At 41.6% G+C, this 1153433-nt stretch overlaps 5 protein-coding genes and 1 pseudogene across 14 annotated transcripts; 5 read left to right on the forward strand and 1 right to left on the reverse strand.

Annotated features, from left to right (window-relative positions):
• Positions 1-4745: 4745 nt before the first annotated feature.
• UBR5 (ubiquitin protein ligase E3 component n-recognin 5) lies at positions 4746-148378 on the forward strand. 3 transcript variants are annotated; one of them, XM_082674635.1, is made up of 59 exons: positions 4746-4901; positions 43318-43362; positions 43737-43818; positions 44290-44366; positions 45097-45216; positions 56563-56752; positions 56945-57104; positions 57690-57839; positions 59614-59825; positions 69091-69207; positions 69292-69402; positions 69994-70148; positions 71468-71585; positions 74743-74927; positions 78080-78189; positions 79027-79139; positions 80158-80301; positions 80387-80498; positions 80742-80896; positions 81157-81354; positions 85895-86105; positions 87064-87190; positions 91125-91276; positions 91713-91808; positions 92175-92298; positions 98008-98105; positions 98913-99061; positions 99556-99647; positions 108227-108373; positions 108471-108589; positions 108677-108803; positions 108890-109019; positions 110348-110508; positions 110629-110868; positions 116097-116220; positions 116842-116953; positions 117903-118034; positions 118404-118665; positions 118941-119205; positions 119378-119589; positions 122218-122448; positions 122933-123006; positions 124223-124395; positions 124491-124604; positions 125518-125738; positions 127142-127262; positions 127362-127460; positions 129722-129965; positions 131401-131512; positions 132156-132300; positions 133314-133444; positions 135063-135123; positions 137182-137357; positions 137557-137641; positions 139246-139401; positions 139759-139872; positions 141285-141429; positions 142808-142893; positions 146104-148378. In XM_082674635.1, exons 1-59 carry the CDS (start codon positions 4840-4842, stop codon positions 146314-146316), a joined length of 8397 nt encoding a protein of 2798 aa, XP_082530761.1. In that variant the 5' UTR covers positions 4746-4839; the 3' UTR covers positions 146317-148378. The 3 variants fall into 3 exon arrangements, with proteins under 3 accessions (XP_082530761.1, XP_082530762.1, XP_082530763.1); XM_082674636.1 differs by having other exon boundaries at positions 87067-87190; XM_082674637.1 differs by having other exon boundaries at positions 4747-4901; positions 59632-59825.
• On the forward strand, positions 112980-113588 carry LOC309835679 (peptidyl-prolyl cis-trans isomerase D-like; annotated as a pseudogene). The gene has a single exon. The product of its transcript is annotated as a peptidyl-prolyl cis-trans isomerase D-like (transcript).
• Positions 148379-178409: 30031 nt separating the features above from the next.
• RRM2B (ribonucleotide reductase regulatory TP53 inducible subunit M2B) lies at positions 178410-215854 on the forward strand. The gene is made up of 9 exons (XM_082674855.1): positions 178410-178507; positions 187579-187734; positions 191252-191368; positions 192112-192245; positions 192825-192919; positions 195598-195731; positions 206812-206916; positions 208104-208217; positions 212038-215854. Exons 1-9 carry the CDS (start codon positions 178460-178462, stop codon positions 212188-212190), a joined length of 1056 nt encoding a protein of 351 aa, XP_082530981.1. The 5' UTR covers positions 178410-178459; the 3' UTR covers positions 212191-215854.
• Positions 215855-283712: 67858 nt separating this feature from the next.
• On the forward strand, positions 283713-715236 carry NCALD (neurocalcin delta). 4 transcript variants are annotated; one of them, XM_082675134.1, is made up of 6 exons: positions 283713-283788; positions 419718-419770; positions 529518-529567; positions 694256-694652; positions 710751-710856; positions 713250-715236. In XM_082675134.1, the coding sequence occupies exons 4-6, from the start codon at positions 694275-694277 to the stop codon at positions 713345-713347; spliced, it is 582 nt and encodes a 193-aa protein (XP_082531260.1). In that variant the 5' UTR covers positions 283713-283788; positions 419718-419770; positions 529518-529567; positions 694256-694274; the 3' UTR covers positions 713348-715236. The 4 variants fall into 4 exon arrangements, with proteins under 4 accessions (XP_082531260.1, XP_082531262.1, XP_082531263.1 ...); XM_082675136.1 differs by lacking the exon at positions 419718-419770 and having other exon boundaries at positions 283760-283788; XM_082675137.1 differs by lacking the exons at positions 283713-283788; positions 419718-419770; positions 529518-529567 and adding an exon at positions 543070-543132.
• A 7045-nt stretch (positions 715237-722281) lies between these two features.
• On the reverse strand, positions 722282-836123 carry GRHL2 (grainyhead like transcription factor 2; the record flags this gene model as incomplete). Its single annotated transcript, XM_082675236.1, has 15 exons — positions 722282-722396; positions 724457-724521; positions 733269-733354; positions 735599-735693; positions 745750-745781; positions 750411-750550; positions 751043-751130; positions 762044-762202; positions 781271-781365; positions 806037-806148; positions 809687-809843; positions 812909-812964; positions 822867-823260; positions 827875-827942; positions 835956-836123. The coding sequence occupies 15 exons, from the start codon at positions 836121-836123 to the stop codon at positions 722282-722284; spliced, it is 1830 nt and encodes a 609-aa protein (XP_082531362.1).
• A 250433-nt stretch (positions 836124-1086556) lies between these two features.
• ZNF706 (zinc finger protein 706) lies at positions 1086557-1096750 on the forward strand. Of its 4 annotated transcripts, none has more exons than XM_082674454.1 (4): positions 1086557-1086743; positions 1090466-1090602; positions 1092705-1092812; positions 1093622-1096750. In XM_082674454.1, the coding sequence occupies exons 2-3, from the start codon at positions 1090468-1090470 to the stop codon at positions 1092798-1092800; spliced, it is 231 nt and encodes a 76-aa protein (XP_082530580.1). In that variant the 5' UTR covers positions 1086557-1086743; positions 1090466-1090467; the 3' UTR covers positions 1092801-1092812; positions 1093622-1096750. The 4 variants fall into 4 exon arrangements, with proteins under 4 accessions (XP_082530580.1, XP_082530578.1, XP_082530577.1 ...); XM_082674452.1 differs by lacking the exon at positions 1086557-1086743 and adding an exon at positions 1087023-1087118; XM_082674451.1 differs by lacking the exon at positions 1086557-1086743 and adding an exon at positions 1087129-1087341.
• Positions 1096751-1153433: the final 56683 nt, after the last annotated feature.

A 1153433-nucleotide genomic window follows, 5' to 3' on the forward strand; every position in this document is an offset into this window, starting at 1 on the left:
GAACTCATAGCTTACATTAGGGTTCACTGTAGGTGCTGTACATTCTATTGGTTTGGACAAATTTATCATGACACGTTTTCGCCATTATAGATCATAGAGTAGTTTTACCGCCCTGAGAATCCTCTGCTCTGCCTATTCATCTTCCTGTCTCCACTAACCTCTGGCAACCACTGATCTTTTTACCATCCCCATTGTTTTGCCTTTTCCAGAATGTCGTATAGTTGGCATCATACAATATCTAGCCTTTTTAGATTGGCTTCTTTCATTTAGTAATGTGCATTTAAGGTTCCTCCATGTTTTTTCATGCTTTATAGCTCATTTCCTTTTAGTGCTGAATAATATTCCATTGGAATAATATTCCATTGTGTGGATGTACCACAGTTTATTTACACATTCACCTACTGAAGGACATCTTGGTTGCTTCCAAGTTTTGGATAAAGATGCTGTGAGCATCTATGTGCAGGTTTTTGTGTGGACATAAATTTTCAACTCCTTTGGGTAAATACCTAGGAGCTCGATTGCTGAATCACTTGTTAAGAGTATGTTTAGTTTTGTAAGAAGCCATAAACTGTCTTCTAAGATAGCTGTACCATTTTGCACTCCCACCAGCAACGGATGAGAGTTCTTGTTGTTCTATGTCCTTGCCAGCATTTGGTATCGTCAGAGTTTTGGATTTTTGAGTCCTGTTTGTTTATTCAGTCAACATTCATATACCTACATATTTTTCCTTTTTATTCTTCATCCATTTATGCCCCTCTGAGCTTACACTGGGGAATCATTTTCCTTTTACTTGAATAACACCCTTTAATATGGGTTGACTGCTTAAAATTTCTCACATTTCTTTTTCTTTCTTTTTCTCCCCTTCCCTGCCCCCCTCCCCCGCCGAGTATCTTTGTTTCTTTCATTCTTTTTTTTTTATTTTAATTTTTTGGCTGTGTTGGGTCTTCGTTGCTGCATGCGGGCTTTCTCTAGTTGTGGCAAGTGGGGGTTACTCTTCGTTGCGGTGCACAGGCTTCTCATTGCGGTGGCTTCTCTTGTTGCGGCACGTGGGCTGTAGGGCGCATGGGCTTCAGTAGTAGTGGCTTGCAGGCTCTAGAGCGCAGGCTCAGTAGTTGTGGCGCACAGGCTTAGTTGCTCCGCGGCATGTGGGATCTTCCCGGCCCAGGGCTTGAACCCGCGTCCCCTGCATTGGCAGGCGGATTCTTAACCACTGCGCAGCTAGCGAAGTCCTATTTCTTTCATTCTTGACACTATTTTTTGGCCTTAGGAGTGTGCTTTGCCCACAAGTGGGAAAAGCTTGAAGTGTTAGGGAGTTAACAACCCAGGAGCAATCCTCAACTATTGAGAGATGGAATTAATGGATAAATACCTCCAGTTTCCTCCCCACTCAGTGGGCTACTTCTAAGATATGTCCTACACAGTCTCTCAGATGATCCCCAGTGGGATTGAATTCCAGTTGTCCACACTGGTAAAACATTCATCAGCCCATCTTTTATAGGAGTTTCTCCATTTGCTGTCTCATTTCTCCATTTCCATACAGTGCTTCCTGTAATCACTTCCTAAATAAACTATTTATAGCCAAATCCTTGTCTCAAGGTATGTTTTGGGGGAAACCATATCTAAGACATGGCTTATTTCAGAGGTGCAGTCCTTTAGGGCTCCACACAAAGTAAGAGGAGCTCATTAGCACTCACCACTGCATTGGGGAACCTTGGACATTAATCCCTGTTGTCTTAGCTCTGAGTGTTTGTCGGAAGAACTGCTCAGCTTCTTGGCTTCTCACTGGGTCTTTCCGTAATTGGCATTCATCCCAGGGGGATAAGTGGCTCCAAACACAGGACTCACTTCCTTGGGTCTTATTCATCCCTTGGTTCCTAGTTTGGTAATTCATCATTATTTTGTTAACTCTCTTGTGCCTTTAAGCGGATTTAAAGAAATATTTTTGGTTAACTTTTCAGTTGTCCTCAAAGGGAGAATTAACCCAAATTGTTAGAAAAGAAGCCCACCCCAGCCTCCTTTTCTAGATTTGTATTGCACTTTAACTCTTCAAAAAGGTTCTACTTGAACCTTGCTTATTTCTATTCCCTATCTGTACTCCCTCCTCCCCCATCCATGTGATGGGCTTACACAACTCTGTGCCTTTACTCTTGTTTTTCCCTGTTCAAAGTGTGACCCACCAAAGTGCAGGGAGATGAGAGTTCTCCTTAACATGCCAGCCTGGACGATGCCAAGATGGTTGTCAGTCAAAGACCAAGTGGGCAGTTTGAATGGGCTGCCTAGAGTGATGAGACCAGCCTTTGACCAGAACAGAAAGTCTCAGTGGGTAAATCAAGCTGGAAGCAGGGTGGAAGCACAATGAAAAGATGAAGAAAGACAGATGTGGAAGAAAGAGAAATGAAGCAAAGTATGGGCATGGAGGTTGGAGTTTGTCCAGGGGCACATCTAAAATGACTGTGTTTAAGTTAGATGTTCTATTTTCCCAGAACATTCTTGAAAGTTCAGCTTAAATGACTTCTTAATTCTCTTGTTTGGAACCACTTCCTCCTTTAACTTTCATAGCACTCTTACTGTATTTATCATATCACATTTTCCCATTGGCTTTGAATAGTCTGTTCCTTCTAAATTATTAAGTAGATGGCAGCTGTGGTATAGTGGAAAGAGCAATGGAATCAGAGTTAGATGACCTGGTTTTAAGTCTCAGCTTCAGCACTTACCTAAGGTGTTTGAGCCTCAGTGTCCTTGTCTATATAATGGGGATAATATTATTTACTCCATAGTGTGATTTGAGTATTAAAAGACATAAGCGTATAAAGTGGTATGTAGTCAAATGGTACATTTGTCAAGTGGCACATAGTGAGCAACTTGACAAATAAAAGCCTCCCTTTGCTGAGACTACTAAGTGTTATGAAGTGCTCTCCATGCTTGACATACATTATCTTATTTAGGCCTCATCAAAACCCTATGTAGAGCTATTACTATGGAATAGTTCACAAATGAGAAAAAAAGATGCTATGATAGGTTAAATGATTTAATCAAGGCCACATAGTTAAGTAGCAGAAACAGGGCACAAATTCAGGTCTGTCTGGCTCTAAAACTAGCAGTATCCATTGGTCTACCCTGCTTCCCAGTGGCTCCCACGGATTTCTAATAAGTAGTGGCCTTGAAATCATTTTTTAGTCTAAAGTAATCTGGGCCATTTTGGAGCTAGTGACCTACAAATGTGTTCCATTATCTGTCTCAAGGGGTACCTACTCTATCCTGATTTATAAATAAATTTTCATATATTTTGTTCAAAAGAACTTCCTGAGCAAAAGTGTGTGTGTAATGCATTAACAGAAGAAAAGTGATACTGAAAATTAAGAATGTTTCACAGGACCCCTGATTTAACTGAACATACTGGAGAAGAGGCTTCATGTTTTCACTTTTTTCTCTTGAAAGAGGTACTTGATTTTTTGAAGGTGCCATGGAAGCCTTTGAGAAGAAAGCTATGAACTGGTTCCCTAGAAAAAAGCAAATAGATCTATTCAAGAATTAGCCTTTATGACCCCACTGATCATAAGGTGAGGAACGAAACACCTTTGTAGAACAGATGTATCATCTTTCATTTAAAAGGAGTAAAAAATCATGAATCATTTAAATCAGGAAATTGGTGGAAATTTCCACTTTTTGTCTTTGTGTGGGTATGTAATAGTGGTGGTGTTGGGGAAATTGGGGAGATCAGGGTGATAAAAGAAGGTGCTGCAAAGTCAGCTCTATGATCCTACGATTGGACCTTCTGGAAAGGCCCTTACATAACTACCTTACTTCTCCAATAAAAGGCTGTGTATTTCTTCCCCTTAACTGATTTTACACTTCCACTTTAAATGTAACTGAGGATGAAGGACGAGAAACAAAAACAAAAAACCCCTAAGGGTCCGCAAAAAAAATTAGGGCTGCCCCAGGGGAAATCAGAGCGAGAGAATGAAGGACTCCTCTTCCTTCCCACCTCCCCGGGGACACACACTTAGCCTCCCTCCCGGACTCCCCGCCCCTGCCGGCTCGCCCTCCCCCGCCCCCCCCTGCCTCCTCTTTCCCTAACACGTGCTCTCCGGAACACTCACTCGGGAGATATCCCACCCCCCCGGGGCGGGGGCTGGGCTCGGGAGCTGAACGGACCAATCCGCACGCGCCTTACAGCGTCGTGGCCCGAGAACGTTGAGCTGCCCAATCGAAAGGGCCTTACCGCCCGTTTCCCGGAGCCCCGCCCCCTCGCAGCCGTGCCCCCGCCCGCCCGTCTCCTCCCTCCTCCTCCTCCCGTTCGCCCCTCCCCCGCCGCTCGGGAGCGGAGCTTGCGAGACGGAGAAACTGGGGCAGAAGTGAAGATGGCGGCGGCGGTGCTGGCGGTGGCGGCGGCTTCTCGCCAGTGACGCGCGGTGCGGGCTCATCTCCCTCCCCACCTCCCTAGTCCGGACCCCGTCCGCCACCGGGACTACACCGGCCCCGCAGCCCGCAGCCCGTCCCACTCGCCCCTCCCCACTCGGTCCCTCTCCAGACGCCCGGCTGCCGCTGGCGGCGGCGCGCCCCGGCTCCCGGCCGCCGGCCTCGCACTCCTGCGCGCTGTCGCCGGGGGAGCGGGCGGCGTGTTGATCCGCCCTCCTGCCCGCCCCGCCGGACCGCCGCGCCGCGGACACACGCCCGGCGGGGAGGCGGCGGCGGCGGCGGCCCCTGCGCATTTGCTTCTCTCCATTTGGGGACTGGAGGGCGGCGGCGGCGGCTGTGGGTTTTGGGGAGGGGAAGGGGTTGGGGGGGGAGCAGAGCGCGGGGGGGCCGTGCTCAGGAGGAGGACGAGAAGGAAGCACCATGACGTCCATCCATTTCGTGGTTCACCCGCTGCCGGGCACCGAGGACCAGCTCAATGACAGGTAATAGGGCCGGCGGGCGGGCGGGCCGGCGGGCTGGGGGAGGGGCGCCTCCCCGCCCTCCCCTCCCCCACGGGGCCGCGCCGGGGCGGGCGCCGGTGTTTACGCGCCGTCCGGCGGTGTGGGGGGAGGGTCCTCGCTGCACCCGGCTAGGCCCCTTCCGGGGCAAACTTCTGGTCCCGGGGGCCCGGGGCCGCGGGGGCGAGTGAGATGTGGACGGGAAAGCGTACTGCACCCTCCACTCCCTCGTCCCCCCCCCTCCGCCTCCACGAAGGAGCCGCGTTGAACTCGGTGGAGATGGGGGGGGGGAATCCGGCTCCCGGTGGGGGGGAGCTGTAATTACCGCCCGGCCCAGGCTCGAGGAATCCATATTAGTCAAAGTTGAATTGAGACAGACAATGCGGATGGGGGATGGTGGAGGTAAAAAGAGAGGGAAGAGGAGAAGCCGGGCGAGGGGCCCCGGGTTAGGCTGGGCTCGCCCGGGGCCCTGGGAGCTGTGTCCGGTGTGGTGGTCGGACCTGCGGGGCCTGGAGATCCCGGGGGAGCGGGGAGGGTGGGGAGAAGCTGATTCCCGGCGGATCGCGGCTGCGGGGGAGGGAGGAAGCGCCATGATTATTGTTATTATTATTAAATTTGAGCCCCTGCAGTGAGGTTTGCCATTCCGGGGAGGGGATGAATTTGGGCGCGGGTGGGGAAGTGGATTAGCTTTCCTTGGCTCTGCTACTCCCAGAATGGTGCACGCAGCTCCTGCCCCGGCCCCTGTGGTGCGAGCTTTTTTGTTTCCTTTTTTATTCTAATGATAGTGTTTTCCTGAGTTGTAATTTGACAGCTGAAAGCCGAGCGTGAAGTCAAAGGAAAACTCTTACGTTTGCAGTTCGCAGTGCTGCTTTTCTTAACACGCTGTAAAATTTCTGGGATGGGTTTTGCTATGGGCGGAGGAGGAATTATGATTTTTTTTTTGCCTTTCATAAGAAGGCTGTTTTGGCCCTGGATTCCTCTCCTTCCCTCCTCCATCGTCCCCTGCCAGGTTAGGATATTGAATTGCAGGGCCGCATGTTCTCAGGGAACTGAGATAAAGCAGGAAAAGTTCCTTCACTGTTGCAAAAGAGACTCCGAGGAGGTTGAGGGAAGCCTCCATTAAAGCAAGTCTTAGAATCTAGAACTCAGCTCTAATGATGGCTTAAATGTTTACAGGGTCAGAAAGGGGGACATTTTAAGTCTCTTTCTATCCCAACACTTTCGCTGCTCTCTATTCATTATAAATAGGGAAGGCCATCTGGGCCCAAGTTTAGAAGTTAGATATAATTTTTGCTAAGTGACCAGGTGACATAAATTGCATGATGCCCTTTTTGTCATGCGCTTCCCGTCGGGAGGAAGAGGCCTAACTTGCTGCTAAGATACCGGCCTCTGTCTCGGAGTATCTAACCGCCTCAGGTGGGGCGGACAGCCTTTCAATCCGGGAAGCTGGAGGCTTGGTTTCTGGCGTTAGGTTTGGATTTGTCTAATCTTTGCTGTAACCATATAGCATTTAACATGTTTGTAAAACTTTTGGAATACTTTCTGAAAATAGTAATCATTTGGAATTGTCACGTAGTTCCTTTAAATACTGAAACAAGTTTTAAGTCATTTATTTTAACATTTCGTAATGCGATCCTTATTCCGATTTTGTTTCATTACAGATCTTTTGTTAAGACTTTCACATAAGGTTTTTTGTAAATTTTAGAACCACGCTAGTAGTGTGGATAGCCGTACTGTCTGTCATTCATAGAACCGAGTTGGTAGTGCTTGTAGTGCAACTTGTCTTGTAACTTAGAAAATTGCACCAGGAGAGAAGTAGGGTATGTTTTTTATATTAGTCCTAACTTCATATACCAAGAATCCTGACTAGCTTACTCAATTTACTGTGCATGCCAAAACCTATTTTGCAGTTTTGTTGGGCACTTTGAATAATTTTTGAGCATTCCTTTTGTTTCAGCTAGTCTGGAAATTGACACGTATCTTTTTTAAAGCTACCTTTTCTTTCTCCATTCCTGGTGTAAACAAGTAATCAGCTTTGTTTTTGATTTCTGTAATGTCGGTATACAATATTAAGAATAGTTGGATCATCTTCAGTTTTCAGTTCATGAGAAATGAAAGAGGTGGATCTGATGAGATCATAAAATGTACATCAACGTGGCAGATATTTGAACAGTAGGAGAGGGCTGTAGGTAAAATCTTAGGAACCTCTAGTTTTATCTAGTAGCAGTAAAAATGTTGAGACTTACGAAGGTATCATTTGAGGTAGTCATGCTTTTTTAGTTTTGAAAAGTAGTTGACTTGTGGTGGAGCTGTTCTGTGTCTCCCCTTCAGAAGAAAGTTCATGTTTGCATACCTAGTTGCAAAGTAATAGGATCAACCTATTGCTGCATTGCTTGAGGGAAATGTTTCCAAACGAGGTTGGTTTTCTGGAACCTTACAACTTACTAGAATAAGCCCAGAATATTTTTGTCTTCAGGTAAAAATCTACCAAGGTTTAAAGTAAGTTTTGGTAATAGAAAAGAGTGTGTTACAATGGGTTGATTTTCTATGTATGATAGTCACAAGTGAAATGATAAATGGTAGTTCGGGATGAAAGATCTATAAATAGGTAGACTTTAGTCTTTACCCGGAAAGCAGTAAGACTGGACAGGCAGCATGGTACTACAAATAAATTGCTCAGTCAAAGAAAACTTAGGGGTCTCAAAACACCAATATTTTCTTCTACAAATAAGTTGTCTTTTTAAAATAACCACATCCTGTTAAAAGTTACATATTTTATTTAGTGTAATAGTGTGATGGCTCAAACATTTAAAGTGTACTCAGCATTTAAAAAAAAAACCCGTTTGTATCTGATTTTTTTTCTTTGTGTTTTCATACTTGCTATTTCTGTGATAGTCTTTGTATATTGGGTTAAAATCTTTAATTATTGGCTCTGGGAGACCAAATAATGCAGTAGATGAATATAGGTGGGGATGGCTAGGGCAGAGGAGAGGAATTCAGAGAGCCTAGGATGTTGGTTGTAGCTTTCCAGAGTGATTACAAGGTCCCTGGTGCAGAGCGCTGGCCCTCAGCAAATACTCATTGTGTGCAGTTGAAACCATTCAGTGCTCAGATACTTGTGTGACATTTTGATTTTCTTTCTAGTGAATTTCTAGAGTTAGTGCTATGTTCTTGCTTAAAACATTGTCTTGAGAAATAGCAAACACCATAACAAGAACAAGGTTCTAGGCATTGAGATTAAGGGGAGAGCTGGAAGTGCCAGCTCACCAAACCCTGGAAAGTGCCAAAGAAGTCATGTAGACCAGTTTTTTCACTGATGAGCTGGAAAATCAGGCCCTGAGTTTATCCAGGGTATTGACAGATGAGGTCCACATGATGAGTCTTCTGATGTTTAAAGTCCAGGGCTCTTTTCAGTGTTCCACATGGCCTGTACTCTGGAAAATCTCTGCTTTCTGAGGCATCCCAGCCTTTGAGCAGCCACCTACCTGTCTTAGAGTTTTGATTTCCCTTTCCCCTCAACTCATCCCTCCTGGGCTCCAAATTGATTTACGCCTTTTGTCTTGGGGTGGACTCTCTTAACCCTTTCCTAGTACTAGGTTAAGAGAGGCCTTTTAAGGTGATGGTGTCCCTGTGACTAGTCCCTGTCTTGAATTACTCCTTGGGATGCAGGTGGCTACCTTGCAAACCAGTTCTCGTTTTTGGTCTGTATGTGGAATTTTCGTGTGAGCTTTGCTTTTAGGCATTATAATGTGCTGTGTGATCATAAACAGTCTTGGTTGAGATTGTCACATCAAAAGGGTTTTTCTCCAAGGAGCTCCCCCTTTAGATGCTGTAAGGCTGCATAGTAAGATAGTGTAGACAGGGGTTTGAAATTTGGAATTCCTAAATCTGGGTTTGTCTCAGCCCTGCTAATTATTAACTGTGTTGTGGTAATCGAGTCATTTAACCACTTACAACCTCACTCCCTATCTCTCCTCCTCCCCACCCCCTCATACCTCAGTTTCTTTTCTTTTTTTTTTTAATATTTATTTTGACTGCACCGTGTCTTAGTTGCGGCACACGGGATCTTTAGTTGTGGCATGCGAACTCTTAGTCACGGCACGCGTGTGGGATCTAGTTCTCTGACCAGGGATCGACCCCAGGCCCCCTGCATTGGGAGTGTGGAGTCTTACCCATTGGACCACCAGGGAAGTCCCTCACACCTCACTTTCTAAATTAGGTATAGTACACACCTCAAAGTTGGTGAAGAATAGTTGAGATAGTGGGTGGGAAAACACAATGTTATAATGTAGGTTCTGTGGGAAATATTATAAAGAGATGGTTAATTTTTACTGCTTTTATGTGTTGTCTGGTTTCCAAATAGAAAAGCAGGAACTCAAAGAAATTGCCCTGGAATATCCTTAGCATTGAATGCAGAATTCAGACCGTTATTCTTAGATCAGCGATTCTCAACTAGGGGCAGTTTTTGCCCACCAGGGGATATTTGGCTGTGTTGGGAGACATTTTTTTTTTTTTTCTGGGACGTGGGCCTCTCACTGTTGCAGCCTCTCCCGTTGCGGAGCACAGGCTCCGGATGTGCAGGCTCAGCGGCCATGGCTCACGGGCCCAGCAGCTCCGCGGCATGTGGGATCTTCCCGGACCGGGGCACGAACCCGCGTCCCCTGCATTGGCAGGTGGGCTCTCAACCACTGTGCCACCAGGGAAGCCCCTGGAGACATTTTTTGATTGTCCCCGTTGGAGCATTGTTACTGGTCTCTAGAGGGTAGAGAGATGAGACCAGAGATGTTGCTAAACACCCTGCAATGCACAGGACGGCCCCACAATAAAGTATGGACCTGTCCAAAATGTCAGTTGTGCTGAGGTTGCGAAAGTCTGTCGTAGATTATCTTGAATGTACATCGATGTAAAACTAAATGGAAATTCATGAGGAAAAATTCAGGCAATGTAAGTTAGTCTCAAAACGTGACTTACTTAAATGGAAATTAATTAAAATGAAATAAAATTAACAAGTCAGTTCCATGGTAGCAGTGGCCACATTTCAAGTGCTCTGTACCCACATGTAGGTAGTGGCACCGATTGGACAGCGCAGATACAGAACAGTGCCATGATCACTGCAAATTCTGTTGGGCAGCGTTGACACAGAAAGTGCTTTTTTGCACAAGGCATGGCATTTAGTGAGTGCTCCTTTTTTTTTTCTTAAGTAATTTATTTATGGCTGCGTTGGGTCTTTGTTGCTGCGCTTGGGCTTTCTCTAATTGCGGCGAGCGCGGGCTACTCTTCGTTGCCGTGCGAGGGCTTCTCATTGCGGTGGCTTCTCGTTGTGGGCTCTAAGCGCTTGAGCTTCAGTAGTTGTGGCACGTGGGCTCAGTATTTGAGGCTCGCGGACTCTAGAGTGCAGGCTCAGTAGTTGTGGCACATGGGCTTAGTTGCTCCATGGCATGTGGGATCTTCCTGGACCAGAGCTCGAACCCAGGTCCCCTGCATTGGCAGGCGGATTCTTAACCACTGCGCCACCAGTGAAGTCTGATCGCTCCTTATTTTTATTAGGAACTGTTGGGTTTTAAAGACTCAAGCGTATCCTCCTCCACTCAGTAGGAGCCAGAAAATAGGCCAGGGATTACGTGGAGCCGAATGAACAAAAGTTGTGGTGGGTAGAGGTTATAATAGTTGAAAGCTGCCTAAAGTTTAATTGTGCTGCACCAAAAAACACAAGTATTAGGGTGGAATAGAGCATCACGTCACCAAACCAGTGGGAAATCTGACTATTTGATTGTTGAGATTGTTACCTAGAAACAACAATGCTAGAGTGACTTTATTGGGAAGGTACAGGCAAGCTTCACTAAGATGATTAAGTTGTTTAAGGAAAGTAAGATTAAAGACAGGGTATGAAATAGCCAAACCAAAAATTGAAAAAACAAACAAGGGAAGATCAGTTTTATAAATCAAGAAATCAGTGACTAAATTGTAGGTTTAGGAGTAAACAGACACTTGGGAAGGAAATTACATAGTACATAGGAATATAACTAGGAATAATGGGATGAACTTTAGAAAGGTCAGGATTTTTCCCTTAACAATTAGGTTATTTAGGAAATAGTCTCTAAAGGAAAGTTTAATCACTGAAGACTGTGTCAAATTACGCTTAAGTAGATCTTGCAGGGTGTATTGAGGGGAGTGATTTTATGTTGCAGGAGGATGTACTCATGTCTTTTTGCCCCGTTTTTTATCATACATATACTCGGCCCTTGGTATCCACGGGTTTCACATCCGCAGATACTGAGTGCAGACTATTCATTGTACTGGTTATTTTATAAAGGGACTTAAGCAACCGAGGATTTTGGTATCCGCGGGGGCTCCTGGAACCCATGCCCCTCGGAGACAGAGGGATGACTGTACTTCTAGTTAAGAAAACAAACTCCAATTATAGTCTGTGTTTCTCTCATTTTGACACCTTGGCATTCTGAGCAAATGACAACAGTCTGCCCTCCTGGGTCACTATAATTATGAAATGTTGATTTGTTTTTATAATTGATTTTTAAGTTTTACTGTGAAAATTATTTTAAAGCTTTTCATTATGGAAAATTTAAAGCATTTACAAAAGTAGAGAGGATGGTATAGTGTATTAACTCTATGTACAAGAGTTATTACCCAGTTTCAACAGTTATCTACTCGTGACCAGTCTGGTTTCAAGCTTCTTCCCTATTTATTCCTTTTCCTCAGATCATTTAATTGATGTACCTTCGTTATGTATCTCAAAGATGAAAACTTAAAAAAAATTACCTTAATCTCAAAGTTCAATCTGTTTAGATTTTCCTGTTGTCACATAAATGCTTATTTTTGATGACTGACAGTTTTGAAATTTTACATAATAAAACTGAGTTTTAACGTGTTAACAAAATTTAACATTCTTAAGAGTAAGAGAAAATTTGTTTGGATAATAGCCTTAGAAGGACAGGCAGCATCACACTGGAAATCTTAATGTTCCTTACAGGTTGACTGATGCTGTCATTTCTTAATCTCCAGTGTGATAGCATTTTATCAACAAGTCGCTTGTAATAATGGTTATGTAATGATGGAAAGACAAGATTCTTGAAATTAAGTGATTTTCTGTGGGGCACATTGAGGAATAAGAATAAGTTGTGAAAAATTTGCAGCATTCTTCTAAGTTAATATAGAGGTAAGACTACTGGTAAATTGAACTTGGCTATTAGAAATTATTCTCTAGTGGGGTCATATTTTACATTATTTTCTTGATAGATCACAGTAGCGCTAATAAACCCCTTCAAAGTGAGAAATATGGTAAATTCTTAGATAACTGTGGTTTGTGACATGCTCATTTTTGTCAGGATATTGAATGAAGAGTTAAAAATTAATGTTATTTCACATGTAAATAAAAATACAGTTTGTTTTACCCAAACAGCAAAAGTAATGTTATTTGTTCAGTTTCCAGTTGTATCATTCACTTTAATAAAATGTTTTCAACTTTCTCTCTCCTTATGTATTTTGTAACTTAGCTTTATTGAAGTATAATTTACATACAGTAAAATTCACCCATTTTTAAGTGTACAGTTTGATGAGTTTTGACAGATGTATACAGTTGTGTAACTTACCACAATCAAGATATAGAACATTTTCATGACCCTCAAAAATTCCCTTGTGCTCCTTTGTGCCCAAAAGTCCCTTCCCCCCATCATGCCCCTGAAAACAGTTATTCTTCTTTCTCTCACTGTAATTTTGCCTTTTTTAGAATTTCATGCAAATGGAATCATGTGTTTGGTGTCTTCCTTAGCACGTGTAGCAGTTTTTCTTCTTTTGTGTTTGTGGTAGTAGTATTTCATTGTTTGGATATAATACAGTTTTGTAATCTGTTTTCTAGCTGATGGGAATTTGGGTTGTTTTCAAGTTTCTGGCTATTTCTTAGTTTTTATTTTTTAAAAATTCCTTGCTATAAAAAACATTCTTATAGAAGATCTGGAAAACAAAGATCAAGTTATAAAGTCTAGCAAGGTTGCCATCACTGGTAATGTTTTGGTGACTTTCTGGTCGCTTTTTTCCTATACATGGATTTTTTTTTTTTAATATAGTTGTGATCATGCTGGATATAATTTTATGTATTTTGAAATTTTTCTTGACTCTAAAATGTTAACGTTATTTTTCATAGGAAAAAGCTACTCAAAATTTTAAAAAGTACATTTTTCTCGATAGCAAATTTTCATGTTAATTAAAGTACTGGTATATATATAAAGAGATTATGTTTTGAAATTTCAGTAGTAATAGTGGTAGTCTAGATTGCTAGTTATAAAGATTACGACAGTGTCCAGTCTAGGAAGCACTGTGAATTCTCTTGAATGAATCAATAGAATTTTATTTCCATTCTCATCAGTTCAGGCCCCATTTTTTGTAGTACAGAAAAAACAGGGTTGAGAACCTACCATTTCAAGAAATTGGCTCTGCTCCAGCATGAATCTGCTGTTCCAAAATTCAGACCGTAAGGTGTTCTAGCTCTTTTTGTGAACTCAGATACCAGGTTTTCCTCACAGACTATTTAAAACTCCAGAGATGGGCTTTGCATGAGCGGCTCCAAGACCCTGTTAGAGGCCTGGTGGAGGTTCATCTGAGTGTTTTTTCCTGGGACAGCCTGCTCTGTGACCTGAAAAGTCAAGGAGGATGGGTTTTGTACGCTTTAAGAAAAAGCCAAATTTGAGATGTGGAAGTTAACTTGATGAAGAAAGTCAAAGAAGCAGAGACAATATAGGGTTATTTTGATGTCTAAATGATGAAAGCAGGGTTTTATATGAAAAGCTTTGAGGAGAGGGGTATGTGCGCTTGTGCAGTTCATCATCTCTTTTCTTAGGTTGTGGGAGTGACTTTGTTTCCTGTCCAAAGGGAATTTGAACTAGTCCAGTTGGTGCTGTGTGTCATCATCTGCATATGGAAACTTTAAAGGAAGCACCAGACAGGTGATTTTTCTTGTGTGCAAATCTAGTTTAAAATTCTCTTAGTATGCTTCTGTTTCTAGTGATATTTAAACTTCATCTCTGACAAGTCGGTGTTTTCCGTAAGTGATTGCATTTTTCTGCTTATCAGGTGTTCTGATCATTATAGATAAAGAATAATGAGAAGGAGGGAGTCCTTGGATGCTGTGGACAGTGTACCTTTGCTTTCTCTGGTTGTTGTTTGGGGAAGTATAGGAACTGCTTTTTCTTTGCTTCCTGCAGTTGCCAGCAGGGATGGATACAAATTGGTGCCACATGTTCCGACTGATTCTCTGTTAGGTTTCTGTCACTGCTGGGGGGATGTAGAACCAGGAACCGGGTGTCTTCTCTTGGGGAGGTTGGCAACCCATGGTCTGCAGGTCAGAGATGACGTGGGGGCTGATTTTGTTGGCAGTTGCTCATCTTTCTGCCACTTCTGAGAGCCGAAAGATACCAAAAAATAAGTACAACACTTGCATCCAGAGACAGGCGGCAGTATGTGGTTAGCAGGCACCCCATACCATCCAGAATGTTTCTGGTTTCAAAAAACTCTGTTGAGTGGCGGGGACTTTAGGCCAGTTGGTCTTTTGCTTTCCTTCTCCAGGGCGCTTGACTGCTCAGAAGTCTCTTTGGAAATGTAAAAAGCTTCTTCAGTTGGCATGAAGATTCAGTCTTTTCTTTGGTGAATTCTAGGACATTCTTGAGGGGTTTTTGTTTTTGAGCATGATATGTTTAAAACCTTTTTTTTTTTTGAAATGGAAAGTCTTTCTGGCAATAGTGTTGAAGTTTTAAAAGAGTAACATAACCTAACCAAATTGTAGTAAAAACATTTATTGTGGTAGCCTTTTCGGATTAAGAGGTTCTTGGATTTAAAATAGTGCTTCTCACAGTGTCTAAACAGACCACCGTCATCAGGAACAAAAAAGCGTGAGGACCCCTGTATAAAAGGCTCTCACCCACATTTCTTTGTTTTAAAATTAAGTGATGACAGCAAATAGGGCCAAGCTTGCCAGTTCCTCACTGCCCCCAGCCATCTTTTTCCCCTCAGGCTATAGGTTCTGAGGCTGTCTGTTTGAGAATGGGGTATTTTCCTGCCCTTTGAGGCTAGAGTAATTTATTTTTGTTTGCTTTTCTGTTTTTACAATTGAAATTTTAAAAATTTGAATTAATTTACATAAATATTAGGTCTGTCCCAGAACTATAAGACACTGAGAGGATAGCTTTTTAAAAACAGATGTCAGTGCTCATAGGCTTACAGTCTTAGCTGGGGGAGTGATGCCGATCCACAGACCAGTAGCAAACTATGAAAGACTGGTGAAAGAGGTAGTCGAGTTTGACCTGTGTAAATATTTGCCATGTGTTGCCTGCACAGAGTTTGAGCACAGTGTTAGGTTAGTTTCCTTTGTTCAGTAAATGTTTGTGTGCTTCTCAGACATTGTGCTAGGCCTGGGGTGGCTGCACCAACCCTTCCTGGAACTTGGGTTGAGAAGTAGTTGGAACTTTTTCTAGCTCATTGGGAAAGTTTGGGGAAGAGTGAGGTGACAGACTTAGTGGGCCCAGGGAGTGGTATCCGGTAGGTGGGCCATGTTTATTTATTTTTTAAACTTTTTACTTTGAAATAATTGCAGACTCACAAGTAGTTGCAAAAATGATGCAGAGAGGTCCCGTGTACTCATAACCCAGCTTTCCCCAGTGGTAATATCTTGATTGTGCCAAGTATTTTTCACATCCTTGTCAAAATACTAGAGATGGGAAGGTAGATTTTCTCTATATGCGCTTTTGAAAATTGTTTTTTTTTTCTGGTAAGATAACATAGATTAGAAGACACAAATTTAAAGAAAACTTGGTATTCTTAGATGATTTTGAATTGATGGGATATATAGTAGGCAGTCTGTCTGTCTTTGATATGATGGTAATGGGATATAAATTGGAGGAAATTTGGTTGGGGATTTTTTTTTCTGTGTGTGTCTGATACTAATTGGCCATGTGACCATGAATAAATGATATAAATAAATGATATGACTCTCACTTGTAAAATGAAAGAATTGGACCAGATCGTTTAGGATTTTTCTGCTCCAATTTCTGTGCTCTTAGAATTGTGGTAGGGAAGAGGGTTTTTGTATCGTAGAATGGCTCAGAGGGAGAAAGGACTGTGAGTCTACGGTTGCCCATGGTTTCTTTTACTTAAATTTTGTTTAAGTAAAAGAATCAATGGAAGAAATAAACAGGTAAAGTGGGAAATAAATTTTACTCTTTTACTCAATGAGTAGTTTGCTAACTAAGTTATATACATTGGGATGCAAAGATGATGGTTTCTGCCCTCACGGAGCTTTCAGTTTAATGGGGAGACGCATGAAAATAAAGAATTAAGTGCTAATAGAGACTGTAAGTCACAGGGAAGAAGGACCTGATGATTCAACCTGGTGCTTGCAAAGAGCTTTGAAGACAAGGTTTCAGGGTGTGGAGACTGGTGCATCCTCTTACTTCCATTCTCTTGAGTCTAATGAATTTTCATTTATAGGCATTGAAGATGCTGGTAGCAACTAGAGGTTCATCGTAGATGTCTGTATCTGATATTGATAATCAGAGTTTTAATAATAGTCCAGAACTCTTGCATTGTTTAAGAACAGTTTACATATAGACAGTGGCGGGGTTTTTTCTGTTCCTTTGCTTTTTGTTTGCAAAAGATCTGTCTGGGGGTAAAAACACAAGAGGATAATGGCCTGTTGGGGTGTGAAAACAAGTTGCTTCGTCCTAATGCTTTGACTTAGTTTTGGAAGAGACGATATCGGGAATTGGCAAGGAGGAGGGGATACTTGAAGAGCTTATGTGGGTAGTCTGTGCTCCTTTCTATTCATGCCTGCACAGGCTGGGATTGACCCTATGGCTGCCTTGAATGCTACCAGGAGAGTAGTGTTGGAGCACAGAGACACTTAAAAATGAGACCAAGTGTTCTCTGACTCTTTCATTGTTACTGTCGTTGTTTAAAATGAAAATTTCATGTAGTGCACTGCCGATAAATATTTTAAGATTATTTATGGTTCTAGACATTCATGTGATAGGTCTGTTTTAATGGATATAGAATTTCATATTGGATTTAAGACCCCAAGGTGAGATGAAATACTCAAAAATGTGTTTTCTGAATTTAGATGTATCTGCTTAATCCTTTAAATTTTATAATACATTTTAATCTGTCTTCAGGTTTGTTTTGTGATATTGACATTCATTATCCAGTATTACAGTTCTTACAGAGTTTAAGAGTGTTACTGCGTACCTGAAAGAATTTGTGTACCATAGGCAGGCCCTGATGGAGAAGGAGTTCTGAGAACTGGAAAAATACTAGATTTGGAGTCAGGAGACTTGGTCCTTCTACTAATCAGTCATGTAACCTTGGGCAAGTCATTTCCTTGCAGTGAGTCTTAGTTTTAGTTTACTCATTTGTAAGATGAGGGGGTATATGTGACGTCTGAAAGTTCATCTCAACTCTGAATCTGTGTGACTGTAGGCCTATAGATACTGTTTTATGAGTTGTATTTAATATATGTTAGTCAGCTTTGCCATTCTAAGGTTTGATTTTTATTCCTGCCTCAGACCTGCTCTTCTATTCTTTTGTACTCATTCTAATGGGTATCTAGAAGCAGTGGACATTCTAAACTCTGAATACCTTGTTTGTTTAACTGGAGGGGAGCTCTTCAAAACCAGCCCAACTCTTCCGTGTTTTGTTTTTGTTAATTTTTTAACTGGTAGGGCTCATGTATTTGATTTGGCACAAATGAATTTAGTATAATTATGTTATCTTTTCATTATGCTTTCCATATAAATTTAATGGGGGAAGGTTCCGGGTAGCAAAAGCTTATTTGAAATAATGTGTGATAAAGCAAAAGCACATTGACAGCTTATCACCTCACCTCCTGGGCTTGGGAGTGTTTGCTCATCTTTGGTTGGTAGTGGGTTGGGACTCTTCTCTTTTGGGAGGCTGTTTCGGCAGTCCTCCTACTGTCGAGTGCTCAGGATACCCATTATCGTGCTATATGGTAGACTGTAATAATTGATGTTACCTTTCGACTTGACTAGACCGGAAGTCTACTTGACTTTCCTGAGTAGAAAGTCATTTTTGAGATGTTCAAAATTTTACATCAAGGAGGATTTTAGGATTTTCATGTTTTACAGCTTAGGAAATTGAGGGCTGGAGTGCCCAGATGATTAGTGAAGTGGCAAAGACTAGACTCTGCATTATTTCAGCTTTATTGTTTTTCCTTTTCTTCTTGGAATGGGCATGGGAAGTAACTTGTTTTGCTGATACACACACACCTGTTAGTATATATATATCTACACACACACACCTGTTAGTGTGTGTATATATATATATATATATATCTACACACACACACACCTGTTAGTGTGTGTGTGTGTGTGTGTATATATACACACAATGCAATTAAATATGAATATGGGGGCTTCCCTGGCTATCCAGTGGTTAAGACTCTGCACTTCCACTGCAGGGGGCACGGGTTCTATCCCTGGTTGGGGAACAGATCTTGCATGCCGCAAGTCGTGGCCAAATAAAAAAACAATCTATCATATAGAGCTATTTGTATGGAAAATTTTGATCAATTTTTTTTAAGAAATGTATCCTGTTTGCAAAGGCACAGTAAAGTTTTTTTATCCTGTTTGCAAAGGCACAGTAAAGTCTATAATCTTATAGACTATAGGCAATAAAGCTAACAATAAACCTTATTTGACACAAACCATATTCCCATTCTCTGTTCATTTGATCTTGAGAAAAGTCTAGTATGTCCAGTAGTTTCAAGGATATCATTTTAACTTAAAAGGTTCTGATATATTTAATTTATAAATCTCAGACTGATATAATAGAGTTTTGGAAAACTATAAGAAGTGCCTTGTTAATGTGTATATTCCTATGTAAAACACATTGCTTCTCCTGTGTATATTTTTTAAAATTAAAGAAACGCACATTTGAAAAAAAAATAGTAATATGTACACACAGTGTGTATGCCATTAAATAGTATCTCATCCTTTAGTTAAGCACATTTTGTGGGGCTTCTGCTGCATGTTGGTTCTAGTCTTCGGTGTATGATGGTAGAGCTTAGTCTGTGGGAAAGACAGACCATTACAGAGCAGTGTGATAATGAGCATAGGGAAAGAGGAAGTAAAGGATTCTTCACCAGAGGCACATACCCCAGTCTTGCAAAGAAGGAACAGCTTATTGGAAGAAGTAATGTTTAAAAGGAGGACCAGGATTCTGAAATGTTTAAAAGGAGGACCAGGCTGAGGAGCTGGTGGGGAAGATGTGTGATGTAGGGCAGGGCCTGGAGGACTAGAAGAGCTTTCTAGGCAGAAGGAACAGCATGTGAGAAGACCCTAAGGTGAGAGAATGCTCAGAGTAACTACATAGGGTCTCAAATCAGTTGAATAGTTCTCTTGTAAAAAAGAATACCCTCTTAACTGTCTTCAGTAATGAGCTTGGTATTATCATGATAAAATAAATCTGTTGTGTTATGTCATATATTGGCTGTGACTAGTTAATTTAATGGATTAGACTTAGAGTAACTGAACCAGTGCAATAAAGGGTATGCATTCCATCCTAGTTTAGGCCAGTTGCTTGATCTCATGGCTACAAATAGCATCTTTAAACCTCTATTCAGCCAAGTTGTTGATGTTTGTTAGTGTTAATGAAGACAAACAAGCTTGGATGGATGGTTCAGTTCAAATGCCTTATTGCTGTTGGGAAAACAGTGCAAATCCTGTAAACAGACCAATAATATCACTGAGATAAAAAGACTCCATTTATCTGTGTAAAAAACAGTTCATGGTCTTAACCAGGTTAAAGATAAAAGTTTCATAAGAAGTGATGACAGTGCGCTTGTTTCTGGGTTGAGTGATTGCTTTTGATGTCTCTTAATATGTTTTAGTATTTTATATACTTTTATGTGAGTATATATTATCATTATTTTTTTTTCAAGTTCAGGTTAGTTCACATTTTATTTTATTTTTATTTATTTATTTTTGGCTGCGTTTGGTCCTCATCGCTGTGCGCGGGGCGCCCTCCAGCTGCAGCGAGCAGGGGCCACTCCCCACCACGGTGCGCAGACCTCCCACTGCGGTGACCTCTCCCGTTGCGGAGCATGGGCTCTAGACGCGTGGGCTTCAGTAGTTGTGGGTCGCAGGCTCCAGAGCGCAGGCTCAGCAGTTGTGGCACATGGGCCTAGTTGCTCCGAGGCACGTGGGATCCTCCCGCACCAGGGCTCGAACCTGTGTCCTCCGCACCGGCAGGCGGACCAACGACTGCACCACCAGGGAAGTCCCTATATTATTTTAATAATAGAAAAAGAGTAAATCCCTAGGAAAGTGTTTGAATTTAGTTAGCTATTCACCTAAAGCAGGAACATGAAAAGCATTGAATAAAGAATACTGATTTAATTTCACTAAAGTTTTTTTTTTTCCCCCCTTTTTTCCCTCTAGAGACTTCTTACAGGGAGTGTAATTCTTTGTGTAAAACTAATTGAGGGACGATTCTACAAATAATTATTTTAAAAAGTTATTTTGAACTTTGATATTGAACAAAGCCATTAGGATCAAGTAGATATATGGGCATAATTTCCTACTTGAACTTACAGAATATTTGTTCACAGCCATGCCTCAAAGGAATGTTGTGTGATGAAAGCCTTTTGGGTTTTGGACAAAAATTTATCATTTCCGTTTTATATTCAGAGTTCACGCAGGGAGACGATAGCTTGTCAACAACATTGTGATAAAATTTAAATACTTTTTTTCCTCCTAGTAAATTGACCAGAATTTTCACCATAACTTGAATATAAATGGACATTAAAAGAAATTCCACTTCGTTTCATTCATTCATTCATTCATTATCGGTCAACAGATATTTATTGAGGGCTTGTTTTGGGCAAGATACTTGGGCTGTATCAGTGAACTAAAGAGGCAAAAATTCCTGCCTTTGAGGAGCTTACATTCTAGTGACATGCTTTTTGTGTGTTCATAGTTATGAAACACTTCTTTTGAAATGTGTGGTGTTTAATTTCCAAATGTTACATCTGTCGAAATGTATTCCTATTAAAAATGTAATCAGTTAGAAATTATGGGAAAGCCCACTGAATTAACTGTTCTTTGTATTATCCCTAAATGGTTTCTTAAATATTCTCATTATCCTGCAGGGCCACTCCTGCAGGTCCTTCCTTCAGTTTGAGCCTGTGAGTGCCATTCGGGGGGAGCTGAGAGGTGACCTCTTTGAAGACAGGCTCATTGCATTCCTAGTACTTGACATATGTATGGTCTTTGCATTCCTAGTACTTGACATATGTTAGTACATATGTTTATTAAATTAATCTGAACTTCAAAAGTAAGCAAAATAAAGTACTATATTTTAATAAAAATTAGTTCCTAGAACTATATTCCAATCTCTGGAATAAGGAATGAATTAAGTGTATGGATTTTTTTTTTTTTGGAATGTACTATTCCAGTAACATTGAAAGATACCACAATATTTCACCTGACCTCCCCCCCACCCGCCATATTTCATGTAGGAGACCTTCCTTAAACGGTGATCCTTGACTCTGTATGTGTGTATGTAATTTTGGTGAGGTTGATATTCTTTTCCCATCCAACATTCTATTGTAAACATCTTCAGACATTGCAGAAAAATTGAAAGAATGAACAGTGAGTTATTTGGTTATCCACCTTCTCCATTCAGTAATTGTTATTTTGGTAATTGTTTTTGCCAAATTTGCAAAATATGCATGTATATATAAATGACTTTGTTGAGCTGTTTAGAAGTTGCAGTCATCATGATGCTTTTTTTTTTTTTTTTTTTTTGCGGTGTGCGGGCCTCTCAGTGCTGTGGCCTCTCCCGTCGCGGAGCACAGGCTCCGGACGCGCAGGCCCAGTGGCCATGGCCCACGGGCCCAGCCGCTCTGCGGCACGTGGGATCCTCCCGGACCGGGGCACGAACCCGCGTCCCCTGCATCGGCAGGCGGACTCTCAATCACTGCGCCACCAGGGAAGCTCCATGATGCTTTTTTAATCTTTAAATACATGGGCTTGCATTGCCTAAGAATATGGACCTTCTTCTGTACAACCACCATTATCACTTCAGAAAATTAACAAGAGTTCCTTAATACCATTACTTTTCTCCACTTGTCTTTAAAATGTCTACGCAATAGCTGGGTTTTTTCAAACCAGAATTCAGTCAAGGCCTACACATTGTATTTGGCTTCATTTGAATTTAGTCATGGAGTCCTTTTTACAAAAATATTTGTAGTTTTTCCAGGGGCCACACTTAATTATTGAAATACTAAAGTCATTCTATTTCAAAGCACAGTTGTGTCATTGTTTTCAATTTTTATGAACTTTTAATTTTCGTTTGTCAGCATTGTGTGTTTTAATGAATTTCTCAGTGTTGCTTTTCCTAGACCTCAGGGAATCTTGGATTTTTGTGAGATTTGAAGTTTCACTTTGCACATGTTTTGCATTGGATTACATTTTGTTGTCAGATAACATCCTGTGATTAGCACCAGCTTGACTTCAAAGGATGTGAAAGTGATAGCTCGGGTTGTGCACTTGTTAAACTTGCAAGGATTTTTGGAGACTTTTAATAAAAGATCAGTGGCTGATGAAGGTTTTGGCCTTGTCAGCTTTTGTTTCCTTATGTGGTCTCTCAACTGCAGGGATGAGGAAATGAGAACATTCTATCAGTATATGTTACCTGGGTGATTGACAGGAGAGTTGGCCTGTCAGTGTTGTATTAGTTACTAGACTATATGGAAGATAGGTTTTCTATTGATGCTACATAAAGATTGGCTTTTATTTGAGCAAAGATTTACTATTCAGATGAGTCTAAGGTTAAGTAGATTTGTAAATAAGATATGTGAAATAAACATTTAAGGAAATAAACATATTAAGGTGTAGGTAATATAGAGTTTTGGTTTTTAAACTTGGCCCAGTTAAAGGAAATGGGTAAGGAAGATATCAGAGATGAACCATAAATGAGGCTTTATTCATATATCAGTGGAACTAGGACCAAAGAAAATGCTGAGATTTCCTTTGATCATCATTCTGGTTTTTAATTGCTGTGTAATCAATCATTCCAAACTTAATGGTGTAAAACAGTAATCATTTATTATTACTTCTGTCGATTGACAGTACTCAGCTAGGTGGTTCTTATCTAGATTTATGCAGTTGCCGTGAGATGGTAGCTGGAGTCATCTAGGAGATTCAAACAGTTGGGATCTGGAACAGCTGAGGTTTCTCAGGCATCTCTACCTCTGTGTGGTCTCTGCAGAATGGAGTCTTCGAGGTAGCTAGACTACTTACCAGGTAGCTCAAAGTTTAAAGGTATGTGTCCCAAGAGGCAGAGAGCCAGGCTGGAATGCCTTTTCCTGACATAGTCTTAGAAGTCATGCAGTGTTTCTTCAGCCTCGATCTTTTCTCAAGAAGCAAATCATAAGGCCCATATTCAAGGGAGGATAATTATACTCCACCTCTTGATGGGAGGAGTGCCAAAGAATTTATGGAGGAACTTCCCTGGTGGTCCAGTGGTTAAGACTCTGTGCTCCGAATGCAGGGGGCCCAGTTTCCATCCCTGGTCATCAGGAAACTAGATCCCGCATGCCTCAACTGAAAAAAAAAAAAAAAAAAAAAAGAAAGATCCCTCGTGCTGCAACTAAGACCCGGCACAGTCAAATAAATAAATATTAAAAAAAAAAAAGAATTTATGGATTTCTTTTTTTAACTGTCACGACCATTAAAAAAGGTGATAAACTAACAGTAAGGTATAATAGTTCAGAAGGAGATTTGGGTACCATGAAAGTTTTAGAAAAGATTGATACTGTGTATTTGAAAATAGAAACAGTGAAGACTTGATATTTATGGCACTGGACATAATGCATTTTGTGGCAGTAGTAACTATTAATGGACATAATATTTCCAGACAGAAGTATTGTACTGGGCAGTTCAACAGCTTAATATCACAGAGCCCCCTCCAGACGCATCCAGGTCAGAATCATAAGGGGAGCCAATGTAAATGTGTTTCTTTGACATCACTAGTATTACTCATACAGTCAGGTGGTTGTTTGGGTGCATTATTTAGGAAATGTGAAACATTTGCTATGTTCTGAGACTTAAAAGATTGAAATGTGAGCCAGTGATTAGTTCTTCACTATGTCTCTGCTCAGACACAGGGTGTATTCCCTGCGAAACAGAATTTTCTTTGGACAGGAGGTACTTGGCTTCATCATCCATTTGATTAGTCAGCTTTAGGACTGAATGTTTTCTATTTCCAGAGACACATCTGTCTTGAAATGACTAGGTTTTGCTGCAGAATCTATTTATTTTAATAATCATTTGCATACCTACTATGTGCGAGGCATTGTACTAGCTACTGGCTAGATACTGGCGTTTAAAAGAAACCTTACAGGGCTTCCCTGGTGGCGCAGTGGCTGAGAGTCCGCCTGCCGATGCAGGGGACACGGGTTCGTGCCCCGGTCCGGGAGGATCCCACATGCTGCCGAGCGGCTGGGCCCGTGAGGCATGGCCGCTGAGCCTGTGCGTCCAGAGCCTGTGCTCCGCAACGGGAGAGGCCACAACAGTGAGAGGCCTGTGTACCACCAAAAAAAAATATATAAAAGAAACCTTACAGGCAGTTCCAAAGGAGAGTTCTAAAAATCTTTTGGGCAGGTCATTATTGTTGCATAAATGTGTAGCTTACCAGTATGGTTAATATGAAGATGATATGTATTTGCATGTAAAGTTTGTTAGAAATAGGCCTTATTATTTCATAGCTTTGCCTAAGGTGGTGTATTGTTTGTGGTCAGTTTTAAAGTGATACTAGTCATGTGTCATTTTTCTTAGTGTTTTGCAGTTTTTATTAAATGGAATATGTGATGAAATTGCAGCATCTTTTGTGTGAATGTGAAAAAGACCCTGTATTTATTTTGTACATGCAATACCTTTTGTTGTTTTGTCTGTTTCTAGTCAAAAGATGCTTTGTTGTCATTATAAAATGAAGATTGGGATTGGACAGTTTCTGAGGGCCTTCCTAGGACTAATACTCAAAGCAAGGAAGAGAGTGGATTTCTAGATGGTAAGAGGGATTTCTAGATGGTAAGAAGAATTTCTAGACGGTAAAGATGGTAGGAAGTGTCAGTGAAGTGTCAGTTTAAGTTGAATCATATTTTAGACTTTCTGCAAGCCAAGACAAAAAGCAATGGCTGAAAAATTAACTGCTTATCATGTTATATCAGAGAGAAACTTTTTCTTAATCATGCTCTGAGATACATTTTTAGTGAATCTTTTTTATATTTAGGGCTACTAAGAAAGCCCAACGGACGGTGAGTTTTATAGTCAACACCGAAGTTTTCTTTATGTGACCGTACGGAGCACTGATAAAAGCTGAAGTCCTTGTTTTGTGGAGACCCCTCTATGGGAATTGAGGAGTGTAACTTTCTGGATTAGGATTATATAATGTTTAGAGGCTGATCTGGAAAATTACGCGGTTTGCTCATTTTAAACATTTTTAGCATTGTTACTCCTTACTATATATGAAGCACGACGTTTTCCAAACATCATCTCATTTAGCAGCCTGGCAGCACTGTTGCAGAGGCAATTTGAGGTGAAGGCAATTGAGCGTGGCTCCCAGGCTGCACAGCTGTGGAGTGGTAGGTCTCTAAGCACGGGGTCCTTTGTTATTAAGGCCCGTTAACAGGGTCTGCTGCTGAGGCTCATGGGTTACTGTTACGTGAACTGAAGTTTTAAACATTTGTAGATAAAAACAAAATGTCGCAGTAAAGGACTGTGCTCCAGCCTTTAAAAGCAGTACATTAACTGTTGTGCCTACATGAATAAATTTTTTTTTTATTGCTTTAAAATTTGATCTGTTTGCAGAGGACAGGCCCATCATCATGTGTCTTTTCTTCCTCTTGCCTGGGGTTTGGTGGAGGAATGAGGACCGTAAAGTGACAGTCTCCATGCTCAGTTGAGTGTTGAAACTAGGACTGTTCATTTCTGAAGCCAGTATGCTGGTTCCTATTGATAAGCCTTTGTTGCAGTCTCCATCTGGACATGCTAGGGTGTGAGATCGTGGACTGGGGACCCATTAGAATCATTACCATAGTGACACTAAATTGTTTCCATCCTTTGTGTGTCGTTTGGCTGAGAAGGGTTGTGAACAGTTAGTCTCTTCTTTGTATGATATTCTAGTATCTTTAGTCAATCTGTGCAGTACCTGTAATGTACTAATACCCGGATGTGCAAAAAGTCATGGTTACATCCTTAAGGAGCTTACTGTGTAGTTAGGAAAGTAAAATAGAAATGTTGAAAAGTAGGATAGCAGTATAGAGATGAAGCAGTAAATGATTAATTGCTAAATTGAGTAGAATTGATGAGAAGTTCTGGAGGAAGTCAAAAGAGAAAGTGTCCACTGGGCCATAGTATCTTTATTACACTTTCTGTAGATATTTGATATATAACTGGGAAGGATAGAGGTAATTCTAAATGTAATTTGGAAAGGTTTAGATAACCAGGATTTTAATAGATGCTATGAATTCACATTATTTTTGCAGTACCCATGAGCTAAGAAGTACAGTTTTATCCATGAACTTCAGTTACGTCTAGTTGGTCTTATGTGTTAGTTATGAGGTCTGTTTCAGATGTCTCTCAGTGGTTTTTAATGGGGTATAACGGTAGATATTTGGAGTCACTCTTTGCTGTCTTCATCCAAAGTGGTACTGCCCACCCATAATAGCTCTGGTTCCCCAAATTCCTTTTTCACCAGTTCCTACTTAGCACTCAGCACCTCCTTTTCTTTCATTCAGTCAGAAATGGTAACGCCAGTAATAGCAGGAGCCACTAATGTTTTGTGCCAGGCTTTGTACTAAGCATATTGTATGCTACAGTACCCTGTTGGTTCAATGTGTAAGTAAACTTTGCCGTCACAGAAGTGAATTTATGGTCTAAATTATTTATTGGATGTGTTGAGGGACTCAATCCTTTCTTGGTATTTCAGATCAAAAATCTTGATTTAGTTTAAAGGTCAGGCTTTTAAGTTCTGATTGCTGTGGTTAGAGTTTTTCTGGCTTGTCTACGTTATAGACTATGGCCAAGCCAGTAACTTGAGACACTACTAAGAGAGCTTGAAGAAGGAGGGTCAAGGCCCTTTAGACTTGCTGGTTTCAGGGAGAGTGTGCAAGTAATTCCTTCACAAGCCCAATAGAGCTTACCTTAGTTTTTTAAAAGAAATTTTTCTCCGTAGGGGTTTTTTGTTTCCTTTTCTTTATTTGCTTTTGGTCTTTGCTCTGGTGCTTGCTCTTCTCCCTCATCCCAAGCTCTGTCTTTGTGGACATTCAGTAATCTTTAGAATATTTAAAGATGTTTAAAGTTGCACGTATACGTTTTAAACACAAGTGGTATGTTTACTTTTCTATCAGTTTTGTAGATGAAATGACAGTCACCGCTGTGAGGTCTGTTGGACAAGTGAGTCTACATACTTTCTGTATCCCAAAAGGCAGGAGAGTGGAAGTTTTTTTGTTTTTGTTTCTAACTTAGTTAACAGTTTTGGTGACGTTTTAAGGAATTTCGGATCTAGTTTTGATAGTTTTAAAAGTTCTTTTAAAAGCTTATCCCTTTTCTGTCTTTAGTGTGTCATTTTTTTTATTTAGTTGAAAGCAAATTTAGTTTTTGTCTTTATTGTTATTTGCTAGGTATAAAATTTCTGGTTGGGAATAATTTTTCTTCAAAATTTTGAAGGCATTACATGGTCACATAGCTTCCAGTATTTCTTTTAAGGAGTTCAGTGCCATTTTGACTCCTGATCCTTTTAACTTGACCTACCTTCCCCCCTCCACCTCCCCCCCACCCCCCCAAAGAAAAAGCGCTTTGAGAGTCTTTCCTCAGTCCATGGTGCTGAGAAATTTCATCTTGATGTGCCTTTATGTAGTAGGTCATTTTCTCATTCCTTGTATTTTGGGCCCCAAACACTTGGTAGGTACCTTTATTCTGGAAGCTCCTATCATTCCAGGAAATTTTGTTGGAATAGTTGGTCTGTTCCTCTTTGCCCGCCCTGTAGACTTTAGGTTTCAGTTTTCTCTTGTCTGCTAAGTCATTTGCCACTTGCTCTATATGTTTCCAGCTTACAAAAATTTTGTTGGCATCTCTTGCTTGAGTGCTCTAGCCTTCTCTCTTTTTCTTTGTCCTTGTAACTTTAAAATTCACTTGTCGTTTTAGGGGGGTTGTAGGAGGTGGTGAAGATGACTCATGTTTAACTAGAAGTCCTACACAAGAAAATTATTTCTGTTTATTCTGGATACACTGGTTCTCCATACCTGTTGTCTTAGTCTGCTTGGGTTGCTGTAACAAAATACCATAAACTGGTATTTTACTTTTCACAATTCTGGAGGCTGGAAGTCTGAGATTAGGGTGCCATAATGGTCGGTTTCTGGTGAAAGCCTGCTTCTTGGCTTGTAGATGACAGCCTTGCTGTTGTATTCTCTTGTCCTGTCTCTTCTCTTTTTTTATTTTTAAAATTTAATTTAACTTAATTTAATTTTTTACTGAAGTATGATTTACAATGTTGTGTTAGTTTTTGGTGTACAGCAAAGTGATTCAGTTACATACGTTATGTTCTTTTTCAAATCCTATTCCATTATGGTTTATTACAGGATATTGAATATAGTTGATCACAGGAAGGCGGTATATAGTTTATTTTTGCAGTTGTATTTTGCCTAGCAGACTGCTCTAGCACTATCGACTGTGTAGATGATATGTAAGAAAAATAATTTAAAATCTTAGAATCTTCTTGGCTTCTCGAGGTGTTCTGGAGAACTGTAGCTTTTTTAGTTGTGTAAGAGCCATTTTTTTTTGTTTACTAGATAAATATTTATAAATGTTTTCACCGGGATGATGCCACCTTTTTTTTTTTTTTTTTTTCTCAGTATGCGGGCCTCTCACTGCTGTGGCCTCTCCCGTTGCGGAGCACAGGCTCCGGACGCGCAGGCCCAGCGGTCATGGCTCACGGGCCCAGTCGCTCCGCGGCATGTGGGATCCTCCCGGACGGGGTCACGAACCTGCGTCCCCTGCATCGGCAGGTAGACTCTCAACCACTGCGCCACCAGGGAAGCCCGATGCCACCTTTTTTGAGATGATGAGTCTCAACACCCTTCAAGGCCCATTTCAAAATCCTGACTCCCCTGAAGCCCTGGCCCTCACTGACTCTTCCAGTGCAAAATGAATTCTGCCTTCTCTTAGTAATTTTTGGTTATGGCACTCATCTTGGCAGCTAGTTTAGTGTTTTATTTTTTGTTTTCCTGTGTATATCCTTTTTTTTTTTTTTTTGGCGGTACGCGGGCCTCTCACCATTGCGGCCTCTCCCGTTGCGGAGCACAGGCTCTGGACGCGCAGGCTCAGCGGCCATGGCTCACGGGCCCAGCCGCTCCGCGGCATGTGGGATCTTCCCGGACCGGGGCACGAACCTGTGTCCCCTGCATCGGCAGGCGGACTCTCAACCACTGCGCCACCAGGGAAGCCCTATCCTTTGTTTTTACAAGTAGATTGTACACTACTTGAGATGTGTGCATTGTATCAGCTCTTCTTTCTTCCTCAGGCTTCCTAAGGGGTAGATGGCACAATTTTCTGTAGCTGTGGCTCATGATTAAGGGCAGCATTCCCAAGTATGTAGAAACCCCCTCAGGTGGTGCCACCATTCGTCTCCCCTCCCTCCCCAGTGTATTTTATAGTGCAGTTTATTTCCTGTAATACTTAACTCTGGGCATTCAGGAAGTATTTGTTGATTGAATTGGACCCATGGCAAGTGTGATATGATAAGAATAGAGGCCTGGAGAGGTTTTGTCTCCCTCTCTCTCTCTCTGTCACCTCTTAATTGAATAATTACAGGTAAATCAACCTCTTGTAGTTTTTTGTTTTCTCATGGAAAACAAAGAGACTGTTATATCAAGGACTTGATATTAAATGAAAAAACTGTATGATTGTTTTTCTGAGATCAAATAAAAGTTAAGAAATATCAAACTAAGTACTGTGTTGGTGCCAGTTTCTAAGAAAGTTTTCACAGTCTGTGGGTTAGGGAGAAAATTTTTTTATTTAGATTTGTCTTTTCTACTTTATAAATTTGAAATTTATCTTTTAATGAAATATTGGTAGTTCTAGTTTGTTGCTTTTTCTAAATCGAGGCAAGATGAAAAGTTGGCAACCTTATGTTTATTCTTATAATTTGAAGGAAATTTTATTTATCTGTTAAGTCTAGGAGTCAGAATGTGCTTTATGCCTTAAAACCTGTGACACCCCAGTTGGGGGACAGGTTTCTATATATTTATTTGTTAGACTAAGCTTGTTAATGTTCCTTTTCAAAGTTTCTATCTTTACTGATACTTTGTCTGCTTGAACTATCAGTTTCTGATAGAAGTGTATTAAATTTCTCATTGGAGTTGACATTTTCTCAAAGGGTCAGTTTTTACTAGATATATTTTTGAGGTTATGGTATTAGGAACATTCAAGTTCTTGCATGTTAAATGTTCTTGGTGGATTATTCCTTTTAATGTTATGTGGTGTCTCTCTTATCCCTATTAATACTTCCTTTTCCTTCACTCTGTTAATATTTGACTTTTAATATGTGCGATGAACCATTTGAATAAGTAGATTTATTTCTACTGTCTGAATTTCATATTTTCTGAATCTTTTATTTTGCTGCTTTTTTTCCCTTCTGTTAAGATTCCTAGTTTTCTGCATTTCCTTCCTTTTTTCCTCCTCTTTTGATTGGAAACCATAGATTGTATTTCTGTTCTTTTAGTGGTTACTATTAAGCTTTTCAGCCACAGTGTTCTAACAAAACCATGAGCCCAACTCCAACTTACAGGATGAACCCAGTCTTCCACTAGGGAGCACTTTGCGCATCATTTCCCTTCTGTGGAGATGTTTATCTTTCATTTGATCTCAGCTTTGTCTTTTGGATTTCTCTTTTACGGTCATCTTTCATGGCTGTATATATAGAGTGGAAGAGGTTTTCCAGAGTAAGCACAGTATACCAACTCTACTCCAGCCATTCTTCCATCCTGCTGATTTGCATACCTGCACGTAATACACAGTCAGTATTTGTTAATTGATACATATCTTATGTCAATGCATCTTGTTCCTTCTGTTTGTTTTAGTTTTACTCACTTTACTTTTTTCAGCTTTAGATGGAAAGGAAAGTGGAGGGAACAGTCCCACCCAAACCTATGGAAGACCTTTCCACTAACTACCCACATCGAACTTGACAGAGTGCTCAGTGCTAAGAGAAGAAAGGAGGTGTAGAGAAGTTAGTCGGGGACAAAGCAACTTTAGAGTCCTACTGTGAATTGATAATATTTATTGATAGTAATCTCATTGTAGACTGGTTCCATTTTGTTAGGTTTGTTAACTGTTTTGCTCTGTAAACACTACAGATGCCAATTTTTTTTTTGAGGGAACCAGGAGAGCTACACTGTACGTAGCTATGTTGTAGCTATGATGATGGTAGCTGAGTTTTGCAAACATTGCTGTTCTGACCTAATGTTTGCTAGGACAATCTGAGATGGTGGTGATTACAGGAGTGCCGCTCTACTATCTTCCTTTTTCAGGAGGTTGAAGTTAGTTATGAAGAGAGGATTAAACCAATAAACTTGTTAGAGCCTGATGCTGAAATATTGAGAATATTGTATCTATGACTAGGAAGTGATTTTCAGGTTAAAAAAAACCCCCAAACCACCCCGAACCAGGGGAAAATACCAGCAGCCTGGGGATGATAATTAGGGATTGGCAGATAGATGGGCTAATGTCCTTTATATTCATTCCCAGGCTTAGCTCTCTAACATCATTATCCACACGCTACCTAAAAGCACCACGTTTTTTGTGTGTGTGTTTGGTTTTTGTTTAAGTGGTTGGCCGATACAGAGTGGGGATTGAGATGGGATGAGAGCCCTCTTTATCAGTAATGTCAATCTGTAAATCAGAGACTGCCTGTTGAATCTACTTCTATTGGGTTGAGTACTTACTGTAAGGTGAAGAATTGGAAACATTTACTGGTGGATCCCATTTATTGGTAGTGGGGGAAGCCAACCCTTTGCTATGGTTGCTGTGTTGCCAGAGGGGAGACATTTGTGTTTTTTTGTGTGCCATAATGATAAAAACAAAAGGGATCTGGTAAGCCCTTAAATTTGACTGTGGTGGTTTGTAGGTTTGACCTTTTTTTGATGACTTCGATTTGGATCTCTGAATTAGAGACCCAGTGTTAAGAACCCCAGTAGGTGCAGATTTCAGAGAAGCCATTTATTTGATACAGCTTTCAGACCCGCTCTGGGTACACTGATGATCATGCGCCAGGTAATAAGCAAGGTTGTTGGACAATTTGATTGTAAAGCCCACTTGGTTAGTCTGGCTTTGTGGGAATAAAGATGCCCAGGAAGGTCTGCTTATACTGTAGAAGGGAAATATTGAAATCTATTGCTGTCTCCTAAATGTAGATGATTTTGAATCATAGTTAAAGATCTTTAATTTTTCTACTTAAAGGAATAAAAATGCTGTTGCCATGTTATTTGGATTAAAAAAATTGCTATAGATATATGTTAACAATATAATTTTAGGCACAGTAAGATTGTTTGTTTATACGGTTTATCTTTTTAATCCCAGTAAGAAAATAGGGAAATCAGTTTTGTTTAGTTAAAGAAAAAAGAGAGGAAAGGTAGTTTGTCACTACTGGGCTCTACCTTTTGGAGGGGGAGGGCTTCTCTGTGCTAGGTCCCCTCCACGGTTTGGGGCTATTACTTCTGGGAGCTTAGATTTCAGATCAGTGTCCTCTGGTTCCCTAAGACCTTACTAGAAAGAATGGCCTGTTTGTGTTCCATGTTTAGTGTTTCCCAAACAGTGTTCACTTCAGTTTGAAAAACACAGGATTAAGCGTAAACATGTTTCTTTATTTTAGGACTTATCAGAATCTAATAGAGGTATTTGGATTGTGAATTTCTAAGAGGGGGCTATCCTAAGCAACATTTCCAGAACTTGAAATAGTAGGGTTTTTAATATCTCCCTAAATGGACTATTAATCTTGTGACTGTTTTAAGCAGTCCTTGCATGTATTCGTGGTATTTTAGAGTAGTGATTTCCAAACTTAGTTGATCATCACTTTGGGTTGCTTAGAAATTTTTTTTTTTTAATTTTGAGTTGATAATATGTGATTTAAATTCAAAAAGTGTACATTGGCACTCAGTGAAAAGCTTCCCTCCCTGCTCTGTTTCCTAGCTGCCTACTTCCTTTCGTCATAGGTGACTAAATGTTATTCCTTCCAGAGACGTTTTATGAATGTGCCATAATTTATTTAGCCAGAATATAAATTACTGAGTCTTGTATTTGGAGATTTCTGATTTAGTAGGTTTGGGTGGGGTCTGGTAATACGTCTTTTAAAATATTCCTTAGGCAGTGGATGATTAGCCAGGTTTAGACACTGTTATTTCAGATGGTACACATTACTTTCGCATGTGACATATTATCCAATTCTTAAAACAACTCTGTGAAGCAGATATGGTAAGCATCATTTTTGGCAGAGGTGGAAACATGAGAGCAGGAGATGTTAAATGACCTATTCAAGGTCACGCTCCGTTTTAATGGTGGAGCTGAGACTCAAAACCCAGGGTTCTTTTGGGTATCTAGGTAGAACTTGGTTGGCACTAACTTTGCCTTTTCATGGCTACAATGCTGATGATGATTGGCTAAACAACCGAAAAAAAAAAAAAAAAAGAAACCCCAAACAAATAAAAAATTAATTATGGGTATTTATATCCAATTCTTCCTATTTTGGCACAGCATTAAATGTTGGAATATTTTATTGCATTACTTGCCAGTAGATGTCCAGTAATTAGACTTTCTCTAGTTTGCACTTTAAGGTGCTTAGCCAGTTAGACTCATGTTATCAGTTTCAGGCACTTATACAGGCGAGTTGCACACAGACTTTTATCTGTACTTTTGCTTCCTGATGAGCTTGCTTTCTCTCTTCCCTTTGCTTCCAGCTTCCTTTTGGCCCCTTCAGTACATTTCCTTAACGCAACCCAGATTAAGCCACGGAGGAGGGGGAGGAGGGAGGGATGGGGGGAGGAACAAGACTGTCCTCTAAGTGGCGGGACTGGGAGAGTATCCCCAGCTGTGAAGTACCGAGTGATTTCCTAGTCTGTCTGGTAAACTCTTTCTGGGGATGATTCTCAAACAAAGTTAAAAAAAGTTAAAGTAAAAAACTCTTCTTAATATTGTAGGACCGTTTGATTTGGGGTAGAACCTCCGTGGGGTTATTTTGTAGGACAATATTCCTTTGGTGTGTTTTAAAAAACCTAGTCTCATAATATTGGCCTCATAGCAGAACAGCTAAAAATCTTTAGAATGACTATGAAAAGAATAAAAAAGCTGCAAATCCACTATTTTGAAGCAGTGTAGGACTTAGAGCAGGGACATGAATGCCCATTCATTTGTTCAGCCACCCATCCATCAGCTGTCAGGTGCTGGGGATTTAGAAATTAGTAAAACCCGGTTCTTGCCTTCATAGAGTTTGTCAAGCCGTGAAAGAGACAAATATTTCATCAAACAAGTAGTTACAGCATAAGTACTGTGGAAGGAAGTATGCCCCAGGGGACTCAGAGAAATGCCTAGTTTAGCCTGGAGTCAAAGGTAAGTTAACGTTTCCAACAGGTTCTTTCAGCCTACCCTCCAGGGACTAGTAGCTATAGACGTGTAAAAGGCAGTGGGGTATAGTTTATTCTAGGCTGAAGGAATAGATGTGTACAAAAAAAATAAAATAAGGCGCTCCCTGGTGATCTGTATGGACTGGGTTCAGTCCCTTGTTTGGGGAACTAAGATCCAGCAAGCTGCGAGGCGTGCCCTCCCCCTCTCCCCTCCAAGAAAAGAGTACTTTGTGAGTATAATCTAGTGAAGGACTTGGGAGAGTATAGTGATATTTGGGGTATAGAGTGCCCAGGAAGAGTGAGGAGATGAGATTGGAGGTAGTAGGGGCAGGAAGAGAAGGAATCTCTCACTCTTGTGAAATAACAACCCATGCGCAAAATACACAGAGTTAGAGTGCGTCTACGGATTTCTGGTTCCAAGAATTCCCAGACTTAGCTGTCATTCTCTGGTTCCTCGGGTTCCTACAAGATCTCCAGATTCAAATTGGGCCCTATTTAGTTTGGCAACCGGTTCAAGCTAGAACTTGGCAGATTTGAAGCAGCAATATATAGAGCAAGCTATCCAAAGATGAAAAATATAGTTCAGTAATAATGCTAATGGCTGCCATTTATTGAATGTTTAAGTGCTTGGCTCTTTCCAAGGTACATTACAAAATTACCTTTAATCCTTATAGCAGTCCTACCAGACAAGTGGTTTTATCTCCATTTAACAGACCAAGATACCTTCCAAGCTCTGGGAGGTTAAAGTAAGCTTGCCCAAGGTTACAGAGCCAATTAATGGAAGGGATGGAGTTGAACCCAGGTTTGTTAGTCCGACACCACAGCCCATTCTTTTTCCACTCCACCATGCTGCCTCTTGTTCCCAGGGCAGATGGAATGGCAGCTCAGGAATGTAAAATGACCGTTTCAGAGGCAGTAAAACTGCCGTTTCATCTTCGATGTTAAAAGGGCAACAAGAAGCCATCCCAGTATCTGTCATTTAAAGAAGCTTTCCTGAATTTAATGGCATCAAGATCCTTGGTCAGGAACCTAACCTCCTAATTGTCTTGTTTTATGGAAAAATCAGATTTCATCACAGGTATTTTCAGTTTAGAGTTCTATCTCAAGGACTGAATACCTTGCCAAATGGTGGTATTTATATTACAAAGTGTGTCAGTTATCTCATGAGACCTTTGATTTGTATGTAGAGTTAAAATTGGGTTTGATGTTGCAGATATTCAGAATGTGGCTATGGCCTAAGGGTGAAGAAAAACCAAGACTTTTCTCTTGAAATTTTGGCTGGATGCTACACTTTTTGGACAGGAGCACTAAAGGAAGTCTTCTCACCCTGTTAGCACACAAGTTAACCAAGTTTGAGTCTTGTACATACGTATGATCTTACTGTTAAGCAGTTGAAATTAGATGAGACAGAAATACTTAGGAAATTATCAAGAAGAATTAATGTATAAAGGCCATATCTTTTATCTTTTCCTACCGAATTTCTTGTCCATTTGGCATGTGTATTTTCCTTTTCCTGTTTTGAATGGAGCTGAAAATAACACAGTTGGTTTTGCTTTAAAGGAAAATGACTCATTTTCTTGTGTTCAGCATTTAGTTTCTCAGAGATGTGTTTATCTTTCAAATGGCACAGTAGTTTGGGATTTTGGTCTCTTTTTCATTTTATTATGAAAGATGTTATTTATGGCACTATATAGGAATTTCTAACCAGAATATTTTCTGTGTTAAGGGAAGAAATTATTTGTAAGTATAATGTCTTTTTTCTATGATAGTTGCAGAGTGTTTCTATAACATGAATTTTCTCATCTTAGTTTTATAGAAATCTTTGAGCAGTTTCAACTGAAAACCATTCTAGGAGGAAGAATTAAAAGAATTTCCCATTTAAAATTTGTATCATTTTCTCAGTTTACAGTATTTATTTAGAAACTTCTGTTTTTTGGTCTTGAATGTATCTTGAAGCTGAATGTCCTGTATTATTTATTTAGGGTAAAAGGAACACATTTTATAAACTGGTATTTGTTCTCTCCATAGCACAAAGTATGTATAAGTCCTACCTATAACTGGTTATTCAGGAAGCTGACAGATGGGTTTTTTCCTCTACAAAAGCCATCATTGTGTGACTTGGGGTCTTTTAAAAGTAAAGTCAGATGTTTGCTACCTGGCACCATTTTTTCTTGGGTGGGCAAAAAAGTGAGAAATTGTCAAGTCAAATTTAAAGAAATAAAATGTGGTTAAGACTTATGTCTAAGCAAAGATATATTAGGGATGAACTTACAAGCTGGGATTTGCATTATAAAACTGAACAGATTACTCTTCACCAAGGAAATGTCCTTTTTTAGAGTGTGGGAGGAATAATCTTCTCTATCAGTGGTCTCAAACTCAAATGCCTACAGGTGCTGGGCAGGTAAGGGCACCTCTAGTCACCACTAGGCAATATAAGCTTGGTTGCTGGATCTCATTTTTCAAGAGAAGCTAGAAATCTGAAAATCTGTCTGAAATTTTCCAGTTTTACATGTTGGCCAAGAATCTTTAACAGTCTTTAAACAATTTAAAATGCCATGTGATTCAGTATCACGTGTACATCTGTAGGGCGGCAGTTTGTGACTTCTCCTTAAGGCTCCCCCCTCACCCCTTTTAGTAATTGACTATAGCTTTTGCATATAAATCTTAAAGAGGTTCTTTCTGATCCTTGCCTCTACTGCCTCCCCCTCCCCTATTGAGATGATAAACATTTAGTTCCTCATGGGTACTAATACTATCAGGAGGGCAGGATTAAATTTTTCATATGCTTTATGCTATGTTATGCTACATTGCTGTACCATTTTACATCTAAAGAGAATCATGCATGGGGGTAAATTTATTCAGAGTGCAAGACAGACCAGGGGGTTTTAGTATTAACAGTATTAAGAGTTCATTAATAGGGTTTCAGATTCTCCATTCTAACCAACCTTTTAGAAACCATCACTTGTTGAGTTTTGGTGTAGTGATTTTTTTCTTCTCTGTGTGTGTTGTCTAAACAACTATATTGTTTCTCTCATTAGCCACCCTCCCCCCATCCCCGATTCCTGAGAAATCCTGAAGTTGGGAACCCATGATCAGGGTTAAATTCACTTAGAAGCAGTACAAAATGGATTTTTAAAAATGTATCTGAAAATTGAATGTCTTGAAGTTAAATTTCAGACCTACAATGAGAGTCTTTCATAATCACACAGATGAAGGGAATCACCCCTAATCTGCTGGTGCTTCTTGTTTCGGCCAAGGCAACCCTAATCCCTCCAGGCTCTTCCCAGCCATCCTCAGACCCATGGGTCAAGGTAGCTGCTAATATTTTACGTCACAACGCAGAGTGGGTAGGTGGGCTGAAAGCCTTTATCTCGTCCACACATAAACAAATCCACAGTGCAGCATGAGGAGGAGACTCAGTTGACTTTCTTCCATTTTACACCCAAGACGCCCGCAAGGGCCTCTCCTTTGAGCATATCTTAGGTGGCTTGCTCCAGGATTGTGTGAAAAGGGATTTGGGGTTGGGATGCCCACTGTAGTGGATTGAATAAGCTAGGTCCAGGCTTTCAGTTTGCTGGTGGGGGTGGGAATGTGCCTGGCACAAGTAAATGACCATCTCAAAATGCCCTCTACAGCTGTGCCCAAAGTACATCCTTTTCTCACATTACAGTGGCTGCCAGGCAGGACCATCATGTGATAGCTTGAATTTATTGTTATTGTTGATGATGTGGATAGTTGGCATGCTAGGAATGATTTCAGAGGGGCAGTATATATAGTGTGGTGCAGTAGTTTGTATAAAAGAACAGTGTTGTGGATGGACTTCCTATACTCAGGAAAGTGCATGAAGATATAGTGGAAAGACCATGTTCTGTGGTTGGAGGTGGGTTTGGCGCCTCTCTCTGCCATCTATCTAGTAACATAGTCTTTGCTCCAAGAGGGGGGAAAAAAGTGCCCTTTGATTGCTTCTTCAGTTTTAAGTTTTAAACTTTAGATAGTTTGCTCTTGGAGAAATGCCAGAAATATTCCTGCAGTATTTCTTCTTCTGCAAGAAGGTGGTCTGGGTACATTTGCATTTTGGCAATACCTGCCTTCTCTGACATGGATGACAAGAGGTGATCTTTAAGACGTTTTCTGCAGGAGTCTATGATTTAGTGTTGTAGGTAACCTTTCACTGACTGGCTGTTGTTTCTTTGTATGGATTATTAAGCCCTATACTCCAAAATGGATCTGTAAAAGTTTTATTCCATGGATGGTTATCTAGAGAGTAGAGTGAGTTCACTTTAAAGGTAGTTTGCTAATATGATTATTGGTGAGTGGTGAGTTATTAAACGTTTTCGCTGTGTTAACTAGTCTGCTTACAAGATTTATATGGGCGACTATCCTAAAAGAAATCTGTATATTCACACTTTTCTTGCTTGTTCTAAACTTCAATTTGAGGTGGAAGACCTAAGGAGTAGTTTTGTTGAGTTGAAGATCAGGAATCTTTTCTGCCTCTGAAATGTATTGTAACAAGTATAATTGTACATTTTTCACTGTTGGAACTGTTATCTAAAGAAGTGGAAGAGTGGGGAAATACTTGGTAAGTTTTATCTCTTCTTTGCTTAAAGTCTGAAGGTAGCTCAGATTGAAACACAAATGACCGTAGAATGTCAAGTAGACAGTAAAGGTCCTTTGTGAGGGAGAAGCTGTAGATTTATGTAGGAAGAAAATCAGAGCTACCAGAAAAGCACATGGAGGAGGTAGCATTTGAGCTGGGCCTGAAATAATAATAATGTTCCTGGAGGAAATATACTGGGGGCAGATTATGCCACTTTCTGCCATTAAAGTGAGTACTGATACACGTGAAACGTGGGTGGGTATGCCTGATCTTACAGTTCCAGGGATAGCAAAAGGATCATCTTGTAGAAGGTGGGCTGTCAGGAATATCCTTATGTCCTGGAGAATTGGAGCCTTTTAGGAATCCAGATGTACCTAAACTTTTTACCTTTAGAAATTTAGCTGGGAATTTAACAGGTTTCATTTTAGGGGTGTGTGTGTCTGAACAGATGGCAGGGGATTTAGGATTAGGGCAGGGAATTGTAAAACCAAAGAACCTGTGTTAAGTGCTACTGTCAATTGAGGGTCATCAAAAGATGACTAATCTTTGAAATTATAAGGTTAAATTTGGGGGAAATGAGACTGAAATTGTAGGGAATTTCAAGGGCAGCTATGAGATACGTTACCCTCTAGCAAGTACTGTTATACTGATTTCTCTATTAACATCAATTTGCTGTTACCTTACCTTGGTGGTCAAAAAAAATTCCAGCCTCTCAATCTGTAAAATGTCTATAAATGTGAAGGAATGAAATAGGTTATTGAATCAGAATATAGAATAAATCTTTGGTGTAGGAGTACTAAGGATTGTCAGAAGCTCACTGCTTACCTATCCATTGTGTGTTATAGCCACCTCACAAAGGCTTTCCTGCCTGTCTCTGAAATGAGATTAAATGCTGAGTTAGGTTATTTTGTAATGTTATGCTGTGTTCTTAAAATTGTTTTCCTTCACAATCACATGTAAAGATTTATTCTGAAATGGAATTTGGTGAGCTGTAGGGTGGTTTAGATTTTACTTTAGAAACAGGGAAAACTTTTGTTAATATCGCTGTGAGAGGAAATATAGTTAATAACTTGAAGCATTGTAAGCTTTTGGAAGAAGATCCTTTAAATTAGATGAGTGCCTAATACTTTTGTAGAGACATTTAGTAACTCAGTAAATTTAAATGAATATGATCAGTGGCCTGCGGTTCTGGGATTTACATGTCTGCTGAAGACTCTATAATGTAAAGGGGAACAAAGTACTCCTTATTTTATAGTTAGTACCATTTTTTTCCCCCCTTTGCTTGAAGGTTTCTTTGTTACTGTTATCTGGGATCTGTGTAAACTAATGTGTATGGGGCCAATTTAGTCATGATAACTATCTTGAGATTTGGAAAAATGATACATTTTCTGTAAATTTTGCAGATTGAATTTAAGAAATTAAACAAATTTGATATTTGGGGAAATATTCTAAGTGTCCATGTAAAATTAATTTGTGTGTGAAAGTTTCAGATGGGTAAGATGAAATTGAATATGACAGTTAGTAAGTGCTATTTCCATATAAACATTACATAAATATCTTCCATTGATATATTTGCTTTTCATACATTCATAACAATTTCAGGACTGAAAAGAACCAGAGAGGACTATTAGTCTTTCTTCACGTAGATGAGACCGGAAACTTAGTGGGCTTAAATGAACCCAGTTGGTAGTAGATGAGCTGGGAGTAAACCCCAGATTTCTTGCTATCCATTGGGTATTATTTCCAGTACAAATGGGTGTACATTTCAGATGGAGTCCACCATGATTTTTTTCTTTTTTTTTTTTGCAGTACGCAGGCCTCTCCCCGCTGTGGCCTCTCCCGTTGCGGAGCACAGGCTCCGGACGCGCAGGCTCAGCGGCCATGGCTCACGGGCCTAGCCGCTCCGCGGCATGTGGGATCCTCCCGGACCGGGGCACGAACCCGTGTTCCCTGCATTGGCAGGCGGACTCTCAACCACTGTGCCACCAGGGAAGCCCCCACCATGATTTTTAATATTAGAAAATTTGATGTCAGTAAACATTTCTTCTGTCCCCTTCCTAACCTGAAATTTGCTTTTGAGTTCTTGACTTGTTATTTTCTAGCATCTTGATATCCTCAAACCTTACTTTAGTTTTATAGATATTATTTGCCTGGAATGATATTTGGAGCCATGAAAGCATCATTTAATTCTTAATCTCAGTTATTGTCCAGCTTTGAAAAAAGCTTTGACAAGTTTTGTGCCCCCCCCCCCCCCCCCCCGTATTCTTTGTGAAAACGCTAGAGACAGTGTTGGGCTAAGAAAAAAGGAATGGAAATGAATGGGTTTAGTTGTATGCTGGTGAACAAGTTATCTTTCGAAAGTGTCACTACTATGGCTTTTGGGAAATAAAACCTTTCTTAGTCTTTTCTCACAGTCTGGCTCTAGTCTGTAGTCTGGTGAGGAGTTTTATAAATTACTCATAGTCAGTGTGGGCTGAGGAGAATGAGAACTCCTGCCTCTGCTCCGGGTCTTCTCAGGGCTGTTGTTATTGCCCAGAATGGAGCCTCTCAGTTTGGAGCCTCCTAGTCTATTTTCTTCTCCCCATTTTCTAGTCAGCCTTCTCTCAGAGCTCATGAGTTCCACAGTGCATTATTCTTATGGTGTTTTATCTTGCCTTGAAACACAGATATGTGCCTTATAAATGAGCAAACTGGGATTTGGTCAAAAAGCTTGACTTTACAGGACTGAAGAAGACACATTTTTGTTAATGAAAGGCTAGAAAAATGAAAATGTATTTTATTGAGGGCCAAGTCACACATGATCTGATGTTATTCTTTGGAAGTGAGAATAAAATCACTAGTGAGTATTTACTTCTTGGTAGACAAATTAAATATGGCATCATTTGAAAGTTATTTTTGCTTAGAAATACGATTTAGTGTTGGACATTTGCTTATGCATATTTTAGTGTTTGAAAGATACTACTCATCGTTGAACAGTGGTTAGAACTTTACTGGATAAAGTAAAATTGAAGGACAACTGGCTCCTATTAGAATCTCTTTATCAAAATAATTAGATTATTTGGCCATATGTTATATGATTGGTGGTAGCTTTTAAATCCTAAACTGGCTTTAAGGCATGATTAATTTTGAGTATGTATACCACTTTCGTCTGTTAGGACGAATGATTGAAATTTGATTTCATGTATTTTTGTCACTCTCTAGAAAGCAAAACTTACGGAATTTCCTGTTGATTTACTGTTCTAATTTTTTTCCCTGTTGTTCCTAAAATGCTCAGTTTATTTTTAAGAGAATAATTTCTGGAAAAGTTTTCGAAGGCATTTGTTTTGGTAATTTAATAGAATTGAACTCTTAAAATCTCTACATTTGAATACATCTTTGTATTATAAAATGGCTTCCTTAGGTTGACAAAAGTGCCCAATTTAAATGAGTATTACAATATTTTATATTAATTCAAGACTGTTTCTTTGAGAGAAACAGCAAAATCATAATAGATAACATGAGTTAATATCTTTCTGTTACACAGCCCTTTGAGATTTTTCTAAGCATATTCAATACTCTTAAAAATGTGAGGTGTTATCCTTATTTTATAGATATGGGTTTTAATTTGTACAATTATGTGTCACAAGGTGATTCAAGAACTTTTGAGACTATTCTCACCTTAAGCCAATTTGGCTTTTGCATTGTTTCTGTCTCTTTATATTAAATTCTTAATATATATGTGCTTCCCAAATATTTTCATTTCATCATGTACGTGTACATTCAAGAGTCTCTTGGCATATGTAGTATGGTGTTTAAAAACTGGCTTTCCATTGGGCGTTGGTTCAAGTACCAGTTCTACTGCTGGTTTTCTAAATAAACTCTAGAAGCTTCAGTTTCCTCGTCTGTAAAATACTAAGATGATGATGACTGAAGTTGCAAATGAGGTGGTGAGGGAAGGCAACTGCAGGGTTGACTTGTGATCTTTTCTGGGACAGAAATCAAAGATAATGTAAAAAACATTCTTGCTTAGTAAAATTTTTGTATGCTACTGTTAGAGATCACCAAATCAGAACTGTTTTGCTTACAAAGGCTTTGTACATGTGGTTTATTCATGTTTTGTTTTGTTTTTAAAGGTTACGGGAAGTTTCAGAGAAACTGAACAAATATAATTTAAACAGGTAAGAGATTTAAGATATTTTACATTTCCTAAAAAGAATGATTTTGTTTTAATTAGGAAAAAGTACTCATATTTAGGCAGCAGCTATTAAGAAAATTTTAATCTAACTATCAAATTTTTATGGGTTGCATTCATTTGAATTATAGTTGGTATTCATACTGCTTTTTAAAAACTCTGCCATACCAAAGAGCTATAATGACTGTGTAGATATAATAATTTTTTCAATTATTCCTTTAAAATATGTAAATATTAGTTTTTTAAAACAGGCTTTACTAGCAATTTTTTTCTTTTGTTAATTGGATTTTCTAAAAAACCCTAGGATGCATTTGCCATTTAAAAAATAATTTTGTTTGCATACTTTTCTTTATTTCCCAGCCATCCCCCTTTGAATGTGTTGGAACAGGCTACCATTAAACAGTGTGTGGTGGGCCCAAATCATGCTGCCTTTCTTCTTGAGGTAAACCGTTTACTCTACGGTAGAGAAATGAAAATGGATGTTAAAATACAGCTGTGCATCATCATGTGTCTTCCTTTTCAACCGTGGAAAACAGCAGTTTCTTGCAGTAGTTCTTCCAGAGACCACCCAGTTCCGTTTCCTAATTGTATAAATCCTCTGGCCCAGAGAAGGCTTAAATGATTTACTAGAGGTTGAAACTAGTTAGTAAGAGAATGGAGAAGTTCCTGATATCTAGTCATTTCCTTACTCTGAATTCTGTTAGATGGAGATATTTTAAATTATTTTTACTGGTTTTATGATAATGTATACAAACCATACTTCCCCAGCTCAGGTGTGAGTGCCTTCTAGAAGGGAGCTTATTTGTTGCCTTCTGAATTGACAGTGATAGGTACATAATTTGTTTGTTGAATAAATTCAAGTTTTAATACACATTTTTACTTTGGAAGTTTCTTCTATTTTCTTTGCTTCTAGGATGGTAGAGTTTGCAGGATCGGTTTTTCAGTACAGCCAGACCGATTGGAATTGGGTAAACCTGACAATAATGATGGGTAAGACATTATGTCCTTTCCATTTAATAAATATTTAGCTCTTAAAGGTATTATATTACACCTGTGTTTTGATTTTTGGGAACCCTCAAATTAAAAAAAAAAAGCATTGTAGAAAAGGAGATGCTTAAAATAGAGTGAAATGGTTACTTTGTAGTTTGATTTTAATTTTTATGCAAGCAGTGATTTATAGCTAAAATATTTGCATTAAAAGTAGCAGAGGAGTCAGTGATCACTTAACAGAAATAGATTACCAGAAGAATGATGTGTATGTGGTAGGGCCCAAGACAGATCTGGCTCTTTGAGTGAACTGACTTTTCGGATCATGTTTTTTCCCTTTTAATATTCCCAAGTCAAGTAGCTCAATTTGAAAATGACGGAGTCTTTAAAATTTTGGCCTTTATAAGTGACGTCATATAAAAAAGGTTGCTAGATAATGTATGATGACTTTCAGTTGACTGCTTCTAAGGAAAATACGATTACTTTAAAAAATCTAAGGAACAATTCATTTGCAGTTAAACCGTGAAAACAGTTTCAAACAGGAACTGGATTGTTATGAGGCTAGAAATTGTTAGGTTTGCTCTTTGATCTGAAGTATCCATTCAGTAACAATAATCAGAGAATTGTTAGGCTGATATTGTACCACAGTAAGTCCCAGAGTAGGGAGGCCTGGCTTGTTCCTAGGGATTTTGGGACTGTTCTGTGATTTTTCTACCTTTTGTTTTTTTCCCAGGTCAAAGTTGAATAGCAATTCGGGGGCAGGGAGGACATCGAGGCCTGGTAGGACAAGCGACTCCCCGTGGTTTCTCTCAGGTTCCGAGACTCTGGGCAGGCTGGCAGGCAACACCCTGGGGTAAGTTGTGGTCAGAAGATGGCATCCGCGGGTCTGGGTTATTGCTCTGTGAGTGCTCATTTCAGAGTTATCCAGCGATGGAGTGAGGGAACTCCTGAACTCTGAGCAAGGGCTCCTGTCGCTCATGGTGAGCCACCATGATAAAAAAACCCACATAGGCTAATCACAGCTAACCTAGGTTTTTGTCCTTCTAAAAATGTATAATGACTGCATGCATTTATCGTGTCATTTATGTTATTTAAAAATTTTCAGTGATACTATCTTTGGTCTCATTTGTGACTAATTCTTGGGTAAAAAAAAATCTAACATTTCTTTCTAGTGTTCGAATACAGTAGTTCTTTCTGAATTAATTTAGTGAGGCTTGAAACGATTATGTAACTGAACTTTAAAGCCTTTAACGAAGTTTTTACTTTAAAAACATTATAGTGGTATACTTGACACATAACATTATATTTGTTTCAAGTGTACAACATAACGATTCAGTATTTGTATATATGTGTGACTCTTGAGCAATCTAGGGGTTAGGGGCACTGACCCTCTGCACAGTCAAAAACCCACTTGTAACTTTTGACTCCCTCAAAACTTAACTACTAATAGCCTCGGGTTGACTGGAAGCCTTACCATTAACGTAAACAGGTGATTAATACATATTTTGTATGTTATATGTATTATGTACTGTATTCTTATAATAAAGTAAGCTAGAGAAAACAAAATGTTATTAAGAAAATCCTGAAGAGAAAATATATTAACAGTACTGTACTTATTGATACCGTAAGTTTACATCATCTGTTTATAAGATGAATTGTCTGTCATTACCTATATGTCCTATATGATACAAAACTCTAGATGTTATATGTATTACTAACACTAGACATCAAAAAGGAAGAGATAATGTGAAAAATTCGTATTTATTTACAGGTATAGTGATTCATGAATTGATAGCAAAGCAGCAGCAGCATGATTACCTCATGGTAGCCTAACCTATACACTAATGAATGAATTGGTATAAAAACTTTATGGCATATAGTATCACATGATATATATAGTCATATTCATCATATAGTATTAGAAACATTGTTACACTAAAAAAAACCACGCTGGGCTTCCCTGGTGGCGCAGTGGTTGAGAGTCCGCCTGCCGATGCAGGGGACACGGGTTCGTGCCCTGGTCCGGGAAGATCCCACATGCCACGGAGCCGCTGGGCCTGTGAGCCATGGCCGCTGAGCCTGCACGTCCGGAGCCTGTGCTCCGCAACGGGAGAGGCCACAACAGTGAGAGGCCCGCGTACTGCAAAAAAAACAAAAAAACAAAAAAACCCCACGCTTACCTGTTATGATAGGCTGATATGCAGTTTCTCCAACCAAGAGAGAGAGAAGCATTATGTATGGTAATGTAATTCTATGAAAGCAAAGGGGTAAAACAGTAAGAAAACTAACACATTATTAATTTTATATTAAATATCACCTTATGCCTATGTAAGCATAAACTAGTGTCTATAAATATTTTATGCATTCATGACCTACCTTTGTCTTAATTTTTTTTGATATTTCCAGGCTACATGATTCATCTGTGAGCTTTTTCAAATCACTGCAAATCTCCAAAAATTTTTCCAATATATTTATTGAAACAAATTCACATATAAGTGGATCCACACAGTTCAGTCTGTGTTGTTCAAGGGTCAAATGTATTGTGAAATGATCCCCACAAGAAATTTAGTTAATATCCACCACCATATATAGTTACAAATTGTTTTTCTTGTGATGAGGACTTTTAAGATCTGCTCTCTTATCAACTTTCAAATCTGCAGTACAGTGTTGCTAACTATAGTCACCATGCTGTACATTATATCTCCATGACTTTATAACTGGAACTTTGCACCTTGTTTTTACTTTTAAAATTATTTGTAGAGTTCTTACTTTTTAAACTAGATACTCAACTCTTCTTCCATTTTATCTAAAGTTGATATGCTGTCAACTAAAGGAATCATATACAGATTCCAAGCCAGATGATTTTATTCATTTTATACCTTGATTTTTGAATAGCCAAATTTTCTGAAATTACTCATTTAATGGTTAGATAAATGCCAAATCAGTCAAGTCAGCATATTTGTTCAGAGGCTGATCAGAGAAATATAACTAGAAGCAAATTAAATTGTTTGAAAATATAATTAAGGAGAAGATGTTTTTTAAACATTTTATTTTGACTCTGAATTTCTAGGTAAAGTTACATTTAAAAATTGAGGTCCCAAGGTACTTATTTTCTCTTTTTTGTTTTTATTCCAAACTAAATTTAATTTGAGGTCAGAGGGAGGTCATTTAGTTGAGTGCATCCTTTAGCTCATTCTGTGCTAGAACTGTTCATAGGAAACATAGCTCTGGTTTTTATTAAAATGTTAGATATCTCCTTTTAATGGTTCTATGCACACACATAACATAACAGTGTATGATAAAGAATTCTGAAAATAATATATATAAACAAATGGAATTTTCATTTTATTTGATAAATCTGCAAAAAGTTTATATTTAAGAAAGAATAAATTATGTATGATACTATGTGAAACTTTACCTGTTTAGAGATTAAAATTTAGTTCTTTTTTTAGTTGAGGGGTTGTCAAATTACAGCCTACAGGCTAAATCCGGCGCCTCCTATTTTTACTGAGATACGGCCATGCTTGATGTTTTATTTACTGTCTGTGGTTGCTTTTGTGCTAAGATGGTAGAAATGAGTTGTCATGACTAAGACTGATGAGCCTACAAAGCCTAATAAATAAATGATTTACCATTCTGCTCTTTACAGGAAAAGTTTGCTGATCCCTTATTTAGTTTATAGATTTATGTAGTGGCATTTGTTCCTAATCCTGTATTCTTTATTTATTTTTAAATTTAACATTTCATTTTGAAATAATCTGACTTTAAAAAGTTGCAAAATGTCACCCAACTTCCCCAAATCTTAACATTTTACATAACCATAGTCCAGTTATCAAAACCAGGAAATTAACACTTATCAGTGCTTAATCTACAGAGTTTATAAAGATTTCACTGCCTGTCCCATGCGTACCATTTCTCTGCTCCAGGATTCAATCCAGGATCCCATATTGCATTTATTGTCATGCTTCTGTAGTTTCCTCCAGTCTGGGACAGTTTCTCAATCTTTATTTTTCTAGACCCTGATGAGTTTGAAAACTGACTGGTTATTTTGTGTAATGTTTGAATTTGTCTATTATTTCCTCACAATTAAACCCAGGTGATGCATTTTTTTAAAGTCTTTATTTTTTAAGAGCAGTTTTCAGGTTCACAGCAAAAATGAGAAGGTGGTTCAGGGGTTTTACATATGCTCCCTGTCCCCACACATGTACAGCCTCCCTTGTTATCAGTACCCCCGCCCCCCCACCCCGAGTGGTCCATTTGTTACAATTGATGAACCTACATTGACACATCATCACCCACAGTCCATAGTTTACATTAGAGTTCACTCTAGGTGTTGTATGTTCTGTGGGTTTGGATACGTTTATAATGACATGCATCTTCCATTACAGTATCATATCAAGTAGTTTCACTGTCCTAAAAATCCATTGATCTTTTTACCATCTTCTTAGTTTTGTCTTTTCCAGAATGTCATATAGTTGGATTCATACAGTATGTAGCCTTTCCAGCTTGACTTACTTCACTTAGTACAATAGTATGCATTTAAGGTTCCTCCGTGTCTTTTCATGGCTTAATAACTCATTTCTTTTTAGTGCTGAATAATATTTCATTGTGTAGATGTACCACAGTTTATTTACACATTCACCTGCTGAAAGACATCTTGGTTGCTTCCAAGTTTTGGCATTATGAATAAAGCTGTGTCCTGGTTTTTGTGTGGATGTAAGTTATCAGCTCCTTTGGGTTAAATACCAAGGAACATGATTGCTGGATCATATGGTAACAATATGTTTAGTTTTGTAAGAAACTGCTGAACTGTTTTCTAAAGTGGCTGTACCGTTTTGCATTCCCACCAGAAATGAGTGAGAGTTGTTGTTGCCCCATATCCTTACCACCCTTTGGTGGTGTCATTGTTCTGGATTTTGGTCATTCTAATAGGTGTGTAGTGGTATCTTGTTTTTTAAATTTGCATTTGCCTGATGACATATGATGTGAAGTATCTTTTTATATGCTTATTTACCAGCTGTTGATCTTTTCTGGTGAGGTGTCTTTTAAGGTCTTTGGCCCATTTTTCCATCAGGTTGTTTGTATATTTTGGATAAGCCTTCTTTATCAGATGTGTCTCCCGCAGATATTTTCTCCCAGTCTGTGGCTTTTCTTTTCATTATCTTGACAGTGTCTTTTACAGAGCCAAAGTTTTTCATTTTAATGAAGTCCAGCTTATCAGTTATTTCTTTCATTGTGCCTTTGGTATCATATCTAAAAAGTCATTGCCAAACCCAAGGTCGTCCAGATTTTCTTCTGTTATCTTCTAGGAGTTTCATAGTTTTGCATTTTACATTTAGGTCGGTGATCAGTTTTCAGTTAATTTTTGTGAAGGTCTGTGTCTTTTTTCCATGTGGATGTCCAGTTGTTCCAGCACCATTTGTTGAATCAGCCATCTTTGCTTCTTTGTATTGCCTTTGCTTCTTTGTCAAAGATCAGTTGACTCTATGGGGGTCTATTTCTGGACTCTTTTTACTATTCCGCTGATCTATTTGTCCATTTTTTTTTCTCCAATAGCACGCTGTCTTGATTACTGTCGCTTTACAGTAAGTCTTTTTTTTTTTTTTTTTTTTTTTTTTTTTTGTGGTATGCGGGCCTCTCACTGTTGTGGCCTCTCCCGCCGCAGAGCACAGGCTCCGGACGCGCAGGCTCAGCGGCCATGGCTCACGGGCCCAGCCGCTCTGCGGCATGTGGGATCTTCCCGGACTGGGGCATGAACCCGTGTCTCCTGCATCGGCAGGCGGACTCTCAACCACTGCGCCACCAGGGAAGCCCTACAGTAAGTCTTGAAGTTGGGTAGTGTCAGTTAGTCAAAAGAACTTTGTTCTTCTTCAGTATTGTGTTGGCTATTCTAGGTCTTTTGCCTCTCCCTATAAATTTTAGAATCAGTTTGTTGATACCCACAAAAAAACTTGCTGGGATTTTGATTGGTATTGCAGGTGATGCATTTCTGGCAGGAATACCACAGAAGTGATGATGTGCCCTTCTCAGTGCATCGTATCAGGAGGCACATGGTACTGATATGTCTCATCACTGGTGGTGGTTATACCTCTGATCACTTAGTTAAGGTGGTGTTTGCCAGACTTCTCAACTGTAAAGTTACTGTTTTCCCCTTTGTAATTCGTATGTATTTTGTGGAGAGGTACTTCATGACTATGTAAATATCCTATTTTCCATCATACTTTTGCTGATTAATTTTACCATCCATTGGTGATTTTTTGCTTTAGTTGTTACTGTGGTGTTGGCCAAGTAGTGATTTTTTTGTTTTGTTTTTGGCCATGCTACGTGGCTTGTGGGATCTCAGTTCCCTGACCAGGGATTGAACCCAGGCCATGGCAGTGAAAGCACCGAATCCTAACTGCTGGACCACCAGGGAACTCCCCAAGTAGTGATTTTTAAAAACTTTTTTCATTATTTCTTTTGTACTCATTAACTGAAATTTGACTGTAAAGAAGAACTTTCCCTCCTTGCCCACTTATGTCTGTTTCTATTGAGTTATTTATATCATTATGGTCTCGTATATTTGTTTTATTTTATGGTTTATAATCCATTGCTGTTTATGTCGCTCAAATTGTCCTATTTAAATCCTCTTCTCTTTATAAATAAAACTTGGATACAGCCAATTATAATACACTGCATGACAGAATGACTGAGAGTAGTGGAATTTTATGACTTTGCTAATAACATATGTAACAAATATAATAATAAAGTAGTACATTTGAGCTTGAATAAAGCCTCAGTAGACCTACTCCAAAGAAGGTTGGGGCTAATTTTAAGACTTTAAAATGTGGAGAGAATCATTAAAATTTGAGTCCCCCTTACTCACCCTGGCTTGCACTCCTGTTTGACTCATGTATTTCTGTCTCCCTCCCCCTCCCCCTCCCCCCTACAGTGGACTCTGTGTAAGCTTTCTTTAGCATTGGGTTTCTGAATTGCACTTTTGAAAAATGTCACAGTGTCCCACTGGCTAAGCCATATGTTTACCTTTATTTGGTCTTGCAGATGTCCACAAAATGTAAGCACTTATTAAAGGCTGATTGTTTCTCTTGGCCTCTCTGAAATTTTTCTCAGTTTGTTGATAGTGAAATTGTGATCCGTTATTCTGTAAATTAAGAAACTTTAGAGTCAAAAATACTATCCTTCATAAAAAATTTTTTTTCTTGAGTTGTATAGTTTTTTCCCCCCATTTGTATTGATTACAATAAACTTTTAAAGAAGCTTGCAATTTACTATATGTAATAGAGAATCTAGAACAGACAGATCTTGAGTCCCCAGAGGGGATTTTTATCTGCAAATTTACCAAATGCAGTCATATGTGAAAGAGACTGTCCCCACAGACCTTGGTCCCCAACCCCTTACCTTTGGAGTCCTGGCTTGCTCCCTTTGGGTTCAGAGAAGTGTTGTGAATTAGGGAGCAAGTGGTCTCTGAGAGATGCATTTGAAAGATTTTGGGATGACTGGTACTGTTTTTCTTTTCCATCAGCATGGATAATTGAGAATTGATCATTTATTATAACTAATCATTCTTAGGAATACATAGCAGTCAAAATTCCTGGGACTTTGAATATTTTTCCCTTTGGTGTTTTCACTAAATTGGCAGGTTTACGTGCTAAGTATTTCTAGCTGCTGTCTTTTCCCCATTCATAATTACTGAAATTTATCCTGGGAGATATTTTAAAAATGTCCTGGATATTTTTGTTAAACTTATTTCAGACCAGGTTAAGGGCAAGAACACCAACTTTATTTGGAGAAAAAAAGACAGTTTGTGTTGGACTTCCCTGATGGCGCAGTGGTTAAGAATCCGCCTACCAGTGCAGGGGACACGGGTTCGATCCCTGGTCTGGGACGATCCCACATGCCGTGTAGCAACTAAGCCGGACTACTGAAGTGAGTGATTTAATGATTCAGTGCCACAACTACTGAAGCCCACGCACCTGGAGCCCATGCTCCGCAACAAGAGAAGCCACCGCAATGAGAAGCCTGCGCACCACAATGAAGAGTAGCCCCCCCCCCCCGCTCGCTGCAACTAGAAAAAGCCCGCGTGCAGCAACGAAGACCCAACATAGCCAAAAATAGATAAATAAATACTTTTTAAAAGAGAGTTTATGTTTAATAGGATGTTTAAAATGGAAATATTAGTATCAAAAGTCTCTTTATTCCGTTGTTTGTTATCACTGGCTATAATGGATGATAGGTATAAGCTGCTTTTCATTGGTTTGAGCTACCATATTTCCTTCGGAGTTTAATTTGAGCTGATAGTACAGGATTTGAAAGGAAAAAGCCAAGCAGGCCATTGTAATTGTAAACAGCTGAAGCTGGCCCCAGTCTAAAAAGGTGGTAAGATAGTAGGTTGTAGGGCTTCGACAAAGTAAGTGGACACCCCATTTTTATTTTATTTATTTATTTATTTATTTATTTATTTAGGTACGCGGGCCTCTCACTGTTGTGGCCTCTCCTGTTGCGGAGCACAGGCTCCGGACGCGCAGGCTCAGCGGCCATGGCTCACGGGCCCAGCCGCTCTGCGGCATGTGGGATCTTCCTGGACCGGGGCACGAACCCGTGTCCCCTGCATCGGCAGGCGGACTCTCAACCACTGCGCCACCAAGGAAGCCCTCGGACTTTTCTTGTTTTTGATGCTGTACATTTTTTTTAACCAGCCAATCAAGTATATGGACCAGACTTGACCCATGGGCTTTAAGGTTGCAAGCTGTGGATTAATTCCATACTCAGTGTGATTTTCTCAGTTGACTGGAGTCACTTTGTGTACCTTGAGTATTATATGATGGGGTCAAATTGTAGGATTAATTTGATGAGCAAAGTATGGATAGAAGAAACTGGTTTTTCCATTATTATTTTTTTTTGCGGTACGCGGGCCTCTCACTGTTGTGGCCTCTCCCGTTGCGGAGCACAGGCTCTGGACGCGCAGGCTCAGCGGCCATGGCTCACGGGCCCAGCCGCTCTGCGGCATGTGGGATCTTCCCGGACCGGGGCACGAACCCGTGTCCCCTGCATCGGCAGGCGGACTCTCAACCACTGCGCCACCAGGGAAGCCCTTTTCCATTATTTTTGAGTTTAGTATTGAAAATTATATAACTCACTGTAATTATAGATAAAAAGGGGATTCCAGTACTGTCTTTTGTGACCACTAATAAACCTCTATTAATGTATACTTAGTCTAACACATTGCTCTTTCTCTGGATAGCAAGCTGGTTAGAGGAATGTTCAGGAGCAGTTGAGGCTGGTCAGCTGGCAGATTGTTTGGATTCTGATAGAAGAAATCCTGCACTGCGGGTGCAAGTGGGAAAACGTGGTATTCTCCATGGTAACGGTCAGGTTAATGAATGGGCAAGCCAGAGATATTTTGACCTTTGTCTTTCAACTAACCTCAGGTGAGGGTTTGTGTAGCAGAGATTGCAAATTGGCTTAAAGGCAAGAATTTGAATGTTATGGATATGCAGGTATTCTCCACTCTTCCCTGTCGTCTTGACTTTACTTAGAAATTAGTAACCTATCTACCTCTCCTGGAGATTTGAGTTTGTGATACCTGTAAGGTCTGCCAGGAATAGCTGTGTACTTGGATAGTATACCTGATCAGGTTTCCAGTATTATTTGCTTAGGGGGAAAATCATATGCATTTTTCGGTAGAAATATTGAGTCATTACTTATATTTATTTTGGCCATATAATGTCTGAACAGGGGCTTTTTGGAGTGAAATTAATAATAGGCTCAGACAGTAGGCTTACTCTGGCATTATCTCAGGCAAACTGGGACATATAGTTACCCTAATTATATCTTTTTAAGACTCTTTAGTATGGTTCCTCCTGTTTTCAAGTTGAAATAATATATGTAGCTTTTGACTGTTAAAAGCTTCCAAAAGAGTGGTTCCACCTGACTTAATTTTGACAACTTACAGGAAACCATGAAGTAGAAGTGCTGATTTAATGTTTGTTTTGAATATCTGTTTGTATGTTTCATTGATCCTATATTATTTTCTGTTGCGTAATTGTCACAAAGCATATAAGTTGAAAAGAAAACTTGTCTGTTTTTGAGAGTACTACTTTCTTTGATAACACATGACTATATTTTTAAAATCATGTTTAAAAACACATAACATAAAATTTACTATCTTTTCGGTTATAACTGCACATCTCAGTAGTATTAAGTATATTTATATTGTTGTGAAAGAAATCTCTATTATAACTTTTTCATCTTGTAAAACTGAAACTTTATATCCAATAAACAACTCCCTTTACCCCTCTCCCCACCATCTGACAGCCACCATTCTACTTTCTGTTTCTATGAATTTGACTACGTTAGGTACCTTTTATATTTGTAATCATATAGTATTTGTCTTCTTGTGATTGGCGTATTTCACTTAGCATAATATCTTCAAGGTTCATCTGTGTTGTATTGGGTTGGCCAAAAGGTTTGTTCGGTTTTCCCATAAGATGGCTCTAGTGGCGCTTAGTTGTCTTTAACTTCATTTGAAACAATTTTGTTAGATTGTATTGTGACAGCTGTCATATCAGCGTGCATGTAAAAAAACTTACCAAAATTGGTGAATTTTTGTGTAGCCATTTTAATATTGAAGATGGAAGAAAAACAACACTTGCGGCATATTATGCTTTATTATTTCAAGAAAGGTAAAAACACAACTGAAACGCCAAAAAAAATTGTGCAGTGTATGGGGAAGGTACTGTGACTGATCAAATGTGTCAGAAGTGGTCTGCGAAGTTCCTTGCTGGAGATTTCTCTCTGGATGATGATGCTCCACGGTTGAGTAGACCAGTTGAAGTTGATAGCAATCAAATCGAGACATTAATTGAGAACAATCAATGTTATACCACGCAGCTCTTACACATAGTGCTGCTATGAACATGGGTATGCAAATATCTCTTCGAGACTCTGTTTTCAATTTTTTTGGATATGTACATAGAATTATAACTGCTGAGTCATATATAGTGGTTCTATTTTTAATTTTTTAGGAAACTTCATACTGTTTTTCATAGCACTGCACTATTTTACAGTCCTACCTACAGTGCACTAGGGTTACAGTTTCTATACATCCTTGCCAACACTTGTAATTTTCTTTTTTTTTTTTCATGGTAGCCATTCTGATGGGTGTGAGGTGATAGGTGATTGTGGTTTTGATTTGTATTTCTCATGATTAGTGATGTTGACCATCTGTTCATATGCTTACTTGGCCATTTGTGTATTATCTTTGGAGAAATGTCTGTTCGCATTCTTTCCCATATTTTAATCAGGTTATTTGATTTTTTTTGTTGTTGAGTGTTGGAGCTCTTTATATATTCTGGATACTAACCTCTCATTAGATAAACGATTTGTAAATATTTTCTTCCATTCTATAGGTTGCTTCCTTACTCTGTTGATTATGTCCTTTGAGGGACAAAATCTATTGGGATATTCATAGGGATTTTGATGAATCTGTAGATTGCTTTGAGCAGTATGGACATCTTAACAATATTAAATTTTCCATCCCCTGGGCATGGGTGTCTTTCCATTTAGTTGTGTCTTTAAACTTTAAACTCTGAATTTTACTTTTTGTGCTGCAGACTGTTAGTAGTTATGTCTCATAGGTCTTTCACGCAAAGGTGAGATGCATTCTATAACTCACTTTAGAGCTGTGACTAGAAATGCTTGGTATGTGGTTCTTTAAAAAATTGTTTTAAAAGATGCAAAAGGGTGGTATATATCTTTCTAAAAAGTGAGTTTATACTTCAGCATTTAAAAAAATTGGAACAGTGTTTTTTTGTTGTTGTTGTTTTTTTTTTTGCGGTACGCGGGCCTCTCACTGCTGTGGCCTCTCCCGATGCAGAGCACAGGCTCTGGACGCGCAGGCTCAGCGGCCATGGCTCACGGGCCCAGCCGCTCCATGGCATGTGGGATCCTCCCGGACCGGGGCACGAACCCGTGTCCCCTGCATCGGCAGGTGGACCCCCAACCACTGCGCCACCAGGGAAGCCCGGAACAGTGTTATTTTAAAGTTCAGTTCTATTGTTCTGTCAAAATACTACTATAGCATATTATGTCAGTTAGAAAAATAACTTTATCATATTCTAAGATAATGAACATGAGACCCAAAGCGATCTTTCTGAATGATTGTTTAAAATGCTGTTTCTTTAAATTCTCCAATATTTAGAAGTCGTTGGAGTTCTGGAGTGGGTGGAAGTGGAGGAGGATCCTCTGGTAGGTCGTCAGCTGGAGCTCGAGATTCTCGCCGACAGACTCGAGTAATTCGGACGGGACGGGATCGAGGATCTGGGCTTTTGGGCAGTCAACCCCAGCCAGTTATTCCAGCATCTGTGATTCCAGAGGAGCTGATTTCACAGGTATGGATCTTGTAGAACAATTAACGTAAGATAGCAGGACAGGGTGAGGTTTAACTAAATATAGCAGGCTGTAGTCATGATTTATATCATGAACTGTGAAATACTGGTTTTCTGTATTGATCCTAGGAAGCTGATTTTAATAAAGAAGTTATGAAAAAGATAATTAGCATAGTACTCTATTTTTTATTTCAGGCCCAAGTCGTTTTACAAGGCAAATCCAGAAGTGTCATTATTCGAGAACTTCAGCGAACAAATCTTGATGTAAACCTTGCTGTAAATAATTTACTTAGCCGGGATGATGAAGATGGAGATGATGGGGATGATACAGCCAGTGAATCTTATTTGCCTGGAGGTTGGTTGATCACCATCATGGTTTTCTCATCTCTGAAGGGAGAGATGTTTTTTTGACTGGGGAATGGAATTTTAAAGTGCAATAGATTTGCTGACTGTTCTTTCCAAGGTGGTAGATATTTCTCACTGTAGTGTTTGATTTGATGGTAAAATTCTCTTTAAGGGAAAATGTTTTTGCTCAGTGGACTTGTGTTTGGTCCTATAAAGACATGGATGTATGTGCATGTCTTTATCACTGGCTGACAGATGACTGGAATGTTGTATTTTGATGCCCTTATTACTGAATATGGAATAACTGAACTGCATTTAGATTTTGACTTTCTGTGATGTCACAAGAATCTTCAATAGTGATCTTTTTTTCTTGTGGTAATTTAGTAGTTAGCCCAAGCAACAATCATGCAATTGATGTTCCTTAAAATCTGTGTTAATAACGTTAACTTTATTTCCTAGGTAGTTACTGCTTTTCTTCTCAGGTTATGTCAGTAGTCAGTCCCTGATTTTAATGTTTTAATTTTCAGGGATTTTTCAATGGTCTGCAGATTTTTTTCTCTATATCTGCTTCATTTATGTTTGTTTCTGTTTATAGAGGATCTTATGTCTCTTCTTGATGCTGACATTCATTCTGCCCACCCAAGTGTCATTATTGATGCAGATGCCATGTTTTCTGAAGACATTAGCTATTTTGGTTACCCTTCTTTTCGTCGTTCGTCACTTTCCAGGCTAGGCTCATCTCGAGGTAATTTTGCATTTATTTCTTTGTGATTGTTGGCTGACTCTATGGAGAGATAGTGGTAGAATTCATTGTATTTGAACTTTTAATATTACAGTAGACGAAATCATTACTTGATAGTGTTTTTGGATGCTTTGGCATTAAAATAGTTACTTTTGAGTTTGAAGAGCCACACTAGAACTTTAGAGATGATCTTATCAACATAGTAGCATATATGTAAAGGGTTACAACTTACCTAACTGTATTTTTAATTAGGAATATGGATTCTGAAGTAAAAGCAGAATTCTGCTTTACGGTGACATGCAGCATTCAGATAACAAGTCTCTTTAGTTTATTTGATTAAAATAAAGTGATTATTTTGTTCATTTTAAACCCTGGTTAGATGGAAGAGTGAAATATGAAAAAACTTATTAGAATGAGATTGATCAATAGTAAATATATAGAAATGCTTATTATACTAAAATGATATTTTCAGAAGTTTGAAATCTTGAAAAGGTATAGTACACAGTAGAGTTTAGAAAGAAGATTTTGAAATCATACAAATATAAACGTTTCTCTGTGTATGTTGATGTGGATTTAGCTTGCATTTTAACTTTTGTAAGTCAGTATTTTTACTTTCCAGAATGTAAAACTGCTTGATTGAAGTAACAGGCAAGAATCAGATATATTATTTACTTATCATTAGTAAACTGGAAAGGATGCTGTTTTATATTAAGACCTTACTGCAAATACCTAGTACTTGAAAGTAGTTTTAAAATAACAGACTTACGATGATCTTTCAGTGTACTGAACCTATTATGTAATGGCTTAAAAATTTTTTAAAAATAAGTGCATATTTTACTGCCTAAAATGCATCAAGTATTGCATTTAAGATATTCAATATCTAACACAAAACTCCTTCTAAATTTCTCCCTTTTGCTTTTCCTTAGGTCATTCTATGTGGGCATCTGTTTTACTTTGAACCATATGAAATTGGTGGTACTTGACCATGTTAGATCTGCATGGATGGCAGTTTTATATGGTTCAACTTAATATTGTTTTTAATCCTTACTATCCAAGTCTTGGAAAGTTTATTTTGGTTGCCTATTTAAAAAATAATATGTGAGCAAGCTGAAAAAAACTGGTTTTAAAAAGTTTGTAGGCCAGTTTCAGGGGAAGCATTTTTGTAAAGTAATCTTTCTATAAAGATTCTCAAAAGAAAAATTCTGTCTAGTTTCTCAGAAATTTTAAGACTTTTCCATAAAAATCCAGCCTGTAAAATTACTCTAAACAAGGGCTTGGATTATCAGAAGTTTTATAGTTAATGGATTTTTATTTTACCCTTTTCAAGATTTGGTTTTTTTTTTTTTTTAATCTGTATGTGTAGACTCTCTAACAAATACTCTTTTTTGTTTATGTATCTAACGTGTTAAAATTTTAATTTATGAATATTTTCTAATAAATTTAAGTTACGGTAAACATTTTTAATGAAAGCCGAAAATTTAAAACTCCATTTAAAAAATCCAAAATCCAGTTTAAAATAAAGCAGTTCTGCTCTAAAAGCATATAGTTGGAATTTAGAAAAGTCTGCCTCTACATAATGCTTAAAAATACTAGTTTATAATTTTCATACATTCACTTGAAAGAGTTAATGTTTTGAATGTTGCATGTCAAGCTTATTAGATATACATTTACATTAAGTTCTTGTGAGTGGATAAACTGCTGTTAGTTGCATCCTGAAGGGTCTTTACTAGAGAGTGGCTTACTTTTATCCCACTGGTGTGACCCAATTGCATACCAGTTCTCCTTCTTCCCTTAGAGAGAGACTCTGAGCTGTTGCGTGAACGTGAATCCGTTTTACGTTTACGTGAACGAAGGTGGCTTGATGGAGCCTCATTTGATAATGAAAGGGGCTCTACCAGCAAGGAAGGAGAGCCAAACTTGGATAAGAAGAATACACCTGTTCAAAGTCCAGTGTCTCTAGGAGAAGATTTGCAGTGGTGGCCTGATAAGGTATTTGAAAAGAAACCCCACCCATCCTTTCCATTTTAACTGAATTCCTGGCACTCCCCTCCGCCCCCCCAAAAAGGTTTCTGTTTTATTTCAGATTTTCGTACTGTCATTTAAAATGCAGAGATAGGAATTCCCTGGCCGTCCAGTGGTTAGGACTCTATGCTTCCACTGCAGGGGTCATGGGTTCGATCCGTGGTCAGGGAACTAAGATCCTGCATGCTGCATGGCGCGGTCAGAAAATAAAAAATAAAAATAAAATGCAGACATAAAGTGATATTTTTGTTTTGTTTTAAATATAAGTAGATCATCTTTATTTGACAGTACAGGAGTCGTTTTAAGGAGATGTGTTCAGTGGTGCTATTTCTTTTTCTACTTGATGAAGTAAATCAGAGAAATAAGGATGGTAGTTCCAGATAATATATCAGCATTCTGTTTCAAGATTTCTTTTCTGGTGGTAATTATACCAGTAACGAATGGTATATTTCTTGATAGGAATTTGTTTTGTACTGTCAAGAGTACCCCATTTTCTGCAGGGCAGGTTTCTGGTCATTGTTACAAGCATGCATGTCAGGGCAAGATTAGGGATCTGTGTTTCTTTGATTTTAGCTTTCCCGTTTGATGGCAGTGAATTCTGACAGGCCCTTTGCTCTAAAAGCTGTGGGAGACAAAGCAGGCTGAACAGGAATGGACTGGGGGAATTATGCTCTGCATCCTGAGTGGTAGTACAATGACTAGCTTCTAGAAAGCATGCAGGATTTAAGTTGATTTGAATCTGTAAAAATCCATCACTGCTACAAGTGAAACAGAGTTGACACATTCTTTTATTTTACTTTTATTTTTATTGGGGTGTAATTGATTTACAGTATTGTGTTAGTTTCAGGTGTACAGCAAAGTGAATCTGTTATACAAATACATATATCCACTCTTTTTTAGATTCTTTTCCCATATAGACATAGTCTATTGATGGTGTGTAGGTTTCACTGTCTTAAGTGATTGGTAATTTATCTTCAAAGGCTCCTGTAGGAAGCCATGGGTTTTTCACCTGTTTTTTGGAGTGCCTGTTTCTTATTTCCAGAGCCAGTTGGATAGGAACTTTTCTAAAGTAGAAGTAAAAGAAGATAAGAACTTGAAGGTTATCTCTAGCAGATAAGGAGATTCTGATGTAGATTTCTTTTCTTTCTTTGAAGTTGAATTTGGGATATTAAAGGAAAAATATTATTTAGTGTTCTGAATTTGTTTATATTTCATAGTTATTGTGACTCTTGATGTAGTTCATTTATTTTCCTCTGTATTCAGCTCATGTGGAAAGCTTGAATGCAAGAAGGAACATGAATTTCAATCAGCCTCTTTGTAAGCAAAAGGTTATTCTGTTTTCTTTGGCAGCTGACAGACTTTCCCTGAATTGCATTCTCTTACTTATTTCCATAAAACTAGAAATGTTCCAATTTCTACTTTTACTTCATATGGTAGAAGGTGATTTAAACCATTGGGCTTTTTCTTTTTCATTTCTTTTTTTTCCCCTACATTGTTCTTTGTTTCCTGTTTCTCTTGCCTTGATCATGCTAGAGCTGTGTCTATGTCATATTGGCAGGAAGTAATAGAGGACTCATTAATCTTGTTTTAATAGTGCCATTGCATACATATTAGTGTAGGCTTCTTTGTCACACATCTGAAAGTGTTTTGAACAGTATGAGTTTAGCAAGCTTTTTCCCTGGCCAGTGTACCCTCTGTTAGAGTTAGCCGGTCTTTGTTGGCCTTTACTGATAGGCATCGTTTTGGGTATAGCTTGTTTTCAGAGACAGTTACTAAATGCATCGTAAAATCTTGACACTGTACAGGTCTTACTTACTTAGTGTGTTATTTCCTTCGTTTGTTTAGACATTGAATGAAGGAGAAATAGCAGTGTGTGCAACAAAGTATATCCTACCTATACCTTTTTTTTCCTATTAAAGAAAAACCTAATTTAAAATGTCACTGAAGAACTACTTTTTATTAGCTTGTGATTGAAATTTAGACATCAAAAATTTCAGTTCAGGGAAAGAAAACAGCATAAACCTAATTAAGCTGTTAAGCATTATCCCAGTTATCAACAAACCACTAGATGATTGTTTTGCAAGGCTGAATGCTACAGTCAGAAAGAGAATGCAGAGAGTTGTTAAAGGGAAAAAAGACCTTGCTTTTAGAACAGTGTGCAAAATGATCATACAGGGGCATAGGATACATTCCACATGAAGAAACAGGCACTATGTGGGGCCTTCTTAGTCCTCCAGAATTGGGGGTGGTGATCCCTGAGGAGGAGAAAAGGGTTTTGGGGCAAACTTGATAGGAGATGGAGAGGTAGGTGGAGAGAGCAGGGAGGTATAGGGCGTCAGCACGCACTGTTTGGAGGTAGTCTCTCTGTCTCTTTTGCTTTCTCGCTCCCTTTTTTTTTGTTTGTTTTTTGTTTTTTTTGGGGGGTGGGGGGGTGGGAAGAGGGTGTCCCAGCTTAATTTCAGAAATGACCTAAATTGTAAGATTGGTTAGTATCCATGGTATTTTTCATTCTTCCTTTTGTTAGAGTACCTGAGAAATTCCACTGTTAAATTATCTGGAATAATTTTGACTTTCCCACCACCTATTTAGAGGAACAGCTACTTCTTCAAAATTTCACCATTTTCTAGGCTAATAAATCTCCCTTAATGGTGGAATGAATGTTCTCTTTAAGCCTTTACAGTATAATCTTAAATTGAAAATATTTGAGGTAACCTTAAACTTTATTTCCATAAATTATTTTGATTTAAATGTCAAAACTAGTATAAAAGCATAATTGGTAACCCTTGTGCACTGTTGGTGGGAATGTACATTGGTTCAGCCACTATGGAAAACAGTAGGGAGGGTCTTTAAAAAATTAAAAACAGAGCTACTGTATGATTTAGCAATTCCACTTCTGGGTATTTATCTGAAGAAAATGAAAACACTGACTCGAAATACATTTACCCCCATGTCTATTGCAGCATTGTTTACAATAGCCAAGATATGGAAGCAACCTAAGCATCCATCAGTGGATGGGGACACACATGCACACGTGATTGAGTAGCCTTGGTTAAATGCATATTGTGTGTTAGGCCTTTTGTTCAGGTGTTAGGGTGAGAGTTTTGTAGAAAGGCAGAACAATGATGTTAATACTTTGGTGTTAAGTACCATAATGGAATTAGGTATAAGAGGCTTTGGGGAATCACAGGAGGCCAGAGTGATTACTAAGAGTTACTTTGATGGGAAGGTGCAATCTTTCAATTAGGCAGTTATCTAACATGGCTCCATTTTCACTTCTCAGTCATTTTTGGAATTTACTTTTCTCAGATTAGAAATTTAGTTCTGTGTTGCTGAATGTCTACATTTACGTTGTAACTATATATATATGTGTATGTATATATATATATATATACACACATACATACATATATATACCAACCTACTTCCAACAAGAATCTAAAGTGACTGATAAGAGAATAAAAAATGCAGCCACAATAGTAACAAAGACTGTTAAAAGTAAGAATGCAAAGGTAAGAGCTAAGTAGTAAATGCTGAAGGGAAAGGGCCGAGAAAACTTACACGGAAATCCATACTAAGTAAATCTGAAGTTGAACATAAAAACTTCTGCTTTGTGCCCTGTAACAAAACAAACCCTTTCAGATTAGAAAATGCACACATCCTTTATTTCCAGTAAGCTCCCAGAGAAGAATTTGACAAAAGTTGTTTGGTGGGTGATGAAGAAACGAAACTGATTCAGCAAGTCAGTATTGTTAATTTACAGTCGTATCGCTTACTGTTCTGGATCTATTTTCATATAGTTTAGGGAAATAAGAAAATTTATTCTCCACCAGCCTTTTGAATTGTAGAGTTGTGTGTTATTCTTAAGTTTCTTTGAATGGTATTGAGAGGAAATAGTCCCATGACGTTTGGCTCCTTAAATTATTTGAAGCAGCCATCACTGTTGGGACCAGTTGATCAAATTTGTTGGTCATTCTGCTTCGCCTTCAAGGTTCTAGGAGTGGAAGTTGGGTGAGGAAGGTCTTTTTTTTTTTTTAAATCGACATATGGAAGCTTCCAGGAAGTATCTGTTAAAAGTTGGCTAGGTGTGTCACAAATGTACTTTAATAATGAAGTAAGAGCAAAAGGAGAAGAGGTCATAAAGAGGAAGAGAAGCCAGGCATAAGGAGAAAATGGAAACCTAGATAGGTAAGGAGAAGTGAAGTGTGAATAAGGACAGTTAACAAATTGTGCCATGTAACCTGTAGTTGTATAGCATCCATTTCAGCCATAATACACAGCACATTGCAGTTAGAATTGGTACTTAATGGGAAAACTAGTGTTTGCTGATAGTAGGAAAATTTAAAAAAAGAAAACCAAGGTTTGTAGGGAGAAATTTAGGAATAATAAGACCAATTTTTTAAAAAATGTAAGTCACTAGATGAAATTAATAGGAGTTCATGTTGCTATGCTGAATGACCTTTTTCTTTTTCTTTTAAAGCTTTGGCTTTTTAAGGTAATTTTTATCATATTTTTGACATTTTCCATCTGTCTTTAGGGAGGGATTCCTCATTTGGTTGATCTTTAATGTTCAGACAGTTGCAAATTTATTGATTAGATTCAGCTTCTAAAGGATTCGTTTTGTTTAAAAAAAAAAATAGAGCTACAAACTACTGATCTTAACGGAAATGTGCATATCCACCTTTTCCAGTTGAATTGAAGCAGGGCCCAACTTGCTCAGAAGCAGCCATTAGTATTTCATCAAAACGATAAAAGCCTTGTCTTCTATGATATTATGAAGTGTGTGAGCTAAAATACTGTTTCTTTATGTGTATTTGATTGCTTTGTATTTCTCCACCTACTGATCTAAATCAGGCAAGAGACAATAGGTGATTTTTCCATCATCTTCCTTTGGTTGGTGGTTTTGCCATCTCTCCACATTTGTCCATAATGGATTTTCAGGGCCTTCAGGGTTCACTTAGCTCATTCAGGACTAATGAGCTGGGGAACATTGGTCCATCCTTGAAGGATATAGGCAAGTCAGTTCTGAGAGTGCCTCACACACCATGCTGTGGCTATAGGGATGAATTGTTTAGGATTGTACTGCTCTGGCAGAGTTTTTACTCAAAAAGTTTGAGTTGAGATGAATTTGTTCCTTCAGTTGTCAGTGTGCTCCTACTATGTGCCAAGCACTAGGCTGGCCTGTGGGAATGTAGAGGTGAATTCGTTATGGACCTTCCCATAGGCAACTCATTGGGGAAGACAGACATTCACATACAATGAAATGTGTTCACAGTATGACCAGTGCTAGACAGAAGGTGTGAATACGGTATTTATAGGGGCTCAGAGTGGGGAATGACTAACACCACCTGAGAGATGTGGCAAAGACTTCACAGAGGAGATGACATTTAAGAAGCATTTTTAAGGTCAAGTAGGCATTAACCAAGATGCAGAGGCATTCCAAACATGTCAAGTATGGGCCTAGAGTCAGGAAAGGTCAGGGTGTGTTTGCGGAGCAGTGAGAAATTCAGAATTGCTGCTCTGTGGTGGGAGAAGGAGAAGAGCAGGGTGGAGAAGACCAGAGAGCCCTAGACGACTTCCCAAAGAGTTAGGATGTTGTTCTGCCAGCAAAGTTCTTAGAGAAATGACATGATGAGATTGGTGGGGTTTGGTTTTGTATATTTTTAGGGAGACGAGCACTATTGGCACAGTGGGAGAAAGATAGGAATAGTAAAAATCTAGAGTCAGTTAAGAGACTGCTAGAATTGTTGTAGAAGGGAATTGTGAGGCTCTCAACCAAAGCAATGACAGAGAGGATGGATGAAGGGAAGAATGTTCGAGGAAGTTGAGACAAAGTATAGCATTGGTTTGCTAGTCACCATCTGGTTAAGAGAAGAGGAAAAGTTGAAGAGAGGGCCCAGGTTCCCTTGTTGCCCTCCTGTTACTGGGTGGGTGGTAGATGTCATTCATGGAGACAGGGACTACAGGGGACATGTAGCTTTGGAGGAGACGATGAATTCATTTTGGAGATGGTAGGGTGCTTTTCAGACATCCAGGCAGTTAATCTGCAGGTTAGTCTGCAGATAGAAGATTTACATGTTTAAAAGCGTGGCGCCCCAGTGGATACAGTCACTTAGGCTGAGGGTGGAACATCATTTGAATAAACGGACAAGGACAGAATCTGGGTCAGGGAGTACGTGGTGGTACAAGGAAGGTGGAAAAATTACTGTAGTCATGAAGATAGGAGGAAGACCAGTAGAGAGTAGTGACCTGTGAACAAGGGAGAGGAGAGGTTCTAGAACTGGTGATGAACAGGGTCCAATGGTTCAAAGAGTTTGAAGAGAGAAGATGGATTGGTTCAATGCACGGGGCATCGATAAGGCTGTTGCAAGAGCAGGCGTGGCTGTCAGTGCGAGCCGGTGAGGTGAGACGGACGCCGGGTGACAGTTCACTTCTCCGGGCCTAAGACTGAAGGGCAGGCGGGTTTGGACGGTTGTGGAGGTAATGAGAGAGGGTTGTGTCCACTGTGTGTGGTGAGCTGTCCTTAGATAGTAGAGAGGAACACTTCTTTCTCTGAGAAGGGGAGGGGGAGGGGAGAATGGTGTTTTTTCATTAAGTAAGTCTGGATGGAGATGGAAATACTCAGGAAGCTTGTGCCTTTTGGGTGAGTAGGAGATGAAGTCAGGGCAGCAGAGTAACCAGAGTTGAATTTGACCACTTATTTGTGCCAGGTGCTTTAATATATGTTACTTTATTTGGTTTTTACCGGCCCCCTCCCCATCGTGTTATTATTATACCCATTTTAGAAGTGAAGAAATGGGTTCAGAGAAGTTACATAACTTATCTGAAGTTACCTACTTAATAAGTGTTGGATCCAGGTTTTGGACTCAACTTGGTCTGATTCTATCATCTCTTTAACCAAGGGGTCGAGAAGGAAGTGTGAGGTAGAAATGTTAAGATTTGATGCAGCAGCCCTGGAGAAAGTACACGGTGTGTTTTTCAGATACCCATGGTGAAGGGAAGAGTAGAATTGCTAAGTTGGAAAATTTCAAGTTTGGTCTCTTTCCCATCCCTCCATAAATGTGACTTGAAAATAGAGCTGATTGGCACTGGTAAAATAGAAGATTAAAATTAGTGTTCTTCAGTATCTATAGTTACTGGAAGTTACTGTATAGTTTAGATTATAACAGAAAATGAACAGAGATACTGACTAAACCTATTGATTTGTCTGCTTATAAGTGAAAAATTGAAACTATCAATGACATGTTATAATAAATGAATATCTATAGCTTCCCACTGCATCAGAAACAAGTTAAATGAAGTCTTGTAAACTAATAATACATCAGCGCCGTTTATTGGTTTGGGGACCATTTTAATTAATAATAAATGCCCAAAATATAGAACTTTAACCAAAGACTTGTCCATTTTAAAGCAAAATGGGGATTGAAGGGGCTTAAAATTCCTGTTGTTTCTAACAGAAGTCCCTGAAGAACATATACCAAAGTGTTTGAGAACTTCATCCAAACCTACTTTAAAGCATTATGTGCAATTAAGTTGTTGTGACATAATTACATTGCATAATTGTTGGGTCCGTTTTCTTGAGCTTATAATGTACCTGGAAAATAAACCTCTTGGGGGGAAAAAAAGTTGATACTGATTATTGGAGAAAGACTATATATGCAAGCAAGATCTTATTTTAAAGAGGTAACTTGAAACTCCAAGAAAGCACTTGATGTTTTAATTGTAGTTTTATAGAAAGTATTAATGCTTTTATGTATTTCAGAAATTTCGTATGTTAAATGGAAATTGTTTTAAATGTGTAAATATTTGAGTTTATGTAAGCATGTATGTACTGTGCTAAAAGTCACTTGTGTTGGGCTTCCCTGGTGGCACAGTGGTTGAGAGTCCGCCTGCTGATGCAGGGGACACAGGTTCATGCCCCGGGCCAGGAAGATCCCACATGCCGCGGAGGGGCTGGGCCTGTGAGCCATGACCGCTGAGTCTGCGCGTCTGGAGCCTGTGCTCCGCAACGGGAGAGGCCACGACAGTGAGAGGCCTGCGTACCGCAAAAAAAAAAAAAAAGTCACTTGTGTTTTGGTTTGTGTGTAATATTAATATGCAACTTTTGGTTTAAAATTTTTTCTTAAACAATTAGTGGCTTACATTTTAAAAAAGAAAAATCAACAGCATGAAACTGCAAAAAAAAAAATTAGTGTTCTTTCTATACAGCTCTGAGGCATAACCTGTTGTTATTATAAGTCTTGACAGGCTTCACAGACTATAGCTGAGCACCATAACCCATCTGACCAAATAAGATTGGAATTTGACAGAAACCTAAAAAGACGCCATTAGTTTAGCATACTCTGGAACCAGAACATCAAAGAGAGCAGAGAAGTTTTGCAGTGGCAAAAATACAACGTAAAATCTGTTATTGGCAAGCTTTGCTGTGAGATTTCTGGTCATTTTGGTCTTATGTTAAAAAAATTATCACTTTATCATTTATATTATTAATTTATTGTCTGCACTTTTTATAATTTAATTGCGTTCCGACTCATTGCATGTGCATTGCTTTAAAACTAAATGAACTTTTACCTTAAAAAACAACACAGACACTTGTTTCAGCAGCTTGGAATAGCCTACAGGGAAGGAATCTTGTGTTGATACTCGACTTTCCCCACTTCAACTCCTTAGTCTGTTTTTTCTTCATTTATTCAACGCGTTTATTGAGCATCTACTCTGTTCACTGTTCTAAGAACAGGGGATACAGTGGTGAACAAGACAAAGCTTATATTTGAGTGAAGTAGACTATAAATGAGTAAATACGTCAAGTAAATATGTCAAGTTGTGAAGTGCTGTGAACTAAAGAAAGCAGAGTCAGGAGATGGAATATTAGAGTGCTGATTTTGTAGATAGTGCAGTCAGGGAAGGTCTCATTTGAGCAGACTTGATTGAGGAGAGGGAGTGAGTCACCTGAGAAACAAGGCAAGAGAATGACAAGGACATGGTGGGATACTGGCAGGAGCAGGAAAAAGGCCAATATGACTGGAGGAGAGTGAGTTCGGAGGCACGGGGGCAGGGGTGGGGCACCCAGGCCACTTAAAGGAGGGCATTGCGGGCTGTGCTGGAGACTTTGCTAAAGCGGTTTGTGTGTTCACATAATTAATCGAAATTTGATGTAGTAATTAATGTGATGTATCCGAATCTTTAGGTTTGGCAGTTGTTATATTTATACCACTGTGTTATTTCCACTTTACAGGATGGAACAAAATTCATCTGTATTGGGGCTCTGTATTCTGAGCTTTTGGCTGTCAGCAGTAAAGGAGAACTTTATCAGTGGAAGTGGAGTGAATCTGAGCCTTACAGAAATGCACAGGTATTTCATTATATTAAATCTTCCTTTAAATAGCTCTTCAAATCAGCATACAAAATGGTAATCACTTTTCTTATGCTTTCAAAGAATCCTTCCTTACATCATCCACGAGCAACATTTTTGGGGCTAACCAATGAAAAGATAGTTCTCCTGTCTGCAAATAGCATAAGAGCAACTGTAGCTACAGAAAATAACAAGGTATGACACACTGTGAAAAACATTTCTTAAATTCTTGATTTTCTTCCTCTCCCTGCCCCTTTTCCATCTTTTCATTTCTATCTAACTAGATCTGCAAATAACAAAGCCTTAGTACAGTAATCCAATGTATAATCTTTTTATTGCTGGTTTATCTCTGTATTATAATTCCTTTTCAGAGATAGCTTTCTACTTTAAGGGAAGGAAAAATATTCACGCTAAGTCCTGGCAAAAGAGGAGATATTGAAGAACTACAGTAGATAGATTGAGGAAGTATGGATATTATATCTCAGATTATCAGTGTGACTTTAGAGTCACTAAATTCGTTTAAAAATTGTTGGAGCAGATATGGACTTTCAATTAATGCCTTAGAGATGGCTTTAGACATTTATTTCAATAACTAGTATTTTGATTGACTTGCGTGAAGAAAGTATTTTAGTTTCTAGTCTTATTAAGGACCTTTTCTGAATTACTTTTTTTTCTAGCCTTTAGAATTCCAGTCCAGAGTGTAGGTATTCCTTACCCTCGTTTTGACCACAATCCTTTTGAAAAGATTACTTGTTTTTATTTAATCCTCTGGTGTTTTATCTTTAGGTTGCTACATGGGTAGATGAAACTTTAAGTTCTGTGGCTTCTAAATTAGAGCACACCGCACAGACTTACTCAGAACTTCAAGGAGAACGGATTGTTTCTTTACATTGCTGTGCCCTTTATACCTGCGCACAGCTAGAGAACAATTTATATTGGTGGTGAGTGTCACAGAGGGGGGTATTTCATATCAGTGGATGCTTTTATGTACACAGATAGGTGCTTTGAGTAGTGGAACACCAATAGAGAAGGTCAGTTGAAAGATAATGCTTTAGACTCACAGAAAACAAACATATGGTTACCAAAGGGGAAAGGGGGTAGGGGAGAGATAAACTAGGAGTCTGGGATTGGCAGATAGAAACTGCTCTATAGAAAATAGACACACAACAAGGTCCTACTGTATAGCACAGAGAACTATATACAATATCCTGTAATAAACCATAATGGTAAAGAATATGAAAAAGAATATTATGTATAGAATATGAAAAAGAATATATATATATTTTGACCACAATCCTTTTGAAAAGATTACTTGTTTTTATTTATATTTTATATGTGTATATATATTCTTTTTCATATTCTATATATAGAATATACATCTAATATTCGTATATATTTCACATTTTTTATATATATATATACATATATAATGTAATATAATAACTGAATCACTTTGGTGTATACCAGAAACTAACACATCATTGTAAATCAACTATACTTCAATTAAAAAAAAAAGCTAATGCTTTATAGAGAGGGAAATTTTCACTTTGGAGCAAAGTAACATTGGAAAAAATCCTTAAGATAAAGAAAAGCTTATAAAAATAATACATACTTAGTGACTATAATTATGAAATTTTTAAAAGGTATAAAGTAGAAACAAAAATCACCTATAATCCTACAACCCAAATGTAACTACTATTAAGATTTTGGGAGTATTTTATTAATCTTTTTTTTTTTCCTATATATAAACGTGTACTTTGCTTTTATTTAATTAGAAACTTAGAGTGTTTTTCATACTTTTTTCATTTAACAGCTACATAAAATATAATTTTAAAGGTTATTAAAGTATGTCATTGTATGAATATTCTGTGCCTCATTTAATTATTCCTTTAATGTTCGAAAGGGGCTTCAAATGTATTTTCTGTTGTGTTTTAGGGAGTTATCAGCAACTTTGCATTGGCAGAAGTAATGTATAGGGGAATTTACTAATGAAACAGAATTATTTGGAAGTAAATATCAAATGATGAATTTCCTGTGACTTTTAATCCTAAATGTTTAGTAAAAGTGGACCCAGTTATGTATTGTAAACCTGTGATCAAGTTATGATTATTAATAAGTTACACATGCTAATATTATACTGAGGCAAAAATATTAGAGAAGGAATATACAAGTAATACTTAAATATAATGTGTATAATTTCAGATTTATTTAATGGGCTTCTTCGCCGCTTATTTGTCCAATTTTTGCTTTTCCTTTTCAGGGGTGTAGTCCCTTTTAGTCAAAGGAAAAAAATGTTAGAGAAAGCTAGAGCAAAAAACAAAAAGCCCAAATCTAGTGCTGGTATTTCTTCAATGCCGAACATCACTGTTGGTACCCAGGTAAGTGGTTAGAATTAAGTCTGTCCTGAGACTTCTCTGGTGGTCTTCCTTGGGTAAGTCTCCACGCTCCTAATGCAGGGGGCCCCAGATTTGATCCCTGGTCGGGGAACTAGATCCCACATGCATGCCCGCCACTAAGAGTTCATACGCTGCAACTAAGAAGTCCACGTACCTCAACTAAGAAGTCTGCATACTGCAGGCAAAATAAATAAATACATATTAAAAAAAAAAAAAGAATTAAGTCTGTCCTAAGGGACATTGTTGCTCATCAAAATCATTTCTTCCCCTGTAATTAATTCCCCTGTAGGCAGTTTTATAAATGAATGTCATTTGAAGGACCTGGTTCCAGTAGTATGTATGTGCCACATCACTTTTCACTCAATAGCTGAGTAACATAGATTCTGCCCTGATGTCAGCTGGTTTTCCTGTGGGACAGGAATCTCAGATTAGCCTGGTTTTAAGAATCATTTGGTACTTAAATGTAGAGTTTAAAAATGTAGAGTCTGGAGCCCCTTGCCTGAATTATTCTTTCAGTTGGTTGGTGGTAGGACACAGGCTTCCTTATGTGTCACAAACATCCCAGATGATTCTTATGACCAAGCAGTTTGAAAGATACTGCTCTCTGGCAATATTGTCAGCATGAGGCAGGAGTCTTCGTCAAATCCTCGTGTTTCTACTAGTTTCTGAGATGGTTTTAGCCTCTTATATATATATCTTATGGAATGTGATTTTCTAGTACCCCAATGGTTCTCAAAGTGTGGTCCAAGGACTCCTGCTGGCTTCTCAGCCCTTTCGGGGGATCTGAGAGTCCTTCTTTTTCCAGTTACCTATCTGTGTAAGGCTGAGTTGTCGTCATATACTTTAGCTAAAGTAACATATTACAGCAAATTGAATGCAGGAGCATACATGGGACTCCAGCTGTCTTCCATTAAATTAGACATTAAGAGATTTGCAAAAATGTAAACAATGCCACTTTTCTTGCTGATTTTTTAAAAAATGTAGTTATTTTTATAAATTATATTAACATGGGGTTTATTAATATTAAATATTTAAAATTTTCAGTTTTAATTACTAATACATTAAATACCAACTATATATGACCCACATAAACAAAAGATTTGGGGATTCTTGGTAATATTTAAAAAGGGGAGACGGTCCTGAGACCAAAAGAGTCTGAACACTACCGTTATACTTCTAATTCATTAGATTCTGTTAGAAATTTATCTTCGGGTTAAAAGTCGATATTTATATTCATTATAGCAAGTGCTGCAATGAGTGTTTAAGGACTTTATAATCCCTAACGCTTAGACAAGTGTTGGGTTTTGTGACGTAACATGGCACTAATTTCCTCATCTAGCACTTTTTTTTCAATTCAGCTTTTTCTCATCACTGTAAGGTGGTATCATGTTTACATTACCTATGTCTTAAAAAGTAATCACTGCTTTAGCTGTTACTTTTCTCCAAAACTCAGCTTATGTACTTCTTATTTTTGTTTGGGACTCCCATTTGTTTTGGTCCTATTCATGGTTGTCTTGTTCTGACTCCTTTGTTGGCCTTCCAACTAGGAAGTTTTCAGCAATTACCCATTATTTTGAATATTGTTGTTTAGTCTTCATTATTTACATCAGTTGGTTTGGACAGATCTCTCTTTTCTAGGAGCTCCCTTTTTCTTATTCAGTTCACATACTGATTTCTCATGTTTTCAAAGTTCCTTATTTATTAGACTCACATATTAGCAGAATATCCTGGCAGATGCCTTATTAGCATGTAGGATGACATTACTATAGACAGGGAGGGTAGAAAAATCCTTTAAAGATGCACTGAAGAAAAGTTTTAAGCAATAGCTTGGCACTAAATTGGTGAAAAATAGCAGCATATTCCAATACTTTGGTATAGAATAAGATTTTGTTTTAAAGTGTAGAAAACTGGAGGTTTAAGACAGTCATGGCCACATAATGGGGAAATCGTTCATATGTTAACATCAGAAAGAATGGTCGATCAGTTAAGAGTTTGCAGCCGCACCTGCACTCACAGATCATAATTGTGGAGAGTAGTATGTTTAGCAAATATTCATTTCATGTCTTCTTATATGCTGGATATACACCTCCTTGTCTCTAAGGTGCATTTATTTTTATAAGAAGGTGTTAATGGATAACTTCTAATATATCTTGCCACATTTCTTTGACAATTATAGCCTTCTTTCTTGTTGATCCTCTTTCAGTATTTAAGCTTTCACCAGTATTTTCCAAAAATTTATGGATGAAACCTCTCTTTAAGTCAACCTAAGCAGGACATACCCTTTTCAAGAAGTCGGCTCTTCTGAACTATTCATTCTATGCCACAGAGCTATATTTAGTGACACACAACTATTCTTTGACAGAACTCCTGCTCTGTGTCAGTATTTCCAGTTCCTGTACTTCTCAAACGTACCACCTTCTTAAGACTGTGTGACTTATATTTAATTATAAATTGACAAAATACATGATCATCATATAGTCCACTGTCAAATATAACATAATCGTTAGTCACTGGATGACTGAACAGAAAGTAAGATTGGGCTGCTTTAGAATCAAAAGAGATTTCCAGAAATAATGTTCATACCTCATTTTGAGTTACTGTTGGTGCATTTGGCAGTGTCACCTTAGAGGTTATTGGTTTTAGAGTATGACCTAGGGGTGCTCCATGGCAGTGAAGATTTATAGGTTATTCACTGCTGAACTCAGTTAACTTCTAACACTAATGTCTACATATTCTTTTTCTAATTTAAGAGAAAACTTATATTATTCAGTGAAAATTCTGGCTTGTAGGAAACAACAGTCTTCTGAGGGAAACAAGTATCGGTAGAGTTGAAGTTATGGAGCCTATATATAGCATCATGAATTAAGGAAGAAAATAATTTCAAATTATAAGAAACAGATAAAAAAATGTAATTGTTTTGTTCACATTTCACTTTTTAAATAACCTTTTTAGTTTCTTCTCTGCTATTTCTCTTCTGTGTCCTTGTGGCAGAATGGTCAGGTTATTTGCTGCATGAAATTTTAAAGTTCATTTTTAGCAAATGTGCCAATTATTCCTGCTCCATAATTTGGGAACACGTAACTCCTCTAGTTTGTTTTAAAATTGTCATCTTGATGGTGATTTTTCTTTTGTTTGCTAGGTATGCCTAAGAAATAATCCTCTCTATCATGCTGGAGCAGTTGCATTTTCAATTAGTGCTGGGATTCCTAAAGTTGGTGTCTTAATGGAGTCAGTTTGGAATATGAATGATAGCTGTAGGTTTCAGCTTAGATCTCCTGAGAGCTTGAAAAGCATGGACAAAGCTAGCAAAACTACTGAAGCTAAGTAAGTACTATGCCCTAACTAATCTTGATTTAACATCAGTTTCTAGTTTGCTCTGTATGTGAAGGGGGGTACCAAGGAGACTTAGAGGTGTACAGTGACTTAGACAAGTGTTAACGTGAGGGGGTCTTATTAAGATCCCCATGAATTTTCAAAGGAATTGGTAAAATTTACTGTTTGCAAATTGGTTAATATTTGTATATTATAGTTATTCTTAATGTTTGGTGGCCAGAATGGCAGTGTAGGGTTCTCTTTTGATGTCTTTGTTTTGTCATTAGAGTTCATCCTTGGAAGGTGTTGTATAGCAGTGATAATATGTTCAGCCATACTGTCTTAGGCAGACTTTTTCCTCCTCTCTCCATGTATAATCATCTTAATTTCTACCAAACATCTTGCCTGCATCTTGATCATTGAAAGGGTTTTACAGGTTAATGTGCTTGGGGAGGGAAATTCTATAAAGGATTTGTAAACTTTTGGGTTGGGGGGGATATGTGAACAGAAATACCACTGAATTGTGTATAACCCACATTCTGGGGCTGGCTTACTGTTTGGGAGCCAGGTACACAGATCTTAACACCTGTACTTTTAGAAGCAACTACTCATCTTTATGATTTGGTTGTTTGGTACATGATCTTAAACACTTTAGTAAAGTTTCAAAATTACTTTTTTTTTTAATGTTGTAAAAATACATGAGCATTATAGAAACGTGGAAGAGTAATATAATATCACATTCCAGAAATAGCATTTTAAATATTTTGGTATACTATTTTCTTTTATTCTAAATTATACAAGCATTGAAAAGAAATGATTGGGACTGTACTATACATATAGATTTTTAAAGTTTCGAAATTTTTTGCTCAAATTAATGTAATGATTGTACAAGGATTACTGTTAAAATAAGTTTAAAGATATTCTTTTATAAACCAAAGCTACTGTAATTTATGCCTAATTAAGTTTTTTGCTTATTTTGTGCTTTGTGCTCTCTGTCTTGTTTTTATTTTTTAAATTTATTTATTTTTTTGTTTTAGAATATGTTTATTCAATTAAATGGATTTATAATACTTTATATTAAAGTGCAAGACACGGTGTGGATATTTTCCAAGCACATGAATTTCAGCTGGCACTAGATTTATAAGGAACCCGTGTAAGAGAAAAAGGTTTTTTAGAATCCTCTTCCTTATCTAGCCCATATTAGCTGATCGAATTGAGCATTCTTAATACCAGACTCTAGACACTTGCTTTTTAAAGGCTTACTTCATTGCAGGCAAAGGCATAAGTGAAAATACCACATTGCCATCTCCCCTAAACTCCCACGTTTTATCCCAGGGTAGGTCATACTCTTGGTCTGGGTGTTTAGCACGATGGTGGAGGTGCTTGTTGATGGCTAGTGATACATGACTTCTCTTAGGTCATAAGTTGATCCTTGCTTGGCAGCTCTCTTCCTTTGCTTCTTCAAAGGGAGAAACCAAAGTGTTGAGTAGGATGTGACATGCCATCTTTTTTTTTTTAACGTCTTTATTGGAGTATAATTGCCTTACAGTGGCGTGTTAGTTTCTGCTGTATAACAAAGTGAATCAGCTATACATATACATATATCCCCATATCCCCTCCCTCTTGCGTCTCCCTCCCACCCTCCTTATCCCACCCCTCTAGGTGGTCACAAGGCACCGAGCTGATCTCCCTGTGCTATGCGGCTGCTTCCCACTAGCTATCTACCTTACGTTTGGTAGTGTATATGTGTCCATGCCACTCTCTCACTTTGTCACAGCTTACCTTTCCCCCTCCCCATATCCTCAAGTCCATTCTCTAGTAGGTCTGTGTCTTTATTCCCATCTTGCCCCTAGATTCTTCATGATCATTTTTTTTTCTTTTTTTAGATTCCATATATTGTCTTGTTTTTAAAAATAGGTGGATAGACTTTCCCTCTATTTGCATTGATTGTTTTTATCCTAGAAATAAAAGTAGCAAAATACATTTTCATTGTTTATGAAACTTTGTAAAGAGCATTTGAAATCTTTTTGATGTGCACAAATAGAAAACGAGATTAAAATAGGATGTGGTATTTATATCCTGTGATTTATTAAGTTTTTCAGAACCTTCCTTGAAATTTGCCTTCTTTATTAATAAACTTGGTAAAAGAGCTAAGTGAAATTAAATGTTAAGAAGATAATCATTTTCATGTCAGTAGACTCTTATAGTCATGGAAACGTGCTGACTTTAAGCGTGCTCGTGATGAGTCAGTACTGGCTTGCTTCCACTGTCACAGGATTTGCAGAGCAGCCATGAGTGTTCATGTGTGCTTGTACTGAGAACTTTGCTAAGATGCTGGTAAAAATAACGCTGTTTTTCTATGGACTATTTCTAAACTCAGGTGAAATTCCTGGTGGGGTTAATAGCAGATGAGGGGGTTAAGATGATAGCCCTGATTATAATATATACCAGCATAATCTATATATAACAAATTTCTGAGTAATACATGACTTTTCTCTCTAAAAATTGACATCTGCCTTTTAATGAATAAAAATATATTTTTACCATCTGTAGAATATTATGTAGTTGCTATAGTTATCTTCTCGAGTACAGCATTAATGAAATAACTCAAGGAAGAGGGATAGTTTATTCATACTATAATTTCTCATTTCAGTTATAGCAGGTGATTATTCTTGGACCATCTGGTGGTAAAGTTTTGTAAGCCATTGCAAGGAGAGTTCCTTCTTTGAACTCTAGGAAATTAATGATATAGTAGACTTTTTATTTATTTGCCTTTATCATCTTTTCAGTTAAATTGCAGTGTCCAAGTCAGGATTTACTGAAGTGTGAAACTTGTTTCTCAAGAGGCTTATGATAAAGCTATATTGATAAATTGAGTGTAGCTTTTGTTGTTATTCCTAGATAAGGCTTATCTGAACCATTGTTCCACGTTGTTGATAGCTTCACATAGTATATTTCTTTCCTATTTTAAAACATTAAGAAAAATTTGAAGTATGCAATGTGTATCTTTTTCAGTTTGCATCCTAAAGAATAACCATTTTGTATAAGTTTTTACTATTTCATTCCCTAATGAGAATAAACTTGAGTCTTAAAAATAAGCCATTCGACAGGTTCCTAATATGTCATTTTCCTAATTATAAGGAGAATCTTATTTCTAATTGCAGGCCTGAAAGTAAGCAGGAACCTGTGAAAACAGAAATGGGTCCTCCACCATCTCCAGCATCCACGTGTAGTGATGCATCCTCCATTGCCAGCAGTGCATCAATGCCGTATAGTAAGTTTTATGTGTAGTACACATTGGTCAAAGTAAGATCCCAGGCAGAGAGCTGTGTTCAGTTTGTTTCTGATTTGAGGCAACTCAGACCATTTTTAATATCTTTTAATATAAATTGTGTTCCTACTAGTTTGATTTTTTTCAATGTGCAACTTTATTTAAATAGAAAAACAGTATTTACAGTGTTGAGTATTCTTGTTGTTTTTGCGAGTTATAATTTGCTGCAATATGTAAAGTGCATTGCAGTAATAGAAGGAAATAATTGCCCCTCTAGAATATCTGCCTACCTTTGTTGGGACTATTATTGTAGATTGGTTATGGCTTGGTCACAACTTTCGCTCAGAATTTGTAGAATTTAAAAACCTAGATTTACTACTGCACCTTGGATTTAAAGAATTTTTTTTAAAAAAGCTTTCCAAAGTACATTTATTTTCTAGTTTTAATTGCTTTGTACTTGAGGAAATTGAAAGTTTTTAATAGTCATGTGCTAGTTTTAAGAACAGCCCAACAGATCCTCCTTTTTAAACATGGGTCCGATAGCCCTAACTTTGAGGGTCCAGAATAAGTTTAAAATTTTTAAATACTTCTTTGCAGTTGTTTATAGTAGTGTTAATATTGTTAGGCATTAACAAACATGGATATTTTTCACTATGAATTCATTTAAAGTGGAAGTTAGTTATGAAAGCTCAATTCATAAAGCAGTAGTTCATGAAATTTATTTAGATGTCTCAGTTATGTATCCCTTTACAAATGATCTTTTTTCATATATTTAGATGAAATCTATAAAGTCTCTTTCACATTTTCTTTTTGGTACTTACCATTTTGTTGTTGTCTAAGAACGACGACGGTCCACCCCTGCCCCAAAAGAGGAGGAAAAGGTGAACGAAGAGCAGTGGTCTCTTCGGGAAGTCGTTTTTGTGGAAGATGTTAAGAATGTTCCTGTTGGCAAGGTTTGTTCAGAATGTCTAAGAATTAGTTACTAACTGAACTATAATGGTATTGGTTATCGAAGAACTTACGGTTGGTGAGTGCTCATCAGCCCTTTCCTCAAGGCTGCTTTATTTATCACCTCTAATGATCTCTTTAGTCCCATCCTTTAATCTGATGCACGTATCTCCTTTGTCCCTGACAGATGAACTGAAGATTATTATACCTCTCCTTGAGCATTTATGGTGATATTCTGCTTTTTTTAAAAAGTGTTATTTTGGAATAATTTTAGATTTACAGAAAAGTTGCTAAGAGATAACAACATTACTTTTTGATACAGTCCATTCTTTGGGACTTATACAGTTTTAATGGAGATGATCTTCCATAACATTTAAAAATCTTGCTACTGTCTTTAAGCTTCCACTTTCTCTTCCCTTCTTCCTGGAGAGGGTCTTGCCTCCTAAGAAACCAAGTGAGTAGAGTTCATCAGCTGGAATGCCATTAATTTCACCTTTGTCCTTTCACATTCTTAAAAACAAAATGGGACTATAGCTGTAGAATACCTGCAAAGTAACTTTTCCTGATTGCTCTTTAGTTTGTGAAATGGAATGGTCTTTCATTTGGACTTAAAGGGCAGAGTAGATACATCATGTCCTGCAATTTACAAAGGCCTTTTGATTTCAAATAGAACTGTAGTTTACGGGCAGCTATGTTTTTCTAAGACGATCACATTGGCTTAAAATCAAAAGCAGTAAGTAGCAGAGGTAGGACTCAAGTATTCTGGTTTCAAGTCCTGTGCTTGGCTTTCTGTGCATTGCTCACTCTACCTATGTTGTCTGTGGATAATATGTCATGGAAGTAGATGTCAACAGTATATTTGGTGAGTGTGTTCAGGTTAATTTTACAACTTGACGATCATTGAAGAAACATACTCATAAGGAATTAAGTGCCTTCAGTGTTAAATTGGTTCAATGACTCTAACTTGCATATTGATTTCATATGAGTTAGTGTTAACATTTATCGTATTTACCTGTATTCTAGGTGCTGAAAGTGGATGGAGCCTATGTTGCTGTAAAATTTCCAGGAACGTCCAGTAATACAAACTGTCAAAACAACTCTGGTTCAGATGCTGACCCTTCTTCTCTCCTTCAGGATTGTAGGTTACTTAGAATTGATGAACTGCAGGTAAGTGTAGAGGACTCACTCAGCAGGTGAATGTCGGGACCCTGAGTATGTTACAGATTTGAGAGCAAAATTCCTTGTCATGCAGGTTGTCAAAACTGGAGGAACACCAAAAGTTCCTGACTGTTTCCAAAGGACTCCTAAAAAGCTTTGTATACCTGAAAAAACAGAAATATTAGCAGTGAATGTGGATTCCAAAGGTAAAAGATTTTGTAACTTTTCTAACTGGCATACTCCATGTTCTATTAATACTTGTGCAGTGAATGGGGATTAGATAAAGTGGTTTGGGGCATTTGGCAGTTTTTGTCTCCTGTGTGTAACGTTATGGAATGAAATGTATCTACATTTGAAATGTGGCTAGAGATGTAAAATTTGGTAGGTACTTACTAGAGTTCACTAAGGATGTGTAACATTTTTTTTTTAACATTTATGTGTTTCTGAAGGTGTGCATGCTGTTTTGAAGACTGGAAATTGGGTACGGTACTGTATCTTTGATCTTGCTACAGGAAAAGCAGAACAGGAAAATAATTTCCCTACAAGCAGCATTGCTTTCCTTGGTCAGAATGAGAGGAATGTAGCCATCTTTACTGCTGGACAGGTATAGAGGCTTATTTTTGCTTTTAAAAATTTATATGACAACATTGGCATTTTTGTGATCCTTAGGGTTTGGCTCTAGTTTGCTTGTTATTAAACATTGAAGAATTTAGAATATTCAACATATTTTAATATTAAGTTTCTTATTTGGTCACTATTACAAACATATAAAATCTAATTTGAAAATAAATATAACTATTGTAAAAATCAGACATAACATTTTTGATTGGGAGCCAAACTTTTTAATTTTCACCTCTATTATAGGAGTCTCCTATTATTCTTCGAGATGGAAATGGCACTATCTACCCCATGGCCAAAGATTGCATGGGAGGAATAAGGGATCCTGATTGGCTTGATCTTCCACCTATTAGTAGTCTTGGAATGGGTGTACATTCTTTAATAAATCTTCCTGCCAATTCAACAATCAAAAAGAAAGCTGCTATTATCATCATGGCTGTAGAGGTAATCTGACTTTTGAAACTACTTGGCATTTCAATTCAGAAGGCACTGCTGGAGTCTAGGGAAACAATCTTGAATAGATCATTCATTGCCGGTTCCCTATGGGAACTAATAGTCTATTAGGACAAGAGAGATGCGTATACCATTGATTACAGTGTGATTTAAGCGTTTGAGTAAGGCATGCATAATGTTGTAGAAGTACAAAAGAGAGGGCTGCAAATCAAACTGTGACTGTAGAGGCTTCTCTGAGGAGGTGATACCTGGATATAGTTTTAAAGAATCAGATAGGGGTCTCCTAGACGCAGGATGAAGGTAGGAAGTGTTATCCCAGGCACAAAGAGCAGCCTTTGTGAATCTCAGAATGTACATGTTGGGAGAACATGTACATTCTTCTGATATAACTAGAAGGTAGGGCTTATACGGATCAATGAGTGGCAAGTGATAAGGTGGGAGAAAGGCACTGGGGTGCCTTGTGCGTTAACCTAAGGGGCCTGAGCATTCCCCTGAAAGCTAGGAGGAGAAGGATTTTAAGCTGGTTTTTTTGTGTGTTTTTAAAGAAGATGAGCAGTGGATGGAGAACAGAAGTTTAGAGACCAGATAAAAAAGCTAATGTAATTATCCATGTTAGAAACAAAGTAAGCTTGAACTCTTTTTTTTTTTTTTTTTTTTTTTTTTTTTTTTTTTGCGGTACGCGGGCCTCTCACTGCTGTGGCTTCTCCCGCTGCGGAGCACAGGCTCCGGACGCGCAGGCTCAGCGGCCATGGCTCATGGGCCCAGCCGCTCCGCGGCATGTGGGATCTTCCTGGACCGGGGCACGAACCTGTGTCCCCTGCATCGGCAGGCAGACTCTCAACCACTGCACCACCAGGGAAGCCCTAAGCTTGAACTCTTGGAAATAAGGAAGAGGGGATGGATTTAAGAGATCTTAAGGAAGTAGAAGCTCTAAAGCTTGGTGACAGGATGTCAGCAGTAAATGAAAGGAAGGGGTTGTAAAGCTTCTGATTTAGGTGTGGATGATAGGGAAATGAAAAATTGGAGAAACTGGAAATTCTCTGGTGGTCCAGTGGTTGTGGCTCCCCGCTTCCACTGCAGGGGGCACGGGTTCGTTCAATCCCTGGTCAGGGAACTAGAATCCCGCATGCCGTGCGGTGCAGCCAAAAAACCCCAGAAAAATAGGAAAAACAAATGGGATAAGGGGAAAAGATGAGTTTAGTTTTGAACATACTGTGGTTGAGGTGTTTGTATTTGTTAGATGTGGAGGCAACACCACTGGAAGTTATTGGAGCAATTTGAGCAGAGAATGACCTGATTTGCTTTACGTTTTCAAAAGGTCATTGCTAACACGCTGAGAATACAAGGGGGATGGGTTGGAAGTAGGGAGGCCAGTTAGGAGGCTATTAAAAGAATTCAGGTGGAAGGTGATGTTGGCTTGACCCAGGAGGTGGAATAATAAGTGATTAGACTGTAGATATACTAGATACGTTTTAAAGTAGAGCCAACAGGATTTGCTTATGGCTAAATATAGGGTGTCAAATAGAGGAAGCAGAGGGTAAAAGGTTTTGAAGAGTGAAGTTGCTGTTTATCGAGATGAAGACTGTAGGATTGAAGCAGGTTCTGGGGGGTGAGATCAGGAGTTTAAGATTCTTATCAGATAGCCAAGAGGAGATGGTGAATAGAGTTAGATGTGTAAGTTGGAAGACCAGGAGAGAGGGGACCAAGCTGGAGAAGTGTACTTAGGAGTTGTCAGTATATCTGTGATATTTAAAGGACTTATACTGAATGAGATTACTAAAGTCTTGGAGGAGAAAAAAGATCTAAGGCCTGAGCCATGAAAATAGTCTCAGCATTTAAATACCAGGAGATAAAAAGAAACCTGCATGAGAGACTGAGAAGGAATTGGAGGGAAACGAATGAGTTTTGTCTTGGAAGCTAAGCAAAGAGCATGTGTCAAGCAGGATGTGTTGTTCAAGTGTATGAAATGATGCCGTAGGACAGTAGGGCGTGTACTGAATACTGACTTTTGCGTTTGGCTCCATCTAGGTCATTGTTGACAGTGGGGATGCAGGCCTGATTTAGAGTGAGCTAAGGAGAAAATGGGAGTTGAGGAACTTAGACAACTCTTTTGAGGAATCTTTCTATAAAAGATAGAAATGGAGCTTAGAATGGGAGCTTATTTACCCTCCATTAAGTTGGAGGTGATAAGCAAATTTACTAGAACTGCATCTAAAATAATCTGAATCTAGGTGCTCCTGAGAGATACCCATGAGCTTTTGTTTAGAGACACAGTGCTCATATTCTTAGTTTAGCTTTAATTGTTAACCTACTAGACTAGTGGTTCCAAACTGGTAGGGGTATGGGGTTGAAGGAGGTGGCCGTGGTCTGAATGTGGCCCCTAGAAATAGACTTCACATCATTTAAAAATTCTTGATTGGTTGCCAGCATTCAAAAATCACAGAATTTGTATTTAAAACTCAGATTTTCAGGTGCTCTTAAAGAATTAGAAGATAATGGTGATATTGGGCCATTATAAAAACATTAAGTCCTCTTAGAGGCTATACATGGTGTCTCCAGTTCATTGCAGTTCCCACTATTTAAAATTTGTTGCTCTAAGTCCAAATGTTAGTCACCATTTATTTATTATACGGTTTGTGTTACCTTTCTTACAGCCAGCCTCCTCCACTCACTTATACTTTTGCATATGCTTCTGTAGGCATTTGATTCTATGACCCCTGCACTTTGTCAGCATCCCAAGGGTAGCGATAAAGTGTGCCATCATTTATCTTTCTAAATAGCCTTCATTTACTAGGGCTTGGTGCACGGTAGACGTGCAAGAAATTTTTGCTGAACTCTCTGCTTTGTGTTATAAGAATAAGTGACAACATACAGTGATGCAGGATAAACATAGTAAGCGTGGTATTGATACTGTCAGTGTGAGAGCCCATATACTGCCCAGCAGGTTGGAGATGAGAGCTCCCTGTAGAGTAGCTGCTTCAGCCAGATGACTGGCTGATTGCTTGAAAACATTCTATATATCACAGCAGTGTGCAGCAAAATATCTTAATTTTAGTTATTTTTAAATGTACTGCACTTTTCATTCTTTGGAGAGACTTTGACATATTCTCTCAACGTATTGATTAGTGCATATTTGCCACTAGACTTTGGGAAATTTAGTCTTATGTCGCCCACCTCATATTCTTGAACTGGAGCTTGCAATTTATGGGGTCACTTCAGGATCATAGTTCCACAGTCAGAATGGCTTATCTCACGTGTGTCAAGTACTGAAAACAGTTTTTTAGCTGTATTTTCTTGTGCCCTTCTTCCCCCATTGTTACTTCCTCTCATCCTCATAAGGTTGGGGGAAGGGATGGGTTATCTAGGCAATTTGTGGAGAGCTGCCAAGTTCAAAAGCATCTCTCTTCTTTCCTTTGTATTCCCACGCATTCTTTTCCCACCTGTTTTCTTCCAGTTCTCAATTTTATTTAAAATGAACAGATATGCTTGTTTTCCATAACTAATGCTTTACATTCAGTCGATTAAATATCCCATAACTATAGTTTACATTCTGAAAAAAGTACATTTGAACTCTTTGGTCTATTTATGCTGTGTCTTAAGTTTGTTTAGGCTGCTACAGACAGAGTGGCTTATAAACAACCGAAATTTACTTCTCATGGTTAAGGAAGGTGGGAAGTTCAAGATCAAGGTGTGGGCAGATTCGGTGTCTGATGAGGGCCCTTTCACTGGTTCACAGATGACCATGTGTCCTCACACAGTGGAAAGGGAGAACTCTGGTCTCTTCAGCCCCCTTTAAGGGCAGTGATCACATTCATGAAGGCTCCACCCTCACGGCCTAATGACTGTCCAGAGGCCCTACCTCCAAATACCATCCACATTGGGGATTGGGCTTCAACATGAATGGGGGGGGGAATATTCCATCCACAGCATGCTATTTCTCAGGTAGAAGATGATATATAAATACTTGATCATTACTACCATGTCTTTGACAATGAAGTACATTAGTTGTCACCTTTGGGGATTGTGTCTGTCGTTATTTCTGGGGGGAGTTGAAGGTTTTGGCTTTCATGTACCATAGTGTGACGTAAATGTAACCTTAAAGAGCACAAGAAGGTGAGAATAAGCTTGGAATAAAATGTATACCCTATGCTTAATTGGTTAACAATATTAATAGAGTTCTAATTTGATAGTTATATATGATGTAAATAAGGGTGCTGTATAAACTATGATCTATAGGTCCAATCCAGCCACTCCCATTTATGCATTGTATATCTGGCTGCTTTCCTGCCACAGTTAGAGTTGAGTTAGTTGCAGAAGCTGAAGATATTTATTGGTCCTTTACATTCCTGTCAGTTGTATTCTGTGCTTAAGGGTACCTTCAAGTTCAGCTTCCTTTGCCAGGCCACCTTAAATTGTCTCTGTGTATCTGCAGAGCTGATTATATTATTGTGTTGGCCATGTGAACTTTTTGACATGTGTAATGTGCTGTACAAATTCATTGAAGTTTTTTTCCTAATTTGTCTGAGCACAGAAACAAACCTTAATGCAGCACATCCTACGCTGTGACTATGAGGCCTGTCGACAATATCTTATGAATCTTGAGCAAGCGGTTGTTTTAGAGCAGAATCTACAGATGCTACAGACATTCATCAGCCACAGATGTGATGGAAATCGAAATATTTTGCATGCTTGTGTATCAGTTTGCTTTCCAACCAGCAATAAGGAAACTAAAGAAGAAGAGGGTGAGATTAAGAACTGTAACATGATCTTTAAGAGGAATTTTGGGCAATTTTGAAAATATAAAAATTATTAAAGAAAATCACTGTAAAGAATTTGTATGTACTTTTACTTTGCTTTGTAAAATCTAGGAGTCTCAGAAGGTAAAAATGCCTGTTAGGATGAACATGTAACATGAATAAATAAAATTTTTATCAATGTGTTTCTGTTGCCTTAAATTCTAATTTCTCTGTTAAGTACAAACTGTATATATGATACTTAAGAGCTTTACTGATTTTATAATTGCTGGTGACTTATATTACCATGGGAATTATTTAGCAAGTTAAGTCAAATTATATTGAGAAGTCAAATTATATTGAGGCAACTCTTATCCCAATTTTCAGAATGTAGAGGGAAAAATAACCTAGTGAGTTGTTAGATGTTTTTGGAAAAGTAAATAAGCTTTTTGCCATAAAGTTTTTAATTGGCTAAGTGAAGGGGGAAACTGAAAACCTAAAGTGTAACTGTGTAATTCATATGGTTTTCCTTATTTTGAATTCTGCAGTTGATATTCTGGTAGCTACGTTTTTGAACAGTGGTTTGCAAGTTTCTGACCTTTATCTCGTTATCGTTGACTGACTAAAGGATTATAAGTAGTGTATAAATTAAGATTGAGGTACCGATATGTAGGCCTTTTCTTCCTTGGTAGTGAAAGCTAAATTTCAGCCTACTTGTGAATAACCTTATTTTTTATCTTTGGGGGTTGAAAAGTAAGGCAGAATAAGGAAATAATTCACATTAAAGGTCATAGTTCATTCTAGCTTAAGTGTTGCTCTAAGGAGGGAAAATTAAGCTGTTATCACTAGTATGTGAATTAGAATACTAAAACACTTAGCAGTTAGCATTTAATGGCCTGTACATACTTCATCTCTTAGTTATTTTTGAAGTTTAAATTGATCCTAATTTTTTTCTCTTATGTTTCAGAAGCAGAGCGCTCTGAAAGAAATACATTTGCAGAAAGGCTTTCTGCTGTTGAGGCCATCGCAAATGCAATATCAGTTGTTTCAAGTAATGGCCCAGGTAATCGGGCTGGATCATCAAGTAGCCGAAGGTAATGTGATTTTTACCAGGAAAGTTTAATTGGTGGAAACATAATCCAAGTACAGAAAGAAATGTATCTCTTTCCTATCATATGCATGAATTGGTGGGTCCTTTTGTTTTGTTTTTGTTCCTCCCAATATCAACCTGGGAAAAATACCTGACAATATCTAGTTAGAGTTTAGGTGTAAAACAGTAGGACCTAGGGTCCTTCAAAAATTTGAGGTAATTTAGACAAGTAGTTCAAACTTGATTCTTTGAATGTGTTTTAAACTCATCATTCGTGTTTCCTAGGAAGTTATTTTCTTTAGTTGGAGAACAAGTAATATAATAATTGAGAGAACCTCAATCTTTTATTTTCAGATTGTTTACTTAGCTCAGTTTCTCAGACGTCCTAAAGATCTGGGAAGAAATGAAAGGCTGATGTATATTATGAATGTTTGGTATTTTAAATTTTCAGGCTTTCTGAGTTGTGAGATGGACACTTTATAACACATTAAAAATTACTAGATGTTTGAATAGATGAAGACTATAAAGAATTCAGGATACAGCTGTCTGTAGTTTTTTTTTTCCCCCTGAAGGAAAACACATTTATATTAGACATGAGAGCCAAAATTCTTGGATACTTCACAAATCATTAATGGAAGCACTGCTCACTGTGCTAATGTGATAGGTTGTAAAGTCTACTTAAAACGAAGACACTCTTTTGCTTATTTTCTGTTCTATATTCAACTTTCCCTTTAAAAATGATTCTTCTAAAATTGGTTCCAACTTGATAGCTTCCCAGGTTCAAAAACATCCTGAAGTGAGGTTTATCAAAAACTAGTTATGGGTAACCAAATTATAATTTAAAATAGTACAGAAACATTATGTAGACTATGCAAAATGGAAATTATCATTTGTTTAGGACTACACTAGGCAAAATGTTTGGTCTAAACTGGAAAACAACTTAAATTCTTCATGAAGAAATTAGTGTCTGAATTATTTCAGGTATTTCATTTCCTCAGGGAAAATACAGGTGCAAATCAAGTTGGACTCTGATATGGTTGGTCCAATGCCAGTGCTGCCATCTTTTTTTCATGTAAGGATTATTTTGAAGGCAAAGACTAAAAGGAGCTTCAAGAGTGGGTGATGTGTTGCTCACAGAAATAATTTGCAGAGTAAGCTCCTTTGAGGCATTTGCCGAAGATTTCACTGCAGTGCTCTTAACCAATTCAAACTCAGGGCTGCCGGTTGAACAGATGAAAGCACAGGAGTCTTATTATCCACGCCGGGCAGTAGGAAGTCCACAGACTCTGCTTCATTGAAGTGAAACCCTCCTCTAGCCTACAATGGATTTTCTAGGCGATACCCCTTGATGAGTATGCAGGCTGGGATTCATGAGCTGTAAGCTCAAAACTGATGCAATTTCAATATTGAATGGAGTACTGTTAAATGCCTTCAGATGATGATTTGACTCAGAAGTTTTGTTATGTGACTCAATAGTGCCTGAGTACAAAGGGCAGATTTAGTGGAAAGCTTGATTGATGCATCTGATTGCAGGTGTATGTACTCTAGAGATTATTAATCTGGAAGACACATGACCTTCGCTTTTTTGTCACAGTGGTATGTTTGAACATGACTGGATTCTAAGGCTTCTGTAGCATGGATATAACGTGCTTACAAAGAGGAAATTACATCAACCTTGAATTCTTCCATATTGTCAGAAAATACGATGACTCCAGGCAAGTCTATACGAAGAAATGTCAAAACTCTGAATCTTAGCAGCCAAGGTGGTATCTCCTCAGTATTGTCCTCAGCCACTGAGGATACAGGTGAATCTTCATGAATTGTGTACAACATCTTGAAGAATAATTTTCTTTTTTTTGTTTTTTTTGTTTTTTGTTGTGAAAGAATCTGTATGAGGAGCTGGGCATTGTACTTAAAAATGTTCCCAAGACCTAATGAAGAAAAGAGGTAGAGGACAATTTTTTTAAATGACAAGGAATGACCCCCTCATATAATATTGAATTGACTACATCACAACAACAAAGTTGGGAGTTTGCAAGTTCAAGATGAGACTATGGTCTCAATTTATCTTCATTTATTCTTAATGTGCTCTAGGCTAGAGGTTGGAGAATAGCCCATATATGTTTTGTTTGGCCTGTGCAATGTTAAAATTTTTTTTTCTTTAAAATTTGAATGCCTTTAGATGAGCATGTATGCCTCTAGTTTGCCATGACCCCCTACTTCTTACACCTGACTGCCCTTTCCTCAGTTTATTTTACTTTCCAGGCCCAGTAGGCATTGTGTTTGTGACCCTGGTGTAAGCATTCTTCTTGATAAGCCCAAAACATGCATTTATTTTCAGGTTATTTGCAGTGCCTCCCAATTACCGCTGATTTTTTTCTCTCTGTGTGTTTTGAGTAAGACACATTAGGATACCAAGTGTCTATGTTGAGCTTATTTAAAATTGTGTAGGAGCATCACAGTGTGAAGTCACCCGGGTGTGTGCTGTTACTGGTAAGGAGCCTGCCATGCTCTTTGGGTGATATCTTGGACAGGGAAGTGACCTTGACTGAAAGAATCATAATCACTGTTCCCTGCTCCCTTCCATATTATAAAAACTCTTGAACTCAAAGATTTCTAAATTGGGAGAGAGAAGACACCAGTACCATAAAAGAATTAACTATAGGTATTTTTTAATAGTGCGTACTATAATAGCTAGTATATTTTTTGAGACATTAAAATTTACTTTGTAGAATCTTCCAAAAAATGTTTCTCTTCCCCAAGGTACATCATCATACACAAGCCTTATAAAATAGATGGGTTCCTGAAAGTAGCTTCTAAATGCATTTTTAAAAAATTTTACTCATAAAACTGAAAATGTATTGCTATGGAAAAACACACTTACCCTCGGATTAAATAATAATTAGAGAGTCAAACATTAATACAAATATTTCTGAATTACTTATTTGCAGACATATAATGCTCACCTGGTAAGGTGTTAGGTTTTTCACATCAGAAATGTCATGTCTTTGGGATTAAATCTGCCTGGGAGAAAGCAGTCCCTTATGTGTTGCCTGGCCCTTAAAATTGAATTCTTACTCTTTATTCATTTAGAAGCTCTAAAATTGTGGCCAAGTGGAAGGATTTGCCTTATGTGCTCTCTCTTAATTGCTGCTAGTTTTTAATGTGTTAATTTTGTAGCCTTTGTAAGCTTTTATTCAGAGGTATAGATTTTTGTACAGGTAGTTTACTAGTTCCCCTAATGAGGTCTGTGTTTGTGATTATTTCTTTATCTTTTTAGCGATGTGCACACCTGTATAGCAGGAGAAAAAAAAATCACGCCCAGATATTAATCTAACAACACATTTTACAAGCTCCAGTTTCATTCATTAATTTCCTTGGGATGAAGTTGTACTGTTAAAAAAACTTTTTTGTATAAAAAATAAACCTAAATTGGTCTTTGTTTGAAAACTACTTACTGTGTGGATATTAGTTCCATTGCTTTTGAGAGCACAGAAAAGGGGTTTAGTGGGCTAACAGTATTGGTTTTGTGCTAATCAGTATGTTTTGCTAATGTCTACTATTGAACTTAATTCTTACTGATGATAAACAGGGGACAGAATTTTTTTTGTTTTAATGTTCAGCTGTTCATTTATCTTAACTGTATGAAAGATTATTTCCTAATCTTAACTTCACTGCAACTTTTGTTCCCGTGCTTAAGTTTCTGTGGGAGCTTAATATAGTGGTTTTAGTGCTGAACTGGGTACTAGGATCCCCCAGTTCCATTTCTATCCCTTGCTGACTTATTCTGTGATTCCAGAATTGGCATTTGTACTTCACTTTCCTGCCTGGAGTATTTGCCTGTAGAACAAACTTTCATCTCAGATGAGAAGTTCTGTGCACCTTATCCTTACACTTAGACGTGGTAGTGAGCTCTGATTTTGTCCATGTTCTTCTAGTTTGAGATTACGGGAAATGATGAGACGTTCATTGAGAGCGGCTGGTTTGGGTAGACATGAAGCTGGAGCTTCATCCAGTGACCACCAAGATCCAGTTTCACCCCCCATAGCTCCCCCTAGTTGGGTTCCTGACCCTCCTGCAATGGATCCTGGTAAGATCTGTTATTTTATTCAGTGTTTAACAAAAAGACAGGGTCGTGAAAGAAAAGAAATAAACATTTCAGTGGGATATTTAGAAATCTGAAATTGTTAAAATTAGCATAATGAGTATTATAACTAGCTTACATAGATTTGGTTTAAGATGTTTGTAACTTAAAAATAAAAATTCTAGAAAGTCTTGTTAGATATCCCTCTTCTGCTGAAATACATATTTCTATACTGGTAAGAAGCTAGCTAATAATATATCAAGATAAGTCAATAGTTTGCCTAGTGGATTCCTTCTATTATAGTTTGGAAAAGAAGCATCCACTTAAGCCTCTGTCCGATTTCACCTTTGGCTTGCAGAGAAAAGCCTTAAGGCCAGTTAAAAGAATGTTAGGGATATGTTGCCTATAATGATGTACATCCTGCTGTTCTGTTTACTGAAAGATGGTGACATTGATTTTATCCTGGCCCCTGCTGTGGGATCTCTTACCACAGCAGCGACTGGCACCGGTCAAGGACCAAGCACCTCCACCATTCCAGGTGAGAATCTCTACTATTTTATCTACCTAGGCATTTGGAAGATAAAACTAAACACTTTGTATATAGGTTTCTACAGTTCTACACTTTATCTCAAGGAGACTTCTTGGCTTGAAAAATATCTAATTCTGTGACTTATCTTCTGTATATCAGTGAAGTTGTGGTGTGCACGTGCATATATTTCATCAGTTGACATTTATAAAATGTGTTAATGTGTTTAAATTCTCTGTAATGAAGTTATTAATTTGTTACCAATACTCAAATATTTTTCTTGTGGTTTATTTGATAGATACTCGGTATATTATTCTAGAACAGTCTTTCACTCTGTTTTGAACACTTTTGTTACCAAGTGGATCTGCTTAATTACAGGTCCTTCCACAGAGCCATCTGTAGTAGAATCCAAGGATCGAAAGGCCAACGCTCATTTTATATTAAAATTGTTATGTGACAGTGTTGTCCTACAGCCCTATCTACGAGAACTTCTCTCTGCCAAGTAAGAAGTTTAATATACTTTTGATATGAAGATTTAGCTTTACTCCTTTTACTGTTAAGTTGATCTTGCAACATATGGAACAACAATTATTTTAATTGAATTTAAAATTTATCGGAATCTAGCATTGTATTTTCCATGTTACTAAGTAAGCTCTCTTTAGTGAAAGAGGCCTTCTCGATATACACTAAATGAATAGTTTGATTTTATGTTAGCTTGATGAGGGTGTATATTTATATGTTAAAAAGATCACAGTATAGTTGCTCTCAAATGTTGAATCCATAAATTAGTTATATCACTGTCACCTGGAGAACTTTAAAAATTATACACATTCTTCCCCAAGCTCTACACTAGAAGTATAACTCAGCAGGTCTGAAATGGGGCCTGGAATCTGTATTGTGAAAATCCAAGGATGATTCTTATGGTTTCTTTGGAAATCTTGGCTTACGGAATCATCATGAGATCATACAGAGCTTTTGATAAGTATTCTGTTGTAAGTGCTCATTAACCGTTAATAGGTTACATCTCTACCTGCAACTTGATTGTTTATCTTCCTTTACAAACTCATAATGATGAGTGTTTTTATAATAGTTATTAATCTGTGCCAAGCTCTACTTGCATTAACTCTTATTCTAGATATAACTGTCTGGAGTAGATAATGTTATCCCCACTTTACATTTGCAGCAGTGGGCTTAGAGGTTAATTAACTTGCCCAGGCTCACAAAACTATTGAGTGGCATAGCTGGAATTCCAGCCCTGGTATGTGTCTTTATTACAGAACTGGGACTCCCAGCCTTGACCCTTATGTCACCTTCCCTATTTAGTACAAGAAGGTGTTATGAGTTTTTTTATCTTTGAGGGCGAGGGAGTTTTCATGTTTAAGTCTTACTGCCCTTTGGATGAAAATGACCAAATTTATGAAATTATGATTTAATGAAGGCTGCCCCACACTAGTAAAATAAGTCATTGGATTATAAACAGAGTTATTATGACAGAAGCATCTTAATAATTTATTAGTGGTTTGAGGCATAGATAAAAATGGTTTATATATGGATACATACAGTATATCTTTCTGTTTTTATTTTCTCAATTGTCATTTTTTTGCATTTATGGTGTTTTTAATCATATTATCTTTGTATAATTTCCTCGTGGTGGTGTCTAAAAAGTTATTTTATGTTCTTATTCCCTTTCTCTTTGTTGTTAATTCATTTTATATTTCTACAGTTCATTTCTGTTTCACTAGTGCTTTATTTTAGTACCCTCACAGTGGTTGACTTTTTCCTCCTTTATCTAAAAAACATATAAAATATCTGGAAAACACCCAATATGCCACTGTATTCATAAGCTGATGTTACTAGGAGAGGCAGTGTTCTTTTTTTTTTTTTTTTTTTTTTTTTTTTGCTCTATGCGGGCCTCTCACTGTTACGGCCTCTCCCGTTGCGGTTGGGAGCGCAGGCTCAGCGGCCATGGCTCATGGGCCCAGCCACTCCACGGCATGTGGGATCTTCCCGGACCGGGGCACAAACCCGTGTCCCCTGCATCGGCAGGCGGACTCTCAACCACTGCGCCACCAGGGAAGCCCAGAGGCAGTGTTCTTTTGCCTGACTTTTAGGTGATAAGTATAGAGATGATCAAACTGGCCCTTTTTGCTTTTTTATACTACAGATACAGGAGAATTTCCTAGAGTTGCTAACACAGTTTCCTAAGTGATGTATCTGGGAATTATTTACCATGGAGATGACTCAGTAAGAAAAGGGTTTTTTCTTCTTTTTTTATTGAAGTATAATTGACTTATTATGTTAGTTTCAGGTGTACAACATACTGATTTGATAATTTTTTACATTACAAAATGACCACCACGATAAGTGTAGTTACCATCTGTCACCATACAAAGTTACTACAGTGTTATTGATTATATTCCCTATGCTGTCCTCATGACTTATTTTATAACTGGAAGTTTGTACCTCACCTATTTCACTCATTCTCCTAACCCCCTGCCCTCTGGCAACCACTAGTTTGTTCTCTGCATCTATGAGTCTGTTTCTGCAAGAGGCTTCCCTTTTCTCCACATCCTCGCCAACACTTGTTATTTGTTGTCTTTTTTGATAATAGCCATTCTGACAGATGTGAGGTAGTATCTTACTGTGGTTTTGATTTGCATTTCCCTGATGACTAGTGATGTTGAACTTATTCACGTGTGTGTTGGCCATCTGTCGTATGTCTTATTTGGAAAAATGTCTGTTCAGGTCTCCGGCCCAGTTTTTAATCAGATTGGGTTTGTTTGATGTTGAATTGTATGAGTTCTTTGTATATTTTGGATATCAGTCCCTTATTGGATATATCATGGGCAAATATCTTCTCCTGTTCAGTAGGTGGGCTTTTCATTTTGTTGGTGGTTTCCTCAGAAACTTTTTAGTTTGATGTAGTCCTGTTTGTTTGATTTTGCTTTTGTTTTCCTTGCCTGAAGAGGCAGATCCAAAAAAATAAAACTAAGACCAATGTTGAAGAGCATACTGCCTGTGTTTTCTTGTAGGAGTTTTATGGGTTCAGGTCGTACATTTAAGTCTCTAATCCACTTCAAATTTATTTTTTTATATGGTGTGAGAAAGTAGTCCAGTTTGATGCTTTTGCAGTTAGCTGTCCAATTTTGTCAACACTATTTATTGAAGAGACTGTCTTTTTCCCCATTATATATTCTTGCCTCCTTTGTCATGGGTTAATTAACTTGCCCAGGCTCACAAAACTAGTGAGTGGCATAGCTGGAATTCCAGCCCTGGTATGTGTCTTTATTACAGAACGGGGACTCCCAGCCTTGACCCTTATGTCACCTTCCCTATTTAGTACAAGGTGTTTTGAGTTTTTTATTTTTGCAAGGCCCTCTCTTCTGTTCCATTGATCTCTGTGTCTTTTTTTTATGCTAGTACCATACTATTTGATTAATACAGGTTTGTAGTACTGTTTGAAATCAGGGAACATGATGCCTCCAGCTTTGGGTTTTTTCCCCTCAAGATTGCTGTGGCTGTTTTGGGGTCTTTCATGGTTCCATATAAATTTGATGATTATTTGTTCTAGTTCTTAGAAAAATGTCCTGTGTATTTTGATAGGGATTGAATTAAATCTGTAGATTGCTTTAAGTAGTTTGGTCATTTCAGTAATACTGATTCTTCCAATCCATGAGCAAGGTTTATTTTTCCATTTCTGGTCATCTTCAATTTCTTTCATCAATGTCTTATAGTATTCCACATATTCCAAGTACAGGTCTTCTACCTCCTTGATTAGATGTATTCCTAGGTAGTTTGTTATTTTTGATGCAATTGTAAATGGGATTGTTTTCTTAATTTCTCTTTCTGATAGTTTGTTTTTAGTGTATACAAATGCAGTAGATTTCTGCATATTAATTTTGTTTCCTGCAACTTTACTCAATTCATTTATTTGTTCTAATTGCTTTTGGGTGGAATCTTTAGGGTTTTCTATATGTAGTATATGTCATCTACAAACAGTGATAATTTTACTTCCATCTTTCCAATTTGGATGCCTTTTTGTTCTTTTTCTTATCTAATTGCTGTGGCTAGGCCTTAAAATACTTTGTTGAATGAAAGTGGTGAGAGTGGGCATCCTTTTCTTGTTCCTGATCTTAGAGGAAATGCTTTCAACTTTTCACCTTTTATTATGTTAACTGTGGGCCTGCCAATATGTGGCACTTATTATGTTGAGGTATGTTCCCTCTGTACCCACTTTCTGGAGAGTTTCTATCATAAGTGGATGTTGAATTCTGTCAGAATCCTTCTCTGCTTCTACTGTGGTGATGATACAATTTTATTTTTCAGTTTGTTAATGTGTATCATGTTGATTGATTTGTGGATATTGAACCGTACTTGCATCCTGAGATAAATCCCCTGCTTCATCATTGTATATCATCCTTTCCATTATTGCTGAATTTGGTTTGCTGATATTTTGTTGAGGATTTTTGCATCTCTGTTCATCAGTGATATTGGCCTGTGATTGATTAATTAATTAAAATGTTTTGTGATGTCTTGGGTTTTGGTATCAAGGCGATGCTGGCCTTGTAGGATGAGTGTGGAAGCATTTCTTCCTCTTAATTTTTTGGGGAATGGTTTGAGAAGGATAGGTGTTAACCGCTTAAATGTTTGGTAGAATTCATCTCTGAAGCTGTCTGGTCATGGACCTTTGTTTGTTGGGAGCTTTTAAATTACCGATTCAATTTTATTACTGGTAATCATTCTGCTCATATTTTCTATTTCTTTCTGATTCAGTCTTGGGAGATTGTATGTTTCTAGGAGTTTATCCATTTCTTCTAAGTTGTCCATTTTATTGGTGTGTAATCGTTCATAGTAAATCTCTTATGATCCTTTGTATTTGTTTGATCTTGGTTGTAACTTCTCTTTCAATTCTGATTTTATTTATTTGAGCTTTTTTCTTGGTTGAATCTGGCTAAAGGGATACATAAGTGTGTTTTGGAGTAAACAGAAGGGAGAAGTATGTTTATTCTACAGTAAGCAGCTTCATGAAAATGAAGTTTGAGTAGAACCATGAGAAATAGGGAGAAGAGGGAACAACAACATGGAGAAGTATGAATATTATGAGGAACAGTAATTCATCCAATTCAGAGTGGAGGATTAGAAAGAAGAGAACAACAGCCAGTGGATCTGAAAAAAATACGTTAAAATCACTACTTTGGTCTCTGTTCTTCGGGCTTGAATCCTCTCAATAATGGCCTTTGTTAGATTGTAATAGTATCAAAGTGGGATTATAAGAATAGTAATGAGATGGTGGTATAAAAGAGATGAAAATAGGCAAGAGTAGAAACCAGAGTCAAGGCTATGTTTATATGTCTGTCATAGCCTTTAATATGTGTGTTGTAATAAACTGAACTATTGAGTTGTTGAAAATGGAAAAGAAAGATGAGATGCAGAAGTTTAAAAATTGCTTTAGAAGGAATACTTTGTGAAGAACCAAAATTTTTGTCTGAAGTTACTTGGGACAGTGATACTGTTGGGTGACATAGATAAGTCAGGTAGAGAGCAGGTTTGCGGAGAAAGATGATTTGAGTTTTAGACACATTGAATGTAAGATACCACTGGGAAATCCCAAGTAGGCTTATCAAGTAAACAAGTGTAGGTGTTGGAACCGTATTATTGTGAGAGAAGTGGTGGTTGCTATGGCAGAAGAGAGAGAGAGGCACAAACGGCTGAGGACTGACTTCTGGGAAATGTGAGGGGTCTAGGAGGAAATAGAAATTCAGTGAAGAATGTTTAAATACATTTTAAAGAGGAAACTCGTAATAATAATAGCTAACACTTAACTGAATACTTGTTTTTTGCTAGGCACTGTGCTGAAACCTTTTAAGTAATAATTCATATAATCCTCCTCACAATAGCTTGAGATAGAGCCTGTTACTATGCTCACGTCTAGAAAGTGTTAGTTTACTCCAGAGCCCTTGCTGGTCTATTCTTTAGTGTCACTAAAGCCAAGAAAGTAGACCATGGTTTAGAGAGACAGAGGTTCCACAAAGTGGCTTTAAGTGAGGTAATATGAGGCCAGAAAATACCACTGATGGTTTTCTTTGAATGGTGAGACATTATTTACTAAGACAAAACTATTTTTTTGTTTGATCATGAACATATGTTAACTTTCATAATCAGGAAGGACAGTAATTGATAATATTTTTATATACAATTTTTCTCATTTTAGGGATGCAAGAGGTATGACCCCATTTATGTCAGCTGTAAGTGGCCGAGCTTATCCTGCTGCAATTACCATTTTAGAAACAGCCCAGAAAATTGCAAAAGGTAATTTATTTCAAGTTCTAAAAGGGTTGCTTATTTTTTAATTTGAATAGATTCTCTTCTATAATTATTCAAACCTAATTTCTGTATATGGAAATGATACTGATTAGAAACTGTCAAGATAATTCTTTTGCTTATGTGTATGAAATTCATATGCTTATACTTTTTTCAAGCATATTGTACCTTCTAACTTTCCATCAAAAAGCAGCTGGTATAAATTTCCTTCAATTAAAAAAAAATTCCGTAATGGATTGTGTAATGATTAATCTTTTGAAAGAAAAGATGGATTACTCTTAGAACCTGTCCACGTGTTAATTCGTGTTAGTGATAAAATTTTATGGAAAGAACAGGCCAGAAGTCTTACTGTTCTTTCTGACTTGGATTTACTGCCTAACAGAAAGCATTAAGGAATATCAGTTCCTGCCAGCCAGCCTTTAAAAGATTTAGTAGTTATCTTTTAAAAAATACTGGCTATGAATAAATTATGTGATTGTCTATAATTTGTTAAGTAGAGCTAGAACTTGAATCTTAACTGCATGAGGTAGAGCTAATGACTCAGAAGGCTGATGTTTGATGTATTTGTATTGTCCTCATATGTGGTTATGATATAATTATGCTTTGCTTTACTTTGCACCAGAATTGACTAGATTTCCTTGCATTGTTGACTTTGTATGTCAATTTATTTTATTAATATATAGTAGTTTCTTATTTATACTATGTAAATGTTAGAGCTTTTCCATTTGAGGAAAGGAGTAGATGGCTGTAAGTCTTTTCTTGATGTATGAACTATTATGTTTTTAATCTTTTTAGCTGAAGTGTCCTCAAGTGAAAAAGAGGAAGATGTATTTATGGGCATGGTTTGCCCATCAGGTACCAACCCTGATGACTCTCCTTTATATGTCTTATGTTGTAACGATACCTGCAGTTTTACATGGACTGGAGCAGAGCACATTAACCAGGTAAGTTATTTTATATTTCCCTATATTTATGCTATCTAGGTTTTCTTTTCTTCCCTTTGACCATCACTAGAGTTATAGTTCTTAGCTTTGGAATTGCAAGTCTGGTATTTCCTTTTACTCCTGAGTTATAAAATTCTCCAGAGAAAATTAATTTGTATTTAATTCCTAAATAAATGAGGCAAAGGAGTTGACTGTTAACACCAGTTACAGGCTGTCATAAAAATTAGAAATCTTCGCTGGGTAGTATAATCTGATTCACAGCTCTTGATTTAGATTTTATAACTGTTATGCCTTTTTTTGGATGATACAGATTATTTTTGCCCTTCTGGTAATATTTGATTCCCATTTGTGTACCCATCTGTGACTGTTTCCCAGAGCACATTAATTTTGCTCTGCTGTTGTTGTGATTGAATTGTTTTAGAAAATACCAGAAATAATTATTGTGATGAGACATACATATCATTTTTCTAAAAAGTATATCCTTTTCATTTTAGGATATTTTTGAGTGTCGTACCTGTGGCTTGCTGGAGTCCCTCTGTTGTTGTACAGAATGTGCAAGGGTTTGTCATAAAGGTCATGATTGCAAGTGAGTGTGACTTTAGTTTTCTTTAATATTGTAAACTACTTAGATTCATATTCCCATATTAAAATAATCTGTACTGAGTCATGCTTTGTTTCATTATTCAGAAAGCATGAGGTTCTGTCAGGTTGCCCACGTTAAGCCACTGTGTGTATTAAAACGTAGTTTTTGATTTAAAGAGTACTTTGCAATGTTTGTTTGCTAGTTCTACTCTTTACATAAAACCAGCCTAATGTGCAAGAAATATGTGATCGTACATTGTGACTAGAATCAGTCTTTTAAGAAACATATATACAGAATGTTTCTGTCTGTGTTCTCCAGCCAAAGTCTCAGGCCCCCCTGTAGTAGGGTGTATTAGCAGGAAACCTCTGAAGGCATTAAGGGAATCATGATTTGGCATGTGCCTTGTTTTTTTTTTGGTTTTTTTTTTTGCGGTACGCGGGCCTCTCCCGTTGCGGAGCACAGGCTCCGGACGCGCAGGCTCAGCAGCCATGGCTCACGGGCTTAGCCGCTCCGCGGCATGTAGGATCTTCCCGGACCGGGGCACGAACCCGTGTCCCCTGCATTGGCAGGCGGACTCTCAACCACTGTGCCACCAGGGAAGCCCGTGCCTTGTTTACTTCTTAAACTAAATGTAATAACCTTCATCCAGCAATAGAGTTGCTATGGTTAGTTTCTTAGTTTTCACAGACCTAAGAAGCAATAAAATTATCCCAGCACTAACATTTGCAGTGCCTCAGAGTCCCAGTAGGGACATCAGCTATAGCTGTGCCACAGGTGTGGATGTAAAAATAGTTTAAATAGAGAATTGCTTTGTAAAAATCATCTATTGTGCTTTATTTATTTTCTTTTTAACATCTTTATTGGAGTATAATTGCTTTACAATGGTGTGTTAGTTTCTGCTTTATAACGAAGTGAATCACCTATACATATACATATATCCCCATATCTCCTCCCTCTTGAGTCTCCCTCCCACCCTCCCTATCCCACCCCTCTAGGTGGTCACAGAGCACTGAGCTGATCTCACTGTGCTATGCAGCTGATTCCCACTAGGTATCTACTTTACATTTGGTAGTGTATATGTGTCCGTGCCACTCTCTCACTTCGTCCCAGCTTACTCTTCCCCCTCCCTGTGTCCTCAAGTCCGTTCTGTACGTCTGGGTCTTTATTCCTGTCCTGCCCCTGGGTTCTTCAGAACCTTTATTTTTTCTTTAGATTCCATATATATGTGTTAGCATACGGTATTTGTTTTTCTCTTTCTGCCTTACTTCACTCTGTATGACAGACTCTAGGTCCATCCACCTCACTACAAATAACTCAACTTCGTTTCTTTTTCTGGCTGAGTAGTATTCCATTGTATATATGTGCCACATCTTCTTTATCCATTCATCTGTTGATGGACACTTAGGTTGCTTCCATGTCTTGGCTATTGTAAATAGAGCAGCAGTGAACATTGTGGTACATGACTCGTTTTGAATTATGGTTTTCTCAGGGAATATGCCCAGTAGTGGGATTGCTGGGTCATATGGTAGTTCTATTTTTAGTTTTTTAAGGAAACTCCATACTGTTCTCCATAGTGGCTGAATCAGTTTACATTTCCACTAGCAGTGCAAGAGGGTTCCCTTTTCTCCACACCCTCTCCAGCATTTATTGTTTGAAGATTTTATGATGATGGCCATTCTGACTGGTGTGAGGTGATACCTCATTGTAGTTTTGATTTGCATTTCTCTGATGATTAGTGATGTTGAGCAACCTTTCACGTGTTTGTTGGCAATCTGTATATCTTCTTTGGAGAAATGTCTATTTAGGTCTTCTGCCCGTTTTTGGATTGGGTTGTTTGTTTTTTTGATATTGAGCTGCATGAGCTGCTTGTAAATTTTGGAGATTAATCCTTTATCAGTTGCTTCATTTGCAAATATTTTCTCGCATTCTGACGATTGTCTTTTCGTCTTGTTTATGGTTTCCTTTGCTGTGCAAAAGCTTTGAAGTTTCATTAGGTCCCATTTGTTTATTTTTATTTCCATTTCTCCAGGAGGTGGGTCAGAAAGGATCTTGCTGTGATTTATGTCATAGAGTGTTCTGCCTATGTTTTCCTCTAAGAGTTTGATAGTTTCTGGCCTTACATTTAGGTCTTTAATCCATTTTGAGTTTATTTTTGTGTATGGTGTTAGGGAGTGTTATAATTTCATTCTTTTACATTTAGCTATCCAGTTTTCCCAGCACCACCTATTGAAGAGGCTGTCTTTTCTCCATTGTATAGTCTTGTCTCCTTTATCAAAAATAAGGTGACCATATGTGCATGGGTTTATCTCTGGGCTTTCTATCCTGTTCCATTGATCTATATTTCTGTTTTTGTGCCGGTACCATACTCTCTCGATTACTGTAGCTTTGTAGTATAGTCTGAAGTCTGGGAGCCTGATTCCTCCAGCTCCATTTTTCTTTCTCAAGATTGCATTGGCTATATATGGGGTCTTTTGTGTTTCCATACAGATTGTGAAATTTTCCTTCTAGTTCTGTGAAAAATGCCATTGGTAGTTTGATAGGGATTGCATTGAATCTGCAGATTGCTTTGGGTAGTATAGCCATTTTCACAGTGTTGATTCTTCCAATCCAAGAACATGGTATATCTCTCCATCTGTTTGTATTACCTTTAATTTCTTTCATCAGTGTCTTAGTAGTTTTCTGCATACAGGTCTTTTGTCTCCTTAGGTAGCTTTATTCCTAGGTATTTTATTCTTTCTGTTGCAGTGGTAAATGGGAGTGTTTCCTTAATTTCTCTTTCAGATTTTTCATCATTAGTGTATAGGAATGCAAGAGATTTCTGTGAATTAATTTTGTATCCTGCTACTTTACCAGATACATTGATTAGCTCTAGTAGTTTTCTGGTAGCACCTTTAGGATTCTCTATGTATAGTATCATGTCATCTGCAGTGAGAGTTTTACTTTTTCTTTTCCGATTTGGATTCCTTTATTTCTTTTTCTTTGATTGCTGTGGCTAAAACTTCCAGAACTATGTTGAATAATAGTGGTGAGAGTGGACAACCTTGTCTTGTTCATGATCTTAGAGGATACTGTTTCAATTTTTCACCATTGAGAGCAATGTTGGCTGTAGGTTTGTCATATATGGCCTTTATTATGTTGAGGTAAGTTCCCTCTATGCCTACTTAGTGGGTGGGTTTTATCATAAATGAGTGTTGAATTTTGTCAAAAGCTTTTTCTGCATCTGTTGAGATTATCATATGGTTTTTATTCTTCAATTTTTAATATGTTTTGTCACATTGATTGGCTTGCATATAATGAAGAATCCTTGCATTTGTGGGATAAACCCCACTTGATCATGGTATATAATCCTTTTAGTGGATTCTGTTTGCTAGTATTTTGTTGAGGATTTTTGCATCTATGTTCATCAGTGATACTGGCCTGTAGTTTTCTTTCTTTGTGACATCTTTGTCTGGTTTTGGTATCAGGGTGATGGTGGCCTCGTAGAATGAGTTGGGGAGTATTCCTCCCTCTGCTGTATCTTGGAAGATTTTGAGAAGGATTGGTGTTAGCTCTTCTCTAAATGTTTGGTAGAATTCGCCTGTGAAGCCATCTGGTACTGGACTTTTGTTTGTTGGAAGATTTTAAATCACAGTCTCAATTTCAGTGCTTGTGATTGGTCTGTTTATATTTTCTATTTCTTCCTGGTTCAGTCTTGGAAGTTTATGCTTTTCTAAGAATATGTCCTTTTCTTCAAGGTTGTCCATTTTATTGGCATATAGTTGCTTGTAGTCATCTCTCATGATCCTTTGTATTGCTGCAGTGTCAGTTTTTACTTCTCATTTTTCTTTTCTAATTCTATTGATTTGAGTCTTCTCCCGTTTTTTTGTGATGAGTCTGGCTAACGGTTTATCAATTTTATCTTCTCTAAGGACCAGCTTTTAGTTTTATTGATCTTTGCTATTGTTTCCTTGATTTCTTTTTCATTTATTTCTGATCTGATCTTTATGATTTCTTTCCTTCTGCTAAATTTGGGGGTTTTTTTTTGTTGTTGTTCTTTCTCTAATTGCTTTAGGTGTAAGGTTAGGTTGTTTATTTGAGATGTTTCTTGAGGTAGGATTGTATTGCTATAAACGTCCCTCTCAGAACTGCTTTTGCTGCATCCCATAGGTTTTGGGTCATTGTGTTTTCATTGTCAGTTTTTTCTAGGTATTTTTTGATTTCCTCTTTGATTTCTTCAGTGATCTCTTGGTTAGTAGTGTATTGTTTAGCCTCCATGTGTTTTTATTTTTTACAGATTTTTTTCCTGTAATTGATACCTAGTCTCATAGCGTTGTGGTTGGAAAAGATACTTGGTATGATTTCAATTTTCATAAATTTACCAAGGCATGATTTGTTACCCAAGATATGATCTGTCCTGGAGAATGTTCCATGAGCACTTGAGAAGAAAGTGTATTCTGTTGTTTTTGGATGGAATGTCCTATAAGTATCAATTAAGTCCATCTTGTTTAATGTGCCATTTAAAGCTTGTGTTTCCTTATTTATTTTCATTTTGGATGATCTGTCCATTGGTGAAAGTGGGGTGTTAAAGTCCCCTACTAGGATTGTGTTACTGTCGATTTCCCCTTTTATGGCTGTTAGCATTTGCCTTATGTATTGAGGTGCTCCTATGTTGGGTGCATAAATATTTACAATTGTTATATCTTCTTCTTGGATTGAGCCCTTGATCATCATGTAGTGTCCTTGTCTCTTATAATAGTCTGTATTTTTTCAATTTTATTTTATTTTATTTTTTATTTTTTTAAATAAAAGCCTCTTTCTTTCTTTATTTTTTGCTGTGTTGGGTCTTCGTTTCTGTGCAAGGGCTTTCCCTAGTTGTGGCGAGCGGGGGCCACTCTTCATCGCGGTGCGCGGGCCTCTCACTGTCGAGGCCTCTCTTGTTGCGGAGCACAAGCTCCAGACGTGCAGGCTCAGTAGTTGTGGCTCAGGGGGCTAGTTGCTCCGTGGCATGTGGGATCTTCCCAGACCAGGGCTCGAACCCATGTCGCCTGGATTGGCAGACAGATTCTCAACCACTGCGCCACCAGGGAAGCCCAATAGTTTGTATTTTAAAGTCAGTTTTGTCTGATATGAGAATTGCTACTCCAGTTTTCTTTTGATTTCCATTTGCATGGAATATCTTTTTCCATCCCCTCACTTTCAGTCTGTATGTGTCACTAGGTCTGAAGTGGGTCTCTCATAGACATATACGGGTCTTGTTTTTGTATCCATTCATGCAGTCTATGTCTTTTCATTGGAGCATTTAATCCATTTACATTTAAGGTAGTTATCAATATATCTGTTTCTATTACCATTTTCTTAATTGTTTTGGGTTTGTTATTGTAGGTCTTTTCCTTCTCTTGTGTTTCCTTCCTAGAGAAGTTCCTTTAGCATTTGTTGTAAAGCTGGTTTGGTGGTGCTGACTTCTCTTAGCTTTTGCTTGTCTGTAAAGGTTTTAAATTTCTCCATCAAATCTGAATGAGATCCTTGCTGGGTAGAGTAATCTTGGTTGTAGGTTTTTCCCTTTCATCACTTAAACTATGTCCTGCCACTCCCTTCTGGCTTGCAGAGTTTCTGCTGAAAGATCAGCTGTTAACCTTATGGGATTTACCTTGTATGTTATTTGTTGCTTTTCCCTTGCTGCTTTTAACATTTTTTCCTTGTATTTAATTTTTGATGGCTTGATTAATATTTGTCTTGGCGTGTTTCTCCTTGGATTTTTCATGTATGGGACTCTGCGCTTCCTGGACTTGATTGACTATTTCCTTTCCCATATTAGGGAGGTTTTTAACTGTAATCTCTTCAAATACTTTCTCAGTCCCTTTCTTTTCTTTTCTTCTTCTGGGACCCCTATAATTCGAATGTTGGTGTGTTTAATGTCCCAGGGGTCTCTGAGACTGTCCTCAAATCTTTTCATTCTTTTTTCTTTATTCTGCTCTGCAGTAGTTATTTCCACTATTTTATCTTCCAGGTCACTTATCTGTTCTTCTACCTCAGTTATTCTGCTATTGATTACTTCTAGAGAATTTTTAATTTCATATTTTGTGTTGTTCATCATTGTTTGTTTGCTCTTAAGGTCTTCTAGGTTCTTGTTAAATGTTTCTTGTATTTTCTCCATTCTATTTCCAAGATTTCAGATCATCTTTACTCTCATTATTTTGAATTCTTTTTCAGGTAGACTGCCTGTTTCCTCTTCATTTGTTTGGTCTGGTGGGTTTTTACCTTGCTCCTTCATCTGCTGTGTGTTTCTCTGTCTTCTCATTTTGCTTAACTTAATGTGTTTGGGGTCTCCTTTTCACAGGCTGCAGTTTCGTAGTTCCCATTGTTTTTGTTGTCGGCCCCCAGTGGCTAAGGTTGGTTCCGTGGGTTGTGTAGGCTTCCTGGTCAAGGACACTGGTGCCTGTGTTCTGGAAGATGAGGCTGCATGTTATCTTTCTGGTGGGCAGGACCACGTCTGGTGGTGTGTTTTAGGGTGTCTGTGACCTTATTATGATTTTAGGCAGCGTCTCTGCTAATGGGTGGGGTTGTGTTCCTGTCTTGCTAGTTGTTTGGCATAGGGTGTCAAGCACTGTGGCTTGCTGGTCGTTGGGTGGAGCTGGGTCTCAGTGTTGAGATGGCGTTCTGTGGGAGAGCTTTTGCTGTTTGATATTACGTGGAACTGGGAGGTCTCTGGTGGAACTCGGCTCTCCCACCTCAGAGGCACAGGCCTGATACTCGGCTGGAGCACAAAGACCCTATCAGCCCCATGGCTCAGAAGAAAAGGGAGAAAAAAAAAAGAAAAAAATAAAGTTATTAATTTAAAAAATTATTAAAAAGAAAAAAATTTAAAAGTAATTGAAAGAAAGAAGAGAGCAACCAAACCAAAAACCAAATCCACCAACGATAACAAGTGCTAAAAACTATACCAAAAAAAACCCAAAAACGGACAGAACCCTAGGACAAATGGTAAAAGCAAAGCTATACAGACAAAATCAAACAAAGGTGCATACACATATACACTCACAAAAAGAGAAAAAGGGAAAAAAATATATATATCGTTGCTTCCAAAGTCCACCGCCTCAATTTGGGATGATTCGTTTTCTATTCAGGTATTCCAGAAATGCAGGGTGCATCAAGTTGACTGTGGAGATTTAATCTGCTGCTCCTGAGGCTGCTGGGAGAGATTTCCCTTTCTCTACTTTTTTTCGTGCAGCTCCTGGGGTTCAGCTTTGGATTTGGCTCTGCCTCTGCCTGTAGGTCGCCTGAGGGCATCTGTTCCCCACCCAGATAGGACGGGGTAAAAGGAGCAGCTGATTAGGGGGCTCTGGCTCACTCAGTCTGGGGGGAGGGAAGGGTACGGAATGCTGGGCGAGCCTGTGGCGGCAGAGGCCAGGGTGACGTTGTAACAGCCTGAGGTGTGCCGTGTGTTCTCCCAGGGAAGTTGTCCCTGGATCACGGGACCCTGGCAGTGGCGAGTTGCACAGGTTCCCGGGAGGGGAGGTGTGGATAGTGACCTGTGCTCGCACACAGGCTCCTTGGTGGCGGCAGCAGCAGCCTTAGCGTCCCATGCCCTTCTCTGGGGTCTGCGGTGATAGCCGCGGTTCGTGCCCTTCTCTGAAGCTTGTTTAGGCGGTGCTCTGAATCCCCTCTCCTCTCGCACCACGAAACAATGGTCTCTTGCCTCTTAGGCAGTTCCAGCCTTTTTCCCGGACTCCCTCCCGGCTAGCTGTGTCGCACTAGCCCCCTTCAGGCTGTGGTCACGCTGCCAACCCCAGTCCTCTCCCTGGGATCTGACCTCTGAAGCCTGAACCTCAGCTCCCAGCCCCCGCCCGCCCCGGCGGCTTAGCACACAAGCCTCTCAGGCTGGTGAGTGCTGGTCGGCACCAATCCTCTGTGAGGGAATCCCCTTTGCCCTCCACACCCCTGTTGATGCGCTCTCCTCCATGGCTCTGAAGCTTTCCCCCTCCGCCACCCCCTACCCCCGTCTCTGCCCATTAATTCCTAGTGTGTGGAAACCTTTCCTCCTTCACAGCTCCCTCCCACTGGTGCCGGTCCCGTCCCTATCCTTTTGTCTCTGTTTTTCCTTTTCTCTTTTGCCCTACCCAGGTACGTGGGGGGTTTCTTGCCTTTTGGGAGGTCTGAGGTCTTCTGCCAGCGTTCAGTAGGTGTTCTGTAGGCTTTGTTCCACATGTAGATGTATTTCTGACATATTTGTGGGGAGGAAGGTGATCTCCACGTCATACTCCTCCGCCATCTTGAATTTTGGCTAATAAGTTTGTCTTCCTTGTTTTAAATATCTGAAAGTGAGAATCACCTTACTTACTGAATGCTTACTAGGTGTACTCACTGTGCTAGATGCTACAGTGGTGTTTGACAAGACAGTTAAGATACCTCTTCTCATATGTTGCTTTACAGACTTTACACCACTAAAGTAATCCTATTTGTTGCGTGAACAGTTACACTTTGCATTTAAAAGTTAACAAGGGTTCTGTTGAGTTTTAATGAGTTACGCCTCTGTAATTTCAATATAGACCTTTGTATTTTAAAAAAAATTTCTGTTTTTGTACTTGTGTATGAATTCTTTCTAGACTCAAACGGACATCACCAACAGCCTATTGTGATTGCTGGGAGAAGTGTAAATGTAAAACTCTGATTGCTGGACAGAAATCTGCTCGGCTCGATCTACTTTATCGCCTGCTCACTGCTACTAATTTGGTCACTCTGCCAAATAGCAGGCAAGTAGTGGGATTTTTAGGACATAAATTGAGTTGTAAAAGCACAGCATAGGTAAGTAGCCTCTCCTCCTCCGCATAACAATGTGCTGTTTTGCAGGGGAGAGCACCTCTTACTCTTTTTAGTGCAGACAGTTGCGAGGCAGACAGTAGAGCACTGCCAATACAGACCTCCTCGAATCAGGGAGGATCGTAACCGAAAAACAGCCAATCCTGAAGGTGAGTTAATTTGACAGTTATGACATATAGGAAAAGCGGTATATTTATTTCTGCCTTACCCACTATTTCTTTTCTTTTTCTTTTTAGATTCAGATATGCCTGATCATGATTTAGAACCCCCCAGATTTGCCCAGCTTGCCTTGGAGCGTGTTCTACAGGACTGGAATGCTTTGAAATCTATGATTATGTTTGGGTCACAGGAGAATAAAGACCCGTATGTATTCATTAACATTTTTTTAGAGTTATTTATTTCTCATGTTAGTGTAGGCGATTACAGTGCATTCTTTCTTTCCCCTCAAGTCTCAGTGCCAGCAGCAGGATAGGCCATCTTTTGCCAGAAGAGCAAGTATACCTCAATCAGCAAAGTGGCACAATTCGGTTGGACTGTTTCACTCACTGCCTTATAGTCAAGTGTACAGCAGATATTTTGGTAAGTCCTTTGAATAATTATTTACAAGCACATGAAAAGGATGTTTTTTTACGTAGTTTCCCATAATTTTACTAATCAAGCTCCCAAGTACCAGTAAGCTCTAATTAAATAGTGCATTAAGGGGAATGGAATTTTGGGGGTGATTTAAATTTCTCATTTTAGATCAATCAATGAAAGCTCCTTCTTTCATTCTAAATAAAAATCCTAGAGTGTATTAAAAATACAACGGTATAGGGCTTCCCTGGTGGCGCAGTGGTTGAGAGTCCGCCTGCCGATGCAGGGGACACGGGTTCGTGCCCTGGTCCGGGAAGATCCCACATGCCGCGGAGCGGCTGGGCCCGTGAGCCATGGCCGCTGAACCTGCGCGCCTGGAGCCTGTGCTCCGCAACGGGAGAGGCCACAACAGTGAGAGGCCCTAGTACCGCAAAAAAAAAAAAAAAAACCAGTATAAAAATGTATGAAGCAGTGTTCAAGATTAATAGTAACTCAGTGTGAATTTTTTTTAAATATCTTTTTGCTGTGAAATTAGAAAAGAATATAAACTATAAAACCCAGTGCTGATGAGACTTGGACACTGATGAGGTGGCATTGCATTTGGTACTCCTTTGGAAAACAACTTGTCAGTGTCAAGAACCATAAAACTAACATTGCCCTCAGAAGTTTTCATAAAGAAATAATCTACAATATGGGAAAGAAAAAGATTGTGTCACAGCATAATACAAAATTGAAAAACAAATACTTTTATGGATCCGATAATAGAGGACTATTGACTCAAGTCAACCACTTACTGAAATGTAATGCAGTGATTTAAAAATAAAGGTTATTTTAAGTAACATTTAAAAAACAACAGGGAAAACAATGTGGAATTGGGTGTTCTCTGTAATTAATAACTTTATGATACACCATGTGTAGAAATGCGACTAGAAAGTAATAATGGTTAAGTGAGAGGGATGGGATTATGAATATATTAATATAAATATTTGAGTCTACTCTGATGTTTTGGTAAGTACCCTGTACTGAGTGAAATATATTCTTTCTCTGATTTGATATATTAGGTTTTGTTCTGCTAAATAGTAATTGATATTCATAGGAGTTTGAGACTAAAAAACAAGAAATCAGACATTTGAGAACCACTGTAGGTCAAGCGTAGTGGTGGGTATGTGGCATAAATTAATCACTGACATTGTAATTGTTTTGGTTAAATATATTTTGATGTTTTTATTATGAAATGTTAATAGCGAAAAAGTGTTAGAACTTTTTCCTTTATGAATGTCTAAACATCTTAGGAGATGTCTCAACATTAATAGAGTGGATTACTATTTTTAAAGCTTTTAGATACTCTACTAGGTACACTAGTGAAAGAACTCCAAAACAAATACACACCGGGACGTAGAGAAGAAGCTATTGCTGTAACAATGAGGTTTTTGCGATCAGTTGCAAGAGTTTTCGTCATCCTTAGTGTGGAAATGGCTTCATCTAAAAAGAAAAAGTAAGACATAATTTTTTATTTTGGCTTCTATATAATTTTGCTCACATTTTTTTGTGATAGTGATAAAATTTTGTATATGAAAGGATTCAGAAGATTCCTGTATTTCCCTTTTTGCTCTAGCAACTTTATTCCACAACCAATTGGAAAATGTAAGCGTGTATTCCAAGCACTGTTACCTTATGCAGTAGAAGAATTGTGCAATGTAGCAGAGTCACTGATTGTTCCTGTCAGAATGGGTATTGCTCGTCCAACTGCACCTTTTACACTGGCAAGTACCAGCATAGATGCCATGCAAGGCAGCGAGGAATTATTTTCAGTGGAACCACTGCCACCAAGACCATCATCTGATCAGTCTAGCAGGTAAATTTCTGTCTGGTAACAGATTCTGATTAATTCTTTCTCTGGAAATGTCACAAATGTTACTAAAACTTTTGCATAAGCACTCAGGTCCTGTACAGGATCATTTGTGTAACCAATGGTAAAGATTTTACTTAGTTTGGAACATGTGAAAAGCACTTTAAAAACTACATGTGTCTACACATCTAAAGTAATAGATCTGTAGTTGTGGGGTTTTTGTTTGTTTGGAAAAGCACTATTTTTATTATGCCAGTAAAGTAATCTGGTAAGAAAGTTTACTTTAGACTTCTGTACTTCATTACTTTCTGGCTTTTCTTACCTTTAAATATAGCCTGCTATAAGGCCAAGTTGAAGAATGAAGAGCCTTGTTAACTTTCTCTGTGTCCAAAGCCTTGGGTTAGGGGGCAGCTTGTTATTATATAATGTAAATAAACAACCAGAATGGTGGCATTTAAAAATATTCTCTACAACCATATTATATAGGATAAGGCTAAAACAATTCAATAAAAATGTTTCTAGTTATAAGATTACTTATTCTTAAATCTCATTTTTCCGTTTGTTTGATAGTTTCCCTAACTAGGCTCTAAGTTTGCTGAGTCAGAATGTTTAGAAACTAAAATGTTCTGGTGTCTTTTATCACAGTGCTTCTCAAATTTTAATATGCATGCAAATCACTTGGGTATCTTATTAAAATGCAGAGGCTGATTCTGGAGGTCTGTGTGGGGCCTGAGATTCTGTATTTCTTAGGAACTTTCAGGTAGGACAGTGCCAATACTTCTGCTTTAGGGGCCACACTTCTGAGTTGCAAGGTTTTAGAGATCTTTTGCAAATATTTGTTTATTTTATTTGGTTTTCTCAAGTCTGATTTTGTTACTGTGTGCATGTGTTACTAGTGTTTTAATAAGGATCTTTTGGAGCTGAAGACCCTTATTCCTCTTTTCTGGAAAACAACTGTGTGTTAATAAAGCCCTTCTTTAGTATTTGGGCCATTTCCCAAGACTTGTTCTTTGGTTTTCATCTGTGTTGTTGTTGAGTGCTCTCTCTCATTATTCTCATTATTACTCCATATGCCAGTATGTATCCCAACTTTGCCTTTATTGTCTGGTCTCCTAGGACACCCTGGAATCTAAAGTCCAGGTTTGTCTATAAAAGTTCTCCAGTGGTAGCCTTGTCACTGATATACTTCCAGGATTTGCTGAAAACTGTAATAAATCGAGCTATATGTTTTCAGACTTGCCAAACCATATCTCATTATGCTAGCAGAACCTCTCTGTGTTCCGTGTGATGCTTCTGATCCTGATCCCCTGTGAGGAGCCCCCCAATTACTTATGTGGTATCACCTTGTGAATTCTTTGTACCCTTCCCTTGGTTTTGTTCTAGAACATAAAAATTTCTATCTGTTGAACAGATTTTGGGATCATCTCATCTATAAACAATGCCCATAGCCTGTTCCTACTGTTTTCAAGATTTTTTGTCAGCTTGCCCTGCTTCTTAGTCGTTTTATTAAAATACTGTGCACTCTTAAACTTTCCTCTTCATTCTTGGTTGGTTCTTTGGCCGATCTCTGATGTCTTCCCAGAAGGTCTCATGATAATCAAGAGATAATAGTGCTAATGTTTTCTATAACTGTTGATAGAAGTCCTTCATTGTAATAAAGTACAATCACTCCTCATAAGGGTGTATTTTGACCAGTGTTCCAAGAATGTATTTAAAAAGTACACACTTGACCAGTCTTTGGGATTTCCCATATCTTGGATGGTAGATGGTGTATATCAGCAGTCCCCAACCTTTCTGGCACCAGGCACCGGTTTCGCGGAAGACAGTTTTTCTATGGACCGGTAGTGGGGGTTGGGGGGGATGGTTCAGGCGGTAATTCGTGCAGTGGGGAGCCCCAGATGAAGCTTTGCTTACTCCCTGCCCCCCTCCTGCTGTTCGGGCCCGGTTCCTAAAAGGCCGCGTGGACCAGGAGTGGTGCTCGGCCTGGGGGTTGGGGACTGCTGGTGTATATCACTCCATTGAGTGTAAAGTCTTGAGTTGAATAGCTTTGCTTTTTATGTTGCTTCCCTCCACCTCTTTAAAACTCTTCTGTCTTTATTAATTAATCTGTTTCTACTCTACCTGCCAAATGGTGTGTTATTGCAGAATGCGGAGAACTGAAGGGAGGGAGTGATTGGGGAATATTTCCAAAGGATGGATCTGGTGACAGTCATCCAGACTTCCCCGAGGATGCAGACATAGATTTAAAAGATTTAGATAAAATTTTACTAATAATGGAAGACTTAAAAAACATTGGAAATACTTTTTTCAAATCCCAGAACTGGGAGATGGCCATTAAAAAATACACAAAAGTTTTAAGGTATGTGGAAGGCTCGAAGGCTGCTACTGAGAACACAGGTAGAGCAAAGCTGCAGCCTGTCGCTTGAGCTGTGTGCTGAATATCGGCGCTTGCAAACTGAAGATGTCCGATTGGCAGGGAGCAGTTGACAGTTGTTTGGAGGCCCTTGAAATAGATCCAGCAAATACCGAAACACTGTACCGTAGAGCCCAAGGATGGAAAGAACTAAAAGAAATATGATCAAGCATTGGCTGATCTTAAGAAAGCTCAGGAGATAGCACCAGAGGATAAAGCTCTCCAGGCAGAATTGCTGAAAGTCAAGCAAAAGATCAAGGCACAGGAAGATAAAGAGAAAGAGAAGGCAGCTTATGCAAAAATGTTTGCTTAATAAGGAATTCAGTTTTGCTTAAATATGCATTGATTGTATAAAGCAAATAAGACAATTTAAGGGTTTTGTCTATTATGTATGATCCCTAATGTGTTCTACCATTGTTTACAGTCTAGGAATATGGGTAGGGATTCACTCTTAATAGACCAGTGTTACAAAATACGGTGAAGTTGAGTTTGTTTTAAATGGCTCTCTGCATTACTCACAAAGGATAATGGTGTCCAGTGTATTTTAAACTCCTAGACACATCTTGTTTTAATAAATAGATGAAAACTTTAAAAAAAGAAAGAAAAAGAGAACCATGTCTCATAATAACAGCGGTTACTGAAATTTTAGTATGAACTTGAGGAACTTTCTTAAGCATCACATATGTATTTAATCTAAGTATTTAATCTAAAATCTGTTTTTAATTTTCCCAATAACTAATAGATACCCACTATCATCCTAATTTCAGAAGTGAGGAAACTGAGGCTCAGAGCAGTTAGATAATTTGTTCAACGTCACACAGCTATTAAAGTTTATAGATATTTGGAGGTAATTCTAGATAGATATTTTCCTTTTTCCTATATCCCTGTATATTAGATGGCAGAGTAGAGAGAGAAATTGCTGCTTTGTGCTTACTGATAGTGTTGATGCATTGGATTAACCAACACCGAAGCCCACCCTACTTCATAGCACAAATTGCAGTCCTAAACTCTCACAGGTGCCGTCTTGTAATCAGAAGTTCTCTGAAGAGACTTTTTCCTGTCCCCATCTAGCCATGGCTGATGTAGGTAAATCTCTTGAAACCTGTTGCTCTTTCTTGATTTATATTTGGCTTTATGTATGTGAGGGGGGGACAAAAGAGGGGATTTCTATGACATAACTTCTATTTTGCTTAGACCCCAGACCTTTACCTGTGAAATCTATGGCTCCTGAAACTCTAGCCTAAGAGACACCAGCCAGATACCTCTGGTGCAAATGGTGGCACCGTTATCACTAGGATAGTTGTGCTTTGTTTTTGTTTAAATATTTTATTTAGTATTTTTAGGTGTTCCGTAGCAAGAGGGATTTCTCTGCACAATCTGGCAAACTGCTGGAAATAGGAGTCCCCAAAACTTGAAAGTATTTTAACAACTTCTGTTAGACTGGATTTCAGGACTGTGGTGCTTCATTGTGGCAGGAAGTGGGGAAGAAATTAAATCATGGTGTGAAGAAAACTGAAGCTCATTTCTAAATGGGGAGTTATAGTATGTTCTGTGTATTGGCAGTAACCTACCTACTAAGTTCATAAATTCTTAAAGTAACTACTTTGAGAACACTATTGGTCTTGTGGATGTTTGTTCCAGGATGTTTTTTTAAAGAAGAAATACTCATTGACCGTGGCTTGACATAATGTTGACTTTTATTTTTTAATATTGAGAATGTTGAAATCCTAGTGCTTGGAAATATCCTTATCTATTTATATTTTCCCTTTTTCAAAAATATTAATATATTATATTAGTTTTGGGTATACAACACAGTGATTTGATATATTTATACTTTATAAAGTGATCACCGAATTAAGACCAGTTACCATGTGTTATCTCTAAAGATTTTCTTTTAGCCTCTTCAATCCACTGTCTCTGAATTACCAGTTACTTAAATTTCTACTATTAAACAGCAGATTTCTGTTTATTTGAAAGCAGAGTGTCTAAGTTGACTTTTCACGTGTAACTGGTTTGATTCTCATTTCTCAGAGCCGCTGAGGTGAGGAAAGAACACTATCAGTGTAAACACTTAAGGTCCTTTCATCTCTTTTAGACTGTGTTTCTTAATCTGTAAATAAAGTATAATAGTTAGGTCACAGGGGTATTAAACAACAATCTTCTGATCTCTGACCTGCATTTTAAACTGCATTCTCTGGTTCTCCTCTTTTATAACGGAGGCATCTGTCCATACTTGGCTGTTTCCAAGTCACATTTTTAAGAAAGTGAAACTTTTGCCACCAGTCATCTTTTGTTATGATTCTATTTTAAAATCATACTTTTGAACTTATTTTTTTCCCAATACTCATCAGCAAGTCAGTGGTTAATAAGCTGATGCAAAGTAGGTCATGTCAGTCAAGTCTTTTAAAAAGAGTAGGTTACTTGTAATAAGCACACTTTCGTTAGTGGATGAATGCTGCTATCAGAGCCTTTGGAAGTTGAAAGGTTTAGCAGTGGAAAAGGAAAAATTTTCCCCGTAGAAATACTTCAGTGGGAAGGACTCATAAAAGTATGTGCGTTAACACAGATTTGAAATGACTTACTAAAAAGTAAAAACAATTCTGAGATTTATAAGTTAAATCTCTGGTAAAATAATTTCTTTGGGGTTCATATTATCTGATATACTATAGATTAATTATTGTCGGTTTCTAAGAAATTTTAGGTCAGATTTAAAACGGCATCCTAGCAAGTGAATCACATTGAGTAACACTGAGAAGCATAAATGTCTGAGCTGTATATCAGAGGTGTGGCAGCAGTATGCTCATAACCTGATTCCTTACAGCTCCAGTCAATCTCAGTCGTCCTACATCATCCGGAATCCACAGCAGAGGCGCATCAGCCAGTCACAGCCTGTTCGGGGCAGAGATGAAGAACAGGACGATATTGTTTCGGCAGATGTGGAAGAGGTGGTTTTAATTGTTTTAATTGTGGTAGATGAGAGGCTTTTATTTGGGAGGGAAGGGGAAAGTAGTCACAAGTTTATTAATAGCTAATAAACTACTATTAGTAATAATAGCTTACATGTATATGCTTCCACCTTTTAGACTTTTGTTATATGTTCTCATTTGTGGTTATACATCTTAAAATATGTTAGTAATCCTTGATTTACTGGATAATAAAAAATTAGAAACATAAACTTGTTCTACTTAAGGGTTCATGGAAAAGATATTCTCAATGTTAAAAGAGTTTTTAGTAGTTTTGTGCAATGTATTCGAAGGTAGACAGGGTACTGCATATTATATAAATTTTATAATTGCAGAAGTTTAAAAAAAATATACTCCCAATACAATTTTTATAATTTTAAGGTTCTGTGTATGGACAGTAATCATAAACTTTGGGATATGTGGGCATAATTTTTGATACCAAATTATCACTAGCAACTGAAGATTTTGAAAACTGCTTAGTGTTACAATTCCCTATAGTTAGGGATCTTTGTATTTTAGTTTACTAAATGCTGTGGAGGAGTACTGGTAGAGAAGTGGGTTTATTATGTACTTTGATTGTCTACAAATAAGATCTGGATTTAGGTTGAGGTGGTGGAGGGTGTGGCTGGAGAAGAGGATCATCATGATGAACAGGAAGAACATGGGGAAGAGAATGCTGAGGCAGAGGGACAACACGATGAGCATGATGAAGACGGTATGCAGGTTATTTGAGAAATTATTCAGTATGAGAAAGTCGGGTACTTTTAAGAGATATTAATAGAGAGAAAAGTGTATTTGATGTGTAGTGAAATGTTCATCATATTTCTGCTAGGGGATTCTGTAGTATCTGTCAGAATTTGAGGAGGTAGCTATGTACATATGTAAACATAAATATATATACTTTTATATATTTACATGTAGAAAATAATTTATCCTCTTTCCTTTTACCTTTTGGTTCACACTTTCTTCTTAAAAGGCTTTTAGAAATTAAAATAATCATAACCACATAACATTTGAAAATTAGAGAAAAGGAAAACAAATAACCCATAATCCCACCCAGATGCTAACAGTTTGTATTTTTACTTTCAGTCCTCCCCTGTACTGCCCCATTCCCATGCATGTCTTTTAGATATTGTATGTGTAAGTTTTTTTTACTTTGTTTTTTTGACTTCGGCCTTTTTGCTACATAGTCATCATAACCATTCTTATTAGTAGCCATAGGATGGACTTTTGGGGATCAGCTTTATTGAGGTATAATTGACATAAAATAAACTGCACATGTTGAAAATTTATAACTTAATATGTTTTGACGTGTATGTGAAGTACAAAGGATACACATGTTTAACCTTCCCCTCTTGGAATCCCAGTATGTAAAACAGATGAAAATGGAGCACTGGAGCTACCAGAGCTCTGCCCACTGGCTGGAGTCCTCCTGCCTAACATTTTTTACCTAAGGCTATGCAGGCCAGATTTTGAATCTGTGTCTACTGAGTACCATAATTTACCTAGTCATTCTTCTGCTAAGCAGGCAGTCGTGCATACTCTAGTAGTTCGGGGGGGCCCCCGACCCCTCCCAGTTCCCACCCGTACGATATTCTAGCTTATCAGCCTGACTTGATCCAGTGAGTTTCTACCTTTTCTTATTATTTAAATATATTTGCTAGGGAGTGACATGGAGCTGGACTTGTTAGCAGCAGCTGAAACAGAAAGTGACAGTGAAAGTAACCATAGCAACCAAGATAATGCTAGTGGGCGTAGAAGTGTTGTCACTGCAGCAACTGCTGGCTCAGAAGCAGGTATGTTACCTTCTCTTAGCAACTTTCTTGCTTATAACTAAGGCTGTGTGTGTAGAATTGGTTAAACTGTGCTCAGTATAATATGCACAGGGGTAGCTAACCCTTTTATTAACTTCATTTCTCCATAGATATTAGTGAAGAAGATTATTATTTCAATGACTTTTTGCTTTTCTGGTTTTTAAATAATGGATTATTTCTAAGGTTCATTTAAGAGTTCTAGTTAAACTATTTCAATGGTGGGTTTTTGGACTATTGGATACAGTCTGGCATTCTGTTTAATATGTATATTTTCCTGAATGAGGGGGTACACTGTAATTTTAGATATCAACAAACTCACAATGATTTTGGTTTTAAAAATTAAAAACTTAGGTGCGAGCAGTGTTCCTGCCTTCTTTTCTGAAGACGATTCGCAATCAAATGACTCGAGTGATTCTGATAGCAGCAGTAGTCAGAGTGACGACATCGAACAGGAGACTTTTATGCTTGATGAGCCATTAGAGAGAACCACGAATAGCTCCCATGCCAACGGTGCTGCCCAAGCTCCCCGTTCCATGCAGTGGGCTGTCCGCAACACCCAGCATCAGCGGGCGGCTAGCACAGCCCCTTCTAGCACATCCACACCAGCAGGCAAGTCTGTAAACTTGGTGTTCCTAAGGTTTAAAAATTATGCATGTTCCTCTAGAGAACAAATTAAATAATTTCAGAATAGTTCTTCATTGTTTTGCTGAGTTCAAATACAAAATTCCCTTCCCTAAAATTAGTGTGGTTTAAGAAAATGCTCATTTACCACATTTACTAATGTAATTGATCTTTTAGTTTATTTAAATATATACACTGTTAGTGAAACACAGTTAGCAACTAACATTAGCTTATTATGGTTGTCTTTTTTTTTTCCCTTATAGCAAGTTCAGCAGGTTTGATTTATATTGATCCTTCCAACTTACGCCGGAGTGGTACCATCAGCACGAGTGCTGCAGCTGCAGCAGCTGCTTTGGAAGCTAGCAATGCCAGCAGCTACTTAACATCTGCAAGCAGTTTAGCTAGGGCTTATAGCATTGTCATCAGACAAATCTCGGATTTGATGGGGCTTATTCCTAAGTATAATCACCTAGTATACTCTCAGATTCCAGCAGCTGTGAAATTGACTTACCAAGATGCAGTAAATTTACAGGTATGAAACCACTGCAAAGTTACTCATTCAAATATATTTTTTGGCTGTCTGTTATGAGAATTCCAGTATAATGGGAATTAATGTTACAAGTACTTAAATGTCTATATCATACTACTCTATCGAACTTAACTTTATCTGGATAGTTTTAACTGTTTTAGTTTGGTCTTTGTAGAACTATGTAGAAGAAAAGCTTATTCCCACTTGGAACTGGATGGTCAGTATTATGGATTCTACTGAAGCTCAATTACGTTATGGTTCTGCATTAGCATCTGCTGGTGATCCGGGACATCCCAATCATCCTCTTCATGCTTCTCAGAACTCAGCTCGCAGAGAAAGGATGACTGCACGAGAAGAGGCTAGTTTACGAACGCTTGAAGGCAGACGGTATGAAATTCTTTGTTTATGCTTGTATGTTTAGACAGAACCGTTATAGCCTAGAAGTTTAGAGCTTTTTGATTGCTATTACGTAAGACCTCACTCTGTTGTAAAGGAGGAAATACGTGCCTTGCATTACTTCTTTTAAACTGTTGTGTAGTTGAAGCAAAATAAGTTATAATCCAAGCTATTTTTTAAAATTTTTTTTAAATTCATTCATGTTGTAGTAATCTGATACTAAATTCTTCTCATTTTTGAAGTAGTTGGTCTACAGCCTTGTCTCATTCCCCAGGCCTCCCCCCTTGAAAGGCATATATTCATAGAAAGACTTATTTTGACCATGATTAAATATGAATATACTTTGTACTTGGGAAGGAGAAAGTCTGTGTAATTACCTAGCTGCTCTTTGGTTTCTAAAATCAGATTTCTTTTTCTACCTCCTGTAGAATCATAATTAAAGTATATTTGTTTATGTATTTATTGTGTTCTTTCTATTCAGTTACAAAATGACCTTTTTCAGGACTAGAAATTAGCCTACACATTGAAACTAGATTAGTGGCAGTGCTATATAGTGAAAATGTCCCATCCCTGAAGTCGAAGTCCTAGAATTTGGTTCTAGCTGTGGCTCAGGCTAAACAACCTTGCTACTTTGGGTGGACCATAAATGGAGGAAAGACAAGGGTCTAGGAGACTGCTTAGGAAATTTAACAAGACTATGGTTGGAGTCTACAAGAGAAGTAATAGTCACCGAAGTAGGGCAGTGAAGGGCCAGTGAGGAGAGAGCGCTGAAATCATTACAAACAGAACTTAGGGCCGTGTTGGGGTATGGAGCGGGGAGGAGGCAGAATTTACATCTTCTGAATTTAGATTCTGAATAACTAATACGAAAATTAAAAGAAAAATCTAAAGGAGTAGAGTGGACATACCTGCTTTTGAACATGTTGAGAACTGGGAGAGGATTTAGTGGAAATGTTTAGTATGCAAAATCGAATGCTTGGCAAAGAGACCTGGATTAGAGATAAAGACTTGAGAGGCAGCAGCTTTCCTGTCCTAGGAAGCCTGCTCCACCAGTAGACACAGGCCTTGTCTTCATTAGGCTAGTCACTACGCCAAAGAACACAGATTTCTGATACTAGATTTTCATTGGTGATAGGGTTCCCTTTTCTGTCTTGCTCCCACTCTCACTCTAATATAATAGGTTTATTGAGATGTAGTTCATATACCATACAGTTCACCTATTTAAAGTATATCGTTCCATAGTTTTGAGTATGCTGTGCAACGATCATCACAATTAGTATTAGAATGTTTTATTCGTTTCCACAAGAAGCCCCATACCTATTAGCAGTCACCTCCCGTTTTCCCCTACTTTCTAGTCCTAAGCAACCACTGATTTACTCTCTGTCTCTATAGATTTGCCTATTCTGGACATTTCATGTAATGGAATCATACAATATGTGGTTTCTTTTACCTAGCATAATGGTTTTAAGGTTCATCCATGTTTAGCATGTATCAATACATTATTTCCTAGTATTCCATGTCACATTTTGTTTTTCCACTCATAAGTTGATGGACATTTGGGTTGTTTACACCTTTTGACTATTATGAATAATGCTGCTATGAACAGATTGTGTACAGTTTTTTGTGTAGATAATGTGTTTTCAATTATCTTGGGTATATATCTAGTTGTAGAATTGCTGGATCATATGGTAACTCTCTTTAACCTTTTGAGGAACTGCCAGACTGTTTTCCAGTGTGACTGCACCATTTTACATTCCCAATAGTAGAGGATAAAGTTTCTAATTTCTCCACATCCTTGCCAACACCTGTTATTATATGTCTTTTGGATTATAGCCATCCTAGTGGGTATGAAGTGGTTTCTCATTGTGGTTTTGATTTACATTTCTGTAATGGCTGATGAGCATCTTTTTATGTGCTTATTGGCCATTTGTGTATCTTTGGAGAAATGTCTGTTTAGATGTTTTATACATTTTAATTGGCTTCTTTTTTTATTATTGAATTTTATGAGTTCTTTATATAGTCTGGATACAACTTCCTTTCAGATACAGGATTTGCAGAAATTGTGCCCCATTCTGTGGATTGTCTTTTCATTTTCTTGAAGGTGTTCTTTGAAGGACATAGGTTTTTTAATTTGGGTAAAGTCCAGTGCTCTTTATTTTCTTCTGTTGCTTGTGCCTTTGGTGTCATTTTAGGCACACTTTTAGGTTCTCAAAGTGTGGTTCCCAGAATAGCAGCATCAAGATCACCTAAGAGCTTGTTAGAAATATAAATTTTGGGTCCTACCCTAACCCATTCTTACTGAACCCATAGAGGTGGGTCCAACAACCTGTTTTCACAAGCCCTCCAGGTGATTTTGGTGGACACTGAAGTTTGAGAACCATTGTCTCTGGGGAAGGAGTACCTTCTGCCAATCCAGAGGACACTGGAATTTCTTTCCTTTATAAATGTATACAGTACTGTAAATAATATACAATGGTTACATTTCTAAGGCAGAGCCCAGGCGTAATGAGTTTTTATTTATGGATAGTCTCAGTTCCTAATTTTGCATATTTATAACAGTGGTACATTTCACATTTGTGTTCTTTTTGTAAACATCTTCATTTCTTTTTACTCCTATAGACGTGCCACATTGCTTAGTGCCCGTCAAGGAATGATGTCTGCTCGAGGCGACTTCCTAAATTATGCTTTGTCTTTAATGCGGTCTCATAATGATGAGCATTCTGATGTTCTTCCAGTTTTGGATGTTTGCTCATTGAAGCATGTGGCATATGTTTTTCAAGCCCTTATATATTGGATTAAAGCAATGAATCAGCAGACAACATTGGATACACCTCAGCTGGAACGCAAAAGGTAGCCATACTTGCCATGAGATTGTTTTAAGAAATACTTGCTGTGGTCTCCATTAGTACATTGTCTGATTTTTGGAGTGAGGAGAACATTGCAAACAGGAACATTTCATGTGGGCAGGTGGGCTTGAGTCCATCCAGCCACTCTCCATAGCTACTCCTCACTTAAAACATGAAACCTAAGAATCCAGTTAAGCTTTATGCTTGAGGTAGTTTGTCCTGATTGTTTTATCATGTTTTCTATTAGAGTTTGTGTAAGCACTCACTATTTCTTGGTGTGATTAGCCTTTTGCTTCTGTTGAACCTATTTTGTAGTTGTAGTACATTTGGCTGATTAGTCTGCCATTCCCAGAGTCTGAAACTTTATCCCAGTGTTTGAAATTGGTTAGATACTAAACTAACCTTTTCAGTCTTTTTTGCATCACCTTTGCTCCTGTTCACACAGCACAAAATACTTCATGTAAAATGACTCACTTGTCTTTTTAAAGGACACGAGAACTCTTGGAACTGGGTATTGATAATGAAGATTCAGAACATGAAAATGATGATGACACCAATCAAAGTTAGTGTACAGAAAATCTGCTAATCTACTTCAAGAAATGGCTGCCTCAGTATTTCCCCTTCAAGCTTTTTAACTTCATTATTTTCTGTCTGGGTGGGAATTTCTCTTTTCTTCTCTATGTCCCGTTTCTTGCATTTTCTGTCCATTTTTCCTTATATATCCTTGCATTAATTACTTCATAAGGATGAGTTAAAGAAATATTATAAACTTTTTCAACAGTTAATATTTTTTCTATTTTGACTTTGTATCTCTCCTTTGCATTTCTCTTAGTTTTATGTTTACCTTTATTCTTAAGTGTGTTGGTACTACGTACATTTGAATAAAGTCTTAGCAGAACTTTTGCTAATACTGATGCAAAATAGACTGAGTCAAGAAAATGGAAAATACCAGTTATAACTCCCTATTTCATCAAAACTCAACAGTTAATGCAATAAAAAAGACAGAAAATATTCCAAATTCAAGAAATTTGGGGATTTTCTACGCTCTTATTTGTAACTTTCAGGTATAATTTCAAGTAGGATTAAAATACTTTTCTAGTGGGGTCAGATAGTCTGCTTGCCTGTTTCTTATTATCATGTAGTACTTTATTCAGGCCTGGGAAAGACAACTTAACTTTAACTGCTATTTTTTGAGAACCCAGCCATAGCTCACTGCTATTTTCACAGCATACTGTAAGCACTGACAAAAGTTTTATTCCATTAATGGGAGTTGGTGCTGGTGTGCTGATTTCCTGTTGGGATGCATGAGTTGCCCAGACATTTCTCTGTTTATCTTCTTATATAGAGGAATCAGAACTTAAAAGTAAGCAGATGCTCAAATTTTAGCCCCTTTTGTGGAGTCATCAGTGAGCCAGGTCCTGAACATGCTCAGGAAACTAGCTATATTCAGGTCTAAATCTCTAGAGAGAGAAGAGGTGGATGTGGGTAGTGTCTGTCCAATACAAAATGGAACAGTATTTGTTACTGCTAATATTTTTTGCAAGTTTTTATTGTGTTAAAATACACATAAATGAAATTTATCATTGTAACCATTTTAAACCAATATTTTGAATCACCACTTTAAAATATTATCAAAATTTAGGACTATCAACTTGTTTTGAGTGGCATTAAAATTTTATAAAGAGATAACAGGAATTTTGGATTGAGCAGATGTAGATCCTTTTACCCTTCCCCAATAATTAATTTTTTAAAAAAACATTTTATCTCTTTATGTTTAGGTGCTACTTTGAATGATAAGGATGATGACTCTCTTCCTGCAGAAACTGGCCAAAACCATCCATTTTTCCGACGCTCTGACTCCATGACGTTCCTTGGGTGTATACCCCCAAATCCATTTGAAGTGCCTCTAGCTGAAGCCATCCCCTTGGCTGATCAGCCACATCTGTTGCAGGTGATTCACATAAACTAGGCTTAAGGTTTCTTTTTAGTTGAATTTACTTTTTTAAAGTGTTCAATGTAACTGTAATATTTTTATTAAAATTCCAGCCAAATGCTAGAAAGGAGGATCTTTTTGGCCGTCCAAGTCAGGGTCTTTATTCTTCATCTGCCAGTAGTGGAAAATGCTTAATGGAAGTTACAGTGGATAGAAACTGCCTTGAGGTAAGATAGTAAAAATCTTCGCAATATAATATTTGTGAGTTGAACACTTATCCCAGCGTCTAGTTTTTTGGAAATGCATTCAGAATATTGTATTTACCCAAATAACAGAAGTATCAGAAATTCTTGCCTTATGACATAATTAAAGGAATTCCAGTACTGTCATTAGTCTGCTTTGAGACTAACTTGCTGTGTTTGCCTGTTCCGGAGTTGATTGTTGTAATTCTGCTGAATATTTTAAATTTTTATACATATGAGCATATATAATATTGGCTTGTAACTTTTCTTTTTGAGTCTAGAATGGGAATAAAGTAATATTAATGATGATACCTAACATTTGTTGGATAATTCTATCTCCTGGGCACTGTCTCAATTAATCTTCACAACCATGTTGGGTAGAAAACATTATTATCCTGATTTTATGGGTAAGGCTTGGAGAGATTACATAAATTTCACGTGGGAATGTCTGTTGTTATAATACAACTAGTGAAATGACAGATCTAGTTTTTAGATGAAAGTCTGATTTGAGAGCCTAAAATTATACTATACTGTTTCTCCAGTGAAAAAGTAATAACACCATTTAAGAGTAGGCATATAGAAGACATGTACTTGAATAGAATTTTCTTTACTATCTAAGTATTAAAGGAGAATTTTATGCACATAAGACACTTAAGTAACCATAGATATTATAAAGATACCTTGAAAAGTTCTCTGAGGCTGCTCTGGTAAATGCACTGGAATTGGTGCTCATCCATGGGAATCAGATAGACAAGAAATAGATTGCAGCTTTGTAGTTGAAGTGCCAGAAGGGAATTATTTAACTGCCATGTGATCTCTGTGGAGTATTAGTAAGTTGAAAAGGAAATCTAGTCAGTTTGTTTTTTAATATCTAACATTTAAATGTAAAAATTCATAGGTTCTTCCAACTAAAATGTCTTATGCTGCCAATTTGAAAAATGTAACAAACATGCAAAATAGGCAAAAAAAGGAAGGGGAAGAACAGAATGTGGTGCCAGAAGAAGCTGAGAGTTCAAAACCAGGGCCATCTGCTCACGATCTTGCTGCACAATTGAAAAGCAGTTTACTCGCAGAAATAGGATTGACTGAAAGTGAAGGGCCACCTCTTACATCTTTCAGGTACTTGCTAAGTGATGATAGTTTTTCTATGCTATTACTTTATGGCTATTATAATTTTTGTAAGAGTTTTTATTTAGAAAATTTATAATTTTCTTTGTATATAAATAATAGGATGAAATAGTATTTGTGTTTTCCTAGTTTATAATCAGAAATTTAAATATTAGAGTTTTCTGGATTTTGTTTTTTTGTGACTGTTTTGTGATTGATTGACATTCTGATTTTCTCCTCCTTTCACTGAAGAAATTCTGACTCTGTTTTTAACGTTCAGTACTGAGTTAAAGTATATATCCATGTCAAATTGCCAATTATACACTTGTTAGCAGGAGCTCAGCTATGGGAGGGGAACATGTGAAAAAAAGAGCTTTATAGATTTGTGACTTTCACATTTGTTTGGGCTCACTCCTTTGCCAGGTTCACATTTAGTAAATCTCTTGCAAGTGGTAGGTTCTTTGCTTTCCCAGTAAAAATTTGCCTAATATATACTGTAACTCAGTATGGCTGATCACCTAATGATTTGTTGAGTGTCTGCTTTATGCTGTATGATTTTTGGTTATGTAATGTCAGATTTTTTTTTTTTTCTTTTTGGTTTGCTTAGGAGGAGTTAATCTAGTTTAGGAAACTATACACATCTTGTGTACACAGTCTAACAACCATAAAAGGCAAGGAAGAGTTAGGGACTGGGATGGCCCAAGCTTCCTAGAGACAATATGATTTGAGCTGAGATGGTTCGAATGTGTAGAAGCAGATAGATTGAAGGAGAGAAGAATTAGAGGTAGAGAGACAAGCTATTATTCCTTCTGGCTAGTTGTTAAAAAGGGGGCTGAAGTAGAATATTGCCTTTGGGGATGAAAAGGAAACCATGGTTAGGAAAAGAAAACTTATGAAGGACTTGATCACTCTGGAGGGACCAAGGGAAGAATAAATTAAAATCTGTTCAAGTCCGTGCAGTAGGAAGATAGGTGGTACTATTGAAAGAAATCAGGAGGCATTGTCACTGTGGTGAAGAGGCCATATTCAGTTTCACCATGTTGAGTATGACTGAAGTGGATATATTTCACACAATGAAATTCTGGTCCATTGTGAACTAAAGAGGGGTCTGGGAATCATCTAGTGGAGACAGACACTGGACTTCAAGGAGAGGAGGTAAAACTAAAGATGAAGATGGAAGCCAGCCTGGGGATGTATCCTTACGTAAAGGACAGAAGGAATAATGGAGTAAAATTAAGAAGTTCTCCAAGGAACGAGTAGCTATAGAAAAGTTCTCCATTAGAGAGGATGTGGTTTTGAATTACTTAAGAGCTCAGAATATTAAAAGACCAAGTAATTACTGTTATTGACCAAAAACCAGGAAGTTTTTAGAGTTGCCTAAACTGCTTCCCCCTCTCCCCTTAAACTTCTTACAGACCACAATGTAGCTTCATGGGAATGGTCATTTCCCATGATATGCTGCTAGGACGTTGGCGCCTTTCTTTAGAACTGTTCGGCAGGGTATTCATGGAAGATGTTGGAGCAGAACCTGGATCAGTATGTATTTTGAGCACTTTACATTCTATTCTGCCTGATAAGAACATATTTCAGAGGATAATTCTGTCATGCATTTGTTTTGTTGTTGTTGTTTTTAAGATCCTAACTGAATTGGGTGGTTTCGAGGTAAAAGAATCAAAATTCCGTAGAGAAATGGAAAAACTGAGAAATCAGCAGTCAAGAGATTTATCACTAGAGGTAAAGGTATTTAGATTTTCTTATCCTATACATATAGTTTGCTATTTATATAAAATTTAAAAACAAATAACAATTTTGTTTAGGGGATATGTACTATGTAATTAAAAATTTAAAGAAAATAAATGGTAATCATCAAATTTAGAGTAATGGCTATCTCTGGCAGTTGGTTTCCTAACATCCTGTGATGATGAGCAATGGGTTTGTTCGTTTAAGTATCATTATGAATACATGGATTAAAACTGTTTGGATGTGCTTCATTTCATTGATGCTCAAATTATCTTTCTGTGGCTAGCGAGAGTCCAATCTTTGACAACTTCCTTACGTTTTGATATGTCTCATTTTCTGTTATTTTCTGTCACAGACCTTAAATCAGCCATTTCTTCAAGAAGCCCTGCTTCCTTTTAGCAGGAAATTGTATTTTGAGATTATAATCTGGGCTCTAGGTTGCTCACTGCCTGTTGGGTTTGTCATTGTTTCTAGGCCTTTTAGTAGGAAATGCTCCTTTAAAAAAGGAAGAAGAAAATTATTTCATGAGTTCATACTGATACTCCTAATTCAAATTCAAGATTTAGGACCACAAGTTTGTTTTATTTTCACCTTTTAGTCTTTACTTCCTTTCTTCTGAACTGAATAATATCCAGCTTCCCAGCAACACTGATAAAATTACTCATTTGCTTTTATCCCACAGCATGCATACAATAGTCTTAGAATCATAGCATCAACACCACTACCAACAAAATGATTATTGAAAATAGCCCAAGATTTATTTGTAGTTTTTGTTCTTAGAGCATATCCAATTGGAGATGTACAGTCAAACTACATTGTTTAAAGTCACTTGAAATAATTCCTTTTGTGTGGTTTTGCTACCTACCATCTCATCTCCACACAATTAGGGCCTTTCAGTTCATTTTGCTTTCACTTTTTAGGGATTGCTCTCTCCTTTTTTTGACTTTGTTATGTTTCATAGTTAATGTAAAATATCTACAGTTGCAAGGTCAACTCTATAGAAGAAGGTTGTATTCAGAGAAATCTAATTTCCATTTCTGTCTCTTTTACTTTGTATTCCCCCTGCCCCCTTTCGGGTTTTTGTGGGGTTTTTTGTTCTTGTTTTTAGCTTACTTCCCTCCCACCTTTCAAAAAATATATAATCCTGTGTGTATTCATTACGCATCTCTCTCCCCCACTCCCACCCTGAACATGCTGTTATACATTTTACTCTATCTTGCTTTTCCCAGTTAACAGTATATCCTAGAGAGAAAGCCATGGCTATATATAGAGAGAGATGTTCTGCCTTCTTTTTTTCCAGCTACCTAGTGTTAGCACCACATTTTATGGCTGTATCAATTTTTTTCATCCGGTTTCCTATTGATAGACATTTGGGTTTGTTTCCAGTCTTTTGCTGTTACAAATAGAGATGGGATGAATAATAGCCTTATGTGTGTTTCTCTATTTGGCTAGCGTGTCTTTGAGATAGATAGATAGACATGGGTCAAAGGGCATGTGTATATGTAATTTCGTCAGATATTGGCAAATACCTCTACATAATGTCTGTATATATTTGCACTTTCAACATGAACACAAGAAGGCCTGATTTTCCAAAGTCTTGCCAGCAGTTTGTTGTCAAATTTTTAGATTTTTGCCAATCTGATAGGCAATATAGTTTAAATTTGTATTTCTCTTATTATGAGCAAAGTTAAACTTTGTTTCATATATTTCATATATTATGGCTGCTTCTTTTTCTGGGAACTGTTTGTTGATATTTCTTGCCCATTTTTTCTATTAAAGTGTTTTTTCCTCAATTTTTTTAGAAACGCTAGGTGTATATATACACTACGCATGAATCTTTGTCGGTAATAGAAGGTGCAAATGTTTTTCCCCGTTTGTCATTTTTCTTTTCCTTTGCTATGGTATTCTGCCACCAAAGGAATATCCTATGATTTTTTTTGCTAGGATTCACTATTAAAAAAAAAAAAATTACACTTTGATCTACTTGCAGTTTATCCTGCTATATTACCAAATTCGTAGACCTTTTAAGAAAATGTTATAATTGAGTTAAATTCCATTTTCCTGATTTAATGTAAGATAGATATTCTTGTATGATTTAGAGTGTTATTTGGAATATAAGCTTTTGAGAACCCAAATACTTCGTAGCTATTTCAGCTGTCAAGGAAAAGCTAAAATTAGATCTTCAGATTTTACATAGAAAAATTTCAAGGTGGTTTCCAACACTGAATTTACTACTTTTTGTTGTGTTTTAATAGGTTGATCGGGATCGAGATCTTCTTATTCAGCAGACCATGAGGCAACTTAACAATCACTTTGGTCGAAGATGTGCTACTACACCTATGGCTGTACATAGGGTGAAAGTTACATTTAAGGATGAACCAGGAGAGGGCAGTGGTGTAGCACGAAGTTTTTATACAGCCATTGCACAAGCATTTTTGTCCAATGAAAAACTGCCAAATCTAGATTGTATCCAAAATGCCAACAAAGGCACTCATACAAGTAAGTACTCTACAGGTAACAAGCACATACAAATTCTTTCCTTGTTTAATGGAAACAATGATAATCACGGTTATATATGTTTACAGTGGGAAAATGTTAATGTATATTTACACTTTTATACCATTTTATTCTAGATTAATGATTTAATCTTGTTTAAACTACTATAATTGACAATTTACCAGTTTGCTCTTTTACTGCCACACTTATTTCCATAAATGGTTGTGATTGTACTATTTTTTTCGTCTCAAATTATAATGTCTGGGGAGTGGGAGGTTTAAGATCTATGGTAATATAAAAATTCAAAGAGCAAACTGCAGGATTCCCCCAATCCCTGTATTTAATAAGTAGAGATACTTAGAAGAAAATGCTATTGTCTAGAACAGTGCTTTTCAAAGTATAATTTGCAGAGTCGCTCCAGTCTCCAATGAGATGGAGCTTGCAACCAAATGTAAGTTGGCTGTGTCACCAACTTCACTGTTTAATTTAGCAAGACTTTATTTTCTGGTAAGAAGGTTTTCTGTATTAACATCCTGGTGTAAGCTTTGCCTCCTTGAGGGATCAGCACTTTGGGGTTAGGATTCTTAACTAATTTTCAGGATTACAATTAGCATATTAAAAATGTGTGAAAACTACAAAAGGTTGAAACTGGGGATTCATGTAAGGTAGGGGCAGAAGATCATCAGTCTTGTAGGTGGATGGATGTAGTAATTGAGGGAGAAGGAGTTACTAACAAAATCCTGTGTTTTACCTAGGCTGTAGCTGTATCTTACTGGGGTTCTGTAAACTGGCACCATAAAAGCTGACTGAGGTCTGGAAAAAAGCTGAATGAGCTCTGGAAAGAATTGAGGATGAAAAGATGGGGAGAGTACCTCAGCCTTTCATCATTAGTTTCACCATTTGAATTTCTATAGTCCTATAATAAAAAGAAATTGTCAAGTGTGAATGAGGAAACCTGGGAAGTCATGATGTTTCAGAAATAACTTTTCTGCTTACTCTTTAGGAAACCATACCCTGGTTTATGCTTAAGGTTTTAAGAATAATAATAGCTGGGTGGCTATAATGCCTTTAATGCCAAAAACTAAGAACAGAGAAGATACTCAAATATGTAAGAAATCTCAGCATTATTTATGGTGGAACTAACATAGCCCCAGTTGCTACATATTATTTTACAGCTTTGACATGACAAGGGGATAAATTCATTAAACAAATACCGAGTGAACATTTATTACCTACCAGGTTCATTCTACAGAATCACCCCCAACCCTCAAAACCATACGGAGAGTGAGAGAAAGGCACTTACACAGATGATAAGGAAGATGATGTACAGTTGTCATGTTCTTATTATGTTTGTCTCGTGTCCTCACATTGACTTTAACATTTAAAGTAGCTGCATTTACATTCATCTAAACAAAGTGTATTTCATATTTTTTTCCAGGTTTAATGCAGAGATTAAGGAACAGAGGAGAGAGGGATCGGGAAAGAGAGAGAGAAAGGGAGATGAGGAGGAGTAGTGGCTTGCGAGCAGGTTCTCGGAGAGATCGGGATAGGTGAGATGATTTTGTGTCTTTTATTGAGTACCATCTTTTTGGATGAATTGGAGGTAGGCCTGTAAATAAGTCTCAATTATGGACTTTTAGAAAAATGAAAGTTTTAATAATTGGATATATGTATTGTAACTAAAAAAGTCTAACCAACTGTTATTAAAATATTCTGCTTTAAAAACCCAGAGGCAGTTGAAATTATATTGGCTTTTTATTTATCCCACTCAAGTTCCTAATTTTTTGAAATTTTTATTAACTTCATATCATGCTTTCCTAAATTCGTTTTAAAATTTTAATTGTGGCAATTGTGTTATTTAAACCTCTAATTTTTCATGTGTTAGGATGGGTAGCATTTTACTTTTGACTAAAATTTCCAGTAAATATGGGTGGACTTTTGATTTCTGGTATTTTAAGGTCCTGTTCCCTTAGAATCAAATTAACCTATGCATTGCAGATTTATGGATTTTCGAGTGCCAAAATCTAGATAATCTTTATTTCCCCACCATCATTCTTTAGGCATTCTTCCACCCTAGTACCATAACTGGAGCTAACTGTATGCTCTGGTTTTCCAACTTTGTTACTAGTTGCACTGATATTTTCATTTTGCAGACAAGGGAATGAAGTCATAATAGCTTTGTTGATCTTTCAGGGATTTTAGAAGACAGCTTTCCATCGACACTAGGCCCTTCAGACCAGCTTCTGAAGGAAATCCTAGTGATGATCCTGATCCTCTGCCTGCACATCGTCAGGCGCTCGGAGAGAGACTTTATCCCCGTGTACAAGCAATGCAACCAGTATGTATGGTGTACTTAGTTACCTCTTAACTGGCTGTGCCCTTTTTGGTTTTCAGTTAAGAAAAGTTGCCAGCTACTGGAAAGCCATGTGGTTGAGGACTGCAATAAAAAGGAAGCTTAGGGAGGGAAAGAAGCAGGACTTACTGGAGAGTAATTGTATATAGCTTGATGTTTTTACTACCTATGCCAGGTTGGCATTCTACCTAGTAATTTCCTTGTGTGCTAAGGAATTATCTGTTCATTGTATTTATTTGTACCCTTATTTGTACAAATTATTGTTAGTTTGCAGCTAGAACACATTGCAAATAGTGTACTTTACTTTTTTTTTTTTTTTTTGGAGTAAAATTGCTTTACGGTGTTGTGTTAGTTTCTGCTGTACAATGAAGTGAATCCGCTATATGTACGTTACTCTGGATATGTATGACAGGAAGATTTTATTTTTGAATATTCTGTCAGAGATTTCTTTCATGGAATATGAAACATAACCTAGTTGTGTTTTTTTGTCTTTATACATAACTATATGTACATGTTATAGCAAAAGAATAGTAAAACAGAGTCAACCAATTATATTTCAGTGAATCCTTAGCCTTAAATATAGGCATCTTTTTCTTTCTCCTTCTCCCTCCTTCACTTCTTACCTCCCTCTTTTTTGCTACACTAAATGAAAAAAATGTTTCCAGGTCTCTGATGAGGAAGGGAAAAAAATGAAAATTGAGTATTTTTATGTTTACTCATGGGTATCAAAAACCTTTAAAAAAGGCTTGTCACCCAATATTAAACTAGCTTTAATAAGACTGCTAGTGCATAGACTATTTAATTCCCTACCAAAGTTTTCTATAATTAAGCTTCCAATTTAATAAAATCTGTTACTGGTTCAGAATTTTTTTTTTCCTATTTGTTACCCAAGTTTCTTACATTTTCTTCTTCTTTTTCTTTTTTCTGGTAAAAGATTGCTGATTTAGACAAGAGGTTTCAGAGAGTAGAGGCAAATAACATTTGTTTGTCATGTACAGGCATTTGCAAGTAAAATCACTGGCATGCTGTTGGAATTATCCCCAGCTCAGCTGCTGCTTCTTCTAGCAAGTGAAGATTCTCTGAGAGCAAGAGTGGATGAAGCCATGGAACTCATTATTGCACATGGACGGTAATGTATACAATTGGGAAGACATTTTAGTTTAAACATCAGCTACTTTATTTTTAGGATGTGGCTGTCACCATATCTTAAAATTTATACTAAATAGTACAAGACTTTAAATGGCTTTTTAAGAGATGGCTTAAAATCCATGAGCGAGACAGCTGACTTTCACATGTATTAGAAGGGCAGAATTTTAGCAGTCACTTTAGGTTCTGAAGATTTTTTACGAACCTTATTTAGAAACTAACTTATAAAGAAGTACATCTCATTCTCCATGTGAATACCCCTAATGGCAGAGGCCAAATACCTCAAGGAATTGGGTGTAATCCCTGAGTCCTTGCAATAAACATGAAATTTCTTTTAGACCTCCTGATTTATCTTAAAAATCATGCAAATTTTTGCTTTCTATTGTGTAGTATATTTGTTTTAATATGAAACTTAAAATTATCTAACAGTTAAATTACTTATCCTTCTTTTCCCCAGGTGACAGGTAAAAGTGACAGGAAGATATGCCAATCTGTGCCCTACTGGGGCTACTCTAATATCCAGTTTAAGGCTTTGAAGTGTTATTTTAGATGAAAATGTCTGTTTATTTTTCTCCTAGTCATGATATTGAATGAGGAACTTAGATCAGATATAGTCCTAGAGATGGATAAGTGGGTAGGCTAAGCCCTGAAACTAAATAGCCACTTACCTATTCCAGCTATTTACCTGTCTCAGAGCCTTTGAATGGTCCAAGCCAAAGACTATTGCTAGAAGTTTATTTTCTTTGCTGTTACTACTATTTTTCTTCTCTTGACTTTCATGTACTATGTCTTTATTCCTCTTCCCTGTTTTCTGGAAGTATCAACACACTGATATAGCTTAGCCCATTATAGAAAAAGTTGCAAATAATGTGTGTTTTTGATAAAAAAGATATTTGTAAATATATGTAAGGGTTGCTAATTTAGAAGTATTTTCTATTGAATGCAAGAATATAATATTGGGCTTCCCTGGTGGCGCAGTGGTTGAGAGTCCGCCTGCCAATGCAGGGGACACGGGTTCGTGCCCCGGTCTGGGAGGATCCCACATGCTGTGGAGCGGCTGGGCTCATGAGCTGTGGCCGCTGGGCCTGCACGTCCAGGGCCTGTGCTCCACGGTGGGAGGGCCCACAGCAGTGAGAGGCCCACATACCGCAAAAAAAAAAAAAGAATATAATATTGACCGCTTTCACCTGGCTTTATGGATTGAACAGTGGATTTATTAGTATTCTAGAATAATTAAATACCCTAGAGCATTTGATTCCTATTGTGGTTGCTTTCTGAACATTTTTCTGTTCTTTTACAATGCTTCCCCTGAGCTCAAGTTTCAGTTCCCCTATGAAGACTGCATTTATTTTGTCTTAAATCAGGTAGCCTTTAGTTCATTGTCTTGCATCATACATGTAGCATCCTGTGTTTTTGTGTATATTATTGACATTTTTGTTCCTAGAACTGCATTAAGACTAGTAAGTGTCCTAGATATTTTTTTACTTCAAAACTTAAATGTATTTATATATTCTTATAAATTTAAATGCGTATGGTTTTCTCTATACTAAATTCTAGAATTCCATTTATCTGAAATGTGAAAGTTGTTTGTTTGTTTTTAGGGAAAATGGAGCTGATAGTATCCTGGATCTTGGGTTATTAGACTCCTCAGAAAAGGTACAGGTAAGGGATGTTTTGTACATGTGCTAATAATAAGCACTTGGAATTTAAATTACAGAAGGGAGAGGAAAGCATATTTACAAAGAAACTATGTCTTTGTAAGTAAAATGCTTGATTACAGTAGAGGAAAAAGCAAAGATTAGTATAAAGGTGTCATATACAGAATCAAGACTGGTTGAGTTAGGGTTCAGTGTAACCCCACTCACTGGCTGCCTCCACTTGAGCACAGGCTGAATTAAGCTTAAATTAGAGATGTCATTAATTAATATCAGAGAAGGAGAGCAGTCCTGTGGATTCCTAGGTCTCCTTCCTCCAGTAAGCAGCAGAGATCCAGAGAAAATGTGACATATGGTATAGCAGTAAGAAGGCTTTTTTAAAGTGCATGATGCATTTCAATTTGTAAGCTACCTGAGAATTTCAGTGCCAGCCAAGATATAATCTTATCTCTTTCACGAACTACAACTAAAGACTCTGGACAAAATACAAAAAGGAACTGCTTGAGGATTCTGAAACGTAAACAACAGCACACCGATAGGAGGGAAGTCAAAATTTGAAAAACTGTTATTTTGAAGCGTTGTTTCAGGCAGGAGAGTAAAACTCGTCCCCATTACTCCTTCTTAACTGGAAGGTAGTACATGCTTTAAGAAATAAACTATAGTATAAATCACTGTCCAAGTCCCAGACTATCCCATATGGTGCATATGCGGGGCAGACCCAATAGTATAATTAAAAGGCTTTGAAAACTTAATTGGTAATGGAACCACTGCACACAGAAGATGACACTTCCAAGCTGAACATAACCAGGTTATTGCCTACCAAAGCCAAAAAACATCAACATTCTCCATGTCATTTTAACAAGACCCAGAGTTTTACAACTTAGTATTCAATATGTCCAGGATACACTCCAGAATTATTCAACATACAAAGAACCAACAGAGACTCACTAATTCTCCTGGGAAAAGAACCAATAGATGCTAGCCTTGAGATGACCCACTTGTTTGAATTATCAAAGACATTATCTCATGTTCTGTGAGATAAAGGTAAATAAACACAAATGAATGGAAAGGTAGAGGTTCAGAAATAGAAACTAGAGAACCAAGGGAAAATTTTAGAAAATACAATGTATGAAAGAAAAAATTCACTGAATAGGTCAATAGCAGAACAAAGATGACAGAGGAAAATTCATCAGTCAGTTTGAAGATAGATAGAAATTATCCCTTCTGAAGAATAGAAGGAGAAAAGATGTCAAACAAACAACAGTTTTCAGAGACCTGTTGGACCATATCAAACATGCATGTCACTGGAGTACCCAGAAGAGGAGAACGAGATTGTTACAGGAAAATATTTGAAGAAATAATAGCTGAAAACTTCCCAAATTTGATGCAAGACATAGATTTATAGATTCACGGAGGTCAGTGAACCCTAAAAAGGATAAACTGAAAGAAAACTGTGTCTAGATACATAATCAAGCTGCTGTAAAACTAATAAGGAAGCAAAGAATAGTGCCTTACATATAGATAAACAGTGATTTGAAAGGCAGTGGATTTCTTATCAGAAACTGTGAAGGCCAGAAGACAACAGAGCATCATCCTTAAAGTGCTTTTAGAATTGTCGATCCAGAATTCTATATCCAAGGAAAATATATTTAAGGAATCAAGGTGAAAGAAGCTACCAGATTTTCATTAAATAGTTTTTCTTAAATGGATAGAGAAGTTAACAGGCACAAGCTTTGTATATCACAATTCTGAAAGAATGAGTTAAAGTTTATTTACATTTAAATATGAATGTGGCTTTACCTATCAAACTTTACATTTAAGTAATTTAGAGAACCAGTTCATATGTTTTGCTGTTAAAAATCAATCTTGGGTAATGTCAAAAATATTACTGTTATTTTTTTTGGAGGGGGTATCTGGATTATTATTATTGTTAATTTTAAAGAGAGTTGTAATGGCATTTTTTAATAAAAAATAATCCTTTTCTTGTAGACACATATACTAAAATATAAACAAACAAATAAATAAAATCAATCTTGGGGCTTAATCTCTGATACTCTATCATTAGGAAAACCGAAAGCGTCATGGTTCTAGTCGAAGTGTAGTAGATATGGATTTAGATGACACAGATGATGGTGATGACAATGCCCCTTTATTTTACCAACCTGGAAAAAGAGGATTTTACACTCCAAGGCCTGGCAAAAACACAGAAGCAAGGTTGAATTGTTTCAGAAACATTGGCAGGTAAAATAATCTTGTATTTGAATTTTTTTTTAATTTCAGTTTATGAGACTTTCTAAAATATATTAGTTTGTAAAATGTGTATATGTTCTACTTTAAAAATTTCTCAACATATTTTATGTATATTATGTATGTGTGGGGCGTTATGTGTTCTAGAGTTATTTTTGAATTTAAATACTATTTGCTTGTTTTTTATTTTTAGGATTCTTGGACTGTGTCTGTTACAGAATGAACTATGTCCTATCACATTGAATAGACATGTGATTAAAGTGTTGCTTGGTAGGAAAGTAAGTGATTTTAATGAACCTAACTGCTTTTACATTGCAAAAAATTTGTTTCATAAAATAATTAAACATATAGCATTAAATTAGTGTTAAATTTTAAAGCATTATAGCCATTATAAATCATTTTCAAACATTTAATGGCATGGGGAATATCTGAATACATGGAGGAGAGCGCATAGAAGAATGGGTGACACACAGGTGGGTTTGGAGGGTTTGACAGACCTGGATCCTGTTGCAGACAAATCTCTTGACATTTATGGCATATTTCCCCATTTATAAAATGGTAAAGAGGGCTTCCCTGGTGGCGCAGTGGTTGAGACTCCGCCTGCCGATGCAGGGGATACGGGTTCGTGCCCCGATCCGGGAAGATCCCACATGCCGTGGAGCGGCTGGGCCCGTGAGCCATGGCCGCTGAGCCTGCGCGTCCGGAGCCTGTGCTCCGCAACGGGAGAGGCCGCAGCGGTGAGAGGCCTGCGTACTGCAAAAAATAAATAAATAAATAAATAAATAAATAAAATGGTAAAGAAAACAGTATAGTGCCTGGCACATAGTGCTCAGTAAGTTCTAACAAGTAGTGGCAATAGAAGTAGTATTGTATTGAAACGAGCATTCCCAGTTTCAAAAATATACACAAGATGTAGGTGGCTAGAGGGACAAAAGGATGTAAGAAAATATAGTATGCTTGATAATTATCTCTGGGTGACAGAATTAGGTATTTTCTTTATGTGTTTTGATAGTTTGACAGCTGGTACATTCCTTTACGACAGGGGGTTGGGGGAGAGAAACGACATCCTTTAAATTAATGCATAATACTAATTATAATCACAAAACAACAAAATATTTTACAGTCTCTTCTAGTGATGCACAACACACATCGGATATGATTGGCATTGTTAAAGCTGTGGTCTGTTAATTTTCTTTACTCAAACCCATTGGTGAATATTATTTTCTATTATTACAGCATATCATACTATGATACATATTTTTTCCTCTTCTTTTTTTTTCTTTTTAAACTCTGACTCTATTGACCTCTTAAAGTGTTCCAGCTAAAATGTTCTTGTGCAGAGAAAGAACTGGACTTAAAGCTCAGCAACATAGAAATGTTGAGCCTTTAACAAGGTTTATGGAAAAGATTAAGGAATCAAATAGACTCAAGTTTAACCCAATGATGTGACCTTCAGCAAGTTACTGGATTCTTCTGACATCAGATTTATCATCTGGAATTAATAATCTGTATTTTATGATTATTGTCAAGGCTAAACAGGATGTGTATTTAGCTTAGGACCAGTTGCTCGGCATAATCACTTTGCAATAATTAGTGCTGGTTTCTACAAATAAATTACTTTACAACTTAAAAACTAGTATACTCCTGGTTTTAAATTTTTTAAAAATGCATATTTTTCATGCTTTGAAAATTAAATGTGTTTATCAGAGCCAAAGACTTATTAAAATTTTACCTCTTTAGATCAGTTATATTTAGTGGAAGATAAGCTGATAAAGAATAATCTTCAAATTAGATAAAATTCTTTATCATAGATTTCAGCTTACTAATGAATTCAGTTAAGATGTTTCTTTCATAATTGATTTTCATATGATTACTTTCTTAGGTCAATTGGCATGATTTTGCTTTTTTTGACCCTGTGATGTATGAGAGTTTGCGGCAACTAATACTTGCTTCTCAGAGTTCAGATGCTGATGCTGTTTTCTCAGCGATGGATTTGGCATTTGCAATTGACCTGTGTAAAGAAGAGGGTGGAGGACAGGTAAAGCAAACGTGTGGTTTTCTGATTCTGGCAGGAGAATTTGGTTAGTCTGTTGTGCTTGACATATAGAAAAACAATTTAGATAAATAGGGACCAAGAAAGAGACACACACACACACACAGAGAAAAGACACAGTAGGAGATGGAGAGAAAGAGATGAATGGATGGAGAGTTAGTGAGACAGACTGAGAGGTCGAAGAGTTTATAGTTACTTAGGCCTAGATGTTTGCATCCCTTAGATACTTGTCAGATACAGAATTGTCTTTAGATTTTAAATTTTTAGGAAATTGTTTTATGAACTGTTAACTTATTACTGCTTTGACAAAATTGCTTTTAAACGGCACTAAATTTTTCACAGGTGGAACTTATTCCTAATGGTGTAAATATACCAGTCACTCCTCAGAACGTGTATGAGTATGTGCGGAAGTATGCTGAACACAGAATGTTGGTAGTTGCGGAACAGCCATTACATGTAAGTGTTTTCTGGAAAATGTTACTTGATCTGATGAGGCTATGTGTGTCTTCTGTGTTTTAAACTAGCTCACAGTGTATTCAGCCTGCTTATAAAAGGTCAAAAATTTTAAACCAAAATGAATTTACATAAAATGTAAATTACACATGAATCCAGACCTTTCTTTTGGATAAAACTACTTGGAAAAACCATGTAATCATCCGAAAGTAGATTTGATAAGGATGCTTTGTGGGACTGAAATGACTACTGTTTTGGGGGTCCTGCAACCACCCATACCTCTGGTGACTCACTAGAAGGACTCCTAGGACTTGAAGGCAGTTGTACTCATCGGTATGGTTTATTATAGCAAAAGGACTCTCACAAGGGGAAAAAAGTACATCAGACAGAGTCTGCAGGAATCCAGATACAGGCTCCAAAGTTCTCTCTCTGGGGGCATGAGTTGTCACAAAGAACATACGTCTTCCTCCAGCAGTGAATTACAGCAATGTATGTGCAGTGTTTGTGTTTAGGGAAGCCTGCTTAAGAGTCACAGTGCCCATGGTTTTTATTGGAGGCCAGTCCTGTAAGCAGTTCAGACCCCCAGAGGAAAAACACATGTTCATCATAAATCACCTTCTTTGCACAAATAATCTAGGCAAGCTGGTACAGCAGGGTTTATTGTCCCAGGCATTCAAAATAGCCACATCAGTTAGTAATGTAAGGAAAATTCTAAAAACCAAGGACCATTCCTCCAATCAGGCTCTATTAAAGAGCAACATCAGGCCTGCTCTTTCTCCTATTGAAGAATGTTTATGAAGTGTTTCTGATCCCTGTGCTGGGAATAATTGTGTGGGCTCTGGAATCATACTGTCAGGGTTCAAATCATGGCTGCAGCCCCCTCTAGCTGTATGACATTAGCAAACTACTTAACTATTTTGTGCCTTGGTTCCCTCCTCTGCAAAATGAGGATAGGATTAAATGAATTAACATATGTAAGGTGCTTAGAACAGTTCTTGGCACATGGTAATTTCTCAGTAAGCTTCTAGATTTTGGGTTTGTGTCAGGGATGTTTGTTTTTGTCATTATCATACTCTTCCTAGGATGTTGACAGGATAGCACATTTGACAGATTGAAGCTATTCTTAATGACTAGCCTGTTTGCTATTAACATAATTTAAAAAATTATTTTTGTTAACTCCTGATATGTAACAGTACTCCTTCACTTTTGAACCTGTAGCCCTTTTTTCCCTCTGCCACTCTTTTGAATCTGTTAATAAGAAACTCAAAATATAGAACTTAATTTTTTAGTATTATTTAGAATTATTTAGTACTCTTAGGCTGCTAAAATTAGATGTTGGACTTTAGCAATAATAAATGCTATGTAGAAAATAAAGTACTGATAGTAATAAACAGGTTATTTTTGAAATCCTCTAGGCAATGAGGAAAGGTCTACTGGATGTGCTTCCAAAAAATTCATTAGAAGACTTAACAGCAGAAGATTTTAGGCTTTTGGTAAATGGCTGTGGTGAAGTTAATGTGCAAATGCTGATCAGTTTCACCTCTTTCAATGATGAATCAGGTATGAAATTTTTTTAATGTTTATTTAAGGAATAAACTACATAGATAATTTGGTCAGTTTTCTGAGTTTCTGGTTCTTACATATTTACAGGGGCTTAGGAAATGCTGTATCACTCAGGTGTTTTTATATATATTTTAAGATATGTTTGAACTATGATAGCATTAGGTCATTCTTAATTCTTTTATTGTTTAATTTTTCTAGGTTTTAACAAATGCATGGTTTAGTATGATACAAGTAAAAATTCCTGGTGAGCAACTGTGTGAAAAGGACTTTTATATACTATTAATAATTAAGAAAAAATAATCCATGTGACAGTTCTATTGGCCTTTCCCTATTCATGTTCCTTAAACTCTAATTAAAGAATTTGACTACATGATGTTTGCTTTGTAGAACCGGATCCAAAGCACACTTAGAAAGACATAAGAGCACACAAACACATGGAGAATCTAGAAAGAATAACAAGAGGTAGTGATAATCCTAGAGTAACATTCATCTTTAGTGCTTGATTTGTTGCAACCCTTCCTTTTCAAGTCCCATATTCTAGGAGTAGACTTTTTAGCTGTGACTACACAATAAAACACTGGAGGCTCCAAGAAATTCCTGAGAGGACTATTATAACTCTAGTCCAAGATTATTGCATACATGAAGATACCAGTTTTTTCCCCTTTATTTTTCATACTTTGCAAACAGCTTCAGCCAAATTATAGTAAGTTAAATTTGGATAAATTTTCTTGTTTTTCCCTCATGCTTGGCAACGTATATAGATCATTGTGTAGTAGTTTTTGTGCCACTTATTAATATAATTTTCAATACTTGGGAGATAAGAACTTGGCTTATTTACAAACCAGAAACCTAGAAGCGGGAAAAAAATACCTAAAGACACTCCAAGTATGATCCTGAGATCAGCAGCATCAGCATCATCTGGAAGCTTTTTAGAAATGCAGAATCTCTGGTTCCTTTCCCCTTTCTTCTCCCATACCTAGTGAATGAGAGTCTGCATTTTAAAAAGATCTCGATCCAAGGGATTTGTGAACTCATTAAACTTTGAGAAGCACTGGTTTAAGATCATAAGAAAACTCATGACTTACAGGTGGAATTAAAGTCATGTGATTTTTGAGGCTGGTGGTTCATTTTTCTTGTCTTGGTCATCTTGGTCTTTAGGATTGATTAATGAACTCTAGAGGTTTCACATTATGTAAGTGGTCCTAACTTCCTCTGTTAGGGTTAGTGCCCCCCCATTTTAATTTTATACCTACTTTTATAAGAAGTAATATTCTAAAAATACAACTGATATAGTATATATTTTTAACATCTTTATTGGAGTATAATTGCTTTACAACTGATATAGTATATTTATTGAATTTATATTCATTTGTAGGAGAAAATGCTGAGAAGCTCTTGCAGTTCAAGCGTTGGTTCTGGTCAATTGTAGAGAAGATGAGCATGACAGAACGACAAGATCTTGTAAGTTAAGTTTCACAAGATTTGTAGAAGAAAATGTAAAAACCTTAAATACTATGTATGACGGCGTTTTGTTTTCAATTTGTAATGGTTGGTCATTTTAATTTTGGCTAAGAAAATTATTGAAGGTCAAATAAAAGGCAGTTTTGTTTCTCTACTCTAGAACAGAAGTATGAGTAAAACTGTAAGCAGAGTGAAATACATCTTAGCTATTAAAATGCCATCCTTAGTCCCAGAAGATAATACTAGCTTATTGTTGAGACATGTTTTTTCCCCTATAGTGCTTATATATGCTAGCAGCCTCTTTTGTACATCCTTAATCTTTTTGCCTAGCAGCAAATCTTTGCAAAATTTTTGAATAGTATCTTAATTGCTCTGTATACTATGAATAGAATAGCTTAATTATGAGTACTACATATCTGCTTTTAATCTTATTATTAACTTAGAATCATAAATTAGATGATATAAACTTTGATTATATTGAAAAGTCTGTCAAGTCTGTGGAACCTATGTCCAACCTTGAGTATATCCAAGTCAACCTGTCCATTAACCTTGAAAGGCAGTCTAGACTTTCCTGTAGAAATTTGAGGGACATTCCTTACCCAGAAAATCTCATGAGATCCTTTCTATTCATATTCCTCATAGTTCCCTGTGACATTTCCCCTGTTGATGCAGCCTTAGTTCTCAATATTCTAAACCAGACCTCTTATGGAATGTATAAAAATGATCCAATTTCTAGATATATCCCCCAGTTTCATTTGAGAGGGAGAAATAAGTTACTTGTGCATGAAAGCACAAAACTTGCTGTTTCCAATTTACCTGTAATTCAGGCAGTAACTTATTGATTTTTTTTTGTGGGGAAGGGGTCGTGCATTTAGCATTCCTTCATCTTGACATGGCCCCAAGAGCCTTCCAGTATTTCTCCACTATAGCAAGACAGGTTGTCCAGCAGTCCTAGCTGTCAGCTGGGTTTTGTTCTTGGCTTAGCCATATGGTAGTTTCCTAGGTTGCTCCCTAGGTTGATTCCATATAATTCCATGTACTTTGACTTTCCCGATCTTGTGGACCAACCCCAAAGTCCCTACTAATGCTAATACCATATCTGTCCCTGTTGGCTTTAGGAGTACCTGATAATGTAATTAGGGTTCTTGAGTCAATCTTTGGATTCAGAGCAAAACCAATACATCCTCAGTGCAGTCGGTCAAGTTAAGTCTCACTGCATTTTTCTGCCTTCTACTGGAAGAGAAAGCTGTTAACTATTCAGTCTTTTATGAGAGAGAATTTCCCTCTGTAGGGGCCTCAAAATGTCTTAGCAGTAGCTTTAATTTGTGAGCTTTACTCTTTAAACTCCTGTTATACCAAGGTGTCTTTTACCTCCTCCTCTTCCCCTTCCCCTTTTGGGAGGTTATCCTTCACATATTGTTGGGTTTTTCCTTATGTGTCTCAAGGACAGAATATAACAGCGTTTCCTAAACTGTTTTCCCTTGAATTATTAGTCCCAGGATTGTGGGGTAAGACTACATAGTTTATTTCCCTCTTGGAGAGTCACAGGTCACTAGTAAAAGTTCTGAGAAGTCCTCTGGTATTTATTTCTCTTCCTCTAACTTCTTGGAGGTCCAGCGATGTAGTCATCTGTCTGGTTAATCATATTTATCCTTGGAGAAACACTTTAAGTTTGTTTTTTACCTGTAAAATGAGTAGATTGGGCCAGCTCTACCTCTACAGTACCTTCCAGCTCTTTTATAGTTCTTTGAAGATTTTGGAGACCCTGACACAGAGGTTTTTTTTCCTGCCTCCTTCTGTAGAATTCTAGATGAGATTTCTCACAAAACTATGCTTCAGGAAATAGTTTAGGTTTCCTAGTCATTCTGGGATAATGAATATATTTTGTCTGTTTAGTTGTACACTATAAATGCAAGATTTTAAAAGCTTTACCTTAAGAGAGGAATGGTATGTATTAATGAAAATATTTCAGGAAAGTATATCTTTGGTTATCATATTTAAAGAAAAAGTAATTTATGGTATATTACACAAATTAGATGCATTTTTAAAACTCAATGTTGGGACTTCCCTGGCAGTCCAGTGGTTAAGATTTTGCCTTCCAGTGTGTGGGGTGCGGATTCGATCCCTGGTCGGGGAGCTAAGATCCCACATACCTCGGGGCCAAAAAACCAAAACATAAAGCAGAAGCAATATTGTAACAAATTCAATAAAGACTTTAAAAATGGTCCCCATCCCCCACCAAAAAAAAAAATCTTAAAAAAACCCCAGATATGTTAACATGGCTTATTGCATGGATTTTGATGTACAGTAGATGCTGTCGAACACTTAATTACTATTATAAAATTATTATGTATCACAATGGACCACTGAAAATACTGGGGTTTTTTTTGCAGTATGTGGGCCTCTTACTGCTGTGGCCTCTCCCGTGGTGGAGCACAGGCTCCGGATGCGCAGGCTCAGCGGCCATGGCTCACGGGCCCAGCCGCTCCGCGGCATGTGGGATCTTCCCGGACCGGGGCACGAACCCATGTCCCCTGCATCGGCAGACGGACTCTCAACCACTGTGCCACCAGGGAAGCCCCTGGGTTGTTTTGCTAGTAGATAAAATACAAAATAACTTAGATAACCTCTGTGAATCTTGAACCTTTTTTGGAGACCTTGTACCTTATTAACACTAAGGGATATTCTGTGGAACTTAGCAACTGGAAAGGCCCTTAGAGAGCATTTAGTCCAATAGCCTCACGTTACAGATGAGAAACTGAGGCAATGAAACATAGTCACTTTTCTACATACCTGACATTTTTTTCTCTTCTGACCCTGAACCTTTCCTTTTTTTTTTTTTTTTTTTTTGCGGTACGCAGGCCTCTCACTGTTGTGGCCTCTCCCGTTACGGAGCACAAGCTCCGGACGCGCAGGCTCAGCGGCCATGGCTCACGGGCCGAGCCGCTCCGCGGCATGTGGGATCTTCCCGGACCAGGGCACAAACCCGTGTCCCCTGCATCGGCAGGCAGACTCTCAACCACTGCGCCACTAGGGAAGCCCTGAACCTTTCCTTTTTTATACAAGAAATAAATTTAAAACCCAGTTCAAAATAATACCCCTTCGTAGGTTTTAACACAAGAATGGGGCTCTATGTATATATTGCCAGAGTTAAGGGTTGAATGTTAATCTTTTAAAAGCCAAACTTGTAATTATTATACTCCTGTTTAGGTTTACTTTTGGACATCAAGTCCATCATTACCAGCCAGTGAAGAAGGATTTCAGCCTATGCCCTCCATCACAATAAGACCACCAGATGACCAACATCTTCCTACTGCAAATACTTGCATTTCTCGACTTTATGTCCCACTCTATTCCTCTAAACAGATTCTCAAACAGAAATTGCTACTCGCCATTAAGACCAAGAATTTTGGTTTTGTGTAGAGTATAAAAAGTGTGTACTGCTGTGTAATATTACTAGCTTATTTTGTAGATTTTTTTCCATTTGTCTATAAAAGTTTATGAAAGTTAATGCTGTCACACCCTGTGGTGGTACCTTAAAGAGATTAAATGCAAACATTCCTTGCTGAGTTTGTAGCTTAAAGGCCTGAGGAGCACTAGCAATATTTCACTGTAATGGTTTGCTAGTCAGCGACTTCTGGGTCTAACCCCAGCCAAAGATGACAGCAGAACAACATAATTTACACTGTGATTTATCTTTTTGCTGAGGGGAAAAAATGTAAAATGTTCTGAAAATTCACTGCTGCCTTTGTGGAAAGTGTTTCAGCAAAGGTTCTTGTATAGCGGGAATAGGGAATTTCAAAATAAAAAATTAAGTATGTTCTGTGTTTTCATTTTAACTTTTTTTATGGTGTTTAGTTTGTGGTTGGCTGCAACTGTGTATCCTGTATATGGAACTTGTAAAAAAAAAGTTCTGAACATTCAGATCTTAGAGATGAATCACTTTTACCTATAAAAACCACTTCTATTGCGGTTTGACTGCATTGAGCTCTAGGATATTAAATGATATCACTAATATTTTGCATGTAATTTGTTCATTTGAGTGAGGGCACTTTTTTGTACATATGATGGGGGCCAATGCACAATACTTTATCACAATCAACTTTTTCCTTTGTATCCCTATTTCAATGAGCAGTCAAGTCAGGTGTACTGCACTTCAGTTCTAACTAGACATTTGTACTAAGGCATTTCAGTTATGTAAACTCAGCCTGGGCACTTTCTGATAACTGTAAAATGTTTTATAAGATCATGATTATTGAAGATAAATTTTGGAAAATTTTAAATGTTCGTGAGCAGCTTAACTACTTTTGTATCTAGCCTTTTTTAAGTATCTTGTTACATTTACTTTTTTAAATAAAGAAATTACAGAAGAAATGTCAAGTAATACTGAAGAAACAGTTTTTATTTATGTAGTTGTACATTTTTAAACTAAGGGCGATATACCGACACGGTTATGTGCATAAAAATTTTGATTTAAAGAACTGAATGTACACATGGACTATAAGAAACAGAAGAAAATCAGTCCACATTTTACAGTTAGCAGAGAATCCTGAATGGCACTGGCCAGGCCACTTTTTCTTTTTACAAATGGGGGAAGAAGTAAAGTGAGCCTTACTTGGCATAGGAAGTTACTTCACTTATATTTGATAACTAAGTGAGAGGTTCTTTTTGATGACCTATTAATTATGTAGCTTAGGACCATTATCTCTGAATTCTTGTGGTTTTAGTAGCTTTATTCAATGGCATAATAAGGAACACTGTTTTCTTCACCATGTCTTCAGTAAAGTGACTTAAACCAGTCACTTTACATATTGAAAATGAGGAGAGAAATTCTCTGGAGTCTTTCCTACCTTTCATTTCCTTTATAGGACTCCTGGCCTTTGGGATGTTTTTCACATTCAAAGGCACTATGCTTTATTTTATATATATATATATATATATATATATATATACACACACACACATATATGTTACATATGTTATATATATATATATATATATATAAAACTTCCTTCAGAAGACTGAACCATGTGATATTTTCAGCCTTGCTGACACAATAAATATTAAAAACTAAAGTGACAGTAGTAAAATTCATTATATTACTTAAAACATACACAACATAAGATGTATGAGATGTGTAAATTAACCAACGGTTACTTTACAAAATGAGACATTGATTTTTATGTCTAAATGCTATTTCTGAATAAATGAAATAGTAATTAGAGTAAGAGCTGATTTTCATCGATGTGTCTGAAAGAGAAAAACTGTATGCACATGACGGAATTGATAAAATATTAAATGAAAACAAACTAGATATGATTAGGACATTTGAAACCCTAATTGTGAACTTATTTTTAATAGTTATTGAAAGAATGAAAGTATTTAAAATAATGCACAATGTCTTAAAGTCTTCCTAAATCAAAATTTTGGTTAAAATGCTTTTAGAAATATTAAAAGCAGAGGTTTTTTTTTTTTTTTTTTAAAGTAAAGCATAAAATGGTTCTAAATGTAAAATAAAGTCATGTAAAATAAAGTTCTCTTTTGGTCTTGTTTAGTGATTAAATCTAATGGACTTGAAAACAAATTTAGGAATAGAAGACCAAGAATGAACTTTACTGAAGGTTTTCAAAGTTTTGCTACTTTTATTTCTTTCCCCTGAATTATCTGAATATCAAGACTACCCAGTATAAATGGCTTCCTGGGGCATACTTGAGAGGATTTTTAAATAGCATAATTTCACTATTTAGTACTTGCCCCTGAAGATACGATTTCTCTCCTAAATATATTATTTTTGTGTGTTTAGAGGTAGTCAGCATTATCTAGGTCTAAACTCAAGCTGAGATCTTCCCTTGAGGCAGTAGTTCTTATGCTTCTGAATGTGATTCTCTTGTGCTTGTTAATAGAGATTCGTAAGCTTTGCTCATCCTCTCAATCACATTCTGATTCAGTAACTCATAAGTAGAGAACAGAAATCTTTATTCTTAACAGCATCCCAGGTGATTTCTGAAACACTTCCCAAAGAGCATTCCTTTTTTTCATGAATATAAAGCCCCCTCTTGGTAAACGCCCCAGAGCCAAACCTTTCCTTCTTAAAACCTATGGAAAGGTAATTCTGTTAATCATCTACTCCTGGATTAGGTTCTTCCTCCTGTGCCTGGGTAGTGATTGAAAATATTTTCAATGTTTACATTAACCTAAGTAGGTAGGTATGAACATAGAGATTAATTCTTCTCTAAACACCGTTTGATTAATGTAGAAATGTATTTTAAATGTGACATGTTTACTCATTTCAAAATACCTTGGATTAAATATAAGCAAAGAATCTTATGTTACCTCCTGAGATTCAAAAAAAATTACTGGATTGTTACCACTGCAAACATGAAGTTTCTCTTAATTTTATTGAGTATTTACTATGTGTTAGGCAGTTTGTTAAGTGCTTTACTGTATTTCATTTTATCCTGAGATAGGCACTATTACCATCCTCACAGATAGGAAACTCGACACATTAAAACTTTTGCTCAAGGTTACACAGCTGCTAAGTGCTGAAGTGAGATGTCTCCAGGCATCCTGGAGCTTGCATTCCTGAACATTGGGCTACACTATTTTGTGGAAGATACGATTATAATTGAGTTGGTTATTAAAGGTCCTGAGCACCCAATTCCAGTACGTAGGTGTGTGTGTATGGAGGGAGGTTCCCCCATACCACCAAGCAATGCACAGTTCAACTCAATTCTGACACTATCTACCTGGAGATAGCATCAGATTCCACAGGTAAAGGGCTCAGTCCCACAAGACCCGCCCTCCACTTAAGAGCCAATTGCAGGGCTTCCCTGGTGGCGCAGTGGTTGAGAGTCCGCCTGCCGATGCAGGGGACACAGGTTCGTGCCCCGGTCCGGGAAGATCCCACATGCCATGGAGCGGTTGGGCCCGTGAGCCATGGCCGCTGGGCCTGCGCATCTGCAGCCTGTGCTCCGCAATGGGAGAGGCCACAACAGTGAGAGGCCCGCGTACCACAAAAAAAAAAAAAAAAAAAGCCAATTGCAAGCCCAAGTTGTTAACTATACTTCTGACTGGCTATATAAATCAGAGGTTCCCATGACTCTCCTTGGGTTTGATTAATTTGCTGAAGCGGCTCACAGAACTCGAACATTTTACTTATTAGGTCACTGGTTTATTATAAAAGGATGTAACTTAGGAACAGCCAGATGGAAGATAAACACTGGGCAAAGCATGGGGAAAGGGTGTGGAGCTTCCATGTCCTCTCCCTACATCTACACGTGTTCACCAACGCTGAAGCTCTCTGAACCCTACCTATCTGGGTTTTTATGGAGGCCTCATTTCACAGGTATGATTGACTAAATCATTGACCACTGGTGATTGATTCAACCTCCAGTCCCTCTCCCTGCATAGAGGTGGGGGTGGGACTGAAAGTTCCAACCCAGTCAAGGTTGGTTCCCCTGGCAACCAGCCCCCATCCTTATGAGTGGTCCAAAAGTCACCTCATTAACATAACAAAAGCAACATTGTTCTCATCACTTAGAAAATTCTGAGGGTTTGGGGAGCTCTGCACCAGAAACAGGGAATAAAGACCAAATATGTACTGCTTATTATAAATCACAATATCAGTCATAGAATAATGAAATACTCCAATGAGAGTCTGGCTGATTATGAAAAGGCAGAGTGATTCATATATTTTTTGCTAAAGATTTCTAAGAAAAACTTTTGTCTTTTAGTAACTTCCCCTGAGGATAAGAACTCTGAAGATCTGTGAATTTTCTAAAATCAACCATGGTACCTACTTTTAAGTCTTAAAAAATGAAAAGCACCATACATAATGAAAAACTAATTTCTTGTTTGCAAGTTTTCTCATGAGTTGAAACGAGCTGCTTTCTCTAAAATAGTAAATGTCTTTCATGGGTAAAATAATTTTCTGAATCTCTTTCAGAATGTATTTTTGATTATTTCTAGTTGCTGAACTGGATTCTTTGAATCAATAGTTTGCATTTTTACGTAGTGCATGTAGGTACATGCAGGAACTCTTCGGGGAAAAGAGCAGGCTGTGTATTTCTGTTTGAAATGCTTTCTTCAAGGGGAAGATGAAATTTGACTATTTATGAAGATTAAATGCACTGTCTATTGCAAAATTATGGCATAGTTCTGATTACATTTGAGTATTACGAATTAGCCCTAGGAAAGTAACTTTGTAAACAAAGTGTCAAGCTCTCAGGTAAAAATTTTCAGATTGTGTAATGAAATCATAAGGTACTGTTTACTGCTTATAGAAGTGGAAGGCTTATGTGATCATTTTTTACACATTTATTTAGTACCTTTAAATAACAAATACCTAAATTTGTGTTATGTTTCATTAAGAATTCTGCCCACCTAAAAACCATAAGAATCCTCTCAATTACCAAGAAATGGATTGGGGTGGGGAAGAGTGAGTAAAAATAGTGCTAACGGCTGTGTCAAAAAACAGGCACCAAAATCTAAGTACAATAATGAAAGCAGAGGCTTTGATTCCTAGAATGTTTGATCATTGGGTTTCTGCTTCACGACAGATTAGAAATGGCAAATTAGGATCAAGGAAGCTAGCAAACATTCAAAAAGTAGAATGGAGCCATTTAATGTAGAAACATTTGGTAGTACCAGGTCTGAAAATCTGAATACTGCAAACAATGTATCTGCTACACAGATGACATGGCAGGAGACCCATCCAATTCAAAAACAGCCCCCAAGACTAACATTTATCAATACTTCAGCTCAGGATGACTATTCATTTCACTAAAAATGTCTGTATACACTGGAAAAAGGCAGAGAAGCATGCATTTTGTTTTAAAAGATACAAAGTTGGTAAGGTTTAGGATGTCAAATGAAATTCTGTAACCTGAAATACAGGGCCTGGAACAAAGTAAGCACTCATATATGTGTTGAATGAAAGAAATAATTTATTCCTTAAAGGCTTCTAATAGATAAGGAACTACTGTATTATTTACAATTAGTGAGGTAGTAAAAGCAAGATAGAGACAAGCTTGTCTTGGATAGGTATGTAAGTTTTCTTGATCATATGAACTTTCTGGAAGCATCTTAAAGATTGTAAAACAGATTCTATTAATTTTTAAATAAAATTTTAGCAGAACTACCTTGGAACGTTAAATAAGGGAGGCAAAAACTTACTGATATTTCAAGGTACAGCAGCTGAAGGTTTAAGTGATTTGGGAAAGTGAAAGAGGAGAACCAAGATTTTCATACAATTTTTGTCATTCTGCACTTTTCCGCTACCACAATGCCTTAGACTTCTGAAAGCTCATGAGAATAACAAAGAACTCCTAGCCATTGCTTTCCTACAGCTATGACTTTACCTTTAAAGCTCAGAGGCACAGGTGTAATTCCCACCATTCTTGGTCCATGCATTATCTGAAACTAGTTCACTCGCTTGTTGTCTAACTTCTCCAGTGACCTCAAGAGCAGAGACCATCAGAAACTATCCTTGTTTACTTCTTTTAAACCCAGTGCTTAGAATGGTGCCTGGCTCAAATATAATTTATGAATCAATAAATTATCTAGGAGGGGAAGATGGCGGAAGAGTTAAGACGCGGAGATCACCTTCCTCCCCACAGATACACCAGAAATGCATCTACACGTGGAACAACTCCCACAGAACACCTACTGAATAATGGCAGATAACCTCACACCTCCAAAAAGGCAAGAAACTCCCCACGTACCTGGGTAGGGCAAAAGGAAAAAAGAAAGAACAGAGACAAGGGAATAGGGACGGGACTGGCACCAGTGGGAGGGAGCTGTGAAGGAGGAAAGGTTTCCACACACTGGGAAGCCCCTTTGCGGGCGGAGACTGCGGGTGGCGGAGAGAGGAGCTTCCGCGCCGCGGAGGAGAACACAGCAGCAGGGTGCAGAGGGCAAAGCGGGGAGATTGCCGCAAAAAAGATCGGTGCCGACCCGCACTCACCAGCCTGAGAGGCTTGTCTGCTCACCCGGGGGGCGGGCGGGGCTGCGAGCTGAGGCTTGGGCTTTGATCAGAGGCAGGGAGAGGACTGGGGTTGACGGGGTAAACACAGCCTGAAGGGGTTATGCACCACGGCTAGCCGGGAGGGAGGCGGGGAAAAGGTCTGGAGGTGCCTACGAGGCAAGAGATTTTTTCTTCCCTCTTTGTTTCCTGGTGTGCGAGGAGAGGGGATTAAGAGCGCTGCTTAAAGGAACTCCAGAGACGGGCGCGAGCCGCAGCTAAAAGCGCGGACCCCAGAGACGGGCGGGAGACGCTAAGGCTGCTGCTGCCACGACCAAGGGGCCTGTGTGTGAGCACAGGTCACTCTCCACACCCCTCTTCCGGGAAGCCTGTGCTGCCCGCCACTGCCAGGTTCCCGGGATCCAGGGATAACTTCCCCGGGAGAACGCAAGGCAGGCCTCAGGCTGGTGCAACGTCATGCCGGCCTCTGCCGCCGCAGGCTCGACCCGCACTCCGCGCCCCTCCCTCTCCCCAGCCTGTGTGAGCCAGAGCCCCTGAATCAGCGGCTCCTTTAACCCTGTCCTGTCTCAGTGAAAAACAGACGCCCTCCATCGACCTACACGCAGAGGCGGGACCAAATCCAACGCTGAGCCCCTGGGAGCTGTGAGAACAAAGAAGTGAAAGGGGAATCTCTCCCAGCAGCCTCAGAAGCAGTGGATTAAAGCTCCACAATCAACTTGATGTACCCTGCATCTGTGGAATACATGAATAGACAACGAAGCACCCCAAATTGAGGAGGTGGACTTTGAGAGCAAGATTTATGGTTTTTTCCCCTTTTCCTCTTTTTGTGAGTGTGTATGTGTATGCTTCTGTGTGAGATTTTGTCTGTATAGCTTTGCTTCCACCATTTGTCCTAGGGTTCTATCCGTCCGTTTTTTTAACTTTTTTTCTTAATAATTAATTTTAATAACTTTATATTACTTTATCTTCTTTCGTTCTTTCTTTCCTTCCTTCCTTCCCTCCTTCCTTTAGACAACGAATCATCCCAAAATTGAGGAGGTGGATTTTGAGAGCAAGATTTATGATTTTTTCCAAACCTTTTCCTCTTTTTGTGAGTGTGTATGTGTACACTTCTGTGTGAGATTTTGTCTGTACAGCTTTGCTTCCACCATTTGTCCTAAGGTTCTATCCATCCATTTTTGTTTTTGATTTTTTTCTTAATAATTATTTTTTAATTTAATAACTTTATTATATTTTACTTTATTTTACTTTATCTTCTTTCTTTTTTCCTTCCTTCCCTCTGTCCTTCCTTCCTCCCACCGTCCCTCCCTCCCTCCCCACTCCTTTCTTTCTTTCTTTCCTTCTTCCTTCCTTCCCTCCTTTCTTCCTATCTTCCTTCCTTCCTTCCTTCTTCTACTAATTCCTTCTCTCTACTTTTTCTCCTTTTATTCTGAGCCGTGTGGATGAAAGGCTCTTGGTGCTGCAGCCAGGAGTCAGTGCTGTGTCTCTGAGGTGGGAGACCCAACTTCAGGACACTGGTCAACAAGAGACCTCCCAGCTCCACATAATATCAAGAGGCGAAAATCTCCCAGAGATCTCCATCTCAACACCAGCATTAGCCACTGGGGACAGACATCAACAACAATGGGAACTACGAACCTGCAGCCTGCAAAAAGGAGACCCCAAACACAGTCAGATAAGCAAAATGAGAAGATGAAAAAACACACAGCAGATGAAGGAGCAAGATAAAAACCTACCAGACCTAACAAATGAAGAGGAAATAGGCAGTCTACCTGAAAAAGAATTCAGAATAATGATAGTAAAGATGATCCAAAATCTTGGAAATAGAATAGACAAAATGCAAGAAACATTTAACAAGGACCTAGAAGAACTAAAGATGAATCAAACAATGATGAACAACACAATAAATAAAATGAAAAATACTCTAGATGGGATCAATAACAGAATAACAGACAGAAGAACGGATAAGTGACCTGGAAGATAAAATAGTGGAAATAACTACTGCAGAGCAGAATAAAGAAAAAAGAATGAAAAGAACTGAGGACAGTCTCAGAGACCTCTGGGACAACATTAAACGCACCAACATTCGAATTATAGGGGTTGCAGAAGAAGAAGAGAAAAAGAAAGGGACTGAGAAAATATTTGAAGAGATTATACTTGAAAACTTCCCTAATATGGAAAAGGAAATAGTTAATCAAGTTCAGGAAGCACAGAGAGTCCCATAAAGGATAAATCCAAGGAGAAATACGCCAAGACACATATTAATCAAACTGTCAAAAATTAAATACAAAGAAAGCATATTAAAAGCAGCAAGGGAAAAACAACAAATAACACACAAGGGAATCCCCATAAGGTTAACAGCCGATCTCTCAGCAGAAACTCTGCAAGCCAGAAGGGAGTGGCAGGACATACTGAAAGTGATGAAGGAGAAAAAACCGCAAACAAGATTACTCTACCCAGCAAGGATCTCATTCAGATTTGATGGAGAAATTAAAACCTTTACAGACAAGCAAAAGCTGAGAGAGTTCAGCACCACCAAACCAGCTTTACAACAAATGCTAAAGGAACTTCTCTAGGCAAGAAACACAAGAGAAGGAAAAGACCTACAATAACAAACCCAAAACAATTAAGAAAATGGGAATAGGAACATACATATCGATAATTACCTTAAATGTAAATGGATTAAATGATCCCACCAAAAGACACAGATTGGCTAAATGGATACAAAAACAAGACCCATATATATGCTGTCTACAAGAGACCCACTTCAGACCTAGGGACACATACAGACTGAAAGTGAGGGGATGGAAAAAGATATTTCATGTAAATGGAAATCAAAAGAAAGCTGGAGTAGCAATTTTCATATCAGACAAAATAGACTTTAAAATAAAGACTATTACAAGAGACAAAGAAGGAAACTACATAATGATCAAGGGATCGATCCAAGAAGAAGATATAACAATTGTAAATATTTATGCACCCAACATAGGAGCACCTCAATACATAAGGGAAATACTAACAGCCATAAAAGGTGAAATCGACAGTAACACATTCATAGTAGGGGACTTTAACACCCCACTTTCACCAATGGACAGATCATCCAAAATGAAAATAAACAGGGAAACACAGCTTTGAATGATACATTAAACAAGATGGACTTAATTGATATTTATAGGACATTCCATCCAAAAACAACAGAATACACATTTTTCTCAAGTGCTCATGGAACATTCTCCAGGATAGCTCGTATCTTGGGTCACAAATCAAGCCTTGGTAAATTTAAGAAAATTGAAATTGTATCAAGTACCTTTTCCGACCACAACGCCATGAGACTAGATATCAATTACAGGAAAAGATCTGTATAAAATACAAACACGTGGAGGCTAAACAATACATTACTTAATAACGAAGTGATCACTGAAGAAATCAAAGAGGAAATAAAAAAATACCTAGAAACAAATGACAATGGAGACACGATGACCCAAAACCTATGGGATGCAGCAAAAGCAGTCCTAAGAGGGAAGTTTATAGCAATACAAGCCCACCTTAAGAAACAGGAAACATCTCGAATAAACAACCTAACCTTGCACCTAAAGCAATTAGAGAAAGAAGAACAAAAAAACCCCAAAGTTAGCAGAAGGAAAGAAATCATAAAAATCAGATCAAAAATAAATGAAAAAGAAATGAAGGAAACGATAGCAAAGATCAATAAAACTAAAAGCTGGTTCTTTGAGAAGATAAACAAAATAGATAAACCATTAGCCAGACTCATCAAGAAAAAAAGGGAGAGGACTCAAATCAATAGAATTAGAAATGAAAAAGGAACAGTAACAACTGACACTACAGAAATACAAAAGATCATGAGAGATTACTACAAGCAACTCTATGCCAATAAAATGGACAACCTGGAAGAAACGGACAAATTCTTAGAAATGCACAACCTGCCAAGACTGAATCAGGAAGAAATACAAAATAGGAACAGACCAATCACAAGCACTGAAATGGAAAGTGTGATTAAAAATCTTCCAGCAAACAAAAGCCCAGGACCAGATGGCTTCACATGCGAATTCTATCAAACATTTAGAGAAGAGCTAACACCTATTTTAGAGAAGAGCTAACACCTATCCTTCTCAAACTCTTCCAAAATACAGCACAGGGAGGAAAACTCCCAAATTCATTCTACAAGGCCACCATCACCTTGATACCAAAACCAGACAAGGATGTCACAAAGAAAGAAAACTACAGGCCAATATCACTGATGAACATAGATACAAAAATCCTCAACAAAATACTAGCAAACAGAATCCAACAGCACATTAAAAGGAGCATACACCATGATCAAGTGGGGTTTATTCCAGGAATGCAAGAATTCTTCAACATATGCAAATCAATCAATGTGATATGCCGTATTAACAAACTGAAGGAGAAAAACCATATGATCATCTCAATAGATGCAGAGAAAGCTTTCGAAAAAATTCAACACCCATTTATGATAAAAACCCTCCAGAAAGCAGGCACAGAGGGAACTTTCCTCAACATAATAAAGGCCATATATGATAAACCCACAGCCAACATCGTCCTCAATGGTGAAAAACTGAAAGCATTTCCACTAAGATCAGGAACAAGACAAGGTTGCCCACTCTCACCACTCTTATTCAATATAGTTTTGGAAGTTTTAGCCACAGCAATCAGAGAAGAAAAGGAAATAAAAGGAATCCAAATCAGAAAAGCAGAAGTAAAGCTGTCACTGTTTGCAGATGACATGATACTATACAGAGAGAATCCTAAAGATGCTACCAGAAAACTACTAGAGCTAATCAATGAATTTGGTAAATGTGCAGGATACAAAATTAATGCACAGAAATCTCTTGCATTCCTATACACTAATGATGAAAAATTTGGAAGTGAAATCAAGAAAACACTCCCATTTACCATTGCAACAAAAAGAACAAAGTATCTAGGAATAACGTACATAAGGAGACAAAAGACCTCTATGCAGAAAATTATAAGACACTGATGAAAGAAATTAATGATACAAATAGATGGAGAGATATACCATGTTCTTGGATTGGAGGAGTCAACACTGTGAAAATGACTCTACTACCCAGAGCAATCTACAGATTCAATGCAATCCCTATCAAACTACCACTGGCATTTTTCACAGAACTAGAACAAAAAATTTCACAATCTGTATGGAAACACAAAAGACCCCGAATAGCCAAAGCGATCTTGAGAATGAAACACGGAGCTGGAGGAATCAGGCTCCCTGACTTCAGACTATACTACAAAGCTACAGCAATCAAGACAGTATGGTACTGGCACAAAAACAAAGATAGATCAATGGAACAGGATAGAAAGCCCAGAGATAAACCCACACACATATGGTCACCTTATCTTTGATAAAGGAGACAGGAATGTACAGTGGAGAAAGGACAGCCTCTTCAATAAGTGGTGCTGGGAAAACTGGACAGGTACATGTAAAAGTATGAGATTAGAACACTCCCTAGCACCACACACAAAAATAAGCTCAAAATAGATTAAAGACCTAAATATAAGGCCAGAAACTATCAAACTCTTAGAGGAAAATATGGGCAGAAAACTCTATGACATAAATCAGAGCAAGATCCTTTTTGACCCATCTCCTAGAGAAATGGAAATAAAAATAAACAAATGGGACCTAATGAAACTGAAAAGCTTTTGCACAGCAAAGGAAACCATAAACAAGACCAAAAGACAACCCTCAGAATGGGACAAAATATTTGCAAATGAAGCAACTGACAAAGGATTAATCTCCAAAATTTACAAGCAGCTCATGCAGCTCAATAACAAGAAATCAAACAACCCAATCCAAAAATGGGCAGAAGACCTAAATAGACATTTCTCCAAAGAAGATATACAGATTGCCAACAAACACATGAAAGAATGCTCAACATCATTAATCATTAGAGAAATGCAAATCAAAGATACAATGAGATATCATCTCACACTGGTCAGAATGGCCATCATCAAAAAATCTAGAAACAGAGGCTTCCGGGAAGATGGCGGAAGAGTAAGACGTGGAGATCACCTTCCTCCCCACAGATACACCAGAAATACATCTACACGTGGAACAACTCCTACAGAACACCTACTAAACGCTGGCAGAAGACCTCAGACCTCGCAAAAGGCAAGAAACGCCCCCACGTACCTGGGTAGGGCAAAAGAGAAAAGAATAAACAGAGACAAAAGGACAGGGACGGGACCTGCACCAGTGGAGCAAGCTGTGAAGGAGGAAAGGTTTCCACACACTAGGAAGCCCCTTCGCAGGCAGAGACTGCGGATAGCGGAGGGGGAAGCTTCAGAGCCGCGGAGGAGAGCACAGCAACAGGGGTGCGGAGGGCAAAGCGGTGACATTCCCGCACAGAGGATCGGTGCCGACCGGCACTCATCAGCCCGAGCGGCTTGCCTGCTCACCCGCCGGGTTGGGCGGGGCTGGGAGTTGAGGCTTCGGCTTCGGCTTCAGTCAGAGCACAGGGAGAGGACTGGGGTTGGTGGCGTGAACACAGCCTGCAGGGGGTTACTGCGCCACGGCTAGCTGGGAGGGAGTCCAGGGAAAAGTCTGGACCTGCCGAAGAGGCAAGAGAATTTTTCTTCTCTCTTTGTTTCCTGGGGGGCGAGAGAGGGGATTAAGAGCGCTGCTTGAAGGAGCTCCAGAGACGGGCGCGAGCCGCGGCTAACAGCGCTGACCCCAGAGACGGGCATGAGATGTTAAGGCTGCTGCTACCACCACCAAGAAGCATGTGTGCGAGCACACGTCACTATCCACACCCCGCTTTCGGGGAGCCTGTGCAGCCCGCCACTGCCAGGGTCCCGGAATCCAGGGACAACTCCCCCGGGAGAACGCAAGGCGGGCCTCAGGCTGGTGCAACGTCACACTGGCCTCTGCCACCACAGGCTCGTCCCGCACTCCGTGCAACTCCCTCCCCCCCGGCCTGAGTCAGCCAGAGCCTCAGAATCAGCGGCTCCTTTAACCCTGTCCCGTCTGAGCGAAGAACATACGCCCTCTGGCGACCTACACGCACAGGCGGGACCAAATCCAAAGCTGAGCCCTGGGAGCTGTGAGAACAAAGAAGAGAAAGGGGAATCTCTCCCAGCAGCCTCAGAAGCAATGGATTAAAGCTCCACAATCAACTTGATGTACCCTGCATCTGTGGAATACATGAATAGACAACGAAGCACCCCAAATTGAGGAGGTGGACTTTGAGAGCAAGATTTATGGTTTTTTCCCCTTTTCCTCTTTTTGTGAGTGTGTATGTGTATGCTTCTGTGTGAGATTTTGTCTGTATAGCTTTGCTTCCACCATTTGTCCTAGGGTTCTATCCGTCCGTTTTTTTAACTTTTTTTCTTAATAATTAATTTTAATAACTTTATATTACTTTATCTTCTTTCTTTCTTTCTTTCCTTCCTTCCTTCCCTCCCTCCTTTAGACAACAAATCATCCCAAAATTGAGGAGGTGGATTTTGAGAGCAAGATTTATGATTTTTTCCCCTTTTCCTCTTTTTGTGAGTGTGTATGAGCATGTTTCTGTGTGAGATTTTGTCTGTATAGCTTTGCTTCCACCATTTGTCCTAGGGTTATATCCGTCTTTTTTTTTTTAATTTAAGTTTTCTTTTTTTCTTAATAATTATTTTTTTATTTTAATAACTTTATTATATTTTATTTTACTTTATTTTTCTTTATCTTCTTCCTTTCTTTTTTTCCTTCCTTCCCTCCTTCCTTCCTCCCTCCCTCCCTCCCTACTACTAAAAAGTAGTAATTCTTTCTACTTTTTCTCCCTTTTATTCTGAGCCGTGTGGATGAAAGGCTCTTGGTGCTGCAGCCAGGAGTCAGTGCTGTGCCTCTGAGGTGGGAGAGCCAACTTCAGGACACTGGTCCACAAGAGACCTCCCAGCTCCACATAACATCAAATGGCGAAAATCTCCCAGAGATCTCCATGTCAACACCAGCACCCAGCTTCACTCAATGACCATTAAGCTACAGTGCTGGACATCCTATGCTAAACTACTAGCAAGACAGGAACACAACCCCACCCATTAGCAGAGAGGCTGCCTAAAATCATAATAAGGCCACAGACACCCCAAAACACACCACCTGACGTGGACCTGCCCAGCAGAAGGACAAGATACAGCTTCATCCACCAGAACACAGGCACTAGTCCCCTCCACCAGGAAGCCTACACAACACAATGAACCAACCTTAGCCACTGGGGACACACACCAAAAACAACGGAAACTATGAGCCTGCAGCCTGCAAAAAGGAGACCCCAAACACAGTCAGATAAGCAAAATGAGAAGACAAAAAAACACACAGCAGATGAAGGAGCAAGATGAAAACCCACCAGACCTAACAAATGAAGAGGAAATAGGCAGTCTACCTGAAAAAGAATTCAGAATAATGATAGTAAAGATGATCCAAAATCTTAGAAATAGAATAGACAAAATGCAAGAAACATTTAACAAGGACCTGGAAGAACTAAAGATGAAACAAACAACGATGAACAACACAATAAATGAAATTAAAAATACTCTAGATGGGATCAATAGCAGAATAACTGAGGCAGGACGGATAAGTGACCTGGAAGATAAAATAGTGGAAATAACTATTGCAGAGCAGAACAAAGAAAAAAGAATGAAAAGAACTGAGGACAGTCTCAGAGACCTCTGGGACAACATGAAACGCACCAACATTCGAATTATAGGGGTTCCAAAAGAAGAAGAGAAAAAGAAAGGGACGGAGAAGATATTTGAAGAGATTATAGTTGAAAACTTCCCTAATATGGGAAAGGAAATAGTTAATCAAGTCCAGGAAGCACAGAGAGTCCCATACAGGATAAATTCAAGGAGAAATACGCCAAGACACATATTAATCAAACTGTCAAAAATTAAATACAAAGAAAACATATTAAAAGCAGCAAGGGAAAAACAACAAATAACACACAAGGGAATCCCTATAAGGTTAACAGCTGATCTTTCAGCAGAAACTCTGCAAGCCAGAAGGGAGTGGCAGGACATATTTAAAGTGATGAAAGGGAAAAACCTACAACCAAGATTACTCTACCCAGCTAGGATCTCATTCAGATTTGATGGAGAAATTAAAACCTTTACAGACAAGCAAAAGCTGGGAGAGTTCAGCACCACCAATCCAGCTTTACAACAAACGCTAAAGGAACTTCTCTAGGCAAGAAACACAACAGAAGGAAAAGACCTACAATAACGAACACAAAACAATTAAGAAAATGGGAATAGGAACATACATATCGATAATTACCTTAAATGTAAATAGACTAAATGCTCCCACCAAAAGACACAGATTGGATGAATGGAAACAAAGACAAGATCCATATATTTGCTCTCTACAAGAGACCCACTTCAGACCTAGAGACACATACAGACTGAAAGTAAGGGGATGGAAAAAGATATTTCATGCAAATGGAAACCAAAAGAAAGCTAGAGTAGCAATTTTCATATTAGACAAAATAGACTTTAAAATAAAGACTATTACAAGAGACAAAGAAGGAAACTACATAATGATCAAGGGATCGATCCAAGAAGAAGATATAACAATTGTAAATATTTATGCACCCAACATAGGAGCACCTCAATACATAAGGGAAATACTAACAGCCATAAAAGGGGTATTCGACAGTAACACATTCATAGTAGGGGACTTTAACACCCCACTTTCACCAATGGACAGATCATCCAAAATGAAAATAAATAAGGAAACACGAGCTTTAAATGATACATTAAATAAGATGGACTTAATCGATATTTATAGGACATTCCATCCAAAAACAACAGAATACACATTTTTCTCAAGTGCTCATGGAACATTCTCCAGGATAGATCATATCTTGGGTCACAAATCAAGCCTTGGTAAATTTAAGAAAATTGAAATTCTATCAAGTACCTTTTCTGACCACAATGCTACGAGACTAGATATCAATTACAGGAAAAGATCTGTAAAACATACAAACACATGGAGGCTAAACAATACACTGCTTAATAACGAAGTGATCACTGAAGAAATCAAAGAGGAAATTTAAAAATACGTAGAAAGAAATGACAATGGAGACATGACGACCCAAAATCTATGGGATGCAGCAAAAGCAGTTCTAAGAGGGAAGTTTATAGCAATACAAGCCCACCTTAAGAAGCAGGAAACATCTCGAATAAACAACCTAACCTTGCACCTAAAGCAATTAGAGAAAGAAGAACAAAAAAACCCCAAAGTTAGCAGAAGAAATCATAAAATTCAGATCAAAAATAAATGAAAAAGAAATGAAGGAAACGATAGCAAAGATCAATAAAACTAAAAGCTGGTTCTTTGAGAAGATAAAGAAAATTGATAAACCATTAGCCAGACTCATCAAGAAAAAAAGGGAGAAGACTCAAATCAATAGAATTAGAAATGAAAAAGGAACAGTAACTACTGAAACTGCAGAAATACAAAAGATCATGAGAGATTACTACAAGCAAGTCTATGCCAATAAAATGGACAACCTGGAAGAAACGGACAAATTCTTAGAAATGCACAACCTGCCAAGACTGAATCAGGAAGAAATAGAAAATATGAACAGACCAATCACAAGCACTGAAATGGAAACTGTGATTAAAAATCTTCCAACAAGCAAAAGCCCAGGACCAGATAGCTTCACAGGCGAAATCTATCAAACGTTTAGAGAAGAGCTAACACCTATCCTTCTCAAACTCTTCCAAAATATAGCAGAGAGGAACTCTCCCAAACTCATTCTACGAGGCCACGATCACCCTGATACCAAAACCAGACAAGGATGTCACAAAGAAAGAAAACTACATACAGGCCAATATCACTGATGAACATACATGCAAAAATCCTCAACAAAATACTAGCAAACAGGGCTTCCCTGGTGGCGCAGTGGTTGAGAGTCCACCTGCCGATGCAGGGGACACGGGTTCGTGCCCTGGTCCAGGAAGATCCCACATGCCGCTGAGCGGCTAGGCCCATAAGCCATGGCCGCTGAGCCAGCATGTCCGGAGCCTGTGCTCTGCAACGAGAGAGGCCACGACAGTGAGAGGCCCACATAACGCAAAAAAAAAAAAAAAAAAAAAAATACTAGCAAACAGAATCCAACAGCACATTAAAAGGATCATACACCATGATCAAGTGGGGTTTATTCCAGGAATGCAAGGATTCTTCAATATACGCAAATCAATCAACGTGATACACCATATTAACAAACTGAAGGAGAAAAACCATATGATCATCTCAATAGATGCAGAGAAAGCTTTCGAAAAAATTCAACACTCATTTATGATAAAAACCCTGCAGAAAGTAGGCATAGAGGGAACTTTCCTCAACATAAAGGCCATATATGATAAACCCACAGCCAACATCGTCCTCAATGGTGAAAAACTGAAAGCATTTCCACTAAGATCAGGAGCAAGACAAGGTTGCCCACTCTCACCACTCTTATTCAACAAGTTTTAGCCACAGCAATCAGAGAAGAAAAAGAAATAAAATGAATCTAAATCGGAGAAGAAGTAAAGCTGTCACTGTTTGCAGATGACATGATACTATACAGAGAGAATCCTAAAGATGCTACCAGAAAACTACTAGAGCTAATCAGTGAATTTGGTAAAGTAGCAAGATACAAAATTAATGCACAGAAATCTCTGGCATTCCTATACACTAATGATGAAAAATCTGAAAGTGAAATCAAGAAAACACTCCCATTTACCATTGCAACAAAAAGAATAAAATATCTAGGAATAACCTATGTAAGGGGACAAAAGACCTGTATGCAGAAAATTATAAGACACTGATGAAAGAAATTAAAGATGATACAAATAGATGGAGAGATATACCATGTTCTTGGATTGGAAGAATCAACATTGTGAAAATGACCCTACTACCCAAAGCAATCTACAGATTCAATGCAATCCCTATCAAACGACCACTGGCATTTTTCACAGAAGTAGAACAAAAAATTTCACAATTTGTATGGAAACACAAAAGACCTTGAATAGCCAAAGCAATCTTGAGAATGAAAAACGGAGCTGGAGGAATCAGGCTCCCTGACTTCAGACTATACTACAAAACTACAGTAATCAAGACAGTATGGTACTGGCACAAAAACAGAAAGATAGATCAATGGAACAGGATAGAAAGCCCAGAGATAAACCCAAGCACATACGGTCACCATATCTTTTTTTTTTTTTTTTTTTGGCGGTACGCAGGCCTCTCACCATTGCGGCCACTCCCACCGTGGAGCACAGGCTCTGGATGCGCAGGGCCAGCGGCCCTGGCTCACAGGCCCAGCCGCTCCGCAGCATGTGGGATCTTCCTGGACCAGGGCATGAACCCACGTCCCCTGCATCAGCAGGTGGACTCCCAACCACTGTGCCACCAGGGAAGCCCGGTCACCTTATCTTTGATACAGGAGGCAGGAATGTACAGTGGAGAAAGGACAGCGTCTTCAAAAAGTGGTGCTGGGAAAACTGGACAAGTACATGTAAAAGTATGAGATTAGATCACTCCCTACCATACACAAAAATAAGCTCAAAATGGATTAAAGACCTAAATGTAAGGCCAGAAACTATCAAACTCTTAGAGGAAAACAGGCAGAACACTCTATGACATAAATCACAGTAAGATCCTTTTTGACCCACCTCCTAGAGAAATGGAAATAAAAACAAAAATAAACAAATGGGACCTAATGAAACTTCAAAGCTTTTGCACAGCAAAGGAAACCATAAGCAAGACCAATAGACAACCCTCAGAGTGGGAGAAAACATTTGCAAATGAAGCAACTGACAAAGGATTAATCTCCAAAATTTATAAGCAGCTCATGCAGCTTAATAACAAAAAAACAAAGAATCCAATCCAAAAATGGGCAGAAAACCTAAATAGACATGTCTCCAAAGAAGATATACAGACTCCCAACAAACACATGAAAGAATGCTCAATATCATTAATCATTAGGGAAATGCAAATCAAAAGTACAATGAGATATCATCGCACACCGGTCAGAATGGCCATCATCAAAAAATCTAGAAACAATAAATGCTGGAGAGGGTGTGGAGAAAAGGGAACCCTCTTGCACTGTTGGTGGGAAAGTAAATTGATACAGCCACTGTGGAGAACAGTATGGAGGTTCCATAAAAAACTACAAATAGAACTACCATATGACCCAGCAATCCCACTACTGGGCATATACCCTGAGAAAACCATAATTCAAAAAGAGTCATGTACCAAAATGTTCATTGCAGCTCTATTTACAATAGCCCAGAGATGGAAACAACCTAAGTGTCCATCAACAGACGAATGGATAAAGAAGATGTGGCACATATATACAATGGAATATTACTCAGCCATAAAAAGAAACAAAATTGAGCTATTTGTAATGACAGACCTAGAGTCTGTCATACAGAGTGAAGTCAGAAAGAGAAAGACAAATACCGTATGCTAACACATATATATGGAATCTACAGAAAAAAAAAATGTCATGAAGAACCTAAGGGTAAGATGGGAATAAAGACACAGACCTACTAGAGAATGGACTTGAGGATATGGGTAGGGGGAAGGGTAAGCTGTGACAAAGCGAGAGAGAGGCATGGACATATATACACTACCAAAGTAAGGTAGATAGCTAGTGGAAAGCAGCCACATAGCACAGGGAGATCAGCTCGGTGCTTTGTGACCGCCTGGAGGGGTGGGATAGGGAGGGAGACAAAAAAAATCAGAACTGATTTCACTTGTTCTGAAAGGAACTATGTCATGAGAAAAGTTTCTGAAAAGATCATTATCGGTATTTTGGACAACAAAAAACAAAAAAAAATTTTTTTAATCTAGAAACAATAAATGCTGGAGAGGGTGTGGAAAAGGGTACAGTCTTGCACTGCTGGTAGGAATGTGAATTGGTACAGCCACTATGGAGAACAGTACGGATTTTCCTTAAAAAACTACAAATAGAACTACCATACGATCCAGCAATCCCACTACTGGGCATATACCCTGAGAAAACCATAATTGAAAAAGAGCCATGTACCAAAATGTTCATTGCAGCTCTATTTACAATAGCCAGGAGATGCAAGTAACCTAAGTGTCCATCATCGGATGAATGGATAAAGATGTGGCTCATATATTCAATGGAATATTACTCAGCCATAAGAAGAAACGAAATTTAGTTATTTGCAGTGAGGTGGATGGACCTAGAGTCTTTCATGCGGAATGCAGTAAGTCAGAAAGAGAAAGACAAATACTGTATGCTAACACATATATATGGAATCTACAGAAAAAAAAATGTCATGAAGAACCTAGGGGTAAGATGGGAATAAAGACACAGACCTACTAGAGAATGGACTTGAGGATATGGGGAGGGGAAAGGGTAAGCTGTGACAACGTGAGAGAGTGGCATGGACATATATACACTACCAAACATAGAACAGATAGCTGGTGGGAAGCAGCCGCATAGCACAGGGAGATCAGCTCGGTGCTTTGTGACCACCTAGAGGGGTGGGATAGGGAGGGTGGGAGGGAGGTAGACGCAAGAGGGAAGAGATATGGGAACGTATGTATATGTATAACTGATTCACTTTGTTGTAAAGCGGAAACTAACACACCACTGTAAAGCAATTATACTCCAATAAAGATGTAAAAAAAAAAAATGAGTTTGAGGGGCTTCCCTGGTGGCGCAGTGGTTGAGAATCCGCCTGCCAGTGCAGGGGACATGGGTTCAATCCCTGGTCTGGAAAGATCCCACATGCCGCAGAGCAACTAAGCCCGTGCACCACAACTACTGAGCCTGTGCTCTAGAGCCCATGAGCCACAACTACTGAGCCTGAGTGCTGCAACTAATGAAGCCCGTGGGCCTAGAGCCCATACTCCACAACAAGAGAAGCCACCACAGAAAGAAGCCGTACACCGCAATTAGAGACAGCCCATGTGCAGCAATGAAGACCCAACACAGCCAAAAATAAATAAATAAATTCTTTTTAAAAAGTTTGAGATATCATTCAAGTTTGAGAAATGAGGATTTATCCATCTTATTGTTACACAATAAGCCACCAGTAGCTTGAAATTATAAGTTTTCTGTACCATAGGCTAATTTGCCTTCTTCAGTCATTACCACACAAATCTATGTAAGTGGAATGGAGGCTGTTGCAGTTACTACAGTTGCGTAACAAATTATCTCCAAGTTTAGTGGTATAAAACAATCATTCATTATGCTCACAGATTCTGTGGATTAGGAATTTGCACATGACACAATCATGATGGCTTGTCTCTGCTCCATGATGTCTGGGGGTTTCAAGTGGAAGGAAGACTTGATGGCTGGTAGCTGGAATCCTCTGATGGTTTGTTCATTCACACATCAAGAAATTGATACTACCTGTTGATTGGGTGCCTCAGTTCCTTCCCACATAGGCTTCTCCATGTCATCTTTGTGGGCTAGTTTTTGGCTTCCTGTAGAATGGTACCTAAGTTCTAAGGGCAAACTTTCCAAAAGAGAGAAAGAAAACCAAGCAAAAGCTGTCTATATTGTCCTTTATGAACTAGACTTGAAAGCCATGGATTCTATTTGTTAAGTCAGTCACTCCAATGCAACAGAATTGAGAGCCCAGAAATAAACTCATGCATATACAGTCAACTAACATCTGACAAGGGAACCAAGAATACTGAATGGAGAAAAGACAGTCTCTTCAATAAATGGTGCTGGGGAAATTGGATATTCACATGTAAAAGAATGAAACTAGACCCCTATCTTACACCACTCACAAAAATTAACTCAAAATGGAGTAAAGACTTAAATATGAGACCTGAAACCATCAAACTTCTAGAAGAAAACATAGGGAAAAACCTCCTTAATATGGATCTTGGCAATGATTTTTCAGATATGACACCTAAAGCACAAGCAAAAAAATAAACCAGTGGGACTACATCAAACTAAAAAGCTCTGCATAGCAAAAGAAGTCGTTAACAAAATGAAAATATAACCCACAGAATGTGAAAACATTATCTGCAAACCACCCCAAATATGTAAAGTAATCATATAATAGCCAAAAAGCAAATAAACTGATTTTTAATTGGGCAAAGGACCGGAATAGATAGTTTTCCAACAGGTACATGAAAAGATGCTCAACGTCACTAATCATTAGGGAAATGCAAAGCATAACCACAGTGAGGTATCAACTCACGCCTGTTAAAATGGCTAGCATCAAAAAGACAAGAGATTACAAATGTTGGCAAGGATGTGGAGAAAAGAGGACCCTTGTGTGCTATTTTTGGTGGGATTGCAAATTGATACAGCCACTATGGAAAACAGTATGGAGGTTCCTCAAAAAATTAAAAATAGGTCTACCATGTGATCCAGCAATTCTGAAACCAAGCAGGACTCTACAGGGTCTTCCCAGGGACAGAACCCCTGTGACCCCTGACTCTTGTTTGTAGAAAAGCTTTAGCCTCCTAAGCCTTCCCTGAGTTCCAAAGAGCAAATTTAATCAGAGATGTGAAAAAATGCAGAAAAAAAGGAAAGCAGTCAAGCAAGACAAAATAATAATAGTTTGGCTATAAAACAGTCAAGGACCTTTCATTCCTCTCAAGGGCTATAGATAATATCCTAAGCCATATCCTTTAGTTATTCTGCAGAGAGTAAAATCTCCACCAGGTGAAGGAAGTTAACTACATGCTGACCACCAGCACTAGACCCAAGACTGGCTGGAGCCAGAAAACTGATCATTGAGGTCCCTGAAATACCACCTTGTTACCTCACCCTCAACCAATCAGTGAACTGTGCACAAGCTGATCACACACCCCATGACCTTCTCCCTCACACTGCCTTTAAAACCCTTCCCTAAAATCCACTGAGGAGTTTGGGTCTTTTGTGCACAAGATGCCCATCCTCCTTGCTTGGTGCCCTGTAGTAAATGCTGTACTTTCCTTCACCACAACCTGGTGTCAGTAGATTGGCTTTGCTGTGCATCAAGTAAGTGGACCCAAGTCCGGTCAGTAACAATTTCACTCCTGGGAATATATATGAAGGAAATGAAAACATTTTGTTGAAGAGATACCTGCACCCCATGTTCATAAGAGCATTATTTACAATAACCAAGACATGTAAACAATCTAAGTATCCATTACCAGATGAATGGATAAAGAAGTTGTGGCATATAATTATTCAGCTATAAAAAAAAGTTTGCTTAACATGTATGGACCTTGAAGGCATTATGCTAACTGAAATAAGTCAGACAGAGTAAGACAAATACTGTATGATCTCACTTATATGTGGAATAAAAACAAACAAAGCAACAAAAAAAACCACCCAAACCCAACACCACCAAACTCGTGGAAAAACAGATCAGATACGTGGTTACCCAAGGCAGGGGAGTGGGGGAAGAGGGAATTGAATGAAGATGGTCAAAAGGTACAAACTTCTAGTTATAAGATAAAATACTAGGGATGTAATGTACAACATGATGACTACAGTTAACACTACTGTATGATATACAGGAAAGTTGAGAGTAACTCTTAAGAATTCTCATCACAAAGAAAAAAGTTTTTCTTTTTCTTTTCTTGGTATCTATGTGAGATAATAATGTTAACTAAACTTGAGGTAATCATTTCACAATTTATATAAGTCAAGTCATTTTGCTGTACATCTTAAACTTATACTGTGTTGTATGTCTATTATATCTCAATAAAACTGGGGGAAAAAAGTAAGTCATGGGGCTTCCCTGGTGGCACAGTGGTTAAGAATCCGTCTACCATTGCAGGGGACACGTGTTCGAGCCCTGGTCCAGGAAGATCCCACATGCTGTGGAGCAACTAAGCCTGTGTGCCACAACTACTGAGCCTGCGCTCTAGAGCCCTCGAGCCACAATTACTGAGTGCACGTGCCATAACTACTGAAGCCCACACGCCTAGAACCTGTGCTCCACAACAAGGGAAGCCACCGCAATGAGAAGCCTGTGCACCGCAACAAAGAGTAGCCCCTGCTTGCCACAACTAGAGATACTGCACAGGCAATGAAGACCCAAAGCAGCCAAAAATTAATTATTTAAAAAAAGTATGTCACTAAGGATAGCTCACATTCAAAGGAAGGGTTTTTTTTTAAGATTTTTTTTTTGATGTGGACCATTTTTAAAGTCTTTATTGAATTTGTTACAATATTGCTTCTGTTTTATGCTTTTTGGGTTTTTTGGCTGCAAGGCATGTGGGATCTTAGTTTCCCAACCAGGGATCAAACCCACACCCCCTGCATTGGAAGGTGAAGTCTGCATTGGATCACCAGGGAAGTCCCCAAAGGGAGGTATTTTAGTCCATTGCAGTTGCTATAGCAAACTACCACAGACTGGGTGGCATATGAAGAATAAATATTTATTTCTCACAGTTCTGGAGGCTGAAAATCTGGGATCCGGGTCTGAGCATGATCAAGTGAAGGCCCTCTTCTGGGTCACAGACTTCTTATTGTAACCCCGCATGGCAGAAAGGGCGAGAAAGCTCTTTGGAGCCTTTTATGAGGGCACTAATATGCTATATTCTCTAATCAGAAGACACAGAATGGCTAAATAGATTTTTAAAAAAAGACCCATCTATATGCAGCCTACAAAAGGATCACTTCAGATGTAAGGACACACACAGACTGAAAATGAAGGGATAGAAAAAGATATTCCAAGCAAATGGAAACCAAAAGAAAGCTGGGATAGCTCTAATTATACCAGACAAAATAGACTTTATTTTAAAAAAAATTTTTAACATCTTTATTGGAGCATAATTGCTATTTTTAACATCTTCAAAATAGACTTTAAGACAAAGACTGTAATAAGAGACAATGAAGGGCATTTCATAATGATAAAGGGGTCAATTCAACAACAAGATATAACATTTGTAAATTTTTATGCACTCCCACATAGGAGCACCTAAAGGTATAAAGCAAATACTAACAGACCTAAAGGGAGAAATAGACAGCAATAAAATAATGGTAGGGGGGGCCTTCCCTGGTGGTACAGTGGTTAAGAATCCACCTGCCAATGGAGGGGACACAGGTTTGAGCCATGGTCCGGGAGGATCCCACATGCCACAGAGCAACTAAGCTCATACACCACAAACACTGAGCCTGCACTCTAGAGCCCACGAGCTACAACTACGGAGCCCTCATGCCACAACTACTGAAGCCCGCACGCCTAGAGTCCGTGCTCTGCAATAAGAGAAGCCACCACAATGAGAAGCCCATGCACTGCAACGAAGAGTAGCCCCTGCTTGCCACAACTAGAGAAAGCCCGCGTGCAGCAACGAAGATCCAATGCAGCCAAAAATAAATAAATAAATTTATAATAAATAAATAATGGTAGAGAATGTTAACACCCTACTTATATCAATGGATAGATCATTGGGTCAGAAAAATCAATAAGGAAACATTGGCCTTAAATGGCATATTGTATCATAAGGATGAATATATATAAAATATATATAAATGATATATGATATATATAGATCTTTTATATATATATACATATATGTATGTATGTATGTGTATATATATATATATATATATATATATATAAAAGATTCCATCCAAAAGCAACAGAATACACATTCTCCTCAAGTGCACATGGAACATTCTCCAGAACAGATCATATGTTAGGCCACAAAACAAGTTATAACAAATTTAAGAAGACTGAAATTATATTAAGCACCTTTTCTGACCACAATGGCATGAAACTAGAAATGAATTACAAGTAGAAAACTGGAAAATTTCCGAATATGTAGAGATTAAACAGCATGCTTTTGAACAACCAATGGGTCAAAGAAGAAATCAAAAAAGAAATTTAAAAAATATACCTTGAGACAAATGAAAATGGAAATACCAAAACTTATGGGATGCAACAAAAGCAGTTTTAAGAGGGAAGCATAGCAATAAATGCCTACATCAAGGCACAAGAAAAATCTCAAATAACCTAACTTTATACCTCAAGGAACTAGAAAAAGAGGAACAAATGATGCCCAAAATTAGTTGAAGGAAGGAAATAACAAAGATCAGAGAGAAAATAAATGAAACAGAGACTAAAAAGGCAAGAGAAAAGATCAATGGAACTAAAAGCTGGTTCTCTTAAAAGATAAACAAAATTGACAAACTTTTAGCTAGGCTCACCAAGAAAAAAAAAGAGAGGATTCAAACTCAAATGAAAGAGGAGACATATAACTAATACTTGAGAAGTATAAAGGATCATAAGAGACTGCTATGAACAATTATATGCCAACAAATTTGACAATCTATAAGAAATGTATAAATGTAGAAACATACAACCTACCAAGACTGAATCATGAAGAAATAGAAAATCTATTTCCAATTACTAGTAAGGCAATTGAATCAGTAATCAAAAACCTCTCAACAAACAAAAGTCCAGTACCAGATGCCTTCACTGGTGAATTCTACCCAACATTCAAAGAATTAATACCAACACTTCTCAAAGTCTTCCAAAAATAGAAGAGGAGGGAATGCTTCCAAAATCATTTAATGAGGCCAGCATTACCTTGATACCAAAACCAGGCAAGTATGCCACAAGAAAAGAAAATTACAGGTCAATATCACTGATAAACATAGATGCAAAAATCCACAACAAAATATAAGCAAACCAAATTCAACAATATATTAAAAGGATCACACACCATGATCAAGTGGGATCAATTCCAGGGACGCAAGAACGGCTCAACATCTGCAAATCAATGTGATTATATCACATTAACAAAATGAAGTATAAAAACCACATAATCATCTCAATAGATCCAGGAAAAGCATTCAACAAAATTCAACATCCATTTATGATAAAAACTCTCAACAAAATGGGTATAGAGGGAATGTACCTCAACATAACCAAGGCCATATATGACAAGTCCACAGCTAACATCATACTCAGCAGTGAAAAGCTGAAAGCTTTTTGTCTAAGATCAGGAACAAGACAAGGATACCCATTCTCACCACTCTTATTCAACATAATACTGAAATGCCTAGCAAGAGCAATTAGTCAATAAAAAAGAAATAAAAGGCATTCAAATTGGAAAGGAAGAAGTAAAACTGTCACTATTTACAGATGATATTATATATAGAAAACCCAAAAGACTCCACCAAAAAACCTTAGAGTAAATGAGTTCAGTAAATTTGCAGGATACAAAGTTAGTATACAAAAATCTGTGTTTCTATACACTAACAATGAACTATCAGAAACAGATTTAAGAAAACAATCTCATTTACAATTGCATCAAAAAGAAAAATATCTAGAAATAAATTTAACCAAGGAGGTAAAAACCTGAACACTAAAAACTGTAAGACATTAATGAAAGAAAGTGAAGAGAACACAAATAAATGCAAAGATATTCCATGCTCATGAACTGGAAAAGTTAATATTGTTAAAATGTCCATACTACCCAAAGCAATCTACAGATTCAATGTAATTCCTATCAAAATTCCAATGGCATTTTTCAAAGAAATAAAATAAACAATCCTAAATTTATGTGAAACCACAAAACACCCCAAATAGCCAAAGCAATCTTGAGAAAGAACAACGAAGCTGGAGGTATCGTGCTCCCTGATTTCAAACTACATTACAAAACTATTATAATCAAAACATTGTAGTATGGCATAAAAGCAGACACACATATCAATGAAACAGAATAGAGAGCCCAGAGATAAACCCACACATATTTCATCAATTAATTTGACAAAGGAGCCAAGAATATTTAATGAAGAAACAAGAGTCACTTCAATGCATGGTGTTGGGAAAACTGGACAGCCACATGCAAAAGAATGAAACTGGACCACTATCTTACATCATATACAAAAATTAACTCAAAATATATTGAGTTTTGAAATATATTTCAAATCATAAAAAACAGAGGCAGTAAGCTCTTTAACATTGGTCTTGACAATAACTTTTTAGATTTCACACCAAGAGCCAAGACAAGAGCAAAAATAAACAAGTGGGACTATATCAAACTAAAAAATTTCTGCATAGCAAAGAAATCCATCAACAAAATGGAAAGGCAACTTACTGAACGGGAGAAAATATTTGCAAATCATACACCTGGTAAGGGGTTAATATCCAAAATACATATAAAGAACCCATACAAACTCAGTAGTGAAAAACAAACAATCCAATATAAGGGCACTAATCTCATTCATGAAGGCTCTACTCTCATGACCTAATCACCTTTCAAAGGCCTCACCTCCTAAATATCACCTTGGGCACTAGGTTTTCAACTTAAGAATTTTGGGGGACACAAATGTTCAGAACACAGCAGAAGGGGAATAAGACTCCACCTTTTGGGCTTCCCTGGTGGCACAGTGGTTAAGAATCTGCCTGCCAATGTAGGGGACACGGGTTCGAGCCCTGGTCTGGGAAGATCCCACATGCCGCGGAGCAACCAAGCCCGTGAGGCACAACTACTGAGCCTGCGTATCTAGAGCCTGTGCTCCGCAACAAGTGAAGCCACTACAATGAGAAGCCCGCGCACCGCGATGAAGAGTAGCCCCCGCTCGCCGCAACTAAAGAAAGCCTGCGCACAGAAACGAAAACCCAACACAGCCAAAAATAAATAAATAAATTTATTAAACAAAAAAAAAGACTCCACCTTTTGATGGGAACAGTGTTTGGGATGAGAAATGTTTTCCAAATATATTAGGAAAATATAATATGCCACAGAATCTATGAAGATGTAGAATCCTCCTACTCCCAGAGATCTTTCAGTTGCACGTATAATATTTTACATTTGCTCTTCCTGTTAACTTTAAACATCTTGAGGGAAACTAATACATACTGCCTACTACGCTTCAGGCAATATAATAAGCACTGAAATGTGTTTCTGCTGTATTAAGATTATTCAATTCTAATATAAAAATGGAAAGAAACTAAGTATGGGAGCAAATAGCTTGCAAGACATAAGGAGATTCGTAAGACATGTTAAGTATAAATAGTAAACAAGTTATTAACCTGTGAGGCATGTTAAAGATAGAATAAACAGAACATAAATGTGTTGAACATAGACAAAAATAATGGAACAAATGAGAGTGTCACAGATAGAAAGGGCTGCAAGAACCAAGTAATTCTTAAACATTCATACTTTAAGGATCATGTCACTTCCAGATTGACAACTATGTTACCGCTAAATCAACCACTAATTGGTGACATCTATTCTGGCCTCACATAAGCTTTTCCCAAGAAACACAGATAAAACTCATTGCTGCTCAGCAGGCTAATTTAGGCAAGTTACAGCTGTGACCAGGCCTACTTGCTCCTGCATCCCTCCAAAAGAGCAAGTGTATGTTGGCTCCACTGCTGAGAACCCCATGCTCATCCTCAACTCTGGCCTTTGTAACTATACCACCAGCCAGGAAGGCTGATGCAACAAAGACAGGATATATGAATACTGATTAACATTTGAATAGTATGGTCCTTCCACTCCCTCCCCTCCCCACATCCTATCTTAAATAGGTTAGCTACTCCATCTCTTTCCCCTTAATGTATGTTTTCAATTAATTTAATAAAACATGTGATTCGAGTGACTCAATTGAGCCTTCCTGTTCCATGACCTCTAGGATGGCCTGATTACTAGTGTACTTGGAAGCTATCACTGTCATTTTCCACCCCAATAGGTGCTTTACAAGTAATATATTAGTAAATCCACACAACAATCTTATGAGGAAGGAATTGAGGAAACTGAGTCTCAGAGGCGAAGTAACTTGTCCAAAGTAGCACAGCTAATAAACAAGGGAGCTAGAATTCAGGCCCAGGATGATATGGCTCCAGGATCCACGTTCTTTTCCACTAGTCTCATTCACTTTTGCATCTTCAATACGAATATGATGCCTGACATATAGCATACTGTTCGATGACTTTAAATGGTAGAATCCTTGCTCTTAGTTTATTTGCCACATGGCCTACGATGAATTATCTAACTTAAGACTCAGTTTCCTCACAGTACTAATTTAACTATTATTTAAAGTTACTATTCGTAAAAGTTTTTACTCAGCACTTGGCCCCTAGCAGTTGCCTAAGTAAGAAAGGCTATCTCTCATCCCCCAGCTCTAGGACAGGTTTGAGAAGGAACTTTCATCGTTTTCAAAGCTTAATCTTCTACCCTGTTTTAACCACACTTCCCTCATCAGCTAATCACAGAACAGGTGCATGTTGTTCAAGGCACGACAAGGTTCCCTCAATATTCCAGCTTCAAAATACTTAAGGAAATCTCTCTTTCACCTCATTCCTAGTTTTTGGACCCAACTATTTTTTCTTTCTGTGGGCAGTTATCTTTAGATAGCTCCTCTGAGAGGCGGGGCCATCGGCAGCCCCCGAGTCTGTCCCCGCTCCACACTCTGACTTTCGGCCTTGAAAAGAGCGTTTCGCAGGGAGCCTGGAAGCCTACTGCCTTCGGGCTGGGTAACCTCAGGGGTTTATCCCAAGCCCGAGTTCCTGGTCCGTAAGCGGAGGGGCATCGCTGTCTACGGCACAGGGGCGTCGCGGGACCCCGCGGCTCGGTTCACAGGGCGGTACGGCGCCCGTCACTTGCTAAGCGCAAGTGTCACTACAAGCTTAGTTTGCTGAACCAGTATCCACAGAGCCTTCAAACCCCATCCCCGCCTTCCATCATTCGCCCCCCTCCTCACCCCGACGCCCCACCGACCCGTTCCCGCACACCTTCCGCCTACCTCTTCTCGGTCGCTTCAGGACAAAGCAGGGCAGCCTTCTCTCTTCACCAGTGGTGTAACGGTGCGGTCCTCTTTTCTCACCGAGAGCATGGCTTCTCCTCACTACCGCTCCACACGCGAAGAGCGCTCTCTCCTCTTTAGCTCCTCCTGTGTGTGGTCCGACCGCTACCTGGCGGTCTCTCAGGCCGAGTTAGCGCGACACACCGTATTCCTGAGGCAAGGCGAGAGCTAGCTGGAGAGTCTCGACCAAGAGAGATGACCTGGCAGGTCCGGGCACCTCCTGCACCGCGCGACTAGAGGACAGCCTCGCGGAAGGAGCCGAAAGCCGAACCCCTCAGGCCACAGACTGGGGGTCGTGCCGAGGGGGTGCCTCTGGGAGAGTTCCTCAGTGAGCGAGCAGGGGGCGGGGCCGGCGTGGGGGCGTGGGCTGCCGGAGGAGGCAGGGCCTGGAGGCGTGGGAGGCGGGGCCAGCAGACGCAGAGAGAATCACTCACTGGGCAGGCGGGAGATGGGGCCGGCGCAGCGGGGCGGGGCCCGGAGGCGGGAGAGGCGGGGCCGGCAGGCGCAAGGAGGGACCTTCATTAAACAGGCGGGAGGTGGGGCCGGCGCAGAGGAGTGGGGCGGGGCCTGCGGAGCAGGCGGGTCCCTGTGGCCGGGGAGGCGGGGCCAGGCCAGAGCTGGGACTGTCCCTCAATGGGCAGGCGAGAAAGTGAGGTCGACAGAGTGGAGCGGGGCGGGGCCGGCAGGAGTAGGAGGGGTCGGGGCCGACTCAGAGGACCCGCCGGCTACTTGGTTCTGTCCCAGGTGGAGGTGGCCTGAGGCACTTGGTTCCCTCTGCTCTCGTAGCTCTGGCGGAGTCTGCGCGATGGGAGACGCGGAAAGGCCGGAAGCGTCCAGGCCCCAGCAGGAGGAGGTAAACATTGCTGCTGCTTCCTCTCCCGCCCCCAGTCACGACTGGCCTCTAGATTGCGGGTTGCGGCGGGGACCTGCAAGGTGCAGGAGCGCTGTGAGAAATTTTATTCATTGCCTTCTGAAACCTGGTGTCGGCCCGGCTTCGAGTCGTCGCTGCAGACGGGTTTCGTCTTTTCGAGCGCCCGGGAGGCAGTCCCCGGGGAGGGGTGAGGAGCGAGCCGGGTTTCTGCTCCACTGCTCTGTTCCGGGGCTACCCAAAGGCAATGCTCTGAGACTTCAGACCGGGGCAAGGCGCTCCCCCCCTCCCATCCTTCCCTGTTCTGGAGCCCTAGCCGGGGAAATTGAGGCAAAGGCCGAGGACTGGTGGCTCTGCTAGAGAAATGCATGCCATCTCTGGGATCGGTAAAAGGACTTGGAAGGATGCCTGTGGAAATTGACACAGGTGGATGGGGTGGAGATGATAGGTAGAATGGCGTCGGGAAATCCTCATTAACAATGAAATGATCAGGTTAGGAGGCCAGTTTTCTCAGACCCGGCTAAACTAGCTGTGAATCTTTGGGTATCACTATCTTCGTTTATATGGTGGAAATGATACTTCCTTCACAGAGAATTAAGTAAAATGCTTTATGCAAAGTGCCACAGAAGTTGTGGGTGCTTAATAAAAACCTTAGTTAACGTGTTCACCTTCTCTGCTTCTATATTAGTAGAGGTATATAGCAACAGTAAATAAGCTGGGATTCATTAGATTGTAGGGTTGTAGGGTAGTTCAAATTGTTGCACTATAATTTTCATACCCTGTTATTCTGTAAATACTTCTAAACCTGTTGCTGTGTGTGGTATCTGATTATTTTAATAGAGTTTCAGTTCACAGAGACACTTGCTTGGCCCTACATTTCTTCAGAAAGTTGTAGATTCCAGATTTGGGATTTTATTTTATTTTGACTTTGTAAACATTTAGTAGCTAGTTAACAAATTGTAAATAGCCCTCAAACTTTTTCTTCCCCTCTTGAAACAAATATATTTAGTACCAATTTCCCCACTGTAATGGGACAACTCAGATATTTTTGTTTGTGCTAGTAGTACCAAGACTTATTGAGATTTAAGACCTGGAAGTTAATTTTTATTTATTATCCCTATCTTGATACAGACCCACAAAGACAGAGGCAGTACTTTAGATATAGAAATAATTTTAGTGAGCACCTCTTCCACAGTTTTTAACTCGAAATGCAAGGGTGCCTTAAGTACTTTTTTTCTCTAGATATATTGGTGCAGCATGGGCCACCTGCAGCAGAATCACCTGGAAAACATTGTAAAAAATGTAAATTACTGGGCCTATGCCCCAGATGTAGTGAATCAAAATCTCTTGGGATGGGTCTGGGACTCCATTTTTAACAAGCACTTCAGGTGATCCTGGTACACATATTTTAAGAACACTGCCTTGAAGAGTTTATACCTTGAAGGGGGTTTATGGCTCTCCTGAAGTTTGTAGACTTTGTATGTGCAGCTGTGAATCTCCTGATAAAGGGGGTTCAAAGTTTTTATAGTTTCTCAAAATTAACTATCATTAATCTAATTGATAGTCCCTATTTTCAAGGTAAGAAAGTTTAGGCCAGAAAAGATGAAATGATATGCCCAGGACCACACAAATCAGTAGCAGAGCTAGGTTTAAAACCAAGTTCTCATTCCTAGGCCAGTATTCCATCTGTTTTACTAGATTTGGTGGGAATAGGAAAATGAAAACACCTACAAATAGTGTATGGCTCTGACAGCATCCAAATATTCTACTTCACCTGAAGAATAGGAGAGAGGTGAAGGCAAGCAAATGAAAGTGGTGAAATTGGAGGTGGATGGGAGGGAGGGGCTGTGTAGAATGCCAGCCTAGATCAGAGCAGGGTGAGTGCTAGCTGGGGAATCTTGATCTGGATGGGTGCCCTAGCATGTCCTAGTAACTCTTGGGACCAGGTGACCAGAAACAGGAAGCACCATTCTGAAAAAGATGGTGGAATGTTGCCAAGGAATGACGATGAGAAGCTATTTCACATTCTCACTTAACTCTTATGCAGTTACAACAAATTTATTTGTCTACTTCCGGTCTTACCTGCTGTCCAATCCTATTTACCACTGCCAAATTAATCCATCATTAAACCTGTGCCTCCGTGTCACTCCACTCAAATAAATACTCCCAAAAGGGTCTCAGTTCCCACCAAAACCTGCCCAGCTCCTCAGACTGGCAAAGTCCTGTTCAAGCAGCTTTTTCACGCTAACTGCCACATCTTAATTCAGGCTGTCATTTCTACCTCTGAAATCGACACTATAGTTGCTACCAAAATCTATGTTTTTTCTTTTCTAATTTAACCTACACAGGGATGTCCAATTTATCTTTCTCATGGCATCCCAATCCATGTTAATTCCTACCCAGAAACTCTCCATGACTCTCCATAGGAATGATTTTTTTTTTTTGGCCGTGCCGCGGGGCTTGTGGGATCTTAATTCCCCAACCAGGGATCGAACCCGAGCCCTCAGCAGTGAAAGTCTTAACCACTGACCACCAGGGAATTCCCAGGAATGATTTTAAACTGTGCTCCACAATGAATGCCTGTGAGGAGAGTTGAAGTCTCAGCCTCCCAGCCCCCCAGATATTTGAAAATCTTTGGCCCAGAAAACTCCAAACATCTTAGCCCAATTGAAATCCACAGTGTAGATCCTTTCTGTCTCATCTGTTGATCCTTGCTTTAGCCAAGTCAGGTCACTTCTACCTTTGCTTTACAACCATTTCAGCCAGTTTTAATCCCAGCTGGCTCTTCTTCCATCTGCCCTTTTTCTGTGAAGAGAGTCTGCATTCTCAGCTGTGCTGCTGCTGCTCTATATGTTCTCCCTGAATAATCACATCCATCCTCTTGGCGACTACTCATAGATCTCCACTGAATTAGGAAGGAGGGAGGTAGTGCCTCTGCCTACTACCATAGTGTTATATTTTCAGCTGCCTTCTGGATATCTTGAAACTTGAGCCCATTATCTTTTTTATTGACCAAAGTGATTTTTTTTTTTTTCGGTACGCGGGCCTCTCACTGTTGTGGCCGCTCCCGTTGCGGAGCACAGGCTCCGGACGCGCAGGCCCAGCGGCCATGGCTCACGGGCCCAGCCGCTCCGCGGCATGTGGGATCTTCCCGGCGGGGCACGAACCCGTTTCCCCTGCATCGGCAGCGGACACGGCGCCACCAGGGAAGCCCGACCAAAGTGATTTTTAAAAAGCTTTTGTGTTTGTAACTTGTTATGGCTTGGGTTGGTGGGGGGAGTTAATTCAAATTAAGCTTTTGTTAAACATCTAATGTGAGAAGTAAGAGTTTTTGTCTGATTCAGTTATTCTCCAGGTGCTGAGCACTTTGAGTCTCTTATTTCTCATTTTGATCATCCAGTTGTTGGAGCTGGAAACCTCAAGGGCATCTTCAACTCTTCCTTATCCTGTTGTCCAGAATCCAAATTTTAGCAGGAATTATTAAATCTACTTTTGAATATCCCTTAAATCAGTCTTTTGTGTTTCTGGAGCTGATATCCTCGTTCAGGCAAGAGATGGATAGTGCAATAATCTTTTCATTGTTATCTCCACCTCCAATTTCTCTTCTAATCTAGCCACATTTCTCCAAAAGTGATTATAAAACAAATCTGATTCTGTTCCTTACCTGATTAAAAACTTTCAATTGCTCCCAGTAGACTGCATGCTAAGGCCAGATGCCAAAGTGTTATATATCAAAGCAGACCACTTTGACCTGCTCCAACATTTTCAAAAAAATCAACATCTAAATATCCATTTAAAATGCAAAAAGTAGGCGCATCCCCCTTAACCTCAGATAAAGCTTGGAGATGGAGTACGTATTTTAACAGCTGAAAGTTAAAAAATGTTTCGTTTGCTTCTTTTTGTCAAAATGATGACACTGAGTAAAAAAGAAATTGTCAAAATAGTTGTATCAAATGGCGACAGGAAAATAGCTATGGCAAAATTCATATATATTTACATTCAATGCCCTTGCATGGTTTAAAACCTGGGCCAATTTTCCAAACAAAATCATAAGTACAACACTAATTGATAAAATTGACTTTTGTCTATTTTATTAGTATAATTTTTTAAGTTAATATATATAACTTATATATATTATTATATATAATAAGTTAATTAAGTTAATATATATAACTTATATAATAATATAAGTTAATAATATAACTTATAAGTTATAATAATATTATATATTATTATATAATTAATTACATAATCAAATATATTAATAATTAATATATAATTATATATTGTATATAATTAATTATATTAATTGTTAATTAATTAATATATATAATTAATATAATTATATATAATATGATAATATTATATTATTGTTATATATTATATATTAATATGTATAAGTTATATATAACATATATTATATATAATAAGTATAAATAATAAGTATAAAATAATAAGTATAAATAATAAGTATAAAATAAGTATAAAATAATAATATAACATATATATTATTATATATAATAAGTTAATTAAGTTAATATATATAACATATATATTATATATAATATATTATATATATTATTTTATCATTACTTATAAAATCAATGGAATAGTAAGTCTGTTTTGATGAACCCATCACTTTAAATTGGTGTATAGATGATAGTTGAAGATTTATATCAAACTTAGTAAAGAATTACCTCGCGTATTTTTCAGAAGTTCTCTTAATTCACTACTGGCCAATTCTGTGGATTTATCAACCCTGTAAAATATGTGGATACCCGTAGCATTCAAAATGCATATGGCTAGTATGCTGCTGTCTGATGCACTCACATACTTCTGTTGCCACCAGGATCAGCTGTCTTTATTTCCAGTGCTGTTTATACCAGTAGTACTTGTTTTGTAATGACTAATTAATTTATTCATTTTTGAATTATTTATTTATTTATTTATTTTATTTTTGGCTGCGTCTGATCTTAGTTGCGGAACACGGGATCTTTTGTTTTGGTGCGTGGGCTCTTTGTTGTGGCATGCAGGCTTCTCTCTAGTTGCAGTGCTTGGGCTCTGTAGTTTGCTGGATGCGGGCTCAGTAGTTGTGGTGCGTGGGCTTAGTTGCCCCATAGCATGTGGGATCTTACTTCCCCGACCAGGTATCTAACCAGTGTCCCTTGCAGTGGAAGGTGGATTCTTAACCACTGGACCACCAGGGAAGTCCTGTAGTGACTGTAATTTAATTAAATATGTGGAAACTAGTAATATGTGAGTATGAAAAGAAAGTTTTTTCTATGAAAACTTAAACTGAGAGCTTTGGAAAATTCAATAAACATGAATTATTAACAAATTCTGTAGAATTAGATGTAAGCAAACAAGTATAAAAAGATTGGGGAGAATCATAAAAGAGATAAGGATTTTGCACTGAGATTGCGCTACCCTAAGTGTGTTAAAACTAGAAAGTATAGGTGTTGCGTTGTGCTGTCGTAATGTCAGAAAGTCTTGGGACTCCAATCAGTGTGACAACGACAACGTTTTGGCCTTATAGCAGAAGATTAGCAAATAAATGTAAATGTTTTAAGTGAAATCAAATAGTTTAAGGCATATATACTTTTCTTGTGATTCCTTAATTTAACCAGTTTTCAACTAACAGTTCTTAACTTCGAACAAGAGAGCTACTATTATGTTATTGTTACTATTAGCATTATTGTTTTTTTCCTTTTTGGTTGGTTTTGAAAAAAAAATCTTGGGTCACGCCTGAAAAATAGAGACAAATGTTTACAGGGTTTTTGTTGTTGTTGTTTTTAACTGCCTGTCTTTAATCTCGTGTTATTCTTCAGTTAAGCAGAGATAGCTAGAGAAACTTTCATCTGAGTTCATCCAAAAAAAAAAAAAAAGGACAACCTGGAAACACAAGTCCATGCATTAGTGGCTACCTTTCTGTATGGTATAAAACATTTCTGTCAGTTACTGTTATTACTGTTTTAAATTATTAAAAACATTTATTATTTTTAATTGAAGTATAGTTAATTTACAATGTGTTAGTTTACAGTGTACAACAAAGTGATTCAGTTATACATGTATATGTATTCTTTTTCAGATTCTTTTCCATTATAGGTTATTACAAGAGATTGAGTATAGTTCCCTATGCTATACAGTAGGTCCTTGTAAAAACACATTTTAGAGTGAAATTTTAAATCTAATGTTTGTGACACTAGAGGAACCACATAGTTCTTAAGAGCACACTTGGAAAAGTCATTGTGAAGTGTTTTCTGCCTTTCTGGTTTATCTTCTTCTGTCGTCCTCCACATACCATAAAGTCCAGATATAGAAAGTTACTTCCAATTCTTAAAAATGTCATATGCCATCATGCCTTTTTTCATATTGTTTTTTCTTCTAAAATATGGGTTCTTAGCCCACATCCACAGAGAATACCCTGCAGAGCCTAGAACTTTGGGATGTGTGGTTCTCCTGACATTGTTTTAAAATGTGTGTGGATTTTTCTTAGCTTCAGGAAAATAAGCAATATGTCATCTCTAACCCAGTTCAAAAATCTATGTTCGTGAAAGCCCCTCTCTTTACGTGGCAGTATCTCCTAATTCAGCTTCTTTTCTTAACAACCCTCCTAATTACAAGTGATGATGATCAGATTAAATGACTTGCCTAAAGACATGAATAATACTTTGTGCTTATTGTAAGTGAACACAATTTTGTACTTTAATGAACAGTGTAGAGTGAAATATGGTCATTTGGTTCACATTCTGCCGTAGAGGCGGCAATTTCCAAAGTGTTGATTTTCAATCTTATCTTTACTGTCTTATCATTCACCTGTGAAATACATCCTCATCAACAGCACACTTCAATGATCTCATTATACATAGTGATTTTAACCTGGTAAAGGAGAAGGCGAATGCATTTTGAGAAAGTTTTACTCTGAGATTTCTGAAGCTTGCACCAGTTAAAAATCACTGCTTTAAGCCTTATCGGTTTGGCTGGTAAGAACCAAAGGATCACTTTGGTTCTTTCAACTTTATTTATAATGAAATCATTTTTATTTTTCTTGCTTTTTCCTAAAATCAAATTTGGTGATTTCCTCCTCCTGTCATTTCACTGGTTACATCAGTACCATTTGTTAAATTAATTTTGCTTAGTAGGAGATATTTCAGTTGGCCCTTGAATAACCTGGGGGTTAGGGGCACTGACCCTTGGTGCAGTTGAAAATCCACATATAACTTTTCAGTTGGCACTCTGTATCCATGGTTCTGCACCCACTGATTGTCAACCAACTGTGGATGGAATAGTATTGTAGTTTTTATTGGAAAATATTCACATGTAAGTGGACCTGTGCAATTCAAACCTGTGTTGTTCAAGGGTTAATTGTAGTGTTTACTCTTTTTAACTTTAGTTATCTCACTGTTTTGAATTCTGGTTTTTAGATGTAGGCTGGCCCTACTAGCTGCCATCCATACATATGTATGGATGTAGTTTAAGGCAAGGCTTTGAGTTCAGACCTATCTCAGTTCTAATCTTATTTCTGCCACTTACCACTTGTGGAATCCTGGGTATGTTATTTATGTACTTCAAGACCTAGTTGTCTCATCTGTAAAATGGGAATACTGTTACTATTTGACTGACTTGTACAGATTAAGCAGAATAAGGTATATAAAGCATCTGTGTGGTGACAGTTCAAAAGCAGCCTCAACACCGGACCCAGAGGACATGGTCTTATGTGTATCTCCTGTTCTAGAGCCTGGAACTGCAGTGTCAGGATCTTACGGCTTTTTTGAGATTGCAGAGCCCTCAATGGCAACACAAACAAACAAAAAACTTGACCACTTCCGTTTCAAAAATTTGCTTAAATATTTGTGGAATGAATATTGAGTAAGTGCCAGGTACTATGCTAGGCTCTAGGGATTCCACAAGTGTAAAGTTGGTTTTTGCTGTTAAGAAGCACGGTCTAGAAGAGACTGTAGAGAAGTAACAGGGAATTAAATTGCAGTGAGCTATGTGCTATGTTAGGCACCTAATCCAGGCCTTTGGTGTAGTGGGGGGAGGAGGAGATGTGAGGGCACTCAGAGGAGGCTTGCTTTGAGTGGTTATTAGGTTATTTCACTAATGTATTGTGGTCTTATGTTAAATTTTTAAAAATCTAAAGGTATCCGGTAATCTGAGCACAAGGTAAAGAGAAATTAACAGCCCATTCACTTACTTAGCTAATGTTTATTGATGTTACACTTGACACAGTACTCTGGGAACACCACAATATATAAAAACTGGTCTCTGCTCTCTTGCTGATTATTAAAAAAAAATACACACACACACACACACACACACACACACACATATATGGCACTGTCCCGTTTTAGAGTGCCATCCTCTTTCCAAGCAGTATGTATTTAGGTGTGTGTTTCTTACTTTATCCCATAGAGCTTTGAGACAGCCCCAGTGAGACCATATTGCAGTAAAGGAATGTTAACATGTAAATAGCAAAAACCAATTGGTACATGGGAAGGGTCAGACAAACAAAGGCTACTAAGTTTTTGGTAAGGAGTTTTCAGGTAAGTATTATAATTTCAGTTAATATTAGAAAAGAAAACATTAAAATTTAAAAAGTAGCTCATAACAGTAGCCTATTCATGCCAGCATTCTGTCTCTGTGAGAGGCACTGAAGGGGCATTTTGTCCACAACTTTAGAAATTTGTCCACTGTGACGTTTATGGGTCTAATTTTATACTTATCCTCAAAGTAACAATAATGGCAATAATATTTTGAGAGATTACTATGCACCAGGCTCTGTTTAAAACACTTTTAATCATCACAATTAACCTCTAAGGTAGGTATTATTTTACTGATGAGGAAACCAAGGCTCAGAGAAGTTAAGGAACTTCCTATAGCCACACAACTAAGCAAACACCATTAACCAGCTACCACATAACAGTAAGGATTCAAGCTGGGGACACTGGCTCCCAAAATGATGCTGTCTCCCGAAGTTCCCCAGATGTGTGTTTAGATGTGAATAAAGAGGAAATCTCTCCATAAAATGGGTACTTGTACTTTATTTTTCACAGAAGTTATCTTCAGATACCAACGAAAATGAAGCAAAGTCAAATGAAGAGCCACTCCTAAGAAAAAGTTCTCGCCGATTTGTCATCTTTCCAATCCAGTACCCTGACATTTGGAAAATGTATAAACAGGCACAGGCCTCCTTCTGGACAGCAGAAGAGGTAAGTAGCAGCACCGTCATCAGCAAACATGTTCTCTAGTGCAGTGTTCACATTTTCTGTTGCAGGACATTAAAAATGTTTAACTTACATTATAAGGTACATTGAATAAGATCAGTTGTATAAGATAATGTTTGAAATACAAATACTATTTGTACTAAATAGTACTAAGTACTAAATAGTACTAAATACTATTAGTACTAAATAGTACTAAATACAGGGTTCTGCAATGTTTTGTGTTTAGATTACTGTCTATAAACATGTTTTCTGCTGCAAAAATGTCATCTCAGTCTGCCAGAATTTTACCTCCAATATATTTCAGAACATTTTCCATTTTTAAACAGAGTTTTGGTTTGCTGTGACCAAATAAGACTAGTCTTTACTTACGGTTAGTGGAATAAATAAAATTGCAGCCATAGCTAAAGCATGAAATAGTGAAAGCCTTAGAGACCCTCCTTTCAGATGAGAGGCTTATCTGATGGTGCAGAAGGAGCTGTCACATGGGGAGTTTGCCTGGGCAGGGCACTCGCTTCTGAGGTGCTGGCCTGAATTCACAGTGCTCCTCCCAGCCTGGCCCTGCCCTCAGCCACATCAAACCTGGCACAGCTGTGCCAACAGACAGGACAGCTGTGGAATGTTTTCCTGTAGTGTGGCAATTTCCGCCTAGGAAATGAGTTGAACACAGCAAATCAGAAGATCCTCGCTGGTTTGGTAAAAGGGCAGTTGGTCATGCAAGCGGTTGCTCCATAGTCTGCAAATAATCATTGTCTTCATTTTGAATACGATGGATGATACCTGTATAGCACTCTGTTCTCTGTGTGTGCATGTTTATCTATATAGATAGATATATCTACTTGTTTAGATATATTTGGATCTGTCTGTTTATTTATCTGTTTTTTGAGAAATTGACTCTTTACATATGCTGTTGAGAATGCAGACTCTGGAACCAGGCTGCCTAGGTACAAATCCTGGCTCTACCTCGTACTAGCTGTGCCACTGGCAAAGTTGTTCTGTGAAACCTCTCTGTGTATCCTCATCAGTAAATTGGGCTAATAGTACCTAGTTCTGGCTGTTAGGATTAATTAGATGTGTAGAATGTTACTTGGCATTTAGCAAGCACTAAATAAATGTAAGCTATTATTTTACACAGAAGGGGGGAGATTTATACTAGAAATCAGAAGGCGCCAATTTTTGAAGCTTCTGTTACATTGATTTTACCCACCTACCCATCTTTGTTATTTTATATTTGTTAACGTTATTAACATCTTTGTTATATTGTAGTTGGCATGTAGAGCAAAAAACCAACCCAAACCCAAACTCAGCATTTTCAAATTGGGCCATAGTGCTAGGCACACCTGACTGTCTCTAACTGTGGTTTTTAGAAAGTTTTTTGTGAGATGTGGTTAAGAGAACAAACAGAGTACATAGGTGGCTTTTTCATTCATCATGTTAAAAAAGTACTTGTGATACCTGGGTTTTTTTAATTCATCAAAAAATTTCTTACATCTTTTAGGAAATGTAATATGTGTAGTACTATGACTTAAAAAACACTAATTTTTAAAAATTAAAATATAAATTTAGTACATGTTTTATAGACAGCTGATAGAAAGATTCAAATACATAATTAATTGGGAAGTCAAACACATTTTTAGTTCCACATATTATTCATTTAAACAAATTATGTAAGTTACAGTTTAATCAACTCTAGATTTCATTGTTTTATCAGTGATTTAGCTTTATTCCTAAATATGCCTGATCATCGAAGCCTTGATTCAGAAGATAAAGTTCTGGTGTTTGGGTTTTTTTTTCAAAGCTACCCAGGCAGTTCTGTTAACCAGTAGTTTGTAATCAATCTTTAGATTGTAAAATTGAGAATTTATTCAAATGAGATAAAGCTGGGCGAAAAGTTTTACCTTTTAGGAATGGAAAATGACTAATGTAGATAAGTTTAATATTTAAGAGAGAGCATATTGTAATATTAAAATTTAGTATCAGGAGTATAATACACAAAAACCAGGAAGATGTCAGTTAAACCCAAGTGAACTCTTAATAGAATAGGACATGATTTTTAGCTTACATATTTTAAAAGATGTATACAAATATTTCCTCTCTGCTCCATTGTATCCCCAACATTTAGCACAGTGTCTGGCATGTAGTTGGTGCTCAGTAAACATTTAAAAAATAAAGTAATGAGAAAAAGGACTTTGGAAAAGAACACAAATGATTGAAAGGATGAAACTTTAGTCTTTTTTTGGAATGGTGAAAGAGATTAGGGCTTTGTTAGAATAAATAAAAGAAGGACAAAAGACAATTACATATTTCAAATGTTTATGAGGTTATTATGAAACATACTTAAGAGATCTTCCTGAGACAAAATGATATCTACAAGGTACATTTAAAGACTATTTTACAATTGTAAATTTCACCAAACTCTAGAGTACATTTCTATTAATTCCAAGGACTAGTTCTAATAAACATTTTCCAAAATATTTCTATTTCCAGAGGAAGCCATATCTATAAATTGTTTTAAAAACCAGATTGTTACGTGCCTGACATTACTTCTGGGTATAAAAGTAGATTAGTCAGCAGTAAGGTAGCAGCTACAATTGCTTAACAAGTGCCTAGTTATCTGTCTAACACAATGGTAAATATATATAATATGTTAAAGAAATGGCTGCTGAAAGGCATTAGTTTATTCACCTCAGTTCCTTCTTGACTGTTTCTACTCTCTCCCCATTTTGCCCCTTCCTTAATTGCTTCCAGATTTTGGCTTTCCCCCAAGCTTTATTGATATAGTTGACATATAACATTGTGTAGGTATAAAGTGTACAACGTATTGCTTTGATACACTATGTATGGCAAAATGATTACCACCATAGTATAAGCTAACACCTGTATCCCATCACATAGTTACCATTTCTTTTTTGTGGTGAGAATAGGTTAATTTTAATATTTTGAAAGGACATCCTGGCCAGCTTCTCAATTAGCTAGAAGATAGATGTCTTCATAATGTTTTAATTTTGTTCTGTTCCTTTGTAATTTTCTTAGTTTGAGCTGCTATAATAATATCATAGAGTAGATAGCTTGCAAACAACAGAAATTTATTTCTCACAGTTTTGGAGGCTGGTGATTCTAAGATCAAGGTGCCTGCAGATTTGATATCTGGTGAAGGCTTGCTTCCTGTTTCATAGACAGCTGTCTTCTTGCTATGTCCTCACATGGCAGAAGGGGCAAAGGAGCTCTCTGAGGTCTCTTTATATGGGCACTAATGCCATTCATGAGGGTGACCTAATCACTTCCTAAAGGCTCCACCTCCAAATATCATCACATTGAGGATTAGGTTTCAATATGGACTTTGCGGGGACACAAATACTCAGTCTATAGCAAGAATGATGAAATTTTTTTCTTTTTCACATTTTACTGCCAATGAGATGTCCCACCTTAACTTTGAAATGGAAGTCAGTTTTCCATACTTTGAGAAGAATTTAAGTTAAAACTTTCGAAAATCTTTTTATTTCAGGTTGATTTATCAAAGGATCTCCCTCACTGGAACAAGCTTAAATCAGAAGAGAAGTATTTTATCTCTCACATCTTAGCCTTTTTTGCAGCCAGTGACGGAATTGTGAATGAAAATTTGGTAAGATTTTTGTTTCCACTTTTGTTCTCATTCAGCAGTTAAATGACAGTAATGGTGGTAAGATAATCAGACTGAGTCTGAAAAATGATGTCTAAGAAATGAACTTAACTCTTGAGAACATTTTTTCTGATGAAGTGTCAGAGGCAAGGATACATTTCTGTTATTTGACCCCCCAAAATATCATGAAATCAAGCATATTGTACCAATCAAAACTACTTACAAGGCATAAGCATGAGTTTGATTTTACCCTTAGATAGTAACCCTAATAGAGAACCTGCACCTTAATAATCTTTCCAGAGCTCTGCCATGGAGCACTGGGTCTGGCTTCCCATTTTTAAACTTCTATTATGGTTGGTTAGAAGACATGCTTTCTTATTAAAAAGAATGGGAAGATGCAAACTTTCATTATAAGCTTGTAGGGGCTTCAGTAGATCTAATTAAGGTCAATTCTACAAAGCAAAATAATCATTTTTGGTAGATGTTCTAAAGTTTATTTGGCTTTATAAGCAGTATCTCCACCTAATAGGTCAGTTTATTTAATTGCTTAAGAATATAGTATGCAACTAATTGTGGAGGGTTGATGGATTAAGTAGTACTGCTTAAAATAATTCATAAGGTCTTTCTGACCTGTCTGTGGCATGACAGGTGATTTTTAAGTGATAATTCTGATGTCCAGATTCTGATTTGCAGTGTTTAATGAGAGCCCATAGAATTGGATATATTTGTTTCCCTTATCTTCTTAGGTGGAGCGCTTTAGTCAGGAGGTGCAGGTTCCAGAGGCTCGCTGTTTCTATGGCTTTCAAATTCTCATCGAAAATGTTCACTCAGAGATGTACAGTTTGCTAATAGACACTTACATCAGAGATCCTAAGAAAAGGTATTACTGCTGGGATTTTATTTACAAAGGTTTATCCTATTGCTTGATTATGTTAATATTAAGGAACTAAATATTAGGGAAAGATTATTCAAATATGGAAGTTTAGGAGGACAATATTTTCTATTGCTTAATAATGTGTTAGATTAAAAAAAACTTGTATAGGACCAGTAAATCTTTGGATAGTATATCTTAAAAAACTGTTCACACACTGTTCTGTTTAGAAATTAAATATTCTGATTTAGTCAATTTTGTATAAGACCAGATCCAAAGCACTAATTTGAGTTTTACTTTCACTTCTATATTTTATGGACATGCAAAAATACAGAAAAACTACAGGTCTGTTGCATACCATAGAATTGCATAGAATCAAATATAGTCTGATTAAAAACAAGTAAATTGGAGATTCCCTGGTGGTCCAGTGGTTAGGACTCGGCGCTTTCACTGCTGAGGGCCCGGGTTCAATCCCTGGTCGGGGAACTAAGATCCTGCAAGCCGTGTGGCGCAGCCAAAGATAAAAACAAAAAAAAAAAACCAAAAAACCAAGTGAATAACTTTGCCATTAATCTTTTGTTTTTACAGGGAATTTTTATTTAATGCAATTGAAACAATGCCTTATGTTAAGAAAAAAGCAGATTGGGCCTTGCGATGGATAGCAGATAGAAAATCTACTTTTGGTATGTAGCTTTAATTTATATATGATCAAATTAGCCTTGGGTTATACAATGCTATTTTACATGGTGTAGTATCACTATTCCTAAGAATTAATTCGAAACTGGTGAAAAATAATCTAAATCTATTATCTATTCTGTTTATTAAATTGAAAGTTGAAAGGTTAAATGTCAGCGCATAATTACAGGTAAATAAGAATCAGTCACATAGACTCTGACAAGAATATTAGAGCAAGACTATATGCTTTCAGTAATGTTTATTTTCCCTAAAATAAAGCAAATCAAAGTCTTAACATTTTTCAGGGAACAAATATGTAAATTAGTGCACTCAACTAAGGCAAGAAACAGTTTGCAATAACAGGCTTATTTTTCACAGATAAGTTAAACGCAAACACCCTTTTGGGTGAGTTGAGATCCAATAACATTTTTTTATGGAAGCGATTAACATTGTTTCTTATAATATAAATATTTATTACATTTAATTAAAATATTCAGATATTTAATTTAAATAGCTCTAAGTACCTTTCTTATTTATTTTACAATTGGTTGTCTTTACTTTCTGGTTTTATTCATCATGTGGGGAAAGAGGTCTCAAAATTTTTGGTCTAAGTACTCCTTTGCACTCTTAAAAATTATTGAGGACTGGTTATATCTATTGATATTTTCATATTAGAAATTAAAGCCAAGAAATTTTCAAAATATTTAATTATTAATGCATATTAAATTAACAGTAATAACCCATTGCAGTTTGAAATAAATAATGTATATTTATGAAAAGAAACACTGTATTTTCCCAAAAAATTGGAATGGCCTAGTTTTGGCCATTCCATTCTCACTGGAATGAGAATGGCCTAGTTTTTTATTTTTGCAAATCTCTTTAATGTCTGACTTAATAGGAGGATAGCTGGATTATATCTGCTTCTGCATTCAATTTGTTGCAGAATGTTGTTTTGGTTGAAGTATATAAAGAAAATCCAACCTCCTTCAGATATGTAGTTAGAAAAAGGAGAAGTATTTTACCAGGCTTTTCAGATTGTTGTGAATATTGTTGTGTAGCCTTTGGAAAACACCACTTGTATATTCATGACAGAATGATGGTAAAAAAGATAAATAGTGTCTTATTATTACTATGAAAATAGTTTTGACTTCACAGACCTCCTGGGTCTGTGGATCTCCAGGGATCCCTGGACCACACGTCAAGAACCAGTGATATAGTGTAGGATATGGGCAAGATGTAGTGTATCAGGGAAGAAACATATATGTCTGCATTGCTTTCAGTTCATTTCAAGAATGAGAAAAGCAGTGATTCTCAGTGTGCATAAAATCATCTGGAGAATTTGTGGAAAAATCCTGCCAATTCCTGGTCCTCACCAGAGAGTGATCTGCATTTTATACCCAGCTGATTTTCTCACAAGTGGATTGAGAAGCACATTTTGAGAAACATTGGCTTTAGAGAAAAACAAAGGGAAATGTCAAGGTGTTCAATATGCACTGAAAAGATTAGTGTGGATAGAAAATGATGGACAGGCTCACAGAAAGCATGTCTTTCATGATACTACCAAAGAAGTAACCTAGAAATAGAGAAAATAGAGGAGGGTGGCAGTCATCCTGTGACAATCTGCTTAGTTTTTTAAAAAAGTGAGATATACTGCTTAGTTTTTTAAAATATCTTTAAAGAACTTTAAAACATTAAATATATAGATTCAACCTTAATATACGTAATGAAATTACATTTCAAACATCAAAATAAGTATGAGTTACACAATCTTATTGCATTGCATCATAGAGGTTAGCTGTATCTTAAAAATACATCCTACTTTCCTATCTCTAAAATCATGAGGCCTTTACAATTCATTATAGCTTTTAGAAGAAACGTTTTGGAACATTTGTAGCTCACATCTATTCTTGAAAATTTGTAAAATTTAACGCTCATAATCCTTTAATCTTCTCCAAAAAGAATAGCCTTCTATAATTATTTCTGTTATGATTTTCATTCTGTAGCATTCATGTGAATGCATAGAATAGTTAAAATGACAATGTTCCTCTTATTCAAAGTTTGTATAAAATTATAGTCTAGTTCCCTTATAGATGAACATTCACATGACATCACATTTATGTCAATTAAAAATGAATCAATTATACCTATTATCTTATTAATAGCAAGATGAAAATATAGTAATCTATGTTAAATTAATGATAACTCTCCATCCTAAAACAAATAAGTCACTAGTTTAAAGAGCTATTTTTGTTTTCAAAAGGGTCAACAGAGCATAGTGTTCAAACATACATGTATGTACATATTGCATTCACAAACACGTACCTGCAAAAAAAAACCAAACAAACACGTACCTGCACTCACAGGCATGTGTGGTGCACAGATATATCACCTCTTTTTTTGCGTGTGGAAGGCTCTCCTTTGTCCACATTCCAAGACCTGCAGGAGTCCAGTGTTGGACCTAAGACCTGAAGTTGACATACCTTTCTGCTCTAGTAGGTAGAGGTGGCAAACTTCCTCCTCTGAAGACTTGGCCGCAGCACTAACTTGTTGATTGTGTTTCTTGGCAAAACAGTTGTGATATTATTATTAAAAAATATATGTAAAGGTATATATTATACATATATAAGCTTGAAAATGTCTGCAGTATATGATATTTCAGAAAGTGAAACTATTTTTTGTCTCCCAGGGGAAAGGGTGGTGGCCTTTGCTGCTGTAGAAGGAATTTTCTTCTCGGGATCTTTTGCTGCTATATTCTGGCTAAAGAAAAGAGGACTTATGCCTGGACTTACTTTTTCCAATGAACTCATCAGCAGAGATGAAGTAAGGAATGAAGTATTCTTCTACTTATATTTGTAATCATAGCTGCTGTTCATTTATTTTTCCTTCTGCTGAAAATACTTATGGTGACACAAATATCCTGTTAATTAAAATAAAACAGGAAGTCATTTCTTCCTTGGATTTTAAGACTGTGTTTTCTTCCTACCTCTCTTACTGTTCCTCCTCAATCTCTGCCCATCCTTATGTACCAATGTACTCCTGGGTTCCCACTTTGGTCGCTCTCCTTCCCTATACATGACCTCCTGGCTGATCTTATTTATTCCCATGGAATCAGCTGCCACCTAGATGCTCATAACAATTAAAACTTTATCTGTAGCCTGGTTATTCTTTCCTGAGCTCCAAACCCATAAATTCAAGTGCATGATAGACGTTTTCTCCTGGAAGGCTCCACAGATATCTCAAACCTAGTATCAAGCTCATCATCTTTCTCCTGAAATGTGTTCTTCCTGTTTTCTCTGTCTCATTGAGTGCCTCTACCTTCTACCCAGTCATACGAATTTGAAATTTGGGAGTCATTTTAGATTGCTTCTTTTTTTTTTTTTTTGCTATATCCAGTCAGTCATTAAATCTTGTCTCCCTCTGTCTGCAACACTCTTTCCATCTTTTCTACCATTTTTGTTTTCATCTGTTGATTACCTTCTCACAAGTTGCCACTTAAAACTTTCCTACCCCAATTAGGTAAAACTGACCACTCTTTGTTCTATGTATTCCTCTGAAACCTGAACTTGTCCCTACCTTAGAGTCCATAACATGTATTGCACTTCTTTTTTTTTAACATCTTTATTGGAGTATAATTGCTTTACAATGGTGTGTTAGTTTCTGCTTTATAACAAAGTGAATCAGTTATACATATACATATGTTCCCATATCTCTTCCCTCTTGTGTCTCCCTCCCTCCCATCCTGCCTATCCCACCCCTCTAGGTGGTCACAAACCACCTAGCTGATCTCCCTGTGCTATGCGGCTGCTTCCCACCAGCTATCTATTTTACGTTTGGTAGTGTATATATGTCCATGCCACTCTCTCACCTTGTCACAGCTTACCCTTCCCCCTCCCCATATCCTCAAGTCCATTTTCTGGTAGGTCTGTGTCTTTATTCCCGTCTTACCCCTAGATTCTTCATGACATTTTTTTTTCTTAGATTCCATATATATGTGTTAGCATACAGTATTTGTTTTTCTCCTTCTGACTTACTTCACTCTGTATGACAGACTGTGGGTCTATCCACCTCACTACAAATAACTCAATTTCGTTTCTTTTTATGGCTGAGTAATATTCCATTGTATATATGTGCCACATCTTCTTTATCCATTCATCTGTTGATGGACACTTAGGTTGCTTCCATGTCCTGGCTATTGTAAATAGAGCTGCAATGAACATTTTGGTACATGACTCTTTTTGAATTATGGTTTTCTCAGGGTATATGCCCAGTAGTGGGATTGCTGGGTTATATGGTAATTCTAGTTTTAGTTTTTTAAGGAACTGCCATACTGTTCTCCACAGTGGCTGTATCAATTTACATTCCCGCCAACAGTGCAAGAGTGTTCCCTTTTCTCCACACCCTCTCCAGCATTTATTGTTTCTAGATTTTTTGATGATGGCCATTCTGACCGGTGTGTGATGATATCTCATTGTACTTTTGATTTGCATTTCTCTAATGATTAATGATGTTGAGCATTCTTTCATGTGTTTGTTGACAATCTGTATATCTTCTTTGGAGAAATGTCTATTTAGGTCTTCTGCCCATTTTTGGATTGGGTTGTTTGATTTTTTGTTATTGAGCTGCATGAGCTGCTTGTAAATTTTGGAGATTAATCCTTTGTCAGTTGCTTCATTTACAAATATTTTCTCCCATTCTGAGTGTTGTCTTTTCGTCTTGTTTATGGTTTCCTTTGCTGTGCAAAAGCTTTAAGTTTCATTAGGTCCCATTTGTTTATTTTTGTTTTTATTTCCATTTCTCTAGGAGGTGGGTCAAAAAGGATCTTGCTGTGATTTATGTCATAGAGTGTTCTGCCTATGTTTTCCTCTAAGAGTTTTATAGTGTCTGGCCTTACATTTAGGTCTTTAATCCATTTTGAGTTTATTTTTGTGTGTGGTGTTAGGGAGTTTTCTAATTTCATACTTTTACATGTAGCTGTCCAGTTTTCCCAGCACCACTTATTGAAGAGGCTGTCTTTTCTCCACTGTATATTCTTGCCTCCTTTATCAAAGATAAGGTGACCATATGTGCATGGGTTTATCTCTGGGCTTTCTATCCAGTTCCATTGATCTATATTTCTGTTTTTGTGCCAGTACCATACTGTCTTGATTTCTGTAGCTTTGTATTATAGTCTGAAGTCAGGGAGCCTGATTCCTCCAGCTCTGTTTTTCTTTCTCAAGATTGCTTTGGCTATTCGGGATCTTTTGTGTTTCCATACAAATTGTGAAATTTTTTGTTCTACTTCTGTGAAAAATGCCAGTGGTAGTTTGATAGGGATTGCATTGAATCTGTAGATCGCTTTGTGTAGTAGAGTCATTTTCAGAATGTTGATTCTTCCAATCCAAGAACATGGTATATCTCTCCATCTGTTTGTATCATCTTTAATTTCTTTCATCAGTGTCTTATAATTTTCTGCATACAGGTCTTTTGTCTCCTTACGTAGGTTTATTCCTAGATATTTTATTCTTTTTGTTGCAATGGTAAATGGGAGTATTTTCTTAATTTCACTTTCAGATTTTTCATCATTAGTGTATAAGAATGCCAGAGACTTCTGTGTATTAATTTTGTATCCTGCTACTTTATCAAATTCATTGATTAGCTCTAGTAGTTTTCTATTGCACTCTTGTCTCTCTCCTCTACTGGACTCAAGTTCCTTGAGTGCAGAAAACTTTTTATTTATCTTTGTGTTCTCAGTGTTAGACCATTATAGCCATTTGGGTCACATTGATTGACTAATCCTGGCTCCTCAGCTTATTTCTAAAGTGACCTTGTCAAGTTACTTAACTTCTCTGAGCCTCAGTTTCTTCAGTTATACACCTTAACAGGCTTTTGTTAAAATGCAATGAAACAATATGTAAAAGTACTTTTTGGGAATCCCCTCATAGTCCAGTGGTTAGGACTCTGTGCTTTCACTGCTAAGGGGGAGCAGGTTCAATCCCTGGTTGGGGAACTAAGATCCTGCAAACCGCATGGCATGGCCAAAAGAAAAAAAAATGCTTTGTATAATTACTTTGTGTTGTTTTGTGTCTTTAAATTTCTAATAATTTTTATTATTAATGTTATATATGATTATTATAGAGAATTAAGAGAATAAAATCATTCAGTCTCAACACTCAGAGATAGCCACCTTCCATATTTTGTATTTCCTTCTGGACAATTTTCTACATTTAAACCTATGTAAATATATACAAACATATTTTTATAATTTGAGATATTCTGCGTTTTTCATATTTTTTTGAGCTAAGATCATCTTTTTTCACTAAGCAGAATATTATGAACATTATTCTATGACATTAAGCATTTTTCGGAAACAGTTTTGTTAGATTATATATTACATATCCTAATGAGTACATGTATCATTTATTTGACTATAATTAGAAATTTAGGTCGTTTCCTGGTTTTTTGTTTGTTTTGCTATAATGCAAAATGACTATCTTTGTATATAAGCTTTGTCTTAATTTCATACTATTTTCCTAAGGTATATTCCCTAGAAATAAAACTACTAGAGTATAAGGCATGAACATTTTAAAGGCCATCATACTCACTTGCAGATTTCTTTCCAGAAATCAGATAACAATTTGTAGCCCCGCCTAACAATGTATGAAAATGTCTTTTCTTACTATACCCTTACCAGATTTACTTGTTAAACATTGGATAAATTTGATAGGAGTAGTTAGTATCTCATTATTAGTTTTAGTTGCATTTATCTGATTACTGCTTAGATTGAACATTGTTTTCATAGTGATACTAGTCATTTGTCTTTTTTTCTGTAGTTACCTGTTCTGGTCTTTTGCTTTTATTACCATCGGTATATATTCCCAATGCACAGTAACTGATTGGGCTCTTTCAATAAGTATTTGTTTATTGAGTTTGTTATATTTATCACATGAATATAATATAAAATATGAATTTTGTTATATTTACTGCAAATATTTTCCCAGTTTGTCATTTGCTTTTTAATTTTGTTTGTTCTTTTTTTTTTTTTTTTGGGTGAAGTAGAAGAGGATAGCTTTATTTCTTTGCTAGGCAAAGGGGGACACAGTGGGCTCCTGACCTCGAAGAAAACTACATTTCTCTGTTCGAATCTGCCCTTTGGAACTCAGGGAAGGTCATGGAGGCTGGAGTCTTGCCTACAAGAAATGGGGGACAAAAGGGCCTCCAAGCCTGGGAACACCACAGGGCCTCACTCAGTTTCACTCCACCTTTTCTTTGATATTCCTCAATCTTGAGGACAGATACTGGACAAGAAAGGGAACAATCATTTTGGATAGAGATGTTAATCATAAACGGAGGAACCCTGTTTTAGGAAGAATTGGTTTTAATCCTTACTTCGGTTTTTATCTTTCCCCAGATCTTTCAGGGAAGTGGGTGATGACTGTTCTGACTACTTCCTGCTCAGATGGGGCATAGTCCTGCCTAATTTTGGGGCAATAGATACCAAATTAAACATATTTGAGTTCCACATCCTGGATCCGAGTCTTATATGATTAAGATCTCAATTCCTTGGTCCAGTTAGAGGTAAGAGTGACGACTGGAACTTTAATAGACAGAATGGATCTCATTCCCTTAGGAATTCAGGATAGGTCTGAAGGCCAGTTTGGAACTGGTACTGAGGAGAGACTTGTTGTAGCCAGTTGTTTCCAAACTATCCCTTGTATGGTGAAAACCCATCAAGGCAATCCTGAAGACCTGGAAATAGGAAGCTGACTACATATCTAGCCATTAGAATTATCAAAAAGAATCAGCATATGAATCTATAGGTAGAAGGTATGAGAAAGGCTAAGAAAACAGAATTTTCATTCCGCTTGTCGGAACAAATATTTAAGTTTCCCGAAGGGTGAGATGTCCACTTCTCGGGAGTCTGCTCGCTGGCTGTAGGCAGGCTTGGCTGGTCAGTCTCTGGTAATCTTACTCTGGTGTGATGTACCCATGGCTTTACTCCATCCCATTTTAGAGAGACATGAGTAGTAAGAAGAATGTTATAGGATCCCTTCCTAGGATCCCTTCTGTTTCTCTTTAAGCTGCTGCTTAGGTCCTTGCTCTTTCCATACTTTCAGCAGCACCTTGTCTCCTGCTTTGAGGGGATGCAAGAGAGCTTCCAGGTGAGGGGGAGACCTGTGGAACATAAACTCATCCATGCATACAGTTAACAATTGACCAGTCTGTTGTACATACTGTTTAATTTTTTTCTTCCTGTGTTAGAGATGTTTCTCTTTTTGACTGTTACTACTTTTTCCCTTCTGGCTGGAAAGGCTTCTACTCAACCTTGATCCAGGTGTGATCCTCTTAAATCTTCAGCCAAAATCTCATTGAAGAGGGTGGGGGAATTTTTAAATCCTTGTGGCATCCTTGAGTTTGACATAGCTCAGAAAATTCCAAGTTTACAACAATACAGGAATGAATGTGTCTGAAATCACATCCACAATGGTCATGTAGTTTTATCATAATTACTCCATTTTGACTCTCAAATGCATTCCCCATGTCAATGTTAAAGCAGATGTACAATGCACGTCTGAAAGGCCACAAAACAGGCCGCTTTTTACCGCTTTTTAAAGTTAAACCATGTATAGACCAGAGTGACTTCCTCATACCTCAATATGTGCAGATTTTTTTCTTTCATTTCCCCTTTTGATTGCAAGTCTTTCAGTAGAAGACATTGATGATCAAAATATCTGTCCCTTGGTGCCAGGGTGATTCAGCTGTTTGCCCCAGGTGTAGATCATGTCCCTTGGTGCTAGGCCTCCTTTGTATTTACCTAGTCAATCCACATTGGGGGAAAACTGATCAAGTATAGTGAACAAGCACAGAGGTATGTTAATGAGGACATGCTTTATAGGCTATACATTTTATCATTTATACCCAATTGTCACACAAGCATTGTACATGTGCTTTCAGCAATAGACATAAAACAAGCAGTGGTACATGATGAGTAATTACACTCTGATACCTTCACTGGGTAGTTTTCCTTTCCTCCTAAACATCAGGGCAAAAGTGTGACTAACACAATAACTTTCATAAATTCAAACTTCAATTAACAGAACTAGAATTTCATATCTATTGAAACATAATCCTTTTCTCTAAAATTACCCCCATTTTCATAACCCAAGAGTCTCCAATTTCTGGAGGGACTAGGCAGAGAGAAAAGAATATTTCAGTTTTTCCTACAGAGGTGTAATTTACCCAATTGTTCTAAGTCATAAGTAGCTTGAGGGGAAGGGCTTCCCTATGTCTGGGAAAACCATAAACATTATTTACCAGCCCACTCGGTAACTAATCCTTTTGCTAACTTTTTATGAAGCCATCAGATTCTCCATTAAGATTTTAACATTTCTTAACCAGCTCAGCTGTATGATATGAAATTTATCAGAGACCTGTATTTGTCAAAAGGGGTCCTTCACATAAGTCTTCTTGAAGATGAAGTACCTTTGCAAAAGCATCAGAGTACAGCAGCAGAAAGACTTAAAAGGGCTCAGTTAAGCATCTGACTGCAATGTAATTGGTAAAGAAACTTGGTTACAATAACCAGGATTACATTTAACTTGACTGATTACATTTAATTTAACATACCAAATAATCCTAGTTAAATATTTCTCTCTGAGATGCCTCAGGGGCCCTCTGAAGAATCTCAAAGTTAGCTGGAGATCAAAAGAACCTTTAGAAACTGCCAAACAATACTTACTCATTTTATACAAAGTGAAAAGATTTCAAGGGCAAATAGGAATCTGGTCTTGCCCTAGCCCACTCCCAACAAAATCCATTTACCCAAATAGATTTAACCCAATCTTTGAAAATCCTGATCATGCACAACTTTAAAAACATGTGCTTTCTTATGGAGAATTATTCCTAAAGAGTTTACCCAAAAGCTCTTATCTCACTTGCATTACTTAACACTGATGACATGTCTAAAGACATGTCTATATTAATCAAACCAACAAGCTTAAGCCACCTTCAATAGCAGATATTAATTCAGTACTGAATATTTCCCAGATCATGTGGTCCTAAAATTTATCTTGGCCATTTTTCTAGACATTTTGATTTAATTTGTAAGTGTTTACTTTTAAGTCAATTAGATAGAGCTCATTTACAAGTTAACTTTTATGTGAAGACTGAACCAGAGATCTGAATTTTTTTGCTTGAGTTTAAAAAGGCCTTCTTTCCCTGCCTTTTTCTTCACTCTCAGGAACTAGAGATGGTCTAGATAAAATAAGTGTTCTGGTGGGCCCAGGCACAGGGGGAGAGAAATAACAATTCCTTTTCATGGGGGAATAGCTGAAGATCTTCCAATTTTGTAAAAATACCCTGGGTGGGGTGTTATAAGATGGAACAGAGCTCTGATCACCCATAACAAGGCTAGTCCAGAAGGGAAAATCCCAACCAACATTCTGCCACAGGCAAAACCAGACACAATAGGACGGATTCCCTGGTGTTGTCACACGTGAGCCCTGTTAGTGAGCCCTGTTATTCAAAGACGTCTCAACCGGTCAATGTACTGACATGCATACTTACAACAAACATGGTCCCACGAACAAAACATGTACAACTCTTTTCTCAGTCTTCCTTATTTTCCTTTCCCTTCAGAAACAACCAGCTCTAGGCAAAATGACTTTCCTTTCTCTTTGTACCATCAGCTTGTTAACTAGCTGCTCACTTTTATTATGTAACTGCGTGAATGCTTGAACATATGGAATTTCTCCTGTCTTTCTATTCCTATGACAAAACAGCTCTAGCTGGAGAACAGTATAATAATTTAGGCTACCATTCAAAGACCATCTTTCGTCATTTGGGCTTCCCTGGTGGCGCAGTGGTTGGGAGTCCGCCCGCGGATGCAGGGGACACGGGTTCGTGCCCTGGTCCGGGAAGATCCCACATGCCGCAGAGCGTCTGGGCCCGTGAGCCAGGGCCGCTGAGCCTGCGTGTCCGGAGCTTAAGCTCCGCAATGGGAGAGGCCACAACAGTGAAAGGCCCGCGTACCGCAAAAAACAACAACAACAACAACGAAAAAAAACAAAGACCATCTTTCCTCATTTTCAAGAATGTACGTTGGCCAAACAGAATTACAATAGAATTTCATTTTTTTCCTAGTTATAGGTTTAGAACTATAGGTCGATGAGTCTGCCAAGATTTTTCCCAGGGGGCTATCAGATGGAGAAAGAGGAGGAGAAGGAGGGGAAGGGGAAGAGGAAGAAGGAGAAGGAGAAAAAAAGAAAACAGAGAAGAAGGAGAGGAGGAAGAAGGAGGAGAAGGAAAAGAAGAAGAAGGAGAAGAAAAAGAAGGAGCACTTCCTATATTTGATTGATAGAACACTCATGAGCGGACTGAAAACAAAACAGAACCCTCGCCAGCAGACGGAAGCCTTATGCCAGAAAAAAACAGACAGCACAAAGCTCAGAGTGGTTGCTTCCAAGTCCACTTATCCCATGACCTTAGTCTAAGCTGCGCCTTGCAGATGGGATTTCTGAAACAGAAAATCCCCAGATGGGAACCAAACGTTCCCCAGATGGAACCAAAAGTTCTTCAGAGGGACAAAATTGAAGGAGCCTGGGAGTGCACTCCCAGGGACTTACCCAGATTCTGGCAGAGGTGTTGCGACATCAGACGCTATCTTTTCTGCTTCCCCAAAACAATTCCTAGGAGTAGTTCGTCCAGGGCGGTCCAGGCAGGAGGAAGAGAGGAAGGGAGGAATGTCCTCAAGGCAAAAAGGGCCTTGGCAGTTGCTAGGGCGGTCCCTCTTCCTCTGTCTATTCCCACCTCAGAGTTCCAGCTGCCAGGATGGCAGACAGGGTTATCACTGGGGGCTCGGCCTCCAGGCAAGCGTCCCAGGTGATCTGGCTTCTAGGGACACCCCCCCCCCGACCGTCCCCGAGGCAGTCCCTTGGTGATCACCAAAATTGTTACCGAAAGCTTGGCCTCTCTGTATACCCGTGCCAAATCGAATCTCAGGGGACAGAGTTTTGGGTGAAGTAGAAGAGGATAGCTCTATTACTTTGCCAGGCAAAGGGGGACACAGTGGGCTCCTGCCCTCAAAAATTGTGTGTCCCCTGTTTGTTCTTTTAATGTACAAAACCCTGAAATTCGTGGGATCTACTTTCAGAGATGAGTTAAATAGTCACACATACTTTGGTTTTGAACATTTAACTCTTTAATGCCATTGAAATTTCTTTAGTACAAGTATGGAATGTAATATAAATAAAGCATAGGATAAGTTAGAATGTAACTTAATTTTATTTCACACACTCTTCGGAAGTTTTTCCAATTCTCTTTAAGTAATCCTTCCTTCTCCATTGACTTGTGATGTCTTCTTTATTATATATTAAGACTTCAAGTATACTAAAATCTGTTTCAGGGCTTTTTCTTTTTCATTAACCTATATGTCAATATCATGCCATAATAAACTATTTTAATTATTGTAGTTTTTTATGTTTTGATAATTAGTAGGCTAAATCTCATAACTTTTATTTTTAAAGTGTTCTTAAAAGATTCTGCCCATTTAGTCTTCCAGATTAATTTTTTAACTTAAAAACAACCCCACTAGGATTTTGATTAGAGTCGCTTTAAACCTCAAAATTAATTTTATTCCCTTATTGATTTAACAATTACAAGTGCCTGCCTTTGACTTACTCATCTCTGTAATAGGTAGCTAGCTGTCGGTTCTAATCAACCTACGTTGTCACCTTTCAGCAGTTCATTTGAAATTTGGTAATTTGAAATATCCTCTTGAGTCAAGTGGAGGGGGTATGTTTCACTAGTAAATTTTCTAAGATCAGCTATTTAAAGAGTTTTTTTCCTAATGGTTTCTTCTGGGAATGACAATTTAACTAGGTAAATAATCCTTGGAAAACAACCCTTGATTTGAGTCTTATCTTTCAATTGTCTGGGTTTTTGTTGTTTCATTTAGAAAAAGCTAAGCAGCTCTGATTTGTAATCCTCTAAAGTGTGTAGTCCTTCCACCTTCTCCTCCCTTGTTGGCTTACAGATTCATTTCTTTTTCTTTGTAGTTTAGAAATGTTAATTGACTCTGCCTTGTTGTCAGTCTCTAATTGTTAATTTTGTTTAGAACTCCATCATCTTTCTATGTCTCTGACCTTTCTCTTTTTGTTTTTTTTTTGAAATTTTCGTCTGTTGTTTTCAGCTTTATACCATCTGTTCTGTGTTTTGAAATCCCAATTATTGTAGGTTGAATCTCCTTGCTCTGTTCTCCAATTATTTAATTTCTATATCATTTCATATATTTGCATAACTATTCTGTTCTCCAATTATTTAATTTCTATATCACTTCATATATTTGCATAACTATTCTGTTCTCAAGGTATTTCACAATTTTGCTTTCTTTTGTCGTTGAGTTATCTGCAATGTCATTTCTGCTTTATACAGCTTCAGATGGTATCCTTAATTCTTCAGTTTCCATTTTCATTACACTGAATTTAATTCTATCTTGAGCCATTCTTGTTTAATATAACTTGTGTTTTTGAAATCTGTGAGTTTCACCTGTTCTTTAAATACTTAATTGTTTTTCAATCATTTCTTAATTTTTTAAAAAACACTAAAAATTAGCGAATTTGCATTTTGATTCTTCTTTGTTTTCCTTTCCAAAATGCTTTTGGTTGCAGATTTGTTGTTAATTAATTCTTCTTTCATGTTAATGAACTGAGATTTGCTGGCATTGAAAATTTTTCATTATAGGTTATTATAATTGGCATTTTAATAAGGCTTGAAGAAAAGAAGTTCCTGACCCTGTTAATCCTTCTTCTGTCTTCCAGAAGTTCAGTGTTGCATTCCTAACTACTTTATATAATGCCTGATGCATCACTGTGTGAAAATAGCTGATTAAATGTCCTTTGACAGTGATATTTTTCTTCTATTTTAGGGGCTTCACTGTGACTTTGCTTGCCTGATGTTTCAATACTTAGTAAATAAGCCTTCAGAAGAAAGGGTTAGGGAGATCATTGTTAATGCTGTTGAAATTGAGCAGGTAAGCAGGAAAGCTTACATAATTAGCACATCTCTCTTTCTTTGATGTTTGTACCATTATTTCATTAGGTTGACACATGAAATTGCCATTTTGTAGGTCAAAATAGGTATCAGCAATATTATATGGTCAACCTGGCAGTACCAATAGATGATGTATTGCAGTTATTATGTCAACTTATAATTTGGTTTATAAGTCAGTCTTTATTATATATTAAGATCTTATGTATACTATAATTTGTTTCAGGACTACTTTTTTGTCTCATTGATCTGTCAAATTTCATGCCATAACAAACTATTTTAATTATCTTAGCTCTCTAGGTTTTTAGCTGCTAGAGGGCAGTGATGGTTTCTTGTTTTGTATTCTTAAACTAGCAGGGTATCTAGCTTGAAGCATGCATCAAATGTTCACAGAATGAATAAATAAATGAATTAGTGAATAGTAAAGTATGATTTAGGGCATGTAAAGATCTCTAACTGGAAAGACCTGGATGCTTCACTTAGAGTACTTTTATCATTTTAAACAACTAGTTGAAAAGTAAAATAAGTTTTTAAACTTCTTTTTAATAGTGCATACTTTAACAGCCATAGTTTTCATATTGAGAAGAGAGAAAAGGCATAAATCTTGAATCACTTTTAGAACTAAATCCAAATGGTTAATATGTTTTTATTTTTTCTTTATTAAAACTTTACCACTGTGTTTCAATATAATTGGCGTTCAGTTTATCTCCCAATTCCCAGATCCATTTCTATTTCTTTCTCATTTTCTCTATTAATTGAGCTTTCTCTCTTTCCCAGTTCCCTTTCATAGTCATGTTCCCCACAGCAATCATCTTAGGTGAATCTTTTTCTGGGTATTTCAGAACAAAGTATCTCCTTTTTTTCTATTGAGAAAGCATAAAAATTCAGGTCCTGTAAGTGCTACTTTAAAAAACGCCGGTAGTGTAATAGTTTCAATTTACTTTGGCTATATGAGAATGTGAAATAATAATGTGAATAGTAACACCCCAAACATTTTTAAGCAAATGAGCATTGTTTGCCATGTTGAAAGAATTTATCCTAGTGTACTTTCCTTGAACAAGATCAGTGACTTAGAAGATTAATAAAATTAGAACCCTCTTTTTATTTGGAAAACACATACAATTTATTGTTCTTTCTTTCTACTTTATTCTGTTTTTCTTTATATCTCAGGAGTTTTTAACAGAAGCCTTGCCAGTTGGCCTCATCGGAATGAATTGTGTTTTGATGAAACAGTATATTGAATTTGTAGCTGACAGATTGCTTTCAGAACTTGGATTCTCAAAGGTAAGGTGTTTAAAACGTATCACTGCTAGCTAAAATGTTATAGTGAGGTAAGGCCTCTAAAATACGTACTATATTTCTCTGAAAGCTTTTGTAACATACTAGTCTATTTTTTTTAATTGTCCACAACAGCCTTGTTTTACATCAACAAATTGATTTTACAAAATCCTTAAATGAAACTTAAATGAAATTCATAACAGAAGTACATGCTGATAAATCTTAGAACTAATAAGCTCAATAAATTACATTGTAATACATAATTGTAGGTATCTGTTTAACAGGACTATCTTTAAGTAATTGGATTCAATATGCAAATATGTTTACCCTCAGATAAATCCCCATGTGTCTATATTATAATTTGGGGTTAATGCTTTTAAATAGGAAATCATTATTAGGAAGACATTAACTGTCATAATTTGACTCTTTGAACTCAGTTGTCTTTAAGTTATTTCTGTCATTTTGTTTATCAGAGATAATGTACCTGAATTTTCATGTGTGCTTTTCACATGACTTAAGAGGTGGAGGCTGCAGCCAGACTACCTGGGTTTGAATCCTGATTCCACCACTTTCTAGCAATGTGACCTTAGGCAAGTTGCTTAACAACTGTCTCAGTTTCCTCATCTGTAAAGTGAAGATAATAATAATCCTTACTACAAATTATTGTTGATGAGTTGGTATACTTAAAGCACTTAAAATAGTGTCAGACATATAGTAAATGAACACTAAATGGTCATGTTGTATTCATCATAAGTGGAACATTCACAGAAATTTACTATGTACTATAATATGTTAATTAGAAATTATAGGTTTTGATTTCTCAGCATGGAAATGGAAGTTTAAATTAATGAGACGAATTATGAAATCCATGATGCTGAGGTAATCATTACCTTTCTTGGTAATACATTTATTTTCTGGTAACTACAAAAATACTGTGATGAAAAAGTCAGATGGGGCAAAGATTTTTTGTAATTATAAACTGTAAAATATCACTATTTATATATTTTAGTTGCAAGATCCTCTCTTTTTACTGATCATTAGTGAGAGAAATAAAGTTTATAATTACATTAGTATGATCTCTGAAATTTATAAACTATGCATTAAAAGAAATTGTTTTTTTTTCCTAAGTTATACAATATGTTTGTTATAGGAAAGTTAATTTGTTTACTTAAACCTTAAAGTGAACTCACTATCCTTTAACCCACCACCATATCCTCACACCCACACATCCACATTCTCCTGCTTATTGGAAAACTACACACCCCTGAGTCTAGTTTTTCCTTTGGGAACTTGCTAACTCTAGATATATAAAACATGCTTCCTAAGAAGAAAATCTGGATGTAGTATAAAACATTATTTTTCCACAGGCCTTCAAAATATCTCAATAAATTTCAAAAAGCAGATTATACTGACCTCTTAGATTTAATGCAATAAAATTAGAAATTAACAATAAAAGATTACCAAAAAGTTCCATCTTCTTAGAAGTTGAGACTATATTCTTTAAAATGAGAGTAAAAATGAAAATATAAACTAATAGAAAATATAAACTAAATGGCATTAAGATTACTATATATCACAACTTGCAGAATGCAGCCAAACAGATCCTCAGAGGAAAATTTGTAGCCTTGAATGTCTATTAAGAAAGCAAGACAATTTAAAATACATGAACTAAACTTTGAACTCAACTACAAAAAGAATTATTCTTATAATGCTAGTTTTTGGTAAAATAAGAGATTATTTAAATTAGCAAATGGTTGTCATTTATACAGAATTCTAAATAGAAGCCACATTAATGTTGTTTTCAACTTTTCTTTTAGTTTTGGATTAGTCAATAAATATTTGAGTACTTCTATGTGTCAAAACCAAGCTACTTAATTTAGGTTGGTCTTAGTTACTTTGTCCATGACATGAATGTCTTGGATCAGATTTTTTGGAAGATACCCAGTTTTAAAATCCAGTGAATCTATGACTTGTTCTGTGCTCTTTCCACTGTATCCTGCTGTGAGTGATAACTCACCTTTTCACTGCCTCTTAGCAGTATTTCTGACAGGCAATTTCACAGAGTTCCACAGCTCAACCACGCCCAGCATATGTACTTTTTCTGGAAAAAAAATACATATAGCTTTTTTAAGATATAAATCACAGAACATGCAGTTCACCTATTAATAAATGTACAATTCAATGGTTTTAGTATATTTGCAGAGTTGTGCAGCTATCACAACACTTTGAGAATATTTTTATCACCCCACAAAGAGACTCTATACCCATTAGCAATCAGTCATTTCCTTTTCTTTCCTCCATCCCCACCATAGCCCTAGGCATTATTAATTTTTTGTCTCTTTAGATCTGCCTGTTCTATAAATCCCATTTCATATAAATGGAATCATACAATATATGATACATACCATATACTGGTATATGGTATATACAAAGCCAGTATAATGTTTTCAGATTTCATTCATGTTAACATGTATCAGTGCTTTATTCCTTATTATGGCCAAATAATATTCCATTGTATGATTATACCAAATTTTATTTATCCATTTATCGGTCGATGGAGATTTGGATGGTTTGCTTTTTTGGCTATTATGAATAATGCTGCTATGAGCATTCATGTATAAGTTTTTGTGTGAACATATGTCTTCATTTACCTTGGATATATAACTGGAAGTGAAATTGCTGGGTCATATAGTAACTCTGTTTTTAATCATTAGAGGAACTACCATACTCTTTTCCAAAGCCACTGCATCATTTTACATTAACACCAGCAGTACATGAGGGTTCCAGTTTCTCCACATCCTCACTAACACTTATTATCTTTTTTTCCTTCCAGTGTTATTGAGATATAATTGACATACAGCACTGTATAAGTTCAAGGTGTACAGCATAATGATTTGACTTACATACATCATGAAATGATGACCACAATAAGTTGTCTTTTTTATTACAGCCATCCTAGTAGGTGTGAAATGGTATCTCATTGTAGTCTTGGTTTGCATTTCCCTAATGGATAATGATTTTGAGCATCTTTTCATGTGCTTATTGGCCCTTGTATATCTTTTTTTAGAGAAACGTTTGTCCATTCAGATCCTTTGCCCATTTTTAATTGGGTTATTTGAATATATTCTTATCTGTGGTATTCCTAATTCCTGCTGGAATATTCCTAATTTTAAAAAATCCTCTTTTATTGTTCTTCATGGATCACGGAAATATCTCCATTTCCATCAAGCTTTATCTCCAGGCCTGCCTCTTGAATTCAGAAGCAGTAAAAAAGTTTTGTCAACTTATGTGCCACTTTTTGTTTGGGGTTACTATGGACAGCATTTATTCTGTCTACCCCAATCATGGTCCCTTAACATCAATTTGATGATTATATGTTCTCTTATGAACTAAGAAACATATTTATGTCCACAGTACATTGTTGGTAATTTAATATTTTGTAGTATCATGTAGATGTGACTATCTAATGGTAATACCTGTGAAAAATGCCTATAATACCTATGGTGTTTTAGATTTCTCAAGCTGTGAAGACATTTTAGTCATTTTAGTTTGGCATTAAATCTTTCATTTCCATTTTAAAATAGTCTTTTTTTTTCTTTCTGCTTCTTTGAATACCAGAGATGCTCGTATAGTTTCTTTAAGAGGTTAATAGGTGATCTTAGTCATCTTAAAATGTATCAGCCTTGAGTGCTTCCAGGACCCTAGGGAATAGTGTGATCTTAAGGTGACTAGACAGGTGTTGGGAGACCTGAGTTATCTATTGTTCTTCTTGTGGGATATAATTTGGCTTCTTCAGAATGTCTAACAATATTTCTTTTCTTTTCAGGTTTTTCAAGCAGAAAATCCCTTTGATTTTATGGAGAACATTTCTTTAGAGGGGAAAACAAATTTCTTTGAGAAACGAGTTTCAGAGTATCAACGTTTTGCAGTTATGGCGGAAACTACAGATAATGTCTTCACCTTAGATGCAGATTTTTAAAACCCTCCCCATACGTATCTAAACTTATCATTGGTAAATAGCAGTCTATTTTTCTCTGCTTAAAAAAAAAAAAAAACCCTAAAACATCTTCTTTAGGGCACAGGACTTTGCTCAAAAGGAAATCCAAATATCAATCAAGTTGCATTTATAGAAATATGCTTTAATCTTCCTGTTTAACAGTCAGAGTATGACCTCTAAATGCTTTTGTTCATCGCTAAAATAAAAGATGGCATTATATTTGTTAAGAGCATGGCGTGGGGGGTCAGATAAGAGTTTGAGATTCTGTCCTACTTTGTGTGACCCTTGGTAAATCAGTTAATCTCTCTAAACCTCAGTGTACTTATCTTTAAAAGGAATGTAATAGTAGGTCCTAAATTCATAAAGTGTGTATGAGGATTAAGATGCAAAATCAGTTCTTAGCCAATGCTGCTGTTGCAGCCTCCTCCTCCTTCCATCTCCCCCTCCTATTATTATTATTGTTGTTGTTAGTAATAGTATTAATTGCAGTGATGTGATAAAATACTCCCATCTCCTCAAAGTAATTGTGATTCTAGGTCCTAAGATCTAGACTTAGATCTTTGTATTTTTAAGGTTTTAGGAAGAACATAAAGATTTCCTTAAAAAGATTATAATTTTCATTAACATGAGAATAACTTCTTTGAATTTCTCAGTGTGTAGTTAAGGAAATTTAGTTCTAAGTTGCTTCGGGCAGGATACTTATGGAGTGGAATCTAGGAGGTTATCATGATAGTTGACCTTGTAAGCAAAATGATTCTGCTCCTTCAGAAACTAAAAGGGTAATTTTAGCCAGACATAGCCCTGGAATGTTTAAAACCAGGGTGAATTAGCTAGAATAGCATTTCCCAAAGAGTATTGTAAAAGCTGTTAGCCCCTCTAGATATTTTGTGGGGTGGTGGAGAGAGATTCTGTGGTCAAATGAGTTTGGGAAATATTGTACACTCCATTCCTCTTTAGAATGTATAGTCAGTACATCAAAGACTGACAAATTCTGCAGTACATAAACTGATTTGCCCCTGCATATTGCAAACCTACTTAACAAAGATCTGTTTTTCACCTGTTAACATCTCACCTAACTATTGTTCTTCAGAACATAGGTTGGAAAAAGCTGGCCTAGATAACCGTTCTATACATGGAGGAAGGGCCTGTGGACCAAGCAAGGGAGAACCTGGTAGGGATTATTGAACCATTTCAACTTTGTGCCAAGCTGAGGAATGTACCTGTGATTGACCCCAGCTATATTTCTTATACTCCCACAACTCTTATATGCTGTTATGAGACTTAATTCTTTTATGGAACGATGCCTGCTGCATGATAGCAGATGGTTAGGGAGACTGAGGAAAGGCCAGCATCTGAGAAGTCTGCTCCCTCTATCGTAGGGAACTGTCAAGAGGTAGCCTGAACCCAAGCAAGCAGTGGGGTTCCCCACTCACAGCAAATCATTTTATACAATTCTGGTTAATAAGGTTTAGAAATTTTCTCTTTGCATAAATTTTTGCTCCATTCATTCCACAACTATCTAATGGATTAAAACTGGGAGTTTTCAAGTGGATGCAAAAGGAACAGGCCATAACTTTATCTGTTAGAGAGGATATCAGAAACTTGAGCTATTTTGGCCTATAATAATACCATTTATCTGTTCAAGGCTTCATAGTTTGCCGAGTGTTTTTGCATCACCTCATTTGATCTCACAACAGCCTTATGAGCTTGACAAAGCAGGTAGTATTGAAATTTTTTTTTTTTTTTTTTTTTTTTTTGCGGTATGTGGGCCTCTCACTGTTGTGGCCTCTCCCGCTGCAGAGCACAGGCTCCGGACGCGCAGGCTCAGCGGCCATGGCTCACGGGCCCAGCCGCTCCACGGCATGTGGGATATTCCCGGACCGGGGCACGAACCCGCGTCCCCTGCATCGGCAGGCGGACTCTCAACCACTGCGCCACCAGGGGAGCCCAGGATTGAAATTTATAGATGGAGAGAATGAGGCTCAGCAAAGTTCAATGACTTGGCCAAGATCTGCTCATACTCACTGTCCCTACAATATATTTTTTTTTCTTAGAAGTTGTCTTATTTCTGATATTTAGTCCTTTGCCATCCATCTTCACTTCGGTTTCCCTATTTTTCCATTAAACTGTCACATACTTTAATTAAGGTACCATATACATTCATTAAAGTATCATAGTATCATAAACATTTTAACTATATTCAGGAAATATGTTCAAAGACATTCATCTACTGCCATACAAAAACTTACATTTAAAATTGATAACATATCGGTAGTGACATCAGAATGCAAGAAAAAAAGTTTTATATTGCATATTCCCTTTGTTTTGAATCCAAATCTTTCTCGGAGGTGATTACAAGTGCCTTAACATGAAGCTTATTTATCGTAGCAATAAACCTAACTGTATTGAGATGACATTTTAATACTGAAATACTGGATTTTTAATACACTGGTTTATTATATTCAGTATTCTATCCCCTTTTCCTGGCTTCCAGGTTTCATATTTATTTATTATGTTTAGTGTTTTGGTTCTTAGTTCTTAGGGAATCAAGAAGTTGTGGAATCTCTTTTTAATATTATCTGACAGGCAAAGAAAAAAATTCAGAGTATGTTTATAACTTTTGTTTTAATAGCACATGTATTTAAATCATTGCTATAGTAAAGTTGGTTATTTAAGAATGTAAAAACTAGTTGTTTGATGACAAATTGCATTTATTAAAAATATTTCCTTGTAGCCATGTAGAATCATGACTTGGAAGGACTCAGGAAGACTGATCCAGTGCTTTCAGACACGGCTGTTTTGCTGTTCAGTTACATACAAGAATAAACAATTATTCTTACAGTTTAAGCTTACCTCAGTCATGTCTTTATATACGAAATTTTTCCCGTTCTCTCATTTTGGAACATGCAAAATTTTCAGCTCCTTTTGCCACTTTGGTTTTCATTTGTTAATGGAAAATGTAACTATAGAGAAAACACAACAACTTGTGTATTTAAAAAATAAATTCTTTCATATTCAGAATTTTGCATTTTACATTTAAATATGCAAACGTCATACCGCAGAATTCCCAAATTGCATTTGTGCAGATTAAGCTAAGGGCTGAATGTCACTAACTGACTTTCGGTGATAAAGAGAGCTGCTGCTGCTATAAGAATGCCAGTTGAATCCTGTAACCAGCTATTATGTTTTTGAACTAAGTTGAGTGAACTGGTAGCCAACTCAGGAACCCTTCCTCAGCAGAAATCTGCATGCGTAGCACAGAAGTGAAATCTGTATATCTTTGTTTTTCCCACCCTTCAAATGGTCTGCTCCTGTTCAGACAGCAACAGGTTTGAAGGAAAATCTGATATTTCTGAGGCATTAGGACAAAAGAATTTAAGCCTTTAAATTTGGGGCTTAATTCTGTTAAAGAAAATACAGGTGAAAATGAAAGGCTGAAGAATGTTTTTTGTACAGGTAAAAGCATAACAATTCAGTCTTTTTCTAAGTTTCCAGGAACCTTAACTTACATATCTGTTTTACAACCGTGTTTTGATTTTTCCAAATGTCTGGTCATTTAACAAAGCTAGTATCTACTGTTTACATAGAAAGGTTTATTAGGTGTGGTGTACTTAAATATTTTTAATATATTTTACATTATGGTCAATCCAGCCAATCCTGCATATATAGAATTTGTTTTTTTCCCCAGAGAAATGAGTTGTTCTGTTATTTTATTAGTTTAGTACGTTAGAATAAACTGTATCATAGCTACATCATTTTGTGTATGTCATTTTTGAGTAAGAATGTTTCTTTGTAAGTGCAGGGGCTATCCTAGTAAAGGAATGTATATATTTTCTATTTGAGTATACAGATAAATACATATTGGTATTACTATGTTTAACTATTCCTCCTACCACTCTTCTTTGACCTAAGTGGGAACCCCCGCAGCTCTCTCTCATCTACTTTCTCCCAATCCGTGAGCCTGCCTTTCTTTGTGTCTCTTTGTATCCAGCTGAGATTCTACAATCTATTCTATTACTAATCGTAACATTCTCTATCAATACCCTGAACTGTGTTCTTCATCTGCATTTCTACCTTACATAGAAAATTCAAAGAAATTCCTCCACCCTGTTATGAAGCCACAATCCAGTTTTTCCATGTTTGCACCCCACCAGCCAAATACTGCTAGAGAAAAAGTCATGTAAGACAAATTGGATCTACTATACATTCATGATTACCTACTGTCTTAGTCCATTGGGCTGCTATAAAAAACTACCGTAGAGAGGGTAGCTTAAACAAGACATTTATTTCTCACAGTTCTTAAGGCTAGGAAGTCTGAGGTTAAGGTGCTGACAGATTCAGTGTCTGGTGAACCTTGCTTCCTGGTTTATAGACAGCTGTCTACTGGCTGTGTCCTCACATGGAGGGAGTGGTAACGGAGCTCACTGAGGGCTCTTTTACAAGGGCACTAATCCCATTCATGAGGGCTCTGCCCTTATGACCCAATCACCTCCCAAAGGCCCCACCCCAAATATCATCATATTGGGAAATTAGGTTTCAACATGAATTTTGGTGGGACACAAACATTTAGGTTTATAGCACCTCCATCAGCATTGTCTGACAATCATACTACAGTTTCCTGGTAAACTTGTTCTCCATTCTCCTCAATTGCTTTTTCACGCTGTTTCCTCTGTCTGCTCCTACCCTGACTCCCCAAAGAGGAACCTATATCATCTCTTTTTTCTCTTTGGACTATGGGCACAACAGAGAGATTCTCAGAGTCAGCAGAAAATTTTGACAATTTAGGAGTTCTAAATCTAGAACCTAAGAACTTGGCAGTAGAATCCAAGATACCAATTTCTGTGCATGATTTCTGTTCTGTGCAGTCATTACAATCAGAGTGATTAAGGAGAATATCTGTTTTGCCCTCCCTTCTGGGAATAACAGCCACTTGATTCTGGAAGCTGTTGCTCCCACTCCCACCATGTGGTTCTTGCAGGGCTGCCAATGCTACTTCATCTGCACAATGTGTACTTCATATGTTTGGGCACAAGTGTGAGGCATGTGATCCAGGCGGGGCCGGGTCCTTACCTAAGGTTTTCTAATTGAAACAAAAGGAAAAGGATCACTTTTATTCTAACAACAAAACTAGAGAAAGTGTCCTACCTCTAACTCCCCCTGAGGTCCAATCTTATCCCAATTCTTTGTAACCTTTCATTGTCAAGGTAATAAATGCCTACGTTTTGCCTAAGATAGTTCAAGTTAAGTTTCTTGATTGGCAACCAAAAAGACCCTAAAAGCAGAAATTGGTTCCTGGAAACAAAACAAAAACAAAGTGATTGGCAAGAACCAGGGTGTTCATGTGTGCATCAGTCCAGGAGCTGAGAGCCTGGAGTTTGCACCTTGAGCCCAGGGATTGCACCTTGGGTGGACCCTGAGAGCCGGGTGTTTGAATCTTCAGTGAAAGTGAAGTACTGTCTGGAGGACAAGGTGAAGAGTAGGGGAGGGAGGTAGAGCTGAGTTGTGAGTCTCAGAAGAGCAGGGTTTTTACAGAAGAATGTAGTGTCCGTGGTCTGCACACTCATCCTGCAATAAAAAAACAGCTGTCCTTGTTTTACGTGGCCTTTTCAGGTGACTTGTGCATCTGGGCTTTCTGCAACCGTACGCCACCTCTCACAACCACATCTGCGCTCTGTTCGTTTCTCCAAGTTGGCGTGTTTACACATCATAGGGAAAGAGAGCATCGCCAGTTTGTGTGAGTAATGGTCAAAGAGAATGTTCTTGATATTGTCTCACCAGTAACAATAGTGTCCAAGCTCTAAGAGGAAAAATGTGTGATTCACTGTATCTTTTTTTTTTTTTTTTTTTTTTATTAATCCTTTGTCAGTTGCTTCATTTGCAAATATTTTCTCCCATTCTGAGGGTTGTCTTTTGGTCTTCTTTATGGTTTCCTTTGCTGCGCAAAAGCTTTTAAGTTTCATTAGGTCCCATTTGTTTACTTTTGTTTTTATTTCCATTTCTCTAGGAGGTGGGTCAAAAAGGATCTTGCTGTGATTTATGTCATAGAGTGTTCTGCCTATGTTTTCCTCTAAGAGTTTGATAGTTTCTGGCCTTACATTTAGGTCTTTAATCCATTTTGAGCTTATTTTTGTGTATGGTGTTAGGGAGTGATCTAATCTCATACTTTTACATGTAGCTGTCCAGTTTTCCCAGCACCACTTATTGAATAGGCTGTCCTTTCTCCACTGTACATTTCTGCCTCCTTTGTCAAAGATAAGGTGACCATATGTGCGTGGGTTTATCTCTGGGCTTTCTATCCTGTTCCATTGATCTATATTTCTGTTTTTGTGCCAGTACCATACTGTCTTGATTACTGTAGCTTTGTAGTATAGTCTGAAGTCAGGAAGCCTGATTCCTCCAGCTCCATTTTTCGTTCTCAAAATTGCTTTGGCTATTCGGGGTCTTTTGTGTTTCCATACAAATTGTGAGATTTTTTGTTCTAGTTCTGTGAAAAATGCCAGTGGTAGTTTGATAGGGATTGCATTGAATCTGTAGATTGCTTTGTGTAGTAGAGTCATTTTCAGAATGTTGATTCTTCCAATCCAAGAACATGGTATATCTCTCCATCTATTTGTATCATTTTTAATTTCTTTCATCAGTGTCTTATAATTTTCTGCATACAGGTCTTTTGTCTCCTTAGGTAGGTTTATTCCTAGGTATTTTATTCTTTTTGTTGCAATGGTAAATGGGAGTGTTTTCTTGATTTCACTTTCAGATTTTTCATCCTTAGTGTATAGGAATGCCAGAGATTTCTGTGCATTAATTTTGTATCCTGCTACTTTACCAAATTCATTGATTAGCTCTAGTAGTTTTCTGGTAGCATCTTTAGGGTTCCGTATGTATAGTATCATGTCATCTGCAAACAGTGACAGCTTTACTTCTTCTTTTCCGATTTGGATTCCTTTTATTTCCTTTTCTTCTCTGATTGCTGTGGCTAAAACTTCCAAAACTATGTTGAATAAGAGTGGTGAGAGTGGGCAACCTTGTCTTGTTCCTGATCTTAGTGGAAATGCTTTCAGTTTTTCACCATTGAGGACGATGTTTGCTGTGGGTTTGTCATATATGGCCTTTATTATGTTGAGGAAAGTTCCCTCTATGCCTACTTTCTGCAGGGTTTTTATCATAAATGGGTGTTGAATTTTGTCAAAAGCTTTCTCTGCATCTATTGAGATGATCATATGGTTTTTCTCCTTCAATTTGTTAATATGGTATATCACGTTGATTGATTTGCGTATATTGAAGAATCCTTGCATTCCTGGAATAAACCCCACTTGATCATGGTGTATGATCCATTTAATGTGCTGTTGGATTCTGTTTGCTAGTATTTTGTTGAGGATCTTTGCATCTATGTTCATCAGTGATATTGGCCTGTAGTTTTCTTTCTTTGTGACATCCTTGTCTGGTTTTGGTATCAGGGTGATGGTGGCCTCGTAGAATGAGTTGGGGAGTGTTCCTCCCTCTGCTATATTCTGGAAGAGTCTGAGAAGGATAGGTGATAGCTCTTCTCTAAATGTTTGATAGAATTCTCCTGTGAAGCCATCTGGTCCTGGGCTTTTGCTTGTTGGAAGATTTTTAATCACAGTTTCAATTTCAGTGCTTGTGATTGGTCTGTTCATATTTTCTATTTCTTCCTGATTCAGTCTTGGCAGGTTGTGCCTTTCTAAGAATTTGTCCATTTCTTCCAGGTTGTCCATTTTATTGGCATAGAGTTGCTTGTAGTAATCTCTCATGATCTTTTGTATTTCTGCAGTGTCAGTCGTTACTTCTCCTTTTTCATTTCTAATTCTATTGATTTGAGTCTTCTCCCTTTTTTTCTTGATGAGTCTGGCTAATGGTTTATCAATTTTGTTTATCCTTTCAAAGAACCAGCTTTTAGTTTTATTGATCTTTGCTATCGTTTCCTTCATTTCTTTTTCATTGATTTCTGATCTGATTTTTATGATTTCTTTCCTCCTGCTAACTTTGGGGTTTTTTTGTTCTTCTTTCTCTAATTGCTTTAGGTGCAAGGTTAGGTTGTTTATTCGAGATGTTTCCTGTTTCTTAAGGTAAGATTGTATTGCTATAAACTTCCCTCTTAGAACTGCTTTTGCTGCATCCCATAGATTTTGAGTCGTCGTGTCTCCATTGTCATTTGTTTCTAGGTATTTTTTGATCTCCCCTTTGATTTCTTCAGTGATCACTTCGTTATTAAGTAGTGTATTGTTTAGCCTCCATGTGTTTGTATTTTTTACAGATCTTCTCCTGTGATTGATATCGAGTCTCATAGCGTTGTGGTCGGAAAAGATACTTGATACAATTTCAATTTTCTTAAATTTACCAAGGCTTGATTTGTGACCCAAGATATGATCTATCCTGGAGAATGTTCCATGAGCACTTGAGAAAAATGTGTATTCTGTTGTTTTTGGATGGAATGTCCTATAAATATCAATTAACTCCATCTCATTTAATGTATCATTTAAAGCTTGTGTTTCCTTATTTATTTTCATTTTGGATGATCTGTCCATTGGTGAAAGTGGGGTGTTAAAGTCCCCTACTATGAATGTGTTACTGTCGATTTCCCCTTTTATGGTTGTCAGTATTTGCCTTATGTATTGAGGTGCACCTATGTTGGGTGCATAAATATTTACAATTGTTATATCTTCCTCTTGGATCGATCCCTTGATCATTATGTAGTGTCCTTCTTTGTCTCTTCTAATAGTCTTTGTTTTAAAGTCTATTTTGTCTGATATGAGAATTGCTACTCCAGCTTTCTTTTGGTTTCCATTTGCATGAAATACCTTTTTCCATCCCCTTACTTTCAGTCTGTATGTGTCTCTAGGTCTGAAGTGGGTCTCTTGTAGACAGCAAATATATGGGTCTTGTTTTTGTATCCATTCAGCCAATCTGTGTCTTTTGGTGGGAGCATTTAGTCCATTTACATTTAAGGTAATTATCGATATGTGTGTTCCCATTCCCATTTTTTTAATTGTTTTGGGTTTGTTATTGTAGGTCTTTTCCTTCTTTTGTATTTCTTGCCTAGAGAAGTTCCTTTAGCAGTTGTTGTAGAGCTGGTTTGGTGGTGCTGAACTCTCTCAGCTTTTGCTTGTCTCTAAAGGTTTTAATTTCTCCATCAAATCTGAATGAGATCCTTGCTGGGTAGAGTAATCTTGGTTGCAGGTTTTTCTCCTTCAACACTTTCAATATGTCCTGCCACTCCCTTCTGGCTTGCAGAGTTTCTGCTGAAAGATCAGCTGTTAACCTTATGGGGATTCCCTTGTGTGTTATTTGTTGTTTTTCCCTTGCTGCTTTTAATATGTTTTCTTTGTATTTAATTTTTGACAGTTTGATTAATATGTGTCTTGGCGTATTTCTCCTTGGATTTATCCTTTATGGGACTCTCTGTGCTTCCTGGACTTGATTAACTATTTCCTTTCCCATATTAGGGAAGTTTTCAACTATAATCTCTTCAAATATTTTCTCAGTCCCTTTCTTTTTCTCTTCTTCTTCTGGAACCCCTATAATTCGAATGTTGGTACGTTTAATGTTGTCCCAGAGGTCTCTGAGACTGTCCTCAGTTCTTTTCATTCTTTTTTCTTTATTCTGCTCTGCAGTAGTTATTTCCACTATTTTATCTTCCAGGTCACTTATCCGTTCTTCTGCCTCAGTTATTCTGCTATTGATCCCATCTAGAGTACTTTTAATTTCATTTATTGTGTTGTTCATCGTTGCTTGTTTCATCTTTAGTTCTTCTAGGTCCTTGTTAACTGATTCTTGCATTTTGTCCATTCTATTGTCCATTCTATCTCCAAGATTTCGGATCAACCTTACTATCATTATTCTGAATTCTTTTTCAGGTAGACTGCCTATTTCCTCTTCATTTGTTAGGTCTGATGGGTTTTTATCTTGCTCCTTCATCTGCGGTGTGTTTTTCTGTCTTTTCATTTTGCTTATCTTACTGTGTTTGGGGGTCTCCTTTTTTGCAGGCTGAAGGTTCGTAGTTCCTGTTGTTTTTTGTGTCTGTCCCCAGTGGCTAAGGTTGGTTCAGTGGGTTGTGTAGGCTTCCTGGTGGAGGGTACTAGTGCCTGTGTTCTGGTGGATGAGGCTAGATCTTGTCTTTCTGGTGGGCAGGTCCACGTCTGGTGGTGTGTTTTGGGGTGTCTGTAGACTTATTATGATTTTGGGCCGCCTCTCTGCTAATGGGTGGGGTTGTGTTCCTGTCTTGCTAGTTGTTTGGCATAGGATGTCCAGCACTGTAGCTTGCTGGTCGTTGAGTGAAGCTGGGTGCTGGCGTTGAGATGGAGATCTCTCGGAAATTTTTGCTGTTTGATATTATGTGCAGCTGGGAGGTCTCTTGTGGATCAGTGTCCTGAAGTTGGCTCTCCCACCTCAGAGGCACAGCACTGACTCCTGGCTGCAGCACCAAGAGCCTTTCATCCACAGGGCTCCTTAATTTGGGATGATTGGTTGTCTATTCAGGTATTCCACAGATGCAGGATATATCAAGTTGATTGTGGAGCTTTAATCCGCTGCTTCTGAGGCTGCTGGGAGAGATTTCCCTTTCTCTTCTTTGTTCTCACAGCTCCCAGGGGCTCAGCTTTGGATTGAGCCCCGCCTGTGCGTGTAGGTCGCAGGAGGGCGTCTGTTCTTTGCTCAGACAGGACGGGGTTAAAGGAGCCGCTGATTCGGAGGCTCTGGCTCACTCAGGCCCGGGGGTAGGGAGGGGCACGGAGTGTGGGGCGGGCCTGCGGCGGCAGAGGCCGGCGAGACGTTGCAGCCTGAGGCGCGCCTGTGCGTTCTCCCGGGGGAGTTGTCCCTGGATCCCGGGACCCTGGCAGTGGCGGGCTGCACAGGCTCCCCGGAAGGGCGTGTGGCTAGTGACCTGTGTTCGCACACAGGCCTCCCGGTGGCGGCAGCAGCGGCCCTAACGTCTCATGTCTGTCTCTGGGCTCCGCACTTTTAGCCGCGGCTCGCGCCCGTCCCTGGAGCTCTCTCAAGCAGCGTTCTTAATCCCCTCTCCTCGTGCACCAGGAAACAAAGAGGGACGTAAAAGTCTCTTGCCTCTTCGGCAGTTCCAGACTTCTCCCCGGACTCTCTCCCGGCCAGCCGCGGTGCACTAACGCCCTGCAGGCTGTGTTCACGCCGCCAACCTCAGTCCTCTCCCGGCGCTCCGACAACAGCCGGAGCCTCAGCTCCCAGTCCCGCCCGCCCCGGCGGGCGAGCAGACAAGCCTCTCGGCTGGCGAGTTCCGGTCGGCCCGATCCTCTGCGCTGGAATCTGCCGGCTTTGCCCTCCGCACCCCTGTTGCTGTGCTCTCCTCCGCGGCTCCCAAGCTCCCCCACTCCGCCCCCCGAAGCCTCCACCCGCGAAGGGGCTTCCTAGTGTGTGGACACTTTTCCTCCTTCACAGCTCTCTCCCACTGGTGCAGGACCCGTCCCTATCCTTTTGTCTCTGTTTAGTTTTTTCTTTTGCCCTACCCAGGTACGTGGGGGGTTTCTTGCCTTTTGGGAGGTCTGAGGTCTTCTGCCAGCGTTCAGTAGATGCTCTGTAGGAGTTGTTCCACGCGTAGATGTATTTCTGGTGTATCTGTGGGGAGGAACGTGATCTCCGCGTCTTACTCTTCCGCCATCTTCCCGGAAGTCTAGCTTCACTGTATCTTGAACATTTAATTCTCAACAAAATAATATTTTGTACATACCTTAGCATTTATAAGGTGATTTTTGCAATCATATTATTCCAATCATTTCATTGGTTCCCTAATTTTATGAGGAACTACTGTGTCATAATAATAGTTTATAAGGGATCTGAGGCTTAGACAAGTTAAGTTACTTGCCCAAGCCCATGCAACGAGTAAAAGTTAGAGGCAGGACTCCAACCCAGCCCTCATGGATTTAAATCCCATCATTTTTTCACTGAGTATACCCAAATTTCTATTCCTACTACTACTGGAAGCCTTTGGCTTCCTGCGGGTGGTACCTGCTCCGGAAGATCCTGGAAATGTTTTGCCTGAGGTCGCATTTCCTGACTTCCTCATGGTGGAGCCCTTGAGCCACTGGTTTCTAAGCCCAGAGGCTGCTCCTTTGCTGTGGAGCTAAGGAGTTAGATTTTGAAGAAAGATGACTGTTTCCAGTCCAGCTTGGGCTGCTTGGTCAGAGTGAGGCCTCTGGAAACATAGAAGGAATTCACGCTCAGCACTGGCCCTTTAGAAGGGCAAACTCCCAGCAAAAGCCCACAGGGAACGTACCCCCTGGCTGACTGTATAGAGATGAAAGTCTAGATGACAGTGCCACAAAGGAAGCCCTGCATTTTAGCACCAACTGAAGGAGGAAGATCCTCTTTCCATAAACGGTGCCAAGCAGTTATGAAACAACTGACAAACCACACACCCTTGTGAGACATCAGAGCCTCGGACTAGTCGCAGAGTCCCTTTGGCTTCTCCATGAGTTGGAGGGAGGGTGTGGTAGAGAGGAGAGGGGATGGTGGAGAGGGGAGGGAGGGTCAGAAATGGCAGAAAGTTGGCGCTTACCCTCTAGTCCATTCTGGGAGGATCTGGGGATGGAGGGAACATACTAGCTCTTGTCTATTGTACCTGAATAGGTCACGTGAGTTCCTTTGGCCCTGGATACCTGCAGCTCTCCTCTGCCTTGGTCTGAGGAGGGTGATCTATGTGGTCGGGGCAGGACGGGGGTATTTTCACAATTCGGAAATGGGAAGCAGGTTTCCTGGGAGTTAGGGGCCATTAAAAGATGCTTCATCCTATGAAGCCTAAATCTTCTTTTTTCCTTAACAATTCCTTTATTTTTGAGGCTTTAGGTCTATTACTTGGGAGTGAATCTGTGTCCAATCCTGTATTATTATTCCCTGTGAAGAGCAGGGCCCCACTGGCAACACTTTACACCTGCTGCACAGCTACAGGCTTGTTAAAACACAGTGTGCTGGGCCTCACAGTGTTTGATTTGCTGGTGTGGATGAGCTCAAGAATTTGCATTTGGAAATTCCACTCCTGGGTATATATCTCCTGGTCTTGGAGAGTCTTGGGGAGAGGCAGGAGGCAAGTGCAGCTCACCCTGGGGACACAGACACTGGAGGCAGCCACCCCTGGGAGCCCACCACTGGCAGGTACCATTGTGGAATCCTCCCTCTAGCCTCAATCTGTCTTGACCCAGTTAACTCACTTGCAACCCACAGAAAGTACCTCAAAATGTGGGACACTGCTATTGTGAGATGTGGGAGAGCACAGGCTTTAGAGCCAAACTACTTGATTCAAATCTTGGCACTACCAGTTACTGGCTGGATTTTGGCAAGTCATTATCTGTAAAAGTGGGAAGAAAAACAGTGTGGACTTCTTGTGTTGTTGTATAAATATGCAGAACACTTAAAAGCGCGCTGAGCACGTAGTAAGCACTCAATAATTGACGCTATTGTCTTATAGCTTCTGTCTAGCACTAAAATTCTACCTCTATGCCTGGAACACTCCCATTAGTTTAGAGAGACCTTAAAATCAATAGTTCCTGTAAGGCTGAGCTATGGGCCTCTGGCTTTGTCACCTCTAACAATTTCATCATAGTATAGGTTTCATTTCCATCTTACAGACTGATTTTTCAATTTTTTAGTATAAATTTCTAAATGGTCTTAGTATCTAGCATTTTAGTTGGCTGGGAAATATACTTGTGTGTTTCCTTAGCAAATAAGACAGCTTTACTCTGCCTACAACATTAGGAGCAAGTGAAATTCAGTTCACTGTAATTATCTATAAGGTGTAACATCGCTTTCTGCTGTTTTTACGAACATTCCCTTTTAAGGCTAATGCACAAATCACAAGCCTTCATGATGAATAATTCCCATTTGGTTCTATGGGTAGCAAAGTCAAGTAGCTGTAGTGCCACAATATATCGTGGCTCTAAGAAGAAACTTCAATCCCAGTAGATATTATCCTGCTGTTCCTACAATGGATTGAGAGCTTGAGGGTCCAGGTTTGTGGCTCCTCTGCCTTGAAAGCCACTCATTGCACAAGGTGGGATTCAGACTGGCTTTCATTTGCAGTAGGGACCTCAGTTTGAGCCTAGGCACCACCACTGGGATTCAGGCATGGCTGGTATTTTGAGAGAACTGGTGTGGTGGCTCAACTGAAGTTTCTTTGCATGGGGTCTCCTGGGAGAGGATCAACTCTGGGGCAAGGAGGAGACAGATCTGATGGGTTTGACCCAAGTGCTTGGATGGGGCAGAGATTCTGAATGTAGCATGGAGGCCGTTGTGCAAACCCTCTCAGGTAGGACAAGGGTGAAGCTAGAGTTTGAAAGAGTGGTTTTACAGAACCTTGCCCATGTTGGGATACAAACCACACCAAGGATAATACAAAGAGGAGAGGTCCATTCCACTTTGCAAGCCATCTTGTAATCGACTTTGGTGCCTGGCAGAGCAAGGGGGTGCCTGGTTGTTCCACCTTCTTGCTGTTGTAAATACACACACACACACACACACACACACACACACACACGCATAGACATGTCCATATACAACTTTATACGTTTCCATGATTTTCCCCTGGGACAAATTGGGTCAAAGGATTGCAGAATTCTGAAGCTGTCCTGTTTTTTAAAAAAACTATGTATGGAAGTAAAATATGCATACAAAGACAGGTCTGTCTTTTTTTTTTTCTTTAAAATAATAGAGGGCTTCCCTGGTGGCGCAGTGGTTGAGAGTCCGCCTGCCGATGCAGGGGACACGGGTTCGTGCCGCGGTCCGGGAAGATCCCACATGCCGCGGAGCAGCTGGGCCCGTGAGCCATGGCCGCTGAGCCTGCGCGTCCGGAGCCTGTGCTCCGCAATGGGAGAGGCCACAACAGTGAGAGGCCCGTGTATCGCAAAAAAAAAAAAAAAAAAAAAAAAAAAAAAAAAGTTTAAAATAATAGAGATGTTTATATATAAAACTTTCTTTTTACTAAAACTAGATATATTCTAAAACCTTTTCTTTGGCCTCAGAAGAGGAATTTTTGTTTTTATTTTTGTTTTGGCCACATTTCTATTCCTATGGCAGATATGCTTAGCAGTGACCTCCAAAGCCATCCCCAACCCTTGCCTATTTCCAATGACAGAAGTTGGGAAAGCCACGCACTTGCTTTCCCAGATTCCCTTGTAGCTAGGTGTGGCTAAGCAGCCCAGTTTGGCTAATAAAACGTGAAGGAAACCTGCTGGGGTCTTACGGAGAAATAAGTTTTCCTCTCTGCTGAGAGTGAGTCTTATGAAAAGAAAATCTCTCCCAAAAATGCTCCTTTGTGCCCTGCCTTCAAAGAGTTGTGTGAGGATGTAATCCTTGGATCAGCGGCAGCCATCTTGTGACCATGAGGCAACAAGCATGAGGAGAAACAAAAAGGGCAAGATATTGATGATGGGAAGAGGTAAAAGGCAAAAGATGCCTGGGTTTTGAAGATACTGTTATATGGCTAGACCAGCCTTGGAAACTCCTACCTCCTGTTTTCCGTTCCATGAGACAATAAGTACCAAGATTACCTGGGCTATTCTTACTCATGGCTTCTATTACTTATAACAAATGCATCTTAATTGAAACATGCTCCCCTTTTTTAAACAATTCAAAATGAGATCATTATCCTTCTCTTATCCTGCATCCCTCACCCATAGCGTAGTTTCAGTACTCCCACTCTGATTACATTCTTTACAAAACATTTAAAAATGTTAAGACACCCAGGTCCATTTTTCAGCAATTCTGGCATCCTTCACAAATGTCCATTCCCACCTAGCCCTGGTTCAGCTTGGCTTTTCCACCTTTTGGCAGAGGACACAAGGTAACCCTGAGCAGTCAGCTGCCTTCCTTGTGGCTTCACCCTGCCGTCCACCCAGCTCCCCATTCCCCATGGCAGCAAGGCAAGAGAGGGTGTCCAAGGCACTCTTGGGTTCTGCTACGGGGCTGCCCTGCCTGCTTTTCATTTCAGGACTGAACCCCAGCACCCCTCCTTCCTGAGGAGGGGCCACAGTGGATGGGATCTCTGTGCTACTGCCTTTTAACTGAGACCATGTTAGAAATGCTTAATGTTCAAACCGGAAGCTTTGTTCTGAAAATAGTACACAAGGCGCTCGTGCCTGGAATACAAAGAGCTCAGGGATTCTTTCAGATTCAAAGACAGCTGGATTCGTTTTCCCTTCCACAGGTATGTTTGGGCTGAGAGAAATGTTTGATTGTGTTACCCCTGAATGGCTGGTTTTCTGTTGTGATTTAACTAATATTCAAGTTTCCTGTGACAGGAATAAATTACAGGGCTTATTCTATCCTGTAGCCCATACCTTTCACAGGCAGCCTAGTGGGAGACTGTGGAAGTGCGTGTTCATGCTGGGTGGGAAGGGGCAGGCAGATAAGGAATGCCCCCTTCCTGGCTTCGGGCTCAATACCTGAGGAGAGAGTGGAAGGGGGTGTGGCAGAGGCTCAGGTGGAGATACTGCAGGTGCATTTGGCACCAGTATGTGGCACAGTGAAAACAGTACTGGGTTGGGAGTCACAGAGAGCAGTAAGGTGGAAAGATGAAATACAATGGTCAGACAGATGAGAAAGATCTCAGTTCTACCATTTATTGGCCATGTAACCTTGGGTGAGTGGCTTAAACCCCTCTGAACCTCAGTTTTTCTATCTGTAAAATGGGGATGCCTTTTGATTTGAGGTTTAAAAGAGTATGAGGTGAGCAGTTCACTTCAGTAAAATAAGGAACCCGGATCTGAGCTGAGTGTACAAAGGGAAGAGTGCTGAGTGAGTGGAGACAGGAGTAAGGTCTCAGTTTGTGCCTGAGCTGGTCTTGGGGAGTTTTAATTGTTAAATAGTTTAAAGTGGTAGCTGACTCTCCTGTGGTCAGGCCAGGCCTTTCTTAAAGCTGTGTTACTCTCAGGAGAACCACTTGCAGGTTTATTTTATAGAGAAGGAGACTAAGGTCAGAAAAGTCAAGAACCTTGCCCAAGATTCCATAGCTATTGCAAGTTAGAGCAATAGCAACTGGAACTAGACCTAGGCAATCAGTTTTAATTTTAAATCTTCCTTGATAGCTTGGCTTTTAAAACTTTCAGCCCACCAAGGGTAAAATGAATAAATTTCAGGCAATCCCCACCCTTGGTGCCCTTTCACCTCCCCTTACTCTCCAAACTTTCTCAACTATGAATTTTCCCACAGCTGACCTCATACTCAGTAGAAAACTTCCCCCCCAACTCAGGAACAAGATAAGGATGCCCACTCACACCACTGCTATTCATCATAGTACTGGAAGTTCTGGCCAGAGTAATTAGGCAAGAAAAAGAAATAAAATGCATCCAAATTGGAAAGGAAGAAGTGAAACTATCTCTTTTGCAGTTGACAATTTTACATATAGATATGAATTTTTTTTTTTTTTTTTGCAGTACGCGGGCCTCTTACTGTTGTGGCCTCTCCCGTTGCGGAGCACAGGCTCCAGACACGCAGGCCCAGCGGCCATGGCTCACGGGCCCAACCGCTCCGCAGCATGTGGGATCTTCCCGCACCGGGGCACGAACCCACGTCCCCTGCATCGGCAGGCGGACTCTCAGCCACTGCGCCACCAGGGAAGCCCTAGATATGAATTTTTAAACTTGTTCAGAATAAAGTGTAAAAGGCTGATGACCTATGAGTATTTTCTCTCAGAAGCATTTACTCTCAAATCAGTGCAGTAAATTCTGCATGTGAAATTTATTGCATCAATCAGCTGGTACAAACTGTTTTTTTTTTCTTTTTCGATACGCGGGCCTCTCACTGTTGCGGCCTCTCCCGTTGTGGAGCACAGGCTCCAGACGCACAGGCCCAGTGGCCATGGCTCACGGGCCCAGCCGCTCTGCGGCATGTGGGATCTTCCCGGACCGGGGCACGAACCCGTGTCCCCTGCATCGGCAGGCGGACTCTCAACCACTGCGCCACCAGGGAAGCCCCAACCTTTTTTTTTTTTTTTTTTATTCTTAACTCTTCCATGGCCACTGAAATCACAGTATCCACGGAGTAAACTGCCCTGCCCACATTGTCACATATTGTGTCTTCCCAGGCCCCTTTCTCCTCTTTCTTTCTCCAGTTTCCTCCCATCCTCCTCTTTTCACCTGTTTGAGGGAAGGATGGGCTCTATCAGTGGTTCTTAAAGTGTGGTAGCTGGATAAGCAACATCAGCATTACCTGGAAACTTGTGAGAACACAAATTCTCTGGCCCTGCCCGGGCTTACTGAGTCAGAAAACCTGGGTTGGGGTCCATAGATCTGTGGTTTAATAAGCCTGCCAGGTGTTCTAATGCACACCCAAGTTTGAGAACCACTGGACTATGGAATAGAGTTAAAGCAGTAATTTACGTCTGTCAGAGAATGTTGGAATATTAGCTAAATAACGGTAGGAAATAAGTCAGTGGCAATACAGTCAGACATGTTGCACCTAGAATGCCAACCCCGGCTTAGCTTGGCATCTTGGCAAGGGCTGCCTGTTTGGGCTGTTGCCTGGGCCCTGCCCCGGCCCCCTAGAGCTCCTGGGCCTCTGCCTGGCTCGCTCTTCAACCCCTCTCCCTCTTCCTGGCCCTTCATGCACTATGGCTCTTTCCTAGGCTGAGGAAGCTACCAGCCACCTCAGTTTGGTAACACTGTACTCTAGATAGCTTCCTCCTACCTATCACTCCAGATTTTGGTTCTGTGTCTCTGAAATCTTGGAGGCTCAGCATCTTGAACATTTAGTTCTCTCTTACAAGCGCATGGAAATGATTGCACTGGAGTTCCCATCACTGGAGATGGTTCCTTTGTGTCTTCCCTGTCATTGGGAAACCCACATTTTCTTCATCCAACCCTCAGAGCAATGGCACCTGGCTTATCTGCCTACTTCATTTGTTCAAGGATCCTTTCACTACTGATCTCATTCTCATCAAAGTGCAACTATATGGAGAGTTATGGAGGCCCTCAGATGAGAAGGTGAGGAGGTGGAACTTTTGTTACCTTTGAGACTAGCAGCAGTAAGATTTTCTTCAGAGGTTATTCCTGCTACCAGAGGTAACTTGTGTGAGGAGAGGGACCTGGACAGTGAGCCTTGGCAGTCATGGTATGCAGATTTATTTTCAGCGTGGAAGTTAAAATATCCCCAACTTTTGGCTATATGTGCAAGCCTGGTGGTGTATTACTGTAAGCCAGTGTTTGTCAAAGCTTGGGCCTTAGTTCACTGGCTTGGGAAGTGCCTGAGGGACCTGCTAGAAGATTCTTGGGCCCCACCTTATATCTGCTCATTTACACTTTCTGGGGGTGGTCCCAGAATTCTCATGCTTGGAGAGAATCTGGAAGTAATTCGTTATGTACCCCCCAAGATTTGAGTAGGTGTTAGATTAATTCCAGTCAGGATTTGCCCCGGAATAATCCATGTAATGTGAGTCATGTTGTAACGAGGCTCAGCTGTTATTGTAAATGCCCCCATTTTGTAAATGCTTCTTCTTGGCTGTCAGGAAATCATGGCCGAGTCAGTTTGTGGGCACAAATGAAGCCCCACTAAAGTCAATCTTCCACATTTCCTGCTCTTGCCCTCACCTGTTCCTGTGAAATCCGCAGCCCCAGGTATTTTGAGAGGCTGGCAAAGGTTGCCTCTCGTGGCTCGTGATCCAGGCACAGCCACCACAGGGGTCTGTTGCCATTTCCTCTCTGTCCCTGGCTCCCCCTGACACTGTCCTCCACTCAACAAGAGACTCCAGTGGTGCCCAGTGTGAAAACACCAGTGTCTGTGTCACGGTGTCATCTCCTGGCTCTGGACTTAATGCAGAGGTGGGGAGAATAGTTCCATCTCCAACTTTGCACCTTACTCATCACCAAGGTCCCAAAGCAGTGCTCTGTATGCATAATGTCTTTCAAATTCCCTCATGAAAACAGTTCCTCCAGCATCTGCCTCAAATTTTTCTTCAGAGGGGTTTAAAAATAGTCCTGGGGATTGGGTACATATTCTCTCTCTCTCTCTCTCTCTCTCTTTCTCTCTCTCTCTCTTTCTCTCTCTGTCTCTCTCTCACACACACACACACACCAACCACACACACAAATGCCCCTTAGGTCTACCAACCCGTGCAGATAAGCACCCTAACCCATGAGTTCTTCAAGGATCCAGATTCCAGTTGGAACTAAACTAGGACATCCTGATATTTAAATACATGCTGGACACTAAGTTTATTAGAGCCTTTCAGGGCAGGAACACAAAGTCTTTGACTTTAGATTTCCCAGTGCATTGTCTAGTGGTGTAGCCAGGACTTCAGTAGCCACAGAGATCTCCCTCCTTCCTATAGAGCCCCCTTGCAATTGAGAACAGCTGGTAATTTTGCTCTGCAAACTCAGTTCCACCCAAGAAGGTTGATCACAGTGTTCTGAGCACAGATGGCATCTTTGGAGCCCTTTGATGCTGAAGTTCGGCCCACCAGAGAAGAGGTACTTTTTAGAGATAGTTCTGTGGCTAGCAGGGAGAGTCTGAGCAGGACATTTAAAAATGGTAAGTAAAAATGTAATTCTAAGAATTCGTTTTCATTGCATAGCTAAGTGTCTTGGCGTACGCATCTCTCACTCATAGGGCTTTTGATTTTTTTGTGTGTGTGTGTTTTTTTTCCAACTTGATGTATTAACACTTAGTTCTTTAGCCCTGGGACAATTACTAACTTGATAGAATCATCACAGACTGGACCCGAAGGCAGGCTGCCTCTCATAGGGCTGTTGTCTGAGAGAATCCCACACTGACCTTCAGCTTGGCTGACCACCAGGTCCTGTAGGGATCTGGACAAAGTTCACTACCCAGTGAATTCTGCTGCTGTCTTTACTATTGAATCTAGAAGATGGATCATGGTTTTCTCTGAAAGTTTGGTCTCAATGCTTTTGTTAGGAAGGGAAGGGAAGAGTGGAGTGACTCTAAAATGGATGTAACTGGGGCTTAATTTCAAAGGTCACAGATCTGGCCATCAGATGCCAAAATGAATGTAAGATCAATTTCCCCACAGGCAGCATTAAGATAGGAAATTGTGCAGAACTGTTGCATGATGCTTGGGCCTTTTAGATTAAGGATATAAATAGGGGTTGGAGTGGAATGAGGAGGTACCATGGATGGATTTCTTTGGAGAGAAATGCTGTTTTGTTGTGAGCCCCCCTCTTTTGCGGGGAGAGGTGAAGGTACTTCCATTTCAAATCTAGCGAGGGGCTTCCATTGCACCCACTGGCGAGCTTGACCTGTTCTCCCTGCCCTAGAGAAACATAGGGGAGGTATCTGTGTTCACAAGCGAGAGAACGCAAGTGCTGTGGCCCAGAACTGAAGTGGTTGTGCTGGGGTGAACTTGCAGGAATTCCCATGAACCAGGGAGAAAGAGCTGGCTTGGATCTGCCTGAATCCTACCCAAGATGGCTCTTGCCAAAAGGAAGGGCACTCCAACAGTGAGGATATGTGTGGAGTGGACCCCCAGGAAAGCAGAAGCCGAGGGGGCCTGAAAGCTGCCAGATAGAGGAAAACTGCATCCTTTACCCTGTGGGATTACAGTTGTAGTCGTCCATGGGGGACCCCTCCCCAAGTCTTCAGAAGACCCCCCAAAGGAAAGAACCAGTGTTAAACAGCTGCCAGTCTAGCTGAGGGAAGAGCCAGTTTCAGGAAGCGATTTCCTGTTCGCTACCACACCACCGCCCTGTACAGGAGGAGAGGTAGAGAAGAAGCCGGAAGCGCCCTGCCCAACAGCTTCTTCGTGAAAATTAGGGAAAAGGCTATGAATGTGAGTGGCGGCCCTCCCCCCAACGTTGTTCAGCACCCAGTTTGCACAATCGTAAATGATGATCCTGAGACAAAACCAACCACATCGCTTTTTGCCACCGTAAGAAAATAGATTTGAACTGGGGGATGTCGGGGGGAGGAGGTATATTTGGTGTATTTTATGCTGAATCAAGTTAAAAGTTTTAATTAATATCTTGGACTGGACATTCAAATCATTCAGTTGATTTGTATTTGCAACTTATGGACACTAGGAGAGTGTATAACTCAAGAAGGAATAAAAAAGTTTTCATCCGGGGCAGGGAAATAGTATGCTCATGAAATTAATTTTAAAATGTCATTGTGTGACAAAAATAAAGTTGCGTTTTGATTGCAACTCAATTTGTGCTTATTTAACGTACGAAGGAGGAAGAAAGGAGAGACAGAAATATTAAGTGAGTTGAATTGAATGAATTTACCCTACAGGTTTGAACAATTGTCTATATCAGAAAAATAGCAAACAGGTTTAACTCATGTACTGGGACTTTTTTTAAGTTGAAGAATTACAAGCAATGGATTCCAGGTGAAGGGAGATAAACTTGGACCCCTGGAAAGGGCCCAATTGATGTTGCTGGGAGAGTGAAGATGAGGTTCTCTAGGGAATGGAATTGTCACACTAAACATAACAAATATAGATCATGGCTCAAGGCCATCATCTTCATTGTGGGAACTGGTGGGTTGATAAATATCCTATTTGGTAGAGGACTTTGAGGAAAGGTCTGCAAGGAGAATGTAACTGCTGGCACTTAGTTCTTTTGCTGCTGGCAACCAGATACTGAGATCCCTCGTAAACACTGGGTATGTGGCTAACCTAATTAAAGGGAGCCCTTACATAAGACATCAAGACTAACACCAGGTGCTTGGCTGGATTTGCCCAAGGTTCACTACCTAGGACTGGTTTGTGATATCTGAAGACATTTTTTAATGCTCCAGTCTTTGAAAACAACAAAAGGAATTAGCTGAGGACAAAAACATAGCTATGGATGAGTGATACACAGTCTGCTTAAAAAAAAAAAAGAGCATTCACATGTATGTGAATAAGAAATATAATATACGTTACAGATGTTTTTGCTTAAATATCAATTCCTTCTCAAGATTTTGGCAAACTCTTCTAGCCATGAGTGCCTAATCTCAAATCTGATTCTAGCCCACTTTTTCCAAATCCTGCCCTTCTGGTCCTGGCCTGTGTTTACTGCTAGAATTTCACACTGATCTTTACCTCTCAAGGCCACCATGCTGCAGCACATTCTTTTTTTTTTTTTAATTAACTTATTTATTTTTTTGGCTGTGTTGGGTCTTCATTTCTGTGCGAGGGCTTTCTCTAATGGCAGTGAGCGGGGGCCACTCTTCATCGCGGTGCACAGGCCTCTCACTGTCGTGGCCTCTCTTGTTGCGGAGCACAGGCTCCAGACGCACAGGCTTGGTAGCCATGGCTCACAGGCCCAGTCGCTCCGCGGCATGTGGAATCTTCCCAGACCAGGGCTCGAACCCGTGTCCCCTGCATTGGCAGGCAGATTCTCAACCACTGCGCCACCAGGGAAGCCTCTGCGGCACAGTCTTATGCAGCTACTCTGGCCTTGTCTTTTCTTGGCCTCAGGCTTTTCCATTCTGGGCTTGCTTTTGCTCACATTTTCTTCCATATTTTGCCCTCTGCATGGCCTCTGAAGGCTTTTTCTTAGGCACCTGCTCACGAAAGCCAAATCTTCAGCCTTCAGATCTCTAAAGAAGTATATCCCAACCTTTTACTAATCATAGAACACCAAGAAAATGATATTTTTGTTTCCCACTGTAGATATGGAGCCCAGCGGAGGATGCGGGTGACTAGCTCAGGGCTCCAGCCACTTGAAGACTGAGGGATCAGTGTCTTAGGGTTCCCTTGCAGGGATCTTCTGCTCTAGGCAAGCCTGCCTTGGTCACGTAGCTATGAGCTTAATGTCTGTGCTGGTTTTCTAGCTCTTTTTGGTCCCGCTTACCTCCCTGACTGCAGTGGACTCTGCTGTCCCACTCCGTTCAGCCTAGCCTCTCAGCCAGCTCTGGCTTCACACGGCCTGTACCCTTGCTACTCTGAGGGTGGGCCCCAGGCCACCACTGTAGACGTCCCCTGGGAGCTTGTTGGTCATGCAGAATCTCAGGTCACACTCAGACCTACTGATCAGGAATCTGTATTCTTTTTCCTACCCTTCTGGTCATATACCTACAGTTTATTCTAATTGCCTTTCCCCATTTGTCTGTTGGTATGTTTATCTTCTCTGGAAACAGAGTAATACAAGTTCTGTCTTTGAGAAAGAAAAATAGAAAACAGGAATATGAGTCTCCCTTTAAGAAGGAAATCAGTTTAAATAGGAAAACTCTGAAGGAAACACTCGAACCATTTATTTCAGCACCACTTGTAAATTGCTTTCTTTTCTGTTTGCTGATAAGAAGAACCAAAGGATCCAATATATTTTTTACCTTCAAGAGCTAAATATTTACTCATTACTCAGATGGAGACAAGGTCTTGATTAACTTGGTTTTACTATTCTAGGTGGTAGTTCTTTGTCATTCGGTGTAGAATGGTAAGCAGTCTCTTGATGTCAAACTTACTCATCTGATATGTAAACTTACCATGTGTTTGTGCCCTTCAGGAACCATGAAGTATGTTTTAGGTAATTATAAGAAGTCACAAAACATGACTGGTATAGGAGGTAATAATGGTTAACTGTACTTGTTAGTCAGTTTGGATATAACTGAACTTAAACCTTCCCAAGAGTTTTAAAGTCTGTTCCTGCCAAAAGCTAAGTTCCCTGTTCTAACACTCTCAAAACCATGTTCTAAGTTCTGGTATGTGAAACACCAGTTCTCTGTCTCCCCTTGTGTAGTGGTTAATATAAAATTTAAAAAGACAAAGCTCTGTTTATTCTTTAGTTCTACACATTCAGCACACTGATCCTATCATCTTCGGCAGGAAAAAATATCTTTGAGACAGAGCATTGTTAAGAAGACTGTCCCTCTTCCCACCAAACTAAATTTATTATATTTTACTGTTTCCTTTAATTTTTAATTTTTATTTTCATTTTTTTGCTGTACGCGGGGCTCTCACTGTTGAGAGCACAGGCTCCAGACGTGCAGGCTCAGCGGCCATGGCTTATGGGCCCAGCCACTCTGCGGCATGTGGGATCTTCCCAGACCGGGGCACAAACCCGTGTCCCCTGCATCGGCAGGCGGACTCTCAACTACTGCGCCACCAGGGAAGGCCCTATTGTTTCCTTTTATAAACTTTCTCCTCTGTCTGTTCAGAACCAGTGTTTAGAGCCAAATTCTGCTCTCTATAACTGATAGAAATTATGTTTATGGCTAAAGAAATGACATATTATTTTTTAAAGCTTTATGAATAATCCCATCTTCCTAGGTTACTTGTACTACTCTGTAAGGGAAATTCTATAGATATGCACCAAGATGCTGTTGAATGAGGAAACATGACCTTAGGGCCAGCGTAGCCATTTAGAAGGAAACCAGATGTGGAGCTGGGCCCGGCTTGGACACCCACAGTGCACGTGAGTGCCTGTATCGCATGAAAAGTCAATGCCACGAACCCTCCATCTGGAACGCTTGCCAGTCTCTTTTGAAAAAGTTGGGACATTTATTGCTCCTTTAGGTTTTAGACTTCCATTGTGATTGAGGGATGAGTGTTTATGGATACAGTTGTTATTTTTTCCTCCCTTCTTTGGAAGTAATACAGCATAGTGGAAAGAAGAAGGAATTTGGGCCAAACATCTGGCTTGGGATCTTAGCTTTACCGCTTATACTGTGTGACACTGGGGTTATTATTTAACCTCTGTGCCTCATTTGTTAAATGGAATAAAAACAAGGCTGCTGTGAGGATTAAATAACATAATACATGTAAAGCACTGAGAATGATGCCTGGCATTACTGAGAGCTCAATCAGTGGGTTTTTTTCCTCTCCCTTTCATCTGCCTCTCTCCCCCTGTTTCTTGGCACATGGATATAAATTTTTTTATTGAAGTACAGTTGATTTACAATATTATATTAGTTTCAGGCATACAGCATAGTGATTCAATATTTTTATAGATTATACTTCATTTATAGTTATTACAAAATATTGGCTATATTCCCAACATACACAATATATAATATATGTATAATATATGTAACTTATGTATATATTGTACTGTATAATATATCCCTGTGGCTTATCTATTTCATTGTACCTCTTAATTTTCTACCCCTACATTGCTCTTCCCCCCTTGTCTCTCTCCACTGGTAACCAGTAGTTTGTTCTCTATGTCTGTGGGTCTGATTCTATTTTGTTATATTCATTCGTTAGTTTTAGTTTTTAGATTCCACATATAAGTGATATCATACAGTATTTGTCTTTCTCTGTCTGACTTATTTCACTAAGCATAATACCCTCCAGGTCCATCCAGGCGCATGGACATTTTAAGAAAGCAGATGAAAATGGGGCCCAGCACAGCTCTCCCTCTTTGTATTTTCTAGTATCAGTGTTCACCTTTGGACCACCTTCTTTCTCTTCCATCACTGCATACCCTCGCAGAGTGATTTCATTTGTTTCCATGGTATTAACTACTTACTAGTCATATGTTGGTGACTCTCAGATACTCTTCCTCTCTCCTGAACTCCAGATCCACCTTTCCATCTACTCACTAGATACCCAGCAGACCCAGATGCCATTCAAATGGAACTCATTATCTTCCCTATCACTTGCAACATTATATTTAAATTCTTTTAATCAGTATAGTTTGCTGAATTGGCTCCATGATCTTTTGAGGGCAGAGATTTTTTCTTATTTAATTTTGAATCTTTCATGTTCAGAACAGAACTTTCTTTCATGTTCAGAACTTTTTATCTGAAAAAAAGTCTTTATTTTACTTCTTATTTTGAAAGATATTTTGCTGGCTGTAAAATTCTGGGTTGAGGGGTTTTCCTCCCAGTACTTTAAAGATATATCTCCATTTGGCTTGCATAGTTTCTGACAAGAAGTCTCTGTAATTCTTACCTTTGTTTCTCTGCATGAAATATGTCCTTTTTCTCTGGCTACCTTCAAGATTTTCTTTTTCTGTTTGGTTCAGTATGTTTCAATATGATGTGTCTGTTGTGCTTTTGGGGACGTGTCTATCTTGCTTGGGAATTCTCTGAGATTTTTGGATCTATGGTATGATATATTTCATTATTTTTGAAAAATTCTTAGCCATTCTTTTTTCAAATAGTTCTTCTATTATATTCATTTCCTCTTCTCCTGGATTTTAAAATATCTATCTATATCTATCTATCTATCTATGATCACTGATATAGTCCCATACCTCTTGGATGCTCTGTTGTGTTTGCTTGTTTCATTCTTTTTCTTCTGTATGTTTCAGTTTGGGTAAATTGCTACTGATTTACCTTTCAGTTCACCTTTTTCTTTCCTTGACTCTCAATTCTATTGATGATATCATCAAAGGCACTCTTCATTTCTGTTACTGTGTGTGGGTGTATTTACTTTCTAAGTATTTTTATTTGATTATTCTTATCATTTCCATGTCTCTGATAAAATTTTCCATTTGTTCATGCATGCCATCTAGCTTTTCCACTAGAGCCTTTAAAATATTAATCACAGTAATTTTAATTCCCTGTCTGGGTCACCTCTTGGTTTGGTTCTATTGATTACTTTGTCTTTTGACAGTAGATTTTTTTCTTGCCTTTGTGTGTATCTATATATCTCATAATTTTTTATTGAATGCTGCCCATTGTATGTAGATCAGTAGAGCATGAGGTATATAGTATTCGTGCCTGAAAATGGGCACACAATTTCTTCTGCTAGACCATTAGTGTATGTATGTGTTGGGGGGGTGAGTTGGGAAGGATGAGTCAGTTTAGTTAGGAGATGAGCTGAATTTAAGTGCTTTTGTTGCTATTATTATGTTCTACGTATCAGTACCATCAACTTCAAATTCCTCTGGTGTTAACCTTCCTAGGGTGGGAGCTGTGGTGCCAGAGAGTTTTCCTCAATGTTCCTGCTCTACTTTTAGCTTTCTGATTTCCTTGTGCACCTGTGCCACAAAGGGTCTCTCTTCATGCTCTTTTCCCTAAGTGGTAGACTACGGTTGTTTCTTACTTGATACTTGCTAGTTGGTGGGGGGCGGAGTCAGGAGTTTTCCTCTGTTATCCTGGTCTATTTCTGGTCTTAGGTCTTCTGTGTCAGCATTTTAGCTTGGAGATTCAGTCATCCTACTCCTTCCCAAGGAAGACAAACCCTGTCTTATATGTCTGGCAGATCTTGTGTGGGAGGGAGTTTCCTACTTCTCCACCAGTGATAGGAGACCTTTAATTGTATCGACATGGTATCCTGGGCCCAGGACTGTTTCCTGTCCTTCCCTCAGGGAAGCGTTCTTTTTCTTTTATGCTTTCCCCAGCTACAGTGGATCTTCGCATGTTCCTTGGGGGCAACAGAGTTTGCTGCCCCACACTTAGTCACTTAAGGCTTTAGTCTGGAGAGGTGAAGGATCTGGGCAGGGTTTTATGTTTTTCTTCCTAGAGTCACAGTGTCAGAGCTGGGGTGGGTATGGGGAGGTAGTGTGATCTTCCTTTCCTCCCCCAACCAGTCTTTTGCTGGTGCTTGCCATTGGCTGAACCCAGCCAGAAGCCAGGTGACAAGGGAACCTGGCAAATTCAATCCACAGGGGTCGGCCTCCCAGGACAAGAGCAGAGCAGGGAGGGTTGGGGATTGGAAGTGCAGGTGCAGGAGTGGAGAATAACCAGTGCGCATATGCATCTTTTATAATAATAATATGAAAATAAAAATAATAAGAAAGTCAGAAGTTGAGACAGTATCCAAAGGGATGGGCCACTGGATCTGGTTGGATTGGGAAAGATACAGAGATAGAAAGAATCTAATGCAGTAGGAGATGAAGTAGAGGTCCAGGCTCTGGAGGCCTTAGTGAGGAGAAGGTTGATGAAATGGGAGTGAAAAATTGAAGGAGCTGGAAGGATCAAACAGTATGCTTAGGGAGGAAGATGGAATCTAGAGTTTATAAGATTCTGTCAGAATTGAAAGCATGGCCATAAGTAAGGATGGCTGAAGTGGGTTGTGAGAATCAAAGGATTGGTGAAGCCAGGATATTGGATGGGTAGTTTGCTTAGATCTTGATGGAATCGAGGATAATAATAGCACGGAACTGGAGAGCAGAAATCTGGCACCTGACATTGTCCTCAGGAAATGCGGGGATGGAAAGAGAGATCTGATGTCAGTGACAAGGAGAGAAGGAGACAGGTATAACCTGTGTGTGAAAAGAGCTGTTTTTATATTACTATTACTGCTTCTACTCTTACTACTACTGTTACCACTATCACGAGTATGCTACTGTTATACCACTGTAAACAACTTCCAGATAATAGTATGTTATCTGGAAGGCCAACTTCCAGATAATAGTATGTGTTTTGTGGTCTGAAAACATTAGTGGGGGAGCTGGGAGAGTTTTGACATGCTCCTTCTGGCTCGGTAGTTCCACTACCCTCATGCATTTCACACAGTATGCTCCGGCCACTTTGAGCTTGCTTTTCTTAAATGGTGGCCATTTAAGTTGTTTTCACATTTCTCAATGCCATAAACAATTCTGTGCTGAACTTCTTCACGTATATAGACATTTCACACAGTATGCTCCGGCCACTTTGAGCTTGCTTTTCTTAAATGGTGGCCATTTTAGTTGTTTTCACATTTCTCAATGCCATAAACAATTCTGTGCTGAACTTCTTCACGTATATAGACATTTCACACAGTATGCTCCGGCCACTTTGAGCTTGCTTTTCTTAAATGGTGGCCATTTAAGTTGTTTTCACATTTCTCAATGCCATAAACAATTCTGTGCTGAACTTCTTCACGTATATAGACACAACTAACATTTATTACCAGGCTCTGTGTGGTGGATATACCCTGAGATGGCACCCATAATCCCTGGTCCTGGTATTGATGGCTTTGTGTCATTTCCTTGTCTTGAGTGTGACCAGGGCCTGTGACTTACTTCTAACCAATAGAATACGACAAAGGTGATGGGATGTGATTATGTTACATTCCATAAAACTCACCCTTGCTAGCAGACTCATTCTAGACACTTTCTCCCTTGCTGGATTTGAAAGAGTAAGTGGTTATATTAGGAGATCCAAGAGGCACGGAGCTAAGGGAAGTATTTAGGAGGTGAGGATAACTGCCATTCAAAAGCCAACAAGAGACCCTTCTCCAGTTGAGCCGCTGGATGGAAACCGTCTGACTGACACCTTGATTAAAGTTTTGCAGAGGACTCAGCTAAACCATGCCTAGACTCTCAACCCACAGAAACTGAGATAAGACATATATATTGTTTTAAGTAGCACACTTTGTGGTAATTTGTTATGCAGCAATAGAAAACTAATATTCTCTGTAATAAATACTTTGCAGATATTATCTCAGTTGATTTTCACAGCAGCCTTAAGAGGTTTATGATATTATTCCAGTGTTTATAAATGAGGATTCTCAGGTTCAGGAAAGTTGAGAAACTTGCCCAGAGTCACACAGCAGGTAATGAGAAGGAATTTGAAGGCAGGCTTCCAACTCTAGAGCCCATGGTCTTAACCTGCCTTTGATAAGATTTCCAGATTCTTGGTTTTGGAGACACTGTACCAACCTTTCAAAAAGTTTGTATCAGTTTACAGTTTTACCAACAGTGGATAAGGGTACCTATTTCTCAACATTCTTGCCAGTATTGGTTATTTGTTTTAAACATGATAAATTTACAAGTAAGTAAAATCACAATTTCTAAAATTTGCTTTTCTTTGAATATGTCCTCAGAATTTTTTGTTTGTTTTCTAGCTATATTTTCTCTTTCATGAGCAGTCCATTTATAGATAGTACTCTCTTGGGGTATTATGGTAAGAGAGGGGAGCTAAAGAGGGATGCATCTCTAATTTTTGTCTTTTCAAATAGGGAAATAAGTTTTAAATTAAATTAAACCCTTAGTGAAATGGCCACACAGAGGACTGACATAGAATGGCATTCTGAAACCTAAATGACCTGTCCATTTATAGTTTGTATCCCGATTATAGAGCCCCTGGCTATCAAAGCACCTAAGAAAAACTCATTCCTATCTCAAGAAGGCAAATACACTCCTATGGATTCTACTTCGTCACTTATTAATGTATATTTTCTGTGTGCTTGGGTGAATGAATTCTGGAGCTCTGTGATTAATTTTTCTCCACTGTGCCTTTCTGAAAAACACCATCCTACAAATTGTGCTTCACCCAGTACAGTTTGAATACGCAAATAAAATAGCTTAACAGTGATTAAATTTAGAAGGCAATATTTTTTATGAATTTAAATTTGTCTTTTCCCTTGAGGGAACCCTACAAAGTTACGAAGTTTTGCAAGGAGGAAATACAAAATGACTAATTTCTGTGGTAATTTTTTCCATGGCATTATTATTGAGCAGATGTTTTCTCTTTCTGAATGAGGACAAAGAAATCATTTCAGTTCATGAAATCACAAATTTCAGACACTTCTTTTTTTTTTTTTAACATCTGTATTGGAGTATAATTACTTTACAGTGGTATAACAAAGTGAATCAGCTATACATAAACATATATCCCCATATCTCCTCCCTCTTGCATCTTCCTCCCACCCTCCCTATCCCACCCTGCTAGGTGGGCACAAAGCACTGAGCTCATCTCCCTGTGCTATGCAACTGCTTCCCACTAGCTATCTATTTTACATTTAGAAGTGTATATATGTCCATGCCACTCTCTTACTTCGTCCCAGCTTCCCCTTCCCCTTCCCATGTCCTCAAGTCCATTCTCTACATCAGACACTTCTTAATGAGAATGGAAATAGTTTGATTATGAAGACGCTCATTTTTGTGGTATAGTGGTTGATGCTAAATTTAATGGGAAAAACAGGATTGCAATACCCAGATTTTTCTAAATAGAGCATTCAATCATTAACCAGTTAATTAATGAGATTTATCACAATTTTTAAAAATTGAAGTAGAGTTGATTTACAATGTTGTGTTAGTTTTTGGTATAGAGCAAAGTGATTCATATATATATATGCTGTTCCAGGTTCTTTTCCATTATAGATTATTACAAGATAGTGAACTGTGCTATACAATAGGACCTTGTTTTCTATTTTATATATAGTAGTGTGTATCTGCTAATCCCAAACTCCTGGTTTATCCCTCCCGCCACCTTTTTCCTTTGGTAACCATAAGTTTGTTTCCTATGTCTGTGAGTCTGTTTCTGTTTTGTAAATAAGTTCATTTGTGTCTTTTTTTTTAAGATTCCACATATAAATGATATCATATATTTGTCTTTCTCTGTCTCACCTACTTCACTTAGTATGATAATCTCTAGGTCCATCCATGTTGCTGAAAATGGCATTATTTCATTCTTTGTTATGGCTGAGTAGTATTCCACTGTGTGTGTATATATATATATATATATATATATATACATACATATCTATCTATCTATCTCTATATATATAACCACATCTTTATCTATTCATCTGTCCATGACACTTAGTATCATAATGTTTTTGAAATCAGAAATCTAGGGTTTGTAATTACAGTAGGAACATATTTGTGAAAGCAAACATTACTTCCCCGGCCTGTGGAATGTTTCATGATTGAGCAAGCCTTTGTACCTCTCTAATTCTTTCTGTGGATTGGCTCATCATGATGCTATGAAGATGAAGAACTTGATGATGATTGACAAAGATACCTACAACTTATTAAGGGTTTACCATGTGCCAGGAATACTATCTCATTTAATCTTCACCACAGTCCTATGAATAAGAGCTATTATTATCCCCAATTTACAGATGAGGAATCCAAGACTCAGAGAGGTTAGGTAGTTCAAGATCACATGGCTAATGAGTGACAGAGACAGCATTCAGACTCAGGTATGCTTGACACCAAAGACTTTGCTAGACCGAGTCATGCAACTCCACAAGCTTGTATTCATTTTTGAGCTACTCACAGGACTGAATCTCACATGTTGATTCCAGGGACACGGCCAAGACAGGATCACTGACAAAGATCTTTTTATTTTCCTCTGTCTTGTCAGGATCACCTTTCAGGCATTTCTCTGACACCTGAAGATACAGAGGTGTTTGTAACCCTGCCAAAATCCTTACGACTTGGAAATACCTTGTTTTTATCCCAAGTATATTTGTATTATTAGATACTGCAGGTGACTTTCAATGACTCAAATGGTCCTCTTACTTGGAAAGACGATAAACCTAGCTATAAACCTAGTAAACCTACTTGGAAAGGTGATATACCTAGTTTACCCCAGAACTCCACAGCTCTCAACAATTAGAAACATGGTCATTTTCTCTGCAGCAGAAGCCCACCATGAGAATTATCCATGGTGGTTCCTTGAAGAACTCTCAAGCCATATGAGGACTTTCCAGTGTTAGACATGGTGCTGACTTTCTAGCTAGGCCTCTCTTTCTCTGTCTTTTCCTCCCTCCCTCCCTTTCCCTCTTCTCCTCCCTCTCTTTATGTATTTATTATATAGAGAGATGTTACAGGAAAAAATATGTATATTCATCTAACTTATCCCCTTACATTTCAAATTTTGAGATTCTGATTATTAGAAATAAAAATATGTTTATTATATGCTAAGACAATAAAAGAATGCTCTTTTAGGAGAAAGATCATAGGATATCTACCATACATCCAAAAAAATTTGGTGTCTTTAGATTAAATGTCTGTATTGTTAATTCTTCCGTCCCAGGAATATAGATCATTATAGTTATAGGCCTACTTTAGTTGGATTTCTGAGTATATGGACCCCTCTTTAAGGAGCAAAAGAAACTACCTTACTGTGGTAGACTATATTACTGTTTACCCATAATTTTGGTGCTCCTCTGTACGGTGTCTGTGTCTATTGGAAGATTAAACATCTCTGCCCTGTTGCACTCAGAAGGGGCCATGTGACTTGCTTGGCCAATCTAATGTGGACCACTTCTGAGCAGAGGCTGTGAGAGCCAGCTTGTGTGGTTCACAGTGCCACAATGAGACTTCTCCATTAGACTGAGACCCAAAGTTAAATTGAGTCAAAACAGTAGCTGGCCCTCATTGGACAAGTAGAAATAAGGGAGAAGCAAACCTTTGTTGTTATAAGCTACTGAGGTGTTTAGAGCCATTTACCGCCACAGTATAATCTCGCCTATCATGACTGATACTCACCCACTCCCATTTGCCACTGCAAAACTCTCTAGGGAAGAGGCAGCCACATAATAAATTTCTAGTGGTGATAAACAGTAGACTTAGAATTTGATATAATAAAACCCATATGGATTACAAACTCTCAACCTTCTTTTCTCTCCTGCTGGCTAGAACACAAGCCCTCTTTTCCATGCTGGGGATTTCTCATAGCCCTTCGGGCCAGTCTCTGGGCTGCCTATATTTCTTTGAGTAGGCTGCCATAACAAAATACCATCTTTGGGGTAGCTTGAACAACATTAATGGGTGCCTGACATGCCAAGGAAGGACTGGTGGAGGTGGCTGTGAAAATTTTAGTCACTACGCACAACATTTCCCTTTAAAAAACAACAAAGTTGCCTAAATTTGAAATGAAAGTCTAATTGCGCCTAGTACTAACGTACAATTAAAATAATTCCTTGTTTTCTTTTCAACTGTGTTTACTTTGTTAGAATGAATGGAAGTTTCAGATCTTTTTTTTTTTTTTTTTTTTTTTTTGCGGTACTCGGGCCTCTCACTGTTGTGGCCTCTCCCAATGCGGAGCACAGGCTCCGGATGCGCAGGCTCAGCGGCCATGGCTCACGGGCCCAGCCGCTCCGCAGCATGTGGGATCTTCCCGGACCGGAGCACGAACCCGCGTCTCCTGCAGCGGCAGGCGGACTCTCAACCACTGCGCCACCAGGGAAGCCCCAGATCTTATATTGGGTTCCCTTAGAAACAGATTCTGAGACAAGGAGTTGTATGCAAAAGGATTTGCGGGGGGTTGTCTTGGGACTCACTTGCCCTTGAGGAAGACAAGATTGGTTAGAGTGAGAAGCTAACCAGCAACATGGTTGCAGCTGAGGCTTCAGCTCATCGCTTGAGGAGCCCTGGAGGTGGGAAAGCCCTTCATAATTATATCACATGGAGGCAAAAGGTCCGGCCGGCCTTCATAACCTTGCATCAACCAGTCATGGCTGTGGGATGCCCTCTGGGTAGGGGCATAGCCTTGAGCAAGGCATAACCCTGTGGCTGGGGACAATGTTCAGTGAGGGACACAACTGTGAGTTGCCAGTGGCTGATACTAGCAGATGGGGGAATAAGTGCACTGGTGCTTGGGGGAATGGCCCCCAAGAGGAGATCTGGGTCAGATGCTGTAGAACCCATTGCAGCCAACCCTTGCACCATTCATATTGACTTGCTTCTTTTCAAAAAACTTTTTTTTTGATGTGGACCATTTTTAAAGTCTTTATTGAATTTGTTAACAATATTGCTTCTGTTTTATGTTTTGGTTTTTTGGCCACTAGGCATGTGAGATCTTAACTCCCCGACCAGGGACTGAACCCACAACCCCTGCATTGGAAGGCGAAGTCTTCACCACTGGACCACCAGGGAAGTCCCTGACTTGCTTCTTATAGTAAGTTTGCCCCACTTCAAAACAGCTTTCATGGGATTCTGGTTGGTCTTGTGTTCTGGGGTGTGAGGATAAGTGGGGCTACTCCTGCTTCCAACCCTTGGTCTCCTGAACCCATGTATTCTTACAACTGCGACATTGCTTCACACAGTGGTCATTGATTTGGAATGGCACTCAATCCTTTCAGTTTATTTTCTCTTAAGTGGCACCTCAGCTACGTCTTTAAGAGGCCATTCTGCTGCTCAGGCTGATGGCTTCTGGTGGTGTGCAACGTGAAAAGACCAATGGATGCCATGGTTATGTTCCCATTGCTCTACCTTCTTTTCTGGAGACTGAATCCCTCATTCTGAGGCAATGTTATGTGGCATCCCAACACTCCAGTAAATCAAACACTCTGCAAGTCCTTGGCTGGTGATTCTGGGCCAAGGCTCTGCAGGAAGGAAAGACAAACTTATGTCCAAAATAAGTGTTGATCTCAGTCAATGTAAATTGCTGCCTCTTTCAGGGTGAAAATAGTCATTTTCTGTGAGAGATGGTGTCAGTTCAGGGGGTTTAGCTCTGATGCTGGCAGGTTGGACATTCAGCAGTGGCAGTAGCTAGATCAGTTTTGGTAAATGGAAGTCCATGCTGTTGGGCAGAACCTCCATCCCTGCCACCATGGCTGTCAGTCATGAGCCCATTGTGTCAGCACTGGGACAGATGATGTTGGAGGCTGGCTAATGATACGTGGCCAGTCATTCTGTCTGCTTGGTTGTTTAGTTCCTTTTCCATTGTAGATGATCTCTGTCAGGTGTTAGCATATGATACATTGATACTTTTACTCATTCCCATAAGCCCATATGTTTCTTTCTGAGCTCTTTTGACCCTGCTACTCTAATCTTTCTCTTTCCAGTTCCCTGACCAACCAGCCAAGCTGTGGCCACTCCCTATGGATTCATGTATATTCTTACCTCAGGTCCCTTCTTTTTCCACATACAGTGGGTGACTGGGTACATTGTCTGGAATGCTGCACAGTGGGAGCACTTTCCTATCTTTCAGAGCCATTACTAAGTGGTGACATAAATCAGCGGCAGACTCACACCAACATACCAAGCTGTGTTAGTCCACTCAGGTTGCCATAACAAAATACCACAAACTGGGTAGCTTGAACAATAGGAACTTGTTTTCACAGTTTTGGAGGCTGGGAGTCTGACATCAGGGTGCCAGCATGGGCAGGCTCTGGTGAAGGCTTTCCTGGCTTGCAGACAGTTGCTTTCTTCCCTTCTCACGTGGTGGAGAGTGAGCAGGCAAGTTCTCTGATGTCTCTTCTTATAAGGGCACCGATCCCATCATGGGGGCCCTACCCTCATGATCTCATGTAAATCTAGTTACTTCTCAAAGGCCTCTTCTCTAAATGCCATCACACTGGGGGATAGGGCTTGAATATATGAATTTGGGGGAGGATACAGTTCAGTCCATAGCACAAGCCAACCCACCCATGAGCCAAGATCAGCCTGTTTCCCTCCTCTTCCAGCTGGTAATAAGCCTCCCCTCTTCCTTCATGCAGCCACACACATGAACTGAAGTAGAGAGATTCTGGGCCTTCTGTCTCTGCTGCTTACTTGTACCCCTTGCTGCTTTGCCTGGTCCTTCTCCCTTAGGATGGATTGCTCACCTTTGAAAGAACCTGTTTCACAATGGGCAGCTCTGTCTGCACAGTCACTTGCTGTTCCATGCTCCGTCTCTACGAAGGTGAGATACTCTGTCTCAGCTAAGGCCTAGTAACATGCAAGTAGCTGCTTTTGAATTGTGCATAGTGCATGTGTTACCCATAATGATGACAAATAACTTTTTTTAAATGTAATTTAATGATTCAGAAAATGGCTTTCCATTACCTTCAAGATAAAGTCTCCACTCACTCTGTACAGGCAATCCAAGGCCCTCAAAGACCCAGTTCCTGCCAACTTTCTGTCTTCATCACTCTTACCACGTGCAGACGTAAGTGCTGTGTTCTAGCCCTGCGATTTCCACATAATCCGCACACTTGTGAATCAGGGTGCTGGGAGGAAACAGATGATACACACAAAAGGGGTAACTGAAGAGTTTACTAGACTATTTACAAAGGTGTGGACAGGGTTTAAGGGGAATAAGAATGGAAGGTCATTACGCTTCTAGGCCGGAAGGGCCAATGTGAGGGAGCTGTTCCCAGGACCTAGAATGAGATGGGTCATCCTGAAGAGCTGGAGCTATGGCCTCCCTGCTGCTGTGCGGGGAGGGAGCTGGGGGGCTGAATATGGAAACTTTGTCTCCTACTTCCCTCCACTGTGCACCTGCTGTATCCCGTTTGGCTGAACTCAATTAGAAGTCAGAAGGCAAGGGAGCCCTGAAGATGCATTCTGCAGAGGCCAGTCCCAGGCCACAGAGCAGAGTAGACAGGGGTGGAAAGTGGATCTGGAGAGGCAGTGCAATGTCAGCATATGCACTGCACTTCGTCAGTGAGCCTCTGCACTTGCTTTTCCTTCTGCTTGAAAGGCTCACCTGACCCCACCCCCTTTCCTGTCCCTTGTTCACGTAATAAACTCATTCTCAACCATCAGGACTTATGTCCAGCCTTTCAATTTGAATAGCAACCTGTGCAGATTTCAGTTCTCGCATGGAGCACATTGCACTGTAATTGTTGATTACCTGTCTATCTCCCTGACCAGCTTGGGCATTCATCCAGTACAGCAGCTGGGCCTTTTGTATCTTTCTATTCTTAGAGCCCAGCACTGTGCCGGCACCTAGTGGGTGCTCATTAGTTATATATTGACGAGTCTCTTTATATTCCTGAAAGTGGAAGGTCCTTTCTTTTTGTAGCTCCTTTAAATGTAAACTGCAAAAGCTTAGTTACTACAGGGGAACAATATTCCCTTAATTGGGAACAACAATTCCCAATATTGTTATAAAGTTTTAAAAACCCTTTCCTAGTTAGGGAACAAAGCCACTTACCCAGCATCCCATCACTAGTGATGGCTGAGAAGTGGGTAGAATCAAGGTCTTCTGCCTCCTAATTCACTGCTCTTTGCTCTCATCACTAGAGGTCCTCAAATGAAAGTGAGTGCATCAGGTGGCCCTGTGGAGGTGGCTCACATAATTTTAACAGGTGGCAATCTCAGAGGGATGATTTGAAATGAATGAGGTTGAATGCCTGGTTGAAGAAAATAACCCCTTAACAATTTTTTTTACTTTCAGAACTTTGCTGGGTCATTAAGAATTGAATTCCAAGAAAGGGAATATCCAGTTAGTTGGACCAGATTTTTTTCCATTTTTCTTTCCAAGGTGAAAACACGTAAGCTGCTCGAGGTCAGGGACCAAGCCTTCTTTACGTTTGTCTTCTGTCAGCCTTAGATCAATGTGTCAGAGGAACGGCGCATCACACAAAACAACCAGATGAAGTCAATCTAGCAATGCTTTGCGCGACTCCCGAGATGCTTACTTTGGTTACCTGCGCACTCAGAGTGGAGTAGGGTGGAGTGGAGTGCAGTGGCCACTAGTGATTCGATGTTCAGCATCCATCTCTCCTTCTGACAAAAGCATCCTGAATTTCCTGTGAGAAATTACCTCTCCTATTTCCAGCTTTGTTCTTTGGATGGAATTGACTTCAAAGCCCAGGTTGAGGGCTGATTGGCTAATTAGCATATAACACTCTCTCGGTTCCATGATCAGTTCAGAAATGAGCCAATGATGTGCAATGATACAGTCACTAAGAATCCTGGGGAAGAGACTCTTTCTCTCCCGTTGCTGGACATGAAAGAATAAGGATGTAGTTGCTGGAGCTGCTGCAGCCATCTGTGACCCCTGGGGTCAGAGGTCAGACTAGGACCAAGGAAGTGGAGACAGAAATGGAGGGAGTGGGAACCATGTCAAACGTGGTGACATCGTTTGAGTCCTAGATCAAGTTGCACCTGAGCCACGCACTAATGTGAGCCTGCATCCCGAGTCTTTCTTTAAGCCAGTGTGGGTCGTGCTCACTGTGGTAACTGGCATGTCGAGGGAAGCAGCATTTGTGGGTGAGAAGGAAACGAGGGTTTCCTGTGGCTTCGCAGGTTAAGCCAGGGAAATGGCTGGGCCGTGAATGAAGTCATGTAGCAGAATAACTCAGGGAGATTTGCAAACCACTCTAGCTCTCCTTCTGTACCAGGACCCATTCTAGAATCACTTGGAGTGTGTGTGTGTGTGTGTGTGTGAAGTTTAAAAGCCCTGTGCCAGGGATTCTGATGCAAACTAGTCCAGTCACTGGACCCCTTGGACTAAGAGTAGGTCTGATTTGACTGCCTGTACCCCTACTCTGAACATAATGCCTTGTTAGTTCTGTGGGATCAGCGTGTAACTGAGGCCCCAACAAACCCTACTTGCTAACTTTATTTAGGGTATCGAATACTCAACCCTCTCCCAGGCCTGTGGTGGTGCTAAGCAGTTCAGTTTTCCTTTCCTCGGGGAGAACCACCTTGTTGTCTTTCACTTCCCTTTTTTCCCCATCTCTCCTCTTAGGACCTTATTCAGGTTGTTCTTTTAGGTTCTATAAACTCATCCAGCCATAGAACTAGGAATTAAAGGTGTGAATTCATAATACAATTCCTACTGACAAGAACTGATTACAAGGATGCAGAAACACAAAAGAATAGTTATTTAAAGCAATGAGTGGGAAGTGAGTACTGGGAAATAGGGCTTTGAAGCCTGGAGGTTTGGTCCCTTTCCCCCTCCTCCCACAGTGTTGCCACACCACTTCTCTTTTCTCTCTCTCTCCAAATTATACTTGGTTAAGATTTTTGTAACGCAGTTTGGCATGATGCAAAGCCAGTTAATTCTTCTTGCACTTAGCTGATCCATCAGAACCAAAACACTGTTTCAAGGAACAGAGGAAGGGATGTGTTCTTGTACCACAAAAGTGAAAGCAGGGTGAATCAGAAAACAAAATCGTGAGCATAGCATCCTCTATTGAAAATGCACAATTAAGTGATCAGGTTCTCGATAGGGAACGGCTTCCAGGCCGCCTCCTGCGTGGTAGACGTGGTGGTAGCTGCTGGGAGACTTCGTGCCAGCTGAAGAAAGTACGCAGAGGACGCAGAAAAGAGAGAAAAGTGATTACAGATAGTCACTTCTCAGCTTCTCCGGAGAGGAAGTCTCTGAAGCTCCAGAACATCTCATTTTCTTATTGGAAAAAGACTTCACAATAGTCTCTAAGGTGACCTAGCAGGACGTTTGACTTGACCCCATCCGTGAAAGGTGTCATTAGATTTCCTGGAGAATGGTGGATACTCCACAGGTCTCGCTAAAGTGCCTTGAAGCAGGAGAGCTGCCAGGTGGGCCGTGAATACCTAGGAAGGTGGAGGAGGTCCTGTCAAACTTCGCACTTTGTTCTCGGAGCTCCCCCAGAGCACGGTAGTAGCAGCAAACACAAGCAGTGGGGATCGCTGAACACCGTATATGAAGTAACAAAAATGACAAAAGGCCAAAATGCCTTAGTAGAGTCCTCTGACTAGAGTTAGATTCATCGATATGTCTTGGCTCAGTCTTCTCCGCCAGATCACCTACAGGTTAGCAGCCGCACCGAGAGCCAACCTACGGCATGGACCATTGCCGGAGAGTGGATCTGCTTTTCTTCCTGAGACAGGACCAACTGTCTGTTGGCATCTTCTCCATTAATTATAATGCATGGCTGTGGTGGGGGGAAGCTAACAGGCAATTTTTCCCATCTGGGTAAAGAACGTCCAGAAATACTTAATCCCTGCAGTAGACAGGTCATAGGTTTTTTGTTTTTTTTTAATAAATTTATTTTATTTATTTATTTATTTTTGGCTGAGTTGGATCTTCGTTGCTGCACGTGGGCTTTCTCTAGTTGTGGTGAGTGGGGGCTACTCTTCATTGCAGTGTGTGGGCCTCTCACTGCTGTGGCTTCTGTTGTTGTGGAGCATGGACTCTAGGCGTGCGGGCTTCAGTAGTTGTGGTGCATGGGCTTAGTTGCTCTGCAGCATGTTGGATCTTCCCGGACCAGGGATCGAACTCGTGTCCCCCACATGGGCAGGCAGATTCTTAACCATGGCGCCATCAGGGAAGCCCCCAGGTCATAGTTTAATAGTACTTTTTTTTTTCTTTAAGGGGCCAGGGAGTGGACTTGAAGGACACTTTTCTATTTTAAAAATTTTAATTTATTATTATTATTTTTTGGCCATGCCAGCGGCTTGTGGGATCTTAGTTTCTGGACCAGGGATTGAACCTGAGCCCTCGGCAGTGAAAGCATGGAGTCCTAACCACTGGGCAGCCAGGAAATTCCCCAATAGTACTTTTTATATCATATTGCCTTTAGCTTGTATATCAAGATATAGAGTACCCAAATACAAGTCCCTTCAAAGTTGAAACCATGTCTCATGTTATTTCTTTGTTTTGATTCTCAAGTGATTTCATTTTCCTTTTTTGTGTTATTTGTACTTTCTAATTTTCTAAAACGAGCCTATATGAAATATATCTTTTTTTGAAAAAAAATAAAGGCATAGTAAATGATTTCTTTATTTACTTTATCACGTATCATAAATTCCATACCATAAAATTTACCCTTTAAAATGCACGGTTTAGGGATTTTTGTAAGTACTTTTTCAACCATCTCCACTATCTAATTCCAGAAACATTTTTGTCATCCCTCAAAAGAAACCCTGCATGCATTAGCAGTCACTCTCTGGCCACCTCCACTCTCTGGCAACTACTGATGTGCTACTTGGGACCCCAGGGTTAACTAATCAAAGCCATAGGTCTCTGTGAGTCAGACTCTTCCGATTACTGCTTTTCCTCTGTTGTCCATCATGGTAACCATGTCTACCCTACCTTTGGAGATTAAGTGCCACCATTTTGCTGGCAATATTCATCATCCTGAAGCAGCTGGCTTGATAGAATAGTGGAATGGCCTTCTGAAGACTCACTTGATAATACCTTGCAGGGTTAGGAAATGACCTCTAGGTTTCTGTATGTGCTCTAAATCAGCATCCAATATATGAGGCTATGTCTCCCGTAGCCAGGATTCATGAGTCTATCAAAGGGTAGAAATGTGAGTGGCTGGTACTCTACTAGCAAATTTTTTCTTTCCATCCCTGTGTCTTTAGGCTTTGCTGGTCTAGAGATGTAAATTCCAAAGGGAGGAATAGTTCTACCAGGAGTCACAACAATGATTCCATTGAGATGGAAGTTGAGACCATCACCTGGTCACTTTGGGGTCCTCATTTCTGCAAATCAGTAGGCAAAGAAGGATGAGTGATCCTGATTACCAAGGAGAAACTGGGCATCCATTACACAATGGCAGTGAGGAAGAGTCTGCCTGGAATCAGGAAATCCCTCAAGGGTGTTTCTCTGTACTACCATGCTCAGTGATTAAAGTCGATGGAAAACTACAACAGCCCCATTCAGGCTGGACTGCTAATGTCCCAGCCTCTTTGGAAAAGAAGTCCTGGGTCACCCTACCAGGTAAAGAACCATGTCTGGTTGAGGTGCTTGCTGAGGGCAAAGAGAACATGGAATGAAAAGTAGAAGAATGTAGTTGTAAATACTATGACCAGGTGACTAGATGCAGAAACGAGGACTAATTGTGATAAGTACTTCTTCCTTAATTTTTATGAATATGGTTGTACATATGTTAAGCAAATATTTTGTTTTCTTCCCTCTCTTATCCCCTTATCATCAAACATAAGATGTATTTGTGAAAGGTAAATTTATACCACAGTATAGTGATATACAGTATAGAATAGAATATCTATATCACAGTATAGAATATCAAAGGAGAAGAGTGAACAATACCTAAGGACTTTGCATGCTCTTCTAGAGAAAGGATTAGTGTGATTTTGGTTGTACACGTGATAATTATATCATGTCAAGAAGTATGACGTGTTACTGTCTTTATCTGGAGATTAAGTATGGTTTAAAGAGGTGCGTATGGGTGCCATGTTGACAAGGGTTGGACTGTGATGGTGTTTTTGACATGTCAACTTGACTAGGCTAAACTTTTCAGTTATTCAATAAGACCCTGATCTAGGTGTTGCTGTGAAGGTATTTTTTAGGTATGATTAAAATCCATGATCAGTTGGCTTTAAGTTAAGTTTAAAGATTTTTCCCTAGATAATCTGGGTGGGTCTGATTCAGCTGAAAGGCCTTTAAGAGCAGAGCTGAGGTTTCCTCAGGAAGAAGAAATTCTGCCTGTGTGCAGTTGCTTCAGCCTGTGCCCCAGAGTTCCATCCTGTCCTTCCTTATGGCCTGTCCTATTGATTTCAGACTTGTGTAATCAGCCACCACAATTGTGTAAACAATTTCTGTGCAATAAATCTATGAAAATATCTTCCTACTCGTTCTGTTTCTCTGGTTGAACCCTGACTAAATGAACCTGGCTGAAATGATGTTTACAAAATGTTAACAATGATTATTTCTCAGAGGTAGGATTGATTTTAGGTGATATATATATTTTTTACTTTCTCCTTTGTTTTTTCCCATAATGCTCAAGAGTTTTTTTTTTGTTTGTTTTGTTTTGCGGTATGTGGGCCTCTCAGTGTTGTGGCCTCTCCCGCCGCGGACATGCAGGCTCAGCGGCCATGGCTCACGGGCCCAGCCACTCCGCGGCATGTGGAATCTTCCCGGACCGGGGCACGAACCCGTGTCCCCTGCATCGGCAGGCGGACTCTCAACCACTGCGCCACCAGGGAAGCCCTGCTCAAGCGTTTTAAAAGAACATTTTAAAACAAAGACAATAGTTAAAAATCAACATTTTTAATAAAAATGATAGGTTAAAAATGTATAATTTCACAATATTACCTAAAGCCTAATTCCATTTACAAAATACAGAACTGTAGCAAGTTTTTATAAAACTTAGAATTTCTAAAAACACAATTTGAAAATCCCTTTGAGGAATTCCCTGGCACTCTGGTTAGGACTCTGTACTTTCACTGCCAAGGGCGTGGGTTCAATCTCTGGTTAGGGAACTAAGATCCTATAAGCCGCGAGGCGCGGCCAGAAAGAAAGAAAAAGAAAATCCCTTTGGTCTTTTCCACAGAATTCAACAAACAAAAAAAATTCATCTACGCTATAATCTACCCTGTTTTTGTTTGTTTGTTTGTTTCTTGAATGTTAATGAGCCCAGGGATAATATCGTACTCTTCTTTAGTTCTGTTGTTGTGTCAAAGGGCTGAGTATAAGGCAGGTCCCTGTCACATATATATACACATGTTAACTTCCCTTAACTTTTTTCCTAGTAATTACCAAAAGTATCCTCTTTACCCTTTCAAACTAGGATATCAAGCACTTTAAGTTTAAAACATACCAAACATTAAATTGTTATGTGCATATTTTCTTTATTTTATTAAAAATAGATAGACAGGCTTCCCTGGTGGTGCAGTGGTTGAGAGTCCGCCTGCTGATACAGGGGACACGGGTTCGTGCCCCGGTCCAGGAAGATCCCACATGCCACGGAGCGGCTGGGCCCGTGAGCCATGGCCGCTGAGCCTGCGCGTCCGGAGCCTGTGCTCCGCAATGGAAGAGGCCTCAACAGTGAGAGGCCTGCGTACCGCAAAAGAAAAAAAGAAAAATAGACAGTACTTATTTTTATGGAGTTAAAATAGCTTTGCACTTATCATTTTGTACTTTCCTCTTTATTAATAATATTTCAAACCCACATAACCTTGAGTCAACACAATCCATAAACTTGTCTTTTTAATGATTCTAGAGCAGTCCATCATGTAAATATGCCACAGTTTGCTCATTCATAGCTCTATTTTTAGACATTTGGGCTGTTTCCAGTTTCTTTCTATTATAAACAATGTGACTGTGAAGGCTTGTTTAGACCAGTGGCTTTTAAAATTATCTCTTGGGGGTCATTTCCTTAGGTCTAAATTCCTAAAGATGAATTCTTTGGGAAAAACACATGAACATTTTGTTACCTGTTGCCAGATTGCTTTTACAAAAAGACTGAAAGAGTTTTACAGCATCACCAACAATACGTTTCCCTGAAGCTACATCCGCATTGGATTGTTAATATTCTTATTTACTGTTGCTAGTTTACTAGATATACAGTGGCATCAAAGTTGATTTGAGGTGCTGTGGAATAACAACCTTAACATTCTTAGAAGCTCTCTTGTTGGGGTCTGCAAGTCATGCCCTTAAAATTTTTAGAAGTATTTTTTGTCTGGCTTAAGGGTCTCTCGGGTACAACTTAAATCTTTCCAAGGTCTTTGCAAAAGATCTTGGAGCTGCACCTTTGATATGAATTTTACACTGAAGCTATGTTTTACTGGCAACACCCTAGATTTGATCTTTGCCTTAAGGCCATTTCTTAATTTGAAAATATTTTGCTGCCTAGAAGGTTTCCCTGGACTGTCTATATTTCTTCTAAATTCTGCTCAAATAGTTCTTTATTTAGCTCATTCCTTTCTTCTTGTATTTTATCGTAGCATAGGAAACTAAAAGAAGCCAGTTGACACTTTCAACATTTTGCCTGGAAATCTCCTTAGCCGGATCCACAAGTTCATGAGGCACCCTTTCTATTTGTGTTGTTACCCCAGGCAACAGTTTCAATAAAATCTCTTCTGGTATACACATGGCTTACCCCTTGCTCTAGCAATCAGTAGCAATCTCCTCACTGCTCTGCCAGCCTTCACTAATAGCCTTTTTGAAAGTCTTCAGGCCTCTATCCACCTTCTGCTCCCAAAGCCAGTTCTACATGTTCTAGGTTTTGCTTATGCAGCATTGCATTACTAGGTGCCAATTTTTGTTTCAGTTATCTATCACTGTGTAAAAATTCAAAAAATCACCCCAAAACTTAGTGGTTTAAGACAACCACCATTGTATTTTGTGTGTGTGAATTTGGTGGTTGATTGGTCTTAGCTGGGAGGTTGCTTTCTTCCACGGGGTGTTATGGGGCTGCAGAGGCTAGACTGGGCTGGACCGTCCAAGACAGTTCATTCATATGACTGGTAGTTGGTGCTGGCTGTCAGCTGGGAGCTCAGCTGTAGCTGTCAGAGGACCTGGTTCCCCTCCATATAGCCTTTCCATGTGGTTCGTTTGTACAGTATGGCAACTGAGTTCCAAGAGGAAGGAAGTAGAAGCTTCTAGCCTTAAGGCCTGGGCTGAGGGGTCCCAGAATATGTTTCTACTGCATTCTGTTCATCAAAGCAGTCCTAGGTTTTTCTTAGGTTAGAAAGAAGGAAAAATAAACTCCACTGCTCAGTGGAAGAAAGGCCCAGGGAGGGGAGAAAGTAATGATATCATCTTTGGAGTCTGTCTATCAGGCCAGGGTGATGGGATCATTTATCAGCTTTTCTCAGGAGTGTTGTGGAAAGAAAAGACACCCATTACTCATTCTGGGCTCTGTTCTAGCCATTGTGGATATAATGGTGAATAGGACAAAGTACTTGCTCTTCTGCAGCTTACACTCTAGCAGGGGGAAATTTTTAAAAAATATATACATATATTTAAATAAATAAGAAAAATAGAAGGCAGTTAGTTGTTGTGGGTTGAATTGTACCCCCCACCAAACCCTCTTTACATGTGTCATTCCCAATAAACATGAAGTTCCTCCCAAGACCATTCATCTTCAGTCTTACAGAGGTCTCCAATTCATTGACCCCATCGCTGTCAAACATCCCATCACGACCTCACTTCTTTTCTTATCCAGGTCAGACACAGAAGTCCATTATTTCAAACACTCCTCCCTTGGCTCTGTTCCTCCATCACACCCACCTGGCATATTCCAAACCTAATTAAATTCAATATGTGCTGACTCTATGACTGAACCCAAGCATGTAACTTGCTTTGGTCAATGAAAGTGATTCAAACTGATGTGTGTTATTTCTGAATGAAAGCTTTAAAAATCAATGCACAATTCATCACTCTTTTTATTTCTGGCCCACTGCCTGACAACACTCCAAATGGGGGCTGCTCTGTAAGCCTGGGTGTTGGAGTAAGAAGAAATCAGAGTAGAACCCCCAGCTGACTCATAATGGGCGTGTAGTGTGATGTCACTGAGATGTCACTTTAGTTGTTTTTTTTTTTTAATAAATCTTTATTGGAGTATAATGGCTTCACACTACCATGTTACTTTCTGTTGCGCAATAAAGCAAATCATCCTTATGCATACACATGTCCCCATATCCCCTCCCGCTTGAGCCTCCCTCCCATCCTCCCTCTCCCACTCCTCTAGATCATCGCAAAGCACGGAGCTGATCTTCCTGTGCTTTGCTGCTGCTTCCCACCAGCCAACAATTTTACATTTGGTAGTATATATATGTTGATGCTACTCTCACTTCACCCAGCTTCACCTTCCCACCCCATGTCCTCAAGTGCATGTTCTATGTCTACCTCTTTATTCCTGCCCTGCAACAAGGTTCATCAGTACCATTTTTTTTTATAGATTCCATATATATATGTGTTAGCATACGGTATTTATTTTTCTCTTTCTGACTTACTTCACTCTGTATGACAGACTCTAGGTCCATCCACCTCACTACAAATAACTCAACTTCGTTTCTTTTTCTGGCTGAGTAGTATTCCATTGTATATATGTGCCACATCTTCTTTATCCATTCATCTGTCGATGGACACTCAGATTGCTTCCATATCCTGGCTATTGTAAATAGAGCTGCAATGAATATTGTGGTACATGACTCCTTTTGAATTATGATTTGCTCAGGATATATGCCCAGTAGTGGGATTGCTGGGTCATATGGTAGTTCTATTTTAAGTTTTTTAAGGAACATCCATACTGTTTTCCACAGTGGTTGTATCAATTTACATTCCCACCAACAGTGCAGGAGAGTTCCCTTTTCTCCACACTCTCTCCAGCATTTATTGTTTCTAGATTTATTGATAATGGCCGTTCTGACTGGCGTGAGGTGATACCTCATTATAGTTTTGGTTTGCATTTCTCTAATAATTGGTGATGTTGAGCATCTTTTCATGTGCCTCTTGGCCATCTATATGTCTTCCTTGGTGAAATGTCTGTTTAGGTCTTTGCCCATTTTTTTTTTTTAAAACATCTTTATTGGAGTATAATTGCTGTACAATGGTGTGTTACTTTCTGCTTTATAACACAGTGAATCAGTTATACATATACATATGTCCCCATATCTCTTCCCTCTTGTGTCTCCCTCCCTCCCACCCTCCGTATCCCACCCCCTCTAGGTGGTCACAAAGCACCGAGCTGATCTCCCTGTGCTATGCGGCTGCTTCCCACTAGCTATCTATTTTACGTTTGGTAGTGTATATATGTCCATGCCTCTCTTTCACTTTGTCCCAGCTTACCCTTCCCCCTCCCCGTATCCTCAAGTCCATTCTCTAGTAGGTCTGTGTCTTTATTCCTGTCTTGCCCCTAGGCTCTTCATGACCATTTTTTTTTTTAAGATTCCATATATATGTGTTAGCATACGGTATTTATTTTTCTCTTTCTGACTTACTTCACTCTGTATGACAGACTCTAGGTCCATCCACCTCACTACAAATAACTCAGTTTCGTTTCTTTTTATGGCTGAGTAATATTCCATTGTATATATGTGCCACATCTTCTTTATCCATTCGTCTGTTGATGGACACTTAGGTTGCTTCCATGTCCTGGCTATTGTAAATAGAGCTGCAATGAATATTTTGGTACATGACTCTTTTGAATTATGGTTTTCTCAGGGTATATGCCCAGTAGTGGGATTACTGGGTCGTATGGTAGTTCTATTTTTAGTTTTTTAAGGAACATCCATACTGTTCTCCATAGTGGCTGTATCAATTTACATTCCCACCGACAGTGCAAGAGGGTTCCCTTTTCTCCACACCCTCTCCAGCATTTATTGTTTCTAGATTTTTTGATGATGGCCATTCTGACCAGTGTGAGATGATATCTCATTGTAGTTTTCACTTGCATTTCTCTAATGATTAATGATGTTGAGCATGCTTTCATGTGTTTGTTGGCAATCTGTATATCTTTGGAGAAATGTCTATTTAGGTCTTCTGCCCATTTTTGGATTGGCTTCTTTCAGTTAGTAATATGCATTTTAGTTTTTTGTATAAATGTATTCATTTATTTATTATTATTATTTTTTTGGATGCGTTGGGTCACGGGCTTTTCTCTAGTTGCAGCGAGCGGGGGCTACTCTTCTTTGTGGTGCATGTGCTTCTCATTGCAGTGGCTTCTTTTGTTGCGGAGCACAGGCTCTAGGCATGCAGGCTTCAGTAGTTGTGGCTCGTGGGGAGCACAGGTTCAGTAGTTGTGGCACGCAGGCTTAGTTGCTCCACAGCATGTGGGATCTTCCCGGACCAGGGCTTGAACCTGTGTTCCCTGCATTGGCAGGCGGATTCTTAACCACTGCGCCACCAGGGAAGTCAGAAGAGGATACATATTTGAAAATGACTTTCCTGAGACTCCCAACCACTAACCAACCAATTCTCCACCCCAGGAGCTTGATTCTATCAGCTACCTGTGCATCCTGACAGTTATATACAGTCATATGTGTGTTTATATCCTGTATTTATAAATATTTCACTTATATACACACACACACAAGAATATTCTTTTCTTTTAAAACTAATGGTAGCATATTATCCACATTGTTCTACCCTCATTTTTTTAAATTTAAAATACTCATCATTGTTCTGTATCAGTATGCACAGAACCGATCTTTTTTTCTGTTTCTGAACTTAAGCTTTTATTTATTTCTGTTGCATCATCAAATGATTTCAGTTTGAGGTAGTATTTTTTTTTAAATTTTGGCAAAATATACATAGCCAAAATTTACATTTTAACTATTTTTCATTGTACAGTTCAAAGGCATCGAGTATATTCACATTGTTGTGCAACCATCACCACTGTCCAGTTCCAGATTTTTCATCTTCCCAAATGAACCTCCATACCCATGAAACACTAATGCCCTATGTTCCCCTCCCCCAGCCCCTGGCAATCATCATTCTACTTTCTATCTCTAAGAATTTAATTACTCTCAATACCTCATATAAGTGAAGTTATATATTATTTGTCCTTTTGTGGCTGACTTATTTCACTTAGCATAAAGTCTTCAAGGTTCATCCATGTTATAGCACGTATGAGAATTTCCATCCATTTTAAGGCTGAATAATATGCCATTGTGTGTATATACCACATTTTGTTTATCCATTCACCTGTCCATGGACACTTGGATTGCTTCTACTTTTTGGCCACTGTGAATAATGCTACTATGAACATGAGTGTACGAGTATCCATTTGAGTCCCTGCTTCCATTCTTCTAGGTATATACCCAGAAATGGAACTGATAGATCATATGGCTAGATAGATGTATGTTTAATTTTTGAGGAACTGCCATAACGTTTTCCACAATGCCTTGTTCTTTTAAGTGACTCCTTTATATTCTATTGTATGGATGTACCATAATTTATTTAACCAATCTTATATTGATGGATATTAAGAATGTTTCCAGGCTCTTGCTATAAAAATATTGCAATAAAATTCCCTGGAAATTTTTTTTTGTTTTCATAGAGAGGTATATCTGTGAGATAAATTCTTCTTTTTTTTTGCGGTACGCGGACCTCTCACTGTTGTGGCCTCTCCCGCTGCGGAGCACAGGCTCCGGACGCGCAGGCTCAGCAGCCATGGCTCACGGGCCCAGCCGCTACGCGGCATGTGGGATCTTCCCGAACTGGGGCACGAACCCGTGTCCCCTGCATTGGCAGGCGGACTCTCAACCACTGCACCACCAGGGAAGCCCTATGAGATAAATTCTTAATGCTATTGTTGATCAGAGAATAAATGAACTTTTTAAAAACAGATTTTATTTTTTAAAGCAGTTTTAGGTTCACAGCAAAATCAAACAGAGAGTACAGAGATTTCTCATATACCCTCTGCCCCTGTATACATACAGCCTCCTCCATTATCCATGTTCCCCGCCAGAGTAGAGCCTTTGTTACAATTGATGAACCTACATAGACACATCATAGTCCCCCCAAATCCAGAGATTACATTAGGGTTCACACTTGGCATTGTATATTCTATGGGTTTGGACAAAATTGTAATGACGTGTATCTACCATTATAGTACCATACAGAGTTTTTTCACTGCTCTAAATATCCTCTGTTCTCTGACTCTTCACCTGTTCCATCCTTGCTAGCCCCTGGAAACCGCTGATCTTGTTAGTTTTTGCCTTTTCCAGAATGTCCTATAGTTAGAATCATACAGTATACAGTCTTTTTAGATTGGCTCCTTTTGCTTAGTAATATGATTAAGGTTTTTCCCTGTCTTTTCATGGCTTGATAACTCATTTTATTTTAGTGCTGATTAATATTCTATTGTCTAGATGTACCACAGATTATTTATCCATTCACTTACTGAAGGACATCTTGGTTGCTTTCAACTTATGGCATTATGAATAAAGCTGCTATAAACATCTGTGTGTTGGTTTTGTGTAGACCTAAGTTTTCATTCCTTTGGGTAAATACCAAAGAGTGTGATTACTTGTATGAGAAGAATATATTTGGTTTTGTAAGAAACCACCAAACTGTCTTCTTAAGTTGCTGTACCATTTTGCAATCCCACCAGCAATGTATGAGAGTTTCCATATATTAAAAAAGAAGAAAGATCTTGTTTCTTAAGGTGGAAACTCTTTGCACTGATATTCTTTTGCTGCATGTCTAGGGTTTACCCACTAAGCAAGGTACTATAGTTGAGATCCTATTTTATTGTGTTTAGGGATTCCCTGGATGATCACTGAGGCCCTTCTACCATCGCTGGTCAGATCTCTTGTCTTTCCACCAGATGTGAGCTCTGGGGAATTAAATTAAATTAATTAATTACACAATTTTGAAAGGTTATACTCCATTTACAGTTATTACAAAATATTGGCTATATTTGGGGAACTTTATATTTACAACTGTCTGGTCATTTTTTGCCTCTCTGTGAAATTCTACTCTATGCACACCTAACCCAGCACTCATCAAAGACTCAGGCAGACCCATAAGCAAATTACTGAGTCTTCTTGCATTTTTCCCTTCAGTCCAGATGCCAGGCCCACGATTCCCAGCTGCCTTGGTCTCCCCAAACTCCAACTCCATATCTATTTCAGTGAGGCCAAAATGTTCTCTTTGACTCCACCTAGCTGTACCAGTGACTATGAAATTGCCTCTAGGCAACAAGCTGGGATAAGTACAGGGCCTGGTTGTTAGTTTCCCTTTTCTCATGGACCACTGTCCTGTGCTCTTTCTGTTTAGTTTTTATTCATTGCTCTAGAGATTATACTGTGCCTCTTTAATTTATCACAATTCTCTTAGACTTTATGTAGAATTACTTCAAGAAAGATGTAGAAACCTTGCAATAGTCTAGTTGCATTTCCCCCTTTCTTTTTGCTATTTTTACCATATGTATATTACATCTATATATATTTTTTGAGATACAATTCACATACCATAAAATTTACCCCCTTAATGTGTACAATTCAGTATTTTTAAAATTATATTCAAAAAATTGTACAACCATCACCACTGTTTGATTCCAGAACATTTCATCACTCCAAAAAGAAACCCCATATCCATTAGGAGCTTCCCTTGTTTCCCCTCTACCCCCAGCCTCCAGCAACAACTCACCTACTTTTTGTCTCTCTAGATTTTCCTATTCTGGACATTTCTTATAAATGGAATAATGTATCTGTATACATTTTAAACCCAACAATACTGTTATAATTTTTGCTTTAAATAGTCAAATATGACTTTTACATAAATTAAGAGAAGAGAAAGAAAAATACATAGTTTTAATATTCATCCGTATACTACCATTTGTGGTGCTCTTCATTCTTTCCTGTAGATCTGAGTTAACACATGGTGTCATTTCCTTTTATTCTGAAGAGCTTCCTTTAGCATTTCTTGTAATTTTCCCTTTGCTGTTTAAGATTTTGTGGCAAACAGGGGCCAAGAAAGCTTCTGTCATGTACCAATTCCATTACTTGATAAGTATGGGTTTTTCAAGGAATTCTCCCTTTTCATCTGTTATTGAATTTTTTGGCATAAAGATGATATTATTCCCTTATTATACTTTCAGTATTGTGGTTTCTGTAGTGCTAGCCCTTCTTTCAATCCTGCTATTGGTAATTTGTGTTTTCTCTATTTTTCTGTTGATTAGGGGTTCATCAGCTGTGACCTCTTCAAAGAATCAATTTTTGGTTTTATTAATTTTCTGTATTGTCTGTTTTTCTATTTCATTGATTTCTGTTGTATCTTTATCATGTTTGTCTTCCCACTTATTTTAGTTTAATTTGCTTGTCTTTTTCTATTTTCTTTAGGTGTCATTGATTTTAAATCTTATTCTCTCATATAAACATTTAGGTTATAACATTCCCTTTAATTATAGCTTTAGTTTCAGCCCCCAGATTTTTATATGTTGTATTTTCATTACCATTCTGTTTAAAATATTTTCTAATTTTCCCTGTGACTTTTTTTCCATGGGCTATTTACAAGCGTGCTGTTTAATTTCCTAATACTTGGGGCTTTTCTAGTTATCAGTAAGGTAGCTCCATTCTAGCTTTCCCAGCTGTTAGCCCTTTAAGATTCAATCTCTGCAGGGCCTTATAGATCTTGTCTTGAACATGTGCAGTCCAAATATGGTAGGTTGACTTCTAAGATGGCCCTCAATGGTCCCCCACTGCCTAATATTCATACCCTTATATAATCCTCTCCCCTTGAGTGTGGGCTGGAACTAGTGATTTGCTTCTAACCAATAAAATACAGCAAAAGAGATGACATATCACTTCTGTGATTAGGTTGTAGCATGTCATGACTTCTAGATGTTAGCAGACTTGCTGGCTTTGATGAGCAAGCTGTCATATTGAAGAGGCCCAAGTGGCAAGAAACCGAGGGTAACCTCTGGCCTAAAGCCAACAAAGAATAATTCCCTCAGTCCAACAGCTCTGAAGGGACTGAATCTTACCAACAACCAGATATGTGAATTTATGAAAGTCCTGAAAGAGAGGCCCATGAATGGATTGATTCCTGAGCTACAGAAACTGCAATAAATGTGTGTTGTCTTAAGCTTCTAACTGTTGGGGTTAAGAAGAAATGGACAGCTAATACATTAACCCTTGGCCAAGGAGGTATAGTGAATGCTTATTTATACTTCTGGGGCCCCTCCTCTGTGCAGCTCCCTCTTCTCAGGTACCCTGCCCTGGAAATTCCAATGGCTTTAGTAGCCCAGAACTCAAATCTTTGTGTATGTTTGGATATTTTAAGGGCAAGGATTGAGTTATAAACATCTTTGTATCCTCTACAGAGCCTAGCTGAATACCAAATTTCTGATGAGTGTTCCTTTATTATTTTTTGATTGCATGCTTTCCAAATTGAACTGCCCCAATACAGCCTTGACCAGGGGCACATCTCAATGGTAAGTAGTGAGAGTCTTTGCAGGGCTCCCCAAATTGAAGCCCCAGACCGTTGTGGACCACATACCCTGCATACAGAGCTCATCTATACCAAGTCACTCCTACTTGCAGATCTGGATGGAGTGCTATCCTGCAGATGTGGAATTTTGTTTTCCCAGTGGCCACCAGGGGGCTGGATGACACAACAAGTTGATGCAGGGGGATAGACCTTAACTAACCGGAAATGGGAAATGGAAGTGAGCTGGGCAGATAAATCCCACTTCCTTTCTTCCCTCTATAGAATTCTTTGAGATGCAGTTCCTTTTTGCAGCCCTTCTAGAGAAGTTCCATAGCACCAGCAAATGAAACTGTTGAATAACCAGCTCTTTGCAGTTCCACCCTCACTGCCTCCTGGGCTTTGCACCTCTCAAAGAAAACATCCATATTTTAATCCTTGCCTCAGGCTCATCTTCCTAGAGAGCCTGGGCTAAGAGAGATGGCACTCGTGGTTTATCTTTGCTTTAAGTGTCCATCTCAACTAACGATCTCTGAGGACCATACTTTAGCATAACAAGTTTGACCATGGCTCACCTTTGATAATTCATGTAGCCAATTTCACATACTGTCTTGTGTCATGTTCTGTCATGTTTTGAACATCTTCCCTCAGTTTCTCAAACTCTATGCTAAAGGAAATGGATTTTAAAATTGAATGACTAAGGAAAGAATCAATTTGAAGGAAATGACTGAATATGGAGTTGGCAGTTTGCTTTGTTTGTTGTTCACATTAACTGGCTGTAGGGAGCTAAAATACCTTTAAAAAATGGACAATTTTCACACTTACTGAGTTAAATTCTGTGTGGTCCAGGAAAAGCTTTTGCCTGCATCCCATCTCACCATCCTGCCATGGCGATTTGCAATTTGCGCCACCTCTGTTCAGTCCAGTGAAACATCAGGGGACTTGTTGAAAGGGAAACCCACAGACAAAGAAAGGCACAGACCCCTTCCTTCTCTAATCAATTCTGATTTTCAGCAGCACACCAGGTAGAAGTAAGAACTCAGAAATGTGGCAGGGCTTTTTTGCCCTTAAATTAATGGAAGCCTAGAAGAAAAATAATTGCATGTACGTGCCTGTTTCTCTCCTTCCACGATACTGTGTGCAGTCAGATGAAAACCGTTCTTCCTAAGCTTCTAACTTCATGTAAATTAGGTGCAATTTATTTTCCCTTTAGTCTCAAAGCTTGGTAAATATAGCCAGACCAACAAGGCTGTTAGTAGAAGCAGACCCTAGACATTAAGAAAAAATGAGTCTCTTCTGATGCTTTTCATTATATCAGAGCAGCAAATTACAGACTCTTTCATTAGTGTACACGGAGTTGAATAGAGGGTGTCTGAGACAGTAGCAGTTACCTAGTTTCTTCCCAACTCTCATTTCCCTGCATTTACTGTGCCTCCCTATGGTTTAAAGGAGCTCACCACAGTCAGGAGGTACCCTCATGGTTCTGGCAATCAAGTGGCTACATGGTGGTTAAAAGGGCTCTAATCCCCATATGCAGGAAACATTATGCGACATCAAAGAGAGGACCCTAATTTAGCTTAGGAGTGGGATAGGGTTGAGGAAAAATTAAAGGGACACACTTCCAGAGTTTGACACTGTTGAACTAATTCTTGAAGGCTAACTGGGAGCTAGCCATATAAATAAATGAGGGTTGAGGGAGTTGTAGGAATTCAAAAGGTATTCTAGAAGGAGTTTTGCTTTTAGTAAGTAGACCATGGCATATAATCATTCTTTGGATGTTGAGCTCTTACTTTGCCTCAGAGGCACTTTCTCTGGATGGTAACAGACATGTACATATAACAAAAATAAAATATAAGAAACTATTGTATTACCCTGGCTAAATAAATAAATAAAGGTGTATTATTCTCTTATGTTATTCATCTCCTAAATAATTTTCTACTCAACTAGGCTCCTCTTAACCTACAAACATGTTCAACTCATTCCTATCCAGAGAGAAAACTTCTTATATCAGTTAGGGCTCCTTCAGGTAGAAGTTAAGGTTGAATAGGAAACTCAACCCTAATTGACTTAACCAAAAAGGTGATTTATGGAGATTGTTGAAGATCCAGGGTTACTGCAGCCATAGGGACAGCCAGATTCAGTGGCTCAGATAATGTCACCAGGACCTGGTTTCTCTTCATCTCATAGCTCTGATTTCTGCTATGTTGGTTTTATTCTCTGCTAGGCTCTCCCTGAATAGGGATAAGATGACTGAATAACTCCTGCTTCTAAGTTCTAAACCCAAACATATCTGTTATCACGTTAAATGTAAATGGCCCAAACACTCTAATAAAAAGGCAACAATTGTCAGATTGGATAAAAGGCAAAACCCAATTGTATCTTGCTTACAAGAAACCAACTTTAAAGATACAAATAAGTTAAAAATAAAAGAATTAAAATATATACCATGCTATTATTAATCAAAGAAAACTGGAGTGGTTACATTAATATTAGACAAAGTAGATTTCAGAGCAAAGACTATTACCAGAGATACTGAGAATCATTTCATCATGATTAACTGGTCATTTAAGAGGACACAAACCTCCTAAATGTTTATGCATCTAGTAACAGCGCTTCAAAATACATGCAGCAAAAAGCAAGAGAACTCTAAGAACAAATAGACAAATCCACAATTATAGTCAGAGATACCAACACTCCTCTCTTAAAATATTTCTAACTTCCCTTGAAACTTCTTCTTTAACCAATATGTAATTTAGAAATGTGTTATTTAATTTCCAGTTATTTGGGAACTTAATTTCTAAATACCTGGGATCTTCCAGATCATTCTGCTGTTGATTTCTAGTTTAATTCTGTTATGAGCAGAGAACACACTTTGTAAGATTTCAGTTCTTTTAAAGTTGCTAAAGTTTGTTTCATGGTATAAAATATGGTCTATTATTTTTATATATTTATTTATTTTTTGCGGTACGAGGGCCTCTCACTGTTGTGGCCTCTCCCGTTGCGGAGCACAGGCTCTGGACGCGCAGGCTCATGGGCCCAGCCGCTCCGCGGCATGTGGGATCTTCCCGGACAGGGGTACGAAGCCCTGTCCCCTGCATCAGCAGGCAGACTCTCAACCACTGCACCACCAGGGGAGCCCCTAAAATATGGTCTATTATAGTTAATGTTCCATATACACTTGAAAAGTGTATTTTGCTGTTGTTGGGTGGAGTGTTCTAGGTCAACTAGGTCAAGTCAATAGTATTATTTTTAGGACGTCTATATTCTTGATGAATTTCTGCCTATGATTTTGTTTTATTAATTACTGAGAGAAGAGTGTTGTAGTCTCCAGCAGAGTATAGAGAGTGGGTTGAATTGAGAGGCAATAGTTTAATAACTGACATAGTTCATTCCATTGGCTACTCAGTATTTATAACCATCTTTCCTACATGTTCATACTTCCATACAATAACAAAAAACTTCTTTATGCTTTCACCTAACTAAATGCAACTAAATTTTGTACAACCAAAGACATTCCTCACTGTTTCCCCAAAATGAAGAAATAAAAACTTCCAAAAGTCATTGAATCAATTTTTTAAAATCTTTTTTCATTGAGGTATGGTTGACTTACAATATTATATATGTTTCAGGTGTACAACATAGTGATTCACAATTTTTAAAGGTTATACTCCCTCTGTTTATAGTTATTATAAAATATTGTCTATATTCCCATGCTGTACAATATATCCTTTGAGCTTATTTATTTTACATAGTGGTTTGTACCTCTTAATCCTCTACCCCTATCTTGCCTCTCCCCCTTCCCTCATCCCATTGGCAACCACTAGTTTGTTCTCTATATCTGTGAGTCTGTTTCTTTTTTGTTATATTCACTAGTTTGTTGTATTTTTTAGATTCCACATATAAGTGATATCATACAGTATTTGTCTTTCTTTGTCTGACTTATTTTACTAAGCAAAATACCTTCCAAGTTCATTCATATTGTTGCAAATTTCATATTGTGGCAAAATTTCATTCTATGCAGCCTGGACCTGTATATTTTGCTTATCGAGGAAACACCACCTTATCTTGGTTGTTAACTTAAAGCATAACTGCATCTTGTCTTTTTCATTCAGAGTTTTGTTTTCCAACTGGTGCTACAGTTGAGTATTCAACAGGCCATTCCACCATCCTATTAAGCCAGATGCTTCTGGGTGGTGGTGTGCATGGATTTCATGGGCATGAATCCACTGCTGCACTTCATAATATACTGGAACTAGAAACTAAGGCATTCTAATATGAAGGTCAGCACCAGAAGTAGAGATTGTCTAACTTGATGGGACAAGAGAATCCTCAAAATATCATGACCTTTAATCCTAAATTTTGTGTCTCTGTGTCAGACCATCAGTTTTACTCCCATACTTTTCACCAAGATATTAAAAATATTGACCAAATCTCATTGTAATTGAACTCCAAATTATTTCGTTTATTAGAATTTCTTGAAATAAATGGGCTACTAGGTGGATGAGACTTATCATCATACAATTTTAATTACCCTGAATTTACTGTAGCAGGGATTCAACTGCTAATACCATGCAAGGATTAATCAATAGGAGTATTTCTAAATCTTTTTGGATGTCAAAGTTCTTAATACCAGTCAAGATAAAATGACATGTTTCTTGATCAGGTCATGGCATATAAAGGTTTGTGTAGGGGTGCTTTTTAAGTGGAAACAAAAGATGTGGTCTGTGAAGGAATTGGTATTTGAATCATAGGGTAAGAAGGGGGGTGGGCATTGATTCTCCTTTTGATTTGAAATAAATTACTAGAAGACCTAAACCTGTCAGAGGCAGAATGCAACATAAAAGTGTCAGAGCTGATAAGTGTACTTTGAATTTTAATGATTATCTTTTGAATGCAGTTCAGAATATTTTACAGCTACTCCATTTATTTCAATTCACCCTTAAAATTTGGCACACTGTCCCAGGACCCAGAAGACAATTTTTTCTACCTAGATATTTAAATATATTTTCTCCATTTCCATTTCTTTAAACATGTCCATGATATAGTCCTGTCTTTCAACATAGTCCTAAACATACTTTCCAAATAGATCTATGTATGGCTCATAGGATCCATAGGAAAGAAGAAAGAATCTATATTTCAAAAGTGTTATCTTCTTAAAAGAATGAATCTTTACTCTGCAAAATCTATATATGGTAAGGGATCTAAATCTCTGGAAAAAAGTCTTATTTAAGAAGGAAAAATAGAGAAGTGTATATTTTTCCATGAGAGTTGAAAATAGAAGATAAAGAAATATTTTCATTGTACAGGAAGATAAAGAAAGAAAGATGGGATCTTTTCCCTAAATCACAGCTTACATAAAAGCACAGACAGATAGAATAGGTTAAAGCAGAGTTGCTCTGGTTGACTGAGGGTGGGGGTGGGAGGGGGAGGGAGGTGGGGAAGGTAAATCCAAATAAACATTCATCCCTCCACCCCACTCCCAGCCAAGCTGTGTGGGAAGAGGATTCTGTAGAGCTCAATGTTGAAATCAGTCTTAAGTAGAGAAAAATTATAAAATGTTTCTCTTTCCAGAATCATAGGTTTTGAATGTATGGTTGAACTGATGGCAATGGCTAGGTGTCCAGTCTTTTCGGAGCAACCTCATTATCTCTTCCTCTGCTGGTTTCCACTCTCTGTGTTTACTGCTGCACGTTGTTACTCACTCTGTACCCTCTGCCTCTCAAATCCTACCCATCCTTCAAGGTTCAGCTCAAAATCTACTTCTTCTATAAAGTCTTTCTGGTTGGATGTAACCACCCCCTCCTCTGAGGTCCAATCATTGCAATTCATTTATATTTGTATTGATTAATTAAAGATTTATTGTTGAATGCACAGGCGTGGCAATAGGTATTAGAGCTATGGTGGTAAGGTCCCTGCCCTTTAGAGAACTTACCTAGTGGCAGGTGGTGGTGGTAGAACAGACAATAAAAAAGTAAACAAGTAAATGACCGAAGTACAGGTTATGATAACTGCCACAAAAGAAATAAATTGAATGATGTGATAAAGTGTATCTGTACCTCTGTGTGCTTATGTGAATGGTGTGAATGGGGGCTGCTTTAGGGTGTGGTGAGGGGCTGGCATGTGAGCTGAGAGCATGGAAGTCTTTAGGCATGTGATATGAAGTCCAAAAATCTGAGAAGACAGAAACAAAGGTCAAGTTAGGGTGCCAAGGAGAGAAAAACTGAAAATGGGGGAGCAGCAGGAATCAAGGAAAACCATCTTGGCACAGCTCCCAAATGAGAGCCTCGATGCCCAGAGGTCCTTCTTGGAGGTCCCTCAAAGTCAAACTTTTCTGGGAGAGGGCCCACATCCAGATTCATCTTTGTGTCCCCACAGAAACTAGAACAGGGTTTTGCCCATGGGAAGTGCTCTGTAATTGACGGTAAAATAAGGAATAAAGCCCCAATCAATTCCTTCATGAAGACTTCTCTGATTTTTACCAAATAGCCTCTCTTTCCCCTGAACCCCAGGGAGAGCTTCTAGTGTAACATACTAGGTTTTTATCTTAATTCTTTTATAGATATTTGGTACTTGAACTCCAAACTCCCATGGAGATTTAAGGAATTGTTGAAGAGTAGTGCTTGGGCGTGGACGCTGTATTTTTCTTGGTGACTGACTGTCCTTTGTTTTCTGTCTTCATGGTCTACAGGCTGAATGGCATGAATCTGTGGTGCTGGTTTTCAAAAGCAAGTAAATAGACATAATGTCTCAAAATGCATACAGCCAGCATGACCCTTTGGTGTCCTGTTTTGTAGCCTGATTTGTAGCCTTTGTCTACTTCTGTTGTGTAAATACTTCCACTGCCTTGCCATGTTCCTATTATCAGTCATTTCTCACGACTCCAGCACACAGCTGTGACCTCAACATTGGTGCTCATCATCTTCGGCTGCCTTGTCAGAAGGATCCTCTCAGTGAACTGCACTTCATTCTGGTTGCCCCTTGACAAGAGACCCAGAGAACATTTTGAAGACTGGGAGATGAACTGCAAAGATGATGTAATGATCACTGGCTGATGCCTGAGTAAGCAGTCAGGAGAGAGCCTCCATTTCACCTGCTCTCATGGTCTTGGCATCTGTGCAGCCAACAATAGACAGCAAACATGGTCTCCTGTACCCTGAGCTGGATTCTCCTCTTCACTCATTCTTGAAGAGCTGCAGGCAGGGCAAGGTAGCAGCCTGGACATGCAGGGAGGGAAGCTATTTTCTTCTTTCTTTGGTATACTTGCCTTGAACGAAACCAAGTATGTTTTGAGGTATAACTGAATGCAGCAAACCTCTGCCTTCTGTCAAGGTTACTAGGTACTTCTTAGGTTTTCCTCCACCCTAAACAAAAATTGCAGGTCCGGGCAGTGACATCCTGGCTGATAGGATTAGTCATGGTGTTTGATGAACACATTTCTCCCCTCTGATCATGGCACTGTGCGTATGGTTTTCCTTTGGCAGTTTGGGTCATGTTCTAGGAGAAAATCAGTACACAATGAATCTTTGTAGTTTGCAGATGAATTAAAGATGCTCTGAGAAATGCCAAGGGGATAGGGAGAAAGTACAAGGAGGGTCTCTGGGCCATGAATGAGGGTCGGAAGGTGGGTGCTGCCTCTAATAGTGGATGAGAATGAGGTAAGGAATTTAGGGCCCAATATTCCAAGCTACACATGCAAAAATATTGGCTTACATTCTTCTAAGTTAAATCTCAGGAAAAGGGTTCTGGAGTCAAAGCCTTGTGCTCTTAAATGAGAAAGACCCGGGCCTGTGTATTAGTTCCCTACTGCTGCTGTAACAAATTACCAGAGACTTGGTGGCTTGAAACAACATAAACTGACTTCCCTGATGGTCCACTGGTTAAGACTCCATGCTCCCAATGCCAGGGGCATTGGTTCAATCCCTGGTTGGGGAACTAAGATCCCACATGATGCACGGTGTGGCCTAAAAATAAATAAATTTAAAAAACCACGAATTTATTATCTTACAGTTCTGGAGTTCAGAAGTCTGGAATGGGACTCACTGGGCTGAAATCAAGGTGTTGGCAGGGCTGTTTTCCTTTCCAAAGGCTCTAGGGAAAAATCTGTTTCCTTGTCTTTTCCTGCTTTTAGAGGCCACCTACATTCCTCCACTCTGGGATCCCTTCTTTCATCTTCACAGCCAGCAGAGCTGCATCTCTGTCTGACTGTTTTCTGTAGCTCAGATCTCCCTCTGCTTCTTCTTCTGCTCCCCCTCTTCTACTTCTAAGGACCCTTGTGGTTATATTGGCCCACCTGGATAATCTAGGATAATCTCCCTATTTAAGGCCTATGGATTAGTAATCTTAATTCCATCTGTATCTTTACTTCCCCTTTGCCCTGTACGGTTATATATTTATAGGTCCTGAGGATTAGGTCATTTTTTTTTTTTTTTTTTTGCCGTACACGGGCCTCTCACCGTTGTGGCCCCACCCATCGCAGAGCACAGGCTCCGGACGCGCAGGCTCAGCGGCCATGGCTCACGGGCCCAGCCGCTCCGCGGCATGTGGGATCCTCCCGGACCGGGGCACGAACCCGCGTCCCCTGCATCAGCAGGCGGACCCCCAACCACTGTGCCACCAGGGAAGCCCCAGGACGTGGTCATCTTCGAGGGGCCATTATTATGCTTAATGACCTTATTCTGGATTCCAACCCTGTATCTTCAGAGCTATGTAACCTTGGGCAAGTCACCAACCTTTTAAAAAGCCTCATTAGATAGTGGGGTAATAGTGGGGTAATAGCCCTTCCTCATGGGCTTTTGGTGAAGATTAGATGTGCTAACATGTGCCATGTGCTTAAAAGGGTGCTTGGCCCATGCCAAATACTCAGTGAATGTTAGCTAGTTTTATTTCAGACCTTACTTATGCTTGCTCCCCTTGGCTCGGGATTAGAGAACCCTCTTTGAACTCCCACAGAAGCCTGTCCTTCCTGGACCATAGCACATCCCACATTGCAATGTCACCATCTGTTTATGTGTCTCTTTCCTCTATTAAACAGAGTTCCCTGACAGTAGGGGGACTAGCTTATATATCTTAGTAACTCCTTCATGTCTGGCACAGAAGAAGCTTCCCAGTAAAAGACTGGGTTGAAGCGTGTTACCATTAAGAGTGAAAAATGAGTTTTTTCCTAATCATATAAAAACCACAAAAGTTCACACTAAAGTTTTCTCAACTGCGTCAGTTTCTCCCATAACATTTGCTTCAAACTTTTGGGACATCCTACTGTTTGTTTTCTATGGACACTTTTAGACTAAACAAAAATAGTATTATTAAATGTATCAATTGATGAAAATTTTTTATTTTAGAAAGTCATTATTAATGAGAGCATTTAGAAAATAACTGATCATTCAGCTACCACTGTCAAAAAATTACTAGCCTACTTTTTCACAAAGGTACTTTGGAGATGAAGTGTAGTACTGAAGTAATACTGTGTTGGCAGCAGTGAATAAGCCATTTTAATGTAAAAACTTTTATACCCTCCCTCCCCCCAATGATACTGTGATTTTGCTGGGGTATATAAGCATATCCTTAGCTAGTGCGCATGAGCTATAATTAAATGAAGATGTATTATTAAACACACATGTAGGAGTTAAAAAACATGATCTAGATATAAGGTGTAAAGATGTGATCACCCTGATTGGAAATGAAGGAAGAGACACTTAAAAGAGATAAGATCCTTTTACGGAGCTTGTTGAAGAGGAAAAAAGAGTTCTGAGGGCAAATTAAAAAGCCTAATTAAGATGACAGGCTCAAATTATCTCAAGGGGAATCCACAAATTTTCAGGCTTTATAACAAGAGGAAGACTCCTCTGTGGGTAAAATCCAGAAAAGACTGGCTCTTAGGTGGCTATGAGGAATATAGCGTCAGTTAGATCTCAGTAGGCAGGTGTTCTCTCCTTCTTCAAGGATCTAGGAAATTAAGAGCAGGTAGAGCAAGCATATACCTCCATTAGAGCATTAACACTGCATTGTAACACAGACAGACGTGTGAGTCTTCCCCATAAGACTTAAGGTGGTGAGAGCACATACCGAGCTTTAATTTTTGTGTGCAGAGGGCCTAAAACTCCACCTGGCATATAGAAAACACTGAAAAAATATTCGTTGTTGAATAAAAGAGCTGGTCTCATAGAATTTAAGAGACAGAAGTGTGCAAAGAGACTAGTGGTCTCCAGATTGGTGGTCTCCAAATCTATCTGGACATCAGAATCACCAGTGGAGTGTATGTGTGGGTTCCTTTTAAGATACTGATTCTAGAATACATAGAGGATACACCACTTATTCCCTTCATGAGACACAACCTAAAGTACCCTCCTAATCAGACTGAATACTTTCCCCCTACAATCAGGAGTAAGGCAGGGATGTCTGCTCTTGCCCCTTCAGCATAGAACTGAAAGTTCTGGAAACTACAAAAAGATAAGAAAAAGAAATAAAAACCATAGAGATTAGAAAAGAAGAAATATAACTATTCACAAATGCATGATTGTCTTCATAGAAAACCCCAAGGATTCGACAAAGAAATTCTTAGAAATAGTGAGTGAGTTTATCAGATTCATAGGATAAAAGTCGATATACAAAAACCAATCATATTTCTACATGTTAAGCCTTAAACAATTGAAGATTGAAATTTACATGTTCAATAGCACACCGGAAAAGAAATACAGTTATAAGACTAACAAAAATGTGCAGGATGTTTATACTCAATAATGAAAGAAATCAAAGAAGACTTAAATAGAGATATTTATCATGTTCATGGATTATAAGACTGAACATTTTTAAGATGTTAATTCTCCCCAAATTGATCTATAGTTTTAATGCAATCACAATAAAAATATCAGTAGGGATTTTGTAGATAGTGACACAGTGATTCGAAAGTGTATGTGAAAAGGAAAAATAAATCAGAAAGCTAAGACAGTTTTGAAAAAGAAGGACAAAGTTGGAGGACTTGTATCACTTGATTTCAAGACTCATTAAAAACCCACAATAATCAAGACAGTGTGGTACTGGCAAAAGAACAGACACATGGATCATTGGAACAGAATTGTGAGTCAGAACTAAATCCACACAGATAGGGTTAATTGATTTTTGAGAAAGGTGCAAGGTGATTAAATGGAGAAAAACATAGTCTTTTCAATAGTGTAGGAACTATTGGATATCCATAAGCAAAAATATGAACCTTGACCCATACCTTATATGTTGTACAAAAATGAACTAAAAATGGATCATAGACATAAATATAAAACCTAAAACTATAAAACTTTTAGGAGAAAACCTTTGTGACTTGGGATTAGGCAGAGTTATTAGATATGATACCATAAGTATGATACATAAAGGGAAAAATTGATAAATTAGACTTCATCAAAATGAAAACTTTTGCTATGTGAAGGATCATGATAAGAGGATGAACAGATACTCTGCCCAGTGGAAGAAAAATATTTGGACCTAACTGACAAAGGATTTGTATCCACTATATATAAAGGATACTTAAAACTTATCAAAAAGCAAGCAAATGAACCAATTAAGAAATAGAAAATTTTTGAAAAGATACTACAATGGAATTAAATAGGTGGCAAATAAGCACATGAAAAGATGCTCAACGTCTTAATTATTAGCGAAATAGAAATTAAAGCTACTACACACCATTTAAAATGGTTTAAAACAAAACAAAGAAACAAACACCTAGCTGTATCACGTCCTGGAATGAATACAGAACAACTGAACCCTCGTATATTGCTACTGGGAACGCAATGTCAAAGGCAGTTTGGTAGTTTCTTTTATAGGTAAACATACGCTCACTGTGGGAACCAGCAAACCCAGTCCTACGTATTTACCCAAGTGAAATGATAACTTCTATTCACACAAAAACCTGTAGGCCAATATTTACAGTTGCTTTATTCATAACTTCCCTGAACTGGAAATAACCTAAACTTCCTTCAACTGTGAGTTGATAAATAACTTGTAGTACATTCATACAATAAGAAGGCATAAACCACTGATGGACTCAACAACACAGGTGAATCTCACATGCCTTATACTCAGTGAAGGAAGCCAATCTTGAAAGGGTACATACTGTATGATCCCACTGATACGACATTTCGAACAGACAAAACTGTGAGGCAAAAAACACATCAGTAGTTTCCAGGGGTTAGGGTTAGGGGGAGGGCTTGACTATAAGGGGCAGCAGCATATTTGGAGCAATGGCACCATTTTGAATTTTGATGGTGGTAATGGATTTGTCAAAATTTGCTGAACTGTTCCTTTAAAAAGTGACTTTTACTGTACATATATTTAAAAAATAAATTTACAAAGAGCCTTCAATGGCTTTGTATTGTTCTTAGAGTAAATTCCAAACTAGAATAAATTTTGTGTTCTTTATCCTGACCTGCAAAGCAGTGCATGGCCTGGTCCTGCCACTCTCTGACCACATTGTCCCTCACTCTCCCCCTTGCCCGCTGTATTGAACTCATTTTATGCATCAACTCAATGGATGATGAGACACCAATTTCCTAGAGCAAATCCAGCAATGGTCTGTGCTATGACTGTGGTCATGGAGCCAGGTTGCTGCTACTTCTGTCACTACCTTGGGTTGAATCTCTCAAGTTGCTCTTGGGTACAGCCCAACAGTGCTGCACCTCCTGCCATATGCCTTTTGCCTTCCACCTTGGGACTTCCCTAGTCTGCCCAGACACCTATTTGGTGACCACTCACATGCAACCAGAAGTGCCGATCAGTTAACATTGAGCAATGAGAGAAAGGAGCCTGCAAATAAATGTTCTCTCTTTCTACCACACCAGAACTCTTTCCCCTGACCCCCGACAGATGTTTGAAGCTTCAGAAGCATTACACTGCTTCTCTGTAGACCAGAAATCAGCATCTTCCTTTTGAATCCTTCTTTAGCCTATCCACTGATACCTCCATGCCGCCTCCTACAAATCCATGGTGCTTCCTGCCGACTCTGGCAACCATCACCAGCTGTGTAACACAACTCTTTGAAGTTGCTTTCCCTCTCTTCCTGACTCACTCCTCTTTTCTCTCCATCCTTTCCTGAGATTTCACTTCCCTATAGTCTTGTCACCTAGCCATTTGCTTGGGCCTGACTTTCTAGGTAGTTCAGCCAAAGACACCCAATAAGCTTCAGTCACGTTAGGTTTCTTTGTGTTCCCAGAATAAGCTGTGTATTTCTCCCCTCAAATTAGATCTTTGGCACTCTGTTTCCTCTGCCTGGCTCTTTCCCTAGTTGTTCCAGCTTATCACTCTATGTGAATTCTTGACATAGCACTCATTTGCTATGGATCTTATGTGCTCTATCTATGTATCTATCATCTGTCATCTATTTTCTATCTAATTAAGCTAGAAGCCCCACCAGAACATGAATCTTGTCTGCCTTGTTTAGCGCTATATCCTGAGAACCTAGAACAGTTTAAAGCACATTGGAGGCCCTTAGGAAATATTTGTGGAGTAGATGAATGAATGCATGCCACTATTGACCTAGCTAGCCCCAAATTTACACACTCAGTTGCTTCCTTGACAAAAAATTGCAATTAAGTGCCCAAAGTTGACCAAATGCCATGGTGAGAGCAGTCCCAGCACATTAAAACTCTGGAAGTGGGAGACTCTGACCATGGGCTCAAGGCCAGTTGTTTCAGTGTTCCCAGTTTCCAATATCACACCGTTAAAGAGCATTGTAAAAAGTAGGGTCCAATGTTTAGGCATAAATCTTGTGCCCTTGAATTAGGCAAAGCCTTTTAGATGTAACACCAAAAGTCCAAGCAACAAAAGAAAACATAGATAATTCATGCTTCTTCAAAATGGAAAACGTTTTTCTTTCAAAGGAAATGGAAAGATAACCCACAGAATGGGAGGAATTATTTACAAAGTATATATCTGACTCATATCCAGATTATATAAAGAACACTTATACCTGAATAATAAATCATAATAAATAATGAGTAAAAAAGACAAATAACTGACTTTAAAAAAATGGGTAAAGGATCTGAATAGACATTTCTGCAGAGAAGATAAGCACATGAGAAGATGACCAACATCATTAGCTGTTAGGAACATGCAAATCAGAACCACAATGAGATACCACTTCATGGCCACTAGGATGGTATAAACTTGAAAAATGGCAAATAACAAGTGTTGGCAAGGATGTGGAGAAACTGGAACATTCACACACTGCTGGTGAGAATGTAAAATGGTACAGCTGCTTTGGAAACCAGTGTAGCAGTTCCTCAAAATGTCAAACTTAGAGTTACTATGTGACTCAGCAATTCCACTCCTAAATAGACACCCAAGAGAAATAAAAACATACATCCACACAATAAAGGCATACACAAATGTTCATAGCCACATTATTTATAATAGCCCCAAAGTGGAAACAACCCAAATGTTCATCAGCTGAAAAATGGATGAACATAATATGATATATCTATGCCATGGGACATTATTTGTTCATAAAAAGGAATGAAGTACTGATGACATGGATGAACCTTGACAACATTATGCTAAGTGAAAGAAAGCAGTCACAAAATACTTCATATTGTATGAAGACTTCATTTATATGAAATGTACATAATAGGCAAATCTATAGAGAAAGTAGATTAGTGGTTGCCAGAGGCTGGGGGTTGGGAGAATAAAGGGAATGAGTGCTAATAAACACAGCATTTCTTTTGGGGGTGATCAAAATCAGTTCTAAAATTGATTATGGTGATAGTTGTACAACTCTATGAATATACTAAAAACATCAAATTGGATACTTTAAATCGGTGAATTGTATGTATGAGTTATATTTTAACAAAGCTTTTTTTTTTTTTTCTAAAAAGCAGAGATCATTAAAGCAAAATTAAAAAAATAAAGTGGGTTTTTAAATCATTCTCTCTCAGAGACACCTCCACCCAAAGCACTGCCACCTTCTACTCACCAGGGTTCTTCCTGTAGTCTGTAGGCAATGACCAGGTCTAAACTGTGCAGGCCACAGGTGACAAAATGATGACCTAGGGACCCCTTGTGGCCTATAAACTCTTCTTTTTAAAAATATTTTTTTAATTAGTTACCAACATTTTAAAATTAAAAGAGTTCACATTAAATGTAGGTTTTTGGCTTCTCTGTGGAGGAAAAACAAAACAAAATGAAAAAATCCCCAACTTGAGTGGCCACACTGGATCTGCATTTCCCATGTGGAAAAAAGAGACTGTGCTTTATGTCCTTGAAGTCCTTGCCAGTTTGGCCCTGTGCAACCAGGCTAAGTCACTTGTTATTTCTTTTTAATCCCTTAGGGACGTTTGAGGTTTGCAGCACCTGCTCAGACCTTTCCTTGCGTCAAAACTTTTTGGTTTGTCATCCCATTGCCTCAGGCTCAGTTTGATGATTGGCTAATCCCTGGATTTCCAACCCTGGCTGCACATCAGAATCTCCTGGGGCCCTTGTAAAGCGTCCCTAAGCAAGGCTGCACCCCAAGCAGTTAAATCAGAATCTATGGGTGTGGGGCGAGGCCTACCACTAAAAAACGAACAAAAAAATCTGACTCCTTAGGTGATTCCAAAGTGTACCCAGAGAGGCAAAAACACTGAGCTAATCTGCTAATCCAATCTGGAACAAATTTTAGTATCCCATAAATGGTTTAATGGACTCTCAGATGTCTTTGGTTTTGTAAGCTTTGCCTGAAGGAGTAAATGATGTGGAAATGGAAGGCAGAACTAAGAACTAAGAGGATGGCTTTGGTCAGGGGAACATTTTCCGTGATTTTCAAATCAGAGTTGGCAGATGTATGAACCTAAATGTGACGGTCATTTCTACAACTACTAGTCATATTAAAAGATTTTGTAATCATTATAACAAGCATGGACAAGTCATGGTGCCTTTACAGCTTTACATGGTGCCTTTTTGTTATTTTTACCAGCAAGTTTTTTTAATCAGTGAATTTGACTTGCTATTGAGATCTTCTGTGGGTTCTGGAAATGTTGCTGCAGTTGACAAGTATAGGAAGTTACAGTAGCTTTTTGAGAGGTCCTGAGTGGCCAACGCAGCAGGACAGGAACATGTGATGGCAGTCACTTGATAAATATTGGTTGAATAAATTGTCAAGACATTTGCCTCTTATCATCTCCAGTGGAGATGGAAGATTTGGTGACATTCTGCGGTGGGCTACAGGAGGTGGGGGAAACGAGGGGGGAAGAGATCCCTTAGATGTCCTTCTTCCCAGCTTTTTGCTAAGCTCTGGTAAAGAAAACACTGATGAGGCAAAGCAGCCCGTCCCTCCTTGCGGGCTCGTCCTTCCAAGACTCCCTTGAACTTCACTGCTGCGTAGCAGGGACCCCAGGGTCTCCCAATCGAAGCCTGGAAGAAGGTGCTCTACGTTGAATCTGACCTTCCCACGACCCTAAACAAATGGCACCGCTTAGAAAGCAGCAGTGAGACTGCCTAGAAGCCTGGCGGTGGGCTAGGACTAGCGTGTATAACGGGGATAATAAGCCTAGCGGCTGCACCAGCACAACATCGGGGCGTCCACTGCACCTGCAAACCGCGCGCGCGCCTCAGCTTGGCCCTCTGCACCCCAGCCGTCCGCCCACCCAGGAGAGGCTGCCTGCGGGGCCGCAGTGGGGAGGTGGGTCGGCGGCCGCGAGGGGGGGAGGCGGCGAGCCAGGCTGGGGAGGGGGGCGCGGCGGGCGGCGGTGCTGTCCCGGGGGAGGCGGGCGGAGGGAAGGCGCCGCCGCCGCCGCCGCCGCCTCAGGCGCGGCGGCACAGACGCTGGGAGCGGCCGAGGCGGTGAGTCGCAGCGCCTTCCGTCCGCTTCTCCGGAGCGAGAGCGTAGTCGGAGTTGCAGCCTGGCGGGTGTGCGGGGGTGGTGGCACCGGGAGCGGCTGCTAGGGGGACCGGCGCGCTCGGGGCGCGGCGGGCGCAGGGGTGGGCGCGAGGAGCGCGCGGTCCCGGAGACCTGGTCCCCGCAGCCCTTCCCGGCTGCAGCTCATCCTGTCAATTCCTCCGTCCTTCCTTCAGTGCCTCTGAGGGAAAATAAAACAAAACCAAAGACCCTGAAGATGGTGGCAGAAAAAGAGAGCAACTTTGCAGAGGGACGCGCAGAGGCGCACAGGGCAGACAGGTTGGGGCCGCGCTGGGTCGGAAGGGGACGTGCTGGGTCGGAAGGGGGCGTTGGTGCGCCTGGTGGCCCGGGACACCGGAAGCATCCCTCCCGGTGTCGGGGGAGGAGGTGGGGGTCGAGGGCACTCGCGGGTTCCCGGGCCTCAGAGTCGGCCCTCAGAGGCCGCAGGAGTAACTTGCGAGGGGTGGGCGCGTGGGGAGGGGGCTTTGGGAACCCCCAACAGGCGCCAGTGGAACGCAGACGAGGAAGTGGTCTGCATTTTGGACTCAGGACTTGAAAGATTTGGGTCTCTTGCCCTCGGGAACTCGGGAAGGGGTGTGCTGGGGAGATGTGTTTGAGTGTTTTTCAGTGCATACCGATTTATTTTTAGCTCCCAGAGAAGCAGGATGTGCAAAGTGGGTTGGATCAGCCCGGGTGGGGCAGGAGGTCTCCTTGTCCGCAGGAAATAACACAAGTTTCTTGCTGCAGATGCTTGCTTTAACTCTCATGCCTGGAGAAAGAAGCCATTTGGCTCTCTGAAGGTCTTCCCGCCAGGGCCACTTTCTTCCTGCGGGTCTGAGGCTGCTGGCCAGGCGAACGTGCTTCTGTTAAGCGCTGGCGCCAAATAATGGTACACGTTCTGCTCTCTAGGGCAACTAGTGGGAAACACAGAGGTAGGGCTGCCAGGGTCTTGCTTGCTGAGAAGGATACCACACAGGCTTGCTCCAAGTTTTCCCAGTTCTGACTGATTTGAAAATAATAGACCTAAGCCTCTGGATTACCAAGAGCAGACTTTGATGTCGGGGTTTCTCAGACCTGACTGGCAGTGCTTGTGAGGTTTTTCACTCCAAATGCGCCTGCAAGGACTGCAAAGGAGAAAGGGGTGGTGGGGTGATGGGGAGAGTGTGGGTGTATGGGGAATGCTGGTTGAGGGCTAAATATAGACTTGGGGATGGGGCTTCTTTCAGAAGTGGAGTTTCAAGAAGCTGAAATCCAAATGTTCAGGTACCCAAGCCAGGCCCCTGGAGATTGCCCTGGAGTCTCCCCCATTTCAACCACTCAGCGCCCATCTCGAATATCCACTCTCTGTGGGTGTGCTTAGGAGAGTGGGCTGTGAGGAGAGTGGACTCTGCAGCCAGACTGCTGGATGTGACTTCTGGTTGGGACACAAATAGCTCTCAGACCTTGGGCTCCTTAATCTCTCTGGGTTTCCTGATCTGTGGTTGACAATAGGTACCAAACTTATCTCAGGCTTGTTGTGAAGATAAAGTGAATTAATACACAAAAAGCACTTCACACAGTGCTTTGTCATTAGAAAGTGCTGCATAAATGTGAGCTCTTATTTTTGTTGTTGTTGATGTCTTCCCCCTTCTCTCATTTCCTGCTGTCACTGATTTAGTTCATAACCTCATCACTTCTTGCCTGAATTGCTCCAGTTGCCTTCACACTGGGCTCCTTGCTCCAAATCAGGACTCTCTTGCTCCAGTGGGTTCTCCAAACTGCAACTAGAATGCTTGTTTTGAAAATAAAAATCTTAAGTCAGTCATTCGGCTTAGTTCCCTCAGAGGCTTTCTGTGGCTTTCAGGATAGAGTTTGGAATCCAAGGCCTTCATGACCCTACCCTGGTCTCCTTGCCAGCTTCATCTCCCAACTCCCTCTGCCCCCAAACCCCATGTGTAGCCTTTACTCAGGCCACTGAGTCTCAGCACCTGCCATCCTCCCATCCTTCCTTGTCTGGTCAACCCCTATGCATTCTTCCCTGCTCTGCTGCAGTGACACTGCCTTCCAGCAGACCTCCTGGTACTCATCACCGCCACAGCTGACTGAGCTGCCCTTGCTTCATGCTGGAATGTTACCCTGCACCTACCCCTCCTATCACTCTGCATTATCATCTGCAATTGTCTTTCCTACCTGCAAGTGCCTTGAGAGGTGGATTGGGATTATAAGTAATTGTTTATTGGATGAATGAATGAACATCAGTCAAGCAAAGTTCATTCCTTTCCACTAAAACCAGAAACAAGGAAAATAATAAAGAGGAGGACCAAACCAACTTTTATACATACTACTCTGCAATTAAAAAAAAAAAGCTTTGGGAAATAAGGAATAAATAAGGAATCAAAGGTTGGCCAAAAGACATGTGGCACAGTCTCTTGGAACAATTTCAGAGGTGTTTTTTTAATTGTAAGGAGTTAGACTAACAATGGAGAAATGTAGTGATTTGAACTCTTGCTTTCCTCACATTGGCTGTGGGGAATGAGTGTGTTCGGCTGTCTGAGGGGCTGTGCGGTGAAATTGCTTCTGGAAGTAGAAGTGAAGGTCAGCACGTGCATGGGCTTTGTAGCTCTCCCTTGGATTGTAGCTTCCCCCAGAGTGTGGGTGTCAGCTTGCCCTGGGATTGGCATGATAAGAACAGAAACTCTCCTGTCATCAAAGCTCCTCTGTACTTTTCAGGCAATTCAGTGTGTTCTGTGTGTGCACTTCTGACTGAGGTGGCATTTCCAAGTGCTCCAGTACTGAGCTCCCAGGAGTCCTGCAGAGGGAGATAAGATGGTGCCTGGATCTCTGGGACAGCCCCAGAGTCTGATTTCAAGGCTCCAGAGCAGGGGGTTTGGTAAGCTGAAAGATCAAAAAATGCTTTTTAACATTTTTAAGGGGCTGAAAACACAACAAATCAAAACACAAAGAAGAATATATATTAGAGACCATGCCTAAAATACTTACTACACTGTACTTTACATAAAAACTGCCAACTGCTGTTCTGGAGCTAAGACAATTGGTTTCATTTTGCCTGTCATCTTTGACTGATTTGATTGGTAGTGGCTGCCTGGAGAGCTGGGTTGAAGAGGAATCCAAGGCTGGGTCCAGGCTCAGTAGGAACGAGTGCTGTGGTCAATTAGTGATGTCTGTCAGGGTTTGGGATTAGGCAATAATGACAGCCAGGCTTGGTCCTCACCGTCCCTCTGTCTCTATCACCATGATAGAATACCCCAGCATTCCTGAGTTCTACACTAGTCTAGGGCTTGGGCTTGGTTGCGGGTTTCATCCCTGAGCCATAGGCTAAGAAGTAGGAGCAAGGGTGTTTCTCCAGCACAACATTGTTATACTGTCACCAGGAGATTGGCCAATAGATTTTGGATTACAAAGCAATAGATGTCCACTATAGTAATGTCAGCATTCCCACTTAACAGATGACAGGCTTAGGGGCAGTCAATAACTTGTCCGTGGACACATGGCTAGCAAACAAAGGAGTTCTGATTTAAAACCCACAATTTATGCAATTAGTAGGATTGTTTGTCAAAAGAACAATTTAAAGTGAGTTTAGCGTGAGGTTCTACTCTTTTCATTTCTGAAAATATAGGTAACTAACTTCAAGAAATGTTAAGTACTGACTGGCTAGAAGACTTGGGAAAAAAAGAACATAGACTTCTTTGGCTAGATTTTTACTCACTTATTCAACCAATATTTTTGAGGATGTGCTCAACATTTTGTTAAGTTCTAGGGATTTGGATGAGTATGATCTAGTCCCTTGTCTTGAAGGAATTTGTATTCCAGCTTGAAAGTGCAAGACATAATTAGGGAACAGATTGCTGGAATGAGGGGTATATGGGGGAAGTGCAGGAGCTGAGCACCCTTGATGGAGACAGTGACCTTCCAGTTTGTGTATCCCCAGTGCGGTGCTTTGTGTAATAGGTGAGCAATTAATATTTCTTAAATACGTTTAAAAATTGTGGTTAAATATATATAGCATAAAGTTTACCATTTTAACCATTTTTAAGTGTGCTGTTTTGTGGCATTAAGTACGTTCACGTTGTTGTGCAACCGTCACCACCATCTATCTTCAGAACTTTTTCAATTTCCCAAACTGAAACTCCATACCCATTATACAAAAACTTTTAATTTCCTCGTGCCCACTAGACCCTGGTCACCACCATTCATTCTACTTTCTGTTTCTACGGATTTGACTACTCTGGGTACCTCATATAAGTGGAATCATACAATATTTGTCCTTATGTGACTAGCTTATTTCACTTAGCGTAATGTCTTCAAGGTTTATTCATATTGTAGCACGTGTCAGAATTTCCTTTCTTCTTAAAGCTAATATTCCATTGTATGCATATACCACATTTGTTTATCCGTTTATCTGCTGATGGACACCTGGGTTGCTTCTACTTTTTGGCTTTTTTTTTTTTTTTTTTTTTTCTTTTTTCGGTACGCGGGCCTCTCACCGCTGCGGCCTCTTCCGTTGCGGAGCACAGGCTCCGGACGCGCAGGCTCAGCGGCTATGACTCACGGGCCTAGCCGCTCCGCGGCATGTGGGATTTTCTCAAACCGGGGCACGAACCCGCGTCCTCTGCATTGGCAGGCGGACTCTCAACCACTGCGCCACCAGGGAAGCCCAGTTATACTCTTTTGAGTGTGTTGTCTGCCTCCCTGTAGGACCGTGGCTGATAAACCTTTCATAGGGTTTATGCTCACAGCGGCATCACTCAAAATAGCCCGAAGGGATTCCCTGGTGGCGCAGTGGTTGAGAGTCCGCCTGCCGAGGCAGGGGACACGGGTTAGTGCCCCGGTCCGGGAAGATCCCACATGGCGCGGAGAGGCTGGGCCCGTGAGCCATGGCCGCTGAGCCTGCGCGTCCGGAGCCTGTGCTCCGCAACGGGAGAGGCCGCAGCAGTGAGAGGCCCGTGTACCACACACACACACAAAAAAAGGGTACAACTGAAGAAAGTTTAATGAAAAGACTATACTAGTTCTCGCTTATCCTCAGTTTTGCTTTCTAAGGTTTCATTTACCATGGTCCGAAAATAAGTGGAAGATCTGGAAATAAACAATTCAAATCGTGCGCCATTTTGAGTAGTGATGAAATCTCGCGTTAGTTTGCTCCGCCCCGCCCAAGACGGAATCGTCTTTTTGTCCAGCGTATCCTGCCCGTTAGTCACTTAGTAGATCCACTTCCGTGGTATTTTAGTTCTTGTATTCAAGTTATCCTTATTTTACTTAATAACGGCCCAGAAGCGCAAGGGTAGTGATGCTGGGAATTCTCATATGCCAAAGAGAAGCTGTAAAGTGCTTACTTTAAGTGAAAAGGTGAAAGCTCTCAACGAGGGAAGAAAACAAAGCCTTATGCTGAGGTTGCTGAGATTTACGGTAAGAACGAATCCTCTATCCGTGAAATTGTGAAGAAGGAAAAAGAAATATGTGCTGTGCTAGTTTTGCTATCATATCTCAAACTGCAAAAGTTACAGCCCCTAACCTGGGCCCTGCGACCCTCACGGACGGTGTCCCTGTTGGGCTCCAAGAAGGCGTGAGTCCCCCTTGAAATGCTGTGCAAAATTTGTGCATGGGTGCATTTTTTTCTGAAGAAAAAAAAAAAGTTACGGCCCCAGTGAATGATAAATGCTTAGTTAAGATGGAAAAGGCGTTACATTTGTACAATTAAGATATTTTGAGAGAGGGAAAGAGACCACATTCACATAACTTTTATTACAGTATATTGCTATAACTGTTCAATTTTGTTATTGTTGTTAATTTCTAACTGTGTCTAACTTATTAATTAAGCTTTACCATAGCTACATATGTATAGGAAAAATCATAGTATATATAGGGTTCAGCACTATCTGTGGTTTCAGGCATCCACTGGGGGGCTGGGAATGTGTTCCCCATGGATAATGGGGGACTACCATATTCATAAAGTTGTGGGCAAATTAAGGGAAGTCACCCACACTGGCTAGATGAGTGTGCAGTCCTGAAAGGGTGACATGAAAGAGCAGTTTCTGGAATTGCCCTTCAGTAGAAGAATACAGCTACTGCCTAGGTATGGTCTGGCCGGGAGGCACCAGGTGAGTAAGTCCCCAGCCACTCTTTTCTCCCCGCCTCTAATCTGCTGGTGTCTTCCAATTGGCCAAATCAACCAGAAGCCAGAGGGCAAGAAATGCAGGGACTACCTTTTTTTCTATAGAAGTCAGCCTCCCAGGGCTGAGAGCAGGGTGGGGAAGGGAGGAGGTTGGATCTGGAGGGCAAAGCAGAGAGAATCCGGCAAGAGAGAGCCTTACGATTATCCTTTACAGGTAAGAGAACTAAAGCATCAAGAGGCTGAGTGACCTACCCTAGGTCAGTAGCTAGTAAGTTGTGGAGCTGGGATTTGAACCCAGGAACATTTCTTCTGTACATCTAGTTGGATCTGGAATGTTAGGTTTTTCAGAAACCTGTGTGTTTTGATTCTTTGGTAGTAACCTGATTTGTGCAAACTTAGCTAGGCTGTCAAAATTTAGAGTAAGTGACTGCTCAGAAATCACCCCCCCCCTTTTCTCTAAATAACAGTGTGTATTTTTTTTTTAAATATTTTTTGGCTGCGTCGGGTCTTAGTTGTGGCACGCGGGATCTTTCATTGTGGTGCACGGGCTCTTTGTTCGTTGCTGTGAGTACCCGGGCTTCTGTAGTTGTAGCACGTGGGCTCCAGAGCACATGGACTCTGTAGTTGCGGCACATGGGCTCTCTAGTTGTGTCGTGCGGGCTTAGTTGCCCTGCGGCATCCCCTGCATTGCAAGATGTATTCTTAACCACTGGACCACCAGGGAAGTCCCAACAACAGGCATTTTTTAGATATGTTTCATAGCTGATTGGTTATGTTTCAATAAAAAAATCTTTTTTGTATAGTTGATGATATGTCCGTGAAACACACGTGAGAAAGCTGTAAGTTTGTTTTGTTTTTAGTTCAAAGTTTCAAAAGAGTTTATAGCGTAACCTGGCTGCTTAAACATTAATGAGACTTGGCCACCTTGGAAGGAGAAGAGTGTTGAGGACAAAGGAGATGGTAGTTCCCTCCCTGCTATTCTGGCTGGGGGGAATGCACAGGGCGGGGTCTAGTGTGTGGGAGGTGGAGCTCATTTCCCCTGAGGCATGACATGAGGGGCTCTGTAGCCAGAAGAAGCTCTGTGGGAGCCTGATTATTATGGTCTCCAAATACATGTAGTACTGCATTGCGGAAAAGACCTATTCTGGGGCCAGAACTAGGCTCACTGTGAAAGCAGAAGGGCTGCTTTGGAAGGCCTCATATTTTCCATTCCCTGAGAGGTGAAGCTGAGGCCACAGGTGAGAGATGTGGCTGAGGGCTTGTATTAGTTTCCTGTGGCCTCTACAACAAATACCACAAACTGGGTGGCTGAAAATAACAGAAATTTATTTTCTCACGATTTTGGAGGCCAGAAGTCTGAAATCAAGTTAACAGCAGGGCCAGGCTTTTTCCAGAGGCTCTGGAGGAGAATTCTTTGCTTGCTTCTCCTAGTTTCTGGTGGCTATCAGCATTTCTGGGCTTGAGGCTGCATCACTCCCACTCCTGCCTCCTCCTCTCCTCTGTGTGTACCTTATAAGGACAACTGTCATTGGATTTAGGGCTCACCTGGATAATAATTCTAGATAATTTTCCCCCCAGTTTTATTGAGAAAGGCTTACATACATCGCTATAAGTTTAAGGTGTACAGCATGATGTTTTGATTTACGTGTAGTGTGAAATGATTACCACAAAGGTTCAGCTAACATCCATCGTCTCATATTTATACAATAAACAAAGAAGAAACACAAAAAGAAAAAAAAATGTTTCCTCTTGTGATGAGAACTCTTAGGATTTATTCTCTTAACATCTTTCCCATACATCACACAGCAGTGTTAACTATAACATCATATTGTACATTCCGTCCCTACTGCTTATGTATCTTATAACTGAAGTTTGTACCTTTTGACCATCTTCCTCCAATTCCTTCTTCTCCTGTCCTCTGCCTCTGGTAACAAGAAGTCTGATCTCTTTTTCTATGAGTTTGGTGGGGTTCTTAAGATTTGTTTGTTTTTAGATTCCACATATAAGTGATATATAATGCTTGTCTTTCTCTGTCTGACTTATTTCATTTAGCATGATGCCTTCAGGGTCCATCCATGTTGTTACTAATGGTAGGATTTTCTCATTGTTTTATGGCTGAATAACATTCCACTGTGTATATATACCACAGCTTTATCCATTCATCATCAGTGGACACTTAGGTTGTTCCTATGTCTTGGCTATTGTAAATAATGCTGCTATGAACATGGGGTTGCAGATATCTTTTTGAGTTAGTGTTTTCATTTCCTTTGTATATATTCCCAGAAATGAAATTGCTGGACCATATGGTAGTTCTATTTTTAATTTTTTGAGGATCTTCCATACTGTTTTTCATAGTGGCTGTACCAATTTACAATCCCACCAACAGTGCACAGGGGTTTCCTTTTCTTCACATCCACACTGGCATTTGTGATCTCTTGTCTTTCTAACAATGATCATTCTAACAGTGGTGAGGTGCTATCTCGTTGTGGTTTTAAGTTGCATTTTACAGGATGGTCTTATTTCAAGATCCTCAACTTAATTATATCTGCAAAGACCCTTTGTTCAAATAAGATCATATTTGCCTGTTCCTGGGTTTAGGATGCAGACATATCTTTTTTGGGGCCACCATTCAACCCACAACAGAGCTCATGAGTGTACACCGCAGTCCTTGATCCTGTGATTCTGTCATGATGCCCATAGATTTGATTTACCACCTGGGCTATAGGTTCCTTGATAGAGTATAGGTCTTGTACATGCTTTTGATTTGATCTATTGAAATTTTATTTTAACTTTAAATGACAAACAAACAAAATTCTTAGAATCTGCCATCCCTTATTTCTGAAATGAAGGGGTGAGTGAAAAAGGCTGTCAAAAACCAGTTCGGTCTCTGCCTTGCTGGAAGTTTTCTGTGCTTTGCTTTGTCCCGTGCTTGGAGGAAATGAATGGGAGAAGGGCAGTCACTGCTCCTGTTCTGGCTTCTCACCTGGGGTTGCTAGATGCTTTTAAAACTGTAATTACTCAGAGGAAGGCTAAAGATGTTAGAGTCTTTCAGGAAAATGAAGCAGAAGCAGTAAAGTCTCAAGTTTTAGTCCTTCAGAAAGCATTGGCTTAGAAATATGGTTTGTAAATGTTACCAGCCTATCAACAAGACTTTTATGCGTGTGTTTTCAATAATGAGTCCCAAACTGGGGCCTGTGTACATCAGGCACACAAGACAAGGTCAAGGGTAGCTTTGGCAATTACCTGGCTAATTTGATGGCTGCAACTCATCAAGTGGAATATATCAAGAGAGTCCACCCCAGGGTGTAAATTATTCTGTTTGTCTGTGTTGATCACATTAACTGGGTAAGAGCCAACATCCATTCCCTCTGTGCTATGGAGAGGCAGTTGTAATTAAGGTCCATTTCTCTCCAGGGGCCAGCTAATTTTGGTTTCTCAGCCACTTTGCAGTTTGACTTCAAAAGGGAAAGAGGAAAGAAAAAAAAAAGGTAAAATGTCCCTTCACTTTATTATGTTATATATTCTGCTATAACATTGTTACTCTGGTTAATATTAACTTTGGGTCTGTTTGCTTTGAATAGTATACGTGGCATACTGTGATGCTTAGAAAATTTAGTCTCACCAGCTGAAGAAAATGGTTTGCCTTGCACAAGACTGGCTACATAATTTAGGAGGCCCAGTGCAAAATGAAAATGTGAGGCCCCTGTTAAAAAAGTTATTAAGAATTTCAAGATGGTGTCAGTGAGCATTAGATCAAGCAGGAAGCCCTTCTGAACATAGTGCCTTGTGTAACTGCACAGGTCACTTGCCCATGAAGCTGGCCTTGGAGTCACATAGATGCTGAGGATGGCGTCTTCTGACTTACTGGCATCTTCTTGACCCCCAAAGAGCGACTAGGCCAGTTTCCTGTGCTGCAGTTGAAGCACACTCTTCTGTAGGGACAAGGACAGCGAGCAGGCTGGCCATCTCTTGTTGTGTCCTCCGTGTCTCTTTCCTCCCTTATCCACGTGGCTCTGTGCCCTGAGAGGCTGATCTCTACCATCAGCATCAATGTCCATCTTTGTCTTCTGATTTCTAGTGTAATTCAGCCTATGGTGGGTCCAGCCATTGTTGGGAGGGTGGGAGGAGAGTGAGGTAGGGTAGTTATTTCCTCCGTGCCCTCCTGCTGGGTTGGATGTTGCAGGCTGGCTTGTCTGTTGCCCGAAGGCCACAGCTCCATCCAGGCATCCTCTGCCTGCAGCCATCCTCTCTGCATTCCTTTAGCCACTCCTTCCCCTCTAGCCCTCAGGCCTAGGGTGGTAATGCTCCCTGATGTTGTGAGCGGAGCCTTCACTGCTTTCCTAAACCCCTCATTGCCGTCTTCTCACTAGCCTCGATCCTCAGTAGGATCACAGAGACCTCTGGGGCTTGCCTGGGCCCTAACAGATCTGGCAACCCTCTGCCAGAGCTTGACCACAGCTTGCACTGCTACAGAGCTGAAAGAGCAGCTGATGGCTCTGCTAACGCGTGACTGCTGCACCAACTCCTGGAGAAGCTGGCAGTCAGGAAGCAGTGTGTCCACACCGCAGTGGTGGAGAACGTGTGCTTGGAGTTGGGCATTTGAATTCTCCGGCATGACTTTGGGTGAGTCATCTCATCTGCAAAATGAGCATAATGATAGTTCGTCGCTTCTGGGGTTGTTTTGAGCATGAACTGACGTCATGTGGGCATCATGCTTGGCACAGTGCCTGCTATGCAGTAAGTGCTTGTAAAGCCTGGTGGCATTTGCCATTAGTTCTCTGTAGTGCCCCACTTGAGGGGATACACTGTCTACTTTGTCTCTGATCTGAACCAAGGCACTTACAGCCTAGAGTACACCAATGATTATCAGGTTTTCATTATTTCACTGTCGTTTTGGGTGTTATTTTTGTCTATTCAACGAGATTGTAGTGTTTTGGAGATCAGAGATTCTATCTTCAGAATTGTCTTGGTGCTAATCTAAGTTCCCAACCTAGTAGCTAGCACATCATTAAGCGGATAAGAAATATGTCTTGGCTAAATATAGTGACCACATAATTTATTGTTCACACCAGGACACTTTTGAGTGTGAAGGAGGAGAGCTTTTTAATGATTATAACAAAACAACAGGCACAAACACGGATGTCCTAGGCAATCCAGGTGAAGAGCGACATATGGTCCCCCTAGTTAAGTGGGACTTAAGATAGTTTTCCAAATGTGTTTTAAAGTTTGCCAGGCTACCCTTTTTTGTATTAGTCTGCCTTTGTTTTATTAGATAAAAACTTGAGATTTCAACAACATAGAAAAAATATGTTTAACACTCCTAGCAGATTCTTGACCCAAATTTGAGGCAATAGGTCAGGGTTTCTTATACAAATAGAGACCTACTTTTATACCTTATTACCCTTCTTTATACTGGGCACCTGCTTACAAAACTTTCTCCTGTACCTACCTTTCCCCCACTATTTAGTCTCCTAGTTTTCGTCCTTTTCTTGAAATAGTGATCATTTATGTTCAGAAGATGGCAAAATAGATTCATATACATATATTTTTCCAAACATCTCTGTCTTTGTATTTCTGGTTGCCTAGGTGACATTTCCAAGAGAATGTGTGCAAATCTGCTATTATTAAAGTGGAGATAACATGGCATCTATTTTTAGGCCCTTCTATACCTTTCTTTTTCCCCACCAGACCGGGTAATTGGTTTATTTTTTCTGTTTTCATTATTGGAAGGCCATGTATAGCTTCCTTCCTCTAGTTCTAATTTGAGGATTGATTAACTTTTTGAAAATTGACATAATAATTCAGTAACTTCTTCATTCAGCATTACTATTGATCGTCTCTTTTTAATTTAATTTAATTTATTTATTTTTGGCTGCGTTGGGTCTTTGTTGCTTCGCGCGGGCTTTCTCTACTTGCGGCGAGCAGGGGCTACTCTTCATTGCGGTGCGTGGGTTTCTCATTGCAGTGGCTTCTCTTGTTGCCGAGCACGGGCTCTGGGCGCGTGGGCTTCAGTAGTTGGGGCTCATGGGCTCTAGAGCGCAGGCTCAGTAGTTGAGACACATGGGCTTAGCTGCTCCATGGCATGTGGGATCTTCCCGGACCAGGGCTCGAATCCGTGTCCCCTGCATTGGCAGGCGGATTCTTAACCATTGCGCCACCAGGAAAGTCCCTGATGATCTCTTTGATTAGTGGATACCAGTTGTTTTTCCTAAATGTTGTCCAAGCCAAGCTTGGGCGTGGATTTTTTTTTTTGCAGTACGCGGGCCTCTCACCACCGCGGCCTCTCCCGCTGCGGAGCACAGGCTCCGGACGCGCAGGTCCAGCGGCCATGGCTCACGGGCCCAGCCGCTCCACGGCACGTGGGATCCTCCCAGACCGGGGCACGAACCCGCGTCCCCTGCATCGGCAGGTGGACTCTCAACCACTGCATCACCAGGGAAGCCTGAGCGTGGATAATTTCGGTAGGAGGAAAAAGGGGTGCAGAGGCAATCTGTAGATCCAGAGTGGAAAGAGCACATCTCCTCTGGAGCTGGATTAAGCTGGCTTCAGTCTTAGTGCTGCTGCTTAGTAGCTGTGTGAGCTCCTGGAACTTGCATCTTCAGGTGACATGTGGACAATACATGGACCTGCTTCATGGGGCTGCTGTGAAGGTTGAGAAGGTTAGGTGGGCACGAGGTGCAGCATCTCACATAGAGAACTCCTGCTGCTGCTGGAGCTGCTCTTTAATATCCAAGGTACAATTGTACCACCTTCATTTCATACAAGAAGTTGCCAATACTTGAATTTACTAAAGAGATAAATTCGAGGGATCATTTTCTTTGCTACAATTTTTTTGTTTTAATAAGCTTTTCAGAGAATTTCTTTCAATGGTGAACACACCACTGGGTGTACTTTTAGTAGTTTTGAAATTAAAAATCTCTAATTTACCCCACACTTTTAGGAACATAACTGTAGTATTGTTACCCATAATTCAAAGGGAGCCAGTGTTAATAATTGGGTTTTTACATAATTTACCATTTATGTAATGGTATATATGATATATATCTCTGTAGTGCTATGTAAGGGATTTTGAATGTTTATCTCATTGTTGTATGCACTTGAAGGGGAAATATTTAGCCTAATTCAGTATTAGGGTCCGGAATACTGCCCATAGGGATCCGAGATTATTAATTTGGATTTTATGGCAAGGTTGCGAGGAGGGATGGACTTTAATCTGTTGTTATTTAAAATTGTTTAATATTGGAGTGTTAACGTGGCTGGGGTTCCTTTGGTTCTCACTCTTTTGCATTGTCATTTTATTTTAATAAATAGATTTATCATTTATCACTCAGATTTATCAGATTTGGCGAATGAGGCAGATGGCTGCATCATTGCCCTGGAGTTTGTCTTGCTGCCCTTGAAGATAGAGGAAGGGGGGAGGAATCGATGTACAGACAGACAGAAAGACACACACACACACACACACACACACACACACACACGCACACATTTTCTTTAGGCTTGTGACCTAAAATTTCTAATAGGATATTTAAAGTAAGAGCTCTTTGATGGAATTTTGCTCTGTGACTGGTCGGAAGGGGAGGATCGGGATGTGGGAAGTCTGTGATGTTGAGTTCCCACCACCTCACCCTTTGGAAGACATGACAGCCTTTTCCATGTGAGACCAAAAGGCAGGCAGTGAGAATCAGAAGTCAATTCTGGCCTCTGAAGTTTCTTGGGAAAGCAACAGGAAGACTGTGCCTTCTATTTTTCTAATCCAGACACTTAAAGAATATGTTCCCCAGAGCTTGGGTGCCGTTTCCTTCATACCCTAATCCTCACCATTATAAAAGTAAGGCATTATCATGAAATAAAATGTGAACATTATGGAAAACTAGAAAGAAAAAATAATCCAAATATTCAAAGGCAAACAAGGTTAATATTTGGAACATTTCATTATTTTTATGAGAGATTTTTTTCTTAGCTACATAGTTATATTTATATATAATTTAAAAATTATTTTTCATTTAACTGTACTGCAAGCTGTAATATTGTGATATAATAAGAAATATATATTTGGTCTTTGCCCCCAGTTGCTGGCACAGAGCTCCTAAAACCCTTGGAGTTTCTAGTGATAGGGATAAGAGGAGCATCTTCTGTTATTCATAATGTGCCCTTTTCAGCCATATCTGAATTTATGCTAATTAAGTGACTCTTGTAAGATAGAGGGTTGGAATTTTTAGTCCCTCCCCCCCACTCCGTCTCCCCCAATCCTCCAGGGAGGGAAGAGGGGCTGGGGATTGAATTCAGTCACCAAAGGCCAATGATTTAATCAACACATGCCTACATAATGGAACTGTCATAAAAATCCTAAGTAATAGGGTTTGGAGACCTTCCAGGTTGCCAAACACATCAAAGTGCTGGGAGGGTGGCACGCTTGGAGAGAGCATGGAAGCTCTATGCCCCTTCCCCCATACCTGGCTGTATGCATCTCTTCCAACTGGCCTTCCTGAGTTGTATCTTTCTGTAACAGTTTGATACTCTACTAAGTAAACTATTCTCTTGAGTTCTATGAGCTGTTCTAGCAAATTATTGAACCTGAGGAGGGGGTCTCAGGAACCCCCAATCTGTAGCTGATTGGTCAGAAGTACAGGTGACAACCTAGGACTTGGAACTGGTGTCTGAAGTGGACAGCAGTCTTGTGGGACTGAGCCCTTAACCTGAGGGGTCTGCATTAACACCAGGTAGTTAGTAGTAAGAATGGAGTTATAGGACACCCAGTTGGTGCCCAGAGAGTTAGAGAATTGGTTGGTGTGGAAAAAACCCTTGTGCATTGGTGTCAGAAGTGAAGGATTGAGAGTAAAAGAAATGGAAGTTTTTACTTTAAAGGACTTTTCCATTTTATTTTATATTCTTTGTAGATAATATGTAATTGGGCATAAACGAATCCATTGACTGGATATACCTCAGGTTACTTAGCCATTCCATGATTGGTCATTTGATAACAGATCTAAATAATTTTTTTGCTATTATCATTTTTGTACAGTAACTTTTACTTTATGCAAGATTATATCCTAGGATATATTTCTAGTGGATTTAATAGATTGACGTTTTGAACATTTAAAAAGGTAAAAGATGTCCTAGCACTCTTTATTGAATGGTGTTTTTTATTTTTTTAATTTTCCATAAAGCAAGTGTCTTTTCTTATTTGTGCATTTTTTTCCCAACTTAAAACAGTGGTATTATAATCAGAAGGGTCTTTTCTAAGGGAAAGAAGATTTTGCATTTACGTGGTAGTTCCACTGAGAGTAACTTGGTCCCCTTGGATCCTAGATCTTTGCCTTGTAACTTGACCATCACGATGCTGCTCGTGAGTGTAGTCTGAGCAGCCCCTAATGATTTCTCATCCATCTCTGCTGCATTGCCCTGAGGTGTAGGGCCACAAATATAATCTTGTGTTACAGGTGAAGAAGCCAAGCAAATCTCAAAGACTCATTCAGGGTTATTCCTGCTTTCCAGTCTGGTGGTTGATTCTTTTATATTATTCTATCTCTTGTTTTGCTCTTCCTTCTGATTTCCTTTTAAAGTGATAAATTTATCTTTGAAACTTCAGGTCTAGTTTGATCACCATGTAGGGAACCTGAGGAAGGTCATAATGATAGTTTTGCTTAGAAATGAGGGCTCTTCCAGGACCATAATTATTATTAATATTATTTTTGAAAAAAACATTTGTTGCATGTCTACTCTGTCCAAGGCAATATGCCAGATGTTGTGGGAAATACAAGGTGAATAAAACACTCTTCCTTTCCTCAATGGATTTACACTCATTTCTTTAGCATTGTTTTAGTTACTTTTATTAAGTTGCATTCTCTACTAAAGGGTATCAATATTTTGTGTTGCGCTTGCTCCACAGTCTGGAAACCCCAGGGGGTGATGTTTTTTTCTATCCAGCAAGTCTTGTGAGTCGAGTGCATTGGATGTTGTACCCTAGTCAAAGCACTACTGTGAGGTACTTTAAAACACTTGAGGACTTGACTGATGCATATTTTATCAGCTAAGATGGGCCTGGAGATCTGCAGCATCTGTGTTACACTTTTCCGTCCCAGCTTCTCTTCCTTTGGGTACTTAGGTTACTCATTTGGTCAACCAGGATCTAAAAATAAAGCTAGAAACTTTGAGAGGTTTTTTTTTTCCCCCTTGGCTGATTGATGTGTGTTTTTGTGTCTCCCAAACTGTGCTGTGTTACTATTTACTTTTACATTATGTATAGCACTTAGCAACCAACAGTGGAAATGAAAGTTAAGAGCACAGGCAGTCCTGGCTGAGCTGGAGGAACTGGCCAGCTGAAGCCTTAGAGAATTCTCCTTCCCTCCCGCATTCCTGCACTCTGTGGCCCTGGGGTCTGCCTTGCCAGCCTCAAGTTCCTGCTTTTGCCTTCTCTACTGGTGGCCAAGTGAGGACCACAAGGAGGGACAGGAAGGACCCCTCCTGCCCCTACCCTAACCCCTCTCGGTTCCCTTGTCTGGTCACCGTGGGTGAGGCGAGTCTCTTCACCCCAGGAAGGCAGGCCTTGGCCATCACTGACATCTTGGCACTGGTGACAGTGCTGTAGGGTCAGAAGCACTGTGTCTTATTTGGAGTTCTGAATGCATTTCCAAAAAGGAAGGTACGAGTTGTGTCTGGAGTGTGCAGGGCCCATAGGACAAAATTCTGTGATTCTTAAGGAAATCTGAGGTGAGGATGGCTCTTTTAGAGTGACATAAGTCAGTGCTTAGAACATTGTTCTTGGGGGAGAATACTTTCTAGATTCTAAGAATTCCAGGTTAGGAAGAAACTTAGAACATGATCAGCCTGTAAGTTGAGGGACTGGCTTTAAGGTCAAAAAGTGGCTTATCCCGGCATGGGAGTGGCCCCTTGCTTGAAACATTGGAGTGTGTTAGCCCTTCTCTCCCCCAGCCCTCTTCTGTAGCTGTCAGAATATATTAGTCTTCCAATTTTTAGAGTAGTAATTGCACTAAAAAACTTACATCCTGATTCTACCAAAATGAGGCAGGGAGAAAGACCTCGGGAATATAGATTTAATTCCTTGATTATTGCCTTTTCGCAAAGAATACAAAACCAAATACACCAGGGCCTTTGGGGAAGGCCCTTATTTTTTTCCTAAAGAAATAAAATTTCTGTTCCTTTCTCAGGACTCCTGTATGCTTCTCATTCTTTTTTTTTTTTTTTTTTTCTCTCGCGGTACGCGGGCCTCTCACTGTTGTGGCCTCTCCCGTTGCGGAGCACAGGCTCCGGACGCGCAGGCTCAGCGGCCATGGCTCACGGGCCCAGCTGCTCCGCGGCATGTGGGATCTTCCCGGACCGGGGCACGAACCCGTGTCCCCTGCATCAGCAGGCGGACTCTCAACCACTGCACCACCAGGGAAGCCCAGCTTCTCATTCTTAATACATTTTGGAGAACAGATTTGAAGAATATATCTGTGAATCTTTTTTTCCGGGGAAATAGAGAATTTTTGTTTTCTAAAGAGGTTCTTTGAAATGTGTTTTTTTTATCACCTTTCTGTAGCAAAATCCATTTTGTTTTTTTAAAGGCTGGAAAGCATAGATCAGCAGTTCGGAATGATTAAACAATACTTACTTGGAAAGGAACAAAATCTGTCCAGTTGCTTGTGTAATTTTCACAGAAGGGACAAAACAGTTACAGAGTAAAACCCCCCAGCCTGTAGGTGAATTTTTTTTCCGACCTCAGAAGGGGTGGGCCCACTCGGAACAGGAAGTAATCACAGGCCAGCGGTTTGAGTAATGAGAGAAGGCTCTGGATTTGGCTTAGCTGTTTTCTTCATCCTGAAAGCCAGGGCAGTCTACAGACACTCTCCTACTTCTTCAGCATTGGTATCTTTTCCTGGCACACGCAGTGTACATGGGCACCTGCCTGACAAGAACAAGGAGCCACAGGAATAGCTAGAGCTGTAGAATGCATTGGAAGAGGAGGCTAAGCTTCGAGCAGTTGCAGACGGAGGAAGAGGAGTCTGGGAAGTTGGCATATCAGCCCTGGTACATGGAATGACCTGGTCCCGAGGGGTCAGCGTGGGACCCAAGAGGAGCAGGGCACATTACAGGATAAAGACAGGGACGGGGTGTCCACTTTCACGTGCTACCCATGGCTCAGGTTTTCCCGTTAAAGAGGATTTTTCCCTGTAGTTATATCCATAGGCTGACAGTACTGTATGTATTGTTTAAGACTATATTTTTGTTTAAGTTAATCACTTAATAAATTGTTGCATCAGTTTGGGCCCTCTCAGTGGCCAAGGACTAGGATGTCACTCAAATGAGTTTAAGTACAAGGAGCTCATTGTAACAATGACTACTTCTATTGTTATGTTGTTCTGAGTGTATTGTCACATGGACTCCAGGTAGAGTGTTATTAACCCCACTCTACTGAGGAGGAGCAGCCTTAGAGAATGTGTCCTAAGCATGTGGGTGGTCAGTGGGAATCCGGACTCACACCCAGGTGGTCACTTGGGAGCCATAGTCTCTAACCACTCTACTGCGCTGCCCCTTCAAAGGATTCTGAGCCTGTGAAACAAAGAACAGCTGGGTCTCATGGAGCCCAAAACAAAGGACTTTAAAATTAGGAATGGAGTCATTACCTTTCTCAGAGGTCATGTGGTCTCGCTCAGTGGGCCCCTCCCTTTTTCTCTCCTGCCTTCTTCTGTTGCTTCATTTTACATATGGTCCCTGAATGGCCAGCCCATAAGGCTGCAGCCTGGGACCTCAGTATCTTCTGGCTCAAACTTGTAACTGAGAGTTTCCTATTGGTCTAGTTCATTGAGCCAGGCTACACAGCCATTAGAGCCTGGCTAGGAAAAAGATTAGCTGCCTTTGGGTTGGCTGTTCATCCCAGCTCCTTTGGTGGTTGCCTCATGCACGGACTTCTCCAGCACCATTCTCCCAAGCAGGGGATTGTGGGCAAGACTTAGGAAGTTGTTCAGAGCAGGAAATTAACATCTGGTATAAGCTCATATTATACTTTAATACTTTTAAAGTTAAATAACACATTTGCTATGTTTATAAAGTCTCAAGTATCTATATCTGTTAAGACTCTTCAGGTTGTGAATGATAGAAACTGAATTTCAAGGAACTTAGAAAAATATCAAATTTAATTGGCTCTTTTTTTGTTGTTTTTTGAAGATGGCTACCCCAAATTTATTAAAGATAACTCTCCTAGAATTGAAAATAAAATAGATGCAACATATGACTAACCTGGCAAGTTTTTCTATTCTAGAAGTACTGTTTTTAAAAACTTTTAAGGTTGACTGTCATCTAAATAAATCATTAATTGGTTCTTGTAACTGCGTAGGCAGAAGCTTGGCTGGATCCAGATCTTAAACAATAACCTCGGAAATCAGACTCTTGCCATCGCTTGGCTCTGCATTCATCTGAATTGGTTTCATCCTCAGGCAGGCCCTCCCTTCATGACCTCAAGACACCACTGGAAGCTCCAGGCTTATCTGTTAGCCGAGCTGCCCCGTGGAGAGCTTCTCTTTCTCAGTAGTCCCAGCAGAATTCCCAGGTTTGATTCTCATTGCTCTGGATTGCCAGCCTCTCAACCAAACATGGCAGCCAGGCTGCTTGGTCAGGCCTGGGTCACTGCCCACCCCTGGAGAGGGGTTAAACCACCTCTTTATTAAAACACATGGACAGGGTATAGGGGAGTATAGTCTCCAGAGACAATTGGGATGTTAGTACCTGAAGAAATGGGAATGGATGCTGTCCAGACAAAAATAACCCATGTCCACTTTGGAACATTTTCAGGTATATCATAAATAACTGGATATCCATAATCAAGATTTTGGGGCTCAGGGTAAGCAGTCTGGGTCACTGACTTTATCTTTTTTGTATGTGACAAATCCAAAGACGTATGAAGTCCAGAATGTTTGGAAAGGCCTAGATCACCTATGTTTTTTTAGTCATTAGTCCTGAAAAATGATGCTATTAAACCAAACAAAGTTGTTATTAAGACTTGCATCTTTTGGGAGATTGGGATTGACATATATACACTAATATGTATAAAATAGATAACTAATAAGAACCTGCTGTATAAAAAATAAATAAAATTAAATTAAAAAAAAGACTTGCATCTTTTTGAGAAAACCAATAGCAGGGTGGTCTTGTCTCCATTTTTTTTGATTAAGTAGGAGGATAAGACTTTAAGGGCTCTTGTTAGGTGCCCTCTATTTAAAGTCCAAGCTGTTCTAGCATTGAAATGACTTTGGTGAATTACATAAAGCCTTCGTGTAAACCTTTAGCTGTGCCTAGGATTTAAGACCCAGTTTATTGAGGTAATGATTAAATTGTCCTGTCTATATATCCATGATCTTAAAACCCACTGGGAAATAATTGCTTGGTTTTTAACTATCTCATAAATCAGGAACTTCAAGGCCAGGGGAGGTTAAATTAGTAAGTCCCCATGCTAACAGATACAGGTTGAATCTATGTAACCTCGAGTCTTGAGTAGTTTGTGTGTTGTGTGTGTGTGTATATAGATATAACTTTGTGCTGACAGAATTGCCATATCTCTTGCTTACTGTACCTACTGCAGTGGTCCCAGATATCCACTGGAACAAATGATCAGCTGCTTTTAACTATTAAAGTTTCACAGATAGTTGCCTTAATTTCTTGTACTTATTTAAAATTTTAGGGAATTCTCTGGCAGTCCAGTGGTTGTGACACTGCACTTCCACTGCCTGCAGGTTCAATCCCTGGTCAGGGAGCTAAGCTCATGCAAGCTGAAAGTTGTGGCCCCCCCCCCAAAAAAAAAGTATATTAATGGGGTTAAAAAAGTTCCGTGATATGCCAAAATGTGTTTCTTCTCTCTTGACTTTAATTTAGTAGTGCAACTATTACTTGGTTTCATACTGGTTTGAAGTTCTCAATTGCAAACAATAGTGCCCACTCTGGCTAGTTTATACAGAAAGAGAGTTTTTAAAAGGATATTAAGGAGCTCACAGAATTTCTGGGAGGACCAGGGTCAGACTTGGAGGCCATGCAGCCAGGAACACTACACAAATTACAACACTGGTGGCTCCAGTAGAGACCTTGGTGTGGCTACCACAGAGCACAGGTCCCTCTGCTGATACCATCAAGTGAGTCCTTATGTGGGGACCCCATTGCTGTTGCTTCTGCAGGCTGGGCGTCTCTCTGCCATGCTCCACACATCTCCACCACAGTGAATCCCGTGTGGTGACTCCTTCTGTACGCCTGCTCTCTTCTGAGAAGAATCTTTGCATGGTTGCTGCTGATCGGTGGAACCCAGGTCACTTGCCTGTAAAGTAAGCTGGGGATTCAAATTCCTGACTTCTCTGGAAGATATGGACTCAGAAGGTAGGAAGTTTCTCAAATGTGGGAGGAGTATTCGAAAAAATGCTGTTTGGCCACAAAATATGACAAATTACTACACTTACCTCTGTATACCTTATTGTTCTAAAATAGTGACTGACATCTAACAGTAGGGCTGTTTCCTACTGAGTACAATTTGAATGAACGCAGGAAGGAACCCCCTGGCCTAATGCCATATAGGAGTTTCATTACTTTTCATTGAATGTAAACCTCCCACCACCCACCTCTTTACTGCCCTTGGTTGCCTCATCAGTATCAGCTAAATCAGTCTCCATCCGTTCCCTGCATGAAGGCAGGAAACTGGTCTAAAAAACCAAAAATGAGTCATCTGATGCTCAGAGAAGGTAACCCACCTGCCGAAAGTCACACAGCCTGTAAGTGATTAAAACCCAGGTCTGCTCCAGAGTCTGCTTTTCTACACACTGTGCAGTACTGCCTTTGGAGCCAGGTATGCTCTCTGACTTGAGGGTTTTCCTTGTCAGTAGTATGTGATAGAGAGACGGCTGGACTTCTGATGAGCCCTCAACACAGTCCTTCTGCCTCCTACAAAGATGAATTATGCAGTGTTGGTGAGGGAATTGGGATTTACTTGTGTCTCTGCCACAGCTAAGCCCCTGATATAACCAGGAAATGAATATTATTAGTTGCAAATGGAAGCTTTATTCAGTGGAACTTCCAATAACATGGTTTGCTTTACAATATAATTCATTATTAGATGAATTGTGTCCCCTCCGCCTCCCCCAAATTCATGTACTGAAGCCCTCATTTCCAGTGTGATGATATTTAAACAGGTCCATTAGGGATGTAGTTAAGGTTAAATAAATGTGGGGCTCTAATCTGAGAGGGCTGGTGTCCTTTTAAGAAAAAGAAGAGATACAAGAGCTATTTCTTTCTCTGCATGCACAGACAAAAGGCCACAGTGAGAAGGTGATTGTTTGTAAGCTAGGAAGAATGCCTCACCAGAAACCAGTTCTACTGAAAAGTTGATCTCGGACTTATAGCCTCTAGAACTGTGAGATAATAAATAACTGTTGTTTAAGTCACCAGAGTGTGGGATTCTGTTACAGCAGCCTGAGCAGATGACTATGGATCCATTTGCCTTAAATCCCAAATAGGAAGGTAAGGATGGTAGTTACATATGCAGCAAAAGCTAGAGGAGCAATGGGGCCTGGAGGAGGGTGAGAACACAGATCATCAGGGGTCATTAAAGGCTGCATCAGAGGCAGTGCCATGTGAAATGGGCATTGAAGGAGTTGGAGTGCCTTGCAGGCAGGGTAGCTTCGTGGTTAGGAGTATGGGCTCTGGGGTCTGACTTCCTGCGTTTGAATCCTTGTGCTGGCTTGCTGGCTGTGAGACTGTGGGCAAGTTACTTAACCCTTCTGAGCCTTCCTTTTTTTTTTTTTTTTTTTTTTAACATCTTTAGTAGAGTATACTTGCTTTACAGTGGTGTTTTAGTTTCTGCTTTATAACAGAGTGAATCAGCTATACATATACATATATCCCCATATACCCTCCATCTTGCGTCCCCCTCCCACCGTCCCTATCCCCCCTCTCTAGGTGGTCACAAAGCACCAAGCTGGTCTCCCTGTGCTATGAGGCTGCTTCCCACTAGCTATCTGTTTTACATTTGGTAGTGTGTATATGTCTATGCCACTCTCTCACTTCATCCCATCTTCCCATTCCCCCTCCCCGTGTCCTCAAGTCCATTCTCTCCGTCTGCGTCTTTATTCCTGTCCTGCCCCTAGGTTCTTCAGAACCTTTTTTTTTTTTTGATTCCATATATATGTGTTAGCATACAGTATTTATTTTTCTGTTTCTGACTTATTTCACTCTGTATGACAGTCTATAGGTCCATCCACCTCACTACAAATAACTCAATTTCGTTTCTTTTTATGGCTGAGTAATATTCCATTGTATATATGTGCCATATCTTCTTTATCCATTCATCTGTCAATGGACACTTAGGTTGCTTCCGTATCCTGGCTATTGTAAATAGAGCTGCAATGAACATTGTGGTACATGACTTTTGAATTATGGTTTGCTCAGGGTATATGCCCAGTAGTGGGATTGCTGGGTCGTATGGTAGTTCTATGTTTAGTTTTTTTTTTTTTTGCGGTACGTGGGCCTCTCACTGTTGTGGCCTCTCCTGTCGCAGAGCACAGGCTCAGGACATGCGGGCTCAGCGGCCATGGCTCACGGGCCCAGCCGCTCCACGGCATGTGGAATCTTCCCGGGCCGGGGCAGGAACCCGTGTCCCCTGCATCGGCAGGCAGACTCTCAACCACTGCACCAGCAGGGAAGCCCTCCATTATATATTCTTGCCTTCTTTATCAAAGATAAGATGACCATATGTGCGTGGGTTTATCTCTGGGCTTTCTATCCAGTTCCATTGGTCTATATTTCTGTTTTTGTGCCAGTACCATACTGTCTTGATTGCTGTAGCTTTGTAGTATAGTCTGAAGTCTGGGAGCCTGATTCCTCCAGCTCCGTTTTTCTTTCTCAAGATTGCTTTGGCTATTCAGGGTCTTTTGTGTTTCCATACAAATTGTGAAAATTTTTGTTCTAGTTCTGTGAAAAGTGCCATTGGTAGTTTGATAGGGATTGCACTGAATCTGTAGATTGCTTTGAGTAGTACAGTCATTTCCACATTGTTGATTCTTCCCATCCAAGAGCATGATATATCTCTCCATCTATTTGTATCATCTTTAATTTCTTTCATCAGTGTCTTATAATTTTCTGCATACAGGTCTTTTGTCTCCTTAGGTAGGTTTATTCCTAGGTATTTTATTCTTTTTGTTGCCATGGTAAATGGGAGTGTTTCCTTAATTTCTCTTGCAGACTTTTCACCGTTAGTGTATAGGAATGCAAGAGATTTCTGTACATTAATTTTGTATCTTGCTACTTTACCAAATTCATTGATTAGCTCTAGTAGTTTTCTGGTAGCATCTTTAGGACTCTCTCTATGTAGTATCATGTCATCAGCAAACAGTGACAGCCTTACTTCTTCTTTTCTGGTTTGGATTCCTTTTATTTCTTTTTCTGCTCTGATTGCCGTGGCTAAAATTTCCAAAACTATGTTGAATAATAGTGGTGAGAGTGGGCAACCTTGTCTTGTTCCTGATCTTAGTGGAAATGTTTTCAGTTTTTCACCATTGAGGATGATGTTGGCTGTCAGTTTGTCATATGCCTTTATTATGTTGAGGTAAGTTCCCTCTGTGCGTACTTTTTGGAGGTTTTTTTTTTTTATCATAAATGGGTGTTGAATTTTGTCAAAAGCTTGTCTGCATCTATTGAGATGATCATATGGTTTTTCTCCTTCAATTTGTTAATATGTTTATCACATTGATTGATTTGTTTATATTGAAGAATCCTTGCATTACTGGGATAAAGCCCACTTCATCATAGTGTATGATCCTTTTTTTTTTTTTTTGCGGTACGCGGGCCTCTCACTGTTGTGACCTCTCCCGTTGCGGAGCACAGGCTCCGGACGTGCAGGCTCAGCGGCCATGGCTCATGCGCCTAGCCGCCCGGCAGCATGTGGGATCTTCCCAGACCGGGGCACGAACCCTTGTCCCCTGCATCGGCAGGTGGACTCTTAACCACTGCGCCACCAGGGAAGCCCTGTATGATCCTTTTAATGTGCTGTTGGATTCTGTTTGCTAGTATTTTGTTGAGGATTTTTGTATCTATGTTCATCAGTGATATTGGCCTATAGTTTTCTTTCTTTCTTACATCTTTGTCTGGTTTTGGTATCAGGGTGATGGTGGCCTCATAGAATCAGTTTGGGAATGTGCCTCCCTCTGCTATATTTTGGAAGAGTTTGAGAAGGATAGGTGTTAGCTCTTCTCTAAATGTTTGATAGAATTAGCCTGTGAAGCCGTCTGGTCTTGGGCTTTTGTTTGTTAGAAGATTTTTAATGACAGTCTCAATTTCAGTGCTTTTGATTGGTCTGTTTATATTTTCAGAGTCCAGAGTGCTAACCATTACACTATGGAAGCTGTTTATATTTTCTATTTCTTGTTCAGTTCCAGAAGATTGTGCTTTTCTATGAATTTGTCCATTTCTTCCAGGTTGTCCATTTTATTGGCATAGAGTTGCTTGCAGTAATCTCTCATGATCCTTTGTATTTCTGCAGTGTCAGTTGTTTCTTCTCCTTTTTCATTTCTAATTCTATTAATTTGAGTCTTCTCCCTTTTTTTCTTGATGAGTCTGGCTAATGGTTTATCAATTTTGTTTATATTCTCAAAGAACCAGCTTTTAGTTTTATTTATCTTTGCTTCTGTTTCCTGCATTTCTTTTTCATTTATTTCTGATCTGATCTTTAGGATTTCTTTCCTTCTGCTAACTTCGGGGTTCTTTTGTTCTTCTTTCTCTAATTGCTTTAGGTGTAAGGTTAGGTTGTTTATTTGACATGTTTCTTGTTTCTTGAGGTAGGATTGTATTGCTATCAACTACCCTGTTAGAACTGCTTTTGCTGCATCCCATAGGTTTTGGGTCGTCGTGTTTTCATTTTCAGTTGTTTCTAGGTGTTTTTTTTGATTTCCTCTTTGATTTCTTCAGTGATCTCTTGGTTATTAGGTAGTATATTGTTTAGCCTCCATGTGTTTGTATGTTTTACAGATTTTTTTCCTGGAATTGATATCTAGTCTGATAGCATTGTGATCGGAAAAGATACTTGATATGATTTCAATTTTCATAAATTTACCAAGACTTGATTTGTGTCCCAAGATATGATCTGTCCTGGAAAATGTTCCAGGAGCACTTGTGAAGAAAGTGTATTCTGTTGTTTTGGGATGGAATGTCCTATAAATATCAATTAAATCCATCTTCTCTAATATGTCATTTAAAGCTTGTGTTTCCTTATTTATTTTCATTTTGGGTGATCTGTCCATTGGTGAAAGTGGGGTGTTAAAGTCCCCCACCAGGATTGTGTTACTGTCGATTTCCCCTTTTATGGCTGTTAGTATTTGCCTTTTGTATTGCGGTACTCCCATGTTGGGTGCATAGATATTTGCAATTGTTATATCTTCTTCTTGGATTGATCCCTTGATCATTGTGTAGTGTCCTTCTTTGTCTCTTGTAATAGTCTTTATTTTAAAGTCTATTTTGTCTGATATGAGAATTGCTCCTCCAGCTTTCTTTTGATTTCCATTTGCATGGAATATCTTTTTCCATCCCCTCACTCTCTGTCTGTATGTGTCCCTAGGTCTGAAGTGGGTCTCTTATAGACAGCATATATACGGGTCTTGTTTTTTTATTCATTCAGCCAGTCTGTGTCTTTTGGTGGGAGCATTTAATCCATTTACATTAAAGGTGGTTATTGATATGTATGTTCCTATTACCATTTTCTTAATTGTTTTGGGTTTGTTATTTTAGATCTTTTCCTTCTCTTGTGTTTCCTGCCTAGAGAAGTTCCTTTAGCATTTGTTGTAAAGCTGGTTTGATGATGCTGACTTCTCTTAGCTTTTGCTTGTCTGTGAAGGTTTTAATTTCTCCGTCGAATCTGAATGAGATTCTGAATCATTCAGAAAATCATTCTGAATGATTTGCTCTGTTGAATCTCTGTCCTTGCTGGGTAGAGTAATCTTGGTTGTAGGTTCTTTCCTTTCATCACTTGAAATATGTCTTGTCACTCCCTTCTGGCTTGCAGAGTTTCTGCTGAAAGATCAGCTGTTAACCTTATGGTAATTCCGTTGTATATTATTTGTTGTTTTTCCCTTGCTGCTTTTAATATTTTTTCTTTGTATTTAATTTGTGATAGTTTGATTAATATGTGTCTTGGCGTGTTTCTCCTTGGATTTTTCCTGTATGGGAGTCTCTATGCTTCTTGGACTTGATGAGTATTTCCTTTACCATATTAGTGAAGTTTTTAACTCTAGTCTCTTCAAATATTTTATCAGTCCCTTTCTTTTTCTCTTCTTCTTCAGGGACCCCTATAATTTGAATGTTGGTGCGTTTAGTGTTGTCCCAGAGGTCTCTGAGACCATCCTCAATTCTTTTCATTCTTTTTTGTTTATTCTGCTCTGCAGTAGTTATTTCCACTATTTTATCTTCTGGGTCACCAATCCATTCCTCTGCCTCAGTTATTCTGCTGTTGATTCCTTCTAGAGAATTTTTAACTTCATTTATTGTGTTTTTCATCATTGTTTGTTTGCTCTGTAGTTCTTCTAGGTCCTTGTTAACATTTCTTGCATTTTCTCCATTCTGTTTCCAAGATTTTGGATCATCTTTACTATCATTACTCTGAATTCTTTTTCATGTAGACTGCCTGTTTCCTCTTCATTTGTTTGGTCTGGTGGGTTTTTACCTTGCTCCTTCACCTGCTGTGTGTTTCTTTGTCTTCTCATTTTGCTTAACTTAACTGTGTTTAGGGTCTCCTTTTCACAGGCTGCAGGTTCATAGTTCTCGTTGTTTTTGGTGTCTGCCCCCAGTGGCTAAGGTTGGTTCTGTGGGTTGTGTAGGCTTCCTGGCAGAGGGGACTGATGCCTGTGTTGTGGAGTATGAGGCTGGATCTTGTTTTTCTGGTGGGCAGGACTGTGTCCGGCCGTGTGTTTTGGGGTTTCTGTGACCTTATTATGATTTTAGGCAGCCTCTCTGCTAATGGGTGGGGTTGTGTTCCTGTCTTGCTAGTTGTTTGGCATAGAGTGTCCAGCACTGGAGCTTGCTGGTTGTTGAGTGGAGCTGGGTCTTAATGTTGAAATGGAGATCTCTGGGAGAGCTTTCGCCGTTTGATATTATGTGGAGCTTGGAGGTCTCTGGTGGACCAGTGTCCTGCACTCGGCTTTCCCACCTCAGAGGCAGAGGCCTGACACCTGGCCTGAGCACCAAGACCCTGTCAGCCACATGTCAGGTACGTGGGGAGTTTCTTGCCTTTTGGGAAGTGTGAGGTCTTCTGCCAGCATTCAGTAGGTGTTCTGTAGGAGTTGTTCCACATGTAGATGTATTTCTGATGTGTTTGTGGGGAGGAAGGTGATCTCCACGTCTTTCTCCTCCACCATCTTGAAGGTCTCTGGATTGCTGTTGGCTGGTGTCCTTAGGATAGCCAACTTTCTGTGTTTCTGAGCCTTCCTTTTTTTCAAAAGGAGAATAATGAGAGTGCCTATCTCACAACGTTGGGGAGATTAAATGAGACAATGCATGTGAAACTATTTAGAGCTGTGCTTAGCTTGTAGTAAGCATTCAATAAGTTATTAATATTATTTTAAGCAGCAGAGAATGGGGTAAGGTGTGTTTGGGGAGAAGAGTGGTGGTAATCACAGGCTGAAGAAGTGTGTGAGCAACAGAGGGAGGACGTGGCATGCATTTGGTGAACAGCTGTGTGGTTTGTCTGGAGCCCAGTTCACCAAGGCTCCCTTTTTCCGAGTCTGTGTTTTTCAAGGAGTCTCCTCTTGGAAGAGATTTCCCGAAAGGGGCTTCGAAGCAGCATAGAAGCATGTTCTGGCCTGCCTGATAATGTTTCTCGTGGTACATGAGCAGATTGGCCTTATGGTTTATCAGTCAGTGTCTTGAGCATTTGGTTGGCGTGACTCAGTCCCCCAGAGTCTCATCATCCCTGAGGGAACTGATAAAATCAAATTCCTGAATGTGCAGAACTGAAGACCAGACGTTGGACCTGCAGTGACCCCTTGGAGGTGCAGACATTGTGAGGCCCTGCTGCAGAGAACTCGCCCACCACTGTCTCTCTTCCGCCTTACTCTAGCCTTTAAACTTTTAAACAGTGTGACAAACTTAACCCCAAATGTCTGGTGGGATTGGGCAGAGCATAGTGTGCCAAAGGAAGAAGCCCATTAAATGCTTGTTGGGCTAAGGAAGTACTCGCTGTTGGCGATGCAATGGGCAGTGGACTGGGGCAGGAAGAGTCGTGCCCTGCAAGCAGGAGTCTGCGTCCTGGTCTCTTCTCCCACTTACTGTGTGCCTTTGGACGAATCCCTTAACTGACCCTCACATGCCTTATCTGTGTAATGGAGATAAAGTCTTTCCCTACTGAAGGCAGAACATGACTGAAAGCCGTCTTGGTTTCTCTTCTGGCTCTAGTACTCATGCCCTGACAAGATGACTCCCAACAAGGGTTGAGGATATTATGGCACAATATTTTTCTACCATGTGGAAACCAAGGGGAGCTACAGGTAGATTCTACCCTCTCCTGCCCTCTGATGGTTTCATGTTTGCTTTCCTTGTTGGTCCATTTGAAATGAAGCTAGGTTGTGTAGGTGGGGTGTTGTTGGTGGGGAAAGTGGATGGACATAATTCTCATGTGTTGTTCACTATGCCCATCACATCACTGAGTATATGAAAGGTGCTCAATAAACACTTGTTAAATTGAATTGAATATTACTGCCTAATAACCAATTAATTCAAATTACATTCTTACACTAAAGACATTATTTGCCTCATCTACAGAATAATAGTAATAAGATAAACAAAAATGAAAAATAAAACTGGTTATTTTGAAGAACAAAACATGTATTATGAAGGCTCTTAGTTCTGTTCCAGAGTTGCATTTATTTAATAATGACTCTTGTTAGTTTATTCTAGGATGTTTTATCATTTTGAAATGATCACCCCCTGCCTCCCCAAATTCATGAGATAGAAAATTAAAACATGAATTTTCGTTTAGAATTCAGCTTCCCACAGCCTTATTGACAAGAATTGGGGGTGTTAATACTGCAAAGTCATCCTTCATGTGATTCGGATAAATGCTGCTCACATCTTTATTTGACTGTTTTGTAAATGGAGGATTCATTTCTTGTCTGAGACTAAACATGGGAATCTATTATACTGGCCCAAAGTGGACAGCCTGTTCTCACATGCGCAAGAATTCTAAAGGTTCTCATTTCAGATACACAAAAGCAAAGCAAAGCACACACAGAAACACCCCTTTCCCACTTGTTAGTAATTTCCTAGAATAAGGTTATGGTTGTGATATACTCGTATGCCTTCCTTCCTGAATGCATAGGCTGGCAGCACAGACTGGAAATAATTCCTGTGCTCCAGCAGATGCTGTTCAGGACTCGGCTTGCTCCCCTGCATCAAGCGTGGCCTTTGTATATAAAAAGAATGCTGTTAATTCACTTTCTAAATCAAAAGATGCACTCTGGAGGCCAGCAGACATGCTTTATTTGACCTGTAGTGTTTTTAAAACTTAAAATTTGTTGCCAATTTAAAGAAAGTAGAATATGTCTCAAAAATGTGGATCTCAAGCTTCTCTTGAAAAATAATATCTGCCGGGAAAATGGCACATGGCTGCAATCAGCGAGCTGAGCAGCACCTGCTCTCTTTAGCGAGGACACCTGCACACTCACCGCTGTGAATCTCCACTCTTCCTACCTTCACGAACCCTGACCTGCTCGGCTCACCCACAGGCATGCCTGCCCCTGTAAGCATTTGCATTTTTTTTAAAGGTAAAATATACGTAACATAAAATTTACCATTTTAACTATTCTTTTTTTTTAATCCTGAGTTTCCCACTTTGTAGCTAATTGACTATTTATTTATTTATTATTGGCTGCGTTGGTTCTTCGTTGCTGCATGAGGGCTTTTCTCTGGTTGTGGCAAGCGGTGCGCGGGCTTCTCATTGCGGTGGCTTCTCCCATTGCAGATCACAGGCTCTAGGTGCACGGGCCTCAGCAGTTGCAGCAAACGGACTCAGTAGTTGTGGCTCGTGGGCTCTAGAACACAGGCTCAGTAGTTGTGGCGCAAGGACTCAGCTGCTCCGCGGCATGCGGGATCTTCCTGGACCAGGGCTCGAACCCGTGTCCCCTGCATGGGCAGGCGGATTCTCAACCACTGCGCCACCAGGGAAGTCCGTAACTATTCTTAAGTGTATAGTTCGATGGTATTAAGTACTTCACATTATTGTGCAACCATCATCACCATCCATCCCCTAAACTTTTTCATCTTTCCCAACTGAAACTCTGTTACTCATTAAACAACAACTTCTCATTTCCCCGCCCCTCAGCTCCTGACAGTTATCATTCTACTTTCTGTCTCTCTGAATTTGACTACTGTAGGTACTTCATATTAGTGGAATCATATAATATTTGTCCTTTTGTGGCTGACTTATTTCATTTAGCATAATGTCTTCAAGTTTAATCCATGTAGAATTTCCTTCCTTTTTAAGGCTAAATAGTATTCCGTGTATGAATACACCATAGTTTATCCACTCATCTGTCAGTAGACAGTTGGGTTGCTTCCCCATTTTGGTGGAATAATGCTGCTGTGAACATGGGTGTTCAAATATCTGTTTGAGTCCCTTAAGCATTTGCATTGTTTGGACAATTTTCTTGACCATTTCCCCACTATGCTCTTGTTGCTCCAGCTTTCCTCTCTTTCACTGGTCTCCTCAAGGCAAGGGACTGACTTCAGCTTAATGAATTAACTTCTTGGAGAAGCAGTGAAAACTCCTCAAGCCATCGCATGAAAATGACTTAGGTTTTTTAAAATTGTAAAAAGTAGTTTCTGTGGGATTTTCAAAATTTAATGTCACATTAATAAAAATACCTGTAACTAACATTTTGTGATCTGTTTAGTCTTGAGTTTCGCTACGAAAACTCCTGTTTTAGGAAGAAATTTGCAATGTATTTGGTTTTCTTGATCTGAACGAAGCTTGTTCATATTGCTTCGGTGTGCTGTGTATGCTAATGAGACCTTTTCCTTGTAGGTGCTGATGAGAAATATAAAAATAATTTAGATTTTATTTCTGAACTTTCAGATTGCATTAAGCTAGGAAACATGTAAATTTTTCCCACTGAGTGCTAAATGGAAAGGTCAAAAGATTTTGCTCCTCTTTTTGAGAGAGTACTATTGTTGATCTGTTCTTTCTTAATGAAAACATCAGCCTAAATGTTATTATCTGACATAGGCATATGAAAATTCCCTTGTATTATTATGAGAACAAAAACTTGATGTCAACGTGGAATTTTGGTTATTTAGGTAGGCACTGGGCCAGAATTTGCATTGCTGATATTTATTTAGCATTTCGCTCTAAGGCAGTTGTGGACATAACTTTTTGAAATCAAGAGTGCAACTAATTATGGTTTTCTCAGGGTATATGTCCAGTAGTGGGATTGCTGGGTCGTATGGCAGTTCTGTTTTTAGATTTATTTTTTCCATAACTTTTCTTTAATCATATGAAAAAGAAGGGAATTTACATGGCATAACAAAAGATATGCAAAACTTAAGGAAACACAATTTTCTTAAATTTCTCAAACTTATTTGTATAGGATTCAGAATGCACTTAAAATGATTAAATGACTTAAGCTAATTCTTTTTTTTGTTTGTTAGTTTCTGCTTTATAACAAAGTGAATCAGTTATACATATACATATGTTCCCATATCTCTTCCCTCTTCCGTCTCCCTCCCTCCGACCCTCCCTATCCCACCCCTCCAGGCAGTCACAAAGCACTGAACTGATCTCCCTGTGTTATGCAGCTGCTTCCCACTAGCTATCTACCTTACGCTTGGTAGTGTATATATGTCCATGCCTCTCTCTTGCCTTGTCACAGCTTACCCTTCCCCCTCCTCATGTACTCAAGTCCATTCTCTAGTAGGTCTGTGTCTTTATTCCTGTCTTACCCCTAGGTTCTTCATGACATTTTTTTTCCCTTAGATTCCATATATATGTGTTAGCATACGGTATTTGTCTTTCTCTTTCTGACTTACTTCACTGTGTATGACAGACTCTAGGTCCATCTACCTCACTACAAATAACTCAATTTCGTTTCTTTTTATGGCTGAGTAATATTCCATTGTATATATGTGCCACATCTTCTTTATCCATTCATCAGATGATGGACACTAAGGTTGTTTCCATCTCCTGGCTATTGTAAATAGAGCTGCAATGAACATTTTGGTACATGACTCTTTTTGAATTACGGTTTTCTCAGGGTATATGCCCAGTAGTGGGATTGCTGGGTCATATGGTAGTTCTATTTGTAGATTTTTATGGAACCTCCATACTGTTCTCCACAGTGGCTGTATCAGTTTACATTCCCACCAACAGTGCAAGAGTGTTCCCTTTTGTCCACACCCTCTCCAGCATTTATTGTTTCTAGATTTTTTGATGATGGCCATTCTGACCGGTGTGAGATGACATCTCATTGTAGTTTAGATTTGCATTTCTCTAATGATTAATGATGTTGAGCATTTTTTCGTGTGTTTGTTGGCAATCTGTATATCTTCTTTGGAGAAATGTCTGTTTAGGTCTTCTGCCCATTTTTGGATTGGGTTGTTTGTTTTTTTGCTATTGAGCTGCATGAGCTGCTTATAAATTTTGGAGATTAATCCTTTGTCAGTTGCTTCATTTGCAAATATATTCTCCCATTCTGAGGGTTGTCTTTTCATCTTGTTTATGGTTTCCTTTGCTGTGCAAAAGCTTTGAAGTTTCATTAGGTCCCATTTGTTTATTTTTGTTTTTATTTCCATTACTCTAGGAGGTGGGTCAAAAAGGATCTTGCTGTGATTTATGTTATAGAGTGTTCTGCCTATGTTTTCCTCTAAGAGTTTTATAGTGTCTGGCCTTACATTTAGGTCTTTAATACGTTTTGAGTTTGTTTTTGTGTATGGTGTTAGGGAGTGTTCTAATTTCATTCTTTTACATGTAGCTGTCCAGTTTTCCCAGCACCACTTAATTGAAGAGGCTGTCTTTTCTCCATTGTATATTCTTGCCTCCTTTATCAAAGATAAGGTGACCGTATGTGCGTGGGTTTGTCTTTGGGCTTTCTATCCAGTTCCATTGATCTATATTTCTGTTTTTGTGCCAGTACCGTACCGTCTTGATTGCTGTAGCTTTGTAGTATAGTCTGATGTCCGGGAGCCTGATTCCTCCAGCTCCGTTTTTCTTTCTCAAGATTGCTTTGGCTATTCGGGGTCTTTGGTGTTTCCATACAAATTGTGAAATTTTTTGTTCTAATTCTGTGAAAAATGCCATTGGTAGTTTGATAGGGATTGCATTGAATCTGTAGATTGCTTTGGGTAGTAGAGACATTTTCACAATGTTGATTCTTCCAATCCAAGAACATGGTATATCTCTCCATCTATTTGTATCATCTTTAATTTCTTCCATCATTGTCTTATAATTTTTTGCATACAGGTCTTTTGTCTCCTTAGGTAGGTTTATTCCTAGGTGTTTTATTCTTTTTCTTTCATTGGTAAATGGGTGTGTTTTCTTAATTTCACTTTCAGATTTTTCATCATTAGTGTATAGGAATGCCAGAGATTTCTGTGCATTAATTTTGTATCCTGCTACTTTACCAAATTCATTGATTAGCTCTTACAGTTTTCTGGTAGCATCTTTAGGATTCTCTATGTATAGTATCATGTCATCTGCAAACAGTAACAGCTTTACTTCTTTTCTGATTTGGATTCCTTTTATTTCTTTTTCTTCTCTGATTGCCCTGGCTAAAACTTCCAACACTATGTTGAATAATAGTGGTGAGAGTGGACAACCTTGTCTTTTTCCTGATCTTAGTGGAAATGGTTTCAGTTTTTCACCATTGAGGATGATGTTGGCTGTGGGTTTGTCATATATGGCCTTTATTATGTTGAGGTAAGTTCCCTCTGCCTACTTTCTGGAGGGTTTTTTTTTTAAATCATAAATGGGTGTTTAATTTTGTCAAAAGCTTTCTCTGCATCTATTGAGATGATCATACAGTTTTTCTCCTTCAGTTTGTTAATATGTTTTATCATATTGATTGAATTGCGTATATTGAAGAATTCTTGCATTCCTGGGATAAACCCTGCTTGATCATTGTGTATGATCCTTTTAATGTGCTGTTGGATTCTGTTTGCTAGTATTTTGTTGAGGATTTTTGCATCTATGTTCATCTGTGGGCATATACCCTGAGAAAACCATAATTCAAAAAGAGTCATGTACCGCAATGTTCATTGCAGCTCTATTTACAATAGCCAGGACATGGAAGCAACCTAAGTGTCCATCGACACATGAATGGATAAAGAAGATGTGACACATGTATACAATGGAATATTACTCAGCCATAAAAAGAAATGAAATTGAGTTATTTGTAGTGAGGTGGATGGACCTAGAGTCTGTCATACAGAGTGAAGTAAGTCAGAAAGAGGAAAACAAATACCATATGCTAACATATATGTGGAATCTAAAAAAAAAATGGTTCTGATGAACCTAGGGGCAGGACAAGAATAAAGACGCAGAGGTAGAGAATGGACTTGAGGACACTGGAAGGGGGAAGGGTAAGCTGGGACAAAGAGAGAGAGTGGCATGGACTTATATATACTACCGAATGTAAAATAGATAGCTAGTGGGAAGCAGCTGCATAGCACAGGGAGATCAGCTCGGTGCTTTGTGTCCACCTGGAGGCGTGGGATAGAAGAGGGTGGGAGGAGACGCAAGAGGGAGGTGATATGGGGGTATATGTATACATATAGCTGATTCACTTTGTTATATAGCAGAAACCAACACACCATTGTAAAGCAATTATACTCCAATAAAGGTGTTAAAAAAAAAAGAGTGCAACTAATGTTGTGCAGAGAACATTAAACTCTTTAAGAAAACAAATTGCTTTCAAGTACTTACAGAAAATGAAACGTACGAGTTTACAAATAATTTGACATGCAAATCACAAATCCTCTTCATTAAAGCTGGACCCTCATAGCTCCTGTCCTACTACGTAAGATTTGTTTTAGAGCCTGGCTCGTTTTAGAATTTTCTTGAAAACTTTATGATTGCATTTCTTTAAAATGTTTTATAACCTAGACTTTTAAACTAATACAGCAAACCTTCATCTGAATTAGTAAATTTCTGCTGTAATTATTTTTTATTATTTTCAATGTATTTGCAGTTTCAAGAAAACACGCCAGGGACTTCCCCTGCAGTCCAGTGGTTAAGACCCTGAGCTTCCACTGCAGGGGGCGCGGGTTCAACCCCTGGTCGGGGAACTGAGATCCCCGCATGCAGTGCAGTGCGGCCAAAAAAAAAAAAGAAAAGAAAACACGCGAGTGTAAATGTGTGTGGGCACATTTTTTATTTGCTGTTGTTGTTAGTGCCGTGGCTTGCAGGATCCTAGTTCCCTGAGCTGGGATTGAGCCCGTGCCCTCTGCAATGGACTCGCGAGTCCTAACCACTGGACGGTTGGGGAATTCCCTTTTCCTTTTTATTTTTCTGGGGGGGGCACATTTTAAATTTCAAGTTGGCTTAACTATTAAAGTACAGTTCAAGGACAAATTTTGTATCTTAATATAGACCTACTGTCTCTTGATAAGGATCAATGTCTTCCTATTTACTTGTTTTAAAACTAATACATTTAAATTTTAAGATATGTAGGAGAAATCCCTTAAAAGTTAAAATCCAAGATTCTTGTCTCATCTAAGTGTTTTGTAGTTTAATTTTCTTTCCACCTGCCCCCACCCCATTCCCCCCAAAGATGTTTGTAATGATTCTAAGGAATTGACTTTCCTATGATAAGTCTTAGGTGCCTTGGATTATTGGTGAGCATGGATTTAGCAACGCAGGCCATTTTTACTACGCAGGACTGTTTTTTTCCAAGTGACAGATACTGAACTTAAATTGGGCAAAATAGCGCAACTAACTGAAAATTCCAGGGGTGGAATTGAGACCCATTTATGATGTTCAAAGAATCTGAGGAATTTGTCTTTCTCACACTTTCTACTCATCTCTGCTTTCATCTGTGCTAATCTAATTCTCAGCAGGCTCTCTCCACGTGGAAGCCAACATGGTTGCCAGCAGCTCCAGGAATACATCACCCTGGCAGTTAGCAACCCTAGAAAAAGGAGAGACTTTTTCTACAGAAGCTCTGACAAAATTACAAGAGAGGGATGAAGTTAGTCTTGGGTCATGTGCTCATCCCTGAGCCAGTTACTGAGGTGGAGGAGTAATGAGTGATTGGCCAGGCCTGGGTCATATGATCATCCCTGAACCAATTATCGTGGTGGGGAGATGAATTGGCTAGGTTTGAGTCCCACAGCCATCACTGTGTCAGGGGCTGGGGAATGGTTGGTTAAATTCCAAGTGCTTGAGATGGGTTCCTCATTGGAAGGACAGGGCTGGTGTCAGAAGAAGAAGAAAGGTGCGCAGGACATCATTTAGGTGTCCTGAAATCTCTCTATAGGGAAGGACTGGTTTTACTCATCTTTGTTTCTTTTGGTTGACACAAGCCTTAACAGAGTTGCTCAGTTAATGATTGGTGAGAGTTTAATTAAGGAATTATTTATAGGGTGTCAGCAAGGTCAAGGGAAACCACTGAGGAATGACAAGGCACCTTAGGGCCAGAAACTGCTGGAAGTTGTTAAAATCCTCAGACCTAGAGGAGTAATGGGAGGAATAGCTCCTGGAATCAGAGAGAACAGTGGCTGTGGGAGAGGGAGACCTGACAAGAGCCAAGGCCTTGGGTAGAGGGATGCACTACTGTCAAACGATGGCCTGGTAGGGAAGAAATGGGGAGGATGAATACCCCAATCTCTCTCTCATCCTGACCTCTCTCACATCTCTGCTGTGCTTGATTCCCATTGGGTTCCCATTGCTTGAACCCACTGAGAAGCCAGACGGCAAGAGAGCCTAGTTCATTTAGAACACAGGCACCTCCAGGCACCTAGGAGGACGAATAGAGGTCATCCCAGTCTTTCTCATTCTCAGTCTTCTTCAGACCTTATTTAAATGCAGATTTTCTTAGATGTATTCATCCCCTGCCTCCAACTCCTACCCCAAGCACAGACTATACTTATTTTACTGTCTTAACACCACATGCCTTTGCCAGGGTACAGCAGAGGTCTGTGTAGGAAGCACCATTCACATCATGTGAATGGCGTCCTCTGAAATCCTGCAGTGCACAGCCTGTTCTGTGGCCCTGTCTTTGCATTGCATTCTGAATTGTGTTGTCTGGGGGTGGGGCTGGGGGTGTGGCCCAAGAAAAGAAGAGAGAGAGATAGCGCGAAGGCTCATTATGCTGTAATTTTAAATTTGGAAATAATGACCTATGTACCTGTCAGGGCTGCAGATCCTGTTGGGGCAAAGAGCAGGAGGACTAAGGTTTCAGTAGTAAAAATAATGGGATAAGTTGATGAGGGTCCAGAGTAAGGAGGTACTTTTTTTTTTTTTTAATTTTTATTGGAGTGCAGTTGATTTACAGTGTTGTGTTAGTTTCTGCTGTACAGCAAAGTGAATAAGTTATAAATATACATATACCCACTCTTTTTTAGATTCTTTTTCCGTATAGGTCATGACAGAGTATTGAGTAGAATTCAGAATAAGGAGGTACTTTGAAAAGAGGTTATTGACTATTGCCAGAGGGTGGGTGCTATCAGATAAGCTGTATCCAGCCTCATCCAGAACTTCTGGCCTTAGCCTTCACAACTGACTCAACTTCTGTTGAAATAGCATCTCTGTGTGTCAGTCTTAACAGGAGTAAGGGATATGGAATAAACATCTTGTGATATTGTGCAAGAGAGGGCACAAATACAACAGCAAGAGATAATGAAATCACCTTGCACTTAGTCATCCTTGGGGTTGGTACAGGTTTGGGGCCCCCTGGTTGTGATTAAGGACCTTGGCTCACAGGCTTGCTATGCAGGTGAGTGAAATAATAGGTGGGAAATACGGGCTGTCAAGTGTGGTATGAATGAATGTTAGGTGTAGTGAATGGACCCATTTTTTCCCCTGTGCTAGTTCCTATTTGGTTCCTAATTCTTTTTTTTTAAGTTTTTGGCTGCACCCCACGGCATGTGGGATCTTAGTTCCCCAACCAGGGGTTGAACCCATGCCTCCTGCATTGGAAGGCAGAGTCTTAACCACTGGACCACCGGGGAAGTCCCAGTTCCTAATTCTTAGTCTTACCTTTTTGTAATGTCTTAGACTATGGGACTCAGGTAAGCTGTGACTTATGTAAGCTAAGACTATGGAGCTTAGGTAAGCCAATCTTCTCAAATCCCTACACATCCATGACTTGTGGCTATGTCCGTGTTTTCAGGTTAGTCACCAGAGAACCAGTCCATTGTGTCTGGTGTGTCTTTTCCCTAAATCACACTGGAGGAAAAGTGGCGCCTGCCTTGGATGTGTAACTAATTGGCTTCAATAGAAATAGCAGATATTTACAAAGTACCTACTCTGTGCCATCCACTCTTCTAGGCACTAGGAATATGGGGGTGCCAAAAACAGGCAAGAGTTTTACCCTCAAGAAAATAGAATTAAAGTAGAACTGAAGAGAATTAGAGGTAGAATTCTAATTAAAGTAGAATTAAAGTCGAATTTTATGACCGCTCAGAGTAGAATGATGGTGGCACCACATTTTGTTGGAAGTTCAGGGAAAACCTCTTTGAGAAAATAGGATTGAAACTTAATTACGATTAATGAAAAGGAACACGTCATGAGAATAGCAGGGCAAAGAACAGTGCAGGATGAAGGAAGAGCCGTGCAGAAGCCCGGAGATGGGAATGAGCTTGATGTGGGGAAGGAGCAGAGAGGTCAATGTGTCAGAGTGTTTGGCCCAGAAGGCAAAGGGGAAATGCTTAAGCTGAGGTTGCCAGGTGCATCAGGGGCTTGGCAGCCAGGGCAGTGCGTTTGGAGTTTTCGTAAGGGCAGTGGGAAGCTATTGATGAACTTTACACCGAAAAATGGCATATTCTTTTTTACATTTTAAAAGTGGTTGCTTTTGATGGAGAACACTATGGAGGTTCCTTAAAAAACTAAAAACAGAACTACCATATGACCCAGCAATCCCACTACTGGGCATATACCCTGAGAAAACCATAATTCAAAAAGAGTCATATACCACAATGTTCACTGCAGCACTATTTACAATAGCCAGGACATGGAAGCAACCTAAGTGTCCATCGACAGATGAATGGATAAAGAAGATGTGGCACATGTATACAATGGAATATTACTCAGCCATAAAAAGAAACGAAATTGAGTTATTTGTAGTGAGGTGGATGGACCTAGAGTCTGTCATACAGAGGGAAATAAGTCAGAAAGAGTAAAAACAAATACCATATGCTAACACATATATATGGAATGTAAAAAAAAAATGGTCATGAAGAACCTAGGGGCAAGACGGGAATAAAGACGCAGACCTACTAGAGAATGGACTTGAGGACACGGGGAGGGGGAAGAGTAAGCTGGGACGAAGTGAGAGAGTGGCATGGACTTATATATACTACCAAATGTAAAATAGATAGCTAGTGGGAAGCAGCCACATAGCACAGGGAGATCAGCTTGGTGCTTTGTGTCCACCTAGAGGGGTGGGATAGGGAGGGTGGGAGAGAGATGCAAGAGGGGGGAGATATGGGGATATATGTTTATGTATAGCTGATTCACTTTGTTATACAGCAGAAACTAACACACCATTGTAAAGCAATTATACTCCAATAAAAATGTTAAAAAAAAAAAGAATTGACTGTAGAGGGTAGGAGATGAAGCAGCAAGACTGATTAGGTTTTGTTTTAAAAGTAGTGGTAGGGGCTTCCCTGGTGGCGCAGTGGTTGAGAGTCCGCCTGCCGACGCAGGGGACACGGGTTCGTGCCCCGGTCCGGGAGGATCCCGCGTGCCGCGGAGCGGCTAGGCCCGTGAGCCATGGCTGCTGAGCCTGTGCGTCCGGAGCCTGTGCTCCGCAACGGGAGAGGCCACAACAGTGAGAGGCCTGCGTACTGCAAAAAAAAAAAAAAAAAATAGTTATGGTAGTGGCTTGAAAAGAGCCGTAGTTGTAATGGAGGTAGAGAAAAGGCAGAGCCAATGTGCGGTCCTGATGGCTTAAAATAAGGAGGGAATTGAAGGAGGGAGGGGACTCAGGAATGATTTCCGGTTTTTATATATAGTGCTTTGGTGGATGGTGATGTCTTTTATTCTGAGCTGGAGAAACCTAGGGGTATCTTGAGGAGGTACTGTGGAGGTGGGTTGGTGGATCAGAGTTCTGTGTTATGTGTTGCACTGTGTTCCCACAAAATTCATATATGAGAGTCCTAACCCCCAGTGCTGTAGAATGTGACTGTGTTTGGAGAGAGTCTTTAAAGAAGTAATTAAGTTAAAATGAGGTCATTAGGGTGGGGCCTAATCCAATACTGGTGCCCTCATAAAGAAAGACTAGGACACACACACACACACACACACACACACACACACACACACACACGGAAGACATGAAGACTTAGGGAGAAGATGGCCATCTGCAAGCCAAGGAGAGAGAGCTTAAAAGAAAAATCCTGCCTACACGTTGATCTTGGACATCTAGCCACCAGGATTGTGAGAAAGTAAATATCTGTGGTTTACGCCACCCAGTCTGTGGCACTCTGTTATGGCAGCCCTAGCAAACTAACATATGTTAAGTTAAACACCAGTTACACCCCCAGTGAGGATAAGTCACCAATGGGTTGTATGGACCTGGAGAGATGGGAAAGCTAGCGAGAGATTTGGGGGTCATCAGCATAGAGGTGTATTTAAAGTCTTGGGCTGGATGAGATGAGTGTGGATAGGAAAAGAGGGCCTGTGGCTGAGCCCTGGGTTAGCGAGCACTGAGCAGAGAGGTGAGCACAGGGAGTGGTCAGTGAGAAGCCAGTGTGTACAGTGTGCGCGTGCTTGAAAAGCCACTTTTGGTCTTCAGCTTGTTAGCCTCCTTTCAGACTCATCCCTTGGACCTGTTCACCTCATAAGATTCTTCTTTGAGTACACAGTTTAGATCTTTGCATCAGTTTCCCTGAGGTGCTTGCTCACATGACCATTACTGTTGTTCACTAGAGGGAGGTGACAAAGTGTGTCAGTTTGCCCAGGACTGAAGGGTTTCTGGGATGTGGGACCTTCGGTGCTAAAACCAGGACATTCCCAGGCAAACTAGCACAGGTTGGTCGCCCTAATAAGAGGGAAGCTTTGGCAAGATTTATTTACTTCGTCTCACTGGTTTCATTGAAAGGTGACTGGTTTAAGAGAATGTCGTAACTATTGTTAGTATTATCATCTTAGAAAAATGTTCATATTTTTCCCTAGAAACTATCTAGAAATGGGTGCTTCCACCGTGAAACAAGCCTAATAATGAAAAGCAAGTTTGAGATACGTTCCTTTCAGTTCCATTATCTCCTATCAGTTTCATTTAAACAAGAATATTTTCTTGGCTTGGGTTTGTATTATTAAAAATTTCATACATTTCAGGGTGTACGTTTTCAGTAATTGTCTCCCCAATGATTTTAAGCACTTGCTTCAGCTAATCCGCTTAATGAACCCACTAACAGTAACTTCGGCATTGTATAAAATACAAAATTGGAGCCAGCTGTTGTTCAATGGGTTTTAGCTGGTTCAAACCTAACAGATGTTTCAAATCTAAGCACAGGACTAAATTGGTTTACCTTACGTGGCCCCATTTTGGGTGAGTGGAAGAAAGGAGGTCCTCCAGGTCTTTGGAGGCAGTAATGATGAGGACTCCTGCATCACCATCCTGAATAGTTGTTACTTGTTCGCGTCTCGCTGGCCCAGCTCAGTTCTTAAGCCCAAGCCGGCCACCGCACCTGGCTCTGCCTCCCTCGCTCCATCTGCTACCCGCCATCTCTCGCATCCTTCTCAGCGCCTTCCGGGACTGGGCGGGTAAGTGTTGGACACATTCTCGGCTCCATCTGACCAGTGCACCAGCCCCACGTCACATGTCATGGGCATAACTTCACACTCAAGCAGACGGGTTACTGCTAAGGCCAAAACAGCCTTAAAAGTTAACAGGGTTGGGCTTCCCTGGTGGCGCAGTGTTTGGGAGTCCGCCTGCCGATGCAGCGGACGCAGGTTTGTGCCCCGGTCCGGGGGGATCCCGTGTGCCGCGGAGCGTCTGGGCCCGTGAGCCGTGGCCGCTGGGCCTGCGCGTCTGGAGCCTGTGCTCCGCAACGGGAGAGGCCCGCGTACCGCAAAAAAAAAAAAAAAAAAAAAAAGTTAACAAGGGGCTTCCCTGGTGGCGCAGTGTTTGGGAGTTCGCCTGCCGATGCAGCGGATGCAGGTTTATGTCCCGGTACGGGGGGATCCCGTGTGCCGCGGAGCGTCTGGGCCCGTGAGCCGTGGCCGCTGGGCCTGCGCGTCTGGAGCCTGAGCTCCGCAGCGGGAGAGGCCAAAACGGTGAGAGGCCCGCGTACCGCAAAAAAAAAAAAAAAAAAAAAAGTTAACAGGGGGATTCCCTGGTGGCGCAGTGGTTGAGAGTCTGCCTGCCGATGCAGGGGACACGGGTTCGTGCCCCGGTCCGGGAGGATCCCACATGCCGCGGAGCGGCTGGGCCTGTGAGCCATGGCCGCTGAGCCTGCGCGTCCGGAGCCTGTGCTCCGCAACGGGAGAGGCCACAGCGGTGAGAGGCCCGCGTACTGCTAACAGGGTTGGGCTTCCCTGGTGGCGCGGTGGTTGACAGTCTGCCTGCTGGTGCAGGGGACGCGGGTTCTGTGCCCCGGTCTGGGAAGATCCCACATGCCGCGGAGCGGCTGGGCCCGTGAGTCATGGCCGCTGAGCCTGCGCGTCCGGAGCCTGTGCTCCTCAACGGGAGAGGCCACAACAGTGAGAGGCCCGCGTACCGCAAAAAAAAAAAAAAAAGTTAACAGGGTTAACTATTATGTTTCTTAAGGCTGCCCGAAAAAAATGTCACTATAAACAGGGTGGCTTAAAACAACAGAATTTTATTTTCTTACAGTTCTGGAGGTCAGAAGTCTGAAATCAAGGTGTCGGCAAGGCCATACTCCCTCTGAAGGTCTAGGGGAGAATTCTTTCTTGCCTTTTCCCAGCTTCTGGTGGTTGCTGGCAGTCCTTTTGCCTTCTTGGCTTTTGGACACATCACTCCCATCTGCGTCTCTGTCTTTATACAGTGTTCTCCTCTCTGTATGTCTCTGGGTCCAGATTTCCATCTTCTGAGGACACCAGTCATTGAATTAGGGCCCTCCCTTGTTCAGGATCATCTGATCTTCTTGTTTTTTTTTTTTTTTTGCCGTACGCGGGCCTCTCACTGTTGTGGCCTCGCCCGTTGCGGAGCACAGGCTCCGGACGCACAGGCTCAGCAGCCATGGCTCACGGGCCTAGCCGCTCCGCGGCACGCGGGATCCTCCCGGACCGGGGCACGAACCCGTGTCCCCTGCGTCGGCAGGCGGACTCTCAACCACTGCGCCACCAGGGAAGCCCCTACCACTACTTTTAAAACAAAACCTAATGAGTCTTGCTGCTTCATCTCCTACCCTCTACAGTCGATTCCTTTTTTTTTTAACATCTTTATTGGAGTATAATTGCTTTACAATGGTGTGTTAGTTTCTGCTGTATTACAAAGTGAATCAGCTATATGTATACATATATCCCCATATCTCCTCCCTCTTGCATCTCCCTCCCACCCTCCCTATCCCACCCCTCTAGGTGGTCACAAAACACCGAGCTGATCTCCCTGTGCTATGCGGCTGCTTCCCACTAGCTAGCTATTTTACATTTGGTAGTGTATATATGTCCATGCCACTCTCTCACTTCGTCCCAGCTTACTCTTCCCCCTCCCCGTGTCCTCAAGTCCATTCTCTACGTCTGCGTCTTGTTTCCCGTCTTGCTCCTAGGTTCTTCATGACCAGTTTTTTTTTTTACATTCCATATATATGTGTTAGCATATGGTATTTGTTTTTAACTCTTTCTGACTTACTTCACTCTGTATGACAGACTCTAGGTCCATCTACCTCACTACAAATAACTCAATTTCGTTTCTTTTTATGGCTGAGTAATATTCCATTGTATATATGTGCCACATCTTCTTTATCCATTCATTTGTCAATGGACACTTAGGTTGCTTCCATGTCCTGGCTATTGTAAATAGAGCAGCAGTGAACATTGTGGTACATGACTCTTTTTGAATTATGGTTTTCTCAGGGTATATGCCCAGTAGTGGGATTGCTGGGTCGTATGGTAGTTCTAGTTTTAAAAAACTGAACTCTTAGAAACAAAAAGTAGATTGGTGGTTGCTAGGGGTGGGGGTGGGGCACAGGGTGGGTAAATGTGGTCAGAGAGTATAAACTTGCAGTTATAAGATGAATGCAAGTTTTGAGGATCTAATGCACAGCATGTTGACTATAGTTAACAATACTGTATTGTATATTTGAAAGTTGCTAAGAGAGTAGAACTTAAAGGTTCTCACAGTACACACTAAAAATGGTAACTATATGAGGTGATGGGTGTGTTAACTAACCTTATTATGGTAATGAGTTTACAATATATATGTATATCAAATCATCACTTTGTGCACCTTAAAATTACACAATGTTATATGTCGATTATATCTCAATAAAACTGGAAGAAAAAAAAGATAATCTTATAGTCTAAGCTGTCTGCTGGAGCTGGAGCCATCACATCCATCCTCTAGGTAGAAGGATGGAGAAAAGAAGTAAAAGGCAAATGGCCATGCTTCCCAGCTGAGTCAACATCTTATCATCTTTACTGAAAGCTTTACCTTCTGTTTTGTTTTTTAAATATCACTCACCACACTTGTCTGTAAGGGAGACTGGAGAAATGCAAGTATTTTTAGTTGGGCACTTTGTTACTCAGTGATATAGATAGGATAGAATTGATATGTTGGAAACTAACAATCTCTGATTTAACTCTCTCAACTCATTTGATTATCCCCTTCATGATTAAAATGCATTTCCTACTATCCAACAAAAATGATCAATCACAATGAAAAGAGTCACTTAAAAAACTAAAAAGTAGTTCTTTCTAGAGCATCTAGGACAGTTTTTTAACTCATGGGAATTAATGAAGTTATTCATTTATGCAACAAATAGTAAGCTTGTGTTTTTCCTAGATATCAAGTTGCGACGCTTGAGGATAGAGCAGTGAGTTAGGCGGGCACAATCCCTTCTCTCCTAGTTATAGTCCAGTGGAGGAGTAGAGACACATGAATCAAAGAATTGCATAAAGACAAGAAGAAGTTGTGATGACAAAGAATGATATGTCTTAGATACAATAAGAAAAACTCTCTTGGTCGTAGAGTTAGGGAAGGCTCCTGACTCCATAGATGAGTTGAAATTTGATGGATGAGTAGGAAATACATAGTTGAAAGGGATGTGTGGGTAAATAGCATTCCAGGAATTCCAGGCATTCCGGAAAGAAGGAATAGTACAGATGAAGGCCAGTGGTGGAAGGACCATGGGAAAAAGGCTAGTTGGTGTGGCTGGAGCACCAGAAGCAAGAGGAAGCACATTAAGAAATGAGGCTAGAGAGGTGGGCAAGGACCAGCCACGTGGGGAAGTGTTAGACATGTTAAGGATTTCAGTCTTCTTCCCAAGAGCAATGGGAAGCCACTGAGTTTTAAGGTAGGGGTGGAGGTTGAGGGTAGGTAAAATGATCTTATTTGCTCTTTGTAAAGATTACTGTGATGGAGAATGGACCAGACTGGATTGAATGGTGGCAGACAGACCACGCCAGAGCCTAGATAAGAGATAATGGTGGCTTGATCCAGAATGATGATGATTGTAGGTGTGGAAAGATGTATATGGATTTAGTAGTTCGTAGAGCCATTTGACTTTTGAGGGCGGATGATGGTCCAGCTGTGTCTTTCTGAGGTACATGCTCCAGGTAGAAAGCAATAATATGAAAGAGAACTGTTTACATTAAATTTATTGGTTGTAACAGTGTTCTGTTCTAGAGGTTTGTTCAAACTCGGAAAAACCCAGGCTTCACCAGACCTGGGTTGTGGTGAGATTTGGTCCTGGTTTGGTCTTAGAATATTTGTGATTTCGTATATTTTTCTAATCCTAAACTCTGGTGTTTTAATAAAATGTACACCAAAGATGTGTAGGTTCTTGTACACTAAGATGAGAGATGCTTAGGTGATGTTTTCCTTGCCTCTGAGAATTGTTAGCTTTTTTTCACTTATCAGAATTTGAGAATCAAAGAATTGGGAGGTTTCAGATTAAACATGGTGCCCAAATGCAGTGTTTACTGTGGACTCTCCTACATCCTTAACATCACTAAATGGCAGAAAAAGGATTAAGCAGCATTACCCTATGAGGACAAAGAGAATAAGGAAGGAGATGACTGCATACAAAAGAGGCCAGCAAATTTTTGAGGTATGGAAGGCAGATAGATGAATGATAACTGATTTGGGTTTTAGTTTTTTCTGCTTGGTTAAATAAAGCCTGTAGCCAACAATAAGCAGGGTGATTTGTGCCACAAAACACCAGACAGGCTCAGATATTGGTGGCGCTAGATACCTCTGAAGGTGGGGCTGATAGGGGGATTAGCTTAAAAAGGATCCCCTCCCTCCAGTCATGATGCTAGGCAAGTGCCCTTCCTCCGCTCTGCAAAGATAGGAGTTTACTGCCTAGAGAGTATGAACTGAGGAGGTCCCAGACTATGGGACAAGTCAGCGGATACTTGGCAATACCTGTTGTTGTCACAACTTGGCAGGAGTTTGCTACTGGCATCTAATGGGTAGATTCTGCTAAATGTTCCGCAATACTCAGGGCAGCCACCACAACAAAGAACTATCTGGCCCCAAATGTCAATAGTGCTGAGCTTGACTAATTCTGAATTAAGTGCAAATCTAGGGTGAGACTCCCTGCCTCTCCACCCAACACAGACATGTATATGCGCAGGCAGTTCAGGAGATGGGAGAATATTTCTGTTAGGAAGTTGACGAGCAAAGAGAAAGATACTGACATCTATAAATCTCCCAACATTCCAGGTCCCTGTCAGTCACCCACTGTGAATTCTACCCACTCTGCAAGAATTTTCATTCATTTTTTGAGACTTTCTTAAATGTGAATGGAGAGCCACAACTGACCAGATAGTTGAGGACAGTCTCATAATGACAAATGGAGAGAAAAATGAAGAGGAAAAAAAAAAAAAGGAATTTAGTAGAAAAATAAAGAATGCAAGAAACAGAAGAAAACAAAAGTAACTGGATTATAGTACCTCTAGAGAGATAAGAGATGCTATTGCACTTCTTAAACTAGAACAGTATGCTATTAATAAGAAAGGTATATTGAGAAAACAAAAGAGGTTATTGGAAATTTAAAATATGAGAGTGGAAATAAAAATGAAGGGTTGGAAAGTACAGTTGAGGAATACTTAGAAAGTGGAACAGAAAGACCGAGAGATGGGGGAAAAAAAAGCAATGGGGGAAAATCCAGGGGATCAACATCCAACTACTAGGGATTCTAAAAAGAACATGGAAGGAAGGAAATCAGAAGAGAAAAAATACAAGAAAATTTCCCCAAAGGGTATGAGTTTCCAGAATAAAGGTCCTACTGGGTGCCCAGTACCAGAGATGCAAATCACAATGAAATTTTAAACCAGCAATAACGGAAAATCTTATGAGCTTTCAGAGAGAAAAAGCAATCAGTTATGAGGGGCACTAGATTTTTTAACAGAAACAGTGGAAGTTAGAAGGTGATGGAGCATTGCCCTCAACATTTTGAGGGAAAATTATTTCCACTTTGAATTCCATATTCTGCAGAACTTCAGGCACATGTAAAGTTAGAATAAAGACATTTTCAAAGTTACATGACTGAAGGAATTTATCTCCTATATACCTTGTGTTAGGAATATGCTGGGGGATGTGCTCCATCTAAAAGGAATATAATCAAGAGGTAGAAAGACTTGGGACGTGGGATTGTGTAAAAGGAGAAAAGAATGCCTGATTTAAAGTGTGCATCAGGCCCACAGAGTTTGGGCAGATTGTAAGAGGATGATGGAGCATTCCAAGAAGGATGTCTTTAAGAAAAGCAAACAAATACTACATAATGTGATACCTCCGATGAGAGGGATTTTAGTTTTGTGGAAGTTTTCAAGATACATTAGTGAAAGTTATATAGAAAATTAAGTATATGAAAAATGAGGCAAAAACGAAAGGGAATGGACAAGAAAGGAAATCTATTCTGATTGTGCATTTAGGGAGCACTCATTTTGTACTAGGCATTGTTTTAAGTGTTTGTACACAATGACTTATTTAACCCTCACAGCAACCCCATGAAGTAGGTGTGAATACTGTTTTCATTTTATAAACATGGAAAATGATATACAAGGTTATATAGCTTGTGCCTGTTGGAAGCAAGATTTGAACCAAGGCAGCCTGGGTTCATAGTCATAACAATGTAAATACCACATTGCTTTAATCAAAAGAGTGATAGTCCTATATAAAGATGATGGTGGGGTGGAGAAATGGGGGGAAACTAGGTAACTGCTAAATTCTAATCACTGATAGTAGGAAGTAGTAGATAATGTCTAAATAGAAAAAGGAAACAAGAAATAGCAGTGAAGCAGTTAACATAAAAATAAGGAGTTTACGATCATAGGAAATAGGTACAAAGTGTTGAGAGTGGTTACTTGTGGGGAATGGGACTGGGAAGTGGGTAGGGGTGGGTAAAAATGAGCTGCTCTCTTTTCCTCTTAGCCTTATAAGTGCAATCTCACTTTTTAAAACAATACACAAATGTTAGCTTAATTAAAAATATGAGTCAAACAAAGGTAAAAAGAATAGAGGAGTCCTTTAGCCTTATGTTGGGTCACCCAGCTGGACTCTAAGCTGCTGCATAGGAAAGGATCGCTGTGCCCATCTAGAAGCACTGCACCTTCCTTTTTTTTTTTTTTGCGTTACGCGGGCCTCTCACTGCTGTGGCCCCTCCCGCTGCGGAGCACAGGCTCCGGACGCGCAGGCTCAGCAGTCACGGCTCACTGGCCCAGCTGCTCCGCGGCACGTGGGATCCTCCCGGACCAGGGCACAAACCCGTGTCCCCTGCATCGCCAGGCAGACCCCCAACCACTGCGCCTCCAGGGAAGGCCTGCACCTTCCTTTTATACTCATGACTGCAGCCGTCGCACTGTGACTGGTTATGGGCAGGCTTATAAAGGGTTCCAGAACGGTTTGTTTGTTGCCAAAGTTAAGCCCAAATCATGCTGAGTCAGTTTGAAATACCAGTCTGCTCTTCATGGGTTATTTCAGTTAAAGGAACGTATCTTCTTGGCTTGGATGTGTAGATTTAATTAGACAACTTCAGTGTTAAAGTTGTGGGGCTGGCTGCCATTTCGGGGTTGAGTCACACTTCACGAACTCATTGGTGGGGAGACACTCAGGTGGTATTTCTCTTTTATAAGTATCGCCTCCTGCAGTTATTTTTTTGTTCCTTATGCACCAAAAGGAAAAAAAAAGTCACTGTTAATAAGCACAAGCAGTGAAACACATTGACTTTTCTTTTGCCCTTTTGGAAGTAGGGGGAGGAGATGTTCACATCTCAGTAGCAATTCTTGGTTTTTCATCTAGCTCTCTATTGTGTTCTTCTCTCATGGACTAGAGAATGATTTGTATCAGAGCCTTAGTAGGAATGGCTGCAGCCAGGGCTTGAGAGGCAGGCCAAATGCTCACATGAATTTGCCCCTTCCTTACAAATACATCCTGCTGGGAGGGAGTGCTCACTTTCTTATTGCCAGGAAGTCTTCTGAACTGAATAGCCTTGTATTCAACCGTATGTTATCTCGAAGCCTCCTTTCTCTTGTTCTTTTTTTTAAAGTTGGTGATTTCTTTCCTGATGCCTCCAACATAAAGACAATGATTCCTGCAGTGACTGAAGAAATAGTAATTTCAAGTATTAAACAAGACATAGGGATAAGTTTTCTTTGTGGAGCATTTATGGAGGTTGCATACTTAGACCCTTTGGAATGGGATTTGGGAGGGGTGTGGGTGCTCCATGTCTATTTTAGTCAGAGGGGGATTTGGGGAGAAGCTGCAATTTGAAGAGGCCTTTTAATTTGTATCAATTTCTGGTAGGGACAGAGAGCTCATGTGTCAATCATATCTCCAAAGAGAGCTTTACCTCTCAAATAACTGCCCATCTAAAGGGCTATTATTTGAAAATAATAAGCACCAAGGGAAGGTGTCTCAGGACAAATAATTACAAAGTATCGTAGGCATCATCATCGTCATCCTCCTCCCCCTCCTCCTCCTCCCCCTCCTCCTCCTCCTCCTCCTCCTCCTCCTCCCCCCTCCTCCCCCTCCTCCCCCTCCTCCCCCTCCTCCTCCCCCTCCTCCTCCCCCTCCTCCTCCCCCTCCTCCCCCTCCTCCCCTCCTCCCCCCTCCCCCTCCCCCTCCCCCTCCCCCTCCTCCCCCTCCTCCTCCTCCTCCTCTTCACGTTTTCTTTTCAATGCATTTGATGATTCCTTGGCAGTATTTTGTGATGACACCATGTTAGTGGTGATAAGAATGCTTTTGGACCCAATTAATGATGGACTAATTAGAACATTCTGAACTTTTCATGTTGCAGGAATTGATGCTTTTACAGCTAGGGATTGTGAAGTGGGCATCTGTACTGTGATGCCTTTTTATTCCTTTGTGTACCCTTAGAGGTAGAAAACCAGCAGCTAACTTGGCTGTGGTAGCATTAGTGAGTATCCTTACAGAGGGGGTGGGAGCATTGGGCTGTGAAGGTACATTTAGGATGCAACACATGTTCAGCGACTGCTGGCCACTACTAGGTCACATTCCCACTCATGAACTAAATTGTTGCCTCCAGGATTGGTCCAGCAGTTGGTGGGTTCCGCGAGGCTTGGTGTTGGAGAAAGCCCTAGCCATGCCCTGCTGAGTGTTTCTCCAGTGCCTTGTAAAGGGCTTGCAGATGAGCGTTTAACTTTTTTAAATTGTTACGTTTACCAAACTATTTCTGTATTAGTTAGCTAGCAAATGCCATAGACTGGGTGACTTAAACAGCACACATTTATTTCTCACAGTTCTGGGGGCTGAGAACTCAAAGATCAAAGTGCTGGCAGATTCAGTGTATGGTGAGGGCCACTTCTGGCTTGCAGATGGCTGCCATCGTGCTGTGTGCTCAAATGGCCTTCTCTCTGTGCTGCTTGGTGCATCCACGAGGAGAGAGAATTCTTTCCCGTCTTCTTCTTGTAGGGCATTAATCCCATTATAGGGGCTCCACCCTTATGACCTGGTCTAACCAAAGGCCCTACCACCTAATACCATCACATTGGGGGTTAGGGCTTCAGCATGTTTTTTGGGGAGATACAATATTCAGTCCATAACAGTATTCTAGCTGTTTTTCTTCTAATGATGAAAAGGGGATCATCTTCAAATATCAGCATGATGTCTCGCTTAGAGTTTGGGCACAGAAATTTAGCTGGCTGGCTGACTGACGCAGTGGGAGAAATAATAGAAAAGGAGTGCAGATTCGGAGAGGAGAGAGAGAGAGTGCTTGTGTGGAAGACCAATGAGCTTTTACCTTCCCATTACCTGAAAGCTCCTCAACATTAAATCAATAATAGGCATGAATGAGCTAAACTGTTTTTAAGCCCAGGGACTGTTTGTGCCACAGGATAGTGCTTTTTTCATCAGTGTGATCCTAATAATATTAAAGAGCAGTTTTCTGTATGGAAGGGACTTTGTTGGGATAGTGAAAACCAAATGACTCATGAGAGATTTAGCCTCAAAAATAATGTGCTAATGCATTTGAATTCTAAGCAGACCTGGCTTAGGCTGGTCATACTGCATTTGTGTGATTTATTGACATTGTAAACAGTACATTTTCTAACATTATTAAAACAATATTTTGTTCTATCCTTTTTTTTGACAATAAGGGATGAACCACCAAGAGAAGGGTCATAAAAGAGCCCCTTTATTGCTTCTGTTCTTAAGGGAGCAGTTCTCAAACTTGGGGAGTGTGCATAAAATGCAGGTAACAGGCCCCTGCCCTTGATTTAGATTCAGAACATAAGGAGAGGGGCCCATGAATCTGAATATTTAACAGATACCACAGGTGGTTATGATGCAGGTAGTCTGAACAACATACTGTGGGGAAAAAACCCAAAACAAAAAAAAAGAAAAAAAACTCCAAACCTTCTCTAACCTCAACACTTTTCCCATATCTCAAACCCTTAAACCTTTGCACGCTCTTAGAAGCTTTGCCTTAATGCCTAGTGAGTGAGCTGAAGACCTAGCCTCAGCTCGAGTCCCTCGTACCCCATGGGCAGAATGTAGTTTGACAACGAGTGATTAGGAATGACACACGCCAGTCCTGATATCTCCTTGTGATTGCAGTTTTTGTGGGAGCCCCAGGCCCTTCATGCCCCCTGTGCGGAATGGTCACCGACTTTTAGTGTCCCCCAGAGGCTCCCTGGAGCCCATGCTTTCATTTGAGGACCTTCCTTCCAAGTGAAATGAAACTCCCAAGGTGTTCCCTTTGATTAGTGGGAACACTTGCTAAATTCCCTGCCCTGTCGAGCCTCTGAGAAGAAAACGTTAATCCATTTGGGTTGAGGTCCCCTGAAGTTCCATGACCAGCTCTGACAGGACGAGAACAATGATGTACTCAGGAGCCAACCCATACAATCCGCAGTGAAGCATCTGGCCCACCTTCCCCTGCATTCGTGCTCTCTGAAAGACTGTGGTGTGACACGGTGGATTGTTTCTGGATAATTCTGCAGGTCAGTCTTGAAATGAATGCTTATAGGAAACTGCCAAGATGAACCTAGTATTAGGCTATAAAGGTCAGCTGGGGGTAGTTTAAATAAAGATATTTGCTTGGAATTGTTCAGAATAATGGAACTCTTAAGTAAGAAGTCAAAATAGCAAACACTGCTGGCTGCTGGAGCACATGAACTTTTCATGTGAAGTCACTGGAAGAGAGGTGACTGCTTCCTGGGTGGATTATTTTTTTAAAAGAAGGTGGGTGGCAGCAGGGATCTATTTTTATTAAAAAGGTTTGAGAAGTGCAATGAAATGGCTGTGTGTTTGCAATCAGGTCTTTCCCATTATTTGACAAGACATGAATAACTGGAGGCAGAAGACGCAGTAGTCTCGCCTCCCTGCTGCGGCACTTCGCTGGATGTGCTTTATAATATTTGGGCAAGTTTGCCATTATCTCTCTGTCTTAATTTCTTACTTCTTTAACTTTGATTTAACGCCTCGTGGCATGATGGGATTTCCTTAATTGGTGGCAGATTGCTTTGTATGTTTGCATGTGCAAAGGGAAAGTAATCCAATTTATTAATTATGCATTGCAGTTAATATTCGTTTTGAGCTGTCAAGTGATTAGCTGTAGGAGGTGCTTGAGAAAAGGACTGTTAAAACCGCAGCAGTTGTTTCTGTAGATATGGCCAATTGCTGTTACGCCCGTAACCTTTTAAAGAAATGCACAGTCGTAACTTTAAATAAAGCCTTATTTAATGAAAATTGCGTCCTGGGTGGCAGAGTTGCTTATGTTCTCCCTTTTTGGGAAAGTGAAGGCTATCATGCCGTGATTGTCTTCAAAAGAGTGGGTTCCACATACTGGGTCTAGAGATCATGTTTCATGAGAGGAAGAGTTAATCCTTCCTATCTTCAAATTCTAACTTTGCCGGGGACTAGCTGGCTGTCATGAGAAAGACACACACACTTCTGGGTCTCAGTTTCTCTCCCTGTAAAGTGGAGAAATACTGTGATTGTGCAGAATATCCTCTTTGTCCAGCTCACTTCCCAGGAGGCTTTAGCTTTATGAGGGTTAGAAAAGGAACAAAGAACAGGCAGCTGGTAGCTTTGTAGTCTCTGCTCTCAGCTGGATTCAGTGCTGTTGGTGTGCATGAAACAGATGTCTGCTGAAGCTAGTGCAGGTAAAGGAGGAAAGGATACAACAGATTAATTCCCAGACATAGGTCCTGGAAGCAGCCAGGCCACATGCGAGTTGCAGCAGGAAAATGACTAGAAACTGAAGCCGTGGCCTCTAGCCCTTAGGGGTTGTCTGGCTTCTTTCACCTTTGCCCCTGTCTTCTCTCAGCCAGCTTCCTCTGCTAGGTTCATTATGGCTCCCAACCTTGAGTGTTTGTGACTTACCAGGTCGAACTCACCACTGACTGTCTGTAGATTCTAAGACTCATATGCATTCATTTAACAAGTATTGATGAGCACCTACTATGCTCCGGTCCGTGTTTTAAGTCCTGCCCTCTAGCAGAAGGTTCTGACAATAATCAGATAAACAAGCAAACAAATGAATGAACAATATACTTTCAGATATAGATGAATGAACAAAAAATAAAATAAGATGATGGGATAGAGAGTGATAGAGATGGAGGATGTTATGCCACTTTAAAGACAGGGGTCAAGTAGTATTTGACTAGACTTGAGTGATGAGCAGAGCCAGCAATGTAGAGATCTAGGAAAGATAATTCCAGGCAAAGGGATCAGCATGTGTGAAGGCCCTGAGTCAGGAATGAAAGTGGTGGATTGAAGGAACAGCTAGAAGTCATAGTGGCAGGAGTGTAATGAATGAGGGGTCAAGTGGTGGGAGATGGGGTCTGCAAGGTGAAGAGTGGGGCAGTTTACAAAAGGACTTGTAGTACAGTTAGGAGTTTGGACTTTTTCTAAGTGAAATGGAAAGCCACTGGAAGAATCTTAAGTTGGAGAGTTATATGATCTGATTCACATTTTGAAAAGATCACTCTGGTGGCTATATGAAAATAAAATGTGAAGGGGCAAGAGTGGATGCAAGGAGACCAGGTAGGAGACTATTACAGTCATCCCTGCAAGAGGTGATGGTGGCTGGATCAGGGTGGAGGCAGTGGAGCTGGTGAGAAGTGGCCATTTAGGGATATTCCAGGATTGTAGGTGAGGTGGATGTGGGGTGTTGAGATGGAAATAAATCAAGGTTGATGACTATGTTTTTTTTCTAGAGGAGTTAGCTGCAGTGGAGTTGACATTGGCTGACATGGGAAGACTGGGAAAGGAACAGGACTGAGGGGAGAAATTAAATTTATGTTTTGGACATGTTGAGTTTTGAGATGTCTCCTAGACATCCAAGTGGAGATGTCAAGGAGCTACTTGACTATTTAAATCTGGAGCATGGGAGAGCTCAGGACTTTGGGAGCTACTTCTAACCAGGGGCCTAATGAAGATCACATAGAGAGACTGTGTTTATAGTGCAGAGAAGGAGGCCCAGGACTAATCCCTGGGGCACTCCAGCCATGTAGAGGTGAGGAAGAGGAAGGGAGCCAGCAGAGACTGAGGAGGAAGTCAAATTCCAGAGACAGTGAATTCAGTTGATAACTAGTCCACCAAGGTGCAGGTCACCTTCACGTTTGCTAAGTACCCCTGGTCCAGTCAGTAGTGGCCGAAATGAATGGGGTATGAAGCCTGCTGAGGTCCACTGAGTTTTGTGGGCAGGATCAGATATCCTGAGAAGGAGAAAGGACGGGTTGGAGATTCTGAAACCTGCCTAAAATATAATTGAAATTCTGTTGACAGACTCTTAAGGATATTACTTCTCTCTCTCTCTCACATCATAGCTTTTTTTAATTTATCTCACTTTTACAGACTTTTTACTAGTTCTATTTTTTACTTTCCAAAGGATCTTAGAGGCCCTTGGTACCACCAGTGTCTGGATTTCTTCTCACCTTTTTGTCTTTTCTCCTTTCTTGGTCCAGCCTTAAAATTCCTTTCCACGTCCACATCCATGGATACAATCCAGTGTCAGTAACCCCAAGTATCAAGTATCTTGTGCCCCGTGGAGGAACCATAGGATGGGGCCACCATCGTAGTCAGCCCTTCTCCAGGCAGTTGTGAAATGATCCTCTCAACCTCATACAGATTCTGTTGGAATAAATCTTTCACTCAGAGAGTGCTAAGGCATCCCAAGTTCCCCTCAGGAGAGAGACAGAGAAGGGAGCACGACTTAGGTTTGGGAATGCTGTGAGTAGATGTTGACCAAAGAGACTCGGTTTCGGAGGGATCCGCTAAGGGAAGCGGGTGTTTGGGGGAGCTGGTTTAACATTGCTTCGCTCCATTCCTGGCCAGCAGGTTTGCTGTGCAGATTTGAGGCATAATTGGGTTCCCTCGATTCTTCTTGCTGTGAGAGGATGTATCCTCCCTGGCAAATTTTGAGCTTCTGTTTCTACATATCAACTGTGATAATAGAGTTGACCTTTCTCACTCAGATTGTTGAATTTAATACCCTTGAAATGTGGCAAGTGCTACACGGCTGCTAAAATCTTATTCCGTTTCTCTGTTCCCAACCCCTCAGTCTCATTTTCAGGGAGGCATTCTCTTAGAACCAGCAAAGCCATGACCTAGAAGCCAGGTGGTTCAGCACCTTCCTGGGGATGACACTGATTTCCCTCATCTGCACACGTCTATGATCAGCTCAACTTGGTTACTAACCATAACTCAGCAGTGTTCTCTTAGGATATTTTACAAAGATTATCATGATATTTCAGAAGTTGAGAAGGAGAGAAAATCTCAGATCTTGCCTAGTAAGCACAACTCTTTTTCTTTCCTTATTTCTTTTTGGTCTTCCTGCTATTTGTATATATTTTTAGTGTTTTAATTATGGCATACACAAAACTTGCATATGCTTCTGTAATTTTAAAAATAATTTAATGCATTTTTTTTTCCTGTGTACTATTCCATAGATTAGAATGACCAGAGTTTATTTACTGTTCTCTTCTTTGAGGGCATTTACTTAGTTTTCAGTTTTCCACTATTATGTCACTGCAGGGCTCTTTTCCTTACTTTTGCGTTCTTTCCGTAGGATAAAGTCCCAGGAGCAGTAATATGGGTACGGTTGCCACATAAAACACAGGATGCCAGTTAAATTTGAATTTCAAATAGACTCTGAGTAGTTTTTTAGTTCGAGTATGTCCCATGTAATATTTGGTACATACTTATACTAAACAAGTATTCATTTTTATTTAAATTTCAAATTTAACTGGGTATCCAGCATTTTTATTTGCTAAATCTGGCAACCCTAATTATGAGTCAAAATGTAGGAATATTATGTGAGTCTTGATACACATTGTCAAACTTCTCCAGTTTATCATTAAGATTCTATTATTGATTTAAATAAGGAGGGGAAATTTTCAGAAGGGAGAGATACGAAGGAGAAAAGGGGAACTCTAAGATGTTCTGTAAGTACTTATCTAGGTTATTGATTGACATAATCATAGAAGCAGATTGACATAATCATAGAAGCATATAATATTATATAAATATTTACAGACACATAAGGACAAACTTTTTGAACCATATAGACTTTGGTGACATCTACATGGTTTGTACTTTCCTTGGTGTGGCACTTGCTGTTAGTTGGCTACGTGCTATGTGTCACCCTTCTTTCTTACAGAACCCTGATTTTGTACAGGGCAGCAGTGGGCCCTGTTAAAAACTCAATTCTGTACCCTTAAAGGTAGCCATGGGACTCAGTTCTGAGCAAAGAGAGGTTAAGTAGAAGCCTGTGGTGCTGTCTTCACTTTCCTCTCTCCTTTTGCCTGGAATGCAGCTATGATGTTGAGAGATACAGCAGCCATCTTATGAGCAGTGGAAGAAAGCTATACATAAGGAATGTGGAGTAGCAGTAATCAAAGATTCATAGCTGAATGTAACCACAACTGAAATGCCCATAATTGATTAAGAAAAATTCTAGTTTATGCATATATTTTATAGCTTCTTCAAGTCTTTTATAGAAAGAGGTGTGTATAAATCTGTATGCCCATAAATCATAAATATTGTGTGTAAGTCAGCATGCCCACAGCAAGAGGTTGAGGATTTCCTGTGAACTGACATGAAAGTTGCTGATACAAGTTCAGTCAGGGTTGAAGACCATGAAGCCTAATTCCTGAAACCCAGAGACCAATGAGGAGAAGGATACAGGTAACCAGTCTGGCTTTGGGGCGCAAGGATTAAGGTATCAAAGGAAGTAAATGTGACAAACAGGAAGTCAGGTCAGACTCTTAGGGGTTCAGAATGAGTTGTTATACCAAGGTCAGGAACTTCTGAGGTAAACGTTAAAGACAGGGAGAACTTCACAGATTAGAACAGGAATTTGTCCAGATGCGTGAATCAACACTGGAGAAGCAACCTGTGGACGCTAGGCTTTGCTTCTGGTGCCATTTCCTTCACCAGATCTGTCTGCTAGCTTATCCTCTGCCTTAGTACCTCTATAGTCCCATGGAGTCCTGAAAAATGACTGTAGATGTCAATGAGAGCTGAAACTTCTGTTACACCTCTGGTGATTGGAAGATTTTTTTCTATAGACTAGCTTCTGGCTCTGTATGTTTCAAAACTTGTTTCTCCTTCAGCTTACATACTTCCAGTACTGGGCACCCTGAAGTGCCTAAGGTCCTAAGACATGCTCACATCTTCTGGCCTTGCACCTTCATCAAATGACAATGGGTGAGTCAGCGCCGTGGGTGGTGGGAATATTCCTGAAAACCGTATCTATCTTGGGACAGCCAGCAATAACTTAACTATACCTGGAAATGATCATAAACCTTATTAATATGTCCTGTGAAGCCCCAAACTAAATATATCCCAACTCAACTTCCTTTTATCCAGACCCAAAAATGCCCGGGGCAATTCCGACACCACCTAAACTGAGACAAAGTATGATGGCGGAGAGATTGTGGTCGAGACAACTGTTTTAACCAGTTGCTCTTAAAATAGCTTATTTGTGCAAAATTAAACAAAGAAACAAATGACCATGTAGGCACACTGTTAGGACCCACCTAGAGTATTGGGAAGGCCCATGTGCCCTCAGAAATGGTCCTGAAGCTTATAGCTAAAGAAGCTTTGTGGTAAACCCATCAGTGTGCCTTTGGACTGTTTTGTATGCTACCTGACAATCTGAGGGCAATAGTTTTTTTCAAAATAAATAATGTTTAGTTTGTTTTAAAATTAGGTAATCCATGCTGTTGTTAAAAACAAAAAGAGAAAATGAAAAATTAAAAAAAATTTACCGTAATACTACTGTGTGGGGATTTTGGTGTATTTTCTTTCAGATGTTCTTTTTATTGAATATATGTGTGTATTTATATATTTATATATTTATATTTCCTCACCTGTGAAAAGGGGACAACTTCAAAGTGTTATTTTGAAGATTAACTATATAGTGAACTTTCTCCTATATTATTGAATAATCTTATAAAAGGGTGGCTTTAAAAAAATAACTGTATAATATTCTAAAATTCCCTATTATTGGAGCTTTAGGTTACTTTAATATGTTTTATACTATAAATTAGGTTGTGGTAAACATCTTTCTACATATATCTATATATGCATATTTTTTTACTATACACATAAATTTTTTACTATACACATAGTACATTTATACACAAAATAAATTCATAATAAATGTGCCAAATTTAAAGAAGTTTTACATACAGATAAGTAGCTCTCTAGAAAGTCTGTGTGAATTTATATTTTTTAAAGAAATGTGTGAGAATGTTTTCCTAAACCCTTGCCAGAAACATGTACTGGTATTAAAAAAAAATCTTTGGAATGGTATCCCATGGTTTTAATGCTTATTTCTCTGGTTATTGTGATGCTGAATATTTCTTATATGAATTTTGTCTTTGTGTATCTTCTGTAAATTGTCAGTTCATACCCTTAGGCAAGAGTTTTTACTTAGAAAATTTTAAATTAAGGCAATACATTTGTTATTACTGTTATCATTATTATTTTGCGTTTTCCCCTGTCGGCTCTTTTCTCTGGCTTTTCCTCCTCTTCTTAAGAAATACTCTTGACCTCTATCTTTTCTTTCTCTATTAGACTGAACAATATGAAACTGCAATTTTTAGAAGGTTGAAAAGTGGTTAGATACCAGCAGTTTTATATGGTTAAGCCTGGTATACTTCTTTTGACAATCTGATTCAATCTCCTATCTGTCTATCCTCTATGTCTATCCATCCACCCAACAAATATTTATTAACCAGCTGTACACATCACCTCTCTAAGAATGACTCACTCTCTTAACCGTCTTTAGCTCTGACCTTTCTCCTGAGCTCCAGTTGTTGTGTTTTATGAGTTGGCAAATCAGGTACACTCTGGCTCTGTAATATTCTTCACATCTTCTCTGTTCCTGTCATATCTACCTCAGTTCCGATTCTCACTTAATGTGTGTCTTAGTGTGTTTGGGCTGCTATAACAAAAATACTATAAACTGGATAGCTCATAAACAACAAACGTCCACTTCTAACAGTTCTGGAGGCTGCAAGTCCAAGATCATGGCACCAGCAGATTCAGTGTCTGATGAGGGCTTGCTTCCTCATAGATGGTACCTTCTCACTGTGTCCTCACGTGGTGGAAGGGGCAAGCTAGCTCTCTCAGGTCTTTTTTAGAAGAGCACTAATCCCATTCATAAGGCTTCACCCTCATGACCTAAGCATCTTCCAAGGGCCCCACCTCCCAGTACTCATCTCGGGCTTTAAGATTTCAGCACATGAATTTGGGGGGAACATAAACACGCAGACCATAGCAATGCGTAATGTTTTCTCTCCTGCAGTATCCTCTTCCTTCTCTCACCTTCACTCTACATTTCTTTAGATTCAAGTCTTTTCCCTCTTTCAAGAGTCATTTTAAATGTAATGCCCCCATCCCCATTCTTCACTACCACCTCAGATAGAAATTTCACCATCTAATACCCATTTATATGCACATCTTTTCTGGAACTTTTTATCCTCCTACCATCTGGTTATTTCTATATTTTCTTTCATGTTGAGATATCATTTATGTATAGTAAATGAAAAAAAATCTTAATTGTACAACATAGTGAATTTTTACAAATGCATATTCTTGTGCAACTACCACTCAGATCAAGACAGAACATTTTCATCACCTCAGTAAGTTCCCTTATGGTCTTTCCCAGTTAATAACTGCTGCCAGCTACCAAAGGTAATGACTGTTCTGATTTCTGTCATCATAGGTTAGTTTTCATGTCCTTGAACTTCAAATTAGTGGCATCATACGATATGTACCCTTTTTTGTCTGGCTGCTTTTGCTCAAGATAATGCTTTTGAATTTCATCCACGCTATTGTGTCTATCAATTATTTGTTCCTTTTTTTTTTTATTGCTGTGTAGAATTCCATTCTGTAACAATTTGTTTATACAGTCCCCTGTTGGTGAACTTGGGTTGTTTCCAGTTTTTCACAATTATAAATAAAGATACTATAAATACTCTTGAACAAATTCTTCTTTCTCATGCACATATACCTAGAAAGGGATTGCTAGATTATAGGGTAGGTGTATGTTTAACATTACAAGAAACCACCAAATAGTTTTCCAAAGGGGTTATTTGATTTTACATTTTTACCAGAAATATATGAGAGTTGATCTATACCCTCACCATCATTTGATGGTGGTATACATCTTTTCCATTGTATTGTATGTGTAGTGGTATCTCACTGTGATTTTAATGAAGCATGTGGTTTTAATTCCACCATCAGTAATGATGTTGAGCACGTTTTCATATACTTATTGTCTATTTGTATATCATCTCTTGTAAAGTGCCTGTTCAAGTTTTCGCTCGTTGTTTTAATTACTGTAGTTTGCTAGTGTATCTTAAAGTCTGGAAGTTTAAGCCCTCTAACTTTGTTTTTCAAAATTGTCTTGGCTATTTGGGGTCCTTTGAATTCCAATATAAATTTCAGAATAAGCTTGTCAGTTTCTGAAAAATAATTGCCTGCTGGGATTTTGATTGGAACTCTGTTGAACCTATAGGTCAATTTGGGAATTGATATCTTAACAATCTACTTGCTTAGGTCTTCTTTCATCATCAGCAGTATTTTCAGTGTAGGGTTCTTGCACATCTTTTGTTAAATTTATTCCCACGTATCTGATTTTTTATGCCATTGTAAATGGTATTACTTTTTAAATTTTATTTCCTGATTGTTGATTTCTAGTATATAGAAATGCAACTGGCTTTTGTATACTAATTTTGTATCTTGTTTCTTCCTTAATTCACATACTAGTTGTTGTAGTTGTTTGTAGATACATTCCTTTGGATTTTCAAGGCACATAATTATGTCACCTGCTAAGAAAGAAGTTTTCCTTCTTCCTTTCTAATATTTATGCCTTTTATTTTTAAAATTTTCTTGCCATATTGTGAAATTCTTGTACACTTCTTTCTTCCCCCACCAGGTTGTGAGCTACTTGAGACATGATTCTTGAGGCAAAGCCATAGTACGTTAAACATGGGAGATATTAAGAGAATTTTGGTTGACTATTTAAATGATAATGGGGAAAACAATGAAATTAAAGCTGTAATTTACTATTCTACATGATCAGTAAACCACCACCAACAGAAAGGATGCTGGTTAAAACCCACTTTTTGTGAGTTGGTACATCTAGATTTGTAAGGGTTGCTACAGGTACTTTGAAGATTCTCCAGGTCATTCTGCCTGGTTTGTGGTTCCCAGTTCCAGGATGCTTCTCTGATGGTATGTTCGTGTTATTTGTGTTCTATACGACTCCTCCTAAGCATTCTGAGACTTCTGAAAAAGCAGTGACTGCTTCTCCCCAGGATATCATGGAGCAGATGGATTCCTGGACTTCATTGCCTTCAGTCCCAATTCCCCAAGCTTCTCTTGGTGTAGGAAAAAAAAAATGTGCATTTTTAATATTACTGGAGTGAAGCCTGGGAAATTTTCAGTTTTGAGCTTTTAAATTCCAGGAGCAATGTTATTTTTAGATTTCTAGTATGCACTTGGATTTTGTGAGTGAGATTGTGTTACAGAGTGAGGATGAGGGCTCACGTGAGTGGGTGGTGGTCTTTTCCCAGTATGCAACGGCTCTTGCCCATTCTGAAGATTCATGGGACTGTGAAGTGGCAGCCTGGAAGCTGCGATGACTCCTAGGAGGAAAAGCACTGATAGGACTTTGATACCTATTTTTGCATTTTGATTGCAAGTAGCCATTTCTTTCATGGATTCTGTTGTCCATGTGGCTGGAAAAAGATGTTTCTTCCATTGCATGATGAGTTTGTTTCTAAGGAGGTAATTCCATTGTTTCTTTGTTTCTTTGCAAGCAGCAGAGATGCTGTTAGAAGTTTAAGCAGTATGTCGATAAAATATTTAAGGCAGTTTTGAATTGAGGCCACAGGTCTTCTTCTGCTCTTCTTCCATATTGGTTGACATTTTACTATCAGATTAGGCTCACACATTGATTAAGAGCTAGCATATGAATAAATATGTTATTACTGTTAAACACATACGGATCACCTTGAAACAAATGAGAGTGGTAGAAATAATAGAAAAGAGAAAAATAAAAGAATGCACACCCTTGCAAATTTGGATTAAATAATATAAATGCAGGGTGATTTTTTGTCCAAATAGTTGAATTTTTCAACATTTTATATATTTGGTTCTCTTAAGCATTTACATACTGACATTAAAACAGTGTTCTAAAAGTATTTTTATGACATTTGTTTATTTCTTTAATTGAAATGTAGTTGACAGACACTATTATGTTAGTTACACTGTATTACATAGTGATTTGACCTTTGCATACATTATGAAATGATCACCAGGGTAAGTCTAGTAACCATCTATCACCATACAAAGTTATTACAATATTATTGACAATATTTCTTATGCTGTATATTATATCCCCATGGCTTACTCATTTTATAACTGGAGGTTTGTACCTCTTAATCCCCTTCATCGATTTTGCCCCCTTTCACACCCTTGCCTCTGGCGAATAAATACCCATTTATTTTCTGTATCTATGAGTCTGTTTTCATTTTGCTTTGTTTGCTTACTTATTTTGTTTTTTAGATTTTACATATACGTGAGATCATATGGTATTTTGCTTTGTCTGACTTATTTCACTTAGTATAATACTCTCTAGGAGTATCCATGTTGCAAAGAGCAAGATTTCGTTCTTTTTATGGCTGAGTAATATTCCATTGTGTATATGTACATGCATCTTCTTTATCCATTCATATATCAGTAGACACTTAGGTTGCTTACATCTCTTCATTACTGTAAATAATGTTGCAGTGAACATTGGGGTGCATATATCTTTTTGAATTAATTTTTTTGGGTAAACACCCAGAAGAGAAGTTGCTGAACCATATGACACTTCTATCTTTAATTTGGTGGGGGAAACCTCCATACTGTTTTCCATAAAGGCTGCACCAATTTACAGTCCCACCAGAGTGCATGAGGGTGCATGAGGGTTCCCTTTTCTCCACATCCTCACTAATCTTTTTGGGGTTTTATTGTTTATATTTGCATAGAATACCTTTTTCCATCCCCTCACATTCGGTCTGTGTATGTCTTTAGATCTAAAGTGTGTCTCTTGTAGGCAGCATATATATGGTGCTTTTAAAAAATTAATTCAGCCACTCTGTGTGTCTATTGATACATAAATACATACTTACTGCCATTTTGTTAGTTGTTTTCTGGTTGTTTTTATAGTTCTTTTTTGTTTCTTCTCCTTTTGCTCTCTTTTCTTGCGATTCAATGACTACCTTTAGTAGTATGTTTGGATTCCTTTCTCGTTTGTGTGGGTGTGTATCTATTTTAGATTTTTGGTGTGTGGTTACCATGAGGTTCATATATAACAACCTATATATCAGTGATTATTTAAAGCTGATGATATCTTAGGTTTGAATGCATTCTAACAGCCCTACATTTTACTCCTCTAGCCCCACGTTTAATGTTGTGGCATCATATTTTACATCTTTTTGTTTTGTGTATACCTTTGCTACTTATTGCAGATATAGATCATTTTACTACTTTTGTCTTTTAATCTTACTACTTGCTTTATAAGTGATTGATTGTATTACCTTTATTGTATGTTTGCCTTTACCAGTGAGATTTTTCTTTCATAATTTTCATATTTCTAGTTGTAACCTTTTCTTTTCCACTTTGAGAAGTCCCTTTAACATTTCTTGTAAAGCCAGTTTGGTAATGCTGAACTCTTTTAGCATTGTTTGTCTAACACTCCTTATCTCTTCCTCAAATCTAAAGATAACCTTGCTGGCTAAAGTACTCTTGGTTGTAGTTTTTTTTCCCTTTTATTACTTTGAATATGTTGTGCACTGTCTTCTGGCATGCAAAGTTTCTGCTGAAAAGTCAGCTGATAGTCTTATGGGAGTTCCCTTGTATGTAAGTAGCTCGTTTCCTCTTGCTGCTTTTAAGATTCTTTAATTTTTGACATTTTAATTTAATGTGTCTTGGTGTGGACCTCTTTGGGTTCATCTTGTTTGGGAGTGTCTGTGCTTCCTGGACCTGGATGTCTGTTTCATCTCCCAAGTTAGAGAAGTTTTCAGCTATTATTTCTTCCGCCCCTTTCTCTCTTTTCCTTCTAGGACCTCTATAATGTGAATTTTAGTATGTGTGATATTGTTCCAGAAGTCTCTTAAACTATCCCCATTTTTAAAAATTGTTTTTTCTTTTCTCCGTTCAGCTTGAGTGATTTCCACTGCTCTGTTTTCCAGATCACTGATCCATTCTTCTCTGTCATCTAATCTACTGTTGACTCCTTCTAGGGTATTTTAAAATTTCAGTCATTGTATTCTTAAGCTCTGTTTGGTTCTTCTTTATATATATATATATATATATATATATATATATTTTTTTTTTTTTTTGTGGTATGCGGGCCTCTCACTGTTGTGGCCTCTCCCACTGCGGAGCACAGGCTCTGGACGCCCAGGCTCAGCGGCCATGGCTCACGGGCCCAGCTGCTCCGTGGCATGTGGGATCTTCCTGGACCGGGGCACGAACCCGCGTCCCCTGCATCGGCAGGTGGACTCTCAACCACTGCGCCACCAGGGAAGCCCTTCTTTATATTTTTTAACTTTTTGTTGAAATTCTTGCTGTGTTCATCCATTCTTCTCCTAAATTCAGTGAGTATCTTTAAAATCATTACCTTGAACTATTTATTAGGTAAATGGCTTATTTCCATTTCATTTAGGTTCTTTTTTGAGGTTTCGTCTTGTTTCTTTGTTTGGAACATATTCCTTTGTCTCCTGATTTTGCCCAATTCTTTGTGTTTATTTCTAGGTATCAGGCAGGTCAGTTGTGTTTCCCGATATTGGAGAAGTGGCCTTATGTAGGAGAAGTCCTGTGGGGCCCAGCAGCACACTCCTCTCTGGTCACCGGAGCTGTGTGCTCTGAGGGGTGCCCCCCTTATGGGCTGTGTGTACTCTCCTGTTGTGGAGGGGCTGACTACTTTAGCTTACTGGTAGACGGGGCTGGCCCCTGGCCTGGTTGGCTGTGAAGCCTAGTGTGGAGGCTGTGGGCCACTGGTTGCAGAGTAGGCTTCCTGTGTGGCCTGGGGAGGCACTAGGTAGCTGCCCACCTACAGGGTGTGACTATGTGCCCACATGGCTATTTGAGCTGACCATGGGGCCATGGGGCTGGTTCTGACCTGCTGAAGGGCAGGGCCAGGTTGCCCCACGGCTATGTGACTATTACTAATAGAACACTTCTCTTTGCCCCAAGGCAACTGGCACTTCGTCCGATCACCGGAATTCCTACCACCCAGAAATAATTACTTTTTGTACTTATTTGTTATGAAATAATTATAATTATTTTCCACATTTTTTTAATGCTATACCTGCTATTTGGAAATCTGCTTTTGTCATGTGATGTTCTGTGATATGAGTATATTTCCATGTCAAAAAATATAGAGCTCCATTATTTTAATAGCTTCTTAGGATTTCTTGTGTGTGTGTTTGTGTGTATGTATGTAAAATAATTTAATCAGTGATTTGTTGATGGACATCTTTGGTAAATTTTTTTTTTTTAACTATTATAAACAACATTGCAATGGACATACTCGTACATGAATCTTGAGCATTTATCTGATTAGTTCCTTAGGATACAATTCTGGCAGTGGGATTCTAGGACTCAGTCTGTGTACATTTTATCTTTAGATTCATTTTCCCAAACTTCCCTGCAGAAAATTTGAGTTAGTTTTTATTCTCATCAACATCAAATTGGGAGTGTTTACCTGCACCATTGCAAACATTATTTATCGTGAATCTTGACCTGCTTATATTTTAAAATTTTTGTATATTTGTCTCTCCATGGGGGTTGTAAGCTAAATCGGTCAGGATCCAGTCAGAAAACCCAAAACCACACTAAGTATTTCAAATAGCAGAGATTTCACACAGGGAGCTGGTTCCGCGTGTACTGGAAATCAGAAAGTGCAAAAAGGAAATGCTGAAGTCACTCAGAGGTAGTAACTGCAAGAAGCAGCAGGGAAGAGGTAGGAAGATGAGACCTAGGAGCTCTGGGGAGGGGCCTGGAGGGGATGGGCTGGACCTCAGGTGGGTGCAGCCTGGCTGGTGACGTTGTGCAGCGGCTGGCAGTTTGACTGCCAGGAGGGTGTGGCCCAGCTGCCAGCACATCCAGGGAGACATGGGATAGTTAGTGTTGGCACTGTGGAGAGAAACTGGGGACTGAGGCCAGCCTTGTACTGTTGTTGGTGTAATGCTGATGGAAACGAGAAACCAGAAGGAAGTCCCTTCTTTCTCCTCTCAGCTTCCAGTCTCTCTCTAGTGCCTTGTACTGGCAGAAACTTCCAGGAAGCCAGCTGACAAGAGAGTTAGTGAAATCAATTTTGCAGAGTCCCATCCTCAACATCACAGAGAAGAAAAGAGAATGCTGGGCTTGGAGCTAAGAGGCAATAAGTAAATAACTAGTTGTGTTAGTTTGCTGGGCCTGCCATATCAGAGTACCAGGAACCTAGTGGCTTTGAACAACAGAAATTTATTGTCTCACAGTTCTGGAGCCTAGAAATCAGAGATTAAGGTGTTTCTTACCAGTCTTATTGGATTAGGGGCCCACCGTACTCCAGTATGACCTCATCTTAATTTAACTAATTACACGTTCAATGACTTATTTCCAAATAAGGTCACATTCTGAGACACTGGGCATTAGGACTTCAACATATGAAGTTTTGGGGCCCAGAATTCAACCCCAAACACCAGTATATAAACTTCTTTAGAACAGAGCCCTTTCAGCCCTAAAATACTATATTAATTCCTTTGCATTCTTCTAGTTTTGGGTACAAAGAATATGCTTAATAATTGCTAATAAGTGAATAAGTGCTAAATTAAATGATGCACATTCACCTTCAGACTCTTAAAGTCATCATACATTTTAAACTGAAATTTTAAAAAATCTGTCAGATTTTAAAATGTCAGATGGTCTTAAGTTTTACAAATAAATGCCAAATGCATGCAGAGTGTTCTGATGATTACAAAGCTTACTCCTAAATTTAACACGTAAGTGTAAGTTTGAGTGATTTCATTCCTATCTTTTTTTTTTTTTTTTTTTTTTTTTTTTTTTTGCGGTACGTGGTCCTCTCACTGTTGTGGCCTCTCCTGTTGCGGAGCACAGGCTCCGGACGCGCAGGCTCAGCGGCCATGGCTCACGGGCCCAGCCGCTCTGCGGTATGTGGGATCTTCCCAGACCGGGGCACGAACCCATGTCCCCTGCATCGGCACGCGGACTCTCAACCACTGTGCCACCAGGGGAGCCCTCATTCCTATCTTTAATTCTGAACTTTCCTGTGGTTGGAAAATCACTTATCCTATAAGCAAAAAAGAGATTTCCAACTCAGGTGAACTGAAGTTATCATCTTAAGTGGGTGGAAGCTACTTGGTCATCAACTTAAGACTACCACACAGTTGCTTATTGGTTAGGATTTGAGTCTGGGTATAAGGGCTTATCTTTTTTATTTTAGAGTTCCCTCTGGGGATCCAGGCAAATGTAATGTAGCATGCTCTGACCACCTGCTGGCTTCCACAGCATTCAGAAAGCTTTGTTGGACACTCATAGAATGGATGTGATGGATGAATTGCTAGGAGATTTTTCACAGCAGTGAATCCCAAACTAGGTTTCCTTAGAACGTTGATTTCATGAATTGGACTCTCTGTTTCCCAGCCTGAACCAAAGAATGATATTTTCCACATGTTAAAGAAAGAAGTTAACTTACTTAATGGAATTAAGTTTGGTGACTACTATTGCTTATTCTGTCAGCAAGTGACATGACAAAATGAATGGATAAGAAGTTGCAACATTTTTTAACATTAATATGCAGAAGTAGCTAATCTTACTGATTAAACAGTTCATATTTGTGGCCTTGTGTGCTTCCTGCTGTAATTTCATATCACACAGACACATATTATGTTAGTAACTTGTTCCTAATGTGTTGGTTAGAATTTCATTAAGTTCTGCAAAATACATGGAACACTGTACTATCCGAGCAAATGAGATAAACTTAGTTCTAGCAATCAGATCAGCTATAACTCCCACCCCTAGGGATCTTATCAAGGAGTAGAGAGTTAGGACAAACTCTGGTTTAAAATGCCTGTGCACAAAGTCAAACCTACCATGGAGAAAACTAGTGGTCAGTGTCCTGGACTCTGTGGTTTGATGTGGAAACCATATGACTTACCTTTGACTGCTACCCTTCCTCCTTTACCTCTTTCCTTCTGTGATGCTCTGAACTTGGAGTGAGGGGACAGAGCGAGTCTTTACCCTTGAAATCCTGTCAGTTTAGTGAGGGAGATAAACAAATATTTATACTCAGTACATGCTGGAGCAGAATTAGATAAGCACTGGGGAAGACTGTAGGCTCTGGGAGGGCCAGGAGTCTTACGGTCTTTGTTTCCTTGGGTCCTAGCATAGGGCCTGGTGCCCAGTCAATGTTTATTTGTTGAAAGAGGCAACACAGTTAGTCCCAGGAGTGTTCAGAAGAGAAGTTACATTTGAACTTGGTGTTGAAGGAGAAGGAAAAGATGGTGATGTAAGGAAGGAATTCCCTTTACCCACATCTTCTATCCCTAAGCCCCCTTCTCTAGATACTTCTAAAATTTGAGTTATGGTGATGGGTGTGACCATGGCCTACCTCTGTAGCGTGTTTCTAGGGTAAACTTATCTCTAGGCCTTGCACAGGACTGACTTAACAAGTTGTAGGAGCCCTGGGAAAACTGAACTCAATAAGTTGTAGGAGCCCTGGGAAACTGGACTCCAGTCTCAGCTTCATCACTAACTTTGAGATGTTGAACAAGCCATTTAACTACTTTGCTATGTGTGTTTATGGATAATAAGCTAAATGATGTGGGTAATGCATTAAAATGAATTTAATACCATATAGTTATCAGGAATTATTGTGAGTTAGGAGGTTCATCTTACCTTAACACTGTCTTCTTGTACATGGATTACATGCAAATTACCTTCCAGGAGATGGACATCCAAATAAGAGAGCAGAATCATGATCTGGGATTATGTGGGAGTGGTGAGTGATTCCAGGTTAATTTGGTAAGGATTCATTTACTAATGGAGTGCTGAGAATGGACTGCTGCCATCATAGGGGTCAGGCTGAGCCAAGACCCAAAGGCAAGAGGAGAGAGAATTCAACAGAGTGTGAGTGATAATGAGGTTATATGTTCATTCATTCTCCAACTATCTATCAAGTTCCTACTGTGTGTCAAACAGGGATTAAGACAGAGACAGTCTCTTCCCTTTTGAAATGTCCTATCTAGCAGGGAAATCAGGCACGAAACAAATAATTAAACAACTAATTAATTATATTTATTATAAGAAATGCTAGAAAGGAAAAGTGCAGTGTGCAATGAAGTATAGTATCGGGACCTGATCTCATGTGTGCTGTGACGGCAGGGAGCTGAGAACTAAGAATAAGGAGGAGTTGGCCAGTTGGGAGAAATCAGTGCAGCAGGAGCCTCATATGTGAAACCTGAGATGAAAAAAAATGGGTGTCTTCAGGGACCAGAAGAAGGCTGGGGGCAGAACACGATGAAAGTAGAGAAAAGTAGGGCAGTACAGGCTTAGGTAAATGATTCTGGACTTTGTTCTTGGAGCACTGGGAACCTGGGGTGTGGTTGAGGTTTTGCAATTTTGGCCTCTATCAGATAAGTGTTGGCTGTGGAGATGAAGAAAAGTGGGCAGATGTTAAAGGAATTTCAGAGGAAAAACTGTTTGAATTGGGGACTGATTTTAAGCAAGTGGGTATGAAAGGAGGGAAATGTCTAGGTTGACTCCAGGTTCCTGGGTGGACAGTGAGACCACTGATGAGAAACAACCAAAAGAGGTCCAGGCTTGGTGGGGGAAGATAGTCGCCTCAGATTTGGATGCTATATATCTGTGTACCTGTGAGACATTCAAGTGGAGATGCCAAGTAGACATCCAAATGGTTCTCAGGTTGGGGGTCTGTGTGGATTGTGGAGTCAGGGGTCTTTAATGTATGATAGATTGTAATGGTAACCGCCTGACTGAATGAGACTGGGAGTAAAAGAGAGAGTTCTGTCTGGTGGGAGTAGAAATAAAGTGAGGGTCAGAAGGACAACAAAAGTGGTTTATTTCAAACCTCAGACCTGGAGCTAATCAATTCCTCCTTAATCAGATACATTCTTGCTTTGGGGGCTGCTGTGCTTTTCTGATCAGACTTAAATTTTCCTTCTTCCCTTAGGAGTGGTCTCCTATGGAGATGACCCATGACACTGGGCCTACTGGAAAGAGTGGTTTATTATTTTTAAATTATTTATTTAATTGACGTATAGTTGATTTACAATGTGTTATTTGTTGGTGTACAGCAAAGTGATTCAGTTCTTTTCCATTATAGGTTGTTACAAGATATTGAATATAGTTCCCTGTGCTATACAGCCATTTCTTGTTGTTTATCTCTTTTATGTATAGTAGTGTAGATCTGTTAATCCCCAAACTCCTAATTTATCTCTCCCTCTCTTTCCTCTTTGGTAACCCATCAATTTGCTTTGTATGTCTGTGAGTTGATTTCTGTTTTGTAAATAAGTTCATTTGCATCTTTTTTTAAGACTCCACATATAAGTGATATCACGTGATATCTGTCTCTCCCTGTCTGACTTACTTCACTTAGTATGATAACCTCTAGGTCCATCCATGTTGCTGCAAATGGCATTATTTCATTCTTTTTTTTAAGGCTGAGTAATATTCCTTGTGTGTATATATATATGTTGTATATATATATATATACACATTGTGTATATATATACACATTGTGTGTGTGTATACACACACACACACACACACACACACACACACACACACAGAGTATACCTTCTTTACCCATTCATCTGTCAGTGGATGCTTAGGTTGCTTCCATGTCTTGGCTATTGTACATATTGCTGCTATAAACACTGGGGTGCATGTATCTTTTTGAATTAGAGTTTTCATCTTTTATGGATATATGCCGAGGAGTAGGATTGCTGGATCATATGGTAACTCTATTTTAGTTTCTTAAGGAAACTCCACACTGTTTTCCATAGTGGCTGCACCAATTTACATTCCCAACAATAGTGTAGGAGGGTTCCTTTTTCTCTGGAGGGTTCCCTTTTCTCCAGAGGGGTTGGTTAATTTTCCCTTGAACTTTTGGTGTGGTTGAGGAGTCTTTGCATTTCACATTCTTTTTTTAAAATAAATTTATTTATTTATTTTTGGCTGCACTGGGTCTTTGTTGCTGCACACGGGCTTTCTCTAGTTACGGCGAGCAGGGGCTGCTCTTCGTTGCAGTGCATGGGCTTCTCATTGCATTGTCTTCTCTTGTTGCGGAGCACAGGCTCTAGGCATGTGGGCTTCAGTAGTTGCAGCACGCAGGCTCAGTAGTTGTGGAACATGGGCTTAGTTGTTCTGCAACATGTGGGATCTTCCCAGACCAGGGCTCGAACCCGTGTCCCCTGCATTGGCAGGTGGATTCTTAACCACTGTGCCACCAGGGAAGCCCTAACATTCTTTTATTTATTATTGTTTTATTGGAGTATATTGCTTTACAATGGTGTGTTAGTTTGTGCTTTATAACCAAGTGAATCAGCTATACATATACATATCCTCATATCTCTTCCCTCTAACATCTCCCTCGCACTATCCCTATCCCACCCCTCTAGGTGGACACAAAGCACCAAGCTGATCTCCCTGTGCTATGTGGCTGCTTCCCACTAGCTATCTGTTTTACATTTCATAGTGTGTATATGTCCGTGCCACTCTCTCACTTCGTCCCAGCTTACCCTTCCCCCTCCTCATGTACTCAACTCCATTCTCTACGTCTGAGCCATTATTCCTGTCCGGCCCCTAGGTTCTTCATAACCATTTTTCTTTTTTTTTTTTTTAGATTCCATATATATGTGTTAGCATATGGTATTTATTTTTCTCTTTCTGCCTTACTTCACTCTGTATGACAGACTCTAGGTCCATCTACCTCACTACAAATAACTCAATTTCGTTTCTTTTTATGGCTGAGTAATATTCCATTGTATATATGTGCCACATCTTCTTTATCCATTCATCTGTCGATGGACACTTAGGTTGCTTCCATGTCCTGGCTATTGTAAATAGAGCTGCAATGAACATTGTGGTACATGACTCTTTGAATTATGGTTTTCTCAGGGTATATGCCCAGTAGTGGGATTGCTGGGTCATATGGTAGTTCTGTTTTTAGTTTTTCAAGGAACCTCCATACTGTTCTCCATAGTGACTGTATCAATTTACATTCTCACCAACAGTGGAAGAGGGTTCCCTTTTCTCCACACCCTCTCCAGAATTTATTGTTTGTAGAATTTTTGATGATGGCCATTCTGACTGGTGTGCGGTGATACCTCATTGAAGTTTTGATTTGCGTTTCTCTGGTGATTAGTGATGTTGAGCAAACTTTCGTGTGTCTGTAGGTAATCTGTATATCTTCTTTGGAGAAATGTCTGTTTTGGTCTTCTGCCCATTTTTGGATTCGGTTGTTTGTTTTTTTGATATTGAGTTGCATGAGCTGCTTGTAAATTTTGGAGATTAGTCCTTTGTCAATTGCTTCATTTGCAAATATTTTCTCCCATTCTGAGGGTTGTCTTTTCGTCTTGTTTATGGTTTCCTTTGCTGTGCAAAAGCTTTTGAGTTTCATTAGATCCCATTTGTTTATTTTTGTTTTTATTTCCATTTCTCTAGGAGGTGGGTCAGAAAGGGTCTTGCTGTGATTTATCTGATAGAGTGTTCTGCCTATGTTTTCCTCTAAGAGTTTTATAGTACCTGGCCTGACATTTAGGTCTTTAATCCATTTTGAGTTTATTTTTGTGTATGGTGTTAGGGAGTGTTCTAATTTCATTCTTTTACATCTAGCTGTCCAGTTTTCTCAGCACCACTTATTGAAGAGGCTGTCTTTTCTCCATTGTATATTCTTCCCTCCTTTATCAAAGATAAGATGACCATATGTGTGTCGGTTTATCTCTGGGCTTGCTATCCTGTTCCATTGATCTATATTTCTGTTTTTGTGCCACTACCATACTGTCTTGATTGCTGTAGCTTTGTAGTATAGTCTGAAGTCTGGGAGCCTGATTCCTCCAGCTCCGTTTTTCTTTCTCAAGATTGCTTTTGCTATTCGTGGTCTTTGGTGTTTCCATACAAATTGTGAAATTTTTTGTTCTAGTTCTGTGAAAAATGCCAGTGGTAGTTTGAGAGGGATTGCATTGATCTGTAGATTGCTTTGGTTAGTATAGTCTTTTTCATAATATTGATTCTTGCAATCCAAGAACATAGTATATCTCTCCATCTGTTTGTGTCATCTTTAATTTCTTTCATCAGTGTCTTATAGTTTTCTGCATACAGGTTTTTTGTCTCCTTAGGTAGGTTTATTCCTAGGTATTTTATTCTTTTTGTTGCCGTGGTAAATGGGAGTGTCTCCTTAATTTCTCTTTCAGATTTTTCATCATTGTCGTACAGGAATGCCAGAGACTTCTGTGCATTAATTTTGCATCCTGCTACTTTACCAAATTCATTGATTAGCTCTAGTAGTTTTCTGGTAGCATCTTTAGGATTCTCTATGTGTAGTATCATGTCATCTGCAAACAATGACAGCTTTACTTTTTCTTTTCCGATTTGGATTCCTTTTATTTCTTTTTCTTCTCTGATTGCTGTAGCTAGGGCTTCCAAAACTATGTTGAATAATAGTGGTGAGAGTGGACTTCCTTGTCTTGTTCCTGATCTTAGTGGAAATGCTTTCAGTTTTTCACCTTTGAGAATGATGTTGGCTGTGGGTTTTTCACATATGGCCTTTATTATGTTGAGGTAAGTGCCCTCTATGCCTACTTTCTGAATGGTTTTTATCATAAATGGGTGTTGAATGTTGTCAAAAACTTGGTCTGCATCTGTTGAGATGATCATATGGTTTTTCTCCTTCAGTTTGTTAATATGTTGTATCACATTGATTGATTTGCGTATATTGAAGAATCCTTGCATTCCTGGGATAAACCCCAGTTGTTCATGGTGTATAATCCTTTTAGTGTGCTGTTGGATTTTATTTGCTAGTATTTTGTTCAGGATTTTTCCTTTATGTTCATCAGTGACACTGGTCTGTAGTTTTCTTTCTTTGTGATATCTTTGTCTGGTTTTGTTATCAGGGTGATGCTGGTCTCATAGAATGAGTTTGGGAGTGTTCCTCCCTGTGCTATATTTTGGAAGAGTTTGAGAAGGATAGGTGTTAGCTCTTCTCTAAATGTTTGATAGAATTCTCCTGTGAAGCCATCTGGTCCTGGGCTTTTGTTTGTTGGAAGATTCTTAATCACAGTCTCAATTTCAGTGCTTGTCATTGGTCTGTTTATATTTTCTGTTTCTTCCTGGTTCAGTCTTGGAAGGTTGTGCTTTTTTAAGAATTTGTCCATTTCTTCCAGGTTGTCCATTTTATTGGCGTAGAGTTGCTTGTAGTAATCTCTCATGATCCTTTGTATTTCTGCAGTGTCAGTTGTTACTTCTCCTTTTTTCATTTCTCATTCTATTGATTTGAGTCTTCTCCCTTTTTTTCTTGATGAGTCTGGCTAATGGTGTATCAATTTTGTTTACCTTCTCAAAGAACCAGCTTTTAGCTTTATTGATCTTTGCTATTGTTTCTTTTGTTTCCTTTTCATTTATTTCTGATCTGATCTTTATGATTTGTTTCCTTCTGCTAACTTTGTGTTTTTTTTGTTCTTCTTTCTCTAATTGCTTTAGTTGTAAGGTTTGGTTATGTATTTGAGATGTTTCCTGTTTCTTGAGGTGGGATTGTATTGCTGTAACCTTCCCTCTTAGAACTGCTTTTGCTGCATCCCATGGGTTTTGGATCATCGTGTTTTCATTGGCATTTGTTTCTAGGTATTTTTTGATTTCCTCTTTGATTTCCTTAGTGATCTCTTGGTTATTAAGTAGTGTATTGTTTGTCCTCCATGTATTTGTATTTTTTACAGATTTTTTCCTGGAATTGATATCTAGTCTCAGAGCGTTGTGGTTGGAAAAGATACGTGATACAATTTCAATTTTCTTGTTTACCAAGGCTTGATTTGTGACCCAAGATATGATCTATCCTGGAGAATGTTCCATGAGCACTTGTGGAAAATGTGTATTCTGTTGTTTTTGGATGGAATGTCCTGTAAATATTAATTAAGTCCATCTTGTTTAATGTGCCATTTAAAGCTTGTGTTTCCTTATTTATTTTCATTTTGGATGATCTGTCCATTGGTGAAAGTGGGGTGTTAAAGTCCCCTACTATGATTGTGTTACTGTCGATTTCCCCTTTTATGCTGTTAGTATTTGCCTTATGTATTGAGGTGCTCCTATGTTGGGTGCATAAATATTTACAATTGTTATATCTTCTTCTTGGATTGATCCCTTGATCATTATGTAGTGTCCTTCTCTGTCTCTTGTAATAGTCTTTATTTTAAAATCTATTTTGTCTGACACGAGAATTGCTACTCCAGCATTCTTTTAGTTTCCATTTGCATGGAATATCTTTTTCCATCCCCTCACTTTCAGTCTGTATGTGTCCCTAGGTTTGAAGTGGGTCTCTTGTAGATAGCATATATACGGGTCTTTTTTTTGTATCCATTCAGCCAGTCTGTGTCTTTTGGTGGGAGAATTTAATCCATTTAAGGTAATTATCAACATATATGTTCCTGTTACCATTTACTTAATTGTTTTGGGTTTGTTATTGTAGGTCTTTTCCTTCTCTTGTATTTCCTGCCTAGAGAAGTTCCTTTAGCATTTGTTGTAAAGCTGGTTTGGTGGTGCTGAATTCTGTTAGCTTTTGCTTGTCTGTGAAGGTTTTAATTTCTCCATCGAATCTGAATGAGATCGTTGCTGGGTAGTGTAATCTTGTTGTAGTTTCTTCCCTTTCATCACTTTAAATATGTCCTGCCACTCCTTTCTGTCTTGCAGAGTTTCTGCTGAAAGATCAGCTGTTAACCTTATGGGGATTCCCGTGTATGTTATCTGTTTGTTTTTCTCTTCCTGCTTTTAATATTTTTTCTTTGTATTTAATTTTTGATAGTTTGATTCATATGTGTCTTGGCATATTTCTCCTTGGATATATCCTGTATGGGAATCTCTGTGCTTCCTGGACTTGATTGACTATTTCTTTTCCCATTTTAGGGAAGTTTACAACTATAATCTCTTCAAATATTTTCTCAGTTCCCTTCTTTTTCTCTTCTTCTTCTGGAACCCCTATAATTCGAATGTTGGTGCGTTTAATGTTGTCCCAGATGTCTCTGAGACTGTCCTCAGTTCTTTTCATTCTTTTTTCTTTATTCTACTCTGCAGTAGTTATTTCCACTATTTTATCTTCCAGGTCAGTTATCCGTTCTTCTGCCTCAGTTATTCTGCTATTCATTTCTTCTAGAGAATTTTAAATTTCATTTAGTGTGTTGTTCATCACTGTTTGTTTGCTCTTTAGTTCTTCTAGGCCCCTGTTAAACGTTTCTCGTATTTTCTCCATTCTATTTCCAAGATTTTGGATCATCTTTATTGTCATTACTCTGAATTCTTTTTCAGCTAGATTGCCTATTTCTTCTTCGTCTGTTTGGTCTGGTGGGTTTTTAACCTTGCTCCTTCATCTGCTGTGTGTTTTTCTGTCTTCTCATTTTGCTTAACTTACTGTGTGTTTTTCTGTCTTCTCATTTTGCGTAACTTACTGTGTTTGGGGTCTCCTTTTTGCAGGCTGCAGGTTTGTAGTTCCCGTTGTTTTTGGTGTCTGCCCCCAGTGGCTATGGTTGGTTCAGTGGGTTGTGTAGGCTCCCTGGTGGATGGGACTGGAGCCTGTGTTCTGGTGGATGAGGCTGGATCTTGTCTTTCTGGTGGGCAGGACCACGTCTGGTGGTTTATTTTGGGGTGTCTGTGACCTTGTTATGATTTTAGGCAGCCTCGCTGCTAATGGTGGGGTTTTGTTCCTGTCTTGCTAATTGTTTGGCATGGGGTGTCCTGCACTGTAGCTTGCTGGTTGTTGAGTGGAGCTGGGTCTTATGGTTGAGATGGAGATCTCTGGGAGAGCTTTCGCCGCTTGATATTACGTGGAGCCGGGAGGTCTCTGGTGGACCAATGACCTGAAGTTGTCTCTCCCACCTTGGAGGCCCAGGCCCGACACCCGGCCAGAGCAATAAGACCCTGTTAGCCCCACAGCTCAGAAGAAAAGGGAGGAAAAAGAAAAGAAAGAAAGAAAAAGAAAGTAAAATAAAGTTACTAATATAAAAACTAATTATTTAAAAAAAACAACCCCCCCCTAAAAACCGAAAAAAAACAACCCAAAACAAAAAACAACTGACAGACACAACCCTAGGACAAATGGTTAAAAGCAAAGCTATACAGACAAAATCACACAAAGAAACTACACATACACAGTCACAATAAGAGAAAAAGGAGAAAAAAATATATATATCGTTGTTCCCAAAGTTCACTGCCTGAATTTGGGATGATTCGTTGTCTCTTCAGGTGTTCCACAGATGCAGGTACAGCAAGTTGATTGTGGAGATTTAATCCGCTGCTCTGGAGGCTGCTGGGATAGATTTCCCTTTCTCTTCTTTGTTCGCACAGCTCCCGGGGTTCGCCTTTGGATTTGGACCTGTGTCTGCCTGTAGGTCGCCTCAGGGCGTCTGTTCTTCACTCAGACAGGACGACGTTAAAGGAGCAGCTGATTCGGGGGCTCTGGCTCATTCAGGCCAGGGGGAGGGAGGGGTATGGAATGTGGGGCGAGCCGGCAGAGGCAGAGGCAGGCTTGACGTTGCATCAGCCTGAGGCGCGCGGTGTGTTCTCCCAGGAACGAAGTCCTAACATTCTTAACTGAAACTGAAGTCTCAGTCTCCCTCAGAACTGCATTTCTTAGCAGACATTTTATAACAAAAATGTTTCATTTGGTTGCTATTTTCCCCATCAGAATTGCTCTCAGAATGTGCTTCCATTTATATATGTTATTTTTATTTATTTATTTATATATTTTGCGGTACGCGGGCCTCTCACTGTTGTGGCCTTCTCCCCTTGCGGAGCACAGGCTCCGGACGCACAGGCTCAGAGGCCATGGCTCCCAGGCCCAGCCGCTCCGTGGCACGTGGGATCTTCCCGGACCGGGCCATGAACCCGTGTCCCCTGCATCGGCAGGTGGACTCTCAACCAGTGCGCCACCAGGGAAGCCCTATATATGTTATTTTTGCTTTACCTAAGAACAGCAACAATTTATATTTTTTGTGCAAGTTTTCTTAGTTTTTACTTCTTCTAAGGGTTCTGTTTGGCTTGTGGTTGTACATTTAATAAAAAATGTACATTTCATTTGGCAGTTGGAGCTTTTAATTAACAATTAGAAGATAATGTGGATTATTTTTATGTACTATTATAAAGTCACTGCTGGTCTAACAAAGTCTTCTATCAGTTCTGTAGATAATCTCAGTTTATTCTAAAAACAATAAGTGATATATATATATTTTTACTACTGCATGAGTTTAAGCTCCACAGGGGAGCATTTTTGCTAGCCTCGCACACTGATATATCTCAAGCTTGTAGAAAAGTGTCTGATATATAGTAGGTGCTCAATAAATATTTGTTAAATACAGTTGACACTTGAACAACACAGGGGTTAGGGGTACCGACCCTCCAAGCAGTCAAAAGTCCACATATAACTTTACAGTTGGCCCTCCAAATCCATGGTTCACATCTGCAGATTCAACCAACTGCAGATTGTGTAGAACTGTAGTTTGTATTTAGTGTAAAAACATCTGCACGTAGTGGACCCACACAGTCCAAACCTGTGTTCGAGGGTCCGCTGTAATTGTGTTCAGGAATCCAGATAAAGGGGTCTGAAAGACAGCAGCATCCTGCTCCATCCATTCTTCTTCCAAGTTGATGAACATCGTTATGACCATGACTTTGAGCTCTCAGTCAGCACCTAGATCAGCACCTGCTTGGAAGCCAGACCCTCAGGGAGCAGCTTTCAAAGTATGCAAATATATACAATCCTGTGGGACCACAAGGGTAAGCACTGTTGGCCACCAGACCAGGTGATTTGGAGGTGTCCCTGGGTGACATTCACAAAAATCAGTACTCTAGAAGAGCATATAAGCTTCTTTCTGGGAGATCCTGGTGAGCTATAGTGAGGCAGAGGGAGAGCGAAAAGATGGTGTCCCCTAGACTATGTTCGCGGAGAGCCCCTCTGTAGCCTCCAGCTGTGTGCCAACCTGAAACCTGACTCTCAGACTGAAGTGCCCAGGACAAGCAAATAGGCCTCCTTCACAGAGAGTCCGGGGTTGTGTTTCAGTCTGCTGTCTGTGCAGTCCTGGGTGGTAGCCTGCCAAGAACTGTCTCCCTGATTTTTATAGTCCTATGGGACCCAGAAAGGAAAGCCTCCCTGGTCACTAGAGCCAGCTGTTCAAGGGATGTCCCCTGGGTGGAAGCTGCAAAAAGCAGGACACTAGATGTAAAAACTGAGATACTGGACATAAAACCCAGTACACCAGACGTATGTAACAACTCCCCTCTGGGAGACAGTGGTGCTGTGGAGCCTGGCAGAGGGAGAGTGCAAGGATGACACCCTCCAAGGAAAAAGAGAAAAAAAAAAAAACATGGTGCCTGCTGGCTTTACCTAGAGGGAGAGTGCTGACACGGTGCCCTCCATCCCCGGAGAGGATCCCAACTGGCCCCAGCCCCTCAGGCCAGTGCTTTAATATTTGCAAATGAACTCTTTGACATAAAGTCTGGGTGCTTCTCAAAGAGCTGCTTCTGAGCTGGACCCTGGCGAGTGAGTGTGTGTCCTTAAAGAGGCGTTTCTCAGTTTGCTACAGCATTTTGGGTCTCATGAATATGAGCCCCGTTGGTTTTCAAAGCCAGATGTTTGGGAGGGTCATCTCTCAAGTGCAGGTCTTAAATGTTGGGGTGCTGATGTGGGGTGTGAACCCCTCTCTCCTCAGGGGGATGCTCCGGGTTTGTGAGTTCCCTCCCGATTGTGGGTCGCTGCCCTGGGGTGGGGTTTATGGCAGTACCACGGCTTAGCCTATCCTGCCTGCCTCGGTGTGATGACTCTTTTCTTGTTTGTAGATGTGAAGCAGCTGCACAGCTAGTTTTCAGGTCTTTTTCAGAGGGAATTGTTCCGTATGTAGCTGTAGACTCAGTGTGTGCATGGGAGGAGGTGAGCTCCGGACCTTCCTATGTCACCACCGCCCCGACGTACTTGCTCCAGTTAGGAAATTCTCCCTGCTGTGGCATTGGGGGACTAGTGATTAATTGAATTTCATTAATTGTATACTCTTTTTTTGCTAAGAATGTTCTGTTTGTTTTGGCTTTCTGATCTTTGTGACTGTGGGGTTACTACTCTCAGTTTATTTATTCAACTAATGTAGCAGTCTAAAAAATATAGAGGTGTAAGAACTATTACATGCTTGTTTTAAAACTTAATTTAAATTTGACTTGGTTGAGAGTGTAATCTTAGCCATGCTTGAGGCCCCTTTCCTTACAGGGTTACACCAGAATCAAGGAGGCTTATGGTTAAAGCACTTAGAAAACAGGCAAAAAGCCTCTAATTACAAACAGTGGAACCTGGGCCTGGGCATAGGGCCCAGACTTCTTAGCTGTACCACACATATACCTCACCACATCCTCAGGGCATTGTTACCAGGGGGTGGTCTGGTTCTTCCCTGTCTCCCAGCCCTGCCCAACTTGTGCTGGCCATGGTGGGCAACTCTTGAGGCGACCAACTAATGAACCTCAGTGCTTACCATAATAAATATTTATTTTTTCCTTGGTGCTGACTCAGGGACCCAAGGTGTTTCCATCTTATGAATTCACCATCCTCCTGGGCTTCAGAGTCCTTTGCTTCCCAGTACGTGGAAAGAGAAAAAGAATATGGAGGATGAAGCCCTTGGCCAGGCAGGGACCCAGTCACTTCCTCCCACTTTCTATTGGTGAAACTGCTCACATGGCCTCGCTTGGGTGCCGGGGGGGCTGGATATGTGGTCCCTGGCGAAGCAGTTGCTTCCCAGCAGCCATTCTACACTGTAGAAAGGGGACTAGGAATCTTTGGTGGTAGGTCAGCTATCTCTGCCACATCCCATCTCTTTTTGCCAGTGTCAGTTAATCTTTTTCTCTTGTCCCTTTGTTGTATTTAAAGGCATTTATCTAATACCTTCAATGAACTCAGGCTTTAGGGGAAAATGTCAGGAAGGAAATATCTTCCTAACAGCTTCACTTTGCACTTTGAAAAGCAAGATTTTTCTAAGAGAAGTTGACTTAGCTACTTTCATGGAACAAGGGAGAGAGAAATACAAAGAGAAGAAACAACTTAATTTCTTAATTATCTTGTCATGCAAATATTTATTGAGTAGCTACAATGAACTAGACATTGACATACAGCAGTGATCAAGACAGACATGTGGGGAAAAAAACTAGATTATTTCAGAAATAATACATGGAGTGAAGGAAATCAGCAGGGTGATAGAATTGAGAGTAACTGGGCTGGGGTGGGGAGGTGACTTTATGTTGGGTATCGGGAGAAGCCCCTTTGGGGACTAGAGGATGAGTTTTAGGCTAAGATCCAAGACACAAGTAGCTGTAGCCTTCTGAAGAGCAGTGGGAAGAACATTCTAGGCAGAGAAAACACCAAGTGCAAAGGCCCTGGGTGGGGTACAGCTTAGTTTATGAGGGGAGTAGAAGGGAGGCCAGAGTGGCTTGAACATGAAGGTAGAAATTGTGCATGTGAAGTGAGGCTGGAGATAGAGGTGAACACAGGTTACCCAGGGCCTTGTGGGCCGTGGAAGTAGTGGAATTTTCTGGGTGCAGCGGGCAGCCTCTGGAGGGTTAAAGCTGTGGTGTGAGATCTCCCTGATCACTCTTGGTCTGCGCCTGTTGGTGGGTGTCCAGCCTCTTGATGAACCTGATAACCCTCAACAGCGCGGACCCGGCCCAGGAATGCAGGAAGTATCATCTCTCTCTCCTTTAAACATTTAGGGCTTTGGATCGTGGTAGACCACAAAATTAGTTCTCGTGTGAGTCTGTGGCTGAAGCCCCGAAGATAAAGCCAATTGTGTAGAACAAGAGTGATAAAACTGGAGGACTGGAAACGTAAATTGTAATTCAGCAGAGTGGAGCAAACGTGGAGCATGTGATGAAAAGGATTCTGGCGTTGGGAAGCCAGATGGAAAATAATGTTATTAGACTAGGAAAGATAGAAGGGCAGGAAAAACAGGCCCCAGTATAATATGAAAGGGGAAGTCTGTTTGCTAGCTGTGATTCGGTTTAGTTCTCTGCTCTATATGTCTGCTCCCTCTTTCGTTGGGCTCCTGCTTCCTGCTGCAGGATTGTGAGGTGTATTAAAGTAACAATATCTGGAATGAGATCTTGAGCTACAAATTCCTCAGTGAAGCCAAGGGACAAATGATACTGCTTAGGCTGCCTGAAAGGTTCATAGTTAACTTTTTGAATCTGGTTTATATTATTTCATGGTTCAAGATACTAGTGTTCTGTGGTATCAGAAGGCAGTCGTGGTGATTCAGAAAGGTAACTCCTACTGGTACTTTACTAGATTCTCTTCCTGGAAAGTCCTTGTTAAAAGGAAATTATGTCAGGGTCATATAAGGACAATTGGAGTGTGTGTGTGTGTGTGTGTGTGTGTGTGTGTGTGTGTGTGTGTGTGTGTGTGTGGAACAGGGTGATTCTGTGTCACTTAAAAGTACACACTTGAAGGATGAGGAAAAAAACCATAGCAGAGTTAAATGTTTGAATTATGTTTTTTTTTTTTTTTTTAGTGTTACCTGATCTGAGTTTGACATCCTGACACTGGCTGTAATTTAGATTCAGTTTTTGTTTAAAATGGCTTCACGTGTTTCCTTGTCATTTTAGGTGCCCCAGAAGCCAGTGTGCTGGAAATAAGCAGAAATAGAAATAAGGGAACAATCAAGGGTTTGCACAATGGGAGGCAGAACTCATGGGGTGAACCTATTTCTTGATGTGGGTTAGGATTGGACAGCAGTTTGGGGGAGGTTTGATGGGTTCAGCAGACAACATCATTTTATCATTTTAATTTCTAGAATCAGAAAGATTTCTTTCAGTCTTCAGGAATCTTCTTTTAAAATGCAAATTCAGAGCCAGGCCATGATCACCCAATACACATGTTATCAGTTAATGTTTCTGCTGGAATTATTAGAAATGAGCTTAAGGGTAGGTGTCCAGGGGCAGATGGAGAGGGGTAAGGCTTAAAGGAGGTCAGAGCAGGACTTTCCTCCAGTATTTTAATTTAACATAAATTTGTGCATTTTGCACTGATGACATGGGGTGCAGTGCTCATGCTGCTTTCTCAGAATATGAGAAAAAATTAAGTGGAAGGTTCCTTTTCAGACATGTCTCACAGTCAGACATTAACCTGTGGGCATATGCCTGCCTCATTGCTGATTTTCTCACTCCTCCCTAAGCACACGTCTTGAAAGGAAATGGTTTTCACTAGTGTTCTGTTAGAACTATTTCACGCTTGTAATTAAATGGCTATTTATATAATTAATGGCTGCCTCTCAGGCTATGCCCCAAGCCCCACAAGGGCGGAACTCTGTCTTGTTTGTGGTGTGTCCTCTGGGCCCAGCACCACGCCACTCACAGAGTAGGGGCGCAATAAAGATTCTGGAACTACTGAACAAAGCTCTGATGAACTGCAGCATGATATTAGAGATACAAACCTTCTCTTACCTTGGGCCAGAAGTTTCAATTGATCTTCACAGCAAATAAATAAGGTCCTAGGAAACCAGAACTCAAGACATAAAATACATTTTAGAGAGAGTAAGTGAGGAGGGAGCTGTCCTTCTTGGGGCAAGAATTATTTCTGGTTCAACATCTTCATGATAATTCCCAAACACATAACCTGCCATGTTTTGGACTTCTCTGGGCTGCCTGCATTTTGATCATTTCACTATTTATTGTCCTCATGGTCAGGGGAAAGGGAGTGTGAAGAAAAATGACTCATTTCATTACTTGTTAGCAACTGTATGTTGGGTACAGGAAGGTGAAACTAATAGCTCAAAGAATTTGGGTGGGTTTTCTAAAGACTTATTTGTCTTCTCTTGAATAATTGAGAGTCATGTATAGTTATAAAATTATATATATTTATAAAATTATTAAAAACTGCCAAGAAAAACCCTGCAACCCTATCTGCTTGGAAATGTGGTGGGGTAGAAATGTGCTGGATTTTTTGGGGGAGGGGAGGGTAGTGGTGATGTTTATAATATTAGTGCCACAATAGATGACTCCTATAGCTCAGGAGGAGTTTAAAATTGGAGATGAGGTCAGGAAGGAAGGATACAGGTGATGGGGGTAAAAAGCTGAACACTGTTAGCGGGAATGTAAATTGGTATAGCCACTGTGGAGAACAGTATGGAGGTGCCTGAAAAAACTAAACATAGAGTTACTGTATTATCCAGCAATCCCACTCCTGGGCATTTACCCAGAGAAAACCATAATTCGAATACATGCACCCCTAGCCAGGACATGGAAGCAACCTAAGTGTCCATGAACAGAGGAATCGATAAAGACGATGTGGTACATATATAGAATAGAATATTACTCAGCCATAAAAAAGAATGAAATAATGCCATTTGCAGCAACATGGATGGACCTAGAGATTGTCATACTGAGTGAAGCAAATCAGACAGAGAAGGACAAATATATGTGGAATCTAAAAAATATGGTTCAAATGAACTTATTTACAGCAATAGAGTCACAGATGTAGTAAACAGTTTTATGGTTACCAGGGGGGAAAGGAGGGGAGGGATAAATCGGCAGATTGGGAGTGAAATATAGACACTACTATATATAAAATAGATAACTAATAAGGACCTACTATATAGCACAGGGAACTCTACTCAATACTCTGTAATGGCCTATATGGGAAAAGAATCTAAAAAATAGTGAATATATGTATATGTATAACCAATTCACTTTGCTGTACAGCAGAAAGTAACACAACATTGTAAATCAACTATACTTCAATAAAAATTAAAAACAAAAAACAAACAAACAAAAAAACCCCAAAGGCTCACTGCCTCTGCCCTTGGCGTTTTCCATTGGATAACAATAGAGGCCTCAGCTTTATATTTATGCCTTTGAAAATGGAGGAATAACCTCTCAAAGGTTTGATGTGAACATTCCTTGGGGATCTGCCAGTAGCTGGGACAGGGGCTCAGGTGGTTCCTGGAACTGTTCACATCCCCACCCTACCCACTGTCACTCTATCTCTGTCCCCTCATGTTCTGGAGGAAACAGGCAGCCTGCAGATGGGCTTCACTGGGAGGTGGTGCCTGTGTATGGGGCAGTGGAAATACCGGGACGGATATGAAAAAAAAAGCCTCACTGATTCACATCAGGACAAAGTAATGTGACTTTTCAGATTAGCAGTTTGAAATCTGTTGCCTCGGCTCAGCATTTCTATTTTGGGTCTTGAGAGCATCTCTCCAACTGTTTCTTTCTTCTTTTTTCCACTCCCCCTTCAGGCCTCAAAGCCCCTTCTGCTTTTTAGCTTTTTCATTTTCCCAGTGCTGTGGAGTCTCTTGTCTGGGGTTTTTCAACTGCCTGGGGTGAGAAGAATTGATGAATCTGATATTTTATCATAGGCTGGACTCCACTGAAGGAGTCTCAAATTGAAGCAGGCTGGGTCCTCCGTAAATGCTAGTTGAATGAGTGAGTACATGAGCAGATGAGGATACACATACAGAAAGGAACAAAGCACGAAATTCTATTAAGAGACTCATTCAGTCGTGGGCACTTTGCAAAAGCACCGCCCACTGACACCATTTAACTTTACACACTAGTTCAAACATCCATGACAGAAAGTTTGTGTTCCTGTGTGGTACGTAATTTTTGTGCTTTTCATATCATCAATACAGCAGAAACTCAGTTTAGTTGCTATAGACAATGGTTATATATATATGTCATATATATATGTCTATGTCTATGTCATATATATATATATATATATATTTTTTTTTTTTTTTCCCCTCTCTGTGCCTCTGCTGGCTTGAACAGCTGTGCAGGTGTTTGGCCATTTACTAGGATGGGACAACTGAGAGAAATAAAACTCAAAAATTGTTGAATTGCATTTCATGAGCAATGAAGTACTGCCTCTTTTTAGTATTTCAAGCAAGGGATAAAGAAATTGGGTATTTAGAATTGTTTTTAATTTTGACATTTTATTTCTAAGGAACACTAAAATTTCCAAAACTCCTTATCTTTTCCTTTCCTTTTGCTCTCAAGGGACAATCTTGCTAACTTTGCTAAGTTAAAGTACCGTAGGGTTAATCTCTTACATGTATCTGTCTGTTAACTTGTACTGAGTGCTTTTTGATTTAACTTTTCCTTTAATTGGTTAGTTACAGTATTAATGACAGTAAGAGATGCTGAAGTTTGTTTCAGTTCCCATCTTTAAGCCACAATTAATGAAAAGACTTTTCTCTTGTAGGAGGGTGTTTATATATTCTCCCTTTTATCTATTTTAGACATAAGATGAAAATAATAAATATTCTCATGTCATCCAAAAATAACAAAGTAACTTCAGCTTTGGCTTAATATCTATTACATTTTATTGTGTCTCTCAGTGATAGATTCTTAGAACAGTGCCTGGCACAGAGGAGTTGCTGTATCAGTGTTTGCTGTGATGATGATGATGGTGGTGATGATGATGATGTTCCAGAAGTGCCTGTGTATATCCTGGGATTGATTGAGTAATTGATCATCTAGTACCATGAACAGGTTCATTGAACAGGTACTACATGTAGGCACTGTGCATGACCCTGAGGTTTCCAAGGCCAATAAGATTTAGTCCCTAACCCTAAGCGGCTCTCTATCTGTGGAATGCTGTTTGTTTTTGACCTGCATCAATTGTAGAAGTAGAAATGGCTCTACAGATGTGCAGGAGGGGAGGGAACAATGTTCCTAAGAAGAGTGAAAGAATATAAAATGATTCAGCAGATATTTTTTGTATTTGAACCTAGTTGTGCCATGGAGATGTGGGGAGCTATCCATTGGTTCCCCCTCAGCCCTCCTTGCCCCAGTAGCACATGTTTGAGGGGTCTGGGGATGGGTTAGAAGACCATAAACCTGTCTCACATGAGCATCCAGTGACTTGCCCCGCACCCTGGCAGCGTGAGGGACTGACCTTCGTCAGTGTCCTCTCCTCTTGGTGGGAGATTCTCAGAGCTCTGGGGCCGGAGGGTGGAAGAAGAAGGGTTAATCCTGGGGTTGCAGCAACTGAATATACAGCATAAACAGCGTTTGGGGATGAGATCACTTCTGTTTTGGGAACCTAAAGGCAAACACAGTTGCATTTGTTCGTGTAATCATGGCCCTGTTTGAGATTGTTTATATTTAGAAATTCATGTTGGAATATTTATCAGTTGGGGTACAGAAACCAACTCTGGCTACTTAAGCCAAAAAAGGATTCCACTGGAAGGCTATCAGGCAGCTCCCAGAGTTGAAGGAAAAGAATGAATTGTACATGACCTGGCCTCAGAAAAGAAGTTGGACAGTTCTGGGGTTCTAAATGTTAGGCAACTAAGGGATAGTCTTTTCAGCATTCACATCGGGATGAATGGGCAACAACTGTTTTCCATCCTGACATTCTTTCCCTGGAGATTCAAATTCCTGCAAGAGCGAGTCAGCTGGGTCATTCTGCCCATCCACTTACCAGAAGGTGGAGACTGCAAGCAGCCAAGGAGCATTGTCCCGGTGGATGCTGGGAAGGCAGACACGACAGATGTCCACCCCTGACCATGAACTGATAGTGTATTTCTCAGGCTGCCTACTTCCTAGTCTTTCTGGCCTATTTCGTTGTAGGTCATCTATCAAGAGTACTTTTGATCTTTTAGTGCATGGCTTGGGGTTTTAGTGGACATTCTGGTAACTCTGAATGAGCAACAGGAGGTGACAGGTGGAGCTGTGGACCCCAGAAGGGGAGGCTGCACTCAGAGTGGCTTCATAATGCACTATGGTTAGGAAGCCATAGAGGAGATGGTGGGCTAGCTCAGTGTTTCTCTAATGGAGGTCTGCATTTCTCTGGGGGACTCTCAATGAGAACTTCAAAAATTTGATGTTTCACTTAAATAAGAATCATAAAAAGTGGTCCCTTTATCTACTTGTTCTGGATCATCTGTTGATATTTAACACCATGAGCACTGAGCTCTCTCTTCATTCATTTTGGTGCATTGGGTTTTCTGAAGCACTGGTTCTGATAGAAATTTGTTAACTGTCATGGTCTAACGAGAGAAAAATAGAAGCAGGCTTAATATAAAAACAATCTTTGCGTCAAGTGCAGACCAAATGATACCACAGAGTGCTGTTTTTAGAAGAGAGAGAAATGTTTGGGAAATGGTGTTTTCACATGGCATATAGCAGCACAGGCATGCTGAATGCAAGGGAAATTGGGCTGCAGCAGTCAGCACCATGGTCAAATTGAAAGCAGCAATTGAGTTTCAACAAAACAACAATCCTTTACATGCACTAATGGTATTTTGAGTTTTATTGGCTTTGCAGTTTTGTCTGAGTTTAATTTGTACAATTTTTTTTATAGTGGTATGAGACTACCAGCACAAGATATAGATCTATATATAAATATAAAGTCATTTTGTATTTCTATATATTTAAGTGGATTATAATAAAAATAACTTTGGTCAGCCCTGGAGGTCCTTGAGGAATATTTTTTTCTTTAAAAGGAAAGTCTCTTAGTCAAGTTTTGGAAATGCTGGTCTCTGGGAGACACTTGCTTTCCCACCCACCCCACCTCCGTGGGGGGAGTACACTTCCCCACCCCGGGGGGTACTGGGCGTGGCCATGTGACTTGCTTTGGCCACGAAAGCAGAGGCTTGAAAGGAGCTGATAGTTTGGCTTGGCCTCTTGTATTCCTCCCGTTCTCTGGGAAAAGACAATGGCTCAGGTGCTGCTGGTCCAAAGAGAATGACAGACACATAGAGCTGACCTGAATTCAGCTGAGCCCAACCTAGGTTAGCTGAGCCAACCAACAGATGTGTGAGCAAAAAAGAAATGCTTATTGTTGTATGATATTCCGTGGTGGTTTGCGACACAGCGTTATTGTAGCAATAACTGACTGATAGGATCTAGCACACTGATTAGTTAGCCACATTAGGGTGTATACGCTTGGATTTTAATGAACACTTACTATGTGTCAGTTATTGCTGTAGTTGCTGGGGTTACAGCAGTCTTCAAGACAGACCAAGTCTCAGTCCTTAGAGAGTGCACATTCTAGTGGATGTTCAATAACTTTTGCTCGACTGTTTATGTATCTGATGGATGCTTTGTTTTTTCCACAAACTAACTTTGTACTGACATGTTTGGAAAGTGACCATTATCTGGATAGAGGTGATCTTGTCTACATGTGTGATCTTATCTACATATATGTCATATATTGAACAAAAAAGTCAGGGAATAACTTGACTATTGATGTTGCCACCATTATCATCAAAACTGCCTTTGTTAAGGCATTTACTTCTCCCAACTCATGTCCAGAAATGTCTACAAAAGAATATAAAAATGGATGAAAAAATAAGAGCGTCATCACTTTGTCTACCAGTTTTGCTCTTGCTTGATTTTGCTTTATGCAAAGTTTTGACTGGGTTCCATAACTAAAAATAATCTCCCTGTGTACGTGAAATTTCATCAGGGTAAATGGCTGTGTGTGTGCTTATATTTATGCATGTCTGAAAATTCTGCCGACTGTGGAGGTCTGTGGCGGCTGCTCTGGAATGAAAACATCATCCTGGGAAGGGAATTTGAATGTAATGTTGAATACATTTAAAAATATTATTCAAATGACGGAAAAGTTAAGTTTTATGACTTTTGGGACTGTTGGGAATCAGTAGCAAAAATTCACATTTTTCATGGAGAGCAGGGCTGAAATGCGGGTATATGTATTCAATTCTCAGAGGCCTTAAACCTGCAAGGCCCATTTTAGGTTTAACTCTAAGGATGTAAGGCTTGCTTGTCCAGGTTAGTCCTAGATGGATATTAACAAGTAGCAGGGAGTTTGAAAAATAATTTATTACACTTTGGAATGTGGTGAAATTTGGTGTTTTTTGCTTTGATGTCCAACTCCCTTTTGTCTAGGTCTCAAATGTCAGTGGTCTAGGGCAGGTGGGGTAACACTATGGACAATCATGAAGTACTTGAGTGTCCTTCAGAGACATGAAAGGTCTTTCTCCATCCACTGTGGGGATCCACTGGTAAGTGGAAGTCTGATTCACAGAGAGAAGCTAGCTTCCCCCTCTGCCCATTCTATAGATAGTCGTACTCTTGGCCATAATCTTTGGGATGATGTTCCTTGTTCTTTCTTAGAACCTCTGCTTTGTCTTTTTTGGGGAAGTGGGGAGGGAACGGTTTGCAAGCATGTGGGTGTGTTATTGGGGTGTGTTTTTTCAGCCATTTAGAAACAATGTTTTATTTTTAGGTTAAGACATTAATGGTTTCTTCCTGATTGAGTTAAGCCCAAAGTACTCAGGACAAGATGTTGAATTGTAATGTGATCTTGTAGGATCTGCTCTCAAGGCTGTTGCATTTCCCGGGCTCTCTGGTAGCCCACTGCTTTCCAGGGCGTGGATGCTTTGGTTGATCTGTTTCAATGATCAGGTTCTGGGTTGCAGTCAGGGTGTTGCAGCGACAGGAAGAAAGGATCAAGCGTTGGAGAAACTGAAGCTGAACTGAGTCTGGTTTCATAAGAAAGACCTCCATATGCTTGGGAAGGGGAAGGAAGGAAATAATTTTTTACCTAATCTCTCCTCCCACAAGGGCCTGGGCCAAGTGATTCTGGCCAGTGCCTGGACTTGCAAGTGAGGTCTCCTTAGACTGACTGTCAGAGAAGGGGTCAGAACCAGAGGCCTGGGGTGAGCCTTCCTTGCCCTACAGCAGTGGTTCTCAAAGTGTGCTCTCTGACCAGCATCTTCTGTATTGCTGGGAATTTATTAAAAACACTCCAGACCTGCTGAATCAGACACCCTTGGTGTGGAGCTCCAGACAGGTTGTTCTAACAAGCACTCTGTAGATCCTAAGTTGAAGAATCATAGCCCTAAAAAGAGCATCAGGGATCCCAAATCTGTCACCCAGGGTTGGAGGGTGGTTGTCCAAGGCTAATCATGAAAAAAATTTCCCCCTCCTACTTAACAGTTAACACATTTAGCAGAATGGTCACTTTTAAGAGACCACTAAACACTCATTCATTTATGTCCCCTAAGTGTTATACTAGCATGGCAGTGATTCATGGCACATTGCAAACTTAGAAAAATTGGTATGTAGATCATATTTTGATATTTCACTAATAGCTTTACATTTTTATAGCCTGATTTCTTTCATGGTTGCCCTGAATTCTTTCAGAACTCAAGCCTGTGACTTCAGTTTTTTAAATACTCGTTCATTCATTCACGCATTCACTCAAATACTGTGGAGCAACTGTTATGTACTAGACCCCGTGCTCTGCTGTCAAGGATAGGTAGTGTAAGGGGTATGATGTCTGTTTATAACGATTTATAACGATAATCACAATATGCTCAGTTACAGTGAATACAAAGAGATTTGGGAGCAAAGAGGATGGAGTGACCCACCCTCCATCACCCATCCTGAAGTGAGGATGGCCTTTGGGAAATTTTCATGGAGAAGGCAATATTTGAATAGAGACCTAAAGGAACAAAAACACTTACCAGGTAGTCAAGATAGGTAGGAATGTTTTGCGTGGAGAGAATACATCTGGGACTGTATTTGCTGTAAGAAATTACCATAAACTTGGTAGCTGAAGCAATATAAAATTATGTATTATTCTGTAGATCAGAAGTCTGACATGGGCTAAAATCAAGGTGTTGGCCGAGTCCATTTCTCTCTGGAGGCTCCGGGGGACAATGTGTTTCTGTGTCTTTTCCAGCTAAAAGAGAGGCTGTCTGCCTTCCTCGGCGTGTGGCATCCTTCTTCCATCTTCAAAGCCGGCTATGGCGGATGGTATCCTTTTCATGCTGCCACCTATCTGATGGTCTGCATTCATATGATTAGATTGGACCTACCTACAAAATCTAGGATAATCTACCCTCTCAAGGCTGTTAACCTTATTACATCCGCAAGACCCCTTTGCCACGTCAGGTAACATAGTCTCATGTTTTGAGGATTAGAGCATCTTTGGGGACCATTATTCTTCCTCCTGCAGGGACAGCATGATGCCTGAGCGTGGAGACTATTTCAGAAAGAACAAGAAAGCCCCGTGCCGCGGTGCTGTGGCCAGGAGTGAGGGAGGAAGTGCTGCTGAGAACGGAAATGGAAACATGCATATGGCAGAATGGAACAGAGATGCTTTCAGCAGAGGCCCAAGTTTAAAAAGTTTTAGTGACTGAGTTAATTCTGTTGCCTACTATTTTAGAAAAATAATTCCTTTCTTTGTAGAAGAAAAAAAATGGATGCTGGCCACAGGAACAGATAGAGATAGGTAGAAAAATTCCATTTCTTCTTTTTCTGGTTTTTCTTACTTTGCTTATCTGTCTCACCCACCAGAAATTTATTAGGTAAGCCACTGTGAATCACAGGAGCTTTGGTACCGTAGACTTGCTCGTCAGTAACTTGCATTGCTATCTATAGTTAAAAAAAAAAAACTTTATATTCACAGTACCTGAGGGGTATATCCAGGCCAGACAGAGTATCCTTCTGCAATGAAATAACAGTAAATCTTGCTCACCTTCCTTTCTAACCACATTTGACCTGTGTCCTCATCCTTTTAGCTGCTTTCCCAGGTAAAGATGGCATATCGTAAAAGGAGAACTTGCTGACTATATTAAGGTCCCTAACATTTAAGTCCCTTAGCTGGGAAATCATCTACCTTAGTGTGATCTAGAATGCAATTTCAAGTAGTCATCAGCCAACACTTATCGAATACTTATGAGCAATAATGGACTTTAGGTTGGCCATAAACTACACACTCTCTTCTGATCCCATCTCCATCAAATGTTTCATTGTATTAAAGCTCCGATTTTTACTTGGTCTTCAAGTGCTTCATGCAGCAAAACTGTCCGGAATGTAAGTAACTTATTATTAAAAAGTATTTTACCCTTAATACTTCACCACTGAGAAGAGATAACAGAGAAGAAAATCAGACAGTGAATGTCAGATGGATCTGAGAAATAAATGTAGATGGTGTGGAGTCAAAAGAAGTAATTTACACCCAAACTGAGAAGAATAGTAGGTCAGGGTAGGGAGAAACTCATAAATACAAGAGTGTGGGCTTGGAGGACACACTGACTTGAATTTAAATCCTGGCTCATCCCATGTAAAATGAAAGTTATATTTTTTAACAACTGTTTTAATAACTGGAATTTGAAAATTTTAGCAATACATGTTTCTAACAGGAAAACTATAACATATAGTCAAACTTACACAGAGATAACTTCTATTAAATATCTAGTTGTGCTTTCTTGTGAACCCTTTTCAGTATACTCACAGATGCTGAGGTCAGAAATTAAGAAATTCTATAAATAATATGCTTTCCTGCGTGAGTTTGGAGCTAATTAAGAAAGAGACACAGGAGGCAGACAGATGAAAAAAATTAGCGTCTCATCTAAACCCGCTTAACCTCAAGTCTAAAGCCAGATTCTTCAGTCTGGTTTTTATCAGCCTTTAAGCATGAGGCTTGGTGGGTTTGCGGATTCCTTTCCCGGCATCTGTCACAGGCAGTGCTAGAATATGAGAATGTGTCCACCTCAAAGGCAGAGGGAAGAGGATTGAGGACACACATTCTCTGCGGATATAGGCACATCTGCAGAGAGGAGAGAGCAGAGCCTGCTACGCACTGCTGCCCAGCTGTCAATCAGATAATTCACTGCTTCTTTCAATAAAGAATAACCCCTCCAGGCAGCCCCTGTCTTCCCTCATGTCACCCATGAAGGTAGACTTGGCACTTCTTTGCATTCCCTCCACAGAACCCACTTAGATTTTATTGACGATTTCATGATGGAGTCCAGGGATGGGGTGGGAAGTTACCTCACATAATCTATAGGTTTTTTCCGTTCAAAAAAAAAAAATCCCCGTTAGACATTTCACCTCAGTCTCTGATTTTAGCTCATCAATAACTGAATCTCTTCCCATCCCTTCCACCATTCTTCCTTCTCCTTCCAGATCTTTCCATCTCTCAGTTTTTCCCTTTTCTACGCAAAGTAGGTTTGCATAATCCAACCTTATTTAAACTCGTAAACTCATACCCTTCACCCTATTCAGCAGAAAACAAACCCTTTAAGGGTCAAGACTCACTGAAGATTATTTAAATCTAGTAGGGGTTTATAAACAATTAATAATTTTTTCGTATATATGACTGTGAGATATTAAATCTTAAAGGAAAAAGCATAAAATTAAAGCTTCTAAAGGTAACTCCTCATTTTGCTGTGGTTTGGAGAAAATTGGCCAAGTAGTCACAAACTTCTATACACTGTAGAGTTGCCCAGCATCACCCGGTTTCATGTTTTGTTTCATCTTTTAAACAATGGCCTCTGGGGTGGTCTTGACTGAATGGCAGACATTCATGGATCCTAGAGTGGCTTAAATACTGCCCAGGCTATGCCTCATGCCTCCGACAATCCTTATTTGTTTCTTTTTTTAAGTGTAATCAGAGGGATGACTTACATATAGTGAGTTTTGGAAGAAGAAATTGATATACCAGGGCTGACATGTACCAGACAAGCTTGATAGGTTTTTCCACCCTGAGTGTTTTGATCTATATCGTTCCTCCCCCTTTGAAGCTGAGGAGATTCCTATGAGCTCCCGAGGTGTTGAAGGTCTCAGAGTTCTTGTGTGCTGTTTCTTTCTCTTGTCCCACTTGCTGCAGGTTACCGTGCACTCATTTTAACAAGTACTTCATTTCCATTACTACTTATGAAGGGCCAACCCTATGCAAGCCGCTGTACAAGGCATTGGGGGCCCAACGTGAACGAGCTCCCGTCACTTCTCAAAGATCTTCCCGTTTTCACTCCAGCCTTCTTCCAGGCTGTCCCTTGCACTGCTGCCAGAGTGCCTGTTTTAAGCCCCAAGGATGGTCTTGTGACCCCTGCACTCCCAACCCCTGCCACTGCTCCCACTGCTTTTAGGGGCAGGTTAGGTTCCTGAACATGGTCTGCAGGTGACAACCCATGTTCTCCCCAGGTACTTCCTCCTGCTGCTTCTCCCTCCCGCTTCTCATCCTGGGCTTCTGTGCTCCTTCCCACTGGCCTCCTTTCAGCTTGTCAGGCATGGCTTTTCCCCTCCATCTTGAGAACTTGGGGTGTGTGCGTTCTCTGCTGGGGGGCTCCTGCTTCTCCCTTTCCCCTGGGTAACTGCTGCCTCATTTGAGGTGACCACCTCTCAGGGCTCTTCCTGACTAGGTAAAATGTGTCACAGAGCCCCGTGTAGCACTTTGCAGTTGTAGTTTTTTTTTTTTTTTTTTTGCAGTACGTGGGCCTCTCACTGCTGTGACCTCTCCCGTTGCGGAGCACAGGCTCCAGACGCGCAGGCCCAGCGGCCCCGGCTCATGGGCCCAGCCGCTCCGCGGCATGCGGGGTCCTCCCGGACCGGGGCATGAACCCATGTCCCCCGCATCGGCAGGTGGACTCCCAACCACTATGCCACCAGGGAAGCCCCAGTTGTAGTTTTATATTTGTTTGAGAGATGCTTGTCTCCTCCACTAGACTGTGAGCTGTCCAAGGGCGGAGTTTTGACTATGTACGTCATGGTATTCCCAGTGCCCAGTACAGCGTAGGCTCTCAGTAAACATTTGTCAACTGGATGAACGAATATAGATAGGTTCTTGCCCTCCAGGAATTTACAGTCTAGTAGTCTATGACTCAAACATAAAATACGATGTAGTAAGTGCTATCTGTGACAGAGGAAATACGGATTACTATGGGAGCACATGGCTGCTACCCCAGACTTAGGGATGGTAAGGAGGAGGTGGAAGAAGTATATAGTGTGGTGGTTATAAAGCACTGGCTCTGGACCCAAGCAAAGCTATGTTCAAATCCTGGTTTTACCCCTTCTTAGCTGGGTGGCCTTTAGGAAGGTCATTTAACCTCGTCGTACCTCAGTGTTATTATCTGTAAACTGGGTCCAATAATAATACATACTGAAGTCTGAAGACCTGTTCTACTTGGAATGGTGTATTAGTTATTTGTTTATTTATTAAAAATTTTTAAAAAAATTTATTTTTATTTTTGGCTGTGTGGGGCTTTCTCTAGTTGCGGCGAGTGGGGGCTACTCTTTGTTGTGGTGCGCGGGCTTCTCATTGCAGTGGCTTCTCTTGTTTCAGAGCAGGGGCTCTAGGCATGTGGGCTTCAGTAGTTGCGGCACGTGGGCTCAGTAGTTGTGGCTTGCGGGCTCTAGAATGTGGGCTCAGTAGTTGTGGCTTGCGGGCTCTAGAGCACAGGCTCAGTAGCTATGGCATGCAGGCTTAGTTGCTCTGTGGCATGTAGGATCTTCCCGGACCAGGGCTCGAACCTGTGTCCCCTGCATTGGTGGGCGGATTCTTAACCACTGCGTCACCAGGGAAGCCCTGTGTATTAGTTATTTATTGCTGTGCAACAAACTACCCCAAAAGCTAGAAGCTTAATACAACAAATATCAATACTTGTTATCTTATACAGTTTCTTAGGGTCAGGAATCCAAGAGTGGCTTAGCTGGGTGGTCTGGCTCAGGGTCTCTCATGAGGTTGCAGTTACACTGTTGGGTGGGACTGAAGCCTTGAGTAGGGTTGGAGGATCTACTTCCAAGCTCAGTTACATGGCTACCGTCAGGAGGCTTCAGTTCCTTCCCTAATGAGCCTCTTCATGGGCCTGATCATGACATGGCTTCCTCGAGAATGAGTGATCCAAGAGAAGACAGCCCCAGATGGAAGCTGCAGTCCTTCATAATCTAACCTCAGAAGGGACATACCATCACTTCGGTCATATTCTGTTGATTACAGAGACAAATGGTGATCAGCCCTGCTCTAATGTGGGAGAGACTTACGCAGAGGTGTGAATACAGGGAGGTGGAGACCATCTTGGAGACTGGTTACCTGGATGGTCAGATCTCAAGGACACCTGGGATTGGTCTTTGATTTGACCTGCTGAGGTTGCCCTGAAATGTGAGTGGTCAGGCTCGAGCTCACTAGTGAATATTTTCAAGACAAGGGGCACTTATACTATGATAGTGTTGATTTAGAGTTTGTGACAATTTTCACTATTGCCTGCTGATCTGTTCTTCTCACCACCACCAACCAGCCCCGCATAGAGCCTCTGGGATTGTTTGTTCAATTGTTTGCTCACTCATCCATCCCTTCTTTCAAAAGTACTCTTACTGCATTTATTGATAGTGAATCCTCTTTGAGGGAGGTGTATCTTATCCCCATTTCGCAGATCTCAAAGCTGGCACTCAAGAAGCCAGGTAGACTTCCTCAAGGTCGTGTAGTTATTAAGGGGGCAGCTTCTGAGTTCTGACTCAGGATTGTTTCATCCCAAAGTTCATGCTCTTAAAACAAACAAAAAAAGCATAAGCCCCATTGTTCTTACTAAGGAAGTGACACACATTCTTTGTAAAAATTTTAGAAAATGAACAACATAGTTACGTCTTTTCACATATTTTATGATGTTATTTTTCCTTTTGGATAATTTCTGAGAAGTGTAATTGGTTAGTTAAAAGGTATACAGAGTGTTAAGGCTTTAAAAACGTATCTGGCATACTGACCTCCCAGAAGAGTACCAAGTTACTCCCTAAAATGTATGTTCTTCATACAAACCTGTATCCAAAAGATAACTAAGGATGTAATGAAAGTCATCTCGGAGTGTTTGTTTTGTGCTTCCTGTGTGCTCATGGGCTCTGTTTTGTTCTACAACAAAAAGAGGTGGGAAAAATGGGGTTCTAATAATAGTTTGGTTTACCAAGATCCACTCAGAAATAAAAAGAGAGCCGCAAGAAAGCTGAAAGAGAAATTAGATGTTAGTTTGCTTTTGTTCTGTCAACTTTTCAGTGTGAAATTTCAAACAATGGTGTGTTGTGTGTTTAAGAGTAAGATGGTGTAGTCCACACCAGCTGATTAACTGATGACTAATCATTTCTTGCTCTTCGTTAATTTGGTGAAAAGAGAATCAATCCAGCCATGTCTGAGTAAATTGATTATTCAACAGAAAGGGATGATTCTATCAAAAGTCCTCATTTGGTACCACTGTATACAGAGTAGAAGTGCCAGGGAGAAGGCAGGCATTTTATTCAGCAAGTCACTTAAAAGGAAGACAATTACATGTGTATTTTTATATCCTTAATAATAGCTAATGTTTAGCAAGCACTTGTTATATGCAGACACTGCTCTAGGGTCTTTCTTCTCTTTCTGTCATTAACTAGGCTTTTCACTTTGGGGTGTGGGGACAACAGGTGATTTGTAGGTGTCTGGAGAGTGTGAGAAGCTGCTGCTACTGTGGTGGGGAGGGTGCAGGGGGGAGGGGCAGTGGGAAGTGTTAGACATGGTTCCGTTGGCTTTTTTCAGCTTATTGTGAATGAATGTGACTTGGGTCTCTCTTGAATGATTTGAGATAGTTTTGAAGCTGTCAAGCTAAGTTCAGTTTTTCTTTATAAACTTGGCAATTATTTCTGTCAACAACGATTCCAGGGGGTTCTGGCTATGTGGTGCCACGTGGTTGTTCTTCTGGGGCTGGGCATAGGATGAGGGCACCTTTATCTTTGCTAGATGTCAACTGATTGCACCCCACATTAGTTATACAGCTTACATTCCCACTAGCAGCATGGGAGGGCTCCCTTTGTCCGCGGATCATCAATTCTTGGTGAACTTTCCGTTTTTTTCCCCAGTCTGATGGATCTGAGGGGATGTGTATTAGTCAGGGTTCTCCAGAGAAACAGAACCAATAGGATGTGCATATACGTGGTATATAAATATATTATATAGATAGATATCGATAACACATACGTATATATGTATATCTAGTTATCAGTCTATCTATGTATTGATCTATGTATCTGTGTAGGTATGTATGTATTTGTGTATCTATGTATCTGTCTATCTACCTATCTATCTATCTATCTATCGAGATTGATTTATTTTAAGGAACTGGCTTAGGTATGTGTGGAGCTGGCAAGTCTGAAATTTGCATGGCAGCCCAGCAGGCTAGAGACCCATAGAAATGCTGATGTTGCTGCTGGAGTACAAAGACCGTCTGGAGGCAGAATTCCCTCTTTCTTGGAGGACCTCAAGTTTTTTCTCTTACAGCCTTCAACTGATTGGATGAGGCCCACCTACATTATGGAGGGTAATCTGCTTTACTTAAAGTCTACTGGTTGAAATGTTAATCTCATCTAAAAAATACCTTCACAGTGACATCTAGACTGGTGTTTGACCAAATATATGGGCACTGTGTCCTAACGAAGTTGACACATAAAGTTAGCCATTACTGGATGTTTTTAAACATTTCTGCTGCTGGGACAATGCCTTGCACATAGTAAGCATGTTCAGTGCAAGTACTTGTGGATGAATGTGTGAAAGAATGACTGGAAGAAAGATGTGACTCCGCTAATGTCTTAGTTCATAACCTATAAGAGATGCCATGAGGATGGGTGAGAAAATGACAGTTAACATGTTCTAATATCTTAGAAAGCAAGATCTTAAAGAATCTCAGTTTGTGTAAGAATTGCATACTGGTAGAATTGGAAAGGATACAATTTGTATGTGAATAAAGAGTTAAACTTTCGTGAATGCTTTGGTGGGGTCCTTCTATATATTTTACCTTAATTGGTGAATCCACAACTTTAAGACTGAGAGTCCTTTAAAAAATAGGCATTCATGTGTCCATAATAAAAACCTAAAGGAATGAAAGGCCTTTTAAACCGTAAGATATTACTGAATCAAAGAGAAATGACATCTAACCAACCTGACGTGTGTTGGTATTGCCAGGTGGTTAACGATGCCAGCTTCGGAGTTAGACTGCCTGGGTTTGGATTCTGGCTCCCGTGTTGATTAATTTTGTGCCTCAGTTTCCCCCACTGTAGAATGGGGATAACCGTGATCAGCCTCTGGAGTTGCTGTGAAGATTAAATGAATTACATGTGGAAAACGCTTAATCCAGTGCCTGGTGTAGAGTAAGTGGTCAAGCAGTGTTACTCATTAGCACTCTCTTCATATTTATCTTTTAGTATGCTGCTTTTAATAGCCAGTTAAGAGTAGAGACAATATGTTTAAATATCCCAATTTTAAGCATTCAGTATTTAAATCAATATTTAAAATATTAAATTCATATTTCATATTAGTATTTAAATACTTAATATTTTTCAAATAACCAATTTTTAAATAAAGAGGGTACAGTAAATTAGATTTTAAAGAAATCAGGATTTCGTCATTGGATTTGAATTTCATAGCACATATGAAATGAGATTATAACATATATGGTAACTTCTTAAATATACATACCGAGAATTTCTGGGGCATACTGTTCTTTATGTTTGTGGGTTGGAAGCTTGTCTTCTTATAGGATTCCACAGACTGTTCTAATAGAAGGGTCTGGCTCCTGTTTGTTTTGTGACTATCAAATTTTTTGAGATTTCTTCTAAGGCAAACTATGACTTGTGGGCTATATCTGGCCTGATGCTTGTTTTTGTATGGCCTTTGAGCTAAGAACGGTTTTTACATTTAAAAATCAAAAGAAAGGGGCTTCCCTGGTAGCGCAGTGGTTGAGAGTCCGCCTGCCGATGCAGGGGACACGGGTTCGTGCCCCGGTCCAGGAAGATCCCACATGCCATGGAGCGGCTGAGCCCGTGAGCCATGGCCGCTGAGCCTGCGCGTCCGGAGCCTGTGCTCCGCAACGGGAGAAGCCACAGCAGTGAGAGGCCCGCGTACCGGAAAAAAATAAAAAAATAAAAAAAAAATAAAAAGAAGGATAATATTTCATGACGTGAAAATTCTATGAAATTAGAATTTCAGTGTCCATAAATAGCGTTTTATTGGAATGCAGCCACACTGATTCCTTTACGGGTTGTCCATAGCTGCTTTCATGGTACAGCTGCAGAGCTGAGTAGTGGCAGCAAGGACTGTATGGCCCACAAAGCCTAAAATATTAACTACCAGGTCCTTTATAGGAAAAGTTTGCCAGCACCTGTCCAGTTCCAAATGTGGTAGAACAGAGAGGTCAGATTCAGCTTTGTTCATTTTGGAACCTGTTAGCAAGTGAGGTCAGAGACGGAAGCTTTTAGGTAAAATAAACTTCCTGGATTATGTGTGGATTTAACTACTTTAAGTCATCCTTACCTTCCGAGGTAGTGCAAGTGAGAACATTTAGAGACAGTGGAGCCCTGGATGAGAGAAAGGTAAATGGCTTCAGAGCTGATATCAAAAGGTTGTCGTGGCAGGTGGGCCTGCTACTTAGGCAATCAAGAGGGAGTCTGTGAATAGAGGTCTGTAATCTGTAATTTTTTTAGGCCCAAATGCATTAGATAAAAAGGGCACCACCCAGTGGGAGTGTTTTTCCTTTTCTTTTCTGATATTCTTAGGCTGTAATCTTCTCAACTGCTTCATCAGGGTTTATCTGCTGTAATTACTGAAATCTGTGGTACATGTTATCAACATGTCAAAAGAACTAATAAACCCTTTCCTTAAAAATAAGAAAAATTATCTTAAGCTGCCAACCATAAAATGCTTGAAACTTATTTCTTTGTGTAACTTCATAAAAGTGCTTATGAGAGATTCTTCCTGCTTACCTTGCTGCTGATAAAAATACAAAGAACATTAAATTCAGTTTCTTTCCAGATAGAAAAATTCTGGCGGATGTAATTCTCTGTGGCAAGTTGCAGTTTAGAAAGTTCATTCTTCTGCTCTTTTGAAGACCTACTTTATTAAAATTTTTGTTGAAAAAATTTTTTTTAACATAGCTCCTCATTATTGCTTAGAATGAACACTCTAGAGAAATGATATCTTCAGGAAGTCTCATGTTTTAAAAATATTGAAATAATGGGGCATTGTGTTAACCTGATACACTGTAGTTTGGATTCTGCGTGGTGCAGTGTGGTTTTTGACTTCTGTGTTCTGATGGCTTGGTCATGGGCTAAGACTTTTCAAGGCTTTGTTTAGATGATTCCCTTATTTCTTCCAGTTGTCCTATCGCTATAGCCCTTTGGAGTACAGTGCTGTTCAATAAGAGTTTTAACTCAGATGTCGACATAGAGCTCTGCGACATTGGAAAACCAGCAGTTGAGTTACCATGTCTAGTTGACAAAAGCAGGAAGAAAATTAAAGAGCAGAGAGCAAGGCTTTATGTATTTTTTTTTTAACATCTTTATTGGAGTATAATTGCTTTACAATGGTGTGTTAGTTTCTGCTGTATAACAAAGTGAATCAGCTATACGTATACATATACCCCCGTATCTCCTCCCTCTTGCGTCTCCCTCCCACCCCCCCATCCCACCCCTCTAGGTGGTCACAAAGCACTGAGCTGATCTCCCTGTGCTATGCAGCTGCTTCCCACTAGCTACCTATTTTACATTTGGTAGTGTATATGTGTCCATGCCACTCTCTCACTTCGTCCCAGCTTACCCTTCCCCCTCCCCGTATCCTCAAGTCCATTCTCTACATCTGCGTCTTTATTCCTGTTCTGCCCCTAGGTTCTTCAGAACCATTTATTTATTTATTTTTAGATTCCATATATATGTGTTAAGGCTTAATGTTTTTGTAACAATGGGAAAAAATGAGTGTAAGTTCCTAAAACTCAACAATAAGAAAACAAGTAAAAAATGGACAAAAGAGCTAACAGATCTAACTTCACCAAAAAAGATATACAGATGGCAAATAAGCATTGGAAAATATGTTCAACATTATATGCCATCAGGGATTGCAAGTTAAAACACAATGAGATACCACTACACACCTAAAATCCAAAACGCTGACAACACCAACTGTTGGCAAGGATGTGGAACAACAGGAACTCTCATTCATTGCTCTTGGGAATGCAGAATGGTACAGCTACTTGGGAAAACAAGTTTGGCAGGTTCTTATAAAACTTAACATATTCTTACCGTATAATCCAACAGTCACATTCCTTGTTATTTACCCAAATGAATTAAAAACATATGTCCCTCCCAAAACCTGCAGATGAATGTTTATAGCAGCTTTATTTATAATTGTCCGAACTGGGAAGCAACCAAGCTGTTCTTCAGTAGGTGAATGGATAAACTGTGGTACATTCATACAGTGGAATATTATTCAGTGATAAATACATATTGCTAAATGGAAGAAGCCAATCTGAAAGGGCTATATACTGTATGATTCCAACTATATGACATTCTGGAAAAGGCCAAACTATGGAGACAATAAAAAGGTCAGTGATTTCCAGGGGTTAGAGAGAGGGATGAATAGGTAGAGCACAGAGGATTTTCAGAGCAGTGAAACTATTCTGTATGATGCTATAGTGCTAGATATATGTCATTATACATTTGTCAAAACCTGTAGAATATATAACACAAAAAAGTGAACCCTAATGTAAACTATGAGCTTTAGTTAAAAATAACTTATCGGTATTGATGCATCAGTTGTAACAAATGTACCACATTAATGTTGGATGTTAACAGTAGGGGAAATTTATTGTGTGTGGGGTGGAGCAGCAGAGGAAGTGTATATGGGAATTTTGTACTTTCTGCTCAATTTTTCAGTAAACCTAAAATTGCTCTAAAAAATGGAGTTATTAATTAAAAACAAACAGTGTACAATAGCAAAATCTAGGTCTTTATTTCCCTTCTTGTTGATGCTTATTAATTTTTACAACTCTCAACCCCATTTATGGAAGAACAGCAATTCAGCCACTCTTATATATCCAAGAGACATAATTTTTAGAATGTATATTCCCACTGTTGCTCACATTGTACTGAAATATTTGTTGAGTTGAATGGATAAGAATGGGTTAGAAGAATGAATGGAGTAGATTGGCAGATCCTTTTTTCCTTAGAATAAAGAAGACTCTTGAAGCTTTGTAAAGTGTTTTAGCAATAATTGGAAAATTTTTTGAATTTATATTCCTTTCAGGTTAGCAACTTAGAGCACAGTTGTGGTAAAAGCAAAAAGATGCAGGGGTAAAGAACCCTCAGCTGGTCAGTCTGCCAATATTGGTTGAATGCTACTATGTGCTGGGCCCGGTGCACAGGTATTCAATATAGACAGGGTCCCTCCTGTCAAAGACTAACAGTTTAGTGACTTTGATCATGATATTGGGGGTGGACAATCTTGGTTTTTATTCTAGCCTTGACGCCTATGGCCTGTGAAATCTTGGGTGATTTACCTCAGTTTTTCATTTCTCATTTGGCAATAAGGACCATACCTACCATGGACAGACTTGTGAGGATTAAATTCAGGCATATAAAGCACCTCACATTAATAAGCATACAAATTATAGATTAGTTTTTCCTTTTATTCCCCTTTGGAATTGACAGTACAGTAAGGCTGTCAAAGACTCTGCATTTCTTTATCCTCTTTAAGTTAACTCTCCCTCTATAACCAACTCCAGGAACACAGGAAGGAAAAAGTGGGTTAGAGGCAGCTGTGAACTGAAGGGTAAGTGACAACCAAGTTCTTTAACTACCTGATCTGATAAAGACAAAGCCTCGCTCCTTAGAAAATCCCCATAGAAGTTATTGTTTCAAGTTAGAAAGTGTGCGTGTATGTGAGTGTGTGTGATTATTGTGATTATTTTTCTTCTACAAATAGGGAAAAGAAAGTACATAATGAGACAAAACCCACAAAAAAATTCAAAGCACACTTAAAACTTTCACACACATAGACACACACACACACACACACGCACACGCACAAATTCAGTTCAACTGCAAGTAAATGACAACAGACAGTTCTTCATTTATAAAGATTTCCCTCGTTCACATGAAAGAACATACTTGTAGAGCCAAGTGGCCACTTTTCTTAGTTGGTCTCCTCCTTTCTGGTAGTGGAGGGGCCCACTAACCCCCCGGTCCAGTTTTGAGTGGTCAGCAACAGCAGTGGACAGAAGAGGCCATTCAGAGAGGACCTGGCAGGGAAGCCATGTCTGAATTAGTGCTGGATGGATAGAAGGACACTCATGCACTCTCAGAAAAAGAGTTCTTGGGCTATGTGGCTTTCTTCTCAGAGAATTGCCTTTACTGAGTTGTATTTTCCTGCAATATTGTCTGCTTTTTTGGAGGAAGAGAGATGAGAATTACATGAGCAACCCATGTCTTTAGTGAAAACCGCACACCAATTTGATTGATTTCATTGTCTAGAAAAAAAACAAAGAACAACAGACTCTGTGTATAACCTAATACCCCTACATTTTTATTAATTAGTTAATAACAATAATACATTACTATTATTATTCTGCCTTAGCTAGAAGGTGTTAGTTAATCCTGTGTCTCAGAAATTGGATGCTTAAAATCTTTAGCCCATTAATTTTTTTTCAAGTGACCTCTGCTCTTTATGATCCTTAAATGTCTTAATCTATAAGCCCCCTCAAAGCCTCTCAGAAGCAGACAAGAAAAAAACCTTAAGTAAATGTAAAAATAGTAACATATCCTCAAGTGGGAAAAGAGTCTCCAAACCATAAATGCAATTTGAATTCTAGTTCACCTCTTGATCTCAAACCTGTTATTTAAATCACAGAGACATTTGTTTTTAGAACTGGAAGAGTCCTCACTCAAGAGAATTTTCCTTTCTGTAGAGGCCAATCTGGGGCACTAAGTAGAGGAAATTTTTAAAAGGATAGAGAAAAAGTCATTTATTCGCCAGTCTTTTGCACAGCTCTTTTTCCTTTCCATTGAAATTAAACACAGACACACCCATGTCCAGTGGCTATTGCATGGGAAGGAATACAGCTCTTCTGCTCTGTGCTCTGGAGGTGGACCTGGTTTAGAACCTCAGCTTTATGACTTACTACTGGCTGTGATCTCAGTTTTTTCAATCAAAAGCGGGGAAGAATAATGATAGTCCTTACCAGGTAGAATTGTTGTGGGAAGTAAATTACATAATGTATATAAAAAGGGCTTAGGCTAATGCCTGGCCCCTGATAATGTTCAATAAATGGCACCTTTTGTTATTTTCTTTTTCATCAGGATCATTAGTATGTACTATGGATAACTGTTCTAGATCTGCACTAATAGAGTAGCTACTATCCACCTGTGACTCTTTAAATTTAAATTAATTAAAATAAACTAAAAGTAAAAATTCAGTTCCTCATTTGCATTTGCCACATTTCAGTGGCTCAGTGCCACATGTGGATAGTGCAGACATAGAACCTTTTCATCATCCAAGTAAGTTCTGTTGCTGCTCTGGAGTATACCCGATGGCATTATAAACTCATAAGCCAAGGGTTGTCTTTCAAATATCAGATAATTAATGATTTACACCACGTCTGATATGACCTCTATAACATTAAAAAAAATACTCATTGTGAGATGAATCAGAATGAAGCTATAATAATAATAAAAAAATGTGGCCAGAGGGTTAAATGTTACTTTACCTGGTAAAACTTTTTGGACAGTGGAAGGCATTGCAGTCACTCTTCTAGTTTGTAAATACTAAGAACATGTAAGGGAAGTACTTATGAGTATATGATTCAGACACAGAAACTTGAACAGATAAGGGGAGGTCAGGTACAGTAAAGGAGAGATCAACATCATCTTGGTAAAGGGCTGAGTTTATGTCTTTTAGGAGGATCCTTTAAGGTTCTGGGAAGGTTTATCATACATTGTTCTCAGTTGGTGAAGTAGAGTTTATGGATGCTTGGTGCAATATCAGGGAACATCAATCCAACAGTGAATTATTTAAATGTATTTGGTGGACAGGGTTCAAAGTAAACAGTGACCTATAAAAGCAAGATTAATAGCAGCACTGTTTATTTATGAAGTATGAAGAATAATTTTTATCACATAGGCTAGATTATTTGGGGGAGTGGATTATATAATTTAAAGTTATTTAAACTTAGCACATTATAGCCTCAATGAACATGGGGGAACTAAATCATACGTCCCTGTGCATTCCTAGAAATGGCTGGCAGAAACGGTGCAATGCAGCATGGTTCAGACTGTGCATGGTGACCAATTTGTGATCATAGAATCAGTTTAGTGAGTTATGACCAACATTTAAAAAATGAAATGGAATGAAATAGAATGGGAAATACCAGAGTATGTTGCATGTATTAAGGGAAAACATTGTGCTGTAAAATATTTGCTTCAAATAAGTGTATATGAGCATACTGAGTCACAGTGAATTCTTTTTTTCCTCCGTGGGTTGCGGTGAGAAATGTTTAAAAGCCAGTGGTGTAGAGGAAATTCAAGTATCAATTGGATAGTTGAACCCTGTTGTTTTTGATGATGACAAGAACAGCTAAAATCTGAATGTTTACCAAGTACCAGTGCTTTTATTTCTTTACACAAATCACATTTTATTTGGAAAACATTATATATAATTCAGTTATGCTCAAAAAGACACATGTACCCCAGTGTTCATTGCAGCACTATTTACAATAGCCAGGACATGGAAGCAACCTAAGTGTCCATCAACAGAGGAGTGGATAAAGAAGATGTGGTACATATATACAATGGAGTATTACTCAGCCATAAAAAGGAACAAAATTGAGTCATTTGCAGAGATGTGGTTGGACCTAGAGACTGTCATACAGAGTGAAGTGAGTCAGAAAGAGAAAAACAAGTATCGTATATTAACACATATATGTGGAATGTAGAAAAATGGTATAGATGATTTTATTTGCAAAGCAGAAATAGAGACACAGAAGTAGAGAACAAAGGTATGGATACCAAGGGGGGAAGGGGTGATGGTGGGATGAATTGAGAGGTTGGGATTGACATATATACACTATTGATACTATGTATAAAATAGATAACTAATGAGAACCTACTGTATAGCACAGGGAACTCTACTCAGTGCTCTGTGGTGACCTAAATGAGAAGGAAATCCAAAAAAGAGGGGATATATGTATATGTATAGCTGATTCACTTTGCTGTACAGTATAAGCTAACACAATATTGTAAAGCAACTATACTCCAATAAAAATTAAAAAAAAATAAATATCGTTGGGATAAATAAAAATTATACTGCTCAAAAAAATTCAGTTATGTAGCAAAGAATAAAATGTAAGGATTTTTAAAAATGTTATTCTCACATACACCCACCCAGATGGGCACATTATACTCCTAGGCTATGTTTCAGTGAGGTTAAAATGCCTTCCCAGGGTCATAGAGCTGCTGCAGAAGTTGAGCTGAGATTTGAACTAAGACTCTCTGTCTTCAGGGTCAGTGGACTAGAGTCAACATATTTTCCTTTAAGATGCCTTTGAACAAGGCAATGCTCAACCTTTTGGTCATTACTCAGTGACCCTGCCATCAGAGTACAGCCATAGAAGCAAAAGGAGGTGAAACCAGACTTGATCTCTTTTACTTATGGCCCCTTGGTTTCATGGCAGCAGTGCATTATGGTAGGAAGCCCTGAGTTTAGAAATAGAGACAGTTGCTAACCTTTGTGAGCCTTGGATTTCTCCTCTATTTTCTAAATCCATTTTTTTTTCTAGAGCTGTTGTCTATTGAACCTATGCACGTAAATGTACCTACTCTGTGCCAGGCCTTGTTGTAAGCACTTTGCATGTATTAATGCATTGAAATCTCACAGAACCCTACCTAGTAGATTCTGTTAGCATCTCTGTTTTACTAGTGTCAAAATTGAAGGCTTGAGAGGACCAGTAACTTGCCCAGACTCACAGAGCTACTAAGTGACATTACTGAAATCCAATCTATGTAGACCTGCTCCAAAGCTATGTACTTAACCATGACAGTAAAGATCCTCTCCAAATATTAAAGAATCCTTAAATTTCCCCCATTCAACTCTTTGAACGCCTTTCTGAGCCGCTTCTGATTGGCCATGAAAGTTCTTTCTAACTTACAGAAACATCCGTTCAGTAGTGACGTCAATCATCACTCTTCTCGCTGCTAACTCCGTTTGTAGGATGAATTATGGTCCTTTCCGTCCCATGCCTGTAGACGTTATGCTAGCTTTTTCCTCAGCCCAGAGGAGCAGTTTCCCAAATATTCCTCTCTTCCTGAACCCATTTCTCTGAGTCCTCAAATTCCCTAGCAAGGATTAACTATTGTTTTGGTCAGTTTATTCATCATTTAAAGTTGTAAATAATATTCTTACAGCCTCTCCAACTGTCTTCTCAAATTCCTCTTCTCTGTCTCTTCTAGTATTTTATCAGACTTAAATTAGACTTAAAATTTTAAAAAAAGAACTATTTTTACATAACTCGTGTAGCAATTTTCCATGTGTTGTTTTAACATGTCCTGCTTAAAACGAAGGCCATAACTGACCGCAAGTAACTGAAAATATGTTGAAATTCTAACATATTTCTGAGTGTTGATGCTCAGAGATTCTGGTAATATTTTAACATCAGTCATTTGAGGCAAACCGGAGTCCTTGAATCAATGATGTAATTATTTTTCCTCCCAGTAGAGATGCAACCAGAGTCCTAGAGCTTAGGAGTAGCTACCAGGTGTCTTCTTTCTGGCTTGGCCTTTCAGGTAGGGACAAGGAAGCAAAGAAAATGAGCAGTTACAAAACGTTCCCCTTCCAGCCCCTTCTTATTACTCCAGCCCGATTTAGTACAACATAGGTAGCCTTATTTTTTATTTTAAAAAATTGTCTTGTCTATAATAGAAATGGAGAACAGCTGCTTGCTAACCTCCTCACATTTTGCCTTTTACACTTTAATTCCAATTTCAGGTCACTTCTTAATAGTCCCAACTCCTTTGACGTCTCCTTGTCCAAGCTCCCAATTCTCAGCCTTTCATTATCTTTACAGCATTTTGCTCACATCCAGATTTTCAACCTGTGACAGCCTATTAATATTTAATCAACAATACAGATACTTGCTGCTGGATTAAGGACAAGACAGCTGTCAACTCTATGGCAACAGTTATAGAAAGCAGCAGGAAGAACATCAGAAAAATAAAACAAAACAAAAAACCCTCTCTAAACTTTTTCATTAAAGAATTTTCCAAAGCTTAAACTTCAACAAAAGATTATCCTGAAATGGAAATGAGTAAAGGACTCACATGGGCCATACACTAATTGAGGAATCCAGTTAAATGTCCATAATTGTGTAAAGGAAATTTAAAATATTGTAAGAACAAGCAGGTGTGCCCAAAGTGACTTCCTTGTGTGAGAGGTGAGTTTATCCTTTGCTTTTAATACCTTGATGACAGCAAGTCTTAAGATAAGTCTCAGGAGATCTTGTTGGAGCAGCATTTTGTTGGTGGTGGGTCCACTGCTAGCACACACGGAGAAGGGGTTTGGTTGGCTCCTTCCCTTGTGTTCCCTTTTTCCTCCCATCCCAGGGCCTCGCCAAGTCCTCTGTGTTGGGATGGAAAGATAGGGGAGCTGGAAAGTTTTGACTTGATGTCCCTGCTGTTAGACGGCTTTATACTCTCTGGACCTGACTGGTGTTGAAGGCCAACTTTTTTTCTCCTGGGTGTTTTTATGGATGTTCCAGAGACCACCCACTTCCTCACCTCCGCCACCATCCCCACTTGCTGCCCTAATCATTGAGACCCTTTCACCTGTAGCTCTCTTGATGCACATGATGCATGGTCTCTCCTCTGGTTCTTCATTTACTCCTTCTTCATCCCAAGGAGTCTGGAGTCACATCCAGCTTTCATCAAGCATCTAGGAGACCCTACACAACAGGCCCTCACGTGACCTCACACCAGCCCTCTTGTGTGTGGCCCCATCTCCACCTCATCACGGGAAGCATGCAGGCATCCTTTGGACTGATGAGCTCTAGTGGAGGCCCATCCGGATTCTAACAAGTCTACCTCCCGCACTTCAGGATTTTCAATCCACGGTGACTTCTGTGATGCAGGAGTGAACTGCCCTTAACCAGGCTTGAAGTGAAAATAGACACCCTCCACCCCTTTCCCGAGGGTTAAAGTACAGCTCTCTCCAAATAAGTCCTCCTCACACATTCTTTTCTCAGTTGTTTTCCTCTCATCTCTCTCTTTGATATTCTTGTTGTTTGTGAGGGGTCTGAGTCCTCTAACTAGTTCTTGGACACTAACTGTAAAATTCTGCCTTGGGTTTACTGTCTCTAAACTGAGAGAAAAGTTTCCACGTTGACATGCTGTTACACATGTAGTAAACCCACCAAACTCATTGAGGACGGTGTGTACTTTTAGGCCTAGACCAAGCTCTGCTAGGGCGAAATACGCTCTCCAGGGATTTGAGCAGGGCATTCCTCCCAGGAAAAAGGCCTCTAATCAATGGGTGATGCCCTGATTAGTGAAACCCACCGTACCATAGTAGGTGATTGGATTTTGACTAGAAAAAGGAGACCTTTTTTCCTTGATCAAAGCCTCAGGGGTAATTGGGTGCCAGCAGGGAGGCATTTCCTCTTGATTGTGGCCCTCTGTGTCTAGACTGGTGTGTTATTGCAGCCTTCCTCTGGACTTCCAGGCCACGCCAAGTGGAGAATTCTGAGCTCACCAATCAGCTAGGATGGCAGTTTTCAGAGAGCAGTTCCAGTTGCTTTGACTTTCTCTTTGAGGTCCTCATGCCTTGGCCTGGGGGTCTACATTCCCTGTATCAAACTGGCTTTTGAAAGAACCTCCTACTCTCTAGGTCAGGGGTCATTACAAATGTGGCCCCAAGCCACACATGGCCCACTGGAGAGATTTTTGTTTGGCTGTTTTGTTAGGTCTGCACAGTGTTTTAAAAGGCAAGTCATCTAGGCCTGTTCCTTTCAACCTAGCTCGCACAGCTCCTGTGTGCTAACTGCACGTGCCTGTAGGCATTCAAGCTTTACTACCTCTTTTTGGATCTTTTAGGATATCTTCCAGTGTGAATTAAGGTAAACTCACTGAAACAAGCCAATATGCCTTTGAGTAATCGGGAGGTAAGGTAAAAGCACTTTCTGTTGTAGTTTTCCATTTCCTTTGTCAATGATTTATTTGTTTTGGGGGAAGGGGAGTGATGGGAGAGTACCAAAAAGAAAGGGGCATGTCTCTTTCTGTGGCATGAAGGCTGCACAGGTAAGGGCTAAGACAAAAGAGGGGCATTTATTACAACAACAACAACAAAAGATACACCCCCGTATTTTCCCCCCACTGACAAGAATTCTTTAACACTTAAATTGAGAAATTAGTAAAACAGATGAGGGATGACTAAGTAGGCCTTTGGTCAATGATACTTTAATGGGACCAAAACCACATTGGGAAAATACACCTTTAACTCTGCCTTAAACTTTTCCAGAGTATAACCACAGCAGTGCCCATGAACCAAAACACCACCATGTCCACAGCAGCCCTGACCTATGGGACAGCTTGTCGGGTTACTCTTTGAACTAGAAAGTGTCCTTTTATGAGCCTGTCTCCATGTTATGAAGGTGGGTACACGGGCAGCTCACCTTGAATAGTTCCAGTGACAAGACGACTGTTGTCTTTGCCACATATGGAACTGGCAGCCCTTCAGGAGGCATTACCAACCCTCCGCTGCCCATCCCAACTGCCTTTTAATGGATTTACTATTACTAAGCTTACCTGGAAGGAACACCTGTTGGAGCTGGTCAACATGACAACCCGTCTGGGCTCCAGAATGTGTGTGATGTGGGCTGTGTGAGTCTAATTGTAGCAGCAGGAACCCACTTGTGTCTGTATTCTCATCTCAAATCCAGGATTCTGTTGGAACCAGCGTTTGATTTACCTGGCCACCGAAGGAAACCATTACACTCCCACTTGCTCCTGGATCTGTGGTCCTTTCTAGGGGCTGCAGAAAGCTTATTCTCTCTTGCCTGTGCTCCCCCCATTCTACTCAGGACAACAGCTAAATGGTGGAGATCGGTTCTTTCCTTGCTGTGGGTTACTTTTCTCCAGGATAACACACAAGCTCAGTGTTGTAGAACCTGTTAAAACTATAGGCTTTAATTCTTGCAACATATTATAGTGGGAAGTGAGCAAAGCTAGTTGTGCTTTTCTTGTGTGTTTAGATACTACCATTGATTACAAGAATGATAAACACTTATCCAGTGCTTACTAGGAGCTAGACTTTATGCAAAATCATTTAATCCTCACAGCCCCCTAGGAGATAGGGATTATCACATTGTTGTTTTACAGGCACAGAGAGGTCAAGGAACTGGCTTGAGCTCATCTGGTGAGTAAGTGGCGAGGAGAGGGAGTCGAATCCAGGCAGCGTGGCTCCTGAATCTTTGTTTCTAATCATCACTGCCTGGACTTTCTCAGATTAATGATGCAAAATTTAAATGAGATTGTATTTGAAAGTTAAATAAACTCCCAACGATTATACAGATATCAATTATCACTCTCCTTTGGCTTCCTTAGGGGAGAATGTTAGGGACAGGCATTCCTTCTGAAGACAGTGGAAATGTGAGAAAGAACAGCAGCAACATGTTCTGACAATGTCACCATCATGGTCATTGTATTAGTTTTCTGTTGCTGGGGGCTTGGGTTTCAGACAACACAAGTTTATTATCTCATAGTTCACGAGGATCGGGAATCCAGCACAGGCTGGCTGGGTGCTGCTCAGGGTCTCCCCAGGCTGAAATCAAGGTGGTAGCAGGGACTGTGATCTCAGCTGAGGCACAGGGTTGTCTTCCTAGCTCACTGGCTGTTGGCAGGATTTATTTCCTTGATATTGTAGGACTGACATCCCTCTTTTCTTGCTAGTAGTTGGCTGGGACCGCCCTGAGCTCCTCGAGGACACCTGAGATTCCTCGCCAGCTGGCTCCCGTAGGCGCTTTGCAACATAGATGTTTGCTTTCTTCCAGGCCAGCAGGAGTGCATCTCTCTCTAGTTGGCTAGGATGGAGTGACAGTCCCATCTCCATTAGTCATATAATGTAACCTAATTGAGGAAGTGACCATCCCACCATATTCACAGGTTCCCACTTGAGGGGAGGAGATTACACAGGTGTGTACACCTGGGTGAGGGAATCTTGGTGGACATCTTAGAATTCTGCCCACTATAGTTGTTGTGGTTTGGGAGCCCATAGGGGTCTCAGCAACACTGCTAAAGTGAATGTTAGAAAATTGTGGAATGGGTTACTAATGAATATGGATACGTCACCCAAACATACTTACATGCTATTCTGGTTAATGCTGCAGAATCTGGAGCCTTCTGCTTAAGTCTTCTAGGGGCTTTGCTGCCAAGGGAATAATCAAGGCCACCAAATGCCAGGTGGTAAGAGTTGCCAGGGGAGTTTGTGGACTTGATTCTGATGAAAGTTGATGCAGCATCCTTTGCAGGCTCGCAGGCTCACCCTGTTTCCTACATACTCTGCAAACCCCATGCAGAGTACTATGTGATAAGCATTCCTTATCCAGAGCAAGGATTGTTCTTTGCGAGAATATAATTATTGCCTCTGTCTCACAGGCCTATAGGCAATAGTTTTCTTTCCGCATGGTGTGGACAGAGCCTGTGTGGGAAGGCGCTGGTTTCATTTCTGTCACATTTCACTTGTCCATTTCCTGAGGGCAATTTAAATCCCCAAATTGGTTCAGTGGAGAATTACCACGGAGCAGCTCAGGGTCAGTTTAGTACAGTAAGGCAATGGCCATCGGGAAGTTCCAGTGAGTCAGGGGCCCTAGAAGGCCCTATAAGAAGCAGCACTGTCCTCACCAGCTGGAAATTTTGTTGGTGAGGTTAAGTATCTGCACACCGATGAACTCAGATTACCTAGGGGTGAAGGCAGGGAAGAGAGCGACTTTATCTGGACACAGGTTGAGTGCTTTGAAACTTCAGGTATTGAAATAACAAAAATATTTTATTGATATAAGATGTTTTATATACAAAGTGCTATCAGTTCAGGTCAAGATCCTTTATTTAGTTTTCCTCAAGATTTAAAAACAACAACTGTATCTCATGGTCAAGAAGGAGGCAAACTGATGTGAAGCACTTCAGTTTGCTCAAATAATTGGGTCCCTTCCAGTTCTAGGCTAAAGGCAGTGGCCTGTCAGGAATATTTAAGTGATGGTACTGAGAGCATTCTTTTATCTTTAAAATTATGAATGTAATATAGTCATCCCTTGGCACCCGTGGGAGATTGATTCCAGGACCCCTGCAGATGCCAAAATCCACAGATGCTCAAGTCCCTTGTATAAAATTGCCTAGTACAGTGGGCTCTCTGTATTGGTGGGTTCCTCATCTGTGGATATGCGGCTGGTTGAATCCGTGGATGTGGAACCTGTGGCTATGGAAGGCCAGCTGTACATGCTAATTGCAAAAAATAAAATTAGAAAAATAGAAGAAAGTAAAAAAAATGCTTATAATTCCAATAACAGTTGTTGATATTTTGGCATGTGGATGTATATTATAGACACACACACCAATTTGGTAATTTCATTTAAAAGATTTTTACAAGTATTTTTTGAGGTTTTTAACATGGCATTAAATATTCTTCTATAGTATAATGGTGTGATGGTTAAGAGCACGGAGTCTGGGATCAGATCAGATCGCCTGAGTTTGAACACTAGCTCAGCACTTTCTAATTTGGTGGCCTCGGGCAAGTTACTTAACTTCTTTGCCTTAGTTTTCTCTGTAAAATGCAGGCAATAATAATACTTACATCATAGGATTATAGTAAAGATCAAATGAGTTAATTTATTTACAGTAAGTTATTTATAGTAAAGATTTAAAGTTAATTTATAGTAAAGATCAAATGAGTTAATTTATTTATAGAGCCTGCTACATGGTAAGTGCTGTGTAACATTTGCTTTTATTAATGGTTGCATAGAATTCCATCTTCTGGGTGAGCCATAACTTATTTATCATCCGTTGCTTGCTATTTGGATGTTTTTGATTTTTGATTATTACAAATTATGAAACCCTTGTATACACGTTTTGTGTGCCCATTTAAAAAAATTGTTTCTATAGCCTATGTTTCAGGAAATAAAGTTTCTGGACTAAAATATATTAATATTTTTATGGTTTCTGTTATATATTGGCAAATTAATCTGAAAGATTGTACCAGTTTACACTTCTACAGTACTGACAGTATCTGTTGTTCTCAGTTGTTGAGGCAAAAGTAGTACCTTACATTGTTTTCATCAGCATTTCTTTGATTACAAGTCAGAGAGAGATTTTTCCAAATGTTTATATCTGCAATTTACATTTATTCTTTATAAATTATTGCTTCCTGGCCTTTACTGATTTTTACATTTCTCTCTTAAACTGACATTAAGTGCTTCTTCTGTATCAAAGGCATACTGAGTGCGCTTAACAATGATGATGAGGGGGACGGTGAAGACAGTTTCCCAAGGCATTTATCACAACCCACAGAGGCAGCTGCCTCCTATAGTTAAGTTCTCGTGCAAGGCTGGCCCAGCCCCTAATCTTCCATCAGAGGCATTTTGTCATAGCCTCCATGTTCTTCACATTCGTTATTATTATTATTTGGTTTTATTTCTATGGCAACAGCATAAACTTGTCGTGTAAAGAACTTATGGTACAGTTATTCGGGGAAGGGGTTGCCATTAGTGTTGCTAGAAACACTGCAAGAACAAGATGATATCCTGCCTCTGTAACTTCAGAAATCATTTCGAGGTGATGGGCTTTTCTGAATGAGATTTCATTAGCGACAGTTTTTGCCTTTACATTGTGGTAAATATTGTGACTACCCGGGAGAGAATCCCTTGGTTTATTAAAGAGCTAAGAAGTCACTTAATGAGAAACTTGTCAGTAATCTTGTGAACACGTGGAGAGGAGTATTTATTTTTAAAGGCCTAGATGTACAGCGGGTCTCAGGAACAAGCACTGATTCACTGTTTAAATTAGCTCCTGAATTCTGCTGCCTTCCCTTTGGCTATGGAGACCTCTGGCTACATGATACGCTGTTGCTGAGTATTGAATATCAGCAGCAGTTGATAGTCTTAATTTGTGTTGCTGATTTTCTCCATGCAAATCTTGCCATGGCAGGCTAAACACATGATAAAAACGTGTTTTTAAAATAGCACAAAAACATGTAAACTTTGATGAAGGAAAACTTGTTCTGTTCTGGAAAATAGACCAAGATCAATGGGGAGCAGTTCGACATTTTCGTTTAATGCAAGGAAGAACTTTTTTATCACCTTTTTGAAGCAGTCACTGGGATTTTTCCAGCAGAGATAAGGTGATCAAAAGGTAATGGTTACTGGATTTAAGATGAAAAAGGTGTGACCCATGCACTGGGTAAGACCCTGGACTAGATTACTTCTAAGGTTTTTTCCAACTCTGAGATTCTACAATTATGTTAATTTTAAAAAGTCATGTGCTGGGACTTCCCTGGTGGTCCAGTGGTTAAGACTTCATACTTTCACTGCCAAGGGCCGGGGTTTGATCCCTGGTCAGGGAACTGACTGCATGGCGCAACCAAAAAAAAAAAAAATCATGTGCCTACTTTTCTGAAGTAGTAAAATTCATAGAAACTGGAAGTGGAGTGGTGGTTACCAGGGACTGGAAGGAGGAGGAAAGGGGAGTTGTTATTTAACGGGTGTAGAGATTTGCAAGACGAAAAGTTCTGGAGCTCCGTTTCACACAAAGTGAACATACTTAACATGACTGCACTGTACACCTAAAAATGGTCAAGATGGTAAATTTTATTTTATTTATTTTTTTTACCACAATTAAAACAACCATGTGCCTACTGTGGGTTTCGTCCTAGGTCAGGCACTATAGGGGAGCCATAAGTCTAAGACAGTCCCTGCTCTCAGCTGGCTCACAGCCCACCTCTGCTGTGAGAAGCGAGGTGCCTGACCAGGAGCCCAGGGCCCTCATTAGCTGTGACGACATCACTGCCCCTGCTCTGTGGGCACTGCCAGAAATCCAGAGAAACAAAAAGGCGTCTCCCTTCTGCTGTCTTCCAGTCTCCTGCTAGTGCCTCAGCTAATAGAACCCAATAGGAAGCCAAGTGGTGAGTTAGTCTGAAAAACATGGTGTGCTGTCGGAGGAAGGTACGTCGAAGAGTGAGCGTGGGGTTGAGCACCATTAGGCACAGTCCACACCTTTGTCTCTTCTGCATCCGCACTCAGCCTTCTACCCACATACGAACTTGATAAAACAATAACAGCAACATGGCAGTGCTTCTGCTGATACAACTGTCCCTTTCACAGTGAAGGCATGCTCACCCTTTCCCCGATAAGGCAGATGCAAAGTCTTATCAGTCAAGTGCGTCCATATTTGAATGATCTTAGTTACTCTCACAGGTTAGTCAAATCCTATTTTATAACCCACAAGACTAAACTGTAAAGTTAACTATCAACCAGCAGTCCTTATATGACATCAGGGGAAAGGAAAAAGGAGAAAATGATTTCTATATACAAATATGTACATAAAAATCTAGGAATCAAATACACATAGTTGCTACAGTTCTCACTTCTGTAACTGGTCACAAGGCCATAATTGATATATAGCGATAGATAAATAGGGGATCTACATATATAGATCTATATCTGTAGCTACATATTTTCCTTCTTCCCTTGTCCACTTTCATGTTCCTTTTCCTTTTATCTAGTCCTTTGGTTTGTGAGGATTCTTTTTCCAGTGAGTTGATGCTTCATTCCTGAAGAGTCTGTGTCCTTAGTCGTCTCTCATTTATTGGACTGGTAAAATCTTTTATCAACTTTATTACTGAACATGTAATAAACAGTAATAACAGAACAAGTAATAAACAGAACCCCAGAGAATCCTTTGAATTACAGACATCCCTCTTTAGGTCCCCATTGTTCAGCAGCAATCTTATTTCATCTTTACAGTTGGGACCAATCACCTCAATGTGGACAGTGAAACCTTTCTTTGTCCATTGGTTCAATGGCATGAGGAGTCTAAAATGACCAGGAGGATGTCTCAAATTTGAGTTCAGTAGAACCATTTTTGTGCCTATAATGGAAATATTTTTCTTGAGAACTAATAACTCTAAACCAGTGGAGCCCCGCATCTCAGGGATGGGAAGCAAAATTTTTGTGATTGATTATTAGGTGTAATAATAAAAGCAGACCCTTCAACTTTAATCCTTGGTTTCCAGATCCATGTATTCTAGTTAGGGAGAAATAGCACTTTATATGGGTTGTTGATTCAAAGCATATACTGCATTCTGTAAGATAGTTCCATAAATTGTCAAGGTGTTATCTCCCAGTTGGTGACTTTATTGAGCCTTCAGTTGGTGATTCCACCATTCTGTCAGGCCAGCTGCCTCTGGATGATGGACATGTGGCAGGACCAAAGAATTTCATGGTCATAAGCCAGTTGCTGTACTTCTTTTGTTGAGAAATTAGTGCCTTGTTCAGAAGAAATGTTGTGAGGGGTACCATGATGGTAAATAAATATGTGGATGGTGGTGCTTGCAAAAGGCTAATCCATATCCAGAACGTATTTATTCCAGTGAGGACAGATCTTTGCCCCCTTCTTTCTGGAAGGGGACCAAGGTAATCAACCCTCAGCAGATGGCTAGCTGGTCTGCCAGGGCTCACTGTTGGCTCCTGCTGTTAGGAGGTTGAGTACTCAGCAATGGTGGTAGCAAGATTTGCCTTGGTGAGTCTGTGCACAGCCTGATTGATTGCTGCCATAGATGCTCTGAAGATAAGTCCTTGGAGAAAGCACTGGAGTAGCTGGGGAAAAAAAGGCTGACTGTTGTCTGACATCCTCAGAATGTGTTATCTTGTCTACCTTACCATTGAGAGCCTCTGCAGTGGATGCTCTTTTGTGGGTATTCACATAGGATACAAATATTTCATACCCTTTGCCCATTCCAAAATCCATATACCTATTCCACAGTCCTCCTTTTTACCAGTTTTCCAATTCTCTTCTTTCTAATTCTCTGACCATTTGGCTAAGTCATTAACTACTACTTACGAGTGAGTATAGATTTGTACTTCTGGCCATCTTTCAGCCTGGACAAAGTGGATATCCACATGTACTGTGAAGTTCTACCAACTGGCCGGATTTTCTTTCTCCACTGTTTTTTAGGACCACCCCTGAGTGAATATGCAACAGTCTGTTTCCAGCTAGTGCTGGTATATAATGAAGAATTATCTATAAAACATACCCAAGTTTTTTTCCCAGCATTAACTGGTTATAGGGAATCCCTTATGAGGTCATAGGTGTGGGCTGAGAAAGAGAAGGCCATGTAGCACGAGTAGGTGGCCATAGGAATCTGGGTTCCTAATCATGTGACTTACTGTACCTTCTGGACCTGCTACAGACCTATCTTATATACATCACTTCCGCTTGGTGACAGAGTGTGACTGCACTTAACCGATTTTATGGATTGGTGGATCAAATGACGTGGTTGGTTTATGGTGGGCAGCTCAGGTCATGTGGTCATCAGGTGTCCAAGGCCAGGAGTTCTGCCTCCACAAGAGCCTAGGAATGGACTTTCAAGGGGAAAAATCAGCAGCTATTTCTCAGAGGGTGAAAATTAGCGGAAGAGGCTGGTTTTGCTCTAAAATATTAGTATTCAAAGTTGTGATTTTTGTATGACTTGCCCCAGGATTGTTAAACCGTCCCCTTTTGTATCTGGGGGTTGAGCTATAACACTTTTGGGGATCACGAGGAGATTCATGGGGAATGGAGGCCATAGAGTTCTACATATCAATCAGCATCTTTCCTTTCAAGTTTTCTTAGTTGAATTATATTCCTTCCTAGTCGACTTTTTCTAGTATTGATTACAGAAATGTATTGAGTATATTTTAACTCACCTTCCCCAAATATGAATCTTTATTGCTTTATATACCTATCATACTTCTCCCAAATTTGGAAATTATCAGATGCTTCTTTAGATCCTTTTTCATGCTTCTAAGGACTTTACTGGAAATATTTTTTCTTCTTTTTAAATCAAGCTACTTTACTGTAAAACAAGACACAGATAGAACCTCCCTTCCAAATCAAATATGTAGCTTAGTAAAGCATATATTTGATAAGGCAAAAGCACTTGTAACTACCACCCAGGTCAGGAAATAAAAATTTGCCACCCACTCTAGAAGCCCTTTCCATGTGCCCCCATCTCAGTCATAATCCCCTACTTCGCTTTGTAAGTAACCATTATCGAGGTTTTAGTAGTAATCACCCAGATGGGCATCCTTAGGTACTATAGTTTAACAGCTTTTGAAAATGAATTTACTCATCAAAAAAACACTGCTACACCATTCTTTTTATCTATAGATTCCTGATCCATCCTTTTCTTTTCCTTATAGTTTATCTGTGGATGAACCCAGCCTTCTGACCTGTAGAGTTTCTCGTAGTCGTGGCACATTTCACTGTGTTCCTCTGTCTTCTGTATTGCTGTAGAGTGGTAGCTGGATTTAGAGGCTTGATCAGACTCAGATACAATTCCTTTGGCAACACTGTAAGAGTGTTCTTCCGTCTGGAAGCGTGTGATATCTGTCTTGTCCTTTTTGTGATGTTAACTATTGTTGATGCTCAATGCTTAGATTCATTTATTTGTTGGGGTTGGTAAAATGGTGATATTCTAATTTAGACTTTTTTTTTTCACTTATCAGGTGGAATACTTTTATAAAGAATTTCTTCCCCTCATCTATTTTTTGATTATCCAGTGGTATAGTTCACATAGGAGAGACAAGATAAATATTTGACTCTTTTATTTACCAAGTTTCAAAATCATGAATCTGGTTCCCTTTCATCCTCCAAAGGGGAGTGTGTGTGTGTGTGTGTGTGTGTGTGTGTGTGTGTGTGTGCGTGACTTTGTGGACTTAAGCATATTTGATGGGTTCCATTTAATGGCAGTTATCTTTTTGGAAGCTCAAAGCCCAGTAGAAGCCTCTTAAAGTTGGCTCCTGTTTATTTTTCCTGGATGCCCTTTGTAGATATAAAACTCCATGGACTGAAAACTCAAGAACTACTTCTCTAGACCAACCTTTTCTCCATTCATTTATGGCCTTAACTGACCAGGGAATATATTTAAAGAGCGGGCACACCCTCTATAGAAAGGGAATATGTGCTTTCTGTTTACAAATATTCCTGGCTTTGTATTTAGAGCCCAGAGCACTGGCTTCCTGTTGGGCTATTCTCCTCTGAAAAGGAGATTGCTTTGCCAGTGTTGTCCACCTTTTCCGGAAAGATTTGATATTAATAGTTTTTCTCTAGAATGACTTATTCTTCTATGAAGCATGTGCTCTTGCCTAGTCAAATATCTGGAATAAAATTAAAAACAGCTGAAACACTTACTCCCCCCCACCCTTAAAATTCTCTGTGTAATCCAATAAATAACTGTGAATTAACCTTTGGGAAAAATAAATTAATCTTATTAAATGTGAGATTGCCTCAGGCTTCTTTGTGTGTGGTAGAAGGACTTGCATTCAAAATGTGCTGTGCCTTGAAAATGTAATTTCCTATCCTCAAAGGAGATTTATCGTATCCCTCCTCTCTTGGTAACTTGCTTTTCCTTTAGCTCAAATGCTGTGTTTTCTGTTTTCATCTTCTCAAGCGTGGACAATTCTGAACATTTTAACCCTCTCAGTTCTGTTTCTGTGACAGTCACTTTCTGGCAACAGGGCTCCTGTGAGTTTATGGTGAAAAATTGACAGAAGAAGTAATACTTGAGCCAGCATACAAAACAGAACCTCCCACAGGAGAGAATAAAAGTGGTTTTGAGAAGCTTATGGCATCAGTATCTGTGACAGTTTTCTTTTGGTTTATATTATTCATGTTTCCAGGCCGGGTAATATTGATTTCCTCTTCTGGAGGAGGTCTATCTGATTCTCCGGGCTTAAGTCCTTAGCCTGATATTCAAGGCCCTCCACAGTCTTATTACCATCCTCCCCCACAAACCGTCAGTGACTCCCTATTGCCTGTTGGACTGAGTGCGTACTTTCCCTACGGTTCCAGTTTACCTCCCCAAGCTCATCTCCTTGGCTTTCCTGTGGACACCTCTTCAGATCAGCTATATTAGATTGCTTCCATTTCCCTGGTATACCCCCCCGCTTTCCTACCTTGGCTTTCACGCACATAATTCCTTCCATTTGGAATGACCTTGTCTCCCATCTCTACCTGCAGAAATCTTATTATTTTAAAACCAACTTGAAATTCCTCCTCGCCCAGGAATTTCTTTCTGATTCCTCCAAAGGAATTACTTCATTCCTCCTTTGAACTCCCAAGCAATTTGTTTATGCAGTTGCTTTGTATTATTTTGTTATATGGGTAAAGATGGCTGTTGCTATCATTTATGTATTTGTCTGATACACTTGCTTATGGGGTACAAATAGGATGAACATATATCCAGATGTTCTTGAGACAGTTCCAGTTTTCCTTGGACAGTCTCAGTACAGGTGCTGTCCTACTACCTTGTCTGATTAGTCCCCTCTTGCATTCTCAAAAGTGTCTTGATTTGAATGATAAATGACCAGTCACCCTTGGAAGAAGTAACTGGGGGATTGAGGCTGCCTCATACTCATGCTTGAATCACCAGTCATTTAGCAGGAGGGGTGGTGGAATCCATATATGGTGGGCAAAGAAGTTCACAAAAAGGAGACTGTCTTGTGCTCTGGGGCAGGGACCACTTTGCAGAGGCCATCAGGAAATGCTAAGGAGATTAGTTTTGACTCCTGCCAGAGCTAGTCCTCCTAATGGCACTGCCCAGAGCTATTACTTTCCCATCAGAAAGTTAGATTCCCTGAGGGTTTAATAAACAATTTCTCCCAACATGAAAAGCTGTGGGCATTGTTTCCCCCTTGGGTCAGTGCAGTTAGAGCTTCAAAGGAGAATACTTGGGCATTGCGTGGAATATTTAATACACAAGTGAAAGGCATCTTATTTATTTACTTATTATTTATTTATTTTCCACTCCTTTTTATTTTTAAAATTAGCCTACAGAAAAGTTGACAGAATAGTACACAGTCATAGTCCCTTCATTTTGCTACATGTGCTTTTCCTCTCTTGCTTGTTCTATATATAGACGCATTGGATTAAGTTTGTGTTAAAGTAAGATTTATGTATAAATGTTCACATTCTCTTTCTGAATCACTTGAATATTGGTTTGAGGACATCATGATACTTCACCCTTAAATACTTCCACATGTTTCTCCTAAGAATATGGACTTTCTTCTACATAACCACAATGTCATTACTACACCCAAGACAATTAACTGTAATTCCACAAAATCATCTAATATACAGTCCATATTCAAATGTCTTCAAACAGGTTTTGGATCCTGAATCCATTGGCTCCATTATGTCTCTTTCATCTCTTTTAATCTTGCAGTCTCTGTGCCTGTTTTCGGTGTTTGTGCGACACATATTTTTGACATACAGTGTTTGAAATTCTTTCCCCCCTCACTCTTTAAAGAATTTTGCCTTTACCCACTTAGATTCTTCTAAAGAAAGTTGCATCATTGCCAGATCTGCTCTCTCCTTTTTTGAATTCACTGATGAAGAATCCAGAGATGGGTTAATGGGCTAGAGGAAATGAGGGGTGGGAGGAGGGGTGTGTTCCTTGGAAGTTGGTCCTGAGGCTTTAGAAAGGCCTGAGTTCCTCTCCTACCGCCCACCCCTCACTCTGTAGCTCTGAGATATGGGGGCTTGGAGAGGAGTGGAAGGAACTTTGAAGAAGTATTGTTGTGAGTTAGATATTGGATTCTCTTTAGTGTTCTTCCAGAACCAGGAAAGATGATGCTTATTAGTCACTTGTGGACTATATTTCCCTGAATGTGACATTCCCCCAAGATGAGGCTTCAGGGGAAACCAGTATTTATTCTGCTCAGTCTTTTCTCTTCAAAGGAGAAATCATTAACTCCCATAGAGAGAGAAAGCTTTTTTATAGCTGTGGTCTTAAGCCTTAGAATGTCTTAAGAGGATTTTATCATATCACAGAGTTTTATCATCCAAATTGGGACACGTTTGAGAGTGAAACATTTATAGTGAATATGAAATAATTATTGATAGTGAAATAATTATTTTGGGGCCATATGCTTAAGTCAGAATGGTGTCAGGCAAACCAAAATATATGGGTACCCTGGTTATATATGCCTGTTGTTTACACCACAATTTATCTTGTCCAAATGGATAAAAGTTATAAATAAACATGATGGAAAAAATGAATGCATGTACACTACTATACATAAGTATTAGATTAAACCATATGAAACTGCCTTATAAAAGTAGCAATTTCATGAGCTATCTATAGAGATTTCAAAATTTTGGCGTGTCTGCTGTTTATTTCTTTGAGTAGTAAATTCTTTGAGGATAAGAATCATTCACTTTTCACTCTGTTATTTATTTTTCATTCATTTATTCATTAAACATTTATTGAGCACCTACAACATGCAGGCACGATGCTAGATGCTGGGGATAGATCAGTGGCACAGAGCGGGGTACCTGCTATGCAAGAGCAATATAATGTATTTGTGCCCTTTTCTCTATTCTAGTTAGAATTGAGCATAAATATCAAAGCATAGTAGGTTCATGTTTGTTATTTGATGTCCAAAAAACCCTAAAATACAAATTGAAGTACAAAATGTTTTTGCTGCCATTCTTGTGGCACCCTCATAAATTGATATCTGAGGACGTATGTCCCTCTGTATCCTTTTCATTGTGCAATAAGGATTCACATGCCTCAAAGACATGAAAAGATTTTTGCAAGGAGAACCGCAAGGAGCTTAGAGCAGAAGAAGAATGACATGGAAGTGCATTAGGCATCATGGGTGCTCTGATTTAAGTCTGCTCAGGGACCTGTCTGAGCTGCAAGGGAGGATGTGATCCTTAGCTGCTCGGTGGGAATTAGTGGAAAGCTATTCATAGAAGCACTGAGGCTGGAGATACCATGCATTGGCTTAAAAGTTTTATTGAGTGCTAGGCCTCTAGAGATTAACTTTGGGCCTAAACCATCCCTACTTCACAGAGGTAAGTGTCCATTGAGGATGGTGGGCTTTGAGCTAATTACCACAAAAGTAAGCATATAGCTATCAGTCGTGATAAGTGCAATAAGGGAAAAGAATAGCAGGTTGCAGAGTATGTAGGAGAAAGACCAAATTTGGGGGTCAGGGAAGGTCTCTCTGAGGGAACCACCTTGAACTTGAGACTCAAAGGAGGAGGGCAGCAGACCCCACAGAGGGTTGTACAGCTGGAGCTGAGCAGTGGAGGAGGAGGGTAGTGCCAGGTGAGGATAAGGAATTTTCATCTTGAAAGAAGTAGAATTGTTAGATGGACCCTTTTGGAGGTGTGGTGGCAAGGGGTTGATCAATTAGGACATGGAGACCTGAATATCACAATGGAAATGAATCAATGGAAAACTGTAAGCAGTTTGACAAGGCTGGGATGTGGAGTGTGAAGCAGGACACCATCTTGAATATTGAGTTCTTACGATAAGTAACAGGGAGGCATTGAAGAGTGGGTATGAGTGGGGTAATGACGTATCAAATGTGCATTTGAGAAAGAGAACTCTCAAGGATGGATGAATTAGTTGAAGACATCAAAGGCTGGAAGACCTTGCAATTGTCTAACAGGGGATGAGGTTTGATCTAAGGTAGTGGCAGTAAAGAGACAGAATAGGAGACTAAGATGCTCAATAAGCACAATCTATAGAATTTGGTTATTGACGAGAGGAGAAAGTGGAGGGGTATTAAATGATGTTCAGGTTCCTGGCTCGTGTGATTAGTGGAAAGGGGTAGCAAGAGGGGGACCGGTTTGGGCAACAGATGATGAGTTAGATTTGTCCCTGATAAGTGCCAAGTGTTTGTGGGAGATCCAGCCTGATGTTACCTAAGTAGCTGATTGGTTAATGTTTTCTGAGGTCGATGAAATTCTCTCTGAATATTTATTTTTTATTTTTTATTTTTTGCGGTACGCGGGCCTCTCGCTGCTGTGGACTCTCCCGTTGCGGAGCACAGGCTCCGGACGCGCAGGCTCAGCAGCCATGCATGGCTCACGGGCCCAGCCACTCCGCAGCATGTGGGATCCTCCCGGACCAGGGCATGAACCCATGTCCCCTGCATCAGCAGGCGGACTCTCAACCACTGCGCCACCAGGGAAGCCCTCTCTGAATATTTTTGATATGTTAACATGGTATCTTTTGAGAGAGTTGGAAGCATTCAAACTACTTATAAAAGGGTTCTTGAATTTTACAACTGACAGATTGCTTTATTTTGAATTACTCATGACAGACTTATTTTTTTGTGTTTGAGAGACATTTGACTTTGTCACAGTTCTGAAAATATGTTATTTCTGGTATGTTTAGATGGTGGGTTTTCAAGAATGGTTAAATATTACAACTAGGCTTGCTGCGTTTTGTTTTTCCCGTTCAGTTTCCCGTTAAATATACAAGCATAACATCTGGCAATCTTCTTTTTAAGGACTGTAGAAAAAGAATAGCAAGGATTAGATTTAGCACTTGACAAATCATCCAGTTGTAATATTTTCGTCTAGAGTTGAGTTCGAAGCTGACTGAAATGTCCACGTCAGGAGCAACACTGTGTAATGTCACAGAGGAGTCACTTAGGAGAATTCCTAATATGGTTGGGCATTCTTTAGATGCATGGAATCGCCCATTTGTGCGGTATCATCTGAGATGGGAATGCAGCCCTAACACATCAAGGCCAGAATGACAGAATCTGCAGAGTACTTCCTGTCTGTAATTTGTCAGGCTACAGCCTTGTTGGCTGATGATGGCAATTCTTCCTTCTTTGCTTCATTTTTCAATGGCAGATCCTTGGACCCTGAACTGGAATGTCCCTTTCCCAGTTTGAAAGTCAAATATTCTTAGAAATGGAAGGGGCTTTGATAATTATCTTCATGCAGACCCCTGGCATTTTTGCAGATGAGGAAAACGAGACACAGAGAGGTTAACGATTTGACCACAGCCATCCAGCTAATGACTGAACCCTCTGGCCCAGCTAGACGCCTCTTTCAGAATGGGCAGGATGGCAGCCTCCCGCTTCCTTTTAGTTTGTTATTTGCCAGAACTTAGAGTCTTTCTTCACTTTATAAAGCCTCTGGGAAATAGTCTAACTCCTTTGAAAGAAGAAAAGACATGTTTACTCAGAAAACTTATTTTTGTTTTTTTCCATATGGGTTTTTGTTCTGAGGCAGGGTGGCTGCCCTCTCTTCTGAGAGAGCTTTCACCACACAGCGTGACATCTCTCTAATGGCTGGTGCAGCCCAGTTGGACATCTGTATAACAGTCACAGCAAAACCCCATGCATTTTGGAGCATGGCAGTGCCTCTGAACTCGGGATGCTAGATGCTAGAATGCTAGAATCTGATCAGCACCGTTGCCTGGGTCTTTAGGGTGAGTGATACCAGGAACTTCTTTAGAAGCAACTGTTTATCAAACTTTCAAAAGGATCATTGATTGTTAAAATTAAAAATCTCAGAGCTCTGTCCTAGGACTGAGCACCCCTGTGAGTCCTGAGCACCCATGGGGCTTCGCTGCTGCTGCAGGGCAGGCAGGCGGAAAGGGGGGCACAGCTAAGGGAAAGGGGGGAGATTCAAAGATGAGTTATGAGTGGGAAGAGGAAAAGAGCCCCTACGGTGCTGACCATCTACTGCCTCAGCATGGTGGGGAAAGGATTTGGGAGCCCTTTTCTCAGGACCCACAATGTCTACTTGGTCCCAGCTTTCTCTCCATACTTTCTGGCCTGGGTCTGGGGTGGTGGGCCGGAGCAGGTGGTAAGCATTGCTCTGGCTCGTCATGTTGTCTGTTCTCTGAGACGCCAAGTGCTTGGGTTTAGAATGCCAAGAGACTTTATTTTGCTTCTGTTGGAATGTCTCTTCTGTGAGACAGTGGACACTGCAGGAGCCTCCTTCTGGAAAAAGGGAAGAATCTCAGGGGATAAGACCAGGAGGGAGAAGCATCAATTACTAGCTCAAAACAGAATCCCACATTTGTAAGAGCTCAGTTAAAGAAAAACGGGCTGTCGAGAGTAATCTTCTCAACCTGAGCTGTTTCCAAAAGCAGCAAGTGGGTGCTGCTATCTGAGCTAAGCACAGAATGATGAGAAAATGCATACTGGTGGATTTTCCTCAAATCTTTAGAGTAAACAATTTTTTTCTTGCTATGCAAACTTAATTCTGTACCAAAATGGTCACAGAATACTGCAGCTCTGTGGCAACTCAGACATGATCCTAGATGAACATGCTCTGTCCTTCCAGATCCCTTCTTCCCGCTTCTGCACGCTGTTTTGGGTCCTGGGAGGCTAGTGTCCATGGATCACATCAATCACTTATTTGGCCAATGGGAAGTCCTGCTTTACCATCCCTTGATGGTTTCTTTAATCCTGTCTATACTTTGTAAATAATCCCCTTAATAAAAACTCCCATTTGAGTGTGTAATCTCTTTCATGCTGGGACCCTGAACTGATAAATCATCTAATCCTATATGACCATTTTACAGATGAGGAAACTGAGGCACAGAAAAGCCCACTGACTTTTCCAGTGGTGTCCCTTTCCTCCTCCTTTTCCCAGCCATGATTGAGTATTCACAAGTGAGACCTTGAATGCTGGACTGAGGATGAGATAACCTCTGAAACTAGAGTCTGCTCTGCTCTAATGTGATGACACATTTCTAAAAAACTTCCATTTATTTAAAAACTGTGCCCTTAAAAATGCTATTTTAAAAGACACAGACATAGAGAATGGATTTGAGGACATGGGGAGGGGGAAGGGTAAGCTGGGACGAAGTGAGAGAGTAGCATTGACATATATACACTATCAAATGTAAAATAGGTAGCTAGTGGGAAGCAGCTGCATGGCACAGGGAGATCAGCTCGGTGCTTTGTGACCACCTAGAGGGGTGGGATAAGGAGGGTGGGAGGGAGATGCAAGAGGGAGGGGATATGGGGCTATACATACATATGCATATAGCTGATTCACTTTGTTATACAGCAGAAACTAACACAACACTGTAAAGCAGTTATACTCCAATAAAGATGTTAAAAAAATGCTGTTTTATGTGGTATATGCATACAATGGAATATTATTCAGCCTTAAAAAAGAAGGTAATCCTGTCATATGCAACAACATGGATGAACCTTGAGGATGTTATGTGAAGTGAAATCAGCCAGTACTGCATGATTTCGCTTACATGAGTTATCAAAATAGTCGAACTCATAGAAGCAGAAAGCAGAGTGGTGGTTGCCAGGGGCTGGGGGAGAGGCAGAAAAGCGGAGTTGCTATTCGATGGGCATGAAGTTTCAGTTATGCAAGGTGAATAAGTTCTAGAGATCTGTGGTACAGCATTGTGCTGGTAATTAACAAGACTGTATTACACAGTTAAACATTCAAGAAGATAGATCTCATGTTCTGTTTTTTTCTTTAACCACAAAAAAAGAAGCAAAAAAAGTATTTTAATAGGTCAAAAAGTAGTTAGAGAAAGGAGTCCCCCTGGGGGGACACTGTCCATGGGGGCATGGCTGGGCCAGCGGAGAGGCAAGAAATGCCTTCTTCCTCCAGGGTAGAAGCACCTGCTGCAGGACTGGGCTGGAGGAGCATGGGCTGAACTTATCTCCACCCTCCTCTCAACTCATGCCTCCTGCACCCATCTCCCAACATATGAGGAGCCTCTGACCATGAGTGAGTGATTGAGTGTGTGTGTGTGTGTGTGTGTGTGAGAGAGAGAGAGAGACAGAGAGACAGAGAGACAGAGAGACAGAGACAGAGAGAGAGATGGGGAGGGAAGGAGAGGGAGAGAATGAATTTGCATTCTTCCTTTTATTAACTTTCCCAAGTTCTCTTGAAGAACCTTTTTTGACCTCTCGTATTTCATTGATTCTAAGACACGTTTTATTTTTTTCACATTTTAATACTCTGATACCAGGATGGGTCATACACTCGAAAGCATCTTTCATTGCTGTTGGTCAGGCGATGGTTGTGTTGTAGCTTCATTGTCCATGCGTGTGTGAACTTGGTAGTTCTGGCTGCATGATAACACGAGTGAAACTGCTCATTGTTTCAGTCAGCAGTCCATTCCATGATCATCTGAGGAAGGAATGTGGTCCTAGGTGTTGACTGAACTCTTCTGCTGACATCTGTTAGCAAGATTTTCTTGCCAGCATCAACACTGTGGAAAAGCATTAGAAGCTTAGAAGAAAATCCCAGATGCAGTACTTGAGCACTCCTTTAAGAAATGCTGCATCACTAAATCTCTTGGTGGTATAGAGGACAATATTGTGTGGAAAAACACAGTCATTGAACCCTGTGGCAAAAGTGATTCAGAAGAGTGGGTTTTAGATTTTTTGATGATGGCCATTCTGACTGGTGTGAGATGATATCTCATTGTAGTTTTGATCTGCATTTCTCTAATGATTAGTGATGTTGAGCATCCTTTCATGTGTTGTTGGCAATCTGTATGTCTTCTTTGGAGAAATGTCTATTTAGGTCTTCTGCCCATTTTAGGATTGGGTTGTTTGTTTTTTTGCTATTGAGCTGCATGAGCTGCTTGTAAATTTTGGAGATTAATCCTTTGTCAGTTGCTTCATTTACAAATATTTTCTCCCACTCTGAAGGTTGTCTTTTAGTCTTGTTTATGGTTTCCTTTGCTGTGCAAAAGCTTTTAAGTGTGGAGAAAAGGGAACACTCTTGCACTGTTGGTGGGAATGTAAATTGATACAGCCAATATGGAGAACAGTATGGAGGTTCCTTAAAAAACTAAAAATAGAACTACCATACGAACCAGCAATCCCACTACTGGGCATATACCTGAGAAAACCATAATTCAAAAAGAATCATGTACCAAATGTTCATTGCAGTTCTATTTACAATAGCCAGGACATGGAAGCAACCTAAGTGTCCATCATTGGATGAATGGATAAAGAAGATGTGGCACATATATACAATGGAATATTACTCAGCCATAAAAAGAAATGAAATGGAGATATTTGTAGTGAGGTGGATGGACTTAGAGTCTGTCATACAGAGTGAAGTAAGTCAGAAAGAGAAAAATAAATACCATATGCTAACACATATATATAGAATCTAAGAAAAATAAAAAAGGTCATGAAGAACCTAGGGGCAAGACAGGAATAAAAACACAGACCTACTAGAGAGTGGACTTGAGGACACGGGGAGGGGGAAGGGTAAGCTGTGACAAAGTGAGAGAGTGGCATGGACATATATACACTACTAAACGTAAAATAGCTAGCTAGTGGGAAGCAGCCGCATAGCACAGGGAGATCAGCTAGGTGGTTTGTGACCACCTAGACGAGTGGGATAGGGAGGGTGGGAGGGAGGGAGACGCAAGAGGGAAGAGATATGGGAACATACGTATATGTATAACTGATTCACTTTGTTATAAAGCAGAAACTAACACACCATTGTAAAGCAATTATAGTGCAATTAAGATGTTAAAAAAAAGTGGGTTTTGAATGTGATATCTAAATCAAATTGGAGCAACTAACCAATTTATTTCACTAATATTTTTACATTTTCATGAATATAATAAAACCTATGCCTAAGTAAATCTAATAGAGCTTTTTCAATAAGTACAAGATAAAAATTCTAAATCTTAGTACTGTATCACAGTTTAATTTGCAACCATTTTTTCTTTCCTATTATTATGTAAAATAGCATTGTCTCTTACAACCAGTGAATCTTAATCAATGAAGTATGGTAATGAAGTAGGAAGTCAATTAAATTATCAGTATGAATCAAAAGATGAGTTGGAAAGCTAAGACCTGAGGAATAAGTTTAGTAATTCTTTTGCTCAATAAATGTTTATTAAGTGTCTGCTGTGAGACCAGTGCTGGGATAGGCATGAGGATACAGCTGTGAACAAAGCAGATATGATCTCTGGGTGCACAGGGAAGACAAGATATATTGAATAAGTAGTTGCATGTACGATATTACAGAAGAAGACTTGCAGGCTTATTTGAAGTGTAAATAGAGGAGCTTAAGATGGTCAAGGGGAGCAGATGGCCTGAGTGAGGAAGTGACACTTAAGTGGAGAATGGAAGGACGAGTAGGAGTTAGCCAGGGGAAGAGGAGGGCAGTCCTGGCAGAGGGGATGGTGTGTGTGAAAGCTGGGATGTGCCAAGGAGTGAGGGGCTGAAGCAAGTCCAGTGTAGTGGGAGCCCAGACAGTGCTACGGGGATGAGAGACAAGGCTAGAGAAGTAGGTAGGCATCAGATCATGAAGGTCCTTATAAGTCGTGCCAAGGAGCTTGGCCTTTATCCTGTGGATAAGAGGAAGCTGTGGAAGGGGTTTCAGGAGGGGTGTGGTATGTCATGCTCAGATTTTAGAATTTCACTCTGGCTGCTGTGCAAAAATGGGGTGCTGTAGATCAAGGGCAGATGAAGGGAGCATGGCTGTAGTCACCTTCACTTGATTTGAGACATGGTAGCTGGGAGGGGTAGAAGATATCAAATGATGCAAGGGAATCCTGCAGCAAGCAATAGCCCCCATCACTGACTGCCTTCCTCAGATATTACATCCTTAATTCCTGATAACCTGAAGATAATAACTTTATTTTTGACAGAGTGACGACTTCTGGCTTGAGCCTGCAGTGTGCTTTGAGAGATCTTCCGCCAGGTAAGTGCAGAACAAATTTCCTCAGATTTATAAACCATGCTTTTCTCCCAAGACTTTCCTAAGACTCAAATCCAACATCTTATTTAATCCTTACAACAGCCCTATAAGTTAGGTGTATTTTATTGAGACACAGAGAGGTTAGGCAACTTGATCAACATGCACAAAGACGTTCATCACAGCATAAATTATACTTGCCAAATAAAACGAAACGAGGAGAGAATCTAAGTATCCAACAGTAGGCAAATTGTGTTAAATCAGTTATGGTACATCATTTGATGGAGGAACTTTAATAATAGTCTATATCAGATTAAGAAGTTTCTTTTCTATTCCTAGTTTGCTAAAAGCAAGTTAGTTGTCCTGGGTGTTGAATTTTATTGAATGCTTTTCTAATCTACTGAGCTGATGAAATGATTTTTATTCTTCATCTAATCATGGTAATTTATATTAATTGATATTCTAACATTAAATTACCTTGCATTTCTGAGACAAAATCAACTTGGTCATGATGCATTATCCTTTCTATATTTAGCTAAGATTTAGTTTTATCCTGAGATTGGATAAAATTTTTTTTTTCTGGTGTTTTCCTTGCCAGGAATGTTTTTCAAAATATTGGAATTGCTTGCTACTTGAATGTATGGGGGAATATGAGAGTAAAACAGTTGAGACCTGTTGTTTTCTTTGAGGGAAGAATTTTTACCTGCTGATTTAATTTCTGATTTATTTAGGTTTTCTGATTTCTTCTTGAGTCAGTTTTGGCACATTTTGTTTTTGATTATGTATACACATTTCTGTTGGATATGTATTGCAGCAAGGGAATTTCTGGATTATGGGGTAGGTGTGTGTTCAGCTTGAGAAGATACTATCAGTTTTTCAGAATGGTTCTATTAATTTAAAAATTTACATGCTAACCAGGAGTGTGTGAGAGTTCTGATTTCTCTGTATCCTTTCCAATACAAGGTATTTTCTGTTTTGTTGTTTGTTTGATTTTTCATTTAGTCTCTACTGCTAAGTGTGAAGTAGTATCATAGTGTAGTTTTGATTTGTATTTCCCTGTAGACTAATGAAGTTGGATACTTTTTCGTATGTTGATTGACCGTTTGAATATCTTGTTTTGTGAGAAGCCCTTTCAAGTCCCCCCCCCGCAAAAAAAGTGAAGTGCTTATTCAGGTCTTCTGAAAAAAAATTGTGTTGCCTTATTGAATTGTAGACATTTTAATAATATGTATTCTGGATTTGAGGCCTTGGTAGGATATATATGTTGTAAATATCTACTTTTTTTTCCTGTGGTTTACCTTTTTACTCTTTTTATGATCAGAAATTTCTTTAAAATAGTGTAAATTATCCATTTTTTTTTCTTTGTGGTTGGTACTATTGTACCTATTTAAGAAATCTTGGCCTTATTCTAAGATCACAAAGAACTTTTATGTTTTCTTCTGAAAGCTATATTATTTTTCTTTTACATTTTGAGCCACGATCCGTCTGGAATTGGTTTTATTGTATATGATGTGAGGTAGAGGGTCAAGATTAATTTTTTCCATGTGGATACGCACTTGACCAGAAGCCATCCTTTTGTCATGGCACTATTTACCTATTTATTTATTTTGGTCAGGCTTACTGAGGTATAATGAACACACAGTAAAATTCATGCTCTCGAAATTCATGGTTTGCTAAGCTTCACCAAAGTGTACCATCCTGAAACCGCCACCACAATCAGGATGCAGAATGTACCTAACACCTGAAAGAATGCTCCTTTGTAGTAACAATCACTGATCTGATTTCTGTCCCTAGATTTTTTTCTTTTTTCAGAATATATAAATGGGGTCATACAGTATGTGGCCTTTTGTTTTAGATTTCTTTTAAAAAAATCTCAAAGACTGTCAAAAATTCATCCATGTCATTGCTAGTACCAGTCATTTGTTCTTTTTTATTGCTGAGTAGAATTCCATTGTGTGGATGCACCACAATTTGTTTATCCATTAACCGATTGATGAACATTTGGGTTATTTATAGTTTTTGGCTCTTATGAATAAAGCTATTATAATTGCTCATTAATAGGTCTTTGTATGGATGTATGTTTTCATTTCTCTTGGGTAAATTACTAGGAGTAGGTTTATTGGGTCATATACTATATAGTATACTGGATTGTATACGTTTAACATTATACAAAAAAAATCCCTCCAGCTGTTCCCAAAGTGACTGTGCCATTTTGCATTCCATTCGGCAATACATAAAATTTTATTGCCCCACAGTCTCTCCACCACTTGGTATAATCAGTCTCCATAATTTTAGCAATTTTGAGTTGGTTTGTAGTATTATCTCGTTGTAACTTTAATTCTCATTTCCCTAATGATTAATGATGTTGAACATCTTTTTATGTGCTTCTTTGCCATCTGCATATCTTCTTTAGTGGAGTGTCTGTTGAAATCAGTCACCCATTTTAAGAATTAAGTTATCTATCTTTATATTATTGAGCTATAATAGAATCTATTCCGGATACAAACCCTTTATCAAATGTGTGCTTTGCAAATACCTTTTCCCAGGCTGTGGCTTGTTTTTCATACTCTTAAAAGCGTCATTCAAAGGGCAGAAATTTTTAATTTTCATGAAGTTCAATTTATCAATTTTTTCTTTGTTGGATAGCAGTTTTGTGTCCTAAGGAATCCTTGCTAAACCAAATATACAGAGATGTTCTTAATTTTTTTCCAGAAATTTTATAGTTAAAACTATAGTTAAACTATAGTTTAATATAGTTAAAACGTAGAAGTTTTGCATTTAGTTATATGACACATTTCGAGGTAGTTTTTGTATCTGGTGTGAGGTAAGGGTCATGGTTCAGTTTTTTACATGAGTGTCCACATTTTCCAGCACCATATGTTGAAAAAGCTGTCCTTTCCCCCTTTTAAATACCTGCATACCTTTCTCTCTCCTCCTCCTCCTGGTACTCTAATTACATGCATGTTAGACTGTTTAATATTGTTCTACAGCTCTTGGACACTTTTTTTTTCTTTTTCTTTCTTTCTTTCTTTCTTTTTTTTTTGTGTGGCTGCGCTGAGTCTTCATTGCTTCATTGCAGGGGCTATTCTTTGTTGCAGTGCATGGGCTTCTCATTGTGGTGGCTTCTCGTTGTGGAGCATGGGCTCTAGGCATGTGGGCTTCAGTAGTTGCAGCACATGGGCCCCAGAGTGCGTGGGCTTCAGTAGTTGCAGCGAGTGGGCTCAGTAGTTGCGGCTTGCGGGCTCTAGACCATGGGCTCAGAAGTTGTGGCACATGTGGCATCTCCGCAGACCAGGGATCGAAACTGTATCCCCTGCATTGGCAGGCAGATTCTTAACCACTGGATCACCAGAGAAGTCCACTTGGACACTTTTTAAAATTACCATTTCTCTTTGGGTAATTTCTATAGAAATGCTAAGTTCGTTGCTTCTTTTCTTTCACTGTGTCCTGTCTCATCAGCCAATCAAAGAATTCTTCACATCTGATATTGCATTTTATTTCTAGAATTTTTGTTTCTTTCCTGTAGTTTCCATGTCTCTGCTGAAATTCTCCATCTTTTCCTGGATTGTATCCTACTTTTCCATGTGAGCCTTTTACATATTAATCATAGCCATTTTAAAGTCTCTGATCATTCCAATATCCGGGTCATCTCTCTGTCTAGTTCTGTTGGTGGCTTTATCTTGACAATAGGTTGTTTTTCCTTGGTTTTTTGAATGTCTCATAATTTTAATTGCATGTTGGATGTTGTTGGTAGAAGAGCAGTAGGTAATAAAGTTGATAATATTGCCACCCAGAAATGGGCACACTTCTTTTGCAAGGCTGTTAATGTAAGAATGGTTTGGTCCCTTGTTAGCAGTTAATAAGATTAGTAGTTAGTAGGGAGTTTGGGTGGGGTTGGCCTCCTGGTTGCTATGGTTCTCTTCAGCCAAGCAGACTGCAGAGTTTTCCAGTGGTGGACTGAAGTTACCTCATGCTCAGTGTGTGGCCTGGTGTGCCAGAGGGTTTTTCTCACCGTCCAGACTCCATCCTCAGCTTTCCACTGAGGGGATCGCTCTCCATTGTTGATGCTCCTCTCCTAGCTGTGAATGGCTTTTGCTCATTGCTCAGTGCAAAGCTGTGGCTATGTTAGGGGGTTCCCAGTTCTTCTGGTCCAGCTCCAATCTTGGGCAGGCCTTGGGACTGCAGCTTTGTCCATGTTCCTGTTCCTCTTCGTGGCATTCCACTTCTGCCTTGTATCTGTAGGTGGCTTGGGTGGGAGAGAGTTCCCTGCCCCTCCCTCAGTGGTAGCAGACCTCTTCTTTGTGTCAGTGCAGGATTCTGGGCCTGAGAGTCCCTTGTTCTTCCATCAGGGCAGGACCAGCAGCATCAGTATCACCTGAGAGCTTGTTAGAAGTGCAGAATCGCAGGTCCCATGCTCAGACCTGATGAATCAGAGTCTGCATTTTGACAAGATCCCTGAGGGATTCTTGTGCACTTTGAGAAGTAGTGTTTTACTGCAGTGGTCCCCAACATTTTTGGCACCAGGGACCGGTTTCGAGGAAGATGATTTTTCCACGGATGGGGGTGGGGTGGGGGGAGGTTCAGGCCGTAATGCGAGCAGTGGGGAGCGATGGGGAGCGGCAGATGAAGCTTTGCCCGCTGGCCCGCTGCTCACTTCCTGCTGTGCGGCCTGGTTCCTAACAGGCCATGGACTGGTCCGCGGCCTGGGGGTTGGGGACCCCTATTTTACCCAATCACTGTTTTCTTTTCTTTCTTTCTTTTTTTTTTTTTTTGCTAACTGTGCTTTTAATAATGAGATTAAAATCCTTCAAACTCAAAATATTGTGAAGGTAACCCTACTTTAAGAATAAACTGGGTTGTAGTGCACACATATTTAAACTAAGGCATTTAAATGTTTTTTTCTAGTTAAATTATTGAATTTAATTGAACAATTATCATTGATATGCATAGTTAATGCTTCTTAGTTTCAAATTCTTCTTTGAGCTTTGTGTTCCTAGCACCCAAAAATCTTGACTCTTTCTTGTAGCAGGGATTTTTCTGTTGCTTCCTCTTATAAAGGAATTTCTTAGACCTTTGAAGCCTGCCTCCTAGGGGCAGTTCTTTCTTCCTCTCCACCTTGGGTTCAGCTCAAGCAACAGGTTCCTACATTGATGCTTCAAAGCCTGGCCTAAAGGGTTCTAGCAAGTACCCATCCCAAGAACCTTTAGAGACAAGGTTCTTGCTGAGAGACCCTCAGCTTTTGAATCTTCCCAACTTTGAGTATGTTGTGATGCAATGATGCAACTGTGCTGCCAGAATTCTAGTTTTCTCTGTTTTTTCTCAACTTTCAGTAAAGGTTAATTTTACGTTTATCCCAGTTCTTAAGTTGTCCTCTTTCCTTGGATTTCATAAAAAAATGCTGGCCATGATTGCTGGATTATAGCATCTGCTTTCCTTTTGTCTTTACCTTTGCTTTTGTATCCAGGTATTTTGAAGCCTCCCCCCACCCCCTGCCCCCATGTCTCAGTGAGAGACATCAAGTCAGAGAGTTCTGGCAATATCATTAAATTGTTTTAACATAGCTTGTTCAACCTGGGACCATCATGGAAGTATTCCAAGCAGGTGGACACAGAGGGGCCTCTTAGCTGAGTCAGCCCAGGTTAAGAGCTGTCCTGGTTTCCTGGGACCAGTGAATTATGCTTTAATCTTAGTGGTCACCCTTAGCTGCAAGGGAGGCTGGGAAATGTATCTTTGAGTTGGGCGTATTGTTGGTGCAAAAGAAATCAGGGCTGGGTTTGCTGTGGATGGAGAACTAAATGCAGATATCAGACAGACAGGGAGCTTTATTCAATATCAGCTTTATTCCCAGTGATCCTGGATTGGAGAATGAGCTTAAATTATGGACAGAATCAGCTAGAATCAGGCATCCTATTACGTTTATTGCTGAAGTCTTCTTTCATGGAAAAGAAAAATACATGCTGCTGAGGCCAGAAATAGAAAGGAGGGTGTCCAAACCTCCATGAACTTTCCCTCACTCAGTCTGAGCAATTCAAGGAGTCACTTCCTTGAGGAGGAGTGAAGGGATGTAGTGAAGCGTAGAAGTCACCTTCCAATAGTCACCTTCTTTTAAGAAGACACACAGTTTTATTTTATGTGCCCAAGCAGGGATGCTGGGAAGGCGAGAATAATGTTCCTCCTCGTAATTGTTACGTACACGTGTGTGTCACACACACACACACAATGTCTTATTATATATTATGACATATTGTGACAGTTGTGTTATATTTTTCCCAACTCCTACAGTTAATGACTTTGTAATATAGATGGTAACCTCTTATGAGAGTTGAGCAAAGGGAGAATTCACATATGTTGAAGTTGTGAAACCCTCATAAAGGAGATGGAGATGAACTGCTTATAGATTTTAAAGATTTGTAGAATAGTTTCAGGTTGAGAAGAAGAATGATTCAGTGCAAATAAATAGCATGGGCTGCAGCCAGTAGACTTCCAGCTGCTTTGGAAGCTTGCTGCAGGATTCTTTATAGCATCCCCCCACTTCATTGCTGCACAGAAACCAACCAACAAGCTGCTGCCTCCGCCCCCCCCACCCCGTCCCCCAACCCGAGGGTTTTGCTGCAGACTTCCTTGGTGTGCAGCAGGCTCCAGCCCCTCTTCTCGCCTGGTCACCCTTGACTCCTGCGGTCACGCTGATTGGAAGCCCATAACAACCCCCCTGCTCACTACACAAGGCTCAGCTCAGGACCGAGTTGACAGCTAATTGTTGCTGCTGATTGCTTTGCTGACGGTGCTTTGTGGCTATTTTGGTTTTTCTCAAGAGTTCCTTAATTAGAGGAAATGACATTGTGTGCTGTCCAATCAGCCTCTTATCAGACATTATTCCATTTGTAGGATAATCAGGTGACATTTGGGTTTGTTCCTGCCAATCCGGTATGAGGATTGTGGCCTGTGGTGCAGTTGGCTTGGCAGAACAGAAGTCCCTACCCAGCTCTGAGACAGCGTTGCCCTGGTATGAGGGAGGAGAATTCTGCATTCCCAGTGTGGTCTCAGAGACCCAGGGATGCACTGGGGCCCCTGTTCAGGAAGCAATGTCCCACTGAAATCTTACACCTCACAGCAGCCATTCCCTCAGAGGATGCTGACTTTCTTCTCTTTGAAACGTGATGTTTCAGGATTCCTTTGATATTTGCCTTTCTGGCCAACATGGAGAGACCCTTTCATTTCTCCCTGGGAGAAAGACAGATATGACCTGAGGATGGCCTCTATTTGGTGAAGTTTTAGAGGTGGTTTGCCATTCAGTGTAGTGAGATCTCACTACATTGCTTTAATTGCCAGGAAGAACCATCTTAAGTTATAAAAATTCTAAATTATAAAAGAAGTTCGAACAGATTTACAGCTCTGAAATCCACAGAACTTTTACCAGCTGTTTTTAAGGCTCTTTTATTGAATGCTTTATTTTAAAGCATTAATAAAGCATTGAATAAATAACTGTGTTTACTTGCATGTAAACCATGTGTGAAAGTTTAAAAAATCTATTTGTCCAAGTATGAGTATGGACCCTTCTTTTCTAATTTTTTGTTTTTGGTATTAACTTATTGCAACAAGGATTTATTGAGCCTGCTGATGTGCCCTTGGACTTATTAACAAAGCAGCGTGAGACACAGTCCCTCCTGCAAGGAACTTACATTCTAATCAGGGAATCAACATTCTCCATTGGTCCTTTCTTCATGGTTTCATTGAAGGCATCTTCATGGTTACATGGTTTTTCTCCAAGAGTATTCAGTGTTAGAGCGGAGAACATAGAATACAGGATTATCCAGTGTTGGGAAGAGGAGAGAACAGAGATATTGAGGGGTCTAGGGAGAGACTGTAATCATCTCATATTGGGCACAGAGGAAGGGAGGCCAAGATGTGTGTGCGGGGTCAGATGGGGGTATCATGAAGATGGAGAAAATGGTTAATGGACGTGGTGGGTGGAGGCCAAGGCCAGGAGAACTCCATTAGGTCAATAAGGAAATGGAGAGTGGCTAAGAGACAAGAGAAAGAGAACAAACTGCTACCTGACTGTTTCCTCTGGGTCTATCTTCCTCTTCCACCAAAGGGTAAAAAAGGGCCAAGTATGATGTTTCTTTTGTTTCTCCTTCAGCTCCTGGTTCAGCATGTTGCTTATAGCATGTGCTTCCTAAATATTTCCTGAAGAAATTCAGCTCACTCATGGGCTTTCTTTGGAGTCATAGATCAAATTTCTTTCACATATATAGAAATGATTGAGGTGGTCATTGGTTCATGTAAATGGTGAGCTCCAAAGTGACTTCTGATTTAATCTGACAGTGGTATAAACACACACATGTATACTAACCACAGTGAAGAGGAAGTCTCCATCATCTGACACTTGCTCAGTACTTCCAGGTAAAGGGAAAGTATCATCTTTAGGGAGACCGTCTGAGGAGACTTCAGAGAGTCCCACATGCTGGATGTGATGCTGCCTTACCCAGAAAGCCAAAAATGCTGTTGCTTTCCATAGGCCAGTAGTTCTCCTTTGTCCCTTCATGATTTTGCAGGCTAAGTGCATTTAAAGACCCAAATGAACAACTTAAACTTCTTTCTGATCCTGTTGCTGTTCCCATGCTCAACAGTCAACTTTTTCTCATGTCTGTATTTAGCTGAAGTAATCTTCGTGAAAGTCTTCCACACTTGAAATCACAGCAAAAGCTAGAGAATAAAATTTACATTTTGGAATAAAAGCTAAAACTTGATGATATCATTCCTATATATATATTTGTTTATTTATTATTGTGGCTCCCTGGGACCGCACCTACTGCGAGTTCTTTGCAAGTGTCTTCCATTCACTGAGTTACCCTAGTGCTGGCCCGGTGCTGGGACACCGTTGAGGCTTACAGGTGTATGTGCCCCTGAAGAGAATGGGCCGTGTGTCCAGTTCAAGCATGCCAGCAGGGCTATCATGCATATTTTCTTAGGTAGCGTTTGAAAGTTCCTTAAGCTGTACGCCAGACACAACAGACTTGACCAGAATCATGCTGTTACCATGGCATCCAAAGAGAGCCCTTAGAAGCTCATCGACTTCTCCAGACAGAGAGGAAGATGGTAAACTGCTCTGATAGAACATTTTCTACCTTTGAAGCTGAGAATAGAAACTGTATTTATCTGAAACAGCAAATCTGATTTTCAAAATTTCTCTCCAAGCATCATTTTTTATAAGACATTTTTGAAGACTGCTCACAGGTTTATGTGCTCTAGCACAGACTTGGAGAAGCTTTTCTTTCATCTCTGATCTGGAAGCTTCTCTTTGAATAAACTAGAAATGTTGAATGGCTCTGGCTAAGAAATCCCTTTCAATTTCAGACAAGAGTTGCAGTAACTGAGCCCTGTTTATTCAAGGAGAGTGAAGCCAGATGGGTCTGCTGTGAATAAAAGGACAGGCCTGCTTTCTTCACAGGTGACTTCTCTCCTCTGGCCCAGTTCTTTGGTATTAATCTAATTCTCCTTAATTGCTAACTCCAAAGCAACAGAGCTTCGATCTTTGAAAGGATTGCTTTTTATAAATGCTTATTGTCTGAAACTTCTGCTTAATGGGAAGACCACTGAACCACTAATTTTTTGGTTTAGAGTTAGTGGGCAGGGACAGTTTAGGTCATTACCTTCTATTGCTTGACATTTTGTATAACACTTTGCAGTGTTCAGAGCACTTTCACATCCATTGTTATTTGAGATTTTTAACAACCGCTGGAAGACAGAAAGACAGATTTTTTTTTTAATTCCCATTTTTTTGAATGAGAGCTTATGCCTCCCTTAAAATCATTCTTACCAGAGGTAGACCAGAAACTAGAACCTACCTGTCCTATTCCTAATTCCTCTTCAGGTTGCCCTGTCATGATGAGCTAAGTGTGAGGATGGTAAGGGAGAACCTATAACTTGTTTGGCGGTTATCTGCTTAATCGTCTGTCTCCCTGGTCTGACGTTAAGCTCCCTAAAGTGGAGATTATTTTATTCAGTGTTAGATCCCCAGTGCCTAGAGCAGTGCCTGGCACATAGTAGATTCTCAGTGAACATTTTTGTTGGTGAACAAGCAATAATAATGCCAACATTTTCACCTCTACCCATCCCCTTCTTACACGTTCCAGTGGCATAATAAGAATTATATCTAAAATAAGTAGGCAAAGATATGAGCATAGTGGGGAAGTGCAGGTTGTCAATCCATCAAAGTAGTAGATGAAGAACATTCAACTGAGCTGTAGAAAAACACAGAAGAAACTGAAAATAGAGCTCCTGCCTTCGGGGAGCTTAAAGCTTAGGGAAACAGGATAACCCATGATGGAAGAGATGAGGAAAATCACTATCCAGCAGTCTGTTTGGCTGGCCCTGCTCTTTTGGAAACTCAAAGTTGGGGAAAATAAAAAGGACGCGTACTGTGAAAAAAACCCTTGATCTCAGAGGGAGGAGGAAGTGGAAGGGCTTTACTGTCACTTTCTTTTTTTGGTTCTATAATTACCTGTACCTTTTCAAGTGTTTTTATGCAGGAAACTAAATACGGAGACTGGTCGAGGGATGAATCATTCTAATTAACTGGAATAGAAGGTGAACTTTGACAAAGCTTTGATTAGTTCTTTTCCTTAAATAGTCAAGTAATTATGCTGCAATCTGGCATTCGTAAACAATTGTTTCCATCCTTATCTCAACATGAGATAATAGTTTCCAAGTCCTTTAGGGACAGTGATTTTCAAAGTTTAGTTCTCAAGCCACCTGCTTAAATATCCACTCCTGAAATTCTGATTCAAGAGGTCTGGAGCAGGGTCTGGGAGTCTGCGTTTTTAAAAAATAAACACTTTATTTTGGAATATATTTCTAGAAAAGTTGCAAAATAGTACAGAAAGCTCCTATATTTCCTTCAACTGGCTTCCCCTAATGTTAACGCCTTACATAAGCAGAATATATTTGTCAAAATTAACCAACTAATGTCAGTGCGCTAATACTAATTAAGCTACAGTCTTTATGCAAATCTCACCAGTTTTTGCACTAATGTCTTTTTTTCTGTTCCGTGCAGGACATCACATTGCATGTAGTCATCATGTCTCCTTAGTCTCTTCCAATCTGTGATAGTTTCTTAGTCTTTCCTCGAATCTGCATTTTTAATAAGCTCCCAGGTGGTTCTCAGACACTAGAACTCAATCGCCATTGCTCTTCCAAAGCCAGGGACAGACTCTGGGCACACCGGACAAGTGCTCAGAAACCAGTGCCTGGGAGACCTTCCCTTGCCTGAGGGGTACCTTGTGTTTTGCATCCCAAGTCCTGCTTCTGTCAGTCCAGGACAGATCCGGAAACAGAAAGCACACTCTGGAAGAGCCTGGAGAGAATTTAGCAAAAGTGCTGTTTATGGAGATGTAGGCAGGGTGAGAGAAACAAATAAAGGATATTAAGGCAACCAGGAGCTTTCAGCAATGAAAAGCTTTCCCCTCTTTGGGACCAGCCACCAGGTACAGCAGTAGTCAGGGATGTGTAGTTGGAGAACCAGCCACTGCCACAAACTAAGACTCCAGTGTCCAGAGGACATGGGTCTTTGTGCTCTTGTGGGTGCCCCCCATTGGCGACACTTAACAAGAAGCCAGAGGGCAGGGAATGGACAATACAGTTGCTGGGCACAGAAGAAGAAGAGAGGGTGGAGAATGGATCTGGAGAATGCATTGAGAGAGGGGTTGAGGTGAGAATAACCAGCCCTGTGTCAAAGAAAAATGCAGGAGAGATAGTCTGATTAGTTAATTGTGCCTGGGTTAAAACATGTGCTCTGCTTATTAATTCATAGCTACAATGTTAGGAGGGGCCTGTACCTTAATTAAAAAAAAAAGAGGATCCAACGAAAACATTACATTTAGACTCGAAAACTGTACAGTTGATCAACTTGTTGCAAATTCAACAAACATTCTTCTGGTGGGTTAATGATAGTAAAAGAATTGTAGCCTCCAGCTAAATAAAGTCTAGGTATTTACCTAGACTGAAGAAAAAGAACGGCTGTCTGAGATATAATTTTAGAATTGATAACAGATTTTAAGAGTGTCATATACCACCTTCTACAATTTGGATGAAACAGTGCTTTTATTTATTTTTTCCCTATTTTGTTACTTGATTCTAGTTTTTGAAAGGCAATATCATGACCCATTCTGCAGTATAGTGAATTAAATTCTGGACACCAAAGAAAAAGACTCAGAAAATGTTCCTTTTCTTTTTGTAGTTGCAAAAGGATAAGAGTGGGAGGAAAGCTCATCTGTCCTCAGCATCCATGGGACTTAATGGAGAATCACTGGTCTTTAGAATTAGGCTTTCCTGGGGTTTATGCTGTGGAGGCTTTTTTGATGGTGGGAGTGAGTGGGTGAGATTTTTTCCCCCTTCATTTCAAAAACAGGAGTAGAAGTTAGCAAGGAGGAATATTAGCTGTATTTTGCTGTTTTTGACATTAAATACATCAAGTTTGCCAAAACAGGTTGGTGGAGGTTTGTTTTGCTCATGCACGTTTTTTTCATAGATAACTGGTTTTTTTGTGTTTGCTCACTGTCTTCAGTGAGGAAACAAGCACTGCTATATTTATTTTGCAAAGTGGTTGCATTGGGATCTTGGCAGGAAACAGAATTTACCTCGGAGGGTTTGAATGAAGAGAGTTTAGTGGAGGAAGGGATTATTGCAAACCCGTGGGCAGGGTTATGAGAACAAACAAGGGGTGGTCTAGCCCCCAGGAACTAGTGGCAGCGGGAAACCGTTGCTATCCCCAGGCCAAAGGGACAAGAGGGACAAATAGTGGAGTCCAGGGAGGGTTGTAACCATGGCGGAAGGGCCACTCGACAGGAGCCGTAGCGGTGAAGGGCCATAACTGTGGTCAGACACTGAGGTGAAACAGGGAGAGAGTAGGGGAAACAAAACCCCGTTGCTCTCCTCCCAGCCCTCCCGTCTTTTCCTGGTGCCCCCATTAGTCAAACCCAACAGGAAGCCAACAGTATAGGTGACATGGGGGCAGGAGAGGTGGAGTAGGGTTGTGGGTGTTGTAGCAGGGATGGGGAATAGCGAGCAAAATGGTTTGTTGCTATTTGAGCCCCTGAAATGATTACTCGTGACATTACGTTTAGAGGAAATTCAAAGTAGGTGCATTCAATTAATGAGCAAATCCGTTTTCTATAGAGCCAGTTTTATTGTTTTAAAAACTTGCTACTCCCTTAGCCTGTTCTGAAGTGTTTTAGTGCACAGACCCTGATTTCTCATTTCCTCGGCCTCACTGTGTCGCGAGAAAGGTATTGCCTTTAACATGATGCGGAGCCTGAATTTGACCTCCTGAGCCCTGAGGAGGAGGAGGACTGGCATAGCTTGCATTGTTGGTTGCCCCAACTGGCATTTTCAGAGTTAAAAATGGCCATTGTAACGTGTGTGCTCTTCTTGTCCTAATGAGTTGTGTCTGTTGGAGCTAAATGTAATTACTAAATAATCATTTCCAGTTGTTCATCGATTTTTCGGTGCATGATTATTTAATGAAAACAGACCCAGATGACCAAGAGGTAGAGAGGCCTGCTTCTGGGAAAGCATTCACTCTAGCCCAGTACCTTCAGTTGCAGATTATTTGAAAATGAAAGCAAAGCAACAAAACCATCTTAAATGCTTCTGGCAACTTTAACAAAACCTGGCCCCAGGATCATTTAAGAACTTCTGCTGTGAGTCTCAGAGAAATAGAGCTGAAAATAGATTGGTTGCAGCAATTTCAGCGAAGGGATCCGAAAATGTTTTCTTCAGCTGCGGGTTTTTAGTGAGTGATGAATCGACAGTGCCCAGAAGATTGCATTCTTGGGAAAAGAAATTCATATTTGATCTTGCTTTTCCTGGTGGACTGTCTCTCTGAAATACTTCATATCGAATCTTAAATATGATGCAGTGGAGGCTGTCAGTCTCCTATTTGCTGTGATGTTTTCTTCCTATTTAATTAACCCCACTTTTCCTTTCCATATTTGTGATGGATTCTTGGGCAAAGCTACCTTCACATAAAAGACTCTGGAAAAAATAAAATAAAAACATGCTCTTTAAAGGTATTATTTATGTATTTATGTCATTTAGTTAGTTTTCACTGTTATTCGTCTTGACCGTATTTCCTTTTTCCCTAGCTTGGAAAAATGTCTGGTCTGGCTTTGTCTTCAGTCATATTGGCTGCTCTCTTTAAATCACAAAAATGTTAAAGTAAAAAAGTAAAAAAAAAAAAAAAAGGATCATAAGCTATTCATTCTAGTGGTCAGTTGGCTTAAATTTCAAGTCATTGACTCTCATAGCTTAAATTAGTTTTATTGCGATTTTGAGCAAAGTTAGAGAAAAAAAAATCTGTGTATCATGCCTTATGAAGGAATGTCATGGTTTTGAGTAGCTAGGATCAATGAGGTGCTTATAGTTAGTGACTCTACGTGGATACAGAGAGCCTTTCACCCTTATTGATCTGACCTCTTGACGGTGTTAGAGCAGTAGGTAGTGGTTAATGCAATGCTGTACCTTTGCTTTAACCTAAGAACCCAAACCCCATGATAATAGGCATTAGCACTGAGGAAAAGATCATCTCTGTCCTTGGCAGCTGTTCCTATCGGCATCAGGATCATTTTCCAAATCGCTGTGGTGCTCAACATCGATGCATCTTTACCTCCGCTGCCCTCCACACTCCCTCACGTTCGCTTAGTCATCACGGTCATCCCTTCTAGCTCTGCAAGACAGACTTGTTTCCTTTCCCACTGTGACCCCCATAGGCAAGGACCTTCCTAATGGTCTGGTTATTGAGATACCCTCCCACAAGCCTGCCTGCTCACAGAATTTCTTTGCTTTTGCTCTATGAGTTTCCTAGACTCTCGTATTTATCAGGATCTGCCTCCACTCAAAAGCTCTCAGCCAGTTATTACTGACAGAGTAAAATCCCTGTCAGTAACCAATAAATATGTTTCTGTGAGCAACCTCTGTGAGCAAGACCCTCTGCTAGGTGCTGTGGGAACACAGACCATGTCCACTTGCTTCTTTACTTCGTGTGTCCTCAATTAGTTTATCATTTCCAGTAGAGCATGAATTATACTTGATGTGTATAAGTGCACAGCAACAAGACTGTTTTCTTTAAACTTTTTTTTTTAATTTTTATTTTTTGACCACGCCGTGCAGCATGTGGGATCTTAGTTCCCCGGCCAGGGTTCGAACCTGTGCCCCCTGCATTGGAAGCTCGGAGTCTTAACCACTGCACTGTTAGGCAAGTCCAAGACTGGTTTTTAATCAGTGTTCCCGATTATATATTTGTCAGTTGAGATTGCTCTTTAAGGTATATAGCTTGGAAAATTATATACATAGTCTCCTCAAGGCTGCTTGATGTAGTTCTTAATATTTTTGAAACTCTCTATTTAGAATTATCTTCAGAACTCATAAGTTACAAAAGCAAAAGAGTCTCATTGCCCCATTCTTTTGTTCAAGATGCAATTTATTAAATGCCTGCTTAGTCCCAGGTGCTGCTCCAAGGCCTTGGCACACCAACGTGTGTTAAAGCCCACCAGACAAGACTCCCAGGACACACCATCGTCAAACAAGCTTAGGTTTATTAGCTGGCTGCAGTAAGGGAGAGCACACATCGTGGAGAATTGTAGGGCATTTCAACAGGTGGAAGTTAGGGAAGAACATCTATAGAGTTTTCAGGACTGGAGTTAGTCAGAGGATGGCTTTGGCAAAGATCGGCCAGAATTTGTAATGTAGGAAGTTGCTGAAACTGTCTGTGGTCTTATCTTTGGGGCACATAACAGTGTGGAGTTACTGTTAGGTTAGTTTGTCTGTGGTCTTGCTTAGAATACCATGCATCTGAACGAGCTGGTGTTGAGTCTGAACTTAGTTTGTCTTGCATGTCATGGTTTGGTACAATTTTTCTATTTTGTGCATTATAATACAGTTTTGCAAGTTATGGTTTTTGTTTCAATTTTCAGTTTCCCCCCTAACAGCCTAGTTGCCAGCTGAACAGGTTTTCCCTTTATCAGAAGAATAATGACACAGTTCCTGTCCTCCAGGAGTTTCCAGTCTAGGTTATTATATTTGATATGTGCCATAGTAGAGATACAAATAAGGTGTTATGGAGTTCAGAAGAAACAACTGTTTAAAAAAAAAACTACTGTTTTGTTGATATCATATACAAGGCTCTACATACATTATGTACTAAAATAATATATGTATTATTTTATTTAATCCTCAACAGTCATACAGAGTTGACGCTATTTTTTTTACCCTCATTTTAAAGTCAAGAAATTGAGACGCAAAGAGGTTAAATAACCCACCAAAAGTCACCCAGCTAGGAGACAGCAGATCTAGGGCTTTATTAAATATCTGTAGGGTACTGTTCTAGGTGCTTTATATAATCTCCAAAACAGACCTTTGAGGTAGCTACTGTGCTTTATTCTATCATCTCACTGTTGAGGAAACTGAGACATGGGGAAGTGATGTAACTCATCTAAGATCACAGAGCTCATGGCCACATTGTAGGGGCAGGATTCAGACCCAGGCAGCCTGGCTCCATTGTCCATGCACATCACCAGCTGGGCTGCTGCTTCTCTTGAGCCGTGTCATTGGACCCTCATGTCTGTGTTCTTACCCTCTGTGCTGTTCTGCCTCATTGGCAGAGGAGAAGCATCACAGAAGGGTTGAATGTGGGCTGGGGCATGGTGGATAAGTAGGATATTTCCAGAGGGATCAGGGAGAAAGACTGTACCATTCCATTCAGGAGGAATAGCGGGCACCGAGTCTGGAGAGCAGCAGGAGGTGAGGCTTGAGAACTCTAGTGTGTAGGATGGGAGCAGTGGCAGCCGATAGAACTGGACATATGTATTGGGACCAGATTGGAGCTTCACAGTTGCCCCTCACTTTTGACTGGAAGGATGCTCCTCTTCTTGACACTGTGCTTGCCTCTGAATGATCATTCTGGTCATAACGCATTCCCAAAGAAAAGAGATTTGTCATCACCACAGATATTCCTGCTGGAGGCCATTCCAAAGGAGAAGTTCCAGAAACGTGTTAAGCAAAGGAAGCTTCAGGGAAAAAATGCTGCCTGGAGATATTCTTAAGGTGATTGCTTTGGAGAGCATAGTGAACATTTGAATGTCTATGTCCTTGTAAATTAAAGGAAAAAAATGTGTCACCACTTTCAATCAATACAGTGTTGAACAGCAACTTTTATTTATGGAGTTCTGGAAGCTGACATGCATCTAATCTTTACATCAATCCCATTAGATAGATACTGTTCGTGTCCCAGATGTATAGATGAGGAAACCGAGGCTAAGAAGTCTCTTGGGGGTTTTGGCAAGTCACACAGTGGGAGGTGGTAGAGCCAAGATTTCGACTCAGTTGGACTGATTGCACAGCCCATTCATTCTGTCATGCGTCCTCAAGAAGTCTGTCCTTCCAGCTGTGAAAGTGAAGATTGTCCCCAGTGCAACAGGCAGCCAAATGGCATGGAGAACTGGTAGTCAGGAGCGGGAAGGACTGTAGTGGGACGAGGAGGACAGGACTTGCTGGAGCTTCATCCACGCCTCCCCCACTCTGTGTCAGCCCCGCTTCTCTTTGCATGCATCACTGGAATTTACTGGCTTAAAATAGTATCCTCACCCAGTGTTACTTCTTGGACAGCAAGAGGGAGTCCAAAAAGCTAAGGCCTGAAATTCTCATCTTTCCTGGGCAGTGAAATTGCCTCAGATTTGCTGGGACATGGGCCTATCAGCCGATTAGCAGATACATTTGTGTTGACTTTTCTATTATCAACCTACTGGTTTGCTTATTTAACTAATTACATGTGCCCTTGTTAGGAGCTGTGGGCACAGAAAGATCTTTGTTGACTCTGGACAAGTGATGCTCTTCATTAATTCTGGATATGGCTCCCCATTTCACAGCATCAGGGGAAAGGTGGTGGCAGCAGCTAATGATCCCTGGACTGCACGTTCTGGAGATGAGGGAGTGATGTAGCCTTTTTTTCCCTATAGAGTATGCTTGTGGATTAATTGCATAAACTAGTCGATTTACTCTAAGAATGACCTGGTCCCTTCCTTGCCTGGCCAGGTGGTGTGTACAGAGAGCCTGAGCTGTAGTTAGGCACCCAGGGTCTGAGTCCTGATGTCTTGGTTTATACTGGGTAAGTTACTTAAACTTTCTGCACCTCAGTTTCTTCATTTCTAAAATGGGAATAATAAGAGTACCTACCTCATAGGGTTATTCTGAAGATTAAGCAAGAAAATCTTTGAAAATTGCTTGGCACATTACTTAGTACATAGTAAAGACCCAGTAAATGAGAAGAACAGCAAATAGCACTTGTTCTGTGCCAGGCCTGGGCCTGAGCTGTGTACCACACAGCTCCCAGGGGCACCTTCCTCATAGACAACCCTGGGAATGTCGCCCAGAAGGTGTGCAGTGCAGTGGCCTTGTGCCAGGAACTGCTCTGAGTGCTTCATGTGTTTTAACTCTTTAATCCTCACAACAATCCTTTTTTTTTACATCTTTATTGGAGTATAATTGCTTTACAATGGTATGTTAGTTTCTGCTTTATAACAAAGTGAATCAGCTGCACATATACATATATCCCCATATCGCCTCCCTCTTGCGTCTCCCTCCCACCCTCCCTATCCCACCCCTCTAGCTGGTCACAAAGCACCGAGCTGATCTCCCTGTGCTATGTGGCTGCTTCTCACTAGCTATCTATTTTACATTTGGTAGTGTATATATGTCCATGCCACTCCCTCACTTCGTCCCAGCTTACCCTTCCCCACCCCCTGCCCCCATGTCCTCCAGTCCATTCTCTATATCTGCGTCTTTATTCCTGTCCTGCCCCTAGGTTCATCAGAACCATTTTTTTTTAGATTCCATATATATGCGTTAATATACAGTATTTATTTTTCTCTTTCTGCCTTACTTCACTCTGTATGACAGACTCTAGGTCCATCCACCCCACTATAAATAACTCAATTTCGTTTCTTTTTATGGCTGAGTAATATTCCATTGTATATATGTGCCACATCTTCTTTATCCATTCATCTGTCGATGGACATTTAGACAACAATCCATTATTAATCCTGCTTACAACTTAGACACAGCTGTTAGTTACCTTGCCCAAATTCAGCCAGCTGGTAAGTGGCACGGTTGGGATGTTGGCCATTTGTATTATTATAGTATAGAGTCTTTCCTGTCAGTCACAAAATGGAGGGAAGATCTCCATGATAGATTGATGTTCTTTATCAACCTGCATTCATTGTCCTTACCTATTTTAATATATTGTAATATTTGTTGAAGGAGTTTACATTTTCAGCCTTTATAGTTAATACATATATTTTAGCTTAATAATGGAAATGCATGAATTCACTTGACTTTGGGAAAAGGTGACACACTTTCCTTATCATAACTGAGCTCTTTGTGATTAGGGTCGAGGGAGGGAAGGAGGAAGCGGGAAGAGGAAGAACAAGCCCACTGAACATTTGAATAACACCAGCACTTCTATCTGCCCTTCCATCAGGGCGTCACCGCCCACACTCTTTGCTCAGATGGCATTGCCTCTCACATGACTTACATGGTATGAGCATCTTGCCGCATAGAGCTTTAATAATGTGCTTTTCATCCAACATGGCCGATAAATGAAGCCAGCTAGTTCAGCTGGTGCTCAACCAAAGATTCACTCCAGCACAAGAACCCAAACTAGCTGTGCTGAAATTTTTGACAAGCGGCATGGCAAGGCCCCAGAGAGACACATTCCTGAGGGATTTTCAAGGGGACTGCCTCTTCAAGAGACCCTTTTTGCCTTGGATGGTGGACAGTGTGCAGTTGGGAGGAGCATGGCCAGGGTTTTAATTGTATTGCCTGTGCCTTCTGAAATGGTTCTGGGCCCTCCCTGGCTCTTGCCTTCTCCACAGACACCCTATAAATAGCACCTCCAGATTTGTTCCATTCTCCTTTGTTTTCTCCTATTCTCGACCTGCGTCTCCCCTTTACCTAGATCCTTTGCATTGGGTGGTTGGCTGGACTCTTTCTTGCCCTGTTTCCTCAGCCCTGTCTTTTCTCTCTGTTGCCCTCCTTGGCCCTCCCTGAACTCCTCTGGATCCCCGCTGCCTTGGGGGAGAACTCAGGCACATGAGTTAGTACTATATATGTGAAGTAGATAACTTTTGCAAACTCCTCCATGTTTCAAAATTGTTTTTTTCTCCTGAAATTTTATTGGAGTGGCTAAAATCAGATTTCAAGGTTAGGGTTTTTGTATTAGTGGGATTTCAATGGAGATGGATCAATGTTGACTCCCTTTCTTCTCAAATTCCCATCCTGCATGAAGCTGTAAGGGTCTCAGCCTCACGGGAACAAGCAGCCTTGGTAGTTTTTCCAGGAGAGGTGAGGGGCACCTGATAATTTATTGTGTTTGTGACAAGTCTGTGTCACTGTGTAGTTTCTCCGACTTGTCACACTGAGGCTACTCAGGACACCATCAAAATTAGAGAAGATGAATCTTTTCTATAAAAATAGCACATTGTCTATACGATGTCAGGCAAAAGAAGATGATTCAGCGTGCCCTTTGCCACTCTTAAAAAAAAAAAACAAAATATGTCTTCCTTTCTACTTAAAACCAAAATAAACTACTTCCTACTACTGTCATTCACAGAACTAAATTAAAACCATACCAGGATGGAGAGAGAGAATATTTTCATCCAAGACAGAGAAGATCAAAATGGCAAGGTTGGCAGTTGGATGAGGGCCTGGCCCACAGTGGGTTGTTGGAGAATGTTAGCTTATCTGCTATTTGCTGAGGGGACTTTGCTTCTCAGATTACATTTATGGTGTCTGCTTTTGAAATGGTATTTGGAGGCGGTGTTTAGGAGAATAGAACAGGACAGACTGAAAGAATATGGCTTAGAAATAAGAATACAAAGTCTGAATTGCGCCTATTTCTTCATTTTTTCTACGATTGATTTGAAATCTTTCCGGCTGAATCCAGGGAGAATGTTGCCTCCTCTTCCCTGACTTACTGGAAGCTGGCTTAGCTGTCTCCTCTGTCTCCCCACACTTCCTCTCTCAAGGCACACATCCCATTTTATGAGATTTAACTGTTCTCTGCATCTTTTGCAGCTTGGGACTGTGACAGTCTGTGCTCCCAGTGGTGTCTGGCACATTGTCGGTGCTTATTTGTGGAATGAATGAATGAAGGAATGAATGGTGTTAACATGTTACGTTTCTCTCCTTTTCTGCAAGTTCCTTAAATAAAAACCCAGGTCTGATTCTACAGATTATGTGGCAGAGATCACACAGGTTCTCAGCAAGAGCATTGTTCCCAGGATTCTACTTACTGTTCCAGGCGTGCTGGGACTGTTATTTAAAGAAATGGGTTATCAAAGGCTTTATTAACCCTCTGAATCCAATAGAGGATGTGAAACTTAAAAACCTTCAAAACCAGAAGAATAAATGCAAAAGTTTTATTTGTTATTCTTAAACTAGAACTAAGGAGAATAAGAGGGGCCAGGCCCAGATCTCTTTAAACTGGTGGGCAGTTGCAGATACTAGGTTAATTGGATGAGGGTTAATCTAAAGTCATTTCTGAGGAAAATAAAGGAGTTCTGAAAGCCTGGGTTACCCAGAAAGCATCAGCAAACAGGCTATAGCCCATAATTCTAAGGGCAGTGATCTTTTCTGTGTCCTTAGGCTGGAAGCGGACAGCTCCAGGATCAGCATCAGTATTCTGGGTTTTTAAGAAATTTTCCCAAGTTTCAACATTATCATTTTAAACAAAGTTGTATCATTCTATTAAATCAGTGCACTTTATTTTGGTTAGTTGGTTGATTGGTTCCTTTTTTTTTTTTTTTACTGTTATAAATAATGTTGCCATAAGCATCTTCTTGTGTACAGCGTTTCTTTTTTTTTCCTTTAGGATGAATTAGTACCCCGTGGAGGGGGATAAATGTTTTTATGGCTCTGGATACCTACTGCCAAAATATTTTTTAAAGGCCTCTAGTGAATACATGGAGGGAATGTTTTAGCTTCTTTTTAAAGCTGTGTGCTCTGCTCAGTGATGTTTACCACTTTGTGATAATCTGTTCTTGTAGATCTGAAGCCATGTAGTGCAAATTGTTCTGTCTCCTTAACTTGCTCTGCACCCATATGAAATTGAGGCTCAGTCTCAGTACAGCCTCACATCCAAGGGAACAATGTCCCACAGTCCAAAGCAATGACAAAAAAAATTAATTCCTATCTTTATCATAACTCTCAAAGAACATGAAACGAACATGAAGTTCTTAAATATACCTTTTCTCTTCTTTTCAATTCTATTTCATGCTGCAGTTGCTTGAAACTTCCTCTCTTCATATTGCCATCTCATTTCTAAATGGCTTCCCTGTTACTTTTCTGCTGACACGTACTGTCTAGCTCATACACTTAGCCATCTTCCCCGAAGCCCACACACTCGACCCATGACCCTTTTTCCTACATAGAACCTCCCCCCCCGGGAAATAGAGTTTGAATGCTCTCTAGTGGATTTTCTCACACCCAGACTCAGACAGTGCAACAAGAGAAAACCCTGGAGCTGACCTGACAAGCAGGAGGGGATAGGGGAAGACCATCTGTAGTCACATATTAATAATTTTGCCCCTCTCCCAGATAATAATAACAGCTAATGTTTATGTGTTTACTAGGCGCTAAGTCCCTTGCATGTATTGTCACTGATTCCTAATAAAAACCTTGTGAATTAACTAATAATATCAATTCATGTTTTAGATCAAGACACTGAACTAGAAAATGTTTTAAGTAACTCTCCCAATGTCACACAGGAAGTGACAGAGCTGGGATTTCAACTAGGTAGTTGGCTTTAGAGGATGGGTTCTTAACTACTATATACCACTATACTCCTTAAATTTCTATTTTGACATATGTGTTGACAAGTATGTTTATCTCAGATATAGCTATAGCTATAGATAAATAACTTTTCCTTATTTAATCAAAATATAGAGCCAGAACTTGAAAACAAAGTGGAGTACTCATTTCTCATGAGTTACTTTTTTAAATTAAAAATTACTGGGGGACTTTGTTCTGCTGTCTGTGTCAGCCTACCTGTCTGATCTTATTAATCTGGGCCATGGAGTTGCCTTTATTACTTCTTGTTATGAGAAAGGCCTATTTTGACAAGGTCAGTGGAAAGATTTAATCCATCTTAGAATCTGGAAGGTAAATCTGGTAAAAAGGATTTGCTAGTATACTAACAAGGAGTGACTGCTGAGCCTCTTAAAGAAAAGGGTTTGTAATTTAAGCTGCTTTTTATCAGTTTCTCAAGTAAATGCACACATTTACTTGAGAAATGTCCTGGGTTCTGGCTTTGTTTTTAATGCATCGGCATTCATCTTTTATATTTTTCTTTTGGCTATGCCAATTACTTGGTCTGGTTCGCTGTTTTCATCCCAGAGACACTGTATGATGCAGTGCTCAGATAAGAATCCCCTTTTCCTTTGGAGAAATTGCTTGCAAGTTAGATACATGAACGCATCTTTCTCAGTCAGAGGAATAAAAAAGTGGATCTTTTTTTTTTTTTCTTGAGAAGAAAATGTCTAGCAATTGGGGCACTCTTCACAGTCAAAATTGACTTTAAAAAGATCATTTAAATGTTCAATTTGAAATACTGTCTATAGGCTGCTCTTCAAAGAGGAGTGCTTATTGAGAAAAGGCAGTAGTCCTCCAGTTTTCTGTAGTGGAAAGAATGCTAGAACTCCTGGAGTCAGGAGAAATTAGGTCAAGGCCAGTTCTGCGGATAACCAGCTGCTTTGGGACTTATTACTTATCCTCTCTGAGTCTTACTGTCTTCATCTCTAAATTGAAGGTTTACAGTAAATAATTTCTACACCTTTCTTCATATATAATAAACAGAAGATAAATTTCCCTGGGCAGGTCTGACATAGGCAGCCACCTCCCCATTTGAGTGTTCCTCAATCCTTCCCCCACCAACCCCAGCTGGCTGGCTCAGGCTCAGAATTGCCCAATTAAAGCTTCATTCCTTAAGAGTAGTTACTGGTTAAAATAAAAGTATTACTAGATGGAACTTTGCAGGCTATTTGCCATATTATTTAGTTCATTTAACTAATCTAATAAGCAGTAATTGAACACATAAGATATTCAAGATGCTGAGTGGGGCTGTGGCTATGTTTGGAGTGATGGGGAGGAATGTAAAGATGAATAACATATGGTCCTGCACTTGAAGGACCCATAATGAGTGGTGGAGAACGGGAAGATCTGCATAAATACCAGATGAGCCCCGTGGATTGTGAGTGCCGTAAGACTTCAGATGGAGAGAGGGATTGCTGTCAGCTGCAGTGGTCAGGGAAATTTTTTTTGAAATTGAGATTAGGCTTGAATATGGCTTTGAAAGACAGTTGGCTGATAAAAAAGACATAGGTAAGGGGCTATGGCTTGGCATGAATCAAAGCTTAGAGGTGAGAATAACCAAGGCAGATTGGGAAGTATAGTTCAATATACAAGGGGAAGCCATGATACCATAAAAGATAGACAAAGAAAATTAGATTTAATACAGTAAGTAAAAGGGAGTGCTCATTTGTTTTTGAACAAGGAAGTGACATGCTGCTGGGTGAATTTCAGGAACTTCATGTGATGGAGTGTGCAGAATAATTTTCAGGAAAAAAACACGCCCTAAGGCTTCAGAGCTTCAACCCTCACCCCTTGAGTGTTATTGAATGAGCATTTTTGGAATTTGATCTGATGTCCTTCTAGGAAGAAGGGTTGACTGTAAATAATCTTGCCAGCAAAAATAAGCAGGTTGGGAAGAAAAAGGAAGTATTGCAAGGGTTTTTAAAGTGAAGGGGCAGAGATAGGTGTGCCTACTCTGGCTCTCCAGTCCCAGCATCATTAGCATTCATCCTCTTTCCTCTTCCATTTTTTATAGCCCTTAAAAGTGAGTAAAATGTCAAGTGTAAAAGGTCACGGGTACCTTTTTGGGGACTTATATTTGGGTTCTCATGGTTTTAAAAAATGTAGAAGCTATAGAACCTGCCTTCTCCCTCATTTTTCTGTCCTCTCACTAGATGAAGACATATTTAATAGATTCCATATTGGAATTACTAGTAAAAGTTTTAGAGTCTAAGCGTCTGTTCTGATATTGCTGCATAACAATCACCCCAAAACCAAGGGGCCCAGCAATCACTTACATGCCTCACGAATCTCTAATCGGAGCTGGGCTGGGTGGGAAGGCTCATCTCTGCTCTACACGGTATCAGCTGGGACAGGTCAACTGGAGGCTGGAGGACCCACTGCCATGATGGCACCCTCTCATGGCTGGCAAGTTGGCTCTGGATTTTGGCTGGGGGCTTGAGGTGAGGGGCTTGCCAGAAGGCTGGGATGGGGAACCCTGGTTTCTCTTCACATGGGCCTCTCCATGGGTGCTTGGCTTCCATGTGGCTTGGTGGCCGGGTTCCACAAGTGAAGATCCTGAATGAGAAAAAGAGGCGGGGCGGGGGTGGGGGAGGAGAGAGAGAGAGAGAGAGAGAGAGAGAGCGAGCGCCAGACAGAAGTTCTACCGCTCTTTTGATCTAAATTTGCAAGTTACCAGCACAGCTTCCACCACATTTTATTTGGTGGATGTGAGTAAGCCATCCCAAATTCGAGAGTTGGGGAATTTGACTCCACCTCTACATGGGAGAAATATCACAGAATTTGCCAACAAGTTTTAAAGCCACCACAGCACCCATAGGATTCTCTGCCCCCACCTTGCCGCCTGGCCAGTTCATCTTCCTCTCTCTTTAATTGTATCTTTAAATGTTCATAGGAGTGAACCTGGGACACCGTCTAGGACAGGGCCAGATAGGTCACGTTTGTGAGTGAAGCAGGGTATGGGGATGGTGATGTAAAGGAGAGAATTTTCCTCACCTAAAGGAGACAGACCCAACCTCCCAGGCCACCACTCTGGAACTTCTGGCTGGATGGAGAAGCAGAAGTAAACTTCACCTTGTCCCACTAGACTCTTTCTTGTTGTTGTTCAGTTAGTCTTCCTGATTATTTTTGAAGAACAGGACAGTGGGTGATATAATCTATATGGGTCAGGAGTGGAAACATGCTTTTAGAGGATGTCCTTCATCCTTGAAGCTGGTGTCTAAATGACAGTTCTCAGCGAGGGGCAGGATGCTGGATTAAAGGGAGCATGGGACTGACCTTGTTTAGATATTTTATGCTCTAATAAAGCAGATAGTCTGTGGATAGGCCCTTCAGCTACATCTATGTCCCTGACTCTGGTGTCTGCTGTCACATGTTACTTAGAAAGCTGGTATTCCAGCCCCCAAAGTGTGTGGGGTGCCTGAGCTCTCAGCACAGATGAGAAGCTGAGCTGCAAAGACCTGATCTGAGATGATGGTGGAAACTCTCTGGGTAGAGTTGTCTTAGGGAGTCACAGATTCAATCATAAAATACCATCCTCTGTGATTTGAAAAAGTGGTGGCTTTTCAGCACTCCTTTATCCTTGTTCTTAAACGGAAGAGACGTGACTGTATTCTCTTCAGGTGGGTTCTGCATGGCTAAAGTTACACTTGATAGCTTCTGGCTTGCCTTTAATTTCAAATTTGGGAGAGAGAGGATGTTATTTGGAGAGTCCTTTAAGCCCTTTCCACTGATGGAAAGAGCACGATGCTTCATTGCTTGTTGATCTCCTAGGTTTCCAAGAGTTGTTTTTGAGTCAGTTAGAAATAGCTGAACAATTTTGGTATTAAATTGCAAACTCCTTTCACTAAGGAGCTCCAACATTTATTAGTCAGCTGTCCTATAGAACAGATTTTTTGCTCTTATTCTTAAAGGCCTTGCCCATTTCTTCTATAAATAACACTATCTGATGTCAATGATATATTTTATTATACTGATATTTATTAAAACTATTTATGTCATGGAACCATATGCTGGAAGAGGGCTACGTCTATACCCTTGGTTTTGGAAGCAGAAGTTTGTTGTATTGGATGCAGAGCTTGGGATGGTGGTAGATGACGTTTTAATTAAGCAGAGATTTTTCCTTCTTTTGGGGTTTTTTTTTTTGCATTAAAACCTTTAGAAAGGTTAAAGACTTAGAGAACTGTCCGAAGAATGAGTTGTTTTTATAAACAGCATATAACCAGTTGGTTTCTCTCCTCTCTCCTGGTTTCTTGGGTGCTCATGGCTTGTTGAATCCTCAGGTGGAGGCATTTCTGGAGAATGCTAGATTAAAATAGTGCTGCAGAGTCCGGCAGGAAACAGAGGCACACTCAAGCAGGAAGTTCGGGAGAGTTTAAGGAAAGATCTATTTACAAAAGTGTAGGCAGGTTAAGGGAAACCAAAAAAGGACAATGAAAGCACCCTGAGGGGACAGAGGAAGGGAACGAGCTTCAGGTGGTAGAGGCCGCTGGATGGGGCTGTGCGTAGAGCAGAGGAACATATCCACCCACCAGGAGAAGACTGAACAGTAAACCCTCCGGCTCTCTTCCTTCTGCTCACGAGGCCTTCCATTGCAGACCCCAACCCGAACCCAGGGAGCTGGCAAGAAGCCCAGCGCTGCATTCCATAAAATGTAGCCTTCTGGGCTTCCGAGCAGGGTGAAGCATAGAGAGTGGACTTGAAGGGGCCAATGGAGAGTAGCTATCACAGCAGATAAACACGACCCTACAGTTTTGGTTTGTTAGCTGTTTTTTTCACAAAAACAAGCTCATCTGGTGGGCCTAGTTGCGTGATGAATTTCATACAAGTTTCCCTCTAATAGGAAGGTGAAAATTCAGATGCATAAAATCCCCCCACACACATTTTCATTAGCCTGGGGACAAAGGGGATTGGAAGCCTTCCATTTCTGGTTTTCTTCAGGCCACGGTGTGGAGGTGGAGTTCTGCGGGTCGATAGCAGAGGTTGGGCTAAGGTATTTGGAACTAAACTTTCTTAACGAAAAGGAGATCCTGGTTCTGGACTAGGGCAGTGAACCCTTGGCAGAGCCTCTGAGAGGGCCAGGGATGGGGATGAGGAGACAACGTGCCCGTCAGTTAGATTTGCAAACCCCTCACTGCCTGGTGGCAGAGGGACAGGACCTCAGAGGCAGGGGAACTTCTGTGGTAAATGTGCTCAGAAGGGAGAACAAGTTCCAAGAAGTGTTCAGCCCCTGTCTCAGAAGTGTATTTATCTGGTAGCCTCTGGCCATTTGGGGGTTTAGAACCGTTCACGCCATGCTTTATTTCTCTTTTAAAAATAGAATTGTCTAACTCTGTATACCCACGGGGTCATGTCTTTCAGTGTGGAAGCAGCCGGAAATAGAAGGGAAGAGAGCCCTTTACAGTTTCCAACATATGCTAATTTATGTGTTGTCATGGAAAATCCATTACATGAAAACAGTATGTGCAATTTTTTACGTGTAAGAAATCAGAGGGATTTTCAAGGCTATAACCTTTTACAAGAAGCCTAACTGCATGCACATTGGCTTTCAACATATAAAGTGGGTCTGTGGTATTTCCCATTCAGTCTGCTCCAATCTCAAAGTATCAGAAGGACTTGGTATAAGGCAAGCTCATGGTGCTTGCTCAAAAGCAGCATCTTGGGGGAGATTTCAGCTTCTGAGGCTTTGGCTCCTTCTCCAAAGGAAAGTTCACATCCAAAATATGGTTGTGAACTGCCCTCCGATACTGGAAATTCGTATACCTCAAAGGCTGCATTTAGAAAAAGGAATGATCACTTAAATAGGTTATGGAAGGAGCCACATTCAACAGGTGTATCCATGTAAAGACCCAAAGGGGCTGAAAAATTCCTACAGTCATTTGGTTTGAGAGGCACCTTAATTTGTTAATTGATCTGTTTGTTTGTTTGTGGTATGAGTTGGTGATCTACCTCTTTTCCAAATGGATAGCCAGTTGTCTCAACATCATTTATGGAGGAGTCAAATTTTTCCCTATTGATTTTATTTTATTTATTTATTTATTTATGACCATGCCGCACAGCATACAGGATCTTATTTCCCTGATCAGGGATCAAACCCGTGCCCCCTGCAGTGGAAGTGTGGAGTCCTAACCACTGGACCACCAGGGAATTCCCTGTTATTGGTCTTGAATGCTAATATTCACAAAGGCAACCTCTGTGTGGGAGAATAAATCAGTAGTGTTAATTGCACTTGTTTTAATTCAACCATGAGAAAAATTAAGCCTTTCATAAGTGGCTGATTTTCTGGATGACAGTTTCTGCTGCAGAACCATTCCTTTTATTTTGTGATGGAAAGAAAGATTTAAAATGTTTTCAATTAAAAGTTTCATTCTTTTTTTTCCCCTTCTCTAAAAATATGCTGTGGAAGAATACTGTTTTAATTGGAAGCAATATTTAGCTCAATACAACTAAAATATAACTGAGTATAATCAGAAAATGAAATAATCAGGATCAGAGATCTGAAAGAACCCACAAGGTTCTTGTATGGATGCGCACAAGAAATTTACCTTGAGACCTGCAGCTTTACAGGGTAGGCACTGAGGAGTCTTGGTAATAAGCCAACAGGCTGGGCATTTGCTATGTGCAAGGCACAAGACTTGTTCTGTAAATATAAGATGAGATTATTGCCTTCCAGAAGCTGTTGTCTAATTACAGAGATAAAATCCATGAAAACTAATTGATATACAAGAAATACGTAACTGTTCAATAGAAACAATGCCACAAAGCTGTGCAAGCTTATCTCCCAGATAAATGGTACAAGTAATAAGTGTCTTATTCAGAAAAGGGAGAGACGATTATGGAAAGGCCTGGAGTGACTTGGAGATGGAACTTGAGTTGTATTTTTCAGGACAGCTATGAGTTGACAGACTTAGAAAGGCCTTGGGCATTGATGGAGGAAATCATGAAATAATAGAGCATAAAATGGACAAGGATTGGGCTTCCCTGGTGGCGCAGTGGTTGAGAGTCCTCCTGCCGATGCAGGGGACACGGGTTCGTGCTCCAGTCCGGGAAGATCCCACATGCTGTGGAGTGGCTCGGTCCGTGGGCCATGGCCGCTGGGCCTGCGTGTCCGGAGCCTGTGCGCCGCGGCGGGAGAGGCCACAACAGTGAGAGGCCCTCGTACCGCAAAAAAACAAAAACAAAAACAAAATGGACAAGGATTTCATGGTCATGTAATCTGGACCATAGTTGAACACCACCAGTGAGTCAGACCTCATGGGTAACCTGCTCTATTTTTGCTTAGCATTAGTCATCAGAAAGTTCTTCTGTTTGGTCACAGGTGAAATCTGTGTCTCTTCCCCATTCCAACTCTTTAACTTCCATTCTAGTTCTTGCAGAGAACTCTGAACCCCTCTTCCATATGAGAACCTTGAAGTATTAAAGAGTATTTTATGTTCCCTATGTCTCCTCCCTGCCCAGTTCTTTCAGCTGTTTCTCATTTTTCATCATTTTCAGATACTTTGCCATCTCGGTCACTTTTCTCTATGCATCTTGAGACCCTGCCTTTACCAGTACTTCTGTCTCCTGTAAAGCACAGATCTGATCACTCCACTGTTGAAAAGCTTCAGTGGCTCTCAAGTCCCCATGGAATGAATGCAGGCTCCTGTTTCCCCTTCTGTAAAATGCCACCTTAACCAGAAGATCCAGTATGATGCAGCATCTGATGTGTCCCCACCTCCGCCTTTCCTGGGAGTGGACTTGGCTAGGCCCGGTCAGGTTCCTGGTGCAGGCAAGGATGGAGGGGAGTGAGGTCTCGTCATTGTGGTATTATTTTTCCTTTGGTGAAGGAGCAAAGCCATTGCCTGTGAGCTGTAAGTAGTGCACTTCTGTTGTCCTGGTATTACATACGGCTTCCAGAGATGCCAAGGCTGATGTGGGATTGCCAGGCCTTCCTTTGGCTCTGGCCTCAGCCCAGTGCAGTGTCTTTCTCCTCACGGCTGCCAAGCCTTTGACCAAGGTGGTGCCACCGCCACCACCCCTGTCCTGAGTGTGAGCTCATTAGGGCCTCAGGCCCCGATGTAACACAAAGGCTATGCTGGCTGAGTTTCTGTTTTTCACCGCTCCACGAAGCTAACAGGGTCTTCTGTGGCATTTAGACTGGCTGGGAAGGTAGGTTAGTTCCCAGAAAGAAAGATGACTGAGGCCTGCAAAATGCATTCCTTACACTATATGGATTGAGTTTCATTTACTTGTTTCTATTTGCTGTTCTCGCTCTGTCTTACAAGGATTTGAGCTGTCATAGTCCAACTCAGTACCCTTATCACAGCATTCTGAAAGGAAAAGTCTATCTATAAATTCAGGGAAGGAGAGTAGAGTGTAGCTTTTGGCTTTATTGAGAAAACTCAGAATGACTTCTTGTTTTTATTCTGCGTCATTTTAAAGTCAATCACATGGCTTCTCTGCAGAGCCCTTATCCTACACTGATATTTCCCAGATTCATTTGTTGATTTGCTATAAGCTCCATGACAGCCTCCAGCACCCCGTTTTAATTCTCTGCATAGCACTTATCACCTCCTGGTACTTCTCATGTTTATTTGCTGATTTGTTGTGAGCTGCACGAGAGTATAAACACTATATTTGTTCATTACTCTGTCCTGTGTTCAGGAATGAATGTTACATCATTCGTGGTATAAAATGCATTCTTCTCCATACTTTGGAGTTGGAGTGGCCTTATGAGCCTTGTTAGGTTTTAGCAAAAAGAGAAAAATTTCCAGAATGCGTGCTATCCAAAAGATGCCTTCCTGCTTACTTACTAGTCCCTTATGGCTGCTCCCAGGGTCCCACTACCAATGGTCATCCACCCACCCCCACTGGAATCTTCAGGAATGAAAAGCTGCCCACTGCATTGTACTTCCCTGGGGTTTTGCTCTCTGAGTATTTTTTACAAATTTATATGTGGCCTAAACCGATTGGTCTGAGTACCCTATTAACCGTATGACAAATATTTTGCTGCCAGTCTTGTTCATTCCTCCTTTATCTCCCTGAACAACTGGAAAACTGCCTCCTTATTTCTTAAAGGGCCACAGCATTCAGATACATGAGCTGAGCTACAGACCCTCATACATTTCTATCTACTTTACCAGATGTACTGTTTTCTTTGAGAGTCAGCCTGCATTCCTTCCTTCCTTCCTTCCTTCCCTTACTCCCACCCTCCCCCTCTCCCTCCCTTCCTTCTCTTCTTCAGGCTTTTGTTGAACACCTGCTGTATGCCAAGTCTTGTGCTAGGATCTGGGATCCCATGGAAAATAAGACACGTAGGATGCCTGCCCTCTCAGAGCTTACAGTCATGAAGGTTTATTAGAGATTACCGATAAAACAGTTCTCCCCTCACTCCCTCTCCCGCCTGCCCCACCACATACACACAATACATGCTTCGACTGAAGGGTCAAGTTCTGTTTTAATGAACATCATTATGGTGTAGAGACTGGCTTGTGGAATCAGATAGGCCTGGGATGACATCCCAGGTCTTCCATTTATTACCTGGGTGACGTTGCCCACATAACTTAATCTCTTTTCAGCTTTCTCATTGGTAAAATGGGGAGAATACAGGGGAAGGCGAAATGAAATATAACTGACTTACAGCACTTAAGATAGGACCTGATTCAATGAGAATGAAGATGGTGATCATAGCTGGGAGCCTGGATGGGGCATTTGGAAGGAGTTTGACCTTGGCTCTGATACACATGCTCTTAATCTCTAGTTTCTTGACCAAGATAATAGGATCTGTTTAAATTAACAAAAAGGAAAAGGAAGTAAACATAGTTGGGATATATATGAGTATAGTAATCATATTTTCTGAACTCAAAAGATCATCCCATGTAGACTGACAAGCATGTATATGCATTTCTCTGGAGAGGGGGCAGAATATTTGTATTTGGGCCACTGGTCACTGTGTAACATGGGCTGCCATCTCCTGTAACAAAAAAGCTACTGAGAAAAGACAAGGGACTTGTTGGGAACGGGTACAGAGTGGGGAGAGAAGGAAGAGAGGACAAAGCCTCTGGGCTTTCTCATTTCCTGCTCTATTTACCAAGACTTGCCTGTAGCTTTTATAGCCTGGTCCTTAAATAATTGAAGACCATTTTAAGTACCAAAATCTTCCATAAATTTCATGAAAGTGAGTAATGTGCCCTATCGCCCTGTGCTGAACTAGGATAGAAATTCTATGCATCGCAGTCTGCTGCGAGGACCCCTGTGAGTGGTAAAGAGGGAGTTCATTGTAGCAGAGCCAAGGTCCGCCTGAGAGAAGCCGCCAGAATGAATGCACCTGCCTGTGAGTGTTCACCTGTGGGGCCTTTAATGGGATTTCTGTTTGAAATTGGTTTTCAGTGTCTGAGGGGCCACGTTGAAATCCCCTCATTAGCACCAAGTTTGTTGCTTGGAAAACAAATTTTCTGTGAAAATTTGTTCATTATTTTTTTAGTGCCTTTTAGCATTTTGAGCACTTAGAATGACTCTTCAGGAAACAACAGGTCCAACGAAAAATGTCCTAAAGGAAAGAAAAGCAGCCTCTCAATTCTCTTAGAAGACTTGTTTTTCAGCAGAGGTATCTAAACATAGTAGAGTGTGGACATTGAATAAAAATAGTTTAGGACAAAAATAGAAAATAGAGGCTTGTTCTCCTGGTATGAAAACACGTGTAACGATCACAGCGTTTCTTGTTTTCCACCTTAACCATTTCTGAGTAACATTTCAGTCGGGGCAAACAGTTGTTTCTCCTTTCCATCTTCTAAGTCCCTCCCTCGGCTTTTCAAAGGACTTGCATTTCTGTCTTTGTTTCTTATTTAAATGTGAATTTCCATTAGGAGAAGATTCAGAAAAGACTATAGTGAGATGAAGTATGTCCATGTAAACCTGCTATTTCCTCCACTTAGTCAGGATACCCACCCCAACTTCCCAACCCTCCCCTCCCCCACGTTCCCCCCTCATCCCACCCCTTTGCCTTGTGTACTCAGCATTGGCATTTCTCCTGCATAGCACCTATCATAGTAATAACCTAAAAATAAATTTTGTAATTTATTTTAGAATATCTCCTTTTTTTGCTGGACTGGAATCTCCACGATGGCAGGAGGGGAGATTGTCCTGTTCACCTTGGTACATACTGGGCCTGGCTCAGTGACTGGCACATTGCAGGAGCTCAGTTTATATTTTGAGTAATAGCTAACTCAAAAATAGCTATTTATTGAATAACAGGCAAACTGCTAGTGAAAGAATCAGCCTTCAAAATACTTGCATCCATTAAACTTCAAAGTCTAAAAAATCCACGTGAGACTTATTTGTATATTGCTTTGAATGTTTAAGTCATGGTATATATCAAATGCTACAACTAAGTTGGATATGAACATTTGAGTTTCTAAAAGTGTGCATTGATTTCAAATAAATTATTGTATCTTCTCATCCCTGTGTGAGATAGAGAAGAGGTAGGTAGTTTTACTAAATTACAGCTAGCATAGGGAGAGTAAGTCATGGGTGAGGGTAGGGCCCCAAGCCCTGGCCTCTCATGAGAGCGGTCAAAGAAACATCCTTATATTACCAGTCAGGGTCCCATCAGGAAGTGAAGGCACCCTTGAACTGGCCATTCAAGCAGAATTTAACAAAATGAAAGTGAGGCTGGGGTTTATAGAAACTATTCAGAGATAATGCAGTACCCCAGGGCTAGCTACAGCTGGGAGCCTTTACTCCCACTAGTCCTGAAAGGTCAGGGGATGGAGAGTTACCGGAATCCATAGAGGGTGGCTGAAAGGAAAGGGCCATCCAATATGAGCTGTGCCCTTTGGTAGGAGCACTGCCAGCCCATGGCATCCTGGCAGGGAGGAAGCTGGGGCAATGCAAACAGCACCTTCAACCTTCTCCTACTTCCTAACCTCCTGCCAGTGCCTTCTATGGATACAATCCAACCGGAAGTCAGGGGATAAGGGAACCCATTGATTTAGTCCATAAGGGTCAGGTGGAGCAGGTTGGAGAATGAATGTGAGGTGCAAAGAGAAGATAAAAGGTAAAGGAGATAGAAGACACAGCCGCATTCTCTTCACTGAAACCCACCGGAGGACAAAGAAACCCTGGAAAGTGTGGAATGAGGTTATTTATGTGAGGTCCTTGGAGTGTCAACCTGGGCACTGTTCCAATGAGAAGTGTTATATCCAATGCCATGGAGCAGCTCACTTTACAAACTAGCTGTCTCAGTAACTGGTCATTTGTTCAGCAAGTATTTGCAAGCCCTTTGCTGTGTTGGGTGTGAGAGCTTGTAAGGGAGGTTTTTGGTGCCCTCATTTTCCTTTAGTGCAAGTCTGTATCTGTAGGCTGTCCTTGAGTGCAGGTACTCAAGGTGAGGTTCCCAGACCAGCAGCAGAGCAGCAGCACCTTGGAGCTGGTCAGAAATGCAAATCCATGACCACACCCTAATCTTCCGGGTCAGCATCTCTGGGTTGGGGTTCAGAAAACTGTGTTTTAACAACTCTCCAGGTGATTCCTAGCAGGCTTAAGCTTGAGAAGCCTTAGCAGATATTATAAACTTTCGGAACATGAAAAAATAAGTGCATGGCTATTGAGTAACACACGCACACACACACACACCACTGCAGTTCACACAATTTTATCTTAATCTTGACATAGTTTCAAACAGTCCTGTAAAATAAGGAAATTGGATGAAAGAAGTGGTTTTCAAACAGTGTTTATCTGATCCCTTTCAGAGCCAAGGGGGTCACTGGGCCAATCCACTCAACTAAAGTGATACACTTATTTTTATAATATTTCATTTGGACACGGGGTTCTAAGGCTTAAGAAGCTTTGAAAACCCCTGTTTGAGATGATCAAAGATTCCCTCTTGTTCAAATGTTCCGTGGTGTTGTATATATGTGTCAATTGCATTGATGATATATGGAATCTATATTTATAGCTTACATAGATGCATATTTTGTTTTATTTCAAAATATTAGAATTGACTTATGGCCAGAGGTGTTATTTTTCCGTTTCCTGCCCTTCGTGGTACAGCTGAAGTGGTGTGCCCATAAACCTTTCACCATGCGAATGCATGTGTGATTTCCAGAATGGCAGTTACATCTCGGCAGCATGTCCTTAGTTGTTTTAGCTCTTATTGCTGTTTTGAACACAAAGCATTTGCAGAAAGTGTCACTACATTTCTGCTTGCATCAACTCTTGCGTCTAAACTGTCCATGTAAGCATTAGGCTGTTAAATATTTAAAAACGGAAAGTGGTATGGTTCAGCAGGCAGGCTCAGAGCTGTTCTCATCCCGGTTCTGTATTTGGCCTACAAATCCAAAACCTTGGGCAATCACCCATTATTTCTGTACTTGCATTTTCTTATTTGTCAAAAAGCCATAATAATATATTGCCTGCCTATATTAAATGTGGTGACTCCGAAATTTCTGCTTAGAAGGGTGTTTGCGGCAGTAGCCTTGTTGCTAGAGGTGGGGAGTAGAATAAGGGCTTACTTGTCTTGAGGGCAAATTTGTAAAGCAAGCACACACTAGTTTTCTTAGTTTGTGTATCAAAATTCATAAAATTAAAAAATTTCCAAAAAACCTTTTTTTTAGACTATATGGAAAATTAATAAAATGGCGATAAATTATATCAAAGAATACTCTTTAAAAAATTAAATTGGCTTTTGAGGAGAAATTATTGGGGCAGGAAGAACTAAAGTTTTTGCCCCCAGCCACTTCTTTTTTTATTGAATATAGTTGATGTACAATATTAATGTTAGTTTCAGGTGTACCATATAGTGATTCAGCATTTAAATACATTACAAAATGATCACCGTAAGTCTAGTAACCATCTGTCTCCATACAGAGTTATTACTGAACATATTCCTTATGCTGTATATTACATCCCGTGACTTATTTATTTTATAACCAGAAGTTTGTTCCTCTTAATCCCCTTCATCTATTTCACCCAGCCCCCCGTCCCCCACCCCTTTGGCAACCACCCATTATTCTCTGTATCTGTTTTTATTTTGTTTGTTCATTTGTTCTGTTTTTTAGATTGCACATATAAGTGAGATCATACAGTATTTGTCTTTGTCTGACTTTTTTCACTTAGCATGATACTCTCTAGATCCATCCATGCTGTTGCAAATGGCAAGGTTTTATTTTTTATGGTTGAGTAATATTCCATTGTTTATATATACCACATCTTCTTTATCCATTCTACTGATGGACGTTAGTTAGGTTGCTTTCACATCTTGGCTATTGTAAATAATGCTGCAGTGGACATAGGGATGCATATATCATTTCAAATAAGTGTTTTGTTTTCTCTGGATAAATACCCAGAAGTGAAATTGCTGGATTGTATTGTAGTTCTATTTTTAATTTTTTTGAGGAAACTTTATACTGTTTTCCATAGTGGCTGCACCAATTAACAATCCCACCAACAGCGTACTAGGGTTCCCTTTTCCCCACATCTTCACCAACACTTGTTATTAGTTGTCTTTTTGATGATAGCCATTCTTACAGGTGTGAAGTGGTTTCTCATTGTGGTTTTGGCTTGCACTTCCCTGATGATTAGTGATGTTCAGCATCTTTTCATGTGTCAGTTGGTCATTTGTATGTCTTCTTTGGATAAATGTTTATTCAGGTCCTCTGCCCATTTTTTAAATTGGATTGTTTGTTTTTTTCATATTTAGTTGTATGAGTTCCTGATATATTTTGGATATTAACCCCTTATTGGATGTATTATTTGCAAATATCTTCTTCCATTCAGCAGGTTGCCTTTTTGTTTTGTTAATGGTCTCCTTCACTGTGCCAAAAGTTTTTACTTTTATGTGGTCCCATTTGTTTATTTTTGCTTTTGTTTCCCTTGCCAGAAAAGACAGATCCCCCAAAATATTGCTAAGACAGATGTCAAAGAGCATACTTCCTAGGTTTTCTTCTGGAGGTTTTATGGTTTCATATCTGACATTTAAGTCTTTAATCCATGCATCTGAAAAGAATGTGTATTCTACTGTTTGGGGATAAAAATATTCTGTATATACCTATTAATTCCATCTGATCTAATGTGTCATTTAAGGCTGATGTTTCCTTATTGATTTTCTGTCTGGATAATCTGTCCCTTGATGTAGTGGATGTGTTAAAGTACCCTACTACACTAAGTCCCCTACATACGAACCTTCAAGTTGTGAACTTTCAAAGATGTGAATGTGTGTTCACATGTCCAGTCACATAAGTTAGTTCACGTGTCTGGTGTACATTGTCACGTGTGTGCATCCTCTATAAGTGGTTGTGCTTTTGTGTACTCTACAGTACAGTACTGTACAGTAGTACAGTATTTTTATTTCAAGCCTAGGATGTCCAGAAGCAAGCGTAAAAGCAGTGATGATGTAGCTGGTACTGCTAAGAAGTGCCAAGCTAAGAAGTGCCAAGCTTGCTGTGCAGCACAAGGAGCTTACTAAAGAAGACCTGATGGAATTGGAGACCCAGAGAAAGGATGAAGAGAGACAAGAGGAAGAAGAAGTAACTGAAGAAATGAAGTGATTCACTATGCAGGAAATGGCAAGGGGATTTTCTTTATTTGAGGAGGCACTGTTAGTTTTTGAGGCACAGGACCCGAACGTAGAATGGTACACAAGGGTTGCAGCAGCTGTTCAGAATGCAATCCAGTGCTACCGTGTCATCTATGATGAGAAAAAAAGAGCTATTACCCAGACATCACTGGATCATTTTTTTCAAGAAGGTAGATAGAATTGAATCCAGCAAGGAACCAGAACCTGTGCCATCAACGTCAGGCATGAGTGAGACTGCAGCTTGCCCTCCATCTCCTATTGCTGAGGATCCTTCAGCTGTACCATCTCCCACCTCCTCTCCCTCCTCCAGTCAGTAACTCTTCTTGCCTGTTCACTCGATGCCAACCCCTCTATGCCAGGTGTTGTACTGTACTACTGTACTTTTCAAGGTACTGTACTGTAAGATTAAAAATGTTTTCTTTATTTTTTTGTTTTTTTATATATTATTAGTGTGAAAAGTATTATAAACCTATTATAGTACAGTACTATATAGCTGATTGTGTTAGTTGTGTACGTAGGCTAACTTTGTTAGACTTATGAACAAATTGGACTTATGAACTTGCTCTCAGAATGGAACTTGTTTGTATGTAGGGGACTTACTGTATTATTGTGTTACTGTCCATTTTTCACATTATGTTTGTTAATACTTGCTTTATGTATTTAGGTGCTCCTATGTTGGGTGCACATATAATTGTTATATCTTCTTCTTGGATTGATCCCTTTCTCATTATGTAATGTCCTTCTTTGTCTCTTGTTACAGTTTTTGTTTTAAAGTCTGTTTTGTCTGATATAAATATTGCTACCCCACCTGTCTTTTTAATTTCCATTTGCATGGAATATCTTTTTCCAGTCCTTAATTTTCTGTCTGCACGTGTCTTTACATCTGAAGTGAGTCTCTTATAGGCAGCATATATATGAGTCTTGGTTTTTTTTTTTTTCATTCAACCCCTCTGTATATTTTGATTAGACCATTTAATTCCTTTACATTTAAAGGAATTTTCTACAGGTGTGTTCTTATTGCCATTGTGGATTGTTTTTTGGTTGTTTTTGTAGTTCTTCTCTGTTCCTTTCTTGCTCTCTTCTCCTGTGATTAAATGACTGTCTTCTGTGTTATGTTTGGATTCCTTTCCCTTTTTTTGTGTATCTATTATAGATTTTTGGTTTGTTGTTACCATTAAGTTTATATATAATAATCTATATATAGACGTGATGATTTTAAGATGATTTTACTACTTTTGTCTTTTAACCTTTCTACTAGCTTAATAAGTGGTTGATATATTACCTTTGTTATATGTTTGTCTTTACCAGTGAGATTTTCCTTTCAAAATTTTCATATGTCTAGTTGTGACCTTTCTTTTTTACTTTAAAAAAGTCCCTTAAACATTTCTTGTAAAGCTAGTTTAGTGGTGGCGAACTCTTTTAGTTTTGTTTGTCTGTAAAACTTCTTACCTCTTCTTCAAATCTGAATGATAATCTTGCCAGATAGAGTATTCTTGGTTGTATGTTTTTCCCTTTCATTAACTTGACTATATTGTGCCACTCCTTTCTGTGCTGCAAAGTTTCTGCTGAAAAGTCAGCTGATAGTGTTAATGGGAACGTCTGTAAGTAGTTGCTGTCCTCTTGGTGCTTTTAATATTTTCTTTTTATTTTTAATTCTTGACATTTTACTTATAATGTATGGATCTCTTTGGGTTCATCTTGTTTAGGACCCTCTGTGCTTCCTGGACCTGGATGTCTGTTTCCTTTTACAAGCTAGGGAAATTTTTAGCTATTTTTTCTTCAAAGAAGTTATCTGCACCTTTCTGTTTCTTTTCTCCTTCTGGGACCCTTATAGAGCAAATATTAGTACACTTGATGTTGTCCCAGATGTCTCTTAAACTATCCTCACTTAAAAAAAAAAATCTTTTTTTTTCTGTTCAACTTGGGTGATTTCCACTTCTCTGTCTTCCAGATCAATGATCCATTTCTCTGTATCATCTAATTTACTGTTGATTGCTTCTAGTGTATTTTTCATTTTAGTTATTGTATTCTTCATCTCTGATTAATTCTTTTTTATATTCTCTAACTTTTGGTTGAAATTCACACTGTATTCATTCATTCTTCTAAGTTCAGTAAGTATCTTTATAATCATTACCTTAAACTCTTTATTAGGTAGTTTGCTTATCTCCATTTTGTTTAGTTCTTTTTCTGAGGTTTTGTTCTTGTTCCTTTGTTAGGAACATATTCTTCTATCTCTTAGTTTGCCCAAATCTCTGTGTTTATTTCTGTGTATTAGGTATGTCTGTTACATCTCCCAATCTTGGAGAAGTGGCCTCATGTAGGAGATGTTCTACAGGGTCCAGCAGTGTACTCCCCTCTGGCCACCAGAGCTTGATGCTCTAGGGGTGTCCCTTATGTGGGCTGCATCATGCTTCTGTTGTGCTGGGGCTGATTACCGTGAGTGTGCTGGTAAGCAGGGCTGGCTCTCGACCTAGCTGTCTCATGCGGTTGCTGTCAGTGCACTGGTGGGTGGGACAGGCCTCCAGCATGAGTAGTTGTGATGCCTGGTGATATGCCTCTGCTGCGGACCTGCTGGTGGGTACTACTGGAGGCAAGCCCCCAGTGCTAATTGGCTAGAGGGAGGATTCCAAAATGGTGCTTGCCAGCACCATTGTCAGCATGGTAGATCAAGATCCCCAGAATGGCTGCCACCAGTATCTCTGTCTCTAGGGGGAGTTCCAGCTGCCTTCTGCCTCTCTGGGAAATTCTCCAAGATCAGCAAGGGACTTTGTCAAACTGCCCACTTTGTCAAACTACTGGGACTCAGAGAGTGAGATTTGTGCATGACCTTTAAGACTGGAGTCTCTGTTTCCTATAGCCTTCTAGCTCTCTTGAACAAGCCCCACTTGTTTCAAAGCCAGACATCCTGGGGGCTCATCTTCCCACTGGGAGACCCCTGGGCTGAGGAGCCTGATGTGGAATGGGGACCCCCTCACTCCTCAGGGAGGGATTCTGAAGTTGTGATATCCCTCCTGTTGGTGGGTTGCTGACCCAGGGGTGTGGGTCCTGACTAGACTGTGTCTCCACCCCTTTTACTTGTCTCATTGAGGCTCCTTCTTTATATCTTTAGTTGTGGAAAATCTTTTCTACTAGTTTCCAGGTCATTCTCACAGATAGTTGCCCTATAAGTAGTTGTAATTTTGCTGTGCCCATGGGAGGAGGTGAGCTCAGGGTCTCCCTACTTCACCATCTCAATCTGTCTCCCCCACCCACTTCTTGGCATAGCTCTTGGTTGACCCTGGCATATTATGAAGGTAATAAACCAATGAAAGAACTGAGCAAGTACAAGAATGAAAGGATTATCAAGTTGGTAGTATTTAAATTTCCTTAAGTTTCTTTAAAGAAGAAGCAGTGTTCGATTCATCTTTGTGTCTTTCCCCACCAACTCTGCACCAAGTGCAGTGCCTGTCTTTTAGTAGCTATTTAAAGAAATACATAAAGTGCAGATAAGTGTAACTCAGATGTTCCTTAGGTGACTTTGTTCAGTGAAATGTACATAAAATAGACTTGAACTCCATCCTGGGTGCTCTGAAGTCCTGGTGGCTTATGGTCTCAGGGTCCTCTCTTGCTCTGATTTCTAGCTGCTCCTGAGCTCTTGGTCACATGTGTGGCTCATCTGTAGCTGTGCTTCGCTCTCTGCCCTGTGTGGATCCACAGAGAGTTACCAGCCCCCTCTCCTTGGTTTCCCCTAAATAATTCTCATGCCTGGCATTTGTGTGCAGCAGACTTCTCCTAACTATTCAGAGATACTAACTGGAGGATGGCAGCACATAGATAATTTAGTATTAAATATTAGTTTTGTCCTAAAAAATTCCCCTGGGGTGCATAACTTCTGTTTTCTTAATTTCACTTTGTGACTTCCTTCTAAAGAGGACAGTATGGAAAAGGTGGTGAGAAAATAACTTCGCAGCGGAGAAATCTGACAGGTGATCGAGGTCAACATCAACAGCCTTAAAACATTAATAGTATGTACCTTGATATGATAATACATTCTTAGCTCTACGATCATCCTCCTAAACCTACCCAAACCTCATAACACCATTCTTTTTTTTTTTTTTTGCGGTACGCGGGCCTCTCCCTGTTGTGGCCTCTCCTGTCGCGGAGCACAGGCTCTGGACGTGCAGGCTCAGCGGCCATGGCTCACGGGCCTAGCCGCTCTGTGGCATGTGGGATCCTCCCGGACCGAGGCACGAACCTGCGTCCCCTGCATCGGCAGGCGGACTCTCAACCACTGCACCACCAGGGAAGCCCATAACCCCATTCTTTTTTTTTTTTTTTTTTTAAGATCTTTATTGGAGTATAATTGCTTTACAATGGTATGTTAGTTTCTGCTTTATGACAAAGTGAATCAGCTATACATATACATATATCCCCATATCGCTTCCCTCTTGCGTCTCCCTCCCTCCCACCCTCCCTATCCCACCCCTCTAGGTGGTCACAAAGCACCAAGCTGATCTCCCTGTGCTATGCGGCTGCTTCCCACTAGCTATCTATTTTACATTTGGTAGTGTATATATGTCCATGCCACTCTCTCACTTTGTCCCAGCTTACCCTTCCCCCTCCCTGTGTCCTCAAGTCCATTCTCTAGTAGGTCTGCGTCTAGGTTCCCGTCCTGCCCCTAGGTTCCTCATGATCTTTTTTTTTTTCTTTAGATTCCAAATATATGTGTTGGCATACGGTATTTCTTTTACTCTTTCTGACTTACTTCACTCTGTATGACAGACTCTAGGTCGATCCACCTCACTGCATATAACTCAATTTCATTTCTTTTTATGGCTGAGTAATATTCCATTGTATATATGTGCCACATCTTCTTTACCCATTCATCTGTTGATGGACACTTAGGTTGCTTCCAAGTCCTGGCTATTGTAAATAGAGCTACAATGAACATTTTGGTACATGACTCTTTTTGAATTATGGTTTTCTCAGGGTATATGCCCAGTAGTGGGATTCCTGGGTCATATGGTAGTTCTATTTTTAGTTTTTTAAGGAACCTCCATACTGTTCTCTATAGTGGCTGTATCAATTTACATTCCCATTAACAGTGCAAGAGGGTTCCCTTTTCTCCACACCCTCTCCAGCATGTATTTTTGGTCGATTTTTTTGATGATGGCCACTCTGAATGGTGTGAGGTGATACCTCATTGTAGTCTTGATTTGCATTTCTCTAATAATTAATGATGTTGAGCATTCTTTCATGTGTTTGTTGGCAATCTGTATATCTTCTTTGGGGAAATGTCTATTGGTCTTCTGCCCATTTTTGGATTGGGTTGTTTGGTTTTTTGATATTGAGCTGCATAAGCTGCTTGTAAATTTTGGAGGTTAATCCTTTGTCAACTGCTTCATTTGCAAATATTTTGTCCCATTCTGAGGGTTGTCTTTTAGTCTTGTTTATGGTTTCCTTTGCTGTGCAAAAGCTTTTAAGTTTCATTAGGTCCCATTTGTTTATTTTCATTTCTCTAGCAGGTGGGTCAAAAAGGATGTTGCTGTGATTTATGTCATAGAGTGTTCTGCCTATGTTTTCCTCTTAAGAGTTTTATGGTGTCTGGCCAGACATTTAGGACTTTAATCCATTTTGAGTTTGTTTTTATGTATGGTGTTAGGGAGTGTTCTAATTTTATTCTTTTACATGTAGCTGTCCAGTTTTCCCAGCACCACTTATTGAAGTGGCTGTCTTTTCTCCATTGTATATTCTTGCCTCCTTTATCAAAAATAAGTTGACCATATGTGTGTGGGTTTATCTCTGGGCTTTCTATCCTATTCCACTGATCTGTATTTCTGTTTTTGTGCCAGTACCATACTGTTTTTTTTTTTTTTTTTTGCAGTACGTGGGCTTCTCACTGCTGTGGCCTCTCCCATTGTGGAGCACAGGCTCCGGACGCGCAGGCTCAGCGGCCATGGCTCATGGGCCCAGCCGCTCCATGGCATGTGGGATCTTCCCGGACCGGGGCACGAACCCGTGTCCCCTGCTTCGGCAGGCGGACTCTCAACCACTGCGCCACCAGGAAAGCCCACCATACTGTCTTGATTACTGTAGCTGTGTAGTATAGTCTGAAGTCAGGGAACCTGATTTCTCCAGCTCCATTTTTCTTTCTCAAGATTGCTTTGGCTATTCGGGTTCTTTTGTTGTTTCCATACAAATTTTGAAATTTTTTGTTTTAGTTCTGTGAAAAATGCTAGTGGTAGTTTGATAGGGATTGCACTGAATCTGTAGATTGCTTTGGGTAGTAGAGTCATTTTCACTATGTTGAGTCTTCCAATCCAAGAACATGGTATATCTCTCCATCTGTTTGTATCATCTTTAATTTCTTTCATGAGTGTCTTATAGGTTTCTGCATACAGGTCTTTTGTCTCTGTAGGTAGGTTTATTCCTTGTTTTTTTATTCTTTTTGTTGCAATGGTAAATGGGAGTGTCTCCTTAATTTCTCTTTCAGATTTTTCATCATTGTTTTACAGGAATGCAAGAGATTTCTGTGCATTAATTTTGCATCCTGCTACTTTACCAAATTCATTGATTAGCTCTAGTAGTTTTCTGGTAGCATCTTTAGGATTCTCTATGTATGGTATCATATCATCTGCAAACAGTGACAGCTTTACTTCTTCTTTTCCGATTTGGATTCCTTTCATTTCTTTTTCTGCTCTGATTGCTGTGGCTAAAACTTCCAACACTATGTTGAATAATAGTGATGAGAGTGGGCAACCAGGTTGTCTCATTCCTGATCTTAGTGGAAATGGTTTCAGTTTTTCACCACTGAGGACGATGTTGGCTGTGGGTTTGTCATATATGGCCTTTATTATGTTGAGGTAAGTTCCCTGTATGCCTACTTTCTGGAGGGTTTTTATTATAAATTGGTGTTAAATTTTGTCGAAAGATTTCTTTGCATCTGTTGAGCTGATCATATGGTTTTCCTCCTTCAATTTGTTAATATGGTGTATCACAATGATTGATTTGCATATATTGAAGAATCCTTGCATTCCTGGGGTAAACCCCACTTGATCATGGTGTATGATCCATTTAATGTGCCGTTGGGTTCTGTTTGCTAGTATTTTGTTGAGGATTTTTGCATGTATGTTCATCAGTGATATTGGCCTGTAGTTTTCTTTCTTTGTGACATCTTTGTCTGGTTTTAGTATCAGGGTGATGGTGGCCTCATAGAATGAGTTTGGGAGTATTCCTCCCTCTGCTATATTTTGGAAGAGTTTGAGAAGGATAGGTGTTCACTCTTCTCTAAATGTTTGATAGAATTCGCCTGTGAAGCCATCTGCTCCTGGCTTTGGTTTGTTGGAAGATTTTTAATCACAGTTGCCATTTCAGTGCTTGTGATTGGTCTGTTCATATTTTCTATTTTTCCTGGTTCAGTGTCAGAAGGTTGTGCATTTCTTCCAGGTTGTCCATTTTATTGGCATAGAGTTGCTTGTAGTAAGCTCTCATGATCCTTTGTATTTCTGCAGTGTCAGTTGTTAATTCTCCATTTTCATTTTTAATTCTATTGATTTGAGTCTTCTCCCTTTTTTTCTTGATGAGTCTGGCTAATGGTTTATCAATTTCGTTTATCTTCTCAAAGAACCAGCTTTTAGTTTTATTTATCTTTGCTACTGTTTCCTTCATTTCTTTCTCATTTATTTCTGATCTGATCTTTATGATTTCTTTCCTTCTGCTGACTTTGGGGTTTTTTTGTTCTTCTTTCTCTTATTGCGTTAGGTGTAAGGTTAGGTTGTTTATTTGGGATGTTTCTTATTTCTTAAGGTAGGATTATATTGCTATAAACTTACCTCTTAGAACTGCTTTTGCTGCATCCCATAGGTTTTGGGTCATCGTGTTTTCATTGTCATTTGTTTCTAGGTATTTTTTGATTTCCTCTTTGATTTCTTCAGTGATCTTGGTTATTAAGTAGTGTATTGTTTAGCCTCCATGTGTTTGTATTTTTTACAGATTTTTTTCCTGTAATTCATATCCAGTCTCATAGCGTTGTGGTCGGAAGAGATACTTGATATGATTTCAATTTTCTTAAATTTTCCAAGGCTTGATTTGTGACCCAAGGTATGATTTATCCTGGAGAATGTTCCGTGCACTTGAGAAGAAAGTATATTCTGTTGTTTTTGGATGGAATGTCCTATAAATATCGATTAAGTCCATCCTGTTTAATGTATCATTTAAAGCTTGCGTTTCCTTGTTCATTTTCAGTTTGGATGATCTGTCCGTTGGTGAAAGTGGAGTGTTAAAGTGCCCTACTACGATTGCGTTACTGTTGGTTTCCCCTTTTATGGCCATTAGTATTTGCATTATGTATTGAGGTGCTCCTATGTTGGGTGCATAAATATTTACAATTGTTACATCTTCTTCTTGGATTGATCCCTTGATCATTATGTAGTGTCCTTCCTTGTCTCTTGTAACATTCTTTATTTTAAAATCTATTTTATGTGGTATGAGTATTGCCACTCCAGCTTTCTTTTGATTTCCATTTGCATGGAATATCTTTTTCCATCCCCTCACTTTCAGTCTGTATGTGTCCCTAGGTCTGAAGTGGGTCTCTTGTAGACAGCATATATATGGGTCTTGTTTTTGTATGCATTCAGCCAGTCTATGTCTTTTGGTGGGATCATTTAATCCATTTACATTTAAGGTAACTATCGACAGGTATATTCCTATTACCATTTTCTTAATTGTTTTGGGTGTGTTGTTGTAGGTCTTTCCTTCTCTTGTGTTTCCTGCCTAGAGAAGTTCCTTTAGCATTTGTTGTAAAGCTGGTTTGGTGGTGCTGACTTCTCTTAGCTTTTGCTTGTCTGTAAAGGTTTTAATTTCTCTATTAAATCTGAATGAGATCCTAGCTGGGTAGAGTAATCTTGGCTGTAGGTGTTTCCCCTTCATCACTTGAAATATGTCCTGCCATTCCCTTCTGGCTTGCAGCATTTCTGCTGAAATATCAGCTGTTAACCTTATGGGGATTCCCTTGTGTGTTATTTGTTGTTTTTCCCTTGCTGCTTTTAATATTTTTTCTTTGAATTTAATTTTTGATAGTTTGATTAATATGTGTCTTGATGTGTTTCTCCTTGGATTAATCCTGTATGGGACTCTCTGTGCTTCCTGTACTTAATTAACTATTTCCTTTCCCATATTGGGGAAGTTTTGAACTATGATCTCTTCAAATATTTTCTCAGTCCCTTTCTTTTTCTCTTATTCTTCAGGAACCCCTGTAATTTGAATGTTGGTGCATTTAATGTTGTCCCAGAGGTTTCTGAGACCGTCCTCAATTCTTTTCATTCTTTTTTCTTTACTCTGCTCCAGTAGTTATTTCTACTATTTTATCTTCCAGGTCACTTATCCGTTCTTCTGCCTCAGTTATTCTCCTATTGATCCCTTCTAGAGAATTTTTAATTTCATTTAGTGTGTCGTTCATCACTGTTTGTTTGCTCTTTAGTTCTTCTAGGTCCTTGATAAATGTTTCTTGTATTTTCTCCATTCTATTTCCAAGATTTTGGATCATCTTTACTATCATTATTCTGAATTCTTTTTCAGTAGACTGCCTATTTCCTCTTCATTTGTTTGGTCTGGTGGGTTTTTACCTTGCTCCTTCATCTGCTGTGTGTTTCTCTGTCTTCTCATTTTGCTTACTTACTGTGTTTGGGGTCTCCTGTTTGCAGGCTGCAGCTTCGTAGTTCCCGTTGTTTTTGGTGTCTGCCCCCAGTGGGTAAGGTTGGTTCAGTGGGTTGTGTAGGCTTCCTGGTAGATGGGATTAGTGACTGTGTTCTGGTGGATGAGGCTGGATCTTGTCTTTCTGGTGGGCAGGTCCACGTCCGGTGGTGTGTTTTGGGGTGTCTGTGGCCTTATTATGATTTTAGGCAGCGTCTCTGCTAATAGGTGGGGTTGTGTTCCTGTCTTGATAGTTGTTTGGCATAGGGTGTCCAGCACTGTAGCTTGCTGGTCGTTGAGTGGAGCTGGGTCTTGGCGTTGAGATGGAGATCTCTGGGAGATTTTTGCCTGTTGATATTACGTGGAGCTGGGAGGTCTCTGGTGGACCAATGTCCTGCACTTGGCTCTCCGACCTCAGAGGCACAGGCCTGACGCCCGGCTGGAGCACCAAGACACTGTCATCCACATGGCTCAGAATAAAAGGGAGAAAGAAAGAGAAAATAAAATAAAGTTATTAAAATAAAACATAAATACTAAAAAAAATTTTTTTAAATAATAAAAAAAAAAGAAAGAAGAGAGCAAACAAACCAAAAAACAAATCCACCAATGATAACTAGCGCTAAAAACTATACTAAAAAAAACCCAAAGAACAAAAAGGGACAGACAGAACACTAGGACAAATGGTAAAAGTGAAGCTATACAGGCAAAATCACACACAGAAGCATACACATACACACTCACAAAAAGAGAAAAAGGAAAAAATATATATATATCGTTGATCCCAAAGTCCACCTCCTCAATTTGGGATGATTCGTTGTCTATTCAGGTATTCCACAGATGCAGGGTACATCAAGTTGATTGTGGAGATTTTATCCGCTGCTCCTGAGGCTGCTGGGAGAGATTTCCCTTTCTCTTCTTTGTTCGCACAGCTCCTGGGGTTTAGCTTTGGATTTGGACACGCCTCAGTGTGTAGGTCACCTGAGGGCGTCTGTTCCCCACCCAGACAGGATGGGGTTAAAGGAGCTGCTGATTCGAGGGCTCTGGCTCACTCAGGCTGGGGGGAGGGAGGGGTACGGATGCGGGGCGAGCCTGTGGCAGCAGAGGCCAGCGTGACATTGCACCAGCCAGAGGCGCCATGTGTTCTCCCGGGGAAGTTGTCCCTGGATCCTGGGACCCTGGCAGTGGCGGGTTGCACAGGTTCCTGGGAGGGGTGGTGTGGAGAGTGACCTGTGCTCGCACACATGCTTCTTGGTGGCTGCAGCAGCAGCCTTAGCATCCCATGCCTGTCTCTGGTGTCCGGGCTGATAGCCGCGACTCGCGCCCATCTCTGGAGCTCGTTTAGGTGGTGCTCTTAATCTCCTCTCCTTGTGAACACGAAACAATGGTCTCTTGCCTCTTCGGCAGCTCCAGACTTTTTCCCGGATTCCCTCCCATGTAGCTGTGGCGCACTAGCCCCCTTCAGGCTGTGTTCACACCACCATCCCCAGTCCTCTCCCTGGGATCTGATCTCTGAAGCCCGAGCCTCAGTTCCCAGCCCCGCCCACCCCCGCGGGTGAGCAGACAAGCCTCTGGGGCTGGTGAGTGCTGGTCGGCACCGATCGTCTGTGCGGGAATCTCTGCGCTTTGCCCTCCGCACCACTGTTGCTGTGTTCTCCTCCGTGGCTCCGAAGCTTTCCCCCTTTGCCACCCGCAGTCTCTGCCCGCGAAGGGGCTTCCTAGTGTGTGGAAACCTTTCCTCCTTCACAGCTCCCTCCCACTGATGCAGGTCCCGTCCCTATCCTTTTGTCTCTGTTTTTTCTTTTTTCTTTTGCCCTACCCAGGTACGTGGGGGGTTTCTTGCCTTTTGGGAGGTCTGAGGTCTTCTGCCAGCGTTCAGTGGGTGTTCTGTAGGAGTTGTTACACGTGTAGATGTATTTCTGATGTATTTGTGGGGAGGAAGGTGATCTCCACGCCTTAGTCCTCTGCCATCTTGAAGCTCTTCCCCCTCCATTCTAATCATGGGAAAAACATCATAGAAATCCCAATAGAGAGACATCCTATAATATATCTGACCAGTACTCCTCAAAACTCTCAAGGTCATCAAAAGCAAGGAAACTCTGAAATATCATCAAAGCCAAGAAAAACCTAAGGAAACGTAACAACTAAATGTAATGTGGTACCTGGAGCAGAAAAAGGACATTAGGTGAAATCTTAGGAAATCTGAATAAACTATGGACTTTAATTAATAACAATGTATCAATACTGGTTTATTAACAAAGGTGCCATATTAATGTAAGATATTAATAATGGGAAACTATATGGGGACAGGTTGTGGTACATGGAACTCTCTTTACAACATGCTCAATTTTTCTGTAAATCTAAAATTGTTCTAAAAAATAAAGTCTATGAATCAAGAAAGTTCCCCTCGTCATGCACCTGGAACAGAATATTTCTCGCTACCAATTTTCCTCCTTGCATTCCCTGTCAAGGCACTGCCCCCAGTGTCCTGCCCATCCACATCCCTGGGCTTCTCTTCCTTGTGCCTCTCCTGCTTTGGGCGCATCTCTCAATACACTCCCCCCACTAATCCGTATTCATTCCTTTCACAGAGCACTTTGGGGGTTCTTTGTTTAACTGTAGTTCATCCAGATACTCTTGAAGTTATAATTAATGTTTCTTCCCACTGCAAATGAACAAAAAAACTGACTCCATTTGTTGAGAGCTGTTCGCCAGCCCAGATCCAGCTCACACTACACAGTTCTTGGGGATTCTTGGGTCACAGTCTGTGTGACCTAGCTCAGGACAGATGAATTGTACAAAGGGGAGCAATGTTCATTGTGGAGAGAAGGGTTTGCTCTTTTTCAAGACTTTATCTCAATATTAATTACATGATTTCTCCCCCAGAGTTCACACTGAAATATTTCTAAACTGTGTAAGCAGGTTGGGGAAAAGTAATTTTCAGTGCAGTCAGAGGACACAAAAATGTGCTTGGTGACAGACTCTCTGGACATAAGTTGCATTCACTGAATAGCAGATTTCACATTAGCTTCCTTAAGTTCATTGTTCTTGTAGAAATTCTCCTCAGGTTGCAAAGTAGGTTTTGTTAGTTTCCTTATGGTCATTTTAAGAAAAATTAAGGGGGAAAAGGAGAAAGGATATTTACCCACATTGTACTGGAGCAGTGCACAGATGATCTCATTTCATCTCTACATTTTGAACTGAGTGTTTTTGTCGCAGTTGTAGCCCAGGAAGCTGAGGTGAATGAACTTGTGTGAAGGTTCAGCCCATGTGTGGCCCAGCCAAGTCTGGAGCCCAGGACTGCCTGCCCCCGCAAGCCCGTGCTCTTCTCACAGAGCTGCCTCCTGATGCAGCCCCTCCAGGGATGCTACCTGTGCCACTGGAAGTCCTGGATCTCGTCCTGGTCCTTGGCTTGAGCTTCAGTTTGTTGCCAGTGCTTTCCAGAGGTAGAAACGTTTATTTACACATCGTTTGTCATCCTCATCAGAGTTATCATTCTCTTCCTCCTCACATACCCCTACTGAATTGGTTGATTCCTGCTGGGGATTTTGTAAAAATACATAGAAAGGCTATTTGGACATGATTCTCTTCCCACACAAAACAAGTTTAAGGGTCCACTTTCCCAGGTGCAGAAGATGGCAGGACTTTCTTCTGATCCATTACGTATTTTCTCATACCTTTCCCAGCTTTCTCATACATGGTAGCTACAAGATGAAGGGAAAAGGGAGCATGATTGGGGTCAAGTGGGCAGCCAGGTGGAGAAAAATAGAGTTGGGAAGGCCAGGTTAGTCCTTCTGGGGTCCCCATCTTTTATTAAGCCATTTCCATAAACAACAGAGGCAAGACTGACTGGTATCCACTGTGGGTCCAGTACCACTTTGGACCATCATCTAACCTTTGCACTCTGAGGGAAGGGGTGATGTTGCAAAGACAGCAGAAGTTAAGTTGAAGACCATGGCGGACACTGAAGCCTTATGCTTTGTATCTTTAGAAGCCTTCAGGGAAATGATCTCAGCAGGGAGGAGAAATTTAAACAGCGTTGTAACTGACACATTTGATCCAACTTAGTGGGTTTATGGGTTTCTTCTGAATTATTATTTTTTTAAGATCAAGACTGATACAACACTGGTAGAAGCTGAATTCTATAATACGCTTTCTTAAGAAGTGCCTAGTTTTCGTTAAACCACATGGGAAGTTCGAGCCCTGAAACTTAACAAGTATATAGAGGAACATACTGCTCGAATGTGGTTATTTCACACAATATGTAAAACTATTTTGGAGGCAGATAGAGCTTTACTGGTTGGGGCCACAGAAATTCTGCAAAATGTGCAGACTCTTTGAATGGTAGAAATCTACCGTCTGGGAAGGGGCAAGCAGTAGTAGTGGTGGGAAATTAGCATGGAATCATTTTGTTATTACAACACTATTACAATGCAATACATAATGCAGTTAAAATGTCCATGTGGCTACAAAGAGGTTGGAAGGAAGAGTAGAAATCAGAAAAATCAGTTTAAGTGAATAAACGTCCATAATTTCCTTGTTAAGAGCTTACATAAAAGGCATAAAGGAAGTTGTTATTACTTGCATTCTGAGTATCTGGAAGTGGGCTTGGAAATGGTTTGTGTTAGCTAAGTACCTACAGAGATAATCCATTGATTAGAAAAATGAAGCTAATAAGAGGCAAGTTTGAGGCTAGGTACTTAATGTTCATAGCTTCTTCTTTGTTTGTATTCTGGGAGCACTTTGGGAATTGTACCTAAATGGCTGAGCCAAATGATTTATGCTTGATTATCTGTAAACACACACATGTGATTAGATTCACTCCTGCTGCTTACATTTCCCAGATCTGAAATAAACTTAACAGCTTGGACCTATTTATTCTACAGAAGGTTGAAATTTGTAAAGTATTAGGTCAAAATCATATGAAATTGCTTTTGAAAGTCAAAAACAGCCAAATATTGGCAGTTTCATGCGATTCAATCTAATATGTGAACGCGCTTGGTAAATTCTAGATGTGTCACAAAAGGCAATGAAATATCATCCATTATCTGGTGTTAGTTATCAAGGATGAAGCGTCATATTGGAAGAAATTTAAAAGTCCTCCTGAGGTTTGTCCTGAAGCTTTTTTTTTGCCAGCAGAAGCTGTCCTGGTCTCTCATAGCCAGTGGGCCCACCTAGGAGTTGGCAAACCTGGGCTCTACTTATGTCTTCGTTAAAAGAGATGATAAATAATGTAATACTTCCCCAACCTATGTCTTTTTCAGGATTTCTTTTATGGTCAAATGAAATAAGCATTGAAGGGCTTTGAAAGGTTAAAAATTATGTTGGGTAACATAGTATCATTATCATCATGGCTAATTATAGGGGAATCCGATTGAGACTATTCAGACAGGAGAACATAATCTTGAATAAGACAAACCACCCAGACTCCTCTGTCCATTCTGGGAAGTAGATCCATCAGCTAATGCAGGCGGGAGATTTCTCCCCTTAATGTGATAACGGGTTAGAAGAGCTCGGTTTAGATGAAAGTGGAGACATCATTTGGATGGCACCTTATTTTTTTTAATTAAAAATATCTTTAGCTATGTGCTGAGAACAGAACAAATGGTTCTATATGTCACCAGATCTAACAAGACAGGTGGTGTGTTCAGCTTTGCCGTGGGTGCTTTTCTCACGTGCAGAGAAAGCCCATGTTGGCAAATTCCAAGGTGGTTTAACGAATGAACCAATGGAAGCTTCAACCTGCTGTCCCTCCTGTGAACACAGTAGAATCAATCACAGTTCACCTGGGACTGTATTCCAAAGTAACCTGGGGACCCAGAGATGCTTAAATTACACGTTGCTATCAGGTCTTTTTCATCAGGCTGTGGAGCATCAAACAAGCTGCTTCAGGAATATGTTCATCAGTTCTGTCTATTTACCTTTTGGGGTTTGCTGATATTTTGTTTGGAGGGGGAAGTCACTGATAGACTTTGAAGAGCACAATGTAGAAAGCACATGCCATTTGGGTTTTCTTGGTTGTTTTTTGTTTGTTTTACATAAAAGTGTGTGGAGGGTTTGGGGGTGAGTCTTCTGTTAAGAAGACTCAGGTAGCTTTATGACTCACCTTACAGACAAAAAGACTGAGCTTCAACAGCACAGCACTCTAGGCAGTGCCTTGGTCTCAGCCACTGACCTCAAAGAGATGACCTTCATTTACCATGACTTAGTCCTAGATGGTTAAAACTCCAGCATGGAAAAATCTATTTGTCACAAAAATTATGTATTGATCTCCTTGTTGTATCCAGAAAAGTTGCTCTGAGCTACAGGGGGCCTGGTGAAGGGGGAACTTAAGTTTATTCTTCTTCTTTTAAGCAAGACAAACTGTCCTTTAAAGTTGTTGGCCGTTTCTGTTTCCAGTTTTTGTGATTCTTCACCTGGAAAGAAAACTTTGATTCTGAGGAGACCCACTTGAGTAGTCCCCTTTAGTTGTGTAGATATCAAGCAAACACCAAGCCACTCTTCTGAGAATGTAACAGGAGAGTTTGGGGCTTGGAGAAAACTGGAGGTATAGAAGAACAGAGGTGGTCATAGGTTCTCCAACACGTTATTATGCAGAACTGAATGGTTCCTGGGTGGAGTGATGGGCAGATTTGCATATGGTCTCTTAAAGGGCCACCCTCTATATTCTATTTCCCTTTGAGGATCTAACTTGTTTTCCTGGCTAGCAATCTGGATTCCATACTACTCCAGAGCTGTCAGAGGGAATGTTCTGATGGTAGAACCTGAAAAGGGTTCAGTGTGTGTGTGTGAGTGTGTGTGCGTGTGTGTGTGTGTGTGTGTGTGTGTGTAAATTGCAAGAACTGTATCAACAAGCTTCTCTAATGCTGGGAAACCAGGCCTGCTTTGGAGGAGTGTGTCCAAGAAAGTGAGACTGGGAGAGAATCCTCACCCTCAGTTGTCTAACTGGGCTTCAGTTCCCATGACTCTCACTAGCATGGGTGAGCCCTTAGGCCCTCGGGTTCTGGGCCACCTGCTAGCTGACAGGCCCTAGCAAGAGTACTAGATTCTGCTTTAGCAGTGTGTCACTGTGGGTTGTCTACAGTGGCAGAGAACGGGATATTTCAACCCATGCATCCAGCTTTCTACCTCTTCCTTTGCAAAGGGACGGTAACCACATCTGACTGCTTGGGTTGAATGAGGGTCCCCAGGATTCTTGTCCCATCCAGGCAGGGGTTCCCCAGGAAGAAAGACCTCCTTACCATAACAAGAAGTGATCCTGGAGTCATTTTGTTTTCACACCAAAATGTGGTGAAGAAGCACTTAAGTGTTCCCTAATAAACATCTTTAAATTCCTTGATTCTGTTTGCTCCCCTCCTCTTGGAGAAAGGGGAATTAAGCACACAACTGTAGCAGCTTCTGTTGTGGTTTATAACACTGTTCAAGGCCCAGTGGTAAAATTTTAAGATCCTAGTAAGCACCATGTTATCACTAACAGATGGATAAGAAGTGGAAATAATTAGAATTTAGTTTGTTCCAGAAAATTTCAGCAGTTATTTGGAAAGCTCTAGTTCTTTCTTTTCATCAAGCATTCCAACTACTTGTTATATACATGTGTTATCATATACTAAACACACTCATGTGTTCTGTAAAATTAGAACACATCATGCAATATATATTATTTTGCTTCCTAATTTGTTTTTTCCACATAAAAGTATTTTGTGTTATTAAATATTTTTCAAAAGTATAACTTTTAATGGGTACTTTGTATTCTCTTGTATAAATGCTCCATAATTTATTCAGCAATGGATATTTTCATTTTCACTATTAGAAATAATGTTATGATGAACATCCTAACAGAGAAGATTCTGTGATTTTCCCTTTAAGGTAGACTCCCAAGTACGAATTTTGTGGGTCAGAAGGAATTGTGAGCCTCTTCATGCCTATGGCAAACAGTTCTAGATGAGAATGCTAGGTTTAGCATATTGTTGTCAATATAGATACTGACCTTTAAAAGAAGTTTTTACCAACTTGATCAGTTAAAGATGGGTAACTTTTTTCCATTTTTTTTGCTTTGATTGCTGTTGAGTCAAATATCTCATTTTAATGATAATTTATGTTTTGTCTAATCATGTTCTTTGTTGAAAATAAATACATTAAAGTATTTACTTTTCATTATTTCATTATTTGTAAGAATTCTTTATATTTTTAGGAATGTTAGCTCTTTGTCACAATCATTGCAAGTATTTTCCTAATTTTTATACTGTGTGTTGATATACCAAAACTTAATTTTTACATAGTTAAATCTATCAATTTACTCTTTACGATTTTTGCTTCATATTATTAAATAATGAATAAATATGAATAATGTTCTGAGAGTAACATAGTACAGCATTGCTGTTCCTTATAAATAATTCAGGCCACAGAAAATATTTTCTAAAATATTTTCTAAAATAGTAATGAGTGTTATTACTTTTGACTTACTATTGCTCTTTTATTATGCTTTGGAGGAAATGAGTTTTCCTAATACACTCTTTAGGAAACCTTTGGGAAGCACTCTTTTTGAGGTGTTTCCCATTCCCTGCCAAAATATTTTCTATTTTTATGAAATATACAGAATGTGCTGTCATAACTGTTGTCCTGTGGGACTCCACTTTTTGTCTTTCCACTTTAGGCAAGTCCTTCTTTGTCCTTATGGATAATTTGGATTTCTGTAAATATTTAGACATTTAGACAGATGTTTTCATATGGTATTTGTGGCAGAAATTGACTGGCTGCTCACCAAGATTGTGTCCTTTTCCTCCTGGTCACACAGCTAAATATGTTTCTTAGGCATGTGTTTTTAGTCACACATGGCATCTCACTGGGTTATAGTCAATGGAATGTGAGTAGAAGTGATGTGCACCACTTCCAGACTTGGACATAACCACACCTTTTACCAGATCCTCTTTGTCCTTTCTGTTTCTGGGGTGGCTTTGGAAGCCAGGTGTTGAAGTTGGTAGAGCCATAAGACAGTAAGATGCTGAGACCCTGAATCCTGAGTCCTGAGACCAGTCAGAACTTTGAGTCTTTGTGAAGGAGAAATAAACTTCTATTGGATTAAGCCACTGAAGTCTGGTTATAGAGCTGGTGTTACCTTGACTAATACTATATTCTTATGGTCAAGTTAGAGAAAATTTAAATTTGTGACAGATTGAACATTGTGTGCAAAAAAAGTAGATTGCTGTGGGCTGATGTCAGTGTGTAGGGATCTGTCTAGAGGCATGCCATTGTATTTTGTCCTTCTATCCATGGATAAGAGGTGGTGAGAGGTCTGGAAGGTGGGGAAGAAGATACTTAGAAGAGACAAGCCATGATCGATAGTTTCATATATCTCAAGGTCTTTTCATGTGTGATTCAAGAGAGGGGAATTATGACTAGTGACTAGAAATTACACAAAGGCATATTTTAGCTTGTCACAAAGAATTTAAAATAATAAATAGAATAAATAATCAAATAGAATACACTGCCTTGGAAGAATATGAATTCCCATTCATTTTAAAAGTCTGATAATTACCTGTCATGGATGCCTTTGGTGGGAAGTAAAATTATAAAGCCATTAAGATTCTTTCCATATCTAAGATTCAGTGAGATTATGAACTACTGTAACATATTGTTGTCATGGTCAACTCCCCACTGGTATCTTTCGGATAGTTTCTCTCTTCCTCAGATTATAGGGCTGGCAGGAACCACTGAAGTCTGTGTTGGTGATGGCCTCATTTGGGTTCACAGTGATGTAGCTTGTTATTCCATCAATGAACTTTCTCTCTCAGCCTACTGTTAGTTTTGCTTTCAGTTGCCTGTATAAAATCTAGATATTCATTCACTCCTGTAACAGAAAGTCTGCAAGAAGGGTGACTTCAGGGGAGGTTGATTCAGCAACTAAAAGATGTTAACACTCAGATTCTTTCCACTTCTCCATCTGCCACTTGCTGTGCCAGTTCTACCCTGTGTGGTCTTATGCCTCGTTGTTGGAAGTTAGATGCCAGCAGCAGCTGGGGTAATATATTTCCTCAAGCATGACCTCAAGAATTGATGCCTTTCAGGAAACAGAAGTGGGGAATATGGAGTATGTTCAGGAGAACTAGAAAATTAAGTGGGATAAATGGTGTATGAGGAATGAGAGGGGGTTTTGAAAAACAGAAAAGGAGGTTAGATGTGTGCACTCAGTGATTAATAGGGAAGCTTCTTAGGTTCTGGAGCAGAGGCATGAATGTCATAATGAAAAGGATGTTTAGGAAGTCTAGCCTGACATTGTATCATAGGTTCGAGCGTGGAGTGGCCATGACTTGAAAAGAGGTTTTCTTTTTGAGTATCTTTCAGTGGTGTTGAAGTGGTTCATAACAGTTTGTAAAAGCCAATTATTAAATTTTCTAGAATTTTTCATGGCAGTTGTTATATCATTGGTAGCTTTAAATTGATCATGAATGAACATTTACAGCATGGAAATTGGCAAATGGTACAAATCAGGGCTTTTCTCTCCAGAAAACCAATTTACTAGTACACCACTGGGTATTGTTTAATACATCTGGGTTTCTTACCATGCTCCAGGATTATGAGAAATCCTATTACATAAAAAGGGAAAATAAATCCTAAGACCAAAATAATATTACAGAAAGTCCCCATAGGGTTAATTATCAGCTGCTCTAAGACAAACAAGCCTAATAATGTATTCCTCTCTTCCCAAATGAATAGGCTGATTGGGAATAAGTGTATTTCATTTGAAATAAATACCTCAAAGGCATTATTCTAACTTAATGCTTCTCAAACTTTAATGTGCATGTCAATTACCTGCAGATCATGTAAATGCAAATTCTAATTCAGTAGGTCTGGAGAAGTGTCTGAGATTTCAGGTTTCTAATAAGCTTAAAGGTGTTGCCATTGCTGCTGGTCTAGGGACTTCCGGTAACAAGTCTTCAACCCTTAATTTTTGAAATATGTTGCAGGAGAAAAGGGTGAGGGTGAGATGGCTGTTACACAACAGAAGCATTGAATCAGAGGGATCCTTTGTCCTGGTGACATTTTGCAATGATGATAGGGAACCATGCTTTTCGTGTGTGGCCCTGCTGGGGAAACTGACTTTGGTTAAGTCAATTAAATGGAAGGAGATTTTCCAGATACTAACCAGGGAAGCAGAGCACTGGAAGCACTAAAAGGGGTTTGATTGAAGCCAGTTCCCAAACAGAACAGCAGGCAAATTGGCCTGACTGGCATAAGCAATCAAGGGATGAGAGCACGCTGAATGGAAAGACATGTTTATCCTTTTTCTTCTGTATTTATTTTTTGCAGATAGATCATATATTTCTATTGGACTATTAAGGTAAAAGATGAATGCGGGCTCCCAACTTGAGTTTGGCACACTCTGCCACGACACAGCTTTGTCTGTGAGACACATTGCTTTGTTTTTAACCTGTTGCCCAGGAGTCATTTCTCAAAGGTGGATGACTGCTAAATCACTGAGGAAATTGCCATGGGCTTTTGAGTGGGTAGTATAGGCTACTGCATTTTTCTTGGAACTAACAAAATGAATGGTCCACAGTTTGGTTCTCTGCTTTAATAACGTTTCTAGGTGCTCTCTCTTTGGAAATAAACTGATGTCTTCAGGATTGTCAATTTCGACCCAGGGTCCAGAAATTCCACTAGGAATATCTGGGTGAAATGCCAAATTTTTACTGCTCTTTCTGAAATTTTCCCAAGTTCTATTTTGATAAATCTTTCTTTATGGTTCAGGTCAGATGACTGTTAAAGCCAGCCTCTGTTTCGTGCCTGGAAATTAGGGTAGGGGGAAGAGTTGAGGCACAGTGGAAAATGCAGGAACTTTGCAGAGTTGCCTAGAAACCCCTTAACTTGAGCTAAAAGTATAGTTAGCAAATGGAAACTGAAATACTCAAGCAACACCACAATTAGCCTTTTTGAGTTGCTACTAAGGCAACAGTAGTTCAGTTACCATTGGGCAAGGCTGGAAACTTTGACCATTAGATATGCAAAACTGTGGAACTTTAATTCTGGAAGAGACCTCGGAGATGCTCTAATCCATCCCACAGGATTTAAGATGAGAAATTACAGCTCAGAGAATGTATGGCTTGCCCCAAATCATCCTGCTAATTGAAGAAAGGGCCAAGACTAGAACTTGAGTTCCTTGGTATTTTAATTATACCTCAGATTGTTGATTTACTATGTACCAGGTTCTATGATAAATATTTTACTTTTATTATCTCATTTAATACTCATAAAGCCTATAAAAGGCTACCATTCATTTGTTTGTGTCATTTATACTTATTATACACCTACTATGTGTCAGCCACTGTCCTAGATGCTGGGGATACAACCAGAATCACTATATTCATATTCTTACATTCTAGTGGGAGCAATAGACAATGATGAAATAAACCAACAAATATGATCATCAGACAGCGACGGCTGCTACTGTGAAAATAAAACTGGCTAGTATAGTGGATGGTGCCTGAGGTGGAAGAGGATGGCTTTAAACTGAGGAGGTGACATTTGGGCTGAGGCCTTAGTGACAAAAAGAGTGTTTCAGACAGAGGAAGCAGCAAGTGTGAAGCCCCAAGGAGGGAAGGAGCTTGGTATATTCAAAGAATAGGAATCAAGTCAGGATGATCAGACCGTATTAGTGAGGGTAAAAGTGAGATAAGATAAGAACCATGAAGGGTCCTCAAGGCCAAGGTAAAGAGTTTAGAAAAGTGAAAAGCCTTTGGGGGGTTTAAAAAAGCAGGGAAGTGAAATGATCCAATTTACGATTGTTATTGTTACTTTTCTATCACTTCCTCATTTTACAAATAGGATACCAAGGTACACAGAGGTCCTGTGACTTGCCCAAGGTCATTCAGTGATTAAGTGGCACAGGTGGTGGCATCAGTTCTGAGTTGAACAACTCCAGATTCCATGCTGTGCTGTTTCCTTTTTTTTCCTCCTGTACTCACGCTATTCCCACATTTAAAACAGTTATACTAGTAAATTAAATGATTTTTTTTAACTTTAAATGCTTGAACTAATGTTTTCCTCCCTGAAAAATGGGTCAGGGGCAGTGTGCTTCACTGCATTCTGCTTTTAAAAGAGTGAAGGAACTCTGATTTTGATGTCTAAAAGTCTTCCAGCAGCTACTTCAATAAATTTTGTTCTATCTGGTTTGCCATTATTTTTGGAAACTGGACAGGCTAATGCAACAGAACAGTATGGTGGGCACTGGAGCATCTCAGTGGAAATGTACAGAAAATGGAAATTAATAATATGGGAGCCCTTTAGTGTTCCTTCCTGTGAACTTGAAAGAATTAGCAAGCATGGTGATCTAAAGGCAGCTAATTCTTCTTTGTCTGTCCTTCTGAACAATCCAGTCCCAAAGCCAATAGATAGGGCTGATCAAGGGATATTCAGTGTGCCCAGCAGGTGGGCATCATGGGAGGAAGGCTGAGGTGGCTCAGGAAGGATGTTGCAGCCCAGGTGGGGTGAGGGGAGGGTATTGAAGCCAGAGCGGGGTGAAGAGGATGTCTACACTGGGGACAGGGAGGGCAGTGGAAGCGATGAGCAATAGTTATGAGCAAAGCTAGTGCCCGGATACTGTTCTCTAAATAACATGGAAGTTGGCTTAAAGGGTCTTCTACTGGCCAAATCTGGGGTGCTTTGAGCATAAAAGATGATAACAGATTGTAACCTAATGAATAAAACAGGAATTTATGAGTCCATATTAATATAAACAAGCAAATAGCTAGAAAGTTTCTTGAGGAATGGGATATTTACAGTCTCGTGGTGCCTTCTTATGAAGTACTTATACATCACCAAAAAAAGCATAATTTACACTGTGGTCTGCCAGGTTTCTCCAGTGAACATCACCAGTAATAGAACAAGTAAAAATTATGTGCCACCTGGTGAGTACAGTGAGAAGAACACAGCATCACTTCTGTGATATTCCTGCCGAAGATGTCTAAACCCAAATCTAACCATGAGGTTTCAACAGAAAACCTCAAATCAAAGGGCCATTCTTTAAAATAACTAGTCTGCAATCGGAAAAATGCCAAGGTCATGAAAGTGAAGGAAGGATCCAGAGGCTGTTGCACATCGAAGGAGACTAAAGAGCCAGGACAACTGAGTGCGCTCTGCGATGCTGAGCTGGCTGCTTTTCCTAGAAAACACTGACTGGGGCAAGTGGGTAAACCTAGGTGGCATCTGACGCTGAGATGGCAACAGTGTTTCAGTGTTAATTTCCAGATTTCAATGGTTGCATTACAGTTACAGAATAAACACACTAAAGCCTTCCTGGAGGTGATGAGGCAGAATGCCAGCAGCTTACTCTCAAATGGTTCAAATGTACTGTTTTTGCAACTTTCTATATGTTTGGAATTGTTTCCAAATAAAAAGTTTAAAAAATTAAAAGCGGACTAGAAGGTCAAGGGACCAATGTCCTGCATACACTGTGCAGCTGTATTTAAAATGAAACCTTGTTTGAAGCATGATGGCTCTGAAACCAGATTGCCTGGGTTCAAATTCTAGTTCTGAGTGTCCTTGGGTGAATTATTTATCCTCTCTAGATAGATAAGGGCCCATTTTCCTTATCTATTTGATCACATGGCGGATAACAATCCATTTTACAGGGTTGAGAGGAGAATTTAGTGAGATAATCATGCAAAGGCCCTAGAACAGGTCCTAGCATATGGTAAACAGTCAACAAATACTAGCTACTATTATTATTCCTTAAGGCGTAAAAACATCTCTGTAGTTTATCCTTCTCAGTCCTTTAATAACACACCTCCCTTGAATGAGCGCCAAGAAGGTCCCTCCTTGTACTGAAGTGCTCCCCGTGTTCAGTGGTGCCATAACTAAGCTGCAGTGTATATGACCAATTATGCTCTAAAAGTGAATATCCACAAGCATTCTGCGATTACGGTGACAGGGTTATAGGCTTCCTAAGAGCTGCTGGGGAGGCTTATGGTCCATCTTTGGCCAACTAGACATAATTGTGAGATTTGGCCAGATAAAAACATTTCTCCAAAGAAGATATACAGATTGCCAACAAACACATGAAAGGAAGCTCAAAATCACTAATTATTAGAGAAATGCAAATCAAAACTACGATGAGGTATCACCTCACACCAGTCAGAATGGCCATCATCAACAAATCTACAAGCAATACATGCTGGACAGGGTGTGGAGAAAAGGGAACCCTCTTGCACTGTTGATGGGAATGTAAACTGATACAGCCACTATGGAGAACAGTGTGGAGGTTCCTTAAAAAACTAAAAATAGAACTACCATAGTGGAGCAATCCCACTACTGGGCATATACCCTGAGAAAACCATAATTCAAAAAGAGTCATGTATCACAGTGTTCATTGCTGCTCTATTTGCAATAGCCAGGACATGGAAGCAACCCAAGTGTCCATCAACAGATGAATGGATAAAGAAGATGTGGCACATATATACAATGGAATATTACTCAGCCATAAAAAGAAACGAAATTGAGTTATTTGTAGTGAGGTGGATGGACCTAGAGTCTGTCGTACAGAGTGAAGTAAGTCAGAAAGAGAAAAACAAATACCATATGCTAACACATATATATGGAATCTAAAAAAAAAATTGGTACTGATGAACCTAGTTGCAGGGCAGGAATAAAGAGGTAGGCATAGAAAATGCACTTGAGGACACGGGGTGGGAGGGTGAAGCTGGGCGAAGCGAGAGTAGCATGGACACATATACACTACCGAACGTAAAATAGATAGCTAGTGGGAAGCAGCCGCATAGCACAGGGAGATCAGCTTGGTGCTTTGTGTACACCCAGAGGGGTGGGATAGGGAGGGTGGGAGGGAGATGCAAGAGGGAGGAGATATGGGGATGTATGTGTATGTAGAACTGATTCACTTTGTCATAAAGCAGAAACTAACACACCATTGTAAAGCAATTATACTCCAATAGAGATGTTAAAAATATGTATGTGTTGATTGCTAGCACCCACAGCCAAGACTGTGGAGGGCCCCAAATGACTTTCTCTGGGTTTGAAATCTAGAATTGCACATTGCAATTCCATTTTTAGATCTGCAAAGGCCTTTGGAGATCATTGGGTCCAGCCCTCTCATTTTTATAGGTGAGGGGACTGAGGCCCAGAGAGGTGAAATTTGCCCCACATAGGACCACACCACTGGAGCTTGGAGGTATCCTGACAGAGGTTAAAATAGTTTGGGTGATGCTGGGGTCCCATGACAGAAGGAGAAACGATGTGGAGAAATGCACATCTTTTAGGTGATAGTGGAGGAATTTACCAGATTCTAAGTGGGGACCTTTGCTGGTGGGGGCGGGGGGCCCTGACCTACTAGATTCCAGCCTGGGGGACCCATTCTGACAGGCTAGTAAGGTCTCAGCTCTGGAACCCCCTGCATTTTCTCAATGCAGCTGTATAGTATGCCTTGCAGACCGCAGACAAAGTGCTGCCTAATCTTTTGACTGCTAGCACTGTGTCCCAGCAGGTTCCTGTATGGCCAGACAAGGTGTCAGGCCCTTAGCCCCGAGCCCCTGACTGTTCTTCTGATTCAATAGTTGAGTCAGATTCCTCAAGTGTTCTGATCACTTTATGTCCATTCCACAGTTTAGGAGACTCCAACTATTTTTGGTAGGAAAACAAATATCCTCGGGGCTGCTAGTGAGTTTGTCAAGACACATCCTGATTCATCATACAATCACCAAGATACAAAGCCCTAAAAATAGGGAACTTGCTTTAATATTTCGTTTGGCATCAGAATGCTAAGTTCATTAACTGCAGTCAGTATTTCAGACTGATTTCACTTGATTTCCTGGGTAGGATGCTCTCTGGCCGGGAAGGGCAACTTTTTGTTTATCTTCGTCTCTGCTTGGCTTCAGATTAAGGCTTTATGCATTTAAAAAAAAAACAACTTTTCTTTTCACCACCCATCTGTTTAATAATTATTTTCCCTTTTCTTTTTTTAACTCGTTATGCTGACATTGCTGTGTCTAAATAGAACGTCTATATTTGATTGCATTGTTCATTTTAAAACTTTTTTCCTTGTTTGTTTAATTAGAATTTAGAGTATACCAGAACTAGATCCCTTTCAATAATGCAAGGATCAAAATTACTTTCATAAATCCCAGTAGGTTAACTGTAGTGTCTGTGTTTATCTCAAAGATTCATTAAGGAGCAAACCTTTCCTGTTTTCATTTCTTTCTTTGGAGGGAAAAAAAAGCATTAAATTTTTATTTAAATATGGCTTGTTCAGAATTTAGCTTTTCCCCATTTGGTATTTCTATGTTTTATTAAGCTGCACAATGAACTCTGGGTAAAATGTGTTTTTAGGATGAAATGAGAATGAAGTTTAATTGTTACATGTTACATGATTATATCCTTCCAACTGGGCATGATGGTGTGGGTTAGGTAAAAGGGTTTTCTGTGTTGTAAAGAATATTCTTCTTTCAATCATCTTTCTTGTCAGTCCTGTGAAGTTAGGTACTGGACTACAGAATTTAACTGTTTGTCCATATTATTTCTTGGCTGTCATCCAAGTAAGCAATGTCTTATAGTCCATAATAGTAGGTGTCTCTCTTTTTCTCTTTCCCTCCTCCTCACAACCTGTGTATACAATGTATACAAATACATTCCTGCATTGCTATAATATTTCAAAGACATTGCCTTTGGTGTATGTTTGCTACAGCAGCTGTAACTTAAGGACAGTTGGGGGTTAATGATTTTTGTGACTTGGATAGTCCTGCTCTGATTAAGGTGTTTCTTTCTACCAGCTGTGTTTGGATAAACTCAAGAAACTGGCTTGAGTTGGTTCATTTAAACATCGTCATTTGACCCACATTCTGAAACATGTTACCTTCCATGCTTGGCATGCAACCAGCCTGAGATTTTCCTGTGTTTTGGTTGCAGAAGATGGGAAAAACATGATTCAGGCGCAGCACCAGCCGGAAGGAACCTCTTTGGGGTTAGGTGATGCTGCATTAGTATGTGTGGTTTATCCATTATATCAATTAAGGGGAGTTGGGGACACTTAAATTGTCATATAATTTTAAACTTATTGAAGAATTTCAGGTATAGTACAAATAGTTCTAATTCTATTACTTAGATTCCACATATGTTTACATTTTGGATTCTCTGCTTTGTCATTTTCTCTCCCCTCTTCCTGCACTGTGTGTGTGTGTGTGTGTGTGTGTGTGTGTGCATGTGTTTGTGTATATTTTTCTCTGAACTTGGAGACATCACACCCCATTACCCTTAAATACTTGAGTGTGCATTTTCTAAGATCAAGCACATCCTCTTTCATAACCACGTTACAAAAGTAGGAAATTTAACATTAATATAGGACTACTATCTAATCCACAGTCTAGATATAAATTTTGTCAGTGGTCTCAAGATCTTCTCTAATTATTTTGATGTTTCAAAACACAGACTCTTGATTTTGCTACCTCTGTGTTTGACCATTTCCCCCTCATAATCATATTTCATTGAAACTATATTAAGAATTGTTTGGTTTCTAAAGCACTGCTTTATGTTTTATTGGAAGTTTTCATAAGTATGTGAGCCCAAGTTTCTTAAGGGCAGAGCCTGTTGTGTTGTTAAACTTTGTTTTGTTTTTTATAAATTTATTTATTTATATTTATTATTTTTGGCTGTTTTGGGTCTTCATTGATGTGCGCAAGCTTTCTCTAGTTGCGGCAAGCAGGGGCTACTCTTCATTGCGGTGCACAGGCTTCTCTCGCTGTGGAGCACAGGCTCTAGAGTGCGTGGGCTTCAGTAGATGCAGCACATGGGCTCAGTAGTTGTGGCTCGCGGGCTCTAGAGCACAGGCTCAGTAGTTGTGGTACACGGACTTAGTTGCTCCGCGGCATGCGGGATCATCCCAGAGCAGGGTTGGAACCCGTGTCCCCTGCATTGGCAGGTGGAATCTTAACCACTGTGCCACCAGGGAAGCCCATAAACTTTGTATCTCCTAGATCTCTTAACTCACTGCCTGTATTTGCTAAATGAGCAAATGGATAAAAGCCCAATTTTAGATCCCAGGTATCTCAGCTTTCTAATTATTAATCACTATGACTTTTTTTTTTTATGAGGGTAACTTCTTGTGCATCAGCTTACCTCTTGTTTTGTGCGGCCTCTGACATAGGTGCATTAAGTCTAAACTTTTTGTGAGGTTGTATGTACTCACATTTGCCTTCTCCACAAAAGGGATACGTTGGGGATCCATGGGAAGCATTTCCCTTCTGTTTCCCCAGAACCCACATCTTCCTTCCCATTAAAAACATAAAACTAGGTCTAGGGACTTTATTGTTCCATCTCTAAATTCCCATTTAATTAACTGTATGAGGCATTTGGGGACACCTCTTCTTGAAAGTTTTTCTTCTCTCTCACGACATTTATTGTTTCTGCCATTTAGTCACTTGGCAAAAGACAGCAGTGATTTGAAAGAGGACAGAGGGAGTTGTGGGGCGGCTGAAAGGTCTCTGGGCTCAGGGTCACATGATCTAAGTCCTGGCTCCTTTACTGGCTATTTGTGTGACCTTGGGACATGGTTCTAAGCTTCATTTTGCTGATAAAGAACTGAGGCTCAGAGGGGATCAGGGACTTGGATGAAGCTGTAGATAGACCATTTCAGAGATAGGACTCTTTGTCCTAGCTTTGCCACTTACTGGAGCAAGGGTTAACCTTTCTGGAATAATCATTTATGAAAACATTAATTGTCTCTCTAGAGCCATGCCTGGCACAGAGTCAGGGCTCAGTATTCAGATTTATGGTGATAATGATGAGTCTAATTTCTATATTATCTGTAGCACAAGTTTAAGTCTTCTAGTCTACTTACGCCACCAGGAGTGGCAGGCAGGCTTCATTTCAGGTGCTAATGGGATCACTTTGTGGACCCTGCCCAGAGCACTGTGCGGGGAGAATTCTGGTCCCAATTCTGTCTTCTCTTCCTCCGTCCTCTCATCTTCTCCTTTCACATCCAAATCACTGTTGATAGTTAGTGCAGAACAATTTAGCCGTCCTTTAGACTGAAGGAGGAGGATGATTGCTGCCCCCGTAAGTGAGACTGGCTTTCTCTGATGAGAAAGAGAGAGAGAGGGAGAAAGAGAGAGAGGGAATGAGAATGAACGAGGAAAGGGGGGAAGTGGGAGGGATGCATTGAGAAGGAAAAGAAAAGCAGAGGTCAGGGAATTCCCTGGCGGTCCAGTGGTTAGGACTTAGTGCTTTCACTGCCGGGGCCCGGGTTCGATCCCTGGTTGGGGAACTAAGATCCCACAAGCTGTGTGGTGCGGCCAAATTAAAAAAAGAAAGAAAGAAAGAAAGAAAGAAAAGCAGAGAGCAGACAAGCCAAAAGAGGTCAGGGGAAATGAGAAGGCCCTCAGGGGCGAGGATGTTCCTGGTTTCCGTGTAGCATGACCCATCTGGGCAAGTGAGAAAAGGGGTCACTCGCCTAGGAATTTTCTGGGTAGAAACTGTCGTGAACAAAGTGTTGTGTTATTCCATTGACTTTAGGAATAATTTATCGAGCACCTCTGAAGGCCAAGTCTTCATCCTCATTGTTGCAAAATGTAAATGAATGAGAGACAGGTCCACTGCTACGTCCCTAGGTGCCAGGGGCTCCTTCTGCCATAGGCCCCACCATGCCCTATAATTCACTTCAAACAAAGCTTCCCCACATGAATTGCTTAGTGCGTGTCTGCCATCTTGGCTAGGCTGTGAGCCCCATGAAGGCCAGAGTCTATGTCTGTCTTTCTTACCATGTGTCTACAGAGTTGCAATGTAATTCTGACACCAATTACCTGGGGTTAGGTCAAATTTCACAGGTTAAGGGCTCAGTCCTCCACAGGACTCCCCTCCCTTCAGACACTAGCCATAAGCTCTGGGGTTCCTAGGCCCCTTTTGACCAACTGGCTACAAATTCAGGGCTTTGCACTATGCCCTGAGGTTCAGTAATAGGCTTGAATGACTCAGAGGACTCAGGAAAACACTATATTTATGATCATGGTTTTATTATAAAGGACACCAAACAGCACCAGCTCAATGAAGAAATGCATAAAGTGAGGTCTGGGAAGGTCCCCAAAACAAAGCTTCCTTGTCCTCAGGAGACATCACCCTCTTGGCACATCAATGTGTATCACCAACCAGGAAACTCAGCCAGGCTTCGGTGTCCAGAGTTTTTATTGGACACCAATATGCAAGCATGATTGATTAAATTATTGGTCATGTGATTAAACTCTGTCACCAACCTCCTTCCCCGCCCTGGAGGTCAGCTGACTGTTGGATGGCTCAAAGCCCCAACCCTCTAATCACATGGTTGGGCTTTCCAACCTGGCCATCCCCCATCCTGAAACCACCTATGGGCCCACCGTGAGCCACCTCATCAGCATAAACTCAGGCATGGTCTGAGAAGCGTGACATAATCAAAGAGTGACATAATCAAAGTTTCAGGTGAGCATGAAAGTTGATTATGCGAACCCAAGTCTCAAACAGAAGCTAAGTTTGAAATGATGCAATTGAAATCCCGCCTTCATCTAGATCAGTAAACGCAAATATCTTAAGAGCAGATAGACACGAGGGCACTGTGGTTGTGATGTGCAATACTGAACTGAAAGCCACAGTTAATTTTCTCAGTTTGGTCAGGTTGGGGAGCCCATTCTTCCTTCATTCTTTTCTTTTACCAAACACTTTATTGAGATATGATAGACATACAAAAAAAGCTGTGCATATTTAATGTATGCAACTTGATGGATCTAGAGTAGATATTTTTCCAATATATATTTACTGAGTGAGGGCATGAGTCAATTTCCTGTAAGAGCTCTTTACCCCTTCCTTTATGTTTCAGTCCATATGTCAACTGACCCTTCTCCCTTCCTCTGGTCTTCTCCAAAATTCCACCTCCACAACTTGTAGCAACGTGGAAGCAATGTAGGGTGGATAGAAAAGGCAGAATAGGATGGTGTTGGACATGGAGACTAGAGGAGTCTAGAACTGGACCTGGCTCCATTATTTACTAGTCGTGTGACCTTGGACAAGCCACTCAACCCCTCTGCACCTCGGTTTCTTCATCAGTAAAGTGGGGATAAAGATAGTTTCTACGTGGTAGGTTTGTGATGTGAATCAGACAAGCTCATATAGATAAATCACAGCACTGCCTTGGCACGTAGTCTGTGTGATGTAGTGTTACCTGGTATCATTACTTACCATTTCAAAGAGGAGAAGGAGGGAAAAGTTTAAGTCCTTCGATTTGCAATTGTTTGGCTGTTCTGTGAAGCCTTGCTTTTCCACCTTGCAGCTGCTGAGTTACCTCTCCATTTTTTCCCTTCCCACACTCAGCCTTCCCCTTCCCTGCCTTCCCTTCTCAGATCTGCCCTCCCTGGGCCTCTCAGTCTTTTACTCCAAGCTTATAGACCCCCAGCCTCTGCGGCATCCTGTCTTGTTGAATGCCAAAGGCTTTTTTACTGAGAATGGAGATGTTGCTTGCATTCGTTGACATTCTTTTTAGGTATCTTTTATGGACTGGATGTGTAGCTGACCTGCCCCTTAATGTGACTCTGAGCATGGAGGAGAGAAGGGAACAGAAGGAGACAGGCAGCCAAGAGCCGATGGAGTCAGATTATGGACAGACTTGAGTAGACAGTGCTTAAATCCATTGGCAGTAGGGAACCATTGAATGTTTTTGACCAGAAGCATAGGCACAAGGCAAGTATTTCACAAACGGTCTTCTGGGTGTGATTATTCCAAAACCCTCTGCGTCAAAACAAAAGGTAAGCCAGCCACAGTGCTGGAAGACAGAGGCTGTACCCTCTAAAATCCACATGGTCATTTCGTAAAAAGCACCACAACCCGAGTTACCCTCCTTCCATCTCATCGAAGGCAGCATACCTTTTTCTAGTGCCTGTCATCAACCAGGCTCTGGACCAAGCCCTATTCCTCTACATGAGTGGTTCTTCTGAACTGTTTTTATTGCAGGAACTCCTTGAGGTCTCTGATCCTTCATTTCAAAACAGCAAGATTTCTTCAGCTCTTGAAGAGGGCAGTTATCACCGCCCTGACATCTTTATTTTACAAACCACTTAGTGCAAAGCAGATTTTTGCCTGATTCTCAATGTCTCTCCAAATTGGAGACAAGAGAGACGCTGACAGAGATGGCTGGATTAAAGTAGGGTTCCTAATAGCCACCAGCTGTCCCTTAGTTTTCATCATGAAAACATCAGAGGGTCTGTGGCAACCTTGTGCTTCCTCTGATGTTCTTTAAATTGGGAAAAGAGCCAGCAGTCGGATACTCCCAGATTGAGGACCATATCACCATCAGCAGTGGCTGTTCTTCCCTGGTGACAGATGAAGTGGGTGACAGAGGGGCAGCCACAGCCCCATATCTACCTCAGGTTGGAAAAGACGCTGTCATTTTTCCAAATGTGAATACGTGGTTGTCCTGACAGCTCCTCTCCCCTTAGTGAGAAATCAGTGTCCTGGGCCAGCAGCGAAAGTTTCCTGAAAGAAATCCAGGCTCGTTAGAGAGATCCAGCATGTACAGTCACCCAGATTCCTCAGAAATTGTGGGGATGAAGGACAGAAGGAAGACAGAAGGGAAATTGGGAAAGAGAAGGTGTGATTTCTGAAAAGAAGAGTCTTGCTGCTGCTTCCTGACAGCCGGTTCTGTCAGACACGTCTGCCCGGCTGGCAGGTGGGGAACCTGCTTGGAGAGCTGGACAGGGTGGAGATCTCTTTGCCCCCTTAGCACCCGCGGAAAACTTAGCCCCAGGAAACCGCTCGGTGCCATCCACACTTAAATCTCTCTCATCATCACAGCATGCGTATGCCCAGCGTCTCCCCGCCTTCCTTTCTGCCCCTCCTCAGCCAGAGCATGTGAGGTATTAAGCTCTCCCTTCAGCCTCTTGGTGCTCTTGGAGCTGTTGAGGAGCCCCCATCACGAGCCCACTGATAGCAAGTGTGCTCCGCAGCTGTGATCAGAGATGGGCCGGGCGAGGGGGCCCAGGGGCATGGACATTAGGAACATTTCTCCCAGGATGAGGGCTGAAGTGTGTCTAATCAGTGCTGCCTGCGTGGCCCTTGCCTGGCGTCTGCAGCCAGGGGACCCAGGGGGCAAGAGGCAGCTTGGCTCTGCCGGCCCAGGCCCTGTGAAGACGAGGTCTCAGGGCGAGGGAGATGCTGGAGACAGAAGGAGAGGCCAGAGCTTCGCAGAAGAGAGGTGGTGGGGTAGCTTGGTCCGTCCTCAGCTAGTCCAGAGTGAGGTGGGCATGTGAAGATGTGAGCTGTTTAGTGGTTTTTACATTTGCATTCTTTGCATGGACGACAGCTAACACTCTCAGTTGCCTGAGGAATAGAGGACGAGGAGGGGCAGCTCTCTGGGGCCTTCTCCCAGATCCATGCAGCGGCCAGTTCCCACCTGTCTCCTGCCCAGATCTTCCAGAGATGCTAAGAAGTGCTTGGATCTAACACTGCCCTCTGAAGAACTTTCTGCTGAAATGACAGAAGATTCTTGGCTGCTAGAATAGAACTAAATAAGGCTTTTAAACAATACATAAGCTAAACTATCCTTCTCTTCTCTCTGGTTTAGTCAAGTTTGGCTGTGGTGCCCTGACTTTGGGAGAAGCAGGGGCTCAGCCTGGAGGGGACTGACCGCTTGGTCCCTGCCAGCAGATGCCCAAGGGACTGTCTAAAGCTGACCAGCAGCTCCCAGAAGTTCCCAGGCCTCCCTATCGCTGAGGATTAGAACAAATATCCATTGTAGGAGCTTAGCCATGGAAGAAACCAAGGAAACTAAAGTCAGGGGGGTTAAGTGACTTGTTTAAGATCATTTATTTATTTGTTCAAGAAACAATTGCTGAGTACCAGGCACTGGCAGGAATGTTAAAATATGGTATGCACAGAGTGTTTTGGAGTCACCAGTTCCAGCATGTTCTGGTCACGCACAGTGTCACACACAAGAGCCTTTTCAAACCCAGATGCCTTCATGTCGAGCTGGAAACATCATCAAAGCCCCAGCCTAGGGAAATGGGAGTCTGGGGTCTGTGCTCAGTCTTATGCCCTGACTCCAGCCTCCCTCTGCCCACATGTGCCACCCCCCATCCACGGAGCTGCCACCCCCCCGCAAATCCTTGCATATTTGCCCATTCCTTCTGTGCTTTGGCCCAAGATTGCCAAGGATGCTCCAGTCACCTCTGTCAACATTCTGTCTGGAAACCTCCTTGCTCAAGGCTTTGAGTTCATTAGGTATTTTTTCTAGCCTCCAGGTTACTTTCGGTAACAATTATACCAAGTGTCTTGCCATTGCAGAACATGGGCACCATTTTTCCATCTCCTATAATATTTTCCTTATCATTTTTTAGCTCTCACAATATATATCGCAATATATAAAAACATATTGCAATATATAAAACATACATATTACAATGTATAAAAATATATATGTACCTCACCACCTGTGACCTGTTCCCAAAGCCAATACCACATACTTTAGTTTTATTACAGCAGCATCCGCTTGTATGGACCTATTACTGTCTCAGCCAACTATGCTGAAGAACAGATAGCCACAAAATATCGGTAGCGTATTGCAGCAACAAGCAGTGTTTCTAGCTCCTGTGACTGCAGGTCAGCTGGGCTTGGCTGGGCTGGGATCCAGGCTGTGTGCTTAGATCAGCTCTGTTCCATTCCATGTCTCTCGTTCTTCTTGGACCAGCAGGCTCCTGGGGCCATAGCCTCTCAGGGCCACAACCGAACTGGGGTTTGGGGACAAGTGGAAGCACACGGTGTCTAGTAAGGCCTCGGCTCAGAACTCGTTCACTGTCAAGTCTGTCCATACTCCATTGGCCAAACACAACATCAGTGAGACGAAGATGCGTGTTCTCTTTCCAGTAGAAGCAACTACACAACCACGGGGCAGAGGGAGGGATGAAAACTCGAGAAGATAGTGAAATCTGCTCCAGCTATCCTGCTGCGTAGGAGGGATATCTGGGCATCTGACAGTCTCTCAAGAAGACTTTCCTCTTGCTTTTAGCCCCAGCATCAACCCCTTCTTCCAGAAACCACTTTTCCTGCCAATTCTTGAGCTGTTTCTGGGTTATGCGATGTAAATCTTGCTGCTTCTTCCTTTCTTCACCACCTCCTTAGGATTCATATTTTCAGGTTTGTTAAGTCAGCTACCACTTGCCCATCTGCTTTCCAGCTTTCAAATTTCATTGCTTCTGTCTCTTTTCACATTTTCTTTGTCCTTGTGGGTTTATGCCTGTAATAAAATCCTTTTACTCTCATTTTCATGGGGTTTGGGGAAAGAATAAGGCTAAATGCATGTTTTCAATCCATCATCATTCCCACCTGTCTCCTTCTTGACACCTTAATGATCAGCCTTCCTTCCCTCTTCAGCTCATCTGGCTTTAATTACGTGCAGCTCAGAGCCCCCTGTTGCCCGGAGACAACCAAGTAGAGGAACTGTGATGGAGTGTCTGACCAGGTGGTGACTCACTTCTCAGTCTGTCTGGTTGTTGGAACACAGTGTCAGCTGCAGAATAACCATTTCTGACTCAATGTTGTGTCCATAAACACAGATATATTTTAAGAAATCATCTACCTCTTCAGAGTCCATAAATATATAGTATCACTATTTTTGATCTGAATCTGAGGCATAAGAATTATTCACTTGAACACACACACACATACACACACGTACATGCGTAACACACAATAACAAGCTGGATTTTCTTATACTAAGTCAGAATGCAAAAGAATGCAAAATATAGCTACCTAGTCTGTTTTGACTGCCTTCATTCTTTTCCTATCAGTTCATTGGAAGTGATAGGGGTGGGAAAGATACTCTATAACTCATGGTTTGATCAGCTCTTTCATGTTTTCCAAAATACTGGTTGACCATTAGAGCTTCCCATTGGATGGACAGCAGGGCTGAGGACAAGAGTGCTCCAACAGTAGTGACATTTACATCATAAACTGTTTGACCCACAGCCTCTCTGCCACGCTGGGTGTGTGCAGCTAGAGTAGCAGAAAAAGTTATTGCAGGTGAAAATCATTTCAAAACTTAATGGAAATATTTTGCAGTGCTATCGGAACAGGGACCTATAAATATATTTCCAAGCAGGGGAAGAAGGGAGAAAAATGATCTGTAACAATTAGCAAACCTTGAATCAGAGAACTGGGGTTCAAATCCTGATCCCACTTCTTACATTCTGTATAACCTTGGGTAATTTTCTTGATCTCTTGGAAGAGGAAACAGGTCTCCTTGCTCATGGAGTCATTGGAACAATGACAGGAGACAATGAAAGCTCTTCGTTAAATAAAAGTTCTATTCAATACAGGTTTTATTTGGGGGTAGTTATGAATATAAGTAGTTTATACAAGGTGGGTGGGTAGTGAGAAATCTATTTCTATGTACCTTTCATTACTTGGAACACATTAGTCCTGGAAAGCTGAATGAACTCTCAGGTGTTCACTGTAAGGTACAGTTTATGATAATTAACAACCTGATGAGCATTTGGTAAGTGCCGTGCCCCCTGTTCTAAGCACTTTACATATAGGTCATCTAATCCTCAGAACAACTCTATGAAGTTGATTCTATAGATATTATGTTCACCATTTTAAAATAGGAGGAACTGGAGATTGGTTCTAGATGGTGGAATAGAAGGATGTGCATTCATTCCCTCTTGTGAGAGGACCAGAATCACAACTAACTGCTGAACAGTCATTGACAGGAAGACACTGGAACTCACCAAAAAAGATACCCCACATCCAAAGACAAAGGAGAAGCTGCAATGAGACGGTGGGAGGGGTACAATCAGAGTAAAATCAAATCGCATAATGGCTGGGTGGGTGACTCACACACTGGAGAACACTTATACCACAGAAGGCCACCCCCTGGAGTGAAGGTTCTGAGCCCCAGATCAGGCGTCGCAACCTGGGGGTCTGGCAATGGGAGGAGGAATTCCAAGAGAATCAGACTTTGAAGGCTAGCAGGATTTGTTTGCAGGACTTTGACAGGACTAGGGGAAACAGAGACTCCACTCTTGGAGGGCACACACAGAGTAGTGTGCATCAGGACCCAGGGGGAAGGAGCAGTGACCCCATAGGAGACTGAACCAGACCTACCTGCTAGTGTTGGAGGGTCTCCTGCAGAGGTGGGGGTTGGCTGTGGCTCACCGCGGGGACAGGGATACTGGCAGCAGAAGTTCTGGGAAGTACTCCTTGGTGTGAGCCCTCCTGGAGTCCACCATTAGCCCCACCAAAGAGCCTATAGGCACCAGTGCTGGGTCGCCTCAGACCAAACAATCAACAGAGAGGGAACTCAGCCCCACCCATGAGCAGACAAGTGGATTAAAGTTTTACTGAGCTCTTCCCACCAGAGCAACAGCCAGCTTTACCCACCACCAGTCCGTCCCATCAGGAAGCTTGCACAAGCCTCTTAAATAGCCTCTTCCACCAGAGGGCAGACAGCAGAAGCAAGAAGAACTACACTTCTGCAGCCTGTGGAATGAAAACCACATTCACAGAAAGATAGACAAAATGAAAAGGCAGAGGACTATGTACCAGATGAGGGAACAAGATAAAACCCCAGAAAAACAACTCAATGAAGTGGAGATAGGCAACCTTCCAGAAAAAGAATTCAGAATAATGATAGTGAAGATGATCTAGGACCTCGGAAAAAGAATGGAGGCAAAGATCGAGAAGATGCAAGAAATGTTTAGCACAGACCTAGAAGAATTAACAAACAGAGATGAACAATATAATAACTAATATGAAAAATACACTTGAAGGAATAAATAGCAGAATAACTGAGGCAGAAGAATGGATAAGTGACCTGGAAGACAGAATGGTGGAATTCACTGCTGTAGAACAGAAGAAAGAAAATAGAATGTAAAGAAGTGAAGACACCTTAAGAGACCTCTGGGACAACATTAAATGCACCAACATTTGCATTATAGGGGTCCCAGAAGGTGAAGAGAGAGAGAAAGGACCCAAGAAAATATTTGAAGAGATTATAGTCAAAGATTTCCCTAACATATGAAAGGAAATAGCCACCCAAGTCCAGGAAGCACAGAGTCCCAGGCAGGATAAACCCAAGGGGAAACATGCCGAGACACATAGTAATCAACTTGACAAGAATTAAAGAAAAATTCTTGAAAGCAGCAAGGGAAAAACGACAAATAACATAGAAGGGAACTCCCATAAGGTTAACAGCTGATTTCTCAGCAGAAACCCTACAAGCCAGAAGGGAGTGGCACGATATATTTAAAGTGGTGAAAGCGAAGAACCTACAACCAAGATTACACTACCCAGCAAAGATCTCATTCAGATTTGACAGAGAAATCAAAAGCTTTACAGACAAGCAAAAGCTCAGAGAATTCAGCACCTCCAAACCAGCTGTACAGCAAATGCTAAAGTAACTTCTTTAAGTGGGAAACACAAGAGAAGAAAAGGACCTACAAAAACAAACCCAAAACAATTAAGAAAATGGTCATAGGAACACACATATTGATAATTACCTTAAATGGGAATGGATTAAATGCTCCAACCAAAAAACGCAGGTTTGCTGAAAGGATACAAAAACAAGACCCATTTATATGCTGAAGAGACCCACTTCAGACCTAGGGACACATACAGACTGAAAGTGAGGGGATGGAAAAAGATATTCCATGCAAATGGAAATCAAAAGAAAGCTGGAGTAGCAATACTCATTTCAGATAAAATAGACTTTAAAATAAAGAATGTTACAAGAGACAAGGAAGGACACTACATAATGATCAAGGGATCAATCCAAGAAGGAGATATAACAATGATAAATATATATGCACCCAACATAGGAGCACCTCAATGCATAAAGCAAATGCTAACAGCTATAAAAGAGGAAATCGACAGTAACACAATAATAGTGGGGGACTTTAACACCTCATTTACACCAATGGACAGATCATCCAGGCAGAAAATTATAAAGGAAACACAAGCTTTAAATGACACAATAGACCAGATAGATTTAGTTGATATTTATAGGACATTCCATCTGAAAACAGCAGATTACACTTTCTTCTGAAGTGTACACCAAACATTCTCCGGGATCACATCTTGGGTCACAAATCAAGCCTCAGTAAATTTAAGAAAATTGAAATCATATCAAACATCTTTTCTGACCACAACACTATGAAATTAGAAATCAGTTACAGGGAAATAAAACTGTAAAAATCACAAAGACATGGAGGCTAAACAGTGTGCTGCTAAATAACCAAGAGACCACTGAAGAAATCAAAGAGGAAATCAAGAAGTACCTAGAGACAAATGACAACAAAAACACGGTGATCCAAAACCTATGGGTTGAAACAAAAGCAGTTCTAAGAGGGAACTTTATAGCAATACAATCTTACCTCAAGAAACAAGAAAAATCTCCAATGAACAATCTAACCATACACCTAAAGGAACTAGAGAAAGACGAACAAACAAAACCCAAAGTTAGTAGAAGGAAAGAAATCTTAAAAATCAGAGCACAAATAAATGAAATAGAAACAAAGAAAACAATAGCAAAGATCAATAAAACTAAAAGCTGGTTCTTTGAGGAGGTAAACAAAATTGATAAACCTTTAGTCAGACTCATCAAGAAAAAGAGGGAGAGGACTCAAATCAATAAAATTAGAAATGAAAAAGGAGAAGTTACAATGGACACTGCAGAAATATAAAGCATCATAAGAGACTACTACAAGCAACTCTATGCCAATAAAATGGACAACCTGGAAGAAATGGACAGACTCTTAGAAAGGTATAACCTTTCAAGACTGAACCAGGAAGAAATAGAAATATGAACAGACCAATAACAAGTAATGGAATTGAAACTGTGATTAAAAATCTTCCAACAAACAAAAGTCCAGGACCAGTTGGCTTCACAGGTGAATTCTTTCAAACATTTAGAGAAGAGCTAACACCCATCCTTTTCAAACTCTTCCAAAAAATTCCAGAGGAAGGAACTCTCCCAAACTCATTCTATGAGGCCACCATCACCCTGATACCAAAACCAGACAAAGATACTACAAAAAAAAAAAATTACAGACCAATATCACTGATGAAAATAGATACAGAAATCCTCAGCAAAATACTAGCAAGCAGATCCACCAAGACATTCAAAGGATCATACACCATGATCAAGTGGGATTTATCCCAGGGATGCAAGGATTCTTCAGTATATGCAAATCACTAAATGTGATACACCATATTAACAAATTGAAGAATAAAAACCATATGATCATCTCAATAGATGCAGAAAAAGCTTTTGACAACATTCAACACCAATTCATGATAAAAACTCTCCGTAAAGTGGGCACAGAGGGAACTTACCTCAACATAATAAAGGCCATATACGACAAACCCACAGCTAACGGCATTCTCAATGGTGAAAAATTGAAAGCATTTCCTCTAAGATCAGGAACAAGGAGTTCACTCTCACCACTATTATTCAACATAGTTTTGGAAGTCCTAGCCACAGCAATCAGAGAGGAAAAAGAAGTAATAGGAATACAAGTGAGAAAAGAAGAAGTAAAACTGTCACTCTTTGCAGATGATATGATACTATACATAGATAATCCTAAAGATGTCACCAGAAAACTTCTACAGCTAATCAATGAATTTGGTAAAGTTGCATAATACAAAATTAATGCACAGGAATGTCTTGCATTCCTATACACTAACAACAAAAGATCAGAAAGAGAAATTAAGGAAACAGTCCCATTCACCATTGCAACAAAAAGAATAAAATACCTGGGAATAAACCTACCTAAGGAGGTAAAAGACCTGTATTCAGAAAGCTATAAGACACTGATGAAAGAATTCAAAGCTGACACAAAGAGATGGAGAGATATACCATGTTGTTGGATTGGAAGAATCAGTATTGTGAAAATGAATAGATAGTTAATAAGAACCTGCTCTATAAAAAATAAAATTAAATTAAAAAATTAAAAATATATATACTGTGAAAATGACTATACTACCCAAAGCAATCAGCAGATTCAGTGCAATCCTTATCAAATTACCAAGGGCATTTTTAACAGAACTAGAACAAAAGATCTTAAAAGTTATATGGAAACACAAAAGACCCCAAATAGCCAAAGCAATCTTGAGGGAAAAAAACAGAGCTGGAGGAATCAGGCTCCCTGACTTCAGACTATACTACAAAGCTGCAGTAATCAAGACAATATGGTACTGGCACAAAAACAGAAATATAGATAAATGGTATAGGATAGAAAGCCCAGAGATTAGTTGACCATAGGTACATGGGTTTATCTATGACAAAGGAAGCAAGGATATACAATGGAGAAAAGACAGTCTCTTCAATAAGTGGTGCTGGGAAAACTGGATAGCTACATGTAAAAGAATGAAATCAGAACACTCCCTAACACCATACACAAAAATATACTCAAAATGGATTAAAGACCTAAATGTAAGACTGGACACTATAAAACTCTTAGAGTAAAACATAGGAAGAACACTTTGACATAAATCGCAACAAGATCTTTTTTGACTCACCTCCTAGAGGTAATGGAAATAAAAACAAAAATAAATGGGACCTAATGAAACTTAAAAACTTTTTCATAGCAAAGGAAACTATAAACAAGACGAAACGACAACCCTCAGAATGGGAGAAAATATTTGCAAATGAATCAACGGACAAAGGATCAATCTCCAAAGTATATCAACAGCTCATGCAGCTCAGTATTAAAAAAACAAACAACCCAATACAAAAATGGGCAGTAGACCTAAGTAGACATTATCTCACGTTGCAGTCCATATGATCTTTCTAAAACATAATCATATTTTTTCCTGCTTAGAACTCTTCAAGGGACTCCTAGTGATCTTAAGGTAAAGGCCAGCAGCCTTAACTTGGTTTCCAAGGCTGATCATTACCTGGTCAGTTCCTACGTTTTCAGCCTCAGTTCCTGTCTCTTTTTTTCTTACATCCTTTCCTATAGCTGAACATCTTTCAGCATCTCTCCACACCTCTTGCTCACCTCCATACCTTTGCACATGGAGTATCTTTTGCCTAGATCAGTCTCAATCCCTTACCCACTACACTTTTCTGTCCAGCTCCTATTCATCCTTCAGGTATTAACTTAAAGTAAGAATGTTCTCTGGGAAGCCTTCCTTGACTTTTATAGTCTAAATTAAATGCCTTAAAAGTATCCTATGTAACCCTTACTATGACATATTGCAATTGCTTGTTTAGTTGTCTGTCTCTCTGGCTACACTGGAAATCCCTTAAGGGAAAGGATCATGTAGGTCTAGCTCATAAACTACCCTCTGAGGTTAGCACAATGACTAGCACATAATAGGAACTCGATAATTATTTATTAAATATTAAGTGAATATTGTATAAAACATCAAAGTTTATAAATTGCCTCATTCCCAAAATAAGACTCCTCCCCCAAAATTCAATGCTGTTTTGTCCCTAACGGATCACCATGTAAGAAGGCAAACTGAAGACATACCTTTGCTACTTGTTTTTCAAGACATTGGGGAATAAATGAAAATAAGGGGAAGACTTTCCTCCTATTTTTTTCCAGAAATTCTGATGCCCTATTAATTAGGATCACTTGTCCCTCTAGGGAAGCCGTGAGATGATGAGGAGACAATAGTGGATGTGGTAGAAGGGGTTCTGGAGGGTGTTTCTAAATGCTTTGTGCCCTCAGAGAAAGGAGAATGAACTTTTCCCAAACTGAATGAAGGAAGTGGCTGGCGCAGCTTTTGGCCTCAGTTCACACTTCTTCAAACACTAAAATCCTTGCCTTCTCAGAGACAGGTTCTCTGAAGATGGGAAGCTTTGAAAGCGTGGATTGAGGACAGTGTCTGGACTAACCTTGGCCATCATAAAACTTGTCCTCCACGGAGCATAGTTATCAAACCCCAGCATCATCTGTTTTCAGCAGTGGAAGATGCACTGGTGGAGGTGACGTGGCTTCACAGTATCAGCCCAGGCGTTTTTACCTAAACATGCTTATCTCACATTCCTTTCCACATTCCCGGAGGCCTGGTTTCCTTTTTATCAGTCTCTTCATCCATAAGATGGATACTTTGGCTGGTAGCAACGCCAGTCATTAAACAGAGTCGATGTTCTAGATGAGATCCCCTGTTATTCTCTTAGCTCCTTTCAGTTTTCCTCTGAATCGCTGGTCAGGGTTTGTAATTCTCCACTTATTTGCCTGATTATTCATTTGCTGTCTGCTCCCTTCCCTGCTTCAGCCCCTGCCTCCCCGACGCCAACCACTGTAAGGTTCATGGGGGCAAAGACTGCATCTGTTCTGTTGTCACCTGGGTCCCAGAGCCCAGCATGCTGCCTGGCACATGCTAGGGCTCAATGAATGCTTGTGTAAAACATCACTGGTTGAGTGGCAGTCGTAACAGGAGAGGCGTGTGGGCGACTCCCTGATACCCCGTAGGTCACCGAGCCTCTGCACAGGGTCCTGCTCTGCTTACCGCAGGTTAAGAGGAGCAGGGAGGAGTATGATGGCTTCTGAGCAGACCTTGTGCAGAGCATGAACCTCACCCTGAGACTCCTACAGACATTTCACTCGTTTCTGGTTCAGTTGTGCTCTGTTTTGTGTTCTCCCACACCTCAGCCCCCACGGAAAGAGGAGGCTCGCAGGCTGGGATTTGAAAGAAAATTTCACGAAGGGATTGTTTATAGAGGAGTGGGCAGGAGCAGGGGAACCAGCAGGTGGCTGGAGCTTCCTGGGACCAGCAATAGAGGAGCTGTTACCACTCCTGGGCCTGAAGGGAAAAGCTGGAGCTGGTGAGGCCTGGGGCATGGAGAGGGCCATGGCCGGGGGCATGCTTGTAGAGGGATGCGGTCACATCAGGAGACAACGCGAGGCGGGAGAGGAGGAAGAGGAAGAGATGCTTAAACTCTCTCCTCCTTACCTTTCATCTCCTGCTGAGTCTCCACTCGGCACAGCCCCATGGGGAGCCAGGAAGCAAGGCACCTCAGTGATGTGACCTGTAGAGCCAGCCTCCTGGGGCTCAGAAGGAGGAGGCATGGACCTGGCGGTGGGGGACAGGAGAAAAGCTAGTGTGCGCCATTGCTTTTGGTAAGTGATTCTCTCTTTAAATAGAGAGCGGTCGCTTGTGATCAACTTTATTCTGCCCACCCCCACTCCAATCTATTACGGTGCCCAGTGTTTCTTGACATCAGTTTACGGCATCCGTCTTTTCTGCATCTCTGCTACTCTGCTGTCTACTATTCTTTATATGGCTTTCATTTAAACTCTTCCAGAGAAAATCTGATGGTGTTTTCCTCTAATATTGGACAGGGCACTCACAGGGAAGCCTGTGAAGATTGTCCTTGGGTCCCACACCTATCTCTGGTTCAGTTAGCTGCCAAGCAGGGGGGCCTGTGACGAAAAATCTCTCAGAACTGGTTATGGGTTGCAGGTTCCTCAGAGGAAACAGTCTGACTGGAAGCCACCTTGCATGTCCAGGACTTTGTCACCCCCAAGGTGACCATCCTCCCATATGAAGGCTAATAATGTCAGTTGTCCTGTTGGGAGGGACCAGCTAATGCTCACCGTTAGAGTCTGTGAACACAGGACAAGTTGCCTCTGTCAACTGGATTCACCAAGTGTGCCCGGCATTGGGCTCTCCTATGGTGTGATGCAGCTTCAGTCCCTCCCCCACTCCAGGATTAGCTGGGCAGCTGTGGTGCCCCAGATGTTGTGTTCAGGGTCTGGTTCCTGAGCTGATACTGTTCTGCTTCTAATCAGAATAACCATGTTCATTTGTCTTCATAAAAAGTAAATGATTCTGTCAATCAGGTTCCTGATAAAAGAAACAGGGCATGATGCTTTTTAGTCATAATCAGCCCTGCAAAACCTCCTACAAATAGGAAATGAGTGTTTTCTGGCATTTTGGATTATGTGGAAAGTTGAATTTATGAAAAATGACAGCAACTGTTTGTTGGTAAAGTTCCAGGATGGCAGCCTTGATTGGTGGCCAGGATGCTATTCTCTTTGAGTGCTCATTTCTCCCCAGTGTGGAATCCCTTCCGCGCTACCCCGTTCAAGAAGAGAACCAATGGGGCATCCCAGTTACTTATTGAGCCATTCCAGACCATTTGTCAATGTCAGAACTCTCCATGGTGCTTGGTTCTCTGCACACACTCTTTCCTACCTCTGAGAACACCCTTGCCCTTCACCTCCACCTTGTGAAAGTCTTGTCTTTCAAGTTTCAGCTCAAATGCCCCTTCCCATGAGATAGTCCCCATGAGGGTAGGCTCTGCAGTCAAACTACTTGCACTTTGTATCTAGTCAGCCTCTCAACAGGGGCCCTGATTTCTTCATTTGTAAATATGGAGTGGTAAATGGGTGAGGCTGCATATTTCAGTGGTTAAGTCTAAAGGCATCAGAGCCAGATTGCCTGGCTTCAAATGCTGGCTCAACCACCTACCAGCTATATAACCTTGAGAAAGTTAATGAACTTCTCAGTGCCTCAGTTTCTTCATCTGCAAAATGAAGGTGATAAGATCTGTATAGGTTTGTTGTGAGGATTAAATGAGTTCGTTTAAGAAAAAGCCCTTAGAACAATGCCCCATTTGTGGTAACCCTTCATGAATACTGTAGTGTATTATTTTCTATCTCATTGTTAAGGATAAGTTAGGTAAAACATGCAAAGCACTGGAATTATGCCTGACCCGAAGTCAGTTCTCAACAAATGATGGTGGTAGTTGTTGTGGTGCATTTTTCTTATTATTCTCGGACATGCCAAGGAGAGGTTGTCCATCCCCTGTGTTCCCATAGTGTGTTGATCATACCTCTAATAGCATTTTTTACATTGTATTGTCATTTTGGATTCTGTCTTACGTTTTGGGCCTTGAGGTTCTTACAGGCAACAGTAGGCAATCAATTAATGTTTACGATCGGTTGAAATAAAGAACGACCATAGCTCAGGTTTTTGGCCTCAGGATTGATGCTGATAGCTTGCAGTGAAGTTCTTTGTTCAGCCAGAGGCCGGTAGCAGATGCATTAAGGCTTCTGGATTTGGGTGCCTCTGCCTGCTTTCATCAGCTCACACGATTTACCAAGTGCAGAGTCAGAATGTGAATTCTAGTGCCAAGAGGAGTCTTCCCCTATTCTCTAGGTAAGCTCTAGACAGCGTTTGAAATGAACACTAAGTGAGACTCGGGGCCTCCCCTTTTCGCTCCCCTTTATGTAATAAAACATTTGCTTGGTTTCAAATGTAGCTTTCATGACCTTGACTCAAACTGGAATTCTAGCACCGTGAGGAAGTGCTTGCTGTGAAAGTAGCCACATCCAAGAGATGACTCATTCTGATGATGGCTAACTAAATTCCTCCCCAAGCTTTTGACTTGAGATGTTTGGGGGAATAAAAGGAAAAGACAATAAATAACGAGTTATTACTTCCTGTTTTGGGTTTCCCTTAAGCAAAAAGAAATACATCTTTTTCCAGCTTGAAACCGTTTTGCCTATGCTTGTGATATATTAATGACTGTAAAAGAATTGACATCAAACAATGATTTACTACAGAAATTGCTGTAGTTAAGATGAGAATGTGCTTTCAGTCAACACCCCACGTCAACCTGTCATCCTGCTCGCTCGTAAACACCTTTGCAGGTGCAGGTGCGTGCATGTGACAAGTGCACCACATAATGCCCAGTGTGAGCTCCTGCTTGTATTAGTTGGAAAGATGCACAGATGTTATTTTTGCAATCTGATTCAGAAGTTTATGTTATGCGTCAGAATAATCATAAACATTAGCTTGTATAGATAGGGAATGAATGAATGCTCTGTTAGATTTCTGATAAAAGAGAAGCATAGACTACTTTTGAGGTGTAGAATGTGTTGTAACTTAGACTGCAGAGGGAAGTTTATCTAATAGAATGTCTCCATTATATTTTAGTTACTTGAGATTAAGGTAAACTCTTTTTCTTTTTTTAACATCTTTATTGGAGTATAATTGCTTTACAATGGTGTGTTAGTTTCTGCTTTATAACAAAGTGAATCAGTTATACATATACATATGTCCCCATATCTCTTCCCTCTTGCGTCTCCCTCCCTCCCACCCTCCCTATCCACCCCCTCTAGGTGGTCACAAAGCACCGAGCTGATCTCCCTGTGCTATGCGACTGCTTCCCACCAGCTATTTATTTTACATTTGGTAGTGTATGTATGTCCATGCCACTCTCTTTGTCCCAGTTTACCCTTCCCCCTCTCTGTACCCTCAAATCCATTCTCTAGTAGGTCTGTGTCTTTATTCCCATCTTTCCCCTAGGTTCTTCATGACCATTTTTTTTTTTTAGATTCCATATATATGTGTTAGCATATGGTTTTTCTTTTTCTCTTTCTGACTATCTTCACTCTGTATGACAGACTCTAGGTCCATCCACCTCACTACAAATAACTCAACTTTGTTTCTTTTTATGGTTGAGTAATATTCCATTGTATGTATGTGCCACATCTTCTTTATCCATTAATCTGTCGATGGACACATAGGTTGCTTCCATGTCCTGGCTATTGTAAATACAGCTGCAGTGAACATTTTGGTACATGACTCTTTTTGAATTATGGTTTTCTCAGGGTATATGCCCAGTAGTGGGATTGCTGGGTCGTATGGTAGTACTAGTTTTAGTTTTTTAAGGAACCTCCATACTGTTCTCCATAGTGGCTGTATCAATTTACATTCCCACCAACAGTGCAAGAGGGTTCCCTTTTCTCCACACCCTCTCCAGCATTTATTGTTTCTAGATTTTTTGATGATGGTCATTCTGACCATGTGAGATGATATCTTATTGTAGTTTTGATTTGCATTTCTCTAATGATTAATGATGTTGAGCATTCTTTCGTGTGTTTGTTGGCAATCTGTATATCTTCTTTGGAGAAATGTCAATTTAGGTCTTCTGCCCATTTTTGGATTGGGTTTTTTGATATTGAGCTGCATAAGCTGCTTGTAAAATTTGGAGATTAATCCTTTGTCAGTTGCTTCATTTGCAGATATTTTCTCCCATTCTGAAAATTGTCTTTTCGTCTTATTTATGGTTTCCTTTGCTGTGCAAAAGCTTCTAAGTTTCATTAGGTCCCATTTATTTATTTTTGTTTTTATTTGCATTTCTCTAGGAGGTGGGTCAAAAAGGATCTTGCTGTGATTTATGTCATAGAGTGTTCTCCCTGTGTTTTCCTCTAAGAGTTTGATAGTGTCTGGACTTTATTTAGTTCTTTGATCCATTCTGAGTTTATTTTTGTGTATGGTGTTAGGGAATGTTCTGATTTCATTCTTTTACATGTAGCTGTCCAGTTTTCCCAGCACCATTCATCGAAGAGGCTGTCTTTTCTCCACTGTATATTCTTACCTCCTTCATCAAAGATAAGGTGACCATATGTGCATGGGTTTGTCTCTGGGCTTTCTATCCTGTTCCATTGATCTATATTTCTGTTTTTGTGCCACTACCATACTGTCTTGATTACTGTAGCTTTGTAGTATAGTATGAAGTCAGGGAGCCTGATTCCTCCAGCTCTGTTTTTCTTTCTCAAGATTGCTTTGGCTATTCGGGGTCTTTTGTGTTTCCATACAAATTGTGAAATTTCTTGTTCTAGTTCTGTTAAAAATGCCACTGGTAGTTTGATAGGGATTGCATTGAATCTGTAGATTGCTTTGGGTAGTAGAGTCATTTTCACAATGTTGATTCTTCCAATCCAAGAACATGGTATATCTCTCCATCTGTTTGTATCATCTTTAATTTCTTTTATCAGTGTCTTATAATTTTCTGCATACAGGTGTTTGGTCTCCTTAGGTAGGTTTATTCCTAGATATTTTATTCTTTTTGTAGCAATGGTAAATGGGTGTGTTTTCTTAATTTCACTTTCAGATTTTTCATCATTAGTGTATAGGAATGCCAGAGATTTCTGTGCTTTAATTTTGTATCCTGCTACTTTACCAAATTCATTGATTAGCTCTAGTAGTTTTCTGGTAGCATCTTTAGGATTCTCTATGTATAGTGTCATGTCATCTGCAAACACTGACAGCTTTACTTCTTCTTTTCCAATTTGGATTCCTTTTATTTCTTTTTCTTCTCTGATTGATGTGGCTAAAACTTCCAAAACTATGTTGAATAAGAGTGGTGAGAGTGGGCAACCTTGTCTTGTTCCTGATCTTAGTGGAAATGGTTTCAGTTTTTCACCATTGAGGATGATGTTGGCTGTGGGTTTGTCATATATGGCCTTTATTATGTTGAGGAAGGTTCCCTCTATGCCTACTTTCTGGAGGGTTTTTATCATACACGGGTGTTGAATTTTTTCAAAAGCTTTCTCCACATCTGTTGAGATGATCATATGGTTTTTCTCCTTCAATTTGTTGATATGGTGTATCACATTGATTGATTTGCATATATTGAAGAATCCTTGCACTCCTGGAATAAACCCCACTTGATCATGGTGTATGATCCTTTTAATGTGCTGTTGGATTCTGTTGGCTAGTATTTAGTTGAGGATTTTTGCATGTATGTTCATCAGTGATATTGGCCTGTAGTTTTCTTTCTTTGTGACAACTTTGTCTGGTGGCCTCATAGAATAAGTTTGGGAGTGTTCCTCCCTCTGCTATATTTTGGGAGAGCTTGAGAAGGATAGGTGGTTAGCTCTTCTCTAAATGTTTGATTGAATTGACCTGTGAAGCCATCTGGTCCTGGGCTTTTGTTTGTTGGAAGAGTTTTAATCACAGTTTCAATTTCAGTGCTTGTGATTGGTCTGTTTATATTTTCTATTTCTTCCTGGTTCAGTCTTGTAAGGTTGTGCTTTTGTAAGAATTTGTCCATTTCTTCCAGGTTGTCCATTTTATTGGCATATAGTTGCTTGTAGTAATCTCTCATGATCCTTTGTATTTCTGCAGTGTCAGTTGTTACTTCTGCTTTTTCATTTCTAATTCTGTTGATTTGAGTCTTCTCCCTTTTTTTCTAGATGAGTCTGGCTAATGGTTTATCAATTTTGTGTATCCTCTCAAAGAACCAGCTTTTAGTTTTATTGATCTTTGTTACTGTTTTTTTCATTAATTTCTGATCTGATCTTTATGATTTCTTTTCTTCTGCTAACTTTGGGTTTTTTTTGTTGTTCTTCTTCTTTCTCTAATTGCTTTAGGTGTAGTGTTAGGTTGTTTATTTGAGATGTTTCTTTTTTCTTATGGTAGGATTGTATTGCTATCAACTTCCCTCTTATAACTGCTTTTGCTGCATCTCATAGGTTTTGGGTCATCGTGTTTTCATTGTCATTTTTTTCTAGGTATTTTTTGATTTCCGCTTTGATTTCCTCTGTGATCTCTTGGTTATTAAGTATTGTATTGTTTAGCCTCCATGTGTTTGTTATTTTTACAGATTTTTTCCTGGAATTGATATCTAGTTTTATAGCATTGTGGTCATAAAAGATATTTGATACGATTTCAATTTTCTTAAATTTGCCAAGGCTTGATTTGTGATCCAAGATATGATCTATCTTGGAGAATGTCCCATGAGCACTTGAGAAGAATGTGTATTCTCTTGTGTTTGGATGGAATGTCCTATAAGTATCAATTAAGTCCATCTTGTTTAATGTGCCATTTAAAGCTTGTGTTTTCTTATATATTTTCATTTTGGATGATCTGTCCTTTGGTGAAAGTGGGGTGTTAAAGTCCCCTACTAGGATTGTGTTGCTGTCGATTTCCCCTTTTATGGCTGTTAGTATTTGCCTTATGTATTAAGGTGCTCCTATGTTGGGTGCATAAATATTTACAATTGTTATATCTTCTTCTTGGATTGATCCCTTGATCCTGATGTAGTGTCTTTGTCTCTTTTAATAGTCTTTATTTTAAAGTTTATTTTGTCTGATATGAGAATTGCTACTCCAGCTTTCTTTTGGTTTCCATTTGCATGGAATATCTTTTTCCATCCCCTCACTTTCAGTCTGTATGTGTCCCTAGGTCTGAAGTGGGTCTCTTGTAGACAGCACATATACTGATCTTGTTCTTGTATCCATTCAGCCAACCTATGTCTTTTGGTTAGAGCATTTAGTCCATTTACATTTAAGGTAGTTATCAATATGTATGTTCCTATTCCCATTTTCTTAGTTGTTTTGGGTTCGTTATTGTAGGTCTTTTCCTTCTCTTGTGTTTCCTGCCTAGAGAAGTTCCTTTAGCATTTGTTGTAAAGCTGGTTTGATGGTGCTGAATTCTCTTAGCTTTTGCCTGTCTGTAAAGGTTTTAATTTCTCTGTCAAATGTGAATGAGATCCTAGCTGGGTAGAGTAATCTTGGTTATAGGTTTTTCTCCTTCATCACTTTAAATATGTCCTGCCAGTCCCTTCTGGCTTGCAGAATTATTGTTGAAAGATCAGCTCTTAACCTTATGGGTGTTCCCTTGTGTGTTATTTGTTGTTTTTCTCTTGCTGCTTTTAGTATTTTTCCTTTGTATTTAATTTTTGATAGTTTGATTATATGTGTCTTGGCGTGTTTCTCCTTGGATTAATCCTGTATGGGACTCTCTGTGCTTCCTGGGCTTGATTAACTATTTACTTTCCCATATTGGGGAAGTTTTCAACTATAACCTCTTCAAATATTTTCTCAGTCCCTTTCTTTTTCTCTTCCTCTTCTGGGACCTCTATAATTTGAATGTTGGTGTGTTTAATGTTGTTCTAGAGGTCTCTGAGACTGTCCTCAGTTCTTTTCATTGTTTTTTGTTTATTCTGCTCTGCAGTAGTTATTTCCACTATTTTATCTTCCAGGTCAGTTATCCGTTCATCTGCCTCAGTTATTCTGCTATTGATCCCTTCTAGAGAATTTTTAATTTCATTTAGTGTGTTGTTCATCAGTGTTTGTTTGCTCTTTAGTTCTTCTAGGTCCTTGTTAAATGTTTCTTGCATTTTGTCTATTCTATTTCCAAGATTTTGGATCATCTTTACTATCATTATTCTGAAATCTTTTTCAGGTAGACTGCCTATTTCCTCTTCATTTGTTAGGTCTGGTGGGGTTTTGCCTTGCTCCTTCATCTGCTGTATGTTTCTCTGTCTTCTCATTTTGCTTTACTTACTGTGTTTGAGTCTCCTTTTCGCAGGCTGCAGGTTCGTACTTCCCGTTGTTTTTGGTGTCTGCCCCCAGTGGGTAAGTTTGGTTCAGTGGGTTGTGTAGGCTTCCTGGTGGAGGGGACTAGTGCCTGTGTTCTTGTGGATGAGGCTGGATCTTGTCTTTCTGGTGGGCAGGTCCACGTTTGGTGGTGTGTTTTGGGGTGTCTGTGGCCTTATTATGATTTTAGGCAGCCCCTCTGCTAATGGATGGGTTGTGTTCCTGTCTTGGTAGTTGTTTGGCATAGGGTGTCCAGCAGTGTAGCTTGCTCGTCGTTGAGTGCAGCTGGGTGTTGGTGTTGAGATGGAGATCTCTGGGAGATTTTCGCCGTTTGATATTACGTGGAGCTGGGAGGTCTCTTGTGAACCAGTGTCCTGAACTTGGCTCTCCCACCTAAGAGGCACAGCCCTGATGCCTGGCTGGAGCACCAAGAGACTGTCATCCACATGGCTAAGAATAAAAGGGAGCAAAAAAAGCAAGAAGAAGCTATAATAAAATAAAGTTATAAAAATAAAAAATAATTATGAAGAAAAAAATTTTAAGTAAAACAAACAAAGAACCCTAAAACAATTGGTAAAAGCAAAGGTATACAGACAAAATCACACACAGAAGTATACAGATACACACTCACAAAAAGAGAAAAAGGGGAAAAAAAATATATCGTTGCTCCCAAAGTCCACCTCCTCACTTTGGGCTGATTCGTTGTCTCTTCAGTTATTCCACAGATGCAGGGTACATCAAGTTGATTGTGGAGATTTAATCTGCTGTCCCGAGGCTGCTGGGCGAGATTTCCCTTTCTCTTCTTTGTTCGCATAGCTCCCGGTGGCTCAGCTTTGTATTTGGCCCCGCCTCTGTGTGTAGGTGGCCTGAGGGCCTCTGTTCTTCGCTCAGACAGGACGGGGGTTAAAGGAGCAGCTGATTCGGGGGCTCTGGCTCACTCAGGCCTGGGGGAGGGAGGGGTACGGATGCGGGGCGAGCCTGTGGTGGCAGAGGCTGGCGTGACATTGCACCAGCCTGAGGCGTGCCGTGCGTTCTCCCGGGGAAGTTGTCCCTGGATCCTGGGACCCTGGCAGTGGCGGGCTGCACAGGCTCCCGGAAGGGGGGTGTGGATAGTGACCTGTGCTCACACACAGGCCCCTTGGTCGCGGCAGCAGAAGCCTTAGCGTCTCATGCCTGTCTCTGGGGTCCGCGCTGATAGCCGCGGCTCGCACCAGTCTCTGGAGCTCCTTTAAGCAGCGCTCTTAATCCCCTCTCCTCGCGCACCAGGAAACAAAGAGGCAAGAAAAAGTCTCTTGTCTCTTTGTCAGCTCCAGACCTTGTCCCGGACTTCCTCCCGGCTAGCCGTGGAGCACTAACTCCTTCAGGCTGTGTTCACGCGGCCAACCCTAGTCCCCTCCCTGCAATCCGACCAAAGCCCGAGTCTTAGCTCCCAGCCCCGCCCGCCCCGGTGGGTGAGCAGACAAACCTCTCGGGCTGGTGAGTGGCGGTCGGCACCGATCCTCTGTGTGGGAATCTCTCCGCTTTGCCCTCCGCACCCCTGTGGCTGCGCTCTCCTCCATGGCTCCGAAGCTTCCTCCCTCCGCCACCCACAGTCTCTGCCCACGAAGGGGCTTCCTAGTGTGTGGAAACCTTTCCTCCTTCACAGCTCCCTCCCACTGGTGCAGGTCCCGTCCCTATTCTTTTGTCTCTGTTTTTTCTTTTGCCGTACCCAGGTAGTGGGGGAGTTCCTTGCCTTTTGGGAGGTCTGAGGTCTTCTACCAGCATTCAGTAGGTGTTCTGTGGGAGTTGTTCCACATGTAGATGTATTTCTGATGTATTTGTGGGGAGGAACGTGTCTTACTCTTACGCTTCTTACTCTTCCGCCATCTTGAAGCTCCAAGGATAAACTCTTAAATGTGTTGGCCTTGTTTGTTGGTGAAAAGTTGGTATTTCCCCTCTTCTTAAAAAAGCATTTGTAAATAACATTTGTAATATTTTATCTTAAAATATTTTATAGCTTTGGAGATGGGTTCTGTTCAGAAGCCTCTGGATCTATCAAATGTGTTCTCTGTAGCAATGGGGATTTGGCTGTTGTTTGTGATGTGCCGTTAACTTACAGACCTTTCAGCTTTCTTCTGTGTTTTCCATCCTGCAGCTGCCAGATTAGGTTCTGTGAACTTTGTCCAATATATTGTAATACTTTTGTTCAAACCTAGATCTTGTCTCATTCTGGGTTTGAAATGTCTGTTGGCTTAACAGCCGTGTTCATTATACTGTGTTTGCTCTCTTGAGTTACCCAAACCAGCTGTTCCTACTGCTGTTTGCACAGGCTCAGTGGGAGACAAAGGCTGTCACATTGCAGGTTAAACAAATGCTGGAGCTCTATCCAGATTCAAACATCTAGTGCTTTTTAGTATATTTGTCTCTGGCCTAAAGTTTTAATTTTCTATATATTATGATGTTTTCACACCTTAAAAACCTTTCTGACTGGGGAGAGATTGCCCCTCCCTGGGCTACCCAGTTCTTAGAGATAGCAAAGGGTCAGTGGGATCATACCTTTGATATGAAAACTAACCAATCCAAAGTCTTAATCTCCTGCATCTGGCAAATTCACACCAAGCCAGTATTTCCCCTCCCCTAAATCATCCCAGGGCCTGCTACCACACAACCAGAGACCACCCCTATATAGAGCCTAAAGCCCCACCTGCAGGAATTATTCAAACTAACCAATCTTAGAACTGTTTATTTTCCCCTGCCTTGCCTTTCCCGTGGAAACCCCTATAAAGGCTCTGGCCAGTCCCCCTTGCTCCTGCTTTCTGCCTCCTGAGCACCCAGCTACCCTGAGGCTTCCCCATGGAGCCCTGCATGGCCTAGTGTGCTTCCTGTTCTTAGGACCTGTGAATATAATAAACTTTTGTTTTCCTGAGCCTCTCCTATGTTTCCACTTATGGCCACACCTGACTGACCATCCCATAAAAGAACACAGAACAATTTGTATTTTAACTGTTAGTGTCAACATTTGATAAGGGCATGTCGGGGTCATTTAAAATGGATCATCTTTTTGCTTCCATACACATTTCCTCTGACAGATGATGGATTAATGATTGTTATATATTTTCATCCAGGAGTGTCACTAAATTTCCTTGGTTCATCTCAGTGCTTATCTTGTCTTATTGTCAGGAAGTACTCCTTGATATCGAACCTAATCCCTTCCTGTTGCTACCCAAGGCAACCAATTTTCCCTGGATCTCTGCCTTAATAATTAATTTTCTAGAAGTATTTGAGATTCATCTCAACATGCCAAGTCAAGAATATTCTTCCAGGTACTGCTCTCAAAATTGCAAATGAAACAAAACCTGCTGCCCTTAAGATATGTATTAAGTGTTCAAAGAGTACAACTTTAACCTTGAAAAGAATGTTAAGTGATGAAAAAATAGCAATAAATGCATGCTGACTGCCACTCTCCTAAAAGCTCCTTTTATGCACTGAATTGGCTCCCAGGGAATTGGATCTTATTTTACAGTGTGATGAGGAACGTACCCATAGGTTTTAAAGTAAGACTGACATATATACACTCTACCAAATGTAAAATAGATAGCTCGTGGGAAGCAGCCGCATAGCACAGGAAGATCAGCTCTGTGCTTTGTCACCGCCTAGAGGGGTGGGATAGGGAGGGTGGGAGGGAGATGCAAGAGGGAAGGGATATGGGGATATATGCATATGTATAGTTGATTCACTTTGTTATACAACAGAAACTAACACAACATTGTAAAGCAATTATACTCCAATAAAGATGTTAAAAAAAAAAAAAGTAAGACTGACCTAGGGTCATATTGGCCGCTGCCACTTACCAGCTGTCTGATCATGAGGCCATTATTTCACGTCTCTGAACCTCAGTTTCAGCATCAGTAAAATAGGGATAATAGTAGGTGCTTCATGGAATTGTCATGAGGATCGAATGACACCATCAAACGGAAACTACCTCGCAAATGGCAGGTATTCCACAATATTAGTTTCTCTCTGTCAGGATTGTTGATGCAGTGAGACTGCCAGGTTATATGTTGGTAAATATACTAAATTTAATTATTACAGAACATCATTAATTAAATCAGAATTTGTAGTTGTTCAGACAGGGCTAAGCAGAAGTTAATTTTTTTTTTTTTTTTTTCACTAAGAAGAGGGGCTTTGCTAAGCAAATTTTTCTGTCAGCCAGAACGGTGATGAGGAGAAAAGTTAAGCTACTTAAAGCTTTTAGAATCTCCTATTTGCAAATAAAGAGAAAGAATTAATTAAAAATAATTATTATCTAAGTCATTGAAAGGGTTGGGGAGACAACCTACTTAGTAACATTTGCCACTGGTTTGTGTACAGTTATCTTCTGTGTGATTTACAAAGGCGTGCCTCCCTTAAAACTTGTCTCCATTTCAGACATTCCATCAATTAAGATGTGCTTTCCTTTCAATTAATCTGAATCCATAAGTTTCTCTAACACTGAAAAAGTGGAACGTTAAGTAAAGTGCTACCCATCTTCACCAAGATTGTGGGAAAGACCTTCATTTGCTTATACTAATTTGTGCTGTGGTTGCACTCCTCTTTCCTATCCCTTCATTAATGCATTGAACAATTATTAACAGCCAATCAGTGACCTGGCATGCAATTACAGAAGAATTTTTCTTCTGGCATCAAGGTACAGAGATAAAGCTTGCCTTGTGTAGTGGTGAAAATGTGCTTTCTCCCTCTCCTTGGGAATCCTGGTCAAATGCAAGCACTGGTAGATACCAGATTTAACTAGGTATATAATGTCATCACCTGCATGTTATACTCCATCCTTTGAATGAGTAAGGACAGGGCAAGAGTTAATTATTGCACACTGGTCAGAATGGCCATCATCAAAAAAAAAGTCTGCAAAGAATAAATGCTGGAGAGGGTGTGGAGAAAAGGGAACCCTCCTACACTGTTGGTGGGAATGTAAATTGGTGCAGCCACTATGGAGAACAGTCTGGAGGTTCCTTAAAAAACTAAAAATAGAGTTGCCATATGATCCTGTAATCTCACTCCTGGGCATATATCCAGAGAAAACTCTAACACCCCAATGTTCATAGGAGCAGTGTTTACAATACCAAAGACATGGAAGCAACCTAAATGTCCGTTGACAGATGAATGGGTAAAGAATATATAAAAATATATAATAATACATATATATATATATATATATACCAGTAAATATATATATATAACAGAATATTACTCAGCTGTAAAAAAGAATGAAATAATGCCATTTGCAGCAACATGGATGGACCTAGAGATTATCATACTAAGTGAAGTAAGTCAGAGAAAGACAAATATCATATGATATCACTTATATGTGGAATCTAAAATATGATACAAATGAACTTATTTACAAAACAGAAATAGACTTACAGACATACAAAACAAACTTATGGTTACCAAAGGGGAAAGGGGGAGAGAGGGAGGGATAAATTAGGGGTTTGAGATTAACAGACATACATTACTATATATAAAATAGATAAACAACAAAGACCTACTGTATAGCACAGGGAACTATATTCAATATCTTGTTAACCTATAATGAAGGTTATAATAAAGAAGAATCTGAAAAAGAATGTATATAATATGCATATATAACTGAATCACTTTACTGTACATCTGAAACTAACACAACATTGTAAATCAACTCTACTTCAATAAAAAATTAATTTTAAAAAAGATTTAATTATTTGACTTTCAGAAGTGAATACAAAGATGACCCAGCCCTTCAGTAAGGCCAGACAGTCACTGGTGATCACAGGTAATGACCAGGGATCTGTGGGGTCATGTGCCTGTGCTCAGCATAAGGTGAAGGTCTGACCTCAGCCTCAGGCTTGAGGATACACTGTAGGTCATTATCATTATTTAGACCTTTTCAGGATGCAATTACTTGTTGCATGTTTCTGTTGCCACTTGCAAATTTAACCATTATTTCTTTGCTTGTTCAGCAAAGAAATTACTATCAGAAAATGATTAGAAATGACAACACTGAGTTGGATCGTGCTCTTTGCCTGCCCATCCTGATGGTACAATTTTGATCTTTTCTTCACAAGATTATCCAGATATGTGTAACCAGAAAGCTACCATAACCTTTTGTTAAGGTCCCCAGTGACCTCTGTCCTGCTAACTGGAATGATTAGTTCTCAGTGTCCATTGTACTGGGCTTGTTGACAGCATTTGACACTATGAATGATTCCTTTCCTCTTGTTCTTTATTTTCCTTGACCATTTTAATCACTTGTTTTCTGTTGTGGGTTTTAAGCTCTTAACTTTTATACTAGATCCATCAACATCTTATCTGGCCACTGGGGTTGCATGAAAAGAACATTTTAACATCCTCCTTAAACTCAATTTTCCATTTTATGTTTATTGCCGTTAAGTTATGCTATTATGTAAATGTAATTCTGTCCCCTTAGGTCAGTCCTTAGGAAATTTTTGCTGAATTTGAAAGTGACTGTAGAAATTGGTTTTTTGTTTTGTTTTTTTTTTTTTATTTTTTTGCGGTACGCGGGCCTCTCACTGTTGTGGCCTTTCCCGTTGCGGAGCACAGGCTCTGGACGCGCAGGCTCAGCGGCCATGGCTCACGGGCCCAGCCACTCCGCGGCACGTGGGATCCTCCCGGACCGGGGCATGAACCCGCGTCCCCTGCATCAGCAGGCGGACTCTCAACCACTGCGCCACCAGGGAAGCCCGAAATTGGGTTTTTAAAATATTCCTCTGTCTTCTGCTTTATCATTGTGTCTTAATTCTTCAGAACTAAGAACCTCCTTAGTAACACTCACCACTGGTTTGTGTGCATTTAGCTTCTGTGTGATTTACAAAAGCGTGCCTGGTTAAAACTAGTCTGCATTCCAGACACCTCATCAATTAAGATGAGCTTTCCTCCTTTATTTTTTTACCTTGTAGTTTTCATAATATTTTGTTTAATTATTTTTCCCCTTTGATGTAGAATCTACTTCTTTGTCTTAAACTTCGTAACTTATTCCCACTTGTTTCTCTAGTTCATCTGCTTCCAGATCTCCTTATTTCTTCTTGGGATCTGTAATTTGAGACTTCTTTGATAATTTTTTTAATATGTAGTCTCATACTTTTAAAATGTTTTTCTTCTCCCCAGCCAGCTTGCCCCACTGTTCTCGTGGTGATATTTCCACTTATTTTAGCTTTGCCTTAGTCTGAGGAGGATGGTCCAAGTTGATTCTTATCTTCTCATTGTGTATTTAAATCGTATCTATTCTTTTCAGTGCCGGCTTATGAAGCCTATTTTGGTCTCCAGAGTTTAAAAAGCTGACGAGTAGTCATGGTTCTCATTCCTATCTCAACCGAGAAACTGGAAAGGGCAGACGGAACATGGTGCATCGACTTCTACTTCGTTACTTCCGTTTACGTGAAAGCCCCTTGCAATCTGGTGTTTACTCACATCATCCAGTGAATCCGCTCTGTGAAAATTCCCTCATGGCTTCCTCTGGTCCTTTTAGCAGTTATTTCCTCACCTCCTGCCTACCTGAAGCTCTCTACCCTCATCGATTTTTTCCCCCAGACTTCCCTCCTGCTCCTCTTTTTCTTTTTGGACTAATTCGTGGGCTTCTTTTCCTTTGCCTTCTCTAATCCTTCCTCTTCTCCAGGGCTCTGTCCTTGCTCCTGTTTTTTTTGTTTGTTTGTTTTTTCATTATGCATTATCTTCCTGGGCAAACTCATCTACTCATATTCATTTAACTACCTCCACTATTTTGTGCAGTTTCTTCTGCCTTGAATGTTCCCCTCTCTCTCCCTGTTCTTTTCATCCTTCAAAACTCCTCTTAGTTATTCCTTCCTCCAGTAGGGTTTTCTTCAGTCCATAAATTGGACCAACTGTCCCCTCCCCGACCTGTAACACTTGGGGATGCCATTATCATACCACAAATTACATTATAATGAAATTATCTGTGATCTCCTTGAGGGTAGGAACTATATTTGTATCCTTGTGCCTAATAACAGAACTCAAGAGCTTCCTGTGAGGCTTGCTTTTCTCTAAATGCGACATAATCTTCTTCATCAGCTATCTGAGATTGCATTTCAGCTCAAGAAAAATTTGTAAAAATTATACTCCAGATCACATTTTCTTTTGTTAATTTTCTGTGGATCTCTGATAGGGTATCATTTGCAAACTAACCCCCCTATCCACTTCCTAGTTCTACCAAGGCCACTATCATATATTTATGTGGCATAGCTGTGGTTTGACTTCAACCATCACCCATATGCCAATGACTCCTAAATCCTTTTTTGTAGCCCCGACTGCTGTCCTAATCTGATTATTTTTGTACATCTTACCCCTTGTATGCAAGTGTTTCTTGTCCTCATGGTACAGGGTTCCTAGTGCTGTGAGGTCTCCAACACCCAGGACATGTCATTCAGGGTTGATGAGGAGGAAAACTACTCTCTGATTTCTCATTTGGATGTAGTGTGTAGGTTTAGGGAGGGGAGCAAAGGGGTGCTGGTTAGGTTAGCATAGAAATGAAGTAGCAGAATGAAAAGGTGGCTCTGTCAGTTTCCTATGGCTGCTGTAACAAAGCACCACAAACTTAGAGACTCAAAGCAACACAAATTTATTCTTTCATAGTTCCGGAGGTCAGAAGTCTGAAATCAGTTCTGTGGGCTAAAGTCAAAATGTCAGCAGGGCCGGTTCCTCCTGGAGGCTCTGTCTGAGGGGAGAATCCATTTCCTTGCCGTTTTCAGCTTCTAGAGGCTGTTGGAATTCCTTGGCTCCTGACTGTGTCACTCCAACCTCTGCTTTCACTGCCTTCTCCCTTGACTCTGACCCTCCTGCCTCCGTCCCATGAGGACCCTTGTAACTACACTGGCCCTATCTGAATGATGCAGGATAACCTCCCCATCTCAAGATCCTTAGTTTAATCATATTGGCAATGTCCCTTTTGCCATATAAGATAACACCTACAGGTGCTGGGGATTAGGACATATTTGAGGGGCCATGATTCAGCCTACAGCAGTGGTCCGGGGTCAGGGTGGGGATACAAGCAAAAGTCTCGCCACTTCTAGTGGATGGAGATCCAGAATCATTGATTTTTAGCAGGTATGAGGGTCAACGGGTGTGTGTGTGTGTGTGTGTGTGTGTGTGTGTGTGTGTGTGTGTGTGTGTGTGTGTGTGTGTGTGTGTGATGGAAGAAAAAGTGTTGCTATTAATACTGTTTCTAGGTAATAGAAAATTAACAGTGCCAAGGGGAAAAATTCTAGATAGCTTTTTTGTGTAAAAGTAAACCTTAGAGTCGTTTATATGAACTGCCTCTGATTTATGCCTAAATATCTGACAGCAAAATAATATTTTCTAACTAATTAACTTGTCAGATTATCATTTAAGTTTTGTTTTTAGCTCTTTTTTTAAAAAATTTATTTATTTGTTTTTGGCTGTGTTGGGTCTTCGTTTCTGTGCGAGGGCTTTCTCTAGTTGTGGCGAGCGGGGGCCGCTCTTCATCGCGGTGAGTGGGCCTCTCACTATCGCGGCCTCTCTTGTTGCGGAGCACAGGCTCCAGACACGCAGTCTCAGTAGTTGTGGCTCACGGGCCCAGTTGCTCCGCGGCACGTGGGATCTTCCCAGACCAGGGCTCGAACCCCTGTCCCCTGTATTGGCAGGCAGATTCTCAACCACTGTGCCACCAGGGAAGCCCTAAGTTTTGTTTTATTACAGTATGTTCAGGTGTCTGCTTCCCACCTGAACAAAGTAGGAGGTGTTGTCAGTAGCTCTGATGAGCTCTCCTCTTAATGGGACTTTGAGCCTGGGCTTCAGGACTCCGAGCAGAGGAAGAGGGAGATGTTTATAACATGCTTGTTTCTCTTGCATCCCTTTTTCTTTAAAAGGCGGTGTAGTTAAGGGAAATGACTGGTTAATGAAAAAAAGTGGAAAGAAATTCCTTCATTTGAGAAGCTTGATAGCCATATAAAATGCATGTACATCGAAGCAGAAGGTCTGCTAACAAGGCAAATGGGATTAAGGGGATCATTGGAAGATGTCTTAGTTTGATTTCCCCTCCAGAAGCAAATTTTGAGGCAGGCATTTGAGTAGGCAAATAGGGATGTGATTACTTTAGACTGTCTCTGGGAGTTGCTTAAGGAGGACAGCTGGGCATTTATCCATCCAGTCTCGTTCTCCCCTGGCTGAGAACCATCCTGGAGCTTTTGTCCCCTGTGCTTCCTGGCTGCACATGCAGACTGTAGGGCCTCGGCACTGGGGAAGGACTGGAGGCAGAAAGTTGGAAGATACCTAGGAGAGCACTGTCAGCCCCAGGGGAGTCTGCACCCCCTCCACCAGTCCTCCAGTTGCAGCAGAAAGCAGAGGGGCGGGCAGGATGTAACGCAGGGTGTCAAAGGAAAGACCTCTACTCTAGCCTATGATGGCATCTGTCTATCAAGAAAAAGATACTGAGTGTTCCTAATAGAACAGGCTTGGCATACGCATTAATATAGCTGTCACCTCCCAAAGCCTCTGTTCCCTCATGTGTGAAATAAGAGCAATGATTCCTCCTTTTTAGGACTGTTATGTGAAATAAAAGAGATAATGTATGTGACATGTTCTGCATGGGACCTGCCTGTACCCACAAATGAGAGGAGCTGTGCTAAAAAGAAAAAAGAGACAGCAAAAACCAACCAAACAAAAACAGAAGAAAGAGAAAGGAAAGAAAGAGGAAGAAAAGAAAGATTATTAATTGTTATGTGAGACATCTGTTAGGAGATACAGTCATGCATGTTCGTATTTCTTGCCAAATAATGTTTGTGACTGTTTCACAGCTCAGGGCATAGAGTCACACACGTTTCACTCAAGTCCCCGGCCCTGAGTTCTTTCTGCTCCCCGACTCCGCTTTCCATTTTTCTGGCAGAGTTTCTGACTTCAGATGCACACAGGGTGCTTTAGGACCAGCAGCATGACCCAGCCAGCCTTGTGGACAAGGGCCCAGCCCAGCTCTAAGGGAGGAGTTCTGGCTTCTTACCCAAACCTCAGGTAACAGAGATGCTCTAGGTCATCGACCAGGTTCTCATGTAAGGTCCAAATCACCACTAGGTAGTAAATGCCCTTTTCGCCTTGGGGTGGACATTCGCTTGTTCACTGATCCTTGGAATACAGATAGTACTGAATCTCCCGTGGGCCGGCTGACCCCAAGACCCATAAAGAAAGTTGGTGGAATGATCCAGGCTGATTTCAGGCTCAGTGATGCCAGAAACACTGATGCTGGGGGCACAACCTGCTCCTGATTATGTGACACTGATAAGGAGCTTCCAGTTCAGAAGGCCAAGTCACTGGCAAAACCTGCAAAAAAGGAGTTGTACAAGCTTTGCAGTAGAAACAAATAAAGGCTGCCAGACCAGCCGTGTCATCACTTCCCTGGAATAGGAAAAACTGAAGCCATGGCCAGAGCACTTGACGTCCTGGCTGCAGAGGGACACACCCGTGCCCCACACATGCACACGGGTGCTGATGAAGGAGGATTTGGACGCAGCTATTTTCATGACTGTCTCAGAGAGAAGATGTAGAGCCAAGACTCCGTAAAGCTCCAGTGGGATCCACGTTGCTAATCGTCTTGCTGCACAGCTTCCCTTGTGTGCCTTGTGGGAGGCGGCACGTTTTGATGAGTCTGGATCAGGAGACCCGAGCTCTCCTGACTGATTAAAGCAGGAGCATGGACTCTTTTCTGCTTTCTCTTGTGGTGATATGAGACGAAGAGGGCCCTCTGATGACGGGAATAGGGCGGACATGGAGGAGGGAAAGGCACAGGATCTACCCTGAGCTCGGATGCTTGAGGCACCCTAGCCTTGGGCTTCCTTGGTCACGTGTTTTAGTAAGATTTTCAAAGGAGACTTTGACTACAGTTGGTTAAGAGCACTGTCTCTTTCCACTGTGATTGCCTTTACCCTCACGTGGAGAGGTGTTGGCATAGCCAGAGGCGTTTTGGGGATCAGTCAGGGGAAGCTGAGTTGGGGACACATTTTATATGGGCTTAATAAGATATATTTATGTGATTTTACAGTCACTTCCATATATACATGGATCTGGTAGTTAATTACTAGACATATATTATGCTAAGCTATTTTTCAGTTATTAAAATTTGTAATTTCTATAATATACTTTTCTCATTCTAAAAAATATCCCCATTTATATTTAATTTTGTTTTATAATTTGTACTTATTTAAAAAGGGCTTCTAATTGTATAAGCTCAGACACCACAAACCTGGATCTGCCCTCCTACACCCCCCCGTACAAGGAAACACCCGTCCCTCCCTCGCTCCCTCCCTTCTTTCCCTCCTTCCTTCGCCTCTCCTCCTCCTTTTTCTTTTAGAGCCTATGGCGTTACAATATTTACCTGACTTTCTGATTTCTCGCTCCTATTTCACTTTCTCATAGAATCGAGGGGAAAACGTTTCCTGTATATAATAGATTAAATAAGATTTTAAAGAATGGTTTGACAACCCAACCACCATGTAAAATGCTGTTCCCATAAAAGAGTGTGCCCTGTGTTATAAACTGCCAACTCAGAAGGACCTTCTGGATAATCCATGCCCTACACGGTCTGGCCTCTGCTCTCTGTTCTAGCTCATTCCCTACCCTCCTCTGAGGACACCCTGCAGGCCTGCTCTTTGAAGTCAGGCCCCCAGGCCACATTATCTTCCACAGCCCTTTTTTCTGCATTTAATATTCCTTGCTTGGCTTCTCTTTATTCTTCTTTTACTAAGAATGCTAACAAACAAAGTGGTCAGGTTTCTTAATCCCAAGGAAGTAACAAATAGCATGTTACTATCCAGGGAAAAGTTTCAAGAGGCAGTCACACTGAAAATTGCAAGAAATAAAGTCTCCAAAGTGAATAAAGAGACAGGAAAAAAATCAAACACAGAAAACTAAAATAATAATACAGTGTTCTGAGTCTGTAATATAGGCCCATTTCCTTTCGGAGCAAACAGGTGTTTACATTTCAAAGTGCATGAGGGCAACATGGGATCAGTCATATTCATGTGACTAACATGAGCATTTGGTATACAAAGTGCAGAAAATTTTCATCCAACAAGGTATATATGCTAAAGTTTTTTTTTTTTTTTACAGAATCTCTGTGGTGCAGGAGGCTTACATAATTCTTCAGTAATGTTGATCAAACAACATGGTATTTTATTAAATTGAATCTGGGGGAAGTGTGGCATTATGGTTATGGCTGAGATTTGATGTCAGACAAGCCTGGTCATAAGTTCTGGTTCTTCCACCTAATTAGCTATGGACCCCTCTGAGCTTCATTTTCCTTGTATAAAATGCGGATCATCGTCTACCTCGTAAGATCTTGGAGAGATTGTCTATTTCTTAATTCATATCTGCTAAGGATTCATAGAACAGTTGCCGTGTGAAGCTTTTTGCAGGATCATTTTCCAGTCGGTTCCTGGCTCGTCATTCAATTTGTAGCCCAGCGTTGCAAGAGTATAGCAGTTTGTCAGCTGCTTCGGCATTAATAGACATGAAAATACTTGTTAAAATATTTTCCTTGTTTTTTTAGGTTTGTTTTCTTTGATGTGTTTTCTTATGGGAATAATGGGAGAATAAGTTGCACTCAGAATAAAATCCAAACTCCCTTTGGGCCCTGCCTACCTCAGTCAGCTCACCTATGCCCTTCTGAGCTAAGCTCAGACACTTAACGTCTGTAAACGACAGAGTCCTCATTTTTAAAGTGGGAATGGGCACCCATAGAGATGGTTCTGTTGATTAAATTGGATAACTCCTGTAGAGAGCTTAGCTCAGTACCTGCACATGGTCAGTGTTCGAGAAAAATTCTTTCCTGAGAGTCTCTGTAAACCACATTCATCTTTAATCAGATCCTGTGGTCATAGAGAGCTTTGGATGTGACTAACAGAAATAAACGGCAATTACTGACTGGAGCCTGAAAAAAATAGCTTATAGAACTGAGGGAAGAGCTGACTGAGGGAAGAGGCCTTAGGGGCCTGCAGGAACCAGGGCAACTGAGGGTCTTCAAAGCAAGAACGAGTAAGTAAACCATCCTGTGAGGTGCTGCACTGCTGACCGCACAGCCTCTTGTCCTGTCACCCCTGAATGCCCACGAGGGAGGTTCAGATGGCCCAGCTCGGGTTTGGGCCCTCCCCCGTGGTAAGAAGAGTGAAGTCTGGGGTTGGCCGCCCCACCGAAGCCTTAAGGACAGGACACTGGACAGACAAAACTACCTATTGTTCTCCACAGACCTATAGCTGGGTGTTTCTGAAGACCTGCTAAGCCAATTTCTCTCAACTGACTTCTCAACTTCCTCTTTGTCAAAATTTAATTGCCTTTTATAAGAACTCAACCTCATTTCCTCCCATCTTTCTAGACAGTCATTCCTTTTTCTGAGTAACTTCTATGATGTTTATTCACTCATACATTCATTTAGTAAACAGATATTTACTGAGCAACTACTAGGTGTCAGTTTCTCTTCTGGGGGCTGGTTTACCTCAGTGAACCCAAGAAATCAAGGACATACCTGAGTTGGGGGGGGCAGACAACCAAACAGAAACAAATAAATAGATGACATCAAGTGGCAACAGGGCTGATGACGAATCACTAATGAGAACGACCATAAGACAGGGAAAGGAAGGAGTGAGGAGTGTGTGGAGGTGGTGTTCAGATTGGGTTAAGACAGGGAAAGGAAGGAGTGAGGAGTGTGTGGAGGTGGTGTTCAGATTGGGTATGCATGTTTGGATGAGTCTGTCATTCAACTGCTCCCATTCTGATTAGTTTATTTGCTTACTTGTCTGTCATAAGTGACTAGCTGGCTTGCCCTGTCTAGCAGGTGAGCCCCTTAGGGGTGAAGTCATGTCATTCATTTCTAGGGCTAGCCCCTGCCTCACTGTGGATGCTAAATTAGTGTTTGTTGAATGAATGGATAAACACACACCCCTTATGTGTGGCTATTGGATGACTGTATTTTTCTGCTTGTGAGCCAGCCAGGCTTTCTCCCAAGAGGGGCATCGCAGGTGGCCTGGAATTCCTGCACTCGTCAGTTCTCTGTTGTTGACTGACCAGTTAGCTGAATAAGACATTTCTCTAACCCCTATTTAGTGGATCTCTCTTCTCTGGAATCAGGTTGGTTTCTTTGTGCTATTATTGTTTTTATTTTCTCATAACGTGCTTTTTGAATTTACGACCAGGTCTGAGAAAGAAATGAGAAAAATATCTATTCCTCACAACTTGAGCCCCAGAGTCATGGCACCAGAATGAATCATGGCATCTGAAGGAAGCTCAGGAGAGCACCTAGCCCAAGTGAGGTTGTGCCGTGAGAAACAGGGGCAATAGCAATGGTCCTTTGAGGGAAACTGGATTCCTATTAAATCTGCTGCCTCCATACTTAACGTCCATGTTTCCTGAAGTGGAAAGTACTAAATTAATCCTCATTTAAGTACTCAGTCTAAAAGTAGAAAACAAGACAATGAAGTGCTTTAAAATATTTTTATTAAACATTTGTGTAAAGTAGAGCCAGTGTTGATTGCACGATGTTCAGACGTGGCCTCCACCCTAGCAGGATTCATGGCTTTTTACTTCAGACCAGTGAATGGACTGCCATTGACACAGCTCTCTGGTTGTGATGGTAGCTGGGTTTATAAATGGTCAGCTGTGCTGTGAATATATTTAGCTTATGCTAAGTGCCGCTGAGAGGATGAACATCATCTGTTTCCAGTTGAATTGTGTTTTGGAGCACGGTACATTTTTTCTAAATGAATAAATATTAAGCCTTTTTCACTTCCAGAGGAAAGTTAGGGTTAGATGCTGAAATTCAAATTACTAGACTTATTAAATCAAATTAAAATGAAATGTAAAAAGCCATTTGATTCTATTTATAAGTACTTGTCAGATTCTATTTATAAGTACTTGTCATGAAAATGCCATGTTTTGGGTAAGCAATTAGATACCAAAACTAAGATCAGAAACCATTTCATTTGCTGTTAGCATGAATGGATGGAATGGCTGACTGACCAGGTAGTTAGAAATAATGGTTAAATGGTGTTGGTAACTGTACAATATCTTCATATAACATTTAAAACCTTTTAAAGCAGTTTTTATCCAAATGTTTTCAGACTTTCATATCATAGACCTTGAAGTTTGTGTATGCAAACCAAAATATATACGGTGACTATTTTAAGCACTATCACCATTAAAAAAGGATTCACTTCAGCCTTCTGAAAAAGCTGATTTGGCTGGCCGTATTCATTTGTTCATAAACAATAAACTTCCTGATAGAGATCTTAAAGGAAAAGTAAGAACCAACTTGAAATGGATGTCAAAAGGGATTTTAGAGTGATTACATACATTCTCGGAGTATAGAGATCTAGTGATGCTAAGTGACTGCTCCAAAGTTAGCCCCCTGCTAACTAACGGCCACACTGGGGTTAGACCCCAGGATTCCTGACTTCCACACCTGTGTTCTTTCTACCTTATCCCCTTGTCTCCCTGACATGATCGTTTGAATTAGCAAGATATGCATGTAGTCTACAAAATTTCTCTTCTGTATCCGTTTCAATGACATCAGCCATTATATAAACAATGCATATATACCCTGTGGGTTATTTACACCTGCTTTCCCATGTGTCCTTGCCCCTCCCACCCCACCTCCATCATTTTCTTATCAATCTCTGAGAAAAAATAGGTAAGATAGGCTGTTTCAGTGTGCCTCTGTGAGTAAATCAATGAGACTTGTCCAGTGGCATAGAGAACAGGCAGAGCTTTGATAGCTCTTGGGTGGTGTCCTCTTCTCCTGGTCTCACCCAGCTGACTTGGTTGCCAGCGACAGGCTTGGTTTTTAATGGCCTGTCCAGTCTGACACTAAAGAAAGCCTTTGGGGCCCTATGTCTGGTCAGCTCTGGTAAACTGCTTGTTTATTCACCTTGACACTTTAACTCAGCATCTGTGTTTTGTTTTGTTTTCAGTAAAATCTGAAGCTCTGGAACAGAGTGAACTATATATATTTTAAAATGTAAAACACTGTGAATTCATTTGACTTAATTCCACATCTTAACAGTGGAAAAGCCTAAAATATCACTTTTCAAATTGTAATGCGCTTATATGTTAACAAAGTAACTATGAGATAAAGGAAAATATACAAAAACCATTTCACAGATTTTTTGTTTTAGTTAAAAAAAAATCATGCTCGGAAAGATTACATTATATTAAGCCAAAATGTCTTTTAAATATCTATATTATTAAAATGTACAGATTATTGTAGTAAGAAAAAATTAAGAATCTGTCTTACATCAGAACTCTTATATTGCCAGAACTAAAAATAGCATAATAACTATTATTTATGGTACATCCAGAGGTTCAGTATTGCCTGAGGGTCCTTACCACTGAAATATATCGCCTCTAACTATGTTCAAAGGGACAAATCTCTTAACTCTTTGGTAAAGTTCCTAGTTTTGCTTTAACAGTGTTCAGTTCCCTGTTAAATGCTTGGAGGAATATGAGTCCTTGGTTTATTGACTGAGATGCATTTTGCAATGATTAGTACAACATCAAATACACAGAAATTGGTGGAATATTATTTTTTTCTAACATGTCAGTTGGAACACCTTTTCTTCTCGAATTACTCCAATTGATTCTTTTTAATAAAAAGGAGGATTTTTAGAAACCCCCAAATTCTCCATTTCTTGGTATTTATTCCTAATACAGGTAACACTCTGATATTTAAGAATTAAATGATATGAGTTGGGAATTTTTTTTCTTTTTTTTACAGATCTCCCAAGAGGGCTTTGACCCTGTTGATAGTTTTGAAACTGTAGTAGGTAGACTAATTAGATTGTCTAAAAACTAGTGTTCCCAGAGTTCTAAAATACACTTTTTCTCAAAGAGAGGTTATAAATGCAAGAAACACAATCTGAGAGACCACCCCCTCCCCATGTCCGTTGGCGATGGGATTCAGCAGACCACACCCCCTTCCTCCTAGCCTTCTCAGTCAGACACACTGAGCCGCACTCCTCACAGGCTCCCTCCCATACAGCCTCCTCCTGGCTAACAACTTTGATCATTCCTTTCTTCTGAACTATGAATCTAACCAATACATTACTCTCACTTATTGACCTATTTATCGTGATTTCTTATTGTTACATTATGACACTGTGTCTGCTAATTCTTTTTGGAATGTACCTAAACTTTGGTACATCTAAAAGGAGGCTCATTTGGTGCTTGTTCTGAAGTGCAAAATGAAGACCCGTGTTCCTGACTGTCCCTTCCCTTGGATCTGTATTCTCTTCCAAGGAGTTTATAAATATCAACAAGAGGTCAATGCCAGACTCCCCATTTCTGCCTCTGATGCCTTTTCTAGGCAAGTCCTTTCTGGAGAGCTCTACCTCTACCCCACTTGCACTCCCTTCCCCAAAGGGGTTATTGATAACTAAGGCCAAGTCATGGGATGCCTCGCAGAGTTCTGCCAGTAAATATGTGGGGATAAATGATCTTTAAAAAATCCTTTAAGATTTTTTCATTCAACATATTTATTTTGCCTGTTTTCTTTTAGATCATCTCAGCTTTGGTCCCTTGGAACCACCCACTAGCGACAGTCATAAAGTAAGTATACATTTTAAATTTTCTTTCAGTCGCTGTAAATGGAAATCTCAGTTTTGTTCAGTGGTTTTCACCAGAGACAGTTTCATTCAAATATTTTATCAGTGAATAGTAGTATAATAAATGGGAGTTTGGGGGCTTCCCTGGTGGCACAGTGGTTAAGAATCCGCCTGCCAATGCAGGGCACACGGGTTCGAGCCCTGGTCCAGGAAGATCCCACATGCCGCGGAGCATCTAAGCCCATGAGCCACAACTGCTGAGCCTGCGCTCTATAGCCCGCAAGCCACAACTATTGAGCCCGTGTGCCTAGAGCCCGTGCTCCACAGCAAAGACAAGCCACCACAATGAGAAGCCTGCACACCACAACGAAGAGTAGCCCCCGCTCACCACAACTAGAGAAAGCCTGCACGTAGCAGCGAAGACCCAATGCAGCCAAAAATAAATAAATAAATAAATTTATGGAAAAATAATGGGAGTTTCATATACAGGAAAGATAATAAACCCTCTCTTTAAAATTTGTGAAAAGGATAATGGATAGAAATTAAATAAATAAGGCACTGCTTATCACTCTTGAATATTGCCCATAGCATAATAAAGTATATCTGCAGCCACCTAGTGGAGTGTTTTTTATGTACCGTCTTCATCCCAGGCAGCTGCCAGAGTCCTCTCAAGGGGCACATTACAACAGCTTCTTCTTCCATTTTAAATTGGGCCATAGTCCAAGAAGTATCTCAGATGGCATTAAGCACCAATTAACATCTAGCAGAGAGTTTAGCACCTAATGGGCACATAATAGAAATCTGTTGGAGGATGAATGGGTGGATTAATTAATTCATCAATTTTATGTTCTTTGAGGTCCTCACTAGTGTGAGGCAATGTGGTGCACTGGTTAGTGCCCCAAATCTGGAGCCAGATTCTTGGGTTCAGGTCCTGGCTCTGCCACTTACTAGCTTCATGACTTTTGTCACAGGTCCAAACCTTTCAGTGCCCGGGGTTTTCCATCCACAAATTGGGCTAATTAAAACTACCTCTCTTGTTGTTGTTGTTGTTATGAGGTTATTACAAGAATTAGATGAGTGAATATTTACAAAATGCTTAAAATAATGCCTGGCATGTGGTAATCTCTATAAAATGTTTGTTGAGTAAATTAAAATATATTAAACATATAGGGATATTTTGAGGTTCCAGATTTAGAGATTGAAAAACTGGTTTAGCCTAGAAGCAATAATGCTCTAGTAGCAATAAATATATCTACCACTCAAATCCTGGTTTCAATATTATTTCCCAATAAAAAGAACCAGAGAAGTGGCTGATTGAGGACTGGGGCAAGAAATATGCAAAGTGAGCCTGGAGTATCTTATAGTGCCAGAAAGTACTAAAAGAAAAAAGGTAAAACAAAAACAAAATCTCGTAATGATGACTGTGACACAATGTATGTTGAAAGGATATAGGAGCCAACTAAAAGTTCTCCCAGTGGCCAAAATTGGAACAATTTGAACCACAAGATAAATAACTAGTATTGAGGTATAACCCAAATCTGATAACTATCTATTCTGATATAAATAAATGATTGGATAAATATATGAGGAAAATAGACAAATCTCTTATGCAGAAAAATTCCAAATAATGTATGTAGATACTCTGCTTTATGGGAGGTAAAGCATAACTCCGGATGGGGCTACACAGAGTTTCTTTCTTCCAAAGAGCACAGTATGGAAAGGGAGTGAGATTTTTTTAAAAAAATGAGTAACTTACAATAGAGAAACCTGACAAACACTACCTCAAGCCAGGTAGTCAAGGTTAACATTAACAGAGATATGCCATATTGATAGTAGGTATCCTTCACATCATGTGAGATGAGAATGGCATTTGACCTCTGTGATCTTCCTCCCAAAACGTATTACCTCAGTCTAATCATGAGAAAAACATAAGAGAAATTTCAATAGAGGTGCATCCTACAAAACACCTGAATAGTCCTCAAAACTGCCAAGGTCATCAAAAACAAAGAAAGTCTGAGAAACTGTCACAACCAAGAGAAGCCTAAGTCAACTGGCCAGCTAACTGTTATGTGGTATCTTGGATGGGATCCTGGAACAGAAAAAGGACATTAGGTAGAGACTAAGGAAATGTGAATAAAGTATGGAGTTTAGTTCATAAACATGTATCAATATTTGTTCACTAATTGTGAAAGATGTACCACCCTAATGTAAGGTGTAATAACAGTGGAAACTGGGAGCGGGGTATACAAGAATTCTCTGTTCTAGCTTCACAATAATTCTGCAAATATGAAACTTTCAAAACTAAAAACTTTATTTTTTAAAATAATGAAGTATGCACATTTAAAAAAAAACTGGTTTGAAGGTATACTCTCCAATTTTCAAGTGCCAATATAATAGTTTTTTGAAAAATGTTGAGTTCAGCTAATTTATGTTTTGAGACTCATACATGGAGAATTATATTCTGCATTAAAGTTTTTGTTTGTTTGTTTTGCGTTACGCGGGCCTCTCACTGTTGTGACCTCTCCCGTTGTGGAGCGCAGGCTCCGGACGCGCAGGCTCAGCGGCCATGGCTCACGGGCCCAGCCACTCCACGGCATGTGGGATCCTCCCGGACCAGGGCACGAACCCGTGTCCCCTGCATCGGCAGGCGGACTCTCAACCACTGTGCCACCAGGGAAGCCCTGCATTAAAGTTTTGAATTGGACAGAGGTGTACACATCTATAAAGCTTTAGGTTATATTTCTGCTGTCCTCAAACGGAGGAAGAAAATAGCACTGGCAACACAAACCTTTTTTGCAAGAATAATTGTTATTGGAGTTTGAAGTGGATTGTCAAATTTAACAGCATAACAAACTTAGTGGCGTAAAACAACATGTAACCGTTATCCTGCAGTTTCTGTGGATTGGGAATCTGGGTGTATCTTACCTGGGTCCTCTGCTTAGGGTCTCATAAGGGTATAATCAAGATGTTGGCTGGGTTGTGTTCCTTTTTGGAGCCCGATTTTTTTTTCTTCTAGGTCCACTTGGTTGTTGGTGGGATTCATTTGAGGTTGTAGGACTGAGGCCTCTTGTTTTCTTGCTGGCTGTCACCTGCGGTGCTCTCACCTCCCAGGTATCACTCAGGATTCCTTGCCATGTGGCTGATTGCTTCTCACAGGCCTTGTCACAACGTGGCAGCTGACTTCAAAGCCAGCAGGAGAATCTCTGACCCCAGTCTGCTAGGACGGAGACTTACATAGTGTAACCTAATCAAGGGAGTGACTATCCCCTATGGCTTTGCAGTATTCTCTTGGCTTGGGAGCAAGTCACAAGTTGTGCCTGCACTCAAGGGGAGGGGGTCATCCTAGGGCGTGTCTCACTGGGCAGTCACGTTAGGGTGTGTCCACTACAACAGGAGAGTTTTGAAACCGACACAGGCAGCTGGGCATAGAGGATCAAACCAAATAAAAGGAGAACAAATCAGAAATGCTTGCTTGTTGCCTTCAAGCAAACTACAACTCGAAGTAACTAAATAAGTTTCATTCCACACACAAATACACAACATTATATTGAACTTGGATGAATATTTTTAAACTCTGAGGAGTATTTGAAGATGAAGGAGTCAGAGAAATATATTTGGAGATAGCTCATAAATACATCACCGTTTTCCCCATTAGGGTGTTTTTTTTTCCTTTTCCGTGAAGAAATTTGCACAAAAATATGTTCTCAGTGGCAACAACATTTATGCCCTTTCATTATAAAAGTCCAAATAATATCTCATTTTTAACATATTGTAACTTAATTTTTTTCATTTTTGAGACTGTTTAGTTTTTTAATACTTAACGTTTTTACACTCTGCCTACTAATAATTATTAATAGGTTGATACTGTTTAATTTATACATTTTACATGATGCTTATAAATTTGTATATTTTAAATGTATTAAATATCCATTTTCACTGATTTCTTTTTATGGGTTCTGAATCCTTTTCTTATAAAGTAGTAAATACAGGAATTCTGCTATTGTCATTTTGCTCCAGTTTTGTAATCACCACCCAGATTTTCAGGAACACAATTTTTTCTTTTTTTTTTTCTGATTGCTCCTTATAAGACCAAAATGTCCCAGAAATCCTAACCTTTAGTCATTGGAACTGCATTTGCCAAGCTGCTGCTTGCATCTGGAAATAAAGCACAAGTACCCTTTGTTAGACCCTGCGTCTGAATTGTGGGTTTGGATAATGTGTTCACTGTCTGTGCATCTCCATGGAGGTTAATACAAACCTATTAGCAGATTGAACCAGAGACCTTTGCAGTTTGTCTCAGATATACAGCCCCCTTACAGAAAACAAGCAACTTGTGGAAATGAAGCTCATTAGCCGCCAAGTTGACATGAAAAGAAAATATGTATTGCAATAATTTAGTTAAGAAACTCAAAGGAGAAATGATTTCTTGTGCCGCCTCCTCCCTTACCCTTCACCCTTTTTCTAGTCTTTTTCTGCCTGTATTTTTCTGCTCACTCACAAGTAAGCCTTAAGTTGCAGCTATTGGTTCTCTTATGCCAAGGGGTGCAAAGGGTTGTTATTCAGAATAGTGAAAACATAATCACTTGTAGCTATTGGTAAAATAGCTCATGTAGCAAATAAAGGTCAAAGCTTGCTTGCTTCCTTCCTTTCTTCCTTGGAGATGTTTTCTTTGTAGGAATTAAATAAAGGGAACTTTTAAAAAAAAATACAAGATTAGTTAGATTAACTAGAAGTAACCTTTCCTGCTTAGGAAGGAAGTATTAAGTGAAATCCCAGAAGAAGAGCATTTGTCTTTGGCTAGAAGGTCACAGCATAAAGCATTCTTATCAGAGCTGAATCCAGGGGAATGTCTTGGAATTTGTCAATGTTGTTGGCCTGTGGTGATCATCAGATCTCTTCTTCCTGGTTTTAAAGGGGTTTAGTCTTGCCTAATGATTTCATCAGATTTATTCACCATGTACCTTAATATATAAATCTGTTATTTTCACCTATTACTGAAATTCTGGGTTTTTTAATAGTACGATTGGAGCAACCATTTGATCTTTTTATCGAAAGACCTGAGTTTAATTTGAAGTAGTATATATTCTAAATAGTATCTCTGTACATTATATCTGTCTTCAGATTTTGTTTCTAGACCATCTTAACATCATTTTGCATCATGGTGATCAAATTGGAGCTGGATTTCTTTGTTTGGGAGTACCGAGGTAGCAATTCGTTGTCACCTGGGTCTTCTTTTGGCATAAGACAGGCATTCACCAACCCATTCATCATATCTCTTTATTTGGTACTGTCCTTGGGGTCCTGTGTCCCCAGTGATGCCCACACCACCTCCTCCCACACTGAGCTCTCCTTTTCCTGAGTTTCCTATCACACGTGTATTCTGTTCTTGGTCATTCCTGTCTTGTCTTATTTACCCATTCTTTGCTAGGGATAGTTTTTCTCCCCAAAGAGACTGTTAGCACTTTGAGGGCAAGGATTCTGCCTCTTGTCTTTTGCACCTTCTCAAAGCTCAGGCTCCTCAGAACTTGATGACTACCTGTCACCATGCCCAATGTCTCCTACTCTTACACCTGATCAAAACAGTGTTTCCTCAGATCGAGACTTATGTACGCTCCATTTGGCTCGCCCTGTGCTGGGGACCACAGAAGTGGGGTCAGCCAAGCAAAACGATCACTCCTGACTTTGGGACCTCTCATCCTCCTCTGAGGACCACTTTGCTATTCCCAGATCCCAGGTTCCTTTCTAGGCATCTCTGCTGTGACTCATTCTCTGAGGCCCTGATGTCACTGAGGTCTCAGCTGAGTATGACACTACTAGGACAATCTTGTTCTAATAGAGAAATCCTGAAAACCAGAAAGACTTCAAGACCCAAAGTAATGTATCTCCAATGGTGAAATTCCAGACACTGTGATAAGCAACAGTGAAGATACTTTTAACCCATCCTTGTCTGGCCTCCCTTAAATAACACCACACAGGGAGATTCCTACTCTGCTTGCTTACAGGTGTACCTGCATAGGAACTGTTAAAAGAACGGAAATGGTGATCTCTGTCCTTATAGTGTAAATAACCTAGCAGGGCAGTTGGACCACATGTGCCTGTGGAGCAGACCAGTGAACTGTTTAAGAGTCTTTCTGATCACACAGTTCTGTCTTCTAATCTCAGTTTTTCTACTTGTCAGCTGTGTAGGCTTGCACAAGTGTCTAAAATTTCCTGGGGATCATTTCCTTCATTTATAACACCACAATAACAAAGGCCAAGGATGCCATGAAAATTCAACAAGTGACTGTATGGGCTGTTCTTGGCACATAGTAAATATGCATGACACGGGTGACCGCAATAATAATAACTAAAGCTAGGGAGGATTGTAAGTCCAAGCAAGGCAGTTTGGAGGTCTGAGGCTGAGAAGAGGTATACAGAGCAAGGCAATGATGGAGGTGGAGGAGGATGGAGGATAGCTTCCTAGAAAGGACCTCCTCCCTTCATACGAGAACATGAGTAGTGTCCAATATCTGTGCTTGCTTAGCCACTGGTACCTAATCCCCTGATCGGTTGGTCTACAGAGGCATTTTTGGCCTGGAAGCAGTCTGCTAGGGAGTGGAAAAAGTCTGAGTGGAACCCATGCACATTATCACTGTAGAGTGGAGGGATAAAGGTAGCTTCACACCTTTTCATAACTGTTTACTTCTGAGTCTCTTTCCTCCATTGGACTGTGTGGTCCTCAAACCTAGGTTCTGACAGTTCATCCCTGTTATCCCCAGGCCACTGTCTAGAGCACATGCTCAGTGCTTAATTATTCGTAGAAAGATTGAAAGGACAGGAGATGCTGGAGTTTTGCTGCACTACATCTTCTACCAACACAAGACTTAGTACAAGTATGAGAACATATTTTCCCTGCATGCAAGAACAAGATTCCGTCAAATGAAAGATGGAAATATTGTGGTTTGTGGTTCTTTCTCCAAAGCAACATTGTTTGTGGGGTCAGAGACCAAGAAAGATGTGACTTAGGAAAGTTGCTTAAAAATGGTGGTTGTGGTGCATGAAAGAAAAAGAAAAAACAAACAAAAACCTAAGCATATAAAATTGAAAGAGGGGTCCGTAAAATCAAGCTTGATGCTAAAAGGGATGAGTTTGCAGATTGGAATGGGTCACTGCAAATTCCTGCAGCCACCTAGCTTGTGATTTAACACTTCTTTGAGCTTTTGTTCCAGATATTTGAGGCTCAATTTATTCCCACCTTATCGTCCTTGTCAAAAGCAACTTTTTTTTTTTAAAGGCTGTATGTTTTCTTTCCATTCTTGTTTATACCTTACCATCCTGCTGTTTACAAGATTGGTCTCTCACACTCTGCCTGGGGTGTCTTCTATTTTTGTGTAGTTAAAATTGCCAGAGGATTCTTTCAGCAGCTCTATTTTGATGAATGGGGAAGCCATGCTGCCCTGTGGAATCCCAGCATGGCGTGGCAGCTCCCCCAATGAAAGAGGCACATAGCTGTTATGAACATGTGACCAACTGTGAAACTTTGCACATTCAAGTACTTTAAACACTTGAAAGTGCCTGTTGTACATCTCATTACAGAGATATAATACCAGGTGTGACCTCTCATGTGGGTTGATACATCCCTGGAGGTTGTTTGGAGTAACATGAAACGTGATTTCTTTCCAAAGTGGAGCACCTGCCATTTTCTCCCTGGCTCTGGGCTAGAAGTGATATCCTAATGCCTCCTGTGCCTCTCCTCAGCTCCTGTATCCGGTCCTCACTTTGGTCTGAGCCTTCTCCCCCATCTGAATGGTCTCCTCTGTGCCCTGTGTTCGGATGGTGTTCCTTCTGATCACAAAATCTTGGTGGCACCTGTGGCAAATGGGAACTAGACGCTGGAAATTGCTGTTTTGCTTTCTTTTTTTTTTTAATTTTTATTTTATAGAAAGTAAAAATAAAAGTTGATTAACAATGTTGTGTTAGTTTCAGGTGTACAACAAAGTGATTCAGTTATACATACACATGTATCTATTCTTTTTCAAATTCTTTTCCCAATTAGGTTGTTACAGAATATTGAGCAGAGTTCCCTGTGCCATACAGTAGGTCTTGTTGGTTATCCGTTTTAAATATAGCAGTGTGTACATGCCAATCCCAAACTCCCTAAGCATCCCTCCCCGCCTTCCTCCCTCCCCCCGCCGCCTCCCCATAACCATAAGTAACCATAAGTTCGTTCTCTAAGGCCGTGAGACTGTTTCTGTTTTGTAAATAAGTTCATTTGTATCTTTTTTTTTTTTTTTTTTTTTTTTTTTAGATTCTGTATATAAGCGATATCATACAATATTTCTCTTTCTCTGTCTGGCTTACTTCACTCAGTATGACAATCTCCAGGTCCATCCATGTTACTGCAAATGGCATTATTTCATTCTTTTTAATGGCTGAGTAATATTCCATTGTATATATGTACCACATCTTCAGAAAGATTGGGGGGTTTGAGCAGAAGTTGCATTGATGGATTACAATTGCTTTAATTACAATTACAATGAATCCTAGCACCAAGAGGATGACCCTTGGCAAAGGGGTGAAGCAGGTCAAGGTCGGCCTTGTCCTTCTGAGCCTCATCATGCCTCCATCCTTCCAGGGGTTCCTAACGCTCCCTCCACTCCCTTAACCCCCTGTTTACCTCAGCTCTTCCTTATCAGGGTAGATAGCACTCAATACTTCAGGATCCTTCCCTTATGTGCTAGTTTCCTTCTATCAGAATTTCTAGTCCCAGATATTATTCCTTTTGGGAACTCTCTATGATATGAACATGAGTGGTACTGGGTCAAAGATACCTATGCTGGGGGTGCTCCTCCAGGGTGGGAAGAATACGATGAAAAGCACAACTCACCAGGCCTCAGATGACCTAGGTTTATAATTCCAGTTTTGCCACTCATTAGCTGGTGACGTTGGGCTGTGTTTCTTAACCTTTCTGAGTATGTCCTCATCCATATAATAGAATTGATGAGTCCATGCTAGCATGTCTTACATATGAGACTTTTACTTCCCAGGTTTATCATGAAGCTCAAATGAGATGAAGCACTGGAACGCTCTTTATGCATGAGAGAGGTTCTGTGCAAATGTTAGGGAGAGAGGCAAAAAGGTGCCTTACCTATGTCCACAGTGTTAGCTTTTTGATAGGTAATGAGTTGTAGCAGGAAGCTTCCACCTGGCTTTAATATTTTCTGTAATCCTCGTTTATTGAGCCTCCATTTCCTCATTCATACAAAAGAATGTATACAAAATCTCATTGGCTTGTCATGAGCAATGATGGTTAGAAAGTCCCTTACCCTAGTGTCACTTGGGACTTAGTGTGTATTTTATAAAATGTTAGTTTCCTTTTCACCTTAACATGCCCCTGAAGAAGTGACTCTAGACATTCAGGTACAAGAGTTTCCACATGCTTCAAATCTGTCTGTGTATGAGGCAGGTCCGGTAACCGAAATGGTATCCAAGCAGCCCAGAGGAATGATCTAGTCCAAAGGTAACATTAAAAAGGTGTACATCATCCTCTGAAAGGCAGTGGGTGCTGATAACGCACCCATAGGGTGACATGGGGCTGGTTCTGAGGAATGGGGAGGGAGGTGACTAGGGCACTCGCTTTGTCACAAAATTAAAGAAGGCACCATAAAACTCCATAAAATAACGTTTAATGCAATATTTTTTTTAAAAAATCAAAATGCAAAAATACCTATTATGAACAAAACGTCAATTCAAAACAATGTTGACTTTCTAAAGTATTGCATTAATATATTTACTTTGATTACTGAGTTTTTTGGTGCCCCCCGTTAAAATTTGTGCCCAAAGAGAGTGAGCGCCTCACTCCATTGGCCTTGCCCTGCCCCCACCCTGGGGTGGTGTCCACAGGGCTGGGGGGGAAAGTCCCAGGGAGAGCTTTCAGTACCCACTCCTGATTTCCCCTCATCCACTTGGGGTCCTGAATTTGGTTTAATTATAACCTTGTGAAAAAAGAAAAGACCATATCAAATGAAATTCTGGTATCCTTTCTAATCAAGTGACCACAATGAAAGATAAGAGTTTGGAAAGAAAATATGAAGCCAGTTGTTCACCAGAAGCTTGATTTAGGTTGGGGGTTGGCAAACAATGACTTGCACACTGACTGCCTGTTTTTGTAGGTAAAGTTTTATTGGCACATAGCCCTGCTCATTTGTTTTTGTGTCATCTAGGCTGCCTTGGTGACACAACAGCAGAACTTAGTAGTTGCAGCAGAGACTGTATGGTCTGCAAAGCTGAAAATGTTTATTATCTAGCCTGTAGCAGACCCCTGATTTAGATTATCAAAGAACTTAGTTTTCTTTTTTTAATAAATTTATTTATTTTATTTATTTATTTTTGGCTGTGTTGGGTCTTCATTGCTGCGTGCGGGCTTTTCTCTAGTTGTGGCGAGCGGGATCGACTCTTCATTGTGGTGTGAGGGCTTCTCATTGCGGTGGCTTCTCTTGTTGCAGAGCATGGGCTCTGGGTGCACAGGCTTCGGTAGTTGTGGCAGGTGGTCTCAGTAGTTGTGGCATACTTAACAGTGAAAAACTAAATCCTTTCCTCATAAGATCAGGAGCAGGCAAAGGATGCCCTCTTTCACAATTCCTATTCAACATAGAACTGGAAGTTCTACACAATGCAATAAAGTAAGAAGAGAAAATTAAAGGCAGATCAGAAATGAAGAAAGAAAACTGTTCACCATTCATATTTTTCTTCTCTGGGAGGTGTCAGATCTGTTGCTCATTTTTTTATCGTGTTGTATTTTTCTTACTGATTTGTAACATTTCTTTATATAATCTGAATACCGGTCTTTTGCTGATTTCACAGGTTGCAAACTTGTCTCAGATATTGGCATGTCTTCTTTCTTTATTGTACCTTGCAATAAACAGAAGAACTTAATAGTAGAGTAGGCAAATTTATCAATCTTTCCTTTTGTGATTAGCACTTTTGGACTTAGCCTTAAGAACTCTTCCCATTTGGAGGTCAGAAAGATGTTATCCTATATTTTCTTCTACAAGTTTTAACATTTTGCTTTTTCTGCTGAGTCCTTAATCCCTCTGGAATTGATCTTTAGGTATGGCTCCTCCTTGACTTTTGGCTCAGTAAATTATTCCAACCTTTGTGAGAGCTCTGTTATCTTTCAGTTCCAACTTCCCTGCCATGCTGGTTCTGATGCTCTGTCTCTAAAAATTGTGTGGCCTTTTCTTTTCTTTTGGTATGCCTTATAATATTTTTCTTGATAGCCAGACATGATGTACTGGGTAAAAGGAACTGCTGTAAATAGATCTTTAGGAATGTGGTAGCGAGTTTTCAGGGAAAAGAAGCGTTCTATGCATCCTACAATTAGGTCTCAGTCTTTTGGTGAGCCTGTGCCTTTGGACTGCCAAGTTCACAAGTATTTCTCAGTTTTTTTCTCCTCGCTTAGGTGGGACAGGATGGCTAGAGTGGGCTGCAGTTGAGCAGTTCCCTTCTCCCACAGTGGAAGCCTAGAGGAGTCTAGAGCTGAGTATTTCCCTTCCCCAGGTCAGTTAGGCTCTGAGGATATTCTAGCAGGTTAGGCTCTGGTTAACTAGTTTCCCCTGAGGGCAAGAACAGAGTGTTATGGCATATCAAAAAATGTTCATTTTCCCCTCCCCCTTCCAGAAGCCTGAGGGGATTTTTCTCTGGTATTTACTGTGGACATCTGGTAGAGCTCCGGGAAGTAAATCTCACAGTATTGTAAGGACCCCCCACAGTGACTGTGTCCCCCTGGAGTGTTTAACTCTCAGAGTTGTCCCCAGGGAGACTCCAGCAGTTGGTCAATTACAGTTCACCTTTTCCTGTCCTGGCACTGCTTCCAGCAGCGCTTTCTGTTGGCAAGTCTCTGCTCAGTTTCAGGCATAGGAACAGGAAGGGCAAAGAGCAAAAAGCAAATGCCAGAGCCCTTTAAAAGAGCTTTTCCAGGAGCTCTACCTAGCACCTCCAGCTTACATCTCCAAGGCCCAAACTGTTCCGCCTGCCCATCCTTAGCTGTAGTTTAAACAGGGCAAATTGCTGCCCTGAGCAAAATCAAGGTTCAGTTAGGACAGAGGGTAGACTGGGTGTTGGATAGTTAACCAGCAGTGTCTGCCCCGCTCTCTAAGCTCCTGCCAGGATTGCCTATCCCCCTAGCAGGGTTGTTTGGATAACAAAATGGAAGATCACATGCAAGAGCATTTCATACATTATAAAATGTGTTTCATAAACAAAGTGGAAACATTCTGAACTGTTTTCTCAGAGAGCAAACCTACTGTTAATAGAAAGTCTTACTAAATGCAAAGACTTGGGTAATCAATATCTCTTAAACCTCAGCTCATTCTCTTTCAGACATCTTTGGATAGACCAAGATCCAGTGTTTTCACAGATACACATCCTCAAACACCAGTCTTCAGATTCAGATTACTGCCGAACATTGTTGTAGTGGACATTTGTTGATTTCCTCCAATACTCCTTTCCTCCTTTTCTCTTCCTCTTAGTAATCTGAATGCCTTTCCATGTGATTTTTCTTTGGAGTGTCCTTCCTTACCCTCTCCTCTAAGGATAAGGCTAGATTAAAGTCATTCAGCAAAGTATCGTGACATTCAGTGATGGGCAGTCAGAATGACTTCAGAGCTTGAGACTGGCAGCATGCTAACACTACACTCTTGGGAGATGGATGTGTGGTCTTAAACTGCTGAAGCTATATTTTTGCACCATGAGGAAAGGCAGCCACAAGATGAAGTCAATCTACAGAGAATGCCATGCTAAGAGAATTGCAGAGAGTCAAATGATATACATAGTGAACCCCTGTTTTCCAGAAACCAACCCTACATCCAGGTTTTTCTTCCCCAGCTCAATGAACCAAAATATTTCCATGTCTTGTTATTTATTTAAGTGAGTTTGATTTTCTGTTATTTGTAGCCAAAAGATTCCTGAATGATAGCTTCCACATCTATTCCAGGAAAAAATTATATATATTATTTTAATGTTTATTATTTTAAATAATGTATATATTTTATATAATATATTACTTAGCGTATTATATGTTTATATATACACACATATGTATATACATACTTATAAGTATAATATATATATATAAATATATATTCTGAAATTTATAGTCCTTCCAGGATTAAGGCCATAAGGCCTGAATATTACTAAGAAAGCTTGTAATACATTTCCTGCATGGCATCTGTCTAAAGGATTTTAAACTTTGACATGCCAGGACCTGAGTCTTGCTCTTTTAGGGACTGTATTTATCACCCCTGCGGTACAAGATTTACCCCTGAGTTCTTTGAGGCAAAGACCAATTAGGCTGAGATATGTCAGTGTTCTTGTAGGTGTGTTTCCTGTTTCCTGTTTGCAAAGGCAACTACAGAAGAAATAAAAGTAACGGCCTTACATAAACCGCTTACTGAGCTGTCAAGTATTCAAGTAAGTTATTCATTAATTATGAGTGATTTCAGTCGCAGGGCCAGAGAACTGCGGGTGATAAAATCTGTCGTGATAACTGCAGAAGGCTCTGAGATCCGAGGCGCTGCGTGACTGCGTATCGTGAGTTACTTTTTTAACCTCTCAAATGCCTGGGTTTTAAGTTGTGTAAATTATGATTCAGAATGCAAAGATGTTGCATCCTAGTTAAGTTGTTGTGTGTTTATATGTTTTTGGTATTCGTTAAATAGAAAATGGTAATTTATATCTGCCATGAAAACTTTGTTGTGAAGTATACATTTCCATTTTTAACTGTAGATGAATTTGTATGTTACCAAAAAGAAAACTATGCCGCCATTCTACTTTTGTAAAAATTCTTTTCTCTTCTGTGGTGCCTCTGATTAAATAGAAGGCTAAGGAAATTTACTTAAAAAAATGTAGGAGAAGTTATAAAGAAGTAAAAACCTGACTTGCCTCCTGGAAAAAAAGGCAATAACTATGTGCCCCTCCTTACTTTCCAAATCTACTCATTTGGTATGGAAAATTGAAGAGGATATTGTGCAGCAAGTAGATGGAATGTTTTCTAATTCAGAAAAGATTCTTTTGAAATTCTAATGAGGGCAGCAGCACCCACAGTAGTGAATTTACTGTTAAGATAGGAACATTATTACTTTCCTACTTTGTTGCTGTGGGTCTCAAAAGCCATCTCATTGAATGTTTAGGAAATTGGCTTTTCAGGAAGGGAAATCTGCTGATTTATGAATTTCTTGGAAATTTTTCAAAATATGCTAATGGCCCCAGATGAGAGCCAGCCAAGATTTGTAGGCAAGATGATATCGCTTAAGCCCTGGTAATACTTTTTGTGACTGTAAATAAGGCATGAATATTTACTTGGCCAAATAGTTTTATATGAGGAAAAAATGGCAAAAATATTAAAGTAAATGTGGGCCAGAACAAAGCTTTAGTTTGTATTTTGCTGATATTGCAGGGAAGGGAGATAAGTCAATATAAAATGAAACTTAAATGTACTTAGCTCTTTTTCATCGCATTTCCTTCATCCCCATTAAGTCTCTATGGTTTAATTATTAGGTGAGCAACATGGCTCATCTGGATGTAATGTGAAAGTGAAAGTGAAAAGCCTTTATTCCAAATTGGATAGGCCAGTTCTTTTAATGAGATCTATAGGAGAGTAATAAAATATTTGAAGTCAAGCTAACCAAAATCTTTTTTTTTTTTTCCTCATGACATTGATAACTAAGCCTCAACCCCAATGCATTTCTCCTGGAGCCCAAGAAAGAATTGTGCATTTAAGTTGGCAGTGATCAGGCAGCTTGAGATATTTTGAAGTACTTATGGATCTCAACCCTAAACATGATAGTAGCCATTGCATTAGTTCCTTGGATCTTTCTGATATCGAACTAAAGGGTAATAGAAAAATGTGCATTCTTGTCCCCAAAGACAGTAAAGCATGGCTATGATCCAACATAAGAACCCTTCCCCTTGACGTGAAGGTGTAGAGAATCAGTATATCTGCTGTTGGCTGGTTGTTTCTGCCCCTCCTCAAGCATCCAAGTTTCTCTTCTGTGTCTGTGATCTCAGGGACAGGTGATTCCTCACTGCAGATTCCCTTCTTGAGTGAGTCCCAAATATACTGTACTTCATCTCTGCTTTATGCAGAGCAAGGGGAGGCTACAGGAGTTTGTGCTGCAAATTTGAGGCATCTGCCAGACCCAAAGGAGGACGATTTGAATAAGAAATTGACCAAAAAGCTCTTGAGGCAGTGAAGGAGCCACTTCCTGCTCAACTACTGTTGCCTCGAGAGAGGAATGGGCAAGGCAGAGATGAGGACGACCCCTTAAACAGAGGCTAAACTGTCTAACTGGGGCTTTCCAAAGGAATGGCCTAAGTTAGCAAGCACTGCCCCAATTTCCTGGGCTTTCTGGAATTTTGCTCAAGAATTCCAGACACTCTTGTAAAAATTACCTAGTGACAGAGTTCCTGACAATAGATAGGAAAGATATATGTAAAGAAGCTATTTTAAAGTAAAGTATATGAATAGACTCTAGGTTTACAGTCATTTCTGATTTCCTGTTGTCTGGGTATCTCTCTTTAGCTCCCTTAGGCTAGAATTATTTTGTCTGGATCCCCAAGAAATCCATACTCTTCCCCAACGCTTCCTATGTGACTAGCTTCTCAGTTACATGATATTACATGGAATTATATTTTTTCTACGGTTTTCTGCACTAAAGACCTCTTTCCTTGTTCTCTTAAAAAAATGCTGTTTTAATCCTCTTAGCCTAGGAGCTTACTGCTCTTTAATTTCAATGTCTCAGAAATCCTCCTCTATCAAAAAAACCTACTTTGTCAATAGCATACCTTTCGTTCAGGAGTAGTAATTGGGAGAGATTATCTCAGAGGCTGAGAACACAAGACACCAAATATCTAAAGGATAATTAAAGTATCCTTCCAGATGTTTTCAAGTAGAGACAAATACTGATTATTCAAATAATTGATTCCCTGACAACGATTTTTCACTCAGTCTCGTTCTCAACGCCAAAACAGCTAATAAATTCAATGGGAAAAAACCCTGCTCTTTTATTAGTTTGTAGAAAAAAGAAGAGAAAGAGAGTAGTTGACTTCTCAGCAATTTTGCAACAAGTTCTTTTAGTGTCATGTAGACTTAGGAGAATGCAGTTTGTAGTAGATAACTGATGATTCCAATTAACCAAAAAGTATTGATTAAGCACCTACTAACTTGAGCCCTAGTGGAGAATGATATAGTATAACATGGACTCATATATTTAATAACCATGTTCCTAGAAACCTAATTCATTTACTCATTCAATAAATACTTATTGAGTGCTTGCAGTATGACAGGCACTGTGATAAATGATGGGGATTTTAATGGGGAACAAGGCAGGGATGGTTTCTGTCTACAGTTGAGTGTGGGGTGTAGGGAAGATGTTAATCAAATAATTCCACAAATAGATTTTACAAATGTGATCAATACTATGATGGGGGGAAAAAAAAACAAAGAAAAATGGGAAACCAAGACTATAAAATACAGGCACTACCTACATCTAGTCTAAGTGGTGATCAGGGAAGACTTCCCTGAAGAAATCTGAAGAGGTTGGGAATGGGGAGGAGAATGTTCTGGGCAGAGGCCCTGAGGTAGAAGGGAGCTTGGAGCTTACTGGGAACTGAACCAAGGCCAGTGTCGCTGGAGAACGGGGTGGGGCAGGAAAAGCTAGAGAGGTGGCAGGGGCAGATCGTGAAAGACTTAGTAGAGAATGAATGAATGAACGAATGAACATGAGTAGTTAATAACATGGAGTTAGTCCTGTCGTCTCCTGTCATTATTGTGAAAATAAAAGGAGTTTGCAATTGTATAATGACTCTGCTGTTTGGGAGATACGGTATTCATTCATTCATTCAGCCATTCAGCCAGTAAACCCAAGACAAAAATCCCTGTTCACATGGATCTTAAATTCTAGTGGAACAAGCAGCAAATATATAGGTTTTATAGTAAATTTTTGTTTATGAATAAATGGTGTTAAGTGGTCTTTCGATGGAATTTTAAAAATAATTTCAAATGTATATCATATTGCATTTATGTATGGTTATTCCTCTGTTTGGTTAAATAGAGTTATATCCTTTAGCAGATCTAGGACCATGCTCAGCACAGGTGTTCTTCACAGTACTCAATTCACAGTCAAAGACTTTGGAGAAATTCCAAGAGAATAAGATAAGAGAGGGAAGCTAAGAGATTTGCATTTGTTCTTGTTTCTGAAGAGCTAGTGAGGCCGCTGCTCACCAGCACCTTACCAGCTCTTCCTGGAGTGGTGGGGGCAGGAGGAGGGGAGCGATGGAAAAAATGAAAATAACTGAGGCTAACACTGATGGAAAAGGATCTCAGAGGGAGAGTATTCCAGAGTCTTGCTATTTCTTTTTATAAAAAGAGCTTAAAACATCTTATTATATACTTAAAATACTTTATAGATTTTGCACATTTACCATCTCTATAAAAGGTTCACATTTTACAATCAATGTACACATTTAAGGAGAGATGTTTCTTTGTCACATTCCCCAAAGCTCTTATTTAATTGATGGCACATCTTAAAATCATCAGTGACTTACAGTCAGAAAATAGTACTTATCTGGAACCTTGTTTGAGTTTTCAGTCATGCCTGTCTTTTCTGCTTGAAGATTTCCTGGTGACAGTGTTTTGTATCTGCATATAAATTATTACCATAGATGGAATTAATAAACCAGAGCACCTGTGAGGGTCACCTTCAGGTCTTGTTTGCAAAAATCAGAGAGTAGTTCATTGTATCAAAGGGAGGCATAATAATTATGTTTTAATCTTCAGGAACTTCCTTCTGATTTCTAGATTGCATAAATCAAAGTGATTATTTCTATATAATCCAAGAGGAATAATAGAAATGTTGCTAGTGTGATCCTTTAGTGCAGGATTTCTTAACTGCAGCACTGTTAACATTTTGGACCAGATAATTTTGTTGTGAAGGGCTGTCCTATGCAGTGTAGGATGTTTAGTGGCAACCTGGTACCAGTAGTATCCCCCCAGTTCTGACAGCCATCTCTAGACATTGCCAGATGTCTTCTGGAAGGGGCCAAATCATTCTCAGTTGAGAGCCATTTCTTTAGTCTATCATAATCACGGACTCACCATGCTGCATTAGCTTTTGTGTTGTTGTTGTGTGGTAGACGTGTCCAACTCTAAACGCATAGCTTAACAAGATGGTATCTTTCTAATTCTATAGTTCTTACGTCACAATTAAAAATAATGTTATGAAACCAGAATTAGATTTTTATTCAGCCAAATGTGTGAAATCCTGACACGGTAATATGTTTTTTTGGGGGGAGGCAGGGAGGGAGGCGGGGGGGACGGTTTACACTTTAAGGGCCTTGTTTTATTTGTTAAAGCCTGACAAAATTTTATCCTCAAAGTTTAAAACTTACTTAGTGGCTCAACTATTTTTTTAAAGATACATTTATGGGAATCTTAATGCCACAGAAGACTCCTACTCAGTCAGCTGCAAGAATTAATAGCCTTTTGGTGACATATAAAAACTTGAATGAGGCACATTCAGCAAGTTCATTTCTAGTTTTATAGGAAGCCGAAAACAGCAGAGAGAAAAAAGTGCTACCCTTGTATCCTTTGATGATGGTACTTGACATTTTAGTGTAAGTTATTACAATAGTATATTGGTTTAATGTTCCCTTAATATCAGTGGTTTACTCAAAGTTTCTGAAAACGGGAAGAATGTGTGTTCTCTCTGTCACTGTTAAGCTAAGAAATGGCATTTCAAAATCACTTTAATCATACATGATTAAATCTTCTAAAGTGGTATTTTACTATGCTGTGGTGCTTGGGAAGACTTAAGATTACATAAATTCACTTAGACGTATGACTAATATATGATACCATTAAGAGAGAGATTTTAAATTCCTTTTACTGTTATTATTTACTTCACCTAAAGGCCTCTTGACTCAAAGTGTTTTATATAGCTCAAATGAGACCAATGTTATTTTGTTAAATAGAGCCTTCTTTCATGTCACTATTATGTTCAGGAATATTTAAGAATTTCCAGTTGTCTCAAAAATAAAGTTCTAATTCTTTTTCATGGCACTTAAAGCCTTCTACTAACTGGGCTGCAGTCGATCTCTTCAGAGGTATCTCCTTTACCTCCATTTGCCCCTGTCTCCATATCACACTCCAGCTGCAATGAACTAGGTTGCCCAGGGCATCCTTGCATTTTTCTGCCTTTATAGTGCTCTCATGCTACGATCTCTACCCCTTAGATTCCAATCCATGCTTAAGAACCATTTCTTCCATGAAATTTTCCCAAATTTTCTCAGTTGGAATTAATCTCTCTCTCTCTCCTATAATGTTTGGAAAGCACTACACTAGTGTTCCTCAAACTACCTATGAGAAGGACTAGATTTTTTTTAAATTTCCAGTTTATTACAGGACAATATGTATCTTCCTGTCTATGACCAGTACTTAGATCTCGCCCTGTGAAATTCGCATATCTGATCTGTTCTAAACCCCATTCAATGAGCCAAGTCCACTTGATCACACATTTGAGTAGTGCAGCTGTGTCCAATGCTGTAAAACTGTCTGAACAATTACTTGCGATCTCTGTACTTGTGCTGTTGCTGATAAGAATAGTTCATGAGGTGCTGCTGGTCCACAGACCACACTTTAGGTAGCTCTGCCCGAGACTATAAGCTCTACGAAGTCTGCTTTTTCATCATTATAATTCTAGCACCTGGCATTGCCTGTCACATAGTAAGCACACTTATTCCACGTAGAAGTATCATATTACAGATAACAGCACCTAAAAGCACCAGAGTAGCTTGGATCAGATCGTGATCACTTTTTAGTACCTACAGGATTATCATGCCTAACCTGTATGAATGAGAATATCAGACTGTTTTATTTTAAAAACACATGTTCTTTAGTAAAAAAAATCTACTGAAATGAAACACCCAGCCTGCTAGTGCTGGTATAGGCTTTATAAATGAAGCTCACTTAATCAAAAATTTAATTTTCTTTCCCTAAATAGTTGCAGAAACTCACTGTATTCAACTTCATTTAAGTGAACTAAATGGAGCTTAAAAGAAATCTAAAACACTTTGCCTGTTAAATAGCAATATTGAGAAATTGTCTAAGAGAAATATATTCCTCATAGAAAAAAACCCCACAGAAACAAAACTATATTTGAAACCAAAATGGCTTTCTTTTATGCAGCTCAAGGGGGGATACATTGAAACTCTTAAGCAGTCCAAAATTGTATTTTTGAAAATGAGAATCACATGGAGTTAGTTTAACATCTACCACTGTAAATTCTACTGGGGAAAACACCTGGAATTTGAGGAACATTTTTCAAAATTTAAAATGTAAGAGATTCAGAATACTTGACAATGCTATCTGAACATAGATTTCTAACTTTTAGTAGTTCAAGAGTGTCTTTCTGAAGTGGTAAGAAGTAGTTGCTGTTAAATGTTCATGTTTTTCTTTGACTATTTCATTATATTAAAATTGACAGCCAAGAAAAACAAGAACATTTACTATATGTTTTTCTAACCATTATTGGCCACTTACTTTTCCATGGAACATTTGTTATTTCTGGGAAACATATGGCATATGACCAGAACCATAATTAGTCACAGTCTGATGTTATAGGAATTCAAATTTTGGCAATTTCTAGCTTCTTCCTCTGAAACATAAAAGCAGTAAATACAGATCGTAAGGTGCATTCTGGAGTCAGCTTTTCCCTCCTTCACAAATTGTGGAATTTACTTGTTTTGATTGGGGAGGTGTTTGAAGACTCACAAACACTTTTATAGCTCTGCCTCAGACCTAGAATGTTCCAGAAGGAGGCACCATTCTAAGCACTTTACACACATCAGCTTATCTAATCATTGCAATAGCAGGTGAGAAAACAGAGGCATGAAGACATTAATTTGCCAAAGTCACTTCAATAAGAAACTGTGTAGTTGAGATTCACCTCAGGGAGTCTGGCTCCAGATTCTGTGTTTTAACTTTCATAGAGTAGTGTCTTTTGCTGCATTGCTCCTATAAGTAGAGATTCCATTGGTAGAATCCTGCTGAAGACGTTATTTTCTTGCAGACTGTCTCTGCCTAATACTTCATAGCTGAGAAATGCTGAGTAACTGGGGAATATTAGATGACTATGAATGATGGGTAACTAGAGAATGCTGGGTAACCAAGGAATCCTGGGTAACCAGGGAATGCTGGGTAACTGGGGGAAAAGGGTGAGAAGCTATTAGTTGACAGTTTACTCTGAGAAACTTTCCAGCATCTGTAAACCAAAGGGTTGTCATCAATATAAGATCTGGGACTGTCCTGCAGAGTCAGTCACTCTCACACAGGATCCCTAAAAAGTGTTATCTTTGAATCAGAAGGATAAATATTTGCAGTAATCACTTTTGCCTTGCGTTGGAAGCCATGGTTGCTGAGGCTGATTGTCACAGAAGTAAGGCATCCTTTGTTACTAATGGAGTTATTGAGAACTGAAAATGCAACATTGCTTAGCAACATGCATCATAGTATTTACTCTTTTGAGCAGGAACAGCAAAAGCAAGTAGTATGTCTTATAAATGTCCCGGCAGGTATTTTTATTTTCCTTTCCAACTAACATTGCTTGTATCCATTGTCATGGTATTAGCAAAGTGCTTAGACTGTGGCTTGGTGGGTGTAGGTTTAGGTATATTCCCTTAAGTACAGAGATCAGCCCTGAAAGCTGGCATTAGCCCAGTGTAGAACCAAAAAGAAATTAGGCTGCAGGTAAGAAAAAGTAGTAAAAGATTCCTACAACTCTAATGTTCTATATAAGGCTCCTAATTTTCACTGCTGGCAAGTATGTGACGGTAGCGATAGCACCCTGTAAGATGTGGGAACTTGCTGTAATACTCTTCAGACTTCTTGTTTTGTTGGCTCTGATCTTTCAGGCGCTGATAGAGTCCATAATAACTAAAAACGAACATAATCCCTATTTCCTCCTAATGAAAATTTAATAGTTTCACTAATAACAGTGCTAGCACTCCCCTGTCATTTACCCTTTATCATGCGTATTGGAGAACAAGTTTGTCTCTGGGGAGAATTTGATCTGGATGCACTTCTACCTAAGCCCTCCTTTCTTCTCCAAATTAAAATAGTAACTATACATTGGAGAATCCTGGCATTCTTTTACTATCTTCTCTTTCTCTGCCTCCAAAGTCGTCCTAGCTTGGTGTCTTAAATTATGGTGTTGTAACTTGACTTCCGCTCTGATGAAGAGCAAGAAAAACCAGGGGTTGGAGCCATCTTAAAGGAAAGACTGTCTCTGCAGTGGCTTGAACAATTGTGGGAGAAAAGAGAGGCTAACCTTCCTGCATGAAAACAATGGGGAAAGAATCAGTTCACCCCTAAAACAGAGGCAGCTGTTCATCCTGGGCGGGGAGATGTTCCACTTGGGATTGTCATCCAATGATTAATGTCTGTTCAATCCCAAGATAGGTGGAGAGGCTTGGAATCTGAGTGACCATATTGTTCGATTCTTTGTCCCTCTTGGGGAAGGGTCCTGGAATGTGTAAATTTTCCTCCTGCAGTTTCACTTTTCAGGGCTTTCCACACTCTTGGCTTTGCTTTTGCTTTGTTGTGTCCTGGAATAACTAATTAATTATGGACCCAGTTCCTTCTATGCACTTGTAATTGGACGTCTTGAAAATTGCTCCGTGCTGGCTTCAATAATGAGGAGAGAATTAAAAGGCTGAGAGGTGCTGGGAAAGAGAGAGAGACCATGACCACTGGAAATCCAGCAAATATCACACCAGATATCTGTTACGCCAGTAACCAGGGGAGACAGAGCACTGGGGCAGTGGGGCTAGAAAAAAACACTCACAGTGAAGTGATAAAAGTGACAGGGGCAGCAAGAGGGTCCATTGTTGAGAAGAACATTTTTGTGGAAGGAAATCCTGTTTGAAGGCTGTACAGGCTGGGCAGGCCTAGCCAGCTAATGTCTTCTCTTGGGGAGGTGTGTGGGGTGTTCCCTGAGAACAGGGGAAGAGCCAGGACTTTGGAGTCCAACATACTGACATCTGTGTCTGGACTCTGCCATTTACTAACTGTGGGATTTGGAGCAAATGACTTTACCTCTCCAAGCATCCAGCTCTTCATCTGTGAAATGAAAAATAATAGTACTTGTCTCAGAAGGAGTGAGTGGGATCAAATTGGTTAGTGTCTAGACCACTTCCTGGCACATAGCAAACTCTCAGTACTGGGTAGCCATTATTATTATGCAGTTATGTTGTCAACATAATGATTTAATAACAATAAAGATATTAACAACAGGTAAGGTAATTAGCCTGGCACAGCTCAGGAAGGGTTGGCTTTAAAATGCATTGTAGGAGAATTATTATTCCCATTCTGTCTTCTCAACTCTCTTCCTGGACAGTTTGGTTTTTCCCCTTATTATATCCCCCCTTCACTCTTCCACTTAGGGAAGGAGAGGAATTTAAAAATTGGATAAGAACAGTGCAGCTGTTCAGCTGGGGCCTTTGGTTGTTGGAAAGGAGGCCACCAGACCACAGCTGGCCAAATAACCCATGGAAACCATTCCCAAAATACATTCTGTTATCCTGTCCTGCTACTTATGTCATTTAGACATAAGATGATTTGCAATTTCAGATCCTAGATCCTTCTCCCCCATTAGAATGTAAGTCTTCAAGATGACAAGGATTTTTGTCTCTTTTGTTCACTGCTATGTGTCTAGTGTTTAGAACTATGCAATGCACATGTATGTGTCCAATGAATATTTGTTCGAGGGAGGAGTGAAGGAAGGAAGGAAGGGAAGAAGAAAGGATGGACAAATGAACTTCACCTAGCAGAACTTGAAGGCAAAAAAAAAACATCTTGGAAAGGAAACCTCCTGGCTAGCCTAATGGGTTGACAGAGAAGGCCTGTAGGTATTCAAATCAACAAACATTTAGTGAGTACCTACTCTGTACCTGGCACTGCACCAGGTTGTAGGGATATAACAAAAAATAAGATACCATCTTTGCCACCAATGACAGACATCTAGGTGGGATGCAGACAGTCTTAAATGTGATGCAACTGAGGTAGCTTTAGGAGTAAAGTGGATAATTTCTGTATTATCATGTTATACAGGGTAAAAACAGTATCAACTTGATAGGTGCTGTATTAGTTTCCTAGAACTGCCATAACAAAGTATCAAAAACTGGGTGGCTTAAAACAACAGAAAGTTATTCTCTCATAGTTCTGGAGACTAGAAGTTTGCAGTCAAGTTGTTGGCAGGACCATGTTCCTTCCAGAGGCTCTAGGGAAGAATCTTCCTGTCTCTTTCAGCTTTTGGTAGCCCCAAGTACCAGGTACTTGGCAGCATAACTGCAATCTCTACTTCTGTCTTCACATGGCAGTCTTCCTTTTGTGTGTCTGTCTTCTCCTCTTCTTATAAGGTCTCCAGTCATATTGGATTAAGGATTCATCCTACTCCAGTATGACTTCATCTTAACTAATAAAATGTGCAACTACCCTATTTTCAAATCAGGTCATTCTGAGGTACTGAGGGTTAGGACTTCAACATGTCTTTTTGAGGAGACACAATTCAACCCATAAGAGTTGCTGACTAGGATTTTATTTATTTATTCTCACTAGGATTTTAGATGCAAGGTGGAGGCTTTAAGATGACACTGTGTGTCAATATTAGGTGAGTTGATTCAAAGTAGCTGAGTAGTATCTCAGGATATCGGTATAATCTTACGTTTATACTGATAGATATGTATGTATATTTACACAAATACATATATGTAGATGCAAGTATATATATCACACACATATATAGACTCATACACACATATATATACATATTTTATATTCACATGCAGATAGATACAGAAATTAATATTGATATGTGTGTATTGATGGGTTCATGTACATACATGTATTTTCTAGCTCTGTCTATTGAGAGAGCCTAGAAGCAATGATACCCTGTAACAGTGAACACACCCAGCTCCCACGTCTTGGTTTCTAAATACCATTCTCCAATCAAAGAAACCAAGGCTCTTTGTAGGAATGGCTGATTGTAGAGCTGAGGCAGGGAAAATAGAAGATGAATTTGGAGCACCTTGTAGTGCTAGAAAGTTTGAAAGTGCTATTTTTTAAAGGATAGAGCATGTCAAAGGTTACAGGGGTCAACCTGAAAGCTCCCTATAGCCAAAGCTATAATTTAAGAGAAAAAAAGTGGGAATTCCCTGGCAGTCCAGTGGTTATAGAACTCCACGCTCCCACTGCAGGGGGCACGGGTTTGATCCCTGGTCGGGGAACTAAGATCCTGCATGCTGCGTGGAATGGCCAAAAAGAAAAAAAAAAAAGTAATGATAGTATCAGTATAGGTTATAACCACAAGAATGAAATAAATATCCATGTGTCCATACTGATATAAACAAATGATGGAATAAATAAATAAACAAACAAACAGGAGTGAAGGAACAAATCTTTCTTACAGAAAAATTCCAAACTAGAAATGTAGAAGAAACGAGGGCAAAAAAAATCATCCTTACAACATTGCAGCAATAATTGCTGCAGGCAAGATCCAGTGGTGAATCCTAAGATCAATGGGCAAAATTTTAGGAGAAAAAGGATATTTGCATAGCCTCAAAGTCTCTCTCCCAAAATATTTCCTAATTACTGTGGTAGTTTTAACCTTTGTCACAAATTGTTTGATACTTCTCCATCCAGGAGGTGGAACTTAATTTTCTTTGGGTGTAGACTGGACTTAGTGACATACTTCTAACACATAAAGTATGGAAAGAAAAAGAGAGGAACTTTTCAGTAGTAAACTTCACAGACACTACCTTAAGCAAGGGGTCAACATTAATATCTTTGTTGATAAGTCATGTTGATAGCATCTATCCCTTGAAATGAAGGGCACTTTACCTTGGTGGTATCCTTCCTCTGATTCCTTAAACCTAATCATGAGAAAATACCAGACAAACCCAAACTGACAGAAAGTTTACACAACACTTGACCTATTCTAAAGTGTCGAAGTCACGAAAAACAAGGAAAAGTCCAGAAACTGTTACAGATCAGAGGAGACTAAGGAGATATGGTGACAGATGCAGTGTGGTATCCTAGGTTGCATCCTGGAACAACAACAACAAGATAATGGAAAAACTGCGGAAATCCAAATAAAGCCTGTAGTTTACTTAGTAGTATTGTACCAATGTTAATTTCCTAGTTTTGATAAATGTACCATGGCTGTGTATGGTGTTAGCAATAGGATAAGCTGGGAAACTCTCTGTATTACCTTTGCAACTTTTCTGTGTGTCTAAAATTATTCTAAAATTAAAAGTTAAGAAAGAAGGCTCTGAGAAGAGGACTCTATAGCAATAGTATCAGATTGTCCCAGTGACTGTTCTCTGAGTGCTTATGTCACTTACTCTCGTTCTGTTGCCTAGATGAGATACAGCAATCAGCTCCGTCTTTGAGCTGGACCCCACAAAGTCCTCACACTGGCCTGAAGTTCTGACACTGTCTCCCTCCCACCATTCACGTTACCTCTCTGATTTTATCTCCCACTACTCTCTTAAATATAGCTAGATATAATCAGGAATAGATAAGACTTGTTGGCATCAGAAAGACTCGTCTAGCAGCAATAACGTAGTAGAAAGATTTAGAATGAGCAAACTTTGCGGTTTGAGTTCTAGTTCTGCTGCTATTCACTTAGGGAGATACTGGCCAACTCATGTAATCTTTCTGGCTTTTTAGCCTCTAAACTGAAAGAGTTGGACCAGAATGCTTCTAATTGTAAATTCAATGGCAGTGTTATCCTTGGTTTACAGCAGGATATGAATTTGATTTATCCATTCGGGAAAATTTCTGCATATTTTGATCCCTAGTGTGCAATTGTGAATCTCTGCCTGGGTAACAGCTGTGTTCCCACTCTGCCCCAAGCTCAGGGCTTTGCAAGGAAAGAGGAAGTATAGCCAGAAACTGACCTCATGCCCCATTCTTCCTAGTTCCAAGTCATTTCTGTCAAATGGCTTCCCAAGTTTTAATTCATGTTCTATCTTCATGATTTTTACTATATCCATATTCTCTGTGTACTATTTTTACTTAATATCTTTCTTTAAACCACCCTCTCTTTATATTTTAACTTACATTTGCCTTAAGCAGTGATAGCTGTGAAATTGCAGATTTGATGCGCCAGCTATATTTTTTCGAACGTACACTACAACAAATACACAGCCCCAATCCACCATAACTATGCACTGCCTAAAATGGTCTCACGGAATGCTAGCGGTATGCATTCCACACTTTGGGAAACCCCTCCATGAAGGTGAGGGGCAGCACCCTAGGGGTCTCAGTGCCATCCGTGTCTTTCCCCCAGTGATCTTAGAGCTTGGGAGTATATAAAAAGGCATTCCTATCAGTGAAAATATTGGGAATCCCATTCTAAGACACTGGAGACTGTCCACTTTATTTTGGAATGAAGTAACAGAAGTGACTAAGCTTTTTCTCTTTGAGGGAAAGGCCCAAAAGGAGCTGGAATGAGGAAAAAAAGGTATTTTTCTGGCTTAAAAAATAGGAATGAATAGCAGAGGAAAGGGCTGGAGAGAAAGAGCAATTAACAGGAGTAAGACAGAGTAGCGGGAAAACAATGGGGGTGAGGTGATGGTGAGGGAAAACACTGGAGGGAAATGCAGTTTCTCAAAGAGGCAGAGTATTAAATGAAAGGTTAGAGATTTTGTAGAGGTCCTCATATCCTCCTCCTTTTTGACTTTTGGACTCATTCATGGTGTGAGAACTGATTAGATACACCAGAGGGCCAACTTAAAGGGCCAAAGGGATTGTACTCTCCAAGAAACTTCCTGCTAACGGAATCGTGCTCTGAGCAGGTTAGTTTCTCCTTGACATATGACCTTGGCATAAAAGATAGATTTAATACCATCAGAAGGAGTTAGAAAAGAGTCTAGATTTTCCCTAGCATCCTTTCCTACTTAATAACGAAAAGACCTTAGCCTTTATCATAATACAGATCTGATTGATTCAAACCCACACATCTGCAGAGGTCAGTCAGATTTAAAGAGTAAATATTTTTTTCAAAAATCTGAATTCCAGAGGATTAAAATATCTCTGTTTGGGCACATGTTCCCTGGCACACAGCTGAAGTAAGTGCCTGCAGATGGTCACAGCCGTGTTGGGCAGAGGCATAGTGTTGGGGTACAGCATGCATTGGACTGGACTGGTAGAAGCTGATGATCCTAATACCACAGAATTTTAATCGGGGATGGGGGTGGGGGAGCGGGGTATGATAGGAGCCAAGGCAGCTGCACGAGGGGCAATTAGGAAAATTTTCCATGTTGTTCTGTATTTTTCCAGATTTTTCTATTTTAAAATAAATAGTGCTTTCTGAGAGGGAGTGCTGATATGGTTTCCCTCCTTTCCAAAAGAGGACAGGAACTGGGAGGCTCTGAGGAGACTAGGTATGGTCTACACATCCAAGAGAACAGATTCAGCCAAAGGACAGCACACTCTTTGTCAAGCTGCACCAAGAATGCTATTGATTACCCCTTCCTGAGATGAATTTAGGAAAAGCCCAAGAATTAAATTGCACTCAAAGCACATGACATGCAGCCTCATATACTATTCTTCCAAAACCTCCACTAGGATATTTATAAGGTTTTGGTTTCTTTCCAGACTTCAGAGAACACTCATCTGAAATTACATTTTCACGTCAATTTCTGCCAGATGTACTTTAGGTAACTTATGACAGCTTTTTTCCTTCTTCATTTCTCTTTTTTGCTCAGAATGTTGTCCCTGGAAGGTCCCCTTGCCTCTTTCCCTATTTATTTTCTCTTCTCCATTTTATAATTGGTTCTCTTTAGAGGCGGACCCATGGATAAAATCTTAGTTCTCCAGGACATTCACCTCCAGAGAAAAAAAAAAAAAAGACCATTTTTGTGTATGCCTTGACTTTTTCAGAATTGTCAAGACGATGTCAAGGCTTTGACCAAGTCAAGCCTTTCTCAGCCTCCGTGGTGAGTTGGCTTCTTCCAGAAGAAGATTCATCACATGGTGTGGGCCACTGAGCTACTGTGCATCTGACAGCTTAGCTCACTGCCCTTGGCTGGCTCTTGGAATGATTCAAACAAAATAACAGCTTAGATTATTGGACCAGAGGGAAAAAAAGCAGATTCTTTCATGTGATTTTGATCCTTGTTTGTTTGTTTCGTATGAACTTTATGTGAACAAAGTGACTTGTGGTGAGTATATATACAATCAAGTCAAAATTTAAGAGAATACCCTAAGATAAAATGGAAACTGTGGGAAAATGGGTTTTTTTTTTTTCATTAGGTATTTCTTTTGCCCATCCTCTGAACACTCATTTCTAGCACTTCTTTTGAGTTGGGAAAAGAGTCATTGTTCTGTAGATCTAAACCACTGAAGCAATCACATTTCTGCTGGGGAAAAAATTTTAAGTGTATGAATTGAGGGGAATTGTCAGAGTCTGAGTTGAGCAAATCAGGACATTAATTCAGTACTCCCTAACCCTCGTGAATTAGCATTGTGCCCATGCCGATGGCCTGTTTTTATTTTCTGTTTTTAATTTCCTCAATATTTGACCTGTAGAACAACATATTATGGTGTCTGTTTCCTGGGAACAGAAAACACAAGTAAATATTTGAGAAATTTGATACAGGGAAATTTGGGTTGAAGCTTGTCAGAAAGATGCATGAAATCAAGCCCCAATAAAATATCATTCTTCCTTACATCTGGTTTATCATGATTTGATGAAATTCTTCTTTGTGGCCCACTCCTGAATAATTTCATGACTAATACATAAGTGGATGGATTACGCAAATACTGTTGTTCTAACAATACCCGGCATTTTGGCCACTGCACAGATGTGACACATAAAACTTAGATTGCGTGTGTAGACTTTGGTTTAAGTCTTTCACTGAAACAATATCTTTTGAGTCTGTATTGTTACAAATTAATATTTGAGCCTGCCTGAGACAAGAGTACAGATGGAAGCCTTAGCCTGCAGCCCTTCACCTTCTGGCCTCTCAAGAGAGGCCTTCCATGCAAGCAAGCTGTATTAGTTTTCTGTAGCTGCTGTAATAAATTGCCACAGACCTAGTGGCTTAAAACAAGGCCAGTTTACCATCTTGCCCTTCCGAAGGTCAGAAATGTGAATCAAGGTCTTAGCAGGGCTGCGTTTCTTCTGGAGGCCTTGAAGGAATAATCCATTCCCTTACCTTTTTTAGTTTTTAGAAGCTGCCTACATTCCTTAGCTCATGACCCCTTTCTCTCATAATTCCAACATCTTGCTTGTCATTATTTCCTACAACAAACTCTTATCCACCTGCCCCCCTCTTATAAGAGGTCTTATGATTACATTGGGCCCACCCAGCTAATCCAGGATAATCTTTCCATCCTAAATCCTTAACTTCATCATGTCTGTAAAGTCCTTTTATCATGTAAGGTAACATATTAACAGGTTCTGGGGACTGGGAGGTAAACACCTTTGGGAGGCCTAAGATACACGTGAACTCTCCAGTCCTGCATTTTCAAACTCCATCCTCTTAACTGCCCCCTCCATGCACATACACAAGGGATGCTCTGTCTGCCCATGGGAATAGCAGCAGTACTGCCTGTCTGCCCTTGGGAGGGCCAACCTGGGCAAGGGTTCACATAGGTCCTATTGGTGGCTTGGAAAAATTGGACGGGACGTTCTGGGATCCTGAGTCCTTGGAATGTAGTCTGGCTTTGGAGAAGGTCAGTGCCAGCTCAGTGTGGGCACATGCTCTCGGCTCTCGTGCTCCTTGACCTATAAGGAGGAGTGCAGCCGACAGAAGGGCAGAGTAGGGCCCTCTGGAGCTAGAGCCTTAGAACAGGGCCAGTTGCTGACATCTACAAGCAGCATTGCTTCCAGCAGCCAGACAGGTGACAGAATCGAATGCCTGGAGCTGGACTGTGGGAAAAGAGAGACTGTCTGCCCTTCTAAAGAAGGTAGATACAATGTCCCAGAAGAAGGGGACCCAGTGCTGCTACATCTCCTGAATTTTTTGAACAAAACCAGAAATCTGTTTTTGTTTTATTTTAAACCCTGTGTGAGGAAAAGAAAAATGTGCACAAGGGCCATTCAACTCTCCAATTTGCAACTGACCTGTGGTTTAAAGAAAAAAGCACAGAATCCCTAGGAATAGACAACACTATATTGAATGAGTGAACAATGAATGTCAATGCTAAGTTCAGAGATGGTGCATTAATTAAGTTACTCAAAGCTGAAAAATTCATCCCTAATCATGCCACATTGTCCAATAGACTCATCAGAAATTTGGCAGGGAGATTAAATGACAATATTAAGATAAATATTAATGAAATGCCCACAATGTGATGATGCCTTCGGTATGGTATAAACTTTTTTCACATTGTGAATTTCACAGAGAAAATGTAAAGTCTATCAAAACTCCAAAATCAAAGCCCCAAAGAATTAAAGTTCAAAATCCGAAACTTTTGCTCTTGCGAATGAAAAACGTAAAGGAATCAAAGCTTCAGTCATTAAAGCAAAGTTTAAAATTACTTCAGAAACTTCTGAGAAATTACTTCACAGTCATTTAGTCATTCAACAAATAATTATCGAGCTTCTACTATGTGCCAGGCCCTGTATTAGGTACTTGAGATAGAGCAGTGAGCAAAACACAAGAACATCATGTTCTTATGGAGTTTATGTTTAAGACAACATAAATAAGATAAATATATAGCATTTTAGTGATGGTTGCTAAGGAGGAAAAAGAGTAGGGGAACGGGGAGTAGCAGCAGTTTGGGATTTTATGTAAAATGGCCAGGGATGGTCTCATGGAGAAGGTGACTTTTAAGTAAAACTTGACAGACATGAGGGAGGAGCCTGGCAGAAATTTGGAGAAAGACTGTGCCGGGCCCAGGGAGCACAAAGGCCCAGGACCTGCAGCAGGTGTGGGCCTGGGATGTTTGGGCAACAGCGGATGTCCAGAGTGGCTGGAGCAGAAAGAGTAGAGGGGAATGTAGGAGATGATGGTCTGAGAGGAAATGGGGGCCAGACCACATAGGGCCCCAGAGAGAAGGACTTGGGCATTTACTCTCAGTGCGATGGGGGCATGGGAAGATTTTGAGGAGAGAAGTGACATCATCTGACTTAAAGTGTAAGTCAGACCCCTCTGGCCACTGTGCTATGAAGAGGCTGAAGGAGATTAGGGACAGAAGCAGTGACACCAGTTAGGAGGCCATTGCAATACTCCTGGCGATGGTTTACGGTGTTTAAACTCGGTGGTGAAAGGGAGGTAATGAGAAGAGTTTAGATTCTGGGTATATTTTGATGGGCCAGATAACAGAATTTTCTAATTTGTCTGGGGTGTGAGATAAAAAGAAGTTGAAGATAACACCGTGGTTTTTGATTTGAACAACTAGAATGGAGTCGCCATTAAGAGACTGGGAAAGACTGGGAAGGAGACAGGTTTAGAAGATCAAGGGGCCAGTTTTGTATATGCTAAGTCCTAGATGCCTATTAAACATGCAAAAATAGATGAGCAGGCATTTAAACATAGGGGTCTGGAGTTCAGGGGAGAAGGACCAAGCTGGAGATACAAACTTGGTGATTATCAGCATGTAGATTTTAGTTAAAACTATGAGGCTGCATGAGATCACCTGGAAGGTGTATGTGGACAGAAACAAGAAGAATTTCGAGACCTAAGCCCTGGGGGACTCCAACACAGAGATCGGGAAGATGAGGGGGGTACCAGCAAAGGAAAAGGAGTAAAAGCATCTGGGAAGGTGGGGGAAAAACCAACCAAGTGAAGAAATTGTTTCAAGGAGAAGGGACTGAACAATTGTGTCCAGTGCTGCTGGGAGGTTGGAGGGGGAGGACTGGGAATTGCCCATTGGATTTAGCAACACGGAAGCTAATGGGAACTTTGATAAGATTGGTCTCAGCCAGACCGATGGACACTCTGTGCCTGCCTTCAGCAGCTATAGACTGGCCGTCTTCCATGGATGTTGTTTCTTCAGGTATTAATGTACTAAGTAGTAGAGTTAGACACAAAATCATCCAAGTGGATTGCTTTTTAGTAAATATGAAGCGTTCATGGGACACTTAAAAGTATTATAGCACTGGCCTCATACACATGAAATTAGAAAGCAAGATAGTCTACGGCTCCTGAAAAAGTACTTAAGGCACAAGGGTATTCCCCAAGCCAAGTGTTTAGTATTGCCAAATACCACAGCAGAAATCCGCTGGCACTGAGTGAAGGAGGGTGGTTGGAGAGAATGTTGATTTCTGTTTCACCAGAACCCAGTAAGTCAACAAAACTGGAGACCAAGACTTGTGAACTCAAATTGAATGGGAGAAATACACACCCACTCCACCACCACTACCATCAGAAAGAGGAGAGAGAGAGAGAGAGAGAGAGAGAGCGAGCAAGAGAGCGCCTTACAGTGATAAGCCCCACATCCCTAAGCATATGCTGAGAGCATACAAGTGTTCATGCTTCCTGCAGGCAGTTAGTATCACAAAGAGGAAAAACAGAGTGAGGGAGAGTTGAGACTACACATGCTCAGTTCCTATCCCCAAGGGTCTGATTCAAGAAAACACTGCTTCTCCCTATAGGACAGTGAGGCAGGGAGGGAAGAGGCTAGGAATATCCCTCCAAGAGTTCTCACATAAATGCAAAATCAGAGGAAAAGGGATTTGACTTCCATACCCCCAAGCCCCAACAAACACAACAGGGAAAGAAATTCAAACTATCGTGTTTGGTTGCTTCTTTGGTATCAGTTTGATTGGCAACAATGATAAAATTTCATCGGTTAAAATGAAATTAGGAACAGGTGAGTATTCATTATTCAAAATCTCTCTTATTCTGGGAAATCAAGAACTGGGTTTAGAATATTTAAGCCACAATCTTAGATGCATATGTGTACAGGTCTGTTGATGATCAGGGAGAAACTGGAAGCCCCTGACTTCTTGTTTTTGAGTCCTTGAGTCTCACCTGCAGTTGGGAGCAATTGAGTTACATGGCTGTAACCAATCTTTGTGATTACCTGATGTAACAGTTCTATTTTTAGTCCTCCATTTAAAGTAGATAAAAATTACAAGTACTCTATATCCTTCTAGGAAATTAGAACAATCCTATAGGGCATGTACAGGTTTTTTTTGGTCAAATTTTTATAAAAAGCTGTTTCTTGTTACCTTAACACGTTTAGCTCACTCCCCTTTCCTGGTTGTGCCCCTTTTCTCCATCAGCATTTAAGAGTCCAGTCATCCATGCAGGTGTCCGTCGTTAACCCCATCAGCCTTAGTCAGCACTGACATTCCAGCACTCTAAAGTGCAGGGGGGATCCTGGTGGTCATAGGTTGTTGATATCCATGTGTAGCAAGTAGATGCATTTCACTCACTGTTAGCCTCTTGGAGGGAGGCTGGAGCTCAGAGTTGCCTTCGGGAGTGATTTGACACAAAAAGCTTCCTGAAAATGTTTCCTGAACCACCATATGGCAGTAAGTAGTCTTGCTTCACGGGTCTTATAAGGTTGATTGAGGTTAATTGAGGTTCTATGAAGTATGTAAAAATGCTTTCAGAAGTATACAGTACTCTCTGATTGTCAGGTGGTGTTCTGATCGCTGATTCATGTAGTTCAGTTCTCTGTCTTGTTGCACGTTAAAGTCACGGGTCTCTTCAAAGTGCTTTTGTGTTCTTCAGAGCACTTAATGGCTCCCCGACACAATATATGTGGAATGATAAGGAATTGAATTCCATTTCCATGGAGGAATGGGGTCCTGCCCACTAAGGCATCATCCCTACATTTCCAATCCCCTATTATTTTTAAGAATACCAACCACAGAATGGAATGCTAGCCTAAACCCTCCTGGCTGCTGGGGAAAAGCAGATGATAGAGGAAGCCGGAGTTTAAAAAAAAAAAAAAAAAAGTGAGAAACATGGCTTTAAGACATTCCAAAAAGAAAAGGGAGGAGATCCAATCTTTCTAAAAATTGAAAGCAAGTCTTTGGCAGAGGCCAAACTGACAAATGGCAAGAAACCTCATCCCTGTAGTTACAGAACCAATATCCAGGTTGAGGGAATAAATCTGGCTTGTCAAAGAGAAACCTCAGAGTTGAGAAAAAACGGTCACAAGCCACAGAGATGCTGCATTTGTCCCTGTCATGCCTCACACCTGATGAAAGGCAGTGAGACGCTATGGCGTGGGGCGGGGGGGTGAGGAGCTTGGTGGGTGTGCTGAGGAGGAAGCAGGGTCCAGGGTCAGCCTGCGTGGATTTGAACCCAGGCCTATTGCTGAGCAGCTGTGAGGATTTACAGACTTGACTTTCCTTCCTGAGCCTTCACTTCCTGTAAGGAGAGAACAACAGCCCTGGCCTCATTGGGTTATTAGAAAGTTAAATGAAAAAATATGGAAAAATTTGCAGCAGCACTGTTGGGAAATATCAAGTGCTTACAAGCATCTGTTATAATTAATGGCTTTTTTTAAATTGAAGTATACTTGATTTACAGTGTTGTATTAATTTCTGCTGTACAGCAAAGTTATTCAGTTACACATATATATATATATATATACACATTCTGTTTAAAATTCTTATCCATTATGGTTTATCACAGGATATTGAATATAGTTCCCTGTGCTATCCAGTAGGACCTTGTTGTTTATTACTGCCATTTTAAAAGTATAAACTGCCGGAGAAAGCTGGAAAAAGTTTTCTTTTAGTCATATGGCATTAATCCCAGGGGGCCAGGAGCAAGACATGTGACCAGACTTTGACTCTTCCCAAAATACTGGAAGGGTTCTATTGTCCCCATTAGGGAAAACTAGCGTTAGATTTAAACAGTAAGTGACAGTAGTCAAAGTTATGAGAAATGGGCAAAGCTATACTCGGGTATTTGTCATTTAAAAAATGTTTATCCAAATGATGTTCCTTCTTTATTATGCTATTAGAAATTAATCACTAGTTAATATTTGCTTATAATTTGAATAATTTACTTTCAGAAAAAGCATGTGCTAAACATCTTCTAACTTTTGTCCAAGACTTAGAAAGTTCAAGCCAAAGAAAGGCTTCATGGTCATAATTAAGAAAACACTATTCATTTGAAACCGGCCCCGACGTTACAGGCTTTGTATCTATGGCCTCAAAGGGATAACTTAGGGGAAATCAGCTGTGTCCCAGAATACGTCACAATTGTGTAGTAGTTCATTAATTACTCTTCAGATACACTTTAATTTATATAGTAGCTATGTCCTGCACAACTGTGCCTGAAACGAATTTTTATAATTTGATTCATTTCCCCATTAACTTATAATATCTGTGAAATATTTTCTTGGTTTTGATTGATTTTAATTCACAGTAACTTCTAATTTGTTGTCAGGTGTGGTAGTTAAAAGCCTATAAATGAATACTTAGTGGTATCAGAGAACATAACAGTCTTCTTTACTATTTAAGGGCAGCCTGGTGATGAACTCTTCTGCAAATTTGAGGGATTTTTTTTTTGCAATGACAATTACGTAATTATGAGATAATAAGTGATAATAAGTTCTTTAAGGGCAAGGATTATATCTTCTATCCATCACAGCATTCTACAGTGAAAAACAAAAACACTTGTACATGAAGCTAAGACCTAGGCACACATGCAGCCCTAAGAACTAACTTGCTGTGGATAAGGCTGCTTCTTTGGGTGAACACTAATTTTCTCATCTCCCTTTCTACCTCATGAAACCAGAGAGTTTCAGATGGAGTCATATATGTGAGAAATGCAATCAAATATGTGAGAACAAGTGGCAGTCTAAGATTGTCTTCATAGCAGGTACTCACCCAGTTATCCAGTGATTCATTACCATTTAATGTATTTGTTCTTTTACATTGCAGTTTTCATGTTTACTTTTCTTGAAGTAGAACACTTATATACTTTGGTTAGTTTTTTCCTTTTTTAAAAAATATCATATGTGTGGTCTTAAAATCCCAGTTTTGCATTGCTCAGTCTGTGTCTTCAAGTTTCTTTATGAGTTCTTTGTTCCCTCTGCTCCTCCCATCCAAATGTTCAACCCCAGCTTTTCGCATCTGTATATATTGTGCTCTACCAGCAAGAACCACAGTGGGACTACCCCGGGGTGGGGGGTGGGGGCTGAAAACCCCAGTGACCCAGAGGGGAAGGGCAAGGGTTTAATGACCTCCTCAGTGAACTTCCCCTGTGGGCAGGGCTAGCCCGGTCTCTTGGCTCCTCAGCCCTGATAACTAACTCAAGCCAAGAAAAACTAAGCAGCCTGTATTGGTTTCCTTTGGCTGCTATAGCAAATTACTACAAACTTAATGACTTAAAATAACACAGTTTTATCATTTTACAGTTCTAGAGGTGAGAAGTCCAAAACGCACTTCACTGGGCTAAAATCAAGGTGTAGGCAAGGCCTGTTCCTTCCGGAGGCTCTAGGGGAGAATATGTTTCCTCATTTTTCCACTTCTAGACGCCACCCAAATTCCTTGTCTCCTGGCTCCCTTCCACCATCTTCAAAGCAGCAACAGTGGGTTGAGTCCTCCTCATATCACATTGCTCTGACCTTCCTTCTGTCATTACAGCTCCTCTACTGATTTTTACTCTGCCTCCCTCTTCCACTTTTAAGGACTCTTGTGATTGCACTTCCCAGTTAATCCAAAATACTTTTCCATTTTAAGGTCAGGTGATTAGCAACCTTAATTCCATAAATAAACTTAATTCCTCTTTGCCATTGGGACCTAACAGGTTCTGGGGATTAGGAAATGGGCATTTGGGGGGATGGGGCATGTTCTGCCCCCACAGCTCCCCAGAGCAGTCATTCTCAACATGTGACCGTCAGGACAGCTGCATTGGAATCACTGCGTGGAGGCGGAGGGAATGTCAGTGCTGATTAAAATTAAGAACCCTGGGTCCCACGAAAGCCAAAAGAATCAGAGTGTCTGGGAGCAGAGTCCAGGACTACATTTTTACAGGTTTCTCTGGTGATTAGTATACTCACTAGAGCTGAGAATCATTGTATTCAAGCATTTAGCCTACCTTAAAAAAAACAAACTTGTTTTATTCAATAAGTTCATTATAGATTATGTTGTTTCATTGTAGAAAAATTTAAATATATACAAAAGGGGTTTTCTGGGATATGGATTATTCAGTACTAAAACTGGCAAACCAAATGCATTAATTGTGCTACTGATTTCTTTAATTTTGTTGACTTATCATGATTTCCCCAACCTCTTTGAAGCAGAGATAGTTATTGACCCTGGGAGAGAAAGAACTATATCTTGTCCTCCCTCTTTCACCTCCATTTCCTCGATGTCTCCATCTTCTCAGCAGACAACAGAATTTGACTTGCTACCCTATTCAGCACGTAAATCTCTTTCCCCTTTTCCTTTGGAGACAGAAGAGCAAATTAAAGATACTGTAAGAAGTGTAATAGCAAGATCAATGGCATTAGCAGAAAATCGGAAACCAGTGTTACATTACATTATTTCTTCTGGCCTTGTTCTTGGAGACTAGAACTCAGTGAAAAGTCAGAGTTCTGTAGGAGAGAGAAGTCAGAATGTCTCTGAATGAGTAGATATGCGCATCTGTATTGTCTTGGCTGTGTCAGTATTAGATTGTTTTGGGGATGGGAGCCATGTTGGAAATTCACAAATGCCAAAGAGAAAATGAGTAGTTGTGCCTCCAAATAGGTCTTATTGAAACTCTATTATCCGAAAGAGCTATGAATCAAAAAGGAGACAGAGTTTGAGGAGGAAGATGGACATTGTGTAGTAACGGCAAGTTAAAATGAAATCACATCCTGGCATCTTATTATTTATTCCGTGTTTTGCTATGTCACAATCATATGGTAGCAACGCTTGGGTCATAAGCAGTTTTGATATTGTCTTCATTTATTAAATCAGTAGGCACTGGGACCCAGAGTTGAAAGAGCTCACAGCATGGTGGGGAAGAGAGTCAAAAATATATAAAACGGATTATGACAGAGATGTTAGCAAAGTGCTATAATTATAAACAGAGTGGAAGGAATAACTTATGTGAGGAATAGGGAGGGAGTTAAGAAAGGCATCACTGAAGGTAGACATCTGAACTGACTTCTTAAACAGAAAGCAGGAATTTGCCAGCAGATGAAGGAGTCAGGACGTCTTTTATAAAAAAAAAATCTGTGTGTGTCATGACACAGTACTTTGAGAGGCTATTTTATGTCTGGAGAATGTGTCTAGCTTGGTGGAAAGGGGCAAGCCACAGAGCTGGGAAAGTAGGATGACCCTGGATTCCGGGGGCCCCTTATACCTTGGTAACAAGGAGGATTTTCTGCCCCAGAGGAAAATTTTTTGATTCATTAATTATACCATAAGATTTCCTATTATGTTAAAATATTGTGATTTTTGGTTCACCAAGACCAGTAGTTTTCTTTGTCTTTTTTTTCTTAATAGCAGAACTCTTTCTTCAAATAGAAACTTACACATAAGCTCGATACAGAAATGAGTAAGATCAGAGCTGCTGTAGTATATATTGCAGGGACGGAGCTTAGAGTCCATTCTTCACCTTTTCCTGTCCTCAAAGTGCCTTTAGGTAACCTCTAGTGTCCTGCAAAGATTATTTCAAGTGCAGTGACTCAACCTGAGATGAAACCCTAAGAATGTCTCAGTAAGATGTATGAGTGTTCACGAAGATATAAACATTTGATCATCTATAGGCTTCAAAGGAAAGAAGAGAAAAGTATTGCTAAGATCTTATCATTAGAAACAAGTAATGTGGCATCAACAATGCAATAGACTTTTAAGAGCATTGAGTTTCTAAGATACCACTGTCTTTTTTTATTTCCAAATTTTCCATTCTGGGGATCTTCCCTTTTCCCCTCTAATCCATTTTTCACATTATATGTTTTTTCTATACCCATGATTCATTTTCCACTTTCCACTGGTGACTGTCCAATTAGCCTATATATTTCATCTGACCCCCTGCCATGTCTCCATCTGGACACACCATAGTCATCTCAAACTTAATGTTAGTTTAAGTTATGGCATAGCCATGTAAAACACTTTATCTTCCTTTCTAAATTTGAGCATCCACAGTGCAGAGGAAGCAGGCAAAAAAGCCTGTCTCCCAGTTTCTCCTTGGAAGGGGTTTGACTGCATACTTTCCCACCTGCTACCAAAGAATCAGGCTTCTAATTAGCCTGTATCTAGGTGCTGACTGCAATCCTGTCCTTTGGGACGCTCATTGGTCTTGAAATACGCTCAACTACTGGGAGCTACTAACAACAAAGATGGCAGTTTAGACAATTACAAAGGTTGGAGAGGCAGCTTGAGCTTGGGCCAGGCTGATTGATGAGGTTCATCTCCTACATGAGACCAAAACTAGAAGAGGTGGCAGTTTTACCTACTGTGCAGAAACAAACACAGAAGAGTCAAGGAAAATAAAGAAATAAGGGAATATATTCTAAACAAAAGAACAAGATAAATCTCCAGAAACTGATCTTAATACAAAGGAGATAAGTGATTTACCAAATAGAGAGTTCAAAATGATGGTCATAAAGATACTCACTGAGGTCAGGAGAGCAATGCATGAACAAAATGATAATTTCAATAAAGGGATAGAAAATATTAAGAAGTACCAAACAAATCATAGAGCTGAAGAATGCAGTAACTGAACTGAACAATTCAATCGCGGGTTCAAAAGCAGATTAGATCAAGCAGAAGAAAGGATCAGCAAATTCAAATACAGGTCAGTGGAATTCATCCAATCAGAGCAGGAAAAAAAAAAAAGGAATGAAAAAGAGTCAAGATAATTTAAGGGACCTGTAGAACACCAAGTGGACCAATATATGCATTACAGGCATCCCAAAAAGAGAAGAGACAGAGAAAGGGGTAGGAAGCTAATTCAAAGAGATAGTGGCTGAAAACTTCCCTAACCTGAGGAAAGAAACAGACATCCAGGTCCAGGAAGCCTAAAAGGTACTAAATAGGATAAATTTAAAGAGACCTACACCATGACACATTATAATTAAACTTCCAAAAGGTAAAGACAAAGAGAGATTCTTAAAAGCAGCAAGAGAAAAGCAATTTGTTATGTATAAGGGAACCCCATAAGACCATAAGCAGACTTTTCAGCAGAAACCTTTCAGGCCAGAAGGAAGTGGGATGATACATTCGAAGTACTGAAAGAAAAAACTGCCAACCAAGAATACTCTAACTGGCAAAATTATCCTTCAGAATTGAAGAAGAGATACAGAGTTTTCTAGACAAATAAAAGCTAAAACACTTTATCGCCATTAGGCCAGCCTTACAAGAAATATTAAAGGGAGTTCTTTAAGTTGAAATGAAAGGATACTAATTAATAACATGAAAACATATGAAGATGTAGCTCACTGGCAAAGTAAATATATAGTTAAATTCAGAATACTCTAATATTATAATGGTGGGGGGTAAATCACTTATAACTCCAATGTAAAGTATAAAAACAAAAATATTTGAAATAACTATAACAACAATAATTTGTTAATGGATACACATTATAAAAGATGTAAATTGTGACATCAGAAACATAAAATATAGGGGGGTAAAAATGTAGAGTTTTTGTATGCATTCAAAGGTAAGTTGTTATCAGCATAAAATAGATGGTTATAAATATAAGATGTTTTATGTAATCTTCATGGTAACTACAAAACAAAAACCTATAGTACATACACAAAAGATAAAGACAAAGGAATCAAAGTATACCACTACAGAAAAATCATCAAATTACAAAGGAAGAGAGCAAGAGAGGAAAAAAAGGAATAAAAGGAGTTACAGTTGGCCTTCGAACAACATGGGGTTAGGGGCACTGACCATGGATTCAATCAACTGCAGATTGTGTCATACTGTAATATTTACTGAAAAACATCTGCATATAAGTGGACCCACCCAGTTCAAACCCATGTTGTTCAAGGGTCAACTGTACAAAACAGCCAGAGAGCAGTGAACAAAATGGCAGTACTAATTCCTTACTTGTCGATAATTATTTTAAATGTAAATGGGCTATTCTACAATCAAAAGACGTAGAGTGGCTTAATAGATTTTTAAAAAGACCCAACTATATGCTGCCTAGAAGAGATTTACTTCAGCTTTAAGGGCACACTTAGACTGAAAGTAAAGGGATGGAAAAAGATATTCCATGCAAGTGGAAACCTAAAGAGAGCAAGAGTAGCTATACTTATGTCTTACAAAATAGACTTTAAGCCAAAAACGTTAACAAGAAGAAAGGTCATTATATAACAATAAAGGAGTCAATTCATCAAGAAGTTATAACAATTGTAAATATTTATATACTCAACACTGGAGCACCAAAATATATAAAATAAACTTTAACATACCTGAAGGGAGAAATAGATAGCAATACAATAATAGTAAAAGACTTCAGTACCCCACTTTCAACAATGGATAGATCATCCAGACAGAAAATCAGTAAACTTCATATTAGACCAATGGACCTAATAGACAAATATAAAACTTTCCTTCTCAGTTGCACATGGAACATTCTCCAGGATAGATCATATGTCAGGCCACAAAACAAATCTTAATAAATTTAAGAAGATTGAAATCATATCAAGCATCTTTTTCAATCACAGTGGTATGAAACTAGAAATCAATTACAAGAAGAAAACTGGAAAATTCACAAATATGTGGAGATTAAACAACATGCCTCTGAACAACCAATAGGGCAAAGAAGAAATCAAAAGGGAAATTAAAAAATACCATGAGACAATGAAAACAGAACATACCAAATTTATGGGACGTAGTAAAAGCAGTTCTAAGAGGGAAGTTTATAGTGATAAATGCCTGCATTAAGAAAAAAGATAGGTCTCAAACTAACAACCTAACCTTACACCACAAGGAACTAGAAATAGAAGAACAAACTGAGCCCAAAGTCAGTAGAAGGAAGAAAATAAGAAGATCAGGGTGGAAATAAAATAGAGACTAAAAAGACATTAGAAAAGATCAATAAAACTAGGAGCTAGGGGCTTCCCTGGTGGCACAGTGGTTGAGAATCTGCCTGCCAATGCAGGGGACACGGGTTCGAGCCCTGGTCTGGGAAGATCCCACATGCCGCGGAGCAGCTAGGCCCGTGAGCCACAACTACTGAGCCTGCGCGTCTGTAGCCTGTGCTCTGCAACAAGAGAGGCTGCAATAGTGAGAGGCGCGTGCATCGCAATGAAGAGTGGCCCCTGCTTGCCTCAACTAGAGAAAGCCCTCGCACAGAAACGAAGACCCAACACAACCAAAAATTAAATAAATAAATAATAAAATTTAAACTAGGAACTAGTTTTTAAAGAGCTAAATAAAATTGACAAACCTTTAGCTAGACTGGTGAATTCTACCAAACATTTAAAGAATAATAATACCAATCGTCCTCAAACTGTTCCAAAAATAGAAGAGAAGGGAACACTTCCAAACTCATTTTATGAAGCCAGCATTACCCTGATACCAAAGGCAGACAAGGACACTACAAGAAAAGAAATTACATGCCGATATCCCTGATGAATACAGATGCAAAAATCCTCAACAAAATATTAGCACACTGAATTCAACAGTATATTAAAAGGATCATATATCACAATCAAGTGGGATTTATTCCTGGGATGCAGGGATGGTTCAATATATGCAAATCAATAAAGATGATGTAGCACATTAACAAAAGGAAGGATAAAAGTCATATGATCATCTCAAAAGATTCAGAAAAACCATCTGACAAAATTCAACATCCATTTATGATAAAAACTCTTAATAAAGTGGGTATAGAGGGAACGTACATCAACATAATAAAGCCCATTTTTGACAAACCTACAGCTAACATCATACCCAATGGTGAAACCCTGAAAGCTTTTCCTTTAACATCAGGAACCAGACAAGGATGCCCACTCTCACCACTTTTATTCAACATAGTACCGGAAGTTCTAGCCAGAGTAATCAGATGAGAAAAAGAAATAAAAGTCATCTAAATCAGAAAGGAAGAAGTAGAATTGTCTCTTTTTGCAGATGACATGATATTATATATAGAAAATCTTAAAGACTCCACCAAAAAACTGTTAGAACTAATGAATGAATTCAGTAAAGTTGCAGATACAAAATCAATATACAAAAATGATTGTGTTTTGAAACACTAACAACCAACTATTGGAAAGAGAAATTAAGAAGAATCCCATTTACAATAGCATCAAAAAGAATAAAATACTTAGGAATAAATTTAACCAAGGAGGTGAAATACCTGTACAATGAAGACTATAAGATAGTGATGAAAGAAATTGAAGAAGACACAAATGAAAAATGTTCTGTGCTCATGGATTGGAACAATTAATATTGTTAAAACGTCCATACTACCTGAAGCAATCTACATATTCAGTGCAATCTCTATCAAAATCTAATGGCATTTTTCACAGAAATAGAAAAAACAATCCTAACATGCAGTGAAATAAGCCAGACAGAGAAAGACAAATACTACACAGTATCACTTATGTGTGGAATCTACCAAAAAAAAAAAAAAGTTGAACACAAAGAAACAAGAGAGTAGAATGGTGGTTGCCGGGGGCTGGTGGTGGGGGAAATAGGGAAAATCTGGTTAAAATGCACAAAGTTTCAGTTATAAAATGAATATGGTCTGAGGATCTAATGTATAACATAATGATTATGGTTAATAATACTGTATTCTGTTATTGAAATTTGCTGAGAGAGTAGAACCTAAGTGTTCTCACACACACACAAAAAAGAAGGGTAAATATGTGAGGTGATGGATGCATTATTTATCTTGATAGTGGGAATCCTTTCACGATGTATACATGTATCAAATCATCATGTACAAAACCGAAATAGAGTTGCAGATGTAGAAAGTAAACTTATGGTTACCGGAGGGTAAGGGGGAGATAAGTTGGAAGATTGGGTTTGACATACACATTACTATATATAAAATAGATAACTAATAAGGACCTACTGTATAGCATGGGGAACTCTACTCAGTACTCTGTAATGGCCTAAATGGGAAAAGAATCTGAAAAAGAGTGGATATATGTATTTGTATTACAGATTCACTTTGCTGTACACCTGAAACTAACACAAAACTGTAAATCAATTGTACCCCAATAAAAATTTTAAAAAATCATCATGTACACTTTAAATATATTAAAATTATTTTCAGTTATACCTCGATAAAGCTGAAAAAAATATACACTTTACAGTGTTTTGAGATCATGCTTTGTGGAAGTACATCCTATTATCATATACATTCTTATTCTGGTGAAATAGATGATTCAGGATGATGAAGGATATTGGTGCTTTGAAAGTTATGTTTCACCCACACAGATGAAAGTTTCCATTTCACCCACACAAACAGGAAAGCCTCCCTGGGAGAGAGCTTTGAGATAAGAGGATATAACTTAATGGTTAAAACTGTGAGGGCATTGAAGTGGACATTCAATCTCTGAGTAGCCAGAAGGAGCCCAGAGTGGCTGAGTTTTTGTGTGGCAAGTACAAGAATGACCTGTACTTATCTGTGCGTTCATAAAAGGCAGCTGTTTTATGAGCAGTACATACAAGTTAAAACGTGAAATAAGAATAGAAATAATACCAAGAAATAAACCTTTTAAACTAAAAAAGAAATTAAAGAGTAAGTAAATGTGAGCCTCCATTTATTGAATGTATCCATTTCTCTGAATATAGCTGACTGTTTCTGTCATGATAGACTATATTATGCTGCTATTAAAAAAACACACACGACCCCTCAGATCTCTTGCTTAACACAGCTAAAGTTTATTTCTCACCCACATATACTCCATTACGGGTCCAAGGGACTCTCCAGGGTAGCTCATTCCATGCGTGGGCTCAGCATTCCAGACTGCTTCTCATCTTATAGAATCTTCTTATCAGCATATGCTTCCAAGGAAAGATAAAGCGGAGGATCTCGCATTAGCGATCAAACGATCTGGCTCAGAAATAACACTCGTTACTTCTGGTCACAGTCCGTTGACCAGACCTAGCCATGAGGTCCTACCCAAAAGCAAGAGAAGGGGGTGTTATCCTCCTGTGTGTCTAGAGAAGAAACCCGGACGTGGAAGAACAATAGAAGTTTCTACCATATTACCAAGCCACATAGTTAGGGTCATCCTAAATTTCTCTTTCACTTGCTACATATAATTACTTAGCCCAGCGTCACTGTTGCTCATTCCCTCTAAATATCTCCTCCAGCCATCTCTCTGTTTCATCCCCATTACCACTGTCTTCATTTTGATCCTTATTATGTTTCACCCACATCACAACAATAATTTCTTAACAAGTGTACCTGCCTCCCATCTAGTTTTCTTTCCATTCACCCTCTGCCTGCCTCCCGGGAGATGCAGAGTGTCTGAGTGGCTCCCATCTCCTTCATTATAAACTCTCTTCCCTGACTGTGACCTTTCAGGAGCTGACTGGTGAAGGCTTTACCTGCCTGGCTTCATTTCTCATCACTTTCCCACATGCTCCAGCCAGACCCAATCCCTAGAAGATCTTGCAAGAAGCCGCGAGTGCTCCCTGACCTCTTTGCAACTGCTGTTCACTGTATTAGGGATGCCAGTCCCCTGTGACTTTGCCTGACACTCACCCTTCCTGCTCCGCTTGAGCATCATCTCCAGGTGTCTCCAACTACTCCCCCTTGTCCCCAGCAACCTCCTCGGGAGACTCTGACCCCTACTTCCACTGTGCTCTGTGCTTCCCTGTATCCCAGCCTGTTCCCACTGCTGGTCCACTTGTATGGAACACGCAGGTCTCCTGGTCCGACCAGCTCAGTGGCTGCATCATTGATCACACTGTCCCCTGTACTGAGAGTGCTCGCTACATGAGAATACTCGTTAAGGTTTGCTGTATGAGGTGAATGAATAGTGTTGTAAATTCGTAAAAGAATGATTCAGGTGCCCAGTCTTAATCCATTATCTTTTTTTAAAAAGTCATATGATATTATATCAAAACTTGTTGTTATACTCTAGGATAATAGCTGTCCTAGCTCTGCATTTAACCATGAGGCTCATGTTTTCTTCCATGGCAGACTGGAAAAACCATATGTTTATTCAGCAGTAAAATATAGTTTGGGATTTAAATAAATGATGGATCAATGGCTGGTCTTGTGCTATAAGGAATGAAGCATGAAGAATAAGAAAAGGCTTACTGGAGGGACCAGGGAAATTAGAAACAGACTAATAAAATGCAGGACATGAGGGGAAGTGGAAAGGCAGTGAGTGGGAGAGAAAATGTCCATGGTCAGCAGAAAAATTAGTGTAGGGGCTTCCTGTCACGTGCACTTCAGGACTGTATAGTTCTACCATCCCGGCCCCCCTCCCCCAAATGCTCTCCCATGTCTTAGGTTGCAAGTAACCAAACTGTTTGAAACCAGATTAGAAGTAGAGTGGCTCCAGCCTTGTTGTCAGGAGAAGCGTTTGATCCGTTCAGTGGAGTCCACTTGTCTTCAGGCACCGTCTCGGGGCCGGCAGCTTGTGTTACTCAGACCCTCAGAGGGCGCCAAGCAGCACCTGCTGCCCTAGTTCAGAACATTCACAGAGACCTCTTTGGCACAAGGGAATGCTTTCATCTTTCTAAGTAAACAGCACATAGAACTAGAGGTTTCTTTTTTTTTTTTTTTTTTGCGGTTTCATTTTTTAAATGTACTTTATATCCCTCATTTTAGGCAGCTCAAGCTGGCTCTTGGGCCAGAGCAGATGTTAAGTCTCTGACTTATAATCCTCGAAACAGCAGTTGTTCCTAAATGTCCCTTTTTGCTTCTTTGTGTCTCATATGGTGACCTGTAGGTCAGCCAGTCCTCTCCCATGACTTTTGATGTGTGAAGGCTTGCGTTTCAAATGGGTTTGGTTTTCTTAACTTCACACCGGGTTTATGGAAGGAGGTTAAATGGGATATCAGGGGTTCCCAGGGGAGGTTTCAACAGATGGAAGTTAATTGTCTCTTGAGAAGAGAGGAAGCTATTGAGCTTTCATCCCACAGTCAGCTGCCCCTGTTCTGCCTGTTAGCAGAGAACAAGCGTCCACTCCCAGCCACTGTGCCTCACCTTCCACTCTGCCTCCGCTCAGAACCTACAGGCCAACTTAGTTCAGTCCAAATTCAGAAATTAAACAAGTATTCCTTTCTTCCTGTGTACAGGAGGAACCATTTGCTTTCTCTCTTTCAAAATTGCCCAGGTCTTGTGGAGGGTTGTTAAGTCCACAGAGACATTAATCGACTCAAATTCCATTTCCATGTAAAACCAGCAGACCCTAGTGCTGGAATATTTAAGTCCCCCTGTCTTTTAGGCTATGACACCCAAAATTTTATACTGCAGTTTCTTCACCTTTCCCCATCTATTTTTGTGGAATATTTTCTCCCAAAATGTTTTTCCATCCTGGTGAACTTAAGCATGAGGGAGAAATTTGAATATATCTGCCATCCAGGAAGTTCCAAAGCTGGCCTGGGTCCTTGGGATATATTTTTTAGAACTTTAAAAGAAAAAACAAACACTTAATTTAGCATTTAACTAAATGCCTGATACCACTGAAAGCCCTTTATGGATGTTAACGTATTTAATGTTCATTAAACTTTATTAGCAGGTACTAATATTATTTTCACTTTATAGATAAGGAAACTGAGGCAAAGAGAGATTACAGGACAGCCAGCGAGGGATGGGGCCAGGACTCGGACGTGGGCAATCCGCCTCTAAAGTCCGTGTTAACTACTATGCTATGCAGCCTCTCAAGCAACTTACCTTCCCAATCAGTATTCTAGGTCAGAGAATGTAGACTGGCCCACAGATGTATTTTACATGGCTCATCCACAGTCCGAGATTTCAGAAAATTTACATAGAAATCTGGATTTTCTGACTTCTTTTGAAAACAGGGACACCGGGAATCATTCTGTTTACATTCCCAGCTCGTGCCGAAGCTGAGAACAGTCAGCTGCGTGGACAAGGCTCGCACGCTCCAGCTTGCCGCAGTCCTCGTCACAGTGGGGAGACCACAGTGTCCACTGAAATTTCCTGTCTGACCCCTCCAAGCTTGTGAGCTTGTGACCGCTAGTCTAGCTGCTGCGTGTATGGGCACTTTCAATACAGCAAGGGCCAGGTTTAAAATGCATTGCTCGATCTTCTAGCCATTTAATTTCCTCGCTTTTCCCAGCAATTGGGTTTCTGGTAAGTTATGTCTAGTGGTTGATCTTGTCCTAAAGATAAAAGTTGAAAGGGAGTGAATCACTCCCTCTGGCCTGGGTTCCCAAACCCCTACCGTTCTGGAAAAGTTTCTAGCCAAGTGGCTGATGGTGTGGGTTGGTTCCCCCATGGTGAGCTGGATTATAGGATATGTCAAACTTGTGTCTAGTAATGAAAAGCAAGGTTCCAAGGCCAATTGAGCCCTAGGTCTGGAGGCTCTGCACATTTTTGCACTTCTCTCTCATCATTTGCTTACAGAAAACATGATCTATCAGAAAGCAGTGTGCTCCACGTTAGATTCATTTACACATCGGGTTAGCTGGTGTGTCCTGGCTGTGTGCGTGGGCAGCCATCTCTCTGTATCTTGGAAGTGCCTTGACTCAGGGTTCATCTGGGTTATGTTCCATGGAAGAAGTGTTTCGGGGTATTAGCCCAGAGGAGACAGGACCCTGGCTGTAGGGAGAGGCTTCCTCTGCAGGGCCGGTGGCTGATGCCAGGGCCTGTGACACTCCTTTGGCTCTTTCAAAGTCTAGGGCCTTTTTAGTGACAAGCACCCCAAGGGGCAGTACCAGGTCTCTCTGAGTGACATCCGAGCTGGATTGTGTACGTGCTTGGTCCGGAGGCCTGTTCAGTCGTGACAAGGCTACTTCCGCAAGCAGATGTGGAAAGTACTTTGAATTAATATTATCCGAAAAGAAACCTTCTACATTTTTATTAGCTTTATTGAATTTGGAAGAGCTTCCTGAGTCGTGTGAACACTTGGGGGGCCACAAGAAAGGGTGTCTGTCGCTAATGTGAACGTACCACGTTGCCTTGCTCAGAGCCCTTTCAAATTCCATGTCTGTCACAGTGGCAAAGATGAAAGCTGGCACTAGCTTGTCTCTGTTCGCTTATAATTCTATCCAAGACAGGTTTATGAAATAAATGATTCTTTCCATCATAGTGGCTGGTGGTACGTTTTAGAAAGATTAGGATGCAGGAGACTTCCGTTCCTGTGCTAGTGCAGCCAGGCAAGTTACTACCATCACCCAGCTGTATTAAGTGGATTTTACCTTGTTGCGTTTTCTGCTTTCCTATCTGGAAAATGGGCAGAGAAATAAAGACCTTTTACAGAGTGACATTATGAATAATTGACCAAAAAAATTATTACAGGTCATTTTACAAATCAACAGCTCTGTATTCATGCTAAGTATCAACATATAATTTTTATCTTATTAAAAAAACAAGGGGGGGTCACAAATTCTCAGCACACTTTGAATCAGATACCAAATTCTATTCATTTATCTTAAAATTTTTAGAAGCAATAATGTAGAACATTTTTTTAAGCTGGATTTTATCTTTCTCTTTTGTTACTATCTGATTTATGTACAAATTCAAAGTTAATGTCATAGATTTTATTACTTTAAAACAGAAAGTAGAGAAGGGATTCAGTTAAAGAAACTTAACTTTCAAGAGCAAAGAGCAACTGAACATTAAAAATCTTAGGACTATTTCAGTGCAACTCTTTAGGTAAAATCTGCAGCCTCTGGGAAACATGACCTCTTCTTTTCTAAATATAATTTCCCCAAACTTAGGATAAAACACTTTTAGGGCTGGAAAGCACCTTGAACTTGGAATTTCTAAGAGGTCCAACAGCTTTCTTGTATCAGTCTGGGAGTTAATAGTTCAGCAGACCTAAAACATGTTCAAGAGGTCTTGAATCCCCAGACAATACTTTTTTCCAGTTTTCTCTTGCTCCTTCACCTCTGAATTATTTCATGGTATCTAAACCACTCCATTTTCCACCCGCACCTTCAACTTCTTTCCCTAATTTGGTTCTTGTAGCCCTCGGTGCTCCATGGAAACCCCAAGATGCAATGAGAAAGGAAAAGTTAACTAAGGTTCTCTTATGACTTATTAACCAGAATAGCTCCATTTGGGGCTGTTTTTCTTACAGTGCTTTCCTGAAATAAGGGATCCAGGGCTTTAAAATGTTTGCAAACTCCTGCTCTCCCCCATCAGAGCCACATGCTTGTCTTGCTCAAGTTAGTCTCCCAACTTCCAAAGTCTCTTTATGTCAACTTTGGATCATTTCCCTTCTTACTTGAGACGTTGCCTTTCTCAGACTTTTGTAATGCTTGTTCCTCCTCATTTCCCTTTTGCACCATAGATGGTTCTTTACCATTTCCCATCCTTGTGACAGACCTGAACATGTCCCGGCATCCTCTTTTCACATAGGATCATTATTTCTCATGAACTTAAATGCCTGGAGTTAAACTCTCTTATCTCAAGGTCCCTAAGTTCAACCACATATCAATACCTCACCCCATACTCTACTCTCTGATCTAAGTCTCTCTAAAATGGTTACGCAGAAAGCATTAACCTTCGGGTCCCTTGAGTCTCACATGCACCCAGGAGCAGTGTCTGTTTTCTGTCTTCATTGCTGTACTATAAACTCCTTGAGGGTAGAAGACACATCTTATTTTTCCATCTCCACATTGAGCATTGGTCTTTAATATGGTAGGTGTATTAGTTAAGAATTCCATTGGCTTCAAATAACAATGGCTTGAATAAATTAGGGGCTTTCCTTTACTCACATAATTAGAGGTCTAGAGGGGAGCAGTCCAAAGCTGGCATGATGACCCATTATGTCATCATGGACCCAGGTACCTTTGTCTGTTCAAGAATCCCTAGCATCTGCTTGTCACCTGTGGTCCCCAGATAGCTGAAGCTCCTCCAGCATCGGGTCCACATTCCAGGAAAGAAAAAAGGGAGGGAGAATGGGCAATTTGTCATAGACAAACTTGTTCGTGGTCGACACCAACAAAGCAGCAATCAGCCAACCCTCTTTAATCACTTTCTCAGAAGTGCTATCCAGTGAGTCCACTTACATTTCACTCATGAAACTGTGTCTTATGGACACCTATAGTGAAAGGAGTCTGGAAATGCAGTGTTCTTGAAACTGGGTATGTTTTTATTAATAAAATTGAGGTTCAGTTGGGAAAGAAGAAAGAGATAATGGATATTTGGTAGGCAGCCTAACATCTCTGCCAGGGTAAGTATGCAAAAATACTGCATATGGATGGAGTGGTAGGCTTCCCCCCACAAATGGACTGTATCGAGTCCCCGGAAGTGTGATTGTCCAACTGTAGTCCCCAGACCATCTACATCAGCATCACCTGGGAATTTGTTAGAAATGCAAATTCTCAGGCCTTACCCCAGACCTACTGAATCATAAGCAAATGGAGTCAGTAATCTGTTTTAAATACCCTACAGGGGATTCTGATGCATTCAAAAGTCTGAGGACCACTGGACCAGAGTGACCAAACATGGAATCCTAGCTTTTCGGGCTCTTCCTGTCCTGACATCACCAGTGTAGGCTGCATAGGCTAGTGGTCCAGTTAGGCACTAGAAAGTCTTTATAAAACAATTAAGCTCACCCAAATAGGGCCAGAACAATCCAGGGTCATGAAGTTGCTGGGTTCAGGAAGAAATTGAAGAAAAACCTGTGTGGAATAACCAGGCAACGAAGGAAACTTAGCATGCCAACAAATGCCAAAGGCCTCTTCCATTCAGATGGCCATCTTCCTTCCTACGCAGTTGAAGGGCTTCTATCCTGTGTGGCAACAAAGCATTACTCTAGGATTTTGTAATTAAAAATTATTTGAAAGGTACAATTCTTTCTTTTTTTCTTTTTTTTTATTGGGGTATAGTTGTTTTACAGTGCTGTGTTAGTTTCTACTGTACAGCGAAGTGGCATCTATTTTATACATATTAGTGTATATATGTCAATCCCAATCTCCCAATTCATCCCACCTCCCACCCTCTGCTTTCTCCCCTTGGTGTCCATACGTTTGTTCTCTACATCTGTGTCTCTGTTTCTGCCTTGCAAACCAGTTCATAAAATGTACAATTCTTAAGCTTCCATGGGGCCACTAAAAGGTAGCTTTTGGGGAGGGGGTTTTAGCTGTCCTGTAATATCCATGTACATTTCCTCCAAATAACCCAAAACTAACTAATGCAGTTATGTAAAAAGTGCTCACAGAGCACATGCAGCTCTAAGTTAGGCCTTGTGGCCCAGGCCTCCCCAAAGCCTGGTTCACAGGCAGATCCAATCCAAGGACTCTGTTACTGGTCTGCAACAAGCTAAAGAACTTGAACTCGAATGTAAGTCAAGTACAGTCATCCCTCAGTATTGCTAGGGGGTTGGTTCCAGGACCTCCTGCAGATACCCAAATCCATGGATGCTCGTCTTTTGTAGAAAATGGCCTAGTACAGTCAGCCCTCCTTATCCACTGGTTCCTCATCTGCAGATTCAACCACCCACGGGTCGAAAAGGGCCAACGGTATGTTACTAAGCTCACTGTTTAGTTCAACTGACATTTTTTTTCACACTAAGACTTTCTTAAAGAAAAAATCAGTGCAGGAGAGAAACAAATGGTTTGCAGACCTGCTCCTCTGTGAAGCACTGTTCTAATAGTCCCCTTCCGGCAAGACAGCCAGCCTGGCCCTTTCTTCCTGGAAATTCTGGATCTGACACTTTAGGCATCCTTCTGTCCTTCATTTCTTTAACAAGCGTTTAGTTGGTGCCCACAGTGTACGAAGTACTGTGCTGGATGCTTGGGAGACAGTGGCCAACAGGGCAGTCTGTGAGGATGTCAGCTGTCATCAAATGGTAGTATCAAATGAGCAAGTATATGTGGATGTACTTTATAAACCTAATTAGATTTCAGAATCAGATAGTGTTCTCTTTCCTCCATTAGCTGGAATAAAAGGTTCAAAGAGAACAAGAAGATAACACTGGCCAAATTAAAACTCACCACTCCCCAGCATCCCTGACTTTAGCGGAACTTGCTTATTAGTTCTTTTCTCTCTCTATGGTAGATCTCATCTGAAAGAACATTGTTCTTGAGCTTAAGAAGAGGAAGAAGAATTTTAGAGTTATGTTTTGGATGAGAAGCGTACAATATTGACAATTCAGTTCACAGTCAACCTCCCTCCTGGGTGTCTGAACATAAAGCCAATCTCAGTATGTATCATCGGAACCTAAGTGAAAGGGTAATGAAGCTCCAGGTCATGAAAATTGCTATTAACTTGGCCTCTGGGGGAGCACCAGTGAGAATATGCTTCTCCATCACATTGCTTGCGGTCTCTTAGCCTAGGAATTTAGGAAGCAGCAGAAAAAGGCCAGGATGCTTAGGAATGGAGACGAGCTGTCAGAGAGGATTGGAGGGATGGGAGAGAAGAATGCTGGGCCTAGCAACTTTAAAAGACACGCAAGCGGGGCTTCCCTGGTGGCGCAGTGGTTGAGAGTCCGCCTGCCAATGCAGGGGACACGGGTTCGTGCCCCGGTCCGGGAAGATCCCACATGCCGCAGAGCGGCTGGGCCCGTGAGCCATGGCCGCTGAGCCTGCGCGTCCGGAGGCTGTGCTCCGCAACGGGCGAGGCCACAACGGTGAGAGGCCCGCATACCACACACACACAAAAAAAGACATGCAAGCAACTATGGCAAATGTTAACATCTGTTAAATCCTAGGAGTTTATATTTTTATCTCTACTTGTCTTTACATTTTAATATTTTGTAACTTAACATTAAAAAAGTTAAACAATATCCCTAAAACAGAATAGTGTCTTCAGATGATCAGTGTAACACAGAAGAGATATTGCAGTAGATAAAATATTCATGGCCTTAAAATTATGAACGACACAGCTTAGGGGTGTGTGTGTGTGTGTGTGTGTGTGTGTGTGTGTGTGTGTGTGTGTGTGTGTGTGTGTGTGTGTGTGTGTGTGTGTGTGTGTGTGTGTGTGTGTGTGTGTGTGTGTGTGTGTGTGTGTGTGTGTGTGCGCGCGTGCGTTCAGAAGCTTTAGCATGTATCAACATCCCCTGTAGGGTGTTTTAAACACAGATTACTAACTTCTCCTTCTGATTCAGTAGGTCTGGGGTGAAGCCTGAAAATTTGCATTTCTAACAAGTTCTCAAAACAAATCCTGATGATGTCTTGTTGAGTAGACATTATGTGCTCTTCCCACAGTGATCTGGATTGCTTTGATTCATTTATTCAATAGATATTTAGTAACTACCTACTATGTGCCATGAATTAAGTTACATGCTGGAGATATGTAACTTACAACTCCTTATCGAGAAGCAATTGTTAAGTACAGTTTATATCTATATGTTTACGCCAAAAGATGAGCAGTCATTTAGGCACTGAAGCAAGCTGTTGGATATTATAATAGCTAATCAGCAGGCTAGGGGAACTCCTTAGTGAGGGCTGCGTATGAAAACTTTGCTTTTTTGTAGATAGTAATTAATAATGATTACGATAATTTTCCTTTGCTCTTCTTTTCTTTCCTTTGCCCCCCGCCAATCTTCTCCTATTCTTTTCTCTCTTTCTGCTCTTCCTCCCTTGGATAAACATGGTTGATTGACTAATTTGATAGCTATCTCAACCCCCTTCTTCCTTGCTGTGTGTAACCATAGGCTCTGGAAAGCCAGATATTTGCTGTGCCAGATTCCCTGGCAGCCAGGGCTGGCCATGGGACCCAGTTACAGTCAATGAGACATAAGTGGAAGTATGCTGGGGGGGGTCTTCTGGGAAAGGCTTTGCTTCTATACAAAGGGAACAGCAGTAAGAAGAAGATCGCTGGTATAGTCTATTTCCCTGACTTTCTGCCTTGAAGGTGGACATGATGTATGGGGTTGCAACAGCCATCTTGTGACCATGAGGCAGCCAAAATCAGGATGAAAAATCCAAAGGTGGCAGAGTAGAAATAGTGAAAGAGTCTAGTCTTTGATAACATTTGTGACCAGCTGAACCACTGTTAGCAAACCACCCATATTCAGACAATGTTAGTGATAAAAGCAAAACCCTATTTTAATACAGTTAATTTCTATCACCTGCAGAGGAAATCATTCCCAACTGATACATCAGCCTCTCTGCCCACCCTGCCCCCTTTCTTGTCTTCTCTTCTGGCTTCCTTTTTCTTCTTTCCTTGTTGTGGGATGAATTGTGGGCCCCTCCCCCACCAAATTCATATGTTGAAATTCTAACCTCTAGTACCTCAGAATATGACTGTATTTGGAGATAAGGTCTTTAAAGATGTAATTAAGTTAAAATGAAGTTGTTAAGGTGAGTCCTACTCCAATATGACTGATGTCCTTAAAAGAAAAGGAAATTTGTATACAAAGATGCACAGAGAAAAGACCATGTAAAGACGCAGGGAGAAGATGGGCCTTTATAAGCCAAGGACAGAGACCTCAGGAGAAACTAACCCTGATGACACCCTGATCCTGGACTTCTAGCCTCCAGAGCTGTGAGAGAATCCATGTCTGTTGTTTAAGTCACTTAGTCTGCACTGCTTTGTTAGGGCAGTGCTAGCAGACTAATACACTTCTTCCTCCCCTTTTTTCATTCTCTATTCTTTTTCTTTTCCTTTGTTGACTGTGTGTGTGTGTGTGTGTGTGTGTGTGTGTGTAATATCCAAGGAACACCTAAGAGTGAGGAACCCTTTCATTGGGGCCCCTCAGCAGACTTTACATGCCCTTGTGTAAACCAATAGCTGAGAAGAGGACTGGGTCCACCATAACTGATCTAGACCAGTCAGGATTGACCTCTTTTGGCTGGGAGTGGAAACTGCCTTTCTTACAGCTCATAGATGCTCGTAGAATGATGGGGACCAAATTACAAACAGCGTTCTGTAAGAAGAGTGGTTATCATCAAGGGATGATCTTTGCCCAACTCAAGGGGCATTTGGTAATGTCTGGAGACATTTTTGGTTGTCACACCTAGGGGGAGAGTGTTGCTATTGGCATTTATTTCAGAGAGACCAGGGATGGTGCTAAACATTCTACAATGCACAGGACAGTCCCTACGACAAAGAAGTATCCGTCCCAAATGTCAAAAGTGTAAGATTGAGGAACCCTGTGATACAAGGGGCTGCGGGGAGCTGTTGGGAAGGCAACGAGTAGTTGCCCTCAGATCTGCCACAGATGGAACTACATGTGTAGCACCTCCCTGTCAGTCTAGCCAGCTGCAGGCTACAGCACCCTGAGTGATGGAAACGGATCTCCTTACATTGGCTGGCCAGCCCTTAGTCTACAACTGTATGTCAGACACCTGAGTGAGTCAGAAAGATTTGTGCAGACTAAAGTTAGGAGAAAACAAATGATGATTTTAAAATAAATTAGAATAGGCCTATTTAGATCCTCTGAGACTACAGTCTGATACATATATAGGACTAAAAATATAAAAATATGGTACTCTGTCACTCGAATCACTAGATTTCACTAGCTCTGAGTATAATAATGCCTTAATCACCATGTAAAATTAATGCCTTTTAATATTTAAAATATATTAATAACCTTATGTTGATATATTATTGGTATATATTTAAATTAATTTCATAATTTCTAGGAGTAGCTCTTTTTAGCATTATAATCAATGACTAGATTTTTTTGTATCCATCCATCTTGACATTTTGCAGTAAATAAGAAATGATGTAGTAAAATATATTTATGGTTTAAATAATAGTTCAACAATTTTTAAGCTTCCTTTGCAAACTTTACTTAAATATGGTTTATATTATTGAATGATAGGCACACTTGTTTCTACAAAGGTCACTAGATTTAAAAGAAATCAATGCCACGACCTGTAATTTCCTTTACAAATAGAATTTGTTCTGTTTGCTTATGGCCTCTGTTTGCAAGATCACACTTTCCCCTCAAATAACAATGAAAGAAGTGACATAGAAGACTTTGGCCAAATTTGCTGACAGTTTCATGGTGTCCAGTTTTGTTAAAAGTGATCGCGTACCTACTTTTATATATATCATAATGTATCAGCTTTGGATATAGCAAAAAGCATTAAACTGTAAAGCATTTTCTGTTTTATAGGCTATGGTTTACAGGGCCTCCCAAGAAGTGCTTTTGCTTAAACATTCTTTAATCAGTTCATGAGGAGCTTGCCTTGGACTTCATTTTTAAAAGAATGACCACTAATACATTCACTTAGATGTGCTCCTTTGCATTCACATACATTTTTTGCATTCACTTCTTTTTTTCTTAACCAGTGTCTAGAAGCCAGAACTATCATCTTTCCTTCAGCCCTATTATAGACCTAGGGTCTTCATAGGAATATTCCTTCAGTTTGAGGACGATCTTAAGCTGTGTTTTTCTGTTTAGTTGCCTATGGATGACAGATAATGATGTTTTACACATTTAAGAGCGCTCCAGTTCCCTATTTCATGGACATATTTCTAATTGGCTCCAAGCTCCTTGCTATTAATAGCCGTGGAAGATACACTGTACATCTACTTTAGTGCTGCCTGGGGTGACACAATTGGTTTTGTTATTTTACTGCCAATATGTACAGCTTATGTGACAGGGAGCCTGGAGCTAATTGACAAGATCCCTGCCCTCAGAGGCCGAATCCAAGCCAGGCTTCTCAGATGGTTTCCCTTCAGTGACCTCAGCCCTCCTCATCACCCAAACTACCTTTGGTTTGGTGCCACGACTGAATAAGGAAGGCAAGCCACCTCGCAGGTTCCACTTTATTCAAGACTCATTTGACTTTATCCAAGCCCACCTTGATGGACTGTGGAGGTCCTCAGGGGCAGCTCCTGAGTTCCTCCATATTTCGTGGTAGCAGTATAGAAGAAGGCTAGGGGATTTGTCTTGAATGAGTGTTTGCAGGGCAAACGTGTTTTATTTTATTTGAATTGTATGTTTTTCTTTTTGAGTCAGCTGTGCAGAGGCTGACAGATATTTGGTGGGGAGGGGAGTATAAAGCCCCCCGAGTCACCCTTTGGCGCAGACACTGGTCATTCGCCTCGTGGAAAGCCCCTTCCAGTGGCGTCACTGAGGGCTGATTTCTCTGCATGCCTCTTTTGAGTATAATAGCACCCAATCTCTCTTATATTCCACCACCCAACCCCAGCTTCCCACTCAGCCAACCTGCAGCTACGCAGGGCTTGTGACTGCTCCAGGAACTGGACGCACAGCTTTCTCTTTTCTTCTGCTCCTTAGTTTTTGGTGTTCCCAAGGCCTAGACTCTCTCCCCTTCCCCAGCATCCATGACCTCTACCAAAACCCAGTGTAAACCCTACTTCTAACCCCCTTTTTTCCAGTTTTGTTGAAATATAATTGACATACATCTCTGTATAAGTTTAAGGTGTACAGCATAATGAGCTGACTTACATGTACTGTGAAATGAATACTGTAATAAGTTTATTTAGCATCCATCATCCCATATAGATACAATAAAAAAACAGAAAAAGAAAATAATTCTTTTCCTGTGGTGAGAACTCTTAGATTTACTCTCAGCAACTTTCACATGTATCATACAGCAGTGTTATTCTAGTCATTATGCTGTACATTACGTCCCTAGTACTTATTTTCTTATAACTGGAAGTTTGCACATTTTGAACACCTTCCTCCAATTCCTCCCCGTAAGATGTCCCAGCCACCGTAAGATGTTACAGAAAAACCCAGACAGACTTTCTGGGCAAGCCAATACCTTTTGACCATCTTTCTCCTATTCCCCCTCCCCTCACCCCCTGCCTCTGGTGACCACAAATCCGATTCCTTTTTCTGTGAGTTTGGATTTTTCTTTTTGTTTTGTTTTCTTTTGTTGTTAGACTCCACATGTAAGTAAGATCACACTGTATCTGTCTCTGTCTAATTTATTTCACTTAGCATAACGCCCTCACATTTCACCCATGTTGTTGCACATGGTAGAATGTTCTCATTTTTATGGTTGAATAAAATTTCATTGTTTATATATACCACAGCTTCCTTATCCATTCACCCATCTATGGACACAGGTTGTTTCCATGTCTTGGCTATTGTAAATAATGCTGCTGTAAACATGGGGGTACAGATATCTTTCTGAGTTAATGTTTTAGTTTTCTTTGGATATATTTCCCAGAAGTGGAATTGCTGGATTATATGGTAGTTGTATTTTTAATTTTTTGAGGATCCTCATACTGTTCTCCATAGTGGCTGTATCAATTTACATTCCCACCAGCAGTGCATGTGGGTTCCCTTTCTCCACACCCTTGCTAGCATTTGTTGTCTCTTGTCTTTTTGTCGATGGCCATTCTAACAGGTGTGAGGTGATATCTCACTGTGTAAACCATACTTCTGAGAAATCATCCTGAACCCTCTCCAAACAGAATTAATCACACCCTCGCTCATGTATGCTGACAGCACTTCCTCTGCACTACTGGTCGCCCCAGGTCTGGCATGGAATTTTTTTTTTAATTACTATTTTATTGGCGTCTAGTTGATTTACAATGTTGTGTTAGTTTCAGGTGAACAGCAAAGTGATTCAGTTATACATATAATCCTTCTTTTCCAGATTCTTTTCTCATATAGGTAATCACAGAATATTGAGTAGCGTTTCCTGTGCTATATAGTAGGTCCCTTTTGGTTATCTAACTTATATACAGTAGTGTGTGTATGTTAATCCCATGCTCCTGATTTATCCCTTTCCCCCACCTTTCCCCTTTGGTAAACAGTTTGTTTTCCATATCTGTAAGTCTGTTTCTGTTTTGTAAATCAATTCATTTGTGTCATTTTTTAAAATTAGATTCTACATATGAGTGATATCATACGATATTTGTCTTTCTCTGATGGCGTGGAATTCTAGTCGTCCAACACAGTTTTCCTCAGCATTTGATTGTGAGCAGTTTGAAGGCAGGATCGTATCTGACTCAATTCTATATCACCAGTGCCCAGACAGTTTCTGACATTTGGGTGGGCTCAGTAAAGACATGTTGCATTAATCTCTTGTTGTTACTATGGTGTCTATCTTTACCAGCATCAATGAGAAAGGAGGTGTTCCCCAAAAGAAGGGTGAACAGGTAGCTAAACCATAACCCTATGAATGCTGAACCATTTTCCGGATGAAAAAAATTTTATGTACATCCCTGCCTTAAGAAAAAGGTCTAACATAATGCTTTGCTTCATGACTAAGGATCTTCTTGTGAGCATTGGTTATTTCACTGAGCTCTGATATTATCAGTGTTCTGCATCCTATGAAAGTACCATGAAATAATGGTGTCAATCAATGCTCTTTAAATAAAACGTATATATTAACAAAACAAAGCATTGGTCCAGCCAGTGACCTTCCAATGGAGCACCAAATGTTAGCCTGTTGGATTCTGATTTGAATGAATGAATACAGGTTGACTTGGCTTACAGAACATCTGGAAAACACTGATCTTTCCTTAGATCATTTAGTGTGAACTTCTCCAAAAAATTTCCTGTTTCTGAAAAATATTAATTTTCAGGAAGGAAACTTTTAAAATACTCAATGACTACTGAAGGGTATACGAACTTGAATTATATTACATATTTTCACCTCCTTTAGAGAACTAGGTGTTGCCACACCAAAATGGCTATACATTGCCTTTTATCCATCCAGTCATTCAATAAACACCATGTGCTAGGCATTGTGCTAGGACCTAGGGACCTAAGAGCGAAAAATGTAGACCTAATTCTTGCCTTAAGGTCTTTATGTTTAGAGAGGAGAGACAGAGCAACAAACAGAATTGCAATAGTGAATGTCTTTCAATTTTGAGAACTTCACCAGCCCATAAAACATTGTCTACCTCTGCCACGTCACTTGACATTACTACGACTCTTCCATCACTGGTTTAAGAGACCATCGTAACCCAGACAAGAGCCAGTTGTATTGCTCTGGTGGTGCAGTTTGGGGTTTTGAAGAGGGTCTGCAGTGATCTCTCTGGACTTGGTTATTCTTGGTGCTTTTGTGGTAGGGTTGTGGAACTAGTTAAGGGGAATAAGATTTATATTTGTAATCTCAGAGGTTTGGAGGAGAATAGTGATGCCTATCAGTAATGGGAGGGGGCTGTCACCAACGGCAGCTCCAGTGGCAGTGATTGTGTTCAAGTAGAGAAAGTGGGAAGTAATTGCTGCTGCTGAAAGCTGGAGCAATATTTCCTACTTGGGGAGTTTCTAGAAGCACATTTTTTTTATACAACAAAATATGATTGAGTCACATGGATATCCAAATGTTAGTAAGTAATGGAATTAAATTGTTTGATTTACATCTGTTGGTCTCTGTCACGTGTGTCTTACACTGATGTTTAGTTAGTTATTTCTGTTGTATGCAAAGAGCCATGCTAGTACTGAGGGGGCTCTGTTTTGTTCTCAGTGGGTTTATAGCTCAGGAATGACATCAAGCAAGGATATAGGGCATGCAGATTCAAGGTCACAGGGAGAATGCCAACTGTGAATGGAAGTAGATCTTGGTTCCTAATGGGAAAATAAGAGTGTTGTCGTGTTGAGATGTTTTAAAAGCTCATTTCTGTGGAGTGATGGGCAATGGAGAGTTTCCCCAGGTCTTGGTGCAGGACGAAGGGCCCCTTAACCCTATCGAAGCAGTGTCATTGATAATAGCAGGTGCTGGGGTTGAGAACAACTGTTAAAGGTCACACAAAGATCAAATTTATTATAGATTTTTGAGATCAGAGTATATTTGAAATGTAAAAATTCAGTTTAACTAATAATTATTTAGAATCTGCGGAAGTTCTCTGCAGGCTGTGAGGGGTTTCATTGTGTACTCTTCTACGTGAGCCTAACTTTAATGTATACAGAGGGAAACAGATTGGGCCAGACTAATTTGCCTTTTCAATGGTAATTTAACATTTAGAAGTAAGACATTGACTTATATTGTGGAATGAATAGAGGTTTTTACGGAGATCGTTCTTGTCATGTGAGCTAATCATGGACTGTTAGAATTGGAAATGCGTGATGATCTCTATCAGGGGTTTTCAAATGTTGTAAACAATATTTTATACCGATACCGATATACAGTATGTCAGACAGACAAAAGTGGAGCTGGACATGGAGTCTGATCCCCATCGACTTGCTCTGTTAATGTCTCCAAGAGGTTCCCTGCGACACAGTTTGCAAACTGCTGCTCCAGGCCTGTCTCCACATTTTGCCAAGGAGGGTGCCAGGGCCCAGGAAGGGAAAGTGTATTCCCCTGTAGTACTGCTTGTCAGAAGCAGATAGGGGTCTGGGTTCAGATATTTTGACTTATTTCATTGAGCTTTCTTCTGAAAACCTAACACAATTTGCATGTCTTTTCATTTGTTTTTCCAAATGTCCGTGTCCTTTGAAACTGGGTCACACTCTGATTAGTGATAGTAACTGAGGAAAAGAATGACTGTGGTGTTCTGGGCTGAGAGGCAAAGAGGTTAAATCCACTGTGTCATTTTTAATCTCCTCATTGTATTTGACTGTATTCATCTTTGCTCTTCAAATAGAAAAGAGAGCTTTCCATGAAGCCCAGCCCCGGTCCCTTCCCTACAGTGGGAAATGCAGTTGCACAGAAGATGGTAGATTTCCATGTGCACCTTCTGTGTGACCCTGGCAGCCAGTCAGTGCTTTTTATGAGCACTGGTGGGGGTCCTTTGTAGACTCCCAGGTGTTGCCACACTTTGGGTAGCAAGACCCTACACAATTCTGTCTTAGCACCACTTAGGTAATCTAGATCTGTCATGTGTAATCTTTGTCATTAGGTGCGTTCAGCTGAGGAGACCAGGCGGCAGACAGCTAACTTTCCACTAGCTTTTCAAGCTCCCCTTTGTGTAGTACAGGTTTGTTTCTGGGGGAGGTGTAGCTTCTCAGTCAGAAACCACATCTCTCCCATTCCCCCCAACCCCGCCACACACACACACACACACACACACACACACACACACACACACACACACACACACACACACACACACACACACACACACACACACACACACACACACACACACACACACACACACACACACACACACTTAGAGACAGCCACACAATCAAGCTTAGCTCATGAAATGTGAACAGCAGTGATACACACCACTTCTAGGCCTGGCCTATCTGACTCCCATGCAACATTCCTCAGTGCTCTTTCCCTATCTGTTGGCTGGATATACAGAATTTAAGGACCTAGACCAAGGTTTCTTAAGTTCAGCACTGTTAGCATTTGGGGCTGAATAATTCTTGGTTGTGAGAGCCTAGCCTGTGCATTGAAGGATGTTTAGCTGCATACCTGGCCTCTACTCGCTTGATGTCAGTAGTAGTTCCCCGCTTTGTAGCAACCAAAATTGTCTCCAGACATTACCAAATGAATGTCCCCTGGTTTGGGGGGAGAGGGCAGACAAAATGACCCCTGATTGAGAACCACTGCCTAGAGTGTTACAGAGCCACTGATGGAAGGAGCATGGGTCCCTGCATCACTGTGGAGTAGAAAGTCAACTGGGTATTACTGCACTGGATTATCAGCTGTGGAAAATGTGAGGTTTGTTTGTTAAAACACATGGTGGTACCTAACCAAACACACTGCTTTGATCTGCTTTGCAAATTGGACTTCTGCATAAGATTCCTTTAAAGAAGGTTTTCCCTCAAAAAGAATAAAATGAACAAAACCTTCAGAAACTTTGGACCCAATTCGGCCTCTTCCCTTTACGGATGAGGACCAGGTACAAAGATGTGAGGTGACTTGTCCAAGATCACCCAGCTAGTGAGCTGCAGAGGCAGGCCCAGGCCTCAGGCCTCCAGAGGCTTTGTCCAATGCCTTAACCAGAAGTCACCCACCTCTAACACTTTTCAGTCAAAACAGATGGAAGTGCGACTTCCCTGATGGCACAGTGGTTAAGAATCTGCCTGCCAACGTAGGGGACACGGGTTCCAGCCCTGGCTGGGGAAGATCCCACATGCCGCGGAGCAGCTAAGCCCCTGTGCCACAGCTACTGAGCCTGTGCTCTAGAGCCCGTGAGCCACAACTACTGAAGCCCAAGTGCCTAGAGCCCCGTGCTCCACAACAAGAGAAGCCACCATGATGAGAAGCCCGCACACTGCAACGAAGAGTAGCCCCCACTTGCCGCAACTAGAGAAAGCCTGCATGCAGCAACAAAGACCCAACACAGCCAAAAATAATTAATTAATTAATTTTTTTAAAAATGGAGGGAAATGGTGAAACCAGCTACACTGAAAAGTAGCGCTATCTCAAAAACCTGGTACAGTTTAACTTGGCCAAAACTTAGGCTGATGTCAGCCTAGTCCTGCAGGTAGGATAGGTGTATAAAGCACCTTTAGTTCATCCCTCCATTGTGTTTTTTCTGCCTGTTCATTGTGTTATATTATCTAAGTCACTATTTGGGGGTAAAACATCTCCTCAGTCTTCAGTTACGCTGTTCAGTGGGGTCTCAAGGAGGTGAGTCCCCAAAGCAGGGCCAGCATGGAGTTCCAACTGGGAGGAGAAGAGGACTAAGGGACCAGGAAACCAGGGAAACAGAGGTCCACCAGGTGGCCCAGCCACACCTGCTGTGTGCTCTGAGTGGGGGGACAAGCCCACTTGCTAGTGGAAAAGATGTTTCTAGGAGAACTTGAAGCCTGGCTCTCTTTGGCTCAGGCCCCGGGCACGCTAAGCTTGCAGGCCATTCCTGGGGCAACTGGGTGAGGCTAGTCCTAGCAGGAGACGTTGGCACCTCTTCCCATGTGAGAGAGGCATCCTTTGGAGGAACTATGGAGTAAGCTCACCAGTTAATGCACCTGTACATATGTTTACACCCCACTTTCTCTATTCTACGTCTCTTTATCCCCTGAGCCAGTTCTGACCATGTGGACCCTGGTACTACTTCTGCATTTACAAATTCCCCCCTAGAAGACACCAATAATATGGCCCCTTATTAGCTTTTTCTTACCAGTTTATGGAGGGAAGAATGGGCTTACCTTCCCTGGGGTTTTTACAAAACAGTGATCATCTGTCCCAGGTGGTTAAGTTTCTGTAAATTCTCGCAGGTAGCACAAGCCAGGCTCTCACCCATCAAGGAAGGCTGAATGTCTGCCTTACCACTGCCACATTCACTCGGATCAGTAGTTTCTCTCTTCTGCAAACTAGTCCTTCCAGACAAGTCTTAAATTGGGAGAAAGGGAACAACTATTCTCATTCTTTGAGAATTACAAATTTTATTTTAAGTTGGGATACTCACCAATTTTAAACACTTCTCTCTCTCTCCTTTTTCCTCCAGTTTGGATAACAGTTTTTGGAATTAAACTTAAGGTCTCAGGATGTCTGAGCTGGGAGTTAATTGTTGAATTTTCCTGAGTCATTGTCAAAAAAAAATTTTCATCTTAATTGCTCATGGGGAATAAGTAAAAAAAAATGTGTAGACATCTGAAGTCCTATATGCTTTGTCAAACTAAACTGTTAACAGTCCTGGCCAAAGTGTTTGGACAGTCTGCTGAACTGGGTTATTGTTAAGAGACTTCAGTCTTTAGATATTTAGGTTTTCTTTATTATTATGTTGCAGCATTTGCGGCTTAACCTTGTGGCATCATCCTGAATAGGAAGAAAACGCAGCACGAAAAGTTTCTTTAGAAGCCATCTAACTCCTTGCTACTGAAAGTGTGTCCACAGACTAACCAGCAGTACTGGCACCCCTGGGAGCTTGCTAGAAATGCAGGATTTTAGGCCCCTCCCCAAACCTATTGAATTAGAATCTGCAGTTCAAGAAGGCCCCCAGGTGATTTGTGTACACATTAAAGTTAGAGATGCACTCGTCTAGTCCGGCTCCTTCATCTGCCATGTGAGGGAACTGAGGCCCAGGCAGGTTCTCAGCGTCTCAGAGCGCAAGGAGAAGCCATGGCACAAGACCAGGGGCTGCATCTTGAAAACAAGCTGCCACAAACCACGTCATCTCTCCAGATGCGGGCTCACGGGGTGGCTGAAATCTCTGTGATATTCGCTCTCAACCATACTTAAACACGACCACAAAGTAAGAGAATGTTCTAGAACTGCTTCCATGGTGGGCATTTTTCTAAAAATAACTGAAAGACACCCTTCTGGGACAGATATGAGCTGATGTGGCCATTTCAGACCAGACAGGTAAATAGTGAGTCCCCATCTATTCAGCCCCTGGCTGTGAATAGTTTCTCACTGGTAGCGGGAGCATGGTTGTCTCCTCTACAAGGAAGCAGGAGGTCAGAATCCACAATATTTATGTTGGGATTTTCACTTCTTATATGAGGAAACATCCTCATTAATCCCAAACATGTCTATTATTGAGTAGGTCCCTAAAGTCAGGTGTTCCTTTAAAACAATAAATGTAACCTGTGTCTCATATTTCAGGTTTGATGCAATTACTGCCTCAGGCAGCCTACCTAGTTCTTTGGGGCTACAGTTTTCAATGTAAACGGGACTAGAAATTCAATAAAACTGGACACACATGTATAGGTTCTAACATTTGCTGTCATTATGAAAAAGAAATTGTTTTTGATTGTGAAACCTTGATATGTGCTAGGAAGCAATGAAAACAATTATTTTAGACACCAAGTTGGAGAGAATAGAATGCTGTGTATTTCCAGTGGGAGAGGAAGACGTTCAAATGCCCTGTCACATATATAGGTCTGAATTCTCTGCCTGCGGCAGAAGCGTCAGGCTGTTAGAGACCTGACAAAAGGAGATCCCAAGGGTTTATGGGCCGGGAGAGAAGGCAGAGAAAGGAGGATTCTCATTCCTTTGTTTTGGGGTTGGATGCAGGTAAATGAGCTGTAACATACCCAGACCAGATCACGAAGTCTGACGTACAGGAGCCACTTAGTGTACGTTCTTTCTTCAACCCCGTCTCTCTTTGCTGCGGGGAGTCAGGCTGATGACATAGCCCTGGCAAGGCCCAGAGGTAGATTTGGTTTGCTCAAGATGACTTTATCTGTAGTGGCAAAACATAAAGGAGAATGTTTCTATTGTTACTAAATAAAAGAACAGCTGTATGAATCACGACTGCTTCATGAGAACAGTAGCAGCAGATGCAGAATCTCCACGCCTCTGGGGTCAGGAGAAATTGGATTTCCTGACAAGGACTAGGGTTTCTGTGGGTTTAACCTGAAATGATGGGAGTGGAGCCACCCACAATCCATGCTTGGCTGTCTAGATCTGGAATATTCCAGATGAAGTCAGTGGGAGCACATGGCAATTCTGACCCAGTCTGCTGTGCTGAGACTGCTGGGGCAGAAGAGAAGATGCTAGGAGAAGGCAGAGCGATGTCAGGAGGTGATTCTCAGGGTTCATAGGAAAGGTTACAATAAGCCCATAACGTTTTAGGGGGAAAGAAGTCTGTCTAATGCATCCCAGATTTTCTTTAAAGGAAAATATATAGGTACAATAATGGGGAGGGGACAGAGGGGCAACGATCTTGGAGTTTCAAATACCCTTTGATCAGTTTCTTCTATCAGATTATGACAATTCTGATTTGCCAGGGAATTGGAGATAAATTTGACATTGGGTCCGTGCGAGGTAATGGAGTTAGGTTAAGATAATCCAAATGACACAGGTAGGCCTTCCTGGGTAGTAATAGTCATTTCTTTTTTTTAAAAATTTTATTGAAGTATACTTGATTTACAGTGTGTTAATTTCTGCTGTACAGTGAAGTGACTCAGTTATACATATATATTCGTTTCCATTATGGTTTATCACAGGATATTGAATATAGTTCCCTGTGCTATATAGTAGGACGTTGTTTTTTATCCATCCTATATATACTAGTTTGCATCTGCTGTTCCTAAACTCCCAATCCTTCCCTCCCTCACCACCCCCTTGGCAACCACAGGTCTGTTTGCTATGTCTGTGAGTCTGTTTCTGTTTTGTAGATATGTTCATTTGTGTCGAATTTTAGATTCCACATGTAAGTGATATCATATGGTATTTGTGTCTCTCTTTCTGACTTACCTCACTTAGTATGATAATCTCTAGGCCCATCCATGTTGCTGCAAATGGCATTATTTCATTCTTTTTATGGCTGAGAAATATTCCATTGTGTGTGTGTGTGTGTGTGTGTGTATATATATATATATATATATATATATACACCACATTTTCTTTATCCATTCATCTATTAATGGACATTTAGGTTGTTTCCATGTCTTGGCTATAGTAAATAGTGCTGCTTTGAACATACAGGTACATGTATCTTTTCAAATTATGGTTTTGTCTGGATATATGCCCAGGAGTGGGATTGCTGGATCATATGGCAACTCTATTTTTAGTTTTCTGAGGAACCTCCATACTGCTTTCCATAGTGGCTGCACCAATTTACATTCCCACCAACAGTGTAGGAGGGTTCCCTTTTCTCCATACCCTCTCCAACATTTGTTGTTTGTAGACTTTTTAATGATGGCCATTCAGACTGGTGCGAGGTGGTACCTTATTGTGGTTTTGATTTGCATTTCTCTAATAATTAGTGATGTTGAGCATCTTTTCCTGTGCCTGTTGGTCATCTGTATGTCTTCTTTGGAGAAATGTTTAATTAGATCTTCTGCCCATTTTTTGATTGGGTTGTTTGGTTTTTTGTTATTGAGTTGTAGGAGCTGTTTGTATATTTTGGAAATTAAGCCCTTGTTGGCTGCATCATCTACAGATATTTTCTCCCAGTCCGTAGGCTGCCTTTTCGTTTTGTTTATGGTTCCCTTTGCTGTGCAAAAGCTTAGAAGTTTGATTAGGTTCCATTCTTTAAGTAATAATCATTTCTTACATGGGCATGGATTGTCAGTCTATAGACCGTCCTCATGGCAGTATTGTGAGGAATGTCTCTCTAAGGCTAATGCTTCTCCTACAAGACCAGTGGCCCTAAAATGGACAGCCACTACACCCTGGAGGGTACACACGATAATCTATTGCTTGCACAAAGAAGCTATTTAGAGTTTTTCCCCCTAAAAATCAGAAAGAAATTCAGCTTTACCAATATTGACTACACAGATTGAGCTTGGCACGCTTTGTCAGTTTTTATATCAGACAGCCCCACATTACAATGTCCAGGTGTCCATTACAATGTCTCCTGAGGATTGAGGGCATTCCCATGTCTCGGATCAGAGTGACCCCCAGCTTGTTCACTTGCTGCCTCCTGTTGCCCCTTATTCACCTGTAGTGAAGTGAATTGATAGATTTCGGGGTCTTCCTTCCTCTGACAGAGAGGAAAAGCAACTTAGAATGAATCTTGCAAAGAATGGGATAATATTAATGATGCAAACACACACCAAGCCCAGAAAACAGCAGAGCCAGTGTTTCTGTTATTTTTGGTATGTACTCATTGTCTGCCATAGTATGATATTGAAAACAGCAATCTCATCTGAGCTAACAAGTTGCCAAAATATTTTCAAGAAGATGATTTGAAATGTGAATTACCTTCGCTGTCCTTGATGATGAATGTCACCCAGGTATCCATTGTACCTTAATGTAAGTTCAAGGACATTAGGAAGCCATCATGATTAGCAATTCATTTAAAAGCAATACATGTAGGACTTAAAGACAAAACTCTGTAGTCCCCCTCCCTCCACCCCTCCCCCAGGTGGTTGAAGGCATGCGATTCTCACCAGTACTTAAAAATTTTGCCAAATTTAATGATAAATCTTTAAAAGCCTCTCTTGAGATTTCTTACTTAACTGAAAAAGCCACATATGACTGGGTAAATCTGTTCTTCTTGATGCTGTTAAAAATGGTTGAAATAATGCCTAAAATATATTTAGGGACAAACAAAATGCGTTTCTTGTCAGCTGATACTGTTGGAATAGAAATAGAAAATATTGTTGAATGTCTGAAGAAGCAAGGATTAGAGCAGGTGTTGCAGTGTAGGATGTTTGCTATGTAGTTGTATAAAAGCATTTATTTTGTCAATATGTTTCTACTTAGAGTATTTGCTAGATTCTGTTTCAATAATTCAGAAACTAAAGAGCTACTTTAAATTGTGTGTGTGTGTGTGTGTGCGTGCGTGCGTGTGGTGTGTGTTTTGCCAGTGTGCATACCACATACGAGAAAATATACTGGAAATTATATACCTTCAACAATTATTTCTTTAATTAAAAAATGTTTCATGGAAAACCTAGGTAAATATGACCACTGAGACAGAGATAGGGCCGGATGAAAGTCATTCCCCAAATCGTACAGAGGAAAGCTTTTATAGCAAAGTAGTTAATGCCAGAAGTGCACAGAATGTTATAGGATGTTATCCATATGGGTTAAATTTATAAAAACAAGACCTTTAAAATATAGTGGAGTCCTTAAGCACTGCATAAAGAGATGGATAGTGACCATGAAAATCTTTTGTAATACACGGAGTTTCCTTTTAAATTTCTTGTAAGTTATCTTCTGTCAACATATTAAAGGAATTGTTGAACTTAAGATGAGACCCAAAGAGGTTGATTGTTTCTGTGATGACAATTATGCTATCTAGAAAAAATAAAAGTGTCATGAAGAATGAAGGTGGGAAGGAGGCATATTCATTGACTAATTGACCCATGAAGGGTATGACCAGGTGAAATGAACATTTTGCCTTCCCAAAGCATATCATCTCGGGCTGCATTTAGAACTCTCCTCTTCTTTGCGTTCCCATAATACCCTTTGTATACATCCCCCCACCCATCCACCCACCTTTCCATCTCCCTGTCCTTCCATTCATCCATCCATCCATCTAGCCGTTCATCCATTTATCACCCATTAATCCAACAAATATATATTGATCATCTACTAGATGTCAGCATTCTAGATGGTGGATGTACAAACAGACAATGAACAAAACTATCAATAATCCCAACCATCATGAAACTAACATCCTAAGGAGGGAAAACAGATCATTTGAAAAATAAGATGTATAATAAGTTAGACGGTGATAAATATTACGGAGAAAAACAAAGGAGAAAAGGAAATTAAATTGTGACAGGGAACACACTGCAACTTTTAATTCAGTAATCAGAGAAAGCATCACTGAGAATATCACGTTCGAGTAAACACCCAAAGGAGGTGAGAGGCTGAGTCCTGCAGATACCTGTGCAGTTTACTGAGCAGAGGGAACAGTAAGGATAAAAACCCCAAGGAAGGATTGTGCTTCAGGTTTTATTTGGAGCTGAATGAGTGAGGGGAGAGGAAGCCCTGAGGTCAGAGAGGTGACAAGTCAAAGGAGAGGGGCAGTGGCAGACTCTGCAGAGCCCTGCAAATATTTTGGCTTTTATTCCAAGTGCAGTGAGAAGCCCCTGGAGGGCTCTGTGCAGAGGACATGACTTGGTCTGACTTAACGCTTTAACAGGATTGTTTTGTCTGTGTTATAGAGAATAGACTAAATGGGGGCGTCTTAGTCTGTTCAGGCTGCTGCAACAAAGTACCGTAGACTTGGTGGCTTGAAGCAAGTCCTCTCGGGACTCTTGTAAGGACACTAATCCCATTGAAAGGGCTCCACCCTCATGACCTCATCTCATCCTAATTACCACCCAAAGCCCCTGTTTCCTAATAGCGTCACGTTATGGGGTAGGGCTTCAGCATAGCAACTGGGGGGTGGAGAGACACAAATATTCAGTCCATAACCTGGGGCAGTCACAGAAGTGGAGGCCTATTGGGAGATACTGCGGTAATCAGGGTGTGGTAGTGAGAGGTGATTGGATTCTCAATTATCGTGTTATATTGAAATGATCCACTTTTTTTTCTGTCTCCTACACCTGTATAGGGCATTCCCAGCACCTATCACAATGCCTCACTCATAAAAATCATGAAGTATCTCCTTTTGGTGAATGAACTATGCTCATTTTGAGGGTAGCATAGGGCTAATTGTCTCAACTTGTAGATAAGATGGAAGTGAGGTAGAAAAGGTTATTTATTTAAGGATTAAAAGAAAAGTGAGTGGTTGATACTGGGTTATTATGAGAAATAGGATGCTTGGGGGAGTATATTCTTGGTCACAGGGGATGATTTTAAGGAAATCCTTCCTTTCCCAACACAACTCTGGGAATTTGGGTCAGACTCAAAACTGTTTCCATCTGATGTCACACTTGGAACCACTGCATTGCACAATACCTGGACATGCTTTTCCCACAAAATACTTGTGGGTTGTGCCGTGTGCTGATTTGTGGATATGTATCTATCTATAGTTTTGAGAAGTCTTCAGCCATTGGGGGGGGGTCATAAATTCACATAATCATAGAAGCAAAGCAGAAGCCGTGATCTTAAATACTGTTTGTTCAATTCTGTCACCTATAAGATGGGGATAATACTTTTACCTCACAGTGTTCGTGTCAAGATTAAGTAAAAGAGTTAATATAAAGATTTCCGCACTGCTAGGTAAATAGTAATCACTCAAATCTTTGTCCTTTTCAGCCGATGTTATTGTTGAGCTAAAGAAAATTCACAAGGAGAGTATCAGGCATACCTCAGTTTATTGTGCTTTGCTTTATTGCACTTCACAGATACTACATTTTTTGCAAATTGAAGGTTTGTGGCAACTCTGCTTCCAGCAAGTCTACTGGCACCTTTTTTCCAGCAGCATGTGCTCACTTCATGTGTCTGTATCACATTTTCATAATTCTCACAATACTTCAAATGTTTTCATTATGACTGTATTTGTTATGGTGATTTGCGATCAGTGATCTTTGATGTTACTATTGTAATTGTTTGGGAGCACCACAAACCATGTCCATATAAGACAGCAAACTTAACTGGTAAATGTGTGTGTTCTGACTGCTCCACTGACCTGTTGTTCCCTCATCTCTCTCCCTTCCCTCGGGCCTCCCTGTTCCCTGAGACGCAGCAATATTGAAATTGGGCCAATGAATAAACCTACAATGGCCTATAAGTGTTCAAGTGAAAGGACGAGGCACATGTCTGTCAGTTTCAATCAAACACTAGAAATGATTAAGCTTAGTGAGGAAGGCATGTCAAAAGCCAAAACAGGCCAAAAGCTAGGCCTCTTGCACCAAACAGTAAGCCAAGTTGTGAATGCAAAGGAAAAGTTCTTGAAGGAGATTAAAAGTGCTACTCCAGTGAACACATGAATGATAAAAAAAGCAAAACAGCCTTATTGCTGATACGGAGAAAGTTTTACTGGTCTGAATAGAAAAAATCAAACCAGCCACAACATTCCTTTAAGCTAAAGCCCAATCCAGAACAAGGCCCTGATTCTGTTCCATTCTGTGAAGGCTGAGAGAGGTGAGGAAGCTGAAGAAGAAAAGTTTGAAGTTAGCAGTGGTTGGCTCATGAGATTTAAGGAAAGATGCCGTCTTCATAACATCAAAGTGCAAGGTAGATACCACAGCAAGTGCTGATGTAGAAGCTGCCCCAAGTTATCCAGAAGATCTAGCTGAGATAGTTAATGAAGGTGGCTACACTAAACAATAGATTTTCAATGTAGACGAAATACCCTTACATTGGAAGAAGATACCATCTAGGACTTTCATAGCTGGAGAGGAGAAGTCAGTGCCTGACTTCAAAGCTTCAGAGAACAGGCTGACTCTCTTGTTAGGGGCTAATGCACCTGATGACTTGAAATTGAAGCCAATGCTCATTTACCATTCTGAAAATCCTAGGTCCCCTAAGAGTTATGCTAAATCTACTCTGACTGTGCTCTATAAATGGAACAACAAAGCCTGAATGAGAGCACATTGGTTTACAACATGGTTTACTGAATATTTTAAGCCCACTCTGGATAACTACTGTTCAGAAAAAAAAAGCCTTTCAAAATATTACTGCTCATTGAGAATGCACCAGCTCACCCTAGAGCTCTGATACAGATGTACAATGAGATGAATGTTGTTTTCATGCCTGCTAGCCCAACATCATTCTGTAGCCCATGGATCAAGGAATAATTTAAAATTTCAAGTCTTAAAATTTAAGAAATACATTTCATAAGACTATAGCTGCCGTAGATAAGTGATTCTTTTTCTTTCTTTTTTTTTTTTTTTGCGGTACACGGGCCTCTCACTGTTGTGGCCCCTCCCGTTGCCGAGCACAGGCTCCGGATGTGCAGGCTCAGCGGCCATGGCTCACGGGCCCAGCCGCTCCGCGGCATGTGGGATCTTCCCGGACCAGGGCACGAACCCGTGTCCCCTGCATCGGCAGGTGGACTCTCAACCACTGCACCACCAGGGAAGCCCAATAAGTGATTCTTTTGATGGATCTGGGCAAAGTAAATTGAAAAACTTCTGGAAAAGGTTCACCATTCTAGATACCTAAAGACCATTTAAGTATCTAAATGATTCATGGGAAGAGGTCAAAATATAAACATTAACAGGAGTTTGGAAGAAGTTGATTCATGGATGACATTGAGAAGTTCAAGACTTCAGTGAAAGAAGTAACTGCAGATGTCATAAAAATAGCAAGAGAACTAAACTTAGAAGTGGAGCTCGATGATGTGACTGAATTGCTGTAATCTCAGATAAAACTTGAATGGATGAGGAGTTGTTTCTTATTGGATGCACAAAGAAAGTGGTTTCTTGAGATGGAATCTGCTCCTGGTGAAGATGCGGTGAAGATTGTTGAAATGACGACAAAGTATTTAGAATATGACATACACTTCGTTGATAAAGAAGCAGCAGTTTGACTCCAGTTTTGAAAGAAGTTCTGTCGTGGGTAAAATACCATTAAACAGCATTGCATGCTACAGAGAAATTGTTTGTGAAAGGAAGAGTCAATTGATGTGGCAGACTTCATTGTTGTCTTATTTTAAGAAACCTCCACAGTCACCCCAACCTTCGGCAACCACCACTCTGATGAGTCAGCAGCCATCAGCTTCAAGGCAATACCCTCCATTGACAAAAAGGTTACAACTTGGTGAAGGCTCAGATGATGGGTAGCATTTTTTAGCAATAAAGTATTTTTAATTAGAGTATGTATATTTTTCTTTAGATGTGATGCTATTGCACATTTAATAGACCACAGTATAGTGTAAACATAACTTTTACATGCACTGGAAAACCAAAAAATCAATGTGACTTGATTTATTACAGTATTTACTTTATTGTGATGGTCTGGAACTGAACCTACAGTATCTCTAAGGTACACTTGTAGTATATTTAATGAGCTCATCGTCTAAAGTGGTGGTAGGAGAAGTGGGTCTGCCAAAAAAAAAAAAAATTGTAAGAACTTATATAAAAATAAGAGGATGAATCTATAGTGAGTTATTAAGGAAAAATAGAGTGTACCTATTTGTACCCCAGTATAGTGGGTTTATTTGTAATTTGGAAGCTGTTGTCAGCCTGTGAGAACAGCAGTAATTCATGGGTGCAACTTTGGTCCCCATCAGGACCAGGGTACAAAAGGCCAGTAGAAACTGGGAGGGCTCAATAGATAGGGAGTTTGATGCTGATCAAAACAAATACTGCCAGTAATAATAACGTATTCCAGCTTCTATAGAGAGGCTGGGAATGGGCCAAGATGACAGTTAGAAGAGAGCATAGGTCCCCTGCTCTACTTACAGAGATTATTTTTTTTCTTTCCTTATTCCTTGAGATCAGAACAAAGAAACAATTGACTGGATGTAGAAGTTTCATGACAATTAAGTGACATTTTGTTCAGGATAATTACAGGATTTACACTGTTTCCTTTTGACAGTTGATCAAAGGGAAATGAAAATTTGTAACACACACTGCCCCCATGTAGATCAATAAGTAAGCTGCTGCGTTTAATTTTCTTCCTAGGACTTTGGAAGGCAAACAGGGATCTCTCCAGAATTTTCTTACTCTCTTGCCTCATTTGGCACTGCCCTATGTAATCGCTCCACTGATGCTTCCAGTGGGTTGCTGTCAGCTTTCATCATACTCAGAAAATGGTCTGGCTTCTCTCTCGGGCTTTCCTGTATTCTGATCTTAAACCCCAGTTAAAGAGCAATGTATTTTGAGTACAGTCTTGAATTTTCTAGTATTCTGAGAACCCATCAACCTGTAAACATTCATTGGCTCCTTCTCTTTTTCTAGAAATGTTTTTATCCCCATGCTATTGACTTTAAGAAGCCTGGATACTGATGGTTTTTACATTTTTATTTCCTGAAAATCTTGTCAGGATTGACGAAAAATATTGTTTTAGTACCTTTGTCCTAAAAAGTGCTGTGAAATTCCAAGGCAGGCCAAACTCAGGAGGTTGGTGGGAGTGATTTTCACCAATGGGGAGGCCTTATGTATAGAAACTTAAACTTGAACGAAGAATATTGAAAGATCCTTCTTGTCTTTCATGTGGGTGCATCTTACAATTGCAGCCTTTTAAACAGAGGTTCTAGGACCTAGTTTTTCAGCCAGTTCTAAGATCTCTTTTTCTTCTCTTTTTATTAAGTAGAACATTTCATGGCCTTGCTAACAGCAGGAAAAAAGTTTTTTCACATTCTACATACTCACCATATCTTTAATTTTCTAAAACTGTAGCTAGTTGCCAAAACTATTCTGGCATTCCATGAAGCGATGCCGTTTGTCATCAGAAAACTTTGAACTCTACGTAATTGCAAAATATCAAAGAACATTTTTATATCCTGACAAGGCTTATAAAAACAATTAGACTGCATTTTGTGGGATTTGTTTGGGTTAAATATGATTCTGGTCATCAGAAAAGGATTTTTCATTTTTTTTTTTTTTTTTTGGCTAAATGTATCAGTAAAGGTTTAATCAGGAAAAGAGAAACCACGTTAGGTATGTCAAATAAAGGAGGTTTAAAATAGGAGACTGATTCCAAAAGTAAGGCCTGAAGGAACAAAAGAAGGGAAGGTGGGATAACACAGAGATTAGTGTCAAGCTGCTATTACTGGAAGAACTAAAGAGCCAAGGTGGTGCCCCAGAGCTGAGAAGTGCACTCCTTGGAATTATCCAAGTGTGCATCTGCTCCTGGACCTCCTGATGCTACTGCTGGAACTGCAAAGGCTACTGGACCACAGCCACTCAAGGCTGCTTCTGCTGCACCCGGAACAGTCAGCACCATTGGAGTCCAGAGCCACCTGCTGCCTCCATGGCTGGACATGGGGCTGGAAGCAGAGAGAGGATGAGCAATGGCTTCTCTCCACCTTGCATCTTCCAAACACATGCCAGTGTGTCTCACTGCTTGGATCTAATTGATAGTCAGTTGGCAGGATTCTGGAGAATGTAGCTAGCTGGCAGAGTCCAGCTCACTGCAAAACAGAGCTGAGCCTAGAAGGGAAGGAATAGAATTGAGAGCAAACAGGCAAATGACAGCTCATGTCTGTCCTTCACACAGAGGAAAAATGTGTTCTAGACAAATCTGACATGGAACAACACAATGTGTCACATCCCTCTTTCCAGCTTCATGAATGAATAAATGTTCACTTGGCTTTCTTTTCACTTCCCCAAATATTTTAAATTTTAAATATCTTCCATTTTTTAAATATTTAAAGATGGAATATGAATGAAGAAAATCAAGCAATGCATGCTATAGTTTATCTTATGTAATTTGTTTCTTCAGCAAGTTTTGGAGGAAGGCAGCTTTGGCTTACGCTTTTACAAAATGCTAGGTGATATACAAATATTTCTCATTTAATACTTACAACAGCCTTATGAGATAGGAATTACTTATTTTTTAACATCTTTATTGGAGTATAATTGCTTTATAATGGTGTGTTTCTGCTTTATCACAAAGTGAATCAACTATACATATACGTATATCCCCATATCTCCTCCCTCTTGCGTCTCCCTCCCACCCTCCCTATCCCACCCCTCTATCTGGTCACAAAGCAGCGAGCTGATCTCCCTGTGCTATGCGGCTGCTTCCCACTAGCTATCTGTTTTACATTTGGTAGTGTATATATGTCCATGCCACTCTCTCACTTCGTCCCAGCTTCCCCTTCCCCCTCCCCGTGTCCTCAAGTCCATTCTCTACATCTGCGTCTTTATTTATGTCCTGCCCCTAGGTTCTTTAGAACCTTTCTTTTTTTTTTAGATTCCATATATATGTGTTAGCATATGGTATTTGTTTTTCTCTTTCTGACTTCACTCTGTATGACAGGCTCTAGGTCCATCCACCTCACTACAAATAACTCAATTTTGTTTCTTTTTATGGCTGAGAAATATTCCATTGTATATATGTGCCACATCTTCTTTATCTATTCATCTGTCGATGGACACTTAGGTTGCTTCCATGTCCTGGCGATTGTAAATAGTGCTGCAGTGAGCATTGTGGTACATGACTCTTTTTGAATTATGGTTTTCTCAGGGTATATGCCCAGTAGTGGAATTGCTGAGGCGTATGGTAGTTCTATTTGTAGTTTTTCAAGGAACCTCCATACTATAAAACTCTTAGAGGAAAATATAGGCAGAACACTCTATGACATAAATCACAGCAGGATTCCTTTTGACCCACCTCCTAGAGAAATGGAAATAAAAATAAACAAATGGGACCTAATGAAACTTAAAAGCTTTTGCACAGCAAAGGAAACCATAAACAAGTCGAAAAGACAAACCTCAGGATGGGAGAAAATATTTGCAAACCAAGCAACTGACAAAGGATTAATCTCCAAAATTTACAAGCAGCTCATGCAGCTCAATAGCAAAAAAACAACCCAATCCAAAAATGGGCAGAAGACCTAAGTAGACATTTCTCCAAAGAAGACATACAGTTTGCCAACAAACACATGAAAGGATGCTCTACATCACTAATCATTAGAGAAATGAAAATCAAAACTACAATGAGGTATCACCTCACTCCAGTCAGAATGGCCATCATCAAAACATCTACAAACAATAAATGCTAGAGAGGGTGTGGAGAAAAGTGAACCCTCTTGCACTGTTGGTGGGAATGTAAATTGATACAGCCACTAAGGAATTACTTTTATAGGCACCACCGTCACTCCCCAAGAAAGCAGAGTCTCAGACAAACCTTCACATCTCTTCGTCTCCAGAGCAGGGACAAGAACTCTGCCTAGCACTTTCCAGCCAGCACATGGTGGCTTTGCAGCCTGGAAAATAATGGCAGTTTTTTGCTTGCAACCCAAGAGAGACCTTGATGTGGGAAAAATAGGATTTGTAAATAGGTTGCCAGAATATTTTTTTCTACTGTAATACTACTGTGAACTCAAGGAAACAGTGTACACTCCAGTGCTTACTGGTGCCCATCTTGAATTTCCAGATCTCTTTGCTTGAATCTCTTTATAACACAGGTTTCATTGGCCTTTTATAATATTCATTTGCTTCTCTGTCATTTCCTCCCAATAGATTATTGTAAGCACCTTGAGGACCACCGCGGTGGTTACATTCATCTCTGAACCCCACACAGAGCCTGGTGGAGGGCTAGCAGTTAGGAAGAGCTCGAGAAATGTGTGGCTATTGGATTGTGGGTTTTGGAAGGTCCTGCCCTCGTCATGGGCTGTGTAGAGCCAGACCACAGGAATCATGACTTTCAGAGACAACTTAGTTCATATCCTGTCTTCACTACTTACTAGCTATGTGACCTGGGAAGGTTATTAATTTTTCTGTACTCTCTTCCATAAAATGGAAATAATACCTACCCCTCAAGGGTCATTGTAAAAATATGTTGGTTCATGTACAAAAATTTTCAGATGCTATAGCTAGCATAGGCTAAGTGCTTAATAAATACCAGTTTACCATTGTATAATTTTTTATTGGTTAAAAAAACAATAATTTCATCAGGACTCAATAAAAGTATATTAAGTGATTAACAAAGAGATCTGTAAATGAGAAATCAGAAAGACTTAGCTCATTTATATGTTGAATATCTGGAAGCTTTCTGGGGGGAGAAAGCAACTGGTTGAACTGAAGTGACCTGAGTTTTCAAGCACAGGTGTAGGTGTCTTAGTCCATTTGGGCTGCGGTAACAGAATACCATAATGCATAGCTTATAAATAACAAATATTTATTTCTCACAGACTAGAGCCTGGAAAGTCTAAGATCAAGGTGCTGGCATATTTAGTGTCTAGTGCAGGCCCACTTCCTGGTTCATAGATGGGTGTCTTCTTGCTGTGTCCTCACATGGCAGAAGGGGCAAAGGGGCTCTCTAGAGCTTCTTTTAGTAGGGCTCTAATTCCATTCATGCAGGCTCTGCCCTTATAACCTATTTACCTCTCCAAGTCCCCACCTCCTAATACCATCCATTGGGGGTTAGAATTTCAATATATGAATTTTAGGGGGACACATTCAGTGTATAATAGTAGTGGATAAATCACATCATCTCTGTGTGTATGTGTGTGTAATTGCACACATGGTATCACAGTATTCACTTCCTCTGCAAAACTATCCTCTGGAATTTCACATGCAGATTTACTCTTACCATGAATTTACTATACACTTGATGAGTAAAAGGTCCCTATTTGGTTTTGCTCCCCTGTTGCTTTCCCAAGTAACTGGGTATTTGCCATTTCCTGCTATGAAAGCACTAGAAGGCTGGTGCCAATGTAGATAGTTCAAATATTGGCTGCATATATTCAAGTGTTTTGTTTTGGAGAAGTTGAGGGTCAAGGATCAACGTACTGTGACATTTGTAGCTTTGGTTTAACCTGGAAAAGCTACTTTGAAATTAGCTTTTTCATGCATCACACCATGGTCAGAATGCCTTTAGAGCCTATCCCATTCTTCATCAGGGATTCCTTTGTTACCAGGGCACATGTTACTTTGGCAAAAACTGAAGAAACTGGATATGATTTTTCAGAAAATTCAAAACTGATAAAAACTGGTTTTCCTTAATATTTCACATCCCTAGACCCTAGTCCAAGTTGAAGAAACCACACTTGAGTCAGTTTTCTAAATTCAGATCATACATCTGTATCTTTTTGTGGGGTCTTTATCCTAAAAACTGAATTTTAGTTCATTCATTCACATATCCATTCATTCATTCATTGAACAAGTACATTTTGATCACTTGCCACGTGCCAGGCACTGTTCAATGCTGTGAATACAGAGTGAATAAAATAGGCAACGTCCCTAGGTTAGAAATGTTAAAGCTAAATAATCCCTAACTTCTTAATACTTCAAAAGCACCTTAATTTTTGATGCCATTTTTCATTAAAGCAGGATTACCACTATCTGTGTGCAAAATTCCTGGAGGTCAGCAGGTGAAGGGTGGAGGATGGTGGTTGCTTTACAGATGGCCAAGTGGCTTCATACTTGAGTCCCTCTTAATAATAAAAAATAAACGAAAATACCTACCCTTATAGTTATGAAGGGGACTGTTCTACATTAGTCAGGAGCCTCTGATTGCTAGTAGCAGATAACCTAATTTAGAATGTTCTAGACAATAAAGAGAGCCTAACAAAAGAAAAGTTGAGAAGAAGGGAGGCTTTCGACACTGTTTCATTCACAGGTTTGTGAGATGATAGGGCCTCATCAGCCCCATTTTTCTGAAATTCTTGTGGAACCTCAGCCCAGAGCCCTAGCTTCTTCCCTCACTGTGGTGTGTTTACCGCTGGGACGTGGGTCATCCTTTCCTCTTCACTCTGTTTAAAGGGTGCCGTGCTCTTTATCTCACCAGGCGTGACTTATGGGAAGCATTAGAACAGTGTAACTGCAAATAAGGTCATTCCTTCATCAAGGTCCGAAATCCTTTAAGGAGTATATACAGATGTACATGAGTTAACAACATGTTAGAAAATGGTGTGGCACTGCCGCAGACTCTTCTGGTAAAAACCAGGGGGGTGGGAAGGAATTTAGGTGGAGATTAACATAAAGCTGAAATCATCATTACCATCATCATCTCACTGAGCAGACTGGGAACTGGGGAGAGAAAGATATTAGTTTTGGAATTATACAAAGCTATATCTGGTGAGGATTGAAATCTGGGTCTCAGTGAATACAGAAGTACTAAATACAATTTACAGACAGGGAAATACAAATGGCAAACAAATATATGAAAAAATGTTCAACTCTCCAGTAGGGCAAGAAATAAAAATCTGAGTGATGACAGGTTGTTATTTGGCACTTATAAACGAAGAACAATAAATAAATTATAGATAGATCAATCGATCTAGATCTAGATCTAGATCTAGATCTATCTGATGCAGTGCTAACAAGCCTGTGGAGATACAGTACATCCAGTTCTTGCTAGTGGCTAGAAAAACAGTTACAGTTCATTTAAAAGTCTGATGAGAAGTAGTATCAAAGGCACAACTTTCAGTACCTATGACTCGGTAGTCACTTTCATTAGTCTCTTTTGCCCAAGGAAACAACTCAAAGGAAAAAAAGTAAACGTATAAAGATGTTTATGTGTTGCTATTTATAATAGAGAAAATCTAGAAGCAACTGAAATCTGAAGCAGTCAGAGAATTAAATATTAAATATACCATGGCATATCAGTTCATTGGAATTCACGTAGCAACTGGAAAGGATAAATATGGAGGCTCTGAAGGCGTCAGAAGGGATTCATTAGCCCACAGTGAGTGGAAAGGAGGGAAGACCTTTGGCTTCCGGGTTTGAGTGCCAGCTCTTGTGTGAACTAACTCCGCGGATTAAGTCAGGCACCTCAGGCAAGTGATGGTCACTCCTCTAAAACTCAGTTTCTTCATATGTGTAATAATGGTACTTACCTCATGGGGCTGTTATGAAGATCAAATGAGGTCACTCACATAAAGCACTCAGTGCCAAGTGCAAAACAAGCCAATAAAAGAATCATACCTAAATATTATCTTTGTAACTATGTTCATTTTTCTCTGTGTCAAAATTAAAGGTTAGAAGAGAGCATGAGAAAAACATGGGGGAAAAGTCTTAAGCAGGTTAATGGAATGGGTGAATATTTTATTTTTGAGTATTTCCCTTTATAATGTTTTATATGTTGACATTTTAAAAATGTATTTCTAAGTTCAGACGCCTCCCAGGGCGAAGTCCTCATATCAGGGCCCCTCCTCTTTCTGGCAGCTGGAAAGCCCCATTTCGCAACCCTGCCACAGCTCTCAGAATGCAGACATTAAGCCGGGGGAGTCCACTGCACAGATTTTAAATGGACCAATTGTATCTTTATCCTTTCCGCAGCTGTTTTTGGAGAAGCTGCTGTTCTTAGATGCCTGATTATCCAACACCTGTGAGGATATGGTATCGCTCCCTGAGAACCAAATCACGTTTGAAATTTCTGGTGTCAGAGGGTCTTTTAAAAAATGGTTGGCTTAGCATTTCCTCAGAATGCTGCATTCATGGGAGGGGTCTTCCACCTGACCTGTCGGGAACAATGTGTCTTTCAGACTGTGGCCGCAGTGAATGGGACGCTCTGAACCTCCTCTCTTTAGGGTTATTATTCTGAAATCTTCATTGTCGACAGTGCCCCCTTGGCAGCTGGATAGTAAAATGCATCTTTCTATCAATTCAGTCTCTTTCCTTTTTTTGGTAGTTGATTGGCTAGAGAAGCAAAAGCCAGCATAGCTACATTTTATTTCTGTGCACCTGCATTATTTATGCTGTCAGAATCTCAAGGCAATAGGCTGAAACCGTGATTATCATTAGGCTTGGGAACTGCAAAGACAGGCAAAAGAGACTTTCTTTTAATGTGGGTGGCAGAAAAATAAAATGACAACCCAGAAAGAACGAATTCTAAGGCATGAACTCTAAAAACGATCTGCCAATTAACTATGAAGAGGAGGGCATCTTAATCAAGCACTTTATCTGCTGGCCAGGCTTCCTGGGGCTCGTTTGCTTGCCACTCCAACTAGGAGGGAAGGGTTGGTTCCGTAGCCTTGCAGAGCGCCTTCCCAGGAGGAAGGACAAGGGGCTTCTATTCTGGTACATGAATCCTTATGAGAAGTGCTCAGTTTGGGTTTGACCAAGGAATTGGAGCTGCTGGCAGTGCGGAGAGAGGCAGAGACATCCTAAAGGGCTTCTGTGGTTGGGTGATGAAAACCATCTTCTGATTTTGAAATGGACAGAGACATTCTGGAGACCAGGCCATGAAGAGACCAGGGAATGTGCAAATATAATTTATCAGATATCTTTCTGAGTATAATCACTCGATTATCTTCAAGTCTACCTTTTCATGCAGTAAAAACGGGCAAGCAGCTGACATATGGGGAAGAGTGTGGGGTCCTTTGTGTAATGGACAGATTTTCATCATGAACCCTAATCCTGTGACTTTTGTATGGCTCAGTCTGGACAAATCCTATAATTAAAGACGTCCTAAAGATGTCTAGTGTCTGGGGATAATGGATTTGCTGAGGGTGATCATTTGATGTTATACGTCACGCAAGGTGTGTACTGGGTACCTGGGGGCCATTTGCATAGTGCCCTTTGTGCCAGTAGAAGATACATTCTCTCTACAATCAGCATGTGTTACCGTTAGAATCAGAAAAGAACTTTTGAAAGAACATTACTTTAAAAAGTTTAGTTGGTCTCTGAATTAGAGCTCAGATGACCTAGGGTCCAATGTGCCACCTGTTAGCTGTGTGTCCTTGAGCGAGTGGCTCAGTTACCTGTTTACATTCGTTTACAAAGCCCTCTATAAGCTGCCCACAACCGGCTTGCTCATCGTGTGCCACTTACTTTTCTCAGCGCTCTGCCATCCTGGCCTCTCAGTTCCTCTAACATGCCATGTGGCCTCTCGTCTCTGAGGTTTTAAACCCACTGTTTTCTCTGCTCAGTACATCTCCCAGCTCCTCAGCTGGCTCACTCCTCTTTATTCTTCACTCAAGGGTCATATCTTCTGAGAGCTTTTCTGTGAAATCCCAGACTGCATTATGTTCTCCTGGGCTGGCACCGGGTAGCTCTCCTTCTATGTCACTCATTATTTACTAAATGTTGTAATTGTTCAGTAACTATAAATTCCATGAGGCCAAAGTCTGTGTCTTTCTTATTCATTGCTGTGTCCTCTGACACACAGAGAAAGCACTCACTGAAAATTATTAGGTGAATGCATGAATAAATGAATGCAATGATCGAGGTAATGAAAGTCTTTTCCATTTTGAGGAAGCAGTGACACTAATTGAGTGAAGGACAAAGATGATTGTGTTTATATTAGAGATCACTTGCTTCAAATGATGGAATGCCCACTCAGGCTGGTGAGGCAAAAAGAGAAGTTACTGATTTGATGTTGCGGTGCGCCTGGGTGTAACTATAGGAACTGGAGAGGCCCTGCAGAGCTCAGAGACTACCTGGGGACTCATGCTGTAGGACTCCGACTCCAAGCCCCTCATCCTTTTTTAGAAGGTTTCCACTGATACTCATTCCCAAGTGAACAGCCTTACTGAGTCAGAAATCTTCCTTTCATCTTGACTTCACAATTCTCCTCCTTTGGTGAGGGTCCCCCCGCCCTTCCCCCGAGCCCTACCAAATTGCTTCTCTCCTCCCATTCCTGTTTCAACTCTGTTTGCTGGGAATTATTTCCTCATGAAATTCCTTATAAAAAATTTCTTGGAGAAAAGGCCAACGTCAAGTCTTGTTGCTCTGGAAGGTTTTGAGTCCCTCCAGCCCTGGCACAAGTGTATCCGGGCACTGTGGGCTCTCACTCCTTTTTGGTGAGGTTGCTGATCTCATGACACTCATCCTCAGGAGCTCGGAGGATGCTGACAGCTTTACACCATGGGAAACTTAATAACTGAACATCTCATTTTTGATAGGTTAAATATGATTCTATGCTGTGGTTTCAACTGTCATTAAATGCTATTAAGTGGAAATATAGGCTATGAAAATATAAATTCATAGTTCTCTTGATGTTAGGAACTATTATAATTTACTTACTAAGGAATTCCATGAAAATAAGAAATCACACTTCAAGTAAATTTATTCTTTAGAAAGCGTAAACTTAGGTAACCTGGACCCTAATTAGCACATTTGTTAATTATTCTTCCTAATTGTGAAGTTTAGCTTTCTGTTAACTGTATCAGATGCACTACTAAACTTGAGCATCACTCTTTATCACCACCCTGCAGGGCCATTAGTACTGCTATTTCACAGATAATAAAATGAAGACTCAGAGGGGTTAAGTAAGTTGTTTGAAGTCACAGAAATGAAAAAGTCATGTTTTGGGTGCCCACATTTAAATCTGAGTGTACCCGATTCCAAAGTTCATACCTTTTCCATTATAATGCAGCAAGAACCCTTGATACCCACGTTTTGTACAAAAACTCAACAAAATGCATGACTTGGGGCTGCAGATAAATTTCAGGATTGATTCTCTCTTCTTGTTTATAGGAGTTGCATTTCAACACGGGCACCACAGAAAGCATCTAGATTCTTCATGCTTTTCAGTCTATTCCTTTATCTCTTGGAAGTAGGAAGGAATAGAATCCTTGATGATCTGTAAAAATCAGGTTTATAAATGTACAAGAGTGTCTGACAGCAAGGAGAGAGTTATGATTCTAAACCAATCTTTAAAAAGAAAAAAGCAAAAACAAAGATCAATGTTTGTTCTAATTGTACTGGATGTTGCTGATGGAAAATTAATATTTTGCAACTTTCCTTTTTGTATGAGAAATTAAAGAGGTAATTTGTCAACCATTTTCCCATGAAATCCTTAGTTTCATGTGAAAAATTGTCTCTCTTTAAAAGAAAAGAATTTATATCCCTCATGCAATCTATGAAAAGGCAAGCAGGGTGAAAGGAGAGCCCATTTTTATTCCCTGAGTAATTTTGTTGTTTCTTTTCTCCTTTTTCTTTATCTTCAACCCATGTGACTCTTCAGTGTCTAGAAAGACTTTAAAGAATCTTCACATGATTATTACCAAATATTAATTAAAGGTTACTAATTTAATTACCTGGAGAAAATGAAGAGCTGTTTTCTAGGATTCTTTTGCAATGCTTTTGCAAAAAGCAAAATGCATTGCATTCTGTTTTCTTCTAGATGGATTCCTGGAATTTCATGAAATTTCATAGCTTATTTAACATCTGACATTTCACTTGCACAGAGTTCCCTCCCCTCCCCCTTTTTTTAATGGTGGAAACTCTAACACTTGGGAATAGGTTTGACATATAATAATTGTGCCTTAAATATGAGAGAACTTCCTCCCTCTCTCTCTCACTCTCTCTCTCTCTCTCTCATCTAAAAGTCCAGAGGGAAGAAATGTAGGACTGGATTGACAGCTTTTTTCCATGAAGTCTTTGGGAATCAGGCTTCTTCCAGCTCATAGCTCCACCATCCATCTCTAGGATATATAGCCCGCTTCCTCATGGTCCACTGGTGGCCATCACCTCCATGCTCCCAAGCAGTAGGATGGTAAACAGAATAAAACAACGAAAAGGGCTCAGACACGTGTGTTTGCTCATTTGTTTTTAAGGAAGGTTCTGGAAGCTACACATGACATATCTATCTACATCCAGTTGGCCTGTTTTAATCACAAAGCTACAGAGCTAGAAGGGAGGCTAGAAAATGTCTTTATTCTGGGCAGCTATATCCCAGCTCTTCTTTGCCCAGCTACTTGAGGTAGAAACTTAGATCATGGATTTTTAAACCTTTTAAAAAATTAATGTTTTTATTGATTCAGGGTCAAATGAAATAGAATCGTGGAAGTGCTATGTGAACCATAAAGCACAATACAAGGGTGCTACTCTTACCACTGTTTCAGTGACTGTGCCCAGTCAGCTTGCGATGATTAGTTTTAGCATGGCTCTCTTTAACTGTCTTTTCCCCTGATCTCTGTTATACTGTCTGCCACATTTGGTATCACACCCAGCTGTTGGGCTTCACTAATTTTTGGCTGATTGCTCTAGTATTTCTTACAGTGCTCTGGGGCATAAATTGCTCCACAGTATGATCCAATTAAATTCACTAGGGGCAGTTTTTGAGGCCAATCTGTTTGTTCTGATCCCAGAAGGGCTCTTTTTAGCTGTTTCTTTCCCTGGTTCTCTCTGGTAAACTAGCTGGTCTACAGGTTAGCTTTTGCTCTTCTATCAGTCTCCTCTCAATTGTTTACCATCAAAATCTCCATTATTTTCAAGAGCAACCTTAAGCTTGAACTTCCCCACATTCTATTTAATAAAGTCAGTTCCTCTGTGAAGATCTACAGATCTCTCTGCTCTCAGGGATTGTCTCTCCCTCTGGGAAAAACCTCTGGACATGGAGCAGTGTTGGTAGCCTAGTCTCAGATTGCCTCTGGAATAGAACCTCTGCCCTACAAGTGAGCTGGATTGAGGGTAATAAGGGCCTCAGGATTTTTGACCTGTTGTGCCTGGAGTAGAGCATCTGCCCCTACGAGTGGGGGCTAGGTGGAGGAAGGGTGCCCCCAACCTCTTGGCTGCACTGACCAGGAATTTAACACCAGAGCTGGAGAAACGCTGATGGCCTGCCTTTCCCAGTGAGATACTGTGTCCCTTTATCAAGAGCTGAGGGGAAAAGGAGCCCAGTCTTATTGGTTACACCTTTCCAGGATGGAGCATGCGTGGAAGTGACTTAAAAGTGCCACAGATTCTCAATGTTCTTATCAAGTTTTAGTATGTTTTCTTGAATAAATGTTTCCTCATTGGCTCTATACCCTAAGGACAATTCTCAGAGACTTTCTATGATATTTAAAAATACTTTCACAAGTTATGCTTGTTTCACTAGGGAACAGGGCCACGGAGGTCCTCAAAGTACCATGCTAAAAGTGGAACCTCAGTATTTTTTTTAAACAGATATAATAATTTCCATTAAGTAGTGCTTTAGGTGCATATAAATTTTGATACATTATATTATTCAGTTCAAAATATTTTTACATTGCAATGTAAATCTTTTTAATTCATGGATTATTTAGAAATGTATTGCTTGGTTTCCATTTAGAGATTTTCTGTTTGTCTATTTAATACTGAGTCCTAGCTTTGTTCCGCTGTGTACAGAGTATACTCTGTGATTTTGATAATTTATAATATATTGAAAAACTCCTGTAGCCCAGCATATAGTCAGTATTGTTAAATATATTTGAGAGGAAAGTTGTGTATTTTGTAATTCTTGAGATCATCATTCTTCATGTGTTAATCAAGTCGGATTGGTTAATTGCATCATTAAAATATTCTGTACCTCTACCTTATTTTGCTACTTGTTCTGTAAGTTATTGAAAAAAATATGTTAAACCAATACTATGAGTGAATTTTTCTATTTATCTTGATGCTATTTTATTAGGTGCATGCATATTTAAAGCAGTGAATTATGAAGTGTTCTTCTATGTCTCTAGTAGTATCTCTTGCTTATATTACAAGTAAGTACTATTGCTTGATAATAATGCTACAACAGTTTTTGCTTGTTAGTTTGTGTATCAATTTTCATCTCTTACGTGAAGAGTTAGAATTTTCTTATTAATACAGTCTGATGTTTTTGCCTTTTAATTAGAATATTTGGTCAGTTTATATATTATAGTAATCACTGTCATTATTTACATGTTTGCAGTTAACTCTTCAATGTTACTATTGAGTTGGCCAAAAAAGTTCGTTTGGGTTTTTCTGTAAGATGTTGCAGAAAAACCCAAACGAACGTTTTGGTCAACCCAATATTTCTACCTATTTATCCTATCATTTTCTCTCCCCCCCCACCCACCTTTTTTTGCTTCTTTTGGGAATCAAGTAATTTTTAAAATCATTTTCCTGCTGTATTAGTTTATTAGCTATACATTCTTTTGTTATTCTTTTAATGGATATTACAAGGATTACATTGTGCACCCTTATCTTATTAGAGACTATTATTAATTAGTACTTTGACCAGAATACAAGAGTCTTAGAAAACTTTAATTCTGTTCATCCTCTCTACCTTTTGTGCTAATGTTGCCCTATATTTTGAATCTACACACATTTTAACCCCTACAAGACATGGGGGTTTATAAAGTTGGTATTCATTTAAATTTATCTATATATCTGCCCTTTCTGTATCTCTGTGTTTCCATGTGGGATCATTTTTCTTCTGCTTAAACAACTCTTCAGAAATTTATGCAATTCTATTGGAACAAATTCCCTCGGTTTTTGACTGAAATGTCTTATGTCACCTTCATTTAAAAATTTTTAATTAAACTTTTATTTTGAGATAAGTGTAGATTCACATGCAGTTGTGGGACACAATACAGAGAGAACCCATATACCCTCTACCCACTTTCTCCTAAAGGTAACATCTTGCAGAGCTGTAGTACAATGTTACAGCCAGGATATTGACATTAATACAGTCAAGATGCAGAATGTTTCCATCACACTATAAGCATCCCTCCTGTTGTCCTTTTACAGCCATAGGCACTTCCCCTAATTCCCTCCTTAATCTCTGGCAACCACTGATCTATTTTTCATTTCTATAATTTTGTCATACTGTTATAGAAATGGAATTGTGCAGTAAGTGACCTTTTGAGATTAGTTTTTTACACTCGGAAAAATTCTCTGGACATTCATGCAGGTTTTTATGTGCATCATAATTTGTGTCACTTTACTACTAAGTAGTACTCTATAGTATGGATGTACTAAAATGTGTTCACCCATTCACTCATTGAAAGCACCTGAGTTGTTTCCAATTATTGACCATCACAAAGAGGTACTAAAAGCATTTGTATACAAGCTTTTCTGTTAGCATAAGCCTTCATTTCTCTGGAATACCCAGGAGTACAATTGCATGAGTACATACAGTAGTTGCATGTTTAATTTTTTAAAAAACTGCCAAAATGTTTTCTGTAGTGGCTGTACCATTTTACTTTCCCACTAGCAATACGAGTGATTCAGTTTCTCTGTCAGCATTTGGTATTGTCACTTTTTTATTTTAGTCATTTTGACAGGTGTGTAGTAGTATCTCATTATGGTTTTAACTTGCATTTCCCTAATAGCTAATGATGCTGGAAAATCATTTTGTGTGCTTATTTGTCATCTTTGTACATTCTTGGGGAAAATATCTTTTCCTGTATTTTGCCAGTTTTCTGATTGGCTTGTTTGTTTTACTGTTGATTTTTACTGTTAAAAATTTTGCCAATTTTCTAATTGGCTTGTTTGTTTTACTGTTGATTTTTTTTGCTCCTTATAAATTAATATAATTTTTTTGTTTCACTGCTTTAAGATTTTGTCTTTGTCTTTAGTTTTCAGTAGATTGGTCACGATGTGTCTATGTGTGGTTTTCTTTGTAATTATCCTGTTTGGGATATATAGGGCTTCTTAAATCTGTTGTTTCATATCTTTTATAAGTTTTGGAAACTTCTCAGCCAATTCTCTTCAAATATTGCTTCTGTCCTATCTCTCTCTCCTCTTCTCTCCTCTCCCTAATATACATGTTAGCCTTTTCATATGTCCCAAATGTCTCTTACATTATTTTCAGTATTTTCCATTCTTTTAGTCTTCAGACTAGATATTGTCTGCTAATCATTCGTTTCACTATTTTTCTCTTTTGCTATATCTTCTATGTTCTTGAACCCATCTGTTGTGCTCTTAATTGTATTTTTCAATTAAATTTAATATGTTCTCTTTTTTATAGATTTTACTATTTTGCACGTGGAACTCTCCATCCTGCTATTTCCTTGAACATATTAATTATACTGTGGACTCGTAAATAACACAGGTTTGAACTGTGTGGGTCCACTTATGTGGGTTTTTTTTTTTTTTTCACTAAATACACAATACAGTACTACACAATTTATGGTTGGTTGAATCTGTGGGTGTGGGACTGCAGATATGGAGGGCCAACTGTAAACCTAGACCCAGATTATCAACTGTGTGGACAGTCAACTTCCAGATTGTTCAAGGGTCAACTGTGGTCATTTTAAAGTCCCTGTCTGATAATTATAGAAGATAAATCATCTATGGATCTATTTCTACTGTCTATTTTTTCCTCTTGGATTTTGGTCAGTTATACCTATTTTCTAGCATGATTAATGATTTTGGAGTGAATTGGCAATGGTATATGAAAAATGGCAGAGGCTCTGTATGATGTTATCTTCCCTTAAAGAAGGTTAATTTTCTCTGGAAAATAGTAAGAATAGGGGTGAATTACCTTGATCCAACTAGGTATTGTAATGATTCTAGGATGGATCCAGGTTTTTGTGAGGATGCATCTATTTTCTGTTTTCCATTACTTCTGGGGCCTTTCAGTTATGAGGCCTGAAAACTTAGGATGTTCACAAGCTCCAGCTCCTTGAAGGATCCTGAACTCCCAAACATAAACTCGCCCTTTGTGTTTTTATCTTATTTGCTGCATATTAATGCTTTGTCTAACACCATCTAGGAATTGGCAGGTGCTTTAAGGGGAAAACAGTTCAGAATGTTGGGATCTCTTCTCTGTGATTCCTTTTTTTTAAACCAGGATCGCAATCCCTGAAGTCCTGGATGTTTTTGAATATTTGAATCCCCAATTTTTGTCTCTCCAGTTTTGAGAATGCCAAAAACCCCATACCACTTAGGAATTATCAAATAATTTGAGGAGAAAAGTAGCAGATAATGTGGAGAATGCTGGGCTTACATCAATATATATTCCTTTTATCTGGGATCTTGGCACTTATAGGTTTTGCTGCCTTTGCTACTCTTTGATGCCTTCCAACCACTTAAAAAAAATCCAGCTATTATTATCTCAGTGAGAGTATTAGTTTGAATACAAAAAACTCCATCATACTGGGAAACAGAAGTTACCCAAGCCTGTGTAGTCCAGATGTTTGCTTCACTTAAGACTATAATAATTTGGGTGATTTCATTCAGGATATTTTCAGTTACTTTGCCCATTTTCCTTTATTCAAATCTTCTGAATTAGATTTTTCTTGCCATATTACACCTTAGGACAAACCTAGATTAAGATCGCCAGAGTTCCCAAATGCAGAAAAGATAAGTTGGCCTTCTCCCCCTCATAAGAAATTAAAAATAAAAACAACCTTCAAGTATAAAATAACCATAAGAAATAAATCAATGCTTTCTAAAAATATATCAAATGTAAATTATTTCCAAAATTTATGGAGCCAGGTTTCCTGGGTGTAGATCCTGGCTCTGCCATGTGCTAGATAGGCAAGTTACTTAATCACTCTATGCTTAAGTTTCTTTAGTTATGAAATGTGGAAATGAGTGATGCCTACCTCATAGTTATTATAGTGAATAATTTAATATACGTATAGCACTTAGAACAATGCTCCAGATATAGTAAGTGCTCGATTAATCAGTTAATGTAAAAGATTATCCAACATTAACAGCTATAACCATAAAATACATCAGCATATAACTTATGTGCACTCATAATAAATATGATTTAATAGAGATAAGTTTGATTTATTTGGCAAATTTACTTGAACCCATTCATCGCTAGAAAATTTTGTGATAACTCAACATTTTTGGTTTTGTTTTTCCTTCCTTTGCCTTTTTGGGGGGTTGAGGGGAGGCTCTCCCTTCTCTGTTAGCAGGAATAAAAAGGAAACATTTCTTTCTCAGCATTTTGAGGAGTCACTCAACATTTATTGAGCATTTGTGTTCTGGTCCTTGTGCTATTAACCATAGGGTTGTAGAGATGAATAAGATTCATCCTTTCCCTGAAGGTCTTAGACTTATCAGAGTCAGACAGATAAGTAAGAAATTACATATACATTGAGCCACTGACCCTGTCACAGGGTATCAGAATTTTAAAATCCTCACAACAACCTTAGGATGTAGGCACTAAGGCTCAGAGCACTTGAGTAACTTACCCAGATGAGATTTGAACCCAGTGCTTCCAAACAATAGGTCTATGGCCTTCCCACTAATGCTGAGACAGGGATACAGCAAAACTTCTACCTAGAAACATCAAATAAAAGGCTGATTATAGTTGTCTACTCATTGCCTAAAACACCTGTTAATTCAGGTATGTGAACCCAAGTCAGAATGCTTGTTTAGTAGCATTTAAGTGTTATTTCCGACAGAGTGGTCAAACTAATAATAAGGAGCCCTGACATTCATACAGCAAGTGAAAACTATGGTGCAGAAGTATTTTTGAATGGGTATTTTTAAATTAAGTGAATCATTTTTACCTAAAAATATGAGTTATTATTTTAAAAAGAAAATGACTCATATTGTCTTCAATGCAGTGGGCTGTGATTGGAAAAGGCCCTCATATGTATTTCCTATGATATTTTTACCTACATTGGGATTAATTAGCCAAATGGGTAGAAACCTGAGCTCCAAAGAGATCATCGTCACAATTTCAACTCTGCAAGAGACCAGTGACTTCCTTAGCTGTAAGAGGAATCTCTAATTCTAGACAGTTTGCAAAGGGAAATGAGTGATGGCAGGTTGGAAGCATGCTATAGAAAAAAGGATTACATGTATCCACTTTTCATTTTGAAGGTCAGTCCACTGATAATTTTAACTTATAATATGAGTGCCCAAGTCAGTATACAATAAAGTATACTAGTCTTTAAAAAAAAAAAATCTTTATTGGAGTATAATTGCTTTACAATGTTGTGTTAGTTTCTGCTGTATAACAAAGTAAATCAGCTACATGTATACATATATCCCCATATCCCATCCCTCTTGTGTCTCCCTCCCACCCTCCCTATCCCACCCCTCTAGGTGGTCACAAAGCACCAAGCTGATCTCCCTGTGCTATGCAGCTCCTTCCCACTAGCTATCTATTTTACATTTGGTAGTGTATATATGTCGATGCTACTCTCTCACTTCGTCCCATCTTACCCTTCCCCCTCCCCATGTCCTCAAGTCCATTCTCTACATCTGTGTCATTATTCCTGTCCTGCCCCTAGGTTCACCAGAACCTTTTTTTTTTTTTTTTTTTTTTTTTAGATTCCATATATATGTGTTAGCATATGGTATTTGTTTTTCTCTTTCTGACTTACTTCACTCTGTATGACAGACTCTGGGTCCATCCAGCTCACTACTAATACCTCAGTTTCTTTTCTTTGTATGGCTGAGTAATATTCCACTGTATATATGTGCCACATCTTCTTTATCCATTCCTCTATCAATGAACACTTCCATGTCCTGTCTATTGTAAATAGTGCTGCAGTGAACATTGTGGTACATGTCTCTTTTTGAATTACAGTTTTCTGAGGGTATGTGCCCAGTAATGGGATTGCTGGGTCGTATGGTAGTTCTATTTTGAGTTTTTTAAGGAACCCCCGTACTGTTCTACATACTGGCTGTATTAATTTACATTCCCACCAACAGTGCAAGAGGGTTCCCTTTTCTCCACACCCTCTCCAGCATTTATTGTTTGTCGATTTTTTGATGATGGCCATTCTGACTGGTGTGAGGTGATACCTCATTGTAGTTTTGAGTTGCATTTCTCAAATGATCAGTGATGTTGAGCAAAACTTTCATGTGTTTGTTGGCAATCTGTATATCTTCTTTGGAGAAATGTCTGTTTAGGTCTGCCCATTTTTGGATTGGGTTGTTTGTTATTTTCATATTGAGCTGCTTGAGCTGCTGGTAAATTTTAGAGATTAATCTTTGTCAGTTGCTTCGTTTGCAAATATTTTCTCCCATTCTGAGGGTTGTCTTTTCATGTTGTTTATGGTTTCCTTTGCTGTTCAAAAAGCTTGTAAGTTTGATTAGGTCTCATTTGTTTATTTTTGTTTTTATTTCCATTCCTGCAGTAGGTGGGTCAAACAGGATCTTGCTGTGAATTATGCCATAGAGTGTTCTGCCTGTGTTTTCCTCTAAGAGTTTTACAGTGTCTGGCCATATATTTATGTCTTAAATCCATTTTGAGTTTATTTTTGTGTACGGTGTTAGGAAGTGTTCTAATTTGATTCTTCTACATGTAGCTGTTCGGTTTTCCCAGAACCACTTATTGAAGAGGCTGACTTTTCTGCACTGTACATACTTGCCTCCTTTATCAAAGATAAGGTGACCGTATGTGTGTGGGTTTATCTCTGGGCTTTCTATCCTGTTCCATTGATCTATATTTCTGTTTTTGTGCCAGTACCATACTGTCTTGATTACTGTAGCTTTGTAGTATAGTCTGAAGTCAGGGAACCTGAATCCTCCAGCTCTGTTTCTCGTTCTCAAGATTGTTTTGGCTATTCGGGATCTTTTGTGTTTCCATACAAATTCTGAAATTTTTTGTTCTAGTTCTGTGAAAAATGCCATTGGTAGTTTGATAGGGATTGCATTGAATCTGTAGATTGCTTTGGGTAGTAGAGTCATTTTCACAATGTTGATTCTTCCAATCCAGGAACATGGTATATCTCTCCATCTACTTGTATTATCTTTAATTTTTTCATCAGTGTCTTATAATTTTCTGCATACAGGTCTTTGGTCTCCTTAGGTAGGTTTTATTCCTAGATATTTTATTCTTTTTGTTGCAGTGGTAAATGGGTGTGTTTTCTTAATTTCACTTTCAGATTTTTCATCATTAGTGTGAATGCCAGAGATTTCTGTGCATTAATTTTGTATCCAGCTACTTTACCAAATCCATTGACTAGCTCTAGTAGTTTTCTGGTAGGATTTTCTATGTATAGTATCATGTCATCTGCAAACAGTGACAGCTTTACTTCTTCTTTTCCGATTTGGATTCCTTTTATTTCTTTTTCTTCTCTGATTGCTGTGGCTAAAACTTCCAAAACTATGTTGAATAATAGTGGTGAGAGTGGGCAACCTTGTCTTGTTCCTGATCTTAGAGGAAATGCTTTCAGTTTTTCACCATTGAGGACGATATTGGCTGTGGGTTTGTCATATGTGGCCTTTATTATGTTGAGGTAAATTCCCTCTAAGCCTACTTTCTGGAGAGTGTTTATCATAAATGGGTGTTGAATTTTGTCAAAAGCCTTTTCTGCATCTGTTGAGATGATCCTCTGGTTTTTATTCTTCAATTTGTTAATATGGTGCATCACACTGATTGATTTGCTTATATTGAAGAATCCTTGCATTCCTGGTATAAACCCCACTTGATCATGGTGTATGATCCTTTTAATGTGCTGTTGGATTCTGTTTGCTAGTATTTTGTTGAGGAGTTTTGCATCTGTGTTCATCAATGATATTGGTCTGTAGATTTCTTTTTTTGTGACATCTTTGTCTGGTTTTGGTATCAGGGTGATGGTGGCCTCGTAGAATTAGTTTGGGCATGTTCCTCCCTCTGTTATATTTTGGAAACATTTGAGAGGGATAGATGTTAGCTTCTCTCTAAATTTTTGATAGAATTGGCCTGTGAAGCTGTCTGGTCCTGGGCTTTTGTTTGTTGGAAGATTTTTTTTTTTTTTTGCTGTACGCGGGCCTCTCACTGTTGTGGCCTCTCCCGTTGCGGAGCACAGGCTCCAGATGCGCAGGCTCAGCGGCCATGGCTCACGATCCCAGCGGCATGTGGGGTCCTCCCAGACTGGGGCACGAACCCACGTCCCCTGCATTGGCAGGTGGACTCTCAACCACTGTGCCACCAGGGAAGCCCCTGTTGGAAGATTTTTAATCACAGTTTCAATTTCATTGCTTGTGATTGGCCTGTTTATATTTTCTGTTTCTTCCTGGTTCAGTCCTGTAAGGTTGTGCTTTTCTAAGAATTTGTCCATTTCTTCCAGGTTTACATTTTATTGGCATATAGTTGCTTATAGTAATCTCTCATGATCCTTTGTATCTCTGCCGTGTCAGTTGTTACTTCTCCTTTTTCATTTCTAATTCTGTTGATTTGAGTCTTCTCCCTTTTTTTCCTGATGAGTCTGGCTAATGGTTTATCAATTTTGTTTATCTTCTCAAATAATCAGTTTTTAGTTTTATTAATCTTTGCTGTTGTTTCCTTCATTTCTTTTTCATTGATTTCTGATCTGATCTTTATGATTTCTTTCATTCTGCTGACTTTGGGGTTTTTGTTCTTGTTGTTGTTCTTTCTCTAATTGCTTGAAGTGTAAGGTTAGATTGTTTGAGATTTTTCTTGTTTCTTGAGGTAGGACTGTATTGCTATCAACTTCCCTCTTAGAACTGCTTTTGCTGCATCCCATAGGTTTTGAGTCATCGTGTTTTCATTGTCAGTTGTTTCTAGGTATTTTTTGATTTCCTCTTTGATTTCTTCAGGGTTCTCTTGGTTATTTAGTAGTGTATTGTTTAGCCTCCATTTGTTTGTATTTTTTACAGTTTTTTTCCTGTAATTGATGTGTAGTCTCATAGCATTATGGTTGGAAAAGATACCGGATATGGTTTCAATTTTCTTAAATTTACCAAGGCTTGATTGATGATCCAAGATATGATCTATCCTGGAGAATGTTCCATGAGCACTTGAGAAGAAAGTGTATTTTGTTGCTTTTGGATGAAATGTGCTACAAATATCAATTAAGTCCATCTTGTCTAATGTGTCCTTTAAAACTCGTGTTTTCTTATTTATTTTCATTTTGGAGAATCTGTCCATTTTTAAAAGTGGAGTGTTAAAGTCCCCTACTCTTACTATGTTACTGTCGATTTCCCCCTTTATGGCTGTTAGCATTTGCCTTATGTATTGAGGTGCTCCTATGTTGGGTGCATATATATTTATAATTGTTATGTCTTCTTCTTGGATTGATCCCTTGATCATTATGTAGTGTCTTTCTTTGCCTCTTGTAATAGTCTTTTTAAAGTCAATTTTTTCTGATATGAGAATTGCTACTCCAGCTTTCCTTTGATGTCTGTTTGCATGGAATATCTTTTTCCATCCCCTCACTTTCAGTCTGTATGTATCCCTAGGTCTGAAGTGGGTCTCTTGTAGACAGCATATACATGGGTCCTGTTTTTGTATCCATTCAGCCAGTCTGTGTCTTTTGGTATAATCCAAACCATTTAATCCATTTACACTTAAGGTAATTATCGATATGTACGTTCCTATTACCATTTTCTTAATTGTTTTGGGTGTGTTATTATAGGTATTTTCCTTCTCTTGTGTTTCCTGCCTAGAGAAGTTCCTTTAGCCTTTGTTGTAAAGCTGGTTTGGTGGTGCTGAAATCTCTTAGCTTTTGCTTGTCTGTAAAGGTTTTAATTTCTCCATCGAATCTGAATGAGATCCTTGCTGGGTAGAGTAATCTTGTTTGTAGGTTTTTCCCTTTCATCACTTAAACTGTGTCCTGCCACTCCCTTCTGGCTTGCAGAGGTTCTGCTGAAAGATCAGCTGTTAACCTTATGGAGATTTCCTTGTATGTTATTTGTTGCTTTTCCCTTGCTGCTTTTAGTATTTTTCCTTTGTATTTAATTTTTGATAGTTTGATTAATATGTGTCTTGGTGTGTGTCTCCTTGGATTTATCCTGTATGGGACTCTCTGCACTTTCTGGACTTGAGTGACTATTTCCCTTAGCATGTTAGGGAAGTTTTCAACTATAATCTCTTCAAATATCTCAGACCCTTTCTTTTTCTCTTCTTTTTCTGGGACCCTATAGTTCGAATGTTGGTGCATTTAATGTTATCCCAGAGGTCTCTGAGACTGTCCTCAATTCTTTTCATTCTTTTTTGTTTATTCTGATCTGGTGTAGTTATTTCCACTATTTTATATTCCAGGTCACTTACCTGTTCTGCCTCAGTTATTCTGCTATTGATTCCTTCTAGGAATTTTTAATTTCAGTTATTGTGTTGTTCATCGTTGTTTGTTCTTTAGTTCTTCTAGGTCCTTATTAACCACTTCTTGTATTTTCTCCATTCTATATCCACGATTTTGGATCATCTTTACTATCATTTTTCTGAATTCTTTTTCAGGTAGACTGCCTATTTCCTCTCCATTTGTTTGGTCTGGTGGGTTTTTACCTTGCTCCTTCATCTGCTGCATATTTCTGTGTCTTCTCATTTTGCTTAACTTGCTGTGTTTGGGGTCTCCTTTTTGCAGGCTGCACGTTCATAGTTCCCATTGTTTTTGGTGTCTGCCCCAGTGGGTGAGGTTGGTTCAGTGGCTTGTGTAGGTTTCCTGGTGGAGGGGACTAGTGCCTGTGTTCTGGTGGGTGGGGCTGGATCTTGTCTTTCTGATGGGCAGGGCTGCATTCTGTGGTGTGTTTTGGGGTGTCTGTGAAGTTAGTGTGATTTTAGGCAGCCTCCCTGCTAATGGGTGGGGTTGTGTTCCTGTCTTGCTAGTTGTTTGGCATGGGGCATCCAGCACTGGAGCTTGCTGGCCACTGGGTGGATCTGGGACTTAGCGTTGAGACTGAGATCTCTGGGAGAACTCTTGCTGATTGGTAATACTTGGGGCCGGGACGTCTCTTGTGGTCCAGTGTCCTGAACTCAGCTCCCCCTCCTCAGAGGCTCAGGTGTGACACCAGGCCAGGGCATCAAGACACTGTCAGCCACACAGCTCAGAATAAAAGGGAGAAAAAAAAGAAAGAAAAATTATAATAATAATAAAATAATTTAAAACATTTTTAAAATTTATTAAAATAAAAAAAAATTTAAAAAGAGAGCAGTCAAACTAATAAATCACCAATGATAACATGTGCTAAAAACTAAACTAAGATAAACATTAAAATTAGAAACAAATTAGTCACAGACAGCAAACCCCAAGTCTGCCACCCCACTTTTGCGATGATTCGTTTTCTGTTCAGGTATCACAGATGCAGGGTACATCAAGCTGACTGTGGGGATTTACTAATCTGCTGCTCCTGAGGCTGCACAGAGAAATTTCCCTTGCTCTTCCGTTTGCACAGCTCCTGGGCTTCAGCTTTGGTTTTGGCCCTGCTCTGTGTGTAGGTCACCCTCAGGCATCTTTCGGGAAGTCTGAGGTCTTCTGCCAGTGTTCAGTAGGTGTTCTGTAGTATTTGTTCCACATGTGGGTGTATTTTTGTTTTATTTGTGAGGAGGAAGGTGATCTCCACGTCTTACTCCTCCGCCATCTTGAAGATACCCCTCTACTTAGTCTTAAAAATGATAGAAAATTCAAAATAAAAAGGTGTTACTATTTGTTGAATTTTAAACTAATTTAAGGCCAGAATTTTAAGAACTGATAACTTCTTGTTTCAGAGGACATCACCTATTGGCAAACTGTGGTACTGCAGTTTCACTGCATAAAGAGGAAGAGATGATTAGGCAGCCATGGATTTGGAGTCAAAGAGATGGTAAAGCAGGCAGCTCAGAGAACATGGGGCCCTGGAAGTCTAGAAGGAAATGCTTTCTCTCCTCTCTTCCCATTCCCCTCATTGCTGTGATGTACACTTCTGACAGAAAACCAGAACTATAACTGGAACAAATTACAAATTTGTGAATTGTGACTGTTGCTGAAATCTACCACTGGTGTGACATCCTGACCCATTTAGATAGGCATTGGATTCAATGAGCCAATTGTCCTTGTGCTAAGAGGTAAATTCCTAGCTATCATTAATCTGAAATTAAAGGGGGGAGCGTTCATTATAGCATTACACTTTGATTTTACTTTTGCAGTGCTACAGCTAATAGCATCAGGAAAATAACTTTGCAAATAAAAATGTATCTTTTCTCCCAGATGGGGCTGGGACAGAAGTAAAGGAAGAGGAAGATGGAATAGGAAGATTCTATGGTCAGTTTGAACATTAGTCTTACTGTGCTAGAAGTAATTCCTGACTCTTAACTGAAGAAATTTCATTCTTTTGCAGTGACATAAATGTAGTCTGCTCAGCTGGTTTAGTTTCCATTTATATTTTGTAGCACCCCAGAGCTACTTTTTGTCTTTTTAAAGAAGCCAGCAGAAGCCAGCCAGAAGAAATCCTGATAACTTTAGCATGGGAAGGTTTTGAGAGCAATCTCTTCTCCCCGCCTTTTAACCTCTTTCCCCTTTGAATGGTATATGTTTCAATGGATGTATTTTTCAGAGTACCTTCCTCTGCATTTTATTTCATCTTATTTAATGGACTTCCTATTAATTAAGAGGGAGAATGAACTAGGAAATAAGCACTGTGTGGAGTTAGAAGTAAGGTAGGGTTGTCCTAAAGGAAATGAAGCTGAAGTTAGAAAATGTGCCGGACCTTCCTTTTATTCTGCTGTCCTAGGCTTTCACTGAAGTTTGTGTTTGGGGACACCCATTTACTCCATGCTGAGTCCCAAAGGGATGTGGACAAGAGCATTTAGAAGGGGAGGATTTGGCACCTCTATGGTGACCCCCAAAGTAAAAATCCAAAAAAGTTTAAAATGTAAAACGTTTTACAGTAGCACTGTTTTGAAACTGTTTTGGTCGTTCATCCTTGCATAGACATTTTACAATGCAGGGGTCCTGAATTCATCTCACCTGATTCCCCATCCTAGTTGACGTGAGGCTCGTTAGACTCTCATCTGACTCAGGGCCACCACGCCCCATGTTTCTTCTTTCTTTCCATTACTAGTCTGGTCTCAGTACATTGATGTGGATTCTTATATCATTTTAAAAATATCTTTTCTTCCAGCTCCCCTTGAGCTTCTGTTTTTATCCATTTACTTACAAATAGATTTAATTAGCTTAGAATACTATCCCCAGAATTTCTTAGTTCTTTCCTTCTGTTCTACAGAGAGAGACACAAACTTCATGCTGGTGACACTGAGACCAATGGGAACTTCGGAGGGGCATGCATTTTCTTGCCAGAAACTGTAAGGAACAGCCTTGAAGAGGAAAGTTGTAGGCACTCTTTAGTCACAACTTCAAGGGTTGAGGTTGCTGGGTAGCTGTCCGTGATGGGTGTGGGGTGTGTGCGTACACACACACACACACACACACACACACACACTCACATGCACTCACAAACACATACACATCACAGTGACAGATGACCTATTGAAATAATTTCAGAGCTGTTCTGTGGTTGCTACGACAACCAATGCTCTCTTGGCTTTCATCTGGCCATGTGACAGGGACTTTGACGTCAGCCGGAGGCAGAGTCTGTGGCTGAGTCCACACAGTCAAAGGCCTGTGAGAATCTGGTGGATGCTGGCCGCCGCTGCTGCTCTTAACGCTGCTGCCGCTGCTGCTTCTGCGTCCCAGGGGCTGCAGAGCATGGACTGTTAAATCTTGCACTTCTTCTGTGTGAGGTAATTAGTTTGCTTTATATACAGTAGTTAGATGTGTTTGTAGATCATTGTGGTTTGGCCCTCTCTCTTACCTCTTACAAGTTTGTCTTCATGAACAATTACTGTTGTACCAGGAGAAAAATGTGAAGCAGCTTCTAGTTGTTAATTTCGGGTGGAATCTCTGGCATTTGGTTAAATTTGGATTAGCGTTCTGTGAAGTGGGTTAAAATATTAGCCGCCTTTCTTGTTCAACACTTGCTAACATGACATTATTTAGAGATACAGGTTTTGCGGCTTGAGCCAAATATTCCCCGTTGAATTCCAGGAATCCTCCCTTCAGTATTGTTTTCGGTTTAAAGACTCCAGCATAGCCTTGCAACATGTTGCTAACTTTGCTTTTTTTATATTTGCTACCATATTCTGAATCAGCCTGGAGTAGTTTGGTATTTGGTTTCTGTCTTGTTTGTAGCATTCATAATTAGCAACAATAGGCACGGCGGGAAAGAACATTATACTTTGAAACAAAAGTTGGAGTTCTTCTAGTAAATAAAGTATTCTGAAAATACCAGGGAAAACTGTCAAGAGCTTCCTGTTTAGAGAAAAATAATCTGGAATATGCCAAGGAAGTTGGGGTGGAACCTCTGACATGTGCTCATGCAGTTGCTTTTTGGTTCTCAGAGCAAAGTGCACATTTTCAGTATCTTCCTCTGAAAATTCAGCTGTGAAGAGAATAGCATTGGATGGTCTTCATTCACTAAGGAGGCATGTAAGCTATTTTTATATTTAAAAATTGAAATAATTACCTAGAGAAGAAAACAATAGCCCTAAAACTAAATTATCATTGGTAGATCTACTTTAATTCAAAGACAGATATAAATAGCCACTGAAAATCGCTCTAGATCTTGAATGAGTAATTTGATAACTGTGATTAATAAAGCTTTTAATCTCTATTCCTATAACAATATATACTACAAATGGAGGGTGTTGCATTGTTGTAGTTCCTTTCTTTCCCAAGTTTAGTAATTTTGAATTTTCCATCATTGCACACAAGTTGGATGGTTTTCGTAGCTTGTAATTCAATAAAAACCTCTGGTACTGAAGTTGATCGAGCCTAGATTTATAAGCAGGTATCTAAATCTTACAAATTTAACTGGAAAAAAAGGCAAATTTTAGAGCAGCACATGTAATATACCTACTGTTTTGATGAATAGAAAAATAATGGTTTATGTAAATGAAGAATACACATTTTATAGTATGTGAGTTACATATCAATTTTACAGTATGTGAGTTGTATATCAAGATAGCAAGAATCTATTATTCTTTTCTATATTCTTTATTAGTTTCTGAATTCTGATCACCTTTATTTTACTTAGAGATGAACATTTTGAACAGTATTTAGCTTCAATAATAAGTGAATAATTGTGAGTGCATAAATAATTTCTCAGTAGCTTTCAGTGAGTGAATATTCATTTAACTTGCTGGCATTTGATATGTCTGTTTTTGGCCAGAGTCTCCATGGAGGATTTTCCAAAAACTCTTAATGTGCTTACACTCGAGGCACATCTACTGAGGCGTTATCTCATTGTTTAATTTACCTCATAATTATAATAACTCAGAGACCCTATTCCTAACACTCCTAGAAATATGTTAATTGATTTGCAGTGTTTCAAGTGAGCATGAATAGGACCCATAGCCAGTAGCACTGTCATTTAAAAGCAGTCTTTGATGGGATGCTTTGATGTTTGCTTCTTTTACTCAAAATAAGGAATTTTCGTTATAGTTTTTCCAGGTAGTGAAGATTTTCTTGATGCTCTCTCTGTGTTTTAAAGTTATAAAATGATTGTATTCAGTGCCCTAATAAAACAGACTGGATTTCAGCAATACGAAATAAGTGAATATTTTAGTGTTGATCGGCAAAATGACAATGATAAAGTTTATCATTAGAAGAAAACAACCTATGCTATGATGGCAGAAATAGTTTAGAATCTACAGGTCTTTTCTTATGGAAAATTAGGGGAAAAAATGACTCTTATCAGAATCATCTATTTACAGCAATGAGACTGTGTTGATTTCAAGGTCAAGTTTGCTTCAACTTCAAAAGATACTAGCAAGGAATGATTTACTCTAGAAACCTGGATGTTGCATTATTAAATGCTTTATGTACAGTTTCAAGGGATTTTAATCTTTTGGGTGCCATGGACCTCTTTGGCAGGCTGGTGAAGCTTATAGGTTCTCCTTAGAATGATGATTTTAAATGCATGATAAAGTATGCAGGATGACAAAGGGAATTACTTTTATTGAAATACATTAACCAAATTTTTAAAATTGTGTGTGTTGTCAATAATTCACTATTAAATAAAACAAATTAGCAGCAGTTATAATTACTACCATAGTTATAATAACTACCATAATTTTGAAGTAGTGATGAACATAAAAGGTATTTCGAGATGGCTACAGTGACTGTAATGTGATGTGAGAATATCTGTGATTTCTCTTGGCAACAAAACCGCAGGTACGGTGGTTTATGCTCTACATTTTAATATAAGTTTTACTTTGAGGTTAGTGAAACTAAAGATAGAATATTTTTCCCATCCAAGTTCCTGGATCCCATGAATTCTCTCCACCCCTGAGTTAAATGATATGTAAGCTTGTGATGCTAAAAGGTCTTGGAACTGCACTGGACAAAATCCACACCTCCATTTCCACATTCAGCTCTACCACATCTGATTTTATTCTCTGACGGTGTGAATTTCACAGTATTCTCTAATTTCTGTGTGAAAGGGGTGGTATCCACATTGCTACCAAATTGTAAATTTCTTTTGTTTTCCTCCTTAATCCATAAGCAGGCTTGTGTACTTGGACTGAGCTCATACCTAGTTAGATAGGGGTTAAGAGGAAAAACTTATAGTGTTAACGCAAGTTAAAACCGTGGACCATAGAAGTAAGACTATAGCTATTTACAAAGGGACCTTTATCCAGTCAAAGAAAATAAGCAAGTAGTACTTTCATGAAGAATGCAGGATGTTATATGAGATCGTAGCTGAAGAAATATTCTAGAAGGTACTTTGTGTGCTCACAACAATTGAAATGAGCATTAAAGAATTTATGTCACTTTTCAGTTTGATGTAAAGCACATACATGCATAAATTGATCACTTGTAATGTAAATTTCAGTTACTCTGGATAGAGCCTGCTGGTTCACCTGTCAGAGGTCCCTGGAACAGGAGACATTGATTCAAAATGAAATGAGGAATGGAGACACTTCCCAAGTAATCGGAACGCAAAATCTTATTTGACTTATTGGATATTCAAGAACAACACAGGAAATATTAATATTATTGTTTAGGGTGACTTATATAAGAATTGTCTCCTTTCCCATGTCACTCTTAACTTGCAGAAGATATTGCCTAATTTTCCTCTGCAGCTAACTAGGTGACTTTGCAGTTAGTTGGCTGATGTCGTGTATCGCTGCCTTTCCAGCTCTGCGCTTAGTCCTTACATCCTTTTATTACATCAGCACCATCACCCCAGCATAAGAAAATTGGAGCTATGACATTATGCACAAGCTGGTGTTTAAACTCTATCCAAATCCCTAACATTTGAAATGGAAGCTTAGCAGTTTTTCTTCATGTGTTCTCGGGGAATTACAAAAGAGGATCTTCCCAAACATTTCTTATTCTTTGGACTAGAAAAGGACACCTTCTTCGGGGGCTTTGAGTGTCTGTGGCACCTTGATAAAGAAACTTGGAAAAAGTCAAAAATCTCAGAATCCAGTTGGAAAGGAATGTGCCATTATTTTTCATGAAATCAAGTGTTATTTTAATGGTACCCTGTGATGGAAATCAACTAGAAATAGCATTCCAAAACGCAGTATTTTTTATTGTTTCCAGAAGTGATGCCGTAAAAGTTAGTGCTCATTAAGACTTCGATACAAAAATTATATGATAAATATTTAAATCCAACGGAGGCATCTACTCCAAACCAAAAACAGTCTGCTCTTTTTATTTCTGCAGTGAACTTTAGGGGATTTTTGGACATATTTCTGTAAATGCCTTTAATTAGAGACATAGCATCCCTTTAAAACTTAGTTTACATTAATGTAAAACATAGTATACTTACATCACATGAAAGTTCTATATTTGATTTTCAAGAAAGAAATCTCTAGTCTGAAAGATAGTCTAGCTGCTGCCTGTCCTAAAAGGAGGATTGTCCATATTTTCTGATTTCTGAATTGCAATGAGTGCAGGAAAACCAAAGACTGCAAACTGCTTTCATGCCAAGATGAATTCTCTTATGGATGATTCTAGAATTGCTTTACTTTTATGAATTTAAACCCTATCCATGAGATAGAAGAGTGTTGTATTCTTTGGCTGACTGCTCTGCTGACTCCCACAGACTTACGGATGATTCATACAACTAAAACCACGACCAATTTTGTGACGACCATATTTACAACATCCTTGGAGATAAATTTAAAACTAGCATCCCACAACAGTTGTCCGATCCTGCGCCTTCCCACGTTTTGCCATGGGTCAGGTGAAGCATTGGGTTGCATCACTCAATCAGCAAGCATTTTATCAAGGGGCTACTGCGTCCACAGTATCGTAGTAGGCATTTGGGGCTCCCCCCTCATGTGGTCTTTGAGGGATATGCCACTGGCTTAAAGAGCCCAAGTTACTTTATAGACTTCTGACTTCTGTTTGCTTGAGCTTTTATTCAAACATTAAGTCTTTCATGCATTCAATAAGTTTTGAGCACCTACTGTGTGCCAGACATTAGACTAGACACTAGGGATGCTATGGTGAACAAGACAGACAAGGTCTCTGCCATCATGGAACTTACAGTCTAACTATATAGGGGACCTTCCCAGAGACCTAAGTGTAACAGCAACCAAGGTTTCTCCCTCACAGCTGTGCTGGTCAGCATAGTCAAAAAGAGAACCTTCTCTATAAGGGAAAAAAATCAAAACAAAAGAGACAAGCAGACAACCTGGGAACCATTAGGTTTTACACCAGAGTCAAACCTTAGAAGAGGCATTCCTCAGCTGGTGAACAGTCAGCCTAATTCGTGAGCAGTCTGTTCATATCAGTGTCAAGGATTCCAGATCAGTACACCCAGCCCTATTTCCAAAGGCTGCTTGTCCTCTCCTGTTCAGAAGATACAAGAGACTGGTAGGGACTGACCTAGAGAATAATTTTCTTTTATGCATATACTCTGCCTTATGCAAACAACAAGAGCCATTTCATCTTATGAAAGGAATCCTTAAGTTAGTTGTGCTCAAGCATATCAATCCCATCTTCCCTGTACTCACCCAGTCAAGATAGGTTCACTGCTCTAATAAATAACCCCAAGTCCCAACGGCATAATACAGTACTGTTCCTTATTCACTCAGCCACAGATCAGATTTGGGAGACAGGCTCTGCTCCATGCAGTAATCCAGGGATTCAGGCTCCTTCCATCTAGTTAAACTGATCTGGGGACAAATCCCATCTCTGCCACTTGCAGGTGTCACTTTGGGCAAGTTACCAAAGTCACAGTTTTCTTACCTGGATAATATTAGTACCTACCTTATAGATGTTTAAGTCAGTTTACTTGGCATGGTAGCTGACAGGTATTAGGTACTCAATAATGTGAACTGTTATCATTCATTTTCTACCCCTTGTCGTGCTGTCACCACTGCTGTCCCCCCAGGAGCCAGGAAGTACCACTGCCAAAGTCGGAGGACGTGTATCCCTGGTGTCATGAGAACGGCTGACACTTAGAGAGCTAGATAGCCTTCTAAGCTTTTTTCGGAGTAACTGTTGTTTTTTCTTCACAACATCCCAATTTCGTAAATGAGGAAACTAAGGGACAGGGACTTGAGCACATTGCCCAGCATCACACAAGTGTATAACGGGGCTCTGGGGATTCGGCTCTAGAGTCACTATGCTGTATTACCTTCTAAGCTGGAATATTTTTTCTAGAAGTAATGTTGTATGTTGTGGCAGATTGTACACTATTGTGGGACGCTATCTGTAAATTTCTCTCCAGAAATGGCCTTGTAATTCTATCTGCTCCCCCTTGCTCTTCTGGAATATTGCTACACTCCCTCAAGAGGTGGAGTCTGTTGCCTTCCCCTTGAACCCACATGAGCTTTGTGATGGGTCCAACTGATAGAGCACAGTGAGAACAACGCTAGATGACTTCCAAGGCTGGATTTGAAAAAGAATTCAATTTTTTTTTCTCTCGGCTATTCTTTGTTTCTCTTACACATGACATTTGCCCTTGGAAACCAGCCACCATGAGGAAGCCCAGACCATATAGAGGCGCCATATGTAGGTTTCAGCCGACACCTCCAGCTGAGATCTCAGCCAGACAACCAGCATCAACTGCCAGAAATGTGAGTGGGCAAAGCCTTCCGAGGATCCCAGGCCCCAGCCCCAGGGCCCCCTTCCCCTTCCTGACACCACGCGAACCAGAGGTGGACTGCCCCTGCCGAGCCATGCCCTAAACTGCAGGTTCATGTGCAAAATGAAAATTGGGGTGGTTTTAAGTCCATAAATTTTAGAATTATTTCATAGGCAACCAGAGTAACTGGAATGTATGGGGTAATTAGAAATTACTAAAATACCTGGGTAAAGGACTAAACTGTAAGTACATGTAGATTAAATAGGTTTTGGGGATTTGGCATAAGTATCTAACCTAATTAAAATAATTTCTGGAGGAAAATATATTTCAGTTACCAGTTAAATTACAGATGGGCTTTGGGTACACATCCTGTTCATAAATTTGGAAGAGAGTCCCTACATAGTAATGCTATAGATGGTTCTAGGAGAAGATTTGGGCTACACTGTGATGGACTATGCATTAGTGAAATCTCCCTCGTTGCCTCCTCTTGGCTGGGACCCTCTCAACAGGAGAGTCCTGTGTAGACAGCAGTACTTGTGCCATTTTCCCTTGGTCACTGTTTAGTCTCTGTATCTGCTTTTGTCTCTCTCACACCTACACTGTCTAATCTGCTGCCTAGTTTTCTATTGTTGGATCCTGCTGTCTCCTTGACACTCTCTTTTGGCCCATTTCCAATGCTTCCTAACCTATTTTTCTGCTCTAATGATTTATAGTAAAGCTAGGGAATTTCTCTTGGGCAGGTAAGATTTAGCCCATTCAGCAAAGTCTTTTTTTTCTTTTAGTAAAGCTGCCAAAATGGCAGCTGTCCCACTGGCTTGCAGCTCCATGTGTTGGTCAAACCTAGTATTTGAAATACTCAGAAATGTAGTCCTTAGGTCCTGACTCAAAGAAGCATCTCTGTCTCTTCTGCTGCAGAGAAATCAATACCCCTGACTTTCTTCTTGCTTAAACGTCACCCCATCCTGAGGGTCTTCCCACCTTCCCTTTAGAAGGCTAATCAGTTTGTTCACTTTTGATGTATTCATTCAACATGTATTAATTCCATATAGTGGGCCCTGTTGTTGAGCACCTATGAAAAGATTTCCTTTGTGTCCAAGGACTAGTAAGGTTCCTCCAGTTGTCTCTCATTTGCTCACCACTAACGCCAGGAAGATGTGGTCCAGTCACCTAGACCTTTCAATGACCAACACATGTCCCACCTCACCCAAGATGTCCCAGCTAAGTAGGATACTACGAGGGTAACATAGGACCAGCCAGTCTTTGAAAGGGTTACAGTCTAGTTGGGGAGGCTGGACAGCATATGCAGCTGAGGTCCAGAGCTTCGTCTTCCATGTTGGGTACAACTTCTTATAGTGCCTAGTGTAGCACTGGACACATAGTAACCACTTACTAAATCTCTGGTAGGTGATTAATGAATACATTAACTATAGAAAGGTGTATGGCATTGAGATGACTTCAGAGGGGAAGTGAGCTTTGAGTTGGGCTTCAAAGGATATAGAATATTTGGCATGAATAGGAGTGAAAGGATTGCCCACGAATAAGAAACATCATAAGTACATTCCTAGTAATAGAAATAGACAGTCACCCATCTGAGATCAAGAAAATGCCTGGGAAAAAGCAAAATGTACAACATGTAAGGTGGGTCTGTGGAGGACCTAGAATTTATCAATTTAAAACAAACTGGGGACTTCCCTGGTGGCGCAGTGGTTAAGAATCCACCTGCCACTGCAGGGGACATGGGTTTGAGCCCTGGTCCAGGAAGATCCTACATGCCACAGAGCAGCTAAGCCCGTGCACCACAACTGCTGAGCCTGTACTCTAGAGCCTGAGAGCCACAACTACTGAGCCTGCGTGCCGCCACTACCGAAGCCCTCGAACCTAGAGCCCGTGCTTTGCAATGAGAAGCCCGCGCACCTCAAGGAAGAGTAGCCCCTGCTCGCCACAACTAGAGAAAGCCCATGCGCAGTGACGAAGACCCAATGCAGCAATTAATTAATTAAAGTCCCTGTTAAAAGTCCCCAAATAATTGGAAATTTCTTAGGTTTACACTGAGCAAAGTTTACACAAAGTTCCACGATGTAGAGATTTCAGACATACATGTGTTCAACCCACCTACTTAAACCATATTCAATACAATTTTTATATAATCACTTAGCTTGCCACCTTCCTTGTCAAAGAGAAAGCCATGGAACCTGAGATTTTCTGGTCCCAGTAATATTCTCGAATAGTCCTATATTAGTCTTCTAAGAAACTTAAGTATAGAATCAATATATGTTTATGATAGAACATTCAGAAAATACAGAAGAATATAAAGAAAATAAACCTGACTTTTAATATTCTACTGCCTAAAATAGCCACTATTAATATTTTAAAATTAAAAAGCATTATATTTCAGTTTACTTTATATTTCATCTTACTTCATTTCAACAGAAGAAAAAGAACCCTGAAATGAACTCAAGCATTTGAACTTCAGATAACTGTTTCTTTAAAGCAGGAATTAACGATTTTTAACTAAATTAAATTGCCAATTAAAAATTGAAATTCAGGGCTTCCCTGGTGGCGCAGTGGTTGAGAATCTGCCTGCCAATGAAGGGGACACGGGTTCGAGTCCTGGTCTGGGAAGATCCCACATGCCGCGGAGCAACTAGGCCCTTGAGCCACAACTACTGAGACTGCGCGTCTGGAGCATGTGCTCAGCAACAAGAGAGGCCGCGATAGTGAGAGGCCTGCGCATAGCGATGAAGAGTGGCCCCTACTTGCTGCAACTAGAGAAAGCCCTTGCACAGAAACGAAGACCCAACGCAGCCAAAAATAAATAAATAAAAAATAAAAATAAAGGAATTCCCTTAAAAAAACAAAAAAATTGAAATTCAATCGAACAGTAAGAGATTGAGGAATCAATGTTTCTTAAAAACTAATTGTTTCTCAATGGGTATAGGTTTATATTTTCAGTTAGTAAAGCTTAGTTTACAATCTCATAAAGATCAGAGATAATCAAAAATACCTTGGGGGAAATAAAAAGTTTTTAACCAGAGATCACCTTTAGGAATGGTCTCCTGGGGAAAACGTAGATAAAAAAGTTAATATGTAAGGAATATAGTTCCTTACATATTAAAGTCAAAACCACTTTCAAAAGCAAAACTAAATCATACAATAGGGAAGCAGTTACTTTACCCAGTGGCCTAGAACTCACAGAGAATTTAGAGGAATTCACTATATTTATTGACCCTCTCCCTTGACCATAGAGGTTTAACTTTAATTACTTCAGACACCAGTGGGTTTTTTTAAATGACATTTTATTTATTTGTTAACATCTTTATTGGAGTATAATTGCTTTACAATGGTGTGTTAGTAGCTGCTGTATAACAAAGTAAATAAGCTGTATGCGTACTTATATCCCCATATCCCCTCCCTCTTGCGTTTCCCTCCCACCATCCCTACCCCACCCCTCTAGGTGGTCATAAAGCACTGAGCTGATCTCCCTGTGCTATGCAGCTGCTTCCCACTAGCTATCTGTTTTACATTTGGTAGTGTACATATGTCCATGCCACTCTCTCACTTCGTCCCAGCTTACCCTTCCCCCTCCCCGGGTCCGCCCAACCATTCCCTACATCTGCGTCTTTATTCCTGTCCTGCACCAGGTTCATTAGAACCTTTTTTTTTTTTTAGATTCCATGTACATGTGTTACCATATGGTATTTGTTTTTCTCTTTCTGACTTACTTCACTCTGTATGACAGACTCTAGGTCCATCCACCTCACTACAAATAACTCAATTTTGTTTCTTTTTATGGCCAAGTAATATTCCATTGTATATATGTGCCACATATTCTTTATCATTCATCTTTGATGGACACTTAGGTTGCTTCCATGTCCTGGCTATTGTAAATAGTGCTGCAGTGAACATTGTGGTACATGCCTCTTTTTGAATTATGGTTTTCTCAGGATATATGCCCAGTAGTGGGATGGCTGGGTCATATGATGGTTCAATTTTTAGTTTTTTAAAGAACCTCCATACTGTTCTTCATAGTGGCTGTATCAGTTTACATTCCCACCAACAGTGCAAGAGGGTTCACTTTTCTCCACACCCTCTCCAGAATTCATTGTTTGTAGATTTTTTGATGATGGCCATTCTGACCGGTGTGAGGTGATATCTCATTGTAGCTTTCATTTGCATTTCTCTAATGATTAGTGATGTTGAGCAAACTTTCATGTGTTTGCTGGCAATCTGTATATCTCCTTTGGAGAAATGTCTATTTAGGTCTTCTGCCCATTTTTGGATTGGGTTGTTTGATTTTTTGATATTGAGCTGCATGAGCTGCTTGTAAATTTTGGAGATTAATCCTTTGTCAGTTGCTTCATTTGCAAATATTTTCTCTCATCCTGAGGGTTGTCCTTTCGTCTTGTTTATGGTTTCCTTTGCTGTGCAAAAGCTTTTAAGTTTCATTAGGTCCCATTTGTTTATTTTTATTTCCATTTCTCTAGGAGGTGGGTCAAAAAGGATCTTGCTGTGATTTATGTTATAGAGTGTTCTGCCTATGTTTTCCTCTAAGAGTTTTATAGTGTCTGGCCTTACATTTAGGTCTTTAATCCATTTTGAGTTTATTTTTGGATATAGTGTTAGGAAGTGTTCTAATTTCATCTTTTACATGTAGCTGTCCAGTTTTCCCAGCACCACTTATTGAAGAGGCTGTCTTTTCTCCATTGTATATTCTTGCCTCCTTTATCAAAGATAAGGTGACCATATGTGCGTGGGTTTATCTCTGGGCTTTCTATCCTGTTCCATTGATCTATATTTCTGTTTTTGTGCCAGTACCATACTGTCTTGATTACTGTAGCTTTGTAATATATTCTGAAGTCTGAGAGCCTGATTCCTCCAGCTCCGTTTTTCTTTCTCAAGATTGCTTTGGCTATTTGGGGTCTTCTGTGTTTCCCTACAAATTGGGAAATTTTTTGTTCTAATTCTGTGAAAAATGCCATTGGTAGCTTGACAGGGATTGCATTGACTCTGCAGATTGCTTTGGGTAGTAGAGTCATTTTCACAATGTTGATTCTTCCAACCCAAGAGCATGGTATATCTCTCCATCTGATTGTATCGTCTTTAATTTCTCTCATCAGGGTCTTATAGTTTTTTGCATACAGGTCTTCTGTCTTCTTAGGTAGGTTTCTTTCTAGTTATTTTATTTTTTTTGTTGCAATAGTAAATGGGAGTGTTTCCTTAATTTCTCTTTCAGATTTTTTGTCATTAGTGTATAGGAATGCAAGAGATTTCTGTGCATTAATTCTGTATCCTGCTACTTTACCAAATTCATTGATTAGCTCTAGTAGATTCCTGGTAGCATCTTTAGGATTCTCTATGTATAGTCTCGTGTCATCTGCAAACAGTGACAGCTTTACTTCTTCTTTTCCGATTTGGATTCCTTTTATTTCCTTTTCTTCTCTGATTGATGTGGCTAAAACTTCCAAAACTCTGTTGAATAAGAGTGGTGGGAGTGGGCAACCTTGTCTTGTTCCTGATCTTAGTGGAAATGCTTTCAGTTTTTCACCATTGAGAATGATGTTGGCTGTGGGTTTGTCATATATGGCCTTCATTCTGTTGAGGTAAGTTCCCTCTATGCCTACGTTCTAGAGAGTGTTTATCATAAATGGGTGTTGAATTTTGTCAAAAACCTTTTCTGCATCTGTTGAGATTATCATATGGTTTTTATCCTTCAGTTTGTTAATACAGTGTATCACATTGATTGATTTGCATATATTGAAGAATCCTTGCATTCCTAGGATAAACCCCACTTGATCATGGTGTATGATTCTTTTAATGTGCTGCTCTATTCTGTTTGCTAGTGTTTTGTTGAGGATTTTTGCATGTATGTTCATCAGTGATATTGGCCTGTATTTTCTTTTTTTGTGACATCTTTGTCTGGTTTTGGTATCATGGTGATGGTGGCCTTGTGGAATGAATTTGGGAGTGTTCCTCTCTCTGCTATATTTTGAAAGAGTTTGAGAAAGATAGGTGTTAGCTTTTCTCTAAATGTTTGATAGAATTTGCCTGTGAATCCATCTGGTCCTGGGTTTTTCTTTGTTGGGAAATTTTTAATCACAGTCTCGATTTCAGTGCTTGTGATTGGTCTGTTTATATTTTCTATTTCTTCCTGGTTCAGTCTCGGAAGGCTGTGCTTTTCTATGAATTTGTCCATTTCTTCCAGGTTGTCCATTTTATTGGCATATAGTTGCTTGTAGTAGTCTCTCATGATCCTTTGTATTTCCACAGTGTCAGTGGTTACTTCTCCTTTTTCATTTCTAATTCTGTTGATTTGAGTCTTCTCCCTTTTTTTCCTAATGAGTCTGGCTAATGGTTTATCAATTTTGTTTATCTTCTCAAAAGAACCAGCTTTTAGTTTTATTGATCTTTGCTATTGTTTTCTTCATTTCTTTTTCATTGACTTCTGATTTGATCTTTATGATTTCTTTCCTTTTGCTAACTTTGGGGGTTTTTTTTGTTGGTGGTGTTCTTCTTTCTCTAATTGCTTTAGGTGTAAGGTTAGGTTGTTTATTTGAGATTTTTCTTGTTTCTTGAGGTAGGACTGTATTGCTATCAACTTCCCTCTTAGAACTGCTTTTGCTGCATCCCATAGGTTTTGGGTCATTGTGTTTTCATTGTCATTTGTTTAGATATTTTTTGTTTTCCTCTTTTTCTTCCGTGATCTCTTGTTTATTTAGTAGTAAATTGTTTAGCCTCCATGTGTTTGTATTTTTTAGTTTTTTTTCTGTGATTGATATCTAGTCTCAGCGTTGTAGTCAGAAAAGATACTTGATATGATTTCAATTTTCTCAAATTTACCAAGGCTTGATTTGTGACCCAAGTTATGATCTATCCTGGAGAATGTTCCATGTGCACTTGAGAAGAAAGTGTATTCTGTTTTTTTGGGTTGGTATGTCCTATAAATATCAATTAAGTCCATCTTGTTTATGTATCATTTAAAGCTTGTGTTTCATTATTTATTTTCATTTTGGATGACCTGTGCATTGGTGAAAGTGGGGTGTTGAAGTCCCCTACTATGATTGTGTTACTGTCGATTTCCCCTTTTATGGCTGTTAGCATTTGCCTTATGTATTGAGGTGCGCCTTTGTTGGGTGCAAAAATATTTACAATTACCAGTGGTTTTTATATTCCATTAACTGTTTAAATACAAACTGAATTTTAGCTTGCTTCATATTTAGACCATGATTGCCTTTTATGTATATTTATCTTTCTAGAGTGTCTAATTATCTTTTTCTTCTCTGGTTGACCTGGAGAAACTTGAGTCTTTAGTACATATGTGGCATGTCATGGTTTACTTCTTGATTCTTTTTGTTTTGTTTTGTTTTTCTCCCCGATTCTTAGGTATCCAGTTTAATCATCATAATCTTTTGCTCTGTTGAAGATGTTTTTCACCAAGCATTCTGTCCCACTATTGTAATTTGGAGTAAATATAAGCTGTTCCACTAGGATTTCTTTCCATCTGAACTGGATTATTTCCATTGTTTCCAGGTCTTCCTATTTCTTGGATTCATTTTCAATTTTGCTAGAGTATATTTTTTAATTATTTTTTCAAAATGGCAGAAGAAGGGCTAAGTCCTTGTAGATCTTCATTTTGCCTTCATAGTTGAAAAACAGAGGTAGGATAGGTAAACTTGGAAGCTTAGTCTGCCATCTTAAAGTGAGATTGTACTACCATTCCGAGTGGCATGAGGCCGTGGCACATGTCTTACTCACCACAAGGCCATTTCTCTTTCTTTCATGGCCCTGCACAGCACTCCCAATGCTGTTTGACCATATGATCAACATGGATCATTTTTACAAAGAGAGCAGAGAGTGAGAGGATGGATCACATGAGCCAATTCCATCACCAGACCCATAATATCTGCCTCCAACAGGTACTGCCTCATCCTGCCGGACACCAGTCAGGCCCCACCTCCTCTAGGAAGCCTTGCTAACTTCCCCAGTACTCCTGCATAATACAAACCCCAATTATAACACCAACCCCACAGCTCAATTTCCTACTTGTCTCTTCCACTAAACTCTAAGCTCCCTGAAGCTGAATGAGGTGCCTTATTTCAGGTCTGCGTCCTTGCTGCACTCCATAGGGGCAGGCATGCATTAAATGCCCAATACAGATCGATTAACCAAGCAACTGAATGCATAAACAAGGGAATGAACAAGCTTGATGTTGACCTTGGAAACGGGTTTGTTGACCTTCCTTGTTGAAAATGAGGCCACTGACCTGCTCATTAGTCAGGAGAAGCTCTGGAAGGTTGTTTCAGGCAGAAAGAGCAGTATGGGGAAAGGCTCGAAGACAAACTGGGGCATGGCTTTTTGGGGGGAATGATGGAGGTTGTTCCCAGAGGGCTGTAGATTTTTCGTTCATCCAAGTTCAATCTCTAATCTTTGCTGTGTCCTTTTGTTCTGAGTGGCAGTCTGATTAGAGGGTTCTTCAACTTTGCCAGTTCAGTGAATGTAGGTTTAATGTTTTGTTTTACCAGAAATGCTGGTGCCTCAATTCCATAGGTGTCAATAAAGGCTCCTTCATGGTACTTTACAGTCATGACTTAAAACCTATATCAGTGTTCTTTGCACGTTTATATTACAGGATCTGCTTACATTTGTATTAAGTATCATGAATTGCGTTGAGCCCTCACTTCACAGGAACAACATGAAACCCCAGATGGCTTAGGATGGAGCCTTTCCATCATCGTTGGGCTCCTGAAGCCTGCTGGAAATTGGTGAAGTGCAGAGCTGAAGTTACAGATCTCTGCCGTTCATGTGATTTTCTGGCAGAACTTCCTCACTCAAATGCCTCTGGTTCCAGTCGCCACTGGAAGTCCTCCCCAGAGGTCTGAGGGCCTCACCTCCTATGTCTGGTTACTTAATTAAAAACTACTAGTTGTCAGAAGCAAGTAGGCTCTTGATTCCTGGTTAGTTAACACGAAGCTTTCAATTTTGAGATGTGTTATTCTACCCACATAGCAGGAGCTCTGTACATATCTGTCAGCTGGGTGAAAGAATGAATGAAACATTCAAGAAAGATGGGGTTTGCCTTTTCTGAAACTAGAGTTAAGGAGCACATTTGCTGGAAATTGTCCCTGGTAAGTGAAGGAAGCTGTTTGCCACTTACTCTTTCCATTTCAGCCATTTTCTGTTCCATCATGTATTGCACACATGATCCATCTCTTGTCTTTGGGGATAATTCATTCCAGGATTTAGAATGTCACCAAAGACATCTCAGCAGGGTCCTTTAATTTGTCCATAACACAGGATTGTCTGGCGGATGTGCTGTTCCTCGTGGCAGAGACCCTGACTCAAAGGGCACATGCATCACACACCAGCTTCTCAGCATCGATCTGGGTTTGTTTTTAAGAGTAAAGCTGTGTGGCCCCTCAGCAGTCCGGTGTTAGATGTGAGCTGTATAAACCAGGGTGTTCCCAGTTGTCTGACTCAGGAGCTGCCTTGGCAACCATCAGTAAAACGCCAGGCCATGCTAATAGGAAAACAGGTCTGGGAACGCTAACGGTGTAAAATGACTGGCAAAAAGGGACACAATTTTTGGCAGCCCTTGGGTAATCAGGGCCGGAGACATCAGGAGAGAGATGACTGCATGAAGATCACACAGGAAGAGCAGCTCAGGTCTTCTCATTATTCAGAATTCCAGAGCTGGATCTGAGCTGCTGCGTCAGTGGAGAGGAACACCAGCCCAAGCTGACCCCCAGGGGCTCTTGGCTGGAATCTTCCCAGGAGCCTGAGGGGAGAGGTTCAAGGGCTAAACACAGTCCCCCCAGCCACTGGGGTTAGAATCACAGCCCTGTGGTTGAGATGCAGATTCCTGAGTCTGAATTCAAAACTTTGGTACAGAATCTGGAGGACTGGGACTTGGGGTCTTCCTCCTTACAGAACTTCCTAGGTGATTCTTAACTTCCACCAGCTAAACCTTGAGAGCCACCTGAACTTACTCATCCTCTCACTCTCCAAGGATCTCTTGCTGTGGACAGGCTGCCCGACACCAGGAATTTCAGCCAAGCATGTGGCTGGTCAGTACATGACTTGAGGAGGCAAGTTCTGTGCCCTTGCATTTAACAAGTGATTCTAGAACATGGGCACTGCTTTAGGCCTTGAAGGCAATTCTTCCTTTCAGGGGTTATTAAGTTGTGAATCATAATCTGCACCCTCAACCCAACAGGACCACCTAGTATCACTGAAAACTCCTTTGATGGCTGTATGCCACTGGTCACAGAGATCTGATGCAAATAGGAAGTCATCAGCCCAGTGATGACTACCACAGCTAGAAAACAACTCCAAATTCCCTATTTGTGAGGAGCAACCTAAGGGTGGGGCTCATTCACAAAGTTCACAACAGGCCTTACAGATCCCTTAAGTAAGGTTGTCAAATTTAGCAAATGAAAATACAAGACACCCAGTTAAATTTGAACTTTCCAACATGGAGTAGTTTTCTTCAGTGTAAGTATATCCCATGAAGTATTGGGGACATACTTATGCTAAAACATTATTGGTTGTTTATATGAAATTCAGATTTAACTAAGCATCCTATATTTTATCTGGCAGTCCTACCCCTAAGCTTATTTAGGGACACTTCCTAAAAGATCGAGGCTGTCAAATTTGGGTATCTGGTCGCCATAAATTGATGAGAGTAGAGGGGCAGGGGGCTTGCCCTATTATCGTCACCTTCCTTAGCAAGCCTAGCACAGCACTCAGCTTATAATAGACACATGGCGTGAGGGGCGGGGTGTCAGTGTTAAATGGTTCTTATTCAAAGGAGACTAACCTTGGTGCTGGCCACTTAGGAGTGGTAGGAGGGGAGAGCCTGCCTAGCAGAACTGATGCGCTATGGTAGACCTCCTCACATCCCCAGCATTGAGTGCCTCCCCCCCTGACTCACTGACCAAGCTCTCCATCAGTTATGAAATGAGCTGGTGATTGGAAAGGGCTGAACATTGTATGTCTAAATATGTCTTTTTTCTCTTAGAGCTCTTTATAGCTTCATGGGAATAAACCTCACTTCAAATATCGTGAGTTACTGTAAAGGTTTTGTAAATTAAAGCACACTTCCCCACTGGATAACATGGTCATTTCGGAGTTACATTTCCATTTTGAATTGATTTTTTTCTCCCAAGGGTAGTAAGTTAATGAACTATGCACAAGGGAGGTTCCTATTTCAAGAAAGCTTTCTAAAGCGGAACAACTTGGTTATAGCTTTCATTGTAGATCCCCCTTCTTTAAGTTGAGGCACACCTGTTTCCAGGAAACAGTTTGTCAGCACGACAGTATTGGCATTGTGGGAGTGTGCCAAAGAAGCTTCAGGATATTATGTTCTTTTCTTTTGATTTATTTTCAAATTGCTCTCCAGAGGAAAGATATTAATGGGAGGAGAGAGTAGCCCTCTGTAGGTAATCAGGGGGTCCATGCTGCCTGCTTCATTGCAGTCCATTCTGGCTCTTTATTTACAGTTATTGGGCTATCTTGACAATATTTAAGAGGTAAATCACTCAAATTCCCTTGCTTGTCGTAGAAGCATTTTAACTTTGCCTAAGTAGGACCTTATGGCCATCTGAGTTAGTCATTTCTCATCACCCACCTTCGAGGCAAGTTAGCATTAACCCCTCATTGCTGGCTAAGAAAACCAAACTCCAAAGAAGTTGTTTCTGGCCCAAGAGCACGTGGTGATCAGAGTCAGACCCGTGATTCTTAAACCTCTTCCCTCCTCTGAGTATGCACACTTGCCATCTTTCACCAGCTTCAGTGGGATGTACAAAGACCAAAATTTAGACACAGTGTTTCTATTTACATGGCTAACTCTATCTTTAAAAAAGGAGTATTCAGCTCTAGTCTCATACAAAACCACCGAGAGAGAGAGAGAGAGAGAGAGAGAGAGAGAGAGAGGGAGGGAGGGAGAGAGAGAAGCTTGTATGGTGCTCCTGTGCAGGGAGGATTGAGAATGCTGGTCCAGGCAAAGTGAGCAGGGGTTCGTGGGATGCTAAGTTCCAAACCCGACTCAACAGTCTCCCCACATAGGTGTCCACCATCCTACCATTACAGTATACATTTAGCCTGGGTTAAAGCATGTTGTTACCAGAAAGGAAACATTAGCGCAGGGTTAACTTTAATAGAAATACATCACTCTGACAGAGGGACAGGGAGAAGAGAGCAAACCCAGGGTATGGAGTGCTGACCAGACTGGTGAGGGAGGGGTGGCACTGGGAACCCTGGGCTGTCCCAAGACCCCAACCCCATAGGAGTGCCATGCTCCTGGGCAGTGGTTCTGGAAGATGAATAGGTAGACTTTGATAAGAGGTGGGGAATCAAGGTAGGCTTATTGGCTCGGAGCAGCATGTACTCTGAGGTCAGACTGCCTGGGTTCAAATCCTGGCTCCCTTAAGCTCTGTGACCTTGGGCAAATTACGGACCTCTCAAAGGATCAGTTTCCTAATTTGGAAAACAGAGGTAAAAGTTGTAATTACCTCATCATTTGTTGGGGCAACGAAATGAGATAATATGTGATGCAATCATCAGTGGCCCCTGGCCTTACCAGCATCACTGGATCACTGTTAAGTTCTCTTAGTTAAAATGGGGATGAACCATAACCCTCTCCTTCAAGGTAGCTAATTCTCACAAGGAAATATAAGATTAGATTTAAGGTGGTGACTTAACATGTTGACTCAGAAGCAAGAGTGGACAAAACCTTACAAGGGAGCCCCTTGGCCTCAGAGCTGTGGGGTCAGGCTGTAGCCTTGGACTAAAGAATGAGAACAGGTACCAGGAAGCCAAACGGGGTTGTCACAAGACGTGGCTCCAAGAGCACAGAGAGCTACCAAGTCAGAGGCTATGGGGCCAAGTCCCAAGAAAATCCATGACCCAGAAACCAAGGGAGGTACCCAAGGCTGAAGGAAGTGGTCTCAGGAATAGCCTTCTAGAGTTCACTGTTGGGAACCAGCAGGGCCTTGATCTCTGCCTGATTTAAGACTTGCTTAAGCCTGGAAGGTTCCAGATGTGAATATCTTCGCAGGCCATTCTGACAAGCGTGTGTACTGCTGGGAAAATATGGTTTCTAAATCAGAGCCCCCGACTCTGCTCTAAGACTGTGGACTTGTTAGCATTTCTCACAACAGGACCCACAAAAGGATGATTCTATGGGATGTCCCATGGTAAACAGACTTCCTGGGTAGATGAAAGTTAGCATGTTTCTTAATTGGAAAACTTTTCAGTATTTTTAATTTGCTTGTAAATTTCCAAGAGGAAAAGATGGTAAGATGGGTTTCCCAAACTAATTTGATCATGGAACCCTTTCTTCTTGGGAAGAATTTCCAACTCCTCTGGCTCTTTTGCCTTCTTAACTCCTGGAGCTTCTGCCTTAAAGCCCCTTCCTCACTTCTCAGGGGTGTGTAGAACCCTCTGTGGGATGTGGCCTCATTACCAGGTCCCTACTACTCAGGTAGGGGCATAAGATGAGGCTGTAAACTGGACAAGGGCAGGGCCCATGCCTGTCTTGTTCTTCTCTCTGGCACATAGTTGAGTCTCAAATACTGCCTATTTGTGGAATGACTATTCATTGAGTGAATGCATGAAATCTAGTTATGCCAAACTTCAGTTGCTGCCACAGGTAGCACCTTGGGTGTTCAGAATTAAATACTCAATTGATGCACTCTTGTTGGAGGGAAGTGATTTCTGAGGTGATTTTGTATAGGACTAAGGATCAGGAGATGTGAGTGATTGTCTTAACTTGGTGTCTTTCTTTTTCACCTATCCAAAATGACCTCATAATAATCCTGCCCATCTTACTTCAAAACAGTCATGGAAATATAATAGTTTGCAAAAATTAAACTCTCCACACATATAAAATATGTTCTTAATGACTTCCTTAGGAATTAGTCCCAGCTATTAATGGTCTAGTAGGCCCTTCAGTATCTAGTCTGATCCTTCCTGAAAGGCATATGCTGGTTCCCAACAGTGAACTTCCTGGCATATGACAGTAAAGGCTGCCCCCAAGTAGGTTTTGTAACCACAGGCTCTGCAAGTTTAAAGGGAGAAGAGAGATGGAGCAAGAATGGGATATTTTCTTCGACTCTTTTATAGTGGGTGGTGTTTATTTTAAGCAGTTTCCCAAATAAGTAAAGTGTTTCTTCTGTGCTACTGCACCCCGGAAATGATGCATTTTTGTGAACGTTTTCACCTGCCCCGCCCCACCCGTACCCTGAACTTGTTCATCTGGAGGTGCCATGAGCTCGTTATTACTTGTGCATCTCATCCATCTGCACCTACCCTACAGCGCTTCATTTTTATTTTTATATTTTGGAGAGTGTGCATAGAAGGAAAAGCAAGCTACTTTGATGGAGAGGCATTGGGACTTAGATCAGATCCACAGCTGCCGTGACTAGGAAAGAGAGCTCATTTGTCCAGACTCTGCATTGTAAGTTATGTTTGATTTGGGGAGTTAAATTTAAACCTCATTACTACACATAATGTATGAAAACATAGTGACCTTATTTGCTTAACCCTGAGTCATCAAACAGTCTATAAAGAGTTTATCTATTTCTTAAGCGTTTATGTGAACAGTCTTCAACCAGCATAAGGATTAAACCACATTTAGATTTAAACAAATCACTGTGTTGAAAAATGAAATTTTTTGAAATCAGGACTTTGGGAAATCTGAACTCTGGCCCTGTCTGCCCTGTGCCCTGGGAGAGAAAAAGAGACTTGGAAGTTCGTGCCATTTGCCAAGTGGTTCAAGAGGCCCCACTGTCCCAGATGACAGCTGGCACACACAGACATGCCACTTGCTCTAACTTTATTTTTTCCTGGTAAGGAAATAGCAACTATATTTGCCAGCCTCCTTCTTCTTTGCAGGAAGGCAGCAAGGCGTTTGCATAGTGATTCTGGTATTTTTAGTCATTTCTTCAGTGTCAATTGCTACTATCAGAGAGTAAGAAGGAGCCTGTTTACAAGGAGACCGTAGAAAATCCAGGAAAAAATAATAATTACGGTAATTTTGGCTAACGAGTATAACGTCAGCTCTAGATGAAATTTCTTTAAGGGAGTTAGTCTAGTACGCCGGGCACATTCAGCTGTTTGGAGCACTCGATTGGAGAAATGAATAATATAGGAGAACCAATAAATGTTGCTTTGGCTATTCCAAAGCAGTTTAGTATCTGCACAGAAACAGTGATGATTGTGATGTCCTATTGGAGAGCATAGGGCTACACAGCAGGTTTCCAAAACCCAAAACTTTCTCTCTGAAATGTATGACCACAAAGGATGCATTTCTGAGATCTGCTGTCTCCTGGCTTGTTCAAATAACGATGATGTTAGGAACCTTCCAGGGCTACAGGACTCCTCTCCACACTCAGTGACAAGGACAACAGAAGCCTCATCAATCAGCCAATGACCTTCCTTCCCGTTATTTGGATTCTATTCCTGGGCTGCTGGCTCTTCATCAGTGCTTATCTGCTCTCCCTTCAGCTCAGATGGCCAGTGTTACCCAGAGTCCTGCAAATGGCTCAGCCATTAGGTTATTAGGTTAATTAGGTTATCTGATATTTTCTTTCTGCTGGTGGCTAATTTTGTTCGAGATTTCACCATGCTTCTAAATTTATATATATAAACAAACAGGGACACACCTTTCTTCAAGTCATTTATTAGAATCAAAATTAGGAAGAGTTTTTAACCTTCGCACAGTTGAGCCGACGGAAGTAGCTGTTGGAGATGGGTGTTGAAGATGTTCACGAGTGTCTCCACAGAAGAGGGAATTCACATTCCCTTCCCGTCATGCCTGTGTGTTTCAGATTTGTCACGCTGAGGGTCAACGAGTGAACGTGTGTCAGTCAGAGGACAGCATGCCTAGGTCACTTTCCAGGGGAAAGGAAAATGGCCTTCCTCTCTCAGGTTTTGGAGAGCTCTAGAGTATTTAGTGCGAGGTTCACTTCAAAGCTCACAGGTGGTATATTAGAATTCATTTTCTCTACGAGGAGGAAGAACCAGATCAATCAGAACATCACTGATAGGCTGTTTGAAATATCAGGAAACATTAATCTTAGGAACTTTAACAAATTGGGTATAGGACTTTAATACGGACAATATTGTTATGAGATACTTGGGATGTGGACGTTGTATTAGTGTCCTATTGCTGCTGTGACAAGTCACCACAAATCGAGTGCCCGAAACAACAAATCTGTTATCTTACTGTTCTGGAGGTCAGAAGCCTAAAATAGGTCAGCGAGGCAGAGTTCCCTTCTGGACACTTTAGAGGAGAAACTGTTTTCTCACCTCTTGTAGCTACTAGAGGTCACCCATGTCACTCCAGACGCTGCTTCCGTTATTACATCTTCTCCTCTGAATCCAGCTTTCCTGCCTCCCCCTCGTCATGGCATGGGGCCCACCTGGGTCATCCAGGATAAGCTTCCCGTCTCCAGATTCTTATTTTAGTCATGTCTGCAATGCCTTGTTTGCCATATAAGGCATATATGCACGTATATATGCATACACTCTGCCCTCGACTGTAGGCGGAGGTCTTTATGTGAGAACTAACGGGATCTTTAGGACTAGTGACGTGTGCTCTGTAACAACTGAACAGTAAATGAGGTTAATCCTACATCGCACAGGAAGGGAGTAAAGGATACTGTAGGAGAGATCCGTATGCTAAGCAAACTTGCCATATTCACAAGTTTCAGAGATCAGGATGTGGACATCTTTGGGGGCCGTTAGTCTGCCTGCCACAGATAATCTAGTTTATCCTTTCTGATCAGTTTTCTCACTGATCTTCCCACAAAGCTGCAGGAGTTAAGCTTAGCTTTGTTACAGCTAAGATCTGCAGATGTGGACTGTGAATTTGAATGTGCCGTCCTGCAGCAAGACCGCCTACCAAGAAGGCCTGCTGGTGCTTTGGAATCTACTCAGTCCAAGGGAAACTTCCAGCGGGCAACAAATTGATATTTTTTCCATTTCCACCAAGTCTTCCAAGTGTAACGTGGAGCTCATTACACAGAATCCAGAGCTGTTGTGATAGCATTCATAAGCACCAGGGCTTTGGAATAAAGCAGTTCAAATACCAAATCTGTCCCTTACTAAGTGTGTAATGTTGCACAAATATCTTATTTTAGTTAAACCTCCATTTCTGTACTGAAAAACAGAGATGATAACTTCCAGAATTGCTGTGAGATTATGAAAACAAAATGTGCAAAGTGCTTAGCACATGCCTGGCATATAGTTGTTGCCCAGGGAGTGGTGGTCGTGCTCTGGGCTGCCCAGGCCCCAGGGGTAAAGAGTGGACACAAGCCGGGCAGAGAACACTGGAGTGGAGAGAGCTGCAGGTCGAGCCAGAGACCATAGCCATTCCTCTGTTAATAAATGAGGCAGCTCACCAACTTCCTCAGAGGAAATGGAATTCTGCACGTACATTGATAGGACTTGCACCATTTACAGATGCAAAGTCTGAGAACTTAGTAATAAGACCCAGAATGGGAAGGCAGACCCCAACAAAGAATGGTATGGATCGTGACCTTCGCAATATCATAGAAGAGGAGGATTGGGATCTAAGGGATAAGCAGCTCCCTTAGCCATGCTGGTTAGTACCGATACCCGATCCTTTGTAATATTTACAGCTGTGTAGATCATCATTTGCTTGATGACTTACTCTTCAGCAATGGATAATACCATCTTATCCCAGAGTGTGGCTTCAGCTTTATTCTCAATAATCCACTTTATTGTCATCGTAAATCCTGATTTTAGAACTGCTCCAGATGTTGTCATATATATGAATTTGGACCAAGTGCATTCCACCTGGAAAAAGCGCTAATGTTTATTGTATATTTACTATATGCCGGTCAGTGCCAACTGCCTAGAATATATTTCGTTCAGTCTTTGTAGTAACTCTATTATAATTCTAGTCGATTTTAAAGATGACAAAACAGACTTCTAAAGTCTGAGTAACTTGCTAAACTTACAGAACTTATAAGTGGTGGAGCCAGGAGTCCAATCCAGATCTTTCTGTCTCCAGGCCCAGATTCTGGCATTTAAAGGGAGAAAAACCAAGCGACAATAAAATACTATCAGGAACGACAACCATTATTTCTAAAATGGAAAAATGTCCATAAATGGAAAAAATGAGTGGTGGAATTATATGTAGATTATGATTAGATTTTTGTAAACTAAATAGGAATATATATATAGTTATATGTATGTTATACTTTATTGTATTATACTTTGTTATATATGGTTATATGTATATATAGGTAAATATATATACATATAAATATATATATTTTTTAACTTTTTGGGTAACTGATGAAATTTATGGTCTCTTTTCCTTTAAAATGTATATACATACATGCACACAAAATTTCACATACAATTTCAAGAGGTTTAGATTAGGGATCTCTAATATATATGTATTACATGTAAAGAAAAATGTGGAAGGATATACACCAAATTGTTACTTATGTTACTTATGTTACTTATGTAACTTATGTTACTTATTGTTATCTGTCTTTGACAGATGGGATTGTAAGATATTTTTCGTGTTATCCTTTATGATTTTCTGTTTTGGTTGAATTTGTTTTCAGTGAGCATGCATTATTTCTATAATCAAGAAAACATTTTTTAAGATTATAGATGAAGTCGAACTGTTTCCAATTTTAAATGGAATTTACTGCTTGTTTCTCTCTTGATGACCAGGCTTCTAACGTATTCCTGTGTCATAACCCGGAGATGATCGATAGACCTCTGAAAAAATTCAAAGAATGCCTTTGTGAAAGCACTCAATGTGGGCTATTTTGTCCAAAAAGAAACTTCCCTAAAAGTTAAGAATGACTGAAAATAAGGAGGGATGTGGGGAGGAACCATAAAGAGCATTTCTGACAGCATTATCGGTGTTCTCCACTGTGAACGAGACGTGTGCGTGAGGCTGTAGGCGGAGGTCTTTATGTGAAAACTAATGGGATCTTTAGGACTAGTGACGTGTGCTCTGTAAGAACTGAACAGTAAATGAGGTTAATGCTACATAGCAGAGGAAAGGCGCAAAGGATGCTGTAGGAGAGATCTGTATGCTAAGCAAATTATCCTTCGGCCATCGTTTGAAATGACCTCTTAATCCTTATTTCAAGTCAGTCTGGCACTAATTGAAATGGCTGTTTCCAGGGCGCCCTATGCTTAACCAAGGGAGTTTTCTTTGAGCTCTCCACCTGCTCACTCTTTTGCTGTTCATTCAAGTTGGGGTGTCAGGCTCATCATCTTCCACAGGAACGCTGGTTTTGGAGGACACTTTCTCTCCTCATTCCTACCCCTCGCCCACATGTACACCCCCTGTCTCTTCAGAGCAGGGAATTTCCATACAGTTTTACAAGAAAATTGTATTCTGAACATGAACAAAGATTCCAGGAGCCTCTGACTTTTCACGAAGGAAAGAAAATTTTTTTTCATCATGCCTTCTTATAAGGAATCCGTAATATGCAGTCTGATATAGTCTTGGTATGATAGATTTTCGTACACGTTGGGGTTTGACATGGCTGGAGACCCCAGTAATCCTCACTGCCAAGGATAGCGGTGAGCCTTTTCCCATCCCATCTCCAGAATGGTGTGTCTGTCCCTCAGTTTAGTGTAGCAGCTGCAGGAGCAGCTAATATTAATGAAGTTCCTTGGATCGATACCAGTGTGCTAGGTAAGAAAGGACTTTATCACCCTGTCCAATCTGAAAATAGAATTCGCACACTGCTGTTTGTTCCTCTCCTTGGATATGATGTAAGCACCGCTTGCATGGCAGCCCGTGTCAGGGTATCGTATTATACACCTCCTTCCTGAAGGTTGGGACCAGAGGACGATATGGAGCTGTCTGCTCCCAGGCTCATCCTCTACACCCTGACGAGAATCCTGACAGTTAAGCTTGGCCTGGTGTCTTCGCAGGCCGGCTCTCCCTGTGGGAGGCGGTCTCTGTGCGTAGCAGGCTCCATCGTGCGAGGAAGTCTCCTGGTGTATAAAGAGTCCTTGATTTCAAGTTCAAACAGCCTGGGTTTAAATCCTGACACGGCCACTTACTAACCATGGTTTTGTAAAGTTTCTCACTTTCTCTTAATATCTGTTTCTTTGTATGAAAGATAGAGGTGGTGAAATGCACACTGCAAAACCACTGGGAGGGTGAGATGGGGTGTTACGCGCGAAGCACCCAGCATCACAGTGCTGTGCTCCACAGATGGCAGCTAGTGATATTAACAGCATGCTCTTAGCTTGTCCATTAAAAGAAATGTCTTTCGACCCCCTCTTCCCCTGCCAACAACTGCCCTGTTTGCTTGCACCCCTTTTGAGTAGCTCTTGAAACAAGGGCCTATATTCAGTGGCTCCAACCTCCCTCCTTACATTTGCTCCTAAGACCACTCCAGCAGGTTTGGCCCACCTTTCTAACGCTCTGTTTCTTGTCAGGTCACCAGTGGCCAGAGCATTTACCAATGGTGGTGACCAATCAGTGGCATTTGATAGACGAGGTATCTTCTTCCTACTTGATGTGATTTTCCCCTTGGCTTCAGGACAACACACTTCCTTGGCTTCCTCCTGTCTCACTGGCTGCTCCTTCTCTGTTCTGTGGCTGAGGTTCCTGATCCTTAGACATTGTGGGCACCCAGGACTCAGTAATTGTTCCTCTTTTCTATCAATATTTATTCCCTCGATGATCCCATCCAGTACTCTGGCTTTGAATAGCATCTTTGCCGGTGAGTCCCAAATATATATTACTATCCCTAAACTCCAAATTCCTCATATCCAGCTGCCTCCTGGACTCTCCACTTGAATATCTAGTAGGCATCTCGAGCACTGTATAATAGTCAGGGTTCTCCAGAGAAACAGAACCAATAGGATGGATGAATGTATGCATATATTATAAGGATGATGGATACAGGCAAGTCCCAAGATACCTGCAAGATGAGTCAGCAAACTGGAGACCTAGGAGGGCTGATGGCTTGGTTCCAGTCAGAGGCAGAAGGCCTGAGAACCAGGAGAACCAATGGTTTAGTTCTTGTCTGAAGGCCAGTGGGCTTAAGACCTAGGAAGAGCTGATATTTCAGTCTGAGTGTAAAGGCAGGAAAAAAAAAGCCCATGTCCCAGTTCGAAAGCAGTCAAGCAGGAAGAATGCTGTCTTACTCGAGGGAGAGTCAGCTTTTTGTTCTATTCAGGTCATCAGTGGATTGGATGAGGCCCACCCACATTGGGAAGGGCAGTCTGCTTTACTCAGGCTGCCAATTCAAATGTTAGTTTCATACAATAAAACCCAGAATAGTGTTTGACCAAATACCTGGGGACCCTGTGGCCCAGCCAAACTGACACATAAAATTAATCATCTCACACAGTATGTCCAGAAATTGGACTCCTGATCTTTTGGACAAAAGTTACTCTACCTACACCTTCCCCTGTCGTTGCTTGTCAACTGCATCCTTCCAGTTCGTCTCAAGTCAAAAACCTTGGCGTCATCCTTGACTCTTCTCTTCCGCTCACGCCTCACAGACAACTTGTCAGAAAATTCTGTTTACCTTCAGAACATATCCAGAATTCAACCACAGCTGGCCACTTCCATTGCTAATAGCCTAATGTGAGCCACCATCATTGCTCATGGGGACTATTGTGGACGCCATATTTGAGATTGCTGCCACCAGCACCCTTGCTCTCCTTTGCTGTGATTTTATCCCTAAGCACTCCTCACCTCTTATATACCATATAATTTCCTTATTTGTTCTGACTGTCGTTTTTCTGTCTGCCTCGGGTAGAATGCCTAGAACAGTGCCTGAGATGTAGTATACTTGCAGTAAATGATTTGAATTGGTTGAATTGCCACTGTAGAGATGAGAAAACCGAGGCTTAAAGGAATTGAGTAATTTACCAGGGTGACACCATTATTAGTAGTAAAGCTATTCTAAAGCAGTACTTAACAGAGTCACAGGCAAGAAGCGCTGAGGTTAGCTAAGTTTCTGCAAATGATTGTTGGACACCTATTTTCCATTTTTTTATTAAAAGTAGACCTTATCCAGATAGCAGTGTCTATAGCCCAGTGCTAATTTACATGATTATGCTTGACCATAGGAAAAGGTTTATTCTCTTATTCTTATCTCATTGCCTTTCAGTCATCTGATAAAATCTCCTTGCTGTGAAATATTTCCACCTTTCAGACACTAATAGATTAACATTGTGTCCCCCATCCTTAAGAAGCCAAGCCAGACGTCACTTACTTATAAGAGCTTTCCTTGTAAGGTAATCCTTTTATCTTCTTGTAATACTTACAGTGGGATTAAATTATTTCACAAGAGCAAAATGGAGTTTTTCTTAACTATATCTTTGTATCATCATCCGCAAATATAAGGTGAGCAGTTACTCTCTGCGGCTCCATGATGGGGCTGGGGAACTAAAGAGGCTTCCAGAAAATTCTGGTCTGTTAGGGGAAGTGTGTATGCATTAGTTGGAATCTTGATTCCACTGCTTTAACAGAGACTAAATAACAGTGGCTTAAAAAAGATAGAAGGATTTCCTTTCACCATCACACCCCCAGCCCGTCTCTCTCTCTCCTCCCCCAGCTGATAAGCAATGAGGAGAGAGAAGGTTGTCTCCCAAGGTTATTTGGGGCCCAACTCCTTCCGCACCATCCCCTATTGTGTTGTTCTCAAGATGGCAGAATTTGGCTCCCACCCCCGCCTATACGTTTCAGGCCCTAGGAAGGGGGGGAGTAGGAACTGTGAGCAAATGGATTCCTTTTAAGGACACGACCCAGAACCTGCACATCTCACTTCTACTCATATCCCATTGGACAGAACTTAGTCACATGAGCGTACTTAAGCCAAGCCAAGAAACACAGTCTGTAGGGCAGCCATATGCCCAGCTTGGGGGATTCGAGTGCTAAAAGGAAGGAGAGATTGACTGTTGGGAGACAAATAAAAGCCCTTGCTTGGGCATATCTGTATAAATATTTCTGTCACCAACTAAATAATAAGGTCTTAAAGGGCAGGGCTGAATCTTACGCTCTCAGCACCTTGCACATGGGTATTCAATAAATATTTGTTGATTGGGTGATTTGGTTCATGCACTTTCATCCAAGAGATTTTTGTGGAGAGTTTTTATTATAATGCCCGAAACAAACACTATTCAATCCCAGGGTAAATACTGCAGGGAAATAAATGTCAAAAGGCAACATGGTCATAGATTGGCTCTCTACACTTACACACCCCTTCAAGCCAAGCTAGAGGGGCCGTCTGTTGTAAAACAGATGCAAAAGATAGACTCGGACTACAAAGGACTCATGTTCCAGCTGAGAGGCTGCTTCATTAATGTACCCAGAGATCAAGCGCAAATTTGCTGACCTAATTTTGGGAACAGAAAGCCAGAGGTAAATGTGGTTTCATGGCATACTGCATTCCTTTCTTAATTCATCATGCTTCATGGGAACCAGGATCCCAGACTTCCCCTCCCCCAGATAGCAGTTAAGCTGGTAGAATTGTTCTCTCTAGTCCACAAGGAGATGAAAACGGATCCTGCTGGGGGAAGTAAATAGAGCAGCAGTAAAGTGCTCTCTCCCCCTGAATCTGAACATCTGTTCAAACTTTTCACAGCTCCCATGAGGAAGGGGACAAAACACAAGGCTTCGAGCTATCAAGGAAAAACCTCATCTCCTAGCACTCTGCTAACGATTTATACTCATTTGACCTGAACTGGGCTGGATTTATCTCTATGATGCCTTTGAAGGAAGGCCAAGCTGGGTAAATAAATAGGGTCAACAATAGGATAAGGGGTGATGTTTATCATATTCATGAGAGCAAACATTTGCAGGAGTTAAGTTCATGAACGGCTGGATTTAAATGACTGCTGTTTTTGCCAAATGAGACACAGATTCAGTAGCAGAGGGCACAACTGCACCTCAGCGTGAAGCTTACAGTTAACATAAAATTGAGTTGCTCTGTGGACTTGAAAAAAACAGTCTGTGCTCTACGGTTTTGGAATTTCACTGATGCACACTGGCCTTTCTTCATTTATCTGAATTAGCAAGAAGTAGACTGCATCTGGTTAAGTTACCCAGACGCTCTCCTGGAACCTCAGCTACCCTTAATCTGTTTGTCAGTTTGCATTTTAGGATGTTAGTTTAGTTTTAGGATGAATGGAGGTCCCGTCCCCCTTGTCTCGTCATCTACCCTTCCCAGAATATTTAGCAGTATGGCCTTTGGCCAGTTCTTCTCTTCTGCTAGCGTAGAAGGTTCCAAGTGCCTGGCTGGTCGGCTGGGCCCCCAGCTGGCTCTGTTTCCAGCTGCTTCAGGGCCCACTGGCCAGGAGGGAAAGCCGCAGTAATAAGCATTGTAAAACTAAAGTCGGTTGCTAGCCAGGCCAGCCAAGCAGCGTGGGAGGAGTGGAAAATCCAGGCTGCATGTTCTTGTCATCACAAATTGTCAGTATCTGAGGTGTTCCACTGGGAGAAATGGGATGAGATGTTCTCTAACCAGACCTAATGTGTGTATTATCAGTCGGTAGCTCTTGGAGAATCATGTCAAGACCAGGCTAAGGGGACTGAAGCCATAACCTTGGGTCAGCTTGTTCATGGGCCACCATCTTGACTAACTTCTTGAGGTCTAGTATGGCCTTGGAAATGCAGTATCAGAATGCAGGAATGGTTGCCCTTTATTGAATTACTAAGGGAGAGTAAGTATTGGGAACTGTTTAATCAGGGACCAGGCCATCCTCTCTCCTCTGATGTGGCCTACTGATGATACATTTTTATCCAGCATTCTGAGTGTCAGATGTTGCTGCCCAAGTCAAGCTTTGGGGGTAGCTGTACATTTTCACATCTTTCCATACAAGGGAAGGAAATAATCGTGGCTGTAACTCCTGGAAATTCAGTTGGGTGACCTGAAACTTTGATGGCTTTTTCTGGTCTTCTAGGGGATGTATGTTTAGCTCCCCACTTCTTGCTCTCCAGAACTCTTTGTCTCATGGTTGAATTGAAATAAGAGTAGAAAAGAAAACATTGTTGTCCCTCACTGAGACTAGGCAGGTACCTGGTATTTTCTCAAGACCTACCTGGAATTCAGATGAGAGCTCCTTGGGGTGGGGGGGTGGGGGTGGGAATGGCATGTTGTCTTAATTTTACTACTTACAATTTCTCCTGTGTACCAGGGATTAAAGCCAAGTCTCTCCCCCCACTACTCCTTCACTTCCTGCTTCCTCCCCTGCCCTTTCCTCTCTCCCTCAGTTTCCTTGTCTTTAAAGACTCTGACAACCCTCCTGGCATGTTGCCTAGGCTTTTCAGCGAGAATCTTTATAAAAATTCCTTCTAGTCATTGGCATGGAAGCACTGTGTAAATCAGCAAGACACTTTGTTGTAAAACTTTCTCATTATCAACATTCACTACTGTTTCGTTTTATGAATGCTTCTTTGTCTTCCAAAAAGCATTTCAGATTAAGCAATGCTGTTATTGAAAACGTGGGTGGTTTCTGCGTGTATGCTTGGTCGAATTGCAGATGGTTGCCGTGAACATTGCAACGCCAGGTTCCTATAGGTGAGGTACAAATGTGTATGAAGTAGGTAAGAGGTGGAAGAGGAGATTCAGCCGCCTTCTTATCCAGCGAGTCACTGGATTTATTCTTTCGAGGTAAAAGAGCTGAGACCTACGTGTGGCTCAACTACCTGATTTAATTGGGGCAGAGCTTTTTCCTATTATTGGATGCACAGATTCAAATTCAATTACCAAAAGAAAAAGTGTGTTGCACACCCTGTGTGCCAGCACTACGCTGAGCACTAGAGATACGCAGATCTGTAAGGACCAGCCTTGCTGTTGCGGTGTTCATAATTCCTCCAGGGAACTTCCATCTGTCAACAGCAGCTCTCTTGTAAGGTAGTAAGCACAGTTGCAAAGATACGTGCTAGAGACACATGGTGAGGGATGCGGTGGGGTGGAGTGAGGGCGTTGTCACATACCTGGTGGGTAAGAGCACCTGGTCTTTGATAGCAGATGTATGGGGTTAAATCCTGGATCTGTCCTTATTAACTGGGTAAACAAGTTAGTCAGTGAATTAATACCTAACTTTCACTGTTATTATTGGGATTAAAAGGAATACTAGAATGGTATATAATGTCCTCCAGATAGTGTCTGACACCTAGAACATGCTCCATGAATGATCATTTGTAACTGAAGAGTAATCAGTTGATTTGGGTTTTATTGGGTAGACATCTGGGCAGTATGAGGAAGGGTAGTGGGGCTGAGACCACAGCAGGAGGCACTATGGTGAGGCAAGAGCTCAGGGCCACATGAGAAGAGCCTGCCCCTCTCTAGGGTTGGGGCAGGAGTGAGTGGAGAGAGGGTCAAGAGCTTTAGAAAAGACAGGTTGGGACCAGATTGTGAAGTGATTTGTAATGTCAAACTGAAGGGTTAGACTTGACATTAAAGACAGTGGGGTGTTATTGGTGTTTGCAAGCAAGAAGGCAGCACAGAGACGTGAGCTTTAGAAAGCAGCTTTTCTGACAGCCATATGGGGAGTAGTCTAGAGGGGAGGCTACTTAGGAAATGAACACACTAGTGCAAGGAAGAGTTGACGTTCTCGTTCACTCTGCCGGTACTCGGTGAAAGCCTGTGCATCTGAGCATTTTGCTGAGAACCAATAAAGGCAGAGTGCAGGCAAAGGATGGAATAAGGGGAAACAATGCTGTACATTTTTCCGAGATAAAATTGATAAAAACTGGTGACTGTCTGGAAGTGGAGGTGATGGAGAATGACAAGTGAGAAATAATTTCATGGGAAAGTGAGACCTTTCAGACCATTGGAATTCAAAATACTTCATCAGCGACAGGAAAGAAAGAAAGACAGCCATTTCTCTTCTTGCCCTTTCTCCTCCACTGCATCATATTCTCTGGGAAAAGAAATCACAGGGCCAGTAATGGCAAGCACTCTCTGAGCAGTTGGTCCAGCAGCCTTCGGGGGTGAAATCATGCTCTGTATTATCTTCCAGAGAGATAATGAAAATTGAGTGAACAGTGAGAAAGTAATGAACAGCTTTGGACAATAGTCTCATGGTACCTTGAATGTTCAACTAATTTTCTTTTTAAAAGAGAGACCAGCACTTGACTTTGGAAAGTTGTTTTTCCCGTCAAAGTGGAAATGTTATGAGAGGCGATATTAGGTAATGGAAAACATGAGGTTATCTGATGAGAGGCTGAGGATGGGATCCAAAGGCCATCTTAGGTAAACAGTAGGAGTGAGTGGTGATATGTAAATAGTCACATGAAACCCAAGAGGAAACAAGGAGAGGAAAACGAATTACAGCATGAGATGGCTTCTGCTTATTGGAAAGATGTTCGTGAAGGAATAGCAGAATCTTCAAAAGAAGACAGAGACGTATGAATCTATTGCCTTTGACTTTGTTAATTCTTCCACAAGTTACTAGCAGCACCCTTATTGGAAAGACAGCTGTGTGGCAGGATTCATCGCCATGGGTAAATAAGAGTCAATAACTTACATATTAAATAGTAGAGATTCTAATGGGATACAGTTAATAATCATGAAAGAAAACACACTTTGTATAGTGTGTGTTTGAGCCAGATTCTTACCAGAATAATCTCATCCAGCCAGATTCTCGTCAGATGCATTTGTAACTAGTGAGAATTATTCTACAAACTGGGGTTCAAGTGAAATTGCATTCCTCCTAATTTTTACTTAAATCTTTGGAACTCTCATGCACCCCGCTCTATTAGCAGGCAGGCCAATGTGTCTCTCTTGATCTGAGCCCTTCTCTTAATTGTTCAGCAGTCTCTAGGGCTCATTCAGTCCAACAACAGCCCTTGACTTTCACATGCCTCGCCTAGATTGCTGAGGTCTCATTGGTCCACCACGTACTTGCTTCTCACTGTCGCTCAGCGGTGATGTTGAAAACTGGCCCCATGCAGTCTGACAGTCCATTGCTGCAGGGAATCCTAGCTGGTCCTGTTGGTCCCTTAGGCCAAGAGGGTATCCCAACCAAGAGGGTTCACCTATGCAGCCACTTCTCAGAACACAGCTCAGCCCCAGTTGTGCTGAGTCAATGCCTCTTAAGCATCTGCCACCTCATGGGATCTTTTCCCCGAGGTCTTTCACCCAAATAGTGGACCTGATTTTCTGTTAAGTCCTCAGAATGAAAGATCCTGAAACACTTCTTTCCATAGACAGTAGGGTCACTAGCCCTGCATTTATACTCATAAATGAGGCCACTTCTGATCTGATTTTTCCATTTGTGTTATTAAAAAAGAGGGGGAACAAAAAGCTAATCTCTGACAGGTCCCCTCTGATAAGACACCTCAATATGTATAGTGTGTTTAGGAATTATTTTGCTTTTATTCTCCACATATCAGTCATAATTCCAGAATTCAAAGTAGTTCGAGCTGAGCTCACAATGGCATTAATCCATTGGGAATCTCTTGATGCTACTGCTGTACGTTTTCACTGGTTAAAACAATAACAGCAACAACTCTGGTTTACCATGTAGCCCTGCATTCCCAAGACATATACATATACTTAAACACAACATAGAGGCCAAAAGGTACATGTTCAGCCACGAAAGGTTTGTTTCTTCCTCTTTGGCTGTTTACAAGGGAGTGTTGATCCTCAGTTGAAAGGGATTTCAGCCAAGAATAGCAGCTAGACAGTAATGTATTTCCCTAGCTTTTCAAAACCTGTTACCTCGTTTCTGCCAGCAAGACTTAGGATGTGAGGTACAGTCTAGAAAGTGGCTGCTGGAAGGGAAACCAGTAAAACAAAGAAAAAGATTTTTGAGAGAAAGGAGAGTATGGGGTGAATGGTAGACAAAAGAGGTGGTGAAGTTTGGTAGGCACTGTGCTTGAAAGCTCTCTGTGTTCCACTGTTAAATATGAACCTTGATGGCTGTTGGATTCATCTTTATCCAGAGGCAGCTGTGCCGGGCATTGTTGACAGAGCATAGCTGGACAGGACAAACCAAGCTCTTATTTACCATGATTAAGGTGACCATTCAATCTGTTGTTCAAACAGGAATATTTTGGAGTGTATTAATATTGCTCTATTACTAATAAAGCCAGGGTAACCGGTGTAAACCAGGACATTGTAGGTACACCAGGAGTCATGGTCATCCTAACCATGATAGATCTATAATTTGAAGACACTATATTTAAAAATTGAGCTATTAACTGTGAAAAATACATTGTCTTGATTGTTGTGGGAGCTACAAAAAAGCCGTGCCACTTCCAGGAATTGACAATCCGGTCACAGAGAAAAGACTCATATGCAAAGAAATTGCCAGGGATCATTCAAGGTGATGTCTAACCAAGTGCCAAAGAAATGATAGTCATGGGTTGTCAATTACACCTCAATAAAGCTGGAAAAAATGATAGTCGTAGGATGTGGTAGGAAGGGCAATGGCCTTGAGGGTAGAAGACTGGCATCAAGTCATGGATCTGTCTTTAGCTGGATGGCATTATGCGAGGTACTTCATCTCCTTGAGCATCCCTTCATTCATTCATTCATTCAGTAAACGGAGGGACTTGGTCTGTGCCATGGTGTCATGGTGATAAAGAGCATAACCTTTACAGAGAGACATACTTGGGGTCAAGTTGTGGCTCTGTCACCAACACTGAGACTTGAACTTATCGTTTAACCCCTCTGAGCTTCAGTTTTTTCATCTGTTATGTGGTGATAATAATAACCCAACTCACAGAGCTGCTTTAAGCTCCTGCAAATGAGGAAATGAAGTCAGATTTTGTACATGAAATATTGAACAGTTTCTAACGCATAGCAAAACTCAAGAATTGATAGCAGTTATTATTATTCCAGGTACTGTACTAGTTGCTGGGAATGCAAAGGAGAATGGGGGAGAGGGATACTGTGCAGGTGAAAGTAGACAATAGTATCTGCCTAAACACCTCCCTGGGCTGTTAAGAGGATTCCATGAAGACATCAGGTGAAAGAGCTTCACATACTATATAACATGCTGAACAGAAGAAAGCTATTATGCTTGTTACCAGTGGTTGGGGCATTGTCTAGATTCTTCCCTTTTCCTATCTGTTAAGAAACTCTTACTTGCAAGTAAGTGATAACCCCACAGGTCTTAAATAATCCATACAAACATTGTCTCACAAAACAAGATGTCCAGAGGTGGAGTGTTTCCAAGATTGGTTAATTCCGTGGTTTGATAATGGCATCAAGAGTCCATATTTCCACTCTGTCATTCTCAGATGTTGCTGGACTCACTTCAGGATGACGTTGGCTGCCGTAGGCCAGGCATTACCTTCTCACCACACACTAGAGACAGCAAGAGGCTATCTCTTCCCTGTGTCTTTTCTTAATATCTAAGAAGCCCTTCTCAGAGTCCCACCTTGCTGTCTAACCAGTAAGCCTCACTGGCTAAAACTGGATTCCGTGTTCCTTTCTAAGCCAGTCAATGATAAGATAAAATTATTATAATTGGCTTATGCTAATCAAGATTCACCCTCCTGGGGCTGGGAAGCCTCTCATCTCCCCGCCCCTGCCCCTGCCTCCAAAAAAAACTCAAGGTATTGCAGAGGATGCAGGGCACCTGAACAGAATCAATTTCTTGTTAACAGGGAAGGAAAGAGAAATGGCTGCTGGGTAAACATGTACAGTGTCTTCTACTCTATTTCTAGTCAGCCGCCGTGTCTCCTAATTCCACCTCCAAAAGATCTCTTAAATCCACCCTGGCCTTTGCCTGCCTTCCCAGCTCTCTTGCCTAGACTCTTGATTCCTTCTGTCCTTTTCCCAGCCATCCAGTCAGCTCTTCATATAATGCAAGTCTGAGTATAGCATTTCCTAACTTAAAGACCTCTCAAGACTCAATTCAGATGCAACCACCTCTTTGAAGATGCCCCAGATGTTTTATTTATGGCTCTTTATAGCCCTGCTGAGGGACAGTCTTGCTTTTGAGCTATTTGTATATTTTCTATACCTCCCAATTTCCTCTCTGTCCAATATAGTAGCATTAGCCACGTGTGACTCTTGACCGTCTGAAATTTGACTGGCCCAAACTGAGATGTGTTGTTAGTACAAAATACACTTTGAATTTCAAAGATTTAGAACAAATAAAAGGAGGAATGCAAAGTATTTAATAATTTTAAAATTGATTGCATGTTAAAATGATCATTTCAAATGTGTTGGCTACATTTTGGTTAAATGAAATGTTATTTAAATTTATTTCACCTGTTTCTTTTTCATTTTTAACGTGATGACTAGAATTTTTAAAATTCCCTGCATGGTTCCCATTTGGAGCCCACGTCACATGTCTGTGCACTAGACTGTTAGCTCTTACAGAGTAGGGGCTGCCTCTTCTTGATCTATTATTCATCGTGTAGCTCCCTTTCCCCACCTCGGGGTCCATCAGAGTTAGAATCTAGTCAAAACACATTACTTGGTTAAAATAAAGTGTAAGATAACTCCATTCGGAAATGAAAGTACACAGGATGATTTATCTGACTACTGCCTCTGGATTTTTGATGCACGGGTTTCTTTTCTGTGTTCTAACTAGTCTGAAGCTTCTTTTTAAGTTTACCAGGTTTGGAAATCACTGTTTGTTGTGGTTACTTCCGAGCACTGAGTTTTTATGAAATCATCCAGATTGAAAGAGGAGAAACTAGAATTGAAAGATTTTGATTAGGTTTGCTTCTCTTTGTTAGTTTTCATTCTGTCTTATTAGACCTTCCTCGACAAATTATATTTTACACTTTAGAGGTAGTGGTGTCTCCATGACTACAACCTCCAGAATATTTTCGTTACTTTTACAGTCATTATTAGGAATAAAGATGCAGATATAAATTATGCACTTTCTATTCAACTCCGCTAAATTACAGCTGGCATTTTTTTTTTCATGGATAAAGAATTATATATACATATTTTATCATTTATTGTATTCTTAGCCAGGATTTTTTAGAAGGCCAAGAAATTAACATAACCCAGAAAATATTTAGCAGGAAATCTGTTTATAATGGCACAATGAAGTCAGAAACTTTTTTATATTTCATGAGCAGAAATGAGGGAATTCAATTTTATAGTTATGGTAGCCCCAAAATGCCATTGTTTGAGGAAAATCTTCTTTTTTAGAAATGTCTGGAGAATTTATAGCTCTAATTTGGAAATAAATAATATCTATGGTCATAAATCATGTGCTGAAGACAACAGGCTTACTTGGTTACTGTTTGGTCAAAGGGCTGAGGGGCCTTTGGAAGCAGAGTCCTCTGCCCCTCCCTGTCTCTGGGGCGTGCTAATCCTCCTGCATGAACAGAAACAATCGAGGAATCCATTATTTTGTCAGTTAACACTGCTTTAGTAAGTGCCCTTTGCCAGGTCTTGTGAAGACCATTGTTTCCTCTGGCTTTGATCTTTCTTGATCACTCAGAAAAGCTCTGCCCCAGTGACATCTAGATGCCGGGAAGCGGATTGGAATTCTGGGACTCTCCCTTTCCATGGAATTGTTATCCCAAGACTGCTTGGTGGTTCCTTCCTTCCTTCCTTCCTTCCTTCCTTCCTTCCTTCCTTCCTTCCTTCCTTCCTTCCTTCCTTCCTTCCTTCCTCCCTTCCTTCCTTCCCTCCCTCCCTCCCTCCCTCCCTCCCTCCTTCCCTCCTTCCCTCCCTCCTTCCCTCCTTCCCTCCCTCCTTCCCTCCTTCCCTCCCTCCCTCCCTCCCTCCCTCCTTCCTTCCTTCTTCCCTCTCCCTCTCTCTCCCCGTCCCTCCCTCCCTTTCTTCCTTCCTTTCTTTCTTTGTCTTTCTTTCTTTCGTGGTAAAATATACATAACATCAAATTAACCACTTTAACCATTTTTAGGTGCAAAATTTGGTGGCATTAAGTACACTGACAATATGGTGTAACCATGGCCGCTATCCATCCAGAGCTTCATTGCCCTAAACAGAAACACTATACACAGTAAGCACTAATTCCTCGCTCACCTCCTTTCTCCTTGCCCAGCAACCTCTCTTCTACTTTCTATCTCTGGAAATTCACCTATTCTGGGTACTCATATAAGTGGAATCATGCAAATTTGTCCCTTTGTCTCTGGCTTCTTTTATTTAGCATAATGTCTTTAAGGTTCATCCATGGTATAGCAGGCTGAATAATATTCCATTGCATGTATACAGCATATCTTATTTATCCATTGATCTGATGATGGACATATGCATTGTTTCTACCTTTGGGCTTTGTGTAGTTTTTGATAGAGCATAGACACATGTGATGGCACTCTGGCCATTTCTGCATTTAGATCTGTTTCTGATGAAATAAAGAAACCTAGATGTTATCACCCTAAAAAAGTCGGACTACCTGCTGACAAAGAGAGCCTGCTAGTATGGGAAGGTGTCATCGAGTGGAGACACCTTTACAGTTCATATTATTTCTCAGAGTCAAGTGCAGACACCTCCCAGGAAAGACAGCCCTGCCTCATTGCCTGGTAGAGACGAGATGCAGGGGCTGCCCACTTCCCACCAGCCACTTCCAGGCGGGAAGGGTCGCTGAGGGTGTGTTGGAAAGCTCCAGCCGAGTGCTGTCTGGTTGCTATTGCAGGAAAGGGGATTTTTAAAAGGAGAGTGGAAGTGTCCCTGTCTCTGGAATTGAAGCAGCTCGGAGGAGGATTTTGCATAGCCTTCTTTTAGGAGAGTGGGCTTCCTTCTGGTGTGTGCTGGCTGCTGTTTTATTCCAAGAGATAGCTGATGTTGTAGCCAAAGACCTGGAAATATCCAAATCCTGCCCTTGCAATCCCCTCTCCTCCCCCTTGGGGTTTCCCTGGGAGCTGTTAATACACAGACCTCAAGGAATCAAAATGCCTCTTATCATTAGCCAGACAAGCAGGGCAGGCCTCTCTGGTGATCGGGTCGGAGTGGAAGGCTCAAGGCCCAAGTGAGGCCTCCTCCACCCTCTCGGCTCAAATCTCAGTGTCCCCACCATCCAGCTGCTAAGCCGGGAGGGATAGTCTCTGCACTACGAGTAAGCAGAAGGGATGAGGGAGAAAGTGCCAGAGATCTCTGCTTATCTCTGGAGCCAGGGCAAAACAAGAAGCAGGGGGAAGGCATTGGACCTCAGCAAACTGCAGTCCTTGCTTTTGGCAAATTAGTAGCCTGGAAACTTAACCAGTGACATAAGTGCTTCTTGGGGAGGGACCCGAATAGAGGCAGAGGGAGGGCAAATTTTCCTCGTCTCTCTGTATATGTAAAGACCCTTTATGTACGTTTCTTTTATAACGGCATGTGTACCGCACACTCGTTATTATTGCTCTTTTGCTGGAGGCAATGCCGAGGCCCTGAGACTGTACATAAATGGCCTGCCATACAGCTGAGTGGCAGAGCAGGATTTGGACCCAGATCTGTTGGACACCATGGTCTGTGATCGAACAGTTATTCCATAATATTCCTTTTTTTCAAACTTGGCCCCAGAAAGAGTTCCACAAGGCCCTGCAGCACTTGCCCCCATCAGCCCTCTTCCGGGTCCTGTTCAGTGGGGAGAATGGACTCCTGTGACAGGTCTCTTCCAGTAATTCGTTTTGGTTCTTTGGGGAAACATTTCTGACCATGGAGACCATCCATTCTGCAGAGCCATTTATGAATCCTAAGCTAGAAACAATTGAAGTGATTATAACATGAAAATTGTTTTAAAAGAAAAAGACAAATGACCTTATTTCAGAATAATGTAATTATTTTAAGGGCTTGTTTCTCCTCAGCAGTCAAAGCCTGGTTAGAAATAATTGTTAACAGAGCAAAACAGTAGCTTTGAAAAGTCTTACTGAGGAGATTATAAGAGCAAAGGGAGGTAAACCCACATCGCTGACAAATGCTGCTACACGATTACGTTGACGCCTGGTGTGCAGAACACACACACGAGCACATGCGCGTGTGCACACACTGCAGGGTGAAAGGAGCAGAAGAGACCACACCCACCTTACACAGTGATTGTACTGTGACACCAACAAGTCTCACATGCTCTCTGGCTTTGAAAGAGCCTTACCCGTTCTGTCCTCCAGGTTCACTTCTCTTAACCCCCATACTTTTACGGTTGTATCAGCACAGAGACTGCATAATGGACTAGTTAAGAACATGAGTTCTGGAGCTATGGCCCTTCATCTTAATCCTGGCTCCACCACTTATCTACTTATTAGATGTGTGGTCTTGAATAACTCACTTAACCTCTCTGTGTTTCAGTTTCTTCCCCTGTAAAATGAGTAGGACCTCCTTCAGAGGGTTGTTCTGGGTATCAAATGAGTTAGTGTCTAATAGGGAGTGCTCTATAGAAATACGGTAAATAACAAGAAAATCACAGCAACCAACCAGAGTGAGTGAGATAGAAGGCAGATGGGGAAACGTTTTTTGTTTGTTTGTTTGTTCGTTTTTAGTAAACTACCTCATATTCACAAAGGCCCACACACTCAGACTTTTGTCATTATTGTCTCCAGTCAAGTTTACACATTAACTCACAGAGTTAGACTGATGAGATTGATGGGTGGGAAGTTCATTATGCCACTTTAATTGAGTCCCTGGACCACAGCATCTATGATGCACTATGACTTAATATTCTTTATGAATCCTGTAATTCACTTCTAAATAGCATAATTTAAAGTGCTTTGAATTTTTACATGTATCATAAAAGCATAATTTGCTAAACATCAATACTTAAGAGTACATCACAATGTTTACAAGTCTGTTTTGGCATTTCTTCACTTTTTTACAAGCCATTGGGACACACAAGAAAGGAAGTTGACCAGACCTCCTTCACACTCTGAGGTCAAACCCATGCCTTTCGGGTGTTTCATGAAATGAACATCTCATTTCATTGGAGGAGGAAGCTGGGAGTTGCTGGTGGCAAGTCCTTCAAATCAGAGCTTTTTTCATACAACTATAAGTGTATAGCCATTTTCCCCCAAGCCCAGTGGGAATAGGGGCCCCTGGAAAATAGACTTAAGGAGGAAGAAATAATCTATATGGCTGTAGAACTGTGGTTGCTTCCCTGGTGTCCCAGTTAGGACACTTCCAGGTGTGAGGCTCAAAATCTCCAACCGTGACTTGCCACGGGGAAAATTTATTAGCTCACACCACTGAAAGTTTCGGGCAACAGCCCAATGAGTGTCTCAGTAATGTCATCAAGGATTTTTCTCTTTTCTCATATCCTCAGTATCACATCATCTTAATGTTTTATGGTCACAAGATGACCACAGCAGATTCAACCATCACATGGAACTGTGGGAAAAGGCTGTTTCTTTTCCTGTGCTCCCGTTTTATCAGCAAGGAAAGCCTCTCGTCAAGGCCTCTAGCAGCCTTCCACTCGACATTTCATTGGCCAAAACTGAGGCTCAAGCCTTGCTCAAATCATTTCTGTGCAAGAGGAATACAACCACCATCGTTGGCTTAGACTAATCAGAGTTTGCCCAAGTTACAGTGGGGAGGAGGAGGTATCAGAACTGCACCAAGGCTTCGCTGGTGTGCATCCAACAGGACATGCCTCAGTGGCCTGCAGAAGTAGAGGCGTCTAAACGGTGCTTCTTGCTGGATCCTGTTGGAACAACTTCAGTTGGATATTGTAGAGGTGGCTGCTTTGGGTGCTGTGTTAGTCTTGACTTAATTGAGGTTGAGTCGTGTCTATTCCTCAGCACAATATTCATTGTCTTCAAATGGATCTCCTATCCCATTAACACCCACTGGAATGACGGGAACTACTCTACAGCCAGGTTGGAGTTCCATCAGGGGGTCATAGCATCTCAGATTTGGCATGTTTGGGTGGGATTTTAGGAAAGATCAAGTGAGAAATGAATGGTAGGTAACAGCAAGGTAGTCATTATGTTCAAAGATTTATCTAAATTAATAATTTATCTAAATAAATAAATTAGATTGAAGATGTAATGTAATGTGAAAATTACATTAAAGAGGTGCATGATGATGACAGTTTGGGGTATTGGTTTTGGTGGATGAAAAGAGGACAGTGACGTCCACCTAGCGGAGGTTCAGGAAAAATACTGTGCTTTGCATTTGAAGACCTGAATTTCAGATCTCATCACAAGAATCTGAATCCTCATGAGCTGTTTGAAGGTCTGCCTTGAGTGTCTTCTTGTGTTTGCATCCTGCAGAGGCTGAAATGAACACGTAATAACACTAACATACTTATAAGCATCACAAGTTTTATTCTTGTTGCTGTTGCTATTATTAATGTTCGTATTGCACTGGATAATTTACACAATATTTTCACACATAGTACCTCACTGGATCCATACCTTGTAAGATATTATTGTCATGCCTGTTTCACCCATGCAAAATGGAGGCTCAACAGGTTAAATGTCTTGCCCGGGGTCACTTAACTGCAAAGGGACAGAGCAGGAAATCTAATTCAGATCTTTGACCTCCAAGTCCATGTTCATTCCTTACCATCATGCAACCTCGTTGTGTGTTAGTGTTTCTGAACTAATTTCTTCTTGTCTTAGGAAACCTGAAGCTTCTCTGGATTTCTGGCTCAATGACTTTCCCTCTCTGAGCCTAGATTTCCTTACCTATAAAGTGGGGGTCATAATAGTTTGCAGAGTTATTGCGGAGGATTAAGTAAAATAATGGATGTGAAAGTGCTTCGTAAAACTGTCAAGCATTATACAAGTGAAGGTTATTCTTCATCGCTAGTTGCTGTTCTTTAAATATGGCACAGTGCTGCATAATGATAAAAGCAGGTCCTGGGAGTCTGGGGATTCAAATCAGCCTCCACCGTTTACTATCTGCCTGATCTGGGAGAAATTATTTAATCTCCTTAAACCAAGTGCCCTCATCTGTGAAATGGGTGCGTTGTTCCCCCCTCATAAGATTGTTATAGAGATTAAATGAAGTAGTGTACTTTTAGCATACTGTGGACATGTGACCATAACGATGTGGGAGTGATCATTGGCCTGGGGACACTAAGAAGAGGCCCTCGATGAGTTGGAGGTTGATCACATTGCAGGCGATTGTGATAATCCCAAAGAGCAAGGAAGGAACAGACTTAGGAAGACAGGGTCTACTCACTAACTACACTATGATATCACTTTGTAATTAAGTCTTTCCCCACAGAAGAATTGTTTTAACTGAGTCCTGGCTATAAAAGATTCTAATTAGCTCCAGCCACTACACAGTGCATAGAAAGACGGCTGTGCTGTATTCTCTGATTTCCGTAGATCTGATTTTGTATGTTGAAAGAAAACTTGACTCACATGAGTCAGGCTGTGAGATGAAAAGAAAATATTCTGTTGACTGAATTGTCTTCCCCTAAATTTCAGTGACCAAATTTCAAAGTCCATTTCTACATAATTGGAACTGCTGTTTGCTAGCGCGTGACGAGTGAGCATCACAAGTCTGGCTTTATGTGTGTTTTATGCAATATGGAACAGGCTGAAATGGTGAAGTGGATTTAATCAGAAGGAAGGCAACCGAGTTCTTTGGAGTCAGTGGTGGGGCATTCGTAGTGGAGTCATGAGATGTCCTCTTTTCTACAAATACTAAATTTTACTTTGATCATTTAAGTTAGGACTTCTCAGCCTGGGTATGGGGCCCACGGGTGAGCTATGGGTGGGGTGGTATTGATCCCTCAGCCCTCTGGGTGGCACAGGCGCCTAGGCCACCCTCCCCAGGGTGCAGCGAAAATAGCGTCATCTTCCACAGGTGCTATGAGACATTACAGGCCAGGAGACACTGCTTGTCCTGCCTCCACAATAGGGACACGTGGTTAGTAGAACTTCCCACAGGTAGTGTCTTTCCTGAGCTTGACCTTAACAATGAAGATACGTGGTAGGTAAACTAGGAGGAAACAGGATCCCTGCTCAGCCTGAAACTTTGACCCTAAGATTTTTAAACCTTGATAGGGAGAAGCTTTTTTTAAAAAGTCACTTTAAAGTCTGCAAGCACACTCTGTCTTGCTAGCGTTGGAGCTTCTCTGTTACTTTGGGGTTGTTTCTGTGACCATGAAAAACACCCAAGTGAGGTTTGAATTATGCAAACGTAAATCCATGATGATTCTCTTTGGAAATGGAATTGTTTAAAATGCTCCAGTTTCAGAAAGCTAACTTTTTTTTGGCTGTGGGAAGAGGTGGTGGTAAGAGATATTCTGCTGGCAAAGCAGAGCTAGGATTCCAGTTGAGGTCTAAGTAAACGTAGCTCACAACTGCCGTGCTACACTGCTTGCAGCAGGTGAACGCCGGTGGGATGAGGTGAGCATGGCAGAAGGAAGGGTGCATGGAGGAGGATTGTGAGGACCCTGAATGCCAAGGATGGTGGGAGTTGAGGAAGGGAGAAAGGGGACATGGAAGTGGAGTGGTGGTTCAGGGACTGAGCCTTGCTGGGTCTCTGATCCTTCCACCAACAAATTGTGTTCTCCTTGGAAGACATACGGGTACTTCCTCCAAGTCAATGCCACGTGCTCTTTGCATTTCAGTCTTTCTGCCTTCTCTCGGGAGTTAAGTGAGGACACACGCTCCACGCCACCTCTGTGATTTCCCATCCAACACCTCATTCCAAGGGATCCTTTCCCACTTACTGTTGTTATTCCTAGAGTTGGAGGGAACCTCTGTTCACCCCACTTGCATTCCCACCCAAGGAGAGAGGAGCAGATTTCACACAAAACTTGGTCTCGAGATGCTTGTCCAGAGCTTTACCTTTAGCTGCATCCTCAGGGTGTTTTTATGATTCGAATCTGATATGATGTCCTCATAAATCCAAGAAGAGATTAGTTTATTGTCATCTTGTTTCTTCTGGTATCTGTGACTAATGAAAACAGCCTCGGGATTTGTAGTGTCACTCACAGCACAGTGTTTTTTGAGGGAGTCAGAGGAATGAGGGGTAGGGAAGTTTCAAGAGAAAAGCATCACTTTCTCTTTGTCTCACCTGTATCCACTTCCCATGTGACCACAGAGCCACCTTTACCTCTTTTCATGGGTAGGGTTATAGGCGAAATTCAGTCATTCTAAATACTTCTTAACCCAATCACACAGTGAAAAGAGCACCTACCCTCATTGTTTATGTGTGATACGTGATTACCTTGTTTAGATTATGCTCCTTGAGTATAGAGACCATGTCTTTTATGTGAGATAATAGTCTATCTGGTTTACCAGCTGACCAATCTCCCTGCCATTTCATCCTATATAATAATTATTTGAATCCACTGTCTTGGACAGTCCCAGGCGCACAGTGCACTCTCAGGAAATTCTTGTGAAGTAATTCAAAAGGAATTGGGATCTCCTTGAATAAAGACATTACTCCAAGCTTTTCCTGTATACACAGCTCACAGTTTTATTCTAGGAATAGTGTTTGTTCTAACTTCTCAATTGCATTATTTGATCTATTGGGGATAAATTTAAACATTTAAAAGTATACCTTTTAATGCATATTTAAGATTCTTGTAATCTAAATGAAAGAAATGATTTAAACTACATGCATACCACTGTTGAAATTTAGATGTTTGAAATGCTGGAGAGGGTGTGGAGAAAAGGGAACCCTCTTGCACTGTTGGTGGGAATGTAAATTGATACAGCCACTATGGAGAACAGTATGGAGGTTCCCTAAAAATAGAATTACCATGTGACCCAGCAATCCCACTACTGGACATATATCCAGAGAAAGCCATAATTCAAAAAGATACATGCACCCCAATGTTCATTGCAGCACTATTTATAATAGCCAGGTCATGGAAGCAACCTAAATGCCCATCGACAGAGAACGGGTAAAGAAGATGTGATACATATATGCAATGGAATATTACTCAGCCATAAAAAGGAACAACATTGGGTCATTTGTAGAGACATGGATGGATCTAGAGACTGTCATACAGAGTGAAGTAAGTCAGAAAGAGAAAAACAAATATCGTATGTTAATGCATATATGTGAACCTAGAAAAATGGTACAGATGAACCAGTTTGCAGGGCAGAAATTGAGACACAGATGTAGAGAACAAACATATGGACACCAAAGGGGGAAGCGGCAGGGGGGTGGGGAGGTGGTTGTGAGATGAATTGGGCGATTGGCATTGACATGTATACACTGATGTGTATATAATGGATGACTAATAAGAAACCTGCAGTATAAAAAAATAAGTAAAATTCAAAAAACAAAACCATTTAGATATTTGTCTTTTTTATTTTAAAGTGGATCCAACTCAGTTTTGATTACTGAAGTGTGTTAATTCTAATGCTTTTACTTCACTTCTGTGTTCTTGTACTATTACTTCCTGTACGAATACAATCAAATTCTAATTTTGCATAATTTTTTTATAATGGAAAATGCTGCTCTAAAGAAACAAGCGATCAACTCAGAGGATTGGAATAATGTTCTGTATCATTTTATACACTGTTGCACATCGTATAATTCATTAGTGAAGGGAAAGAGGAGTACTGGCAAATTTATCTTCCTCATTATTCAAATAGAATAGTTACATATAATACAACACTCTCCCATTATTGCTTTCTCTTTCAATAAAATTATTGGATAAATTTGAGATTTTCATTATTTTTTTACTATAACCGTTTTTGTTGTAACCCAACTCATAAAGCCCAAATTTTATGTAAGAGTAAGCATATTTGAATCTTTGGATGTGTTAACAATGAGAAAGATTTAGGTTGTCAGTTCCAGCCGTTTGTTACACGATTCCATTGGTGCTTCTGAGTCCACACTGTTTGCCTGTTTCATAAATTTAAGGCGTTTTGCTAGCTACACATGATGAATGCATAGCCCAACAGTCTCCTCTCTTTAGTTCATCTCGGCAGCTTCACGCTGAGGCTGTATTTGCTGCCGCCATAACTGCTAAGCTATGTGTACTAATAAGCCCTTTGGTGCTGCAAGATAAAATAGAAAAGGGCAGAAGTCGCATTATTCAGGAAAAGGCAGAATGTAATTTTCTTTACAACGTCTTCTGCTGAAGTCGGGGCACACTGTGGTTTGCCAGCACAGGTACCGCGATGTGGGTTTCTGTGCGTGTGCAGGGCGTGGAGTGCAGGATGCCGCCTCTGCTGTCCTTGCCGCATTAGCCAGTGTGACGTCTACCTGATACGGCTTCCGCCAACCCCACTCCGGTAGTGACATGCCAGAAAAACGCTGCCAGCTTTTTGGAACAACTTTAGAATATTTTGAAAACATTTTTTTGCACTGATTCTACATTGTTTTTAAATGTTTGCTATAATGTAAGAGAATATAGAGGGAGAAAACGGTAGCTCCATAGAAGTGACCCACTGCTGTCGAAATTTAGAAATAGGGAAAAGGTTAGGGCGTCCCCACTGGCAAGGGGGCAGGTGGGTGTGCAAGATAAGTTAGAAAACTCTCCCAGGCACACACACAGTCTAAACAAGGAGGGGCTCGCCTAGTTGGACACAGAACCTCTTTCAGAGCTGGTGGGGATCCTTTGTTTGAATTTGTTGCATTTTTATCACGTTGTGGATATATTTTCACCTTCCCTCTTTCCAGATTAAGCTTCCATTTTCATTTTCTCTTAACAAGAAATGGAAATAGTAAGCAGAGTGTAAATAGCTAGACAAGAAGGCTTTTCTTAAGCACACAGACCTGCACACATCCTCCAACACTTGGCAACATATCCCCTGAGGCTTTGCTCTGTTTTCCACCACAAGGTGCTGTGCTGAGTGGACAGAGGAGGAAGCTCTGTGTCCTACGTCCACCTTTGAAACTTATCAGTCATGGTACCTTGGGGAAATACTTATATCATCACCCTCAATTTCTTTAATATAAGTAATTGATCTTGCCCCTTCCTTTCTCACGATATTTCAAGGATCTGCTGAAACAGTATATGTGAAAGCCCTGTAAACATGCAAGAAGGGGCTATGCTTTATTTCAGTTTGTGGCATTGGGTCGCTGGTGTAGTGCCCTGCATACCCTTGGCATTCTTTAAATATTAGTGGAATTCTTTAAAGTGACACAAGCAATGTAATACTCTTTAAGGTCAGTAGAAAATAAGCTCAGTGGAATAGATCCATCGTTTCTTAGGCATCTACCACATGCCAGCATCGTTCTCAGAGCTATAAAGAGAAATGCCAACAAAACTCCACAGATACGCTTAATGCTCACTTAGAAGAGAAAGGGCAGCTGAATGTAGGAAGTAATAATCTCCACCTGACACCAAGTAAGATTTCAACAGGTAGAGAAGGAGAGACTCATGGTTATAATATTGACTGTTGGGAAACACTTCAATGTTTACAAAGGGTTTTAAGTTTATTCTCTCATAAGCTTCATTCCCTGGACCAATGTGAGGATTGGAGTGGAAATAAAAGTGTGTGTCAAGTTCAGGATAGAGTGACGAATTCGGTGGTTCTGATGAGGTTGGGATGCAACCTGGAAGGGCCCTGAGGACCAAGCTATGGGCTTTAGCCTTTAATCTGTCATCAATACGGAACATGGAAGATTTTTGAGAAATAACATGACATGATCAGATGCAGAGCCTTAAGCCTGGAGAGCAGTTAACATTTCTGAATTCAGGTGGGAGATGATGAAGGTCTGCATTAAGAAATGGCAGCACTAATTGGAAATAAGTTGAGAGACAAGGATTTTCCTATGGCTGTTTTTTCCCCCCTAATGATAAATGGAGTTTTTTTTAAACCAGTGTATTCCTCTTTTTCACCTCTGGTTAAAAAAAAGTAATAAAACAACGGAGAATCATTTCTTACCCCAGGTAGAGAAGAATTGATTTGGTGAGTCATTGATACCCGATGTTGTTAGTGGTACCAATTTGTATCCAGTTTGTTCTGAAAATAGCATTTTCAGAAATAGTCCAGCCAGACTCTGAGAACGGGTTGTAAGTCCTCCTTAGAGCAGTAGGACCATCCCATTGCTGGAAGGCTGATTCGCCATGGGACTTCTCTGAGCCTGCACTGATTCTGCCCCAGCCCCACTTCCCAACCTCAGGAGGGAAGACCAGAGAAAGAAACAGTGTCCTGCTCTCCATCAGCTGCTTCTCCAATGGGACCTCTTTGCTTAATTTCTGGTTAAAATAATGCCTTCTATGCAAGGAAAACATTCAGCCAGGGGTCTGGCAGGAGTCTTCTCTGGGTGCAAACCCACAAATATCTTTCACATCTGGCAAGTGATCCAAGGGGGGAGTCAGGCAGGAAGCTAACAGTGGTTCTCTTTCTTTCTCTCATGTCACATTCTTTCTCTTATTCTTTCTAATTCTTCATGGAAAAAAGGGGGATGACTCTGGAGGGCTCATCTTTGTAAGCAACCCACCAAACTGAATCCTTATCTCATTCAGATTAATAGTCAGTGTTTACTGAGCACCTGCTAGATGCCAGACACAATACTGAGTTTTCCCTTACTCATCGGGATTCCTTTTTCTCATTTCCTGTTTTCTCACCAAACAGCCCCATGAGAGAGGTGTTACTATGTCTATTTTACTGTAGAAGAATGAGACCCTTAGAGAGGTCAAATGACTTTCCCAAGGTCACATAACAGTGTATTATAATAAGGACTTTAATTCAGTTCCTTTGCTACCAAGTCCAATTCTCTTTCCACACGCCTGGCTGGAGGACACAAAAGGCGCAAGAGGTTAAAAGAAGTTACTTCACAGTCTCTCCTTGTCAGCCAATTATTGTACTTCTGACGTGTACGTTAAGCTTGATGGATAAACGTTAATATTTTAGCCACATTGGCCAGGATAGAGATTGATTGATCACCACCTTCCAACAGAAGCATTCGAATACCAGAAGTGATCCAGCCAGAGATGTGGACGGGATGAAAGTGGGAGGGTGGTTCCCACGCTCCTCCCGTGGGACCACGAGCTGCATGAATTTGTCATGATGGTTAGCTTCTTAAGCCCCGTGGAGTAAAACCAAGATATAATATCCCTCTCACCAACAAAACTGCAAAAAATTGTAAAAATAAAATACTAATGAAAATACTCTGAGCTGCAACCAGAATACCAGACTCCCTCCCTTCCTTTCTCTATCTTATGTAGGATGCTATTTTTGTAGGAATACTCATTTTAAGCCAGGAAACAGTAGATGTTAAGCACATGCTTGCTGAATAAATAAAAAAGAATTATAAACTATTCTTAGACTCTGTGGAAGGGCTTGTATCAATTAGCTAAATGCATTTGTGGCCCCTGGAGAATGTCTAAAAATGGACATTTGAGCTTCTCTTGTGCATCTCTGGCTGCTAATTACATGATGAGGCCTGGATCCCCATAGCTGATCTATTTGCCCTCCTGAGTCCATGATGGCTCACTCTTCTGCTTTACAATTTTATCAAAACCCAAAGTAGTACTTCCTGTCTTTTAAATAAGAGAATATTGGACTTCCCGTGTGGTCCAGTGGTTAGGACTCCACACTTCCACTGCAGGGGGCACGGGTTCGATCCCTGCTCGGGGAACTGAGATCCCACATGCTGCACAGCATGGCCAAATAAATAAATAACTAAGAGAATATTTAGTACATTTAGCTAAGCAGAAATTTATCAAAATAGGAATTCCATGGAAGTCAGCCAAGGTAGGGTCTTAGCCTGTGGCAGCCCTGGAGAATGGTTGAGGGCCCTCAGAGCTTCCCCTTCTTTCCCTCCCTGCAGCTGGCCCTGACTTAGCATCTGCCACGAGGCGGCCCAGACAGGCAGCTCTGAGGCAGTGGCCTGATGGCAAGGGGACACATACACTTCATCCGAAGACCTTGACTTCAGGCACTCCAACAATTTCTTTCTCTGGATCAGCTTTGTAGTTTCTGCATGTAGTTTAGTATGGCCCCTGTCCATTTACTCAAGGCCACTTAACTTAAGGGCACTTGAAGCATGCAATGTAAGTTCACCTCCAACTGCCAGCAATCTAGGAGTGGGTGGGGCGTGGGAGTCAGCCATTAGCTAGACTTGAAGTGGGGGGAAAGGAGTGGGCATGAAAAGTCAGGAGTTGAGTATTAAGCCACAGAGGATTTAGAGTGCTGTTTGGGTAAAATAGCTCTTCAGGCTGAAATGAGAGAGGGGGCATTCACGTGGTGGCAGTAGTGACAGGGTGGACATGGCCTCCTAGGTACTAGAAATAGCTAATGCCAAATTTGCGTGTGTGTGCCTGTGACACAGGCAGAGCGGGTGGTGTGCAATTCCAAGTCCAATTTCAATTCTAATTCAGTTCTAATCCTAGCTGGTGTATAAAGTCTTACAAAATGCACGGTTAGCATATAAAGGCTCTAGAGGAAAATGGCTTGTTGGAAAATTCATAAGGGAGAGTCTAGAGATCATGGTACTTGTCAAAGACATCAAGAACACGTTTGTAATAAATACTGCCGAAGGAATCCAGGAACCATGACTAAGGCAGATGCCAAGGGAATGAAAGAAAAGTGGAATCAACCGAAATTGCCTTCAAGGGGGATTAGTTAAATAAATGTCATGCAATGGGCTGTAAGCCTCATGTCACCAATTATTCTGTCAGCTACCCAATTCAATGTTTGGCCCAAGGTCAGTGCTCAATACTGTCTGTTGAATCAATCAATCAATCAATCAAAATTCAGCAATTTGAAAAGATGAGATACATCCATATGTATAACATGGAAGAATGCCCACAATATACTTTTAAGTGAAAATGATCCTCTTCATGGTTAGAGTGTACAGATTTCATATATGTGCATTTAAATGTCTAATATGATATATATATATACATATATATGCATATATAAAACTCTTAATGGTGGTTATTTCTTATGGAGTACTACTGGATCAGAGCGAGGGTGTTCACATTCTAGTTTCGATATCCCTTTATTACTTACATGTTTTATAATAATAATAATGTAGCACTTTGGCAGTCAGCAAAACTAAAAATGATCGTTTCCATTTTGGGAAACAAAGGAAAGGGTTGTTGTTGGATGATGTTCTCTTCAGAGTCTATCAGAAATATATGTTTTATTGGCAGTAATATGGGTTGTACTTTATTTTTTATGGAAAAATAAAACTTGGAAAAGAGCCCAAAGCCAGGCCCTCTCAGTCTGAACTTCAGGCTCTGTAGAACAAGGGCCCAGATATTTGAGAGACCATAAGCCCTACTCACCCTGGGAAGACCAGATGGGTTTCCCGGGCTTTATCTCAGAGCCCGCGGAAGGCAGAAGGCAGAGTGGATTTGTTTCTAGAGAGCCTTCTGCTCGCTATCTATTTTGTACCAGTTAAGTTCTCATCTCAAACCCCATCACCTCTCTGCAGGGGGAGTGAGTGCAGGGCTGTGACCAGGAGCACAGGTATGACCCCGCAATCAGGAGATGTGGGTCCGAACACCCAGTCCTCATTGGGAAGAAGGCCTCCCTGCAAGCAGTGGCTTTGTGACATAGTTCAAGCAGCCCCAGCAAAGCCGTTTTGTGATCCACATGAGGAGGTAGGGAGCACATTTTGCTCCCTTATATGAGCTCATCTTACCAGAGGCTGGAGGAGAGAACATTCTTTGGTCGAGGCAACTAAGTTCGCGAGATTATTACATAACTTCAGTTCTCCCTCGGTAATATTTTAATTTTTTTCCCCTCTATGCTCCACTGTGTTTCATTTCCTAATTTCCCCACTATATGTAAATATGCCAGTTTATATACATGGTCTCCTTTCAGACTTCCACTGAGAGGAAGGTTCCATTGAAGAGAAATTTCTGAAGCAGTGTGCTCTTCAGGTTTTTATTTAGTCATTTTTTTTTTCCAGTGAGAATTAAGGACAACTGACCGTGAAATGAATTTGCTGGATTTCAGCCACCTGTAAAATTCAGATGGCTAAAACATCTGATGTCCCAGTGATGGTAAATGAATGCTTCCTCCCATTGACCTATAACTTTTATCATTTTCTTCCTTACATTTTAGGAACTTTTTTTCAGTTATGTTTTCATAATTTAGACATTCCGTTGGTTGAAAATTCAAAGCAACTCTTAGAGGACAAGGTTACATGTTCCAAACAGGCAAACGTTTTAATTAACCCGGCCTCTTTCGGAAACCACTGTGGGCTCTGTGTTCCTTGTTGCAGCTAAACGTGACTTCAGCTGCTAGCTTCTTGTCTCTTCCATTTTAGGAGACCTCGGTGCACTTTGCATTGAGACTTACTCTGAGGTTAACCAGGCTGTCCAGGGTAAATTATGGATTTTTTCCTGGAAAATCTAACTCTGGGCATTGAAGAATTAACTCTCAGAGTTTTAGAACCTTATGGGGAATCACAGAAATGAAATGCAGCTCTTTCCAATCCACAGGTACAAAATATAAAGAAGGGAGCACATGCATTCCAAAAGGTTGTTCCCTACTCACCATTTCCTTTCCCTGTGGCATCATTTTTAGGAGCTATTCCTTTTTTAGTTCTTTGTAGATGGAAAGTTAACTTCATAGTTTAGATTCCTGTGCATGGTTCTTTGTTGGTGGTTTGGTGTCTTGTATATTTTTCCTTTTTCATCCGTGGTCATTATTAACCCCAGATTTAGTTTTTGGACACGGAGCAACTGGATGTGACTTATATTTCCCAAAATAAGTTGGGAAATTTCACATTGCCCAGCTCAGATTAAACTACTGAGTAACAGAATGCTGACGTTTAATAGAATACCACGTGTATTTCATTTAATGAAATGCAGTTGAGATTCAGCAAAAATTAATATATATTGTATATGATATATGTTATATATATTTTATAGTAGATAGGTAGGTAGATCTTATGGGGTATTTAAACTAAAGAGTGAGGACCCAATTGCTATTTAAAAGTATCCTTCAACACCCTGAAGCAGAAGCCCTTAAGAGGTAAAAGCTGGAGCGTGCAGGAGGCCAGGGTACGTGGGCAGGGGGCCTGAGAAGTCAGGGATGGCCAGGGCCAGCTTCCACAGAGGCTTGTGGGCCAAAGGAGGGAGTCTGGATTTTCTTCTCAGTGTGTTACGAAGCCCATATGGAGCTTTAAGCAGAGGAGTGACCTGGTCTGTTTTGTGTTTTTTAAAGGTCATTCTGGGGAGCTGAGTGGAGAGCAGATCGGGGCCAGGTAGGGAGAAGGAAGACAAGAGTCAAGAGTGAGAAGCCAGCGAGGAGGGCGTTGTAGACATTCAGGAAGGAGGCGATGATGGTTCAGGCTGAGGTATGACAGTGGAGATGGTGAGAATGAGTGTATTTGAGACCAATTTTAGAGACAGAGACAAGTTTAGACAGCACCTGCTGTTGGAACAAGAGTGCAAGGAATCATAGGTGAGTCCCAGGGGTTTGGAGTGAACAGCTGGGTGGAAGCTGATGTCCTTTACGGAGACGGGAGAGGGTGGCGTGGGGGAGTGAGCACAAGATTCAGAGAGGAAACCAAGAGCCTCAGTCCTCACCGTGCCACTGCTTTGAGCACTTCCATGTGCCCCCTCGAGCTGGCATGAAAGACACACGACGGAGTGGGCACACTTTCAGTCTCTGTGTCTTCCTGCCCCCTCGCTGCCCATCCCCGTCATCCTCCCCAGCTGGTTCCTTCTCCTCTTTCACATTCTAAATGGCAGGGCGACGCAGGGCTCAGTCCTTATCCCCTTCTCTTTTCCATCCACATTCACTTCCTTGGCATTCTCATCCTGTCTTTTGCTATAAAGATTATCTATCTTCTGATGACGCCCAAATTTATATTGCCTCCCTGGACCTCTTTCTCTAGCTTTAGACACATCCAACTACCTGCTCAACATCTCCAATCAAATGTATGATAAGCATATCAGAACTAACACATGCACAACTAACTTAGCACTGATACCCATGCCCCCTGCCTCACCCCGAACCCCTGCTTCTCCTGCATTTTTCTTATTTCAGTAAATGCCAACTTCATCCTTTACTGTTCGTCTTTTTTTTCACACCCTACAGCTGAACCGTCAACTAATCCTACTGACTATACCTTCAAGCTGTGTCCAGAATCCCACTAAGTCTCACATCCTCCGCTGCTACCCTGGTTGCACCATCTGTTGCCTGGGTTGCTGTCATCTCTTGCCTGGGTCACTGCGGTGGCCTCCTAACTGGTCTTCTCACTGCTGCTCTTACCTTTCTTTAGCTTTCTCTCAACACAGCAGCCAGAGTGATCCTGTTAGAATATAAATCACTCCTATCATTTCTCTGCTAAAAATCCTGCAGTGGCTGCCTCTCCCTCAGAGTACAAGCCAGTTACTTCCTGGTCCCACATTCTGGTCCTCATTACTCTTCTGATCTCATCTCCTTCCTTTCCTCGCACCCATGCTCCAGCCCTGTCCTTGGGCGTGCTAAGCATATTCCCCGTGTAGACCCTTCTCATCTGCTGTTTTCTTGGCCTGGAATAGTCTTCTCTCAGTCATCTCCATGGCTACCTCCTTGCCTCTCTGGTCTTTTACAAAGGTCACTTTCGTAACGGGGCCTTCCCTGGCTTTTTATTTAAAACGTCAACACCCACCCACCCGTTCCTGGCATTCCCCCACTCACCTTACTTTTCTCCATGGCACACATCTCCTTCTAACATTTCACTTACTTATTGTCTGTCTCTTGCCACTAGGCTGTAAGCTGCATGAGAACAGGAGCTTTGCCTGTTTGTTCCCTGCTGACTTCCCGGTGTCTTGAGCCTTGCCTCCCTCCTGGTAGACGCTTAGCCCATATCTGTAGAATGGGTGAGCTCTAATAGGGGTCGTCTCTTCCCTCTAACTGCTTCTTTCTGACTTCATGTGGAGCTGTTGTCTTAATTTCTATGTGTGCTTGTCTGTGAAGCTAGTAGGGCGTAGTGAAAAAAAAGCAGTAGACAGCCCCATGCAAATCAAGCTTCCCACTTGGCTCTCTCATTCAAAAGCTGTGGAACTTGAGACAAGTCACTTTGCCTCTCAGAGTTTCCTTCCTTCCTGCCTGCCTGCCTTCCTTTCTTTCGCTTAGGAAATGGCGAAAGCTACCCTGCCGTCACTCAGGGTTGCTGTGAAGGTTCAACAGAATAACGTATGAAGTGTCATGGAGAATAAGAGGCAGTTTTCACTGACCGCAGCCTCTGGCCTCGACTCAGTGCCAGAGCTTTACGTATGTGACTGTCTCGTTTAATTCTCACGTAGAATCAGTGAGACACGAGCTTGTACAACTGAACTCATGTCACAGATGAGAAGACTGAGGTGCACCAAGAAATTAAGTGAATTACCTGAGAGCTAGTCAATGGTAAAGCCAGGCTTTGAACCCAAAAGCATTTTTATTCCATGGCCTGAGTTTTCCTCATTGTGTTCTACCGGCACAAGATAAATGTTTCAGTGACCAAATATGGAGTGATTAAAAGGATGTGAGCTGAGGTGCAACTTCTGTCTCCAGATGATTTGTTTTCTTGACTGCTAATTAATGTAGCGTTTCCCTTAATGTTATTTTCCCCCCCCCTTCAACTCAAACAGCAGAAATTCCCATCTTCCAAAGAAAAAAAGGTATTGTCAGGCATTTTTCTATCTTTCCCTTCCTCCCTCAAAGAATGAAATGCTGTCCTGTGTCCCCGGAGATTTCTGTCATACAGCCTAACCAAGTCCAGATGGTTTTCTCAAGTTCAGACATCATACTTAGTAAAGTGTGTGTAGTTATCTACAGAAACAAGCTCTGGACTAAATTGCAAACACCGGCTTCCCAGATAACTTATTCCATGCTCTTCTGCCTTGTTTGTGTTATGGCCTGTCTGTGCTAATGAATTTGTAAATGTGGTTTAATTACTGTTTACCGGAAAAATAGCTGCACACAGATCAGTCTCAGTGGGAGTCTTAGCCAAAATGTTGAGGCAATTTGTTTCTAGGGCAAAAACAGCTAATAAATGAGAAGCACTTTTTAAATGTTGGGAAGGGAGCTTCAGTTCGGTTTTGAAGAAACAGTTTTTTATATATCCTGGGAAATAAATCATTCCATAAGAGAGTGGATTTAAATATCAAAGTGGCATTTTTTTTCCCAAGGCCTTGCACTCGGTAATTTGCACGGAACCAAAGTATTCTAACAGTGATTTGATTGAATACCACACCAAAGGGCTATCCTCTAAAGAACTCACCAAAAGGAAAACTCAGAATTACTTGTAAATTCCAGCAAATGTTTCGGAGCTCTGTAAATCCATGTATTATGTATTACCTCATGTTTCTGAATTCTTGCCTCGGGCAAATTGCCAACTTAGCAACTAAATGACAGTTTTAAAATTCTAATAGAAACCAGCCTCTCCAACTTTTCTTTTTTTCCTCCAGGAGAAAAAAAAACGGGACACGAGAGGGAAGTGAAAGTTATTGAAAGGTTCAATTTATAAATTGTCTGTGCTCTGCTTGGAGTTGTAGTTTAATTTTGCTCTTGCATAAAATGGTATTTGCCTGATTCTACATAAAGGGGCACCTTTGAAAGTAAATAAATTCTCACGGGCAACTGTTGGTCCTGCTAATAGGGAGGAAGCTCTGTCACGCTACCCTTCGGGGGATGCCTGCCTCAGAGCCAGAGTGGGCCGGTTCTGCCTTCAGTGAGAACTCAGAAAACAAAAGCAATCAACTTGGCAACTAATAAAGATGTTTGTCATTTCCTGAACTGTGGATATAACAAAGAATTTGAGCAGTGTGAGATGCAAGCCCTGCCCTCAAGAAGTTTATTTTTAGTGGGGGCAGCAGACAGGTACACAGGCAATTCAATCTAAGAGATCCCAAGGCAGGGGGAGGGGGAATTGAGTGAAGGTGGTCAGCAAGTACAAACTTCCAGTTACAGTGTAAGATACATAAGTTCTGGGGATGCAGTGTACAGCATGGTGACTATAGTTAACAATATTGTGTTGTATATTTAACAGTTACTAAGAGAATAGATCTTAAAAGTTCTCATCAGAAGAAACAAGTTCTGTAGCTGTGTTAGGTGATGATGTTAACTAGACTTATTCTGGTGATCATTTCCCAGTATATACATATATCAGGTCTTATGTCATATACCTCAAACTTATGCGGTGCTCTGTGACAATTAGATCTCAATAAAATTAGCAGGCAAAAGAGACCCCAAGACCAAGTCTTAACTACCAAATACGATTAGTGTCTCATATAACCGTATGAAAGCCAGGGCCTCATCTTTGGGGCAGAAAGACTCCTTTTCCAAGAAGGTTATTGCATATTTCCACATTGTAATTATTTATCTGTCTATCAGTCGTTTCTTCATTCATTAACTCACCCAATGTTATTTGTGATGGGCCCTAGAGAGAGAAAGTAACTTCAACAAGACTCCATCTCAAGGAGCTCACCCTGCAGTGGGAGGGAGGCAGACATAAACAAACACCACAAAGTGAAAATCTCAAAGAAACTGGGAATCATTATTAAAATGGGGATGTGTTATCTTTTATATATTCTATGTTTCCAATACAAGAAAAATGTAAAATATAAGTGCAGAGCCCCTTTATTAAAAGGGATTTATCTTACCCATGCTTAAATCATAAGACTTTGGACATGAGAACTAAGCTCAGATATCACCTCCTCCAAGAAAGCTTCCCTGATAGCACCCATGTCCCCTTTTGGCTTGAGTGTCCTTTCTATGTACTCTCACTGCACCATGTCCATTCCCCTGATACCATGTTTTGAATTTTTATTGTGTTGTCCTCTTACTGCCACTACCACCTCCATAAATACACAACTGGGTACCCCTTAAGGAGGAGGGGACACATCTTACTCTTTGCATTCGCAGCGCTAGAAACATACCTGGTATATGGCACTCGGTTAATGTTGAATAGCTCTGTGAGTGGGAAGATGATAATTACAGGTTTTTTCCCCATCTAATAAAAGTTGCCTTTTATTCCCCACATTATATTAAGTTTTAAAATATGTAACAAAGGGTATATATTCTTGTTTTTTGAAATGTAAATGTATTAAAATGTAAGTATATTAAATGTAAATGTATTAAACATTTATTAATAGCATATTTAGATAAGGGCGCATACAAAAAATCTAGAAGGACACACACCGAAATGCTGGTGGTGGTTGTCTCTTCAGTGTTAAGGTTTGAAATGATGCTAACTTTGTCTTTATGCATCACTGTGTTGTTTAACTATTTTACTATGGATGTGCTACTATTATGATAAGAAAATATGAAATTATTTGTATTTTAAAAAGGAAAATTTGGCCCATTTCATAAGCCACAATCATAGGACATAAACAACTTTATGAAACATCATCTTTACCATCTAACGCAATGTTGACAGTGATTTGACTTCGGATTTAAACAACTGACCAAGCTTGGTGGCATTTAATGGAATTAAATGGGTTTCTATTTTCCTTACTCATGTCTGTGTTTATAATATTCAGAAGGTACCCAAGCACTTTATTTGCAGTTGTCTAAAACGTGCGAAATTATCTCTTTTGCTCGCTCTCTTTTGTTCCTTTCCTTTAATTCTCCCTGCTAATACTTGGATTGGGTGTTAGAACCCCAGTCTTTTTAAAGCCAGGTTTAACCTCTTGCAAATAGATAAGGCAGAACTAAGTAACCAATTAATTCTCTCTCTCTCTTTCTTTCTGTCTCTTTTTCATTATAAATCTCCTGTTTTTAGGGTGGCTCTGTGTAGAAGAAATATCAGTTTTCTGGTCCGTGATAGTGTTCTGCCGTGCATCTTCTGCCTGCCCGTCTTTCAGCATTTTGTCTGGCTGACCAGAATGTTGGAAAACCCTAGACAATGTTATTGGACTAACAGTTTATTTCTTTTTCCCAGAGGAACAATCACAGGTTGTAAAATGTGCCTCTAAAGAACAGGTTTAAAAAACTATATATTCTATATTCTTTTTTATCTGCAGCTGAATTCTTGCTGCCAAGATGGGGAAACAGAACAGCAAGCTGCGCCCAGAGGTCATGCAGGACTTGCTGGAAAGCACAGATTTTACAGAGCACGAGATCCAGGAATGGTATAAAGGCTTCTTGAGAGACTGCCCCAGTGGACATTTGTCAATGGAGGAGTTTAAGAAAATTTACGGGAACTTTTTCCCTTATGGGGATGCTTCCAAATTTGCAGAGCACGTCTTTCGCACCTTCGATGCCAATGGAGATGGGACAATAGACTTTAGAGAATTTATCATAGCCCTGAGCGTAACGTCAAGGGGGAAGCTGGAGCAGAAGCTGAAATGGGCCTTCAGCATGTATGACCTGGATGGAAATGGCTACATCAGCAAGGCAGAAATGCTCGAGATTGTGCAGGTACGTCGACCTTGCCCTTTACAAAGAGAAGAGTGTGAGTCGCAGTAAGAACTGGGAAGTCCACAGTGCAGCTTAGTGGAGAGATTGCAGACGGGTGGTCTGCCTGGGCACTGACTTGGCCTAGCCAGTGTCTTTGAAAATGTGGAACCCATATACAAAACAGGGAGGTTTACACATAAACATGCAGATTGGTTAGCATCTCTTGGAAACTCAGGAGCTCTGGCCACACTGGGCCCACATTCTTGCCTGGCATAGGTGCCCTGGGGCTTTGTGGTGACTCCTCCCTACAGAGGGACATGCACTGTTCAGCTGGTCATGCTCACTGTGGCCACTCCATCTATTCAGTGCAATGACCTGCCTGGACCTAGAGCCTGGAGTGATGTTTAATGGTCAAACTCTGACCTGGGTTCAAATCCTGCCTCTTCAGTCACTACCTCTGTGACTTTAACCCAAGCGAGCCTCAGTGTCCTTGTCTGTAAAATGGGACTGTCAGCAGTGCCCACTGCTGTGGGATTGTTTTAAGATTAGACTGACTCTCCGTGTTCAATGCTTAGCACAGTGCCAGCCTTACAGAAAAGCTCATCATCACTGCCATCACTAATTTCCAACTTTATTAGACACTTGAATAAAAGTAGGGATCTCTAATCTAGCTTCTATCTCATCAGAGATACAAACAGTGCAGAATCAAGGCCTCCATCATTTTTATAGGAAGCACTCCACTTTATTTCCCCAAATCACTCACCCAGAGTAAATTTCCCAAACAGAACAGGAAAAGGGGTCGTTTTTCCTTTCACCACCCCCTCTTCTTTGCAAGTCCACACTCAGGCCTTGTCACTGTCCCAAGAAGCTGTGTACTTTTGTGGGAATTCTCACTGTTTGGTTCTAGCTGGTCTGCACCAGGAGAATGCATATTTGCAGATGCTACAATCGCTTCAGAGGCGGCGCTGTCTTTTAGGTGTCTGGGAAAATACCTGTTAGAAAGTGACGAGATGGAGGCCGGCTGTGGGCCGGCAGAATCATACACAAATTAAGGCTCTGTTTGTTAAAGCAAGTGAAACTTCAGCTTGATTACAAGTGTCAGCACATAAATTCCTTGCTGAACTTCTGTCCCTCCAAGACTCAGAAATTCAAGCCATTTAATGTAAAATGCAAATTCATGATGTTCACCTGCAAATACTCATAAGTGGTCAGGGTGAAGATCGAGGCTTGTCAGTGAATGGAGGGCGGAACTCCATAAATTCTCTAGTTTTTCTTCTTTATTGTTGCTTTCTGTGGTGTAATTTTGGTATCCACAGAATATTGGTGGTGGTAGCAGACTGGAATCCTTTTGTTTTTCCTGGCATTGGTAGGAAGGATTCTATTGTGGACTCTGTAACACTGAAATACACGGTATTGGTTTCCTCTTGGAAACCAATTGGCTGCTGTAACAAAGGGCCATAAACTTAGTGGCTTAAAACAACACACATTTATTATCTTACAGTTCTGGAGGTCAGAGATCTGAAATCGGTTTCACTGGGCTAAAATCAAGGGGTCCGCAGCTTGCGTTCTGTCTGGAGGTTTTAGAGGAAAATCTGTTTCCTTGCCCTTCCTACTTTTTGAAACATTCCTTAGCTTGTAGCCCTTTATATCCATCTTCAAAGCCAGCAACAGTGGATTGAGTTCTTCTCACGTTGCCATTCCCCTGGGTATCTCATTCTGCTTCTCCCTTCCACTCATAAAGACCCCTGTGAGTACACTAGGACACGCCAGATAATTCAGAATAATCCCCCCTAGCTCAAGATCCTTAACATAATTACATCTGCAAAGTCCCTTTTACTGTGTAAGGTAACATATTCACAGGTTTCAGGGATTAGGACATGCACATCTTGGGGGGGCCATTATTCAGTCTCCTACGTAGTCCAAACGCAGTTATGTTCCTTTTTCCAAAAAATAATTTTGTGCTATATCAACATCTGGGTGAAAAAGCAAAACCATATGCAGATTTATTTTTAGAGTCTTACACAAACATTTTCACATTCATGTGTTTGTTTTTTTAAAGTGACAAACTTAGGAACATGATTTAGGTCCAATATTTTATTATTGCATCAAAACCATCTCTCATGAGTCTTAAGCCAGATCACAATTCTGACGTTTCTCCCGTAACGGCAGATCCTCTCCTGGGGCGGGGAGGGCCCTAATCTCAGCCCCCTGCTGCAAGAGGAAGGAGAATCCTTCCTGCCCCACACAGTTCTCTGTCCCTGAGCCCAGCCAGAGGCAGGTCTGAGCACCCACACCCAGCCCAGCACAGGCTGTTTCAGGAAGGGGGCAGCGAGCATGTGAGTAGCGTTGCGCATTGAACCACGAGTGCTCAGATGCTGTCTGGGATCTTGGGGGTGAGGGAACATGAACTTAGGGATCCATCAACAGGACCTCAGGGAGAGAATGCAGAAAGAACAGAGAGTGAAACTGACCCCTTCTGTTCTCAGAAAGTAACTAGGACCCTTGAAAGAACACGTTTTAACTACAGGACTGTCATTGGGTAGGAGTACACAGTCTGTGTTGCTTTACTCTTATGATTGAATGAAAATCACAGGCTTAGACAAAAATTGATCACCGGGATCCAAAACAAAGATGAAGAGGGAGTCAAGGGAGGAATTGGCATGTGAGAGCGGTTGTCTGAGCAAAGTAGGTCAATATCACCTTGCCCCTCCTTTTTCAATCTCCTTTTCCTTCTTTTCCTCAGGTAAGTTATTTAACCTTTCTGTGCACTGTTCTCATGATTTGTGAACTGGAACCAATCATAGCACCCGCCTCAAGAGTAACCGTAAGGGTTCAACAGTTATTACAAGTAGAGTACCTAGAACAGTGCCTCTCAATGGGTATCCTTCAGTAAATGTTGACTACTATTATTCTATAGACGTTTCTGGAGCTGAGACAGGACGTTTCCCTGCAAAATAAAGGGAGGTCATTTCCCATTCAAAGGACAAAGTAATAGAGGCTCCCATTAAGTTTTTTTTTTATTTTTATTGGAGTATAATTGCTTTACAATGGTGTGTTAGTTTCTGCTTTATAACAAAGTGAATCAGTTATACATATACATATGTTCCCATATCTCTTCCCTCTTGCGTCTCCCTCCCTCCCACCCTCCCTATCCCACCCCTCTAGGTGGTCACAAAGCACCGAGCTGATCCCCTGTGCTATGCGGTTGCTTCCCACTAGCTATCTACCTTACGTTTGGTAGTGTATATATGTCCATGCCACTCTCTCACTTCGTCCCAGCTTACCCTTCCCCTCCCCATATCCTCAAGTCCATTCTCTAGTAAGTCTGTGTCTTTATTCCCATCTTACCCCTAGGTTCTTCATGACATTTTTTTTTTCTTAGATTCCATATATATGTGTTAGCATATGGTATTTGTCTTTCTCTTTCTGACTTACTTCACTCTGTATGACAGACTCTAGGTCCATCCACCTCACTACAAATAACTCACTTTCGTTTCTTTTTATGGCTGAGTAATATTCCATTGTATATATGTGCCACATCTTCTTTATCCATTCATCCGATGATGGACACTTAGGTTGCTTCCATCTCCTGGCTATTGTAAATAGAGCTGCAGTGAACATTTTGCTACATGATTCTTTTTGAATTATGGTTTTCTCAGGGTATATGCCCAGTAGTGGGATTGCTGGGTCATATGGTAGTTCTATTTGTAGTTTTTTAAGGAACCTCCATACTGTTCTCCATAGTGGCTGTACCAATTCCCATTCCCAGCAATAGTGCAAGAGTGTTCCCTTTTCTCCACACCCTCTCCAGCTATTAATGTTTCTAGATTTTTTGATGATGGCCATTCTGACCGGTGTGAGATGATATCTCATTGTAGGTTTCATTTGCATTTCTCTACTGATTAATGATGTTGAGCATTCTTTCATGTGTTTGTTGGCAAACTGTGTATCTTCTTTGGAGAAATGTCTATTTAGGTCTTCTGCCCATTTTTGGATAGCGTTGTTTGTTTTTTTGCTATTGAGCTGCATGAGCTGCTTGTAAATTTTGGAGATTAATCCTTTGTCAGTTGCTTCATTTGCAAATATTTTCTCCCATTCTGAAGGTTGTCTTTTGGTCTTGTTTATGGTTTCCTTTGCTGTGCAAAAGCTTTGAAGTTTCATTAGGTCCCATTTGTTTATTTTTGTTTTTATTTCCATTTCTCTAGGAGGTGGGTCAAAAAGGATCTTGCTGTGATTTATGTCATAGAGTGTTCTGCCTATGTTTTCCTCTAAGAGTTTGATGGTGTCTGGCCTTACATTTAGGTCTTTAATCCATTTTGAGTTTATTTTTGTGTATGGTTTTAGGGAGTGTTCTAATCTCATACTTTTACATGTTGCTGTCCAGTTTTCCCAGCACCACTTATTGAAGAGGCTGTCCTTTCTCCACTGTACATTCCTGCCTCCTTTATCAAAGATAGGGTGACCATATGTGCGTGGGTTTATCTCTGGGCTTTCTATCCTGTTCCAATGATCTATATTTCTGTTTTTGTGCCAGTACCATACTGTCTTGATTACTGTAGCTTTGTAGTATAGTCTGAAGTCAGGGAGCCTGATTCCTCCAGCTCCGTTTCTCGTTCTCAAGATTGCTTTGGCTGTTCGGGGTCTTCTGTGTTTTCATACAAATTGTGAAATTTTTGGTTCTAGTTCTGTGAAAAATGCCAGTGGTAGTTTGATAGGGATTGCATTGAATCTGTAGATTGCTTTGGGTAGTAGAGTCATTTTCACAATGTTGATTCTTCCAATCCAAGAACATGGTAAATCTCTCCATCTATTTGTATCATCTTTAATTTCTTTCATCAGTGTCTTAATAATTTTCTGCATACAGGTCTTTTGTCTCCTTAGGTAGGTTTATTCCTAGATATTTTATTCTTTTTGTTGCAGTGGTAAATGGGAGTGTTTTCTTAATTTCACTTTCAGAGTTTTCATCATTAGTGTATAGGAATGCCAGAGATTTCTGTGCGTTAATTTTGTATCCTGCTACTTTACCAAATTCATTGATTAGCTCTAGTAGTTTTCTGGTAGCATCTTTAGGATTCTGTATGTGTAGTAACATGTCATCTGCAAACAGTGACAGCTTTACTTCTTCTTTTCCGATTTGGATTCCTTTTATTTCTTTTTCTTCTCTGATTGATGTGGCTAAAACTTCCAAAACTATGTTGAATAAGAGTGGTGAGAGTGGGCAACCTTGTCTTGTTCCTGATCTTAGTGGAAATGCTTTCAGTTTTTCACCATTGAGGATGATGTTGGCTGTGGGTTTGTCATATATGGCCTTTATTATGTTGAGGAAAGTTCCCTCTATGCCTACTTTCTGTTGGGTTTTTATCATAAATGAGTGTTGAATTTTGTCGAAAGCTTTCTCTGCATCTATTGAGATGATCATATGGTTTTTCTCCTTCAGTTTGTTAATATGGTGTATCACGTTGATTGATTTGCGTATATTGAAGAATCCTTGCGTTCCTGGAATAAACCCCACTTGATCATGGTGTATGATCCTTTTAATGTGCTGTTGGATTCTGTTTGCTAGTATTTTGTTGAGGATTTTTCCATCTATGTTCATCAGTGATATTGGCCTGTAGTTTTCTTTCTTTGTGACATCCTTGTCTGGCTTTGGTATCAGGGTGATGGTGGCCTCGTAGAATGAGTTTGGGAGTGTTCCTCCCTCTGCTATATTTTGGAAGAGTTTGAGAAGGATAGGTGTTAGCTCTTCTCTAAATGGTTGATAGAATTCGCCTGTGAAGCCATCTGGTCCTGGGCTTTTGTTTGTTGGAAGATTTTGAATCACAGTTTCAGTTTCAGTGCTTGTGGTTGGTCTGTTCATATTTTCTATTTCTTCCTGATTCAGTCTTGGCAGGTTGCGCATCTAAGAATTTGTCCATTTCTTCCAGGTTGTCCATTTTATTGGCATAGAGTTGCTTGTAGTAATCTCTTATGATCTTTTGTATTTCTGCAGTGTCAGTTGTTACTTTTCCTTTTTCATTTCTAATTCTATTGATTTGAGTCTTCTCCCTTTTTTTCTTGATGAGTCTGGCTAATGGTTTTATCAATTTTTTTATCTTCTCAAAGAACTAGCTTTTAGTTTTATTGATCTTTGCTATCATTTCCTTTATTTCTTTTTCATTTATTTCTGATCTGATATTTGTGATTTCTTTCCTTCTGCTAACTGTGGGGTTGTTTTGTTCTTCTTTCTCTAATTGCTTTAGGTGCAAAGTTAGGTAGTTTATTCGAGATGTTTCCTGTTTCTTAAGGTAGGATTGTATTGCTATAAACTTCCCTCTTAGAATTGCTTTTGCTGCATCGCATAGATTTTGGGTCGTCGTGTCTCCATTGTCATTTGTTTCTAGGTATTTTTTGATTTCCTCTTTGATTTCTTCAGTGATCACTTCGTTATTAAGTAGTGTATTGTTTAGCCTCCATGTGTTTGTATTTTTTACAGATCTTTTCCTGTAATTGATATCTAGTCTCATAGCGTTGTGGTTGGAAAAGATACTTGATACAATTTCAATTTTCTTAAATTTACCAAGGCTTGATTTGTGACCCAAGATATGATCTATCCTGGAGAATGTTCCATGAGCATTTGAGAAATATGTGTATTCTGTTGTTTTTGGATGGAATGTCCTATAAATATCAATTAAGTCCATCTTGTTTAATGTATCATTTAAAGCTCGTGTTTCCTTATTTATTTTCATTTTGGGTGATCTGTCCATTGGTGAAAGTGGGGTGTTAAAGTCCCCTACTATGAATGTGTTACTGTCGATTTCCCCTTTTATGGCTGTTAGCATTTGCCTTATGTATTGAGGTACTCCTATGTTGGGTGCATAAATATTTACAATTGTTATATCTTCTTGGATCGATCCCTTGATCATTATGTAGTTTCCTTCTTTGTCTCTTGTAATAGTCTTTATTTTAAAGTCTATTTTGTCTGATATGAGAATTGCTACTCCAGCTTTCTTCTGATTTCCATTTGCATGGAATATCTTTTTCCATCCCCTTACTTTCAGTCTGTATGTGTCCCTAGGTCTGAAGTGGGTTTCTTGTAGACAGCATATATATGGGTCTTGTTTTTGTATCCATTCAGCCAGTCTGTGTCTTTTGGTGGGAGCATTTAATCCATTTACATTTAAGGTACTTACCGATATGTATGTTCCTATTCCCATTTTCTTAATTGTTTTGGGTTTGTTATTGTAGGTCTTTTCCTTGTCTTGTGTTTCTTGCCTAGAGAAGTTCCTTTAGTATTTGTTGTAAAGCTGGTTTGGTGGTGCTGAACTCTCTCAGCTTTTGCTTGTCTGTAAAGGTTTTAATTTCTACATCAAATCTGAATGAGATCCTTGCTGGATAGAGTAATCTTGGTTGTACGTTTTTCTCCTTCATCACTTTAAATATGTCCTGCCAGTCCCTTCTGGCTTGCAGAGTTTCTGCTGACAGATCAGCTGTTAACCTTATGGGGATTCCCTTGTGTGTTATTTGTTGTTTTTCCCTTGCTGCTTTTAATATGTTTTTTTTGTATTTAATTTTTGACAGTTTAATTAATATGTGTCTTGGCGTGTTTCTCCTTGGATTTATCCTGTATGGGACTCTCTGTGCTTCCTGGACTTTATTAACTATTTCCTTTCCAATATTAGAGAAGTTTTCAACTATAATCTCTTCAAATATTTTCTCAGTCCCTTTCTTTTTCTCTTCCTCTTCTGGGACCCCTATAATTTGAATGTTGGTGTGTTTAATGTTGTCCCAGAGGCCTCTGAGACTGTCCTCAATTCTTTTCATTCTTTTTTCTTTATTCTGCTCTGCAGTAGTTATTTCTACTATTTTATCTTCCAGGTCACTTATCCGTTCTTCTGCCTCAGTTATTCTGCTATTGATCCCTCTAGAGTATTTTTAATGTCATTTATTGTGTTGTTCATCTTTGTTTGTTTCATCTTTAGTTCTTCTAGGTCCTTGTTAAACGTTTCTTGTATTTTCTCCATTCTATTTCCAAGATTTTGGATCATCTTTACTATCATTATTCTGAATTCTTTTTCAGGTAGACTGACTATTTCCTTTTCATTTGTTAGGTCTGCTGGGTTTTTACCTTGCTCCTTCATCTGCTGTGTTTTTCTGTCTTCTCATTTTGTTTAACTTACTGTGTTTGGGGTCTCCTTTTTGCAGGTTGCAGGTTCGTAGTTCCTGTTGTTTTTGGTGTCTGTCCCCAGTGGCTAAAGTTGGTTCAGTGGGTCATGTAGGCTTCCTGGTGGAGGGGACTAGTGCCTGTGTTCTGGTGGATGAGGCTGGATCTTGTCTTTCTGGTGGGCAGGTCCACGTCTGGTGGTGTGTTTTGGGGTGTCTGTGGCCTTATTATGATTTTAGGCAGCCTCTCTGCTAATGGGTGGGGTTGTGTTCCTGTCTTGCTAGTTGTTTGGCATAGGGTGTCCTGCACTGTGGCTTGCTGGTCGTTGAGTGCAGCTGGGTGCTGGTGTTGACATGGAGATCTCTGGGAGATTTTCGCCGTTTGATATTACGTGGAGCTGCGAGTTCTTTTGTGGACCAGTGTCCTGAAGTTGGCTCTCCCACCTCAGAGGCACAGCACTAACTCCTGGCTGCAGCACCAAGAGCCTTTCATCCACACGGCTCAAATCACAAAAAGAGGAAAAGGGGAAAAAAATAATAAATCTTCCTCTCAAAGTCCACCTCCACAATTTGGGATGATTCGTTGTCTATTCAGGTATTCCACAGATGCAGGGTACATCAGGTTGATTGTGGATGTTTAATCCACTGCTTTTGAGGCTGCTGGGAGAGATTTCCCTTTCTCTTCTTTGTTTGCACAGCTCCCAGGGTTCAGCTTTGGATTTGGCCCCGCCTCTGCTTGTAGGTCGCCAGAAGGCGTCTGTTCTTCGCTCAGACAGGACAGGGTTAAAGGAGCAGCTGATTCGTGGGCTCTGGCTCACTCAGGCCAGGGGGGAGGGAGGGGCATGGAGTGCGGGGTGAGCCTGCGGCGGCAGAGGCCTGAGGTGCCCCGTGCATTCTTCCGGGGAAGTTGTCCCTGGACCCCGGGACCCTGGCAGTGGCGGGCTGCACAGGCTCCCCGGAAGGGAGGTGTGGACAGTGACCTGTGCTCGCACACAGGCTTCTTGGTGGCGGCAGCAGCAGCCTTAGCGTCTCATGCCCATCTCTGGGGTCCTTGCTGATCGCCGCGGCTCGCCCCCGTCTCTGGAGCTCCTTTAAGCAGCACTCTTAATTCCCTCTCCTCGTGCACCACTCTGGACCCCACGGCCACTGGCTGGCCCACTGTGTTCAGGAAATTCAATAGGAACCCTGGCAGCTCCTCAATGTCTGCTAATGTTGGAGGGTGTCCTGCAGAGGTGGGGTGTGGCTCTGTTTCAGACACTGGCAGCAGAAGTTCTGGGAAGTACTCCTTGGTGTGAGCCCTCCCAGAGTCTTCCCATTAAGTTTTAAGTTAAGGTTACCTAGTCGTATAAATGTGTGTTCACAAAACAAAGGGAGGTAACCCAGCTAAACCTCCAATTGGTGGAACTCACAGAAGAGATATTCTTGTGCAGATGACTTTAGGAGTTCCCAGGCTTCTTCAGCTGTTGTGTTTCCTACCAAACACCATCCCACCTGGGAATAAGCTAAAACTTCTGGGCTGCTCTGATGCTTACGGGATTTAAGTAACAGAAAGATCACCTTTCCAGGAGAGAATGTGGTTGGCACCAGGAATTCCCCAACTCCGAGCTGTTGCCCTGAGCCCATAGGTGCACTTCATGCAGGACTTTTGGGGCACAGCCAGTCTGGACTTGTTCTCAAGTCCTGCTAGAGACTTTCCGAAAGGAATATATAGGCTAACACAGTGTTGCCTTTAGCAGTTCTCAGGGAACTCACTTTAATGACCAGGTTGCAATAATTTCTAGTTAGCATATTCATTCCTTGGATGGTAATGATTGCTTTAAAGTAGTTGGTGTTCAAATACGTGTTGTCTTAGAATCAGACTCTCCCTCCTAGTTGTGATTCAAGGTTAATTAGCACTTCTGATAAGGCAGAGTAAACTTCATAACACCCTCAGTCTACATTTTCACACCCTTTGAATGAATGAAAACTAAAGGAAGGAGGTTGGGCTTATGCTGGCAGTGCATCACAGAAGACTTCATTTTTTTGTTTGTTTCTTTTAGCAATATGGGAATTTTTTTTCCTGATTCACTCATCAGAATAAGGCATATGTATCCATACAGCAACCAGATGAAGAGGAAGGGAGACTATGGTGTTAGCCGTGCAAAGGTTTGCCGTCCACAAACACCAGACAGACTCACAAATTAATCTGACCTGGTCTCAAGAGCACCAGCTGTGACCAGTTCAGACAACCAGCTTGTGAGTATTTGTGCCATGACGGATCAAAATCAGGACCAGAAAGACTTGGTTACATCCTTTCTAAAACCACTTCCTGAGTGGCATTTTTTTCTCCCAAAGATCTTTCTAAATTGGTGTCGTAGACGCTATGTCACTTGTGATATGTGCCTTGGAGACCTGAAATACTGTGCTCTTCTGATGGTGAAAAAAAAGGCAGGGGGTGGATGGTGTTGTGGTGAAAGCTTCTAGTCCGTCTTGATGTGGCCCCTGGGAATCCAGCTGCAGACCCTTGCCTAATTCTCAGTTATGAGTGTGGACCACAGATGTTACCCCAGAATGCAACTTGGATTTCTCTCCTGGAGAAAATTCTTTAAAGCAGTTGCCCAGGTTAGTGACTTTCTCTAAGAACTAACCTTAGTGTTTGTTTATCAGTTGTGTTTGGCTTATCCCTTTTTTATCAGGGGATTAATATTATCGTGACAAGCCACATTATCGTTTAAGAGTTGAAGTTAGGCATCTAGCAACACAAGTGAGTGCCTGCTACCCAAAGGCCCCCCACTCGGCTGTGCCCTCCGTCTACTTTGTGGACTATTCTTCCTTCTCCTGTTTCCTAAACAAGGATATTCCCAAGCAGAGGTCCAGCCTCAGCCTTCTTTTCCTTTCATTAGTTCTGGGAAGTCATCTTCTCAGTGCTTGTATGGGCCAGGCATAGTGTTAAGTATTTTCCACACTGTATTAGTTTCCTAGGGTTGCTGTAACAAATTACCATAAACTGGGCAGTTTCAAACAACAAAAATTTATTCTATCACAGTTCCAGAGGCCAGAAGTCCAAAGTCAAGGTGTGGGCAAGGCTGGTTCCTTCCAGAGACTCCTGGGGGGATCTGTTCCATGCCTGTCTCTTAGCTTCTGGTGGTGGCTGGTGATCCTTGGTGTTTTGGGCCCACATCTCTCTGTCATCGTGTGACATTTTCCCTGTGTGACTGTGTCCAAATTTCCTTCTTCTTGTATGAACACATCATTGGATTAGGGCCTGCCCAAATCCAGTATGATCTCATTTTAACTTGATGACATCCGCAAAGACCCTATTTCCAAATAAGGTCACATTCACAGGTTCTGGGTGAACATGAACTTTTGCAGGACACTAGTCAACCTGGTACATGTGCATTTTCTCATTTAATCCTCACAATAACCTTATTAGCCCCATTTTATGGATGAAGAAACAGAGTACCTCTAGATCTTCACCTCTGCTATGTCCAGCTGTTAATGGACACCTCCACTAAGACATTGCACTGGTACCTCACAGTCAAACATTCCAAAAACAAACTCAGTATTGCCCCCTAAAATGTGAAGTCCTAAACCACAGCAGCTCCAGAATGTCTTTTTAGGAGAGTGAACGGGATCTTTGGAAGGGGCTGTTGGAAGCAATCTTTGCACAGCACTTTATATAAGAATGAAATAAATAGTAACTGCCCATATCTAAAAATGATGGGTACCACCACTCACCTGAAACAAGACAGTGGCTGAGGAATGGGCAAGAATGATAAATTTAGAAAAATATGAAGGAGGCAGATTTGATAGGTCTAGTTGACTGCCTGCACGTGGAGACGGGTGGTTAGATTAAAGATGTCTTTGACTTGATTACAGGATGGTGGGTGGTAGGAGTGTTTACCAAGAAACAAACAAACATGAGTGGGGGCAGGGGCCTGGGCAATAATGAGTTTCAAGTAAAATCTTCTGTGAAAACTAATATAAGAACGGAGCTGCTTTGGTTGAAAAAGGGGTAGGGCCCTTATTCTCCCCCCATCCTCTCCCTGCCTGTGAACGTGTCTACAGCACTTTGGGAGAACATTATGCGTTTACTGACTTACTGTATTCTTCTAGCTCTAAACAAGAAAGTGCTTACGCTGTTCTAGATACATAGATATTGACCCCATTTTAAGAGTATTTCCAAGAAAGATTCTCATGGCCTCTCTCTACCCTCCTTTCCTGGTATGTAATATCCTTCTAAGCAGGATGCTTTTCTTTATCGATAATCTAAGAACAACCCTATACTGCTTAACTTCTTTTACCCTTGGTGGGTTGTCATGGGGCCTTGGGTGTCCTGTTGGAAGACCCTATATCTTCTGATGAAAAGCCAGTCCGGTTTCCTTCAGAGAGAAGAGTGAACTTTAGCTCTTGGAATTGTGCCTGCCCTTAGTTAATCCCACAACGTTTATCAGTTCAGACACGAGCCCTTCCTTTCCAACATTCCGAGAGGTGGTTCATTCAGAGGGAAAAAGAAAAATCACATATATAATGTCAAGAGGAAGCTGGTAATTCCCCTGGCCGCAGGTGGTACTGTCCTAAGCCTGCCTAAGGCAGAACCAGAGCTGGGTTCCTGGGTGTCCCATAGCGGTTGTATTTACCCAGAGACAAGAATAGGGCTCTTCAAGTTTAATTAAAAACAGGATGTCCCTGCTGGGCCTCTCATTGACATTGCTAAAAATAAAGTAGGGAAGTAGCCTGGCCTCTCCATGGTTTAATCCCATTAAATTTGGGGGAGGGGTGTGGGGAACTGGGGTTAATAAAAGACACGATTTGTTTCAGATTGCTGTCTGGAGTTGTGTCTTTTCTCTCCCTGCGCTGTGGAGTCCCAGGTCTAATACAATCAGTGCTGGCTTGCTGAGGCCATGAGAGAGGGGCAAAGGGACAGGTGATTCCCCACTGAGGTTTTGCAGGGCTGTCACCCACTTACTCACATTGGGACCCCTGGGGCTTGTCACCTCATCTCTTTGCTCACTGCTCTAGTACCACCCATGTTCATAGACCTGGCTTTGTAAATAATCCACTAATCCCTTTCTGTGAGCTGATGCACATTAAAAACAAACAAATGGGGCTTCCCTGGTGGTGCAGTGGTTGAGAGTCTGCCTGCCGATGCAGGGGACACGGGTTCGTGCCCCAGTCCGGGAAGATCCCACATGCCGTGGAGCGGCTGGGCCTGTGAGCCATGGCTGCTGAGCCTGCGCGTCCGGAGCCCGTGCTCCGCCACTGGAGAGGCCACAACATTGAGAGGCCTGCGTACCGCAAAAAACAAAAACAAAAACAAATGAACAAAAACAGTCTAGTCTGAGTGCTATGAAAGAGCCATCTGGAAACGTGAGCATCTTAAAGGTGCTCGCACTTCCTCCTCAACCCCTCAGTACACTCAGACGTTACATCTCTTGCCCAATTCCGGAAGCCTCGTTTGCAAATATCCTCATATAAGGGGATCCTGACTTTCTTCATTTTTGTTTTGTTTTTATTTATGGGTGTTTTGTTGTTGTTGTTTTGAACTAACCTATCCTCATTTCTCCGCCCCAGCCCTGTTCCTTTAGTCTAACAGCTAAAGACTAAACGCCTGAAGACTTTCTGTTGGGTGTAAGAGCCTTGTTTTCAAACACACATTCATCTGTTTGCTTGGTCTTTCGTTCATTTGTTCAACCAGAGTATTAAGAGAATAATCCCTAGATTATTACACAGTTGACTTCCTTCAGAATCCCAAGAAGGAGAATTTCATGAACCTCAACTCTTAGAGGCTGAGAGTTCCAAGGAGTGTTCCAGACCAGTGGGTTTTACTTGCTACTATGGGACCTTACCGAGGCCAGAACAGATTTGGGGAAGGAGCAACGCAGCCCCAAAGAAGGTTGATTACACAGCATCCTTAAGACTTCTAGCCAAAGTAAACTTATTATTTGTCCATAAATGCCCCTCCCACATCACCTGTACAACTCCTGAAATGTACCAGCTCTTAAACCTTTAAAGAGGTGTACTTGTGATTTAGTGGGCCGCTGATATCTAGATACTGTTTTGTTGTTGTTGTTCTAAGATTCCTGGGCTTGTGAATTCACAAAATATTTAGATTGTGTAAGTCTGAAATCCGTGTGAGGGGTGTGTGTGTGTGTGTGTGTGTGTGTGTGTGTGTGTGTGTGTGTGTTCATCAGTTGGTGCCGCCGATTCCTCTTTGAGTCAAGAGTTACAGAAAAGCTTCCGTGTCGGAGCAGAGAAAGCTGAGGAGAGGGCGCTGGACCTCAAAACATGGTGGTGTGGAGAGTGTCCTGCTTTCCACTCTTGTTACTAAATACTCACGTGGCCCTGGAAGTTCAGCACCTCTGTTTCCCATTTGTAAAAAAGTCTCTAACTCTCTGGCCTTTTCTAGCTCCCCCAAGGAGTCAGGTGTCCCCAGCGGCTTGGCGCATGGCGCTATAACCCCAGCACAGGTGGTAGTGTAGTCCTGGGCTGGAGGGGACGGCAATAGGGATCCAGGAGGAAGACAGAGTATGGCTCACCTCTCGCCTCTGGAGCACACTTCAGTGAACGTCTCTTGGGACAGCTGACTGTGGCCAAGCTTACTTACCCCAGTGACACCCATCATCCCAGACAGAGCCATGACTCCCAGTTTGCCCTTCCTCCCAGACAGAATCACCGTGGAGGCAGCTCCAGTTCAGCGAGGACTCTGGGTGGGTTCAAGTCAGATTGGGGAGCCTGGCCTGAGGGGTCCCTAATGGGGTGGGATCAGCCCAAGAGTCAACACACTGTGTGAGTCCATTTTTCACTCCTATTTTATCAATGGAGATTATAATATTTACCCCCATTTCTCCAGAATATTTTAGGAACTTGAGGCAGAGTTGATCCTGAACGAGACTGTAAAGTGGAGAAGTTAAGCCTTTATCTCTTTTTGCAACCCTTTTTGTTTCCACATTTCCCCTTTGGAGACTACTTTCCTTCAGCTGCCTTCCTTTCTCTCCTTCCACTACATCCCAAGTTCCAGAACTTTCCAGATTCCTCCGCCCACCCTCTGGCAAAATCTACTTTTTCTAAAACTCCTTCCCAGGGCTAATTTTCCCCAAGTGAATCTGAGTACCAGAACCATGGTCTGGGGATAAAAACAATGACTTTACATTATGCTTCCAAAATAAAAACAACATTTGACCGCTGAGGCCTTCCAGGCGCTTACTGGGTACCATGGGGGGTCCACGGTAGGGGAGATAGTTTCAGTACTGTTCACAGAACCTTTTCAGTAGAACCCTCTTTTGCCCATCAGATTTCTGATGTACCCAGCTGATCTCAAGCTGAGACTTTATACTTATTTCTTCCAAAACTTGGATGGCAGATTGTTCCCATCCCGGGGATACCTGGCAGCTTGCTGAGAAGGAATGTGAGACGATTGCCACATCCAAGGAGAAAGAGCACTGGGATGGATTGGTAATGTCTGCCCAGGAGAAGAGGCGGGCAGGCCCTTACAGACCATCAGTGTTTGTCACCCTTGAGGGACCCAGGGAGAGACCACAGTAGACCCTGACCTGTCTCTGGCCGGAGGAATGTCACCTACAGCCTGAGAGCAGGGACCTCAGAACAGCAGCAGCAGCACACAGGCACCTCATTAGAAATGCAGACTCTCAAGCCCCCCATCTTCCCAGCCCACCCTACTCAATCAGCTGCTGCGTTTTCACAAGATTCCCAGGGGATTCATAAGCACATAAGTTAGAGACACGGGGGGCCTAGTGGATCTTCCTGCCAGTTGTCGCTCCTGAAGGTTCTTGCCGCTGGACAAGCTCTGCTGGCCTGGCTGCTCTCACCAGCAACTGCACGTCTCTCTTCTACGACAACAGATGGTCAGGAGCAGAGCTGGGTCGCTGTGTGATGGGAGGCATTCCCTTCAACCCTGTATTTGGGAGGTTTAATAATAGGGCCATTGTGTGCGAAAACAAACCATGTTTCTGTCTCACGCCATGTTGCTTCTGTCCCCAGGCAATCTATAAGATGGTCTCCTCTGTAATGAAAATGCCTGAAGATGAGTCGACCCCAGAGAAGAGGACAGAAAAGATCTTCCGCCAGATGGACACCAATAGAGACGGTAGGAGGCCATGGCTGCTTTGCTTTGCTTTGCTTTGCTCAGAGGCGGGGCTGCTGGAGGGGCTGGGGTGTCCGGGCAGGGAAATTCCACTAGAGGTCAAGATATTGGCCATAAGGACCTGGCTCGAGGCCCTTTGTGAAAGTGGCTTATCCTGCTTTCTCCCTGTAGGGGGAAGATGGAGGCTGGATCCTGCAGGCCAGCGAATCAGAAAGTGGGGAGGGGCTTGTTATGCACCCAGACCCTAGTAGCTTTCACCCCAGCCTGCCCAGGGGGTTTTGTTGGGGTTTCGTGTGCATGCTCCAAGGTGTTGGGTTTCCTGGAGCCAAGTGGGACCCCTCAGCTGTTGGCGGGTGAGGTGGCCAGCAGATTCCACCCTGAGGGAGGCGCCCACAATTCAAATCCAACAAGGGGATGCAGAGCAAACCAAAATGAAAGGAGAGATGGATTTCAAACTCAAGAACAGTGGATTTTAGATGTTGGATTGCCAGACAGAATACAGGAGGCACCATTAAATTTAATTTTTGGACAAATAACAAATGACTTTTCAATATAAGTATGCCCTATTCAATATTTGGGACATACTTAAAAAATTGTTGTTTATTTGAAACTGAAAGTTAGCTGGGCATCCTGTATTTTATTTGCTAAATCTGGCAGCCCTAGTTAGATGTAATATCTGAGTTTAAAGTGCTAACACAGAGCTTGGTCCATAATAAGCCCTGAGTCATCTATAGCTCTTGCTTTTATTTCCAGCTTGCCTGTTCTGCTGGGCATCCCCAGCAGTTCTTGTCAGTGATGAGCAAATGCAGTCATATACCCCCGGCGGAAGGCTTTGTCGCAGAGCGAGCCTCAGTTTCTATCCCTATGCCCTCTGGGGCACCAGCTGCCTGAGAATCCAGGTTTGCAGGGTACAGGCCAATCTGTTTGCTTTGTTTCTCCACAAAGGTGCCGTTACATCCTGTTTCTCTATGTGCCTTGATTCACAGCGAATAGTTTGTTTTGCAAAGACTAAACATATGGGATTCTTTTAATAGAATAGTAAACTCACTGACATTAAACTGCACATTTTGCTGATGCTCCAGGGGAGCACAGGTGGGCTTGTCTGCTGCCCAAGGCCCAGCCTCCTCTTCAGAATAGGGCTGAAAGATGGGAGAAGATCCAAACACTGCAGGATCGAACGCTCACTGCGAGAAATGAGACCCTGTGCTCTGGGACTCGGCCACAATGGGGTCACAGAGCCCTGACGGGGTCAGCATTCCCCAAATGCATCTCGTTGCTAAAAGTCCTGTGCTTTCCTAAGGGAAAGCCTTGGGTTTTTTAAAAAAAAAAAAAGGGCGGGGGTGGGGAGTGGGTTGGCGTGGGAGCCGTACTGGGAGGGGCTTTCAGTCTGCAAGGGGTCAGGCTCCACCCAACCAGGAGACTTGGTGCTTTGGCTCAGGGCTTCTGGACCCCAAGGCGGGATGCCACACCGAAGCACAGTCCTCATCTAGACCCTCCCGCTGTTAGATTCCTCTTGGAGAAGCTCTTTGCATCTAACCCCTGGCGCTGACTTGAAGAGAAAAGTCTGGGCCCCCAGCAGGTTAGCTGGGAAGCCAATCCGGGAGCACGCGGGTAGTTAGCCCGAGCGGATACATACGCTGAATGCAGGGTTTACCCTGCCGCAACAAGAAAGCGGGGGAAGCTTTGCCTCCCCACCAACAATATGACCGAGGAAACTTCCCGAAGGGAATTGATACATACTCTAGCTTGGGCAAGAAGGAGAAAGACATCGAGGAGGAGTGGAATCCCAGGCAGCCAGTCTCCCCCGTCCAGCCCATTGAGGTAGGAGGAAAGTGCCCTGATTGACGGGAGGGACCCCCGCGGCACCTCTCTGCTTCTTGGAGCACACAGCCCTCGCCTGGATGGAAGGGCAGCCATCCTCACACCTTGGCCCAAAGAAGGAGCCCTCTCCCCAGATGTTTCTTCGGGCCCCTCTGCCCACATGCAAATGTAGGTGTAGCCAAGTGACCCTGAGGAGCCCAGAGGGCCCAGTGAGCCCGTGGGGACGGCCTTGGTGCTGCAGGAGCCCAGCTCAGTCTCTGAAAGGCGCTATCTGAGTCCCTCCGGGGCACCTGTAGCTGGAGGGGCCACGAGGGCAGGGCCCACGTCGCGGCCACCCAGCAGCCCCGCAGCCCAGGGCCGTGCACACAGAGCTCTCAGGAGGCCGCGTGCTGCACTGTGCGATGCTCAACGAGCCCCGGGGTCTCGGCTCGGAGAGACGGAAGGTGGGCCTCACGGCAGGTGTGAGACCCCGGGAAGAGGTGGGCCGCCGCCGCCGCCGGCTCCAAGGTACAGCGGGAAGCCTACGTCTGTGCAGCGGCCGCCAGCCGCCACTCACCGGTCCTCTTGCTTTCTAGGAAAACTCTCCCTGGAAGAGTTCATCCGAGGGGCCAAGAGCGACCCGTCCATAGTGCGCCTCCTGCAGTGCGACCCCAGCAGCGCCGGCCACTTCTGAGCCGGAAGCCCCACCAACTGTAGAGCTGCTTGTGTTCCCTTTGGAGTTTACTTTTTAACAAAAAAAATTTTTTTTTTTGCCAAACAATATTGACGGTGATGCTGTTCCTCGTGTGGTCGGATGCACCTCCCTCCGTGCCGCCTGCAGCTTCTTTTGTCGTGGACGCTTCATGGGAATGTCTAGAGCCCCCCGCGCTTGTGGAGAGCATGAACAGTGCTGCCGTGCACAGACTTTGTGGTGTTCGTTGTTCTGACGATTTTTCATCGTTATTATTATTACTTTCCCTTTGATTCGAAAGTCTGTGTTCTAAAACCGAAGACTGGGGGAGGCAAGAGAAGAGAAGAGAAAACAATCCAGTCCAGTGATTCTATTGCAAGCTTAAGGGCCCTGTTTGGAAAACAAAATTCCCCACCTGGGTCTGGAGTGACACATGCCCTAGGGGTGGTGGCACCAGATGCTCGATTGCCCAGGGACCAGGAATCCTCCAGGGCCAGGCTATTAAAGGGGCCTGGGGGATTCCCGCCTGGAGGCCCACCCCATCCTCTTCCCCAGCAGGCTTTAGTTTCTAAGCTGTGAACATTTCAAGGTAAATTCATAGAGGAGAGGAAAAAGATGGCTCAGCTATTTCTTCCCAGGTTTACACTAGTTGAGCTAAGATGAGTTTCTCTGGAAATTAAACACAAATGGTAATTTATATTTCAAAGCCAGACCCATCTTGTTGCCTATTGTAGTTTAAAAAAAAAAAAAAGATCGCTGTATATAAAATACTGGGTATTACAGACGAAATTAAGTGTTTTGCCTTGTTTAAATGAAATGCATGTTTAGTGAGCACTAATACAATCTTATTACAGGAGACTGTTTTTAGTAGCTTGTTGTGAAGTAAGCCAGCTATAATGAATGTCTATGTCTTATTTTAAAGTCATATCCGTCTTTGCACAAATGCACCAATCAACAGGTATATTTTATATATTCCAGAAAAGTACAAAGTAACCATGACCAGGGCCCAACCTTAATTTTGAATGCTTTTCCAGTGGTAGTGCCTAGGCAATAGAAGTGGGGCAAGTTTGAGTGGGATGTGTCAACTGGAGCACCAGAAGGTTCATATTTATTAGAGATGTGGGTTTGCCCACCCAGCCCAGCAGGCCGTTGACAGTCCTGGATCAGAGGTGCGGTGCTTTTCTGAGCAGATAATATTCTGTAGCTGTTCCCACCCCCACCCCAAATAGCATAAATTCTCGGGACTTCCCAGTGCTTTAATCCACATGGATGGTTAGGAAGCCATAGCTGGAATGTTGACTTTTCCACGCCTCTAGTGGCCCTGAAAAGAGTCAGAGGTTAGAGGCTGGGCATCACCTGGTTCATCCTGAAGAAGGCATAGGCAAGTGTGTCTGTGATTTCCAAGGCCCACCCTTGGGAATCCGAAAGTATCTTGCATCATCGTGTTCTCTGAATGCAAATTTCTATTTACAGAAGTGACAGTACAAATTTGAGTTGCAGTTTGGTCTGATGACCTCATACATCCTAATTTGAATTGAAAGGTAAGAGTACAAGTTGCTGGTCACAGGTAAGTCATATTTTCACAAGCAGTAGGTATGGGGAAGTCCAAACACTCAAGGATGTAGACGGGGAGACCCTGCCCCAAGAGAAGGCAGAGAGGTCTCCTTGGCTGCGGCCAAGCTACTTCCTGTAGACCATGAACCACAGAAAGATAAACTTATAACCATGAGGAAAATGATGCTGAGCCCATTTCTAACCTCTAGATTCCTGAGTATTACGCGATTCCATTTAAACTGACAGTAAAAATCTGAATTTGTATGGTTGACCAAAACGAACCAACGTGGCAGGGTGAAATTTTGAGACCTGGACTCAGTAAAATAATCTTCATCTTCCTCTGCGTGTCAGTTTTTTTTATAGTGGTTCTACACTGTGAGACGTGCTGAGTCCCTCCATTGGCCAAGTGGTAAAATCTGGTTTTGAAAACTAGGGAATTAACCTAAGACGCGGCGTGCACAGTGGCAAGGGGACCCGGCACCTCTGTAGGTGATGTTCAGGAGCTGCCTCCCACTTTCTCCCGCTCTTGATTGAAGACCTAATTCCTCCTTTAGTTCTCCTTAGATGGCGGAGTCAGTTAATGTTGGGGAAAGCCTGCCTGGGCTCTGTCCTCAGTCATGACATCTTACTGAGCCAGACGCACTCCGTTCCCTAGAACCTAGAGCTGGAGTGAGATGCAGGGGAGTGTGTCTCCAGCTGTTAAGAAAACAAAGCGGAAACTAGTCCTCGTCCTTGCCTGCCATTGACCCTGTCTGTATTTTCTTGAGGGTTGTTTTCTCATTCTCCTCCTTCCCAGGAAGACCTTTGTATGTCTGATCCAATGCACTCGAGTGTGGCCAAGGGACTTGACAGCACCCAGAAGGCTGAATGCCTAAAAGCTTATGTCACTCCTGTGCTGGGCTGTTCATTGTCATTGCTGTGTTGAGGGACCTCTGGAAATGGAGTCTGTTCTGTCTGAAATCAGGCCAGCCTGTGATGTTCAAGGGACTGGAATAAAGTGGCTTACGACGTGAAGGATGATAGAGTGGTCGACTGTTCATATCCTTGTTTAGGGTGGGGAAGGGGTGTTAAGGGCGCAGTCCCATCCCATTGATATGCCCTGGGGGCACTTTGCACAAGTGAATTTAGTAATTTATGAATCCCTCCCCGTGGAGTGGGTCCTATATCAGGTGACTTTTGTGTTACTCTAGCTTGGCATTCAAGAATGTTGCTGATTTAATATGATGGTCTGGGACATGAGGTTTCCATGCCTAAACTGCTGCTCCAGCTGAATCTGTGCCCGAGTGAGGGCCCAGATGCTGTGCTGGCCACCTCCTGGGTGTGGTTTCTGCTCTCCAGGCACAAGGAAGCAGGGTTTGTGAAAGCGGGGATGAGAGGGTCTGCTGGACCCCAAGCCGTGTCCGGAAGCATCCTTGGTCTACATGTGGGCTAACTTTCCCCTCATGGCCTTCCCTTTCTTACCTCCTCTCCTTCCTCACAACTGGAGCTATAAATTCTAGTCTTAACATTAGGTGCACCAGAAGGAGAAACTGAGGCAAGTTCCTCTTCAGTGGGAAATTAACATGCCCCTCTCCCCTCTCAGGGCCTCTCAGGCTGGAGAAGAGTCTGTAGGAAAACTGACATGATACAGAGCCCATGGCCTCAAAGCCAATTCAGATCAAGGTGCTTGTTGCTGCTGTCCTTGGCCTTGCCTCCAGCACAGAGGCCATGAATGTAGGAAGAAGGGGCTGAATGTCAGCTACGGTAGGTGTCTCATGGGCCAACCAGACCTCATGTAGGAGCTGAGTTGGCCTGGAGGGGAGTCTTTTTGTACCTCACAGTTTCTCTCTGTAGACCAGCAGTGGCCCTGAGGCCCGTGAGAACTGAGCATGCGTAATGCCGTGTCACTCACGGCAGTGATGGTAAGGAGGTGGCTGCGACCCTCCAACCTGATCAGGAGGCTCTTCACTCGCACACCTGTTGGAGGGGAACCTGTTAATTTCCAGCACGTTTGCAAGCCTGAGGCTCCTATTTTCAGGGTACTGTCCCAACCCAGCTCTGGACCCCCTGACAGCCTAGTTCAGGCATGGGGGGGCGGGGCAGGCATAGGCCAGGTGAGGAAGAATCTGCCTGCTTTCTCAGTCGAGGCAGGGGGAGGTCACGAGAGCTCCCTTTGGAAGAAATGGAGATGCTTCACGCAGGCCTCTCTTATCTTTGTCAGGAGTATGCGTTCACTTCCCTGAAATTTTTTTTTTTTTTTTTTTTTAAGGTGGCTGAAGAAACAAAAGAAAGAAAATTGAGCCCTGTATTTTCCAAGGCAGTAGAGTATCAGTCAGATCCACCTAAAGTAGAAAGATTGTTGCAGAGTGAAAAGATGTCCACGCCAAGGGTCTAACCAATGGTATATTCATTGCAAATAGATTTCTCTACACTTGAATGATGACCACATGTCCAGGGCTCAGGTAGGTCCTGGGCATTTGCTGCCCTGGGTGTTAATGTGCCACTGACCCTCAGAGATACAGGGGCTCAGACACTCGAGTTGGCAGCCTTCCTAAAGTGAGATTAGCGTTTGGTGACCTCATCACATTGTGAAAGTCTAAGGGTAAGAGGGGATTGTATGCCTTAGGACTGGGGTGACTGCTAAGCCCTGGCTCTCCCAGAGTGAACCCCTATCCCGGTGCTGACGATGCCAGGCTGTTATCACTGGGCACATTGCAGCCTCTGAGGATGGACTGCATCTAATGTGCCTCTTATTCCCCAGCACCGGGCACGATGCCCGGTCCATAGTAACTGAGCTGAGCTGGCATGGCGGTGAAGGCAGGAGCTGGTACTTGACCCTGTGGCCCTGACAGCTTTACCTACCCGGAGTCCCAGTACAGGGAGGTGGGGTGTGTGTGTGGGGGGCACACATGGGGAGCAGAGTTCACAGCAGGACTATGGCTGCAATGGGTCAAGGGAGGACTGCCTCAGGGGAGATGTGGAGACCAGTGCATGCCCGGCAGGACGTCCTCGGGCCTGTGGGGAATACATTCAGACCTCCTACTGAGACTGCGGAACACGGATCGTGGCAAAGAGGCCTTTGGCCCATTTCTAATCCCAGGATCTCTCCAGAAGCCTCCTCGACGAGCACTTCTCCTGACCTCTTTGCTGCCCACTGGTCCAAGCACGGAGGCTGCCGAGGATGCCAAGGGGGTCAAAGTTGGTCAGAGAAAGCTTTCCCTGGCGAATTTTTAGCCAAGATTTGAAAGCTGTGGACGTGGACAGACAGACAGGTGGAAGAACACAGACGCGCTCCTTGTTTGGAACAGAGAGGCTCTCGGGAGCTAATCGTGGAGGATGGCTGAAGGAGTGTGCGTGGCCACTGAGGAAATGCCGAGAAGTACTGGGATTTGAATACAGAGTGAAGTAAGTCAGAAAGAGAAAAACAAATACCGTATGCTAACACATACATATGGAATCTAAGAAAAAAAAACCAAAACGGTCATGAAGAACCTAGGGGTAAGAGGACACGGGAAGGGGGAAGGGTAAGCTGTGACAAAGTGAGAGAGTGGCATGGACATATATACACTACCAAACGTAAAACAGCTAGCTAGTGGGAAGCAGCCGCATAGCAGAGGGAGATCAGCTCGGTGCTTTGTGACCACCTAGAGGGGTGGGTGGGAGGGAGGGAGATGCCAGAGGGAAGAGATATGGGAACATATGTATAACTGATTCACTGTGCTGTAAAGCAGAAACTAACACACCATTGTAAAGCAGTTATACTCCAATGAAGATGTTAAAAAAAAAGGAAATCCTTCAGCAGAAGCATCTGCTTGGCCCTACAGGGCTTCTTCAGATGAGCCATGTGGCTGTAAGGTTGGAATTGTCCATGGAAAAGAGGAAGAAGGGGTCAGGGATACTTACTTTCTCCCTCCCATATTCAGTTTCCCAGTGATCAGAGTTTGTTCCATGGGAATTAGCACACCACACTTAAAAAAAAAAAAAAAAGAAATACTGGGATTTGAGCTGACAGATACTAGCGAGGCTGTGGGTTCCAGGGCAAGAGACTGTCATGATGAGGTTGGCGTTTCAGCCACGTGGTTTTAGTCTCTGTGGAGAGGGGGGCGAGATGAACTAAGGGACGGGAAAGCTCTGGTGGTACATTTAAGTGGCGGTGAGGGAGCTGGGCGTGAGGAATGCAGATGGACAGAGCCTACTCCCTGCCCTGGGAACTGGAAGAATAGCCATGCTGGTGGCCTGTCATGGTCACACCAAAGGCCTCGTGATGTCTTCAGCCCTCTTCTCATTTAACCTTGGGGTTGGGCACAACAAAGCAACCAGAAGAGGAAACGTCTGCTTGTTGGAGCCCAGGGCCTGAGGTGCCCAAGGGGAGCCTAGAACCTTCCCCGCTCACACAGAGGCTTCTTTCCAGTCAGGCAAAGAGCCCCAATACCAACCTCACCGAGAACACCAGACATTTGAGTTGTTAGGAATATTTATTTTTTTCTTCTTAAAAATGTACAAAAAATAAAATAACTGTATTTATAGTTTATAGATTCCCCCTCTCCCATTTACAAAACTATTAAGTTACATTTGCCTTTTTTTTTTTTTTTAAACACGAGAGCAAATTGTCCATCTAGCAGTCTTCCTTGCTTGTCTTTAAGAAAGGGCTGTTTTTAGAATTTGGCACAAGCCCTCTGCTTCTGTTGCATTTGCGTAATTTTAAATAAGAAGGAAAATGAAATGTTTGATTCAGTTCATGCTTCTTAAGTTTCTGGGCTGGGACGTGCCTTAGTCTTTTAGGATCCAATTCCAAGATGATACCCGACTGCATTTTTCTGTTGGACCCAATTCCTAAACACCCATAAAGTCTAAGCAATTTGGGTAAGTATAAGAAAAACACTTGTTTCACATGTCCCTCGTCTTACGTGAATTTTTTCTTTAAAGCTTATTTATTAAGGGACAAAAAAAGAAGAGGAGGCAAGTTTTCCTATCTCTCTGGAGTGTGTTTCTTGGACAATTTTGCTCATCAAAGCTCTGCTCATATACATAGTGAAGGCCACATCGAAGCTAAGCCATGGGCACACCAAGGACGCAGAGGGGACACGGTAAGATGGGGACAGATCAAATGCGAGGGGACACTCTGCACCACCCTTTGCTGGCACTGAGCTCATATGCTTTGTTCTGGCAGTGGTCACCGCGATCATTGCCCAGGGACCTGGGACAAAGGCAAAAGCCTCTTTGATTCATCTGCTGCCTAGGGCAGGATTAGCCAACATTTTTTCCCACAGAGGCTGGAGAGAGAAGGCTTGGTAACCCGTGTCAGGTTGCCAAAGATTTTCTCTTTTTCCTATTCTGGAGTGCTGTGCCCCGGCCCAGTAGTATTCGCCATTACATCTGCCGATCACGTCTGGAACCAGCCCTCAGGCAAGGAGCATGGGAGGCGCACTGTACCTCATGCACTCCCAACAGTGAGCCCCACTAGTACCCAGGAGGTTCCCCAAGATGCCGGTCCAGGGCATGGCAGTCACAGAGTGGAGGAGGCGGCGACAGACTGGAGCAGAGGTGAATCCAGGATGTAACCTTTGGCACCACGGAGAGGGGTGATGTGTCCAGAAGACACGGAAAGGTGCCTGCTCACCACACCCAGAGATCTTCCTAGGCTCTGCACCTGCCCACCATTCCATTCAAGTCCTCTGCAGCCTCCAGGACAAACAGCTGGACTGGAGGCAGCCCTTCCGTCCAGCTCTGGGCCTCAGGGGCAATGGGGTGGGAGGGCAGGGAGCCCTTGAAGAGAAAGCCCCCAGGTAAGACATCAAAGTGCTTTACAAACAAATGGGTCCTTACAGAGAACCTGTCCTAGACCTGGGACCTTGGGTGGAGGGTGTCCTCGCTAGTAGAAAGCTAGCGCTTCAACCCACAAAGGTGAACACAGACCCCTAGACCACGTTCCTGTCCCCTCAAGGAGAGCTGTGGCCTGGCCGGTCCATGACATCGTGATCGCTTGGGGAAGCGTTTCTTTTCATCTGCTAGGGCAGCCAGCAGAAGGGCAAACCGCCTCTCCGTCTTCCTCTGGACGCTGCTTTCCGAAGAGCCAGGGCTCTCGGGGCATCCTCGCTTGCTCCCTCCACATCCAGCATCTGGGAGCAGAGGCGGCGGAGCACGGCCTCTCCCGTGCCGGCTGAGCCCCGGGAGGCCGCGGTGGCCTGGAGACCCAGAGCTGAACTGTCGGCCTCGCTCTCGGGACCACAGTTGGGCTTTAAGGGGGCCACTTGTGATGAAGGACGAGCTTGTAAACTGCGAGGCACTCGCAGTGGCCAGGATCCTCACGATAGCCAAGGAGTTCTGCAGCGGGCCCAAGAGACGGGGCCCTAGTGGCAACCCCCCTGCGGTCTCTCCAGAAAGTTCAGGCGGTGCCGACACCAAAGCAGGAGGAGCTGGGGCCTCAGACAATCTCACCTTTGCCACGAGACAGCTCAGAGGGAGGGTCAGGCAAAGCGCATCGCCGTGAGATAAACTCAGTGGCCTCCGGGGCGAGCAGTGCCCGTGGAAAGGGAACAGGGCGCCCTCTGCGGACAGGGACCGAGGCCCCGCGCGTGCCCACGGGAGTAGCTGTCTCGGCGCTCACCGCAGTCACCCGACACCCCAAAGGCCACTTCCGTCGCCCAGCGCGTCTCCTGAACAGCACAGAGGCAGAAGCCTCTTAGAGAAAGCAGGGTCTCCAGGTATGTGCCTCCCCCGGCCAGTGGCAGTAAACATGCCCACATAGCACAGGTAGAATATATTATTGCCATATTATAAACACTATGTACACGGGTAGCCAGGCACACCTTCTAGGTTACTTACTAATTACACAGTGGCTGAATGTCTTCCTGTACACGGCCTGCTGGCCACTCACTGGGAACCCCTGGGGGTATGGGCGAGATGACCGTCTCCGAGCAGCCTGAAGGTTTCTCACCAGGAAGGGGCGTCCGCCTCTCCCCCGACCTCTGATGAAGGAAATGGCTCGTTCTGTCCGTCCACTCAGGAGACGTAAGGAGGTGAGACGGCAGGGGCGAGCATCCTCAGGCCCTTCGGGATGAATGGATTGAAGGGGAGGGCTCTGGACGGTGGCACCTGGAGCCAGCAGTGACCTGCAGAGCCCTGGCGGGCCTGGGCCCTGGGCTCCAGAGAAAGGTGGACAATAAATAAGGATCCAACAGGCGCAAGGCCCTTTCCCGAGGCGCTTGGGCTGCGGCTCCATGGCAGGAGCCGGCGGGCGGACCAAACGCACGGACCAAACAAACACGGGGCTTCAGGCCTCGGCCCGCTCCCCAGCGCGGTCGTGTAACAGCAGTTGTGAGATGGGCTGGGTGGGTCTGCAGGGCCCGGGCTTCCGGCTGCCCCGGGGAGAAAGGCCCTGAGGGCTGCTGCCCGGAGCAGGGCTCAGATCTCCATGAGCGTGATCTTGAAGCCCTCCACCGTGCTCTCCATGTTGAGGATGAAGGTGTCCTCATTCGAGTAGTGCTCGATGATGTTGTCGTCCATGTTCACCAGGATGCTGCCGGGGATGGGGGAACAGAGATGCCATGACCAAGGCGCTCAGTGCAAGGGCAGGCTCCCGGCTGGGGGCTCCCTCAGCCATGCTTTTGCAAGGGAGGCCAGGGAGGGGGGCGGGGGCTGGAGGGGAGAGGAGACAGGCTCCCACTCTGCAGCGGCCCCCAAACTGGCCCCCAGAAGCCACTTTGAGGAAAGCAAAACCTCGCTTTCTCAGAACTAACTCCTTATGAAACAGGATTTCAGAGCTCATTCAACCCAAACCTTTTGCTTTCTAGATTGGTAAAGTACAGCCCAGAAGTTAACAGAGCCTGAAATCACAAAGTTAGCTATTGACAGGGCCAGGTCCCCGAACTATTTTCATTAAACCATATTGCCTCTTGAAAATGCATTTTAAAAAAGTACTCCACACTTAGGAGAAGAGGAAAATAAACAAGAGCTGCAGGTACCCTTCCTCAAGCATGTAGTGTGTTCCAGTGTTTTGGAGACCTTGTGTTCAGTCCTCAGGGCAACCTTGAAGGCAGGTGCGGTCATCACCACGGTGCAAATGAGAAACCTGAGCTCAGCAAGGTGAGATCGTGTCCCCAGGTTCACTCAGCTGCCTCACTGCTGAGCTAGGCTTTGCCTCACTCTGAAGTTCATACTTTTACCACGTGACCTACTCCTTGGTTAACCATCTGTGTTGGGTTTGGTTTTAAGAAAACCAACAACTTCCAGGGCCTGTCTGTGATTTAGAAGTCCTTTAACCAATCCCCTTCTCTGAAGTCAGACAGATCTTGGTTTGAGAACTGACTCTCATTTTACAGCTATGTGTCATCAGGCAAGTTGTTTAGCCTTTCCGCAAAAATAAGAATAACAACCCTGCTTTAGACGGTGGTTGTTAGGATTAAAGTATTTAGCCCAGGGCCTGAGACAGGGCTCAGTGGAAGTGAAATGTTACCATCGGCATGTGCGTCGACACTGAGGGTTTCTGCTCAACGTGAGACCTTGAGACACCGCTCAAATCTCACCAGCGAAGGAATACACTCAGCCTCTTGCACTGACTTTGGAAAGAACTGTAACATGCATTTTAGTGAGCTTTTCAACCAGGGCTCAAGTGGAAAGGGTTTCCTGCTTGGCTCCAAATTAACCGAGAGACCACATCACTCAAAAAGCCCGAGTATCCCAGATAATCAATTTCCTTTATGAAAGAGGCCCAGAGAAGAGTTTAAAGACCTATTTTCTGCTTTTTGTAAGAAGATAGCTCCAGAAGCTGACTCTAATGGAGACCCTCTCCTGGCACTAAATCCAGCTCCGTGGCAACTAAACTTGGAGCCTCATACACAGGAGGCCCTGGGAGGGCTGGAGACAGCAGATGTGCGAGCTAAACACTAGGGCTTTGGGGCCACGGACCTGGGTTAAATCTGCGCCTCACCTACTGAACATGAGACTTTGGGCAAGTTGCTTAGCCTCCATCAGCAATAAATTATGGATAAGAATCTACCTCACTGAGTGGTGAGGAACAGCAGAACAATACACATAAAGCACTTAGCAGGGGACCCAGGACCTACTGAGCACCAGATAAGTGAGAGCTGTTGTTCTTAACAGTGAGAACAAGCAGGTCCAGTAATCATTTCGATCATTATGTTAGTAATGACCTCAGAAGAATCCTCTATGCCCTGAATCCTTTGTATTCCTACCGTGCTGCCCTGAAACCAGCCCCAAGAGCAGCACGTGATTCCCTATAAACTCTGCTCTCTGCAGAAGGGCGACCTTGCCACTGTCCCCAGGGCCACTCTCACCACTTCCAGACCCCTCTATTCTACCCACTGATCCTGTCATTGGAGGGGGGCATCTCAGCTGACGTCATGACAATGCACTCTCACCCCCCACTCTCTCTCATTAAAGGTCTTCAAAATGCATGGCACACGTAAGCTGCTCAGCACGCCTTTGGAAGGATGACAGATTTTTATAAAAGGCAGACAACAGAGCTAACGAAAGACGGGCACCATCTTGTTTTTTTTTAAAGGCACTGTATAGACATATCTGATTGGGAAATCAATTTAAGTTCCGTTTCTTTCTTACCCTTTTTTGCTTTTCTTGTAAAGCTTTGTTATCTTTTCCACGGGCAGCCCGTATTTCTCAGATATCTGCAACCAATAACAAAAAGGCAGGTGAGTGTGGAAGGGGAGCCAAGCGGAGACGAGAGAAAATTCCAACTTCACCGTCCTGGAAATGTTTCTGGGTGCCAGTGGTCTTCACTCATGAGTCAGACTCTCAAAAAGGCTCATTTCTTTGGACAAACCATAAATCAGTCAACAAAAAATTCACCCACAGGAGAATTTAATCTATGATGAAGGTGTCATTTCAGGTCAGTCAGAAAAAGATGGACTCTAATCATGATGTTGGATTAAATAGGTAGCCATATAGAAAAAAATTAACAAGTTAAGTCAGATCCCTTCTCCACGACTTCCATCAAAATAAATATCACCAAAGATTTACAGGGAAAAGATGAAACCATGCAAGAAGAAACCATGAATCAATTCTTTGTACAGATATCATCTTTAAGTAAGGAAGATGCCAAGCCAGCTATGAAACCTGAAGAAAAAAGGCCAAAATGTAGATAAAGCAGCATAAAATGAAAAATACCAGTATAGGCAAAACCACCCAAAAAGCTGAGGACAAACAATACACTGGGAAACATTTGTGCAACACAAATGACAGACATGGAACTAAACTTTCTTAAGTTAGAAAGAACACCTCCAAATTAAAAAAAACGGACTAACATGCTCCCTTTGGCAGCACATATACTAAAATTGGAACGATATAGAGAAGATGAGCATAGACCCTGCACATGGATAATGTGCAAGTTCGTGAATTGGTCCATATTCTTTAATACAAATGAATGTATTTACAGAACAGAACAGACTCAAACAGACATAGAAAACAAACTTAGGTTACCAAAGGGGACGGGGGGAGGGAGGGATAAATTAGGAGTCTGGGATTAACAGATACACACTACTGTATATAAAATAGATAATCAATAGGACCCTGTATAGCACAGGGAACTATATTCAATACCTTACAAATAACCTATAATGGAAGATAATCTGAAAAAATATATACATATAACTGAATCACTTTGCTGTACACCTGAAACTAACATAATATTGTAAATCAACCATGCTTCAATTAAAAGAAGGAAAAAGACTAACAATTCAATGGGAAAAGGAAGGCAACAACATAAAGAAGTAATTCACAGAAAAAATACAATAGGACAATAAGCAAATAAGAAAATGCACCACCTCACTATTAATTTAAAAATTCAAATTAAAACAACAGCAGGATACTACCTTTAATCTATGAGACTAACAAAAACTGAAGAATTGATAATACAGTGCCAGCCAAAGGATGAGAAACAGCAACTCTCACAGCCCATAGATAGGAGAGCAACAAGCTCAACATTTCTGGAGGGAAATCTGGCAGAAGCTATTGAAATTTCAAAGGCATATATCTTTTGACCCAAATAATCCACATCTAGTAATCTGGTGCACAGAAATACACTCAGATGTATGCAAAGCTCTTCAAAGCATCACTGTTCATAACACAGCTAACTGTGTACAACAAACATTCATTAAGCACATTTTGATATTTGCACAGTTGAAAACCACGCCGTCATGCAACCATTAAAAGAAATGCAGGACGCCTATATGAAAAAAATGTCCTTAACATACTAAATGAAAAAACACAAATTGCAAAACACTGTATATAGTGTAATCCCACTTGTATTTAAAAAAAAAAAATATGTAAGTAAATAGAAAATATTTGAAAGACCCACCAATCTATTAGCAGTGGCTACCCTGGAAGAATGGACAGAAACAAGGAGATGATTCTTCTTTTCACATTGTACAATTCTGTGCTATTTATTTTTACAGTGACCATGATTCAGCTTTATAAATATAAAACTATAAAGTAATATAATAATAGTTTAGAGATGGATTCTGGAGACACCTACCCAAAATGCTTTTTCTCTCCCAAATCCAATCCACCCACCTCTTGTGAGCCCAGTGGCTGGCAGGGCTCACAAACAGCTAGGGCAGGTGAGGTTTGGGACTTGGACTACTGGGCAGTCTAGCAGGGCCTAGGAGAAGAAGCCAAAGAGCCCTGGGACAAAGGTGGGATAGGTTTGGCTCCTGCGAAGAGCTTATTCTCCAGAGAATCGGATTCCCACCCATCCATCCCTTACACTGCACAGGAAGAACTCCCACCCCCTCCCCCAAGCCCCAAAGGAGCAGAACAGGTGGGCTGAGGACTGAGACAGCAAAGGTAGACTGGGAAACAAGTGGCCTGCCTGTCGCACATCACTGCTCCATCACTGATGGAACTGCCTCATGGCCATACTGGAGCCCAAATGAGCCCAGCACATAAAATAACACGGCCTGTGGGCAGCAAAGAAAATGGACAGAACTTAATGTGGACGGCATCTGTGTGAACAGAACATAAAAGAGCACTTATGAAGACTGCTGTACAGCACACAAGTATAAAATTCTGATCTAAATATATGATTACTGAACTAAAAATTCTGTAAAGGTCAATAAATGAATTGAAGGCCAGGTGGTCGATCCAGCAAACCAATCGGCGTTAGGAAAGATAGATTAGAAAAACCATTTCAAGTGCAGAGCAAAGACACATAGCATAGATGGAAATCATGAAGGGAAAAAAAAGAGAGGTTTGAAGAATAGAGACAGCTATACCTGATGTGACTATATCCAAAGTCCCAGACAGAGAAAAAGGAGCAAATGGAGAAGAGGAAACAATTAGACAAATAACAGAGGAAAGACCCATGTTTTTAGATAGGAGGGGTATCCTGAATCCCAGGAAGGAGCAATGAGAAAAGAACCATGCATCTGGCCACGTGCCAGATCTCCAAGGGTAATGAAAATACAACATCCTGGAACCTCCCAGACAGAAAGTACAAGTTACCAAAAAAAGAAAAGAAAAAGAATGAACCTGGCTTCAGTCTTCTCATCTGTAGCACTAGAAACCAAACCGGAATAACCCCTACAGACTACTGAAAAAAGGGACTTTACCCCAAGAATTCTGTACACCAACAAGCTCTCCCTCACTTCTCAGGTTAAAGAATGGCATATAAGAAATGCATTTCACCCAAATATCCCATTTGAGGAAAATACTCACAAAAGAACTCTAGCATATGCATCAAAACAAAGACTTCAGCAAAGGGGGAAGAAAACAAGCAATCAGTGTTGTACCATAAATATATATATACGTATGCACACACACACGCGCGCACGCGAAGACAGACTATATATACTCTATATAACTATAGATCTATAGTTATATATCCATACATAATGTATATACATATAGATATATATGGTCCGTATATAGAGTTATAGGTATGTATAACTACCTATATATAGTTAAATGGACTGGGAATGTGAAATAAGTGTTAAATAAGGATTCTTGAAGTAAAAAGAACATAATGGAATCAGAGCAATAAGGAGAAGAGACTGAAACAATTTAGGGAAAGTAAAGAATAACTTTCAAGAAAAGATGAAAAACAGTGACTTAATCCAACTGCAAAACTAAAGAGAAAGAGGAAACTGCAAAGTAAAATAAATAAAAACCAAAACATTTATCGTTGTGAGTTGCTTGGCCTGCAAGCGTTGGGTTTTGAACTTTGGTTGGTGTCATTTGGAACTTCTTTTTAAAATGAAATGGAAAAATAAAGTGTGTTCCTTTTTTGACTCAACATCAGCAAGTTCATATCTCTTAGTCCCCCTTTTCTGAAAGAGAGGTGAATCTGATTCTTGGATCTTCTCTTTTCAGGGGTTTGACTCCCAGTTTTTCCCAAAGCATGAACGCATATACCTCAGCTCACAGTTCAGTTGATAACAGTCAGGAAATTTGCATAAACCTGCATATCTGCCGGAAGTAGCGGCAGCAGCCAGCATTCACTGAGTGCTTACTAAGTGCTTAGCATATCAGCACAGGGAGTCCTGCATCTATTAACTCGCTCAATTCTCACATCATTGCAACAGAATAGGTGTTTTTAGGAGACCCGTTTCTCCGGGCAAGGAAACTCAGGCTTAAGTAATCAGGGTCCCTCAGCTAGGAAGTGGCAGAGACAGGATTTAAAAGGTAACAGTCTGGCAGTCTGGTTTCAGATTCTAAGCTCATAGAGAAAAGGGGCATATGATGGGCCTGTTTGAAGCAGGGCTCATGGACCCCATCCAGTACCAAGAAGCAACTGGCAGAGTTGACACGGGCATCAGGCTGCCGAGGGCAACAGTCTCCAGGAGGACAAAGCCCTGCCCTCTGTGCAGTTGTCAAAGGCAAAGGCAGAGGCAGCTGGACAAAATGCCACCCTAACACAGCGTCCTCTGCCTCCACGCCAGGCAAGGAAGTGGGCTTTGCCAAATCCAGAAGCCTGGAAAGAAGTGAGACCGTGCAGGATAGCATGTGGAGGAAGCTGGCCATCTGTCGGGAGATTACGGAAGGAATCCTTCTGCCCAGGAGCTGGATGGTGTCACCACAACACTCCCCTTCCGTGTGCATGGCAAGCACACGCTTCGTGATAGTTCTCAGAGCGGGGGCATTAGGACTGCCTGGTTTTTTCTTTGTGTTTTTCGAGTAGTCTGAACTGCTCGTATATGTCCATCATTTTTAAAAGCTCATGATCAATATTTTTAAGGACCCCGTAAGACTTCCCTGATGCCCAAGAGGATCCTAGGTCTTGGACATATCTCATCAGTGTGTTACTGGCTAGCTGACGATCTGGAACTTTTAGACTTTTACTTTGTGGAGAGTTCTCTTTGCCCAGAAACCTCAGATATGTGACAGGCAGAACTAGAGATTTCCATTGGTTTTCACCAATGTAGGACTCTGTCTGCCTGGTCTAGAGGCATCCAACACAACTGCCAGCGCCGATGACTTTTTTTTTTTTTTTTTTTTTTTTTTTTTTTGCGGTACGCGGGCCTCTCACTGTTGTGGCCTCTCCCGTTGTGGAGCACAGGCTCCGGACGTGCAGGCTCAGCGGCCATGGCTCACAGGCCCAGCCGCTCCGCAGCATGTGGGATCTTCCCAGACCCGGGCACGAACTCGTGTCCCGTGCATCGGCAGGCAGACTCTCAACCACTGCGCCACCAGGGAAGCCCCTAAGGTGCACTTTTGGAAAAGGGGTGGCTCTTGCTTATAAATACTTCCTAGGTGGCTACATTTGACCTGTCAATAGAATTGGGGAGGACAGGCCTGCATCTCCATGCATGAATGACTCAGCTGCATAGAAGGGGGTGCTACCGGGGCCACGAGCCACCTTTTCCCTGTGCACCCAGCCAGCTTCACCAGGGGAGAACACCCTTCTCTAGCCCCTTTGGCTTGAGGGAATCTCAATCTGCCTCTCCACCCCATAGCACTTACAGCCGTCTACTACACACACACACACACACACATATATATATATATATATATATATATATATTTTCATTTATACAGTGTTTCTGTATTTAAAATTTTATTTATTTTTCTGGCTGCATTGGGTCTTTGTTGCTGCATGCGGGCTTTCTCTAGTTGCGGCGAGCGGGGGCTACTCTTCCTTGCGGTGTGCAGGCTTCTCATTGTGGTGGCCTCTCTTGTTGTGAAGCACGGGCTCTAGGCATGTGGGCTTCAGTAGTTGCAACACACGGGCTCAGTAGTTGTGGCACACGGGCCCTAGAGCACATGGGCTTCAGTAGTTGTGGCACGTGGGCTCAGCAGTTGTGGCTCGCGGACTCTAGAGCGCAGGCTCGGTAGTCGTGGCGCATGGGCTTAGTTGCTCCGCAGCATGTGGGATCTTCCCGGACTAGGGATCGAACCTGTGTCCCCTGCACTGGCAGGTGAATTCTCAACCACTGCACCACCAGGGAACTCCCTATATACAGTGTTTCTATGTGCTACTTTAAACACCTTGTATAGGAACTCATTTAATCCTCGAAACAACACTACATCTCATTTTATCAGTATCTATCTTCATAATAATATCCCATATTATTATTACTCTCATTTCAGAAACGATGAACCTGGGGTACAGAGAGGTTGAGTAACTTGCCCAGGGTCACACTACTCTGAAGTGTCAGAGCTAGGATTTGAACCCTGACTGTGTGGGATCAACCATCATACACACTACTTCTTGCCTGATGGCTTACTATTGCCTAAGCTTCTTTCCTTTAGTTGTTGTGAGCTGTGACTTGGAATGGTTATTCTTCTTGCAATAACTTTTCATGTGTGGACGTCTCCCTAAGTGGACTTAAGTTGCTCAAGGGCTTAAGCTGGCTCTGCCTCTCTGTGGAGCTCAGGAAACCCCACATCTGTAAATGACGGTGATGACACCTGACCTGCCAAGTTCACAGGGCTATAGTGAAGCTCAAGTGAAGCAATGCATGTGAAATACATGCCACCCATAGCACTTGGCATGGTGGTACATACACAGTGGATGCTCAATTCAGTCAACAAATATATATGCTCAAACACCTGGGGATACACAGAAGACAGCAAGAGACAAAGCCCCTGGGGGAAGAGAGAAACAAATTGGGGAAGAGAGAAACAAAAAAGCAGAGTTAACTCAGGGATTGTTTGGGTGGAAGTGAAGGTGACATTTAACCCCACTGTGATCCAGCGAGACCACAGCTACAGAACACTTGTAGAACTAGCCAGATGTCACAAACAGGAAAGGAAGACACCAAGGAAGAAGGCGTAATGAATCAGTTCAGAATTGGTCTAGGTCAGTGGTTCTCACACCTGGCTGATCTCAGAATACCCTGAAAAACTGTTAAAAATACAGATTCCTGGGCTTCCCTGGTGGCGCAGTGGTTGAGAGTCCGCCTGCCGATGCAGGGGACACGGGTTCATGCCCCGGTCCGGGAGGATCCCACATGCCGCAGAGTGGCTGGGCCGTGAGCCATGGCCGCTGAGCCTGCACGTCCGGAGCCTGTGCTTCGCAACGGGAGAGGCCACAACAGTGAGAGGCCCGCGTACCGCAAAAAAAAAAAAAAAAAAATGCAGATTCCTGCTGCTCCACCGCCCTCCCCCACCTCCACTTCAGCAGAAAGGGAATCTGGGGTTGAGGACTGGGAATATGCATTCAGAACAGCTGCTAAAGTAATTTTCAGCTTCACCACCATCCTAGGTAAGTCAGTTTCAGTAATATGATCTTAAAGGCCAGATTAAAGGTATGAAATTTGTTCAAAGGGCTTCTGTAGCTCATAAATCAATCTTCCAGTCATTTTAGGGTTATTTAAAAAGATCCTAGTTCATTTGAAGAGAGATAGATGATACTTTTTGTTGTGTTCATTTCTGGTTTTGTTTTCCCTTTATGGGGTGGGGGGCAGATTCAGTAACAACAAACGCCATGCCAATGACAGATCCTGAGAACAGAAGAGATTACCAAACCCTCCAGCCAGCTGTTTCTTAGAGGGTGGTCCTCCATGCCCTGCTCTGAATTGCCTAACAATGCCAACCACATTGGTAACATTCTTGTGCTTTTTAAAAAAAATTTCAGATGAACAAATAATTTTTTTACATATCATATAAATTCCCCACTTAAACCATTTAAAGTGTACAATTCAGTAGCATTTAGTACATTCACAATGTTCTGCAAACGTCAGGACTATGTAGTTCCAGAACAATTCATCACCCCAAAAGGAAACTCACTAAGTAGACTTTTCTCATTCACTTTTCACCCAACTCCTGGCAACAACTAATCTGCTTTCTGTCTCAATGGATTTGCCTGTTCTTGATATGTCCTATAAATTGTACGATTATACAATGTGACCTTACGTGTCTGGCTAGCAATTCCACTCCTCAGTATACACCCCAAAGAATTGAAAACAAGTATTCAAACAAACACCTGTACCTGGATGTTCTTTGCAGCACTATTCACAATAGCCAAAAGGTGGGGGGGGGGGGGAATCCAAATGTCCATCAACTGGTGAATGGAAAAACGAAATGTGGTATATCCATACAATGGAATATTATTCAGCCATAGAAAAGAATGAAGTACTGATTCATACTACAACATAGATGAACCTCAAAAACATTACGCAAAGTGAAAGAAACCATCCACAAAAGACAACATAGTGTATGATTCCACTGATAGTCACTGTCCTGCACATTTTCACATATTACTCCATAGCCCAATATGCTGTTTCAATGCAGCAGTTTTCCAGACCAACAAAAATTCTAGACTGTCCCTTGGCAGTCCTGCTGTCTTCATCACCACAAAAACCCTGGATCTTCTACAACATGGTTGTACAGGGGAGTCAGATATCATTTTCAATGTAGAGTCATATTCAGATGGATAATACATGGATAAAACATGAAATAACTTCCTGAGCCCAGGTTGGGTAATGCTAGACTAAACAGGGGATGAAGAGGGAAGGAGAGATTTCAGAATCTTACTTAAATCATTTTATAACTCTGCAATTTATATTTTTTTCTTAACCAAAAGAGGTCATATTTTATTTTGGATTACACTATCGCAGCTGGCAAGACACTTCCTAATCGTTTTTGTTCTGTATAGATTTGGAAGTTAAACGTATCTAATTTGGTTTCATGCAGAGACAAATGGAAACTCACAGTTTAAACTTTCTCTGTGGCATCTTACTCTGATTAGCCTTAAACTGACAGGGAATTGGCAGTTTTACAAAGTTTCCTTCTCCTTAAGATGCTAATAATAAGCCAGACAGGGTGGAAATCAGTGTCCCCATGAATCTCTACTTTTTCTTTTTCCTTGAGAAAGCTCATTCCAGGGCCATCTCGAAGGCTGCATTTTAATAAATGGATTTCAGCTCAGGAGACTACATGCCGGTTTCTCGGAGGCTGAAGGGGGTTCATTGCTTACCGCTTCCATCAGGCCCCTCACGGTGGGGGATTTCAACATCAAGGCATCAAACACATCGTCTGTCTCCTTCCTCACGTACAAAAGCACTGAAAGAGAAGGGACGGGAAGCCGTGACTGCGAAGCCCACACAGCTGCCCCAGGAGACTGCTTCCTACCAGTGGCTGTTACAGATGAACATTCTGTAACTTCTTCCTGTAACCCCCAACAGAAAAATGTAATTTCCAGCAGGCTGACCCTAAGGAAACCCCAAACCATATTCTATTGGGTTAGCCAAAAAGTTCGACCCACCCGAACGAACGTTTTGGCCAGCCCAATATTTAAATGAGGGCCGCTTCCACTGGATTTACAGACCTCTACTGTAAAGGTCTGTATGTAAAAGGTCTGTAAAGGTCTGTATGTAAATGTAAAAATCATTGTCTTTAAAATAGTGTGGCTGCTACTTCTGCTGTAGGAGCCCCTGGAATGGGTTAAAGGGGGCATGGCAGCGGGTTGATGGGCTGCAGTGCCACCATCTCCTGCTGGGCTTGTCGATAGCCACACCTGCATGCTGGGCTTACAGCTCACCCCCAGGGCCTGCCCAGAGAGGCAGCTCTCATTAACTGTGTATCTGTGGATAGCAATCACTCCACTAACATAGCAGTAACCATTATCAGGCATCCCAGAACTTGTACAGACAAAGGCAACCGACTCCCATGACTTTGAGAGAGCCACCCTGAGAAGTGGCTACAAAGGCAAAACAAATAATGGCATTGGTGATAATTACAGTCATTCTCTGTCCTGGAGAACTTCTAACAAACAACGGGCACTGTCACTGACCCTGACTCCTTGTGCCTCTCAAAGCCCAGCTCAGCGTAGGAGCTCCAGGCGAGGGGCTCAGTAACTCCACTGTCCTTTTCCAAAGAAAAGCCACTCCCGGGAGAACGAGTTCTCTATTGCTGGAAGGTTGCAGTGCCCTCACGTGTCCCTAGGACTGAGATGTCTCAAAGGCCGTAACTTTGCATTTTGTCACAGCAATTCCTGATGGCAATTTTTGTGCAGACTTCACAACCTCAAAATATCTGAAAAACACAAGCTTTGGACCAGCCAGCATGTACTAAATATGGATGTAAGCTACTATCACTTTGGCCCGTGTGATCCTTGATTTCCATATAACATTGCCCTCATTCTAAAGGATGAGATATAAAAGGCATGCAGGAATGGAGCTCAAAATGCACTCGAATATTTGATGGTGAGCCTGTGAAGCCGGAAAACCCTTTATAGGTTTAAATATTACTACTGTAATTAACACTACTCAGGTATTTACACTCCTTGAATTCTGAAATGCTCATTACTCATTCACAATTATGATAATATTCCTTAACTAGATCCAGGTCTAAAAATAAAACTAATTATATTAGTGAAGATGGAGTGCTTACTATGTACTGGGCACCTGAGTTTGGTGTTTTACATACATTAACTCATCAAGCCTCCCTCTGTGACGTGGGTACTCCTGTCACCCCATTTTACAAGTGAGGACTCCAAGGTGCAGAGGACCTTCCCAAGGTCACGTGACTCGATGTGGCTGAGGGAGGCTACACAGGGGATGCTCTCGACCATTATGCAAATCCCATTTCAACAAATAGGAAAAAAAACATTCTCAGTAACAAAAACCTCAAGCCTGTGCAGATGGTGGACGTACGGTAACCTGACTCATTAAAAGTCCAGTGCTGTAAGCAGAAGGTCTCTGGAAGCTCTTGGTGTTGGCTACAGCAGGATGTGGGGAGAAAAGCCACCACCTCCCCTTTCCCCTTACTCCCAGGAGGGACAATGAATCAGCACAGCATCGAGATGCTGAGCAAGACACTGACAGGCCTGTGCTTCGTTTCTCATTCTCTCGGTGAAGTGGGATAAGATCCCTGACTGAGAGAAAATGAGTAAGTTGTGATGTCACAGAAAACAGGTTCCCTGACTTGTACCGTGATTAATCGTTTGCGTCTGTTGAAGGATTCTCAGCTGCTGCTGCTTATGAGAGGGTATTGTCAAACACAGCACGAGCTTCTTTTTAACCTTGTATCTCACTGCTTGATGAGTCAGTATATTCACCACATTTCCCTCAAGGTAAAGGAAAGAATCAGTGCCCAGGAAGAATAAATGTTTGCTTAGGGTGTTTAAAAAGATAAGGTTTAAAGCAAAGGAGGAGACTGTGGACTTCCTGGATCAATAAAAGCATCCCCAGGCTAGCACGGAACCACAGGGACATGGGCCGGTCCGGGGGTTCTTCTCAGTGAAATGTCCCCACCACCATTCCTAATTGGAGCAACACCGGGGGAGGGCCTCAACGGGAACAGTACCTCGCTTCATCCCTTCTTCCTTCATCTGCTTAGAAGGTGCTGGACCAAACTCCTCTTCCATGGGCCTGAACATCCGTTTCACAAGGACACTGCTGCTAGAAAAGGTGAGGAGAAAGTGTTAATTAAGGAAGGCACCCGGGGTGCCAACAAAAAGGTGTATGGATGTGTCGGTCCCTATCTCTTCCCTTTGTTTACGCCATCCCTTATCACGACTGGATCCACGCACCAACCTCCTGCCTCCCCCTCACGGGTCCCAAGTCTGCATGTGGGGCAGAACACACATGCCAGTATCTTTCACGCATGGCCCTGAGACATCCTCCTTGCTGCTGAACATGGATCCACCGAGGTGAGGCCTCTGGGTTTTACCCATTCCGTTCTGCACCTAACCCCCCTTCCTGCTCAGAAGACCAGGGCTGGGGATGCGGGCCTGAGCCCTGTGTTTGTGTGGTGTGCAAGTTATACAGCCCGTCCCACCTAGCTAGGGCCTGGGTGTCCCGCACTTTCTCGCCAGCCCCGAGGGCACAGCGTGACCTCTGGAAATGGCACGGGCCTGCCTCGCTGGTTCTAAGTTATGAGGCTGCCCTCGGTTCCTGCTGTTCCACAACTCCATCAGCTTGGAGCAGAGGAGACTGCAGTGGCTGAGGTTCCCTAGACCCGGCCCTTCCTCATGGGAGAGGGTTTCGGTCCCCCTTCCTGCGGGCCCACGGGTCCCCAACTGGCCAGTTCTGGTGGCTCTGCATTTCCTCCCAAAGTCTCTGTCTCTCTGGGCACTCTAGGGAACGGAGGGCTGTTCCAGAGGAAGGAAATTAGAAGAACAGATTGTCACTGAAGAGAAGTCATTGCCGCTGAGTGTCCCCTCAAACTCATATGCTGAAACCCTAACCCCCAGGAGGATGGTATTCAGAGGTCCGGGCATTGAGAGGTAATTAGGCCCTGAGGGTGGGGCCTCCATGATGGGAGTGTCTTTATGAGAAAAGGACACCCTCTCTCTTTCTGCCGCATGAGGACACAGCAAGAGGATGGTGATCTGCAGGCCAGAAAAGGGTCCTCACCAGACACTGACCATACTGGCACCCTGATCTCAGACTTCCAGCCTCCAGAACTTTGAAAAATACATTTCTGTTATTTAAGCCACCCAGTTTATGGTATTTTGTTATAGCAACCCAAACTGACTAAAACACTGAGAAAATGCCCCTGCATGGAGTCTTATGGTCCTTTAAGCCCTCAAGAGAGCAGGTGTAGGTTTTTAGAAGACTTTAATCTCTCTGGGGATTCCTGGAACCAGGCACATGAAGCAATGCCAGATAGGCAGTTCTGCAGAATTGTTAAGACATGAGATCTGGGGTCCAGACTACCTTGGTTTAAACCCCTGCTTTGTAGACTCACAGACATAGAAGACAAACTTATGGTTACCAAAGGGGAAAGGGCGGGAGGGATAAATTAGGAGTTTGGGATTAAAATATACGCACTACTCTATATAATATAGATAACCAGAAAGAACCTACTGTATAGCACAAAGAACTATACTCGATATCTTATTGTAATAATCCATTGTAATAACCCATAACCTATAATGGAAAAGAATCTGAAAAATTATATGTATAACTGAATCACTTTGCTGTACACTTGAAACTAACACAACACAGTAAACCAACTATATTTCAATTAAAAATTTAAAAAATAAACCCCTGCTTTGCAATCTACTAGCTACGGAAACATGGACAAATTCTTCAACTGCCCTGAGCCAACAGCCTCTTTAAAAGGAGGATGTTGAGAGGCTTCAATGAATTCAACATAATGTAAATTCAAACTCACAAAGTTGCCTGATACATTTTAAGTACTACAGAAGTGTTAGTTAGAGATGATGATGGTCATGATGATCATGATAATTAAAGTTGGAGAGATTTGAGGAAGAGACATAACGGGGAAGAGTACATAAGGCAGACAATTTAAAAGAGCTCAAAGTTTCCATTCACTATCAGATAGCAAACAGCCCAAACTACCACTTTGGCCCAATTTAAGGGCTAAAGTTGGAAAAGCTTCCTGCATCAGAGACTGACAATTATATCAATCCCAAGCTTCCAAGATAATATAAAACCCTGCTCCGGGGCTTCCCTGGTGGCGCAGTGGTTGAGAGTCCACCTGCCAATGCAGGGGGCACGGGTTCGTGCCCCGGTCCGGGAAGATCCCACATGCCGCGGAGCGGTTGGGCCCATGAGCCATGGCCGCTGAGCCTGCGCGTCCGGAGCCTGTGCTCCGCGACGGGAGAGGCCACAACAGTGAGAGGCCGGCGTACCGCAAACAAACAAACAAAAAACCCTGCTCCAAAGCCAAGTCCCTATTGGCATCATTGTCATTAAGAAGTTCTTTTTATCAATTCTCAACTGGAGCTAATGGTGGGGTCCAGTGGTAGAAAGAACACATGGTATAAAACTGTGGACAGTCCAAAAAGTACTTCTATTAATTCTAATAGTTTAAAGTATTAAACCAACAAGGCTTTAAATTACCATCTTCTACTCTAGGTGGTCCAAAATTATGTTTATGAGCCCTTAATAAGACCACGCTTTTCATCAAAGCACTTTACATCTCCTTGGTCAATTAAGTCTTATGAACACTCTGTGAGCCAGCAGCGCAAAGACCAATCTTATCCCTATTTCGGTGACAACCAAACTAAGGCTCAGGGCGTTATGTGTCTCATGCAGGGCAACGCAGCTAAAACAGTGAAACAGGCTGTTGAGAGAACCCAGCTCTGAGGAGCAACCTCATGATAAAGTACTCGATAAATCTGAGATGATGGTGAGTGAGGGTATGAGAAATGATATTCAGAGTCAGCATTCTATTTTATTCCATAGTAAGTCAAACTATGGAAATAGCCAGAAGAAAAACTCAAACTCAAGTCCCAGCTGAAGGTGGTAATAAGTTTTTAGAGCACTGTTCCCTCTATCTTTCCCTCACTTTTCTTTAATACCATAAAAGCGGGTCATATTATTCTGTCATGTCTTGGAGCTGGACTGACCATGACCCTGGGAGCAGAAGATTAAAAATCTATTGACATTGCTGTCAATGACCAGTAGGTTAATGATGGGTAAATAGCCTGAAACATCACCAGACACTCTTTCATGTTGTGTTAGGGTTCCTAAACTAGGGATTTTCTTTCTCTCATTAAGAAAGATTTATTTACATTTTTCCAGGTCTGTTGACTTTTGACAGCACCCCATTCTGAGCATGACAAACTTTGCCATTAAAATAACATCTTGGATAAACCACATTTCTCTTGGGAGTTCAGAAATGTTTTTTCACACTTTCAAATCTATAAACCCAGTAGGAGTCAATAAGCTTGTGTGGTCTGAATTCAATGGTTTCATTTCTTTTTAAAGCAAGGTGAGAAAAAAAGGGGCAGAAATGACTGCCCAAATGACAGAAAGAGTAAGGATTTCAGGTCTCCTAATGTCCTGTTCAATTACACTGGCTTGTAGCACAAAAGGACAAGAACAAGGAGAAGGTGCTTTCTCTGACATCAGTCTCCATCCCGTGGGCACAACATGTTAACATGTAGAGGGACTCCAGTTCCAGCAACATATGAAATCATTGCTTTGTGGGGTCAATGTCAGGGAAAGCAAGTCCCTGAGGTGTAAACAAGGATGGCTAAGTTTCATCAGAAGAAAAACTGGGAAGGTGTTTGGATCTGAAGCCTGTCTCTGGACATACTTGGCAATGTTGAGCCCTACCTATCAGGCTGAACCACACTAGGCATCAGTACCTAGGTGAGGAGGTACCAAAATAAAGCATGGAAAGGAGGTGCAGGCACCATGGAGACATAGTTTGTCTAGTTCACAACTCTGCTTCTGGCCTGTGTAGGCTGATGACCACATCTGCCCTAAATAAATTAACATCCTTACCCTTTGTTAGCCTCAGAAAAGAGGAGGTGCTCTTATGTTCAGGTCCTCACAAAGTCTTTCACATTATGGAGTAGAATCTCAATTAGTTTATTTTCAACAATAAATCACTCTGGGGAAGAACCTATCATCCCCAAATGACTTTAATCAATGCTAGTTCAGGGTCTTGATAGAAGTTCATCTGACACACTCAGTACACACAAACCAAAATCAACAAACAAACCCCACATATGTTTATAATTATGGTAGTTAAGAGCTTACAATTGAAAGTAGTAAATAACTAGGTCAGTAGGCCCCAGAGGAAATACAGATATTTCTGTTTCTGGCTAAGATGTTGTATCTTGTGGCAAACCAAGCAATGTTCCAGCCAAGAACGATGTAAGTAACTGTAAATATATATACATATATATTTAATCTTATTGAAGGTATTGGACACTACTGTTGAGTCAGCCAGAACCTGAGAGCTGAGATCTCAGAGGAGAAAAATGCGAGAGGTGAGCTGATAGTCAGTGGGCCACTTTCCTCTGGAAGCATTTGCCATTTCTCAGCTGGGAGTAGAGGATGGTGATCGCAGCAGAGGCACATACTTAATGGCAAAGAAGTCTGCACAGCTTTTGGCAATCTTATGGTGTTAGAGAAACAGAAATTTGTGTTTAGGGCTGCAAAGTTATTCAGGACTAATAGGAAAACTTCCAGAGAGTAGAGAAGCACAGAGAAGTAAGCCAGACACTGCAGTATTCCTTCCCAGGTATTTGCCAAGTTTTTAAGCTGCACAGGATGAGAGAGTAAGAAGTTAAGCAGAAAGCCCTTGAAACTCATAGAGGAGGCTTGGGTAGTCTCCCCATGCTAAGGAGACAAAAATTGAACTTCAAGCTCCATGAAGGAAAAAGACCCATAGAAAGTCCCTCAAAGGTACAATCTAGGAGTTAGGATGAATTAGAGGTCATCTGAGGTTAAAATAAACTGCAACCCAGCTTTGGGTCAGTTCTGTCCCTGACTCAGTTATGGTGATCTGTTAACTAAGGCTACATACCAGATAGGGAAAACCTTCATAAGGAAAAATATGGTCATCCAGAGCCTCCATAATTTTTATGCATATTGTTCATCATTCAATGATTATCAAATATTAAACAGGACCAAGGGAAAAACATACAATAGAAACACACCCAGATAACATACTTATAGCACAGTTATTATGTTCATGAAAATAAATGACAAGACATTTAGAATTGAAGTTCATTAAAATAAACCAATTAAGTGGAAGTCCTAGAACTAAAAAGTGCAATAATTGAAATTAATAACTCAATAGATGGGTTTAGTATATTGAACCTAGCAGAAGAGAGGATTTGAGAGGTCAATAGAAAATATCCAGGCTGGAGCATGGTGAGTAAACAAGATGGACAGTTTAGAAAAGAACATAAAAAACATAGGGACAGAATAAAAAACTCTAATACACATTTAGAGTCTCAAAGGAGTGGGGAGAGAACAGGGAAGAGCACTATTTGAAGAGATGACAGCCAAGAATGTTCCAAAACTGATGAAAGACATCAACTCACAGATTCAATGAGTGGTATAAAATACCAAGCAGGGGGAAAAAGAAAGTACAAAGAAAACCCACACGTAGAAACATCATAAAAAATTTGAAAACCTGAGAGAAAGAGAAAAATTTTAAAGCAGTCTTTCTCAAATGAAAGAAAAAAGAAAGGGAGGAAGGAAGGAAGGAAGGAAGGAAGGAAGGAAGGGAAGAAAGAAAAGATTACATTTCAAATAGCAACAATAAGACAGTTGACTTATCAACAAAAAATGATGGAAACCAAAACTGAAAGATAGTAACTGCCAACCTGGAATTTGATACCTAACAGAAATACCCTAGAAAAGCGATTACAAAATAAAAACATTTACAACAAATAAACAAATATGAGAGAATTCTTTGCCAAAAGTTCCACAACAAAAGAATTATTAAACAGAATTCTTCTGGCAATAGGAAAAGGATCCCATGTGTAACAATCACTTTGCTATACACCAGGAACTAACACAACATTGTAAATCAACTATACTTCAATTTAAAAAAAAAATAGGAAAAGGATCCCAAAGAGAAACAGAGAAATAAAGGAAAGAATGAAGAGCAACAGAGAGGGCAAATGTAGGTTAAATTTATTAAAAAAGGCAAAGCTTAGTTCTAAGAGTCTTTAGTTCAAATCTTCTAATTTGCAAAATGGCTAACTAGTATACAAGCAAGAATAACTGGTACTAATGTAAGAAACTGATAAAAATCTGCTACTCTGAGGGATGGTAAACATGATTTTCATTTCCTTAAATATTTTCTAAAAATCTTCCTTGTATATCTGATGAAGATTTGAGTATTATTGAGTGGATTTTTTAACTGCAATATCTAACAGTAAAAATCAAAATACATCAATTGAAAAGGGGGTGGGCCTGGAAATTCCCCAGTGGTCCAGTGGTTAAAATGGTGCTTTCACTGCCGTGGGCCTGGGTTCAATCCCTGGTCAGGGAACTAAGATCCCACATGCTGAGCAGTGTGGCCAAAAAAAAAAAAAAAAGAAAGAAAGAAAAGGGGTTGGGCTTCTTACAAGTGCATGTGAATCAATAATTATCTTGAAATAAAAGGTTTGATTAAAAACAGACATGAGGATGCCCAAATTTGCCAAGAATCCCTGTGCCCCAAATGCAGTGCAGAAGCCACAGAGCTGCTAGACTTGAGGGGACCTCACAATAGACTGGAACGGGGGACACCTCTGTGGGGACCAGTGTGGACAGAGGATTAAGGCAAGAATGGTTTTCCAGGAACTAGAGGTCAGATGGAGATGGATACCAGATCCCCAGAAATAATGGAAATAGAATTTCTCATCATGCATGATATTTGAATATCAATTTAAATACTGTTTCAGGGAGCGTAAGGCCCTTCCCTCTTCCCCATGAGAGCCATTCATGAATCCCCGGTTAAGGGCTCAGCTCTACAGAAAATCCTTTTTGTCTGGTTTTTCTTTCCATTTTTCTTCATCTTCCTCTCTTCCATTTCTCAATGAAGTATCATTTATTTAGGGCCTGAAAAGGAACCTTGGCAACAATAATAGCTCTGTTTTTTTGAAAGCATCTTCCATGTGTCAGGGCATTTTACATATTAATGCTTCTAATAATTCTAGCAGGTAGGTATTAATATTTGCTATTTTTAGATGAGGGAACTGAGGCCCCAAAAGGTTGTTATCTTAAGTTACACAGCTTGTAAGATCAATGCAAGACTCAAATCATGGCTGACTGGCTCTAGAGCAGTGGTTCTCAAACATTGCGTGCATTAGAATCACCTGGGGACTTTAAAAAGGTCTCCATGCCTGAGCTGCACCCATCTGCCAATTTAGTCAAACTCCCCGGAGACGGTCCCTGTATGTGAGTATTTTTTTAACTCCCCGGCTTGATACTGATATGCAGCGAGAGACCTGCTGCTCAGAGATGGTGTCCAAAAGCCTCTGTATCTGTTGTAGCCCCTGCCTAGGAAACAAGCCTGCATGGGGTCTGTGATCCCCAGATTCAGCACCAGAAGTCACCCCAAATACTTATCACTAGACAGGGAGGCAGGAGCGAACAGGTGCTCCTCTTTTCATTTCGTTCAGGTACCTAGCTGGCGATGGCTCCCCATCCCACCTCATCCGAGTTTTCTCTAGTTTCTCTATAACTGCTGGCGCTTCAGGGCAAAAAGCTCTCCTCCTCATGAACAAGCCCGTGTCTGGCCACCACTCTGGCTTTGGAGTAGTTGGGAGAGGGCCCTGGTGCACCTGGGCAGGCTGTGTCCTCCAGCTGGTGGCTGCCTGAAGGACGCTCTCCAACACTCAGTTAGATGCTTTAACACTAACTGATTTATGCCTGGCAGGGAGAGAGAAGAACTGGCCAGACAGTCCTGATCTGATGAAGGCTAAGCGAATGCCCATGAAGGTGGTTCTCCCCAGGGCTCGGTGAACTGACCCCCTCCGCCAGGTACACTCTCCTAGGCTTGTCACAACCTGGGTCCGGAAATCCAAACAGTGTGCCTTTGTCAAGGCCAGAGAGCCATCACGATGAGGGCCTGTCTCTGGATGATTCCTTGGCAGCCACAGATCAAGAATTACGAGGGTTAGGTGACGGGGCGTGATGGCTAAAGGCAGGCGATGGGAGTGCAGCTAGACCCAAGTTCAAATCCTGCCTCTGTCACTCACCAGCTATGCGGCTTCGAAGTTTCCTGATCTTTTGAAGTTTCAGTTTCCTCATTATAAAGTGGAAGTACGTATAGCATCTTCCCTATGGGAATTTTGGAAGAATCCAATAAAATCCATAGAAAGCACTTAGGACAGTGCCTAGCCAAGGTGTCCAGTGAATGTCGATTACCACTTTTACATGTAACCATAGCCAAGTCCTACTATGTGCTAACGCTGGGCTCCAAGGCCGCCCATATTGCTCAGTCGAACTCTAATGAGAAGATGGTTAAGAGTAAGAGCCTTGGGCCTCAGGCCTCAAGATTCTGCAATAAAAGAGGGGAATTGTTACAGAGAGGCCAGGCCAAAAGAGGTCAAAGTAGGTCAATTCGCCACCTAAATGTTGCCGACTTGCAGGGAAGGACAGTGACGCTGAGGCAGATTCACAAGCGCAGCCTGCACGTGCAAGAGCATTTAGGTCCCAGGCACTTCTTATTCATAACACTCAATTTTCTCACAAGAGATCTTACAGATCGTCTTATACAAAACCCTCATTTTACGATGGAGGACACCGAAGCCCAGAGGTCAGGGAGGTGGCCCCAGGCTTCACGCTGGTGAGCGGCAGCCCGGGAGTAGAACGCGGGCTTCCTCAGCTCAGAGTCAACGTTCTTTCCGTGACACCAACCTGTCCTTTGTAAACTACGTGAACAACAGATTACAATTGCTCGTGCTAAGCGTTTCTGTTCATTCCCACCCCTGGAATATATTGCCTCTGTACCAAGACGAAAAGAACAATCTAATTATGTATTTAGAAAATTTGGAACTCAGAATCTAGAGGTCAGATCCTGGACAAGGCTCTGCTCCTAACCAACTAGGGAATTATTAGGCTCTTCTGAGATCCTCTATCCTTCAGAGGGTGGCACACTTTTTCTGTAAAGTAAATATTTAGGCTTTCCAGGCTAGACGGACGGTCTCTGCTGCAACTACAGCAGCGCCTCTGTACTCAGCTCTGCTGTGGCAGCACCAAGACAGCCAGAGACAAGACACGAAGGCATTAATGTGGCTGTATTCCAATTAAGCTTCATTTATGGGCACTTGAACCTCATAATTTTCAAGTGTCATGCAATATTATTCTTCTTTGGGATGTTTTCAACCATTTCAGCATGTTTGCAGACAGTACACAAAGTATTAGGCCTTGACTTGGCCCTTAGGCTCCAGTTCCCTGAGCTCTGCTCTAGGAAATGAGCTCAAGAATATCTGCTCCACTTACTTCACTTTGAAATGTTTTACCAGTAAATATGTTAATTGCATAGGGAAGAATAGGGAAGCCCTGGTTTGACTATAGTTTGAAAAACCAGTGATCTGGAGAGTTTAGTTATACACATGTAATTAATGCAAACCAAGACTTCAGTTGTATATAAGTAATGTTATGTAGATGAAAAATGAACGTAGTTCTAGATTGCTTTAAGAGAAAAACAGTATCCAGGTCACAAGAAGAAATTATCCCAATATAATCTCCAACTCCTGTGGTTCAGAACGTGTGTATTTCTGAGAGCCAGCTTTAAGGAGACTATTAACAAATCTAGTGGTACCCCCTGGAGGGGGAATTAAGATGCTGAGAGGTAAAACTATGTCTGAATGAGGAGGAAAGGTTGAGACTTATCCAGAGAGCAGAAATAGAGCTAATGGGTCAAAAGAAGACAGACATCAGTTCAACAGACAAACTTCCTGGAGCTGGAACTGGCCAACAGTATCATGAGTATCAGAATATTCCCATCACTGGGAACATTCAAGTAGAAGCTGGCTGACCACCTATCAAGGATGCAGTATATTGTGCTACACTGCCTAGAAGACATTGCCTAGCAGTATACTGTGCTACATCTGCCTGGAAGGAGAATGGCCTTCCCCAGCCTCCTTCCAGACAATCCCCAGAGTCAAGCCTTTCCTAGCTCTGAGTCTGGAGGCTGAGCAGACATTCTCACCCCCTGCCCCATTACCCTGTGCTTGGAAACCCATTTCTACTGACATGAACTGACTTTGGGTGCTTGAGTGAAAAGACCGAGTGGCTTACCCTTCTCGTTCATCATCCGTGTTGTAATACACCTGTGGAACAAAACAACAGGCTTACTGTAGTTTGGACACAAGAAATGGAAATATATTACATGATGCACAGACTTTCCTAAGGCATTACACTGTCTCAAAAAAGACAAAAGACAAATCTGTTTAATGATGCTGCACATGTGTGTCTGAGGAAATACAAATTTAACCTCTTCACAGTCTCCCTAGGGTTAATTCTTAGATTTTAATGAACTAAAATTGGAAATCAGTTTACCTATAGCCCTAAGCCAAATCTTGCTTTTGACATTAAGGAAATATTTTAGCAAGATCTAAAAATCATTGTTTACGAAGGCCTTGGAGCAGGGCCTGTGAGTAACCAATCCCATCCAGTCCACAGGAGAGCTGACTCCAGACAGAGTGCTTTGGAGAAGAGAGCAGAACAGAAAGTCCCCATGGCAGTAACCCCAGGCCTCTGTTTTTTCCCCAAAGGGACCTGGGTTACCCTGGCATCCCGTGACCACAAAAATCTAGGAGTCAACTACCCTCAGGCCAGGAAAGGTCATTTAGCTCTAGGAGGTGTTCTGGCCAGAAGGAAAAGAGACTTCTTTTGGTGGCCAGCATGGCAGCAGGCAGAATCAGATTTAAAGACATTATGAAGCATCCTTATTTTATGCAACTCCGGAAATCCAGAGGGTATCCGCTATGTATGTTAAGTCCTCTTCATCCAATTATTTATGACAATTAATTGTGGGCCTTTTGTGAGCTTTAACTATGTGCTGCAGGACCATTTCCATTTGGGTGAAGGATGAAACTCAAGTTAGTACCCAACATTCACACATTAACTTCAAAGTCACCTCTGGTTCTAATCCATTTCTTCACTGTCCCTGCTGCAGTCACCTGGGAGAGAAACAGCTGTGTCTAGACTGACACTCTCCGTGGAAACTTTCTCAAAGGCTCGTGGCCGTTCCTGGGATGCTGCCAAACCCAAACTTAGTTATATAACAAAGCTGGTTACCGGGAACTCTTTGGGAATGAGTCATTCTAGACATTAGCTCGGATTTCCACAGGGAACTTTTTCCTCTTAAACTTTTTAATGTCTATGGTTGTACTGTATACTTTGTTTCTTCTTAAACAGAGAACAATGAAGGTAACACGTTTCCTCCCCAGACCCCGCGTTTCAGTGTGGCATCAGAGCACTGGCATGTGCTAGTAATGGGACTGTCTGTTTAGATGCATACAGAGTGACCCACATAAGCAAGGGAGCCTGAGCCATAGCACTGGACACACAACTGGATGTGGAGGAAAAGTTCCTGATGTTGGCTTGTCTTTTGCTGGTTTCTTTAAACGTGGCATAATACATCCACCCTGCTGCACCACCCTGGTAGGGTAATGGACAGCTCTCTGCAAAGGTGACTGGTGACCCAAAGCTGGAAGCAGCCTTCTCGTAAGTGTCCTCCTGGCCTCCTGAGCAGCCTCTGCTGCACCGTCCCTATCACCTCCTTGCACTGTCATCTCTCCTCCTCTCATGTAATGACCCACTGTTTCTTCCTGGTTGGCTGTAGGGCTTATTGCACGAATTTAATTTTTAGACAGTGTTTCTCAAACTTTAGAGTGCATAAAAACTATCTGGAGAACTTCTCATAAATGCAAAATTCCCAGAGTCCCCCTTCAGAGATTTTAATTTGAAAGGCCTGGAATGGAACTTGGGAACCTGCATTCTTATCAAGAATGCCTATACTTCCCTGGTGGCGCAGTGGCTGAGAGTCCGCCTGCCGATGCAGGGGATATGGGTTCGTGCCCCGGTCCGGGAAGATCCCACATGCCGTGGAGCAGCTGGGCCTGTGAGCCGTGGCCTCTGAGCCTGTGCGTCCGGAGCCTGTGCTCCACAACGGGAGAGGCCACAGCAGTGAAAGGCCCGCGTACCGCAAAAAAAAAAAGAAAAAAAAAAAAAAAAGAATGCCTCTGATCTGGGGGATCGAGGATTTACAAGCCACAAGTGGGAAGACGGTTCTTGAGGGTGTGAGGGAGGAATGATGTCCTCCCTGTGTTCAGGTGGCTAGAGGAAGGCTCATACCCGCCAAGTACATGTTATCCAGTGGGATAATGCCTCTGCCTCCCACAGTTTCTCCCAAGCTCCCCTTGTTCCTTCTTTTTAAAGGCATTCCCGACAGAAGCCACAGTGCGTATCAGGACGTCAGTGCGAGGAGAGGGAGACTGAAGATCTCCACAGAGCCTGCACGTTGGGTTCATGCCCTCATATGAGGTTCTGATAACCGTCTGGTGAATGTACCAACCCACAAGTGAATCAGTGAGATAATGAGGGAGCAGGGGACATGGGGGCTGATAGTGAAAAGCCTGCTCCCCAGGCCACGTGACCAGAGCGGAGGTGCCTTCAGCGTGGCTCGGAGCGCTCACCGACCATGAAAGCTCAACAGCTGCTTGCCCCGCAGTTGTGCAGGGCTGCCGCGTGGCTGATTTTACCGGGCTCACGCCTGCAGTGGGTACCATGGCCCTTCCTCCCCTACCCGCCCCTGCTCCCTTAGGGTAAAACTGGCCCAGCTTTTGATCTGCCACAACTAGCTCTCATTTTGCCTGTCAAAGTCAGCCAAGCCCTGTCCCATGCCCACTTCTCACGCCACGGCGCTGCCCTCTTCCCTCCTGCCTCTGGGCCCATCTTCCAAGGCTCGCAGCTTTTCTAAGAAAAGGCAGCCTTTCAAGTTCCAGCCAGCTACACAGTAGGCGCTCCTTTCCTTCGGCCAAGCAAGTTGATCGACCACAGGACATTCACCCATTGTTCTAGAGCACAGAAGAGTGTGTTCCTTTGTTGCCTGAAGCCCAGGCAGGCTCCCTAACTGAGCCCCTTAACTCTGACTCCAAGGCCACAGGGGAAGCCGGAGGCTCTTCAAGAACAGCCCCAGACAGCAGGACTTCACTTCGCAACGCCCCAGGGGACGCTGACTGGGCTGCTTTGCAAATTGCTGCAACCAACCCACGGTAAAGGCTACACTTTCCTTCTGATTCAGCCACAGGCTAGGAGCCCAGCTCGGGACACGGAGGGAGCAAGTGAGGCCAGAGGACTGACAGTCACGAGCAGTCAGATTTGGTCACTTTTCCTCTTAGGATTCGTTTACAGCTTTGTGTATTTCAGAGAAATCTTGCCAAGAGAACAGGTCAGGCTGTCAGTTTTGACACCGGGCTGAAGCCAGAATCACACCAGTAAATAATAAGAGCAATTTAACTCAGTTTCTCCCTCTCTCCTGGAAGGTGTGGACACCTAGCTTCAAAAAATCCCATGTATTTACGAAGACTGTAAATACACAAATCACCATCATGTTCTTGGGAATTAAAGAATAATAAAAATAGGTGCTGGCCCTCATAGCTTAATAAATCATAATATTCCTCCTTTCTTCTTTGTGTCCTTTTCCTATCAAACAAGCAAGACAAGATGGGAATGCTACATTTTAGTGGAATGCACTCTAAGAAAAAACTATGGGTATTTTATTGCCATGTTGTGTCAAAAACAGCAACTTTTAAAAAAAGCCCTGGTTGTACAACTGCTTTGTCTCATACACAAAATATTCTCCAGAAAGAGAAAGTTAAGCTGATAATGATTTCTGCTCCTAGACTAAGGTCAATTCTAATGTGTCTGTGAACACTTAGAATGGAAGAAAAACTGGAATGTGTCATTATGCACCTGTTTCTCAACAGACCTTTCCTCAGAGGACTCTGAGTTTAAAAGAAAACTAATCAATACAAGAGTCACTAAACCCAACTGGTTTGGTGAAAGACAATTCTGGCTAACACTGGGGAAGTAATTATCTCACACAATTTTAATTCATAACATAAAAAAAATAATACTAAAGACATTACAAAAAGTCATCCATCTCCTAGCCCTACTCATCAAGTATTACAATTTGTCTTGTTCAAATTCAGGTATATGTTTGGAATCACAGTATAGATATAAATGGCTATTGTACTTTTTTCCCCTCTGAACATTATCATAATGAGTTCCTATGTTGCTACATAGTTTTCATAAATATAATTTTAGTGGCTGCATAACATTTCATCAACTTGAGCTACCATAATGAGTTAATTATTGGATCTTTATATAATATTATTTCTATAATTTCACTTATAGATATACCTAGAAGACAGGAACTTTTTTTAAAAGGCTTGTCTACAATCTCATTTTTCTCTTGGTGTGAAATTATTTACCTATTCAATGGAAACTGTTAATTTACTAAGGGAAAAATTGTTGATAGAGTTTTATTTAATCAAAGAATTTTTCCTCTTGGGCAACTTTCTAAAGTTATGGTTGCAGTTCAATTTCCCACCATTAGATGGCGCTTCATCGCATCAGGTGGATCCCACATGACAAAACTAACAAAACAAAACTTTTCTTACAGGTTATCAGCCTTCTTACTTTCTTCCTCTTTCATTGCTTTGTCAACACTTCGAGATTATCAGCTCACTCTCACCTTCCCCTTAGTAAGTTGGTTTCCTCTCCTGAGACATTCCTTTCTATAAAATTCCATTTTCTGTAGGGAAGAGCTGACTTTTTGTTGAATTCATGGGTTTTATTTTTAAGATCAACAGTGCCTGAAGTGATGCTGTCTTAAGGCTCTACCAGCCCAGTGAATGGATGGCAGGCAGATGTTAGCAGGGAGGCCATACCTGTCCTGTCCTCTGCAGGTTTGCAAAGTGAACATCGGGTATGAAGAGGACGGGCTGGGAGTGCAGATCAGGCATTGTCTTGAAGTAGGTGATGTCGCTCTTCTTCTGTAACGGTATCGCCGCCAACTTCCCATCAGAGGCTGGACACAATCACAAAACCCATAAGTGAGAAGGTTGTGAATGCCTAAACTCTCACCTGTAAGATCTGATCTTAGCTAAAGTTCATGATTGTCTCCTATGAAGATTCCCAAACACCATAGATGTGAACACACTTTAAAAGCCTCCCCTCTCCCATCACCAAACCAGCAGAAAGAGAGTGGACTTGGCGTGAGCATTCCTGAGGGGGAGCTCCGGTCCCCTCTTGCCCTCCTGTCCCTCTCTGTGCCCTAGATTCCTTGTCTGGAGAAGGAGGATGTTGGTCTCCTTGACATTAGAAAAATCTCTCCTAGTTCTAACATTGTGATCATGTGATTCTATTTACGTTTAACAGGGACAGTTCGCCCCTTCCCCACTGCTAGGGAAAAGCAAGCCATCCCTTGCATGTCCATATTTTACCCGCAACCCACTTCATTTCACCCATTCGCCAGTGGACCTGGCCCAGACAAAGCCTACCCCTTCGCAGCCACACTCACAGTTGTTGCACTGGGTTTGGGAGGCCTGGCCTTTCCCCTTCTTCCTGTTCTGCTTCCTCTCTTCGTCTCGGATTTTTCTTTCTGCTCCCTGACAGGGAAAAACAAATGCACACAATGCTAGGCATGTTACCAGAGCAACTGTCTGTACACAAGCCACAGGGATAAGAAACAAAACGTGGGGAGGTGAGCCAGGCAGCCCCACTTCCATCCTCCAGCGAGGTCAGGCCTCCACTCTGAAGGCTGAGACTGCTCCTTCGTTTACAGTACCTTGTTGACCTCCAAGGGATCCCACTCTTCCCAGAGTTCCCCCTGTTCCCTATCACAGTGAAGCCGGTTAAGTAATTTTACTGATCATAATAAAATGTTGTAGGATGAAGCATCAGCTCGTTAACATCATTCCTGGGCACGGAGGGGGGGCATTAAAGTTGAGTGCGAATTCCCTATACAATTTTTCCTTTGCTCGTTGGTATGGAACTATAAAAAGTCATTACAGTAGAGGAAATGAGGGAGGGCATAAGTAACCTACAGAGGATTTAAGATCATTTTGTACATACAAGTATGATTTGGGGTTTTGTCTTAATATGTTCATATGCTCTTGGAGATGGTGCTCATTTGACCGACTAGAAAAGAGGCTGGTCTATTTGCCTCCTTTTTGCTCCTCTGTTCCTTGTATTTTGACTTTTTCATTGGCTTCTCTTGCCAAATCCATCTGACTTAACCAGTTGACCGTCACCTTATGTCTCTTGCCTTCTTGGCCGTCCATGATCCTTTGAATATCTTCTCTTTCTGCTCAGCTTTGCTGACTCGTTTTCCTCTTCTCACTCCCCAAATAGACATTCCAACACAGTTTCCTTTTCTCTTCTCTCTTTCCATTCTTACGACAGAGAATTCATCTACACCCATATTTCCAAGATGCTCTAGACAGGTGACATCCAGATACACACTCCCAGCCTAGACTCCTCCCCTAGATTTCAGATCTGCATTTACTGGTCCTGCCCTTTGTGGATTTAAGGGATAGTAAAGTAAGGACTGGCCAGCAACCTCTACCCCTAGAAACGGCCCCCAAGTTATCACACACTAAAGAGATAGATTTGAGAGTATACAACTTACTCCTTCTGTTAAACACACACACAAATCGATTAAAAAGCAAAGGACGAGGATACTTCCCTGGTGGCATAGTGGTTAAGAATCCGCCTGCCAATGCAGGGGACACGGGTTCAAGCCCTGGTCAGGGAAGATCCCACATGCCGCAGAGCAAAGAAGCCCATGCGCCACAACTACTGAGCCTGCGCTCTAGAGCCCGCGAGCCACAACTACTGAGCCCGCGCGCCTACAGCTTCTGCTCCGCAACAAGAGAAGCCACCACAATGAGAAGCCCACACACCGCAATGAAGAGTAGTCCCCACTTGCCGCAACTAGAGAAAGCCCACGCGCAGCACTGAAGGCCCAACGCAGCCAAAAATGAAAATAAATATATAAATTTATTTTAAAAAGAGGCAAAGGACAAATTGGTGAAAATACTTGCAATAAAATATCATATAAAGTGTTAAATCATTAATATATAAATAATGATTCAAATGAAAAAAACAACTAACATACCAATAAAGAAATAGACAAGAGCCATGAAATAGGCAATTCACAGAAAAGGACACACAAATGGTTTGAATTAAAACATTGAAATATAGAGTTTGCTTATCAAATTGGCTTTTTAAAAAAAAGTTGATTCCCAATTCTGGCCAAAGTAACGCCATGACACAACAGGGATGTATGGTCAATCAAGGTATCCATCATGGCTTTAGAGCTAATTCTTGAAGAATGAGTGATTACAGCTAATCCTGATGGGGCACTGCCTCTGTGGCAGGTGAGTTCTAAGAGCTTTACATAGGTAAGATTTGGATAGTTATAACAGTTTAATCACATATTTTAAATACGCATTTTTATGCCCAAAAACTTCTTACTACCAAAAGGGAGTAATTATTTCACAGTGCTTCAAGTTTTGAATTGTCACTGAGGTTTATAAACCATAGAAAGAGGGAGAAAAAATATAGAAATATTTCCTTTGCAAGTCTCTTCAACATATACTAAGGTTTTGTAGAGTTTTTTGTCTAGATAACGTATAATATTTTCAGAAAATAAAGTGTTAAATGCACAAACATGACTTTGTTCAAATGGGTGTGAAATATAAGCAAAAGGCCCCTATTCATTTTTATTGTGTCCAAGTAAGACATTTTTCTCTGTATTTGAAAGACTGTACAATATGGTATTTAATGTAAGTAGAAATATGGAAATTCATCTATATAAACTACAACTCACCAAAGACACACCCCAAGGTTTGTCAAGCAATTTTATTTTTAAATTGGTGTTTTATTTTGTACAATTGCTATGAGAAAAAGGTCTGAAATTAATCTGTTTCAGGATTTATATATGTTCAATGTCAATTACTAGGAAATAAAATCACCTGCTCATTATTTTACAGGTATTCTTTGATATGCCAAATCCAAAGGATTAACATAAAACACAGAGTAGCTCTCCCATAGAGCCTAGCCCTAGTACCGCATCTACGTAAGAAATTCCTGCCCAGAAGGCTCAGATATCAGCACACCAAAACAATTCTGATAGTATCCAAACTTCGAGAGCCACAGTTCTCATATCTAAAATAAAGCTTTGACTTCACAACGACCCAGGGCAGCTCTGATACATTCAATTAACATAGAGAAAGCATCCTTGAACATGACCTTCCAAGAATTCCTTTCCTTCCTTTGATTATTTGTGACCCAAAGCTTCTAGCAAATAATCTTTTCACTCTCATTAAAGCACAAAAAAGTCTAGTTCTTCCAGAATAGTATATTTTCTGCAAACACCAAATTTATCATTTGAAAATAAATTCCCCAACTTATATGTTCACTATGGAGTGTTAAATTTGAAAAAAAAATATGCCTGAGGATTTCCTGATTATATTGTGATCACTTTTGGCACCTTTTGAGAGGGGATGGCTATCGTTATTTTTTTATTTGGCACTTAAATTGTTTCTCTTAACTTTATTTTAAGAATGTGGACTTCAATAAAATGGATAACCTGGAAGAAATGGACAAATTCTTAGAAAGCACAACCTTCCGAGACTAAACCAGGAAGAAACAGAAAATATGAACAGACCAAACAGAAAATATGAACAGACCAATCACAAGCACTGAAATTGAAACTGTGATTAAAAATCTTCCAACAAACAAAAGCCCAGGACCAGATGGCTTCACAGGCGAATTCTATTAAACATTTAGAGAAGAGCTAACACTTATCCTTCTCAAACTCTTCCAAAATATAGCAGAGGAACATGCCCAAACTCATTCTACAAGGCCACCATCACCCTGATACCAAAACCAGACAAAGATGTCACAAAGAAAGAAAACTACAGGCAAGTAACACTGATGAACATAGATGCAAAAATCCTCAACAAAATACTAGAAAACAGAATCCAACAACACATTAAAAGGATCATACACTATGATCAAGTGGGGTTTATTCCAGGAGTGCAAGGATTCTTCAAAATACACAAATCAATCAACGTGATACACCATATTAACAAACTGAAGGAGAAAAACCATATGATCATCTCAATAGATGCAGAGAAAGCTTTCAACAAAATCCAACACCCATTTATGATAAAAACCCTGCAGAAAGTAGGTATAGAGGGAACTTTCCTCAACATAATAAAGGCCATATATGACAAACCCACAGCCAACATCATCCTCAATGGTGAAAAACTGAAACCATTTCCACTAAGATCAGGAACAAGACAAGGTTGCCCACTCTCACCACTCTTATTCAACATAGTTTTGGAAGTTTTAGCCACAGTAATCAGAGAAGAAAAAGAAATAAAAGGAATCCAAATTGGAAAAGAAGAAGTAAAGCTGTCACTGTTTGCAGATGACATGATACTATACATAAAGAATCCTAAAGATGCTACCAGAAAACTACTAGAGCTAATCAATGAATTTGGTAAAGTATCAGGATACAAAATGAATGCACAGATCTCTGGCATTCCTACACACTAATGATGAAAAATCTGAAAGTGAAATTAAGAAAATACTTCCATTTACCACTGCAACAAAAAGAATAAAATATCTAGGAATAAACCTACCTAAGGAGACCAAAGACCTGTATGCAGAAAATTATAAGACACTGATGAAAGAAATTAAAGATGATACAAATAGATGGAGAGATTTACCATGTTCTTGGATTGGAAGAATCAACATTGTGAAAATGACTATACTACCCAAAGCAATCTGCAGATTCAATGCAATCCCTATCAAACTACCAATGGCATTTTCCACAGAACTAGAAAAAAAATTTCACAATTTGTATGGAAACACAAAAGACCCCGAATAGCCAAAGCATTCTTGAGAAAGAAAAACGGAGCTGGAGGAATCAGGTTCCCTGACTTCAGACTATACTACAAAGCTACAGCAATCAAGACAGTATGGTACTGGCACAAAAACAGAAATATAGATCAATGGAACAGGATAGAAAGCCCAGAGATAAACCCACGCACGTATGGTCACGTTATTTTTGAAAAAGGAGGCAAGAATATACAGTGGAGAAAAGACAGCCTCTTCAATAAGTGCTGCTTGGAAAACTGGACAGCTACATGTAAAAGAATGAAATTAGAATACTCCCTAACACCATACACAAAAATAAACTCAAAATGGATTAAAGACTTAAATGTAAGGCCAGACACCATCAAACTCTTAGAGGAAAACATAGGCAGAACACTCTATGACATAAATCACAGCAAGATCCTTTTTGACCCACCTCCTAGAGAAATGGAAATAAAAACAAAAATAAACAAATGGGACCTAATGAAACTTAAAAGCTTTTGCACAGCAAAGGAAACCATAAACAAGATAAAAAGACAACCCTCAGAATGGGAGAAAATATTTGCAAATGAAACAACTGACAAAGGATTAATCTCCAAAACAGACAAGCAACTCATGCAGCTCAACATCAAAAAAAACAAACAACCTAATCCAAAAACGGGCAGCAGACCTAAATAGATATTTCTCCAAAGAAGATATACAGATTGCCAACAAACACATGAATGAATGCTCAACATCATTAATCATTAGAGAAATGCAAATCAAAACTACAATGAGATATCATCTCACACCAGTCAGAATCGCCATCATCAAAAAATCTACAAACAGTAAATACTGGAGAGGGTGTGGAGAAGAGGGAACCCTCTTGCACTGTCGGTGGGAATGTAAATTGATACAGCCACTATGGAGAACAGTACGGAGGTTCCTTAAAAAACTACAAATAGAACTACCATACGACACAGCAATCCCACTACTGGGCATATACCCTGAGAAAACCATAATTCAAAAAGAGTCATGTACCAAAATATTCATTGCAGCTCTATTTACAATAGCCAGGACATGGAAGCAACCTAAGTGTCCATCAACAGATGAATGGATAAAGAAGATGTGGCACATATATACAATGGAATATTACTCAGCCATAAAAAGGAATGAAAGTGAGTTATTTGTAGTGAGGTGGATGGACCTAGAGAGTGTCATACAGAGTATGTCATACAGAGTATGTCATACAGAGTAAGTCAGAAAGAGGAAAACAAATACCGTATGCTAACACATATATATGGAATCTAAAAAAAAAAAAAAAGGTCAGAAGAACCTAGGGGCAAGACGGGAATAAAGATGCAGATCTACTAGAGAATGGACTTGAGGATACAGGGAGGGGGAAGGGTAAGCTGGGACAAAGTGAGAGAGTGGCATGGACATATATACACTACTAAACGTAAAGTAGATAGCTAGTGGGAAGCAGCCGCATAGTACAGGGAGATCAGCTAGGTGGTTTGTGACCACCTAGAGGGGTGGGATAGGGAGGGTGGGAGGGAGGGAGATGCAAGAGGGAAGAGATATGGGTACATATGTATATGTATAACTGATTCACTTCGTTATAAAGCAGAAACTAACACACTATTGTAAAGCAATTATACTCCAATAAAGATGTTAAAAATAAATAAATAAATAAAATAAATAAAAATAAGAGATAACTGAGGTGACCACCTAGAGGGGTGGGACAGGGAGGGTGGGAGGGAGACGCAAGAGGGAGGAGATATGGGGATGTATGTATATGTATAGCTGATTCACTTTGTTATAAAGCAGAAACTAACACACCACTGTAAAGCAATTATACTGCAATAAAGATGTTTAAAAAAAAAAAGAATGTGGCCTTAAACTATTTAAGTTGGCTAAGAAGGTAGTTTGGAGGGATATCTTTAGCTTTTCATAATCTCCAACAGTCATTGTCTCCAAGATCATTCCAAACAAGAATTAATAAAGAGAAAAAAATTCTTAAGGGAATGTGGCTTTATTCTCAAGTTTTGAACAATATATAGTCACTATCTTCAGCAATATAATTCTTGTCTTTCAAAAGATAATGGAAGTAATTAAATACGGATATAAAGATGTAGACATAAGTATTGATATAGGCACAGCCATATAGCAGATCCTGAATTTTTAAATTCATAAACATATGTATTTCAATAGAAGTATCATAATATCAAAAAAAGGTAGAGAAGGACTTTATCTTCATCTGCAATCTCACAGGTGCATTAATTAGAAATCAAGCTGGGGAACTAAAAATAGTGCAGAATACCATCTGTTTAAAACTCTAGACTGTGACTGGGAAATTTACAGTTTTAAATAGAATAGCTCTTAATTCTTTTGCTTTAGAGGATAATTCAAATTAATCATTTGCATTTACACACCCATTTGAAAAGTGCAAGAATTAAACTTTTTAATTTCCCAGGAGTGAGATTTTGCCTGGATTTTTAAATCAGAGCTACAAATATGATAACAAATTATAGCAAAAAAATTTTGTTTCTAGCTTATCAGAAAAATTAATAGCAGTTAAGGCTAATACACCCTGCTTGTCCCATGAGATTTCTTCCTTATGAGTTTCCTAACACTCAACATTGGGAAACATAAACTAAAAACTACCCACTAGAAACTCTTTACATCACTAGTTTCTTAGAGTCCCTCTCATTCTAGGGCACAGGTGAACAACAATACAACTCTCTATGTATTCTGCATTTTTGCTTTGTTTTGATTTTTAGTATTTATGACCTCAACACTTGAAAAAAAATAATTATATGAGTATCCCTTAAGCCCTCTCTTTCCTACTTTCAATTCCAACTATGACATAAAGGTAAATGGATTGCCCAGGGCCTCCATTTAATCCTTCCCTCCCTTTCTCCTTGATCCTAATCTTGCTCGTCCCTTCCAAGAAGGAGATTCACTGAGGGGAATTCTACCATCTCCCTTGAAACTTCTGGAATAAAATAAGGAATTCAAATTGTTTAAACGTTCTCCCACATGTAGTTTAAAAATTCCACGTTGTACGTCATTTGAAAATGCTTTCTTAATGTTTAATATGCTGAATTAAAGATATAAGGAGTAGGAGTTTGGAATCAGATGTGGATTTGCATCCAGCTCCTCTGCTTTTTCACCGTGTGACTCTGGCGAGTTACTTGTGCTCGCTGGCAGGTTTCTCTTCTACACAACAACCGTGTCTTACTGACTTAACTGTGTCTCCTCTGTATCGTGGGGGCTGCCTAACTGTCCCCGAGAGAGCTGTGCTGCTCTGACGAGTAGCACTAACTGAAGTCATTATGACCTGAAAGGCTATTGAGATTTTAGAGACACTGCTATGCCACATGTCCCTAAACTCAGTGCAGTTCTAGTTAATGTGTTTCCTTCTCTTTTCTCATGACCATCTCTGCCTCTGTTCACAGAGGCCCACTTCTTCCTACTCTCTATCTCTGCTAAACTACAACTCGGACATTTTAATGGCGTGGTAGATCTTTGATCTACATCTGACTGTAGCACCTTTAAGAGTGCTGGCAATTCTGAATTAGCCACTAACCTCTTTTTCCCCTTCCTCTCCTCTCCCCGGGACCTATCTGAACTCACCCTTTTACGTCCAGTTAACACCTATAAGCAGTTGCCAGCTTATTCTATTTTTCATATTCTCTCCCCACCCTACCCAATTTTTAAATAATTGTACTATGTCTACACTGTCAGAACATATCACATTGCCATTACTGTCTTTCCCATCATTTAGAATTAGATCCAAGGTAAGTATACACATAATGCTCACCATCAGTCCTTTTATCAATGTCTTTACAGTCATACTGGTGTCTAAAGCTTGTTCTTTAATAGATTCCTCAAGAAGAAATATTCCCTGGATTTTTTGATTGCTTGTTTGTTCGTTGGTGGTTTTATTTCTTTGTTTTATTTTGTTTTGCTTTTGCCTGTCATCTTTATAATTGAAAGTCAGCTTGGCTGGATATAAAATCCTTGGCTCACATTTTCTTTATTTGATTACTTTAAATATCATTGTCTTCTGACAGGGTGTTGCTGTTGAAAAGTTTGACGATAAAAGTTTCCTTACAGGGCTTCCCTGGTGGCGCAGTGGTTGAGAGTCCGCCTGCCTATGCAGGGGACACGGGTTTGTGCCCCGGTCCGGGAAGATCCCACGTGCCGCGGAGCAGCTGGGCCCGTGAGCCATGGCTGCTGAGCCTGTGCGTCCGGAGCCTGTGCTCCGCAACGGGAGAGGCCACAACAGTGAGAGGCCCGCGTACCGCAAAAAAAAAAAAAAGTTTCCTTATAAATGACTCCTTATCTACTATAAAATAGATGGCTAATAGGGACCTACTGTGTAGCACAGGGAACTCTGCTCAGTGCTCTGTAGTAGCCTATATGAGAGGAGAGTCTGGAAAAGAGTGGATATATGCATGTGTATGGCTGATTCACTTTGCTGTGCACCTGGAACTAACACAACATTGTGAATCAACTATATACTCCAGTAAAAATTAGTTTAAAAAAATAAATGACTCATTGTCTATTTTATTTTTCTTAGATGCTCAAAGAATTTTTTTTTTAAAGACACCAATTGTACTTGAACATTTGTTACTTTTTTTTTTTAATTTATTTATTTATTTTTGGCTGTGTTGGGTCTTCGTTTCTGTGCGAGGGCTTTCTCTAGTTGTGGCAAGCGGGGGCCACTCTTCATCGCGGTGTGTGGGCCTCTCACTATCACGGCCTCTCTTGCTGCGGAGTACAGGCTCCAGACGCGCAGGCTCAGTAGTTGTGGCTCACGGGCCCAGTTGCTCCACGGCATGTGGGATCTTCCTAGACCAGGGCTCAAACCCGTGTCCCCTGCATTAGCAGGCAGATTCTCAACCACTGCGCCACCAGGGAAGCCCTCAAAGAATATTTTTAAAGTCATCCTGGGTCAACTTTCCCAGATGCATGGTAGCCCATTTAAAAATGTATACTTTTCCTGATTTATCATTTTTAGCATTTCTTCTGTTCCATTGTTTTAGCTTTCTTCCTGAAAGATACATATTATACGTCTCTTGGATCATCTTTACCTCTCTTCTTTATCTATTATTTTCTCTGAATTGTTTCTTCATTTCTTCTGATTTTTAAGATTTTGCTGTTTTCCAACTTTTATTTCTATTAAGGCATTCTCTTTTCTTATTCACTCTTGTGTTGCTTGTAGTGTAGTCTTTTCTTCTGAAATATTTTAATCTTTTACTTCTAAATTCTTTCCTGAATTCTACCATATCTCTTTTCAAATCATTCTGTTCTCCAAACACCTCATGTCTAAGTTTTTCAAACTGTGATTTATGCTGCTCTTTATAATTTCCATGATTTTGTTAATTTCAAAATTTTAAAATTATGTTAATTTTAAGCCCATTTTTGGAACATTAGGCTATAGGTTTCACCTGTTTTGTGGGCATGTCTTTCTGGCACGCATCCACTGTCCACAGGAAGTCAGTCTGATCTTAATTATTTTTTTCATGAGACTGTATGGGATTCAACTGTTTTTCTTTTCTGCTGGTCATTTCTAAGTGAAATGAGAGAACTAGGATAATTCTTTTAGCTTCATGGCTCTCATGCTCCTGCTTCAGTTGTGTTCACAAAGTGATAAAAGAAAATAGTCCTGTATTTCCTGAGATCTGCCTACTCTGTATCTTTTCCCCTCTTCCTTTTTATTTGGAACTTCTCTTTCCTTTGAACCTTTGTTTTTGTTTTTGTTCAACTCAACTTGGATTCTACTCCCAGCAGCCTCTTCTCAGAGCAGGATTTTATCCTACCAGGGAGCTTCAATTTATAACTTTCCAGAGTTTATAGAGCCCAGAACACTTCAATGTTCTGTCCCCTTGCACCCACCAGTAAATTGAAGTCTGTACAATCCATCCCCTCCCATCCTAGTTTCACACACAGTCCTCTGATGGCCCATTTCTCTCTCTGGTACCATGGGTCACTTTGGTAGGTTCCCTGTTCTTTGGTCATCAAGTGGGCCCACTACTTTCTCTCACAATGCCGACATCACACAGGTCTTGAAATTGTTGATGCTTGGTCCCATTCACATTTGGGATTTTGTAAGGGTCTCTTGTCACATAATCATGGGATTTTAATCTTTGCCATTTTAATTGCTCTGTCTTTTATGAGGGGTTTCAAAAAGATTCAAAAACTACATCTTCTGCTGAAGCATGTTTGCTAATGAACTTATTTTAGAGGTGCCATTTCCATTCCAAAAGGCTCTAGCTGAGACCCGAATTAACCCATAAATTAATAGCGGTTACATTGATATGTTCTGGGACAGGATCTATATATCCACTAAAAACAATCTATTATTTCAGTTATCTAACTGAATCAGACTCATAGCACAGTGCAATGGCAATCAGTCATTAAATTAGCAGTAGAATGATTGACTGAAAAGAAAAAATACAGTTGATTGATGACTCCCTAGATATCTAATAGGAATTGAGAATGAAAGATTACCACTCCCACTGTGATTAGTAAGTGATTATTTTGACACCACTAGACAAGAGAAGGTGACAAGGGGGAAATGTCATTAAAGCAATATCTAATAACAAAAATACCTTTATGACAAACTGTCATCTTTACTCACTTTGTCGCAGAAGACCTTGATCTGGCAATAAGCTCTATGAATGGGTTTATTGCTACGATTATTATAACTGTATGTATCAATCTGAATCATCAAAGGAAGTCCTTTCACTCCTTTTTGGGAGGAGAAATCTGTACTCAGGCAATTCACAGTGATGAAAATCTGAGGGAGGAAGAAAGAAAGGAAAAAGTTCACAAGTCACCGTAAAAAAGATCTATTTAAAAAAAATGCATAAGCCTCAGACTTAAAGTCAAAATATTAAATAAACCTATAAGGACAACTGAAGAATATTTGGATATTCTCACATAAAAACTTATTAAACACATATAACATGATTTATTATATAATTTATAGTTATAAATTTATAAAAATTTTTCTTTTAGACTTAATCTCAAAACAGACAATTTAAATTACTTCTCTTTAACTATATTAGCAAAGTCTTACTTATTTTTCAAACATGCATAAGTTAGCTGGGTAAAATGCTATCTCCTCAATGTATTAAAGCTGTCACTTCTAATAATTGTATCAGTTTCTCTAATCTCTGACCTGTGAGATAAAAAAAAAAAAGCTACACAACACCTTCCTTTGCACCTTATTGCACTGAAACATAGTTATTTGTTTACACATTTGTCTTTCCTATTTGTATGAGAGTATGAGACTTGAGACAATTTCTTATTATTTTTGTATTACTGGTACTTAATGTAGTGCCTGGCAGAGAATAAGCATTGAATAAACATCTGATGAATGAGGTCAACGAGTTTATCTAGAAAGCCCACTAGATTGGGAGTCAAAAAGCCCCAGGTTTTAGTCCCAACTCTAATATTAAGCAGACTTCAGGCAAGTCACTTCTTGTCTTTGGTTTTCAATTTTCCCTTTAAATCATTTTTAAATCCCTCCCTGAAGAACAGAATATAAATACTAAGATACTTTCATGTTAGTGAAAAAGTAAAAGCAGGGCTGGCAGAGGTAAGACACAGAACAGGAGGAAGGACAGGTAGTAAAGTCACTAGCATCCTCATCTTACATCACGAGATAGCAAGAAAGACAACAAAAGTGACATGAATCCGAAAAAATGGAAACTCAAGCAAATAATTAAAGATTATAGCACTGCCCAACAGAACTAAAAATAATAATTTTATTACAAAATATTGGCAGGAATAGAAGGAGAAGCACAAATGACTAAATTTATCCTCCTTTTCTATAGTGTGTAGATGTCAATATATACCATTTAAAGTTGATTTATCACGGACTAGGGATATGAGGACAGCACCTAGATTTATGTGGTAACTACATGAATAGTAAGAGGCAGTCTCTGGGAAAAAACAGGCATACTATAGTATATCCTTGATACTATTTCCATTTAATACCATGTGCATTACTTCTATTTAACAGAAAACTTTAAACTCACTGTTTTAAAACTGTACAGTTATTTATCCTGAAAACCATTTCATTGGATGTATTATCTGACTCTTGTTTTATTTCATCCCCTTGGAATTTTTATTCACCTTCAAACCCTTGACCTGAAGCCTTTCGTATCACAGCAACACCCCAGAGAAGAACCCTGCAGAAAGCAAAGAGCCACTGCCATGAGCTGCATTTTAAAGGCCATTCAACTTTCTGACCTAATTCATTTTAAGTCCTATGCCTGTAGACCTTTGGTAATTTATACAACCAGATCTCTCATTTTTAGTGCTATATCTACATAAAGATCATTTTAATCATTTAATTTTTGAGCCCCTTACTTGGCCACGAGAAACACATTAGCAGGGCACCACATCAGTAGCAGTCAAGGCCAGATACAGGTTTCAGTGACATGCTAATCACAATAACTATGGACACCATGCCACAGGGTCTCACTTCTCCAGCTGCATCTGAAAATGAGTGCCTAAAGATGATCTAACGTCGAATACGGTCATTTTATTCATTCATTTCTTTTATTCATTCCTTCTATAAATATCAACACAAGTCCACAGTAGGTCAAACAATTAGAAACTGGGGATACAGAAGAAAGTAGATCCCAGCCTCGTGAAGCTGACAGTCCAAGGGGAAGGCCAATGAGTAATCCAGCAACAACCAACACAGGGTGGTCAGGGCTCCCCTGAGAGAGATGAGTACAGAGGCCATGAGAACACAGAACAGAGCACTGAACTTGGAGGACACAAGTGAAATACAAAACCCACAGAGACACTGGGCTAAGACCAGGGATTCCATAAATATCTGTTTATTATTTAGGAATGGTAAAGACAAAGAGTAACTACAGACGCAAATGTCAAATGATTTAGGAGAGCTGAGTGATGAAGACCGCTCAGAAAGAATACGCCATGTTTCTTATGCCTGTTTCTCCTACCGAACTTCCAGGGTAAAAGTCGACAGAAAATGCTGTCTACTGCTCCTGGAGATGCCCCAACCGCAGAGAAGATTCATTCATGCCACAGATATTTTTAAGTATCTACCACGTCCCTGAGACTGTGCTAGTTACTAGCACAGATGCACCAGTTATGGTCCCTGCAATCACAGAAGCTGGAGGCTAGATGGGAAAGGAAGACAACACCATGGTGCTCTAAAGATGACAATAGCTTCATTAAACCCCGATCATTAGGTCAAAAAATAAAAGCATACTTTTCTGGGAACACTTGACTTCTTTTATTGTTATTGTCATTACTGACAATGGGGTTATCTTGGCCAGAAGCTATACATAAATACAGCTTTATGTCAGCAAATCAAATGATCACTCTGGGATCAAATGACGTGGTTGTTCCTACCTAGGGCTACGTATTTCATGTAGAAATCTTCCAACATGTTGGTGATTGTAATCCACAGGGTCCTCAACCAGACTAGTTTTTTTTCCTTACCCTCATAAAGCCTGCCTAGTCCTGCAGAAGCCAGAAGAGAAAAGTGTTCTGTATTTCCTAAGCTAATAGGATTCATGGTTGGGCTTACTGATACATCCATACGTCACTCAGACAGGCAGGAAGCAATATTAATTGTGGCCTTGTCAGCTCCAAGTCTCAATTAAGAAAGCTTAGCTGATGGAACATGTATTTTTATAAGGGCCACTTGAGCAGGACAGATCCATTGAAATAACAGATGCTTACTGGCAATATCCTACAATACATACACGAAATCCCCCTTGGAGGAGCTGTAACGATCAGCCATCCAGTAGACAAGGTCTACACTCTGGACTCTACCACTAGGAGACACTTAGACTTAGGTCCTCGTAATGGAGAAAGGCCCTTAGAAGAAGATCCAGTGGGCCTTCTTTGCTTCATGGCATCCTAATTCCATAAAAAGTAAACAACACGAGAATCCGCCTTCTCTGCTACACTGTGTTGCCAGCTCCCAGAGTTATCCTATAAGCAGGGATTTTATCCTACAAGCAGGGATTTTATAATAGGGCTGGCACTGCTTTCTTCTTGCCTGGCTGTCCGACCCAATAGCGAAGCACAGTCTATGTGCCTGATGATATCAATCACAGTCTCGCTGTGCTGCACTTAAAACCTGAATGGTTGAACTTTAACTGCAATTGCGGGGGTTGGGAAGGCATGGAAGGCCATTAACTAAAACCTCGGGTTGGGACTGATAAGCATTGATTTGTTTCATCTTGCAAACCCAACCATGTCTGAGCTCCATACCCAGCAGGCAAATGTGACAACACATTTCTTGGAAGTTTATCTACAAAGCGCTGTCTGTGAATATGTATTACAGAAACTTAGGGAAAAGGTATGCTTTCCCTCACCAACGTTCATCCAAACGCCAAGCACAGAAAGTTCTTTTTAACTTTAGCACAAGCCCTAATTATGTAAAGAAATGCCATGAACAATTGGTCTGCCAACCAAGAGTTATGAATGTTATTTTCCTATCATTCTTACAGCACATAATTTATTTTTTAGAAAAATTTTAATTGAATCAGGTGTATCCAGGCAGATAATAGATACAATTTTAATTCTGTCATTGGTTCAAAGACTGATTCAGATAGAAAGAGCATTTGTATTCCAGAAATAGAGGCAGTCTCATGAAAACTGATGATTTTTAATAAAATCATTCTTTGACACGTGAATTGCAATTCCCATTTTGTAGTTCCTACACAAGAAAAGTGACTTTACCCAGGTTATAATACCTCTCAGTTGTGCATTATGTGTGTAGTAAGATTTATTAAAACGAACACAGTATTTGTCTTTCTCTTGCTAACACATATATATGGAATTTAAGGAAAAAAAAATGTCATGAAGAACCTAGGGGTAAGACATGAATAAAGACACAGACCTACTGGAGAACGGACTTGAGGATATGGGGAGGGGGAAGGGTAAGCTGTGACAAAGCGAGAGAGAGGCATGGACATATACACACTACCAAACGTAAGGTAGATAGCTAGTGGGAAGCAGCCGCATAGCACAGGGAGATCAGCTTGGTGCTTTGTGACCACCTAGAGGGGTGGGATAGGGAGGGTGGGAGGGAGGGAGATACAGAGGGAAGAGATATGGGAACATATGTATATGTATAACTGATTCACTTTGTTATAAAGCAGAAACTAACACACCATTGTAAAGCAATTATACCCCAATAAAGATGTTAAAAAAAAAAAACAAATACAGATTAATGGGCTTTAGAATTGCTGCATTAACTTGATTATTAACTCCCAAGAGTTTTTCTGAGAGCTTGCCATTAAAACAAATAGGCCAATCTTGATTTACAAAGCAGTTTGGGATTTAAAAAATCATAAGGTCCATGATTTGATGGAAATTGTTTATTTTCCTCTTTAAACAATTGCAATTTGTATTTTCAACAAGATTCTCTGATTAGAGACTAAGAAAGCTACTTATTTCCTAAGGTTGAGACTCTTAAGAGCTCATTTACAAGAAATTGCACACACATTAGCCTCCAAATTACAGACATGGCACATAGCAAGAAATCAGCATTTTCACTGTAAAATGCAAACAATATATTAATACGTTAAGTGTGCTCTTGCCAGTTTCCATACTCTATTTTCTTTCTGGTTCTTAGAATTATTAAAGACCTTATAGATGGTTTTCTCACATTTCAGCATTTTTTCCCATTTATATGATTGCATTTGGTACAAATGCAAAGCTAAATTGAGACAGAAAGACAAACTAAAAGTAAATAATATTAACATATGAAATCTCAGTCTTGGGCAATTATTCATTTTCTCCATGCGTTAATTCATCAAATATTTATCAAATATCTTCTCTCTGTGCCTGGCATCATGCTACGAGGTGGGACACAAGAATACTGAGATTCCCTGCCCTCAGAGAATTTGTGATTTTGTTGAGGATCTAAGAAACTCCTAGATTTCCTGACACCTCCATTATATAGACAGAGCTCCTTTAGGGAATGATTTAAAACCTGAGAATAGATTTCTTCCTTTTCTCCTACAGATACTGCGGGTGTGCACAGATACACTTCCGGCTTACTCACGTATTCTACCACATTTTCCATATTCCTTTAGTACTCAGTATTCTCCATTGCCAGAACATGCCCAGCTTGTTCACCGTTGCCAGTCTTTGCTATGTGCTGTGCCCTCTACCCCCAAGGGTGCCCCCAGGATCATCACTGCCCGCTCCTTCTTCTCGTTCAGGTTTCAGTCCAATGGCCACTCTTCAGCAATCCCCACCTTGGCCATCTAGAGCTGTCTTCGTCCTCCTTCTCCCACCTCTGCCCGTGACGAGTAGCACACGCCCTACCGTGCTGCTCTTTTCTGGTTGCCTCATAGGACTGAACATTATTTCGATTTATCTTGTTTCTCTGTTTAGTGCTTAATTATCTGTCTGCTCCATGCGACTCTAAACACATAAGAGGAGGGCCCTTGTCTGCCTCAAGCCCACTCTACTCCCAGTGCCAGGCCCATGGGAGATACTCAACAAATATCTGTCCAACGAATTAAGAGAAAATTACTTTTCTAAATACACATTTCCCTCTTTTTCCATGTTCTTGCTTTCATAAGCAAAACATCCTAAGAGTCAGGACTGCTCTGTGTAGCTGAAGTTGTCAAGATAATACAGCAGAGTTAGCTGCTCTGACCACGTTTATCCTCAAAAAAACGTTATCTATCTGTATATCAACAAACACAAGTCAAGCACCAATTATATAATCAGTATGAATGTATGTATGTACATATGCATGTATGTATTGATACATGTATATATGCTACTGAAGATGCTACATACAGATGGTACAGGAGATATAGTAATCTATGGTAGGGCCCTGCCGTCAAGGAAGAGGGGAGATATAACATCTCTCAATACACTGGTGGGGTGTATAGAAGTAGGAACTAAGTTGAATATCTCAGGCTGTACGTACTGTAAGAACTTGAAAAAAAGGAGAGAGCTCAACAAGGGAAGATTTCCTATAGGTGTCCTGAGCTAGAAAAATGAGAGATGGAGAAGAAAGTGCATCCTGGCTCTCAAAAGAGGGAAGAGACCAGCCTAGTGGGAGGCTCAGAGGGGGCCTGAAAAAAGGCCGTTGGGGAGAGAAGAGGCCAACCAAGATGCTTGCATCACCGTGATCAGGTCAGGAACACTTGATGAGGTCAAGGGTGTATCACTGAGGCCAAGGGCAGATAGAACTGTGGCCCCAGTATCCAACATCCAAGTTACCAAGAGGACAGAGTGAGCACTAAGAAAAGACCACCAGGATCAGAAGTAGAGGGTCTGCGCCCCTTCTGGAGGCCAGACTCCTGGAGGGAAGGACAGGAAGCTAGACTGCTGGGGCGAGGGAGCCAGGCCACCAAGATGGAGAGGGAGAACCTCGGCTGGGGAGTCTGGCAGAGGCAGGAGGCTGGGCAGGAACACGGGCAGCAGGGCCACGCACAGGTGTTCTTCCAGGATGGACAAGGTGTTCACACAGCACGAGAGGATGAACGTAAGGCTACGGAAGGAGGCTCTGTGGGAGCTAAGAGCCCCGGAAGCAGGGATTAAATGGGATCGACTCACAGGAGAAGTTTTGTAAGAGGAAAGAGCGTTCTGTGAAGCTGGAGGGCGAAATGAGAGAAAGCACAGCAAGAAAAAAAAAGGTACAGGAGACTCAAAATTACGTCCCTGGTGCAAATCCTGACACTATGGCCTTGGACTAATGGCACCGTTCTGGGCCTCATTTGCCTCATCTTTTAAATAGGCATAACAATCCCTAGCTTGCTACTGTGACACTTTAAAATGAGATCACGTTTTTTGTTTTGTTTTTTGGTTTTTTTTGCAGTACGCGGGCCTCTCACTGTCGTGGCCTCTCCCGTTGCGGAGCACAGGCTCCGGACGCGCAGGCTCAGAGGCCATGGCTCACGGGCCCAGCCGCTCCGCGGCATGTGGGATCCTCCCGGACCGGGGCACGAACCCATGTCCCCTGCATCGGCAGGCGGACTCCCAACCACTGCGCCACCAGGGAAGCCCCTGAGATCACATTTTTAAACTGTAAAGTGCTACGAAAATCTGTGGCAGCTTCCTGTGCCCACCATGATCTCCATCTTCTCAGATGCCCGGTCACCCAGCCAGCCCTACTCTCTGACTCCAAGCGCCTCCTCAGCCCCACGGCACAGTCCGCAAAGCCCCATACATATTACCTCCCCAGCTGTGCCATGAGGCTCGCCTCCTCAGCGTCCCCCTGGCCCCCAGTTCAAGCTCTCCTTCCTACCAGACTACTCTGAGAGCTTCCCGTCCGGACTCTCTCTCAAGGCATTTTGTGATGTTCTCCCCAAATGATTCCGAAGTAGATTAGTTATATTCACAGAACTCGAATAGAGAGATCTCTTATGAAGGTGAATTGATTTTTAAAACATAAAATCTATCTCTGTGGGACACTTTCAAGGGGGAGAGTCACACGCTTTGGTGGGGAGAGAACAAGGGCGAACTCTCTCGGGCAGAACCTTCATTGCTCTGCCAATGGCCAGTCTCTGCCACTCAGCTCTGTCACCTGAACAGGTCTTGTGAAACAGCACCTCAGGACAAGGAAAAATGTGGACATTGTGTAACAATGGGTTGGCCTGTTTCATAAATAATGAGCTCTCAGTGGGAGGAAGAATTTACGCAGAGACTGAAAGAGACACTCACTCAAATGTCTGATCATTTGTTATTATTTTAAACCTTTTTCTGTTCATGTTTAATACTTTAAACTTGTTTTGAGCTCGTAATATCTGAATCTAGCACAAAGTTCAAAAGGGCAAACACGGAAACCACACCCCCTCCCCCGCCAGCATTGTTCCCCAACCAACAGCTTCTTGAGTATCCTTCACACTTTCTTGTGCATCCTTCTAGAAACAAGCTATGCAAATTCATATCCTTTTCCTTTCTATACAAATGGTAGCACAGTAAACACACAGTTCTGCAGCCTGCTTTTTCCACTTGACAAGATATTTTGAAGACAGCTTTTTCTTTTTCTTTTTTAAAAGAACCATGATTATGGAATAACAATGTCTTTACCATGAGGCTGTTTCTAGTCTTTTCATCTTGTAAACGATGCTGCAATGCATGCTTTCAACATGAGCACATATAAATCACTGGCTGTAAGTAAAGGCCATGTCACCGACTATTTTGAATCTGACTTAGGACTTCACTATTCTACCGAGATTGCTTTCTTCCGGGTCAGCCTTCTCAGTAGCATCCTTATAAGCAGGGGTTTGCAACCAGGAGGCCCTGTTACAACATGTTAAGACTCTGCCCCCTTGGCGTTTCCAATGCAGTAGGTCTGAGGTCGGAGGTCCCAGCATCTGCGTTTCTAACAATTTCCCAAGTTGCTGCTGCTGCTGTTTGTGGAGGCTCAGGCTGTGAGAAACCACTGCCTACAACACCCATTTCACTGGCCACTTCCTCCTCTCCCCATCCTTCTGTCCTCTCCTTCCCGACCACACTTTCCTTCTCTTCCCCTACCTCCCCTAAATGGGTGGGTCTAAAGTTCCCACCTTGACCCTCTTTCACCCACCCTCCAATTCTCTCCGCGGCATCTCACCCCTTCTCCTGGCGTCTCTCCTCCCCTCCTTACAGCCCACTTGAAATTCCCTCCCGAGCTCCACCACTCCCAGCTCTTCTTCTGCGGCCAGTCTCTGCACCTGTGAGCGCCCCGTCCTTCCACCTGGCTCCCCTTTCCAACCCACACTCGTCTAAATTCCACCCGACCCTTAAGACACAACTCCCTCCCGTGCCACACCCTCCCTCGAGCCTTCCCTGATCCCACAGAATGGCGCCCTCTCTACATGCTGAAGTCTTTAGTAGAGAAAAGTGTGTGTGTGTGTGTGTGTGTGTGTGTGAGAGAGAGAGAGAGAGAGAGAGAGAGAGAGAGAGAGAGAGAGAGAGAGAGAGAAGAGAAAGCAAATCTGGCAAAAGACTGACAATGAGTCAATCTAGGTGAAGGGTATGTGGTAAGAACTGTATTATTCTTTCAACTTTTCATTTGCAATTTTTTACACAAGAAATTGGGAAAATATTTTTAAACAGAAAACTTAATAGAAATGTTTTATAAAAATAAAAACAAATTAAAAAATGAACTTATTTACAAAACCGAAATAGACTCACAGACATGAAAAACAAACTTATGGTTACCAAAGGGGATGGCAGAGCAGGGGGCAGGATGGGGGGCAGGGGAGGGATGAATTAGGAGTTTGGGATTAACGTATACACGCTACTATATATAAAATAGATAACCTACAAGGACCTACTGTATAACACAGGGAGTTATATATCTTCTAATAACCTATAATGGAAAAGAATCTGAAAAAAAAAAAATATATATATATATAACTGAATCACTTTGCTGTACACCTGAAACTAACACAACATGGTAAATCAACTATACTTCAATTTAAAAAATGGTTTAAAAAAATAAAGTTACCAAAAAGCTCCGGGCTACTAATCTAGTAGGTAGATGCTTATTTGTGCTCAAGAAAATAAATCTTTTTATGTTGTGATTAAAAAAATAAAATAAAATAAAAAACAGGGCTATCTCCCTTTCCAGAACTCTCCTGGCCCTTTAATTCTGTTTTCATTACAGTCTTTGTCACTTTCTTCCTCATATTACAGTCACTTACAGATATGTCTGAGTTCTCGGCCCAGCCAAAATGTCCTCTGAGAGCGGCAGACACTCTGCTTGGCTGGTGTGTCTGTAAATTCCCACTGCCTGGCCCAGCACGTGATGTACAGCAGGCAAGCTGCTTGGAGGGGATGACTGCGCCTTTGCCACAGATAATACAGAAGATACTATGACTACCTCCTCCCAAGATGAAAAAGCACTATGGAAAGAGCACATGCTTCAGACAGACATTCCCAGGGTGGGAATCCCAGCTCTGCTGTGCATTCGCTGTGTAAGCTCTCTGGACTTCAACCTCTCCATTATTTAAATGAAAAATGATATCCACTTAAAGTATGAATATTGCATAAGGTATATAAAGCACCTGGCAGAGTGCCTGGTATATGGTAATCACTGAATAAATACTAGCCATGGTACACACACGCACACGCACACACGCACACACACACACGTCAGTCTATGAAATCCAAGTATGCGATCTCAGTCTCTGTATACACACAACAGTTGATACATGTGAGTTACAGAGCCCTCAGCAGAATTCAGGCCAGAAACCATGGATACTCCACATTCTAACAAAAGATCAAGCCGTAGGTAGCTTGGATGAGATGGTTTCCAAAGATTATTCCTTCTGTATATGAATTAACTCCAGCTTTATAGCTTTTCCTGCCATCCATTACCTTATAAAACTGGAGCAAAGGCGTGGCTTTAAGTTCAATACCAAAGACTCCAGCAAATGTTTACCTTTCCCTTTTAAAGCTTCCTTCACCCACACCACGCCCCAGCAAACACATAAAAATGCCATTTGCCCTGCTTTGCGGTGTGTATCTCAACCTTTCAAGACCCCTCCCAGGAGCCTTCCCCACCCCTTCTTTACTCTGGAGAGCATGGAAGATGCCCTATAATATTCTCTATTCTGCCATATGATGACCTGCTGAAACCTGGGCTCTATTTAGTCAAAACATTAGGATATAACTTCTTCTCTATCAGTAATATCCATCAACTCCACTGCATCCTGGACTGTCTTGTAAGCAGAAAGTGGACTCCCTGGACTGCTGATGGGAGGTGGAGGTCAGGGAAACAAACTGGGTCATGAACCCACAGGGCACTCAGGAGTATGGCTTCCTTTGGCCGGTCCTTTGGGTACTCTTTTCATCTTGAAAATCAATATTTACGCATCTCCCCTTCTCCCTGGTGACCAACACTGGAGTTTGGCAGAAAGAGAATACAGTCCATTTAGAAGCATCCCCTTGGAAGCCGTGATTCGTCAAGACTAACGAAACTGTAACTTTCTAAAGCACTTTGCTTGACACACACAGTGGAGCCCCATAAAAACTGATTAAATCTTTTAGACCGAAAAGAAATGTTGAGGGAGAGAGAAAAGGAAGGAGGGTGAGATAAATTTGGGACAATTTTAATGGTTCTGCTGTGATTTGGTACTAAATGTCAAAACAGTCTTTCAATGAGCATTAACATATTTTCCACAAAGAGAGACTGAATAATTTACAGGGTACAAGAAGGTTAGAACACTTACATTTTCTCTAGTTTACTGCCTTTACATAGGCTGTGATCAAAGCACTGCCATTTGCACCATCCTGTCTTTGAAGCTACTAACATTGACATCTGAGGACTGAGGGGCTGTTTCCTGCCCCTTAGCAACTGATAGAGTAAAGAGCTAGGTTTGGCTTGCTGACCACTTGTTGTACCTTGAAAAGACAGCACTGGGAAGAGAACGGGCTGAACCACACAGGAAGAAAAGGAAGAAACCTGGACTTAACATGACAGAAGTAAGTCACCCGATATGAGAGCTTTATGTATGTCTCACAATATGAAGCAATTCATGACACGGGCCCCATCAAATGCCCTTATGTCCAGGGCAGCTGCAGGGCAGTGCTGGGGCATTCAATCAACTTCATTTTCTTCCTTAAGGACAGAATTGCAAATCTGGAAGAGAACTTTTTACTCCCAACTTTCACTTTTGCTTTCCTGCTCAGCCAGCTGATTCCTCTTAGCACACCCATGTTTCCATCCCTCAGACTGGGTCTCAGTTCTCAAATGACATCTCCTTGGTATTAGTGCAAAATCAGACACAGAGGCAAAAATAGGCAAAAATATTAAGGGAAATGGGGCCTAGAGGGAATATCAACATGCATCCTCTCATCTGACATTTTCTCTCAATTTAAAAAATTACATGGAAACTGAATCACTGCACTGTACACCAGAAACTAACAAAACACTGTAAATCAACTATACTTCAATAAAAAAAATTACATGAAAATCTTTTTTTTTTTTTTTTTTTTTGCGTTACGCGGTCCTCTCACTGCTGTGGCCTCTCCCGCTGTGGAGCACAGGCTCCGGACGCACAGGCTCAGCGGCCATGGCTCACGGGACCAGCCGCTCCGCGGCATGTGGTATCCGCCCGGACCGAGGCACGAACCCGTGTCCCCTGCATCGGCAGGCGGACTCTCAACCACTGCGCCACCAGGGAAGCCCGAAAATCTCTTTTGTAAATGCAATTCATTTATAGCATCCAAAGGGATCCAAAGTGAGAGGAATCTAAATATAAAATAAATATTGCTTATGTGTAAATGTTTACTTCCAATTTACCAGCTTGGTAAATATGGGTTTTCATTTACTGTATTTCTTAAGTTGCAAACGTAAAGCAGGGAGCCATCGTGTACCTTCTGCAACCTTCATTTTCTCGAATAATAACTGTCATCCTTGCTTCGAATTTTTTCATGCTGTGCTTCCTACATGGTATGGCAAAAAAGAGCAAGGAACAGTCTTCACTGTTCATAACAGGAAAAAACCAAAGCATAAAAGTGTACAGAAATAATGTAAATGAGTGGGAAAATGAAATTCAGGATACCAGGAAAAGGAGCTAGAGAGAAGTGGGGAAAATGGAGAATACATGTGTAAGGTATGGAGGAGAAAACGCTGCTATGCCTCAGAGCTGCACTATTAGAAAGCATGCACTGATCTTCAATTAACACAGAGCGAGGTCATAATTAGGCCAATGAGATCACTAATGTTAGGCTAATACACACACATACACACACACTCAGTTGAAGAGGGCAAGAGATCCAAACAGTCCTCACTCCCCTATGCATTCTGGTCAATAATATGTATGACATCAACCGGGAATGTACCAGGGCAACCAAAGACATGGATAGGAAGAGACCTTTGTGCTGGAAGTGTTGGGTCAGCGGGCCCATCTTTGTTGGTGGGGATGGGGGAGATGGGTGGCAAAATCAGGGTGACTTGATAGAATTGCTTTGCTCAAGGAAATGAGATTCATTTGATTTCTTGCTTCCTAGGTTGTACCCTATACATTTCTTTGAGAAGGAAAGTCATAGCATTCTTTGGTCTAAAAAAAATTATAGATATCCCTCTGTTGGGATGGTTTAAGAACATGGACTCTGGACTCAGAGGGACATGGTTCAAAGTCCACCTTTTCCACTTGCCCAATCTTGCAGAGCCTGCTATGAAGAAAGTTGATATTTAGTGGAATCAGAATCTGAGATGCACAGGAAAATGATCCATGGTGTCTCTCAGCCTCTCTACTTCCCACCTCACCCCAACCAGTTTTCAGCCCTGCCCACCCCCAGTTTCACCACAAAAATCTGTTAACAGGGATGAAAATACGACTTATTTGTGTCCTTGACTCTCTCTAAAACTGCAACAACTTCTGGTCAGAAAGTTCCTCCCAAATACCAAAACGCAGGAAGAACGTTTCCCACCTGATCTTGCAAAGCAGAGGGCCTGACAGCTCCTCTCTCGAAGCCCCTCCTGCAACTCAAGAGAGAGAGTTGGGGGGGGTGGGGCGGGAGGGTAGGCATCCCTCCAGAGCGCAGTCACTGCCCTTGCTGGGCTAGACGGCAGCAAAGAGTAACACAGGGCAGACAGAGCTCCATATAACTGAATTATAATACATTTTCTTTTTAAATCATAGAGACAGGGGAATGGGTTAGGAGTGGATTTACTTGTTTGCTTGATTATTTAGCAGTGCTGGTAGTGAGGGAAAAGGAACATTTCACTGACTCAAGATCATTCCGAAAGGCTTAGCAGCCGAGGGTTCATGGAAATAGGCCTCCTTCATCTCAGGTAGTCTATAAATCACGAGAAGGGGGAGGCATAGAAATAGGGGGAAATTGGTATGGTGTTCCAGTGAAAAGACACAGAAAAGAAACTCGTTCCTCAGAGCACTAAGTAGTATCTTAATGCTCAAGTAATTCTCTGTGGTCACATGAGAGAGGCCTTTTGTAGCACGTCGAGGTTGGTTTAATCTTGAAATCACTGCGAACAGAGAAAAAGGCTCTGGACACAAATAAGGGGCCTGGTTTCAAGAATCTCCTTAGAAATCGGGGAGAAAGGGGAGCCTATAATTAGGGTTTGTGTGCTCCCGCTTTGGGGGTGATGTCATCACCGGCGCTCGGTGCCAGGAATCTGAGCTCACCACCCTTCAATAATTCAATAGGGGCTTGCCTGGGAACTTCTCATCTCGGGGATTAGTGACCAACAGATCTACTTTGTGGGTACCTGCGTTTGGCTGAGGGGGGAAAGAGAAATCGAAATGACCTTGTAAGTGGGAGTCATGTGAAAGAATGCAGCCCTCTGGTGCTCCCACTAGAATCTTACAGATGGGACCTTAATACTTTGTCAGCCCCTCCCTGTTCCGCTTCCCGCCATTTTCCAGCTGAGAAACTGAAGCTCAGAAGGGGGAAGACGCAAAGCTGGCTATTCCCGCGCCGGGACGATACCTGGTTGCCTGAGCCCCATTTCAGCGCTTTGTTTTCTCTGGTCACCCTGTGCCCCAACCTCATCAACTTCCAAGCTTCCACCAGCATGGACACTCAGAGCCTCACCCACCTGGATGCCACCTGAGTCATTCCCAGGGGCCCAGGGACCCCGGTTCAAGTTACAGGAGCTTCCAGACTGCACAGACCCTGAGGGGAAACGAATGTCCTGCCGGAGACTCTTTCTGCTGCGGGCGTCATTGTGCAGAGACGCTGCAGCACAACCAGCAAAACCGGTTCTGGGAGGAAGAAGTCTGCAGTAGTTCTGCCAGAACCGTGCTGCCCTTGAGACTGGCGATCTGCAGTTAATCCCGTAACCTCATTTTCTTTTTTAACACCTTTACTGGAGTATAATTGCTTTACAATGGTGTCTTGGTTTCTGCTGTATAACAAAGTGAATCAGCTATACATATACATATATCCCCATATCTCCTCCCTCTTGCGTCTCCCTCCCTCCCACCCTCCCTATCCCACCCCTCTAGGTGGACACAAAGCACCGAGCTGATCTCCCTGTGCTATGCGGCAGCTTCCCACTAGCTATTTATTTTACGTTTGGTAGTGTATATATGTCCATGCCACTCTCTCACTTCGTCCCAGCTTAGCCTTCCCCCTCCCCATATCCTCAAGTCCATTCTCTACGTCTGCGTCTTTATTCCTGTCCTGCCCCTAGGTTCTATTAACACCTTCCCTGGCCAAACTTTTCCTGTAATTAAATTAAACTAAATGATTAGAGTTTCACGTTCTTTCCTTTCTTCTGTTCCTGCTAAACAAGAGCTAAGAATAGAATATAGGTCAGCAGCAAAAGAAAAGAGTAGTGTCCTGGAAAAATCCATAAATTTTGTCATCAGGCCTTGATGATGCATATGTGGGAAGACTAACAAATACGGGACTGTTTTATTTTTTTAATAAATGCACCAAAACCAACTGTCCAAATAGAAGCTATCTTGGGAAGACACACAGATCTCTCAAATGATACTGCCATGGCTCAAAGTATATTTGTAGTGTCTCTCGGGATATTACCCACTTCAAAGCTGGTCTTGTGCCAAAAGCTATACATTATTTTTACCCCTGAAGTCATATTATCCAACTTGTTGGTACACACTCACATTTGGACCCAAGTGGTTTCTGATTTTTTAGAAAATATCCTCAAAGATCAAGATTTACTACCTTTCTTTCAAACAAAGAAGGGCGCAGCAGCTCTCTGTAACGGCACCAACACAAGTTAGCCTCTGTGTGGCCAGTTGCCAAAGGAACCTGGGGAGATTGGTGGGGTTCCTGACTGGCCCATTCCTCTCAGCCACACGGCGTCAACCTCCCTTGTGTCACTGCTTTCCCCAACACCAAGAGCCAGTAAAGATGTACACGGCATATTCAGTTGTCTGAGGGGGTGCGACTGGGGCGTGAAACTTCAAGTGTCCACGAGGACCAGGCAAGGAAAGTTCCACAATGGAGAAGGCTAGAGAAAGCATTAAAGAGAACAGCTGGTACCTCACAAGAGCTACTCGTGGGCTTGCAAACACTCGGGCTCATGTTGCCAGAATCTCTAATTACCCAAAAGAATCTGGAAACTTAGGTTTTTGTTTTGTTTGTTTCTTGAATCTCTTGATTATTAAATGTGGGCAAAATATTTTAAAACTTGGAATATAAGTACATAAATGCAGGATACACACGTACATATACGTTCTGTGGAATATATGAAGGCTGCGGGTCACAAATGTGTGTCCTCTGGCCACATGAACTAAAACAACACGTGACACTGAATGAATGTCGCAATCCTAAAGCCTGCAACAGATTTCTGTGTGGATGTTACCAAGAGGAACTCGAAGTCAAATGCAACTGCTCCCGAGAATACGTTCACAGTAAGAAAATCACAAACAATCCCACCGTGAGAGGATTTTATGCCTTGCTTTGTTGAAAACCTTTTTCCCAATCATGTAATTTTGGGTTTTTTTGCAGCCTGCTTATTATAAAATCAATGATATGTTTTTTGGGGTTTTTTTTTTGCAGTACGCGGGCCTCTCACTGTTGTGGCCTCTCCCGTTGCGGAGCACAGGCTCCGGACGCGCAGGCCCAGCGGCCATGGCTCACGGGCCCAGCCGCTCCGTGGCATGTGGGATCTTCCCGGACCAGGGCACGAACCCGTGTCCCTTGCATCGGCAGGCGGACTCTCAACCACTGCGCCACCAGGGAAGCCCAAAATCAATGACATTTTAAAGAAAAACCTTACATCCTGCAGGTTGAAACAAAAAAAATCTTCTCAGCCTACCTAATGAAATGGATTTAACTTTTACGGTTTTTCTTTAAAAGCTCTTCCAGTAGTTTGGCAGAAGTATTTGGAGCTATTTTTATTACTCATCGATTAACCCAAACTGCTCACAATTACAACTACCAAATAATAGTTACTGAAAATATGTATTAAAGAAACAAGTTTTGCTACAACAAGCAAGCACTGCCATTTGTCAAAGCAGATGTGACCTTAAATGTGTCAGCCTGGAACAATACACGCGCACAAACATACATATTTCAACAAGAAAAGTGAGCCTTACCTATGGGAAATGCAAGAAAAGTCAACTCAACCCCCAATTAACTACCTCACTGGTTGACCATAGAGCCGCCGTCATTCAAGATGTCCCTTCAGGTTCAGGCATTTTCTTTAAAAGGTCCTTATTGACTGGTAACAGTTAACACATTCACCTTCTAGCACGTGTTATCAGATTGCATGATAAGGAAATTTAGGGCTGCAGTTACAGCTTGCTTTACCTTGACAAGGCACTTCCAAGTATAGGATCCCATTGTCTTCCCAATGGACGGCTCTGCTTGGGCCTGCCTCTCACTCCTCACACACACTGCTGTCCAGCTAATGATTCCCTTACCTCCCTCAGAGACTGGAGTTTCACACATCGTGCTCCCAGCACATGCTTGGTACAGCAGGGACAATCGGAAAAGTTTGTTTTGTTTTGTTTTGTTTTGTTTTGCTTTACATGAGCGAACTGAGGCCCAGAGAGGTCAGCTGACTTGCCAGGATTCCAACCCTGGGCCCTGATACCATGGCACACACTGCCTTTTCCTTACCCAGCCCAGTAATCTAGCCTCTGGGAGAAGAGAAGGGGGCACGAGGAGAAAGCCTGGGGCTTGGGTGAGGAACTTTAAACGGAGGTGGAGTGGGGCCTTGAGGAGAAGCTTTTCCTGCACTTCTGTGCCCATCACATCACAAGGCCTCCTGCCTTCCCTCAGATGCACTGACCCACTGGAACATTCTCCCAGCTACTATGGAGCTCTGTTTCTGCTTGCCCATTTAGGTCACCTTTCTTGGGCCTAAAGCCAATTTCATTTACTTTGTTTTATACCTGAGTGAAATGAGACACTGAGCAATTCATCTTCTTCTCTAAGTCATGCCCACAAACTCCCATCCAGTTTCCTTTCTCACCTGGCCTTCCCCTGCTCACAGACAATGAAGCATTGAAAGCAGTCGTTTACATTGACCTTTTCATTAATTCCAAGACAAAGTCTTCTAACGCCCTCCTAGAGGGTACATAACCGAAGCAGAAAACAAGCTTAGGGTTCACCTGGAACCTTCCCTTTGGTGCAAAATAAGGATCGAGAATCAGAAGGTACAGAACACAGGAAGAAGAGTGGGCACAGCAGCAAAGTTCAGTTTTCATAAACTCAGAGACTCATGGTTGGAAAGCAAATCTGAGTATCACCAAGTCTCACTTTTTGACCCGAATCCATGCAACGGTGGACATCTGGCCTCAGGATGCACCTGGCCAGAGATTTTACTGTTGCCCTTCTTAACCATGCTGGCACCAGACAGAAATAAGAAAAGCTTAAGCTTGAGGTTAACAGGAAAGAAATGGCTCAAGGTCACGGTGGTGGCTCTTCCTCAGGGAGTCAAGTTCAGAGCCCTGCAGCCCTGCTTCCTGCACCCTCCCTTGACCAGATGAAGCCTCAAAGGGGCCGGGGGTCGGGAGGCTCGCCCAGCTGCTTACCTGTGCAGACAGTCACTCTGAGCACCTTCCTGCCTCTGAAGAAGGCAGCAGTTGGAGAGGTGTTTGGGGAAACTGCAGTGCAGGGAGAAAAGATTTTTCTGGCCCAGTCCTGTCAGCCCCAAGTGCTAAAATGGAGCTTGGGGGCCTGGAAGATCTGTGAGGGACAAGGGGCCTGGTCCGTTCAGCGGGAGGCCACAGGGGAACAGGTACACCCCCTTTCTCCTTGCTCCACAAAAGGCAATTTAGCTGCGCGTAACTGAATGTGTGTGACTCAAGAGAAAGATCATAGGTTCATTTCCCTTTTTTCTGGCTCAAGTTAACAGATCTTTCCCTACTCAGAGGCTCTTGTAAAAGAATCCTCTGCAGAGAAAGGACACGGTATTTAACAGGTGTGACCAATGAATCAGTGCTACCTTCACACTCACCTTAGCTTCTTCATTCACGTCCCAGGTGAAGGAGACAGCGTTATATGCAATCTCTTCAATGTTGCCAATCGTATTAAAGCTCTCCTTGTAATCAGCTGTGACATGAAAAAAGAAAAAGGTAGTAAAAGAATCAGCGTTACTGGGCGACATGTATTGAATTATCATTTTTCCAGTGGGGAAATGGCAACTTGGCCTATTCTTCTGTCTGTCTCCATGGCAACAGTTCAGGATTTGTGCTTGCTGATAATCTTTTACTAATATTTACTCTATAAGAATGTAAGTGTGTTCCTCTATTAAAAGAGTAAACCTAGGTGAAGCAATGTTCCTAACTGATTTGTTCATCAGTTTCCTTTTTAACTCGGTTTATAGATTTCTTCCTCCTGACCAGGTTCCAAGGAACCACCTACCTAGTCCCTCTCCTACTCACTTTTCTGCCACTGAATTTGGCCGGCAGTGCCAGAGTATTCCATAGGGATCGTTTCATAGGACAGAATATTCTCTTTATCAGCCGGGCAGGGTCTCCGGGGCTTCAGTGAAGAAATCCAAGAGTGCAGAAAAACTTATTTTTTACTTCTTTTTGGATTCAGGTACAGAGAATTGAGTCAAGCGTACTCAGCTCATTACCACCACCTGTCCCCTCAAGGCCCTCTCTTATTTCTTTATTTATGTAATATTTATTTATTCCTTTTTATTCTCTCTATCCCCCACCCCCAAACACAATAGCTATCAACATGTTTGCTCTGTATCCTTATGAAATAAGTTGGGTTGATTTGCCTGTGTACATAGTTTTCATTTTCACAAATTGTGCCGTACTGTGACTAGGGTTGCCAGATTTAGCAAATAATTTGGATCATACTCTAAAAAAGTATTTGTTGTTTAACAGAAATTCAAATTTAACTGGGCACCCTGTATTTTATCTGGCAACCCTCGCTATGGGCCTTTTCAGACGTATCCACGTTGCTGGTTGTAAGCCTAAATCCTAGCTGTGGTTGCATAGAATTTAGTGGTGACCACCAACTACAATTTACTTATCCCCTCTCCCCAGAGATGGACCCTTCAGTGGTCTCCAGCTCTCTGGTACCACAGACAACACTGTGATATTCCTCTGTCTCCACTGTCACTGCCTTAGTTGGTCTTCAGGTCTAGACACGACGTTCCTAGTAGCTTAATCCTCACTACTTCCTGAGGTTTTTAGCTCATGCTTACATCTAGATTTTTCCTCTACTCTTGGCCTCCTTGGATATGACATCCTACCTCCACTCCATCCCTTGTGTACTAAGTAAACATTGGCCATGTCCTGCTTGGCTGGCATGATGGTAAGGCCCATCTGCTTTTCTTTGAGGTCTGGTTCACTCACAACTTGATCACCTAATCACATATGTTCTTTCTTTCTAAATTTTCATAATTATTTTTCTAAAATGAAAACTCTAATCACGTGCTTTTATTAATTTTTTAAGGCTAAAACTTACACATTGACCCATCATATGCTTTACAATTAGACCCTGCACACTTCTGTGTCATCACACTCCAGCCCCACAATGGGGGCCAGAGGAAGGTTCAATACTAATGATATTGGAGGTCTTTTTGTTTATAAAATCTTTTTGAATATGTTTCTCTCTGAGTTAGGATGAGTTATTATGATTGACTTCCAGTATAAAGTGTTCATTGTCTACAAAATTTGACATGTTTCTGGCCAAATGGGCATTTCCTCATCCTGTGTTCTATGTGGCCCTATCACTCCAGGGCTGGTGGCTTCTTGAGGCTATGTTAATGCTGTAAGATTTTGAAGTCTGCTTTCCTAAAATTCACATATCTGATCATTTTTAGATCATTTCCTCCTCATTTATCACAAAATCTAAATTCATGTGATCCTTTACCAAGATTTTAATTACCTTCTCTTACTAATACAACTCATTTTGTTCGTGTGAATTAGGCTGGGAGAAGCAGGACTCCTATTTGATTTTTCTATCCATAACACAAATAATTAATAAAACAAAGTCCATAGTAATAATATCAATAAGTTTAGGGGAATTCCCTGGCGGTCCAGTGGTTGGGACTCAGCACTTTCACTGCTGGGGCCCCGGTGGATCCCTGGTTGAGGAACCAAGATCGTGTAAGCCGTGTGGCATGGCCAATAATAATAATAAATAAAATAATAAGTTCATAATAATCCATAATAAAACAAAGTTAGTTTGATTTTGTGTTTTTAAAATAACTCCTTATTGCTGGGACCTGGATTGCTGGTTAACTTCAGAAAAACCTACTGAGATGTGCTCTCCAGAATGGCCCTCAGACTCACTTCCTATAATGGGTCATGTCAATCTATACTCTGACCAGAATTCTATTTCCCCTCTTTCTCACCAAATTTTGACTTTTGTGGCCAATTCAGTGGGTACAAAGTGGTATGTTAATGATATTATAGTTGCATTTCTTCTATCACCTATGAATTCAAGCATCTCTTCACATCCAGGATAGCCAACGAGGTGTCTCCTTATACAAACTGCCTATTCATGCCCTTTGTCTATAATTTTATTGGTTTCCTCAGGGAAACTTTAAAGCAAAGCTATAGATCTTTACATTTTAAATAAAGCACACACACTTTAACATAGAAGCTTGTGTGTTCACCATAGGAAAGTCGTATACCATGATCAAATAAGACAAATATTCAAAAGCAGGCACAATCTACTCACCCACTACAAACACATCTGTGTAGACTTCATTTTTCCTATCTCAGTCTCTGTCTCCCTTTCTCGAAAATAGATATTTTTACACAACACTGTAACAATTATTTTTTAATTTGCTTCTTTTCCCTTTAATACATCTTCAGCATCTTTCCATGTCACTAAATAAAATTGTGGAAAATAGTTTTAATGTCCAAATACTATTATCTTGGGTTGAAATAAAATACTATAACTTTATTTTGCTCCTATTGGACCCTTAAATGATGTATAATACTTTGCTACCTTAAATAACGCTTCCTCTAATTATCTTTATGGCAAAATAGTCATATATACTTCCTTATTTCATTAACATATATTCTCAGAAGTGAAATTAATAGGTCAAAGGCAAATATATTTTTGAGGCTTCTAATTCACTTTGTCAGATTGCTCCTAGAAAGGTTAAAACAGTTTATATTCACAATAACAGTGCGTGACTTCCTGTTTCCTCAAACTGTCTCTTTCCAAGTTGGTATGCAAAGCATGCTAACATTATTTTATTTGCAATTCCTTGATTGCTAAAGAATAGAACAGTCTTCTATTTGCTTTCTGGCTCTTTGTGTTTCTTTATATTCTTTCTCTTTGTTTTTAAAATTTATTCATTTATTGTAACAGTTTATTGTTCTGTCTTTTGCTCATTTTTCTCTTAGGGAATTCAAATTTTCTTATCGATTTAAAGTAAATACTTAAAACTAAGCGATAAAACAGAAAGCAAAGAAAAACGATTTTATATCCTACAAGTTTAAAAAAAGGCTTTATGACTATATTTCAGATGATTTTAAATGCAAAACTGTGCTTTCAGCAGGCCAGCCAGTTTCTTAAAATTTTGAAAAGAAAATAGATCACTGAACTTAAAGGAACTGAGTTCCCTGATTCTTCATAGCTATTTGTTTTAAAAGATAGTCTTACAATTTTGTTTTGCAATTTTTAATAAGCATTTTTAAAATCATAAATCAATCAAATTTTAAAAGCAAATGCCATATCTAGCAGTAAAGAGAAATCAGAACGGTTTAGTCAAACACCTAACCTACATCTTTTTAAGTTTTTATTTTTCCACACCTTCTCTACCTGAAAAATTCCTCCCCTAAAAAAATATGTTAGCTTAGAAAAGTAAAGAATTTTAAAAACAAATGCAATACAAACACAAATAAATGCTTTCTGGGTCTTGCACAGGGTCTCTGTCAGTTTCTCTCTATCATGTTCACTTACTCAATCAACAAAGGTATTGAACAAATATTTACTGTGTGTTCCCTATATACTGGGCAGCATCCTCACGCTTAAGAAACAGCAGAAAATAAGACTAGGTCCCTGATCTAATGGCGCTTACAGTTCAGAAGGAGACAGAATACAAATAATTAGACAAATAAATAAATGAAAAACATATTACGTTTAATATGCTTTTTATGCTAAAAACAAAAAAAACAAGACTGGTCAGGCTACTGTTTATTGGGTGGCTACATTACCTTGCTTATTTCCTTCATACTACATATCAATGTTTTATTTATTTGTTTATTTATTTAACACTGCCATTTCCCATTAGCTATACATGCTATGTAAAGGCAAGGAACTTAAATACTGCTACTTTCTCAGTGTTTAACACTATCCAGATAAGATGCATTCCATAAATTTGTTGAGTAAATGAATGAATAATGGATCCATGAGCAGTCTAAACAAAAATATAACTAAGAGACTAATGTCACACACTCCTCTTTAACCTTATAAAAGACATATCTGTTCTTCTCTACCCCTTTGTTTTTAGTCTCTAAGCCACTCACCTATAGATGGTGAAACAGCTCTGCTATCATATGGTGACTGTCAAAGTTTTGTACACGACTTACACACATTGATATTGCTTTGTCCACATGCATTTTAGTCCAATAAACAAAATGCTAATAGATGTGTCTCCTGTTTCTGAAAACTGTCTTAATGTCCTTTGATAACTGTTGTTTGCTTAAGGGTTCATGACCCTTGGTGTAGGAATAAAACCTCCACAACCTGTTGTTAACTCTTCCTGAATTTATTTCCTCAAGAAAGTTTCTCAAACCCAAATTTTGTAAATGCTGATAGCTGCAACCAGTAAAAGGTATTGTAGGACTTCCCCAGTGGTGCAGTGGTAAGAATCCACCTGCCAACGCAGGGGACACGGGTTTGAGCCCTGGTCCAGGAAGATCCCACATGCTGCGCAGCAACTAAGCCCGTGCGCCACAACTACTGAGCCTGCGCTCTAGAGCCCACGAGCCACAACTACTGAGCTCGAGCACAACAACTACTGAAGCCCACTCACCCTAGAGCCCGTGCACTGCAACTACTGAGCCCACACGCCGCAACTACTGAAGCCTGTGTGCTTTAGGGTCTGTGTGCCACAACTACTGAGCTCGCATGCTGCAACTACTGAAGCCCACGTGCCTAGAGCCAGTGCTCCGCAACGAGAAGCCACCGCAATGAGAAGCCTATGCACTTCAACGAAGAGTAGCCCCCACTCACCACAACTAAAGAAAGCCTGTGCGCAGCAACGAAGACCCAATGCAGCCAAAAGAAAAAAAAGGTATTGTAATGAGCTGGTGTAATGAGCTTAGTTTCCTAGAGCTGCCATAACAAATACTACAAACTTGGAAGTTTAAAACCACAGAAATTTATTCTCTCATTGCTCTGGAGCCAGATGTTCTAAATCAAGGTGTTGGCAGTATTGGCTCCTTTTGGAGGTTCCATGCCTCTCCTAGCTTCTGCTGGTGGCTGGCAATGCTTGACGTCCCTGGACTTGCAGACATATCACTCTAATCTCTGCCTCTGCCTGCACGTGATGTACTCTTGTGTGTCTCTGTGTTTCTTCCCCCTTTTTCTTCTCTTCTAAGGACTTGTCATTGGATTTAGGGCCCACCGTAAGCGAGGATGATCTCATCTTGAGATGCTTAACTCATTACATCTGCAAAGGCCTTTCTCCCAAATAAGGTCATGTTTACAGGTTCTGCGACTTAGAATATGAACATACAATTTTTGAGAGTTACCATCAACCCCTGCATCTGAGATTCCCTCCTATGATTGGAAGTCATGTGATTAGAGTGTATGGCTTATTCTTGTATGAGAGCCACCGTAGCTAAAAAGTAATCACCCTACTTTAAAAGAATTTTAAAGCATTTAATTGTGAACGTACAGGCATGCCTCCGATATATAGTGGGTTTCATTCCAGACCACCCCAATAATGCCAATATTGAAATAAAGTGAGTCACACAAATGTTTTGGTTTCCTAGCGCATACAAGAGTTATGTTTAGTCTGTACTGTAGGCTATTAAGTATGCAATAGCATTATGTCTAAAAAAATGTACAAACCTTAATTTAAAAATACGTTATTGCTATAAATGCTAATCATCATCTGGGCCTTCAGTGAGTCATAATCTTTTTGCAGGTGGAGGGTCCTGCCTGGATGTTGACGGCTGCTGACTGATCAGGGTGGCGGTTACTGAAGGCTGGGGTGGCTGTGGGAATTTCTTAAAACACGACAACAATGAAGTTTGCCAAATTGATTGACTCTTCTTTTCAAGAATGATTTCTCTGTAGCATGCAATGCTGTTTGATAGCATTTTACCCACAACAGGATTTCTTCCAAAACTGGAGTCAAACCTCTCAAACCCTGCCGCTGCTTTATCAACTAAGTTTTTTTCTTTGCTCAACCGTAAGAAGCAACTCCGCATACATGAAAGTTTTATCATCAGATTGCAGCAATTCAGTCACATCTTCAGACTGAGTCGCTAACTCTAGTTCTGTTGTTATTTCCACCACATCTGCAGTTACTTCCTCCACTGAATCTTGAACCCCTCAAAGTCATCTATGAAGGTTGGAATCAACTTCTTCCAAACTCCTGTTAATGTTGATATTTTGACCTCTTTCCATGAACCACAAATGTTCTTAATGGTATCTAGAATGGTGAATCCTTTCCAGAAGGTTTTCAATTTACCTTGCCCAGATTCATCAAAAGAATCACCATCTATGGCAGCTATAGCCTTACAAAATGTATTTCTTAGATAATAAAACTTGAAAGTCGAAATTACTCTTTGGTCCATGGGCTGCAGAATGGATGTGTGTTAGCAGGCATGAAAACAACAGTAATCTCATAGTACCTCTCCATCAGAGCTCTTGGGTGACCAGGTGCATTGTCAATGAGCAATAGTAATACTTAGAAAGGAATCTTTGTTTCTGAGCAGTAGGTCTCAACAGTGGGCTTAAAATATTCAGTAAACACATGTGCTGTCATCCAGGCTTTGTTGTTCCACTTACAGAGCACAGGCAGAGGAGATTTAGCATATTTCTTAAGAAACCTAGGATTTTCAGAATGGTAGATGAGCATTGGCTTCAACTTCAAGGCACCAGCTGCATTAGCCCCTAACAAGAGAGTCGGCCTGTCCTATGAAGCTTTGAAGCCAGGCATTGACTTCTCCTCTCTAGCTATGCAAGTCCTAGATGGCATCTTCTTCCAATATAAGGCTGTTTCGCCTACACTGAAAATCTGTTGTTAAGTGTAGTCCCCTTTATTAATTACCTTAGCTAGATCTTCTGAGTAACTTGCTGCAGCTTCTACATCAGCACTTGTGCTTCAGCTTGCACTTTTATGTTACGGAGACGGCATCTTTCCTTAAACCTCATACACCAAGCTCGGCTAGCTTCCAACTCTTATTCTCTAGCTTTCTCACCTCTCTCAGCCTTCACAGAATGCAGGAGAGTTAGGACCTTGCTCTGGATCAGGCTTTGGTTTATGGGAATCTTGTGGCTGGTTTGATCTTCTATCCAGACCAGTACAACTTTCTCCATGTCAGCAATAAGACTGTTTTGCTTTCTTATCATTCGTGTGTTCCCTGGAGTAGCACTTTTAGCTTCCTTCAAGAACGTTTCCTTTGCATTCGCAACTTGGCTTACTGTTTGGAGCAAGAGGCCTAGCTGCTGGCCTGTCTTGGCTTTTGACATGCTTTCCTCACTGAGCTTAATCACGCCTAGCTTTTGATTTAAAGGGAGAGATGTGAGACTTGTCCTTTCACTTGAACACTTAGAGGTCACTGTAGGGTTATTAATTGGCCTAATTTCAATATTGTGTCTCAGGGAACAGCGAGGCCCGAGGAGACGGAGAGAGATGGGGGAATGGCCTGTCGGTGCAGCAGTCAGAACACATACATTTATCAATTAAGTTTGTCGTCTTGTATGGGTGCGGTTTGTGGTGTCCCAAAACAATTACAATAATAACATCAAAGATCACTAATCACAGATTACCATAACAAATTCAGTAATAATAAAAAAGTTTGAAACATTGAGAAAATTACCAAAATGAGACACAGAGACGTGCAGTGAGAAAATGCTGTTGGGAAAATGGTGCCAATAGACTTGCTCCATGTAGGGTTGCCCCAAACACCCAATTTTTTAAAAAGCAGTATCTGTTAAACACCATAAAGTGAAGCCCAATAAAACGCTTCATATTACATTTCGAATGGACCCTTATTTCTTTAAAAAAAATGACGAGGCAACACAAAAACTACAGGTTTTGTACACTGGTTTGTAAATATCTGTAGAATACTAGCATCTACTTGGTGAGCACGGGGATATAAACAGAAATGCGGCTTAGATGTTTCCAAAAAGTGACATGATGGCACAAAACTACAATTGGCTAAAACAAGTTTCTAAAAAATGTATGTCAACGGAATCTGAGTTACGAAGGTAGTTCTTAGTAATCTTAGTCATTCACACAAAGGAATAACCCTAAAGTACACAACCAGCTCAAACCATCAAAAACAACGCATCCCTGGGAAGAAGAAATGAGAGTTCGTCCAATGAAATAAGAGTGAAGTTGATCTCACTGTTAATGTCACGTTGCCGGTGATAGAGTCAAACTTTCCAGGGTCTGTTCTCAGGCTGAGTGTGTCCTTGGCATGTCAGAGTGAGGCATATGGGAATGCACAGCCATAGAGATTCTCTAGGGCCTGTTAGGATGACCTCCAAAGACGGAGACTGATAGTGTCTGGATTCTCGTAGTTTATAGGCTTGTGTGGATGTTCTGTAACAGGGATAATCAAATGCTGGGGTGCATCCGAATCACTGGAGGGCTTTGGTAAAATGCAGATGCCCGAGCCCACTCCCAGAGATTTGGATTCAGCAGGTCTGGGATGTGGCAAAGAATGTGCCTTTCTAATCAGCACCCAGGCAGGGCTGTTGCTGCTGCTCTGGAGACCATCCTGGGTAGCATGGATCTACGGCAAATTGAAATGACTGAATCCTTGGTGTGCATTTGATTTATCCCACATATAGTCTTAGAAAGCACTAGGTATGCCTTGATGTCCTACATCAACTACCCATGACGTCCATGAGACAGATTGTTCTGCTTCCTCAAAGGTCTCCCCTCTTGGGCGGACATCAACACCACATACCGGAGGACCAAGCAGTTACCTACGTGGTGAGACGTGGGTACCACCTGCTCCAAAACATTTGCTATTCTCGTGCCTGGAATCCCATCCTAGAACTCACTTTCCTTTAGGAACAGACACTGTCATCTCCTGACATGAAGACGCAAATGCTCCTGGGACAGTAGTAACTGCCACAGACTGAGAGCTTACTGAGTGCCAAGCCTTCCACCCACGTATCTCATCTAATCCTCACCACCGCTCTGGGAGGTAGGTATCAGCATCCTCCTACAGGGAAGTTAAGCTGCTCTTGAAAAATAACGTGGCTGGTAACAGACCAACCTGTGATTTGAATCTAGGTCTGTTTAATGCCAAAGGCCGTACTTTTAACCACTGCCTATATTTATCTTGCAAATTAAACACTAAATGGCCACCAGATAGTAATATCTTACAGAGAAAAATCATAGCATAGCCTACGTGGCAACTAACTGGTAGAGAAGTGCTGGGGAATGTAAGTTTGATGATGTGGAGAGACTGGACATTTTTGGACCACTGCAAATGCCTTGACAAAGGAGGGCAAAGTCAGGGGTGTGTCCTGCAGACCCCAGGAAGATGGAGCTCACAAACTAGCCCTTCTGAGAAAGCAAGGGATGTCGGGGCAAAGATGATAAACTTGACAGTGTTTCAGCAAAGGGCTGTTAGGCACACGTGGATGTGCAATACTTTCTGTATGTTTTTGGCAAGTTATATTCTATGCTGAAATTATGGGATTCAATTCTATTTTAATTGTGATGGAAAGCAGGACGGTGAATCCTTTGTTATCTTCTAAAATTTTTTTGCATGGAATCAGTGGTCTGTTAAAAGGTCTTTAAATTCAGACTCTTGTAGATTGAGTTTTCTTCAGACTGATTGTATGTGTAAGTGTGATTCCGGAATTCGGTCAAAGGAACTATTAATTCCTTCACCTTAATTAAGCTTCAGGTGCTTGGTAAATTATAAATACCCCTTTCAATTATTTTCTGTATGTATTGCTGGAGATAAAAAGAAGTGCCGTAATTAAAGTAAAAATTGCTTCTCTTTTGAAAGGTGTAGATTCTGCCTGGACTAGTGTAATAATGAAGCTGAATGCTGAAAATGGCTCAGGGCGCTACTGCCAATTCAGTGTGCAATACACCACAGCCTAAGAAGATGCCTATCTTGAAAAGCCAAGAACTTGGGGTAGTTCATGTATTTGGGGTCAGGATGCTACAAGGAGTCCATTTATAGAGTGGTGCCCAAAGCACAGAGAGAAAGGACACTGGTGGGGGAGACTCCCAGACCTGAATTTAATTTCTATCCTCCTCTCACAAGCCCTAAGACGTCCAGTGAAAAGTTACTGAACCTCTCTGCACTTGTATTTCCTCAGCCACAAAACAGAGGCGATGTCTAAGGGAACAGACCCTGCTAGTCCTGTGGTCAGTGACAGAAACAACCTTGCTCCCCACTTTCCCCCATCCCTTCTGTCCTCAAACATCTGCTTTTCCCTGTCTGCAATGGCCACATGGGATCAGCTCAAATTCAGGAACCAGTTGAGGGTCATTCTAGGAGTATTCGCCCTGACTTGAAATAGGTAAAATAAATAAACCTTAGTCCAAGTAGGTTCTAAGATTTTTTTTTTTTCTGTTTTCAAAATCAAAGAAGCAGCTTCTTAAAATCTGAATGACTCACGAGAACACTAATGAGCCCACGATTTCCTTTATGATACTTTTACCAAGCCAGAGGTAACCTGGGTTTCCTTAAGTGTGTTGACACTTGAGCTGATTTTTAGAGGCACTAAATGTATTTCCATCACTGGGTCCTGGGCCCTGAGCAAATAGTAGGAACAGCCACCAGTTTCTGAGAGCTTAGTGTGTGCTAAATACACATACTTCACAAACACAACCTCAGGCAATTCTGATCAGTAGCTTTTTTTATGATTCCTACTTGGTATAACAGGCAAACGTGTCAAGTACCTCTCCTCCCCAGTCGTCACTTAGTTTTGAAAGGGCCAAGCTGGGATTGAAGCCTAAGAAGTTCTGTCTACGTACAAAGCAGAGCCTTTCGCTTTCTGTGATATATAACGTTTCCAACGAGCATCTTTCCATACATAATCCAGAACAAAGGGGGCTGACATTATGAAAACGTAAGTTGTGACTCACAGAATGTGATTGGCATAGAACGACTCTTTGGCACTATTAAAGCTGGAGCTATTAATAATATTATTGATATTTACTCTCCACACATCATTTAAGATGAACTCTTTCTTGGAATTTTCCCAGTAGGCTAAACCTAATATTTTCTTTGTGTTTGACTCACCCTTCTGTTTCTTGAGAAGGAATTATATAGGCCCATGAGGTAGCTTTCAATTGCACTGACCATAAACTTAGAGGAAGAAAAGCATTTTACATTGTAACCCATTACTGCATTCAGACATGCTAGTACTTTTACTCTATTTGACTTCATTGTTTAAATGCTGGTCTTGAAGACCTAAACAGATGTTTCTCCAAAGAAGATACACAGATGGCCAATAGGTACATGAAAAGCTGCTCGACGTCGCTAATTATTAGAGAAATGCAAATCAAAACTACAATGAGGTACCACCTCACACCAGTCTGAATGGTCATCATTAAAAAGTCTACAAATAACAAATGTTGGAGAGGGTGTGGAGAAAAGGGCCATATGATCCAGCAATCCCACTCCTGGGCACGTATCCGGACAAAACTATAACTCGAAAAGACACATGCACCCTTATGTTCATTGCATCACTATTTACAATAGCCAAGACATGGAAACAACCTAAATGTCCATCAACAGATGAATGGATAAGGAAGATGTGAGATACACACACACACACACACAATGGAATACTACTCAGCTATAAGAAAGAATGAAATAATGCCATTTGCAGCTACATGGATGGATCTAGAGATTATTCTACTAAGTGAAGTAAGTCAGAAAGAGAATGACAAATACCATATGATGTCACATATGTGGAATCTAAAATTTGATACAAATGAACTTATCTACAAAACAGAAACAGACTCACAGACATAGAGAACAGACTTGTGGTTGTCAAGGGGGCAGGGGATTGGGGGAGAGATGGATTGGGAGTTTGGGACTAGCAGATGCAAACTAATATACATAGAATGGATAAACAACAATGTCCTACTGTATAGCACAGGAAACTATATTCAGTATCCTGTAATACACCATAATGGAAAAGGGGGAAAAGAAGAATGCTGATCTTGACCCATAAAGTTGATTTCAAATGGAAAGTAGGTCATAGTCTGTGTGTGGACACATGTACACACATGCATATGTGCCTATACACACACCATGGCCTCTAGCTCTGAATTTAATTCAACTTGGATGAGCTTAAAATTTAACTCTTCTCATCAGTCTGTTATTCAGTGAGATTTAACTTCAATTTACCTATTTTGTCTTTTCAAACTATTTGTCTCTTATATTTGTGAACAACACAAAAGTGCCTGACATATTCTGACAATTTACTGAATGAAGACATGGGTGGTGCTTCAGTAAGTCATTTGTTCTTGTACACTGCATGAACTACTCATGTTTTATTCCAGTTTTCCATTCTTCATTTCATTACTTAATATGCTAACAGTCTTAGGGTGAGGAAGGGGACAAGATGTTATAGGCACATAGGATTAGAAGTTAATCAGCCCAAATCATCTCAGACCTACAAACAGGGCTCCCTCCCTCCAGCACAAGTCCCCAAACTTTCCCCACCCCAGTTATTTCCAGAAACTGTAACACTTCCCAGTTAAACCAACTCTAATTTATAAAAGAAAATTGAACTCTTTCTCAAATGATGATACTTTATTATTAGCAAGAGTCTTGAGAATTGCTGTTGTGTCATAAGACATTCCACGGTCTCTCTCAAAGACTCATTCTAGTGTCTAGTAGCCCTCAAGATCAGAAATAATTTTCCAGCTCCTATAATTGTCCTTTTGAGTTGCAGACTGAATAGATTCAAACAAAAGAAATAACTTTTTGGTAATTGGTGGTGCAGGACACAGACACACTACAAGAAGTATAAATCCTCAGATGGATTACCTTTTGATAAATTGGGAATTATAAACCCAATTCCTTCAGTGGCTCAAGATCCATTAAAATTAACCCCCATTTTCAACCTCCCCGATAGCCCGTGGCTGCCCAATCACTTACCAAATTAGTCCACAGATAAAGGAAGGGAAGTTTGTTATGTAGACGATAGGGTTGGGAGGTGTTTGTTCTATGAGGGATTCTTGCATTAACTGCTATTTGAATTACTCATGTTGCTATTCCTGTTTACTTATTTTCCAACAATTATTAGAGGATTTAGATGTTATTTCAAAATTGAAATTCCAATTCTCTTAAATATATTTCTTCAAGAAGGTAAATGTGTCCCTCAAAGGAGGGAAGCAATTCCCGCTCTTACTATTTTCTTTGGTGATGCTGAACCACAGCATCTGGGGATTGTAGGTGTGAGCACAGCAGAATCAGCAGCCACCTTAGAAAAGCTGGCTTCCCAATCTGTGAAATGGAGATAATACAGGGCTGGCCTCACAGCATCTCTCAACAACGATGAGATGCTCATTTATTCGGCTCTCGGTTTTTTCAATACTTGCCTTTTCAAGAGAAGAAACACTTAGTAGCAGCTCTGCGTTCCTGGAGCCAGTTCAAAGAGTTTTCTTAAGATTGGATCCTTATTTTGGCTTCTCCAGCCTCAAAGAGCTTAATTAAATTTGGGGAAAAACTTTCCCTTGGCAAGTTTTAGATTTTGTAAACAGGGAAAAGAAACCTTTAGATTTGCCTAATTCCACACTTGCGGGTACTGCAGAGGCAACGAAGACATACATTTGTTCCTGCTGAAAGGCAGAGCGAGAGAGAGGCTTCCAGCCATCACTGGAGGACAGCTGAAAAGACCAGCTCTATAGTTTTGTTCAGTAAATAGATGAGTCTCGTGAAACTATCAGACTATATTGCCAGGGGCTTTTTGTTTGTTTTTTTTTTAATTTTTAAGCCAACCAAATAATATGAAAGAATGTGAGACTATCAGGTTATCTGAGGTGTCATTAAATGCATCTCTGAAGAAAGAAAATAATTAGGCCCCAAGCAAAAAACATAAACTCAAATAAAAAGCGTAGATTACATGTTTGAGATAAACACATGGTCTTATTACATCAGTAAAGATATAGAAAACGGCCCACCAAGTAGGGGTGGACAATGTGGTGGTACCCGGTAAACGTGAAAAAGAAAAAGATGCAACCCAGGAAATTAAAGCATTTTATGTTATTAAGCATGGCGGGTCTATTAAGAGGTTTTAGTTATCTCTGTGTATGTGTGTGTGTGCGTGCACGCGCGCGTGTGCACACGTTAATTCTGAGACCTCATAACCTAAACCAGTATCTCTTTACGGGACAGCTTTAACCTTTCGTTAAAACAGATTCTCAGAGCATCCATCCGGTGGGTGCTCTTCAAGCACCCATTCCCTGCTTTAATCCTCTGCGTAACACTCCTTCTGGTTAACCACTCAGGGCTTCAAGTTGCCAGCAGCAGGGAAGAACTTTTCCAGAAAAGGTTTATTAAACAATAATGCCTAGAGCCAGACAAACACCATTCCTGGAAGCGGTGAAGAAAAATGAACCCAAATGAAAGACCACATTAAGTATCATTTTTAATTTCCAAATCTAGCTATCTTTTCTTGGGAAAGTGTGCTTTAAAACAACTTTCTATTTGTTTGCTTCAGGGAAAAACAAGAATTTCTAGTTAAGTTAAAAAGGAGAAATTTCCCCTCGGTTTATTAGTGTAGGTATTATATTTCTATGTTAGCAATGAAGTCTTGGAGTTGTTAACCAAGTTTCATCAAAAAGTCTACAGCATAACACAATAATATATAAAATATGAGAAATTAAAGTACCAAATGCACATTTAGCTGGCATCCAGAAAAATACCACCAAAATTGATCCTTTCATCATGGAAGAGGACACAGCCCGACCGCACCCTAATTTCCCTGTTTACAAGACACATGCCTGCTTACCGTGGTATTACCCACATACACAGAACCATACATGGAAGTTTGTTCATCAACTAGTCAGCACTGGTTGAGCATCTTTTCTGTGCCAGGCTCTATACCAGGTGCTGGTTATACAAAAGTTAAAAAAAAAAATCTTCTCTCCCCTCAAGAAGCCTGGCATCTAGTGGAATGGACAGAATGTAAACTGATAAACCAAGAGAAACACAGCAGACGTGCTATTGTCTAGACATAAACTAAAACGCGTGGAGGAAGCAGCTGACCATGCCTGAAAGATGAGGAAGATCTCACCTAAGTGGGGTCGGGGGAAAAGGTCTTAGGGGCGAGATGTCAGCCAGGTAAAGGAGAAGAGCCCTAGAGAAGGAATAAAGGAGAGGTTGGAAGTAACTAGGAAAACTAGTGAGGGGTGAAAATATACCTGTAGATTTGGCATGAAGAAATTTTAATAAAAGGCAGGTTATGCTGGATTCAGACATGAGTAGTAGTTTAGGATGGGGGGTAGGCATTGACTCCTCTTTTAAGAAACATGGATTGGAAGGAAAGAGGAAGACCCAGCAATAGTGTTTTGCAAGGGAGTCTGCCAGGATCAGGGCCTGTAAGTGTGGGCGGTCTCAACTCTGCCCCTGTCCTGGTCCATTCCCTGGGGGAAGGCTGAGGGAGCCCCAGATCACCCTAGGCACACATGCCAAGGAGGAAATGATTCTCCCCAGAGGTGTCTGTCCCCAACAGGAGGAGCTTCTAGGACTCATACACAGACATGCATGCAATAAATAAAAACCCACAGTGGCTCAATTTTCATTGAAAACTAATTTGTTCCGCCTGAACTAAGATTAAACTTAAAAAAATATTTGCCGTTTGTAATCTTTTAAATATATAACATTAATAGCCTACCATTTTTATCACGTAAATATTGTATAACCAAAGTAGAAGATGAAAAAATTTTCCAGGAGCTGTGGCTACGGTACTTCTCTATAAAACAGAGGCGCCCTACACTGCCTGTACCTGTGGCAACAACCAAACCACGACGCCACGTGAGCAGCGGGTCGGGCGGAGCCTGGCCCATACCCCAGCCTGTTCCCTCCTGTGCAGGGGGCAGGCTCAAGGCTGCTCCTCTAGTTTAGCTCTGACTCACTGCCTTGACTCTCCAGGCAGCCCTGGTTGGTTTTTGTTGTTTCTTTGCTTTTTTTTTTTAAGTTGAAGGCTCTCAAGAGGTGGTGTTTTATTTTGAATCAAATTTCCTTTTCATATCTATTCAGAAGTGTGGAAAGAATCTAGGAAACATCAAAAATCAAAATTCCATTTACTTGAGTTATTTTGAAAGGAGGGAAGTCCCACACTTTCCCGACTGCAGGAGAGAGCAAGTTTATACAGTTCTGGGGGAGGAGGGCTCTCCACAGAACACAACTCAGTGGCGGAGTGGGAAACCCAGAGGAAAAGGAGAGAGTGGCAGGGCACACTTGTCTCCCAGGCCTATGTGAGCCACAGATTCACTCTGACTACTTGGCTACCTGACCTCTTGAAAGGGAGCAGCTGCCTCGCCCAACCCACCAGTCTCTACCCTCCCACTTTTCTGCACAGCTCTGAGTAGCCCAACCCAGGTTTGAGTATAAAAACTGCAAGAAAGCACACTTGTAGGGCACATCCAAAGCCAGCCTCCTCTAGAAAGCTCAAAGCAAAAAGGAAGGAAGGAAGGGAGGAAGGAGGGAGGGAGGAAAGAAAGAAAGAAAGGAGAGAGAGAGGGAGGGAGAGGGGGAGAGGGAGAGAGAGAGAGAGAGAGAGAGAGAGGGAGGGAGGGAGGGAGGAAGAAATGAAGGAACGAAGGAAGGAAAGGTGTGACCACTTTATTCGCAATTCCTATTTGAAAGTGGAGTAGGATTTCAGACAGAAGAGAGCTCCCAGGCCTGGACAGACAGCCAAGCTGAATAAGTCCCAGTGGTCAATGAAGTTCTGTATTCGAAAGGCTTCTGAAAGGCTTCTCTTTGACTCTCAAAGAAAACAATTTAGAACTAAACGTGAAGAAATATTTTGATTTCATTGGAACTTAAGTGTTCCTGAAAGCTTTATCTTAATATAAGATTGCTATTAACAACACGATTTAAAAATAAAGAGATAGATTTGCATTAGGGCACAGACGAAAATCCTATAATCACACGCTAATAACCCAAGATGTACTATAATTGCCTACTAATTACCATGGAAAAGTATGGGATTAATATTAACAATATAACTAATACAACCTGGTACAGGAAAAGATTACTTACTGGGAACCAAAATTAAAGACAGATTGAATAAAGAGCAAATGGTTAGTTTCACAATTAACTACAAAATTATGTCAATACTGGTCACATTGGATGTGACTATCACGTAATGATCCTTATTTGGACATGCTTGTGGAATAAGTCTCATTACATGACAATCTACACCACCCGTTCTGAAAGTGCAAAAACTGTGATGTTCATTATTTTGAAACATCTGCATTGTAAAGCAAGAAAGTAATTCTGTTCAGTAGAGAAATTATATTTGAATGAGTTTCAATATATCTGCTGTAGCTTCGGATTTTTCATTTTATAAATCAATATTAGTTGTTGAACGTCTTATAATTTTCCTTCCCTGTTTGAAAGGAAACAAAGAGAAAAATATCCCTTCCCAGGAAAGTGGTTTTGGAATTATTCACGGTTTGAGTAGACTTGGTATGCAGTCTGGTTCATTTCGTGATTTGTGGTTCATTTCAAATGTTTTTAAAATGGCTTACATCGTGCAAAACTGGATCCCTCCACCATGCAAATGAGTCCCGGGTAACTCCCAGCCTGCTCCATGTGTGTCATCGTGTCCCTGGCTGGACTCAGCACTGGCCGGCCTCCACTCCCCCGCAGCTGGCCACGCTGCCCCGCCCGACCCCCTGCCTCAGGGCGGGACACCCGCCTCGCCTCGCTAACAAAGCTGAGCTTTTCTTCTGTGATTTTTATCTTCTCCTTTATTCCCAGAGCCAGTCAGTCCTGGAGAGTCCACCAGTTCTAGAATTCATCTCTCATTCCTGGCTTAACTTTGCATCTCTCCTTTCCCAGCCATAACCATCTCTCCCTCACTTCAATCCTTTCCCAGCCATAACCGTCTCTCCCTCACTTCAATCCCACCCCCATGCTGGCCCAGAACTACCTCCCTGAAATACAGATACCACTGCATGACAGTCCTGCTAAAAATCCTCAGTGGTTATCCAAAGCCTCCAAAATCAAATACTGCAACTCACTGAAGAGAAATACCACCTCATCACCATATTCCTTTTGCCTTTATTTATTCCCAGTCTCCTCCTTGTCAGAGTTCTGCGAGGACTGAAAAGTGAATGCAACACATCCACCTGGGTGAGTGACAACTTTTATGAACCCTCACTTACGTATTCCTGGATCTCTAAAGCCCATTCTGTTCAACAGTAGAAAAACTGAATTAGCAAAATACAAAGTATGCATGTTACACCTCAATATAAAAGAGTATAAACACACACTTTTCAATAGCTCCCCAACAAAACTGCAAACCAAGACTCTGGAGCCAAGCTAATGTCAAAGCAGCAGAGGACGAGAAACCCTGAGCTTAATTCCCCTCAGCATCTGGTGTGGTGATGTTCCTCCGCAAAGACCCACCCCACGGTCTGAGAGGTAGCATTTCCCCAACATTCCACCTGCAGCTCTGGGCGTTACCACCAGGACACATGTGGTATTTGTCAATGGCCCTCTAATACCTGGAACCTTCTGGGCCTTGGACCCTTAAACACCCAGCTGGGCTCGTTCAGCCTCCACGGTAGACCTGGAGCTTCAGCCCGTACCTCATGGAAACAGCTTTAAATGGGGCTCCTCTTAGAGCCTAAGACCCAAATTCCATCTATACTTCATATCCCTGGTGCTCTAAGATTCCCCTGAAAAAAGCAAGCGCCTCCACAGCCACCATAGCCTTCAATCTCATTTTCTCAACCCAGTTTACTCGGGACTTCCCTCCTTCTCCCCACTCCCTGTGTAAGTTGAATCGATGACACTCCCACCAGCATGCGCGAGAGTTTCCACCCCTCCCATCTTTGCCAACAGTTTTACCAGATTTTATAAAATTATGCGCCAATCTCACTCTGGTTTTTCTGTCTGGATTCCTGCACCTCCGCGTGGGCTGCTTCCCTGGCTCACAGCACTCTCCGCCACCTTTTCGAGCTCAGCCACTCTTGTTATCTTTTCCGAGGGGTCTTAGAAACATCTCAGGGAAGGGCTCTTCCCATGTGCCCCTCACGCGTGGTATCTTAGCTGGTCATCTTCTTGCCTCCAGACTTGAGCAGTTCGAGGAGGGGGCTCCACCCTATTTATGTATCTCTGAATTGCCTGTTCCTAACAAAGGGTCCATTTGCTCAGCGAATGTGGAATCACTCTGCCTTTCTGCAAGCTGGTGGTAACTAAGATGGGACCGGCACTAACTCCATGCCCCCTTAGGGGCTTTCACCCTCAGAGAGGAGCAAACGACAGATATCGTCAAAGCGGCGATTCCATACAGTAGGTACAATTGGCACAGGGACAATCTCTGGGCTGCAGAATGTAAACGTATCTATGACCTGGAATAATTCTGTTATCCGATGAGCTCCCAAGAAAGAACTTGTGAAACCTGGAGAACTCTGCTTGTGTGCTTTGCCCAGCAGCAGAAGGCACGTGGGCTGGGGTTGGCTTGTTGTACTTATATCCAGTAAGAGCTAATTGCTAATGCTTCCTTCCCCACCAACAGAGTTTATGGCCTAATGTACAAGAACCACGTCTCCAAACTGGCTTTCAGAAACATCAGAACTAGTAGCGGCCAAGAGTCCTACCACCCAGAGTGCAAGATGTTCTCAATGTCTGGAGAGAAAGGCGTAGAGAAGAGAAGAAGGACCTCAATGCAAGGTCAATTCATGAATGTGTGCAGTCACTCTGCATGGCCTGATGGGGGCCAAGAACTATCTACAGGTCAGGATACAAAGACAATAGACAGTGGAGTAAAGACACAGAATAATAAAAAATAAAACAAGGGGTGCAAACTCCAGCATTCCTGGGTTTCCATCTTCACTTACCAGGGATTTGACCCTGGGTAAAATTCTTAGCCCCTCACCATCTCAGTTTTTAAACAACAAAGTAAGTTGTTTTCAGGAGGAAGGACAAAATGTTTATGTCTGATGCACAGAAAGAGCCCAGTACAAAGAAGGCAACAGACACATGGGAGCTTTTATTAAGACACAGTTCACTCCTTCGAAAGCCTGCCTCCCGTCACTGTAGTAAGAGTTTCATCCATACATTTGTTCATTCATTCATTCATTCACTCATTCATTCCTTCAGGAAATATTTATTGAACACTCACGATGACTTGGGCTCTGTGCTAAGCATTGGGGCTGGAGCAGAGAACAAATCAGACAAGTGCCTGCTCTTACAGGCTTATTCTAGTAGGAGGGGGCACACAATAAGAAATAGAAACATATATTCATAATAACATGTTAGGTGATAACAAGCTGTCTGCAGTAAACTAAAATTAAGGGAGCTTGAGAGTGATGAGGGGGTGACTTTGGGTAAGGCGATAGGGAAGGTCTCTCTGATAAGGTGACAACAGGCAAAGCCTCCAAGAAGTGAGGGAACAAGCTGGGCATCATGGGAGTATCCACTCAAGGAGGGATGTCACTGGTGTGAGGCAGGGATGGCCTCACCGAGAACTCCACTCAGCACACAGGAAGCTGGGAGCTGGGGCGCCACATGCTCTGAGGGGCAGCCTCCTTCCCTGGCCCTCAGGCTCTCACTCTCCTTTCCACGGATCCACAGACAGGGCTCCATCGGGGATGCAGAGGGTCCTCTCCCACCAGGCAGCCAGCACACAGGGGCTACTCAGAGCATCAAGAGTATGTGGGAGATGAAGAGTAGCCACAAAGAACAGCCAACAATCTTATCCAAGGGAGACAGACTTATGTCAGGGAAGATGCAGAATGTTCTCCAGGCATGATTATTTCAGGTGCAAGAGATGCCAGGAGAATCCTTGAGTGTGAGTGCTGAGGGGATGTTGAAGAAGGAAAGACACAAAGAGAGGTAAGAGCTCCATCGGGCTTCTCCTGGAGTGGAGGGAGGGAGGCCGCGTGCTGGAGACAGGCTGCTTGTCCCAGGCACCCCCGGAAAGGAGAGGAAAGGATGCGCACACCCATACACACAAAATTGTGTTACGCGTAATTTGAGGAGTTTGAGGTTCCCCTGTAGCCCACAGACCCCAAGGACCAAGGTTATGAATGCTTGTTTTAGCAAAAGGGGCCTCATCTCAGTCTCTAACATGAGCTTCAAGTTCACTACCTGCAGGGCTCAGCTGAACCTGCTGACCACAGTGGCTGGTGGAGGCGTGGGAACTGCAACTTTGGAGCCCTGACTTTAACCTCCAGTTCATGGAGGTGAAGAAAGATAACACATTACATAATTTTGGATCCTTCCTTTTCTTCTGCAGGCTACTAGAAGGTTCTCAACCCCAAATGACAACGGTATAGCATACACACTCTTGGGCCTCCCTACCCCCTCAGCAGCCAAGGTACAGCCACACGAACATTCTCTACACGGCCCTGCACAGTGACTACCGGTGACGGCTTCCACACACAGACACATGTGCTGTGGCAGCATCAGCTTCCGCATTCTATTGGAAATGGTGTTAACCACCCACTGGCAGAGGAACAAAGGGCTTGATTTTTTTTTTTTAATCTAGTACAAGAATGAATTAGATGAGAGTTTTTGCATATTTCCTAATCCTGTCAGGATGAGATTAGGGGTAGAGACTGTGGTCTGAAAATTGATTTTCCATTTGAAGCTAAGGGGTTGATTCAGTGTCTTCACCTCAGATTCAGAGCAAGTTGCCCAAGTGGCCATGAAGCTACTTGGTAAGAGTCACACATCTCAATGATGAATCGTGTGTGTACATGTGGGCACATACACGTGTGTAAAGGGTTACACGAGGGAGAAAAGGCAGGCAAGAGGTGATAAAGCAAAGAGGTAAGATCTGAAATCGTATGAGACCTGAGAGATCATTCTAGTCTAAGAAAAGTAAACCTTGTAACGACATGAAATTTAAACCAATAGGTATGCCAGGAAAATGCTTTTATTATTTGCCTTATTTGGACCTGGTCCATATTTCTATTTAACTGCTCCTCTCATTTTCTTGGGCAATAATTATAAGGCTAAACTTTTCAAATAAAATAAAATTGTTCCTCTGCTCTGTGCAGATTGGCTGCAAAGCAGGTTATGGCAAGTATCCCCAAATCCTTCGCCCTAGTCAGTTTCGGGGGTTCAGGGTATGACCTGGGTGAGGAAGACTGTTTTTATCCCAGCTCTTGCACTAATTCCTGCCCTAATTATCTGAGGACAAGTCACTTGGAAAGGTGGGTCAGTGAGCCTCTCTAGACCTCGGCTTCCTAGTTCATTAGATAAATAAGCTTGATGAGTTGACAGATGTGTATGTGTGGCAGGGGGGAAGGGGGAGGAGTGGTGTAGCCATTTTGCAAGAAAAAACAGCAAGTTAGTTTCAATATGTTCTACAGTGAGTCTCTAACCCTCACCTAGTTACTAACTTCTCTGCCATTGGTCAAGGGGCCCTAGCAAGTGTGAGATGGAAGGTCTGAAAAATCCTTCGTTACAATGCGAAAGAAATCAAAGTAAACATCCTTTTAATGGTTCATTAACACCTCTGGTATCCAACACAGTGAAAACCTTGCTTGGCCTATCCTCACTGGGGCTGTACGCTGTTGGTCTGCAAAATGTGAAAATAAAGCCTATAAATGAGAAATGATTTATTTCTCATGGAAGCAGCAAGTAGATAAAGTGTTAAAATTACTTAGAAACACATATACATTAAGTCTCCTGCCTTCAAGTTGTGAACTTTCAAAGATTCGAACCTGTGTTCACGTGTCCAGTCATGTAAGTTAGCTCATGTGTCTGGTGTGCATTGTCACCTGCGTGCGTCCTCTGCAAGTGGTGGTGCTTTTGTGTACTTTACTGTACAGTACAGTACAGAGTACAGTGGTACAGTATCACTGGATCGTTTTTTCAAGAGGGTAGATAGAATTGAATCCAGCAAGGAAGCAGAACCTGTGCCATCAGCGTCAGGCCTGAGTGAAATTGCAGCCTGCCCTCCGTCTCCTATTGCTGAGGACCCTTCAGCTCTACCGTCTCCCACCTCCTCTCCCTCCTCCAGTCAGTAACTCTTCTTGCCTGTTCACTCGATGCCAGCCCCTGTAGGCCAGCTATTGTACTGTACTACTGTACTTCTCAAGGTACTGTAAGATTAGAAATGTTTTCTTCGTTTTTTGTGTTCGCTTTTATGTATTATTTGTGTGAAAAGTATTATAAACCTATTACAGTACTGTACTATATAGCCAATTGTGCTAGTTGGGTACCTAGGCTAACTTTGGTGGACTTACGAACAAATTGGACTTGCAAACGCGCTCTTGGAAGGGACCTCGTTCGTTGGTAGGGGACTTACTGTATTACTGCGTTTTTAAGTAATTTCTAGGTACTTTGAGATGCAATCCCTGACTTCCCCTGCTTTGCTCTGTGTCTCAGAGGTTGATTCCTGCAAAGTGCATGTGCCAGGGTCACGTGCCCTCTGCTTCAGGGTAATGTGGCCACCGGGAAGCACTGGGGGAGACTGGGAGGCAGGGCGAAGCCAGGGCAGCCCCTCTCCCCCTGCCCTCTTGGCACTGAGGGGTGTCTCTGGCAGCGACTCCTCTGAGGTTCTGCCTGCTCTTGGAAAGCTGGTCCCAGCTCCAGCTGGTGCCTGTTCCTGCTGGGCAGCTCTCACAACACTAGCACCTCTCCCTTCGATCCTCTGGCCCTCCAGCTAAGAGCAGCTGACTCGTGCTGTTGCTCCTGTCTGCACTGTCTCACGGTGCCTTCAGCCCTCCCAACTCTGGCAATGAATTATCTCCACGGAACCACCTGGTGTGGGCTCTGCTTTCCTGACGGGACTCTGAGTCTTGTCCAGAGGGCTCTAGGTCTCTGAAGAACAGACATCATGTGTAGGAATGTACAGATTCCAGAAAACGCACTTGGCAGGTCCATTCCTTCTCTGCTGCCGGGAAAGCTCTCTCAAACATTGCATTTGTCTGATCACCTAGGATCATTTGCACTAGACATGTGTTTGGATGGAAGGAACATGGGATGGAGAATTAGAGAACGAGGATGCTGTATCTAGTCACGTGACCTTCGCAAGTACCCTAGAACCAAATGAGCTGAGGTTATTCGCGCCACAGGGGGATAACAGTTCCTCTGGCCTGCCTGCCAATCATTAGGCTCAAACACAAGAGGGCATGGAAATATATTTTAGAAACTGGCACGGCCGTTGCAAAGCTAAATCTATTATTATAGGAGACACAGTTGACTTTTATGGAACGAAAAGTGTTTTGCTCTCAGCTTAGCCTGATTTTGACTTCTCAGCCTGATTTGTACTAAATGTACTAAAACATAGGAAAGGTGCACAGACTAGTGGCTGGCACATCATGAGAGTGATGTGGGTCCCAGCTGTGATTTCTGGGCTGGGCTCTCCTTTGCATCATGACAACATGGCAGTTTACCAAAGACCGTGCCGGGAGGTCAAGGTCAACTTACCGATGTCGAGGACCCTCTGCTTGGCCGTGTGCTGTCGAGAGTGCCAGTACTTCCAGTATTTCAGCTGCTCGTCCCGGTTTTTGTCTTCACTGAAGACCACCATTACCACGCTCTGCAGAGGGGGAGAACCACGGAGCTTACTTTCTGTTCAGCACCTCCTGCTTCACACACTCTCCAGTTCTAGAAGTTCTATCAGAGGTGGGTTGCTGTAATTTCTGTAAATTTGTTTTTCTTGCTTTAGAAAAGCCCAACAAGCCCAGGCGTATGGTTTGTCTTGTTTGAAAATGGGACTACTTTAAAAAAATGAATGGGAAACGAGAACAGCACATAGTGAAAAAGAACGCTACATCATTTTCACCATGAATCATAAACAAACAGATTATCCAATTTACCAGCAAATTTATTACTGTGTGAGCTGAGTGGGCATACCAAAAAAGATTTTTTTCTTGTACTGGAAACAAGAACATTTTTGAAATTTCATATCCTTAAACATAGAATTTGGTGCTTTTGTAAAGGAGCAAACATCTGTTTCTGGCCTAATTAAGTGCCTCTGGCTGGATTAGTGGGAATAATGAGAGAAATACTAAAAGATGAGCTCATATTGATGAACGAAGATCTAAGCTACAGATATTTCAGAGACCAAAAGCTACAAGGTCAACTATGTGATTTATAAAAATATGTGGATGTACTTTTAAAATGAGCATGAGAAACTAATAATGTCTTGTAGAAATAAGTATCCCAAACTGCTTTCACTTCTAAGTTACAGCCTTGTTCAACTAAATATATGTTAATTCATTGTCATTTATGAGATGGAGGAGGTATCAAAAATAAACAAACCAAAAAAACAAAAAGCAAAACCCCTGTAATTACAGCATGAGGAATACCGTATCCAGGAATATACTCCCCCCCTCATTCCATATGCAAACTACTTCTTAGACATTTTTCTGCTATTCCGGAAGAGTGTTTCAATGACTCCCATTCTTTAATAACTTCTCCTTTGAAGCATTTCACAGACTTGTAGTCATCTACCTAATTATTTACAATGATTCAGTCCATGGCAATGTCTTCCCACCGATGCCTATCTCAATGAGGGCTGGGACAGAGTCACTCACCACGGGGGCCCTGGTGCCCGACAAATAAGAGATACCAAATATGTGTTTGTGACTGAACTGTCAGGTCAAAATCTGGCTTATTCCCAGTGGTATGTAAACATCTGTTACACAAGAAAGCAGGTGTTTGTTAGAAAAGCTAGTTTAGAAATATGCATCCATACTCTTTGCATTCACAAGCGGCAGACCCTCAAAGGCATGGAGGAGAGCTGACAAGAAAGGGATCCACTGGCTGGGCTGGTGGAGCTCTGGGCTCAGCCTCTCTCCATCCTCCCTCCCCCTTCCGCAGGCTTTTCCATTTATACGTAAGAGTTTACTGCCCAGCCTCCTGGTGTTTTTTTCTGTCTGTTCCAAAATAAAAAGAACATTTCAGGTAATTTTTTCTAGCACATGACTAAAATGGCGTATTCTTGGGATGGAAATGTATTTTTCCAGTGGTAAGGAGAAAGGCCGTTTGAAACTGCTATTACCACGGCTACGCTTCGACATGGGATGCAACGCTGCTCTCAGAAATCAGCGCTAGGAGGTTCCAAGTGCATCCCTCATTTCTCCACACTGCTGGCTCTAACAGAGCCTAGGAGTAAGAAAGATCCATTCTGAGAAGGGCCATCCTACTCTCCAAGGCTGTTAGACTGAAGTCCTTAAGAGAAGGAAGGCTCTTGGTTTTAGGCAAAATGCAACAGAAGGAAATAAAATTTCTATATGTAATTATTTCCATGATTTCAATGAAAGAAAATTCTTGGAAAAGTTCCTGCACTACAAACTGTTGTCATGGCCTCAGGTTACTACTAACCATGCGTTATCTTTTCAGGGTGATGATAACAGTGTTGTTACCAAGGTGTATACATGAGTTACACACTTGTAATTTACAAGATTTTTTTTTTTTTAAGAATATGTATCCAGTGTCTTCTTACCAGGCATCCACATGTGAGGGTTTAGGATACAAATTCTAGGATATATTTCCAGAGGTGGATTCCATGCTAAAATCCGTCTACCTTTCAGGCCTCCATGCTACTCAACACAGTACACTTAGTGGTTAAGAGAGTAGGTTCAGGGGTCTGACTGCTTGGGGATATAACCCAGTTCCCTCACGTTTGAGCTATGTAACCTTGGTCAGTTGCTAGCTTCTAAAAGGCCAAGTTTGTTCATCTGTAACATTATAAAAGGAATGCCTATTTCATAGGGCGGTTGTTAGTTTCAACGAGTTACGAGACGTACAGTGCTTAACACAGTGCCCAGCACATAGAAGATACACTCAATAAAAACTAGCTGTTATATGGTGGCTCTGGTTGTTGTGATGATGGGGATGATGATGATTGATGGTGATGATGATGCCGCTGTGGCTGACAGCATACCTCCACCGTAGCCTTGACCTCAGGGTTGGAACATACTAGCTCCTCTGGAGGGCACACTCAGCACTCTTCCACCTGCCACGGGTTCAGCCTCAGGTGGGTCGTTAGTCCCACATCCTCCCTGTCTTTCCCCTCACTCTCAACTGCCCTGCCTCCTGCCTCCTGTCACTCTGATCTGGAACTGGGATGGCCTCGGAGGGAGAAAGGCCTGCTGGACAAACGAGCAGCAATTCTTCCCTGTCTTTCTCATGGAAACAAAGCCGTAAAACCGGGTTGATTCAAGAAAGCAGCACTGCAACGATTTTACCTAAAAGCTAGTAACAGGCAAACCGGCCAGCAGGTGCCTGGACACTCTCTTCTCTTCTACCTCAGGGGTTACCTTTGCCTGGGAATCTGGGTTGGGGTAAACTCACTGGGCTCGGCACAGCCCGGCGCTCCTTTCTCAGTACGCAGAAGAAAGAGCTTAGGAGTGCACACCACGCACACAGCAGCATAAATCATTTTACAACAGGGCAGGAAACTCCTTCAGCCTCTTTTGAGAGCTCTGCTATAATTCTCCTTTTCAGTCGACAGGGATTACCAGTTCCCTCCCTTCTTGGCAGTAGCGAGAATGCCAGAAGCTGGCAGGCTTCCAAGGCAGTTTCATGTCCCACAAATAGAACTAATAACTCGTGAATGTGAAAATTCCTCCAAGTCACTCCTGGTAGGGATCATATCATGCCCACCTCTTGACTCCTGAGTAAGTGCCAGGCTGCAGAAGTCTTTTAGCAAAGCTGCGGAGGGCCCAGGGACGCGGAATGAATTGCACCCTCCTTTCCAGAAGAAAGCCCAGCTCTTTCCTGCCCACACATACGCTCTGACTTACAGCTGCTTACTTGAAAACTGCACATCATTTGATTGAAAACAACGACGACAACAACTAGGTAGCACGTAGGCAATGAATGAAGCTGGGGAAATTCCTCGGATACAGTCAGAAAGCATGTTCCAACCACGTCCCTTCCCTGGGGTTTATTAGTTACTGATTAAAATGATAAACTGCAAGCCAGTAAGTTCTCTTGCCCCAACTCTCTGACATTTGTTCTAGAATTATTTATTTTGGGATTTTTTCCATGCCCTTCCACAAGGCTGGCAGGTAGTCACTGCTTTCACCTGATCCCTCTGTGCTTTACTGGAGAAATGAGGCCCTTACCCTGACTTTGCTGATGGGGTGTCGGAAGCACTTGTTGTCCCCCGTCTCGCTGAGCGTGATGGCATAGAACTGTCCCTTGTTGAGGTAGGTCATGGGGCCCTCCCCCTGCTTCTGACGGAGAGATTTGGTGGCTTCCAGGGTGTACTGAAATGTGCCACTGTGAACAGAAGACAAATAGCGGTCAGATTCATTCACTTGGACATTTCTGGCTTCTGGATCAATTTCACATCAATAGCATTTTGTATGAATATTAACCAACGTTTACTCCATTTCAGAGACAAAACACAGCACATGGCAAAAGAGATGAGACCATACCAAAGGTCACTGTTAGTACACTGCACACAACATTTCTAATAGTGGCCCATAAACCAGATGGTTTAGAAGGGGAGAAAGTCCACAATGTGCCCGCCTACTTGTGCCAGGCGGAGCTGGGGGAGCCTCTGTTAGGTTTTAGTTGGTCCTTGGTAATGCCTGAACTTAAGAATCGCTAAAATTTGCCACTTTCATCCTAGCAACAAGCCAAATATGTGAATGCTTTTGTTCAATTCATCCGTATACCAACTTTCTTTTGTCTAGCCAAGGTGTTGCAAATAGCTACATCCCACTTTAAAATAGTTCAAAATGTAAAAATCTAGAACTCATTCATTATTGAAATCTATATGGAATCTAGCTCCATAACAGCGAGTATGTTTTGATTTGGGGGTTTTGTTTTTTAAGCCTGCAAAAGAACTCATGACAGGGTCACTGCTCTAAATCAGGAGGTTGCAAACAATGGTCTGTCAGCCAAAGCCAGCTAGCTGCCTGTTCTTTGTAAATAAAGTTTTACTAGAACACAGCTACACTTGTTTGTTTGCGTTGCCACAGCAGGGCTGAGTAGCTGTGACAGAGACTGTGTAGTATGCCAAACCTAAAATACTTAGTATCTAGCCCATTACAGAAAACAAGTTTGCAGATCCCTGCTCTTAATAATTTCCCTAATATTTTACAAATATAAGTTAACTTATAAAATAAAAACACTGATTTTCCCAACTTTGAAGAATATGCCCATTGTTTAAAACGAGCAACGGATATGAGTCAAATCTTTTTATTTAAGATGCTCATTCAGAATATTTATTTCTGTCACACTGCAGGACGGCACACAGTGATGATCCAATTACAAGTGCTTTGTGTGTTTCCTGAGAATCATCAGAGGCTCTTCACTGGGTCTATCTATTTTTTTAGCTCTTTAATTTCAGTCTGTGAAAGGCTGTGTGCAAAAATGACTGAAGTTTGCCTCTTCAAATGATCTACTTACAAGATTATGGGGGACTCTTGCTTTCTATGTTGACTATTTCTGCAATGTTTGATTTTTTTTTAACTTTTATAATGAGAAAGAAATTTGAAGGGCAAAATAATATTCCTCTTACATGATAAAAATCTTAGGCTTAAGCTGATAAACAAAGCAAATTCCAGAATATGGGTCTTAGAATAAGGTGGGAAATAAATCATTCAAGACAGAACCAATTCCACTGTCATTTTGCCTAGAAAAAGCAATTTCAAGATAACCCACTGAATCATAAAGTTTGAGACCTGGACAGGATATTAGGAATCACCTAGACCAGGAGCGTGCAACTTGTCTAGGGCACAGACTGCTTGAAAACCATGAAGAAAGCTGTGAACCCTCTTCCCAGATAAAAGCACATATGAACACTAATGATTTTTAATATAATTTCAAGGGATTCACGTCCCCCAAGCTCATCCACAACACAAGATGAGAACCACTTTCCTCATTTCACAGCTGAGGAGAGACTGAGAAACTTGCTCACCCCTGGAGACAATGACAGCAGCAGAAAGAGACACCAGGTCACATGACTGGTAGGTCGTTGCTCTTTTCACTGGCCTGATAGCTGGCTGCATGGTTATCTGGATTGACAGCATGCAAATTATACATGTATTTCCACGTTTTAGAAGGTCATTTGGAACTTTATCTTCTCTGCCTCTCCCCTACCCTTCACCACCACTGCACACCCAAATTCTGGCTGGGGGAATCTGGAGAGGGTGACTGGGGAGCCTGAGGCTGGAGCAAGACCCTGAAGGGGCAGGAGGGCTTCAAGCAGAAACAGAGAGAGGAGAAGAGGGCCATACATGTAAAAGTAAAGGGCCAAGAAAAACAGTGGGGGACAAGGTTTACAGTAAAAAGGGACCAGCACATAGAGGGCCCCAACTACCTTCATAAGGAATTGGTGTCTTATTCTGTCTGAAATGGTGAAATCACTGATAAGTTTTATAAATGGGATGGATTAATTCATCCTTGCCATTCTCTCCTGTCTACAGGCATGATCACGAACAGGGACTTTGAACATGTGGCCCCTCTACCTAGAATGTTCTTAATCCTCCTTCTTTCCCTGGAAAACTCCTGATAATCCATCAAGATCCAGTTCAAATGCTGCTTCTTGTAAAGCTTTCCTCTGGTCCCATCCCACTCACACCCCCCACACACCCAGGCCTGCAGGTCATCTCAGCTGTCTATTCATGTATCTCTGTAGCAGGACTCATCATTTTGCAAATGTATTGCAATTTGTATGACATCACACAGGTCTCCTGCAAAAGTCTATGGGCCTCTTTTAAGGACAGGTTATAACTTATCCTCAATCCCTATCTCATTGCTGGAAGATGGAAGGCACCAAAGTCTGTGACAGCTAGTAGGAAGAAATGGCCAAAGTGGAATGGAAGGGAAAAGAAAGTGCTGGCAGGGCAACCTGTTATGTTGCAACAGCTCAGAAGCATACACACAAGAGTAAATTGGAAGAGACAGGACAGGGGGATAGGACATCCAGCACTTGGCAAATGCCATGAACGTGTAGCAGGAAGGCAAGCACCTTGCACCTCTGGAGTGTGTGGCTGGGAGGATGGCATCATCAGGCACAACAAGAAATAAAAGTGGAAGAACAGATGTGAAGCAAGTGAAGAAGGAAGGAAAGAAGAGGAAAAGACACGTACATGCTGTGCTGGAGGCCCAAGTGCCTGAGGTTTAGAGGAACACCTAAGAAGGGATGTCTAGCAGCAAAAGGACGAAGGAAGGGTACAGGTAGGTCTCAGAAAATTGATCAAGACTGGAAACAGTAATTTAGAAGTCATTGTGTAGAGAAAAGAATTTCTTTTAAAGGTGTAAAAGTATAACTTGACGATACATTTAAACAGTTATCAGTTCATCAGCTTCTAGGGGCATCTCCTGTAACCTACCTTGATGTCTGGTCGTACATGTACTCCTCAGCCCCAACTGAAGCACTCCGGAATTTCTGCAAAATTTAAAAGTCATCAAAATTAAAACAAATAGTGAGTCATTATGCAGAAAAAAAAAAAAGTGACAAATGTATCCAAACTGTTTTATCCTCATTTTAGAAAAGAAAATTACACATTTTTTTGGTATTATGTTTTCAACTACAGTGAAAATAGTTACCATTTGTGTATAGAACTTGCATACCACCTGCACACTGAGAATTACATTCAACAGAAAATGCATTTGTGCTTTTATTCACATGTCCACATTGACACGTCCACAGGTGTTCCTAAATTGTCTCCAGGTGCTGGAAACTGTTTCCTCAAACATGTAAACATCTCTTCCATTTTCTTATCTCCAACACTTATTCCAAAAGCCACAAATTCTGAGTTAACGGAATACTCATTACAGAGAAGCCACATAGCGTATCATAAAGCAGTATTTAGAGCTCTGGGGCATAGTTTTTGGAGCAAGACTTTCTAGAGTCAAGTTCTAGGGTCAAGTTCTAGCTCTTTTACCTGCTGCCTATGTAGACTGAGGCAAGTGCCGTATTCTCTTCAGCTGTAAAATGCCTACTTATAGTGATGAGAAGAATTAAATGCATTAGCAGAGATAAAGTACTACAAACAGTTCCTGGAACGTGGTGAGCTCTATCTATGTGTATTAAATTCTGTTCCACACTCAGGCAAAATTGTGAAACTGAAGTTCACACTGACATTTTCTTCTTCCAACAACAACAACAAAAATTCTGTTCTATAGTAATCACTTGATCGTACTCAATGCCCTTCTCTAAGATCTTCATTATCACAAGAGTGTTAAAAGTAATTTTGCGGAGGGAAATTCTAAGTCTTAGTATTACATGTGAAAAGGCTTGGGTCCACAGACATTCAGTTGTTGTATATTTAGTGCAAGTAGGATGCACTTTGCTACACTTTAGAATCTTCTTAAAAGTAGATGCACCAAAAGCCCTAACTCTTGATCCTAAAGTAAATATAATAGAATATTGATGAAAAAGCACTTGGTGGACCACACAGATCTGGACCTTCTGCTGTGGCCTTTTTTCTAGTGTCTCTTTCTAAGAAACAACCGTCTTGCCTTTCATTTCTCTGCCATAAACTTCCATTCTTTGACAAGTAATTCAAAGATTTCCTTCTCCGGAAAGGTTTACTCACAGCTATTTTCCAAATTTCCTTCACAATCTCTAACCACCATCACTTGAATGCAGTGTGCCCTCACCTCACACTTTATATGTACATACATAGGATCTTTCTTTATATACAGTCTTATAAACTCCATGGATCCGAGAAGACAGTTTGCCCTTCAAAGTTTACCCAAACGCAGCCCAGGAGCATCTGACAAGTATTTGTTAACTAGTTTATTAATCATGACAGAGACTCAAAGATACAGATTTGTGTTTCTTTTGCAATCAGTCAACCCATCAACAAGGCATTAAATGGAAATATTCTGGGGCTTCAGCATCTGACTGGTGCCAAGAGACATAGAGAAAATATATAAGGCACTTTCTTTGCCTCAAATATATAAAAATTGGTTGAGGAGGTGAGTAAATTCATATGAAAAATGACAACAAAAGAAACTGAAATACAGCAAATGACTAGATATGAAGGTCTATGTTAAAGCATTCATCCATTCATTTATTCAGGTGTCCTGACTGGAAAAGTACAGAATGAACATTACCAGGAAAGGAAGATCAGCAAAATTCTGGAAAGATTTTATGGCTGTTGTGAACTTTGCTTTGATCCTTAATATATTTAAGAATTAGGAAATTTTGGAGTAGGAAGGTAGCATGATGAAAAGAACATTTAAGGAAATGACTCCAAGACAGAGAAGATGCATTTCAAAGGTCTTCTTTGAAGGAATATGTGGTAACCCGTAACAACACATGGTGAACCAGTATTAATAAGCAAGGCCCTGAATGAGTTCATTGCCCATGCCATGGCACTGTGCAGCCTGAGGATAGACTTGCTTACTAAAACATATTGGACTGATACATTCTAGGGTTCTAATGTCCCAGGGGATGTAAGAAGATGTGATATACTACAACTATTCAGACTCAAAGAGACTGTCAACTATGGGCTAACAAATAAAAACTCTTAATCCAATAATATGAGCATGTAAACAAGAACTATGAAAAAATTAAAATAGTTGACATATTACTGACATGGATATTACTTTTTCCGAGTTTAAACATTTATCCTTAATTCGGTTACATTATCTTTATAATTTAAAAAAATTAAATGTATACTCTACCTGGAAAACATCACAATCCTTTATGATGGCCCTAAATGATTGTTGATATGGCCAAAGGGAGAGAGGCCTTTAAAATATATATATATATATTTATCCTACAGTAAAACTGTAGGCTACCCTCACCCTTGGCATTTTCACTATTGCTGTACAAGGCTGCTTGGTTTTCTTTTTTTTTTCTTTTTTTTTCTTTTTTTTTTTTTTTGCGTTACACGGGCCTCTCACTGTTGTGGCCTCTCCCGTTGCGGAGCACAGGCTCCGGACGCGCAGGCTCAGCGGCCATGGCTCACGGGCCCAGCCGCTCCGCGGAATGTGGGATCTTCCCAGACTGGGGCACGAACTCGTGTCCCCTGCATCGGCAGGCAGACTCTCAACCACTGCGCCACCAGGGAAGCCCTGCTTGGTTTTCTTTTTGTTGCCAAACTCTAATAAACAGGAGAGACTGTCATGCTTATGCATGAAATAGAATTTAGTCAAATAAAAAATTTTGGTCAAAAAAAGAAAGAATTAGAACCAAAACACTCAGGCCATTCTGACTACAATTACCAAGTTTCCACAACTGTTTGGAAACATTTTAATATAATTTGTAGGATGCCAAAAGGCAGGCAGACAGCCAAACATCACCATACCTTGCTGTGATTTGATGCAGTGCATCTATACATTTCTTAATCATTTGGCCTGAGAAAAATGGTAGTAAAGGAAGTATGGTAACATATATTTTCTAGATTATCCTTAAAGGACTTTAGACATCAAGGAATATTAGAATGTTATATTTAAATGTTGAATATTAGAATTCTAGTTTTTTCCTTGGGTGGGAGGAAAGAGACATCAACTAAGAATCTACTAGGAAAAGACAATGATTCCTTAACAGTGGTAAAATCAGATATAGCGAAATAATTCCATGTCTTTGATCAGCCACCAATTTTTTAGGTCTTATGATTCATTTATTCATTCATCCACTCTTTCAGTAAATATTTGCTGAGCATCTACTTTGCATCAGACACCATGCTAGGTGCTATGGATACCACAGAGAAGCAGTCCCTGCTGTCATGAAGCTTCCGACATAGTAGATGAAAAATATTAGTCAAATAATCATTAATTTAAAAATTTACAAACTGTGTGCAAGCACTCTAAGAAGAACAACAGAGTTCTAGGAGAGCACATCACCACCGAGAAAGTAAAAATCAGTCCCATTGACAATCAGCCTTGATGCTTCTAACAGAATGTACTGCTTCCAACAGCACACGGACAAGGCCAACAGAAGATAAGCAATGCTCCCAACAGAACCCCAGAAGACAATAACACAGGTACAAAAGTGAGTAACATCCCCCCCTTCTGCGGGACTGATGCCTTCTTGGCAAAGATAGCCTCAGCCCTGCTTTGTTCATCCCATCTCCTGAACAATGACGACCGAGGTACCCAGTTTCTAGACTGCCCCAAGGTCTTGACATATGAAATCCAGAGCTGGTTGTCACTTCCATGATCCCTTCTTAGACTCATCCAGAACAAGCCCAAACACTACCAAGAGCTCCTCCCAACTCTCTCTTGCTGAGTTGTCCCTAAGGGCCCCTTGCAGAAGCAAGCTAAATAAATGTAACTTTGACTACAGATGTGTTCATGGTAGTCTTTGGCTGGTGGACTTAGATACAAAGAAAACTGACTTTACTAGGAACTGAAAGGGGAGGACAGGGAAGGCTCCCTTGAGGTAGTCACACAGGAGGAAGGGTGTGGAAGGTAGTAAAGAATATTCTAGAATAGCATTGTCCAATAGAACTTTATGCAAAGATGGAAGTGTTCTATATCTTCACTAATATGGTAGCCACTAGCCACATGCACCTTCTGAGCACTTAAAATGGAGATAGTGGGACTGAGGAATTGAATTTTTAATTTTATTCAATTTTAATAGCCACAGGTGGCTAGTGACTGCAGTATTGCACAGCACAGTCCTAAAACATGGAGTAGCAGGCACACGGGTCCTGAGGCAGGAGGGAGCATATCAGGTTCACAGAACTGAATGACGCTCAGAGCAGAGAGCACCAGGGGGAAAGATGTGAAAGATGAGGTGGGAAAGGCGGAGGAGAAACAGAACGTGCAAGGCCTTGTAAACCCGTTAAAGATTTAGATCTTAATCCTGAAAACAATGGGATTTCAGTGAGAGGGTGTCATGATCAGATTAGCAATCTGAAAAGACCATCCCAGGTACAGTGCACAAAAGTGGACAGTATTACAGGCCAGAGATAATGACAGCTTGGGTCAGTATGGTGGAAGTAGAATGGAGATAAATGATTTCAGAGAGATTTAAGAAAGTGAAGTTGATAGAACTGATAATGACTTATATGGGAATTATCGTAGAGCAAAGCATCAAGAAAAAAATCCTCGTTGCTTGAGAAACCAGAAGGACGGTGGTGCCACTCCACTAGAGCAGAGAACGTGAGGGAAGATGTAAGTCAGATTTTGAGCTGGTGGAGAGTCAAACAGGCCGTTGCACATAAAGGTCTGGAGCTCAGAGAGAGCTGGGCTGGAGAAAAATAATGTGAAAAGTATTCAGGACATAGATGATAACTGAAGCTGCGGACATAAAGCTAAGAGCATTTTCAAGAGACAGTGATCAAAGCATCAAATGGTGCTGCAAAGTAACAGCTTTAACAGAACGGGGATTTCCAGAGCCGTTCTATTCAAGAGCTGGGTAGATGGCCCCTAGGAACCTAATAATAGGCCATCCAATCTCGCAAAATTTGACTATGTATAGAGAAACCTAAATCCTTCCCAAGTATAAAATGTGTATGCTAAGGATTTTCCAAAATTTTGCTTGGTGCAAAAACAAACTAATAAAATAATAGAAGTTTTAGTGGTACCATATGCACTATATCATGTATTTAAAATAAAAACAACAAAATTGGTTGCACTGATCAAAAAGTGAAGCCATGTTCCATTTCAGTACTTGAATCAACATTTTTAAGATTTTATTCTTTAAGTTTGTGGTGGGAAATGAACTATCAGTTGGACAGGGTTTAGATCCAGGGTAACTTCCAGTATCAGGCTACAGATGAATATAACATCAAGGGATATAACCATCATATGTCTGTTGGGTATAACAAATAATAATTCTTTGATTTTATTTCAGGTTTCTCTGCAAACTATGTTAATTTGACAAATAACATACCAGGCACTAAATAATGAAACACATGGTAGAGATATCTGGTGCTCACACATAAATCATTCTCATTCCTGAGCACATGGGAAAACTAGACTTCTCTTAACCTCTTGCAGTTAGTTAAGACCATGTGACTGGTTCTAGCCAATGAAATGTGAACAGGGGTAATAGCAATACTTCCAGGTCATAGTATTTACAACTCAGTGTGCCATCTCCATGGTCTCTCTTCCCCAGCTGGGATGACCCTGAAGCCACATATAGAGATGGTAATGTCACAAGATGGAGGGAACCTGGATTCCTGATCAAAAGACAGGTCTGCAGACATCTATCAAGATTATTATTAGCAAGAAATAAACATTTAGTGTATCAAATCACTGAGATCTGGTGTTCCTTCATTCATACAGTTAGACTTATGTTAGCTGACATACAAAATTGTAGTACAGAATAGCAAATTCTTTCTTCTACTTTGATTCTTATGATGACAATACATGATTTTTCTATAAAAACTCTTTCTTGCATCTCTCAAGGTTTACATGTTTCCTAAAAGCATTCTAGGTATTAATACTACCCTGTTTTATATTTATCAACTATACTCTGCTTATTAGCTGTGTGACCTTTGGCACGTTCATAACCTCTCTGAAGCTCTGTTTTTTCATCTGTGAAGTGGGAAGAGTAATACCTTCCTTGCAGAATTGTGGTATAGTAGATATTAGAAATAAAGTGTGTAAGCCACAGTGCCTGGCACACAGTAGTACTCAATAAATAGCAGCTATATAGATAGTAACCTTCTAGAGCGCAGAAACCAAGGCACACCTCCTGCCCTCTACTCCCACGTCTAGCACAATGCCTAACACCCAGTATAAACAAATATTTACCAAATGTTACTACGAAGAGGACACAAAATAAAATATAAATCCAATTAGCTAAAATAAATTCATTAAAGAACTTTTTAATGCTACTAGCTTCAGTTGAACCAAACTGCTCCCTTCCCTGGTATCACTATACACACACACACACACACACACACACATACACACAGAGAGAGAGAGAGAGAGAGAGAGAGAGAGAAGCAGCCATCTCTAATAGCAAATGAAACTTGCTAATTCAACAAGTAGTAGCCATTTTAGTAGTTTGCCTAAAGTAAGTGCTAGGTTTTAGACAACTTTTCCTTAGTGAAATTTACTTGGTGAAATCACTCTGAGCTCACCTGATCTTATAACCAGTTGACAGTGCCATGGCTAAAGATCATGATAAATCATTCCATTTAATTTACATCAGATTGAATTATAATATGCAATGTAAACACTGATTTCCAAGACTAGGAGAGCAGCTAAACCATACTCGGTGGAAATAATTTTCACATTTAGTTTCTGGTAAGTTGCTTTCTCATCCACTTCAAAATAAAACCCCAAATACAATTGCGTCCTTTCATAAGCCTCTTTACCTACAACACAAACACAACTCATAACACATCCTCCAAGTAGCATGATGGTTCCGCTGACATTGGACCACATCCACGGACTCTTCTGTGACTAATGTAATATTTCTGTACTGTGTGAGAAAAACATTAGTAGCAACCCTTTAGTGAAAAAGTATGCACCTCACATTCCTACGTGGAATGACTTGCTTTTCTCTACAGAAGCACCCCTGACTGCTTGAGGGCAAATCAAATATTCAACAATACCAAAAACCCTACGAGATCCCTTGCTCAGTTTGAAAAAAAAAAAAGAAGCAGCAGCAGCAGGTTGTTGACTCTTTTAAGCCACACCACACAGGACGCTAAAGGAGCAAACTTTAAGATAATATTTTTATTACAAGGACACTGAAGGTTTGATATAAAGCTACCAGAACCCAAGAAATACGGAAGCCTGGTAAGGGCAGGGAATTTATTGTGTCTCACTCTGCTCATTCCCCAATTTCATAGAATGCAGCAGGCACTCAGGAATGACAGGCCAGGAAAAGAAGGGCTGCTAATGTGACTTGTCTACTGTGAGGCCCTCCCAACGCTGCAGAGAGCTGGTTCCTTTTGTTCCTCTTATTCTCATATGAAAGATGAGAAATAGCTAATGACGTAGACAAAGAATCCTCATTAAGAAAACAAACACATTTAAGCAAGGCACTATGTTCAGTTATGGAGCTCCTAAGAACTGGAAGGTCCCACAGTGTCTCTGAGTGTAGAGGTAATGGCTAAGGACACTGGCCCTGGAGCCCGACAGCTTGTGGCAAGTCCCATCTCTGCCACTTACTACGGTGCGACCATGGGTGTCCTTATGCTTTCTGTGCCTTAGTATCCTCATTTGGAAAACACAGATGACAATAATAGTACCTCATAGGGCTTTTGTGAGGATTAGATGAGTATATATCACTTAGAATGATGCCCAGCACAAAGTAAGTGCTCATCAAATGCTTATTATTTTAAAATATGATTATTTAGGGTTACAATTTCAGCCTCAGGTGGCTGAATTTTGTCCCATTGGCAACTAAATGGGTATCGGGCTGCAAGTATTTGGTATACTGCCACCACAGTCACTCCTCTTTAAGAAATAAGAAACCACAAGTTTTCTCCTTCTGCCATTGTCTTTTATTGACCCAGGTGGAGTGCAAAATGAGATGTCAGTGACCATCGACTCAAATGTAAAGGCACTGCTCCTAAATGTTGAAGCAGCTGACCTGAACTAAAGACAAGAAGAAAAGCATTACATATTCTGGGTCAAAAATTGGAGAGGTGATCCACAATTATATCAGCAATTGTTGTTCTACAAAGATCCCAAGGCAATTAAATGGAAAGAATATTGTCTTTTCAACAAATGATGCTGGATATCAATGCGGGAAAGAAATGGGACTCAACCCTTCTCTAACACCAGATATAAAAATTATCTCAAAGTGGATCATAAACCTACACGTAAGATGTAAAACTATTAAATGTCTAGAAAAAAACAAGAAAAATCTTTGTGACATTAGGTTAGGCCAAGACTTCTTAAACTGCACATCAAAAGCATAAACTCTAAGAGGAAAATATTGATTAACTGGACTTCATCAAGATTATATATTGTTGCTGTTTGAAAAACATAGTTAAGAAAATAAAGTGGCTATCAAACTGCAAAACGTATAACTGATAAAGGGCTACACTATTTAAGGATCTCTTACAACTTAATAAAAGGAAGACAAATAACCCAATTTAAAAATTGGGCATATTATTTGAACAGACATTTCACAAAAGAAGTTATAGGAATGGTCAAATAAACACACAAAATAATATTCAACATCACTAGACACCAGAGAAATGTAATTTTAAACCACAATGAGACACAATCACATATGCACTAAAACGACAACAGTTAAAAAGACAGACAATATCAAGTTTGGGCAAGGATATGGAAAAGGGGAACCCTCATGTATTGCTGGTGAGAATGAAAACGTTCCAGCCACCTTGAAACACTGTCAGCAGTGTTTCACATACATTTACCACAAGACCCAGCAAGTGCAGTCCTAGGTATTTACACAAGACAAATGAAAGCATCTGTCCACAGCAGCATTATTCATAATAGCCAAACCCTAGAAGCCAAAACCTAGAAACAACCAAAAGTCCACCAACTGGTGAATAAATTGTGATACATGCTTACCATGGAATACTACTCAGCAATTTTAGAAACAAATTATTAACACAAGCGATAACATAGATGAATCTCAAAAAGATTCTGCTAAATGAAAGAAGACAACATACAAGACTCTATACTCTACCACTCCATTTATATGAAATTTTAGAAAAAGCAGAAGTATAGTGACAGAAGGCAGATTAGTGTCTGCCATGAGCAAGAGGAGACGGGAGGGCTTCAAATTCAAACTTTTAGGATGAGGAAACTTTCCACCGATTCTGATGTTGGTTACATCATTGTAAACAATTAGCAAAATTTTCAAACGTGTGAATTTAAAACAAACAAGCAAGCAAAGATCATTGCTTCTGTAAGTTCTTTGGGGACACGAGAAGAATACACAGAATCTATTTGTAAGGTACAAAGTACACATACACGTACACACTTGGTTATTGATAATACCAATTCTTTCTTGAGTATTCAATCGGACAAGGTCTTTAAAGAGTTATATTGTTTTAAAAAGTGATGGGTAGGCAACATCTTTGGCTGCCATTTGGAAAGTTACAAACTAGAAGAGGTCAGAGTGAACACTTTACAAAGTAGGAAATTTCCACGCAAACAGCCCTTTGTTCTTCAAAAACAGTTAATTTTAAGACTAAAACTAAAACCAGTCAAGGAATCTGTCATCTAAGAGGCAGGAAAACGGAAATATTCCTCCACACACCTAGGCCAATGGTCTAATAAAATCCGTTTATGAGGAAAGATGCAGGCATGTTTAAAAAAAAAACAAAACAAAATCTTAAACTCACAGTTGAATTCACTCATCCCACTTAAAAAGCCAACAGAGAAAACAAGTTAGGTGGTTTTGGGTTTCAGTTCCAGCTGCTGATGTAAGAGCCAGGGACTCACCTCTGTGTTTCCGTCTTTGAAGCTCTCGCTGTAAGTACTGTCCGGGGTGCTGCGCTGATCATCCTTGAGGTAGGTGCTGTGGCTGGCCACGGACGGCACACCATACTGAGTCTGTTCAAAGATAACCACGCGTTGCTCTTCACCATCTCCCCGGGGATAGTGCACAGGTGGGGCCGTGAAAACCGGCGTGAAATCTTCGGCCTTCACCACTGTGATTCCCGCCATGGGGATGACGGCTGGGCTCTCAGAGACGTTCGTGCTATACTGTTCCCGTTTTGAATTCTCCAGGTGGTCTTGATTTAGGGAAAGGTTCACTGGAACAGTCTTTAGGACCTGCACTCGGTTTTCTCCTCCACTCAAACTACTCTGGGCTCCACTGGTGCCAAGACAGTTTCTGTGTGTTTAAACCCACACCCCGCAACAGAACAGAATTAGAAACATCACCCTTCCGCAACTCCGAATAACTGATGTAAGCAAGAATCAGTGGATGCTAATGCATTAGGGGGAAAGCTGATGGCAAACTTTACAATGGAATGCAATGAATCTTTGTATCACTAGAAGGAGGACAACTAGACATATGTGCCTCCTGGTATCATGCAATGAGCCCCACCTAGAAAGTGCTATTGCCCACCACCCCCCCCCGAAACAGCTGACTCTAAATCAAGCAAGCCTTTACATCCAGCTTCCAGTTCTTAGAATATATGGGAGCTGGAAGGATAATTTAAACAACATGGAAAATAAACAATCATACAAACCAGAATGTCACACATCTTACTGACCTGGTTTCTTCAATAAGTCAGAGGCATGAAAAAAGAAAGAAAAGTGGGAGACTTGTTCTAGGTTAAGAAACTTAAAAGACATAATCAAATAGGATTAGCAGATCTTGTCTGGATCCTGATCTAAAAAACCAAAAAGGCACTTAGGAGGCAGTGGGATTTTTGAGACAACTGAATATGAACTGAGAGGTAGCTGATGTGAAGGAAGTACTGTTAACTCACCTAGAGGTGATAATGATTTTGAGATTAGGTAATAATATGTCTTTATTTAGAGATACAAATCATAAGTTGTTAGAAATGAAATGACATAAAGTAAGCCAGGAACTTATTTTGAATACTATTGCAATAAAAATTTAAAAAGAAAGAAAGAAAAGGTCAAGTTTAAGTAGGTGTAACACAAAGTTATCAGTGCTGAACCCAGAGGATGGGATGGGTATCTGGGGGTTCATTATATCATCGTCTTTATTTATAGGTATGTTTGAAAGCTTTCAGAAGAAAACATTTTAAGTAGCTTTTTTGAAAAAAGGTGGGAGCAGGACAATAAGTTAAAGGAAGAGAGTGGAAAGAATATTTTTCACTCTTCTGCAGGCTAAACTCCTTGCAGGAAAAATAATATAATGAGAGGGCTTCCCTGGTGGTGCAGTGGTTGAGAGTCCGCCTGCCGATGCAGGGGACACAGGTTCGTGCCCCGGTCCGGGAGGATCCCACATGCCGCAGAGCGGCTGGGCCCGTGAGCCATGGCCGCTGAGCCTGCGCGTCCGGAGCCTGTGCTCCACAACGGGAGAGGCCACAACAGTGAGAGGCCCGCGTACCGCAAAAAATAATAATAATAATAATAATAATATAATGAGAATTTATCATTAGAATATTTTCACTAAATTGAGAAGTACCATCAGCTCGTTGATGTCCTTAGCACTGAATTACTTTCAGGGCTTAAGGAAGTGGTGTAACTGGGCTTACGTAAGACAAGATCTCTCAGATCTCAGACCTCCCGTGCTACAAAGAGAAAGGAAAGGATTCAGAAGATTAATTCTTGCCAGTATAAGATGAAATACTTTCATCTATACTATAGAGTTCTGGGAGAGAGCAGAAGCAAAGAGAAACTTCTTACGAAAAGAGCGTTGTTGATAGCAAAATGATTTTACTAGCAAAGTCCTTGTGGTCAGTAAGATCTTACTTATTTATAGATTATTCTGAATGACACAGAGAGAAAATGCACGTTTTGCATGGAGCCCCGTCTCCAATGTCTGTTTTTTTTAAAACTAGCATGTGCTTTCTGGGGCTTACAGCCATCTCTCATCGAGAGACATATTTGAATAAAATTGGTTCTTCCAAGAATTGGGCTCTCGCAGCTCCTCTCTGTTAAGGAAATCCACTCGCCTCTGAGCTTGCCTCTCAAACAGGACTCGGTATTTTTAGCTTTGATTTTTCAAATAAAACTTCAAAGTGAAGCTTGAGGAAAGAATGGCTCCACATGAACAAAGCCAACAGAAAAATACCTGGACCTCTCTGAGTCGGTCACAGACCTGCAGAAATCATTCTAGAAACAAACCCTTTAAAGAATGAAATCGTGAGTCTATAAACATTCTGGCTTTAAGTAATAACCTGCTTTCATGGCTATATCAATACAATGAATCTGCATCTAAGACACAGTGAAAATTTAGAAATTCTGTTCAATCTGAATCCAGTAAGCTGATGATGCCAAAACCCAGGCCACCCATTTATATCAGTATTCCCTAAACCTTATTGTTGAGAACATTGCATAGAATGTTAATATATGTTCCTCAAAGAAAGGAGACCATGATAAAATCAGTACTAAAAAAAAAAAATTGCCTAAACGAGACCACCCTGGTGGGTCACAGTCGTGAACACAGTAAAGGCCCCCAAGGGTTCCTCCACTTGTTTAACTGTAACCCACGATTTCTCAAACTCATTTTATCCGGGACCCTTCTGTGGAGGAGTAACTACTAGTACTTGTGGGTAATGTCCTGCAAGTTGGGTGTAGGACGGTTGGTCTACGTTCATTAGCTACCAAAGCAATTATCCACTTCCAGCACTTCTGGGCTTTGCACAAGCACGGTCTTACTGGCTTTGCCAAAATATTCAGAATTAATCAACTCCTCTACAGTTAGAGTCCACTTCAGTCCAAATTTCTTAAGTCTTTAATTCATGCAAAACTCTTGGATTCTAAACAAGAAACACACGTCAAAATATTTTTGGTGTGCTTATCAACAAATAAATAAGCAAACTAATAGAGTTGTGCAAATCTGGTTGAATCGGCACTACCATGAGACAAGGGAACAACAGACTCGGCACCATCCTATAATGTGTAACTGTGCCTCTATAGAATAGCACCCACTTTAAAAGCTGATGCCAGAGAACTCTGGAAGTCATCCCAAAAATGGGTGATCAGAACAAAGTAAGAATTATTGTGAGATATACTGACTCACCTGCAATAGAATTCAAAATTGAACCAAACATTATAAGGTGAGAAAAAAATGCAAGGCTAAGAAGGGTTCATTGAAATATACTTTTAAAAAATTGGGGGTCATGACATTGAGATTACTTTTCAAAGTGGCGACTTCTGTATACGAACATTTGTAATGATATCATGTCAGCACATGGCACCTTAATTCATGAGTACATTGCAGACCAAATGATATCCTTCCAAATTACATTCAACCGGAAGTCTACTAAGTCATAATCAGTCCATACAAGGTGGTTTGTCTATACCTCACCGCCAGTTTTTTTTTAAGGCACTCCATTGATATCACAAAAATCGGCCTTTAAAATACAATGAGTGGCTATCAGTCTTTAATGTTGTTCTAGAAGATACTTTACCAAAACATGGGCTCTTTTGTCTATTATGATACATACAGAGCACACATCTTAGATTTGTTCCCCTCCCCACCTCCACCCCCCGCGCCGCCCCCAACTTTTCTGTGATGACTGGTGTAGGTCTTAGGAGACAGCACTTGCTTAGCCTAATAAATGCTGGCTGGATGGAGGAAAAGTTATAGGACCTGAAGAGCATCAGCCTCTTTCTCCCTGTCATCACTGCTACTCACTAGTGCCCAGGGCCCCAAAGCAGCATAGAGCATCAGAAGATCCCTGTGGAACCACACATCAGATGCAGACAGCCTTGATCTTCTGCTGGGGATGTGCCTTAGAGGTGATACACAGCACAGGGCCACTGATGGGCGGGGTGGCCCCCACCGCTAGTCGTATGACAAGATCACAATGTCACAAGCAGTGCCTATCAAGGCCAGGAAAGATTCTGACATGTGTTTTAGCAGGAGACTTCATTTCTCCTGGCTTCATGTTTCCAAGTGGAAAAACCCCCCAACAGAAAAGCACTGTGGCTTCTCCGTCCCTCCGCAGGGGAAGAGATGTATTTGATTGGTGAGTTTGGGAGAAGTAGCTGAGCAAGGTGGTTCAGACCCTTGTGGTTCCCTCTTTATGTCTGGATCATCTTGGCCAAAGAAAGGGGACACTCCAGTCACCGCGGCCATGCCATCAGTGGCCTGTCCCTTCAGGGAGGTCTGAAGTCCTGCTTGGGACTGGATGAATAGACGTATCTAAGTCAGGACTGAAATGTTACAAATTGCTGGTTCAAAATCACATTCTCTAATTAGCTTCATCAGAAGTAAAATTGATTTTTTTTCCTTTTTAATTTCAATCTGTCTGTTTCTTGTTTTTCAACTGGTTCTTAACTCAGGATTGAAGGAAAGGAGTATGACCTATGGTCTCCTAACATCTTTCCTGCCCCTGCACCCCAACAGTGTCCTCTGCCACCCATGGCTCCCTACCACCTCCTCCCTGAACTGAGATCAGTCTGGCTCCTTCCTCTCCTCCTTATCAAAGACTATCTTCAAATGTCTCACTCCCTCAAGGGCCTCATCGCAGTCATACAGCCATCGGACGGACAGAAAAGTTCACGCCAGCAGTAGGCTATCTTGCCTGTATATCACCCCTAACTCTTGGGATCTGCAGCCTCCTTGGAAGATACTGAATGCCCTTTGCAGAACTGCAAAACCAAAAAATACAATTTTCTCTCCCGCCTGAGAGATCCAGTTTTGTTCCAGACTCCAAAAACAGGTAGCAGACATAAAGCTTCTTGACTCCCATATCCTCTCAAGAACAAAAGTTATAGTTTAATACTATTGTTTTCAAAAAACATAGAAAAAGAGTTATCTGGGGAGTCAGGCATATTCCTGTATATATTATCATACCTTTTATCCTGGTCTTCTTGGCTGTCACTTGCTTTGCTTACAGACAGCAGCCTCTTGTCTCGAGGAACCTGAAAACATCACCAGCCATCAGTCAGACTTACGTAGATGCAGAGCTTGACACCAGCATAAGCAAAGAAAAGGAAACGGAACATTCTCCAGAGAACGGTGGCAAATTTGCAATGGCCAGGAGATGGTTAAAGGTAACCAGGCTGATTGGCAATGCCAGTAGACCGGATACAAAAGGGTGATGATCAACGTAGAGCCACAGCAATCCTGATTCTGCTGTGCCCTGCTGACACTGGCAACTCTCTCTGGCTGGACCTGAGCACCTTCTGAGCCCTCCCCACCTCGGCTGGGAGTGGATGAGGGGAAAGGGTAAGAGGATCTGTGCTCTGGAGCAGACAGAAAACATCTTGGAGCTACAACAGGTATCCCGTTAAGGAACAGGGACTGACCCTCCACTCTGATGAGGGACTCCAGGTGCTGACATGCAGGGGGGCAAACTGGGTAGGGGGCTGCACTGTCCAGTGAGGGAGCACCATCTAATACCTGAGCCAGCCTTCACCTACCCTCCCTAGCTCTCGAACTGGCTCCCACCCTGCTTCTTCTAATGCACTTTTATTATTGACTTCACAACCACAATGCCAACATATTACCTGAAAGATTACTGAAAAAGCGCTACTTGAGAGAAGGGATCCCCCTACCAGCTGTGCTTCTGAACATCACCTGACCGCCCTGCCGCATGAAGGACCGCTTACCTATATCTACCTTAGTTCTCGAACACATGAATGGTGGGTTTAGATTTGTTTGGCTGGTTGGATGTTTTGGGTTTTTTTGTTTTTGTTTTTGATTTTGTTTTTTCCTAAATCTCCGGATCTTCCTTCTAGCCAAACACCTTTGCACTCAAAACACAGCCTTCACTATTTGGACATAAGAGAGCGTTTATGAGAAGCATCTCTCTTCTGGATTCCGGACTAGCAATCCTCATGGATGGTTTCCACTCACCTGAATATTATGCAAGCCCAGCTAGCTGGGCAAGGGAGGCAACATAGCAGGGTGGCTAAGAGTCCAGGCCTAGACCTGATTGTTTGGGTTCAAATCTCAGCTCTACCACTTACTAATTCTGCCTCAGTTTCCTCAGCTGTAAAACAGGCATAAGGGTAGTCCTATACCTCACAGGGTGTTCAGTAAAATTAAATGAGTTAATTTTTTTAAAGCCACTTAGGAGTGTCTGGGAATTTATAAGCATTGGTTAAATAAAAATAAAGTAAATCAATTGTCCTTCACTCACATGTCAATGATGAGGGTCTATAATGTAGCAGGCATTACTAAGTGCTAGACAGAAATGAAATAAAACATAGCTCCTATCATCTACTGAAAATGACAGGTAAACATGAAGTTTTAATACCCAGCACACCCATGTTCATAGCAGCATTATTCACAATAGCCAAAAAGTGGAAATGACCCAAATGTCCACCCATCTACAGATGAATGGATAAACAAAATGTGATATATACATACAATGGGATATTATTCAGCCTTAAAGATGAAATTCTGATACATGCTATAATATGGATGAAGCTTGAAGCCATTACACTAAATCCTGTGTGACTCAAATCCATCAACTTCCCTGTGGATGCCTGCCTCCTGGTTCAGCCCCCGACATCTCTTACCTGAGCTACGGCACCAGCCTAACTGGTCTCTCCTCTCCTTCACTTAACCCCTGCAAATCCATTTGGGATCCATTAAGAAGATCCAGAGTGATCTTTCAGTCTGACCCCACTATGCTCTTACTTAAAACTCTTCAATGCTTCCCGTTATTCTCAGGAACATGGCCTCCAAAAACTCTTCTGCCTCAACTTGGGCCACCCCCATCACTGCTGTGTGTACAGCCACACAGCATCTCTGACCATGCAATGCTCCTTCTTGCAGCAGAGCCATCACACAGTCCCCTGCCCCACCCTACCCATGCCTTCTCTAAGCTAACTTGTGAGCTTACTTGAGAACCATCTAAATGTTCATATCCAAGATTAGACTACAATCTCCACGAGTGTCCACCTTGTGCATGGTTATGTCCCAAGCGCCTAGAATGTAGCAGGCCCTCACTAAATTCTTGTTGAAAGGATGACTGAATCAATCAAAATGGCCTGCAAAAAGTAGAATCAAAGAAATAGGAGAAATAGGGATTCCAAACACTAAAACGTATTAGAAACTCCCAAAGACTCCTGGAAGTGAACATTAGTGTTGCTAAGATGCACTGATGCCAGCTCTGGGCAGCCTGCTCAGTCTACAGTATCGGGCACAATGTGACAAAGGGAAACCTTTGGGTTTGCTCCCATCTGGGCCAGGCTGAACCATGTTTCCCTTTGGCTTCCCAAAGACTGTCCTTCTTAGAGAAACTGAGACCTCTGAACTCGGGCCCCGTTCTCAAGTCTAGACCCACAATACTGTCTATCAGACATCCCTACCTAGACACCCTACAAGCGCATCACACTCAACATACAATTATCCTTTTCCCCAAAGCCCTTCTTCTGTACTCCGCCTTCATTAATCTGAGAGTCAGCTTAGATATTATGACCCTAATTATAGGGTTCTCCCACCAAATCTCACACACACACACACACACACACACAATCAGTTGCCAGCTTTTTTTTTTTTTTTTTTTTTTTTTTTGGCGGTATGCGGGCCTCTCACTGCTGTGGCCTCTCCCGTTGCGGAGCACAGGCTCCGGACGTGCAGGCTCAGCGGCCATGGCTCACGGGCCCAGCCGCTCCGCGGCATGTGGGATCTTCCCGGACAGGGGCACGAACCAGCGTCCCCTGCATCGGCAGGCGGACTCTCAACCACTGTGCCACCAGGGAAGCCCCAGTTGCCAGCTTTTATTCAAACAAATACTCAGTGATTTCTTGAACATACTGCTTTGTCTCTATGCAGTATGGCTGACTAAACAGAGCGGCTGATTCAGAGAGAACCTCACAAATGCTGACCCAGGAACAGCTACCATCATGTCTTACTTTAGGGCTTCATCATTTTTTATCTGGACTATTGCAACGAACTGTTCACTGGATTCTCTGCTCATAACCCACCTCCCTGCTGCTGCTGCTGTTGCTGTAATATGTATAAATCATTTCTCCAATCTACCAGGCTTATGTTCAAAATCGTTCAGCGATGGAGAAAATGATGCCAAATAATATGACAGAAAAACTACAGGCAATTTCACTTTCTTCTTTAAGCTTCCCTGAATTTTCTATAATGTATATGTATAAGCCAAAAATAAAAAGCTTTCAGCAGCTTATGAATATTTCAACAGCTTATGAATATTTATTAAACCACTTATTCACTCATTCATCTAGATAATATGAATTTAAATCATTAAAATACATAAAAAACAGGACTTCCCTGGTGGCACAGTGGTTACGAATCCATCTGCCAATGCAGGGGACATGAGTTCAAGCCCTGGTCCAGGAAGATTCCGCATGCCTCAGAGCAGCTAAGCCCGTGCACCACAACTACTGATCCTGTGCTCTAGAGCCCGTGAACCATAACTGCTGAGCCCGCGTGCCACAACTACTGAAGCCCGTGCGCCTAGAGCCCGTGCTCCACAACAAGAGAAGCCACAGCAATGAGAAGCCCGCGCACCGCAACAAAGAGTAGCCCCCGCTCGCCGCAACTAGAGAAAACCTTCGCCTGCCGATGCAGGGGACGCGTGCCGCGGAGCGGCTAGGCCCATGAGCCATAGCTGCTGGGCCTGCGCGTCCGGAGCCTGTGCTCCACAACGGGAGAGTCCGCAACAGTGAGAGGCCCGCGTACCGCAAAAAAAAAAAAAAAAAAAAAAAAATTTCAGGTGTCCAACATAGAGATTCCCGATTTTTATAGGTTATATTCCATTTACAGTTATTATAAAATATTGGCTATATTCCCTGCATTGTACAATATATCCTTGTAACTTATTTATTTTATACGTAGTAGCTTGTACCTCTTAATCCCCTACCCCTATCTTGCCCCTCCCCCCCTCCCTTCTCTCCATTGGTAGCCACTAGTTTGTTCTCCACATATTTAAGTCTGTTTCTGTTTTGTTATATTGGCTAGTTTGTTTTCATTTTTTAGATTCCACATATAAGTGATATCATACAGTGTTTGTCTTTCTCTGACATTTCACTTAGCATAATACCCTCCGAGTCCATCCATGATGTTGCAGGTGACAAAATTTCACTCTTTTTTATGGCTGAGTACTACTCTATTGTATTTATATACCTCGTCTTTATCCATTTGTCAGCTGATGGACACTTGGGTTGCTTCCATATCTTGGCTATTGTAAATAGTGCTGCTATGAACACTGGGGTGGATGTATCTTTTCAAATTAGTGTTTTCATTTTTTTCAGCTATATGCCCAGGAGTGGAACCTCTGGGTCCTATGGTGGTTCTATTTTTAGTTTTTTGAGAAACTGCCATACTGTCTTCCATAGTGGATGCACCAGTTTACATTCCCGTCAACAGTATAAAGGGTTCCTTTTTCTCTGCATCCTCAAATTGAGTTTTATGCAAACTCTCTACTCTGCATTACAAAATATTTACAGAAAGCAGTATTTCAACTTTCCTCTACATCTTAAAAACGTGCAAGAGGAGAGGTAATCCAGGTACCATACTTACTAATACTTTATCCTCTGAACCTGTGGGAAATAAAATACGTTGCTTTCCTAAATTACTAGATTTTTGTTTCAAGGTGCGTTTCTCTTTTTCATTAATTCGAAAGAACTGCCATCTAATACAGATGCCTGAAATTATACCCATTTCACAGTAGTAAAATCTACATTTAAAAAATAAGAAAAATATATTTTTTCAAAGTGTATCTTTTTTTTTATTTATTTATTTTTTATTATTTATTTATTTTTTATTGTTTATTTATTTATTTATTTTATATTTATTTATTTTTTAACATCTTTATTGGAGTATAATTGCTTTACAATGGTATGTTAGTTTCAGCTTCACAACAAAATGAATCAGTTATACATATACATATATTCCCATATCTCTTCCCGCTTGCGTCTCCCTCCCTCCCACCCTCCCTATCCCACCCCTCCAGGCGGTCACAAAGCACCGAGCTGATCTCCCTGTGCTATGCGGCTGCTTCCCACTAGCTAACTACCTTACTTTTGGTAGTGTATATATGGATAAAGAAGATGTGGCACATATATACAATGGAATATTACTCAGCCATAAAAAGAGACGAAATTGAGCTATTTGTAATGAGGTGGATAGACCTAGAGTCTGTCATACAGAGTGAAGTAAGTCAGAAAGAGAGAGACAAATACCGTATGCTAACACATATATATGGAATTTAAAAAAAAAATGTCATGAAAAACCTAGGGGTGAAACAGGAATAAAGACACAGACTTACTAGAGAATGGACTTGAGGCTATGGGGAGGGGGAAGGGTAAACGGTGACAAAGTGATAAAGAGGCATGGACGTATATACACTACCAAAGTGTATCTTAATGTATTTCTTCAAAGTCTTATAAAAGCATTAACTAACATATTTGTTTAACACAGTTATAAAAGTTACCAAAAATTGTAGTAATGACCCAAGTGATTAAATCAAGGTCACTTTAATATGTTACTAGATTTTAAAGATTGATAAAGGTATCAATTTTTCACAGCAGGGGAAGGAGAAGAGGGGACGAAGTGAGAGAGTAGCATTGACATATACACACTACCACATGTAAAATGGATGGCTAGTGGGAAGCAGCTGCATAGCACAGGGAGATCAGCTCGGTGCTTTGTGACGACCTTGAGGGGTGGGATAGGCAGGGTGGGAGGGAGGCTCAAGAGGGAGGGGATATGGGGATAGATGTATACATATAGCTGATTCACTTTGTTGTAGAGCAGAAACTAACACAACACTGTAAAGCAACTATACTCCAATAAAGATATTTTTTTAAAAGGTGTCAAGTTTTAACTATTTTTTATAATAAAGGAAAATTGCTTTGTGATTCCTTTCTAGGGATGAGACCATTTCTGAACATTACATATTAACACAAAAGTCCAATAGAGCTGAACCCTCAAGAAGTAGCCTATAACATGAAGCGGTCTAACATGGTAAGTTCTGTGTTTCTATACCATCCTCAATACATTCTGAAAATTCTGACTCCAAAACGTTTAGAATTCATCCTTGTGTTTTTCAAATAAGCTCCTTAGTCAAAAAGGATTAAAATATATAAAACAACCACAAACAAAGAAAACAAGAAAGGAAAGCCTGCCAAGAAACCATCTTTGTTTTTAGGCCCGTTTTTTTTCAGGCGATTCCTGTTCATTGTAGGAAACTGCCCTGCTTACATGGAATGGAGGTCAGACCCTAAAATATCCTTTCATCTGGACCCCAATTCCCAAAGTTAAAGCCCTTTCTTGCTATGTCAGGAGACGTGTTGGGAGTTGTACAGCTTCACAAGAGAGCTGTCGAAATCGGCCAACTCCAGCTCCGTTGGTAAAGGGAAAAAAAATCACCCTAGACTGGCAAGGGTACCAGTGGAATGCCTTTCCCATATTTCTCCAGCACTTTCCAACCATAAAAAAAGCATTTATTTGAGTTAATAATATCCTCATTTAAAGTAGCCTGGATGGGCCAACCTATCAGTTACTCATACCTCGTGTTTCATCTTAAATAAGCACAACTTGGCTTGGCTTTCATTCTTCTCCCCATGGAGGGAGCCCTCCTGAGTGATTTAATAGAGAAAATGGGAAGAAGCTGGAAAAGGAACGAGTAATTTTAGAGAATTTTGGTGAAAGAAATAGGCCCGGGGGCAGTGCCAGAGTCAATGGTGGTGGGAGATCGTTGTAAAGCACAAAAACCCTGGTTTAGGAGAGACCCAGGGGACAACACAACTTGCAGAACTGAGACCACTGGGAGGAATCAGGGACTGGGAAGCAGGGAGGAAACAGGAAGCTGAGACTGGTGCTTACTGAAAGAAAAATGATTCCTCTTGGGTGATTTTCTCATGATGGAGGGAGAGGGGAAGAGGGGGATTTAGTTCTTATTCTAAAATAAAGAGTTCACTAAACACGGCCATTCTCACCTTCGTGCCAATAGCATCGTAAGCCCACAGTGTTTACAATCAAGTCAGGCAATAAATATCCTCCTTCAGTAAATACCTGTTGATTTTTTACACTTCATTGGTTCTAAGGGAGCAGGTCATACCAGATACAGTCCTTTATAGTTGAGGCAGACCATTGTTTGTTGTTCGATTTCCTGAAATACTCCTATTTTGAAAGTAACTATGGCAGGTATTTTTGTAATGCAAGCGAATTACATTCACTTTGTTTTAAGGGTTTTTCAAAATAAATATTGAGTACTCATTGAAACAAATGGAGACAGATTTTGGAATTGCTGCAAAAGCCTACCACTAAAGTATTCATTGGTGTTATTCCTTACAAAACTGAAAAATCTAGAAACCCTGATGTTTCTTATAAAATGGAAAATCTAAAAGCAACCTAGAGAGTTCCCTGGTGGTCCAGTGGTTAGGACTCGGCGTTTTCACTTCTGTTTTCACTGCCGAGGGCCAGGGTTCAATCCCTGGTCGGGGAACTAAGATCCTGCAAGCTTGTGGCACAGCCAAAAAATTAAATTAAAAAAAAATTTTTTAAAAGGTTCTCATTACTTAATTAAAAAATAAAATAAGATAAAAGTAACCTAAATGCCCCAAAATGGAGCAATGACTAAATTATGGTACAGCCACACAATGCAATATTCTTTATTCACCAAAAATCATAAAGTAAAAATGGCAACAAAGAAGGATTTGCAATATGATATGAAGTAGAAATTAAACGTAGGTAATATGTATGCTTGTAAACAGAGGGCACAGAAATAATCATCCTAAAATGGAAACTCCCTCGGGGTGGTGGTAAAGTTGTGCTTTATAGATGGGAAAGCAGAGTCGCAATGAGAACAGGAAGAGGTTGAATTCCAGAGCGAGTGTGGCAATGCCATTCATTCTCTGGCCTGGGATGAAGAATCTGGCCCCTCTGCCCACTAGAGAGGGGAGGCCCTGGAGGCAGAAAGTGGAGGGAGGCGGGGCTTCAGGTCCTACCTTGTAATAGTCATACAGCAGGCCAAGGGCGGCAGCACTGTCCTCATCACCGTTGATGCTCATCATCGCCTTGGTGGCCGCCGTCAGGGGGTTCTCCAAATACGACTTCCAGGCTTCATCCTCACTGGTGTAGGCTCTTCGGGTATTAAATGGAGGGTCACTGGGCATGGGCACTAAGGCCACCAGTCGTTTATTACTGTGAAAGCAAGAAAAACACGAGGTGCATTATCAAAGAAGTATTCCTTTGATATCCGCTAAAAAATACACATTATTTGGTTAATTTGTACTTCCCCAGAATGGAAGAGAGGGCAGATTAAGACTAAAGTGACTGCCCCATTGCATTGATAAAGCCACTGATTTATTTCTCTACTGCCCATGAGAAGTAATAATGGTCTTTCAAAGGTAGTACAGAAGTAGTGTAAGTTGGTTTCCTTCACACTTGGCTTTTCACATCCAATCACTTCAGAAGCCAAATCATTTTCTTTGATTATTCTTCATTAGTGAATAATAAAATGAAAAACTGAGAGGGAACAGGTTTCATTTAACTCTCTTAGTTCTAATGTATAAATATGTGCGATACATTAAATGTAATCAACATGTTAACGGTTATTAAAAACTATTTTATCCAGTTTAATTTGTACATAATTGCTAGCAAATTATAGACCAATCCAAGTCCCTTAATTTAAAAAGGCAATAGAAGCTATTTTGCAAACAAGACGTATTGCAGATATGCTGCATAACAGGGATACAAAGGAACAGGAAACGAGACGAACTCTGTATATGAATCCTGTGTTGCCATGGGATCCTACTATACTTAAAGGACAGAGAAGCTACAGGTTGTAAAAAATCATCATGGGGAGTGAGGAGGGCACCTGGAGAACCTTCAGTAGAGGCAAAAGAGGAGGCTGGAGTCATCTGTCCGTCCTACCCAAGCCAGGCTCAGGTAAAGCAGCAACTGACTATCAAAGCGATTTCTTAAGGAGGATGCGATAGTAACTTAAATACTCACAAACCATGACAGTCCTCAGCAGCTCCCCAGCCTTGTTCATTGAAGTGAAACCAAAAAGTAACCATGAGACACTGTATTTCAGTAACACCTATGTCCACGCATAGTAACATGACACAGACAAGTAACAGGATTGCAAAGGCAACATGTATATCGATCAGTGGAAATTCAGTCACCAAGAGCCTTCTGATGGGCATTCAGTCACAGACGTCCCTTTTTGCTGCTATTTCTACAGGGCTTTCTGATAGTAGATGGTCTCCCCGTTTACTTTGTGATAGAAAACTGGTATGAACTCCCAACAAAGGCTGTGCTGAGGGTCCTTTATGTGGAGGCATGGTGCCACACATCGGTGTAGGGTCAGAAAATGACACTGACATTGGTAACATATGTTTGGGGGCCGGGTGGGAAATCCACACTGAGCAGAGTGGAGTTTCAGACTATCTCCAGGCCCCTGGTTTGAACTTTGTGCCAGGGGCTTGGTGGAACTGATTGGGAAGAAAGAGAACATGACCCAACTGTAAATTAATTGGATTAAAAGGTAAAATCAAGTTTCTGGAAGTAAACAGGAAAACCCTGGTAGAAGGCCTTCCTAACCATTAGGTAGCTTGGTGACATGGAACAGCACAGGCCCTGGAAGTGAGTCTTTGTTCACCACTTACAGTGGAGGAAAATTGCCTGAGGTTTGGTGTCTTCGCACCTTAAATAAGGACAACACTATTTTTAGTTTCTTAAGGAACCTCCATACTGTTCTCCATAGTGGCTGTACCAATTTACATTCCCACCAACAGTGCAAGAGGGTTCCCTTCTCTCCACACCCTCTCCAGCATTTATTGTTTGTGGATTTTTTGATGATGGCCATTCTAACTGGTGTGAATGGATAACCAACAAGGACCTACTGTACAACACAGGGAACTCTGCTCAGTATTATGTAACGACCTAATTGGGGAAAGAATTTGAAAAAGAATAGATACATGTATATGTATAACTGAATCACTTTGTTGTACAACTGAAACTAACACAACATTGTTAATCAGCTATACTCCAATATGAAATAAAAAGTTTTTTTAAAAAAGACAGCAATGCCCACCCTACTTACCTCACAATGCAATTGTAAGAATGGAATAAAATAATGAATAAAATAGAGGTCTGTAAACTGCACAATGTTATACAATAACAGGTATTACTATCGCAGCACAGTTCTATATTCCCATAGTTTGTGGGTATAGCAATTTTTGGTTATAATGCAGAAGTGCTAAAGATAATCATTAATTAAAGGGAGACTGAAGTTGTTCATTTAGCTATTTTGATTGAGAGCCCAATAGATGCCAGACACCATGCTATTTGTGGAGAATGCAATGGCAAATGACACAGGCACTGCCCTGTAGCCCAAGTAGCTTGCAGTCCAGCGGGGGAAAGAAAACACCACTGTTGGGATTTCCCTGGTGGTGCAGTGGTTAAGAATCCGCCTACCAATGCAGGGGACACGGGTTGGTCACTGGTCCAGGAAGATCCCACATGCCGCGGAACAGCTAAGCCCCTGTGCCACAACTACTGCTTGCACTCTAGGGCCCATATGCCACAACTACTGAGCCCTCATGCTGCAACTACTGAAGCACATGTGCCTAGAGCCCGAGCTCTGCAACAAGAGAAGCCACCGCAATAAGAAGTCCACGCATTGCAACAAAGAGTAGCCCCCGCTTGCTGCAACTAGAGAAAGCCCACGCGCAGCAGTGAAGATCCAACGCAGCCAAAAAAGAGAAAGAAAAAAAGAAAGCACCGCTGTTACAAGAGCAATAAGTGTGAGAAATGAACAGTGTCATGAGTGAGGTTATATGACAGAGGGGACTAACCTAACCAGAAGATCAAGGAGGAAGCAAAGTTTCGACAAAGACCTGAAGGAAAGGCAGGAGTGTGCCGGTCAACGCTGAAATGGGCAGATGTGGGAAACATCTTTTTTTTTGGGGGGGGGGACATTTTTAAAGTGAAGACTATATTGGTAATGCACAATAATGGAATTTTCTGACAAAAGGAGCACATTTGTATTCATTTTGGAGAGTCAACTAAAGAAATTTATGTATTTTATATATAGTAGAATATTACTCAGCCATAAAAAAGAATGAAATAATGCCATTTGCAGCAACATGGATGGACCTAGAGATTATCATACTAAGTGAAGTAAGTCAGAAAGAAAAAGACAAATGCCATGTGATACCACTTATATGTGGAATCTAAAATATGACACAAATGAACTTATCTACAAAACAGAAACAGACTACAGACACAGAGAACAGACTTGTGGTTGCCAAGGGCAGGGAAGGTGGGGGAGGGTTGGACTGGGAGTTTGGGGTTAGCAGATGCAAACTAGTACATACAGAATGGATAAATAACAAGGTCCTACTGTATAGCACAGGGAACTATATTCAATATCCTGTGATAAACCATAATGGAAAAGAATATAAAAGAGAATATATACATATATATGTATAACTGAATCACTTTGTTGTTCAGTAGAAATTAACACAACGTTGTAAATCAACTATAATTCAGTGTAAAAAAAAGAAATTTGTGTACTTTGATTTAACAGTAAAATAGTATTTCCGTGTTGTGGAAATTACTAATCACAGAGGATAGGGCTTTAGAGAGAGAATTCTGGTGGACTCCTAAGAATCTGCAAGTGGAAGAAATGAAGTCTCTGGGAGGACCACGAAGGCAGAGGTGATAGGCCCATGTGTGGCAGTGCCACCACCACCCCTCTCAGCCATTTAGTGGGAGCCACCCTGGGTGCCCGGTCTGCAGCCTTCACTTAGAGGGAGAAGTAGAGGAATCTGAACCCTAACTGTTGCATGAGCACCCAGGCAGCATGCGTACTTCCCAAAACGCTCAGTCTTACAGGAAGGAAGGGCTTTAAGTTATTTGCAGTGACCTCACCATTGAAAAAGATGGAGATTTTACTCTCTTTCTTACTTAAGAAAAGCTGGGAGGCGGGGGGAGGGTTAATTACAACACTGGCTAATTTCCAAAAGTTCAGCAGGAAGCACCAGGGTGAAGGATAAAAGCCAACTCCTGATTTACACTAAGTAGTGCCCTGATTCACTTGAGAGATTTTTCTTTGAGTCTTCCTTCAAGTCCCTACTCCCTCCTGCTGAGTCTCCTGGATTGCTGATTTTATCTGTTCCCAGCACGAATGTTCACTCATAAATCTAGGTTCATCAGCTTTTCCCCTATGATGAAATGGCTGATGAATCCTTACATGATCAATGGAGAAAAATACCCCAGAAAAGCAAATACTTACTAGCTGTTTCTGTTCACATTTTTGATGGCCAAAGGGCTTTTATGCTCTCCCCTTTAACTGCATAATGACTTTGGACTTTTTGTTTTTTCATAGATTATAGTCTCTGGTACAGAGCACTGTTGAATAAAGCTTGATTTAGTAAAAACAGAACAATCTCTCTGGTACACTGAGCAAAAATGTAGACTTGTAAAGAAGGACAGTTTCACAGAACAGCTTTTACCAAAGTTTGGAACACTTTCTGAAGGTGAGTTTCATCACTGTTTTTCTGGAGTGGCAATTCTAATCCTGCTCTGGTCAGCTTTTTAAATATCCTTTCAGTAGCTTTACGTATGTAATTTTCTGGGTTGCCTTGAACACAGAGCACGTCAACTATAAACTTGATCTCTGTTCTTCCTTGGTGGAAAGTTTAAATTAGCACCTGAGTATTCACAGCAAGGCTAAGGCTGGGTTAGATCACAAATATTTTTTTTTCTTTCATTTGTTTCTTTAATCCGCTACTTCATTTTGTTGATGTTGGGAGAAAAATTAAGAGATGAGTCATCAGCTGAAGTAATGAAAGAGGTGGAGCAGTCATGCAGCTGAGATCATAACCAACAAGTCAAGAAAAGCTCCAGATCGCTCTACCACATGACCCGGGGCATTAAGAAGAGTCTAACAGGGGTTTCCCTGGTGGCGCAGTGGTTGAGAGTCCGCCTACCAATGTAGGGGACGCGGGTTCGTGCCCCGGTCCGGGAAGATCTCACATGCCGCAGAGCGGCCCGTGAACCATGGCTGCTGAGCCTGCGCGTCCGGAGCCTATTGCTCCGCAACCGGAGAGGCCACAACAGTGAGAGGCCGCGTACTGTAAAAAAAAAAAAAAAAAAAAAAAAAAAGAAGTCTAACAGAGGGAATGCTTTGCTGGGGAGAAGCATGTGAAACTTAGTACATAACGCCTTCACCTCCTAAAAATATGTGTAGTAATAGTCAACAAATCCAGACATAAATCCATTTCCCTTGGGACCACAAAAAACCAGGACAGTGAAGTTTTCACGTCAAATTATCACTTTCAATCCATTTCTCATCATTCTTTTTTTTTTTTTATAATTCCTAGAAGGGCATTAGTCTTTGAGGGGAGGGTTGTTTGGGGGGTTTTTTTTGGTCTTAATCTAGGGGGAGAATGGTTTTGGAGTTGAATAAACCTCAGTTTTAATCTCAGCTCTGTCAATTACTGAATTTAGATGAGGTACTTTACTTCTTTGAGCTTGTTTCTTCCTCTGTATCATGATACCAGCCTTACGGTACTGTTCTAAAGGAATAACTCAGATATTTACATATGAAGAGCCTGGTACATTACAGATCTTCAATAAATAATAGTCATAAGTATTACTTCTCTTTAGAACTGATTCTATTAATGACCTCTGATCAAAATCCAATAGACTGGGCTTCCCTGGTGGCGCAGTGGTTGAGTCCGCCTGCCGATGCAGGGGACACGGGTTCGTGCCCCGGTCCGGGAAGATCCCACACGCCGCGGAGCAGCTGGGCCCATGAGCCATGGCCGCTGAGCCTGTGCGTCTGGAGCCTGTGCTCCACAACGGGAGAGGCCACAACAGTGAGAGGCCCGTGTACCACAAAAAAAAAAAAAAAAAAAAAAAATCCAATAGACTGCTCTCAGTTCTTAATCTCCTTGGATTTTCTTGGCCATTTCTCACTTCTGTAAAATCTTTCCTTGCTTGGCTTCTAAGATACTGTACAAGGGTGGTTCTCCTCTGTAGCCAAACACTCTTTTCTAATCTCTACTCTACCTCATCCTAGTCCTCTAACTCTCATCGTTCCTGGGCCCTTTGCTCTTTTCTCTCCATTGTTGATTCATATGGCTTTCATTGATGCTCTATCTTTTTTTTTTTAATTTATTTTATTTTTATTTTTGGCTGTGCTGGGTGTTCGTTGCTGCGCACAGGCTTTCTCTAGTTGCGTCAAGCTGGGGCTACTCTGTTGCAGGGCGCGGGCTTCTCATTGCTGTGGCTTCTCTTGTTGCGGAGCATGGGATCTAGGCACACAGGCTCAGTAGTTGTGGCTAGCGGGCTCTAGAGTGAAGGCTCCGTAGTTGTGGCACACGGGCTCAGTTGCTCTGCGGCATGTGGGATCTTCCTGGACCAGGGATCGAACCCGTGTCCCCTGCATTGGCAGGCGGATTCTAAAGCACTGCGCCACTAGGGAAGTCCCTGATCCTCTATCTTAATGACTAATAGATGGGTATCACCTAAGAGCCAGTTCTGCCTTCTCCTTAGATGTCCTGTCGTCACCTTTAACTCAATCCAAAACTAAGGTAATCATCATTTCTCAATTGGGCACACCTCCTCATCATCTGTCCCCAGTCATCTAGAGCCAAACCTTATGTACTGGTTTAAAATGTAGACTCTGGAGCCAGACTGCCTGGGTGTAGATCCTGGCTGCTCCACGTACTAGCTGTGTAACCCTGGACAGGTTAGTTAGCCTTTCTGGGCATCAGCCTCCTCACCTGTAAAACTGAGATGTGCCCCCAAATGAAACTGACACGGTATAAAAGCCTCATGTGTGTTGGCTATTATACTTTCTCTTCGTCCCTTATATGGAGTCAATCACCATAGCCACGATCACAGCTTTGGTCTTATCTCTTCATGCCTCCAACTGGTCTCTTTATCCTTCACCTTTCCCCTCTTCAATCCCTACTGAAGCCCTATGGAATCATCTTCAGAGATAATCATTTTCAAGAGTGTACTATGATTCTTTACCACCTGTAATATCAAGTCCAAAATCCTCCATCTGATATTTAACATTCTCCATTATCAGGCCCCTACATACTTCTCAAAATTTCTTTCTTTCTACTTACTGAACATAAGGAGTTAAACCATTTATTTGCAGTACCCTAAGGAAGCCCATTCCTACATCCATGCCTTTGCTCAGACTGTTCCCCTGCCTGAAATTCCCTTCCTGCTTCTCTCCATCTAAATTCTACTCTCATCAAAGTCCAGCTGCAAGATCCCATCTTCCAGAAAATACTCCCTGATTGTTTCTATTTGGGCTCTTAAGGGCCTCCCGGTACTAAGGACTCCTACAGTATGTATATTGTTTACTACATATATTCTACCATTTAATTTTTACTACATAAAGAATACTGACTATGGAAAGAAAACTGTTATTCAGCTGTCAGATCCACCAACTACACCAAGAAAGTAGCATTCATTAATCCAAAAGCCCAGCAGTCCCCAAACATAGTCCACAGTCTGTCCTGCACCACGTCCCTTACCTGCCTTGGATTCCCAACCTTCCTGGCTTCACTCAAAGATCTGCAAACCCCTCCTCTCCAGCGTTGCATTGGCTTTCTTCTAAAAGCACCAGTCCCCACACCATCACACACAAGCGCGCACACACACACACACACACACACACACATCTCCCTGAGTCAATTAACACACCTAGACACCCTAGGCACTTATCTTTTAAAAGGCAGATAACAGAGTCATCCATTAAGTCTTCATTTTCTTACATCCACTTCATTAAAAAGTCCTACCTATTGATCCTGCCTTCAAAATATATCCAGAACTTGACCACTTCTCACCATTCCACTGGAAGCATGCTGGTGCAAGCCACCATCATCTACTACTTGGATTATTGCAAATGTCTCTGAGGTTGGCAGCCTCCACTACGGGCCCCCATTGATCCTTACCTCCTAGAACTCACACCCTTGTGGAGTTCCCTCCCGCACTGTATCAGACTTGGTTTATATGACCAACAGCATATAGCAAAAATGATAGTATGGCACTCCCAGAATTAGATAATAAAAGTGTTCCATCTTGGTAAGTCAGTCTCTCTCTCTCTCTCTCTCTCTCTCTCTCTCTCTCTCTCTCCCCCTCCCTCCCTCCCTCTCTCTTTCTCATTTCTCTCTCTGGGGAAAGCAAACTACCATATTGTGGTGAGGAACTGAAGCTTTGACCACCAGTCAATGAGAAACTGAAGCCCAACAACAACCCGTGAGGGAGCTTAGTACATTCTGCAGTCAGAGACAAGTCTTAAATCACTTATAGCCCCAGATGACAACTTGACTGCAACCTTATGAGAAACTCAGAGTCAGCACCAACCAGCTAAGCTGCCCTTAGATTCCTGACCGTCAGAAATTGTGCAAGATAATGTTTGCTATTTTAGCTGATAAGTTTTTAGATACTATGTTACACAGCAGTGGATAACTAATACTGTCTCTAAATAAATCTCCCTGCTTTTACCATTGTCGCCTCCTCCCTCCAGTCTATTCTCAACAAAGCATCTATAGAAATCCCATTAAAACATAAATGAGATCATGCTACTCCCATGCTTAATCCTATAATGACTCCCCGTTTTCCTTAGAGGCCAAGGTCCTTCCACTGGCCTTCCAGGCCCTGCAGAATCTCTCCTCCTTTATGTCTCCAACCTCCTGTCCTGATACTCTCCTTGTCATTCTCACTCTTTCGGATCCTCTGCACTGGTCTCCGTGTCTCCACCTTAGGGTCTTGGCTCCAGCTGTTTCACCTTCCTGGAATGTTCTTCCCCCAAATTCCCCCAAATAACTCTCTCATCTCCTCTAAACCTTTGCCCAAATCTCACCACAATGAAATTTACCCTGACTACTTTACTTGATGCAGTGACCCACCTCAACCCACCCTAGAACTTCCCATTCCTCCAAAACTTTCCGTCTCCCTTACACAGCTTCTACTCTTTCTTCCCTGGCAGTCACCATCTTCTCACATACAATGTAGCCTACTTACTGTGTTCAGTGTTCATGGCCTGTCTATCCCCACAAGAATGTAAGCTCCACACAGCTGGGATTTTTGTTGTTGTTGTTCATGGATGTATCATAAGCAGTTCGAACTATGCCTGCCACTCAATTAAATTTGTTGAATGAGTGAATAAAAGTTCAGTTGAAGAATTGAAGTATAAGTTGGGGTTTAAAGTACTATGAAGGGAGGGGGGGAGGGAGCTATATTTTTCACGTTTTCATAAAATCAGTTTATAGTGTGTTTTTTAAATTGGTTGTGAGCTATAAAATGCTATATAAATGCAAGTTGCCTTAATTTGAAGAAGAATAATTGTAAAATTAATTTAACAAGGATTGATCCTAAACTGTTTTTCTCTCACCTCCTACTTCTCACCTTCAAATTAAACAAAATGAGAATTCATTTCTCTGTTCTCCTAAAATGTTCATTTTAGGATTCATTTTTCTGTTCTCCTAAAATGTTCTGGTCTCCTACAAACAAGGAAACGAAGCAGATGTATGTGCAGACCAGAGGCAAAACTAGAGGAAGACTGAACTCTAATCAGCAAAGGTCTACAATCCATGACCCTTTCTTCCACCTGTTGTATGTCATTCTCAACACTGACTTGAATTGGGAGCAAAAGAATTTTTTCCACCTCTCTTTAAGAAGTGAAGTTTTACCTAGAGATTATCATACTAAGTAAGTCAGACAGAGAAAGACAAATAACATACGATATCAATTACACATGGAATCTAAAAAAATGATACAAATGAACTTATTTACAAAACGGAAATAGACTCACAGACATAGAAAACAAACTTACGGTTACCAAAGGGGAAGGGTGGGGAGGGATAAATTAGGAGTATGGGATTATCAGATACACACTACTATATATTAAATAAACAACCATGAACTACTGTATAGCACAGGGAACTATACTCAATATCTTCTAATAACCTATAATGGAAAAGAATCTGAAAAAGAATATATATGTATAACTGAATCACTTTGTTGTACACCTGAAACATTGTAAATCAACTATACTTCAATGTAAAAAAAAAGAAGTGAAGTTTTTACATAATTCTTAGGATTTCATGCTATGTTCTCTGCCTCAATATCCCCCTCTTCTCTGTCCCATCTCTCTGTCTCTGTCTGTCTGTCTTTGTCTCTCTCTCTCTCTCACACACACATATACAGAGACTTTATCTTGAGATTGAATTATGAATTCTATTTTCCAAATAGAATATCTCATCTTATGCTGAGTCTTCAGCACTTGGAGTTTAGCCTTTATCCACTTCAATTTCTTGTAGCTGATTTACTGTAGCTAGTTACTGACATACAATCACTTCAGCTTCCCAGCCTAAAAAAAAAAAAAAGACTATATTCAGACCCTAAACTTAAGAGCAAGATTTCAACAACTAACAATTATTCTTTCTTTGGGAATCTTGGCATTTCCTCCAGTTATAGAATATGACTTTCAAATGGAAACTAATGAACCAATCATCCTAATCAGGGTTAATGTCACAATTTAAATGCCAATGATGTTAGTCATTTCACTAGTAGCTACTTTCGATAATATCCCTCCTTTTGGTGCTTGCTAGAGGCAAATCACAAGAGATAACAGATACTTTCCATGTTAGAACAAGGGTTGAAATTGATTAGGAAGTTTCTACACTGAGAACTTGTCCTTACTGACTCTAACCTTTTGCCCTTGACCTAATCCATATACAAGTCAAAGGAAATAAAATGAATCCAAAAGCCTGGAATGATACTGATAATCTTATGTTGCAGATGGTTATATTTGAGAAAGAGGGAATTCAGTTAATTCAGTGAAAATATTATAATGCTCTCCACCATATAAAATGAACAGTTTTTAAAAATAATGAATTTTAAAACAAAACTTATGTCTATTGAAATTAGGAAAGTTCCCCTTTGGATATATTAACTGCAAAATATACTGATCCATTGACTGAAGAATCATCTCTCTCTCTCTCTCTCTCTCTCCCTCTCTCTCTCTCTCTCTCTCGCTCTCTCTCGCTCTCTCTCGCTCTCTCTCGCTCTCGCTCTCTCTCTCTCTCGCTCTCGCTCTCTCTCGCTCGCTCTCGCTCGCTCTCGCTCTCGCTCGCTCTCGCTCTCTCGCTCTCTCGCTCTCAGCGGTGCCCTAGCTTTGCTAGTGCCCTAAGCATGTTTAGTCCACCTATTAAGTAATCAAGGACTGAGAAGATTAGGGATATAATTAAGAAGCTGCTGGAAAGGCACATCATCAAGCACTAGAAACAACCATGAGGAAAAAGATGTCATAATGGAAAGTAGAAGAAAGAGGACAAGAAAATAATATTTTAAACGGAGATAATTTGTAGTGCTCACAATCTATGAAATAACTAAAATTGGTTAAAATTGTGTGTGTGTATGTAAATTGAAATTCAAAATGTTAACAGTGATTATAGGTGAATTTTTATTTTCTTCTACTTTTTCACTTTTCAAATAGTCTTTAAGTTACACATACTTAATGAGCCCCTACCATACGCCAGATAGTGTTCTAAGCCCCTGACATGGGTTAACACATTTATTCTTTGTTATAGCCTTAAAGTTAGGCAAGGTAACCATGCCCTTTACATAGACAGGGACACTGAACACAGAGTGCTAAGTTGCTTGCCCAGGGTTATGCAACAGTTAGCTTAGGCCAGGATGGCATCACAGAGCCTGAGCTCTTAAGCAACCTTCTCTGTTGCCAATTCTTCACTATGCTCTATTTTCATAATCAGAAAAAAGTTACTTGAAAAGAGGGAACTAGAAAACAGACTGAATACAAGAGATTAATATGACAGGGAATTTTCTTACATGGAAGTAAATGAGATAATGTCGAAATTCAAAGTTCTAGAGAAACTGTGCAAAGGGGAAGTCTATAAGCTCCTTGAAGACAAAGATGACGTGTTTAAGTTATTTGTAGAATTCCAAGGTGCTGAAACATTCTGCAGGGTACACATGAGGCAGACAACACAAATAAATTGTATATGGGGAGGGATAGCAACTACTCCTTATCTACCTTTAGTTTGACACAGTCAGAGGCCATCTGTTTTTAAATATCCTGTAGAAAAATATTAAATAATTGATGTAATAAAAATATACATTAAATAAGCAGGATATATTAAAAAACATTATATTTCAATAGTGACCAACATGTAATTTTTAAAGAAAAGAATCATCTTAAAACCAAATTAGCTTCAAAAATTAAAAAGACAATCAGTTCTTTGGAGGAACTTATCATGCTCAAATCTTTAGCAGCAAAAAAAGAAAACAAAAACCAAAAAAAACACAAGAGCCTCTTAAAAGGCTGCAGGACAGAGTTCTATCTCATGACCATTTCACGTGTTTACTTTTCCCTCAAAGATTTCCCTGAACTGAGACACATAATAACGTGTAATCATGTAAAAACAGAAATTTGTTTTCTGAAGATTTTGTTTTGTTTTTTGTTTTCAAGAAGACAGAAAACAGAAGATTGGAATAGAGGAGAAACCAAAGTCAAGAAGGGTGCACCCCTACGCTGGTGCAGGAGAGGTTAATGCATAAGTGAAAACTGGTTTGCCCACTGAGCCTGGTACACTCTAATTCACAGTCTTCAGCATCTATAACCAAGCCAGTCATGGGAACTAGCTGCAGCATTCACTTCTTAAACACAGGAGTTGGCTTTTGGGGGGGCCCTAGCACCAGAAAGAAATAACTCAGTAAAACACCTAGAGTAACTTCAAGATCCCAAATGGAAACAAAGGTGGGGGGGGGCGCGGATACTTAGCTTAAAACAACGGGAAAACCCTCCAATGTGTCCTACCCAAGTTTGCCCCCTGGGACCTCACCTGTATATATGCAAAGGAAACCTCCAGGTACCCTCAGCACCCGTGACCACTCCTTCCACTTAAGAGAACAGCCCACCCTAGGAAGAGTGAGCTCCGCTCTGCTAACAAACCCTGGCAGCTCTGAAATGTGAGCAGTCCAGCTCTTTATTCTTTTTTTTTTTTTTGCGGTACGCGGGCCTCTCACTGTTGCGGCCTCTCCCGTTGTGGAGCACAGGCTCCGGACGCGCATACGCAGCGGCCATGGTTCACGGGTCCAGCCGCTCCGCGGCATGTGGGATCCTCCCGGACCGGGGCACGAACCCACGTCCCCTGCATCGGCAGGCGGACTCCCAACCACTGCGCCACCAGGGAAGCCCGCAACTCTTTATTCTTAATAGGAGAACTAAGAGTAACCAGATATTTAAGGAAAACTAACATGAACAAAAGAGAGGCCCAAGATGAACAAAACGTCTTGTTGATGAGGAAAATAATTAATGTCGGATATAGAAAATAATGTTAAAAAGAAGATACTGCCTGTGCAAAGCAGGCTACTATGAAAAAGAAATCATCACAAAACAAGATACATAATTTCTGAAATAAAAATAAAACTTTGAGAGTTGCATAGAGAAGAGCTGGAAAAAAAAGTCATGATCTGGGAGAGCTAAGCAAGCGTTTTTCCAGTTTCTAAAGAAAAAGAAAGAATTTATGAGACAAAGTTAAAAGGTATGCAGAATAGATTCAGGGGTATAATGTTCAACTGATAAGAGTTACAGAAGAAAGCAAGAGGATGAAAGGGAAAAATAAATAATTAAAGAAATAACAGAAGAAAATGTCCTCCAGCTGACAAAAACTTGAGCCTTGGGAATGAAAGGCCCCAAAATGCTAAAAAGGATAATAAAAAGAAACACATCTATCCATATCCTAGCAAAATTTCTATGTTAAAGATTAAATGAAAAATGCTACAAATACCAAGTAACTTTCAACAAAACAAGAAACAGGCAACCAATAAACTTCTCATCTGCTAAATGCTGCAAGACAAGAGACAGGGGATTTGAACATAGAATTCTGAACACACCAAAAGATCAATTAGTGTGATGGCAAAATAAAGACATGTTTGGTCATAAAAGGATTCAAAAACTATTCTACTCCTATATCCCTTTTGAAAGAATTATCTCTCAATTCAAAATGAAAAACAAGGCATTCAGGGTAGAAAAGAAAACTGATATAGCAATCAGAGTATCAAATAAATCAGTAAAATGTTAAATTACTTGTAACTAATTTCTGATCATGGAAATGAAATTTAAGCCACTAGGAAAGAATTCTTAAAGATAATAATACCAAACTGGAATGAAATATCTGAGAGGGGATAGGAGATTGTTTAAAAGTGTCCTGAAGATTTTGGGACTTCCCCCGCAGTGCAGTGGTTAAGACTTTGCCTTCCGGGCTTCCCTGGTGGCGCAGTGGTTAAGAATCTGCCTGCCAATGCAGGGGACATGAGTTTGAGCCCTGGGCCGGGAAGATCCCACATGCCGTGGAGCAGCTAAGCACGTGTGCCACAACTACTTAGCCTGTGCTCTAGAGCCCGTGAGCCACAACTACTGAAGCCCACGAACCTAGAGCCTGTGCTCTGCAATAAGAGAAGCCACCGCAATGAGAAGCCCGCGCACAGCAACAAGGACCCAACTCAGCCAAAAATTAATTAATTAATTAATTAATTAAAAAAAGACTTTGCCTTCCAATGCAGGGGATGCAGGTTCGATCCCTGGTCGGGGAGCTAATATTCCACATGCCTCGTGGCCAAAACATAAAACAGAAGCAATACTGTAACAAATTCAATACAGACTCTAAAAATGGTCCACATCAAAAAAAATCCTGAAAAAAAAAATTTAAACATAAATAAATAAAGTATCCTGAAGATTTTGCTTCGTATGGAGGAAGAGCAATGGATAATGATTAATTCCTGATATTGACAGAAAATATTTTTAAATGTGTTTATTAAAAATTCAGTGGTAACCATTACTAGGATAAAGATAGGATGGAGAAATTTTAGAGCAGCAATTTTCATTATATGGTCTGCAGACCTCTAAGGGTCTCTTAGATTTCAGGGATCCATAAGGTCAAAACTATTTTCATAATGATACTAAGACATTTGCCTTTTCACTATAGTGACATTAGCACTGATGGTACAAAACTAATAGTGGGTAAAAGTTCTGGTTCCTGACATGAATCAAGGCAGTGACATCAAGGTGTCCTTGAGTCACTGTATTCTTAGCAACACACATTCACAATAAAAACAAAACAATCAAACACAAGAACAAAAGATGCTAGTTTCATTTCAGAATGTCCTTAACATAGTATAAAATATTAATTTTATGAAACCCAAACTTTGAGTACACATCTTCTTAATATTCTGTGTGACCAAGTGGGCAGTACACAGAAAGCACTCCTTTTGCATACTGAACAACAATGACTGCCTCAGAGAAAGTACTTGTGCAACTGTTTAAGTTGAAAATGAACTGGATGTTTTTTTCATAGAAAGACTAACAGGCCAACATCTATGTTTTCAGACTTGGGTGTTTGGCCAACATTTTCTCAAATATAAACCAAGTGTGAGTCTATCACTTCAAGGAAAACAACTGACAGTCTTTGTTGCCAATGATAAAATTTAAACTTTTAAGAATTTTTGAAAACTTGTTTGCACCACTATTGACAACTTCCTAATACCTTAAGATTTTCTGATGAGCTAGAAGGAGATATTAGTGCATGTGATTTTTTGCTAATGTATCATGAAACATGTTAACATTTGGAAGGTATGAATAACTCTGTCAACCAACATTTCCAAACGTCAACGTCTGACACTGCAAAAATCACACACAGGTAAAAGAGCCACTCAAAGTGCAAAACAGACATAGGGATTTTAATGTAAGAGAGTACAGAAAGTTCACTGTATGATTTCAGTTTCCACACTGCAACTAACCTTTAAGAAACTATCATCTGCCGAATTTTGATGCAGTATCCAAGTATCTACAATTATCTGAAAAGGCTATGAAGATACGTTTTCCTTTTCCATCTGACTATCAGTGTGAAGCAGGATTTTCTTCACATAGATTTCAACCAAATTAACATTTTGCAACAGACTGAATGAAGCAGATATGAGAATCCAGCTGTCATCTATGAAACCAGACATTAAAGAGAATTATAAAAATGTAAATCAATACCACTCTTCTCACTAAATTCCTTTGTTTTGGAAATTTTAATTAGTTTTCATTTTTAAATGTTATGTTAATAACATTTCATTTTTAAATGTTATGTTAATAACATTTCATTTTTAAATGTTATGTTAATAACATTGTTAATATGCAATGGGTTAATATGCAATCATTATTTTAACTGAATCATAAAATATATTTTATATTTCTCACCTTTAATTTCTAGTATGGTAAACTGTAATAGATATATATAAATAACCCACACAAACACATGGTTTTTAGGGACTTCAACAATTTGAGTGTAAAGCGATTCTGAGAACAGAAAGTTTGAGGACCACTGTTGTAGAAAATCACTAGAGAAAAATAATGGAAAAAAGAAATATTGATCAATGAAACAAAAGTAAGCAAAAATAAAAATGATGACATAACATGGGAAAAATAAGACCTTACAATTTCAGCATTGTAATAAGTAAAAATGAGTTAACTCTACTTTTAAAAGAGATTTTTTCAAACTGAATTTTAAGTAGAAAGTATTCTTTTTAAGCACCCATGATACATAAGAAAATTGACCCTGTAGCAAGCCATTAAGCAAGAATATCCATTTCAAAGAATTCTTATGAAACCGACTAAATTCTCTGACCACAGCATAATCAAATTTTAAGCCAATAACAAAAAGATGAACTTTAAACACTGTATGTTTAGAAATTATAAGATATTCTTCCAAATATTCATAGATCAAAAAAATCAAGGGAATCTTAAAAATTAAAACAGAATAATAAAATAAATCCCACATGTGATGGGATATAGATAAATCAGTACTTAGAGGTAATTTCATAGCTTTAAATGCTTATACTAGAAATGAACAAAAGTGAAAGTTAAAGAGCTAAGCATACAATATATTAGAAAAAAATAATAGAATTAACCCAAAGAAAGAAGGATATACTAAAGATAAAAACATAAATTAATGAAGTAAAGGCATGAGAGAAAGGGCAACTTATGACAAAAGTTGGTTCTTTGAAATGACAAAGAAAACTATCAAACTGGCAAGGATAATCAAATATTAGGGAAATAAAGGAAACTTTCAGATGGAGCACAAAAAAAGAGAATACCTTGATGTTAATAAATTTGAAACTTAGACAAAATGGAAATATTTCTAGAAAAATGTAAATAATCAAAACTGATTCAGTGGAGAAACCTGGCAGCCACTTTCTTAACCAAGCGATAAACGTTAATATCATGAGTGATGTCAGGAACACCGTGACATGATATGATGAGGACACTTCACCTCTGTGGTCCTCTTTGCAAAAATCCACAACTCCAGGCTAAATAAACGTTGAGAAAAACATCAGACAAACCCAATGGAGGGACATTCTACTAAACTCCTGAGTCTGGATGACTATCACATCGACCATGTTAAAACTAATAATATGTGAGTAAATAAATAAGGTTATGAAACAGAAAAACAAACAAAAAGAGAAGAAAATCAACTTTTGGAGGTGAAACTGTGAGTGATTTGCCTTCAGTAATTCTCCTTTGATTTTGTTTATACAACTGTATATGAATGGAAGAAAAGACCATCCAGCTAACAGAGAGAAGTACTGTGCTTCTATAAGCAGTCTCTGTAAGTTTGGGGGAACTAACGAGTTTGGGCATTTCCTTTCTGTGGCATCCAGAATTCTTATTTCCCTTTCTCTGTTCCAGACATAAAAGCTGATCACAGCAACCATTATATAATTCCCGATTCTAAAGCACGAAGCTTCCACTGTGCACCTTTCTCTCTTTCTCCCTGTTTTTCTTTTAAAAATAGATTTCTACTCTGTGAACCCTCCCAGTTTATGACCAAAAGGCCTACTTAAGAAAGAAATGAAACTCAAAGGAGCATCTTGTATTTTATGCAACTTAAATTCCAAATATACTCAAAGCTAGATATAATTTTTATATATGGGTATTTGCAAGGATTGCCGATGGTCTGAGGTACAAGTTGTTTTTGTGTTTATAAACAGAATCATAGCATGTAAGCGCTGAAAGAAATCTTCATGATTACTTCCCTCAAACTTTTCATTTTACAAATGGGGAAACTGAGGTCCAGAGCAATCATACCACTTCCTTAAGACTACACAGGGGGCTTCCCTGGTGGCGCAGTGGTTGAGAGTCCACCTGCCTATGCAGGGGACACGGGTTCGTGCCCCAGGCCGGGAAGATCCCACATGCCGCGGAGCGGCTGGGCTCGTGAGCCATGGCCGCTGAGCCTGCGCGTCCGGAGCCTGTGCTCCGCAACGGGAGAGGCCACAGCAGTGAGAGGCCCACATACCGCAAAAAAAAAAAAAAAAAAAAGACTACACAGGTATCTTTGTTAACATCAAAATGATTAAAGCACAAGTTGCTGGAAGACACATACACTACTGTCTAATTTGAAGCACTTGTGGACACATAAACGCTCTTCTATTTGAGGATAAAGTGGAAATTACATGCATCTTCGGGCAAAAGGTTCCCTCCTCCACCCACCCTCTCCCCTTAATCTCCCCCTCAATTAATTGAACAAACCTCTCTTGAGCTCCTACTGTGCAACAGGCACTGATCTAGGTGCAGGGGATACAGTGGTGATCAAGAGAGGCAAAGTCTCTGCCATTTGCTCATTCATTCATTCAAGTAATCTTACCACCAGAGCTTCCTCTAGAAGCTAAGAAAAATCTCATCCCAGTGCTCACACTTTGAGGTCCTCTTATAACAACAGGCTCTCACTCTTAGATATGTGAGTCCAGGTAGAAAGACATAATAGAAAATTGTATCTTAGAGGGCATGGATTTTCATATACTGGAGACACTTCTATTTATACATCTTGGAAATTAAAAATACATTGATTCAACAAGCTTGAGTGCTTACTGCGGGCTGGTATTGCTCTGAGTACTGGGATACAGTGATGAAAAGACAGACCCAACGCCCTGGCGAAGCTTTTACAGAAGAATACACAGTTGTAGATGTGACAAGTGTTAACAAAGAAAAAGCCTGGCGTGCTATGAGAAAACACGTCCTGAGGGTTCCTGTGGTGGCCGTGAACACCTCACGTCCTCCAACCACAGAAAACGTTATTGATCGAGGAGCCCACTGCTGACTCTGAAATCAACCACATTTGTGTGGAGGTCACACTTCCTCATAGCTCCTAGGCAGTGAAGACACATGGCAGGACTAGGAAGGCAGGCCCAATCTGGGAAGGCAGGGGACCCCTCTGATGGCTGACGTTGGCTTGAAGACTCCTGGTGCCCTTGCCAAATCTTCCTTCGATTGCAAGCAGCCGTGGAGGCTTCCACGCAAACATGCCTTCCCTCTCTCCTCCCCTCGGAGTCAGACTTGGATCGTGGTCTGACAGCCCTTCCCATCTTTACCAGTTCCCTCCCCATTTTTTCACACGAGTGGTTTCCCTAATAAAATCCTTGTATGTTTAATCCCATCTTGGAGTCTTCAGCTTGGAGAGCCCAGGCTAACACAGATCTAATTTAGATTGAGATGGGCTGCATAAGAGTGGATTACTGGGGAAGTGACACTTAAACTGAGACTTGAAGGAGGAGGAACTAGTCAGATAGAAAAAAAAAAAAAGAGTGGCATGACAGGAACAGCATGCATGAGGCAGCGTGGAGCTTCTTCCAGTTGAGGAACTAAATGAAGGGCAGTGTAGCTGGAGCATAAGGTTTCAAGAAGCAAGAGAGCTGTGTCTACTGAAGCTTAAGAGATAGGCAGAGGCCAGGTTATGCGAGGATTTGTAATTCACTTTAAGGATTTTAAATTTTATTCTAAGTGCATTGGAAAGGCAGGCAGGGTCTTTAGCAACAGACCAACTTGGTTAAATGTGTGTTTTAAAAAGAGCACTCTGGCTGCAGTGAATGGATTAAAAAAAAGAAGAAGAAGTACTAGGAGATCAAGAAAGAGGCTACTGGGACTTCTCTGGCAGTCCAGTGGTTAAGACTCTGTGCTCCCAATGCAGGGGGCACGGGTTCAATCCCTGGCTGGGGAACTAAGATCCCACATGCCATATGGCATGGCCTAAATCAATAAATAAATACATAAAAAGAAAGAAAGAGGCTACTGAAATTGTCCAGGAGAGAGATAAATTAAGGATTATTTTCTACCTAATGAAAAAAAAATCATTTTCATAGGGTCTCCCTTAAGAGTACATAGCCCTTTTCCTCATCTGAAGGCATTCGATATTTTATGCCTTATTCTTTATTTAGGTATAAGTCTTAACCTCTACCATCTTTATGCAAGTGGATATTACATCTTACTCAATTTGTAATCTCACATAGCATGTGTTAGTCTATTTTCTCCAAAATTAACAGAAATATTCAATGGTAAAAACATTAGAATCCAGGGCTTCCCTGGTGGCGCAGTGGTTGAGGGTCCGCCTGCCGATGCAGGGGACACGGGTTCGTGCCCCGGTCCAGGAGGATCCCACAGGCCGCGGAGTGGCTGGGCCCGTGAGCCATGGCCGCTGGGCCTGCGTGTCCGGAGCCTGTGCTCCCCAACGAGAGAGGCCACAGCAGTGAGAGGCCCGCGTACCGCAAAAAAAAAAAAAAAAAAAAAAAACAAAAAAAATAAATAAATAAATAAAATAAAAATAAATAAATTTATAAAAAAAACTAGAATCCAACTCCATCTGTAATAGATAAGGAAATAAATCAGAGATCCACATTACACAGGAAGTAATGGGAAAGCCCATACAAAGTCCACACTAAACACAATGATTACACAAGATGTCCCTTCTGCAAAACAAAATAGGGCATGTGAATGGGTTTACTATATAATAAATTTGACCTAAAACAAAAATGCTAGAAATAACAAAAATCAGTTAAACTTTAGTTGGCCTTATTAGAATTTAGACAGGCTTCTAAAAACACGATCAGGAAAATAAGAATCAAAGTTATTCTTTTGGCCTTAGATCTGTGCTTGAAGTTAAAAATGAATTTTAAAGCTGTACATGTTACGTGAATGTATGAATATGTGAATGTATACATACGTGAATCTTTATACATACATACTTAGGGATGGGGTTGGTTGTGTGACGTGGGTGAAGGGGAGTAGGGTGGAGAGAAGCGGCAAGAAAAGGAAAGAGGAAGACACAAAAAACACTGTATAATATGATCACACTCAAGCATTTACATAAATTATGTGGGTATGCAAAATTATGCACATGTAAAGAAATTTTACAGGAAGAAAGGAGAGAAGGAAAGGAGAGAGGGATGGTGGGAGGGAAGAAGGAAAGAAGGGAATTGAAAGAATTCCTCTTCCAATAAATGATATTGGGGCAAGTCGTTGAGGCGTTTGATTTCATTTGTGTATTTACTTATTTAAATAAGACTCTTACTTGAAATCATTACAATAAATCCCAGGCAATTCTTTAGTTAGGTTTAGTATTCAACTACATATACAAAAACAGCTTGAATACCAGCTTAGGAAAACTCTTTGAGAGAAATCATTATCTCCCCTATCAGACTTTAGGAGAAACGGCAAGAACTTGGGGTATTTCTAGTCTGGGAGAAAAGAGAAGAAGAAACACAAAATGATCTCAACCACGTGGAGGTAGCTGTCATTGGCTGAGAGTGAATCATTCTGTATTGAAGGGACGTTGATAGAAGGATAACATGTTGTTCTGATGACTAGGCAAGGAAGCACTGGCAGAAATGTCTTAGAAAGGACCGGGAGCCTGCAGAATGGGTCTTGGGAGCAAACACGGGGGAGAGACAGAACCAAGTGAAGAGGAGACTGTGTGGGCATCACTTATAAAACCATACTTATAGTTTTCTAATGGGAAGAGTCACATGTAAGTATAATACGTACTGATTAGGAGCAGGGCAATGTGTGATGTAGGTGTCTCCACCTTGGCGGAAGATGTGCAGGAGAGTTCAGAAAGGGCCATGCTCTACCGTGGGCAAAGCATGAGATCACAGGGGATGAGCCCATGTTGTAAATAAGACCATCTTGAGCCTGGAAGTTCTAGAACATTTAGGATTCTACAGACACATTGACTCTCCTGCTGGCCACGTGACAGGGTCACAAGATGTTGGTGAACTCAAGTTGCCTTGCCTCTTCTACCTGGTTTCACCGCTGCACGAAAATGTGCAATTCTAGTTCCCAACCTTAGTCTCTCCCAGCGGACGCTAGCCAAACTCGTGTCAAGCCCATTAGAAAGAGGCGGGGTTGCACGCGGCAGAAAACTTTCCAGAAATTGTAGCCGCTTAATTGTAATGCCTGTGAAACTTGTATCAGACTACTTCACATGTACGTGGAAGTCTGAAGAAAAGACAAATATCAGTCTCGTATGTTTTATATTATTTGACCTTCTTCAACCTTTGTCTGCCTTGTCACTGAGGAAAGTGAGCATTTTTTTAAATTACACAGACTCCCCAACAAATGTTAGAATATTGCCCAGTGAAAGTGTCCTGCAGAGCTCAGTCAAACACAGTGAGCAGCCTGGTTTCTTTGACAGAAAGAGGTCACTGGAATGACAGCACAGCCCTTTGTCCCAGTGGCTTCTGCAACCTGTTGGGGTTATAGAGGCAGCTGTCTGGACAGTCCCTGCTGGCTTCATCCTGGGTGCTCTGGTCCAGCCAGAGAGGTCAAGGGAGTGGAAGAAGGAGCTGGCACTAAATATCCCTAGTGGCGAAGAAAGACACAACTGAAAACAAAATGGCAGATAAATGCAGCAAGACCCCCTGGAGGAGGAAAAACCAGGGAAGGGGCAGGAAGAAGTCTGTCGAAAGCTCCAGGTGACATTTCATGACAACTTTCCACTGTGAACTATGAACAATGGTGCCAACACTCTCAGGTACCCTTTTCTTTCAACCCTAGTGACTGACGGGAGTGAGAATGGAAAGGATGTGAACAACCAAAGCAACTGTCTCCAGCAGAAACAGAAGCCCCAGGACCCCGAGGTCAAGTAGGGGACAGACCTAAAACCCAAAGGCAGGAAAGAGAATGCCTTCCCGCAGATGTGGAGTGAACTCGATACAGAACATTTAACCAAGTCACTCAGAGGCTACACAAGGCCAGGCTGAGCGTTCCCACCCTGCCCCATCTTCAAATGCCCAGGCTCCAAGCCAGCCTTGAAAGGGCATGCAAACATGTCTCCGATGGCAGAAAGACAGTAAAGAAATCATTCATTTTGACTACAGCATAACCAAAGAAGGTCTGACTAGAACATACCAAGCATAAACAAGTCAAAAAGAAATGGCATAGCAATAGCGCAAAAGATTTTACAGGAAATCAAATAATAAAAGAACACAGCATGCATAAGAAAACTAAATTAATCAACCCCCCCGAAAAATCTCAGAAATCGCTTTATACTATAAAACATAATAACATGAATTCAAGGAAAAAAAAGTGCACACCTGATGGTACAACAGAATTAGGTAAAAAAGGGAAACTGCAGAGCTAAGAAAAGAGAGACCAAAACAGCAGCCATTACAGACCAAATAATACCAGCAGAACTGAAAAAGGAATTAATGACAAGAAAGGCTTGATAATCACAGTGAATGCAGGAGAAAAAAAGAGAAATTAGAGGCATTAGATAATAGATAACCAGAGACAAAGAGGAACAAATATAGAGATAATAAATGTCCCTGAAGCAGAACACCAAACAAAGAAAAGACAAACACTATTCAGTTATAGTACTGAGGCTACTGGTTAAATGTGGCAGGATGAACACCTTTTCTGAAACCCCATTAAAACGATAGTTGAAGAAGAGGCCAAAGGATTTGGGAGAGGAGATGACAGTGTCTCAGCTTTATCAGTTAACTGGGGGAACTGTACATCAGAAGAGTGGCAACTGGGCCAGCAGCGTGGAGTGAGAGGAAGCTTGAATGCGTGCAGAGGGCTCTCCAAGCAGGAGGGCAGACAGAAACGCAGAGTATGAAGGGCTGAGCAACTGCAAGCCATTAGGGACCTTAGAATGTGGGAGTGTGGGGAGTGGCTGGAAAAAGATTCGTTAAAAGTACATAAAAGAAGAAACACCCCCCCTCACCCAGATCTCTTTTCCCACCTCAAATGGCCAGGCTTCTACCTCTCCAACATCCTAGCATGGATGGAAGCCTAATTCCCTGGTAACACTGAACTCAAAAGGCCCAGGGTTTGGGAGCATCAAGCACAGTAGAAGGAGAAGGTAGAGGCTTTAACTGAAAAGAGAGGGTTTCAGTGAAAGGACAACATAATCAACTATAAGACTCCCCTCTCCCCACCAGCTTCCAAAATCCCATCCCATACCTACAACCAGAAAGGCTTCCCTGGAGACAATCACTAGCTCCAGAGAAAAGTCCTAGAGATACTGACATTTGGGGGTAACACAAAGAAAAGGGTCACTGGCCTATCACCACCTAGAGAAATGAGCCTGCAATCCACAAGCCTGCCCTGCCCGCCCCTCACACGCAGGAAGCTTCCAGTCACCGACTGCACAGCTGTTAACATTCACCTATTGAACAGCCCAATGGAGAGGCAAGGATCACGATGATTAAAACAAAAGCAAGCTAGAAAACACAAACAAGAAACTTTAGGGGACAGAGACAATGCAGAGAACAGAGAAAAATATGTAACATCCTCAGAGAGGTAAAAAGAAACTGCTGCACCTACGTAGTTAAAAAAAAAAAGGAGGCTGTTTAAGGAGGTTGTTTAAAAGAGAGAGAAAGCCAGAATCTTGTAAATTAAAAACAGGATGACTGAAATGACAAAAATTCTACAGAAGAGCTGGATGATAGAGGCAGGGACAGCTCCAGAAAACAGAATACATAAAAGACAAAGATGGACAACGGGAGGGAATTATGAACAAACTATAAAATCGATCCAAGAGGCCCAACATGAGAATATGAATTCTGAAATGAGAGAAGAGAAAACTTAATGGGAAGTAATTATTACAGAAATAATATTAGAAAATTCCCCCAAACAGAAGTACCTGAATGCCCAGATCAAAAAGTCCATGGAATACCAAGTACAAAAAAAGTGAAAGGAGAAAAGAATGACTAACACATAAAACTTACGAAATTTCAAAAAGCCAAGGATACGAAAATGATCTTAAAAGCTTCCAGAGAGGGGGCTTCCCTGGTGGCGCAGTGGTTGAGAGTCCGCCTGCCGATGCAGGAGACACGGGCTCGTGCCCCGATCCGGGAGGATCCCACATGCCACAGAGCGGCTGGGCCCGTGAGCCATGGCCGCTGAGCCTGCGCGTTCGGAGCCTGTGCTCCGCAACGGGAGAGGCCACATCAGTGAGAGGCCCGCGTACCTCAAAAAAAAAAAAAAAAGCTTCCAGAGAGAAAAAAAGTCACATATAAAGGAGCAGCCTCTTCGGAATCTAGAAACAATTGAAACAGTGCCCTTCAAATTCTAAGGAAAAGTTAATTCCAACTTAGAAGTCTGCATCTCACCAAACTATCAGTCAAGCGTGATGGTAGAAAAAAATACATTAAGATAGGCAAGGACTCGAAAACATCACCTCCCATTCATTTACCCTTTCTCCGGAAGCTACTGGAGGCAGCGAGGGGCGATGCCTCTGACGAGTCACGACGGTCCTGCTCCACCAGCTTCCGAGTCTCCTGGGCGACCCGGGAGCTGGGCCGGCGGGTGGCCACCCCCGTGCGGGCGGGCGGAAGCGGTGCCCGGGGCCTGTGCGCAGCCGCGCCGCCTGCCTAGGGGAGGCTGTGCCCGCAGCCACAGAGGCGGGAACGCGGACCCCTCAGCCAGTAGGGGAGGCGGCGGCTGCACTTCGCTCAGCAATAACCACCACCCCCCCCCCGCCCATGGCACACCCCACCCTGAAAACGCAGCCCGCGGTGGCGACCGACCCCTCCCACCAGGCCCCGGTTGGGGCCCAGTGGCCCTCCCTGGGGCGGCTGCGGTGAGGGGCACCCCCCTTCCCTGCTGCAATGGCCGCCCCCTGGACTCCCTGGACGGCCCCGCTCCTCTGCTTCGCCGGCCCCCCACTGAGGATCCCTGGCCCGCTCTCCTCAGTTCTGAGGGTCCCAGCGGGAAGCGGAGCCTGGCGAGTCAGGAGGGGCTGGCGGGACCAAAGGAGAGCCAGTCTCAGGGAGCCCCAAGGAGGCACCCCCAAATTTCAGGCACCCCTAGTCCTCAGCCTCAGCCCAAATTCAGCACTGAAGCCTCAGCCCCCAGAACAGCCCAGGACATCCCTTGCTTGGACAGCACTGCTTCTCTTGAGAGTGGCACCCCACTGCGGCCACCAGCAGCTGGCCCGCCCCTGCTGAGGAGCTCCAGACCGGTGGCCTGGACTCTGATAGAGCACCAGTACCCGGAGGGCCAGCGCACTCTGCATCCCAGCCTAGGATTCAGTAACTCAGACTCTGGCCTGTGGCCCTAGCTGGTGGACCACAGAACCCAGTGGCCCTGGCTCCCACATCTGAACACTGACCTCTGGCTGCCTTAGCCAGAGCACCAGAACTGAGTGGCCCAGACCTTTGACCCTGACCCCCCATCTAGTCTGAGGTCTGGGCTCCCCAAACTGAGGCAGACAACCTGCCAGCCAGGCCTAAGAGCCAAAGCATGGGCTGGTCCAGAGCCCTACCCAGGACTGACTTGGCCCCTGGGCCTACACTGCCTGCAGGGTTAGCCCCTTGCTCTGGACCTGGGGCTGAAATATGAGAAGGGTAGTTTCCTTTTTTCTTTTTCTTTCCTTTTCTTTTCTCTCTTTTTTTTTTTTTTTTTTCCCATGCTTCAGAGACACAAGAATTAATAACTATTTTTTATTTTGCTTAGCAAAAGAAAAAAATCTTTATCTTCATGGTTGGAAGTCAATAGATAATACCTTAAATGGAGATGGAGAAATGGAAGTATTTATTATTGAGACGTATGGGGCTAAGTACTAAAGCAAAGAGTGGAGCATAGCTGCCTCTGGAGACCAGAAACCAGGGAGCAGAGCGGGTCTCAGGAAACCACTATTTTTCTCAAGTCCTTTTAGTATTATTTGACATTTTAAACTAAATACATTTCTCTGATAAAAATACAAAATAAGTGTTAAGCAAATGCTACGTGGGCCCTATGAAACATATCTGCAGCCCAGAAGCAGCTCGTGATTGCCAGTTTCACCCACTAAACTACCAAGCTCCTGGCAAGAGCAAGTAGGCAAGGAATCTCCTGAGAAGGAGGTCAGGACCACTATCTGTTCCATTTCAACAGGCAAGGAAGCATGATGACTAAATACAGATGGCGTCATCCGACCACAGGGGTTCCAACCCCAGCTCTGCTGCCTGTCATCTCTAGGACCCTGGGCAGATCACTTAACCTATCTGTGCCCCCGTTTTCTCATCAACCCTCAGGGGTCTGACTGAGAAATAACTGAGTTCATACATGTAAAGTGCTTAGAGTAGTACCATAGCACAATAAGCATAATACCTGTATTAGCTAGTCACGTCATTTTAAGGTTCAATAGTATTAAGCCGTCTCTAGTAGACTGCAGTGGTCCCAACGCCAGTCAGCTGGTAAGTGATACCAGGAGTTTATAGTGGGAGCCTCACCCAAACGACAGAGGTTGTGCAGGCTGATGCCTTGGATGCAATCACCAGGTTTTCCTGAGCGCCCTACCTGCCAGATGATGGAAATCCTCGTGCCCTAGCCTCTAGCAGGATGGGCACGCATGGGGGGAAAAGAGATCGTGTCTGAGAACACAAACTGCCTCGCGTGACCCCTGAATATTTAGTGACCAGCAAACAACATGCCTTGGTTTTCAACAGCAACTCCAAAGGACCACAAAAGCAGAAAGTGCAGGAGAGATCAAGGCTCCCTGGCCTGATCTCACAGGATCATTTTCCTGTGAAAATAATATGATTTCCTATTCTTTTTCTTGTAACCAAGACTAAAACCCTGACTTAAGTAAGTCACTATATTCATGAACTTAATGAAGAGACAGGACCCTAGGAAATGGAGAGGGAGGGGGTGGGGTGTTGGACTGCTGAATTTCAGGATTAGAAAGAGATTTTTTATTTGTAAACAAAGCTCATGAAGTAGGAAGAGTGATGACACACATCCCAACCACATACGTAAGTGTGTGCGTGGAGAGACAGAGGCAGGAAGAGGGCAAGAGGAAAGAGGAGGGGGAGACGGTAGGAAGAGGTGGGGGGGGCGGAGAAGGAGAGGAGAAGAGAGAGGAAAGGAAGGGGTGGGAAGGAGGGGAGGGGGGCGGAAATGGTACTGAAGGTTGAGACTTGCTCCCTCAGACGTAAACACCTCCCTGCGCCCAACATCCTTCTGCCTAAAGTCTGCCCGTAAGAAGTCCCTATCCTACAAAGCTATTCATGCCATTGGTGGAAAGCTCTCACTGTCAGGAAGCTTGCCCTGCAGATCTCCAGCAGCAGCAGGCAGAGAACTGACAAGGGCCCAGCAGCCGCTGAAGCCAGGCCTTCCCACACCACCCCTAGAGCCAATAACTGAACTCAGCCTGGAGGCTCAGGCAGGCACACAGCCCCTCTGGTGGCACAAAGTAGAGGACCCCAAGGCTCTGAGGAACTCCCGTACACGGCTGGGCAAGCGAGAGGCCTCCACCCAATCTCGCCTCCTCTCTCCTGCACGAGAAGCCAGACTGGCCTCAGGGCCTGGCGCTGCTCACCCAGCCCCCTCCCCACACTCCCCCACACAGACATTCCGCTAACAGAACCCTCGCTTGTTTAAACTCATCTTGGTGACAGCTTCTTGGAGGCTTGGAACTGACACACAGTCTTACGTAGATTTAATACCTACACTGAGACAAGCTCAGGAATCACTGCACCAATCTGTTCACTGTGGCCCAATTTTTCTAGTGAAATATTCATAAAGGCAGTGATGAGCTGTCCTCAGTGTGTGAATATGTGCATGAGTGTGTGTGTGTGTGTGTGTGTGTGTAAGGGTGGGGCTGGAGTGAAGGTGATGGTAGGAGAGGTAAAAGCAGACAAAGAAAGAGTGAGAAGACGTAACCATTGATAAAAGGAGATCTGAAACTGATGATTTCCTGGAAAATATAAATGCTCAAACTTGGCCTGGAATAGAAGGCCTGAAGAGACAAAGGAAGCATAGAAGAAACTGAAAGGTTAGTCAAGGACCTTCAATGGGCCCAGGCAACCTTTAAGGAATAGATTACTCCAACATTGTTTGAATTATTGCAGAGCGTAATAAGACCTGGAAAGTTTCCTAACTCATTCTAATGAACTAGCATAACATGGATATCAAAACACAACAAAGATAGCACTCACCCACGTACAGGCACCCCCACACACAAACCCCAGGAAACAAGAGACCAGGGTCAGTTACAATGACAATAATATTGATATCTAACATTTCTTGGGTGCCTACTATGTACCACAGACTGTTATAAAAGTTACATACCTCACTCCAATGCTAGGAGGCAAGATCTCTTAGTATTATCCCTGTTTTATAGAGGAGAAACCATGACACAAAGGATTAACTTACAAAAAGTCACCTCGCCAGTAATCAGTGGGATTGGGATGAATATAGATATAGAAGCCTCAAAATAGTAGAGATGAACGGAATCTACTGATATGTTTTTACAACATGACCACACAAGGCGTATCCCAGGAATACAAGACTGCTCTGAAAAATATTAGTAAATTTATTTATGAATATCGTTACATTAAGAGAATAAAAAATGGCCTATATAGGGAAAAAATCCAAAAAAAAAATAGTGGAAATATGTATAACTGATTCACTTTGCTGTACACCTGAAACTAACGCAACATTGTAAATCAACTATACTCCAATAAATTTTTTTTTAAAAAAGCAACCCAGAGATTAAAACAAAAGAGAATAAAAAAGAAAAAAATCCAAAATGAAAATCATGCTTGATAACCAAGAAACCTAAAGTACCATCACTCTTAAAAGTGAGACTTTAAAACCACTTCCTTTACAGAATGTCCTCTGCCATCTCAACATTGTACTTGACATCTTGAGCAATGTAATAAAAGAGAACAACCTAAGAAATCTAAATACTAGAAAGGAGGGAAAAAAAATCATTATTTGTAGACAACATAATTACTGGACAATTTGAGATTCAGTAAAAGAGAGAGAGAGGAAGGGAAGATGAATGGCTAGATAGATATTAGAACAGAGCAGTTCAGTTGGGTGGTCAGATAGAAGATCATATAAAACCAAAAGCTTTTCAAAGACCAGATCATATTTAATGCTGAAATCCTAAGGACATTAGACAAGGACATCTACTCTCACACCTAGTAGTATTAGCTAACATTGTTCTACAGAGATAGGTTGATACACTTAGAGATGAGAAGGAAATAAAAGGTACAAAAACTGGTAGAGATGAATAAACAGCATTTGCACACAATATGACACCATGACTGACACCCAAGAGAATCAGCTGAACAACTATTACCAAAAAAAAAAGGAAATAATGTAAAGTGGCTGAATACAAAATAATATTTAAAAGTAACTTTTCTAATAAAAAAAATTAGCTAAAACATATAAAAAAAGAAAAGACCCCACTGAAAATAGTACCAAAAAGATAACATACTTTTGAGTAAACAAATTTTTTCAATAAACTTAACAATAGAAGTGCAAGATCTATATGAAGAAAATGTTTTAATGATACTGAGGAACATCAAAGATTTCAATAAATAGAGGAAAACATAGAACTCTGTTCTTAAATAGGAAGATACAATATTAATATGATATCAACTCTATACCAAAGTTACCCATAAAATCTAATGTATTCCCTCCCTTCCTCCCCACCCTCAAATCAGGATTTTTTGAGAATTACAGAAGTTGATTCTAAAGTTTATATTTTAAAAAATGCAAAAATAACCAGGAAGATTCTTTAAAAGAAGAGTAATGAGATGGCACAGCACTTTCAGATATTATTAAACATTTTGGGGCTTCCCTGGTGGCGCAGTGCTTGAGAGTCCGCCTGCTGATGCAGGGGACAGGGGTTCGTGCCCCGGTCTGGGAAGATCCCACATGCCGCGGAGCGGCTGGGCCCGTGAGCCATGGCCGCTGAGCCTGCGCGTCCGGAGCCTGTGCTCCGCAGTGAGAGAGGCCACAGCAGTGAGAGGCCCGCGTACCGCAAAAAAAAAAAAAAAAAAAAAATTTTGTAAGGATAAATAAATAGGTAGTTAGCTGCTTCTGAAGCATAAATAGGTAGATCATTGTAATGGAATAAAGACCTAAGAAATAGTCCCAAATATTCACAGATATTTAACATATGATAAAGGCTGAATTTTTAACAAGTGGAAATATTATTATAGTACGAACAGTATTATTCAATAAACACTATGGGCAAAACAGGGGAGCTATCTAGAAAAACAATTAAGTAAGGATCCTACCTCATTTCTTCATCAAATAAATTCTAGGTGGATCAAAGTTTTCAATGGAAATGCAAAATGATAAGTCATAGAATGATAGAATAAAACTGAGAAGTCAGTATTGGGATAGGGGTTGTTTGTAACTTTAGAACAGAGAAAGCCTTCCTAAGCAAGGCATAATACCTAGAAGCCATTTAAGAAAACAGATGAATTTGGCTACCTAAATTTTAAAAACCTCTGCAGAGCAAAAACAACATAGTCAAATGACAACAAACTGGTAGACAACAAACTGGTAGACAACGCTAATCTCTCAGTACAAATACAACTCTTAAAATTCATCAAGGAAAGACCAAGAACACCACACGATCCAGCAACTCCACTTCTGGGTATATATCCAAAAGAATTGAAATCAGGATCCTGGAGAGATATCTGCACTCCCATGTCCACTATTCACAACAGCCAAGATATGAAACAGCCCCAGCGTCTATTGACAGGTGAACAGAGAAAGGAAATGTGGTATATATAAAATGTGGAATATTATTCGGCCTTAAAAAAAGAAGGAAATCCTGCTATTTTCGACAACATGGATGAACCTGGAGGACATTATGCTAAGTGAAAAAAGCCAGACTCAGAAAGACAAATACTGCATGACTCCACTTCTGTGAGGTATCTGAAGTAGTCAAACTCATTCATACAAGAGAGAATATAATAGTGGTTGCCAGCAACTGCAGGGAGAACAAAATGGGAAGTTGTTATACATGGGTTTAAACTTTCAGTTATGCTAGATGAATAAGCTCTGGAGATCTGCTGTACAACAGAGTGCCTGTAGTTAACAATATAGTATTGTGCACTTCAAAATTTGTGAAGAAGGTAAACCTCATGTTAAGAAGGTAAATCTCATGTTATGTTCTTAACACATACACACACCCACACACACACACACACACTAAGGGACACAAGGAAACTCTGAGAGGTGCTGGATATGTCTATTATATTGATTGTGGTGATGGTATCACAGGTGTTTGCACATGTACAAACTCTTTGATTGGACACATTATTAAATACATGCAATTCTTTGTGTGTCAATCATACCTCAATAAAACCTTGTTTTTTAAAAGGCCAACAACAAAACAAAGATAGGCAAAGAACCTTAACAGTCCACAGTGGGGAAAAATATAATGGCTTTTAAATATGTGAAAAGAATTCAAGAAATGTAAATTATGAGACTAATTTTTTGTGTTAGCAAAAACTCTGAAGACTGATAAGATCCATTGATTGAGGGTAGGCAGAAATGAGCATATTCTAACGTTATTGATTGGTGTATAAATTAAAGCAGCATTTTTGGAGAACAATCTAAGATTTCAATATGCAAAACCTTTGCCCCAGAAGTTCCACTTCTATGAATTTATCCTTTAGTCATTCGTATGTTCATACTGCAGAATACTGTGCAACCAAAAAGGTGATTTGGTATTATTGACATAGAACAGTCAAAATCATAAAACAATATATAAAATAATTTACTTGTGAAAATTTTGTAGATTCTCAAACACATACACATTCATATGGGATATAATGCCTAGAAACACATCTATAAGGCTATCCAACAGATTGTCAAAATTCTGTTGAAAATGGTAGGAGATAAAGAAATATAAAAGGGGCATTTATTTTTTTCTCCCTGAATTTATTTACAGTTTTTGTGTAATGAAATAACTTTTTAATATTTGTTCATTTGAATCCAGTAAATTCCACTTGTAGAAACTCATTCTAGGAAATACTCTCAAATCTTGAAAGATTTTATGTCTGAAGATTTTATAAAAGTATGATTTTATAATAGTGAAAACCATGGCAACAAACTACACGTAACCTACGTGTAAGTCGATGACAGTAAGTCCACAGCACATAATGCTCTGCAGCTATTAAAATATTTAGAAAAAAATCATAAAATCATGGCCAAACATTTATATTATAAAGTTAGGTTGGAAAAAAGAGAAAAATACGCAATATGACCAATTACTTAAAAACTTCCCTTCATCGGCATAGTGGTTTCATGGGGAAGGCCATTATTTATAGCTTGCAAATGCTAGAATTCCTAATCAAACAATCCTTAGTTTTACAGCTTCAAGAACATTTGAAAAAATAGAAGGTGTAACACGTATCACATGAAATCCTAGATAATCAAAGAATGTATTTAAAATAATGAGTTCAACCTTCTACTGGAATTAGATTTTTTTTCTTTTAATCAGTAGCCAAACTAATTAAGCTGAATTTTCCTTTTCACGCCCTCTCTATTAGATATGTACAGAAAAAAAAATTATATATCTAAAAGGTTAACTATAAGAGGAAGATAGAAGAAAACAGCCTGGATAATTCAGACCAGATAATGAGTTCCTGATTAGTACAGCTGGCTCTAATGTCACCCACGATTTTAAAATAACTTTCTAATTGTCCTAGATGTTTTCATGTTATACTTCAGTTTAGAAAAGTACCAAATTACTTCCACAAATTCCCAGTTCCCACAGATGTTACCTTTAACGCTACAAGCAACATACCTATGACAGAGAACAAAAACAGAAGTTTTCACCCATAGCTCTAGAAAAGTTTTGAATAAAAAGTTTAATTATAGAGCCCTGGAGATTTACCTCTGAAAAGTGACTCCACTTTAAATAGCCGTACTGTTTAGATAAACAACCAAACTGTTTCTTAACCACTAATAATAGATAAAAAAAAAAAGGGAATGGATGCAAGCCTAATCAAACCTGAGAAATGAAAAATAGTGGAAGATCTTTTCAAGTCAAAATAAGGCAGAAAATTGGAAGACTCACAGGATTTTGGACCTGCCTGCCTCCACTTTTCCCACAACTAATTACCTCAAGAATGAAAGGTAAATGTGCATTTTTAAAATAAATTGCGTTTTTTTCTAATTATATTGTTTAAGGTCCTCAGACCTTAAACTAGTAGTCTGTCTAATCTTTGTGGTCTCCGTGCCTGGCATGGTGCCCGGCTCTGTACCTGGCCTGTAGGCACTCAATAAATCATGAAGTGGAAGAGATTTGTATGTACGGTGACCACCCATTTGTTGTTTGGATGTATTCATCCTGAGCTTAGTCATCACCAGTCAGCTTGGAGACATGGGCTCCCTAACCCTTGACTAAGTTCCCTGAATTTATGGCCTTTGATTAAGGAGCCTGAGTGAAGGCCTGGGTCCCTGCTTTCATTGGCAAGGGATGGGAGCTGTGAATTAGAGACAGTTCTCAGACACAATGACTTGTACCAAGAGAAGAGACCACGGCTGGGCCTACTGCTGATAAACTCTTTTTACTAATGCTGAACTCTCTATAAAACCCCAAGAAGAGCTTTTAAAATATCAAAATACTACATATATACATTAAGAAAACAAAACAAAACATAAAGTTCTCCTGAGAAAATACAATTTGAGTAAATGGAAAGAAATGCAATTCAAAACAAATTACCATTTCACCCTATCAAATTGGCAAAGACTAAAAAGAAGAACAAATACACACTACTATATATAAAATAGATAACGAACAAGGACCTACTGTATAGCCCAGGGAACTATACTCAATATTTTGTAATAACCTGTAAGGGAAAAGAATCTGAAAAAAAGTATATATATATATATATATATATATGAATATATAAAAAACTGAATCACTTTGCTGCACACCTGAAACTAACACAACATTGTAAATCAACTATCCTTCAATTTAAAAAAATAAATTAAGAAAAAAGAGGATAATATGAATTGCTGGAGAAGGAAGGTGAAATCCTCCCTCAGATACAGTGTTGATGGGAGTGTTAATGAGGAGAGGATTTTTGGATGGCAATTTGGAAATATGAACCAAATATCTTTAAAAACAGGATGGCTTTTAATGTCATGAAGAACCTAGGGGTAAGACGGGAATAAAGACACAGACGTACTAGAGAATGGACTTGAGGATATGGGGAGGGGGAAGGGTAAGCTGTGACAAAGCGAGAGAGTGGCATGGACATATATACACTACCAAACGTAAAATAGATAGCTTGTGGGAGCCGCATAGCACAGGGAGATCAGCTGGGTGCTTTGTGACCGCCTGGAGGGGTGGGTTAGGGAGGGTGGGAGGGAGGGAGACGCAAGAGGGAAGAGATATGGGAACATATGTATATGTATAACTGATTCACTTTGTTATAAAGCAGAAACTAACACACCATTGTAAAGCAATTATACTCCAATAAAGATGTAAAAAAATAAATAATAAAAATAAAAAGAGGATGGCTTTTGATCAGGGATGTCTATTCATTGGAATGTATACCAAGGACAAAACTAAGAAGTGTGTAAAGATTTAGCTATAAGTCATGCAAATATTGACTTTAATAGTAAAAAACATGAAAATTTTAAATGTACAACAGGGAACTGGTTAAATTAATCTGGACGTTTCCATTCAATGTAAAACTATGGGCCGTTAAAATTATTTACCACCATGAAAAGCTATATCAATATTAACTTAAAAAATAAGTTACTAAACAGTATATAAATTACTATCTCATTTCTGTATACATAGTATATTTGTATGTACAGGCATAGAAAAAAGTAAAAATATAGATGTCAGAGTGTTAACAGTGTTACTATTAATAACTTTGAGTGGTAGTTTTGAGAGTAGTTGTATTCTCTAATGTTTTTACAATTAAGTATGAATTAATCATCTTTAAAGAGCTTTTTAAATAACCATAAAAATAAGGCTAAAATAAAGGAAAAGATTTTAATGAGTAAAGTCCACAAAGGTTGATCTCAAACTTTGCACATTTGAAAGTAATGAAAGTACTCCCACTCATAAGAACAATACATTTGACGTCAAAAAATCTAAAGCTCTGGGACTTCCCTGGTGGTGTAGTGGTTAAGAACCCGCCTGCCAGTCCAGGGGACACGGGTTCGAGCCCTGGCCTGGGAAGATCCCACTTGCCGCGGAGCAACTAAGCACGTGTGCCACAACTACTGAAGCCCGCGCGCCTAGAGCCCGTGCTCCGCAACAAGAGAAGCCACCGCAATGAGAAGCCCACGCACCGCAAGGAAGAGTAGCCCCCGCTCGCCCCAACTAGAGAAAGCCCATGCACAGCAACAAGACCCAGTGCAGCCAAAAGTAAATAAATAAATTTATATTTTAAAAATATTTTAAAAAAATATCTAAAGCTCTGAATATTTTTTAAATCATGAAACTAAATGGTAACCAAGAACTTGAGGAAACTATAGCCAGAATTTTGACAAGACAGTTAATAATTTCAGGTGTGTAAAAAGCGCTCACAAATCAATAATAAAAATATCAGCATCCCAATTCAAAAAAAAAAAAAGAGTGAAAATTAAGAACAGACTACTTCTAGCCCATATGGTACATTTGTATAGATGTTGTAAGGTGCCCTTTTCCCCGGGCAGAGGCCAGAGGGAAGCATAGCTCGATCTCAACCCCAAGGTCCCCTCGTCCAGGACACAACAAAATAACTGTATGTAGTAGCCAAGGCAAAAACAAGATCTTTGGTAAAAAAAGAAACTTAAATGACGAATAAACATCTGAGAAAATGTTTAACCTCATTAATTATCAGACTGCAATTTAAAACAAAAATTCACTTTTTTTGCTGTTCAAATTGACCAAAAAATTATAAATCTCATAGACTGGTGACAAGATGTGAGAAAGACACTCTCAAACACTGTTGGGAGAAAACAGAAATTTTTATCTAGAAGTCATTTTCAAAGTATGAATCAAGAACCTACAAATATTTATCTTTTGTTCTTATACTTCCAAAAACTTATTCTAAAGTAATAAGCAGAGATACAAAGATTTATATATGAGCATGATTTATAATAATGAAAAAGTAAAACAACCTAAACATAAAAAATAGGAGATGGTAGATTTCATCTTTAAATGCTATGTAGAAGTATACTTAAGAGACTAGTGAAATGCCAATAATAAGGCATTAAGTAGAAAATGCAGAATGGCATGAATGATGTAAAAACGGGAGATTATAATTTGTACACTTTTATAACCACATTCATAACGGTAAGAAAATATATGAAGCGTTAGGGCCCTGGAATTATGAGTGACTTCTCTTCTATATACCTTTCTCTAGTTTCCAGTTTTTTCTCATGGCCTTATAGTATCTGCATAATCAGAAAAAAAAAGCCTCCCCAAGAAATGGTGCTTAAAAAAGAAAACACACGGCAAGTGCAAAACTGCACCATAAAATAGTTGCAACAAAAGTCAGCCTCCACCATAGCATTGAAAACAGTGAGGTAGGTCATTCAGAAATGCTTCAAAACTGTGATTTATAAAATAATCCATCAAACAGTAAATACAATAAAAATCTCAGATTCATAAAAACATTTTCAATTTCTTCCATATTCCAGGAATATCTGGCACAACAACAACAAAATCTCAGAATATCATGTTCAATTTGGTTCACCTGGCCAACCGTAGGTTATGTTGCAAGAGAAAAACTCCCAACTTGTAATTAAATGTGCCCTGGGTATTGACCACATAGGTATTTTACTGTAAATTAGGATCAGGAACCCAAAAAAAGGATGTGCGTCTTTTAAATGAGGAAAAGAGAAGAGAAACAGGTACAACCGCCAGCCGATTCAACTTCAGGACACTAGGAGTGATAAATGAACTGTGTCCCAAGATTTGTGGGCAAATTCAAAAAGCAAATTTGTGGTCCTGCGTGGCTGAATACAAACCACACCTTTCAGGCTATTTACTGAAATTGGATAAACACAGGATAAAAAGACAAACCGTAGCCCTTCCTAATCTCCTTCTCGCAAGCCCTACAAGGATATGCACCTTTATTTAGACTTTGAACGACCAAAATCGATAACGATTTTTGAAAATGTAAGGTACAGTATTTGAGAGCTGATGAATTTCTGCACAATGAGAAGGAAAGTATGGGGGAGGGGAAGCCAGGTAGGCATGGGAGAGAAGGGGACAATTGCAAATTTCACCTTTGAATCCACAACCAAAAAGTATAATCACAAACTCTGTGTTGATTCCCACAACCTAACGTTGCTTTGGTTTTGCTCACATTAGCAAAGTTCATTTCCTTTTTGTTTAAACCTCGCCCCTCCCCCGTTTTTTCCCTGACATATTTTTGGCAACTTAAGTGATTCTGTGAGGCCACGTTCTCCCTCCAAGTTCACATCGTGTACTTTCTGTTCCCTGGTGGATGCTCCTTGGATAGGCTGATAAGTAAATAACTTCACATTTGCGACAAAGCTTCCATTAAAGACGCCTGCAGGAAATTCAGTGATGCAATCTCACACAGCTTAACTAACAGACTCCATCTCGCGTCTGGCATGATCTATGTACCAGCTTGTAGAAGCAGGTACATGACTCACACGCTTGGCCCTCCAGGGAAAAGCAAGTCTATGTTACGGAAAAAATAAATTGTTGTTTAAAAATAATAATAACTCAACCGTGCCTACAACTACTTTTTGTTTTTAAAGGAAGTCATATTCCGGGTTCTCCCTAGTCCTGAAAAAAGATTAAATACAACTGGACCTACCACCGAGTCGTTCCCAAGAGCACCCACTCAGGTTAGGTCAGAGATGGCATGGAAGGCAGCCCCGCCTCCAGAGACTTTTCTCCAAGGTAAACTGCGCAGGCTCATGCAGCCTACTGAGTGGATGAAAAGGTTTCTCTTCTGCTTAGTCACCACCACCGCTCCCCACGCCCCCTCCCCCCACGCCCCCAGCTGCAAGTTATACAAAGGCTGGAAACTCCCACACCTGGGTGTACTATTTTGAAAAATAGGTGCACTTGATAATTGGTCAAATCCAAAGAGACAGGGTTGTTGAGACACTAACCCAAAAGTGTACAGGTGAGTGAGGCACAGTGCAGAAGACACACGTGGCATACCAGCAGTGAAGAGCTGAGTGACATGCCTCTATCAGCAGGGAGGGAACAGCTGAATTCTACCAGGAACAAGCAAGCAAGCAGGCTTTCCCATTTTATTTCAGCTGTGTGTGTGTTATTTTTAAATCTCTCCATGGCCAAATGACTTCTTTTTTAAATAACCTTAAAATTTTTCTAATTACAAGAACAGTACAAGCTCACTTCAGCAAACTAGAATACAGAGAAGAACAAATAAGAGACAAAAGCATCTATAATTTCTCCATGCAGAGAGCAAACCACTGTTAACCTACTGTGGTTTTATTATCATAGTTTATTATTTATTTTCTATGCCTGAAAACCTTCTAACATAATACACCATGAATATTTTTCCTGTCATTAAATATTTTTCCATAATCTGATTTATAATGCTTACCGCTGAACTGTGATTTACTAAACCAGTCCTCTGTATCTGGGCACTTAGAGCTTTGCTGATTTTTCACTTTAAAAAATATTCCTACAATTAATATCCTTGATTACTTCCTTAAGATAAAGCCCTAAAACTGGAATTCAGGTGTCAGAAGGTAGGCCCATTTCAACCAGTTTTGCTAAACTGTCTTCCAGAAAGTTTGTAAGAATGTATAATCCTTCTAGAAATGTATTTTACCGAAACCCAGTTTTGTTAATCTTGGCCAATTTGACAGGGAAACCTTGAGCTTCCCTGTTCTGTAATCTATATTTCTTGGATTATTAATAAACTGAATATTATTTTATATGTCTATTAATCACTTGTAGCTTTTGTGAACTGTCTACTCATGTTTGTGGACCATATTTCTATTGAGACGTTTGTCCTTTTTTAAAATGTTTCCAAAACTATGTAAGATAGACATAGTTTTAAAAGTAGCCACCACGATTCCAAAGCAGCTAAAAACCGTGGTCTGCACAGGAAGCATAAATGTACTTAAAGGCTCTTCTAACCTATCAAAATCCTCTACTTGAGAACTTCCAGGGGCTTCAATCCATTTTTTCCTGCTACCAACACTGACTTCAGAGAAAATGGACTTCAGAGACTTCTAAATCTTATAACACAATAGGATACCAGAGAAGGAGATTTTATTCCTGACCTACATGAATAGTCATTTGTGTGCCCTGGAGTGAAATCATATATTGTCTTTTTTTTTAACTTTTTATTTTATATTGGAGTACAGCCGATTAACAATGTTGTGAGAGTTTCAGGTGCACAGCAAAGCGACCCAGCCATACATACACGTGTATCCATTCTCCCCCAGACTCCCCTCCCATCCAGGCTGCCACATCACATTGAGCAGGGTTCCCTGTGTATATTGTCTTACAATCGAAGTGAAACTGCAGGTGCTATTCTTATTCTTATATTATTTAATACCTTTTCTGAACACTTATTAAACCATTGGCTTGGCAATACTGGTTGACAGTAGGTGTCCCTGAATTATGTTTTATTAAGAGGAGGAGGAATCTGGAAGTGGGGCATGGGAGGGGAAGGATGAAGGGAGGAGGAAAAGGGGGAGGAAAGGGCAGCAAGAGGCAAGAGGAGAAGGCCCATTTGTTGCTGTTTGCATTTTACTAAATTTTGTTCAATGTTCCGTCCATTCCAATACTGCCTCTCCTTCACTCTACGAGCCTGCGCAGAGTAAACCACTTCCTGGGTGCTGTTCTGGAAGGGGGTTCTCAGAGTACCTGCCAGCCCTTTTTATCTGATTTTCTTGTACCTTTATCTACCAGCCCAGTGAGGCTGTGAGGGGGTCCACTAAGTAAACCATTGATCTTACCGCTTAGATGCTGAATTCCGTGTGGCCCTCTGAATTCCTCTCGCCGGCCAGAAGTCTGTTTCTTTGTCATCTTAAACCACCTTTTATTTTGCTAAAATAAAATGATTTGAGGGGGGCCTGGGAGCAGAAGCAGGTCCCACTGTGCCCTGTAGTCTCCTATCTTGTTAACATCATCATTCTGTGAGCCGCCACCAGCCCAGACCCCACTGGAAGGGAGAAAATGAGACTCACAGAATGTTGGAGCAGGTGATTATCCTCAGAGATCATTTAGTTCAACTTCATTTTACAGGTGAAAAATAGTGAAAGACAAACCCTCTGATCTTATGTTAATTATCTTATTGGCAATACAGGGAAGAGGCAAAAGCTACCTTTGTTCCTTGCTGCTTTGAAAAGTTAGATCCAAGAAGTAAAGAAAGCAGTTATTTTCTGAGGCTCACTGAACTGAGAACTAAAACCAATGATTTGGGGTGAGTGTGGGAAGGAAAGGCCATTTTAACTCACAGAAATGCTGTCGGAACCTTAACCACGTGTTTCGTATACTCACGTTCATATCTTAAGAAGCAAATAGGCAATGCCTCCCCTGTTCTCAATCTCCCTACCAAAAAAACGGAGTATATTTTTTTACTTAATCAAAACCTCAGATTTTCAATCATACAACGCCAGTATGCAACACACAAGAAAGAATGTAAGGCACTTTTTTCCTCAAATCAAACTTTCAGCTCCAAATCCTACTCTTGGTTACTCACAGACTCTGTATGATCTGTAAGTCTCGTCCTAGATCTAGGATTCAAGGCATCAAGTTAAAATCAGAATCAATCCGCCAGGAGGATAAACAGCACACGTCATCCTCTCTTAGAGCCCAGCTCTGCCGCCGGAGCATGGCAAATCTCATGCTACTGAGAAAAGGCTGGCAACTCAAAGGGGGCTAAAGCATAGTTTCTCCCTGCTCCTTTTTTCTTCCTCTCTTTTCTCCATTCTTCTCCCCTTCACTTCAACCTTTCCCCGTTTTCTGAAACCCCGATCTAAATTCAGAAGCCTTAAAAAAGAGACTCTGGCCCTGGGGTGTTTGTTACACGTGCACATCCACCATTTGGACGAAAGGCTGGCGCCAAAATAAAAAGAAGCAACAGGCGAATCTTGCTTCCCTTTCTGCTCTGGGGGGAGTCTGCATTCACACTTGTAAAGGAAGCATTTCCTTGGGAGTGAATGTGAAGTCAGACCACTTTAAAAATGCTCCCCACAAAGTTCATTGCCCTGTTCATTACAAAGTAAAATTAGCCTCTTCATCGCCACAGGCAGTGATTGCTTTCCACTGAAGGCCCATTCAAATGCTCTGGTCAATCTCCATAACCCGGACAGATTCTCAAAATGTACATCGAAATCCCCTGAAACGTATCAGCTTTTTAAGTACTTTCCACAGAGCTCTAAAAATGTGTGCTTGGTGGGCATTTTATAGAGCAAATCAAAATGTGCTGTTTTTAAAAATAATGTTGCTTTAATCCTGCTACTCACCAGAACACATCACGCTAAAACACTTAATTCCCTTCCCAATATAAATGGGGGTGGAAGTTGGGGGTAGATCCCTAAAGAAGTACTTCCTTGCTTCTACCCCACTTACCCCATTATAGCCCAGTCCTTTCTACCACAGACCATTAAAAGATTTACAGCATAAAATGTAATTTTCTGGTGATGGAGGATGGATGGATAGATGGATGGATGGATGGATGGATGGATGGATGGATGGATGGATAGATAGATGGGTAAATAAAATGGAAGCAAGGAGCCAGGACTTCTCTAATGGATGGAAATATGCAGGGCAGGTGGAGGGTAGAGTGAATCTGAATTTTGGAGGCTTCCGTTTGAAGACCCGTGAAGCTGTCTGAGGGACTTCCAGGTATATGTTGTTGTTACTAAGCAACCCACCCATCCTCCTGGGCCAAAGCAGAAATTCCTATTCAGCCTGTTGCTGCTCGCTAAGGAATTTTTCCTGGACAAGTTTGCCAAACCAATCATTACCCTGTTTCAGCCTAGACCTCACTTTTTATAATTGAGCAGGAATCCCTGAATACCTTTTGAAAAGGAAGAGAGTGCCTGCACCCCGAAGTGAGTATCAGGGATCATGAGTGAGGACTCTAATTTAGGACAAGGCTTGCCTTATACTAAGAAGAACTTAAAAGTAAACATTTTCCAAGGTTAAGCTCAGTTGACTTGAATTAGATAAGGTACCATCACCTGCTGCCATCATCTTAACCCTTGGCTCAGGTGAAAAGAATGGGTTGCTGTTGCTATAAATGCTAAGAGAACACAGCAAAGTTCACTGGCTAAAAGAACACCTAAAATCAGATTCATATTTATATCACTGCATGGAAGAAGTGCATGTGTCAATTCCTATCAAGTAGTATGGGAGGGAAAAAAATCAGCAAAGTGGCATCAGGAGACAGACCAAGGAGGGAAAGAAGGGAGGGAGGGAGGGAGGGAAAGAGGGGAAAAAAATGTGGCTTCAGACTAAGGACAAAATAAGAGGGAAAATACAATTTAACCAAATTGTTTATTGTTTAACCTGAAACGTATGCCTGGTTGTATCAAAGTCACAGAGAGGAACCAAAGCATTTGCCTGAGTTACCTAAATCTTTAAAAGAAAACTAGATTCAATAACCAAACATCAAAATAATAATCTTGTTTAAATTATCTATAGATTTCAAACAAATACTTCTTGGGGTTCTTGGGTGGTGGTGTTGTATAAATGTTATGTATGTTTGACTTACTTGGCTATATGTATAAATTCTCTGTTTGACTTTGCAGAGTATAGTAGAAATTGCTAGATACAGCTCTTCATCACTGCTCCAGCACTTACTTTTAATCCTCCTTAAATCAGATGGCACTGGGTCCATTTGGGTGGCCTAGTCTCTGCGGTTGGTTTAAAACAGGACCTAATTACAGATCAACAGAAAGCCTAGTACCATCTTATTAGGGTAATACTTAAAGCTACCATTAGCCCTAGAGATGAAACTGCAACCATCATCCCATTAAATATTTCACCAAGGACCAGCATCAGATTGTACAGATCAGAACTCGTTATCTTTGACTTTGTGCTACAAAATAGAATCTAAATTCAATGAAATAACTGTGCCCAGAAAAATGAACACTAATTTTATCTTCTAATGTAAAACTATGGAAGGACAAGGTTGGCCTTCTAACTCCAACCCAGCTCCCTAGTGAGTGGGATCCAGCCTAAAATCTGAGTTTGACCTTTTAACTCTGGGCCTGGCAGAAGGCCACATGGGTGACATCACTCCAAATCAGGTGTTTAGCAGCTCTGGAAATATGACTTGTCAAAAGGATCCCATTCTTCCAGAAGGGACCGTTCAGCAACACAATGAAAGTAAACAACATTGAGAGAAGGCCTAAGAACTCTTAAACCCTAGTTAAGATATCAGAAGCTGCTCATCCAAAAGTAGCATAACGAACACAAAGCCTACAGGTTTCATTTCACTTATATGCTGGATATACACCTGAGAAGGGATATATAAATTGAATTTATTATGCAACATACTCACTTAAAGCATTATTTTGCTAAATAACCCAATGCAGATGCCTTGGCCCCTCTCTGGAGAATCTGATTCCATAACTCTGGGGTGGGGCACAGGGAGTGTAGTTTTACAAAGTGCCTCAGGTGATATATTTTTGTAATCAGATGAGTTTGTGTTGCAGTGATTTAAAGAATGCCTATGGACATTCCTATTACTAAGCACATACATAATTATCTTCAACCTTTTCTTTTTCCAATCAATCCAGACTTCTATATTGTTGTCTAGCATTTTCTTATTTTTCAGGTAAGTTAATTTCGCCTGTATATTAGTTTATTTCACTGAAGATGCAAAACTAACCAAAGCACACTGTTTGCAGTGTCTCACTTCCAAACACAGTGGCCCAGTCTGTTCTCTGATGGATACAAGTTTGCAGAAATTGAATGCGGATGAGAGAAAGAAAGGGTGAACTGGAGGCTAATTTAGGGTTGAGATAGCCAGGAAGGGTGGCAGGTTAAATTAAGAGGTTTAGACCTGTATGAGTGTCAGAGCAAACACCATGTTGGTCCCTCTTCTTCAGTTCTAATTCCCAGGGGTCATCCAGTATGTGTGCATTTTTTTCATCTCTAAATTAAGAAGCGTGCAAGATTTAATCCATTGTAGGGAAGAGAACACTGGACTTTAGCCATTAAGCTGGTGATACCTGGGGAAAGATCCAAGACTGACACTATCAGCTGATTCTGTATTTACTGTATTTATAAGTATAGTGTTGTCTGGTTTTGAGTGTGCAAGTGTCTGGACTATTAAGTAGAGACTGATTATCTTAGTTTACTTAATGGGACCACTGTCTCTCTAAGTCTCTGATTCACCCACATTGGGCTCCTTTCTGATCCTAGAATATGCTAAGTACTCTCCCACCTCAGGGTCTTTGCACTTGCTCATCCATCTGCCTGTAACACTCTTATCCCAAGTATCTTCAGTGCTTGATCTCACTTCAGGTTTCTGCTCAAAGGTCATCTCATCAGAGAGGCCATCCCTGAGCACCTTATATAAAATAATTCCCCGTTACTCTCAATCCCTTTAGCCTGCTTTGCTTCCCTTTGTAGCATTTATCATCATCTAACTTGTTATGTATTTCCTTCTTTATTGATTTACTGTTTCCTGGAACTACAATGGTAGCACCACAACGGCCGGCAGTTTGTCCTATTTGCTAATGAATCTCAGTGCCAGGATCAACGCTCAGTATATAGTGGCACTCAAGATATATTTGTTGAATAAATGAGTGGGTATTTTTATTGCTTCGAGGAAGATATGATTAACTCAGTATTGGTGATATTAAAAGATAATATAGGGAACTCCTTGGTGGTCCAATGGTTAGGACTCCATGCTTTCACTGCCGTGGCCCGGGTTCAACCCCTGGTCGGGGAACTAAGATCCCGCAACCTGCGTGGCGTGCCCAAAAAAAAAAAAAAAGAAAAGAAAAAATAATTATATAGCTAAATGGAAACATATCCATTTATAAAACTAAAGAGTAGAAAGATTAATTAAAATATTTCATCCCATTACTTGAAATGCTACCCACATGAGGTATCTATAACTTTGGACATTTTCCTTTCTAGAATAATGGCTGGACTCCTTAAGACAAAACACACAGAACGACTAAAGGTAATCGTCCTAAGGCAAAAGCGGGGTGGGTAGGGAGAAGGGGGATTCATGTAATATCTGTTACTGTTTAATCTTCCACTAGAGTGTAAGTCCCTTGAGGACATGGCCCACTTTATACGTCTTTTTATTCTCCTATAATACCTATCTGAATGTGTTGCAAATGGTAGGTAATCAGAAAACATATAGGTAATGAAAAACACCTGTTTCAAATAAATCATATATATATATATTCTGAATATTTTGGCAATAAAATAAGAGTTTCTAAATCTATCATTGGGCGGCTAGAATACACATGCTTGTTGACAAAGGTCATAAATCTCCACAAAATGTTAGAAAGGGGGAGTAGAAAAATCCTAAATATGTACAAAGACAAACTGTCCTAAAAATACTTTGTTTTAAATAGCGATAGCATCAACATTGCAGAACATAAAAAGCAGATCGTGTCAATCTGAAAACTTCACGACTATAAAAAAGATGATGCTACTTCAGTCCAGACTTGCTAACTGGAATTATCTTCGTACGCTATCCAAAAGCTTACCTACACTTTGATTGGTTTATAGAAAAAAAAGTCCTTCGTGTATTCCTTTAGGTTAGTTCCAGAAAATACAGACAAGCCTCCTACAGGGATTTACCGAAAAGTTGATAAAGTTCAAGCTCCAGGACTCCCGTTTGCTCTGGCAGGAAGCTCCAGAAACAGGCTCACATGGGTTTTTTTTTTTTTTTTTAGAGCCCTCACCCCTACTCCACCTAACACAATTGCATAAGCTTCAAGCTCATAAAACCTGGGCCCACCCCTGCCAGCCAGCCATTAAAAAACTAGGCTAGAATCTGCATAAATGATCCAAAAATCATTTATTAATTTCAAGCATTTCTCCATAGTCTAGGCAAAGAGACGTAAATGGGGTTCAACAGTCTCTTTGAGGTATTGTTAGTATTACTTTTCCCAGGAAACGAAATGAAGTCTTGGAAACCATCGCTAGATAAAAGTTACTTTCATTAAATGTAAGTATACATAACCCTAGGTAGTTATTACCCATAAAAATTAGGTAATGTATCGCAGTGAACTAGATTGCTAGTTTTATTGCTTATTTTCTTTCTTTAAATTTATAATTGAAGTATAACTAACATTCAAATATTATTTTCAAGTGTACAACATAGTGATTTGATGTCTATATAGGTCACGAAACGATTCGCACAATAAATCCAGTTACAATCCGTCACCAAAGTTAACACAATATCGACTATATTAGAACTAATTTTCAATACTAAATAAATGATCTTCATTGGTGCTAAGTACAATCGGTTAAAAGCCAATGTTTTCATCCTAAATTCATTTGAGTCCCGTTGTATCACAAAACGAAGTGGTGCAACCGAATGTTAATCGTGTTAAATAAGGAATTACAGTAAGACTTATCCAAGAGTCACTAGATTTGCAACCATTTTTGACACGAAGATCGAAACAAACCAAAAAAACCGTGCTGCCATCTCGGCTTTTGGCTACTGAAGTTTTCAAACTCGAGGAGTGAGTTCTTAAAGGTTACGGAGAGAATTGGGGGTGGGAGCGGGGGTACACTCAAACCCACACTTTCCCAGTCCCACCCCTGCTCCCGACCTCGGCCCGTGTTTGTACTGTAACTAGGTCCTCCCCTCCGGTGTGTAGCTCGCACTTAATTTTTCATTAGTGGGTAAAGTGGTACTAATATCTGGTAGTTTTTCTTAAGTATGATAGCCTGTGACGTTAGCTACACCTACCCTACCCGGGGCTTAACTTTGAGGATGGTCCCCTCCATCCCTGGGCAGGTCCACAGGGCATTCCTGCTGCCCCCCTCAGGGTCCCTCGATTTGGGACGGGTCCCAGGCCACTTCTCCAGGAGAAGCGCCGGCAGCCCGCGGCCTCCGGCCCTCCCCCCGCGGAAACGCCCTGTGGAAGGTCTCCTTGGGGTGGCCGCACCGCCGGGGTAAAGCGACCAGGAAAAGCGGAAAGGCGGCCTCCACGCACTCCCGATAGGACGCGCCCGCCAGGAGGGGGAAGGCAGCGTCGCCACCGAATCCCGGGCAGGGCCGCGGGACCCACCTCCGGCTCCCGCTCGCTCCCGCCCTCCGCCCCACCTCCCCCTGGCAGCACAAAGCCGGCCGGGAGGCGGGGGCCAGGCCTGCTGGGAGGCCGCCTGGACGAGACGGGACCCGGGCCCGGCGCCCCGCGGCTCAGGCTGCCAAGCCCCGGCGCGTCTAGAGTTCCCGTCCCGGACGGGGCGGACGCGCCCCCCGGCTGGCCTTGGGAGGCGCGGGAAGCCGGGCTCCCCGCCTTTTCAGGCGAGAGTCGCCTAGGGAGGCCCCGGCGCACTCGCTCCGTCCCGCTAGCCACGCCCGAGGTGGCAGCCTCCGGAGCGGGGAGCCTGGACCGGCCGGGCCTCGGAGGGCGGCGAGCTCACGGGGCCGCGGAGGCTGTCCGGGCGGGTCTGACTCGATAAGTTGCAGGCGCCCCTTAGCGCCTTACCGTGGCGCAAACTGGGGCCTCAAATCAATCCCCCTCGTTCCCGAAAGGCCCAGTCCTCCCGCACCTGCGTAAGGTGGCCAAGCCATTCGGGGGCGGACGGGAGGGGGCGGGGGCACGGGGATGGGGGCGGCCCCCGCTGCCCCCGAGACCCGGGCCGCTCGGCGCCTCGCCTCCCGTCGGGGGCGCACACGCGGGCGCGCACACGCACACCATCCGGCCCAGTGCGGGAAGATGGCCGTTTCTGCTGCAGGATAAAGGCTCTTTGTTGCGCTCGCACAAAAGCCGCCAAGACCCGCTTTTTTCAGCAGGCCCTTTGGGCAAATCGAAGGAACTCAGCTGAATTTCCAAATGGCCCTAGGAGCCTGAAGCGGTGGGAGCAACTAAAAGAGAGGGGGAATAACAGGCCTCCCGCCCTCTTCTACCAAAACCTCTGCCAATATACAAGGATTCGTCCTGGGAGACCGGGGCTGAGATCATTCGTAAGGGAGGAAGGAAAGAGGAAAACCTACTTTTAGTATCAAGGCCCAAAGGGGGTATTAAACATTCATATTCTTGCAGGGTGTCTCCCCTTAACCAGGGTAGAAACATAATCTGGAAAAGTCTGGATACACCAAAAAGAAAAAGAAAAAAGAAAGAAGAAAAAAAAAACCAACAATAGCAACCTAAAAAAAAAAAAAAAAACAAAAACCAAAAAACATAACAAACCAGTTGCCATCAACCCAAAGTGGTAGTAGCAGCAGCCGGCGCGTGTGATCCACTTACTTGTCCGACTCTTGTGACATGTTTGATCCAATGAACTCGCTCCCCTTTTCCTGGAGCCTCAGCCTCTGGTGAAACTGGACTTTCAAGTCTGTGCAGGTGAAGGTGTGTGAGAGCCCGAGATGGCAGAACAAGAGCTACAGGTAATTCTGCTTTTCCGTCCCCCCTCACCAATCTCGCTCGCTCGCCCGCTCGCGCCCTCACCTAGCCGGAAAGGTGGGATAAGGGGGGGCCCCCTCACATGGGGCCCGAGCTCGGAGGCGGCCGGGCGGCGCGGAGTCCTCCCGGATCGTGGCAGTGGGCAGCCACAGAGCACAAAGTGGCGGACTTGGGCGGCCACAGGTAACTTTCTCGCAAGGAGCTGAATTCTTTCACTAAAGGGTACAAGCCCGAGGGACGAGCTGCGCGGTGATTGGCTGCGGGGTTCCCTCAGGTGAGCTGCCATTGGCAGAGGCGCGCTCAGGTAAGGCCCTTCTCCAAGTGCAGGTAACTCACTCCGAAGTTTACCTGAGAGCAGCGGCGGCACGCTTGCAGCTCTGCGGCAGCCCGTGGGAGCCGAGGGTCAGTGCTTCGAGTAGACTTCATGCTACGTTCCCCTTCTTCCCGGAGGCCGGCCTGGGAAGGGGGGTGGGGGGTTTGGCGGGGGGTGGGGGGGAATTGAGGGAGAGAAGTTAACAGGAAAAAAAGCGACACCTGCAACCACTAGGGATTGTGGGTCAAACGGAAGGACTAAGGAGAGCTGAACTCGGGGATCCCAAGCCAACCGGAATCAAATGCAACCGCACCACCACAAGGCTTTTAATACCCACATTAAGAAGACGGTTTGACAGTGTCGGAAGAGTACGGGACTGAAGTGTACGTTGTGCTCAGAGGGGGAGAAAAACACAAAGATCGCCGAGTCTGTTACGTAATTGCATTTTTAACATACTTATCCACAACAAACACTTTTCGTGTCCCGATGTGTAACAGATACGGTAGATTACTAGATTTACAAATAGGTGAGCATCCTTTCATGACCTAGACGGATAGGGAGTGGCATGGTTTTGATGGGGTGAAGAAATTTGGTTGAACAGACCCTAATATGGCTCAGACACACCACTTCCATCTTAACTCTGCAGCCTGGGATTCCAGAGCTGCAAACCACTGAATCCCTCCCATAAACCTGTTGTCATTTGACGTTTCCAGGCAAGCATCAACATTTACATTGTAATTCAATAGAAGCAGCGATTACAAAGGAAATTTATCCTTCCAGCTTAATATGGTTGCTACGGAAACAATTCAGAATGAAACTGACTTTTTTTGCAGTTTTGTTTCTCCTGGTTGGGAGCAACGAATTTGCAAACGTGTAATTTATAACCACTACTTCCAACGAGTATCTGTGGAAGTTCCGACAGTAATCTAGCCCATGCATATGAATTGTAGAAATAAAGAGGGCATGGAAAGCTTATCATGATTTATTTCGAATTAATACTACATTGACAGAGATGAAACAACTTCTATTTTAACCTGTATGGATCATGTATTTCCTGAAAATTACATTATGAGACAAGGTTTGGCTGTTCTGTGTTTCATTCTCAACAAATGAATTTCAAATTTTTTTCTTACTTTTTAAAGACAGTATAAGCACACACGCTTACTTTTTAAAGATAACATGATACTTTAAGATAATGCAGTACCCACCTCTCATTTGCCTTCTTAACCTCCTGTCTAGAGGCTACCAAATTCCACTTTTAGCCATCTATTCTGTCATTACCTTCCTATTTCTAAATAATTTACACAGCTATCCCTTGATTTATCAATTTAGATGGTGCGTTTTGTCCACCTGTTGCCTTAGATAAGGACTTAACTATCAAACCCCATCTAGTTTCATCTTCCACCATTCATCCAATATATCTCTTTCACAGTTTAGGGATAGCAAGCAGTCAGTGACTGTGCAAATACTAGTCACAACAGAGCAACTATGGTTGTTTTCTTTCTTATAAAAACCTTTTATCTGTTTACTCAGTTTGTGATGTTTCCAACCTGATATTTTTTCTACAACATGTCTATCAGATAACTGTCACATTTATTTTCCAAATGATCAATCGATCCCATTCCCCACCCCCCATCCCCCTCCAAAGTCCACTGTCCTTCTCTTCCAATGGAGATAAGTTCCTCTCTGGACCTGCTACTCCGTTGTCATCCTGGGACATCTCCAGAGTAAGAACCACATTTCTCTGCCCTGTGCCTTTTTTCTTGGTTTGCTGCTTCATTTTCCATGGCATATGTTCCAGTAATAGCCCAAGAATGGGTACAGAAGGTAAAATTTCAACTCTTACTTTTTAAAGAGTTTGACCAAGTGTAGAATTCTAAGTTGAAATGTTTCATTCATAAGTTCATAAAAATTGCTCTTTTATCTTCTAGCATCCAATGTTGCCATTGAGAATTCGGATGCCATCTTGATTCCCATTCCTTTGTGATCTGGAATTTTTCTTTCTAAAAACTTACAGAATAATCTCTTTATCTCTAATATTCTGAAATTTCATGATTATGTGCCTTGGTTACCTAATATTCTGAAATTTCATCATGCTGGAGGCTCTCATCAAATGTTTGCAAACCTTTGACTCTCCCTTCTTACTTAAGAATGAGGTCCTAAAACCCCACTGGAAACCACACTTAGGGGTGGGAGGGAGTGTGCTCGCTCATTGGTGGGCTCGCTGTGTGGTGATCAGATAAAAAGTTCACTTTTCCTTAGGAAGATCCCCTAAATATCAGAAACTAGAGGTCTTTTCTTCTGGGCTCTTCAGCGTCTCAAGAGAAGTATCTGCTATCTCTTGCCTGAGGGAAAACTCACCAGGCTGCCAGTCTTCTCAACTCCGTATGCAGTTTATCATTCTTTCTTTCCTGTAGGCACCTTACTCCTGCCCTTCTTTCTGCCTGATGCACAAGCCTCTCTCCTGTTTTTCCTGCTGGAGTTGTAATCACCTGGCTGCAAGAAATGGCACAGGGGACCTGAGCTGAGGATCTAACAACTCCAAGTACCCACATTCACTCAGTCTCGGCCTCTCACCTCTCCCTCACTTCTGGGATCCTGAGACATCTCACCAGCATCTCTGTCTCTCATGGTCTCTGGCATGTCCAAGACCCAGGCCTATCTGGTGTTTTATAGAATAACCTCCTGAGCTGTTTCTGTACTGACCTCTAGGATGACATTAGAGTAGCTTCCGGTGTTCCGTTAAACCAGTTTCCAGGGCTTCCCTCGTGGCACAGTGGTTAAGAATCCGCCTGCCAATGCAGGGGACACGGGTTCGATCCCTGGTCCGGGAAGATTCCACATGCCGCGGAGCAACTAAGCCCGTGCGCCACAGCTACTGAGCCTGCGCTCTAGAGCCCACGAGCCACAACTACTGAAGCCCACGTGCCAGAAGTACTGAAGGCTGCGTGCCTAGAGCCTGTGCTCTGCAACAAGAGCAGCCACCACAATGAGAAGCCCGTGCACCGCAACGAAGAGTAGCCCCCGCTCACCTCAACTAGAGAAAGCCTGTGCGCAGCAACGAAGACCCAACCCAGCCAAAAATAAATAAATAAATTTATAAAACAAACAAACAAACAGTTTCCACTCTTCCATCCAGACCATATCCATTGCAGATGACCCCACCTCCATCCTCTTTGTCCCTGTGGATTTATCCTTTTATGTTCCTTTAGTGTGCTTTTCAGAAGACAGTGAACATAAACAAATATGGGTCAATCTGCCATCTTTAATGGGAAGCCATTTCCAAAACTATCCAAAAGCTTTTACCAAACTGTCCCAGATTTGTTTGTGCAAACAAAACAAGAATTTGTGGGCAACCCTTTCCTCTTTTTGGTCAGTGGTGGCCAAGATTCCTTTCTTCCTCTCCAATATCTAATAACTCGTTTGATTGCATCACTTAGTATCCCCTGATTGGCTACCTACTGCTACATTGATTGGTTAGTTTATGAAGGATAAGGTCCTCCCTGGACCATTTTAAATAATCGACCATGAAATTACCTCTGTTACCCAATTGTTTTGATTCTTTTGGCAAAAGAGTTGTAAGTGACTACGAAACCCTGCCACACCCATCATGAGAATGTACTTCTCTCTCTCATTTTAACAGTCTTCACAGGATCTTCACCAGGAGTAGATTCCATCTCAAGAAACCACTTTCTTTGGTCAACTCAGCATTCATGAAAGTTTTATCATCAGATTGCAGCAATTCAGTCACATCTTCAGGCTCTACTTCTATTTCTAGTTCTCTTGCTATTTCTACCCCATCTGCAGTTACTTCCTCCAATGAAATCCTGAGCCCCTCAAAGTCATTCGTGGGGATTGAAAGCAACTTCTTCCCAACTCCTGATAACCTTGATATTTTGACCTCTTTCCATGAGTCACCTCATCATGAATGTTCTTAATGGCATCTAGAATGATGAATCCTTTCCAGAAGGTTTTCAGTTTACTTTGTCCAAATTCATCAGAGGAATCATTGTCTGTGGCAGCTATAGCCTTATGAAATGTACTTCTTAAATAGTAAGACCTGAAAGTTGAAATGACTCCTTGATCCATGGGCTGCAGAATGGATGTTGTGTTAGCAGGCATGAAACAACATTCATCTCATTGTACATCTCCATCAGAGCTCTTGGTTAACCAGGTGCATTTTCAGTGAGCATCAATATCTTGAAATGAATCTTTTTTTTTCTGAGCAGTAGGTCTCAACAGTAGCTTAAACATTCAATCAACCATGCTATAAACACATATGCTGTCATATAGGCTTTGTTGATCCATTGGTCAAGCACAGTCAGAGATTTAGCATAGGGCCCTAGGATTTTCAGAATGGTAGATGAGCACTGGCTTCAACTTCAAGTCACCAGCTGCATTAGCCTCTATTAAGAGAGTCAGCCTTTGAAGCCAGGCGTTGACTTCTCTCTAGCTATGAAAGTTCTGGTGACATCTTCTTCCAATACAAGGCTTTTTCATCCACATTGAAAGTTTGATGTTTAGTGTAGCTACCTTCATTAATTATCTTAGCTAGAGGGACTTCCCTGATGGCTCAGTGGTTAAGGATCCACCTGCTAATGCAGGGGACACGGGTTTGAACTCTGGTCCGGGAAGATCTCACATGTCACAGAGCAACTAAGCCCATGTGCCACAACTACTGAGCCTGAAAGCCACAACTACTGAGCCCACGCACCTAGAGCCCATGCTCCACAACAAGAGAAGCCACTGCAACGAGAAGCCCGCGCACCACAACGAAGAGTAGCCCCTGCTCGCCGCAACTAGAGAAAGCCCACACGCAACAAAGACCCAACGCAGCCAAAGATAAAAATAAATAAATAAATAAATATATTAAAAAATTATTTTAGCTAGATCTTCTGTATAACATGCTGCAGCTTCTACATCAGCACCTGCTGCTTCACCTTGCATTTTTACATTACAGAGACGGCTTCTTTCCTTAAAGTTCATGAACCAACTCTGCTGGCTTCAGACTGTTTTTCTGCAGTGTCCTCACCTCTCTCAGCCTTCATAGAATTGAAGAGAATTAGGGCCTTGCTCTGGACTTGGCTTTGGCTTAAGGGAATGTTGTGGCTGGTTTGATCTTCTATGCAGACCACTAAAACTTTCTGCATATCAACAATAATTTTGTTCCCCTTACCATCATGTGTTCACTGGAGTAGCACTTTTAATTTCCTTCAAGAACTTTTTCTTTGCATTTACAACTTGGCTAACTGTTTGGCACAAGAGGGCTAGCTTTTGGCCTGACTCAGCTTTCTACATGCCTTCCTCACTGAGCTTAATAATTTTCAGCTTTTGATTTAAGGTGAGAGATGTGCGACTTGTCCTTTCACTTGAACACTTAGAGGCCACTGTAGGGTTATTAATTGGCCTAATAGCAATGTTGTTGTATCTCAGGGAATAGGGGGGCCTGAAGAGAGTGAGAGACATGGGGCAATGGCCTGTCAGTGGAGAAGTCAGAACACACACAACATTTATCTATTAAGTTTGTCGTCTAATATGGGCATATTTCATGGTGCCTCAAAACAATTACAATAGTAACATCGAAGATTACCTATCATAGATCACTATAACAAATATAATAATAATGAAAAAGTTTGAAATATTGCAAAAATCATCAAAATGTGACACAGAGACACAAAGTGAGGAAATGCTGTTGGAAAAATGGTGCCAAAAGACTTGTTTGATGCAGGGTTGCCACAAACCACCAATTTGTAAAAAATACAATACGTGCAAAGCACAGTAAAGTGAAGTGCAACAAAATGGAGTATGCCTCTACTGAGGGTTAGGACCTCAACATACGAATTTAGGGGAGGCACAGTTCAGCCCATAACACCATGCCTCCTCCATGCTGGCAGGAGACAGAAGTGTATTCTAGACAAATTGAACCAGAAAGACCACAGGCTTGGGTACATCGAAGGAACCATCAGGAGTGAGGCATTGGACCTATAACAAGGAGAACATGTGAAGGCCACATGCTAATCAGTGAGATACCATCTCCTAGCTTCCTCCATCCAGCCCAGTGAGCCAGGAATATACCACTTGTACCACAATATACCAGCCAGCTTATACCACTACCAGCCACGCCTCTCCTCAAGGTAGGAGATGAGAGGATCTTTCTTTAGATTAATTATAAAGCCCTAGAGAAAAGACCTACAGATACTGATGTGGGTGTTTCCCAATCAGGAAAAAAGAGAGAGTGAGAGAGAAAGAAGGAAGAGAGGAAAGAAAAGTAAAGAAAAGAGGAAGGAAGGGAGGGAGGAAAGGGACTATTCTCTACCAGATCCCCTTCCAACAAAGTCCATCAGTCAATAAGTCCCACCCTCACCCATAGAGCTTCTAAGAAGCTTTTTATGTGACACTCTTAAATATAGATTATGAAGTTAGGGGTCACCAGACATTTGAGAAAAGCCTCCAAAATGAAGTATAAATACCAGAACAAAAATGTAACTAAAACAGTGATTTTGAGGAAAACAGGTGGTATAAGGATGGAATAAAGACTGTATAATTAAAATATTAGAAGATATTGCATCCATGAAACAAGAACAGCATACTTTTCTTTTTTTTATGGAATGCTTCATGAATTTGCATGTCATCCTTGCACATTTGCCATGTGCTGCCAAAGTGAGCACCAACATACTATTTAAAAGCAATAAAACAACCATCAGAGAATCAAAAAGGGCTTGTGGACATTAAAATATAAAAGCTGAAATAGAGCCTCTCTATATTTGGAGATAGAATCTAGGAAGCCTCCCAAGAAGTAGAACAAAAAGACAACAAAATAGAGAGTGAAAGAGAACAAATAGGAAAATTGCAGGCTCAGTCAAGTAGGTCTAATATGTCACTAAGAGGTGTTTCAGAAAAAGAGAATGGAAAAATGTTGGGGAGAGAATTATCAGAGAAAAGATAAAATATGATTTTTTAAAAACCCAAGTATTATAAGTCTTCTGATTGATATGACCCACCTAGTGGTCAACACAGTGGGTTCTAAATAGTGTAAACTGAAGCAATTCTCATAAAATGTCTGGGCTGACCCTTCTAGCCCAGATGAATGAAATGAAAATAAAATGAAATAAGCAAAGAGGAAACTGCTTAGACACAAACGATCAAGAATAAGAAAAAAGCTTCCTTCCTCCCTCCCTCCCTCCCCCCTTCCTTCTTCCCTCCCTCCCTTCCTCCCCCCTTCCTTCCTTCCTTCCATGTCCCCCCCCCCTTCTGTCTGTCTCTCTATCTTTCTCCCTTTCTTCTTTCTCTCTTTTCCCTTGTTCCCTCTCTTGGGACAAGGCTCTCCCTACCAACTGCAGGAATCCCTGAGGCGATGGGACTTCTGGCTGTAGACTCCAGCCAGCACAGTCGGGCTGACCTGAGCCGGGGGTGCTGCTGGGCACCTTGGAGAAACAGCTGGGGCTGTTGGTGCCTGTCACCCAGATAGCAAGCTGTTCCGCAGGAAAAAAATAGGCTGCAAGAGCGGAGAGTGTTAGAACTGCCACCTCGGGAGCTAGTGATTCTCAGCGTAAACACTGCAACGTATGGGCCTCTTGGTAACACCCTGGACCTCCTTTTATCTTAGAACTTCTTGCCTTTTCCTCATGGATGTGTTCTGGCCACGAGAGAAGACCAGAAGGTCAATTCCTTGGAGCGCTCAGATCTATCCAGACTGTTTCCCAGAGCTCATGGATGGGTGGTGTATGCCCCAAGATACAAAGAGCCACCCAAGGAAAAGCAGTGCCTGGATGGAAACGCTGAGAACAAACACCTCCAAAGACATTCCTCCTGCCTCCTGCAATGACATGCCTACTTCTGTTGGGTTTTTGTGGAGATGGGTTGGGCTGCTGATCAAGGAAGGTTATGCAACCTTAAAATTAGTGAAAGGTTTTTGTAAAAAAAAAAAAAAAAAAAAAAAAAGAATAAGAAAAAAAAGAAAAAAAAAAAAAAAGAAAAAAATGGGAGTTCCTTGGTGGCCTAGTGGTTAGGATTCCGGACTTTCATGACCCAGGTTCAATCCCTAGTCGGGAAACTGAGATCCCACAAGTCACATGGCATGGTCAAAAAAAGAATGTATTAGCTCACTCAACAACACTGCCAGCTTGAAGATATTGGGGGTGGGGGTGGAAATACATTTAAATACTGAATAATATGCCTAGACAAGTTATCGATGAAGTATGAAAGTAGAATAAAATTCAATTCCAGAAGCTCAGGTTCTAAAAATTACCTCTCATGCACCCTTTCTCAAAAAGATATTAGACAATGTGATCCATTAAGGCATGGGAGAACACAAAGAACCAAGAAAGAGACAGTCTTAGGACTCAGAAAAGAGGTGAAGCAACAGAGGAGAAAGTTCAAGGGATGTCGGAAAATGATGGCTTTTTAGCAGGCTTAGAGAGCAACTAAACTCTCATCCAACAGAGGCCTCCAGGTGGGAGGGAAGTGCGGAAGGTTGAATCCATATATTAAGTTTAACACTGTGGAAAATTATATTGAGAAACTCTTTGAGGGTGTGAAAAGTATTAGGAATACGTACAGAGAAGATTAAGCAAATATTTAGCATTCAGTAGCTCCAGGGGGAAAATTATACAAGAATGGAAATATAATCAAATTAATCTTCTACATACTTGGCTCAACAGTGAGTAATATTCATATGATCTTCATAATAGAATTACTGAATGATAATTTACTAAAACTGGTGATAAACCTCACCTGAGAAGATGGAAGGAGGAAGATACTGGTATTGTGTGGGTAAGAGGATGTGGAAGGTTGTGGAAGAGTTAAATCATCATCTACTATAAAAGAAAGTCAATAGCTGTTGCCTAAAACTCATACATCAGGATCTAGCAACTAAACATCAATTAGGAATTCTTTGGACAGCTGGTAATATCAAGGCTGATTAGCAGTAGTTTAGAAAAATAGGATTTAGTTTTTCTCATTTAAAAAAAAAAAGGTCTGGGCTTCCCTGGTGGCGCAGTGGTTGAGAGTCCACCTGCTGATGCAGGAGACACGGGTTTGTGACCCGGTCCAGGAGGATCCCACATGCCGCGGAGCGGCTGGGCCCGTGAGCCATGGCCGCTGAGCCTGCGCGTCCGGAGCCTGTGCTCCGCAACGGGAGAGGCCACAGCAGTGAGAGGCCCGCGTATCGCAAAAAAAAAAAAAAAAAAAAAAAAAGTTCTGAAAGTTAGCAGGCACTTGCTTTGGTGCTGACCCTCAGTTCTGGCATCTCTGAGATTCTCTTGGCCTTCTTCACATGGACACAAGGTGATCCCTTCAACGTTAGCTGTTACATCTATGCTTAAGGCAATAAGAAGGAGGAGAGGGTGGTGCTCATTGCAACTCTGTCATTTGTGAAGAAAGAAATGCAAGCGCTGACATTAGAAGCCTCCTAAATACCTTCATCTCATTGGCCAGAACTAGGTCGCGGAAATGTGTTCTGGGTTAGCCAATCGACATAGTATTTAGAAATATGGAAGTAAATGCTAGAATTTGAAAAAGAAAGCTCAAATAATGAAAAAGAGTTGCCCTTAGGAGTGGGATTGGAAAGTGGGGAGGAGTGAGGCATGGATTGATAGTTTTCAATAATATTAACCAATATTATTTTCAGTATTATCACTCAAGGTAATTATTTGACTTTTAAAACTATATATACTTTTATACACATGTGTAGTTTATATACACACACATATATATACAATTTTGATCAAATAAAATTAATTTTCAAAATAAAAGTACAATTGCAAACATATCATGTTCCCTCTTACCCAGGGTCTTTGCGTTTGCTATTCTATAGCCCTAAAACCCTTAGTCTCTTTTGTCCCTCATCTAACTAGCTCCTAACCTTCCTTTGGATCCCTGCTCCGTCATCTCATCCACAGAGAAGCATCTTCGGCTCTCCAGATTAGGTGTAGGTATATTGGGGAGATACATTTCTCTGTGATTTATTAATGCAGCAACATGCTCCTCTTTTTGAAAACACTTGTCACAGTTGTGATTTCATATTTATTCGTGTGGTGTCCGATCACTGGCCATCTCCTTCCACTAGACTCTGAGCTCCAGGAGGGCAGAGATGATGCCTGTTACTGGCTCATCACTTTCTGTGGGGCAGTTAACACTATCGCTGGCATTTGGTCAGCAGCTTCATAACTCTGAGCTCTGAGTCAGCGTTTTTGCACTTTCCTGCCTCTCACAGTAAAAAGTTTCATCTTCTTACACAACGAAGTTCAAAAGCAGGAAGAAGGTAGAGCACTCACTTTAGGGATGAAAAAATCTTTCCCAGAAGCCCCCATCAGACTTCCCTTCCATCTCATTGGTCAGAACTAGGTCACATGACCAGTAGAGATCAGGAGCTGGATCCAACCTTCTGTGAGATGAAGGAATCTCCACTCAATATTTGAATAGATCTGGGTTATCTTAACAAGAAAGTAGTGGGAGAATGCCGTTGGGTTAAAAATATATATCAATTAGTGATACCACAGTGTTGATAGCTTCATAATATAGATGATAAATTTGACCTTCGTTTTGGATAGTGTAAGTAGCAGATCTGGGATTCAAATCTTTACCTGCCTTATTCCAAAATCTGTACCAGGCCACCTCCTAGCTTTAAATGTAAAGTTCTTCCTGTATCAAGATGTGGTAGATTTAGTCATGAATGGCTTTACAGAAGAAAAATACTTTAGGCATGGTCTTGAAGGAAATTACACAAATTGGGCTGATGCAGTGAATGAGAGGGCAGTTGTGAGGTATTATATTAAAACCACCCTCTTCATTTTCACTCTGTATTAAAATGCTTTTCATGTAACCCGTCGATCATGAGAGCATCCCTTTCTATTTTGGGGATTATTATTGCTTTGATGGTCTAAATGAGCTATAAATAAACTGGGAAGAGGTGACATTTACCCAAGGGAAAATGGCAAAATGAGAACCCAGAGACCATGGCTGGGCTACAACAGAACAGAATGTTCTCTCTGAGATTTTTAATGAGACATGTTCATTTTTGATACCTCAAAATACTCTTTAAACTGTCTCGACCCGGAAAAACATACAAAAAACCTCATATCATGAGACTGCCCCTTTCCTGTTTGATAACCTTGAGCAATTCTTCAGTACCCATAGGGCCACCTAATCTATGAATTGAGATGTTCCCCACTCTAACTCCAATTCATCCTCACTGGTCTTCTGCAGAAAGAGACTTGAGTTGAATATGGCCGGATATGGGGTCTGTAGGGCTACAGGTTGGAGGGAACTGTCTTTGTCCAAGGCTTGGCACCCCCTCAAATCACAAGTATAAGCAGAGCCAGAAAACATGAATGAAAATTGGAAGGTGGATCCAAAATGCCAAAAAGGATATTTGGAGAGAACTTAAAGCTTAAGTGGGACAAAGGAGATATTAAAACTGGTCCATGATCTAGGATATCAAGCCAAGAGATACGAGTGAGTGGATGCCAGCTGGGAGCATTGAGATTCGGACAGCAAAAAATCCAGGGCAATTGTCTGTGGCATTTGCTGCTGGGGATGATTTGCTTTTATTATCCACCCTGGTCTTGGTACAGCCCCTCCCTCCCCTGCATCCTATGTTGTCAGTGCTTCCTGGGTGGTCCTGGCAGAAAGCCCTGACCTTTCCCAGGGTACTTTGGAGATAGCAGGCAGGCTCTGTGACACAAGCTGGTCCATGCAATTCCCAGTATACCAAGTTTTGGAGACAATCAGAGCACAGGACATTTTTCACTGTACTTTTTCAATCTCTTGTTGCAGAACTTCAGGCAGAGATGTGCGTGAGGAGAGGGGAAAGAGGTGGTTAAGTCTAAGTGGTCCAGCCCAGTGGGAAGGGGCTCGTCATGGGCTTGAGCACTGGATGCAGAAGCCATATGAAGGAGGCCATGATTGGTCTCTAAGCAGTAGTTTTCCAGATTGGAAGAGAGAAGATTTGCCAGAAAGACAGCTCTATAGTGTTGCCCAATTTAGATGTACACCCTCATTCTTAGGGCCAGTTTCTTGAAACTCTCTGAGTGGCCTTCTGGCTCCTGTGGGATTTTAGACATTAGAGATGCACCAGGGCCTTGCTTTGTAAAGTGAAGCCACAGGTCAGTAATATTGGAATAACCTGGAAGCTTGTTAGAAATACAGAATCTCAAGCCTCCTAAATTAGAGCTACATTTTAACAAGATTTAAATGCACATTAAAGGCTTGAGAAGCATTTTCCAGGGCTTGAAAATACAGCCACAAGTGAAAGCCATATCTCCTGGGGGTTCAGAGCAAAGAAGTACAATGGATGGCTGTGGGTAAATTGTAACCAGTGGAGCAGCTGTGTTGTTGTAGCAGAAATTCCTCTTCAAAATTCACTTGGGATTAACAGTGGATGAAACTAATGTGATGAACGGCTAATGGGAAACTTTAGGATGAGCTATCAGGTGGTCACCACATAAACCCATTGATCAATCTTAGCATCATTAAAAGCAGAACAGGCAGATACTGTAGGTATTCCACGGCAAAGCCTGTGGCACCACCTTTGAGGTGCTATTCCCTAAAATTGAAGCAATCTATTCAAGCCTCTGGAAACAAGGAAGAGACGGAAATGAGTTAAAAGACAGTCCAAAGGAGCCAAACAGACACATCTAGAATATTGAGAAGCCTGAGGGAAACAGACTTATCTGCAACAAGTCAATGGCATGAAAAAAAAAAATTGTGGGTTGGGGAGAAATCTACATCAAAATGAATATAAAAGACAAACAACTAAATCTAATTTGTGGACCTGGTTTGGATCTTGATTTAGAAAAGAAACATGTTTAAGAAATGTATATGGACATAACGCAGATGCACAATGACATGATATCTGAAACTGGCTTTAGAAGAATTAAAAGAATTCAACAGAAGGGGGGAAAAAGAGTAGATAAAGTGAATGTGGCAAAATTTTTCATAATTATTGCATTTGCGTGAATGGGTCTATGAGGATTCATTGTATTGTTCTCTCCACTTGCTGTGTGAGTTTAATTTTTTTATAAGCAAAAAATTGCTTTTGAAAGCAACAAAATCCAGAGCTCAGTGTCCATATTTGTCTAGCCAAGGTGCTGTAGGGAAGGGAGTGGACAGATATAAGTGGATATGGAGGGCTTCAGACAAGGCTTTCAAGAACCAGAAAGTGGAACCAGCTGGGGTCTCCATCCTCCACTGGCCCCTGCCTGGGTGGGTGAGCGCTTGGCAAGTACGTATGTTTGGTGTGTGTGTGTGTGTGTGTGTGTGTGTGCGTGCACGCGCGTGTGCAATGAGGGGGCACTCAATTTGAAAATATGATATTTAAGCAAAATGATATGACTCTTCCCTGAGAGCTGGTGAGGACCAAGTGAGGATGAAGTTCCCAAGGACCAAGTCTGGAGTAGGGAATTCCTTTCCCAAGATATCAGGTGATGCCCAAATCAAAAAAACAAAAGGAGCAGAAACTGTATAAGAAAAAATGTGCCCGAAGGCCAGGTAGGTCCCCAGAGACACAGGAGCCTCAGGAATTAACAGGGGCAGGTTCAGGGGCAGGCCTTGGAGTGAGAGATAAAATGAGCACGTAAGACTTGGGGGTAACAGGGCCAGCCCACGGAGAATCACTTAGAACTCTGGATCTTAAACCTGGATGTCCATAGAATGTCCATAGGAGCCTGTCACAAATGTCCATTTCCTGGCCCAGCCTCTAACTCAGTGAATCAGAATCCCCAGGGGTGAGTCTCAGGAGTTTGTATTTGTAACACGCGCTTCCATAGGCACAGGGATTTTTACCACACCAGGCAAGCACTGGTACCAAGACCAGCAGGTCTGAGGAACTATCAGCCCAGGTTGCCTTTAGAATCTACCACTTCATTGGGCCAGCTGGTGCATGGGTCCTGTATGGCTCATCCCAGCTCTAACGGCCAAGAGCAAAAAGACATCAATTACTCAGTCTGACCTCCTAACACTTCCCCTCCTTGACTCTGTGCCCCAGGCAAACTGCTCTGCACATTGTATCTTAAATGCTCATTGCATTTTCCAGCTGGTATTTCAAGTAATTTAACTTTAATAACTTAAGACTGATGTAGGAATGAAGAGAGAGGAAGAAATGTGATTGCTCTTCATCGTAAGGATTTTAAGGAAATCGAGTTCTTAGGCTTCCACCAGAATCATAAATTGTCCAGAAGGATGGACCTACAGAAATTATCCTGGAATCCCAAATTTAAGCTTGCATTTCTCATTCTATCTGTTGCTGCCACACATTTTCTGTATCACTGATGGCTCAAAGTCAGAACTGCCTGTAATTTGGTAACATGTAAGGCATTAATCCTCAGGCAATCCTCTGCTTTACAAGTGCCTTTGACATTTCAACGACTCATAAAAAGTAACAATTTTAGGAGGTCTGTTTGTATTTTTGAATATGTAAACATTTTAAAATGAAATAATGGTGTATTTGTTATCTATTGCTGTGTAACAATCTACCCCAAATTTAGCAGCTTAAAACAACAAACGGGGACTTCCCTGGTGGCACAGTGGATAAGACTCTGCGCTCCCAATACAGGGGGCGTGGGTTCGATCCCTGGTCAGGAAACTAGATCCCACGTGCATGCCGCAACTAAGAGTTCCCATGCTGCAACTAAGGAGCTGGCGAGCCGCAACCAAGGAGCCCAGGAGCCACAACTAAGGAGCCTGCCTGCTGCAACTAAGACCTGGTGCAACAACGACAACAACAAAAAAAATCCACCACCACCAAACATTATTATCTCACTTGGTTTCTGAGAGTCAGGAATCTAGCAGCAGCTCTGCTGGGTGCTTCTGGCTGAGGGTCCCTTATGAAGCTGTGGTCAAGCCATCAGCCAGGTCTTCAGTCACCTGAAGGCCAGAGGATCTCTTTCCAAGTTCACTCACATTCTTGTTCCGTGGGCTGCTGGACAGAGGGCTCAATTACTTGCCATGTGAATCTCTCCTCAAGGATGTATGTATATCCTCCAGAAATGACTGCTGGCTTCCCCTAGAACAAATGAGAGAGAGAGACGTTAGCATCTTTTATAACCTAATTTTGAAGGTGGCATTTCATCTTTTCTGCTGTATTCTGTTGGTCAGACAAGCCAATCTTGCTGCGATGTGAGAGGGAACTATGCCAGGGTGGAAACATCAGGAAGTGAGATCTTTGGAGCTGTCTGGGAGGCTGCCTACCACATAGGGGTAGTTTTCAAAGCTTAAAAAAAATTAAAAAAACTTGAAAAACTAATAGAATACACTCACACATCTTCATTTATGACAGAACTGTATGAAGTGTAGTGGAAACAGGACAGTCTTTTTTTTTTTTTTTTTTTTTTTTGCGGTACGCGGGCCTCTCACTGTTGTGGCCTCTCCCGTTGCGGAGCACAGGCTCCGGACGCGCAGGCTCAGCGGCCATGGCTCACGGGCCCAGCCGCTCCGCGGCATGTGGGATCTTCCCGGACCGGGGCACGAACCCGCGTCCCCTGCTTCGGCAGGCGGACTCTCAACCACTGCGCCGCCAGGGAAGCCCCCAGGACAGTCTTTTTAAGAGGTGACTCTGGGCCCGTAGGATATCCAGATGAGGAGGAAGGAAGGAAAGAAAAAGAAGGAAAGGAAAGGAAGGACTTGACCCCTACCTCACACAAAACAAGGTAATTCCGAGTGGATTATAGTTTTGAATATTAAATGTAAAACAATAAACCTTCCAGAAGATAACAGGAAAATATCTTTATGACCTTGGAGTAGGCCAAAAAAAAAAAAAAAAAAAACAGAGAGACAGAGAGAGAAGGAAGGAAAGAAAGAAAGAAAGGAAGGAAGGAAGGAAGAAAAAGAAAGAAAGGCTTCTACAAATCCGTGAGAAAAGACAATCTAATGTGAAATGAGCCAATAAACTTGATAAGCAATTCCAAAAAGTGGATATCCACGTAATCGCTATACACAGAAATGTACTCAAAGACAAACAGAGGGACTTCCCTGGTGGTCCCAGTGGTAAAGAATCTGCCTTCCAATGCAGGGGACAGGGGTTCGATCTCTGGTCGGGGAACTAAGATCCCACATGCCGGGGGGCAGCTAAGCCCGCACGCCACAATTACCGAGCCTGCGCACCTCAACTAGAGAGCATGCGCTCTGGTGCCCGTGCACCACAACTAGAGAGAGAAAAAACCCGCACACCACAACTAAAGAGATGCCCGCGCGCCACAGCGAAGAGCCTGTGCGCCTCAATGAAAGATCCCCCATGCCGCAACTAAGACCCGACGCAGCCAAAAAAATTAAAATAAATTTAAAAAATAAAAACAAACAAAAATAAATATGATTGGCCTAGATTAGATCAGTGTTGACCCTATGGACCAGTCAGTTGTTGCCAGGCAGGCAGGAGAAATGGCTGCACTCCCTACCTGACCCCCCACCAACCACCAGCACCAACACCAGTTTGGATGGACTGGGCTCATAATCCAGTAGGTTTCCACTAGACTGTGTAGTGGTGTAGTAAGTTTGTGGGATTTTTCTCCTGGCTAAACATACAGACACACACACACCACAGCTTTGAAAGGAAGTATTGAATCTTACTCCTTTTTCTGTTTTCCGTACTAACTCAGTGGCCTAGATGTTAGTGAAAGAAATATATGTGGTAAACTGAATATATGTTCGTTATATGATTGACTATGAAAATGCACAGACCCAGGCTGTGCTTCTAGGGCAGAACACACACATGTGTGTGCATATGTACACACACACATACACACACACCGCTATGAGTTATGCCCCTCAAGATTCTTCAGTTACAATCAGAAGTGTTTAGCTCTAGCTTCTTTAACAGAAACAGATTTCAGTGGAAACCTATAGATGTTGGACAGAATCAAAGAGAAATCTGTATATCCAGGCTCAGGAAGGACAGGAACTAGGGCTGCTCTCAGGTTCTCAGTCAGCAGGAATGAGTTGATGGTCTCCTCAGGATGCTGTCCCACCATTTTCTGCCCTTAACTCGAAATCCAGATCCCAGGGAGAAGGCATCTAACTGGACTAGCTCTAGTCAAATGGCCCCATGTCTCCCACCCCAGCACCTCGACTTATTGTCCCACCAAATGGCATCCAATGAGACAAGGACAGAGTCCCCACAGCAGTACTGTGAAGAGGGTTAGTCCAGATAGGCAAAGACAACAGAGCCCACTGTGAGAGCCCTTTGGACTGTCAGGGCAACGATGCCTATGGTGAGGTGGATGGAAAATGAGATGCCTGTTGCCTGGCCCATTCATTTTGCCAAGAAGTCTCTGGGAAGCTCCCTACACAGGCACCCAGGAGAGATGGAGGCCTCTCCAGCCGTGGCACCTAGCTGGGACTCCATCCAGGAATGTTTTCTGCTTTCCAGCATTCTTAAATAGGGTGTCTAGATGGCAATCTGAACCAACATAGCTTTGGTTGAGTATGACTCGTCCTTAAACATCCTGGGGCACTTTCCAAATCATGAAAACTAAAAGGAAAGGCAAGGTCCTTTCCCTGCGGCAGCAGGGGAAAACTTGAGCTGGTGCTTTGTTAAAGCGGAAAGCAATTTAACCAGCGTGTCACTCACTTGAAGGGCCTGGAGTAGATCCTCAAAAGTGTATGGAATGAGATTTGGGTTGAGAAACGAAATGAGAATTTATTTACAAGTGATAAGACAAAACTAAAAATATTATTTTTTCCAATGAAAAATACACCATCTTTTGGGTCAAAAAAAAGTGTATGGAACTAACAGATGCCCTTGAGAGTCTCTCCAGTCCTCGAGATTTGGAGATTTCCAGTCCAGTGGTCCTATCTCAAAGGGGGGGAAGATGAAGTCACACAGCGTTCATTTCCAGATCCCAATTTATTGGATGGAGGTGACCAGCCAGCAGTCTGTGATGCCCCTCGTGGCTGCCTCAGCCCATGTGCCCACCCTGCCCACCGTGGTCCTAGAAGGTGGAATGCAGTGCCTGGGACAGGGCCATCTCAGTCTCAAGACGGACCCCTACAAGGCCACCTGAGTGCAGAATCCTTTTTATTTAAAAAATCTTGCCTCATGGTGTCTTTCCGAAGCGTTCACTCTAGCTTGCATAGAAACAACAGCTCTCTTTGTTTTCTCACTCGTATTTCCTTAATTTATGTGGTGTTGAAGTAAATCACTTCCATTACAAGGGGCATAAACAGGTCTGGTGACAAGCACAACTCGCCCTGGCCCATGCTTGCCCCTCAGCTGAGAGGGCCCAAGTCTTCTGCAGAGAAGCCCCCAGCTGTGGTGGGCCTCTTGCCTATTGCACAGAAATGTTGATAAAGGTTGATTCCAGTTGGTAGGTTTTCGGGTGATTTTTCATTTTTAGGTACTATTTTATAGTTTCTAACATTTGCATGGGCTTTTATTACTTCCCCCCTCCTACCCTCCCCCGTCCCCCTCGCCCCGACCATGCTGCACGGCTCGCAGGATCTTAGTTCCCCGACCAGGGGCTGAACCTGGGTCCCAGCAGTGAAAGCACCAAGTCCTAACCACTGGACAGCCAGGGAATTCCCTGTATTACTTTTTATAATCAAAGAAAAACTGTATGTATATTATTCATCCTCTATAGATTTTTGGTGTTTGTTAAAAATACACTAGAGATAATTTTCAAGGATTTTGTTAATAAAAGACTTAGAAAAGGGGAAAAAGTCTATTTTTTGTTAATGGTTAATAGAAGAGAGGTTTTATACATTTTTGGAATACCTTTATGGGTCTGCCCTGCATTTGCAAGCCTTATATACAAATGGAAATTGGGATGAGAATTAACTATTATAAAACCCCCTTTAAATAGGCCAATTAAGATAGGATTTTTTTTAAGTTACCTTATGTAGTGTCATGTATTTTTGTAATTTCCTATTCTTTCACTATAAAAGTAATGAAATTCATTTCAATAATCACTGTGGAGAGAAAGAATATAATGGTCATTTGTAATCTAACCACCTAACTGTTGGCATTTTTGTTTCAAGTTATTTTCTGCCCTAGACCTTCAAACCATTTAATAAGTCTTGCCCCAGTTTAGTCTAAAAACAGGATTCAGAACATCAGGGAGATGTTCGTGTTCCCATAAGCGAGGCATAGAGCCCACTCTTCACTGCTCAGCCAGTGGTTTCTCCAGGGAAAAGCTGGCTGTGTCGTGTGAGGGACACCTGTACACTGGCAATGATTAGCACAGTCCCCAGAGATAAGTCACCTTACTAACTAGACTCTTCTATGTGGATCACTAAGGGCCACAAAGAAAGACCAAGGTCACATATTTAGATGATTTTTGTTTCTTTGTGTTTTTCGTTTCTTTGCGTTCTTGTGTGTTTGTAAGTCCTTAAGTTCTTGTATCAGAATTTGATATGAGCATGTGAAATATTTAATCTACCATTTGGGATTTTCATTTAATGACCTGGATACTCGTTTGGCTAAAATTAACATGAATTCATTAAACGTGAATTCATTAACATGAATTTTTAAATTATTTACCTTTTAATGGAAACACAAAGCAATTGGAAATAGACCAAACAATGTACCCTCAACCCCCATCTCTTTTTTTAAAAAATTTATTTAATTAATTATTATTATTTTTTTGGCTACGTTGGGTCTTCATCGCTGCACTCAGGCTTTTTCTATTTGCAGCGAGCAGAGGCTACTCTTTGTTGCGGTGCGCGGGCATCTCATCGTGGTGGCTTCTCTTGTTGCGGAGCACAGGCTCGAGGCGCGCAGGCTTCAGTAGTTGTGGCACGTAGGCTCAGTAGTCGCGGCTCGCGGGCTCTAGAGCGCAGACTCAGTAGTTGTGGTGCATGGGCCTAGTTGTTCCGCGGCATGTGGGACCTTCCCGGACCAGGGATCGAACCCGTGTCCCCTGCATTGGCAGGCGGATTCTTAACAACTGCGCCACTGGGAAAGCCCCCATCTCTTTAATTGTAAAACCTCTGGATGTTTTTCTGTAATATTTTCTGAACTATTATCATACCACAGGACAATTCTGGCACTTTTGTATGTTCTGGTCCAGAGAAACTGAAGGGTAGAATGCAAACAAAACTTTGTTTGCTTTTTCCACACTTCAGGAACCAGAGTAAATTCAGTGCAAAGAACCCTACGGGGAAAGAAAGAAAAAAGGGGGAAAGAATAAAAGGTCCTTCGTTGTACACAGTTAAAATTAGCAAAGAAGATTTTATTTACACTGGACATTATCATCCTAATTAACAAAAGTAAGGCATCAATAATGATAGATAATTGTCCTTGAGAGCAGCTAGTGATGAGATGTGATAGGCAAATGGTTGTTCAGAAGCATTTAGATGTTAATAGAGTCGAATTCCTTGAGCTACCCAATTTTTGCATTACTCCTCTATGTGGATCACTAAGGGCCACAAAGAAAGACTAAGGTCAGCATTACTGACCTTAGGGAGCATTACTTTGGGGCAGAGTAGATTTTCCTGGTTATCACCCTTGACAGTAATGCTTTGCCCGGTTTCCGACTGGGAGTGTGATCTCTTGGGGTCTTGTCTCTTGGGTGGAATGGCTTCAGGGAAGGAGAGAGGCCAGCAGCGTGCCCCTGCCCGGGTGGAGCTGGTGGCTGTGGTCAGCCTGTCCGATGGGCAGCGTGCCCCAGCCTCCTCTGCTGCTCCGTCTTGCCCTTGTTTCCAGCCTTGTTTTGGCTCCCAGTGAGGGACACTGCTGCTGGGCTCTGGTTTTCTACCTCAGTGAGCATTCCATGGTCTATTTTAATGCCTTGTTTTTAGAACTGGGTTTAACAAGGTAAGGAATGGAATTGCCATACTGGGAAGTCAAGGAAAACGAGCCCACTCGAGCTTCCACTGGGAGGTTGCTGCTACTGCTTTAACCCAGGCAGGACTTCTCCTTCCTGTGTTATTTGGGACCATACGCAACTGCCGCTTTTTAACCATTTTTTATTCCAAATATGTCAATTTTATGTGATTCAATTGAATAGTTGAACCCTGTGGAGCACAGTGGGGGTGAATTAGGGCAAAGGAGGAGGGAACTGGTATTTATTGAAGACATGCTATGTGCTGGGCATGCTAACCCCCTCATACCTCAAATTACCACCAGAATACAAGCCCCATCAGGGAAAGTGCTCGCCTTCTTCACTAATCATATCCCTGTTCCCAGCACAGTATATGGCTTCATAGATATTTGCTAAACAGGTAGAGATGAATCAGTGGTGTAAAAGAGACGGGGATGGGCTTCACTGGTGGCACAGTGGTTGAGAGACCGCCTGCCGATGCAGGCGACACGGGTTCGTGCCCCGGTCTGGGAAGATCCCACATGCCGCGGAGCGGCTGGACCCGTGAGCCATGGCCGCTGAGCCTGCGCGTCCGGAACCTGTGCTCCGCAATGGGAGAGGCCACGACAGTGAGAGGCCCGCGTACCAAAAAAAAAAAAAAAAAAAAAAAAGAGACGGGGATGTTCATAACACCTTACAGAGTGCCTGTGAATGTGTAAGCCCTCTTACATAGTATATGAAATACATATATATATATATGATCAACAAGGTGCCTGGCATACGATAGCGGCTCAATAAACATTAGGATGGAGAGACGAAGAGTCAGAGAGGTGAAATAATATGCCCCCAAATAAATAGCTCATAAGCAGTGGAGGCAAACTCAAGTATATTTGGTTAAATTCAAAGCCCACGTTATTTCCATTGTGCTCATACAGTTGTATTTTACATAAACTCCAATCAGGTAGCCCCCTCTGCTCTGCTCCCTCCAGCCCTCCAATCTCCATCCCCAATTCTTACTCACGTTACCAGGGAAGTCTCTGGAGCCAGAGAAAATGGCAAAAACAAGAGGGCTTGCCTCCACCATCCCGTGCTCAGCTTCCCTGAGAGCCTACAGATGGCTGAGACCTGGTAGGCCGGACTGCGGCATCTTGGCAGGTCAGACATACAATTCTGTACCCCTGCTCTGCCTCCAATTTCCAGGGGAAATAATAACAATAATAAAGAGGAGAAGGATAGGAGGACAAACATTACAGTGGCGCCTTCTACGTGCCAGTCAGCGCTCTAAGCTCTTTGCATTATTTCACGTACTGCTGACAAAAGCGGGTGATTATCCTCATTTTACGAATGGAAGTCACTTACACAAAGCCACACAGCGCATTTTAGCCTGGCCCTCTCTTACTCCAGAGCCGAAGCTTTTAACCCTTATGACCTAAGATGGAAAAGAAATGTCATCGTATCATCAAGAAGAAGCATAAGAATAGCTAGAGAAAAGCAAGATTGAAATATCAGAATAAATATCATTTATTATTTCTTCTGATCATAAAATGTCATCAAGAAATTGTTCAGAAATTCCCACACTCTTAGTAAGGCCCTCTGTGGGGTCAGTCAGGGGCAACTGCCCTGTCACTAGGGATAAGAAGAGTATGGGGAAGACGTTATTGGAAAAACCACCCTTCAGGACAGGAGGCAAGAGAACTGGAGAAAGATAATGATGGGCCAAGAGAAAATGGCAGGAGGGAGGCTGCCTAGTATTGAGAACAGGAACGAGGATCAGGAAACTTAGGCTTGAAACCTGGCTCCACCGTGGGTTTACTGTGTGACCTTGGAAAAGTTACCTCCCCTCTCTGAGCCTTAGTTTCAGATAAGTATAAAAGGGAACGAATAGGACTTCCCTGGTGGCGCAGTGGTTAAGAATCCGACTGCCAGTGCAGGGGACATGGGTTTGACCCCTGGTCTAGGAAGATCCCACATGCCACGGAGCAACCAAGCCCGCGAGCCACAACTACTGAGCCCGTGTGCCACAACTACTGAAGTCCACGCGCCTCGAGCCCGAGCTCCGCAACAAGAGAAGCCACCGCAATGAGAAGCCTGAGCACCGCAACGAAGAGTAGCCCCCGCTCACCACAACTAGAGAAAGCCCGTGCGCAGCAACAAAGACCCAACGCAGCCATAAATAAATAAATTTATCAAAAGAAAAAAAAAAGGGAAGGAAGCTGTGACAAAGCGAGAGAGAGGCATGGACATATATACACTACCAAAGTAAGGTAGATAGCTAGTGGGAAGCAGCCGCATAGCACAGGGAGATCAGCTCGGTGCTTTGTGACCGCCTGGAGGGGTGGGATAGGGAGGGTGGGAGAGAGGGAGATGCAAGACGGAAGAGATATGGGAACATATGTATATGTATAACTGATTCACTTTGTTATAAAGCAGAAACCAACACACCATTGTAAAGCAATTATACTCCAATAAAGATGTTAAAAAAAAGGGGAAGGAATAATGCTGACCTCGTTGGGTAAGTTACAGGATTTAAAATGAGGGTGTTTGTAAGGGACCTGGCACGCATTAAGAATTTAATGAATAATGACTCTCCTCCCTTCTCCTAGGGATTAGAGAAAGTAAATTCACTTTGCTTAAATGCGTGTAAAAGGCTTCAGATTGCTTCTCAACAATGAGGATCTTTGTTGGTGAATATGCAAACCAAAAATAAAGAGAGGTTAAGAAACCTTGGCCAGTGGCATCCCTATCTTTCCTTAAGATCAGCCTTATCTCTAGTGTCTTCCACCTTAGGAAAAAGCAGAGGCTCCTGTTTGAGACGCTCTGTCTCCAGTGGTGGTAAACCCCCTCCTTCCCTGACTCCAGCCCATGCTGGGCACTGAAGGAGCTTGGCGTGGAAAGTTCTCCTTCTTGGGGCTCCCTTTGTCATTAGCACAGAAGACAAACTTAAAAGGAAGGAAGAGGGTTGGGGGGTGGGGAATGGTGATGTTGCAGCTTGGTCTTCCTGTATGCTACGAAATGTGCAAAAAAAAAAAAGCAATTCATAAAAATTCACACTGATTTCAGAATCCAGAGGCGCTCCGTTCAAGAATCTGAACAAGATCAATAACGTATTACTGTGATCATTTTATTGATACCCTCTCTCATCAATACAACCTGATCAAGGTACAACTCACTGAAACATTTACGTTCTTAGCATACACTGTGCTTTTCATTTACAAGTATAAGAAACAACTTTGGCTACTTTTTTCCAATTGCAATTGTTTCTTTGGACCCAGATGCTTTAGTCACTGTTCATCTCTGCTTGCCAGAGAGCTTTCATTAACTCCTGTCTTCTGGCTAATTCTGTTTTAGCAGACCAGTTGGATTCCAACAAGCTTCCTCGAGTCCCTCAGGGATTGGTGTTAAACCCTGTGCCTCTCTCTACCCTACGGTGCTGCGGGAAGCTGGGAGAGCCCTGCATTGCCCAGTGGTGCATGTCCTGCTTTCCCTCTTTTCCCTCTCACATTACCCAAGGCAAACATCTCAAATGGACCATTTAACCCCCGCCCCACACTTCCCTTCACCTCTGTTTGATCTCAGCCTTTAAAAAAAATTTTTTGAGTCATTCAAATTGACTTATTCAAACTGACAAAATGCAGTTTTATACCACTCTAGCCCCCAAACACTATAGGGATGGTCTTTATCGTTGAACAGAATAAAAAGGAGAAGTAAAGTGATTCAAATGGCTGTTTATTTAGTGCAGGAGGGCTGGGGTGGGGGGCAGGCTTGGGCCTTGGCATTCTATCTCCTCCCCACTTCATTCCTCTGCTCCTGGACCTTAGTACTTGCCCTCTGGGCAAGTGGGCTCATTATTTCTGTGAGAAGACAGACTGCCGTTCATTTGGCCCACACTTTACTTTTTTTGTTAGATAACTAAATATCTAGATTTTAGCCTGATTGTAGCTTGGGGCCGGATGGTTGGTCTGGGACCCACAGGTGTTTGCATGCCAAGGGAGGGAAAGGCCAAGGCTGGGACGTGTGTGGATATTGGACAGAAAGGCATCTGCTGATGCCTTTCGGGATTAGACAAATACACGCCAATTTACCTCCAAAAGCTTGTGTTTTCTCCCGCACGCTCATCTCCTTGAACTTAACGCCAGGCTTAATGGAATACCAGGAAGGGGTTACACACTATGAAAGTGATTCTTAACTCACAGAAAGAATTCAGGACACAACAGCCACAGTGCCTTTGCTTTTCTAAGATGCCCAGATGGCTGTGGGAAGAAGTACCTATGGAATAAAAAACGATTCCACCATCACCAAGAACCCATCAAATATTGACTAAATAAATGATTTTCAGCCCTCACTATGCATGGGGTTCCCCTGGGGGTGATAATAAAAGCATGCAGTTGGCCAAACTGCCCCAGGTGTTCTGATTCAAGGACCCCAGGCCTAAGTATGCATAAAAAGTGTTTCGGAGCTTCCCTGCTGGCGCAGTAGTTAAGAATCTGCCTGCCAATGCAGGGGACAGGGGTTCAAGCTCTGGTCCGGGAAGATCCCACATGCCGCGGAGCAACTAAGCCCGTGAGCCACAACTACTGAGCCTGCATGTCACAACTACTGAAGCCCGCACGCCTAGTTGCTCCACAACAAGAGAAGCCACCGCAGTGAGAAGCCTGCGCACCACAAGGAAGAGTAGCCACCACTCACCACAACTAGAGAAAGCCTGCGTGCAGCAATGAAGATGCAATGCAGCCCCCAAAAAAACTCTTAAAAAAAAGTATGAGTATTTAATGAAAATTTTCACTTTTGTTCCCTTTTTCTTTTAAAGTAATTTAAAATATTTGAATCTATATAGGCATTTAGTCTTAGATTAACATGTATTTATCATTATACTTACTCCATATTCCCTTGATGAAGAACAGAGCTATTCCAGCTGGAAAAATAGAAAGCCATGTGAGTTTCAATAAGAACAGAAAGGCATAATAACTTAGTTACCTTAAAGCTTCCTTGGCTAACTTCTATGCTCCTATCAGATAACAGCTTAAACATAATTTCCTCAGGGAAGCTTACTTCGGACTCATCAGCCAAGTTTAGATCTTTCCATTGTATCCTTCATTGCACTATAGTATCCTTTGTACTGTAAGGCTTGATATTATTTTTGTGTATGTCAATGTCCTTGCTAGATTGTAAATCCCATTTGGAGTGTAGGATAGAAACTATGTCTAACATTTTCTGCAGCATCCTTAGGACCCAGGACATGGCTTAAATCACAGATGATGCAATTGATAAATATTTTCTTGGTAAATGTAAATGCAATGGCTGTGTGTTGTTGTCAGTGAACATTCTTCCCCAATCCCTATAACTTTAACATGTATATCCACTGTCTTTTGTACAGAACATTGATTTCCAGAGTCAAATACTTTCCATTCCATTTAAAGGAAGAGCCTAAAATATGTATCTTCCTAAAAATATTATAAAATATAATTGCCATTCTATTCTTCTTTGTATTTAGCCTAAAACATGAATGTTCCTTCTTTTGCCAAAGTTGAATAGAATCCACAAATTATTTTAAACTTCATTTACAAAGTGGGTACATTCTTAGCAGACATATTGATCATTTTTAGTCCTTCTCTTTTGGTATAATCTCTTTTGAGACAAAGGCTGAGGTTTTTTGATTGTTATTTTTTGTTTTGTTTGATTGCCATTTTATAACAAGCATTCAGCAGTTGCTCAATAAAAATTAATTTCATTTTCCCTAAAAAAGAGTACAGACTTAATGGATCTCAACCTCTTGTGACCTTGGGCAGATTACCTAACTTCTCTGCCTCAGTTTTCTTACCTGTAAAATGGAATCAATAATAGTACCAGCATCATAGAATTTTTGAGATTGAATGAGTTAATCCACGTGAAGTACTTTGAACACTAATTTGCAATATTACAAGTGCTCAATAAATATTATCTATTATTATTATGACTCTAAGACTCCTTCCTTTGACCTAAGCTCATTTAACTACAACTACCAACCCCTCCCTACCTTCAGGTTCTACTGTCTCATTAGCTGAATAAAATTTCCTATCAAGGAGAAGAGCAAGCTCAGCTGGTGTTGTGGAGGCATGAATGTTGGTGGAATCCTTTTAGGAAAATTACTTAAAGGGGCAAAACCTAGATGTGTGAGTTGTCATGCTCCCACATGGGGCTGCCGTAAACTACTTGCTCAAGAAAGAACAATGTAGGGTCCCCCGTTAGAACACTATTCTAACATTTTAATTGCCTTCTTAGAAGTACTAAGCTCATCTTTCCTCAAGAGAATCAAGCATTCTCTCTAAAATCACATACAGCAGGATCATCTCAGCTTCTGCCACCCACTCAGTGCCACTAAATTACTACAAGAAACACAGGGAAAAAATAAAAAATAAAAAAATATAAAAGAAACACAGGGAATGCTCTAGGGATCCTGATTCCCTAAACTAGACCATATTCTCTAATACAGTGCATGCCCTGGCTCTTCCACTGCCCAGCTGTTTTCCTGTCCAGGATTATATTTCTGAAAGAGTCACCATGACTATGAAAGAGAATTGCTGTTTATAGTAGCATGATTTCACTTCTCTCCTATTAGAGCCTTGGATTGTTCTTCAGCAACCAGAGAAAACAGGTCCAATGCTTGGGGGACTAATCCCTACTTCAAATAAGTCAAAATAGGACAATTTTTTTTTTTTTTTTTTGCGGTTCGTGGGCCTCTCACTGTTGTGGCCTCTCCCGCTGCGGAGCACAGGCTCCAGACGCGCAGGCTCAGCGGCCATGGCTCACGGGCCCAGCCGCTCCGCGGCATGTGGGATCTTCCCGGACCGGGGCACGAACCCGTGTCCCCTGCATCGGCAGGCGGACTCTCAACCACTGTGCCACCAGGGAAGCCCTCTCCTTTTAATTTTATTGAGGTTTGTTTTGTGGCTGCCATAACAAAATATCATCGACTGGGTAGCTTAAAACAACATGAATTTATTTTCTTGGTTCTGGGAAATCCAAGATCAAGGTGCTGGCCTATTCAGTTCCTGATGAGAACCTTCCTCCCGGTTTACAGGTTGTCACCTTCCCCCTGTGTCCTCACATGGTAGAGAGAGAAAGCACGAGCTCTCTGGTATTTCTTCTTTTTTTCTTCCAGTTTCATTGAGGTATAATTGACAAACAGCACTGTATAACTTTCAGGTGTATAGTATAATGATCTGACTTCGATACATCATGAAATCATGACCACAATGTTTAGTGAATATCTATTGTCTCATATAGATACAACATTAAAGAAATAGAAAAGATTTTTTTTCTTGTGATGAGAACTCAAGATTTACTCTTAACTACTTTTATGTATAACATACAGCAGTGTTAATTATATTTATCATGTACATTACATCCCAAGTACTTATTTATGTTATAACTGGAAGTTTCTACCTTTTGACTGCCTTCATCCAATTCCCCCTCACCCCACGCCCTTCCTCTGGAAACCACAGATCTGATCCCTTTTTCTATGAGTTTGTTTGTTTGTTGTTTTTGAAGTATAACTGACCCACAACACTATGTTAGTTCCTGGCACAGGACGTAGTGATTCGATACTTCTATACATTTTGAAATGATCACATGATAAGTCTACAATCTGTCATCATACAAAGGTATTACATAGTTACCAACTGTATCTCCCACACTGTACATTTCATTCCCATGACTCATTTATTTTGCAGCTGGAAGTGTGTACCTCTTAATCTCACTCATCTGTTTCTTTTCTCTCTCCACCTTCCTCCCCTCTGACAAGCAAACATTTGTTCTCTGTATCTATAACTCTGTTTCTGTATTCTTATGTTTGTTCATTTGTTTTGTTTTTTTAGAGTCTACGTATAAGTGAAATCATACAGTATTTGTCTAAATTATTTCACTTAGCCTAATAGCCTCTAGGTCCATCCATGTTGTTCCAAGATTTCATTCTTTTTTATGGCTGAGTAATATTCCACTGTATATAATACCACATCTTCTTTATCCATTCACCTATCAATGGGCCCTACAGTTGCTTCCATATCTTGGTTATTGTAAATAATGCTGCAGTGAACATAGGGGTGCATATATCTTTTCAAATAGTAGTTCTATTTTAATTTTTTGAGGAGTCTCCAAACTGTTTTCCATAGTGGCTGCACCAATTTACATTCCCACTGACAGTGCACAAGGGTTCCCTTTTCTCCCCATCCTCACTGACACTTGTTATTTGTTGTCTTTTTGATACTAGCCATTCTGACAGGGGTGAGGTGATATCTCATTGTGGTTTTGATTTGCATTTCCCTGATGATTAGTGATGTTGAGCATCTTTTCATGTGCCTGTTGGTAAAAACTCTCAACAAAGTGGGTATAGAGGGAATGTACTGCAACACAGTAAAGGCCATATATGACAAGTCCACAGCTAACATCATACTTAACAGTGAAAACCTGAAAGCATTTCCTCTATGATCAGGAACAAGACAAGGATGCCCACTTTCACCACTTTTATTCAACATAGTATTGGAAGTCCTAACCATAGCAATCAGATGAGAAAAAGAAATAAAAAGAATCCAGATTGGAAAGGGAGAAGTGAAACTGTCACTGTTTGCAGATGACATGATACTATACATAGAAAATCCTAAAGATACCACCAAAAAAACTATTAGAATTCATCAATGAATTTGATAAAGTTGCAGGACACAAAATTAATATACAGAAACCTGTTGCATTTCTATACACTAACAATGAACTATCAGAAAGAGAAATTAAGAAAACAATCCCATTTACAATCACATCAAAAAGAATAGAAAACCTAGGAATACACCTAACTAAGCAGGTTAAAGGCCTGTACACTGAAAACTATAAGACACTGATGAAAGAAATTGAAGACAACACAAACAGATGGAAAAATATACCGTGTTCATGGACTAGAAGAATTAACATTGTTAAAATGACCATACTACCCAAGGCAGTCTAAAGAGTCAATCTCTATCAAAATACCAATGCCATTTTTCACAGAACTAGAAGAAATAATTCTAAAATTTGTATGGAACCATGAAAGACCCCCAAATAGCCAAAGCAATCCTGAGAAAGAAAAAGAAAGCTGGAGGTAACATGCTCCCTGATTTCAAACTGTACTACAAAGCTACAGTAATCAAAACAGTATGGTACTGGCACAAAAACATACATGTAGATCAATGGAACCAAATAGAGAACCCAGAAATGAACCCACACTTATATGAGCAGTTAATCTGTTACAAAGGAGGCAAGAATATACAATAAAGAAAAGACAGCCTCTTTAATAAATGGTGCTGGGAAAAGTGGACAGCTAGCTACATGCACATGAATCAAACTGAGCTATTTTGTCACACCATATACAGCAACAAATTCAAAATGGATTAAAGATTTAATGTAATACCTGAAACCATAAAACTTCTAGAAATAAACAGGCAGTATGCTCTTTGACACTGGTACTTCTTATAAAGACACTAATCCTGGGACTTTCCTGGTGGTGCAGTGCTTAAGACTCCACTCTCCCAATGCACAGGGCCTGGGTTTGATCTCTAGTTAGGGAACTAGATTCCACATGCATGCTGCAACTATGAGTTTGCATGCCACAACTAAGGGGCTGGTGAGCTGCAATTAAGGAGCCTGTGAGTTGCAACTAAGGAGCCCACCTGCCGCAACTAAGGATCCCATGTGCTGCAACTAAGACCCAGTGCAACCAAATAAATATTTTTAAGAAAAGGGGAGGGGGTAATCTTCTTAGCCATAAATATGGCTGTAACCACAGTTTAGAATATGTCATTAAAAAAAAAAAAAGACACTAATCCTATCAGATCAGGGCCCTACCTTTATGACCTCATTTAACCTTAATTACTTCCTGACTCCAAAATAGTTGTGCTGGGGGTTAGAACTTCAACATATGAATTTGGGGGTGGACATAATTCAGTTCATAGCAGTGGCCTAGCATATGGTTTATCCTGGAGAATGTTCTGTGTGCACTTGAGATGATGTATGTTCTCTTGTTGAGTAGAGTGTTATATAGACGTCTATTATGTCTAGTTGGTTTATAGTGTTGTTCAGGTCTTCTATTTCCTTTTGATCCTCTATGGATCATTGAATCCTATAGCTGGCTTTGAAGAATACTTCAGCTGTGTGAATCATACAGTAGTTCAGCTCCTAAGGATTGATTATATCTATGAGGTTATGTAATCACAGCGTCACTGTAAAGCAGATAAATAACGATATTAGTACTACACTTTTCATACGTGGACAAGTATAGGTCTGGAGTGATTAACTGATGGAGGCAGAATCACAGTGAATGAGTGGCTGAGCAGGGACAGTGGTCAAGTCTTTTGCCTGCTCCCAGTGTTACCTTTCCATCAGACTAAACTGCCTTCCTTATGAACCATTTACAAGGTAGCAGATGTGCACAGCATGTGCGCTCACGCATGCACGTGTGTATGTGTGTGAGCGCACATGCAACAGAGACAGAGGCAAAATGTACTAGGCAGGTGCAATGTTAAATTTTTGTTTATCCTGGAGCCGCAGTCAGGTTTAATCATTCTTGGAATTCTTGTACATGAACAGGGTGTAGTGTGGACTCATTATTTACACAACACTCTCCTCTCCCTCTAGCCCGAGGGAGAAAGGGGCTTTCTCTGGAACCAGTAGAGACCCTCCCCCCACCCCCTTATCTTTCCCAGCTGAAAGCCCACAAGCATTCCTGCCGCCTTCTTGGACTGTTCTATGGATGTGACCTGGGTGTCAGACTGACCGTTAACAAGGCAGATAAGCTGCACATAGCTTCTCTCTTCTGTGCTTCCTGCCTTCCCTCGTTCTCACCTGGCTGTCGACATAGTAGGCACTCAATCAATATTTATTGATTTGGTTTGTAACGAGGCTGGGCTAGGTTGAACCCTGGTTGTTAATGAACTAGTGATTCAGCAAGAGGAGGAGCTGACAGACACCCGGGGAGACTCCCGGAGTATCTCTTGGAGAAGAGTGATAGATAGATGAAGACTGAGAGGAAAAATAGAAGTAGCACAGGGTCACAGCAACAGTGGGACACCTGGACTCCAGTCCTGCCACTGGGGCTCGTCACCTTTTAGGGAGCTGCAGCCTCTGTCTCCTTGGCTGTCGTTATATGTGGGTGCTCAACCGAACAGCCTCCAGGGTTTATTTCTGCCTTAATATTTTTCTCATTCTGTGAAATGCTTTATGCTTTATTCCTTTGTTCACATGCTTTCATACTCACACTCTAATTCAACAAATATTTATAGAGCACCTATTAAGCGGCAGGCACAAGTAGACCTGGGCTGAGAGATGGGGAGGGAGATGCAGAAATAAATAATGAATCACTGAAGCCTTTGAACCCACCTGGCTGGGTGGAGGGAGAGAATGGGAGACAGACACCCACTTGGAAAACAAATACTGCGCAGGATGAAGTTGATGGCTCTTGGGGTAAGTCCCAAGTACATCCCTGTCCAGCCGGTGCTGGCCTCAGGAACCTGGGAAACTGAGGCAATGCCAAGGGGAAGCTGGGAGATAGGGCGTGGTTCCTGAATGGGTGGGAGGGCTCGGTGGGATTCTCTTGAGCATTTGATGACATTTGAGGAGATCATAGAGCCCTCTCGCCTGCCCACTGGAGACATGAGAAATGGATTCATCCTGTGTCTAGGTATCTTGGGTTGAGTGGAGAACCCTCATGGAAGTGTTTCTGCTATCGGCTGTGTTCATCAAATAGGCCAGCAGCGTTCTCTGAGATTGGCTGCCCTGACGAGGCCTGTGGTCTTCCAGGGCCGTGACCCTGGCATAGTCTCAGTGCAGCCTGACCTGCAGCTGCGCACATGGCATCACCTCAGCTCAGTTCATCTCCACACCTGGTGATCCTAGAGCCCACAAACCGAATAGCTCATGCAAATGTCCAACAGAGCTTGCAAACAAAACCAAAACTATAACAGAAAATTAAAGAAATCCCGAGTCATGCAGTCTCCCACGCAACCTGAAGACTCTCGTTGCCATGCAGAAGAGCAGGCCATACATGGTGCCCGCTCTCAGCTATGGATGACGGGACTTCACTGCTCTTCACATCAGGCCAAAGAAGGGGAGATCCCCCCCACCCCCGATCTGTGCATGCAACCCAAAAGAGATGCAGTGAGAGTGTGAGTGAAATCCCACAATGGCAGTGAAAATGACAACAGCACAACTAAATGGATTGCTTGTTGCGTCCCAGGCACTGTGTTAAACACTTTATGTACATGACCTTACTTTGTTTTTGATCCTATGAGGTAGGTATCACCGTCGTCCCCATTTTTAGTGATGGGGAAAGTGAGGCTTGGAGAATTTAAGCAAACAGCACAATAATTAAAATCCAGACAGCGTAACTCCTAAAGACACATTCCTAACCATCACCCGGTATTGCACTTCTCATGGCTCAGTTCTACCAGACGTGAAAATTAAGTCATGGAACACACACATTGGAACAGCGTCCCCATCCTATGGCTTGAGTTTCGATCTGCGTGTTGTGTGTTTCTGAAGCATTTCTTTTGGATGTGTGTTTTGAATATTGTTAAGCCTCCATAAATCCTTGTTGCAAGCAGGCACATCATAAAGCACAATTAAATAAAAAAGCAACAGAACACACACAGAGATCATGGGAACCGGCTCCATTCTCTGTCTGATTAGAGCTGCTTTGGGGTGAGGGCTGGGGGCACTGTCTTCGTGGCTGCCAGACAGAAGGTTCTTTGAACTTGGCTGGTTGTGAGAGCCAGCAGAGTGAACTTGAAGAGAAAGATAAACATACAACAACCGTTCAAAGCTTCAGGTGTTATGATTGCTAATTGAGAAAGGCTCTAAATGATACCTGCTGGAGTGTAGGAATTTCACTCCCGGGGATTAGTGGCTCAGGTAACTCTGGGACTGTGTTCCTTCAGATTTTCCCTTCATGAAAATTAATAACAATCGTAGTGTCCTAGCCCAGCAGGAGCGGGTGTGCCTCAGAGTATAGCCCAGGGCAGCTAAAGCATCTTTATCTCTGAACATCTTCAGGTGGACTCTTCATACAAGAAATCTCTCTCCCTCTCCCTCTCTGTCTCTCTCTGTCTCTCTCTCTCTCACACACACACACACACACTCACACATGTTGTCACACACATACACTCTCAGACATTTCACAAACAACCCACGTTTCACATCCATACTCACACACATGCTCCCAGACACATACACCCATGAATACATGCTGGCTTATACATACTTTCTCTCTACGTGCAAAAACACACACCAGCTCACGTAACACTCATGCATCTATGCATTCACATGCACACATTCTCCCTCACACACACACACGCTCTCAGTCTCTCTAAGTCTCTCTCTCTCACCTGCACTGCGTACTTCTGACAAAACTGCCGCAGCTGTACTAACCCGCCCACGTTTCCTTCCAGGCTTTGCCCCTACTGCATTTTCCCAGGCCCATGCTCCCTTCAGCTGCTGCCCTGCTCTCTCCCACTTTCCCTCTGAGCCTGGACACTGGTCCCTGACTCAAAGCCTTCGTGTGTGGGCCTGGGGGCTGCTGCGTGAGCAGTGGTTGGGGTGAAAGACGGGAGCCCGGGGCTGACCCCTCCCAGGTCTCCCCCAGCATCTGGGCCCCACGCTGGCTTCTTCCTCTTGTGGAGACAGCTTGGTGTGGCGGACTGGGCTTTTGGAAACGTGCAGCCTGGGTCCAGCCACAATCCGGGCCTTTGGGTGAGCTGGTAAGCTGCTCTGACTCTCCATGTCCTTGGCTGTGTTGCAAGTACGTGTCAGGCGTCATGGAGAGTGTCACATCCCATACTTGACGTGAACACGCTGTCCCAGCAGGGGTTGTTACTGGTGACTCCTCTGACTGACAGGTTGTAAAATGCCTTTCGTACTCACTCCCCGTGCATCCTGGTAAACTTTACTTCTAAATGAATCAGCTTTGTGTCAATGTTCTTCCAAAATTGTTTTAAAAACAAAAGAGGCGGCAAGATGCTACACAGATTACCATCACAAGAAAGCATCTTTGTGCTGCTTCTAATAAATGAATGTCCGAGGAGAAAATGCTTTAAAAACCTTTGCTTTTATGTGTAAGAAATTCAAGAGTGAGTTGACATTATGAGTGACAATGTAGACTACCAATGTTCTCTGAGATTGTTGCCCCAAAGAGCAGCTTTGAAGACCCTGAAACAATGCCCTCTCTGCCCCCATTCTGCTCACTTCATCCTGGAGGTATTTAATGCCAATTAAGTACTAATGTTGATATGAAAAACATGAAATACCACACTTCCACAGGAGGGGAAAATAACAGAAAGAGGGAAGCTGCAGGTACTGAATGTAAAATATCTCTTTTCACAATTTTGCTGAACGTGGTCTCTTTAAATATCTTCCCAGTGGTGGGGAGGGTTGTAAATAACATTTCTTCAGCACCTACTATGTCCCAGACATTACATGTTTGACATCTAACATACTTAGTCTTTCTTCTCCCTTCTAACAATGGTAGGGGTGAACTGATGTGCCATTTACCTACTGCTGCGTAACAAACCACCCCAGAATGTAATGGCTTAAAACAACGACATTTACTTTGCTCATGAATCTGCAGTGTGGGCCGGGCTCTGGGTGGGGGAATGAGCAAGGAGGTTGTTCGTCTCTGCTCCACTCAGTGTCTGCTGGGGTGGCTTGAAGGTTGGACCTGGATGCATTCCAAAGCTCACTCCCTCTTGCATGTCTCTGGCATGTAGACTGGGCACACTCACAGCGCTGGGGGTCGGAACCACTGGGCTCCCTGGGCATCTCTTTCTCTATGTGGTCTCTCCATGTGCTCTCTCCAGCACGGAGGCACCAGGGGAGCCAGACTTCTTACTTGTTGACTCAGGGCTCCTAAAATGCATATCCCAAGAGAAGAAGCCAGGAAGAAGCCGTATTGCCGTTTCTGACCTAGCTTCAGAAGTCATGAAGCATCATTCTGGTTGAACAGTTACAGAAGGCCACCCAGGTTCAAGAGTGTGGAGTGTAGACCCCACCTCTCCCTGGAGGAACATCAATGTCACACTGTAATAGAATGGGACACAAGTGGGCGTGGCCATCTTTGGAGAGTATAATCTACCACAGCCATGGCCATCATTAGGTGGGCCCTGCATCTCAATTTTTCTCTCTGCCCGTGCCTGTCTTCTTCCCCTCTTCTCTGTTGGTGTAGCCCTCAAAAGCACAGCTAAAAAAATTATCCTGCTCACCAAACTGTGTCTCAGAGCCTACTTCCCAGGAAGACTAGTCCCTGTAAGACTAGTCTCCCAAAACCAACATGTTCAAAGCAGAGTCATCATCTTCCCTACCCCTCTCCTCTGTGCCTAACCTCAGTGAGTGGCACCTACTCTGTCTAGCACCTTCCCACCCTCAGGCACTCTCTGTATTCTGTCTTTCCCAGACATCTTTCATACACGTCCAGTTCCCTTCATCCCGAGGCCACTAGTCCCAACCAACCTCCTCCATCACTCACCCCCATCGGCACAGTAGTCCCATAACCGGTCCTTCATTCTCCCTGCAGCCTCAGCTCCACTTGTTGCCGGAATGCTCTGCGTCTCGTATTTGATGAGCTCATTCCCCGTTGCCCACGTCATAAAGTCCAGACTTCTTAACTTGGCCCACAACACCCCTTGTAACTGGACCTCGCCTTCCTTTGAAGTTCCCATTTCTTAACCCTGCCCATCACACTCACTCCGTCTGAGTTTCTTTCAGCTCCTTTGTTATGTTATGAGCATGGTAGAATCTCCCTTCCTTTCTGGGACGTTTCTTCTGGGTGAACAGCATCATCCTTCTCCCACACCTCCCTACATTCTTATCCTTGGGCTCAAATTCCATTTCTTCTGGCAAGCCCTCCCTGACCCTTAGACTGAGTGAGGCACCCTGACCTGAACTCCTGAAGCGTCCCTCCAACCGTAGCACAGCCACACTTCATGGAAACCACGTGTGTGACCGCCTTCCCTGCAGGATAGATGTTCCACTAGGGCAGTGATGACATCAGCTCGTTCACCAGCGTAGCCAAGATGCAGCCCAGCACATGGCACGCAGTGGGCACTGGAACAGGCTTCTAGTACACAGAGCAGGTTGTGCTCTGATCAGCTCCAAGGGGCTCCATTTGCATAAGCTACACCGTGAACATATCCCCTAGAATTATGCAGTGCCTGCCCTAAACACAGAGGCCCAGCTGAAAGTTTTAATTGTATGATCAAACGAATAAATGAATTATGTTATCCTTTGTGCTCTCTGTTAATTAGTGAATTTATGTTTGGTAAGGGGAACATAATCTGATTTCATGGTCTCTTTTCAAATGCCAAAGAATACAACATTTGCAACTAGAAAAAAATGCAAAAGCCTAAAGCAATGGCTCTCGATCCTGGATGCCCATTAAAATCACCTGGGGAGCTCTGGAAAAATACTGATGCCTGGGGCTCACCACAGTTTGCTTAAACAGAATCTCCGGGGTGGGGCGCAGCAGTGGGATTTTTTTCCTTTGCCCCAGCTGTCTTTCAGGAGCAGCCAAGGCTGAGAGCCTCTGGCCTAAGGAGTATCCAAGCACATCCAAGGAGCTTAAGAAACCCCCCCGGCAATCATTAACCTCACTGTTAAAACACCTGGTTCAGGAGCCACGGGGCTGAGCACCCAAGATGAAGACATTGTTGGGTTAAATGTCTTTCTTTGCTAGTTTTTGGACCTCAGATGCAGAGCTGAGTTTGTCATATCCATCAGTTCAAGTACATTGCCTTCATTAGTCCATGCAAGGCACTCTCGTCCAAGTGTCTTCCCCCTACCACAGACAACCATCCTAATATACTTGATGTTTATACAATATTTACTTGTGTGTATATGAATTCTTGTAAAAATGTTTCACTGGTTTTTATGCCTGCACTTTTACTTTATGTAAATGTGTTGTGCTCTAGACTCATTCTGGTTGGTAATTTTTCACTCCATCCCTGTTGCTTTGGGTACATCCTGTCTGTGCTCCTAACTGCTGCAGAGGCTGCCAGTCTGTGCTTCTACCATTTTCCCCATCCACACCCCCAGTGATATTCACCCATATTGCTCCCAGCTCCCCAGCACCACCGCACTACAAGAGCCATCCTTGTGAATGTGTCCTTGTGCACCTGCGTGAGAATTTATCTGGGATAAGTACCCTCTCTGATCTATTAGCTATATACTTTAAATCTCATTGCTTCTATGTTTTTACATGATGGATACTTTTACATCAATACATACCCAAAAGAAAAATCCAAGTGATTCGTAATACGTTGACTTTAATAATGATGCCCAAACATATGTGTAAGTGGCTATAAGAAAACAATCTAACACACCCCTAATGTCACAGAAAGGGCTGGGAATCTTGGGATCTCAGTGTCATTTAATCCCTATACTCTCTCAAGCTGGATTTTAGTAGAGGAGGTGGTCTCCAGCAAGGACTACTGGATCACCTCAAATGAAATCTCAGTGAAATTTCACCATTTCTCGGCTTCTTCCAAAATGTCATTGGGTAAGACTTCCAATCCTGTGGATCTTAGCTGAACCTCTTACAGGTTCAAAAGGGGCAAAGGCTAAGTCTGCTTCAAGCAATCAGGTTGTATGTGTTAAGCCTAACCTCTGCTGACAAAACTAGGCAGAATCAGGTGTTCTGGTTTGGGAAAGAATGAAATTTTGCCAAAACTCTGCTTGTTATAATCAACATTATAAGCTGAATGGAATGTTTAGAGAAGACTTCAACACTTAATTAGCAAATATCCTGAGTGATAGGAGTTCACTGAAAATCCTTCGTACGATAGCTATGTTGTGTGATGCAATGATATCCATGAGATTTCCAAACCAAACTTCTACGTTTTAAAGCAGTTGTTACTTTAGCAGAAGTATTAAGATTAAACCTAAAATTTGTGATAGTTTTTCTGCTTGACCAGAAGCCTCAATATTTATTAGCATTTACTGTCTAGCTAGTAGAGAGCAGTGGTTCATGTTGCAGGCCACTTACTAGTTCTGTCACTTAGGGCAAGGTGATTATCCTCTCTGTGCCTCAGTTTCCCCATCTGAAAAACAAGGTTGGTGTTAGGGCCTGCCTTTTGGTGGTGGTATGAGAATTAAGTGGGATGACACACAATAAGTACTTTGCACGTAGTAAGCCCTACAGTGTGATAAGCCCTGGAGATACTCAGCCTGTATCCTTGTGATGATTTATTTGGGCATCCTGGTCAGAACTGGCACATGTCAAGTCCAAGTAATATCTTTAGATTCACTTACTTTATGGGACTCTCCTGGCTAGTCCCAGAGCACATGCTCTTCTGCTCTCTGATGCTCTGTGTCCCCATGTAATCAAACCCCACAAACTTCCTTCACTTACCCAATGTTCTAGACAACTTAGACTTTAACGTGCATTTGTTTTGTCTACCCAATTAGATGAAAACTGGAGGGAAGCGATGGTCTCTTCTATTTCCTCTATCTCAGAAAGCCCTTGGCAAGTTCAAGGACACACAAGAGACTGGTGGGATGTTTCTTTCTGCATGAATTTACAAAATTCCTTTGAAATTTTGCTAGCATAAGAATTGTACTTTCTTAATATATTCTATAAATGTATTAACAAAAACTCAGAGAGTGTAACGTTTCCTTTCCTCTTCCCTGGATAAGTTAGACTAGAGTTTCTCTATAGGCAGCTTTAGCCAATTACTCCATGATATGGTTCCTTTGTCTCCAAAGCTCCCATCAGAGTCAGCATTAATTTGCCTTGGACACGGATGGGTCTTTGGTCCCATTACGTTTTCCATGGAGGGACTTCCTGTTGAAGTAATTGAATAGCACAAACCCTTGTGTGTGTGTGTGCGTGTGAATATGTGTGCATGTATGTATTTATTTAAAAAAAAAAAACTTCCCTTTGACACTGGTTTTTCAGCCAGCATTCACATACCATCATAGGTTATTATCATTCATTATTATGAAACATTATTACCTTTACCAGGTAGGAAGTTGGATGCATTTCAATTGCTTCATTCAGCCGCTAATTGATTCACATAGTTTGCTGACATTCAAGTTTAGACGTATTGCTTCCATAAACAGGAGCAATACCTTCCACTTGGGGATATGGCCTGCACGTTCTTATATGGTGCTCACTCTTAAAGCACAAACTGATTTCTGCAGATCTTCATCGTTTTTTCTGTAAAGAATGTTTCCCCTTCTGACATGATTTTTTTCTTTAGCTAACCCAATGGGTGCTACTGATGACTTGGTGGATTTTAGTTCTATATGCCTATACTCAAGGAATTTTTATAAACACCATCACCATCCTCTTTCTTTATTTTCAATATTTTTATTTTATTTCATCGTTTTGTACCTTACCTTGTCTTGGAAAGGACTTAGGATGGCTAGTTTAAGAAAAATGCTCTTTTCTCTCACCGTTTGTTTAGCAAATCCGGCTACATTCTGTAAATTTCTAATCAATAATCTTATTCAGCTCTGAGGGTCTTGAACGCTCTCCTCTCCTGAGCAGAAACGAGAGGTCCCGCAGGAGGACAAAGAGTAGGCGGGGGCTTCCCTGGTGGCGCAGTAGTTGGGAGTCCGCCTGCCGATACAGGGGACGCGGGTTCGTGCCCCGGTCTGGGAGGATCCCACACGCCGCGGAGCGGCTGGGCCCGTGAGCCATGGCCGCTGAGCCTGTGCGTCCGGAGCCTGTGCTCCGCAACGGGAGAGGCCACAGCAGTGAAGAGGCCCGCGTACCTCAAAAAGAAAAAAAAAAAAAAAAAAAAAGAGGAGGCGGGACGGGAAGGAACCAGAGCAACTGGGTGCGGCTCCCTTCGCGCTTAGAATCTTAAGCTGTCCGCTTCTGTTCATACTTATTTCTAACCAAAGCCCTATGGCTAAATACTGCTGACTCTCATTCTCTTCAAGGGCGGGAAGCCAGATCATTTGATGTCCTCCTGTCCTTCGCGGCTGTAACTCAGACATTTAATCCTGAAGACCTCTCAGGAGTACCTGGGTGAGACCTTAGGAAGCCTTTGGTTCATACTCCTTTCCCGTGTTCCTTTCCCAAACAGCCCCATCCAAGCTCCCTCTGCTATGCCTCTAACCATCACTAGTCTAGGACTGTTTTGTTTCTTTTACACCAAATTTAGTGTCTCTCCTCTGAGGTCGGGAGCTCTGGGGGTTTCCGGAGGGTGGGCTATTAGCATTCCTGCATCCTCTATACACTGCCCAGAGCTCTTCCACTGTCACCCTCCCCTCCCTCGGGCTCTGCCTCTTCCCTAAGGCCACTCCAGCCACCGTCTACATTTTTGCATTGGGAGGACTGCCCTTCAGACCTCATTCTTTCATAAAACTTGCTAACTGCTAGTGTCTAAACTAAAAGCAAAAAATGTGCATCTGCATTCAAACTTCTTTTTCAACCATTATAAAAAGGTTTTTCAGAATGTGGCCTTAAAAGAGTCTTTTCGGGGCTTCCCTGGTGGCGCAGTGGTTGGGAGTCCACCTGCCGGTGCAGGGGATACGGGTTCGTGCCCCGGTCCGGGAGGATCCCACATGCCGCGGAGCGGCTGGGCCCGTGAGCCATGGCCGCTGAGCCTGCGCGTCCGGAGCCTGTGCTCCGCAATGGGAGAGGCCACAGCGGTGAGAGGCCCGCGTACCACAAAAAAAAAAAAAAAAAAAAAGAGTCTTTTCAATACATATGAGAGTAAAAATGGCTCCTCTAGTGCGCCTCACACAGCAGCTGCTCCCAGGGAGGCCCACACCTTCCTCTGAGAGGTCACAGGTTTGCTTGAATTTGAATTTGAGGGGAGCCAGAACCTTTTGATTCCCTTCATGACTGACTCAGAACCTCATTAACTAACTGTTTGCCCCCTGACTTGTTTAATTATGGAGTGAACTGAGTATTCCTGGGGCAGCTTCTGGTAGAAGTTAAAAGCGTAGGCCTGGATTAAGACACAGACTGCCTCTGGCCTAGCTGGGTGACCACGGGCGAGTTATTTCATGTTTCGAAACCTCAGTTTCTTCATCTGTCGAGTGGGCATGGTCACACACGTGCTCTAGGGCGGTCATGCAGATTAAATGAAAAAACGCACACTGAACAGCATGTTGAACAGTCTGCCGTAGTGACCAGGATGGAAGGCGTGCCCGTCATCGCGCTGCTTAGAGCCTGGGAAGGGGCTACAGACGGGTAGTGGTAGAATGTAGTTGTTGCTGTAGAAATGGCTGTTTAAGCAGATACCTGAAGGCTGGGGGGTCGGGCAGGGAGGATGTTCCAGGCAGAGGGAACGTGTGCCCTGGAGCAAAGAGGAGGCAAGGCCAGGAGCAGGGCTGGAGAGAGAAATCAAAGGGCACATAAACCATTCTTAGCAGGCCAGTTAGGAGGCTGCTTCATTAATTCAAATGCAAAACCTTAGTGCTCTAAATGGGACACAAAGCAAGGAGGATGTGGTCAATGGATTTGAGAGAGATTTAGGAGGTAGAACTGACAGGATTTGGTGATTCATTGGACATCCTGGGTTTAGTCAGCAAGGATTCAACAACTGTTTGTTGAGGACGCCATCTGTTCCTTGCGAGACCTTGACTGATTTACTTCCTTATCAACCCCTAGGGCGAATGTCCAGCAAACCTCTCTCAACTTGTCCATCCTCATCCATTCTCAGAGGCTGGGTTGCTTCTGCTGGGGGCAGGCCCTGTGGAGTGTACTTGGGGTAGCCCTGGGGCCATTCCTCTTTTAGAAAAGCCAGGACTTTAAAGAGAGCTGTCAACACTTGAGGATTTGGGAGTTAATTCGCTTGCTAGTGGATTCTCTCAGTCTTTAGACGCTTCTTTCTTTGAAACACTGCTTTGTAATCAGTATGGTGGCCTAAAGAAAGGGTTGGAGAGGGACAGTCACCCAACATAGCTACTGCCATGCGGTCATTTGAATGAGCTGAGTCAATAGAGGAGGACCATGGTGGAAAAACCCCAAGCCATAATCCAAAAGTACCCTCTCCTTCAGAGTGCCTGTTCCAATTGTGCTCTGGATTCTTTGATGCTAAAATCTGTTTAAAACCCCGATCCTTTACCAACAAATGGCAAGTCGAGGCAGTGAGACGTGTGAGGAGTGGCAGGGGAAGGTGCCTAGAATTTAAGGGAGTACCTCGACAGGGAACAGCTGTGTTGCATGAGGAACAGACCCCCCTTCCCTGACAGTGTTGGAGAAAATGAGTAAAGAACTCTGAGTTATTCTGCAGTTACTTTTTTTTTTAAGTCGAGTTTTTTTTTTAATTTTTTTATCTTAATTAATTTATTTTTGGCTATGTTGGGTCTTTGTTTCTGTGCGAGGGCTTTCTCTAGTTGCGGCAAGCGGGGGCCACTCTTCATCGCGGTGCGCGGGCCTCTCACTATCGCGGCCTCTCTTGTTGCGGAGCACAGGCTCCAGACGCGCAGGCTCAGTAGTTGTGACGCACCGGCCCAGTTGCCCCGCGGCATGTGGGATCTTCCCGGACCAGGGCTCGAACCCGTGTCCCCTGCATTGGCAGGTGGATTCTTAACCACTGCGCCACCAGGGAAGCCCTGCAGTTACTTTTTGATCATCAGAATACCATTCTGAAACCGGACGATGTGGGTCACTATTTTACTAAGCTTTTTATCAACCACAGCAACAAAAATAGCTGATGTTAAATGTATATTATGTGTGAGGCCGCACACCAGGCAAGGAACTTTACCTCATCTATTCCACACAATGGTTCTATTAGGAAAATAGGACAAGTGTTCCCATTTTGCAGATGAGGAAGCTGAGGTTCGGAAAGCCAATGTGACCTGCTCAGTGTTCCACAGCCAATACATGGTGGAGTGAACCAGGGGAAGAGCATAAAAATTAGGACCTTTGGGTTGAATAGAAGCTGATAGCTAAACAATTTATTATTTGTGAAAGATTTTGTGTTTGGTAATGAGAAAATAATTCTAGGGGCTTCCCTGGTGGCACAATGGTTGAGAATGTTTGAGAATGCAGGGGACACGGGTTCGAGCCCTGGCCTGGGAAGATCCCACATGCCGTGGAGCAACTAGGCCCGTGAGCCACAACTGCAGAGCCTGTGCGTCTGGAGCCTGTGCTACGCACCAAGAGAGGCCGCGATAGTGAGAGGCCCGCGCACCACGATGAAGAATGGCCCCCGCTTGCCACCACTAGAGAAAGCCCTCGCACAGAAACGAAGACCCAACACAGCAAAAATAAATAAATTAATAGAAAACTCCTTCCCCCAACATCTTCTTTAAAAAAAAAAAAAAAAAAGAAAATAACTCTAATCGGGTATGTTGTGTAAATACCGTTTAATATTTATCTTACAGCAACCACATTGTGATCTCCATGTTCCCGGACGGCTTCACAGGAGGCAGTGCCTGTTCATCCAGTTTGACTTCTGAAGGCCGCTGCAGGACATCCAGCCCCTTGGTGGGGGGGTCATGACCCCCACGGCATAGGACAGCCCCCATGAGTTAATGGTACCCCAGAGAACAAGCCAGGGAGTCTTCTGGTTGAATTTCCCCGCCGCGAGTCCATGCACTGTACACTTTGCTCTCCCTAAAGTGAGCAGCTGGTGAGAAGGATGCTAAGCAGGCCTGCACACTGCCTGACTCCATTGTCCTAGAGCCTCAGGAAGTTTCTCTCCTGGGAGCCAGCCCCACCGGTTTGGCTCTGGAGGACAAGTCTGAGCTGGATGAACGAGCAGGAAGTGCACATAGTGATCCCGAGCTCTTTGTAGAATAACCTGTCCAGCTCGGGAGGAGAAACCCACCAGCAAACTGGCCTGACAGCACCGCCCGTCTCAGAAACCCCGCTCCACAGCTCGGTTTTGAAGCTCCTTCGTTGGAGCAGTCTCGGGAGCATCTTCCGATGTCACTTCTCTGGCAACGATTTTGCCAGCCGCAGTGTTCACGAACTCCCACGGTCCCTTGAGTGAGGAGCCTGACTCCTTGCACGACATGCGGCAACTTAACCCCCTCCATAAGGCTCTTTATCTGTAAAATGAAGTGGTTGGATTCAGTGAGCCTGTAGTTTTGATTCTGAATTCATCATCAGTAGAATAAAAAGGGGAGTCTGTGCTACCAAAACAACAAAAATCATCACACCTCCCAACGAAAATGATTGAACTCACTGGGTGGGATACAGAGGGGAAACTGAGGTGAAGATGGGTATTCTGTATTCTATCCAGATGTCCTAAGAGGGGAAGCCCAGGGTTTTTCCATACTTGAGGGAAGACTCTAGACCTGGTCAGCTCATCAGAAGGGGCCGTCAGCTCATCCAGGTTCCCTCCACTGTGCTCAAGCCCCCCGCCCAGCCCCAGATATCAAGGGTGAAGGGCATCAGCCTTCCTGGGACATGATCCCCCTACCCTGAGTGACATCAATGAAAGGAAAGAAAATAGAAACGGTGCTGGAAGAGGCTTACAGCCTGTGTAGCCTCCCGCTTGTCTTTCCTAGAGAGGGGCTACTGAGGCCCCCCACAGGTCACGTGACTTGCTCAAGGTCTTACCTGTCTTAGGTTTGGGGCTGAGCGCATAGGACACAGTCTCCGCTGTCAAGCCAGTGCCAGAAAGGGGAGGAAGGGAATCTTCACCTGTGAGTCACCTCTGTTTTTATCCACCCAAGGGAATTCAGTCTCCATTTGGTCAGGGGGGACAGCCTGCAGTTCCTATGAGTGATTTAGGACTCGTGGATTTTATTTCAGGAACCTTAACTACTCTGACCTATGTCTTCTGGACATCTTGAATTACCATGGTGTTCTAGTCCAGAAACCCCAAACTGTGTGTGATTGGCTTTACCATCCATGGTGAGGGAGAAAAAAGAGCCTGTGCGCCTGTTAAAAAGTCATCGTTTGGATTTAAATCAGCCCTGGTTAAAATAATCAAGGGAACTCGGGAACTATGGAAAGGTCAAAGGTTTGCAGGTTTAGGGTTTCGTGGGAACATGCGCGTGTTTGGACCAGACCCAAGCGCCTGGTTGACCTGTTTGACAGGTAACAATTAGAGAGTAGGAGCTTGCCTGGCTGGAATGTGGCTGCAGAGGCGGGTCGGAGGATCTGGTTTACCTGCTCGGCAGGTGGGGCCTGCTGAGTCCGACAGGCATGTGCACGCACAGCATTCCAGAGAATCGCTTTTCTTTTAAAGACACAGAGATGACTGCAGGGCACAAAAGGGTTGGGTTGAGCCCTGGCTGCAAGCCGTTAGCTGTTTGCAAGGTAAAGAAGCAAAATAAATAGTTCCCTCTAGACAGCTCAAGGAAGAAACTGCAAAGGCATTCAGAACTTCTGTTGTTGTTGTTAATGTCTAAAATGAATATGTTCTTCTTGTCTCCAGACCTGAGAAACCCCAGACTGGTGCAAAACGCCAAAGATAATAGAATTGAAAAGTCACGTCCCCCTCCCCCCAACTTTTTGCTCCCTTTTGTTTTTAAAGAGGTCATAATATTATTGAGAGGGAAAGATAGGCTCCTTGAATAGTAGTGTCTGGCTTAAGACAGTCTAGAAAGGTTTGCTGGATCTCTTAATACAGCTGCAGAAGACACTCGGAAAAGCAAAGTTCCAGGGTTTTTTCCTCAATACATAATCTGTATATCTTTTGAAAGTTAAAAATACTGTTTCGATAAATGTAATTAAAGAAAGTAATTTGGTGTTTAAAATAATAGAAGGAGATTAGGATGATATCGCCTACATAATATACAGTATAATGGAGCATCTCTCTGGATGCAGACCCACATACATAATGTGACTTCTCTCTGACTCAGAGGGATTTTGGGTAGTATCGCTTCAACTTCCTGTATCATATTCATCACTGATGAGAAGGGGAAAAACCAAGCCAAGGGAGATTGGGACCTGAGAATTGCGATGTTATAGGGAATGTTGCTCAAACAAACTCAAAACTCTGAAAATTTCCAAGTAATTAATTTTTTAAAAAAAATTTACCAAGTTAGTTTTTCATTTTTTTTTCCTTTTTGGCTGCGTCACGCAGCTCTCGGGATCTTAGTTCCCCGACCAGGGATCGAATCTAGGCCCCCAGCAGTGGAAGTGGACTGCCAGGGAATTCCCATGATGTTTTGTTTTGTTTTGTTTTGTTTTACCAAGGTAGTTTTCTAAAAAATAAAATCCCCCTTTCTTTCCCATTGTCTCTCTTCAGTGTAGAAATTATTGACATCCCTCCAAATGAATGATCGGTGCTTCCCATTGCTCTGAAGTCCCAAGGCAGAGTCCCAGGATACCATCGCTGAGGCCCTTGGGAGTGTGGTGGAAGAGGTAAGCAAGAATGGGCAGCTGGTGATTACCCTGAAAGCTCCTTGCCAGTTCAAAGAGTTAATTATAGGGGAGCGGAAGATCTTAAAGTTCAATTGGCAGAAACAAACAAGCAAACAAAACCTTAGCTGTCGCATTGTTGACTATTGCTGGTGGTAAAACAGCTGCTAATGTGGCGATTTAACTCTTTAAGTATTTGTGTAAATGTGAAGGTGATTGTGTACAGACAGTTTTACCAGAATTGATCAAAAGTCAGTAATAATAATAACAATGAAAAGTCAGAACAGTAACAACCTACGGTTATTGAGCTCTTGCTATGTGCTGGCTACATTTTCTCATTTCATCGCCACAGCAATGCTGAGACGGGTATTACCATGCTCTCCATTTTATAAACAAGGAGACGGAGGCACAGAGAAGTTCCAGAGCTTTTGCCGAAGATCATAACCTCGTTCAGCGGCAGAGCGAGGATCTGAACCCAGGCACTTCATTCATTCATTCACAGGTTTGAACTCCTGTTCTGAGACAGGCATAGTGCCAGGGATTCACAAGACCATGATGGACACTTAAGAGTTGGTCCTTCGCAGACAAATTGGACTCAGTAGAGTCTGATTACAGATGTTCCCTGGCTTACAATGGTTCAGCGTTTGATTTTTTTACTTCATGATGGTGCAAAAGCAATACTCATTCAGTAGAAACCATACTTCGAATTTTGATCTTTCCCTGGGCTCGCAACGTGTGGTGTGATACCCTCTGGTGATGCTGGGTAGTGGCCTTGAGCTGAGGCTCCCAGTCAGCCACGCAGTCAATAAAGGGTCAACAGCCGATACACTGACGACCGTTCTGTACCCAGACAACCATTGTTTTTCACTTTTAGTACAATGTTCCATAAATTATATAAGCTATTCAACACTTTAGTATGAAATACACTTTTTTTTTTTTTTTTTTTTGCGGTACGCGGGCCTCTCACTGTTGTGGCCTCTCCCGTTGCGGAGCACAGGCTCCGGACGTGCAGGCTCAGCGGCCATGGCTCACGGGCCCAGCCGCTCCGCGGCATGTGGGATCTTCCCGGACCGGGGCACGAACCCGTGTCCCCTGCATCGGCAGGCGGACTCTCAACCACTGCGCCACCAGGGAAACCCTGAAATTGACTTTATGTTAGATGATTTTGCCCAACTGTAGGCTCATGTAAGTGTTCTGAGCACGTTGAAGGCAGGCAAGGCTGAGATGTGATGTTCGGTAGGTTAGTGTGTTAAATGCATTTTCGATTTGCATTACTTTCACATTACAGTGGGTTTACTGGGATGTAACCCATCGTAAGTGAAGGAAGATCTGTATTGTTTCTGACTCCAATACCAGTTCTCTTGACTATCTCTAGACAGCCTCTTAGTAGTACACATACTTTAAAGTCTGCCATTGTCTCTGATGCCACTGAGTACCATACCAGAGACCAGGACCTTCACCTCTGCCATGACCCAGCTATGCTGAGAAACCCTCAGTAGCAGAGTCTTAGTGCAGCGAAGGACAATGGCTATTTTCTAGGCCACATACTACATGTATACTCCAGGCCTGCTTTGTTTTATTTCCCTAATTTGTGTGAGAGCAGTAAATTCAAGTTTGAAAGAGGTTACCGTGGGTGTGAGAAGCCACTCTGATTACTAAGTATCTTATCAATAACTAATATTTGCATATTGGTTTTTACCCCTTGATAATTGAACTTGATCATCACAGATTCAGACATAAGGACTGCTTCCTGCGAATCCTGAAAAAAATAAAACAAAGTTAGCTTGCACTTTACCTACTCAAAGGGAAGTACTTCAGTGCAGTCTCCTTACCCTGTAGCACTACCCATTTTCCTGCAAGGTTGTTCTTATTTCCTTCTGATAGTGTGTATAAATCCTGAACACTGTGCTCTTTGACCAAGCCGTTCCTCATGTGCCTTTGAGCAAACTCTGAAGGATAGATATGGCTTCTCTGGCAGTGACCCACTTCCAGTGACCATGGAAAGGCTGAATGGCCACTTACTTAGGGTAGAGTAATAATAATGACAAATGGCAATAGTGATCATTGCACTGAGGGTCTGCTATGGGCCAGGCACTGTGCCACTTATTCTACGTGCATTCTCTCATTTAATAATTACAGTGGCCATAAGTATGTGTTATGATTACAGGTAACAATGAAGGAAGCCCGCTCGTGAAGCATAAATGCAGCTAACAAATGGCAGTGCTAAGATGCAGAATAGACCCATCAGGCACTAGAACCTGCATTAGGCAGGAGGTGGAAGCAAATTTCCATTTAGTCTTTAAGATTTTGTGATTCTGAGATGCTCTACCCTGCTTTGAACAAATCATATCAGAAGTGACATTTTGGGTTCCTCTGATCACTGTGCTGTAAGTGGGAAAATAAACAATCTGAAGGATGTTTTAAAAAGAACAACCAGGGTAGAAAGGTACTCAGACAATGTCATGTGAAGAAAAGTTTAAGGAACCAGAAATATTTATAGCCAGGAGTTGAGGAAACTAGGACTGGGGGCTTGGTGGGGGGAGTATGCTAATTGCCTTCAAAAACTTGAACGGCTGTCAGAATATGATGGTGCTGTGTAGCTCTAAATTGGAAAACCAGGACCAATAAGAGGAAGTTGGAAGAAAACAGATTTTGATCCCATATGAAGACGAATTTGTTATCCCTTCAACTGGAAAGCAGTGGAAGGACTGTTGGAATGCCAGTTCCATCGCTGCGGTAAGCATTTGTTGTTTTTGTTTTCCAGAGTCCATCCCTCTTTATTCTGAAAGCAATGGCCTGATTTTCTCAGGGGAAATAACATTTCCCCATTGCGAACAGTCTTGGCGGAACAATTCATCAAGTTGTACTATTCACCTCTCATCAAGAGTTGAACATGCGACCCAAGTTGGCCCAGTCAGATTCTTTTTCCCAGGACACTCTATCTTGAACTGAGTAACATGAGGGTAGAAAATGGCTGGAGCTGATTCTTCCCTGAGCAGTGCACTGATCAAAATACAAGATACATTCTTATATATTAAACATCTCCTTCAAGCTCAATTTCCCCACTATTTTCCCAGCCTTTAAAGAGACTCTCCAAGGATTATATCTCCAGTCCAAATTCCTTCTGATGCAGTTTGCCCTTGAAGAATAGAATTATTATCATCCCTGGTCCTGTTCTTCAACATTCTCTCAATTTTGTGAGCTTCCTATGTTTTCCCAGTAAATTCTATTTTTGCTTAAGTGAGTAGGAATGCTTTTCTACTGTGAGCAAAAAGTTCTGACACAACCATTAACTAGATTCATGGCTATGATTGTGGGAAACAATTTGACCTCTCTGAGCCCCAGTTCCTTCATCTGAAAATAATCCCAGTAGGTTTTAGAGTATAACATGAGACAGCATCTGTGAAGAGAAAGACATATAGTAGGTGCTCAATAAATGCTGGTTCCCTTCTATTTCTCCTTGAAAACATAAATTTTCTGTTTTCAGAAAAATTAAGAGAGAATGTATGTGAAGTATTTAGCATAGTGCTTAGCACATAGTAGGTATTCAATAAATGGTAGCTATGGAAATGATTTGATTATAATTCTCTGTCTGGGATTTCCCTGGTGGCACAGTGGTTAAGAATCCACCTGCCAATGCAGGGGACACGGGTTTGATCCCTGGTCTGGGAAGATCCCAAATGCTGCAGAGAAACTAGACCTGTGTGCCACAACTACTGAGCCTGTGCTCTAGAGCATGCGAGCCACAACAACTGAGCCCACGCACCACAACTGCTGAAGCCTGTGCACTCTAGGGTCCACGTGCTGCAACTACTGAGCCCGCATGATACAACTACTGAAGCCCATGTGCCTAAAGCCCGTGCTTTGCAACAAGAGAAGCCACTGCAATGAGAAGCCCACGCACCGCAATGAAGAGTAGCCCCCGTTTTCACTGAAGCAACGAAGACCCAACACAGCCAAACGTAAATTTTAAAAATTAAAAAAAAATTTTTTTCTGTCCCTGTAAGTACTCAAGTCTAGACTTGAAAATCACTGGCCAGGAATTTACAGGGGTGATTCAACCATGGCAAGGGTGGTTGGACATGATGGCCTCATTTCTTTCCCATGTTGAGAGTCTATGATTCTATATGAGAGAGATTTAAGGATGTGCAGATCCTTTCAAACAAAATGGTAGAGGCAAGAGTCTTGGTATGAGGGCTGAACATGGTTGGGTGCATCCCCTGGGCTGATGTCCAAGCCAACACTGAGCAGGGTCACTAACCAACCTGCCCTTGAGGGGGCTCTGATGGTCACCCAGGTTAGTGTCCATAACGACTAACTCACTCAGTGCTTCCGCCATGGTTTTGTCTTAATAAGGAACAGAGATTCATTCAAGTTGTTCCAGAAATAATGGGGTTTATTGAAAGGACACGTATACATAGGAATCCTGGAAGAACCAAAAAACCCAGCCTCAGGAAAGACAGGAATCAAGGCAGCTCTGTGCTATGCTCTTTCACATTTCCAACTCTCCCCCTCACAGCAAAGTCTCGCTCTGTATATTCCCTCCTTTATCTTCCTTGCCAGCTGGCAGTTTCTGACCATTCAGTCCCCAAATATGCATGATCTTCCATGTTCAGCGACCATAACTAACTTCCTTCTGGGCGTCTTTACCTAAATCCTGAGAGAAGAATTTGACTGGCTTAGCCATTGAGCCAGGCTATGTCATGGGCTACCAGTGGACCACCCCTCAGACCTGTGCCCTCACCAGGTGCAGTCAACTGAGTGTGGAGGAACAGCCTTACCTGGTTTGTTGCCCACTCAGCAGGAGATGGGGACTGGTCAGGAAACTAGCAAAATCTGGTAGGAGGCATTTTACCTGTGATGATACCAAAATACAAGATACCTCCTTATAGATTAAACATCTCCTTCAAAGTATATTTTCTCACCATTTTTTTCCAGTCCTCATGGAGAATCTCCAAGAGTTGTATCTCCAGCCCAAATTCTTTAGGATGTGGTTTTCCCTTGAAGAAGATCTCCTGTGAGAACATGGAAATTTCCCCTCTGAATGTTGACCTGAGGCAACTGGGTCTTCCAGTGTGTTGTGTAAAATTCTTGAGTTAACACTAAAACATTTCAACTGAAAGGCTCTGGTTTCCATTTGAAGGAGAGGTGAAAGGAGGACCTCAGACCATGGGAATAGGAAGATGACAATAAGAAGAAAAGGGGGCTTCCCTGGTGGCGCAGTGGTTGAGAGTCCGCCTGCCGATGCAGGGGACGCGGGTTCGTGCCCCAGTCCGGGAAGATCCCACATGCCGCGGAGCAGCTGGGCCCGTGAGCCGTGGCCGCTGAGCCTGCGCGTCCGGAGCCTGTGCTCCGCAACGGGAGAGGCCACAACAGTGAGAGGCCCGCGTACCACAAAAAAAAAAAAAAAAGAAGAAGAAGAAGAAGAGGGAGCTGTATGAAAGAGCTGGGTAGGAATGAGAGCCAAGGTGGGAGCTGTAGGTTGCAGTGGGAAGAAAGGCAACCAAGACAAGAAACCAGACAAGAACTGCTGCTTCCACTTCGGGTCTCAGGATATCTAGAGTGAAACTAGAAATTGAGTACAGAACAGCATGGATGGACCTAGAGAATATTATGCTTAGTGAAATAAGTCAGACAGGGAAAGACAAATACCATATCATATCACTTATACACAGAATCTAAAAAAATAATACAAATGAATCTATATACAAAACAGAAGTAGACTCATAGACACAGAAAACAAACTTATTGTTACCAAGAGGGAGGGAGAAGGAGGGACAAATTAGGAGTAGGGGATTAACAGATACACACTACTATACATAAAATAGATAAGCAACAAGGATGTACTTGCACAGGGAATTATACCCAATATCTTGTAATAACCTATAGTGGAATATAATCTGCAAAAAAACAGAAAACAAAAAACAAAGAAAACCCAACCTGAATCAGTATACTGTATACCTGAAACTAACACAATATTATAAATCAACTGTAGTTTGATTAGAAGACCTAAATAGACACTTCTCCAAAGAGACATACAGGGACTTCCCTGGCAGTCCAGTAGTTAAGACTCCACGCTTCCACTGAAGGGGGCATGGGTTCGATCCCTGGTCAGGGAACTAAGATCCCACATGCTGTGTGGCAAGGCCAAAAAAAAAACAAGACATACGGATGGCCAAGAGGCACATGAAAAGATGCTCAACATCACTAATTATTAGAAAAATGCAAATCAAAACTACAAGGAGGTATCACCTCATACTGGTCAGAATGGACATCCTCAAAAAATCTATAGATGGTAAATGCTGGAGAGGGTGTGAAGAAAAGAGTACCCTCCTACACTGTTGGTGGGAGTTGGTGGGAATGTAAATTGGTACAAACATTATGGAGAACAGTATGGAGGTTCCTTAAAAAACTAAAAATAGAGCTACCATATGATCCAGCAATCCTACTCCTGGGCATATATCCGGAGAAAACCATAATTCAAAAAAATACATGCACCCCAATGTTCATTGCAGCACTATTTACAATAGCCAGGACATGGAAGCAACCTAAATATCCATTGACAGAGGAATGGATAAAGAAGATGTGATTCATATATACAATGGAATATTACTCAGCCATAAAAAAGAATGAAATAATACCACTTGCGGCAACATGGATGGACCTAAAGATTGTCAAACTGAGTGAAGTAAGTCAGACAGAGAAAGACAAATATCATATGATATCACTTATAGGTGGAACCAAAAACAAGGTACAAATAAACTTATTTGCCAAACAGAAATAGAGTCACAGATGTAAAAAACAAACGTACAGTTACCAGGGGGAAAGGGGTGGGGAAGGATAAATTGGGAGATCGGGATTGTCATATACATACTATTAGATATAAAATAGATAACTAGGGCTTCCCTGGTGGCGCAGTGGTTGAGAGTCCGCCTGCCGATGCAGGGGACGCGGGTTCATGCCCCGGTCCAGGAAGATCCCACATGCTGCGGAGCGGCTGGGCCCGTGAGCCATGGCCGCTGAGCCTGCGCGTCCGGAGCCTGTGCTCCGCAACGGGAGAGGCTACAGCAGTGGGAGGCCCGCGTACCGGGAAAAAAAAAAAAAAAAAAGATAACTAATAAGGACCTACTGTATAAACAGGGAACTTTACTCAATACTATATACAGGAAAAGAATCTAAAAAAGAGTGGATATATGTATATGTATAACTGATTCACTTTGCTGTACAGCAGAAACTAACACAACATTGTAAATCAACTGTACTCCAATAAAAAGCTAAAAATTAAAGAAAAAGGAAGAAAGGAAGGGAGGGAGGGAAGGAGAAAGAAAGAAAGAAAGAAAGAAAGAAAGAAAGAAAGAAAGAAAGAAAGAAAGAAAGAAAGAAAGAAAGAAAGGAAGAAAGGAAGGAAGGAAGGAAGAAAGGAAGGAAGGAAGAAAGAAAAAGAGTAGAGAGAGTCAGAGAATCAGGTAGAATGAGCGTGCTGAGCTGGGTGAGGTCTCCACCCCAGTGATTGTCTTGAGGGCCAGCTATGTACAAGGCACATAAGATCTCTCCCAGGCTTGGAGCTGTATTTATCTTGTGAGACTCTAATAGTCAACTTGCATTCAGTTTGAAAACTTATAAGTTCTTAGCTACTATATTCTTATAACCTCTGACTAAAGGGAGGTTCGGCGGTAAGAAGGATGTGTTTCTTAGACCAGGAAAATGTCTTGAGCCATATTTAACACAAGGGAGAGTGAAACCTTCTAGAAATGCCTTGGAAATAATGTCCCCTGGCAAGTTTTGAAGACCAACCCAGGGACTGCCCTGTGGTTTGCTGTAGTCTTGCATGCCATTCACATGCCTGTGAGATCCGACCCCAGGACTGGACTTGCATCTTTCCAATTTGTTTTGGGATACCCCTTTGAGTAGCATCTCCAAGAAAACATTGGCGCAAGTCTCTCTGCAGGGGGAGGAGGTTTAATAGATTACTCAAGAGCCTCTGGGGACTGTGTTAAGAAGGGGATTCTGAGCCCAGAGTTTTGGGCCCACACACTTCACATCTGAGGATTAATGATTGATCCTCCTCTGAACTGGGGTTAAGGCTTTGCTGGTTGATTACAAATGCTCCAGATACAAATCTTTGAGGTGGAAACTTTGTGAACAACAAAAACGATCACAAAACAACTCTACAGAAAGCCTTACCTTAATTCATTACTCAATGTTGTGAATTTTGAGGATTTAATGAGGTATTTTAAATAAAGAAAGGAATTACTTAAAGGTTAAAGATATCTGAGACCAGCTTAAATTGGGCAATGAGAAACCTAAGTTGCCCTTTCAGGATATTACTCACCCTATAAAAACCAAATGCATTTGTTTGCAGTAAACATGTCAGAGCAGCAGCTATAGAGGACAAGTGTAGACTGGTTGCTGTCCGATCTGCCAATTTTCAGTTAAAAGACCGGGATCTGGTAAGTGACAGATTACCATGAGAACATGTGCATCGAGATCTTTTCTGGTTCATCATTTCATCACCAACCATATGAGTGTATCAATCAAAGTTCAAGACAACTGCTGTTCTCACAATGTATTTATATTTATAATATTTCTCTAAAGGGGGAAAAAACCCTCTGTTTGATGGCAACCCTCAAGACCTGTCAAACATAAATGAGCAGTCCTAGTTCTTGCTTGTAAGGCCAGGGCAAGGCCAGATCCCTCAACTATAAGTAAAAATATTTTTGTCCTATTCATGAGCAGATCCCATCTCCTCTCCACACATCAGTTAATGCACCGATAAAAGGAGAGAATTATCTTACTTCAGTGTGTCCCACACTATAGCAACTTGCACACTACCTCACAGTTTTTGCTATATTATCATGCCAGCTGTAATATTACCTACTGATTTTTTTGTCTTAAATTCAACTCACCTTTTTATCTAAGTAGAATATTTTTTGAATTAAATTGTCAATGTCTTCAAAATCAGTTTTGCCTGTGAATTCATAACTTTATGGGCTCATTTTTTTTCTAATATCAATTGAAAAAATACATAGCTATTAAGAGAAAAAAAGTGTTGGCCCATTAAAAAAAAAATAACTAAAAACATCTTGTGAAACCATCACTGGCATGCAGACCACATTTTGGAAAATCCTGCTCAGTTATAAGAAGGGTGCTAAGTGTGAGTGAAACTTTACGCTCTGCCCAATTCCTCCCTGGAAGAGGCTGATTGGTTCCAGCACTCTCCTTAATTGGCTGATCTGTCCTGTGTTAGTCACTCACCTCCTACAACTTCATTTCCTCATCTGAAGAAGTTGGACTAAATAGGCTCTGAGTTCCTCTGTAATGATCTGTGGGTTTCCAAGATTCTGTTGCCAGGCCCAGACACTGCCAAGAGCCTTGTGGCCTTGAGCTCCAGTCGGTTCCCTAGCACCGGTCCATACACATGCTCCATCTTCCTGGGAACTTCGCAGGACTCTGCCTTTCCTTTCATTAGCAATGGTTAGGGAATATGCCTCCCAGCCAGTGTATGAATGCAAAAGCCCCCTTTCTTTAGTTTGGATGAATTACGGTGGAAGAAAAGGCAAGTGGACAAAAGGAATTTGGAAGGTGGCTTTGAAGGATTGCTGATTTGACCCCTCCTATTGCCTCCTCCCAGGTCTAACCCCAACTACTCTGGAATGATCCTGGGGAAAAGGAAAATGTAATTTGATTACTCCACACCTAAGGGCCCAGTGATGATAAATAATGAGAAAAATAGTGCACAATTAATAATGTGTTATCAGTCTAATAAAATAACGGCAAGTCAGCTAATCTTACTGAGCCTTTATTTCCTCATTTGCAAAAGACAGAATCTGAACTGGTATATTGTGAAACTTCTGCCGTCTCTGAAGTTCTTTGATTGTATGACTTCAATTTTTATTTTTTTAGACAAAAAAGTGCTAGATTTTAAGTTCGATAGAATCCTTTTAAAAATCTGGCATTAGAAGACAAGAATAAAGTCACCTTTGGGATAATCATCTATGTGTAATTTTTGTAAGTTTCCTTAAAACTATGATATGGTCTATGGTACAACTTAATTGAAATGTCACTTGTCCATATTAATCATTTTTTCCTTCATTTACCTGGTCATTTTTTCTTGAGAAATGCACTGCACACCTATTTTGTACCAAGTAGCAGAGCATGATGAAGAATGTAATTCTGGAGGCAAAATAATTTGGGATTGAATCCTATTTCCACTGCACATTAGCTCTGTGGCCTTGGATAATTGACTTAATCTCCATAAGACTTGGCTCCTTTATCTATAAACCAGGAATGACAATATATCATAATTATAGCATAATTATAGGGTTATTGACAATTAAAAGAGATATCAGGTAGAAAGTCAAGTACCCAGAATACAGTAAGCATTCAATAAATTGTAGCTGTTATCATCCTCTTCATTACCATTGTTATGGACTGAATTGTGTCCCCCCCCAAATTTATATGTTGAAGTCTCAACCCTCAGTAGGTCAGAATATGACTGTAATTGGAGATAGGCCCTTTAAAGAGGTGATTAAGGTAACAATGACGCCATATGAGTGGGTCCTGATCCAATATGCCCAGTGTCCTTGTAAGAAGAGGTGATGAGTGTGCCACAACTACTGAAGCCCACACGCTCTAGGGCCCGTGTGCTGCAACTACTGAGCCCGTGTGATACAACTACCGAAGCCCGCGTGCCTAGAGCCCGTGCTCTGCAACAAGAGAAGCCACCGCAATGAGAAGCCCACGCACTGCAACAAAGAGTAGCCCCTGCTCGCTGCAACTAGAGAAAGCCTGCACTCAGTAACAAAGACCCAATGCAGCCAAAAAAGAAAAAATTAAAATTAAAAAAGAAAAAAAGAAAAAGAGGTGATGAGGACACAGACACACACAGAGGGGAGACCATGTGAAGACACAGGGAGAACACAGCCATCTACAAGCCAAGGAGACAGGCCCCAGAATGAAATTAACCCTGCTGACATCTTGATCTTGGACTTCTAGCCTCTGAATTGCAGGGAAATAAATTTCTGTTGTTTAAGCCCGCCAGTCTGTGGTAGTTATTATAGCAGCCCTAACTGACTAATACAATTGTCTTCAACATCACTGATATCATCATCATCGTGATCATCATCATCACCATCATCGTGTGCTGGGATTCAAAGATGATTATGCTATTAACTCTTTTTCAGTAAATTCACAATCTAATAGAGGGAGACAAGCACATAGACAAATATACTTTACAATACAAGCTGAGGACAAAAATAAAGGTCTGTCTGGGGCTTCCCTGGTGGCGCAGTGGTTGAGAGTCCGCCTGCCAATGCAGGGGACATGGGTTCGTGCCCCAGTCTGGGAAGATACCACATGCCGCAGAGCGGCTGGGACTGTGAGCCATGGCCCCTGGGCCTGCGTGTCCGGAGCCTGTGCTCCGCAGCGGGAGGGGCCACAGCGGTGAGAGGCCCGCGTACCGCAAAAAAAAAAAAAAAAAAAAAAAAAAAAGAGGTCTGTACATCTCCATAAGAGCACAAGAGAGGGAAGGCTTTACCATATGGAGGCGGGGGGTACTTAAAGAGAAGTAAAGGAGAAAAAGGGGGTTATAAAGTATACCAGTCCTGAAAAGACCAGGGAAGGTCACTTGATAAATAAGGTGGCCCAGGGCATCTTAGGCAAGGGGACAGCACATGCAGTGGAATTCGTGGGTGACAAGGACATACTTCAGGATTTGTTATTTAGGAGTCATTTGTTCTGTAACATGGAATCTGACCTGTCTGTGATGGAGAGAAAGTTAAGTCCTAACCAAAACAAAGTGAGATGCCATTAATCAGCTGGATAAGCTGGTGCCTGGACATTCATTTCCACTGTCTAGATAATGTGAGGATATAGGCACAAAAAGAGAACTTCCCATTCTCACCCACCAGAAGCATTTAGCAGGCCTAGTTTTTTTTTGTTTGGAAGCTAAGGTAACGTGACACCTCAGCTTTAGCTCAGAATGGATAACAGGACAATGAGAGTGGAGGAGAAATAACCTAGTTCCGAAGAGGTAGTTAAAACGTAATCCATTTGTTCTGGTGTGTACATCAGTGGGGATTTATAACATACAAAAATACGATTATCACTTGCCTCACATAAATCCCTCATTATAAATTCAAAACAATTATACCTTTAAATGAACCAGAATAAGCAACGTGGGGGAGGTAATATTATTCCCTGCCTGCGTGGTGGATTGTTGAGGATTAATGAGCTAATGTCTGTAAAGCTCTCTAGCAAAGCAGAAGAAAAGAACTAGAAAGCTAGCAGGTGTTATTATCTCCTCCCACACCCCCTGCAAAGCTAAAAGACCAAACACAGAACAGTCTGTCTCAGCTTTTTATCTTTTCTAATATAACAAAAAATGATTAAAGAACATTTTGTTAAAAGACAGAAAACAAGTCCCCATTTTGCTAATATGGCACCTTAATTGCTCCAGTTTCTTCATCTTTATTCTCATCCATCCATGGTTGTAATCATTAACCTATTTTGTATTTTAACTACTTCTGTATTTTGCAGTAGCTTGTTGGTGTTTCCATAAGGTATCATATGATGTGTTCATGTTGCTACACAATCTTCATAAGTTTTTAAAGTATTATGTTGATGTATAATTCATATACCATTAAATTAACCCATTTTAGTGTATGATTTGGGGACTTTTTTTTAAGTTTTTTAAAAAATTATTTATTTATTTATTTTTGACTGCTTTGGGTCTTTATTGCTGTGCGCGGGCTTTCTCTAGTTGTGGTGAGTGGGGGTTACTCTTCGTTGCAGTGTGCGAGCTTCTCATTGTGGTGGCTTCTCTCATTGTGGAGCACAGGTTCTAGGTGCACAGGCTTCAGTAGTTGTGGCACATGGGCTTCAGTAGTTGTGGCTCATGGGCTCTAGAGCACAGGCTCAGTAGTTGTGGTGCGTAGGCTCAGTAGTTGTGACACACAGGCTTAGTTGCTCCGCGGCATGTGGGATCTTCCCGGACCAGGACTTGAACCTGTTTCCCCTGCACTGGCAGGTGGATTCTTAACCACTGCACCACCAGGGAAGCCCAAGAGTTTTTGATATATTCTGAACTTATGTTCTTTGTTAGATATGATTTGCAAGTACTTTCTCCCAATCTGTGGCTTTTCATTTCCCTAGTAGTACTTGTTTGAAGAAGAAAAGTTTTTCATTTTGATGAAGTCCAATTTATCAAATTTTTACAGATCATGCTTTTGGTATCATACCTAAGAAATCTTTGCCTTACCCAGGGTCACAAATATATTCTCCTTTGTTGTATCCTAAAGTTTTGTTCTTATATTTAGGCCTGTGATCCATTTTGAGTTAATTTTTGTGTCTGGTGTAATATAAGGTCTAAGTTTTTTTGTTTTGTTCTTTTATTTTTGTGCATGTGGATAGCCAGTGGTCCCACTACCATTTGTTGAAAAGACTGTCCTTTCCCTATTGAATGGCCTTCACACCTTCGTCAAAAGTCAACTGACCATAAATATAACAGTTTATTTTTAGACTCCCAATTTTGATTTATTCACATCTATCCTTATGCCAGTACTGTACTGTCTTAATTTCTGTAACCTTAAAATAAGTCTTGAAATCAGGCTGTGCAAATCCTCCAACTTTGTTCTTCTTTTTAGACTTTCTTTTGTCTCTTCTTTGTAACAATTTTTTTTTTTGGCCATGCTGCCCTGGCATGCTGGATCTTGGTTCCCAGACCAGGGATTGAACCTGGCCCTGCAGTGAAATTGCCGAGTCCTAACCACTGGACTGCCAGGGAATTCCCTCTCTGTGACAATTTTTAATGGTTGCAGGATAGTTCATAAAACAGATGTTTTACAATAAATGTACTTCCTCATTTAATTGTTCCAGTCTTTTTTTTGTATTGTTGTTAACTTTGTAAAGAATATCTTTATGCCTATGTCTCTTGTTTCCTCTTGGTTGTAGAGTTTCTTAAGGTGAATTCCTGGGAGAGGGGCTGCTGGATCAAAGCCTATGAGTGCGTGTTCCCTCCTGTTTTGTGTAAAGGGGCAGCCCTGACAGGGAGGGCAGTGATTTTCACGCTGAGCTGCTAACGCTTGTTGAGCACTTACCAGATGCCACGCATTGCGTTGATAAATGCTTCACACCCTTTATTTCACTGACTCTTCACAACTACTCGTAAAGTAGATGTGATTATCTCCCCTTAACAGAAGAAGATACTGAGTCAAGTACTTGGACCTAGTTTGACCAGCAGATAGATGGCAGGGCCGAGACTGCAGCCCAGAAGTCTCCCTGAGTTCCTGCTGAAATATCTTGGCTCGTCGTAAGCAGCTGTGATCTGCTCGCTGGGAGAATCATGTGGGAAGGAATTCACTCATCCGCTTCCTCAGTCTTCACCAGACATCATCTTCCCTGAGTGTCTTTATCAACACTTTCATTACTTGTCACAATAGCTGCAGGAGGACTTGTGGCCTGAGGTGACCCATTTTATAGGCAGGAGAAACTGTTAGGAGCTTAATAGAACTACCAAGAAATTAAAGATCGACCACCGGAGGAGGCCGGGAAATGATCCTGCCTCTTTAAGGCCTCCTAGCCTTCTTCGGTCTCTCATAAGTGACTATTGAACAAAGGGACAGCTTCCTATTTTTGTTTCATGTTAAATTTTGAGAGTGAGGATTCAGCTGAAGTCTCTCCAGGCTTGGGGCTGGGCTTTTGCACCATCTATAGATATTCTAACTCCATATCTTTTTCCACACTCTCTTCCCACCCAAGATCTCACAAGCCTGTTAAACTGAGGACACGGTATCTCTTGCTCCCTTGGCCTGGAGTGTGTACCGAGAAAAGACTGGGACGTGACGGAGTGCACAGCGGTGGGGCCGTCCCACCGAACAAAGCGAGTGTCTGGGCCGGGGAGGACATACAGCATCGCTGTCCTCGCTCAGAGGAGCAGCCATGAACAAAGCAGCTGGGGCCCTGCCTGCGAGCCCGCAGCTCCGAGTAACGGAGGCTCTGAGCTCAGCTGAGCAGGCCCCATGCAGGCGGCCCAGGCCAGGAGAGCCTGGGTGTCTGCTTTGTCCAGGTGGGAATCTGGGCTGCCTGGCCCAGGTCTAGGCCACGCTCAGTCAGAAGCTGGCACTGATGATGGCACTGGGTCTGGTTTCATTCCAGGGCTGTGCCCTGAAACAGCATGAGGCTGAAAGTAGCTCTCCCTTCCCTGGGGGGGAGCTGAGAACATGCAAAGCTAACGCTTCATGCTCCCCGACCCCACCCCTTCTAACCACCTACAGCAGAGCTAAGCCCACATCCAGGCTATTTAGTTTTCAAATACAGTCCTCTGCCCAAAATGACCTTCCCATTTCCCTATCTGCATTCTTCCAAGAGCGGCTCAAATCCTACCTAACTCATTGATTCTGCATGAACACCTTGTGCCTGTGAGGGGCCCATGCTGGTCTGGGGGTTGTCCTGGGGTCCCTGGTACGTGAATCATCTCTCCTTCCCCAGTGCTTGCTCAGCGTTCTGTCTCTATCGCCGGTAGAGTTTTTACGCAGCTGGGCTGTCATTCTGCTCCATCATCTGAGGCCTGGCACTGGAGCTTCTTCTCTTTTTTTTTTTTTTTGCGTTACGTGGGCCTCTCACTGCTGTGGCCTCTCCCGTTGGGGAGCACAGGCGCGCGTCCCAGTGGCCATGGCTCACAGGCCCAGCCGCTCCGCGGCATGTGGGATCTTCCCGGACCAGGGCACGAACCCGTGTCCCCTGCATCGGCAGGCAGACTCCCAACCGCTGTGCCACCAGGGAAGCCCTGGAGCTTCTTCTCTTACTCTTGATTCTAAGCTTCTCTCTCTCAGCCTCTGGCTCAGCAAGCTGATTCTCATCTCCTGGTTCTTAATATTTAACCACGAGATTCTTTTGTTGTTGTCGTTCTCCTCATCACCTCCCTGTAACAAGGGAGGTAAGTGTTTCTTGTCATGCGCTCTGGGAAACACTGCTATACTTGTAACCCCGGCTTGGAGGACTGGCTCAGATTCTGATTGCTCCCTTGACTTAGTTTGATTTTGGCCTTGTTATCCCAGGACAGACCTAAGCTATGACCATCCAGCCATACATCCTCTGCAGCAAGAACTGTCTTCCTTCCTTAAATATATATAGATTTTAGTTGTAAACGGCTTTTGCTGAGATAAAATTACCTTATAGCGAAGGAGGTAGAGTTGCGATGGTAGATGGAGCTGGGTGTGGAGAATAGAGTCCACTGAACTTCTGGAAAATGTTCTTTTTGCAGAGGGGATTGAGAGTGAGGATTGGGGTTCAGTTCAATGGGTCCCCTATAATTATAGAGACTGGTCAAGAGGGGACCAAGCAGAGGACCCTTTTGACCTCCTTGTATCTTTGGAGTGCTGACCACGTTTTCCTTCTGAAGCTCTCTCCTGCCTCAATTCTTTTCCTACTTTTGCATACCTTCTCAGTCTTCCTTGCTGGGTCCTCTTTTTTTACCCACTTCTTAAATGTGGGTGTTCCCTAGAGCTCCCTTTTCTTCTTTTCTCCATTGACCCACTATGTGATCTCAATCTATCCATCCCACCAATTTAACTTCCACATATTTGTTGAGGATTCTCAAATGTACCTCCAACTTAACCATCTTCTGGAACTGCAGACCTGTGGATAATGAGCTGTGTCCTGCTCTGCCTTTCCCTTTCCCCTGGGGACACAAACATGCCCAAACAATCTAATCCTCCTTTCTTAGAGATGGGCTATGGGAGCTGAGGACAGAATGAGGCATTGGCTCATCCGTCTACTCATCCATTCCGCAAACACCACGCTCCCGCTGCTTGCCAAGCACTGGATCAGACACCAGGAAACGAAAGAGGAGTAACGCACGGTGCCCATTGTCAAGAGCCCAGATCTGTGTAACATACAGAAACATAACATATAATACAATGTGGTTAACGCAATACTTGACATATATAAACAAAGTAGAATGGGCACCAGATGTGGGAATTACTAAATCTGCCTGTAGAATACTTCAAAGGTAGGGTACCTGGAGAAATTCCTGAAGGCCTCTGGGTTTTGATGCATGTGGCCATTCAAGCACTTACAGTAAATACTTAGCACCTGTGAGCATGGGCACCGGTGCTAAGAATGGTGGAACAGGAAGAATGAAGGTGAAGGCCATTGCTGATATCGTGGAGCACCCATCCTGACCCTGATCTCCAGACTTCTTTCACATGACAGAAGGGTAGACCACTCGCTCTCTTTTTAAAGCCCCTGCAAACACTTTCCTTGCCACCTAACAAAATTCTTAACTGACATGGAAAAGAATCTTAGAGGTCAACTAGTCCTGTGTAGAGCAGAGCTCTGAATCTTATACCTACTGTTAAACCTGAGGTTCTCTGCAGTTGGACATGGGGCGCCCCCCATCAACCTTTCTACCCTGTGACTGCCCCTGATGCCGTTCTGCAGACCCCTAAGTCTCCAGGGAAGATAGCCTGCAGACCACCACGTCCTCTCTCTCTCTCTCTTTTTTTTTTTTGGTTGAGGAAATAAAAACCCTGAGAAATCAAGTAATATGCCCAAGGTCACACAGCTAGATTGCGCTAAAGGCAAAACTGGATTAAAATTTTAGTGCTCTATGGGGGGGGGGTAAATGGGGAGACTGGGATTGACCTATACATACTACTATATATAAAACAGATAACTAATAAGGACCTACTGTATAGCACAGGGAACTCTACTCAATACTCTGTAATGGCCTATATGGGAAAAGAATCTAAAAAAGAGTGGATATATGTATATGTATAACTGATTCACTTTGTTGTACACCTGAAACTAACACAACATTGCAAATCAACTATGCTCCAATAAAAATTTTAAAAAGAAAAAAAAAAATTTTAGTGCTCTGCCCACTGATTTGCTTTAGTTTTTTTCCCTTTACAACGCTGAGTTGCTGAGATTGAAAGAGAGAAAGCAAAAATGCTAGTGAAGAATGGAAGTTTAGACCCTGAAATGTAGGAAGTAAAAAGAGGAAAAAAGAAGGAGTAAGGAAGAGACGGGAGAAAACACTGGACTGCAGCGTAGAGACTGTTCATCTATTAACTTGCTACTTGTCCAGGGTTACTTGGGGAGGCTGAGAAATCTTGGTCCCCTAATACTGCCTTGTCACTGCTGTGGTAGATTTTCTTTCCTAGCGTAAAAATATTACTGTAATCAATCAAGCAATCTGCAGATTCCACAGATCACGTGTGTGTGCTCAGCACTGTATGAAGGGCTGTGTAGATACAAAGGAATAACAGAGATGGCTCTGCCCAGGAGATACTGCTCTGGGGATTTTTGCCCAACTTCAACGTCCACTTAACTTCCTGCTCTATACCCATTCACAGGAAGCTGGCAGCCTACAGAAATGCACAGTCAGCATGGGCCCAGTTGACTGGACCAGAGGTGTCCATTTGACCCACAAAGAATCAATCAGTAAAGTAAAGTGGTACTCGCCCCTGGGACCACTAGTGGTGAGCAAAACAGACACAGGCTTCTGCCTTTGCAAAATTTATAGTCCGGAGGAGAGGACCTAAATAATAAACAAATCCAAATTATAAAACTGTGAATTATAATCATCACTCTGCGGGACAGTGGCGTTGGACCTCGGGAGTCATCCATTCAGATCACTATCTTTGGGAGGCCCTGAGGTGAGGGCAGGGGGGTGAGGTACCCTGCAAGGCTGGCTTGAAAAGACCGCTGGGTCAGAAACAGCTCTGCTGCCTGAGCAATAATGTGTAAGTGTCAGTCTGCGCTAAGAGATACTGCCCTGGAGGAAACTGAAGGTGGCCTGAGAAGACAGTGTTTGGACCCCGGCTGTGTCCTCATCCTCGGGGTGTCAGGGAGTGTTCTCAAGGTCAGCTCCAGGCCGGACCTCTTTCTGGACCCTCAGGTCTATGCTGGGCCGCCTGCTGTGCCTTTCCGCTTGAATGTCCCTTAAGCCCCTAACACCCAACACCTCCAAAGCAGAAGCTATCGTCGCCCTGGTCCTGCCTCTCTCTCTATTCTCCTCCATTTCAGCCTTGGGCATCACCATCTATGCCGCCATACAAGCAGGAATCGCTAGCCTGCCCCTCTAGCCCTTACTTCCCACTTCAATGAGTCTCCCAGTTCATTCATTCATCCACAGAGGTGAACAAAATCCAGAGGTGAACAAAACAGGCCCTTCAGCTTCTGGAACTTTGCCGCCCACATATAAGTCTTTCCTCTTCCCTGTGCATCCTGCCCTTCCGGTCGCTGCCCTGGCTTAGTCTCCTCCACACTTCAGCTGCGACTCCAGCCCCCTCATCTCCCTGCCACTGCCCTACCCTCCTGATCTCATCCTCACACCCTGACTAGCTTTCACTCCAAAATGCAAATCTGTGTCTCTCCCTTGCTAAAAATGTAAATTAAATTAAACTAAATAATATTGGAGCTGCCAACTTTTTCTTTTGCCAAATAAGTCATTCGAAACGATAACCATTTAAAGATCACTATCTTGACTTCGCTGGTGGTGCAGTGGTTAAGAATCCGCCTGCCAATGCAGGGGACACGGGTTCAAGCCCTGGTCCGGGAAGATCCCACATGCCACGGAGCAACTAAGCGCGTGCGCCACAACTACTGAGCCCGCGTGCCACAACTACTGAAGCCTGAACGCCTAGAGCCCATGCTCCGCAACAAGAGAAGCCACTGCAGTGAGAAGCCTGCACAATGTAACAAAGAGTAGCCCCGGCTCGCTGCAACTAGAGAAAGCCTGCATGCAGCAACGAAGACCCAACCAGCCAAAAATAAATAAATAAATATCACTATCTTTTCATAAAAAAAGGTCATTGTAACCAAAGAGTTTAAAAAATATATATATATAATTTTAGGGAGGAAGAAAAGTCCTTTAAAGTAGACAGCTGTCCATATTTTTCTTATTTCAGCAGGACCTGTGAAAACTCCATCTTGGCAGACTGGGAACCGTGGACCTGTGGATGGACAACAAGCCTCCCCCAAATGCACCCAAACTCCCGGCCCTGCCCTCCTCTACCGACCCCGCCTCCCACCCAGCCCTGCCTGGAATCGGCAATGCAGAATCCCTTTGGCTTCTCCCACAGACACTGCTGTTCTTGCCCGACGACACATTTGTTCTCTCTCTTCCATTTTGCCGGGAAGGCTCACGCCACCTTGCTCGTCTGGGCTACTCTCGCTCACCTCCGAGGCCCAGCCCAAGCGTGAGCTCATCCAGGAAGCCCTTGGCTGTTGAAGCCTCCCCACAGCCTCCACACACGTACACTCTGCGCTCCATAGCGCGCGGCAAATCTCTTTTTTAGCTCTTCCTGTATTGTGCTGACCCAAGTCCTTAATTTATAGCCCAGATTGCCTCCCCCTGTCCCCATTGTAGGGTCTGCAAGGTCACCCCAGTCATCTAGACTTCAGAAGTACTTCTGCTTCTGCAGAGATGGAAGTTACCACCCTCCCAGCTCTCCTGATTCCTGACCCTTGCCACGCCCCCTTTGCCTATGGCAGCCCACCCCAACCCCCTTAGGGTTTCTGAGCCTACCTGGGGGCTGCCGGTCCCACACTCAGTCTGCATCCTGCTTCCCTGCTGCCTCTTGGGTCCTCACAGCAGCTTTTCCGTCTCCTTCCCACAAGTAACAGCAGAATACCAGGCTTACAGAAGGTTTGAGGGGGAGAAGGATCAGTCTGCAGTCAAGGATCGGACAGGCAGCAGCTTAAAAGTATGTATGAAATAGCAGTGTTCCTTAATTCTACCAACCGTTCTCTGGCTTCAGCTACGGCCCACAGAGAGCGCCCTTAGATGTCTGCCCTGGGGTGAGGCTCGTCTCTTCCTGAAGCCCATCAACACGTGCGTATTTTCTTTTCACTCACCAGTCCCCATTCCCGTCATTTCCCTGTGTTTCAGTCTGCATTCCCTCCCCTCACTGAGATCTGGGTTTGTCTTCGGATGTCCAACACTCACGAATGAATAAAAGCGTGTGCCCCCCACGGCAGCATACTCCAGCAGCAGGAGCCCTGAAGCCAGTTTCCCCACATCCTTAGGCAGGGGTGAGCTCCCTCTGCCACCAGGCTCTGTGAGTGGGAAGGGGGCACTCCAGAAAGCAAGTCCCTGGGGTCGGTGGGATTTGGTTTTTTTGGTTGGGTTAGTGATTTTTTTTTTTTTTTTCTTAGCGATTTGTCAGCAGAACTTCTCTGCTAAGCAGGAGCTTCTGGGGACAGGGACTTACTTATCTTTATCTCTCCAGGATGAAGCATTCAGTAAATGTTTGCTGAACGAATTAAAGAGCTCATGAGAGGAACTAACTGAGCTTAACTAATAGTGAACAAGCAAGAAATATTTGCTGAAGAATAGAACGAATCAGTGGCTTGGTGAATACATCCTAAACTGCTGTACCCTTACTCCACTTACTTCTTAGCAGACTCATCTTCCTGTTTGACTCAGGCAGTTAACCTGACCCCAACTCCTCATGACCTTCAGCTTGGCGTGACCTTGGGTTGCATACAGTCTAGTGGCTAAGGACTCAGGCTCTGCAGTCAGATAGATGAAGGTTCAAATATCTGTTGCTTAGGAATTCTACATGACCTTGGGCAGGGCACACAGTTTAAGTCTGAGTTTCCTCCTTTTAAAATTCAGAATGCTAACAGTACTGACTCAAAAGGTTTGCAGAAGGATCAATGGGGATAACCCACCTAGCGTGCGTAGCATAACGCTATAATGCCTAGCACATAGCAAGCGCTCAATAAATGTGAGTGCTGTTATTAATTATTGCCATTGTCTCCTTCTCATTATCATCCCAGGTGTCTGGGCTCAGTGAGAAGGCTCTAAGCCCCTTCCCAGGACAAAGGTTTCACCTCTCTGGAGACTATAGTTACCCCTCTTTGCCAGGTACAGTGGCACTAGGTAGAGATGTTCTGATAATTCCAAGTGGGGGGTCTTTAAGCCTGGTTTGGAGAGTGGGTGGTTTGTTTGAACAACCTAATCTATTTTTTCTCTTTTAACAAAACTTTACAAGAAATGCCAACACACAACAGGATCTAAGAGAAGTGTTAATGAATGCAGCTTCTAGGGTCACTTGCTGGAATTCTGACTCCTTCAGTTACCAGCATGTGAGATTGCCCAAATTATCCAGCTAAGCCTCATTGTTCGCATCTTCATAATGGGCATAATAATGGTACACACAGGGCAGGGCAGTTGCATGAGCTAATGAATATAACAAAGGCACCTGCTGGGCGCTCAGAGGTTAGCATTTATTATATGAGCATCTGATGGTGGAAGAGAGGATAAACCAGCTCCCAACCATGGTTCAGGCGTTTCCACTGGAACCATGTTTTAAAACTCCAGATCTTACTAGTTACACTGTTCTGATTTTGTTGCAGGAAGGGGGACCCCTTCCAGGGCCCGAGAGTGGGCTCTTGTCTAACACTCAGAAATGAATTGTCCGAGGAGACACACATGGTGACAAAGCAAGAGACTTTATTGGGAAGGGGCGCCCGGGCAGAGAGCAGCAGGGTAAGGGAACCCCGGAGAGCTGCTCTGCCACGTGGCTCGCAGTCTCGGGTTTCATGGTAATAGGGTTAGTTTCCGGGTTGTCTCTGGACAAGCATTCTGACTCAGGGTCTTTCCTGGTGATGCGCACATGGCCCAGCCAAGATGGATTCCAGTGAGAAGGATTCTGGGAGGTTGGTAGGACATATAGGCTGGCGTCTTCTCTCTCCTTTTGACTTTTCCAGAATTCTTCCAGTTGGCGGTAGCTTGTTAGTTTTGCGTTCCTTACCAGGACCTCCTTTTGTTAAGATAACTCATGCAAGTGGCTAGTATCTTGCCTGGCCAGGGTAGGCAGTTTCAGTCAGTGGTTCCCCTAACAATTTTACATCTGTCTAGATTGGTGCCACGATGCCCAGGAACATTCCAGAATGCCTTTACTCTGACCAAGCTCTTAGTTTTCTCCATGAACCCTCATACGACAGAAAACTGCGTTGGAAAATCTCAGTTCTGCCCTAAGCTGAGGGTCACGTCCTTTATCCTTGACTTTAAAAGCTGTATTTATAGATGGGAAGGGAATCACATCTAAATCATGCAGGCTCTGCCCGTGTCACATTCAGTTTAATTGGACTCACTCTGAAAAGGACGTCCCTGCCTTTTTATTAGTTAATCAAGAAAAATAGAAACAATTATATGGTCCAGGATGCACCCTGAACCCTTTTCAAGGGCAGTAATAACATGTCCTGCCTGAATCAATTTGAACTAAATTGGATTGCTTTGATCTAAAAAATACTGTAACTTTTACAAATGTGTCATTTTTGCAGACATATTTTTTCCAGTTCTATAAAGACCACAGATGAGTCACATGTCATTTGTAAACCCAAAAGGAACTAGACTACGGAATAGACATACCTGAAATCCAAACAATATTTATAAAAACCACACCAGGATTTTCTCCAGTAAAAAGAGATGATTTTCAAAAATCAGGAAAAATAAATAAATATTAGCACTATTTCCTAGATGTTTCCGTCTAAATAGTCAAAGTAACAAGATCCAGGTTTAATCGGTTCCATGGATCCTCGATTAGCTGGAATTCTTCGGGAGTAGCACGTTTTGGTTCATTGGATTTTCTCTACCTTGTAAGAAATTTTTCTAGAACATAGCTTTATCCTTCCCTTCCTCCTTTCTTCCTCTCTCCCTCCTATTTTCTCTCCTTCCTTTCTTAAAAATGAATATAAGGGATAGAATTTAATCTTTCAGATCTTCTGGACAATCATTCTGAACACAAAAATTCACTGTTCAGACTTGAAATAAGGAAGTTGGCCTGATTAATTCTCTGGACAATTGAATAGCAAATAAGTTTAAGGTTATTTGACAAATCCCTAGTCTTTCTCTGTGATATAGTCTTCATTTATTTTCTTTATGGCATGCAATACTGTCTGAAAGTAAGCAATTCATTTCTGTGTGTGTTTCCTATCTGCCTGGCCCCCTCAAATGTAAATGCCACGGGGCAGGGAGTCAGCCACTTCATAAGTATTTGTTGGATAATGAATACCTTGGTTTTTATCACCAAAAAGTCGAGTCTAAACGTTTCTCCTTGGTTCTGGCTCAATGACGCCTCGCCAAAATGCCATCCCAAGAAGTCCTTGCTTTTCACCACATGAGGCTCCAAAAACTATATTATAAAGTTGATGGATACAAAGCAAATTCTATTTTCTCAGAAGGAGGGGGAACCTCTTCTGAGGTAAAGGTATTCGATTAGAGAATATCTTAAAAGAACCCATATGTGTACCCAAAATAATAGCTAAAGGACAAAAAACCTCTCTAAACCACTATAAACAGCTACAATATTAAAATGATCTGCTCAGTCACTGGTCTTTAAACTGTGCTCCTCAGCCCTGCAGGTTCAGCCCGGGACTTCCTTGAATAGCAGAAGGAGAGTCTCACGAATGGGCCCCCACTCCCTCAACCCTCCCCCGACACCCAACCCTTCGGTTATACTTAAAGAAAGACTTCCGTGGTTAAGGAAGGCTTGAAAACCAGAGTTCTAGATCTAGATTACCACCATCGCTCACTTTACTCCACAGCGCCCCAGTTGATTTCTATTCACTTAGCCATTCAAAAGTATTTCCTGAGTGCCTCCAGTGCACCGGCCTGGAAATGCATCCTCAGATCAAGCAGACAAAGTCTCTGTCTGTGTGGCGCTAGCCTTCCGGTGGGTGAGACTGCCAAAACCAAACCAATAAATACGTGTGCCAGATAACAAGTGGAAAGGAGAGCAAGAAAGCAGGGTAAGGGGTTGGGCAGGGGATGACGAGGGAAGGCCTTACTGATAAGGTAGCATTGGAGTCAAGACATGAAGGAAATGAGGGCCCAGCTGGTCAACTTTTGTTTTGGCCTCACCACCCGGCTTGCGAGATCTTAGTTCCCCAAACATGGATTGAACCCAGGCCCACAGCAGTGAAAGCACCAAGTCCTAACCACTGGACTGCCAGGGAATTCCCAATTTCTGAGGCAAGGGTGTCCTACCCCGAGGGAAGAGCAAGGGCAAAGGTTTTGAGGCAGAAGTGTGCTTGATGCCTTCAAGAAATAGGAAGGAGGCCCGTGAGGCCACGATGGGGAACAGCAGGGGATAAGTCGGAAGGTCAGGTCAAGCTGGGCATGGCTGGCCTGAGAAACCTACCACCACCTTGGAGATGGAGGGTAATGGCAGCCCCAGACCCATCTACTCTGCCAGCCTCATGGGAACTTCCAGAGAGAAAAAGCATACGGAAAGATGATGATACAAAACCACGAAGATGCCAGAGCTTCTAACCTCTTCCAACCTCACCCCATAAGTTTCACTCCGATTGCTTGGGCTTAAGAAGATCATTGACTGGACCATATCAGTCCATCTAGTGCTCAGAGACCAAACAGAGAGGGAGCCGCAAAGTGCTGTGGCCGGAGGGGTGATCTGGGCAGCAGCATTCAAATCTCAGTCAGACATGCATCCTTTACCTCCCAGACCCCTCTTCTCCACTGAGTGCTAGGCGTTTGCTCACTGCTTCAAAAATAGTCTCATACAGAATCTTCATTGCAACCTTTGCAGGATACCTATCAGTATTGTCATGTTATAGATGGAGAGACTAAGACTCAGAAAGGTGAAGGAATTTGCCCAAGGTCAGACGGTGTGAGATGTGAGCTCCAAAGCTCACTCTCGTCCTCCGCCAATGAATTTCCACTCTGGGAAGAGGGTGTGTGGGCAGAGATGAGCAGGAAGTTCTAAGAAGCCCTTCCCACCTGAAGCCAAAAATAACTTCAACCTCTATTTGTCATCCAAGATTATCATTATGAATGCCCTCCATTGAAATACATTATAATTCAGTCACACTCCATGACGTGCCCGGTTCAGTTTACCCGTACACGTTGTCCCCAACTAGCTGTGCATTTGCTGGTAGTTTTCCTTCTAGCACTACTTGCTGCAATCTGGGTTTCTCAGCAGCTTCTGGTCTTGTCAGTAGCTTCATGCACTACTGCTGTGAGCTGGCCTGAGGGGGACTCTGCCTTTCCTATGAGTTCCTGAGAGCTTTTAGCTGCTCAAAGACCTTTTCTCTGATTTCAGTGTTCAGAGCTGTACTCTGAATGGCTGGCATCACCAAACACCCAATTTCAGCAAAATAGAGGTACTTCTTCTCAATAGCTTGCTAATCAAATTGAGCTGACATATTGAACTGCATGTTATTTAAACTTTCAATTTTACTTAAAAAAATTTTTATTTTTGGCCATGCCCCACAGCATGTGGGATCTTACCTCCCTGACCAGGGATCGAACCTGCAACCCCTACAGTGGAAGCATAGAGTCTTAGCCTCTGGACTGCCAGGGAAGTTCCTAAATTTTAATTTTAGATTTACAGAAAAGTTGCAAAGCCAATACAGGAAGCTCCCCTGTACTCTTCACCCAGCTTCTCTTAATGTTAACATCTTACATAACCACGGTTCAGTTGTCAAAACTAAGAGATCAACATTGGTTGTGTATGTACTGTTAATACGCTACAGACGTGAATGCTACATTATATATTGGATATTTTCTGGTTTTCTAGAAGATCTCATTTGTACATAATAGTCTGGGAAGCCAATTTCCTCTTGACGCCTCAGCTTGTGAAAAAGTGTTCAATTTCCCCCTACCCCACTGGAAAGTTTACAGCTGTTGCAAATCCAAACTTTTGGTCCTTTTCCTCTTTATTTTATAACTGAATTAAGAGAAATAATAAAATGTACTTACAACAAAACAGCAGCTAAGTACATAATTTCACCTCACTAGTTTGATTTGTGTATCAAGTCCGCAGGTTTGCACCTATGGGTAAATACTACTTACCTAACCAATTATGGAAGAATAGATAATGCTGCATTTATTTTATCCAACCCAGTGAATAAAATCCATCCTGCAATTTCTCTCTTCCTTAGATTCCAGAAAACTTGAATACAGTCATTGGGTAGTGTGAGTATTTCTAAGGAAAACTGTTAGAGTGGGATGACTTTCCTAGTTCTCTAAAGTGTAACAACCAGACAATACAAACAAACAAAGAAAGCTAAAGAGAGAAGGAGTGAGAGGGAGAGAGAAAAAGAGGTATTTTGAAATTGTTGAGGCAGAAAAGAAATCAGGAATGAACTTGTAACAAAGTCGGGTGGCAGAAAACGGGATAAGAGGAAAACCAGGAGACTTTGTTGTCCTAGGTCAGGTCCCCTGGACACAAATTCTGAGACCGAGATTTGGGAGATCTCAGGAACGGCACCTTGAAGGAAATGAGGTAAGTGGGATTGGGCAAAGGGAGAAATTCGAATGTGATGCGTTGCAGCAGAAGCTTCAGCCTGTCCAGTCCAGCTGAGAGCTCTGGTACTGAGCTAGTCCTTTAGAGTTGTCCCAAATGGATGCCTTGTACCCTCACATCAACCAGTCCTCGGATATGGGCTATCACCAGGAAGAAGCAAAGCAGTTTGCCCTTCTGAGAGCAATTCCCAGAGATGGACTGAGCCCTGAGTTATCAGATACCAACGTGCCTGACAGCTGGGGGAAGGAGTTTCTTGGCCCTGCCGGGAAATCTGGGTAGCACGCCAGAGCATTGATCACATACGGTATCCTCAACCGGGAGAAGACAATGTTGCAGGAAAGGAGTGGTCAACTGTATGGACTGTATCTGAAAGGTTGACAGTTGAGGATAGAGACGTGCCCAGATGGAGGACTTGGTGACCTGAACCAGAGAATTTTGGTGGAACTGGAAGGATGCAAATCCAGTTGAAGGGACTGAGAAGAGAATGAAGATGAGGAAATGGAGACAGAGTAGAGATCATTCTTTTGAGAATCTTACCAGTCAATAGGAACAGAGAGATTGGGTGTTAAATAGAGAAACACATGGAGTCAAGGGAGGTTTGTTAAGTTGAATGATACCCAGAACATGTTTGCTGATAAACAAGAGGACATGAACGATGGGGGAAATTGAAATGCAAGAGAGGGAGGGCGTGGTTGCAGGAACCACGTTTTTGAGAAGGTGAGAAGGAGCGGGATGCAGGGCACAATTGGAGGGTGTGGCCTTGGATCAGGGAAGGATACATCACTCATAGTAGTAACAGGGTGGGCCTCCAGTGCGTACTAGGTGACTTTACCTCCCTGACTGTAGTTGACAGATAGAGGAGACCTATACCATGCCTAAAGGTAGCCATCAGATTCCCTCTGTCTGGAATTTGGAATAGGGATTAAGAGACAGAGATCGGTTTCTTGAAAGGTAATTTGAACCCAGGAGCTCAGGAGTGGCTATTTTTCATCTACCACGTGTTTTGGGAAGTGGAGAGAGCAAGAAGCAGGTGTTCGTAGAGACAGAAATGAGACAGGTTGCAAATCCAGGATCTGGGACAGAGTCTTATCTACCCTACGGAGCACTGCCTGATATTGATGTGCAGTTAGCCTCAGTCCAGATACCCCAGAAGGCATCCTTGATTTAAGTCAGCCTTCAGCAGAGAGAGTTATTTTGCCACATAACTCAGGCTCTTTCCTGGGACTGTATCATGGATCTTGTACAAAAAGGGTGCTTCCAGTGCCATTCCACGTGTGGGAAAACTGGATGTAAGAAAATCTAAAGCCGTAAGGAACAATTAAAATAAATACGAGCTAGTCTTTCAATAAATAGTATCTAGCCACTCCATTATTATGAAGACTGGATAGAAGCAAAAAAAAAAAAATCAAAATAGGACACGATTCAACACACATTATTATAGCGTTGTAAAAAAGTGCGTTTGAAAATACACCAAAATGGCAACAGTAGTAAAATATCAAGATTAACGAGATCATGTGTGTTTTCTCTTAATTTTCTCACTTTTATTTCTAAAATGTGGCTATATTATACAGATGATTTAAAACAATTCTTTCTCCTGACGCTCAGAGCTGAGCAGTTTCTCGGAGCCCCTCAAGTCATCACAGATCATATACCTCAAAGGAAGGAAAGGGTCAACTTGAGAATTGGGAAGTCATTGTTGACATCAATGAGACGCCCACCTACCGACTGGGGACATGAATGACAGTCCCTCAGTCAAGCCTAGGAGGAGAACAGGGTGACCACTTGAACACGATCAGATCTCGCAGCTTGTTCCCACTGCAGGAATACTGCCACGAAACAGCTGTGAAACAGATAAAGAGGCTGGGCCATGTCCTCCTCCCAAGTGACTGCAAGTGGCCGGCTGCTGGCCAAGTGCCGCCCTCCCTCAGCCCCTCCCTGGCCGGTCTGTGGAGCATCTTACCTTTCCTCAGCAGCTCTCCTCTTTAAAGCGCCAAGGTTTTTATTAGGAACCCCGCTGCGCACTGACCCTGAACTTCAACTCTGCTAAGTGTCTCCAAATGGTCTTAATGAGGGTCCCGCCCCCCCGCCCCACCCCTGGGGTGTGAGCCCAGGGCTGGCTTGTGATTCTCCTTGTAGGCGACGTGCAGCGGTCACTGAGTTGTTGCTCAGACCCGCCCTGGGAGGAGAACGGCAATCAGAACTGTGTGTTCCAGGGGCTCGGAACGCTCCTTAGTTCACTGAGCCTGGCTGATGCTTCAGGTGAGAAAGGATTGAAAAGAATAAGTAGTAAAGGGGGATGAGAGCTGGGGACCCAAGCTCTCTGCCTGAGCGAGCAGCCGTGCTTCTGCTCTTCCTATTGTTACAAATCCCTCAAGCCACGTGTATTCCTCCAGTTTAATCTCCCAGCTCCCCAAACAGAGGCCAGGAAATATATGTGCTGCTGAAGCGAGCACAGCAGAGGCCAGGAAAGATGGACTGCTATGGGTTTCAGTTCATCAAAGTAGTGAGACACTCACCCCAGAGGCTACAGTATAAATTAGCAACTGGCCTTGTGTTGGTGGACAGTACATAGCTACTGCAGATAGAAGTAAGTTAGCAACAAGTTCTCCCCAGAGGGCAAAGGAATGTGAGAATAATGTGAGAGGAGACCCCCAAGCACAGAGGAGCAGAGCTAGTTATCAGAGATACGGAAATTACTTACTTTATATTAAATATCCATATTTAGTGAGTGACTACTACGTGCAGGCCCTGTGCTAGGTGGTGAGCAAAGCTGAAGCCGTCGGATGGCCCACGTGTTGGATACCCACTGTCAGGGGCCTTGGGGTAGTCCCAGGGGAAGGTTTGGGTGGTTCCCTGGCAACACCAGATACAGGCAAAAGGCAGGGGCATCACACCTACTCCTGGGTATATGGCGGAGAAGCCAAACAAGTTAGCTGGGCTTCAGGTCTCTGCTTCAACACCATTACCTCCCAGAAGCCACTGGGAGCTGACTTCCAGGACGCTAGGTTCCCCTGCTATCCTCAGAATGTAACTGTAGCAGTCATGAGTGTGATTGTGAGGTTAATGGTCTCTTTCCATGAAAACAGGCATGGGGATATCTTTTTTTTTTTTTTTTTTTTTTGCGGTACGTGGGCCTCTCACTGTTGTGGCCTCTCCCGTTGCGGAGCACAGGCTCTGGACGCGCGCAGGCTCAGCGGCCATGGCTCACGGACCCAGCCGCTCCGCGGCATGTGGGATCTTCCCGGACCAGGGCACGAACCCACGTCCCCTGCATCGGCAGGTGGACTCTCAACCACTGCGCCACCAGGGAAGCCCCGGGGATATCTCTTGATGATGAACACTGTGCTCTCGGCCGTGCACGAGTAGGTTCTCTACAAATATTTAGTGAGCAAATATGCTTCATAGCACTCACCACACAGTAAGGGTATAAATCCTTAGGTAATTATTTCTCAACTACCTCGTTCATTGCTACACCTCCAGTCCCTAGCACACAGGGACCTTGTTTATCTTGTCTCCACCAGCATTGGCCTGCACATGGCGGCACCCAATGTTGGTGGCAGAAATAAATGAATGAATTAACAAACATGAATAGAAGGCCACAGATCTAGAGATGGGTAGGAAAAGGGGGATAAAACTGAGAGCTCAGGAGTCAGATATGCCCAAGAATGGACCAGGTGAGCAAAAAGTGAGAATGTCTAGGACTTCTGTCTGAGTGGATGTGGGATGCCCAGATCCTCCTTCCAGGTGTTGACTGGGTGGTGTGTGTTTTTAAGGGAACAGGGGAGGAGATGATAAACTAAGGCCAAGGGCCTCTTCACTCCAGAGGAAAAGCTAAACCACTCACTTCCTCCTCTGCAAAGTAAAAAGCCCAGATCCTTTTCTTTTGTGAGATGGAGACTTGAACTCCCGAAGGTCTGGGAAGCAGGGAAAACGGTTTGGCACCTGCAAGAACAGGTTCACGTATAAGGCTGGATGCCAGCACTGCTGGCTGGGAGCGTTTAGTGCATCTTGCTGACTAGTTGTGAAGTCAGCTTGGGGTCTAGTAGGTAGAGACCTGAGCTCGAATCAGCAGGGCTGCCTCTGCTACAGGGGATGCCTCTTCTTCCCAGGTGTGAGAGCCAGCAGGCTCAGGGAAGGGTTCTGGAAGGTGAGGGAGCCAGCAATCCACAACAGGGTGACGAGGGGAAGATGTGGGCCTCCTGGAGAGCTACTCGCCATGTCTTTGCTCTCTCTTTGCTGTAATGTCTCTCCTTGGACCACTTGCCAGAGTTGGCTGCTAAGGCAGGGACTCTCCTGGAAGCTGAGAGACTGCAGAAATAGTGTGAAGATTCAGGAAGCATAAACTGAGTTCCAGATGGGAATTTCTGAACAGTCCTCCCTTTCTGGACTGCCTCCTCCTCTCTCCACTACCATTCTAAAACTTGTTTTCGTGGACTATTTTAAATAAAATTCCTTCTTATCCCAACTTCCACTTCCTGCCTTCCTGGGCACCAAAAAAAGGAAGTGGGAGCACTGAATTATTTTAATTTTCTTATTTTATTTATTTATTATTATTATTATTATTATTTTTTGCAGTACGCAGGTCTCTCACTGTTGTGGCCCCTCCCGTTGCGGGGCACAGGCTCCGGACGCGCAGGCTCAGCGGCCATGGCTCACGGGCCCAGCCGCTCCGCGGCTTGTGGGATCTTCCCGGACCGGGTCACGAACCCGTGTCCCCTGCATCGGCAGGCGGACTCTCAACCACTGCGCCACCAGGGAAGCCCAGCACTGTATTTTTAAAGCAGCTGCCCAGTCCCCACCCCAATACACACACACACAGATACACACACACACAGACACACACACCCCTCTAAAACACTCTATCCATTTTTAGCAGATAAACAGGGAAAGGATAATGCAGACTTTTGCAATAACCTAGCTTATTGCCTGGTCAATCCATTTGGTTGGGGACCGATAGATTTTAAAATAGGGCTTCATATTTTAAGCTGGCTGCTCTGTGCTTGACTCAATCTTGCTGCAAAATCAGGCTCTTGTCAAAAGTACTTTGCAGGGCTTCTTGGAGGTTAGAGGCGGCATACCCTGTACACAGCTTATCTAGGGCTAGTTTTTTACTTATCTGTGCTAATTTTACCACTCTTTGAGGGGACACACCAAAATTTTCCCTTTTGTGTGTCTGTGTATATGTCGGATTATTCTTCTATTTAGTGCTTCCATCCAATTCATCCAAGAAAGTTTTCTAGATATATTGACTTTACTTATTTTTTAATTCAAGTGTCACAAATTTTGGATATCTGTAAGTTGCCCTGAGTTGATTTAAGCCATTGTCTAATTTGACCTTATCATAACAACAACAAAAGCGTATTCTATACAAATTTTTTAGTGTTTCACAGACGCAAGTAGTTTATATGATCATTCGAATAAAGTGTTCACAGTCACGTTTTCATTTAAATATTGAGGTGTAAAATTTCCGAGCATGAGTAAAGAGTGGTCCCCAAACTTGTAACTCTTTAAAAGGATCTCATTCTGCTAATAAATACAAGCCAGCATGTGTGTTTACTTTTTGGGGGGCAGTGCACAGGGGTGGGATTGACCCAGACTGTGAGCCAGCAGACGCACGCTGTGGTCCTGAGCTGCCCCTCACCCATCAGCTGCGTAAGTGTGGGTCAATCACTTTGTCTCTCTGGCCACTCTTTCCTTCTGTGGTACCCAGGGCAATTGGACTTGATGGTTTCTAACCGCTCCCCTACACCCCCAGTTCTGAAATGTCATGTTTCGATATTAAGGAGGAAACTTAGAATCATCTAGTCCGAGGCCAAACCTGGCCCACTGCTTGATTTTATACATCCCACAAGCTAGGAATGGCTTTTACATTTTTACATGGTTGGTAAAATAGTATTACATGAAAAGCAAAAAGTTACATGCAGTTTTAATGTCAGTGGCCATACATAGTTTTATTGGCACACAGCCATGCTCACTTATTTATGTACTGTCTGCGGCTGCTTTCCCACTACAATGGCAGAGTTGAGTAGTTGCTATAGAGACATCATGGCCCACAAGCCGAAAATACTTATTATCTGGCCCTTTGCAGAAAAAGGTTTCTGGCCCTGATCTAGTCCAACTCTTTGACAGACGAGGAAATTAAAGCTTGGCCAAGTCCTGGTCCAAAAAGACAAAACATTGTTATAGAAAGAAAGCAAATGGCCATTTTGAAGCCTCCAAAGGGACAAAAACGATGAACAATAAACAAAAGGTTAAGGATGTAAAAGGAATTTCTTCCTCAGATGACAAAGGATAAGGCCTTATACAGGAGATGAGGACAAAGGAATTGTGAAACCCTTGGGGCAGGCTGCACTCATTTGTATGGAAGAACTGCTGTTTTCTTAATCTGGAATCAAATTAAGAGGACTTGATGATGCGGGAGGTGGGCAGAGAGCACCAGAAAGGGCTCGAGATTCTCCATGCTGATAAGACTCCAGAAAACTTACATCCAAGCACGCTGCAGGAAATGGAGGTTGACATTAGAAATGCTTTAGGGGCTCTTTTCAAAAGTGTAGGAGGTCTGGAAGGGGTGAGGCAATGCTGCTGTGACGGGAAAGGAAGCCTGGGACAGATTGGAACGTTCAGTCAAATGGAGGCCTAGTGCTGGGAAATTCCAAAGCCCTTTAGATCACAGACTCGACTTAGAACACCCAGCATAGTCCTGAGAGCTTTGGCCCTTACTAGTGACAGGCTCACATCCCACCAGGGTGGTAAATAGGGGCAAAGCGTGGAGCTGGCCACATAATGATTTTAGAAGGTTTAAACAAAGTTCCATGGTAGGGGGTGGGGAGAAGGGTGTCAAGCTCATCATCCTTCGATTCACATAGGAGCATCGCTTGGGAAATTACTGGGGGTGGGCAATAAATATTTCAAGCCCAAGAGAGAAGAAACTGCCCCAAGATCTGTACCACTGGTGATCAACCAGGAACCAAACATTACTCCCGTGGGAAAGGCCCTAAGCCGTTAAAATAGGTAATTGAACTTACCCAACAGATAGGATTTACCCTGGAAATTCAAATTATTGGCAACACTGTGTGTGTTCCCCTGGGTCAGTGAGTTGGAAGGGCAGTCTCTAATTTCACTTGGTGGTTAATGGCATGAGCTTGTGAGTCAGGTTGCCCAGGGTTGCATCCAACATCTACTGCTTGAATTCCTTGGGCAACTTACTGATCTTCTCAAGTCTCATTGCCTTCTTCTGTAATAATAACTTTATTTTGATTTTTAAAATTTATTTATTTTATTTTTGGCTGCGTTGGGTCTTCATTGCTGCACGCAGGCTTTCTGTAGTTGCGGCGAGCAGGGGCTACTCTTTGTTGCGGAGCATGGGCTCTAGGCACGCCAGCTTCAGTAGTTGTGGCACCCGGGCTTAATTGCTCCACGTCATGTGGGATCTTCCCAGACCAGAGTTCGAACCCATGTCCCCTGCATTGGCAGGTGGATTCTTAACCACTGCGCCACCAGGGAAGTCCGATAATAACAATACTTTTAAAAAGAATGATAGTAATAGTACAGCTATGGGCGGCTGTGAGTATTTAAATGAGATTATTGATAGACAGTGCTTGGGAGAGCTGAGCATTCGTGAGTGTTTATTAAATGCCCCCGCCCATCGTTGGCTGCATTGTCAAGCATATTAACTATATCATTAACTATCCATTATTAACTATTTGAGTGCAAATAGTTCTGGGTTGGACTTCCAGCTTCACCACTGAGTAGCCTTGAAACCATGAGCAAATTACTTCAACTCACTGAGCTTCTGTTTTTTTATTTGTAAAATAGTGATAATAATACTACTTACCTTAAGGGGCTGCCGTGAGGATTTAGTGAGAAAATATACTTAAATTGCTTGGGAGAGTTTCTGGCACTTAGATATTATCATCATCTTCTTCATTATTATTATTCATTGGTTCCCTAATATCCGAATATATTCTGAAGACAAGCCGAAACAGTAAGCCTGATAAGATGCATACTTGTGGCATAGACACATATAAAGAATTTTCACGTATAAAGAATTTTCACGTAATTTGATCAAATGGTGGTGAAATGGGTTTGGATTGTCATGAAATTCCTCCGATGAGCTGGGGAGACCAGGTGCAGCCTCAAGGGAGGCTGTGGAGATGCTCCCCGTGGGCGCCCCCCACTGGCCGGCCGGGACCTCCTCCTGCCCCAAAGCCCTCCGTGCTGAGCCCAGGGGCAAGGGTGTGTTTGGCTCCTTTGATTTCCTCCTTGAATCTTTCTTCTTGTCTTCCCACCTCTTTTCTGCCAAATTCCATGGTTCTTGTTTCCTGTCAGGCTTCTCAACATTTGGAACATGTGGCTACAATACCGCCTCGTGTTCCAGGTAAAATTAAACGCCTGACTCATCCTCTATCAGCAAGAAGATAGAAATGATGGCCTCTGGAGAGGAAAGGGCTCTTTAATAGCTGGCCCAATCTCTCTTCTTAGTTTGCTGAGTCCAGACTTCGTTTCCTACCATTAAGAGATTGGTTTGCTTATCTGATATTCTGCAGGTTAAATTACCGGGCATCCACGGTGATGGGGCTTGACAAACCTGCTTTTCCTATTGCTTGCTACCCACACCCTTTCACTTCTGCTAACTCCCTCATAATGAACAGAAGGGAGCCTATCCGCCGATCAGGAATTACAAGAACATGTGTTATAGATATCAGCAGGGTACTGCTTAGCATAAAATGTGATAAGGCCGAGGTGTTGCTTCCGCTCAAGTTCTTAAGAACTGAGGGTCTCTTCTCCCAAATAAGCCAGATTGGAAGCCTTGTCTTTCCTTCCACTTTCCCACGTGCCCATATGGGGGCCGCTGGGGAGTAAATAACACATGTGACTCAAGCTCTTGTGTTCATACGTTCCTTCTTGTGAACCTATGGGGTCCATGGGATCACTTCATCCAGCCTTTTCCTTCTGCTGATAAGGAAGCCATGACATATGGTGACAGCTGGATTCTAGCCGAGCTGAGACCAGAGCCCAGGTCTCCTGACTCTCAGGCTACTACCCTTTCCTCCTTACAGCTCTGCTTGCCATCCCTGCTCGTGGCTGGAGCGGATTCTCCATGGTGCCTTTTCTGATTGTTCTGGGCAGCCAGGACTCATTCGGGAGGAGCCCGACCTGTCTTCTCACCCTGGTGTCCTAGCTATTGTTTGGCCTTCTCTGTGCATGCCATCCTCTGCAGACCTAAAGATTTCCCCCAGTGGCTTGTGGTCAGGACAGATGCTTATTTGGGTGAGGAATTGGGCTGCCTGAATATGACTGGCAGAAGGCTTTACGGTGAGGAAAAAGGAGTCACTGCAGGTTTTTTCAGCTTGGGTAGGGCCCACAGCCCAAGTCCCAGTAGGAAGGCTGACTCTGAACCTGGTCAGAAACCAAGCAAGCCACCAGGCCTGAGGCCTACCGGCCACCCTTCCTCTCCATCAGCCAGAGTCCGGCAAGACCAGTCTGAGGAGTGACCTGACGCCTTTGACCCATGGTTGTGGTAGGTTGAGTCAAGGGGTGATGATCAGCATTGTGTCCCAGGAAACACTGATATTGGGCCTCAACGATTTGTACAAAGTTGGTGACCAAAGACAGGACACCTGGGGTCAACGCTGGGAATCAAAGCACAAAAGGCTGTCAGAAAACCAGACAAGAGCTCCTGGAGAATGTTTGTTTGAGCAGGACTGTCCTTTCTAGGCCAAGACAACTTGGCATCTCACTTCCTCTTCCCTACAGTTCTCTGAGGGGGATGTTATTCTCCCCATTGTAAAGGTCAGAAAACTGAGACTTGGAGAAGTAATTTGCCAAAGTCAGGAAGCTAGTAAGTGTCAGAGTCAAGACTAGAACCCAGGTCTTCTGATTCCAAAGCTCTTCTTCTGTCCACGTCACCTTTTAAAGAAGTCCACCTCCATTCACCAGAGAACTCTGATTGCCATGTGTGGTGTGGCATTCGTAATCATGTAATCAAACATGCAGTCCTGGATGGGTGTCCCTGACGGCGCTGTCCAACTCAAAATACATTGATTTCCTTTGTCACGGTGGTACTCAAATGGTGCCCTGAGAAGGTCACCTCACAGGGACTTGAGTGGGGACAGAAAAGGAGGATGGGATGGGCACAGGTCACCTGCTGTCTGCACTCAGCCCCAAGTCCTCTCTCCACCATCCCTTCAATCAGAGCTGCTCCATTTCCATGGGTTAGGATCCCGTGTTTGAAAAAGGTTTCAACAACCTCTGTTCTTTCAGATGATCCAGCTTCTGGTTCAACATTTGCACGAGAGGAAACTCACAAATTAGGTGGACTTCAGTGTCTTCCAGAGCTGAGCAAATGAGGATGTCCGGGAAGTGACCATGACACTGTCTTCTGGGTTGAAGAACCCTGCAACACCAACAGAAGTGTGATGTTCCGAAGTGAGCACAGCCACTGGAGTTAACAGCTGCCTTAGAATTTCCTCACATTCATTCGTTCACTTGAGAATATTTAAATTAGAACCATCTACATCTGGTCCAGCAATCTGACTTTCGCAGAGGCCCAAGTAGACACTGTTGTGGGACAAACAGGACAATCTCTCCAAGGTCACCCTCGAAAGACCAGAGAAGAGCACCCTCAAATCCCAGACAGTGATCTGTCAGGCATGAACTTCGCTGAACTTTTTAATAGTGATGTTATTCATGTTTTTGGCTGTCATCACTTCTTGACCGAACAAGCTCAGTAAATTGCTCCCACCTATGCAATTCCTTCCCTGTCCTATATTTATGTCCCTCACTTTCCAGGGGTAACTCTAGGTGTCGTGAGCTGGGAAACAAGCTCAACCTGATGTGCCTGAAGCACCAGTTGAACAAATAATTCTTGAACTGACTGTTCTGACCAATGACATCATTGCAAATGCACACTGGCTCAGGTTTTCAGTCCCTTAAAACCCTTCCTCTCACCACTGTTCTGAAATCTTAGACATGCGAAGTAGTTTTTCTATTCCTTAGACAACTGAGCATCTGGAGTATTTCTGAGCAACCGGAGTAGGGGGTGTTGACTGTTCCCCCCCTTTGACCTGGGTTCCTTCACATATTCTCACCTTTATCAGTCTAGCCAACCCCATGCACATTTAGAGAAATGCAAACCATCTGTTATCTTTCCATATTCTGAGGCCAGAAAATCTCATTTTGACCATCTCTGTACAAGCTGTTGGCAATTCCGGAACCTCTTTGATGCCCTTTAATATCTTCTACTGGAGAGGTACCTCAGTTGACAGACATCATGAAGGAATAAGGGCAGAGTTTTGGATAAAGGAGCCCAGATAACTAAGAGTATAACTCTTTAAGCCCCAAAGAGTTTTAAACTTTGTAAGCATTGCAACCCAAATTTCTCCATATAGGTAAACACAGGCCTGGGGTTAAAAATCTGGTCTCACAGACTGTAACAAATGATATTTCTCTGTGCTGGCTTCATCTGCTGGTTCGAGGCCGTGGTGACCATGAAGATGAGCTGCTTAGACTTCTTTCCATGGGAGTATGGTTGTCTGAAGGCTTCAACGCTGCCCCTCTGTGTCTACTGTCATGTATGTACCATGGCTGTGTTTCCCATGGGCTGCTCCCAGCCAGTGACTGAGCAGGATGGGATTCCTGAGCATGGCACGACATGGGACTCCTCAACCAGGAGATGTTGGCTCAAGGACTCCCCATCAGCCTGGCTGAAACCATCTGAGAACCGGCCTGAAATCTGAGACTCTTCCTACTTCACAGGGGTCAGACATGCACCATGGTGTGAAGGCTTTTCCCACCTTCCCCGACTCCTCCTTTTTTCCCTTCACAGGCATTGCCGTCAATGAATTCCTTGCACATTTAATTTTGACAGGATGTCTGCTTCTTTGAGAACCTGAACTAACACAGGAACCACTGTTCTGCTCTCCTTCAGAGTCCACTCCACCCACTCCCAGATGTTTCCAGGAGGCATCTCACGTGTAGAAGGCTGAGAGGTGCAGGCAACGGTATTTTGAGAGCCTTGAGGAGTTAAGGGAATAAAAATTGGAGTATAAAGATGATTGAAAAAGAGAGCCTCTAGTAAACTTCCAATGCATTGGTTTCAGATCCTGAAGGGCTACACTTGCACAGCGAATACGGAAATAGATGAGTCTTCACATAGAACACAGTTTCCAATCACCTCCAGCCCTGAAATGGGATTAGGTTGATCCTTGATTGTTAGAACTTAAACTATCTCCCAGAAACAAATATAAATTCTCTCTGAGGAAAGATGGCATTCCTTTTCTCTTTTTAAATTTATTAAATTTATTTATTTTTGGCTGCATTGGGTCTTCGTTCCTGCACGCAGGCTTTCTCTACTTGCGGCGAGCAGGGGCTACTCTTTGTTGCGGTGCGCAGGTTTCTCACTATGGTGTCTTCTCTCGTTGTGGAGCACGGGCTCTAGGCCCGTGGGCTTCAGTAGTTGTGGCATGAGGGCTCAGTAGTTGTGGCTCACGGGCTCTAGAGCGCAGGCCCTGTAGTTGTGGCGCATGGGCTTAGTTGCTCCGTGGCATGTGGGATCTTCCCAGACCAGGGCTCGAACCCATGTCCCCTGCATTGGCAGGCAGATTCTTAACCACTGCGCCACCAGGGAAGCCCAAGACGGCATTCTTGTAGGACTTAAATTATCCTATAATTTTGCAACTACAATGTCCGAAATTCAACAAAAGATAACCAAGCACACAATGAGACCAGATAACATTACTAAAATCCATGGAAAACATGAGACAATAGAAACAGAGCCAGAGGAGATACAGGAAATGGAGTTGCTGCAGATTTTAAGATAAGTGTTCTGACTATATTCAAAGAGATCAAATACAAGACTGAGAATTTTGTAGAGAAAAATGGGTGGCAGGCATAACATTTGCTCTGGGATAGAGGTAAACAGGTAGACTCCCCTACCTACCTTCGAAGATTCTTCCCTGATACCCCAGGTAGTCAAGACGCTTCTTCCTCCCTCTGGCTCCTATATGGGAATGGTTTTTGTTTTGTTTTGTTAGCTGCCCTTAATCCGCTCCCTATTCTTCAGTCTCCCCCAATTTTCTTTTGGATATAGCCTGGTGGGATTGCTATCAGCTGTCCTCTTCCAGCCAAGGGAACAGCATATGACCCAGGCTAGACCAAGCAGACCCTCGCTCTCCCGTGTGGAAATTGACTCTTGAACTGAATGACCAAGATAAAAAATGGTTGTTTTGTCCAGCAGCTCCTGCCTGGTGACCACCCCTCCCACCCTCCCATCCCCCCACCTCCCCACCCTCGGAGCTGATGGGTGCTACCTATTTTCACCCCTGGTCTCTATGTGGGACTCTCCACATTCTTTCCATAAGTCCCTTTTTTTGCTTAATTGTGCCAGTGTCAGTTTCTGCTGCTTGCAAACAAAGAACCCTGATGTAGCCCCTACTTTAGTTTTAATCACTTAAAAAGTGTTTATTGAGCACGTACTATGTGTCAGGCACCCCCCCCCCCACCAACTAGACATGGGGGATGACACAGTAAAAAAAAGAATATCTGCCTTCCTGAGGCTCTCAGTAAAATGGGAATGAAAACATTGAATAAATAGTCCCCCAACAGGCCATAGAGTGACAAGTGTGACAAAGGTCAAATTCAGGATATTAAGCAAGTGTGTCTCTAGGATCTTAATTTAGGTTGGGCCCAAGGAGATAGCATAAAGGATGACACATGTAAGCGGAGACCTAAAGACTGAGTGAAGAACATTCCAGGCAGAAGGGACAACCTCTGTAAAGGAAGACCTGAGGCAGGAAGTAGGGTTGCCTGTCTTGAGCTGACCTTGGCCTTTGCTCCTTTATCTGGTGGGACTTGACCAGACCCATTCCAGCCTCTTCCTGGTCTGCCACCACCTGGGGCAATAGTCTTGGTGCAGGAACTCAGCTCTCTTTCTCCAGGAGCTCCCTGCCCTTTATACTAAGGCTCAAGGCAACAAGTCAAGTTGGTCACCTCCAGTGAATGTTAGCAATGTGAGAGGTGTGGTGAATGCTGAGCTGCGCCTCCCTGACCCCCGCCCCCCCTTCATGACTGAAGGACTCACTCCCCACCCCTGCTGTGAGTGCCGCAGGCAGACAACCTTCAGCTGTCAGTCTCACTTCAAAAGCAGGCAGGTCTGGGGCACCATCCCATGTTCAGAACTCTTAAGACTTCCTTTGAGACTACATTGTCTCAGCTCCTCCCTCTGCCCAATGCTGCTTCCTCCCCTCCACTTCCACAGGCTCTGGTCCCAGGAGTGTTCTGTATAACCCTCCTGAATGCTAATCGTCATCTCAGGGTCTGCTTCCTAGGAACCCACCTTGCAACAGATGGAAGGCACCAGAATCAAGGGTGAGAAGACTGTGTTTGAGCCTGTCCCATCCTTACCGTGTTATCTTGGACCAGCCTCAGTACTTACCACTGCGGTTGGTACCGGGCGCCATGCCTATCACACAGAAGGCAGGTCCACAGTAAGTATTTGTTGATTCAGACAGTGTATGGAACTTTCTCTGTAAATGTTTTTAAAACCCACACAATTGTCAATCATTATTATTTAGAGTTGGAAAGGGAAAAAAACATAAGACAACTCTAGTGAAAAATGAACTTATATGCGGAATCCAAAAATTTTACAAAGCAATCTACATACGAAACAGACTCACAGACATAGACAACAAACTTCTGATTACCAAAGGGGAAAGGGAGGGAGTTGGGAGGGTTAAATTAGGAGCACGGGATTCACAGACACAAAATACAATACATAAAATAGACCAGCAACAAGGATTTACTGTATAGCACAGAGAGCTATATTCAATATCGTGGAATAACCTATACTGGAAAAAATCTGAAAAAATATATGTATATACAACTGAATCACTTTGCTGTGCACCTGAAACTAATACAGTATTGTAAGTCAACTATACTTCAATTAAAAACAAATGTGAAAGAGAGCACTAGATTAAAAGCTGGAGATCCTGGAGCAGGGAGAGTGGGGAAGAAAAAGCCACAGCTGTCCAGAGGAGACATAATGAAGACGAGAAGGAGATCCAGCACTCAGAAAAATGAAAACTGGGACAGGTCAGAGGCACAGAAACCAAAGGGTGAACAAGTGCACAAAAATGTTAAGTGATGACATAAAGCTTCAGATTCCAGAGCAACGTTCTCATTCTCTCTTCCAGAAATGATCCACTGGTCCACAGCAGTCTACTCAGGAAACAGGGAGGGTGCAGGAACATATCTGTCTCTTTCGCCACTGTGGACCCAGGGCTTAAGAAGCTCTTGGTACCCACTGGCACCTGACAACTAGTTATTGTTGAATAAGTCTTAGGGGATTGAAAATAAAGTTGGTAATTTATTGTCACTAATGAAATAGTATGTTAGAAAAATCTGTCTGCCACACACACACACACCTACGTACCCCATTCTATCCATTCGATCTAGCCGAGTTGCTGAGTATAAACAAAGCTGTTTCCTAGTATATCAGAAGCTGTTTTCCCTATGCACCAGCCCTGGAAGGGAACCCTTGAGCCCCTCCTTACACTTATTTAAGGCCTCTGTACCTCTTTTTTTTTTTTTTTTTTTTTGCGGAACGCGGGCCTCTCACCGTTGCGGCCTCTCCCGTTGCGGAGCACAGGCTCCGGACGCACAGGCTCAGCGGCCATGGCTCACGGGCCCAGCCGCCCCGCGGCGTGTGGGATCCTCCTGGACCGGGGCACGAACCCGTGTCCCCTGCATCGGCAGGCGGACTCTCAACCACTGAGCCACCAGGGAAGCCCCATCTCTGTACCTCTTTTGATAATTCTTTAAAGAGTATGTAAATGAACCACTAATAAGATGACGCACTTCTCAATTTAGTCGGGAAAGGGTAAACACATGTTATAGAATATAGATGAGAGATCTGAAGACACATTTTGAAGGGTGTGCTAACAGGATATTGGAGGCCGTAGGATTGTTTCAAAATAAAACAGTCCCCCTTTGAAGTGAGAATACGTAAAAGCAAGTTATGACCTTTAAGGATTTGGACCTTCTGTCTGAGTGGAGACTGTGAATCCACGTGCCCAGTTGGATGGGTGATCACAATGTAATCTCCCCTTCCCACTACAACCTAACTGTGGTGGCCTGTCATTTTACCAGACGTGACTGTGACATTGGTGCGTCATTGCACAATGATTTGTCTTATCTCCCCACTGGAATGTGAACTTTTTGAGGGTAAAGACTTTTTCTTTAATCTCTGATTCCCTAGCATATTGCAGATTACCTGTTGCGTGGGAGACATTAAAAGCATATTGAAGGAAGGGAGAAGAGGAAAGGGATGAGGGAAGGAGAGGGGAAGGGGTCCGGTAAGACTCCAGGAACTCATTCAGAGTTGTTGAAACACTTAACTCCTGCTGACCTTCAGGTATTATAGCTTTCTGACTCCTGGAGTCCTGGGGCATAGTGAGAAATACAAACAATTGGAAACAGGAAACTGTTTTGTGAGGAGCTCTACCACTTAAAGCATGTGTGTCAATAGAGGAGGCATTTAACCTCCAAGCCTCAGTATCCCCTTCTGTAAATTGGGAATTATTATTTCTCCTTAAAGAAATCTTGAGTAAGTGAAATAATATATGTGACACCATTCAACAATCTATTAAGTGCCACGTAATTGTTACTTGTAAGTATTATTACTTGGGAATCAGAACCATCTTCAACTGAACCCTCTCATCTGTTTTATTTGGCAAAACATTGTACTTTGAGAGAGTATTTTGAAGGAGGGGGAAAGGTCTCATCTTTCCTTCTTATTTTCAGGATTTTGCTAATGCATTTAATAGTTGCATTGGACGGCTGTCGTTTTTAAAAAACCATCTGGGGGCAACAGTGATTCCAAAGATTGACCAGTGATCTCCAGTTGAATCAGAATCACTTAAGAACTTTATAGGCACATCCCTGGTGGCACAGTGGTTAAGAATCTGCCTGCTAATGCAGGGCACAAGGGTTCAAGTCCTGGTCCGGGAGAATTCCACATGCTGTGGAGCAACTAAGCCCGTGCACCACAGCTGCTGAGCCTGCACTCTAGAACCTGCGAGCCACAACTACTGAGCCCGTGCGCCACAACTACTGAAGCTTGCGCGCCTAGAGCCTGTGCTCCGCAACAACTGAAGCCACCGCAATGAGAAGCCCGCGCACCGCAATGAAGAGTAGCCCCCGTTTGCCATAACTAGAGAAAGCCCGTGTGCAGCAGTGAAGACCCAACGCAGCTGAAAATAAATTTATTTTTTTAAAAAAAGAACTTTATAAAATACAGATTCCCAAGTCCCAACCCCAATCAAGTCAATTCAATTGTTCTAGAGTGGGGATGGGAATTCTGTAGTTTGAAAAGCTGCCCAGGTGAGTCTGATGAGCAGCCAGGTCAGGAATTCTGGACAGGCTTCTTTTTTCCATTTAAAACTGTCAGAAGACCTTCAAGGTCAGGCCTGAGAGCTTATGAATATGACCCTTATTGCTGGCTGATTGCCTGGAAAATTCTATGAGGGTTCATGGCATGAGACTTTGTTATTTGAAACTAATAATGTTATAGTAGAAATGCTAGCATGAGCGTGACATTTCCGTAACAAATTCACAAGTAGGCATTTGGACCTAAAATCCAAGCTCTGGGGTTAGAGTGGGAGATAGGGAGCTTAGGAGGGCTTAGAAAAAGCATTTCAGTTGCTTCTGTAGTATTTCCTCAGCTTCAGAAGGAAATGGCATAACACATACTTCCCTCCATTTCCCAAGGATGTTTTGATCTGAAAACTAATGTGAAAAATGAATGGTGCCTTGGACTTCTTGGAAAGACTCACGTGCATTAACATCTGTTTGTTCAGGGACATATTTCTCTCCAGGGTTACTATCCATCACAAATCTTGTAAAAAAAAAAAATGCTCTGTTCAAATTCTCATACTTGGCTGGTGGGAATGCAAACTGGTATAACCACTTTGAAAAACTATTTAGTAGTACCTAGTAAAACTGAACATTTGCATAACCTGTTTCACTCCTATACGTATACCGAAGAGAAATGCAAACATATGTTTATCAAAAGACACGTATTAGAAAGGTCATAGTCTCCCTGATCATAATAGCTCGAAACTGTGAGCTACCCCAATGACCATCCACAGTAGAATGGATAAGTAAATCATTGTCTGTTCACACAACAGAGTCCAATATAACAAGGAAAATGAATTATTTACAAGTACATGCAAAATTAGATGAATTTCAGATTCATGAGTTTAAATGAAAAAAGCTAGACTTCAATGCAAAGTTAAAATCAACCCCAAGGATTTATAGCCAAAGCATAGTTGATGATGTTCACTAAGGGAAACTGACATTTATTTCCAAAAGGACCCCTTTCTTTTCAAAGATGCCCACACACTGGGAAGAGCCCACGCACTGCAACCCCTGAACATTCCTTTCCCAGTTGACCATTTTGGTTGACTTTAGAGATGTCTGACCAATAAAGTGCTTGAAACAAGATAAGCCCATAAGGCATATTTTACAAAAGCTTATGAGTTGATAATTCAGCGATGCCTTCCAAAACGAAGGAAAATGTTTCCTCCATGTTCAGAGTAACTTTCTTTTTCACCTCAAAACCCACCTTGAACAGAGCTCAGAAAGAGGTGCTGTTTAACTGGACAGCTGAGACAGGTGTTCAGAAACTACCATGGAAAAAAAAGGTCACATTTCAAAGCATTTGAAAAAAGCCTTGCCATATTTTTGTGTAAATGCTTTTTAAAATTCCTTCTCAAAATGTCTTCTCTTTTTACAAAAATGATGTGTTCATTTTTAAGTCAATTGGTACAGGACACTACAAAGCAAAAGTCAATATATTAAATAAAAATCACCCACGTCACCTCCCCAAGTAACTATTATTAGCATTAAGTGACTATCATTCCAACAAGTCTCTAGGCAGAGGTAGGAATTATTTTGTAAACACGGGTGCAAACTTTAAAAATAAATGACAAAGGAACATTGCTTGGGAAATCTCTGTTCATCTCTGGTGGAGGAGAGAGAGGAACTTGTGCTTTCAGAGGTTGTAAAAGAGCCTCTTTCTGGTCCTTCCCCTGATGAGATGAGTGCTCTGATAACGAAATAGTTGGAATTCTAAGGAAAATAGTGCCTTTTCGATCAAACAGTTGGCCTAACTCAGAGGTGGGAGGAGGGATGGAAAGGAGGGAAACAGCCTCTAGTTCCCCTTGGGGACTTTCTGAAAGAAAGGGCCGAGGTGTAGACCATCACAGAGCAAAGAAGGGAAGAGGAGGTTTGACTCTGAGTTACAGCCAAAGCAATAAACTGCCAGGGGGCCTGAGGGGAACTTCAGATGACTGGGAGAATGAAGACTTGGAGGTTTTGAAAAATGATCCTGAATGCGATCAAAGAAAAGAAACAGAATAAAATAGTGTGTCATTGGTCTGACTGCTTTCACTCAAAATGACTTCAGCTTCTTCTATCATTTTTAAGAGATGTCTTGGGGCTTCCCTGGTGGTGCAGTGGTTGAGAGTCCGCCTGCCGATGCAGGGGACGTGGGTTCGTGCCCTGGTCCGGGAAGGTCCCACATGCCGCGGAGCGGCTGCGCCCGCGAGCCATGGCTGCTGAGCCTGCGCGTCCGGAGCCTGTGCTCCGCAACGGGAGAGGCCACAACAGTGAGAGGCCCGCGTACCGCAAAAAAAAAAAAAAAAAAAAAAGAGATGTCTTGGAAGCGCAGATTAAATGTGCTAATTCTTAGACATCATCTGTTTACAAGTAAACTGAGCACAAAAATAAAATTCCGATGTGTTGCATGGATCCTTCTCCAATTGGGTTGAGCAAAATTTTCACAAGATGAGGATCATTTTAACTGAGGGGATGGGGGAGAGTAAGGTGCAAATCCTGCCTTTCCAGCAATCTGAGATGCTGCCCATCGAACCCTGGGGACTGAATTTATCCCCTACTGGCCTAAGCTGTCAAGGACACTCTGAGATTGAGAAGGAAAAAGTTCTCTCCTGCCCAGAAGTTTTTCAAGTGTAAGGGTTTACAATTTGCAGCCATTAGAGCAAAAAGAACTTACAACTTCATTTTCATACCAAAATCTCAAGTTGATGTCCAACTTTGGTACTGTTCTCACTGGTTAATGATAGAGCAGACCCAAGCCGCTGAGAGCCCACTGTCCCTGAACATGTATGTGCCCTGCACGGTCCATGAGCTTCACATGTCTTAGCCCAAGTAGCTCATAACTCTCTAAGGCAGGCACTACATTAAGTGCCCTACATACGAACAAATTCTGTTCAGAGAGTGCATTCGTAAGTCCAACAAAGTTAGCCTAGGTACCCAAATAACACAATCGGCTATATAGTACTACTGTAATAGGTTTATAATATTTTTCACATAAATAATACATAAAAAACAAACACAAAAAATAAACATTTTTAATCTTACAGTACAGTACCTTGAAAAGTACAGTAGTACAGTACAACAGCTGGCATAGAGGGGCTGGCATCGAGTGAACAGGCAAGAAGAGTTACTGACTGGAGGAGGGAGAGGAGGTGGGAGATGGTAGAGCTGAAGGATCCTCAGCAAGGGGAGACAGAGGGCAGGCTGCGATCTCCCTGATGTTGATGGAACGCACGTTTGGATCTTCGAAAGCTAGCAACTTGAAGGTTCGTATGTAGGGGACTTGCTGTATTACTATCCCCATTTTACAGGTGAGGAAATGGAGGCAAAGAGAAGTTAGGCTACTTGCCCAAGGTCACAGAGCTAGTGTGTGAGACTCCGAAGTAGACACTGAGCAAAGGGCCTGGTTCCAAAGACCTGACTCGTGAACACTGAGGGCGATTAAAGTTAGGAGAGAGACCACATTTCCTTAGGAGCAATCCGACGTCCCCACTGTAAGCTCTCCCGTTATTTCAAGTGGCTTTGGAGTCACCAAATCCCACAGGACACTCCCCCTCACCCCCCGAGGTTTATTATATCGGGTGTTGGCCTCCTGACCTTGCACCACAGCGTGACCTCAGCTCCTGCGCAGGAAGTGAGAGGTGAACGCGTGCGGGAGTGTATATACCTGTGTGTGTGTGCATGTGTGCGAGTGTGCGTGAATCACGTATGTGTGTGAATGAGTGCATGTGAGCGTGTGGTATGGATTTATGTAAGTGCAGGGGTTGTGACTGTGTGAGTGCATTTGTGAGTGTGTGGGGGTGATGGATGTAAAGGTGAGTATTTGCACTTGTGAGTGTGTGTGTGAGTGTGAACGAGTGTGTGAGTGAAAGTATTGAGAGTAAATGTGTGTGGTTGTGAGTGTGTCTGAATGCATGTAGATGTGTGTGCATAAATGTGTTTGAGAGGGGGGATGTGAGTGCACGTAAGTGTGCCTGAGTGAATACATGTGCATGTGTGCCTGTTTGAATGACACAGGTAAGTGTGCTTGTGTGTGTGTGTGAGTTTGTGTGCTGCTCTCAACTTCCTTTACTGGCGGCCAGATCAAGTGACACATGAGCTCTGCCCTCTGACGAGAAAGCTTGAGGAAGTTGTCCAAGGACAGCGCCGGCCACGGAGAGGGAGGAGGTCAGCTCTGGGCCACGCGGACTCTGACGGTGGGAGCATAGCACGCCCACAAGGGCCACCACCGGCCTAGCTTCCTGGACCACTCCCGTGAGCACTCCCTTCCCTGGGGTCTTGTGGGGTTTCCTTCTCTCCTAGTTGAGTGGGGTGAAGAGGGAAGTAAGCGGTCAGGTGCTAGAGAGGGAGCAGCTCAGGCTTCGGAGTCAAACAGACTTCGGCTCAAATTCCTGCTCTGCCTCTGGACACGAAGGGGCTGTGGGCAAGCTCCTTAATGCATCTATCCTTGGCTTCCCGACCTGATAAGGGAGAGCAATGATACCCAGAACAAATGTTTGTGGTGAAGATCAAAGGGGCCGGTGCACCTAAAACAACAGCAACAACAAAAACCAGAAAAAAAAAACCAACAACTAGGCATAACACTCTGCACAAAGTATATGCCCAACTGATGATATTACTGTTCCAGTGAACCGGTAAGATCACCGTTTCTTTCTTCCAAGTTGCCACTTTGGGTCAAATCCATGGCTCTCACAGTGGAGCCAGGCACTACTGGAGGTTTAGAGAAGCTCTTTGGTTCATCTTAATTATGCATTAGGGCGCTTGGGAAGCCATTTACAAATGAGGCCCCAGGCTTGGGAAGAGTTAATATACCAAAACGGTGACGACAGGAAATCAGCTCTTTGCTTTGCAAGAGGAAAGTAGAAAAGCTCCTCTTACCCAGCAAACCCAATTCGACACTGAAAATTCTGACTGGGGTGAAATACGGCTCTTTAAAAATGAAACACTACACCTGTAAGTGGCAGTTGATTGCCCAGCTTTTCAAGGACCAGAAAGTGAAATAAAGAAAGGAACTCTCGACAGGGAGGCCACGGCCTCACTGAGGAGAACTGAGTCAGAACAATGGCTGACGAGGCCCCCTGCCTTCGAGGCGGGAACTGAGTCAACACAGGCACTGAGCAAACAGTCGGGCTTTAGTGTTCTAAATCAGTTTGAACAGTGGTTAAAGCTTGTGGGCCGAGGAGCCCTGAAAGCCTGCACACATCCTCTATTAAGTCAGCCAGTCTCCTGGGGCCGACGCTGTTTACTCAGTGCCTTTCATTGCAAAATGGCCGCCCCGCTAGGGTCATAAGCTGAGCTGCGCGGAGCGGGCCGGAGGAGGCCAGCTCCCCTGCCCGCAGAGAAAGTGTGGGCTGCACATTCTTCACAGAGCGGCGCTTGGGGTTCCATAACACCAGTAAAGTGGAAGCCTGAGGTGAAGAGAGCACAATGGAAGGACAAAAGGCATAAAACACACCCTGTCGGGAAGGGGCCTTGGAAATAGCTTTCAAGATTCTTTGCTGCAAGGTGGGGACAGGGCCTGAGAAAAAGAGGATGGATTTCCCAGGTTCCAGGTCGCTCTGAGCCACGCTCAGCCGGCAATGCTCTTCCATCTGCCATCTGTGGACTTGAGGATGCCTCCACGTCAGCAATTCAGAGGCCTTTAGAATTGGGGCAGATTAGAACTGAAGAACCTCAGGAATGGGCATTATGGTCTCGCACGTGAAAAAGGGCACGACGCCGTGTCAATGAGTGAACAATGTTCACGGCATTCACAAGAGGTAGATTTGTCATCGTGAAAAGCTGGAAATATTTTGGGGGAAGTGGCGGGGCAGGGTGGATCCCATAAGAAACCCTAATTTCACTGCATTTCATGTTTTTCGGGCGCTAAGGAAGTGGAGAGGCGACCAGTGGGGCACCAGAGGACACAGCGCCCATGCAGGTGCAAGGTGCTATTCCACACAGACGGGCTTTGTCCTCAGTGCCTTCCTGTGTCTCATGGTGACCTGACTCCCACCCCAGAACAGTGAGGAGGATTTTCTGGAGCTGAGACCCAAGTAGATCATAAGAAGTAAGAGGGTATCGACACCCGCTCCCAACCTTACCCAGGCCTGGCCTCTTCGAAATCTTCCTATGTTGCAAAATGTCTTCTTCCTCCCTTCTTCCATCAAAATCGCATTCCTTCAGTACAGTGGTTCTCAGCTGGAAGGGATTTTGCACCCCCAGGGGCACTTGTCACTGTCTGGAGACATTCACAGTGATTCCAGCCAAGGACCGGAGGGCTACTGGCACCTCCTGCGAGTAGAGGCCGGAGATGCTGCTAAACATCTTACAGGGCACAGGGCAGCTCCCCACATCAAAGAATTATCCAACCCAAAATGTCACCAGGACCGAGACTGAAAACCCTGCTTTCGTGTACTGAAATCACAGCTACATTCTTGAAAAGCATCTATTTGAGCTAATTCACAATATATATATATTTTTTTTTTGCGATACGCGGGCCTCTCACTGCTGTGGCCTCTCCCGCTGCGGAGCACAGGCTCCGGACGCGCAGGCTCAGCGGCCATGGCTCACGGGCCCAGCCGCTCCGCGGCGTGTGGGATCTTCCCGGACCGGGGCACGAACCCGTGTCCCATGCATCGGCAGGCGGACTCTCAACCACTGCGCCACCAGGGAAGCCCCACAATATAGTTTGAATGGCTGATAGTCCATGTATAACCTTCCAGGGTGAGTTGGTTTTTAAGAAAGGTTCTCACTTTTTGGCAAGCTTTTAAATCATATGAAAAAGGAAGTGAAGACTTTTGAGAAGTTATGGGGAAAAATGTTTTGTATGTATGTGTGGAGGAGGCCCTCCTGGCTATTCCTTCCTTCTCATCACGAAGGCACCTAACTGCTTGTCCTGTGGGTAGAAAGACCAGTTCTGTGCACTCGTTCTGGCAAGAGCTGAAATAAGGACCCAGGAGTGCCGCCTCTTCTACCTGCACTCATTGGGAGGCACAGCATTGATTTACATAACATCCTGGTCCAGGTCACCGTGTGATGGGAACGATTCGAAGTAAAAAGCCTGAAGGGATAACAAAGGTTGGCATGAAGAATGTGTACACTAGCCCCTAATGCTTACTCCCACACAGTTCTCAGTCAGCTGGTTGCAAGAAGGCACTAAATGCATCTCTTAGGTCAAGGCTTCTCAATCTTAGCTGCATGTAAGAATCCCCTGAGAAGGCTTAACAAATTCTGATGCCCAGAGTGACCTCAGGCTATTTAATGAAAATCCCTAGAAGTAAAATCCAGGCATTAAGGTTTTGAAGTTAAATTTTTATTGAAGTATTACATACATATATAAAGCGCATGTACCTTTAGCAATTCCATTTCTGGAAATACACCCCCCCAAGATTGCAAGCAGGGTCTCAAAGAGATATTTATAAATCCATGTTCATAGCAACATTATTCCCAAGAGCAAAAATGGTGGAAGTAACCCAAATGTCCATCAGTGGATCAATGAATAAACAAACTGTGGTCTATACACACAATGGAACATTACTGAGCCTCAAAAGAAAGGAAATCCTGACATATGCTACAATATGGATAAAACTTGAGGACGTTATACTAAGTGAAATAAACCAGTCACAAAAATACAAAGACAGGTGTTAACAATCTGACTTATATGAGGTACCCAGAGTAGTCAAATTCGTAGATGTAGAAAGTAGAGTAGTGGTTGCCAGGGACTGCAGAGAGGGTCAAGTGAGGAATGATTGCTTGATGGGTATAGAATTTCAGTTTTGTAAGATGAAAAGAGTTCTGGAAATTGGTTGCCCAACAATGTTATGTACTTAATACTACTGACCTATATACTTAAAAATCGTTAGGATAGCAAATTTTATGTTATGTGTATTTCACCACGATTTTTAAAGAGTGTATATATAAAAAAACACAGTTTGATGAATTTTTACAAAGTGAACACAATTGTATAACCAGCACCCATATGAAGAAATGAAATATTACAAGCACCCCATAAGGCCCCTTTATTTCCCCTATATACCCCCTCCCTGTCCTATCCCTACCCCAAGGGTAATGATATTCTAACTTCCAACCCATAGCATAAGTATAATTTTTAATGGAGCTGCAATAGTTTATGAATGTATCATGTTTTATTTAACCATTCCCCAGTCCTTTAATTGAACTTGGAAGATACTTTTTAAAAAATACATGAGGGGCCTTCCCTGGTGGCACAGTGGTTAAGAATCCGCGTGCCAATGCAGGGTACACGGGTTCGAGCCCTGGTCCAGGAAGATCCCACATGCCGCGGAGCAACTAAGCCTGTGCGCCACAACTACTGAGCCTGCGCTCTAGAGACCACGAACCACAACTACTGAAGCCTGTGCACCTAGGCCCGTGCTCCGCAACAAGAGAAGCCTCTGCAATGAGAAGCCCGCGGTGCTGCAACTAGAGAAAGCCCGAGCGCAGCAATGAAGACCCAACACAACCAAGAATAAATAAATAAATTTGTAAAAAAAAAAAAATACAAAAATAGGGCTTCCCTGGTGGCGCAGTGGTTGAGAGTCCGCCTGCCGACGCAGGGGACACGGGTTCGTGCCCCGGTCCGGGAAGATCCCACATGCCGCAGAGCAGCTGGGCCCGTGAGCCATGGCCGCTGAGCCTGCGTGACCGGAGGCTGTGCTCCGCAACGGGAGAGGCCACAACAGTGAGAGGCTCGTGTACCACAAAAAAAAAAAAGAAAAATACAAAAATAAAAAATACATGAGATGCTTTGAGCATAGATCTTTGTCCACATCTCTGCTCTTTTAAAATAGATTGATTCTTAGACGTGGCATTTCCAAGTCAAATGGTGTGAAAATTTTAAAGACCCTTGTTTCTTACAGGCATCAGTATTTTTAGAGGTTTCCAGGGGATCACGATGTGCAGCCACGGTGGAGAATCACTGCATTAATTTATGGATTGCCCCTGATTAGATCCCTAAGGAATATACCTCAAACCACCACTGATAATTGCACTTGATCCCAGAGGAAATTCTTTACGGATTGAAAGGATACAGAAGTAGCAGTTGGGATGTCTTTATCTGTAAGGAATGCTAGACAGTTGAGCATCACTTTAACAACATTTTTTGTTCTCCCCAAACAAGAAATCCTGGGTCAGTAGATAAACAAAGAATTTGAAGTTAAGAAGAGAAAGAAGCAAACTAAATGTATTCTCTTTCAAATTCTTTTAGAACAACATGTGTATCTAGCCAGGGAGAGGGGGCATGGAGTGGGAATGGGAGAGAATCTAAGTGAATAAATCATAATGTCTTAGGCCAGATACCTGATTAAGTATTTAGAATTTATTATTTCATTTAATTTGAAACACACACAAATGGAACAGTCTGTCTCTATTTCACTTGAGATTCAAGTAAGAGATCTCAATGATGTTTCCAGGATAATACAGTTAGCCAGCAAGGGCCAGGGAACCAACATAATCTCAACCCTGGTGACTTGGGCACTTATCCTTCCCAGGTCACTTTTGAGATACTTTGTCAAATGATCTCAAAGGTTTATTTTAAATTTAGCCATTGACTTGAGTGCCATTTCAATGGTCTGCTGGATGCAGGACAAAAGAATAGATCTGAAACCAATGGAATTAGCTATAGCTTCAGCAGTGAGTCAAGGATTAAGGCCCATTTAACAAAAATTTTGTGACTTAGCCCACTAAAGCAGACTCCGGGCTGTTGGATTCCAAGCTCCCCAGAGTGCCAAGGACGCCTTCTTCCCTGTGGGTGACGGAGGCATAAAATTCAGTTGCCATTTCTTCATGATAAGACAGTCATGGCGGTCATGGTCCTTCTGAGCTCAGAGCCTTTCCAGGAGCATTTCTGTCTTCTCGACACTTCCCAGCCATAGATTCCACCCATTTCAATTTCTTGTCCTATCACACCAACAAAGTCTTTTCTGTGTCCAGCCAGGAAGTGGAGGAACCCCGTAGCTTAATTGAGATGAGCTTACCCAACATGACTCAGAGGGAGCTTCCTTCTCCCAGTCTGTTAACAGCATTTTCACTAATGTTAAAATGCTTAATAAAAAGAGCAAATTAACATTGCCAGAACTCCAGAATTTTCTGACATTTTAGAGTTGACATTCTGAGCCTCCACCTTTCCTCAACAAGGTAGTTAGCATTTAATAAGTTCTGAGATTAGGAGCTTTTTTCTCCAGAGAGCAACATTTGCTGTAGTCTGCAAAGATGGCCACTACCGAAATGTCAGATAAATCTAGAATGTTTTCTCAAAACATCCAGGATACACTTAATTAAATGCTACCTATCTCTCACACTCTTACAACTATTAGCCCAGACTCTTCTCTATGTATATTCACACAGAAATTTTTTAAAATCTCTGTACATTTCTGAAGGGGGAATTTTATGTGACTTTTTTTTTCAATATTCACAATTTTAAATGTGAATAAAATTGATGTGACCAGCAATGTCAATTTTGGATTTAAAAAAAAATGACAGTTTGGGCTCCCCTGGTGGCGCAGTGGTTGAGAGTCCGCCTGCCGATACAGGGGACACGGGTTCATGCCCCGGTCCGGGAGGATCCCACGTGCCGCGGAGCGGCTGGGCCCGTGAGCCATGGCCGCTGAGCCTGCACGTCCGGAGCCTGTGCTCCGCAACGGGAGAGGCCACAGCAGTGAGAGGCCCGCGTACCGCAAAGAAAAAAAAAAAAAAAAAAGACAGTTTAATGAGTCTGGAAACTGGATAGTAGTTTTGAAAGGACAAGAAAGAAATTATTTCATTTCTTCAGAGACAAAACTATTTAAAACTACACATTTCTGGGTATTAATTTGTCAATGTCATTTTGCTAAGTGGATTAAATCCATCATCCTCTCTGTTCGGTTCCAATAACGTCAGCTGGAATGGAAGCAGCACACTTAGATTGCATATCAGTGGAGATACTAATGGCAAGGACAGACTATCCAATAAATATTTAACTCTGAATTTTTCAACATTTATTTAACCAGCAGATATTCATCCATCCAAATCCACCAAGGGTGACAGTGCTTGTATCATCACACGGTTTCCGTTTATACATTCTTCTAGGATGCATAAACACATGCAAAGGCAAAGAGAGAAATAAGGACACAACTTCACAACATGATAAAGACGTAACAAATGCTATATGCAAACCCTTTCTTCTGTATCAGTTTTGATTCAGGGTTTTTCCTACCCTTTTCAAGTAAAATTTAGTTCTTTACCTAATTTTCAATTTCTTCATTGATGTGAGACACAGAAGAACCAGAAATGATAACTAATATCAAAAGGGATCATACGGTTTTTGTAAAACACAGGGAGCTGTTTTCACTGTGGGATGCCTGCTGACATCTTTTTTTTTTTTTTTTTTTTGCGGCATGCGGGCCTCTCACTGTTGTGGCCTCTCCCGTTGCGGAGCACAGGCTCCGGACGCGCAGGCTCAGCGGCCATGGCTCACGGGCCCAGCCGCTCCGCGGCATGTGGGATCTCTCCGGACCGGGGCACGAACCCATGTCCCCTGCATTAGGCAGGCGGACTCTCAACCACTGCACCACCAGGGAAGCCCCTGCTGACGTCTTGTTAGTTCTCATGAAGGCCAGGTCTGTTTCTCCCAAAACAGCTGGGTGGGAAATGAAAGGCATATTTAACAAATCCACTTCACCCTTAGCCTATAAGGGTCAGCCAAGCTGCTGCTTTGTGCTCTCCAGAACAGTCCTGACAGGTTTGTCCTTATGCTGACTTTTTTTCCTGCCGTGTAACCAGCTAAATCATGGCTGAAGGGACGTCAGCCCAGCCTTCCCGAGGTCTGCCCCCCCTCATCTCCTAATAGCCTGTGGCCTTAGCTCTGAAGACTTCAGCCAGTGATGTGCTGGTAAATATTTAACATCAGGCTCTTCAAAAAGAAAATTCCCTCAGTGTAAATAAACCCATCATGGCCAATTTCAAGCTATCAACGTGAGGTCACTGAACACGGAATTGGGAAGAGATTTGTGTAACTGGCCTGGCATTCTGGCACGATCTGGCTTCAGCACACCTCTTGCTTTAGGCCTGGAGACCAGCTCCCTGAAAACTGTGCCAGAGTTTCATACCTTCTCTTCCTACTGAGTTGGGAGGTGGAGGGGCCAGGCCCACTGCTGACTTAGCCAAGCAGGAAAGTACCTGAGACAGAAGGCGAATCTCACAGGCTGTGGTGCCTTATTTTATAACCTTAATGACTCTTCTGTCCTACTTCTCCCCCAGAGAAAATAAGAAACCAGCATCATGGAAAAAGTAGCCCATGAATATCATTAGCATGTAATTATGCCCACTGTGTTACCATTACTGGAAGTCATTACCTGGAGCATGGTTTGCGGGTTAAATGTGGTAGGAAATTACATTCAAATTCAGACCTGATGGGAATTGGCTTGTCCATTTTTTAAAAAGTGATTCAGTTATATATATACATTCTTCTCAGATTATTTTCCATTATAGGTTAGTACAAGATACTGAATATAGTTCCCTGTGCTATACTGGCTTGTCCATTTTGATCTAAATTAATAAGTAAAAATGATTAAACTGTCACAGAAAAGAAAGAAAAAGATCTAGAGTCCTACCAAGTATCCAGCAAAGCAGAGGAAAAGGTTTTGATTAGCTAGAAGTAGAAAATTTTCTCTTCAAACCTTATCTCAAATCTACAGATGAACTGCAGTGTAGGTTTAGGACACCCTGGACATCATATATTCACGTTTGCAACATGAATCATAGCCAACTAATAAATATACTTTTTTCATCATGTGTGTATATATATATATACTTTTTTCTTATATGTATCTTTTACATTAATATGTAAAAGATATATATATATGCTGCCTAGAACTGTGAATTTTCTCTAAATTGTTTGGAAGAACAAATTGTGAAATAAATCTGTATTGTGCTTTCACAGTGTTGGAGGACTGTGTGGAGAAATGACTTAAAAGTAGTTTGCCTAATTTCTTTTTTTTTTCTTTTTTTAAAAATTGAAGTATAACTGATTTACAATAGTGTATTAGTTTCAGGTGTACAACATAGTGATTCAGTATTTTTGCAGATTATAATAATTACAAGATGATGGCTATAATTCCCTATGCTATACAATCTATCTTTGTTGCTTATCTATTTTTTTAGTAGTTTGTATCTCTTAATCACATACCCCGTCTTGCCGCTCCCCCCTTCCCTCTCTACTTTGGTAACCACAAGTTTGTTTTCTATATCTGTGAGTCTGTTTCTGTTTTGCATATCCATTCATTTGTACTACTTTTAAAATTCCACATATAAATGATATTATACAGTATTTAGCTTTCTCTAACTTATTTCACTAAGCATAATAATTTCTAGGCCCATCCATGTTGCTGCAAATGGTATTATTTCACCCTTTTTTATTAGTTTGCCTAATTTCTTCTTTTTTTGATATAATCTTTATTTTTTAAATTGAAGTATACTTGATTTACAATATGATGTTAGTTTCAGGGGTACAGCATATATATATATATATATATATATATATATATATATATATATATATATATATATATTAGTTTTCAGATTCTTTTCCCTTACAGGTTACTATAAAATATTGAGTATAGTTCCCTGTGCTACATAGTAGGACCTTGTTGGTTATCTACTTTATATATAGCAGTGTGTATACGTTAATCCCAAACTCCTAATTTATCCCTCCCCCCACCCTTTCTTTGGTACCCATATGTTTGTTTTCTATGTCTTTGAGTCTCTCTCTGTTTTGTAAATAATTTTTTTTTCAGATTCCACATATAAGCAATATCATATGATATTTATCTTTCTCTGTCTGGCTTACTTTACTTAGTATGATAATCTCTAGGTCCATCCATGTTGTTGCAAATGGCATTATTTCATTCTTTTTTATGGCTCAGTAATATTCCATTATATATATATATGTCACATCTTCTTTATCCATTCATCTGTCAATGGACATTTAAGTTGCTTCCATGTCTTGGCTAGTGTAAATAGTGCTGCAATGAACATTGGAGTGCATGTATCTTTTCAAATTATGGTTTTCTTTGGATATATGCCCAAGAGTGGGATTGCAGGATTATATGGTAGCCCTATTTTTAGTTTTTTAAGGAGCCTCCATACTGTTCTCCATAGTGACTCTACCAATTTTCATTCCCACCAACAGTGTAGCTGGGTTCCCTTTTCTCCACACCCTCCAGCATTTATTGTTTGTAGACTTTTTGATGATGGCCCTTCTGACTAGAGTGAGGTGATACCTCACTGTAGTGTTGATTTGCATTTCTCTAATAACTAGCAATGTTGAGCATTTTTTCATGTGCTTGTTGGCCATCTGTATGTCTTCTTTGGAGAAATGTCTGTTTAGATCTTCTGCCCATTTCTGTATTGGGTTGTTTGTTTTTTTGATATCAAGCTGTATGAACTATTTGTATATTTTGGAAATTAATCCCTTGTTGATCACATCATTTGCAGCTATTTTCCCCCATTCTGTAGGTTATCTTTTCATTTGTTTATGGTTTCCTTTGTTGTGCAAAAGCTTTTAAGTTTAATTAGGTCCCCTTTGTTTAGTTTTGTTTTTATTTCCATTACTCTAGGAGACGGATCCAAAAAGATATTGTTGTGATTTATGTCAGAGAGGGTTGTGCCTATGTTTTCCTCTAGGAGTTTTATCGTATCCAGTCTTACATTTAGGTCTTTAATCCATTTTGAGTTTATTTTTTTATATGGTGTTAAAGAATGTTCTAATTTCATTCTTTTACATGTAGCTGTCCAGTTTTCCCAGCACCACTTATTGAAGAGACTGTCTTTTCTCCATTGTATATTCTTGCCTCCTTTGTTGTAGCTTAATTAACCATAGGTGGGTAGGTTTGTTTCTGGGCTTTCTCTCCTGTTCCATTGATCTATATGACTGTTTTTGTGCCAGTACCATTCTCTTTTAATTACTGTAAGTTTGTAGTATAGTCTGAAATCAAGGCACCTGATTCCTCCAGCTTCATTTTTCTTTCTCAAGATTACTTTGGCTCTTTGGAGTCTTTAATGTTTGCACACAAATTTTAAAATAAAAAAATTGAAATTAAAATGACTGACAATATCAAATCTTGGTGAAGACGTGAAGCAATGGGAATGTTCACACAGTTCTGGAGAGCATGTAAATTGATAGAATCACTTTGAAAAATATCAGTAGTTTGGCATTATCTACTAACGTTAAATATATGCATGCCTATGACATAGCAAGTCTATTCCGATAGATATTCTAGAGGGAAATCTATGTCCATGTACACCAAAATCCATGAGCAATAATGTTCATAGGCAGTATTATTCACAACAGCCCCAACCGAGGAAGAATCCAGAATTTTATCAATAGAAAAATAAATAAACATGGTATAATCATGCAATGAACTTCCACACAGCAAAGAAAATGAACAAACCACAGCTAATATACCATAACATACTTGAATCTCCCAAACATGACATTAATCAAAAGAAACCAGACACAAAGGAATAATATTGTATTATTCCACTTATATAAAGATTAAAAAAACTGGCAAAACAAATTTATGGTTAAGTTGGGAAAGTGGTTGCTTTTGGAGAGGAGGGAATAGGCAATAGTTGGGATAAAGCATAAAGAGGGTTTTGAGTACTGGCATAGTTTTATTTCTGAACACGAGTGGTAATTACATGTGTTCACTTTGAGAATTTTGTGTTTTATATATATATAACTTGTGCATTTCTCTGTATGCATGTGTACTTAACATTAAAGAGTTTAAATAATAAAGAGATAAGTCATTCATTCATCCGTTGGTTTATTCATTGATTCATTCAGTAAACCTTTGCTGAGGGCTGGCTGCAATATAATTGGAGGACCTAGTACTTAGTGGGTTGCAGTGTAATTTTCTTATGGAAAAAGAACGATGTTCTTGTTTTTCTTTTGATCCCATGATGCTTTGCAGAGGGCTAAATAAAAGGCAAGTGTTCCAGAACCATTTATTCACTGAACTTGGTTTAGTCTTCACTCTACCAAAACTTGATGGTAAGTTTAGTCAAGCCATTTTGCCTCTCTGTATCTGGGATAACCTCTGGAGTAGATGATCTTTCCTTCAGCTTTGAAATTCTAATTTATTAATTCAATCAGCTTTAGTAGAGCATATATTCTCTGTGCCAGTTACCTTGCTGAGGATTGGGGTCACAAAAGCAAGCAAACAAAAACATGATCCCGCCCTCTAGAAGTGCAAAACCTTGCCAATAGAAAAGGGACTGTTGTGTTACAGTGAGATGGTGCTTTGGTGGTTTGTCTGTCCAGGATGCTCATGTAGCACATGTGAGGAGCAGCTAACCCAGACTCCCAAAGGAAGGCTGCCCAAAGCTGGGATGCCTAGTTTCACTTAGGCTGTGCAGGAAGTGCTGCTGTGTTGGGTAGAGCGATAGCCAGGCTGGGCCAGCAAGGTTTCCCTGAGGCCTGAAAGCAGGAGGAAGCTTTCACCAGGCAGAAAAGCAGGGGAAAGGGAATCCAGATGAAGACCCAAGTGAACAACATAGAATTTTTTTTTTTTAATGCTTATTTTCCAGCTTACTGTGGGGAACCTAATGGTCTGTGAAATACAATGGTGGGGGGCAGGGTACAGAAGGGAGTGGGAGTCCAGCGTGTGGCAGGCCAGGGCAGGAGAAGCCTTGATGGCCATGATACCAAACCATAAGTCAATATTTACCCAGCGGGAAAGAACTCCTTCTCCCCCGGTTACAGATTCTGGGCGTCTGGCTGGCTGAGCCAGGCCGTGTGAAAGCAGGCTCCTAGGAGCGAGTCTGGGATCACCTGGTTGCTGGTGGCCTGACAATCTTGTTGCAAAAAGTAAAACTTCTAAGGGCTCTCCCAAACCCCAAGGGCATACAGGCCCACTGAGAATGTGGGTCATTAGCAATGCAGATGTGAAGTTAGTTGCACTTTGGAAAGCATAATAAACAAAGCTAGGGACCTCACTGGAAGGTCTCCACCAGACATCTTGATTTGTGGAGTTAGAAAGAGAGCAGCCAGCAGTTCTCCCTCGGGCAAAGATCTGTGAATTTTGCTTATCCAACTCTCTCAGAGGCTACCCAAGCCTTTGAAAGACCTGAAGGGTTGCTTTGCATTTGGGCTCAGCAGATGTGGCCATGTGCATACAGGTACATTTCCATATATAAACATAAAGATCTAGCAGATCTTCAAATTATTGTCAGATTGAAACCTGAAGTCTATTTAGCACCCATCAGCTTAATGAACAAATAAGCATCAAGATTTATACCAGAGAACCAAGGTCTGCAGTTATTTTAATGGTTGGGAATCATCTTAGAAATGGAACTTAGAAAAAAATCCAGAGAAAACAATACAAGCCCCAGTGCTCTGGGTACCCTGCCCTGACTGCTGCATACAGGATGGCTCACCCTGCTTCTCTCTGAGGGAAGGGGCATTCGTTCCCTGGCCCACTGCCTGTCCCGTTCTGCTCAGAGAGGTGCCCTCCATTGTCACTGATGGGGAGGCACTGCTGGTTTGTAAGGGGGGCTGGGGCTGAGCCATTCTGCAGTGTGTGGGCCAGTCCTGCTGGGTGAAGAACTGCGCCTCCTCCTACAAGACTTTTGACTGTTCACTTTAATATGTACAAATCACAACCTGGAATTGCACAGACACATTTAAATTATGAGAAAAGTAACAAGAAAAGAAATGTATATAGATCATCACTAAAATATTGAAATTCCATAGGAAAATAGAAGTCAATTTCTGATTTGGATATAATTTTTCAGAATACCTGTGGGATTAACGGTACTACATTCCTCTTTGGGGCATTGAAGTGCGCGCGTGTGTGTGTGTGTGTGTGTGTGTGTGTGTGTGTGTGGTGGGTACACTTTAGGTGCTAAAGGAGTTCCGATAGGCCTGAAACTGGTGGGGCTGGTGTGATACACAGAGGCTGGTGAGGCTGCAGTTGGATGTTCATGGTGTGACGTCAACATCCAAGGAAGCTCACTGGGGCCTCAGCCCAGCTTCACAGGTTCACGGGGACCAGGGGCTTTCCTAGTGGAACTCATAGGGCCTTGGTTTGGGGAAATTGTGTGGCATGAGGGTGGCCGCAGAGTGCCTCCTGTGGGCAGATCTTGAGATGCTAAAGGTTTTTCATTTTTCCTGGGGTTTTTTTGGCCGCGATGTGTGGCATGCGGGATCTTAGTTCCCCGACCAGGGATAGAACACGTGCCCTCCTGCAGTGGAAGCACAGAGTCTTAACCACTAGACCACCAGGGAAGTCCCCAGATACTAAAGATCTTTCCAATCTGTTCTTAGCTTGCATGAAGATGGCCTGGATTGGTGGAAGACACTGGGAATGAGGAGAAAGAGGGAGGTGGGGTGAGTCATGGGTGAGTAGATACCACCAATGGATTCATGTGAAAGCCTGGGAAAATCATTCAAAACCAGAAACTTCAGAGCCATCCTTTGAGGCTCTCCCCCACCTTCAGTGAGCATCGAGGCATTGAGTGTGTAGTGGGTTGAATGGTGACCCCCAAAATATACACCCATGACCCGGAACCTGTGGATGTGACCTTATTTGGAAAATGGGTTTTACAGATGTAATTAAGTTCAGGTTCTAGAGATGAGGTCACCCTGGATTACCCTGGGGGATCCTAAATCCAGTCACCAGTGTCCTTATAAGAGACAGAAGGAGGAGGATGTGGACACAGAGGAGGAGAAGGTCATATGGAGATGGGGGCAGAGATGAGCCACAAGCCCAGGGATGCGTGGAGTCCCCAGAAATCCAGGAAGAGGCAAAAAAAAGGATTCTCACCTAAGACTTCAAAGGGAGCATGGCCCTGCCGACACCTTGATTTTGGACTTCTGGCCTCCAGAACTTGAGAGAATACAATTCTCTGGTCTTAAGTCACCAAGCTTGTGGGAATCTGTTATATCACAAATTGGGGAGGAACCAGGCACACCCAGGGCTTGTACTGTACGTCGTCAAAGCCGTCAGGTGCTAAATACTTTTCTGGGGGAAGCAAGGAGGGGTCACATGGGGGACGAAGGGTCACAAGGAAGGGACAAGCCCAGCCTGTGTGGGGTGCACTCATCCTGAGGTCAGTGCTGTTCATGAAGCTGGGCTCGATCCCGTGACACTGCTTTGCTGAGCCTCTGCTGGAAGCTGAAAGCATGGGGCCCTGCAACATGGGGCCTCTGCGAGGACCTTGCTGGTGGGCTGGAATGGCAGTGTCCAGGCGCGAGGTAGAGACAGCACTCAGAGTGGGGGGAGAGTGACCAGGGGTGTGGAGGGCAGATTGGCTGTGTGGCCAGGGACCCCCCACTACAGAGGTGGGGTGGGACCCCGACCAGTCTCCGCAGCAAGCGCAGAGAACAGAGTGCTGCGGGCTATCCCCGAACCCTGCACCCAGGGGTGGGATTCAGCCCAACAGCTGTTGCAGAGAGAAACCCGAGGTGTGTCTGTGGTCCTGGGACCCCAACAGCAATGGAGGTCATGACCACACATTTACACTTTGCCTTACCTGGAATAAAAAATGTTTGCTGTGTGCCTGGCCTGGGCGAAGTAAGCACTGTGCGTGCCCACCCAAACACTTTTATTTTTTGTGGTACGCGGGTCTCTCACTGTTGTGGCCTCTCCCGTTGCGGAGCACAGGCTCCGGACGCGCAGGCCCAGCGGGCATGGCTCACGGGCCCAGCCGCTCCGCGGCATGTGGGACCTTCCTGGACCGGGGCACAACCCGTGTCCCCTGCATCGGCAGGCGGACTCCCAACCACTGCGCCACCAGGGAAGCCCTCATCCAAACACTTTAACCCCCATTTTACAGTTGAGGAAACTGAGCCTTAGGCCACTCTGAGTAACCTGGTGATGCTCCTGTAACACATCTCAGCTAGGGTTTGTGCCCAGGTCTGTCTGCCTCCAGAGCCCAAGAGCTCAGAGCGCTTCTCACTGGGCACGGAGTTCATTTTCCCAGTCATTGGAACTGTGCTCTACCAGGTTTTTCTATTTCCCCAGCTGATAGAACTCTCTTCATCTCCATCTCATTATACTTGCCTTATGAACCAAGTGTTACAAACATAACTCACACACAGATCGATGGCTCAGGGGTCTTCTTGTTTTTTTTAACATCTTTATTGGAGTATAATTGCTTTACAATGTTGTGTTAGTTTCTGCTGTATTACAAAGTGAATCAGCTATATGTATATATATATCCCCATATCCCCTCCCTCTTGCATCTCCCTTCCACCCTCCCTATCCCACCCCTCTAGGTGGTCACAAAGCACCAAGCTGATCTCCCTGTGCTATGCGGCTGCTTCCCACTAGCTATCTATTTTACATTTGGTAGTGTATATGTATCCATGCCACTCTCTCACTCCATCCCAGCTTCCCCTTCCCCCTCCCCGTGTCCTCAAGTCCATTCTCTAGTAGGTCTGCGTCTTTATTCCCATCCTGCCCCTAGGTTCTTCATGACCATTTTTTTGTTTTTTAGATTCCATATATATATGGGTCAGCATACGGTATTTGTTTTTCTCTTTCTGACTTATTTCACTCTGTATGACAGACTCTAGGTCCATCTTTAAAAGCAGGCTGAACTCTGTGACAAGTGATGCCCCCGGGGGCTCTCTGTCCCTGCACTGTAATCCCAAGCCTTCAAGTTCTTATTTTCTGTTCTTTTCACGTTTCTGTTCCCAGTCTTACTACCCTGATTTCTGAACTTAAGTCCATCTTTGTACTTATCTCTAACAATTTTCCCCTCTTCCAAACAGCTGTTTTTCAATCTGTATATACCAGAAAATGAAATAGCCTGATTAGAATTATGCCCAAAATGATAACAGCCCCTAAGTAAAAAGCTCCACGTCTCTTTCAGGCATAAGTTACACAAATGTGTCGCTGTACATCAACTCTGCAACCATTTTTTGTTGTAAATGCCCTTTTCCCCCTCACCTTATTTCACTTTTTGAATGGGGTCTTAAGAGCTGAAATTATTGGATTGGGGATCTCTATAGTGAGAAGTTGCTGTAATATCTATCGTCACTAGAAGAACCTACCCTTCCATTAGGTGACTCTGAACCCTGGGACTAGCACCTGCTTTCAGAAGGCAAGAAGTTGCCATCAGTGTGCAGTGGCTCTTCTGCAGGAGGTTAAGAATACTGGTCCCATTCCTCAGACAACAGGCCGTTCCTGATGTCTGAACACTGCTCCAAAGGAACGGCCTGAAATATCTGTGTTGCTTTTTTCCTGTGAAGAGACAGGATTCAAGCGATAAAATTGTAGCCCATTATTTTATTTTAAAATAGAACTATTCGGTGCTTTGTGACCACCTAGAGGGCTGGAATAGGGAGGGTGGAGGGAGGCCCAAGAGCGAGGGGATATAGGGATATATGTATACATATAGCTGATTCACTTTGTTATACAGCAGAAACTAACACAACATTGTAAAGCAGTTATACTCCAATAAAGATGTTTTTAAAAAAATAAAATCTTCTCACAAAAACAGAAAATAAAATAAAATAGAAGTATTGATATGGAAATAAAACCACCATTTACCTCTTCGGCTAAGAACGTTAAATGTCCCTTGTGACACAATATTGCCACCTGCTGGCCAAAACATCACAGCGCAATTGGGTGCATAAAATAGTTTGTGCAGAATGTGTATTAGCTACTACCTTTAAACTAAATACAGATTACGGCAATTTGCGTTCCAAACCAAAATAACCACGACAGTTTGCAACATCACCCAGCCAGGCGCCAATTTCAGATTACATTTCCTTTATTGAGTTCTTCAGAAAGATACATACTTCCATTTAAAATAAAAAACCACACAGTTGTCTTTTATTTTTTAATTTGCTTTAGCCTCTACAGTTAATAAATAAGAATTGTAGAAAGAAAATAATAATGGATTTTTTTAATCCACTGATAAACACAGCTAGAGACAGCATGAGAGAGACCTGGTGTCACAATCCCTCCTCCCATTAGCTGTGTGAATCTGAGCCTCAGTTTCTTCACCTGTACAACGGAAATAAGAATACCTATGGTAAAGTCCTGCAAAATAAATAGATTTCAGATGGTGCATAGCACAAGTAATTTAGCACATGTTGATTTAGTCTCCTTTCATGAAAAGAACAATCATTCTGTTAACTAAATATACACCCATCCGCCAACTTTTCTCTAGAACTATCATCATCTCTTTGTCAGCAATTATTAGAGCTCTTCACCTATTTTCCAGTCTATGTTTATGGATTTTTTTCTCTGAGTTCTTTAGGTATGGTTTCTGAGGTTCAATGCTTGGGTACTTGCAATTCCATACCTTTTTATCCCAAAGCTTTTCTCATTACCAAATATTTTGATAGTTTATTTCGGTTTTTTTAATTGAAGTAGATTTACAAAATCATATTCATTTCAGGGGTACCGCACAGTGATTGAATTTTTTTTTTTTTTTTGCGGTACGCGGGCCTCTCACTGTTGTGGCCTCTCCCGTTGCGGAGCACGGGCTCCAGACGCGCAGGCTCAGCGGCCATGGCTCACAGGCCTAGCTGCTCCGCGGCATGTGGGATCTTCCCGGACCGGGGCACGAACCCACGTCCCCTGCATTGGCAGGCGGACTCTCAACCACTGCGCCACCAGGGAAGCCCGCGATTGAATATTTTTACAGATTAGACTCCATTATAGGTTATTACAAGCTAATGGCTATAATTATCTATACAATGCACATACAATGCTACACGATGTATCCTTGTGGTTCATCTATTTAATACATAGTAGTTTGTATCTCTTAATCCCATACCCCTAATTCAACTCTTCCCCGCTTCTTTCTCCCCTTTGGTAACCACTAGTTTGTTTTCTATATCTGTGAATCTGTTTTTGTTTTGCATGTACATTGATAGTTTATTGTGAAACGCAGTTGGCTCTTTTCCTTTTCTCAGAACCTTTACTGGATCTTCTCTTCCCTAAGGTAAAATTCCATTTGATGCCCTATATCTCCCAGTACCTTGCAGTTAGGTGGGGTCACTTGACTAGTTCTGGCCGTGAAATGTAGGTAAAAGTGTTGCGCGTCACTTCCCCACACCCACATGCAAACCCTCATGTGTTCCTTTCTCTTGCTGTGGTTACCTAGGAGCACATGTGCCCAGATGGTGCAGCTACAAGATGATGGCATCTCCTTCAGCCTGAGTCCCTGAGTGACGGTGTGGAGCAGAGTCCCTCACTAACCCACACTGGATATGTTCCAACCCACACATGAGTTAGAAATAAACTATAGTTGTGTTAAACCACTGAGATTTTTTGCAACTGTTGGTTATTGTAGCATAGTCTAGCCCGTACATCCTGTAACACAGGATGACGCTCTTGCAAACTGATTGAGGAAGTACCAGGAGCACAGTGAGATTCTTCATTTCACTGTGGAACAAACTCAGTCTGTGACCAAGCAAACTTGCCCCATGACCTTTCATAAGCATAAAATTTAGGATTATAAAATAAACTTGAACCAGTGTTTACGGAATGGGTCTGAAGGGCAGCTCCTGTAGACCTGAAGTTGGGTCACATGTTATGTCTGCAAAGTCTCCTTCCTCTTTGCTCTTGGAAACTACCCCCATTTCCACCACACACCACCACCCTCACTCTTTCCTCCTGGCTTCTCAGAGTCCCAGCCACAGGCTCACTATCTGCCCCAGGTATACAGAGGAGCTGAGGAAACTCTTCCTGTGAAGAAGAGGAGAAGGGAGACTGGGGAACAACTGGCCATCTGCCAGTCTTGCCACATTCTCTTCCATGTTTCAGTGTCTGTCTGTACAGACGTACAATTTCTTAGCCACTTTTACATTCCCAGAATCTAGCCCGGTGCCCAGCACACAGTAGGTGCTCAGTAAATGCCTACAACATAAATGACCTTTATGTCAGAGAGTCATAGAGGAGAAACTCTTTTTAGTGTAAACTCTGTGAGTATAAAAATAAAATGACTTTTATCTGAGTAGTACATTGAGGATACTCATCACCTGCACTGTAACCCAGAGACTTCTAAGTCCAGACGACTTCTCATTTAAGGGTGGAGGCCTTTACATTCAAACAATAGACAAGAGGTAGAAAGTGAAAAAACGAATGGGGCTACAGTTGAGCTTAATCTCACCTTCCTGAGTTCTGATCTCACCCTCTTTGCTTACCCAAGAAGGCAGCTACAATCCCCAAGGCCTTAGAAGGAAGCGTGTCTTTCCTTTGCCACCAGAGAGCACTGGGCACAATTGTCTGCCTGTCCCAAGCAAAGGTGGCACCAGCAGGAGAAAGGAGAGGGGCGTGGGGATGAGGTGAATTCCGGACTTGAGATGTTCAGGAACGTCGTGTCAAAGAAAACACCACTGGTTTTATAACAAAGAGCTTGGGTTACCTTTCAAGCAGATGTGTAACACCCACATGGAATTCAGGCTTCTCCCAGGAGGTTTTAGAGTCAGCACTAAAAGCAGGTCTTAGAAAAGCTTCCTCGGGGCCCCAGTCAGCTCCCTCGCTCTGGCTCTCATGGCGTCCTCTCCTTTGCTCCTCACAGAGCTCATGGTCTGGTGGGAAGATCAACAGTTACAGTCCAGAGTGTTGGGCAACATCTGGAGTACGGCCAAGGCATCCAGGACGTGCACAGGAGCTGGGTGCAGAGTGGCTGGGAGGCTCCATGGAGCAACTCCAGGTTCTGGAGGGCCAATGAGAGTTAGGTAGCCAGGACATGAAAAGGGAAGGGGTCCTAGACTTGAGAACAAGTGTAGAGCAGCGGGCAGGAGAGAGCACAACATACAGACCTGGGGCGCTCCCGGTGGTTCAGTGAGGCCCATGAGGGAGACAGCATGCGGGGCAGGGAACAGGCTGGCCATGCCATGGGGTTCGGATCTCATCTACTGGGCATAGGGAGCCGCTGACAAGTTTTAAGAGAAAGAGTCCCATCGTTGGGTTATGTCACGGAAAAATTCCTATGGGGGATAGAAAAGGGAAGGCTGGGGAAAGAAGATGAATGTAGTTGTCCAAGAGAGGCAGCTAAGGCCTAGGCTTCATTCCCACTGCCAGCAGGTAGGAATGGAGTGGGGAGGACAAACTTGGGGGCTGAGGGGAAACCTGACGGACTTTGAACAATGATGGGCGTCGGGGGAGGGAGAGGGGAGAAGGAGGCTAGGGGACTTCTCAGGCTTCTGACATGAGCCGTGAAGCTTGAGGGTGCCATTCCACCTGTGAGGAGAAGGATTGGGGAACACGGACACTTTGAAAGTGATGAGTCTGACTTTGTCACGTGGAATTTAAAGTACCTGAGGGCTGTCCAAGTGGAGGTGCTCAGTAGTGGCTGGCGCTGTAGTCTGCAACTCAGGAGAGACCTGTGCTGGCAAGGGACGGCTGACATCGGTCTGACATCTGTCTAAGGTTCCCAGGAAGCAGGCCCTGGGAGGAGGGTTCACGCATGAGTGGTTCACCACAGCAGTGCTCCCAGAGGGAGAGTGGGAATAGGAAAGGGAAGGGTGACAAGCAAGTGCATGGGTTGCCCAGGGCTGCCACAACAAAGTACTACCATCTGTGTAGTGGGTGGCTTGAGCAACAGAAATGTATTGTCTCACAAGTCTGGAGGCTAGGAGGCCAAGATCAAGGTCCAGGCAGGTTGGGTGCATGCCTCTCTCTTAGCTTCTGGGGGTTTGCTGGCAGTCTTTGGTGTTCCTTGGCTTATAGACGCATGGCCCCAATCTCTGCCTTAACGTTCACATGGCATTCTGTGTGTGTGTGTGTCTTTCTGTCCAAATATCGACTTTTTATAAGGATACCAGTCATATTGGATCAGGGCTCGCCTGACTCTAAAATAACCTCATCTTAGTTAATTACACCTATAATGACCCTATTTCCAAATAAAGACACATTCTGAGGTACCAGAGGTTAGGACTTCAACACGTGAATTTTGCAGGGACACGATTCATCCCACTACACCAAACAAGGGCAAAAGGATCTGCAAGGCTGCTTCAGCCCCACCCCCCGGGGGAGCCGTCAATGTTGAGGCTCACCCCAGAGCTGTCCCAGTCTGAGCTGGGCTCCCATGCTCCTGCACTGACAGTCTAATGGCCTTGGGGCCGTGGAGGAGGGGACGGACATTCCTAGGAACTTCTAGTGCTCTGTGTATCTTTCTGTGGTTAAAAACACACCAAAATAATTTTTAATTTTTTATTATTATTATTTTACCGGTACGCGGGCCTCTCACTGTTGTGACCTCTCCCGCTGCGGAGCACAGGCTCCGGACGCGCAGGCTCAGCGGCCATGGCTCACGGGCCCAGCCGCTCCGCGGCATGTGGGATCCTCCCGGACCGGGGCACGAACCCGTGTCCCCTGCATCGGCGGGCGGACTCTTAACAACTGTGCCACCAGGGAAGCCCCAAAACAATTTTTTAAAGAGGCCCAAGGAGATGGAGGAAAAGCATAGCATTGCCTATTACAACGGTCATCAGGATAGAAGGTCATCAGTTTGCCAAAATAAAGGCTGAAAGCCAAAGACCCACATTCCAGAAGTGGGAAGAACAAGGGGGACCCAGGAAGGAGAAGGAGATGTGTGGTGGAGGAGCTAAGAATTCAGGGGACGACACCAAGCACTCTAGTTTTTAGATCCCAACCCAAACATCAAGACAGCTGGCTGACCAAACATGGCTGGGAACAAAGGGATATTTTAAAAATCAGGAGTAAATAATCTGAAATTATCTACGGTCATCATTTCTGGGCTTCACATGTACTGGGAACTTGGACGATCGAACCTGAGAACCAAGATGAAGAAGACGAAGGCTCCGGTTCCAGTCGGTGGATGTCACCTCACAGCGGTGGGCGATGTGGGGACACTCACACTGTCCGAGGGTTGGATTCCAGCTACTGGGGAGTTTGAATGGTAAGCAGTACTGAGCACTCTGGTGATGACTGCAGCTTGAGTCACATTAAAAGAATAATCAAATAAAAGTAAAAAGCTCTGATTTGAAAAACATCATCTGAGACAAGAAGTCTGATGTCTGGACACACTCATTGCATCCCCATGCCTGACCAGCAGACTTCCAATCAAACCACAATGAATAACAAAATATTTGTTTCTCTGTCTTTTTGAAAACTCTTCAAAGATAGGACCATCCAGGAGAACAAAGTTGCAAGAACAAACGTTGTTTTTACATATTTCTTTTAAGAGGAGATGTGCTTCTCAGAATGGTTCTCTAAATAAATAATTATCCAAGGGGCACCATCCTTACCCAAACCATGTGGTCTGAAACAGGGAAGGGGTCCAGGGAAAGTCAGGAAGCTGCTGCCCCAAGTAGGGGTATTGGGTTCTGGACTTGCAGAAATGATGTGAGCATTTGTGGCTCATTATGACCAAGTCTAGACCTTCCCTTAGAGACGAATTGGAAGGGCATATGGGTCCAGAGGTGCAGCTCAAAAGACAACTCAAGTAGTGGTAGAGGTCCTTCACAGCTCTTGTACCTCATAAGAAATTTAAAAAGCTAAACTATTGCCAGCAGTTACTATTTAAGGATTCACTTGTTAAGTTGCTAAGGAAGTTACAGAAACAGATGGACCATACTACTCAGGAGATGAAATCTTAAGAGTTCCTGGGGGTTATGGGGCCCCACTTCCATCCCTCCCTCATTCCATCTGGACTTTGATGTGGGCTGTAGCAAAAATACCACCACTTTCCTGCAGAACTGCAGACTTTTAAAATATGATAATGTCACGTAGCTACACTGATGATGACACATCTCAGTGTCTTAGATGTCAGATCTGTCTGAGAACCTTGCCTTTCAATTTCTTTTATGGTGCCAGGCAAGTAAACATTTATTAAATGAATAGAAGAAAACGTGAATTAGTAAACAAGCCATTGACATCTATTGCGCATCTATATACACCAAACTCTGGGGTGGATAGTTTCACCAGCAATTTAATTTAATCTTCATAATATTCCTGAACTGATTATCAGAGCGGTATCTTCAAGGAACTTAGGCTCTAGTTTGAATATAAAGCATAATGGAAAAAAGTTAAACGTAAAAATAATAGATAGTGGTATTGGTGTAAAGATAAGCATATAGATCAACAGAACAGACTAGAGAGCTCAGAAATGGCCCTACACATATATGGCCAATCGGTTTTTGACAAAGAAGCCAAGGAAATGTAATAGGAAAAGAATAATCTTTTCAACAAATGGTGCTGGAACAGTTGGTTATGTAAGAAAACGAATCTTAACCCTTATTGCATACTGTATATAAAGATTAATGCTGAGTGAATCATAGACCAAAGGGAAAGAACTAAACATATAAAACTTTTAGAAGAAAACACATGAAAATATCTTAGTGACTTGGGTTGGGGAAAGATTTCTTGAATAGGACACAAGAAGCATGAGCTACAAAAGAAAAAATTAATAAACTGGAGACTTCATCAAAATTAACAAGGACTGGGGCTTCCCTCGTGGTGCAGTGGTTAAGAATCTGCCTGCCAATGCAGGGGACACGGGTTTGAGCCCTGGTCCGGGAAGATCCCACATGCCGCAGAGCAACTAAGCCCATGAACCACAACTACTGAGCCTGCACTCTAGAGCCCACAAGCCACAGCTACTGAGCCCGCATGCCACAGCTACTGAGCCCGCATGCCACAACTACTGAGCCTGCTCTCTAGAGCCTGTGAGCCACAACTACTGAAGCCCACAAGCCACAGCTACTGAGCCTGTGTGCCACAACTACTGAAGCCTGCGCACCTAGAGCCCATGCTCTGCAACAAGAGAAGCCACCGCAATGAGAAGCCCGCACACCCCAATGAAGAGTAGCCCCCACTAGCCGCAAGTAGAGAAAGCCCGTGCACAGCAACAAAAACCCAACGCAGCCAAAAATAAATAAATAAATTTATTAAAAAAAAAATTAACAAGGACTAAGGGCCATGAGGAAATTTGGGGGGATGATTAAAATGTTTAATACCTTTACTGTGGTGGTGGTTACACAATTATAAACATAATGTAAAACTCTTCAAATTGAATACTTAAAATTGGTGAATGTTTATTGCATGTAAATTACACCTAAATAAAACTGACCTGACCCAAAAATGGAGCATGTATCATCCTCAATTCACAGACGAGGAAACTGAGGCTTATAATAGGTAAGGAACACACCTAAGTCACAGAACTAGCAAGCAGTGGAGGCAGGATTCAAACCCAGGTGTCCTTTTGAGTCCACAACTCATCTTCCTTCTTTTGCATTGTCTCCTTCCTTGCTGTTCATTCTATAACTAATTATTAAAGGCTCATATTAAAAGAATCTAATAACTAGCAGAATAAGACATGTCCCACGAGGGTCCCTTGCCCAAGGACGTATGGGGTAGTCTTCCACATCGAATTCTTACATTGAAGCCCTGCCCTCCTGCCTCTAGGACGTGTGTTTCTCCAAGGCTGTCCTTATTCCAGAATCCTCAAATCCAAGTCTTTGCTTCCCTTATCTCCAGACTCAGATTCGCCCCATCTCACCTTCAGCACTTTCGCCTGGTATTTATCAGCTCTACGTTATTTTATGCTTATTTATCTTGCACCCCTCGTGGGCCTTGTCACCTACAGGTCTAAGGAGTCCCTAACTAATCCATCAGCTTCATGGAACACTATTATTGAGCTTGTGTGCCCCGCAAAGCACCCGCGACAGCATCTTTTACTCACTATGAGCTCCAGGTTGGATTCGAATCTTCGCATCGCGATATAGTTCAGGTGCGCACCGTTTATCAGGTGCCCGCTGTCTCCTGTTATGCCGGGTGTTATAAACACAGATGAGGTCCTTGGGCTGGCAGTGCAGCGGGGAGACAGGTGTATAGAGATGTAATTACCCACCAGCACAGTGGACGCAGCGATAGAAAGAGGAGTGAAGCCCAGGTTGTCACGGTGGAGGCGCACCCACTCTCTGGAGGCGGGGCAGGGGGGGGTCGTGATGGAGGGTGGTGGGAACAGCCCTGCCCAACAGTCCTTACAGGGAAGATGACCTCTGCTGGGTTTGAACGACCGAGAGGAGATGTAAAATCCTGGGAAAACATGTGCGAAGGCATTGAAGCGTGAAGGAGCGCCAGGGAAGCAGAGTTCGGTAACGTCGGGTGTGGACTGTAAAGAGAGCGGCCCAACCTGAGGTCTAGGAGGTAGCAGGAGTCTGGCAAGAGAGGGCTTTGTGGCAAGAATCAAAGCCCCAGGCCACCTGGGAGCCAGGCATGATGATAACAAAAGAGGCTGACTTTGACCCAAGGACAGGAAGTAAAATAATGAAAAGAGCATCTACGGGGCTTTGACTCTGCCTGAGGCCCTGTTTTAATCACACGTACTCAGTCACTTATCAGGTAGTAGTACCATTATTATGGCCATTTTACAGATGAGGCAACCGAAGCCTAGAGGGCGTAATTAATATGCCCACAATATGTTTTTTAGGATGTGAAAGCCCAACTTTAACCACTTGGCTACTCTTACCTCAGAAATATCGAAAAGACTTCAGTTTTTTAAATGCCTCCAAATAGTACCAGGCCTATTAGAGGGAGCAAATACAGTGTAGGTGGAAATCTCAAATAAGGGAGAAAAACCACCCTCAAAATACCTAAGGAGGCTATTCCTCCTAGAAAAATAGAGGCTTGTAGACCTCTCAGTCCCTAGGAGAGCAGGTTTATTATCTGCATAAGATTATAATTTACAAACATAACAAAGTAGAAATCTGTTTCTGATGCTTTCATGCAATGCTGACTAGGTTACGCCTCCTGAGCTGGGTTTCAGGCGAGCTTGGTGGATGGCGCATCTTCCCGTGTCCCAGCTGCTGTGTCTGCTGAAGAAGGCTCCAGCAGTCTCTCCTGTGCTTGTTCCGAGATATGCCAGGACACAGAGGGGACCCCTGGGAGTCCCAACACCCAGCAGAATAAAATGTAGACTCAGAACGTATGTGGGTCATACCATTCCTTTTGACCATTGGCATCTTTTTTAAAAAATTTACTTATTTACTTTTGGCTGCACTGGGTCTTCGTTGCTGCCCGCGGGCTTGCTCTAGTTGCGGCGAGCAGGGGCTGCTCTTCGTTGAGGTGCACGGGCTTCTCATTGTGGTGGCTTCTCTTGTTGCGGAGCACGGGGTGACCCCAGAACAGAACCCTACAAAGTGGACGCCCCCGTGGTGTAACTAGGCCCTCGCATTTCAGTCCTGTTTCTACCTAATCAAGGCCTGCTCTTCGTTTGAAGTTTCTATTAAATCAATTTTCTCCTCTCTGTGTTGAATAATCTCAGTTGTCCCAGGTATTATTTCTGGCCTTGTCCAATATTTTCAAGTTGAAACAGAAAACACCATTCTTGTAAGGGTCTAAGAGAAACTTCTAAATATATTAAATTGTGTGTGTGTGTGTGTGTGTGTGTCTGAGAGAGAGAGACAGAGACAGAGATTATGGAGGTTTCATTCTAAAGATCAGGTTACAGTATGAAAAGAAAATCAGTCTAAAGTTTAATGAACATAAGGTAAGCATCTGGAAACCCACGTAAATACTTGGAATAACTCTTCTAACAGCTGGGTCCTCTGTCATTTCAGCCCTAGAAAATTGATCAAAGACCACAAATTAGCCTTCATGTATCTCCCACTGAGTTCAAGCTCAGTATTTTTTACTTTTTAGAGTTATCTGAAGATTTTTAAGTTTGACTTTTCTGGCACAGACCCAGAGATTCTTCACTGCCTGGATCTAGTCCTAAAAGAGTAGTGGGGACTGGCTTTGCGTTTGTGCCATAGGTAAAAATCTCAATCACTATCAACATGTACATAAACACACACACACACACACACACACACACACACACACACACACACACACACACTCACATCCACGACAGTTTGCACCCAAACTAGTGAATGTGTCCGAGATGAGGCTTGCCTGCTGCTCTATTCCAAGAAGAGCTGCTTTGAAGTGACCGTCCAGGCTTAGGAGAATAAACTCAGTGCTATGTTTTCTCCAGCAGATGGCGCTGTGCACCGCGCTCTGTAGAGCGATCGAAAGGTACTCAATATTTTTGAGGGACTCTACCAACCCCCAAACAGGAGGGTTTGACCCCCAAAGCCTGGAGTTAGGACCAGTCTCCACTCTGATTCATTCTCCTCTGCAACCTAACAGACACTATTCATCTGCCACAAGCCTGTGAGTGGATCCTAAATGTATAAAACTGCTCCCAACCAATGAATCCGTTCTTTGAGCGACGGTTCAGTGGTGCCTTCCATGTGCCAGGTACAATTCTTGGAGCTGGGGATAGAGAGCTGAGCGAAACAGATGATTAAATGAAGTCCAATAAAAACACAAACAGCTCTATCATGTGATGGCTGTCATCAACAGGTGCTCTGAAGAAAAATTAAGCAGGCTCTTTTAGTGGGCAGGTCTGAGAGAGCCTCTCTGGGGAGGCGACAGGTGAGCAGAGCCCTGAATGATTCCAAGTAGGTGGCTCCAGCCTCAGGTGCACCTTGAAATCACCTGGGACGCTTTAACCAGGCTGGTGCCCGGGCCCAGCCCCGAGCATGCTGCCTTAACTGGTCAGGGGTGGGGTCCAGGCACTGGGAGTTTTAAGTCTCTCAGGTTATCCTTGTGCACACCCAGGGTTGAGAACCATTAACTCTAAACACCTGAGCAGGAAATCACACACCTTGGTAGGGAATTATCCCGAAGCTAAATGAAAAGAGACCCGTTTTTTGCTGCTGCCTGATGTAGGGCTGGCTGCAGCACAGAGGCCCTCTCCCAGCTGCTCCCTGGAACCCAGGCGAGCTGGACAGCAGAGCTCACTCAGCAAGCCAGAATACGCCTCGTGCTCTGCCAGTCGTCTGGGCTGCTGAATCATCTCGCTTTTCTGAAGATCAGGGGAAACGTGGCCAGTGCCCTGTCCTGCCCCAGCATGGGTTCCCTCGAGCGGCCTGCCTGGGAGCAGGGGGCTGTCCTACCATCTCTGTGTCTTAGCGTAGGGAGCACCCTTTGTCTCCCCAGGTGGCCCCCCTGAGCTGCTTCTCCGACACCCCCATCTCTTCTGACCTTGTACCTGAACTGCCTGCCTCTCCCCCTTCTCTTCTGGAACTCATCAAGAATCTTTAGGGGAGAGGGGTCTTAGATCCTGGAGCTGATGAGTGGGCACAGCTGTGCTCTGGGAACCTGATGGATTCCAGCCCTCAGCTGCTGACCCCAATTCTGCCTTCTTCAGGACACAGGGGTCCCATCTCCCCTGGTGCCCGACAGAGAGCTGGTGACAGATGCTGCTTGGCCGCCCCGTGAGCATTTCCTTGTTTCTCTTTCAGACAAGCTGGAGATTGTCTTTCCCTCCTTTGAAATGCTGACCGGGAGCAGCTCGCCACCTCCACCTTCCTCAGACTTGTGCTCCAGGTAAGATCTTTGCTCTCAGGCACTGAGATGTTCAAGGAGGCCAGTCTGAGGATCCAGGCTTGGGATGGACATGCTAGGAGAAGAGACCCTCTGTAATGGGATCTCCATTGGTCTCGTCCTGGGACCCAAGGCCACAGTTCTCTCTCTTTACTTTTAATCATGGAAAATTCAAAACATACCCAAAAGTAGAAAGAATAGTAAAGTGAAGGCCCATGGACCCCATCACCCAGCTGTGACAGGTTGCCAATCTTATATCGTCTCTTGTTATTAATTCCAGGAAGCAGGGGTGGGGAATTTAAAGCATGCTTCAGACAACCTATAATTTTACTCATAAATATGTCAGAGGGACATCTTTTTTATTTTTAATTTATTTATCTTTGGCTGCATTGGATCTTCGTTGCTGCGCACAGGCTTTCTCTAGTTGCGGCGAGTGGGGGCTACTCTTCATTGCAGTGTGTGGGCTTCTCATTGCAGTGGCTTCTCTTGTTGCGGAGCATGGGCTCTAGGCACATGGGCTCCAGCAGCTGTGGCACGTGGGCTCAGTAGTTGTGGCTCGCAGTCTCTAGAACACAGGCTCAGTAGTTGTGGGGCATGGGCTTAGTTGCTCCACGACATGTGAGATCTTCCTCGACCAGGGATCAAACCTGTGTCCCCTACACTGGCAGGTGGATTCTTAACCACTGCACCACCAGGGAAGTCCCAGAGGGACATCTTTAACTGATAGGACTTTTAAACAGAACCACCAAGTCTTTTTTTTTTTTTTTTTTTTGGCTACACAGCATGGCTTGCAGAATCTTAGTTCCCCGACCAGGGATTGAACCCCGGTCCCGGCAGTGAAAGAACTGAGTCATAACCACTGGACCGTCAGGGAATTCCCAACCACCAAGTCTTTATCATCTAATACCATGTTAGCTCATACTCATATTTCTGTGTTGTCTCAAAAGTCAGTTCTCTTAAACTGAGTTCAGATTGTTACTTGATACACATCTTATTGATTTTCCATTTAACCCACTTCAATTCCCCAACCCTTCTTGTTGGGTGAGGGGCAGGGAGTTAGGTGGGAATGTTTCCCTTTGACATTGAACTGAGAGGTTTAGTGGAAGGCGTGTGGGTCTCAGGCTCAGACTCAATCCCAGATCTCCTCCTTTGTGACTTAGTCTGGGATCTGATGAGTCTTCCCTTCCCAGCCTCTCCTAGGGGAAGAGAAGTTTGCTTGTTAGGAGCCTCAAAACTCACGGAGACAGGTCTGTGAAAACACTTGCCAAAAGTAAACAAACATTATTACACAAACCTCCAGTATTTCCCTGTAAAAAATTTATTAGTTGACCTTGGTGTGAAGTCAGCTGAACCACCCAGATCATTCTGAAGAAATGTATTCAATGTTTTTTTTAAAATAAATTTATTACTTACTTTTGGCTGCATTGGGTCTTTGTTTCTTTGCCCCTTGGAGGGAGGGGGGCCTGGGGAGACTACTTTACATTGCGGTTGTGCGGGCTTCTCATTGCGGTGGCTTCTCTTGCTGCGGAGCACGGTAGTTGTGGCTCCTGGGCTCTAGGGTGCTGGCTCAGTAGTTGTGGCGCACGGACTTAGTTGTTCCGCTGCATGTGGAATCTTCCCCGACTAGGGCTCGAACCCGTGTCCCCTGCACTGGCAGGCGGATTCTCAACCACTGCGCCACCAGGGAAGCCCTGTATTCAATGTTTAATGGCCTTGTTCTTAAAAGAGAAACAACCCCCGCCCCCCCATACACACACACATTAAACCACTCTCTTAAGTTCAGAAGTTGAAATAAAAACAAAATCCACTGTTCTTCCCTCCCTTGTCATTAGAAGATGGTCTTTAGCTCTTGGTTAGTGTTGATTCTTTTCCCTGAAAGCTGTTCACTTGGAAAGAGGAGAGAAAAAGGAGAGCAAAAATCAAACAGTGTGTTAACAGGGATTTAGTCAGAGGCGGGCTGCTGAATTGTAATTTACCTCTGGGCAGAAAGAGATTTTACTCTATTATTTATTAGGTCAAGCCCTTTGTTGACATAAAGCCTGGGAGGTGTTGTAGGTAATTTCTTAGCAATGCTTTAGGGGCGCATATTAGTTTCCTATTGCTATTGTAATGAATTACCACGAACTTAGTGGCTTAAAACAACACGGATTTATTGCCTTACATTTCTAGAGATCAGAAGTCCAAAATGAGTCTCACAGGACCGAAATCAAGAGGTTGGCAGGGCTGGTTCCTTCTGCAGGCTCCAGCGGAGATTTCGTTCCTGGCCTCCTCCGGCTTCTAATGCCCACGTTCCTTGGCTTGTGGCTCCTTCCTCATCATGCAGACCTCTTGCCCCTGTCATCACATCTCCTCCTGTCCACTCTGATCTCCTGCCTCCCTGTTAGGGGACCCCCAGATAATCCCAATTAACCTCATCTCAACATCTTTAACCTAAACACATCTGCAAGTCTCTGTCGCCATGTGTGCTGACATTCATGGGTTCAGGGAACTAGGATTCAGACTTTCTCAGAGGCCATTATTCACCCACCACAGGGAAGGAACAAGCTTTTGGAAATCCAGGCCTCACAAAACACCTCAGAACTGTCTCTTCTTTTAAAGTCCTCCTGGGGATGGTCAATGGACACTTATATACACTGTGCTCTGGGGAAATCCAGAGCTGGTCATTTGTGGGAGGGTAGGAATTTGTGGGCCCCAAAGCAGACAACAATGTATTCTTTTCTCCCCTGTGAGCGGAAATTCCCCAAAATGGTGAGCATTCATTCCTAGACATGTATTCAGTTATCAACATCAAATAGTATCCCTTTTGGAGCTCCCTGGTTTCTGTGGGGTCCTGGAGACGTTGGATACATTTGCCATTCCCCTTTAATCTGGGCAGGCTCTCCGACTGCTTTGACCAGGCCCAGGCCTTAGGAGTCAGGCACTGAAAAAGAATATATATAAAAAACTGAATCACTCTGCTGCCCACTGTAAATCAACACTGTAAATCAACTACTGTATATTTCAATTAAAAAAAAAACACTGTAGGGCTTCCCTGGTGGCGCAGTGGTTGAGAGTCCGCCTGCCGATGCAGGGGACACGGGTTCGTGCCCCGGTCCAGGAAGATCCCACATGCCGCGGAGCGGCTGGGCCCGTGAGCCATGGCCGCTGAGCCTGCGCGTCCGGAGCCTGTGCTCCGCAACGGGAGAGGCCAAAACAGTGAGAGGCCCGCGTACCGCAAAGAAAAAAAAAACAAAAAAAACACTGTAAATCAACTACTGAATATTTCAATTAAAAAAAAAAAAGAGGCGATGTTCACATCCTGTCTCTCTGAACACTGGCTCTGGGGGCCCTGATCTTCCCCACATGAAGTCCAACTACCTTGCTGGACCCCATGGAGAGCATCGGAGAGTCCTGGGAGGAGAAGAGAAGCCTACCTGAGCACAGCCAGGGAGCTGTCCCTACCAAGGCACCAGGTATGCGGAGCAAGCTGCCTTGGACCCTCCAGACCAGCACAGTGGGCAACCGAATACCACTGAATGACCCAGTCCACGCCACGGGCAGCAGAGGAATCACCCAATGAAGTCCTCCCTGAATTCCTGCTCCACGAAGCTGTGAGATGGAAGAAATTGATTGCAGTGTTAAGTTTCAGGGTAGCCTGTGATGCTCAGTAGATAATTTGGTGACCACCACATATACTGTGCACCAGTCACTTTCCATCGGGTCTGAGGGTAGAAATTTAGGGGGTATCCATCCACAAGTCCCAATCCAGTCATCAGATATCGTGGATTTGGACTTCCCCTCTCTCCATAGTGATGAACGGATGAGGCGACTCATCTCTGAAGTGGGGACAAGGGAAATGAGGGCTCACAGAGTTGTTTGTGGCAGCACGTGCAACAAGAAGAGCTTTGTAATCTGAGAAAGCCTATTCCAATGTCATAGTTTGTAGTGGTAGTTATAGTAACAGTACTACAGGAGAAATCAAACGGAGGACAGTCATTCCCTGCCTGTTTTAATATTGTCTCCAAGTGTGGGTGTTGATCACCAGGTTTGAAGTAATCTGATTTTGCATCATAACTCATTTTCAGCATTTAAGAGGGGAAAAAAGGACGAGGGAAAAAAAAAAACAAATTACTTTTTTCCTCCCCGAGAGTTTGGGATGTCACGTGGTCCTTGCTAATGCATTATGTAATTGTGGATTATGTAATTTGTGGAACAGTGTATGCTCTTCCTGTCCTGAGCTGACCCTCCTCTCTCTTGCCTTCTGTGAGCCATGCACAGTTTTACATGTGCTCTTCCACAGCAGTGGAATAAAAATGTGTTTTGTAGACTTCACTTAAGCCTGTGACTACTTATTTAAAATCAGTTGCCCTTCAGAAAGTATGATCAAGCCTAATACGAATAATGATTAAAGAGCTGGCGTGGAAGAAGTCTGCCTCTCTAGGGAAGATAGTTCATTTGATCAAGGAACAGAAAACAGGCAGCCCGTGCAATGCTGCAATGCCGCCTTTGAAGACATTTTGCGTTTAGTCTGTCCACGGTGAGGCCTGTAAGAGATCAGAAGCTGGAATTCAAGGGCTGTCAGGAACCAGACAGGTGTAGCCTCTGGGACCCGAGGCCTTTGGTTACAAGACCTGGGAGTCTGTTCTCAATCACTGAGACAGAATATAGACAAATGCACATGGTATCCTCTTGCAGAGTAAGATTCCTGGGCTGAGCGTACAACTTTGAGTTTTAAAAACTGGTTTGGCATTTCCATACATTTTTAGCCACATGGAAGGACTTTGCTCGTGGTTGACTAGCCTACTCTGACTGAAAACAGATGAAACCTGGGCATTTGAAAACAATACAAGTCAGGCCTGTCACTGCTCCATCCCCCGTGGGACCACCACTGCCACGTTTGCAGAGGTGGAGGAGGTCAGTGCCACCGGGGCATTAGCTGTTCTGTGTCTGAGGTCTTCTCACTTGTGGGAGTTGATGTAAGAGTGGGTAACAGGCTCTTCCAAGGTCAGGGCACCATCTTCCCAAGAAGGGCCCTTGGTTGTGAGAAGAATCGGATGCACCTTGGGCCCGATATCGAAGAACTGAAGCCAGAGCGGGAGCTCCAAGCCAGTCCCATGGCCTGGAGAGAAAGGGAAATTGCCAGTACTGTGAACCCCGGCTGTGATCTTTGTTAGTTTAGGCTGAGAAAGGAACGGAAGGGTTCCCTTCTCCCAACGAAGTTGAAATTTCTCAAGACCAAATTGACCGGTACCCAGTGATTACAGCCCTGAAATGTTCAAGCCACAGAACACAGGAGGCAGCAGTGAAGGGCCCCAGAGGGTGACACAGGTGTAAACCTACAAACCAGCACTGAGCCAGGGAGGGCAGAGGGCAGTGGGGATGGGACTCACCCGAGGGGCCCAACAGAAGCCTAGGGATGCAGGACAGCACAAACATCACAAGGGAGGGACTGGGGACAAGCGGGCTTGGCTTGGTCACTTGGGTGGCCTTTGGTAAGCCCTCCAACCTAAGATAGGGTTCCCTCATTGAGAGAATGGGGATGTCATCGTCTCCCTCTCAGGGTTGTCTGGTGAGTCCCTGCGGAGGATGCCTGTTGAAAGTCACGGTAACATGGCGCCGGGGGTGGGGGAGGGGCTGAGCCTCATAAGAAACAGTGGGGCTGAAGTCAGTCAGTACAAGTCACCCGGCATGGGAGTGAGGAGGGGGTTGTGCACAAAGCTTAGGGCCTCCATCAGGATTGCTCTGGGACCCAAGGAGGGGCTGGCGAGAGTGGTCCTGGTCTCTGCAGCATCATTGGTCTTCTGAGCTGTGCCACAAGGCAGGCAGGGTTTGGGACACCAGGTCATAGTTGGGCTGACACCCACTCTAGGCTGTGTTCACCCTCAGTTCTTAACCAGTGCTTGTGCACATCCAGCGATTCCGGATTCCAGGTTGTGCCACCTTCCCATTCTTCACGTCCCCATCGGGCAAGATTTCGCCCATTAAGACCAATCCCATTTGATCAAAGTTGGACTTTAATTGAATATTTAGAAAGAAGATTAAGTAGCAGGTCTTTATTTCCCATTTCTTTTTGCAGCTGTTATTCTAAGTCACCAGTCCCCAAAATAAACTTGCTTTTTCGCTTTGAACCAAAAATTTCTCTTGCAGACAAATGATGCACAAACGGTGACCTTTCTGAATTGGCAGAATTCTTTGGGTACATTATTTATGAGCACACAGGTGCTGCATCTAGTTATAAGACAGATGTCAGGAAGGCCAGAGAAGAAAATGCTAAAGGAGATTTCTGTTCGTGAGTGTGGTGTCTCTGAAACCCTCCTCTCCATTTGCCTCGTGTCTCATCAAATGTGTGTGTGTGTGTGTGAGGCATCAGGAGTAGGATTTCAGAACATGTTGTGAATCCTATATTTCAGCCTTACATTTTGCTGCATAATGGCCCTGCGTGTTAGGATAAACAAGTAAATAACTTGGCTTCACTTTTATTGTTTTGAGGAAGTCGAGTTTTTTCAGGAAGACAACGGCAATAATGCCCTTTTCCAAATGCTTTGCAACTGCTCACTCGTGAGATAATCACGGCAACCTTGTGAAGTAGCAAGAGTTAGGAATGGCGCCAACATGGACATTTGTGGCAACGAAGTCACAGAGGTGTCTAGGGCTCGGGCAGATGTCAACAGTGGATAGTGACACAGGACGGTTACAGCCCAGGTCTTCTGTTTTCCTAACTCTTACTGGTGAAATTTTTAAAAATAACAATTTTAAAACTTTTCCTATAAAAGTAATGCATACTCATGGAAAAAAAATTAGAAAGTGGAGAAAATTAGGGAACAAAAATCACCCTTAGTTTTACCACTCAAACACAATTATTTTTAACATCGTGATACTGTTTTGCAGGTCAAAAGGGAAATTTTTAAAATAATTTTATAAGCTTTATTTATAATTACCAAAAATTAGAAACAACGAAGATGTCCTTCAATAGGTGAATGGCTAAACAAACTGTGGTACTTCCATACAATGGAATATTATTTAACAATAAAAAGAAATGATCTATCAAGTTACAAAAAAGACATGGGGGAACCTTAAATGCATATTGCTAAGTGAAAGAAGCCAATCTAAAAAAGCAACATACTTTTCATATAATTCATCCCAATTATATGACATTCTGGAAAAGGTAAGACTATGGAGACAGTAAAAAGCAGTGTAAGTATTCTGCAACGGTGGATACAGGACATTATACATTTAGCAAAGCCCATGGATTTATACAATACAAAGAGTCAACACTAATGTAAACCATGAAATTTAGTTAATAATAATGTATCAATATTTGTTCATCAGCTGTAACAAATGTAACATATCATTGCAATATATTAGTAACAGGATAAACTGAGGGCAGGAGGAAAGGGAATGTATGGGAACTCTCCGTATTTTTCTGTTCAAGTTTTCTTTAAATCAAAAACTGCTCTAAGAAATAAAGTCTACTAATTTCTTTAAAACTTCACATACATTTTTAAAAAGGAAATGGACAATAATGATATTTATTTAAACACGCATGACTGGAAAAGAGTGAGGTTTGGGAAAAGATTATTTTGGTTTTAGATATGTAGAGTTTAAAGTACCTGCGGAATACCTAAAGGATATGTCAAAGAATAGATGAATATACAGGTCTTGAGCTCAGAGGAGAAGTCTAACCTGGAGATACAAATGTTAATCATTTGCAAAATAGGCAGTAATTCATGTTAAAAGCAACAGTGGACTCTCCCAGATGAGATTATGCTAAAGCATTGGATGCTTCAGCTTCCATCCATGCTTTGGCGCTGGCTCCTAAAAACATTTGGACAAGAAAGGAAATAAATGAGAATGGTTGTGTTTTGTATTAGAGTTTTTGTTTGTTTATTTGCTTGCTTTGTTTCTTGTTTGATTTTGTAATAAGTGGATGCTGGAGAAATTTTGGAAGTAAGGATCTCAGAGAACAGGCTGAAAAATAAAGAGCAGATAGTGGGGACCGGAAATGTCTTTCTTGGGTTAAGTAAAAGTCACAGAAGACAGAGAAACAGGGTGATAAAGACCAGTAAGAGAAATTGTTGCCCTCCCTTGTGATAAAATTAAATAGAATGTTGGTGATTTATTTAAAACCAGAGTGGGCTGGGGCTTCCCGGGTGGCGCAGTGGTTAAGAATCCGCCTGCTAATGCGGGGGACACGGGTTTGAGCCCTGGTCCGGGAAGATCCCACATGCCAGGGAGCAACTAAGCCCGTGTGCTACAACTGAGCCTGTGCTCTAGAGCCCGAGAGCCACAACTACTAAAGCCCTCGAGCCTAGAGCCCGTGCTCCGCAACCAGAGAAGCCACTGCAATGAGAAGCCCACGCAACCCAATGAAGACCCCAAAAAAACAAAAAATTGAGAGTTCTATAAGCCAGTGGGGAGTTAGACTCAGTGATAGGGGAAAGGGAAGCAAGAAGGTTAACTGGTATAGATTTCAGTGGATATTCCTATGCTAGGATTTATTACGTATATGAAGGCTAGCCCTGAAATAGATGTGCTATATGCTCCTTTGAGGATATATTCAGTTGGACTTCTGAGGGGAAAAAAAGTCAGTGCACATAAGGGGATCTTTGGAAATTTGGGAAGATGGGCAGCCCGGAAACACAAACAGGTTGCACCTCCTAGTTTGACATATCAGTTTAAGAGGGCTTACATAATCACTTCAAGGTGAGGTGAGCTAAGCTTAAAGTCTCTGATTTCCAGGAATTCTCAAGTCTCTAGATGCAGCCTATAGCACTTATATTCCCCAAAAAGGGAAATTTTTGACCCAGAAAATAAATGACTTCTCTAAGCTCATGCTGTAAGGATACTTGCACTTAGCAATCTTGCGTTAGTTGAACTGTCACACAGATCCTAGTTTGCACTGGGGGAGACAGGTGGCTGCTCGCACAGTATGAACTGAGTGGCACCAAACGAGAGCCATTTGTGCCCACTCTCTTCTTCCAGGGCCATCATGAAGTCACTTTCTAGGCTAAGTAATCGTATCTCCAGGAGGCAGATCCCTATTAGCTGCAATTAGGTCTCCTGGGGTGAGTAACCCATGAGCACCTATTAACAGTCATGAGCTTCTCAGATTAACTGGCTCAGAACAAGGCTCTGGTGGAAAGAGATATAGGATGGGTAATTGTTAAAAACAGTGTTGGGGTCTTTCCAGAACAGGGGTGGGTAGTCTCTCTGGTAGATGTGGGAAGGATGGTCAAGGCTCATTCAGCTGCTGCTGCCATTACTTCTACTGCGGCCACAGTCGTATGATGGGGCAGACCGTATTTTCCAAAGATGGAGATACCTATCTCATCCCACGTGCTCTTCTCATGATGTGACTGATGCCCCGCCCACTGAGAAGCGGGGTCTGTTGTTTTCTCCCCTGGAATCTGGGCACCAGCCTGAGTCTGCTCTGGCCCCTGGAGAACGGTGGAAGTGATGCTATGGGCCTTCGGAGCCTACAGCATAAGGAGGTTACAACTTCCACCCGACGCTCACATGTCTCTCTCTCCGCCTCCCTTCCCCACCACCTTCTCAATGCTCAACTTTGGAACCCAGCCTCCATGCAGTGAGGAAGCACAAACTAGTTTAAGCAGGGAAACCACATGGAGAGGAACGGAGGCCCTTAGCCAAGAGCCAGCCTCCACCACCACACGTGTGAAAGAACAAGCCTTCAGAAGGTCCCAGCCCCTGGCCTTCAAGGCTTCCAGCTGAGGCTCAGACCCTGTGGAGTGGACACAGGCAAGCCATCCTCACTCCGCCCTGACCGGCTTCCTGACCCACAGAACCCGTGAGCATGACACGTGGCTGTTTTATACCACTAAGTTTAGGGGATAATTGTTACGCAGACCTAGTACTGGAACATGTGCACCCAATGGCATTTAATGAAGAAAGACATCTAACCAAGAAAGTCATATGTCCACTTTGTAAAAACATATCACCAGCCTTGACTCTCAAGCTATAAACCCTGCAACCTAAGAGCCATGATAAATACTCTGCCCAAGCTCAGCTCCTTGTCTTTACTTGACTAATTTCTCCCTCCATTCCCCCAAGTCAGAGGTGTTTTAACTAAGGTTATGCAGGGACCACATGAGCACCGCAAACTCTTACTGTGGAATGCACCCTTCATCTCTCCTCTTCCAGCCTCTCATGAGTTGGGAGAGGGGTGGAGGTTTGCAGGCATAAGACATGAAGGCGTTTATGAAGGATAACACAGCAGAGGTTAGGTGAATAGTCTCTAGACACAAACTCCCAAGAGTGTGTGCTGGCTGTCACAGCTAATATTTTTAACTCAGCAAAAAGTAGTACATGTTCAAGATTTTAAAAATCCATACCATGCAGAGAGAGAAGCAAACATCTCTCATCTGCTCTTCCCATGCCCAGCAGTGAGAACTGTTAACACGGGAAGGACAGTGTTGGCACAAACTCCGGAACTAGACTGTCTGCTGTTGAATCCTAGCTTTGTGGCTTTGGCCCCAGTTCCCTCATCTGTGAAATGGGGATAACTAACCTCAGAAGTGTGTTGTGAGAGTTAATGAGTTAATATATGAAAAGCATTTAGAACAGTGCCTGACACATACAAAGTCTCAATATGGATTGGCCGTCACTACTGCTACTACTGTCATCATCGTCATTATTTATGAATAGTGCTTCCTGTAGCCTCAATGGGCTCAGGAAATAGAAAGTGTTGGAAGGAACCCAGAATTAGGGAGGAGGCTCCCAGACCAGAGGGTTCACATCTGGGCACAGTGGCCACTGGGAATGTAATGAACACCCTCGACTCCATCCCACTGTAGACCCTTCAAGGGTATCTGGGTCCCCAGTGCCTCTGCCGGGAGTCACAAATCACATTTTCTAGCGTCTTGTAGAGTAAGAGGGTCAAATATGGCTAAAATGTTGATATGAGAAAGAAAATAAGCAATAAATGGCCTATTCCTCACAGCTTAGGAATGCTGACAGGTTTTGAGAAGGAAATGTGACCTTTTCCAGAATCACTCCCTTCAGTTTTCATCTCTGGAATTCTGGGAGGCTGTCATTAAACACACAACCTAGTTCCTCCTGCTTGTAGCCAGGCGATGGTTGCAGGTGAGGGTTGCACGTGTAGGTGCTGGCTAAACATTATGGAATGAATATGCCTGTGACCTGTTTCCACCACCCGGCCATAGCAAGAGAGGGGCAGAGTCTTCAGTTTGGTCTAGATAGAGCAGCTCTCGAGGGGCAGCCAGCCTGTGCCCACTGATGGGTGAATAATCTGATCGCATGAGTGGAGCATGGTTAGAGACCCAGAAATGTTCTTTTTTGTACCAGTTTGGGCGCTTTTGATTACAAACAACAGAAACACTAGACTAAAATTAGCTTAAGAAGGAAAATTGATTATCTCACCTAACCAGGGGCAGACAGCAAGGGGCCCAGGATTGTTAGCTCTGAGACTCATGATGACATCAAGATCCAGGACATTTTTCATCAAGGAAAACTTTCCTAGAGTGCACGCCCCTGCCCCAGATTTTATCTTACATCTTATTGGCCAGAGTTATGTCACATGACTGTGCCTAACCCAATGCAAGTTATGTCGCATGACCACGCAAGGGGAGTGGAATTACCATGATTGTTTTAGACCAATCAGCATTCACATGAAAAGTAGTCCAAAGCCGGGTGGGCCTGGGAGTACAGGGGAGAAAGGCCTGCGGCCATTAAGCAATTGATGGCTTTCCTCTGTTATTCCAAAAAGCTCCCTTCAGTGATATTCAGTGCAATTTAACAGGATAATATTTAATAGGATTAAGTGATGAGGATGGATTTAAAAAAAAGCAAGAATACACAAAAGGAAGCTCAAAATACAATCAAGTATAAAAAATGCATAGCGTGACAGCCTCTGTGGCTTGCGAAGTTAGGCCACCAACGTGGGTTTAGTAGTCAGTGCGAGGAGATCTTGCCAGAAGATGCAAATGGTAGCTTGTGGGCCAAACGTGGCCGATGCGTCTATTCCATTTCGGCCTTTCCAGGATCGTTTGTTTATTTTTCAGTTGGTTGCTTGCCAACCTTAAAAAAATTGAGAGATTTTAAGTTGTTCAAAAGTATTTCTCGCTCCTCATTAAAAAAATCAGAAGATGCCTCAGCACTGGGCCTACCTTCCCACCTGGCAGCAGTCAGCTGGAGCTGACGTAGCCGTCCCCTCTGAAGCACCCACGTGCGCACCACTTCTCCCTGTGGCTTCTCATCTGTTACCTGCGTTGTCCCATGGGCATTTGAGTCTGCGACCCTGGAGTTAGTTTACAGGGTCCCCAGGATAGAAGCCAACGAGTTCCTCAGGATAATATGGGTGTCCCGATCCTAAGCCTGGACCTCACAAAGTGACCATTGTGGGGTGTAGTGGACCCTCCCCACCCCCCATCTCATCCTCACTGAAGACCCTGGAAAACCCTCACGGACTCATTTCTTATTAAGGCTTTCTACACAAACCGGGGGGCGAAGATGGAAGGAATGGGCACGTGGGCAGATGGAGAGAGAGGTGGCAGAGACACCTACCACTTAGGGATAACCTCTCAAGAGAATGTTTCCAAAGGTGCCTCCTATTGGAAGAGGGCTGGAGTTTAGTGCAGAAGAAGAATCTCTCCCAACAGTTGTGGGGTTAAAAAGAATAGGAACAGGTTTGGAATTAAGACTAGATTTGGAGAATGATTCTCGCTCTGCGAACAATTTTACAACCTGTGACTAGTTTAACCTCTGATGTTTCACTCCACAGTTAAAGAGGTCCTGGATTGAAAGAGAAGCTTTGTACCTTCTGATTCAGCCTTTCATGGCAGCTCTATGTCTTCCAGTCCAGAAACTCCACTGACTCCAACGAGGGATTTAGAAATCCAGACAAGAATTTTTCAGTCACGTTACTTCAAATGCGAGCTCTTTCCCCAGAAACAGGTAAAGAGGTGCCGAGCAGATGTGCACACAGATGGGGCTTATCTGACTTCCTGTCCATCTACGCCCACACACTGCAGGGTCTCCGGAAAGGTTAGGTAATGACAGTGACTCAGGAAGCCAAGAATGTGAATTATGTGACATGCAGCCCAGATCCAGCGCCTGCATGGTTAGTGTTCAACCCACCACAGCAAGCCCGGGAATAAGAGGCCATCTTGCTTTAAAAGAAGGGATACTGCCACCCTTGTGCTCATGAAATAACATTCGTTCAGTTTGCTGGAGACGGACAAGAGAGAGACAGAGAGAGATTAGACCCAACCAACAACCTTGCTTTTGACTCTGTATCACGCACAGCACACACCCTGCATTCCCATTTATTCACAAATCACCACCTACCTGGTATTCCTCACAACGGCAAAGGCCTGCAGTGGAACCGGATGGAAATCCGTTTACCAAGATGTTACTAAAGCAATTGGAAATTCATGATCACGTTATATGCATCACTGAGCTCTTTAACTGCAGAAAAGCAAGCACAGGAGCTGTCCCCATGGGGTGGCAAGTGGGGACAGCGGCTGTCCACCTAGACCTTGAGGAAGGGAGAGCCAGGGGCTGAACTGCTGCTGGGACCCAGCAGTTCAAGGGGAGGAAAGAGCAGAGGAACTCAAAGACGGGCTGATGTTGGCACGGCCAAGGTCAGGTCTCACTCGGGCCCCGGGGTTGACCACGAGGGAACTCTGACCCTCTCCACACACCCTCCTTGGGCTGTGCAGGGCTCTTTGGTGTATGTCTTTGAGACTCATTTTGATAAGATTTTGCCAGAGTAGAGATCCTTGAGGAGAAGTGTAAGGAATAAGCAGAGTGACGAAGAGCTAGGGCTGTGGAGGGAGACAGCCTGGCTCTGCAACTTGGCTTTGCCCTGTGTGACCCTGGACCACCTATTTAACAGCTCTTTGCCTCAGTTTCTCTATCTGTGAAATGGGTGTGATAATAGCCCCTTAGAGGAATAACAAAGTATTGCTATAAAGACAAAATGAGATTGTACAGGTAAATCTAGACCCAGTGCTGGACACAAAGTGCTCAGATAATGTTTGTTTCTTCCCAGTCCAGACTCCTCATCCCTGAAGTGGACTTGAGTACGCACAAAATATGGCTGAAATATAAATGTAAAATACAAAATTTATCCCTGATTATAGTCAGTAAAAACAAGAAGTCAAATGAGAGAATATCCCCAACATATCTTCATAGAACACTACATAAATTTCGGAGTCCACTAAAGTGATTTCAAAGAGGCCTGGTATTTTTCAGCAGAAAGGATAAAAAATCAAGTCAGAAAGCATTTGTTACATGCTTCCCATGTGACTATCACTAGAGGGAAAAAAAGATATGATAATAATTACATAATTAGTACCTTTTACATACCAACTACTGCCTACAGATTATTTTTATTCCTTACAATCCTTCAAGCTCGATATTATCTCCATTGTAAAAGTGAGGAAATTCTGACACAGGTTAAGCAACTTGGCCAAGGTCACACAGTAAATGGTTGAGCTGGGATTGGAACTTGGATCTGCCTGATGACAATGGTGGAGATGTCTGTATTTGCTGAGTGCTGGGAATGTGCTGACCTGGGTATTATTATGATGTCTATTTCGCAGATGGGAAAAGATCAAGTAATGAGCTCAAAGTCTCACAGTCACACAGAGGAAGACACAAGCATCCACTCCAGGTCTGGTTGACCCCAAAGACCAAGCTCTTATCTGTCACCATCCTGCATCCTTTGTCTGAACAACAGCAAGACACATGACTGGTCACAACACAAAACTGCATAATGACGAGGGCCCTCAGTCCGTATGGACAGCCTGACTTAACCCTTCATGCAGAAGAGACTGTGATTTCTTTCTCTACACTACAAATTGTTATAAGCCAACATTCTCTCCTAGGAAAATGTGTTCAATGTTCCTCCAAAGGACATGGCTCTCAACCTCTCATGACAACCTAATAAACTCAAGGTCATGGGAAACAGTGTATCTAAGAACATGTGGCTAAAAAAAGAACAAGGGGTATTAAATTAACTTGGATTTGGAAGGATTTTACCAAGAGAACACTGGAGTAATTCTTTTTAAATTTAATTTTATTTTTGGCTGCGTTGGGTCTTTGTTGCTGTGCATGGGGTTTCTCTAGCTGTGGTGAGCAGGGGCTACTCTTCGTTGCAGTGTGCAGGCTTCTCATTGTAGTGGCTTCTCTTGTTGCAGAGCACAGGCTTTAGACGCATGGGCTTCAGTAGTTGTGGCACTTGGGCTCAGTAGTTGTGGCTTGCGAGCTCTAGAGCACAGGCTCAGTAGTTGTGGCACATGGGCTTAGTTGCTCCGCGGCATGTGGGATCTTCCCAAACTAAGGATCAAACCCATGTCCCCTGCATTGGCAGGCAGATTCTTAACCATTGCGCCATCAGGGAAGTCCTGACATAATTTTTTAAAAATATTTATTTATTTATTTGGCTGTGTTGGGTCTTAGTTGTGGCACAAGGGCTCTTCATTGGAGTGTGCAGGCTTCTTTAGTTGTGGCGTGCAGGCTTCTTTAGTTGTGGCATGCAGGCTTCTGTTTGTGGTGCACGGGCTCCAGACCACGCAGGCTCAGTAGTTGCAGCACACGGGCTTAGTTGCCCCGCAGCATGTGGGATCTTAGTTCCCCAACCAGGGATCGAACCCGCATCCCCTGTGTCGGAAGGCGGATTCTTAACCACTGGACCACCAGGGAAGTCCCTGGAGTAATTTTTTTTTTGCGGTATGCGGGCCTCTCACTGTTGTGGCCTCTCCCGTTGCGGAGCACAGGTTCCAGACGCGCAGGCTCAGTGGCCATGGCTCACTGGCCCAGCCGCTCCGCGGCATGTGGTATCTTCCCAGACCGGGGCATGAGCCCATGTCCCCTGCATCAGCAGGCAGACTCTCAACCACTGTGCCACCAGGGAAGCCCCCTGGAGTAATTTTATTTGAACTTATTATAGGACCTGCCGGCATCCTAGGTGACACAAGTCTTATAATTCGTGCAGGTAAGTCTATGATTTGTGAGTCCTGCCAGTGAGATTCACTAATGAACAGCATCTGCGTTAAGCGAATCATGGTCCTCCAACCTCACAACGTTCTGCCAGAGAAACAGGTGAAAGGGATTGTCAAAAGCCAGCATTCTCACCCTACCCCGTTTCCTTATTAACCCTCAACCTTTGGTTTTTAACAAATCAAAACACGTGTGAATCCTATGAAGGGTGGACAAGAAAGAGGAAAGATTGTCCTCTAGACACATGCCGATACAATAGTCACAGAGCAGATGTGGCTACTCACATATAAATTAGTTCAGATTAAACAAAATTAAAAATGCAGCGTGTCAATCACACGAGCCACATTTCCAGAGCTCCATAGCCACCTATGGCTAGAGGCTAGAGAGATGCTTAGTAGAGACCTAGGACGCTTCCATCATTGCAGGATGTTCTATTAGACAGCCTCACGCAGCACACCTGCGCCCCCCTTCCCAGCCCCTGACCCTGCAGAACAGCCTTCTCCTGAATGAGCCCCAGTCCTACTGTCCCCGCCTCTAGCTCATGCCCAGCCTCCCCTGCCTCCTTCAGCCCCTTTTCAAAAAGTCCCTTGGCTCGTCCTTCATCCGGTATTTTAATCTAATGGGTGAATAGATCAATACCCTTTACCCCTCTCCTTCAGAAAGCAGAGTCCTTTTTAGAGACCTAGGTGTTGTGCTACGTCCTGACCTGGCTTGGGAGTCAGGAGACCTGGGCTTGACACACCTCAAAAACGAGATGTTAACTTTTTTTTTTAATAGGATTTACTCTTTTTTTTTTTTTCTTAATTAATTTATTTATTTAGGGCCGTGTTGGGTCTTCATTTCTGTGCGAGGGCTTTCTCTGGTTGTGGCACGTGGGGGCCACTCTTCGTCGTGGTGCGCGGGCCTCTCACCATCGCGGCCTCTCTTGTTGCGGAGCACAGGCTCCAGATGCGCAGGCTCAGTAGTTGTGGCTCACGGGCCTAGTCGCTCCGCAGCATGTGGGATATTCCCAGACCAGGGCTCGAACCCGTGTCCCCTGCATTAGCAGACAGATTCTCAACCACTGTGCCACCAAGGAAGCCAAAAACGAGATGTTAACTTGATTGTTGATTTTCACCTTAGACAATGGGGTATCAGAATCGTGGGGTAAAGGGGGTTCAGGATTTCCTCCAACTATGTGGTCCAGACTATTCTTGATCACCTTTATTAAAATGTGTCTGTCCTATGGTACCTCTGCCTTCTGGATGGCAGAAAGCACACCCGACAGGTACCAGCACCGCCCCCCCCCCCCCGAGAGTCCAAGTGTGACCTCCTCGTCCCACCCCAGGTGAAGTCACTGCTGTAGAAGATTTTCCTGCTGATGGAAGTGTGTCTCGTCCCCTTAGAGTGCTGGGTGGAAAAAAGACTGTGACTCACCCACTGGTCCAGATGACAGCTAAGATCCATGGCAGTGCTTACGTTCTGCGAGACTATGATTTCTACAAAACGCTGGTATGCACAGTTCAGTCACCTCCCTATGATTTTTTTTTTTTAATATTCCAACCCCTTTATTTTTAGAGTATCTGCACCACTCCCAGAAAATTAAGTTTACAGCAGTTTCTGGGTACCATGATTTTTGGGGGAGAAAAACAAAGCTCCCAGGGTGATACCTATTATCCCCGTATTCAACTTCCCCTTCTCCTTCTCTCCCCCCTCCTCTTCCTTGTTCTCCTTTGTTCTATCCTCTTGGACAGATACTTCCCTATGATTTATACTGCCAAGCAAAGGAAAAGATAATTAGCCTTAAAAACGGGGAAAGGGTGGGGGGACTGGGGTGGAGGAGATATGGTGGTGGGTCCTGTCAGGAGTCACAGAAATGTTTTGCATAATAGAGTCATCTGGAACTGCCCTGGGTTGCCTGGGGAAGGAGACGGTGGTCACTTTCCCAGCCTCTGTGGAGCGATGTCTTCAGACTCACGCGATAACCGATAACCCAAAGCTCCTCTCATCCCAGGAGCTCCGCTCAGACAGGTCTCTGCAGAGGAGGCTGTGCGTTTACCTAACTCCCTTCACAGCACTGCTGAAACCTTCTCTCCTGGTCTCCAGTGCTGTGGGGTAAGTCAACATAAGCATTTATCAAGAGTCCACTGAGCCTAGAATGGGAGCCAGATGAGGAGCCGGGGAAGAGGGGGCAAAGCCCAAATACGCTTCAGGCCCTGGTATCAGGAGGCTCTCTGTCCAGCCTCCTCCCCCGATACAACTCTTCAGGGGAGAAAGAAAGCAAGGGGACGAACAGAAAGCAAGGTCCCGTGCTCATTTATTCACCCGCAAAGATTTCTCAGGTACAGGCCTGATGAGCACACCCGGAGGCTGACAGTTTACCGAGAGGAGTGAGGGCCAGGGCTGTTGTCCCCTGCTCTCCTCTAAGCCATTTCTGGTTCACCCGGGCCTGACAGTCCATTCTGGTCCAGCGGCCCAGGCAATGACCCTGGAAACTCAGCATCCAGGCTCCCATTCCCATAAAAAGATAAACACACCAGTTTCATGCTTCTTCCTGAATTATATTTTACAAAATTTCTAACACAACAGGGATTTTTCTATTACCATAGTAACCCTTGTGTGTGAACAGCAGACTCCAGAGAGAAGCGGGTAAAAATGTAGCAGAAAACCAAGCTTCAGAACGGTGCAAGGAGAGAGGGGCAGGCGGGCTGGGCTGGCTGGCCACAGGCCTGACCCTGCCAGGAGGGCCTGATCCGGGCCCTGAGGATGCGGTTGTCTGTGATTTCTTTTGCAGCTGTATTTGCTTGTAAGTTACAGTACCTGGAGGCCCAAGAACAGTGACATTGCCCTGGTTTTCACTTGGCTGACGTGAGGACTTTCTACCTCTTTCTTTCCTTTGTTCTTTCTGTTTCAGGAGATCTAGGGGAAGATACATTTGTTTTCAGATGATGTCATTCTATGGCATAGTTTGAAAGAGACAGGATGCAAACAAAGGTGAATACGATATAGGGATGAAATCAAAGAGTCGGAAAGGAAAGCTGCAATGTCCCAAGACTGAGAGCATCCTGTCCTCTTCACCAGTGTGAACAGTCCTTTGGTCCCTGTCCTTTCCAGGTTACAAGGCCACGGGTACAAAAAGCCTCCATTCAGTCTTCAAAAACAACAAGAGCAACAAACAAACAGGCAGAAGCCCCAGTTGCCGAGTCAGGCATGCTCTTCCCCGTGAAACGTTCTGCGTCCACAGGAAAGGAAACAGCCTGCAGACTGAGTTAGGGAAAATGGATAAAGACAATAGCATAGCTGCATCACGCAGGTAAAGTGCTGTCCACAGGGCCTGGATCTTGGGTTTGCTACTTCAAAATGCAGTGGAGAGACTTCCCCAGTGGTCCAGTGGTTAAGACTCTGCACTCCCAATCCAGGGAGCACCGGTTTGATCCCTGGTCAGAAAACTAAGAACCCGCGTGCTGCACAGCGTGGCCAATAAATAAAAAAAATGCAGTGGAAGTTTTGTTCCTGTTCCTTTGATGCAAGTGTACCTGCATCAAAGAGTCAGTTGGCTTGCTTCCTCCAGGTCACAGTTTATAAAATACGTTCTGATTCCTGAGACTGGAATCACTGAACTTCTGGAGGATGTTGCCTTAAAGTAATTGTGTTTAACTCTGTGTGTATGTGTGTGTCTTGCTCACATACACATAAACTTTTCCAAGCACTTGAATCTCTAAGTGATACAGATGGTGACACTTGCATGTGTTTTAAACTCCTACACGCATTCTTCTAGACATCAGGGCAGGTAAAACACAAAGGACTTAATTTTCAGCATTAACAAACCAGAGAGCACAGGGGATGCGCCATGTCTCACCTCCTCCGGGCCTTTGCACGTGCTGCTCCTTCTTCCTGGAGCCCCTTTCTGCACTCTTTTCTTCTGCTGCCTCCTGTGCGTCCATCAGTGTATCTCTGAGCCTCCTCTCCTACCAGAAGCTTCTCTGACGCGACCAGGCTTGGTTAGGAGCTTCACCTAAAAGAAGGTTTCTTAGGAGATGTGACATTTCCTGCTTGCAACTTGACTAAGCTGCCACTGGGGCATGGAGGTAACTCTGCTAGAATTTGGCAGACAATTCAGAGCAGGAAAGTATCAGCTGCAAAAGCAATGTAACAAGAGATGTCCCTTATCAAACAAATACCGAGGGCTAGGCGATTTAGTATCTCATTTAAATTCCCTCAGAGGCAGGTATTCATGTGCCCAGCTTACAGATAAGAAAACTGAGGCTCAAAGAGGGTAAAAAAAACCTTCCCTAAATGGAGATGTAATGTACAGCACGGGGACTATAGTTAATACTGTTAAATTGTATATTTGACAGTTGCTAAGAGAGTAGGTCTTAAAAGTTCTCATCAAAAAAAAAAAATCGTTACTCTGTATGTGATGGATGTTAACAAAACTTATCACGGTGATCATTTTGCAACATATACAAACACTGAATCACTATGTTGAAACTAATATAATGTTATATGTCAATTATACCTCAATAAAAAGAAAAAGATCACTACTCAATTATATTTAACTTGTAGCAGTGTAACAGTGAATGAAATAAAGTTGTATCATTTAAAAAAATACTTCCCTAAGTCAAACAACTATCAAACAGGAAAGCAGGGGTTTAGACACAGAAGCTGGGCCAACGTCTGTGGTCTTTATCACTGTGCTAAGTTGCTTCCCTTATATGTTCACCAGGCTTTCCGTGGTGCTCTCTTGGTCGACGAGTGTAGACAAAGATTCTAAAACAAATCGATATGGCCATTTTGTGCCAGTAGCTTCCTGTCTCATTTGAAAGCTTTGGTCAAAAGCCTGGCCGCAACCAATCAAGAGCTAAATCCTGAAGAAGCGATGCCAGGCGTCATTGGCCGGTGCGGAGGCCTGGGCGATTGGCCCAAGGAAGGGGTGTGCTTTGCTTGGGGGGTCACTCAGCATTTCTGTTTCATGCTCCATTGATTTCTAGCCAGAATGCATGCAAGTCCTGAAAGCTGGAAGCTCTGCCTCAGGTTTAACCCCCACACAATCTCTTCTTTCTGATTCTTGAGGTTTAAAATTAATCTTCTCTTACTCAAAGTTGTGCTTCTAATGAAGATGGCTGAAGGCTAATTTGAAAATGTCAGTCCCCATCAGTCACGAAGAGAGAGGCCAAGGGGGGCTGTCTGATGCACCAGACAAGTATGGCTTCGCAAGCCGGGGTAGTCTCCTGTTTAATGCAAGGATGTATGTCATTCCAAGACGTGCCTTTGTTGTTCCTCACCGCACCCCCTCCACACGCCCCCTGGTGAGGTGATAGCCAGAGGCAAGATGAACAGACTGACCTCCTCTGCTTGCTACCTGGGGGACTCATTTTGAGTCTCAGGTTCTTCGTCTGTAAAATGGGGCACCAATGCTCCCCTCATAAAGATGTTGAGGGGATTCAATAAAATCATGTACCTATATAAAGCATTTAACAGCAGTACCTAGAACGCAGTAAATACTATGGTGCGGAAAATAAATCTGGTAGACTTCAGATTAGCCAGTGAGGGAGGTTCAGGTCTATTTGTTTTTTGTTTTTTGGGTGTTTTTATAAATTTATTTATTTATTTTGGCTGCGTTGGGTTTTCGTTGAGGTGCGCGGGCTTCTCATTGCAGTGGCTTCTCTTGTTGCAGAGCATGGGCTCTAGGCACGCAGGCTTCAGTAGTTGTGGCATGCAGGTTCAGTAGTTGTGGCTCGCGGACTCTAGAGTGCAGGCTCAGTTGTTGTGGTACATGGGCTTAGTTGCGCTGCGGCAGGTGGGATCTTCCCGGACCAGAGCTCGAACCCATGTTCCCTGCATTGGCAGGCAGATTCTTAACCACTGAGCCACCAGGGAAGTCCCAGATTCAGGTCTATCTGAAATCCTTTGATTCACTTAAAATTCCCTTTTGACAATAAAACTCCTATCCTAGAATATGACTCACATGTTTCTAGAGGCAGGAAGTACATAGAGATTAAGTCTCAAAAGAGTGCAGAGAACAGGGGAAAGAAGAGGTAGGGAGGACAATGGGTTTAGAGGAGTCAGAATTCCCCAGCCCCGTCTGACCCCCTTCTCTTCTGTGAGCGGAACCTGGGAATGTGTTGGGATAGTCATTCTGGGATTACTTTGGTTACATGCAACTCCATCTTAGCAGATAGGCAAGACAGATTTGTCCTGCTGGCCTCAGAGAGGGAAGCATGCTGCCATGTTGAGGACTGCATATGGGGCCTGTTGCCTAGGACCTGAGACAGGCCACTAGGAGCTTAGAGCCACCCTAGCTGAGAGCCTCAAGAAGGCAGAAACCTCAGTCCTACAACCCCAAGAACTGAATTCTGCCAACAAACTGAACGAGCTTGGGAGAGTATCCCCAGCTCCAGATGAGATCACAGCCCCAGCTGACTGTCTTGATCTCAGCCTGGTGAGCCCTGAGCCCAGAGCCTGGCTACATGGTGTCCAGACTCCTAACCCACAGAAACTCCCAGATGATAAGTGGGTGTTGTTTTAAACTGCTAAGTTTATGGTAGTTTGTTGTGCAGCCTAGAAACTACTTCAGTGAGAAAGGGCAGAGATAAGAATTTCTTCTTGCCCCTCTCCTGCTTCCCCTACGTACACAGACGGTACTTAGAGAAGCCTAGGAGGAGCTGCCGAGGTTAAGAGTCTTCCAGCTTCGAGCACACAGGCTCTCCACACCTCTGGCTCCACCCGGGACTAAAGCCTCTTCACAGGTAACCCCAGACCACACCATCACATCACTACCTGATGGGTCTGGGAGACCTGGAGGGCATACGTGGCGGGCGAACAGGGTATGGAATTATTCAGAGCAAAAAAATCTACCACCTTCCAGTATCTCATATAACCTCTCTCTTTAACAATATAAACAAACATTTGGCAGACGTCCCAAGGCCTTGAAAAGAAATGGGCAAGTTGTCATCTATGAGGAGAGGCCAGTTGGGAGTGGAGGTGGTGATAAGAAGTGGACTCAAGAACTGAGTCACGGAGTTGACTGAGAAGACGCGGGGCTGGCTGGCTGATGATGGAGAGACGGCAGGATATGAGGCACAACTCATGCCCCCTTTTTTTTTCATGCTAAAACATCTTTTTACTGATTGGGGTACAAGACCAAAATTTTGAAACCATCAACCTAAAAGAAAGTGAAACTCATTTTCTTCATTTAAATGCAAATTTTAGTACTCAAAGTTTTAGGAGATAAAAAAATAAAGCCAAATGCTTTTCCCATTAACTAGTAAAATCCAAAATAAAAGCTACTGCAATAGCTAATAATACATGTGAAAAAAGAGAAAGTTAACAGGGAGACAGCATTGGAATGGAACGAGAATAGCATCTTTCAGCTAAAGATGCAGTGACACTTTACACCCATCCATGCACACCCATGCACATAGGTAGCGGTTATATAATCCCCTTGAACAGTTCAGGGGAAAAAGAATGTACCAAAATGCACAGCTTCTCGGCATTTTGACTGGCCTTTAGTATTTGGTCTCTTCGAGAAAGGCAACTAGTTTGATAGTTGACCCCACAATATTTAGGAAATGAAGCCATATGTGAGCTTAGAGGATCGTTTCGTCATAGCGGAGGCACAACTCCAGGATGGAAGAGCAGTGGGCACCTGGAAACTACGGCACATCTCCTTTACCGACCAGAAGTTTCTTGGGGCCACGTGGGTTTAGGCTGGGCTTTTCCAAGGGAATAGCCTACACATTGTCTAGTCTATGCAGTTCAGAGAGAGTCACAGTGGGACTAAGCCATAGGCAGTGGGAGGACAGTCCCACTATCTAAGCAAGGATAGTCTGGCTCTGGACCTTTCGAATCGGTCCTCTCCCCCCTTCCTGCCCCCGGCTTCCTTTCGTAGTAGGAAAGTTTTATAGATTCTTGTCAAGTCCCTCTCTTTCCTCCCCATCTCCAGCTAGCAGATGAAGGTTAAAGGGAGCCCCCTCCAGGGGTATATGCACATCGGCCGGAGCATACGGAAAGGCTTAAGGTCTTCAGGACCCAAAGGAAGAACATGACTATGGGTGGGTCTTCAGGCCCCATGATGTAGAGGAGAGGACACTGTCTGGAGATGGTCAGCCTCCAGGGCCTGCCCCCTAGCCCAGCGGCCACCCGTCTGCCCGTTTGTTAGGGCCAGATGTCTCCGGATTAGAGACTGTTAGAGCAGCATGGGACCCTCTATTTCTACACCCTGATCTTAGAGTAAAGGAACCCAGCCTGCAGAGGTTAAAGTAGTCTGTCCGAGGCTCCTCAGCACGATAGAAGCAGGGCCTGGGCTAGAATCCAGCCCTCCGAACTCTTAGCAGGACATAGTCACAATTGTGGGTGGATGAGGCCAGAACTCGGGAAGGGTCACGAGGGGAAAGGGAAGGCAGACACAGCCTCCTGCGAGGTTGGCTGCGGTGGGAGCCTGCGGGAAGGCCCTGCACGAAGGGAGAGCAGAGGGCCGGAGGGGACAGGCCAACAGGACTGTGAGAAGCACCCCTCGCTGCCCCCACCTTAAGCTCTGCTGATTGAGTGAGGCAGCCTCCTCCTGGGCCTCCCTGCCTCCAACCTCTAATGCAGCTCCATGTTGCTGCCAGAGGGATTTTTCTAAAATAAAAAGCAGATCACGTCATTCCCCTATAATCCCTTCGGCGATTCCCCACTGCCCACAAGTCTGAGCAGCCCAGCAGGATCTGCAAGGCTCTGACCCCATGACTCAGGAATCCTTGGGACACTTCAAGAACATCTGACTTACAGAGACTTAAGCAAGCAAAGACCTTTCGTCATCTTACATACGAGCGGTCTAGACGTAGGCGATCAGAGCTGGAGCAGTAGCTCACCCTCATCAAGTCTCATTCTCTTTCCAGCTTCCCACTTCCCTCCTTGCAGGTGGGTTTACTGTCTCAAGGCTGCAGGCTGTTTGCTGCAACTCCACATCACGTCTGTGTTAGAGGAACACAGGACAAGAATACAGGAATATGAGTTCCTCACCAGCAGCCACGGCGGTCACCTTCATTAAGAGAGCAAAGCACGTTTCCGCTGCAAACCCCAGCCAGATACAAGCTTACGTGACATTGGCTAGAACTGTGTCATCTGGTCACTCCAACCTGCAAAGGACATGGCGAAGATGGGGATCTAGCTTTCCCAGCCATGACAAGCTGCCAGGGGAGGAGGAGGTGGGAAGGACTCGTGGCTCATTCTGGCAACATTGAAGCCACACTGGCTTCAAAGTCATGGGAGGCCACTTGCTTGCTGGCCCAGTGTGCTGGACTTGACCCAGGGATCCCGGAACTCCCTGCCCTTCTGTGGGGTTTCAGCTTGGACTCCACTCCGCATCTTGCCAGCCTGGCACAACCCTGCTCCTCCCTCACAGCTCAGCTCAGTGCCTACTCTGTGCCCACCCAGACCCCTCCCTGGTGTCCTGTGCAAGCTGTCCCCCAGCACGTGAGGCTCTCGTTAGACTGTGGGCTCTTCTGGGGCAGGTATGGTGTCTCAGTCTTATTTCTCAGCTTTCAGGCCTAAAATCTTAGTCATACCTCCTCTTTTTTTCCCCACGTCCCATATCCGATCCATAGCGAATCCCGTGAGCTCTATTTTCAAAATCTACCCAGACTTAGGGCGCTTCTCACCACCGCCACCCCCTCCTCCGTCACCTCTCCCTTGTGTCACTGCAGTGGCCCAGCTTCTGCCCTTCAGGGAGGGCCCTGTTTCCCCTCCCCAACCAGCCGAGTGTCACCACAGCAAATCTGTCCCTCCTTTGCCCTGAACCCCCAGTGGCCCCCATTTCACTCAGAGGTGAAGTTAAAGTTCTTATAAGACCTATGTGACCTACCCCCACCCTTTATTTCTCTGATCTCATCTCCTATGACTGCCCCCCTCACAAACGCAGCCCTTGCCACGTTACTGACTCCTTTCTAATCTCGCCAAGCACCTTCTGCCTCAGGGCCTTTGAGTGGCTTTTCCTCTGTCTAGACAGCTCTGCCCCAGATGTCTACATGGCATGCTCCCTCCCCTCCCACAGGTCTTCATTTAAGTCATTACAGTGCGGCCTTCCCGATGCCCCATCCCTCTTCCAGCTGTGTTTCTCTTCAGGCAGTTCTCTAACGTAGTATACATTTATGTGTGTAATTTGTTCCTCTGTCTCCACCACCTTCCCTGTAGATTATAAACTCCATGAAGGCTGTTCGGTTTTCTGCTGTATAATTGGCGCCTAGAACACATAAGAGTGGTTTAACAAAGATTGATAACTGATTGATTGAATGAATGGATCCTTGCCTCCCCCGCGCAAAGCCTGGCCCATAGGAAAAACCAGTAAATGTGTTGAACTCACAAATGACTGGCTGGACTGGAGAGAATGTTGTGCTCTGCAGAGGCTCTGGAGGGAAGCTGGCATTAGGACTGTGTGTCGGAAGCCAGGTGTCACAGCCTTGGGGACAGAGTGTGGGGCAGGAGAGGGCTGGGCCGGGGAAGAGGAGAGCCGTGACATTCAAGCCGTTCATTCCATCCAGGATTAATTTCAATTAACCTCCCAAAAGGCAACTCAATTCTGTTTTCTCTTTCATCCTTCAAGTTCTATTAGCAAAAGCTGCTGCCCACGGCATGAATCTTGATTTAGAGGCTAGGAGGAGGGTTGTTTCTGTGCAGATGGAGGGAAAACACAAGAATAGGCAGCCCCGCTGACTTTGCTGGGTGGGCAGCCAAACAGAGGCCCAGTGATGCTGGTGTAGAGCCTTTGGTGTGGCCAAGAGATAAAGCGAGGAGGAGAAAAGGGAAAAAGGAAGATGTTGCTGCAGTGCCCAAACCTGGCCACTTCTGTAACACAAACTGTGTCTGGGACCCACTTTAACTGCAGCTGGTTGTGTGTTATCAGAGTCAATTCCGGGCAAATCTGGTGGCTGTTTTTAGAATCCGATTCCACCTGGATACATTTGGTACCAGGTCTCTCTCTGGTGCGTAGTTACTAAAGTCTCATCACCCCAGACCTGGAAAAGACCACGTGTCTCACCTGTTCACATTCGGAACAGGTAACACCAGTCAGATGCAAGGGAGGCGCGACTATCTCTGTAAAATGTAGCCGTGTGCACCTTGCGAGTTCTGAATACGTATGCAAATGAGCTTCACACAGGGCATCTCCAAAGTGGAAGAAAATTAAGTTCCTGGACACGTGGCCATGAACGACACTGGACATGGCAGTTGGTAATTTACAATTTTAAAGGTCAAGCAAGAACAAACGTGTATGTAAAGGTGGGAAAGCACTGTAGAGCTTTAGCGTCCATGACATTCGTTATGTTTCTGAGTTTTCATTTTGTTTTTTTAGAAAACATTTTTTTATAGTCACCTGCAGAGAGAATGCAAATCTCATTTTTTTTTTTTCAATTGGCCACGCAGCACAGCATGCGGGATCCCAGTTCTCTGACCAGAGATTGAACCCGTGCCCCCTGCAGTGGAAGCACGGAGTCTTAACCACTGGACCACCAGGGAAGTCCCGCAAAACTTATTTTAAAAAATTATCATGTGACTCTGTTTACTTACATTCCCTTTAAAGCTGTAAAACACTTATTAAAGCTTAAGAATGGCTTCTTGGGGCTTCCCTGGTGGCGCAGTGGTTGAGAGTCCGCCTGCCGATGCAGGGGACGCGGGTTCGTGCCCCGGTCCGGGAAGATCCCACATGCCGCAGAGCGGCTGGGCCCGTGAGCCATGGCCGCTGAGTCTGCGCGTCTGGAGCCTGTGCTCCGCAACGGGAGAGGCCACAACAGTGAGAGGCTCGCATACAGCCAAAAAAAAAAAAAAATCTTAAGAATGGCTTTTTGCAAAATAGTCTAGGTTAAGAAAAACAGGAAGCTTAATTTTGTTGATGTTGTAAAATAGGCAGCTTAAAAGTGTTTAGTGTTATATTGGAGGATGAATTCTTCCAAGAGCTGCATAAAATGAGAGAACTCAAATAATGAAGCCTATTTTCATATTTATATAATTATAGTTTTATAAGCAATATAGAAATGTCATAAAATTATACTGCAATTAGGTTTTTATTCATTTTAAAACCTATAAGAAATATGTGACTGCCGGTGTTTCTGGAGCAGAGCTTAATCAGGTTAATAATAAAATCTCACTATTTCTAATTGTCATAAAATAAAGTTGTTGGCCCATTGCCATCACCAGCCTTCCTTCTAAGGAGAGCTCTGGTGCCAAAGAATTTACAACCTCATTCTTAGAAATTCCGGACACTTACCTGACTTAGATGTTTATTAAATCCTTCCGAAACTTCCTCGAGAGGAAACCAGAAAAAAAAAAAAAAAAAAAACTGAAAACTAGGATAAAATTTCATTTAAAAGCCTTGACAATGTATCATGACATAAATCAAAGATCACATTTTTGTTTCACGTTTGAATGGTCAACTTTACTAATTTCCTAATCTGAATTTTTAAAAAGGTATAATTAACAATCAGAATTCTACAGTTCTCTTAAATATTAATTCTGCCAGGTTTCTTTGAAGAAGCCTAGTAAGTAACCAATTTCTACTGAACTCAATTTCAATATTCACAAAAGGATACCTAGAAGTCGTTCACAAATCACTTTAATCTCCCTCAGAGAATTTAAAAACTAAGTTAAGTATGGCTATATACCACATAGCATCATAAATACAGCCAACATTGTCCCAAACTTTCTGAGATAATCCTGATCGAAGTCATTTTATTTTTTCTACTGAGTGCAATTGTTTAAATGCATAGCTCAGTGAGATTTCAATTTTATGAGCTTTCTTTTTCATAAAACCAAATTCAGAGAAATTAGCAAGAATCCTTGGTGAGACCACATGTCTTATTTTTTGAGTCTGGAAATATAATCACTGTGGCTATAAACTATTTATTGAGAACTATACTACTAGAGCTGATGGAATCATTTTAATTTCTTCCAGTTTCTCTGAAAGAAAAATTCTACCCCAGGTAGAAGGGATATGCCAAGTCTCCTTTGCAACTGGATGGCAAATACGGCTTTGGCAGGACCACATTCCCAGGTTATGGGATCTCCCGGAGAGAGGAGATCCCAGGCCTCAGGACCCGGGGCTCCAAGCTAACAAGAGGGCTGCCCTGTTTGCCCACTTGCCAAATGAGCCTGAGAATACCTTCCTCCCCCTTGAATTTTTGCAAGATCATATGTGATGCCTGTGAAACTGCTCTGCTGTGAACTGAACAGGGAGCCAGGTGCCCTGGACCCGAGGGCCTGAGAACCTGTGCCCGGCTGAGAAAGCTGTGCAGCTGAGCTGGGCCGAGAGGCCACAGGCAGAGCGGAGCCGGGGCCCAGGCTCTCCTCCTGGGCTGCAGGAGAGAGCTGGGAGGACGGCTCAGGGCCAAGCACCAGAGGACTGTGGGTTGAGGGCCTGCCGCTTCTGCTCAGATGCCAGTATCTGGAGTGAGCTGTGTGTCCCTTGAACTACAAGCTTGACCTTGGCTATCTCGGGGGAGATGGTCTGTGGGACCCCAGAAACAGCACCCAGGACTATGAACTATACCGCACTAAGATGCCCCCATCTCTTCTTCTTTTGTAAGTTAACGTTACTGAATAAAAAGTAATAAAAACATTCATCCTCTCTCTCCATCCACCCTCTCCTCAGTTCTCCTCCCTGCCTTTAAGAACACACTTTCCTTACTCCTAGGGAGAAAGCTCTCTCTGTTGACTGAGGAAGATCACATGAAACACTGCAAAATGTTCCTGGTTATAACCCTGAGCTCTAGTTTTACAAATGAAAGGGAATCTCATGATCAGACTCAGATTTGCTGTGTCACCTGTATATACCTGTATACAGTTAAATCTTCCTCTCATCGAGCCAACCGTAGACCCATATGTCCATGTAGTAGGTAGCAGTTGTCTGAACACAGTGTAACCTTGGATACCAGGAAACCCAACTTTCTCAATCTTGTTGCCAAGGCAACGGGACAGTGTGGGTGTGGGGAGCCCAGCGTATCTATCTACATGCTGTGCTGCCAGTAGGAAGTAAATGGGATGGAGGGATAGGGATGCCCATCTCTCCAAGGCCTCCTCTGAAAGCTACAGGGACAGCACAATACCCTGTGTCACCAATGGCCAGGGAACTTCTAAGGGGGACCCTATTACACACTCCTAGAGGGTGCAAGGCAGACAGGGGAGGCTGGGGAGGCACAGATTATGAGCAGAAGTGGGATGAAAGGGAGGGATGCTCGTGAGCTGGGGAGTCTGGGGTAGGGGGAGACAGGAGCTACCTCGCAAGATGAAGGCTGGATCCAGAATATCCCTGGCACAGAACAAGAGCATCCAGGACATCGTCCCAGCCACAAAATTCACACCAGCCATTATGTGTATCAGCCTGGCTAATCCTGTAATGAACCCCCAGAAGTGTGGTTGAAAGATAAAGCTGAAGGTTTTAGAATATTCTAAAGATCAGATAGAAGGAGACAACTGTATTAAAATGAGAAAGTACCTGCCTCTACTCTCACTACTAGTAGTTTGACCAGAGATCCTGTTTACTCTGTTTCCATCAGATTTGACCTGCAGAGCCCAAAGCCCTCTTCAGGCGTAGAAAGGCAACAGCCCTTGCTCTCCTTCAGGGCCTGGAGTATAGAATCATTCTCACGTGCCCTCAAGCCAGGCAGTGCCTCTGGGGCCAGACCTTCGTGGCCGTGAACCATCTGTCTCCACGCTATCATTTATGATTGTTATTATATTGTTAAGACATAACTTTTTGAAGGTATAGGGAACTTCACAAAGACACAGAGGCAATGGGCCATGAAAATAAGCATTAATGAAAAATGCATAAAATTTTGGATGGAGAGGACGGTCAGCCAAGGAGCAGATAGGAATGCTTGTATAGGAAAAACCTAAGCTGAAGATAGTTGCTAAAATTCAACCCAACATTTAGATCTGTGCTTTGTAGCCACCAAGTCTAAGCCAGCAACTCAGTGATGTTCTAATGATCTTACAGACACTAGAGATGGCAGTCACTGCGCCTTATGCCTACTGGCCCTGCAAAGGACGCTGCCTGTGTCCAGGGCCCTTGTTGCCCTCTTGGGCCCACTGTCACTTATGCCCATAGCCTGAAAAATGAAGGCAATCCTTCCATAAACTGGCCATCCATTCATGTAGCAATTATCTTTTGAGGACCAACCACATGTCAAGCTCTGTGACAAATATTGGGGATACAGTGGTGAACAAGAGCTTCAAGTCTCTTTCCTTTGGACATTTATAGTCAAAAGAAAGGAAAACCCTAAACAAATAATTCCCCTTTGGCCTAGCAGGATCAGATGAACTGGACCAATCAGATTCTTCTCTCAGAACCTGGGGATTAGACACTGACTAGGGAGCCAGAGAGATGTAGACCCGGAGCTGAGAGGGTGCCACTATTGTAAAGTTGAAAAATCCTAAGTCAAACCATCATAAATCTGGGACCACCTGTACACTAAACGCCTTAGTCCATTTGGGCTGCTATAACAAAATACTACAGACTAGGTGGTTTATAAGCAACAGAAATTTACTTCTCACAGTTTTGGAGGCTGGAAGTTCAAGATCATGGTGCCAGCATGGTTGTATTTGGCAAAGGAAAGCCCTCTCTTGGGTTGCAGACTGCCTACTTCTTACTGTGTCCTCACATGGTGGAAGAAGCTAGGGATCTCTCTGAAGACTCTTATAAAAGCACTAATCCCATTCAGGAGAGCTCTGCCCTTATGACTTAAGCAGCTCCCAAAAGCCCCACCTCCTAATACCATCATCTTTGGAAGCTAGGATTTCAATATATGAATTTTGCGGGGACACAAACATTCAGACTGTAGCACTAAATGACCTCTCAAGCCTGACGTGGTGAAGGTCTCTCATTTGTGCCTCCCAGCAGCCATGCACCTTCTGTGGGTAATTTAATAGAGCACCGATTTTCCCTGGGAAATCAGCTCCTTCCCCAAGCTCATCCTGTGCTCTGGTTGGAATGGTGGATCATATAACCTAGACCTAAGCCGGTCAGAGCATCCCATTCCCTAGGCCCAGGGACTGGACCCAATTAGAGCCCATGAGATTCACCACTGCAAGGACTTCTGGGTGTGAGACCATTCTATCTACCAGACTTGGGACTGGAGGAGCGCGAGGAAGAACTGCAGCCATCTTGCCATGCTACGGAGCTCGAGTATGAAGTCAACACACAGGGCAGTAGAGCCAAAAGATGGAAAGAGTACCTGGGCCTTTGATCACCTTGTTTGAGGTCCTCTCAAAGCTGTACCTGAAACCAGACTCGTCTAAACTTTTCAGTTAGGTGACCCCATAAATTCTATTTTTGTCCAAGCCAGGCTTTGTTTATACATTTCATTTTGTTTGTTGCCAGAAGCAAGTGAAATGGTCCTGAACAAAATGATATACCTTATCTGAGATTGGGATGAGACACACAGGTGGGGATAATCTCGGTGGCTAAGTACATAGCCTGACCAAAACGTGGAGGGGCTTGGGGGAGAGGTACAAGCTACTTGGATTCAGCAGTGAAAAGTCTAAACAAGGCAAAAGTGAAGAACTCATAGCTTTCTTTTTCGTTTTCCATGTGGTTAAACATGTTGTGATGTTTGTATACTGTTTCAGAAATACATAATTGGGCCTTTATTTAATAATTTATGACACTGGCTTAATTTCTTTGCACAGTTCCACCGTATTTCCAAAAAGGTAAAGAGAGGAATGTACCCCACACACATACACACACCTCTCTGCCCCCTCCTCCATGCTGTGTTGACATGACATAGACTCTCTTTAGGCACACTTTATTTTCCCTTTCCACAACAAGAACCAGAAAAGCTCTCTACGTTTGTGCTGCTTTGTCCCCAGAACTTGCTGCCCCCATTTGACTGGCTGGTCCATCAATAACCACTGTCCTCTCCTCTCTCTTAAGGATCCTCCTGGCAACAGAAGGACAGATTCTCTGGCTGTCCCCATGTATGTCATTTTCAGCTTTACTTCCACTTTTCATTTGATAGAACCATCAGTAAATGTGGTTTCATCTTCCTTGGGTTGATAGCTGTGTTCCAAAGTGGATTTAGAAGAACACGAATCCTATGACATGTTTCTCACAAACAGAGCTTGCATTCTAATTTGGAAAATATTGCATGCCACGACGCCCCTTAGACATGTGCAGTATCATTTCACAGCTCTGAGAGGTCCTACAATTTAAATTTTGTTGAGCCTGCCTTTTCTTATATTTTACTATAAGGGATTCTTTTTAATGTTGTGTTAACCCCTAATATTCTTCAGAACAGAGAAATGCTGATTTAAAATAGAGTAGAACATGATCAAAGAACTATAAGCAAATCTTTTGCCTATTATGGTTATAAGAACGGGACTTCAAATAATTTGAAGCAGATTAGAAATGTTCTTTTACCTTCTGCTTTGATGAAAGCAGGTGCTTTTTATGTGCAAATGATATGAATTCATCATTTTCTTTTTTTGTTTTTTTTTTGCATTTTTTTTCATCATGTTCATTCTTTATCTTAAATCCTGCAGCTCCAAGTGTTCTTCATGCAATAACAGTGCAAGAGGCCAAGTAAGAAGGGGAACAGGGGTAATAGCTAAAAATATGCAGCTGAGGTAGGGCACAGTGGTTAAATCTACAACGAAGGCAGGGAGACTGCTAACAGGGGTGCTGTGGTCTCCTCCATTATTGCTTTCCTCTCCCCAAAGGTCAGAGCAATATGGAACCAAGGGGATGGGGAGGCATAGCTCTTGGAGTTTTCAAGATGGCGGTCACAATGGACATCTTTTCTCTTCTTGTTCTCAGTGTGAAGCCACTCAGAATGCCTATGTTTTGAGCACTGCATGTGCCAGGTAGAGTGCAAAGAGATTTCTTATGGGGCTAAGAGTTTCATATACATTATCTCACATAATCCCCACAAAAGCCCTGAGAAGGACATTCATCACCATTTTGCCAATGAGGAAACAAATCAGAAGCTGGTCTAAGGCCATAAATGTAGTAAAGTGGCAGAGTCCCTGTCTCCCTTTCCCAGGAAGCTACAAGGTCTCACGTCGTCCTGGCAGTGTCCAGCCAGCTCACTCCACTTTGCCCCACAGAGCTGACATGGGAGTGGGGCAGGTGTGTCCAAGGCCTCAGGCCCCAGTCTGATAAGACTTATTTGTGTTAACTGAGAGCCATAGCTTGGGACTTGTGTACCTAAGCCCCTGGGAGGCTGGAAACCAGTTTGTGCGCAGTTTGCAAAGCAAACTAATAGGTGCTAAGAGAGAAATGTATTTGCCTCTGGTATATTTAACTCACATTTTCATTTTGTAGTAGCATAAAAATGAATTTCGGGACTTCCTTGGTGGCGAAGTGGATAAGACTCCGCACGCCCGAAGCAGGGGGCCCAGGTTCGATCCCTGGTCAGGGAACTAGATCCCACGTGCATGCCGCGACTGAGTTCGCATGCCACAACTAAGGAGCCAGTGAGCCGCAACTAAGGAGCCCGCCTGCAGCAATTAAGACCCAGTGCAACCAAATAAATAAATAAATAAAAAATTTTAAAAATGAATTACTTTTATAATGAGGTGAAGCTCTTTTATTTTAATAAAAATACAAGGGGACAAGAGAGGAAAACTGATCTTTACTGGGCTAACAACTGTGTATTAATTGACCGCTGTTAAGAATAAATTAGGAACCTTAAAACCTTTTAAGATTTTATATGAACTAAGGAATTTTGCTGGGGATGAGATGAAAGAGGTTCTGGATCATCCAGCCTTGTCTTTAGTGAGGGATGCTCAGGATGAGTTAGGGGTGTGTCTACCGGTGGAAAAGAAAATTGAGGGGAATCTTGGGAAAGTATTATCTCCCAGCCTGCTTATTTCTTCGCTTTCAACTGCCGTCATAGAGCCGGGGTTGAGTCATCCTAGAAAGGACACAAACTTAGCTTGTTATCCATCTGTTTAACTTGCCTGTTATCTAACTTTGCCAGGTAGTATTGTTAGCTGTGTGTATGTCTGACACGCCCACTATTCCATACTTGCACATAAGCAGTGATAAGTGAGGGTCTGCAATCAGACTGACCTGGGTTCCAATGCTGGCTTTGCATTTGACCTTGGATAAATTGCTTCACTTCTATAAGCCTGTTTTCTCATCTGTAAAAGTGGGGATGATAATTATCCTTTTCTCAAAGGCCTGTGAAGTTTAAAAAGCATAATGCATAGTTCCTAGTGCAGTATCTGGAACATTGGAAGCACTCAATAAATGAGAGTTTCCCTTCTTAAGAGAAAAGCTCTGTTTTATAATGAATAAAAATTTAATAACTATTTGTAAAGTATGTTATGCCTATTATCTTGATCCTAATACAGAGCCTTGCAATTAGGAGGCAGCTTGCTGGGGAGAAACCGGCATTCTTTTACCTTATGGTGGAAGAGTAATTGATAAATCTTTCTGGAAGGCAATAAGGTAAAGGGATCAAAGATATAACCTCTGACCCCGCAGGACATGCACAGAAAGACGGATATGCAAAAAGTTAATTCATAATCTTGTTAATAATACTGAACTTTCAGAAACAACCCCAATGTCTTACAAAGTTGGTCAGTAAGTTCTGATACATCCATACAGCATACACAAGGAACTTCTTAGCTGCAACTGACCGTATCATCGTTCATAATGGCTTAAGTCAAAAAGGTGATTTATTGGCTTAATCAGGAGGGGCAGGCCCAGCTCAGATGTCACTTCTCTGTAAAGCCTTCTCGACCCACCAGGCAGAAGGAATTGCTGCTCTCTGTGCTGCCAGATTATGAACTTTATGTATCTTTTTATCTACATTGCTGAGAAAAGTGCCAAATCCAAGCTGGTAGTTTAGCAAATGAATGAATGAATCCGTCCATTGATCAATGATTTTATGTGATGGGTCAGAGGGAAGCAGTGTGGTTTGTGGAAAGAGATTTGGAGGGGAGGAGTCTCAGTACTCTCTGCACTGCTTACTAGCTCTGCTACCTTAGGGAAGTCACTCAGCCAACCTGGGTCTCAGGTTCCTCACATAAAATCATGGTCATAGTAAACACCTGAACCAATAACTGCAGAGGACCAAAGAAGCCATTTATTTAATACTTGAACATATGTTTTTCTAATTATCAATGTAAGGAAATTAAATATCTTTTGATGCCCCCTACGGAACTGGAAGGTTTTAACCTACTTGTACTCTTCATAGTCCTCCTTGACCCATTTGCAGCTCTATATGAATATAAGCTGGGATTGTAAATATTTCCTAAAGTAACATTCTTTCATTGATTCATTCCACAAACACTCATCCTTTATGTCAGGCACTATTCAAGTTCTGAGACCCCAAAATGACCGCAATATGCAAAGAAATAATAGCAAGCCTATGTGGAAAGCGCTGTCAAAGAGGTGTGGTTAAGAAGACTGTTATGAGGACTTCCCTGGTGGCTCAGTGGTTAAGAATCCGTCTTTCAATGAAGGGGACACGAGTTCGATCCCTGGTCCGGGAAGATCTCACATGCCATGGAGCCACTATGCCTATGTGCCACGACTACTGAGCCCGTGCTCTAGAGCCTGCGAACCACAACTACCGAGCCTACGTGTCACAACTACTGAAGCCCGCGCGCCTAGAGCCCGTGCTCTGCAACAAGAGAAGCCACCGCGATGAGAAGCCCGTGCACCGCAGCAAAGAGTAGCCCCCGCTCGCCGCAACTAGAGAAAGCCCACGTGCAGCAACGAAGACCCAACGCAGCCATTAAATAAATAAATAAATAAATAAATAAATAAATAAATAAAGAGGACTGCTATGGAAACACAGAAGGACGAGCTACAACTCTAGGGCAGATGGAGGAGGGTCAGTCCTGCCCAAGAACCGCTCCTCTATGAAGCCTGAAGGCTGCTGAAGATGATGTGGGTCTTTTTTACAGTGGGCAAGACCTTGCAGGGATGATGCCTTCTGATTTCACCACGCAGCGGTAATGACAGCTGAGAAGAAGTCCCTTTGATGGAGCAATCAGACCTCTGGTTCCCACGAGGTTGGAATGAAAAGACTGATCCTTTGCACTGGGGAAGCCCCTTGGGGCTCTGGGATATCGTGAAAGATGACCTGGAGAGAGAAAGTGTGGACTTCCTGCTAATGGAGGCATGAGGGACTTCAGGGGTGCACCTTGGGACACAGCTCTAGGGAGTCCTCGTCCCCAGCCCGGTAGAGAAAGAGACCGTGGTTACACTAGGAAACCTTGTCCCGTGGGTGGGAACTGGCACCCCCAATTCCCAAAGCTCTATCTCAGGATCGAGTTTCAGGGGGGGGGTGAAGGCCGAGTCAGCTGGCCGGTATGTACTCCAGTTCCATCCTGTCTAGCCTGGATGTCCGTTTTCTTCCAGCTTCTTCAGCTTCCAAGGTCCCAGACTCCTGAAGCCCCAAGGTTATCTGTCTTGGTGGCCACCAAGTGGACATTCTAGCTCCCACCATCCTGCCGGTTAAACTAGGGAAGTAGATAGGTTTCAAATATTTGACACCTGGCCTCAAATGCCCCATTCCGATTGCCCCCAGGGCACATCCTCTTTTCTGGTTTCCTCATTGTCCTAAATCCACACCTAATTCTTTACTTAAGCTGCTAACACCTTCCGCTCTGTCATTCTGTTCAGAATGTTAAGAACTTCCAAGTGCCCCCCTCACCCCACCCCCGGTGCTGGGGCCTATGAATGAAGGTTGGAGGAGCTGCATTTTGAGCTGAGTCCCTCATCTGCCCACTCTCTCCTTTCCCTGTAACCAAGATCCATCCGCCATTAATCCCACAGCGTCTCACCATGAACGGGACTAATGGGATAAGCAGAGATACATCTTAGGCCATTATTGCTTTCATCTCGTCTGGGGATTCTCCATCATCTCCTGCTGAATGCTGTGAGAACGCAGCCTGTGCAGAAATAAAACCGGCAAACACTGCACAGGAGCATTTGGTGGGCGCTCAGGAAGTATTTCCCCAAGATGCTCATGATGGCAACTCAGCTCTATGAAGATTGTCAGCAAAAACATTTAAGATTCCTGCCATGTCTTTCGAACATTTAAAATCCAGGGACTTCCCTCGTGGTCCAGTGGGTAAGACGCTGCGCTCCTAATACAGGGGGCCCGGGTTCGATCCCTGGTCGGGAAACTAAATCCCACATGCATGCCACAACTAAGAGTCCGCATGCCACAATGAAGATCCTGCATGCCGCAACTAAGACCCGGGCAGCCTAAATAAATACTTTAAAAAAAAATCAACTGTCTTTAAAACAAAAACAAAACCAACAAAAACATTTAAAATCCATATACTGAAATTTTGTTAAATAATAAAAAGATAAAGAAAGTGCACATTCTCTAAAATTGCAGCTTCAGAGTGTGTCTTAGTTACCGGAAGAGAACTGAAGCAGGAGGGAGAAAAGATCTTGGTTTCATTCCCCTTCTCGCCCCCTCTTCCCACAGGTTTCACATTTTTCAAACCACCTGCCATTTGTTTCTGAATTTTCCTTCTACTGTATTTAGTTTTTTCTTCCGCCACTTCCTTTTTTGTAAGATTTCAGTTCACCGTCAAAATGGGGAGGTGGCCAAGTTGTAAGATCACCACAGGCTGCCGATGCCATGCTCAGCGGGGGTGTCTCTGTGCCGTCCACGGAGCGTTCAAGTGTCCCCATGGGCTACCACCAGAGCCAGCCTGGGGAGGCATGTGTCTCTACATTTCCTTCTCCAGTGCACCAAAGTACTGTCAGTGGAAGGTAGATGGAGCTGTAATTATAGCTAATCATTTGCTATTCAAAAGATATCTTTTTGGTATCTTCTATCTTTTAGAAGAAAATGAAGGAAGACGACAGCCGGGTCAGATTTGTGCTTCAGGACGATGGTCCTGGAAGCTATGTGAAAGACAGATTTGAAGTGTGTGCAACCCCAGGCAATTAGAGGCTGTGAACTGGGAGATAGTGGTTGATCGTTATCATAATGACATCCAATGAACCACACCTCCCTGTGTTCACACCCTTTTGTGATATGACATCACCACTCCTCCAATCCAGAGGCTGAGTCTGTTTCTTCACACCTTTGAGTCTGCCCTAGCCTCGTGACATGATTTTATCAGTAGAATGCTGCAGATGTGACCTTAGGTGACTTTCAAGTCTGTCCCTTAAGAGGCAACGCAGTTTTCATGTTCTTTGTCTTGGAACTCTGAGACCACCACACTGCAGAGAAGTCAGTGTAGCCAGCTGGAGGGTGGGAAGCCATGTGGAGAGCTGAGGCTCGCTAGTCAGGTGGCCATCCCAGCAGCTCTCTGACTACAACGATATAAGCGAGCCCAAGCAAGACCAGCTTAAGGCCCACCCATCGGAAATAATACATGAGTGTTATTTGAAACCACTAAGTTTTGGGGAGGTTTGTTATGTAGCACAGATAACTGATACAGAGAGCATGTGCTCTGAACGAGGGTGTTTGTGGTATTTATTCATTCAACAAACATTTCTGAGCACCTATTATGTGGCAGACTCTATTCTAGGCACTGGGGATACTGCAGTGAGCAAATCAGATAAAGATTCCTGCCTACGTGGAGCTTATATTCCAGTAGGGGAGTGGACTGGACAGAGGGAATGGATTTGAGAAGTATTTAGGAGATTTATTTGGGAGGGCCTCGTAATTGTTTGGAGATGGGAGGGCGGGAGAGAGGAGTAAAGAATGGATGCTTAAGCCTCCAGTGTGGGAGATCAGGGCAGTGGTGGGGTCATCCAGAGAGAGGCTAACCAGACTGAGAGTTGTTCAGTTTTGGACACATGGGCACCTATGAAACAACAAGACGGCAGACGTAAGGAGACGTCTGCAGCTCAGGAGGGCTGTCAAGATAGATATCCTGGAGTCATTATGTCTTGCACAATTTAGCAAATATTTATTGAATGACATTCAATAAATTCATTCTGAGGGACCAGGAAATATAGTGACAAACAAGACATGGTTGAATGGAGGATACAAAAAACATTCACTGTGGCAAGTTGTTTAGCAGGGCTCTGTCTGACACAGACTTGGAGAATACAGAAACTGGATAAACTGTGATTGAAACCATGACACTGAATACGGTTATCTTTGGAGTGTACAAAGGGAGAAAGTAGATGGGCCAAGGACAAAATCCTAGGAAACGATAACATTCAGTGGGGTGTTTAACAATAAGGGGATAAGCCTACAAGAAAGCGTAGGAGATACTGGGATGAGGGGGGCAAGGAGAAAAGAGGGAGCCTGGGGAAAGGGAGACGAAGTGGGTTGTCTTTGCCCTTGACCAAGGATTATAGGGGCAAGAGGTTGGCTTAGGAAGTACCTAGCTAACCACATTCAAGTTATTTTGGAGTTAAAACAGTCTAAGCTGTTTCAGGTAATGTCTGACTTGGCCTGAGATGTGTGGCAGACTCCCAGAAGCTCTGCTGCAGGTGTTGAAGGCTGCTCTGGGCAAAGACTGCCTCCAAGAGTGTCCAGAAGGGATAAGCATTCTGTAAGCCCCTGAGGGGCCCTGTGTCCTGCTGCTACCGAAAACGTGGAGTGCTTTGTCTGGGTACTTTGTTTTCTCACGCTCAGTCCTCAATTACCTCTAAGCTGGTTGACTTATACTAATTTTGCCCTTATTCTTTGTTTCTTGAAGAGTATCACAGAGTCATCCCATTTGGGACCTGGCATTTCATGATGCTCCCCGCAGCTAGAGGCTATCATTCCACATAGGAAGATGCTTATATAGCTCGATGTAAGTAGACACAGAGCCAAACCCACAGCCAGCTCTCATTATGTATCCTGAAGAGGAAGCAGTGGTCCCAAGAATTCTGTTAGGTGTTGAATTATATCTCCCCCATTAAGATACGTGTTGGAGTCCTAACCCCCAATACCTCGGAATTTGACCTGATTTGGATATGCGGTCTCTACAGAGGTGATCAAGCTAAAATGAAGTCATTAGGGTGGGCCCTAATCCAATATGACTGATGTCCTTATAAAAAGGGAAAATGTGGACATAGAGACAGAGCGATTAGGGAGAACGTCATGTGGAGACTGGAGTATGCTGCCACAAGTCAAGAACTACCAGAAGCCAGGAGAGAGGTCGGCCCAGGTCCTTTCCTAACGCCTTCGGGGGGAGCATGGCCTTGCAGACATCTTCATCCCAGGCTTCTGTAGCCTCCAACCATGAGACAATGAATTTCTGTTCACTCAGTTTGTGATACCTTGTTATGGCAGCCCTAGCGAACCAATACAAATTCCATATTTGAATATTCCAGCATCATTTGACTGGATCTTTGAGATGTATCAGAATTTTTTTTTTTTTTTTTTTGGCTGTGCTGGGTCTTAGTTGCAGCACTCGGGATCTAGTTCCCTGAACAGGGATCGAACCCAGGTCCCCTGCCTTGGGAGCTCGGAGTCTTAACCACTGGACCACCAGGGAAGTCTTGAGATGTACCAGAATTTTTATTCATTGTGTTCAACTGGATCAGGAATTATGATGAATTCAGAAGATCACTCAAAATTTTGCCCCTGTGTTATCTATGTGTTTGCTGAATAAACAATATAAAAGAGAAAGCATACATCACTAAAGAGAACAAATTGTTTTCAAACTCTCATTTGGTTTAGAAGTACTATTTACATACAACTGAGGTACTAGTTAGAAGTGGTTTCTTATTCACTTATTGAGGTGAACCACCAGGGAACTCTCCTGTTTCCCATGCTGGATCTCTGTTGGCTAGTCAGTGGTTCAGATGTCTCTCTAACCTAGATTGACTAGTTAGAACAGATGAGAATTTTTTTTTTTTTTTTTTTTTGCGGTACGCGGGCCTCTCACTGCTGTGGCCTCTCCCGTTGCAGAGCACAGGCTCCGGACGCGCAGGCTCAGCGGCCATGGCTCACGGGCCCAGCCGCTCCGCGGCATGTGGGATCTTCCCGGACCGGGGCACGAACCCGTGTCTCCTGCATCGGCAGGTGGACTCTCAACCACTGCGCCACCAGGAAAGCCCCCAGATGAGATTTTTACTACTAATTCTACTGAGTATTTTCTGCTTTGTCTCTCTATCCTACTCTGAGCCATGGGAGGCTGACCCACGTAGGCGGTAAAAATAGGTTCATTTCTAGTTGGGTCCAGCCAAAAGGAGGTACTGGCAGGAACTGAGGGAGGGAGAGAAGAGAGTGAAGGAGGAGTATTTATTCCCCAGTGTCTGAGGCTCCCTCCCTTCAGATCACGTGGACTAACTGTGTTCTTCTAAGAGGGCCACAGCTGCCATGGGGGTGGCCTCCCCACGCAGGCCCCCCTTTCTGGGTTCTGTGAGCCACTCCCGCCCGACCCCTTTGGTGGTTACAATGTCAGGACCCTCGCTGTACTGCAATGTCCCTAGTCCTTAACCCTTAAACCGTGCCAACACCTTTGTAAGCACCTGAAGACCCTTTACTGAACCCCGTTCAGATGACCCCGTTTGCATGTGCTGTCTGGCTTCTGCCAGGGCCCCCTCTGACGGATAAACTGATGCGGTGCATCAGTGCCTCCCATATGCCTGAGGCTGTGCTAAGAACTTCATATGCATTTGCTCATTGAATCCTAATGACAACCCTGTGACTTAAGTAGCATTGCTTTAGAGTCTCCACTCTAGAGATGGGAAAAAGCAGGCTGCTAGGTTAACGAATTAACTGGCCTGGCTTCATCCAGCCAGCAGGGACCTGAGCTGGCCTGCACACCCAGGTCCCTCTTACTTTAGATACCCCGCTCTCACAACTCTGGTGTTTGGCCTGTCTAAAAGGCATCTTCGCACAGAGCAGACTCACCTTCACAGTGGGTTTTACTCAGACTAATATTAAAATGTTCTTGAGGACTTCCCCGGTGACGCAGTGGTTAAGAGTCCGCCTGCCAATGCAGGGGACACAGGTTCGATCCCTGGTTCGGGAAGATCCCACACGCTGTGGAGCAACTAAGCCCGTGCGCCACAACTACCGAGCCTGCGCTCTAGACCCCGCAAGCCACAACTACTGAGCCCACGTGCCACAACTACTGAAGCCTGTGCGCCTAGAGCCCCGTGCTCCGCAACAAGAGAAGCCACCGCAATGAGAGGCCCACGCACCGCAACGAAGAGTAGCCCCTGCTCGACACAACCGAAGAAAGCCCACGTGTAGCAACGAAGACCCAACGCAGCCAAAAAAAAACACCAAAAGTTCTTGGGACTTCCTTGGCAGTCCAGTGATTAAGACTCTGTGCCTCCACTGCAGGGGGCGTGGGTTCAATCCGCGGTTGGGGAACTAAGATCCCGCATGCCCCTCGGTGCCGCCAAAAAAAAAAAAAATGTTCTTGCGTCCACTGAGCAACAGTGACAGAAACCCGGAGAAGACTCTAGAATCCACTGGGGCACAGGAGATACCACATTGGGATTAGATATTTGCCGTGAAGATATATGGAAGATATTTTCAACCGTGGATAACCAAAACACACCTTTCGTGAAAACAAGAAGATGACTGTCTAAGTCAAGACGCCGCCTCGGGGGTGTGAGGCGGGAGAGAGTGAGTGTCTGGGAGGATGCAGTTCAGTGAGGTGCAGGGATTCCTTTGCAGCCAGGTAGCAGCTTGTGGGAGAGTGTGCCCTCTGCTACCTGTGTCCTCTGAATTTAACACATTAATGGTTCTTCGTAAATACTGATGCCGCAGATAGCCTCATGAATATTTACTTCCCCTTGTCATCATCCTTCACCCAGGGTTTAAGGAGTGAGCCGTCAATTTGGCGCTGTCAGCGATTTTATGGGCAAGATTCCTTAGTGAGAGGCAATCGCATGGGCTCCCTCTAACCAGTATCCTGAAATCCTTAAAGCATCACTATCTGTTCAGGGGATTTTAATAATATTATCATATTTTTCATTTTGTTTGACTCTTCTTTACATCTTCAAGTTAAGAAATCTCCCTAACCTGACCCTGGTGGCTTTTGCTGTGACCGGGTTGCAAAGTCTGAATCCCCAGAGGTTACCTGGCTGTTAAAGCAGAACCATTCAGGCTCCGCAGCAGAAAAAAAAAATTCAAAGGACAAATCCAGGCACTATTTTCAGCCCCTGGGTCTGTGGGTGGGCAGAAGGACAAAAGCCGCACATGCCCTGGCCCCATCCCTCTCCTGTTCTCCATGCCGGCGCTAACATCCTGAAATCGAAGCCAAGTGTCCTTTTTGAAACATTTGCTACAACAGGCTTTCACAATCCGCGATCCCACTGATTGTGACTTGCGCTCCAAATCCCGTTTGTCTAAATACAAAGAAGCCTTCTTCCATGAGCAACTGCTCTTTGCCATTTCATGTTCTTGCTGCTGAAATGAGTGATAGTAACACATGATGTTAGTCTTATAAGACTAACAGTTCTATCTCAGGATAACTGGTTCTCTCTAACAAATTTAAACTTTCAGAGGAATACAAATAACAACTGTATGGGGAAAATACCTCAGAGGGTTACGAGCCTTCGGGGCTGAAAGGAGCTGAAACTCCTGTTTTCATAGGACACAGGAGGTGAAGTGATTTGCCCCAAATCACACAGCTGTGTTTCATGGCAAAATGGAAACTAGGGCACTTGAGTTCAAGTCCAGGACTCTTTTCACATTCACCAAATAGTGAGATACATGGGGAACCCATTTAAAGCATCACCAGAAGTCCCAGGGTTAGCTCTCATATATTTTTTTTTTTATTTTGCCATGCCGCATGGCATGCAGGATCCTAGTTCCCTAACCAGGGATCAAACCAGCGCCCCCTGCATTGGAAGCGCAGAGTCTTAACCACTGGACGTCCAGGAAAGTCCCAGCTCTTTTATTGGTGCAGTTCATTCATAATCTAACTCTGACCATCAGATTAATCTACATATCTATCAAAGAGTTTAGCCAGAAAAAGAACTAAGTTTCAGGAGTGTGTTGGATGATTTAACAAAACATACAAATTTCAATAATGCAAAATATACAAATAATGCAATATGAACTACACTTTTGTGGCCCCAGATATTTTGTCCCCATTGCTGTTAATGTTTGGATGGGATATACAGCTCACGAGGGCAGGGATTATATTGGTCTCTTCCATGTCTTCCTGGTGTCAGACAGAGTGCCTCTGATATAATTAGCACTCAAGACATATTTGTTGCGTAGGGGAATATTGACACAAAATTTAGAAATGAATAGGTTATATTATACAAAAGATATTAGGGTATTCGTGGGATTACATCACTATTCTCAGGCTTTTTTTTTCACCTTCAAATGCCTTTATAGCTCATTGCTGACCTTAGGAAAGACTTTCTTCTGACTTTAACTATTACTGCTTTTATTCTCTGTTATAAATTCCATAAGGTTAAGGACTTGTTCTGTCTTATCACCTCTGTACCTCCATAAGTGAGCCCAAGGCTTGGCACAGAGTAAGCACTGCAGAAATATTAGCTGTTGTGTTTCTGTTTTACGACCCAGTGTGAGCATTTGCCAACTCGCCATTTTGTCATTGGCAACAAGATTTGCAGCTCTTACCTTAGAACACTGCCTAGTTTCAAGACGCTGTAGCTAGTTTCACTCTTATATGGCAATGACTAATAAAGTGTCAGTGAGAGTACCAGAGTGCTCAGCTATGGGACGTAGGAAACAAGAGTTCCACAAGCACTCAAAAAAATCAATAAACCTCCGTCTCAGTAACAGAAGAACAAATAACTTTGGCAGCCTTCTCACCAACTCTACTTTTTTATCTAAGCTGAAAGTGTTTTCTAAAGTATTTGTTCTTTTGAGAGCTGACAGATGGCAATGCCTTAAAAGCCTTTTTAATACTAGTAACACACTGAATGATCCTAACCAAATTCCAAATGGCATCAAGTTGACTAGGCTTGGAAGCTTGGATGCTCAAGCAAGTACATGCCAATTGCCTGTCAATTACATTCTGAAACAGGAGGCACAGATGTGAATGGAAAAAGCACTCCAGATACAGCGATGACATGGAGGAAAGTACAGTGATAGGAAGGAACAAAGATTGCCTGGGTGACATGACATAGACCGGTATAGGGCTTCCCTGGTGGCACAGTTGTTAAGAATCCGCCTGCCAGTGCGGGGGACATGGGTTCCAGCCCACATGCCGTGGAGCAACTAAGCCCATGCCCCACAACTACTGGGCCTGTGCCCTAGAGCCCGTGAGCCTCAACTACTGAGCCCACACGCCACAACTACTGAAGCCCGTGTGCCTAGAGCCCAGGCTCCGCAACAAGAGAAGCCACTGCGATGAGAAGCCCGTGCACCACAACAAAGAGTAACCCCTGCTCGCTGCAACTAGAGAAAGCTCGCGTGCAGCAATGAAGACCCAATGCAGCCATAAATAAATAAATTAATAATAAAAAAAGAAATAGACCAGTATAAATAAAACAGTTCTAAACAAGAGAGAAGGTGGGATATATGGATTGGGCTCAAGAATTCCTACTCAAAGGCCTTAAATCCCATGTGATTTAGCTAGCTATTGCTGCGTAACAACCACCATAAAACTCAGTGGCTTAAAACAACAAGCATTTATTATTGCCCATGGTAATAGTTGTGCTGAGAAGTGCTTTTTGTCTTGGCCGGGCTCACTCACAGCGGGTTGGGGGAGGCAGCTCTGCTGATCTTGGCTGATCACTCTCACATGTTTGGTAACTGGCTGGCTATCAGCTTGTATAGGAAAGAGTTAACCCTGTAGGCCTGATGCTCTTTAGAAGGACCTGCTCACAGAGCTGCCCCCTTGGCTGGGAACTCGGTTTTTGAAAAGTTCCCTGTGTTATTAACTGCATTAGTTTTCTATTGCCGATGTAACAAATCACCAAAAATGTAGTGGCTTAAAACAACACACATTTATTATCTTACAGTTCTGGAGATCAGACGTCTAAAATAGGTCAGCAGGACTGTGTTCTTTCTGGAAGCTTTAGAGAATAATCCATTTCCTTGCCTTTTCAAGCTTCAAAAGCCATCTGCATTCCTTAGCTCATGACCGTTTCTCCTCCCTTTTCAAAACAGCCTCGAATCTCTTTCTCACCTTTGCTTCTGTCATCACCATTCTTTGACTCTGATCCTAGATAATCCAGGAAAATCTTCCTATCTCAAGATCCTTAACTGTATCACATCTATGTCCCTTTTGCCATGTGTGGTACCAGAATAACAGGTTCTGGGCATTAGGATATAAACATATTCAGGTGCTTTAGGTTCATTAACTGATGATGGAACAAATGACGGGTTAACAAGCAGGAAATCCTAGAGATACAGTTAGAAAGCTATGGGCGATTGTTCAGGACTCCATAATCAGTGATTGGAGTACCAGAGAGAAAAACAAGTTATCTATTTGTAACTGATAAAAGACTGTGTTAACCAAGACCAGTTCGGTAGAGCCTGTGGTATTAGAAAGAGGGAGTCTTACAAGAAGAGGGGGTCCCAAGGAGAGGAAATGGCATGCACAAATCCCTGGGGTTGGGGTGAATGTGGTCCTCTGTAAGTGCAGTCAAAGTCCAGTGTGACTGAAGTGTAGAGAAGAAGGGGAAAGGTGAGCCTAATGTGGCAAGGAAGGTAAACAGATGTCAGTCCACACAGCAGCATTTTTCTGGCCACAATAAGGAGTCTAGATTTCATTCTAAGCATAACTAGAAGTCGCTGAAAGGTTTTACGTTTTCAAAATGATAACTGTAGTGTTGAGAGGCAAGGGTGGAAGTGAGAAAACTAGAGCCTTGCTACTCATTGTGGCCCACAGACCAGCAGCACAAATTGACTTAGGAGTTTGTTGGGAAGGCAGAATATTGGCCCCTCCCCAAGCCTGGAATCAGAATCTGCATTCTAACAGTATCCCAAGTGATTCACTTGCACATTAAAGTTTGAGTGGAGCTAACTTGGAAGACCACTGTAGGTAGCTTGGCCTAACATAGTGGCTGGGAGATGGAAAAGTAGAGGGGATATCTTAAAGATAGTCATAGGCATGCAGAATTTGCTTCAGAATTAAAAGTTGGAATAAGGAGAACAATGTTCAAAACACAGAGAACCATTAGTTAGATGCAGACATGGAACGTTAGTCTTCTGTATTAGAGATGTTTTCAGGAAGAAGTCCAGTACCCTGGAGAGCTCCCAGAAACCAAGGGTTTTATAAAGATGAAAGTCTAAGGGTCTATAGAGAGAGCCTTTTAGACTCAAAACCTTGAAGTCATCCTTGACTGTATTTTCTTGGTGAAGCTCTGATGATAACTGGATTAAGTTCTCTAATTCCTGGGAATCAGCTTCAATACCCAAAGAACTTTCTGTTCCACATGATAGAACAGCCATGGTGTCTGCTCTGTCTTGCATATTCCAGTGAAACTATAACCCTGAAGGAGGCCAAAAGGCTGAGATGAGGTGGAGGTGAGAGGGAAGCACCTTTTTTGATATCATTTACCCTCAAGGACCCCCTCTCTCCTGGAACAGGAGTGGAGTTTGTCTTAGGTTCAGGGATTTAACTCCAAAATAGAAACCATTAGAGCACTAAGTATAGTGATAACTCTGAAAATGGAAAAGGGCCAAATCTGTGGGAGACTATGAAGGAAAAAATTTGTGGAACTTGGTGAGGGGTAGGGAGAAGGTGAGTGTAAAGTACCAGAACCCTTGACTACTGCCAGGGTCCTCCTATTGCTCTCATCTGTCCAGCTTAGAATTGTGTGTAGCAAATATAGAAAATTCCATTAAGATCCCACTGATCCAATGAGATACCAACCATGTTACTTCCACTAAAATGATTAAAATGAAAGACAAGTATAAGTGAGGATGTGGAATAACTGTAACTTCATACATTGTTGGTAGGAATATAAAATTGTACTACCATGATGTGAAAAGGTCTGACAGTTTCTTCTGAAGTTAAACAGACACTTACTGTGTGCCCCAGCAATTGCGCTCCTAGGTAAAATATACTTCCTCAAAAAGACTTTTACGGAAATCTTTATAGCAGCTTTATTCATAATAGCCAAAAACTAGAAACAACTCAAATGTCCTTCGACAAGAGAAGAGATACACAAATTATGGTGCATTTGCATAATGGAATATTACTCAGCAATAAAAAATAACAAAAGTTTGATATGCACAAAAAACAGAATAAATCTCAAAACATTATGGATAAACAAATTGTGGTATGTTTATATAGTGAAATATCAGTCAGCAATTAAAAACTAATGAGCTATGGATATATGCAACAGCAAGGGTAAATCTCAAAAACAAGACAGACACACAAAAAAAGTAGATCAAAAAAGGACACACTGCATGATTCCATTTATATGAAATTCTAGAAAAAGCAAAAACTGCTGCCTACTGGGTGGGGCAGAGATTCAAGGGGACAGAAGACAACTTTCTGGGGCGACAGAAAAGTTCTACACCTTATTTGGGGGGTTAGTTAGGTATATACAGTTGAAAGAATTCATCCAATGGTACACTTAAGATCTCTGAGTATTATTGTATATAAATTTTACCTCAATAAAAATAAAATTTTAATTAACAACAAAAATCCCATGGGCCTTTGCCTCAATCCAAGGGTACATATACCTATATCTGCTGGGTTGTTTCACCCAAGAAAAATCTGTGAGGGCTACTCAACAATCTTTCTGGTCTGGAAAGAATGTGGCAGAGAGGCTGGCACTTTGCCCAAATGGTTGATGCAAAGCCCAAGGCAGCTGGGCTTAGCAAAATCTTTCACGCAGGCTTTGAACAATGCCTATAATGTGTGACCGTGAAATTGTAACATCCCCACTGGAGCCTGTGTGTCATTAGAAATCTCATCCTAGCAGCTCCTTCTAAGCCACAAGAGCCTGATGAATTGCTCAGCTGTTCTTTCAGGCAGTTCCGATTTCAACGGCAACTGGGGGAAGCAAAAAAACCCAGGTTTTCAGTGTTACAGAAACTCAGTCCAGTGTAAAGGACCCTGAAAGGGGAGATAACCAATAAGACGACAGAATAATGAAGCCACATGCTCCCAGATCTGCTTCTTTTTCCCATCACCAATTTAGTCCCAATTCTAGTTGAGCTTTGGAACAACTCCCACCCAAAGTGGATGAATTCAATCAACATGTTGTGAGGGTTTGCTGTGAACCAGGTGTTGTGCCATGTACTTGGAATGCAGGTAAAAGACAAATCTGATCCTTTAGAAACTCAGAATGGATACTTGTATGGGTATAAGTGAATCACTTTGCTGTCCACCTGTGACTAACACATCATTGTTAATCAACTAGACTCCAATATAAAATAAAAAATTCTTTTAAAAATTAAAAAAAAAACTCAGTCTGATACAATTAGCTGCTGTCACATCCATCATCTAATTTGATCCTTACAACCTCTTTGAAAGGTTAAGTAAAACAGGAAAAATTACAACCCCCATTTCACAAATGAGAAAATTGAGACTCAAGAGAAATTAAATGATTTGCTCAAAGCTACATAGCAAGTAGTAGAGTTGAGATTTGAATTCAGGTGTTCTTATGCTGGGTCCCATGTTCTTTCCAATGCATTATGAAGATGTATATAAAACAGGTATATGTCCTTTCTCTACTATAAGTGTACTGAAGTCTTGAAAAATGGTGGGACTCATAAGCACAGGACTGGTGGGGAGGGAAAGGAATTGGGACCAGGCTGTACTTAGTCCTCAAGGAGGCATCCAGGATATTACTTATATCCTGGATATTACTTATACACTGTCTGAATGGACACTGAGGGAGAAGGCTTGGCCCAGAAAGGTGATCCTTATGCACAGTGATGTGATCTGATGGATGGATGCTGGATGTTTAAACAGGTGAGTTAGCTGGAAGTCAGGTGAATTAATTCCATCCATTGTCCATCCACAATGTTATTCATAAGTCCCTAATCTATGGGTTAGAGTCACAAGAGTCCCAACAAGACAGGGAGAGCATCAGAGTTCCAGCCAATTAGGAGGCGGCTCAGAGCAGCTTTCCACATCTCTGTCCAAGTTCTTGGTCAAAAGCAACAGATTCAGGCACTAGCTCCCTCAAGCAAAAAACTAATTTATTAAAAATACAGGTGGTTCACAAATCTACGGAAAACTTGAACATTCAGCCCTCAGAAGGGACAGGAATTAGGGCAACTCTGAGAATTCAGGTAGCAAGGACAAAGGGAAAAATCTCTCTCAGTGTCAACTTCAGTAGTTTTCTATCCTTTCCTCTTTTCAACCAAGATTCAGTTTCCAAGGAGAGAGAGAGCCTGATGGCTTAGCTTGGGCCACTCACCTTCACTTTGGCAGGGGATGGACAGAGTACCTTGAATTATAGTCCCCAGAAAACTGCATGTACTTAGTTAAGAGTTGGTTCCTCAAAGGAAAATCAGAATGCTGTTTCCAGAAGCAGCAATATGGATGCTGAACATGCAAAGAAACTTGGGTGGCCACTACTGGATTCACAGGAAACTGAAGGGTTAGACAGGGAAATCAATAAGGAGACAGGGTCAGAGAACGTAACAGCAAGAAGAGCTCCTTGAAGCCCAGAGCTCACCGCTATGCACCAATTCCACGTAAATAGCAGCAAATATCTTTCTAGCCCCCACTGGGTTCTAAGCTAAGGTTCATGAGATATTTATTGCCTTACTCAAAACAAGCTCAGGAATTGGAAGAATTTGAGAGTGCAAATAGAATGATAATAACATTAGCCATAACATCTTGGACAAGCTGAGCAAAGCAGGATCTGGCCAGAAGGAATTAAGCGTGGTGTTAAGCTCATTGTATTTTGCAGAAGGTAGACAACAAGAATTAAATTACTTGGATTTAAATAAGTATGCTGCTTATGATACAAAAAAATGACGAAATGACTTTGAAGAACATAGAAAGTAAAAACAGCTGAAAATATTTCAGATACAATTTCACCAGAGAAAAATAGTCTATTGATTTGAACCTTGTACCGTGCTGTATAGTTTAGAATGCTTTAGGCTGTAAGCCATAATAAACCTTCACTGACTCTGACTTAAACACGGAAGAAAGTTCATATCATTCAGAGAAAGATAACAGACCTAGGGCAGGCTCCAGGAACAGTAAAATAACTGATTCAATGATACCATTAAGGCTTAGACCAGCGGTTCTCAAAACTTTTGGTCTCACGATTCCTCTATGCTGTTTATGTGGGTTATATTTATTAAGATTTGTTGTAGTAAAAAGTTAAACTGAGGAATATTCAACGTTGTTTTGGTTGAAGTATATGGGGGAAAATTGGTCTTATACAGATACATAGTTACAAAAGGGAGAAGTATTTTAATAGCCTTTTCATATAATTGTTGATATTCTTCTTTGATAGTATACTCAAACTCAAGATTAGTTTCCTGAAGGTTAGTTATAATGTGGGTCTGAAACCATATCAATAACTTTTTATATTCTGTCAAACGGTATTAATACCCATCGGTCTGTATCTTGCAGCTTGAATGGACCTTTAGCCCATGCATAATTTTGTGAAGTCTTTGGTCATTTGAAAAATATTAGTCCCCTGCGTTAGGCAGGTCTTCCACATATTGACACATTTCATTATAACATATCAAAATAATCCAATTAACTAATACCACCACTGATCTTAGAAAAGTCTTTACATTGGGAAACTATCAGTAAATATTGGGAAGCTGTGCACATGCAAATTTTCCAAAATTCAATTTTGCTCAACAACCTCACCTTGTCACTGATAACAAATACTGCCCATTGTTTACCCTGAAGTGGCTCACTTTGTCCAGGTTCCAGATAGCGTCTCCCAAATACTCAAGTATAAGTAACCATATTTTATCAATCATTCTCTCAAGTAAAAGAGGAACTGAAATAACTCACAGCCCAATCACACAAGTGCTTTCCCTCGAGATGACCATCATACTTTAATATGCAGAGAGGGGATTTATGAATACTTTTAAATTTTTTTATACAGACATCAAAAAGATGTGTACTCAAGGATCAAATTTTCATAGAATTAAATTTTTTTTACTTCATCAAGGACATTAAGTGAAACTAGTTGCTTTTTCTACTAGAGCTCATCAAGGAATTCGGTAAAGTTGCAGGATACAAAATTAATATACAGAAACCTGTTGCATTTCTATACACTTAACAACGAAGTATCAGAAAGAGAAATTAAGGAAATAGAAAGTAACCATCACACAATGCGCTAAGTTCAATCCCTACCAGGAAAGCAGTACACTGACAGAGCCACAAGGATTCTAATAAACTTGGCTGAGAAATCTGTGAGACTGACTGACACAGCTGTCTTCCTGGCAATACACAAATGTATTGACTGAAAAAACAAGCAAGTATACCACCCTGGGAAAGGAGACAGAGCAAATCAAAGCACATCTCGCTATAGCTGTCACAGTTAAAACACACCTTGAAAATATTCTCATTTTAGATACTTTAAAAAATGGAAGTTGCAGAAAAGTTATGACCTGCTTAAGGGAACATAGCTGGTTAGTGGACGAACCTGGCCCAAGAGAACTAATGTCCTGCATCTACCACCTGATCTTCACAGCTGGGGCAATTCTGTAAATATCTTTCAGAATAGTTGTGATCTGAATGTTTGTTAAGCCAGGGATGATTGTATTTCCCCTGCATGTCCCCCCAAACCCATGTACAAAGAGAAACCTGCTATCTACACTCCTTTTTAAAAAAATTCTATTTTATTTATTTTTGGCTGCGTTGGGTCTTCGTTGCTTCACACAGGCTTTTTTTCTGGTTGCCACGAGCAGGGGCTACTCTTCGTTGCGGTGCACGGGCTTCTCATTGTGGTGGCTTCTCTTGTTGCAGAGCACGGGTTCTAGGCGCGAGGACTCAGCAGTTGTGCGGCATGAGGGCTTAGTTGCTCTGCAGCATGTGGGATCTTCCCGGACCAGGGCTCAAACCCGTGTCCCCTGCACTGGCAGGCAGATTCTTAACCACTGCGCCACCAGGGAAGTCCCTGTGACAAAGTCTTGATACTTTATTCCTTCAGATGCACAGAGAACAATTTTGACTTCATGTTACAAACAACACTGCATTCTTTGGTTTCCTTGGCAACCTGCAGTTCCACCCTCGGTGACAATCAAAGACTAAAGGCTCCCATTTCCTTCTAGCTCTAAAAATTTTCATTCTATGAGTAGTTGTAGGTTTAGAGAGCCTACTAAAGGGAAACTGGTGCCAAATTCTTAAACTTAACTATTGAACTATTAAACCACTAAACTTAAACTACTGAAACAGAAGCAGAGACAAAGATGGCTGCTTCTTTGACCGGTGGAGACAATCTGGTGGAATTCAGGGAAAAGACAGGCCATGTTCCTGCACAGGCCGAATAGGATATCAACAACAATCCTAAATTAACAGAACTTCAAATTATACCCCACTCATTCTGTTAACTAAGGCAGAGTAATGAGTACGTATTGTTGAAAGCTTTCTTTCTAAAATGGCTACAAACCATGAATTTCAGGAATTAAATTGTCATGTTTCAGAGAAAACGTCCTTATCTAGAACCATTCTCTGCAAATGCATGATGAGCTATTACTGTATTGTACCATTAGGGGCACCAGCTCAAAGCACAGACATTCAGACTAGAGGGCAGAGGTTCACATTCGATCTGATCCAGCCCCATCTGGAGAGACAGGGGGAGAAGTAGGAAAAATGTCAAAGGGGGCCCTGAAGTTCGCAGCATCTACAGTGTCACAGGCCATCTTTCTTACAGGAACGAAGAGCACAGTAGAGAGTGACCAGCATGCTTGAGCGAGAAAATCTAAGTGTGCTGTTCCGTTGTCTATTAGATATATGTGGTTTGTACCAAGGGAATACGAATGACATCCACCAGTCCCTTGCTGAGGGCCTCTTTTGTTTACTGTTCCTGTTAGTTTCTCTTCTGATCCACATGTCTCCCTACAGAGTTTGGGAGAAACTTGTGCATGTATATCACCAATAAGGCAAAAAGCCAGTGTCAGGGGATCTCACCACCAGTCCTGAGGGAGTACCAAAGTCCCTGAGGGAGTCAGGACGTCTTCCTCTTCTGCCGGAAGCCAAGGCCTACTTACATGTAGCATTCTCCAGGTCTTCCCAGGCCTAAGAACAGCAAGTCCCCAAGTTCTGGACTGGAGAAGTGGCAGAGAGCGAATCAAAGGCCACCTTTGCTGCCAATGAAGGCTACGTTAGGGAGCACAGCGCAGGGCCTGCTAACCCCCGTCCAAGGTCAGCCTCCACCCAGGGGAAGGTGGAATCTGCAAATGCACTTCCAGGTGTCAGCCTCTTGCCAGTCCAGAAAGAAAATGAAGACCAAGGCTTCCCTGGTGGTGCAGTGGTTGAGAGTCCGCCTGCCGATGCAGGGGACACGGGTTCGTGACCGGGTCCGGGAAGATCCCACATGCCGCGGAGCGGCTGGGCCCGTGAGCCGTGGCCACTGAGCCTGCGCGTCTGGAGCCTGTGCTCCGCAACGGGAGAGGCCGCAGCAGTGAGAGGCCTGTGTACCGCAAAAAAAAAAAAAGAAAATGAAGACCAGGAACAAATTCCACCCATGCATGCTTAGGAGCTGGTGGGGATTGCTCCCCGCAATAATCAAACACAGACCAATGACTGTCACCTACTAGGCAAGGAGGAAGGGGTGGGCTAAGAGGCCAGCTGAACTGAGGGAAGTCCTTCGCAGCACCGTCTGGCTCAGAGAGCGGAGGCAGCACCCATGTTTGTCGAACCCTAAAACAAATGAATATTCACAACGGTTAGGAAACCTTATTAAATCTTGCCAGTTTAGAAAATAGGAATATTTCAAATAGTGGTCCCCTGCCTGCCAAGCTTTGGGTTTTCAAGGCTGGTCACTTCAAGATCTGCTTTTCCGATGCCCTGAGCTGAAGGTCTGGAAGTGGGACCTACACACAGCAAGCGGCTCCCATACCTTTCTGCACCTGGGGACAGGGTGGCTGCCCCCTCCCCTGCCGCCAGTGTCTGTGAGATCCTCGAACTGCTGACATTCTATTAAACAGCACTTGGATGTGCTATGGACATTGGTCATCTGCCCAGAGTCCCGATGCTCTGTTCCCATTCCAGCTCCCTCAGGGAGAGGACCTGGCCCTGAACCTCTGCGAAGCTGGCTGGAGGCTCTCCCCTCAGCCTGCCTCCTGCCAGCTCTTTTCCTGCCTGGATTTCACCTTCCCCGTATGGTCCGGATGCTCCTTGGAGACCTACGCGAGCCTGAGAAGTACTGTGCTGCACTTCTGCCCGTCCTCCGCCCCTCCCCACCACCCCTGCTTCTTGGATCAAATACTGACACCAGACTTCTCGCCTTGAGTGTTGCTGGTACTTCACCCACAGGGGCAAAGAGAGCTGGCAGGAAACGAGCCCCTCCAGCTGGCATTGGCCTGGCCTGGCACAGTGAGAATCTCTGTAAGAGCCTCTTGCCCCCGTCCCCCATGCCCTCTGCACCCCTTTGCCTTAGCACTTCTTAGCATCCTCCCCTTTTATACCTTTCCTTCATCTTGTTCTGACTCACTTCTTTCCTTTTTTCTGTCTCCCGGTCTACGTTCCTTCCTCTCCTCTCTCTCTCTAGGTGTTTGGGGTTTTTTCTGCCCTTCCCCTCCCTTCTTCCAGCTTCTTACCGTCTCCCACACATAACTGTAATCTGGTTGCCAGGCTTTGTAGAGCAGCCTCCTAGAAATCCCTCTGTGGTGGCAGTGTCCACCTCCAATTCTTCCTCCACTTTCAGTACAGTGACCGCTCTATGTCACTCCCCAATTCAACACCCTGTACGACCTTCTCAGTGCCCACAGAACTGAGTCCAAACTCCGTCACCTGCCTGCCTTTCTTTCATCCACTCAATTGTTTATTGGTTCACCCAACAAGTCTACTTAGTTACTGAGCACCTACCATGAGCAGATACTGTACCAGGAGCTAGAGAAGAAGTAATACAGAAGAAATAAAAGGATATTTACAAATGAAACAGTACCTGAGATGTGCTTCAAAATAACTCAAGGAGTGGAGGAGGGGGGGTTGGTAAAGCAGAAGAGGTACAGAGAACACGATTGACCATGAGTTGAAAATTATGGAAGCTGGGTGCTGGGTTTAGGGGTTCATTACGTTATTCTCTCTACTTCAGTGTATGTTCGAAATTTTCCTGTTAAAAATGTAATGGGCGGGGCTTCCCTGGTGGCGCAGTGGTTGACAGTCCGCCTGCCGATGCAGGGGACACGGGTTCGTGCCCCGGTCCGGGAAGATCCCACATGCCGCAGAGCGGCTGGGACCGTGAGCCGTGGCCGCTGAGCCTGCACGTCCGGAGCCTGTGCTCCACAACGGGAGAGGTCGCAGCAGTGAGAGGCCCGTGTACCGCAAAAAAAGATAAAAAACAAAAACAAACCAAAAAAACCTCTGTCGTTTCTAACAGATCGGCTGGCACAAATCTGGCCTCATGTAGGGTCTGATGGGGGATGGGTGAGGAAGGGGAGGAGCTATTGTGGCACTGGCTGGGTGCCCGGGACATCCTGCCCATCTCCCCAGCCAAAGTCGGGCATGTGTACCCTGAGCCGGCAGCTCTGGGAAGGAGTCCACTTAGAGCCGTGTCCTAGAAATTTTCTGGGCAGAATTTTGAAGCTCACTTTGTAAAGTCCGAATTAATCACCTGGCAATATCTTTTACGGCTTTTTTTTTTTTTTTTTTTTTTTTGGCGGTACGCGGGCCTCTCACTGCCGCGGCCTCTCCCGTTGCGGAGCACAGGCTCCGGACGCGCAGGCTCAGCGGCCACGGCTCACGGGCCCAGCCGCTTCGCAGCACGTGGGATCCTCCCGGAACGGGGCACGAACCCGTGTCCCCTGCATTGGCAGGGGGACTCTCAACCACTGCACCACCAGGGAAGCCCTTTTACGGCTTTTTGGTGAAGTTCACCAAAGATCACTTTGAAGTGATCTAATTGCAGACGACCAAAGAGTCAAGAATGACATTTATTGAAAATTTTTTCTCAATAACACACCACCTGCATCGTGTCATACTTTAACACAGAGCAAATAAGTATAGATTGTATGAAGTGACATGGTTTATTATTTTATAGAAGTGTCAAGTGTGGGATACTTCCTCCTGGCAATGACGTATATGGCTGGTTATATATCTGCTTCTCAGAGAGAGTACATTCCTGAACACTCTGCCTAAACAGCCTCCCTCTCTCCTGTTCAATTTTTTAATATCATCTATCACTATTACAATACTGTATGGTTACTTATTGGTGGTCTGTCCCACTCTCCCCCTTAGAATGTAAGCAGCCTGTAACCAAGAGTTCTGTTTGGTGTTAACCAATGCTGGGCACATGGCAGGTGTTTGACGAATGACTGAATGAATGAAAGTGGATTTATTACTGAGCAGGGCCCCTCTCCCCTCTGCAATAATAGAAGCAAACTTTTTAATACAGTCTTTTGCCTCTGCATTTACACAAAACTTTATAAAAGTGTTCTTTCTGTAAAATATACAAAGGTAGTAAAATACTTTAATATCGTTAGATGAAATGAGTGAAAGAAAGACCCCTCTTATCCATGAGCTTACTCTGCAACCAGAAAAAGTTCTGAGTAACGTAGATAGCTTCAGATATAAAATGTTGGCAGTGTAATCTCCTTTGATTTGTTCGGTGGAGTACTTGCATATCTAACCAAGGAATAGCTGTGGTATATATAAAAATGAAAGCATTTTTACTTACATGCCCCTGCGAATGCTTCCACAACAGCATTTTTAATGGCTCTAGTTATTTTGCTGGATGGATATCCTTATTGTTGAGCATTTAAGTTAATCATAATTTTTTTATTATTTTAAGCATTGTTGTTATAAGAATCTTTGTACTAATAGTTACATCTTTATGCTAAATAATTACTTCTGTGGAATAAATTCCTTATCAATAAGTTTTTATATTGAAGTACATAATTATTATCACGGCTTTTGATAGCTTTCCCAGGCACTCTATTTCCGTGTTCTTGATATGTGGAACTGAGTAAATCCTTAGCTCTGTCCTGGAATTGGAGTCCTACTCTGTGCTTCTCGCAGTGGGTGGGACCTTGCCCCTCATATGTAAGCCTTCCAGGTGTCTACTTCCTGTCTGCCTTTACCTGTCATGGCTAGAGGTAATGTAACACAGGTAGAACTGTCTGCCTGTCTGTCTGTCATGGCTCCCTTTCCAGATTACCTGCGCACTGCTTTGACCCCTGGGGCAGACCATTTTTCTGAACATACCCAGGGTCACCATTAAGCTGCCTTTCCCTACTGTCCTCTTTGTGTGGGAACACACACTACAGCCCCAAGTTGCAACAATTATTGTAGTGTCCTGGCTTTTATGGCATATTTCTGGTCATCTCTGCAATTTACTTAATACTGCTTCCTTGGTCATGTACCCTGAAATGTAATTTTCAATTATAAAATGGTTCCTTTAATAAAACATTACCTTATTTATAATGATCAACTCTGTGGTATCTAGGACGCCTTGTGGAAAAACTGCATGGCAACTACAAACAACCCATTGAAAGACTAGCAACTCTAATTGTCCTAATCGCAAAAAGAATGATATTTAACCTGCTTTTTAAAAAAGTTTTTATTGTGGTAAGATAGATATAAAATGAGGTTCACCATTTTAATCACTTTTAAGTGTAAAATTCAGGGGCATTAAGTACGTTTACAATGTTGTGTAACCATGACCACTATCAATTCCCAAAACCCTTTCATCACTCCAAACAGAAACCCTATGAACATTAAGCAATAACTCCCCATTTCCCTCCCCCAGCCCTGATAACTTCTACTTTCTATTTCTATGAATTTGCCTATTCTAAATACTTCAAAGAAGTATCATACAATACTTGTGTTTTTGTGTCTGGCTTCTTTCACTTCGCATGTTTTCAAGGTTCATCCATGTTGTAGCATGTATCAGAATTTCATTTTTATGGCCAAATAATATTCCATCATATGTATATGCCACAGTTTGTTTATCCATTCATCTGTCATGTGCACTTAGGTTGTTTCCACCTTTTAGCTATTGTGAATAATGCTGCTACTATTAAATGCCTAGCAACTCTAATAACCCTAATTACAAAAGAATGGTATTTAATCTGTTCTTGTGATTCACCTCTGTTACAAACGTTTCCAATTTCTTATAAAGATATACATGGAAATTACTAGCAACATCCTCTTCGAATAATCAATGCTTTAAACAGTATACCAAACCAGTCTAATTTTATTTTAACCTTAGTCCAGAATTTATTTGAGGAAGTTTACAAAATACAGAAGGATCAAAATAGGTGTTGGGCTTCTCTGGTGGCGCAGTGGTTGAGAGTCCGCCTGCCGATACAGGGGACACGGGTTCGTGCCCCAGTCCGGGAAGATCCCACATGTCGCGGAGCGGATGGGTCCGTGAGCCATGGCCGCTGAGCCTGCGTGTCCGGAGCCTGTGCTCCGCAACAGGAGAGGCCACAACAGTGAGAGGCCCGCGTACCACAAAAACAAAAACAAAAACAAAATAGGTGTTTTTATAAAGAAGAGATTTAGAGAAAATCATGGATGGCACTGTAAAATGAAGTCATGGGTAACATACACAAAAATATAATATACCAGAAATTATTGCAAAGTAGGTAGGTCACAATTCCTAAGCTTCCTAGTGACCAAAGAAAGAATCAGTCATAAATCATAGGGTCTATATGATAAGCGAGCAAACGTTCACTAATGAGGTGCATTTTAGGAGGAAGTGTACTGATGTCTACAACTTAATTTAAAATTCATTTAAAAATAAGGATGGGGCTTCCCTGGTGGCGCAGTGGTTGAGAGTCCGCCTGCCGATGCAGGGGACACGGGTTCGTGCCCCGGTCCGGGAAGATCCCACATGCTGCGGAGCGGCTGGGCCCGTGAGCCATGGCCGCTGGGCCTGCGTGTCCAGAGCCTGTGCTCCACAACGGGAGAGGCCACAACAGTGAGAGGTCCGCATACTGCAAAACAAAAACAAAAACTAAAACTAAAACTAAAAAAATAAATAAAAATAAGGATGGACAGAAGGTTAGGTATATGCATGATATGTGACAAGTAAAGTAAAATGTTAATGGTAGACTCTCTGTGGGAGTACACAGTGATGTGCTGTAAAAGTCTTTCAGCTTTCCTGGGTGCTTGAAAGTTTTTTTTTTTTTTGCCTTTTAAAAATTCCGAAAGAAATCAGAAACCTTAACCAAGGCTCTTGCCCAAAGTTATGACCACTCTATTTCTGCTTAGAAACGCGCCTAAGTAAAAAATAATCTAATAATAAAAATTCTTTAAAAAAAGTCTTACAAGGGACCTATGTATCCCTGGGATTTTTATTACTAACCTATGATGGGCCTTAAAAGTGTTTATTAACAGTGTCAATCATTTGGAAAAATTCAAATGAGATAAATCATAAAACATAAACGTCAGCTGACATGCTCATACCCAGGACATTACTACTGCAGTTTTAAGTATAATCCACCAGGGGGCAGAGAAATGGAATCACAGAAAACTTGCACGTTTCTAATTTAAGTGAGTAGTGGAAAATATCTTATTACTTCTGCTAATAGAAAAGATTTGCAGGCTTTTAACATAAAATTCACTATACAGGACACAGAATTAAAGGTACAATCCAAACCTGAAGCAAATATGCCTGAGGATATTTGCTTTTTAAAAAAATGGTGATTATTCTAATTTGCCATGCTCATTTGCACAATTTCTCTCTCTCTCAGAGGTTATCTTTTATTTATGTGTGAGAGAATGACTATGCAGTTATCCTTTCTCACTGCTCACATGATGAACCAAGCGCATCCATCACTCTCATTCATCTCACAGTGCTTTCAGCCTCCTCTCTTACGCCAGAACTCAGAAGCCATGGAGCTTCTAAATTCTTTACCACTGTTAACAGATCTTTAAGTACTCCTCCTCTCAAATGCTTAACCTGCTGTGCTGAAGATTTCAAAGTAGCTATGTCAAGAGAAAAAGAAAAAATATTCCCTACATATAATTGCAAAGAGGCTAATACGTAGACTAGACAATTTGAGTTATTCATAGAAGTCAACGTCCATTTTATACATAAGATGGAGCTCATGATTATTGCATTTAAGCAGGCCCTGATTTGTCTCCAGTAATTTTCCAGAGGGATTCCTAATTGGTCTGCACCCTGATTTAAGACAATCCCTCTACATTTCCCTCCTCTGACACATGCTTTAAGATGGCAATGAGGACATCCCTGGTGGCGCAGTGGTTAAGGATCCGCCTGCCAATTCAGGGGACACGGGTTCGAGCCCTGGTCCACATGCCGTGGAGCAACTAAACCTGCGAGCCACAACTACCGAGCCCGCATGCCATAGCTGCTGGAGCCCACACTCCTAGAGCCCTTGCTCCGCAACAAAGAGAAGCCACCCGCAATGAGAAGCCGGCGCACCACAGCGAAGAGTAGCCCCCACTAGCTACAACCAGAGAAAAGCCAGCGCACAGCAACGAAGACCCAATGCAGCCAATAAATAAATAAATAAATAGATTTATTAAAAAGCAAAAAAGATGGCAGTGAAGCAATGATGCATTAAGAAAATGTCAACAGTTGCCTAAATTCTTTTTTTTTTGGAAGGAAGAAGAGGATGAATAAGAAAGTAAAAATCAAATTTATGGAGCCAGAATTCTGTTTAGCAAATAGACCAATCATCTTTTTGGATGATGGAAAATGACTCCCTGTTAGTAATTCTGCAGATGAATCATGATACTGGGATGCTCAAGAGATTTTTGGCATAAAGGAGTCAGTGACATGGCCTGTGGAGTATTGAGCTATAAGATGAAAAACATCAAACAACTGCTCTCAGAAACTAACTGCACTGATAATACCAAAACTCCACTTTAACATTAAAATCCTAAAGTCTGTTTTACGTTTAGTTGAAAGTACATTGCATGGCAATTTTTTCTTTTTTTTAACCTGACAAATGCTATCCTATGGGAACAGAACGTGAGAACATTCTCACAATTTCAGTGCTTCGAGTTAGTCTCTGCTCAACTCGTCTAGCAAGTCTACTCATCCCTTTCCTAACTAGGCAGGAACCAGATATATTGGTGTTATTTAGAATCACACCCTGCTTCAAATGCTTATTCAGCTGCATTTCCAATATTTTGGACCTGCTACCATCAGTCACATTTCAATACGTGTTTATGATCTGTAGTTTTAACTCTGCCACTTCTTGGTCACAATTCAGGCTTAGCCTTTATGTTATGAAAAAAGAAATGCTGTGTCAGCTGAAAAATACACTCTAATTACAATAATAATATAACAGCAAAAGACAGTTTGTCTCACAGTTAAAGAACTCAGAATCATCATGTTATAGCAAATTTTATTGAACAGCAAGAAAAGTCAGGGGTTAGAATATGCAGATTTCCTCAAAAACTTTTGATCCCCCAAAATAAAAAATTATCTTCCTATTTCTCTCAATTTCTTTCTCTTTCTTTTCCCCGTATCTTTTTCCCCCAAATTTAAAACATTCTTTTTAAAAAAAAGCCAATTTTCAACTTAGTTTTAATTAGGTTTTAGTCCATAAAACTGCTTTTAACATTGTACACTGTCTTTCCCTCCAGTTAATTGGATGATTTTATAAGCCATTCAACTACTTGCAGTGAACATATACCATCAGGCAAAATATTGGCTTCCATTAAGTATCACAGAATATGATTCCTGTGAAAAAATGTAGTAACTAAGGCATAATGAGGTAGCATCTCTTGCCCAGCTGATGCATAAAATTCACATCTCCTGAACGGAGTGATAGGTAAAGATAGCTGACTGGATTCTAAGGCTAATGGGACTAGGCCCCTGGAGGGTCAGATAATCATGTACTATTATGATCACAGTTTCTAGTGAGCCAAACATCTGACACAAGTAAGCCATAAATCAAAAGATGGATCAGGGAAGAGAAGGTTCCAACCCCACTGACAGAAAGACAGCTGAAAGCACAAGCCCTACTGAGGCCAATCAGTGGTGAAATTACACACTAAGTAAGGTTGACACGAACACACATGTACCTTGGAAATTTTAACTATGCCAAGTATGATGAAGTATCCTGATGACTGTGTTGGACGAACCCACACATCATATTACATTTGTCCCAAATGACACATCATTTGTTTATTAAAGACATCCTTCTCTTATTTGTACTTTAAATTCCGAGGCACTAAAGATAGTTCTCTTTAATGTTAACCAATTCATGTTCCCTGTTGACTTTCTGAAACTATAAGAAAGAAAAAAAGTTAAAATGTCAGCTAAATAAAACTAACACTTGGGTATTTAGGTACTCCAAATCTACTTTGGGAATAAGAAGTGTATAAAATATAAATTTTTTCATACATCATAATTAAAGTTACAATCATATTTTAAAAATCCAAATTGTTATCATAAAAGACACCTGCTCCAAGTCCCTCACTCTTTTTCAGATTAAGAAACAAGAGCCAGAAATGATAAGCAATTTCTCTGTGCAACCCAGATGAGTAGCAGAGCATGGTCGTGACAATAGAAAGAACAATGGTGCCCACGTTAGCCATTGTAAGTCTGGCATCAGCGGTTCTCAGCCAAAAGGAAGAGGAACTCTCCACACCGGAATTCATTCCTGAGGCTGTGTGGTGTGGGGGAAGGAAGGTCAGGTTTGGAATCAGATAGATTTAGATTCTCAATCCTAGCTCTTTTACTTACTAGTTCTCCTTCTGTGTGATGATAAGAAAATTAATCTCTTAGAGTCTTAGTTTCTTCATCAGTAAATTGAGACAATGAGCTGTATTGTGAAGGTCCGACGTGAGGATTAGAGTAACACAGCATGGGCCCAAATTATAGCTGTTATTATTATCATTAGGAGGCTTTGAGCAATTATGAATTCAATTTTATATGGGAAGATTATGCTGGGGACCCAGCTTCAGTAGGGCATGTTCTATGGCTAACTGTTCCAGAAAAAACAAGTCATAGCTGCAGTGATGATCTGTCATTCTCTTCCCTATCTCCAAATGCCTTTGTCACCCTGTACTTTGAAATAAGTCATTTACTTTGAGAATTTGGCCTAGTCTAGGGGTTTGATGTGTGAACATGAAGCAAAGCTACATGGCACACATGGGGACTGAATTAGAAGTCTGGGTAAACCTTTGTAAGTTGTCCTAAGCAAGCGAACCAACCTCTCAGCTCCATAAGGAACATGTGTTAATAGGGAAGAACCTATGTATTTGATTACAAGTTAATCACTAAAGGGATATTGCCTATAACCTTAAATTATATGTAATGGCCCATCTCTGGGAACCCTGCTTCCCAGGTAGTGAGCATTACGCTAAAATACCTTCGTTTAGTTCACAGGAAACCTCCTGACCAGGCCCATCTGTGAATGACTGCAGGCAGGAAGAAATTAACACACCCCTCGGAGGCCCATGGGAACCCAGGAAGTGTTTGACTTTACTCCTTCCCCGTTTAGTATAAAAGAAGCCTGAATTCTAACTCAGGCAAGATGGTTCTTTGGGGCATGAGTCCACCATCTTCCCAGTTTGCTGGCTTTCCGAATAAAGTCGTTATTCCTTGCCCCAACAGCTTGTCTCTTGATTATTGGCCTGTCGTATGGTGAGCAGTACGAGCTTAGACTCTGTAACACATGGAGGACAGGGAATCCCCCCCGTCCCAGTTCACACAGACAACGTAATTGAACGTAGGTCACTGTCTCATTTCTACCCATGGGATTTTTTTCTTTTTAGAATTTGTATGTGAGGTTTATTTGAATCACACAACATTAAGTTCCTTTGGATTTGTTGTGTTTTTTGATGTATTCATTTCAGCCTCTGACCTAAGTGAATTCTGTATTTATAAACAATTTGACCAACTTAGAACAATTAGAGTTTAATTTTTTGAACAAAAATACAAGAAAATCTCAGCCATTATGAACCTACAGGGAATGTCACACTGGATATATACTTTTATTAGTAATCAAGAGTTAGTACTTTAAACACTAGAGTTTTTCCATTATAATGTGCCCATGGGATTTTAATTTATAGAGGTGACTGAATGAGGATACAGAGAGATCAAAGCCATTGAAAGAAGAATTGACTACTTACGTCTCCAGAGGGGAGAGGGCATGCCACACCACACAGGGCCACTTGGGGACCACTGGATTGCGGTCAGGAGGCAGCGCAGGAGCAAGGGGGATGGGGAGTCTAGGGAAGCCCCATGCCATTTTTTACTCATCCCTCCATCACTTAGTTCTCTCCTATGGTATATAGAAATTACCTTTTCATTTTATATGTAAATAGCAAGGAACCTTGCTTTCAAATTTTCATCTGGAGGGAGTTTGTGGTGATTGTTATGCTGCCTTTCATAAATAGAGTTCTTTTAAAAGACCCTGAAGTTCATGTTGAGTCATTAAGTCATAGAAGTTCAAAAGCTAGAAGGGGTCTTGAAGATACTCAGACCAACCCTTTCATTTTATATCTGGGGAATCAGTCATTAAAAATTCTTCTGGGGCTTCCCTGGTGGCACAGTGGTTGGGAGTCCGCCTGCCGATGCAGGGGACACGGGTTCGTGCCCCAGTCGGGGAAGATCCCACATGCCGCGGAGCGGCTGGGCCCATGAGCCATGGCCGCTGAGCCTGCGCGTCCGGAGCCTGTGCTCCGCAATGGGAGAGGCCACAGCAGTGAGAGGCCCACGTACGGCAAAAAACAAAAATTCTTCTGAACTTAGGGGGGTGGGATGGGGGGGGGGAGGGAGATGCAAGAGGGAGGACATATGGGAATATATGTATATGTATAGCTGATTCACTTTGTTATACAGCAGAAACTAACACACCATTGTAAAGCAATTATCCTCCAATAAAGATGTTAAAAAAAAAAGAATAAAAATTTCTGGTTAAAAAAATAATAATAAAATAAAAATTCTTCTGAGTCTTAATGCCTTTACTATTTTTAAAATCAAACAGAATATAATTAAGCACTTAATTAAAAGCATTAATAACCATTCTCAGCCAAAAAGAGGTTAAATTTCAGAGAGTAAGGAAACTTTTTTCTTTTCTTGTCTTCTCTCCTCCAAAGTAATAGTTCAAAGTGGAGACATAAGAAAAAAGTCTCTGCAGGTCATCAGAAGTTAGGAAAAACTACAAGAGTCATTCTCAAGACAGATTTCTCTCTATGGAGTCATCCCGCCATCACCAGTGCTCTCAGCAGACTTCAGACAACATCAAGACCATTGACCAGCCAGAGACAGCTTTACATTTAAGAACAAGGCAAAGGTCCTCACTCAATAGACAATGAATCCATGTCTGGAGAAGAATGAATCACTCCATCCTTGATCTCCTTGTTTTGTTTTGGTTTTCCCCCTGCTTAAGAGTAATAATGGAAAGACAGCAGGACAAGCACATTAAATTTGGATTCTCTCTTCTCCTTTGCTCATTCAGCTGCCTGAGAGTCTAATGATAAAGATGGTACTCAGAGAACCAGAAAAATGACATGGTGCAACCTGAGGCATATCCTCATGGGGAGAGAAAAGTAGAGGCTCTAACTGTGAGAGATGCCAGTGGTGCTCGAGATGGCTGGCCTCATTCACGTATCTTTCTGAGGCACTGTGATGACAGGCATACTGCCTGAAAACAAACATGGATAGAAAATTACTTGAAATAAAAATCATTTCATTGATTGAGTTTTGGTTTTATCACAGTAACATATGCACACAGTTTAAAAATTCAGCTAGTCCTACAAGACTAATTATGAAAAACAGTGCTTTCCCACCTGCCAGATTCTCTTTTCAACCACAGCTACTTATAATTCTTTAAGTCAATTCTTTTGGTATTTTTCTCTATATCTCTGAATAGCCTTCTTATACTATTATTTCTTGAAAGTTTTTTCCCGGTTTTGGGCATTATCTAGGGACTTTATGGTAGGGGAGAATTTAGTTCTCTTTCAGCCCATCCCCCTACATGGCCTCACCACACACAGAGTTTTCTCATTCCCCCATCCTCCCAGGAAAAGTATATTTGTATTTATAATTGTGGTTAGATCCATATTTACATTATTATCATTATATAAATGCTATTCATAGCACTCTCTCTGGTACTTAAGAGGACTCCTAACCAAGTTTGGAGGGATCACCCAGGCATATATTCATTCAGCAAGTATTTATAGGATGCCTACAGCATTCCAGACACTATGCTCAATGCTGGTTACACACGGGGGGTGAAAAGAACTCATACAGAGCCTACCCATATGGTGTAGGACAGTGGCCCAGCCTCTGGAACCGGAGTGCCAGGAGTCACATCTTAGCTTTTCTACTCCCTAGCCATGTAATCTTAGGTCATTTACTTAACCATTTTGTACCTTACTTACCTAAGAGTTGTTGGGAGGATTAAATGAATCAAAACATGTAAAACACATGTAACAGTGCCTGGTAGATAGTAGAAACTATGTAAGTATTACATATTTTTATTCTTTTAGGAGTCAAATGGAAAGAAGACATTTTATGTACATTCTACAGATATATATACATATACACATATACCTATATACATGTATATACACTGTATTTACAATAAATTACATAGGGTTTCCCTGGTGGTGCAGTGGTTGAGAGTCCGCCTGCCGATTCAGGGGACACGGGTTCGTGCCCCGGTCTGGGAAGATCCCACATGCCGCGGAGTGGCTGGGCCCGTGAGCCATGGCCGCTGAGCCTGCGCGTCCGGAGCCTGTGCTCCAAATGGGAGAGGCCACAACAGTGAGAGGCCCGCGTACCGCAAAAAAAAAAATAAAATAAAAAATAAAAAAAATTTAAAAAAAAATTACATAGTGTAAGTCCTAAGGATGAAAAGTACAGGGTGTTATGAGAGCACTAAACCAGAGGAATCCTCGTTTAGATGGGGGCTCAAGGAAGGAACGCTTCTCTGAGAATGTGACATTTCTGCCAGAAATTGAAGAGTGACTAGAAAGTAGACGGAGGGGTAGAAGCACATGACAAATATCACAAAAGAGGGTAGACCATATATCAAGTCCCCAGGGTCAGAAAGAACTTGATAGGCTTGAGGAACTGAAAGACCACTGAGGCTGGAGCACAGCAAGAGACAAGAGTGTCAAGAACCCAGACAAGGATTTGTGAGCCATGAAGAGAGTAATGGATTTTATTCTGTGTGCCATGGCTGGCCAGTGAAGGGTTTTAAGCACGGAAGTGTCCTGAGCAGATCTTTATTTTAGAGAGGCCATTCTGATTGCCTAGAAGTGATTGTATTAAAGAGGAGCTGGAGGGAATTCCCTGGCGGTCCAGTGGTTAGGACTCAGCGCTTTCATTGCCGTGGGTCTGGGTGCAATCCCTGGTTGGGGAACTAAGATCCTGCAAACCGTCAGGCACGGCCAAAATAAAAAAAAAAAAAATGGAGCGGTGGGAGGGCGGAGCGGGAGAAGTTCTCCACTTCCTGGTAAGTTCATGCCCCAGACAAACCAGATGAAAGATGGTGATTTGGATTAGAATAATGGCAGTGGAGGTGGTGAACAGTGGACAGAGTCAATGTATATTTTAGAGTTGAATCAACATGACTTGGCAATAGATTGGAAGTGCCGGCTCAGGGACTGATAAGTACCAGGACTAACAATGAGGCTTTTGAAATGATTATCCCAGTGGATAGCAGTGCCTTTACTGAGATAGGATAGATTGATGAAAAGGAGATTTGGGCATGGCAATGGACATTGGACATTATGCTCTTTATTATTCTAAAGCAAGTGGTTTTTTCAATATATAACAGCTTACTGAGCTATCATTCACATACAAACCACTCAAAGTGTACAATTGAATGGTTTTCAGTATATTCACAGAGTTGTGCAATCATCACCACAATCAATTTTAAGACATTTTCATCATCCCCAAAAGATAATCACTACTTATTCATACCTATTACCAGTCACTTCCATTTTCCCACAATTCTCCCAGCCCTAGGCAACCACTAATCTACTTTATTTCTATAGACTTACCTATTCTGGGCATTTCATATAAATCCAATCACTCAATATCTAATCTTTTGTGACTGGTTTCTTTCACGTAGCATAATGTTTTCAAGATTCATGCATTTTGTAGCAGGTGTTAGAACTCCGTTCTTTTTTATGGCTGAATAATACTCTTTTACGGATATACTATATTTTATTCATCAATATGTCAGCTGCTGAACATTTGAGTTATTTCTATGTGGCATCTATTATGAATAGCCAAAATACTGCTTTGAACATTCATGTACAAGTTTCAGTGTAGATGTATGTCTCATTTCTCTTGGATATAGACCTACTATTGGAATTGCTGCATCATATGGTCACTCTGTGTTTGACTTTCTGAGGAGCTGCCAGAAAGTTTTCCAAAGGACTCGCTATTTTACACTGCCACCAACAGTGTGTGAGGGTTCTGCTTTCTCCATATTCTGTTCACCACTTATTATCTGCTTTTTTATCATAGCCATTTTATTTTATTTTATGAATTTATTGATTTTGGCTGCACCGTGCGGCTTGCAGAATTTTAGTTCCCTGACCAGGGATCGAACCCAGGCCCACGGCAGTAAAAGCACCGAGTCCTAACTGAGGCAGGAGATAGATGGGCCCCAAGCTGAGCAGCTGAAGTCTGTCCTCTGTGGACAGATACTCCAAGATAGAGATAATGGCAAAAGCAAAGAGGAGTTGAGCCTGTCCAGATAAAAGATAGAGACCACATATTCCTAATTCTCGAAGTCAAGGAGAGCTTCCCAACTACATACGTGCAGAAAGGCTTCTTGGGGGCCTAAAAGGGAGGTGGCACCACCCCACAGTAAGTGATGTCAACCTACCCATAAGCCTCTTCACTAGAATCCATCTTGGCTAAGAGATGCGTGCACACACAGGGGAGGACCCTGAGATAAACCAAATACGGACTCAGAACCAGGCAAAGCAAGATGATTGGCCAGAGGAAATGTGGAAGAAATGTCCCATATAAGTGATTCAAACTACCACGAGGGCGCGACCCTTTCTCTGAGTCTGCCCACGTGTGCCTATTCACACGTACTCTTTTAGGTCCTAATAAACACTTTACTTGTTTCAGTACTTTCTGTCTCTTTGTGGAAATTCATTTCTACAAAGCTGATGGGCCAGGGCCCTTGTCACTGGCCACTGGCCCTCATGGTCTAGTGGCTAGGATTCAGCACTCTCACTGCCGCAGCCTAACGTCAATCTCTGGCTGGGGAACTGAGATCCTGCCTCAAGCCGCTGCAGGCTGAGGCCACCCTGGACCACCAGGGAATTCTCAATCATAGCCATTTTAGTAGGTGTGAAGTACACTCTCAATGTTTTGATTTTGCTTTTGGCTAATGATGGAGAGCATCTTTTCTTGTACATATTGGCCATTTGTATATCTTCTTTGCAGAAATATCTAATCAGATCTGTTGCCCATTTTTTAACTGGGTTATGTCTTTTGTCATCAATGCTTTAAGTGTCATATCTAAGAAGGTTTTGCTTAACCCAAGATCATGCAGGTTTACTCCTATATTTTCTTCTAAGAATTTTATAGTTTTAGCATATACAGTTAGGTTTGTGATCCATTTTTGATTAATTTTTGTATATGGTGCAAGATAGGGGTCCAATTTCATTATAGGCATTTGAATATCCAGTTGTCCCAGCACCGTTTATTGAAAGGACTGTCCTTTCTTCATTGAATTTTCTTGGCCCCTATTTTGAAATCAATGTGAAGATTTACTTCCGGATTTTCAATTCTATCCCATTGATCTATATGTGTATTCTTATGCCTGTACCACAGTCTTGATTACTGTAGCTTTGTAGCAAGTTTTGAAATTGGAAAGTGTAAGCCCTCCAACTTTGTTCCTCTTTTCAACATTGTTTTGGCTCTTCTGGTGTGAGGAAGAACACTCCTGTGTGTGTCTCCTCTACTCTCAATACCTACTTCACTACACTACTTCACTGCTGATACCAGATATGTAGGCTGTCCAAACAGCCTGTTGTTTCCAAACAGATATGTAGGCTGTCCAAACAGATATGGAAACATATCTGTTTCCAAACAGATATGTAGGCTGTCCAAACAGCCTGTTGTTTCCAAACATCAAGAAATTTTGCAACACCAGGTAGGTGTCCTACAATGTAACTCAACTCTGCCACTATCTACCTACAGATAGCACCCTATCCCACAGGTTAAGGATTTAGTCTTACAAGGTTTTAGTCTTACAAGACTGCCCTCACTTCCACTTCAGATGCCTATTGCATGTCCAGGTTGTTACCTGCACTTCTGACTGATGGGCTATAAATCAGAGGTTCCCACAGTCTACTCTGTAGCTTTGATTTAATTTGCTAGAGCAGCTCACGGAATTCAAAGAAACATTTACTTATGTTTAAACTGTTATTATAAAAGATGTTATATAGGACAGAGGGTGAGGTCTAGAAGGGCTCTAGACACAGGAACCTCTGTCCCCATGGAACTGGGATGTGCTACCCTCCCAGCATGTGAAGGCCCCATTCACCAACCGGAAGGCTCATCAAATCTTGTTCAAGAGATTTCATAGAGCTTGATCTCCAGCCCTCTCCTCTTTACCTTCCCTGAGGTCAGTGTGTGGGGCTGAAAGTTCTAATCATTTAATAACTGGGTTTTTCTGGTGACCAGCCCCATCCTGAGGCCATCTATGGCCCCCAACCTAAATCACCTTATTAGCATAAATTCAGGTATGCTCAAAAGGAGCTTCTTATAAATTACAAAAAACACTCCTATCATTCAAACATTCTGGGGGTTTTAGAAACTTTTTAGGAATGGGACAGGAACAAAGACCAAATACATTTCTTACTATACCACATCTGGGGTCCTTAGAACTTCCAGATGAACTTCAGAATAACCTTGGCGATTTATGCAAAGACATCAGTTGAGATTTTGACAGGGAAGTGTGTTGAATCTGCAGAGCATTTTGGGGACTATTGCCACCTTTATAATAAGTTTTTTGATCCGTGAGCACGGAATGCCTTTCCATTTATTTATGTCTTCTTTAATATCTTTCAACAATGTTTTTTAGTGTTCGGAATGTAAGTTTTGCACTTCTTTTGGTAAGTTTACTTCTAAGTATTTTGTTCTTCTTGATGCTATTCTAATACATCACATTATTTTTAAACCTACTTTAACATCTCTGAAATTGCGATGTCTTACAATCAAGAGTATTTTAGTATAATGCCTTCAACTGGAAGCAATTTTTTTATCTTGGTGGACATAAATGTGACTTACAATCAATAGCTTCTTAGATTCAATACCATATAGCACCAAATGTGAAATGTCTGTGAAACGTTGAAGTGGAAATGAAAAATAAGCATTTGGGTATATTAATTTGGAATCAGAAGAGAGGTCTGAACTGGCGATAGAAATGTGGGGTCATATGAAGTTCATTATTTAAAGCCACAACTTTTCCCTTTGGGCTAAGCGGGTAGAGAAGACAAGAGAATCCACCTCGCAGCCCTGAGAAATCTCAACAAGTAGAAGTTGAGCAGAGGAAGAAGAGCCAGCAAAGGTAACATTTCTGTTTTGAGTCTATCATTGTGATTATTGCTATTGTTATTATTTGTCACTAGATGCAAGGACCTATGGGGCAGGAAATCGCCTCCTTTGCCTCCTTTGTTCTCCAATGAACGCTTGAGCTGAGCACTGCACTACGTTTTTTTTTTTTTTTTTCCCACACTGCGTGGCTTGTGGAATCTTAGTGCCCCGACCAAGGACTGAACCCAGGCTGGGCCCTCGGCAGTGAAAGCACCTAAACACTGGACCACCAGGGAATTCCCAGCACTTCACTACATTTAGATATTAACCTACATGCCACAGATAAATCCATGTTTATCTGAGAAAGAATATATTGACTAACCACCAGCTCTTTCACCCCTGAAAATCTGACATGAATACAAATAAATAAATAAGTCTTTCAGGTCTTCGGAGCAGCATTATAATCTGATTGGGATTGGGATAGAAAATAGGCACAGGCTAACTGCATATTAACCTAGAGTAACTGTCTCAGGCAGAAGAGGAAAAACAGTCAGTAGAAGTACTGTAGCATTCACGATTAAAAACATAACTATGTATAAAAATTTTTCCAAGGAGTTCATATCCCATTCGCTGTCACATTTCTATAACATAAGTAGGACACCAGCTGGTAGTTATGCGAATTCATCTGCCTTTCATTTACTGTTTGTCACTTCACAGGTGTTGAATCTTATTCATTCCTTCTTTCATTTTTTTCCCTTTGTATTTTAAATGCCCTAACCATCACATAAAGTTACCATAATACCATATCCTCTATGTGGTTCTCCATCAGGGGAGATTTTGACCCAAGAGGACATTGGGCAATGTCTGGAGACATTTTCAGTTGTCACAACTGGAGATGAAGTGCTACTGACATCAAGAGGGTAGAAGGACAGGGATGTTGCTAAACATCTTACAGTCCCTAGGACAGCCCCCATAACAAAGAATTATCCAGCCCAAAATGTGATTAGTACCAAGGTTCAGAAATTTTACCAATGGGGATAAGTTTATATGTACATGAAATTTTTAGGGGCAAAGTCCATAGCATTTACCAATTTCTTGAAAGTGGTATAACTCAAAAATTTAAGAAACACTGGTTTTAATGAATATTTCATCTAGGCCTTGGTATGAATGAATATTTCATCTAGGCCTTGGTAACAAGTGACATATTAACCCTATTTCACAACAGAAATCACCTTTCTAGTTAAAAAGACTTATCTTTGCCAATCAGATTTCCCTACCCCTTTCTGTTGTCCAATCTCATTCATGGCTAGACAAACACAGATTTCCTGTCTTTAGGTTTTCCAAGTACCACATCCACCTCCTATTAGCCAGGTTAATATAGTTATTATGGTTATGGTGACTACTAATAATTAAGCTATGGTTTCATGAAATGTCACTATAAGTCCTGCTTTCTTTTCAATCCCTGCCATGTTTCAATTCCTGCTTTCTTTTCAAGTCCTGCTTTCTTTTCAATTCCTATCATGTTTCATACGCTGCTAAGCACTGGGTATATAGTGGTGAAAATGAGCTTACAATTGAATACTGGAGAGATATTAATAAAATTTGAACATGTAACTTAAAACTGCAATACAGAAGGGAGGGCGTGAAAAGTGAAGGCGAGAGGAACTGAAATGAGGTTGAAAAGGAAGGACTGAACAACCAGATCGTTGTCGTATGCCACCCAAATGCAATAAGCAGTTAACCCCTTCCTGGCTATTTTAAACAATTTGGCGATACACATACCAGTCCAGAAAACTTGCGATGTACTTACGTTCAACTAACATTTCCTGGGGCACTGACAGGCAAATTTGGGAGAGCGGAGGCTATGGGTCAAGGTGGGACAGTCAAATGCAAGACCCTCCTTTGTTGTTTTATCTGTAGTTCTAATTACAAACCAATGTGTGCTGGGGGGCGGGGGGGGGAAGGTTAAGAAAAAGCCAACGTCTAAACATGCTGCCCTTTCCAGATAAACATTTAATAATCGTTACAATCGCCATCACTCTTGATTCTGATATTGGAAATTAGCCGTCGTGGCCTATAAATCAAGACCAAAAAACCCACAACTTAACCATTTCCCTAAGTATTAACAACTCAGTATATTGTTGAGTAGTCAGCCTGAAACGGTCAGGGGGGCCTAGCCGGCAATTTTCAGTGAGACAGTCAGGCGTGAATCTTGAACTCACTAAAACCCCCAGAATGGTCAAATAACTGAGGTTTCCATGGGAACGAGGTAAAAGGTAGGTGGTGAGAGAACAAAGGCCGCGCGTCCCAGTTCAGGGCCTCCCGGCCCGCCGGCCGCACTGGGGGCGGAAGCGGCGGTGTGCCAGGGTGGCGGGCTCCGGGGTCGGTGACCCACACCGCCGCGGCGCTGGCGCCCCTCTCCGGGATCCTCCCCAGGCCGGGGCACAGGAGGACGCCGCCGAGACTGGAAGCTCGTGAGAGGGGACGCAGGGGTCGAAGCCTGGCCGCCGCCCCAGTGAGTGAGCAAGCGACTTGTGAATCACACTGCGAGCCGTCACCCGCCAGGACCGAGATCACGCGGCTCCTAGGGCCGGCTGAAGCCGCCCAGATGGAGCACGCAAGAGAACGGGGAGGCGGTGCGCCGGGGACAGAGCGCGACGTCCCCTGCTGTTCCAGTCTCTGAGGGGCCACCGTCCCCGCCAGGCCCCGCCCCCTCTCGCTTATGTAATAGGGGCGCGCTGCCATTGGCCCGCGCGACCGGAAGAGGCGCAGGCGCGCGAGCGGGTGGGGGCGGAGGGAGGCCGCGGCAGGAAGGCCGGTGGGCGGGGGCTGCGCTGAGCAGGCTACGCTGGGGCGACTGGGAGAGCTGTGCGGCGTGCGCGAGCACGAGGTGTAGTGGCCTCCCCCTAGGCTGAGGCGGCGGCGGGTGCGCGCGGCGGCGGGTGCGAGGCGCGGGCTGTTGTGCTCCCGGCTCTCCCCTTTCCCCTCCTTGGCGGGTGGAGGAGGCCGAAGCGGTACTGGGCGCGCTGCGCTCCCCTTCCTCTCCCTCCGGCCACCTCCCCCGGCCCTCTCGCGCTGCGCGGTTTCTCCGACGCAAGACTGTCCCGGCCCGGGTGAGCGGCTGTGGGGCGGTGCTGACGCCGCAGGACTCCTGGGAGCCGGGTGGGGGCCCTGCCGGTGGGGTCGGCGGGGACCGTGGGGGGTCATCGCGGGTCGCGAGGGGCCGCCGGCCTGCCCCGCCTCCCTGGGGGCGGCCGAGCCCGTCCGGTCCCGGCGCGGGCCGCGGAAGGACGGGAAGCTCGGGCGTCTGCCAGGCCCTGCAGGTGGCCGGGTCGCAGGCCGGCCGCGGCGGCGGAGCGGTAACCCGCCGGCGACAGCAGCTGGTCGGTTTCTCGAGGCTGGGGCTTCCTGTGGCCGAAGGGGCCGGGTTTCGGGCAGCCGAGGCCTCCAGGAGGCGCGTCTCGGGCCGGGGTCCGTGAGGAGTGGCGGGTAGGTAGGGGTTGTGTGGCTCTGGGTGGCAGAAGAGAGGAGGGAGCTCTCCCAGGCGGGAGAGGCCGGTTTGGGAAGGAAGGCGCGCTGGGCTGCAGCTGGGCTCAGCGAAGTGCTGGGTGAAATAGACCTCACTGCTGGTGCTTTCATCCTCTCTCCTCTGCAAAAGGGATGTATTTAAAAGGTTAGGGTCAGGATGTTGGTCACTGCTTGGGCCTCTTCGTTTTAGATGCTTGTGGAGAATGATCCTACTTCTTGGATCCAAAATCTATTTCTCTCTTACTCGTTTGTTTTGGTTTTAAGAGGATCTTTGGGACAGTGCTTACTTGTTGCCTCCTGTAAGAGCTCCTCATTTTGGAAGAACTCCTTATTCCCTCTACTGCTTCCCTCTTTGGAGCCCCCTCAGAAGACCATACAAAATAAGAGTTATATTAAAAGCCAGCTTTTAGGTACTTATAAAGGACTTCTTGCTCCTCCGTTTGTTGCATTTAGTCAAGGAGAAGTTATGCTTGGTTACGCTTAGATCTTGTAGAAAACTCAGCTGGCTTGAGAGTAAGTCCTAAGTCGAGCTGTCCAAAAGCAGGTGGTTTGGTCGTTTGCATTTCTGCTTTCAGAAAGGAAATCAGTGCAGCGTGTTGCTAGAACTTAGGGGCCTACCTCAGGCGTTTAGACTGATTCAGTTTCCCTTACCTGGTGTTTTCTGTTTTAAAAATAAGAACAAGCAACCACAGTCTTCTATTTATTAAAACTTCTATGGCTTTTTGTTACTTTTGTTAGATGACAATGAAAATGGGTTAAATGTATTGTTAATGTTATATTTGAGGAGAAATGGTAACTGCAAAAGTTAAAAATAATGTGTATCTAATGGCATTGCTTTCTACAGATCACTGCATGAAGATGTTATCAAAATAGCTAATAACTTCTAGATATCAAAGAAACCTCTAGAATTAGTAGCTTACCATTTTATAAGTTTTTTTTCCAATGTAAAACAATTAAGAGGTTACCCACACAGTGTATTAACATACGTAGCATAGCATACATCGTGTGGAAGAGTTCAGATCTATGAGAGAACTGAAGTATTCTAACATAAGGTATTGATACTAAGGCATTGAGACATTAAGAATGCTATAAACATTAGGATGCATAAAGATTGAATACCCATCATCCAAATAATACAAAAGTATCCAAATCTGTTTCCATGGGAATTGGTTTGTAAGCGTGCCATAAATATACTTTTAAAAAAATCATTTCAGCTTGGAATTAATAAGAATTTGGTTTTTAAAAAATAACAGAAATGATAGTCTTCAAGGGCTAAGACGTCTGGTAATATTTACCTTTATTTGGTGAGAATGGGGTTCTTATATTAGGCTAGCATACTAAACATTTTTGTAATTTGTTAAAATATTCAGCCAGCTTTCTAGAAAAGGATTGATCCTTCTTTATATTTTGACTTCTGGTTCAGTGTTTAATGCTAGTGGGAACTCGTCCAATTGATGTGTTTATTTTTTCAGTTTCCCTTTTTCTTTTTGGGAGAAGCTCAGGTGTTTTAATGAAATGCTTTGACCTCATACCTGTTAACTAGTTAAGGTTCCAGTCAGAAAAAGCTAGCACTGTTTTCTGGTGAAGTTATAGATCCTTTGTGTGTTCATGTCCTGCAATGACTTAAAAGTTTAAAATTTAATTGCAGTGCTAGTCAAAACTATCCATAGGAATTCTCCTTAGATCCTATTTTAAAGTATTTAAAAAGCAGCTGAGACTCATTATAGACCTTTTGTGAACAGATTTAACTTGTGTTGTCTTAAAGGAGTCTTTAATTTTAATGAAAAAATAAAAGTAGTTCTTTTCCCTTAATTTTTAACCCATGTTCATTTCAGATAATCAGTAGTAAAAAGTGGTATCTTTCATTTTTGTAAAGGTCCCCTTAATCTTATTTAATAATTTGTCCAGCAATCCTATGAATACCATTTTTTTTTTTTTTAAGAAAGAATAGCACAGTAGTTTCATGAAACCTGAGTATTTAAGAGAACGGTTTCCATTGCTCATATGAGCTCCTTTAGAGACATTAGATGACAGCTTTTATTTCTCTTAAAGTTGTAAGAATCTCAGGTCGCACAGTGAATACTGGAAGGGGAGAGTGCCTTTGCAAAATGATCAGACAAATGATTGAGGAAGGGGCTAAACTGTTTCTGGTAAACTTTTGAAGATTACATATAAGAAAGTGTACAATTCTTAGGTGTATAGCTCAGTGAATTTTTACAAGTGAATCAACCTGTATAACCATTACCTAGATCAAGACACAGAACATTATCAGTACCCAAAAAATCCCCCTCATGCCCTTTCTTCCCAGCGTTACTTCATGGATTAGTTTTGCCTGTTTTGAACTTTATACAACAATATGTTCTTTGTATCTGGCTTCTTTCCTTAATGCTGAGATATAACCATGTTGTTTAACAATAGTTTCTTCTCTTTGAGTGCTGCATAGTATTCCATTGTAGAAATCTGCTACAAGTTATGTATCCATCTTACTATTAGTAGGCATTTGGATTGTTTCCAGTTTTAGAAACAGTATACCTGCACTTCTGTTGAATATATACCAAGAGTGGAATTGTGAGATTATAGAGTAGACGACTAGTTTTCTACAGTGGTTCTATCAATTTATCCTCTAGTAGCATTGTATATGAGAGTTTGTAACTCTGAGAGTGTTATCATACTTAGATTTCACTTTAATGCCTCAACTTCTGTTTTTAGATATGGCTCGTGGACAGCAGAAGATTCAGTCTCAGCAGAAAAATGCCAAAAAGCAAGCTGGACAAAAGAAGAAACAAGGACATGACCAAAAGGCTGCTGCCAAAGCTGCCTTAATATATACCTGCACTGTCTGTAGGGTAAGGGGAATTGAAAGACATAGATTTCTCGTGGACAGTTCTTTCATTAGAGATTGGTTTGTATAGGTTAAAATTTTGCAAACATGGCGAGATAAATGCTTTACTTGAAATAGGAGATTTGAGAACTGGTTGTGTTAGGAACCTGTCTTCATTTATCTGTTCAACAATTTTATATATATACGTATATATACATATATACACACACACATATATATGCTTTTTGTTGTTGTTGTTCATGCCGTGCAGCATGCAGGGTCTTAGTTCCCTGACCAGGGATTGGACCTGTGCCCCCTGCAGTGGAAGTGTGGAGTCCTAACCATTGGACCGCCAGAGGAGTCCCAACAATTACATGTTTTGGATAGCTCCTTTGGCCAGGCACAGTTCTCTTGGTGTTAGTGAAAAGGAGTGAACAAAGCAAAATCCATTTCCTCATGGAGAATAAAGATGTCTTCTTAAGGGCAACACTTTGAACTTTAAAAAAGGTCAGATTTACATTCTTAATTTAGAGCTATGTAATATACCTCTGGTTATATTAATTGGTTTTTTTTTTTCTTCACTACATTCATAGTTATGATGTCTGCAAAACTAAATAGAGTATATTCACATTGAGGGCTTTTACTAGAATTAATGTGTTTTATTAGATTTGAAGAATAATCATAACAGCTGCTATTGAGTGCTGCCCAGGTGCCAGACACTGATCGAAGTGTTTTACATGCATGAGCCCATTAATTCACGTGACAACCCTATGGCATAAAGTACTTTTATTCTCATTTTACGGGAGAGTAAATTGAGTCATGGGGACTGAATAACTTGTGCAGGGTCACCCAGCTAGTATGCAGAAGAGCTAGGATCTAAACCCAGGAGGTCCAGCTCCAGAGCCCACCTTTTAGACCACTATACCACACTGCCTTGAAGTTTTTCTTAAATTCCAAGCCAGGGTCTCTTTTTGGCCTGTTTGTTCAAGCTCACTACCCTTGAAGTTAGTGAATAAAAGTGCCAAAGGAAAAGTGCATAGTGAGATTGATCCAGTTACAAGAAACTTTTTTTGTTCCCCCCAAAGCCCTATGCCTAGGTAGAATTGGTAGTAGGGATGGGAAGGGATCTTGCTAAGGCTTGATTCCTGGACTAAAGTTTATCATTTATTGAAGTCATTACTGATGAAATAGAAGTTCCTAACTACATAAAATTCTCTAAGAGAGGAAATCTATTACATTAAATAACCTGTTCATAGTGAGCTTTGATATACTCAAAATAATAAAATGGAGCAGCTTCAGATTCTGTTTGGAAAGAGGCAAGGTAAAAGTAAATTTCGCTAAATTACTAATGAAGAAATACCTTGACCTGAAAATATTAGAGTAGCTCATATACTTAAAAACTCAAAACAACAAAAAATGTGTATTTCATGTTTTGTCTAATGTAATGTGCTGAAGAAGAATTGAAGGTCCTTGCTTAGGTAAGTGAGTACCGTGTAGTGTTTGAGATCTGAGTACCTAGTACTAGGTTAACCATAGGTATTGGACAAATTAATCTCTAGGTTTTAGTTTCCTTAGCACATAAAATGAGGATAGTAGGACCTGATTTAAGATTACTGGAAGGGGGCTTCCCTGGTGGCGCAGTGATTGAGAGTCCGCCTGCCGATGCAGGGGACACGGGTTCGTGCCCCGGTCCAGGAAGATCCCACATGCCGTGGAGCGGCAGGGCCCGTGAGCCATGGCCGCTGAGCCTGCGCGTCCGGAGCCTGTGCTCTGCAACGGGAGAGGCCACAACGGTGAGAGGCCCGTGTACCACAAAAAGAAAAAAAAAGATCACTGGAAGGTTCTATGAGAATTTTGGTAACATGCTTAACATAATGTGTTTGGTAAATGTTACCTATTGTTTACTGTTAATCAGATAAGAATACTTCATTCTGTGTGACCCTTTATATGTGAAATGTGGGAATATGCTAGGAATTTCTTTGTTACAGGGTCCTTTTTCATATAGGAATTTAAAAGTGTTTTGCAATAGTTGTCAATCGTGAGTAGTCTCAGGACTTTAAAAGTTAGCACATTTTTATTTCATGAGTCAGGTCTAACTCTTCTTTTTTGCACAATTTTTTAAATTAGACACAAATGCCAGACCCTAAGACCTTCAAGCAGCACTTTGAGAGCAAGCATCCTAAGACTCCACTTCCTCCAGAATTAGCTGATGTTCAGGCATAAAGTTGTTTACAGGTAATTGACCTTTTCTTCTTTTCGTTCGTTAATGGCAGGGCTGTATACGAGAGCAGAATTATCTTCTGTAATTGTAAAATTGATTTCTGTCTTCTAGCTGAGACTTCATTACTGAAGTTAATGTTTAACTTTACAATTGTTAAAAGTCCATTTTCCCAGACCATATCCTTTCAATGCCTTTGAAACATCCACGTTTTTAACCACTGTAGGCAAAAATGGCATGAGGTGATGCTGGCCCACTCTGGTCCAAGAATGGAAGAAAGTTTTCAGTTTAAAGAAAATAACTATTATAAAGGTATTTGAGGGTCTTGCTCCCAGAAAGGATGCAGACCAAAGTTTATGAGTGCTTTTTTGAGGTATTTTACTTAGAATGCTTAGTAGAGCTTCTGAGTACATTAAAATGTAAGGCAAAATGTAGGCATTCACTGTATAAACTAGGTAGTTGCTTGAAAATAATCAGTTTATACTTTGTGTGGTTGGATTTTTTTTTCTAAATGGTGGTGATGGTATATGCATGAGTATTATTTTTAAAGTAAATTCATCAAAGATCTGTTTATAAAAATTTAGCTGACAGATCTATCAGACTAACTTCGTAGCTTAGGCATGTTGTGCTTTTTTTTTTTTGAATTTTATTTATTTTTTTATACAGCAGGTTTTTATTAGTTATCTGTTTTGTACATGTTAGTGTATATATGTCAATTCCAATCTCCCAATTCATCCTGTGCTTTTTTTTAAAGACATTTGAAATGCATATAAATCACATTTGTGTAATGCTTACGTTCACCGAAAATCTTGCTTATGTTTTGTAGGTGAATTCGTGACACCTTTGACTCTTCTCCTGTCTCAGACCTTAGGTAACAAACCTGCAGCTGCTTTTCTAACAAACTGTTGATCAGCAAAAATAAAGGGGCTACAGAAACATTCATTTTTATGCTGTTCCCTTTTGGGCTTCATGCAAAGACAATTCTGTGTAAATGTACAGTTGACTCTGATTTGGAAATCTGAAAATCAGTCCATCCTTGTTATAAAAAATTTTTTTACAATTGTAATTATATTGATGTTCATATTGTATAAAATAACTCATTTAATAAAGTAGTACTTTGATTTTACAACATCACAGGATAAATGGTTCTAGAAATTCTGTTCTAACTTTCTACATTATTTGCCTTATAAAAATCTAATGAATTCATCAGCTAGAATTGCAAGCGCAATTCTTATCTCCCTTTCTAAGTTCAGGGGCATGTTCATAGTTAAACTAGAGCAGACTCATTCATGAAATCTGTGCACACGATTTTATTGGCAGCTGCTGGCCTAGGTGAAGAATGACTTACCTGCTGCCTTAGTATATTGCAATCATGTGTCATTTTTCCCTCTGATTGTTTCTTGTGATTGAGGTTGGAGTATTTAAACTTGCTGTGTGACCTGGCTATACATGCCAGCCAGGTCTAGCTTGTAGATAACTGATAAATTCCTTAAAGTGGTTGGATTGTCAGTCAGCCCATCTGAAAAATTAGGTTCTGAAGTATATGCCACAATGGAGTAATTAGCCTACTGTTCAATACAAAATATGATGGAACATATGTGAACTGGTAAAGATCTATCTTTTATAAATTATACTTGATTCTTTGAAAATGGTTCAAGTTCTTTCATTTGAAATTGAAATATAATTTTCAAAGGAGTTTTTGGAAGTTAATAACAATTTGGCCAATTTATGAATGGATTTTGCATTAACAGAAAGATTAGAATGGCTTGTGACTGGGTTAATTCCCAGAACCTTCTCCTTCCTTTCCTTTTTAAGTGAGTAGTTGATTTTTACTTTGTTCTGGTTCCTAAAATCAAAGGCTGTGTACAGTATGACTTCCGTCTGAACTAGAAAAATATTAAAATAGGCCAATATCCACATTTTTTTGGCTCTAAGGATGGGGAAGTGGGTTGGTTCCGATGAATGAGGTAAATGCTACCCAGTTAAAACAGACTAATTTGGGTTTCTTCTAATTTGCTTTTGCCAACTATTAATACAAGTGAAACCGCTGTAACTCAGTTTAAATTTTAAAGTTCATAGAATAGGAAGAACACTCAAATATTTACTGGTAATTGCTTAGAGCCGCAAATCTGATCCTGTGGATTACAAAGTGCATTCCCTCTTTCTGCTGTAACTCATCACTGCATTTGTTTTGTAACTGTACATATTCTGCCCGCCTTGTTTGTCTTCACTGTAAGTTTAAAATAAGATATTTCCAAGGAAAAGCTTCAGTGGTGATAGTTCCTTAGTAACTCCTATTATACTCTTACTTTAAAAATAGTCATTTTTTTCATGTATTTGATTTCCTCAGTTTCAGATTTATTATTTGTTAATTCCCAATATGTTGGTTACCAGAACATTAGAGTTGGCCTAATTGCTTATAGTGGTTATTAACAGAAGTTCTGGTTAAATTACAATTTAAAAGTTTTTAAAAGTGCTTTGAGCATATGTATGTTTATGTTAGTAACAAATCATTTAAAAACCTTTTACAAGTTTTGGGTTAATTTTTGTTTTATTTGTTTTACTGACTAATTCAGAATAAAAGCTTTATGTTCTTATATTTAACCCTTTTTTTATAAGCAGCTGAGGACAGCATATTTAACTTTAGATCTCAGTGATAGGGAGATGGCTGCATTGATATAGCATAAGACATTAATTCTTTCATGCGAGAATTATTAGTGCAGTCCCCATTTTTTGTGTTTGGCTTAAATCGGTGTAAGGGGAAGATTACAATTTTTAAACATCCTCATTAATTTGAAGATTCTTTAACAGATCACAGCAAAGTTCATTATAAAACTGTTATGGTGTCTTCAAAGACTTGATAAAATACACAGAATTGCTCCTTTTGTATTCTGTATTGCCATTAGTTGCCAAAAGGAACGGGGTTAAGATTAAACGTTTCCATTCTCCTTCGTATGCATCTACATCCCCATGTTTAACTGACACACTGGGGGCTCAGTTGTGTGCTGTAATGTCTTATTAAAGAAGATATTAAAGAAAACTAAATTAGTCTAATTTCTTCTACATTTTAGGAAATTTTTATATTGCCTTTTCCCATTTTTTTTTTTCATTTTTCAATTTAGAATTGTCTCTTGAGTGTAGAACTTGGTAGTTCTAAGGGTGGCAAGAGATTTCTTTCATTTCTCAAGGTTTTCCCTTTAGTCTTATCTGTTTGAGGTCTATAGAATACTTCTTAAGAATAAAAGGAAAAACGTTGCTTAGAACCTTGCTATATAAATAAGTGTAAGCTGTTGGAAGGGGGAAGTAATTAGCTACTAATATAAAGATAATACTAAAACAAAAAATGCTTAGATCAGTTAATTGAATTGAATGGATGGATAAGTCCTTAAAGACATTGACTCAGATTTGAGATAACACTTGTGGTTTTATATTAAGATACTGTATAGCTAATTAATCATATCATACTGGGATGTATGTAGCATGAATAAGATAGGCTTTACCAACATTACTATTTTACCCCCCCAAATCTTTGTTTTTCATTTTTTAAATATGTGGAATATACTGTACCTGTTTTAAAATGTGGTTAATGTAGAGGCCTTTTTCTATAATACAGTGATCGATCACAGTCCAAACTATAACTGAAATATATTTAAGCCTATGAATCTGCATTCATTCATTTGTGCTAGAATTTTCGTTTTGGGGGTAGTTTTTGGTCTGGTTTAGTTTTGGTCACAGATAATATACTTTTTAGAGTGTATTGCAATGAAGATCAACACTAGGGGGTTGTGTTTACTGTGACTTTACATTCTGAGATCTTTCAGGCTAGCTTAATTTTATCTGTTAAAGTTTCAGAAAAACCTTAAGTGCTCCCAATGTGAAGATTTAATAAAACATCTGTCTGCTTGGCTGAGAAAATAGATGTTTTATTAATGAAAGTACAACCTGTCTTTATTAATTGTGGATTACCATATGAAACTGAAAATTAAATATCTTCTATTTTAAATGTTCTTTGGCTAAGCTGTTTACTAAGTTACCATATTTTTGGAGTTTTTTTATTTGTTTTTGTTTTTGAACAGCCATTCTTTAGCTCCAGTTTTTCTGTGTGTAATATGGCTGCAAATTTAAAATCTGCACATATACAAACAGGCTTCAGTCATTTATTTGTATCCATATGGGCATATCTATATTGTGAAGCAATTATGTTAAAAATCATATTCCTTTCTAATCATTTTTTAATTTATGAGCATCATTGTTCCTTTACATGATATTAATACTAATGGCTTAGGGTTTTGTAGACATAAGTACCTCACTTTATCACTACCTTCTGCCTTGTAAAATTCAGAATGGGACTTGCATTTTGGATTCTATTTTATTAAAATTTTAATTAGAAAATAGGCCATCATAATATTTCCTCTATAACGGTGTAACAGTGTTTCTCATAATGAGGTCTATAGCTAAGGTGACCATACCCATACATCCTGGTTTGCCAAAGAACACTTTGGCATAAATATTGATTTAATATTAATTGATATTTAATATCAAAGTAATGTTATTTATAAGGTATCTCATAAATCTTAATATTGCCTCTTTTTATCACACGTGTCATCAGTTTATAAGGTCGCCTGTGTAGAACAGCTGAAGTCATTTTTTTGGCCACACCGCACGGTTTGCGGGATCTTGGTTCCCTGACCAGGGATTGAACCCAGGCCCACTGCAGTGAAAGCACTGAGTGCTAACCACTGGACCGCCAGGGAAATCCCTGAAGTGCTTTTTTTTTTTATAACAACACCTTTTGTTAATTAATTAATTTATTTTTGCTGTGTTGGGTCTTTGTTTCTGTGCGAGGGCTTTCTCTAGTTGTGGCAAGCGGGGGCCGCTCTTCATCGCTGTGCACGGGCCTCTCACTATCATGGCCTCTCTTGTTGCGGAGCACAGGCTCCAGACGCGCAGGCTCAGTAGTTGTGGCTCACGGGCCCAGTTGCTCCGCGGCATGTGGGATCCTCCCAGACCAGGGCTCGAACCCGTGTCCCCTGCATTAGCAGGCAGATTCTCAACCACTGCGCCACCAGGGAAGCCCCTGAAGTGCTTTTATAAATGTAGGTTTTTTTCAGAAAACTATGATACCCAGAAATCCTTACTCATTAAATGGGAATATAGCGTACTGGCAAGGTTTGTCTTTTAAAGGCCTTGAATCTATTTTATTTAATTTTTAAAAAATATATCCTACCAAGACTTAAGCATCTGGTAAAATTAACTAGATTTTAAAACTATGAAATGCCTTTATTTACAGACATTCATATGAACTTTATGTTGTTTGTACCATGTTGTTCAGACTTTTGTCTCCTGATCATCCTTTCATCCAAAGGACTTAGCGGAAATGCCAGTTGGGATTAGAGGTACTGCCTGTTAGTATAGAACACTTTTACTGAGGAAGAAAGGGAAGTCTGCAGCATTGGCTGCAAGTTAGACATCCGCTAGGCTAACAGTATTGAAAACTTAGGGCAAATCTTTTGATATGATACAGGATGCTTCTACATATTATTTGACCTGGATCTCTGAAATTTTCTGTCTTATAAACTCTTACAGGCATACAGAGAAGTTGTAAAGATAGTACAAGGGAGTTCTTGTATGCCCTCACCCAATTTCAGTTTACCCTGATGTTATAATCTTACATTATTTTGTTTGTCAAAACTAAGGAACCATCCTTGGTATGTTACCATCAACTCCAGTTTATCTATAATATCCTTAGTGTTCCAAGATCCAGTCCAGAACATCATATTGTATTTAGTTATCGTTTCTTCTTGGTCTCTTGTGGTCTGTGTTTCTCAGTCTTCACTTTATTCTTTACGACCTTCACAATTTTGAGATGCATGGAAGTATGTTGTAGAATGTCTTTCAATTTGGATTTGTCTGATGTTTTTCTTACGGTTACATTGGGGTAGCAGGTTTTAGGAAGGAAGACCACAAAGGTGAAGTGCCTTTCTTACCATCTTGGGGATGGATGATCCCTACATGACATCACTAGTGATGTTAGCCTCTGTCACTTGGTTAAGGTGCTGTCTATCAGGTTTCTCCAATGGAAAGTTACTATTTTTTTCTTTCCATATGCTATCTTTTCAAAGTAAGTCCAGCGCTTACTCAAGGGGTGTAGGGATTTAGCTCCACCTGCTGGAGGGGATAATTTAGAATTCTTCCATAAGGAAGATTTGTTTCTTCTCCGCATTTATTTATTCAGTCACTTATTTATACCCATATGGACTCATAATCCAATACTCTTATTTATTTTTTTATTTAAAATTTTATCTTTTAATTTATTTTTGGCTACATTGGGTCTTCGTTGCTGCACGCGGGCTTTCTCTAGTTGCCGTGAGCGGGGCTACTCTTTGTTGCGATACGTAGGCTTCTTATTGCAGTGGCTTCTCTTGTTGCGGAGCACGGACTCCAGCCACGCAGGCTTCAGTAGTTGTGGCATGCGGGCTCAGTAGTTGTGGCGCACAGGCTTAGTTGCTCCGCAGCATGTGGGATCTTCCCGGACCAGAGCTCGAACCCGTGTCCCCTGCATTGGCAGGTGGATTCTTAACCACTGCGCCACCAGGGAAGTCCAATACTCTTATTTATTTTGTTGTTCAGTTTATTCTGGCTTTGGCCATTGGGAGCTCTTTCAGATTGGCTCACACGTCCCTTTGACATGCCCCATCCCTTTTTGAGCATTTCCTTATTACTACAAGAAGCTCCTGGCTGATCTTTTATGTCCCCTGCCCCGGCTCTGGAATGAACTATTTCTCCAGAGAGACCTGATTGGAGAATGGTATTTTTTAAATTGGAGAATGGTATTTAGAAACCAAGATCTGGACACTGGGTATGAGGGTTGTTTTGTTTTGTTTTTTTTTGTTGTTTTTAATTATGAATGTTGAACTTTTTCCCACCATTAGCTAAATATATCTGTGGGCTGTGGGGAAGAAAAGTATCATTCTCCCAGATCTTTAGGTGGTGGACTCTGAGTGAGTACTTTTCTGCCCATCATTATTGAAGTGTTCTCTTTTTAAAAAATCTTTTGTCATTAAAAAATTTTTTTTTGTTTCTGTTTTTTTAAGGCATTCTAAGTTACCAACATATTTGTTGAGAGTAATATATGTGAAGGTGCTTTATAAACTAAAGCATTATATAAAAGCAATTTATTATTATAAAATATATAACAAAGGTCCCTAATCTTTAGAAATTAAAATGCATTTTAGGAGATAACATATTTATTTACGTAATTTTAGGCTATAGGGTGAAGTGCTTTGTGTGTCTTATAGGCAATAACTTCTACAGGAATATACAGGAAGGAGATGATGTGTGGGTTGGAGAGTTTGGTCTGTGCCTGGAAGGATGGGGAGTCACTGGGGGGGAGGAGGAGTGAATAGGGGAAGAAAAGTGAGGGTGGCTGAGTGAGCAAAAGCTCAGGGAAGTACATAAAGTTTCTTTGAGAGAAAGTGAGTAGGCCAACCAGAGCATAAGGCTTGTGAATGAGAGCCTTTGAGCCCATGGGGTGAGAGCGGGGAGCAGCATTAGAATGGGACTGGATTGTGCGATGCAGTGAATAGTTCATATTACTGACAACACTGTGGGGATACTTTCAGGGTTTGGGGACAGGGGAGTGACATGTTATTAGGTTATTAGGAGGATTAATATTTAACAGTGAGATATGCTGTTGGTACTGTTTTGATAGAGATCTTTTCTACAACCTCTTGCACTTTCCTTGTCCATAATTTAACTTTGGATCATTCAAGGTCATTAAGAATGCAGATTTACAGGTAGAAGTTTGCTCTGCTGTAGTGCAGTTGTACTGCTAGGACCCAAAGAGCTGTGTTTAGGGCTGTTTGCCTCTGCTCTAAATGGTCCCAGGCTACACACAGTATGTTTCTTTGTGATATTTGTTGTCTACTTCATCATAAAAGTGATAACATTTTTATTATGTATTGAATTCTAGAGAATATAGTAAAGTTGAATTTTAAAAATTCACCATGACAGAAACTTTTTGGTGAATATTCTCTCTCTCTCACATACACACACATGTGCATATGCATACATGCAAATGTATTTTTTAAGTTAATGCATACTTTCATGTCATTTTTTGCACATTATGTTTTTGTACTTTGCCGTTTCACATTATAACAAGTGGAGTTTTTTTTTTTCATGTTATAAACTTCGTGTAAGTGAATTTTTGTGGCTGTATAATGATCCATTGCATAGATTTGCTATAGGTTTTTGTGTTGTTTAACAATTCCTCTGTTGTTGATCATTTAGGTTTTCTCAAATTTATACAGAAGGCTTTATTTCCGTTTAGAATTAAGCATCATAAACTTTAAAGTTCTTGCAAGGAGATAGGGGATGAGATTCTGAAGAATGTGTAGTAGTTCATTAAAATAGAAGATGAGAGAACCTGAGTTGAAGGCTGGATAGTATAGAGGAGCAGGTTACACTTGACCTTGAATGTTTTTGCATCACCTTCATTTGAATACTAGCACTTTTCCATGAATTTGGTAGCTTAAGCATGGCGTATTTCCTTAATTTCTAGTGGAGCTTGAGCATCTTAATTTGTTAACCGTTTATAGTTCCTATTTTTGTGAATTGTCCATTGCCAGTTTATTTGTTGGGGTCCTCTAACTATATTCAGTCTACTATCCACAGTAAACTAAGAAGAACTGGAACTTGCCAGGGGACAATAGATAGCTAGGGTTGTGAAACCCATAACTTATTTTACACAAAGTACAAAAATTATAGGATCTGTCTACACTATTTGCTGGACATCTTAACAGATAAAGTATAAAACCACAGTTTGCATTTAATGCATATTTTCTATTCAGGGCCGATGAAAGTTGTTTTTGATTTATTGATACCTGCCTGTTAATGAAGAAATAGGACAGTAATTTTTAGTATGTTAAGTTGGTTCAAGTTATAGTAACAAAATTGCCTTTCGTGTTTCTAGATCTCTCTAGATTTCTCATCTGCATTTAAGTTCTGTTATTTCATAATTCCATATATGGATTTTCATAGTAACAAAATAGACTGTATTTAAGCCTTGCTTTGAATAGCCAGGAGTATTTCTGATAGGAACAGAGTTCCTTCCTAAATAGGAGATTATTTAAAGCTGTAGTTAAATGACCCATAAGAAAAAGGTCAACATCTAGGTTCACATTTAGCTCTTCTTTTCCCTAGCTGAGTGAACTCGGACAGGTTATTTCACCTTTCTGAGCTACGGTATCTTCAGTCCCTTTATAAAATGCAGAAACTAATACTTACCTCAAAGAATTGTTCTGACTTAAGGAGTAAATGACATCCTGAGTATAAGTACCTGCCGAGTCATTGGTGCTCAGTAACTGTTAGCTTTCCTCCCACTCTCTTCCTTTCCCCTGCCCTTCTACGGAAATGTAGTATTCAGTACATAATGTGTCTCACACATACACTTCTTATTTTTTGCCTGTTTCTGCTTGTGCTTTTTCTAACTGAAATGCTTTCTCTTCTCTCCATCTAAGCCCAGTCTCTTCATGTGGATGTAATACCATCCCTTCTTCAGTACTCAACTCAAATGCTGATTTTTTTTTCTTGAAGGTCAGCATTTTTAAAAATGTACTAAATGTGGGAAAGAGGAGTACACAATAAACATGAAACATGACTGCAGACTGTTAAAAATAGTGTCAGGAGACTAAATTTTAGAAGGGCAAAGTTCCTGAGTTAAACAGCAATAACAAGGCATGGGTGTTGGGTAGCGCTGCCTTAGCAAGTCCTATTTATATGCCATGTATTTTGTAAAAGTCTCACTGTAAAAATGAAACAAACCCAATATGATGAAATACCAAAGGGACACATGGTATCATTGAGTTTTCACTTGGCCTTGATTAATTACAACTCAGAAAGCTATAAGAATTTGTAGAACTTGACATTGTTGAATCTGAACTACTGTCATTCTAGGAAAGTGATACAGATGAGAAGATACCGAGAAGGCCAGAGATAGGTAATTTGTGTCTTGATTTTCAGGAAGCACAAAAGAGACTATTAAAGGATGTGCAGGATTGTAAATGTGCTCTTAATCTCTAGGTAAATACATACATTATCTTTTTACTGTGAACCTCCCTTTTCCTCACTTGGACTAAATTCATGTGTAGTTCCAGTCAGACGCCTTTCCTCCGAAGCTGTTAGGTGTCTCCCTTGCCCACCAGGTGCACACACAAGCCTTGGCTGTGACTGAGTCCTCCACATCTGGCCCCAGCGCGTGCTTAGCAGCCAGCCTCTTCCACTTCCGTGTTTGATCCCATGCTCCTGCCACAGTGAATTGCTTGCTGTTCCTGAGTAGCTCTCACTACCCCTTTCTTGCCTCCACACAATTTTTCTGCCTCTTAATTAGAGTGCCACCTTTCTTCTCTTCTGTTCCTTTGAGGCCTGTCTCTAACTTTTCCTGACACTGTCCAATTCTAACTCTCATAGCCACTTGGAGTAGTCTTTTTTCAGCATTATTTGTACCATTCTTTTAGGATCCTTAAGAAGAGGAATTGGCTTATTTTTGTACCTACTTGAATGTTTATGGCAGAGCATGCAACTGTTTTCAAATGGAGCTTTCCCTAAATTGCAAGAAACCATTCTCATTGCTTTTGTGGGTTATTTTTTTATTTTATTTTTTTTTGCGGTACGCAGGCCTCTCACTGTTGTGGCCTCTCCTGTTGCAGAGCACAGGCTCCGGACGTGCAGGCTCAGCGGCCATGGCTCACGGGCCCAGCCGCTCCGCGGCATGTGGGATCTTCCCGGACCGGGGCACGAACCCGTGTGCCCCGCATCGGCAGGCAGACTCTCAACCACTGCACCACCAGGGAAGCCCTGTGGGTTATTATTTTAAAAAACTTTTTTGGATTTACTTTTTTAGATAACTTAAGCCATAAAGAGTACTTGTTATAGGCAATGCTGTACATGTAGAATACTTTATAGTTTGCAAAATATTTGTCATTTTATGAGATGCATTTAAAAGTACACTTGAAGAAATCAAGGGACAGCTTGATAATATATCTTAATTTCAGCAAGGCAGAGTAATTTATTGTAATCGTGATAGCAAGATTTCATATAGGCAATAGTACATTTGAGTGGACTTTAATTTTGAACTTCTGTTTTGATGTGTTTAATAGTTATTTGTCAACATGTCAAGTTCCATAAAGCTCTGACCTGTCCGTTTTAAATTGTGTGTGTGTGTGCGCGCGCGCACGCGTGCATGCGCATGTGATCAGTTTACGGGGGACACAAAGTCTGGAGGGAAGCTAAAAGAGAATTACAATTCAGAAAGATTTTGGGCTGAAACACAAGTAAAACCAACAAGAAACAGTTTAGGTGGGAGAAATGTAAATCTAGTTAGGAGTTTTAGAAATTGCATTCGCAAGTCCAAAATATGGACAGGAATCCGTCTTGGCATTTTTTCACGTGAGAGCCAATGTGTTAGTTTATTGCAGGCTTTTTATGGGTCAAGCATGATTTCTCTGCCTTAGAAGGTGGGAATGCAACCTTGGTTTAGAACACATTAATTACACAAAGCCATCTTCATTCATTGATTGCCAGTTCTCATTTGCAACTGGTGTTTGATTTTGGGTGTCTTTGTTGTTTTTAAGTGAAACATTGCTTAGCTAGGTTCCATTCAAAGGAGGAGGAGGTCGAGGATGGTGAATAGACGGTAGCCCGTGTTAGCAGCTTTCCAGGCATCTCCCTTGCAGTGTTTTGCTGTCCTAGGGGGCAGATCTGAAGCCATGAGTGGAGATGACCTCATTGTAAGAAGAATCATTACAATGCCTGGATCTATCCAGTAGCAGAATGGCTTACCTAGTGGAACGAGCATCTGTTCCCCAAAGTTCTTAGCAAAGGTGTTGCTGATCATGTCTGGGACAGTGCATCCGGATTTCCTAGTACTTGGCAGGAGGTAAAGTAGATAGGCTCCGAGATCTCTTCTTACTCCGCAATCCTGTGATATCAAGTAATTCACAGTGCTGGGGGCGCTTGGATTGTTCTGTATTTCAGTCAAGTTTTATCAAAAGGAAAATAGAAAAAGTAGTGGGAAGAACTGCTCTTATTATTGTAACATATAAACTGCTTGATCTTTATTTGTCCTCATCTTTCTCAGTTGCTTATAAATTTTAAATGGGAATATTGAGTGAGGATCGGAGACAGGACGGCTTCATCACATTTGGATTTGAGATGTGCATCTGACAGCAGGGTGTATTTACGGTCAGTATTTTAATAGGCCCTTAGATGTCAAACTTAGTTTAGAGGTGCTTCTTTTTATCACCTGGCAAATGGTATTGTAATAATATAAATATAGTGTGTCAAGACCATTCTTGATGTCAGTGGACTCCATACTTAAATAGCAAATTCTGTTAGTAAAAAAATTCTATACACTACTAATGTATTTATAAATCATATGCGTGTACTTTTGTTGTAATTATAAAGCCTTCACAAAAAGACATTAAAATAGGATAATATGAAAAAAAATTCTAATATTTTCTTTCCACATACCAGTAGATGATCTTGCATTAGCACCTGAAACATACATACCTCACTTTGGAAACCATTGCTCTTTAGCATAGAACTTGGGATCTTGGTTTCCCTTTTGTTTTTAAGCTGAAGAGTTTCTAGCAACTTACAGGTGCATAGATCTATGTAAATTAATAAAAGGATATGAAATGTAAGAAGGGTCCATGCTGTGTATAAAATGTTTTGCAAAGCATGTGAAGAATGTAAGATGCATGCCTTTGAAAAGTAGACTGGTAGGGGGCGGGTGGCAACTTTTTTTGAGTATTTAGCACACGTAGTTTTGAACATGATGCTGGGACCTAAGAGAAGTCAGGACTGAAGAGAGATTTGCATTAATATGCATAGGGTGATCTTTGAAACCTAGAAATAGATGCTATCTGTAAGGCAGTATATAGTCAAAAGAACAAGCAGCTGAGTATAAAACTTTGGAAAGCCCTCACTTTTAGAGGATGGGTAGAGAAGGAGCTAGGAACCGTAACTGAAAGAGCAGTCGAAGGGGTAGGAGGGTTACCAGGATATACAGGCCCGCAGAAGCGAAGAGTGAGCAAAAAAAAAGCTGGGTAGTCAGGGCTGTGAACTACCATTCATTCAGTGAGTGCCGCTTTGTGCCAGCGTGGATTAAACACACTCTTAGCAGCAGGGTTCATCCTCCAGATGTTCCCCTGAGGTCAAGGGAGTGTGGTTTCAGGAAACTAGAAGGGATGGAAGCTGAGTGGCAAGGAAGGAGCAGGTGTAGACCACTGACTGGAAAAGCAAGGCAGTGTCACATGGCAGACGTCTATCCATGCCACCAAGGCCTTTTTCCAAGAGACCTAAAGCACTGATGGCCGGAGAAACCTATTTGTAGTTGACAGGAAGAAGTGCTGACAGTTTAAAAGGAACTGTGAGGGCATTCATTTTTTAGGCCTAATTTATAATTTTAGGCTTAATTTATAATTAAAATGTTGACATAAAATATTTAGAAATGACTAAATAGGCCATATTTAAATATAGCCTCTGAACCCATGCTCTTGGATGTTTCCAACCTCAGGGATGTATAAAATGTACCAGCCTTCATTGGTAGCATGAAAATAGAGCATACCTCGAGTTACTTATTCGCTGTTGGTTGAACAAGGAGATACGAACCTTGTGATATCCTCTCTGGCCACAGTTTAACCCCTGAGATCCATTTTACTATTTTAAATTGACAAATGTAACAGTGGCTATTTCCTTGAAAAAATTCCTACAAGTGGAATTTCTGAGTTAAAAATAACACACACTGGCTGTCATTGGTTACAAGGCTGTGTGTCCAGAACGTTTGCCTGGGGAAGTGGTGGAGGAGCCATTTGGAAGCTCTTGGTAGTGCTGTGAGGAGTTTTTAAAAGTACATTGAAGTGCTTTTGTTCAGGTGTAAAGCCCTTTGAGGGGTGGGTGGTGTGCAGTGTGCTAGTGTGTGGTTTACAGCCGTGAAAAGCTGGATGTTAACTCATGACTGTTTTACGTACCAACGTTTGTAGACTGTGAATTAGGATGGATTCAAGACTATCCCTCACAAGAATACCACTTAGTTGCATTTCAGCATGCTCTCTCCAGAGGGAAAGAAAGAACCCGATTAAAGCCACCAAGTCAGGAATCATATGTATGGCCCTAGATATGCCTGTCTGTATGTCAGACATGCAAATGTCAAATGGCCTGTGTCTTGTAGCAGGAAGAAAATATTTTCGAGTCAGTGATGTAGAGGAAATAGCATTGGCTTCTTTCTCAGCCTATAGGTAAACCTGGGTTCAAATCCATCACTGCCATTTAGAATCTAAGTGACTTTGAATAGTAAACTCAAGTCATATCCCTGAATCTCACAGTCCTCCTCTCTAAAATGAGGATAACCACCTGCTTTATTGGGTAATGAGCATTGAGCTCTGTTCCTGTACTTGGTAGAAATTAAAACACAAAAATGTGTTTCTTGTTAGCTGTCCACAAGGTAGCACTCCCTGGAAGAGGCACTTGTGCAAATGCATTGCTGGACCGGGACATCCAGTCTGTATACATGTGAGTGTTCCAAATATTTGAAGATTGTGATATTTTGAAGGAATAGCAGTGGGAAATACCTTAGCTCTTAAATGCTTTGGAACTTTTCTTCAAAGTTATCTTGTTGTTTATTAGTCTTGTTGAGGGTCATTTTTAGTTCTTCATGATAAACAATTCAACCAATACGTACACATATAAAATAAGTAAAATCCCTTATTTTTTCATTTATACCTTGCAAGTGGTTTTCCTTTTGTTTTGGTTTTGTTGACTGGTGGGTTGATTAGTTTGTGTTTTGATATTTCAAATTCAAAATGCCACTATTTTTTAATGATCGTTTGCATTGTCTACAGCTAGAAAGTCCTATGACCAGTGGTCAACCTATTGACAAAGACTGCTCCTGAACTAAACTGGGTCACTGTGATTTAAAACACCTTGCAAGCTCTAACTACAAAGCTCACCAACTCTATATAAAACCAGATTTTAATTGGCTTGTGTTAGGCTCTAATAAGAAAGCCTGCCACTTTAACAAAATGCCACAGACTGCTGGTATATGCAAAAGCTCCCAGTGTGAGGGAGGCCTGCAGCTTGATGTCACAGCTCAACTTTCAATGCCATTTCCATAAAGAGTGTCAACATGACCATAGAAAGTGAAGTTTACTAGTATTTTTTGGCTTGGTTCTTGAAAGTCTAACTACAAGCCTAAGAGAATAAATCTGCTTGTTGTGGGCTGTTGTGACTACCATCAGATTCCTGGGAGAAGACAGATTAAAAGGAAAAATGCATTTCGAAGAAAATACTTTTAATGCATCAAGACAATGAAGTGACCTTTAAGTCCAAACATAGAGGTTTGGCTCTCTCATATTCTAAGCTGGTTCTTTATTAAAATAATTATAATAAAATAAGGAAAAAGTCCAGTGTCAAACATTTCCACTTAAAGGGTTGAAACTAGTTGGTGCCCAGTTAACCTGTGTCCAGAGCTGATTTTTAGCCGTACCAACCTGTATGGCCCTGCCAGTTACCATATCAAAATACTTCTGTCTAGTTAAGAATAACTACTGGCCTGACTACCCCAAGTGATGCCTACTGCTTCAGCCATCCTGTCCCTCAGCCCCCCACCAGCCTCCTCATGATGCAGCAGTTAGAGGGGTAACACCTGGCAGAGAAGGGGCTTGTTGGACCACATACCAGCACTGGTCCAGGATCTGGTCTGATTAGCCCATGCCCTACTAGTTGTTAAATACCATATTTTGAATGTTCATCCCTGTCTTTTTCAAGGATGGCTGAATGGCACAGCAGTGGATAATCCAAAAACCTACATTTGGCAAATTTTTTCTTAGTCCTGAGTATAGGAATGTGATGTATGATTAAAATGGTCAAATGCCAAACTGCTGGGAACACCAAACCTCAGGCAGAACATCACATGGTTGCTTAGCTCTCTGAACTCTTCTGTACTGTTGTACCTTCTCTTTTTTTCATATACACAATTTTTTTTTCCACTGCAGCCTGAGAGGACATTGCCCGTTTTGTTTTGTCCTTTTATCATTAGATCTTGACGTGGGTACCTTAAGTCATGTAGTGTCAGTGTCAACAGAATACTGCCAATGACAAGATCGCTGTCAAACCTGATCTCCCCGAGCTACTGTTTTAACACTGAGATCCATTTACTTTTCTTTTAGGGAAAGGTAAAATGTAATTCTGCCCTGTGGTTTACTGCTCCTACCAGACCTTTTGTTAGTCTCCCAAAGATGTAGCTATCTGTTCTTTTAAAGTCTGGGGGGCAGTGATTGTTTCTTGTCATTTGGAATGAAGCAGTGTGGTGTGAGAATTTAGAACATGGGCTCTGAACTCACCTGTGTTTGAGTTTCAACCCTGCCCCTTACCTATGTGACCTTAGGCAAGTCATTCAACGTAGCCATAAAATAAGGATGATAAAAAGTTAATTACCTCTTAAATGTGATAAAAGTATTATTAAGTGCTTGGAGCAGAGTATTCAATAAATGTAAGCCAAACAAAATAAGCAACCTAATTATCTGACCCCATATAAGCAGTTTGAATGTTTGGTGTCTGAATTGTTGGAGAGTGCCAGGGAACGTTGGGAAAGTCACTTGATCCTTCTGAGTTTTAGTAAAATGAACATAATACCTACGTCCCAATGTTGTTTTGAGGCTTAAATGAGATCATGTGAAATAACCTATAGGACAGTTTACTCAACAAATAATTACTGAGTGCCTTTATGGGGTACAGCAATGAAGCAGATACACAGTTTTGGTATTCATGGAGTTTACACGGAGCAGGACTAAATAAATACTGATTTTCAATCAGAGAAGGCAAAGAAATGCCACATATATATATATATATACATACAAGTTATAAAATCGCATATGGTTCTCTTTCCTGAAGAGAGCAGGTTTTATCCTCTACAAAATTACTGAAGCTTTCTAGTCACTAGCTGCTGCAAACATTATGTCACTAGTACCAAAACAAGGGGCAGGAGTTGGTGACTGAGGGATTTATAGATGCCTGAGCGTGAATTTAAGCTGCCTTTCTGGAGCATGGACCTGAGTTGTGCCAGAACTGATCAGGTCTGCCAGTGGTTACCCATTCTCCTGTGGGAACAAATGTGAAATGAAATCTGGACTGGATCACTACCTGTAGTGATCTGGAGCCCTGGGGGGTAAACCAGGGCTCCAGGGCATAGGTGGTATTTTTTAATCTCTCTTAGTTGAAGGTCATGCCTGGAAAAGGGGTGTGGGAAGTGAACAGATGGTTTTATACATAGTGTCAAATAGGAGACTTTGTTGTTCTGGACCCTGGTTTATAGTCTCAAATCTTTCAAGGTTCTGAAGGGGCCTCTGGGAAGCCGATGTCAAAACAGGATTGGAATTTTTAACAGATTAGGGGGAGAGCCTATGAAGGATAAAAGGGGGAGAGCGGGAATAGCCTATAAAAGCCTTTGGACCATGGTGCAGTTCTCAAACCTGTGAAGGGAGAAAGGCGAGAAGAAGGGAAGAATGGGGTAGCAAAACCCTCAGATTGCAGTGCAGTTCTGAGCAAGCTTCTGCCAGACCCATGGGGTGCCCTCAGAAGCTGCCCAGGAGAGAAACCCCGTGTGGGGCAGGGATGGGCCAGCACTCTCCCCTCGCTCAGCCGTCAGTGGCCGGGGGCAGCCTGGGGAGGGGGTGGAGAGCATAGCCTAGCATGAAGACAGTAGTGGGTCCAAACAGGCAACCGCAGGGGCTATCAGTCAACTAGACTTCCCACAGCTGGTTGGTTGTCTTGAAGGAGATTTTAGCAGTACACTTTCAGGGGTGCTGCAGACCCTAAACTGCATACCTTTTTTGGGGAACTGTGGCATATGAAGATAGGCCCTTAAGAATCCTATAGGTGAAAGGACCCATATCTAGATCACTGTTAAGTTTTGATCATCTATGTATCAGGCACTGGGGCTGCAACCCGGAGCATGATAGAAGGGTCCCTGCCTTCAGGCAGCTTGTAGTCTGCTGGGCAGACAGGTAGCCCGGTGCCATGAGAGTATCACAGGTGTATGTTCCTCCACATAGGGTGGTCATCAGGTCCCTCTCTGGAGGCCAGGTAACCTGGGCTTTGCAGGCTGAGGAAATAACAAGTACAGAGGGCCGGAGGCAGGAAAGAACTTAGCCTATTCTAAGAATGGGAAGAGGGCTTATATATGCTGGAGAGAAGCAGACACTCCAGGGATAGAGTGGCCTGGGCTGAGGTTTAGAGGTGAGCAGGAGACAAGGCTTTGGTGGCTGTGGTGAGGTTTAGAGGTGAGCAGGAGACAAGGCTTTGGTGGCTGTGGTGAGGCTTTGGGGCTTTATTTTAAATGCAATGGGAAGAACTGAAGATGTTCAGAGCAGGAGAGTGACATGCTATGACTTACATCTTGTCAAGAGCATTCTTCCTGCCATGTGGACAGTCACTTGGAAGGCGATGAGTGTGGTAGTGGAGACAGATTAGGAGAGTATAACTAACTCAAGCAAAAGACGTTGGAGACTTGGACCTGAGTGGGGGCAATAGAGAAGTGGGCTGATGTAGAACGTATTTTAGAGGTAGAACCACCTGGGCCTACTGATGGCTTCTCTGTGGACGAAAGAAAAGGGGGAATCAAAGATGACTCAGATTCCTGGCTTAATCAGCTGAGTGGAGGGTGATGCCATATACTGAGATTGTGGAGAATATGAGAGAAGGAACAGATTTGGGAGGAGTTTGCCAAGAAAATTAGTAACTCACCTTTGGACATGTTTGGGATGTGTGTTAGCCAAGCGGTAATGTCCAGTACATTGTACTTGAAGCAAGTATGTCTCGGTGGACATATGCTCGGTGGACATATTCTGGGGGCTGCAGGTATAAATTCCAGAACTGTCAACCTGTGGAAGGTATTGAAAGCTGTAGGACTGGGTGAAATCACTTAGAAAAGAGAAGAGGTAGTAGGCCCAAGCCCTGAGGAACCCAACATCCAGAAGCTAGAGGGCGGCTAGGAGGCAGGAAAGGAGAGAAGAACTGGCATTGGGGATGAGGTCAAGCAACACAGAGAGGGGGTTCCTTCAGGGAGGGAACACTCGCTGTCCAGTGCCGCAGAGACCAGGGCCAGCGAGATGGAACGAGAAACGTCCTGGCAACACCAGGACACACTGGTGATCTTAACACGATCATCTTCAAGTGTGTCGTGAGGACAGAAGGCAGATTAATGGGAGATGAGAAAGTAGAAACAGCCTGTTTAGACCTCCTGATTCAAGAGTTTTGTTGTGACAGGGGACAGAGAGGAGGAGGACGTGGGGTCTGGGGAGTCTTAAATTCTCATTTAGGTAGAAGTTGTGAAAAGAACATTGCAACTCATACTCTTCACCCCACTTCGCTGGGATTAGATTCTCAAACAAAAAGAGAACGCAAGCCGCCCCCAGCTACTACTGGGTGGGCAGTGCCCGGGTCAGCAGGGCTGCCGCTGCTCAGGACCGTCAGGGTGGCCGGGCCCTGAGGGACTGGGAGGCAGGTCCCCGTCAGCAGGAAACCAGTGTCCAAGAGCCCTTGGACGTTGGGTCTGAGTGGTGTCCTTGAGGCGTCTGACCAGCTGTGAGGTGGTGGATCCGAGGCTCCTCTAAGAATGCTGACTGGTAAGTAAGGCTGCCTCCGAGGACTCGAATAAAGGCACTGTAACAGGAGGGGCAAGAGGCCTTCTCCCACCTCAGCAAATGCGAGCAGCAGCTACAGGCAGGACAAAGGTCAGCACTGGGGACTTACGAACGTTAAGACTGACACTGGACAAGTAATGAGGTCTGGCTCTGAGATCCAGCTGCGCCGTGACCCGCCATCGAGGGCTTCCTGGCCGTGGGGCAGAAAGCACCACCACGTGTCAGCAACACGGTCGGTCACGAGCCCAAGCCATCTCTTGTCAATTCCTTTGTAAGGGTTTCCGAAACTCCTGATTGCCTTTGGCAGGCGGATGACCTAGGGAACAACTGTCATGGCAGGGGCCACAACTCACCCTGTGAAGGTCAGGGAAGATGTGCTTGTCAGAGTTGCAATAACTTCACCAAGACTTGAGCTGGAATTCGCGAAGGTGGGAAAGCCACTCAGGTGAAACTATATCCCTTGGCTATTCGTTCATCAGAGAACGTGGGACATAGCGATTGAAGAATCCCTTAATTTGCATGGAAAAAAAAGGGAAAATCTGATTTCAAGTTAGGAGGTTGTGAGTATTAAGCAAAGGGAACTTGAGATGTTAACGCCTGGAAGAAATCAGTATTTCCCAGATACCCCTGAAACAGAGGGCTCAGACTGGAATATGGAAGCCCTGAAATAAGGGGTGGCAGAGGGACAGTAAATGTCCAAAAATGATAAAAGTACACAGAAAGCCGGAACCCTGCATGAAGAAGTGTGATGGAGAGTATCTGGGTGGAGGTGAAGGGAGAGAGTATCAGAAGTGATCTCACCATGGGGGCTCCATAAAACTTAGGGACCGCAGGCCATTACCAGCGTCTGTAGGCCATGGCTTCCGCATCCCGAATCCAAAGAGGGGCAAGATGTGGTAAAAAAAAAAGAATATATTTCAGCTCTTTGAACCCTTACTAGAACGTTCACTCTGCCAAAAGAGTGCATTTGTTAGATTTTTGACATGTCGGTTTCGTCTTTGAGAAGATGAAGGAAAGATGAGGGTCAAGCATCTAGATATACTTCTCACCAAGAAGGAAAAATGCCTCATTGCCAAGATCACAGCGATGCGTAGAAAGGTATTGAGACCAAAGTGGAAAAGTGTGAAAACTCAAACAAAAAAGAGCACAAGCTGTGCCCAGCTTCTAGCCAGGGAGGGCCTGGATAAGCAGAGATATCGCTCCGAGACAGGGCAGAGTCCAGCTCTGCGGTCTAGAAGGCTCGCCTTTCATGAGGTGTAGATTACAGAGTTTAGAAAACTATAGGTAGGATTTCATGGCCAGAAACGAAAAAGGGACTATGGTGCAAAAGAGATGGAGTCCTAAAGAAGGCCCTTCTGTCACACGAGCACGATTGACCTGAGGAGGAGGTGGCTCAGGTGCCTCGAAGACCCTGAGCGTGATGGAGCTCTCCAGTGGACGGTGGGAACCGGCAGGAAGGCCTAGGCCAGTGAGGCTGAGGCTTTCCAACCAGGGCTAGTCAGTACTTAGAAATTGTGTGCAAAGGTTAAGGGAGGAGGAGAGTGAGAAGAAATAGCAGAACCCTGTGTTGGGGAGGGATAGGTAAAGACAGACCCCAGAAATGATGGGCACCACCCAGAAAACATGACTTGGTCAGTGTGTTTCTCTGGTCCAGAATCAGGCTTTTTTCCTGTTGGGTCTGCGGGTCAAGGGGCAGACCTGAACTCTAAGCCAACCCTGGTCGGTCAGGCTCACACCTGATACTGAAAAGCTCTACTTTGAATACCCTAAACTGTGCTCAATGTGTGTAGTTCATGTGTGTTACGAGGCCACGTGCCGCTGTCTAAGTCTGTGAGATGGCAACATCAGAATTGCTTGGCCCTTGTGTTACCAATGCAGATTCCTGGTCGCCCTTACCTTCCTTCTCTCCCCAACCAATTCAGAACACCTAAGCGTGGAGGGAGCTCCAGGAATCTGCATTTCAAACATGGTCCTCAGAAGGTTCTATCCAGAGAGAATTTCAGAACCACTGGGCTGAGTCAAGCCTGCCAGCACCTCGTTGCCCAGGGCCCTCATGAGTGTGTGGGCTTACAGCCTGAAAGTGCCTTTTTATCTGCCAAAGCATGGCTGCAACCTAACTTATGGGCCCTCTAGATTACCTATAGAATAAGGCCTTTAAAAAAAAAAGTTATACTTTCTAATGGTTAGATTTGCAGTGATTCTTGCAATCCTGCACATTAGAAAAATACAGATACCCAGGCCACACCTCAGACCAGTTAAGTCAGAATATCTGGAGTGGGGCCCCAGGCATGGTATTTTTGTGTTTTGTGGGGTTTTTCTCGTTTTTTTTTTTTTTTGTTTTAAGCTTTCTAAGCAGTTCTGATGTGCAGCCAGGGTGGAGAACCACTGCTGTTTAAATGTTAGAAAAATGTAACACTTTTTTAAAGGCTCTATTCTACATGATACCTGTTTCTTTTCAAATCAACAGATAACTCCTCTCCATTTCTTCTCCATCAAAAATAGCGCTCTCAGAATTAGAAAGGATGAAACAAACATGGTTAAAAGAGAACAACACTCCATATAAGTGGCTGTACAAAATATATTGGTCTCTAGGTCCTAAAAACTTGCTTTCAGGGCACTGAAAAGATTTGCAGATATAACTGAGTAGCCGTAAGCTCTCACCGCTCGTGAGAAATGAGTGACCCAAAAACGGACCCAAGAACACAGCAACCCGGTTGTCCAAAAGGTGACTCATGGACGATACAAGCCAATGAGTTTCAATCTGTCTTCCTTGAAAAAAATGTAGAATGCTTAATTAAAAAGACAATTTATGAAACTTTATTAAAAAAGGAATCAGTAAGGAAGGGTAGACCATTCCTATTGGGGTAAATTAGGGGGGCGTGCTGGTGATGGAGGTTATCCCTACATCTGACAAAATTACTCAGAATATCCTCACTCTATGGTGGTGGAATGAAGACTGAGTTATTATGCAGTTTGTGTGAATTTACAGCTGCTTGAACAACCATATCCCAAGGGGTCTTCTTTCTACTTCTAAGATTCTTTGAAAGCTATAGTTGTTAAATTCTTTATTATGGAAATGAATTTTTACGTAAAGAATATTGTCCAAAGTGATGTTATCCTCTAACCCTGGAGTACTGTATGTATACACATATACACATATATACACACACATATCTGGGGGGGCTTAGCCCAACGCAGATTCTTCCACATTGCTCCTTTCCAAAACCTCTCCCTTTCCCTGTAACACTGTAAAATAATATATAACAGACTTGGCTTTGGCTCCTTGGTCTCTTAGTCCAACCTCAGCTGTTGTTTTTCATCTTTAACTTCGGTGACTCACTTGTGCTCAGTTCTTATCCAGATATTGTGGAGAACCATTTTAGCACAGCCGAGCTGATTTCTGTTCCCCTATAGGTGTCCAGGGCCCAGCCTGCTGTCATGCGTGTGCGTCCACATTCTCTGTCTCTGCGCAGGCTCACCAGCTCGTAATTGAGCAGACAGGCTCTAATAGCATTCTGCAGATGTAGCCGAGGACTATATTTTGGATACGCTCGCTCTCCCAAACAATCTCCTGTGAAAAACCCCGTTTTTATCCCTACTTAGTAGACTAATTTCCCAATCACATGAATTTGCTGGAATAGTTTTGGAGAAAACTAGATTTATTGAAGAGCTGCTGGGTCCTTCAAAAATGTCTTTACCCCAGATGTAGACAAAGTTAAATGAATACTCTGAATATAAATCATCAGAGTAAGAAGGTAAAACTGAGTCAAGAAGGTGCATTTGTTAGACTATTGGTTCAGCTGCCTCTAACAGAGGCCTACAGTATCAATGGCTTAAACAGTATCGAGGTTTATTGCTCTCTTACTAATAGGCTGAAGGTTGGCCATCTAGGACTTATACAGTGGCTCCATGATGTCAGAGACCGAAGCTCCCCTTGTCTTACTGCTTCATCATTCCTAGGGGATGGCCCTCATCTGCATGGTCGAGATGTCCACATCCTCGGCCCAGGCAGGAGAGAGAGGCAGAGCATACTGCCTCCCCAGAAGATGCTCCCAGCACTTAACCAACCACAGGAAAAGCTGGGAAATGTTGTCTTTATTCTGGGCAACCAGTAAAAGCAGATTCTCTTAAGAGGGAGGAAGGGAACAGACTTTGGGGAACAACAAGCAGTCTCTCCAGCATATTCCTGGAAAATAGAACATTTCAGAGGGGGAGTGGGTGGGCCAGGGAGGGAGGAATCATTACCTCATCCGAAGAACGACATCTGGCTTAAAAAGTGTCTAAGTCACCATCAAAAAGGCTGTGCTCCCCCTGGTTTTCCTTTAGAGGGGGAACACTCCCTGTCGCAGGAGCTCTTCCTCCTGGGACTCTGGGCCCAGTGTGTGAAGTGGCCGTGCAGTTACTGACCCGCCCCCAATCAGAGCCGGCCCACAGCACCCTTAGGATACGTGAGGACGGCAAACAAGATTCTGGGCTGGGAGAATGGTCAGGACCTGGAAGGAGGAGATTCTTCCAGCAGCAAAGCTAATTAAAAGGAAAAGCCTGTTTTCCAAGGGTGCCTCTTCAATATGCGAGCATCCTGCCTTCTCACCATTACCTGCCTCACTTGTCACCAAAATGCAATCCATTCCTGGTCGCTTCCACCTTTAGACTTTGCACATCCTTTCCTCAGTGCTCCTTCCTTTATTCCTCCAGCTGCTTAAACCATTTTCTCAAGCCTTTGAACAACACACATACACTCTCCTTCCCCCACATTCTTTTTTAAACAAAGAGAATTCTGCTTTCTGTTACAAAAAAAAAAAAAAAACCCAAAGCCGGAGACATTTCTGTCCTTTCGATCCACATGGTGAATCTTTCTACCTGCGTGGAACTTAGCTTGAGTGGCAGGTCTACGCCAAGAAGCAGCACCCTGTCGCTGTCACGACGGGCAGAGCAGAGTTTTTCCCCTTAATAATGCTATTTCTAACTGAATGCCCATTGCAGTTTTGATACCAGCAGCGTGTGTTACTAGACAACAGTTCCTAGTTCTTTCCAGGCCGTTAGCATGGCCGTGAGCAGGCGGGCTCCACCCACACCAGGACAGCCCTGGTGTGAAGTGAAGTGCTGTATGGTTTACAGAGCGTTTCACATGCATGGTCTCGTTTCAGCCTCACGCTCACCCTGGCAGTAAATAAATAGCAATAACATCACCCCCATTTTGGTGATTAAAAAAACCGAGGCTGGGAGCAGTTAAGTGACTGCGAATGAACTAAAACTGGGTCCAGTCTGTCTGTGTTGCTAATGTAAGATGTTGCAGAACTGTCTGTGGTTAAAAGAGAAGGAATATTTATTTTTAACAGTGTTCTTTTCTTCTTGCCACAGTTCAAGATTATCCTAAAATTTGATTTGATAGAAGTATTTTCCCTAGTCCTCTAAGTCAGTCTTTGAAATGCTTTTCTGCCTCTGGGTCTTGTTTTGCTTTGAGGCGTGGATGGCAAACACGGATCTCTCTTATATAATCTCTAGGTCTTACATTTTAGTTCTCTACCTGAACATTTGTAATGCTACTTGGATTCTACCACAGTAAAGGAAAGCAATCTCTCATTTCTGCCGTTAAAACTTAGATATCTAAGATTAAAGGAACTATATGTAAGTATTGCTTATCCAGAAGCCTTCTGAATATTTCCTTGCTAATGGAAATGCTGGATGTTTTTAAGCAACATTATCTCTTACAAAACAATTTGGAAAGGAAAAAAAAATCACACAAGGATAACAGACTGTTTTTTATAGGAAGAAGCTAGTTTTCACAAAAAGTATTGTTATCAGTTTATAAGGCTGCTAGAAAATGGATTTTGTATTGAAAATAGCTAAGAGCATAGTCATTGTTTTAAAGATGCTTTAGGATGGGGATAAATGTTCAGTATTTTTTTTAACATGCACTGGCATGTATCTGGATGAGGTTTTTTAAAGAAAAATCACAAGTTTTATAAAATCTAAGAAACTTTAAAACTGTGTCATTTATAATGTAAAATTAATGCAGTTGAAATTCAGTGGTTGACTCATAGCTCCCACATTCATCTTCAGTTCTCTTTAGCTCATATGGTTTTCTTTAAAAATTAGTGATATCAGCTAAATGGGACTCTTTCCCACTCCTACCCACAGAGAAAAGTGCTTTTGTGAACATGTCAGCTCTTTTCCATCATTACATGCCATCGTGGAGTGCAACAGAAGCAAGCTGGCTGTTCGTACTCATCACCAATATTAGTACAAGTTCAGGAGCGAAATCCAAATAAGATAACCTTAAAATTTCCATTTGTTTATTTTATGCACATAAGCCACATTTTTTGGTACCAAGGAATTTTATATCTACACTGGATCTTTCGAGTCTTCCAGTCTAGCCTCTTTATTTTGGATCTGGGGAAACTAAGGCACAGAGAGGCTCAGCAACTTGCCCGAAGTCACACAGCTCACAGCTGAGCCTAGAACCCAGGTCTGTGTGACTGCAAAGCCTTTGCTCCTGCTACAATGCTTCACAGAGAGGAGATTATTTACCTCAATCATTTGGCCCATGCCCTGCAGCACCCTCCACTGGTGCCATGCTAATTAGGAGGCAGTTTCACGAATGTTCTGTAAAATGTGACGATGTGAAGCCAGCTACCATATCTCTCCAGAAATCTTCTCAACTCTGCTTCTAGCAATCAATTTAGGTTTCTCCAGACTAAGCAGTTCTATCACACCTTCCTGTGATTTGCTTTCTAGTTACCATCTTCTGGACATATTCCTTTGACACATTCCACTTTTATTAAGGTGGGACCCACCCAAAACGGGACTCCTCCAACTTGTTCCTCATCCTTATGTTTCCAGTGTCCATGAGTCCCACTGCCGTCCTTTGTGTGTCCCAGCCCTAAAAACGCCGTCGCTTTGCCTCTCCTTCTCTCCCAACCCCCAGCATCCACGCAATTTCTCCCACAGCTTACTCTCTTCCTACTTCTACTACTCAGATATTTTTCCTTGACTGTGGAAATAATCCCTTAACTGCTTTTCTTGCCTCAAGTCTCTCCAGAAATGCTTTCTTAAACGTCGATTGCTATGCAAGGTCTAATTGCTGTTGGTTTGTCTCCCCCAGGACCGAGAAGCCCCCAGTTCTGGATTCTGGTTCTGCTGTGCGTCTGCCAGCTCTTTGGCTTTAGGTACATGACTTATATCTTCGGCCTCCGTTTCTCCACTTATAAAATGAAGATGTTGAACAAGACAGTCTCTAAAGAGATGCCTCCATTTCTAATCTTCTATGTGTCTCCCCACTCCAATCTGCTGAACAGACTGCTTCCAAAGAAATCTTCCTAAAATACTGATCTTTTTTTTTTTTTTCTGCAAAATCCTTCAGTTGCCCCCTCCTTTCACATAAATCCCAATCTCCTTAGCCTGGCACTGAGGAAACACTGCAGATTGGTATCCAACTCTCCTCCCTTAGCGCTCCGTGCTCTTCACGAGCCCACACTCAAGCTAAACTCAGCTACTCCCTTTTCATCGTACTTGTGCCAAGCTCCCACCTCTTTGCTCCTGCAGCACCAAATGCTTTCTTTCTACCTGGCACTGTGGGTGGGACATGTGCCATGTCTTTGTAAGCGCCTCGCAAATGGGTCACCCCTTCCTCATCCTCGTCTCCCACACAACACCTCGTGCTTAGGAGGCACTCAATAAGTAGTTGTTGACTAAATTTGTTCAGCCCAGAATTGCACTAACGTTTTTTGGCCGTCACATCGTGTTCTTGATATTCAGAAACTTCACCTGTTAGAGTTTAATCTTCATCCCTTGTTCTTGTCTGTACAGATCTTTCTGATTCTTGGTTCTCTTATCTAGTTTAGTGGCGTCCCATTGTGTTACCCACAGGTGTGATGGGTATGCTGACTGTTTCACTGCCGTTGTTGATACAAATGTTGAACAGGAGAAAGACCAGTAGCTTGCCAGCTTGGCATCTCACTCTCTAGCTTGACAGTGGCATTTAAAAAAATAAAAAAAATAAAATAATTATTTATTTATTTTCCTTACTTTTGGGCTGCATTTGGTCTTAGTTGTGGCACACGGGATCTTTGTTGCGGCATGCGGGATCTTTCGTTACAGCGTGAGGTCTCTTCGTTGTGGCGCTCGGGCTCCTCTCTAGTTGTGGCATGCGGGTTGTCCCTCTCTAGTTGTGATGCGCAGGCTCCAGGGAGCGTGGGTTCAGTAGTTGTGGCGTGTGGGCTTAGTTGCTCCGTGGCATGTGGGACCTTAGTTCCCTGACCAGGGATCAAACCCACATCCGCTGCATTGGAAGGCGGATTCTTTAACATTGGACCACCAAGGAAGTCCCTTGACAGTGACATCTTATCTTGCAGTCTTTGGATATGGTTATTTAAGCACATATGACTATATTTTATTATAATTCATCACGTACATAGACATTGAAGTGTAATCTCTGCATTCGTTTGATTCGTTTGTTGACAACCATTCAAGTGTAAGGCGGCATACTAGGCTTCGTGTAATATAAAGTGTTGATTAGGATTTGGCCCCTTGTCCCGTTTGAACTTCAGGGAGCAAATAAGACTCATGTACAAGGTAACGTATGAGGCCCAACACGAGAGGTAGGTCAAAAGGCTTTGGAGTCAGAGGATGGAGAGGTACATTTCTGGTTGAGTGAAGCCTCACAGAGTAGGACTGTCTTAAATGGACATGAGGAGATTAAGGTACAGGCTAAGCTGCTGTAACAAAGAGTCCAGAATACAGAGGCTTTACCGCAGTGACAGTTCATTTCTCTCTCAGTGCTTGAGGTGGCAGGTGGTCCAACCGAGTTGCACTGTCCTCAGTATGAGGCTTCCACTAGCGGGTTCAAGGTGGCTGCCCCCGTCCTCACCATTCCCAGCCAGAAAGGTGATAGAGACCAAGATGTACCACTCAGTCACTTTGAGGACATAACAGGAAGTTGCTTATGTGGCTTCTATTCATATCACACTGGCCTGCACTTAGTCATGTGACCACACCCAGCCTAAAGGAAGTCGAAATGTAGTCCTTCCCTGGTAGCCTCATGCCCAGCTAAAGCTATTACTTTTGAAGGAGAGAATAGATATTGGGAAGACAATTAACAATCAGCTACAGGAGAAAAAGAATTCCATGTGAGAAGAAAAACTGTAAAAGAGGAAGTCAATGGATTAATTCTATCTCAGCTGCGTGGAACTTATCAGAAGCATAGATTTGAATTTAGAAGAAAAAACTAGAACTCTTTAAAGGAGGAATGGGCTGTCCTGAGAGACTTCTCCACCTCTGAAAATGGTCAGAAGAATACAGTCAGAGGGACGATGGGTAAAAGGTCAGCCTTTAAGACTCTAGCTGTGTGATTATAGTGGGATGGAGAGGATAGGTTCCTATAAACTGTCTGGAAACTACAACACTAGCCCCGATGTGCGAAAATAAGGGTGGGAGCAGTGAGAATGGCTTGGAAGGAACAGATGTAAGAGAGAATAAACAGAGCTTGGCTGAAGGCTGCTGGGGAGGGGAAGGGCAGATCTGGGGAGCACATTAGCTTAGCCACCTTAGGGATTCAGAAAAGTGGGCTCCAGGAAGCCTTTGCCGTGCCAGGCATGGGTGTTGCTGCCTCTTCCCAAGCCCAGGAAATACTGATAGAACCGAGTTCTTCCTGCATAAAACAATGAGCATCACAGTAAGCTCTGCTCCTGAGAAGGCATTTTGTTCATGAACAAGTGTTTTTTTCTCACTCTGTCCTAATTTTCATTTCTGTTTAAATTCAGTAAAAGCATTACCAAATTTTAAAATAATGTGCTTAGGGCTTCCCTGGTGGCGCAGTGGTTGAAAGTCCGCCTGCCGATGCAGGGGACGCGGGTTCGTGCCCCGGTCCGGGAAGATCCCACATGCCGCGGAGCGGCTGGGCCCGTTTTGCCGTGACCGCTGAGCCTGCACGTCCGGAGCCTGTGCTCCGCGGCGGAAAAAAATCATGTGCTTCGTTTTCCCCTGTCTCCCAGTCCCCACCCCACTCAATTCATCAAAGATATCTAATCTGTTTGTTTTGAAAATGCAGCTGTTCTCTGGATTTATGTGTGCTCCGATAGGAAATGTTTTGTGTAATAATAAAAGTCATTCTCTTTGGTGGATACCGTTGTTGCTTTGTGTTCTGTCCAAGAACGGTATTTCTTCACATCTGTTAAATACTAGCATTTTCCCCACTAAGCAGATTCCACTGGTGGCCAGTTTGTATTGCAAATCAAGGAATTTGTAACTTGTAACTCCTCCTGGTCATTCAGGGCCATGTCTAAAGAATCAGAGCCACAGATGAATGTTCTCAAGCAGCCTCTGCAGATCCCTGATAGAAGAGAGGGAGGCATAAATGGAAAGGCCTCCAGTAAATGTCCCATCTCCTCTGTGTGTCTAAAGCACTTCTGTTTGGAATGTGGGAGCGTCTATAATGTTGGCAGAATCACAGAAGCTTCCCTGTACTGAGCATTGGCCCCTCATAATGGTCCTATGAGGCAGGTTCCCTCATATCTCCCATTTTATAGAAGCGGAAACTGAGCACAGAGAGGTCAAGTGACTTGTGCAAGGTCACACAGGATTCAAACTTCACTCTGCTGGACTCCAGAGCCCAAGCTCTTAATCACTACATCGAACTCCTTAGATGGAGTAGGTACTCTGATGCTGCATAAACTGTGTCTCTCCCTCTTGGGCATTGCAAGCCAGGACAGTGAAGCCACGGGGGAGAATTTACAGGAGGACAGGGCAAGGCCTGAACCTGGGTCCTGAGGGGCAGTGGATGGGACAGAGGAGACCTCAGCTGAGGGATTACCTGAGTCAGGTGGGCAGGCTCATTCCCACGGAAATTGGGTAGCTTGGGGGTGAAGAACACAGCTTCCAGAGGCAGGTTGCCTGAGTTCATCCTAGCTGTGTGACCTTGGCCAAGGTAGTTATCCTCTGTATGCTTCAGTTGCCCCATCTGTAAAGTGAACATAAGAATAGTATCTATCTCATAAGATTGTCCTGAGGATTGAATGAGTGAATATATCTGAGACAGAGGCTGCTAGTTACCCCACAATACCCTTTTTCCTCTTTTTCCATAGTAACGGCTTCCAATGTTTAGCTGGGCATATAGCCTCCCAGAATAAAAACTGTACTTTCTAGCCTCCCTTGTAGCTGTGCCTGGCCATGTAACTATGGCCAGTGAGATATAAGCAGATGCTACTTGGCTTCTACCTGGAAAGGCCAGCTAGCATGTACTCTTTGCTCCCTTTGTCTTCTTTGTCCCTTCTTCCAGCCTGCTGCCTGGAATGTGGATGTGATATCTGGCATCCTAGCTGCCCTTTGAGACCTGAGGATAAGGGTAACACCGTAAGGATGGTGGAGCTGTGAGCCGGAAGAAGCCTTTGTCCCTGAAGACTTCACGAGCAAATCTACTCTAGCAGCCCCTGGCTACCTACTTCTGTGCTTATACACGAGAGAGAGAGAAACGACTATCTTATGTAAGCCTTTGTGATTTGGGGCCTTTATTACATGGTTGAACCTAATCTTAACCTGTACTATGTGAAAGACAAAGTGATGTCTGGCACATAGTAAGCAATTCAATGTGCTGGATAAGTATGATTATTATTTAGTTTTAAATAATGGATGAGGTGAGGCGAAATTATAGCAGGGCTTGGAAAATCAAGGAGAGAAATTTGACCTTAATGTGAAGAGAACTTTATATTTGTTACTTCTAAAAAAATGACTTGAGGAGAATTAAACTAAAATGACCCACAATCCCTAGGACCATCCCATAAAGATAAGACCTATGGAAAGCAGGGGAAAGAATTGTACCAGAACCCTAGGCTAAGCCTGGTTATTAAAACCGCACAAAGCTTAGCTCTGAGTTGCTGGGCTGCTTCAGCTCTGATAAAACAGAAGCCTTTGCAGGAAGTCAAGTATAAAGTGATGAAGGGGGAGGACAGTGGAGTGGGAATCATCTGGAAGATGGTTCAGAGGAGCTTACAAGTGCTTGACAAAGAATAGCTATGAGGATAAAGGAAATGCAAATGTCAGAGATGACTAAAGTTGCACATCTGAGCCATTATAGTAGTCAAGTGTCTGCTACTCAAGTGCTGTGTAACAAACGGCCCCATAATCTCAGTGCATTACAACAATAAGCATTTATTTATTGCTTATGGGTGTGCAGATTGGCTGTGATGGCTGGAACCAGATAGGTTCAGCTGAAGCTGCCAGTTGTGTTCAGGTCTATTCCAAGTGTCTCCTCATTCAGGGACCAGAGGCTAGATAGGCAAATTCATCTTGTGGCAGATGGCAGAAGTGCTGGAGACCAAGCCAAGCCATGAAAGCATATTTAGGGACTTCCCTGGTGGTCCAGTGGTTAGGACTTCGCCTTCCAGTGTAGGGAGTGCGGGTTCAATGCTTGGTTGGGGAGCTAAGATTCCACATGCCTTGCAGCTAAAAAAGCAAAACATTAAACAGAAGCAATATTGTAACAAATTCAATAAAGACATTTAAGAAATGGTCCACGTTAAAAAAAAAGAATTCTTCAAAAAAAAAAAAAGAAAGCATATTTAAAGCCCCTGCTCCCATCACCCACGCTAATGTTTCTGTTAGCCCAAGCAAGTCACGTGGCCAAGTCCAAAGACAATGGGGCAGGGAAGTAGGCCAGCTGTACCAGGAGGCACCACAAGGTCACGCGATGGGAGGAGGAGAGACTAGAGAATAAGAATCCAACCTGCCACAGCAACTGAAATACAAGTGATACCCCAGACGTCAGGTTTCTTAAAGCAAGGCATACCTGGAACATGAGAGCCATCTGTCTGGTGCAAAGGGTTCTGACACTGCAATCAGGAGATCTGGGTTCCAGGTCTATCTCTGGGGCAGACTCAGCCTTTGTCTTGTTGCTATTTTCTGCCATAGATGTTAGCACTAGACCATTCTTTCCCTGCACCTATCATCCTTTTCCCTTCCCCTCACACACCGTGGGTAGGATCCTGGCGTACAGTCGCTCCGGAAATGGCCTTGCAACTGACATTAGTGGATCGGCCATAAAAACAGCTCTCAAAAATTGGCCCTGCCCCTAGATACAAAGACTAGAAAGAAGTATTCCAAGATGGTCCTCCTGGGGGTGGGACTTCAGCTTATTTTAGGTCTTTGTGTACCTTCCAAACTTCCTCCAACGAGCATATAGAAGTTTTATAATATCAAGGAATTTTAAAATGATTTTTTAAAACTCTTGTCATTGGCTCAACTCTATTTCATCCATCCTTTGCCAATAAATATCTAAAGTAAAAGTCTATCGGAAGCGTTAGCACAGTGGACCTGCCAAGCCACGTCTTCCTTGAAGGAACAAACTCCCCGAACAACACAGGGCAGTTACTGTCCTTCTAATACGAATTCATTTCCCAGGAATGGTTTGAGGTTTTGTTTTGTTTGTTTTGTTTTTTCCCCCCTGAATTTGGTGTTGGGGGGGAGGGGCAGAGGGACTTATAAATTTGAATATAAAAGAGCAAATCAAGTTTTCCGTCTTTTTGTTATTGTTTTGGTTTGGGGCCTATATGGAACCAAGTCAGGCCGGAAATGGGCGCAGGAAATCCACCTGCTTTTGTCCTTTTGTCAGCTTTCCAAATGCTCCTCAGCCCCTCCCACACTCAGATATGAAGCCCCAAAGGGGCATCTGACAGCAGACAAAACCACCAACCTGAAAAGAATACTCTTTGTGCCGGGGCTCTTTTCACCAGTCAAACCCCCCTTCTCTCCAGGCACAGGAAGGCAGATTTTGAATGGAAGGAGCACAGGCTTTTTTTTTTTTTTAATATTTATTTATTTATTTGGCTGCGCCGGGTCTTAGCTGAGGCATGTGGGATCTTTTAATTGTGGCATGTGGGCTCTATTTCCCGGACCAGGGATCGAACCCAGGGCTGCCTGCATTAGGAGCATGGAGCCTTAACCACTGGACCACCAGGGAAGTCCCAGGAGCTTGGGCTTTGAGTCAGCTAATCCTGATGGGAGCTACTAAAAACACCCCTCCCTTGACCTTGCCCCCTCCCCATCACTATCTAGTTTCTCCGATCTAGTCTCTCATGTAAAACTCGCCAGAGCACTACCTCTTCTCCCTAACGTCCCATATGCTTTGCATCCTCACACAGTCTGGCTTCCGTCCTACTCCTCCCTCCATGCTACCCCCTGGATCATCAACAAGCTACTTGTCAAGTCAAAGTTCAGCCTCTTGTTTACTTTGGCCCCTTGCCTATATGTGAAAACTTCAGTTATTCATTCTTTAAACTCTTATTCCTTTGGTCTCTATGAAATCACGCTCTCCTGGTTCTTCTGGGCTCTCTCTGAACATTTAAGTTCCTGTTTCTTCCTCTCCCGGCCTTTACTTCTTGTTGTCCTGGGTGCCGCCCTCTGCCCACCCATATTCTCACACACACCCCTCTCTCAGTGGTCTGATTCATTCTTAGTTTCAACCACGATTCGTATGTGGATAACTCCAGCCCAGACCTTTCCCCTCTGATTCATATTTCCTGGAGGTGCTGGTCTTCCCATGGCGGCTGTCACATGGGCCTGAAACCCACCATGTCCAGAGCTGAATTCATCTCTCATTAGTGCTCTTTGGTTGTAAGCAACAGGGACTGAGGCTGACTAGCCTATGCGTAGAAGAGAGTAGTCGGAAGAATTGCAAGGTAGTTCCTAGAGTCAAAGCAATCACTGAACAACCCAGCGTTTGGAGGCGAGAACCAGGTCACTGCATAGATTCAAGTTTCCAGGAGTGAACTTGACATGGCCAGCTTAGGTCATGGCTCTACTTCTTGGGTCTGTTATAGCAATAACATGGGACAAGAGGTGCAACGGGTCCAGACAATAGCCATCATGCCTCTGCCTCCCAAATCTGTTTTTTCTTCACATTCTCCATTTCAATTGGTAACCCTGACATCCATCCATCTACCACCTAGACTGGGAAGAAGTTTCTCTCTCTCTCCCTCTCATCACAAAGCCAGTCCAATCATTACATTCTGACACTACCTTTATTATTATTATTTTTTAAATTTCCATACAATGCTTACCCAGCACCTGATTTGTGTGGGATGGTGGCTTAGAAGTTGTGGAACCCTGTTATCTTTTTAATTTTTTTAAATACATTTATTTATTTATTTACTTTTGGCTGCGTTGGGTCTTTTTGCTGCACGTGGGCTTTCTCTAGTTGCGGCGAGCGGGGGCTTCTCTTCGTTGTGGTGCGCGGGCTTCTCATTGCTGTGACTTCTCTTGTTGCGGAGCACGGGCTCTAGGCACCCGGACTTCAGTAGTTGTGGCACATGGGCTCAGTAGTTGTGGCTTGTGGGCTCTAGAGCACAGGCTCAGTAGTTGTGGCACATGGGCTCAGTAGTTGTGGCCTTCAGGCTCTAGAGCATAGGCTCAGTAGTTGTGGCGCACGGGCTTAGTTGCTCCACAGCATGTGGGATCTTCCCGGACCAGGGATCGAACCCATGTCCCCTTCATTGGCAGGTGTATTTTTAACCACTGCACCACCAGGGAAGTCCCTGACACTACCTTTTAAAGTAGTTCTCCAATCAGTTGCCTCCTCTCCACCACTTGGACCTCTGACCTCCTTTGGGGTCTTAGTATCTCTTGCCTTGATGACAATTAAGCTTCTTGAAGTCTCTCTCTCTGCTCCCATTCGTGTCCACCTCAAATTTGTCCTCCACATAACAGCCAGAGTGATGTATCTAAAACCCAAAACTGACCATGTTACTCCTCTGTTTGAACTCTTTACCTGGAAGGTAAGGTATAGGATTTTCAGTCCACGTTTCTTGCTATAAAATAAGATTCCGCCAGAGCCTTGCCCTTGCCTACAGCTCCCCGTCCACACTCCCTGCTCTGCAGCCTGTTTTTGTTTATGAAACCCCTTCTGTCCAAGAGACCCCTGCTCTCTCTTACCTCCAACTTGGCTATTATCAACTCTAGAACTCAGTTGAGACCTTCCCTTCCCTAAGTCTTTCCCGACATCTCACGTGAGGCTAAGAATCCCCCCGACCCCCCCAGCGCTCCCTTTATGCCCTGAACACATCACTATCACCACACATAACCAAGCGTTTGATAAATATCTGTTTGCATACCTATCTCTCCTACCACATGTAAATTCTTGAAAAGCAGGGACAGAGCAAGGCAGGTGCTCTATAAATGTTTTTTGAATGGTCCTTGACCTTGTAAATCAGATAAACTCTCTGGGTTTCAGCTTCCTCATCGCAGAAAAAGGATGACTCTACCCTATGTTGTGGAATTAAATGAGATGATACAAATGAAATGCCTTACCCAGTACCTGGCACATAGTAAGTACTGAACTGACAGTCACTTCCCTCACCACCATTCCAACTTCTGCAACACATTTTTTTTTTTTTTTTTTTTTTGGCTGTGCCGTGCAGCATGCAGGATCTTAGTTCCCCAACCAGGGATCGAACCCGTGCCCCCTGAAGTGGAAGCACGGGGCCCTAACCATTGGACCACCAGGGAATTCCCCACAATTTTAATTAAATGGGAAAAGATTTCTCAGTATCCTTTATTTAGCTGTATGTCTCCCCTACTGGAGCGCAAGCTCTGTGAGAAAATGGGGCCAGGTCTGTATTATTCATTGCTCCATCTTTTGCATATGGCAGGTGCTCAATAAATATTTTTAGGATAAATGAATAACTGCTATATGCACTTATTTGATTTTTCATTTTCACCTTCAATGAGCTTAATGTTCTTGTTTCCTTTTTCACATCGTATAAATCATCGACTTCTATTTATTCAGTGTGCACTGTTTTCCTACTGCAAACCAGCCAACGCCTGAGGAAGAATGGAGGCTGGGCTCCTGGACAAGCCAGGCTGCTGGGCAGTCGGCGAGGTTGCCGGCCACTCTCTCCCCTGGAGAGGATGATGCCCACAGAGGCACTGGGGGAGGCAATCATCCCACTTTCACCTTCTGGCCCCTATGGAGCACACAGCTCTCTCACTTACACTCACGGGCTCCTTTCATTCCCATAATAGTCCTAGGAGGGAGAAGTTGTTTTACTGTGTCAGGCAGGGGCCCAGAAGGGGACAGATTAGCTCACCCAAGCTGGGGAACTGAGGAATGTTTAATAAAGGGATTTTATAAAAGTTTGAGCAGGGTTTAAGGAACGCTGCAAGGAATAGTGTAGTCCCTGGGGCTGGTGACAGCTGGAGTCCTTATCCCTCCTGAAGGGACGAGAGGAGCCGCCAGCGGCAGCCACCCAGGAGGGAGGGACCTGGAAGAACAAACTCCCTGGCCTCACTCTTCTCCTGCCAGGGCTCCCCAGTGGCCAAAGGCAACCGCAACCACGTGGTCCAGAGGGGTGGGCCTTCAGGCCATGAGCAGGGTGAGAAAAGTCAAGAATGATTCTGGAAGAGCAAACAGGGCAAGGCCTGACGGTTCGACAGTACCAGGAGGGGGAACCCAGGCAGTCCAGCTGTTAGCTACTGGAGTTTTCCATGAGGAACCAAGAGACGGTCATGTCTGCATGGGATGAATGGGTATCACCCAGACGGGGAAGGAAGACAGCCCCCTCTTTATAAACGCATACACACCCCCATGCCGCTCTGTGAACTGACAGGAAACCACCTGCTGACTTAACTCCAGCAGTGTGGAAATGTTGCAGTGAATTTCCCCCAGCACAAGGCCCCAGCAGCAGTTAAGACCCTAGACTCGGGAATCAGACTGGCCAGGACGTGAATCCCAACTCTCTCACCAGCTATGTGAATTTGGGCCTCATCCGTAAAATGGAAACTGTCATACCAGCGGGGGTGTTAGGGTTACAGGCAGTGTGCGATTTGCTTTGCATTCATTAAACATTAGCTAAAAACACTATCTTGGTAACAGCTATGGCTTTGCACTATGATAGTTTTTTGACCTAATTTACTTACTCATTCCAACTTTCAGAATCCTTTAAGAATGGATATTTCTGTAACTGAGAAGAAGGATAATGGTACCACATAGAGATTTATAGTTTTAAACTCCTTTCCCTTAGATTATCAAATGGGATTGTTACAAAAACCCAGTGAGAAAGTCTACAGAAATATTACTCTGCCTCTTTTAAAGATGGAGAAGCTGACAGCCAAAGAGTCTCAGTGGCTCGTTCAAGGTCACCGAGGCAATAAACGTGATGACATCCCACTGAAAAGGCAACGCCCACTATGTGGTCTCCTAAAGGCAGATGGAAGCTGCAGCTCAGAGGGGGCACCTTGTGTGTGCCCATCACTCTGCAGCCGTCTTTTGGCTGCATCATTTAACAATGTGCGTTTCCCCAAATTATAATTTTGTCCTTCGCTTGCAACAGAGAATATCAGAGCCACTTCCTCCCGGTAAACCTGCGAGCAGGGGAGTGGTGAGTGCCCACGGTCAGGTTGGCGGCACCCCACTCACTGCTGTTTAGGCTTCCTCAGTACAGACCACTCCTCCGGCCTCTCCTGGCAGAGAGCAGTGCGTTCACTCCCTCAGCTTCACTAGTGCTTTCTCTGTGGCCAGGGAAGAAAGCAGAGTTTGCCCCCAGGCTTCACTTACTGGAGGTGCACGCTTTACAAAGAGAAGCCCATCTCTGAAAGCACAGCATGCATTAGCATCCTCTCCTTCGGAGAGAGCTATTTTTGTCTTTCGTCTTCAGAGACTGTTCCAAAGTAGGGGATGCAAGGATCAGGAGGAGAACCAAAAAAACCCAAGGTCTCCAGCTCAGAAGAGAGCAAATCACTGTCATATCCTCAAACAATTGCCGCAGCAGTGACGGAGAACAAACTGTGCTGGAGTCGGGCTGCCCTTGGGTACAGGGCAACATCCAGAAAGAGACAGATCTCTTTCTGTGGGATTTCTCTCCGTACACTTCGCCACTTCGCGGAACAAGGTTCGTTGCCATGGTTACCAGCAAATCACATGATAGCCTCGCTCCCTAGAAGTGTAGGAGAACAGCCGGCTCAGACTGTGATGGAGAGAGAAGATGCTTTCCTCCCCAGCATGTTTGCTTTTCCTGAGCAAACCTACGCAGCACTTTCCCGTTCTGACCTGCCCACTTAGGGGGTAAGGGCCAGCCGCTCTTTGGGGCACCAGTTCATTGCTTTCATAATGAGAGCAGCACAAGTTTCCCTCAAGAACTTTTCCTTCTGGTTTCAGGAGCCCCTCTCCCCCACTCCAGCCCCTTCCTTCTCTGGTCCCTCTGTCCCACATGTGCGGGCGCGCGTGTGTGTGTGTGTGTGTGTGCGCGCACACACACACACACACACACACACACACACGAGTGCTGTACTGAACTCCTGAGCTGAGTGGAGGGTGGAGCACGCTGCCTACACCACTTGAATAAGCTCTTTTAAAATCCGAGGATGGCATGAGTCAGGGAATTTTGAAGCTGTGGAACCATCAGGGCACTGATGCCTCAAGGGGGTGAAGAGAGGGAGAATGGACTCACCCAGACCCTAAAGAGACCGGGCAGGGTCAGCTTCCCCCGGCCCAGCCTCAATGTCTTAGAATTGGGTCCCCTCTGACCATGTCTGATGTGGTGAGGTGGGTGTGGGCCCACGGTTGTCGCCTTCCTGGGAAGAGAAAACCGTGGCCTCGGAGAAAGCTCTAGAATGACAAAGCTCTTTGCCTCTTCCCTTCCCCCTTTCCTTCCCTACAGAACCAGGCCAATTAGCTCAAGTTCTGGGCTGCAACAGCAAGGCTAGAGAGGCAGGTCTTTTCCCCTGACAATTATGGATTGCCTACTTCTTTGGGTTCAGATCATATCTCATCTTATCGATTCCGTCACATTTTCTGGTCTGCTTTCCCCATTGCAAAAGCAAAATCTGGATGATAGAAACAGACACAGAGTCAGCAGGCAGCAAAGGCAGGGCCAGGGAGGGACTCTGCCGCAGCTGGGCTAGGCGATCCAGAGGCCTCACTTCAGGGTCACTGCCTCAAAGAGCAAAGCGCATTCAGAGACAGGAGGCAAACGTCCTCACAAATGCAACTAACCCCACCGGGCGCCACAGGGCCAGGGCCAAGGAGACCAGAGGGCTCTAAAATGAAGGGGGGAAGGTATGCACCCCAGGGGTATGTGAACCTCCAGCCGGTGGGGTACAAGAAATATTAGAACTTCCATTTAGAGTTATCTCTTCTTGTTATATGTATTTTGGTACATGTATTATAACGTATAAAATTTTATCACGTAGGATCAGATTTGACTGAGATTAAGAAAGAAGAGAAGGGGCTTCCCTGGTGGCAGAGTGGTTGAGAATCCGCCTGCCAATGCAGGGGACACGGATTCGAGCCCTGGTCCGGGAAGATCCCACATGCTGCGGAGCAGCTAAGCCCGTGCGCCACAACTACTGAGCCTGCGCTCTAGAGCCTGTGAGCCACAACTACTGAAGGCCGCACGCCTGGAGCACGCGCTCTGCAACAAGAGAAGCCACGGCAATGAGAAGCCCATGCACTACAACGCTCACCGCAACTAGAGAAAACCTGCGCGCAGCAACAAAGACCCAACACAGCCAAAAATAAATAAATAAATTTATAAAACAAAAAAAAAAAGAAAGAAGAAAAAGAAGAGAAGAGAACAACAAAGGCTTAAACAAGAGAGAAGTTTATTTCTCTCTCATGCAAATGGAGTCTGGCGGTGGGGCGCCCAGAACTGGTGAAGTGTCCTTTCTGGTTCTTCCACATCCTCAACATGTGGCTTCCACTCCGTTGTCCAAGGCTGTTGCTCACGGTCAAGCCATCCTGTTCACATTCGAGGCAGCAGGAAGGAGAAAGAAGGGAAGAACTGCATGTTCCTCCCATTGAGGACACTTCCTGGAAATTGCACCTTACACTTCTGACAATTCACTGGCTAGAATTTAGTCATGTGACCACATCTAGCTGCAAAGCGTCCTGGGAAATTGTAGGATGTCATGCGCCCATTAGGAAATGCTACACTAAGGAAGCAGGGAAGGATGGACATGGGATGCCACTAGCAGTTTCTACCATAGTAATATGTTAGTAGTAGAATAGCACATATGTATACTTACAAAGAAATAAATGTACTAGTTGGGTGCATAATCAAGATTGGGGCTTTTGGGGTGAAGTTTAAAGACCACTGCTGTGGATTATAGTACTCTAGAAGTGCATATAATTAATGGAAAGAAGGAATAGAGGTTTTTTCTTTTCTCAACCAAGTAAATTTGAAGCTCAATTGCCTTCATTCAACGACTCATGAATCAGGCAGCATCCCGTTTAGCAACTAGAAAGGCATCCCGAGGGATTTTTTTTTTTTTTCTTTTTAACCGTCTGGCATACATTCATCCTTCTCCTGGTAAAACAGTATGGAGAGTTTTATGTAGGGACTCATCCTTCCCCCACTCTAAGTGATGCCGTTGTGAGGGAGCCCTAATTAGTCTTAGCTAATCAACTCCTCTCAGCCACTTAACCACTGGGATTAGTGTAGGTTACCGATTCGGCTCTTAGAAAGGAGACACTGGACAGAACGTTAAGAGCACATGAAGTTGGAAGCTGCCCAAATCCTCCTGCAACCATGATGGGAGAGCTTATGTGAGACTGCAGCCAATGTCCAGAGGAGAAGGAAGCCACGCTGAGGGAGGATGGGGTCCTGGTGATACCACTTAAGGTCCTGTGTCAAACTGCACCTGAACACAGCATGCATCGTGATAAGGAGCCATTTTGGACCAGGTAGATGAGGTCAAAGCCCTAGACCTGGCAGAGCATCTAGGTGGAAAGAGCCTGAGACGGAATGACTTCCTAGAACAGAGCCTGGCTGAATGTGTACATGAAAGAGAAGACAACTCACTTTCCATCTTGGATAAGTAACTGTCTTTTTAAGTCTTTGTTTTAGCAGCCAGCCTACAGCCTAACTAGTACACATGTGTTATTTCATTTCGTTTATTTTTAATGATCTCATTTAATTACCCAAGGTGGCAGAGCAAGGGGGCGCAGAGCAAGGATCTGAACCCAAGACTGCCTGACTCAGGATCCCACACTGTCACTCACCACTTCAGCACTCTGCTCATGCGTCCCCGGGGCTAAGTCTCTTTCCTACATGCTGAGTGGAGTCACGGCACTTTACGCTGTGCCCTCGTTGCATCTTCGCACTTAAGTGCTTTGGGGCCAGAGGCTGTACTCTTCCCCCTTGCACTGCCCGGGTCTGGATGGGGCTTGGCCTTCTGTAAATGTTGACCAAATAAATGAATAATAAATGGTCTTGCTGAGCCTCAGAATATCTAGCAGGCTATTGGAGGATCAAATGAGATCATGTTTGAGAAGATGTTTCGAAAACTACAAGCCAATATATGCACTTGGGTTATAGTCAGCTCTCTCGTTAGGAAATTCTCTATATTTAGGGCAGGAATATGGCTGTTTCCATGCTGTACTGTCTTTTGGTACTTTCCTCTGAGAAACAGTGCTCCCTGTCATGTCACTCTTAGGGTTGGAGGACACCGAGAGGCCACTCAGACGTACCTCCTGGTGCCCTCCCACCCCTACCCCTGGCAGGATTCCCTTCCGTGACATTTCCACTGAAAGGTCAGTTGGTCAGTAGCCCTTCTAACAACTGGGCACTGTGATCAAAATGTGACTGAACAGTGCAGGACAGGAGACAGGCTCCATGCTGTCCCCAGATGTACCATGAGTTCTCCTCCACAGTTCAGAGTCCTCTTTCAAGGTCAGGTTCAAAGTCACCTTCTCTGCAGAAGTCTTCCGAGTCCAGCAGGGGCACCGAGGTCCCTTTCTTTCCTGCTGTGTCATTTTGTACTTTATTCTAAACCATATCGCATCATACTTTTATTTGTGCTTTTTTATAAACCCCACTTAATCACTCCTCCAAGCTACTACCTCCACCCCTCATAGGTGAGATTTTTCAAGGACAGAGACTCTATCTTACTCTTTTGATTCTTATCACCTACCTCAGTGCCTGGCATTTGTTGATAAACTTAATAAATGCTTGTTGAAAGGATGAGTGAGTAAATGCATGAGCAGAGGGGCTAAAGCTTTGTCTCTGTCATTAGACAAACTCATGTCCAAATCCCATTGATTGACTATACTCATTCATTTATGCATGTACTCATTCATTCAGTCAAATTTTTATTGAGTACTTAATATATTCCAGACACCCTGCTAGACACTAGTATTGGACAATCAGGAGGACAGAGTCGCTACCCTCACAAGTTTATATCTGAATAGTAGAGACAAAATAAAGAAGCACATCAGTAAGTAAACAAGCTATCTACAGATTCTAATATGTCCTGTGAATGAAATGAACAGGGGGCGTGTGACGGAGGACGTGAGGTTGGCAGTGGGCAACCGTAGATGATGGACAGGGGGCAGGGAAAGCCTCACTGGGAACCTTTGAGCTGAGTCCTGAAGAATGAGTCTTAAAGAACAGGAGGAAAAACAGGGGATAGCCACAACCAGAAAAAAATTGCTTCTTTCTCTAAGGCTTCGTTTCCTCATCTGTAAATTGAAATAATCATAGCACCCACTTCATGATTTTTTGTGAAGCTTAAATGCATTGAAACACTTAGCATAGTGCAGGGGACCTAGAAAGCACTCAGTACATCTTAGCTCTTATTATGGGGTAATGCTATCGAAAGGAAATGAGGGTGCAGTCCAGTGGTCCTCTGTAATTGCCACTTCCTTTCCAAGTTCTAAGCCATCTGTTAAACAACACGGTTAAGAATGTGCCTGGGAGGGAATTCCTGGTGTTCTAGTGGTTAGGACTCCACGTTTCCACTGCAGGGGGCGCGGGTTCGATCCCTGGTTAGGAAACTAAGATCCCACAAGCTGCGCAGTGTGGCCAAAAAAGAAGAAAGAAAAGAATGTGCCTGGGGCACCAACCTTAATCTCTCTGACCTACGATCTCTAGAATCGCTTTAAAATAAGTGTAAATACCTTATAAGGTTGATAGAGGGAACAAATCAAATAATGTATGTAGAAGCCCTGTGCAATGGTACTTATTTCTATTGTCATATCTTCAGAGTTTCTCCATAGTTTCTGGACATCTCATGTTATAGCTGCAAGCACACCACTGAGTTTGCCAGCCAAGAACCTTCTTAAAACAAGGCCCCTGAAACTGAACATGGAACTTCAAGCAAGCTCTGGCAGAGCAGGGAGAGCACCCACAATCCCAACACGGCCTTACAACCAGGTAACAAGTTAGTAGCAGGAGCAAGAGTAGAACCCAAGTCTACTGCCCCCAGACCAACCAGATACACCCTCAGCATCCTGTGGTCCAGCAGGTGAGAAAAAGTTTGCCATGTTACTCCAGAACAAAAGGCCCCTGTGTTTTCTTCTTCTTTTTTTCTTTTCTTTCTTTTTTTTTCTTTAATTGAAGTAGAGTTGATTGACAGTATCATGTTAGTTTCAGGTGTACTTTTGAAGGAGTTGCAAGACACTTAACAAGGCTAATCTTATCTACTGGTCAGATGGGAAGATCTTGCATTTATAACAGGAGCAAAGAGAAAGATTCTAACCATCTCAGAGACAAAAGCCTTTCTGCAGTTCAAAGTCCTCTGAACCTGTGGTTTCTCTGATGTATTTGTGTACACACATACGTGTGCATGCAAGAGAGGAGAAATAGCACTGACTCCATACTTTAAGCCACTGACTCCTGCAGATAGGATTATTTTATGTATTCTTATTTTCAAGTCTGGCCTTAAATGGCAACATAAGCAGAAAGATGCCAAGGAGAGTGGTGGAACAAGGGCTTAATTACAGGGACCTTCGTACAACTAACATGCCAATAATTTGCCTAGCTGAGTGATTCAGCAGTAATCCTGCCAGGTTCCCAAAGAAAACCCATATCTGGGATGATGTAATGTCTCTCCACCCCAATACAGCCGTCTCTCTACACCCACCGTCACAAGTTTACTGTCTCCTCTGGAGAGCCACAATTCCATCTGTGGAATTTTCAGTTGCCATCTGCACGGTGACAAATTTGTGTTTTATTATTTAAATGGTATTACAATGTACAACGCTGCTAGTCTAGCCCTCATGCTTAAAATTTCAATAGAAAAATTAAGACAAAAAATCCTAGCCTCTGGTGAGTTATATATTGGCAAATCATGTCTGCAGAATGCCTCCAGTATCTCAAATTAGATATTTGATCTATGTAGCCCATGAATATTTATACTTTGAGGCAAAGTGATTGATTTAATTTATCACTGGAAAATGAGGTGACTATCTAGACTTACTACATGGTAAGCCTTGCAGAGAATATGAAGAGAAAGGGACCCTAGTCCTACCCCTGTCCGAGGTAACTTGTGCGGGGCTGGCAAATACTTTTGCTTGCCTACCTCAGATTCATTAGTCTTCCCCATATTTCTGATCAGACAGATACTCAGGGAAGGTGCTCTTATCCTCATGTAAGTTAATTTTGGTTTTCCTTGCCACACTTGGCTAAGCATATCGTTCATTTTATTTCAATTTATTTTGAAGAGAAATGGAAGGAGATCTACTAGGGGCTTGGGGGGAGTTCTGGGGAAAAAAATTTTCTGATAAAAAGAGATCCGAAGAATAAGCTCCTTTTTTTCTGCCGTTGGATGTTGTTGTGATACAAGGAACCCCTGCAGCCATCTTGCAAACATGAGGATAGGTAGCTGGAAAGATTACAGAGATGACAAAAATCTGGGTCCTTGATGTTGATAAGTTACTGATAAACTAACCTAGAGCTGTCCCTACCTCCAGACTTCTCATTATAGAAAATAATAAATCCTTTGTTATTTAAACTGTTTGGATGGAGGCTTTCTGTACATAGAAGCTGAAAACATTACAAAGTAAGGCAGTGATTTTCAAGCTTTTTGACCATAAACCAAAGTGAGAAATATGTTTACCTGTGATGCACTCTAAAATCTTCTGTTGGACTCTATTTCATTTTCTAAAATTCAAGTCATGACTCACTGAAGTGATTTCAAAACTCACTGGTGGTTCCTGACCCACATTTTGGAGAACATTAAAGTCATAGGGTACATAAGCTACTGTGATATAATGAAAAGCATAATGTGGTAAGAATCATGAAAGACAAACAAAGCGCTGTCATTGGAGAGAATGATCACTTTGAGTTTGGGGAAACAGGGAAGCTTTCATGGAAGAGCTGGACCTTGAAAAAATAGCTACATTTTCAGCAAGAGAAGGGAGTTTAAGGAATGATCAGAGGAAAGGCAAGATGGTGGGAAGTCAGATACATGCCAAAACCAGTGGGTAGACCTGGGCAGATGTTGACGTGTGTGGTTTAGAGAGTAGTGAGAAGTGAGGTCTGACTTGGGTTAGGTCACGCGCAGCCTTGATGGCAGGCAGATGGGAGGCCATATGAAGGCCTTCGGGAAGGGTTGGGTGTGAGGAAGTCTAAATAGGTGGCAGTTGCAAGTTGGGTTGAGTCTGAGTCATATCAGAAGCTCAAACTGGAACTTGAGGCAAATGAGAAGGGCCTCTGCTCTAGGAGCTCAGCTTCTGCTCCATCACATCTTTCTGCCTACAGTCACCGCAAACCCGTTTTACGCAGGGGCATCCTCTATCTGTGAGCTGCTTTTTAGTGGTGACCAAAGAGTGAACTGGTCTTTCTAAAAATTCTGCCTGGCAGCCCCCAATGTAAACCAACAGTGCTGATGTGGTGTTTCTGCTCAGTGAAACCAACAGAGTAGGCAAGAGTGGCCAATCTGCAATTTCAGAAAGGCCAGCAACCCCCAACTTCTCATTGTTCCTCTTGCACCCACCTGCCTGCCTTCTGATGAGTTAACATGTTGTTAGATCCAGCCCTAAAAGGTGGGCTGAGCCTTGCTACTTGGCACCTCTAATGAAAAAAAAAAAATTCAGTGGAGGAGGCTTTGGAATTGCTGGTTAAATTGGGTGTCTGTGCAATCTGTGGATTTTCGTCACCCATGTCATTCCTCCCCTACTCTCTCCCTGAAAACCAAGACCTGACCCTCATGATGGAAATTAATCAAAACTAATCTGTGACTTCTCTTTTATTATACCTGTAGACATGAGGGATTGGCAAATCAGAGTAGACTTTTACTGGGAACCCAAATACTGGAGAATAGAACCAGATTTTGATCAATCTTAAATGGGGTCAAGTTTACCCTTACCCTCGCCCCTCAAATTAGTGATAGTTTCTTAATATGTAAGACTGAACGATCAAATTTCTGGAGCACTGTTTCTGTCCTGACAGTTGATACTCTTCGTGGTTTGAGCAGAGGGCCCTACATTTCTGCCCCCCCGCCCCGGCTCCATATGGAAAATTACAACCAACAGTCTGCCCTTTGGGAGCACAAAGAAAGTTAATTCCTTGGTTTAAGGTGGGGGACATTGTCGTGATGGAAGCACCAGCTAGCTACATTTGACCCCAAAGCATATGAAATCAAGCCATACGTCTGCATGGTTACAGCAGTTCTGCCTTGGTATCTTCAAGTGGTTTATTTGGGCTTTTCTTTGTAGAAAGTGAATGAGTGAAACCTTACCAGCCTAACTAACAGCAAAGGTTCTTCTCCTAAGATTTCTTTGACAATAACAGCTCAGAATCAACTCCCCTAGAAACATCTGCTGTTGATTTTCTAACCACAGCTCCTAAGGCCTCCTCAGGGTCCAAAGTCTACTGTTCTTGCAGATGTTTTAATTAGCTGGTATTTCCTTTTTACATTTTGATTTCCTTCATGGACATTTATTCAAAAACTCTTTCTAATAACTTACTTTAATAACATTTTCCCTAATTTTAAAAGTAACATAAGCCCATTTGTGTACAGAAAAGCATAAAGAAAATAGTATCACGCCTGTAAGAGGTACTTGCTGAGCTCCATCCTGTCCACTTTGATGACAGGGATGCCTGTCTCAAGCACGCAAACAGTGGCTCTCATCCTGTTGGAGCCAGCACCCTCTTTTTATAACAAGTATTTTTATAACTTCACCTTTATTACACTGAAATGGATTTTATAGATAATGTAATATGTACGCATCTTTTTTAAAAATTCAATAATCATATTACAAAGTGTTATTGACTGAATGTTTGTATCCCCCCAAAATTCGTATGTTGAAATTCTAACCTCCAAAGTGTTAGGAGGTGGAAGCCTTTGGGAGTTGCTTAGGTCCTAAGGGTGGAGCCCTCATGGATAGGATTAGTGTCCTTATAACAGAGACTGCCAGGGAGCTCTCTTTCCCTCTACACCAAGCGAAGATACAAAGAGAAAATGGCCATCCACCCTCGTAAGAATTTGATCATTCTGGCACCCTGACCTTGGATTTCCAGCCTCTAGAATTGTGAGAAATAAATTTCTCTTGTTGATAAGCCAACTGCCTGAACTGACTAAAGCACAAAGTAGAATTAAAAGGAAAATAATTTACAGTAAAAGAGCGAGTCTGTCAACTGTGCAAATGCTCAGCAGGACTACCCTAGAAGAAATGAATAACAATGTTGTAGGTGCTGGATACCCAGAATCCCTGTGAATGTGGCAGCTAGCAGTGCAGGCCCATACAGGTCTGTTGTAGTGGAGAGGCAGACTCCATGAGCGGTGCTGACATTGCTAATGTGATTTTCCAAAATGGGGAACAAACTCTTGGAAAAGTTCTAAATAAAACAAAGCCCGTGTTCCCTTGATGTGTGCAGTAATCGCTTGCCTGGAAAATGCAGTGCATTTAAAAAACGCGTTGGTTTTACAGATAAAAAGGGTTAGGTTTAGCTCCAATATTTTGAACAGTTTCTTTACCTTCGTGAATGTTCAAAATTCATGAAGGTCACAAGAATGGGTGTTCCATGCATTGTGGGTCGTTAACCATCTCCTGTCTTTACATCTCTAGCTACTAATTCAAGGCCACGAATAGCCTTGAATCATTGAAACAATAAACAACGCCCTTCTCCACATTTGTCCAATGTCCCAGTTGAGAAGGACAGATCCAGGTGAACCCCGGTGCTCCCATACCCCGTCCTGTGATGAAACACCAGGGGAATGCTACTGACGACCTTTGGCTCAAGGTGTTTCTACCCGATAATAAGAAACACAAGGTACGTAAATGGTACCTTTCTCTGCCTGCGGTTGTTCTATGACGATATGAGGCCTGGGGACCGCTATCATCTCCCTGTCATCCAGAGAGCCAGCCCAAGGAAGAGGCCAGTGCGGGGCGCAGGCAGAGGAGAACGGTGGGAAGAAGTGGGGTACCCGCTGACTTAAAATGAGCCACTGAATGAGCCAACCCCAGAACTGCCCCCCTTCCTTTCCTGTTGATGGGTTAAATAATTGCACAAGCCGCCGGGGTTGGGGTTTTCTGTTTTACAGACAAAAGTTTCTTCCTGATAAAAGCACTCATGTTCTCACTGGAGACCCCCTTTCGGAGCTTCCTGCAGAGAAATGGCCTCCTTTCTCGGTTCTACCTTGAGAGGAGGTGGTTAAGGAAGTGTCTAGGTTCCCGTTCCAGCTTTGCTTTTACAAGCTGTGTAAATATTGGCAAGTCCCTTCATCTTTCGACGTCTCATTTCCTCATCTGTAAAATGGGAACAATAAAAGTTCCCACAACAACAACATCCAGGGATGTTGTAATGATTAAGCTAAATGAGTTAGTATAAGGAAAGCACTTGGAACAGTGCCTAGCCCATCACTCGTGCTGAATCAGTGGTAGCTAGGATTACAGAGTCTCTTTCAGCTTTTTGGTTAGATTTCTTTTGACCGCAAATAACAGAAATGCCATTCAAACTAAATTAAGCAAGACAAGGAACGTCACTGGCGGCTGAGGGCACCGAGGTGGGTTACGAGATCGGAAAGAGCTGCCGGGATCAAGGCCTTGGGGATCGGATGCGGTCCTTCTAGACAAAGAGTTCCTATCCTTGACCGCCTGTAAGAATCATCCACAGGGCTTTTCAGAGTCCCGAGGCCCAGGCTGCGTCCCTGACCAATCAAATAAAAATTCCAGTCTTTAAGGCTCCCCAGTCAAGTCCAACGTGCAGCCCCAGCTGAGAACTCCTGCCTAGATCTCAGTTCATCGGCCTCTGGTCTTTGCTGTTCTCTGTTTGTTTCATTCTATAGAAATCCATTCCATGGCTTCCATGTCTGTCCTCCCATAACCATCTCAAAAGAAAAAAAAATATTTTAAATAACAAAGTTCTTTCTCCCCGCATCCACATAGCAATGGATCTGTCCTGCTTGGGTCTCCTTATCCTTTTTATTCCGATCACTGTTGCTAAGGGCTGGGGTACAAACCCACCCCTGTGGTCAGGAATCTTGATTGACAACTTACCAGAAACACTTGGCCTGGAGACAGAGCAAGTGCCTCAAAGATCTAAAAGGACTGAGCAGGAAAAGTCTGTACACATCATCTAATTAAATAAGACTAGTTACACTTCATCTTTTTTCTTTTTTTTTCTTGGTGTAATTTATGGTCAGCGTGATTTGCTTCAGCCATTTTTTCGTAACCAATAAGATTTAGGCTTGATGGGGTCTTGTCTCGAAGTCTTTAAACCACTGCAAGCGAGGAGATTATTGCTTGGCTGGGACGATGCCCGCTCTGTCCCTTGGTCTGTCTCCCGGCTGCCTGAATGGATTTGCAGTTCTTCATTCCCTGGAGCCGCTTATTCACTGATTCCTTGTCACACCCACAGATGACTGATCTCGTAAGTTTCCCTTTTGATTTCACTCTGGGATCATTTTCTAACAATACTGTCCCTCTTGCTACTGACTACACAGTATTTCAATTCAAACTGAAACCCAAGTTTCCATTTCCTTGAAATTTTGAACTTTCATCTCCTTTTCTTTTTCTTTTTTTATAAATTTATTTATGTATTTATGATTTTTAGCTGCGTTGGGTCTTTGTTGCTGCACGCGGGCTTTCTCTAGTTGTGGTGAGTGGGGGCCACTCTTCATTTGCGGTGCACGGGCTTCTCATTGCGGTGGCTTCTCTTGTTGAGGAGCACGGGCTCTAGGCGCGCGGGCTTCAGTAGTTCTGGCACGTGGGCTCAGTAGTTGTGGCTCGCGGGCTCTAGAGCGCAGGCTCAGTAGTTGCGGCACACAGGCTTCGTTGCTCCGTGGCATGTGGGAGCTTCCCGGACCAGGGCTCGAACCCGTGTCCTCTGCATTGGCAGGCAGATTCTTAACCCCTGTGCCACCAGGGAAGTCCCTCTCATCTCCTTTACTTGCTTATCTTCAGGTTGGAGGAGCTCTTTTAGGAATGCATTTTTTTTTTTTAACCAAAAGATGATTGGAATTACACATGGTATTAAAATCCTAGCGTATGCTCAGCCACGTGTGGTGAATAGCACTCACCAGATTCCCTTTTTTAAACTGGACACTATCAAGAACAATAAAACACATTCCCAACCTTCCAGAAAGTAAAGAATTTTTAAGCCAGCTGGAGCAAAGTGTGTTTGAGGAGGCAAACCACAGTAAATACCTGTGTGTAATTAACAGAAGAAGCAGCATAATCAAAGAGCTGCTCCCCTGCGTATCTGCACTCCCAAGGATCTCATTCTCTGGGGTTTATTTCTGGGGCTCTGTCAGGGCATGTTTTCTGAATTCAGCTTACTTTAGGTTTCACAAGTTTCTGGTGACACACTGAGCAGCTAATTTTGATCTCAGAGTTTCCCAACCCGCCGAAGCCATTGCGGCAACATGACAGATGAATGATGGGGGGAAACGGCTGCAAGGTGGATGCTGGGGGAGGGATGGACAGAGGGCCCTTGTCATTGTGTGTGCTGCCTCTGGGGGGTTTATTACAAAGGAAGTCTCCATCTCTCGGTTATTAAGTAGATGCCTTGCAGGCCTCTTCCTGTTTTGCTCACACTTTGCATAGTTTCAGTTGAAGTGAAAAGGGCCCCCAAAGGGGCTTTGCTCCACCACTAGATGGAGGAATACCTTCTCTCGTGCAGCCCCGGAGACAAGGGCCAGGAAAAGGATCTACCGCCACCCAACCCAACCTTTGTCAGCCCCCCTCGTCCCTCCCCCACGCTGAGCAGGAAGCCACCTGCCGCAGCAACGGTCACTGCCGAGGTCACCCTCATCGTGTGCTTTACATTTTGAGATCTGATTCCTGCGTGAAGCCGCAGCATCCTCTTTGGTGTTCTTTGAAAGTTCTGTGTTTTTCCAGCTGTTCCACAAACCTTTGTTGGCCAGGGCGGCCTTGCACATAGCTTTCCAAAATTACTGTCAGCATTCTTTCCACCCACAGGATCCGCAATGACCCTCCACCTTCGTGAATGCAAATCCTTCCCCCTTCTTACTGAGTTTGTCTCACTTCCTCCTCCCAAAAAAAGCTGCCTGCGTCACTCTGGCCCGTGAGCGGCGCTGGAAACGGGTCACCAGGCACAGCCAGGAATAGTTTCCTCTATTCTTGAATTTCATATAAATAGAATCACACAGTGTGTCCTTTTTGTGTGTGGCTTCTTTTGGTCAGCGCTTCGTCTAGGAGATTCATCCTAGATGAAGGATGTTAAGCCCTTCTTATTCCCTTGTGTGACCACAATTTTTCAGTTCCCTTATTGATGGACATTCAGGTTACTTCCAGTTCTCACTATTGTGAATCAGGCTGCTGTGAACATTCTTGTACAAGGCATTTTCTGGATGTATGTGCTTATTTCTCTGGTGTATATACTGCGCGGTCGAAGCACTGATCCCTGTAAGTGTATCCTTAGCTTTATTAGAAATGGCCAGTTTTTCAACATGGTTGTTTTAATATATGTTTAATCATCACAACAACCTTAAGTGTTCATCAGTCAGTTTGCAGTTGAGCACCTACTACGTGCTAAGCACTGATCTAGGTGCTGGGATAGAGCAGTGAATAGACAGACAAGGTCCCTGTCGTTGAGACACATTCTCGTGGGTGGGACAGGCAATAAAAGCTAAATAAACAGAGAAGATCATTTCAGATGCTGACACAGGCTATGTAGAATAGAGTGTGTAATGGGATAGAGCTCTATGGAGGAGGGTGTTGCTTTGCGCAGAGCTCCTGGGAGGTGTCTTTTCTTTTTAGCAGCATGTGAATTTATTTATTTATTTTATTTAAAAAAATTTTTTTTACTTCCCCTCCTGCCTCCTGGGATCTCACCTTGGTGAACAAGTTAAGGAGCCAAGATGGAATTTGGCCACCAGGATTATCGAAGCAATACATGAAGACTAGAGAGGAAAAAAAGGACAATTCAGAAGGAGGAAAAAATACAGCAACAAACCCTGCAACATTCCAGGTTTATATTCAGGCCCAGAAATTAAGGAGGGAGGTAACACAGAATTCAAGTGTACAGCATGTGAGTTTAATTAGGATGTTTTTATTTTTTTAATTAATTAATTTATTTATTTTTGGCTGCATTGGGTCTTCGTTGCTGCACGTGGGCTTTCTCTAGTTGCGGCGAGCTGGGGCTACTCTTCATTGCTGCACGCGGGCTTCTCATGGCAGTGGCTTCTCTTGTTGCGGAGCACGGGCTCTAGGTGCGCGGGCTCCGGTAGTTGTGGCACCTGGGCTCAGTAGTTGTGGTGCACGGGCTTAGTTGCTCCACGGCATATGGGATCTTCCCAGACCAGGGCTCGAACACGTGTCCCCTGCATTGGTAGGTGGATTCTTAACCACTGCGCCACCAGGGAAGTTCCCCGGGAGGTGTCTTTGAGAAGCTGAATCTGAGTCACCATGTGAAAGCTGGGGAGGACATGGCCACGCAGGGCATGGGGAAGAGTGTGAGAAGCAAAGGGACAGCAAGTGCAGCTGCCCTGGGGCAGGAAAAAGCGTGGTGGGTTTGGGGAGAGACGGGGTCTGTGAGGCCGACACACAGTCATTCATTCATCCATTCAACAGGGAAATATAGACTGAGCTTCTGCTATTCTAGGTTCTGGGGATCCAGCAGGGGACAAAAGAGACGACCAGCCTGCTGTCACAGAACAAGAAGGAAAGAGCAGGTGGGAGGATTTGGAGGAGGAACCAGAGGCAGGTTAAGTAGAATCGTGTGTAGACCATAGAAAGGAGCTTGGATTTTATCCTGGAGCAGTGGGAAAACACAGAAGGGGTTTAAGCAGAGATGTGAAAATGATCTGATTTACGGGGATGGAGCAAGGATGCAGTAAGGGAGACTCATTAGAAGGCCAGGTAGTGATCTGGGCTGGAGTCTCTGGGTTGGGACTACAGTTGTGGCCGTGGAAACAGTGAACATGACCAGCATTCAGGAGATATGCTGGAGCTTGAGCCAATAGGACTTAGTGGAAGATTGGTTACGGGGTGAGCAGCATGAAGAATGCAATTCAGATTCCAGGGCCTTAGCCTTAGCAGCTGGGTGGGTGGAGGGTACCATGCCCTGAGGTCAGGAGGACGGGGGCGAGGAAGGAATTGGGTGAGGAAAAGCACGTTCCATTTTGCTATGTTTGAGATGCAAAGGAACCTTCAAGTGCGAATGTTCAAGAGGCAGGAGTTCTAGGGAGAGAGCCAGCCCGAAGATCTGACCTTGAGAATCCCCGGCAGGTAGACGACTTTTAAAGCTCCCAGACTGGATGGGATGACCTAGAAGGAGTCTTGGAATAGACTGAGAATTTCCATGTGCCGTTGTACAGATGACGAGAGTGAGGCTCAGAGAAGCTGAGCCGAGCAAATTGCCCGAGGTCACACGGTAGGACAGTCAGTCTTACTTCAGGGTCTGCCTCCTTCCCGCTTCACATGAATGCCTTAAGACTTCTCAGCTCTGCCGCTTAGATGCCACATGACCTCAGGTGAGTGACTTAGCTCCCTGGTGCCTCAATTTCCTCCACGATAAAGTAGGGACTACAACAGTTAAACACCCTGCATAGGGCAGTGTGTGTATGAACCAGATGAATATAATTAAAGCGCTTGGAACAGTGCTTGGCGTACTGTGGTGTTAGCTGTGAGTCACCCTGGCTCCGAAGAGGCTAAGTCTGTCTCAGGAAGGAGCTCTTTGACACTTGTTCCGATAACCAGTCCCAGGGTGTGGAGGAACCCCAAATGTCCCCCTCGGGTAGGTGGACTTGGCACTTTGGGATCAGGTCAGTAACTGGGTAAGAACAGGACTGCAGGCAGAGGGCCAGACTAGGAGCAGAGCCAGCCCGGGATGGCTTTAACCCCGGAAGCGTACACAGGAGCCCTGCCTAATGCCTTCTATTCTGCTCTTGTGGGCATTTACTGTTTAACCGTGCATGGTATCATAAGACATATATTTGGTCCTTGTCCCCAGTTCCTGGTACAAAGATCTTAAAACCCTTGGAATTTCCTGAGCCACAGCAGTGTCTTTTGTTATCATAAGGAGCCCCTTTGGAGTACAACAGAGTTCATGCAGATGAGGGGACTTAGAGTGGGACCCTATGTAGCCTCAGGATGGGGCTGGCCACCAGAAAGACCAAGAGGTTAGAAGGCTGGAATTCAGCCCCACCCACTGACCTCTGGGGAGAAGTGGAGGTGGTGGCTGCAGATCAGGCTCTATAAAAACTCCTGAACAATATTTTTGATGAGCTTCTGGGTTGGTGGATACATCCAAGTGCTGGGAGGATGGCGCACCCCACTTCCATGGGGTCAGAAGCCCCTGTGCTCCAGACCCTTCCAGACCTCACCCTATATACCTCTTCATCTGGCTGTTTATCTGTATCCTTTATAATAAACTTTGAAGCATTAGTAAATGTTTCTCTGAGTTCTGTGAGCTGTTCTCCCAAATTACTCAAATCCAAGGACGGGGTTGTGGGAACCTCTGACTTACAGCCATTTGGTCAGGAGCACAGGTGACAACCTGCATTTATAATTGGCGTCTGAAGTGGGGGCTGGTCTTGTGGGACTGAGCCCTTAACCTGTGCGATCTGATGCGATCTCCAGAGTTGAGGTGAATTGTAGGACACCAGTCAGTGTCCGCTGAGAACTGGAGAATTGGTTGATAGTGTTGGAAAACACACATCAGACCATGACGCAGAATCCCTTCAGTTAGCTCCTAGGCTATGAAAACTGAATCTGAAGGCAAGAAAAGGGAAAGATCTAGTAAATGTTGAAGGTAACATATGAACATGGGGCACACAGGGTCCCCTGTCCCCTGTTTTGGTAATGGCATCCCTTCTGTTCTTTGGAGTCACTGCCCCTATCCCCACCCCGTGCCATTCACAGACCCATGCCCGTGTCCTTAGTGTTTGCCCAAAGAGTGGATGCATGATCTGAGCTGCACCAATCAGAAATTTCCCTTCGCTTTTACAGATATTGGGAGAAGACCCTTTCTTTCCACGGGGGTTGCTAATCTGTGATGCCATAAGAAAGGAACTGTTAGTATCCATACCTCCCTTTACCCATCAGCCATGGGGAGAACAAAGCCAAAGGAGAGAGCTCAATAGGTAAATACGAGAGCTCTGGTGGCTTTGTTCTGCCTGAGCCCACCCCTCCTGCTCTGCTCAGTCACAGATGTCAATACATCCCCTCTGTTTGCTCAGGCTAGTCGGGGTTGGGGTCCCTCACAGCCTTACAGGATTAACTGGTTCATGGTAAATTTGACTTAAGTAGTGCAAATTTTCACAGCCTTAGCTGAGATTCTCCTGAAAGCAATTCAGTGTTATCATTCAGTTTCATGAATGATGAACCTAGCAGGTTAAGAGTTCCAGCCCAAGAGCTCACGGCATTTTCATGACTGACCACCAGAGCTTATGTAGTCTATTTTTATTTCATCACCCTCCATATAGATGGACCAATCTGCCCACGTGGGCTCTGAAATCCTTGGGGACCCCCTAAAAGAAAGGAGCCCCAAGCTCATGTGGTCAGAATGTTTGGAGACAAGGGGACACTAAATTGGGCAGTGCTTTGCTTGGGGACCTGGGACGTCTCTAGACAAGGAGACTGGGGCAAAGGAGTCAAGTGACTCTGAATTGAAATCACACTGGAATGGATCAAAGTGACCCTTTGGTCTTGAGTTTCTCTAATTCTGGCCCCAGTAAAAGGGTCTGGTTGAATCAGGAGTTCCTGAAAGTCTTAGTGGATTTCTGGAATCTCATAGATTCCAATCTTCATAGAGAGAGTAAATCACTAGGTGATATTTGCTTCATTCATATGCGTGTGTGTGTGTGTGTGTGTATATGTGTAGGGATGTATATGTATGTATATATACACCCCGGCTCCAGACACACACACTTCTCCAGAAAAGAATTAGAAAGATGCTGAAAAGCCCCGCCCCCCTCAAATTCCTTAAAACTTCCTTGGGAATCATCTCCTGGACTTGGCCTCCTTTCCTCCTGTGACATTTTTCATCTCAAAGCTCTAAATTCTTTTCACAGCAGCTAAGTAGGTGAAAGCCCTTCAAGAACAGACTTCTATTGTCTTGCCTTCTTTGGGGAAGTGAGATGGGAAGGTGACTTGAGGAGCTGGGGAGGGGAGGACATTTTCCCGGCACCTCAAATCGGGCAGGCCCAGGTTGAAACAGCTCCAGAAAATGCAGCACTTGAAAATGTAGCCAGGCGATTGGAGACCCAGGAGGCCCAGAACGAGAAGCAAATGTGGGTGTGCGGTGTTATTCTTGTCTTCGCTAGGCCAATCACTCCTCCTCCCTGTGCTTGCTGCCTGGAGCAGATCTTTTTTAAAGGGTAACTCTCTCCTTGCTGAACCGGAGCTTTCGCAGGCTTATGGAATTCCTGTGTGCAAAGGAGGGAATTGGGAGAGAGGACCAAGTGCCGTCTGGCCACCTCGCTACCAGAGCAGGCTCAGGTTGTGTGAGAGTGTGTGCTGTGTGGGTGTGGGCGTCCCTCTCCCCATCACTGTTGTGCTGGTGACACAACCAGCCTCTTAGAAGATGCTAATGAGATTCTTGTTAGAGCTACAGAATCAGCTGTGGCAGATGGTAGAAGGTTAGGTTTTAATTTCTCTTGTTCCACTGTTCTTTTTCTCTAAAAATGTGCTAACCAACGTGCCGCTTTCTTGTGCTTTATTTCGACAAAGCCACGAATTAATTTTTTAAATCCTTTCCATCCAACCTTCCTCTCTAATCATAAACTCAGTGAGCAATATCTTCCTAGAAACAAAAGCAAATCACTACCCAGCATCTTCTCTCTGCCCCTCCCATGCAGTCTGTATTTCTTTACACAGAAGAAATCTTAACACGTTTTCTCTGAACCTACAGAGCTAGTATACACCAATGTCATGAGTGCCCCTGTTAATGTATAATTCATTTTCTTCTTGGCTGGGGCAAGGTTATCGTGTTTTGGTTAACGTGTAGTCCCTCTATAGATAGGTGTAAAAGCAAAAAATATTATCTGAGCCAATAAAGAGAACAGCTAACGTTTATTGAATACTTTCAATAGCCAGGTACCACGCTAAGCAATGTATGGACATTATTTTATTTAATCCTCACAATGATCCTATATGTAGGTGATATCATTATCCCCACTTCACAGATGAGAAGACTGAGACTTGGAGAAAGAAATTTGTCCAAGATCAGATGGCTAGGAAGCGGCAGAACTGGAATTCAAAGCCAGGGACTCCCAGTCCAAAATCAATGCTTTGAGATGGTGTGTTCTTTTGTTTTCCTTGATGAATTTCAGTTGCATTAGTACGGTAGTCTCTAGGATTCAAAGGTATTTTTCTTGATTTCAAACCCTTGAATGGGGCCCAGCTATCAGAAGGCTTATTTGTGGTGAAAGGCTCTGACACCAGTTATGGCAGCATTAGCTTGCCTTCAAAGATGGAAGACAGATCCATCATTTTTCAAAGGAAGAAATTAGAAGCCAGAGAGTATGGTGCTTCAGCTACCTATTGCTGTGTAACAAACCAGCCTAAAACGTAGTGGCTTAACCCACAAAAGCATTTTCTTGCTCCTGATTCTGTGGGCCAGGACTCTGGGCAGAGCTCAGCAGTGCTGTCTCGGGACTGTTCCATGTGGTGTCGGCCAGGCTGGTGGGAGTAGGGCCTCTCTCACACAGTTGGGGCCTCGAGGTTGGCAGCTGGCTTTCTGACCAGCAGGACAGCCTGGACTTGACATTGTGGCTCAGGATGGCAAGAAAACAAACGACCTCAGCCCAGTACTGGAACAGCGCCCCCTCTGTCTCCTCCTATTGGTCCAAGCCAGTCTTAAGGCCCCTGATTCAAGGGGAGGGGAACATTAGTATTGTATTAATTTAATTTCCAAGTGTTGATAATTGGTTGTATAAACTTTGAAGAAACTGGATAAAGGATATATGGAAATTCTTTGTAATATTTTTGCCTCTTTTGTACATCTGAATTTATTTCAAAATTAAAACTTAAACAAATTTATAAAAAGGGGGGAGAGAGAGGAACAGACCATACCTTTTTTTTTTTTTTTTTTTTTTTTGCTGTACGCAGGCCCCTCACCGCTGCGGCCCCTCCCGCCGCGGAGCACAGGCTCCGGATGCGCAGGCCCAGCGCCCATGGCCCATGGGCTCAGCCGCTCCACGGCACGCGGGATCCTCCCGGACCGGGGCACGAACCCGCGTCCCCTGCATCGGCAGGCAGACTCTCAACCACTGCACCACCAGGGAAGCCCCGACCATACCTTTTGATGAGAGGAGCAGCACGTGTTCCAACAGGGGCAGCCAGTGCGTGGCCATCTTTACAGGCAGCACCACACATGGTGACTTGTTAGTGGCAGATATCCAAGGGTTAGGCCAATATTACAGAAAATCCTACTGTGGCAGCTTTCCTGGAAAGGAAAAGACCACCCCTACCCCCCTGAAACTATTCTATTTGGACTCTTTAACCCCTAACAGGTAAATGTGAGAGGTATGTTAGAGGAGTTGGGGCTGTCACACATTTATTCCTGTGGGTGATGACATTTTGGGAGGCTGTGTGACCAGTTGGGCCCAGTGCCTGCATCACACGCTAGGAGGAGGAGACGGCACCTCCCTTGGTCTGGGCAGTCTGCACATTCTCTCTGGCAAGAGCAAACCCTGGGCAAAGGAAAGAGGACAGGGGGTGTTGGCTCCACCGGGGACCCAGAAGAGATGTGCCCAAGGATGTTGCAGAAGCTGTCAAGGTGAGCATGGAAGAGAAAACTAGCTCCATTCGCCTAAAATGATCAGCCCAATGTGCCTCTAACAAAAACCAGATAGATGGCCTAGGCATGAAGAAGCTGGTGAGAAAAGAAAGGCATTTCAGGCCTTAACTAGCAGGGCGTTTGTAAAGCCCATCATACAAATGGGCTGAGGAAGGATCAAACACAAAATCAAGGTCAAGCGTAGGAATGTGTACCTGGGAAGGAAAAATAAAGTGGATTACAACCCCGTGAAGAACCCCTTCACTGGGCCATCAAATGAGACACATTCCGGCCAAAGTCTCAGGAGAGCCAGATCAAGGGTGGAGTCCACCACCAGCATGAATGGTCCCACTACCCTCCTCAAGGCTCTCATGCGGACCCTCCTTGCCACCTCGCATCCCTCCAGCTCCCACAACCCGGCCCCTACCCCCTTCCTTTCTGCCCCCTGCCCCCTGCAGTGGTGTGTTTTGGCATCCAACCCAGTCCTCCTAGAAGGGAGGAGAGCAGGGAAGAGGGAACCTGGAAGACTCCTTCTCTGCTTCTGTTATTCCTTGGCTGAATTAGCCATGAGGGCCACTGGAGAGCTAAGTCACCCTAATACAGCTGGTCTTCACTGAACACTCACTGAACGCCAGGTGCCTTCCATACATCATCTCACGTCATCCTCGCCAGAAACTTGCAAGGCAAAGTATCAAGCCCCCATTTTACACACAAGAACCAGAGTCCAGTTTCACCAAGCTAGGAAGTGGCAGAGGTGGGATTCAAACCCCTGTCCGTCTGCTCCAAAGCCCGTATCTCCTCTGTCACTACACAAGAGAAAAGGTAAAGGAATGAGGAGCATTTAATGTCATGCAGCTCCAGATGTGGCCCTCAGACCAGCGGACTCAGCATCACCTGCGAGCTTATTATAAATGCAGTCTCTCAGGCCCCTCCCCAGACCTACTGAGAGGGTATCTGCATTTTAACAAGATTCCAGGTGATTTCAATGCCTATGAAATTTTGGGAAGCCCACCTCTTGTTGGTGGTTCGCAGCCCAGGCTGAACC

Source organism: Grampus griseus (assembly GCF_964374135.1).
Source record: "Grampus griseus genome assembly, chromosome: 17".
NCBI lineage: Eukaryota > Metazoa > Chordata > Mammalia > Artiodactyla > Delphinidae > Grampus > Grampus griseus.

What these genes read in the sequence shown, in the direction of transcription:
- NCALD (XM_082675134.1), top strand. Translation starts at nt 694,275, where the DNA reads ATGGGGAAACAGAACAGCAAGCTGCGCCCAGAGGTCATGCAGGACTTG. An exon ending in AAATGCTCGAGATTGTGCAG is followed by an intron (nt 694,653 to 710,750) that starts GTACGTCGACCT and finishes TTCTGTCCCCAG; the next exon opens with GCAATCTATAAGATGGTCTC. An exon ending in GATGGACACCAATAGAGACG is followed by an intron (nt 710,857 to 713,249) that starts GTAGGAGGCCAT and finishes CTTGCTTTCTAG; the next exon opens with GAAAACTCTCCCTGGAAGAG.
- ZNF706 (XM_082674454.1), top strand. Translation starts at nt 1,090,468, where the DNA reads ATGGCTCGTGGACAGCAGAAGATTCAGTCTCAGCAGAAAAATGCCAAA. An exon ending in ATACCTGCACTGTCTGTAGG is followed by an intron (nt 1,090,603 to 1,092,704) that starts GTAAGGGGAATT and finishes TTTTTAAATTAG; the next exon opens with ACACAAATGCCAGACCCTAA.
- UBR5 (XM_082674635.1), top strand. Translation starts at nt 4,840, where the DNA reads ATGACGTCCATCCATTTCGTGGTTCACCCGCTGCCGGGCACCGAGGAC. An exon ending in ACATCACTGTTGGTACCCAG is followed by an intron (nt 71,586 to 74,742) that starts GTAAGTGGTTAG and finishes TTTGTTTGCTAG; the next exon opens with GTATGCCTAAGAAATAATCC. An exon ending in CCTCAGCTGGAACGCAAAAG is followed by an intron (nt 122,449 to 122,932) that starts GTAGCCATACTT and finishes GTCTTTTTAAAG; the next exon opens with GACACGAGAACTCTTGGAAC.
- RRM2B (XM_082674855.1), top strand. Translation starts at nt 178,460, where the DNA reads ATGGGAGACGCGGAAAGGCCGGAAGCGTCCAGGCCCCAGCAGGAGGAG. An exon ending in GAATTGTGAATGAAAATTTG is followed by an intron (nt 191,369 to 192,111) that starts GTAAGATTTTTG and finishes TTATCTTCTTAG; the next exon opens with GTGGAGCGCTTTAGTCAGGA. An exon ending in AACTCATCAGCAGAGATGAA is followed by an intron (nt 195,732 to 206,811) that starts GTAAGGAATGAA and finishes CTTCTATTTTAG; the next exon opens with GGGCTTCACTGTGACTTTGC.